Source organism: Bos grunniens, chromosome 6 (assembly GCF_055505025.1).
Source record: "Bos grunniens cultivar Pamir isolate PY7600 chromosome 6, Bosgru_T2T1.0, whole genome shotgun sequence".
In the NCBI taxonomy this organism is placed as follows: domain Eukaryota; kingdom Metazoa; phylum Chordata; class Mammalia; order Artiodactyla; family Bovidae; genus Bos; species Bos grunniens.
Window position 1 is genome coordinate 74,378,017 of NC_141170.1, and position 1,153,433 is coordinate 75,531,449.

The window sequence follows — 1,153,433 nt, forward strand, 5'->3', positions numbered from 1 at the left end:
AATGGGGATTTGGGGTGCTTTCCCCAGCAAGAGACAACGCATTCTTCCCATTTTACACATGTTGGCCTCGAGGTCACCCAGGGGGACCATTCCACACCCCTGAGTCCTTGTATAGAAAACCAGGAACAAGATCTTATTACCTTTATCATGTGTGGTTCCTAATTTTGAGGGGAGGGGAAAGAGATGATTTGCCTGATTCTGTGATCCAAGGCAATTGCGAATCTGAAAGTCTTGCAAATAGTAGGCAGGCAGTGATAACAAAAGTCGCTGTTTATTCAGAGCTTGCTCAGCCAGGAAGCATCTTAAGTGCTTTAGTTATTTAATCCTTGCAACAAGTCTTGGAAGATGGTAGAATGAGTTTTCCATGTTAGAGCTGAGGAAATGAAAGCACAGACCATTTGAGTAATTTGCCTGTGGTCACACAGCTAATATGGGCTAAAAACCGGTGTTCAAACCCATCCACGCAATCAGATTTTGCACCTGTGTACTTAAACAGTGCATCACCCTGCCTCTTAACAAATCGCCTGTGGACCATCCTGGCCACACCACGTGTTCACAGTATCTCTGCTGTGTGCCTATTCCCGTGTCAAGTTGGTGGAGGATACAAAAGATTCATGAGACTATTTTATGTCTATGATTGCTCCAGAATTGGTTTTGACTTCTTAATAAAGGGTAAAATCCCCGAGGAAAAAACTGAATGATGAAATTTAAAAGAGCAAGTTTTTCAAAGTAGGGAGAAACTGGTTAATAGCAGGCTGAAGGGCAAACATGTTAAAAGGAACCAACGCAGGGAAAACCAACACTGTATTAGTGACACATATGATTTGTATGCCTGTAAGCAGGAAATGTGAAAGGGGGAGAGAGCTGTCTTCTTGAGTAAATGAAGCATAGAAGTTCATTAGGGCTATAAAGAAGTGTTAAAAGAGGAAACCCTGCCTTAAGAGCATCAATGGATTGTAATATAAACCATGTCAGGTAGGTGCAAATTGGAAACGGGAGATGCAGAGGCATGATCTGAGGAATACATTTACCAAAATATCAGATAAATAATAAATTATTAAATATGTTAAAAGCTAAAAGGATCTTTGTGTCTGCAAGGCTCTTAAATTCAAGAGAAAAAAAAAAAAAGACTGGCTGATCTGGTCCGAGAGGGTGAAGGGAGGGCAATGGAGACGGTCTGGCTGGATTAGTCCTTCATCTGAAGTCACAGAAAAACACACCCCTGGTGGAGTTTTCACAGAAAATCATTAGACCCAGGCCACACGCGAGGCCCTGGGGAAATTAAGGAACAAGTTAAAAACCGGAGGGCGGCTGACAGCTAGGAGGTCCTCTGGCAGCATCCTGTGTCCAGGAGCCTCAGGCCTGGCGGAAGGCCCCACTGACCAGGGCAGGGAGGTCTGGCCCACTGGGCTCTTCTGTCCCCTCTGGAGTGCCCTTCAGCCCCTCTCCTGCCCACTGCCTGGGGCCTGGGTGCAGCCTGCACCGTCCCTGCGCAGGGCTGGTAGGGGAGAGGGTGTGAACACGGGCCTCCCTTGGAGCTTCTGTGATGCCCCTGCCACCTCTCCCACCTGGACCGTGGGCTTTTCCCCCACAGACGGGAGGAAGGTCCCAAAGGCCAGCAAGGAGTGGCCACGTGGGGCACACACAGGACTCAGAGCCCCTCCCGCAGCTGGGTGAACGTGGGCTGGAGTGTGAAATGGGATGGTGATCACGACACCTCGCTGAGTTCCCCAGATGCTGGCTGCAGGCCTGCTCCACCAAGTCCTCCTGCCCGGGTGGAGCCTGCAGTAGGGAGGTCGGCGTACCAGGCCCTTGCTGTGAGACCTGTGGGGCACTTTCTGCAAACACAGAGGCAGCAGCATCGGTTTATTTCATCATCGGGACTGTCACCCTGTGAGGTCATTATTCCTCCGTTCCTCCTGTTACAGCCCAGGAAACTGAGGGGGATGGAGGCTAGAGAACTTGCCCAGGATGCTTGCTTCAGTCCCACATGCCTGCTGTGCAAACTGGGCTCTTAACCCTACATAGTACAGGATGCTGGCGATCGCATGGACAGTGTGCAGTTGTAGCTCTGACCGGTGGTTTGGCATACCCATGATAGGGGCATTTCACTGAGGAAGTGATGTCACTGGAATCTGAATGAGGTCAGAGTTAACCAGGGAAAGACAAAGGGAGTTGGTCTCTGAAGGGGACTCGTCCCTGAGGGGGAAGGCTGAGCCCCTGTGGTGAGGACCAGCCTGCGGCTGCAGCACAGAGCTAAATGCCTGGCTGCTGTGTGGCCTTGACCAAGCTCCTTAGCCTCTCAGAACCTCAGTCTCCACATCTGTAAAATGGACAGAAGAGATCGGAGGGGGATGAAGCTAGGGGATGGCTGTAGAGTGTCTGGCCCACTGTTGTTAGTATTATTTATTGTCAAGAACAGTGATGTATAACGAAGAATCCCCTCACCCCCATCCCCCCACCATGGAGTCTCTACCTCAGCAACGACACCACGTGAGAGCTGAAAGAGGTCACAGGTGGTCAGGGGAGCCCAGTGAAACCAAAGTCAATAGCCCAGATTTGACCCTTCAATGGGCCAGGCCAGCCAGACATTCGGGGTCAAGGTCAACAGCAGCTCCAGCGTCCTGCGCCCCCCATGTTACTCCATTCATGTTTGTAGCAGACCCTCCCTGGGTAATTTCACAACCCCATTTGTAGATAGGTTGGTTCCAGATAGGCCTCCTGAGGCCGCATGGAGAAGCAGGGCTGGGCCCTTCAGCTCTGCTGTCCCCTCTCTGTGCTCTGTCACACGCTCTTCAGGAGAATTTCATAGCTATGGGATACCCCGAGTGCTGTTCCCTAAGGTTGCCATTAAGCTTTTATTTTATGTTGATAAATTTAAATAAATCTGACTCTAGGTGACTGTGTGATTCCTTGCCCTTGTCACTTGGGTATAACTTCAAATCTTACCACCTCCAACAGTCTTCCTAAAAGATCCCCACCCTTTCCATGTGCTATATCACAGGGTGGAATTGTTTCTCTAGCAATCATCTCACATCATCTCATCCATGTGTTTGCTTACTGACTTTACTGCATGGCTCAGCTCATTGGACGGTGAGGGCCAGAAGACTAAGAACCCTGTGGGTCCTCCATTCGCCAGTGAGGCCAGTGCATTCCCCGTACGTAATAGATGTTCAGTGTCTCTGTGTCTAGACAGTGTGGTCAGGAGCACAAAGGCTAGGCCCCCAGGTGGGCCTCTATTGTCTGCCCCACTGTCTGCCCTCTATTGAGCAGCCAGGCCTCACTTGTCCCATCTGTAAAATGGGCAGCCACCTAAAATGATGTGCAAAAGTATGAAATGACAACGGACAGATATTCATGATGTGGTAAGTGGGGGAAAAAAACAGGCAGTAAAACAGTATGTCAGGGTGAGCCTACGAAGGGTCCAGAATATAGAATTAAAGGCCCCGCTGGGCTTCCAGGGTGCTTAGTTTCCAACCTGAATTCCCCATTGACCAGTGTATGACTTGTGGTAAGTGACACTCTGAGCCTTGCTTTCCTTATCTGTAAAATAAGACTGTTAAGAGTCCATGTCAAAGAGTTGTTGTGAAAATGAATGAATTAAGGAGTTGGTGTGTGAGAGTGGTATTTGGCACATAGAACCTATTGCTGTTGTTGATATGACCATTATTGTTTCTATTATTACTCTGATGTAGCAAGTGAGAATGAAAGCCTGCAAAATGAGATGGACAATATAATTCCATTATTTAAAAAATGTGTGTATACATGACTGGAGGTATGGAGACAGGTCTTTTCTCATTCTGTTCTTTCCTCCTTCCTTCCCTCTTTACCTCCCTCCCTATCTTCCTCTCTTTAAGTATTACTTTTGTAATGAGACAATAAAATCAAGAAAAGTCATTTAATCCTAAAAATAATAAAGTGAGCAGGACACACTTCCTGGAAAGTGGGGAGGGTGGGCTCGGGCCTCTATTCCTTCACTATGGACATGCCAGGCATTACACTCAGCCCCTCACCTGCATTCCATAGTTTAATCCTCTTGGCAGACCTGCCTGCTAGGTTGCTATCATCACTGTTAAACAGATAAGGAAGCCAGGGCCCAGAGAGGTCAAGTGATTTGCCCCAGAGTGCCCAGCTACCAAAGAGGTGGTTCCCAGCCAGGCCTAACTGACTTGGAGCTTGAGATCTAAACCTCATCATTTGAACTGTGGGCCTGGGCAGCACCATCAACATGCCCGGGAGCTTGCTGGAAAATGCAGAATCACAGGCTCCAGCCAGTCCCAACAGACTCTGCACTGTGACAAAGTCCCTGGGTGGTTCACGGGCATGGTCAAGTCAGAGAAACCGGGTCCACCTTGGGTGTTGTCCCTCAGGCTTCACCCAGCACCTGCCTGCCCTCCCGCCTGGCGCTTCCTGCTCCTCACTGGGATCTCACTCTCCAGATCTCAGTGGGGGAAGCCAGGAGAAGCGACTTCCACACCACCCTCTTTACTGACTACTTAGCATCTCTGAGACAAAGGTTTGAAAGGGGTGGGGCGGGGGGTGGGGGAGATGTTTGAACCCACAGAACTGATTTGAGGATTATCTACAGAGTATCTGTATCCATGTTATCGCTTTCCAAATAGTGGACTGTAAAGAGGATAGTTTTGGTATTTAAAGAAAAATAAATACTGCAGGCTTCATAACCAGAGGCCCTTCTGATATGCTTAAATGCGGCCTGGGTGGCCTGATTTAAGGGGCTAGCACTAGAACAGGAAAGGTAAATTATCCTGGCCTGCGGGTGTTTATATATGATGATGGAATGCAAACAAGCGTTGTTTGGCTCTGAAAGCAGAACCAGAGAAAACTTCATCTAGGTATTTAATTATACAGGGCAGAGTGGAAATGGTCTTTTGTTTCCTCACTGGCCCACGGTTGGAAACCCATAGGTCACTCGGAATCAAAAGGCATTAAAATGTATAGAAAGGAACTGGAACAACACATGTAGCTGGAGCTTTCTGCATTTGTGCTTGTGTTCTGCACTGCTAAGGCTGTTTACACCGTGAAATTTGTGGATGGAGTCAGATAATGTGGTCTGTACACATGCATATGTGCAGGCCCATGCACGCGCACACACACACATGCACACCTCTTTAGGATTTATGAGAGAAAATACAATGATCAAGTCTGATAATTGGGCACTTAATTCTGTGTAGGTAGAAGAAGGGTTGGAGATGAACATTTCTTGTGTGTGTGACACAACCACACACAGTCAAGGTCCTGTGCTGCAGATTTTGTTTTTGCCAGTTTTTTTAATGAAATATCTGGGTTTTGACACCAGTGCTAGAGCCAAGGCAGAGACCTAGAAAGATAAATGATTTAATTCGGGCTGTCAGGTTCTGTTTGTTTGGAAGCAAGGATTCACGGAGGAGAAAAGCGCATTAATTGAAGTCTCAAGGTGGTAGTAGAACACATTTTCTTTATTACTGCTCTCTGTGGAGGGGGTTGGCTTTCTTTTTAAGTTGATTTGGTCTTGTTCAGTCAACTTTTATTGAGTTGGTCCTGGAAAATCCACGTGGATAGGGCCTGCCCGTGGGCATGGGGCTCTAGCAGTGGCGGAAGCAGGGCTGAGAGAGACACGCTCTTTCCTCTGGGGCCCTTACAAAGGGAGTTCTCCAGAAGGTGACTCCTAGCTCCATGTTGAGAAGGTGTTGGCCAGGCAGAAAGGTGGGAAAGGCATTCCAGGCAGATGAAAGTTTAGGGAGAAATCCCAGGGATTTCTATGCCCACATGGCATACTAAGGCTGTGTGTGGCTGTGGGGAGGACCAGAGAAGAAAGGGGTTTGAGATGAGGCTGGGGAGGTAGGTGGTAGGAATCTGATCCCCTTCAGGGTTCCACTGGCTTCTTAGGCCACATGGGATCAAAGAAAATCATGCCAGACTTGGAGATGGTGAGGACCACTAGATTGAAGGAGTTGGCAGGGGCCTTTTTAAGGATCTGGGCTTTTAAAAAAATAGTAATTGTTATTTAAAAAAAAAATTTGAAGTATTTACAATTGAGCAATTTACAATGTTGTGTTAGTTTCAAGTGTACAGCAAAGTGATTCAGTTATTCATTATATATGTGTGTGTGTGTGTGTGTTTATACACACACACATGCATACAAACATATTCTTTTTCAGATTCTTTTCATTAGAGGTTATGGCAAGATCCTGAGTGTAGTTCCCTGTGCTGTACACCAGGTCCTTGCTGCTAGCTATTTTATATATAGTAGTGTGTGTATGTTAAAGGATTTGGGGTTTGATCCAAAGAGCAGTGGAAGCCACTGAAGGAAGGCTGCAATCAGACTTGTGCTTTGAAAGCTTACTCTATTTGAATGGCCGGTATAAGCACAAGAATGGAGGCAAAAAGAATGGACAGGCATATACTGTGAAGTCCTGGCAAGAGAGGAAAGTAGCCTGGCCTGGGAGGAAATGGAGAAGAGTGGAAGGTTTAGAGGGAGGACACACAGTGAGGGCTGGAGTTGAAGGGAGGGAGATGTCAAGGTGGTTCTTCATATAATCCACACTTCTAATTGCCTCCCGGAGACAAACATGATGTGCCATCATCTGTCTTCAGATGACACCCAGGACTTGCAGGTATGGTCCAGGAGTGGTCTGAAGAATACAGGCTTCTGGGGTCATCTTACCTGTTGGTACTGAGATTCTCTCTTTTTTTTTAGTAAATGTCAGAACCAAGTCAGACAAACCAGTGTGACAGGTGAACTGAGTCCAGCCTTTTTTGTCTTCTCTCCCTCTGAACTCCTGTCATCTGCTCTATGGCAGGTATTGTAAATTCATGCAGTATCCATTGCAACCCCTCCTAATTAACCTTTTGGTACTTAGAAGCCAGAAAATGGAAAACTACATTTCCCAGACTCCTTTGCAGGTAAGGGGCCCCAAGTGAACCTACTCTGGACTGACGGGCAGAAGTGATCAGTGTGTGGTGGCTGCCAAGTGCAGGAGATGAGGTGCTCTGGCCAATGAGGTGGCAAGATCTTTGTTCTTCTGGGACAGTGGGTGCACGAGTTCTCTGATGTCCCAGGCCCTACTGTCTTATCGCTTCTTTTTCTGGCTGCTTTGCTCCTATTTGTAGTATCCGAACCCAATTCTCTGGCCCTCCCAGGAATGATATGAATTTCCTCAGATTGTCTGCTTCAAGTATAGAAAAGTACATTCTGTTGCCTGCAAATAAGAACCTGCAGTTCACTTCGTTTATTATCACATATTCTTTGTTGTTCTACGTACAGTGTTCCTCTCTGAACGCAGCGTGAGCTCCTTAAAGACAAAGATGAGGTTGTGAGTCCTCTCTGGTACCAACCACAGTGCTGCTGTGGATGACTGCCACTTCTGTCTGCTGGACAGCCAAGCATCAGTCTTCTAGCAGAGAAGATTAGTAGTTTGTGTCCCAGCTTTCCTCTGGGGAACCTTATCTTCTCCAGTCGCAGTTCATATGCTTTGATAGGGTAACTCCACCAAGAAAGCCAGGGATGGCTGTGTGATTCACATCTGGTCAGTCAGAGCATTGCATACTGCTGGTGACCATGATGAGTGTAAAGATGGGTGTATGATCCAATCAGAGCCAGTGACTGGAAATCTCAGGGCTTTTGCTGGGACGGTTGAGAGAGAGGGGCATCTGTCTACTCTCTTTCTGTTGGGACTACTGATAGAAAAGCAAGAGGTGAGCCAGGAGCTGCTGGAGGCTCTGTGCAGGGTTGACAATGAGGTCAACCCAAAGGCGAGTGAAACCAAGAAACTGTGGTGCTGACACAGGCTGAGTCTTGCAGAGATCCAGCCTTTCCCGAACACAGCCCTGCTCCTGGCCTTTTCAGTTCGCTGAGTCAATAAAGGTTTTGTTTCTGTGTTTTTTCCTTCAACCAGCGAAGTGGGGTTTTTGTCACTTAAAATCAAGAGTCATAATTAAAACAGGAATCGTCCATTAGTAGCTCCTGACTGGCTCATCAAAAAACTGATGAGTTCAGTTCAGTTCAGTCACTCAGTCGGGTCCGACTCTTTGCGACCCCATGAACCGCAGCACGCCAGGCCTCCCTGTCCATCACCAACTCCCAGAGTTCACCCAAACCCATGTCCATCAAGTCGGTGATGCCATCCAACCATCTCATCCTCTGCTGTCCCCTTCTCCTCCTGCCCTCAATCTTTCCCAGCATCAGGGTCTTTTCCAATGAGTCAGCTCTTCGCATCAGGTGGCCAAAGTATTGGAGTTTCAGCTTCAACATCAGTCCTTCCAATGAATATTCAGGACTGATTTCCTTTAGGATGGACTGGGTGGATCTCCTTACAGTCCAATTCTCTGTTTTCTCTTTAAGCTTTTTGTCACTTTCGCTCCCAGGCTTTAAGTGACCATCATTAACACATGTTGCACTTTTAATGATTTGATGGAACAAACAATTCAAATGCAGCCAAGATATACCCTGATCCATTATCCTCTTAAACAAATTGGCAGCTGTTTCTGGAAGGAAAGAGGTTCCAAGTGAGGGCCAGACAGTGAGAAAGGTGCTGTGGCCTTGAGCTCTGTCCTAGGTAGATATTAATTGCCGCTGTAGAGCATGAACTAAGAACATGGGCCATAGCACCGAAAGGAATTAGGGTTACTTGGGTTTGATTATTACCTCCACACTCATTAGAGGTGTGATCTTGGCAAAGTTGCTTAGCTTCTATGAATATAGCCCCAACTGGCTTAGAGTTTATTGGCTTATACACTTGGAAAGTCCAGGATAGTGTCTTTGGCTTCAGGCTGGGTTGAATCCAGTCGCTCAAAAGATGTAAGTCAGAAATGTGTGGTGTTTCCTTTCAGTGCTGGCTTTCTTTTGCACTGGCTTTATTTTCAAGCAGTTGGGTTCATTCTTGTGGATGGAAGATGGAAGAGCTCCAGGCTTATAGCCTCCCAACTTTGCTCTCCTGGCAGAAAGAACACACCTCTATAGCTCCTGTAGCCCTGTAGGTGCAGTGGAAATCTGAGGTAGTTAGATTTTATCAGGTCAGCTTGGTTCACCCGCGTATCCCTGGAGTGAGGGACTTAGGCTGACTCACTGAGATGGGGGAGGGAATGTTTCTCAAAGGAAAAGCAGGGGGGCTGGGCTGTTGCCAGAAGAGGGGACCGATGCTAACTGGGTGAGAACAACAGAGGCCCCTTCTTACTCTCCTAGACTGTGTTCTCTCAGGAAGAAGTGGACAGGCTCCCACTTCAAAAGGTTTCGGTAAAATGAAATGAGTTAATGTCTGGGGAGCAGATGCTCCTAGTGCTCCACCCATAGTCCAACAGCTCTTACCGTTTCCAAGTATGAGGCCCCAGAGTCTAACAACAGCCTCTGCATCCCTTTGCCTGAGAACTTTCTCTGGCTGCCAGACCTCACTCCGCCCATGTATGCCACAGGTTGGATGTGCTGGGCTGAGGGTGTGGTTAACAACACCTGGGAGCAGCCTTCAGCTGCTCAGTCCCCTCATCCGTTGAATGGGGTAACTCTGAAATGTGCCCCCTAGAGGTCCTCAGATAGGATTAAGCTCCAGTTGCCCACAGGTACACCCTTTAATCCTTCCTTCACTTCTCACTTCTATCCGCGTTTTCCAGGATGCCCTCCCAAATAAACATCTTGTACTTGAACGCACTTCCCTTTGGTCAGGGAAGCCCAAAGTAAGACTGTCCTACGTTTAACATCGTTCCTGCCAAATTACCAGCATCCGATACACATTTGTGATTACCACTGTTGTAGTTATTTGGGGGTTCACTTTTTTGATACAGTTTGGTTTTGCATGAACTGCTGCATCCTTCCTCCTGCCCTCATCTTTCTGCACTTCCCACGGGGTCTCCCTTTCTCTCTCTTGTTATACCATCCCTCTGCCCTCTTAACTTTTCCTTGTCTATTTCCTAATTTTAATCTCTCCCCAGGGTAATTATAATTTTGATGAGTGAATTAAGTTTTTAAACAATTACAAAGAAAACTGGCAACTAACACAATTGGTAGACCAAGCAACATGTGTTGAGACTGTCCACTTCATGAAGGTAGGAATGATGTTGGTTTTCACTGTGCCTGGAATTAACACATGAGTTTGTATTCAGAGGGCTTTTTAAAAATAAGACAGATTAGCAGACTTTATTTTAATAAAGGAAAAAGACTGAATGAAATCTACTTCCTCTGTACGTTACATCTGCTTCCCATCTGCAGTTTTTGCCAAAATGATCATTTTTTTTTATCCACATCCACAACAATTTGGCCTCCTGCATCTGCAGAGTGGAGCAACTGTTCACTAAATGATACCCTAGTGGTATGAGAGTGTTAATGCATCTCATTTATAAACAAGGAAAACACCCCAGCATCATCTGGACTATTAACCAATTTCCAATATGAAATTAATGCAAAACTTATTTCTTAAGGGGAAAGTATTTACAAAGAAAGATGGATTTTCTCATTAATAGAAAGATATCAATTTAACAATCGTACATTTGCAGTGTGATAAATCGTGACTTGGCAGTATGACAGAGGAATGCGTGCAGAAGAAAATTTGGTTTATCTTGAGAGAACCTACCACAGTGGATTTGGAAATCAAATGTGCTGTGTTTGGGGTTTCCATCTTCAGATCTCTGACTTCTGCACAGCAAAGAGCTGGCAAGGTGGCTGGGACGATCTTTTCTCAAAGAGCTTGTGGCTCCCTCAGCTTCCCAAGGGGTTGTTTCCATCTGTTCTGGGTCCCAGTGGGGGTAGAAGGGGTGGCTTGTTTTTATGTTGCTGGGCAGTAGCAGACAAACCTGTATGTTACTGCATTTCTGCCTGGTGAGAAACCTACTGAGGAAGAATTCTTTCAGGGTGTCAGGGCTGCCCTGGGAGAGGGACAAGCTGGGCAGAGAAGGAAGGTGTTTCATCAGAAGTCTATCCAGGTGGCCCTCCTTGGGCCTGCCCTGTTTGAAAAAGAAAGAGCTGGAGATTTGAGGGCAGCCAAATGTTTGTGGCTGGAGGCCAGACTTCATTTATACAAGTGTTCTCTGGTTTGCTGCTCAGAGGAGATTCTACCTGTTTCTGACTCTTCCTCCCCACCCACAATGTCTGAAGGTCCTGAGCCTGCTCAGTGGATCCCTGTACCTACTTTCCTGTGTGTTTGGAGTTGGGAGAGACTACTTTCTTAGGAGAAAAAAGTCACGAACCAGAAATCTCTGGCTCAGGACTTAGCTCTGCTATGTACTAGCTCTGGATAGGATAGGGAGTTGAGTCTTTTTCCCTGAGCCTTAGTCCCTTCATCTCTAAAACAAAAATAATAATAGCTTCCTAACAAGGTTCCTAGGGCTTCCCTCGTGGCTCAATGGTAAAGAATCTGCCTGCCAATGCAGGAGACTCGGGTTTGATCCCTGGGTCAGGGAGATCCCCTGGAGTAGGAAATGGCAACCCACCCTAGTATTCTTATCTGGAAAATGTCATGGACAGAGGAGCCTAGTGGGCTATAGTCCATGGGGTCACAAAGAGTTGAACATGACTTAGCAACAATAACAGGGTCCCCATAAAGAGTGGATGAGCTGGTGAATGTACAATTAAGCTTTAAATGAACACATCTCATAGATGTATACATAACACAAATTTGGGCAGTTAGAGCAAACACTGACTTTGCTTTTGAGGGGGATGAAAGATATGGTCATGGAACAGCAGTGCTCTGATGGGCTCAGATCTTTATGTGAGAGGTTGGTGGGGGTTACAAAGTTTGGGTTTAACTCCCACTACTTTGTAGCTGGGTGATCTTGGGCAGGTTATTTAGCACATCTGAGCCTATTTCCACATCTGTGAAATGGGTTTAGAGTCTTGATTCTTCCAGAATTGTCATGAGGAATAAATCTATTCATTCAAATAGTAAAGGGGATCACAGAGACAGAATTAACTTGTCCTAGGGTGGAGGTGGGACCTGAGCCCAAACAGGGTATCAGTAAGTGGCTGCAGGAACAGAATTTAAACTTGAGCTAAAGTGTATATTAAAAACACTTTACAGTTCTCTGTAGAAATATTATCTAAAGGACTTTATTTAGATAGGAAGACTAAGAAAGCCCAGGCATTGGGCCTAATTTCTATTTTCTAGCCCCTTTACATTTAATATGGATAAGCATGAGATTGTACAAGGTTAAAGGCAGGAGGGTATGAAGACTGTTTCCCTCTTTCTCCCAGCCCAGAGCTCCAGGAAACAATAGACTGAATGATGAATGTTCTATTCAGTATCTTGCAAATATTGAATAGAAGCCCCTCTATTCAATATTGGCAAGATCAGCACTAATTTTGATAACTGAATAGACTTTCTGAGGGTCTAACACTTCTTAAAAACAATTGTATTTGATGAAGCCAGGTCATTTGGCATTATTTGGATCTGAAGTTAGTACATTAAATTTTGTCCTTCAATGTTCATTCTGACGTGACTTTTTAGAAAAAAAATCTGTTCCCCCTTTATTAAAATCTCTAGTGGTCAGTGTGATTAGGTACCACTGATTTGAAACACCATTCTTCACGAACACAGGAAAGAGGATGGTGACTTTTTTTAAAAAGGATCATTTGATGTTTCTTTGAAAAACATTTGATGTTTCTTTCAATCTCAGAAAAATAAAACAGGTATTTAGCCAGAAGTCGAGTCTGTTTTCTCAGTCTCTACTAGGAGCAATGCTATTCCCAAGAAAACAGAATCTGTCTTTCTAGAGATATCCTTTTCTCTTGCTTTATTTCCCCTCTGAAATTAGGAGCCAATGTTTGTGACATCACTGGGTTGCTGTGGAAATGTTTATTTCACAGAGGATTTCGACCTCAAGTGGGGAATTTAAAAGAGGAAGTATGGAGTCTTGGAAGAACACAACTGGTTTGCATAAAAATGGGCAGCATTTTTGGAAGAAAGATTCGGAAAGAAAACAGAATAAATAACCGGTTGTTCCTAGTTTTCCTGCGAGGATTCAAACACTTGTAGGAGTACCTTACACTGATACACCGATTTTTATTAGAATTCTACTTACTGTAAATATCTGAAAAAAGTTGGAGAGAGCAGGCTTTTTGCAGGGGGGAAAATTGGCTATTCCATTATTAAAATTGACAGAAAGGTTTGGTTCTAAAATGCCATTTTGGGGGCGGGGTTATCCGTTTACAATTTTATAACATACAATAGACTTAAGAAAATAGCTCCATTTAAACAACTATGACTCAAGGGGCCTGAGTTTCAATGCAGAAACTACAAAATCCTTCTGCGTTTTAAACTGTTAAATCAACAGAATGCCAAACTAGAACCTTTCTTCCTGCTGGGGCAGTATTGTCCCCTAAATCCACTTTCCAGTTCTCTCAGCCTAGCCTAGTTTGATGTAGCATTGACTTAGCTTAACTACAGCAACCGGCAAAAGGAAGTGGGTTTGCATTTGGGATGGGAGGAGGCGGCCACGGGTGTGTGTGTGCCTGCGTGATTGCGCGCGCGCGCGCGCGGGAGACGTGGGGCATCAGGAAAGGGGGAAAAAAAAATCGAGACGTAGCAACTATATGAAAATAATTTCCCCGTGGCTGTACGAGTGGTCTCTGCAAGGGAAAGCAATTTTAGGAATTAAAAATAAAAAATCTTCAGAGAGGCTGGGAGGAAGGCTGGACAGGAGGGTGAGGGGCATAGCGGGGGACATGTGCCTCCTCGCCGGCATCTTTTCTTTTCTTGTACAGGCTTGGGGCGACCCCTCCCTAAACACCCACCTACCCGCCGCCCCCCGCTGTCCCGGGGCCCGCACGGCCCAGCGGGAAGGGCTGGCCGCTGGCTGTGGTGGGGCTGCAAAGGTCTGGCGGCGCGGGCTGATTTAGTGGCCGGGGCTGTAGTACAGGCTGTCCCCGGCAGCCGGCGGAGTCAGCGCGCCCACGTGACGGCCCCGGCTCTCCGGTGAGCTCCCCAAACAGACGCACACCCAGCCACACGCGCGCGCGCGCGCGCGCACACACACACACACACACACACACACACACACACACACACACACACGCACCCCCGCGCGCACACGCCCGCCCGCTCTGCCTCTGCGCCCTCCATCCCGGCTCGCTCATTCTCTCGCCCTCTCGCTTCCCCTGCGGTCTCTCGCTCTGCGCGCACACACCACACACACGCACACGCACACACACGCGCGCACACACGCAGCCGGCACAGGCAGCAGCGGCGGCGGCGGCGGCGGCTGCTCAAGTCAGGACGAACCTCTCTAGGTACCTTCTTGAGAAGGCGGCGGCGGCGGCGGCAGCGGCAGCCGGAGCATCCCTCCTCCGCCGGAGAGGGAGCACCGCCGAGAGTTTCCATTCCCTTTGCCGTTCCCTTCCCCCTCCTTTTATTTTTCGAGAGAATTTCTTCTTCGCTTATTGGTTTAATTTGATTTTGAAAATTTTTGGTTGCTTGTGTGTGTGCTTCCCCCCCTCTTCCTCATTTTATTTGCATCCAGAGCATGGCGGGCTGCGGGCTGTCGGAAGATACCTTCTTCTCTTCCTTCTTTTACAACTACGGCTCCTCCTGGGAAACCCCTTCCAACCAGGTAAGGGGTGGCTCGGTGCCTGGCGGCGTCGCGCCCCGTGCCCCTCGCCGTGCGCTCACTTGGCACTCGGCGGGGAGGCAGAGGCTTGGGAGGGGGTGGGGAGGCTGGGGGGCCAAGTGGGTCGCACCGTCTGGGTCAGTGCCAACCGGCTAGAGGAGGTGTCCCCCTTCCCCCAGCACTAGCTCTTTGGTCTCCAGGGTCTGTCGCGTCCCTCCCTTGTCCAATCTGCCATCCAAACCTTCCCCTTCCAACCTCCCAACCCAGCGGGAACCGGAAAGAGAGGCAGGAGCCGGCACGTTACCCCGAACAACTCCAGGCAAAACCAGGGAACTCGAGCGCAACCTTCCCCAAGTCGCCGCGGGCGCCGCGCCCCTGTGCGCCCGGCGCCTGCCCGCCCTCCAGTTGCGCCGAGGGGCTGCAGAGCTGTGAGTCCCCCCGCGACGTGCTGTTCCCCCTCCACTTCCCCCGGGGCCCCGAGCCACCTCTTTCCCTAAAATGGCTGCAATCTCAAGTGGAGGCGTCCCCTGACCCCGAGGAGGGGGTGCAGAGTGGATGCTCTGGTGCCCATGACCCCACGCCTCCCCCGGCGCGCACAAGCACCCCACAAACACACACACTTAACTTTGATGACTGTGCAATGCAGTCCGGCTGCATCGTGCCCTCGACGCTCCCCGCCGCCGGCCTGCAGGTGTGCTTGTCGGTGTGACTTGGGGGGCGCGGAGAAGCTGGGGGTAGACGCCGGAAGGGGGGCGTGGAAGATGGGTGTTAGCGGGCCACGGGTAACCTGGAGAGACAGGCGTGTGCTCAGGGTCTAGGGGTGCAAAAGCTATTCTGGGAGCCAGAGCGAGAAAGAGAAAGGGGGAAAAAATGCCTTTTAATTAAATAACTGTTGTAGTCTGCTGCCCCCACCGCTTGTTTGGTGAAAGTCTACAGGCATCTGTCATTTCCAAACTACACGGGGAAGTGGAGCTGGAGTCGAGGGAGGGGAGAGGGGGTGTGTGTGTTGTGTATGTATGTCTGTCTGTCTGTGTGTACGCGCACGAGTCCAGGCTGGGGAAAGTTAGGGCGGGAGGCGAGGTGGAGGAGCAACGGTGAAAGGCAGCAGCAACTCGGTGGGCGGTCCGGGGCGTGGGGGATTCCCGGGCCCGCAGAGCGAGAGCTGCCGGGGGAGCGGGCCGGAGGGGCGGGTGCCGGAGCGGGGGCGTCGAGGAAAAGAACTCGTTCTGCCCGTCTCTCCCGGCCACTGGGGCGTCTCTTCTTACCAGCTCGCTCGCCAGCCACGGCGGCTAGCCCGGCTGCCCGCCGCACTCGCCGGCTCTGGCGCGCTCCTTCTTGGGCCCGGGGGACAGCGCGCTCCTGCGAGCTCCGGGCAAAAAAAAAAAAAAAAAAAAAAAGCCAACCCCGCAAAGCAAAACAACTGAAAAATGAGCTCCGCCGCCCCCGCAGCACCCCCAGTTTCCAAAAAGCTGAAATCGCCGAATTCGTAGTCTCCGGGCGAAGACCTCGCGTCTCTGGCATGGGCTTTCCAGAAAGCGCCGTGGCCATCGAGTGAATAATACATAAGAGGGGCCCGGGAGCCTCACAGAGGCTCCTGTCGCCGCGGCAGCAGCAGCGGGAGACGGCGGCGAGCTCTGGCCAGACTGCCGGGCCGCCGCCGCGGGTGGGGGCATATGGGCAGCTCCAGGGAAGCGCGCGGGTCCCTGACCGGGCGCGGAGCTAAGGAAGGCGGAGGGGCGGGGGGCGGCCCGGGGGCACGAAGTTGGAGGTTCAGGGTGAGGCAGCTGGGAAAGCGGAGGCCCCGCTGTGAGTAGAAACTTGGAGGAACTGCCGAGGTGGTCGGGCGAGCGCCGGGTTTGGGCAGCTCGAGGGGGGCCCCGCTGCCCGAGGCCGGCGCTGGGTGCTTTCTCCAGGCCACCCTGCCTTGTCTGGTGGGGTTCGGGTGCTCTCCGTGCCTTCGCGTGCTGGCTCCAGATTTGCCGAGAGCCAACGACCCCTCCGGCTCTGCAAACTCCAGGTCTCCAGGAGCGGGCGTCCGGGTGCCTACGTGTGTGTGTGTGTGTGTGTGTGTGTGCGCGCGCGCGTGCCTGTGTGTGTGTGATTGTCGATGAGTCAGAAACCAGCGCCAGCTGGTCTTTGAGGACCGAGAGGTGTAGGAAAGGCTTGAGCCACAGTGCATCCCGCACAAGCCCGGCCGGGACTCGGGATTCCTCGGCCGCGCCGCGCCTTCCCCACCCCCACCCCGCCTCCCCCAGTCCTGGAGTCAGATGCATTAGGCTAAGTTTCCAGGCGCGTACTTCCGACCTGCACCTACGGGCCGAGAAACTCAGGCACTTGGTTTTCCTCCCAAGGAAGAGAGAAAGGAGACTTGGGTGTAGGGACGCTCACAGTGATACAGCTTTACAGCGATGGGAGGTTTGGCAACATTTTTAACGAGATAGGAAGCAAGTCGTTTGAGAAGCGTAGCAAAGGGCTACGGCCGGATTTTGCAAGACAGGCAATCACGTGCAAACTCCTTGGAAACCGAAGGAGGTGGGCGAGAGGGGGTGGTGCGGGGCAGGATTGGAGTAAAGGAAGGAGAGAATCAAAGAAGGGGCGGGGGTGGCGTTAAAAAAAAAAAAAGAGGAAAACTATCGGTCTCTTCGGGTGAAGTTAGTTTAACTTAATTTGGAAAAACCTTTCCCCCAAAGGCAAGATCTTTCTTCTGGAAAGGGAAACTCACGTTGCTAAGAAAATCGGAAAGAATTTCTGACAAAGCAGCTGGTGCTGCTTTGTGCAGGGTGATTAGCTCGCGGGCCGGTACTGGGTGGCGCGCTACCCTTAGTGCAGTGAATTGCACGGTGGAGAAAGGGAGGTTATCTGAAATATTGATTGCTTCTTCCAGTGGTGCGGTATGAACTTTAAGATAAAGTACAGAAACAAATGAGAGATGAACATCGTTAGAGAAAGGTGCCCTCAAAGTGCTACCGAGGCTTTAATATCTGGTGGTAGGGGCAGTCATTCAGGCAGTTCATCCTACCAGGATTTGCGGCTTCTATCGCGGCCCTATCACCTTTTCAGGGATGAAGAATATGTAGGTTTAAGGACCTAGTCTCTTATTGATCGCTAGTTTGCATTTTCAGTATTGGAACATGGGCAAAGGGCTAAGAAACCTGCTCCTTGACTGTACCTTCGGAGAAAAAGGATTAATTAAACAAAGGCAGCCCTAACTCCTATCTTGGACTCTGGGCAGGACTGCTAGGGGGAAGCCTGGGCCAAATTTGAAAGAGTGAGACTTATTCAAGATTTTTACCCGAATTGCTGCCAAAAGGCTTACAAATCCTCCATTACCTAAAAATAGCAGTGTTCTTCAAATATAATTTGTTTACTCCACCTCAATTAAACATAAAACCCTGTTCCTAGTGTTAGAACGTGCTTATGAAGGTAAGGGTTCACTGTACTAAAAAAAAAGTCAAGCTTTTTATTTCTAGATCAATATGATATGCTCTCAACATTTAATACCATGTAAAAGGAGCCTTTTTACAACATCAATAGCAGGCAGGCATGTCTCCCTAAGAAGCTCTTTTCCTGGAATTACAAGGCATTTTGATTGCTTTCATTTTCACAAGAAACATGATTATGACACCTCTGGTTATAAACAAGCAAGTGAAAAAAATAATGAAGATGGGGTTCTTCATATAGAGACCTGGAAATTTGGGAGCAACTGGGGCGTTTATTCATTACTAAACACAAAAACCAAAACCCGGAAAACCCAAACACGAATCACTGCTGACTGGAAGGTTTTTACTTATCCTGTGACATTTTGTTATTAAAGCAGGGGGAGGGTGGGTTGGGGTGAATTTTTTGGAGAGAGCCCAATGTGTATTAGAGCCGAAACTGCATCTGTTACCATTTAAAAACTGGGAAATTCCATCTTATATCTGAAGAGACCATGTTGCAGAAATTTTGCACCCACTTGCCAACGTGCAAAACATACCATAGTGAGAGTGGGGGCGGGGGAGCATCTGCTTAGGTGGAATTTATTTCTTCAATTAGAATGAAAACCCCAATTAAAGTGTGTATGTGAAATGTCTCTGATTTGGCTCAGTGTAGCAGACAACAGACCATTCTTTAATTTACAGTTTCACGCCTAGGGATGGCAGTAGTGCAAGCTTCCAGAACCCAGCTCTATCTTTCTGGGTTGTGCTTTTTCAACCTGCAAGTCTCTCCCATAGTTGTTCAAGCTTTCCAACTCCATCATGAAGCTGGCCGCGCGCTGGTCATTCCTGCTGGCAGCTTGGACCTGGGTCACCTTCTTTAGCTGTCCTGCTATAAGCCCAAATTGAAGCAGGCCAGGTCTATTATGATATTGAAGCAATCAACTGAAAGTGAAAAATGAAGCCAATTAGCTGACTGCTTGGGTGTCCACGAGGGCAGACATCTGACTTTATTCACCCGATTGACCGCTTCTTTGGCTACTGGGTAGCTTAAACCTGAGTTTGTGAAAAAACCACCATCACCAGCAGACTTGACTCTGCTTTTGAACTTTTCTTCCTCTCCTGTCTCCTCCCCCCACCACTCCTTCAAATTGCCAGACTAGAGATAGAAAATGGCATCCTTATAAGGACACACACTATCTTCTCAGAGTGGACAGTCACTGTTTTGAATTCAGCCCTGGACTTTTGTTAGCCAAGACCTGTAATTCTTTTTACTCACTCTATCTTTTCAAGCAGGATAGATGTTTCAGTGCAAAATCATTAATGGATTTGGGTAAGTTGTTGAACGCTTGTGCTGTCTATATTTTGGTGGGGGAGGGTGCTTGGCAGTCCTTCCATGAATATGGATAGCTGAAGCAGAAGCTGTCCACTGAGGAACATTTCTTTTATCCAGTCCATGTACTATAAATAACTCAATATTCCGCCCCCCGCCCCCACCCCGCCACCTCTTTTCTGGGTGTTTCTTAATTCCTGAAGTGATAACACAGCTGGGATTCATTGAGGTGAGACAGAGCTTGGCAATGTCCTCCATTTGCAAGATTGTTAGAAAGCCAGTATCTTAAAGCTGAAAAAATGTAAACTCGGTTTATTCTTTTTTTTTTAATTTAATTCTCCTGAAGATGAATGTATGAACTACAAATTAGTTTTTAGGTACATTTCTATAGATTTACCTTAATTACACTTTTGAAATCTACCTCTAAATCCAGCTTACCTGATTCCAGTTTTTCTATCCCTGGATGGATTTCTCCTATGTAGAGAGAAAAGTAAAAGAGACTTGGAATAACTTGAGTTTGTTGTGGATCTTCCAGTAAAGGTAGCTTTTTTAAGGCACCAGTTTGAAAATATTGTTCTCTTTTCTGTATAAAGTTTTGTTAGCCTAAAACTTGGGAACCAAAGTACAGTGACAATAGCTAATACTGTTCCAAATAAAGTAATGTGACTCATTTAATCTCCACAACATACGAGTAAGATGCTTTTATTATTGTTCCCATTTTATAGATGAAGAAAGTAAGGCAGAGAGTTAAGAACCTTGCCTTAGACCTCAGTGCTAGTTAGGGACAAAACTGGGCCATCTTCTGCTTGCATTGCAGGAGACCTAGGTTTGATCCCTGGGTTAGGAACATCCCTAGAGGAGGGCACAGCAACCCACTCCAGAATTCTTGTCTGGAGAATTCCATGGACATTGGAGCCTGGCAGGCTACAGCCCATGGGGTCACAGAGTTGGATACGTTATGAGTGACTTTCACTTAATTAATCTATAGCCAGATATAGTTCTGTTTGGGAAAGAGGTGGAATCTTCTCTTTTGGTGAAATCAGCCATAACTACCTGATGCTTTTTTTTTTTTCTTGGTGACGGACTAAATGCTTGAGTTTACCATTCCTTTTGATTTGAATAGTTGATCCAGGTTGAGAGATAGACAGGGTCTTCAGATTGCCAGCTGCCACTAGCAGATAATTACGGTTTGGTGGAGGGCTCCTTTTGAATGTATGTGGGTATCAGGAAAATACATCTTTATGAAGAAATATAATTCTAAGATACTTGAATACAATAATTTTATAAATAATCATTTAGATGCACCAAAACCCTAGCTCATAATATATATGTATAGTTATGTATGTGTGTGTGCACATATTTTTAAGGCATAGCTCTCCTTTTATCATTTTGGGTTTGTTCTGTATATAGTTGTGCTTGAGATTAAGACTGAAATTTACCTTTCTGGTCACGGCCATGTTATAACAGGTGTCTTCTGTACCAATTCATGCACCTAACATTTATGTCCATCATGAACTAATGCCTTTTAGTGGTTCATCCCTTGTATCGTGATCTTCCAAAATATAGTTGTGGGAAGGGGAGGGAAAACATTAAATGTCAGTAGTTACAGCAAGACAGTCTCAACGAAGAGGGCAAAGAGTCTCTCTCTAGTTTCACGTTCTGGCAGCCCTGGCGGAAATGTAAAAGTGCAGGGTTTGCATTGGAATGAGAATGGGGTCACCTACCCTTTGTAGTCATCATCAAGGAAGCAGAACTTCCTCCCAGAGAGAGAGACCATAGGAAATCAATGATCACACTTTGCTGGCGGAAAGGTAAATGTGGACAGCAGACGGCATTAAATAAAAAGGCAGCAGAAAAGTGATTTACTCCAGACGGCAGTGTGGCTTTTTGGTTCCTTCAAAGAAGTCACATCTTTAACATAATTATATTAAAATCTTTCTTTCTTTTGAGATATATTTTTATAAGAAAAAAAAAGGAAAGGAGAAAATACCATTAGGTGATGCTATCGTCTTTTCACTTGAAGATTGTTTTTTAAGGAAAGCAGAGTGTCTGGAATAGGAGAACTACGTCCCCCCTCCCTTCTTTTTTGTTTAAGAATTGACCTGATTTATTAGAGTTGCCAAATTTCTGTTTGTTTAGTCCATGTATTCCTTGACACAGAAGGGAAGTTTGCCATGGGGCAAGGCTCACCTTGACAAGGTGTTGCAAAGGATGCTTATATGGGAGAGGTGCAGAGAAGGGGGTGGTGATCACTGGGCTAAAGGGCAGTGTAGATGTGGAAGCTTAATGAAATATGCAAAACCAGTTGTGGGGTTCTAACATGCTGGCCCTCTTTAGCTTGCGCTTCTGATTGCTTTGTGAGCACATCTTCCTGTAGATTTGAAATATCGAACTGCAGGTAATAGCTGTGGGGCTAAGAATGTCTGGCTTATATCGGGGAGGAGATGAAACATCCATGTAATCTCTTGCCTGAAAGCGTATTGGAAAGTGTGTTAGTTGTGTAACACCGAAACAAAACAAGTCAAAAAAAAGCACAAAGAAAAGGAAAACTTGCACCAATACCCCCTACCACATTTTGATCCAATTTATTATTTCCAGTAGCAGTTCAGTCCCTAAAGTTAACAATGAATGATTATGATTCTGTAGTTTCGTTTACAGCATAAATTAGCATTTTGTTTTCTGTTACAGCTTTTGAATGAGGAATTATAATGTATAATTTGCTGAAAATAGATGTTATCATCTCTTAGGATGAGAACAACCACATAAACTTGAACAAATGATAAAAATGGAATCAATTACATTTCAAATGGAAGTAGTTTACAAACCTCCAAATACAAAGTGGCAGTAGTAGCTGGTTATTGTAACAAATAATTAGTTTTTTTAAACAACATTTATTCAATTCCATTGACGATTTGGTAATTGTTCACAGTCAACGGTAGCCCTCCCTCTTCCAAAATGAAATGTGGCGTGGAATGACTGCATTTTATAAACCACAGTTTGCTTCATTATTTAGTGTTGCAACCAGAATGTATATTTATTTGCAGATGTAACCCTTTCTGAGTAATAAGAAAACAGTGAATTGACTAAAATGATGCCACCAAGCCTGGTTGGTGGCTTAAGATGAACACCCAAGGGCTCATGGGTGAGAGTGTTTTCCGTTTGCAAAGAAAGAAAAGAAGCATACTGTCAGAATGGACGTGTGTGTCTCTGCGTGTCTGTGTGTAAGGGGAAACTTTTTAAATGATTTATCAAATAATAGATGAGGCATAATTTTACATCAGCAAGAATTCATTTCTCTGTCCCACTCCCATCACTGTACTTCCCATACCTTTTCCATCCTGACTTGTTTTCTCTGTGTAAATCTCACCTCCGTTGCCACTTCGGAAGCTCCATGTGGGAAGAAACCGTGCCTTCTTCACCTCAGGATCCCTCATCATGCCCAGCCTGTCATAAACAAAACAGATGTGTTAGAAAATGGTTGAAATTTCAGAAAGCTTTTATGCCATTATGTGTCCCTTCGTTTATTTTTTATTTCATTTTTTAAAAGTCTTTATTGAATTTGTTACAACATTGCTTCTGTTTTATGTTTTTGCTTTTTGGGTGCAAGGCGTGTAGGATCTTAGCTCCCTGGCCAGGAATCAAACCTGGGAGCGTTGGAAAGTGAAATCCCAACCACTGGACCCATCAGGGAAGTCCCTGTCCCTTCACTTAATTGTTCTTTGCTCCATCTCTTAGGATGATGAGGACAATTCTACAGTGTCATTTTTGAAAATGGGAATTTGACTGGGAGAGTAAATGAATCCTGCCTTCATTGAAGCGTCCCCAGGGAAGAAGATGATTGGTTTACCGTAGGCTCACTAGACCTCTTAATTTTTAAAATGAAAAGTTATGAAGTATATACTTAAATTAATAAATTCAGAAAAGATAAGGGCAGAAAAGTGGGAATCTGAGGCATTGTAATTTTAATTTTTTATTTTTTGGTAACTGCTACATGCTGAGTGGATCATTCATTTTTGATTATTTCTAAAAGATTAATCTATTTCTTTAAACTTAATATGCAAAGAAATATGTTCAACATCACTTTATTTTTAGATCCCACGATTTAGTCTGAAACAAATCAGTGGTGCATTATAAACACACAAGAATGTATCTAATGACAGGAGTCAGGCTGAACAGATGCTAAAAAAGATGCTTCATGTGAAGTCAAGGGAGCTGCAGGAGGGAACGGAAAAAAATCTCTAGAAGTTGGAGGGCTTGTGAGGTGAACACTGTAGAGACTTCTCACCCATCAAATCTGTGCTTGTGTAGTTCAAAGCAGAAGGGACTCCATTTGCTTCTGCACAAAAGTAGGAACGATGACATCCATCCTCTAGGATGGTTGTTAAAATTAAGTGAGACCTTGGACCTGGAAAGACCTTTGCTATTGACTAATAAAGAGCTGAGTCAATGTTCAGTCTTATCCGTCAATCCTCAAATATTTATAGAGTACCTTCTGAGCACGCACTGATATGCTAGCCCAGCAGTGTGCCTGGCACATAGTAGAGCCTCGATACATTAGACTGAGTCGATAATAATAGAGTTCTTGCATTGAACACTTACTATAACATTTCAGAAACCTTGCAAAGTGCTTTACGTAGGTTAACTCACTTTGTCATCAAAATAACCCGAGAGGTAGATACTGTTATCAGTGTTGCATATTACCTATTAAAAATGAGAGAGCCAAGGTTCAGAGAGGTGAAGTGACTTAACCAAGATCACACAGCCAATAAGAGCCTGTAGGTGGTACAGTCAGGATTTGTATCTATCCTGTCAAGCTTCTGAGCCCATGTTTTAATTTTAACCACCATGCTCGGCTGCCTTAAGGTGGATGAATTGATGGGTGACAAGGAAATCAAAGATGAGTAAAAACCTGCTACCTTGAGCATGAATGTGGGTTTCAGGTAGAGCCTCACTTCTATGGAGAGTAGGCTAGAAGACGGGTAGTACTTCGAGAAGAGAGCAATGTGCTGTGGTCATCTGGATGATGAAGAGTTTCTTTTTGGCTGGAAGAATCACAGAAAATTTTGAGGAGGCAGTTGCATTTGGTTTGGGCTTTGGAAAACGGAGAATTTGGGCAGGTGAGAATGAGGTAGAGGGGACATTTCAGGTAGAAGGAAAACACAGGAGGAATTTGTCAAGGTTGGGGTATTTTTATTCTAGTTCTTTTTTCATTCAACGAAATTTATTGGGTACTTACACTTTACATTGTGCTTGTCCCTGCCCTCAGGAGCTTTAATTTAGTAGGAGAGATGTAGATCACATGACATATGCTATATATATATTATATATGTAATATATATTACATATAAATTATTTTGTATCTATCTCCGTATGTATACACATACATCAGTCTATCATCTGTCCTTCCTTCCTTCCTTGCAGCTGTCAATCATCTCTAAACTGTGTGAAGTGCCAAGAAAGAAAAAGAAAGAATGTGATACAGAGAGAAGAAGGGGTTTGCGGGGGAGGGGTCTGCCCTACTCATTATTTCAACTTTAGAAATTCGCAAAGCATCTTCCAAGGCTGAATTCACCTCCTCCCACCAGTGATCTCCCTCCCTCTCTCTTGCTTAGCAAAGGGACAGGGAGCTGGCCGAGTTGGGCTGATGTGAGTTAGTAGTCTAAATAGGAGAGCTGCTTTCCATTCTGTTCTGTCAGGAGCAAGTAATAAAGCTTTCAAATTTAGTTGAAAGTTCAGATCTTTGCATCGGTTAAGATCTGCTCTGATGACAATGTCAAGAGAACAGTGTAATTAGTAAATCAAATATTAAGTTTTATTTTGGATCTTATTGCACTTTACTAGATGGCTAAATTTTTTCTGGATTAAAATTAATCATCCAAGCTAGAAAGTGAAATAGCCTCTGAAGTTGGGAATACACTCTGAGGCCCATGTAGCAGTGCTAATGAAATCCTTTACTTCTTTCTCCTTGTAATGCCAAACTAAAAGGGTTGCATGGTGTGCAAAGAGCAGAAAAAAAAATGTAAAAGAGAGTGGAATCATCTTTACAGTATCAAATGCTTGTTGTTTTAGGAAGTAGGACTCCATTGCTAATTGATATTTTTACCCTGCTAGTAACAGATTCATTAGGAATTATTTTAAAATTATTTCCCCCAATTAAACTGATCTTAAAAAACAAGTTTCTAAAAAAAATTTAATGGGTTGATTCCTATTTATGTACATTAAAATAAATATTGGTTCATCTTACCCAAATTTTCTTTCCCAAATTCATTCTTTTACTGTAAGTAGTAAAATTGAGTATGATGATGTTTTGGGGAGTGTTTATAAACTGTAAAGTGTTCTCTTAGTCGTTATCATTATGATGGAAGGAGAGCTTGCCTTCTGAAACCATTTCTTTTTATTACAGTAGCATTGAATACACACCCAGAAATAAAGTAAATGTTAAATAATATGCATTACACTCACTTAGGTAGTTATTTTTTAAATGTTTGTTTACAGTGATATTAAACATTTGCGTTATGGGACCTCACTCCAGGAATAATGACGAAATCTGTTTTAAATCTCTACCTCTTCTGTAGCTGATTCTGTCATGTGACCTCTGAGGGTTTCTCAGAAAAGCATATACTGAGGTCGTTTTAGGCTAATGAGTCTTTCCCAAACATTACAGAGTTGTTTAAATAAAGTAGAGAATGTCCTGCAATATGAGAGCCTTTAGAAATACTCGAGTATCCCTCTTTTCAGGAGAATTTTGGGAAAATGCTTATTCTTATATTTGGGCATATATGGTATTTAAGAAGTCTTCATAAATAGTAAGCACTGCTTGAATGCTTGTTGTTCCTATTAGGTTTTATATGTCTGCTGTATTTAAATAGCTGCAGCTTTTTCTTAGTTGATTTATAAATGCCTTGAGTTTTTTAAAAACATTATTTGGATAACCTGCATATTAAATACAGTGCAGGGCACAAAATATGTGCTAAAATCTTTATTGATCATTTGAAAAGAAAAATAACCTTTGACTCCTTCTGGGAATTTACAGATATCAGCCCCTGTTTCAAAAAGGATCAGAACATAGAGGTAGGAACATTCCTTTAACCACCAACCCAAAAAGGACTTTTGCTAAAAAGAGAGTTTTCTCTCAAAATGAGGACAAATACTTCTTTTGTTCTGCATTTTCAAGAACAGGGAATACTTTCTTCCTTTATACTTCACTGCCTAATTTAAAAAATATATTTAAACCTGATTTTCTAAGGTACTGTTTTGGAATATCTTATATCTGGAAACTGATAAAAGCATGGTATTAATTTTTCTTACTACAGATATGATACATTTTTGTTTTGGGGATTTTTCTTAGGTTCAGAGAAAAGAGGAAAATCAAAACCATATATATTGCAAACGTCTAAAGATAATCACAGATACTATTCTAATGGATATCTTTTCAGTCTTTGTTCTAGGCCTACATAATATTTCATTTTTAAATTGGAATCATGTATAAGAAATTTTTAATTTTTATTTTTTGTAAGCAATTTTATAGCCTGATTTTAGATCAATAAATCATAACTGACTTGCCACATAATATTTCATATGCCTCTGTGTCCCTTTTACTGTCTCTGTAATATTTCTTTGTATGATTATTGGACCATTTATTTAACTATCTTCCTACATATTGGGTTTTTAGGTTGTTGACAATTATGGTTAAACCTGGGGCATATCTATGATTATTTCTTTAGGATAACACCCAGTAATGGAACTGCTGGGTGAAAGGGCATGCCTTTTTAAAGACTTTTGTGTTAATTGTTTCTTGGAAGAGATGCACTAGCTTATACTCCCAGCAGGTATGTATCAGATGGAGGCTATTAGGAGATGAGTCCTTGTGTGATAGTATTGTCTTTGTCCATTTGAAATCTTCAAAATAAACCTTTTGAATGACCATGTCAGTCAAGAGGTCATGCTTATAATAATGATGACTTTTGTTCATCTTTAGTTTTTCAGATTCTTTGGGCTGCTAGAATAAAACTCTGGTTATCAGATGAGCATTTGTCCCTCTCTTTCTAGGGCATATTATCTCTGTAAAACCTCCTGGCTTGTGATCTGTTGTGATCTACAGAGAAAAATCTTCCTTGTTCCACTCATGGAACTACTTAAACTTTAAAACAAGGAATAAGTCTGGATGCTAAACGGTATTTCTGGTCATGCCTGAGATAATTCCAAGGAAAGAGGAATGTTGACTGTATACTAAGGCATCGTTATTGCTGGTCTGGTCTGGACCCAAATATGACAAATCTTAGAGATATCTGTGAAAACAAAACTCCTATACAAAAGTAATAATGATTCAATTCCCCAGTGAAGGACATATCACTTCTCTCTGACTCTCCCCACTGCCTTTATCTGTTGATCTCCTTCAACCTTTTTTCCATAGGGTTTCTTTGGACCCTTGGTTTATTGCAGTATAAATTCCCTTTCCCTAAATCTTGTCTTTGTTATAAGTGAATTCCTCATTAAGAAAATACAGTTTTGGGGGGGCAGTAGCTGTTTATTTGTTCACACCCCTTAGGCCCAGAGGAACTGTGGTCATTGTTACTTCCAGAACATTACTTGGCCACTATAACACAAAACCCTGCAATTCCTATAGCCCCCAGGGAAATTCCCAGAGGCTGTATCCTACTTTTCTTCCTGGCCATCTTATCATCTTCCTGTCCCTTCCCCCTTCTCCTGAAGGCTCATGCACTTGACTAATGTCTTCCCTCTCCCCCAGCTGTCATCACCAGGGTGATCTTCAGCATTTGTGCATGGAGGATGGACCCAGTGGCTGAGTCTCAGAGTTGCAACACTTCACCTCCCACAATGCTTTGGTGACCCAGTTATCTCGCCCACACCCTGGCTTCATCCTTTGGAATAGCTCTGCTCCTGGAACCTTAAACTCCAGCGTCATTGTACATGACACCAGCCTCATAGCTTTCTACTCCCTCACCCATTTTTTTCCAAGATTGTTGATCCCAGTACTACCCTCCCTTTCTCCGAGCTCATCAGTCATACTTTCCCTCTCTCTCTCTCTTTTTTTTTTTTTATGCCAGCACAGAAACCATGATACATCACTTTAACTGCTCTCTTGCCAAAACCTCAAAGCCCTTAATCCCTTGTCCTTCTATATTTGACCTCAAAATCCCAGTCTTGGGTCAGTCCAACCAACTGCTTTGTTTGCTTCTACATACAAACTGTTGCAGGCTGTTGGAAAAACCCAGTCACACTAACAAATGTGATTTTTATTGTCCTAAATCTCAGTGCCACTCACCAAGCTCTTTCTGGGTCATCACTGTCTGTATCTGTAACTGCAATCATTGCCCACTGTCCTCAACTCCACCTACCACTGGTTCCCTTCCCAGGTGAGGATTTGTGGCCATGGGCTCTAAAAATCACTGCAGATGGTGACTGCAGCCTTGAAATTAAAAGACGCTTATTCCTTGGAAGAAAAGTTATGACCAACCTACATAGCATATTCAAAAGCAGAGACATTACTTTGCCAACAAAGGTCCGTCTAGTCAAGGCTATGGTTTTTCCAGTGGTCATGTATGGATGTGAGAGTTGGACTGTGAAGAAAGCTGAGCGCCGAAGAATTGATGCTTTTGAACTGTGGTGTTGGAGAAGACTCTTGAGAGTCCCTTGGACTGCAAGGAGATCCAACCAGTCCATTCTAAAGGAGATCAGCCCTGGGTGTTCTTTGGAAGGAATGATGCTAAAGCTGAAACTCCAATACTTTGGCCACCTCATGTGAAGAGTTGACTCATTGGAAAAGAGTCTGATGCTGGGAGGGATTGGGGGCAGGAGGAGAAGGGGATGACAGAGGATGAGATGGCTGGACAGCATCACCGACTCGATGGACGTGAGTTTGAGTGAACTCCTGGAGTTGGTGATGGACAGGGAGGCCTGGCGTGCTGCAATTCATGGGGTCGCAAAGAGTTGGACACGACTGATTGACTGAACTGAACTGAATGTGAGCTCCCTCAGCCTTTTGTCTCATGTCTGGACATCTCCATCTTTTCATTCCTTTCTCATTTTCTCCAGGACTTTGATCCATAGTTGTGGCTTCATGATTCCATACACTTAGGAATAAATTTATCACTTCCATCCTGAAAAATTCCTCCATCAACTTTTCATTTCCCTTTAGACAGTGCCTGTCTCCTTCTTTTGTTGGATGGCTTGAAGAGCTCAGATGATGTGACTGTACATTTCAAAGTCATGAATTCACATGACTGTGAGGTTGGTTTCTCTTAGTGGTTCACAGATTCCCGGAGCAAAGAGGCAAATAGTGATCCAGGGCAGATAACCTATCTGCCAGACTCAGCAGGAACCTTGTAGATTAGCATTGTTTCTAAATCCTTCCCTTCTCCCCTACTCTCTTTCTAATGACCTCTGATAAGGGTTCCATCATCACTACCATTATCCCCTCTCCTGGGAATGACTTCATAATTCCCAAATACTGGGACTCTTATTGCAATGGTACCCCACTCCAGTACTCTTGCCTGGAAAATCCATGGACAGAGGAGCCTGGTAGGCTGCAGTCCATGGGGTCGCTAAGAGTTGGACACGACTGAGTGACTTCACTTTCACTTTTTACTTTCATGCATTGGAGAAGGAAATGGCAACCCACTCCAGTATTCTTGCCTGGAGAATCCCAGGGATGGGGAAGCCTGGTGGGCTGCCATCTATGGGGTCGCACAGAGTCGGACACGACTGAATCGACTTAGCAGCAGTAGCAGCAGCAGGGACTCTTATTAGTTATATGAAGTTAAGTGAAGTGAAAGTCTCTCAGTTGCGTCCGATTCTTTGCGACCCCATGGACTATACAGTCCATGGAATTCTCCAGGCCAGAATACTGGAGTGGGTAGCCTTTCCCTTTTCCAGGCGATCTTCCTAACCCAGAGATCAAACCCAGGTCTCCTGCACTGCAGGTGGATTCTTTACCACCTGAGCCACAAGCAAAGTCCAAGAATACTGAAATGGGTAGCCTATCCCTTCTGTAGTGCATCTTCCCGACCCAGGAATCGAACCAGGGTCTTCTGCATTACAGGTGGATTCTTTACCAACTGAGCTATGAGGGAAGCCCTATTAGTTATGTGTGTATATATACACGTGCAGATATTTCTGTGACTCTGTTGAGAAGTTCCTTTGACTTCTGTGGCATCTTCCTGTCCTTCATTGCATCTTCTCCTCTCATTGACTCTCGAGCTTTGCTTGAGCTTGAATGTGATGTTGCTGGGATTCCCACCCTGATCTCCCCTCCTTTTACTGTATTCCTGCTCTCCTGTGGCAATCTCCTCACTCATGGAAATCAGTCTGTCTTTCAGATTTCTATTTCCAGGCAACATCTCCTTCCTGAATTCCATAACTGTTTAACCAATTAGTTATTTGACTGTCCCAAACTTTCCTGGTGGCTCAATGGTAAAGAATCCACTTGCCAATGCAAGGTGCAGGTTTGATCCCTGAGTCAGGAAGATTCCTGGCAGAAGGGAGTGGCAATCCACTTCAGTATTCTTGCCTGGGAAATCCCAAGGACAGAGAAGCCTGGTGGGCTATAGTCCATGGGGTTGCAAAAAGAGTCGGACACGACTTAGTGACTAAACAAAACAACTTGGTATTTTAAGCACGGTGTGTCAAAAGATAGGATTCTTTATCCAGATTGTGTTGCTCTTGAATTCCTTATTTGGTTGAAAGACAATTATACTCATCCTGTATATCAGTTAACTTTTGCAGTATACCAAACCACCCAAAACCTTGTGTCTTCAAACAACAAGCATTTTAAAGTGCAGAATTATATAGATTAGCAATGTAGACTGCGATCAGCTGGGTGGTTCTTCTGCAGGGTCCATCTAGGTTCACTTATGTCTGCAGTCAGCTAGCTGTGGATGGCCTCACTCATACATCGGGCAGATGGCTGGCTGTTGGTTGGGGATATGGAGATATGAGCCATGTATCCATATATCCATCTTCCAACAGGCTGGCCCAGACTCATTCCTATAGTAGTGACCACAGGATTCCCATGAAAAGGAAGAGAGAGGAAGCTGCAAGATCTCTAGAGGTATAGGCTTAGAACTTACAGAACACATCTCTTCTGTCTTATTCTGTTGGTCAAAGCAAGTCAGAAGGCCAGCCTAGATTCAGGGAGTGGAGAAGTATATTCTGCCTCTTGATAGGAGGAGCTTCAAGGCCATATCACAAGAACATGCATGTGTGTGGTAGGTGTTGGAGGTGGGGTGAGTAGAAGGGAATTAGAGGCTACTTTTATCATTACTAATCTCATGACCCAAGTCAGTCAATATCTCTTGCTTTCCTTCTCCTTTCACTTCTAGTCAGCCGTCAAGTTAGGCTGGTTATGCCTTTATGATAACACTCTAATGTGTTCCTATCTTCAGCTGCTGGTCTACTTAATTTGTAAGCTTAACCTCTGTTAGTTGGCTAGGGCTGCTGTACCAATGTACAATGGGCTGGGTGGCTTAAACAACAGAAACTTATTTTCTCATAGTTTTAGAAGGCCAAGATCAAGCTGCCAGCAGGCTTGGTTGCTTCTGAGGACCACAAGTGAGGGACCTGCTTCAGGCCTGTCTGCTAGGCTTCTCGATGGCTGTCTTCTCTGTGTCTCTTCATGCCATCTTCCCTCGGTTTGTGTCTATGTCCAAATTTTATTCTTCTTTTAAGGACACCATTCATATTGGATCAGGGTCCACCCTAAGGGCCTCATTTAACCAAGTCACACCTGCAAAGATCCTGTTTTCAAATATCGTCACATTCTGAGTTCTGGGGGTTAGAATTTCATCATGATCTTTTTTTTTTGGTGGGAGACACAGTTCATCCCATGTTAATTTCCCCAGTATCCTCTACCTCATTGTAAAACAGCATTATGATAGTGCTAGGGCTGAAGTCTCAGGTCCTAATAGGCTATTAGTGCCAAGTGATATATTTTTTGCCATTAAAAAAAAAAATATCTCTCTTAATAGACTAAGCTTCATGAAGGCAGCAGACCTCGTTTTTGTGTGTCTAGCACTTGGAACACAGTAGACCCCCAATCAACAGTGGTAAATTTGAATGTATGACTTTCAGTTTATGAAAAAATAAGTAAAATTATCTTTTAATTCTAGACCCTGGGGGCATGGTTCTCCAGAAACAGTGATCTCAAATTTGTAATTTAGAAAAGAATGGTGAATGATGTGACTTTAGTGCTTTTTGGCTGACCGTGAGCAAGGGAGTGAGACAATTCTAGCCTCCACCCAGTTAAAGTCATGTTATAATGACTGCAGAATGACTGAAGGATGTGGTTGAGAAAACAGAACTTGTTAGACCCATGTATGTGATTATAATACATTCTATTAACTAAAGAAAAAAGCTGAGACTGTATTGCAGATGACAGTAATGTCAGACGTTTTTGAAACAATATGTATTAGGGTTTTCCAGAGAAACAGAACAAATAGACAAAACAGTGTATGTATGTGTATGTGTGTGTTTTGAGAAAGAGAGAAGTATTTTAAGAAAATGGTTCATACAAGTGTAGAGGCCTGGTAAGCCCAAACTTTGTGGAGTAGGTTTGCAGCCTGGAGAGTTGCCATTGGAGCCCCAAGGCCATCTGCTGGCAAATTCTTGTACAAGGAGGTCAATCTTTGTCTATTAGGGCCTTTAACTAATTGGGTAGGACCCATCCACACTGTGGAGGGTAATCTGCTTTACTCATGGTTACCAGTTTAAATGTTAATCTCATCCAAAAAGCACCTTCACAGAAACATCCAGAATAATGTTTGGCCAAATATCTGGACCAGCCAACCTGACTTATAAAAACTAACCTGGTTCCATGAATATAGTGACCAGAATGTAGGCAGAGGATTGGACAAAAATAAATAATAGGAGAGACTCTTGTTGAAAATGCCATGAGGGTCTTGCCCGATTTAGATGTTAGCCAGCATTTGAAAAAGATGTTCTGTAATCTAAAAAGGAGTAGTCACATAATTTTCTGTAGCTTGAGTAGAAAATATGATGAGCCCTGAGTGTTTAAGAAAACTTTAAAATTCTTATTTTATGATGAATTTAATTCCAGTTGATAAGACATAACACAAATATGGCTACTGTATTCATTTTTATGCAAACATGAAATCAAAGTTTATGCTATATGCTGAGAAGGAGTGTTATAGATTAAACAAAATCATGAAAATCAAAGTATTATTTGCTGAGAAACCCAAGTTGGAGTGCTGAGTATTATAGCTTAGTTATCATCCTTTACTGTTACTCTTAGATCTATTTGTGATTCTAATCAAATCCCCTGTAGTTTCTTGTCTTTAAACAGACTCAGAAGAATTATGAAAAGAAATAATTATTTTCTTAGACAGTTTTTGGATTCTGAGAAAGTCTTTCATAACAGGAGAGGCCTTTGTGGGTGGTCATTTAAGAGGCAATAACAGGCATGAAGCTATATTTCCATTAAATCTTAAAAACGTTTACAAGGGTGAGGAATTTGGAACAAGCTATTTTTTTCTTCAAATGGCCAAATATTCAGATGATGAAATACAGTCTTCAAAGATGTCTGTAGGCATCTGGCCCAGACTTAATATGCAGTGTTTATGAAATCAAGGGAAGCGAGAAAGGTTACTTGTAATGATGAATTCCACACCGTAGTTATTAATTCTGTCATCGTTTTTACTAGTGAGTATAATTCAGCCTTCAGATTTCTCCATTTTTACTGGGAAGGAAAGAATCTCTGCAACATTTGTATCTTCTCAGGCAGATTTGTAAAAGGACTCTGGCTTCAAAGTTTTGACCTCTCCGGCTTGAAATCTATCCATATAGAAGCTCTAAAAGGAAACCTAAGTCGAGTGGAATGGTGAGGTCTGGTATTTTATAGTCAGCTCTGCAAGTTTTCTGATCTGTGAAATGGACATTATAACATCTGCTTTCTGAGGTTGTTGTAGGAGTTATGTAAGATAATACAAATGAAAGGCTTAGTGCTCGTGTGGGATACATCAGAAGCTTCAATGGTCATGTTGGTATTTAAGAAGACAGAGACAAGTGCAGCATAGGTGAACAGATGCTAACCAGGATTACAAGAGACAGTTTTGGGGAAACCATCATATCCATTTGATCCTATTTTCTCTGTCCCCTTCTGTATTTGTCTCCACAGAACACATTGGTAATGGTAAGTTTCAATAAAATATTTTCTAGAGACAAACATATTTAGTCTTTTGTGGAGAGGCCTTACGCCCTAATAATACATACGAGTCAGATCAGGTCTAGAAGTTCTGTTGTCTTCTTCAGATTTTCATGTTTTTTTTTTTTTTTCCCTTGTTTGCAAATAAAATGGAAAAAAATTGCTCATTTATTTTCAGGAAATAAAAACATGTAATACCAAAGAAAATTAGAAGGTGAACCTCCAGAATAACATGATTCTTCAGAAAATACAATCCAATTATAGGAGACAGGTAATATCCAGTTCTTTTTTTGGTTGACCTATAATAAATGCAGATTGCATAGGTATTTAACACAGAGTGGTATTTCAAACCCAAATGGTGACTATTATTTCCATTATCAGGGAAAAAAGTAATGTTAAAGTAGAAATTAGTATTTTGAACTTCTAAATGGGAAAAAAATTTTTTGAACAAAACTACCTGAAAAACTATAACTCTCTTCCATCTCAAGTTAGAGGATTGTTCTTGCCATAGATATTTTTGGAGGCTCGATCATTTCCAGACACTGTTTTAGAACCTGAATAGACAGCAGTGAGCAAGAAAAAAACAAAAACAAAAACCCGGGCTTGGGTGGCAGTTTTCATCTTGCAGGTGGAGACAGAGTAAAAACAATACAATTACATGGAGGCACAAGATAATTTCTGAAAGTGATAAGTGCTATGAAGGTGGTAAAGGAGAAAAAGGACAATATGATGGGTTCAACCGTGGTGGGGACACAGTGTGTGAGAGATGGAGGGGGTGGTCAGGCTGTGGGTCCTCAAGGGCAGACCCCTGTGGAACTTCTGTGGGCTGGCCTCCCGTGGACAGCACTGCTGATGTGGCAGCAGCTAGGTGAATGAGAGATGTGGCCAGAGATCAACACAGAGGAAGTGGAGCCTGGATCCCACCAGACTGCAGGTGGATGTGAGTTTAGAATCCATCCTCAGTGACAGGAGAATTCACTGGAGATGTATAAGCTGGGGAGGGACACAGCATGATTTAAGTTTTCAAAAGATCACTCTGGCCACTTCGAGGAGGAGGAGAAGGGGCTCTGGCAGAGACAGGGGTGAATCAGGGGCAAGAATGAACCGTTGGTCGTTCTTGTAAGAGAGAGATGGTAGAGGCAGGGACTGAAGATGGAGAGTCATTTTCTTAAACAAAGAAGAGTTTGGGCAGCTGCCTCAGTTTCCCAGCATGGTAAGGACTTCAGAGTGTCTGGTAAGTAGTTGGATGATAAATCTGAAGTGGGCTCCTCAAACACTAAATGGTGGGCAGAGTTTCAGTGGCACCTTCAGGGCAGATGCCCCTGGATCTCTCTGATTGGCTGGATTCAGAGAGATGAGAAGAATGCAGCTCCAGTGGATACACTCTGTACCCTTGTGAACCCTCTGGGGATTTTAGAAGCAAGTGTTTAAAATGTTTAAATGAACAGACCTCTGTGCTGTTGGTTCCTGTGGACAGCGATTGCCCAATTTGAAGAAGGGCTTGGTGCTGGAGTCTTTAGAAGCTGCCAGTCATTGCCTAGATGTTCTATGGGGAAAAGTGTCTTCTGGGGCTGTTTCATGCCAATGTTTTCTCCTTTTGTTTGCATGGAAGAAAACCCACTCAACACACACACATACAAGGCTTTAGTTGGAAAGCAGATGTATGGCAAGGATCCAGATCCATCATGGGATTCAAGGTCAGAAAGTGAAGTGAAGCCAAGTGTAGTGTGAAGCAGGACTGGGCACTGCAGTGTTGGGACAGGGGCCACATGCCCCCACTGTTTTAGGAGCCCCTTTGTTCCTTGACTTATGTGGCCTAAGATCCTGCCTGGATGGCTGCCAGTCCTGATACATGATCAGCGCTCAGCCCCAGTGCCCCATCCCAGTTGATGTTCCTTCTTTGCCTCTTGGTTTGGTTTCCCAGGGGGCAGTTCTATTTGGCTCAGGCCCTGGATTCATCTGCTTGGTCCTGGTTTGTGGTAGTGGCTGGGGGCCAGCTAACCTGGTCCCTCGTCCATCTACTCAGTGGTGCTGGGTGGGACAAGGACAGAGGGGTCCAGGACTGCATTTTGGTGAAGAGCCATCTTTGGTTTCTCTGTATCCTTGGGCCACTTGGCAGGAAAGGGAGGAGATTGTTTCCAGTCATGTCATGGAGAGGGTGAGAAGGCAGTGTTGGTGCTGGGATGGGTGGCTGCCTCTGGAGAATTCGTGATTGTCTCCAACAGAGGGTTGGAGGAAGGTGGCCGTGGGGAACAACAGGCAGAGAAGAGATTCTACCAATGGCTGAAGGACCTACTCTAGGGCAGTGTTTTATATGCATTGGTCAGAGTTCCATTTGTAAAGTAAGATAAAGATGTGAGACAGCTGACTAGTAAATTCAGTTTCTCCCACTTGTTTTAGTGTGTTGGGTTGCTATAATGAAGTACTGTACACTGGATGACTTACAAACGACAGAAACTCATTTCTTACAGTCCTGGAGGCTAGAAGTCCTGGATCAGAGTGCTGCATGGTGAGGTACTGGTGAGGGCTCACTTCCTACTGCAGGGTTCTCAGTGTGTGCTCACATGCCTGAAAGACCCAAACCTCTGGTCTCTTCCTCTAGTTACAAGGGCACTAATTCTGTCCTGGGGGCTTCACCCTCATGACCCGATTACCTCCCAAAGCCCTCACCTCCTCATACAGTCACACTGGGAATGATATTTCAGCAAATGAATTTTGAGGGGACACAAACACTCATCTGTAGTACCACCTTGTCTATTGGGAGACTCTTACCTTCCATTCTGTCAATACAACCCTCTCCTTAGCAGTCCTCTGTGTGGTTATTATGTTAAAAGTGTCTTTGTCTCATCCCTTTTCTTGAGGAAATTAAACTATGTAAGGAATTCCTACAACTCAGTAGCAAAATACCAATGATCAGAGTTTTTAAAAATGGGTTAAAGACTTGAATTGACATTTCCCCAAAGAAAACATACAAATGCCCATCAGATATATCAGTGGCTCAGTGTCACTAATCATCAGAGAAATGCAATTCAAAGCAACAGTTAGATGCTATAACACACTTTGTAGGATGGCTATTATTTTAAAAAAACAAAAAAAAAGTGGTGAGAAATTTAACTGTTCCCTTTCTTATCCCAGCTTTGGTTTGTTTCAGGTTCCAAAATCAGGTGTTGTTGGGACATAGAAGCTATGTAAGAAAAAGCTGTTTCACCATTGCCATTGTGCATTCAGGGACTACAACAAAAATACAATAAACAGGGAGGCTTAAAAAACATTTATTTCTCACTGTTCTGGAGGCTGGAAATCTAGGGTCATGGTGCTGGCAGGTTGGTGTCTGGTAGAGGGATAGGCTTGCTGGTTTATACTTGGCCATCCTCTCAACATGACCTCATGTGATGAAAACAGTGAGAGCACTCTCTGGGGGTCTCGTTATAAAGGGCACTAATCCCACTCATGAGGGCTCCACCCTCATTACCTAATCACTTTCCAAAGGCCCCAGCTCCAAATGCCATCACACCGGGGGTTAAGATTTCAATATATAAATTTTGGGGAGACACACACATTCAGATCATAACAATATGGACTGAATCATTTCAGTGATATTTTAATGAATATCTTCTAACCGGAAATATTCTCCAGATTATCAGAATGTATTTGGCAAATGTGGGCAATCTTTCCTTGCCCAGTAAACTCAGAAACACATAATGCTGAAATTTCCTGATAGTTCCATATCCCTTTTACTTACACAGATTTGAGGACCTTAAAAGAGCTACAGAGGCATTCGTACCTCTGAAATGCTTTAAGTTCAGGGCTTAACAAATATCAAAACCTTCTTGAGAGGTTTGGAGGAGTTGAATTCTATGGATGCAAATTGTTATGATTTTATATTGATAAAACCCACTGCTGGTATTTTGAACAGAGTCCCCACGAAACATAGTAATCCAGTACCAACAATCTGGTTGTGTCATCAGAGACAAAAAGGAATTGTGAAGATATTGATTTTATATCAACATGGGCCTACGGATACATGATTCAGGAAACATTTAAATAAAAGGCCAGTCAGAAAAAGGGGATTATATGAATCTTCAAGATAGAGACACTCAGTCTCAAGATCTTATTTAAATACTTCACACCTGTGAATGCCACTGTCCTCACAGGTTTGGACTTACACAATTGGAGCAAGTGTCTTAATATGTGTGGGGGCCTTGTGTAGAGTAAGTCATTTGATCATAGGGTGTTTTCTGGAGGGGTTCTTAGAAGAAGGCTTGCTGAACTGACTACTGCTCCCGTAAGCCTTGGTGCAGACCCCGAGACCTGGCTGGGCAGTCTGAGCTCTCCCCTCCTGCCTCTCACCACTTCTGCCCCATCCTTTCTCCAGTAGCACAGCTGTTTCTCAGTGTTCCAATGCAGTGTGATCTCTTATTCCACGGAGACTTTGCTTTTACTCATCCCTAACCTAGAGCGTCCTTTCCAACTCATACTGCTCTGTAATTTTCAGCATATTATTAAAAAAAAAGTGACATACACTTTGTGAACTAATAGTGACATTCAAACTGAGGAAGAGAGGCAAAGAATGTATGTAATAGTGAACATTATTTGACCAACCAGACAAATATATAATTTGTGCAGGTTAAAAAAGCATATTAATAACTTCATGAGGTTAACCAATTTAGGACTCAATTAGAAATGTGATCCCAGGAACTACATACAAATTATTATAATTATGGTGACAGGAAATGGCACTCCTAGGAAATGGTAGGAGGCAGAAATTTAAAGGGGGAATATATTATTTAAAAGTCAGGCAGCTTGTCTTTGCAGCCCTAAGAGTTAAATTGGGAAAATTAAAGATCTCAGATCATAAAACTACCAGCAGAATGAAGTACTAAGCTAATCCACTCAGCAGAAAGCAGTTCACCACCATAATTGGAAATACAGACTTGTGGTTACTTAATAGAAGTGAACATTTAATCATGTCAGGGCCACTATGTGCCATAGATTTAACATACCATTGCTAACATATTTTGCCACTTGGACAATTAATTCCACACCTGTACTGTCCCTTATCCAGCTTTATAAAACATGTCCTCCCCATAAAAAGAAATGTTTGTGGCAAATAATCCTCTCTCTTGTTTCCAAAAAACAGATTACTCTCAGGAAGGCCAAAATATCACCTGCTGTCAACAAACAAATTGCCCAAGTTCAGGTCATTATCACCGCTGTCATTATCTTACATATAAAAGCTGTTATGTTTGAGCATAGAAATGAAACGGATGATCTTGAATTTATCTGGAGTTTTCATTAGACCTTATAGAACTTCATTTTGCATGTTCATAAGATATGGCTGAAAATTGTCCATGCAGCCCCACGTTTTTAAAAAGAGAAACTGCCTCTTTAAATGAAGAATTTTTTCCTTACCGCTAAAGGTTTTAGACAAACTCAGCCTCCCATGAACCTTTTCATGTTGCCGTCTACTGACATTTTTCTTTCTGGATTTTTAGAAACATAATACAAAATAAAAATTCACTTGGAGGTGAAACAGCAAGCGGTACAGATAACAAGAGTATGTATTAAACTTACTCTTTGGCTTTTATTTTCCCGTTATTATTTATGTAATTTATGTTTCTACTTTTTTTCACCTTTAAAGTCTGCTTTAGTGAACACTGACTTCCTTGATTCTATTTTATTTAATTAAACGTTTTGAAGACTTTTCCCCCCACTCCATTTCAATGAAACATGACTGAGGAGAGAGTGAATATAAACATCTTTGCATAACTGATACGCTGAAAAATGCATGACCGCTTAAATGTCACAACTCCACCAAGCATTTCTTTTTCATTCTAGTGCTACTGAATTTTAAGGACAAGCTGAATTTTGCATTTGTAGCTTTGCTAAAATCGGGTAGTGCCACACTCCTGGGCTCACAACTGTCTCCATGATGAGCATGTTTTTGGGACCTCAGAATTTCTCGCTGTCTCCCCTTTCCCCACCTTTCCCCTCTATCCTTCCTTTTCTCCCTCTCTCCTTTTCTTCCTTCCTCCTTCCCTTTTTTCCTTCCTCCCTTTCCCTCCCTCCTTGCTTCCTTCCTCCTTTCCTTTGGCAAATAGCCAGGGCTGCGGGCATAACAGATGTGAGGCAACCTTAGGCTGAAGCAGCAAAGTCCACATCGAGGGCAGCTGCCCCTCCTCCCCTTTCCTGTGCCTCCTGGTCCTGAGACTGAGTGAGGTTCTGGTTCTGCCAGGTCCCGCAAGCCTCGGGAATTAATTCTGTTCTGGGCGGTGTAGCTCTTCCCTGACTGGACTGCTCATTTACTTGCTCTCCAGCGGTCAAGCTGCGGTAGCTGAGACTCCAAGAATGAGGTAAGGTCTGATTCCAATGTCCTACCAGCAGGATCCCACAGGCAGAAAGGGGCCGGGGAATACAAATCTGAAAGAGAAATAAAAGGACACAAGAGAAACAATTAGGTTATTGAAAGACAGAATAAATCAGAGCTAGAAGACGAACGTAAGGGCAGGGGAAGTGGGTCAGGAAACTACTGTTTCCGAAGCACCTACTAAAGATGAGACACGCACGTGACTATAGGCGCCAGGGGATGCACATGCAGTGCCAGGTGAGTGGTGACTAGAGCTTGTCCTTGTCAGTTCGTCACAGGCTCCACCATTCCACACCGCCTCTCTGACAAATGAGTGATGCCCGAGTTTAGGAAACAAGACTCCTTACGTTGTCTCAGATCTCCACTTAACATTGTGTTAGATACCTTGTGAATGGTGAGGACCCTGTGAACCAAGAAAATCTCTGCTTCTTCAGAGGAGGCTGTTGCTCCTTGCATTCATGCGTGCTAAGTCATGTCCGACTCTTGTGCGACCCTATGGACTGTAGCCCTCCAGGCTCCTCTGTCCATGAGATCCCCCAGTCAAGGATACTGGAGTGGGTTGCTGTGCCCTCCTCCAGGGGATCTTCCTGACTCAGGGATTGAACCCACATCTCTTAGGTCTATTTGCATTGGCAGGTGGGTTCCCACTAATGCCACCTGGGAAAAGCTCACCAGTTGTGGCCAGGTAGGAATGCACGTAGAGTGATGAATTCTGATTTCTCAACAAGTAGGCATTCCATGTTTGATTGCTTATGTGTGTGTGTGTGTATATATATATATATATATATATATATATATATGAGAGACATCCCTGGAGGTTTGAATGTTGACAACAAAATTTAAAAATTTAAAGTTGATTAACACTATCAAATGCATCTGTGAGATGAATGTGTCTGGAGCTGGTAGTTTCTGACTTATGGCCAGTGCTGGGCTTGAGCTGACCAACTCACTCCTCGGCCTGGCCCCACCAGGTGGGAACTTCTCTTCCCTTTCATAGGATTTAAAGGAAACTGACAATAACCTTGGAAGCACATGGAATTCAGCAAGCGTTTTCTGGGAACCTCCTCTGTGCCAAGTGCTATGTTGTTCCCTGTGGGAAGATGTAAAACAGTTCCTGCTCTACAGATACTTCTAGTCTACCTCGGGATTCAGGAAGGATGTATGAAAACTTTACCACCACCACAATAACAGTTCAGGGCTACAGTTACAAGGCTTCCCAGGATTAACTGTCAAGTGAATCGCACAGATAATCATTGTCCTAGGAACTCCTAGAGACCACTCTTTGAGTTTGCTATTGGGCAAGGAATTTGAACAGGCATCCAAAGATTGGGAAGATGCTCCAAAACAGACTGGAGAGAAGAGCGGAAGTCAGAGTGAGATACTGGAGCAGTTTCTCTTTTGGAAGAATTCCTTCTGGGGAAAAAGTCTCCATGGAGGTACGGGATTTGTCCCAGGGGGCTGAGTCACCTGCCCATGACTTGTTGGTTAATTCATGGCAAATCCAGGCTTAGAACTCCAGGGTCTGTTTGAGTAAAGGGGTCATGTTATTGGGGTCTATCTTGGATCTTTGATGAGAAAGTGAAAGTGAAAGTTGCTCAGTCATGTCTGACTCTTTGTGACCCCATGGACTATAGTCCATGGAATTCTCCAGGCCAGAATACTGATGGGAAAGATCAGAGCAATGATAACAGGATTCTCTGAGTGACTTCGGGGTCCTTGTGCCTGCAGGTTAGAATCTATCTAATCCTGTCTTGGAAAGTTTCGTATTTTCTTCTGGAAATCTTTTTTTTTTTTTCATATGAAAGTGGTTATGGGAACACCCAGATTGTGGCTGTATCTGGCCACATTCCTAGGTTTGAGTGTCTGCCTGATACCAGTTGAACACTTAACAGGTCATCATAGGAGGCTGTTTTAGTGACTCCAACCTGGAACCTGGAGGAAGTCAAGAGGGAAACAGGAAGAAGTGACAACTACAGAGAATGGAAGGACCCATATGGATAACTTATAACTGGTGTGCCCAAGGAGTCCTAGTTGCTCTGCAGAGTCGTGGCTTTCAAAATTTGTCTTATGAACTGCAAAGCCCAGTTCAGTTAAACTTCTCACTCAAAAATTTCCCAATTTAGAACAGATGAAGATGGTCTTCCCATATCCCCTGCACCTGAGCCTTCCCTGAGAGGCTGAGTCCTAACCAGTGGACCACCAGGGAATTCCCAATATCTTTTTATTTTGTATCTTATCCTCTTCAAGTTCTTTTTGGTTCTTGGGCTATAATATATATAGTATATTAATGCAGAAGTAATGTATAATTAAATTATAAATTAAAAAACATTCTGGGGATTTGTGCTCAATTTTATTTTTTACTTTACTAATGGAAATAATGTTTGGAAACCTCAGTCCTGGTCTGTGAGTTTCAAGCGTCAGTATTTTAATTTTCTTCTACTAATGGGGCTAGATCCCATTGTGATATAAACAGGATGCCCCGTGCTTCTGAGAAGAGAGTTTAACTGCTCACAGGCATTATGCAGTTTGTCATTTATGGCAGGTTTTGAGGCCATCAACATTGCAGTGGTATTTTTGAGAGGAAATTTTTATCATTATAGCTCCAACACACATCACAAGCAGAAACAATAATTTCATTAGCAGCCAAAAATTGTAATAATGCTGTTGAATATAAATTTCACTGCTATGGTAATTCTAAAACACAAGTATGATGAATAAAAAATTGCTGCAGTATTATTGGGAATAAACTTTATTGCCATGAGTAAGACACAAGTGGGAGGATTGATGGAGACTCAGATTTTGGATGATTATTTTCAGCCAGTGGTGTTCAGTAGGAACATAGGTTACTTTTCCCTCCAGTGTCATACCCTCATCTCTGGTGGAAAATTCCTGCTCCATAGAGAATGGAATAATGCTCCCTTCGCTCAAACTGCAACTCACATCTGTCTTTTACTCAGTCTTTTATTACCTCCGTCATTCTATCCTGTTGCTTAAGAGAGAACCCAAGAATTGTCCTCTCTTTCCCTGTTTCTCCAAATGCATCACCAAGTGCTATCAGTTCTAACTCTGAGTCAGTTTGTTCTTCTGCATCTTCTCTGCCTCCCCCTGATCCAGTGCTGGACCTCCTACTAAACTACACACCCTCTGTGCTACTCCCTTCCAATCAGCTCTCTATCATCCAGAGCCAGAGTGAATGTTGCCCTATGGGAACTGGATCAACCATCTTCCAGTTAACTGCCTCTTGCGGCTTTCCTTTATTGACACATTTCAATCCAAACGCCTTACCATGGGTTTCAAGATCCTGCAGGATGTCCAGTCTCATCCCCTGCCGTCCTCTCCCTGGGTCACTATGTCTAACGACTCATGTCTTTCTTCTAATTCTTAGACTCTGCTCTGGCCTGAATTGGGTCACTTTATCCCAAGTTCACATGTTGAAGCTCTAAACCCCTAAAGGTGACAGGGCCTTTGGGAGATAATAAGGATTAGATGAGGTCATGAGGCTGGGGGGTCCTCATGACAGAATTAATGTCTGATATAGAGACACCAGAGAACCTGCTTCTTTCTCTGTCATGTGAGGACACAGAAAAAAGATGGCCTGCTGAAAGCTGGGAAGAGCACCCTCATCAGGAATCTGTCAACCAGCACCTTGATTTTGGATTTCTCAGTCTCCAGAACCCTGAGAAATACATGCCTGTTGTTTAAGTCAGACAGTCTGTGGTATTTCGTTATGGCAGTAAGAGCTGATTAAAACACACCAAGTGCTTGCCAGCCCTGGTGCATTAGTTCCCTCAGCTCTGAGCTGCCTACATCTAGCCTTCAAGTTATGTATGTCCCTTCCTTGAAACATGCCTCCTTGACCACCTAGCTAAAGTGGCCGCTATGGGCCTAGGTTACTGCCCATCTCTGCACCTGAGATGTGGCCTCCACTCCTCTAGGGGGCACTGTTCACATAGACTATGGGGTAAGAGATGGCCTTGGAAGCTGTGTAGTGAAAGCGGTCCTTCCTCATCTCCTTTCTTTCCTTCACAGATATTAACCTAATCTGACATCGTCTTACATGTTTGTGTACTGCTTTGATAAACAAAAACTCAGTCTTGAAGTGTAAATCAAAATTAATGAGGTACACCTCATATCAGTCAGAATGGCCATCATTACAAAGTCTACAAATAAATGTGGGAGAGGGTGTGGAGAAAAGGGAACCCTCCTGCACTGTTGGTGGGAAAGTAAATTGGTAGAATCACTATGAAGAACAGTATGGAGGGTCCTCAGAAAACTAAAAATAGAGTTGCCATAGGATCCTGCAGTCCCATCCTTGGGCATATGTCTGGAGAAATCTCTAATTTGAAAAGATACGTGCACCCCAGTGTTCATTGCAGCACTGTTTACACTGGTGAAGACATGGACACAACCTAAATGCCCATCAACTGAGGAATGGATAAAGAAGATATAGTACATATATACGATGGAATACTACTCAGCCATAAAAAGAATGAAATAATGCCACTTGCAGCAAGATGACTGGACCTAGAGATTATCATACCAAGTGAAGTAAGTCAGAAAGGCAATACCGTATGATGTCACTTATATGTGGAGTCTAAAATGTGACATGAATGAACTTATCTGTGTAATAGAAACGACTCACAGACATAAAGAACAGGGCTGTAGTTGCCAAGGTGGTGGGGGGAGGGCGGGGGAAGGGTGGATTGGGAGTTTAGGATTGGCAGATGCAAGCTGTTATACAGAGAATGGCTAGACAACAAGGTCCCTCTGTTTGGAACAGGGAGCCATGTTCAATATTCTGTGATAAATCATAATGGAAAAGAATATGAAAAAGAAGATATATATGTGTATAAATGAATCATTTTGCTGTATAGTAAAAATTAACATTGTAAATCAACTCTACATCAATAAAATAAATTTTAAATAAAGAGCCCGGTCTTTTAAGAGAGCTCTTATAATTTTCAGGTTTGTAGTTCCACGTCTGATGGGGAGGACAGATACCATCACATATTGGCAAACAAAATGCCAGGTGTTCACGTTGCTCTGCTGAGTTCTCCGTGAGGTAAGTCAGGCAGACGTTCCTCGCCAGGCAGACACGCTGTGGGGTGGCAAGGAGGTGGCAACTCATCTGCCACCTCTGCTCACCTGTGAGCGTTGCAGAGAGCACTGCCTTGCCAGGCCACACTGAAGCCTGAGGTGGGAGAACAATTGGTCATACCCATCCTGTTTTGACTTAAGATTTTGACTTTTCACTCATCATTAACTTTTTTTCTGTCAGTATTTTTTTTTTTAACATATTGTATTAAAATATTATCTTGGTTACTGAGTGGGTTTTTTTTTTTTTTGGCTGCTCTGCGTCTTTATTGCTATGCATGGGCTTTCTCTAGTTGTGGCGAGTGGGGTCTAATCTCTAGTTGGTGTGTGCAAGCTTCTCATTGCAGTGGCTTCTCTTCTTGTGGAGCACACTCTAAGGCATGTGGACTCAGTAGCTGCGGCCTGGAGGTTCAGTAATTTTGGCTCCTGGGCTCTGGAGCACAGGCTCAGTAGTTGTGGCACAGGGTCGTCATTGCCTTGAGGCATGTGGAATCCTCCCGGACCAGGGATCGAACCCATGTCGCCTGCATTGGCAGGCAGATTCTTAATCTGCCTTATCCACCAGGGAAGTCCCGTTACTGAGATATTGATGCTCCCTTAACTTTGGCATCCAAGGAAAGTCTGCCCCTGTCCTAGTCCTGGCCCTCGCTGGGAGTGTCGTATTGATAATGATTATATAGGTGTAGATAAGGAATCAAAGGTCTTACTTTGCTCAGTGGAAGAGTGATTGATTGGTACTGTGGGTAGTGGTGTGCGTGGAGTTGGATGGATGCAACCTAGGTGTCCACCCTGCTAAATTGACTAAGATATGTCAGAAGCTAGGAAATTGCCTGAGACTCTCATAGCCCAGCATTGACTGAGGCCTGGGAGCTAGGTCATATAAAATGGTAGGAAAGAGCAGGGTTTGGGAGTCTCATGGCCTTAGGTTCCAACCTTGCTTCCTCTTGCTTCTGCCAGCTTAGTATCTGTGTGGTTTAGGCCAAGTGCTTTATCTTCTCAGAGCCTCAGCATCCTCAGTAAAAAGGAGTTGAAAAAAATCACCTCCTCATTGGGTTGTGAATAGTAAATAGGGTCATTGCTTCATTTGATGCGGACCTAGGAGGTGCCCATGACATATGAGCTCTGTGCTCAGCCCTGGATTCAGAGGTTAAGAGGAGAAACAAGGATGCGGTTTCACCCTGTGGGGGTCTGTGGTCCCAGGGGGTGGTGGACAGAGGTCACATATGCCAGTGTCCGTGCTGTGGGGGCACTGGTACGTGTTGTCCTCCTCAGAGAGAGGAGAGGAAAATCAGTGATGTAGGTGAGATTTGAGGGGAAAAAAGCAGGTGTTCAGTAGGCATAGCAAGTTGGAAGGGCTTCCAAGAAGAGGAAACAGCTTGTCCAAAGAGCCAGCCTCGGGAAGGGCATGACCTGCGTGCAAAAATGAGCACATGCCAGGGTGGCCACCATGCAGAGTTGCTTTATGTAATTTATGTTGTCATTTTTACCAGTATCAGCCACTCTCCTGGGTTATACGGGGAGGATGGGATCCAGAAGGTTCACTGGCCTACTTGTGCCACCTGCCAGAAAGACCATGCTGCCTTCAAAGCAGAAATTGAGTTCTGGGTCTGAGGAACCTTCTAGAGAAGGTTCCAGTGAGAGGTAAGGGGAGAGGACAGTTTCTCAGTAAAGGTGAAGAAAGAGGGCAAAGAGTTAAACCCCAAAGAGCTGACCTCAGGATGGACAGTGGATAAACAAGAAGGGACGTTTCTGTGTCACCAGCCATATTTCTTTGGAAATAAGAATTGTTTTTCCAGAAATAACTTCAGTATTCAGCAAGAAAAGGTCCTGAGCTGAGAAAATTCCCTGGTGAGTTAACATTTATGAGCAGTGTGCAGGCAGCTTTCAGGAGCTCTGCCCATTCCCCCCACGTGGGAGTTGAATTTGGGGGGAATCTTAAAAGTTTCAGCTGCTAAGCTATTTCCACGGGCCTGTCACAAATGGACAAAAATTAGGTGAGAGTAAAACTGTGGAAGTGGAAAAAGGGAAAATGTTAGTTGCTAAGTTGTGTCTGACTCTGTGACCCCAAGGAACACAGAGGCTCCTCTGTCCATGCTGTTCTCCAAGCAAGAATACTGGAGTGGGTTGCCTTGCGCTCCATCAGGGGATCTTCCCAACTCAGGGATTGAACCCAAGTCTCCTGCATTGGCAGCCGGATTCTTTACAGTCTGAGCAACCAAAACTGTGGGATGTTAAAGTAATTTGAAAAACGGGTGGAGGAGGGATTTGCATTAGGATCGTTTGGTGGTGTTGGCAAAGATCACGGAGCAGGTGGAAAAGGACTGCTACAGCCTCAGCTTTCAAGCCCGTGTGACCTCAGAGAGCGTGAGTTTCCAGGCTCTTCCCTGAGATGCTGTGCAGTGAGTGCTTGTCACGCGAGCGTCATTCGTGGCAGCTGATAGTGCCTGAAAACATTCCCAGAGTCCATGGGAAGATAACGGCTCTCCATGGCCTTTTGCATTTGAACTAGTGACCTGGAGGTGAGAAATTCCGTATTCCATTACTGACTCCCTCAGCTCTTCCGGGCACCCTGATGTAGCCCGACACTCAGAGTCATGTGTGGCATGCTGCATCGGCTCATGATGAAAAACTACACCGACAGAAAGCGAGTCCTCCATGCAAATCCCACGAGGCCAACTTTGCAATTAACAGCTCTGACTTTCCTGAGAGTGGCTGCTGAGAGCTTCATCATTGCCAAACTGTTCAAAATCCCAAAAGAGGGGCGGTGAGTTCCTAGCAAGCCCCACTCTGTAGTCTGTTGTTTATGCTTCTCATTAGCTTTGAGCGCTTGCTTTGGCTTTCTTTCCTTTTGTGGGAGAGAGAATGGTTCTTATCAGTGCCCTGCAAGGGATTGGAGGGACGCGAGTGAAGATTCAGAGCAACTCGGAGGTCAAGAGATGTTTTGACAACAATGACAAGCACAGCAATCAACAGGTCGTCCTTCCATCCAGGGTCTTCCGTGGGAGGGAAAAGGCCGTCATTATGGAGGCCAGTGAGGCTTGGTGTCATTTTGTTAATAAAGGCTTTATAAGAATTGGGAGAACACCATCTGGTCCTGGGGCTCTGCCAGGTTGAGGAGACTTTAATAGCTTCTTGAGTTTCAGCAATAGAAATTGGGCTATCCAGGGAGCAGAACACGTGCTCAGGAATAGGAGGAGTTAGAACTTATTTAAAAAGTGAGGGGGCCCTAAGATCGCCCTCTGTATTGGCACAAGAGAGGGATGGGCTGTGTGGTCAGAGCAGCTGCTCCAACGAAGCAAAAAGGAATAATTCAAGGGTGCAGCTTAGCGTCCCAGGTGACCCTGTTGTTTGGAATCTGTGAATCAACAGAAGAGGAGACTCGTTATGTAAAAGGTTGCCAATAATCCTTTTTGGAAAGACACCTCATTCATAAACTCAGTGTCTATAGACAGGAACATTTAAGACGAGGGTTTATAAGTTCCTTTTGTAGACGATGGTGATCAGCACTGGTTAAAGCAGATATGGATTTCCTAGTTTATGAAACTTGTGGGCCAAACTGAAACCCAGTATAACCTATTTCATGAAGTAAACTGTCGAAGCATTGCCACGAACATTCCAGAGAATCACTTGTCCCCCTCCTAGAGTGAAGGCAAATAATATTTATTCATGGTATTAAAATTTTAAATTAAGTTATCCAGTAGCAGCCTCCTGAGAAAGAAATAAAAATGTACAGGGACACTGGTTAGAAATGTTACTATAGATTAAGACTGTGGAGGCAATTAATATTAAGAAAAAGTCAATCTAGCAAGATAAGACACTGAAATATTTATATAAAATGTTAAAAAAAATTCCATGAGCTATTACCCAGGTGGACACATCTCCATGTAATTATGGAGTTCGCTAACAAAAGCAAATTTCTCTCTCCTTCGTTGTGTCTCTAAGGCATTAGAGTTGGCCGAAGTTCTGTTCATGGGGAAGTAATTTAAATAGATACTGAATGAGTTGAGAGTCTACTATGTAAATTGTCCATATTCTATAGGTCAAAGGGCTTCCAGGTGGTGCTAGTGGTAAAGAATCCACCTGACAATGCAGGAGATGCAAGAGATGCAGGTTGGATCCGTGGGTGGAGAAGATCCCTTGGAGTAGGAAATGGCAACCCACTCCAGTGTTCTTGGCTGGAAAATCCCATGGACTGTGGAGCCTGGTGGGCTACAGCCCTTAGGATTGCAAAGAGATGGACACAACTGAGCACTGAGCACACATAGATCAAAAATAGGACTCCCAAGAGGCAGGGGAAATAGAGAGAAGGAGGCTGTCGGGTGCCTAGTAGGTGTTCAATACATCCTTGCTCAGCTATATTAAAAAGGATGGTACAAGACTTACTCGGAAAAACAGCAAGGTTGGTGACCTCAGTATTACTTAGGAGTTGGCAAAAGTTGTTCAGATAAATTTTCCTAGTTAGGCCCCTTCATACTTTGGTGAGACTAGAACAATACTATGATCCACAGTTATTGGTAAGAAGCTCACAGAGGTATGATGATGTGCTGAGGACCCAGCAACCTTGAAGGGACAGTGAGACTAAGACAGGAACTGCTCCTGTTGGTAGAGGAGGATAGGCTTTCTTCCAGAACAGTCCTCACTAGTCTGCCCTGTGGATGCATGGTGAACCCAATTTTTTTCTGCTTCTGCTCTGGGCTTTCAGCATCTCAAAAGGGAGATCCAAAACCATGCTGATGGACACCATAACCATGACATTATGGTTTCCAGTTTTGGTTAGATCTTCAGTGCTTCTTGAAATCTCTTTGCTTTCCCCAAATTAGCTGCCTTTGGATTCCCCATGGAAGCCCATTCAAAACAAGCTATTCCTCACCTTATGCAGATTATGCAGTTAATCTTACCTCATCTTTCACAAAGGAAAAATGAACCCAACTAGGGGTTCCTTCATTTTCTTTGCATATATCTGAATATTTACCTGTGGCAAACCACTCATTCTCCTCTCCTTTTCTGTAACAGATAAGGCTTACTAAAGCCAACTTCTGCTATGGTCTGAATGTTTGTGTCCACTCAAAATTTGTATGCTGAAATCCTAAAACCACTGTGATAGTAGTAGGAGGTGGGGCCTTTGGGAGGTGATTTGGTCAGGAGAGTGTGGCCCTTAGGAATGGGATTGGTGCCCTTGTGTGGGAGACCCCACAGAGATCCTTGCTCCTTCTACCATGTGAGGTCACAGCTAGAAGGTACTGACTGTGAACCAGAAAATGTGCTCTTACCGCACACTGAACCTGATGGTGCCTTGATCTGAAACTTATTAGACTTTAGAACTGTGTGAAATATATTTCTGTTGTTATAAGCCACCTGAATTATAGCATTTTATTATAGCAGCTATAATGAACTAAGACAACCTCTTCACTTGTATGCCTGTCTCCCTAATCCCTTCTGCCTTTTCCACTGGCTTATTCCATTTCCTTTTTCTTTCTTTATCTTCAGTTTCTTCCCTCTGGCTTATTCACCTAAGCCTATACATGATCTCATATTGCTTCCATCTCCTCTCCCAAATTGAAGTTCTCTTGATATTGCCTTCTATTCCCTTGCCCTCACCCCCATTTTCTTTGAAGCCATACTAATTTAGCTTTTATCCCAACTCTTTATTAAAAGGGCTTTTGCTAAGATTACCAATGACCTAATTTTCAAACTAATGACCTATTTTCAGTCTTCTTTCTTGATTCTTTTAAGTAATTGCCCTTGTTGACAATTCTCATATTTCCTTCCTTGGCTTGTGTTCCTTTCTTTATTCATTCAGTCCTAATATGTGCTGAGGACACTCTTCTAGATTCTGGAGATACAGAAGTCTATCATATTCTGATGGAGGAGGCAGACAATAAATAAATATGGAAATGGATGTAAAGTATTACACTGGATAATGATGAGGCCATGATGATGACCATCTTTCCCTGACTGGCCACTGATCTTTCTTCCAGCGCCTTTGACAGTCTCTCTGGTTCTTCAGTTTGGTATTTCCATGTTTGTTCTCCTCTTTGCTGTTTCTAAGACAGTGCATCCCCCTCCACAAGGCTTTAATGATCATATCTCTGCTAATTACATCTGTTTCCGGGTTTCCATCTCCAGACATAGCTTCTGAAGTTTGGAGGCATCTTTGCAGCCGTTTCCTGGACATTTCCGCTGGGGATCATCCCATCAGCCTTTCCAGCTAGAAGTTTTTGTCTTGTCCCTGTAATAAGTCACTCAGGGTGGTTGATTTTGTGACTCAGAGGCTCCAGAACTTTGTCCTACTTTCCATCTTCAGGGTCATTACCTTAGTTCAGACTCGGATCATGTCTTTTATGGGCTCTGGCTTCTACCAGGCTTCCCTAATCCCAATGTGCCCAACTCCAGTCTACCTCCCACCTTGCTGCCCAAATTACCATCCTAAATATATCTGATTTTGTCAGTTCCCAGTGTTAAAAACCCTCTTGCTTCCCTGTGGCCTGTAGCAGGGTTTAAAAACAGTAGGATAAAACTCCTGTGTGGCTTAGGAAGCCATTTTATGTGGTTTGCAACAAACATTAAAAAATATGAAGAGGAACAGAATGAATTTCACGTAGAAAAGGTGCGTCTTGTCTTGTAAAACATTTGTTTCAGCTGCAGATCTGGTCAGGAAGGACTCAGTTGTGATAGAAAATGCGTATCTTATCTGTGCAGCCCCAGAAAAAGTGAAAAGGAAAAGAAGTGCCTGCTTTTGGGGTATCATATGAATTCCTTTGCTTAGCCTATGAAGCTTTTCTCAGTCTCACCTCCGTCTCCCTCTGCAGGTTCTCACACGAGGCCCATCACAAGAAAACCTTCCTCAACTCACATGTAAGGGAAAACACCTCACTGTCCCTGAGCAGGTCTGCTCTGTCGATCCCATGCCTTTGTCCATGCTGTCTCTGTACTGCTGTCGTTTGCCACGGGCAAACCTCTCCTAGTTTTTATGTTTTTTTATGTTTCAGCTTCTGGTCGCTCCTCTAGGTGGGGCCCTTCCTCCGCGGGGCAATCCCCAAGCTTCCTGACCTTGCAGTGTGGTGCTGGTCTCCTTGGATAGTGACTCACTTGTTCAAACGTCTGATTTCCCACATTAGGGCCTGTGAAGGATGAATGTCGGGCCAATTCATCTTTGTGTCTTTGCTACCTAGCACAGGGTCTGGGACACGAAAGAATTCAGGAGATGGGGGAGAATGCATGTCTATGAACTTTACGGCAGTTATGAATGTATGAGTGCATGCACCCACAGCTGACTTTGGAGTTCTTTGACTACGGTTATGTATTTGCCACCTCAGCCCAGTGCCCCTGAGGCCAGACACTGCCCACAGCTGTGCTGTGCCGCTTGGTCCAGGCTCAGCAGATGGGCGTTTGCAGTGAAAGTCCATGTGTATTTTGTCATGTCCTGCAGCAGGTGTGACGCTGGTCCCTGTCCCTGTGTTGGGTCTTTCCATACTGACAAGGTCAGTGTCTTATGGTTCGGATCTCATAAGGCCTGGGACTGCCCCATGGTTTGAGGCATTTGTATAACTAATGATATGGAAGACATGCGTTCATGTTTTAGCCCCTGAATGCATGTGGCTTACAACCACCACAGGATAGAGGCGGGAGGTGTTGGTCCAAAGTGGAGTTGGTCTATTTGCTGTCACATCATTCTTCCTCCCCGATTGCTTAGGAACATTTTGGAGTTCATCTTAGACCACGGGTCAGCTTCCACTCTGCAGCATGGCCGGGTAGTACCCCAGCCTGTCCTTTGCTGGGAGAGCACTCTCAGAACTGGATACACATATGGTTTCTTCTTTACAGTGAAGTGACCTGAGTACCTTTGACAAATTACTTGCATCCTGGGAGCTTTACTGTTACCCTGCACTGAGTAAGGATGTCATACCACCCCTGTTGGGTTGTTTTGGAGATCACATAGGCTAAGCTGCTTTGGCAACTGTGAAGCACTCTGTACATGTAGCTGTTTGGGGGCAAGAGAAAGAACAACGGAAAAGAAATGGGACATAGAAAGAAGACGGAAGAAACTGGAACCTTGGGTGGGATGGGAAAGAGGGGTCCATGCCTCGGCTCTTTTGCTTTGGATTGCCTGCATCTCTACCAGTGAGGGTGGAGGATCTTCTGTGTGCTTGTTACTGGGGAGGTGCTGGGGCTGCACGTATGAGTCAGGGGGACCCCTGTTCTATTCAGCAAGGCATAGAGACCTGGGTTTCTCAACCTCGGCACTGTTGACATTTGGGACTGGATAATTCTTCCTTATGTGTGTGTGTGTCTTTCCTGTGTGTTTCTTGGCCTCTAACCACTCGATGCCAGGAATCGCCAGCCCCCATTTCTCCAATTATGACAACCCAAAGTGTCTCCAGACTATGACCAATGTCCCCTGGGGACAAAGTCACCTCTGTTGAGAACCACTGTCCTAGACAGGTATTTGCCCACCTCCCTATGGCCTATTCAGCTGTGAGGGAGCCCTGACTGACAGCATTGGGCAGAATACCACTGGCATCAGCAGAGACCCTGAGCTGTCCACTGGAAAGATGAAGCCAATAGAGCTTCAAAAGAAAGTTGACGTTCAGCTTCTTCAGTAAAGACCCTACCAAAAACCAGCTGAGTGAGATTGTTTTGCAGGAGGGCAAGGAGAGAGTGAGACTGCTAGCAGTAAGAAAACTTGGAACAAAAGAGGCCCTGTGTTTCGTTAGTGAGCTGGTTCTCAGCTTTAGGCATGAAGTTGTGATCAAGGGGTGAGAACCGTGGCTCAGAGGAACCTGGGCAGATGTCCCCTTTGGAGGAACTAGCTCCTTGGAGTAAATGGAGAGAAGGAGAGAAGACAGGGTCACTGTTTTCCTTCTTTTGTGCTACTGAAAAAACAAAAAACCTGCTATAACTAGTTTCATTTCATGTTTTCTAGGAAGTGCCCAAGTTTCTGTACTCTCCCCACTACTGCTTTGCCAAGAAATAACGAGGGGTAATTCTTGATAAAGCCTGAAACTCTTTTCTCAAGTTATGGGATGGAATGTCCGAGAAGGCTTTAGAGCAAGCATGGTCCCCAGATAGTACAGTTTCTTCTGTGTTGGCCACAGATACATTTGCAAAGATTATTGATGTTAAAAAAATTGTTGAACAGAAAAATTACAAAAAAGAAAACAGATGCAACATTCCCCATACATCTGAAATAAAATTTTTTCAAGTGCATAATTCCCTCATTTATAGGCGGCAGGAAGGAAATACAAATAGATTTGTGATGAAGGCATTCAAAATTGTGAAAATTTTACCTTAATGTAGGAACCCAGGCCTATGTATGAAGCAGTTAATTCTCAGAGCTATTACCTTGCATCTCCATTAACAGACCATCTGGTTTACCTGGGCCTCAGTGTTTTGACCTGCAGAATGGGAATATTAATGCTATACCATTTCATAGAGGGGATGAATATATTAACTAAGATCTTTGCAGATTTCCTGACAGCTGAGACTTAAAAAGGTCAGAGTGTTCTCCCCGAGACTTGGTGTTATAAAAACATTCACCTGCATTACAGGAAAGCTGTTTTCTGTGTGTGTTTTCGATTACGTCGGTCTGGGTATTTATCTCTTCAGTATAGCACTATTACCCTAAGGTACATATTTTTCAGATCATTATAAGATTCCTGGTGTGATAATGCTGGGGAGGGAAAAATCCATGCATGCAAGGCAGCCTTGGAGCAGTTCGAGCATTTACTGTTTATTTCTAAGCTACACATCTGCAATGAGCACTAGACCATACTTAAACCATAATGTATGGTTTGAAGGTCACTGCCGGTTATTATCTGACCGGTAATGACCGCAGAAGTATACATTATTGCTATTAGGAGCCATTTTTGTACTATTTTCAGTTTTCCTTTTTATTGAGTAGCTGCTGACACCCCCAGAGCTTCACAGAATTGGGTTATGGTCACGGAAAATCCTCAGTCATTTCACGGGGTTTTGTTTGGGGGGAGAAGCTGGTATGTAGCTGCTGCTTTTGTTTGTGTGCCGTCAAGGGGATTGAAGTTTATATGAAATGTTCCTTTTATTTTGAGACGGCACTTGGGACTTCCCATCCTGTGAAGCCTTATTTTCTCCTTTAAATTAGGGATTAAGGTTGGAGGAGTTGGATTGGTTTATTTTCTTGCTCTTTCTGAATAATTAGTTATTATGTCTCTGAAATAATCACAGTGTCAATATTATATATTCTGGAATCATAAAGCATTATATTAGGGGCTTTACTTACCTAGGATAAGACATAAGAATGGAGTCCAAAGTTAACTTACTGTTTCCCCAGAGTTGTAGTTTTATTTTATTTTTTGATGAATCTACGAGATAGAATTTTCCTTTAGATAGGAAAATGGGTACAAAGAAGTTAAATCACTGTGCAACATCATACAATGATCATGTGTGGTAGAGTTACAAAACTTCTAAGACTGTGCTTTAAATATTTATACCAGGGTTGTAATCTTAAATCACATTTATGATTGTTTTTGTTGTGGTCTTACTGAGAAAACTGTAGTTCTGCTATTTGAACTGGTGAGATCTTTATTTTTCCAATGCTTAAACATTCCTTTTTGAAATATTTACTGTTAGAGAAAACACCATGGAGTAGCTTTTCTGTGTGTAGAAGCTTGTTATTTTGTGGTTAGTTTCAGTCAACTTTCATTTTCTGTGGAGATTCAAATAATTATTCAGAAAATAATACCAGGGGAAGGAATCAGAAATGCGGCACCATGACAATTTGATCCCAGATGTGAATTCTTTCCCTGAAAGTGCGCAAGTGATATGAAAGATTTTATTCAGATGAACAGTTGGATATAAAGGTCTTAATAATAAAACCTCATTTTGACAGCTTTTACTGTTGGACAGCAGGCTTCATTATATTTGCCATGTTGATTTATTATTTTTAGTTTCTTTTACATATGTATGCAGGCTATGTAGCAATTTCATCTGTATCTTTTTCCCCATCACTATGTGGCCTTATGAAAGGATGTATTAACATTTTTAATGAGAAATTTTATGTAGAAATAAGAAACAACAAACTAACATTAATTATTATACTTGTCCAAAGTAGAGAAGAATCTCCACCATATATCTTTGTCTATTTATGTAACTGTCTACTGGTGGATAAATTATACCCTTGTTGCTGCAGTAAATTAAAAAATAATAATAATCCGAGCTAGAGAAGCAGTTTTATAAATCTATGGTTCTACAGAAATATTTCAGGAGATGATGAAGTTTCCCCAAGACTTTGTTATTTTGGCATGTACAAACCTTTGCTAATGGGTGTCATTGTGGTCCAGTTATTGAGATAATAATTATGGTCTGTGATATTTTAAGGTATCATTTATAATCTTACCATCATAGTTTTTCTTCCATGAGAGAAATGAGATGGGTAGGGATTGATGCTCCCTGTGATTCCTTGCCAAGCTAGAGCATTTTTGAGTGTTTGGAGGATGACAGAATGATCTCTTTTATACTCTTAAATACGTAATCCCAAGAAGGTTTAAATCAATGTGTTAATTGGTAAGTGATACTGTAATTATATGCATAATCAGGGAAATTTCAAATCCAGATTATTTACTTGCTCTCAGGAAATTAATCTGCAGAGGCCATATCTTAGATTGCTTGTTTATTAAGTGGGACCCCTGTAGTTACACAGTGCTGACTGGCTGTGCCCTCCATGAAGCATTCTTCTAGATGTTCCCAGCAGGTGTCAACGGCACAGAGCCTTGAGTGCTTATTGATCCAGATTCAAACAGTTCATTAATCTAAGCGCACATTATATAGATTTTTCAATGTAATTTTGAAAGGGTTGAAAAACTATATTGAATGATGAGAGATGATACTCAAATTATGCTTTTTATAGCACTTCTCCCTTGGGATTGTGGCATTCTAACTGGGATGAATACTGGAATACATAGGATATAGTTCCCTCTGGGCTTAACATTTCTTCTGCTCCCCTATTACTAGGTGGTTACTTAAATAGGTTACCCAGCCAGCACAACTCATTGATAGTTTTTTCTCCTGTCTTTCTTATTTGGTATAATCAGTGAGGCTTCCCCCCAAATATTAAAAAAAAAAAAAAGAAAAGAAAAAAACAGCTACAGATGTGTAAAGGCTAAAAAAAATTACATAGAGAACATTTTTAGGATGTTTTTGTCTTTCTCATAAAAATTCCTTGGTAAAATTTTCCTTACTCTCTATTCAAGGTCTTTACTTTTAAACACGTACCAGATAGTTTCAAACAATATATTATTATATTCTGAAGTATTATTATATTCTGAATGCTAAAAGTCATCATTGTATGTATTTGAATCTCCACCATCACAGTCATCACTTTGTAAATCTCTGTTGAGGCAAGGTAGCATTCAATTGTGCTGGAGAAGACTCTTCAGAGTCCCTTGGACTGCAAGGAGATCAAACCAGTCAGTCCTAAAGGGAATTAACCCTGAATATTCATTGGAAGGACTGTTGCTGAAGCTGAAGTACAGAATGTACTAAAGCATACAATACTTTGGCCACCTGATGCAAAGAGCCCACTTATTAGAAAAGACCCTGATGCTGGGAATGATTGAAGGCAGGAGGAGAAGGGAATGACATAGGATGAGATAATTGGCTAGTATCACCAACTCAACGGACATGAATTTGGGCAAACTCTGGGAGATAGTGGAAGACAAGAAGAGGCTGGTATGCTGCAGTCCATGGGGTCACAAAAAGTCAGACACAACTCAGCGACTGAACAACAACAACAACAACAACAACATTCCATCCAAACAGGCTTGACTTGTAGGCAGAGTTGGGTTGTGTTTGACTTTTCCTTGGCCTGTTGCACATCTTCCCAGTTCCTTTAATTTGGGATAATAACTTTACTGCCTTTGTTAGAAGTGAGGCTGGGAGAGGTAACTGATTATCTTATTCATACTAGTGTGCAAATGACTGATACTGGCTTATTTTTCTAAGAGAAAAAGAGCAGCAATAGGCAAATGAAAAGAACTTGACAGAAAGCATAAAAAAAGGGAAAGGCTAGAGGTCATCGATCCAGCCCTTCACCAACATGACTTATTTTGTATCTTGCCTTGATAGTCTACTTGTCAACCAAACTGGGTTACAAATAGAATGTTTCTTTGATTACTACAGAAATATTCACTTAGGTGTGTTTTATTCTGCTAGTTTAGTAGAAACTTGTTATATTTTCCTTGAATTTCATTTGGAACATTTTTGAGGGTTTCATTCCTTTAGCCAGAACTTAACAAACCTTATCATGTGTTAAGCTGGAGAAAGCAAGTTAAATATAGGCCATGATTTGGATACAACCAGGTCACTGACTTGTCAGCAGATGCACGATTATGGCACGTTGGTGACTATTGGACTTTCGAGAGCAACCAGAGTGAATAGATATTCAGAGGGAATGGCAACAAATTTTGTCTGGGCCAGCATGGAAAAGTTTTTCGAGGAGATGACATTGAACTGGAATTCATGTTATCTATCTGCATTTTCTAAGGCTGGGAAACTTTCTAGAAATGTTCAGTGTCTATAACAGCACAATAGGGGCTGTATTTTCTATTTCAAACCTAAGGTGTCTGTCTTGTCATCTTAGTGAATTGGCTTGAGGTGCTCCAATACTGCTGACCTGTAAGATCAGAATGCTATCATGCTTAAGAATGCTTAACTTAGTAGGGTACAGTTATGCTTACTCAGACATTTGTAGCTGATTAAAGCTTTATTTCCAGAGCCTACCCATTTTTTCAGAAGTAATTTGTGCATGATTATGGAAGTTACTGTGTTACCTATTTAAGTTAACTTTAACACATTCTGTACTAAAGTATTGAGTTGTTGAGTTATTAAAAAGGGTTTTCCTTATATGGCCATAGTTCTCTATAGGAACAGATGGCTTTTTTTTCTCCTCTTTGCATTTTAAGAAGAACTGAATAAAAGGCATGTTGGTGTATTTCACTTACCATTACCTAGTTCAGAGTGTAGGTGGGTCTGAGTTAATAAGGGAAGGCTTACTGGAAGAAGCAGATATTATTCTGAGTCTTAAGCATGAGAATGAAGGATGAAAGCCTCCCCAGATCTGAGCATGGGAAGGAGGTTAATAAAAAGAACCTGAAATGGGAAACGGAGTACCACATCGGCTTTAGGCTGGATTGTGCCGTGTATACGCTCTGTCCAAAAATATCTCTGTTATGGGGACTTTGCAAGTTTTATCTTTTCCTATGTCTATCTTGGATGAGTTGATATTTTAGAGCAGGGGTCCCAAACTTTTTTTGGCAAAGGGCCAGATAGTAAATATTTTAGGCCTTATGAGTGATATGGTCTCTTTTGCAACTGCTCAGCTCTGCTGTTGTTGCATGAAAGCAGCCATAGGCCATACATAAATGAGTGACTCTGATTGTGTCCCAATAAAACTTTATTTACAACATGGGCTTCAGGTCATTATTTCCCAAATGTCAGACCTTCTGTTTCCACTGTTGTGATATACTGTCATGATACCACTTCACCTTGAATAACATCTGTGCTGTTGTTTATTTAATTTTCTCCCTTCTACTGTTTACCTTTTTGTTTTAATTTTTGAATTTATTTTATTTTTTTTCTAATTTTATTTTATTTTTAAACTTTACATAATTGTATTAGTTTTGCCAAATATCAAAATGAATCCGCCACAGGTATACATGTGTTCCCCATCCTGAACCCTCCTCCCTCCTCCCTCCCCATACCATCCCTCTGGGTCGTCCCAGGGCACTAGCCCCAAGCATCCAGTATCGTGCATCGAACCTGGACTGGCAACTCGTTTCTTACATGATATTTTACATGTTTCAATGCCATTCTCCCAAATCTTCCCACCTTCTCCCTCTCCCACAGAGTCCATAAGACTGTTCTATACATGAGTGTCTCTTTTGCTGTCTCGTACACCGGGTTATTGTTACCGTCTTTCTAAATTCCATATATATGCGTTAGTATACTGTATTTATGTTTTTCCTTCTGGCTTACTTCACTCTGTATAATAGGCTCCAGTTTCATCCACCTCATTAGAACTGATTCAAATGTATTCTTTTTAATGGCTGAGTAATACTCCATTGTGTATATGTACCACAGCTTTCTTATCCATTCATCTGCTGATGGACATCTAGGTTGCTTCCATGTCCTGGCTATTATAAACAGTGCTGCAATGAACATTGGGGTACACGTGTCTCTTTCCCTTCTGGTTTCCTCAGTGTGTATGCCCAGCAGTGGGATTGCTGGATCATAAGGCAGTTCTATTTCCAGTTTTTTAAGGAATCTCCACACTGTTCTCCATAGTGGCTGTACTAGTTTGCATTCCCACCAACAGTGTAAGAGGGTTCCCTTTTCTCCACACCCTCTCCAGCATTTATTATTTGTAGACTTTTGGATCGCAGCCATTCTGACTGGTGTGAAATGGTACCTCATAGTGGTTTTGATTTGCATTTCTCTGATAATGAGTGATGTTGAGCATCTTTTCATGTGTTTGTTAGCCATCTGTATGTCTTCTTTGGAGAAATGTCTATTTAGTTCTTTGGCCCATTTTTTGATTGGGTCGTTTATTTTTCTGGAGTTGAGCTGTAGGAGTTGCTTGTATATTTTTGAGATTAGTTGTTTGTCGGTTGCTTCATTTGCTATTATTTTCTCCCATTCTGAAGGCTGTCTTTTCACCTTGCTAATAGTTTCCTTTGATGTGCAGAAGCTTTTAAGGTTAATTAGGTCCCATTTGTTTATTTTTGCTTTTATTTCCAATATTCTGGGAGGTGGGTCATAGAGGATCCTGCTGTGATGTATGTCGGAGAGTGTTTTGCCTATGTTCTCCTCTAGGAGTTTTATAGTTTCTGGTCTTACGTTGAGATCTTTAATCCATTTTGAGTTTATTTTTGTGTATGGTGTTAGAAAGTGGTCTAGTTTCATTCTTTTACAAGTGGTTGACCAGATTTCCCAGCACCACTTGCTAAAGAGATTGTCTTTAATCCATTGTATATTCTTGCCTCCTTTGTCAAAGATAAGGTGTCCATATGTGTGTGGATTTATCTCTGGGCTTTCTATTTTATTCCATTGATCAATATTTCTGTCTTTGTGCCAGTACCATACTGTCTTGATAACTGTGGCTTTGTAGTAGAGCCTGAAGTCAGGTAGGTTGATTCCTCCAGTTCCATTCTTCTTTCTCAAGATTGCTTTGGCTATTCGAGGTTTTTTGTATTTCCATACAAATTGTGAAATTATTTGCTCTAGCTCTGTGAAGAATACTGTTGGTAGCTTGATAGGGATTGCGTTGAATCTATAAATTGCTTTGGGTAGTATACTCATTTTCACTATATTGATTCTTCCAATCCATGAACATGGTATATTTCTCCATCTATTAGTGTCCTCTTTGATTTCTTTCACCAGTGTTTTATAGTTTTCTATATATAGGTCTTTAGTTTCTTTAGGTAGATATATTCCTAAGTATTTTATTCTTTCCGTTGCAATGGTGAATGGAATTGTTTCCTTAATTTCTCTGTTTTCTCATTATTAGTGTATAGGAATGCAAGGGATTTCTGTGTGTTGATTTTATATCCTGCAACTTTACTATAGTCACTGATTATTTCTAGTAATTTTCTGGTGGAGTCTTTAGGGTTTTCTATGTAGAGGATCATGTCATCTGCAAATAGTGAGAGTTTTACTTCTTCTTTTCCAATTTGGATCCCTTTTATTTCTTTTTCTGCTCTGATTGCTGTGGCCAAAACTTCCAAAACTATGTTGAATAGTAATGGTGAAAGTGGGCACCCTTGTCTTGTTCCTGACTTTAGAGGAAATGCTTTCAATTTTTCACCATTGAAGATAATGTTTGCTGTGGGTTTGTCATATATAGCTTTTATTATGTTGAGGTATGTTCCTTCTATTCCTGCTTTCTGGAGAGTTTTTATCATAAATGGATGTTGAATTTTGTCAAAGGCTTTCTCTGCATCTATTGAGATAATCATATGGTTTTTATTTTTCAATTTGTTAATGTGGTGTATTATATTGATTGATTTGCGGATATTGAAGAATCCTTGCATCCCTGGGATAAAGCCCACTTGATCATGGTGTATCATCTTTTTAATGTGTTGTTGGATTCTGATTGCTAGAATTTTGTTAAGGATTTTTGCATCTATGTTCATCAGTGATATTGGCCTGTAGTTTTCTTTTTTTGTGGGATCTTTGTCAGGTTTTGGTATTAGGGTGATGGTGGCCTCATAGAATGAGTTTGGAAGTTTACCTTCCTCTGCAATTTTCTGGAAGAGTTTGAGCAGGATAGGTGTTAGCTCTTCTCTAAATTTTTGGTAGAATTCAGCTGTGAAGCCGTCTAGACCGGGGCTTTTGTTTGCTGGAAGATTTTTGATTACAGTTTCAATTTCCGTGCTTGTGATGGGTCTGTTAAGATTTTCTATTTCTTCCTGGTCCAGTTTTGGAAAGTTGTACTTTTCTAAGAATTTGTCCATTTCTTCCACGTTGTCCATTTTATTGGCATATAATTGTTGATAGTAGTCTCTTATGATCCTTTGTATTTCTGTGTTGTCTGTTGTGATCTCTCCATTTTCGTTTCTAATTTTGTTGATTTGATTTTTCTCCCTTTGTTTCTTGATGAGTCTGGCTAATGGTTTGTCAATTTTATTTATCCTTTCAAAGAACCAGCTTTTGGTTTTGTTGATTTTTGCTATGGTCTCTTTTGTTTCTTTTGCATTTATTTCTGCTCTAATTTTTAAGATTTCTTTCCTTCTACGAACCCTGGGGTTCTTCATTTCTTCCTTTTCTAGTTGCTTTAGGTGTAGAGTTAGGTTATTTATTTGACTTTTTTCTTGTTTCTTGAGGTGTGCCTGTATTGCTATGAACTTTCCCCTTAGGACTGCTTTTACCGTGTCCCACAGGTTTTGGGTTGTTGTGTTTTCATTTTCATTCGTTTCTATGCAAATTTTGATTTCTTTTTTGATTTCTTCTGTGATTTGTTGGTTATTCAGCAGCGTGTTGTTCAGCCTCCATATGTTGGAATTTTTAATAGTTTTTCTCCTGTAATTGAGATCTAATCTTACTGCATTGTGGTCAGAAAAAATGCTTGGAATGATTTCTATTTTTTTGAATTTACCAAGGCTAGCTTTATGGCCCAGGATGTGATCTATCCTGGAGAAGGTTCCATGTGCGCTTGAGGAAAAGGTGAAATTCATTGTTTTGGGATGAAATGTCCTATAGATATCAATTAGGTCTAACTGGTCTATTGTATCGTATAAAGTTTGTGTTTCCTTGTTAATTTTCTGTTTAGTTGATCTATCCATAGGTGTAAGTGGGGTATTAAAGTCTCCCACTATTATTGTGTTATTGTTAATTTCTCCTTTCATACTTGTTAGCATTTGTCTTACGTACTGTGGTGCTCCCATGTTGGGTGCATATATATTTATAATTGTTATATCTTCTTCTTGGATTGATCCTTTGATCATTATGTAGTGACCTTCTTTGTCTCTTTTCACAGCCTTTGTTTTAAAGTCCATTTTATCTGATATGAGTATTGCTACTCCTGCTTTCTTTTGGTCCATATTTGCATGGAAAATCTTTTTCCAGCCCTTCACTTTCAGTCTGTATGTGTCCCCTGTTTTGAGGTGGGTCTCTTGTAGACAACATATGTAGGGGTCTTGTTTTTGTATCCATTCAGCCAGTCTTTGTCTTTTGGTTGGGGCATTCAACCCATTTACGTTTAAGGTAATTACTGGTAAGTATGATCCCGTTGCCATTTACTTTATTGTTTTGGGCTCGAGTTTATACACCGTTTTTGTGTTTCCTGTCTAGAGAATATCCTTTAGTATTTGTTGGAGAGCTGGTTTGGTGGTGCAGAATTCTCTCAGCTTTTGCTTGTCTGAAAAGCTTTTGATTTCTCCTTCATACTTGAATGAGATCCTTGCTGGGTACAATAATCTGGGCTGTAAGTTATTTTCTTTCATCATTTTAAGTATGTCTTGCCATTCCCTCCTGGCTTGAAGAGTTTCTATTGAAAGATCAGCTGTTATCCTTATGGGAATTCCCTTGTGTGTTATTTGTTGTTTTTCCCTTGCTGCTTTTAATATTTGTTCTTTGTGTTTGATCTTTGTTAATTTGATTAATATGTGTCTTGGGGTGTTTCTCCTTGGGTTTATCCTGTTTGGGACTCTCTGGGTTTCTTGGACTTGGGTGATTATTTCCTTCCCCATTTTAGGGAAGTTTTCCACTATTATCTCCTCAAGTATTTCCTCATGGTCTTTCTTTTTGTCTTCTTCTTCTGGAACCCCTATGATTCGAATGTTGTAGCGTTTAATATTGTCCTGGAGGTCTCTGAGATTGTCCTCATTTCTTTTAATTCGTTTTTCTTTTATCCTCTCTGATTCATTTATTTCTACCATTCTATCTTCTAATTCACTAATCCTATCTTCTGCCTCTGTTATTCTACTATTTGTTGCCTCCAGAGTGTTTTTAATTTCATTTATTGCATTATTCATTATATATTGACTCTTTTTTATTTCTTCTAGGTCCTTGTTAAACCTTTCTTGCATCTTCTCAATCCTTGTCTCCAGGCTATTTATCTGTGATTCCATTTTAGTTTCAAGATTTTGGATCAATTTCACTATCATTATTTGGAATTCTTTATCAGGTAGATTCCCTATCTCTTCCTCTTTTTTTTGGTTTGGTGGGCATTTATCCTGTTCCTTTATCTGCTGAGTATTCCTCTGTCTCTTCATCTTGTTTAAATTGCTGAGTTTGGGGTGTCCTTTCTGTATTCTGGCAGTTTGTGGAGTTCTCTTTATTGTGGCGTTTCCTCACTGTGTGTGGGTTTGTACAGGTGGCTTGTCAAGGTTTCCTGGTTAGGGAAGCTTGTGTCGGTGTTCTGGTGGGTGGAGCTGTATTTCTTCTCTCTCCTTTTGAAGAGTTGGGTTGCTTTTCTGGGTGCCTGATGTCCTCTGCGGGCATTCAGAAGTTGTTTTGTGGAATTTACTCGACGTTTAAATGCTCTTTTGATGAATTTGTGGGGGAGAAAGTGTTCTCCCCGTCCTACTCCTCTGCCTTCTTGGCTCCTCCCCTCTTGAATTTATTTTAAAAGGAACTTTGTATCATGACCATAAATGGGAAAACAGTAGTAAGTTTTTTTTTTTTTTTGGTTGTTCAGAAATACATATATTTAAAATTTTTATATTATGTTGAAGTATAAAGCCTGTTAGGGCTTCCCAGGTGGCTCAGTGGTAAAGACCCCGCCTGTCAATGTAGGAAACGCATGTTTGATCCCTGGATCAGGAAGATCCTCTGGAGAAGGAAATGGCAACCCACTCCAGTATTCTTGTCTGGGAAATCCCATGGACAGAGGATCCTGGTTGGATATAGTCCATGGGAGTGGCAAAAGAGTTGGACACAACTTAGTGACTAAAGAACAATAGCTGATTAACAATGCTGCAGTAATTTCAGGTTAAGTGTTACTAATAAGAGATTACCAAAAAAGTAAATACAATGGAAATGAAAAAATAAAAAATATAAAAGTATTCATTCATGAACTACTGATTGCACATACACTATGTTTTGGGAACTATTGATTAAGGCTGCTGTCGGAACCAAGTAAGGGAGCTTAACATTAGCCTCTGATTTGATGACTAGTTACCTGGACGTTTTAGAAGAATGTAGACAGGTAGGCTTTATCAGGAAGATGGGGCTGAGGAAAAGATTCTTGCATTGAAGACCAGATCACTATGAGACACACCAAGAAGGCTCCTAACCTGGGGATGTGAATCAAATAGAGAACACCCATTACATCTAAACTTCAAGTAAACAACACATAATATTTTAGTATAAGACTAAATACCTTACCCTTCTTTCCTTTACCCTGGTCCAAAGCATGGGGTCAGTGCAAGGGCATGTGAATGGCAGGAGGTGGATGGTACAGTGGGGGAAAAAAGGTTGCAGGAAAGAAGTAACTTTTCCTACTGAAAATTTGCTCTGTGGGAGGTCTCAGCAGAGGACAATGAGTTGGTCTGACCAGGAGGTCTGGGTCAGAAATTAAGGCAACTTCTTGTGACTCACTGGGCGTCCCAGCCAGGAGTTTTCACATGATCCATTTCTGTACCAGAAAAACCACTGAAGACCACATGGGATAGGGCAGAAAATAATCTTGCAGAGAAATTTTTACTGTTAGCCTATTTCTGTAGCTATATTATGCCTACAATGCTTGGGAAAAATCATCAAAGGAGAATTTAGAAGTGTTCTCAGATTGTCAGGTTTTCATCTAAAAATGTTAATGTACATTAAACTTTTAATTAAAAAAAGCATATCCCATCACAAACTATTTTTAATATGGAATATTCAGTGGCAGTGCACAGATTCTCTTCTGTGCTCCATCAGGGCATTAACTGGAATAGTTTGGGTTTAAAATGAACTGAACTAGGTTGCATATCCCCAGGTTCAGTCCTGAACAAATTATGTTAGTTAAACTGCCATCTTTGCAATGTGCAGGCGTGCTTTCGGTTGTTCTGTGCAGGGTAAAGTTGCAATTCAGTTGTCAATTTCTGTGGCATCAGAAATGCCAGCAGCCGACAGAGTCATTTGTGGAAAAGAGAAAAGAGGAATATCATTACAGGTCTTTAGAGACCTATTTTTCATCTTCCTTATTGTTTTTAAAAGATTTTGTCTATAATTGCAGGCCTTGAAGACTTTGCAGGCCACAAAGATGCCTGGATTTAGACTAAATATTTGTGCAAGTTTGTGAGTTTGTATGAGTTTGCATTTGGACATGAAAATCTAATGCTAGCAGGAATTTTCTATTTTCTAGTCTCTTCTCCGTGATTTGGATGTGATTATAATCAGGAAATAATTTGAATATGATAGAACCCTGGTGATTCCTAATTCTAGCCGTCCTGTGAAGCAGCCACTTTTGTTTTTCTCTGGAAAGGACGGAAGTTGCTTTTTCACATGGATGAGAATGAGTGCACGCCTTGCTCACCTGGCCACAAGGTGGCGCTGCAGTCATTAGGAAGCGTGGTCACAGTTACATAGTTTGGCTGTGGCATTAAGGAAGTTCCACAAGGCTGGACTTGGGAGAGAATAAGCTTTGGTATCTCTGACTTCTCTGGGTTGTAAGCTCTTTGGATTTTCCTGCATACTTTGTGTATCTAGGATGCTGCTGAAAGAGAGAGGATTTTCTGATTAGGATGTGGTGTTTTCTGCATTTGTAGTTGAAGATTTGTTAGAGATTGCTGTTGGTTGTGGAGTAGGAAGTGGAAGGAAATATCATACTTCCATGGTTTCTAAGCAGTATAGTTGTTCCAGCTGAGCAACAAATGGTGTCCTGAGGGAGAAGGAATGCCCTTTTCTTTGGTGTTCACCTGCTCAAGGGGGAAGTGTTCTCTTAGTAGAGATACGACCCAACTTCTGGACAATCGTCAGTCTCACAGCATCTCTCTTTACACCAGCCTCCTTTTTTCCTTCTTTCCTCTCTGTGTTTAACCACCGGGGAAAAGAAATCATTGTCCAAAAGAATATATATATTTTTTATTGTTGTTCTTGTTTTTCCTCCAACAGAAGCCAAGTATTTGAAAACTAGACACCCCTCTATGGTCTCAAAGAAGAAAAAAAAACCAAGTATGAGTGTCAAAGAGTGAAAACTGAATTATACGACCCAAGTTGCTCTCTAAAATAAGAATTCTGGCAAAGAATTAGCAAAAGTAATTCCTAAAGAGTGGAAAGTGCGGTATTGATCAAAACTGAAGTGTGCCTAGTGAAATTAAATTTGTTATCGAATGGCTTCAAGACATTTTCTCAGGGTCTATTGGCAATTGGATCAGCAAACAAAGGGATTCATCATGAAATAATAGCTGTTTTTTGAGGTCCTACTCTGTGCCAGGTCCTATGCCAGACACTTGTGTATAATTGCTTGGTCTTTAGGTTTTTAAAGTTCTATCTATCTTATTTACTTACTTTAGTTTCTGCTGTGTCTTCGTTTGGAGAAGGCAATGGCACCCCACTCCAGTACTCTTGCCTGGAAAATCCCGTGGACAGAGGAGCCTGGTGGGCTGCAGTCCATGGGGTCGCTAGGAGTCGGACACGACTGAGCGACTTCACTTTCACTTTTCACTTTCATGCATTGGAGAAGGAAATGGCAACCCACTCCAGTGTTCTTGCCTGGAGAATCCCAGGGATGGGGGAGCCTGGTGGGCTGCCATCTATGGGGTCGCACAGAGTTGGACATGACTGGAGCGACTTAGCAGCAGCAGCAGCAGCAGTGTCTTCATTGCTGAGCGTGGGCTTTCTTTGGTTGTGGTGAGCAGGGGCTGCTGTCTTCTTGCCGTGCGTGGGTTTCTCATTGAGGTGGCTTCTGCTGTTGCAGAGCACAGGCTCTAGGGTGCAGTCTCAGTAGTTATGGCCTGCAGGCTTAGTTGCTTCACAGCACTTGGGATCTTTCTGAATTAGGGATCGAACTGATGTCCCCTGCATTACAAGGCACATGCTTAAACACTGGACTACCAGGGAAGCCCTAGAATAGGTTTTTGGAATGGATATTATCACTCTTCTTTGGCACATAAAGAAATGGCAGTGTGGATAGGTTAAGTACCTGGCTTGTGTCCTAACACCTTTAAGAGCTCTAGTTAGAATTCAGCGTGTTGGGCTTCAACACTGTATCTTGGTGTCTAGGGAGTGACTTGATAATACCACATTAAGGTGGGCAGAATGTCTATGCCACTTCCCATTGCATACCTAGGACCTGGCATAGTGCCCAGTGCATAGTAGGACTTTGGAATTCATTAGCTCAACCAACAGGTAAATACCAGAGGACTGAGAGTAGTCCATGGTGTTGAATTAGGAAACCATGTGTCCCTTGAAGTTCAAGATGTAATAATAACTTCCTATTTGGGTGGCCCTGTACAGTTTAGGGCTGGGTTGCTTCACACCCTTGGACCTTCCCATGGTAAAATCTGAAACTGGTCCTGTACACCAAGGGCAAGGAGAGATGGATGAGAGAGAAACCCACCCCAGATGGGTCGGTGGTGGGTTTTATAGGAAAGGAAACTTACAAACAAAGATTGTCTTGGGCAGCACAAGATGGTAGATTTCTGCCCCCACCCACCCACCAGAATCATAAAAGTTTACAAAGAAGCCTTCATTGGTGTTCAATCACACACACAGTCCAGATGGTCTCAGTGATACTTTACTTTTCAAGGCTGCATCCTTGAAACAACTCCTCGGGTGGGAATGGTGGGTGGAAGGTCCATGGACGGGGAGGGGGTGAGGCACCTCTGATTGCCTGGGTCCAGCCCGGTCAGCTGGCAGACATGCCCGCTCAATGACTGCCTCCAACAGCCTGACATATACTTTATTTCACTCAACTTATCTCAGACTCTGAGTTCACTGGGATGTTGGTTTAGTTGCTAAGTTGTGTCTGACTCTTGTGACTTCATGGGACTGTAACCCACCAGGCTCCTCTGTCCATGGAATTATCCAGGCAAGAATACTGGAGTGGGTTGGCATTCCCTTCTCCAGGGGATCTTCCTGACCCAGGGATCAAACCCACGTCTCCTGTATTACAGGCCAATTTTTTTTACCAATTGAGCCACCAGAGAAGCCTCACTAGGGTAGGAAGTATCATAGAATTTTACTGAAAGAAGAAGTTAGATCCCTGGGGATAAGCAAACTTCTTGAGTTCAGATTTTCTGCTTGAGACCAAAGGATCTTTATTGCAGCCTCATACTCCATGGATGGCCACATAAGTTTTTATGAATTAAAATCATAGATAAGGAATAATATTCCTGTTATTTTTTTATTATGTGTGTATGAGTAAGCATTTCTACAGAAAACTTGAAACAAGTAGTCTGAGGGAGAGGGGTAGTGTTATAACTATATAGAAGCAATTTCACTTAAAAATATCTTTTAAAAAACTATTACCTATAATAAATACTTGTTCTACAAAGCTTAGAAAACACAGATAAGCAAAATGAAATCCGGTGACAATTGTCCATCATTTCTCTACTTCAGATATAGAGACAAGCATGCCATCTATCCTTTTTTTCTATGCATATATGTTTTTTAAAAAAAGCAGTCTCATAATTTCTTTTGAAGTTTAATATGGTACACATCTTTATGTGTCAATAAATTATTTCTATATCATCACTTTTAATGACTACAAAGTGATCTGCTGTATGAACAGACCATAATGTATTTTACCAACCTCTTATGGTTGGACATTTGGGTTGCTTCCAAATTTTTACTGTAACGAAGCAATATTACAGTGAACGCCCTTGACCATATATATATATATATATATATATCTTTGTGCAATTGATCTTGACCGATCATTTCATAGATGAATCTACAGAGACCAGAAAGGTTATGAAATTTATCTGAGAGGCAGAACCAGGCAGAACCAGGACCAGATTTCTGGGATTTTAGGTCCCTGCCTAGGAGGACCTGTTTCCCTGTTATATCAGTGGAGGCTGCTGGGCGATGTCTACACCTTCCTGTGAAAAGGGAGGAATCTGTGGCCGGTGCTGGGGATCATGCAGCATCAGGGCTAAGCTACCCTCAGAAGGAGAAAGTCAAATTAAAAACAGACAGATAACATTACTTTATTGCTTTAACACTGTTAGTACAATTCTTTAAGTCCTTTCTTCCTGTTCTTCTATTATGTTGTATTCCCTGAGTTTCTTTCCTTCTTCTCTGATCTTCCATCTCCCTCCCTCCTTCCCTCTGTTCCTTCTTTTCTCTCTCCCTTTCCTTGCCTTCCGTTCCCCTCCCCTCCCTTCCACTCTTCTTTCCTTTATCCCTCTGTCTGACAAGTATTGATACTACTCGAGTTTCTATCTTCACATTTCTTTTCTACTATTTCCCTGTTTTAATGGCTTCATCTACCACTTCTAGACAAATGATTCCCAAATCTGAAGCTTCTCTCATGATGTCTCTCCCAAAGGCCAGTCCTGGACTTCCTACCCACTGTTAGAACTTTGTATCCCTGGACCCCACACTTCTAATGAAAGCCACTCGTTTCCCCAGGCTGGAATGTCCTGCCAAGTCTCACCAGTCCTATTTCTGGCACTCAGCCTCCCTCTGCATTCCCACTCCTTCTGCCCTGATTCTGAGGCATATTACCTCTTGCCTGGACTGTGACCATGGCCTCTTACATGGTCCCCCGGCCTTTCTTCTCTCCCTGGGTAATTCATCCTGCCTGGGCTTGGTGCACGAATCTACTGAGGTCACTGCTCTGACCTGCACTATCTACTGAATAGATTCCAAAACTGTTAGCCTGGCCTTCAAGACTTTGTGTACTTTGACCCTAAACTACCTTCCTAGCCTCATCTAACCTCTTTCTCTCGAATGGACATTGTGTTTCAGTCCAGTTGGGCTCCCTGTTAACACACTTACCTAATAACTGACTTTGAGCCTTGATTGGGCCAGTTCCTGGACCTGAAGTTCCTGTTCCCGTCGGCCTCTTGAGATCTTAAAAAGATGAATGCCACCTCTTCCATGAAGCCTTCCCTGGTTCCTTGAGTCATAGGTGATCCTGTCCTTCTTTGATTGATCACAACGCTTTGTGGGCAATGCTAAGCAGCCACTGTAGCTATGTCCCACTTGGATTTTCAGCTCCTCATGGGGAAGAACACGTGTCTTCCTCTAAACCCTACTTTCTCAAACCCTTTTCCTATAAAATTAGTGTCTCCTTTATAGTAGGTTCTCAGAAAGTATTTGTTGATTAGTTAAAGAGTTTGGGGTTTAAGAAATTTTACATACATTTATCAGAAGTATAGCCACAGTACAAAACAAATTTTAAGGGCTTGCTGTTTTTAAAGCAAAACAAACTATGTGTGTGTGTGTGTGTGTGCGTGCGCTCAGTTGCTCGGTTGTGTTTGACTTTTAGCTGCTACTTATCAAATCTTCTCCTTGTTCAGTGTTCTGGAAATACATATGATTGGGATTCAAAAATAAGTGGTCAGAATGTCAGTAGAGTTGTCTGGATAGATACACTTTTGAAAGTGAGAACCCTTTTCTCTGACCCTAAAATATACTCTGCTCCATTCCTTCTAGCAGAAAGGTCATAGGATTGAAGTCATTACACTTGACTTCTGTTCCTTGTAAACTGTGTGACCCTGAGCAACTTTTCTCACTTGTGACATAGTGATGCCTACTGTATTACTTCAGAGTTACATTTGGCTGTTGGTAACAGACATTTGATACGGTGGCTTGACAAAAGATTTTCATGTTCTATAGCTGTCAATGACCCCAGCTTCTGCTTTCTGTTTTCCCTCTTGGTGTGTGGTGTTAATTTCCAAGGTAGCCTCAGAGACCAAAATCGCTGCTTGAGCTCCAGCTTTCTTATCAACATTCCCAGCAAGGAGGAGGAAGGGACCAAGGCCACCTCTTCCTAGTTGAGTAAGCTCCCTTTAAATAGTTTAAAGGAGTTTTCTAGAAGTTACACTCAACAATGTTGGCTTAGAGCTGATACAGTACTTTTCAGCTGCAGTTACATATTTGAAACACAAGAGGACTTTTTAAAAGTACCTATGCCAGTGCCTCACTGCAAATAAATCAGAAGCTTCATGGTTCGAGTCAGGACTCAATATTTTAAAATAATCTCAGGTGATCCAGTTGCATAACTCAGGTTGAGGATCCCCGAGGTGGGGTGACTATATAATTGATAATCCAAATGGGGACACTTGAGCATAAAAGAGGGACAACTGGCTTAAACTGAGCCTGTCCTGGGCACACCCAGAGGTACAGTGATACATATTATAGTTTATCCTCTACCCTTATCTGCTACATGGCTAGGCATGTATTTTCCTACTGATCTGGAAGGAGAAAATGGAAGCGGAGAAGAGATACTGGTTAAAGGCTCTCAGGGTTCTCTCCAGTTCTTACTCAAGTTTTACGGCAGGGTTAATGAGATGAATGTACATAAAATCACTTGGTAAGGTACAGGGTTTCAGAGATGTGGTTATAAATAAAATGATCATAATTTAGGACGCATAAGTATATTTCATGGCCAGAAGGAACACAGTTTGGATTGACTCAGCATATGTTTAATTTAGAGCCTTAAGACCATTTTCTTAGTTCACTGGGAGTCAGTGCTTCATGGAGGTTTTAATTTTTTATTTTTTGACTGCAGCGTGCAGCATATGGGGTCTTAGTTCACCAACCAGGGATTGAACCCTCAACCCTGCATTGTAAGTGCAGAGTCTTATGAACTGCCAGGAAAGTCCTCACAGAGCTTTTTGAGTGTGGCCTTCGGAGGCTGATAAAACCACTGAGGTTCGAATCCCAGCTTCTTCCCAGCCTTGTCATTTGACGTCTCTAAACCTCTTCAGTCTCCAGAATATTACTTAGCTCAAAGGGTTGTTACAGGGATTAAAGAAGTTAATATGAAGAAAGGATTCAATTTGAGGCCTGGCTTATAGTAAACGTTCAATAATTGGCCATTCTCTATTAGTCAAAAGATTACTTTGGAGGGTGCAAAAAAAAAAAAAAAAAAGCCCATCTTTTCTGCCTTTCAAGAGCCTAAAGTGCTAAAGAATCAGGGGTGTTTTTAGTTGATCACTGTCCCTGAGCCCTTTCTCTCCTCCCCTCTGGCTGGGAGGTGAGCCGCAGAAAGAAGGAATTGCGAATGCAAACTGTCTTTCCTCTCCCCGTGGTCCCCTGTTTTAACTGACCCTCCAGCAAGGGTCTGGATTGAACCACCAGTGGGGCTCCCAGCTGACTAGAGCAGCTAATCGCCAGAATTAAATTCATTATTTCAGCGACTTGATGCATTGGGAGATTTGTGCATTTGAAATAACCTTTGCCTGTGGCGATTTTGTCTCCAGTGATTCTTCCTTCTGGCCACTGTGTTCCAGGTATAATCTCCCTTTGCATCCACTCAGTGCTAACTTGTAAACTTTCTTCCCTGGGGCTCGCTCCTCTAATCTTGCCTTCTCTGTGTTTGGCTGTACCCTTGTTTTCCTTTATTCATTCTGCATTGCTTTTATCTCCTTACCTTTCCTCCTGCTGAGTGTAAACAAACCTTAAGGCAAAAAAAAAAAAAAAAAAATGAAGGCGGGCAGGATGTTGTTCCCTTGAAGGGGAAAAGAGTCTAAATCTCAGAGATGGTGCACCTTACTGTTGGCAGTCAAAATTCAATACTTTCTACTTGTAGCATCACTGCCCAAACAAGGCTAAAATGTCTGGAAGAAGTAGCAAGGGAGTTCTGTGGGGAGGAGAGCTGCATATAGAAACTATTTTTGAATAAATTTTTGAGTTTGTTGATAGAAAACCTTTACAAAGCCTGATTGGCTTTTTTTTTTCCTGTGTCACTGGATATGCTTTAATCACTTGTTTTCCCGACTGCTTTTTTTTTTCCCTGACTGTCTTAAGAGACATGATACTTGTAATTGGGTCTGATTCTTCTGGGCAGAGATTGGCAAATTTTTTTCTGTAAGAGGCCAGCTAGTAAATATTTTAGGCTCTGCAGGCCATTCTCTCTCTGGCAACTACTTGACTCTGCTGGCAAGGTGCAAAAGCAGCCACAGATAGTGGAAAAACAACAGGTGTGACTGTGTATCAATAAAACTTTATTAAATAGACACTGAAATTAGAATTCCGTATAATTTTCACAGATCATGGTATTCTTCTTTTTCTTTTTTCTTTTCCTCTCATTATTTGAAAATGTGAAAATAATTCTTAGCTCACAGGCAGTGGAGTAACAGATGGTGGGTGGGATTTGGCTCTGGGGGTTAGCTTTTAGACTCCTGCTCTAATGAATTAGAAAAAGCACAAGGATTGGACTTGTGCTTGGTTCCAGTCACTTCATTTGGAGTCTAGACTCAGTTTCTTCATTAAAAAAAAATCAGGTTAAATGATACCACCTGCTAGAGAGGATGTGGGCTTCCTGGGTGGCTCAGATGGTAAAGAATCTACCTACCAGTGCAGGAGATGTGGGTTTGATCTCTGGGTTGGAAGATACCCCGGAGAAGGGAATGACTACCCACATCAGTATTCTTGTCTGGAAAATTCCGTGGACAGAGGAGCCTGGTGGGCTACAGTCCATGGAGTCGCAAAGAGTTGGACACGACTGAGCAAGAAAACATGCACTGAGACGATGTGGGGCAACAAGAACTCTCACTCACTACTGGTGAGAATGCAAAATGGTACAGCTATTTAAGAAGACACTTTGGCAGGTTCTTACAAAACATATTCTTGCCATACAATCTAGCAAGTCACGGTTTTTGGTATTTTCTCAAATGATTTGAAAACTTATATCTACACCTACACAACAAAAAACCCTGTATATGATGTTTATAGCAGCTTTATTCATAGTTGCCCAAACTTGGAAGCAACCAAGATGTCCTTCACTTGGTGAATGGATAAATAAACTGTAGTACATCCAGGTAATAGAATATTATTTAGTGCTAAAAAGAGTTGAGCCATCAAGCTATGAAAAGATATGGAGGAACAGTAAGTGACTTTGCTATACGAAAGAAGCCAGTGTGGAAGGTGTACATACTGTGTGATTCCAACTATATGACTTTCTGGAAAAGGCAAAACCATGGAGACGGTGAAAAGACAGGTGGTTGTCAGGGTTAGAGGAGAGCGAGCAGATGACGCACAGAGGGGTTTTAGGCCTGAGAATTATTCTGTATGCTATTACAATGGTAGATACATGCCAGTGTACATTTATCAAGACCCAGAGAATATATAATATTAAGAGTGAACCCTAATGTAAACTATGGACTTTGAGTGGTTATGATGTATCAGTCAGTTCATCTAATGTAATGAAGTTTCCACCCCGTTGATATTGGAATAGGGGGTGTCCTGTGTAAGCCTGTAGAGATAGGGAGTATATAGGATTTCTCTGCTCAATGTTGCTGTGAATCTAAAACAGCTGTGAAAAATAAAGTCTATTAAAAAATAAGGTTAATGATATCTGCTCAATCTAACTCATAGCCCAGTGATCTGTTGAGTTAGTTGTAAAGCACTAAGGAAACAGGAGTTGCTACCACAAAGCTAGTTACTGAATAGAAGTCAGCTCCCTTCTTCCCTTTGAAATGTTCTGAGTAACAGGAGTCTGGAGAGAGGTTTCCAGAATGAAACGTTTCTGGGTACCTCCTGGAAATGCACAGTGGAGGCATTGACTTCTGGGTTCTAGGAACTCAGGTGGGGCTGTTGACTAGTTTCTGCACATGGTCTCTCCATGTGTCTTGGGCCTCTCCTAGCATGGCTTTCTGAGAGTGACTGTCCCAAGGCTTGTCATTAAAAAACTACCACCGTGCTTGCTTCGGCAGCACATATACTAAAGTTGGAATGATACAGAGAAGATTAGCATGGCCCCTGCACGAGGATGACACACAAATTCGTGAAGCGTTCCATATTTTTTACAGGAAGCTTGGGGCTGGTGCACTGGGATGACACAGAGGGATGGTATGGGAAGGGAGGTGGGAGGGGGGGTTCAGGATGGGGAACACGTGTACACCTGTGGTGGATGCATGTTGATGTATGGCAAAACCAATACGATATTGTAAAGTAAAATAATAATAATAATAAAAATAAAAAATAAAATTAAAGGCATCTGAACAACAACCAAAAAAAAAAATAAAAAATAAAAAACTACCACCAAATGCAAAACGTGATTAAGGTTATTCAACTCAGCATTTCCCAGACACATGCATGACTTCAGAGACCATTAACCAATCCAACACCAATAACATTAGGGTCTGTGGGAGTCTACAGATGCTGTTTGGAGGATGCTAGTCTAAGTCATTTCAATTAGTGCCATAGGGAAGCTAAACACATGAGGAATTTACCTTCATGAAGCTTCAAATCTTGCCGAGGAAAAAAGGCAAAGAATTGTCTTCTACTGACATTTGGTCTTATTGCTGTTTGATACTACCTGTCGCACAGAGTCGGACACGACTGAATCGACTTAGCAGCAGCAGCGGCAGCAACAAGTACTGATGCTAAAGCTGAAAGTCCAATACTTTGGCCACCTCATGTGAAGAGCTGACTCATTGGAAAAGACCCTGATGCTGGGAGGGATTGGGGGCAGGAGGAAAAGGGGACGACAGAGGATGAGATGGTTGGATGGCGTCACCGACTCGATGGACGTGAGTCTGAGTGAACTCTGTCAGTGAGGGACAGGGAGGCCTGGCGTGCTGCGATTCATGGGGTTGCAAAGAGTCGGACACGACTGAGCGACTGAACTGAACTGAACTGAACATGTTGTTATATTTTATTAGAAAGTTATGAGCTATTGGCAAATGTGTGGATTTAAGTCACCTTTTTCAGTTAGACTTTGTTAATTTTTCCCACATTTATTTCAATAGTAACAGATTATTGAAATGAAAAGGCAAGTTAATGGAGGAGTCTGCCTCAGTTACAGTTCTGTTTCCTCCATACTCCCTATGTGTGCTTCCCGTGTAGTGTCTCAGTGGTAAAGAATCTGCCTGCCAATGCAGAAGACATGGTTTGACCCCTGGGTCAGAAAGATCCCCTGAAGGAGGAAATGACAACCCACGTCAGTGTTCTTGCCTCAAGAATTCCATGGCAGAGGGGCCTGGCGGGCTACAGTCCATAGGGTCACAAAGAATCGGACACAACTCAGCATGCATGCAAAAAATACTCACTTTGTAAAGAGAGATGTACATAGAATTCTGGTTCTCAAGATAGCAGCATAGATATTTGTGGATTGATGTATTAGGGAAGTTAATGATGCTGAAGCTCAAACTCCAATACTTTGGCCACCTGATGTGAAGAACTGACTCATTGGAAAAGACCCTGATGCTGGGAGAGATTCAAGGCAGGAGGAGAAGGGGATGACAGAGGATGAGATGGTTGGATGACATCACTGGCATGATGGACATGAGTTTGAGTAGGCTCCTGGAGTTGGTGATGGACAGGGAAGCCTGGCGTACTGAAGTCCATGCGGTCGCAGAGTCAGACACGACTGAGTGACTGAACCGAATGACTTGTTAGCCTCTTCGGTGTTGTTTCGGAGAATAATCAAGTATTCTGAAATTGTTTCTGAGCTGCCCACACTGCAGGATGCTCTGTGGAGTTGCCCATAGCAAGAAGCAATTTGGCTGACCTCTTCTTTGCTGTACACCTGATTTTCTGCTCCAAACATAGCACCACATTTCTGATGCCCTGGGCAATGAGTGCATATCTCTTCAAGATGCGCCCCACCACCTAAATGAACCTTACATACCCTGCATGGCTTCTCTTTTAACCAGGCCATTCCGAATGCATTCTCCAGTGTGAAGAAAGGTCTGTCCAGCTCTTGAATGTGATGTAATAAAAGAACAGAAATTTATACTGGTAGGCAGATAATCTGTGCTGCTGCTGCTGCTGCTGCTGCTAAGTCGCTTCAGTCGCGTCCGACTCTGTGCGACCCCATAGACGGTAGCCCACCAGGCTCCCCCGTCCCTGGGATTCTGCAGGCAAGAACACTGGAGTGGGTTGCCATTTCCTTCTCCAGTGCATGAAAGTGAGAAGTGAAAGTGAAGTCGCTCAGTCGTGTCTGACTCTAGCGACCCCATGGACTGCAGCCCACCAGGCTCCTCCATCCACGGGATTTTCCAGGCAAGAGTACTGGAGTGGGGTGCCATTGCCTTCTCCGCAGATAATCTGTACTGATATAATATTCTCAAAGCCTTGAGAATAAATGATTTCTTTTCCATTACAGCTGGCAACAATAATATCTATACTTTTATAGCATTTAATAGGGTACATTGTCCCTTTAACTGTGTTTAAGTGTTTAAGAATGGGGCAACTTGGTCAGGAGAAAAGTGTTTGCAAATAAAGCAGTGAAGCCCAGAGGTTTTGATGAACAGGCCCAAGGACTCCCAGAAGGAGATGGAGCTACGGTTTGCGTTCCACTCTTGACTCCAGGTTCTTTCAACTCTATTTGCTGCCTTCTGAGAGATGGACATCCTGTAGTTGGACAGGTAACAATGAACTTATTAATACTACGCATTTAAATGACATCTGTGATGCCTACTACACAGAATCACCTAATAGCTAATATTCTTTTTCCCAGTAGTCTTGAAACATAGTCTGGATAAATCCAGAGCTCTTAAAAATTTTTTCATTAGAAAACATTTTGAAAACATTCAAGAGCAGAAAGAAGAGTATAATTGCTCCCTATGATCCAAGTTTTCAGTTTTAATAATTAGCAGCACATGGGCGAGCTTGTTTTAGCTCTTTCCCCCACCTCAACTGGATTAAATGAAAAATCCTAAGTATCATATTATTTCTTCTGTAAATACTTAAGGATATGTCTCTAAGAGATAATGTTTTCTGATTTTTTTTTTTTCCGTATAACAAACCTCTTCTAAACTTAATGCTTTAAAACTATAGTTTATTATTCTCTCCACAGTTCTGTGGGTTCACTGGGTTTAGCTGGGCAGGTCTCTAATGCATCTGAAGATACATCTGGGCTGGATTTGCAAGAGGGCTCACTCATAGGACCGTCCGCGGGGAACTCAGGTGGCACTGCTGATTTTAGTTCCTTTTGATGGTCTCTCAATGTGGCTTGGGCTTCTCCTAGTATGGCTGCTGGGTTCCAAGAAGGAATGTCCCAAGAGCAAGAGTTCAAGACATTTGAGTAGAAGCTTTAAGGCTCTTATGACCTAGTCTCAGAGCTTACGGTCATGCTTCCATCACATTCCATTGAAGAAGGGAGTCACTGGGGCTACCCCAGGATTAATGGAAGGGATTTAGACTCTACCTCTCAATGGGAAGAGATGCTAAAAAAATTAAGAATAATTCCTGGATATCACAAATATCCAGTCAGTGTTCAAATGGACCCATTTGAACTACTGGTATTTTACATTTGGTTTGTTCAATGCAAACGAGAATCAAATGAGGATCAAATGAGTTCCACATTTTATGGACTTTTATGTTTCTTTTAATCAAAGATACTCCCTCTCTTTTTACTCTTTGCTTGAAATTTATTTGTTGAAGAGGCAGGTAATTTGTCCTATTAAATTTACTACAGTCTGAATTTTGCTGCTTACAGACCCCGATGTTCCTCTTTCTCTTTTATTTTTCTCTTGGAAACTGTTAGGTACAGAAGCTTGATCAAGTTTAGGTTTAACATTTCCGAGGTGGTGATGTGTACTTGTTGCGTCACACCAGGAGGTGCAAATCAGTTTTATCTCTTTGGCGATGTTGAAATTGACTTGTGGGATCAGGTGTTAAATCCAGAGCACCTTACTCCAATTGTGCCTTTTTAGGAAAAGTTTTTAAGTAGTTGCCTCATGTTTTGCAGTTTCAGGAAATGTAGTGTCTACATTTCTATATCTCTGCATCTACCCTGAGCTAACCATGGTGACTGCAGCCATGAAATTAAAAGACGCTTACTCCTTGGAAGAAAAGTTATGACCAACCTAGATATCTGCATATTGAAAAGCAGAGACATTACTTTGCCAACAAAGTCTGTTTAGTCAAGGCTATGGTTTTTCCAGTGGTCATGTATGGATGTGAGAGTTGGACTGTGAAGAAGGCTGAGCGCCGAAGAATTGATGCTTTTGAACTGTGGTGTTGGAGAAGACTCTTGAGAGTCCCTTGGACTGCAAGGAGATCCAACCAGTCCATTCTGAAGGAGATCAGCCCTGGGATTTCTTTGGAAGGAATGATGCTAAAGCTGAAACTCCAGTACTTTGGCCACCTCATGTGAAGAGTTGACTCACTGGAAAAGACTCTGATGCTGGGAGGGATTTGGGGCAGGAGGAGAAGGGGACGACAGAGGATGAGATGGCTGGATGGCATCACTGACTCGATGGACGTGAGTCTGAGTGAACTCTGGGAGGTGGTAATGGACAGGGAGGCCTGGCGTGCTGCGATTCATGGGGTCGCAAAGAGTCGGACACGACTGAGCGACTGAACTGAACTGAACTGAACCATGAGCTGGACATCATATCAGATTCTTTCTATGAATTAAGTTTTCATAACATTTATTTTTTTTATAGGGCTGATTTATTTTTCATAACAGCCCTATAAAGGAGGTGTTATGAGCATCCCCATTTTCCAGAGAAGGAAACTGAGACACCATACTCCTAGTGCCTGACATCCAGGCAGTGAATGCTTTCTGATTAATTCTCAATCACAAAAGGGATTCATCCTCATTTGCGGGATTTCTGAGAAAGGGAACGAGGTCTTATAGGAGGGCAAAATGAGGAAGTCACACATTCAGTTGCCTCCATTTGACATCCAGAGTCATTGAGTCTTGAGGCTTGTGAGGCAAATTCTGCCCCAGCTTCCTAGTGCAGGAGAATGATTTATTGAACAATAACATTTCCCTCTTTTGCATTATTCATTGTGCAGTAGGGTCAGGAGGGCGTGGCCTGCTACCTCCGCAAAGGATGCCGGGATGTCACCCTGCTTTACATTTGTGTTACTTGCTTTACCCAGACACTGGGTGCCAGCAGGAGGCTCAGAAACGACAATTTTATTTTAAAGAAAATATTTTCAAATGCAATTTGCAGTTTATACATGAAGAGTAATGAGCAAAACAGATGCAGCTGTCTTTTAAATTAACCCTGCCGTGCCACCCAGTTTGCTTTCCTACCGAAGTGATAATGTAGGCAGCTTTGGTGCGGTTTGTCGGGAGTTTGGAAACTTCTGGAGCTTCAGAGGCAGTGGAGTTTGGCTAACAGACAGATGCATGGCCGATATGCTGGGTATCTAGGGCTGCTGTGTTGGGGGGGAAAAAAGCCTCAGAAGAACAGAATTCAAGAAAAACATAGGGAAATGGCTTCTGAGAATGAACTGCAAGGACCGGATGACCGAGCCCTGAACGGCACTGTTGGGTAGCGGGAACGCTTCACTTTCTCCAGGGAACCATTCCTGAAGGACACAGCAGCATTTCCTGCATCTCTGTGGAGCTATTTAGAGCCGTCTTGGTGCGGCTGCCCAGTCTCACGTGGTCTAAAGCAGAGTCCGCGCTCTGTCACCTTGGAGAGGTTGTCCTCCACGCTCTCAGGCAGGCACCCGTGCGCCGTTGGGGGCCAGCTCTGCCCTCCCTGGAGGATTCCCCATCTGGAGACCACACCCCAGTGGTCATAAATGCACCCAAGCTGTGTGGGTCTCTGGGCTCACCAGTCATGCATGTTGATAAAGCCAATTTCTTAACAGTGCCTGAAAGGGAGAGACTAGTTCCAATTTAGAAGATACAATTTCTTTACATTCCTGGGCATGGCTCTTGGTTATTTTGAAGGGCACGAAATGACTTAAATCAAGGTGAGTTCACACCTGATTATAAAGAGAGACACAAGCACACATGCAGACACACCCACAATTTAATGTTTTGATATACTGACATCACTCCCAAGCAGACACAATGAGGGTGCTGTTTGACTCAGGGAAAGAAGGAGGCGGCCTCAGGTGTAAGACTGAGGCACAGACTACCAGGAAGTTTCCATGGTCTGATGAAGGAGATAGGCTTCACTCTGAGGCATATAATGGCTTTAATCCATCTGCTGCCTAATTTCTTTTCTTGGGGTTAAGGGCTGAACCTGGCCTGTAGAGACTCCGAGTTAAATTAGCCACTCAGGGATACAGCGTTTTTAATGACCAAGCAGTTATCTCATTAACAGCACGAGGACGTTTTATGTAGAGCACTGTGGTGGTTGCTTATTTTTAAAATACTTTTTGTCCATGTGCCTTTCCCATGGACAGAGTCCTTAGTAGTATTTCCTGGGTTGGTGTCTTATGACTCAGGAATAGAGGCTTATATGAGATCTGCAGGAAGGAAGAGGAAGAAAGAGAGGAAGGAAGGAGAAAGGAAAAAGGGAAGGAGGAAGGAAGGAAGGAGGGAAGAAAAGAGGCAGAAACAATGACCCTCAGACTGGCCAGTTCGCTGGAGTTGAGTTGAATATATCACTGTTGAAAGATTTGTCTTTTCGCTTCATGTTTTTTACCTAAATTAAGGTGATTGGCTACACTGACTGGTTGGAAGCCACCATTAGGTCCCACTCCATCTATCTTTAGAGTGGTGGTGCAAAGTCTCCGGTGGGGCAGCATCCTCAGCCATGATGTAATGAGAGTTTCTACCTCATGCTTGTATGTCATTCACACGAGTGGAGCATCTTGGGAGCTGGAATAGATTGATGTCCCCTCCAAGAATAGCACTGATTATAGAACAGATTTTCCCATATACAGAGCCATTTTTAATTCACTGCCTACCACAGCTGCCAGCCTGCAGAGATAATTCCTTCTAGCAGAATAGCTCTAGATTATTATAGGGAAATCAAATTTGCATAAAAGCTCCCTCCCTTTCTCTCTCTCTTTCTCTTTAAGTTACTAAACAGATATTGTCAATTGCTTTTGTTGGGAGAGCTTTGCGGGGGGCGGGGTAAGGGGAAAATACATTAATTTAGGGGGAAATGACACAGAAACTTTCTATACAGTTTTAAATATTTTGACGACGTATTTAGTGTGACATGACACTTGATGGATGCTTCACTGTTTTCAATATGCTTTTTAGTTCAACAAACTTTTAATATATTTTAAAATTTTATTTTGAATGAACATAGGCCCTGGGGACATAAACATGAATGGCCTTTACTTTTGAAAAGCTTATTTTATTTGATTCATGGGGAAAATTATGTGAAATAAATAAGGTATTAGGTCCATTAGGTCCATTTTGCATATGAGGAAACTGAGGCTCAGAGAAGTTTTTGAAAGTGTGCTCAGCTGAAGAAGGAAAGATTGAGAACAGGTCTTCAGAGTCTCGTTTGGGCTTGTTTGGGGTACCATGATGTCACTCAGGAGGGGAAAGGTTGCTGTTGCAAATTGGCAGCTTAGAGGTGTTGGCCAAACCTTTTAATTTGTCTTTGAAAAATCAGAAAGTTTTACCCCTGCATCTTCCACCCCTCAAAAGAAAGGACTTCTGGCTTCTTTTTAAAACATATCTTAACATCTGACAACACAAGCCTGTATTCCATCAAGGTAAGTCTGCTTCATCAGACTGGGTATGGCCCACATCCTTATGCCCAAGTTGCTCACTTAAGTTACCAGCTTTGGGCAAAGAAAGCTTTGAGTTGTTCCCTCTGCTGAATCTGGCAGAGACCAGGGATGTGGGTACATTGCCCTGGGAGTATCATTCTTGCACTTGTTTTTAAAATAATCTTTTCATTTTTCCCTTGCCTCAATTTTTCAGCTTTAAAAGAAAGTTGGTAATTTTTCAGCTTTTTCAAAAAAGATTATCTCCTGTAGGCCCCCAATCCTGATGATTTAGGATTTGGAGACTCACGAGAGATTTTTACTCTGTTAGCCACTGTAGGCTGATATTCTGCTTGTATTCTTTAAAAGGCTTTTGTAGATATTATTTTATTCAGTTGTGTTCTGTTTTCTGATCTGTTTTAAGCTATCTTTTGGGGGATAAAGAGTGTGAATGTAGAAGTCTATCTAGCCTTCACTTTGGCACGTGGGCTTCAATTTTCTGATTTTGTTGAGCAAATTTCTATGCTGAATATCCAGTTCTTTGCGACCCTATGGACTGTAGCCTGCCAGGCTGCTCTGTCCATGGAATTCTCCAGGCAAGAACACCAGAGTGGAGTAGCCATTCCCTTCTCCAGGGCATCTTCCCGACCCAGGGATCAGACCCAGGGATCAAAGCCAGGTCTCCTGCATTGCAGGTGGATTCTTTACTGCCTGAGCCACCAGGGAAGCCCTCATGCTGAATATAGGTTCTTCTTCTTAAGAAAATGAGGATAAGGCTACTGTAAGAAATAAATTGAGAGATAATCATGGTGTTGAACACTTAGATATAAGGTGTTGCTAAATTCTACTTTACTGCAGAAGTGTAATTAAATCACTTGATTTAACCATGGAAGCTATAGGTTAGACAGATCATCCAGGAATCTAAAAACAGCTCTGGCGCAGGAGACCTTCCGGGAAAGGATTGTATGCAGCAGGCTGAGTATATAAAGTGGGCTCTGGGCCCCGCCCCCAGTATACCTCTTCCTGGTGTGATGCCGTCACCTACTTGTTCCATCACAATTGAGGTGACAATCTGTTGAGGGTCCCACATTGGGTGGAAGGTTGTTTGGGTGCCCTTTGCATAACTTTGCAACTCTACAATTCCAAATCTGGGTTTCTGCCCATCGCCCACCTCCTGAGAAGATGGAGATACGCCTGCAGTATGGGTTGACTTCCAAGCTAGTGACAGTTCACTTGTCCCTCAAATATAACTCCTTTCTTCTCACTGCTTAAAATTCATTTAAGTTGTGCTGTTTTGGCTTTAGGCTTTTGATTTTATGTTAAAAATTAGTTATCAACCTTTTCAAGTGCAGAGTTGGCAAAACATATTCCTACACTTTATCCATGTGACCTTCGTAAAAGCCCTGTGAGGTAGGAGAGTAGCATTGTCTCCTTTGGGGAAAAAAGAAATAACAGAGGAAAGACTATGATTTGGGAGCTAGAGATGCTGGTTTTGAGCCTTAGTTATAACTCAGAAACTGTGTGGTCTTGAACAGGAATACAGTATCTCTGAAACTGATTTCTCTCCCTACATACAGAAAATTAAAATATACTTTACAGAATGATTATAAGGATTAGAGATAATATTTTCATCCATCCACCCATCCATCGTTTATTTATTTATTTATTCTACAAATATTTTGTCAGCTCCCACTGAGAGCCAGGCTCTGTACTGGTTCTGGGAATACATTGGTGAATATGACAGACCCTGTTCCTGCCCTTACTGGGCTTATGGTCTAACACCAAGTACAACATGGAGCACACAGTAATTTTTCAGTAAACGGTAGTTGTTTCGAAACAACCAGCCTAGTGGTTCCTTAGTGAGTGCAGAGCAGAGGGGGAGCTGAGCTCAGATTTTGGAGTCTTTGGCTCTGTCCAGTCCTTGGGGAAAGGAAGCTCACTGTGGCTGTGACCTGAGCCGCTTTATTCTGGTCATCATCCCTGGTGTGCCCTGTCAGAGAGGAGAGTCAGCAACAGACGTTTGTTTCTTCCAGTTCTGGAGGCTGGGAAATTTAAGATCAAGGCACTGTCAGGTGGGATGTTTGCTAAGAGCCCACTTCCGAGTTCATGGACAGCCTTTCCAAGTGAGTCCTCACTTGGCAGGAGGGATGAGGGAGCTCTCTTACAACCTCACTCTTGAGGACTCCATCCTTACAACCTCCCAAAGGCCCAAATGCCATCAGGTTTCAGCATATGAATCTTGGGGGCGGGGTCACAAACATTCGGTCTACATCAGAGTGTAGTGAGGTGGATTATGACCCACTGACTATGGGCAATTTACTTCATTTCACGAATCCTCAAGTTCCTAATTTGCAGAGCGGGCACCATGACAGCACCTGCCTCAGCAGGTTGTCATGGAGATCAGATGAAGTTTCTGGTAAGTAGCAAGCTCAGTACCTGCCACATCGGGAAGTGTTTATAACACAGTGGATGTTATTGTTGGTTGGGCTCTCAAATGGCATATGCATGGATGGGGAGGACATATTTGCTCCTGCTTCTCATTCTTGGCTGTCCTTTCTGTGGCCAGGGGATCAGAACACAGCCGCAGATGTTGAGTCCAAGAGGCTTGTGTCCTCTTTCCACCTGTCTGCTATTTGTCTATATCGTCTGTTGAAAAACTGTGCTGGGCTGAGGCTGGTCATGAGGCGGGCAGGCCATTAGGACAGGTCTTCTTTTGGTCTATTCTGTCCCCTCTCAACCAAACAGTTCTGTTTAACAGTCCTGCCCTTGGCTGGCGGGGTGAGACCACTTATATTTAAGGAAGAGGCTTCAGAGATGCTATGGAGAGAGGGTGCTGTATGTCAAGTTTCTGCCTTATGTCAAGTGTCTGAAGTCAGGCTGCCTGAGTTCAAGTCCCAGCTCTATTTCTTATGAGCTAAGTAATTTGACTGCTGTCAACCCCAGTTTCTTCATCTGAAAAGTAGGGGTAATAATAGCTAAGACTTAAAGAACGTTTACTGTGTTCAAGGCACCTCCCATATACCAATTCATCCATCCCCAACCTGCTCTGAGTTAGCTGTTACTGGTACACCTGTTTGAAACCAGGAAGCTTGAGGCTTAGAGAGATTAACTAACTAGGTTTGCTCAAGGCAAATGACAGACCTGGGGTTTGGACCCAGGCAGTTAGAACCCAGAGTTTTGTGTGCTTAACCACTCCTACTGTCTCCTTCCCTGATGGGATGGGATAATAAGCATGAAGCTTGGCACACAGTATGTGCTTAGTAAAATTTTTTTTTCAAGTGAAAAATTTTAATTTTGTGTTATCCAGTGTGTACTTCTTTCTTTGTAATTTCTTCCTATCATTTAAACTTGGAAATCAGTTAGCCTTTTACATTTCAGCTGTATTTAAAAATTCCTTTTTCTAACTGATGCTTTAATCTCTTGAATGTTTATATTTAATTATTTTGGCCACAAAAAGCAAATTAAAATTTTAATTATTTATTTGTTATTTTGTAGTAGTAAGAACAGTTAAGATTTACCCACTTAACAAACTTTTAAGTGTGTAATATGTTATGATTGATTATAGGTATAATGCTGTAGAGGAGCTCTCTAGAGCTTAGTCATCTTTTTATTTTTTAATTTTTATTTTGTTCAGTTTTAAGTTTTTAAATTGAAGCATGGTTGACTTACAATGTTGTGTTAATTTCTGCTGGACAGCAAAGTGAGTCAGTTATACACATATATATTCTTTTTCTACTATTCTTTTCCGTTTTGGTTTATCAAAAGGTATTGAATATACTCTGTGTTATACAGTAGGACATTGTTGTTTATCCATTCTATATGTATAAAAGCTTACATCTGCTAACCCAAACCTCCTGCTTCATCCCTTCCCAACCTCCTTCCCCTTGGTGACCACTAGTCTGTTAGAGCTTAGTCATCTTGCTTGACTAGAACTTTATACCTATTGATTAACCTCTCCCCATCGCCCCTCCCCCAGCTCCTGGTAATAGTATGTGCAGAGTAGATAATAACCGTCACCCTCAGCTCTGAAGGTGAGTGTGGGTCTCTCTTTCTGGAGCAGTAGGGAGCAGGGCCTTAGGACACTGGCTGGTGGGCATTCTTCCGAGATCTCAGACTCATTGGTGCCTGTGTTCATCTTGGCCTTGTGATAGAAATTTGAAACCTAATTAAAAATTTATTTATTTATTTTTGGCTGTCCTGGGCCTTGCTGCCTGGGATTTCTCTAGACGTAGCAAGTTGGGGCTAATCTCTAGTTGTGGTGCATGGGTTTCTCACTGTAGTGGCTTCTCTTGTAGCAGAGGACAGGCTGGAGGGTGTGTGGGCTTCGGTAGTTGTTGCACATGGGCTCAGGAATTGTGGCTCCTGGGCAGAGCACAGGCTCAATTGTTGTGGTGCGTGGGTTTAGTTGCTCCATGGCATGTGGGATCTTCCTGGATTAGGGATCAAACTTGTGTCTCCCACATTGACAGGCAATTCTTTACCACGGAACCACCAGGGAAACCTGAAACCTAATGCTTATGAGTTGCCCTCATGAGACTGTGATACCCTCATAGCAACACTAACATTACCGTAAATATGGGGTATTTATTAAGTGTCTACTTACACCTGATGCATTTTCAGATGCTCCAGACACAGGTAAGCAACCCTGAATCATGCCCCTCTTGGAGTTTTAAGACCAAAACAAAGAATGCTCCACTTGTTTTGCACTGATGTTAGTTTTCAGTCAGTTGGTATATCTACCTCAAATTCACATGAAAGCTTTTAAAAATCATTATTATCATCACCATTATCATCATCCTCCCCACCATCATCATAACAAGTTCTTACTATGTGCTAACTGCTATGTGCTTTGCCTGACTCATCTCATTTAATTCTCACATTAGAGCATAAAATGAAGATTTCTGTTACGTTAGTCACCTACAAATTAAGGCAAATGTTGTGAAAATATCAGTTGCTTAGCGATAGTTAAAACAGAAGGAAGGGGAGATAAATGTATCTCAGCTTTTGGAATATTTAAGAATTGCAACAAAAACATTTTAAGAGATTCCTTTGGTGTAAATGTCTGTATGCTTAGAAAAATAAGATACGATAAATATAAAATTATTAAAACTGCTAGTATCCATTTCCAAAATATTGCCTAGTGGGCATAGGTCTTTTCAGTTTGTAATAGAATTATGTAATGAGTGCCTACTATGTTCTGGCACCTTGGTATTCCCCTATACCCTGCTTACTTGTGGAAGTTCTTGATTTTTATATAATGTCTCGTTGTGTTAGTAATGAATTAACAGTTAATTTCAGTCTCATTGAGGTACAGGGATTTTCCTAGAGGTACCTCTCAGTGCCAAATAATTTTTAGCAGCTTCCTTTGTAAGGAAAGTTTCCAGGATAGTCAATAAGGAAGACTCTCCCCATTTTATTGGATAGATTCTTTTGTACTTAAAATTTTCTTTCTTTCTTTTTTTTTTTTTTTTTGATCATGAAAGTAATATCAGCCCACACTTCCAATTCTGGCTACATGTTGGGTAGACCAGATGCTCTAATAAATCTTCCTGCTCAAATAAGAATGATGGGTAAAGTATAACTAACATCTTCTAATGATATCTACAAAGAAAGGGAGCAGAATTTCCAGGGCATAAAAATAAAGAGAGAGATGGAAAGTGGGTGTAAAGCATAAACTGAGACTCTGCCCTGAGGGTGTTTGCTGAGAGCAGAAACTTAGATTCTCAAGCTCTGAGTACTGTACTGGGGCTTTCCAGGTGGCACTAGTGGTAAAGAAGCCACCTGCCAATGCAGGAGACACAGAAGATGCAGGTTTGATCCCTGGGTTGGGAAGATTGCCTGGAGGAGGAAATGGCAACCCACTGCAGTATTCTTGCCTGGAGAATTCCATGGACAGTGGGGCCTAGTGGGCCCCCATCCACAGGATCACAGAGTTGGACATCACTGAAGTGACTTAGCACATGAGGACATACTGTGCTGGGGACCAGAAACCAGTCTTTGGGCCGGTGTAATGTGGGAAGGTGAAAGTGAGAACCTACTGTGAAGCTTGGGCACTCAAAGGACAACATTTTCCATGAAAAAGGGAGTTAGGGAAAAAATCCTCCTTTTGGCCAAGAGAAAGACTTAGCTCCCACTGGGGGGAAAAATGTCTTCTTCCCCACATTTTAACAACAGTCCTGCTCTCCTTTGGCTTTGGGAGCTGAATTTAGACTTGCTGAGTGATCTTAAATTGAGGTCCTCAGTGCCTGGAAGATGTGGGGTAAATGCTTTCTGGAGAAATGCACCTTAATCCTAGACCCTGTGGCATCTTCACAGTTTCAGGTTCTGTTCAGTTCAGTTCAGTCGCTCAGTCGTGTCCGACTCTTTGTGACCCCATATGGCAGCATGCCAGGCCACCCTGTCCATCACCAACTCCTGGAGTTTACCCAAACTCACGTCCATCGAGTCTGTGATGCCATCCAGCCATCTCATCCTCTGTCGTCTCCTTCTCCTCCTGCCCCCAATCCCTCCCAGCATCAGGGTATTTTACAATGAGTCAACTCTTCACATCAGGAGGCCAAAGTATTGGAGTTTCAGCTTCAGCATCAGTCCTTCCAATGAACACCCAGGGCTGATCTCCTTTAGAATGGACTTGTTGGATCTCCTTGCAGTCCAAGGGACTCTCAAGAGTCTTCTCCAACACCACAGTTCAAAAGCATCAATTCTTTGGCGCTCAGCTTTCTTCACAGTCCAACTCTCACATCCATACATGACCACTGGAAAAACCATAGCCTTGACTAGACGGACCTTTGTTGGCAAAGTAATGTCTCTGCTTTTTAATATGCTGTCTAGGTTGGACATAACTTTCCTTCCAAGGAGTAAGCGTCTTTTAATTTCATGGCTGCAATCACCATCTGCAGTGATTTTGGAGCCCCCCAAAATAAAATCTGACACTGTTTCCATTGTTTCCCCATCTATTTCCCATGAAGTGGTGGGAACAGATGCCATGATCTTAGTTTTCTGAATGTTGAGCTTTAAGCCAAATTTTTCACTCTCCTCTTTCACTTTCATCAAGAGGCTTTTTAGTTCCTCTTCACTTTTTGCCATAAGGGTGGTGTCATCCGCATATCTGAGGTTATTGATATTTCTCCCAGCAATCTTGATTCCAGCTTGTGCTTCTTCCAGTCCAGCGTTTCTCATGATGTACTCTGCAGTTATCTCACAATCCAGAGTTACAAACACATGAAAAATGTAGATGTTATGTATTTAAGAGTCAGGGAGAAAACAAACAGAGTGAGATCTTTAAGTACTTCAAATATTGGACCTGTGATGATACAGAAAAAATATTCAGAAATAAGTTAAAGATGTTCAATTAAATGATAGAACTGAAAACATGAGAAAAGAGCAAACTGCATGCATGCTAAGTCACTTCAGTTGTGTCCGACTCTTTGCGACCCTATGGACTATAGCCCGCCAGGCTCCTCTGTCCATGGGTTCTCCAGGCAAGAATACTGGAGTCGGTTGCTATGTCCTCTTCCAAGGGATTTTCCTGACCCAGAGATAGAACCTACATCTCCCATGGCTCCTGCATTGCAGGCAGATTCTTTACTGCTGAGCCACCAGGGAACAGTTATCCCCCATTATCCATTTGTTGTTGTTCAAGTAGCTCAGTCATGTCTGACTCTTTGTCACCCCATGGACTGCAGCAGGCCAGGCTTCCCTGTCTTTCACTAACTCCCAGAGTTTGTGCAAACTCATGTCCATCGAGTTGATGATGCAATCCAACCATCTCATCCTCTGTCATCCCATTCTCCTCCTGCCTGCAATCTTTCCCAGCATCAAGGTCTTTTCCAATGAGTTGGGTCTTTGCATCAGGTGGCCAAAGAATTGGGGCTTCAGCATCAGTCCTTCCAATGAATATTCAGGGTTGATTTATTTTAGGATTGACTGGTTTGATCTCCTTGCTGTCCAAGAGACTTTCAAGAATCTTCTCTATTACCAGAGTTCAAAGCATCAGTTGTTTGGTGCTCAGCCAAATTCACATCCATGCATGACTGCTGGAAAAACCATAGCTTTGACCATACAGACCTTTTTCAGCAAAGTGATGTCTATACTTTTTAATACACTCCAGGACATTCCTTATCCATGGGGGAATACATTCCAAGACCCGCCAGTGAATGCCTGAAGCTACAAATATTATTGAACCTTATATATACTATGCTTTTCTTGTACTAATTAGCAGGTATCCCTTACAATGGGAATATGGTGGGCAAAGGGATGATTCATATTCTGAGCAGGATGGAGCTGGATGGTGCAAGATTTCAGCAGACTACTCAGAAAGGCATGAAGTTTAAAACTTATGAATTGTTTATTTCTGAAATTTTTCAGTCAATATTTTTGACAGGATAACTAAAACCATGGAGAGCAAAACTGCAGATGAGGGACTTCTGTATCAAAAGTTTATTGAAAAACCTAGGAAGATTTTTAAAGAGCCCAAGTAGAACGTCTAGAAATGAAAATAGAATTATTAAAATTAAAAGTAAAACATGCTCTTTGTAAGAAATTTGGAAAGAATAAAGGAAAACCCATAAATTAAACATTATTCTATCATGAAGGCACAAGCAGTATTAATAATCTTCATGTAATTCATTCGTCTTTTTTCTATGCATTTTTACGAAATAGACATTATATATGAATAGACATTCCATATGAATATTATTTTATGCCATCATTTTCTTTCTATATGAGCACTTTCCAGTCATTGTACTATATAATATATGTGAGTAAGGAAATGTCATCATGTACATGTTCCTCTGTAGCTGGATTTGGGCTTCCACGGTGGCTCAGCAGTAAAGAATCTGCCTGTAACACAGGAGATAACAGGATACACAGGTTTGATTCCTGGGTTGGGAGGTTCCCCTGGAGAAGGGCATGGCAACCCACTCGTATTCTTGCCTGGAGATCCCATAGACAAAGGAGCCTGGCAGGCTACAGTCCATGGAGTTGCAAAGAGTAGGACATGACTGAAGCAACGAAGCAGGCAAATAGTTGGACTTATTTATTTATTTTTAATTTGCAAAAAACATCTTGGCAGAAGCTGCCAGGCCTTCTTAATGCTTAGGCTAGGAACTGGCACAGTCACTTTTCCCCATGTTCTCCTTGTTTAAATACGTCATGTGGCAGGTTAAGATTCAATGTGGGGAAAATCTATGTAAGGGTATGGATATGAAGGGAATGGTTCATTAGGGACCTAGGTTCCATGTATATAATGTTTTTGTTTTCCTTTATAATACAGTGGTAAGGTATTACACACTGTTCTGTATCTTATTTTTTTTTTCAGTCAAATATTTGCAGTACATTTGGTATTAATACATAAATTATTTGGGATTAGAATTGGCTGCAAGTAAAACTCCAAATTATAGTAGCTTAAACAAAATAGAAATTTGTCTTCTGAATTTATAGATGTTTGGAAGTGGTTGGTCCAACTCTTTCTATTTTGTTGCCCCACCACACGTGACTTCCATTCTCAAACCACCTCAATATGTGAAATGAAGTTTTACATTTTACAATATGTAAAATGAAGTTTTACATTTTACAATATGTAAAATGAAGTTTTACATTTTACAATATGTAAAATGAAGTTTTACATTTTACAATATGTAAAATGAAGTTTTACATTTTACAATATGTAAAATGAAGTTTTACATTTTACAATATGTAAAATGAAGTTCAGCTGAATTCTAACCAGTAGGAAGGAAGGATAAGTGCTGAAGAAGTATTTCTTTACCTGGGATTTGTATTTCTCATTTCTGTTTCTTAGGCAGGACCACACCTAGCTGCAAGGAATGTTGGGATATATAATCTTTATTACAAGTGGAAATGTGCCCAGCTAAACAAACTGGGAATTCTATTCTTAAAGAGGGAGGGAAGAATGGATATCAGAGGACCATTGTACATTAATAATTTTCTCATGTTTTTTGCATATGAGTTCAAATGAGACTTTTTAATATATTCTACTATATTGTTTTCTGGAGAAGGCAATGGCACCCCACTCCAGTACTCTTGCCTGGAAAATCCCATGGATGGAGGAGCCTGGTAGGCTGTAGTCCATGAGGTCGCAAAGAGTCGGACACAACTGAGCGACTTCACTTTCACTTTTCAATTTCATGCATTGGAGAAGGAAATGGCAACCCACTCCAGTACTCTTGCCTGGAGAATCCCAGGGATGGGGGAGCCTGGTGGGCTGCCATCTATAGGGTCGCACAGAGTCAGACACGACTGAAGCGACTTAGCATAGCAGAGCATAGCATAGCATATATTGTTTTCAGGATGATTATACCAATTAGAGTGCACTAGAGTAGGGAAATGCCTATCTTATGTCACTCTCTTCAGCACTGAATATAATGAATTTTATAATATTGGCAGTCAGTTAAGATTATGTCATGTTTTAATTTATTCTTCTTTGATTACTAGCATGAATTGACATTTTTATTCTATTGTTTATTAGCCATTTATATTTTACCTTCCTGAATTTTTGTTCATGCCCCAAGTCCAGGGAGCAATTTGGTTTGTTTCTCTTAACTGTTCATTAAACATTTATATTAAGGTTATTGATCCTGTTAATTATAAAGCAGAAATAATGTCTCTGACAGTCCTGGAATAAGGGATATATGAGAGTATCATTTTCTGATTGTGGTGGGTAGTGAAGAGCTCTCTTCTTCATACTGTATGGGGAATAGGATTTGCACAAGTTCCATGTTTGAGTTAATATCATTCTTCTGCAGCATTTTTAAAAAAAGTATTTTATTTATTTTAATTGGCAGATACTTACTTTATAATGTTGTATTGGCTTTTGCCATACATTAATATGAATCAGCTGTGGGTATACATGTGTCCCCCCATCTGAACCCCTTTCCCACCTCCCTTCCCTCCTTATCCCTCCAGGTTGTCCCAGAGCACTGGCTTTGGGTGCCCTGCTTCATGTGTTGAACTTGCACTGGTCATCTATTTTACATATGGTAATATATATGTTTCAATGCTATTCTCTCAAATCACCCCTCTCCTTCTCCTAAAGAGTTTAAAAGTCTGTTCTTTACATCTGTGTCTCTTTTGCTGCCCTGCATGTAGGATTGTCATTACTGTCTTTCTAAATTCCATATATATGCCTTAATATACAGTATTTGTGTTTCTCTTTCTGACTGACTTCACTCTGTATAATAGGCTTCAGTTTCATCCACCTCATTAGAACTGACTCAAATGTGTTCCCTTTTGTAGCTGAATAATATTCCATTGTGTATATGTACCACAACTTCCTTATCCATTCATCTGCCAATGGACATCTAGGTTGCTTCCATGTCCTAGCTATTTTAAATAGTGCTTCTGCAGTGTTTTAATTGCTGAAATAGAGTATCTTTCTATGAAGGAATCAGAAGAACCAGGAAGGGCATAGAGAAAGAAGTGACAGGGAGAGTTACATGTGCTATGTTTGAAGCACGAGCCATGGGAATGAATGCAGTGCTCTTTGACCTCTAAAAGGATTGCCAGGGCTTCCTGAATCCTGCATTGTTAGGACTCAGAGGGAAAAACCTGAGACCCATACTAAGATATGTATTCTCCTGTTGTTTCAAGGTAGAGGAAGCTGTAATGATACCACCTATCCATTAGAGGACACACTACAGATAGCCATCTTGGCTCTCTATCCATTGAGAGCATTTTGTAAACCCTGTCTCTGTCACCTTTAATCTGCATAGGCACTCAACACACTGTAAGAATACTATCAGGGTGCTTTAGCTCTAGACTGTAGAGGTTGTGAGTCAACAGCAGCTTATAAACAGTGTCTGTTCTTAGAGATGACTAGATCAGACGTTGCCCCCCACCCCCAATCTAACAGACAAGGGAAGCAACTGACCTAACATTCCCCAGCTTGGTGGCTGTGGAAGCAAATGTAGAACTCTGTGTTTGTAACTCCCATATAAGCTGCCACATTGTCCATGCCTAGCTGCCTCTGCACCTTCACCAAGGTTCTGCACCTGCCCTAAAGCTTTGGACTGCACCATCGTTCTGGAGCAATCCACTTTGCCTGATGTTCCAGGAATTCCAGGCATGGCTGCATCCTGAGTCATCTGCCCCCTGTGGCTTTACCTGAGAACAGCACTCTCCTGCCCCCTAAGGTCCCCTGAGCAGCATCTGCCCTGCTCAGCCTCAGAAAGCGCTGGAATGATCAAAGTTTGAGTCTTCTAGAAACTTGCTTCATCTCCAGGGCACTAACAGAAAGATAGCGAGATATTTAGGAGCAGTGTTAGGAGCTTGGAGAATCAATGAAGAACAAGTTATGAGCCAAAAAAGAGAAGATAGAATGCAGATGAAGAGCAAAGTGGTGTGGTTACTTTTAAAAAAATGGTGTTTTTATGATGTGAAAGCATGGAGTGAATAGAACATTTGGAGCCAGACTTGGGCTTCCTTCCATCCTTATTACTTACAATGGTGTCACCTTAGGCAAATCCTGTCGTGACCTCTCTGAGTCTAATTTTTTTTTGGTGTTGTTCAGTCACTCAGTCGTGTCATACTCTTTGTAACCCCTTGATCTGCAGCACATCAGGTTTCCCAGTCCATCAGTATCTCCCAGAGTTTGCTCAAACTCATGTCTATTGAGTTGGTGATGCCATCCAACCATCTCATCCTCTGTTGCCCACTTCTCCTCCTGCCCTCAATCTTTCCCAGCATCAGGGAAAGATTATTATTTTTTTTAATTGGAGTATAATTGCTTTACAGTGTTGTGTTAGTTTCTGCTGTACAACAAAGTGAATCAAATATATGTGTATATATATCCTCTCCCTCTTGGACCTCCCTCCCCAGTGTTTATCGCAGCACTATTTACAATAGCCAGGACATGGAAACAGTCTAAGTGTCCATCGACAGATATATGAATAAAGATGTGGTACATATATACAATGAAGTATTACTCAACCATAAAAAGTAATGAAATTGGGTCATTTGTGGATGACCTGTCTGAGTCTCAATTTTGACTTCCATGATTTGCAGCAATAACATCTGTCCTGTTTAAAGTCCAGGCTTGATATGAGGTTCAGATTGTAATGTAGTTTAAAAGCACCTAATAAAATAATGCACAAACTAAGGAGATGCTGCTCTGACAATAGAAGCACCTTGCTGTTCTCAGGAGTTGCATTGGAGAAGATCATTCCACATTTTTTCTTGAGGACAATTCACATTTACAGATTTGGTGTTTTGGAGGAGCCTTGGAAGAGAAGACCACAAGGAACTGGAATCTAGGGTTGTATAATAAATTGACCAACTCAAAGGAACCTACCTCTATGCAGCCCAACACTATTTGTGATGACCAATCTTCAGGTACTGTTGTATGTAAATGAGCATCAGTAAAGTGTGCAAATGATAATCTAAAACCAGCCTGGCACCATGGTTCTTTGGGTCTAATAAATGAGAGGCAAATTTTTTTTACTAAGTATATTGCACTGATACTATTAGTTACAAATGATTCTTAGCTTTTATTAAAAATAAATTCTGACAAATCTGGGCAGGAAAATATTCAGGGTTCTTATTTTAAGTTTTCCATTAGGGAAATTGTTGTTCAGTCGCTCAGTCATGTCCGACTGTCTGACAGCCCGCCAGGCTTCCCTGTCCTTTACCATCTCCTGGAGCTTGCTCAAACTCATATCTGTTGAGTTGGTGATGCCATCCAACCATCTCATCCTCTGTCATCCCCCTGTCCTCCTGCCTTCAGTCTTTCCCAGCATCAGGGTCTTTTCTATTGAGTTGACTCTTTGCATCACATGGCCAAAGTATTGGAACTTCAGTTTCAGTATCAGTCCTTCCAATGAATATTCAGAGTTGATTTCCTTTAGGACTGACTGGTTTGATCTCCTTGCTGTCCAAGGGATTTTCAAGAGTCTTCTCCAACACCACAGTTCAAAAGCACCAATTCTTTGGAGTTCAGCCTTCTTTATCATCCAACTCTCACATCCATACATGACTACTGGAAAAACCATAGCTTTGACTATATGGACCTTTGTCAGCAAAGAAATGTCTCTGCTTTTTAATACACTGTCTAGGTTGGTCATAGCTTTTCTTCCAAGGAGCAAGCGTCTTTTAATTTCATGGTTTCAGTCATCATCTGCAGTGATTTTGGAGCCCAAGAAAATAAAATCTGTTACTGTTTCCACTTTTTTCCCACCTATTTGCCATGACATGATGGGACCAGATGCCATGATCTTAGTTTTTTGAATGTTGAGTTTTAAGCCAGCTTTTTCACTCTCCTCTTTCACCTTCATCAAGAGGGCTTTTTGGTTCTTCTTTGCTTTCTGCCATAAGGGAAATGTTAAAATATTGAAAATACATGGAGTATTTTCCAGATGAACCAATGGGAGCTTTCAGAGTTTGTTATTCATTTAATGTGTCACTTCTAGTAAGTGACAGAAACAGAATTTGAACCCAGGGTCTTCCAGGCTCTGCTCTGAACCACTGTTCTATATTGTCTTGTCCTAAAAGGATGACAATTTGCTATTCTAGTTACATCAAGTAGGACATTGTACCAGATATGCTTTTTCATTGTTTTCTGAAAACCAATTAACTTCCAAGCTCTATATTATTTGCTTCTAAGCAATAGTGATTAATAATGTGTCTCATTGATTCCAAAACAAGCATTTCCCCCCACATTTTAGCATCTCTGAAATTGGATGCTTCTTATAAGTGATGGTGTATTGTTTAATTGACAGCATTTTTCTTTCTCAGTGGCACATAAAATAATGGTACATCTCACAATTGATATTATCTTAGATTTGATGAAATGCAGTAATGATGATTTAGCGTATATAAAGGATAGGGCAGTGTGGAGAAACAGAGAGATAACCACAGGGTGTACAAGAGTGGGGTCAGGTCTTTGTCTATTTCAGTGTTTCCCAGGGTGCAGGACAATGATTCAAAATGACTAGTTAGGTGGTACCCACTAACATGGGTGAAAACCCTGAGTTAACCCATGAGTGATCCCCCCCGCCCCCAGAATTTAGAATGTTGAAGAGTTTAGAGCTCTTTCAGCCCTTCAGAGAAGCATAGGAGAAAGTTTGTGTTTAATGCTGAGGCATCTTTAACATCTTGTCACACTAACTTCCCTTTGTGATCATGAGAGGGCAGGTTCCAGCAGTATTTAGCTAGAATTTAATTGTTTTGTTTTCATTTATTTACTTTTGTAGTTATCTTGTCCTTGGGGCAAGCACCACTGGTTTTCCAATTATAGTAGGAACAGAAAAATTTCCTTTGAAAAAGATAAATTTATTTCAGTAAAAATGGAGCCAATTAAAGAATATTAAGCAAATACTAGTACAGATGGTATGTAGATACGGCAAGCATTGTGAATGTGGTCCTCATGTGACAGAATGTGTGCAGCGCGATCTGTTCTGATTACTTCACTTCTCTTTGTGTCTGGGCATGCTGTTCCTTAGTTTTAGGGACTCTTTTCCCTGCTCACTAATGATGGATCTCCTTTGCTTTCTCCTGGAAGCCTTCCCTGATTTCTATAGTCAGAATTAATTGTGCGTGCCCATAAGACCTTGTTTAAAACTCGATTTAGTTCTTTTGTTATTCTAATCTTCTTATCATAGATATTCACATGACCATCTTTGTCGTAATTGGAAGCCTTTTATGGGTAGGAACCACTTCTTAATTCATCTCCATGGCTTCTTAAAGGCCTTATATGCAGTTATAGAAAAGAATGAATGGATGGATTCAAAATTCATGTTAGCAATTATTTTATGCAATTTCCCGCATTCTGCAGAAACCTAGCCTGGTTTTAGACAGCTCATTTGTTCAGCTTACCTTTCAGCTTCAGTGTAAGTAGTAGTTACTGAGGCACTTGTAGAACTTGCATTGTTTTTCAGCATAAATATTTTGCAAAGGAGGTCATAGAATCATCTGAAACTATTCATGAGGAGGTTAAGCCTAAAGTAAAGCCAAAGAAAGATTGGAAGGAGGTGTGCCTCTGTGTGTGTGTGTGTGTGTGTGTGTGTGTGCGCCTGTGTGTGTGTGCATGGGTGCCGATGGAGCAGTAATCCGTTGACTTGAGAGCTGTACCTTCTGGTTGACTTTGCTCTCCATTTGAAGCCCAAGAGACAAAATTCAGTGACCAAAGATAATGGTAATCTAAGCAGAAAGATAAATAAAATACTTGCAGTTTTTATACTTGAGCAGTCCTGTTATCCCTTTCAGAGTCTTAGATAAGAAGCTTTGCTCAGCCTGCATGAGCCAAGGCAATGGGAAAGTGTACAGAATTATAAAGATAGGTGCTGTTTCTGGAAGGAAGTCCAATTCCTCTACCAATGTCGTCTTTTGAAAAGAGAGAGCAGAAAAAGTCCTGGTACCACTGCACCATCAATCAAGTTGGATTCATTGACTTTCTAAACAGCTCCTAATAAAACCCACTGTTTGCTAATCTTATCTCTGTGAAGGAAGAATGAGGCCAGAGTGCATCAGAGGAAGGGGAGGTTGATAAAAATGGGAGGCAGCTCTCTGGGACACATTTTGTATCTTCTAAGTCTTTCAAAGCGTACCTGGCTGTTTCCATCAAAAATAGCTCTGCTTAGTTCCTAGTATATTCTTAAAGAGTATAATGAGGGAGGCAGTGGTGCAAGCCTCTTGGTTAACCATCTGGCTTTTCTTTTCCTCCTTTTAGGCTTCAACATCATTGAGGTGCAATCAGCATGATAGTTTAATTGTACTCCAGGAATGCTCTAGTTCAGTCATGACTGACACATGATGATCTCTGGACTGAGAATCTTTATTAAAAAACAAATCTTCATCTAGCTGTCAGTCATTTACAAAAGAGAGTCCAGTTTTAATGATTGATGGCAATTGGACACATCTCACTGTCCTTCCTGGGCTGACTTTTCCTTGGGTTTCAGTTGGCAGGTAGGGAAGAAGGGAACAGTAAAAAACAAACAAACTCTTAGGTTATCAGGTTTTCCATGGGTATCCCTAGTGTTCTGGCAAACTGAATTGGAATAGTAACTAATTTGATCAATTTTACATTAAAAGCTAATTTCTGCTTGTATCTTCTGTATCCTTTGCAGGGTATGACCCTGTGGTCTGCTGATCTTTGAAAGAATTTATAGCAGATCTGTTTCAGAGTCCATTGAAAGCAATTTACTATTCACATGTTAAATATATGGGACAGTTGGTCTTGCTACAGCAATACAATTATTCTGGAAAAGAATTTTCAATGATGAAAATGAAAAAAAGTTAAAATAGTCATAATTTACTGCTCCGGAGTGCCGGGCAGCTGTTTTCTGCCTCGATCTGTATTCTAATAAGTCTTTTAAATGAAGAGATTTATGAGATTATTTTAATTTTGATGTCTTTTTAATGCTTCATGCATTTTAAATACAACCTTTTAATAGTTTTTGAGATTGAAGAATTTAATTTTGTTTTATGCTGCAGAAATAAATGTATTCTCAGGAGACCACACCATTATTGTAGTTCTTTTGCTTTCCTTTTTTCCCCCCCCCCAAAATCAGCATATCTTCTACACATAGCTCGAATGCCAACCAGATTGGCAAAGGCTTTCTTTAGTTGGGGGGCCAGGAATTAGAAGAAAAGTGTTCATTACTGTGTTACAACGTAACTGGTGCTAACAGAATTTTTGTAGAATTAGATGTGTATTTGCCCCCATTAGGGAAACGATTTCTGGTGAAGATGACCCAGCTTTACTTGGATGAGTAGTCAGAGATGTATGTTAACTGAATGCCTATGTAATACACCTCTTGCGATGAGGCATGGCCAAGTCAAACTCAAATTTTAGAGTGATCCTTGTTCTGTGTGTATACCTGTTTACTGGTTTCAAAGTACAGTATTATGGACAATATTCACTCAGAATTGTATTTTAGAAAAGTAATAACAATCTGGTGCAATTCATTTTTTAAGGCATTGGAGAAGTCATAGAGATGGATTGAGAAGTGGTCTCTGTCCTAAAAGGCTCCCAATCACAATAAATAAAGGCATATGAACTTCATAATAATATGTTGCTTTTACCTTTTCTTTCTAGGCAGGGAGAAACATAAAGCTGAGGAAAGCTGTTATACCCGAAAGATTTGAAATATTCAAATGAGGTCTGTTAAAAGGCAAACATAAGGAGTTATACCTAAGCTTTTCCCAGATATTTTAAGATAAAATTATTAAATTCCTAAGTTGCTTTAGACAATTTAACGTGTTGATTGAAGTTAGCAGGAGGTCATGAAACTTAGATCTCCGTATTATGTCAGAGAGGTTTGAATTGCAGAACATTCTTGAATCTATGTGCTATTTTTAAAAGGTGGGAAAGTTTTTGCTTCTGTGTTCCAAAGATTGGGATCATGGAGAGACCTAGGTGAATAAATCTGGTGTTAAGAGGAAAAAAAAAAAAAAAAAAAGGTGGCATATCCAAATCTAAAAAATCAGTAAAAGTACACTTTCAAACAGTGTTTAATAACATAGAAAATGCTCTTGATATAATGTTAAATGAAAAGCAAGCCAGAAAAAACTGCATATATAGTACATCAACAACAGAAGGAACAGTTTTTGTGTGACATTAGAAAGTTATAATATGACTGCAGGAAGTTGGAAATAAAATTTTATATTGAGGGCATGTCAAGAAGTGGTTGTACACATATGCATATCACACAGCTACAAAACATTATAGCATTGAGGATTTATTTAGAAGTTTGTGGAATTTAGGATGATTTTTTTCAGCTTCTTTTTCATAATTTTCCACAGTAAACATATGTTTTTATGTGGGACCAAAGACTAATAAAAATACATCTGGTTGTGTAAAGTAATGCATAAAAGGAGCCAGAATTTATTATATAAATTGCTAAAAATGCTACCTTCTCATTGCAAGCATGATTATTTTTGAATAGCAGTTTTCTCTTAATTCATATTTGAGAGGAAAAAAGGGCTAAACTTCCTGTGTTGTGACTCTAATCTCATTTTGAAGCTGGAAGCATGGACTTGTCTGAGGAATGATCATATTCCATGAACTTTTAGGGTATTGCTGCTAAAATACAGTGCTTTATCGTCCTGATTTCAGCGGCTTTTTTCATTTTTTCTGAAAAAATAAGCTACTTGTAATTCATACTTTGGGTAATGATTAGTCAAGTTTTACTATACTATTTAAAACTGTAAAGCTATCCAAATTGCTTTGTCAACAAAAAGGCAGACTATAAACTCTTAACCAGTCCCTCGCACCCCCTGAGTTATAAGGGTTGATACTTCTAGTCTGCAGCTTTAGAACAAGTCCTGCATCCACCCTTATTAACCTCCTTATTTGTGGGCAGTCTGTCAGTTGTATTGCTCGCCTGGACTTCCGTTTCTTGAGTTTTATGATGGGTCTAAGACCTGTCTTAGAGAGTCGTAGTGAAATCAGAAGAGTTAATAGATGGAAATGATGACATGCCTGTGAAAGGAGTAATAGTACTACATTACCCTTATCTGTTGTTTAGTCACTAAATTGTGTCTGATTCTTTGCAACTCCATGGACTGTAGCCCACCTGGCTCCTGCATATGTGGGGTTTTTCCAGGCAGGAATACTGGAGTGGGTTGCCATTTCCTTCTCCAGGGGATCTTCCTGACCCAGGGGCTGAACCCGTCTCCTGCATTGCAGGAAGATTTTAGTGACTGTAATTATAGAGTTAGGATTCTGAAGAAAACAGGGTTATATACCAACAAAGCCAATAAAAGCATGTGTTCTGTTTGACCAGTTTGATTTATGTAACCACAGTGGAGCTGGGAATGGGATTATCTTCACTAAAAATACCAACGTTTGCACACGTCACCGGTGGGAATATGAAGTGATATCGCTGCAACTTCACTGAAAACACTAGAACGGGTCAGTAGCAAGGGATCCACATTTGTGCTTTTTGACACAAAAAGCTTATTTATGTCATCATTATTAATATTAATAAGAGCACATTCCCTCATGACCAGAGCACTGATGCTTCTGTGTATCATTGCAGCATCTAATAATAATAATGGCTAATATTATCTATGTGCTTATTATGTTCCAGGCATATCTCTAAGTACTCTGTGTACATTAATCTCACTTAATATTCACAAAACCTCATGAGAGAGCTACTACTATCATCCCCATTTTGTAAATGAGGAACCAGTGGCACAGAGCATTCTGGTAATTCGCTGAGGGTCTCCAGGCTAATAATGTTGGAGCCAGAATTCAAACCCCTCTGACTCTGGAGTCCCCCTTCTAACTATTACAGTCTTTGAAATCATAAGCAAAATGAATAATGGTTATCTGAAGCAGTAATATAGGCTGTAAGAAGTTCAGTTCTCATGGAAATGTTGGGAAATAGCCTTTGTTAATCTAAATTGCTTAAAATTCAAGCAAGGCCTGTGAGCAACTTCAAGTTGACCCCACTCTGCCTTAGTGTTGTTATTTGAACATATTCAAAATTTTACTGAAAATATTTAAAAAATAAAATTAAGTTTGTTGTAGATAGTATTCAACTAAGAAAGGAGAGAAATTTGGTAACTTTAGCACTTCATCAACAATTTACTTATGCTGGAACTGTCTGTCATCTTTCTTTCTTCACTTTCTGTAAAATTGGTCAAAAATATATATTTAACATTTCTAGCCTCGACTGTAGAGATGACAGTGTACCCATCGGTATCATTTAAATGAGTCATACTTGCAAGTGGGTAACTCTGTTTAACCTTGTATAAGTTCTAGACAGTGCTTCAGAATCTACGAATGAGTCACAGTCGACAGTCTGCAAACATGTCAAGATACGTTTTAGAGTTCTTTTTTTCTTAACTTTTCTTTCCACTGGTTTGATTTTTGGTTACTTCCTCCCTTTCTTCCTTCCTTCTTCCCTCCCCCCCTGTCTTCCTTCCTTTTAACTTTTGAAAGTTCTTATAGGAACTTTAAAGGAAAATTTGAAGAAAGAAACAAAAATCTTTCTTTTCCTACTTTGTGTGTGTGTGTGTATGTATTACATTACCCTTAAGGATTTTTTTTTTTTTTTTGGTTTGCACACATAATTTATAATTATATGATTGCAGTCAAGTGAACAATTTTATTCAGCTTTGTTTCACGCAATTAATGACTGTATATGATTCCATTAAGCAGATGTCCGTAATTGATGTAGTTTTCTCCCCATTGTTGAATTTTTAGGTTGTTTCCATGTTTTTGTTCTTCTGGATAATATCCTAGTGAGCGCATCTGTGCAAATAGCATCCCTTCCTCATTATATCATATGATAAATTCCTAAGAGCAGAATTACTGGGTTAGACATAATGAATCATGAATCTTTTTTGTGGATCTTATGCATATAATGAATTTGATAATTTTAGATGAATTGAAGGAAAGAACGATAAACACTTTGACCCCGATATGGGCCAGAGTTCCTGACACTAAATTAGCCCAGTAAGAACCACAATGAAAGTGAGGTTTCTTAAATTTCTGTGCAAACTTCTTCAGCTACACAAATGGATTTTTATCTAATCAACCTCAAGTCGGCTTAATGTTGAAAGAGCCGTTTAGTTAGCCCGAAACATCCTGGTCATTTAGTAGCTGATTTAGCCCCAAATGAATTCATGGCTGGCCCCAGATTATTTATAGCTATCAGTTGTATTCCTCATGGTAGCAAACTCTTCCAATAACCTAAGTAACAGAAAAATTTAAGGTGAGACTTTGGAAATGAGATCTCAGGAATTTTTCACACTGCCAAAAGATCTTGCCAGTGTAAATTTTAGCTGAATAATGTTATGTTTTAGAGCAAACATTTGGACATGTATTGTCATATCTTTGTTTTGTGGCTGTATGACTATTATATTTATTTTTTAGTTTAAAAATGTTTTATTGGTGTATAGTTGATGTACAGTATTGTGGCGAAGAAGGGGGTGACAGAGGATGAGATGGTTGGATGGCATCATCAACTCCGTGGACCTGAGTTTGAGCGAACTTAAGGAGATAGTAAAGGACAGGGAAGCCTGGTGTAGTGCAGTCTATGGGGTCACCAAGAGTTGGACACAACTGATGACTTAACAACAACAACAAAACTGTGAAAGTTTCAGGGATATAGCACACCAATTCATTATACATACATACATATATATATTCTTTTTCTTATAAGTTGTTACATAATATTGAATATAGTTCCCTGTACATACAGTAGGTTCTTATTGGTTATTTATTTTATACTTGATAGTGTGTACATAGGACTTCCCAAGTGGCTTAGTGGTAAAGAATCTGCCTGCCAATGCAGGAAACACAGGAGACACAGGTTTGATTCCTGGGTCGGGAAGATCCCCTGGAGAAGGAAATGGCAACCGATGCCAGTGTTCTTGCCTGAGAAAGCACATGGACAGAGGAGACTGTAGGCTACAGTCCATAGGGTTGCAAAGAATTGGACACAAGTGGGCAAGTGGGCACACACACAATGTGCATATGTTAATCCTAGCCTCCTAATTTATCCATCCTTCCACTCTCCTTTCCCTTTTGTTTTCTGTGTCTGTGAGTCTCTTTCTGTTTGAGAAATAAGTTCACTTGTGTATTTTTTTTCTTTTAGATTCCATATTTAAGTGCTATCATATCATATTTGTCTTTCTCTTTCTGACTTAATTCACTTAGTGTGATAATCTTTGGGTCCATCCATGTTGCTGCAAATGGCATTATTTTGTTCTTTTTTGTGGCGGAGTAATATTTCATTGTATTTATGTATCACATCTTTATCCATTCATCTGTCGATGGACATTGAGGTTTCTTCCATGTCCTGGTTATTGTAAATAGTGTTGCAGTGAACACTGGGGTACATGGATCTTTTTGAAGTATGATTTTCTCCAGATAACATGCCCAGGAGTGGGACTGCAGGATTGCAGGATATGATAGTTATAGTTTTCTAAGGAAACTCCATACTGTTTTTCATAGTGGCTGCAGCAATTTACATTCTCATCAACAGTGTAGGAAGGTTCCTTTTTTTCCACACCTTCTCCCACATTTGTTACTTGTAGACTTTCTGATGGTTGGCCATTCTGACTAGCGTGAGATGATATCTCATTGTAGTTTTGATTTGCATTTCTCTAACAATTAGCGATGTTGAGCATCTTTTCATGTGCCTCTTGGCCATCTGTATATGAATGACTGTATTTGTATTAGGTGAAAAAAGATGACTGTATTTCCTGGATCGTCATTTCTGCAACTGTTGTGGTCACCTATCTATGAACCATCAGTGTCCTTCTCTCCTAGTCCTGCCTTCATCTCTGGTTTTAGTGCTCCTTTTCTTCATGGCTGAATTTGCTGAAGAAGTTCCTATCCTCAGGCTCTTTTTAAATCTGAATCATTTCTTGATCTTTTATAAAATTCTGTCCGTACCACCCACTGAAACTGCTGCAGCAGTGGTCAAATGACCATTCTTGTTGTTAAACCTAAGTGATGCCTTTTAGCCTTTTTCTGTTTGGCCTTTGTAGCCTTTCACTCCTTCTGTTCCTCAGAATCTCTCTTCCTCAGCTTCCATGATCATCCATCTGGTTATTTTTGCTGACTGTGTGTTCTTGTCCCCAAGTATTGACGTTCTCCAAATTTCTAGGCTCCACAATTTGGCCAGTCTTCTAGGAAAATTCCATCCATTCCTAATTTTTTAAGCCTGGAACAATATGCTGAGTGTTTTCAAGTCTGTTCCTCTATCCTTCACCTGTGACTTGAATATGAATCCATTGAGCCTTTTATTTGTTCTTATCTGAATATCCAGAGTCACCTTTAATTCTATGTGTCCCAAATAAAACTCACTAGCTTTTTGTAGGTTAACTTTATTTAGATAATGGTACCATCCACTTATTCCACCTAGAATTCTGGGAATTACCATAGACACTTTTTTTACACTCAGTCACATCTGTCTGGCTGCTAAATTATATTGATTCTATTCCTTAACTCTTTCTGGAACCCCTTCTCTCCTTTCTTTTCCACTGTTGTTTGAGGGAAAAACCTATCAGAATCTTCTGTCCTGGATCCCTGACTCTAGTATTGCCTTCCTCCAGTCCTCTGATTGCTATAGCCAGTGATCTAAAAGAACTCCTCTATTCTTAAGGCTTTCTTGACTTAATCTCTCTCCACATCTCCTTCTCCAGCAGGCTCTATCCATCATGTGTAGATTGAAGTGGGATCCTTTTCCATAGTACTCAAAGTCTTCTGTGATCTAGCCTGTGCCATCTCCATCATCATCTGTGATTCCTGGCTGTATTCTTTGCCCCAATGAAGTTCTTTGTTTTTCTTGTTGTTTCCAAGTGTCTCATACTTCTGGAAGTGGTAGTGTTAATCGCTCAGTCGTGTCCGACTCTTTGCAACCCTATGCGACAGGCTCCTCTTTCCATGGAGTTCTCCAAGCAAGAATACTGGAGTGGGTTGCCATTCCCTTCTCCAGAGGATCTTCCCAATCCAGGGATCGAACCCAGGTCTCCTGCACTGCAGGCAGATTCTTCACCATCTGAGCCACCAGGGAAGCCCCTCTCATACTTCTAGGCCTTTGTATATGTTCTATATAGACTGCTTTCTCTGTTATTATTAAATACCTGCTTACCTTGCAAGAGCCAGTCCAAGATTCTCCTCTTCCTATTCTGAATGTCTACCTAGGGCTACTCCCATGGTTCTCTGAGCTGTCTACTCTTAAAGAGATGATCACATTGACTTCTAATTTCTATCTCTTCAGTGGAGTGTGAGTTCTTGAAGGCAGGGATTGTGGTTTTGTTTTGCTTTAAATAACATATATGTGCCATTAAAAATATATCTTATTGTCAAAATCTAAATAATGAAGTTCAAGGGAGGGACTAAAACCATAATGCCCCATCACTCATTTTTATTTCATCTAATTTGCATATGTGCCTATGTACAACTATTTCTTTTATAAAATTGGCATGATAGGATATAGATAATCTTGTGGCCCTTAAAATACTAATATATTGTGCAAATTTCCTCATGTATTTAAATATTCTTCAAGAATATAATTTTAGTTTTAATGGCTGTATTGTATTTGATAATATTATATCCTATAAACATACCATAATTTATTTAATCATTCTCCAAGATGTGTGTTTACTTTTTTTCAGTTTTATTGTATTATAGCATTGTCAAACATTGCTTTTTACAGATAGTTAACAGATTTCGTGGGAGAAGGAAATGGAAACCCACTCCAGTGTTCTTGCCTGGAGAATCCCAGGGATGGGGGAGGCTGGTGGGCTGCCGTCTATGGGGTTGCACAGGGTTGGACATGACTGAAGCGACTTAGCAGCAGCAGCAACAGATTTCATGAACTAGAAGAAGGGGACAAAGAAGATCTACAATAATACAAGTCTAATTTTGTCAAGTTTAAAAATTCAGTAAAAGGGAGATATTTATAAATAGTAGTAGTTACTTTGATATGGTGAAGGTCTATTAATCTTTTAGATGGTTTTGTTAACAGTATTTATAATTAAAAATGTTTTAAAAACATAACCTTCATTGTAGATTAAACATATAGAATGTGTGACAACGACTGTTACTGGGAGAACCTTAGCTTTTCCATTTTCTGATTTTGCAGTAATACAGCTTTTTATGTAACTAGTTCATATTTGTGAAGTACTTTGAAGATGAAAGCTATTATGTAAGGGCAAAATCACTTCATAAAAATGTTACACATAAAATACGAAAATCCATAGACAGACTTTAAGAATTTCAAAGTAACATCAACTCTTTCATGTAATCATTTATAACCACCATCTTTAGACTAGTAATCCAGGATTCATTTATAGATTATCCTTGGAGTATTTTAGTGCTATCTGTTACGGTGAAATTGTTTTTATAGTCAAAGGCAGTGGTTAGGAATGACATTATTCTTTTTAACCATGGCTATTGAAGTTCGAGCCCAATTTATAAATAGGTGAGAATAAATAAAAATTGGCCATAAATGTAAATCTTTCTTTCTGCCATCCAGCACTGCAACTGCACAGATAGGTATCCTAAAGAAATCGATTTCATCACGTGTTGTTTAGGTTTTAAAGTTGTAGCAACTGTAAATTATGGACATCTGATTTCTGTAGCTTATTTAAAGAGAGAGTGTACAGACTGTGGGCGAAATGGGCCTGGAGAGTCAGTCAAGTATTAAAATAAGGATTTTCCTTGTGTGCATCTTGAAACAATATTCCACACAAACAAAATATCCTGCCTAAACTGATGGTGTCCCGATGTTAACATTTGACCCTATTATTCACAGAATGATTTTTGTTTTAAAATATTGCCTTGACAATTTCTCTTGATCCTCCCCTGCCCCCCACCCCATCCCTTCCTAAATACGTATTAATAAAATGAATTATGGGCTTCCTAGGTGGTGATAGTGGTAAAGAACCCGCCTGCCCATGCAGGAGACATAGAAATGCAGGTTCGATCCCTGGGTTGGGAAGATACCTGGAGGAGGGTGTGGCAACTCACTCCAGTATTCTGTTTTTTTAATTAATTTATTTTTAAACTGAAGGATAGTTGCTTTACAGACTCCCAGAATTCTTGCCTTGGAGAATCCCTCGGACAGAGGAGCCTGGCAGGCTACAGCCCATAGAGTTGCAAAGAGTCAGACACAACTGAAGCGACTAAGTACAAAATGAATTATTACTGCTGGTCCTGCAACTGAAGCTATAGATTTTCGATGATTGCTTCTAATGACAGTAGTACTCTTCATGGAGACACATCTCAATGCACTGAGTCCAAATGCCCACCACACCGTCCTATGAGATGCGTCCTCTTTGGCCAGAATTGAAACACAATTCTGGTTAAGACAGGGGCCCAGAACTATTACAGTGTTAGGAGCCAAAAATCCTAACTTTGAGTACCATGGGAGTGTCATGGTTGAAGTCCAGTAGCTTCACTTTTGCTTTTCTGCCTTTCTTCTGGTATTGATGTGCATTGATGCAATAAAACTTCAACTTTGGAAATTGAAAACAAATGAAATATATTTTTGACTTTTTATTTTCATTTTTAGTTCTTCTTTCTATTCTGGGCTTCTTTTTCCTACCTTTCCCCAGTATCCCCACCCCTACCCTCGTCTGGATCTGGCTGGTTTCTAGGGATATTTAAGCTCAGGCATACATGAGGTATGAGAAAATTAATGTTATTCCTGAAATCCTTTTTTTTTTTTGCCTTCTGACCTTTTTGTGCACTTGAAATTGCATTTAATATTTCATTACTACAGGTCTTTCCATTTAATTTCCTGGATTTTTTTTCCACTTGAAAAAAAATCTACAAATTTGGTTTTGCAGTACAGAATTATGGGAGCTAGTAATTCTCCAACCTATGACAGTTCAGTAACGGGTACCCTCTAGCATTTTTATTGCACACCATTTTATTACTAAAAGGTTAGGCCATTTGACCATTTTTAAAAGATGTATCCATCAAACGTTGCTCAGAGAGAACTAAAATCATGCACAACTTAAAATGTAATCAACATTTAGTCATTTCTTTGGAAGGAGTGTCCTTAAATTCATTATAAGAAGAATACTCCCCCTGTCCCCCCCGACAATGCCCCACACCTAAGAACATAACCAATGGGTTTGTGAACATGGAAAGGTGGATAAGGATGTCAGGTGTGGCTAGTACCTCATTCGGCTAACCATGCAATAGTGAGAGTAATGAAGAAGCATTTCCCTAATAGTCTTTCCCTTTTAGTCACCCATAAATATTTCTAGAACATTGACCTTTAGTCAGATGGTGAATTGTTTCATCCTGACATGACAAGGAAAGATCAGTGAGCTAGTTAGGAAAACTCTCCTGCATTTATTTTATTTTCCAAATGGCTTAAAAGCAATCAAGAGAACTATACGATTTTCGTAAAATTTATAACTTTCCTGGTGATTGGGAGATGGAAGGATCCTTTGTATACAATCGTACATATCCTTTTTGTCTTTCTGAGGGCTGACCTGTATCCACAGAGCAGATTGGGTTCATCCCAAATGTGACAAGTTTTCATGGCGATCCAGTGGCTTCTATGATCTCTCTTCTTCACCCCACACGGGACTGAAGTGCCCAAGGTCCGTTTGCCCCATAGGACATGCAGTAAATACCTGACTGATTTTGCAGGTAACCAGTTTGATGGAGGGCTCGTCCACTGTTGGTGGTGGGAAGTTGATAAGCTTATGTGCTAAATGCATTAAAGGACTATGTATCACGCTTACAGGTTCCTTAGTGAGGCCGATGATAGTATTTAATAGTGGTAATTTCCCAAAGAAGGTGACATGTATGAGCTGTTAGTTATTATTTAATGTGTGAATGGAAAATCCTCAAAGAAAAGAAAGAAAAAGTGTGTAGTCTTCTTTCAGGCATAATGTCTCCCATCTTATATAATCCATACAGATGATTCTGTGACTGTTACTCTTAAGATCACCAGTAACCATTTGGCATCGCAAGTCATGGTGGGCCTGCTCTGTGTCTCCTCCTCACTGTCTGGTTCTCATCTGACCATGGCCATGACAGGTCTTGCTGAGGACCTTGGGGTTTGCTCTTTCTTGTGTGTGGAGCACTCGTCCTGAGCTCTTAATACAGCTGCTTCCCTCTCATCCTTCCATCTCAACCTAAATACGTCCCTTTGGAGGAGGCTTTCTTGCAACCCTGTCTAAAGTAGGCTTTCTTCATTTTTATCTATCATTGTTCCTTGTTTAGTTCCATGATGACTCTAATCTCAGTTTTTAATGATTTTATTTAATTGTTCCCTCTCCTACCCACCATAATATAAAGTCTACAAGGGCAAAGACTCTGTCCCATGATTTGCATATCCCTGGCTTTTCCTGCAGTATGTGACATAAAGTAGGTGCTCAATAAATATCTGTTGCATGAATGAGTAGATATACAAGTTAATTTTAATTTAAGCACAATTTAAGAACAATTCCCACTTCAATTAGTTAACATGCCATTGTCCTTTTTAACTGTCTTTTTTGGTCTATCCTGTGTTCAACTCTTAAGGAAGCTGACTGATTTTGACAAAACTTGGCACACTGCTCGGTGTAAGTCTCATCTTGTATTGGATTTATAACTCAGTCTGTCATCTTGCATACAAATGGTGGCAGATAAAACTTGACAAATTGGACGTGGAGCAGATTTCAGTACAGTTTGGTACATGGGTCAATGTACTATTTAATTGAAATGTGTGGAGTCTGAATTTCATGAACCCTTAATCCTAACCTTAACCTCCCACAACTCTATTTCCTTTTTTAACAACACTGCTTTCTTCAAAACCTAACCTATGAGGCTAGGATAGAAGTGTTTTATAATATTGTTAATATGAAAATGATATTTTTAAAATTTTTGTTTTATTGTTAGTATTTATTCATGTCAAGAATATTTAATATTTTGTAGAACCTCTTAAGAATTTTTTAATTGAAATATAGTTGCTATACAATATTATATAAGTTATAGGTGTACAGTACAGTGGTTCACAGTTTTTAAAGGTTATTTATTCTCCATTTATAGTTATTGTAAAGTATTGACTATATATCCAAGTGATGGCTATTTAGCTGTTTTTCTGATAGTCCCGCATCCCCTAGCTGGACAGGGTTGATGATAGACATGAGGTTTCTTCATGACTTCCGGTAGCCAGGTCCCATGGGAAGACCTCTAAGGATAACGCGACAGAGTGGGATTGCTGTTACGTGTTCTCTGAGTGTGTCTGTGCCAGCAGACTAGAGGTAGAGGCAGGTAGAAGGAAAGTACTGACCTTGACTTAGTGAACACGGAGGCTTTCCCACATGGGGGCCTGTCCTTCCCCAGGGGTGTTAACTGTCATAGTTTTGCCATAGGAAGCATTTTGAACGTTGTAGGAAAATTTTAACTCTGACATCTAGGATCGCCTCTTTGAAACCCATGACATCCTGTATGAGGTTTCATGTATTTTTAGATTGAAAAAATACTGACAAGTGATGTTTTATGAACTATAAGCACCTTGTTGGTTTTGTTTTGGTTTCTGCAGGTCTGAGCTCAATGCTGGGTTCTTTTGCTAGAGCATTTGCAGCAATTTCCTCAGTGATTTATTTGTGTTTGCTATTCCAGAGCAATTCCCAGGTTCCAAAACACTGGAAAAGCCAGTGTCAACACTGCAAGCAAAAAAGGTTAAAATATGGACTACAGCCTTGTTTGCTACTTGCAGTGGTAAAGTCTGATCCCAGTCTCCTAGAAAATAAGGTCTCATGAATGGTTACCCCACCAAATTTTCATTCGCTCTCTTCTTAAACGCAGCTCTCTTTAAAAATTGTTTAAAAATATTTTTAAACAATTTTTAAAGGTTACTTTTCATTTACAGTTATTACAAAATATGGACTCTATTCCCCGAGTTTTACAATACGTCCTGGAGCCTATCTTATACCCACAAGTTTTAACCTTCCCCTTTGACCCTTGTGTCACCCCTGCCCGCCCACCACTGGTAACCACTAAGTTCGTCTCTGTGTCTGCTTCGTTTATGTTATATTTGTGAGTTAAAAACCCAGCTCTCTTTTTTGATATTTTAATCTTGTGTCCTCCTCTACCCCCAGCCCTCGCTATCTTCACTTTTTGTCCCTCTCATTATAAACTTGCATGACATGCTTCACTTATTCCTTCTAGTTGTTTCCCTGAAAATAAAAGACATTCCTATTCATTATAGATATGCAATCTGCAGACATGTATATGGAAGAGACTAGAAAGGACCAACAGGCTCACTACTTAAAGACAAACCCTATAACATTTTTCTGTTTCCTTCCAGTCTTCCTCTGCCCTATATGCATGGGAAGGAGAAAGCTAATTTCTCACAGCAACCTTGCTTACAGCAGTGCGAAACATTTCTCCCGCCGCTTATTCTCAGTGGTATGGGAAATACATTCCCTGGCCCTGCCAGCGCTGCAAAGGGCAACTCTCTTTTCTTTTTCTCATCTCTTCCCTCTTCCATCTGTTGCGGACAGCTCTTTGCCCCAGTATCGCTAGACTCCACTGTTGCCTCATTACATTCCTTTGACTGGTCACCTCTCTCTTCCTGCGCTTTTGGCTGCAGGAGTCCAGGACTGGCCTACTTATCTCGTGGCCTGCAGTTCTGTTCATTCACACTTGTAGCTTCCCCCTTCCAGGGCGGAGGACCGGATTGTGTTTCTGCCTCTCTGCAGCTGACAGGAGGGAAGACGGTGCTGCTCATGGTGGGAGGCAGGGCTTTGAAGCTCTAAGTGTCTCTCTGGCTGGCGTTGATCTGCTCAGCCGAAGACTGCTCTTGGGGTTCTGGAAATTCAGACTGGCCTTCATCCAGCTCTTTCCTCTGTGAGCACAGAACCCCTGTCACCTCCAAATGGCAGGAAAGGAGGGGTGACTGCCACTTATTCACTGTTTCCGTACTATGTATTGCATATGCATTCACTCCTCACAATGGTCCATGAAAGGGTATCAGCCCCATTCTGAGAAACCTGGGGCCTAGGAGATTAAGAAACTTGCTTAAGGCCACCATACTAGGATTCAAAATCAAGTCTGCTGCTGCTAAGTCACTTCAGTCGTGTCCGACTCTGCATAGCTGCAAAGCCAGTGTTCCACCCAAGTAGAAACCCCTTTTATAGAAGCATAAACTTCACCTCTTTGGTGTTGGCAGTTCTCAAGATAAGGCTGCTGCTGCTGCTAAGTCGCTTCAGTCATATCCAACTCTGTGTGACCCCATAGATGGCAGCCCACCAGGCTCTCCCATCCCTGGGATTCTCCAGGCAAGAACACTGGAGTGGGTTGCCATTTCCTTCTCCAATGCATGAACGTGAAAAGTGAAAGGGAAGTTGCTCAGTCGTGTCCAACTCTTCGCGACCTCATGGACTGCAGCCTACCAGGCTTCTCCATCTATGGGATTTTCCAGGCAAGAGTACTGGAGTGGGGTGCCATCGCCTTCTCCCCAGATAAGGCTAAGAACTCCAATTACAGCAAAAGCGATAGTGTTTGTAGACAAAGGCTGGGTAGCACCAAGGGAAACCAGAAAAGGCCACCAGCTCCTAGGTGAGGTTCAGAGACCCCAAGGATGTCAGAGCTGGGTCAGGCCCTTAGGGGTGCTCCACACCAGAAATCCTCAAACTAGGCCCCAACTGGGAAGCTTTATAAATGTCCAGCATGTGCTATGGAGAGGAAAATGGCAACCCACTCTGGTATTCTTGCCTGGAGAGTTCTGTGTACAGAGGAGCCTGGTGGACTGCTGTCCATGGTGTCACACAGAGGCAGATATGACTGAAGCAACTTAGCATGCATGCATGCATTGGAGAAGGAAATGGCAACCCATTCCAGTATTCTTGCCTGGAGAATCCCGGGGACGGGGGAGCCTGGTGGGCTGCTGTCTATGGGGTTGCACAGAGTTGGACACGACTGAAGTGACTTAGCAGCAGCAGCAGCAGCATGTGCTAACCCATTAAACATTTTCCAGGTGTGGGCCCCAATTGGACATTATTTATAAAGCTCTCTTTATTATTTATAAAGGTGATTTGATTTGAATATGGAGCCAACTTTGAGAACCACTGATTGAGGCAAATCCCCCCATTTGGCACCTAAGCAAACCCAAAGCCAACAGATTAAGTGACACGGCCAAGGTCACAAAGTTGGTTAGGAAAAGACTGGGGAGGAGATGGTAGCTTATGTTCTTACTGTAGCTGCTGCTTCAAACTGAATGAAACAAGCCCAGGGCTTTGCATTAAAATGTGCTTCTCTCAATCTCTGGAGGCTGAAAGAGAGATTATCTTACGTAGGTTTCCTAAGTGGCACCAGTGTGTTTCTGAAGAGAGGCAACCTTCTGAGCCCATCCTCCTGACTTTCCATGGTCTCGGTGTAGAAGGTACAGACACGCCTGCCTCATGGATCCTCCCCCTGCCCCCACCTCTTCCTTCTCCTCATGGGCTTTTCGGATTCCTTCTTCCAGGGATGCTCTGTCACTTCTCCTCTGGAGAAGGCAGTGGGTGGGGCTTGGGGCCAGTGCAGGTAAGGGTAGGTATCGTCACTCAGAACTTTTCAGGACTCTAAGCAGCTTGCTTGTTCTGGAGGAAGTGTAGTAGGGACAGAAGTGTGTGTGTAAAGGATGGAGGCAGGATGAAATTATTCCTGATGGATGAAGGTGATCTGTATATTTTATGGTGGTTTAACATAATTTCCACATTGGAGGTGAGGGATGGCAAGAGGTAGGTGAGGACAGAGAGTGGGGTGGGATGTATGTCATGTAGTCGTGTCTCTGGCTCATCTGTGGAATGCACTACAGCACATGCCTCTCTGTTGTGGCCAGCCCTGGGCCACAGTGAAGTCCTGTCTAAGCAAGACCAGAAGGCCTGTGACTGGATCAAGAGTCACATTGGCAGGGGTTATGTGTATTGCTATTGAAGAATGAGATTCCAACGTGTGTTTTAAGTCACTTGGGTCGTGTCTGACTCTTTGCAGCCCTATGGACTATAGCCTGACAGGCTCTTCTGTACATGGGATTCTCCAGGCAAGAATACTGGAGTGGGTTGCCATGCCTTCCTCCAGGGGATCTTCCCAACCTAGGGATTGAACCCGAGTCTCTTATGTCTCCTGCATTGGCAGGCAGGTTCTTTACCACTAGCACCATCTGGGAAGCCCAGCCTAATGTGATGACAGTCCTAATAACAAGGCTTCTCAAATTGAAGTCATTTATCTATTATAATTTTTAGAGTCATATCTAGATATGTCTCTCTATGTCCTCTCTCTCTGTAAGTTTATCTGTATTTGTCATATCTATATGCCATCAATACCGTTTACTCCCCATCTGCCACGTGTCTGGCCTCCCAGGTGGCACAGTGGTAGAGAATCTGGCTTCCAATGCAGGAGATGCAAGAGATGCAGTTTTGATCCCTGGGTTGAGAAGATACCCTGGAGAAGGAAATGGCAACATCCTCCTGTATTCTGGCCTGGAAAATTCCATGGACCAAGAAGCCTGGGAGGCTATAGTTCATGGGGTCGCAGAGTTGGACATGACTGAGCAACTGAACACACACACACACACACACACACACACACACCCACCCCCCATGTGTCTATCCATTAGGTCAAATCATATGAAAGGACCAATTTTTTGACCTTTTTTTTTTTATTGCTTACATTCTTTTATTTGGACATCAGCTAGGAAAAAAGACTTATTTTTCATTTTTTAAGGTTATACAGGGCATTGCTAATTTGGTTCCTAATATTTAAAGGAACAAGTACAATAGTTGCAAAGACTTACTCCTTAGCAGTCATTTTCCCTTTATGTAAACCACACATCCAAGCAAGATCAGTTGCTCTATAGAGAGGAACAAAGAGGGTTTCCCTGGCTTTTCAGGTTGTTTTTGACCATTTTTGATCTAAAAAAAAAAATGCCACCAGTGGTTTCACCTGGTTTAACCTAGTATGTTTATCTCACTTTTTTTGTTTACCTTCAGAAATCTATTCCTAGAAGAAGTGTTATGTTCCCATTTAAATGGAAAACCGGAATCACTTGTTATAAAAAGAAGGATATCTAATAAAGAGTAAGAGAACATCAATAATTAATATGTTTAGCAGTTGCTATTGCCTGGTGAAGGCTATGAGCCTGAACCTGTTTTTCTTTTGTTAAAAAGAGATCTTAGTCTAGGAGAGCTAAGAGAGGTGGTAAAGGTTTTTTATCTCCAACCCAAGACTTTCTCTTTGATGGAATCACAGTGATTGAAAACAGGATTGAAAAGGAACTTAGCACGTTGTTTAATGCTGTGCTTGCTGGACTAACAACATCAGCTGTCTGGTGTGGTGGGTACCTTGAGCCATAAGATGTGGTTGTGACTTGCTCAGCCCCTGCTAATTCGGTAGGTGGGTGGGCACGAAAGATGCAAGTCTTCGCTGCTTTTTTTCATTGTAACTGAGTCGAAGGTGTTGACAGGGCACTTGTACCTTCTTGAATAATTATGCAACAGCAAATATGCCAAAATTCTTCCTGCTGCATTTATAGCTACAGCTTTGCAGGGTGTTAAAAAAGCATGGCGTGCTACCAGTTATGGTGTTCTTAAAAAGTGAATGAGTTGGATGTTTTATATTTCTTTCTCTGTGTGACCCTGAGCAGTTTTTCTGTTTCCTCTGAGCTTCAGTTTTCTCCCATATGACTTGGAACGGATACCACTTTTCTTACCTACTCCTTCCCAGGATTGTAATTGGGACAAATGGGACAGTGATTGGAATGTGCATTCAACATGTAAGGTATTGGCGTTATTCTGACTCAGATTAATTTACTTGTAACTTTCATGTCACTGACAATACTCTCCCCACTGCTTGCTTTATTAGTGAACATGAACCATTAGAGGAAACTGTTTCCTCTGCCCTTGATCTCATGGTTTGAATGGGAGGTGGGAAGCTGTTAGATTTTCATTCTGTTTTTTAAAAAATAAGTTTGATGGCTTTGCCTGAGTGTAAAAGGGATGTGCATGTATAATTACAACATTTACAGAACAGAAATATGCAAAATGAAAGAAGTAATGCTGTTCCATGCTCTCACGGCCTTTTGGACTTTTTTCTCCATCAGTGCTGATATCAAATTACCCTATATCTTTAAATGCAGTAGCCTCAGGAAGAGGTAATAAGCTTGGCCTGGCTTCAGTCCTCTTCTGAAATGGTGTTTGTCAGAGCCAGCTGGGGTGCTAGCGGGGGGTTGAAGATATGGCAGAATGAGGACCAGGCATAAAGGCTTATCTCCAGTCCATCGTGAAAGTTTGCCTGGCTTCTCATTGAAAGGAGAGAATAAAACTGTTCTAAAGAAACTGAGTTAACAGGCTATGAGAAAACTGCCATCTCCTGACTTTTCCCTCTCTGTTTCTCGTGCATCTCCTGGTGGATAAGCATCCTTCTGATTTTTGTTCCTGGGAAAGTTCTGCCTTTCATACAAGTGAGAGTTCAACCTCCTCCCTTTCGCTTAATGTTGAAAAAGTTAATTGTTATATTAATCAGTTTATTACACAGCCCATTGGGAACAGGACACTTAAAGGTCTTTTTTACATTTTGTGTGGCGTAAATTATGATATGAAAGCACAGAGTAATATATGGATATTTTAAATGCCCTTGTTCAGAGGATCTGCCTTAAAATTACCAAGTTCCATCTAGAAGAGAGAAACTTAAAGATTCTAAGATTTCATTATTGTTGGAATCTTAGTTATCCAACTTCAGATAAGAATATAGAAAAAAGAAAACTAGAAGTGATATTGGGAGAAAGGGGAGAGAAGACTTTTAAAATAAATGTTCTAAATTTGCATGCAGGTTACCATGACTACAAAATATCTTTATCACTTATTGGAAGTATCTGTTAACCTTCTGTGGCTGTCCCATCCATAGCGATATTTCAGGAACGCTTCCCTCAAATTGCACAGAACTTCCAAATTGTTCCTTTAACAGATTGCTAAGTTGGAGTTGGAGACGTCCAGCTTGTATCCAAGTGGAGTTGAGAAAACTCACTCCTTACTGCAGTTTCTAGCTCACCTTTGACCTGGCTGGTTAAGATGATTCACATCTGACATCTTAACATACAACAACATGTTTAGGTTTCTGGGACTTGAAAGTGAATTAGAAATATCTCAGTCATTTTGGCAAGTTGTGGGAAGGTATTTTTAGAAAACCTTACTTATATAATGTATTTCTGATGTCTTTTCCTTTTTTCTTCTTCATGTAGAAACCATAGGTGAATATACAAAAGAATGGTATTTTGAAGAGGGAAAGCATTCATGGCTCTTGAAGAAAGGGCTACGATTCCTAGCCACACTGCTCGTGCAATATGACAGCAGTGTTTGTCGTTGCTGATTGGAGTGTTTTATAAGTTTCTGGGGATGTTCCAAAGCACCACCCAGACCTCTTCAAGGGCAAAAGGCGCCTGAAAGTGGCCAGATTGGGGCTTTTTTTGTCTATAGCAACAACAAAAAACAACAATACCCTCATTAAAGGAGTATGGACATTAATACATATATCTACTCAATAAGAATGTTTATAGAAATTAACTGCTATTTTGAAGAAAGCATGAGAGTAAAGACTTTTTCAGGCATTTTTAAGATGTTCCTGACATCCTCCCAGTGTTTCCTTTAAATTACTTATTACTTGCCTTAATCTGGAATTGTTCTCTTCTTTCATAATTGAAACTCCTGGAGTTGTTTGCAGTTGGGTGGATTAGCATTTGTTCATTGTAAAGCCCATTTCATTTAAAATTTTCTAGCATGTGAACCATAAGTGCCTCTTAAGTCAAGATGGCTATTGAGGCTCAGAACATTTCTTTCTGGGTCTTCTCTTTCAACCTCGATCCTGAATTAAACAATTAGATCCTCATGATGAATTTGGCCTAATTATGGCTATCCAGTGTATGTTTCATTGTTGATGGAAAGTCAGGGTTCTCCTCTTCTCTTATGATTTTCCTTAGGTCCCCTCCCTATTTCTTCCTTGGGCGCTCACTTTTCCTTCCATGGGAGTAGTTACTAACTGTTGGGCTCCTGCCAGTGGTTACCAACCACTAACCCAGATGCTTCTCTGGACAGCAGTTGCTTTCTAAAAGGATTAAAAGCCGCCTTTCTACAATTTTATCCCTATGACCTATTTTGAATGGCCACATCAGAAGAGAGCAGGATCGACATGACAACATCGACAACCTTGTTTTTTCTTTCTAAGTGTGCACGTCAACTGATGATCCCTCAGACACTGATTTCTCCTCTCCTAAAATGTTCCTGGATGGAATCCCAGCATAGTTGTCATCTTGTGAGCATGATTAGAGTTGGAAAGTAACAGAAAAGGGAGGAAAATACTTATTTTTATTTCAGGGAACAGAAAGTCCTGCCCATGACTGGTGCCAGTGGAATTCTCCGGTGAATGGCCTCTGAGAAGGGCCTGCCCAAGTTAGGTTTTGTTGGATCCTAATTCATCACAGTAAGCTGTTGACTGAAAATAGCATAAATTTAGATCTTGGGGAGGGCAGAGTAGACTGCTTTGAACCAGGGTCAAGTCTTTGGAGCAGCATCTGCTTAGGTAGACACGGCCTCTGGCACTTCCCAAACTTTTAATGCTGTAAGTTTAACTGATAAGAGTTTTGTGTCACCTGCTGCTGCTGCTAAGTCGCTTCATTCGTGTCCGACTCTGTGAGACCCCATAGACGGCAGCCCACCAGGCTGCCCCATCCCTGGGATTCTCCAGGCAAGAACACTGGAGTGGGTTGCCATTTCCTTCTCCAGTGCATGAAAGTGAAAAGTGAAAGTGAAGTTGCTCAGTCATGTCCAACTCTTCGTGACCCCATGGACTGCAGCCTGCCAGGCTCCTCCGTCCATGGGATTTTCCAGGCAAGAGCACTGGAGTGGGTTGCCATGCCCTTCTCTGGGGGATCTTCCTGACCCAGGGACAGAACCCAGGTGTCCTCATCGCAGGCAGATTCTTTACTGTCTGAGCCACCAGGGAAGGAAGTCATCAATCAATCCTTTCCGGGATCGAAGAGCTTCAGGTAAATATCAGCTCTCACATAAATTGTGCAGAGTCAATAAAAATCGGCCTAATCATTTCAATAAACATGACAGGATTTCTTTTCTCATTAAAGATTTAAGGAGTAATGCTACGTAAACGATAACTCTCTTCAATGAATGAAAGCGAGTAAAACATGTGAAAAGAATATCTTGGCTGGCTCTAGGAAGGAGAGGCTGGTGTTTTGGTTTAAATGCCAAAGAATTATATTTTCGACTTCATATTTTGATGGTGTGAATTTCAACTCTCGATTAGGTAATTTCTGACTGATGGTTCTTTCAGACTGGTTCAAGCCCAGTGGTTTTCATCCAGGAGATCAGAGAGGGAAGAAATGTTCAGATCTGTTCTCTCCCTTCCTCCTGTCTCTCCCAAGTTGATGATTATGAGAGAAGCCAAATTGGAAAAGGGTAGCATACTAAGTGATCTGGCTGTTCTGAATTTTTCATTGTATATTCTCTAATTTTGAACCTGTCAAGTATTACCTGTCAATCATCTACATATAGCTTGTTAAGATTACAGAGTCGTGAATGTGCATAGGAGACTGACTAAATCTGTGATTAGCAACAAAACTTATAAGGAAAAAAGTTGAAGCATAGGTTTAAAAAATAAAAAAACCCTACCACTAATAAAGACTTCGATGTTTACTTAACAAGAAATAGAAAATAACTGATTGGGGGGAGAAAGGTATGTTGGAGAATGCAGCACAACTGAATTTATCTGATGTACACTTAATAATATAATAACAATGCTGTGTACCCATGAAGCTAAAGAACAAGAGGGATTATTAGATTTGTGCATGGAAGTTAAAATGACTGCAAAGAATTGCTTTGGGAAATATATAAGATACAGGAAATGAAATGAAAGAAAATAAATACAGGGCAGATGACTGGTTTCTGTGTATTGCTGGAGAGATTTAATTAATTGCTAGTATAGCACTGAGCCATGAATTACTCAATCATTGCCATTGTTTCAATTTTGGAATTTTCCTCTTAAATACAGATTCATTAGAAAAGAAGAAAATGTCACTGGGCAGGGAATAAGTTTATGATTTTGAATGTTAAATTCTTCACAGTCATCTGTACAATATTGAGAAATCTTGTGAAAATATTTTAAAGTAATTTGGAAGGTCTTTTTTCTTTATTTTGATGGGAGGGCTTATTTTGTTTAGAAGTCTCATTGCAATCTGAAATAGATCAATGAACTTTTCAATTATTCAGTGCCATCTCTGCATTGGTCTGTTATTGTAGGTGTTTGACAATCAGCAGGATGTAGTGAAAAGGGCCACGGTTTTAGACTCAAACATATCTGATTCAAATCCTAGATGTAGTGTTTGTCAGAGGTGTGACCCTGCCCAAGCTATATAACTTCAGTGAGCCTTAGGCTTCTGTTGAGTAGAGAGGTATATTATGAGGATTAGTAATTATTCACTTATTTGGTATATTTGAGAACTGACAGTGTATCAAGTATTGCGCTCAATGCTCTGGATATAATCCAAGGATTGTAATTGTAGCTAACATTTACTGAGAGCTTGGGTATTGGATATTACGCTATTTCATGTATATTATCTAACTCAACCCTCACAGCAGCTCTATAATACGTGGATGTATATAAGTGAACACACACAATACATACAAAATATAAAAGTAAATAATTACATAATAGGCCTGGAATGCTTTGTTCTGAAGAAAGATCAGTTTCCTTATCAGAGGGATGTTGAAAGTTCTTTGACTGTTTTCTGTCTTCTTTTCTTATTATCCTTATAAAGAAAAAGGTCTCAAATATTACTCACCTGAACAACTAGAGAAAAAATGTGTAAGAATGTGATGTCATAAGAGTTGGGGGGAAGCCAGAGACCTCCACCTCTTGCAGAGTTGGAGGCTGTTCGGGGCGGGGGCCCTTGAGGAAGCCCAGCCTCCCTGGAAGCCACATATGGTTTAAGTGCTCACAACTTTTAATGTTGCACTTTGTGTCTGGGCATCCCGTCTGCTAAAGGTCTTGCCATTTGAAATGTCATGCAAACCAAAGTTTGCCATGTATTAATTCATAGTGAAAAGGGATGGTGTAATTGCCCACAGGAAACCCCTTCATAGAGTTTGAATGTCTTTATTATAAATAAGCCTCAAGCGCCTTCACTGAAAACACTTTATATTCATCAGAATGGCCTGTTTCTCTTTCCATTCCTGAAAACCAGGAATGATGGATCATCCACTGTTGATATTTGCTAGCCGATTATTTTGCAGTTGTGGTGGTTGTTAAAAGAGGTGGACTTATTCCGGCGATCTTGGGCCTCTAAAGCTTAATCTCATAAGAAAATCTTTAGCCAAGTCAGGTTTTTAATCGCTGTGTTAGTCATCCTACTGATTACATAAGGAACACTGTCGGAGCATTTCAAATGCCATCAGCTCTTGGCAGCAGAATGACAATGAGGATGAAGTATTAAAAACTAGGTACCCATAAAGGCAGACATGGAGAAAGTGCCTCCAATTCCCTGCTTCTGAATATGCCTCCACATTAATTCCCCTCCTTTAGAAGAAACTCACTGGAAGAAAAGCATAATTTGAATTAATTATTTGCACATATGGTGTGTTCCTGATGTCAGCTAATGCTACATTAAGGACAGACATGCTGGGCACCCATTAAATAATCAAGTAAATATTTGTATTGTTTATGATAAACTGGTTCCTTCTGTGGGTATTTTCTGTGTCTTTGTAAACGTTCCTTTTGTAGGTAGACTTTGTTTGTTGGGGCTTCATACCAGGCTCAAATCTGACAAAGAACGCTGTTTAAATTCCAAGTTCGACAAAGGAACCTCACACCCACTGTGTTTTCTGGAGCTAAGTGAATATTTAGTAACACTTTAATATAATAGCTGGATCATTATGGTATATTACTGAACTGAATGCTATGTTAATAACATTAATCACATGGACTCATTCTTGTCCTAGTCTGAATATTATAAGTACTTCTATATGATTTCCACTATAATTCCATAGTAATTAGTGATACAATTACTTCAAGCTGGCACCAAATGTTTATATTGAACCAACATGAATGTTAGGTCTCAACATTTAAGGGAGCCCAGCGTCTGAATAAAAGATTGGGGCCAAGATAAGTCAACCCAATTTTTCTTTGGTGAAATATGTTGTATAATTGGAACATACACAAGGTTTATAAATGCTCTGAGTACGTGAATGAGATTACTTTCATACTCTTCAGCAAAGGTCACATTGTCATGTGGAACTAAAGGCATTGTCTCCAGGCACATTTCCTGGAAAGAACCCAGTGCTGGGGTCTGTACTCTTAGTTGCTGAAATAGAAATTCCTAATGATTATTGGGACCTTTTGGAAGAAGGTCCTTTTATTGATTGTTTTCCAGTGAGCTTTAGCACATCTTGAAGTTTTTTTGGTTGTTGTTTGTTTTTTTATTGTTTGTTTTGCAGGCTTGATATTTGAAAGGGGCCTCTGTTTGTACTTTCTAATGCCTCCCTTTGTCTCATAAATGGAAGCAAATTGTATGCTGGGCAGTGTTCTACTAAAATCCAAGTGGAGAAGCAAGTGGTACTTGATTAACCAGGATTCTTGGGAACAGACTGTGTCTGACTATGTCAGCTCAGGGAGATGAGTGTAACTGTTGGGATGAAGAGACTTGGAAACCACCTCTAAACATTTCTTGGAAAGTTAGAAGCAAGGATCTCATTCCTTTTCTGGAAGTGAGGAGAATGGGGCCAATAAATCCTTCTCTTTACTTTAAGGCAATACAGCTTGTAATTGCTACTTCTTGGCTGTGAAATTTAATTTGTGGAGGGAAAAATACCTAATCATTTCATCTTCCTCTAAAACTGGAAATAGAACTGCCTTATGATCCAGCAATCCCACTGCTGGGCATACACACTGAGGAAACCAGAAGGGAAAGAGACATGTGTACCCCAATGTTCATCGCAGCACTGTTTATAATAGCCAGGACATGGAAGCAACCTAGATGTCCATCAGCAGATGAATGGATAAGAAAGCTGTGGTACATATACACAATGGAGTATTACTCAGCCATTAAAAATAATTCATTTGAATCAGTTCTAATGAGGTGGATGAAACTGGAGCCTATTATACAGAGTGAAGTAAGCCAGAAGGAAAAACACCAATACAGTATACTAACGCATATATATGGAATTTAGAAAGATGATAACAATAACCCTGTGTTCGAGACAGCAAAAGAGACACTGATGTATGGAACAGTCTTATGGACTCTGTGGGAGAGGGAGAGGGTGGGAAGATTTGGGAGAATGGCATTGAAACATATAAAATATCATGTATGAAACGAGTTGCCAGTCCAGGTTCAATGCAGGATACTGGATGCTTGGGGCTAGTGCACTGGGACGACCCAGAGGGATGCTATGGGGAGGGAGGAGGGAGGAGGGTTCAGGATGGGGAGCACATGTATACCTGTGATGGATTCATTTTGATATTTGGCAAAACTAATACAATTATGTAAAGTTTAAAAATAAAATAAAATTAAAAAAAAAGAAATTAAAGGAAAAAAAAATAAACTTCATAACAATGTTGTGGAATGTCAAAAAAAAAAAAAAGAAAAAAAAAATGTAATTTAAAGTCAAAAAAAAAAAAAACCTCTAAATGAGTTTACTTCTTCTGGAACCCCAAGAAAAGCAGGTCTCTGATCTTTTGATCATGAATGAACCCATTCATTCATTTACTGGTTCAACACGCTTGTATTGCCTGCTGGGAAAAAAAAAAAAAAAAGTGGAAGTGTTAGTGGCTCAGTCATGTCCAGTCTTTGTGACCCCATGGATTGTAGCCCACAGGCTCCTCTATCCATAGGATTCTACAGGTAAGAAGATTGGAGTGCATTGCCATTCCCTTCTCCAGGGGCTCTTTTTACACAGGAATTGAACCTCAGTCTCCTGCATTGCAGGCAGACTCTTTACCATCTGAACCGCCAGTGATTGCCTGCTAGGTCTCAGGAATTGTGTCAAGCTGGCATTGGCATGGGACACTGAGGCAGCCAAATGAGATGGTATGAGATACATATGTTACAAAAGGATATCTAGTATCTGAGGTGGGTGAGCTTCTCAAAGGGCAGGCACTGGGAGGTGGGGACTCATGACTTGGAGTCTCTTCAGAATAGGACACCAGGGACAGGAATGCAAAGAATATTCTGGATAAGTTGCAATACTGCAGGAATGTGAGTTTTGTATAGGACTTGGTCTTGTTAGTCTTCAAGTTTTATTCTGACAGAAAACTCCCTCTGATGTCAGGGTTGGGCTGAAATCTAGGTTATTGTTTTGTGTTTATTCGCATGTGGGTAGTTCTTCTGGACCGTGCATTTGTGTTTGAGGAGACTGGTCCAAGGGGAGGAACATGCTTTATGTTCTTGTCTTGAGCCGTCCCCTTTCCCTCTGCTGCCATCTTGACTTCGCATAAGGTGGAATGGGGTTTCTTTAGCTGATGGTGTGGTCTTTGCCTGCTTAACAACAGGAGGTCGGTGTTATCCATGGGATCAGATGCTGCTTCTTTCTTTGTGTTGGGGTCCTGAGTATACATTTCTCTAGCCTTCAGCTGTATATTTTGTACTTAGAAATAATATTAGATTTTTCTCTTTGATTATTTTTAAGCCTGAAAGCTAAAATAGAGGCATTCCAACAGGAGATAGTCAATCTCAGGGTAACACATACACAGTGCATCTATAGAGTAGGATATTGAGAGACAGAGAGACAAGAAAGAGAGGCAGGGAGAGAGAGACACACACACACACAGAATAAACTAATCTCCTTTGGGGAGAGTTCATGGGATTTTTGGAGTTTCCCCAGTGGCTCAGCGGTAAAGAAACTGCCTGCAATGCAGGAGTGCAGGAGGTGTGGGTTCGGTCCCTGGGTCAGGAAGATCCCCTGGAGGAGGGCACGACAGCCCACTCCAGTATTCTTGCCTAGAGAATCCCATGGACAGAAGAGCCTAGCAGGCTACAGTCCATAGGGTCACAAAGAGTCGGACACGACTGGAACAACTTAGCGTGTATGCACGCACACATGAGATTCTTGATGATACTGGTTATGAAAGAAAAAAAAAGTTCTCCCTTTCTGGCTTACTGGCTCTATTGCTGTGTGAACTTAGCAATTCGACGCTTGGAGGTAAATTGGGGAGTTTTATGGTCTCTGAATCCCTGAAGTATTTCATATATACTGTTTTCCTGTTTGTCATTTAAATTGATTTCTGTCTTTCCCTATCCCCTGTTAGGCTCTAGTCCTGGCCACATCTCTCATCAGCTGCCCCCTGCCACTACTTCCTTCTCTTTCCCCTCCCTGGCCTCAATGGTTCACTTGTATTCCAGCCACACCAACCACTGGCAGATGGTTGCCTGCACACATCATGCAAGTCCCTGCTTCATTACTCATTCTCATCTATCTGTGATTCCTGAGGTCCTTACCCACCAAGAGCTAGTTCAAGGGTCACCCCCTTCGTGAAGCTCTTCCCTTCCATTGAATTCTTACCCTGTGCTAGACACTGCTCACTAGACACTCCTTATCTGTATTTAAGCTCTATATAAGATATGTATCTATGCATGCATATTTAAACTATGAAATATAGCTGATTTAAGTTATGCTGTGGCTTATGCTATATATAAGCATTGCATTATCACAGGAGATAGATGTTATTATCATTCCTCTTTTAGAAAAGTGAAAGTGTTAGTCACTTATTCATGTCCGACTCTGTGACCCTATGGATTATAGCCCACCAGGCTCCTCTGTCCATGGAATTCTCCAGGCAAGAATACTGGAGTGGGTTGCCATTCCCTTCTCCAGGGAATCTTCCCAACCCAGGTTGCCTGCATTTCAGGCGGAATCTCTACGGTCTGAGCCACCAGGGAAGCCCTATGAAAAGGAAAATTGAGCTTAAGGCGGAGGTAGGTCCTGGTCCCTTGACATCACAGCTGTTGGTTGGGTCTATGTGCTCTCCAGCATTTTGCTGCTTCAGCAGATGTACTGAAGGTATTTGATGAACCAGATATTCTTCCAGTGCCTGAAAAACAGTGGTGCTGAAATACCATATCCTTACTCTAGGGAGGGAGATCGACAAGACACAAGCACATACAGAACAAACCAGATGATGGTAATGGTGGTCAGCGCTCAGAAGACAAATAAAGCAGGGATAGAGAGTGAAGGGGGAGCCATACAGATGGCCTCTGACCATAGGATGTCAGTGTGGCTGGAGCAGAGCGAAGGATAGAGAGAGACTGGGATGAGTTCCAGGAGGTGAGAAGGAAGCACGACAAGGGTTGGTGAGCTATAGACAGAGCTTGGAGTTTATTCTGGGGTTGTAGGATGGTTGAGCAGAGTGAAATTATCTGCTCTTTGGTTTTAGAAACTCATTCCAGTGGCTGTGTGGGGAATGGACTGTAGCTGCCCAAGGGTGGCAGTGGGGAGGCCAGTTAGGAGGTTTTTTATTTGATCCAGGGAAGAATTGATGGTGGCCTGAATGAGTGGCAGCTGTGCAGGTGGTGAGACATTGTCAGATTTGGGATGTATTTGAACGTTGACATTGCTGATGGATTGAATGTGAACTGTGAGAATTGGCCTGGTCAATGGGAGGAATGAATTTACCTTCTACTCAGCTGGAAGGTATGGATTTTAGGGGATGTATTCTATTCCCAGGGCTACTGTAACAAATTGCCATAATCTTGGGTATCTTAAAACAATAGAAGTGTATTGCCTCCCAGTTCTGAGGGTTTAGAGTCCAAAATTAAGGTGTCAGCAAGGTCATCCTTTCTCTGATGACTTTAAGGATTCTGCCTGCCTCTTCTAACTTCATGGTTACAGTCCTTGGCTTGTAGATGCATATGTGTGCTCAGTGGCTCAGTCATGTCTAATTCATTGCAACCCCATGGACTGTAGCCCACCAGACTCCTCTGTCCATGAAATTTCCAGACAACAGTACTGGAGCATGTTGCCATTTTATCCTCCAGGGGATCTTCCTGACCCAGGGATCGAACCCATGTCTCCTGCATGGGCAGGCAGATTCTTTATCACTGCACCTCCTGGGAAGCCCACTTGTAGATACATCCCTCCAGTTTCAGCCTCCATGGTCAAATGGCATTTTCCCTATGTCTGTGCCCATTTTTCTCTTCTTATAAGGACACAAGTCATTGGATTAAAGCCCATCCAAATCCAATATGACTTCATCTTAACTTGATCACATCCACAAAGATCTTATTTCCAAATAAGGTCGCATTTACAGGTACTGGGGATTAGGGCTTGAACATACCATTTTGGGGGATACAATTCTCCTCATAGCAGTAGAGATCAAGAATTTGGTTTTAGTCAGGTTGAGTTTAAGATGCCTTTTGTTAGCCACGATGTGATGGTGTGTGGGCAGTTGGACACAGGGGTGTGGAGTTAGGGCAGAGTCTGGGTTGGAGGTGCACAGGGGTGGCATCTTAATGGAGGTGGTAGCTCAAACTGCAGGACTAGGCATCTCTGAGGAAGAGTGTGGGTTCTCAAGAGATGAGGTGTAAGGACTGAGCCTCTAAAGCTCTGAAAGTGTTTAGAGGTGAGGAGATGGGGAGGGATTATCTGGATGAAGCTCATTTGATTGTGCCTATCTGTCTTACAAGGAGGAGAGCGGCATCTTCTCTTATACTCTCAGCTCCTGGCACTGGTGCTGACATAGAGGGGCTCTCCATAAATGTTTGCTAAATAGGTGAATGGGGAAATTGCTCTGTTTTAAACCCTAAAGGGCCTCCCTGGTGGCTCAGTGGTGAAGAATATGCCTGCCATTAAAACATGTATAATATCATATAAGAAACGAATCGCCAGTCCAGGTTCGATGCAGGATACAGGAAGCTTGGGGCTGGTGCACTGGGATGACCCAGAGGGATGGTATGGGGAGGGAGGTGGGAGGGGGGGTTCAGGATGGGGAACACATGTACACCTGTGGCTGATGCATGTTGATGTATGGCAAAACCAATACAATATTGTAAAGTAAAAAAAATAAATAATAATAATAATAAAAAGAATATGCCTGCCAATGCAGGAGATGCAGGTTTGATCCCTGGGTCAGGAAGATCCCCTGGAGAAGAGAATGCCAACCCATTCCAGTATTCTTGCCTAGGAAATCTCATGGACAGAAGAGCCTGGTGGGCTACAGTCCATGGAGTCACAAAGAGTCAGACAAGATTTAGTGACTAGACAACAACCAACCTTAAATAAATGTACAACATCAGTGGGAAAATGATACCAATGGAAATGAGGGTGTTGACCTGTTTGTAGCCAACCCGATGGGTTTGCAATGGCTCACTCTTCCATGCTGCCAGCCTGGTATAGAAGGATTCTTGCTTATGTGACTCTTTGTGACCCTATGGACTATAGCCCTCCAGGCTCCTCTGTCCATGGGATTTTCCCAGCAACAATACTGGAGTGGGTTGCTATGCCCTCCTCCAGAGGATCTTCCTGACCCAGGGATCGAACCTGGATCTCCAGCATTGCAGGTGGATTCTTTACCCCTGAGTCACCAGGGAAGCCCATAGAAGAAGGATGGGTGTGTGAAAATGAGGATGGAATAGAATAAGCCCATGTCTTCTTTGCTGAGATTCTTCATGGGAACCAGCTGCTAAGAAAGGTCAAGCCATCCTCAGGTATCACTAATCCAAGTCCTGCACTGGGGCATGGGAAGTCATTTTCAAATTTTGCTGTCCCCCAGCCTCACCTGGGGGAACTCAGCTCTGAGAAACTGGCAACAGGAAAGGAGAGTTTCATAGGGCCTGGAAGATACAGAGAAGGGTTCTGAAGTCAGGGCATTGTTAAAGAATGGAGACCACGTGAGAAGAAACAGAATCACCATCTTTGAATATTTATATAGATAGGATCTCTTTCATAGGGTTATTTTAAAGATTAAATAAATTAGTATTTTAAGTACATAACATAACATAATAATGTCTCTCTAGACATTATTTATTATACAAAGAGGTTGGGCTTAGGGGTCAGAGAGACCTGGATTTCAGTTCTGACTTACCATGTACTAACTGTATGACCTTGAGGTTACCAGCCTCAATTTACTCATTTGTGCAATGGAGATAATAATACCTGCTTGAAAGGGCTATTTTGAGGATTAGTGAGATAATATGTGTGACACCCCTGATATGTCATGAATACTCATAAATGTTAGCTCTCTACCAACAGGAAGGACTCAACTATCTCTAGAGATTGTTCAGATGACAGGTGGGGTTGGCACGTGTCAGGTCAGGGATGTAGAGAGGAAATGGTTGCATCAAAAGAAAGGTCAGAGTTAATACCTTTTACAGCTTTTAATACAGACTATTTTAGCAAGCAGAACTGCTAGTAAAAACAAGGGCAGGAACATATATATATATATATATATATATATATATATATATATATATAACAAATATATAGCAAAAAGATGAAAAAGTCTAACTTCAATTCATTACTTGAATGTATTGATTAAATATGTTGCCAGATGTGGGATGGTGAATTTTTGTAAAGACACCAGAAGTCTGTGGTAAAAGAAGATGGTTTAACTTAGGGAGTAGGAGTCTGGACTTTGGCATCAGCCAGCCTGGGTTTGATTTCAACTGTGCCATTTGTTGGTGATATGGCCTTGGGCAAATATTGTAGATTGGCTTTTCCCAGAAGCTAACCCTGAGTCTTATATATATATATATTTAAATTCATTATTTATTTATTTTTTGGCCATGCCGAACAGCATGCAGGATCTTAGTTTCCGAAAGGGGATTGGACCCATGCTCCCTGTAGTGGAAACATGGACTCTTGTCACTGAACCACCAAGGAAGTCCCTGATCCTGTCTTAGATTTGAGTTGCGTTACTTATTTGACTACACATTTATTTGGATGCCCTCGATTATCTTGGGGGAGAGGGGCAGGAAGCCAGTGCAAGTATGTTAGTAAGCAGGTGACTGCTGTGGGCACCAGGAACCCGGTTCTGCTGGGACCTCCAGATCACCATGCAGACCTGCCTCAGCCTGTCCCACCCAAGGGGCAAGGAAGCTTGAGTATTGCCACCAACTCCCATCTGTCTATTTGAGGACTGCTCCTGGGATGGGGAATAGCGACTCCTTGGCACTTGCATACTGTCCTACTCCTGGGCCCAGGTGCTCCTGTGGCTAGACAAAGCCCTGGGGCAGACTCTGGGCTTTGAGAGCAAGCTAAGGATGCTAACCGGTGAGTATGCAGGGTGTCTTAATCAGCTTGGCAGCTGTAACAAAGCACTATAGACTGGGTGGCTTATCTACAACAGAAGTTCATTGCTCACAGTCTGGAGGCTAGAGTCCGAGATCAGGTTACTGGCATGGTTGGGTTTTCATGAGGGCCCTCTTCTAGGTTGCTGACTTCTTTCCGTATCTTTATGTGGTAGAAAGAGGCTGGGAGAGCTCTCTAGGGTCCTTTTATAGGGGCATTAATTCCAGTCATGGGGCTCCACCCTCATGACCCAGTTCTCTCCCAGGGGCCCCACCTACCAACACCATCACTGTGGAGGTTAGGATTTACATATTTGGGGGTGGGGCACAAAATATTCAGTCCATTGCAGAGTGGATTTGCATAGACACTCAAAGTATGTGCTAAACAAGTCACTTGAACTCCCTAAACCTCATTTCCTCTTCTATAAAATGGGCATAATAGTAACATATACCCCATAGTTATTTGGGGGGATTAAGGGTGATAATGAATAATTATCAATTATTAATGTTAATAATGTTAATGTTAATGTTACAATGTTCATCTTAGGCTGCTTGGAAAACCAACAAGGGTAGCTTTTATTGCTATAAAAGAGAAATGTATGAACAAGGAGACTGTGCCTTTCAAAGAGTAGTGCCCAGAGACTCTACTGAGGAAATAAATTATTAGAGGGAGTTTGTGTCCATTTAATTTGCTTGGAGAAGTGCCCATAATAGAATCTTTTACACTTGGTCACTTAAAAGAATTATGTGTGGCTGACACACTGAAGTCACATTTATCCTCTTGGACAGAGGGTTCATCTTGAGTATAGAGCCTGTAATTTACTTACAGGTGTATATGGTGGGATAACTCAGGTTAATGTCCGTGAACAGAGACCAACAATTAGCAAGTTAATTAGGGTCCTGATTTTAGTAGCGAAGGATAATCATTTATTGGCTTAGGTCAAACCCTGGGCCTTCCCGTGAAGTGACTTTCTATGAAAATATTGACTGAGAGGGACTCCCTATAGCTTCTCTAGTACAATTCACACATGCTTGGGAAACTCATTATCTCTCACAGAGATAGCAGCGAGGATTACAGTAAGTTTAAGAGGCCGGCTTCAGTTGGCCTGTGTTAAACTGATGGTCAAAATATAAATAGGATTCTAATATAACAATAAGAGCATCAGTTCTTCCCCACCCCATCCATGCTGTTCAAGTGCTGTTTTGCTGGTGTGTGACTGCTGGCTGCTGGCACCTGCTCTTTTCCAGCCAATAATCTCAGACAAATTAACATTATCATTTCATGTGAGGCATTTGTTGGGGAAAAATATATATATATATCTATGTATATATATATAAAGAGTACTATTGTGCCTGGGGGCTAAAAAGCATTAGGAAGTGGTAAGCTTTTCTCTTTCTTGTTTTTCACAGTGACAGCTGTTGACCCGTACCAGGGATGCTGTATAAGGGCCTGGAGATTATAAATCCAATTTGGAGAAGGGGAGAGGGCACGGATTGAAGGGGCATCTTGCCGTGGATGAAGATCTGAATGGCAGGCAGCTCTCTTTTCTGCCGATGAAAGGCATGGGGTTCATTGCGTCTGGTTTGTCTTCTCACTCGACACTTCTTGCCTTTTCATGGTGCCAGCACCTACTTGGCTTGGTTGGAAAGTTACTTAGAATGTCCTTTGGCTAATAAGGTGGAGGCTTGGCCATGCCTCATAAGCTATAGAAAGGATGATGGACAAGGCTTTTCAGAGCCACTTGGCTTCTGTTTCCTATGCCATCCGTCATGCATTGTGAGTGAGTTGTTTCTGTTTGTTGTAGAACAGGAGCAGAGATGAGGTCGTGACAAACGTAGCTTTAGCAAGCCATTGCAGCTTTTGAGGGGAGTTGATGGACAACGAAAACACTTGCTGGCTTTTCTTTGCTGGGGGCAGATTCCCTCTGCACTTTTTCGCATTTTGGTTTAAGCTGAATCTGCCTACTATGAAAAGTTCAAGTCAACAACAAAGAAATACTTTTAAATGATATGTTACTTTTTTTTTTTTTTTCCTTAGCATTATCTAGGGAAGCTTGAGTTAACTAGGAGAGAACTGGACTTCCCAGGTGGTTCTAATGATAAAGAACCTGCCTGCCAATGCAGGAGATGTAAGAGACTCTGGTTTGATCCCTGGGCCAGGAAGATCCCCTGGAGGAGGGCATGGCAACCTACTCCAGTATTCTTGCCTGGAGAATCCTATGGACAGAGGAGCCTGGTGGGCTACAGTCCATGGGGTCACATGGAGAGTTGGAAGAGTTGGAAGCGACTTAGCACAGATGCATGCAGGAGAGAGCTAAATGGTGGAAATACCCCACAAATAATTTTCCCTGACCCAGGTCTGGGAATTCTAGGTGTAAATGGGTGCATACTTTAATGAATTGTTTATGTTCAACAAGTCCTCTTGTGTGGGAGGCAAAATAATGCTTTGGTCTCTCCACGTGAACATACGCTGACTCCCCAGAGTCTGTGAAAGTTACCTGACAAGACAATGGGCACTTTGTAGATATGATTACGGTTACAGACCTTGAGATGGACAGGTGCTCTTGGATTATCTGAGTGGACCGGATCTAACCATGTGAATCCTTAAAATCAGAGAACTTTTCCTGGCTGTGGTGAGTGAGAAAGAAATGGTGGGCCTGAGAAGGCTTTGATGCGTTACGCTGATCCTGGAGAATCCCAAGGACAGGGGAGCCTGGAGGGCTATAGTCCATGGGGTTGCAAAGAGTCGGACATGACTGAAGCGACTTAGCACGCATGCCTGTTGGTCCTGAGGTGCTAGGGCTGTGTGCCAAGAACTAAATTCTGCTAACAGCCCTAGTGCATGAGGAAAACATCCTTCCTAGAACATCCAGAAAGGGAGTCAGACCTGCCAATGCCTTGATTTTAGCCTGGTGCGACCTGAATTCTGATGGACAGAACTATAAGGTAATACATCTATATTACTTTAAATCACAGAGCTTGAGGTAATTTGTTGTAACAGCAATAGCACACCAATACATCTCAGTTTCTCTGGTCTAGAGTTTTCCTAACGGTAAGGTGGTTTCTGAGCCCAATCAGGAAGTGCTGAATCATTTCTTTTCAAAATCAAAATCTCTGGCTCCAGTGTTTTGATGAATTTTAACCCGTGATCCTGGGTGGCTGGAATGTCAGAAGACTTGGATGATGGGGAGCTGAGAGGACATGAATGAATATTAATGGAGCATCCTCAATGTTTCCAGAATATTGATTATCCTACTTAACCTGATTTCAGTTATCATATTTTATAGATAAGAAACTGTTTCTGGGAGATTCAACAGCTTTTCTGAGCTTAAAGAAGTAATAAGTGACATAGTGAGGTTCTGAACCTCTAAAAAATGCATTCTTTCCATCTCTTGCCCCACTGTTGCATCCCTGGGCTGACCTCTGGAGTCAGGAAATCAAAAGTGTAGTGACCGAGGATTCCACCACAGTAAACCAGAGAATAGAATCACTTGCCAGTTTCTGCTCTAGAAAACAAGAAAATAGAATCACTTGTTTCTTTGGTTGCTAAAATATTGATGAAAATGGAGGCCATCATTTACAAAAGCCCACAGTGGGACTGGGGGACCCAGACTGATTGGTGCATCTCTCAGTGTACACTCATGTTGCCATCTATGTAGTTGGCTTCTCTGATTACTAAGCAGCAATGCTTTGTGGTTTGCGGAATACACACCTAATTTCTTAGCAAAGGAATTAGGTTGGTATTTAATGCAAAAGAGGATTTGAAAAAATGATTGATTATTTTAAAGGATCACTTGGGACTGGCTTTGCAGATCCTACTGCCTTAAGCCAGATCTTGGTTCGATTGTTGGCAATGCTGGTTGGATTAGACGTGTGTAACACAACCCTGAAATCCCAGGGTCCTCTGCCGGCCTTTAAACAGTCCTGCACGTTGCCCAGAGAGAACACCGACTATCAGCTAATGAACCCCAGCCCCACCTTGTGCTGGGAGACGGTTTCTTTCAGTTCAGCCTTAAGGCTGGTAGAGACCTGGATTTGTTTAATGGGTGATTTTAAAGCACTCACTTTGCAGCATTAAGTCCCACAAAAGTAGGAAAGCGGCATACAGAGTGCTTCCTGCTTCTGAGGAGCATCTGGTGTAGAGGGAGCAAGGAAGCTGATCAAAAAGACCAACAGGTTTTCATAAACACGGTGTTGTGTGCTCTGTAGATGGGGGGATTGCCAAGGACCTGGAGCACATGCCCAGGTTTGGGGCTGGCAGTCGGTTGTTTATGGTGTGTGTTTGCTTATGGGTTGGTCGAGGAGGATGGCTAAAAGCAGCCCCAGGACCGTCTGTGGCTTGAGAATCAAGTGTGTGTGCTGTGTGTGTGTCTGCCATGTTGTGTGTGTGCGTGTGTATGTGTGCGCTGTGTATGTGTGGCACGTGTGCCATGTATGCGTGTCATGCACATACGTGCCATGCACGTGCGTGTCATGTATGTGAGTGCCACATATAAGTGTGCCATGTATGTGTGCCATGTGATATGTGTGTGTGCACCATGTATATGTGTGTGTTGTGTATGTGTGTGCCGTGTTTGTGCCATGTACATGTGTGTATGCTGTGTGTGTGCCGTGTGTGTGTGTGTACCCACTGCTGAGATCTGGGGGGTGAAACTGGCACCTCTGGTTGCCCTTGCCCATGGATGTAGAATCCTAGTCTGTTAGCACTTCTGAATTCCCTTCCCAAGAGCATGCTTCTAGAACCTTCTCTTCTGTCAGCTGCTGGAGTTCTGCCCATTTGTCTTGGCCATTCTTGTCCTAGCTGCTCCCTCCCCTAGCTCCTGGCTGGGGCCAGTGTCCGATATTGCACTGCTCTCTGTTGGATGGATGTCTTCATGTTCTTTTCCCCAGTTTGTAACTTGTTCTTCAAAGCTCTCCCCCGACCCCTTCTCCCTCGGGTCAGCTTCCATTCCCCTGTCCCTCCTATCCCAGGCCTCTCCTGGGCTCTCCCCTCGACTCTCTGGGGGCTCTGTGTTATTAAAGTCCCAGAGTGCCTCATTTGGGAGTTGGAATAGCAACAGTATGGACCCCAAATTCATCCCTCTGGTGCCTCCTTGATTTACACCCATCGGGTTTATAACTCCCCTTTGAGGCTGTAACTTCGATCCTGGAGCCCAACCAGCACAGTGCCCAGCTCTGCAGCTTTGCTCAGGAACTGCCCCACAAGATAGAATAAAATCCTTACTGAGATTAAAAAAAAGCGACAACCTCTCTCTTCTTTGTTGACTGCAAAGGCCTGTTTTAAAGAAGACCATATTAAAAAAGAAATGATTTTTTTCTTTGGTTAGAAAATAGTCTCAGAGTACACTATGCCCTAAATCAGGATGCTATATGTTTTCTGTACCATGAAAGCGTTTTCTTTCTTCCCCCTACCCCCGCAATTCTTACAATAAAATAATTTAAAATATTTAAAGACTAAGCACTTCTTACATTAGGTAGTTAGTGTCTCTTTGGAAAGACTTTTGGATTATTTTTGGGCTTATTTTCTGGGCTTATTTCTGTCAACTAAGTTTTTATATTCAATTATTTAATGTGCATTGTGATGGCTTTTTATAAACACTCCTTATTAAGTGAAAAATCTTTTAATCAGAAATATCTGCCTTAAACACTGCTTTCAGCGCATCACAACTCTGCTTTGGAAATTCTGGGTTATTTGCTAATTGCTTTGTCTTCTAATCTAAATTTGAGCGTCTGACTCTCCAGGTCTACTTGCTCCTGACCCCACCTGATCTGTCCTTTTCAAATAGTTCTTTTTGTAGTCCTTTCTCCGTGGTCTGCTCATAATGAACTAGAGGCTGTGTTGTAGTTGGTGACAAAGACTCTGAAGCCAGAGTTCCTGGGTTTGAGTTGTATCTTTTAGCTTTGAAACTTTGGCAAGTTGCCTAACTTGCCTGTTTTAGTTTCCTCATCTGTATAATGGGCTAAAAATATGACCTGCCTTATAGTGAGCTATTATTTTACACCCTTATTACACCCTTACATTCCTTATTTAGATAAGGAAACTGTTTTTGTCCTGTTCCTCCTTTTTTCTTTACATCTCAGGTGTAGATTCCCTTGCTCTTGGTTTAATCTGAAACTGGTGTTTTAATCATTTGGAACATTTAATTAGTATTATTATTTCTATATATTCAGAGACAGGGCAGATTTCAGGACAGTTTTGTCTGTTCAGAATATGTAGACTAAACAATTTTCCTAAAAAGTAGCACCAAATCTCTACTCTCGGCCCTAACTCTTTGCATATACATACAAGGTGTTATCTTTCATCCAGGCAGTCAAGTAAGTTTTAGGTTTGCATCACCTTTTTGTGTTCACTGCCATATTATTGAGCATGGGAACTATAGGTACAGGATAATTTATCTATGAATAAGGGTTTGGTTTGAATCAGGAGACTCTAGAAATGAAGTGTTTTCGTGGTGGCTTTTGCTATTTTGAAACTTTCTATTCTGGTTCCCTGGCTCCCCTCCCTCCAGACAAATCCCAGGAGCCAGTTGACCTTCAGAGCTTAGTTTGAAGTTCATTGACAGCATTGGGAAGTGAGAATGCCACGGTGGGTCAGAGTCCTAGTCTCTCTGGCCCAGTTTTCTGTCACCAATATTGGGGGAAAGTATTTTTTCTTTTTTAGGAAAGCATGTCAGAGATCTACCACAGAATTATCTTCAGGAAGTCAGGGGCTTACCCTAGCAGTCAGCAAATCAAGGCATCCCAATGGATCAAACTGGCTTGGATACTCATAATGAAACCCTCATAAAGAAGTCAAAGGCTCTCAGTCATGGAGTCTGAATTTTTGGAACTGTTCCCAAAACTATTAGAAGAAATGTACTTCACCCATTCACTTTAAAGAACAATTCTCTTTATTTTACAATACCCTAATGAAGAAAATACCTTTTGCATCATGAATTTAAATCTTGAATTTAAAGTCTTTAAATCAAAAGACTTGCTTTTGATATATGAGCTGGTAGCCATTATGTGGAGAAGGCAATGGCACCCCACTCCAGTACTCTTGCCTGGAAAATCCCATGGACGGAGGAGCCTGGTAGGCTGCAGTCCATGGGGTCACAAAGAGTTGGACACAACTGAGCAACTTCATTTCACTTTTCACTTTCATGCACTGGAGAAAGAAATGGCAACCCACTCCAGGGTTCTTGCCTGGAGAATCCCAGGGACGAGGGAGCCTGGTGAGCTGCCATCTATGGGGTCTCACAGAGTTGGACACGACTGAAGCGACTTAGCAGCAGCAGCAGCCATTATGTATATTTCTCTCTGAAAGAGAAATCAGTGGGGTTCTTCTGTTCATAGTTTAGTTGAGGGAGGCAGCATAGGGTAATAGTTAAGAGAACAGATTCTAGAGGTGGAGGATTTGGTGATTGTCAGCAGCATGGTCCTGGGCAAGTTCCCTCACCTTTTGTAAGCCTTGATTTTCTCATTTGTGATTGGAAATTAAAAAAAAAAAAAGAAAATTTCTCTTTCTCTTTTATGTGTAAATACACACACATTTATTGAAGATTTTTTTGAAACTTGAGTGAACAAATGCATAGAGTGCTTAGGAAACAGCCTGGTCCCTACCAAGACTCCATGCGTGGAAGTGCAGCCATTGAGTACTCAGGTGCCTTTTATTTCCTGTATTTTATCCCATACAAGGCACAGAGACAACAAAAATGATAAGAAATGGCCTCTGCCTTTGAGAACCATGCAATAAGTGAGTATTACAAGGCACAGGAAGTCTGTGGGTTTAGTCAGTAAAAGAAGAATCAAGTTGGTTGTGGGTTTGTTGGGTGTTGTGGTGAGGTGATGGTGTGCTGTGCTGTGGTCGTGTCCAACTCTTTGTGAGCCTCTGGACTGTAATCTGCCAGGTTCCTCTGTCCATGGGTTCTCCAGGCAAGAATACTGGAGTGGATTGCCATTTCCTTCTCCAGGGGACCTTCCCAACCCAGGGATCAAACCCATGTCTCTTATGTTCTCCTGCATTGGCAGGTAGGTTCTTTGCCACTAGTGCCGCCTGGGAAGGTGGTGAGGCGAAGAAGCTGTCTTCAAAATGGCAGCAGGGCCCTCCGTAATGTAGCTTCTGCCTTGGTGAACAGTCTTACCTCAGACTGCTTCCCTTCTTGCTCACTAAACTCCAAGTACACTGGCCATATCTACTCACTCAGCAACCATTTAGTAGATAATTCTTGAGTACCTTCTTTGAGCAAGACACTTCTATGAGTAAGTAGTAACTAAAGTGGATTGGAACCCTGCTTTCCTAGTATGTAGGTACTGCCGGTATCTCAAACATGGTAAGTTCTTTCTCACCTCGAAGCCTTTAATCCTGTGTCCCTTCAACCTAGAATGTTCTCTCTTTGATGCCTTCTTCACTCTAACTTTCATACATCCTCATGTCTTACATTTTACTTTCTTATACAGGCCTTGCTTGTCTTCCATCCCCAATCCAATCACAATTAAATTTTGCTGTTATTTTTTCTCCACATATTCTTAACTTCTATTTCAAAACACCTATCACAGTTTTTTTTTTTTTTTTAATTCAACTTTTTTTGACTGCACTGGGTCTTCATTGCAACGTGCTGGCTTAGTTGCCATGTGGTATGTGGCATCTTAGTTACCAGCAATCAAACCCATGTAGCCTGCATTGGAGGGCAGATTCTTAACCATTGGATAAGGAAAGTCCTTATCACAGTTTATTTGTATTACTGTTCATTTACTGACTAGACCATAAACTTCATAAAGTCCCAGACTGTGTTGATTTTTAAAAACATTTTTTTGAAGTATAGTTGATTTACAATGTTGTATTAATTTTTGCTATAGAGCAAAGTGATTTAGTTATACACACACGTATATATTTTTCATATTCCTTTCCATTATGGTTTATCACAGGATATTGAATATAGTTCCCTGTGCTCTAGAATTGGAGAAGGAAACGGCACCCACTCCAGTATTCATGCCTGGAAAATCCCATGGATCGAGGAGCCTGGTGGGCTACAATCCATGGGGTCGCAAAGAGTTGGACACAACTGAGCGACTTCTGTGTCTGTGTGTGTGCTATAGAATAAGACCTTGCTGTTTATCTATCCTATATATAATGGTTTGCATTTGTTAATCCCAAGCTCCCAACACTTTTCTCTCCTATCCTGTCTCCCTCTTGGCAATGACAAATCTGTTCTCTATAGACTGTGTTAATTTTGTTTACTATTTTATCTACCACATCTAGGACTTAGCTGGTTCACAACAGATTCTTAAAATATATTTGTTGATTTAATAAAAGAATCATCTTAGCATTAAACTCTATTTTCATTTTACAAGCACTGATGGAAAAATCTGTGCAGATTTTTGATGGTGATAATGCATTTAGATCAGTAGGCTTATTTTGGTTCTGTTAACTGATTATATGTGTGTATATATATATATATGTATATATAATTTTTTAATTGCTAAATTATGATCCTGGGGAGCTATTCTTTATGTTTGAAAAGCTTTCAAATAGTTTTCTTTTCCTCCCCACAGGATTAGCTTTTAGAGTGAATTTTTCTTGGGATTTTGTCACGTTCTTTAATCTTTATAATAGCACAGGTCACTCAGTATGAACGTCCTTGGGTGTTTCAGAGGCTCATTCTTCAGATGGAAAATGTAAATCTGCTCCCTTGATTGCCTGTGCTGTCAATGTAAGCCCAAATCTCTGGAGATAACATTTAGAAGAAAATGAAGAAATGGGTAATGCACCAAACAAATGTTACTTCTTTGTTTGCCTGCTGGGGTAAGGACTAGATGGGAAAGGAAGTGGGGCGGGCGCTGGACTTAGATGTCCTCAGCTGATATTAGACTGCAGGGATGGTCAAACGGAAACTCTTCCTTTGGTGAAGCTGACAAAAACCAGCCTGCTGTGTTCCCATCTTTTTGAAAAGTGTTAGTTCAAGTTTCAATAGTGTTACAAAAGGAAAAAAAGAAAAAACTGCTATCATGGCAAATGATGCTGTTGAATGTGGATGGAAACCCCATAAAATTGTATGGGTGATATTAATTTAGTCACCTAGGGCTTAATAGTCATTTTATGGACATTAAAAAAAAGTTTTGTAGCCATAATGTTTTATCCATCTTTATGGTCTCTTATGCTGTGTTTAATCAGTGTAATTATGAGAGAAGATAATTAAATATAGTACTATACAGTTCTTAAGATTTTAATGCTGTTATTACTAAATTAACCACAAAAAAAGATACTTAAAATTTAAGCCATTGCAAATCTTAAAGAGAAATATCCAGTCAGAATTTTCAGGAAGTAGTTTAAATAATAGAGGTACAGCTGTGACTTCTTTTTTTGTCAGTTTATTTATGCCATTTAAAATATTTTTTGTCTATAACTTGGAGGGAAAATCAAGTGGAGAAGAATATTTGTACTCTTCTTTGAACAAAAGTGGTATCTGTCTTCAGTTCAAAATGGTTACATTAGAAATAGATGACTGCTCCAAAGGCTATTCAGTACTTCATTGAAAAGCTGAGATTATACATGCAATATCTTTTATTGTATATGTGTATTCAATACACATTAGCTGTATTATTACCTGGGCATAAATAAGAATCATTAAAAAACATTTTTAAAACAAAAACAGGGACTGCCAAAACTTGAACATGTATTCTGAACTCTCTTGCTTTAGGGGAGGCACTTGAATTTCCATTTTCTGTTATGAAAGCACATATTTTACAGCTGGTCTGACTGTAATTGAAGGGTCCTTGAGCTTAGTGGGTGCTTAATGGATCTCTCTTGATCCATGCTCCTGTGGATCTCAGTGGTGGAGCAGGCATTGAATCAAGCTCAGGCAACCACCAGGGTTTAGATTGGGAGAGCAGGGTGGGGGGTGTGCTGGGATGAGGAACCAGTGTGGGAGCGAAAGGGAAGAGGCCTGAAATTCCTGGGGAAGAGGCAAGGAATGCCTGACTGATCTTTTCTACCCCAGAGCATCAGAGCTATGTAGTGGAAAATAAGTCTAAAGAAGAAGATGAAGAAGGAAAAAAAAAAAATCAAACCAGAATGTGGAGGCTTAAAATGACATGCAAGAAGTACTGGACTGAATACATGGCATATTATTCAGCCTTAAAAAGGAATGAGATTCTGATACACACACAGCATGAGAAACCCTGAAGATATTAAGCTAAGTGGAATAAGCCAGACCCAGAAGGACAGCTATTGTGTAGCTCCCATTTATATGAGGGACCTGGAATGGTCAAATGCATAGAGACAGAAAAGAGAATGGAAATTTCCAGGGGCTGGGAGGAGGGAGGATGGGGAGTTATTTTTTATGAGTATAGGAAAGTGGGGAAGGCTACCCAACAATATGGATGCACTTATTGCCGTGGAATGCACAGTGGCAAATGGTATATTGTATATTATATATATTTCTGTATGTTATACTATAATAAGAACTTAAAGAAAAAGCACTGGATTGAATTCTGTAAGCAATGAGAGGCATTGAAGGTTCTGGTGAATGGCAGGATAAGACCAAGTGGAACCTTTGTTTTTGTTTGTTTTTTTCTGAATGTCATCTTTGGAATTAAGCTCCTGATTTTTTTTTTAAACTTTGTACTTCTGTTGACAAGCTATGTTTGAGACCATTTTTGTTGCCATCATATAGGAAGATGAGTATTCAGTCTCTGCAATTTCATGAGAAAACTAACAGGGTTGATGGATGCAAGTTTCTCATGGAGAATGTATAGTTGACAGTGAAATTGGGACAGCAATCAATGAGCCAGAGCTGGTACCCCATATTTGAAAGACTTCTTGGCAAACCCTAAGACATTTTGATTTGCCTGTGTGCTTCCAGGAAGCCTGAGTTGGATAAAGCACTGAGGTCTAATGCTGAAAGTTATCAGCCTGGAATTAATGAAAAATGTGAGACCAGCCCTTAGGTTTGAGAGTAGTTTTGTGCACTCAATTGATGTTGTGTTCTTTTACATTCTCTGGCGAACATATTCTCATTGTGTGCTCAGAGGAAATGATTAAAAAACATCATTAAAATACTTCTTTTTCTCTCCTCTTCATTGGAGGAGGCCACAAGTGTCTGCCTTTTCAATTTAAACCAAACCCTCTTCTGCATTCTAATAGTGGCTCTAAAAGCTGATGGTGTGGTTCACAGGCTTGTGGGATTTTACACCATGAGATTTGCAAAGGAGGTGGGTCACTTATCATCATTTCTGATCTCCTTGTTTTAGAGACAGAGAAGCTGGAGCCCAGAGAGTCATCATTGATCCTTTCCTCTTTCCGTCAGTTTTCCTGGCAGTTAGAACACATTTATACCCTAATAGCCAGCTGGGCAAAGAGAGACATGCCAGGTACACCCAGTTCAAAAGGGAAGTCCTCCTGGGTGATAGGAGAGCTAAGGAGAGGACAGAGCACGGAAGACTGCCTGGGAGAAAGCAGGTCATGGGGGAAGCCACCGCAGTCTGTCTTTATAGATGGAACCATGGAGTTGGAGCTCAAGTCTCAAGAGCTTTGTTTGGGCTGATGGGGACTTTGCAATGAGCCTGGCATCAGCTTGATATAGAACTTAAAATTTTTTGGGGGATCACTCCTAATTTATATTTATTTTCATTTGTTTGTTTTTTTATGTTAACTTTGAATATAACTTTAGTTGCTTTTACAAAATTGAAGTATAGATGATTTACAATGTCATGTTGATTTCTCCTGTACAGCAGAGTGACTCAGTGATAACACATATATATGTTTTTTTTTTAATTTTATTTTCCATTATGGTTTATCTCAAGATATTGAATATAGTTCCTGTGCTATCCAGTAGGACCTTGTCGTTTATCCATTCTGATTGTGATAGCTTGCATTTGATGTAGACCTTTGAAGTTACATCTGGGGTCATATTTGGCTTCATCCTTTATTTCTGTTAACCTCAGTTTTCTCTTTTGTGAAAGAGAAATAGCATCTCCTTCGTGGAGGTGGTCTGAGGATAAATGAGGCAATGCTTATAAGCACAGAGCAAGTGATCAGAAAGAGTAGCTGTTATTACCTTGTTGGCGGAATGATCAGGTGTAATCCCTACTGGGAGGCCTTTCTGACTCCCCCCCCTCCCTTGTCATCTACAGACACCTAAGCCCCTCTTTATGGAGCCCTTGTCTCGTGGTGCTATTATTCACTTACATGTCTATCTGCCCCACAATACCACTGTTCCTATAGATTAGGGATGACATTCTACTCCTCTTCATGTCCTCAGCATTTAGCACAGGGTTTGGCAAATAATAGCTCAACTACTGTTTGACTACTGGTTGGATGGATGAAAAAGAGAATGGCTTTATTTGACCTGTCCTGCAGCAACCAGGAGTGCAGGAGCTGTTGACCCTCTGAAGGTGGCATGTGGAGAGCAGCTGGTATGTCAGAGTGAAGAGGGACCTCGATTTTTGGGGCCTTTTCCCCGATGACAAATCAGGAGGTGATTTTTTTTCTTTGTGCAACTTATTTCTAAAATTCATAAAAAAGGATTTGGAGAGAGCACAAAGTTTTTGGAATGCAATTAAACAATATAAAGAACCTTAAAAATGTTCATAACCTTTGATCCAACAATTTTACTTTTGAAATTATTTCCTAAGGTAATAATTGAAAGGTTCAGAAAGAATTTTTGCACAAAGTTGTTCAGGGAAGCATTATTTAGAATGGCAGAAAATTGAAAAAAAAAAAGAGCCAACTATTTTTCTTTGATGATTAAGTTATTTAATCATCAAAGGAGTATGATTCAGTATATTTTGGTATAAACATATATTGAAATAAGACGAAGCCATTAAAAATGATGTTGAATATTGTAATAGCATGGACAATGTAGGAATATAGGTAAAATTAGTGACATATGCAAATTTAAGATATGTGTTGAAATATTTCCAGTAATCACATACAGACGTGAGAGTTGGATCATAAAGAAGGCTTGAGCACAGAAGAATTGATGCTTTTGAAGTGTGGTGCTGGAAAAGGCTCTTGAGAGTCCCATGGACTGCAGGGAGATCCAACCAGTCAATCCTAAAGGAAATACACCCTGAATATTCATTGGAAGGACTGATGCTGAAGCTGCAACTCCAGTACTTTGGCCACCTGATGCAAAGAGCCAACTCATTGGAAGAGACTCTGAAGCTGGGAAAGATTGAAGGCAGAAGGAGAAGGGAGTGGCAGAGGGTGAGATGGATAGATAGCATCACTGACTCGACCTGAATCTGAGCAAACTCCAGGAGATAGTGGAATACAGAGGAGCCTAGAGTGCTGCAGTCCATGGTGTCGCCAAGAGTTGGACTCGACTTAGCAACTGAATAACAACGCAACATAGAAATAAAATAAATGCACACATAGCAATAATTGCTTCCATACTGCAATAATACTGGGTGATTACTTTCTCCACATTTTTCTATACTTTTAAGAAATATTTATTACTTTTATAACAATAAAACAAAACCCTTAACAAATTTAGTTTCCATAATCCATTTAAAGGCAGACACTGGGCACCATTTTCAGAGTGATTTTCAGGAGGAAATAGCCTCTACCAGCACTGCCACCATCTCCTCCCAGGAGCAGGAGAAGTCAATGGACCAGCGCATCCGAAGTGACACAGTGACACAAAGCGCCTGCCTCCAGGGGCATGTCTGATATCCCTGATATCTCCTCTTGGAGCCAGACATGCAATACCAGGGAAAAGGTGCTCAGGAGACGAGCACAAGAGTTCTGAAAGGGAGGGCCAAAAAGATGGATTGAGAAAAGGATGTGGAAAACAGAAGCCATTAGGACAAAAGAGGGACGGTGGTATAGGAATGGGGGAAATGTGAAGAAACAGAAAAGAAAGACAGCTGGTGTTTGGGGGGATATGAAGAAAGCCCTCGATTAGTCCTTTGTCCAATTAGGTTGGTGATGGACAGGGAAGCCTGGCATGCTGCAGTCCATGGGGTCGCAAGGAGTCGGACATGAATGAGCGACTGAACTGAACTGAGTCCTTTGTATTGCCTGGGGTTCCATATATTCTGGTAAAATAATAGATCGATAGGTGCTTTACTTTATTTCCTTGTTTTTATATAGCAATGGTATCATTAGGCAACAAATAAGTGGGCATATCCACCTGACTTCTGTCTCTAGGAGGCATTTGTATTCAAATTGGAAACAAGAGCAATGTTCCTTCCCATGCATCTCTGTCACCTTGAGCAGCTGGCTCATACTGAGCTGGGACTCCCGGCTCTGGGTGATGGACTGTCGTGTGACTGTTGTCTACCCACAAACACTTTGTTTTCCTAAATACAATATCCTCTGAAAGTTACCCTGGTGCGTATGGCTGAGCACTGAGGGATAGGATTCAGAAATGCTTGCCATGTTTTATTCTGAAACCTTTCAGAGATGACTTGGAAGGGATCGCTTTTTCCTGCTATGAACCAATCCATAAAATGGGAATGCCTTGCTAACATTTGTCACTGGCTTGCATTTACAAAGGTGTCTGTGAGAGGAACTTGATAGAGGATGGGAGACAAAAAGGAAAGAAGGGAAGAAGTGAGGAAGGAAATAGCTGAGTGTAGAGGAAAGAAAGTTGCTTTCGACTTCAAGCACCTGTGGGCTGGCAGCTTAACTCACTTACCTAATGACCTGGTAAAATCACTTAATTTTTTTAAGTCTGTTTCCTCATCTATAAATGAAGATAGTCATACTTCATTCAGGGGCTGTGATGAAGATCCCATGACATAATATGTGTAGACACATAACACATACTAGGTGGTCACCTTTGTGATTCCTATTCTGTTACTGACTGCCTCCCTTATGCCAAGAATTATGCTAAGTGATTTCCAGGGCCCCTGCCTAGTAATTTAGACAGACAACTCCCATTATTTCCTCCGAACGCAATAAAGTTGTTTTGAGTATATCCTGATAAGTAATTGCTTCCTTAATGATACTCTAGTGGAATACAATATGGAAACCTCTGAAGGTTCTTATGCTTGAAACTAATTTTTAAGTACAAGTGCTTACAATTAGTCTTGCCTCGGCGTGATTTGTAGCATACCAAAAAGCCCTGGGCTTCTAAATATAGAAATCAAATACCTTGAATCCTCTGAAAGCCGAATCAGAAAACCTTACACAAAAAGAGGATATGCTAGCACTAGTCTTCAACATAATTGCGTATAATGGCCTGGGGAACACTGGCTGTTCAGTTAAGAAGTGTTTTAGAAAGGGACGTGTTTGATTTGTGTGTATAATATATATACATTATATATATTTAATATGTGATGTGTATATGTTCATGTGCTCCGTCGTGCCCGACTCTTTGTGACCTGCTGGACCATAGCCTACCAGGCTTCTCTGTCCGTGAAATTTTCCAGGCAAGAATACTGGAACAGCCATTTCCTCCTCCAGAGGATCTTCCTGACCCAGGGATCGAAGCTACTTGTCTCTTGTGTCTCCTGCCTCAGCAGGTGGATTCTTCACCACTGCGCCACCTGAGATGGCCCTAATGTGTGTATAATGTGTGTGTGTGTGCATACACACTCAGTTGTATCCGACTGAATCACTCAGTTGTATCTGACTCTTTGTGACCTTATGGACGGTAGCCCACCAGGTTTCTCTTGTCCATGGGATTCTCCAGGCAAGAATACTGGAGTGGGTTTCCATGCCCTCCTCCAGGAAATCTTCCTGACCCAGCGATTGAACCTGGGTCTCCTGCATTGCAGGTGTACTCCTTACCATCTGAGCCACCACAGAAGCTCATATATGCAAATAATGTATATATAATATATAATAACTAACCCCCAACCATGCCCGCAACCCCCGATACCCATCATAGCATATAAGAAAATTTCTTGGAAAAACAAACTCAGTAATTAAAAAAAAGCCCAAACCTTGTGGATAGTAATGCTTGGATGATGGAGTACTTTGCCAAGCTGGTGGTTAAAAATTTCCCACGCAAATAGAAAAGGAAGAAAATATGAGTATTCATTGAGATTCCTGGAATTCTATCTTATTTATTGTCCAGCAGTTCGAGTCCTGTGATAAAGGAGCTTTTGGGAACTGCACCTGCTTTTGACTTTGCTAAACAATTCTTAGACATCATGTCTTTTTAATCCTCATAAGGTCTCAGGTAGTATTTTTTCAGTAATTGAAAAAATGGGCCATGGAAAGGTTAATTGATTTGGCTAATCAACAAGCCAGAATTAGAGCCAAACTTATACTTGGGGCCTTAGTTTGCTAACACAGAAAATGGGTGTAATCACATTTACTTTGGACCAGCAGCATCAGCGTCACTTGGGAACTTGTTAGTGATGGGACCCCTGGAACTCATCTTAGACACTGTGAATCAGAGACTCTACAGGTGAAATGCAGCAACCTGGGGCTTCCCATGTAACTCAGTGTAAAGAATCTGCCTGCCAAGCAGGAGACATAGGAGACTGGCGTTTGATCCCTGGGTGGGGAAAATGCTCTGGAGGAGGAAATGGCAACCCACTCCAGTGTTCTTGCCTGGGAAATCCCATGGACAGAGGAGCCTGGCGGGCTACAGTCCATGGGGTTGCAAAGAGTAAGACTTAGAGACTAAACAGCATCAGCAGTGTTTTAACAAGCCCTGCAGGTGATTTGGGGCCCTCCCCCACTCCCTGCCTACTTGAGAACCACTAGGTCTGTTTCTTTTGAGCTGACTCTTTCCTTGTGACTATTTGGTAGACCCAGTGATCTTCTGCTCTATAATGCAATCTGCAGGCTAGATGCTCTAGAGTTTTGACTTCTGTTTAGCTCTTCTCATTTATCCTCTGCCTCTGGTAAGATTGAGAAGCTCTCTATATCACAAGATCCTTTGCAGAAAATTGGGTAAACACAATCCAAATATTTGAGAAGACATAAAGGGATTAGGGAAAATTTTGCTGATGGGACATTTGGAATACATGTGTAATTGTCATTTGTGAATGGATCATGAAACTTAGAGAAAGTAATAATGCATCAGATTGATTTTTAATGTTTCAGAGATACTTGAAATCTTTGAAAATTTAGAAAGATGAGAAGACAGAAATTGTCATTAGCTCACATTGCTGCCATGCTTTTAACTGTAAAGTATTTATGTATCTGTTATTTTATGTTAGTCTTATGAATATTTCAGGCTGGTAGATAGGCAAGAGATTGTCTTCAGTGTACAGATGTGGAAACTGACGCTCAGTGAAACTAGACTAATTTCTGAACTTTACACTTGAGAAAATTGATGTTAACAGAGTGTCACATCTCTTAACCCTGTAGGCTAAAGCCCTTCCTCTATGGACTTCACTGCCTGTACATTATGTCTTTTAGGTAGCATAGATGATAATTTATATTTCAGTTTCACCTTGTGCCAATTAGTGTAAGTAATTTTACAACTCAACTGCTATTCTTTGATAAGTTTCACATATACAAAATAAGAGATGTACTCTGGGTTCTTGTACATATCAAAATAAGCCATCAGAGGTAAAACACAAACCAAAGATTCTTCATTCACTCACTCAACAAATGTTTATTGAGGTTTTACTCTGCTCTCAATACTGGGTTGAATCTCTGTGTTTACAGTCATCAGCACAGCCAGCCTCCACTGGATTTGTTATTGTCATTTTATTACCTCTAATTACGTGGCTTTTATTAAGGCATGAAGTGCTGTGAAGTAGGCCTGTTCAGCCTCCTTCTCTCCTTGGGATCATCCTGGAGACACCTCTGAGGACTGGCTTTAAAGCCCCAGAGAGCCTCAGTCATACAGGATAGTCAGCAGTGGCTTGGACATACAAAGCATCATGTGAACTACTGCCCAAATCAACATCTGGCTAAACATGGAGTTTACTTCAGGGCCACATGGAGGTGTTTCTTAAATGAGAAATGGAAGGATGCAACTGTCATGTTAGGGGAAAACACTATATACATTAAGAAGCTTGCCTCATAGTGGAACTTCCTAAGAAACGAAGATTCATAAACAATATTCATTCATTTGGCATTTTTTATTTTTTGAGATGCTATCCTAGTGTTGGGCAGATGGGCAAGTTCATTGTCTTTCTGCAACTTGTTTTCTAGATAAGAAAAGGAATAAATAAGTAATACAGTGCAGGGTTATATATAATAAATAAGTAATACACTGCACATGACTGTCTATGAGGGGGAAGGGTGGCTCATTTAGACAGGGTGTCAGGGGAGGCCTCCTGGAGGAGGGGAGATCGAGAATGCTGTAAGGAGCAGCTCAGGCTGACAGCTAAGGAAGAACATTCCAGGGAAAGAGAATTCTCGATGCAGAGCTACAAGAAGGGAATGGCCTTGGGCAAGGTGGCTGAAGAATGTCCTAGTGTATGTACATTGTTCTGGGCAGTGTAAGGATGGGCGACTCTGTTCAAAGATGGGCATAAACAAAATTTTTGGTCTTGACCTTCAAGGAGAGTATGTAGCATGGAGCACAGTATCAGAGCAATGAAAGATGAGGCTATGTCCTGTCTTTAAATGTTCTAAGGAATTTGGAGGAAGCGAACATCAGTGAAGGATTCGGGGAGGGGATCATGACAGAGGAAGGGGATTAGGTTGGTGAGCAGAAGGAAAGGGAAGGAGACCTTTCTAAAGGGGTCAAGAGCCTGGAGACTGTACCTAGGAGAAGGTGGCTCGTTGTAGAGTGTTGTGGTGTCATGGAAGAGCGTGCAGGGTCTGGGGTCAGGCTGCCAGCTTGGGCTCCCAGCTCCACCCTTTACTAGTGGTGCAGTTGTGGGCTTTGTGTGTCTCACTCTCCTCATCTATCAAGTAAGTGTTGTTACAGCATCTAAGTGTTCTGATTGTCTTTTTCTACATGGTAATCTTCACCTAAATGTGGTGACCTAACACATGAGTTTTTTATTCCCTCTCACAGTTTTGTGGGACCACTAGGATCTGCTGAGCAGTCTGCATGGGCATTCTCACGCAGTCATGGTCAGACCCCGGCTGGGGCAGGAGTCAAGTGAAGACTCCATGGAGTTGAGTGTGCAAGATAGTGTCTTCACTTGGATGTATGGCACCTGGGCTGCGATGGATGCAGCAGTTGATGGCTCTCCCTGGACCACTTTCTGTGACCAGCTTGGGTTTCCTCCCTGCATGACAATTCTCTGGGGACTCAAACTTCTTCCCTGACAGCTAGCTTCCCCAGAACAAGGCGAGAAATGGAAAAATTCATGACATCATTTCCGGTTCACTGTATTGGTCAAAACAGTCACATGCCAATTAGATGTAAGGGGACAAAGACCTCCACCTCTCAATGGGAAGAATATCAAAGAATTTGTAGCCATCTTTCATCCACCACACTGTTTTATGGATTGTGGTAAGGAGTGAATAGGTTAGTAGAGAGCATTCAGCGAAGTGCAGGGTACACAGAACACTTTCAATAATGTTGATTATTATAGCGATGGCGATTAGGGAGGGTCTTGAACACCAGGCAGGAGATTTGACAGGTCAGCACCCATGGAGTGGCAGGGTCATCTGAAATCCTGTGTTGGGATGGTGGGAGAGGAGGGGTTGGAGAGAAAACTCACTCCCTAGTTTGTATGTGCTTAAAACGAAGATTTTGTTCTGCTGGATTTTTTTGTTTGTTTGTTTGTTTGTTTTTTTGCTAGGTTTTCTCATAGGCAGTTGATAGCTCTTGCTCAACTACTTGATTCATTCATTCATTTGACCTTGGTGATCATTCAAATGTTCAGAGTGCTAGGTGAATAGGATATAGTCCTTGCCAGTGAGGGAGCGAAATTTCAAACCAATGTGTGTGTGTTAGTTGCTCAGTCGTGTCCGACTCTGTGACCCCATGAACTGTAGCCCAGCAGTGTCTTCTGTCCAGGCAAAAATACTGGAGTGGGTTGCCATTCTCTTCTCCAGTGGATATTCCCACTCTCTGACCCAGGGGTCGAACCTGGGTCTTCTGCATTGTAGATGGATTCTTTACCATCTGTGCCACCAGGGAAACCCCTTTCAAACCGATAGTCACCAATAATTAACTATTTATGATTGTGCTAAGGGCCCCAGGAGATCATAATGAGAGACCTAGCCAAGCCTCTGCAGATAACATTCAACCCGAAACAAGAAGGATAAGGAGGAATTGCCAGGTAAGAGCCCTGGGAGGAGGGCCCAGCACCAGTTCAGGCAGAAGTGGAGCAGAGCTCAGAGAACTCGGAAACCTGACAGGCAGCACTTGTGGTTGATGCAGTAGGTGGCAGGGGCCAGTGGCAGGAGCTAGAGTTGACGAGGTGGGTAGGGCTCCATCGTGCAGACCATCAGAGGCTAGTTAAGGACTGTAGATTTTATCCTAAGGGTAATGGGGTTCACAGGAATGGTGGTATTTGAAGAGTTCCCAAAATTGCAAAGTCTTTTTTTCCTGAAGAAGAAGGAAAAAAAATGTCTTAAAGAGATGGGAGATGGTGTTGAGGGATGAACTTGGCTGGTTTCACTTGAACAAACAAATCACTGGTTGCCATTTATCCCCAATCAGCAATAATCCCAGCATGCTCACCCGGGGTCAGTCTGGACAAAAGCTGCCCACTCTGCTCCTTTCCACATTTGTCAGCCTGTAATAGCATCCTTATCTCAGGAAATCTCTAGATTGCTCCCCAACATAAACTGTTTGCTGGGCAGCCAGGGTCAGCCATGCCTGCTAAGCTCACAGACTGACCCAGGTGCCCTGTTTGAACTGCCGGGGGTCCAGCGGAATTGAAGCGGCCGGCCTGAGGCGGTGGTGTTTACTGATACAGGCTTGAGTCTGGGACTGTAATTTCCCCGCACCCGTGAAAACCACCTGCAGTAACCAGTTCATGGGCTGAATTGGCCAAGCAATGCTGGTAGCCGAATTCCTTCCCTCCCACCGACCTCAAAGAATCAGACCATTTAAAACAAGCTCCATTCATGCAAGGAGCAGGATTTCTCACAGAGTGAGTGGGCATTGTAGGAAAAAAAGTCCCTCGAATTATAAAACAAAACAGAAACACATACACATGGCCTTCATGGCCTGTTTTATTTTTTTAATTTATTTTTTAGGCTTTCACTTTTTTGTGTGTGCCAACATTGAAATGAAAATAGCCTCCCTTGGGGAGGGCAGTGATTTTAGTAGGTAAACTTCTGTAACTATCTGCTAGAGAAGATTTAACAGCTTTGAATATTGCCAGTGAGAAATTTGGGCTGAAAAAAAACTCTTCCTTGCCCAAAGGGGTTAAAAATGTGAAGCCTGTTTCTTTGTGTTTCTTTTCTTTTGTTAATGGGAACTGACGTTCCCTACAATCAAATGGGACTGAGCCTAATCATATTCTCCATGACAGAAGAAATTAAGGTCTGTGGTAGAAGACATTATAATCCTGACAGAATTTTCATGCTCTCCAAAAGCCCAAATTACTCTGTTTACTAAAATCACATGTTGGCGGATCTTTGTTTTAATGCTCTGATTTGGGGGCCTACTAATTTCCATTTTAGGGGGAGCAGGGAGGCTTCAGTGTTGTCAGTAGCCTCCCATCATTTATCTTTGGATGTGCGTGAGCAGAGGAGTGGCTGTAGCCTTTGACTAGAAAATCTCCCCCATGCTGGATAACTTCAGGGTTTGGGCTGGCCAAAGGCAGTAGTGAGAACTGACTCATTTTATTTTTCTCTAAGGCCCAGCATGGTTTCTTCCTTCCCAAATGATCTGTTTGGGATCTTGATCAGTTAAGCTGTCCAGAATTTATTAATAGTCTGTAGAGTACCTGGGCTCCAACCCCATACTCCAAAATATATATATATATATATATATATATTTTTTTTTTTTTCTGATAATGGATGCTGTGATTGCATATACTGCTTTTCAGTGACTCTATCCAAAGAAAAAGTAGTCATTGTAACTACATTATTTGGTTACACATGTATGCGGGTGGTATTAAAAACATCGAATGTGACCAAAGTGGGCAGTGTACCTGATCAGGGTGCATTCCTATGTAGACAAGTGGCATAGCAGTGGTCAGAGATGGGCTGGTACATGTTTAACAACTGACTCTGTCCCCACAAAACTTTGTAACTAAGTCCCAACTCATAGTGAATGTTGATTTCTGTAATGTAAATACTCCTACCACATTCAACTTCAAGCCACCAGTATAATGTCAATGGGCTTGCAGAATTTCTGCAAATTTCACAATCTGTTCTTTAAAAAGTCAGCATACACCAGTTCTAGTACAGCACTGTCTGAAGCAGGTACATACCACTTTAATAGTATCCGTGCACACATACACACAGATACACATGCATCCAAGAGATCCTTTTCTCCTTCCAAAAAAATGTGAGGTTGAAAATGACATATAAGAACAAGTCAGCTGGGAATAAAGTGTCTGAAGTGTTACCAGATGAACCATCAGGGTTGTCAAGAGGAAAGCTGCAGTTTGATTATTTTCTGCTTCTCCATTGTAGTGAAGCTACCACTCAACCTTCATTTCCAAAATGCATTTCTCACCAAATGGTTTTTTTTTTTTTTTCCCTAATATGCTTCATCTGAGGGGAGAAAATAATTTTGTCATCCTGGCCATTGATGAAGCTAGCTTGAAAGTCACCAGTTTAAAGAACCATTTTCGTATTTGTTATGTGGACAAAATAAGTGGAAGCTATAATCAAGAAATTCTGCATAAGAGTGCATGGATTTGAACTGATTTTAACTTAGTGGGTAATGAATTCTACAGCATCAACGTTGAAATAATTCCTTGCAAGGCTTCTTGGGGCAGCTACGTTCTAAAAATTGTCGATTCTTCTATTAAGTCACTGTTCTCCATTAATCCACGATCTATTTTAGAAGGAAAAACAATCCCATGCACCCCGTGAGAGTTTTGATTTGAGTACTTCGTTGCTCTTTCTTTTACGGACAAGTCCAGAGTTGCTCCTTACAAGTGTAGTCCTTACAAAGAATTCTAATAGGCATCCTGCTGAGTGTTGTCTGTTCTTAAGTCTCTTTTCATTTGAATTGGAGAGAAATAGCAGTCAGTTGAAATACTGGTCTCTTTGGCAGTGGCCTTTGCAGAGCTAAACAATACAAACCAACGTCCATCATCACGCATTACAACTAAATCATTTCCGTCGAATCGCATGTAGCAGATAGAGGTGATTGTTGCTTTGTACAGCTTCTGACAAATATTTCCCGATCCATCCATAAACATCTCTATTGGTGCCTCTCTGGGCTCTGGAACAGTGGTTCCAGCAGGATACTGCTGTGAAAAAAGTAAAGTCAAAGATACACTTGTGTCATCCTTTTTGCTTTGATTTCTTTATATATTGAGATTAGTTTCTGATTCCACTTGGGAGAAAATAATATAGTAGCTCCTCGGGAAAACCTGTCTTCAGTTATACTTAGCAAGGAAATGAGTCAAACTGTTGAGGCGCTGCCAGCTTCATCATTATAGGATTATGCATTTTAATGGGACACAAGTTCTAAGGCCTTTGGGTTTGATGGTTGCATCACACATGTTTTAGTTTTCCAAGCATCCTGAGGCCTGGAATCTCCCTAGTTTTTAAAAGCCAGGTGTTGGGTGACCTCTGTTTCTTTTTGCTTCATTTTAATCACTTGATCCTTCTTACACGGTCTCTTTGGGATGAGGGAATCGACACCAGCAAATTTAATTCAAAGGGCACCTCTGTTTTGGAAGCTTTACATGATGACTTAGCAGAGAAATGAATTTCCTCTTCTTCAGAGCTTGCTTTAGATAATTCAGGCTTGCACAAAGAGGAATCAGGCCCTACATTTGGCAACTCTTTGTCAGTACAGCTGGGACTAGGGGGGAGAGGATGGGGGTCTGGATATCTTGGTGGCCTTGTAAGGCTGATTTTTTTCTCTTTTTGGAAAGTGCTGGAATAATGTAGTTTTAGAGGACTATTAGGGCTGACTTACTGGGAGTCATTTTCTAGCTACTGATATTTGCTCAAGTGCAATTTTTGTCAAAATAACAAACAGGTATTCAGAAAGTTTATTATCTAGCTTCTCTAGTTGCCTGTGTGTGTTTCTCTCGGCTACAATCTGTAAATCTGGATGATCCCCACGACACGCTGAGATGCATTCTTATGTAAAGCCTTTGCACATATTCCCAGGAGCTTCTCTGAGCTTTTTGCAAGGGAGACACCTGTTTACCGGCTTGAGCATCAAAACACATCTCTCTGTTTTTTAAATAAGAAGGCCCATAGCTTGCAAAGGATGTTCATTACCCAGCAAAATATTTTCAAGTTCCTAACGCTTAAATATACTTCAGAAATGTCAAAAAGAGTGAAAACCAAGTTTTCATTTTGAATGCATTGCGTTGTGGTGAAAAGAGAGAGAGAAGGAGTGTGTATATCATGACTAATATTGAATGCTAAGGTTGTCTACTTTTCCTCAGACCTGACTAAGGAAATGTAAATCAAGGAGAAGAGAATCTATGAGGCATATTAGTAAGGGTGTTGTATTTACTCTTTGTGAAAACTGTATTGCTCATTCTAGACTATCAAAGGGATGCAACATTTTCCTCCTTTTATGATGTTGAAGATAGAGGATAATTTTAGAGAACAATTGCTTAAACTTGCCAGAAACAAAATGCTGGAGAGGAACTTCTCTGCAGTCTAGAGGTTAAGACTTGACCTTTCAGTGCAGGGGGTGTGGGTTTGATCCCTGGTTGGGGAACTAAGATCTCACATGCCTTTCAGCCAAAAAAAAAAAAAAAAAACCAAAACCCATGAAACAAAAGGAATATTGTAACAAATTCAATAAAGACTTAAAAAAGAAGTTTATCGAAAGTTTGTGGCAGTGGTTCACAACAAGTACACGTTTTCTAAGAAAATCCATTATTTAGAAATTTAAGTTTACTAAGTAAATGAAGAGAAGCCCATTCCCGTGTTCCGGTGCCTTCTTCTGGTGCTCCTGCTACTGCGTGTCATTCTGGGTGCCTCGTGTTGGTCTTTTCTGGAGGCCTTATCTTACACGTGAGCCACACCTGGGTCCAGGATGACTCTTAGCAATTGTCTTTCTTTTTGATGAGCCAGCTTTTTGAGCAACAAACATGCTAAAGTAACCTCCCCCCCAAAAAAAAAATTGCTATGAAATCAAAGATAGCCCATGGATAGAAACAGGTACTTTAGAGAAAAGTAACATATCCTTCTTAGACTGCATTCAACTCATTCGGCAACAATTTAATGGGAGGAAAAAATTTCTTCTCGACTCCAAATGTCTGCCTTGAGTTATGAGTATCAATAACATTAGCCATAACTGCAGATAGAACTCTTACTGGTATGAACGTATAATTCTATTAAAAATAAAGCTCACTAAGCTACTTGGGAAGAGAGTACGTACAGCAGTGAATCCTAAAGCTAATTGTGTGATGTTGAAAGCGCTTCCTAACCCATTAATTTTTTTTTTTTCCTCTTTAATTTCATGAAGTGTTTCTTTGGTCTTGCATTGTGGTACAAGGTAACCGAAAGTATCCATCTGGCATAATCATGAACCCTCATTTATTAATTACTTCCTTTGTACTTTTTATCTTTCCTGAAGCTTCTCTATTTTCACAATGAAGTAACTCTCATCTCAGGACAAACTAGGTCTTTGCTCAAATGAATACGTCATTTCTGATCTCTTCTTCTTTACATGTCTGCTCTGGACTGATTTTTTTGTTTTGTTTTGTTTTCAATCTGGAATAATCTCCCTGTTCCTCTACATCCCTGGAAATAGTATTTCCCCCTGAAGGTGACGCTCGCATCCTACCTTGTCTGGGGAGTTCATCAGACTTTGTGACACAGTACCGGTACTTAGTTCTCTCTTTGGTATTTGTAAATTCATCAACCAGATTGCTGATTCTTGAGAGAAGGGATGTAGGGGCTCCCCCAAATGACACATCTTTGGTTTAATCAGAAGTTGTTGTTTGATTTAATAAAGACTATTCTGACAATATCAGAGACAAAGATAGCACATGAGGCTGATTCAGGCCATAGCCTGATAATACTTTTCTGTGTATCCTTCAGTGCTTTAAAAAAAATACTGCATTTGGTTTATTGGCACTTTGGATGATGCCAGGCTAAGAATAGGCGTTCTCATGAAGCCGTCCACTGGGATGTGTATAGCTTTCTGTGAAGAAGTTATCGCTTATTCTGGACCAATCAAGACACAAAAATAGCAGAACAAAAATGTTTCCTTTGCCTTTTCTGATGCTGCCTTTGATCAAGGATTGCTCAATTTTGTTAATTCTCTTTTTTCCTTCTGGTTCAAACTTAACTTCAAGTTGAAGGGTTTGAACTGTTTTCACAGGTCTAAGAGCCCTTAGGCCATATCATGTGTAATCCTGTCATTTCACAGATAAAGAAATTGAGGCCCAGAGAAATGTACTAAGAGGTCCAGGCTGGGCCAAGCTGCCTAAAACTCTACCAGCTCGATGCTGTCTGCAGTCTACCGTGTACTCTCTTGTCATTAGCTACCTGCATTTTTCTATTTACTGTACTTCATTTGACAAATCATTAAAAATAGATAGCATAACACTGGCCCCGGGACTAATCTTTGAGCAGCCCCATTATTTTTAGCTTCCCATGTGGAGAATTGGCTATTTATTCCTGCTCTTTGTTTCCTCTCTCTTAAGAAGCCTTTAATCACAACAGAACTTTACCTTTCACCCTGTAGTTACTGACTTGCCTGCCTGGCCTTAATAGCCTCCTATGAGAGAGACCTTCTCCACAGCCTTTAGAAAGTCTAAATAAATTATGCCCACAGATTCCTTTTTATCTGCTGTTTTTAGCACACAATTTTCCCAAACAAAAAACCAGGCCAAAGTGCACGTTCGTCTTGGTAGGTGATTTGAAATGCCTTTCTGTGGAATTTATTCTTTTCTTGTGCTTGGGTAAAGATGGATGCTTGTCTGGGGCCTGGGCTGAGGCTGTGGAGTGTGGCAGCCAGCTCTGAAGGGAAAAATCCAGACAAACAACTGGTTTCTCTGTCTCCAGGGTGCCACGTAGCTAGTCTGCCTGCATGTTTTTTAGGGGTGGCTCCTTTGGTGTTGCCTCTTCTTGCTTGCATGTATGCGTGCTCCTCTGTCCCTGGGATTCTCTAGGCAAGAATACTGGAGCAGGTTGCCATGTCCTCCTCCAGGGAATCTTTCCAACCCAAGGATCAAACCTGCTTCTCTTATGTCTCCTGCCGTGGCAGGTGAGTTCTTTACCACTGGCACCAACTGGGAAGCCCTCTTCTTCTTGCTTGGGTGTGTGTGTGCTGAGTCGCTTCAGTCCTGTCCTACTCTGTATGATCCTATGGACTGTAGCCTGCCAGGCTCCTCTGTCCATGGGATTCCTCAGGCAAGAATACTAGAGTGGGTTGCCATGTCCTCCTCCAGGGGATCTTCCCGACCCAGGGATCGAACCCACGTCTCTTACATCTCCTGCATTGAGAGGTGAGTTCTTTACCATCAGTACCACCTGGGAAACTTAAGTCCTGCTAAAACTGGACTTCTTAAAGCCCTCTCAGCTCTGAAGCTTTGGGAACTCCATTCTTCCTTCTCTTTCCCTACTTTAGGCCTCAAAGCAAGTAAGACCTCTTCTACCTTGGGGGTCTCTGCTTCCCTCTATAAGCTTCTGTTATGGAGCCACAGCTCTTTTGGACATTTGATTTCACTGCACTAGACTGGCCATACTTCCCTGATGAATGTCAGGGACTTGCTTGATCAATACCCACTGAATGAATGACTTCTGTATCTCCAGTGCCTGGAATAAGGTTGGAAAATAGCTAGAATTCAGTTCATGTTTATTATTTATTAGTCAATGTAGGAAATGAATAAATGAATGACTAGGGGGGCACAACTATGTTTAAAAGTAGTGTGCTCCCCAACTATCTGAATGACCATGGGTGAGCTACTTACACAGCCTTTAAAGCCTCATCTTCTTCATCTGTAAGATGGGAATAATATTATTTATCTATAGGGTCTTGGTGAGGATTAAACCACAAAGGGCTTGGGACAGTCCTCAGTTTGATATCTTTATTTCCATTTTTCTCCTGAATCAAAATATAATAACTTTCTTCTCTCCCCCACATGCATACACAGCAGAAATTAATATGGGTTCTGCTTGAGAGTTAGGGAAATGGTAGGGACATTTACAATCATAACTGTACTGAATTAGCCCAAGACACAGTGGCCTAATGAATGCCTACCTTACAGAAGACTTTTAAAAATTAATTTCCGTTTTCAGAGTTCTTACAATGTGTCAGGCAAAGTACATATGTGATATCATTTCACTCTCAAAGCCAGTTGTTAAAGGTAGCTGTTGTTATTCCCATTTTGCAGAAAATGAAACAGGAGCTCAGAGATGTCAAAGGGGAGATTTTGCATGAGTAAATGGCACATCCAAGTCTTGCCATTGCCTCTATAGGAAGACGTCATTACAGAAACCAACATGAGATTTTTTTGAAAAGTATTCTTAGACTAGTCTTGGAGGAATAAGTTCTCTTGCAGAAAAGGCTCCTCAGCAGCATAATCATGCCTCTTTATTTTTGCTTCAAGAAGGTGATAGATTATTGAATGATAGCCTGTTAAATAATGATCGAAAAGTAAAGCATTGAGACTTTGCTAACTGGTTTAGAATCTTGACATGGATGCTCAGCTGACTCAGCAGCTTCAGAGATGTGGCTGGTTCCTTTACCATGGTGTCGGTCTCTCCTTAGCCCTGCAGTTGCTGTCTCTGCCCATCTAAGATGGAACCCGCTGTGGAAGAGATATTTGGTGTTGACAAATGCAGCATCACATTGTCTGACCTCCTGCATCAGAAGAATTGTGATCTTCAAGCTCGACCAAGACAGATGAGAGCATTAATAATCCTGAAAATCATTCTGGAATTCAACAGAAGAGACAAATGGAGCAGAGCCCCCAGCCTCAGGGGTCGGAATGAAAAGTGCTGACTTCAGAAGCGGCTCCCTTGGCCTGGTTCTGGGTGCACTGAGTGCCTGCCAGCCTGTGGCTCTTCTTGCAGGCCAGAGCCCTTGGATATGTATTGTCCTCTCTGAAGAGCAGGCCCAGGATGGAACCTTTAGAATCCCCCAGTTTGGTCTGGCCTTGAATGCTCAGGAAGGTCCTGGCAGTGTAACCTACAAATGTTCTGAGCTTCAGGGAAGAGTTTCTCAACTGTGGCCCTGTTGGCAGTTTGGACTGGATAATTCCTTTGGGGCTGTCCTGTACACTGCACTGTAGGTGTTTTCCAGAATCCTTAACCTCTACCCACTAGATGTCAGTCGCTTTGTCCTGGATGTAACAACCAAAATGTCTCCAGACATTGCTAAATGTCCCTTGGGAGTGCAATCAAACTGATCCTGGTGGGGAACCACAGCTGCAGGGTCATTGGCATGTGAGGCTTGGCCTGAGCTGGTCAGTGAAAAAAGACTTGATTCATTGATGTATCTCATACCTCAGGTGTACTTTAGAATGTTCAGCAGCTAATGCAGTCTTGGATGTAATTCTGTAAGATGTTCAGGGCCTGATACTGTAAGACTCCATGCATTTTCAGTTTTGGCCTAGCCAAGGCCATTTTCTTCAAGTGGCTAAACCTGGGAAAGCAGATGCATGTTTTACAGCCCTCCTCCCTTGCTCATGCAGACCTTGCAAATCCATCATGACACTTTCCTACTGACCTTAGAGGCTTCAGCATCCTTTGAACAGAGGCTCCAGGAACCTACCGTTGTTCAGAAGGAGTACGCTGAACTGTCAGCTGTTTGTCATTTCTGGGTTTGACTCTGTGAACTCAATCCAAAATGTTAAAGACATTGGTGGGAAGAAAGTCTTAGTTCATAAGGGGGTCAGGACCCTTGATTTCTAGTTTCTTTTGATTTCTTTTCTTTCCGTAACATCCAAAGCCTCTGCTGCTTATTCTATAAAATGGAGTCAACTTTTCTGGCCAAAAATGGAATGCCATAAGAGCTGTTAATTATTCTTCATGAATTCTGGGTGGCAGAAATCAGGCAGCCTTAGGGACTGAAGAGAGGCTGTGTATATTATCATGATCTAAGTTAGCAGAGGAGAACATTTTTGTCTTCATTCTAGATTTTCCAGGCAAATTTTGAGTTTGTGTTGCTGCTACTGCTAAGTCACTTCAGTCATGTCCGACTCTGTGAGACCCCATAGACGGCAGCCCACCAGGCTTCCCGTCCCTGGGATTCTCCGGGTGAGAACGCTGGAGTGGGTTGCCATTTCGCTCTCCAAAGCATGAAAGTGAAAAGTGAAAGTGAAGTTGCTCAGTCATGTCCAACTCTTAGCGACCCCGTGGACTACAGCCTACCAGGCTCCTCCGCCCATGGGATTTTCCAGGCAAGAGTACTGGAGTGGGTTGCCATTTTAAACTCTAACTCTCAGTACATTCAATAGGAAGCAATTTAATAAAGTTGAGCTTTGTATCCAGGTGATAGAACACTTTTTTTTCCTTGAAAATTCAGTGGTAAAGCATCTGCCTGCAATGCAGGAGACCATCTACAATGCAGATGTGAGTTTGATTTCTGTATCGGGAAGATCCCTGGGAGAAGGAAATGACAACCCATTCCAGTATTTTTACCTGGGAAATCCCATGGACAGAGGAGCCTGGCGGGCTATAGTCCATAGGGTTGCAAGAGTCAGACACAACTTTAGTGACTAAACCACCACCACCAAGAAGAAAAAAGAAAAGCAAGTACTAGAACAGAAATTCTATTACCACCACCCAGAATGAATAATTTCTAATATTTTGCCACATTCTTCTCAATTTTTTAATTAAAGAAATAGATCTTCAGAGATAAAGTGAAATGTTCAATCCATCTCTAGTTCCATGACCATCCTAATCTTTCCAGAGGCATCCCATATTATGAATTTGTTGTCTGTCTTACTAGGGTATTATTCTCTTCTTTTATTTACATAAAATATGGATCTATAAAAATGTATTTTATAATTTTTGGAATTATAATATTGCTTTTTTTCACTCAGTGGTATGCTTTTGAAGTTTATGCAAGCAGATACATATAGATATAGTTAATTAGGAGTTGAAAACTTGCTCATATTTCATTGTATGAATATAGTTTATTTATCCATTCTTCCATTTATGAATACTTATAGTTTACCAGTTTTTCACCTCTAGAAATAATCTTTCAATGAGCAATCTTTTAATTTCTCCTAGAGTTTCTTTCAGAGAAGGCAGTGGCACCCCACTCCAGTACTCTTGCCTGGAAAATCCCATGGGCGGAGGAGCCTGGTGGGCTGCAGTCCACTGGGTCGCAAAGAGTCGGACACGACTGAGCGACTTCACTTTCACTTTTCACTTTCATATGTTGGAGAAAGAAAGGGCAACCCACTCCAGTGATCTTGCCTGGAGAATCCCAGGGACGGGGGAGCCTGGTGGGCTGTTGTCTATGGGGTCGCACAGAGTCGGACACGACTGAAGTGACTTAGTAGTAGCAGCAGCAGCAGAGTTTCTTTAGCACATGCACCTGATGTGAAATTGGTGCTTCATTTGCTTTATACATTTTGAATTTCATTAGATATTACAAATGTTCTCTAAAGATGGTGGTACCAGTTTATACTCTCACTAAACATATATGACAATTTCCGTTTCCATACATTCTGAGATTGGCTGGATTAAAGCTACATAATCTTGTTTGACTTTTGAGCAATCAGCCAATTGGGTCATAATGTACTGACTGGATATTTTGCTGTATGGAGATCATTCTACCATAGAAATCAAGTATATTTTCCAACTTGCCTTCCAGTTCATCGGAACATGAAGCCTTTTAAGTGGCAAATGATAAAGCTATACAGAATCAGGGATTACAAGCATTCCATGCTTCTGGATTCTCTGGTGAATGCCTCTTGCTTTGGCTGGTACATGGCAATACCTTCTTTCACCATTTCCTTGACTCATAATTCTCTTTGATGTCTCAATCTGAGCTGGGCCTGCCTTTCACATAATAAGGTGTTTTCCTCCCTTTTCCTCTATTTCCTGATTCTTCAGTGTGAAAACTGATGCAAATACATTATTTAGTTTCCCTGCAATCTCCTTATCCTTTTGAATATCTCCTCTGTGCACTGCTTGTCTGGCCGATTCACTGATCCCTTTGCAGCAGTCTTATTTCTGATGTACTTATAGAATTTAATATTATTTGTTGTGTTATCATTGGCTGTTTGTTTTCAAACACCATTTTTAATCTTCTCTAATCTTCACTTTACATCTCACCTGCTAAAGTTTATTCTTCTGTAAGCCTCACACTGGAATGGATTTCAGTTTCTTGAAATATCCTTTTTCTTTGGTACCAATAGTCTTCTGAATCTTGCTGGTTTTCTGATTTTTTTTTTCTTTTGGTCACTGTTTTAATTTTTGTCTGGTGTGACTTTTGTTCTGATTATGGCTTAAATTTTGGAATCTCTTTTCCAGGGGATTTTTCATGGTAGAATTCCTAGGCGAATGTTTTACAGTTTCATTGTGAGATGAAACAATAAACAAAACTAAAAAAAAAACAACAAAAAAAAACCACACAACAACTTCTAGGAAAGTAAATTCCCTTGTGCTTTAACAAATCACTTCCCTTCATACTACTGATTAGGTCTTAGTAACAGAGTAGAGACAGAAGTATTGACAGTAGGTCAGTAAGTTGCAACTTTATTTCTTTTAGTCAATGAAAGTCCTTTCCGTCATATGCTTTTTTTGGTTCCTATATTTGCAGATATAAGACAGGGAAAAACAAAACATCAAAGTGGATTTTCTGATGGATAAGAAAATTAAAGCACTTCTTCCCCATTTTCCTTGTGGCTGCTTCAGTAGAACCCCCACAGGGCTTATTCCTTGGGCCATTCCTCTTCTCTGTTCTCCCATGTAGTCTGATTTAACCTTTCTAATTATACAAATGTTGCTGCTGCTGCTGCTGTCGCTTCAGTCATATCCGACTCTGTGCGACCCCATAGATGGCAGCCCACCAGGCTCCCCCGTCCCTGGGATTCTCCAGGCAAGAACACTGGAGTGGGTTGCCATTTCCTTCTCCAATGCATGAAACTGAAAAGTCAAAGTGAAGCCACTCAGTGGTGTCTGACTCTTCGAGGCCCCATGGACTTCAGCCCACCAGGCTCCTTCGTCCGTGGGATTTTCCAGGCAAGAGTACTGGAGTGGGGTGCCATTGCCTTCTCCGATACATGTTAGACCTTTTAATATTTCCTTACTGAGGCTCTGCTCGTTAAAAAAATTTCCTCTCTGTTCTTCAGATTGTGTATTACCTACTGATCTATATTCAAGTTCATTGAATCATTCTTCTGGTCTGTTAAGCCCATTGAATGATTTTTTTTTTTTTAATTTCAGATATTCATTTTTAGTCCTAGAAATTCCATTTGATTTTTTTGGATAGTATTTATTTTTCTTTGTGAGATTCCTATCTACTCATTTGTTACAAGTATGCTTTCTCTTACCTCATTGGTCAAATTTATAATAGTTGTTCTAAGAACATAATCTGTTAATTCTAACATCTGGGTCATCTTGTGGTCATCTCCATTGGTTGTCTTTCTCTTAATATTGGTCTCAGTTGCCTAGACTTAGGTATGTTGAGTAATTTTAGATATCCCAGATATTGCCAATTTTATGTCGTAGAAATTCTGTTATAGTCCTCAAAGGGATGGTAATTTTTGTTTTGTAGGTAGTTAATTTGGTTGAACTCAGATAGAAAACTCTATTTCTTGGGTGGCAGCAGCTGAAATCTCAGTTCAGATATTTTTATCTTTAGCTGAGCAGCTTTCAGATGGCCCCATCATTTGTAGTTCAGGGTCACAGAGATTTTCTGTCCTTTGATTTTTTAGGCCAGAAAGACAGGATTTTTTCTTTCCCCCTAAATAAGCTAACCACCATAAAAATGGGAAATTCATCTGTGACAATATATTTCCAAATATAAGTTACTTTCTTGAACCTGTCTACTTTTGTTTACTTTGCAGAGCCTTATGTGGTTGTTTTTGGTGTTTTGTCCACAGCTGATGGTTGTTGTCTGTGGGATCATCAATATGATAGGAGCATTATCAGCCATACTGGAGGGGGCTCTCCCCAACGTCAAGATTTTAAATACCATCTCCAAGTTATAGAGGCCATATTTTCAGCTTCACCTCTGAATAGTCTCTTGAGCTTTATACATATATAGCCAAGGTCCTATTCATCATGTCCATTTGGATATCCAGGATACATCAATATACCTAAAATAAATATTTTGGCTTCTCTATGCAAAATATCCCTCTCCGCATTCTCAGTAAATGGAATACCCGCACCCCCATTCTCAGTAAATGGAATACCCGTGCCCTCCCCCCACCCCGCCCCGCCCCCCACCCTTGATGTTCATCTAGGAGTCACTCCACACACTTTTCCTTGCTGCTCTCCTCCATTCAATTCATCAGCAAAGCCTGTTGGCTTTATATGCAACATAACCTTTGAATTCATATACTTTTCTGTCTTTAATATTACCACCATTATCTCTTTCCTTGATTAATGCAGTAGTCTCTCAATATTAGTCTTCCTTGCATTTACCCTATATCCTCTACAAAGTAGGCATCACACACTGGCTACAGTCTTCTTCAAATATAATTCAGACTATGTGGCTCTGTTTAACAACACTTCAGTGATTTAGATTCTTGGCTGTTAACATAAAATCCAGGTATTTCACTGTGGTCCACCTGGCCAAGCGTGATCTGGTTTCTTTTCACCTGTCCAACATCGTGTTGGCCACTGTCTCCACCAGGTTCTAGATACACTGTCCCTTCTGTTTCTTAAATGGATTCCACTCTTTCTTGCTTCTAGGGCTTTTTTCACTTAGAGTTCTTTTTATCTGGAATGTTCTCCCTTTTGCATTACTGATACCTTTGTTTCCTTCTGCTCAATTCCAGATATTATCTCTTTAAAGTGACCTTTCCTAACCAATTTGTAGAGTTACAGTCTACCTCATCTTGTTTATTTCCCTTGTGGTGTGTGTCACACCTGTAATTATTTTTTTTATTGGTTTGTAATCTTTGTTTGTCTTTCACACTGGAGTGTGAGTTCCTTGGAAGTATTCTTTTCTATCTTAAATGCTGTTCTTCCTCAGTATTTGGTACAGCAGCTGGTATATAGAAGGTACTCAACAATATTTATTGAATAAATGAATGAAACTAGGAGTACTGAGGCTTTTTCTTCTTTAAAATACTAACTCCTTAAGTCTTTCCCATTTTCCAGTACCTCATGCCGAAAGGTTGAAAGAAGTCACTGATACAACTGTGATTTTTTTATTCATATCAACCCTCTTTGAGATGTTACTTTCATTCCATTACCAATTAGCTGGGTGTTCCTGGGTAAGTCTCGCATCTTCTTGAGCCCCCTTTTATTCCATCTGTGAAATGAACAAACAGAATGAGAATCAGTGGTTTACATTTTTTTAAGCTGCAGGAAACCTTCTCGTCTTTTATTAACAATGAAATCTTATGCAGAACCTCAAATAGCTCTATTTAAAGTGAGATGGTCTACAATCCTTCTTCTCACTCCCCCACTTGACCTTTGAGACACCTTGGTAGAGCCTGAGGTCTTTGGCTGCAGCTTGCAAACCGTTGTCTGTTCAGCTCAAGCAGCCTTTTACTAACACAATTGATTTTTCTGAGATGAACTCTGAGGCAAATAGATGGCAAATAAATTCCATATTGCCCATGTGGTTAGAGTATGATTTATCTCTCCGTACTACATGAATCAAAAAACATTTGCAGTTGTTAAAAAATTAAGTCAAGAGAATATGACCCTAAACTCAGCAAACTAAAAAAAAAGTCAACCTAATTTAAATGTACTTCAGAGAAGATGTGCTTTCAAAGTTGCTTTCCTTTTTCTTTTTCCCTAAGAGAATAGCTGTACTCCCTGTTAGTCGGGGAAGGCAGGGCATTGGAGCTCTGGAGCCAGGGTCTGTGTCCTGCCTATTCTCTAAAGGATGAGGCAGTGAGCATCACGGCTACAATACTGTTCTGTGTATTTGTTAAAACAGGCAGGCTAGTGGAAAGAGGCAGGACTGGATACAAGAGTGGGCTCATGAGTCAGCCGGGACTCTGGTCATTGTTAATTAATGGCTCCAACAACTTAATCTTCTGAACCAGGTCCTCTGCTGCTGCTGCTGCGTCGCTTCAGTTGTGTCCGACTCTGTGCGACCCCATAGACGGCAGACCACCAGGCTCCCCCGTCCCTGGGATTCTCCAGACAAGAACACTGGAGTGGGTTGCCATTTCCTTCTCCAATGCAGGAAAGTGAAAAGTGAAAGTGAAGTCGCTCAGTCGTCTCTGACTCTTAGCGACCCCATGGACGGCAGCCCACCAGACTCCTCAGTCCATGGATTTTCCAGGCAAGAGTACTGGATTGGGGTGCCATTGCCTTCTCCGAACCAGGTCCTCTTCTATCGTTGGGCTCCTCAAAGACTCTGCCTTTATCAAGTCATGCTCTTTTTAGTCTTCCTGGAGTGGGTTGCCATTGCCTTCTCTGAAGTGTTTCTTAATGGCTCTTAACTCTCCTGATTTTTTTTTTTTTTTGGAAACACTGACGAGTACAATTGTTTTCAGCTTCTTCCTTGTTTCTCTTTATTTTGGGGAAAGTATAAGCTTCTTGAAGCCCAGAACAAGTATTAGAATTGTCTCAAATTCACAAGAGTGCCTACCACAATGCCAGGCATATAACATGTACCTTTGACATCAGTCAGTTCAAACATATGTTTAGAGAAGACTTTTTTCCTCTTTATGAAAGTAAGGTATATTTATTATAGAAAATTTAATATAAGCAGAAAGAAAGAAGTGTGTCCAAGTGTTAGCTGGGGAGAGCTGCCCCCAGTGTCTTGGTAGAGTAAGTAAAATCCCACTACACAACTCGTGGGAACTTGACACCCTTTTCATGCTACCGCTGTGTCTTGGCCATAGAGATGCCTCAAGGGTGTCTTCCTGATTTAACTACATAGACCTGGAAGTGAACCTTTTGTTCCTTCACTCAATTTTCTCTTCCCTTTTCAACAAATGAACAAACAAATCCATGCATGCAAGGCATTTGTGTATATAGCAAACTTTACTTAAGGCTTGGGAGATGGAAGAGGCTTAAGTTAGAGCACAACAAATCACTTCAAATTAAATATAGAAATGCCAGCTCTTAACAGCCATTTGACACCTTGCCATATTACTTGGCCATTTTCTTTATTCATCTCTATCCCCACTCCACCTTTTTTTCCTTTTCCTATGGCCCAAATAAAAATTTCTTTTTTATTTTTTAATATGGAACATGCTTAACTAGGTTTTTTTCTCCCTGCATTTCCTACCATGGATGTAGTCTAAAATGGATTTTTCAAAATGAGGGTTATGAAATAAATTTTGGTTGTTTGGTGAGGCAGGGAAGGGCATGGCCAGATAGAAAGTCTTCTTGGAATTTTGTTTCAGGTGTGTGTGTGTGCACTACTAGGTCACTGTACCTGTCAGACTCCAAAGAGGAAACAGAAGACACACTTGAGTTAGACTAATTTGAATAAGGTTAATAGTGAGACTGTTTTCAAAGGTGGGGAAGAGAGAAGGCATGAAGGCAGGACCCAGGGGCTAGCCAATGCTGAGCCATTATTAACTGGTCCTTTTGATTTTTGGGGTCTTGCTCATGCATCCTCTCCATGTCTCTTTTTTACCCCCAAGAGACTTACCTAGAAATAGTCGCAAATGAAAACAGCCCTTTCTGGGTGTATAAATGGGTAGAAAAAATGATGGCATGAACCTAAACATCATTTAGCAGGTACTAATGTATCAGTTTCCTGTTGCTGCTGTACAGATTACCATAAACTTAATGGCTTAGAACAAAACAAATTTAATATCTTACAATCATGGAGTTCAAAAATCTGAAATAGGTCTCACCAGGTTAAAGTCAAGGTTTTGGTAGGACTGTGTTCCTTTTGAAAGCTCTAGCTAAGAATCTCTTCCCTTACCATTTCTCGTTTCTAGAGGCTGTCTGCATTCCTTGGTTTGTGGCCTCTTCTTCCTTCAATCCAGCAATGACCAGCTGAATTTGTCTCATGCTGCCATTTCTCTGGTTGTCTCTTCTGAATCCCTTTCCATGGTGGCTGGTGATTAATCACAGTGGGATAATCCAATATAATCTCTATTTTAATATTGGCTGATTAATAATCTTGATTCCTTCTGAACCCTTCATTTCTTTTTACTATGTAACCTAACATATTCACAGGTTCTGGGCATTAGTATGTAGACATCTTTGGAGGACCATTTTCTGCCACCACAACCATAGTCACAGCTGTTGAAGGATTCTAAGGCACACAGCTTGGATGCTACAACAACCAGAAGATACAGTGTGCTGTAAGCAGTGAGCCTCAGTTGAGGGGAGGAGATGGTTCTTAAAGAGAAAAGCAAGAGAATTTGAACTCTGGGCCAGCTTCCTGATTTGCATCTGGATAATGATAAAAAGATAAACTTATTGCTTGGGGCAGGTAGTGGGCAAAGAGGAAGCCTGTCTTTTCATTTCTATTTATTTTTTGTTATCAAAGGCAGTGACCTTCAAACTGAAACTGGGTGCTCAGTGGTTTCAAAGCTAGGTAGTCATGGGTCTGACCCAGTCCTGAGCCACCCCTCAGCACTGCAGGACTTGGATTCAGCATCGCAGGACCACTGTGGGTAGTTGTATCCACATCCCATAGGAAGGGAGCCAGGGCAGAGGACTGGAAAGTTACAGATGACTTAATTTTTAAAAAAGAATTAAATGGATTTTGAAAAGCCTGCAAACCAGTGACTATCAATCTTCAAAAAAATTCTAGTAAAATTTAAGAGAAGTAAATAGCTGGTTATTGAACATAGAGAAAAAAGAAAGATCACTAAAGTCAATGAAAAAGAAGCCAAGCTAACCTCATTTCTTTTCTGGTGGACTATTAGACTAACGAATCAGGACATGTGTAGATAGTGTGAATATTGATTTCATCAGTGTGTTTGACCAAGACCCTGAAGATTATTTTTCTTCTGTTGGGAGATGGTAGCTAAGTTGGAGAACTGGTGGAAGGGGGTGACGCTTAGGAGAATTTATTGCTGATCAACAACTATGTTCCAGATTCTGACATGTCAAATTTAAGATGGTCACCAGGTTATCACTTTCACCCCACAAGCCTTCTCTGGTTAATATCATTGTCCTCCGAGATGCTAACATGTAAAACCACAGGGCATCTTCAGTATAAACTTCCTTCTTATTGTTTGTGTTAAATCCTGTCAATACTGATTCTAAAATGTTTTTTGACTCTGTACTCTTTAACATCACTGCCACCATCCTGGTTTAGGCTCTGGTTCCTTTTTACCTGGGTTAATAGTCTTCCTGTCTTGAAGTGTGCTTCTCTCCTGTAGTATACCTAAGAGTGTTCTTTCCTTAATACTGACCTAATCACATCGCACCTCTCCTCAAAAACATTTACTAGCTTCCAGCTCCCTGTTTGGCTCATACTCATTTTTTATTGCTAATATTAAGTCCAGATGATTGGTCTCTCATTCTCTTTCCTCTATCATTAACCTGAAAATACCAACACTACTCAAATAGTGTTACTGAGAGCTTCAACTTTGCTTTACTATCCATTTATTCACTCACTCACTCATTTTTCATTTGTTCAATGAGTTTTATTAAACACTGAGTTAGATGTTGGGGAGATAATGATGATCAGATATAGTCCTAATTTTTCAGAGGTCCCGCAGCCAGATTTTAAAAATATTGTCTTTGGCTATTTTTGTGCTACAATGACAGATTTGAATAGTCGCAACAGGCACTGTATAGGTTACAAAGCTTAAAATATTCACCATCAATCCCTTTTTAGAAGAAGTTTGCCATCCTCTGGCCTAGATCATCACTCAGAATTCACAGATAAGGGAGCTAGAATATGGGGGTTCTCTATGTTGACCAAGGTCTTGGGGTGAATCTGTGATCCAGCCAAGAACCCAGTGACCATACTGCTCTTGTTCCCTTCTTGTCCATCTGCTCCTGTGATTCTCTTTTCTTAATTGATTAATACTGATTATTCTTCACCTCCTCCGTTTTTGTGTCATTCAGATTTATTCTATAGGTTGAGGACGTATCCCTAATATTCAATATGCTTATCTCCTTTAGGCCCTTCAAATGTTGTGCAAATTCAGCCAGCCAAATACCTTTAAATTCTGCACACCTGTTGGATTTTGGACTTCCCCCCAGGGTACAGGGACCCAGACGTTGCAATAATGGGGATGATGGCTACTATGTTTTAAGCAGAGGCCAACATTGTGGAAGGCATGTAATTGACATAAACACAGCTATTACTATCATTTTGCAATGAAGATGTTATTACTTATATTTTGTAGATAGAGAAATGGAGATTCAGAGTAATTTATTAATGTGTTCAAGGTCACAGAGACAGTAAGTGGTAAAGACTGAATTAGAATCCAGCTTGATTTTTTGCTCCCCAATTCTTATTCTTTCCACCCTAATGCCCTGCTTCTTAGTGATAGCCTGGTATACAATTGGCCCCTGAACAACACAGAAGTTAGGGGTTCAGGCTCCCTCCCCACTTTCCTGGGCATTTGAAAATCTGCGAGTGACTTTACAGTTGGCCCTCTGTATCCTTAGTTCTACATTTGTGGATCCACCTGCAGACGGTGTAGAACTGGAGTGTGTAAACTCTCTGTGTGTAAGTGCACCTGCCCAGGTCTAGTGAATGTGCACTCTACTTTAGTGCACTCTCAAACCACTGTTCTTGTGTATGTTATCTCATTTAATTGATTTTGAACCTCACAACAACCTACCAAAATGTAAACTTCAAGAGAGCAATGACCTTGTCTGACTTATTCTCAGCTATAATCTTAGCATCTGGCACAGTGTCTGACACAGAGAGGGGCTTAGTATTTTCTAGAATAAGTGGATCAGCTCACACTCATAGAAGTGTAGAAGGGGACGCCCTTCTGCCCTAAAGCCAGTGACATATGACTTTTGCTGAAGTCTTCCTTTATCATTGAAACTCTATAACATGTACACTTTCTTCATAATTAAGAGGACTGTGTTCGCCTATTTGCCAAGGACAATTTCAGTTTGCTTCCGTTTTTGCACAATTATTAATAGAATCCCTTTTTGCTTTCAAAAGTGTCCTGATTTGGTCGATGAATCATATGGTCATCCACTTGGAACACTTAAAACATTGCTGAGCCCAGGAGGGTTGAATTTGGAAGTGTAGTGGAGAGAATTTGGAAGTGTGGTGGTTGAATTTGGAAGTGTGATGGAAATGTGGTCATTGCCTTTTGTGAAAGGACCGGCTCTGGAGTCAGACCACCTGGGTTTTAATCACTGCCGAGCTGTATTTTTGCTGTGCAAGTTGGACACGTACTTAACCTCTCATTGCCTCCATCCACTTTTGGAGATAAGACTGAGACCTGTCTCGCAGGGTTGCTGGTAAGGATTAAATAAAATAATTACACAAAGTGCTTACATCAGTGCCTGCATCACAGGACTCTAAATAGTAGCTCTAAGGAATACTCTGTCCTTTAACAAGCTAAAATAAGTTTGGAGATCCGTTATTGGAAGTCACCACCCTTCAGCATTCACTTGGAGTCAAGTAAAATGTAAAAAGCTCCCCTCCAAAAGGCTGTCCCATTGCAACACAAGCCGGTAACCAGCAAACGTTTATAGATCAAAATACCCTTGTACTGAGTGAGCAATTTACTTCAAGCTCTCTTAGTCATCCCAGATCTGTCAGCTTGTCCTCTGGTTGACCGAATCTTCCAGAACAGAAACTTCTCTTTCCTGATTCTGCTTACATTCCAATGGAGTTGGGGTGGGAGCTTGTGGAAGGGTGTCCCCTTTCAAGGTCTGCCACTAAAAGCCGATTCATATTCCCTATGTACATTTCTTACTGGGACTATCCCCACCCATCGCAGACAGCATTTTGCTTGTACATTTCCCCCCCTTCCTGAAATTTGCTTTTAAAATGAAAGCATCAGAACAACAGAGTTTAGTTAAGCCGGACATGAACAGCCTCTGGTTTAAAAGGCACTAGAAACCAACAACAACCAACTTCATCTTTTTTCCCTTCTTTTGTACAACACTGTTTATTAGACCAGATGATGTACTCGACTCCAAAACATTCATATGGAAAAAAAAATTGAAGAATTGTGATTAAAATTGATTTTTTCCCTTTGGGAAGTTGGAATCAAAAATGGTTACCTGCTCATTTATGAAACAGATTTATTCTGTTGACATGGAGGCTTGTTTGAAATGTAATTGAATTTCTGTTACCTAATGGAAAGTGACAGTTAACAGTATTTATTTTCCATTTGTGTCTCAGCAGATAACATAACACAATTTTGATTTGTAGTTAGCTTCGGAATCTGAGATTGTTCTATCTCTGTAATTGAAAAGATGGGAGTGTGATGGCCCCAATACAATCCTTTTTTGTTTTTATACAACCAGTAAAGGTAGCTTTAATACAGTAAACAGCCTCTCTTCCATGCCGCTAATGGTTATATTCAGATGTACTGCGTGAAGCATGTGTTTCTTATTAGGCTCTAACACATCTTTCTATGTTGATAATCTCTCCATTTAGAGTCCCATTTTTTTTTTCTCTCTGCAACTAATTCTGTAAATAACCTCTATTCTTTCTTCTCCCCCTCCCTTTTGTGCAAAAATAACTTCTAGCTTGGAAATAAAGTGAAGATTCTCCACAAGGATTGCAACCATTGCTGTCTAGCTGACATTTCTGGGAGCCTGGTGGACAGGAGATGGAGGTTGTAGATGAAGGATGACTTTTGAATGTGGTGGGAATTCCACCTAGAGGTCTGGGCTCTCATGGCAGGGAAAGGAAGGCTCCCTTTGAAATGATGTTACCCTTTTTCTTTCTCTGAGTCTCGACTGAGAGGTACAAGAATATAATGACTTCCAAAGTGGACTGAAAATGGAAGAGAATGCTTATTAAGATGGGTTTCTTCTTCATTTAGAGAACTTGGAATTCAATCTTGAGCCTGTGTCCCCAGGCAGAGATTCATTTCTCTCCCCATAACTATATTCCTCTGACGCCCTGTTTCCCAGAAACCCGTTTGGATGGATAATTCCTGACTGCCACTGGAGAAACACTGAGTGTGCATGACAAATGGCAGAAACGGAGGTTTCACGGCCGCCGGACTTCATTACGGAATGCCCTGCCTGGCCCTTGACTTGTTAAGTGACCATGGGAAGTTCACTTCATCCACCTGCTATAAACGAGGGCCTCAACGGCCTTCAACAGTGGTTGGATGAAAGGTCTTCAGTGAAGCTACAGCATTTTGATTCAATAAAACAGGCCTTCTGCCTCAGGGCCACCTCCATCAAATACCCTGTCAAAGTGCTCGAGTTTAAGACAAGTAGCCAAGATGGCCTGGAGGGCAGGGGCAAAGAAGAGTTCGGCCAGATGCTGACCATTCATAACAATGGCCTGCAAGAGGAGAACAGACATTTCAGCTTTTGCTAATTTAAAAGTGGCCCATCAGTCTCATGGGCAGTGCAGCTCTCCTCTGGAAATAAAGTGTTCCAGCAAGGACATTACTCAGGACTTTTTTTTTTTTTTTTTTGGTATATGATGTTTTGTAAACAGTTATGTAGCCATGAAATCAAACCTTTTATATACAGCATCAGATATCATAACCATCAATTATTATTCTATCATCAAACCATTTCCTTGTTCATGCTGAAAAATGAATCAAGAAGGAAGATGGATTTTTGAAGGTGGCCTGAATTTAGAGTGGCCAGGGACCTATAAGAATGCTGTGTCGGCCTCGAGAGGGACAGCTTTCTGGGAGGGGTGCCTGAAGAGAATAGGAAAGGCTGCCCCTAATGTAGGAATTGCGTTGATTCAAAGTGAAAGTTGCATTTCAGAATCAGCATGGCCCATAGGACGATTTTAGAGAACGGCTCTTCATTCAGTAGGCATTTACCAGGTACATGTCATGTGCCCAGCCCTGTGTCAGTTAATGGGACATGATAAAGAGACTTCAGGATCTTTGCATCTGAAGCGGTCACTGGTTCTAAGAACCAAGAAATCTTGGCTGCCTGCTTCAAAATGCATGCACACACTTTTTTTTTTTAGATGATGATGGGATAGGGAGAGTGCATTTTAAACGTTTCATTAAATGCTGACCCTTAAAGAATTCTCTTTGATGGCCTTAGAAGCTGACTGCAATCTCTCTCAACTGATGTTGCTTATTTACTAATAGACCCCAGGCTATTTTATGACTTGATGACTCAGTTTCTCTGTCAATAAAATTATGTCAGTAATTTTACCTACCCCATAGGGCTAGTTGCAATTTGCTACAAATTTTAGGGATGAAAAGCTCTAAATCACTACTGGTGTTATTATTTACTTAACAGCTAGAGTTCAATTCTCATCAACATGAACCTCATTAACCCTGGACTTGGATGGTTTTGCCAGATAAAATCCTCCCAAATTATGGGATCGGAAGGATCTTGTATTTCTTTTTAATGATAAATATTGAAAAATAAACCAACTTTCATTAAGATAAAATTTGAATTGGATTTATTTATTCACCATTAATGGACTCATAAATGATTATTATATTTTTTAACTTTATATTTTATATTGGAATGTAGCTGACTAACAGTGTTATGATAGTTTCAAGTGTGCGGCAGTGACTTAGCCATACATATACATGTATGCAATAAGTGACTATTTTGACTTTTAGCGCGGGATCTTTTATATATACTGTAGTTGTGAATAAAAAATCAGGGGTGGGATTTTTCTCTTTACAAATGAAGACCAGAAATAAGCCCTTTAACAGCTCCAAAAATGTATTAGGGACCGAGGGCTTTCTGTTTTTTCATAGTAGTGCATGTCTTTCGGTCTTTCGTCTTGAAGATGAAAGACATTTGCTGAATCTCCAGCCGTTATTTCCGTGTTACAGACAGGAAGAGCAAGGGCAGAGGCAAAAAGGGGGTGAGTTCCAGTCCTCTGTTATCTTTTAATGGAAATCCCAGCGCATCCCAGTCAATGACTTCTGCTTGTGTTTACTTGGCCAGAACTTATGTCCCCACGTGTAGCTGAAAGGGAAGCTATGAAATGGAGCTTCAACTGGGCACCTTGGTGCTCCAAATGAAACTGGGGCTTTATAATTAAGCAAGATGGGAGAATGAATTTTAGGTTAGGCGGCATGCCTAACAGATCTTAGGTAGATGTTCTCTGTGGCATACATGTACCAGTTTATAAGCCAAGGGTCAGTTTATTACAGACTCAGCTTACTGCCAGATGCCAAAGGTAAATAAGTTTATCTAGCTGAAAATGTATATTATACATTTGAGTTATGTGTTTGTGTGTATATATACCTACTTATTTTTATACAATCATATATTTTGATATATGCTTATATAAAACTTCATCACATGAGTATGTATATATGCCAATATGCCTGTATCCATTGTTTTTAACTATGCAAAAATGCTCTAGTTTAGAAAAATACCATTGTTTAAAGGAGGAAAAAACCCATAAAAGAAGTAACAAGACAGTTTTGCCTTATTTCCAGATAATGAGGTCCTATATAGCAAAATGCAGAGACGTTACTTTGCCAACAAAGGTCCGTCTAGTCAAGGCTATGGTTTTCCCTGTGGTCATGTATGGATGTGAGAGTTGGACGGTGAAGAAAGCTGAGTGCCAAAGAATTGATGCTTTTGAACTGTGGTGTTGGAGAAGACTGTTGAGAGTCCCTTGGACTGCAAGGAGATCCAACCAGTCCATTCTGAAGGAGATCAGCCCTGGGATTTCTTTGGAAGGAGTGATACTAAAGCTGAAACTCCAGTACTTTGGCCACCTCATGTGAAGAGTTGACTCATTGGAAAAGACTCTGATGCTGGGAGGGATTGGGGGCAGGAGGAGAAGGGGACGACAGAGGATGAGATGGCTGGATGGCATCACTGACTCGATGGACGTGAGTCTGAGTGAACTCCAGGAGTTGGTGATGGACAGGGAGGCCTGGCATGCTGCGATTCATGGGGTCGCAGAGTCGGATACGACTGAGTGACTTAACTAAATTGATATAGCAAAATGTGGCAAATGGAATAACAGCATCAAAATATGAGGAAGACACAAATAACAGATGCAAACTGTTCCTGAAGAAAGATCTGGGGATGCCAGAGTCCTTTCGTTTATTTCATGCTGCTCCCATCTAATCAGACCTGACCTTTAGAAGGCCTTGATGTGGGACCCTCATCAGATTGGAAATGATGAATTAAGTAAAAGCTTAAATTGCAAATATGAAAATGTTTAATTTGCACATCATAAGTAAAAAGTCACATGATTTTTGATGCAAAATCTAATTTTAACACGTGGTTCTTATAGATGATGTTGAATGATACACAGTTAACATACAATGATTTTATGTTTCTCCAAAAGGTGCTTTCTCACCTGGAATTTCCTGCTTAGAGCTTGCCTTTAGTGATGCTATTCATATTCTAGTGTAAGATTTGTCTTTCCTGAAGGACCCAAACAGCCGAGTAATAGTCCCGAAGGCCGAAGTTACTTATGTATTAGGTTGGGCCATCCTTTGTTTTTCTTCCTCTGTGCCATAGAGACTTGATTGGCAGTCCATGTTCATGATAACTTAAATAAGAGTCATACTTGGACTTATTTGGAGAAGGAAGACCAAATCATAGCCCACGATTTCACCCCACCAGGATTGAGCAAGGTGGTTAACCATTTTGACCCCCTGAAGGTGCTTTATTTAGTAAAATACTGCTCCAGGGCACTGTAGAACCTTAAAAAATCCCATATACTTACTTATGCATACAATTCTGCCCCTCAGATAGAGCTAAGTCCTTCTATTACAACTTCTTAAACAATAATGCTCATGCCTAAGACATAGACTTTTAACATTGCAATGTCCATATATTTTTTATTCCACTGGAAACCATGGCTTTTGTGAATAACTTAATAGCAGAAGTCCCATTTATCAACTAAGTTCTGTGGTTCGACTGTGGCAGTCCATGCTGACAAATGAGGAAATGAGTGACTGAATTTAAAATCAGGTCCTTAGAGAAGTTGTATAATAAAGAGCATAAAATTTTCACTGCAGCTGTTCTTTGTGTTCAATCTGTGTATTTGGCTGTGACTTTTGGCAGCGTTTGTGCATTGGTTTTGGTATAGAATATTTTATCCCCTTCTTGGTAATGAGACCTATGGTTTTAGCCGACTCAATTCTGTACTTTCTTTTTACTGCTTGGTCCAACAGCGGCCTATTAGCTGTTCTATTACTGTAGCGAGAGGAGCTGTTTAGGTTCTTATCATTAAACATTTAGTAAGCACACTTATTAAACACATATGTAGTATAAATGCTGTTTCACAGAACGGAGGCATAGGTGCGTCTAGATGCTTATATTTGGAGAGGACTGGATTTGTATGACAGATACCAGTACATCGCAGAAATTTATAGAAACTATGTGTCTTGGACATCTGTCTCTTGGTTTTTTTGTTGTTGTTGTGGAGTTGAGCATAGTAAAAGGCGTGTTTTATAGAGACAGCATACATTTCCTGCTACATTTTAAAGCTCAGACAGTGCCTGTTTCTGTGAATGTTCAAAGCCTAACTCAGAATTGGGTATGTGTAGGTGCTTAGTGGGTGTTGGTTGAAATGGACTAAACTGTTGTGAAGGTAAAATCCCATATTAGTCAGAATAAGTTGATTCACAAACAAACAATCCTCAAATCATGCTGGTCAAGAGCAGTCATACAGATCAATCACTGATAAGAATGATGACCAACATTTATTGAGTAGCTGCAACATAGTAAAAACACTATTCTAAATAGTTTACTTGAATTAACTATTTGAATCCTCACGGCTAAATGAAATGTGATCTATTATCATTACCATATTACAGTGAAGAAAACAGAGGCATAAAGTGGTTAAACAACTTATCTGAGGTTACACAGTAAGTCTCGCAAATCCTTGGAAAGTCTGATTTCAACATCTGCACTTGTAATTGCTCCACAGTATTTTTGTAAACGTTTAATGTTTTTGCCTCCCAAAGCCTCTCCTTTTTCTTCTTGCTAATAGCATGTGAATTTTGCTTTTTCTCTCCCAAGAACTGGAATATTAACTCAAATTAGAGCTACAATATGTCTCTGTGGAGGTGGCTGGTAAGAGGGTCTATTAATTCCTGATGTCTGGGTCCCCTGATATCTAGGTTCACATTCTTTCTGAAGCCTGACTCTAGTCTTTCAGTTAGCCCTATGAGTTATTATATGTTCTCTTATTCTCTCTTTGTAAAACATTATTTGGGCTTCAGTTAGCCATAGTTGGTTTCTGTTGCTTACAACCAAAGAACCCTGATTGACTCAGAGCATAGCCGGCAGTAGAGTGGTTCCATCTTAGTGATACATTTCTCTTTTGTTTCCATGTCTCTTGGCATGGAGCAGTGAAGGCTTTTGATCCTGGCAGACTAGTCTGTTTTGGCCACTTTTTTTTTCCTGTGTACAAATGGGATACTCATTCGATGGTGATTGAATGGAATCAAAATGGTAGGGCTCTCACTTCCTTTACTTCCCTGAAAGCTCATGAAGAGCTTCAGGTGTTCATTATTTTCTGACTCCGAGGATGGAAACTAAACACTTGATGTTGGCTGTTTTTGACCTTACGGTAATGAATCTTTTTTTGCAGTGACCCTTTTCTTCTAGATACAAAGATTACATAGGGATGATTGAAATCTATTCATTGGCTTTTATGATGCATTTATATCTCCATGATGGCCCATGAAGGTAAATTGTGTGTTTGTGTTTTGAAGTGAGCTGAAGGCTGTGAGAAGCTCATGAAAAGAAAGAAGAGGCTTTTAAAAGTACATTTATGAAAAGAATTATATCAAAACATCACAGCCTAGTGGTTCAGAGCATGGGCTTTGTGGGAGAGTGATCACAGGGATGTAGCTTTAATTCTTCCAGCTCTACTACTTGGCATCTCTGGGAAAGCTAGGTAGTCTGCCTCATTTTCCCATTTGTGCTAGTAAAGTTGTAATGCCCACCTTGTGCCTGATATTTAGCAGGTGTTTATTAAATATGCTAATTAGTAGTCATATTGATTTGGTGCCCAAAACCCTTTCCAGTTTCAAGTGAGGGTCACTTTGGCACTTCTTTACTGTCTTTTATTTATTGTACTTGAATGTGTTGTCTTCTAAAAATATTCAAGTCCTTGTCCTCTGTCTCTTTCCTTTGCCATCAACCAAAATCAATCCCAGGTATCCAAGACAGGCAGTCTCCACACATTGTAGACTTGCAGTGGGAAAAAAAGTAAAGTGTTGATTTGATTGAGGAGATAGGAGGACATATGCTTGAGGGTAGGACAGACCTTGATGTCCATCCTGGCCTCTCCATTTACCAGCTGTGTGACCCTGGACAGGTTTCTGCAATTTGCCAAGTAATAAATCATACCAACTTCACAGAGTTGTGAGGATTAAATGAGCTAGAGCTATAAAAATCTAGCATAGAGCCTGGGTTATAACCATGGAGATACTTTTGGTGATAATATTATTTTCTGTTTGAAATATGAATGGGTTACCACTTTAAAGCATTAATCACAGGTACACACAGCTAGGATTGCAAAGTGGTAAAATGTTGCCATGAAAGCTGCTAGGTCCTGTATTTATGACTAATTCAAGCAAATTTTTAGCCAACCTAATATGCAGGTCAGGATGCAACAGTTAGAACTGGACATGGAACAACAGACTGGTTCCAAATAGGAAAAGGAATACGTCAAGGCTGTATATTGTCATCCTGCTTATTTAACTTATATGCAGAGTACATCACGAGAAACCCTGGGCTGGAAGAAGCACAAGCTGGAATCAAGATTGCCAGGAGAAATATCAATAACCTCAGATATTCAGATGACACCACCCTTATGGCAGAAAGTGAAGAGGAACTAAAAAGCCTTTTGATGAAAGTGAAAGAGGAGAGTGAAAAGGTTGGTGTAAAGCTCAACATTCAGAAAACTAAGATCATGGCATCTGGTCCCATCACTTCATGGAAATAGATGGGGAAACAATGGAAACGGTGGCAGACTTTATTTTTCTGGGCTCCAAAATCACTGCAGATGGTGATTTCAGCAATGAAATTAAAAGATGCTTACTCCTTGGAAGGAAAGTTATGACCAACCTAGATAGCATATTCAAAAGCAGAGACATTACTTTGCCAACAAAGGTCCATCTAGTCAAGGCTATGGGTTTTCCAGTGGTCATGTAGGGATGTGAGAGTTGGACTGTGAAGAAAGCTGAGCACCGAAGAATTGATGCTTTTGAACTGTGGTGTTGGAGAAGACTCTTGAGAGTCTCTTGGACTGCAAGGAGACCCAACCAGTCCATTCTAAAGGAGATCAGCCCTGGATGTTCGTTGGAAGGACTGATGCTGAAGCTGAAACTCCAATACTTTGGCCACCTCATGGGAAGAGCTGACTCATTTGAAAAGACCCTGATGCTGGGAGGGATTGGGAGCAGGAGGAGAAGGGGAAGACAGAGGATGAGATGGCTGGATGGCATCACCGACTCGATGGACTTGAGTTTGAGTGAACTCCGGGAGTTGGTGATGGACAGGGAGGCCTGGCATGCTGCGATTCGTGGGGTCACAAAGAGTCAGACACGACTGAGTGACTGAACTGAACTGAACTGAATTGATTTAGACAAAAGTGTCTGGCCTTTGAGTGAGTTTTCCAATAGGAATTACTCCTTGTCTTCTGAGGATCAACTTAAATTCTTTGGGGGTGAGAGTTGACAGGTGAAATACAGGACAATCAGTTAATTTAAATTTCAGATAAACAATGAACAGTTTTTAGTATAAGTATGTTCCATGCAATATTTGGGACATGCTTATGCTAAGAAGATCCCTGGAGAAGGGAATGGCAACCCACTCCAGTATTCTTGCCTGGAGAATCCCTTGGACAGAGGAGCCTGGGAGGCTGTAGTCCCTGGGGTTGCAAAGTGATGGACATGACTAAGTGATTAACACTTGCACTTTCACTATACTAAGAAATTATTTATTTATTTATTTGGTATTAAATTAAGCTGGACATTCTATGTTTTCCTTTTCTAAAGCTGGCAACTTTATGTGGGACTATATAGCAACTGCTCCCATGAACTTCACTGGTAAAGACAAGAATAATCCTTTCAGGATAAAGTTGAGTTTCTCTCTCCACTTTCTGGTGCCCTGGATTCTAGCACAAGGCTCTCTGATGCTTTTCCCACAAACTCCAGTAGAACCGTGTGTTACCTTAATTTTGTGTTCATTTATTTTAATCCGTTTCATCCTTAATTTTGTGTTCATCTATTTTAATCCGTTTCATCAGATGAACAGCATTAACTCATCCTATTTATATATAATCCATTTATAAGCACTGAAAAGAGGGCATATTTGGCAGGAAAAACAGCTTCTATTTAGCAATTGGCAAACGTCAAGAGAGGTTTGGCTTCGATAAACATCTTTAAAAGTTGTCATGGAGGGAAGGCGATTATTGCGATCCTCTTCCTTTTGGGGTAAACTAAGAAAATGAAAACAAACACACAAAACACCTCATGATAAGGAATGAAAGAGGTTTTGCCTTTATCTTTAAAGAATATCCTTTGAGGCTGCTTCTCTGTCCCAGCTCTCAAGGCACTAACTAAACAGCTTTGTGTTAATTGGAGAGGCAGCTGGGTTGAAAGCGGTGATTGATGCCTGTGACGGACCACGGCGAGGCCAGTGGCGCATGAAACCGCCTCCTCGCCTCCTCGGAAGCCTTCCCAGGGGCTTGCTGGAGCAGGCGGGGCCCAGGGAGGGCAAGGGGCTGGGGACTGGGCTGTTTCACATCGTCTTTGTTGCTGGGGCTGCCACCCTCGGAAAGCCTGATGGTTGTCATCCCAGAGTTACAGTTGTGATGGGTGCCAAAGAACCGGGCACTCCTAATGCCTTGTTATTGTATCTTTGTGCGATCATCGGGGGAAAAAAACGTGAAAGGAAATCCTTTGCCTGGTTTCCTATTTTTAACAGAGAGAGATTAAAATCTGACGGCACAGTGATTCAGTATTCCTGGATGAAGAGACCCATGGGAATGCTGGCTCTTGTTAGAAATCTCTAAAGGCCAATGATTCTCTACCCACAGAAAGCTTGTCTGGGGTGGCGGGGGCAGGTTTAGGCCTCTGTAGGTGTTCTTGGTGGCAACTCAGCTAGTTGATGCTCATTGTCACTTATTCTTTAATTTGTAACCTAACTCTTCCTCTGAATTGCTTCCTATTTATTTTAGAAAAGTTTGTAGCAATAGATGTGCAATATTTATTCCCAAAGAGGGACTTTAGAGATAGAAGCTCATAAAAATTAAGCCTTCCACAGAAAAACTATAGTATACATTTTAGGGACATTACTTGTGTATTAATGGACATTGATGCATCATTCAAGTTATATTTTCTGAGCATCGACTATGTATTATAGCTACAGTAACTATAAACAATGACAACAATAGAAACTGGTACTTATATGGGTTTTCTACCTGCCAAGTTCCTTTCTAAAAGTCTTATGCATTTATATATTTATATCCTCATTTGTATATGAGGACGAGATGGTTGGATGGCATCACTGACTCAATGGACATGAGTTTGAGCAAGCTCCTGGAGATGGTGAAGGACAGGGAAGGCTGGTGTGCTGCAGTCCTTGGGGTCGCAAAGTGTCAGACACGACTGAACGACTGAACAACAACAAATCCTCATTTATACCATAAAAGTAGCCTCAGTTTTGGCCTAGGTCTTCTCTAAGAAAATGAAGTAGGGAAGAAATAAGAGAAAGCACAATTTCTATGCTCAAAGACCTGTGTTTTAATTCGAAAGAGAAAGCATTTGTACCTGTAACAATCAGAAAACCCAGGGTGATTCATAGTACCTGAGTTCAGAGCAAGGGGAGGGTACTTGGGGAGTAAGACCATTCTAGAAAGCAGGAAGGAAAACTGTAATCACTGAAAAAGGCCTTGGAGAAAGATTAGGCTCTTAAGTGGTAGCAAGGATACAGGAGAAGCACAAGCAAGCAGGTGGGGGATGGGGGCATGCCTTGGTGAGGCAGCAAGGCAGGCATGACTGGGTGACATTTCTGCAGCTTCTCCGGGAAAGGGCATGTCTTGGAGATGGAACATCAGGTCTTGGCCACCTGGTTATTTGTAATTGACATTTTCCATGGAATAGTGGACAGCAGCCCTGACCTCTTATCTCTTTTCAGCCCCTCCTTTCTTGAAAGCCACCAGAATGGACGTAATCAGGGCATTCAGAGCAGCTCATAACAGTTCCCTCTTTCAGGGCAGGGAGTATTTTTTGAGAGGCTATTTTGTACTTGGAGATTTATATGCATTTTCCTGGGGCTCATCTCTATGTGGGGGTGAGAATTGAGACCAAACCCTTGGCAGCATCCCGCTGTATAGGACATGAGGCCCAGGGAAGCCTGTGTGGTGAGCTGTCTGGCTGTCTCAGGGCTGTGTCCTCCTTTTGGTCCATCTCCCTGCCTTCTGTCTCTTCTTCCTCAACCACTTCTTTCTATCTCTCAGGAAGTCAGACCCTGTCACCAGTCTTCTGCACTGCCTGCTGCCTGACATCCAAAGTGATAGCCCTTTTTGTCCTGCATCTTCAGGAGCCCTGGTTTGTTTGTTCCAACTGTTCTAGCCAGTTTCCCCTCAAATTCACTATGTCTTCATTTCTCTCATTCTCCAATGAATTCTCTCTGCTGCTCCTCCACTCTTCAGTGATTTCACACCTGATGTTTCTTTCTGACTTACTGCTTGCTTCCTGCTCACTTTCTCTTTTAATTAATTTATTTGTTCTGCATGTCCATGGGTCTCGACTCCACGCACCCAGGCCCCTGAGTTCAGCTTAAACGTTCAGGCTGTTCAAGCGTGCGGGCCCTGGGATCGGCTGTACTTGGGATAGAAGATGGTACTATTGCTTGTCGTTGTGTGTTTGGAGACAAGTTGTTTAACTCTCTTAGCCTAAAGATTCTTGTACTTGGGGATAAAACTTCCTACCCCCTGGGGTTCTGTGAAGATTAAATGCAATACTGCAGGCTCTGGGGAGCAGGGAGGGACCCAGGACCATGCCTGGCAGAGAGCAGGAGCCTGATGAATGGCAGCCACAGCTATACTTCACCCTTTAAGGCCATCCTAGTTCAAGTTCAAGGAGTTCTCTTTAACATTTACATCATACACACGTTGACACAGAATGACCTCTTGTCCAGTACAAAATGGAGATGGGGGAAATGGTGGGAAGAAGTTAATTTACTATGTCATTAAGAGATTTTGAGAGAGAGAAGAATTTTAAACAGGTAGTATTGTCAGGCTCAAGGGTTTGAACTTGAGCAAAAAAAGCAAAGGAGACAAACTTCTTAAACAAAAGAGAGATTCTGGGCAACCATTTCCAGAGGATTCATCTGGCATGGGTGGGGACTTTAGGGAGATTGGAGGTCAGTAAACCATGTAGGAGGCCACTGTGATGATCTGAGGGGGTAGAAAGTGGGTAAAGACCCAGATTAAAGTGACAGCCAGAAAGGATGAATGGGGAACATGAAACAGTGGGGATGTAGTGGAGGAAGAAGAGAGTAATATATGAATCAAAGTTTTGTCTGTGATATGGTGAAAATGATTGTTTCAAATTAATAAAAATGACTTTGCAAAGAGGAATCAGATGGAAAGGAGAAACTGAATTAAATTTTAGGCAGATTGTGACTCTAATGTCATATCAAGTGAATCTCAAAATCAGAATCTGATTCTATTGTCAGAAATAAGAGGCTGTCTTTGAGAACCACCAGCACTGAGTCATACTGGAAATGTTCTTTCAGCTCATTAGTTCAGTACATAGTTATTCAGTGCCTACTATGTGCAGGCATGATTCTCTGAGCCAGAAATATAGAAGTGAGAAAAATCAAGTCCCTGCCCTCCTAGAGCTCCCATTCCATTGTGAGAACAGAATGGGCAGTCAAGGAAACCCTGATCATAGATCACATTGACTTCATGATGGCTCCATGCTCTGCACTTTCCTTGGTTTACTTATGTTATTATTTTCTCAGGTCAACTCAGTGAGATGGATATGACTATAATCTCTATTGCATGAATAAGGCAATGGAGGCTAAGGAAGGCAAATTTAGAGGCAGAAAAGGAAGACTTAAGACTGAACTTTGCAGGCTATTGACCAATGAAGCTGGGAGGGAGAAAGAAGTAAAGGAGAAGGTGAAGAAAGGGTCAGAAAAATGGGAGAGAAATCAGAAGCAGCTGGTGGCATGATTAATGTCAAGTGCCCTGGGAAATTAAGCAAAATAAGAAATAAGAAAAGACCTCAGGGATTTGGCTGGAAAGATACTACTGATGACTTCTCAGTGGTCAGTCTCCCCAAATAGTAATTACAGGTAGATGATGCATATCAGATGCCTCACCAAGAGCATGGCAACCCACTCCAGTATTCTTGCCTGGAGAATCTCATGGATGGAAGAGCCTGGTGGGCTACAGTCCATGGTGTCGCACAGAGTCAGACGTGACTGAGGCGACTTAGCACACACACAGTGAGAAAATGGTCAGAGATCACTTATCCCAGAAGTTAGAGAAAGAAGCGAAATAAAACAGCAGTTAACAAATGCAAACACATAAAGTTACTTTCTACGTGGAGAAGGTACAGAAGGTGCAGAAGGGAGAGTAAAATATAGGTGAGGTCAAGAAAGGGAAGGATCCAGGTGGCTGGAGGAGATGGGGGAAATGGTTATGAAGGCTCTTGAAGGATGCAAGCAAGGAGGAGAAAGGAGATGAGGGTGTGGGTTTGCTGAGATGGACCAATGTAGCAGATAGGTGAGGCTCTTGATTCAGACAGCTTTTTCTTCAAACTATAAGACTCCATGTTACCAGGTACAAGTCTTGGTCAGCAGAAAGGATTGGCGACTAAAAGGAGGAAGGAATATTTTCCATATTTTCAGTATCTCTCTGGGGAATTCATCAACTGCAACTTACTATTCAGTTAGTTGTACCGTTGATGTCTTCCGCTGTTTATGTATTTATTTTGGATTTTAAAATAACTGTTCCTTTTATCCTGTTGGTGCATGTCTTGTGCTTGTAGAAAAATGCTGGTGATATTAAAAGGAAATTTGTATTTGCACTTTTGTTAGTCTTTCACATCCTCTTCCTGTCAACTTTATTAGTGTGAAATGCCATTAATCATTACAGTGTCATAAAACACATTTTACAATAATGTTATTTCCCCTCAAGGTTTATTTCTACCATTCTAAGAGATATTTGTGTTGGAAATAGGTTTCATTTTGAGCCTTTCATCTTGAACTCCATAGTTATTCCTGGGACTGCTGTCCCTCAGTTGATAATTGCTTTCGGGTGTCTGTTACAGACGTTGTAATCTCCAGAGGGAGCTCTGAAAAGAGATGGGTTAGACCAATAAAAAGACCCTTAGGTTTTGAATAAAAATCACTACATGGTCTTTCCTTAGGACCGTTTATTCACAGCCTGGGGGTTGAGAAACCCAGCTAGGGTCATCAAAAGGTAAGAAGGAACTCTCTGCTTCTGGGAGACTGTAAAGAGTGGACACTTTCTAAAGGACCTCTAGGATGGATCCATGGGTTGTTGGTGGATTGAGTAGACTCATAGTTCAGGTTTGAGGGTATAACAAGGCTAGCCAGAATCCAAGAGGTGAAGAAAAATCCAAGATTTGCTTGGTCCCTAAAGAGTATTTAACTTGAAGGGGCACCACAAAAGATGGGGGTACGTGTGTGGTGAAAGTGTTAGTTGCTCATTTGTGTCTGACTCTTTGTGAACCCATGGACTATAGCCTGCCAGGCTTCTCTGTCCATGGAATTCTTCAGGCAAGAATACTGGAGTAAGTAGTCAATCCCTTCCCCACGGGATCTTCCCGACCCAGGGATTGAACCTGGGTCTCCCACATTGCAGGCAGATTCTTTACTGTCTGAGCCACCAGGGAAGCCCAAGGTGAGGTGAACAGATACACATACGAGAGTAGGTGCTGCAGGTTTAGATATCATTTTCCCTGTGTCTTCTGAATGCGGGGTCATTCTTCTCCATTTCAACTCTATATCCAGGCAGGTCAGGAGCAGTCTTTTACTAAGCATGTGGCATTTACTAAGTGCTTTTAAAAATCCCAATTGGCGTGATATGGTTATCACTTTTTTGAAGTGGTAGCATTTAAGAAAATGTTGTCTTCTGTATTCTGAGCGGAGAAGGCAATGGCAACCCACTCCAGTACTCTTGCCTGGAAAATCCCATGGATGGAGGAGTCTGGTAGGCTGCATTCTGTGGGGTCGCTAAGAGTCAGACACGACTGAGCGACTTCACTTTCACTTTTCAGTTTCATGTATTGGAGAAGGAAATGGCAACCCACTCCAGTGTTCTTGCCTGGAGAATCCCAGGGATGGGGGAGCCTGGTGGGCTACCGTCTATGTGGTCGCACAAAGTCGGACACGACTGAAGCAACTTAGCAGCAGCAGCAGTATTCTGTTGTGTATACATACCACATCTTTATCCATTCATCTGCTGATGGACATTTGATTGCTTCCATGTCTTGGCTGTTGTAAATAGCGCTGCTATGAATATAGGGGTGCATGTATCTTTTCAAACTATAGTTTTGTCTGGGTATATGCCCAGGACTGGGATTGCTAAGTCATATGACAATTCTGTTTTTAGTTTTTTAAGTAATTTTCATATTGTTTTCCATAGTGGCTACACTAATTTACATTCTCTTCCAACAGTGTAGGAAGGTTCCCATTTCTCCACACCATCTCCAGCATTAAATAACAGTATTGTTAGCAGAGAAAACCCTAAGTGTCAGTGGTACCAAGGTTGAGGACCTCTGCATGAAAATAATGGAATATAGCGGGTAGTAATAGAATGCTACTTCTAATACCAGGTTACTAAAAAGATGATGACTTCCATATTGGGCTTCCCTGGTGGCTCAGCTGGTAAAGAATCTGCCTGCAATGTGGGAGACCTGGGTTCGGTCCCTGGATTGGGAAGATCTCCTGGAGAAGGGAAAGGCTACCCACTCCAGTATTCTGGCCTGGAGAATTCCATGGACTGTATAGTCCATGGGGTCACAAAGAGTTGGACACAACTGGGTGACTTTCACTTTCATTTCATATTGGGTCCTTCCCCTCACTTTCTCTTTGATTGCTTCTGCTGGAAAAGTCAGCTGCCATGTTGTAAGGCAGCTCTGTGGTGTGGCCTGTATGAGTGATCTTGAAGGAAATCTGATCTTCTGAGGCCTGCCAACTGCCATATGAGTGAGTTTGGAAGAAGATTCTACCCCAGTTGAGCCTTGAAATGACTTCAGCCCTGACTAGCACCTTGACTATGCCTGTGCATGACCCCAAGCCAGATTCAGTCACCTATGCCACTCTTCGATTCCTGACCCACTGTGGTTGTGAGATAATGTTTGTTATTTTAAGTTGCTAAACTTTAGGCCTACTCATTACACAGCAATAGATTCGTTATAATAGCAATAGCAACCGGTACAAAAGAAGTCTGGAGGCAAGGTGTTTCCAGAATTGGATCATAGATGCAATAATATCATCCAGGCCCAGATTTTCTCTGTGTATCGGCTCTTCCTTGGGCTTTCCCTTGGTGATCCTAAGATGGGAGACCTAAGCATCATATGTGCTGTGTGTGTGCTTAGTCACTTAGTCCTGTCTGACTCTTTGAGACCCTTTGGACTGTAGCTTGCCAGGCTCCTCTGTCTGTGGGATTTTTCAGCCAAGAATACTGGAGTGGGTTGCAATTTTTCTCCTCCAGGGGATCTTCCCGACTCAGGGATCAAACCTGAATCTCCTGTGTCTCCTGCATTGCAGGTGGATTCTTTACTCACTGAGCTATTGGGGGAGCCCATATACTCAATTCCAAAAGCAAGAAGAGAGTTTCTTTTTTGGCATCTCTTTTTATTAGGGTTGAAAACTTCCCCCAGGAACCACTTACATGACTTTCCCCTTAGGTTCCCCCATGGACATGATTAAGATACATACCAATGATATCCAAGTTGTAAGGCAGGCTGCTGCTGCTAAGTCGCTTCAGTCGTGTCCGACTCTGTCCCACCCCATAGACAGCCTCCTACCAGGCTCCTCTGACCCTGGGATTCTCCAGGCAAGAACACTGGAGTGGGTTGCCATTTCCTTCTCCAATGCATGAAAGTGAAAAGTGAAAGTGAAGTCACTCAGTCGTGTCCGACTCTTAGCGACCTCATGGACTGCAGCCTACCAGGCTCCTCCGTCCATGGGATTTTCCAGGCAAGAGGTAAGGCAGGCTAGGAAAGTAAATATTCGGCATTTTTGCTTCTATGTTGGAAAGCGGTCTCTATCAGCAAAACAAAGAAAAAGATGTGGAAGAAGAGACAATTCCACATCTTTCCCTTTGTGAGTAGAAGCCCGTAGCTTTGGGTAACATTTCTGTGAAGCAATGAGCCCAGAACTCTATTTAGGTCTCCGGGCACTGACTGCTTAGGCAATTACATGTCCCATTCACCTCTTCCCTTTCTGTAGCAGATATTTCCCCACTGAGATATGCTCGCATGCAGGGAATTGGTAAGGAGGGAGAGAAGGCATGGTTGGCTTAGGTATTTTGTTCTTGGCTGCTAGTTGACTCTCAGGGGACTGCTGCTGCTGTAATAGGAATCATTGTTTCCTCTGAAAGTTTGGGCAGAGTTGTTGAAGAGGGATGGCCTGTGGTTTAATAGTTTTGCTTTTCCTTAAGCTTCAGTGCAACCCCTGCTGCTTCAAACTATGACTATAGCCTTCTGGAGGGGAAATTATGGAGAGGAACAAAATCACATATTTTATCCTCATGACTGCATTGGAAGTGGTGGGGAGATGAAGAATACATATGAGGGGGAAAGTTTGTAAATATATGACCCGAAAAGGAATGGTTGAGCACAAGTTCTGGTTTAGAAATAGAGACCCACAGTCATTTCTGAGTTGCAAGAGCAGGTTAATATAGAGAGGCAGAGGGGACAGGGGTGGGATCATGGAATTTGGATATAAATGTGTTCAAATCTCAACCCTGCCCTCTGTTAGCAGTATGGTCTTGGCCAAGTCATTAAACCTCTCTGAGGCTCAATGCTATAATCAGAAGTACATGAAAGTACCTAGTGTAGTAAACCGTGTTTCCTTTTCTTTTATGAAAAGCCAAGTCAGGTTTCTTCTGTTGGGTAGAATCTTGATGTCCCCCAGACTCTTTTTCAGAGCCCCCTGTCCCTATTTTATTCCTCCCAGAGAATACCCATGTGCTTGTGTATTTCACCACATGGAAAAGAGATCTGAGAAACACAGGCAGTATTGGGATAAGGAATTTAATTTCTTACACATCACAGACATATTTGCAGTTTGAAAGAGGAAGACTGAATAGATACAGGCTAAATGCAGCAACATAAATCATGAATAGGGGACATCAGTGGGTAAATATTTCTTGGGAAAGATGCATCTTCCTATGACATCTAAGCCACCCTCTTTAGGCATCAGACTCTTCTCCTCTGACTAAGACTGACCTTACAAATGCAAGTTCCCATTAATAGAAAGGGCTTCACACAACACTAATTATGCCCTCTTGACCTCAGTGGATGATTTGTTACTTTATTCTTTCATTTCTAAGGGGTGAAAACTATTTTGACATATGCTGCTTCAAGGCAGGGACAGAATGGGAGGGTTCACTCATTCTTTATTTAAAACTTTTTATTTTGTATTGGCATAAAGCTGATTGACAATGTTGTCATAGTTTAGGTGGACAGCAAAGGGATTCAGCCATACATAGATATGTATCCATTCTCCCCTAAACTCCTCTCCCATCCAGGCTACCACATAACATTGAACAGAATTCCCTGTGCTATATAGTAGGGCCTTGTTGATTGTCCATCTTAAATATAACAGTGTGTGCATGTTGATCCCAAACTCCCTAACTATCTCTTACCCCCTCCCCTCCCCTCCGGCAACCATAAATTCCTTCTGAGTCTGTTTCTGTTTTGTAAAAAAGTTCATTTGTATCATTTCTTTTTAGATATGGCATATAAAGGATGTCATAGGATATTTCTCCTTCTGTGTCTGACTTACTTCACTCATTCTTTGTAAAGGGATGGAGGAGATGGAGCACAGCTCTCCCTAAGTCTGGAGCTCTTTGGGGAAGCCCTGACTTTCTGATCGAGACACCAGGAAGTGCCTCCCTTCATTCTGGTCATAGCTCTGGACTGCTCTTGTGGTCTTTTCCCCTTTAAATGTCCATCTTTGAGTAATATCACAAGGCTAATAAGGAAGGCTGTGGGTCCAGAAATTGACAGCTGAAAACTGTCCCCATGAAGAAGCTAATGGAGCGGTTAAGAACTTGGGCTTTAAACTGCCTGGTTCCAGTCCCCATGCTTCCACTCAGTAGTCACTGCTTTGAGTATGTCATTTAATTTATCTCCCAGAGTCTCAGTTTCCTCATCTATAAAACTGGATTAATGACAGTAATAATACACAGTGCTTACCTGAGCATGCCCAGACCTGTTCTAACACTATATGCATTGACTCATTTAGTCCTCACAGCCGTCTTAAGAGCTGAGAATCATTATACCCATTCTATGTGTACCGGGCTGAGGCAGGGTTAGGGTACTTGCCTCAGGTCACACAGCAGCCAGTGGGAGAGCCGGAATTTCATCATGAGTAGTCTGATCCAGGGCTCTGTTCCTAACCATCCACTGCCCTGATTTCCTGAGAAACCCTTGAGGCCTCGTTGAGATGATGCAGGCAAAGTGATACAATGGTCTCTTGGTTCTTGTTGTTGTTAGGTCGTGTTTACTGGGTTACTTTCTATAGAAAATCTTGTGTGTTCTTACATGTTGATGAGGTTAAGGATTAAGTATTATTAACCCTTAGAGGTTGCCAGAAAAAGTGTGAATGAAGTCTTTGACCTTCTTTGTTCCTTCTTTCAAGTTCAAATGCTGCTAGCTAAAAGGAGAACTTTATTTATTTATTTATTTTTTATTTAGAGAATACTTTATTAGTTTCTGTAATCAAACCCATGTAGATAAGACCTTACATATTTAATACAGTGTGTTACCCCTGTACAAATGGAAAAAATTATGTTTAACGTTTCTAGACCAATATGGCTGTTAATTTCTGTACAATGCCAACCCAACACGGTACAACTGGGATACTTTTTCCAAAGTTGACAGCACAGCTAAAGTTTCCAAAAATTCAAATTATATATATATATGTATATATATATATATAGATTTATTTATTTATTTAAAAAGACCAATAGCAGTATGTTATGCATCAATAGCAGCAATAGCTTTTCCAAGTTCTGCAGTCATCTGAACAAAATTATAGAGACATCCAGCACACTCCATTAAAAAAAAAAAAAGTAAAAAAACAAAACCTCAGAAAACAGCAAAGTTGTGTTACTGTTGTGGTACCTGGCACCATTTTTTAATTACGTTTCTCATAAAAGGAGAACTTTAATGTTTTAATTATCTGAAGGTAGGCAGGTAGGTTTTATGACCCCCATTTTAGGCAAGGGGTTCCCAGGTGGCACTAGTGGTAAAGAACCCACCTGCCAGTGCTGGAGATGTGAGAGATGAAGGTTCGATCCCTGGGTTAGGAAGATCCCTTGGAGAAGAGCATGGGAACCCACTCCAGCATTCTTGCCTGAAGAATCCCATGGACAGAGGAGCCCAGAAGGCTACAGTCCACAGGGCTGCAAAGAGTTGGACATGACTGAAGCAACTTAGCACAAGCAGTGACGGATGGTGGGACTTGTTAGATGATGCAGCAAGAACTGCCATCCAGGTACCTCCTAGCAGGACCCCTGCACGAGGTCGATTGGATATGGTGGGAAAGCACCTGGGACCCCTCAGGTAGTTGAGGACAATCATATTTGATGTTATATCATGATTGTTGCAGAAGCTATACCAACAGGTATCTCTGTTACTACATAATGAGCCTCACAAGAGGGTGGCGGGTGGTGGAGTCAGTCAAATGCCTTGGCCTTAAAGTTGTTGCAAAGGAGAAGTGAAGGCCATCAACTGAGCTGGTCTGTAAGGACCATGGGAAGTAACAGCCGTATTATTGAAGCTGACCTTCTGCTTAAACCTGTAGCCATTTCATCAATCACCCACCGTTTGGGTCTCCTGAAGGTCAGTCAAATGATTCCGTTAATCGCTGGCTCATTCTCAGGTTCTCGCTTCAGGAGTAATAAATTTTTAAAACTTTTTAAAAAATGAAAAGTTGGATGACAGGTGTGTATGGAAGAAAAATAATCAGATGGAAGAACAGTCATTTAGGAGCAAATGGTCAGAGCAAGTGCTGAATTGAAGGTAAAGGTTTTTCATGGCTCAGAAAGAGCCCCCTGCCTCCCAGACAAGTGCCTGGATGAGAGAGAAGGATGAGGTCCTTGATTAGTCAAGGTGTGTCGTCAACATCACTTGGTTCTGTATTCCTGACATCAAGTCTTTCCAATACTGAGTAAGCAACATCCAGAGCCCGATGTGGGGACATTGCTTAGTTAACCACACAGATAAGGTCCTCACTGGTGACAAATTCTGGTGGACAGGCTCCCTTGAAATCAGAGAGCTGCCTGATCCACTTCTCACTTGTCACCTAAAATATCAGTCTTATTTTTGTTATACAACCTATTGGGGAAAACAAAAAACACAGGCAGACCCATGAAAGATAAATCTGCTTTATTATAAACAATTTTTTTTTGTTTACAAAAATAGATACTGATAAGATGGGGGAAATGGAGTCACTGAATGGAAACATTGAATAGGGAGTCGCTTGGTCACGTGGTCACTTCTCATATGGTTTAAAATACCACTGTCATTTCAAGATCATGGGCCTCCAAGTCAGAAAGACCTGAGTTGAGTCTCATTCTGCACAAATAGCTGTGTTACCTTACACAAGTCACTTAAGCTCTATGAGTCTCAGCTGCCAAATTTGTACATAAGGGTAGTTATATTTCCCCCTTAAGATTGCATTAATGCTTACATGAGAGCCTCCATTCATTCAGAATAAGATTTATTGGTGTAATAAATATCCTACAAGAGCATAGAGGTTAAAAGCATAGATTGTGGAAACAAAATACCTGTGTTTTAATTCCAGTTTCAACACTTAGACAAGTTACTGAAGTTCTCTGAGCATCTATAAAAAACTGGGGATAACAGGGGTATATACCTCATAGAGTTGTTGTGAAGATTCAGAGCTTCTGTATTTGTTGCCTTTAGAAAAGTGCCTGGCACCTAGTTAGTGCTCTGTAAGTGTTAGTCATTATTATGTGGTGGGGACAATGGCAAGCCAAAAGAAAAACAAAGAGAAAAAGAAAAAAAAAAGAGGAAAAAAAGAGATAAGAACTCTTTATGCAACTCCTGGTTTATTGGGAGAAGACAAGACACACAAAGTGCTATCCACAGAGCCTGGCATTTAAGTATTCAGTAGACGCTAGCTTTAAGGATCATCACTGCCACCCAAATTACTTGGCCTGAGTCACCAATGGCCAGTCTGAAAGGCAGAGAGGAACTGTAAGTCACATCTAGTCCATACATCATGCCTGCACCTCCTTCTGGTTCCTCATCTTGCATCTGGGATGGATGTATCCTTTGAGATAGTCAGGGAAATAGAGGTGGCTGCCTGACAGCCCACTTATAAAGTGTATGTTCATCTGCAATGAGAAATGCTGGGCTTCTCCATCTTTGGTGAGTTGATTCTGTTGTGCATTACCTGTGCCCAAGAGAACGCAGACTGCAACATGCCAGTGTGCTGAGTGATTAACTTTACCCCCTTCAGCAAAGTTCCTGTTGAGAAACCTAGCCCGTGAGGCCATGGGTGGGATATGAAGGCTCACGCAATGGTGTTTTCATGTGTGCGGTGGATCCATCTCTGCACAGTTGAGGGTGAAGTGAAATGAAACCTGTTTTCTCATTAATTTTCATTGTTTGATTGGAAATGAAGCCCACTGAAAACATTGACTATAGAATCCCTAATTTTCATAGAAATATGTGTTATAAGAAATAATAAGGCTGTGTTTTGTCTTCCCAGCCAACATTTTCTATTCATTAATTGGGGACAAATAATAAGAAAGGCTCCCCACTTCTTCCTTCCCTTTCTTTGTTCCTCTCTCCTTCAGATCTTCTTTCCTTCTCCTCCCCTTCTCCCACCCCCTTCCTTCTTCCCCCTGCCCTCCTCCCCACCCCCTCTCTCCGAGATAACAGACCGTTCCAGACACAGGAGAACAGAGACACACCCAAGCTGCCAGGATGCAGCTCTGAAGCAGGTCACAGCATATTTCTGAGAACAAAAACTGTGATCTCCTGCCCTTTCTGCTTCCTGGGAAGTTGGTTTCTTTATTTGGCATTTGTTTAGCATTTATTTACAAAGTTTAGGTAGCAGCTGCGACTTCAGCAGGTACACAAAGCGAAGAGCAAGCTGGTTGCCAGATTCCACGAGTACAAATCAAACGTACTGCCACGTTCTGTGAGTTCTCGGTATTATGTGAAATTAAACTCAGGACTGTTAAGTTGCTCTGTGAGAAGCGGTGCATCCACTGATCGCTGCCAGCCAGTGGTCAGCATTAAAGATGACATGTGTGTCTGGCGGGCGTGCATCAGGAGTGTCTTATTTGAGAGGGGCGGGACGTGTGAGGCATTGTTGCAGGGGAAGAATGAACGGAGTAGATATTGGCTTTCTGGTTGAATTGGGCTGGGCCTCTCTAATAATAGCTCTCAGAGGGAAAGGCCAATTTGCTCTCCTGCTGTTTTCTAGAATGCTTAAATTCCTTTTTCTCAGTGGCCCAGTTATGTACCTTAAGCATATGGGAACTCAAACAACTCTCTGCCCCAAATCACATGTCCTGAGCACATTTCTAACAATGTGCCATTTTGACGGTGGAGCGGGAGTAGGGGCAGAGATTGCCCCATGGCAGCCGAGAGCGGGACCCACCAACCCCCTTGCAGAGGGACTCAGAGGAAGTTTCAGTGCCTGAGGGCGCCGCGTGTGTCAGAGCTTTGCCACCATCTGCGATGGGAGTGGGGAGCGAGGAGACCATGTGTGAATCAAGGCGGGAGAGTCTGCCTGCTTCTGGCTGGTGCATTCTTTGTTTGTTTGATTTTACTTTTTTTGGTTTAGAGAGCTAGACACAACGATAACAAATGCCTGGCCTCACTCTACAGGATAGAAGGAGGGTTTTTTTTTCTCCTCCCTCTGTTACTTCTTTCCCCATCATCTTGTTCCTCCATTGTTTCTCCAGCTTCAAACTTCCTTCCGTGACACCTAAGAATGGGATTACAAGGATCACTCCATAGATTCATATTTTTTCTTTCTCAAGATGTGTGTGAAATCACTCAACCTTGCTTTGATCTTTGGCCAGTGTTTAGTCGATTCAAGACTTCTTGTTCATTTGCACTATACACTGTATTTATAGAGAAAACAGTGAAACCAACAGGCTCTTGGCTCACTCAAACCAAAGACCATTTTATTGTTAAGGCACAGAGGAAAAGGGCAGAATGTGATGTTTGTCTTGTGGTCAGATCGTGGAAGTCTGGGGTTGGAAGGCCCACAAGATCAGATGGGAAAGGCAGTGGCAAATTTTGCTGGCCAGTTGAAGTGACTATGAACACCATCATTTTTCTCAGTCCTGTAAGCTTTTCTTCTTGTTCTAGGGACAAACAGTTTCTATTCATCTTTTTGGTTGTGATGGTGGGAAAATGTATTTGGAATTCAGCCACTTAAGCTCAGGGACTGACTTTCTGGTCACTAGGAGTGACAGAAGGGAGGGAGTTGATGGAGAGGTTTGCTCTGGAAGCAGAGGCAATTTGTTTTTATTTATTTATTCTTGGCTGGGCTGAGTCTTCATTGCTGCACAGACTTTCTCTAGTTGCGGAGAACAGGGGCTACTCTCTAGTTGCGGTGCTTGGGCTTCTCACTGTGGTGGCTTCTCTCGTTGCAGAGCTTGGGCACTAGGGCTTGAGGGCTTGAGTAGTTGTGGCACATGGGTTCGGTAGTTGTGGCTCCTGGCTTCTAGAGCACAGGCTCAGTAGTTGTGGCGCATGGGCTCAGTTGCTCTGTGGCATGTGGGATCTTCCTGGATCAGGGATCAAGCCCAGTGTTTCCTGCATTGGCAGGCAGATTCTTTACCACCAAGCCACCAGGGAAGCTCTCAGAGGTGAAATGTGAATACTGTGTGCAGACACTCTGCTGGTGAGGGAGGAAGTCAAGAAGTTCACACAGCTTTATCCCTGTCCTTCTAAAGCTCACAACATAGGGATTTGTCACTTAATTGAATCAAAACGGCAACACGATGTGGAAATTCAGAGACTGGCCCTCTCTCTGGAGCTAAGAGAAGCCAGGGGAGGACCTGGGCTGGAGGTCTCTGAAGGCTTCTGAGAGGACAGATGCACTCTTCAAAGTTCATGAAGGCTCACAAGATTGAGCCTTGTGTACAGTATAAGGATTTTTGCAAAAAAAAATTATGACTTTTCCCCACCACCTGTTTTCTCCTTGTGTGTCACCTTAAATGTTGGTCCTGTCACCTTTTAAAATGGAGCTCAAACCTATACAAGTCCCAGGATCTAGGTCAAAGCCTAATACATAGGTGATGCTCAATTAATGTCAAAAAATGTCAGTTAAATGAATGAAACTGTCTTACGGACCGTCACTCGGACTTAGGGAAGAAAGCATGGATTTTGAGGGGGCCAGTAACTAATTATCTTTTTCTTTTTTGTGTTGAAAATAATTTTAAAGGTGGAGATGTACTGCATGTAACAGCTACCATCTTGAGTGCCTCATGTATGTGTGGTACTTATAGTCTATCAAACTTGGTCTCACAGCAGCCATGCAAGGGAGTTTAATCCCACTTATTGTAGATATGACAAAACTGAGGCTCAGAGATGATGTCACTCTCTGGTGGCACATATCGAGGGGTTGGCATAGCGAGTGTTTGCTCTCCTGTCAGTCTGATCCCCACCTGTGCTCTGTCCCCATTCCCCACCATCTCATGTTAATGCTTCCAGCTGATTGGAAAGTCAGTCTTTTAAACACAGGAATAAATGAAATGAGGGAATTTTATTTCCCATCAGATTTCATCTCTCTTAGAGAGATTTATGTCCCTGGATTGTATTTTCATGGAGCCTTTTTATGAGCAGCGAGATTTATAGGTGATAATCAATAGAACGCTGAGCTGGGTTCCTGTTGCACGTGTGTTCCTTTCACAAAGAGCAGGTAGGGCGTTTCGGGGAAGAGATGGTCTTTGTGGTTCCCAGGCAGCCTTGCTGAGCTGACACTAGTGGCAGGAGGAGGAGGGAGATGGAATCCACACTAGGAGAGATGCTCGGGAAATAGTAGGGGGCCAGATCTATATTTGGAGAAGGCAAACCGTCATAGGAGGCCCATCTGTCAGGAGAGAGCATAATTCTCACACCAGAATCTCCATGCATGTGCTGTTGAAAATGGATGCCCATGGAGGAAGGCCCATTTGGAGCTGGGTACATCCTAGAACACATGAGGGACCTGAACGTGAATTACTTTTGATGTCAGACTGTATCCAGCAGAAATAGATGAAGCTGGAATGCCCAACCCTGGATACCCACGCAGTTTGCTCAGAGGGTATATGCAGTCACACAACCCATGTGTGTTCATGTGTCTGATCTTGTATTGTTGATATCCTCCATTTATGGGGTATTTTCTTGCCCATTTGGGGATGCTTTGTTTAATGTCTGCAGGGCTAAGTATCCAACCAAGGCACCATCTGGCACCAGGGCTTACGGTCCTTCTTCTCCTCGGTATGTCTGAGGTTGCTTTCAGTATACATGGAGACCAGAAAACCTTCAAAAGGCAAACGAATGAATTGCTAATTATGAGATTTGAGGATATTGAGAGAGCACTGCTATAATTCAAATATGGTCCTTCCAAATCCCAGATCCTTTCAACTATGGTCATAGAGGTCACTGGTTCCTAAACTTTGAAGAGCCTCAGTCGTGTGGGGAGTGAAGTAAAAATACAGGTGATCTAATGCAGGGCTTGTAATCCAGACATGCAGGTTTGGAAAAGGGCTGAAGGACCTCAAGGTTGGAGACCTTCCAGTGTGATGGCTGAGTCTTCTGCTTTTTTGTGAGGACTGAAAGGGGGTCACCAATGTGAGCTTGGGGGTGCGCCTGGGTGCACGTGTACTTTGGGGCCTGGAGCCAGCACAGGCTGCTACCTCCACTGCCTCCGTGGCTCCTATCTCAGGAAAAAGCAAGCAGTAGGCATTTTCCTTCTTTACTGTGGGATTCCGGTGCTGCCACCCTTTCTCTGAATCTTAGGAGCTCTCCTGTATGTGTACTATGGAGCCCACTAAACTTTCATCAAGTCATTCCAGTATCTGATGGCTAGGAGCATCTGTGGTCGGATGTAATTATCACCACGCCATGTTTTTGTTCTGGGAAAGATTGAGGGCAGGAGGAGAAGGGGATGACAGAGGACGAGATGGTTGGATGGCATCACTGACCCAATGGACATGAGTTTGAGCAAGCTTCCGGAGATGGTGAAGGACAGGGAAGCTTGGCATGCTGTAGTCCCATGGGGTCACAGAGTTCGACACGACTGAGCGACTGAATAAACAACAAAATGTTTTTGTACTTGTGCTTTCCATCACTTTTCTTATTCCAATGTCATAATATCCTCCTTCTCTTCTTTGCTTTTGTCCTTCATTCTTCTCTTATTTCCCCCCCCTTCCTCCCTCCCTCTTTCTTTTCCCTCTTTCCTTTATTCTTTCCTTCCACTTATCTTAAGATAAAGAAATCAGCACAAAACTTAGTATTTGCAGAAGCCTCCGTAGAGTTATTTCCATCAGCCTATTTGTATTATATATACGGGCGTCACTTGTGCATTTGTATTGGCAGCGTGCGCTTGTAAACGCTGCCATAAAGTCGGTTCTTCCATCCAGGATGGGAATGGAGTTGTTAAAGACAGTTGATGAGGTGGCATCTGTTGGCCAACAGTTTTATGCTGCAGTAGCTCTGAGCAGATAACATTAATAGGAATCACATTTGAAAGTTGTAAATTTGATGTAAAATACTAAATTTGACAATAATTGCATTATAAAGCAAAAATTCTATTTATTAAAGGGCTCCCGTCTCTGTCTCTCCTTCATGTGAGGGGCTCTGAAATTCTTGCTCATACCTGCCCCTAGCAATTATCATGCCGTCTCTAAAATTCTGTTTTATTTTTCCATTTTCATAACAACTACATTATGATGTGACATATTTTTTCCAGATATTTTGCTTGAATAAATAAATAGGATATTAAATTCAACTGGGGTATTAGATTATAAATTAGTTCTGTAATAGGCGTCATAATGTTATTTAGATTTTCAGTTTACACAGACCTTGTAGCAACTCCCCAGAGCTATGCTACAGAATTAGAAGTAGATAGAAGTTGATGTAAGAAAATTGGTTTTTGTAATATGCTGATGCCAGTGGAGTTGTGCTGTGTGTAAAGGTATTTAAATGGAACGTTCCTACTTACTTCATTGTATAGACAAAAGATTGATAATGATTTCAGTGATTGATTTGTTGGTGCTAATATTGGCTGTAGATGAAACAGAAATGTTTCTGTCCTAAATTAAAATTGTATTTACATATGAAGGTTAAAAATCAAGTGGTAAAACACATATCATCCGTCCCATGGCTGGATGTTCCTCTGTAATCTGATATCATAATGTGACATAACTTCTTCGTACAGCTTCTTCTTGGTGATCAAGTTAGTTTTTTCAATTATATTTCCCATCAAGGAAGATACCCCACTCAGGAACACTGTGTGAGAACTGAAATTACTAAAACGGGGATATAACCTTACTGAAGTCATACCTGTCACATACCAACGGGAAAACATGGACGTTTAATAGAAAACGTCATCAGCCAGGTGAGTGCCAATGGCGAATTATCGAGAGCATCTGGGCAGCAAAAGGAAGTTTTCTTTGCAGTGGGTGCTTTCATAACTCTAAACCAGGGGTTGGCAAACTACAGTAGGGACAAAACAAATCTGGTCTCCTTCCTGTTTTTTGAATGGTTGAATAAAAATAAAAAAGATAAATAATGCTTCATGACACATGGATGTTATCTGAGGAACTTCCCTGGTGGTCTAATGGTTAAGACTCTGCCTTCCAATCCTGGGGGTGCGGCTTTGATCCCTGTTCGGGAAACTGGGATCCCACATGCTACAGGATGTGGCCAAAAATAACAATAAATAAATAAATAATTTTTCTAAAAAAGAAAGTTAAATGAAATTCAGTTTCAATGTAGATAAATAGGGTTTTATCAGAACACAGCCATGCTTATTTGCTTACATAATACCTGTGACTGCTTTTACACTAGGGTGGCTTATTTGAGTAGTTCATATAAAGACCAAATGGCCGGCAAAGCCTAAAACAGTCATGATTTGGCCCTTTATAGAAGTTTGCTGAGCCCTGCCATAAATCAAAACCAGGGTAGACAGCTGTGTTCTCACCGTTTCAGAAAGCCCTGGACTTGGGGTTGGGGATTGATGAGGAAGTGGGTATCTTCTGCTTGGGACTTCTGTTTACTAGTGAACAGTGGTGCTAAAAGGAGAAAAAGAGCTAACAAATGAGGAAGATTGTACTTCTGGGCCTTAGTTTAAAAAAAAAAAAGCCAAGTGTAAAATCAATCCAACTAACTTCTATAGTGTTACCAAACTGAACTTGGGCCTGCTCGCCCACTGTGTAGCAAAGTTAATTTACTGACACCAGGGTACAGTGAAGGGAATTACAGCATTTACTGCAGCTTCCAAGCAAGGAGAAAGGGCAGCTAAATTTCCCATGGCTTGCAGGGAAAGGCTTTTAAAGGTATTATTTGAGTTGAGGTTGCAGGGGGCATGATCTTCTTCTGATTGGTTGGTGGTGAGGTAACAGGGTGGTATTTTGGGAATATTAATCTTCAACCTTCTGGTTCCATCCACTTTGAGGTCTACGTACTTAGAGTCATCATCCTTCACCAGGGCGGGGTCTTACTTCTTACAGAAAAACTGAAAGCTATGTTTCAGAGTGTTATGTAGATCCCTTGAGGAGGAGCTGGAACTCTGTTTTATCACTGAACTATTATTTCTTGACTACTTTTCCTTTGCTCCTGCATCCCTCACTTCCATAATTAGTATTAATAACTTTTGAATCTGCTCTTTGGAACTCAGGGAAGATCTGGGGGACTAAAGATTTTTCTACAAACAAGAAATGGGGGATATAGAGGGGCTTTTGGACCTGGAAGGGCCCTGCTGTGGATCCTGCTGTGTTTCAGTTTCCCCTTTTCTTTGCTACTCCCAAAGGGAGCAGGGGGTAGGACAAGAAAGAGAATAAAGTTTTGGAAATATAAGTTAATCATAAACTCAGCAGGGGAACTCGATTTTAGGGGGGCTCAGTTTCAGCGTCCTGTGCCGTGCTCAGTCATGTCTGACTCTTTGCAGCCCTGTGGACCATAGCTCACTAGCCTCTGTCCATGGTATTTTCCAGACAAGAATACTGGAGTGGGCTGCCATTTCCTACTCCAGGGGATCTTCCTGACCCAGGGATCAAAATGGCATTTCTTGCATTGGCAGGTGAATTCTTTACCACTATTCTTTACCACTGGGAAGACCAATATCAGTTTCAACTATGATTAAACATTTCCTACTGGGATAAACTCAATTCCAAGTTTTTGGAATTTTATCTGAATACCAGAAGACTGGTACCATACGGGACTTATGAAAGTGCCCCAGGAGCACAAAGTCTATTTTAAAGTCTTGTCAACCCTATGGCACTAGTGGAAGGCAGCCGTGGGGTGGCCAGTCCAGACCTGGCCCAGTAGTCTCTGCCCCTCACCAGCCCTGACATTTTGGAAGAATCTTGTTCTGTCTTAGGCCCCAGTGTCTTCATATGTGAGTTGAAGTGGTTTATCTCAATGACCTCTAAAGCCCTGTTTGGTTTTGAGGTGACACACACAGGGTAGCAAAGAGTTGGACACAATTTAGTGACTGAACAACAGCAGTGTCTCCTGTAATGAGAACTGTCATTAGCATAAGAAGGTCCCAGTCCCAAGAAAGGAGTCTTTTGTTTTTGGCATCTAGTAACTTCTTTTTTTGCCTCTAAAATGCTGCATTTCATTAAGGGCTCACAAGTCTTGACATGTTTGTAAAGAAAAACATGGCAGGAATTCATATGCCTTGCCTTATAACAAACATGTTGTGAATAACCTATATTTGGGTATACTTTGTCATAGGGATGCAGGCAGAGTTTGAAATTCGAGCAGTTTCTGAAACGGGATGTTTTATTCTTCTCAAGCAGATCCCAGAGTTCTTCCACTTTACACCTTGAAGGGAGTCTTTATTGGAGAAGCTGCTCTCCATTTCCGAAGAATGGGAACATTTGCATTAAATGATGCAAGAGATGCCATTGTAATTTCATGAGAATTACTCTTTCCAATGAATGTTAGATTAAGAACCAAGTAAAATCCCTTGAAAGTGGCTGGAAGATAAATTAGAGCTGAGCTGCAGTTAGGTAGAACTAAATTTTATTCCTTCCCTTTAAAATGGTTTTTAATTGATTTGGCATACTTTTTAAGTTAATAATGAATACTGTACCTGGGTCTGCATGATCACTCCTGTGAATTAGATCTATTGCGCTTGAAACAGCTTTCCCTTGCAGAGGACAGTGATTTTAATGAAGCGTCTTTGCTTATTGCACGGATGGAAATGTGGTTCATGGTGGTTTCAGACAGTTCTCTAATTAGCAGTCCAGTCTGTTCCCCTGAATATTTTCCCTCAAACAGTATGGAAATGTAGACAGGCAAGGTGCTTTATCATAATGCCGGGAGTTCTCCCCCATTTTGTAGGAGACCATGAAAATTCGTGTAGATCTTGGAGACCTTTTGTGTGTGTGTGATCTTTTTTAATTTTTTTCTTAAATTGGATAAATCCAGAGACCTTTAAAAGTGGTAGAAATAGGTAACTCTGAAATTTAAAAAATGGCTTTTATGTTAGAATAATGAATTTCACTGTTTGGGGCGGTTGTAGACAGGGTGGGGGGCATTAAGTTCCTAAATTAGAGTCTAATGATCAAATTTCGGTGTGTCGACTTGTAATATGGGTACAGGTGGGAATCTTATGTCTTTTACACTTGTGGCTTTTATGCTTACTTGTGGGGATGGAATCTTCTCAGTTTCTTCATCGTCATCATTATTTGAGCACGAGATGGGTGCTGGACCATGTTTAGAGGCCATGGCTTTGTTTAAAGGTCAGTGTTAAGGCCAACATGGAAATAGTTGCCATGAAAGGATGAGCCAAAGCCAGACCTTCCTGAGAAGTGAAAATATAAAGAATGGGGTCTTCCCATTGATTCACGGAGTGAGTGAAAAGAAATGGAGAAAATATAGAAGGAGAGAGGAAAGGAGAAAGACTAAATTTTGAAGATTACAGCATCCTGGGAGAAAGAAGCTAATAATTCAACACATTTCTATTCTACATAGGCTATTTGGTCACTATTAAGTAGTTTAAGAAAACGATTGATCTGAATATTGATGTAAAATGATAACTACCACTACAATATATTGAAGACTCACTGTCTTCCAGGTGCCAGGCTAAGCATTGCACGTAGAATGATCTAATTTGGCTGCTATTATCACTCTCTGAGCTAGGTATCATTACTTTTTCCATTTTTAAGATGAGAAAACAGAGGCACAGAGAAATTCCCATCAATCAGCTTCATATGACTAGAAAGTGATAGACTAAGGATTTTAAAACCCTGGAAAAATGACTCCAAACCTCATGATAGTACGGATTCTGAAGAGGAAATTGAGTTCACTGTTTAAAGGTGGAGAAAGAATTGTGCATTGCCTGAACTCAAACCAAGGAAGTCAGAACTAGGGCTGAATTGAAGAGCTGCTGGCTCCCATAATGCACTTAAAGCCCTAACCGCTGCCTGCTCTCTTGCTACCCAACTGTAATTAAAATTATCATACAGTATAATGATTTCTAATACATTTCAGAACAAATCACCATCTTATATCTGACATGTTGTTAATGTTTACTACCATAATTACTAATTTGAAATATAAGGCAGCAATTTTTATTAGTGTTTGGTTATGTATAATTATGTCAAATATGAGACTGCAATTTAGATTGAACTGTATTAGCAGCGATCATATAAAGTGATTATACTGTATATTTGACACCCTGGATATTTTACGTTTCTATAGATTTTTTTTTCCACTCTAAACCATAAAGAATTAAAGATCATCCAAAGGTTATTTATAATGCTTTTCATTTAAAGAGTTTGGAAATATAAATGCTAAAACTGAGATGTACTGAATTGCAGTTTAACTGAGAGGGATGGAAACTGCCTATCAATGAACATGTGTGATGTGCCAGACCCTCTGCTGGGCACTTCACACAGCTAATTTCTAATCCTCACAATGAATATGCTATTTTCCTGACCAAAAACCAGGGCCCAGAGAATTAAGAGATGTTATTAATCTAGTGAATGGTGCAGCTGAATTTCAAGTTCATGATCTTTTTGGAAGCTTTTTAACCTGGGTGGTTAAAAAAGAGATCATTTTATGGAAGATTATTGTTAGAATGTGCTTTCCTGTAAACTTAGCAGTATTTTGTATTTAATGAGATGTTGTATGTGATGTATATGATCCTTCCTTATATATTATCTCATTAATTAAGTTTTATTAGGTCCACTTTTGAGCTGGGGAAACTGAAACTCAGAAGTTTAAGAGTTTTATCCCAGTTTGCACAAGTTAGCATGAGAAGAGCCAGGATTTGAATCAGGGACTTCTGGCTTAAGTGCTCCTGTTTTCTCTGGTTAGATGGTTATCTGCTTCCTTGTGCTTACCACAAACCCTTTATTACAATAGATCTTGAGTTCTTTTTGTGATGCTGCTGATGACGTGTGATGATGACGGCAGCTAAGAGAGATCAACCATTCCCTGCTAAGCTATTTACATTTATCATGTAATTCTTCTGATATGCCTCTTTTTTGGATAAGGAAACTGAGATGTAGAGAGCTTCTCTCCCACAATGGGAGAGCCAGGGTTTGAAGAGAGAACTGTTTTGATCCCCAGATTCATTCTCTTACATGTTCATTCCCTGCAGAGATAATAGTCAAGTTATTTTTTGGGAGAAATGAGACTAATTCCTTATCTTTACCCAAGAAGACCATTTCCACTCCTGAATATGTTTGTTTGTTTGTTTTGTTACATTTTCCTAAACATTCTCTATTTTATTAACATATTTCAAATATTCAATGGTCAAAGTTTCTTTGAAAGTCAACATTTCAATGAACATTTCAAAAAAAAAAACCCCAAAAAACCACCCCCTCAATCCAGAAATATTACTTCTAGTCTCAAAGTGAAAGTTGCTCAGTTGTGTCTGAATCTTTGAGACCCCATGGACTATACAGTCCATGGAATTCTCCAGGTCAGAGTACTAGAGTGGGTAGCCTTTCCCTTTTCCAGGGAATCTTCCCAACCCAGGGATTGAACCCAGGTCTCCCACATTGCAGGTGGATTCTTTACCAGTTGAGCCATAAGGGAAGCCCAAGAATACTGGAGTGGGTAGCCTATCCCTTCTCCAGCAGATCTTCCTGACCCAGGAAATACTGGCTGCCCACTCCAGTATTCTTGGGCTTCCCTTGTGGCTCAGCTGGTAAAGAATGGACCTGCAATGCAGGACATAGGCAAATTATTTAAAAGAAATGTTTCAGATTTTAAAAACAATAAAACTATATTAGAGAGAGGAAATGGAGTAGTTACATATCTTAATTAAATCACTAATATGATTGGTGAATTTCCACTCAGTTACTCATTCACACATACTTTTTAAAAAAGACAGTGAGCTCCGATAGGGCAGAGACTGTGTCTATTTTGTTCACTATACTTTGCTGTGCATGCACGTGCTCAGGAGCATCCTACTCTTTGTGGCCCTATGGACTGTAGCTCCTCTGTGAATGGGATTTTCCAGGCTGGAATACTGGAGTGGTTGCCATTTCCTTCCCCAGGTTTGTTCACTATGCCAGATACTTAATACAGTCCTTGATATTTGGTGGAAATCCATGAACTCAAACAAATTAAGGAATCAATCAATGAAGTATAAGTATTAGTTTGTGTTTTGTCTTTTTATTTTGTTGTTCAGTATGTCCTATAGATTTTTAATCATAATCCTTCTAAATCTTGTTTATTAAACTTACAAAGTAATTGATTATTAGTGGAGAAAATTGCATCTTAACCAAGAGTGAGACTTTTGTCTTTGATTGATTCTCTAAAACTGAATCTTGCTCTTTATATTGACTCAAAGCTGAAGTAATGTACCTTTGTAAAACCAAAAACTTTTCTCTCTGAGGTCCTACTTCATAGCCATGTGCATGCTCAGTCACTTAAATTGTGTCTGACTCTTTGCGACCCTATGGATTGTAGCCTGCCAGGCTCCTCTGTCCATGGAATTCTCCAGGCAAGAATACTGGAGGGGTTACCATGCCCTCCTCTAGGGGATCTTCCCGACCCAGGGATCAAACCTGGGTCTCCTGCATTGCAGGAGGATTCTTTACCACTGAGCCACCTGGGAAGCCAGGTGGCTTGATAGCTATAGAAACTCTTTAAACAAATCTCTCCTTGCATCCATGTTTTCTTGTCTTATCTATGATACCTGTATCCAACAGAAGGGCTTCTATTATGAGTTTCTAGTCCATCAGGCTTGAGGGGTTTGCTGGCTCATCCCCACCAGCTTGACTGGCCATTCCCTTGGCCATCTCTAAGCCAGTGACTTGCCCTTGCAAGGCTAGCATTAAGAACTGGACACGGCAGAGTCTGATCATGTGTCATAACTGAGTGAGTTGGCTGGATGCTGATCCAGCTCAAAGCAGTGACCTTGGTAGATACAGGGTTCTGTCTGAGCATGGAACACAAAATCAGTTCACCTTGAAAATTAACTTGCCCTTTCAGCCAAAATGGAAAACAGAAAATATTTTGTTTATGATTGTTTTATTGGATTTTATATAGTAAGGACCTATAATGCTTGAAAGGGCAGGTTAGTTTTCAAGGTGAACTGACAAGATTTGTGATGTTGTACAGGAGGCAGTGATCAAGACCAAACCCAAGAAAAAGAAATGCAAAAGGTAAAATGATTGTCTGAGGGGGCCTTACAAATAGCTGAGAAAAGACAAGAAGTGAAAGGCAAAGGAGAGAAGGAACGATATATCCATCTGAATGCAGAGTTCCGAAGAATAGCAAGAAGAGATAAGAAAGCCTTCCTCAGCAATCAATGCAAAGAGATGGAGGAAAACAATAGAATGGGAAAGACTAGAGATCACTTCAAGAAAATTAGAGATACTAAGGGAACATTTCATGCAAAGAGGAACACAATAAAGACAGACATGGTATGGACCTAACAGAAACAAGATATTAAGAAGAGGTGGCAATAATATACAGAAGAACTGTACAAAAAAGATGTTAATGACCTAGATAACCATGATAGTATGATCACTGCCCTAGAGCCAGACATCCTGGGATGTGAAGTCAAGTGGGCTTTAGGAAGCATCACTACAAACAAAGCTAGTGGAGGTAATGGAATTCCAGTTGAGCTATTTCAAATCCTAAAAGATGATGCTGTGAAAGTGCTGCACTCAATATGCCAGCAAATTTTGAAAACTCAGAAATGGCCCCAGGAATGGAAAAGGTCCATTTTCATTCCAATCCCAAAGAAAGGCAATGCCAAAGAATGCTCAAACTACCGCACAATTGCACTCATCTCTCATGCTAGCAAAGTAATGCTCAAAATTCTCCAAGCCAGGCTTCAATAGTACGTGAACCATTAACTTCCAGATGTTCAGGCTGGATTTAGAAAAGTCAGAGGATCCAGAGATCAAATTTCCAACATCTGCTGGATCATTGAAAGAGCAAGACAGTTCCAGAAAAGCACCTACTTCTGCTTTATTGACTATGCCAAAGCCTTTGTGTGGATTGCAACAAACTGTGGAAAATACTTCAAGAGATGGGAATACCAGACCACTTTACCTGCCTCCTGTGAAATCTGTATGCAGGTCAAGAAGCAACAGTTAGAACCAGACATGGAACAACTGACTGGTTCTAAATTGGGAAAGGAGTATATCAAGGCTGTATATTGTCACCCTGCTTATTTAACTTCTATGTAGAGTACATCATGTGAAATGCTGGGCTGGATGAAGCACAAACTGGAATCAAGATTTCTTGGAGAAATATCAATAACCTCAGATATGCAGATGACACCACCTTTATGGCAGAAAGTGAGGAGGAGCTCAAGAGCCTTTTGATGAAAGTGAAAGAGGAGAGTGAAAAAGCTGGCTTAAAACTCAACATTCAAAAATTGAAGATTATGGCATCCAATCCCATCACTTCTTGGCAAATAGATGGGGAAACAGTGGAAACAGTGATAGACTTTATTTTCTTGGGCTCCAAAATCACTGCAGATGGTGATAGCAGTCATGAAATTAAAAGATGCTTGCTCTTTGGAAGAAAAGCTATGACCACGCTAGACAGCATATTAAAAAACAGAGACAGTACTTTGCTGACAAAGGTCCATCTAGTCAAAGCTATGGTATTTTCAGTAGTCATGTATGGATGTGAGAGTTGGACTAAAATGAAAGCTGAGTGCCGAGGAGTTAATGCTTTTGAACTGTGGTGTTGGAGAAGACTCTTGAGAATCCCTTGGACTGCAAGGAGATCAAACGAGTCAATCCTAATGGGAATCAGTCCTGAATATTTATTGGAAGGCTGATGTTGAAGCTGAAACTCCAATACTTTGGCCACCTGATGTGAAGAACTTACTCATTGGAAAAGACCCTGATGGTGGGAAAGATTGAAAGTGGGAGAAGTGGATGACAGAGGATGAGATGGTTGGATGGCATCACTGACTCAATGGACATGAGTTTGAACAAACTCCAGGAGTTGATGATATACAGGAAAGCCTGGCATGCTGCAGTCCATGGGATCACAAAGACTCAGACATGACTGAGCGACTGAAGTGACTGATAATGCTAGATTAAAAATATGTACATAGCAAGATCCAGAACTGTACATTTTAATCAATCAAAAGTACCTTTTGTTGTTTTTTCTTTTTTTCAAGTGCTTATAACGTCACAGATATGTATGAATAAGTCCTTTTAAGGTTCATCATGAAAAAGAGACTGCTAAATCCTTTAACCCAATTCTAAAATTGATCCCTTAAGAAAAGTTAAATATCATCATTGTTTATAGATTGGAAGATCACCACAAAGATAATTCTTTTTATAAATACAGATGGTGCCCTTATGGAAATTATATGACAGTAAGTAGATGCCAATAGAAAAAAAATGACACGTTGATTAGCTAGTAAAATAGTGTTCAGTAGAATTATGCTTCTTTGTCTAATGAATGGCTTATTTGAACTTGTGATGCCCTGTTTTCATTTTAGCTTTTAATGTGTTCCTTCAAAAACTTTTAAAATGTGAAATAATATGAATTTTATTGTCTTGAGCATAAAATGCTAATCATCGATTAGCAGTGAATCATGGCTATAAAGCTTCCACCTCTTCACCCCCTTCTCACCCCAAGCCATTCTTATGAATTGATGAAGCTGAATCAATTGCCAGCAGGTTGAAAACACAGCACTTGACTGACAGAAAAAAAAATGAGCCAATGAATATGTTATTGGCAAATTATTGATATAAAAATCTGTGCTCAGGGTATACTTGGGCAAAGCATATAGGGAGGGGCACAGTTTGTTCACTGAGTGCCTGGTGTGTGTCAGATCTTGGAAACAACCTCATATTTGGGCTCTTTTGGTGCTTTTTTCTTTTATTCTCTCTGAGCTGTATTGTATTAAAATATCAGGATGGCCAAAAAGTTTGCTTGGTCTTTTCCATAGCACCTTATGGAAAAACCTGAATGAAGTTTTTGATCAACCCAGTAACTCCTCCTCTCTCCCTCTTTTAAAAAGCATCAGTTTTTTTTTTTTTTTTTTTTAAAGAGTGCAGAGTCTTCTTATCATGGTATCAGGACATGGAGGGCATTGGAATCTTAGCATACCATTTTCCATGTTCACCACTGTTTGTTGGTGGTTGCGACGTGGAGAAATGTTGCCCAGCCTCTTCGAAATGGCATGTGAATAATCCCGTAATCAGTGTAATGTATGCTGTTATGGGAGTAATCAAGTCATTCAGCTTTGAAGTAAGATCCAATTTTTAAAAAGTGGTTGATGAATGCAGTTTCAGGTATTTAGAGGAGGCTGATGTTACCTGGACTATTTGGATCTTCTGGTTGAACAGGGAAAAAAGTACTTGAAGAAACTGAAGTGGACCATTCTAAAAATATCCCAAGTTTGGGGATAGATTTTCCTACCAGGCACGGTACGCAATTTAAGATTTTAAAATTAAACACGTCTGTGAGCTTTGGAATTTAGTATTGCCGAAAGCTGAGTTGGTTGGAAGGGAGGGGTGACGGTGGCCTCGGCCTCGTCTGAGGGAAGATTTGCTGGCTCCCTCCTCCTCACTGTGCTTTACCCAGGGCTTGGCAGGGTGGGGTCCACCTTGTTAGTCAGTCTTAACTTAAATGTTTCTTCTCCAGTGGTGCTGTCTTCCCTAAGCACACTTTCCCACCCTGGGAGCTCTCTCTTTTCCTCTTTCCTTTTTGATTTTCTTCATGTGTCTTATGGGCTTCCCAGGAGGCTCAGTGGTAAAGAATCTGCCTTCCAAGGTGGGAGACAAAAGAGAGGATGGGTTCAATCCTTGGGTTGGGAAGATCCCGTGGTGGAGGGTATGGCAATCCACTCTAGTATTCTTGCCTGGAGAATTCCATGGATAGACGAGCCAAGCGGGCTACAGTCCATCGAGTTGTGAAGAGTCGGACATGATTGAGAGACTAACCCGCGCGTACACACACACACACACACACACACACACACACGTCTATAATGCCTAGAATTTCTTGTTTCCTTGCTGGCTTCCCCTCTTCCAGGAGAATGCAAGCTCCTTGAGAGCAGGGGCTTTGTCTGGCTCTCCCAGTATCTTCAAGACCCCAAATGGTCTTTGGAGACGTGGGATGAAAGATTGATTGAAAGAGTGAAAACTCCATCTAAACCCAGGGCCTCAGGATTCTGGCTCAGCGGGTCCCCTGCCAGGTACATTTGCATTACTGACAGGTTCTAGGAGCAGCGCATCTCCCTGGCAACACACACCCCAACTCCTCCATGCTCACCTCTGGGTAAAGGCTCACCTAGCTGATCGTGTCCCCTGTCCCAAGTCAGAGGTTGCTGGTGATTGGGTGATAGGTCTGCTCAGGTTCCCAGCTTGGCCAGCAGCCGGCAGTAGTCATGCAAAATGCTGTGACTGTCCCTGCTAGTTAAGCTTCATATTACTTAAGACATCCATTTCAAAAATAACTCCGGCATCTTGGTTATGTTCTGTACTTGATTCCCATGGCTTTAGCGATCCAAATCCCATTAATGCCAGAGCCCTTGCACAAAGCCTTTTGTATTGACTTGGGTCAACTTAATCTGTGGGTTTGTGTTCCCCTCCCCCTCCTTGCAGCTTCTCAACAACTCTTGCTTTTTATTTTTCTCTCATTTACTTTCTCTCTCGCTGTAGTCCTTCCTTCCTTCCTTTCTTTCTCTTTCATCCTCCCTCCTCCCCTCCCTCTCTCCCTCCTTTCCTTCTCCTCTCTCCCTCCCCATCCCTCCCTTACTGCTCTCCTCCTGACTTTTCCCCCTGCCCAGCCACCACTTTCTTTGCCTTGGAGAGCCAGATATTGTAGGTGATTCCCTCCTCCCAAGATTGAATTCTAAGCATGTGAGGAGTCTTGGCTCCAGTTTCCTCCTTGCCTATCTCTTCAGGCTTCAGATTTATCAAGTGTACCAACATTAAGTAAGATCTTCATGAAAAGCCTCATATATAAAAATCTTCATGTTCAAGTAGGTAATTTTTGGACTAATCATTGGTGTATCAGCACCTCTCTACAGAATTTCTTTCCTTTTCTCCCCCAGCATTGATTTTCTGTTTATGAAAGTAATGCATGCTCACTGTGAAGCATTCAGATAATAAAGAAAACCTGGCCTGACTTTAAGTAGCAGGACTCCTGGTGTAGCCAGAAGAGGATTTGGCGTTCTAGAGAATAATTAACAAAACTAGTTTTAAGAGCCCATTTATTGCAGAAAATAGGGGAATTACCTGTCCTAGGGAATGAGAACTGTTCAGATGTTGCCAACACTTCCCCCAAATGTGCTGTGGTCCCAGAATAATGACTTCTTTTCTAGGAAAAGGAGAAGATGCTGTGGTCCAGTGGATAGGAAACACTGCCACCAGCTTTCTTAGTTTGCAGAAAATATGCCCAAGTCTGCCTTTTCAAAGAAAGCTATCAGACCACATCAGAGGCAAAGAGGGTATAGATTCCATATCTTTTGATTCATTTATTCTTAGAGCAAATCCACATTTCCCAACTGTGCTGATGACTGTCATGTAAGGTTTGCCAAAGGGTTCTGGGGTCAAATAATTTGGGAAACACTCATGCTGTTGTTCATATTGCTTGAAGCTATGTGATTCACATCCACATATTGCAGAACAGGAAAACCTGAAGTAAAGAGACCCATGTTGCTTCTTTTCATGTTGTTTTCTGAAACTTAATTGACTGTGGACTTTTTTTTTAAAGTAACATCTAATATTGCCTAAGGGCTTTCCAGTTGGCTTAGCCAGTAAAGAATCCACCTGCAATTCAGGACACCCTGGTTCCATCCTGGGGTGGGGAAGATCCCCTGGAGAAGAAAATGGCAACCCACTCCAGTATTCTTGCCTGGAAAATTCCATGGACAGAGGATCCTGGCAGGCTATAGTCCATAGGGTGACAAAGAGTCGGACACAACTGAACAACTAAGCATGCAAGCAGGCCATATTCTCTAAAACTATTTGGGTCAAAAAAACAAAGAAACCAAGCAAAAGCAGTTCCTGTATCTTTATTCTGGGTGCACAGCCTTTTCTGGGGGGCTTTTGCATTTCTGGTGATGAGTGGGGCCAAGGATTCATCTGTCAGTTCCCTTGTTCCAGGCATTGTGCTGGCCACTGTTCTTGCCTGACTGCATTTGAACCCCACAGCACCTGAGATCCACCCCACTCCAGTACTCTTGCCTGGAAAATCCCATGGACCGAGGAGCCTGGTAGGCCACAGTCCATGGGGTCGCTAAGAGTCGGACACAACCGAGTGACTTCACTTTCACTTTTCACTTTGATGCATTGGAGAAGGAAATGGCAACCCACTCCAGTGTTCTTGCCTGGAGAATCCCAGGGACGGGGTTGCACAGAGTCTGACACGACTGAAGTGACTTAGCAATAGCAGTAGCACCTGAGATCCTCACTTTGTAGATGAGGACCCAAGGCTCAAAGCAGTGATGTGCCTTGTTCAGAGCCACTCGGTGAGGTAAGTCACGGAGCTGAGGGAAGACCATGGTTGTGGGCCCTGCACCAGGGCACTCAATACTTCCAATGCCCTTACCCTTCAGCATAGCAGACATAGACCCCACTGCATCCTTCCCACGTTGGGAACCTATTAGAGGCATTCATCAGTTGCTTTTTAAAAGAAGCTGTAGTCGGAGTGCACCATTACACACAGATCCCTCTTGGTGAAGACTGCTTACCATTCATACTCAAATAACTGAAAATTAAGTGTGTGATGTATATATATATATACATATATGTATATATCCATATCTATTTATCCATTCAACCATCTATCCATTCATCCATCTATATGTATATATATCTGGCTTCCCCAGAATGCATTCCAGAGCCTGAAACATAGTAGGAGCTTGGCAACAAATATTTAGTGACATAAAATGGGGAAATGAATGCTACATGAAGCATATGTTCATGTCCTTACACTCCCTAGCCTCCTCTGCTTTGTTTTTCTTCGTAGCATTCATCACTACTAGACATGTGCTTACTTGTTTTACATTTTCTTATGTATTAGAAAATACATAAGAAATTTGGGTGTCTCCCCAAATTTGGATGTAAACTCCTGGGAGGAAAGTTCTGTGGGTCATTTATTCACCACTGTGAATTCAGGGAAGGTGCTCAGTAAATATTTGGTGAAAGAATAAATGGTTAAATAGAGGTTTTTACCATTACTTCTACTCTTCCAAAACTCTTCAAATTGCTTTCTTTATTTCTCTACTTCTCTCTCAGGAGTAGTTAAAACTTACTTAAGGCTGTAAATAAAGGAAGTCTATGTTCTTAGCTATTTTATCCAGTGTAGCAAATATGGAAGGGCTCTGGGTTCATGGGTGTAGGCTATTTGCAAGACAAAAACACTTACAAACCCTGTGTACAGGAAGGTGTACCGTCATAGGGACAGGATATTCAATCACCACTTTCTGCTTTCTACAACAGCATGTTGCTCGCTCAGCGCAAGGGTCTTTGGCAGAAATCCCATGTTAAAAAAATAAAAATCCAGACAGCATCTCTACTTCCTATCCACTAGAACCACACCCTGCTGGGCTTCTTAACTCAGGATGGAAAAATGTTTCAATATAATTAATCTCCTTTGCAATTCTGTTAAAAACCATTTTCCCCTCTCAAGATTTTATCCAACAGCCAAAGGGATCTGGAAAGGATAAGGACCCGTGAAAAGCTTTGACTAATATAGAATGAGGGTAATATTTTGGTTGGTGCTTAGGTAGGGCAAAGAGTTGAAAAATAGGTTCTAATCTTTGAAGTTAAAAAAATACATGTCTGTGTAGTATTTCCCCTTGTTCCCTGCTCCCCATCTGTAGGTGGGTGCATCACAGTCTCTCTCTGTCACACACACACACACACACACACACACACACTCTCTCTCTCTCTCTCTCTCTCCACTCCTTGATGCCAGGAATGCTTCTGACACTCTGCAGGTGAAACCTTGCTCCCTGGGCAGGGTGGCCCGTGGTCACCTCCACTTCTGTGGAGCAGTCAAAAATAAGCACGAGACCTACTCGGAATGTAGAGTACAGTTGAAAGGCATTTTGCCAAAATGTTTTCCGACCACTGAGTGGTAGAGATTGAAGCATGCCCAGCCCTGATTGGATTACCACAGCCCCAGAAGCATTTTAATCTCAACTGCAGTTACTTGGCGTGGGGAGGGAGCTGGGGAGGAGAGGCGATGATTGAGGGGTGTGTGTGTGTGTGTGTGTGTGTGTGTGCAGTGGCAGCTTGTGTCTCCCAGTCTCCCGGCTGGCGCTGGGAATATGAAAATACTTACCACGGAGATAAAGTGAGGGATTCTTCAGTAGGGTCTGTTGATAACTTCCCTTTAATTTGGATTCTGTTGTATAAAATCTTTGTCAAAACAGGCTTTTAGCACACACAGCCTGGCGGTGGCAGATTGTGTATCAGTGGTTGATTGTACTCAGGGAATAAACCAAAGCTTTAAAGAGGGATATGTTTTCATAATGGATGTGTGTTGGGGGTGGGGAGGTGAAGGAAAAAAAAAACAAAACTGAATTGTTAAGAAGGGACCCTTTCATAGCTCAAAGCAGCAGAGTAGGAGAAAGAAGTAGGCTAGAGCATGAATGCCATAGAACTACCAGAAAAACATTGTTGTCAAAATGAATGGTGTTTATCCGCTTATATACTCATATCTAACATTATATTAGTCAAAAAAATGTAAAAGCCCAACCTTGGAAGGAATTTAGCTTCTTAGGCCACACAGAATAAAGTAAACCATCCTAGGCAGTGGTTAATTACATCCAGACTAAAAAGTGGGAATACACCGGGTTTTCTGCCTGCCTGGGGCCTAGAGTCCATATGTAAGGGAAGATGTCCTGTGATTAGAGGTGAATGTCATGGTCATGAGTGAGGCAAGATGACCCTGCAGGACGGCTGGCAGGGGAATTGAGGATTGAGAGGCATGTATGGGCATGGAGAGGTCCAACCTCTGAAGGTTGAGCCGTTTGCACTTTAGGCTGAGGGAGAAGGAGAGCCAGGGCAGGGATTCAGGAATGCGGTCCTAGGGGAGGTAAAGATAGATTTGCTTGGCATTGGCATTTTAGATGGATCTGAGTGATGAGAGATGAAAGCTAAAAAATGGGAGCAGGAAGAGTGACAATGGAAACATTTTCTGTTACCCAGAGACTTTCCTGGTGGAGTAAAATAAGGGAATGGGTATATGCTGATTTCTGGAGTGATATTTATGAAAACAGGTCAGAAAAACTGACAAGGAAGCAAGCATAGAGCTGGTTGGAATAGGAGTACCCATGTCCTTCTGTGTACTAGGGTTGTATAAACCCATGTGCACGCAAATAAGTGGCAAAAGTTACTGGGGAAGCTTCAGGGTGGAAATTTATAGCTATTATTTCTGTGGCCTCTAGCTACAAGAGCTAACAGGTGAAGATAGTCAAGAGACCCAAAGTGGGGAAAAATGACATTTTAACATTTTTGTCAGGTAGGCAATTTAAAAATAAACTTGAATTCAATATATACCATTAATGCTAGAGGTTGTGTTATAACAATGCAAAAATGCCTTCTTTTCGATAGTAGTTAAAAAAAAAAAGTATGTCGTGGGGAGGGGGGGGGCTAGGAACCATATATAGTTGAGGCATATGTGACCGTGACAGCAGCCCCACAAAGCTATTGAAAATGTACCACGAGTCTGCCCTCCAGAATTAACACCGTAACCTAGGTCAGGGACTCACTATTATCCTAATATCTGCTTTTGGATTCTGTCCAGTCCCATTAGCGATTCCCTTGTTGATTGCTCTGTTACTTGTGAATGTTAATTGCTTCTAAATCTCTTTGGCTGTTCAGATGCTTGGGGGAAAAATATCTGACTGGTGAAGGTATGAGTTTCTTTAATGTGCAAGTAAATAAGAAGTCTGTTTAGAGGCCCCACTGAAGTGTCTGTGACTCAAGATGTCATAAGTGGCTGATGTGGCATCTTCCTTTGCATGTCTGTTGTATGTTGGGGTGTAATCTTGGGGGGAAATGAGCTTTCTGTGATATCTGGGGTGTTTGTCCTAAATTGGCATGCTTGTAGATTCTTCCCTCTGGGATTTCTACTTGTTTCCTATGAAATGACTTTGCTACCTTCGAGATAAGCTTCTACTGAGAAAGTGGTATGAAATCAGAAGATGTAAAAATATAATTTGGCCCATCACTTGTATGTTGATCTCCATAGTTTCCGAACCAGAAGTGAAAGTGAAAGTGTTAGTTTCTAAGCATGTCCGACTCTGTGTGATGACATGGACTGTAGCCCACCAGGCTCCTCTGTCCATGGAATTCTCCAGGCAAGAAAACTGGAGTGCGTTGTCATGCCCTCCTTCAGGGGATCGTCCCAACCCAAAGATCGAACCTACATCTGTGGCTCCTGAATTGCAGGCAGATTTTTCTTTCTTTCTTTTTTTTTTTTTACCATCTGAGTCACCTGAAAAGAAGGCAGCTTGAAAATAAACTTCTGAAAATTTCTTATTTTGCCATTGGGAAACAAAAGGCCCTGGAGGGTGAAGAGGTCAGGGTCACAGAGCCACCCACAGTGATGCTGGTTGGAGAGCAAGGTGACCTGACTCTTGGGCCCAGTGCTCAAGCAGTCAGGAGAAGGGAGAATGATAAAATGGGCATTTATTATAGTTTTCAGAAACAATTCATTGAGAATGATTTTTTTCCCCTTTAGCTGGAAAAATCTATTATGATCCAGTTTTGAGATGTATTTATTAGTAATTATAATAACATCCCAGAGAGAGTAAAAGGAGATACAGGAGAAAGGCCAAGCACCCAGTTCAGCACTGTGATTCATCTGTTCAACCAGTGTTTATGGGGTCCTTTGACCTTAGGATTCATTTAGTGGTGAATAAAGCAGTCCCTCAGTCTCATGGAGCTTATAGTGGCGGAAGGGAGGTGGGGAGAAGAATTAGAAAAATAAGTTAAGAGATGGATCAATAACATTAGGCCGCGTGAAGATTCCTGGAGAAAGAGAAAGAACAGGGAGGGAATGGAGCCTGATGAGTTAGCAATGTTGTGATAGTTTTAGGTGGACAGCATAGCAGTTCGGCCACCTATCCATTCTCCCCCAAACTCCCGTTCCATCCAGGTTGACAGGAGGACCTCGTTGGTTACCCATGTGTATGTGTCAGTTCCAAACTACCTTACTGTCCCTTCCTCTCCGCACCATGAGTTCGTTCTCCAAGTCTGTGAGTCTGTTTCTGTTTTGTAAACAAGTTCATTTGAATCTTTTTTCTCTTTTTTTTTAGATTCCACATATAAGGAATATCCTACGATTTTTCTCTTTCTCTGTCTGTGTGTCGGACATTTTTAAGGAGACACAGCTTTTATGAACCAAATAGTTTGTCTCATAAACAGAGCCTAAACTCATCTTTTTGAAAAACATTGCCTGAAGGAGCTATCCTTCTGGGACTGGTGTTTGTGACTCACCAGGAGTGTCCAAAACCACTGAATCTTTCCAGATAAATCAGAGAGATTGTTACTGTACTCAAATCCTTGAACTGTAAGATTTTAAGTTTCTTGATGATTGTTGATGAAATTTTTTGATGAAGTCCTTATTATCTACACATTTTTGTGTCCTCCAGGAAACCACCTGGAGCACTGAACTTGTATATAGTGGGAACTCAGTAATTGTTAATTATTTGGTCAGTGCCCAAATAAACGGCCTGAGAGTGGCAGAAATGATGGGGTGTCCTAGAAAGGGTTGTTAAAAATATACGCTTCTAAAAATGTTGTTAAATGAGATTATTTCTGAAGCTTCTGACTTCCTTGGAATAATTTTTAAAGACAAGTCCATATGCTGACATGTGAACATAAGTATGTGTATAACAAACTGAACTGTAGTAACGTTATTTTCAGGCCAAATTTTAGTTAGATGATTGTATTTTGTCAATTTAAATTTTTTCTCCTCGTTTAAACTGGATATGGGAAGTTTTTTTTTTTTTTTTTTTTAACCTTTTCTCTGGTATTAAAGGAATGTTGGTCTCTGAGCTCTTTGGACCAAGTACGATTCTGCACTATTTTATTCTGGGTAAAATGTATTTAATACATTGAGATTGTGGTGGAAATTACATGGGAAATATCAGTCCCCAAGGAAAAGATAGGTGGTCAAGTTGTATTCTGACAGGGAAGATGAAAATTGTAATTCTTGTTCTCCCGTAACTGAATTCTCTCAGTATAACAGGCCAATAATTTATTCTCCTAATGCATTTCTATATCCCCATCTGCAAAGTGGGGGTAACACAAACTTACCCTCTGCCTTTCAGGTTTTTTGCGAAAATCAGTGAACTAATATTGGTAAAATTGGAGCCCCATGGATGAAGGGTACTTTGTAAGTATAACACCTTATTGTCATGTTATGTTCTGTGCATATGTATGTTATGTATTGTATAAATATCAGATGTCTGTTTTTGCTGTATTAGGAAATCAGTAACTCTGAGTTTCACACCCAAGTATTGAGAATCTGAATTCCTTTCAAGAATTTAACATTACTGAACTCTCTAATCGTTTGTCAATATGTTGAATGTGCAAAAGTCTGACCAACCCCCCAAAATATTCAATTCATGTTTACTGGACAATTTGGAAGAATACATGTCTGCATATTGTGTAAAAGTGTTGGTATCAACCCTGGATATGAATGCAAGGTATCCAAATTTCTCTTCCCTTATCTCTGTCTCTCTCCCTCCCTTTTTTTTTTTTTTTGATTTTCATTTAACTCTGTGTTTTGATCAGTCCATTTGCATCTCAAAGAAATGATTGGTTTCTGGGAGACACTGCACGTTTCTCTGAGGTCCGTGATGTTTTGTTAATGATTAAACTGAAGGAGACATCTCTTAGATAAATTGCTAAATATTGTGTTTCCATACTTGAGGTGGGGGAGGAGGTCAGCTACAATGGTGAGCTAATGGATCACCCCTTTGTGACCATGTGACAGCCCAGGTGACTTGGGAGAGGCCTGTGGTCCACGGAATGGCTGAGGGCTGCAAGTTACAAAGCCCAAGAGTAGGCAGAAGCTGTAGAATCCTACAGCAGCTGCTTCGACTGATTTTTTCTGCTGCATGGGACATATTTTTATTTTGGGAGGTTAACCAGTGCTCTGGCATTGTGTGAACAACTATAGATTGGCCAACAGCATACCTAGCTTAATCCATGGTGTATATATAGTTGTGTATATATACACACACACACATATATATACACACATATATATACACACATATTTTTAAAGAGTGGCTATCACCCTTTAAAAACTCCAAAGAGAGAAATTGAAAAGGGATTGTGACTGCTTATTGAAGCTTGTTTTGTGAGTTCCCCTGAGATTCACAGGCTATAAGATCTTATATCTGGAAAGGTCCATGCATGTTTCATCTCTGGTCCGATTTCTTGGCCAGTTCTCAGGATTCCATCTAATGGGTGCCCGAGCACCCCCAGAGGCAGACCTGCTACTGCAAGAGACAACTCTTTTCTGTAAGAGCATTCTTTCTTGAGTTGAACCCAAATCCACCTTCTACATATCTTGCATGCTCAGGTCCTGATTTTACCACCCATCCCTACAAAGAACCAGTCTTCCTACTCCAAAGTGATACCATTTTTCAAATATTTGGTGGTACTTACTGAGTCCCCCTTAAAGTGGTCTTGGTCAGCATCAGTTCCCTCCACAAGCAGAGCTTGTCTGCTTTGACTTCCCAGCTCTTTACCCACTGGAAGGTTCTTATTCTCTGCGTCTTTCTTAACAAGCCGCACTGAGAGTCCTTCTGCAGGCCCTCTTCTGCATCTCAGAATCAAGAGATCTAATCAAAGAGAATGACCTGGAAGGAATCGTCTGGAATCACATTCTCCCATGGCTTGGTTTGAATAATGGCACAGCAAAACCCACGTCCTTCTGTGAGGTGCAGATGATTGACAGGGAGAAAGTTGTTTTGGTTAATAATACAATCTGCTTGCCTCCTGGAGACGCAGGAGTCGCCTACTAATTCGTTAGAAGTGAATTAAGGTTGTTTACCGATGTTTTAAAGTAACTGTCAGAGTGAAAAAAAAAGTTCATCCTGGATGAGACCACTCACCTACTTGCGAGTTGCTGTTTATTTTAAGCTGAGTGCATAAATAATATATTGAGATACGAAGGGTGATTTCAAGCATTAGAACACGAAGCCTCCTGTTTACTAACTGTCATCGGGCTGAAGAGAATTTAAACAGCTCTGAACCTTTTTGTCTGTGAATGCAAGGCATGAAATTAACTTTCATTTCATCGTTAGCAGAAAGCATGATTAAGGCAGTCTTGTTGATGTGTCTTCTGCCGATCGGGGGCTCTTTTGCTATTCAAGATGAGCCTGGCAACAGAAACAAGGATTTGAAACAAGAGCCTCTCCCCAGCCCTGCCACCACCTCAGAGAAACACAAGCAGGGATCTGTCTGGGACACTGAGTCAGTGTGTTCTGAATGTAAAGGGAAATAGTGAAATAATCCTAGGCTGGGTTCAGGGGTTCTAGTCCTGACCACCAGGAACCCTGTCTGAATCTCACTTTTTTCCCCTGTAGAAAGGGCATCATAGCCTCTGCTCCCACTGCTTCCCAGGAAGATGGTGAGACCCCAGTGATGTCATTGTTGGGCAGCGGCTTTGAAAAGTATCAGGTGTCACGTCTGGGCAGGACAAGGCTGTGTTTTAGGTGACTTATATAGAGTAACTCATTTCATCTGCCTGACAAAGCTATGGGAAAGGTATTGTGATTATCCTAGTTTTCCTACTGCAAAAACGGAAGCTCGGGAAAGCAAAGGGGACTTGCTTCATTGTCCCACAGCTAAATGGTTACAGATTGGGATTCAAACACCAGGCAGCTGGGGGCCCGAGTTTGTGTTCTTAGCTATTACTTACTTGGGAGAAGTGGCCAGGTTTTCCTACATAAGATTATGCCTCCTGGTCATGGTCAAGTAAATGAAACATCATTCCTTATGGTCTGGACCAAATTTAGCTTGAGAAAATGCAGGTATGACTTTTCCAGGAGGGAATATCAGCAAAGAAGATTCCCATTTGGGTAGGGATGTAGCCAATGGTATGGATTAATTATGTTTTATGTGTAAAGAGTCTGTTGATACTTAGATGAAAACCCCAAAGTGAAAAGACCTATTACATGGAATGCTTCCGGAAACAAGAAATGTGATTTACCTTTTGTCCCTGTAAACTTGAAAGTGTGATAGCCTTTGGAGTATAAGGAGAGTGTTAGAGAATGAATAGAAAATGTATGGAATGTTTAATTTTGCATGATTACATTTCATATGCTGCTGCTGCTGCTAAGTCGCTTCAGTCATGTCCAACTCTGTGCGACCCCATAGACGGCAGCCCACCAGGCTCTGCCGTCCCTGGGATTCTCCAGGCAAGAACACTGGAGTGGGTTGCCATTTCCTTCTCCAACATATGGGGCGGTGGCAAATAGAAGTGTGTGATAATATCATAGCATACCTATTTTAGATATTTTGGTGAAATGCTCTGGGTTTTACAGTCTGATACATTGACCCTTTGGGATAGGTCCTTATTAAGCAGATGAACAGGAATGTATTGTGAATGTATTTGCATCACTGAAAATATATAACTTGTATAACTACTTTTTAAATTTATATTTTATATTATTTGAATTTCAAAAGAGGAAAGAACCTAAAGTTATTGGTGAAAAACAAAAGTGATGTGAATTTGCACATCTTTTCCCTTAAAATATGCTCAGTCAGTAGCAGGGTTATACTTAAAAAGTAGAGTGGCATAAAGCGGGGTCTGGTTTACTTTTGATTTCCAAATGAAGCAGTTAAAAAATAAGACTATGTGCATAATCTCAGAAAAATGGACAGGCTCATGAGAAGTTGTCAGCTGAGGGGCAGACTAAATCCTGCAGTTCCAAATTGCAAAAATCTCAGCAATTGCTATTGTGCCCTAGCACTTGTTAATACAATAAGATAATTGCATAATTAAATACACTACGGAATTTCAATAATTGGAGACTTTGTTTCCTCATCCCAATATGCCGCTGGCTGGTATTGGAAAGCACTGCAGTGTTTTCGGGAGGCCAGATCATTCTTTCACATCACGTCCTCCACAGTGTACTGTGGCTCCTCTGGCGGTTCTGAGACACTTCCCCTTCGGGTTATTTTTAGGTGGTTATATTTAGACAAGGTGAAATTAAGCAGGAAGTCCCCCAAACTCTGACTTGGCCATGGGAGTTGAGGATCATTTTGCTAAAAGCATCCCTGGTGCCCTCTAGATCTTTCTAGGTATTAATACTATTGGGTGAAAAACAAGCTGAAGACAAGTTTTGTTTGGGGATGGGGAGTACCCCTTTGGGTCAGAATTGTGAGAGAGTTTAAAAGAGTCACTGAGAGGGCAGGCTTCAGAGCCGGGTTCCTGGGTTCAAACTCTGGGATAGCCTCTTATCTGCTGTGCAGCCCTGGGAAAGATATTCAAACTCTCCTGTGTGCTTGGATTTCCCTGGTGGTTCAGATGGTAAAGAATCTGCCTGCAGTACAGTAGACCTGGATTCGATCCTTGGGTTGGGAAGACCCCCTGGCAAAGGGCATGGATACCCACTCCAGTATTCTTGCCTGAAGAATTTCATGGACAGAGAAGCCTGGCAGGCTACAGTCCATGGGGTCACAAAGAGTTGAACACAACCGAGCGACTAACACATACACACACTTTCTCTCTCTCTTTCTCTCTCTCTCTCTCTCTCTCTCTTTCTCTCTCTCTCTCTCTCCTGTGTGCTTATAGGTAAAAAGAGACTCTTAGCCTTCTTGCAAGGCTTAATTGAGTTAATGTATGAAAAGAGCTCAGGAAATACTAGGCAGCTTTTAAGCCCCAATACGTGTTAGCTGGTATTATTAGGCAATCTGGGAGGAAGTTTCCTAGTCATCTAACTGTGGCAAATCTTTGCAGATGAACAAATAAGTAGATTTATGGTTTTATCCATTCAAGAAATATTTATTGAATACTTTATACCATCCTGAGTGTCAAAAAACCAAAGATGAATAATATTCATACCCTGCCCTGAAATAGTTCCATGGAACTGGGAAAATAGACATGCCAATAGATGATGATGATGATGATGATGATAAAAATTATAGCATTAAAACAGTATCTGGCAGATAGTGAGATATTTTAGCAGGAACTGGTCTGTCATCACAGTGTCTCTGGCACCTAACACAGAGATGAATAAATGAGTGGCAGGAATTTGGTTTAAGATTATTCTGTTTGAGAGTCAAAATGGTTTGCGTGCGTGCATGCTAAGTCACTTCAGTCGTGTCTGACTCTATGTGACACTACTGACTGTAGACTGCCAGGCTCCTCTGTCCATGGGATTCTCCAGGCAAGAAGACTGAAATGAGTTGCCATGCCCTCCTCTAGGAGATCTTCCCAACCCATGTCTCTTAACATCTCCTGCTTTGGCAAGCGGGCCCTTTATCACTAGTACTACCTTGGAAGCCCCAAAATGGTTTATTGGCACAGAATGCATTCCTCGCTGAGTAGTCACTGAGCATGTAGCTGGGATGTGATACATGCTTGGTGAATAAATGAGAGAATCAATGTATAGATAACACTGACTATAAGCTTCTTCTCTTTAAGATCACTATAGTGTGAGGAAGCAGGTGAATTTGCTAATGTTGGGCTGACTCTAGGGTGAAGCAAGTAAGCACCTACAGTGCAAAATTTAAGGAGGTGCTCACTCTCTGAGTTGCCCCAGTGCCAAGGAAGCACTCATCCTCCAAGTCCTGCAGGTGCTTCCTTAAATTTTGCATCTTAGCTGCCTCAGTTTCTCCACCCCCCACCCAGGCTCTGATGACTGGGCTTTGTGTGTTTGAACATTTTCCCCCAATTTTATTTTGAAAAATTTCCAAGCTTCAGAAGAGTTGAAAGAATAGTGAAAGGAACAATGTGTACATAGTTTACCTATATTCATTAAGTGTCAACCTTTGGCCACAGTGACTCTCTCTAGATGTGTCTTTGAACCTCGTGCTAATTCACCAAAGATATCATGTTCCCTCCACACGCCCCTGCTTATACTGCTTATGATGTTAAATTTACTTCCTAAATGCTGCATCTCAACAGTATACATTTTGGAGGAAAAACACCAAAAAGAGCATAAGAGAACTTTGCCTAAATATTTTTTTTCAAATTTAAAAACTGCTGCTTGGAACTTATTTTTAGACTATATACTACTAATCTGTTTAGAACACAGCCAATAAAAGATGCCTCAAATTTTTAAAGGTTAGAAAGTTTTTCTGGGTGCTCTGACATTCTCCTTCACAGGGGAGAGGGTTTCTTGAAAAGGCAAATTTCCTTGACCATTTTTTTCCCCCAAGATCCTTTTGAAAAGTAGTTCAGGTCAGTTCAGTCACTCAGTTGTGTCCTACTCTTTGTGACCCCATGGACTGCAGCATTCCAGGCTTCCCTGTTCATCACCAACTCCTGGAGTTTACTCAAACTCATGTCCATCGAGTCGGTGATGCCATCCAACCATCTTATTCCTCCTTCTCCTCCCACCTTCAATCTTTCCCAGCATCAGGGTCTTTTCAAATGAGTCAGTTCTTTGCATTGGGTGGCCAAAGTATTGGAATTTCAGCTTTAGCATCAGTCCTTCCAATGAATATTCAGGACTGATTTTCCCCAGGATGGACTGGTTGGATCTCCTTCCTGTCCAAGGGACTCTCAAGAGTCTTCTCCAACACCACAGTTCAAAAGCCTCAATTCTTTGGCTCTCAGCTTTCTTTACAGTCCAACTCTCACATCCGTATATGAGTACTGGAGAAACCATAGCTCTGACTAGACAGACCTTTGTTGGCAAAGTAATGTCTCTACTTTTTAATAAGCTGTCTAGGTTGGTCATAACTTTTTTCCAAGGAGCAAGCGTCTTTTAATTTCATGGCTGCAGTCACTATTTGCAGTGATTTTGGAGCCCACCCCAAATAGTCTGTCATTGTTTCCATTGTTTCCCCATCTATTTGCCATGAAGTGATGGGACCGGATGCCATGATCTTAGTTTTCTGAATGTTGAGTTTTAAGCCAACTTTTTCACTCTCCTCTTTAACTTTCATCAAGAGGCTCTTTAGTTCTTTTTCACTTTCTAACATAAGGGTGGTGTCATCTGCCTATCTGAGGTTATTGATATTTCTCCTGGCAATCTTGATTCCAGCCTGTGCTTCATCCAGTCCAGCATTTCTCATGATATACTCTGCATGTAAGTTAAATAAGCAGGGTGACAAGTAGATGGTAGTCCAAATACTGATACAATGAGATCATTGTTTCCCATGTTAAGGATATTTACTTAAGGAGTGACTTTGCAAATATAATATAGGGGCTATTTATAAATTTGGTGATATGCTCTCAAATAAAAAGAGATACACTCTTGACTTTAGTTTACACTGGCATACTTTCATGAAAAAAACCCTTTTCTGATAATCTTGAATATGTATAAAAAAATAAGGTATCCGTCACTCTAAGTGTGTGGCAAGATCTGCCCGAAGCTTGCATTATGTCAGTGGTTTTGAATTGCTGTCTGGGGAGGGGACTCAGGACCACCATGGATGATGGCAGTGTGGGGTGGTGGAGAGGGTTGCGGGTGCAGAAGGAAAGGTGTGGGATCAGCACTGGGATACAGGCCACTCGCTTCTGTTCCATCAGAATAGCTCTGATATAATGTACTTAAAATTGGCACCTGCCTAAGAATCTAGTTTTCAGGACAGTGTTGAAACTAAAAAGAAAGAGCTTGGAAACCTTAGCATTGCTGGCTAGAAGATAAAACAGGAAAAATTTATGCCGCAATGTTGGTTGGCAGTGAGAAATGATAGCTGTCAACTTGTGGGGTGGGAGAGGTCAGGAAAACTATGAAAAACAGACACAAGATCTAAAATACAGTCGGCGTCTAGGAGTATAAAACAGGGTCAAATGCCCATCCATAGCCTAAGGCAATGATTCTGAAACTTAAGTGACTCCTGGCCCTTAACCCAGAGGTTTTGATTCAATAGATCTGGGGCGGGGCTCTGGAGTCTGTGTTTTTCTGGCAGTCACTGGGTACCACACAGACAAAAATTGCCCTAAAGTCACATCTACGGCGTAGAACATTACAGCATTTGTCGTTGATAAAGATGACTGGAGTTGTAAAGAAAATGTTATATTCAGCCCAGTAGAATGTAGCCCTTTCTCAAATTCAGGGAAATTTTAGGATGATTTCTTTCCAAAATCCTTCAACTAGAAAAGATGATTGTGAATAACAGAGGGGGAAAGACAAACAGTTAAATAATTATCAACATATTATAAACTGGACTTCACCAAGTTCAGTGGGAGAGGAGAGAAAGTTTATGTCTGTCTGAATGCTGTCATGGGTTCTTGGAAGAGAGAACTTCATGGTGGGACCATATGGCTTAATGGCATAAGTGTAGGCTATGGAGTCAGATGGACCTGGGTTTGAATCCTGACCTTTCCTTCTACCCACGGGGTGTAGGACCTTAGGAAAATTACTTAATCTCTTTAGGCTTGGGGCTTCCTCAAAGGGTAAAACTGAAAATTAAATTAGATGATATGTGATATATTCAAAGGACCGAACATAGGGCTTGGAAAGTAATACACGCTCAATAAGTGTTTGTAATCACTATTGTGTCTGTTCAACACGGTCATTAAAATGGGTAGGCGCTCGAGAGGGCAGGAATGAGGCCGTGTTGTTCACTGCTTTTGTTTTTGGTTTTCATATGGGATGGGAGAGTGGAGGCAGTAGAGTATCCCCAAGAAAGAGGAACAGTGCAGGCAAATGTTGACGGTATATGCTTGCATGCCTTCAGAGTTCCTAATGCTGTTGTTCATGTAGAGGTTTTGAGAAGATACCAGTGCTTTACAGATCTTAACTGATGGACTCTATGAAGTAGGTGTTGTTATCTAATAGATCATAAAGCTGAGGCACAGAGAGTTGAAGTAACTTGCCCAAGATCACACAGCTAGTAGTGGTAAAGCTGGGATTTGAATGCAGTCAGTATCTATCCTGCTAATCACTCCACTATGCTATATTCATAATATTGACTTATCTCAATGTGTATTAGGAAAATATGACTCGCACCATAATAACCATGGTTTTATAGACAGTACTGCCTAGAAATATAGTAAAAATTTAAAAAGTAACTTGATTTAGATGTCATATGAAACAAATAATAGTAGAGGTGACATCTGATATGACAAAAATCCTGTGGCTGGTTCCCACATAATTTTGGCCTGGGAAATTCTGGGTCAAGGAAATAGTGGGGTTGCCCATGAGAGACTGTTGCCTTTAAATAATTCTTGTATAAAACAACAACAAATCCTCTAAGTTCTGGGAAAGAAATATGTCTATTTACCCTTGGAAGGGAAGCCTCGAGAAGGGAAGGCCTTCTAGTTTGCTGAATTCACTCCCATTTCCTGCTATTCCTTTGGGAAGGGGAAAAAAAATCCCTGCTGAATGTCTGCTGATTAGCTGGACAGAGATCTGGGCTCTTTTTTTTTGAGATTTTTAGTTTCTCCTCCTGCTCTTCTTCTTCCCTCCTTCCTCTTTCTTCTTTCCTTCTCTTTCCTACCTCTTTCCCTACTCTTTCTCTTTAGTGTTCATGAGGACAGATTTCAAAGAGGCTGTGCCTGAAGAATGCAAATACCTAATGTGATTCAATAGAAAAAGAGGTTAATATTCTATATGGCATTTTAATTTACCTTCAGCTTTCCAGGATGGCACTCATGTCTGCCCTTGTATCTTTCCTTTGGATGTTTAGATAATCCTAAGCTAATCCATGCTTAGGTGTTTGTATCTGCAGCAGATTTACCTTCCTAACATACAACCTGTTTGAGGCTAATATTAAAATGAGTTTACCTTCTCTGGGCAAATGAGCACAGGAGTTAGTCTGTAAGTTGTAAAAAACTGGAGTGTAACTAGCTACATCTAGGCAAGGAATTTTTGGATAATTCACAGTCCTCTAGACCTGGATATGGGTGGAGTGGTTGCCCTGTAGGCTCTGGATCTGGGTCTTGTATTTAACAATGACTGGTCTCCTAATCCACTCCGTGCATTTTCTCTGTCTTAACCTGAGGACAAACATCATAATCTAGTCTTCTGTCCTCTCAGTTCAGTTCAGTTCAGTCGCTCAGTCGTGTCCAACTCTTTGCGACCCCATGAATTGCAGCACGCCAGGCCTCCCTGTCCATCATCAACTCCCGGATTCACTCAGACTCACGTCCATCGAGTCAGTGATGCCATCCAGCCATCTTATCCTCTGTCGTCCCCTTCTCCTCCTGCCCCCAAACCCTCCCAGCATCAGAGTCTTTTCCAATGAGTCAACTCTTCGCATGAGGTGGCCAAAGTATTGGAGTTTCAGCTTTAGCATCAGTCCTTCCAATGAACACCCAGGACTGATTTCTTTTAGAATGGACTGGTTGGATCTCCTTGCAGTCCAAGGGACTCTCAAGAGTCTTCTCCAACACCACTGTTCAAAAGCTTCGGCGCTCAGCTTTCTTCACAGTCCAACTCTCACATCCATAGATGACCACTGGAAAAACCATAACCTTGACTAGATGGACCTTTGTTGGCAACGTAATGTCTCTGCTTTTGAATATGCTATCTAGGTTGGTCATAACTTTCCTTCCAAGGAGTAAGCGTCTTTTAATTTCATGGCTGCAATCACCATCTGCAGTGAATTTGGAGCCCCCCAAAATAAAATCTGACACTGTTTCCCCTGTTTCCCCATCTATTTCCCATGAAGTGATGGGACCAGATGCCATGATCTTAGTTTTCTGAATGTTGAGCTTTAAGCCAACTTTTTCACTCTCCTCTTTCACTTTCATCAAGAGGCTTTTTAGTTCCTCTTCACTTTCTGCCATAAGGGTAGTGTCATCTGCATATCTGAGGTTATTGATATTTCTCCCAGCAATCTTGATTCCAGCTTGTGCTTCTTCCAGCCCAGCATTTCTCATGATGTACTCTGCATATAAGTTAAATAAGCAGGGTGACAATATACAGCCTAGATGTACTCCTTTTCCTATTTGGAACCCATCTCTTGCTCCATGTCCAGTTCTAACTGTTGCTTCCTGACCTGCATATAGGTTTCTCAAGAGGCAGGTCAGGTGGTCTGGTATTCCCATCTCTTTTAGAATTTTTCACAGTTTATTGTGATCCATATAGTCAAAGGCTTTGGCATAGTCAATAAAGCAGAAATAGATGTTTTTCTGGAACTCTTGCTTTTTTGATGATCCAGTGGATGTTGGCAATTTGACCTCTGGTTCCTCTGCCTTTTCTAAAACCAGCTTGAACATCTGGAAGTTCATGGTTCACATACTGCTGAAGTCTGGCTAGGAGAATTTTGAGCATTACTTTACTAGCGTGTGAGATGAGTACAATTGTGTGGTAGTTTGAGCATTCTTTAGCATTGCCTTTCTTTGGGATTGGAATGAAAACTGACCTTTTACAGTCCTGTGGTTTTCCAGATTTGCTGGCATATTGAGTGCAGCACTTTCACAGCATCATCTTTCAGGATTTGGAATAGCTCAACTGGAATTCTATCACCTCCACTAGCTTTGTTCATAGTGATGCTTTCTAAGGCCCACTTGACTTCACATTCCAGGATGTCTGGCTCTAGGTGAGATCACACCATTGTGATTATCTGGGTCGTGAAGGTCTTTTTTGTACAGTTCTTCTGTGTTCTTGCCACCTCTTCTTAATATCTTCTACTTCTGTTAGGTCCATACCATTTCTGTCCTTTATCAAGCCCATCTTTGCATGAAATATTCCCTTCTTATCTCTCATTTTCTTGAAGAGATCTCTAGTCTTTCCCATTCTGTTGTTTTCTTCTATTTCTTTGCATTGATCACTGAGGAAGGCTTTCTTATCTCTCCTTGCTATTCTTTGGAACTCTGCATTCAGATGCTTATATCTTTCCTTTTCTCCTTTGCTTTTCGTGTCTCTTCTTTTCACAGTTATTTGTAAGGCCTCCCCAGCCAGCCATTTTGCTTTTTTGCATTTATTTTCCATGGGGATGGTCTTGATCCCTGTCTCCTGTACAATGTCATGAACCTCCGTACATAGTTCATCAGGCACTCTACCTATCAGATCTAGTCCCTTAAATCTATTTGTCACTTCCACTGTATAATCGTAAGGGATTTGATTTAGGTCATACTTGAATGGTCTAGTGGTTTTCCCTACTTTCTTCAATTGATGTCTGAATTTGGCAATAAGGAGTTCATGATCTGAGCCACAGTCAGCTCCTGGTCTTGTTTTTGCTGACTGTATAGAGCTTCTCCATCTTTGGCTGTAAAGAATATAATCAATCTGATTTCGGTGTTGACCATCTGGTGATGTTCATGTGTAGAGTCTTCTCTTGTGTTGTTGGAAGAGGGTGTTTGCTATGACCAGTGAGTTCTCTTGGCAAAACTCTATTAGCCTTTGCCTGTTTCATTCCATATTCCAAGGCCAAATTTGCCTGTTACCCCAGGTGTTTCTTGACTTCCTACTTTTGCATTCCAGTCCCCTATAATGAAAAGGATATCTTTTTGGGTGTTAGTTCTAAAATGTTTTGTAGGTCTTCATAGAACCGTTCAACTTCAGTTTTTTCAGCATTACTGATTGGGGCATAGGCTTGGATTACTGTGATATTGAATGGTTTGCCTTGGAAATGAACAGAGATCATTCTGTCATTTTTGAGATTGCATCCAAGTACTGCATTTCAGACTCTTTTGTTGACCATGATGGCTACTCCATTTCTTCTAAGGGATTCCTGCCCACAGTAGTAGATATAATGGTCATCTGAGTTAAATTCACCCATTCCAGTCCATTTAGTCATTTTAGTTCGCAGATTCCTAGAATGTCGACGTTCACACTTGCCATCTCCTGTTTGACCACTTCCAATTTGCCTTGATTCATGGACCTGACATTCCAGGTTCCTATGCAATATTGCTCTTTACAGCATTGGACCTTGCTTCTATCACCAGTCACATCCACAACTGGGTATTGTTTTTGCTTTGGCTACATCCCTTCATTCTTTCTGGAGTTATTTCTCCACTAATCTCCAGTAGCATATTGGGCACCTACTGACCTGGGGAGTTCCTCTTTCAGTATCCTATCATTTTGCCTTTTCATACTGTTCATGGGGTTCTCAAGGCAAGAATACTGAAGTGGTTTGCCATTCCCTTCTCCAGTGGACCACATTCTGTCAGACCTCTCCACCATGACCCGCCCGTCTTGGGTGGCCCCACAGGGCATGGCTGAGTTTCATTGAGTTAGACAAGGCTGTGGTCCATGTGATCAGACTGACTAGTTCTCTGTGATTATGGCTTCAGTGTATCTGCTCTCTGATGCCCTCTTGCAACACCTATCGTCTTGGGTTTCTCTTACCTTGGACGTGGGGTATCTCTTCATGGCTGCTCCAGCAAAGTGCAGCCACTGCTCCTTACCACTATTCCCACCATTTCATGCTTGGCATATCGTGTGCATTCAGCATGTAAACTTATGCCCATTGGTTAAAGAATGATGTTAACAATTCAGTATTTCTCATTTCAGATTGTATTTCACCACATATTTTTGGAGCACTTACTAGGTGATAGGCATTGTGTTAGGAGCTTTCTTACTGTTTGATTCTTGCACAGCCCTCTTCACCTGTTGACAATGGGGAAATTGAGGCTCAGGGAGGCGAAATAATTTAACCAAGACCACGCATTCTTGATTCGACCCAATTCAAAGCTGGATATTCCACTTTTCAAGCTCAGTTTTTTACTTTCTTTCTGTTATTCTCCTGGGCCTAGCGAACATTGAGTGGGTTTCCCCACTTCTATTAAACTCTGCTCACCACTGACTCTGCAGGAGCTCAATAATCCACTCCTAAGTAGGACAGTCTCTGCCTCTCTGACTGTAAATAAAGAATCTGTCTTCATGGCATGAGACTCCGAGTGTCATCAAATGCCACTGCCCACAGTGTGTTCAGGAACGGAAGCTTCTCTCAGAGTTTCCAGCAGGGCCTGCCCGTGGAAACACCATGGGATTAGTCCTGTAGACGTGCCCCAGACACTGTTCCATGGATGAAAACAGTTGTCACAGGGACTAGAAAATTGAATTGGTTAAACCTTCTGGGTTTAGATTGTTTTTGGAGAGTGAGTAACTCTTATGATTTTTTTTTTACTTGTCACAGGCTAAAAGGAAAAAAAAAAAGTAAGAGTGAAACTTCATAGCTATTTTTCTTCCCTGTATGTTCATAGTAGTTATTTATATCTGGGAAGTTTCCATTGGGATTTGATTCAGGATATAGACTTGGCAGGGTGGCTTCTACACTCCGTGGTGACATTTGACAGACTGCAGGCAAAGCAGGATGGATTTCTAATATCTAGATGGATGGATTCTGGGATGAAGTGTTGAGATTCTACTGTATTATGAAATGGATTTATTGATCTGAATCTAAAAGTGGCCCGTTGCTTGTCAATATCAGATCTGTATCAATACATTTGATAAATGAGGGCTCCCGATCCTTTGCTTTGTTTGTTTTATCAACTGCACTTGGCAATAACAATAAAAGACTCCAGGTGGTGCCTTGTGAATGGCTTATTGCACTCGTCATGTGCGCTGCTAACCTTAGGGCCCAGTTTTGTGATCCCGCATATGTTACAACCACCAGAAGTGCTCGGCTGTGCCTCACTTCCTCCCTCAAATTAGCCATTCCCCTGCAAGGTTGCGTTTCAATATCAGCCTCACTCATTAACCTTGAAATGCCGTGCCCATACTGTAGGTAGCATCTTCATTTTCCAGATGAAGAAATTAAGACACTGAGAGGTTAAATGAGCTTCCCAAGGCCACATGGTAAATCTTGAATACAGCTGGAGCCAGGTGAAGGTGTCATGGTTCCTGGGAGAGGGTAGGACTCTTGCCTTCTCTGTGGTTCCAAAGTGAAAGGGTCTGAATGTGCAAGGAGCTTGTCCGTGGTATCCTTTCTGCTCAGGTGTGGTGAGGCTGCCATCTTATCTCTGAATCTTTTGGGGAAGAAATCCAGGTCCCTGTGTTGGAAACAGAAGGTTCAAAAATGTGCTGTCTCTGGTCTTTGTAGCCACAGACCAAGGTTGGATGACAGTCCTCGTGTGATGGTTCTTACTGAGACATGTATGTTTCTGGGGTCAGCTATGTGCCCAAGTAGATGTTATTATAGGTGATGTTGGTGGGGGGGGGTGGGAACAGAGAAACAGAAAACACAGTTCTTCCCCTCAAGTGCCTACATTTGAGCTGATGAATGCTTGAATGCTTGTCTGTATCCTCAGATCTCTTCCTTCAGGGGCTGGTAGAAATCTCTGGTAGGCTTCGCAGGTGGCGCTAGTGGTAAAGACCCTGCCTGTCAATGCAGGAGATATAAGAGACACAGGTTTGATCCCTGAATCAGGAAGATCTCCTGTAGGAGGACATGGCAACCCACTCCAGTATTCTTGCCTGGAGAACTCTATGAACAGAGGAATCTGGCAGGCTACCGTCCATAGGGTCACACAGAGTCAGGCACTACTGAAATGACTTAGCTCGCACACACGCAGAAATCTCTGGTGGGTGAAACAGGCCCCGTGTCTGCACTCACATGACTGCCGCCACTAGCACACTATTAATCAGTGATGTTAATAAATGATTGCAATGGTTGCACTGTTGACAGTGTGCACATTTACACAGCCAGTCTCAGCAACTACCTGGAATAAGGTTAACAAAGGTGCTTGAAGTCCACGACCCTTGCGTGTGCCGTGTGGGTGCAGGTCTAATTCTGAAGGTAGAGCTGATCTCTTTGGTGTGAATTATGTGACTGTGTAACCTTTGAGTCTCTTCTGGAACTTTGAATTAAATTCACTTTAGTCTGTCATCACAGTGATGATGAGCTGGAATAGGAAACCAAAGAGATGATTATCCAGCAAAATATAGAACTAGAACTAGAAGGCTTGAGGGGTAAGTGGAGTTTTATCTAGGAAAACTTTTTTTAAATAAAACCTCTTTGGTTGAAAATTCACTCTAAAAGATATCATGGAAAAATGCTTATATCTCTGTTTTCATGCCTCCTTCTTTTTGTGGAAACTCAGGGCTATCATTCTGAAGACCAGGCATTTTTTTTTTTTGGTAGGTTGAGAGGATGTAGGGCAATAGCCGACTGATGATTTTTAGCATGCAATTTTTGACATTAGTTTACTTCAAATGCAGTGAGTTAATGAGCACATTTTTCCAGAACCTAATTTATATCCCTTGTTCCAGGGAAAATTGTCTAATAATATGTTGTTTCTTTTTCTCCTCCACCCCTCAGTCCATATTCCTCAAGACTCAAAGAAGAAAGCCAATTTTACTTGCATATATTGTTGAAAATGCAGATTCCCTTAGACAGTGAGATTAAATTGGTTTGGAGTGGAATTTAGGAATCTCTGTTTCTAATAAGCGTCCTCAAGAGCTGATTACAGTCTTAATTCCTAACAGGCAGGTCTTGTGAGGCTCATACTTTGAGTAACAGTGTTAGAGGCAAAAGAGTTGATACCTGAACAAATTCCAAGTAGGGGAGGAGAAGTGATGTGTGTTAGAGGGAAGTGTCCCTTCTCCCAGAAGATGGTTTCACGGTGAATGAGTGGTGGCTTTTAGTCAATGACTAATTATATAACCTTGGAGGAAATTCAGAACATATGTCTTTCCCCAGATTTAAGTGTACAAACATATATTGAAGATATTTTCTTGGTGCTGTATTCAGGATCTGAGTGAGAAATGGTTACTGATCACTGGGAAATATGTTTATTATAGGAGCTGTTTTTTTTTTTTTACAGTAGGGAGAATTTATTTGATGCAGTGAATATATTATTTGATTGATATGATCAGATTATAGAAAGTCTGTGAGAAAAGAAACAGTAACACCAGCAAACTATCACATTAGGGTTATTCATCCAGCCATTTGTATACCATGTGAATAAGCACTCTTGGAAAAATTTTGTGATTCTGTCAAATAGAGAAATTATTTGCAGAGAACATTTTCATTATTTTCAAAACAACACTAGTATAGCTGAGCATCAGTATGTGTGTGTTTGTGTGTGTGCACGTTGCACATGGCTTGTGGGTGGATATCTGCAAACAAGCCATGAACTAATAATAAAACAACAAATTAGCAACAATTTAATTAAGTACAATTTATGTCAAAGTATCTGAATAGGGATATGATTACATAATTACATGTAAAAATTTGAGGGAAAGAATAGACATTTTTCTTTTCTTATAATCAACCCCCTGTTCCACCGTGGTCCGGCAGCTGTTTTTTGAGCTGCCAAGCTGGGCTGAGCTGGGCCAAACCTTTATGGTGGGAATGGTCTGTGCGAGTTGGCAGGCTGTCAAGCCGTGTGTGGTCCTTGTCCCAGCAAGTGAGTCAATGAGAATTTGAAGTTGCAAATGTGCCTCACGTTCACTTCTGAGTAACAGGGAAGGGGTTTGGGATTGCTGAAAGTCCAGCTCAGTGACACCCTCTCTTGCAGCAGTTGAATCAAGGAGATGATGGAAAATTAAGATCTGGTGGGCCACAGAGCTTCCACAGGGCATGCACTCTGTGTACTGCGCTCAAAATGTCACATTCCAAGAAGTCCTGGAATTAGCAGGCTCAGTGTCATATCGCGCTGTGGGCTCAGCTCACATGATGCAAGCTTTTGCTTATCTGACCGGGCCTAAAATAAGACGCTTCAATGATTTATTTATGAGCTCTGGGCCACCCAGGCCTGTGATGTAAGTAACCTTGGGGTACACAGCATTTGATCACTTCAATTCCCATTAACTACCTGTTTCTAAATGGGGAAAAGCATTTACCCAGCACATTGCGTTATTCATGAAGACACAAAAGCAGCCTGTTGTGCTGTCGCTGGGGTGGATTTCCATGTAATGTGATCCAGCTGTTGAATGCTGCAGTGTAGGTGTCTAACATTAACTTGTCTCCTTCCCCTTTTCTGATTCTTTTTCTTTTTTCTCCTTGTTTTTTTTTTTTTTTTTTTTTTCATTCTTAAAAAGAATCTTGGCCATTTCCAGACATTTTGAAACATGTAACTGTATATCAAGAATTTAGGAGCTCCCTGTTTAAACACGGAAGGTCTTGAGTTGGTGGCAAAAGACCCATTTTACACAATAATGGGAGCACCTAGCACAGAGTTTCTTAGCTGGGCGCTGTTAATATTTTAGGCCTGATCATTTTTTTGTTGTTGTTGTGGGCATTGTCCTGTGGATTGTAAGATTTTGGGAGTATTTCTAGCCTCTGTTCACTAGATGCCAACAGCACCTACCCATTGTGACAACCAAAAATGTCTCTAGACATTCCTGAATGTCTCCTTGGGAGCAAAATTACCCCTGGTTGATGTAGTATGACAGCCAACTGGGTATTTGTTAATGAAGAATTTCAGATTCTCTCTGAGATTATGTGGATATAGGTATCAGACCTGGATTTGGAGGCAGAAAACCTGGGTTTGAACTCTGGCCCCAAAACTAACTGTGACTAGTTAATGTGACACTGGACACAATATTTATCTTATAGAAGCCTTAAATTTCTCACCTGTTAAATAAGAACAATACTACTTAACTTATAGGGTAATTGAAAATCCATGAACTAACATGTATAAGGAATATAGCTTATGACACGTGCTCAGAAATTGATGATCTGATTGTATGGCAGGACTTGATATATGAAATGTTGTGGCTGTCAATTTAGGTATGCAGAGAAATAAAAGGCAGTCCTGAGGGCCCCTTTCATCACGTATTGCTCAAGTCTGTTTCATCGTTTTTCTCTTCCTCTCCATTTCCTTCCTCCAGCCATTCTTATATTCCAGAAACTGACTAATTTTGGCCTAAGATGTGAAACCTGGAGGATGGAAAGAGGAGTGATGAAGGGGATGTAGAAGAACAGTTTCCTGATGGGATCATTCTATTAGGGAGCCCCCTGAAGAGGTGTGGGCAATTCATTTAGCTTCTGGAATGTGAAAATATAGAAAGATGGTAAAAACAAAGAAACCCTCGACACACCATTAATCTGAACCCTACTCTGCACTCAGCAAATGCCAAATCCACCTTGTGGTTTTTGCTTCAGTAGAAAGTGAAATCGCTTTCCTTATTCAGGAATGAAGGTGACAAATGTTAAATCTGTTTTCTTAGGAAACAGCTGAGAAAACATTCAAAATGATTCCATGTGACTAGCACAGTTTTCTGCCTAGGTCTTCAAAGTCTGAGGCTCTTTTGAGCTGTATCTAAATCTAGAAATAAGGGCTGGGCTGAGAATGAAGGAGTTGACATCAGACAGGGAGTTGAGACTGTAATCTTTGACATCTCCCTTTCAGCCATCACACGCATATTTTATAGGCTACCTGCCAGCAATTAAGAAAACCTTGGCAAAAGCCTTATCCTTCTTATTTGTTCTGAAATCCTCCTTTCTGTGGAGAGGTGTGTTATAATTTCACTTATGTTTTACAAATCTCTCTTCCTTACGCAGGGCTTCCCAAGTGGTGTTAGTGGTAAAGAACCCGCCTGCCAATGCAGGAGATGTAAGAGACATGGATTCGATCCCCGGGTCAGAAAGATCCCCTGGATAAGGAAATGGCAACCTATTCCAGTATTCTTGCCTGGAGAAACCCATGGACAGAGGAGTCTGGTGGGCTACAGTCCATGGGGTCACAAAGAGTTGACACAACCAAAGTGAGTTAGCATGCACACGTGCTTCCTTATGGGCGTCCCTGATAACTCATCTGTTAAAGAATCCGCCTGAAATGAGGGAGACCTGGATTCAATTCCTGGGTTGGGACGATCCCCTGGAGAAGGGTCCCTTGAGAGTCCCTTGGACTTTAAGGAGATCAAACCAGTCAATCCTCAAGGAAATCAGTCCCGAATATTCATTAGAAAGATGCTGAAGCTGAAACTCCAATACTTTGGCCACCTGATGTGAAGAACTTACTCATTGGAAAAGACCCTGATGCTGGGAAAGATTGAAACAGGAGGAGAAGGGGACGACAGAGGATGGGATGGTTGGATGGCATCACTGACTTGATGACATGAGTTTGAGCAAGTTCTGGGAGTTGGTGATGGACAGGGAAGCCTTGCGTGCTGCAGTCCATGGGGTCTCAAAGAATTGGACATGACTGAGTGACTGAACTGAACTGATGCTTTCTTATGCCCACACTCCTTCTAGTTATTTCCAGTTGCACTGTAGAACATGAGGATTGGAAAGGATTTGAGGGATCATCAAGTCCATTGGTTGGATTGCTTCTAGACCATCTCTGACATGGTCCATCTGTCCTATCCTTGAATGATACTACAGATAGGGGCTCACAGTTAATGTAAAGGAGGATGCTTAGAAGTTGGTCCAGTCTTTCTGATTGTTAGAAGCATGGGATCTGCCTTCCTGTGTCTGTGCTCAATATTCCTTCAACAAATGTATCCTGAGAACCCACCTGTGCTGGGACCCACATTCAAATAAAATATAGCTTCTGCCCTTGCGAATGATAGTCATGGATATGTTTCATAGATGTAAATAATTCATTTACTCATTCAACAAACACAAGCAGTTATGCTGAACCAGGTACCTTGCTAGAATCTGGGAATACAATAGAGTAAGAACACCATCTCTACTCTCAGTGGAGCTTGCAGCTTGCAGAGAAAGACAATAATCAAAATTTCACCTTATTAAATATGTAACAAGACTGCACTAACTTCAGTGTAAGAAGGGAAAGTGACATAGTTTTGTATGTATATAACCACAGAGCTGACTGAAATTGGGTGGAAAGGGAGGATCAGAGAGTGTTTCTACATGAAACAGACTGTTTTTTCTGAGCTGAGAAGGATGAGTGGGAATTAAAGGTTTTGAAGTTGGAAGGGAAGGGGTGGGGTTAGCATCCTAATCAGGGGGTTGGCAAGCACTGAAACAGGAGGAAATGTAGGGAACCAGGGAGTGATGGAGGCCAGCAGGCCTGGGGCCCAGACAGTAGAGGGGATGTGATCAGCAGGGTTTCAGGGGCTCTTGATTTTGGTTTTTGTCTTAAGATCAAGGCTGTTGAAGGGACTTTAAGAGCTATTTAGGGGGTAAATGGTAAAGGGGGCTTCCCTGGTGGTTCAGATGATAAAAAGTGCCTGCAATGCAGGAGACTTGGGTTTGATCCCTGGGTTGGGAAGATCCCCTGGAGAAGAGAATGGCTACCCAGTCCAGTATTCTTGCCTGGAGAATTCCATGGATGGAGGAACCTGGTGGGCTACAGTCCATGGGGTCACAATGAGTCAGACACAATTGAGCAAACACTTTACTTTAGGGGGTAAATAGACAGACTTGGTCATGGTTAGATATGAACCAGATCAGGTGGGTGGGTGGAGAGAACAGCATGAGATAAATGCTGCTTGTTTGCTGAGGATGGAGTGAGCGACCCTGCTGGCGAGGCCATGGCAAGTTTTATGGAGATGGCAACTTCTGAATGGTTGTGAAATAAGAGTGGGCATCTTCCTGGCTGGTGATCTGGCTGGGAAAACTGCAACTACACAGACAGGCAGACATGAAGATGTACAGGAATATTCCAGAACACAGCAAGTTATCCTTCTTGGGCTGGAACACAGGGCTGGTATTGACGGTGAGTTTCACTGGCTGATCAGGAGCCCTGCAGACTCTGCAGAAGGGTTGGTCTTCATCCTGAGATGAGGCTTTGTGGGAGATGGAGAATCTCAGCTACAGTTTTAGAACAGTCACTTGGCTGCTGTGTGGAGGTGAAAATCGGAAGCCGGAGCATCCAGTGGAAGGAATAAGGAGATCTTCACTGCACAGCAGTGGTGAGCTGGAGCCTTTAAGGACAGGGAATCAACCCTCCTTCTTGTTGGGGCTTTGGCATGCCCCAGACACCCTGATTGCCATTTCTCTAATAGCCGGGGAAATCCTGGTTTATGGTGTGGTGAATCTATAAAATGCTGCTTGGGAGAGAACTTTATAGCAGAGCAAAACATGAGTATTTCCCATTTTATCTGCTCTTTTGGATTGTTCATGCATCTGTCCATTGTCTTTATCAGAGGCAGAATATTATTTATAAAGTGCTGTTCTTTCCCTCCCTCCCCAAACATCTGGATGTTTGAGTTGCACAGCTAAAACATCTGTAGGTAGGTCTGAAGTTTTGCCTCTTCTTTCGAATGTTTGGTGTCCCTCTGACAAAGTCCATGAGTCTGTGTGAAGAGCCATCCATAAAACCAGATGGTACCCAAGGCCTGAGCTTGTAGATGAATTTTAAGGGGTGTAAGAATGAATAACCTCTGCTTCCAGGTGCCATAAAATAACCAAATAAATGATGGGTCCAAGGGGATTGAGAAGTTTTCTGGTTGATGAAAAGTGACATAAAGTTGTGCATTTACGCTTTTTAGGAATATATTTTCAGGTGAATGTTTGCATTGAGCAACTTGGGTTGGGAAGATCGGGGTGATTAAGATGTTATGTGTTTGGAAGCGTTCTCTAGCTACATTGAAGTCTATCATTTAACTTGGCTGTCAGACAAAGAGGTAAGAACTTGAAATTGGAGTTCATTCTTTCCTAAATAGCATTTTTTCGGGTTACAAATATATTTTCTGGCTTTTGGACTAACTCCTTGTAATCTTTTATAAAAGAATGATCCACAAAGGGTTTGGGCAATTATTTAAATATAGGAATTATACACAAACTTTAGAATTTGCCCCACTATAATATCTGGGGCAGGAGAAACATGCAAACCAGAGAGTATGCACACCATGTTAATAAATTATAAGTAGACTATCTTGGGGGCTTCCCTGGTGACTCAGATGGTAAAGAATCCATCTGCCAATGTAGGAGATGTGGGTTTGATCCCTGGGTTGGGACAACCTCCTGGAGAAGGAAATGGCAACCTACTCCAGTATTGTTGCCTGGATAATTCCATGGACAGAGGAGCCTGGCATGTGACCATGACAGGTCACACCACAGATGTTTCCAGAGCTGAGTGAGGGCTGGGGAGATGCCCCTTTCTCTCTCACCCCACCTAGCATGTGTCCCTCCCAAGAGGGTCTTTGAGAGCTGCCCGCGGGCCAAGGATATATCTGAGTAGCTACATTCCTCTGCTAGGCACCGCCTCTATTTGAACTACTGTCAAGGCAAAATTGCTTTATTTTCTAATTTTGATGATATTAGCAAATACATGTAATGGGAAATAAAATTAATCAGTTTGTGCCTGTGAAATTGCCTCCTGTTTACCTCAGCCTTGTAGCGATTTTTCCCCCTCCTACAGGGGTTATTTTAATTAACAGCGTGAATTTTTGGTAGTTTAATTTATTTTATGATTGTGTAAAAATACTCCTTTGTAAGGGTTTATATATAACTAGCCAGCTAATTATCAGTAATATTTTAACAACAGCTGTAGAAGCAGGGAGTCCCATGAAACATGGCTTCTCCCTTCAGACCACCGGGATATTTATTGGTGTCTTTCCTTATCAGCTCGGGCTGAAGGCAACAAAGGAGGGTGGTGTGAGCATCAGATAATTAACAGAGAAGTAAGCTTCCTAGTCCTCCTCTCACCTGACACGCACAACTTCCAAACGATTCTGTGTCTCTAAGCCTCTGATTTAAGACTCCTTCTCCTTCTTCCAAAGTCTGTTATACATTCCTTGTGAGCCTCAACCTAAGGCATACCTTTCTGGAAAACTACCGGGAGGCTCTTAATGGCATTAACATGAACTAATAACAGCCACCAGCTTTTGGACTCCACTTTTCCTGGATGGAAAGCATTTTAACATAGAGTCCCCCTTCCCTTCATTGAACTTACTGGGATTCAAGCATAAAACTAGGCGGAAATAGGGGCAAAGGGGGTGAGGGAGAGTTAGGGGAGATGGTGCAGAGAAACAAAGACATGGAGAGCCAGGAAAACAAGCAAGACAGACGACGACCTCTCCCTAAACATCTACACTCTGCTCCCCGCAACCCCTCCTTTGTCACCTAGCACCTCCCTGGCTGCTTTGGGTTTGGGTTAGAGGATGGGGTTCAGGAACTGTGAGAAGGGTGCACGTGGAGAGGAAGGTATAAATGGAGAGGCGCTAGGGGACCAGCAGACTCAAGTGGCCCCCTGGCCCCCGTTTCAGGGTGTGCACCCAGTGGTCACGCTTAGTGAGAGTTCAAGAGTTCAAGAGTTGTGTTTTTGCACCACATGTTTTATTCCTAAGGGCAAGCCAGCTACTTTTGTGGGGTCACAGTCAGTCAGACACAACTGAGCAACTGTCACGCTTTTAGGATCACCCCCAGCCTTTCAATGTCTATGGTCTGCTTTCAAAGAGAAGGCTAGGGAAGCCTCCCCTTATTTTCTAAGAGAGATCTCTCCAGTCTTTCCTCTGTGTGCTCACAATACCTCACCTTGATGATAGCACAAGCCTAGTTTTCCCATCATGGTTCGTTTGCATGTTTGCTTACCTCCTTGGACTGTGAGCTCCATGGGAGCAGAATCTCTTTGTGGCTAGTTTGGTGCCTGATCTATAGTAGATGCTCAATAAAAAAAATGTTTGTGTAGATAAGAAAAAACCTGTGTAAGGGGAATTTGACTTTCCAATTAATTAAGCTTCTTGAGAGTCAGGAGTCTCAATTTCTGATGAAGTGCTTGATAGTCAACTCCTTATACTAGCAGTTGTGTCTAAAAATATTTCATGTGCTAGCTTGGTACAGTGTCTGAAACACAGACAAAACTCCAATGCTAACTATCAGTATTTCTTCAACATTAGTAAATTAGAGGGAAATTCTCTATAGAAAGTACAATGTAAAGTTTTCCAAAGAGTATCTAAATCTAAACATATGGGAAATCAGTAATCACAGACACAGATGTACACACACACACACACACACACGCACACACACACACACACACACACACACACACCCTTGGTTTGATTGGATTCATTTACGGGATTTTTTGGAAAGGGAAAATACCCCGCGGGGATGGGCAAAAAGTTCCTAAGAAATTGAAAGCTTCTTGTACTGTATTGGGCTTCCCTTGTGGCTCAGCTGGTAAAGAATCCGCCTGCAATTCAGAAGACCCAGGTTGGATCTCTGGGTTGGGAAGATCCCCTGGAGAAGGAAATGGCTACCCACTCCAGTATTCTTGCCTGGAGAATTCCACAGACAGAGGAGCCTCGTGGGCTACAGTCCATGGGGTTGCAAAGAGTTGGACACAACTTGGTGACTAAATGACTACCACTTATATAATCGATATTATCACTATATGATCACTCCAGTGACCAATAGAATGACTTACACTAGTAAAGTCCTTGTATTTCATATACACACAGAGAAACAGAGACAAGGAGGGTCAGAGCGAGAAAAACAAGACAGACAGAGATCACCTCTCTCTCTCCAGGTACCACAGATCCACCATCCGCTTCCTGCCGCTCCTCCACTGCCAGCAAACCCCTGTTTTGCTGCTTTGGGTTTGGGTTCAAGGATAGGACACGAGAGCAGTGACACTGTATACCCATCACTTTAACAGTTGGTGCTCAGTGTCTATTTGATGAGGGACTGAGTGACTTTATTCAGCTTTCACCCTCACCCTTCCAGGTGGTTATTGTTTTTATGTTTATTTGACCAGTGAGGTACTTCTTCTCAGAGAGGTTGATGATCCTGATCAAAGTTCCCTAGCTAATCAATGACAGAGTCAAGAGTCAAACCCACATTTTTTCATTCCAGAGTCTGTGCTTTATTTTATTTACTGTAAAATAGCACCACTAATGGAGAAGGCAATGGCACCCCACTCCAGTACTCTTTTTTTTTCTTTCCCCAGTACTCTTGCCTAGAGAATCCCATGGATGGAGGAGCCTGGTAGGCTGCAGTCCGTGGGGTCGCTAAGAGTCAGACACGACTGAGCGACTTCACTTTCACTTTTCACTTTCATGCATTGGAGAAGGAAATGGCAACCCACTCCAGTGTTCTTGCCTGGAGAATCCCAGGGACAGGGGAGCCTGGTGGGCTACCGTCTATGGGGTCACACAGAGTCGGACACGACTGAAGCGACTTAGCAGCAGCAGCAGCAGTACCACGCATATTGTATTTATTTATATGAATAAATAATAACTAAGGATAAGGGCAGCTCACTGTAATACTGAGGATAGTCTTGTGTAGTGTTTAGAGGTAGTGCTCTGTAATCAGACAAATTTGTGTTTGTGTCAACCACTTAACTCTCTGTGTGTCTTTGAGCAGATACCTAATGTCTCTGTGCATCAGTTTCCCTATCTCCAAAATGGAAGCAGTATTAACACCTATTTCATGAGGAAGTCTTGAAGATTATGGGAGATGATGCCCTGGCTACTGGACACAGAGTCAAGACCCACTGGTAGCAACCTAAGAAGTAGGTGACGGGTCCTGACTTCTGTGCCTAACTGCAGTGTGTTCTTCCTGGGTCATGCTGTCCTCATCTGAAATATGACAGTCCAGAAGACTTGATCTCTAAGGCCCCTTCCAACTCTAAAACCAGTGATCTGAGAATAATTTTGTGGTGTCTCACATCTGATGTGATTCCCCTCAGTATTTCTGAAATGTTTTCATTCTCCGATGAAGAGAGAAAATAATAACGTGAAGTGGAAAGATAGGGTAGAAAACAGGAATTTTAAGAGCATCAGTGAGCGGTGGATGAAGAGTGGGTATCATATGACAAGTAGCTAAATTGACCATTACGGGTATTGAACTCCATTTGGTGTGTAATAGTAGGTGAGCACTTGGCTATATGAAATTCGCATCTATATATCAACTTTTCCCAAACACCAGCTCAATTAATGAGTGCTGAATGAGTAATAGAGATTTGGCTGGGCAGAGATAGCGATAGAAAAGATGAGAAATATAAGTATTATACTGTAATTAAAAGAAAGGCGATGTGACTTATGGCCTCCATCTCAATTCCATTTTCTGTCTTTCCCTGTTAACCAGTATAAAGCAAGAACTATTATGGAAATAGAGGAAGCAACATTTCTTTAAAAGTTTAAAAAAAATCTAAACTTGGGATTTCTTTTGATGGGGAAACAATAAAGTGGTAGATAATACTGAGGTTCTCACTGCAAGAAAACAATAATTGTATTTTGTATTTTATTATAATAATAGGTTCCCGGCTAAATGCACAAATCTAATAAAACCATAATACCAAGCTACAATGGGCTTCATGAATTGGAAATGCAGCGAATTTAAATGCTTTTGGCACCTGCCACCCAGTTCCCCAATAATAAGATCTATAATTTCCTGATAAGGGCATGCACAACTCTTGTGAATTTAGGTCTGCAGAAGGGCCAAAGTCTGTTTCAGTGTTCATGTTATTTCCTGCTGGCCTCGCCAGGCCCACTCCTTCACGGCCAGCCCTTTTGCCAGTTAAAACTATTAAGAGTACCGAGATAGATTTTATGACTTTTAAAGGGATTTTGAACATATAATTAACAGTACAGGACCAGAAAATGGTGAGTCATCCTGGTCTTATCAAAGGGTGTTTCAAAAGCACTGAGTGTCACTTCTACACATTTAAAGAATACTGTGTGTTTGCAAATGGAGCAGAAAGTGTTAATATATGTTGGTAAGGCTCAGGGCATAGTGGGAAGAGGCTGTAGCTTTTCTTATCTAAGTGTCTGGGTGAAAGTTTAGTGCAATTTTCCTTAGTGCAAGTTACAGGTGTCACTGGAGGTTGGTGTGAACATGGTGAGTGGGGTAGGAAAGATGGAATTTCATTTCTCTGCTCAGGCTCTTGGTACTGACCAGACCTCTAGGCTAAAAGCAGATGTTAATTGAGCTGTCACATGCAGCATCTCCGTGTACAACTCAGGGTACTACGTGGGGGTCCTTGGAACTTCCTTTCTTCTAAACAAAAGGTGTCTTCATTAGTGGGCAGTTGGGTCCCATCTTATAACTATACTAGTGCTGAGTCTAGGGAGAACACATGAAGAAACCACCAGGAGTGTCTTTGGCCTTTATTATTTATTTACTTTTAATTAGATTATACTTGATTTACAGTGTTGTGTTAATTTATGCTGTACAACAAAGTGGTTTAGTTATATATGCCTTCTCTGTTAATACATTCATTTCCATTATAGTTTATCGTAGGATAATGAGTATGTGCTATACAGTATGACCTGGCTATATAGTATGACCTTGTTGTTTATCCATTCTATATATAATAGCTTACACCTACTAACCCCAGCCTCCCACTTCACCTCCCCCCAAGCCCCTCCCCCTTGGCAGCCACCACCAAGTCTGTTCTCTATGCCAGTGACTCCACTTCTGTTTCCTAGATACGTTCATTTGTGTCATCGTTTAGATTCCACATGTGACTGATATAATGGTATTTGTCTTTCTCTTTCTGACTTACTTCACTTAGTATGATAATCTCTAGTTGCATCCATGTGGCTGCAAATCATATTATTTCATTCTTTTTCTCCCAGACTCACATGGCACCATGTGGGTGGCCAGTGATGGTATGATCCAGGAGTCTGGGAACCGTAGTTTCATGCTAAGCTGCCAGGAGTATGACAAAGCTTTCACCACTAACACCAAGGTTCACTACTACAGACCAATGGTAGGTCCACCTCACGGCTTTCTCTCCCTGATGCATTTTGCTGATATGCCACTCCAACACAGCAAGGGTTTTGTTCCTTTTTTGCTCCTTTTGAACTTGCATGTTAATTGCTAGTGGTGAGTGTTTGAGATAGTTTGAGATAGTTACTACATACAGTATCAGGATAAAGGAAACACCTGCTGAAAAAGTGCAATTTCCTCCCTGTCCCTCACCTCCTCCCATCACACTTTTTGCTCTCCTTTCCAGTTTGGAAAATGCAGTTCAATTGAGCTGAGTCACCTGCCTCTGATCACTTCCTTATCAGCTGCAGATGAGTCTACCTTGACTTTGCCCCCAGTCTCATTTAATTAGATATAAGCTTACCTCAAAGTCAATTCATTCTGTTTCTTAACATTGACCGCAGTTTCTCTTTTGGCTAACTCCTTGCCTTTCCCTGTGATTGAAGCAGTGGAGGTTGATAATTCATTTTGTTCCGCCATTATTGATTTGGTGGCTCTGGTCCAAAATTTGAAAATTTCTCTCCAGGTTGTTCTTGCCCTTGGTTTTTACAAAGACATTGCATAAAATGAAGGGTGTAGGTCAGAAATAGAAGCATCAGTGCTACTTTAGGGTATGAGGGTCCACTTTCAATTGTGAAAGAGGCTTATTGTTAATTGCAGAGATTTCCAAGGGCATCACACACTTCTCATGCGGTGGCTGGGAAAAAAATCCTTCTTACAAATGCTTTCTAAACTGAGAATGGATTTGAAAGACCATTGTCTGCCCTAGCTCAGAAATTATTCCCTCATAAAGGACTTGTGTAAAGGTTTTCGAGATACCTTTATGTGAAAGATAAACTATATTAAGGGCCCAAGAGCCTCTGCTCACCACATTTTTACTGAAGGTTTCCTTTCTTGATTCTTATAAATGTCAGTTTCACTGAAGAGTTTCTTAAAGTCACTGCCTCCCTTGGACTAAGAATTCTGAACCCGAACGTGGATGCTTCTCTGATGTCTTTTCTTTTTATTTTGGGGACCTTGGTAGGTGTCGAGTAGCCAGTGGAGTTTTTCTTGATAGATCATAATGAGATTATTGAAGGGTTCTTATATTGCCTTAAAAAAAGCTTCCCTAAATGATCACTGCAGAAACCCTGGAAACCAAGAATTTGTGTAGTGAGGCTCTCATGGAGGCTTTTATTTCTTCATGAGTCTCCAGCACGTTACATTTTATTTTCATGTTGAAACTAGTTGTAATAAAGGCCTATCATTTAAGAAAAAAAAAGAAAGGGGAAAAACATCCCATTTTTCTTTGTTTCATTTTCCCCAAATTAGTATGGCAAGCTGAGTCAGTGACCTCAGATCTATTTATTGGAAAGTATGAAAGTGCAGTGGAAATGAACAGAATGTCTTCTTTTCCTCAGGTTACTTTACTTTCTTATGAAGATAGGGGCCTTTGAATTAGCTCCCAACCACAGTAGTGTGTGAGTGTTTTACTACCCTCCTCTGATTTTCCTAAAGGAAAAAGCAGAACCTATGGCATTGTCTTATATCTTTAGAGAACTGGAGGTAGATGCCTTCCAGAGACACTTATTCTAAATAAAGCTAAATTCTTCCCTCTCCTCCTTTCCATCTAACTTGATATCATGGGTCTCTATAAATAAAGCGAGCTTGTAATGCCAGTTTATCATTGTCTTAGAGACCAACTTAGCCTTGACCTCAAGCCTGTAATGAACTCACTTTCCTGTGATCAGATGGTGAAATCATAACCCAAAAAAGTATTTTCCTGAAGTGAGATAGAAAAGATGAAACCATCATGTACGGACTTTTAAAATATTTCCCTTCTGTCAGTCATGACTGTTATAAAACAGGTAGCTCAATGATGTTTATGAGTCTTGCTGGCTGTCAGCTATGAAAGGATCCAGCCAAAATTGGGGGAAACTCTTACTGCGTTAAATATTCTGGCTCCAAGCAGCAAAATCCAAATCTGTCCATTGTGCTTTCATTTCAATAGGCCCTCTAGATTCTTAATTACAACATGGGCTAATTATGCAGTCCAAGTTCTAAAGCGCACTAGATTTGCACAGCACGTCTCTCCTTCGCCTCTTCTTCTCCTTGGCATTATTGTATTGGTTTTCCGGACCCTGTCAGACTGAGATTTAAATCCTTAACCTGACATTCATTGTGTTCTGAGTATCAGCCTTTCCTGCCTTTCTGAATTACATGCCCAATAAAGTTCTCGTTTCTGTCATAGGTCAGGACTTGGTCTTTTATAAATTCTTAGGCTGGGACCATTTAAATTCTGTTTTTGATTTTATCCTGCCTCTTCAAATTATTTGCCTTGTAAGCGCTTTAACTTTTTGGTCTTTTGCCCCAGCTTCTTAGGCTATTAATTTTTTTTTCTTAACCTATGTGACCATTGAAGCAAATTTATGGAAACTCTCATTGACAATGAGGTAGCTTCATTCGGGAGAGAGAAGAGAAATGTTTGGAAGGTCTTCAAATGGGCATATTTGCCAAACCGTGTGTGCACGTCCTTACTGCAGGTCCTGAGGGAGTCCTCAGCTATTACAGCCTCTTGAGTTTGGCACACTTAGGCCATTCTCCATCTATGCATTTCCTCCAGCCACTTGTTTGGTGGTGCTAGTGCTAAAGAACCCATCTGACAATGCAGGAGCTGTTAAGAGATGTGAGTTTGATCCCTGGGTCCGGAAGATCCCCTGGAGGGCGGCAGTGGCAATCCACTTCAGTATTCTTGCCTGGAGCATCCCATGCACAGAGGAGCCTGGCAGGCTGCAAGGCCATAGGGTTGCAAGGAGTCAAGACAAGACTGAAGCGACTTAGCATGCATTGGGACAATGTGTTAATTTCCTCCGAATCCATCTGAGAGAAAGAAGGAGAGAGGAGGGTGTTGGGGGTGGGGAGAGAAAGAAAGGGGAAGGTGCTCTTTCATACAGCGTGTATGTGAAAGCTTTATGGTGTGTGCAGAGGCCAGTGTATCCTCTTACATACTTGGTTGTTGGGTGACTTGTCAGAATGTTTTTGTTCTTAGTTTTGCTCTGGAGAGGAAATTCTCCAGTCTCATCTTATTTGCATATGCCTGGAAGTGAGACTTTTTGAGCTGTTTGTACAAATTCCAAAAATACACTATTTCTAGGCTTTCCTCAAGAAGAAAGGGGGCCCAAGGCAAGATGAAAAAGGAGACAATGCTGGAATTCTCTTGATGCAGCCTTGGGGCACATTCTGTGGTTATTCTAGCCATAATTGCCTATGGCTAGAGGTTCTGGGACAACTTTTCCTTGGCCTGGATTTCTGGTCCATCCATCTCTCCATTACACTTACCTGTCTTTGACCCATCTCCTTGGAGATTTACTTTCTGCCGTCCATATTAAATACCACATACATGCAAATGTGCTCAGTTCTGTTCAGTTCAGTTGCTCAGTTGTGTCTGACTCTTTGCGACCCCATGAATTGCAACATGCCAGGCCTCCCTGTCCATCACCAACTCCGAGTTCATTCAAACGAACATCCATCGAGTTGGTGATGCCATCTAGCCATCTCATCCTCTGTCGTCCCCTTCTCCTCCTGCCCCCAATCCCTCCCAGCATCAGAGTCTTTTCCAATGAGTCAACTCTTCGCATAAGGTGGCCAAAGTACTGGAGTTTCAGCTTTAGCATCAGTCCTTCCAAAGAACATCCAGGACTGATCTCCTTTAGGATGGACTGGTTGGATCTCCTTGCAGTCCATGGGACTCTCAAGTCTTCTCCAACACCACAGTTCAAAAGCATCAATTCTTCAGTGCTCAGCTTTTTTCACAGTCCAACTCTCACATCCATACATGACCATTGGAAAAACCATAGCCTTGACTAGATGGACCTTTGTTGGCAAAGTAATGTCTCTGCTTTTCAAAATGCTATCTAGGTTGGGCATAACTTTCCTTCCAAGGAGTAAGTGTCTTTTAATTTCATGGCTGGAATCACCATCTGCACCAAATGTGTTGCTGCTGCTGCTGCTGCTAAGTCGCTTCAGTCGTGTCCGACTCTGTCCCACCCCATAGATGGCAGCCCACCAGGCTCCCCCATCCCTGGGATTCTCCAGGCAAGAACACTGGAGTGGGTTGCCATTTCCTTCTCCAATGCATGAAAGTGAAAAGTCAAAGTGAAGTCTCTCAGTCGTGTCTGACTCTATGCGACCCAATAGACAGCATCCCACCAGGCTCCTCCATCCATTGGATTTTCCAGGCAAGAGTACTGGAGTGGGGTGCCATTGCCTTCTCCGGCAGCAAATGTGTTAGAACCTATTAATTACTCACTGTGTTATCCCTTCTAGATAAAATATTTGTATTTTAACAGAATCCTTCCAGAGATGATGCCCTAAGTCACAAAGATGGTGTACAAGGTAGCAATTTCATTTGATTCATTGACCCTGTGGATATTCTTCAATCAGGCCAGACTGGAAGTCAGCTTCTCTCTACTAGCGTAAGAATGAAACCAATTCTGCCTGGAGTAGCAGCAAGTCTTTTTGAATTTTTAAAAAAGTATATTCATGTATTATATCTGTGTATATTATGAACATGTATACATTTTTCTGAGTGAACAGCTTATTGGTCCCAGTGGCTGTTGAATTTTTCTATGCCATTTATGATTGTTCCCATGATATAGTGAAATATTCAAGGCAAATTTGATCAGTGTTTCTTAAAAAGGTCAAATGCTTCTATATAACTTTCGTCTAAAGACATTGCAAGACGTTTGCTGCTAGTCCAGAGGGAGTTGGACAGGTATATGTAACTAATGGAGTCACAAATTGGAAGCTGATGAAGTAGTGACAGAAGAATTTAAGCAAACCTGCTTCTGCATCAATAGTTCTCCTGACCTGAGATGTCTCGGAGAAGGGAACAATGTAATTCCACTGGGTCACTTCTCTTGTACAAATAATCAGCCGTGATTCTATTCCAGGATTTTTCAGTGATTCTTCCCTTCCCCCCATCAGGAAGTAAAGAATGGAGTATGATAATATTAGCAGTTGCCTAGCTTCAGCCTAATTCAGTCACGTCACATGCTGAACTGTTTGGTAATTTCATTGTCACACCGAAAGACAGATTGAGACATATTTCAAAAAAGTGTTTCATGGTGACCTGAAGGTTATGTATTTGAAGATGGCCATAAAAAAGCAGACAGGGTATACCATTTTGTTTGAATTTGAAAAGTTTTTCTCTTAAATTGAGGGGAAAACATGGGGAAAAAAAAGACCAAATGCAGGGCTATTTTCCTTGCCAGAATAGTTGTTACTTTTTTTCCTCTGGAAAATAAATAGGTTACTATCTAGGTCTTTGTGTTTCTCTTCCTCAGCTTTATTGTATGTCTTGTCACTTTCAGTCTGGCAGTATTATATTTGACGAGCAAAGGACTGGATTTCGAGTTGCCAAAATATAAAAGCACAGGTCCCACATACCCAAATAATGTTTAGTGGCACCCTCGTTCTTTGTGTTTCCTTATGGAATTATGATTTCTTCTTGAGTGGAAGTTTCCGGAAATAGGTATTTGACCTCCCTTACAAATTGCCGCCTGACAGCAAATTTCGGGAGGATTACAGTTCCCTCTCCAGAAGCCTTTGCCCCTGGGTAAAGTCCTCCAAAGTGAGCTCCATCTCCTAAAATTTCTGGGATTGAGCCCTTTTAGATGGGCCTCTCTGGAGAGTGTGGCAAATCTTCTGTTCTGGGAACCCATAGGAGAGAGACCGGAGCAGACTGGAGAAGGCCCTACGTCTCTTTGTAATGTTGACTATCAGGCGTTCTGAAGGGTCTGGAATTTTTAGTGAAATTTTTAGATCAGGATCCCAAGAGATTTGATGGGCAGGGAAATAAAGTCGCCACCCTGGTGTCACAAAATGTGTGACTGGTGAAACTGGGTTTTCAGCTCAAGGCTTTTGCTCCAGACTTGATTTTACCAGTACAGCCCACAGCTGCAGAGAGGACTTTGATTGTAGAGGGTCAGAACCTGAGACTAAGGACACAGACAGGGGCTGAGTCAGACAGGGATTTGGGATTTAGACTGTAAACTTGGACTTTCTCTCTGAAGCGCTTTGGAAAACCGCCCCCCGCCTTAATTTCCCTACGACTACTCATCTCTGTCTTGCTTTGGATCATTCACTATTTTTTCTCTGTTTCTCTTCCATATCTGATGAGAGATTTCCAATTATAAAGTTGCTGTGACATCATCCTTTGTCAAACAATGAAACCTTTTCTTTTCTTTAAATTTGGTCATCTGTCTGGTTCTTTGCCTTCCTGTACCTCTCCCCAGAGGTACAGCCCTTCGAACGTCACTCGTCCTCCCCTGCCCCCAGCCTCCTGTTTCTACATCATGTCTTAAAATCCATGCTGAGCTAATTTTCCTTGACATGTACACTTGGCAGTTATCTCAGTCAGCCTAACCACATTTGTCTCTAGACAGGGAGATGCAAGTGGCCCTCTTTGCTTTCTTCTGCTTTTAGATCTTTCCTAATGTCTACGCTGAGTTCCCTCTCTCTTCTCACACTGCCCATAGTCAGTCTACCCTGGACCCCATTCTACAGTCCCCAGATTTCCTCCCTTCTTTTGGGAGACTCATGGTCCAAATTAGAGACCCAATCTTGGGACAAAGAAGGGTACTGTGTGGGATCGGTCCAAGGGTACCAGATAGGGATTAAGTAAGAGGATGTCCAGCTCACTGCGCCACCAGTAACCAGATGACGACCTTAGGTAAATTAATTTATATCTCTTGTCCTTGCATCCTTCATGTTTAAAATAAAACAGTCCATAAAATCGGAACTGACTCCCATTAAATTTGGTCTCAGATCCTTGTCTTACCCATGCCTCTCCCCAGAAGAAAAATCTAGAAGATCAAGAGAAAAATCCTTGAAGTGGAGGTTTTTATTGTTTTGGGTTCATTTCACAGGCAGGTTAGAGATTTGCAGTTGATCTTTTTCACCCCTAAATGTGTGCTAGTTTAAATACCAGAGCTTGTTTATACACATATACTCATGCAAGAATGACTAAGGATGATAAAATTGGAGTGTGTTGCTAAGAGCAGCTCTGCAATCAATAGGATTGCAATGGTAATAACACCAATACATATACTTAAAGAGATGTAAATTGCACTTCATTTGAAAGCGAGTTGGAACCACAATGGAGCAAGGTGGGATGAGGAGCTGGGCTGGCACAGAGTGGTACTGCACTTTGATGCTGGTGCTGGGACCTTGGCATTCTGGTCTGCATTTCTAAAAATGCCTTCAACTACCCTGTTGTTTCCCCCAGAGGAAGAGGAACTCCAGAGACCAGGAGGCATCCAGTGAACAGAAAACCTTTCCTCCCATCAACAAAGATTTTTTTTAAAACAACAACCTTTTAAAGAAAGATTTCTTTTGAGGGACTATACCAGTGGGTCTCACCCAGGCTGCATGTTAGAATCACCTGGAGAATTTTTTAAATTCCACAGAGCCAGGCATTTTCTCTAATCAATTAAACCTGAATTTCTGGGAGTGGGATTTAGATAATCATTATTGGAAAAAAGCTTTTCAGGTTATTTCAATGTGCAGCTGAGGCTGAGGACCATTAGTTATAGTCCTTGCTTCTCAGAGAGTGGGGATACCTTGGAGGTGCTTATAGAAGACACAGTTGCTGACTCAGAATTCCAAAGGGTGGAGCTTGGGAATCTGCATTTCAAACAAATTCCCCCAATAACCCTGACAATGACATGAGATGAAAGATAAATCCAATAGCAAACAAAGAAATGAACTGTGGTGGTAAATATCTACTTTTGATGACATGAATAATTATAGCCTTAATTAGTTAGTGATAATAGTGATGCTAGTACATTAAATCAAAACTAGGACTGACTTTCATTGTTGGAGGCTTCCGAACAGCCCTACCTTTAGTCCTTCCATGGGTTTTGAACAAACTGAGAAATAAAAGAGCCAAAATGGAGGCCATCTTTATTTCCACTGGAGCTGATACTAGACTTGGCCAAGAGAGGCAAATGGCCCATCACTGTAGCCCATGATGAGGTAGACCTGGCCACTGCAGGATGTGCCCCTACCCCTCTGGCACTTGCTAGAATACCTAGGGATGCCAGCTTTCCAAGGGTACTATGTCCAGGAAGAGAAGTGTGGAGCTGAGCTCAGTGTATTTCGTATTTTCCCCAAATTCAAGTAAATAGATCATTCTGCTGCTGCATTATTATGGGATAGGGATAGGCAGCTGTTTCCTAAGACAGTCTTTCCTGCATGGAAACTGGGAGCTCATTGGGCAACCCTAGAGGTTATTTTTGGCCTCCCACCCCTATTTGTACTTCCATAGCTTAGATACTCGCTGTGCTCTTCTCTGAAAACTGTCCTCAGATTTTTTTTTTCATATCTAGCTTTTCTCTCCCAGGTACAGAAGATTCTGCAATGCTAGAACCAGCCCTGGGTATGGAGGTCTGGAGCCTAAGTTGAGGCTGGAAGTGAGGGAATGTTGGGCTTTCTTCCATCACTGGAGTAACCAGCCCCCTGTATTCAATCCTTTAAATAATTAGAGCACTCTCTGTTTTTATGACTGGACCATGACTGATAGAATTTCACGTTTGTCACCTTATTTAATCCTCTCAGCAACTCAGAAATCTCTGCCTTTTCCTGTATCCTTGTTGTGGCTTCCCAGATGATGCAGTGGTAAATAATCCACCTGCAATGTGGGAGACCCAGGTTCAATCCCTAGGTTGGGAAGATCCTCTGGAGTAGGAAATGGCAACCTATTCCACTATTCTTACCTGAAAAGTTCCATGGACAGAGGAGGCTGGCGGGCTACAGTCCATGGGATCACAAAGAGTCAGCTGAGCACACACATATATCCTTTTTACAGATAAGTCCATGGAGATGTTCAAAGGTTAAATTATTTTCCCAAGGTTATAATTTCTAGAAGTGCTGGAGCCAAGAATTTAAACCCAGTTCTGTTTCAAATATATGATTTAAATATATGTGAAATATATGATTTTCCCATCGTCTCATGTTCCACTCCCTGCACAGAATAAAGAACCAAGATAGGGGTTTTCTCTTGCTGCTAAAGATGCCAGAAGAAGTGTTCCACTGTGAGAAGCGGGGTGACCGAGCACAGCTGTTCCCTGCACACATCTCTAAACTCCTGCCCTTGTGCATTTCACTGTCGATAAACATCACACCATCATAGACCTTAGAGCGGGAAGGGCCTGAGCCAGATCATCTGGCCCGGCATCCTGCCTTCTGGCAGGCAACTGCTAATTATCTTTATTTTTCCAAATGAGCTGCCGGGCCCTGGGAGGTTGTGTGACTTGCCCAAGATGACACAGCGAGTAAATGATAGCTCAGGCCTGGGCCTCAGGACTTTTGGGGTGACTTCAGCTCTCTCCAAACACAGAGCCAAAGAAATCAGCTCAGAAGGAGAGGCTGGGAGACAGTTATCCCAGAATGCATTCAGAGGAGCTAAGGTTTTGCTTTACATCAGCCTTTCCCTTTGACTCTGAGGGCAAGAGCAGAGAGAGCTGAGGGCAAGAGCAGAGAGAGCTGCTGGCCAGGGGGTTCCTGCCTCGTCGCCCTCCTTCTAATCCTCCTTGTTCACAGGGAACAGCCTTTCCCAGCCTGCCTGAGTCAGGAGTGCAGAGGAAAGCCCTGGAACAATTCCTAATCCACAGCCAACGGGTATTAGGAAGACCCAGGCTGCGTTGACGGTGTGTGATGCAGAAGACCGGGCGCCTCTACCCTGCTCTCAGATCTCCAGTTCCCAGCCGTCCTGCAGCCTGGTTGGAATGAGGTCATTTTAGATAAATATACAGGAAATCACTTTGTCACTGGTATTTACAGTGTCAAATGACGGCAGATTAGAATGCAGTCTCTTACTTTAGCAAGCGTGGAGGAAGTGGGGCTGGAAAGAATCTCAGACCTCCACTCACAGAGGGTTAGAGACCCCTGTCAGTACAGGCTCAGCATTCACCTCTCCTCATGTATTCTCTGCCTTGTTTCATAGGCTATTCCTTCTCTTTGCCTCCCTCTCTTCTGTTTTATTATTTTATTTTTATTTCTTTATTTTAAATTTTTAGTTTCAGGTGTACAGCAAAGTGATTCAGTTATAAATATATGTGTATCCATTCTTTTTCAGGTTCTGTCCCCCTATAGGTTATTACTAAATACTGAGTAGAGTTTCCTGTGCTATATGGTAGGTCCTTGTTGATTATCTTATATACAGTAGCATGTATATGTTAATCCCAAGCTCTTCTTTTACCCCTCTCCTCCCCTCCATGTTTCCCCTTTGTTTTTGGAGTTCTTTTATTTTATTGTTAGCATTATTATTATTTTTAACCTTTTTCTTTTTCTCAGTTTTCATTTTTCTGTTCTTTGACCATTTGCTCAGATATGTTACCTAAATCCCCAGCTCCCTACTATCTAATAATTTTGCAAATTTATGATATCCTCAAATGGATACTTGGCCTTCTCCATCCAAATCTACTCCTCTCACCACCTTTTCCATCTCAGCACACAGAAGCCCCATTTTCCATCTGTTCAGACCAAAAAACCTGGGTCACCCTTGACCTTTCTCTTTCTACCACACACCATATCCAATCCATTTGCAAACCTCATGGGATCCATCTTCAAAATATTCCCCAAATCCAATCACTTTTTAGTACATTCCAATTATTATCTTGGTCCAAGACTCTTAGCTGGGTTATTAAAATAGACTTAAAACTGGCCTCCCTGCTTCTTTCCCTTCCCCTATGGACTGTTCTCAACACAGCAACAGATCCTGTTAAAAATGGCCAGATTGTGTCTCCCTTCTGCTCCAGAATCTTCACTGGCTCACCATTTCAGAGTAAAAGCATTGGTCTTAAGATGATCTCTGAGGCCCCAAGAGAAAGAAGAGGCCCCTTTTCTTTCCTCCTCGAGCCCATCACTCTGGTCCACCTAAAATGACCTCCTTGCTGATCATTGAACAGACTTTACACACTCCCAGCTTAGGACCTTTGTATCTGCTACTTCTTCTCTGTAAGATATCCATATGGCTTCTTCTTATAGTTCCTTTGAGTCTTTTCTCCTCTGTTACCATCTCAGTGAGATCTTTCCTGAACACTCTGTTTAATGTTGTCAGCTTCTTCCTCACTCCTGAGCGCTCCCATCTACCTGGACTTTTGCCTTTTCTCCATAGCACACAGCATGATCTAATGTCCTGTATGATTTTCTGTACCTTACCCCATCCCCACCAGAATATTAGCTTCTTGAGGATAGATTTTTGTCTGGTTTGTTCAATGCTTTGTCTCTCTTGCCTAGATAATTCCCTGCTGCATAACAGATGCTTAGTAAATGTTTGTTAAATGAAAGAATGAATAAGTGATTGAACAAATTATTGAGCTTGAACAACTGTTATATGTAGGCATGACATGGTAGGCATTTAGGCATACATTAGTCATTCATTCTCTTCTTTAGTCCTTTAACAAATACTTGGTGAGGACTTGTATGATGTATCTTTGAAGATGTTCTAGTACATTCTTTCTTTTCTTGCTAACTTATTTTTCCTTCTAACGTCAAACTCGTGACATCCTTCTCATTTTGCAATGCCAGTCCTGTTCCTACCACCTTATCTTCATTCTCCTCTTCTATCTATGAAACCCAGTTCTCTTTGGTCCAATGTGGCAGTAGGTATGTTGTCTGAATCAGGTCCCATAATCTCCCTTTAGGAGTTAGATTTAGGCTGTTCTTCTCCTCCCCAGCCTGCCCTTGCACAGCACTTCCTAGATTGAAAGGCAATAAAGATTTAAGTCTCTGTTTCTGCAATGAGCAGGGCATTCAGATGGCTTTTACTCCCATCTTGTTCATGATATTTCTGCCCAGGGTTTCACAGGAAGTGAATATCAGTGAAGGCATATTTCTTTCTTAAAAAAAAGAAGAAATGTTAACGTGTGCATAATATCATGGTAACATTCATGTGACTCTAAGTGAATGGAAAAAAAATATTACTGATAAATCAAACTGCATTTGTCTACTTGCTTTCTACTCTATCCCCCAATCATGCAAAATTTCATATGCTTGTATTTGATATTTTCATGTTTTTACACAACCTCTATAGTTACTATTTTTAATGACTGCAGACTACTGCATTTTCTTGATCATAAGATGCTACTGATTTTAAGGTACACCGTTGCTTTCTTAACAACTTTTCACAGAAGTGAAGTAATATTACCACTTTAAATGTATACAGTGAATGGAAGATGCTGTCTAATTTCAGAAATGTTGAAAATTTACCAAAAAAGGATCTTAAAATTGAGAAAAATAAAATAGTTCATAGTATGTATATTTATTTTACATTTACATTTACTTTACATTTATATTCACATAATTTACTTTACTAAAAATAACCCTGCTGTGAATGTCTTTGTGCCTATAGCTTTTATCTTTTGAATTGTTTCTTTGCTGTAAAATCACTGGGATTCAGACAGATACTTAAAGCTTTTGAAGCATATTGCTGTTACGTTTTTTTCAAAAGTGTTAAACATGTTAGCCCATTGTCCAGAATGTATGCTTGGGTATTTGTGCTTAATTGTAACTCTGCTAGCATTAAGTTTTGTCAGTTTTTGTTTGGTTTTGGTTTTTGCAAATTTTATAGTCATAGCTGTTTTATGCATTGTTTTCATTATTTAGAGGGCTTCCCTGGTGGCTCAGATGGTAAAGGATCTGCCTGCAATGCAGTAGACCTGGGTTTAATCCCTGGGTCAGGAAAATCCCCTAGAGAAGGAAATGGCTACGCATTCCAGTATTCTTGCCTGGAGAATTACGGGACAGAGGAGCCTGGAGGGCTACAGTGCGTGGGGTGGTATAGTTACACAAGTAGCAAACTGAGTGATGTGTCTAAACTGGTTAAAATGTATATTGCTGCTGATAAAGTGGTGGAAGATTGTCTTAGTCGAGCTTGTTCTTCAAAGTTCTGGTCTTTGGCTGTGGTGGAGGAGAATATTCAATTAATAGAATTATTGAAAAAGAAAATCAATTTTTGTTTCAAGACCAAATCTAAGTAGACTGTTACTATTTCCCAAGTCTTTAAAAAAATGTATTACAGTTTAACCTTGAAATTTTTAAGAATTTGTGTTGGGAACTTTGACATTGCTTGTTTCTGTTACAGACTGTGTAAAAACGAATTCTTTTTTTTTTTAATTAAGTAAACAGTTTATTTTTAAAAATTATTTTGTTGAAGTGAAATTGACTTACAGTGTTGTGTTAATTTCTACTGTACAGCAAAGTGATTGAGTCGTGCGTATATACATTCTTTTCCAGATTCTGTCTTATTATAGTGTGTCACAGGCTATTGAATATAGTTCCCTGTGCTATACATTAGGACCTTGTTGTTTATCTGCTCTATATATAATAGTTTGCATCTAATAATCTCAAGCTCACAATCCACCCCTCCCCTAGCCCTCCAAACAGTTTTATTGTGGTATAATTTACATGCCATAAAATCCAAGCCTTTTAAGTGTGCAGTTCAAGGAATTTTTAAAGTAAAGTTTTACAGTTGTGCAACCATCACCATAACCATTTTAGAAACTTTACGTTTCCCCAGAAAGTTCTCTTGTGCCCAATTGAATCAATCCCTGCTTCTACCTCCAACTGCGGGTGATCACAAATCTATTGTCCCTAGATATTTTAGGAAGGATTTGTTTTAATCACTTTGAATATGATAATAATAGCAACAAACATTCATGTATAGCATTTATCATGAGTTGAACAAAGATCTAATCACTTTGTATATGCATTGAATTCTCACAATGACCTCAAGAGATAGGTATTATTATTATTTGCATTGATGGAGGAGGAGATTGAGGCACAGAGAAGTTGACCTATTTAGTTAGTCAAAACGCTGGGATTCCAAGCCAAGTAGTCTGACTTAGAGCCTATTGTGTTAATCATCTCAAGTTACTTCCTTCTATCAGTGTAATGCACTGCAACGTATAGGAAGTTGGAGAGGTTGAAGTAGATGTTAGATCCTGGAGGACTTTCCTACTCTATGCTAACGAGTTCACTTTCCATGTCTAGAATGGGAAGATGAGATTTACTCTCTTGCCAACTAAAAGCACATTTTCCAGCTGTCTCTGCCTGTTGACTCAAGTCCTGAGCCAAACACCCCAGTGATATCTTTTGCCCTTGGAAGTGGTACCCTTTACCGTCTCCCTGGTGTTGTCAATGGGTGTCTCTCAGTGAAGCAGATGTTCGAAACACCGGGACTTGCTAAAATTGATGCAGACTTTCCAAATGCAGCAGCATCTGGGTATTTCTAGAACATTTTGTTTCTCTACCGGACAGAATGGTGAACTTTGAGTGAAGAAAGGTCTTACTGTTACTGGAACAAACAAATCATTTCAACTAGCTGATTTAATTCAATTGTTCCATTGCTCCTCAGAATTGACCATTTTATGCATTTCTTCCATGCCTTTATATCACAGGCAAATATCTCCTCTGTGTCTGGTTGTCAAGAATTAGTATTGTGTTTTATTTATCTGAATTTTACTCTGTTTGAGACATAATATTTTCCCAGTGATTAAGAACACAGGTTTCAGTGTCAGAAAGACCTGGATAAAATCCTAGCTCTGCCTTCACTTAGACAGGTTGTCCAATTTCCTCAGGTACTAAATGAGGGTAATACCATTTTACCACTACATTTGCCATAAGATTAAATAAAATTAATGCACTAATGCTTACAAGATGCACATCAGTACATGGTACATACTAAGCACTCAATAAATTAGCTACTACTACTATTATATAAGTAAAATTTTAGTAAAATATAATAAACATTTGGGTAAGGTCCAAAGTCCGATATTTTGGGGGGAATCCTTTCATCTTCTTCCTGTTTCTCTTTCTCCAATTCAGTAGCTCCCAGCTTCGCTCACTGTTTAATTCTGTGATCTCTCCCCTCTGAAAATTTCCTCTAGGACATAGAATGAACTAAGATTTGATTTGTCTATGGATTTAAAAAATAATGTCACAGTTTTTTTTTGGCAAACATTGGCAAATGTTTTCATTTCTCCCATCTGGGGGTAGGATATGATATTTCTTGTTGTAGCTTCTGGAATTGTACCGAAGAATTGTGAAACAAGTGGATATGTTGGTAACAAGTGAAAATTTTAAACTTTGTGTCTAAAATCAGTTCAAAGAGAGAAGTCCCTTCTTTTAAAAAATTTTATTTATCTCTCTCTCTCTCTATATATATATATATACACACATACACATTTTATATACACAGGCACAGATGCAGACACACACACACATATATATGCGTGTGTGCTCAGTTGCTAAGTTGTGTCCAGTTCTTTACAATACCATGGGCTGTAGCCAACCAGACTCCTCTGTCCATGAAATTTTCCAGGCAGGAATACTGGAGTGGGTTGCCAGGGGATCTTCCTAACCCAGGGATTGAACCCGAGTGTTCTGCATCTCCTGCATTGGCATGCAGATTCTTTACCCTTGAGCCATCTGGGAAGCCCACATACATATTCTGGAGTTGGGTGTCATTTCCTCCTCCAGGGGATTGTCCCAATCCAGAGATCAAACCCGCATCTCTTGTGTCCCCTGCATTGGCAGGCAGATTCTTTACCGCTAGGGCCACCTAGGAAGCTTGATCACACATTATATATACACATACACGCAGCTCTCTTCTTTTTAAAGTGAGACCCTGTTTCTGGATATTATCATTAGGAAAGGGCCCCTCCAAGGGGCTTCTCAACAGGAGGGATGGGATGGTGGATGGGTGAGCCCTAGAGTGTGGTAGTGGCTGTTACATTGGCTCATGTCTGAATGACCCCCAGCACCAAGTCCACAGCATCACTCTAGAACATCAAGTATCTAAACACCATTTCTATCCCCACATTTTTAACTAGTCTCCAGACTGTCCATATTTAGGGGAGGGGAGATGGGCCTCTGGAGTCTAACCAGTGGCTGCAGGTGTTTAGTGAAGATAGATAAGCGTTAAGGGAATAATGGAGACAACTCATTGATTGATTGATTGTTAACTGAGCAGGACCCTTCCCTTGAGACTTTATCTTGATGATGTCTCTCATGGGCAAGAGGCAGTGATGCAAATGGTGACAGAAAATTGACTCCATCACTGAACAGTTCAGGGGAAGCAAGAGCCCAGTATGATGGAGCAGATAACCTGGTTGCCAGGGTTTGTGAGATTCTGCCTGGGAATGTAGCAGTCCTAGCCTGCGGGCATTGGTCTGACAGTCACTCTCAGTGTTGTAGAGAGATTCTGAATGGTGGTTGCCAGACAATAAGAGTTCAGAGCATGTCAGCCCAGATGCGACTACCCCCAGAGGTGTGCTGACACTTGCAGAAAAGCATAGCAGTGTCCCTTTCCATTTCCAAGAGGTGTAGGGCTGTAGAATATCTCCAGGACATTTGGACTGGTACCAGTCACCCTGTCTGCTCACCTTTCTGCCATCATTACTTCTGAATCAGCTGAAATTTGAACTCTAAGGGGGAAATAAGTACTCCCCACTCACTCCACCCAAACAGGACTATAGTTATTTGAATTGTAAGAGGATTGCATATTCCTCCTCTTGGACTTGATGATTGCAGTAGAAAAGGATTGAGCTTATGCATATATGTTTCAGTTAAAGGGGGGTCAAGGGTGGGCAGCAGGGCAGGTCACTGGGACACCAATCTGGAAGGGACATATAAACAGCACTGGGGGTGAAGGGAAGGTGAGGTCTGGTTACCACAACTCTACTCAGGGCAAAGACTAAAATGTGGTTGGAAGGATTGGGCTGCTTGGTCTCAAGAGCCAATGGATGTTCCCTAAACTGCCTTCTGAGGAGGATGAAAGCAGTTAATTGGTGGGCTGAGTGGGATGTGGAAGTTCAGGTCAGAACTGAATTTCTGGGGATGTTATAGAAAGAATTGAACACTACTACCTGTTGGCCTCTTCCTGTCTGAAACTCTCTGTTATTCTTCTGGAATATTTAACCAACATTGCAATGCTTGTTGCTTCTCAGGGGACCCACATGACTTGATTCGGCCAGCCTAGTTGATGGGGGCCACCTCCTTTGCTTTCTGGCTGCCTCCTTGAAGCACTGCCTGTGTACTGGCCAGTTTCTCTGTACTCTCCAAACTGGGAAGAAACTGGTATAAATGGTTATGTGCAGGATTTTCCAAACTCATGATGGAATCTCTTTTTTTTTTCTGTGACAATTAGGACTTAGTCTTTTGTGTACCAGGCTTGGTAGGAGTCTGGTCCTTAATTCCCAGAGCAGATGGTCTACGCCATTTATTTATTCATTTGAAAAGCATTTACTGGGCATTTGCAGTATGTCAGTTGCTGCTGTATGCTCCATCAACATTTTTGATGTTAGATGATTCTGGATAAATTTCTCAGTCATTCCCTAGACCATACTCTGGAAGACTTGTTTATGGTGATATTCTAAGTTTGTATCCGTGGCACTAGCCACTGATATTCTCCTAGGCACTCAAGATTAAAGCCTTAGAGTAATCACTAATGCCTTCTTTTTGTGAATATGTCATTGACTTTAATGATTTTTTCAAAACTTATCTTTAAATAAATGTTACACATTCCTTGTAGAAACATTAGAAAAACAAATGTTAGCTAAAAATGGGGGGAGGAAGTTATTTGCCATTTAAAACCAGTTGCCCCACTCTGATGTTTTTGTCTTTCCCTGTTTTCTAGTATCAGATCCCTTTTCTTGTCCCCATGGTCACCATCCAACACTCTCCATTGCTCGAATTCTCATACCTGAACAATGGCAATAGCTTCCTCCTGGGGCCTTAACTCTTCAGAGTTGTGTGTCCCTGAGGCCCACTTCTGTGAAGGTGTGGAATCATCTAGAGAACAGCATATGATCAAGAATGAAATATAGATGCCTATATTTTGTCACCAAACTGTTAATACTACCTTTGCATCTCTGGTAGTTCTCTAATCATTTTAATGATCTACTGTTTCTTATGAACATGGATGTTTTGCTTCAGATCTCTGGGAGAAAATACCTAGGGGACAAATAAATTCTTCATTCCTTCAGATCCTTAACTTCTGCTTCTCTTGGCTTTCCTGATGGTTCAGCTGGTAAAGAATCTGCCTGCAATGTGGGAGACCTGGGTTTGATCCCTGGGTTGGGAAGATCCCTTGGAAGGGAATGGCTACCCGAAACCAGTATTCTGGCCTGGAGAATTCCACGGACTGTATAGTCCATGGGGTTGCAAAGAGTTGGATACTACTGAGCGACTTTCACTTTCACTTTCTTTTTCTCTTGGCTTCAGCACATCACATGGATTTATTCACACATGTTGCCTCCACTCCAGAGTCTGCCAAGGGCTGTCCCAGACTCTGGGATGGAGATCTAATGTGAGGACCATCTATGGGTGGGTACATTGTATGCATTATCCCTTATGTAGCCTTTACAATGGTGGTAGTTATATTACTTGCGTGCATGCTCAGTCACTCAGGCATGTGCAACTCTTTGCAACCCTGCAGACCATAGCCTACCAGGTTCCTCTGTCCATGGAGTTCTCCAGGTAAGAATACTAGAGCAGGTTACCATTTCCTACTCCTGAGGATCTTCCCAATCCAGGGATTGAACCCACATCTCCTGGGTCTTCTGCATTGGCGGGCAGATTCCTTACCACTGAACCACCTGGGAAGCTGGTGGTTATATTACTTGGCCCTGTATTAGGATGAGGTATAAAAAGGGGAAACGTGGGGGAAGGAAGGATAGATTAGAAGTCTGAGATTAACATATACATAGTAGTGTATATAAAATAGATAATCAGTAAGGACCTACTCTATAGCACAGGGAAATTTACTCAATATTCTGTAATAACTTATATGGGAAAATAATTTGAAAAACAATAGATACGTGTGTGTATAACTGAATCATTTTCTTGTACACCTGAAACTAGCAATATTGTAAATCAACTATACTCCAATATAAAATTGACATTAAATTTAAAAAAAGATGAGGAATAAGCACAAAGAGCTTCATGCTCTGAAGATCACAGTTTCAAAACCAAGTCTTGATGCCTGGTGAACTCTGGGTTGGGGAGAATCTTGGATGATCAGAAAACCCAAGGGGGCACTTCTGAGATAATCCCTTCCTGGGTAAGATTGTCTTTCTACCCTTTTTCTGGTAGTAAGTTTCATTTGTAGGTTCTGGAAACTGTCCCTTTAAATCCACTCAAATGTTTGAATAATGAAGGGGCCTCAGTGTTTTTTTTTTTTTTAAAAGCTATGTTTCATGGAAGAAACCATTTGGGCCAGGAAAAAAACAAAACAAAACTGAAGAGCAAAATAATTCTCAGTGGATCTTTTCAACTATGGAAGATCCTCATTAACTCCTCAGAAAAATCAGAAGAGCTGATTTTGAGTAAGTCAGCCCCATGATACGGTCTTATATGAAGTTAGGTGCAAAATGGAAAAAAGCCTTTTATGTGAGGTGGTTCCATACAGTAGGAAAAATTGGGTAAATTTTGGTCAAAATTTTGGATAATTTTCTGGTCAAATTGGATAAATGATACCCACCTCAAATATACCAGGCAAAATTACCTGCCTCAGAGATCTATAGATTTTCACTGGAGCTGAAATAAGATGTTTGAGCTGTACTCTCCATAGCATCTAGCCCCATACCTATGACATGTGTTTATCTCACCCTGTCTAGTCTGGACTGTGCTATGAGAACAAATGGTACGTGAGCTTTGTCCTTTCTGTAGAAAACCACGTTCTCACAGAGATATCTAACGTATGACAATCCAGTCTGTTTAGCCCAGTAAATGTTCAATACACATTTTTCATGGTGAGTCAATGTGGGCATTTCCTTACTATAGCCTTCTTGGTCATTCTGTCTGGACCTTTTGGAGAACCATGGGTGACCACATGGTGTTATTTCATTTTCTCTCTCCCCTTTTTCCCTGATAAGCGTCTCTGTTTGTTTGAAAAGCCTTCATTTGTGTCTCATTTTTCTTTCATAGTAAGTATAGCATGATTTTAAAGTTCCACATAAACTCTTTCACTAAGACATCAAACCCCCATTAACAAAAGTAAACTCAAGGATGATGAGATTAAGTAACTGGTCATTAACAAAGCCAAGATTTAGTATCAGGATTGTCTGATTCTAACCAATTTTTCTTTTTTTTCCCTCCTCTAAGGAAAGACCCTAGTACATTCTGGTAAAGATTGTTTAATGGGGTAAATAAACCATTATTTCCATCAGTGAAATTCAGCTTGGTTCTTCCTAAACTGACTAGGTACCAGCATCCTCTGCCCAGGTGCCAGCATCCTCCATGTCCTGTGTAGGTATGGACAAGCTGTTCACTCTGGTGTGGCTCTAGCTCTGTGTTGCTGTGAGGTATCTGGGCTGTTAAGACGGTGGGGAAATCCCAGGAGGGTCTGAAGCCATTTGTTTATTGTGAGTCTGGTCCTGTCCTGGGGGGCCAGTCTCCTCTCTCTGCAGACTAGATCCAGTCCTCTGGGGAGGGGGCCAGGGCAGTGAAGACTTCCTTCCCCCTGGGCTCTTGGATTTGCTGCTAACAGAAGGAACACTTGGAGTTTTCTGTGATCGTGACTGGGATTCTCTTTCTCCTCTGGCCCTCTGGGTTGAAGGCACAGACTTGAAGATTCACAGTTCAGAGCCATTCAGGTATGCTGTTTATCCAGAGTGAGGGGCACAGTGCCTGGGGCTTATCTCAATCTTGAGTCCCCTGACTCTCCTGTAATTTTTGCCATTTAAATATTTTTCCTTTTCCCCTCTTTACTTTTCTGCTTTCAAAGCTTTACCTCCTTGGTCAATTATGGCAGGAGAATTAAGGGTTAGCATTCTAGTACTACATGCCCACCCCCGCCCCACCCAGCACTCCTGCTTCTTGTCCTGTGGCTCACAGAAATGGCCTTGGCTTTATTTCTGATATATATTCTTGCCATATTTATATTACTTTATTATTTTTTGCATTATTAAAATTTAATTACTATTCAAATTTCAGAAAAATATTGGCTTAAAACAAAAAAAATTTAATCTTTCACAAAGAGGAGGAGAAAAAAATGGCCTGGGATGGGGAGCCATCCACATGCTGTGGACAGCTGGAAGATTTGAAGGGAGAGACTGAGAAGGTGGCACACTCCAGTCAAGTGTGGAGCGATGCAGAAGAGTCTCGAAGTCTTTGTCTTCACCATCACATAGCTGTCAGGTGGAGTCCATCTCATACCTCTTGTCTCATGTAATTACGCATGACCCATCTCTTAGGTTTTGATGCTCTTCTCCTCTCTATTGCCCAAACCCTCCAAAGGCCTTTCTAGAACACCCAATTCTGTAATTGTGTCTGCTTAATCTCTATACACAGGGCAAGGTATTGAAGGTGTGTGTAACCCACACCCCCACACCGCCTCAGCTTCTCTAAATCCTTTGGAAAATAATGTGAAATAACGCTGTTGTTTTCAGGGAGGCATGTCATTTGTTTTACCGGTCTGTAGTTGATTAATTTGCAAATGATATTCCCAATAAAGTGCTTAGAAGTAGATAATTACAACTATATTAACAGTTCCCGGGGAAGCAGATGGTATTCTGAGGAGTTGCCATGTAGCATTACTGCTGATGCTCCACTGTAATGTACCATCTACCCCCGAAAACCACAAACAACAAGCGCAAATCCTGCTGATATTCCAGATTGGGAGGAAATTGTGCTTTTGCCTCACATTCCATTCTTATCGGAATTTTTATGTGTGTTTTCTTGATCGCTACAGTGCTCAGTGAACTGGTACATTTTATGTTGAGTCCCATAACTCTCCAACTCTGTAATTCTGAATTAGCCCCATATTAAGCCCGCACGGAGCAAGTTTTTAAACTGTTCATCAGTGTTCCTCCTACCATGCCAGATATTTTTAAGCATAGATTATCTCTGTACAAACATATAATTTCAATTTCCTAAATTACCTGAGCCAACATGCCATGTTAGATAATCAATTAAGAATTTTGGGAGGCAGAGGAATCTCTTCCTTTTGCTTTCTCCTTCTGCATCATACACCCATATTCTTGTCCACATTCACGTGTGTGCATGTGCGTGTGAGTGCGTGTGCGCATACACACACACACAGACTCTTGACTAGTTGCATCATATTTTTTTCTAAGCTACCCAGTAAAAAAGGATCATTTTGCATCCTCTAGTTCTCAGAAGAAAGGCTGCAATGTCATGTATTTCTGTCTGTACATCTATGCATCAGGAGTTGTCCCTCTTAAGTAGGCTGGAGTTATGTAAGTGTTTATGTACACAAGGTTATAGACACAATAGGTCATGGGAGTCATGGGAGTTCAAGTTAAATATTTATTTTGTGCTATGGTCAGTTGAAGATGGTTGGGCCATGGCGATGAGGCTGCATGTCACCCGGAGCAGTATGTAAGTGTGACATGGACTTCTCTGGGGACCACTGATGGTTGCTGTAGGTCAGGCTGGCAGTGGGCCACCAGCAAGGCCTCCACCTTCAGTTGCTGTCATCTCTGAATCACTTCTGGACTAGAGAGGCTCTAGACAGCATTGCCATAGACCGGGAATGACCACACTCTTACCTGCCCAAGTCTATAGTCATTTCTGCTAAGAGAATAGGAAAGGATGGTGACCAGTGTTTTCTCTGCTTTCTGTGGGTGAGAACGGGCTTGGAGAATGTGTGTGGGCTGCTGAGTGCTTAGTGCTTATTTAAAGCTGTCTCAGAGCATATGTTCACTGGCTTTTCTAGAAGCAGGCCTTGTGGATCTTGCTGGGGGCTCACGCATTAGGGGGCTTAGTTTGATATGCAAGTAGGCTCCAGGATTCCCAACAAGTTGCCCAATTATCACCATAAGCCTTTTTACTGTTGATGTACACTAGAAACTTTTAGTTTTAGCTGCCATTTTTTGAGAGTGTACCATGTACCAGGCACTGTGAGAACGACTTTGCATTATATCATTCCACTGAATTCTCACAATATTCTATTAAACAGACAAGAGTTGTAGTTCACCAAAGAAGAAATAGAAGCTCAGACAGGTTAAGTAACTTGTTTAAGGTCACAGAGCTAATTAAGTGTGAGAGTTGAGATTGAAATGCTAATCTGTCTACTACCAATGATCAGGCTCTTAATCATGACATTACTCAGTTATTTTATGCATTTAATTCAATGAACATAATTTAAGTCACCTAGAAGGTTTTTGTAGTTCTGTGCAGTTACTGAAGGTGCATGGATAGTAAAAAAATGCACATTCTTGATTTTATGTAGGCTGCACTCAAGGATCAGAGAAGTAGACCATGAGATAGGCATAGAAGATGTGGCTTTGAACATGGGGCTGCAGTGGGGGGAAAGGGTCTTGATAGTCATCTGAAGGAAGCTGGGCAGCATCTTAGCCATTGGTGTACAGGTAAGTGAGTCTCATGATCAGAGATTTTCAGAAAGAGTTTAGAAAGAAGATGCTTCCATGAAAGGTGGGCCCATCGGCAGGCAATCTAGTTGGGAAGACTTTGCAACAATCCAGATGCATAACGCTAAGGTGCTGGCTGGCACACGTGATGAAACAAGTAGGAATGAACATCACAGGGTGGAATATGCCAGTGCAGGCATCACAGGAGCTAATGTTTGTTAGCGTATAACCACGTGACTATCATTGTGCTAGGCATTAAAAAAATGAGCAAACTCGTTTAATCCTCAGAATCCCTATGAAGTAAGTTATATTATTTTTTTTTCATTTTATGGATGAGATGATGGAGAGACAGAGAATGCCCAAGTGCCCAATGAATCCAGATTCATTCTCTGCCCTTTTCACTCCAGAGCTTGATCTGCCTAACATGGTGTCAGACCTTGGACCAAGATGGGGTGTTAGGGTCCAACTCATCTTTTCCTAGATGTGCCAGCCATGCATGCCCTCAGGGACATATACCCTTCTCTCCCCAGGACAAAGTGCATGTAGGGCATGTGGGAAGAGAACAGGCGTTAGTGAGAATGATGATTTTGTTTGTGTCCCCTTCTGTGTCCTGGCAGCTGATTCAAGGCTATACTCAGGAGAACAACATTCAGGTTTCTTTCTATTTTCCTCTATTAAGTAGGACTTACCTTCTATACCGGTGATGGTTGTTGTTTAGTTTCTAAGTCATGTCCAACTCTTATGCAATGCCATGGATGGTAACCCACCAGGTTCCTCTGTCTAAGGGATTTTCCCAGCAAGAATACTGGAGTGGCTTACCATTTCCTTCTCCAGGGTATCTTCCCAACCCAGGAATTGATCCCATGATTTGGCGGGTAGATTCTTTACCACTGAGCCACCTGGGGACTCTCTGGTGAAATTGAGGTCAGAAGACCTGTGTTTAGGACTGTTTCTGTAGCTTAGAAAAGCATGCTTTTGAGCACATGATTTGAGATCTTTGAGTTTCAGGTTTCTCATGCTTAAGGTGGGGATTATAATATTCATTCATCTAGTTGTGCTTTCAAGGAATGGATATTGAGTACCTACTGTGAGCAACACACATGCTAGGGAGGCACTGGGACACCAACTCGAGAACTAGTCACAGGGTGTGCTGTTAGGAGTTCCGAGTCTAGTGGCTGAGGTAAGTAAATAGTTGCAATTCAAAGAATCAAGAAGATAATATTCATTAGAGGTTTTTAAAATCTAAAGTGCTTTGAAATGGTGGGCTATTACTGTTATTAACTCTATTAGGGAGCGTGAGAGGAGAAAGTCAGAAAATGCCAGCGAGATCCAGGTTGGGGTTGAGTTCCCCACTTTGCCAAGGCTCCCACTGGGAGGGCTTCCAAGAGCACAGGCCCTTCCAGTAAGGGTGCTATGGCTCCCGCCTGCTTTTGACCTTTGTGAAGAGTGCTTGCGTGAACACACTTCACTTTCAAAAGTTTAAAAATACGCACTTGGAATTGTAGATGATCGACAATGAATCCCAGGCGTGTGGAGAATTGTGCTGATCTGGGAGTACATGGGCCATGTGCCCTGCAGTTTGACGTCAGCACCGTCCAGGAGGCGCACAGCCTCTGGGCCCCTCTGCGCGGTCAGTCTGTGATGCAATGTGCTTTCACAGCCTGTGAATCAATTCCCTCTAGGAAAAGAAAAAAAAACACAAAAAAACCCAACAAACAGTATGCTGATGAACTGGATATACCACTGTTGAAATCCCTGATTTTGCAATATTTAAATACTTTCTCAGCTAAGATGGTGAAATAGCGTAAGCAGAAAAAAAGAAGCCACATGGAGTTATTAGAATCAAGCCCTTTCCTTTTTGAATGTTGACCTTTGAGTTTCCAAATTGGGTAAAGGAGTAATTATCAGGAATACCTTGATAAAAGGTTGTACGATCCCAGTTTAGGAAAACAACTTTACATGTTTAAGTCCTTTGTATTTTTGGTAGCACTTTAATACCAATTTTCTAATTTAATCCTTCATGCCAACTCTGTCAAGTAGATGGAATATTCATAATTCAATTATAGATGAAGACACTCAGGACAGAGAATTTGTGACCTGTCCCAGACTCTTACACCCAAAACACAGGGGACGGAGAAGAGGGTAAAGGAAATGAATATTCATTAAACAGCTACTATTTGCTCGGTGTTTAATATGATTGAATTTAATTCATCACACAATCCTGGGGTGGGAGATGAGTATTCTTATTCCTATTTTACAGACAGTTAAACCAAGGTCATACATTTAATATTTAGAGGATGAGTTGAGATTTAGATCCAAGAGCTCCTTGATTCCAAATCTGTAGGTCTTTATCTACATTTCCAACATTGTCGATTATGTGTTTTTACTCTTCTGAGCACTTACCTCCAGTAAGTGTGTATTTGTTTATACACAAGTTATTTGCACATACTATTGTACTACTACTTTAGTAGCATTATAAAACATCCACAGGAAATAAAGATATAGAGATGCATACAGATGAACGGAAGACATACCATTGCTGCACTCCATTTCGTAGACCACCGTCTAGTCTGTACTCCTTTCTTGCTTATTAGGAGCACAAAGTTCATTCCTTCAGCTTATTTTCTTAAACAAATCCACCAGGCAGCATAGGGACATGTTAGGGTGGGGTTCTTCAGCAGAGGCACTGTTGGCATTTTGGACCAGGTAAATTCTTTGTTGTGAGAGGCTGTGTATTGCGGATACTTAGAGGCATCCCTGACCTTTATTCTGTAGATGCCAGTAGCGTATCTTCCACAGAGTGACAAAGAAAAATGTCTCCAGACATTGCCAGATGTCCCTTGTTGGGGGTAGGGGAACAAAATCCTCCCCAATTGAGAACCACCATTTAAAGGTAATCAACAGGAATGTTCTCCTTCTTGCTAATGCCAAAGAAGAAGGCATTCAGCAGCACCAGTTTGGAAGACGTTTTTCCTTGCCCATTGAAATTCATCCAGAGGACCCTTGGGCTCAGTTCCAACCTGTATCCAGCAGCGCCTGAGATTGGCCAGCCAGAACGGAGGTCCAGCTGTTCAGTGATGATATCAGCCTTGGGATGACTCCCGTCCCCCTGCATATCACATCTAATTTTAACATCTTGTGCTTCACTGCCAATGGACTTTGACAAAGCCCAGTGTGGAAGACTATGGTAGTCCAGTGTGGGGTGGAATCAGGTAGACCTGTGTTCAAATCTGTCTTCTGACACTATTATCTGTGACCTTGAGCAATTCCCTTGACCTCTGTCAGCCAGTCTTTCCTCACATGATAAGACATGCAAGGGAGGAGAACATTTATATCATAGGGCTACAGTATTTAACACAGTGACTGTTACTGGCTCTTAATAAACAGTAATAGCTATTCTTTTAATTATGATGATGATTGTATAAGATACTTAGACTCTTGCCTGACACATAGTACGCACTCAATGAATGACACAGGTTGTCATAATGTGTATTGTAAATATGCATTTTTTGAGTTTGATGAGTTTGACTATGCTGCTAAGTCGCTTCAGTCATGTCTGGCTCTGTGCTACCCCATAGACAGCAGCCCACCAGGCTCCCCCGTCCCTGGGATTTTCCAGACAACAACACTGGAGTGGTTTGCCCTTTCCTTCTCCAATGCATGAAAGTGAAAAGTGAAAGTGAGGTTGCTCAGTCGTGTCTGACTCTAGCAACCCCATGGACTGCAGCCTACCAGGCTCCTCTGTCCGTGGGATTTTCCAGGCAAAAGTACTGGAGTGGGGTGCCATTGCCTTCTCCGGAGTTTGACTATAGATTCTGAGAAATAGGGACAAGATCTTGTTTATCACTTGATCCTGATTACCTAGTTCAGCCTCAGTTCAGTTCAGTTCAGTTGCTCAGTCGTGTCCGACTCTTTGCTACCCTATGAATTGCAGCACACCAGGCCTCCCTGTCCATCACTGACTCCTGGAGTTCACTCAAACTCACCTCCATTGAGTCGGTGATGCCATCCAGCCATCTCAACCTCTGTTGTCCCCTTCTCCTCCTGCCCCCAATCCCTCCCAGCATCAGAGTCTTTTCCAATGAGTCAATTCTTCACATGAGGTGGCCAAAGTACTGGAGTTTCAGCTTTAGCATCATTCCTTCCAAAGAACACCCAGGACTGATCTCCTTTAGACTCTCAAGAGTCTTCTCCAACACCACAGTTCAAAAGCATCAATTCTTCGGCACTAACCTTTCTTCACAGTCCAACTCTCACATCCATACATGACCACTGGAAAGACCATAGCCTTGACAAGACGGACCTTTGTTGGCAAAGTAATGTCTCTGCTTTTGAATATGCTATCTAGGTTGGTCATAACTTTCCTTCCAAGGAGTAGTTCAGCCTGGCATATAGTAAAGTGAAAGTGAAGTTGCTCAGTCGTGCCCGACTCTTTGTGACCCCATAGACTGTAGCCCACCAGGCTTCTCCATCCACAGGATTCTCCAGGCAAGAATACTGGAATGGGTTGCCATTTCCTTCTCCAGTAGGAGGTGGCGTGTAGTAGGTGGTCAGTAATTGTTGTGAATCCATGAATGCATGCATTCTTCCTCTGAAGCCATGAAAATGTGTGAGCACTGTCTTTTTGGGGTTTGCTTTAGAATCATAAGGGCCCTGCTAGGTAACACTCCAGAAATTCTCCAGTCCCTTTCACCTGTGCAGTTCAATGGGATTACATATGTTTGGCACTGGCTTGGGAGAGAAGGCAACTCAAACTCTTCTTATGACCTGAAGCTTAAGGAGTGGGAGTTCTGTATCATTTTATCCAGTCAATGGAAATGCAGGAACTCAATCATCAAGATTGTCTAATTGTTCCCTTGAAATTGACTGAGATGCTTGCTATCATGATATTTTCCAAATTCCATTTCATAATGCAAGTTTACTTATCTGGTTTCAGGTTTTTGATTTATTCTTTGTTTCCTCTGGCTAGTTTTAGAAAAATTAGAACTCTTTTGTGACTTTACAAAAAAAGATAACTTATGAGGCTGAGAAAAAAATTTTTATTGGGAATACATCAAAAATCATCAATAAACCAGGCATAACAATGCTTGATAAATTTAGGAGAAAATTGATTGCAGCAGTAATAGCTGATTTAAACTAATGCCTGCTTGCGTCATTACTCAAATAAACACAGGAGCTACATCAGTTTTAATTTCTGTCTTGTTTAAAAATGAGCGAGTTTCTTCTCAGCAAATGACTGTTGATGATCTGGATCTTAGCATTAAAAAAGGGGAAAATTTTCCACCATTTTCTGATCGTTGTTGTTGTATGTTCTTCAAATTTTCAGCACCTCAAACCTATAATTTTCAGAATATGTTTTATAAAAGCAGAATTAGCACTATGGGCTTGTTTTTGTGTTTGTGTGGGTTTGGGGAGTGTGTTAGAGAGGTGTGTATGTAAGTAGGCATGTGGTTTTTGTCATTCAACCTAAATGAGATATGCAGTTGGAATGTTCCTTTTGTTGGAAAAACATGTATTCAAAAAACATATTGCCTCTCAACTTTGTTGAGTAACCTCTCTTTAGGTATTAATGGGATGAGTGAATAGAAACTTCCATTTTGCCTTGTTTGGTATCACTCAAAGGCTGATTTTATGTTAAATTATATGTAATTGCCTAGTCACATCAAAATACTAAAAAAAAAATTGAAAGCAAGAGTAGCCAGACTCTTTATTCCCACTGTGTCTAGGAAATGCTGCTGAGATTCAAAAGAAGTAAACAACTGAGTAAGTGGGGTTTCATTTTTCTCCCCCACCCCCAATTATGAAAATATTTGAAAAATGCAGAAAAATTTTTAATGAGCCAAAAGAAAATATTTAAAAGTTATATAAAATTCTGTCATCTAGTTGCAACCCCTCTTGGCATTTTTTAATATGGTTTCAGGCTCTTCATTCTATACATGGGTTCAAACAAAAGAGTCAAGATAATATTGCATATACATTAAAAAATCATATTGAAGTATAATTGATTTATAATGTATTAATTTCTGCTATATGGCAAAGTGATTCATTTGTACACATGTATTCTTTTTCATATTTTTTCCATCTTTTTCCTATTTTTATCTCAGAATATTGAATGTAGTTCCCTGTTGCACATACATTTTTGTATGCTAATTTTTCTTTCATGTAACTTATAGCCATGCTTTTGTGTTATCACAAATTTATAGCAGTTTAATATCTTCATTGGCCAGTAAACCATATTTGACCCAACTGTTCTATTATTAGGTATTTAGGTGTTTTCCACTATTTTCCTTACACAAAACTGTGGACCTCTTAATTAGGTAAGGGTTGTCTGGCCCAGATATATATTCCTGTTTTTCTTCTTTGGTGATTTGCTTATACCTCTTTCTGTGGTATCTTAACTTGACTTTTTCACTAGGCCAAATGGTCTTCTATGTTTTTGATAAAGTTTCCACATCTTTACCAGGGGATTGTTTCAGGCATAAAGGACCCAGGTGACTTACTGTAATTGACCTCTAAGTCTTGACCCCAATGTGGAAACATTATTGCCCTGAGCCCAAAGGATGGAGTCATAGTTGCCTTCAGCCAAGGAGATTTGGCTAAACTTGGCCTTGCCTTTTAAAGCTGAGTTTTAATAAATCAAGGTTTACTTCTCCCCAAACCCACTTTAAATCTCCAATTGTCAGATGTTTCTTATGTTTAGCTATATATTGTTCTTATTGAATGTGGGTTGCTTTATATTGAAAATGCATGGTTTATTAACCATAGTAACAGACTTTCCAATATGAACGTGCAGCAGAAGGATTCCCAAGTATCTTGACTGTAACATCAGTGTTTTCTACATGGGGATTATGTTTGGAGCAAAACCCATACCATCCATTGATCATGTTTCTGAGAAGAAAAACGTCGATTGCTCTTATCCAGGTTGGAAGTATAGAATCCAGACACATGTATGCTGATCTATTGTGTGGGGAAGTCAGGGGTGAACACTGTGAACATCTGCTTCAAGTTATATCTTTTGCTAGTTTCACATTATAACTTTCATGACAGATACCATTTGCTAAATGTCTGTAGGTTCTATTAAATCTCTATCTGTATACTTGAAATCTGTACTTTTGTTTGGTAATTCTAGTTTTTCAGCTTAGGGTCTCACTAATTATGTCTTCCTTCTGGTCAACAAAATCACAGTTTTGGTCACACAGGTGATAACCACTGCTAATTTGTTCTGAAAGGAAGTTTTCATTCATTTAAATGGTACATGTTGAGTTCTGCTATGTCCTCAGGGACTAGACATATGAGGAAGATCACTCAGTATGGAAGGTGAGGGCTGGGTTATGCCTTGGATCACCATGACTAGGGGTACACATGGCCTAACCCCATGGAGAAACACGAGGAAAGCACGGTGTCTGCTGCACAGAGTTTTCTGCAGTCAGTATTCAGTTTTAAACTTGAAAGTCCCTGTGTTTGTCTGTCAGGCCCAGTTTCTCAGTGGCAGGATCAGGTAAACAAACTCATAAACAGCCAATAAGACAGAGTGGTGGTAAGTTCTGCAGAGGAGTTATGAACAAAATGTTACAGCATTTCAAAAGAGGGTGATGAAATTGGTGCTTATGCTTACCCTGACTTTTACAGCTCTCCTGCTGGTCTTGTTCTGTGCCTCCATCTTTCAGGATGCTGAGGAGCCTTTGGATATGAAAAGGGATAGTTTCTAGGAAAATTATCCTAGGAAGGATATTCCTTGCTGTTTCACCAAGGAATTTAGCCTCTATCTTCTTTTCCTTGAGTTCTTCCTTCCTCCCTCTCTCCCTTTCTTCTATCTTATCATTTATTATTTGATTTTCCCAATAAGTATTTCTTCAGCCGCTACATTTACCAGGATGGAGATACAGTGATGATAAATAAAGGGAAAGTTCTTGCCCTCAAAAAGCTTATATTCCAGTGCATCAGCCTATTGGCCCTGATTAAAGGACCAAATCATTGTGCCCCACATGCAAATGTTTCTGCTGCTCTCTAACTATGCTGTCTTAGCAGAAAAGCTCCTGTTGGCTCCCCAGGTCCTTTAACTCTTTGCTAGCGCGGTGTGAGTTTTATCCACATCATACTGTGCTCGTGGTAGGCCCTCATCATGTGCTTGCTGATGAGTACTTGCCCGATTCTGCCAGTTTCCTAATTATATTTAATTTTTTCTCTTAAAATTTAGTTTCCTGCATCTTTGACTTACCTCATTTCCAGTCAGAGTCTCCACAGGAGTTGACTCAAGGATGGTTTCAGTTCAACATCTATAATAAGCAGATCCCTAAAGCATTTATTTTTAGAGGTTATGTAATTGCCAGAACTTCCCTGGTGGCTCAGACAGTAAAGAATCTGCCTGCAATGCAGGAGAACTGGGTTCAACCCCTGGGTTGGGAAGATCCCCTGGAGAAGGGAATGGCAATGCATTCCAGTCTTCTTGCCAGGGAAATCCCATGGACAGAGGAGCCTGACAGGCTACAGTCCATGGGGTCGCAAAGAGTGGGACACGACTGAGCGACTAACACTTTTACTTCATTTGCACTATGCTCTACTCCAGCAACTTAATTTCATGGTAACTATGAACTACACATATTCCAGTGTACTTCAAAGCATCCATGAGCACGGACAGAGTCAAGTTCACCATATTTAAGTCATCCAGAATTTAAATCACTCCTAAGTCAGCACTTTGGCTCATTCATTTTCATTCAGAGCTCAGAGCAACTTGCCTGACTTATCTCCTTGGTCCTCATATTATCCATCAGACCTTCACAATCAGGTTAAATCATTGCCTCACCCTCCATGAGTCTGCAGGCAAAGGATAATTTCTCATACTCAAAGATGTTTTAGGCTTTTGTATTTTAAAGCCAAACTTGTAAATACATCTTTATTCTTTCTGTGTACTGTCTTTTTCTTTCTCTTGTCTTTCTCTTTGGTTATTTCTTCCTTCACTTTCTTTGAATGGCTCATTATTTCTGTATTGAAAGGATGAATCTCAAGTACTGCCCATTCTTAGTGGAAAACAACCCCAGGAAGGATTTCTGTGCTACTGGCCAGCAGTCTGTTCCCTCCCGTCATGAAGTCTTCCTGTTTGTGGGCCATAGGTTGGATTTTAAAAGCTGTGCCCTATTAAATTGATAATGGTTCATTTTCAGAGCTGCCTGTGGTTATGGATTCCCAGCCTCTCTTGTAAGTCTCTCCTGGGCCACACACCCTTTTTGGAGAGAGGACCTTTTCCTGGCAAAAGCAGTCGTCAACTCCTCTGCCTCCTCCCCATCGATTTGATGACTTGGCCTCTCAAAAGGTCATATACACGGTGGATTCTTTAAAGCTTGTTTATCTGGGAAAGGGCTTTTAGAAGGGAGATTGAATCCCTGCTGTCAATGACTCTTTTCTGAAACAGGGCCAGGGAGATAAGGAGAGTTCATGTTGCCAGGTAATGACCTTGCCTGGACCCACTTGAGAGAGGAACCCACAGGCATCTTGTTTGGAGAGGCCTGGCAGAGTGATGAATGGACCCACACTCTGTCCAAGGCAGAGAGGGCTGTGTCCTCTCTGTTCCTGAAAGGCCAGGAGAAAGAGAGTTGACCCACATGCACAATTTTCCAACTTTCTGGCACAGTCCTTTGGTTTACGCAACTTGTTGGGGTAATTTAATATTCATTAAAGTGTCTACTGTGCATGAGGTGCCAGTGGTCAGCTTTCACTCTGGTACACTCCACTCATCAGAGACCACTAGAGACAGTGGGGGCACCAGAGTCACAAATGCATTCAGTTCATAAGCATCTCTTGTGTACCTGCACGTGCCTGACTCGGCATTATATCGTGTTATGTTCAATGGAACCACAACAAAAATATACATGACATAGTCTCACCCTCCCAACCGTTGTTTGAATCATATTGGGGCCCAAGGCACAGATAGATGAAGCAGCTAGAAAGCAGTGCCTGGCTGTGTAGAATTGAACTTCAGAAGGAACTTAATTGCAGCATTATTTGAAATTGCAATGAAATTAGAAACACTCTTGATGTCCATCTGTATGGGAATGTTTACAAATGATGCTCTAACCATACCTTTGAATATTCTGCACCTGTTTAAAAGAAAGCTATACATAGAACTATCAGTGCATTTCAGTCATTCAGTCGTGTCCAACTCTTTGCGACCCCATGGACTGCAGCAGGCTTCCCTGTTCATCACCAACTCCCAGAGCCTGCTGAAACTCATGTCCATTAAGTCAGTGATGCCATCCAACCATGTATCTCATCCTCTGTCATAGAACTATAGGCAATGACATTGAAAGATTGCCAAGACTATTGTCAAGTGAAACAAGAAAGTATTTTACTTTCGCTATATGCCATTTATATTAAAAGTATATATTTATGAATGAAGGTTAATGCATTGAAGAGAGACTTCCATGATATTTACATGTGGACTTATATTTTTCTGTTTCATAAAGATGTGTTTATTTATTATTTATATATTATTATATATTATTTATATATTACTTATATAATTTAAAGTTAGCAAGGAAGTAAAGGCTAGATTATATAAGATCAGAAGAGAGCAAGACATAGTGAGTGCTTGCTCCTTCTTGGCTCCGGATCTTGAGCCACTGTCTTATTTGAGCAAAAGACCAGGGGCCTGTCTGGGGTTGTTTTTTCCCAGGCACAGGGCTGGGGAGCAGCTGCGATAATCAATACGACTTTAAAAATGGCTGACTGCGCTTGTGAACATCACGTAGGTGGAGGGAGCTACCATTTGTCTTCATTTTCTGTTAGCCAAAGTGTTTGCGTTAATGGGGGTGAGGGTTGGCAATATAACTTTTGACTCCTTGTCCTCAAGAAAGGCATGTCCTGAGTGTGTAAGGTCCTTTTCTGCCATTGCTTTTTTAGATCTTGACAACCGCCGAGACATGATATTGTATTTATGGCTCCAATTTTATTTCACACCCATACCTGCTACATACTAATAAAAAATAAAGTGTGTCATGGTGATGTAGTTTTTTGGCATATGATTCCTACATACTTAAGTGTTCAGGAGTTATTTGAATGTATATGTCCTGTGACTCCAGACAGATTAGATATGAATTGAAGTTGGGAATTTTGTCTTTGAGCTCACAGGAAGCCCCTATAGTTATGCAGAATGGTAGCTTTTTACATAATGGACACTGAATAAATGAATGCTGTTGGTGGAGTGAATGATTGAGCTGTTGAATAATTATTCCCTGACTTTTTGTTTTCATATAGAAAATAGAGTCAATGCAATAAAAGTGAAGCCATGGACTGAAACTGTATAAGTCTATCTTTCGAGTGAAATTCCTTTGGCTACTTCAAAAACTATAAAATCTTTCTGAACAGTAAGAAAAGCAGAGACAAATATAACAAACACCCATGCGTCTAACATCCGTATTTAACAAATGTTCACAGTTCGCAGGTTTGCATCAGATTTTTTTTTTATTAAGACATAACATATTTCAGATACATTAAAGCTCCATTTGCCCCCTTGCTAATCCCATTAGCCTCTCTCATGTGTCAGAGGGAACCACTAAGTCTACAGAATCTATACCTGTTTTCTTTTTTTTTAGGTTCTTGTTTACTTTATTTGTCTTTTACTGCACTGCATCTTAGTTGCTACACAGGGGCTTTCTCCAGCTGTGCTGCTCAGCTTCTCATTAGGGTGGCTTCTCTTGTGGAGCACAGGCTGTAGGTGGACGGGCTCAGTAGTTATGCACGGGCTTAGTTGCTTCACAGCATGTGGGATCTTCCTAGACCAGGGATCAAACCCACGTACCCTGCGTTGGCAGGTGGGTTCTTAACCACTGGGCCACCAGGGAAATTGCTCAAACTACTGCACAATTGCACTCATCTTATACTCTAGTAAAGTAATGCTCAAAATTCTCCAAGCCAGGCTTCAGCAATACGTGAACCGTGAACTTCCAGATGTTCAAGCTAGTTTTAGAAAAGGCAGAGGAACCAGAGATCAAATTGCCAACATCCGCTGGATCATGGAAAAAGGAAGAGAGTTCCAGAATAACATCTATTTCTGCTTTATTGACTATGCCAAAGCCTTTGACTGTGTGGATCACAATAAACTGTGGAAAATTCTGAAAGAGATGGGAATACCAGATCACCTGATCTGCCTCTTGAGAAATTTGTATGCAGGTCAGGAAGCAACAGTTAGAACTGGACATGGAACAACAGACTGGTTCCAAATAGGAAAAGGAGTACGTCAAGGCTGTATATTGTCACCCTGCTTATTTAACTTATATGCAGAGTACATCATGAGAAACGCTGGGCTGGAAGAAACACAAGCTGGAATCAAGATTGCTGGGAGAAATATCAATAACCACAGATATGCAGATGACACCACCCTTATGGCAGAATGTGAAGAGGAACTAAAAAGCCTCTTGATGAAAGTAAAAGAGGAGAGTGAAAAAGTTGGCTTAAAGCTCAACATTCAGAAAACTAAGATCATGGCACCCGGTCGCATCACTTCATGGGAAATAAATGGGGAAACAGTGGAAACAGTGTCAGACTTTATTTTTGGGGGCTCCAAAATCACTGAAGGTGGTGATTGCAGCCATGAAATTAAAAGACGCTTACTCCTTCGAAGGAAAGTTATGACCAACCTAGATAGCATTTTCAAAAGCAGAGACATTACTTTGCCAACAAAGGTCCGTCTAGTCAAGGCTATGGTTTTTCCAGTGGTCATCTATGGATGTGAGAGTTGGACTGTGAAGAAAGCTGGTGTTGAAGGAGACTCTTGAGAGTCCCTTGGACTGCAAGGAGATCCAATTAGTCCATCCTAAAGGAGATCAGTCCTGGGTGTTCATTGGAAGGACTGATATTAAAGCTGAAACTCCAATACTTTGGCCACCTCAAGCGAAGAGTTGACTCATTGTAAAAGACCCTGATGCTGGGAGGGATTAGGGACATCAGAAGAAGGAGACGACAGGTTGAGATGGCTGCATGGCATCACCAAGTCGATGCACGTGAGTTTGAGTGAACTCCGGGAGTTGGTGATGGACAGGGAGGCCTGGTGTGCTGCAATTCATGGGGTTGCAAAGAGCTGGACACGACTGAGCAACTAACTGACTGAACTGATACTTGTTTTTGTTCTTTGATTTTTTTGTGTGAGCATACACTCCATCAACAGTCTAGATTTTTGTGAATTTTAAAATCTACATAAGAGTGTTATGACGAATATGCTCTTCCTTGACTTGCTTTCTTTTCTCAATATAATACGGAGATTTCTCTGTTGATGATGTAGATGTAGTTTATTCATTTAATTCCTTTGTACACAGATTTCAAGGTTATTGCTTATTCACAGATACCCCTTCCCCTATGGATGGAGACCTAGATTTGCCCCTGGTGTTCCACAATTCTTAATAGCACTGTTAATGATGTCCTCATGGATGGCCTTCCTTTTGCTCATGAGTGTATCCTTCCTGGGTATGACTGGGAAGTGAAATGGCTCAAGAGTGGGGGCGTTATATTTTCAGTTTTGCTATATATCAATAAATTGTCCTCCACAAAGGTTATAATTAAATGACATCCCCACCAGCGGTGTAAGAATATGCCTGCTTCTGGACATTTTCACTAACACTTGGTATCAGCATCTTTCACTTTTGATTTTTTAAGGGAATTTATTTCTGGCTGATGAAGGCTATGTTACAAAGTCCAACCCCTGCCAATGTGCTTCATGCTCCAGATTTGTTTAATATCACACGCTATCTGAACATCTCAAAAGCCAACCCGTTTGCCAGGAATGCGTTTACTGCCTTGATGGCAATCTCTTATTCAAGTCCCAATTAAAATGTCCCTGCTCCTCTCCACTTTCTCTGACTCCCCCAAGTCCTTTATTGGTCCTTCTCATGCCTACGGCTGTTGGTATAGATCTCATTGGTTGCGCTTACGGTGCTCTATTAGGGTTACTTTCTGTGGCTGTTTGCATCCTTGGACTCTGAGACTTTCCAGGGCAGGGATGATAGGCAGGCAGCTCAGTTCATGAGCATCTCCTGAGTACCTCGTTTGTGTCTGGCCTGTGCTAGGTTGCATAGAACTACTATGACAATAACAACAAAAAGTACGTGCCATCATCTCTCCCTCCTGAGTGTTATTTGAATCCTACAGGGGCCCAAGGCAGAAATTTATGAAGCAGTTAGAAAACAGCACCCAGCTGTATAGAATGGAACTCCTGACTCTGTAACACTTAGACAGCCCAGTCAATGATTATTACATAAACACATGGACAAATAAATTAATAAATTAGTTTATCCAATAGAGTCTGCCGAGCACTTGTCTAGGGGTTGGAGATGTAGCAGAGAACCAACCTGTGAGCTGTCTGTTCTCCTTGAACTTACTTGGGTGTGTTTGTTGGGATGGAAGCAGGGATGGACAACAAATGAATCAATAAATTGATATATATTATGTCAGGGAATGAAAGCTGTTGGAAAAGAAATCCAAGTAAGGTGAGCTAGAGGGGTGTTGTCTTGCAGCCCACCTCTGACTTCGGCTGCAGCTGAGTGAGATTCTTTTGCTTATGACAGCTCTCCCCATCCCATGGCACTTTCTCCAAAGCTGAGGAGCTTGCTTGTTTTGGATGGAGCAGCCTTCCCTCCAGTTACTCACAATGCTCACCTGCTCCATTTGCCCTGCATTGGCTTTCTCTCCTACCACTCCCTCACTTCAGCTCCCTAGAATCACCATAAGTACATATTCGGCTCACAAGTTCTTGCCTCTGACTCGGGGAATCCAAACTAAGACAAAAGACGCTGGAGGGGTTGTCAATCAGTAATGAGGAATTAGGAGAGGACTCTTTGAATGGAGGGCCTGAGTGTAAAAAGAATATGCGGTGGATACCTGGAGGAAAGGTGTCTCAGCAGAAGGTACAGCGGATCTAACCCAGCCCTCATCTTGAGATAGGCACATGCTTGGTGTGTTTGAGGAAGAGCTCAGAGAAACAGCTGGAGCAGATGTGAGCAAGGGAGGGAGCAGGGGATGATATCGGAGTAGGGGTGGGAACCTGGTAATCCAAGATAAAGGGTTTGTCATTCATTCTGAATGAATGAATTCGATGCCTTTGAACAGAAGAGAGACAGGATGCAACTGAAGTTTTAAATGAATGCGTGCATGTGTGCTTATGGTTGAAACAGACCTCACAAATAATTTGGTTGTTTAGAGATTCCAATTCGTGCAGTTGAAGAAGGGCAATTGTATTTCAGAATTGTTTTGCAGAAGGGACTTCCTGTAGCTCAGATGGTAGAGAATCTGCCTCAATCCAGGAGACCCAGGTTCAATCCCTGGATCAGAAAGATCCACTGGTGAAGGAAATGGCAACCCACTCCAGTGTTCTTGCCTAGAGAATTCCATGGATAGAGGAGCCTGGCAAGCTACAGTCTGTAGGGTAGCAAAGAGTTGGACATGACTAAGCGACTAACACACATACTAATTTTATTTCATGAGACAGTGTTGAATCACAAACAGTTCTTGCGGTGAGGAGGAAATCGATTCCATGCTTCCACAGTCCTGAAGTTAGCTGTGGTTAAAAGTTGCCTGGCTGTGGTATGACTGAGCAGGAGGGAGAAAATAGGAAGGGAGCAATAGAAATCTGAGGCTGCTTAGAATTTCCCTGGGTCCTGAGGATTTTGAAAATGATGTTTAAGGCTGCACAAAGGTCACAGACTATTTGTAGCTTTGTGATGGGGGTGGGTTTAAGTCAGAATGCCCTCTGCTTAGCCATGTTTTCTAGCAGGTGAGCTACAAGTACAGATAAGCTTCCTTCACAAAATCTGGTCCTACAACTAAGCAGGATGTTAGCTAATTCATCAGGCTTGTGAGAAACTGCTGCCTGGCAGCTTGATTACTTTTGAGTTCCCCACAGCTAAGCCATGTGGGACTGTTGGGTTCCAGAGCAGTTTCTCCTCTGCAAGGTGGTGCCTTTCTGCTTCAGTGCTGGGAGTTTTTAAAAGAGGTGTTTGTGGGATTTATTCACTGCTTTGTTGAAAACAAGGAGAGCACCCTGATCAGATCACAGAATCAGATGACTCAGAGAAATGATGGCCCTTCCTCTTTGCGTCTTAGGAGCGAGTCTTAGAAGTGGTGTAGGAAGGCAGAAAGGCTGCATGTGGAATTACTCAGGCCAACTGATCAAGATGTGGGCACCAAGTGAGGACCTAGAGGAAGGAAGATGACAATAATTCTAAGGAGAGAAATGCCCCTTTCCTTGGTGGAAACTCAGGAATGAATAATCCAGCTAATCTGACTCTCTGGTCCTCTCGTTCTTCTGCTCTGTGTGCATTAAATTTATCATCACCAGGGTAGCTGGAAAATGGAGGTCAAATTTCATTTTGGCCTGCAATGTGATAAAAATGACCTGCAAAAGGTAGATGACAGGTTGTTATTTTATGCCCTGGGAAATAGCAAAGATCAGATAGTACCTCCTCTGTGTTCTCCTTCTTTTTTTCCTTCTTGGATGGCTGATGCTAAGTTCCCTTAGCAATGCATCATAAATGCACATCCTGATTTGTTAGAAGGGTGGTCAAGGTTTAAAAGAAGAACAATCTGTTTCTAACTGGCAATTTCAATCAGTCCAGGTTGACTAGGTACCTTTTGCTGTATGAGTTCTTTACAGAACCACTGACAAGTCATAAAAATATCCAGAGCACAGGCGTGACATTCAAACACACTGTCTCTTCTGCTTATAGTTCATTGACTCCCAGAAGTCATCTATTTATAGCAATTAATGATTTCTAAGCAATTAAGTCCCCCTGTTTCAACAACTATCATATTGTAGGATAAATCTTTCCCAAAGAAATATGTGTGGCAGGCAGTTTCACTTATGGAAACCAGGGCCAAAGTTGGCATGCATGAGGCAGGGGAAGGAGTCTTTTCCATTTGAGGTGGGTAGGATTCACGGCAACTAAGGGTTATTAGGAATTCTCTCTACATCAAGGATTGTTTAAACTTAGGAAGTGCCTAGCCTTCGAGTAGCCTTGCCTCCTGGGATGAAGGTGTCCCTTTTCCAGGGGACAGTCTGGCTCCTGCGTTGCAACCTTCTCCACTGGAGGTCCTTCATGAGTCAGTACTACTGCTGCTCTGCTTTGCTTTGCAAAGATCATTGCAAGGGCTTATCTTGGGTAATTGTTATTACTACCATCTGCATTACGGTATAATTACCTTTCCAAAATGCTAGATCTCTTTAGCTGATGTTTAAAGATAAGTAATAGCCAAATAATTGCCAAGCCTTTGGATACAGAGCAGGAGCTCTGCAATGAAAGGTGGGCATGTGTTTTTCTCTCTTGTTTTTATTTTTTCTTCTTTGTCTGGGAGTGGTAGAGGGGTGACTGGGTTTCCTCCCTAGCTCTCCCTTTATTTTTACACAGACTGATGACTCAGTCAATGTAGAATTTATCCTTATCCCAATCTGATATCCCTCATGTGCAACCAGCAGGATATAGATTGTGACATTCAATAAAATTAACTTGTAATAATCAGAACTTGTGGTGGGTAAATGCTGTCCTCTGTCCCTGAGGAACAAAAGTGAGCAAGCAGGTGAGATGAATTAGAAGAAAGTCCCCGGGTCTTTCGGATCAGACAGGCAGATTTGGTGTCATCTTATCCTGACTCCTCAATTTTCATATAAAAGATTGAAACTCCTTTCTTTGTGATCCCTGATGCTCTAAAGTTTGAGCTACACTTGGTGATTAAACCTTTAGTGTATTTCTTTATGAGCATGATCAATCAGCAGAACCTTATCTGCATGTGAATTTGGTTTTTTACTATAAATCCTAGACTACCTAAGACACAAAACTGTGGATGGTGAGATATAAAGATGCAGAAAATGAGAAAATTTAAGAAAATGGGGAGAAAAATATGGATTAAAATTGATAAGGCACAGAAAAAAGCATGATAAATAATATTGTGATGGTTTACATAGGAACAGTATTGAATTAATGGTTTTAAAATTGCTATTTTAAATCCTGCTTACTGTTTGACATTCCTGTTTTTCTGGAAATTCATTTGATTAAGCAATTGGCCCAAATATTTACCTCCTTAAATTCTTATATAAGTAAGGCAGATGAATTACTTTGAGCCATGTGGATTCAAGGAGTAGGTACCGTATGTCCAAAAAGCTGGGGTAAGTGCTATCTTGAAAAAACCATCAGTCCCCAAACTTACCTGTTATAAACCATAGTTTACACTGGGCAAACCAGGAAGGATGCTAGTATTTTAATCTCAACTGCTAGTCATATTCTCCACTCCAGTAGAGAAAGTATGCTGGAAAAGATTTTAATGTGTTGGTATTTATATGTTAGGCTGAAAAATAGCTTCTACTAGTTGAAATAGCTTTCTTTCTCTTGCTGCATTCCCACCATCAATTAAGCAGTCATTTAAAAAGCATTTTATACAGCCCCATTTTAAGAAATATCTGCACCCATCAGAGCTGACATTCAAACAGCAAACTGTATAGCTTCCTGATCGTGTGTGTTTTAAGGGGAGTAGAAATGTGCTTTACTCCATGCTCCACCACTATCTGAAATTCCTCTGTTAGATCTTGGTTATTTTGATATAACATTTTATTCCATTTTCAAGACAAAACTCCTAGAAGGAGTGCTGTAGTAAACTTTGCCACTTATTGTGAGCAATTTGCTCAGATGTTTTCTAGAGAAGCAGACTGAGATGAGGACCGGTAAAGAAAGCAGGCAGAGAGTGGAAAGCTCACAGAGCTGGTGAGGGATGTGGGGTGGAGAACAGGAAAGGGATGCTAAGGGTAAACTCCACCTTCTTCCCCATTTTTCATGAAACTGGCTGAAACTCTGGTTTTCTGGTCAGTTAAACCAAGGAAAGAATTGAATCAAGGCTGGGTGTTTTAGGCTGAGTGCTAAGAAAATACATTCTTCCTAGTAGAGAGTTGCCCAGTCTGCTTTCTTCCTTTTGTTTGTTGGTGTCATATTGATCTAATGTCTGCTTTGTAGGAGTCACTACTAAGAACCAACAGAGAAAACACACCGTACTTGTCCTAATGTTGCTCCTGGGAATGGACACAAAAAGAGTGTCAAAATGCCCAAAGCTTCATGAAACATCTCTACACCGGAGAAAGTCAGTATGGAGTCAGAATTTTAGGGTCCCGATGAAGCCTCATATAGTTTGCAGTCAGGGAAAAATCCATCAGTCCCCCAAAAGTCTTATTGCAGGACATTCTTCTGGGATGTGTACTTCCTTGGAAGGATGAGGAGAGGTGAGCTGCTTTGATGCCAGACCCGTGTCTCTCTCCCTTGCATTCCTCTAGCTTCTCTGTAATTGATGCTAATTGAATTTCAAAGCAAAGGTAGCACTCCTCCATTACTGTGGTGAATATTCCGGTCATTGAAACCTGCCGTTACCTTACACAATCCCAACCTTGCCTATTGCAGTTTGGGAGTTACAGCTAGGGGCCAGCTCAGGTAAGGGCAAATATAAGAATACTCAAGTGGATTGCCATGCCCTCCACCAGGGGATCTTCCTGACCCAGGGATAAAGCTCGTGTCTCTTATGTCTCCTGCATTGGCAGACAGATTCTGTACCGCTAGTGCCACCTTAGAAGCCCAAACAGATAGATTAGTGCATTTTAAACAAAGAAAAGCAAGAAGCCCTCTGGAAATGGAAAAACCAAATAGTTGGATACTTTTGAGAAAAGTTACTAAACACTCTTAAATTTGCATGACAACTTAAAAACGCTCAAGCTTTTGCAGTTATAGACTAGTAATTGATCTAGATATCTCTTCTTGCTTCTTCTTTTCTCATGTTCTGGAGCTGAGAAAAGCAGCATTTCTAATTTACATGTCCAAATTAGTTTCAACCTACTTATATTGAATGATAATAGATTTCTTTTTCTTATAATTAATGTTGTCTGAAAACATAATACAGATTTAACTTATCATTGTAAAGATCTTAAGATTTTAATATTTTTGCAGAGGCATAAATACAGTGTAGCTATAATTATTTCATTATGTATGTATAAAAATAGGATACGGCAAAAAGTACATGCTTTCCCTCACTGATTACTCTTAATGTCTCCCAAATTTCCTGATTTACAATATTCTCTAAGGATGTAGATTTTTCTAATTGAAGTACAGTAATTTGCATATTTTTAGACCTTGTTGACACAGTTAATTGATATGTCATTACTTATATCATGCTGAATATAATTTACACTCTTTATTCACGGCAGACTTACAATGCTGTCCTTTTGGGGAAGAACTCACAAAGTAGCATTCTTTGTCGGCTTTTCTTTTTTGCTTAGCCAGCCTTTGCCCAAGGAAAACCAGAAAGAATGACGGCCAATTGGCAGGGTTTTCTGTTCAGCTGCATATTAACCATTAACATAATAGTCTAATAAATCTTAGCAGTGGTGGTAAGAATGGATTTTTTTTCCCCTAGCAGTTTGCTATTTTCAAAAGACTTTTCACCTATTATTATCTCAATTAATCCTCACATAATCCTTGAAAAAGGGATTGTTACATTTCCTTTACTGATGAGCAAAGAGACATGAGTTTGGGAGACATGAAGACTGGTCCAAGGTCATTGTAGCTAAAAGATGGCAGAGCTGGATGGACACCACTTTTCACCTTAAGGACCATGTTTTTTCCCCTGCACTGCACATTCCACCAGAGAGGTAAGGAAATACGACAAGAAGAGTATGAAAGAAAGGAAAATCAGGAAGAACTCCTAGTGAAGATTTGTTGTTATTGTTCAGTCGCCAAGTCATGTCCAACTCTTTATGACCCCATGGACTGCAAGATGCCAGGCTTCCCTGTCCTTCACTATCTTCCAGCGTTTGCTCAAACTCATGTCCATTGAATCAGTGATGCCGTCCAACCGTCTCATCCTCTGTCATCCTCTTCACCTTTGGCCTTCAGTCTTTCCCAGCATCAGGGTTTTTTTTTTTTTTCCAGTGAGTTGGCTGTTCACTTGAGGCAGCCAAAGTATTGGAGCTTTAGCTTCAGCATCAGTCCTTCCAATGAGTATTCAGGGTTGATTTCCTTTAGGATTGACTGGTTTGATCTCCTTGCTGTCCAAGGGACACTCAAGAGTCTTCTCCAGTACCACAGTTCAATAGCATCAATTCTTCGTATACCAAACATATAAGCTTTGAGACAGGGGAAGAGGTTCACATCAGAGGTGTCTGTCTAGGTGTGTCTGAAAAGTGTAATGTTCCCCAGCACATGTGCCTGTTTTCCTGTCCCTGAGAACCTGAATGGGAGTGCTGTGTACTCACTTTTTGCTTCTTTGTCACTCCCACAGTGCTTTGCTAGGTTCAAATGAGGCACTCAGAAATCATTATGGAGTGACTGAATGGCATCCTTCAGAAGTGGGCCTTATGGCTTCATTGTTCCGACGATGGACTGTGATCATATCTATGCCAGCTTTGGCCACCCACACCCATCCGAATCACACAGGCCTCCTCAGCAAATTACTTTTTTCCCTTTTTCCTTTTCTTTGCTTTTTTAAAGCCCCATTACTCAGGCTGGAGAGTTCTCTTGTTAAAAAGATGGTTGGAATTGGGCCTAGCATTTACGTGGACTGCTAAAGATGTAGGATCTGCTTCTGGTGGATTTCCAAGTGTGCAATCCATCCAAGCAGCTGAAAATCACAACAAATGGAGTTCAGAAAGCATGCAAAGGCGAGACATTACGGTATAATGGAAAAAGCATCAGCCTGGGAGTGAGACAGGCCTGGGCTTGGATCCAAAATCTGCCTCTTGCTAAACATTTCATCCCTTGTAATCACCTCCCTGAGCCTCAGTTTTCTTTCCTGAGCAATGGGTCTCTAGTTCATGCTTCTCCTTGGGGGCAGTTCAGAGATAAGGTGTGGCAAACACCCAGCTCAGTACCTAGTGCCTACGGATGTTATTTTCCTTCCCTCATTCATTTTCAGGCTGACATTGATCCCATTTAGATGAGGTGTAACTTCTGCTCAAAGAAGATATGCACCTCAATTCTTTATTCATGGATGTTGGGTTGCATGACTTTTTCATGCCTCATTAATGTCCAGGGTTGGTGTTGAGAACTATGGACCTGTCTGTTGACCACTATGAACACAAGTAGAGGGGCTTCAGTTTTCTCCACCCAGCAGTGGGGGGGGGGGGGTCTCATGCAATCTGGGGGATGGCTGCACTTCCCTGTTTCACAGAAGGGGGCAGTGTTGGGCACCAGGTAGGTTCCTCCTGGTCTCTTCACCCGGAAGCTCTTTCTCTGATGAAAGGCAGGCTGATCTTCCTCTAGAGCAGGGGTCTCCAACCCCCAGGATCTAATGCCTGATGACCTGAGCTGGAGCTGATGTAATAATAGAAGTAAGCTGCACAATAAATGGAATGCACTTGAATCATCCCCAAACCATCCCCCACCTGAAGAAAAACTGTCTTCCATGAAAATCAGAATTTCGTGGCCCCTGGTGCCAAAAAGGTTGGGGACTGCTGCTCTAGAGAATGCTGCAGCTGTTCATCACTTTCCTCCAGCAGCGGGAAATATGCTGAGCCCAAGGAAGAGAGTGAGGGCTGGCCACCGGCTGTAGTTTTCCTTTATTTTCTAGAGGTATGAGGCAGCAGAGTGGAAGGAATCCAGGTGATGGAGATGTGCAGCTGAATCTTACCTTTGGATTTCAGCTGCAGGACATGCAGAAGTCACTTCATCTCTTTGACACTGAGTACCCCCTTTGTAAAACAGTGAAAGTGTTAGTCACTCAGTTGTATCTGATTCTTTGCAACTCTATGGACTGTAGTCCACCAGGCTTCTCTGTCCATGGGATTCTCCAGGCAAGAATACTGGAGTGGGTAGCCATTGCTTTCTCCAGGGGTAGCCTAATATGGTGATTAAGAGTGATGATTCTGGAGTCACCTGCTGTATGACTAATGGGCAAGATGCCTAACTCCTTAGCACCTTACTTTCCTTATTTATGTAAGTGGGTATAAAAAATGAGGACTCCAGAATCATCACTCTTAATCACCATATTAGGCTACCCCTGGAGAAAACAATGGCAACCCACTCCAGTACTCTTGCCTGGAAAATCCCATGGACAGAGGAGCCTGGTAGGCTACAGTCCATGGGGTTGCGAAGAGTCGGACACGACTGAGTGACCTCACTTTCACTTTTCACTTGCCTGCATTGGAGAAGGAAATGGCAACCCACTCCAGTGTTCTTGCCTGGAGAACCCCAGGGACAGCGGAGCCTGGTGGGCTGTTGTTTATGAGGTCGCACAGAGTCGAACACGACTGAAGCAACTTAGCAGCAGCAGCAGGCTACCCCTAAAAATTATCAAATAGAAAAATGACTGACTTGGGATTCAGGAATGAATCCTAACTCCTAACTCCTTAGCACCTTACTTTCCTTATTTATGTAAGTGGGTGCAAAAAGGTGGTAATGAAAGATAAATGAGATAATCTAGGTGAAGCTGGTAGAGAAGTGGAAGCTCATGGAGAGTACTCAAAAAACGTTAGTCAGCATCACCACCACCACCACCATCAGCAGCAGCACGATCATCATCAGCACTACAGTAATCAGCTTGAGTCAATGAGGGTATTTGCAAATAACAAGTGACATCTTCTTAAGGTACAGCGCCAAAGAGGACAAGTTGTTATTATTGTTCAATTACTCAGTTGTGTCTGACTCTTTGCAACCCAGTGGACTGAAGCACTCCAGGCTTCCCTGTCCTTCACCATCTTAAGGTACAGCGCCAAAGAGGACAAGTTGTTATTATTGTTCAATTGCTCAGTTGTGTCTGACTCTTTGCAACCCAGTAGACTGCAGCACTCCAGGCTTCCCTGTCCTTCACCATCTCCCGGAGTTTGCTCAAACTCATGTCCATTGAGTTGGTGATTATTCAAGGCATTTTATTGCCCTAAAACCACAAAGTCCCTGGAGGCAAGGGGAGCTGCAGTTGCACTGTTTTTTCTCTAGGTGGTGCAACATTTGTCAGTGAGAAAACAGGTGTATTTACAGAAAAGCACGTTAAGGTTTTCTACAAATAGATGTTCATCTGGAAAACACGGGCTGCACATGTAGAAGGAGCTTCAGTGGTCAAGCAGGTACACACGTTTTTGCTGGCAATTAACAGCTATCTTTCCTTGGCAGTCCCGCCTGTGGTCCTGATGACCAATGGCACTGAATGGGTTAGAACAATCACGCCCCTACACAGAGGAGCTCATGCTCTAAGCAACCTCTTTGCAACCTACCTTCAGAGACAATAATGTGATAATAAGGTGTGAGTAGCAGCAGTAAATGTGTATTGAGTCCTTCCTTGGCACGTGCCAGGCAGTGTTCTAGGTCCTTTACCCGCATCCACACTCAGTCGTTCCAGTAGCTCTGTTAGGTGGGCTTCATTTGCAGACCGAGAACACTGTAACACAGAGAGTGTGAATAAACTATCCCAGGTCACATGCAGCATAAGCATGTGGCAAAGGATGGGTCTGAACCCAGGTCTCTGATTCAGAAATGCCCACGCTCTTAAAATCTGCGTGATCCTGCCTCATGAGGCACAGATGTAGGAGGTGACAGGTGGGGTTGTTTGAAGCCCAAATAGTCATTCTGAGGTGGTTTGACCATAGCTTAATGGTTGTACAGAAGGGTCCTCTTTGCATTCTCAGGCATTTGCCACTGTATGTGCCTCTGTCTCCATCTGTCTGTCTCTCTATTTATCTCCCTTTATATTCTCTCTTATCTCTCTCTTGCTCTACCTTGCCTTCTCTCCCTCCTCCCTCTCCTACATTCCCTCTGCTTCATGCAGGGTTCAAGGCTCCAATCTACCCACAGTCTGGTAATTGACATGTTCTGCAGAGGTATCAACATGCTACAAGTTCATGGACATTCAAATCAAACTTGCTGTACATGAGTAACCAAAGATTGGTTTAAGAAATCATTTCCTTCCCCCATCTCCCAAATATCTGTAAATAGAATTTGGCCAAGGGATGATTCTATATACATATTATGCTTTTGCTGCTTGAAAGGAGAGGAAGAAGGTAAAAATTCTGAAGCCCCGAAAGAAAGCAATATTCTCAACTACAAAAAATTTGTTCTCTCCAGCTCTAAACATGTAATAAATCACCCTACAAAGAGCCTCATCTTTGAACTAAAAGTTGGAGGCTGCTCTACATTGGTTTTGGGCTGGTTAGGGAAGGTATACTGTGCGATGTCACCTGTGGCCTTTGAAAGGACCAGAGAGTACGTGTGATTGTGTACCTTCAAAATGTGATTTAATCGATGAGTGTTTCTGGGGTTTTGGAGGCATGCTCATCTTAGCTCTTTTGGAGAATTCCAAGCTTTGCTTTGTCGATATAAGCCTGATCTAGTCTTCAGTTTTAAGATGAGAAAATCATCCACTTCTTGGTTTTTCTTGATTTCTCTTGGTTTCTCAAGTATATGACTTAACAATTTTAATGATTTTTGGAATTACACTGCAACAGGCTGAGCTTTTTTTGGTTGTGTGGAAGGTGGTGAAGGACATAATTACCCAAGTTTCAGGAAATATCTGGTATTTCATGAGGGAAAATGCCAACATTTGGTACATCTGATGATTTCATTTTATATGTGTGAAAACAGAGGCAAATGTCTGTATTTGAGGAGAGTAATGGTATAGATCAGTGTCTGTACTTTTGTTGAACACACTGTTAAAATAATAATTAAGCCTCCACACCTGTTAGACTGTGAAAAAAATCCTCTTTTCAGAAAACAGTGCCTTTCAAGAAGCATATCACTGAAATGAGGACAGGAGAGGCACATGGCTTTCTTGTCTCTTTCTCCTTTTCTTTCTTTATTCTTTTCCTTTCTTTTTCTGCCTCATCTCATCACCCTCTCCTTCTTCCTCATCATTTCTTTTCTGGGGAAAGCTGTTTCATGATCCTATTAAATTATTTTAGCTGGGATATCTCTGAATCCAACTGAGATTCAGCCCCTCCTATGTTTCTTGAGCCATGTGGCACTTCAAGTGAACTCTGAAGGACAAAGAGCAAGAAAGAAATGTTGGGTGAGGAGGGAAACCATCACCAGCACCAAAAGCAGCACCCTCACTTTCACTGGCCCCAAACAGGAAGAAACTGATTGGCCCCAGAGGGAGAAACTAATCAACTAGCAGGTATTTCCTGAACACCTATTATGTGCAAGGCATTCAGCTAGGTCCTGGGTAGGCACCCTGCCTGCGCTTAACAACCTGATGGGATTGGCCATTGCAAAGCAAAGAGACCTCCCACATACCAGCGATGGACTAAACACCTGGTAAAAACTGTTTGATTAATTTCTCAAATACCTCTTCAGTGTTAGTTTCAGAGTTCTTTAAAGACCCATGGGAGGTGAAAAAGAAAAATAGAGTTCAGTGCTCACCACTGGACCATCTGCTGTCTTACCAGAAAGTAGAATATTCTTTTTTTTTTTTTCTGTAAATTTGCATATACTCCCTAAGAAGTCAGTTTCCTAATTTCCAAATTGGGGATAATAAAACTACTGAACTCTGGGTGAAATACTTAGTGCCAAACATGTTGTTGTATTCAATAATTGTTAACTAAACTATTATTGTTGTTGTTATCTTCTGTTGGCTTCCAAGGACTTGTATCCCCAATTCCAGATAGCCCAGTGATGCTTTTACAGCTCTACACTTTCCCTAATGATGGCTGAGGACAGAGTACAACTAAAGAAGTTGGATACAAGATGTCAAGGAAGTGCATAATTTTAGGAATGCAACAAAGGAAGATTCAGCGGGCATTTTTTGTTTGTTTGTTTGTTTCTGTAAGCCAATATTTTTCACACCAGTACTGTGTCCATGGAGTTTTATGTCTTCTCTTTAACTTGCAAACTGATCATTTCTCAGAAACTAGACTCCTGTAACATTTCGTTAAAAAGATATCTCTGCCAGGCAAGGCACTAAGCCGAATCTTTGCATTTACCCTCTTATCACAAGCAGATCCTTTTTCTAGATCAGATGTTCCTGATATAGGTAACAAGGTCATCAAAGGGAGAATGAGAGAGCAAAGAGAGGAAGGAAACCAGTACCCATGAGAAGATGATTTTATGTCGCCGGAATGCTGATCCACTTGCTGCAAATCTGTTCTGAATATAAACATGTGGTTTTCACCAGATTCGTGCCTGCTAGGGTTTAGGAAACATGCCAGTGTGCAAGGACCATTTACTGAATGATAGTCACAGGGCTCTTTTCAAGACTGTAAAGAAACTCCCTCACTTTAGTTCTATTTCTGCCCTCTGTTCCACCTCAGAACATAGACATTCCTTTCCATGAGACTGTGACATGACCCTTCAGTACTTAGAAGGCATAGTAGTAGCCAAAGAGTCTAGGCTTCAGAGTCAGACTGCCTGCCTCAGAGCCTGGATCTCATTAGCTTGTCTCTAGCGTGATCGTAGGCAACTTACTAAGTGCCCTGTGCCTCGGTATCTTTACCTATAAAATGGGGTAATAAAGATTCCTGGCCTTCCTGGTGGCTCGGTAGTAAAGAATTCACCTGCTACTGCAGGAAATATGGGTTCGATCCCTGGGTCGGGAAGATCCCCTGGAAGAGGAAGTGGCAATCTACTCTAGTATTCTTGCCTGGATAATCCCATGGACAGAGGAGCCTGGTGGGCTACAGGCTCTGGGGTTGCAAAGAGTTGGACATGACTGAGCGACTAAACAACAATAACAGCAATAAGGATTCCTATCCAAAGAGATGACTTAATGTGAACAAAGAGCTTAGAGCAGTGTCTGGCACTCAGTAAGCTCTGCAGAAATATTTGCTCTTGTTATTGTTGATGCCACTACCAGCTATGGAGTCTTGTACTATGTGCCAAGCACTTTGATAAATGCTTTACATCTAACATATTATTTATTTCTTATTTCCATCTGGTTGTCTTTATATTATTTCCACTTGGAGCCATCTCCTTAGAAAGGCATTGCATAAGCTATTTTATCTTCCTTGCAGCACTGTTTAGGGCCTGAAGTCATTTTTGCTATTTCTTTGATTGTGTGTTTATTGTGTCACTCTGTGCACTAAGATGTAAGTTTATTGAGGGCAGAGATGCTCTCTTGTTCACCATGTGATTCCTGGTCCCCTGGCCTGGCATATTGTAGGGACTCATAAATATTGACTGACCTGATTCTCTTGCCCAGTTGGAGATATCCCTGAAGCTGTTAGCTATTTCTCAGGTGACTTGGTTTCTACATTTTCTCCAGTCTACTGTTCATCTTATTCCTCTTAAAGTGTGGCACCAAGAACCAAGCATCATATGCCAGGTGTGATCCTGTTGGCCCGAGGGCTGCAGAAGTGTTTATTCTCGGGAGAATGGCTTCCATCTTGTTTTCTTAGGGAGAGACATCCATGGTTCTTTTCATTTCTGTCTCAGCTAGGGAGCACACCTCAGCTACTGGCCAGCCAGACATTATGAAGCAAGGTTTTTCTTACAATTGCTTCAATGATTATAGTTGACCATGTGGGGCTTTACTTTTATCCTCATTGAGTTTTTCTTGGCTCTGTTTGTCAAAATAGCTTAGAACTTTCCTTCTGACATCTATTGTATGTGCTCTCTTTCTTCAAATATCCATACATAGTCAGTGTAATCTGTACACACTCCTTCACACATGTGGAGCCAGATAGAGCCTGTAGCACCTAAAGTAGCCATCCCATATTGACTTTAAAAGGAAATTATCAGATTATTTATGATAATAGCTAGTATTAAGCACTTAGTGCATGCGAGGTCTTGTTCTAAGGGTTTCGAATGAATTAACTCGTTTAATCCTCACAAGAATTTTACATGGTAATGACCATTAGTATCACCATGTACACATGCAAGAAATAAATAATCATAGAGAAACTAAATAATTTACCCAAGATATTGAGACAGAGTTGAGATTCAACCCAGAGAGGACCAGAGCCTGTTCTTTTTACTCTAACACCCTACTTGTGATCCCTCATGTAGATTACTAATCCATTAGTCCATACTTCCTGGTTACAGTGACTTCTGGCTATTAGTAATTCACTTAAGTCCACCATCTTATTCTCAAATAAACCATGGAGCATTTCACTTAACATTTTGATTAAGTTAAGGTTGTTCTGTTTTTTTTTTTTTGCATTTCCTTGATATTGTTTGTGGGCAATAATGTTCCCAAGGTTGGAGTTCATTTATTGTGACCTGGCAGGTACCTACTTGGATGTATCAGCGGCAACTTTTTTTGTCCCAGAGAGGTCATCTTTTTGTAAATGACACAGGCACCTCAGCTTTAAGTGCTTCTGAAAGTGTATTGAAAATGTTAGTCACTCAGTTGTGTCCGACTTTTTGTGATCCCATGGATTGTAGCCCACCAGGCTCCTCTGATAATGGAATTCTACTGGAGTGGGTTGCTATTTCCTTTTCCAGGGGATCTTCCTGACCCAGGGCTCGAATCCAGGTCTCCTGCATTGTAGGCAGATTCTTTACTGTTTGAGTACTTACAGGCTTATGTTGAGCATCAAAAGTTTTAAAAAAATGATGTATTGGGAACATTCTAATAGTTTTGCACATCTGTCTTTTAGTCTTCATGGATGGAAATGAACAGTTTCATGGCCTCAAAGCCATCCAAGGGCCTAATATTTACCATGCACCATCTCAAGTAGCTTATTCAGATCAAGAGTGCTGAAAAGCCAAAGCTCAGTTGAGACCAATGAAATAGCATTTGCTTGTTGGATCCAGGACTAGCACACTTATGCAAGGTTCTTCAGATTGCAGGATGTTGGTAAAGTGAGCGATGGAATTGTCATCTCCATCAGAGGTCCTTTTGGCCTAAAAAACTTTGCAATTTGCCCTTCCCTTGTAGCTAATAGCCAAAGGTAAAGAGTTGAAGTCAATCAAATATGGATCCTGCAGTATTTCCTAGTCTGACAAACAAGATGATTTTAGATGGAACACAGATGTATGTATGCATTTTTACTTTAACAGTTATGTAGAAAAATATACCATTAATTTACAAAACAAGTGATATTATGGTTATTATCTCTTAGGATTAAGCAAAGTAAAAAACATGAGTCAATTTGAATTTCATTTGAAGAAAAATATTCAGTAAATACCAATATTGGTAGTTTGGAGATTAGCAAAGATTGTGAAAGTGATATATAAATGAATAAGATCTGGAGAATATTGAGCTAATGCAATGTTAATTAAAAAGGTAATTTTATGTATGTAAATGCCACTGAAAGTTTTTCATGCCTATTATATTTTTAGAGCTCAAATTGAGCATGTAGTCTTTCATGAGCAGTCTTTCATGGCAGGAAGACACACTGATAGATTGGAAGAGTGTGGCAATAACCATGGTAAATCCTAGAGATACATCACTCCTTGGTAGCATGGTGGGTAGGATCTTGTAATGAAACACACACTCTCAGGAATATCTAACTCTTACCTGCTTTTCAAATAAAGTAATTTCATGTTTTTATCCTTTAGTGTTACTTTAACCCTCCCACACCCAATGTTTATTTTTTAATTACAAAATAATCTAGTTTTTTTTTTTGGTAGCAAATAAAAAGCATACAAGTTGAGACAGCCTTGACTTCCAAACTGTTTTCAGCAATGCCACTGTATTAGTCAGCTCTCGCTGTGTAACAAACCAGACCAAGATTCAATAGTTAAATATAATGATCTTCCTTTTAGCTCACAATTCTGTGGTTCTGTAATTTGGGTTTGTCTCATCTGGGTTCATACACACATCTGCAGTGAGCTGATGGTTAACTAGGCACTTTGATTTGGGGCTTGCAGGTTGTCATCTGGAATGATGGAGGTAGTTGGGCCACATGTCTCTCAACATCCATCAGGCTAGCATGGCTTGTTCTCTTGGCAGATAGAGCACAGAAGAGTGTAAGACCACTTGACTCTGAGAACCAGCACAATGCTGCTTCTAATACATTTGTTGTTGTTGTTGTTTAGTTACTAAGTTGTGTCCAACTCTTTGCAACCCCATGGACTATATAGCCTGCCAGGCTCCTCTGTCTGTGTGATTTCCCAGGCAAGAATACCAGAGTGGGTTGCTGTTTCTTTCTCTAGGGAATCCTTCCCCACCTAGTTATCAATCCCATGTCTCCTGCATTGACAGGCAGATTCTTTACCACTGAGCCATCTGGGAAGCCCTTTAATACATTGGATTGGTCAAAGCAAATCCCAAGGCTAGTTCAGATTCAAGGGGAAAGAGATTTCACCTCTTGGTGGGAGGAACTGCAAAATTACAATGCAAAGGGAAGTAGTTACAGGGAAGTGAAGTGTTGTGACCATTTTTTGTAGTCTATTACAACCACTTGGCAAGCCTGTCTCCTTGGACAGATCACTTCACTTCTGTATGTCATGGTATCCTTGTATCTAAAAAACAAAATACACACACACTCACATATACACCAGCCCCTCAGTGCTCAAAGTGGCAACCAGGCCATGTGAATCAGGCCAGTTATGTTAAAATACTTTGAAACCTACAAAGTTTCTTTGAAAGGTTATGATTTTGTGCTAACTTTGCACAAATTCCTCTGTAGAAGGGACATCATAATAGAACTTGCCTCATAATGAGATGCAAAGCGTCAGTAAGATGGTGACTGCAAACTGCTTAGGCCAGTCCTGGCACAAAGAAGGATTTCATAAACAGCAGTGACTCTTTTTATTATATTTATTAAAAAACTAAGATAAACTGCATATAGGTGGAGAATACTGAGTAGGTTGTGATTAAAAAAGAAACAAAAACAAAAGACAAAACAAACCCATTGTAGTGAAATATGAGCTGACCCCCAAATCTCCAACTGCTTTACTATAAAATGTATTTGTTCATTGCCAGTTGATGGCTTTTGAAATCATTTATTTTTATTGTCTAACAAAGGGCACTTTGTTGAGTGCTTCATTATCTGTAGAAATGCTTTAGCATTTGCACCAAAATTCTGTGCTCAAATGCTAGAGCTGGCAATACCTCTTAGTGATAATTTTCAAGTTAAGTATTATGCATCAGGTAAATGATTGTGCATATAAATGGTCATTTTAGATGGTGCATTAGCAGGTAGAAATGGACAATCTTTTCCAAGGAACATTCAGTGTTTTTTCCCCCCACAGTTAACTGCTTCAAGTAAGATTGTAGAACATGCTGTGATGTAGTACAAAGTCAGATTAAAAAATAATAATAAAGATCTCACTGTTAGCTCTTCTAAGAAAGGACTCAGTACATTTGTTGTTTCTTTTCTTCTGCTTTGCAGTCTCACGTGTGTTTATGATGTTATTTGAGTAATGCTACTAAAAAAACAAAAAACAAAAAACAAAACCTGCTAACAGCAACATGCCAGTTAGAACTTGTAGCCCTTACTCATTACAGGCATTGTTTTAAAGTACAGACACCTAGACGTCATAACCGCAGGTAACTCCTTTAATGAAAGTGCTTCTTTGTTTACTGTTTCCAGCACTAGATTGTACAGCTCTGAAAAGCATTTGTTGTTGATTAGTTACTAAGTTGCGTCCAACCCTTTTGTGACCCCATGGACTGTAGCCTGCCAGGCTTCTTTGTCCATGGGATTTCCCAGGCAAGAATACTGGAGTGGGTTTCCATTTCTTTCTCCAGGGGATCTTCCTGACCCAGGGATCAAACCGGTATCTCCTGCGTTGGTAGGTGGATTCTTTATCTCTGAGCTGCCAGCGAAGCCTCCAAAAGGCATGGGTTGGAATTTACTCAAATCTTAGTGAGTGCAAACACAAAGTGCTAAATTACTGCATATTAAAATGAACATTCAGGTGCCACCACGAGGGCATCTCTCACATTTCTCTAATCTTTTTGATTCAAAACTACTTTGGCTTCCAGTAAGACAGTCCAAGATGCATTTCAATTCAAGAAAAGGATGATGAATGAATGATGGTGGTTTATGGAGTTCTATCTCATTTCTTTTTTTTTTTTCCTTTTCTGGAAGGGAAGGGAAAAGAGGATTCTCATTTCTTGCAGTCTTCTTTTAACCAAAACCTCATATAGTTGATTAAAAGACAAGAAATATCCCATTAAAGATGCTTTGAGTTGTACTGTGTTCCCCCATGCTGTTTGCAGGAGTATATTACTATAAGATAACCTGTGTATGGCATACAGAGAAACCTATTCCCTTATAAGGTAACCTTAAAGATTGCAGATAATTTCCTGGAAATGGAGTCTGCATTAATACATATAAATGGTGGTTGACTCATTGCCTATGTCTGTTCTAAGATATCCTGGATGTAGTTAAAGTGACCTGTTTCCTGTTGGTTTCCTTCTCTAGATGGTAAACTCCCTGAAGACAGGGCAACTGTGTTTTGTTACTTGCATGCCCATCACCTCCCAGAGTACCTGGCATCTATTAGGCACTAAGGAGCCCAAGAATTCTTTCATGGCTTGAAGACACTGCCCAAGCCCTGCCCTCAAGGAGCTTCCTGTATAGTGTTGGGGAAGATTGAGTTTTAAGACTTACTTCTAAAACTCATAAGGACTTTTGACGGACTTTGGTGCAGAATGTATAAAACAGAGCAGATTGGCACTGTTGCCATGGTTTGTTGCTTGTACTCCTAACCTCTGACCTTTCCTTCTTGGCTCTGCCTTCTTGTGTCCAGTCTATCTTTTCCACATGGTTCTCTGAGTTGGCATTATTTGTATTACTATTATTATTCTTGCTGTTCTTGTTGTTATTTTCTTAACTTGGGTTACACTTCTCTGAGGAGGCTAAATCTTTGCTGTGGGCCTTTGGCTGGGAAGTGATAGGTCTTCTCCACACTTGATAGAGGTTTGTCTAGCATGGGGCTTTGCCCACTCTGCATGGTCAGGAAATATATATATATATATATATACACACACACATACATATATATACATGTATATATGTGTATATATATATTTAAATTTTATTTTATTTATCCAAAAAGTATCTTACATTGAAGCATAGCTGATTAACAGTGCTGTATACTGCAGGTGTACAGGTGTACAGTTTCAGGTGTACAGCAGGTGATTCAGTTGTACATATACATGTATCTGTTCTTTTTCAAATCCTTTTCCCATTTAGGTTATTACAGAATATTGAACAGAGTTCCCTGTGTTATATAGTGGGTCCTCATTGGTTTTCTGTTTTAAATATACTGGTGTGTACATGTCAATCCAAAACTCGCAGTCTATCCTCTCCCGCAACCTATTGCCCCTGATAACTATGAGTTTGTTCTCGAATAAGTCTGTGAGTCTGTTTCTGTTTTGTAAATAAGTTTGTTTGTATCATTTTTTTTTAAAAGATTCTGCCTATAAGCAATATCATATGATACTTGTCCCAGGAAATATATTTCTAAGTGCCCAAACATCTTCTGTTTATAGCTGTTTTCTGGTTCCTCCCTAGCCCTCCATATTGTAATCTCGATCCTCTTCTGCCTTTGAACATCTCTTAGCTCTGCTTTACCCCACTCTGCTTTCAAGGATGAATCTTGGATTGTTTCCTCATTACAGTGTTTCACTGTAGGTGGGACAGTGGGGGATGATGGCGGCTCATGAAGTAAAGGCCATGTAATAAAGCAGTTGAGGCATGTTGCAAAAAGAACAGAAAAATCACCAGCTAAAAAGGTAGTTTTGTTCTGTGTCAGCACTGTTCTAGGTACTGGAACAAAGCAGTGAATATAGTGACTGAGTTGTAGGGTGTTAAAGCTGGAAGAAGGGACCTTCTCATACAACACATCTTTGTTGCAAAGCCTCAGAATACCAGGTGTTGTGGTAGGTTTCAGGGGCTACAGCTATACTCCAACCCTGGGGTCCCTAACCCCTGGGCCGTGGACTGGTCTGGTCCATGGTCTGTTAGGAACTGGGCTGCACAACAGGAAGTGAGTGGCGGGTGAAATTAAAACCATCCTCCCTACTCTACCCATGGAAGAATTGTCTTCCCCAGAACTGGTCCCTGGTACCGAAAAGGTTGGGGTCTGCTGCTCTAGCCTAAGGCTCTTAAGAGTGTTTTTTTGGAGGAAGAAAAGTCCTGGTCCAGCAAACCTCAAGACTTGAGATGATGAGAGTGAAGATTAAGTCCTTGTTATTCACTGTGTTCCTAGTTGGAATAGAGTGGCTGCATTTGAAGGTGGGTCGGTTGACTCTGGGCCCGTGGCTTCTAAGCTTCCCAAGGCCCTGGGAGATGAAAGGGTGCCATATGCTGCCTGTGTAAGTGGTCATTACCACAGTTGTGAAATAAATGAGATTTCGGAGGATTTTGTATTACCTCCTGCTAAATAAAGCTATGAATGGGATTACAATGCATTTTTAGGTATTTTATTATTTATGGTTGGCTTGGAGCCATTAGCCATTTTATATATATAAAGCAACAAAAGGATTTTTGAAAAAAGCCCTAGAAATCAGAGTAAATTCAGTGGTTGTTATCACAAAAATGGGATCATCTATTTATTACGAAGAGCTAGGGATGGACCTTTATGCCTCCTGGGGTGGGATTCCATTTTCTCCAGCAAATAATATAGGGTTTCCCCCATAATTACCTGATAGACTGGAATAGGTCCTTGGGATCCATTTCAGTCTATTGGGTAAATGATATGTTTTCTAATGGCATTTTTACCCAACAGTGAAGCTAGTGAACTAATGATATATATAGTGAGGCCTCTGTAGGGCCCTGTGTAGAAGCATAGTTACTTTTATAAAGTTATACATAGGCCCCAAGCTACCAGATTCCAGGGAGACAATATTTGTATTTAGTATTACCAGAGAAAATAAACACTTGGCAGGAACATTCTTAGGGCATTTTCACAGGATGTCTAAAGAGGCCAGGCGTTGGGCAGGGTGCCATTTCCAGCCAGTGACATCGTATTTGAAATGCAGCTGCTCTTTGTTGCTATGAAAGACATGTCAGAATTAGTCTGGGAAGATCTCATGACTAGTCCCATATGGTTGCCTGGATCATTGGTCTGGGAGTTGTTGATAGAGGAGTGATTTAGATTGCTGAGGCAACCATGAGATCATGGAAAAAGGGCCTGGGTGGCAGTCATAAGATGTGGTTTGGAACCCCAGCTCTGACTCTTAACAGGGCAAGTCTCTTACTGGCTGAGCTTCAATGTCTGTCTTTAAAATGGGAACAACTGTTGCTGCGTCACATGGAAATTGGGAAGACTGAGAGACATGTCTCATGTGCATTATCATGGAAAGGTTCTGGCATATTCTGGGACCTTGATGATGAGGGCTTATCAAAGGAATCAAACCAACAATAAATGACTTGGCACTAAGACAAGTATTCTCCAAACTTGCCTGTCCTCTGTTAAGCTGCTTGTTCAAATACATATTCCCAGGCCTCCCAACTGACTTGTCAGTTGAGAATGTCCAGAAGAGATGCCTGGGAACCTACACTGAATAAGCATCCCAGTTGATTCTGGTGGTCAGACTAGGTTGGAAAGGAGTAGTGTGAACAGAGAAAATGCAAGGATTCATCTGGTGTTTTGCTTTGGCTTTTGGTCATCCATGGGGCTAAATTAGGCACATGAATTGGTTGTTAGTCTCATTCACATGGCCCTTGGTTCCCACAATTAGCCATATAAGCAATCTCTATGGTCAGTTATACGCTGGTTCAGGTGTGTGTACAGATGTGTGGCCTCTGTCTCCATCGTGACCATCTCAGGGTGGCTTGGCTACAATTCTTTGACAGAATGATTTTTTTTTTTCTTTTTGTATAAGTCCAAATTGCAAGGCACACAAAAATGTATTCTAAACTTAAAATGAGTATCAGTCTATGAAGCATGATTTCCCAAAGAGATAGAAATCAAAGTGACAGTTCTGCCTAGCTCTCTCAGAGCTGACCCTGTCTGCTGTGCAGTTTCAGTGCTGAGTGTCTGATAGCATGGAGCTATCCTAAAAATGCTTTCCCTGTAGTCGTGATGAACCTTCCGAGGAATCAGGCACCTTCACAGGATGCCTAAGAGGTGCCCCAGGTATCAGATCTATGGTCTAGCCAGCCTGGCATTTTATCTGGGGCTGCTGGGACTGTACCTCACAGTCTGTGGTATATCTGATAGTTCTTTTCCATGCTGACCATCTAGAAAATTAAACATTTTAGTGGAGTAAGAATTAATAACTCTGAACCACAATGTCTGGGAAGCTTCCTATGTATCAGGGACTGTCCTTCTTTACAAATGTTATCCAGTTAAATCTTCAGGACAACTCTCTGAGTTATTATTCCCATTTCACAGATGAGCAAACTGATGTTTGGAAAAAGATTGTGTAACCTGCATGAGGTTGCCAAGCTACCGTAGCAGTGAATGGCAGAAGTGAAATAGGAATCCAGTTCAGCCTCATTCAACCATCATGCTGTATTATTCTCCTCATAATGTACCCCAGTGCTTCTGACTTTTCCAACTGCTCTGTACAGATATAGTCCCACTGATATTCATGCACCCAGGCTCCACCTCCTCGACTTCAGTTTGTCTGGTCTTTGACAATCTGCTTCTCTCCAGATGTTTCTGGAAATTTCTGTGGGGAGGGGACTTCTTGTCCAGTTCAATACTGAACATGGCTATTTTGCTTTCATAATATCTTATGGATCTGTCATGCCCATTTAGAATAACAAAATCTCCGAATCAGAGGACGTCAGTGGTGATATTCAACACCTTGAATGATGTTAGAATGTCAACTCCAGTATCTCTGACCCTGTCTGAATGCCTCCGGGGATGGAGAACTTGCTGCCATCACAGGCCATCTCTGACCACCCTGGGTGCGCAGCACAACCTGTCCACAGTCTTCTGTTGTGCTGATGAGAAAGCTCAAAGGGACTAATATGCAACGTGCAGCTCATACTGGTCGAACGAATCCAGGACACAAGATGCCTGGAGTTTGGACTAGTCACCTTCCTTGAATAAGCAGCAAGGTGACTTCACATCGGAACCGAGGATTCCTCTTCAGCAAAAACTGAAGAAGCTTTTAAGCCATGAAGGGAGTTGATGTGAAGGAAACACTGTGTTGTTTTTAGGATTGAAAGGAGAGAGTCTAAACCAGCAAGAGTAAAGTGCCCATGTTTGCATTTTATTGATTTTTTACCTATTGATTTCAACGGATGAACTGTCTGCCTGAGAAAAAGAGACCGACAGGGAAACAGAAACCCAGAAGGCTAGGCCTTCAAGGGAGAGAGGGAATTCCATCTAAAATATCCCAGGCCCTCTCTTCTTTCATGGTCAGCCCCAGAGCACATTCCAGGGCTTTAATCCTTCTCTTAGAATCCTGGAGGGAGATAGATTTGTGAGCTTGCCAGAGTCTCCTCCTCTGTTCTCCCAGGAGATCTCAGCAGTAGGGAGAGAGAACCTGGGGTTTTCTTTTGGATCTTCCTGAGCCCTGAGTGACAGTATCAGAACTTTTCTGGGCTTCGTTCTGTCTGATGCATCCATGCTTTGCCAACACCTAACAAGTGATAGTGTGTTAGTCGCTCAGTTGTGTCCGACTCTTGCGACCCATGGACTGTAGCCCACCACGCTCATCTGTCCATGGGATTCTCTAGGCAAGAATACTAGAGTGGGTTGCCATGCCCTCTGCCAGGGGATCTCCCTGACCGAGGGATCGAACCTGGTCTCCTACATTGCAGCCAGATTCTTTACCGCCTGAGCCACCAGGGAAGCCCTAACAAGAGATTGCCCCAAGTAAATGTTCAGTATTTACTTGAAAATTGAATGAATAAATGCTTGATGAATTTTCTCTCTCTTTTGGGGCTCAGGATAAAAATATTCTTAAATTGAGAGTTTATCTGAACATCTCATTTCTTCTAGTTGGAAAACTCCCAGAAGGGCAGAGACCACTTTCAAACTTCATTCTCAGTGCTCTGCTCTGCTATTGTACTACATCTTGGGGTTCAGTATCATCAGCCTTTTCTCCCTCTGATAAGACTAGAGCTAGTTTTTGCCCTCCTAGAGAACCCACTGTTGGAGGCTGATCTTCCTCTGTGTCTGTCCAGTGTATTGACTTGGGACACAATGGTAATGGTGAGATAACACCTAGCTGGGTCCTGAACACTTTTTTTTTTTTCTTTTTAAAATATCTTGAAGTATACTTAATATGCAATCAAATTCACCTGTTTTCAGTGTACAACTCAAAGATTTGGAGAAAATTACATAATTGTGCAACCATCGCCACAATCCATATTTAGAATATTTCCATCACTCGAGAAACATTCTTCATGTCCATTTCCCCTCAGTCTCCAGTCCCACCTTCAGCCCCAGGCAGTCACTCATTTACTTTGTCTCTGTGGATTTGCCTTTTCTGTACTTTTTATATAAGAGAATCCTATACCGTGTGAAGTCTGCGTCTTTCATGCAGCATAATGTCTTGAAGGTTCATCCATGTTTCGGTGTGTATCAGTAGATTCTTTTTATTGCTTAATAGTTTTCCTTTGTATGGACACATCACACCTTATTTTTTCACTTTCTAATTGATGGACATTTGTAATTTTTCTTTTGCTTTTTGATTTTTATGCTGCTATGACCATTCATATAAAAGTTTTTTTGTGTGGATGTATATGAAAAGCAGTGTGCTAGGCTCTCTGTAGAAGAGAGGAGGCCAGAGATGAATGGGAAATGCATTTCACATGTATTCATGAATTTCCTTAATTACTACCTAAGAAACAAAAGAAACCTGTGTTATTATCATCACTTGTAGTACATAAGGTGATTTTATTTTCTACACCAAAAGTCGGTCTTAAAATGTCGATAAGAAGTTTATAGTAACATAAAAGTAGGATGTCATATACTACATATTATGGATTTACTTTTTAAATAGGGATGGTGTATAAGGTTTCTATAAATATGAGCTGCTCAAACAGAAAGTATTGCTTGAGAGTTAAGCACTCATTCGTTCATGAATATTTCTGAATTTAGTGATGACATATGCAAACCACAGTTCTCAGTGCTGAGGGTATAACAGTGAACAAAGAGCCCTGACCTCAGTGAACTTATATACTAGAGGGGAGACTAGGACAATAAAGAAATGAAGAGGAAAATATATAATAGGTTAGACGGTAATCAATGCTGTAGAGAAAAATTAAGCCATTAACAAGGATAGTGTTGGAGAAATGAAAGTGGGAATGAAACAGTTTAAAATGAGGTGGTCAGGGAACGCTTCCTTGAGAAGGTGACACTTGGGCAAACACATGGAGAAGGTGAGGGAGCAAGTCATGTGAGTATATGGCAGAATAGTGTTCCAGGTAGAAGGAAAGGCAAGTCAAAGGCCCTGTGGCCGGAGTGTGCGTGAAGTACACAAGCAACAGTGAGGAGGTCAGATGGCTAGACGGGAGGGAGTGAGAGTAAGAGAGGATGTCAGTAAAATGGGATCAAGATGGGACAATGATGCTGTAGGGAAAGAGAAAATTAGCCAAGATGGTGGTGGTCTGGCTCACTGGCCACACAGCCTCTTGCTCTTGCCCCGCATTTGGTAAATAATGGTTATGTAACAGCTGAGGTCATTTGTAGCCCTGTGCACGCACTTGTGACGTGATCTTATATAAGGACCACCTGAAACGCCCTTGCAGCTACGTTATGGCCGCGTCTGCTGGGTCAACCACAAGAGAATACAGTGTCCGCTGCTACAGCTGCTGTGTCAGTCAGGAGCGCGTAAACATGTCCACAGTTCCTACAGCTCCTTGAGTTTTATTCCAGCTTCCTTGCTCGTGCCTTGCCTACCATGGGTTCAGCAAACAGTGAGATACAGCAAGACAGATGCCCTGGGGACAGGCTGTGAAAATTAGTGAGGTACTGAGGTTCTTGTCCTAAAAAGAGGCTGAAGGATCCCTTGGCAGACATTCTATGGTGCTAGATCAGGTGACAAATGATTCACTGGATATAAGAACTTTTCACATCTCTTGTAAAACTAAGACTGCACCATGATCTTTGGAGACAGAAAACTGCTGTTCGGTACTAAACAGATGGGATATCAGCATGGATGTCAGAGGACCTCCACTCTATCAACGAGCTGATGGGATACACCGAGCATTTGCCAGAGGTGGGTGATGAGAAGTGACCAGGCTCAGAGGAGCTCAGCCATCTCATTTTACTGACTCAAGTCTTCCTTGGACCCCTCCCTGCCCTGGCATTGCAATTTAGCTCAATTTAAAAATCAAGAATTCTTTTTTTCCTCTCAGTAGATTAATACCCTCTTGGTAGAGAGGTAGGAGGGAAAATAACTTAGTTTGTGAGGTTCCAACAGGTACTTTATAGTACACTAATGTCCACTTAGCCACCACATGGATTGTTCTGTCAATACCCAAGTCATTTAAAGTTGCAATTTTCGGATCTCTTTCACACCGGGTACACACATACAGGCTGAAGTTGTTTCCTTTTACTCCCCAGCTGTGAGTGGCTGACTTTTTCCCCCTTTGCTGCCACTCAGTAGAGGATTGCTGGAGCTGGAGTCAGGTAGCACAGGCGGTACCACCTGCCACACATTTTTTTGCTTCCCTTGTCTCCTTAGCAGCTGTTGCCTCTAGTATTTTACTAGTTTGATCAATGATAAAGAAGGATGACCCACAGACTATGGATGATCTTGTAGTTTTAAAACATTTGTTATAAAACACTTAGATGACTGAAGCCTTAGGGCTGCCATGAGAGCTAGTGTACAGAAATCATAGGAACCCTGAGTTAAATCCCATCCTTAGATCATGTAAAATGGTTTGTGTGTCATAGCTCTGACTTTGTTAGATCTTTGCAGAGAGATTATCCTTTTTAAAATAAGCATTTTAGCACAGTTTTAGATTTATAGAAACATTGCAAAGGCAATATGAGTTCCCATACACCCCCACCTAGTTTCTCCTATTATTAACATCTAAGATTAGTATGAGGATGAGATGGTTGCCTGGCATGCTGCAGTCCATGGGGTTGCAAAGAGTCAGACACGACTGAGCAACTGAAATGAACTGAAGTTTAGTATGATTCCTTTGTTACAATGCACCATTACTGATATATTACTATTAAGTAAAGTCCATGCTTTATTCATATTTCCTTAATTCTTTACCTGATGTCCTTTTTCTTCACTAAGATTCCATCTAGGGCATCACATTACATTTAGTTGTCACATCTCCTTAGATTCCTCTTGGCTGTGGTCATTTCTCAGACTTTCCATGTTTCTGATGACCTTGACAGTTTTGAAAGGGATTGGTCAGGCATTTTTCAGGATGTCCCTCAGTTGGGATTTGTCCTGTGTTTTTTTTTTTTTTCTCATGATTAGATTAGGCTTGTGGAATTTTGTGAGGAAGCAAATCATGTCATATCAAGAAAGTGCATATTATCAACATGATTTTTCACTGTTGATGTTTAACTTGATCATCTAGCTGAAGTAGTGTCTGTCAGGTTTTTCCACTGTAAAGTTATTCCTTATTTTTCCTTTTCCCATATGCTACTCTTTGAAAGGGATTCACAATGTACTGTGCACACTTAAAAAGTTGAAGTTATACTTCACCTCTTTGAGGGTGGCAAATGTGCAGAAATTATTTGGAATTTTGTTGCATGAGAGATTTGTCTCTTTCGTTTACATATTTGTATTTACTTATATTAGAATGGTCTTGCAGATATTTATTTTATACTCTGAGTTATAATAAATAAATAGTCTGTGTTATTTATTTTTGTTTCAGCTTTGGCAAATGGGGATTCTTTTCATTGGCTCTTGGGTCCCTTTGACATGCTCCCATCATTGTGTGTATGTATATTTGAACATTACTTTCTGGCACTACAAGATACTCATGGGTTATTCTATTTCTTGCCCTAGTCCAAGAATCAGCCATTTCTGCAAGGATCCTTGGTTTCTTTTATTGGAGAATTGTATTAGAAACCAAAAACCAGGCTCTAGGAATGCTCACTGTTACTGTGATGTTATTCTATACCTGAGGTAGGGGGGCAGTTATCCTTAATGCAAACATTTTTGAGGAGACAAAGCTGTGATATGGTCGAAGAGGTTCTGAACTTGAAGCTGCTATTTGTAAGTGTACTGTGAATACAAGCAAGCTGCTTCACTAGTGAGCCAGCATTTCCTTTGATATGGGTATGTTGGTATCTTGTCCATCTCATTTACAGGGTTTTAACAAAGATCTGGAAAGTTCATATTATTTGAAAATGTTTCATGAATTGAAAATTTATACAAAGGTTTGTTTACTTTCATCATCCTAATACTTTGCATGTATGATGCCTGTTAGTATCATAATTTTGATCAAATTTCATGCATTTTTAAGTACAGGACTGTAAACACCAGCATTTATTTATTTTTTAAATGAAAAATTTATAATTTTTCATCTTAGAATTTATTTGGTAGTGTGTCCATTAGAAATTTCTGATTTGAAAAAAGAAAGCTTCTACTATTTTGCTTAAATTATTTTCCTGTCCTCAAATGTGCCCGTATTCTAAGAGATTTAAAAGGGAGTCAAGTCACATTCTAAGAAAGAGACAACCATAGTTACTCTTAGTAGTTATGTCAGAGTAGTTTGGAGGGACTTGGAAGCTTCCCCCGGGGAGGCTCCCCTCCCACCAAATGAATATGCAATGCCAAAACAGTGCACTTGCCGAGCAAAATGCTGCACTGAGATAGATCCCCTCAGCCCCCATTCCAACCTGCTGGCCCCCCACTTACTGCCATATAGAAATTCTGGGCCTGCCAATGTGTAGAGCCAGAAGGATTATTTTCCTCCCAATCTGGACACTAGGAACAAGGCACTGGCTACATCATGCTTGCCCCATGTGCTGCAAGCTACGAAGGCTGTGTCTTCAAAGGTAATGTGATGGAGCCCTCAGTAATTTTAAATAGACCATCAAGGCAACTCATTTGAAAGGGTGCAACAGAATCAGATCAACCTCTTCCTGTTTGATGTCCCTTGTATAAACCAACTAGATGTGAGATTTTATTATATATGTATATATATAGGCACCATGGAGATACAGTTAGAGTTTCAGGACGTGAGGCTCAGCTCAAAGCTGTCAGTCTCTGGGTATTGCTCCCTGGCCTGGTGACCCTGTGGAATAACCCCCAGCTGTGGGCTATAAATGATGTAGAAGAAGCAATGAACCATCTCAGCATGAGAGGAGATGCATATTGCTGGCATGGCTGTGTTTGTGCTGCTTATTGGAATTCTAAAACATGGTCTCATCTAGGCAAAGGAGCCCCTGATCTGTCCCCATAGTCAAGGATTCCAAGAGTTTGCCTCCGTCCTGGGTGCTAGTGCGACTCTGCTCCCGCCTGACTCAACTTCACTTTCCTCTGTGTGGCGCTCAGCTCACTCACAGCACCTGTTTAAATCAGTGTATTTGCCTTTCCTTTTCATTAAGCGCTAATGTCACAGGAAAGAAAGAAACACACGAGGAAGAGAGTTGCTTATTGTACTACAGACACAATACATAGATGTTTATTTGGAAAATGAGAATTATCTGGTTCAAACAGGATTTTCATTTTGCTGTAAATAAATTTGCTTAAGGTGAAATGACCAAGCAGAGAGAGGGCAGCACAGTGGAAATCCAGACTGCTTGAAAATGTGTTTATTTAAATGAATGAATAGTCATGGTATTTCTAGTTTAATGTGGAAAAGAGGCGTTCTCGTTGGTTTGGGAAAAGCTCCCTATGGGCTGTTCATCTTAAACACAGCCTAACAGAGTGCTGCTTAATGAGAGCCATGCAGATCTCAAATTCAATTTTGTTTTTAACTGGCTAAAGCACGTCTTTAACTTTGATCTGTAAGTAGGAGTCAGGAGCATGATTGGCTAATGTTTGACTTCCAGTTGGCCTAATGAGATTTTATGAATATCAATATTGCTACAGCATCATAATGTATTTGCTGGCTTTTTGTGACAGTGAAAAAATATTGCTGTCTATTAGTCAAATAAGTTGGTTTCATAACACCACAGTAATTATTCCAATTTCCCTTTGGTGAGTGTGGTACAACGGCTTCTTAATTTTGGGGGCGGTCAGCATATTTTTTTAATTGATGCTTAGTTTGACCACATCTAATGTCAGTCAACTGTTGTTAATAGGCCCTATTATAACACAAAGTGCTGATACTCTAAACATCGCTGGTGAACCCCAACAGGGCTGCGTATTCAGGCCAGCTCTACAAGGTTGCATTAGTCATTCAGCAGCAGTACCAAATTTATGTTGTTAAATTCATTTCAGCCATTGAAACTTGACAACTAATTTTGGATAAGAATGATTGGAATTGATAAACTCTCTTATATTTGGAAGTGGCTGTTTTTCAAAACAAATCTTTTATCTAGTATGGCACATAATTTAGTGGAAACATACACAGATCGGCATTGCTGTTGATCATGAGGGTGGGGGAAGCATTCAAATCATTAGATCCTTTATTTTTCAGGAAGAAATAAAGAATATTGTATGAAGGCCACAGTGCTCAGCCAAACATATTTACATATAGCTGCTGCTGCTAAGTCGCTTCAGTCATGTCTGACTCTGTGTGAACTCATGGACGGCAGCCCACCAGGCTCCTCTGTCCACGGGATTCTCCAGGCAAGAATATATTAGAGTGGGTTGCCACTTCCTTCTCCCATACATATAACAATAGTTGGTATACTAGTAATTTTTAGAAAGGAAGATGGAAAAGATATTTTCTTAGTGTCTATTTTCTACAAATCTTACAATATTACCTTTATGAAAACAAAACACTTGATGTTTCTGGCATGGCAAAAAGCTTCAAGAAGAAGAAAATCAGGGGTGTCTATTTCATGAACGCCTTCTATAGGACTGGCTCTTTATGGAGGTACACATTTAATCTTTAGAAAAATGCTGAGAAGTAACTAATGTTAACCTCATCTTACAGCTAAGGAAATAGCCTTGGTGAGTTTGAATCACTTGCCCAAGACCAACTGTTAGAATATGGCTGAGCTGAAATTCACTCCCAGATGGGCCTGGCTCCAAAGGCCACTTCTTTTCATTGAAATGGAAGCTTATGACTGAACGGATCATATTTTTGCTCACCTTTGCCTCTCCCAGTGCCCTGTGTAATGACTGGTCCTCAGTGACATGATAGCTCCCTGCTAATGTTTTCCCTGGCCTCCAAAGTTACCATCTGCACCTCTGAAAACTGCCTCTTTCCCTTAGCTACTCCTTCATATTCCACTGTCAGCTAACTCAAAACCTCCTGCAGTGCTGATTTAGAATTTGCTACCTGTCCAGCCTCTATTCTCCTTTCTAATTCTCTCATGGTATTTATAACCCCATGAATGAAATAGATTCTTTCAGCCCCATTTTCCAGGTGAGGAGAATGGCTGGGGGCAGGTAAGTGGCTTCCCGTAGGCACATGTCTCATGTGAGATGGAGCTGGTCTCAGATTCCTCTTGTGTCCTACTCCAAAGCCTGTGCTCCTCTGGCATGGAATATGTACTGCATCTTGAAGGCAGGGATTAGAACTGTGTTGAGTTGGACCTTCTAGGTGAGACCAGGCTAGAATTAAGAACACAAGCAAATGCTCAAAGGTATGAGAACATGTGGCCAGTCCTGAGAAGGGGCACTCTTGAATAAAATCATCAGGATTCTGGTATTTTTGATCTGTTTGCTAAGGGAGGACCTGGGCCATTTAACGGTGCTGTGTTCTTGCCTCTTGACCATTACAGTTCTCAATCATGCTCTTCCCATTGAGGACCAGCCACTAGGATTTGGGAACCATTTAGTTGGAGGGTAGCGCTGGCTCTTTGACAAACTTTTTAATCACTCATTCTGCAGCCAGCAGTTGCTTCCCTCATGTTCTGAGGAATCCACACCCACAGCTTTCCTGTTATTGCCTTCCTCCAGGTCTGGGAAGAAGATTTGGCTCAGTCCCCGCTTTGAGTTTTCACTCTAAAGGCACAGCAAGGCACACTAGTTAGAACATCTCTGCCATCTCCTATCACATCGTCCATAGTTACTCCTCCCAGAGAACACCTGGTTTTTGGCATCAGGAAGGAGAACATTTGACAGAACCAGAGATTCCCAAAAAGCCCATTCCTGATGAAACGGTTTTGCTTTTTCTGCTCCCATGCCTTTGTTTAAGTTTCAGGTTTCTGTCTGGGGTGCTTCTTGAAGTTAGGAAATCAGACTGTAAACAGTGTCACTGCTGAGCTCTGGTAACAAAGCAATACGATATTAAAGCCCAGTGATATCAAATTTGTCAAATGTTTGTTGTAGATCATGCAACAGATGAAAATTCTTGGCTGTTTTGCATTGCCAGACCAATGAGAAACAGAGTCTTGATTTTTCTAAATGTTCTCACCATTATTGATAAAGACTTTGTGGGTTGGCCATTTTATTCAGGCTGGAAGTTACCACCTTCTTCTCTCTGTCCCACTTCTCCATTGTCATGAGATCAGGGGTCTTGCCTGCTGCTCGGTCAATGCACTGTCTTGCTCAGGTCTCAGTAATGAAGAAAGAAGGCTGGCTGTGAGCACAGTTTCACTCCTCCTCCTCCTGATACTCTGCCTCACCTGTGCCTTGAAATCTAATGGAGGACATAGCTGTCTAGTGCCTTTCTCCTTCTATTCACCAAATTAATATGTGGTATGTGCTAGGCCCTGGATGCAGTGACAAAAATCATGGTTAAGGCCCTTGCCCTCCATAACTGTTCAGCCCACTGACCCCAGGAGCACTCCTGCCTGTTCAACACAGTTTTCTGCGTTCACAAACTCCTCCTTTGCTCTTCTGTGCATTGGAAAGCATTGTGAACTCCTTCTGCCCCTTTATTCAATCAGCTCAGTATTTCATTAACCTGAAGAGTTTGTTTGTTCAGCAGAGCTGCAGAACTGGGTGCATGCTAACTATATTAGATCACTTATAAAAATATTAGAGATAGCCAATGTCAGGGTCACCTCTGGTGCTCTCTCTTGTTGTATTCTGTCTTGTCTTTAAGCCAATACACTTGACACAGGTTAGGTATATAGTACGTGTTCAATACATTTCTTGTTGACTCATTGATCCCCTTTCCTTGTCAGGCTAGTTCCCACAATCCCAGGATGACTCAGTGTTTTAGTGACCCTCGACTTGAAATATTGTCAGAAGGGTTTTTTGAGGCTAAATAAGAGCCATGTGAACCATATGAATTCGTTTCTCTTAGTTGCCATGCTGGCCGCCTCAGGGGAGTGCCATGATCAAGCAGGCATAAATTCATTGTCTCTTACCTCAATCCTATTCCTATTCTCCCACTGGTTTTGTTGTCTTCAGCATTCAGTGATATGAACACTTTGATTCTAAGAGTTTACAGGTCTCAATGAAATGGAGTGATTTGTCTGTCCAGGGTCTGGAAGCCAGCCGCTCAAGCCTTCTGCCAACTCTGCAATGCTTTGGCTGCTGGTATGAATGTCTGCTCAGGAGGTCCCCAGCTTTTTCCTTGACCCACTATGTTTACACACCACAGCTCTTTTCTAGCAACATAAGCTGTATCATTGATGCCAATTCATGCAAATATTAAGTACCAGGGCCTGTTCTAGGTGCAAAGAACATGGGTCTCTGTGCTCAGGGAGCTTACATTCTAGTAGAAGATAGGACAGTAATGAAGTGAACAAGCAAACAGGATTAAAAATGAGAATTTCAGATTGTGGTAAGGCCTCTGAAGCAAATAACCAAGGTGAAGTGATAGAGACATGGGGCTAGGCCAGGAGGAAGAGGCTGGTTTAGGCAGTACCTCCTCTTTCAGAGGTGACATGGGACCAGATATGGCATGATGAGGAGGCAGACACATAATGATCTTGAGGAAGAAGGTTCTTGGCAGAGGAGACCTAGGCGCCAGGTCCCTAAGGTGGGATCAGCTTGGTTCTTCATTAAGAATTACTGGCTGAATTTCAACTAGATGCCAGGTTCAACCATAATATCCAATGTGAATACTTCTTTACATAGTTTAACAGTGACTATTATTTATGAAGGGCTTCCCAGGTGGCACCAGTGGTAAAGAACCCACCTGCCAATGCAGGAGACATCAGAGATGCGGGTTTGATCCCTGGGTTGGAAATGGCAACCCATTCTAGTATTCTTGCCTGGAGAATCCCATGGACAGAGGAACCTGACAGGGTACAGTCCATGGGGTTGCAAAGAGTCAGACACGACTGAAATGACTTAGTATGTAGCACGTGCATTATTTATGAATCACCAGGTAATATGCTGGACACTCTGCACCATTAGCACTAGTTGCTAAAAATGTAAGCTAGATGAAAGCAGGGATATTTGTTGTGTTCAATGATATATCTCACATGCACACAGAAAGTGTACAATAATTTGTGACCTTAACATATCATTACCATAATCCTATAGCTGATATAGCACCTCCTCTAATTTAGAAATGAGACTAAGGCCCAGAGACATTAAGGAGAGTTGGGATTTGAGCCTGAAACTGTCAGACTCGAAAGCCAATGCATTTCCTGCTGTGCTCTACCTCCTATGCTTGTTCTAGTACATCTGACCCACCTGCTTCCAAAGTCTAATCTTGTTAGCATCCCACTGAGTCAAGACTGAGGCAGGGAGTTAATTTGGCTGTTCTGCTCAGCCCTGTTCATCAGGGAGTGGTCCTTCAGCAGCCCAATCATTATATGGTCCCACTGATTTCCAAGCTAACTTGCTGCCTTTGATATGGGCTCAGATCTTTTCAAAAAACCAGACCTCAGACTCTGACTGCCAACGCTTGCCTTGTAAGAGGTTTTACATAAATCATGGAATCAGAGCACAGTGCATGCTCTCACATTTAGGCAAATGTTAAAGAGAAGGGAGGAAGGGAGCTAACACGAATTGAAAACCTGCTATGTGACTTGTTTATGGGTTTGTATTTTATGTACAGAATGTTATCTAAAAATTAATAATTATCATATCAGAATGATGAGAATTGGCTTGATAGTTGGGTAGATCTGGATTGAATTCTAGGCTGTTGCACCTTAGAAGCTGTATGATTTTAGAAAAGTTACTTAATCTCCATGTTCCTTTGTTATAAAATAGGTCTAATGTTACCTATTCTATAGGATTCTTGTGAAGATTGATAAGATAACACTTGGAAGTGCTTGCCCAAAGCCAGCATTCAAAAAATGAAACTTACAATAAATCACTATACTTTATTGAGTCCAAGATGCCATCTATTAAGTACCATCATTTTATATACCATTAAGAAAAGGTGCTGTCAATTTAACTATCATGCACTATCAATTGTAAGATACATTCTGATATCAGAGATGGGCAAATGTGCATCTTAGAATGGATGAAGTATGTGGATGTTATCGGTTATGTAACCCACTAATAATGACAATACATTAACAAATTACCGAAGCATTTAAGGCAAATCATCGGCTATTGTTTGTCAAGTGCTTTAAGAACTGAATGCCAGCACCTTTCTTTATAGCTTCTCTCAATTATTCATGACCCTCAAATCAAAAAGATTTTTCTTACATCAAGTCAAGCTGTCCCACAGTAATTTCAGCCAGATTTTACTTGTTTATTTCACTCTGCAGACAATAAACAAGTGGCCAGTGTCCGCAGCACACTCATTCATCTGCTTGTTAACTTGCAACTTAAATGCCTTTCTTTCAGGCTAATTGCAATATAATTATCTCGGCCTGCAAAACATCTCACCAATGTAATGTGGATGAGTTCGGGGAATTAAGAGATTTAAAAAGTTTGCTATTCATTCATTCATCCAATACATATTTATGGAAAGCATAATATGTGCTTGGTCTTTTTTTAAATATTGGAAATAAGATTCTGAGCTAGACAAGGTGCCTACTCATGGAATTTGGGGGATGACGGTAATACATGAGTAACAAAGAAATAATATTTCAGACAGTGATGAAGTTTGTGACAAAAATAAAGCTGGATAATGTCATAGAAAGTGACTGATGCTGAGGCTATTGTAGGTAGAATGGCAGGGAAATTTCTTCGGAGATGTTACTGTTGAATAGATACCTGAGTGATGCTGGCGTGGGGGGGAGGGGTGGAAGAGAATATTCTGCTCAGAGGCAGCTATTGCAAAGATTTCCTAAGGTAGAAATAAGCTTGGGCTGTTTACAGAACAGAAGGAAGTGGAGAGTGTACATGTATGAGGATCAGGGGAGGGAAAGTGGGGAGGTGGACAGGGGTAACACATGGTGGCCTTGACAAGGTGAGGGTAAAGAGACAGGAGTTTATTCTAGATTTAAGAGGAGGCCACTGGAGAAAGGCAGGTCATTAAACTGAGAAGTGAGGAGATCTAATTTGCTTTTTATTTTCTTCTGAATTCTGTGGCTGCAGAGTAGAGAGAAACTGTTGAGTGGAGTATAGGGGCAAGAATTGAAGTAAGAAGACACCATAGAGATCTAGACCAAATCTAAGATAGTAGGGATGAAAATGGAGAGATGTGGTCAGGTCAGGGCAGATTTGGCAAGTGGAGGTCTTGGGGTGTGGATCTGGGAAGATGTAGGGAAGAGAAGAATTAAGACTGACTCCTGGGCTTTGAAATTGAGCCATAGAATGGATAGTCATGCCACTTACTGAGGAGGGAAGGAGCCTGGGGGAGTGCATTCAGGGAGACATCTAAGCTTAGGTTACCAATGAGAGGTATATCAATCATCCAAGTGGAGGGGACAGAAGGCAGGTATGTGAGCCAGTTCAAAGCAACAGTCACTGTTAAAGGTACACGTTTAGGATGTTATTTAAAGCTCAGGTGAGAGTTTCTAGGAGAAAAAGGAAATAGAGTTGAGAAGATGTCTAGAGGAAGAGGCAAAGGAGCCCACGGAGGGGTGTGCTGCTAGGAGAAGATGGTGAGCTTTACAGATCAATTAAGAGAAGGAGAACAAAGAATAAAAGACACCAAGGGCTGGATCATAACTGTAGTGATGGACCCATTTGGGGCTAGGAATCCAGTAGGAGAGTTTTCCTGGGAACAATATTGATGATGATCAAAGAAGTGGCTGACTTTCATTCTACAGTAACTGAAACATTTTACAGAAATGTTAAGTATCTTGGCCAAGGTAACAGAGCTAGGAAGTGACAGAGCTGGGATTTCAACTTGAAGATCTTGGCTTCAGCATCTGATTCGTCACCACCATCCCACTGCCTCTATGTGGGATCCTTGAAAGAGTTTAATATAAATGAAAACAAAGAGACAGTTTTGTATCAAAGGAGCAGCACACGGGTGCGGTAGGATTGGCTTTGTGAAAAGGTGTTGTGGTCAGCTTTACCATTTGGGTGACAGTGCCATTTTGAAAGAGCCTAGAAACAGTCATAATGAAAATAAATGTTGTTTGGAATGGAGAGAGTAAGCAGAGTTTATTTTCTTCCTTTCCTTCTCAGGTAGTTCTGAACAATAAAGGCTACCAACTACTATTCATATCTGATTAAACAAAAGTTAAAAAAAAGTAAAAGCAGAGAAAAGACCTCAAGAGCGAGTGGCATGCTTAATCTTTGGTATTTAGAATGATAAAGAGAAGCAATATGTGAAATCTACTTAAAATATGATTTCATGTTCTAATATACATTTTGAATTTATGGGGAACTGACTTCTGCCATTTATTCAGAGAGAAAAAAATGCATATGTTATGCAGCTGAACTTATCACACCATAATGGGACACCTAGCATTTTTCACAAGTGATTGATCTTCCCCACCCTTTAACAGTTCTCTCCTAACTGTTACAAAAAATGGAATATATTTCAAGCTTCTCTTGAGTTGAATTGAGCAGAAAGCCAAAAAGCCACAGACACTTGCCAGCTTTAGTTGGAGGGGGGGGTGGGGAAAGAGGGATGGGAGACTGTCTCCACTTTACGAAAAAAAGGAAGAAAATTTCAACTGGGAGAAACACCCTGGGGGTGGATATGTTAATTGGAATATTCCCCACTAAGGTTAAATAGAACTTAAACACTGTTTGAAGCCTATGTTATATATCCTAAAATACATACTGAACCAGGAGGTAAAGAAACTGGGTTTTATTTCCAGCTGTGTCGTTGATTTGAACAGGTTGTTTAACCTGTCTGTGGAGCTCAGTTTATCCATCTTCAAAATGAGAAAAACAGCGTTTGCCTATACCCAACAGAACCTGAAAGCCAGGTTTCATATTCAAAGCTCAGGGTCCTGTTTAAATTTGAGTTTTAAGGAGAGTGGATCTTCTTTCCAAAAAATGTTCAGGATCCTGAGAATAGAAAGGAGGAGAAATGGCTGAGTGTAGAGGTTTAAAAAGTCCTTATTTTACCAAGTCTCCCAGTTATATAGATTCTAGTACCATTTCCTTCCCTGGAGCTCTTGCAGAACTTGTAATAACTTGAATCTCTCCAGTAGGATCACCAACTCAATGATGCTTTGGGCTTCCTTGGTGGCTCAGGTGGTAAACAATCTGTCTGCAATGCAGGAGACTCAGGTTCAATCCCTGGGTCAGGAAAATCTGGAGAAAGGAATGCCTACCCACTCCAGTATTCTTGCCTGAAGAATTCCATAGACAGAGAAGCCTGGATGGCTACAGTCCATGGGGTCTCAAAGAGTTGAACATGACTGAGCAACTAACACTTTTCCTTTATTAGCATGGAAGGTCTCAGGTCCTGGGAGCTTACTGGGTCAAATCTGAATGACTGGTCGCCCTAGTTTCCTTTGACCCTGGGTCACACTTGGTGTTTGTGTGCTGGCAACTAGACTACCAACTTCATGAGGGCTTTCACAGGAATTGAAATGTGCTGACTGTTCACATTCCCCTTGTATCGTTGGCAGTGAGCGTTGGGTCCATAGTATGTCTCTCTTGCAAATACGTCATTGATTGCTTTTCCCCAAATACACCCAAAGATCTTTAGCCTCTATCTTCTGCAAAATATTTTGCCAGGCAATTTTGCAGCATTGCATTTAATATGAGAGTCCATTGAAGTTGGCAGTGAACCTTCCTACTTCAAGATAAATAAACTGTGGTTCCAAAGAAGAGAGTGGTTCACACAAAGTCATCCATCTTGAAAGAGGCTGACATCACACTGGGACCCACATCTTCACTGAGCAAAGCCTGGGCTGTTTTTACTACGCTGTGCTAATTCTTGCTTTTGGGGCCTGGAATACCCTTACCTCTCACTTGGTGGGTGAATTCTGATACGTGTCTCCACACTTAGCTCAACACTTAACAGTTACTCCAGCTGGCTTTCCCTCATGACCTGACCTGTTTTGTATGTGTCAATATTGTTTTTTTGCTTTGCGACTTAATCTTACCCTACCTTTAACAATATTAATTTTCATATCTGTGTCTTGATTTATATTTCCTGGGTGATTGTGTATTTTGTGAGGGTAGAGATGAGAACTTCACTCAGTTTTGAATTCCCAGCTCCCAAGTGTCTGCTTCCTCATTCATTCACTCATTTATTCAAAGTTTGAGGACTGTGTTTAGCACTATCTTGATTTTGAAGGGAAAGGGACATGCACTTCACCTAGTTTGACCTCAGTGGGAAAGTCTAATACTAGAAAGCAGGGAGAAAGTTCTGTAAGCAGGTTGGCTGGTCATATATTTTGAATTTTATTCAAGTGCCAGACCACCACAACTTGCAAAATACTCTTCCTATGGTATTTCCCTCATTTTCTCACATTTTTTTAAGCTCTAAAAAAATTTTAAGCTCTTTTTTATTGAAAAATTTTAAGCTTTTCTGGCCATAAAACACATAAAGGCATGAGGGAAAGCCACTTGGAGTAATTGCTAAGTCTTGATCTAAGTTTGGAGGCATCTTGGCTTATCAGAATCCACCCATCAAGGGAGGGGCAAGACTGCTCCAGGATCCCAAAGCAAGAAGCAGACAATAAAAACATTCTATGACTATTAGAAGAAATTCATGGAAGCAGCCTAAATGCCCATGGACAGAGGAATGGTTAAAGAAAATGTGGTACATGTATACAATGGAATATTACTCAGCTATAAAAAAGAATGGAATAATGCCACTTGCAGCAACATGAATGGACCTAGAGATTTTCATATTAAGTGAAGTCAGACAAAGGCAAATATCATATGATATCACTTATATGAAGAATCTGAAAAAATGATACAAATGAATTTATATACAAAATAGCCATAGACTCATAGATGTTACCAGATGGGGAATAGGGGAAGAGATAAATTTGGAGTATGGGATTAACAGATATACACTACTATATATATAAAATAGATAAGCAACAAAGGCCTACTCTATAGCACAGGGAAATAGATTCAATATCTTGTAATAGCTTGTAATGGAAAAGAACCTGAAAAGGAATATATATTAATATGTATAACTGAATCACTTTGCTGGGCACTTGCAACTGATACAACATTGTAAATGAACTATAATTCAGTAAAAAAAAGAGAAGACAGTTATTTGCTTAATGAATTAATTTTACAGGCATGTTTTGAGCATCTGCAGTGAGGGATTATGCCGTGTCTAGGTCCTGGGGGAATTTGAAGGGTGTGAAGCCCAGCTCCTGCTTTCCAGAAGTTTACGGCCTGGCTGGAGAATCAAGACAGATGCACGGATCACTGTGGTAGAATTCAACTTATGAGCTCACAGGACAGCGGGGAACACATCATACAGGTGGTGACACCAGACAGCTTCCTAGAGCAGATGGGATTCAAATTGAGCCTTGAAGTTTGAAGAACATTAAAAACAACAGGGATTGTCAATCTCAAGTATCTTAAAGGGAGAGGTGGCTCCTGAGTTTGAGTTTGTAGGTGCCTATCTTTGCCCCATTGTCCTCTGTATTTCTGTGAGAAAATCTGATGTTTCTGGGATATGTTGTCCTGCACTCCCTTCTTCCTTTCCTCACTTTCTGTGTATGTCCCCTACTGTCCCCCATACCACATCTGTCATTTGGGGGAGTCTGTTTTTGGTTGACAGACAGCATGCCTCTCTGGGGCCAATGGCTCAGTTTTATTTCAATTTGATCTTGTTTCTAGGTTTATAGTGATAGAAACCCTACAGTCCAGCCATTGAAAATCAGAACACACCACTTCATTCATCAACAGATTCACTATCAGCTGCCATTAACATGGGACAGGAAATAGTATCATTAGGTTTTCATGTGAATGAAGAACATGGAGAAATGTTTATGACATTTTTTGGAGGAAGCAGTGATTGACATGTTAATAAATAGCAGAGAAAATACTTTGGTTTGCTTTCTAGTTATCCTCGTGTTTCCTATTGGAAACCCGTTGTCAACCAGCGTCTGTCTTCCATGCCCAGTATACACACGTCTGCTGATAATTGCTATTTATAGTTCATTTATAAAGAAATCCTAGGGGAACATTGGAACACCAATCTGTACCGTCTAGTTTCCTTTCTATTCAGATCAAATCTCCCTGTTGCTAAAGGGGGAGGGGCTGATGCTTGGTATATTATTTTTCAAAGCATGACTTTTTGTGTGTGTGATATTATCAAAATTATTTTATTTCTGAGTGCTGGAAGAGTTGCAAAAATAATTGTTGGTGTTTGATGCAAATTCTATCCATCCACTAGTCTGTTTTTGGTTGACTAGTATTCCACATGACTGTATAAACCGAGCTATCATATAATTGTCATCTTCAGAGAATGCTCTGTGCTCCCCTTCAGCACCTTTGCCGCCTCTGAGAGCTCATTTTGCCTCCTATATCCAAAGTGTCTCTCAGAAATCGGAGTCAGCACTATTATTACTGTTGCTAACAATGGCTCCTGTCCACAGCAGGGAAGAACAATTAACAAATTCATGAATTGTGTTTGTTTACATGTCTGAGCTCAAGGCTAATTATTTAATTAATGTCTTCTGTCTTGAACAGAAGTGTTAGTACACGGAAGTATTGCTGAGTGGCAAACAAGGTGGGATTTGAGAAATTCCAGCTTATTTGTGAGATGGAAATAGATATTTATTTGTTGAAGACCTGGAATTAGGTTAGGAGTGCTTCAGCCTCAACAGTTAAGTTTGGGAATGCATGATAAAGAGTTAATGAACAAACTTAGCTGATGCCTCTGGCAATCTTGGAAGGTATGTCACAGAACTGACTACTACTACTACTAATGATAATTAAGATATTTTGACAAAGGCTTCATCACATCTCATGTTGTGGTATTGGATGAAGGTAGTTACTGATTATTCTCAGCCTCAAAGCCTCAGCTCCATCTCTGATTCTTTTGCATGCTCCCATCACTCCTTATTTCTGCTTTTCATATGGTGGTATCCTCTGCATCATGTGAAAAGCCACCCTGTCTCCATGGGTGTTGCCTTACATTTTGGTGTTCGTGACCACTGCATGTATTTCCGGTGCTCCATACATGTTTGCATGAATGAAAGGCTGATTTTCTCTGAAATCCATTGATTTTAATACCAATCAAGAAACTAGTTTGCCTTAGAGCTGCTTCTTTTAAAATTTGTAAGTACAGATAGAAAAGAGAGACAGTTAACCAGGACTTTGTAGTTAAGAAAGAGCTTCTTTTAAATCTACTTTTGTATTTTGGAGGGGCGTGGCTTAAAAAGAAGAAAGACCATGAAGTAGTCAGCAAGTCCCTCAGTTGAGGAACAACAATTTTCTTCCTTCAGTTTTCTCAACAAAAGGCCAGCTCTTGCACCCAGCCATACACTGCCCCTTTCTGTATCTTTTCTGTTTAAACAGATGAACCAGATGCTGACTAAGACCACAAACCCTGAGTTTGATTGCGTGTGGTTATTCCAACTACTATGCAATGGTTTGGTTTTGTCTATGTTTTAGGTGGGTGTCCCAGTGGCCCAGCGGTAAAAGAAAGCCTGCAATGCAGGAGGTGCGGCTTCGATATCTGGATCAGGAAGATCCCTTGGAGTAGGAAATGGCAACCCACTCCAGTATTCTTGCCTGGAGAATCCCATGGACAGAGGAGCCTGGCAGGCTACAGTCCATGGGGTTGCAAAGAGTCAGATGTGACTTAGAGACTGAGCACATGTCTAAGGCACTGAGCTGGGTGCTTTTTTAGCATGGATATATAGAGATGCTATAGTGTTAAAGCTGAGGGTGTGACCTCTGGAACAATAAGGCCTGTGTTCATTCATTAGTGACATGCTGTGTGGGCCATGTTACTGACCATTCTTTGCCTTTGCATTCCCATCTGTAGGATAAGGGTGGTGAGAGAATATATTCATAGGGTTATAGTGATGAATAAATCAATATAAAGAGCTTGGAACAGTGATTGACACAAAAATTTGCATGTTCAATGGTTATTACTTAGATACTATGGACTGAATGTGTTCTTCCAAAATTCACATGTTGAAGTCCTAATATCCAATGTGACAGTATTTGGAGGTGAGACGTTTGGAAGTTGATTAGGCTTAGATGAGCCTAAGCTTGATCAGTGAGAGTGGAGCTCCCATGTTGGGATTAGTGTCCTTGTAAGAAGAGGAAGAAACCAGAGCCTTCTCTCTCTACCATGTAAGGACATAGCAAGAAGGCTGCCATGTGCAAGCTAGGAGGAATGCCATCACCAAAAACTGAATCTCCAGCACCTTGATCTTGGACCTCCCAGCCTCCAAAATTGTGAGAGAATGTCAGTTGTTTAAGCTGCCCAGTCTGCAGTATTTTGTTATAGTAGCCTGAGATGATTAAGACACTAGGCACACAGTTTCTGCCCTCAGACAACATCTAACTTGGGGGTGAAAACGAGGTGGTGTAGAGAAATGGGAACGAGCTGGCAGTAGAAGTGCCTTGTTGGCAGCAACCAGAAGCAAGAAGAATTTAGGGGAGACAGTGCTCATAGCAGAACCGTGAGGAATGGTAGACTTTAAAAGGTGGAGCAGACCCCAGAATAGGAAATTACACATGGAAAACTGTAACAGTGGGACAGTACAAGGCATATTTGGGGCCTTAAGGAGATATATGAAAATGAGAAGGGTATGTGAGAATGCAGAGGAAAATTAGGTTGGGCAAATTACGGCTAGCAGTGTCATGCATTAGAGAACAGACTTCGGATTCAGACTGACTTGATATGAATGCCAGCTTTGCCTCTTTCAACTGTATGACCTTGGGCATGTCCATGTACCTTTCTGAGTGTCAGAGGACTCATCTATAAAATGAGCATCATTTACGTGGTCCTAATGCTCCAGGTACTCAAAGGATGACTCCAATTAGCGTATCTCCCGTATGCCGTGCTCACTGGAGTTTTTGCAATTGAAGAGTAACACTCCACCAACAATCTTTTAGAGTTAACTGGCAACAGAAAAGAAAGGACCTCTTGTAAAATTTCAAAGGATTTGGGCTAATTGGGGTGGGTCAAGCCTTCTAGTTTTAATGTGAAGTGTTTAGTCTTTGTTGATAGGTTTTCTTCTGAACATCATTTAATGAAAAGCTAAAGCAAGAAGTCTCCCTCTTGCTCCCACAGGAAGAACGGAGGCTTTAAAGCCACCAAATTACTTGCTAAAGGAAGTTTGTAGAAGAATAATGCATTAATTGACATTTGTGTAGAGTGCCCTTTTATGTTCCACCCACTTGTCCTTTCTGTGTTGCAAATCCCACAGTGAGTCGGTCTCCACTGACCTTCTTACTCAATAGTGCGCAAGCACACCATCCCGGGAGCAATTTTTAACCACAAAACACAGCCCGGTATATCTCTTCAGTCCGTGACTGAGGATGAAATAAGATTCTCTCATCTTGTTTGCACTGCTGATTTGTTAGCTCTTTATTGATTAAAGATCGCAATGCACAATTTGTTTTTCATCTTAAGTAAGGATATTCTGTATGTGTCATACTGTCTATGAGTTATTGATTTACTATGATCTGTAAAAACTCTTTCGTCCCCAAAGTTGGGGACACTCCACCTTCCTGAAGGATAGTCATCCATCCTGTTCCAAATCAATGAATTTCAGCTTTTCCCACGGGGTTTGCTGTAAGTTAGGGAAAAATTAGATTTAGATTGAGATGAAAATAGTCCAGGCTAGGAAGGGCCCTCTTAATTTCTATTATTTCACATCGGGTTTATTGTACTAGGATACACACACACACACACACACACATATATCTGCTGAACCAAGCTTCCACATTGCTCAGGATTTTTCCCTATTTATGGAGAATGGTAAGCATGGTGGCATTTCCATTCTATTTGCAAGTGCATTTTAAGAACACCTGCGTCTATTGGACCGTTGCATGCATGCTAAGTTGCTTCAGTTGTGTCCTACTGTTTGTGACCCTATGAATTGTAGCCCACCAGGCACCTCTGTCTGTGGGATTTCCCAGGCAAGAATACTGGAATGGGTAGCCATTCCCTTCTCCAGGGGATCTTCCCAACCCAGGGATCGAACTGGGGTCTCCTGTGTTGCAGGCAGATTCTTTATCATCTGAGCCTCTAGGGAAAAACCATTGGACCATTACAGGATAACTTCTCTGAACTCCTACAAGCTACATAGCTCTTTCACATCAGGAAATGTGTGTAAATTGTAAAATATAGGAAACCCAAGCCTTTAATGGCAACAAATTGATTCCCTAAATGAACAAAGCAAATTAGTCATACAAATAGTAACCAATAAACCTTTTTGCTTTAACCCCAGCCTGATTCTCTAGACCCAGATTCTGTCTTTTCACTGCCAAATTATTTTTTTTTAATTAAAAGATTGTCATAAAAGAAGCTAGGTATTAAAATCTTCTTAAAACTTCTAAATCCAACAACTCATTAATACTGCTTACCTTGGTTTTTCCTTTTAGAAATATTGGCTTTAGGAGCAAATAATGAATTATGGAACTCAATACAGGTGGCATATCTTCATTATTCTTGATTTACCATGTAAGGTAGATGGCACTAATAATAACTATACTCATACAGAAACTTTTGATCAGGATTATTTTATCCTTTAATACATGCAGTTGTGAGCATTCTCTTTGTATTGTGACAGTTTTATTTTTGTCATTCATTTAAGTGTGCTTCCTTATTTAAAGATAGTGAGATAATAATTTAATTGGCATAATGAAGGGGAAGACCATTCAGAGATGAAATGTGGGACACAGTGCAATTTGAACACAACCTTTGATGCCACTGAGCATGTTAGAGTTTTGACTGATAAATCAAGCACATGTGTTTACATTGCATTTAGTCTTGTTTCATTAACAGGTTATTTCAGATCCTGTTTGTGAATGCCCTTACTTATGGAGAGGAGGAATTTTTCATCTGGCTTGACAAACATCTATCATGTCCATGTCTGCATGACAGCAGCGTTTCTAAGTGCATTGCTTTCTGTGCTGTGCATATACTTTTAGCTTTGATATGACGAGCATCCAATCTTTTCCCCAGCCTTACCCTGTTTGAACGTGGGATTCGTTACAGACAAAGAGGCACCAGTTCTGACCCTCAGCCTACACAAGCGATCTCAGGGCTCTCAGCTTTGTTGTCGCTTTGTTTAGTTCTTCACACTGAGTGAAGCAATTTATGTTGACATGTTGGTTCCTTTTTACCCTGCTAGGAGCTTCTCCCGGAGCTGTGTCTCCCTCCTCTTCATACTGCCAGAATCTGACAAACACAAAATAGATGCTCAACACATAGCAGAATAATTTCGGTGGGTGCCACGTGAAGTCACAGATCATGCCTGAGTTTGTAATGGGTAGGAATCCTTCTACTAGGATTTAAAGATTTTAAAGAGAAGGTAGGAAATAACAAATGCTGGAGAGGATGTGAAGAAAAAGGAAGCCTCCTACACTGTTGGTGGGAATGCAAGTTGGGACAGCTACTATTGAAAATACTATGGAGGTTCCTTAAAAATATAAAAATAGAGCTACCGTATGATCCAGCAATTTCACTTCTGGACATATATCCAGAGAAGATGAAAACCTAATTTGAAAAGATATATGCATCCTAATGTTCATAGCAGCACTATTTACAATAGCAGGGACATGGGAATAACCTGAGTATCCATCAATAGATGAATATATAAAGAAGATGTGATGTATATATATGTATACATGTGCTATGTGATTGGTTACTCAGTTGTGTCCGACTCTTTGTGACCCCATGGACTGTAGCCCACCAGATTCCTCTATCCATGGGGATTCTCCAGATAAGAATACTAGAGTGGATTGCCGTGCCCTCCTCCAGGGCATCTTCCCAACCCAGGTCTCCTGCATTGCAGGGAGACTCTTTACCATCTGAGCCACCAGGGAAGTCCATTTGTGTGTGTGTATGTATGCATATATATACAGTAGAATATTACTCAGCTACAAAAAAGAATGAAATAATGAGATTAGTTTCAACATGGGTAGACCTAGAGATTATCATACTAAGTGAAGTGAATCAGAAAGAGACAAATACCATGTGATATCACTTATATGTAGAATCGAAGGTATGATACAAATGAACTTATTTATGAAACAGACATATACTCACAGACCTAGAGAAGAGAGTTGTGGTTGCCAAGGGTGAGGGAGAGTGAGGTAGAGATAGATTAGGAGTTTGGAATTAGCAGATGCAAACTGTGATATATAAAATGGATAAGCAACAAATTATACATATAACTGCATCACTTTGCTGTATAGTAGAAATTAACCCAACAATGTAAATCAACTACAGCAAAATAAATTAGCAAAAAGAGCAGGGACATAAAGTAAGGGTAGGAAACAAGATTTATGGGGATATCCCTGAGAACACAGATAAAGGAACAAGAGAGCTGATGCATCTTAGACCCAAAGCAGGTATTCCAACCAAGATCTGATTGTGAGGTCAGAAAGGCCACTTGGGCTACCTGAAGTGAAAGCGGGTGTGTGTGGCTGGGTAGAGAGCAAACTCACAGGAAATGAAGACTGGTCAGACCTCAGGTGAGTTGGAGTTAGGCGCCTGCTAGGAGTACAGAGCATCTCTTGTCAGGTCTACAAGGGTAGGGTCTGACTTTGCAAGTTTCCTAACTATGAACAACACAGGGAAGTTTGCTGGTCTCTCAGTCAGCGGGTTGGCTGGCTGTGACCTTGTGGCCATTTCTTTATTCAGGTGGCCAAGATTAGGCAAGGGGGTGGGCAGACCTTATAGGGTGTTTGAATGATTCAAAGTGATTTCTTTAGAAAGGGCTGTGGGCTGGGCTGCTAATAAAATATTGGAGAGGTTCTCTTCAATGTTTAAAGGCTGTAAAAGGCTCCTTCTAGCTAGAGGGCTGGTACAAATGCTAGGGATTGTCTGCTGTGATATAGGAAGCTAAGAAAGAGCTCCTTTCTCATGGGGCGGGTTACCATTGAGTCTGTCTTGAAGCCCTGGGCCTTCTGGATAGAGTTTAAGCCCAAGGACACAGTGATGTCATCTCTACACCAGGACTCTGCCTTCTTTACCCTGCCCTCGTTTTTTCTTACCTTCTTTGCCCTGGGTTAGGGTGGAGCCAATAGGAGTGTAAGGAGACATGCCATTTGTGTCAAGGTAGCACAGGAAGTTAAAACCCAGGACTGTCACTCCCCAAGGCAGGGGATCTGGTTCCCTGATCAAGATTTCCTGAAAGCAGAACATTCATACAGTGTGAAGAAGGTATTTCTTGATTGATTTCTCCTTGGCAGGTATTGTTCCGTGGGGGCTATGGTGATATAGGTGACAGATATGTCCCCAATTTCCCATGAAACATATAATGTAGTAGGAGGACACGGGCAATCAAAAAGAAAAATGATAAGATAATATTAGGCAATAAGTGCTGTAGAAAACAACTGGGAGGTGGACCAGAGAGCTACAGGGACTGTGCCTTCACATAAGGTGGTTGGAGGGACTCTCTGGTGTGAGAACACTCTCAGAAGGTACTATGTTCTGTTGGGTGAGAATGTCCATGTGCCATTGGGTAGGAATGTCCATGTGCCCTATTTCAACTGGCTCCATTCTGAGCTCCTAAGGTCCAGTGTTGACTGTTGTATTGATTATCTATTAGGCCTCATTGAGGTTGCACACAGCTTTTCTGCTAATAATGTGGATCATCTTTGGGGAAGAAGCTAATGCTGACTGGAATTTTCAATATGTACCCCCTTTTCGCATCTAATGGTGCTGTGCTTCCCTAGTCAGGGAGTAAATGTGCCTGTGGTCCAATAAAGGGAGACTTGAGACTTCCAGCTCCCATTGACAGAAGGGAAGCTCTCATGCAGAGTTTTGAGGGTCTTTGTAAAGGCTTTGATTTTAACTTTATGGAGTCCTTTTCCATTACGACTTCACATTTGCAGAAATGTGCATCCTTGGTAAATATACACCCTTAGGAAGACCTGCATCTGAGGGCAGATAACTTGGCCAGGCCCAGATATACACTGGATAATGCTCATATGAGGAACTGATGCATTTTCTGTTTACTCTTTATTATAGTTAAACACTGGCTTTTGTTATAGTTCTTTGATTCAACACCCATTACACTAGTGTTTCAATAGACTAATAATCAGATAGGCCCTCTTTTGAAGCAGATTTCTTTGGTCAGTATTAGAGAATGTAACATGAAGTTACACTTAGGTTTAGAGGACATGTAGGTTTAGAGGACACATTAACATCTAATACTGTATTAGAGATTTTGAGGTTAAATAAATTGGTTTAGCTCTCTTTAACTCACATTCCCAAGCTTGTTTGGCCAGTGGGCTACTTTCTAGGGCCAAATACCAAGTAGCTGTGCTAAGTGTACATATACAAATATTCGTTGGCCCTGCATCTCTCAGCATTGAAATGTAGGCTCCAAGAAAGCCCCGCGTACTTGTGGAAGTTTCAAGCACATTATCACTCACTCACAGGCACTAATGACTCCGATAATGTAGTGAAGTTTAGCATAAATAGGCTCATCATTAAAGTTGATGGCAGAAGTATAAACAAGGCCCACACTATGAAATTTGCTGTTTGTTCATTATGCATCTGAAATTATCCTCCTCTCTCTAGCTGTCTCATACTGGGTGTTTATAAACCTATGTAGAATGTAGTATTACTTTCTTTTCCTGTAAGTAAGTTGATTTTTTAACGTCTCCTCCCCTATGCAGGAGATGGCCAAGACTGGGAAGGACAGCTTTGGGCTTTTCCAAAGTGATGTCTGCCATTCTGGTCATAAGGCTTTTCAGAGGACCACAATTTCACAGAAAAAAAAAAAAAACCCCACAGCAGAAGATTCAGGGAAGTTAAGGGTCTGAAGCTGTGATCTTGGCAAGACACTTGGACTTGCTGAATCCTTGTGCAATTATCTGTTGATAGAGGTGGTAAGAGCAGCATAATCTACTAGGGAGGATGGGGCAGGCACGCTGCTCACACAGTGCGGAATAGAGTTGGCTGTCTGGAGCTGCTGGTATCAGCTGATGGACTTTGGGCAACATAGTTCATTTCTTCCTTCCTCTAAAAGTGGAGGTGATTATAGGGGAATGGTGAGCATTAAATGTGTAAATACTTATAAAATGCTTGGCAGATGCTTGTGTACATATATTCTAAAGAAACAGTAATATATTAATATTATTTAATACTATATTTATAATATATTATTGTATATTAATATATAAATATATAATGGTATAATATATAGTTTATATAAATATATGTACGAATATATATATATATATTCCACAAACACTAGCTTTTACATGAAACAAACTCACTTGGATGGGAGGGAAAGTGGGATGTCATGCACGGTATTAATTATTTCTGGTGGTAAGGATCCAGAGACCAAAAAGTAAAAATACCCTGAAACATGTTTATTGCCCTCATAGAGCTTGAGCAGGAAAGCATGCTTACCCCTGGCTGAGATACAAAATAGCACTGGTTATTTTGCCAAATGTCAACATCAGTTCAGTTCAGTTCAGTTGCTCAGTTGTGTCCAACTCTTTGCGACCCCATGAGTCGCAGCATGCCAGGCCTCCCTGTCCATCACCATCTTCAGGAGTTCATACAAACTCATGTCCATTGAGTCGGTGATGCCATCCAGCCATCTCATCCTCTGTCGTCCCCTTCTCCTCCTGCCCCCAATCCCTCCCAGCATCAGAGTCTTTTCCAATGAGTCAACTCTTCGCATGAGGTGGCCAAAGTACTGGAGTTTCAGCTTTAGCATCATTCCTTCCAAAGAAATCTCAGGGCTGATCTCCTTCAGAATGGACTGGTTGGATCTCCTTGCAGTCCAAGGGACTCTCAAGAGTCTTCTCCAACACTACAGTTCAAAAGCATCAATTCTTCGGCACTCAGCCTTCTTCACAGTCCAACTCTCACATCCATACATGACCACTGGAAAAACCATAGCCTTGACTAGACGGACCTTTGTTGGCAAAGTAATGTCTCTGCTTTTCAGTATGCTATCTAGGTTGGCCATAACTTTTCTTCCAAGGAGTAAGTGTCTTTTAATTTCATGGCTGCAGTCAGAGGAGGGCTAAGTGTGGGAACAGTGCATCTACTTTGTTAGGGAGGTTGGCTCTGTGCTTTTAATGTTTTAAGGTGACTGTGAAGGTTCAAAGGAGGACTGATAACCAGGGAGGAAATAGAGAGGAGACAGACCAGAGGGGTCACGGGAATCAAGAGAAGTGCCTGTTCCCAGGAACTCTCATTCTGCTAGGTCTCACCTTCTACTGGGAACTCAGAATTACCTTCCTTGCACTTCTCTAAAGCAAGGAGAAGACTTCTCTTGGTCTACACCCAAGGCCAGCAGCGGTATGGGGAGGGTTCTTGGATGGCTGCTAGTGTCAACCTGCAGATCCCTATCATCAACCTTTCATATCCGCAGCTTCTGTATCCAAGGACTCAGCTGACCCAGCATCAGATTTCCATGAATGCAGAATCTGCAGATAAAGAGGCCTGCCTGTACTATGTCATTTTTTAAATAAATGATCTGAGCAGTTAGGTTTTGGCATCCATGGTGTGTCTGTGTGTGTGTTTTCCTGGAATCAAAAACCCGTGGATACCCAGGGATGGCTGTTTATGGTAATTCCAAGAATCCAATTCACTCTCATTTTATTTTAAAAGTCACCTTTGGCACCAATTCCCCTGGAAAGTTATCCTTAAAGCATTATAACTATCAAACAGATGTTTCCCTATGTCTTAATCACAGACCTGATCTGCATATTCTTATACCAGAGGGTTTCTTGGACCGCATACACCTTTCTGAAATTAACATCATAAATTATATAGACTGGCACTGGTGAGGGCTTTGGATATTTGTGACTTTACGGTACTCAAAACAGTTAACATCTATCCATCCTATTTGCTACATGCTAATCACTGGGCTTCCCAGGTGGTGCTAGTAGTAGAGAACCTACCTGCCAATGCAGGAGACATAAGAGACTCGGGTTTGATCCCTGGGTTGGGAAGATCCCCTGGAGAAGGGCATGGCAACTCACCCCAGTATTCTTGCCTAGAGAATCCCATGGACAGAGGAGCCTGGAAGGTTATGGACCACAGGGTCGAAAAGAGTTGGGACACGACTGAAGCAAATTAGCATGCATGCATGTTAATTACTAAGTGACTAAATTATGCAGGCATTTTCTTGGGACACTATATGCTAGCTTTTTGTTTTTGTTTGTTTTTTTGGCCACGCCACGCAGCTTATGGGATCTTATTTCCCCAACCAGGGAATTGAACCCAGGCCCTTGGCAGCGAGAGCAGAGTTCTAAACACTGGACCACCAGGGAATTCCCTGGGACACTGTATACTTGTAATTTTTTTGTAATCTGTCTCCTTAAATACACTGCAAGCTCCTTAAGGGGAAACTCCTCCACCTCTGCACCTTTACCTCTTAGTACTGGTCAGTAGGGCCAACTGAACATATGAATGCAAATAAGGGACAAGCCTGTAGACTCCTTGTTCAGTCAAGAACGGACTTAAAGAAAATCAGTTTACCTGCTATTTTTCTTGAAGCTTGTGGCAAACTTGGGCCAGGTTCCTGAAATTCATTGTTGGCTTTTTCCCAATTTGCTCTAGTGCCAAATGGGAGTTCTGAGATCTTGGTTTTGCCTCCGATTTGATTTAAGGCTCCCCGAGAGCAGGAACCAGCATCTGTGTTATTTACAACCTTATTCGTAGCACAGTTGCTTGCATATAATAGATGTTCAGTAAATGAGTGATCAAAATACGTGGCACAGTCATATAGCTATGTAAGACAAAGAGTCGGACATGACTTAGCAACTGAACAACAATGAAATGCACATATACATATGCGTTATTATATCTATCTATCTATCTATATCTATATCTATATAAAATATACGCTTGCTCCTTGGAAGAAAATCTATAACAAACCTAGACAGCATTTTAAAAAGCACTTCACCAACAAAAGTCCATATAGTCAAAGCTATATTTTTTACAGTAGTTGTGTACAGATATGAAAGTTAGACCATAAAGAAGGCCGAGTGCCAAAGAATTGATGGTTTCGAGTTATGGTGCTAGAGAAGACTCTTGAGAGTCCCTTGGATGGCAAGGAAATCAAACCAGTCAATCCTAAAGGAAACCAACCCTGAATATTCATTGGAAGAACTGATGGTGAAGCTGAAGCTTCAGTTCTTTGGCCACTTGATGTGAAGAGCCGACTCATTGGAAAAGACCCAGATACTGGCAAAGGAGAAGAGGGCAGCAGAAGATGAGATGGTCAGAAAGCATCACCAACTCAATGGATGTGAGTTTGAGCAGACTCTGGGGGATAATGAAGGACAGAGGAGGCTGGCATGCTGCAGTCAATGGGGTTGCAAAGAATTGGACATGAGTTAATGACTGAATAACAATAACATTGTAATATACATATATTTTGTACATACATATATTTATAAACTATTCATATTCACCCCATCTCATGCTATTCTACTTTACATATCCTCATTTACTATACTTTTAGTTACTAAACAGATCTCTTTCCTACCTCAGGGTCTTTGCCCATTCTACTTCATCTGTCTAGAAAGCTCTTAAAGTATCTATATGATGAATGCCCTCATCTCCTTTAGGTCTTGTTAAACCATCATCTTCTCTATGACAGCTCCTCTGACTGCTCTCTCCCTCTTTTAAATTGTAACCCTAACACACTTCTTTCTCTTTGTCTTGCTTTGTTTATCTCCATGGTATTTATCACTGTCTGACAATATGGATTTTGCTTACTTATTCCTTAGTGTTCCATTTCTACCTCTCTTAAAATGTAAGCTCCATGAGAGCAGGGGATTTTGCTTATTTTCTTTTAAGCTGAGTCCTTAGAGCCTAATACAGTGCCTGGAATACTTCATTGTGGTTACTCTTAATAAACATGTGCTGAAGAATTTACATCTCAACAGTTATTTTAGGTGGTTAGCCTGCGTGAGCCATGACTTAATTTTTGAGTGAATGTAGCACTACATGCTGACTCTCTTATAACAGAATAATACTATGAAAGTGAAACAGTTCTTTGAGCTTCTCGGGAAAGGGTCATAAATTTCTTCTATGGGTGATCAGTTTTAGCATGATGCCATGGTTTTTAAGCCATTGTTTGGTAGCAGATTTTGTGCCCTGATTAGAAGTGTGGCCCCTTTCTCCTGGTTCTTAGAATTTATCAACTTGCAGTGTCTTATTTTCACTGGAGGAAACTGTTTCTTTCTTTGCTTCAGATGGTCACATCTTTAGATCCTGAAGCAAGAGCTGCAGCCCATCTCAGGAGTCCAAATGCAGCAACAGATTTTGCCTCTAAGCAAGTAAGATACACCATAAAAACAAGCAACTTTCCTTACCAGCCCATCTCTCATTTGAATTTTTGATGCCTCAGTGGTCAGTTTGAGATGATAACTGGTAATAAGAAAGTCTCTGTATTGGAAGGAGGAACACATACACCATTTCCCCCAGGGCCTCCTTATTTTGCTTAATAAAATAAATCCTAAATAAAATAAAATTTTGCTTAAATAAAATAAATAAAATAAAAAAGAGGTAGAGTCTATGTTCTCTACCTCTATCTTCTTTGCTTGGAGGCCCTGCTGGTTCCTTTGAAAAGTGCATAATTTAGCATAGCTGGTTAGTAGAACCCAGGTCTGGGTTCAGACTCTGTTAGCCCAGTAATACTTGAATACATGGACAACACTGAAGATGTTGGAAGGACTTCATAACTGCTAATGGCTTCTAGCATCAGCATTGTGTAGATGCTTCTAGCAATGTGTTCCTTGAGAGGCAGGCAAACTCAGGATAGCCATGGGACTGAATGTGTGACTCAGAAACCAGGAGGCCTGACCATCTTGCTTTCTGGGTCTTGTCAATGTGTCTGCCATCTTGTGAACCACAGAAGGCATTTTGTCAGAGTTTGGTTGAAATTCTTGTGGAGTACAGGATTTTGCCTTCTCATTTCCCCACTTCTCTCCCTCATTCATTGCTCTAAGGATTCTGGCTCAACATCTTCTGGTACTTCTAATGACTATTTGAAGCCTGTGTTTAGGGATTAGCCTCCCGTAGAGTTCTCCCAGCTCCTATTGGTTGTTTTGTGATCTGGAGAATCATTCCATATGGTTCAGAGGAGAAGAAAAACAGATAAATCTGTGTTGCCAAGAATGCCCTTCATCGTTTTGAATGGGACTACATATCTTTGCTTTTTGGCGGGGTGCAGTTCTAGGTGGGATGGGAGGAGGCAATGTCTCCTACTAGCCTGAAAGAGCTGGTGTTGCTCGGTGGTTTTTGATGATAAGTCTGTTCATCAGGAACCGTGTGGTCTGAACAAATCCTAAGTCACGCTTCTCTCGGGTATGTGAGCACAAAGAAAGAAATTCACCTTTCTTTGTCTTCCTTTTTGTCAGCAGAATCCTATTTTTAGGTCACTGGCATATAATTCAACGTCACTTACAACCAAGTCCTGGCATTCCTTTTAGGAATTTCTAGAGCCATTCATGGTATGTGACTAAGTTAGGGCAGAGTGTATTATCTCAGTTCTCTCCTGGTGATACATACATTTGAGAAGCGTGCTATTTTCAGAAAGTTTCCAGTGCAGCATTGTCCAAAGATCAGGCCAAGAAATCACAGATCCTTGGCAATGCTGTGAACAAAAGAAATTCCTGTCCCTGTCTCCAGGCAATGTGATTACAGGGCCAATGATCAGATAGGTGACCTAAGATGGATGCCTTCCTGAATGTGACTCAGGTTTATCTGTACCTGTCCCCACCTTTATCTCTGAGCTCGTCCTTTGCATTTGAAGATGACATGCCTGTTGGATTTATTTCCAGTCCTGTCTTCCTCCATAGTGTTTATCTTTGGTGCCAAGCTGAGGGCAAATCATTCTCTCCCTCATGACTTTGTGGTCTAGTGTCTTACACAGCCAGGTGGCAGGCAAGCATCTCGGGCAGTGTTTGGCTCCTGGCTGAGTGGTGCTTTCCTCCTGACCTCTGGAGTGATGGGGCAGAAGATAGGTCTATCTCTGCTTGGTACCTGGAGAATACCCCAGCTCTTCCTCATCCTCCACTGGGAAGGAACTCTGGTTTTGTTTGTTTGTTTGTTTGTTTTGGAGAGGTTTCCAGTTGGGTTTACAGATGAACTTATTTCAAAGGTGTTACCTTTCAGGTTTAATCCTGTGGATCATTGAGCCTTAATGGATCAGTTTTACATGCCTCCTTTTTGGTATGCTCATTTCCAGCATTTAAGCTCACAAATGAGTCATTAACTGTTCAGTTTGCCTGATGTTTTTGCTCAAATTCATATTAATATGCGAGAGGGAAGGACCGGTACCCTCATGTGGGGCATGCACAAGATCCTCTCATACACCATCAAGAATCCTCAGGTATCCTCAGGGCCATAAGCACAGAAAACAAGTCAGGGTGACAGCAAGCAATTATCATTATGTTAGGATTGTGTTTATTTCTCACTCAACAGGATCATTTGGGTGAAACTGCATCAATTAATAGCAAAAGTCTGTTTTTCTCTCCACTTATACTCTGTGAAAAAAAAGAAAGCAATGTTTACTCGATCTGTATTTCACACTTAGAGTCATTAATGTCAGTTGATTTTTTTTAAATAACCATCTACCAAAAATTTTCTAGTAAACATATGTAATTAAAAGTTTCTGATGATAGAGAAAAGCAATTTAGTAACTCACTTCTTTTGAAATAGCTTAACCCACTTTGCATCCACCATTGATTCAAAGGAAGAAAAACTGTACTGGAGAACTCCATGGAGTTTATGAGGAAATATTGCTAATGGAAAGAAGCTTCTCTTGGTAGATCACAATATAGGGCCCAAAACACAGAAGTTAAAAGAGGTGCTGGATAGAGGCCACAGTGTGTCTTGTAGTTTAAAGGAGCAAGTCTGAAAATCAATATTCTAGCTTAATAGACAGTAACAGATGTGTTTACAGGCAAGGTGAAATGTATTCATATGCACATATTAGGATCTTAGCATTCACACAGATTTCTCCTGATGAAATTTTCTTCCAATTGAATTGAGTCAACAGGCTAAAGGGAGAGCTGACCATTTGAATGGTCAAAGGTCTTGGCTGTTCTGAGAGGAGAGATAATTCTATCCTTTTGCTTTTTGGGGAGAACAAACAGGAACTGAATGCTATTAGACTGGGTAAGACTTCAGTGATTTGCAGAAGAGAATGCATTTCATGTAACCAAGCTGGTTATTCCCAGGCACATTCTTTGGGATTTCACCAGGAACAACCAGAGGTCCCAAAACAAACAGCCCATAAGGATTTATGAACAGGAAGCATTCCTTCCCTTGTTGACCTTAACTTACATGTTGAGTAAACAAGTCCCTGCTCTGTATACCCTGGTGTATCTAAGGCAGCTTCTAATTTCACTGCAGTTGGACTGCATCCAATTTTCCCTTTGGTTCTGCTTCTCAAAACTGCCAAGAATCAGAGTTTGACAGAGACCTAACTTAACTAGCGAAACCAACTTGGAACAGGCTGTGGGTGGATATGCATATTTCTCAGGTCCTGGGTAAGTTACCTGACCCCCAGGGGAGATTAAGAGGGGCACACATGACTAGGTAGCCCTGTCTGACTACAGTTTCACTGAAAACCTGGCAGGATGTTTGTTGTTCTAACTTTTAAATGTCTCATAACTGGTTTAATCTTGTGAGCACACCGACCATGGGTATAGGGAGTTTATACTCAGAACCTTGGGTTCCACAATACCCTGGTCTTTTGGGGCCCTGGTTTTCTCTTTGGCATGAAGCTCTTCAAATTCTTGCATGACAGTCTATGAATATGCCTGGAATGTTTTTTTACCATCATGGGAGATGGATTTTTGAGGGGCTGGCAACTAGGAATCAGGTTAATTTCATCATAGGTTTGTCAGAGAGTTTTGTCTGTATAGGAGGAGAAAAAATGGTTTAGACACGGCTTGATTGTTTGGATAACACTATGGAACAGGGATTTTTGAAAAAGGTGTTTGCTTGTACACAGTGATCTCCTGCTGACCCCTTGTTTGTGGCTTAGAAGTATTGAAGCTACATCGAGATATGAATCTGCTCTTGGCTAGAAGCCAGGAATGTCATCTAGGGCTTTTGTTTGATGTGTTTCCCTATACCCACTGTACTTCCATTTCTTGTGGGAGGCAGAATGGTTCAGTAGATGAGGCATGGACCATGAGCTGAGCCTCTGAATTCCAGAAGGTGACTTTCCTCCTTTCTCACTCTTATCACATTAAGGCAACTCATCCTAATTGATCTGTTTCTACTTGTGCATCTGTGTGATGGGACTGGGGAGGCTGGAATTGGAACTTCCATTCTCTGAAGGCATGTGCCATGATGAGCACTAGTGTATCTGATTGCACTGAAGATTTAGAACACCTTGTATGAGTTTGCTTGGGCTGCCATAACAAAATATCACAGGTTGGCTGGCTTAAATAACAGAAGCTTATGTTCTCACAGTTCTGGAAGTTAGAAGTCCAAGATCCAAGTATTGGTAGGATTCATTCAGAGGCCTCTCTCCTTGGCTTACAGATGGCTCTCTTCTCCCTTTGTCTTCACACGGTCATTCCTCTGTGTGGATCTGTGTCTAATTCTCTTATTATAAGAATACCATAATTTAATATTATATTAGGATCCACCCATCTATCTTCATTTTACCCTAATAACCTCCGTATAGGTTTTATCTTCAAATGCAGACCCATTCTGAGGTCCTGGGGATTAGGACTTCAACATAAGAATTTGGGGGTGGGACACAATGCAGCCATAATACAGCCTCTGTGCATCAGTTCAACATTACAATTTTTAAGTGAGAAACAGGCTGGAAAAGGCTCTCTAACATTACACAGAGAGAGGCAGACTCAAAATTAGAGTCCTTCTTGGGTTCTACACTCTGTACTCTATTTTGTTTCTCTGCTTTCCCTGAGATAATTGGTACAATGACTTCATAAGTGCAGCATTCCCATTGCACTTTTCTTATGGTTCTTCACCTCTGGTTCTGATTTTCTGGAGAGGGTTGGTAACTTAGAGTCTGTTTGTGTTACACACAAACCATAAGACCTTATGATACCCGTCCACATGTTTACTAAAGCACTGCAACTCAGACTTCCCATGTACTTAAAATCTAACTACAGGAATCTGGAATCTAAAATTTAAAATGATCATTCTCTATGAAAATGGAAAATGGACTTGTTATTACCTGTACATCACCTCTGCAGAGTCCAAGTTCACAGAATAAACACTCATCAACCTGATTGGCTCTACTCTTCGTAATATTGAAAGAGTTCAATTAAATGCCTGTACAGTGGCTCCATATGTTGGCTGAATGCAAGGTGCCAATATTTTGATGCTGCTTTCTCATTAAAATGATCAGGGCATAAGCCTGGAAGATTCCAGTGTGTGCCTCACCTGGGACCTCCCCAAGGGAAATGTGCCTGCCAAGCAAATCAGAAATAGTGTCAGAGAGGAAGCATCCCCTCTACTGGCTCCCCTCCTGGATTGAGTCATTAATGAGCACTTTTTACCCTTGGCAGGACCAGGTAAGTTCGAGAAGTGTACCTCCTGTGGTGTTTAAATGCGTTTCAGTTACTCCCATGATAGCGATGCATGAAGAATCAACATATTGACCCCTCCAGAGTATATATTAAATTCTGAAGGATTAATCAAAACTGCACCATGTTGTGTGCAATTAAACCCTTGAAAGGCAAAATAAATTTGCTGGAGCAGTAGCAGCTCTCGTACCACTTCTAGCCGGAATGAGGCATTTTTCAGTTCTATTACCAACAGATGAGTTTTTGCTCAGGCGCATTTTTCAGGAGGTGGGATGGGCTAGATGGAGACATCTGCAAAACATTTTACGGATGGGAGGAGAACAGGGAGTCAGGCTTGTCTAGTGTTACCCTTTGGAACTGAGTAAATACCGAGCAAAATCCTTCCATCAGAAGGAGCACTGGATTGTGTCATTTTTCTTATTAAAGGAGAAAATACCAATGAGTTGTCTCAGGAATAATGGAAGGAGTAGAAATTCTGCCATCTGCCAGAGTCTTCCATGGTGATAGGTGTGCCCTGCAATGTGGGTCACAGGGAAGGATTTCTCTACTCACTTAGTCATGCTCCTCCATTTATGAAGATGAAGATTTCATATTTCCATTTCAGGTGAACAGCATGTGTATGTGTTGCTCAGTCATTTCTGGCTCTTTGTGACCCCATGGACCATAGCCCACCAGGCTCCACTGTCCAGGTGAAGAGAGTCCTGGAGAAAACTTGTTTCTTCCTGCCACAGTTATATCTGAAGTCACCCAGGATGGCTTCTTACAGTGGTACCTCTGCCCTGTTATTTAAATGTTCTGGAATTGCATGTTGTCTAGTCATTTTAGTTTATTCTATTTTTTTAAGAGTCAATTAGAGTCTGTTGCAAAGAGCTAGGAAGCTGTATATTCAGTTCACCAAAGAGAGAAAGAGGAAAAGTTTGGCACTGGATTGCTCTACTGTGACACATGATGACCAAGGAGTCATAGAAAGAGTACTTCTGAGCTACCCCTGTGAGCTAAAAGAGAATGAGAGCAATGCAAGGTCTGCCAGAAGGGAGTTGAGAAGTTAAAAAATCTTAATGAAGGCACAAATGAGACCAGAATTACATTTTTCTTTGTCCACTTTTGACGATAAATTTCCTGCTCCAGCCAGAGTGCCAAGGCTCAAGAGAGACTCATGAGGATGGAGAGTGCAACCTGCTGCTAATGGCACAGATTTGTCTCCATGTCTCTTGTTCCACCACGGAGGGTGGGGGGAGATTAGTTAATCAAAATGTCTAAGCCAGTCTCATAAATAATCCAAAATTGTATTCATTGCAAGAAAAATATTATATAGAATGATCTGAAATTCTTGAATTCATAAATTCAGAATCTCTCACTATGTTAAATGTAGCAATTGGAAAAATAAGGATAATGTGTTTAATTTATACAAAGTACATGTGTTTGTTTTTTTCAAAGTTCAGAAATAAATTTTATTGGGAGATGCATTGAAAACTCTCATGACATCTGGAATATGGAGATCTAATTGCTGATTCAATGGCATTGCGAACACGCAAACATATTTCCTTGGTGAAATGTCAAAAAGGCAGCAATCAAAATGAAGCGTTTAAGCATTAAAATGAAGAAATGATGACTGGGTTGATTTGTAAACATTTATCTCTAAGCTTACTTTATGAAAAAGAAGAAATAAGTTTAGGAACATGATGGCAAATTTGCACATTCTAAGTCCTCAATACTGTGAGGGCATAGAAATCTCAAGATGCATGGTGGGTTCAATCAAAATTTGTATTTTCCCAAATCCTGGTAACCCCACTTGACTTTTCATGTGGGGTTTGTTACACTTTAATGAACAGCAAGAGGTTGCCAGGGGGTTTGGGGAAGGAATGGGTTTTTTTGTCACCTCTAGCTTAGTTATTTTAAGACAGAAGATTTCTCTTATCCTTGAAATAATCATTTTTGTATGTATTTGGATTCAGTTAGTTATTCTGTGATGTTGGTAGATGGCAATGGTTACTTTCATTTGTGTTATTGAATAAACTTGGCGACAGCCTCTGGTTCTTGCTTTACCAAACTTTGGCCTAACCGTGCAACCCCGACTGCTCCTTAGAGCTAGCAGTCCTAGCACTTTGAAGTCCTCGTCCTTCAGCACTGGCTGAAGGCCAGTGTTTGTTCACTCCAATTGTATTCTGAAAAGACAGATAATGATTTAAGGATATGCCTCAAGACAAAATATGTTAGGCCACTTCACAGAGAAGGCAGATAAACTTGTTTCTGAAATAATGTTCCTTTTGCTTGTTTAAACAATCTCTACTTTCTAGAGAAGTAGTCCAGAATGAAGTTTCCAATGAAAGGAGGAAAATTGTTAAGTCAGTGAAACTCCCCATTTACAGAGGGACTCACAATTTCTTGGCCATGAAATGAATAATCTCCCCACGGCGAGTAGGTTTTCGGGTTTCCCAATTAGGCCAATCATATATAATGAAACCCCTCTTCAACGAACACCTGGTAAAGAAATAAAAATCTGCTTGAGGCACGAAACTGCCTTCCCCAGAGGCAATGCATTTGTAAGGTCTCCACTGTATTGTGCTTGCAAATAACATTTATTTCTGTAGTGTAAATATGCAAGAGTTCATTTTAATAAAAAGTAAGTCCTAAAATAAGATAAAACCCATGACTAGACTTGCATTTGAAGATTTAGAGTGTATTCATCTGCTGGTTTTCAGTATAAATATTCATTGGTTTTGAGCTCTCAGGTGTTGGAACTTTTAATCTGCATTCAGATGGAGGTACTTTAATCAGAGAGTTCATAAAAGTCTGCAACTTTCCCCCCACCAAGGAAAAAAGAACAGAGTAATGGATAGAATGGAGGGTGCTAGTCCTTCAAAATAACCCACCAAGCTGAACTGCATTGCTAAAAGCAAGGGTCGGGGGATAAACATCAAATGCCATTTTGTACCATTATGTCAATATTCTATTAAAAATAAATCTCTTGCTCTTAGACTGAAAAGTCTCAAAAACCTGTCACTTGACTACAGTCTTCAGAGATGACTGATAATGGGTAAAAAATCCCATAGCATCTGTTTACCATGTACTCACACAAACTGTTAGGAATGTTTTTAAATGTCAGCAGTGAGTATGTGAGTGTATTAGCTATCGCAGAGCCCCACTGCCACCAAAATGGCACCAGGGACAGCTCTAAATCAGGTAGGTTGAGGGAATAAGGTACCAGAGGAACTCTGGAAAGGATGTTGTTTGTCTGGAAAAAACAAACAGACCTGAATTGCAAATGTTAATATACAAGTACCTGGGAAACCCCCTCCATCTGATTTTGAATCAAGCTTTAAATCAGGGAACATTTATCAAGACCTCAAGGCTAAGGTCAGCTTTAAGAAAGTAGAAGGTGGATAGAAAACATTTTGCACTAGATGTATTCTGCATTAGCAGGCTCTCGGATTTCTCTTGGTAACCTAAGCACATATCAAGAGAAGAAAGTCATTGAAGTACAATTGCTGACTAAACAGTGTAATGGTGACAGCGTGATTAGCATTTCCTGGATTACTTGAGAATTTTGTGCCACTCAACTGCTTAGAGGGGAAGCACTGTCTGTTATCCCAGCAAAGTCATGGGGACTCGGCGCCATCTTCAAAATGAGCTTTACAGCAGATTTCATTTTCTTCAAAAGACTAAAGAGGTTTGGTAATGGATGTTGATAATGGCTTTTATTTTTTCTGGTGTGATAAAACCTTGTGAATGTAATACAGCTTATTAATGGCTGAGGAGTGGGGTATAGGAGTCAGAAAACACTGAGAATCAATTTTGGTTTTACCTCTTGCAAAAGCGCAGCATTGGATGTGTTTAATGTCTTTGCCTCAGTTTCTTCTTTTTCAAAATGGGGATGACAATACTACCACCCTCGTTGGGTTGTTGAAAGGACTGGATGAGATGATGCATGCGAACTTTCTCAGCAAAGTTAATGCTCCAGACAAATTCAGAGGAAAGCCAGTGGGAATTAATGAAAAGCCTAAGCTCTGCTACATTTTAACATACACATTATTTTCTTTTTTAAAAATAAATTTTTACTGGAGTATAGTTGATTTACAGTGTTATGTTAGTTTCTGCTGTACAGCTAGCTAATCAGTTTTCCACATACATGTGCTCAGTCACAAAGTTGTGACCAACTCTTTGTGACCCCACGGACTGTAGCCTGCCAGGCTCCTCTGTCCATGGGATTTTCTGAGCAAGAACACTGGAGTGGGTTGCTGTTGCCTCCTTGAATACACATACATACATCCACTCTTTTTTTATATTCTTTTCCCATATAGGTCATTACAGAGTATTGAGTAGTGGTCCCTGTAATATATGGTAGGTTCTTATCTACTTTATATATATAGTGTGTATTGCTGCTAGGTTGCTTCAGTCGTGTCCAGCTCTGTGCGACCCCATAGACGGCAACCCACCAGGCTCCCCCGTCCCTGGGATTCTCCAGGCAAGAACACTGGAGTGGGTTGCCATTTCCTTCTCCAGTGCATGAAAGTGAAAAGTGAAAGTGAAGTCGCTCAGTTGTGTCCGACTCTTCGCGACCCCATGGACTGCAGCCCACCAGGCCCCTCCGTCCATGGGATTTTCCAGGCAAGAGTACTGGAGTGGGGTGCCAGTGCCTTCTCTGATAGTAGTGTGTATAGCAGATGTCAATCTCAATCTCCCAATTTCTCTCCCCACTGTCCCCCTTGGTAACTCTAAGTTTGTTTTCTATATCTGTGATTATATTTCTGTTTTGTAAGTAAGTTCATTTGAACCATTTTTTCAAATTCCATATAGATTTGTTCTTTTCAAGAGGGTATGAGAAACATGTATGCTGTCTAGAGAACTGTACCTTAATGATTTGGTGGCATGATTCAGAATTTACATATCAGAGCTTCTGGCCTCTGCTGATATTGTAAGAGGTGTGTTTGTGTACAAAATGCATTCTTCTCAAGTGCATTTTGTAGATGCACTCAAGAAGGGTGGGCTTCCTTTATGATCTTGTTTTCAACATTAATTGGCTTAAGGTTCTTTTTTTTATTTTATTTTTTTAAATTAAAAAAAATTATTTATTTTAATTGGAGGCTAATTACTTTACAATATTGTATTGGTTTTGCCATACATCAACATGAATCTGCCATGGGTGTACACGTGTTCCCCATCCTGAACCCCCCTCCCACCTCCCTCCCTATACCATCCCTCTGGGTCATCCCACTGCACCAGCCCCAAGCATTCTGTATCCTGCATCAAACCTGGACTGGCGATTCATTTCTCATGTGATATTATACATGTTTCAATGCCATTCTCCCAAATCATCCCACCCTCTCCGTCTCCCACAGACTCCAAAATACTGTTCTATACATCTGTGTCTCTTTTGCTGTCTCACATACAGGGTTATCATTACCATCTTTCTAAATTCCATATATATGCATTAGTATACCATATTGGTGTTTTTCTTTCTGGCTTACTTCACTCTGTATAATAGGCTCCAGTTTCATCCACCTCATTAGAACTGATTCAAATGTATTCTTTTTAATGACTGAGTAATACTCCATTGTGTGTATATACCACAGCTTTCTTATCCATTCATCTGCTGATGGACATCTAGGTTGCTTCCACATCCTGGCTATTATAAACAGTGCTGCGATGAACATTGGGGTACACGTGTCTCTTTCCCTTCTGGTTTCCTCAGTGTGTATGCCCAGCAGTGGGATTGCTGGATCATAAGGCAGTTCTATTTCCAGTTTTTTAAGGAATCTCCACACTGTTCTCCATAGTGGCTGTACTAGTTTGCATTCCCACCAACAGTGTAAGAGGGTTCCCTTTCCTCCACACCCTCTCCAGCATTTATTGCTTGTAGACTTTTGGATCGCAGCCATTCTGACTGGCGTGAAATGGTACCTCATTGTGGTTTTGATTTGCATTTCTCTGATAATGAGTGATGTTGAGCATCTTTTCATGTGTTTGTTAGCCATCTGTATGTCTTCTTTGGAGAGATGTCTATTTAGTTCTTTGGCCCATTTTTTGATTGGGTCGTTTATTTTTCTGAAATTGAGCTGCAGGAGTTGCTTTTATATTTTTGAGATTAGTTGTTTATCTGTTGCTTCATTTGCTATTATTTTCTCCCATTCTGAAGGCTGTCTTTTCACCTTACTTATAGTTTCTTTTGTTGTGCAGAAGCTTTTAATTTTAATTAGGTCCCATTTGTTTATTTTTGCTTTTATTTCCAATATTCTGGGAGGTGGGTCATAGAGGATCCTGCTGTGATTTATGTCAGAGAGTGTTTTGCCTATGTTCTCCTCTAGGAGTTTTATAGTTTCTGGTCTTACGTTTAGATCTTTAATCCATTTTGAGTTTATTTTTGTGTATGGTGTTAGAAAGTGTTCTAGTTTCATTCTTTTACAAGTGGTTGACCAGTTTTCCCAGCACCACTTGTTAAAGAGATTGTCTTTTCTCCATTGTATATTCTTGCCTCCTTTGTCAAAGATAAGGTGTCTATAGGTGCATGGGTTTATCTCTGGGTTTTCTATTTTGTTCCATTGATCTATATTTCTGTCTTTGTGCCAGTACCATACTGTCTTGATGACTGTGGCTTTGTAGTGGAGTCTGAAGTCAGGCAGGTTGATTCCTCCAGTTCCATTCTTCTTTCTCAAGATTGCTTTGGCTATTCGAGGTTTTTTGTATTTCCATGAAAATTGTGAAATTATTTGTTCTAGCTCTGTGGAAAATACCGTTGGTAACTTGATAGGGATTGCATTGAATCTATAGATTGCTTTGGGTAGTATACTCATTTTCACTATATTGGTTCTTTTTAAGAAGAGAACCAGGGTCACCTTTAGACTACCTCACATTCTGCTTATTTATTTTAAACAGTAGTGTTTTAACTAATGTGGTTTTGATTTGTTTGGCAAGTCATATAAGTTGCAAAAGGGAAAACATAGACTCAAAGTAAATGAATCTTTTCCATTTGTCCATTCCAATTAGTTGAGTACTAATTGGTACTCAGAAGGATGCATAACTTCTCTTTTTGTCATCCAGCATAAAATTTGTTCTCATATCACACGTCCTATTGCAATAGAGTCACTGATGTATGTTACCACCTGGCTTCCCACCTAGCATCTGATTTCTACCAGGGAAGGAACTATGCTTTATTTATTGGTGTGATATATACTCTAAGAACAATGCTTGGCCCCACATGTGTGCGTATTCAGTCACTTCGGTTGTGTTTGACTCTTGGCAACCCCATGGATTGTAGTCCACCAGACTCCTCTGTCCATGGGATTCTCCAGGCAAGAATACTGGAGTGGGTTGCCATGACCTCCTCCAGGGGATCTTCCTGACCCAGGGACTGAATGCACATCTCCCACAATGCCGGTGGATTCATATCCCCTGAGTTACCAGGGATGCCGCATTTGGCCCCTCATAAGTAGCTGTGACGGGTGGGTCATGGTCGAGAGGTCTGACAGAATGTGGTCCACTGGAGAAGGGAATGGCAAACCACTTCAGTATTCTTCCCTTGAGAACCCCATGAACAGTATGAAAAGGCAAAATGATAGGATACTGAAAGAGGAACTCCCCAGGTCAGCAGGTGCCCAATATGCTACTGGAGATCAGTGGAGAAATAACTCCAGAAAGAATGAAGGGATGGAGCCAAAGCAAAAACAGTACCCAGCTGTGGATGTGACTGGTGATAGAAGCAGGGTCTGATGCTATAAAGAGCAATATTGCATAGGAACCTGGAATGTCAGGTCCATGAATCAAGGCAAATTGGAAGTGGTCAAACAGGAGATGGCAAGAGTGAACGTCGACATTCTAGGAATCAACGAACTAAAATGGACTGGAATGGGTGAATTTAACTCAGATGACCATTATATCTACTACTGTGGGCAGGAATCCCTTAGAAGAAATGGAGTAGCCATCATGGTCAACAAAAGAGTCCGAAATGCAGTACTTGGATGCAGTCTCAAAAATGACAGAATGGTTTCTGTTTGTTTCCAAGGCAAACCATTCAATATCACAGTAAATCAAGTCTATGCCCCAACCAGCAACACTGAAGAAGCTGAAGTTGAATGGTTCTATGAAGACCTACAAGACCTTCTAGAACTAACACCCCAAAAAGATGTCCTTTTCATTATAGGGGACTGGAATGCAAAAGTAGGAAGTCAAGAAACACGGGGTAACAGGCAAATTTGGCCTTGGAATATGGAATGAAGCAGGGCAAAGTCTAATAGAGTTTTGCCAAGAGAACGGACCGGTCATAGCAAACATCCTCTTCCAACAACACAAGAGAAGACTCTACACATGGACATCACCAGATGGTCAACACTGAAATCAGATTGATTATATTCTTTGCAGCCAAAGATGGAGAGGCTCTATACAGTCAGCAAAAAAAAGATTGGGAGCTGACTGTGGCTCAGATCATGAGCTCCTTATTGCCAAATTTAGACTTAAATTGAAGAAGGTAGGGAAAACCACTAGACCATTCAGGTATGACCTAAATCAAATCCCTTATGATTATACAGTGGAAGTGACAAATAGATTTAAGGGCCTCGATCTGATAGAGTGCCTGATGAACTATGGACAGAGGTTCATGACATTGTACAGAAGACAGGGATCAAGACCATCCCCATGGAAAATAAATGCAAAAAAGCAAAATGGCTGTCTGGGGAGGCCTTACAAATAGCTGTGAATAGAAGAGAAGCAAAAAGCAAAGGAGAAAAGGAAACATATAAGCATCTGAATGCAGAGTTCCAAAGAATAGCAAGAAGAGATAAGAAAGCCTTCCTCAGTGATCAATGCAAAGAAATAGAGGAAAACAACAGAGTGGGAAAGACTAGAGATTTCTTCAAGAAAATTTGAGATACCAAGGGAACATTTCATGCAAAGATGGGCTCAATAAAGGACAGAAAAGTTATGGACCTAACAGAAATAGAAGATATTAAGAAGAGGTGGCAAGAATACACAGAAGAACTGTACAAAAAAGATCCTCATGACCCAGATAATCACGATGGTATGATCACTGACCTAGAGCCAGACATCCTGGAATGTGAAGTCAAGTGGGCCTTAGAAAGCATCACTACGAACAAAGCTAGTGGAGATGATGGAATTCCAGTTGAGCTATTTTGAATCCTGAAAGATGGTGCTGTGAAAGTGCTGCACTCAATATGCCAGCAAATGTGGAAAACTCAGCAGTGGCCACAGGACTGGAAAAGGTCAGTTTTCATTCCAATCCAAAAGAAAGGCAATGCCAAAGAATGCTCAAACTACCACACAATTGCACTCATCTCACACGCTAGTAAAGTAATGCTCAAAATTCTCCAAGCCAGGCTTCATCAGTACGTGAACCATGAACTTCCAGATTTTCAAGCTGGTTTTAGAAAAGGCAGAGGAACCAGAGATCAAATTGCCAACATCTGCTGGATCATAGAAAAAGCAAGAGAGTTCCAGAAAAACATCTATTTCTGCTTTATTGACTATACCAAAGCCTTTGACTGTGTGGATCACAAGAAACTGTGGACAATTCTGAAAGAGATGGGAATACCAGACCACCTGATCTGCCTCTTGAGAAATTTGTATGCAGGTCAGGAAGCAACAGTTAGAACTGGACATGGAACAACAGACTGGTTCCAAATAGGAAAAGGATTTCGTCAAGGCTGTATATTGTCACCCTGTTTGTTTAACTTATATGCAGAATACATCATGAGAAACGCTGGGCTGGAAGAAGCACAAGCTGGAATCAAAATTGCCAAGGGAAATATCAATAACCTCAGATATGCAGATGACAGCACACTTATGGCGGAAAGCAAAGAACTAAAGAGCCTCTTGATGAAAGTGAAACAGGATAGTGAAAAAGTTGGCTTAAAGCTCAACATTCAGAAAACAAAGATCATGGCATCCAGTCCCTTCACTTCATGGTGAATAGTTGGGGAAATAGTGGAAACAGTAGCTGACTTTATTTTGGGCGGCTCCAAAATCAGTGCAGATGGTGATCTAAGCCATGACATTAAAAGATGATTACTCCTTGGAAGGAAAGTTATGACCAATCTAGACAGCATATTAAAAAGCTATAAAGGTCCATCTAGTCAAGGCTATGGTTTTTCCAGTAGTCATGTATGAATGTCAGAGTTGGACTATAAAGAAAGTTGAGAGCAGAAGAATTGATGCTTTTGAACTGTGGTGTTGGAGAAGACTCTTGAGAGTCCCTTGGATGCAAGGAGATTTACCAGTCCATCCTAAAGGTGATCAGTCCTGGGTGTTCATTGGAAGATTGATGCTGAAGCTAAAACTCCAATACTTTGGCCACCTGATGAGAAGAGCTGACTCATTTGAAAAGACCCTGATGCTGGGAGGGATTGGGGGCAGGAGGAGAAGGGGATGACAAAGGATGAGATGGCTGGATGGCATTACTGACTTGATGGACATGAGTTTGAGTGAACTCCGGGAGTTGGTGATGGATAGGAAGGCTTGGTGTGCTGTGATTCATGGGTCGCAAAGAGTCGGACACGACAGAATGACTGAACTGAGACCTTGTTTATCTTTTGTTCACTGATTATAGTCATCATAATAGACTGGAAACAGAATTAGTGAAGTCAGTTCTTAATGCTTTTAGTGTAGCAGATGATGTTTTGGATGCTAGATAGAATTTTGGCACTCAGATTAAAACCATTTCAACACTTCTTCAGACAAGTTTTTTTTTTTTTTTTTTCTGTTCATTCAGCATATATTTCTCCACTAAGTCCTGTGTACATGATACCTTGCTAGGTCTAAAAGTAGACATGGCCTTTGGGTCAGTCAAGGGAAGTGGATGTATCAGTAAAGAAGGGCAAAAAAGTGAATTGGAGTTGTGATACAGAGTGGTAAAGGGTCTGAGATGAGGAGGTGGTGAATTCGCTATGAAAAGGACAGGAAGCACTTCTACTAGAAGTGGGTGGGAGAAATCTCAGCAGCTTTTGCTGGGAAAAATTTTGGTGGTGGTGGTAGTGAGGAGAGTGTTCCAGACTGAGGGAATAAAGTGCAGACCACCTAGCTCAGGGGTTTCCCAGGTGGTACAATGGTAATGAAGCCACCTGCCACTGCAGGAGACATGGGTTTAATCCCTGGCTCATGACAATACCTTGGAGAAGGGCACGGCAACCCACTCTAGTATTCTTGTCTGGGAAATCCCACAGAGAGAGGAGCCAGGCAGGCTACAGACCACAGGGTCGGACACAGCCGAGTGACTGAGCACACATCTGGCTCAACAGGCTGGGTCTGGGCAAAGCCTGGGAGATGAGCCTGGAGGGATGAGTGGGCCTCTTCCCCATACAGAGGAGGCTGGACTGTGTCTTGTAGGTCATGAGTGACTACAGATGAGTCTTGAGTAGGTTGTGGCATTAGTTGATTTTCATTTTTAGAAGCATCAGATGTTAGAACTAGAGGTATTTATTTCTTTAATTTTTTAAAGCTTTATTAAATTTATTACAATATTGCTTCTGTTTTATGTTTTGATTTTTTGGCCACAAGACATGTGGGATCTTAGCTCCCTTGACCAGGGATTGAACCAACACCTCACACATTGGAAGATGAAATATTAAACACTGGACCACCAGGGAAGTCCCCTAGAAGTGCATGTAGAATAAATAGTTAAAATATCTACAGATGAGGAAATTCAGGTCTGGAGATGTGAACTAATTTGGAGGTGATGGTGCATAATAGGAAGATGAAGATGATTTCTTGGGGGATGAGTTTGTGTCAAAATTGGATCTGGCTATCTTGCCTTTCTGGAGAAGGCAATGGCACCCCACTCCAGTACTCTTGCCTGGAAAATCCCACGGACGGAGGAGCCTGGTAGGCTGCAGTCCATGGGGTCGCTGGGAGTCGGACACGACTGAGCGACTTCACTTTCACTTTTCACTTTCATGCATTGGAGAAGGAAATGGCAACCCACTCCAGTGTTCTTGCCTGGAGAATCCCAGGGACGGGGGAGCCTGGTAGGCTGCAGTCTATGGGGTCGCACAGAGTTGGACACGACTGAAGCGACTTAGCAGCAGCAGCAGCATCTTGCCTTTCATTGAACAAGTCACTTAGGCTCTCTGAACCTCATCTTTAAAATGGAGATGGTAATTTTACCTGCTGTTGTTTGGTGCTCAGGTCAGTCAATGCATGTGAAGGCCTTTGAGAGCCTGATGTACTGGAGAAATGTGAATTTTTTTTGTAAAAATCTTGGAAGAAATGGAAAGCTGTCATAGAACTTAAGGTTTTATGAAGGTTTATCTTTATCTCTATGTATTATATAGTGTTAGATAGATATATATATCCATATACATGCACCATATGTGTGTATATATGTACGTGTGTGTTTAGTCTCTCAGTTGTGTCCTACTCTTTGCGACCTCATGGACTGTAGCCCACCAGACTCCTCTGTCCATGGGACTTCTCCAGGCAAGAATACTGGAGTATATATATACTCTACTATATATAGTATATTGTGTATATATGCATAATATATATATTTAAAAATATATGTATGTCTTGTATGATTCTTGAGAGTTGTCTTGAATTTTTAATTGCAAAGCATGACCCACCCCAACTCCATCTCCTTTTCCCCACCAGACAAAAATGTTTATAAACAAAGAATTTGAAGTGATAGAAAACCTTCAAATTCGGAAGAACACTTTGAGGCTTTGGTTTTTAATGTTTGAAAAAATAGTAACAGGAAAAGTTCTGGATCCTCCACCCCTACCCCAAGATTTATTAGTTGAAATTTCTAAGCACAGGGCACATTTGAAACTTTTCAAATACTGAGGCCATGACAACTAATGGTGGTGAGTACCATGGTTAGGAAGGTTCTCAAGGCTAATCATTTTTCAAAGGGAGAAAAAGAAAAGCAAAACCCAAGTAGATTGATAAAAAGGGCATGGTGTTCTTGATGAGGCAGGCAAGATCTCAGGCATGGCTCATCCCCTCTTTTAATTATCCAGCTCATTTAGTCAGCTGTGACCCGGGACTTTGGGAGGTCACCACAGTGTGAAGGAAGGCTTAGCTGCTAGTGACCCACTGCTTGGTTCAGGCATGGAAAATGGCCACTCCGGTGACTTGTCTTTCTACAAATGGAACCTGGAGAGAGGGGCTCCAGGTGTGATGTGTGGTGCCCCAAAGTCCTCTTGATGCCTTGAGTTTTCTTGAACCTCAGCATAAAAAGGTAATTGTATCCAAGAAATTGACTGATCAGCTTGCTTTTGTGATGGCTCATTCACTTGAGAGAGCTCCAGGGTTGAAATTTACAGGTAATGTACCTGGAACATTGGGAAGTCATAATTATTATCATCAGCACTGTTGTCAGAACCCTGCATGGACCTCACATTTTTCCTATCTCTGCTGATGATTTTATCTACATGGAGTAATCTTTGGGGTTTCCTGACTTCATGGCTAAGCAGCCCCTGGACATCATCATTGAGCAGGGGAAAAAAGCCAGGAAACCTCACCTGGTTCCTGCCTCACCACCTCTGAGATGCACTTATCCTGGGATGGCTAAGCAAAGTACCAGTCTCTTCCTGCTACCAGACTTCTACTCAGTCCTCTTGAGGTCATAGAAGCCAAATAAAACTCACCATCTCTTGGCCCCTTTAAAGTATGTTTCATTTGAGGAACTAGAGAAATGATTCTGTCCCTCGTATAACTTCTGTCTGCAAAGGGCATTACTGATTAGTTGACTTAGAAGACCTTTTGGGTAATTTACCCATGTGAAAAATGATTGTGTCTATGTGTGGTAAGAAGCCAGGTCCAGTCAATGATTTAAATTACTGTGTCAACTTTCACTGAGGGAGAAGTTCAGTTCAGTTCAGTTGCTCAGTCGTGTCTGACTCTGTGACCCCATGAATTGCAGCATGCCAGGTCTAAGTTAGTCATTATCAATTGATGCACTGTTGGGCATCAACACTGGGATATAAAGTGGTCAGTGAGATCAGGTTTGGAGTCTGGTTCTGTCACTTACAATGGGCAGTCACTACTCTGGTGATGCTAGGAAAGATTGAGGGCAGGAAAAGGGGGCAACAGGAAGAGATGGTTGGATGGCATCATCGACTCAATGGACATGAGTTTGAGCAAACTCTGGGAGATAGATAAGGAAGGGGAAGCCTGGCATGATGCATTCCACAGGGTTGCGAAGAATCAGACACAACTGAGCAACTGAACACCACCACTCTGGGGATGTTACTTAATCTCTCTGATTGTCAATGTTCTTTTCCATATCTGTGAAGTGGGGATAATGATGACTCCTCACAGGGTACAGTGAAGATTAAAGAGCAACCTTCATTTTATAGCCAAGGGGTTAGAAAAATTACAGTTCTGAGCTTACCCTCTTCTTGGTTTTGTCTCAGTCTCATAGAGGCAAGGAAACCTATTCACTGATTTATTTAAGGAGTCCTCTGCCACCCCTCAAGGGAGGCGGACAGGTCAGATGTACAAGACACAACCCTCTGTCTTACCTTAAGGTACCGAGGAGCCAGTTGCCTTATGTAATAAATTGGGGTATGAGGTCTTCCCCTCTCAATTATTCTTACATGAACTTTTAATATTCTATAAAACTTTTTTGGCAACTTTGCAGGTTTGATGCCATTATTTGTAAATTGCTGGTCTCTCCTATAGAGATAATTAAAAATAAAGCATATTAGGGAGTAGGGAAGGAGGAAGGAGGAGGGTGGGAGGGGAATTTTCCACTGAAGCCTGGTAGCATCATCGAAGTAGACCAGTAGCTGGACTTGTAGAACTCACAGATTGAGAAGAGAGGGTGCTCAGTATCTTCAAAACAAATGCAGATGCTTTTGGGGTGTGAGGGGGCTCCTCTGGAAGACTTGGAGGTCAGGAACCCACAGCTCCGTATTCTGTAATTGGAAAGATAGTGAATACTTGCCTGGAGACCACCTTGGGGAAGGGGATGGTGAAGGAGCCTTCCAGCGTGCTTGCTGTATGTGACAAGAAAATGAATTTACAGGCATTTTGTTGGCAGTCTCACAGAGAAAGGACCTGGCAAGTTTCTTGAGAGTCCAAAATGATAATGGTAAGTGGGAGTTAATTATGTGATCCCCATCATGATTAATTTAAGATGTATAAAATAACATTGTTGGACTCTATAAAGCAGGAGACCAATTATTCTGCATTCTTTTGGTCATAAGACATATTTTGAGATCTTTCCATAGTGCTGCCCTAACCTTAGGCTGTCTAACCCAGTGGTTTTCTTTGGAACCTTATGTTTCTATGAATTTCAGGAGTTTTCCTGGACTTTCATCCCCCCCCCCTTTTTTTTTCATTCAAGGAGGGAATAGAAAGTATTTACCCTGAGAAATTGCAAGACCCAGGGAGGTTTCCTGAAATTCTTGTACTCTCCCATGTTTACTATAAATCTGAGACAGTGATACCATCAGCAAGCTTATTTATATCTGAGTATAAAACACAGATACAATTTAAACCAAGCAGGCTCCCTTTCTAGCATCTCCCATTACAGGTTGAACATGACTCTTAACAACCTCAGTGGACAGACTGTTCCACTCTCAGATATTGATTAGTAATTTAGTTTGCAGTAAATTGTTGTCTATACTAACATTTGCATCTCGTTCCTAAGAAAGTATTCCTACCTTCAGCACCCTCTCCAATGTCATTCCCTGGTGGCTCAGAGGTTAAAGTGTCTGCCTGCAATGAGGGAGACCTGGGTTCGATTCCTGGGTCAGGAAAATACCCTGGAGAAGGAAATGGCAACCCACTCCAGTATTCTTGCCTGGAGAATCCCATGGACGGAGGAGCCTGGTGGGCTGCGTGCAGTCCACGGGATGGCAAAGAGTCGGACACAACTGAGCGACTTCACTTCATTTCTTCACTTCCCACCAGGTACTGAGGGCTTCCCCTCCCTGCCTTTCCAGAGAACTAGTCACTTCTGGACAAGACACATAGCTCAGGGTTTTACTGCTAGTTTGAAGTGACACTGAATTGCAGGTCATGCCACAGATTGTCAATGTAAGGTATCTGTTGGCATCAATAGGATGACTCTTGAGGAAGTGATAACTTTAAAAAATGTATGATGAGTACCACTGAATTAAGACAGATGGGCTGATTTGTGTTATTCCTAAAATAACTGGCAAGTAGGTGTTTATCTCATTTTACAACAGGACAAAATTGCTTTTAGAGTGATTCATTTGTGATCCTAGCTAAGCTGTACTATTAATTTACTTTACTTCTGACTGGTGTGTTTGCTTTGGTATTTATTTTGTTTCCCATCAGTATTGTCAAACTGTGGTGCTGCTATGACACCTCGACATTTGCATTTAGATTATGGGGTTATGGGTTAGCATTGTGAGATAGTGTATCTGGCTACCATGTGCTTACTGAAGGTGTAGTCAGAGCCATTTCTGACATTTTTCCTTGGCTTCTGCATGGGAAACCTTGATGAGTATTGTAACCTTCCAACTGTTTCTTCTGCCTCCAATCCCTCCCCATTCCTGTCACCCATTCTGGACACTGCTGCTTGAGTGATTTTTGTAACATGCAAATTTGATTCTTTCAGAGCTGCTACTTCTCTTTCTTTTCTTTGAGTTTTTTTTTTTTTTTTTTAAGAAAACCTAGGTTCCTGCAGAGATTAGGTTTACCAAAGGCACGAATCTGATTAGGTCTGATGGGGCCTGTGGTGACTAGGAGAGCATATTCCGTCTGACAAGAGCAGTGCTATTCCAGCTAATGGGGAAATCAGCCCAGCTTTTTAAGGAAAGATCTGGGTTTATACAGAATATCTTGATTTTGAAAACTTTCATAGGCCAAACAAACTGCATCTGTGCACAGCCACTGAAGCCCTGGCTTATAGTCACTTACTGGTTCCCCCTTGGACCTTAAGATAATGTGCAAACTCTTCAGCATAGAATATGCAACTCTAAATAATCAGGGCTTTGCTTCCATGCTTATCTTCTACCCTGCACGCCATTCCTACCAGTCCCAAGGCTATTCACACCGAACCCACTATAGCAAAACTTTCTGTAATGTAATCAGTGGATTTCCAAAAGCCAACTGTGCGGAATAAGCGGGCATTGGTTATGAGGTGGATGAAATGACCGGGAGAGCCAGCACAGCGAGGCACACAGGCTCAGGGATTTTGCTATGAGACCCAAATCCCTGTCAGCCCCACTTGTAGTTTGGTACCACCTGGGGGTGGAGGTCCACTCTGGCTTAGTCCTTGATGGAAACCATTCTGGTCAAGATAACAGCAGTGATTCTGGGAATCTTAGCTAGTGTCATCTGTTTCTTTGGCCCACTCTAGAGCAGTTGGGATGGGAGGATACTTGGTATGTGGAATCCAGCATCTGCCTTCCTTTGTGTGTGTGAACGCCATTGCACACGCATACATACAGACAGATGTGCACATACACACACAGAGGAAAGAACTTTAGCTGCCCCTGTTTGAGGACTAGGACTAGAGAGAGGGCAGGAGCTGATTCCTAATTATATTCAAATTCACATTATTGCACGATGTGTTATCCTAGAGTTTTCCTGTACCTGTAGTTCCTCAAATGTCAGCACTAAGCTGGATTTAGCCTCTGAGCCTCGGTAAGGGCTGCTCTCTCTGGTGGCATCATTCTGGTTAACTCCTCTTAAATTGGGGGGATTCAATTTCTATTTAACCACCTCTTTGAAGACCTCTCTGAGTCCCTAGGAAGAGTCACTTACTACTTCTTCACAAATCTTGGTACATCTGAACAACTTATCACGTCTCGTAATTGGTTCCTTCTGCTCTGTGTCTCAGGCTAGCTCTGGGTAGCTTGGGGACAGGGACCATATTTTCAGTACCCTTTTCTTTCCCCAATGCCTTGTGGTACTTAGCAAGGCCTCAGTACCTCAGGTGTTTGTTGAATGATGGAAGAATGGAAATGAAATGTAGTCAAATGGTTGGAGAACAGTTTGCCAAGTAAGAATGAGGCAATTTGGTTGAAATAATAATATATAACGTATTTCAGTATATATATTTTTATATTTCATATAATAATATATACAATGTACAGTAATATATAATTTTATATATAATACACATAAATAAAATTATATAACCACACAATTATTAATTATATAATTAATAGAAATATAGAATTGATTATATATTGTATAATATATATATTGGGGCTTCCCAGGTGGCTCAGTGATAAAGAATCTGCCTGCCAATGCAGGAGCTTCAGGAGATGTGGGTTCAGTCCCTGGGTCTGGAAGATCCCCTGGAGTAGAAATGGCAATCCATGCCAGTATTCTTGCCTGGGAAATTCAATGGACAGAGGAGCTTGGTGGGCTGAGGTTCATGGGGTCACAAAGAGTCAGATACGACTGAGCATAGCATGGCATATGAATATATAAATATACATATATATATATAACTAATTATATAATATATAATTACAAATTATATATAATATATACAATCACAAATTATATAATATATAGAATTAGGTGGCTCAGTGGTAATGAATCTGCCTGTAATGCAGGGGATACAGGTTGGATCCTTGGTTTGGGAAGATCCCCTGGAGAAGGAAATGACAGCCCACTCCAGTATTCTTGCCTGGGAAATCCCATGGACAGAGGAGCCTGGTGGGATACAGTCCATAGGATTGCAAAAGAGTTGGACATGACTTAGTGATTAAACAACAACATACACACACACACACACACACACACACACACACACACACACACACACACACACACACACACACACACACACACAAACACACACACACACTCTGGCTCCTACAGAGGAGCTAGAAGTGAGCATACCTTTCTTTCCACCCCCTCCACCAGCAACATTATCTGCATGTTACTTTTGCTGTGAACTTCCTGGCCCAGAGCTAAGGTCTCCATGAGTGAGGCTTTTCTTGCTGCTTCCTGGCTTGGCCCAAAGTCAGATGCAACAGAAAGGAGCCTCACAAATAAATCTGCTCTTGCCAGGTCTCCAGGCAAATTGTGAAGTCTTGACATGCTCACTGAAGTTCTAAGCACATGGTCATGCTGACCCCAAACTCTCTGCCACCTTCTTCCCCTCCCCTTTCCCAACTCGAGAACGGAAGTTCCTCAGTGCATTTCCTCCCCCCCTCAACTTTTCCACCCTTTGAGTCACCGTCAGTGACGTGCTCTTCCCTGTCGCTTGGAGTCTTGCTAAAACGAGGTTCTCAGGAACAAAGGGAACTCAAGTTCAGGGTTAAGATGCTAAAATCAGATTGTTCTCCTCTGGCAGTAAATTGGTATGCCACTCTCACCACTGCCGCAGATAAAATTAACCATGCGTTGAAATTATTGCAATAGGCAGTGTCATCAAAGCTTATTTGTAATGAAAATATGATGTTTCAAACCTAAACTCAGGAGTATAATGAATGTAGGACCATATGTTTCCCTCCCACGTAGGGCTGCAGAGAGGAGATGCTATTTAAAATATATAGCTGTGGATGGAGCTTGTGTTTTTCTCTGCAGTCCATGGGCTGTCCAGAAAGAGTAAGGGGCAGAAGTGGGGAGCCCAATCCTGGCAGGGATGGCCCCTGGGCCTGAGGGCATGCCAATGGGGTCTCTGGCTGGATCTGCTTCTCTATTTCAGTGGCAGTTATCTGAACCCTCAGCGATGTTTCTCTGGTTGCTAACAGTTGTGCTTAGGCAACTTACTGTAATGAAGATGAGGAGCAGGAAGGGATTGGAGGTGAACTCTAGTGACTGGGACCCCTGAGACTTATGATCAGGCTCAGCACTTCCTGAGGTATAGTTGGTGTTTCATTGGAACACAGGGATGGGGGAAGAAGCCTTCATTCCAATAGCCAGAAGCCCATGTTCTTTCACAGTGGCCTTTTCCTGGCCAAAGTCAGCTGTCTGAAGAGGCCAACCATCGTCCCCTCAGCCACCCACGTGCTTGGCTCTGATGCAGCCACGCTGGAGGGCCCAGATGTATAACCTTAAATCTTCACAGCAACTCTGACTGGCAGTTATTACTATCTCTGTTTTTCAGATGAGGAAACTAAGAACCAGAGAGGTTAAGTAGCTTGCTGGAATGACGACCAGGAACCTAAATTATTTCATGCTTGTTCCTGCTGGAGAGAGTGAAACAGAGGAGTCCAATGAGATGGTTTGAAGTCAGGCTTTGCCATTAATAGCTGTGAGACCTTGGGCAAGTTACTTAATCCTAAGTCTTGATTTTCTAATCTTTAAAATGGGAGCAAAGCTTACTCAAAATTCTTACAAGGACAAAATGAGAGATTGCACATAATGTACAGGGATTAATACAAAGTCAGCATGCATTGAATCTTGGTTGTGAATATCATGCTGTTGCCTCTGACAGGGTCCGTCGAAGGACTCTCCCTGTCTAGTGTCTCTGAGCCACTCTGACCCATATCCCTGCCAGCTGGCCTGGCTGAAGTGGGACCATATGGTGGTTTTAAATGTCTACTTTAAGAGTTTTTGCAAAGATTACATGAAACAATCTATGTATGGTTTCTGGTACATAGCAGGTATTCTATGCCTGTGAGATTTTTCCCTCTCTTGCTCTCAGCTGCCTTCCTCTGGTACTTGCATTGCTCTCAGGCCTTTTACAGAGTCAGATCTGTGCTGGGTATTCTTGTAATCTAAGAAGGGGACTTGTGAGGACCAGGGAAGTGCTTAAGACTCAAAGAATATGTTTCAGATGGAGGAAGCTCAGGCCCCTTTTACAAGAAGATGATTTTGGATATGTTTAAGAGTGACGATGGGGTGGATTTTGTGGGGGATGGGCTTGCAGGGCCAAGGATGGCTCATGCAGAATTCCCATCTCCTGAACTCATTCCAGACACAGAAAAATGGGTCAAAGCATCCGTTTTTTTTTTCATTTCTTCCTCTCCTTTATGAAAACATGCACCTTTTTACCCCAATTAAAATCATCCAGTCAGTTGCTATTTATAATTTATTTTGGTCAAGTGTGTATACTGTGTTGTTGTAAAGTTAGCACGTCTTCAGCTTTTTATTGGGCTTGTTAAAATAATGAGGTGCAGATGAAGAGGTAACTGTCGTGGGTGGCTCCTACACACGCCTTTGATCTCCTGGCACTTTGCTTGGTGGCCACAGCGCAGCCTCCGTATCTTTCCTCCCTTCAGTTTACAGCTGAAAAATTGACAGGGCGCATTCTTGCCTTGTAAGCTCAGGGCTTTTGGGTCTCATGAACCAGTTAATTTGGGGAGAACGTTCTGAGTGTTTCTGGCGAAGCGATGGCACTGGGAGCCCAAAGGGGTCCAACCTGGGACTTAGCTCTTTGAGAGGTTCTGTTATCCAGCAGAGGGGCCGTGCTGGCGGGCGGCAGGAGGAACACATCTGGGTCTCATCTTCTTGGTTTTGATCAGTCGTCTTTTAGAAAGGTTTCTTGACAAAAGAGCCTCCCTCACGGTGTCAGGGAAAGCAGGCTCGGCATTCCATTTTATGTTGAGACAATGCAAAACAAAATCCCTCCCTGATGACTGCCTGATAAAGGAATAAATTGGCTGTACAAGGTGATGGGTTTGCTAGGTCATTCTCGCCAGTGCGCCAGAAACACCTTCTATTAAGAACAAAATGAGGACAAATTTGTTATGCACCTTTTGTTATTTTTAGATTGCATTGACTTTTTTTTCCATGTTGGAGCCTATTATCCTGAACTTCCTAATAAACAGGAGTGACTTAGAAAACGTTTCATTGTGTTGACCTTTACTTAATTTTCTGTGCAAGTGGGAAAAACCTGATTACAGAGGACCAGTCCGCACTTTAAATATCCCATGTGTATATGTTGTACTTATAAATAGATGTGGGGATGGCTTTTGAGTCTATTTTTATCAGCTTGTGTAAGGGTAAAGGGCTTATTTAAAAATATATATGTATCTCTATATTTATCTGTTTCTGGGAATGGGGTACAATGGTTCATTTAGGACCATTGTGGTTCTAAGAGATCATGTGGCTGCTAAAATGTTAAAACCAGTAGTGTTCTAAAAATAAGAATATTCCACTGTGGCTTGCCTTTGGTGAGAGTTCTGCGTAGGGCAATTAGACAAAAATGATATTCTGTTGTCAATTTCCTCTTTAGCATGAGACAGTGGCCGGCACAGGAGCTAAAAGTGTTTGCAGGGCCACAGAAACACCGCAAGGAGAAGCCGATGTCAGGGAGCAGCACCTTTTAATGTTTGGGGATTTTTCTTTTAATTTTCTTCAAACGTTCAAACTGTAGGAGGGTGGGTAACGCAGCTGTTCTTTGTAGCTTCTCTTCTGGCAGGCCGACAAGAAAATCAGAGAGCTGCTGGAATCCCTGACTTGACCCATAAATAGCGGCAAAGTGCTGGGTTTTGAAATGCCTATGTAGCTCATTGACCGCGCGCGCGATGGCGGGGATGCTAATGGTTTATGTGGCCTGCAGGTGACAGGAAGATTTCTGCAGGCAGGGCTTTGTTGTAAATTCAGGCTGCCGGGCCGCCTCCTACCATCAGAGGTGGTTTCCAATTGATCACAAGCTTTTTGAGTTACAGCGAGGGGTGCCAAGATGAATGATGGGTTGGCCTAACACAGCTGTTGCTCCCGTCGTATGGAATTCCAGAGGACGCACAAAAAGAGACGGTGCCAGGGGGATGTGGGAATCAGAAGCAAGGTCCGACCTATGTAACAGAGTGGGGACTTTTGTGATGACGCTGTAAGAAATGCTTAGAACTCTTAAGTTACTGTTCCAGAACAGAAGTGGACTTGGGGCTAATTCATCCAGTGTGTATTGATCTTCCTTATTATGATTATTTATTATTAAAGCAATTATGTCTTGTTCCTACAAGGGACTGTAGTTCCACAGTGTGCTCTTATCTGTCATCTCATTTTATCCTCATACCAAGTGGCAGATATTTATAGAGGAGGTGGTGTTCTTTTCAGGGGAGCCACCCGGCTCCTTTGGCAGTACTGTTGTGTGCCAGGCGCTGTTGAAAGTTAATTAAAAAGACACATTCTCTGCCCACTAGGCACTTCTAGGCAAAAGAGACAAGAAAACCACAAATGCTAAATATGTAATAGCTGTTCTCCAGAAGGCCCTCTACAAAGAAGAAGAAAAAAAAAAGGTGAAAAGGTTTTTCTTTTGATCCGCTTCTCATCTTGGTGGACTTGTTCCTAGAGAAATGATGTTAATAAACAACATCATCCAAGGACATTAATTACACTTGGCTCTGTCCTAGCCAGCACCTTGCATGGATTCCCTCACTTAATGCTCACAGCAGCTGGACAGCACTGGTTTTGCTTAGTTCCTGTTTCTCCAAAGACACAACCTCAGCACAGAGTGAGACCAACATCACACAGCTGGTGAAGGCATTGGCAGAGCTTGAATTGAGGCCATTTGGTCTTGGAAAAGTATAAAGTACTCTTTTATGGGAGTGTTATTAGTTTATGGTTCCAGAAAGCTCTCTGGAATTCCCTTGCTCAGTACAGAGGTAATTCAGAGAATCTAAAACAACTTCTTTCTGTTGATAATTTACCATCTTCACTGTGTAGTCATTTTTTTTTGTTTTGTTTTTAATGTTGTGAAATCCAGAAGAGAAGCCAGTCGCAAATGCAGCCCAGTTCTTAGGCTGGGCTCGCCAAGAGCCACTCAGAACTCTGTACCAAAGCTTGAGGCAGAATCTTTTAACCTGAGAAACACAGGCTGTAATGTTGGGAAGAGCTGTGAAGAGGAGGTCTGAGTTTGAGACTTTTCACAAAATCCTGTCTGGGCCTTTTGTTTCATCCTTGGTAAAATTGAGACCATCCACTCGTCTTGCCTGTTTCATTATGTACCCGGACCTGCCAAGTTATTCTTGCTTCTGAGCCTTTGCATGTGCTGTTCCTTCTCCCGGGAGTGCCCTTCCAATGACTGGCTGTCCTTCCTCAGACTCACATGTCAGCTTTCAGAAAAGTCTTCCTTGACCACAGTACTGAAGGGGCGGCCCTCTACTCCTGAACTTCTAGTTCATTTTCTTTCATATTTTTATTGTACTCTGTTATATTCTTAGTATACATATTACCTCTAGAAATGACCTTTTTATTTGCTTACTTGTTGATCATCTGTGACTGCAAATGCAGTAATGTCAGCTCCTGAAAGTAGTAATGAGACCATCCTGTTAGTGACGTAATTCCACTACCCAGAACTGTACCTGGAGTAGAAAGGGTGCTTGATAAAATATTTGTTCAAAGAAGGAATGAGGGACTTCCCTGGAGATCCAGTGGTTGAGACTCAGGTTTCCAGTGCAGGGGTCACGGGCTTGATCCTTGGTCTGGGAACTAAGATCCCCATATGCTGTGTGGTGCAGCCGAAAAAAGAAAAAGGAATGAATGAGTTATTTATTGGAGAACTGTTTGGGATAAAGTAAAGGAAATCCTTTATACAAATTATTGTAAATATCCAGCACAAATACAATGACATCAAAGGGGCAGATATGCTTTGATTATTTTCATGCAGCCAAGGTGCTCCGTCAGAGAATGTGGTCAGGTGACCTGTTTGTGTCATTTTCAGGAACTGGAAGGCAAGATAATAGCTAACTCAGAATTAAAAAACCTCTTCCCTCCCACTGTCTTTATCATAGTGCTGGAACTGAGTAAATTTCTTGGGTATGCTCGTGATTGGAATTGAATAAAAATCAATGTAAAGTGAAGCCTGAAGCCTTCCTTTAGATCTTCCTGTAGACAAAGTTTCATGTCTCTGATCTTATCAGGGAGGACAATCAAAGGGAGGATGTGTTGGGTCAGTCTTTGGATAAAAGGGAACTCAAGAATAACCCATAATGATTTCCTAATACTTGGTCAGCATGAAAGTGTTCCATCATTGGCCTATGAAAATGATCTCCTTTCTGGTAACACAGGGTTCTCATTTCATCAGGAGCTGGTGAGAGAGCCTCTTAGATACATTGGCTCTTGGAATTCTATTTTAATTGAAATAATATGAATTTTGGTTGCTAATGCTCAGAATCAGAAGACCTTTGAAATACGGGATACACTTTCGAAAATGTTGAAATTGAGATGTTTGTCTCCACATTTCACACGGGCAGAATGATGTATACCCAAGATACTCCATGTTTGCGAGTCACAGGATTTTCCTAAGCATGTCTGTCTTTACTACCTACCCTTTACCAGAAAAATGTTTATTTAAATATTGTACCATCCCCACAAGCACTTTTATTATTTACCGATTGAAAAAAATGACATCATTACTTTTCTTCTGAATTTTTTAACGCGACAGTTGTGCAATTAAATTACTGAATTCATTTATATTTAATTGTGCTTTTGGTTTTAATGTGCTATTGGACAACATTTCTTTCCAAGGCTGTTAGTTTTCCACGCAACACAAGGAATCTAAGGCTATATCAAGGAAATATATCACATGGGCAAGACAAAGTCTCATTAGTGTTATTTACAGCGTGCTGAAACCTCATTAGGGGAAGGTATGCTGGATTCAAAAATGCATTACCGGGAAGGCTTTATTTTTTGTACTGGAGAAATTACTTTTATTGTGTTTCTTTGTCACAAGCATAGTGGCTATTGGACATTTTGGTTTCTTAAAGTATGAAATAAATTAAGTTAGAAGAAAAGAGTAATTAATCCACTAGCAAGTATGGCCTTATCATATTAGCAGAATGGCCTACACATGGTTCTAAGGGATTTCTGTTTACCCACGCACCTTACCCTCACCCAACCATGCATTTATAACTGGTTTCACCTCAGGTAAAAAGCAATATTTTTCAGGGCAGTAGTTTGCATCTTAAACAGTAATAATGTGCTTTTAGTGCATTTCAAATCAGAGATGAGTGAAACTTGAGGTGCAAAGTCACAAATTGCCCAATTTAGGAAGTTCTATTTGTTCTAATGTGAGCCATATATTCAAGCCTACATAAACTATCCAGGGGGCAAGTGGAGGACTGTGGTTTGAGGCAAATGGGAACAAAAGAATGAGTCCCTGAGTTGTTAGTCTAAGGAACGAAACTCATTTGAAGTGTGTGGTTGCCTGATGAGATGTGGAGTAAGGTGTTGCTAGATTATTGCACTTAAAATTCTGTTCCTCCCTCCAAGACTTTGCCTCACTGCAGGGTAGGATAGTGTAAATCATTTAGACCCAGCCCCTCATTTTTTCTGCTCCTTTATCATCCTGGATGTAAGTAAGATTCAGAAAACCCAACTAACAGTTTCTTCCTATATTAAGTATATCTACTGTTTACTCAACAGGAGAGATAGGTGGTCTCAGGATTTTTTCACAGCAGTGTTCTACAGAATCCAGTTTCTTGCCCTCGCTCTTCTCTAATATTCTCAGTTTTTTCTTCATGGTCTCAAGATAGAGGCCATAGCTCCAGGCATCACATCCTTACTCTAAGTGTTGCAAGCAGAAAGCAACTGGCAGGGACAAAAATCTTATAAGTTTGTATTATTATTTTTTCCCCATAGAGAGGACTCTCCTCCCTCAAACTCTGCAGGCTTCACCTTAAATTTCATTGGTCAAAATTGGTCCACTTGACCCTCACTTCCCTCAAACAAATGACTAACGGGTAATAAAATTGCCAGGATTGCCTGTTCCCTAAGATAAAGGGTTCTCTCAGCAAAGAAAAAGCGGGCATATGGCTTTTGGGTAATGAATACTCAATGTTTCTTATCTGCATTGTTGGTCACAAAGCAATTTATAAGGTTTGTTTGCTTGTTAGCTTGTTTTTTCTCAGTAAATATTTCTACTAGTTACATTTGTGATATTGCTCTTTGGGTCAAGAGAGAGATTTTCTCATTTGTTCTTCTCTTCCCTTCCATTGATTCATCTATCTGCTCACCTACTGACCTACCAGACATTTGAAGAAATAGTTACTGCATACCAGGTATATATAAACTGCTGTATGGGACAGAGAGATAAACCAACGTGGATTCTGCTCTAAAATAAGCCCTGCTATAATTTAGAAGTTAGACACAGGCCTAATTTCTGTAATTGTAACTCAAGATAGAAATTATAAACTGACCTGAGAAGTGGGAGAACCAGGGAAGCTTTCTGAAATATGATGGGATTTCTATCTGTTACCCATATTAAATAGAATAGCCCTTTCTGCATCTTTCTCATTGGAAAAAATGTCCGTGATTTTCTCAGGAGTTGTTCTTGACAGCTTTTCTTGTCCCAGCTTCCTATGGCTGCCAGTAACACATCTCAGGGTGGAGTGGTCTCTAGTTAAGAAAGGAGTGGGAAAGGGCAAGAGATGGGTCTTGATGTTCTTTCGCCTCACTTGATAATGAGTGTATTTGAATTTGTGGATGAATTGGGTGGCTGGTTTTGATGAGATTTCTATTGGAATTATGTCAGCAGTGACTTCAAGTGATGCATCCAGGGCAAGATCACTACAGCAAAAACCTAGAAAAGAAATAGAAATCATCAGCTACATTAACAGTGATGAATGATCATGACACTGATGTGGTCTTTTTTTTTCCTCTTGGAAGTGGACAGCCTGTACCTGGCTACATTTCTAAGACATAATGACATAAATAGCTTCTAGGTGTACATCTATAAGTGTCCCACCTGCCAACTTAGACTGGCAGTCAGAAACCACTTAGGGCAGAGGGGCAAACTTGAGGCTTATGGGTCAGATCTAGCCTGTGATTATATTTTGTTGGGTGTTCATGTTGTTTTGGGCTTCCAGCATGGCCCAGTGGTAAGGAACTCACTTGCCAATGCAGGAGAAACAGGAGACATGGGTTTGATCCCTGGGTCAGGAAGATCCCCTGGAGTGGGAAATGGCAACCCACTCTAGTATTCTTGGCTGGAAAATTCCAGGGACAGAGGAATCTGATAGGCTATAGTCCATGGGGTTGCAAAGAGTTAGACATGACTGAGCATTCACATGGTGTTTTAAAAATAATGAAATTCAAAAAATAAAAATTCAGATTCGGGGCCTCTCTAAGAAATGGAAGGGTATGTAAATTCTGGGTCCACATTCCTACAGGGCAATATTTGCCTAGAACTATAAAGTTCCAAGGAGAAGGCAATGGCAACCCACTCCAGTGATCTTGCCTGGAGAACCCCAGGGACAGGGGAGCCTGGTGGGCTGCCGTCTGTGGGGTCGCACAGAGTCGGACACGACTGAAGAGGCTTAGCAGCAGCATGAAGTTCCAACCATCTCATCTTCTGTTGTCCCCTTCTCCTCTTGCCTTCAATCTTTCCTAGCATCAGGGTCCAGAGGATGAGATGGTTGGATGACATCACCGACTCAATGGACATGAGTTTGAGCAAACTCTGGGAGATGGTGAAAGACAGGGAAGCCTGGCGTGCTGCAGTCCATCAGGTGGCAAAGAGTCAGACATGACTGAGCAACTGAACAACAGCAGCAATGAAGTTCCAGCTTCTTTGAACAGGGCATGCCCTCTTCAGTGTACACAATACCCCCTGTACTCTGTTGCTGCACACTGGCTGTGCTGGATTCACTTGTAGTAGGAGAGTGAGACTTTGCAGTTGGCCTCTTGGAGTTAGAGACTTTAGTTTAACTTAGGCAACAGAGAACAGATACAGTGTATCTGTTTAGAAATGACTGACTTTCTTATCTTTGAGTCCTCAGAGAGAGCTCACCACTATCTTCTAAAGGTTTTATTGTTTTGTTTGTTTTGTCTAAAGTAATGAATAACTTCATATTTGAATTGCTAATAGCTCTCTTTATAATGTGTTGACATTTTAGATAGTTTTAGAAATGGAATAAAACTATTTGGGTAGAGTTAATCCAGCTAAGTGTAAATTAATACATTTCTTCAGAGTTATTTTATCTATATATATTATACACACAATATTCATATATATGTATAGCACTCATATATATATACATATAATATTCATATATTATTCATGTATGCATATAACAATATTCATATATGTATATAGTATATAATATTCACATAAGTATATATTATGTGTATACTTATTCATATATAATACTCATATATGTACATATTTGAATATATATAATATTCATTATATATATATATATATATATATATATATATAAATGAACATTCTCTACTGGGAGGCATTTTGGAAGGCAATTAACTCTTTCAAGAACTGTCATTAAATGATCCTAAGCGGCTTGAAAGAGTTAACCCACCTTCCAAGTATGCAATTTACTTCTTTGGGGCACTGCAAATTACAATCTTGGAAAATTTGGTTGAGTTATTGTGTTTGCTACTATTGCTGTTAAATAGTAGTAATAATGGATTTATGTAGTACCTTGACACCACAGAGCTAAAAACAATTACATTTAAATATCAATTTAATTTAATGTGAAACCATGTTTTGTCTAATCACTGTAACTAATTACCAGCTTTTAGAAGCAGTTTTCACGACATTTTTATTAACGGTCTGGTAGCAAGTAAGCTGTTTGGAAGTTTCTTCCGCTAAGTATCATGCAGTGTGAATTTATGTGTGTCAAAAATATCTTTTAAAATATGTTTACTAGCTGATGTGTACATAATGTATGACCTACGAAAATTAGAAACATCAGTGGAGTGAACATGTTTTTGAATTAAGTATGTCTAGAGAATGTTCATGAGGATAAGATGAAGGCTTCAAATAATGAAGTCAATATACAAAACAATGCAAAAAGAAATTTGAATCTCCCACTCTTTTTGCCAACTAGGAGTCCCTATTAACAATCAATAGGTGTTCAATAAAAACCCAGAGATCAAACAGTAGTGTAACAAATCATGTTTGCAATAATCTCCCCAGGGCAATGAAAGAGTTATGATGTCAGAGTAACACCAAAGAAAGATTAAATGTCTTAAATGCTTGCTCCCTTAAGCTTCTAAAACAACAAATGATCAAAAAGTTAAAATCAGTGAGAAATAAAATAATATTTAAATTGTTTCTGTATGATGGACTTGAAAATCAGAAGGCCTGGTTTTCAGACTTGATTCTTCCACTTCTTAACTGTGGCACTTTAAGCAAGTTACTAGACATTTGTGAATCTTTCTCCTTTTAAATGAAGATATACCTTCATGGGATGTATGCTATACATCTCAGGATTCCTGAGAAATTGAAGTAAGATACTTTCTGTGTAGAGTTTGCATAGTACTGGACACATTGGAGATACTCAATGTGCTGGTCAAGTGTTAGTTGCCTCTCTGTTTACACGAAGAAAGGCTTTTTCCCTATGCCTTGTATGTTAGGAATTTCATAGAAATGTCCAACATTATTGTACTAAGTTTATGAAAATGATCTGGTTGTCCTACATGTGTTTCTTGCCTCATCTAAAAAATACCCACCCGGCTACCAAAATCTGGTCCTCCTTTCCTGTTGATTATTTTCCTGGTGATTTGGGAGTGCTTGTTGCTAGGCTAGGGAAGGATTAGAAGCTGGGTTAGGACCTAGGGTAGGTTAGGAGCTGAGGCTTTAGGTCCTGTGGTACTAAATTAAGTGATTTAGACAGGTGTTTGTTTAATATGCGCAGTTCAGGGAATATGTCAACGTCCACTTGATTCAATATTCAGCTCAACCTGTTCCTGAAAGCCAAAGTGTTGAGGTATTTGGAAATCAAGCAGGACATATCAAGTTCTTGGGTTAAAATCTGTGTTTTTTTTTTTTTTTTTACCACTTGGGTCATCTCCACACACAAAGTGGCCCATTGGTCTTCCCACCTAAGGCTAAAACATGGTTGAGATAGGTATGGTAGACCAGATGACTGGGAGAGGGCATTGGCCTCCAGACTCAGGAGCTCAAGCTTGCTGTTGTAGATAGCATAGCACCAGGTAAGCAAAGAAATGATGTGGAGAGATGTGCAGTCGGATTGCCATCTGTGAAAAGGGTGGAGAGTTTAGAGGGCAGAGTCGGAGATTCCCACTGGGAGAAGGTTGCTGGGAGGCCCCCCTTCCTTCACGCCTTACCTCCTCTCTAGGATCCTGGGGCTTCTTCTTTCTCCTCCTCCTCTGTGGGGATGCTACACTCATCTGTAGCAGCTGGAGGGGAGGGCCTCTGGCTCTGTGCCACCACTTATAAGGAGGCCAACTTAGACCAGGGAATGAAGTGTCAGCAACAGGGACTCCATATGCCTCTCATCCCTGCCCCTCCCCATTTGCTTTTCCTTCCCTTCCCATTGATCACATCTGTTTGGAGGCTTAGGAAAGAAAAGAAGTGTGGGCTATACCATTCCTCAGTATCTATTTTCAAGGTCAATTGTGGGGATCAATAATTGAACAGTGAGTTTTAAATATGAAGTGTCATATAAATGCTAAATAGACTTGTAATTGATGCAAACTCTAACATTTCAGATACCATAAGGTGGGTTGGGAATGAGTAGATATGACGGTTTATTCCATAAATATCATGACAAAGTAAAATGTTCATTTGTTCAACAAATATTTATTGAGTGCCTGACTGCCTTATAGGAGCCAAACTTTATGGTAGGTGCTAGAGATACAGAGCGAACAACCAAAGAAATGACAATAAACCTCCTCTCCACTCCTGCCCAAGGAACTTACATCCTGATGAAGAGAGACAGGCAATAGGCAAAAGAATAAGATACAGTGTCACAGAATGGTGTTAGGTGCTATGGAGAAAAAAAATAAAGCTGAGAGGGGCCTAAGGAATTGGGGAGAGGTGCAGTTTTAAATGAGGTGGACAAGAAAAGGCCACTTTGGGGCTATCATATTTTAATAATTAATTCCTACTAAGGAGTTTAGGTTTGCCAAATTAAAATCTATTTTGATCTAGGGTAAAGAGTGTCTTTTCTGTTATGTAGATATCCTTTCTAGAAATGCCATTATGGTTGCAGATAGGGTGTGTGTGTGTGTGTGTGTGATCTTTTATAGCTCCAGAGTCAAGATTTCTGTTTTCATCAACACTTCCAGTTTCCAGTAATGCTCTATTTTGTTCTGATTCTTCCCAGTTCTTTCAATCTTCTTTTCCTATCTGTCTCAATACTTCTCTTCTGTTTTCTAAGTTAGGTAGCCTCTTACGCCCAAAGTCACCCCTGTAATGTGTTCCTAGAAATTCAAATTCAGAGGCTTGAGAACTCAGGGATGAGCCCCAGGAGCCAGTGGTTGTGCATGAAATTGTGTAGAGTTGTGGTCAAGAGTCCAGGCTCTATTGTCGGCACTGAGATCTTGGGCAGGTTATTGCATCTTTCTGGGCTTCAGTTCCTCATCTGCAGAGTGAGGTTAATGATTCCTTGTTCAGAGATCTGTGGTGTGAATTAAATGCGAGGACACAAGGAAACTGGAAAGCACTGCCTGACCTGCAGAATGTTCAAGAAGTGTTGGGTGCTTACCTCCTGATTTTTTCCTCATTCTAAGTTTTGGAAGATAATTAGTATAGATTTTTATCTTAGAGCCAGGGTGGATCATGGAAATCATCTGGTTTAATGGTTCTCAAATTATTATTATTTTGGAATCAATAGAAGGAACTTTATTTTTTACAAATAACAGCTGGCATGGAACCTCCATACATAAAGAAGATAAATGGGATGAAGCTTGTTGAAATGAGAATACAAAATCTGGATCCTGCCTACTCAGCCTGGGCCACATGAGACCTCAACCTTCCCTTCTTTCCCCAAGATGGCCTTTAAACATTTCTGAGAAGCAGTAGGGTTTCTTAGGTCTTTTAGACCAGACAAAGCCATTTATCAGAAGGAGGCTCACTGTAATCTTCCCTTGAATGCTTTGCATCCTTCAATAGTCTCAGTCAATCTTGCTTCCTTTCTAGAATTTCAGGTGGGACTGACCTTTGGATTTGTCACCTACCTACTCCATCTAGTTCCCTTTCTGTGTTCTATGGAATTTTTTCCTTTCCAAGGTCACCAGGCTACCGACTTGGCAAACCCAATGGATTTTTCATACTGTTCTAGCTCTCTGCAGAATCTGCAATTGACCTCATCCTTTCTGAAACTCCATGACCCCGGGGCTTCCTGGATCCTTCAGTAAGGGTCTGAGGCATCTCAACAATGGTTCCTGAATGATAGCTTTGATTATGTCATTCGCTTTCTCACAAGTTCTTCATGGCTCCCTTTGCCTGTAGAATCCAGTACACAATCTGCAACCAGTATTCGAGGCCTTTTATGATCGTTTGATAGAAAAAGCTTCTTTTTTAACCTGACTTCCCTTTTTTAAACCTGGATTATTGCTTGAACCTGCTCTAGACCTCCCAAAATGTGTTTTGAAAGTTGAGACAGTTTACTTATCCCTGATGAAGGGAAAATAAGGGTAGAGTTATGGAAGATGAAAAAAGAGAAAGGACCGCTTTACCTGGACTTGGTAAGATAAGATTTAAAATGGTAGAGACGGCAAGAGCATAACATGTGCCCTGCAACGTGTTAAGTGTGAGCACCTGCTTTTGTCAACCCTCCTAGATGGAAATTATTTGAGATCAGAGACTAATATGTTATTAGAGCCCCTGTGGTACCCGAATCACAACACTGCTCCCCGTAATCCTCAACAAACAAATGCATGAAAGAAGAACTGGCAAATCAAATTTGAAGTCTAGTGAACTTAAAAATTTGCACATGTTCATATAGTCTGTTGATGAATAGAGTAAACCCTTTGAAAAATGAAAAGCAATATAGAAATGTTTTTATTATCTAATTCCCTGATGTGCTTTTTGTTTTACAAATGATGCAATTATACTATTACAAAGTATTTATGTTCATTAATAATTTTGTCAGAGGAAAGCCAGTGTCTTGTTGAAATTATTTTGTATACCTGGACTTTTTGCCATGGCTTTTCTAAAGGATGTTATATCAGGGTTTTTTTGTTTGTTTGTTTGTTTGTTTTGCCACATGTTGCTGCATCAGCAAGCACTCCACACTTGGTGGCTTGTAACACCAATATTTATTATTTCTCATAAGTCTATGAATTATCTCTGCACTTCTGGTCTGAGGCAGGCTCAGATGGTCTCAGCTGGGCTCACTTTTGTGTTTGGGTCAACTGGGGGCTGACAAGTCAGAGGATAACCTTGGCTCTGCTCTAAGTGGTCACAGTCTAGCCCAAGTGTGTTCTCTTGGTGAAGGCAGAAGAAAAAGAGAGAGAGGAGAAGTATGCAAGGGCCATTAGGCTCAGATCACACACCCACACTGTTATTTCCATCACATTCTATTGGCTAGAATGAAAGACAAGGCAGACAAGCTTCAATAAATGGAGGGGGCAGTATTCTCCCCCTTTTCAGTGGAAGAAGCTGCAGAGTCATACAGCAAAGGACGTGGATGCAGAGAGAGGCGGAGAGCTGGGGACATCCATCTTTGCAATCAGTCTGCCACAGGAGACCTACATGCTTCATCAGTTTTTCTTGAGATTAAGAAGGATAAGAAGGAAGATGCACATTACTCTAACATGAGGGACCACGAGTTTCTTTTTGCCTTGTTGATACTCAAGCTGCTACTTGAATTTGCTCAGAATATTACCACTCAATCTGCCCCTGAAGCTGATTTAATTCTTTAAAGGCTAATTCTATACTTTGTCCTTTTTATGCCCTCTTAGTATCTTATCTTCTAACACAGGAAATGATAGATCAGTTGATTTGTTGGCTTTGTGTCTCTAATGAGTAGAGAAAATAAAAGACATTGGGAAGTTCCTAGGAAGCAGATATGTAAAGCAATGAAAAGAGATAGCTTTTGGTTTGACTCTTTCTTGGCTGGTTTTCCAGAGGCAAAATCTAGATGAAAGTAGAGTGAAGTCTCAGGGGACATTTTTGGGTTTGGGAAAGATCTGATCAGGTGTGCAAAGGCATCTTGGGGGCAGGGAGTGAATAGAAGTGCTGATCTCGAGTATTGGAAGGCATGAGAAGGAAGGGACTGATCAATAGCTGTTTTTCAAGTGCGGAGCATAATTTGTGTCAGGCTGCTGAAATGAGTTAGTGCTTCGTAGTTAATGGCTGTGAGCACATTCTTTTTTTTGCTGCACTCTCCAAAATGTTTGCCATCCACAATCCTAAAAGGCTGTGAGTGACTCAGAGCCAATGTGAGTAATGCACTGGAGCTTCGTGAGCTGGGACCTCTTCTATTATGAAAACCTTTCCTTTGGACATCGTGTTTCTGTATTTACATCTCTGGCTTGGCTGCCTCTCAAATCATGTGGTACGCTTGCCATCTTGTTTGGACATTACTCTTCTTCAAGTTTGCTCTTTCATTGGAGGCTCTCCTGGTCCCTCCACTCAGGAAATATCATTCCCTTGCCATTCAAAGTGTGGTCCATGGACCACTAGCATTGATATCTCCTGGGAGCTGTGATTCAGCCCTACTGCATCAGAGTCTTCATTTGAACAACATCCCCAGGGGATCTGTGGGCACACCAAAGTTTGAGAAAGTCTGCATTATTCCATAGACATTGATTGTTGCCTCTGCTATTTCTGTTCCCTCAATGTTACCCTCCCCCAGGCTCTTTTCCCCCTTATCTTAACTCAGAAAATTATCACCTCCTTTTCACTAAACTCCACATGATTAGTGATGGTGTGATAAACTTCCGTGCCATGGACTGACATAAAGACCCATTAAAAGGTTTTCCTCCCATGGTTGCTTATTTGCTTGGTAATTGGAAACTGGTGGCTGTGAGGTCTTCTTTATAAAGTGGTATGAGCTGCAGGGTAGTCACCTGAAAATTAGATGTTTACTAAAGCAAAGCACACATCCTCTTAACTCGTGCTGTACCCTAATATTAATCAAGGCTTCCTGCCAGGAGAGCGAGTGCTCTGTATGATTAGAGAAATATGAAAGTATGAGCTAAGTTCAGTAGTGCCTGCCTGAATGAGTTACACCCATTCATTGAGTCTTTTCCATGAACTATGTGCCAAACCTGGAGCAAAGTGTTCTGTATTCGTACTATGATTTAATCAGCATATCAGCCCAATGGAGTATGATCCCCATTTTACTGATGTAAAGGTGCGGCTCAGGGAAGGGACATAATGGCCAAAAATTACACAACTGTTGAACTGCAGGATTTGAAAAAGCTCCATTCTTCAGTTCTCTGTGATTTCTCCAACCAGAACTTCCTTTCTTTGCTTCTAGAAAGATTTTTCCTCCAGGTTTACTAGACATGTATTTTTGAGAAGAGGCATTACACTAAGCTAACTCCTGATTTCATTCACACCTGGGCTCACCTATTTAGAGTCCCACATCCCCACTGTGTCTTCATTGTCTGTTTCCAAAGTGGCCTCCAGCAGGACCTCTGTTCCAGTACCTTCCAAAGACATGGTAACGCTCTCTCCTTTGAATTGTGCTGCCCACGGTCCTCTGGAAGTTTTACTTACTCTTGGAATTACCTGGCATTTTCTCTAACAAGGACGTTGCAGCCTTTACTCCCCTCTGTCCACTTTGCCCTGCCTGGCACTATGCCTGGCACATCACGAATAACACATATTTGTTCAGTGAATTGAATCTGAGCTGATTTCTCGCTGACAGGGACCTTGGGAGCGTCGGGACTCCGGGTGGAGGGAAGGTTGTTAGCAGAGAAGAATTTCTTTACACAGACTATTTCACACTTTTTGCCAAGGGCCGGCCCAGATTTCTCTTAAAATCCAGTTCACAAAGAACTGAAGCGGTGGCAATGTTGAACTTGGCCTCCTAGGAAGAGGAGGGCCACACCACGGCTTTTGCTCCTTAAAAATCTCAACGAGAAGAAAGAAAACATTTAAAACTTCCTCTTGGAAAGCGCTTTTGCCTTTGATTTTTCAGAATGTCTTCAAGTGATTTGGGTCTATTTTTAATACCCGTGAGACATGATGTTGTAAGGAGAGCTATATATAGGGGCCACATCCCCCTTCTTTTATTCATTGGCCTTAATCTTCCTGGGAGGAGAAGGAAATGCACATGATATTTCACCACCAAGTTGTGACGTTTGCCCTAATGGGCCCGGCTGCAAGGAAATTCATAAATACTGTGTCGGAAATAAAGATAATGAATGGATTCTTTTTGGAGAAAACGTGAAGTGGGAGATTATTTATGTTAAACCTCCCTTGTCTGCTGAAGACGGTTAGAGTGTTCCTCTTGTTTTCGTCAGGGTCCTCTGGGGACAGCAGGCAGCCTGTGTTACTAGGGTGAGCTTCAGCCTCTACCATTGGAATCCAGAAGAGCCGGACACTCAGCCAAAAATAACACACGGCATCAGAGCAACAGCTATAATTCTGGTTTATTATATACTTACCAGCTTTCTCCTTCTTTTTTTTTTTAAAAGAAGGCATTAAAGTGCTTGTTGAAAACAACAGTGTTCTGAGTGCCTACCAGACCAGACGGAGAGACTAGGTCTTCTGGCCACAGCCCTAAGCCCAGAGGGATCTGAGCTGGGGGGCTCTGCTGTCTTCTGCCTTCTTCAGGGCCTTTGCATTTCCCAGCACTGTCTGGATCCATCGTTTCCATTTGTTTTGGGTGAATCCCTACATCGTTGCTTCCCTGGTGTCTCAGTTGGTAAAGAATCCACCTGCCAAAGCAGGAGACCAGGGTTCAATCCCTGGATCTGGAAGATCCTCCAGAGAAAGAAATGGCAACCTACTCCAGTATTCTTGCCTGGTAAATCCCATACACAGACAAAACCTAGTGGGCTACAGTCTATGGGGTCACAAGAGTCTGACTGGACTTAGCAGCTAAACCACCACCACTACATTGCCATCATCTGGAGATATGTGGTTTTGTGGAGGCCGATTAAGAAGGGAAGCAGTTGGGAGAGTGGCTCCCAGGACAGGCTCTGGAATCACCCGCTTGGTCCTAGATGCCCGCCTTTAAGGCCATGAGAACTTTGGAAAGTTATTTTTTCATGCTTCAGTTTCCTCATTGGTCAAAACAAGATGATAATAATCTCATACAAAATTGTTTTAAAGATTGAAGCACAGGGCACATAGTAAACACTCAACATCCTTTGGCCTTGAAGTCTATCCTGGTAACAAAGGTGGGGCAAGGGCATCTTCTAGAGCAAGGACTTGATTCAAGTCCCAGCTTTGATATATTTACTATATTTTAACAGTCATCAATGGGGCAGTCTTGGCTTAATTTCTTTTTTTTTTCTTTTAAATTTATTTATTTTAATTGGAGGCTAATTATTTTACAATATTGTGGCGGCTTTCTAAATCCGTTCATGGTCTTGATTCCTGGTATTGTTCTGGGTAGGATGGTAGCCTTCATTTCAGAGAAGTGGCGTCTATATTAATTGTAGTACCTGTGTTTCTCGTGGGCTGCCCCTTGGGGAAGCGGTCTTCCCCTCACCTCTTCCTCTGCTATTCTGCAGGAAATAAGAGTGGCCCACAAATCTGCCTGAGAGATGGAACTATAGCTGGAAACACTGGAGGATTTCTTCTAATGGGGTAGAAGTCAAAAGGTCCTGATTAGCAGTCTTTCTGCCCAAGTCCAAGAATCATTCTCTACTCACTCCCTATACCTTCCAAAAGAAGCTGCATTTTAAAATCTCTTTGCTTGTGTGTGTTTCCTTCCCTCTGTGTTTCAGAGAGACAGCTCTCCAGAGGAGCATTTTTTGTTAAATGCCATTTCAAAGACTTAACATCTCTGCTGATCTCTAGTTGGCCAGCTTCTAAGGAGACCTTTGGGAAACACCTTGGGCATTCTTGAGTCAGAAGGATCCTTGTCCCCAAATTTCTCTGTTTACACAAATCATTGACTGGAATCTAGCAAGAGAGTTTGCCTGTGTGGGCATCAGTGTCTTGTGGGCATCCATGGATATTTGGATTTGGGAATGAATCTAAGAAAAAAAGGATTCATAGGTCAGAGTGCCATGAAGTCTGATTGTTGGTACTGTGGTCTCTCTTCCTGTAGAAATCTTTCAGAAACTACTTCATTTAAAAACATGATCACCAAAAACCTTAAGCCTAGGTTATGTACTGAAGTTTGGGGCAAGGTCTCCATGTTGCCCTTCACCAAGGACATGGAAACAGGAGTGGACCTCCTGGTGTTGAGCTAGGTTGACACAGGGGTTTGGGATGGATGCCTCCTGGGGCAGTGCCAGAATGCTCTTCTCCAGAGCTCAGATATTACTGTGACTGAGATGATTTGCTTACCTGGCTAACTCCCTCACAGGACAATGAGGGCAAGCCTCTGTGTTCTTCGCCTCTCATCTCTAATACCCAACACTGTTCCTAATGCATATTAGCATCTAGTTCATGACCTTAGAATCCATGAGTTATAAAATAATGTAAAAAGCCACTTTGCGTCTGTTTAGTTATGAAGAAAGACGTTTATCTTTATTTCTGTTACAAGACTGGATTTATCTCTGATGCCACTATAGAACTAAGAAAAACATTTAGATTTGAATTCTGATATTTGGTCTGTCTGTAAATTTATGGTTTGTTTGATGCCTCTAAGAGGCACATTTGAAATTTAAAATGAATTAACTGACTTATAGAATAGGTCTCCCTAACCCTATCCTTCTAAAACCTGAAAGTGTTAATCAAATGTGTGTTCTGTATCATGGTTGCTAGGTTAACATGTGCTCTACATCTGCAAATTAAAGTTTATTTGTTGTGGAACCTTAAAAAATTATGGCTGTTTAGACATAAGCTTGAAAGTATGAATTTAGCTCTTATTTTGTAGTTCCTGTCATAGTGCTTTCCTGAGGGGAAAAAAAAGAATAACATGCTTGTCACGAGTGGCCTTACTCTAAATTGCATTGTTTTTTGGGGGATTTTAAGCCAGATATGTTACTTTAACTAGGTTTTCCTGGTTTAATTTATTTTAGTTGGTAAAGATTATTCATCACTCATTTAACTCCAAGTTTATCTATTGATTCTTTTCTCTTCATTTGGTATTTTCTGACATTTTGTGGCACTCCATATTGATTTATACAAAATCAGTCATCTAAATGTCCAGAGGAGGCGTCATTCACTTGTCATCAGCTGTTTTTCTGAGCTAATAAGTGGAATAGTCATGTATGTTGAGATTGTTGGGTGATTTAAAGGCGGGAGTCCTGCCTGTGACGCCTGCTGGATCATGCTTATAAAAATCTTTCCAGAATCTGGAAAGTGCAGTTCTCCAGAGGTAGCACTAGTCAGTTTCTTCATAGGGGGCTCAATTCTTCCCTGCAACATCGATCAGTTATTCTGTTCCTTAGTGACTCTAAACCTACGCTCTAACCTAAGAAAAAATAAACAAAGCTTGCTATGCAAATTGACCTTGCTATGCAAATTGATTCAGGATAAGCCTCTTCTTGTTTCCTAAATTTAATGAATCAACTTTGATAAAATGCAGATGGAGTCTGTCCATCTGGAGTGGAGCCTGAGGTTCTGCATTTTCAACAAGCTCCTAGGTGATTCTGGTTTGTACACTTTGAGTAACCAGTCTTTAAGTAAGTGTTAGTCACTCAGTTATGCCCAACTCTTTGCGACCCCATGGACTGCAGCCCACCAGGCTCCTCTGTCCATGAGATTTTCCAGGCAAGAATACTAGAGTGGGTTGCCATTTCCTTCTCCAGGGGTCTTCCCAACCCAGGGATCAAACCTGGGTCTCCCGCACTGCAGGTAGATTCTTTACCAACTGAGCTACAAGGGAAGCCCAGTCCTTAACCCACTTACTAACCAAATTCTCATTCTTATTTCTTCCTATTGTGAAGTTATTGAACTGTATCTGAAGTTCCTCTGGCATGAGGATGTTAGTATTAGGAGTAAGTGAAGAGGGAAGAGGTGTGCCCCCACTCCCCTTCTCCCACTAGCTTACATTTTATAAAGGCAATGAGAAGCTAGGTGTATGTTACAAATCTGTAACCCAACTGGATAGTTTTTAATAATCTTCACAGAATCTGGTGGCTAGTAAAGTCAATTTTCATGAGCCTTTGAGTGTATATTTCTTAAAATTACTCACTTCCTCTGTTTTAAGCCTTTCTCCTCAAGTTCCTCTGTGCACTCTGCACCCCCAACCCTCACCCCATCATGATTTCTTGCCTGGTTGCAAAGAGTGTTACTCTCTAAGCTGAACTGAAAAGTGACTTGTGACAAAGCGTTAGGAGATAAAGCTTTAGGTGACCCCCTCCTAGGAATATGTGTAATTTCATAGACAATGACATAAAAGTTTTTTAAATCAAGAGATATGTCTGGTTAAAATTTAACTCCAAGGTAGTCTACTGGTGGGGGGGGATGGGGAGGAAGAGGAAATGATATTTCCAGCCTACCATATAGCCCATTTCTCATTCATTCATCCTACTCATAAGATCTACCTTCCCACTCTACTCATGAGTCCATTGGTTATTACTTCTGGGGGCTTATGACTTTCATATAGTTTTTAAAGTAATCTCTTTTAAGGAAGTGTTCTGTAATTCATCTCTGCTGTGCGTACCATTTGCTAAGGCAACTCTCTGTCTCTGAGCTCTCTGGATGTTCAGGATCTCACCAAGTCAGGAACAGTATGTAAACATACTGGAAGGGGAAATATTATTTTTATATTGAATTGGGAAGGATGATGTATGGAATGTCTTCACCTGGTCAGCCTTAGATTTGATTCTTCTGGAATCAGTGACAGATTCATATGTGGAGAAAAATTGAGGTTCTCATCTGTATGTTGTTTTTCATTACATTATTTCGCTTCGGGCTCAAACGTATCAACGTAATTCAGACACTGTGGATGAAATCATCTGATTTCCATCAATAAATGTCTACTAAATCCTTTCGATTATAGGCAGTTGGTATTATTACACAGTTATAGGAAGACATGGGAATGCTATGCAGTAATTAATTGGAGTCTACATGGCTCAGATTTATACAGTGTTTGATGTTTATAGTCAGAGCCATGCTGTTTCTCGCTTATGTGATATAAGTAGATTTAGGTATTGAAATGGATTCTGTTTCTTGGTTTGTATATTCGTTGGAGTCTGTTACTTTCTATCTCTGCTCATTAGAAGTCAATTAAGAAAAGGTCTTTTCTGGCTTACCTTTTTTAAAATCATGAAAACGCTTACTCCATATGATTGAAAATGGTTGTTGACTGATTAATCACATAAGTTGATTAAGTTGGGGGATCATAAATCATGCACCTACACAAAAATTTGACTTTTGCTTAAAATCCATAAATGCACATTTATTCATCAGTGTTTTGCTGTTAAGCCAAGAACTTTTATCTATGTAGGGGGTTCAGAGGGTTGAATTCTGGAGCTTTTTTTGTGTAAATTGTGTCCCTGGAGAAACCTCTCAGATTCCAGGTTCAATTTTTTTAAAATGAATTAAGAATTTTAAGGCAGTGACCAAGTAACCTGAGTAGAATCTATGCGGATCCTGCCCCCACAACAGTAAAATTTTTAAAGCAGCTTTTCTTTATTGGGTCTTTCCAGAGCATTTGACTAGCTTCATGAGAGCAACAACTCCCTTTCCATGGAACTCATATTTTATAGCTCTACTACTTAATTACAACCTGTATAAATAGGATTGGGAACAAACACAAATGAATCTTGGTAAGCATACAACTCGGCCACAGGAGAGCCAAAGTAAGTTGGTGCACAAGAGAATATTCTCCTAGCCATGGTGTTTTATTGTCCACAGTCCTGTGGGTATCTCTGCAGTTCAGCTTAGATGTTTTATGAGGGAATGATCAGCATTAATTATTCCAGTGAAACAGTGAACTGAAAACCAATGTTCTATTTTTTTTCCTTTCCAAAATAAGACTACATTACCAAAGTTCATCCTTTTCAGATTTATCGCTCTTATCACACATGTTCTGTTTGTTTGTATTTGTTTTGTTTTTTGAGAGTTAATACACAGTCACCTCTGGTTTGTGGACTTGATATAGTTTTTTGTGAAGAAAATTTCTAAACGTAAACACCTTATTATCAGCTTCTAAAAAGAAGAGAGAGTAAAAACAGAAGTAAAAGTTTATGGGAAAATGTCTTGGAAAATTTCATTGAGAATGGATTTAAAGTGAGAATGTATAATAAAATGGATGGCAGGAATTCATAAAAATTCTAGCCCAGGTGTTAAGTGAAGGAGTGTATGAAATCCTGTTGGGGGGTGACAGACCATCAGTTTTCTTCCACACCTGGGAAGTACTTAGCTTTGTACTTATTTTCATCAACATCCCTCTACTCTCCCCACCACAGATTTTCTTTTATTTTCTTCTCTAGATTAGATTAGATTAGATGTTTGTATCCCATAGAGCAGGTTAGAGTGCCAGATTCTGACATAATAGAATTCTGTGGGAAGGCATGGCTTAAGTTAATTGGAAAACTTTTGTTTTTTCCAGTCCTTTGATTCTTAACATGAAGTATCAACCCATACTTATTCTAGACGATAAGGAATTTTCCTTTAAATCAAGGGAGGACTGATTGATGCATTTTATATAGATGTTAAGTTTTTAATATAACTTTTCCTCAAGGAAAATGTTACAAATTCTAAAACTCTTTCTTTTCAGTCTGTATAGTCTTAATAAGCTGCTTATTCTGAGGAAGAAGTAGTGGCTTGCTAGCAATCCTTGGCTTGTAGATGCATCACCTCAGTCTCTGCCTCCAGTTTCGCGTGGTGTTCTATTTGTGTGCATTTGTCTTCGTGTCCACATTTTCCTCTTTTCATAAGAAAGCCAATCAGGTTGGATTAAGACCCACCTGAATCAGTTTGTTTTAGCTTGATTACCTATACAAAGACCCCACATCCAAATAAGATCTCATTTTGAGGTTCTAGGAGTAGGATTCCATCCTATCTTTCTGAAAGGACACAATTCAACTCATAATACGGGGCATAGCTTTTAGCATTTGCATAAAGACTCTCCCAGTGGTGTCCCAAAGCAGGTTAGAATTTGTGTCTTGAAATGTCAGCATTGCAATTTGGCCAATGTGTAAGCCATGTCTTCCTTATACCTTATTTTCATAGTCAAAACTTACTTTAATGAAAATATTTACAACAATATGAATTCTTTTATGATTGCTTGATTTTAGAATCATGAATAAAAGCTATGCTATTTAATAAGCTCCCATATTCCTGTATGTTCTTATTATGTTTACATTTTGAAGACGTGTACTTTATTTTATCAGTATTGAATTCATACCAAGCTACATTTAGTATTTGAGGCTTCATTTTGCTTTCATTAATTTCCTTGCTAAATGATAAGTGGCATTAAAGTCACGCTATTCTGAGTTAGCTTTCTGAGACAGAGTGACGCTGCATTATTGAACACTTTTACCCTTTCTTTTTAAAATTCATGTTTCTGTATCATCTATGGAAATTGTCACACTTAATGCTACTATCTTACGAGCAGGAAAAACCCAGGCTGCAAAAGGAGGAGGAAATATTGGATTCCATGGGGTGTGGGTAGAAGATACTGGCTTGTAATGGAATTTACTTAAAATAATATTGCAAACTTACTTGATGCATGTGATAATACTCTAGAGAGAATATTTAATTTTATTCTTGTAATGACTCTATGGTAAGGGCAGGATGCATTGGTTAGGGTAGGCTAGGTTATGCTATGGGGACAAACAACGCCGGAAGTTTATTTCTTGTTCCCGTAATGCCTGTTGTTGGTCCAGGTGACTCTCCAGGACAAGTGCCCTTCGCAAGTTGACTCAGCATTCTATCTAGTCTTCTCTGATGTTAAGGAACATCTTATCAACATACGCAGTCCCTGCAGTAGGGGAAGAATTGGCTGGAAGCCGAAGGCTGATGATTAAGCTCTCCCTTGGGAAGTGACACCCATCACTTTTCTTACATGTTATTGGCCAAAACATGACATGTAGTTTGACTGACTTTAGGGGGTTTAAGGAAATGCAGTCTTGCTGTGTGCCTGGGACAAACGGGAATTAGATATGGATAAACAATAGTAAGCTTGAGATAATAATACCTCTCTTTTTTTTTTTAATTTTTATTTTATTTTTAAACTTTACAAATTGTATTAGTTTTGCCAAATATCAAAATGAATCCTCCTCTCTTTTACAGACATGGAAACTAGAGTTCAGAAGTGTTAGGTGACCTGCCCAGGGATATAGAGCCAGGTAATAATGGGGCTGCTCCTCACACCTTGATCTGACTCCAAAGAATATGCTCAACCACTTGTATCCCACCTTCCACAAGAACTAATTCAATTACCCTGAAATTAACATACCCTGATGTGACCAACCTAGATAGCATATTCAAAAGCAGAGACATTACTTTGCCAACAAAGGTTCGTCTAGTCAAGGCTATGGTTTTTCCTGTGGTCATGTATGGATGTGAGAGTTGGACTGTGAAGAAGGCTGAGCGCCGAAGAATGGATGCTTTTGAGCTGTGGTGTTGGAGAAGACTCTTGAGAGTCCCTTGGACTGCAAGGAGATCCAACCAGTCCATTCTGAAGGAGATTAGCCCTGGGATTTCTTTGGAAGGAATGATGCTAAAGCTGAAACTCCAGTACTTTGGCCCCCTCATGTGAAGAGTTGACTCATTGGAAAAGACTCTGATGCTGGGAGGGATTGGGGGCAGGAGGAGAAGGGGACGACAGAGGACGAGATGGCTGGATGGCATCACTGACTGGATGGACGTGAGTCTGGGTGAACTCTGGGAGTTGGTGATGGACAGGGAGGCCTGGTGTGCTGCGATTCATGGGGTCACAAAGAGTCGGACACTACTGAGCGACTGATCTGATCTGATCTGATGTGATTCAAATGATAAAACTGATTGCCCCTAGTTTTCCTTATGGAGTCCTGTTGATGGAATTTGGAGGAAAAGAGGGAAGAGCTAGGTGATCTGTGAGACTGCCATTGAGTCTAGTCTTTGGGGAAAATTTCTGGACCTTTTCTCCTCTGGCTGTTCTCTCTTACCTTTCAGGGTAGACCTCCGAAGAAGCACCCACATATTCTTAATAAATGAGAGGAGCTGAGCAAGTAAAGGTCTTGCTTTTGTCTGTTTTGTTAGAGGTGAAGTGGAAGGTATTAGATCAGATCAGATCAGTCACTCAGTCATGTCCAACTCTTTGCAACCCCATGAATCGCAGCACACCAGGCCTCCCTGTCCATCACCAACTCCCAGAGTTCACCCAGACTCACGTCCATCCAGTCAGTGATGCCATCCAGCCATCTCATCCTCTGTCCTCCCCTTCTCCTCCTGCCCCCAATCCCTCCCAGCATCAGAGTCTTTTCCAGTGAGTCAACTCTTCGCATGAGGTGGCCAAAGTACTGGAGTTTCAGCTTTAGCATCATTCCTTCCAAAGAAATCCCAGGGCTGATCTCCTTCAGAATGGACTGGTTGGATCTCCTTGCAGTCCAAGGGACTCTCAAGAGTCTTCTCCAACACCACAGCTCAAAAGCATCCATTCTTCGGCGCTCAGCCTTCTTCATAGTCCAACTCTCACATCCATACATGACCACAGGAAAAACCATAGCCTTGACTAGACGAACCTTTGTTGGCAAAGTAATGTCTCTGCTTTTGAATATGCTATCTAGGTTGGTCATAACTTTCCTTCCAAGGAGTAAGCGTCTTTTAATTTCATGGCTGCAGTCACCATCTGTAATGATTTTGGAGCCCAGAAAAATAAAGTCTGACACTGTTTCCAGTGTTTCCCCATCTATTTCCCATGAAGTGGTGGGACCAGATGCCATGATCTTCGTTTTCTGAATGTTGAGCTTTAAGCCAACTTTTTCACTCTCCATTTTCACTTTCATCAAGAGGCTTTTTAATTCTTCTTCACTTTCTGCCATAAGGGTGATGTCATCTGCATATGTGAGGTGATTGATATTTCTCCTGGCAATCTTGATTCCAGCTTGTGTTTCTTCCAGTCCAGCGTTTCTCATGATGAACTCTGCATAGAAGTTAAATAAACAGGGTGACAATATACAGCCTTGACGAAATCCTTTTCCTATTTGGAACCAGTCTGTTGTTCCATGTCCAGTTCTAACTGTTGCTTCCTGACCTGCATACAAATTTCTCAAGAGGCAGATCAGGTGATCTGGTATTCCCATCTCTTTCAGAATTTTCCACAGTTTATTGTGATCCGCACAGTCAAAGGCTTTGGCATAGTCAATAAAGCAGAAATAGATGTTTTTCTGGAACTCTCTTGCTTTTTCTATGATCCAGTGGATGTTGGCAATTTGATCTCTGGTTCCTCTGCCTTTTCTAAAACCAGCTTGAACATCAGAAAGTTCACGGTTCACATATTGCTGAAGCCTGGCTTGGAGAATTTTGAGCATTACTTTACTAGCGTGTGAGATGAGTGCAATTGTGTGGTAGTTTGAGCATTCTTTGACATTGCCTTTCTTTGGGATTGGGATGAAAACTGACCTTTTCCAATCCTGTGGCCACTGCTGAGTTTTCCAAATTTGCTGGCATATTGAGTGCAGCACTGTCACAGCATCATCTTTCAGGATTTGGAATAGCTCAACTGGAATTCTGTCACCTCCAGTCTTGTAATTATTAAAAGAATAATGTACCGAGTCCAAGATCATACTGCTCACCACACAACAGTCCAGTAATCAAGAGATGAGTTGTTGGGACAAGGAATAACTACTATATTCTGAAAGCCAGCAGACTGAGGAGATGGTGGCCTCGTGCCCCAAAGAACCATCTTGCCTGAGTTAGAATTCAGGCTTCTTTTATGTTAAAAGGGGCGGGAGTAAAGTCAAACACCCCCCAATTCCCATCAGCCTCTAGAGGGGTATATAATATTAATTTCTTCCTCTCTCAGTCATCCACAGGTAGACCTGGTGAGGATGTTTCTTGTGAGCTAAACAAAGGTATTTTAGCTTAATGCTCATTACGGGAACCTGGGTTCCCAGAGATGGGCCATTATGTATAATTTAATCTTATAGGCAACATCCCTTTAGTGATTAACTTGTGATAGAATACAAAAGGTTCTTCCGTATTACAATAATAATGGCAAGTTAGGACTGTATATGGCAACTTATAGCCTATATAAATTGGCTATATATAATTGTTCATATATAATCTGAAGATGAGAGCAAAGCTCAGTGTACTAATTAACTGTGACACCATATCAGCGAGATGTGGTTGTCAAAATAGCCAGTGGGACCTGGGACTGCATCAGTGAAAGGGGCTGCCTAGCACAAAGCAGGGATGGAGAATGCAGGCCTCAGTAGCTGGGCTACCCCCTGGCCTATAACCAGGCAAACATCTTTGTCTCTCTTGGACTTTTCATCTGTAAATCAGCAGCAAAAGATGACATCATAGTATGCTCATAAAGGATGAATGATGTAAGGTTAATAAAACTTGCAGTACCGGGTATGGAGGTCTATGCTCAGTAAATGCTGGCTGCTGTTATAATTATGGTGGTGGTTAGCATGGGGATTTTAAAAATAAGGCATGTGATTGTTAGTCTGTATGTGCAATGGTAGATTATAGCAGGATATTGCAATCATTTCTGGAGTATTAGAATCACTACCACTAGAAACAGTCAAATATATATTTGAGGCTGACATCAAGGATGGAGAAGTTACTGAACCATATTCCATGGTTTGCATATTCCATGGAAGAAACCTGCAAGTTCTAATGTGAAGGAGACACTTCAGCAGAGGCTTAAGGGCATGGCTGCTACTGTCTTTAGATATCTGAAGGGTTGTCCTACAGAAAAGGTTTTAGTATTCTTTACAGAATGAAGTTCAGCCATGGAAGTACAATGAAGTACATCTAATGAAGTACAGCCATGGCAGGTGCAGGGAGAAGAATATCAACTCATTGTGGGACAAAACAGTCAACCATGGAACAAGATTGTCTTGGGAGGTAGTCAGTTTACCATCGTCGGTGGTGAGAAACTGTTCACATGGGTATTGGCAGGATCTTGGGGATTCAGGCATCAGCCAACTGATTAGTTTAGAGAAACTTTAAATGATACTCTGAGTTTTGTGACTGTAGTCCTGGGTCCTCAGTAGAATCATCCAGTGGGATTAAAAAATATGACAGGGTCTTAGGACCCATACTAGACCAGTTAAATCAGAATCCCTAGGGATAAGGCTCTTGTAACAGTATTTTCACAATCTTCCCGGTTGAGTCTATTGTGCAGTCATTTGATAACTACCGTTTTAATGGGAAAAAGTAGGTACTGTTGGCAGTAACACCAGCTGCCTATCTTAAAACTCTAGGTGATGAATTCTGAACAGCAGGAGACAGTATCATTCTGTGTGAGAAATAGTAACAAAACAGGGCAGAGTTGGGTTGGATTTGGCTTCACTGAGCCCCAAATATTGAGGAAAAGTGAAAGCGTTATTTGCTCAGTCGTGTCCGACTCTTTGCAACCCCATGGACTGTAGCCTGCCAGGCTTCTCTGTCCATGGGATTTTCCAGGCAAGAACACTGGAGTAGGTTGCCATTACCTTCTCCAAGGAATCTTCCCCACCCAGGGATCGAACCTGGGTCTCCCACATTGCAGGCAGACTCTTTTACCATCTGAGACACCAGAGTCCATCCCAACTGAAGCCTCTGGCCATTTTAGCTAATGGTTTGCCTAAAGGTCCATGAGGTCAGTTTAAATGCCTGTCATAGAACTTCCTAGAGGGGGAAGACGAGGGACTATAGATGCTCAGGATTCAACTACAGGAATGAGTCTATTTTCTCCCAATGGAACTTGCTATTATGCATGTTTACTGGCTGCTGAGTGATTCATGCTGTGTTGGGGGAAGATGTGCTCAAATGAAATGTGTTGCTTCTATGTAAAGTAGCTTATTTCTTCCAGGATACTCCGACCCACTGATGCAACCCTGCAGAACAATGCAAATTCTGCTATGTGTGTGTGCGTGTGTGTGTGTGTTTGGGGATGAGAGAAAGACAAGAGTGCACATAAGAGATGCATATTTCTAGGTCATGGAGCATGCCTTCACACTTCCCTCCTCTGACCTTTATGCCAGAAGCATAAGAATGACCCATTGTCCACTGGCCCTGGAGCTTGGTTGTTCCTAATCTCTGGACGCTCAGTGGCTGAGCTGGCCTTCTGCCTGGCCAGTTGGCAGCTGTCAGGGTAGCCCCATGTATCCCAAATTTGTTCCCGCGTGGCTTCTTCCTGCCTGATCCCTCATCCTCTGGCATGGCATTTTCTCCATGACAGTCTGCCCCTGAACTGCCCTCGCTGCTGCTTTGGTAAAGGCTTGCAACGAAAGAGTAACAGCCACTGGCGAATCCAGTTTGTGCAAGCAGCATCAGCAATGGATGAGACCTCCCCTAGACTGGAAGAAGACTGGAAAAAAGGACTTCAGCGAGAAGCGAGCTGGCAGGTAAGTGATGTGCTCAGCTCCAGACAGCTCCAGATCACTCTCTCATCTCTTTCAGCCCAAGTCTGGGTAATTCACATCAGTCTGTTTGCACAAATGCATTGTCTCTAGGCATATCTTTTTGGGAAAAGTCATCATTAGTTTCCATTTCTTTGTAAACCATGCACATAAGATTCCAAATGAATTTCCTGTAGATTCTTGAGCAAGCTAATAGAGTTTTACAAATCTATAGATGTTGCTAAATTTATACTTTCTTAATAAAGGCCCTTGAATTAACAAGTTGCAGGTGTATATCAAAGAAAGCATGAAGATTTGGTTTGTGTGAGTACAAGTTCATTGCAATATAAAAATTTAATACAACACCTGTCACCACACTTACTTTATAGTGTTATAGTAGCTTGGAATAAGGGGCTTGGTTTTAACCTATTTTAATGAGGTGGCCATTCTTTTAATGTGGCTTGTGTGCCTTTCTTATTTATGCTGAACTCATAATAGGTAGAAGCTCTGTGGTATGCAGAAAGTTCAAGCTAAAGGATTCATTTTGGTGTAGAGGCAGTTTTCATTAAAATATGCAAAGCAGTAATGTTTATACGTTACAATACCTATTTCAAATTAGCAAAATTATATGCTCCTGTCTCGTAAGCTGCCAACTGAAATCCCTTCCTAAATCCTGTTGAATGGCTTTGATTACTCTTCTTCACATTACACATTACACACCTCTAATGCATATTTTTACGCATCCACTCCATTGCCATTTAATTAGACAACAATATTGAAGAGCGATGCCAGAGCTTTTTTTTCTAATGCTGCTGCCTTATGGAAAAAGAACACTTCCGTGCATGAAGCATTTCTTATGGGTGGTGTTGAATAAAGTGCAACTGTGATTTTCCATTTTGTCTGTAGCAGACAGTTTCTTACAAAAGTGGTGATTCAGGACGAGTTGATTCTCAACATCAATTTTTAAAAATAATTCTCCCTTTTTATAAAACGAGAAAATTTTCCTAAGAGTCTCCTTTGCAATAGAAATTTCTGTGAAACGTAGTACTGATATTGACAGGTATGTTCTGTTCTAAGCTATGTGATGTTCAGGAAGGAGCTTCAGAAAAAAACCTCCTCCAGACTGTCATGAAATTGGAGTCCTTCCACTTTGAGTGGGTGCGTTATTTAGGAAGCAGGAAGGCATACAAATAAATCTTTGTGTGCTACTTTGAGAATGTCACATGGTTGGTCCCCAGGGGGTCTAAAGAGATATTCAGATATTTTATGGTATGTTGATGTGACTTTTGGATTTTTGTCTTTTGTTTATGTGCTTTCCTTTAAAGAGCTGGCATCTTCTAGTCTTCAGAGGGGGATGAAGGGAAGAAGCATGTGAGGAGATGACTCAGAGATCTCTGTGGACAAAATATTTAAACTAGGAACATGAAATCCAAATGTTTATGTAAGAAAGCATGTGTCCTATCAATGGTCCTATCCCATGGACCTTTAGCTTAGTCAAAGGCAGATGACGAAAATGTTCTCTATGCTTATTACCTACAAAGATGTGATCCTGTACAAGTTGACCAATGTCATTTCCACTATGGTAACCGAAGTTCTCTCTATAGATATTGGAGGTCATGCTTATCGGAAGGGCATCCTAGGCTTCCTTTGGCCTCTCTGTCTCTTGACCATGCATGGCATTGTATATTGTGGTGCATCAGCCCCTGCTTCACTGCTTCTGGAGCTCTACCCACAGTGAGGTCTGCCTGCTGCCCACATTGTCCAGCCATCTGTATTGCCATGCTGGGTCCCCAAGCATGGAGTCTCCCCACTTCAGCTAACACTCAAGCTGTCCCTAAAGGAGGAAATGGAATCAAATGGCATCAAATGGCATTAGATGTAAGACTTTCATCCTGAGAGTGACTTCTTTTGGCCATTCATGGTAGTGATGGAGTTGAAGACATTTTACAAATTGTAATTGATCCTGAAGCTTCAGTTTAGCTTTAATTCTGCATTTCTTATTGAAACGGATTCAGTACTTTTTTACCTAACTGTTATTTACCAATCACAGTGCCAGGTATGTGTGTGTGTACTCTTTCCTAAGGAACCTAGCCGGTAGATATAATTACCCTCCTTTTACAGACGAAGAAATTAAGGCTTAAGGAGGTTACATGACCTGTCCAAAGCCATCTAGTATTCAAGTCCAGTCCTGTTTGACTCAAGTGCCTGTGCTCTTTCCACTGTGCTGTGCCATCTGAATTGAATTTTATCTCATTTTTTATCTCATGGAATAATAGCTTATGAGCAGCTGTGACGTGGGCAGGCAGGAAGAAAGAGGAAGGAAGGGAAAAAGCATGACAATCTTCTAATGGAATAATCAGTCTCTGAATCATTAAGACTTTAATAAAATGTTTTCAATAGTTTATTTTTTTAACCCTTACTTTCTACCAGGCCCTAAGCTATGTTTCTAATTCTGACAAGTATGTTAACAGACAGATATTACTTATTCCTATTACACAGATGGGGAAAATGAGGCTCAGCAGAGTTAGGGAACATGCTAAGGGTTGCAGAGCTACTTGAGATGATGAAAAGGGATGTGATCCAAGTTGGACTGGCCCCAAAGCCTGGATTCTTGTTAAGGCTGCCTCTCAGAATGTATTTCCAAATTATACTTTGATCAAAAATATTTTACTATCTCATCTCTCAGTGACGTGATGGGATTTGGTCCTTGAGAAGTCCCCTGATGGCTTTTTTTTTTTTTAAATAAATTAAGAGTTGGGCAAAAATGCCTTGCTCACTCAGTTATTCAGAATGTATTTTAATTGGATGCTTTTTGCCTTAAATAAACCACCTTATCCACAAACTTGAAAATGAACTAGATGCAACTGCTCAAATCAACTGTAAATCTAAAGATCCGTTTAAGCCTATAACCTGTACTGGAATACCAAGAGCAGCTTTGCCAGAGTCATGACTCCTGACGCTTAAAGCCCACTTCAACTCTGGGAGAAGTTGTGAAATGAGGTGGTGGGGGCTTAGTTCATCAGGTAACCATCGGATGATTGGCAGATTTACTTAAGCATCTTTGCTTCTTCAGTTGTGAACCAAGGCATTACAATTGAGTGGGGCATTGTAGAGAGGATGTGAGGAGGTACAGATGCTTATTTGCTGGATAATAGTCAGTTGAAAGATACTATGAACACGTGTACACCCGTGGTGGATTCATATTGATGTATGGCAAAACCAATACAATATTGTAAAGTAATTAGCCTCCAATCAAAATAAATAAATTTAAAAAAATTAAAAAAAAAGAAAGATACTATGGAGGGACAAATGGCTCATTTCTCATGATAGTGTTTTCTCTTGGGGTGGTCCCCTTTAAAACAACCAGTGTAATAGTGGTCTGGCAGTGAACTCCTCTCTCAGTGTTGTCCACCAAGGTCTCCTCAACAGGAGGACAACTTCCTCAAGGACAGAGAGGCATGTTGCTTGTGTCTGTGCCTCTGCCTTCAGCACTAAGCCTGGCACACACTCAGCCCTGATGATGTTCCCCTAACCGAAGGGAACTGCAAATTTGATTCAGAAGAAAGCTAAAATGTAATGTGGCCCAAAGGCCCTGATTTTACACATGAAGAACCAAAGCTGAGGAAGGCTGACTGCCCTGAGTTCTACTGCTGGTTATTAAGGAGCAAGGATGGTGATCTCTTTGTTTAGCTTTCTTCCTTTTTCCTGGATGACTTTTCTATAAATTTCCAATGCCTCACCTTTGCCCTATGTAGAACTGGAATAGAATATATTATCTGTGTCTGTTTAGATACCTGTATTTATCATGGTAGCTCTATCTGACAGGAGCAGTGGTATAAAGGTTAAGAACATGGGATCTAGACCCAGACGTCTGGATTCTAACCTCGGTGTCATCAATTTCTAACTGTGCCACACTGGTAGTGTTTCTAACCTCTCTATGCCTTAGTTTCCTCACCTATAAAATAGAGATAATTATCCCAGCTACCTTATAAGAATGTTGTGACTATTAAATGAGTCCATTTATGAAAAGTCCTTAGAATAATTATTTTTATTTTTTCTTTTATTTATTTTTTAATATAAATTTATTTATTTTAATTGGAGGCTAATTACTTTACAGTATTGTATTGGTTTTGTCATATATCAACATGAATCCACCACAGGTGTACACGTGTTCCCCATCTTGAACCCCCCTCCCACCTCCCTCCCTGTACCATTCCCCTGGGTCATCCCAGTGCACCAGCCCTGAGCATCCTGTATCATGCATCGAACCTCGACTGGAGATTCATTTCACATATGATATTATACATGTTTCAATGCCATTCTCCCAAATCATCCCACCCTCACCCTCTCCCAGTTCAGTTCAGTTCAGTCACTCAGTCGTGTCCGACTCTTTGCGACCCCATGAATCGCAGCACGCTAGGCCTCCCTGTCCATCACCAACTCCCGGAGTTCACTCAGACTCACGTCCATTGAGTCAGTGATGCCATCCAGCCATCTCATCCTCTGTCGTCCCCTTCTCTTCCCACCCCTAATCCCTCCCAGCATCAGAGTCCTTTCCAATGAGTCAACTCTTCGCATGAGGTGGCCAAAGTACTGGAGTTTCAGCTTTAGCATCATTCCTTCCAAAGAACACCCAGGGCTGATCTCCTTCAGAATGAACTGGTTGGATGTCCTTGCAGTCCAAGGGACTCTCAAGAGTCTTCTCCAACACCACGGTTCAAAAGCATCAATTCTTTGGTGCTCAGCTTTCTTCACAGTCCAACCCTCACATCCATACATGACCACAGGAAAAACCATAGCCTTGACTAGACGGACCTTTGTTGGCAAAGTAATGTCTCTGCTTTTGAATATGCTATCTAGGTTGGTCATAACTTTCCTTCCAAGGAGTAAGCGTCTTTTAATTTCATGGCTGCAGTCACCATCTGCAGTGATTTTGGAGCCCCAAAAAATAAAGTCTGACATTGTTTCCCCATCTATTTCCCATGAAGTGATGGGACCAGATGCCATGATCTTCGTTTTCTGAATATTGAGCTTTAAACCAACTTTTTCACTCTACTCTTTCATCAAGAGGCTTTTTAGGTCCTCTTCACTTTCTGCCATAAGGGTGGTGTCATCTGCATATCTGAGGTTACTGATATTTCTCCCGGCAATCTTGATTCCAGCTTGTGCTTCTTCCAGCCCAGCATTTCTCATGATGTATTCTGCATATAAGTTAAATAAGCAGGGTGACAATATACAGCCTTTTTTTTTTTATATTTTTTATTTGTGACCTCTATGTATTAGAACATGTATTTCTATTGGTTTTGTTATTTATACCTAACAAGTTGACCACAATGTTAAAAATGTCATCATATTTAGCATACTAGATACCAGTGCTGGTGTAGTTAAACGAAAATTAAATTTGATCACTGAAAAATCAGTGCAAAGCTTTGTTTCAAAGATGACAATGTGAAATAAGCCTTGGAAACTTATTTTTTTTTTCTCCCAAATATTCCCACCCTCTCCCTCTCCCACAGAGTCCATAAGACTGTTCTATACATCAGTATATACATATACAGCCTTGACGTATTCCGTTTCCTATTTGGAACCAGTCTGTTGTTCCATGTCCAGTTCTAACTGTTGCTTCCTGATCTGCATATAGGTTTCTCAAGAGGCACAGAGTCCAGAAGACTGTTCTATACATCTGTGTCTCTTCTGCTGTCTTGCATACAGGGTTATCGTTACCATCTTTCTAAATTCCATATATATGCAGTAGTATACTATATTGGTGTTTTTCTTTCTGGCTTACTTCACTCTGTATAATAGGCTCCAGTTTCATCCACCTCATTAGAACTGATTCAAATGTATTCTTTTTAATGGCTGAGTAATACTCCATTGTGTATATGTACCACAGCTTTCTTATCCATTCGTCTGCTATTTAGTGCCCCATAGTGTGTGCTATGGGGCTTCCCTGGTGGCTTAATAGTAAAGAATCCACCAGCAATGCAGTAGCCACAGGAGACACGGGTTCGATCCCTGGGTCAGGAGGATCCCCTGGAGGAGGGCATGGCAATCCACTCCAGAATTCTTGTCTGAGAATCTCCATGGACAGAGGAGCCTGGCAGGCTACAAAGGTCACAAAGAGTTGGGCGTGACTGAAGTGACAGCCTGCACGCCCACATGCACACACATGGTATGTGCTGTATGTGTTAGGTGCTCTCTATCATCTATTTAATGAGATCAACCATTCAAAGTTCTCTGAACAGGTACTGTGTATAAAGCACATCTACACTTAAGTGAGTCAGACAGTGTCTGGAGACATTGCCTTTGAACTTGAGGTCATGGTGGAAAGAGCACAGCAGGTTGTTATGATTTGAGAAGAGCCAAAAAATGCTGTGTGTGTCACAGAAGCACTCAGGAGTGGTTTCCAGTGTCTAAGGGGACCCACAGAGGCAGTGATGCTGGCACTAATTAAACAAAGAGAAGGACGTAAGCCAGACAAAGAACTTGGAAGAGTATTAAGGCCAAAGGAGAACTTATCAGAGGCAGGAGGAGCCAGTTGTCTTTTGGTGCTGGCCTTTCAAGGTGAGGCAGGAGTCATGCGGGTGAGTCTGAAGGTGAGAAAGTTCCTGCGTGGTCAGACCAAACATCTTCAGACAGCAGTGGAGAGTCATCGAAGGGCTTTAAACAGAGGCATGAGATAGGGCTCAATAATTTTTTAGAGACATATCATTCTAGCTTCAATGCGGAAGATAAATTAGACTGTAACAAGATTGGAGGCCAGAAAACCAGTTCAGAAGCTGTTTCACCACTTTAATTGAGGATTGGTAGGACCGTGGAAATAAGATGGAGATGGAAGGGCAGATTTGGAAATATCTAGAAGAAGTGGGCCCCTGGATTTGGTGATTGATTCAGGGGATGGGTGTGTGAAGAGTAAAATGAATCTGCAGGGTGGCTAAGTGGATATAAGTGACATCATCTGAACAGAGACTGCCAGAAAAGAAGATGGTCTGTGGGCTCAGGATGGGGTGGATAATAACTAACACAATACTGGAGGAGAGTTATAAAAAATATGAATAATATAGTATTTTATACTAGAAAGATGAACAAAACCCCATGAGGACTCAGAAAATTTGGAAAGGTAATAGTATCAAAATACTAAACAATGACCAAGAGCTTACTTTGTGCCAAGAATTGTTTTAAAAATTTGTCGTTTATTAACTCATAGAATCTTCACCATCATGGTATTAGAGATATGAGTTGTATCTTCGTTGTGCAGATGAGGAAGTGTCGGAGAGGTTAAGATCACTTAGCTAGTCCATGGAACCTAGGCCAAAGCAGCCTGGATCCAGAGCTTGGAAGCTCCTTAGGATTGTGTCTATTTGCATGAAGCTAGGGGGCCATGGAGCTAGGCCTTCCCAGGTGGTGCCAGTGGTAAAGAACCCACCTGCCAATACAGGAGATGTAAGAGACACAAGTTCCATCCCTAGGTCTGGAAGATCCCCTGGAAGAGGAAATGGCAACCCACTCCAGTAATCTTGCCTGGAGAATCCCATGGACAGAGGAGTCTGGTGGGCTACAGTCCATGTGGTTGCCAAGAGTTGGACATGACTGAAGCGGCTTGGCACAACACAGAGGCCCAGGGATGAGTTCACAGAGAAGATGACACTGGAGCCAGCTTTTTAAGAAGGAACGCAAGCAGGGAAACCTTGAGTTAGAATCTGGGCTTTACTGATTTACTGATGATGGTTATGCTCTACTTGGGGCAGAGAGAACAGATTCTTGTATGAGTTCAATGGGTCTCCTAAGGCTGACAGACTGAGTTTCTCAAGGTGAGATAGGCTCCCCAAAGAGGCTGCATGTGATGAAGGCGGCCTCTAGTAAGGCTGCCTCAGTGCTGAGCGGCCATGATGTGTGAGAGAGAGTGGACCGGGAAACTAGAGGGCCTGATGGGGAAAAGGCTACTAGACTTAGATGTGTGACCTCAGGCAAGTTCCTGTTCTCTCCAAATGGTTTCTTGTTACTCTCTACCTTTCCTTCCGATACCATTTCCATTTTGTATTTCAGTTTCCATGTGGAAATGAAAAAGAAGTATGTATGAGGTTGTCTCCTGCTCTCAGGAAAGGATTCATTTCTTCATGTTTGGTACACCTTGCATTGGAATTGATGGAAGAGTGGTTCATATTTTGAGTTTACTCAATATTTAGAGAATTCTGTTTTAAGATACTAATGTCACCTATCAAATGAGCAAATTGTGATGATGGGGTAAAGTCAGCACCTGAGGGTATAGACTGACCAGTTCTACCTTTATGTCAAGGGTATGATGGACCTACCCTGGAGAAGGAAATGGCAACCCACTCCGGTATTCTTGCCTGGGAAAATCCCATGCACGGAGGAACCTGGTGGGTTACAGTCTGTGGGGTCGCAAAGAGTTGGACACGACTAAGCAATTAAGCACACAGCACATGATGGACCTAGCAAGAAATGGCATGAATGTAGAAACTGTAAGAGTGTAGGTTTCTCAGAAAACAAGTTCCTTTTTTCTTCCCTTGTTAGATTTCTGGCACAGTGGTATGTTTGAGAAGACCCCTTTTTTGCTGGTTATAACTTTTTGTTGCTTTTCAAATTATTTGGGACTCATTCATTCATTTGGTCCAGGAACGTACAGTGTTTGATGTATTTCTTGGATTCAAATGTCATCGATTTATAAGGCTTAAAGAGACCTTGGGATGACATGTCATTGTTTGTTTTCACCCCCATGTTCTTCACTCTGAGCAGAAGCAAGTCCAAAAAGCTGAAAACAGATGACCTTCTATAGCTGCTCTCCATAACTCATCCCTGGGTCTAACAAATGATTCTTGGGTTAAGGAAATTCTTCCTTGTGGTGGATTTAAACCTTACGTACCCGCTGCAGCTCAGGACCAGTCCTGCTCCTTCCTCCTCCCTGGAGGTGGAGAAAAACAACTCAGTCACTGTCCTCAGGAATCAGCCTTTCTGGCCTTGAGGATCATTATGAAAGCAGCCTTCAGCTTCTACTTCTCATGGCTAAGCACCTTAAATCCCTTAGGCATAATTCTTCATTTCCATCTTCTTGAGTCTCTCTGAAGCTTCTCCAGATCTGCTCATTACCTTAACTTCTGTAGTCTAGAACTTTTCAAGAGGATCTAGCCAGGGCTAACCAGTAGTGGCCATCTGCTCATTTATTTAATCAGCGAATGCACATTTATTGAGCTCCAGGGGTTTTAAATACTAGACCCCTGGGCAACGTCCTGAGGTGGCAAAAATAAGTAAAAACAGCCTAACGCAACACTAAGAGGTTGGCTCATATCATGGATCACTGCTTACCAGCTGTATGACCTTGAACACATTACTTAACCTCTCTGTCTCAGTTCCTTCCTGGGCAAAATGAGATAATGATAATATCTATCTCATTGGGTTGTTGTGAGGATTAAATGGATAAATACATGTAATGCACTTAGAATAGTGGTCACTGCCTAGTTCTGGTCATGTAACTCTTTGCTAAAGAAAATAATAATGAAATAAGATGTAGATCCTGCCCCCTAATTGTACCCACTTTACTCAGAAGGATGAACAAATAAATAAACAGTTAATGACAGTTCAGTGCATTCCGTGCTCTGATAGCAGTCTGAGCATGTGGGATGGAAGTTCAGAGAAGCAAGAGGAATCATGTCCCAGGGCATCAGGAATGACTTCATGGTTCACAGGAAGTGGACTGTTGGATGCACGTCTTAAATTCACATATCGTTGATGTGAAAGGCAGGGAGAAACCTTGGACGGACATTTTCTTGTTCATTTTTATTGTACAGATGATGGAGTTGCCTCAGAGTAAGGGCTTTCTAGGTGGTGAGGAGGGTGAAAATGTATCCTAGTCATAGGGAAGCTTGTGAATAAAGAACTAGAAGAACAGGCATTTGGCGTGTGTTGGGAAGATGGCAGGTGGCTTGTTGTGTCAGGGGGTGTTATGAGCACTGAGGCTGGAGGAGGCCTTAGGTTGTGAATGGAGCCATTTCCTTAACCTAATCCATGCTTATGGGGATTTTATTTAAAAAGTCACAGCATTTGAGATCTCTCTTCTAGGAGTTTTCTTACTCTGTCTTGGGTCGAGTTATGCATCAATCCCTGGAGGCCAGAATCTGAATCCTATTCATTTTCCTGTTTCTCTCAGGGCTTAGCACAGTACCAGGCATGAGGCAGGCTTAAGTCATGTGTACTGAAATCAACTTTGCTGTGTATAGCAAGTGCCCTCATCTGCTTGTTCTAGGACAGCCAATTGTGCTTATGCATGGATGAACCCATGCTAATAAATGAATCCAGGGATTTTACAGTTTTCAAATTTGACTCAATTTTGAGCACCTCTTGGGAAGGGAACAGTTTTGTGTAAAACCCATAGAACCAAGGTGAGAAACAAATTCTCCCTGTGGAGTTTCTGCCTTTTACATTTGACTTCCTGTGTTCCTGTGTGCTGTATTCATGGCTGATTATTCTGATGGGGACCCAGCGAACACTGAGTTTAGGATTTAAGACTTAGACTCTTCCCATTTGGAACTCTTTCATGAGCATTGGCTCACATCGCTCCCAATCCATGCTGACACTGGCTACAGAAAACTCGAGATGTGAAGGGCAGATCTTAAAAGAAGGCAGCTCTGGACTCTCTAAAGAGACAAATACATTTTACATCAAGTTCCCTGGTTTAAAAAAAAAAAAATGTCAAAAGAAGTGGGAAATACTCAAGTTGTAGCAGCTGGGTGAATGCAGTGATTCTCTCACTTAGGGCACAAAAGCTGCAATTTTCTATCTAATTCACTCCTCAATCATTCCATGGCCCCTGTCTCAAGCTCAATTTAAGCTCAGTCCCCAGTACACAGAGCCACTGCACAGTATATAAAGAAATGACTGGCCAAAGGGAATGAGGGGAAGACGGTGCCATGTGGTGACCAAAGCTTGAGTTAAAGTAGTTCTGGGGTCACACAGCATCTTTCCCCAGCACCTCTCACAGAGTCCGTGTAAAATAGGTCATTTCTTCTTTAGCCTTTAAATGGTAATTATCTCCGCCTGATAGGCTAATCTGCTTGGACATAGCCTGATGCTGCTGTTCAGATCCTCACCACGTATATTGGGGAAACAGACAAATTTACTGGAGACTTGAGAGGGTAGTGCCTGGATGGAAAGTTTGCTGCCTCCCGGGCTTTGAATTGAAATGGAACTGGGCTGGTGCTCTGCAGAACTCTATTACTGCTGATGAGTGTTTGTCTTTTTCAGAGGAGCTCGGGTGAGCAATAAATATGACTGCTCTATAGGGAGCGCGTCCTGGAAACTGTTGGATCTTTCTTTACACATGTCAAGCGTGTTTCAGTTTTCAGAAGCACATATCCATTTATACTGCATTTTCAATCTCATAGAAGCTCTATGAAGGAAATGGCAACCGTGTTATTATTACCAGTCATCAAATGCATAAACTGAGGGCTGATGGGTTAAAAGCCTTGCCCAGCAGGGCCAGGACAAGGACTTGAGTCTGAAGGGCAGTGCTGTGCTTATGCAGGCAGATCCCTCTTTCTCTCTGTTCACTAGTCAAGAGTGAATTTTTGAGAAGCTTGTAAAAAAATTGTGTTCTTTAATGAATACTTAATTAGCCTCAATTGGTTGTTCTCTTCCTTGAAAAGGGTGATATTTAAAGCTAAAAACTTTTCTGTAGTCATTTCTGAGAAAGCACGCCCCTCCCCAAGCCTAACAATGAAAATGTCTGGTGAAAAAGCAAGATATTCATATTTCTCCATGCTATGCCTCACGCTTCAGGCAATGGCTTCTTGCAATGGTGAGAGTCCAGACACAGTCAATAATCCGGGGATGTGCTGCAGAAATACATAATTTTTTGTAGCACTGTAAAGACTTTTGAGTATTGCTGGATTCTTTTTTTCTTTCCTTTCACATTGGAAAAGAAAGTCCACTGTCTCCCGCATCCCAGCTTCTTGCCAACATATGACTTGAATAGCATCAGTTCAATTTAGTCGCTCAGTTGTGTCCAGCTGTTTGCGACCCCATGGACTGCAGCACGCCAGGCTTCCCTGTCCATCACCAATTCCCAAAGCTTACTCAAACTCATGTCCATCGAGTCAGTGATGCCATCCAACCATCTCATCCTCTGTCATCCCCTTCTCCTCCTGCCTTCAGTCTTTCCCAGCATCGGGGTCTTTTCTAATGAATCAGTTCTTTGCATCAGGTGGCCAAATATTGGAGTTTCAGTTTCAGCATCAGTCCTTTGAATGAATATTCAGGACTAATTTCCTTTAGGATTGACTGGTTGAATCTCTTTGCAGTCCAAGGGACTCTCAAGAGTCTTTTCCAACGCCACAATTCAAAAGCATCAGTTCTTCAGTGCTCAGCTTTCTTTAGAGTCCAACTCTCACATCCATACATGACTACTGGAAAAACCACAGCTTTGACTAGACTAGACTTTGAATAACATGAATCACCTCAATCCCACCTTTTGCGTGAATCAAAGTTTCAGTGACACAAAGAGTTGAGCTGTTGAGACCAGATGTTTTCTTTAGAAATTTTTGGAAACTGAAATGGCCAAGAGGTCACAGAGTATAGCTTTTGTTATTTTTGTGGGAATAACAGTAAACTCTTAGATGCATTGGTCTTTGAAATATACTGTTTTCGATAGTAATTGGTTTTGGGGTTCACACCTAACTTGAGGAACTATGGTTGCCCATTTCTTGCATTGTTACTGTACTTTTTACATCTGTTTCATCTGCCTATAATAAACCCACTCCTCTGTCCCAACTCCTTTCTCAACCAAAAATTTTTCAAAAAATCTCCTAGTCATCCTTAAAAACTCCTATCACCAACTAATATTTGAAGTTCTGGACTGTAATATTAGTTGTATTGTAAGCATAAGTTCTGAAGTCAAACCAATGTAAAGCTAAATTATGTTTTGCCATTGACTAGTTGAATAACCTTGGATATATTTCTGCCTTAAAGTTTTAAAAATTACCTTTAAAATGAGATTACAGTAGTAACTTTATTCTAAGATGATTATGAAGATTAAAGGAAATAATATACTCAAATCCTTTGGCAAAGTGACAGGCATGTAGAAAACACTCAGTAAAAGCCAGCAATTATTATTCCCATTGTAAAGGGTTTCCATTAAGACCATGGTTATGACAATGCTGTTCACAATCCCATTTCTGCCAGCTTACTCATACACAGGACAGAAATCAGACATAGAAAAAAAGAGACAAAAAAGTATATGATCAGGTAAAATTAATATCTATATAGTGAAGCAAAGTATTTGGCAAAACTGAAAAATTGTTTTAGAAAATTAGAGTTGAGTTAGTTGATTCAACAGAAAATAATGTGCAAAAATTAATAGCTTTCTGGTGTACTTCCAATAACCAGTTGGAAAATATGAAGATTAAAATCATTCAAAATAGCACTAAAATGTAAACTAAAAATAAATTCATTTAGTAATAACACAGATTCTGTATGAAGCAAACAGTACAACTTTAGTAGAGGCATAAAAGAAGACTTGGATAAATGGAAAAGGAATCGTTTTCTTAGAAAAGAAGAGCAAATACTGTCAAGGTGTTAGCTCTTACCAAATGAATGTACATATTTAATGTAATTCTAGTCAAAATCATTTTACTGCTGTTGTTTTCTGGAAACTTGACCAAGTATTCTAACGTTAATTTTGAATAGTAAATAGAATGAAAGAGCTAAAAAATATTTTAAAAGAAGATCAGTAAAGCAGGCTTTTCTCAGGTAGATATTGTAATGTACTGTAAAGTTATGGTAATTAAAACTTTTGGATGTTCCGGAGTAAGAATAAATAGACCAATCAGGTTGAAATAGACTAGAAACAAGACTCTGGTAGAAATAAGTGTTTAGTATATAGATGTGGTCAAGGCTAGATTACGTAGTAGTTGGAGAACTGACAATTCTGTAAGAACTGGTGTTGAACCACCTGGTTAACTGAAAGGAGAAAAGACTACAAATTAAATTCCAGGGAGAAAGAATAAAATGTAAAAAATTCAAAAGAAGTAAAAGGAGAAAATATAGGATAATGTTTATCAGATCCTGGAACAATAAGGATTTCTAGGCATAAAAGAAAAGAGTGATCATTTTGATTATGTAAAAATTTAAAAATTCTCTATGTTGGAAATATAATAAAAACCCAACAAATTATAAAATGGGAAAATATTTTTTAATGACTCTGGTCTAAATGGCTTGATATATTTAAGAAATTAAGAGATTATAAGTAAGAACCTAATATTCCACTTGAAAGGAGTTTCATCCATGAACAATTAACAAGAGCTATATGTTACCAATAAATACATGAAAAATTGTAATCACATTTGCCAGGAGAGAAATTAAAATTACAATAGAATGAGAGACAACTGTAACGATTTTGAGAAGCTATTACGTTGGTGACACTATTGAGGATGGAATGCATCCCATGTAACTAGTCTCTGCCTTTGGGGGAGAGTGTGAATTATTGTCACTTTCCTGGAAATTAGCTATATAATATAATAAATAACATATAACCAATAGCTTAAAAATTTTCAAAAACTTAATACTATTCTAGAAATAGATTTTAAGGAATTTACTATAAAGGTAAAACTTCATATAAAAAGATGTTTATTTTGATATTATTTATAATAAGTTTGGCTCATTTAAATTTTCAGTTATAGGTTGATTGTAAAACACACTATGATGCAGTCATTAAATATTGTTTTCTATATTTATTGTAGGGGGAAGTGCTTTTGATAGAATATTAGATGAAAACCTTAAATAATATACTTTAGATTAAATAAGGTAATTGACACAACAAAAGACAATAAAGACAAAAAGATTTAAACCCTAAAGGACAAAGAGAATGAAAGAGGAGATGACGTTGGTGAAGAAATGTCTACTGGATTTTGAAAGCTTGAAAGAAAATAAACGAAAAGTATCTGACTTGGCACAGCATTAAGATAATAGTGAGATTTAAGCTTTTGGGAGAGAATCAACAAAAAGCAGGCTGTTAGGCGCTGCCAAATTTTGGAAATGCTCAGAAACTGGATGTGTGGGTATCTTAGAAGGTGAGGGTGAGGAGTAGAATAGAAAATACACGAACAGGTTGAAGATGATAAGGAAAAAGCAAAGAGACCAGATCCCTTCTCTTACTCAGTGAGGGGAGAAAACAGTGTTCATCCTAACAGAGTTGAGCAAAGATCTGGGTTTGAGGGCAGTTGGGCACTGTGGACAGACAGGTAATGAATAATATGAAAATAAGAAGGTTTCAGGTGAAAGTCTGCATACAGAACAGTGAGACAACAGTTTTCTGTCTTCTCTTCCAAAGTGTTGGTGGCTTGTTTTATTCTCTGATGGAGAGGAAAGAGAAGGATTCCTTCCTGGAAAAACTGACCAGTCCAACAGAAAATATATCCTGTGAAAAGGTCAACTCTCCTCCATGGCACGCTGCAGTAAAGCCCACTACCTATGACTCTTTTCCAGTCAACCTTGGATGTTTTTCTCTTGAATGACCAGACATTCCAGCATGAAAAAGACAGGCTAAAACAGAAACAGATAAACAAAAATAACTGAAGCAAATGGAGGCAGTGCAGGCCAGAGGAAAATATTTTAAACAATCTGTATTTCGAGAGGTAAGATAATGTATTGTATTCAAAACATAAGAACAGGCCACTATGGAAAGGAACATTCAGAAAACCAGAATAAGCTCTTAGAAATAAAAATATGAATGCAGAAATTAAACAATTTAATTGGAAGAAGAATTAGAAAACACATTTGAAAAAAAATCTCTGACAAATTATGTTAAAATAAAAAGACAAAAAGAATGAAAATAAGAAAGAAGAAAAACAAGAAAATTTGATGAACAGCTCAGGAAGCCTAAAATCCAGAGGAGATTCTGAAAGTGATACCAGATAAAATGCAGGGAAAGAAGTAGGCTAAGTAGTATAAGAGAATCCTCTTGAACTGAAAGACTTCAGTTTATAAATATAAGTATCCATTTACTTAATGCCAGAATAACAGATCACACACACACACACACACCCTTAGACACATCACTGAGAAATTTCAGAACATTTGGAATAAAGAAAATTTACTAAATGATTTCAGGAAAAAAAGCAACAGGTTACATACAATTGAAAATCACATTGAAAATTACCTCTTGAAGTTAGATGAGAACAGAGGATGATATTCAAAATTTTAACTGATTTTCAACCTAGAGGTCCATACTTTGCTATTGCCCCTTATTGTTACAGGAGTAAAATTGGAGGCATCTTATAGGATTACATAATATAGTGAATGTAAAAGTTATTCAAATAAGATTTTTTCAGACTATTTTCTCAGAAAGCTACTAAAGGATGTGCACCATAATAAACAAGAAGGTGAATCAAGAAGGAAGAAAATATGGGATCCAAGAAATAAGAGAGACAAAGGATATTCCTAGGATGATGGCAGAAGGTAACTCTAGGGTGTCAGCTATGCTGAATGCCTGAAGAGAAGCTGGTCCAGATCAGAGCAAAAGGATTAAGGACTCCTGGAGGGATGCCTTCTGGAAAAAAATGGAACTGAACATCTGTCTAATGTGAATATATTGAACACACTAAGAAGTTTTATTTTATTTTATTTTTAGCTCTGACAGAGAGTTTGTCATTGGATCAGAAAAATAAAAAGGAAAGGTTAAAATGTAGACAACTATTAATTCCAGGGGAGAAAAAAGTAGGTAAGAAGGAAAATTTAATTATGAGACACTATATAGCTCAGCAGTGAACAAAACAAATAGTTCTTAATAATATAACATGAAGATTATTTGTTTTGCAAAATTATGACATGACTATGGGGCTTCACAGATGGCACTAGTGGTAAAGAACCCACCTGCCAATGCAGGAGACATAAGAGACATGGATTCTATCCCTGGGTTGGGAAGATCCCCTGGAAGAGGAATTGGCAGCCCACTCCAATATTCTTGCCTGCAGAATCCCATGGACAGAGGAGCCTGGCGGACTACAGTCCATAGGATCTCAAAGAACTGGACACGACTGAAGCGACTTAGTATATATTTATGAATTTAGGAAGATGGTGTATTTCTGTCTCACTTGAGCCTCCCATTGGCTTCTGGGGCTTGAAGGAAAGGAACAGGATGCTTAGAGCTCCCCTAGGTATCTCTGGAGCAAAAAGGTGGAGTCTGTGAAGAGAACCAGGAGGATCTTCCTTCTCTCTGCCTTTAGAGAAAGCACCCTGCCACACTGGGGAAGTGAAAGCTACCCACTCACTGTCCTCTATTTATGCTAGTGGTTCAAAAAAAAAAAAAAAAAACAAACCTAAACATAATCATTTTGCAGAGTTGGTGCAGGAAGCACTTGGTCAGGCAAACGCTTCAGGGCCAAAGCATCCAATTATTTGCATCTCACTGCACTGGGCAAATCTTACTCAGCCAGTGGGAGAGATCACAGAGAGAATACTTTATTCAGAATTTCAGAGAAGTCTATGAAGAAGTGAAAGGGCAAGGCTGATTTCACAGTAGAAAGATTAGGGCATGAAAAAGGTAAGAAAAAGAGCATGTTGGAGAATAGACTTCTATGGAGACGGAAGAGATAAGGAACTTGGAGGAAAGGCAACTTAGGTAAAACTAGGCTCATGTGTGTGGTAGTTTACATTTAATTCTCACAGCAAGTGTGCAGATATAATTATGTAACAGTTTCCATTCTCAGATGGGGAAGTGGAGGATGGGAATGTTGGTTCTTTGAAGGGCACCCAAGCTCACAGAGGTCTTCTCAGATTTCTCATTTTCCTTCATCATATGAAAGAAATGATAGTTTCTTTCTAGGTATTTTACGGTTTATGGAAATGCTATTTTCTGGGGTGCTTCCTTCCCAGTGTTCGCTGTGCCAATCCCCTATTCCTTCTGGTGAGGACTTGCTTTTACAGGACCTTCTACACGGGCAAGGAGGAGGATCTGAGCATCCAGTCTGCATGCTATTTCCACGTCTGCCTTTGGGTGAGGGTCTGGACACCCACCAATATCCAACAAGGGGTCCAAAGACATCCCACCTCTTCCTTGCCCTCTCTCCTCCTCCCCAACACACTCACTACCACAGACTGAGGCCCAGAGTTAATCAGTGATTCCTCCGGATTGCCTGCATAGGGGAGAGGCCAAGTTTAATGCTGGCCAGTTGCATTAAATAGTCCAAATAGTGGTTCTACTTCTTAGAAGCTGTGAGACAATTTCCTAACCTCTTGTGCTAACTTCCCATGTTTCACCGTCTGTAAAATGACGATAATAACAGTAACCACTTCATAGGGCTGCCGTGAGGATTAGATAAGAAATTACATCATCATCATCTCACTACCACCCCCCAAAGAGCTGCACATAAAAGATGCTCAGAGCAGGTGGCTCTTTTCATCTGAGACTGGTTTTAGCTCTTTAAAGTTTGGATTTGCAGAAATAGGGGTGAGTTGAGGGAAGAGTCAGGGTTCAAGAGAAGGAAAAGCAGAAATAACACTTTTTATGAGCATAAGCTCCCTACTATGCTTGATGTTTCTCCACATTCCAGGCACTTCTCTCATATGTCAAAACACACACACGCACACATACCACTCCATTTTTATTATGCATAAAGTCCACTGATCATCAGAATGCTCTGAAAACTCTCTCAGAAAACCTAAAAGTTTTCTGGATCACCTTTCTGTATTTAGTGAAGGAAGATACCAGGGAGCATTTTGAGACATCTAAGCCTCCATGCTATCCTGGAAGTTTTTGTTGATACATCTCTTTAGTGCAGTTTTAGTTAGACTTCAATTTGTGACTAAATGCAGGTTAGTCATTTGTGACTCTGAGTCATTGTGACTCTAAGGAACTTCTACCCAAAGACTTTCCTTTAGCAAGTCTCTTGCCCAGCAGTCCCCGTGCACTTGCATTGTGCCAATATTTCCACCTGGTTTTGTCTCTCTGGCACTTGTGGGCCTTTCTAGGAGTTACTGAATTGCTGAGCACCTCTGAGCAAGGCTGAGTCACCCTCAGCCCTTTAATATACTAGAAACTTTCAGACCGTCGTGGTCTACAATGTTGAGTCTGGTTGGGGTTGCCTGGAGAAGTTTTTGTGTGCACTTCAAGAAGGATGGCTTAGGAATCTTTGATCACTGGGGGCACAGGGCCTGTAGATTCCCACTGAAGGGATGATAATACACTGGGGAAAATGGTTAGGCCATTAAGAATCACGTTTTTCTTTTTGAGGGTGTGTTTGAATTTCTAACTTTCAGATTTATAAGAGCCAGTAATTATATCACCAATTAAATGAGTGAAAAAATCTATAAAACTAAAACACTATTCCTGTTGAAAAATATATGTACATAAAATTAGAGCAATTCACAAATGCAGAATTCTAATGTTATATTAGATGGTTGCAACTGCAAAGCCTGCTTTCATATTTCCATTACAGCTCTGTTTTCTTTCAATTTGAGGAAATGTTTCTCTTAACAAAAAACTCTAATACTTTATTTTAGCCTGAAGGGATAAATCTAATTCAAGATCTGTTTTAAATTATTTTTTTTAAGGTTTTGAAGAAATAAAATATTTTTATCTTAATCTCATTAATTTTTTTGTTGTTCTGGGAAGACTCAAACATAAATGAACTTTAAAAGTTGAAACTTTCCACCTGCCTTGTTTCCAGGAAGAAGATTGTTCTTGAAATGTGAATTTTTCAAAGGGAAAAATGTGAGCGTTGAGTGGAGGCCTAAGTATAGAATCTGGCTTTGGAAGGGACTTTAGGGTCATTTAACCCCACTTAGTCCTCTCAAGGACCCTTGGGAAATGGGTATAAAATCCACCTGCATGTCTAAAATTCAATAGTATGTCTAGCTCCATCCATCAAAGTATGAATTATAAGTAATCTAAAGTCCTTTCTTATTGTGATTGTTGTTCAGTCACTAAGTCTTGTCCAATTTTTTGCGACCCCATTGACTGCAGCATGCCAGCCTCCTCTGTACATCGAGTTTCCTCAAACTCATGTCCATTGAATCAGTGATGCCATCCAACCATCTCATCCTCTGTTCTCCTCTTGCCCTCAGTTTTTGCCAGCATCAGGGTCTTTTCCCATGAGTCAGCTCTTCGCAACAGGTGACCAAAGTATTGGAGCTTCAGCTTCATCATCAGTCCTTCCAATGTATATTCAGGGTTGATTTCCTTTAGGATTGACTGGTTTGATCTCCTTGCTTTCTAAGGGACTCTCAAGAGTCTTCTCCAGCACCACATTCAAAAGCATCAATTATCCAGTTCTCAGCCTTCTTTATGGTTCAACTCTCACATCCATACATGACTACTAGAAAAAACCATAGGTTTGACTATATGGACCATTGTCAGCGAAGTGATGTCTCTGCTTTTTAAAACACTGTCTAGGTTTGACACAGCTATTTTTCCAAGGAGCAAGCATCTTTTAATTCTGGGGCTGCAGTCACTGTCCGCATTGATTTTGGAGCCCAAGAAAGTGAAATCTGACACTGTTCCCACATTGTTCCCATCTATTTGCCCTAAAGTGATAGGGCCAGATGCCACGATCTTAGTTTTTTGACTGTTGAGTTTTAAGCCAGCTTTTTCACTCTCCTCTTTCACCTTCATCAAGAGGCTCTTTAGTTTCTCTTCACTTTCTGCCATTAAAGTGGTATCATCTGCATATCTGAGGCTATTGATATTTCTCCCAGAAATCTTGATTCCATCTTGTGATTCATCTAGCCCAGCATTTTGCATGATGTACTCTGCATACAAGTTAAAGAAGCAGGGTGACAGTATACAGCCTTGACGTACTCCTTTCCCTATTTTGAACCAGTCCATTGTTCCATGGCCGGTTCTAACTGTTGCTTCTTGGCCTGCATACAGATTTCTCAGGAGGCAGATGAGATGGCCTGCTATTACCATCTCTTTAAGAATATTATACAGTTTTTTGTGATCCACACAGTCAAAGACTTTAGCATGATCAATGAAGCAGAAGTAGATATTTTTTTGGAATTCCCTTGCTTTTTCTATGATCCAGTGTATGTTGGCAATCTGATCTCTGAAAGTTCTTTCTAGCCTTAATTGAAAATTTTAAAAATCAAAATAGTATGTGTGTATATTTAAAAAAAATATATTGGATATTTCAGAAGGACTCACAATGAAAAAATAATTGGTCCACCTCTTTCCACTTTGAGCCCTATTCCTTAGTGGCAAATACTATTACCCCTTGCTGCTTCTCAGACTTGAACAAAACAAAAACAAATACTCTGATTCAAATTGCCATTTAATATTTCAAATTCTTATATAATTCTAAACAATGAGTTAGAACCAATGGGTGAGTTATTGTTCTAGAATTAGGAACTATGAAAATGAAAAAGCTCCTCATGATGTAAATGAATTCACTTACACCTGAAGACAACAACGTCTAGAGTGACTTGTCCTCTGATTAGTTCAAGGTCAAACATTTAGTTTATGACACTCTATGAAATAAAACTTGGGTCTGATGCCCTTTCCCCTCTACTAGACTGTTTCTCCTGATGCGTTTTCACACAATTCAGTTATATCCTGAGTAGTGCTGTGGTAAACTAGGTCTCTTCTTTAAACAGTGAGACTGTTTTAAAATGCTCGTTAATGTGAGTGCAGTGGGAGTGCTGCCGTTTTTATTTAGAGACTAATGTAAATTATAACGTCTGGCTTCCCAGGTGCTTCAGTGGTAAAGAATCCTCCTGCCAATGCAGGAGATGCAGGATACATTGGTTTGATTCTTGTGTTGGGAAGATTCCCTGAAGGAAGAAATGGCAACCCACTCCAGAATTCTTGTGGTAAAATCCCATAGACAGAGGAGCCTGGTGGGCTACAGTCCATGGGGTCACAAAGAGTCGGATGTGATTGAGCATGCACACATGTAAATTATAATGAGACCATACCTATAAAATTACAAGGTGTGTGTAAAATTGATCCAGTTTGGCAAGGAAAAAAAAAAAAAAAGAAATATGCAATTTGAAACCAAGCATTATTGGTACAGGAAACCATGTAATGTTAGAATGTATAATTGGTAGGAACTTTCTAATGTTAGTATTGAGTTCCAGTGACATCTTTCTATACTTGAAGTTTCCTTCAATTTGTTATTTGATGAGGAAATAGTACTGATGGCTCATGGACTATGGAAGACGGTGTAATAGAGAAAGTGAGAGTATAAAGAGTAGGGAACTAGAAATCAGAATTTGGGTTGCATGTATACATGGGGAGCTATCTATATATATAGCAGGGGTGATGGCAAATTAAAGGTGAGAATCAAGAGAGTGTTCTGGATTTCTAGGAACTGTCTTGAACAGAGATGATACATTAGGAATCCAGTCTTAAAGTCAGAAAGAGTTTGGTCAGGTAGCAGCCAGGCTAGAGAGGTTACTTTCACCAACTGAAAGAAAACATGATTAGCCTAGACAAGTGGTTGGCAAAATTATTCTGTAAAGGACCAGAGAGTAAACATTTTGGGCTTTGCTAGCCAAAGTCTTTATTACCGTTACAACTCTGCTGTTGTAGCACAAAAGTGGTTATGGACAAGATGCAGACAAATGAGTGTGTCTGTGAGCCAAGCAAACTTTGTGGTCACAGAAATGTGAATTTCATGTAATTTTCATATGTTGTGCATTCTTATCTTTTCTTTTTCGTATTGTTTTCGATCACTTAAAAATACACAAAGCATTCTAAGGGTGCAAGGCCATACAGAACAGGTGGTCGGCTGGGTTTGGCTCGAGGATCCTGGTTTGGGGATTGCTATACTGGGCTAATAGAAAGTTAGGGTCCAGCATTTAAGTGATGATTCTGCTGTTTCAGTGAAGCAGTAAAGAGGAACTTCCCCTTTCTCTCTCTCTCATTCTGTGGTTTCTGGAATCTAAGTTCTCTGTGTTTTGCTTTATTTTCTGTAGACCAGCGGTCTTGATAGAAGACAGAGTAAGATCTGTGTGTGATCTTCTCACTCTAAAACCTTACTTCCTGATCCACAAAGCACTCCAGTGGACAGGACAAAGAGGTTCTTTACTGCATTATACAGACTGTTTGCTGAATACATTTGCCATCATGACTATGGTGTAGCCCTTCCAAAAACATTTGTTGATCTGAAATGCATTCAATATTCAGATGTAGTTTTGTGTGGGAAAGGTTCTCCCACACATACCCCCATGTGTCCTCTGGGTCCTAACTTTTCCCCATATGTCTGGAGGGCAGGGGACTCTGCTCTGTTAATAATCCTGGAAAGTGCCCTCAGTGAAGAGTTCCGGGCTACACCCCTCACGGGTCACTGACATCCCTTATCTGTACTTGGTATGATTCATATTTCTAATCTGTATACTTTGGATTGATTCCTGACCCTTTTTTTTTTTAATTACTATAATACTGTATCTGGAGAAGGAAATGGCAACCCACTCCAGTACTCTTGCCTGGAAAATTCCATGGATGGAGGAGCCTGGTAGGCTACAGTCCATGGAGGCGCAAAGAGTCAGACACGACTGAGCGACTTCAATGTCATGTCATAATACTGTATACTAATGGCATGCTTTCAAGGTGACAAGTTTTTTCCATCTAAAACTCTGATGCAGATGGCAAGCTGATACTCAGGAAAATCATGCAGTAGAAAGCTGTTGAACCTTAGTCATAGCCAGACTAGTCTCCCAATGCATTGTTCCTTCTGTTCAGCCATACAACCTTGCCTCTGGTTTAGAGTTTATTGGGATTGGGATCTAAAATCACTTGTAAACTCTGATATGATGAGGTCAATTATCCTTAAAATTTATTGCCATTAGAGAGTATTTATGTATTTTATTAATGTGTTTGCTTCCTCCTAAGTAAAAGTCTTGAGAAGGCAATGGCACCCCACTCCAGTACTCTTGCCTGGAAAATCCCATGGACAGAGGAGCTTGATAGGCTGCAGTCCATGGGGTTGCTAAGAGTCGGACACGACTGAGCGACTTCACTTTCACTTTTCACTTTCATGCATTGGAGAAGGCAATGGCAACCCACTCCAGTGTTCTTGCCTGGAGAACCCCAGGGATGGGGGAGCCTGGTGGGCTGCAGTCTCTGGGGTCGCACAGAGTCGGACACGACTGAAGCGACGCAGCAGCAGCAGCAGCAAGTAAAAGTCATTGACTTGAGATTGGGACCCAGGGATTGAAGCCTCATCTCTTAGCTCTCCAGCATCGGTAGGCAGGTTCTTTACCACTAGTGCTACCTGGGAAGCCCCATCAAGTGCTTGACACGTATTAAATGCTTGATTGATACCAGGTACAGTTGTTACTGCCACCGTCAAGCCCCTTGTCCAGGAGGAGGGCTGAGATCTGAATACAGGTCTGATCCTATCTCTGTGCTCATGAACTCCAACCCCATGGTGGAAGGTGAGTGAGTGGTCCTGAGGAATCTGGAACACAGAATGGGGTACCATGGTGGTTCCGTGAGGGCCATGAGAGAGAGGTATGAGGAGATAGAGCATCTGAGGTGCTGATTGGTGTGAGAGAAAGTTGGGTGTGTCAGGGGTGATTCTAGTGCCCCCTTCAGGACAGAATGCACTGCTCACTTGAGGTCATGATTTGGTGAACATGACTACGTACTTTTCCCTCTGATTTCAGTTCAGGCCAGGTGTGTGTGTCCTGTTCTGATACCACACTCATCCCACAATCCATATGCATGTGTGTGAGTGTGCACACGTGTGTGTGCGTGCTTGGACTAGATATAACAACCAAATGCTAAATGTGACGGGGACTAGGCCATGCATAGGTCCCCAGCATCAGCCCTTGTACCCTCACTGTGCTCCAGTTACACAGAATTAAGTAATAATTCCCTGAAGCCCCATGAGGCAGGGCCATATCCTTCCTCCCCCACTGCTGTCAGCCCTACCAGTTAGGGTAGCACCTGGTGTATAGTAGACGTCCCGTGAATGATGGCTGAAAAAGTGAACGGATGAGTAAATGATTCTTTTACACTTCCAAACTTCTGCACATCCTGTTCCCTCTGACTGGAACAGCCTTCCCACTTTCTGTTAACTTAGTTTTGTCAGTCACCTCTTCCAGAAGGCACGACCTGCTTCTTCCCTCCCTACTTCTTAAAACTGGAGTACCCAGAACATGTACACATGTACCCAGAACCCACAGTCACTCTCCCCTCAGCATTTATCACCCTGTACTGAAATCGCTTCGTTTTTGTGTATAGACACACACAAACACACATGCATATACGTATATGCGGGGCTTCTCTGGTGGTTCAAATGGTAAAGAATCTTCCTGCAATGCAGGAGACTCAAGTTTGATCCTTGGGTCAGGAAGATTCCCTGAAGAAGGAAATGGCAACCCACTCCAGTATTCTTCCCTGGAGAATTCCATGGACAGAGGAGCCTGGTGGGCTGCAGTCCATGGGGTAGCAAAGAGTCAGTCACGACCCACTCATTTACTTATACATATATGCATATTTTATTGATGTATAGTTGACTTACAGTGTTTCAATTATGCAGCAAAATCAGTTGTGTGTGTGTATACACACACACACACATATATATTCTTTTTCAGATTATTTTCCATTGTAGGTTATTACAAGATATTGAATCTAGTTCCCTGTGCTGTGAAGTAGGTCCATGCTGTTTATCTAGTTTTATACATAGTAGTGTGTATCTGTTAATCCTAAACTCTTAATTTACGTGTCCCTTCCCTTTTCCCTTTCAGTAGCCGTAAGTTTGTTATGTCTTGTGAGTCTATTTCATAAATAAGGTCATATTTATCATATTTTAGGTTCCACATATAAGTGGTGTCACATGATATTTATTTTTCTCTGTCCAGCTTACTTCCCCTGGAGGAGGAAATGGCAACCCACTCCAGCATTCTTTCCTGGAGAATCTCATGGACAGAGGAGCCAGGTGGACTGCTGTCCATAGGGTCTCAAAGAGTCGAACATGACTGAAGCGACCATGCATGCGTGCGTGTCTGACTTACTTCACTTAGTGTGATGATCTCTAGGTTTAGTCATGTTGCCGAAAATGGCAGTGAGATCCCCTCTTTATTAGTCTTTTCACCTCATTCAACCGCGGCTTCCTGGGGGGTGAGACAGAGGTTTTTTCCTCAACTCGGCATGCCCTGTGCCTAGCAGAGTGTCAGACCCCCAGGAGGGCCCAGGGCTTGTCTGTGAACACAGGTGAGTGCACACACTCTCTCTCTCTCTCTGTCTCACACACACACACACGTCCTTCTTTCAGGAGCCCTTCTGTTCTGGCGCCTCCGAGAGAGAGTCACCCGGGTGCAATAGGTGACTCAGGGCGGTAGCAGATGTCTGTCCCTTCCTTTGCTGGCAGTGGGGGCGGCACGGCTCAGTGTCCACCTTAACCCTGGCAGTTGGAATTCAGAGAAATCATCCAATGACAGCACGAGTGAGTGCCCAAGACTGAGGTCCAGAATCAGCCTCAGGCCTTTTAATGAGTGTTCTCCCGAGCAGAGTCGCTAACAAACCACCCTGGACTCCCTTGATCACTTTAATTGGAGGACAGACGGTCTTAAACATTTTAAAAAGCTGACAGAAGGATCTAATTCCCAAGGCTTTCCCTTGAGCTAAACCTGTTCTGGAAGCTCGCTTTCTCAGACGTGTGCAGTGCTTACGTTTGACCTTTGGTGGATTCCAGATCGCTCCGTGTCCTGCTCTGTTTCTGGACATGCACTTCGTTCTGTCCCTTTTGAACACAGACAGGAGGATACTGAAGTCTCCATTCAACCTGATGGCTTGCAAGAGATTGCTTGGGGAATATTTCGAGGCCTGTGTGCACCCCAGATTTTATCTGTTTTCATAAAGCATATTTAAAGCTGATTCTGTCTTTTCACTCCCTATTTCAGAATCACTATAAAATTTCCCAGTTATTGAGGTCCTTCTTTGCATTGAATGTGTTTTGTTTTTCTTAGCAAATTAAAATGCTTGGAAAATTGAATTTTTGTATTACTAATATGTATTATAGAAGCTGATAAATGTGAGATTAATGGCCAAAAAGAGACATTTCAGATGGATAATTTAGATTTTTATCATTTATTAATCATGGAAAGTAAACCTGCTGTATAAGTAATTTTAGTTTTATCAAGAAGACAAATGGTTCTGGCTAATGAACGTATAGATATTCTATGCCACAGGCATTTGGAGTAATCTGTTAATCATTTAACTGTGTCAGGGCATATGCTATGTCTTCATAAAGCAATTAAAACACATAACTTTCTCCACTGAAATGTGTATTGGCCTTCACCGCCTAAAGCAAATTAAAATGGCATTTATCTCAGACTATGCTTTGGTCGCACAGTATCTAAAGGCAGAAAAACAGGGGAGGCTATGGATGTCGTGGCAAAGAATGACTGGTTTAGTCTCCCATACTTGGGCCGAGGTTGCAAATCACTCTGAGAGTGGGACTGGACTAATGAGAAGGACTTTCTGGTTCCCACATACCTATCACAGCGGATGAGTTCCTGGTGGAAAATCCCAGGGGAGCATTTCCCTACTAACGCCTGGGGATTTACATCTGTATCTCCCATTAGCACTAATGGGTGCTCCCTGCATACAAACTGTCCTTTGCCTGATGGAGGAACAGACCCCTGAATAATATTCTTGCTCCATTTATCTGGTGTTCAGAGATGGACAGAGGGCTGCATGAACAGGATTTTGATAGCATTGTGCTACCATTACGCTAATAGAGATTTGTGTCAGCTCCTTTTCAGACGGTCATAATTCTACTTTTAAAACTCTTTCAGCTGAAATACATTTTTAAATATTATATTTTTTTTGCAAACGAACAATCACCACCACCACAAAAAGATAAATGGCTACTTTAGTCACTGAGTAAGAGTTTGTGGAAGGCGATTTTCCCTTAACTTGTTTTCCAGATATCCTTCCACCTGGCTTGTCCTGAGCTCAGGGCTCAGCTTCAGTCATCACCCTCCCCCAGCCACGTAACTCTGTTGGTTATGAGTCTGGGGGAGGACCCCTGAGAGGAAGGGGTGAGCAGAGACCAAGACAGAGAGGTTTAGTGGTAGCTTGAGACTTGATGGAAACTGGAGGCTGAACCCCTTTTACACTGGATATCAGATTTCTGATTCCCAGGGTTGGTAGGAATCGAGTTCCCAGAGGCACGTTCCCCCAAGAGCTTCTGAGGAGGGGTGGAGGGCAGTCGCTCCCACCCGGCCTTGGTCGTGCAGACAGCACAGTGCACAGTGGTCTCTCAGTAACTGTGTGATGAATCAACAGGTGTGTGAATGGACACAAAGGTGGCTGCTGGCTTTTGTCTTTTTCTCTTCAGTTTAGTTCAGTTCAGTCGCTCAGTAGTGTCCAACTCTTCGCGACCCCATGAATCGCAGCCCGCTAGGCCTCCCTGTCCATCACCAACTCCCGGAGTTCACTCAGACTTAGGTCCATCGAGTCAGTGATGCCATCCAGCCATCTTATCCTCTGTCGTCCCCTTCTCCTCCTGCCCCCAATCCCTCCCAGCATCAGAGTCTTTTCCAATGAGTCAACTCTTCACATGAGGTGGCCAAAGTACTACAGTTTCAGCTTTAGCATCATTCCTTCCAAAGAAATCCCAGGGCTGATCTCCTTCAGAATGGACTGGTTGGATCTCCTTGCAGTCCAAGGGACTCTCAAGAGTCTTCTCCAACTACTGGCTTCAAAATGTCCTCGGCTCTCAGTGTCCTTACCTGTAACCTAGGGAACTGATTTGCTCAGACCCTATGGCTCGTTTTTGGGGAGTCAGGGAGGTAAAGCCCACGGAAGCTATAACTCTTAGATATTGGTGGGAGGGGGTGGAGTGGGGTGGTGTGTTGGGGGGGGAGTGGGGGTGGGCTTCTCAGCAGGGACAAACTAGCTCTGAAATGGCCTACAAGCTGTTCAACAGAAGCAAGAGATGGATTCTGTTAAATGCATCCCTTTTCTTTCCTTTTTTTAAAAAAATTGTTTAAATATAGTTGATTTGCAATGTTATATTAATGTCTACAATACAGCAAAGTGATTTAGTTATACAAACATATGTATATTCGTTTTTCATTATGGTTTATTATAGAATATTGAATATAGTTCTCTGTGTTATAGAGTAGGACCTTGCTGTTTATCCATTCTATATATAATAGTTTGCATCTGCTAATTTCAAACTCCCAATCCATCCCTTCCCACCCTTCCCTGTTGGCAACCATGGGTGTCTTCTGTATGTCTGTGAGCCTGTTTCATTAATAAGTTCATTTCTGTCATATTTTATATTCCACATATAAGTGATATCATCTATATTTCCTTCTGACTTATTTCACTTAGTATGATAATCTCTAGGTGCATTCATATTGCTGCAAATGGAATTATTTCATTCTTTTTTATGGCTGAGTAGTATTCCAGCATATTTATTATATGCTGTGTAATATATACTACATCTTTTTTTATCCATTCCTCTGTCTATTGGACATTTTAGGTTATTTCTTTGTTTTGATTATCATAAATAATGCTATGCTGCTATGGATACAGGGTTGCCTGTGTGTTTTTGAATTGTAGTTTTACCAGATATATGCCCAGGAGTGATTGCTGGATCATACGGCAACTCTATTTTTAGCTTTTGAGGAATGTCCATACTGTTTTCCATAGTGGTTGCACCAATTTACGTTCCCACCAACAGCGTACGAGGCTTGCCTTTTCAGCACACGTGCTTTAGCATTTAGTGCTTGTAGACTTTTTAATGATGGCTATTCTGACTGGTGTGAGGTGGTAACTCATTGTAGTTTTATTTTCATTTCTGTAATAATTAGCAGTGATGAGCATCTTTTCATGAATGCATCCATTTTCTTAGCCACACTGAGGGCATGGAAAAACAGAGAAGAAGTTGGGCTGCACTGGGGCTTGGGAGGATCACTTCTCCACTGAGTTAGGTAGGTACAGGTCAGTCCTTTGTCCTGGAGCATAGTCCATGCCTTTGCTCTGTGGGGAAGGGTCTTTCTAAAGTATACACACCTGAATTAAACTGACCACCCAGATGCTGGCAGAGGAGGAGTCTTCCATCAGGGAGAAGATGCAAATGGGCAGGACCTTGTGAGAGAATCCCAAAGGGACTGAACTAGCCTGGTGGAGTTTCTTCTTCCAAATTTGCCAATCAAGGAAGCCCCTTCTCCTGCCTTGGAAAGGAGAGAGGTATGGCGTGGAGGGAGGCCAATAGTCTTTAAATGACACATTTTCCCATGGAAACAAGACAAGCGAGGAATAACTATTCCTCCTTCACAGGTTGCAAGGTGTTCCTGATCCATTCTTTAAAGGGCTTGATACACAACTTGCTCAATGATGTGCTAGGATGAAGTTCCCCAAACTTTTCCTTTCTAGATGGATCTTCATTTTTCCTTATATTTTTGAACCCCAATACCCACTAAACTGGATTATATAAGGGGCGGTTATGAAAGGTAAAGGCAGAATGAACAGTCATTTCAAAGTTAGCAAGATGTACATGGCAGTACTTTAAAAAATACAGAAAGGACAGGGTTTTTTTTGTTGTTGTTTGTTTGCTTTTAATTGAAGGATAATTGCTTTATAATATTGCGCTGGTTTCTGCCATACATCAATATGAATCAGCCATAGGTATATGTATGTCCCTTCCCTCTTAAACCTCCCTCCCCCTCCATCCCACTTCTCTAGTTTGTCACAGAGAACTAGGTTTGAACTCCCTTTGTCATACAGCAAATTCCTACTGGCTATCTATTTTACATATGGTAATGTAAAATTTGTTTTGACGTTCCTCTTTCAATTCATCCCTCCCTCTCTTTCCCTCATTGTGTCCCCAAGTCTGGTCTCTGTGTCTGCATTTCTATTGCTGCCCTGCAAATAGGTTCGTTGATACCATCTTTCTAGATTCCATATATATGCGTTAATATATGATATTTGTTTTTCTCCTCCTGACTTACTTCATTCTGTATAATAGATTCTAGGTTCAGCCACCTCATTAAAACTGACTTAAATGTGTTCATTTTTATGGCTGAGTAGTATTCCATTGTGTATATGTGGCACAACATTATCCATTCATCTAGGACACGGTTTCATGTAGATGAAATCTACAAAAAGGAAAGGGTGAAGGGAATTTTGAAGAAGAGTTGTTATAAGAGGATGAGGGGCCTGAAAGGGAGGGCAGCTGCTTTGTTTATACGTGTATGAGCATCTTCAGTGGGCTTTGGGTTGCATTTTGGGGCAGAGTCTAGTTCCATGGCATCTTCTCCAAATCCTGGCTTCTGCCCTCTGCTCGCTGACAGCTCTAACCAGATCTGATGGTCCTGGTTTGCCAAGTCTAGTGATAGCTCTGATTTTCCTGTCCAAGTCAGAGGGATGAGGGAAGAGTTACACCCTTTCTCTCTTCTCCTGAACTCTTCCCGTCAGCCTGTGGTCCACATTCCATGCAGCGAAACTATTGAAACTACACGTAGACTCACAGCCCCTGATCTCTATTCTGCAGCAGCCCCCCTGGTCCTTTTCCCTCAGTCAAGTCTCCAAAGACCTTCCAGACGCATCAAGAATGAATAATCACTGACCTGTTATGGAGCCAGAACTTTACATTGTAATAGCCCGCTCCCCTCCTTTCCTACGACCACTGAATTATCTTCCCACTTCTTTGTCCTGATGGATTCCTCTGCTACGTTTTTATCCTAGAACAAGACCAGCTTGAACAAGACTGGCTTCTTTTCTGGTCACAGAGGTCTGTGCATAGCAGTCTTTACTCCTCCTTGGTGCCTGGGGACCTGGGAAGTCTTTGCTGGGAGTGGAAGGAGAGTGAGGAGGAGCCACTTGGGCAGTTGTGGTGTGGGTGCCTGGCTGGCTCCATAAGGCTGGCCCCCGCCAGAGCCTAAAACACAGATTCCCTGCTGAGTAGCACGTTGATGCCAGCAGACTGCCAGGCTGGATCCCTGATGTTTGGAGGACACAGGTCCATATCAGCGTTATGAAGTTCCATATTAATTTGATGCCAAATAGGGATTCTGACGTTTGTAAGGGGGCAGCGTTGGGGAAGCAATGAAAGAGGTCACCAGTAAAAATGAGAGCCCCGGGCCTGGACTTATGGCAGACTTGCAGGTGACTGTCGGATGCCTTAGCAGGTGGGGACGCTCCACCAGAATCTGCCTACTTTAGTCTTGGTTCCAGCCCAGTGCCCCCTCTCTCCTCTTTCTCATTGAATTTGATGCTTTATTGAAGCTGCAACGTCATAAAAATAACACCATGCTGCATCCTTCACCCCGGGATCTCAAAGCCCTCTATGGACATTAATATTTATCGCTAGGAACTTGGGATGTCGGTGAAGAAATATTATCCCAATTTTACAGATGAGGAACTTGAGATTGGGCAGTTAAGTGACTTGGCAGAAGTCACTCGCTAACTACTGAGCAGTGGGGCCATGCCCTGGGCCAGATCCCAGAAAAGTCTTTGGAGCCCTTGGCAGAATGGGAGAATGGCCTTTGTTTAAACCAAAGAAAGCACGGTGTGCCCTGAACCAGCTGGAGGGAGTCAGGACAGGCAGTCTCGTCTCCTCTCACTGACTTTGGTTTCCCTCTAGTCAGAATTGAGGAGGTTGACTCTCATGGCTGGTTTGGTTTTTCACTTCTCTGCCAGCTTTGGCAATTATATCTGCCAGCTCAGAATCCATAGTTGGAGAGTAGTGGACAGTTTCAGTTACAGAACTTTCAGAAAGTATGAAAAGAGCCCGCTTGGGAGAAGGGCATCTATAATGGTCAAGAAAAAGCGACCCTCTCTCAGAAAGGCAACAAAATCTCTCTCTCAACCTGAAAAGATGGTAACTGAGAGGAGAATGTAATCCAAAATGAAAGGGTCTTGAACATTCCAGAGAGAGTAAGCCACTGATTATAAGGTCCAGAATTCTAGAATTATGGGTATATTTTCTTATTTGCCTTGAAATTGTTCAGGAGAACTAAAGGGTCATTCTAGATTTTTTCTTTGTATATGGGAGAACTTCTATATCTGAAAATAAAATACATGGATTTTAACAAAGGGCTGAAAGACCTTTATAGATAAGGAATCCATTTTGAATGTACATGTCTGACTATTTGGGTTGCTGCATATGTGCTCAGTCGCTTCAGTTGTGTCTGACTCTTTGCAACACCGTGGACTATAGCCTGCCAGGGTCCTCTTTCATGTCCTGGGATTCTCCAGGTGAGAATACTGGAGTGGGTTTCCGTGCCCTCCTCTAGGGGATCTTCCCAACCCAGGGGTTGGACCCATGTCTCCTGCATTACCGGTGGATTCTTAATTAATCACAAGCCACCGAGAAAGCCCATTTGGGTTGATACCAGGAGGTGATGCTGCAGTTTTATTTCCCAGCACTTTGTGTCTGAAAACAAAAGAGTGGCTGGGATGGTGCTTCACTAAGCATTTCTAACCACTTGTGAAGCTCTGGTGATGGGCCCTAGACTGTGTGGCACCAGGGATACAGAGCTGTGTAGGATGGAGCTTCCGCCCTGCCTGTGGTGACCCTCAGGATGGATAGGAGAGGCATGCACACGCATAGTTACGGGGTTGTGAGATAAGCTGCCCCAGAGAATGGTCCATGAATGATCTGTGGTGCTGTGGGAGCAGAGAGGAAGAGGTGATTCATGTCAGGGAAATTCTCCTTGCAGATTATATTCTTCCCAAACTAGCTTTGATGAGTCTGGCACATTTTATCTATTAGGAATTCAATGGTGACCACCTGGTTCATTTAATGGATAAACAAAAGCTGTTCTGAAACACTTGATCTGGTTGATGTTACTCATGTCCTGTGTAATTTTAGGCATCAAGAGTCTCCTGCAGGCATAAGAAGAGTATCCTTGTCACCTGGAGAGCATCCGCAATACCATCATGGAAGGGCATCGGTGTTGCTATCTTGGGTCCAAGTCATGCTATTTCTCTATTTCTCAGATCTTCAGTATCTTAACAACGTCCTACGATGGAGTTTGTGCAGGGCTTTGTTTATTACTTGGCGTGTAAACAGATGGTAGGATATGTTTTGTGGCATGGTGTGCTTGGTAGGGTCCAGGGTTCCATATGAGAAAACCTTGAGCAGACCTGCTGGAGCCATGAGAACCTCTTCCCACGGAGTGCCTGGAAATGATTACATAGATTGCAAACTAAAGTGCCACATGAATTAATAACTGAGACTCTGGTCTCTCCAGACTCTGTCCTGGTACTCTGTGAAGGCAGGATGGAGTAAGAGACTTCAAGCAGTTGAGTCAACTTGCTATGAGCCCTTGAAATCCACCTTCTTGGGCATCCTGATCTCTGTGGCCTTTGTCTTGGGATGGTTGCTCTAAATTGATGTTCACAAGTGGCATCTAAGACAGGCTTAGAGCTGAAATAAAACCAAAAGAAAGGAGGCTGTATGTGACTCCCCGTGTGAGTAATGTCCTCAACCATCTTCTCTTGGTCCAGCTGCCTGACCATGGCCCAGCGTGTGATCTTTCTTCCAGTCCTGACTCCTCTCGGCAAAAAGGGAAATATTTCTTGTGTTGAGGACAGTCCGTGGTGCTTGGAGAGAAAGAGGATCTTCATTTTCCTCTGGTGGTTGATGTGAATGAAGGAAGTAGTGATGGGATGGTGGTGGCCATAAACGTTTTGCAGTTTTAAGACACTTGTCCAGCTTTCCCTTGGGCCATACTTCCCCTGCTCAGGTCAGCCTCTCCTGAGTTGTCTGCACACATGGAATTGAGACAATTCACCAGACAAAACCCAAATCCCAGTTAGCATGGCTGTCCTTCAGCCTCACGAATCCAACTGTCTTTACCCATTTAAGGCCAGAACAGTGAAAACTGGGTCAGTTTGTAGAGAAAGTTTATTGGCACTACATTAATATGGCAGTTAAGAGTTTGGCTTCTAATGTGAGGTGGCTCCTGGTTGAATTCCTGTATGATGGTTTGCATATCCTACAAGCCTTTGATCTACCTTTTTCTTCATTTTTTAAGACAAAGGTGTTGATGCCATGAGGATAACCATGATAGGTGCAGGGATGAAAGTAATAATGTATGTAACATATTTAGCTCTGTGCTTGGTATGTGGTGGGGCTTCCCTGGTGCCTCAGATGATAAAGAATCTGCCTGCAATGCAGGAGACCTGGGTTTTATCCCTGGGTCAGGTAGATCCCCTGGAGAAGGGAATGGCTACCCACTCCAGTATTCTTGCCTGGAGAATTCCATGAGCTAAATATGTTATATACATTATTACTTTCATCCCTTCACCTCTCATGACTATCTTCATGGCATCAATACCTTTGTCTTTAAAAACAAAGAAAAAGGTAGATCAAAGGCTTGTAGGATGTGCCAACCATCATACAGGAATTCAACCAAGAGCCACCTCCCTCTAGAAAAGCCTGGCAGGCTATAGTCCATGGTGTCACAGAGAGTCAGACACAACTGAGTGACTAACTCCCTCTCTTTGGTGTGTGGCAGGTGCCTTTATGTCCTCATCTCTAAAATGAGGGTACACTTTATTTGGATCTCACAGGATTTTTGTTAGGATTAGATGGGTTAATTCACATAAAACCCTGGCATGTCATGATCACTCCATAAATGTTATTTTTACTAAAATTACTCATTACTATTATTTTTATACATTTATATAAAAATTTCCAAAGAAGACCTCAAGAAACACTGCCCTTTTCCTCTCACCTGGCAAAAAGAAGGATTTGATTTGAGAAGTCCAAGTGGCAAGGACATTGTGGTCAACTGACAATCTGAAAGCATTCCCTTTAAAAAAAAATACATCTTTTCCTCAACCTAAGAAAGACTTAAATATTAAAATGCATTGCTTGGGTGCTTTTGTTTTTATAGTGATTTTGTTGTTGTTGTTCCACAAAAATACTTTTCAAAATAGCACAACCCAGTATTAGACAAATGTTTATCCGATTATATAGGCACATCAACCGAGAGAACATAATAAGGGAGAGTTACTAGAAATTCTAAACGTGAAAAACAGGCATATTAAAATGAATGAAAAATTATAGGTGTTACTGCAGTAAGCTGCTTGTAATATTCTTTAATGGCATATATTTCCTGAAACTGTGCTCTGTGGTGGTTTGCCTGCAAAATGAAAGAAAGCCTGTCTTCCAGGTCTGCTTGTGTGGCAGTATGCAGAACCAGCAAATACTTCCAACTTTTGGCTTGTCTAGTGTATCATGGTTTTGTTTGTTTTTAACTTCCTGGGTTTTAATCGGATGAAGTTCAGTCTTTCTCAATTTGGATCTTCAGCACTCAAAGCCATGTGCTACTGGTAAGCTCGAGTCTGGAAAAAAAAAAAAAAAAACCAGCTCTGTGATGAACAGTTAACCTTTCTGGAAGGTAGATGCTGAATTCTCCCTGGTGTGAGGTGCCGGAGGCAGGGTTGAAGGTGAGCTTGTGTGTGATGGAGGTGGAGGTGAGGGAGGCGACTCCCAAATTCACTCCTCCTACAGTTGAGTCATAAGAGATGGGGCTTGGGAATTGTGGAGACTCTGAAGAAGCGATCATTTAGGGTCATGGTATCCTAGTTTTTGGTGGCTGCTGGGAATAACATGGAGAAAAGGGATCATTGTTAATAGGAGTTGAAAAAAAGCTGGAGACCCCCTGGGGAGGATGAGAGGGCACTGAACCCAGATCGTGAAGGCAGTTGGGACGCTGGCGACATTTGGCTGACATTCTGTGTTGGAAGTCGTCTTGAAGATGCCATTGTACTTTTCAGGGAAATGACCCCTGTCAAGAATGTGTGGCAGCCACAGCTGTACCCGGGACGGGGGGGGCTGGGGAGGGCTGAGCGTGGGTACAGAGTTGAATGCAGCTGGCCCCTTGGAAGAGGAGAAACACCTGGGGCTGTCCTTCCTTTTCACTCTCCCACACCAGAGATTACCTTGGGAGAGAGTTGGGGTGATTGTCAGTAAAACGAATTGCTAAGTATGAAGTTTGAAAACTGCTGGCTGCTTCCTGTTTGAAAGCAGTGCGCCTGGCCTTGTCATGGCGACGGTGCATCCCGAGGTAACTCGTGAATGAGCCTTTAGCCTCCAAGACTGCACTTTCCACCTAAATAAAAGATACTTTCAGTGGATTTGTATCTATACGTTGGACAAATTCTGAGGAAGAGTCGTGTAATCCTCGAGCCTGGTGAAGCCAGCTGCTGTTTCACTTGGAAAGGTCAGGAAAGCATTGCGTTAAAAAGCACAGTTTTTGCTCCTGGTAACTCATTATGCATTGTATTCAGATTTTCCTTCTCAGATAGCTCAGCATCAGCACGTTCTCTTTGGTTAAAGCAGTGCAGCTTGATTGAAAGAAACATGGAAGAGAGCTTAGGAAGAGATCTTTTGTTGGGGTATTTTGTTAAAACAATAAAAACACACATCCAATACCATGCCCCGGACCCCACACAGACAGAATTATTTTTCCTTCTTCTAACTGGTCGACTGTATCCTAGAAATTCCCAGTCCTTAGCACAGACTCTCACCTGCAGTTTTATCCTTATTTTCTCAGCTATACTTTTCACTAGTTGCCCCGGACTCATCCGTTTGTTTTCTTTCCCAAATGTATCGTAGATCTCATCAACAGGAGGAAAGGGCTGCAAAAGCAATGTCTTCCTAGCAAGGTGGTAGGGAGAGGGGCCCCTAATTTGGGCTTATTGGCGAGGGTGTTGGTGGCAGAAGTGACACCGGCATGTCAGGAGAGCCTGTTTTCAGGGTCCTCTGCCAGAGAGCATGCAGAGTGCCAATTACAATCAATTTCTCAATAAAATTGTGTTCAACCTTCTCCAACACAATCTGAGACAGAAATGACAGAGAACTGTAGAGAACTGTTTTACTTTTAAAATTTTATTCTATAGAGTCAATTTCATTCTTGCAGGTTTATTATCATTATTAGCCTTGGACTATGAGACGCTCACCTCACTGGCCTTTTGAGTCACTGAAAAACAGGCAGAGTCAGTTAGGGAAGTGTGGGGGTGATGGCCCTCGCCCACCCCTCAAACCCCCGCCCTGCACCACTGCGGCCATTTCTCTAGAGCAGGGCTTCTCAGGGGCAGCCACAGTAAGAGGCTGCTGGCCCCTGAGATCCGAAAGTGCAGGAGTTCGCTCCCTGTGGTTCGAGTCACGCGCTTGGAACCTAATGGGCTGTTAATAGCAGATTGCATCCCTTCTCTCCAATCAATCATTCTCCTCTCTCTCCATCTTGAGCTCTCTCATGCACGTGCATGCGCACCCCCTGCCTTCCACTCAGAGCCCATTGCTTTGGGAACCACCAACCAACCAACCTAATTAAAACACATTTTTCCAATTGCTGGAGCAATTCCCCCAGTGCTCTGCCTTGCCACCACCATGCTGGGCTCGCTCAGTGCTTACCTGTATTTGGCTCCCACACAGGCTCATCTTCTGCAGCAGAAGCCTGTTCATTTCATGTTGCTTTGTGTTCTGAGATTGAAAGCATGCCTCTTTCTCTCAGGAAGCCAGCATCTTCTAAGGAGGAGAAAAGTATGCACACTGTTTTAATGTCACTCTACCACCTCATCAGCAACTTTCCTGCCATCTTTACTAGTGGTTCAGCCATCATTGAACAATTGCAATGGGCCAGTCCTATGCTAAGAACTTTTTCTTTTTTCATTGCAGGCATTTTAAAGTGTCATTGCTTCCCATCCTCTAAGCTGGCTATCCCCATGGCTTTTTTTTTTTTTTAACTATCTTTATCATTTTTAAGTGTATTATAAATGGTATTAAGCACATTCACATTGTCATCCAACCATCACCACCCTCTATATCCAGAACTCTCTTCAGCTTGCAAAACTGAAACACTATGTCTGTCAAACGATGATTGCCCATTCTCCTTTCCTCTAGCTCCTGGTAACCACCATTCTACTTTCTATGAATTTAACTTTTCTACGTATTGATATCACATGTAAGTGGAATCATACAGTGTTTATCTTTTTGTGACTGGCTTTTTTCACTTGGCATAATGTCTTCTAGATTCAGCATATTGTAGCATGTGTCAGACTTTCTTTTTAAGACCACATAAGATTCCACTGTACCACATTGGAATATACCACAATATACCACGTTTGGCTTAATTTTTCATCTGTTGATGGACAGTATAGTTGCTTGCACTTTTTGGCTGTTGTGAATAATACTGCTATGAGCATGGATATAAAATATCCCTTTGAGGTCTTGCTTTCAGTTCTTTGGGTGTATACTCAGGTGTAGAATCAGTGGCTCACGCGGTAGTTCTGTCCTAAACTTTTTGACGGTGCTCTCTACAGTTTTCCATAGCAGTGGCACCATTTTGCATTTTCACCAACAGGGCACGAGGGTTCCCACTTTCCACACCCTGGCCAATACTTATTATTTTCTGCCTTTTTGATAGTGTATGCTTAGTCGCTCCCTGGGCTTCCCCTGTGGTGAAAGAGGTAAAAAATCTGCCTGTAATACAGGAGCCGCAGGAGACGCATATTCGATCACTGGGTCAGGAAGATCTCCTGGAGAAGGGCATGGAAACCCACTCCAGTATTCTTGTCTGGAGAATCCTATGGGCAAAGGAGCCTGACAGGCTACAGTCCATAGGATTTCAAAGAGTCCTACACAACTGAGGTGACTTAGCATGCATGCTTAGTTGCTCAGTCCTGTCTGACTCTCTGCAACCCCATGTGCCTCTGTCCATGGGATTTTTCAGGCAGGAATGCTGGAGGAGGTTACCATATCCTTCTCCAGGGGATCTTCCTGACCCAGGCATTGAACCTGTATTTCCTGTGTCTCCTGCATTGCAGGCAGATTCTTTACAAGGTGGCATCCTAAGTATTTTATATGCCTCCCAACCACCCTGTGCAGTAGGCAATATTATTTTCCTCTTAAAGATCAGAAAATTCTCACACAAAAAAGGTAAATATGTGAGGTGATGTGGGAGAGGATCCTTTCATAATGTAAGTGTATATAAAATGATCTCATTGTACACTTTAAATATCTTATGAATTTATTTGCGAATTATACTTCAATAAAGAAAAAAAAAAGATCAGGAAATTGAGGCTCGGGGATGTCAAAACATACCATTCAAGGCTAGAACTGGTTAACTCAAGTCTAGCTGCCTCTAGAGTCGTTCTAGGAAAAATAAGGTCCCTGTTCTGTAAGTTTCCCTTTACTGGCTATATTGACAGCATATCAGCAAAGAATTGAGGGCTTATCTTTTTCTAGTTAATGGTTAAAGTTGTCATATACTTTCTCAGGGAAACAGAACTCTACACATTGCATCTGAGCACAAAGAAGACATTCTTCTTTTCTTATGCTAAGGAAAACTAAGCTAAACCACAAGGGGGGTATTTATTTTCTATGCCATGATACCTTTCCTAATTGGAAGGGTAAGAACCAACCTGGTGACTCCTCCCAGAGTTGGAAGAAGAATGGCTATTTTCTGTTAGCCTAAGAAGAATATGCATTTATAAAGAAAAATTGGCACCCTGGAGGGTTTTATCTTAGGTCCAAGGTGAAAGGCATAGACACAAACAGATGGCATTTCATTGCCACTGGTGAAACTTTTGTTCAGCAATCCTATAGCTAAGCTCTAAGTTTGCCACTTTCTAGCTTAACAACATTTAGCAAATTTATTCACTTATTTGAAACTCAATTTTTTCATCTATAAAATGGGAATATAAAGATCCCACTCATAATAGCTGTCCTTTTCTCCCCAAAGAAAGAGTGAGAGCAAATAAAACCTTTTATGTATCTTAGAAAGTCAAGCTCAGTACCCCCCATGACTCCTTTTGGTCCAGACTAGCAAGGGGTCTCCCTGATGACTTTGTCACTAATCCGTCCTGGGGACAGCAAACCTCAGCTGAGTTATGATCTGGTACAAGGCACCCATAGAGAAGCAGGAGGGCACAGCAAAGATGACTCCTTTGAGTTGGATGCAAACATGAAGACTGGGGCAGAGGGAAATCCAGCAGACAGGTCCAGTCTTTGATTTAGGGTTAACTTAGTGTGTTACTTGGGGCATGGCACTGAAGCTCTCCCAGCTAAAGTTCTCTAATCTGTAAAAGAAGAGCTCTGACTTTTCCTAAGAAGTCAATCTAATTTTCTTAATCTTTCTGTAAGTTAGCATATTCAGTCTTTTGATCATTTTTATGGCTCCTTTTGTGAATTCTGGGCTTCAGTATAATGAGTCCTGATATATAAAATGCTTAACACTTTTCTTGGCGCTTAAGAGATGTTTAATAAAAATTTTCTCTTTCCTTTCCTTTCTCTCTCCTCTCTTCCTTTCTTCTCTTTCACTTTCACTCTGGAAATGACTAAAGTTCTCAACTGAGGCCTATGGAACCACTTTTATGATGCACATTCATTTTATTTTCCATCACTATCCATGCCTAAGTCATAGTTACTTCTTGGATGAAGATGGCTGGTCATATACTCTGAACTCATGAGACAGGTCCCTCATTAGAATATTTCCCCAAAGGACATGGGAACCTCTTAGAAAACAACTGAAGTTTTATCATCAAAGTGTACATTCTGGAATCACACAGACATGGGCTAGAATCCAAGCTCACCTTCCATATAGTCGTGTAAGTGAAGTATGTTCTAGTGAAGTGTTAAAAAATCTCAGATTTTTAAGACTTTCTCAGTTTAAGTTCTAGCTCTGTTACTTAATAGCTGCATGATCTGGGGCAATACTTAACTTCCGTGTTGTACCTTGACATCTTCATCTGTAAAAAGGGATAGTAATAAAAATTCATAGTGTTGTAAGGATTAAATGTGATAACACATTTGACATACTTAGAGCAATTTAGTAAGATTGTACCATACTATTACTACTGCTACTATTACAATTACTATTGTTACTTCTGCAGTTACTACTAATGCTATAATGGCATCATTTACTCATTTCATGACTGTTTCTTGGATACAGACATATCTTGTGAAATACACCTTAAAGCACCATTGCAAGGTGTTGTGTACTGGCTTCAAGTTCCACAGGGATTCCATTTCTTAATTTAAATAGGATCTCTCATATTATTAATAAAGTATGTTAATAGTAGCTTATTTACAGTTGAGTGAGATTATGTTTTTACCATGAGAGTTAAATATGTATGTAAAACGTAAATTATGTAAATTTTTTACTCAGTTGAAAAGATATTTTCAAGCACCCACAACAGTACAGTGTAACTTATTTTGGAGCACAAATAAGATTAGTGGCATCGAGAAGAGAGTCGTATTTAAAAACCCTAAATAGACATATGCAAAAGATAAAGTTGAAAACTCAAGTGGAGTAAACATCTCCAAAAAACTCTCCTTTATCACAAGACATCAGTCTTAGGTTGTTATCTCAGATAAGTTACCTCCTCTAACAAACACATGTTTTAAGTACCCATACAATTTTTTTTAAAGAGGATATTAAGAAGGGATGTGTTTCATACCCTCCCAAAGAACCTTTCCCATCCGCAACCTCAGGAACCAATAATAGTATGCATCGAAAAATGAGCAATTTTTTTCTTCCTAGGATATCTCTTAAAATCACGTTCATTCAGATTTGTATAATTCCTGTACCTCAAACAGCTGGTTCTGTCCTCTAATCCTTTCTCCATTAGAGAATTCAACACTGCTTTGAGCAACACTGGTTAGCTGATGACCCAAATCTCCTTAATCCAGAGCAGCCATAACGCTAGGCAGTGACTAGGGGATTTTTTTTCTCATCTACTCCACACATGTTCTAGTTCCCTTTGTGTCTCCATGGTGTTCTGATGACTGAATGTTACTGAAGCAGCTAGAGATGTGTGGTTGGCTGAGGCTGGTGAGGAGTGAGGGGTTGAAGGAGCAGAACTTAGATTTCTTTAGATTCACTTTGGTATATAGTACATCTGGTAATGAGAGTAGCATCGACATATATACACTACCATGTGTAAACTAGATAAGTAGTGGAAAGCTGCTGTATAGCATAAGGAGCTCAGCTTGGTGCTCTGTGATGACCTAGATGGGTGTGATGGGGATAAGGGGTGGGGCTCAAGAGGGAGGGGATATAATGTATACTTAGGGCTATTTCATGTTGTAGAGTAGAAACCAACACAACATTGTAAAGGGATTATCCTCCAATTAAAAATTAAAAAAATAAATGAGATAGAAAAATGTAAAAGAAAAATCATAGTTGCCATTTACGGAGCTATTTCCTGTGCCCCTGCTGATGCTGTGAAGTCGCTTTAGACGTGTCTGACTCTGTGCAACCCAACAAACCGCAGCCCACAAGGCTCCTCTGTCCCTGGGATTCTCCAGGCAAGAATATTGGAGTGGGTTGCCATTTCCTTCTCCAATGCATGCATGCATGCATGCATGCTAAGTCACTTCAATCATGTCCGACTCTGTGTGATCCTATGGGCAGCAGCCCACCTGGCTTCTCCGTCCACAGGACCCCCAGGCAGTTGCTAAGTTTAAGCACATTATCTTATTTAATTTTTACAACTAACCTGAGGCTTTATCTCCATGTTACAAATGAGAAAACTGAGGCAGAGGGAATGGAAACATCTCACGGAATGACCCTTGGTCAATGACAAAAGTGGCTGAGATTCAAACTCAGATCTGTCTGACTTTGAAACCTTCATTCTTATTCACTGTAAATATAATGTTTGGAGGGATCTCTGGATCTTCCTGAAATTTCCATTTTTAATGGTCTCAGAGATTTAGGACTGATGAACCCTGAGTTACCTTTTTTTTTTCCTTCTTGGTATTACATCTTTTATATTTTATCTAGGCTGCTTCTAAGGTACTGATGGTGCCTAGACATTCATGAATGTGACTACCCCAGTTTTATTCCATTTTCTCTTCTGTTTTGACCTTTTCACGTATGCCTTATGTCCAGTGCACAACGTAAGACAGATTCCTTAGGTTATTTGAGTAACCCTTTGGGTCCTCTATTTGACATATTCTGAAGGAGAGTTACAAAACCTGGCATTAACCAAATAGAGCATTGGTTGAGTCTCTTGTTATCAGAGAACTTCCCATTCTCAGAGAATGAGAAATCCTGCTGGATTAAATATATATGTATATGGCTGCACAACAGGAGAGTTTCTTGGGAGTTACTTCTATAAATTTATAAATCTGGATGTTTGCTTGCCACATTATCTAAAATGACACAGAGTTTTAAAGAGGGTATGGAGAAAGTGAGGCTTGGGCACAACAGGGGCAAAAAAAAAAAAAAAAAAGGAGCACAAGAAATGTAGATCATCTCCAGGGACAATTCTGTGGGATCTGATTCTCCTTAGGAGGCTCTGCCACTCCTTCAAACTCAGCTTCTCACGAACACTTCATTTACTCATTCACTTACTCCTCTATTCACTCATCCTTCTGTCCATGGTAAGAACGAGTCAAACTGACACCCATTCCTGATTTACATGACTTTCAATGATGACAATAATAATTACAAGCTTCACAACCTCAGAATCATTTATAATCTCCAACAAAGTCCCATATCCAAATCTTGCCCCTTGTTTTTCTATGATGCCCATTCTCTTCATTCAATTTATTATCCCACCCATAGACTACTGTTATTTTCTTCTCTTGAGTCTCAAGGCCTCCAATTTTCAATTCTTTGTGCACATCACTGTTGAGAACAGCTGTGCCTGGTTGATACATTCTCCAGGTTCTTTCCTGCCCTGAGCCTTCAGTGCTTTCTCCCCCCTCTGCAGGTTTCAGAGCCTACTCTACAACCTGGCCTCCCAGAGGAGGCCAAAGCTACTCCCTTACCTGCGTGTCCCTTGCTTCAATTGCTCCTTGACTCAAACTTGTTGGGTTAAGCCATACTATTGTTTTCCCAGCCCCTCTTTTAACCAAACATTGATTGTGTGTCTACTATATGCCAAACATGCTCATGCTTGTGTGGCAGTTTTAGAACTTAAGAATGCAAACACTGTAGAATGAATTCCAGCTCTGCCACTGGTGAGCTGTATAATTTGACCTAGTACATTAATTTCTTTTCATCCTCTATCTTTTTATCTGTAAAATGGGTTGGTAACAATAGCACTTAACTCATAGGGTGTGGTGAAAATCAAAAACGAGAATGAAGATAAAACCCTTAACACAGAGAAAGCCTGCATAAAGTATACAATAAAAATCTGTCAGGTATTACTTATGGAAAATATAGCCTTTAAAAAATGTGTTCTCTTATTTTTTTTTCAAATATGAAGATGTCTCCTTTTAATCCCTTTTCCAGAAGGAAGGAACCATATCTTTTATCATATCCCCAGTTCTTAGTACACTACCTGAAATTCAATAAAATATTTGAATTAGTGAATAGAGTTCTAAGAATAGACTAGGTTTTAAATAAAATGTTTATTGAATTTAGTAAAGAGACTGATAAAATTGCTTTTGAAATAAGCTAGTTGTCAATGAGTGTTAAAGGATCAGACTTGCCTCAGACAATTTGCATTTTTGCAGAAATAGATTCCACAATCCTAAGAACAGTCACCATAATATTTCTTCTAAGCAATGGAATTAGGAAATGAAGGAGAACAGGAGGCCAGACAGGCCACTTTATGTGAAGAGGGAAACCAGACAACTAGAGAACTGTGATGTGAGGAATTAATTAGCAATTACTCCCCCCTTTAACTAAATTATACACAGACATATGGAGGAGGCAGAGTCAAGAAGATTTTTGGAGGCAGAGTCAGAAAGCTACATAGGAGGTTAAATAAAAGAATATTCTAGTCACTACACTATACCATATAAATCAGTAAGATCATATTATCTATTCCAAGTGTTCTTAAAGAGCTAACAAGGGAGTAATTCATGAAAAAAAAATCTTCAGAAAAATCAGAGCATGAACATTAGAAACCATAGAAATGTACAGTTCTCTACACAGTCAGTCCTTGATTAAACACACTAATAGAGGAGAATTCAGATAAACCAAGTTTGTGGATAATTTTAAAACTATTGGTTTGGTTTTGAAGTGCTTCTCTGCTTATCCCCTTCACAGAAAGAAAACACAACTTCTAATTATATTTGATAATATCATTCCAAAATTTCTTGGTGGACATTGCCTGAGGTTGAGAGCCAGTGACTCAAAAAGGCATGCAAACATTAAAGTGGACCATTCTGGATTTGGGAAAGTGGAACCAACTGTGGCCTTAGATAATGGAAACATGAATAATCTACATAGAATAGAACCTCAGTAAAGCCGAAAACTTTCTCATAGCTTAGTCTTGGCAAGGCTCAAGTCAAAGGGAAATAGTCATTGACATTGACTTAAGTTTTCATTATTAACTTTTCAACCAGTGCTCAGGAAATAGCACTTCTTTTCTCTGTTCCTGTCTTATCTTACAGATAACCATTGCCCTCAGCACTCACTCCTCTCCATTCCCTCAAATCAACATCAGGAAGCTACTGACCTAACCCTCTACCACATTCCTGAGACTATTAGTTTTCATGTTTTTCAGAATAAATTTCATCCTCAGACCCTTTCAGGTTCTTTCCTCCCCAGATTACCCTAATATATATATTCTGGCCTCATAGGAGGAAAAGATGCTGATATTAGAATTTTTCTTTGCAGTGGAGGATTAAGGAAAGAGATGGAAAATTGTCTTTATAACAAGCATATGAATAATTGATAGTTTCCTTTATACAGAAATATGGAAAGTGGAATATCATCTCCATTTTACACAGAAAGAAACTGAGGTTCAGAGATGTCATATGTTGACTAAAGAGAGGAAGATTTTTCCTTAATTACCAATCCATCTGAGCCAGCAGGGAAGCCCCAGTTAACATTAGTTCATCAAATTAATTGACGGATAGATTGGAAAAAGTTGGTGTCTAAGATTGAAGTGTGAGCACTGGATGATTGGGTAGAAAATAAGATTGGTGGACAGCTTGGAGAAAGTTATGAAAAGGCATGATAACAGGAACACAAAATAATTCTCTCCTTCATAAATTCTGTAGCCTCAGGTTGGGTATAGGCAGTGTTGTCCAAGGCACCATTTGGGATGAGATGCTTTTCAGCAGTGTTGGAAAGACTGGCTTGAGCCCTGTCTGAATTTCACAGGGGGCTGCAAGGGTGTATTTATAGATGCTTATATTCAACACTCTTGGAATTCTTAAGAAAAATGAACCACAAAATGTGTTGCCTTGTGTACATTATAGCAGATCAAAGAGCCACTTGTGACTGTTGAAGATGCTTTGGCAAAAATGAGAAGGACAGATCTAGGTAAAAAAGTGAAGTGTTGACAAAAAAGTAGAGCTGAGGAACAGGCAGGTCAAAAATTACACCAACTGCTGTCAAGAGAGGATTCTGATAGAAAGTCTGGTTCTACGATGCCTGAGATTGTGAAGTGTGTGTTTGTTTAAACACGCGTTTGCTAGGGCACCATTTTGCTTTCAAGAAAAGATGAAAAGAAAATACTGCAAGCAAGGATGATGAGAATGATAAATGGATTAGAGGGCATGACTTATTGTACAAAGAAAGATTGAAGTAATATAGCATAGATGGCCCGGGGTGGGGGGGGAACAGCAAAGGAAAACAGGAATTGCTACTACTTGTGAGCACCTGAGAGGCTGCAACATGAGTGACGTTCGTTTTGGAACTTGAGCACATCAAAAGACATGCTTAGTATGGTCTGGAGATATATATATTTGCCCATTTACCAACTAAGTTCAATGACACTGAACCAGAAAAGGCAGGAAGTGAAGTGTAAAGTCTGAAGAGTTGGAAAGAAAACATTTGAAGTGTTTTTGTTACCTTCAAGGAATGGTATTATTAACTTTCTGCTCTGTAAGAAGAGTGACATTAAGCATGGGAGTTTATACAGCTTCTCTGTGTGTGTTCATGAATAGAATCTCTGAATGGTATCTGAACCTTCAGAGTGGCCTGGGATAGGCATAGTGATAGCTAGAACTTGAGGGTTTTTCTGCTGTTGGTTGAGAGGGACTCATTAGAAAACATTTATTGATTCATGAACTAGTGATTAAGTGCAAGAGTTTTGTATTCACCTGCTTAGGTTCAAATCTTGACTCAGTTAACATTCTAGCTGGTAATCTGGCAAGGAATTTAACCTCTCTAAGAGTTAAGTTTATTTATATGTAAAAACAAGGATAAAGAATAGTCTATCCTATATGATTCTTCTAAGTAGAGAGACCATTACTCTAATGAAATGAGTCAAGAAGGGCGTAATGAATTTGGGGGACTATAATAGTTCACTGAGGCAAAAAGATGATATAGGATGGAAAGGAGTAATGAATGAATGATGAGATGGGAGAAGTAGGACCAGAAAATGGAGAGACTCAAATGGAATATTGGTCAAAGTAGGCACATGGCCATAATAAACAAGTCAACAATATAGTATAGTAGAAATAAATACCTTAGTGCAGTGAGATAAAGAGATCTTAATACAGTAGAAATGAATATCTCACTCAAGTAGCAGATAGTTTTTATTATTTCAGGAGCCCAGATTTCTTCCATCTTATGGCTTTACCATTTCCTGAGGCCCCAGAGTCTTGTACTGGATCCTCTGTATCTAGTGACCAAATGGAGAAGAGAACATGAAGGATGGCATGGGAGATTTCTGAGTACTAGGTTGGATATAGCACCTGTCGGGTTTTTTTTTTTCCGTGTTCCATTGACTAGAAACACACACAGTCAAAATTAGCTGTTAGGATGTCTTGGCCCTGTATTCCCAGGAGAAGAGATGAGTTTTGTTGAACACATAGCCAGCAGTGTCTGTCACATATGGCATACTAAGAATCTTAGATTTAATCCTGAAAGCAGTAGAGAGTCAGCGAGGTAATTGAAGCCAGTGAATGATCGAGTTTGTACTTCAGAAACATCAACCTGGTAGAAGAAGGATTTGTTTTGGTTATTGCTTAGTCGCTAACGCATGTGTGATGCTTTTGTGACCCCATGGACTGTAGCCTACCAGGCTCCTGTGGATGGGATTTCCTAGGCAAGAACACTGGAATATTCAGTTGCCATTTCCTTCTCCAGAGGATCTTTCTGACCCAGGGATCCAACCTGAGTCTCTTGTGTTTCCTGCATTGGCGGGTGGATTCTTTACCACTGAATCACCAGAAGGATTGGGTGGGACCAGAATTCAAGTAAACAAAGTGAATCATCTGAAACACAATGAGTCCTCAACCAAAGGAGTGGTGGGGATGCAGAAGAGGAGGCTTTTGAGAAATGTGGAAGAGTTTGAATGGGCAGGTTTACAAATTAGTGGATGGGAGCAAAGAAGACTGGAATTAATATAGAAGGACTAAGAACTCACAACTGTCCTTCACTAGAGAAGAAACACAGAGAGAGAAGAAACTTCTGGAGGGAAATGAAGATTTTGAAGACCAAACACCCCACTGCCTTTTCTTTTGATGCCTATGTTTTAGTGAGCCTGTTTTTTTTTTTTTTTTAATTAATTTATTTTAATTGGAGGCTCAGTACTTTACAATATTGTGGTGATTTTTTCCATACATTGACATGAATCAGCCATGTGAGCCTGGTTTTGAAATCAACTTTGGGACATATATCCTGACATGCACAAGTGAAGTTGTGGAGCTAGCACAGGACTTCTTTTGAAAAATCAAGAGTGTTATATATATATATATGTATATATTGAGAAAGGGAGAAAGAAAGAGATGGGAAGAGAGAAAGGCAGTGGGGGAAGGAGCAGGAGAAAGGAGATTTATATTAAGGAATTGATTCTTATTCAGTGGGGCTGGGAAGTTCCACAATTTGCCATCTGGAAACTGGAGACTCAGAAAAGGTGATGTAGTTCTGGTCTGAGTCCAAAGGCCTGAGAACCAAGAGAATCAGTGATGTAAGTTCCAGTCCAAACTTGAAGGCCTGAGGACTTGGAGAGAGAATGATGTAAATCCTAATCTGAGGGCCAGAGAAGTCCCCACTCAAACAAGCAAAGAGAGCAAATTCCCCTTTCCTCTGTCTTTTGGTTTTATGCAAGCCTGGAAAATCCCATGGATGGAGGAGCCTGGTAGGCTGCAGTCCATGGGGTTGCTGAGGGTTGGACACGACTGAGCGACTTCACTTTCACTTTTCACTTTCCTGCATTGGAGAAGGAAATGGCAACCCGCTCCAGTGTACTTGCCTGGAGAATCCCAGGGACGGGGGAGGCTGGTGGGCTGCCGTCTCTAGGGTCGCACAGAGTCGGACACGACTGAAGTGACTTAGCAGCAGCAAGCCCTCAATAGATTGAATGATGCTCACCTACATTGGAGAGGGCAATCTATCAACACTTTATACTCAGTCTACCAATTCAAACACCCTCACAGACATACCCAGAAATAATATTTAACCAAATATCTGGATACCTTGTGGTTTTGTTAAGATGTCCCATAAAATTTACCATCACTGAATTATTCTCCTAGAGCCGTAACAGAGGGCATAGCCCTGTTGATTTTGTACTTCTGTCTTCCATAACTGTGACAGAATAAATTTCTCTTGTTTTAATCCATGCAGGTTGTAACAGTTTGTTATAACAGCCCTGGGGGACTAATGCTGAGTGTGGTATCTAAGGGCACCAAACACAGAGAAATTTTGACAGAGTGATGGTTTATCTTTGCCCAGTCTCAAAATTAATTATTAATTAAAAAGCACTTTTATGTTACAACATAATCTGCATACATATTCTCATTCTCATAGAACATAAATTATTCCATAGAGCAGAAAAAACTAAGGCTCAGTGAGTTAAGAAATTGCCCAAGTTCCCACGACTAGTGAGTGGTATTGAGGTCCTCTGGCTTCAGTATTCACGCTGGAACTAGGGTGATCCCTTCCATGCAAGAATTAAGATGTAGTCTCTTGCTAAGTCATCAGCTACCACCCAGGGAAATTAGGAGGCAGTGACCCTGTAGGCTGTGGGTAGTTCCCCTGAGAACTTCTGTGCTCAGTAGGGCTTACAATACTTGGCTGTGTGGAAAGGCTTACCTCTTCCCCTCCAAGAGCACTGGCTGTGTAAAAGACAAGAACAAGTGAGGAGGAGATTGTCATGTAAGCTGTATGCAAGGAGTTTTGTGACTCTTGCCCACTTGAAATGTTTCTTTGGGTGCTGCTCAAGTGACCTTGTGGCTTCTGAAGAGTGAAGTGTGCTTTCTAGTGGCCAGCCCTGCCAATTAGCCAAGGGCCCCCTGCTCCGGTAGAACTCTGTGTCACCATGTGTCATTTTGAGATGCACCCACTGCACTCTTGGCTCAGAGGTGCTGCAAGCTGAGTATACGATGCCTAAAATGTTTCAGAGCCATTGAATGTCTGTTAGTTCAGATTTTCCACTCCAAGCTCTGGATTAAAGAAGCAATCTTTTGACAGGATGAAACCTGTTTGTGCTTGGTCCTATTTCTTCCTAAAACAAATCCAACATGGCTGCCCCCACGCCTATGCAAGGTGTCTGGGAGGTGGCCATGATTTTGACTAATGAGGTTGTATTTCCTAATACTTTCTGCTGTGCTTGCAGGCATCAGAGTGGTTCTTTTAAGAGACTCATCACCGTACAACTCAGATTAGAATCTGACCCTCAAGGTCTTTTAAAAGAGGAAGCATTTGTGAGAAACTTCAGACCAGGATGACAAAGTGGCATCTAATTTGCTTTCTCGGTAAGTGAGAGCTCAGGGAAGCTGAAAAGGAAGAAAAGGGCCTGACTCAAAGACAGACTCAGTTCTTTCGGTAAAAGCAGCAGGGATCCTTGTTATACTCAACTGCCATCTTGCACAAAAGAGCCCCAGCCTAGGAGTTATGGTTGACATCTCTTAGAATTCAATTAGTGGTAGTGCAGTGACCCAATTTAACACTTTGTTAAGCGAAAGCCAGTGTACACATGTGGCATTTCCAGGCCAAATTGATCTACATAGATGATATACTCAGAATCGGAAACTGTTGGTTCTTTCTTTGCCCCCAAATTGAGGACATGTAGTTTCTTTCATATGTCCTTCTGTTCCTTCCTAAGTTATTTATACTGTGACAGGGATAGTGGAGGATACAAAAATCAACAAAATGACAATTTTCAAATTCTTTACTGTATGCTGCTACTGCTAAGTCACTTCAGTCCTGTCCGACTCTGTGTGACCCCATCGACGGCAGCCCACCAGGCTCCCCGTCCCTGGGATTCTCCAGGCAAGAACGCTGGAGTGGGTTGCCATTTCCTTCTCTAGTGCATGAAAGTGAAAAGTGAAATGGAAGTCGCTCATTCGTATCCGACTCGTAGTGACCCCATGGACTTCGGCCTACCAGGCTCCTCCGTCCATGGGATTTTCCAGGCAGGAGTACTGGAGTGGGGTGCCACTGCCTTCTCCGTCTTTACTGTATAGTAACTGTTAAAAGATAGAAGCAATAACTATGACAACCATCACACACACACAGAAATCATAATTGTGTATTAACTATTCTACATATTTAATCCTCAAAATCATTTGGCATTGTTGAGCCCATTTTTCAAACAGGTAAACTAGGTCTGGTAGTTTACAGAGAGGTAAACCAGCACCAGATAAATCACTGGTGTTGGGCTGGGGAGCAGTGAGCAGGAAGGTATAGAAAAGATGTCATACATGTTATAGATGAGGTTACATTTGAACTGCCTTGGAGAAGCCATTCTGTGTTGGTAGGAGAAAGAGACGAGCAAAGACATGGTTATAAAGTATATGGTACCTCCAGGGAATGGTGATGTGATTCATTTGGAATCCACAGTAACACAGCAGAGAAGGGAAAAGTCAGAGTAAAACTAGTGCCGGATTATTAAGTGTTCTGAATCCCAAGCAATAGAGTTCAAACAATTTCTTCCTTCAGAAGGACATGAGGAGCCCTTGAAAGGTTCTGAACAGAATGGTTGGGGGTGGGGAACAATTGGGGCTGTGCTTTTAGGAAGATTAATTTGGCAGCAGTGTAGCTGATGGAGTTGGGGATGTAGGATCCCTAGGTGAGCTAGAGATGACAAAGAGAGAGCTCTTCTTTGGACTTCTGAGTCCAGTTGCATGCTTATTCTTTTTAAGATTAGACTTCATCTCCTGATTCAGTAGGAGAGGATCGGTGTGGTGAAAGGATGAAGGGAAGACATCACAGTTTGCTGACCCCAGGAGCTGCCTATAAGATTAGTAGCTTCATGGCAGATTAGGAAGTCATGAGGGACAAAAATAACATTTGAGGACCGTTGATGACTGATGTTAAAGGTCATCACCAAAATTGTCAAGGCAATCTTGGTTAACCAAGAAAATAATGTAGGATAATTGAGGCACTCCATGACTATGAAGTATGTGAACTATAGGGTTTATGTATCCATGTATTCTTAGACTTTAATAAATACTATTTCACCTTTAGTACAAGTGATGCATTCTAATGCAATTTATTTCATTCCATTCTATTTCCTTTTTAAAAAGGTCAGTTGCTGCCAACTAAATATCCATGTATTCTTTAAAATTATGAACACCAATGGTGTCTTTTCTGCTGATCTTATTTTAGGGGACGGAAGAAAGAATAATTTATATGCCCATAGGGCACATACAAGTTTATATAAACTATATCATGGTATTTAAACAAGTTTATATAAAAATGTGACTTTTAAATACAGGGTCATTAAGATGACTGCCACTGGAAGGAAACATCAACTAAGGTTTTTTTTCACATGGTCTTCTGTTGACATTAATATAGTCTGGTGTCTGTTGCATTGGATCTTATGTTCCCCTTTGAACCAGTGCATCTTAAATTTTAATAGCAGCTGATAGAGACCTTAAGGGATTCAAGCACAATGGAGTGATGAACTTAAGCATTCATTTTTTGTCCTCCCCCCTCCCTATAGAAAGATGCTCATTCTGGACCATGGGGAAGGCATATCGGCAGAGAGGGTGACTATTTAAAATGGAATTTATTTTTCATCCCAATCCGTGCATGTTTCCTATTGGGGGTAACTTGGTGTATACATTTTTAATATTGTGAAGCCACCAGTGTTAATAAAAAACAGCTGAATACATATCAGAATCCTTGGAGATTAAGCTTTGGAAGGCCGAGTGAGTCTGGTAGATGGTAAAACTTAAAGAAATCTCTTTCAGAGATTTTTTTTAAAGACATTTACTTATCAGTAGACCAGATGGCACTTGAAATGATGAATAATAAGCTTTACAAGTAAGTAAAACATTGGCCAATGGAAAAACATTCTAAGGATATATGTGATAAATACTTAAATGATGTGACAAGCATGGAAAGCAGTAAAATTTAAGATGCATTATCTTGTAATATCTTTTATAATTCTTCTTTATTTGGATATTTTTAGGGATGGAGTGCTTTCTTGTAACTTTGTATTCCACAATCTAATATCCAAATTTGTTCTCTTCAAAGAATATGGCAACCATAAAATTCTCTTCTAAACATTAAAACTGTTTTTTGGGATCCATGGGTATGCCTCAAGTTGTCTATCAGCTCTTTGAAATAGTATCAGAAAATTCACATGTGTGTGACTATATATTTTGGCAGAGAGAGATCTCTATTATAATTGTTTTTTTTTAATTAAGGCTCTCAAAGGGATCTGTAACCCACAACAGGCAGAAGACCACTGTGTTAATGGAAGGTAGATAATATCCGGAGTGTTCTAGCAGATAACAGATGACACATTCAAATGGGATTAGACCTTAATGAAGAAACTATTTTCTAGGATGTGGGAAGGGTTAAAGGAAATCAACAAATGATGAATCCCCAGGATTAGCAATAATGGGAGGCCAGGACCACCCTCAGACCTGAAGATGCCAGGAAAGGGAGCTTTTTCAGAACCTAGAGAGCTGTAGCCAGAGCTGTGGATAGGGCACATCTCAACTGTGCAGCCTTTGCTGGAGGAATGAGGTCTCTTTCAATCTCTGCCCATCTAGGAGGATGTTGGAGGGATAATATCCACTTCACTTTTCTTCTGGCCTTAGACTTATTGTTGAGTTCTGTGCCTGCTAAATTGCTTCAGTTGTGTCCAACTCTTTGCAACCCTATGGAGCCCAGTCCACCAGGTTCCTCTGTCCATGGGATTCTCCAGGCAAGAATACTACAGTGGGTTGCCATTTCCTCCTTCAGGGGATCTCCCTCACCCAGGGATCAAACCCACGTCTCTGATGTCTCCTGCACTGGCAGGAGCATTCGTTACCACTAGTGCCACCTGGGAAGCCCTACTATTAGTGCTTCCCATCTCTCAGTCTAGTCAAAAGTGGAAGGCAAGAAAGCCCAAGGACACAAACTCTAAAGATCAGACTCTGGAGTCAAGGAATAGAGAAGGGTGACACACAGATCTTGAGGACCAAACAGAATGTTCAGCACAGTGAAACTTAGTCTGCTTTATCATAATCCCAGTGTCTGTTTTCCTATTGCCAACATGAACTGAAGTCAAGTTCTGCTGTAGTAACTTACTCAGTTTAGAAGTATTCATAGCCTGTGCGTGCATGCATGCTGAGTTGCTTCAGTTGTGTTCAACCCTTTGTGACCCCATGAACAGTAGCCCGCTAGGCTCCTCTGTTCATGGGATTTCCCAGGCAAGAATACTGGAGTGGGTTACCATTACCTTCTCCAGGGGTTCTTCCTGACCCAGGGATCAAACCTGTGTCAAATGTGTCTCCTGCATTGCCAGGCAGATTCTTTACCACTACACCACCTGGGAAACTATGTTTTTTTTTTTCAGTCTTCTACTTCTTAAGGAAGGTTTCTGTTTGAGCCATGTGAACAACAGAGGCTCAGCAGGTTAAAATTAATTTTGTGTTAAGATAAGTATTATGGATATTGGGGAAATCTTAAGGCAGGTAGATATCATGTGAGCATATTTTGCCAGAATGGTAGAGAAGCAAAGAAGACAGTCGTTATTTACTCCCTTCCAGTGAAACCAAACTATGACTGTCCTATATTCAACAGAATTTGTACTTTATTTTTATTGCAGTAAGGGACTCAGATCTGGAAGCTGCAGCATGGCATTAACTCATTGTACAGAGTTCATTATTGTAATTAGACTGCTTTTTAAGATTATTAGTGGACTCACTAATGTACTCTTAAAAAGCTTTATTTGGAAGGAAGTCAATAGCCAAAGCCAATAGAGCCGACGAGCTTGTGCCACGCGCTCTGTTGCTGAAAATCATGTTATCAATTTTCATGTGACTGTTAATCAATTAGAGTGACAGAGAGATGATTTGAAGTCAATTTTCTGTTTATTGCTAAATTAGCATTTGATCACATGTGCTTATTTTGAGTTTCAAAGAAGCCATGGTTTCCTTTGTCAAGAGAAAGAATGGAGGTCAGTGATGGGAATAATCATTTGTGATTTTTTAAATATTTGCATATTAAGATGCAACTTAGTTACAGAGCTAAACTGGCAGATGGCTGTATGTGTTTGAGTGGGGACAGCTGGCATAGGAAGCCTGACTGGATAAAGTGTTGAACCCAATGCAGGCATACCTAGTCAGGATATAACCCAAGAAATGAATCAAGCACCAGAGGTTTAGTGGGTGGATAACATGTTGTCTTCAAAACAAAGAGGGATCCAGTGTTTCAAATTGGGAAAGTATGCTGTAAGATTACTGTCTTTCGAATGGAAAGGAAAGATATTCTGGCTATGTGTGGCACAGTAACCACAATTATGTTGTGGCCAAATTGTTGGTTAGATATTGAGAGTGACAGTAGGATTTAAGTAAAAGGCTCTGCAATGGTACATGGCTAGCACTGGACAGGATGGTGGTTATGAGGATGGTGATAGTGGTGGTTGATTTGTTCCTGAGTGCTTATTGTGTCTAATATTATGCTAAGTGTTTTAGGAAACACACATTGTCAGAGGAGTTGTTCTCTATTTGTGGCTAATTGCTTTAGCAATTATCATCTCTGTTTAACAGAGGAAGAAACAAAGACATCTTTATTTAACTAGATAATAGTATCTAGTTGCTCTAGGAGTTACTATATTTAAGAAGTAGCAAAGGCTTAGAAAGATTAAGTGGCTTGTACAGTGTCAAGGTTGAATTTTGTCCACTTCCAGAGACTGTCAATTTGATTGTGATGCTGAACTTTCTGAATCGGAGTCAGAAGGCCTCTCTTTGCAATTTATAAGCTGTCTGATCTTTGAGCCTCCATTTCTCATGCCTAAAACAAGGGGTTAAGTGAGATGAGCTCTTAGGATCTTTGTAGCCTTAAATATTCAGATTCTAGAACTATCCAGAAGGGAGCAATTCCTCTCAAATGTAGAATATTATGCCAATATTCCAATTATAAATCAAATACTAGGGAATCTGGAATGCAGACATTATATTTCTCATAAGAACCTCAACTCCTTGTAATTGCGTATTTTCAATTACTCAGTGGTGTAATTGAATCACTAAAGTATGGCTCCTTAATTTATGTTGGATAGCAGGTGGACAAGTTTACTATCAGAAGTGTTGCACATTCTGACTTTTCTTTCTTTAAGATATGCTTCCAGTTGGAAAGCAGAATAAATTACCAAGGGTTTGTCGATGATTCACAGTTATGGAGGGAACATTAAAGCTTTGGGATGACAGAATGTATTTTGTCCATATATCTGGACAAGTGAAGTTGAGTTTAAATTACTTATGATAATATTTAATGGTGGGGCCAGTAAATGCACTGTTGTCTATTTCGTGAGTGTAATTAAATTGTGTAAGACAAGACCTCACTGTGGCTCTTAGCTATTAAATCTCTGTGGCGACGTGAGGTGAGGCCATCAGGGTTCTGTGGGGAATTACCAAGCCTGAGGCGTTAAGAAGGAGGATTTGCCGGCTTCTGCCATATATCACTTGCTTTATTTGGATTCTGGAATGCCTATCTCAGGGCAGTGTCTGGGGTGCACTTACAAGGTTTAAATAGAAATTAAACTGGAGATAGGTCCACTGCCGAATATAGCTGTTTGCTTTCATAAACATAACCGGAGGGGGAGAGAAAAAAATAAAAGAGTACTGAAAGGAAAAATCCAAGCCACCAGCCATGCAAAAGGACTCTTTTATTATACTGGCCAAAAAGTTCATTCAGGTTATTCCAGAACATCTTACAGAATAACCCAAATGAACTTTTGGGCCAACCCAATACTTTGAGGATCCCAGAGGGAATATCAGTACTCTGAAAGAGAGCAGTTAGGATGGTGTCAGGGCTCTGATCTGGGGTGCTCTCACTCGAGACTCCCTGGGGGAGGGAATGAGAAGAACAGGCTAGATCCAAATAACTTTGGATGGTCAGTATCAGGAGAGGCAATTACTCTGGTACCCAGCTCCTGGATAATAAATATCATTTATAGACTTTTTTCTAAGCTTGAGTTATTTTCCTATTAAAGAAAGGTTTAGTCACTTCTACTGCACCCAGGTCAACTCCTCTTTGGGTTAGTACTGTGCACGCGTGTGTGTGTGCTCAGTCGCTTCAGTCGTGTCTGACTTTATGATCCCATGAACTGTAGCCTGCCAGGCTCCTCTGCCCATGGAATTCTCCAGGCAAGAATACTGGAGTGGGTTGCCATGCCCTCCTCCAGGGGATCTTCTTGACACAGGATCTAATCCACATCTTCTGCATCTCCTGTGCTGCAGGTGGATTCTTTACCATCTGAGCCACCAGGGAAGCCTTTGGTTAGCCCTAGAGTTGAGGTAATCTCATCTAGAAGTGTCAGAAGTGACAGAGAGATCCAGACTAGGTTTATAGAGGGAATGAAGATAAGCCTGAGGGCTTCCCTGGTGGCTCAGATGGTAAAGAATCCACCTGTAGTGCGGGAGACCTGGCTTTGATTCCTGGCTTGGAAAGATTTCCTGGAGGAGGGCATGGCAACCCACTGCAGTATTCTTGCCTGGAGAATCCCTATAGACAGAGGAACTTGGTGGGCTACAGTCCATGGGGTCACAAAGAATCAGACATGACTGAGTGACTAAGCACAGCAGATAATCCTCAACCAGAGAATTATACCCAGTGAAGCCATCAGCCCTTTATGTTGTTTTGTTCCACAAGGTCATAGCATTCTCTTGGTCATCTACTTATGTTTGGGCAGGTATTTACTTCACAAGGGGGCTTAGCTTGAGAGGGCAAGTGGGGGGCTGAAATCCAGTCTATCCTCAGCTTGCTAAGCTGTGTGTCCTGGTGTGGGACTGCTTGTGCTGGAAGAAAGGGGTGTCTTTGATTTTTCAAAAGCTGCTGTTTAGGCTAGCAGCTGCCTGGATCGTTCTAGACATTTAGGTCAACACAAATTGTTGAGTACCTCCTTTGTACCAGGCACCATGCTAAGTTCTGGGGGTATGGGATGAGCAAGCCATGGCTTCTGCTTTTTAGTAGTTTGTGGACTCATAGGGCTGGCAGCCAGGTAAATGGATAAAGGCGCTGTTGTGAAATATATGCAGTGATAAAAGTATTATATACACAGCAGGTCTTAGATACAAAGAGGAGAGAGACTGAGGTAGATTGGCAAGGTTGAGGAAGGGACATATACAAATACCAGTGCAATACACATTCACACGTGCAGAAACCTACACTGAGTTTTTTCTTATGCCATTGGCAAATCTGTCAATAACCAAGAAATGAATGCAAAGGTACAGCTAAGGGACACCCTGCTTTCTCTGCTGTTAATAGAAATAATACTTAAAAATGAAATCATAATTGACTGCCATATTGACAGGTTTCCACAAGCATGTCTGTAAATAAATTGGAGTTGAAACTCCACTGTGATCTTGAAAGATCATTTAGTCTATCTTAGGTGATATTTACTCAAACATTCAGAAACAGTTTAAATGAAGGTGAAACCAGGAATATGACTCAATTGTAACTAATACCTCTTGAATATTCAGTTTTAACCCTGATCATTCTTTTTTTCTGAAACTCAAAGATGAAGTCAACCTAAAAATAGTAATAGTAGCTAACTTTTTTTTTTTTTTTTAATTTATCTGGCTGGGTCTTTGTTGCAATGTGCAGAACTCTCAGCTGTGGCACGTGGGATCTAGTTTCCTGACCAGGAATCAAACCCAGGCCCCCTGCATTGGAAATGCAGTCTAAGCTACTGGCTCACCAGGGAAGTCCCAGTAGCTAACTTTTTATAAGCATCTCATAGCAATCTTATGAAGCAGCTTCTATTATATTAAAGATATATTCTAATATATTAAAGATAAACCAAGACTCTGGGATGTTAAGAAACATTGCCAAGGCTTCTAAATGGCAGATCCAAGAATCAAAGACAGGTTTTTCTGGCTTCAGAGACTGTATGCTGAATTGTTAAGTCATGATGATGCTTCCTGAGGAGTGACCAGAACTGGTTAACAGAGGTCCTCAAATGACCTGTCCGTTCATTAAAATGGGGTCTGTATTTAATAACTTTTGTATTATCATAGAATATTTAGGTTCTCCAGAAGGGCTGTAGACTCTTTGAAATGAATAAAAAAATAGAATATAAGAGTAAATTACAATAGCACAGTATTTACTATGTACCTGACATTGTTCTGAGTACTTCGTATTACAATTTAATTTTGATCCACATACAAAAAATACAATAAAGTAGGTAAGTGCCTTAATCTTGTGTATACTCAATGGATCTTTATATGTGTATACAATACTTCCAATATTCCAGAAGATTCCCTTGTCCCCTTTTCAAGTCAATACCCTACCCAGCTGGTTACCACTCCCAGAGGTCTCTTCCATCATCATCATTTATTTACATCTGTTCTTGTACTTCATGTCAACAGAATCATACGTTACTGGTTCTTCTGTGTCTACCCTCTTTCGCTCAACAAATACCTGTGAGATTTTCTCATGATGTTGCACATATCAATGGTTCTTTATTGCACTGCTGAGCACTATGTGTTATTAATTTACCACAATTTATTTGGTCCATCTCCTGTTTGAGTTGTTTCCAGTTGGGGGCTAATATAATTAAAATTGCTAGAAACATTTTCATACATCACTTTTGGTCGACATGTACTACTCAGTCCTCTTGGACGTGAACCTAGGAGTAGAGATTCAGGGCTATAGTGTAGGCATGTGTTTGGCTCTCAAAGATACTTTCAAATAGTTTTCCGAAGAGGTTGAGCCAATTTACACCCACCACAGCGATATTTGAGACTTTAAGTCACACGTTTTAGTCCACATTTGTGCTAATACTTAGGACTGCTAGTCTTTTTAATTTTAGCTATTCTGATGGATATATATTTTTTTAATAGTAGTATCTTATGTTTTTTTTTTCTTCTAAATGCTTCACATTTAATCCACAAAATAGTCCTTGGAGATAGGCACTAACATTATACCCATTTCACAGAAGAAGAAACTGGGGCACAGAGAGATTAAGTAATTTGCCTAAGGTCACACAGCTAGCCAGTGGCAAAGCTGATATTTGAACACAGTCTCATTCTACAGTCCACAATCCAAAACCTTTTGCCACACTATGGGGCACTTATAAGAAGTAAGCAGGTAGATGTTCTTTGGGATTCTTTTATTTAAGTCTGTGAATAGTATATTCAAATATTTTTGCCATGGCTGTTTACCAACAGTTTGAATATTTACTTAATTCTATTTATTTATTATTTTATTAAAATTTTTTATTGGAGTATAGTTGCTTTACAATATTGTGTTAGTTTCTGCTGTACAGTGAAGTGAATCAGCTGTACATATACATATATCCCCTCTTTTTTGGATTTAAAATATAAGTCATTATAGCCTCTTCTTAAGCTATTGCATCTATGTAAACACCAATTACTTTCATCTTAATAAATATTAAAAGTAAATACATAACTCCTAAATAAAAGGTGTTTGTGAACCATATAAAGTCACCTTACATGTATACCATTGTGGTACTCATAATTTGGGAAACACTGATTTAAACCATGTGATCATCTTCCTGATAAAAAGCACATATTCATTTCTCAGAAGTTTCTGAAAATTCTCTTGCTATATATATTGATGAAAAAAGCAACATTAAATTCAATGCATTGGCCCTAGAGGGACACAGACACTGCCTTAGTAGTTTCAGTAAGTGCTTTGCACACATTTACTATGTCCTAGGCATGGCTCTCTAGGAGGCAGACTGATAAACAAGACCCAGTCTTAGTTACAGAGATTATAGTCTAAGGAAAGAGAAGGGAGAATTAGGTAAGACCCTAGTGGTAACGAACCTGCCTGCTGATGCAGGAGACAGAAGAGATGCGGGTTTGATCTCTGGGTCAGGAAGATCCCCTGGAAAAGGGCATGACAGCCCATTCTAGTATTCTTGCCTGGAGAATCCCAAAGACAAAGAAGCCTGGCGGGCTACGGTCCATGGGGTTGCAAAGAGTCAAACACAACTGAAGCAACTTGGCATGCATGCCTGCACAAGTAACAGTACTGAAGGCAGGATGTGCCACATTGTTTAGAGCTGCTCAGACTTCTCCACGGCGTTGTCTTCAGACGGCTCTGTTGTGTCTTCTGGATGCGACTCAGCACACTACTGAGACAGCAGTTGATTATCTGCGACACTTTTTTACCAGAGGCAGAAGAAGCCATTCCCTCTTTATCTTCGATCACTTCCTTTTTAAAATATTTGTTCTTCTTTAAAATTTAATCTATTTCACTTTTATCACAAATACATAAAAAAGAAAACAGTATAATGAACCAGTATGTACATGTTACCATCTTCAACAATTAACAATTCACAGCCAATCTTATTTTTCTAATACCACTTCCTCCTCTCATATCTTTGAAGCAATCCAAGATATTCTTTCTTTCGTATTTTACTGTGTATGTTTAAAGAAAGACAATCACAATGCCACTGGAAAATAAAAAAGTTTAGCAATAATTCTTATTATCAAATATGCAGTCGATGTCAAAACTTCCAATTATTTTATAAATGCCATGTTTTAACATTTTGTTTGAGTAAGGACCTGAACAAGGACCTAAATAAGGTCCATGTGTTGCTGTTGGTTGATTTGTCTTTTCAGCTTCATTTACTCTATAAATCCACCCCCCATCTCTTTTATTTTACTATTTAACATATTTATTGAAGACAGATCAAGTCCAACTTCTGAGTTTAGAGTAACAAACTGGAATATTAATATTGGGGCTTCTTTTCTCTGCATCTTCAGTATCTTGAGGGGAAAAAAGATCTCAGGACTGACTCTTGAGTTACTCCTTTGGAGAAGTAATGAAGCTTCTTTTTTTGCTGTTGCTGTTTAGAAATATATTTTTTGCATGTCCAGCAGACAGCTACATAATTATTTATTTATGTTATGACATTGTTAAGCTGTCCAAGACTCCACTCACCCATGTGTTTAGGAAGATGAAGGCACAATGGATCACTCACCATCCTAAGGCTTCCAGGCTAGATTTTGATATGAAAGGTATTTTCTGAAAGAAAATCGACCTGAAAGCAACCTAAATGTAGCAGTAAATGAGTGTAAGTTGGAGTTAAGCAGCTGTCACCAAGTTCCTGATTGCCCCAGTCTCTCCCAGTCGTCTGAAGCCATGTCTACGGAACTCTGCCTGGTCAGTTTCACGCAGGTAGCAGCATGATGCAGGAGTAACCACTTTTATGCACCTGTGCATATGCCTTTGCCCCTGTATCATCCACTCAAAGGCATTTTGGAACAGCATTTTTTTCTTTTTTGGTAAGCAGCATATAAAGCTAAATTGAATTCAAGGCTAGTAAAAAAAGTGGCTTATGTTAGAGACAAGAATGTATTCTTTCAACTCTAAATGGAATCACAAAAACCTGAATGCAAGGTGTTATTTCCTGTGGGGAGAGAAGGATTATTTCCTCCTGTGATACCTCTTCACTGCACTACTTTTGACTTACTCTTACACTGTTGTCTAATTGGTGTGTGAGTGTGTGTGTACATCTGCTTATTCCTTCTCTCTCCTTTATTATGAAAATAGTAAAGTGCTACCATTATGTTCCAGGCAATGTTTAAAGCACTTTGTGTATATTGACTTATTTGATCATCACAATAACTTTTCAGGGTAGGTATTTTAATTACCTGCATTATACACATGAGGAAAATGAGGCAGAGTTACTGGTCCTGGATCACACAGTAAGTGATGGAGCAGGAAGTCTGGCTTTGGAGCCTGTGTTTTTAACTACTGCTCTGTTCAGCCTCTCTAGAGTTGCATATATATTCACTGTGGACCACATGCTCTTTCTGAACTGTTGCTGGGGCAATTCTACAGACTAGCTGTGTGACTTTGAACAAATCGCTTAAAGATCTCTGCTCCTAGGTTTTTATTATCATTAAACTGGCAAAATAGCTCATGAAAGGTTTTCGTGAGATCAAATACTGTACTATTAAATATTGAAGTGTACCTGTCCCAGAGAAGCTGTTACATCAATTGAATTTGGTTTCACAAGCCTTAGTTGAGCATCTGTTCTGTACATGGCACAGAGGATACAAGAATGGCCGAAACAGACATGTCCATACCTTCTCTGAGCTTCTTATCCAGTAGAAAGAGGACAGAATAAATACAGTAGCCAATCTTGACAAGTGCTGATAAAGAAATAAATTACTGTTAGTTTCCCTATACCCAATGAGCCTTCAGCTTGGCTTATAGGAGAAGTTGAGCAAACACTTGTAAGTGAGATGAGATGGACTACATCAGCTGCTGAAGACCATCAACAAATGTGACTTAAAGATGTAAATGTCAGATGAGGGTGTGACCTGAAATGGCAGAGGGTGGAGCACAGCTGACTCAGATCAGGAAGACAGTTAGGGTAGTGGTCACTGGGAGATGGGTCCCCAGGAGCAGGGAGAGCCCTGTGAACAGATGACTGAGTAGAAAGACAAGAGGTATCATAAGCTGTGAGCTCTTTCTCTGCTCTTGGCCTGCTCTGGGACCATGGACAAGGTTTGTAGTCCTTAAAGGTTTTTTGCCTTTGGCTTCTGCCCTTCATTTTTTAAAAGTAGACTGGTAGTATGTTGTTGTTTTTCAGGCACTAAGTCATATCTGATTCTTCATGTACCTCATAAGATTTTTATAATTGTCATGTCAAAAGGTTATGAGAAAATGCAACCAGATTCTTAGAAAAGTATCTGATATGCGGTAATTATTTTGTGAATGTTAGTTATTATTATAATTTGTTATTGCTGCTAAATCATGGTTAATTTCCTTTGTTTTTAGAAGCCTCAAAAAGTGTCATATGGAATCCTGGTGTGGTGGAAAGATTGAAGGACAAGAAAGATTCTTGTCTGGGGCTTATTCTACCACTGTTAGACGGTGGGACCTTCGAATTGCCACGTTGTCCCTTTGGGTTCAGTTTCTCCACAGGCAGAATCTGTGTTGAGCTGGGAAAGCTCCGAGGTCATTATTTGCACACCGGGATTCTCTGATGGTCTTCTAAGATTGTATATTGGACTCCTGAAGATACCCAGAGAGATGGATTATCAAAAAAGCTATCATGTATAAAGGTTTTGACTGTCTCCCAACCCATGGACACTTGGCCATGTCTGGAGACATTTTTAATTTCCCAGAATGGGGGCTTGCTACTGGCATCTAATGGGTTGAAGCCAGGGATTTTGCCAAACATCCGGCAATGCACTGGGGAGTCCTCTACAACAAAGAGTGACCTGGGCCAATGTATCAATAGTTTGAAGACCGAGAGGCCCTTCCTCATTATGTACCTTGTGTTTTCTGAATGCAGGGGTTGGGCCACAACTGTGTTTGCATCCCAGCCCCCATCCACAGTTGGTTCATTAGGCATCTTGGCCATTTGAAGGGTCACATACAAGCTTTGTTCTTGGGGAGCCTTTTCTTCTTGTTCTCTTCTGTCTGTGACAGACAGTTGGGAACAAGGAGGAGGTGTCATACAACATAAGAAATGGAATCAGGGATCCCTTAGAGAGGAAAGCATGAAACAACTTCTGTATTAAATGGCCATAAAAGGAATGGAAGGGACTCCCCATCTCTCTGGCTAAGGGACTGATGGACAATTAGTGATTAGATTCTCCTGGGAATCCCTTTGTGCTGCTAATTCCTTCACTCACTAGATATAGAGTCCCTATTGCATGCCAGCCTCTGTGCTGTTGCTGAGGGTATGGAGTAAAGGATGAAATGAAGCAAGGCTCTGCTCTTTTATAGGAGATTTCCTGTGCCTTTTGCCTTTTCATCCACAGGCAAGTCCTCCGTATCCTTCCAGACCCAGCTCACAAAAGCTTCCTTCTCTAACTCTCTGGAGTTGAGCAGACTTCCCTCCTGTTTCTTCCCTCTGAGCCTTGCATTTGCCTTGTTACTCAGTTATCTGCTTCCCTGCAGAGACCAGATCTGATTCTTTATTTCCTGAATATCTTGCCTTGTGCATCCTGAGTATCTTGTCTCATGCCTAGCACTGAACAGGCAAGAACTGTTGAAAGGATGAGCGAGAGAATGAATGAATGAATGAATGGGGCAAGGCTTCACAGGCTGGCATTCATGCTGTTTTAAGAGTTCTCCTCCTTTTTACCTTCATCCCAGTCTATTCTGTGAATTCCAAACTGGAAAGAGAGAGGGGAAAGGTGAGGAGGACAGCTTTCCCATCAAAGTTTCTCTAAGGTTGCATAGAGGTGACCGTCACTTGGAGAAAAGAAGGCTAGTGGGATCTGAGGGCAGTTTGAACATAAGCAAGAACTGTGAATGAGCCAGTGTTGTGGGTCAGGAGCGTGAAGGTGATCAAGGGAAGTAGTGAAACTGTATTATAATAGAGCAGGTAACTGCTCTATTATGGGGAAATATTAACGATCTCCATAAAGATGGTATATGACTCAAAAGATATTATTTTTAGTAGATGTCTTCAAGTTGTATGAATTAATAAGGAACAGCTTGGGTAGTGGAACTCATTAACTTCTCAAATCTACCTTATTTACACCGAATGTAAACCTTTCCCAGACTGGTGGCATCAGCCATTATAAATGATGTTCCCAGTGAGAACTGTATTTTCTGATAGAGATGATATTTTTACCTTAGGGTTTAGGGGTGGACAGGAAACTTTTGGATGCATCAGATACCTTTATGTAGGTGACTTCATCTTCTGATCTCCCCAGTCCTCACTGAAACCAAAAGTTTGGGCTCACTGCAAAGACACAACCAATCAAATAGCAACTGTTTTCATTAAACACTATTGTGTAGCAGTTAATTCTGTTCTATTAGAGTCACTTAGGTTGGTCAATGGTCTGTTGTCCTCATCAATAGGTTATTAGTGTTAATTTATAGTTCAGTTCCTCCCTTTTACTTCACCAGCAAAATCACTCTATCTGCATGGTGGGTGGCTGATTGTTGAGTGGGGAGCCTCTTTCTCATGTTGGTTTCTTCCTGAAAACCCCATTCCAGACCAACACACCTCCTTTATAGACTCCAGGGCAGCTTGTACTTCATCCAGCAATTGTTTAATATAGAACGTTTCTCTCAGGTCTTCAGTCAAATGGCCTTGTTTACTGACTTTTTTTTTTTTTTGGCAATGATATGAAAGTGTTGGCTTTTGTATTTATTATTTTTCTCCTATAGTCTAAGAGACATTTTGGAGTCTTGGTTTTAAATAAATAATAAGAGTGAAATGAGTCTATTGATGTAGTTCTCAGACTTTCATCATTTCCTTCTCCCCACCTACCTCCACCAACTGCTGCATCATCTGCTTTGCAGAGAATGGAGACAGCCAAAGGAGTCTGTTAGGGCTTTTCAGTATGGTGCCCTTTTTAACTTTGACTGTAAGGTAGGCACTGTCATCCCAGTTATTAAGATGGGAAATCCAGGATGCCAAAAAATAGATAATGCAAAGTTGACAGAGTCAGTAAGTGGAGAACTGGGATTTCCAATCCAGATTTATCTTTGCTCTAATGTTCTAGTGAACCCCATCAAATATTATCTGTAAGGGAAAGGAGAAGACCAGGGAAAGGGTAAGGCAAAGGATTTTATACCTGGAAAATAGGAGAACATTGGACATGGAATGCAGGGGAAAAGTTGAGGCGTTGAGTTATTTTCTACCATTTCTACTCCTGGGCATCTTGGAAGTCCACTGAGCTGATCCAGCAAAATCCTCAAAACTTCCTCATGGTCTCTCCCCATATATCATGAACCAGATCTTAAAAAGAGTCAATCTCTGGTCAGTAAAGTTACCAGCATCGTATGTCTTGGGATTTATCTTCTTGATGCTGTTTAAATTTTTAACTACCTTTCTAGGAAGTAGAGGAACTGTGTAGCAAATAATGATATCCTTAATACTGATATTAATGAGTTTACTGAGAACTTTAACATAACAGGCAGGCATCTACACTAGTGCTTCTTAAATTGATTGTGGAGAAGGAACACCTCTTCCTTTTTATTTTTGTTAAAAAATTTCAATATGTCATGGACTGTTGCCCTATTAAAATATGATAACAATTAATAAAAATTTTTATAAAATGGCTTGGAAGAAAACTTATGATCAACATAGACAGCATATTAAAAAGCATAGACATTACTTTGCTGACAAAGGCCCTTCTAGTCAAAGCTATAGTTGTTTTCAGTAGTCATGTATGAATGTGAGAGTTGGATCATAAAGAAAGCTGAGCACTGAAGAATTGATGCTTTTGAACTGTGGAGTTGGAGAAGACTCTTGAGAGTCCCTTGGACTGTAAGGAGATCAAACCAGTCAATCCCAAACCAGTCGATACTAAAGGAAAACATCCTGAAAATTGGAAGGACTGATGTTGAAGCTGAAACTCTAATCCTTTGGCCACCTGATGCAAAGAACTGACTCATTGGAAAAGACCCTGATGCTGGGAAAGATTGGAGATAGGAGGAGACGGGGATGAGAGAGGACAATGATGCTTGGATGGCATCACCAACTCGATAGACATGAGTTTGAGCAAGCTCTGGGAGTTGGTGATGGACAGGGAAGCCTGGCATGCTGCAGTCCATGGAGTGGCAATGAGTTGGACACAGCTGAGCAACTGAACTGAACTGAGCGTATACAAGCTGCAGTTTTCATTATTGGGGTCAATGGCCATAAAAATGATTCTCTTGGAAGGCTAATTTCAGTATTTATCTGATCATACACTGGAAGACCGACATGGTCCATGGACCACACTTTGAGTAGCTCTTCCCTAAGCAACTTACACGTAGTTATTCTTGGGAGGATTGTTTTTCTCACGTTATAGGAGGAGGGATGGAAGCATGGAGGGATTAACTTCCCAAGGCTGAAGAGCTAGTGAGATGAAGAGCCCACACTGGAAGGTAGGCAGCTGGTACTAGGACTTTCCCTGTAAACTTCTTGTATTCCGTCTTGACACATACTACATGGAGTTAGTTGGACTTAGAATGAGAGAGATTCCAGGCTGGTCTTGACTTGATGTTTTAGCACCTGTATGACACTAAGTTTACATGACATTTCAAAGGCTCTTAGATGGTCCCTGCATGACATAGGTGCTCAACAAAGAGAAGCCATTCATTTTGACAAGGATAAAATTCCAAGTGGCACTTTGGTGATTTAGGGTAGACTATTTGATTTGGTGCACTTACTATTCCACATGCTGGTATGTCTCAACTGTCGTGTTTGTCAGAAAACACTTCATCAGTATTTTTTATTCCATGAGGTAAATTAAGTTTAACTTTATCATTTTAATCTCTCTGTGAATTTATTTCCAAACCTTGAGGAGAAGTAGCCAACTACAACACTTATTAGGAGAATGGATTTTGTTTCCTTGTGGAGCCAGTAAAACAACTAACTGCAGGGCCTGATGCCTGGTTCTAAATTCTAGCTTTTCCAATTACTAGCTGCGTACTCTTGACTAGGTTTATTTTTCCAAGCTTCAGTCTCCTTATCTGTAAAATGGGGATAATGATTCCATGAGCTATCTCAGAGTGTTGCCACGGGGATTCAGTGAATCAATGCGTGCAATGCACGTGGCACAGTGCCTTGTAGATAAAAGCGCTTAGCAAATAGTAGTCAATGTCATTGGTGTGGATTTGTGGAGAGAGAGGGGATTCCAAGATTCAGTTGATGTGGCATCTGGTTGAAAAGTTTTCAAAAATTGATGATAATATTAATGGTTAATTATTGGAACTATTTATCTTTAGCACTTACACATGCTGGAGCTAGGGCTCGTCATTTCCACACACGTTATTCTTGTAATTCTCTCAGCATTTTATGGACCAATAATTAAGTCTCAGGGGCTTCCCATGTGGTGCTAGTGGTTTTAATGAAATAATCTGCCTGCCAGTGCAGGAGATGCAAGAGAAGAGGGTTCAATCCCTGGATCTGGAAGATCCCCTGGAGTCGGAAATGGCAACCACTCCAGTATTCTTGCCTGGAAAATTCCACAGACAGAGGAGCCTGCCAGCTATAGTGCATGGGGCCGCAAAGAGTTGCACACGACTGAGCGCGTGTGCACACATGCACGCACACACACACATACACACAGTTAAGTCTCAGGAAAGTCAAGCTACTTGCTCTGTCTTCCATAGTGAGTGCATAGAGGCTCCCCAAGTAGAACCCAAGATCCACCTGACTGTACCCCACACTGGCTTCCACTTAATTCTACTCAGAAGCAAAACTGATAATAAATAATGAGTTAGCATTTGGTTAGTCCTAATTATTGGGCCTTGTTCCAAGGACTTTACATGAGTCATCTCATTTCTCCTTGCACAATCCCATAGGTACTACCATTATCCCTATTTTTACAGATGAAGGGAGAGAGTCAAAGGAATCAGGGGACGCAGGTAATGTGAAGGGGACCCCATGCTTTGAGTGCAGGCAGTCTGTTCTGTTGCCCACACTATGCTACAAATGGGGACACACACACACACACACACACACACACACAGAGCAGCCTGGAGCAGGGATATGTTGCCCTGTTTCTTGGATTAAATCTCTTCCCTCCTCTGGAGAACTGGAGGCTTGCATCAGGGCCCCTTTAAAGTCCTTTCTGCCTCTAAAAGCCTATGACTTTGTAAGTAGGAGGACAAAATACAGCTTTTCTTGTATGTTTCCACTGTGATACTGACCGCTAGACACTGGCTGTCATGTGAGTGGCTTAATTTGTACTTAGGCCCTATTTATACTATTTTGGGGAAAGGAGTGAAGATGGAGGCCCAGCAGAGCAATTTGAAGCACATTATCAGCTTCTCACTCAGGATTTAGTCCTGGAGTGCCAGTTCTCTTCCTGAACCCATACACCGGCATTGTGGGCTGAGAGACTTCTCTGGTTGGATTTCCTATCCCACAGCTTGCCTGTGCTCCCTGCTCCTTAGAGAAACTGCAGATGATTGCTTGTTGTGCAAAATGGGCGCTCCATGACTCAGAGAGAAGGACGGATGATTGCTTGGAGCAAGTGTGTATCTAAAGATTTGCCAATTTCCCCCATGGAGTCTTTGAATGTGCCATTGGTAGTGGCTCCCTTGTCGGTCTACAGAATAAAAAAATGTTTTTTGAAACTTTGAGCTACCTACACTAATCATCAGAATTCATTTAAAACGTGGTTTTGTCTTTCACTTAAATTCAAAGGGAGAAAGAGAGCTAAAAGATGATCATACACATTCATGTTGCTGACAAGGAAGCTGAAGATCAAAGAGGTGGCTTGGCCAAGCTTATGGAGCCCTTGATAATCTATACCAAGGGTTCCATTCACCCCTGAACCTTTATTCTGAATTTTGTGTTTACAAATATTTCTTGGAGGAAAAGTTATGTGGCAGGTATCAGAAATACACGGTTCCAACAGATCATGCACAAGTGGTATAGTTAGGTGGAGGGCAGTTGGGACTGGTGGAGAGTGTGGCTCCCTCCCTGGACACTACATACCCCATTGAGAGGAAAAGTCGCAATTTAGCATCAAACAGTTGTTACTGGGTGTCACACTGACCTAGTATTATCAGGCCTTTAAATTTTTCAAGGGAAGTAAATGTTGTGGACTTTATGTAAAATATTTTGGTTTTGCATTGTCAATTCATTCAAATGTTTTTAAGACAGTGCAGGCCAAACACAGCATGTTGGATTAGATATCCTTTATAGGTCCACAGGTTTGCAAACACAGATTTGTAACTCTCATCGAATTCTTGGATTCTAGAGAGAAGCCATGATGCAAAAAACGTAGGGAAATGCCAGTGCTGCTAAGGACAGTTACAGCGCTAGGGGACAGGTTTTTTCCTGCTTCTTTTCCCATTGAATTATATGATTTTTTAAAAAGTCATCTAAACCTGGAGTTGTATTTAAGTCAGTTGAGAGCAGCTCCTCCTTCACTGAACATTACATGTTATTTATGACATTGTCTCTTATTTTCTCTCCCTCTGTTGTACTTGAGGCCTTGCTGATTTCTGTATTAATATCCATACCTTCTTTCCTGATGACAAATGCCCATCTGTGAGGGGGTGAGGCATGGGACCAAGGTGACTGGCAGCTCAAGATAAGCATTAGAGACATGTCAAACTCAGTTAAATAAGAGAGATTGGAAATGGGGCCTGGGGCGGGGGGAACAGATCTGTGATTCTTACGGAGGGAGGAGAGACTGTTCCTTCTAGAGAGATGGGAGAAATGGATGTGAAATGAAAGAGACTGGAAATTTTATCACTGTAGATAAATCTCGGCTGCACTCTCCAAATCCAAGCCTCAGCTGTGACATAAAGATGATGCTATGTAGTCAAGTGTATTGAAACTCCCACAGATGTTTATTTGAAGTTCAGTGTTAATAAAATACATAGATGCCTCTCTTTATTTCTCTTTCCCTCACGCTCTCCCTCTCTGTCAATTTATCTCGTTTAGCACCTGAAGAATCCCTCTTTTCAGAAAACTCATTGCTATGCATGTACCATATTTAAGAGAGTCCAGGGACGAGGGATTATTTTCACTTAAGAAAGGAAATCCTGAGTTTAGGGACAGGGGCAATTGTATTGCAACTTTGTACTGGGGTAGGTTGTCCGCTCACTTGTCAAAAGGACTTTATCAGTCTTAGAAGTACTAAGTAACTTGTCATTACTTCTATAACAGTGGGAGATAATTAAATCCTACATGCTTTAAGGAATGAAGCCAGGGTCAGAGCTGTTTTGCATACAGCATGCACAGATCAGGTGAAAGTAGCCTGTTTAAACTGTCACTTGGTATTATATTAGCTATTAGATAAATGGTACAGAACTGTGCCGCACAGCAGATATTTGGCAGTGCCTCCCCATCCTTGGCTGTGCTATGGTGGGATGTAGGACTCTCTTATTTGGGGATAACTTGATACTCTTAGGCAGTCAGAGAGCTTGACTACTGGCTGGTCTGTTGAAATTGTCATCAGGCACCATCAGGCTTGGTGCTTTCCATTTCCAGGGAACCCTTGAAGTCAGTTTTTGAGAATGAGCTGGACATGACATGGATCTAAATTGCTGCCCATCAGAATTTGGAGACTGACATGCTGGATTTTGACCAGCCATGTGACAAGGCTGTTGAGAAAAGGCAAAACCAGAGATTGAGTTAAGTAGGAGGATGTGGGTGGACAGTAAGGATGGGGGAAGGAGCTGTTTTTTGTGAACTAAGCCAGGGAAGCACTGGCCCTTGATGTCATAGGAAGTTCTTGATTGATGCGATCAGGCACACATGGATTGGAAACCTGGGTCTGTTGCTCACTGGCTTGTGACTTAGCCTTTCGGGTTCCATTTCTTTGTAAGTTACCTGGGTCAGCACTTGGAACATAGACCATGTTTTTTACATGGAGGTCCTAGCAGAAGTCTGACCCTGAACTTAATAAGGTGTTCATTAGTGAGTTTAGCTTGAATGGTGATCCAAATAGAGAGGATGTTGGTCATTTTTTATTTGGTTGGTCTGTTGGTGTGTGCAGCCAGTGGTCCCCAGGTGTTGATTATACCTGTAACAAAGGCAGAAATAAGCAAATTATACCCCTATTTGCAATATGGACATCCCAGGACAGCATTTTAGCTATAAGCTTCCATTTAAGTTGGCTGCACTTTGAAATGCTCTCTGAAGAGAACCTAGATTCTGCCTGCTTGGGAGGTTTGTAACAAGGCAGTTTCAGCCATCTACTGTCAGAGATGCTCTGGGCTCTGATCACTCCACATGCTTTATTTTGACTTTCCTTTTGCCACTTTTTAATTCTACCTTGTGTTATAGTGTTTGGAGTTTTTAAAATCTCTTCTACACCAGATCACTGTGTGATCCAGATTTGATGCATCCAGAACATTCTTTACAGTCTCTGGGTACCATAGGAGCTAAGCAAATGTTCGTTGAAAGAATATAAACTTTCCTAAAAGGTTGGAGGATAGTTTCGTTAATCTTAGCTTCTCTTGCGTGTGTGCTAAGTCACTTCAGTCATATCTGACTCTTTGCAACCCTATGGACTGTAGCCCACCAGGCTTCTCTGTCTGTGGGGTTCTCCAGGTAAGAATACTGGAATGGGTAGCAAAATTTTCCAGGGGATCTTCCTGACCCAGGGATTGAATCTGTGTCTCTTTTGTCTCCTGCAGTGGCAGGTGGGTTCTTTACCACTACCGCTACCTCTACTTTAAGTGTTCAAGGGAAATGAGACTTCAGTCAGTGGCCCCAAGGGTATACACTTCAGAGTATATATGATATCAACTCTCATATCTACTCTCATATCTTTGGGGTGTCACAGCTAGAAAATTCTGAAGCCCAGAAACAAGAGTGCCCTCAGTATTAGAGCAGAAGCCTCACATGCAGTGCCTAAGAGCACTGGTCTCCATCTCTTCCCACTTATTAGTGAGGATTTCAGTTGGCCCTGTCTGTTCTTTTGTAAATCTGTTTTTGTTCTGTTAACCTAGACTTAAGAAGCTAGACTTAAGAAGCTACCAAAAAAAAAAAAAGGTGGCCTTGCCTGAACCACAGCAGAATGGAGCTGTCAAGTGGGCTATGATCCACCCCTAGCTCCCGGGGCCCCAGGGCCTCTGGCTGCTCTCCAGTCTGGGGCAGCTGGTGATGCCAAATTCAGGTTTGCTGTTCTGATTCCTGCTTCAGGAGGTGTCCTGTGCTCCCGTCTCACACCCGCTCCTGGGCCAGTCATTCACCTTCACCACCAGAACCACAAACACCTGATTCACTCCGGGGTATCTAGTGTGAGCCAAGGACTTTTCTAGGTTCCTAGTATAAGTCAGTGAACAAACAGGGAGAAAAGTCTTAGTCCTGTGGTGTTTGCATCTTAATGGGCAGGGGAATGGGGCCCAACAACATAAATACAATAGATAAAAGGTAGTTTTGTCGGGAGGCAGGAAGTGCTTTGGGGAAGCAGAGCAGGATGCTTGAGACACAAAGCGAGAGGTGGATTGAGACAGAGGGGATTTGGAGAGTCACACGCACAGTGAGAGACAGACAACCAGAGATAAGACAGAAAAAAGGAAGAGAGAAACGTTGAGGAACAGCGAGACGATGGACACATGGCAGAAAGGACAGAGTGGTCGAGCCAGAGAAGGGCTCTGCCTCCTAGGCGCTCGCCCATCCACCTGCTTCGGGGTCCACCCAGCCTTCTCCCGCAGCAGCTGCCTTTTTACACCTCGGCACAGCCAGCTTTGCACCGTCACAGCCGTCATCTCACATCACAGACCGGCTGGCGAGCTGTCAGGCCCCTCCCAGTTGCCCTGAGGATATACTCACCCTAGCCCTGGCCATTCCCTCCATCTCTGCTGTCACTTCTTGCCCTTTCCCTGTCCCACATCACACAGCTAAGGCGTCTTTCTTTGACATAGAGATCTTGCATCATCAACTCTGAAGTAGCGTCTCTGACCTCCCCGCTGTAGTCTGGGCTGGGGGCCCCGTTTTCATGGGCTGCCACCTTCTGGTCTGAGTTCCCTGTGAACTGAGACAGGAAGAGCTATGCTAATGGCAGATAACACACAAGACAGAGACTGAGGACTAGGCACTCAGCCCAACACACTCTTGTAATAGCTGGTTTAATCCTCCTTCCACCCTTCATGGTAAGTACTATTATAGTCTATGGGGTCACACAGAGTCGGACATGACTGAAGTGACTTAGTAGTAGTAGTAGTTTGAGGTAATGAAACTGTGGCACAGAGAAGTTAAGAAACTTGCCAAGGTAACCCAGCTTGTAAATAGCCTGCTCTGCTAACCTGAACAAATATGTACACATCGCTCTCATTCCTAACATGCCATTTATCACCATTTTTGTGATATTTCTGTGCCTCCCTTCCCCATCCCCCGGATTATACATGCATACTCCTGGACAAGGAGCTACTGGAAGACAGGGCAAGTGTCTTTGGTGTGTGGCTTAACGCTTGGCAGAAAGCCAGTTCTAAATCCATCCCTGAGGAAGGAAGGAATGCATTATGGCTAGAACACCCAAATAGGAGAAGGAATAGGAGGTGACCTCTGGACTTCTTAGCCATGGCTCTGCAAGACCTGCATGATGTTGTCCAGGGTCAGCCTGTCTGAGATCATAGGATTCCAGAGGAGAGATGTTCCTGGGTGAGGAGGCATTTGGAAATGGACGGCCTCTGCCCCTCCTGAGGCGGCTCCCTGGCCAACGGGCTCTCTGCAATTTCCCATGTGCCTGAAAGAGGCAAGAGGGCCACATGCAGGGAACCCTGGTTCCCTCCCATGGAGCAAGAAGCCTGCCTTCAAGCCAAACCTTTCAGGTGGCATCTCAAAAATTATAGAGGCTCTGCTATCCACAGGGCCATGCAGGTCTTTGCCAAGAAGCCTGAGTCATGGGCTGGAACCAGTCAGGTACTTGCAGCCTCAGAGCTTTTAGATGACCACTGATGGCAGGAATGGTGACCAGGCCACAGTGACCCGAGCAGAGCCATGGAGACTGCAGCTTAGCTCTTGTCAGCTAGCGCTTGGGTGGTGTTTGCATAGGGATTCTTGAGAGAATATTGGGTTTATGAAAGAACAGAAAGAGAATACAGAATCAGACTACCTCTAAAGCATTGACGTTCCCCAGGGGGAGAAAACTACATATGTATCTAGATGTCCATGTGCTCCATGGTGGTTTCAAATAGACAAAGGGTGGGTAAGTTCATTTGTAGCCTTTTTTAGATTCCACATATTAGTGATATTGCGTGATACTGATCTTTCTCTGTATGGTATTTCACTTAGTGTGATCACTTCTAGGTCCATCTGTGTTACTACAAATGGCATTATTTCATTCTTTTTTATAGCTGAGTAATATTCCACTGTGGGCTCAGTGGTAAAGAAGATACCTGCCAATGCAGGAGATGCGAGTTTAATCCCTAAGTCAAGAAGATCCCCTGGAGAAGGAAATGGAAACCTACTCCAGTATTCTTGCCTGGAAAATTCTATGGACAAAGGAGCCTGGCAGGCTACAGTCCATGGGATTGCGAAAGAGTCAGACACAATTTAGCAACTAAACATATACACACACATATATAGGCTTCCCAGGTGATACTAGTGGTTTTAATGAAAGAATCTGCCTGCCAGTGCAGGAGATATGAGAGACGTGGGTTCAATCCCCAGGTCAGGAAGATCCTGTGGAGGAGGGCATGGCAACCCACTCCAGTATTATTGCATGGAGAATCCTGTGGGCAGAGGAGCTTGGCGGGCTACAGTCCATAGGGTCACACAGAGTCAAACATGACTGAACTGACTTATTGATGGATATTTTGATTACTTCCATGTCTTGGTTATTGTCAGTAGTGCTGCAATGACCATTGGGGTGCAGGTATCTTTTCAAAATATGGTTTTCTCTGGATGTATGCCAAGGAGTGGGATTAAGAGATACACATTACTACATATAAAATAGATAACCAACAAGGACCTGTGTACAGCTCGGCGAACTCTTCAATATTCTGTAATGACCTATATAAGAAAAGAACCTGGAAAAGAATGGGTATAGTATATGTATAACTGAATCACTTTGCTGTACATCTGAAACTAACTCAACATTTTCAATCAACTATACTCCAATATAAAATAAAGATTAAAAAAGAGACTGGCGGTGTAAGAAATTGAACTCTGGGATGCAGAAGAAGAGAAAAGAGGGTGCTCCTACCTTTCCTTTCCCACCTTCCTCATCCTCTCTCTACTTTGAGCACCCACTCCCTACTCCCTAGGACTGGGGAACTGTGAAATCACAGCATTTTACACACCCATCCTGCTTCCCTCTGGAGAGATGATTAGACCCATCTCCTTTTGAGCATCAGAGTGACTTTCTCTGGTAGCCAATTGCCTTAAACCTGTGAAATATTGTCTTGCAGGGCTAGCGAACATCGAATGAAGAAGGAAAACCTAAAATAAATAAGAACTTCAAAGACAGGCTGTATTGATATTATACTTATAAAACCTAAAAGCCCCTGCTGACTTTAGAAAATTAATGATAGGTACAGTCAATATTAATTGTCCCTCCAAAAAGCAGAGGAGGGGGGAAAGCCTCCAAAATGAAGATCAATATAATCCCTTGCCAGTACCTTATTGAGCCTTTCCTCCAAAAATAACTTTAATTTTTTTCAACCATTGACAGGATTCTTTAGGAAAACGTTTACTTAGTTCTGTTAATGGAAAATCATGATCATGATTTCTGAACAATAGATTTTAGAAACATCAGCTCTTGTGTGGCAGGCTGGTCTCCCACCCAGTGAAGGCTACAGTTTGAAAGGGGAACAGCTTAGATTCAGGGATGGAGAGAGTTTGGATCCCCGATCACCCCTGTAGAGCTTCTTTTTGTTATTTTACATCTCTCATGAATTATTAAGTGCAAGTCTAGCAATGCAGGGGAGAAAAAGCAGATGATTTCCCTTTGAGTTTGCTGATTAGCCAGTTGCTGTGCTCAGGGAGCACCCCCATGTTTTTAGTTTCTATATATGTTCATAGAAATGGAGCACGATCCTGACTGCATCTCAAGTGAATGATTTTTCAATTAGCCTGTAGTTCCTTGGCGGAATTCCCTTTGCAGTCCTTTGTGGGTGATGGAGAGCAAAGGTTTAAGAGGTTTTGGACAATTTATGTGATTTGGAGAGGTCGTTTGTCAAGAAACAATATCTGCAACAACTTTTATGTTCAATTTGAGTCCCAGGTCTTTTGCTTATTTTTATAGCACTGTGTTCTGAGGTGTGAAAGCTATCTTACTAGCAGTGTTTAAATGGCAGTGTTGGTGATATTTCTGGAGGGGGTTGGTGGTATTTCTGGAGGGGCTTAGAGAGTCAGGAAGTCTGTTCCTCTGGATCCACAGAGACAGTAGACTGTTTGACAAATCTCATCAAAATGCTTTGAACCATGGACATTGTTTGAGCTGAAAATTTCACCCCCAGGGTGGTAGAATGGTGTGGGTGGGAAAAATAATTGATTTTGATTTCAGCCAAATTTGGGAGATCTGGGAATACTACTTCCTAAGACATATTATTTATCTTCATGGTATCTCAGTTTTCTAACCTGTAAAAGTAGGATTGGTACCAAGGTTAAATGAGATAATGCATGACAAGTGTTTAGTCAGAGCCTAGTATGAAGTAGGAGAAGGCAATGGCACCCCACTCCAGTACTCTTGCCTGGAAAATCCCATGGATGGAGGAGCCTGGTGGGCTGCAATCCATGGGGTCGCTAAGAGTCAGACATGACTGAGCAACTTTACTTTCACTTTTCATTTTCATGCATTGGAGAAGGAAGTGGCAACCCACTCCAGTGTTCTTGCCTGGAGAATCCCAGGGACGGGGGAGCCTGGTGGGCTGCGGTCTCTGGGGTCACACAGAGTCAGACACGACTGAAGTGACTTAGCAGTAGCAGTATGAAGTAAGGGCTTCCCAGGTGGCGCTAGTGGTAAAGAAAGTGAAAGTCTTTCAGTCATTTGCGACTCTTTGCAACCCAGTGAAATAGACCATGGAGTTCTCCAGGCCAGAATACTGGAGTGGGTAGCCTTTCCCTTCTTCAGGGGATCTTCCCCACCCAGGGATTGAACCCAGGTCTCCTGCATTGCAGACGGATTCTTTACCAGTTGAGTCACCAGGGAAGCCCTTGTCTGCTAATACAGGAGATGTAAGAGACGTGGGTTTGATCCCTGGGTCAAGAAGTTCCCCTGGAGGAGGGCATGGCAACCCACTCCAGTATTCTTGCCCAGAGAAACCCATGGACAGAGGAACCTGGCTGGCTATGATCCATAGACTCACAAAGAATCAGACATAACTGAAGCAATTTAGCAGGCATGCATTCAGTATGAAGTGAATCCTCATATATATTATTTCTATTGTTATTTTTGCTGGCAGTAGGAATCTAATCCAAGACACATGTAGGAACATTTACAAAGATTTAGTTGGAAAGATGTTCCTCACAGCATTGTTTATAATAATGAAAAACTGGATTGATTAAATATATCCTACTTCCTAGGTGGCACGGTGGTAAAAAAAATCTGCCTGCCAGTGCAGGAGACACAAGAGACTTCGGTCAGGAGCATCACCTGGAAGAATGGCAACCCACTCCAGTATTCTTGCCTGGAAAGTTCTGTGGACAGGCTGTAGTCCATGGGGTCACAAAAAGCCAGACATAACTGAGCATGCACTCGTATCATCTCAATATATCATGGCAAATAAATACATGGCTTTTGTGTTATTCGGCTATTAAGAGCCATGTTCAGTTCAGATCGGTTGTTCAGTCACGTCTGACTCTTTGTGACCCTATGGACTGCAGCATGCCAGGCCTCCCTGTCCATCACCAACTCCTGGAGCTTACTCAATCTCATGTCCATTGAGTCGGTGATGCCATCCAACCATCTCATCCTCTGTTGTCCCCTTCTCCTCCTGCCTTCAATCTTTCCCAGCATCAGGGTTTTTTCCAAGAAGTCAGTTCGCATCAGGTGGCCAAAGTATTAGAGTTTCAGCTTCAGCATCAGTCCTTCCAATGGATATTCAGGACTGATTTGCTTTAGGATGGACTGGTTGGATCTCCTTGCAGTCCAAGGAACTCTCAAGAGTCTTCTCTAACACCACTTCAAGTGAAATATGAGGTCACAAAATAGTATCATCCTATGGTTTGTTCATACAGTAGCAACATAAGTATATACTCACATATCAAGACATATATCTAGATGTTCAAGCTGGTTTTAGAAAAGGCAGAAGAACCAGAGATCAAATTGCCAATATCTGCTGGATCATCGAAAAAGCAAGAGAGTTCCAGAAAAATATCTATTTCTGCTTTATTGACTATGCCAAAGCCTTTGACTGTGTGGATCACAATAAACTGTGGAAAATTCTGAAAGAGGTGGGAATACCAGACCACCTGATCTGCCTCTTGAGAAATTTGTATGCAGCTCAGGAAGCAACAGTTAGAACTGGACATGGAACAACAGACTGGTTCCAAATAGGAAAAGGAGTACATCAAGGCTGTATATTGTCACCCTGCTTATTTAACTTCTATGCAGAGTACATCATGAGAAACGCTGGACTGGAAGAAACACAAGCTGGAATCAAGATTGCCAGGAGAAATATCAATCACCTCAGATATGCAGATGACACCACCCTTATGGCAGAAAGTGAAAAGGAACTCAAAAGCCTCTTGATGAAAGTGAAAGTGGAGAGTGAAAAAGTTGGCTTAAAGCTCAACATTCAGAAAACGAAGATCATGGCATCTGGTCCCACCACTTCATGGGAAATAGATGGGGAAACAGTGGAAACAGTGTCAGACTTTATTTTTCTGGGCTCCAAAATCACTGTAGATGGTGACTGCAGCCATGAAATGAAAAGACGCTTACTCCTTGGAAGGAAAGTTATGACCAACCTAGATAGCATATTCAAAAGAAGAGACATTACTTTGCCAACAAAGGTCCGTCTAGTCAAGGCTATGGTTTTTCCTGTGGTCATGTATGGATGTGAGAGTTGGACTGTGAAGAAGGCTGAGCACCGAAAAATTGATGCTTTTGAATTGTGGTGTTGGAGAAGACTCTTGAGAGTCCCTTGGACTGCAAGGAGATCCAACCAGCCCATTCTGAAGATCAGCCCTGGGATTTCTTTGGAAGGAATGATGCTAAAGCTGAAACTCCAGTACTTTGGCCACCTCATGTGAAGAGTTGACTCATTGGAAAAGACTCTGATGTTGGGAGGGACTGGGGGCAGGAGGAGAAGGGGAGGACAGAGGATGAGATGGCTGGATGGCATCACTGACTCGATGGACGTGAGTCTGAGTGAACTCCTGGAGTTGGTGATGGACAGGGAGGCCTGGTGTGCTGCGATTCATGGGGTCGCAAAGAGTTGGACACGACTGAGCGAATGATCTGATCTGATCTGATCAATGGGTAATGGAATACAATTTTTTATGTTTTAATTAATTTTTTGATTTCTCTGAGATTTTACAGTATTCATGTGCTCTTCTTGAGTTAAATCTACTTTTGATCAGAAAAAGAAGTGAGGCTCCCAGTTGGAGACTTTCTCCTTTAGTGGTAAAAAACAGAAGTTACCATGGCAGTGTGGCTTTATCAGAGACTTCAGGATGTGAACTCAGGTATGCTGGCGATATGTCACTCTATCACAAAACACCAGCAAGGGATGAAAGAGCAGGAACATTTGAAAACGAGGTCTTGAGGAACAAGAACTACACAGCTATTTGGCCCCATATATATATATATTTTTTAATAGGAGACTTACTGACATTTGAAAGATGGGGGCCTATGCTACTGACTGGAGGTTGATTGGCATTTATGGGCAGTATAAGGCATTATTTGCCCCCCATCCAAACCCTCACCCATCCAGCCTCTGAATTAAATTGGATCAGCTATAAAACTTTCTATGGCTATTTGCAGAAAGACTAGTTGTCGTTTTCAAAATATGACTTATCTGGATAGAAATTTGGAAAAGTAACTTGTGACATTTTAAACACTTACTGACTCTTGTTAAAAAAGAAAGGAAAATTGTACTTGTTTATAGAGAGTAAAAAATGAAAAGAACTGAGAATAGTTTCATATCAAGTCATTTTTGAAATAGTTGGGTCTAAATCCCAATGGATTTTGTAAAAATTGAAATAATGTTTTGATGGAGCACATGATTGTTATAAATATCCATTTATATTCATACCTCAGGAGTGGGCCAGTTCCCTTAATTTTCCTCATAAATCGAAAATTATTTTCACAAATGGAAGTTTATCATTTTTATGATGCCACAACTTGACCCTTAGAATTCTGGAATTCTCAGGTTTTCCTGCTGAATATATATTTTTGGAAATGGATGTATATATGTTCACACTTAAGATGGTACCCTAATATTTATTAGCCCTCCTTTGTTTCTCTATAGGGTTGAAGCATATTTATGAATATTTTATCTTTAACTAAGTTTCTTGCAAAGGAAAAATTGTATTTTCTTAAGAAAAATGTACTATCATACTCTCAAATTTATGCAGAGGCAGTTTTTCTATCTGTTAAGGATTCAATTCCAGGAATAATGGGTTTTCTTTTGGGGTCCCAGTCATCTTCAAGACAACCCAAGATTTGAGCATTATAAAGATTTCTCTCTTGGTTCCTTTGTGCTCTCTCGCTCTCTCTCCCTCCTTCCCTCCCTCCTTCTCCCTCTCCCTCTCTGTCTTTTTCTGTCTCTGCCTTTCTTTTCTGCATTCTGGTGTACACCATTTTTATCTTTTATGTACAAAACCCTCTTCACTCTTCCAATCCCATCCCCTACTATGAAGATCTTAGTTTTCCCAAAAAGTTTACCCTCATTCATTATTCATTTTCTCAGAGCCCTTTTAGCCATCAGGAATTATATATTATGATAATTTCATGCATAGTATTAGGAGATGAAATTTTCAGTGCTTTGCAATCCACTGGTAGAGATCTCAACTGGCCACCTGGTGGTTTGCTTTGATTCAGATGTTCAAAAGTTTATTTGTTGCCAGGGCCTCAAGGTTTTTCTTGAAAAGTTGGATCTTGTGAAAAACATCAGAAGATTTAACCATCTTGGATTCCTAGCCACATGGCAGTAGTGAGCTGAAGTGGAGAGGGAGCAGCTCCCGTCCTCCGTGCATCATAGTCTTTCCCAATCTTTGGGGTCTTCATTCATCTCTGTTCCCTCCCTGGTCTCAGCGGTCATGTGACTTTACCACTCCTGTTCCCTTCCTTCCTGCTCATGTAATTTCCTCTCCCAGAACCCTCCTTTCTCCTCCTCCAAAAGACATGGGAACATTGGGAATTCTGGTTGCAACTGCTGGACCAATAAGAGGGGATACCTTTAGTTTGGGCTTCCCTGGAGGCTCAGATGGTAAAGAATCTGCCTGCAATGCAGAAGACCTGGATTCAATCTCTGGGTCAGGAAGATCCCCTGGAGAAGAGAATGGCAACCCACTCCAGTATTCTTGCCTGGAGAATTCCATGGACAGAGGAGCCTTGTGGATTACAGTCCATGTGGTCACACAAGAGTTGGACACCACTGAGTGACTAACAATAACACACCTTTAGTTATCCCTCAAATGAGTCCTCAGCTCACTGAGTGACTAACAATAACACACCTTTAGTTATCCCTCAAATGAGTCCTCAGCTTATATGCAGGCTGGACTCTGGAAAGAGAATGTTGACAGCTGTTATGAACAGCTTCTAAGGTTATTTGAGGTCACTGCTATCTCAGTCGATCAACCATTTAGACTTATTGGTATAATTTGTTCTCTGGTATTTTTCAGATGTGTTATTCATCTTTTTAAAGATTAGGAGATCATGCAATGAACTTAAATATGTTTTATCATAATCTGAACCAAAATGAAAGTTCAAAGAACTTTAAAATTCTGTTGGTGCATGTCTAGTATTCAATAACACACAACTATTCACAGTTCTTCTGGGGTTTGGAAGGCGGTCTTTTATGGGGTCATATCTTACTCCTTGGAAGGAAAGTTATGACCAACCTAGATAGAATATTCAAAAGCAGAGACATTACTTTGCCAGCAAAGGTCTGTCTAGTCAAGGCTATAGTTTTTCCAGTAGTCATGTATGGATGTGAGAGTTGGACTGTGAAGAAAGCTGAGCGCTGAAGAATTGATGCTTTTGAACTGTGGTGTTGGAGAAGACTCTTGAGAGTCCCTTGGACTGCAAGAAGATTCAACCAGTCCATTCTAAAGGAGATCAGTCCTGGGTGTTCTTTGGAAGGAATGATGCTAAAGCTGAAACTCCAATACTTTGACCACCTCGTGCAAAGAGTTGACTCATTGGAAAAGACTCTGATGCTGGGAGGGATTGGGGGCAGGAGGAGAAGGGGACAACAGAGGATGAGATGGCTGGATGGCATCACTGACTCGATGCACATGAGTTTGAGTGAACTCCGGGAGTTGGTGATGGACAGGGAGGCCTGACGTGCTGCAATTCATGGGGTAGCAAAGAGTCGGATGTGACTGAGCGACTGAACGGAACTGAATTGATCTGAGTTTTCCTTTTCCCCACAAATATTTGGTAACTTTTCCCTGGTGTTGCCCCTCAGATCTGGCTGTCCTGATCTCCCTGAATATGCCAAGAGCACCCCAGTCCCAGCCTATGCTTAGCATTCAGCAGATGTTTGTTAGATGAATGAACACTTCTATATGTGTTTGTGAAGCCGAGAGAGAGAGGCAAAACAACCTGCTTTTGGTCATACATGAAGTCATTGAGAAAACGGGTTAGATTTGGCTGTTTAGTTCAAACATTTATTTAAGAGCTGCCTTCCACCATTTCTTCCTAATTCCTATCAAATGACACTGTCATTCAGCTTTTTAGTAAAAGTTCAGTTTTCACTTGCCACGAACCTTTGAAATAATTCCAGGTATTGGTGATTCTTATTCTAATTCATGCTTCCAACAGAATTGAATTCAAACAATGGTTTCCGACTATTAGAACCTGGACAAACTGTTTCCTTGCCTAAATAATTGGTGAAATTCTGACATTTGGGGTTCATGATTCCCTATTCAGACTGCAAACATCACAGCTTATGGTTCCACTCTGTTGGCAGTGGGTTTACCCACCAAAAGTCTAGAGGATCACATATTTGTGTGGTGTCTTGAAAGTGAAAGTGAAGTTGCTCAGTCATGTCTGACTCTTTGCGACCCCATGGACTGTAGCCTACCAGGCTCCTCAGTTCATGAAATTTTCCAGGCAAGAGTATTGGAGTGGGTTGCCATTTCCTTCTCCAGGGGATCTTCCCAACCCAGGGATTGAACCCGGGTCTCCTGCATTGCAGGCAGGAGCCTGTTGCATGGGCTTTCCACCAGGGAAGCCCATGTGTGGTGTATTATCAGCCTGCAAACAATTCATGCCTTTGTGCTGTCCACAGATGCCAATCTCACCTCTTTTAGCAGCTCTTGGCCCTGAACCTGGGGTGTTTACTCTAAATTCATTTATGGTGTCTTTTTGAAGTTTTGCCACCTTACAAAATGAACACTAGTTTAGTTTTGCTTTGTTTTCTTGCTTTGGGTGAGGCTTTCTCTGTGCAACTTTGTATGAGTTGTACAGATTGCCTTTTGGACCTAACTTAATTCATCTGTCAGAAGTGACAAGGACTTTGGAGGCATTTCCTTCCAGAGTCTCCCAAGTGTACGTACACATGAGGACATCACACTCACGGACACGCAGGCTCACACATGCCATCGCGAACTGAGAATAGCTCAGTGTTGCTGAAGATCTAGTCAGTCATGGAAAAAGCTTTACCTAGAAGTGAAAGCCTGATTTGGAATGAGCTTTTCCTTGTTTGTCCTTTCCTTGAGACACTGTAGTTACTGCAAAAATGAAGATAAAAAGATCCTTTAGAAGGGAGAGTAAATAACAACTATTTTACCCATAAAACTACCGAAATCTTAAATATACATGATATGCACCAAACTGAAAAGAGTTTTCATGGGTGCCCCAGAGAAAGATTGCTTTAGGAGACTTCACTTCATGAAAACAAAATGGATTCACTTTTATCTCTATATCTATTTCATCTATACCAATACCTATATCTGATTATATCTATGTAGGTATGTGTACATATATGCATACACACATTCTCACACACCCACTGTGTTTATTTGTATTGGCCAAAAAATGATGAACTATTGATGATTTTGTATGGTTTAGCCCAGGAACTATGATCACAGAATAGATTCTTTCCTCTCTTCCCAACCACTTGTTTCCTTCTATGCTAGAAAAATGACCAGGGGCTGGAAATGTCAAGAGAGAATTGAGATGTTGTGTAAACAGAATGTCATGGTGGCCCCAAGATTTCTACACCTTGGTGTGTGCACCCAAAATAATTCCATCCCCTTGAATGTAGCTGATATGTGTGAATAGGATGCCGTCACTTCTGAGATTCAGTTCAGTTCGGTTCAGTCGCTCAGTCGTGTCCAACTCTTTGTGACCCCATGAACCGCAGCACACCAGGACTCCCTGTCCATCACCAACTCCCGGGGTCCACTTCTGAGATTAGGTTACATTATAAGACAAAAATGAAGGGATTTTATAGACGTGGTTAAGGTCCCAAATCAGTTGATTTTGTTTTTTAATTGGAGCATAGTTGACTTACAGTGTTGTGTTAGTTTCAGGGGAACAGCAAAATGAATCAGTTATACACATACTCACTCTTTTTTAGATTCTTTTCCTGTATAGGTCATTACAGAGTATTCAGTAGAGTTCCCTGTGCTATACACTAGGTCCTTCAGTTCAGTTCAGTCGCTCAGTCGTGTCCGACTCTTTGTGACCCCATGAATCGCAGCACACCAGGCCTCCCTGTCCATCACCAACTCCCGGAGTTCACTCAGACTCATGTCCATCGAGTCAGTGATGCCATCCAGCCATCTCATCCTCTGTCCTCACCTTCTCCTCCTGCCCCCAGTCCCTCCCAGCATCAGAGTCTTTTCCAATGAGTCAACTCTTCACATGAGGTGGCCAAAGTACTGGAGTTTCAGCTTTAGCATCATTCCTTCCAAAGAAATCCCAGGGCTGATCTCCTTCAGAATGGACTGGTTGGATCTCCTTGCAGTCCAAGGGACTCTCAAGAGTCTTCTCCAACACCACAATTCAAAAGCATCAATTCTTCAGCACTCAGATTTCTTCACAGTCCAACTCTCACATCCATACATGACCACAGGAAAAACCATAGCCTTGACTAGATGGACCTTTGTTGGCAAAGTAATGTCTCTTCTTTTCAATATGCTATCTAGGTTGGTCATAACTTTTCTTCCAAGGAGTAAGCATCTTTTAATTTCATGGCTGCAGTCACCATTTGCAGTGATTTTAGGTCCTTACTAGTAATCTATTTCATATATGCTTCTAAATTGCTTCAGTTATGTCTGAATCTTTGCAACCCTATGGACTACAGCTCACGAGGATCCACTCACTGTCCATGGGATTCTCCAGGCAAGAATACTGGAGTGGGTTGCCATGCCCCCCTCCAAGGGGGCAAATTATTGATTTTCAATTAATTAGCAGAGATGTTATTCTCAATGGGTCTTAGTCAGGTGAGAGCCTTTAAAGGAAGGCTGGGTTCTTCCCACAGAGACAGACATCCTATCAGGATCTTGATGAAAGGATCAGATGCACTGTCAGCTGCCTATGGAGGGGAATGACTCCTAGGAACTCAGAGTCCCAGTCTTAAAATACCAGGAAACTGAAGACTGTCAACAGTCTGATTGAGTTTGGAGAAGGACTTGAGCTCCAGCTGAGGAGACAACCTGGCCAGCACCTTGACTGCAGCCTCCTAAGACCATGAGCAGAGGGCCCAGCCAAGATATACCCAGTGTGTGCTAAAGTTTTGGTCACTGGTTATAAAACAATAGAAAACAAACATAACAAGATCTGTGTTTTCAGATGGCAGGTCTAACTGCACCTGTGCCTGCTGCTGTCTGCGCCTCCGCCCTCCTGCTTCATCCCATCCCCAGGAAGCCATCCAGGCACAGATAGACCGTCATGTTCATGCTGGCTTCAGCTATTGCTTTTGCTCCCATATCTGAACTCGGCTTTATCCTTATGTGTTTCATTCTGTTACTGCAAAAGGGGGAAGTTATCTTTTCAGGAAAAAAAAAATATTTAGCTGATTCTTGGTTTGGAACCATCAGACACTTGATGCTAGGAGTGGGGTCTTGGGCTGTTCCCTAAAAAAACATAATCCTCTAGCTTTGCATGTGGAAAAAGCCATGTGGCTGCCATAATATACTTCTTTTATTTCCTTGCTCTCTTTTCAAATGTTCTTTCCTGTTCAGGCATCTGGGCTTTTTCTTCCTCTTTCCCTTTGTGTGGTGGCATCTGCCTTGAATGTTGATGAAGAAAACTTGGTTCCCCACCAAGAACTTATTTGGGGGTAATTAATTCTTGGCGCCCTAGCAGTGCCTCACAACTGTGACTTTCTTAGGTACGAATTGACTGACTAAATGTCCAGGCATGGGATGTGCAAATTATTGCCTTGCCTTTTGCCAAATATTAATCATTTATTGAACTTGCTGTAGCAGGAATGGTAATGGCGATTGCGTGTGTGGGTGGATAAAGACGGAATTCACAGGAGGGCAGTGAGGGAATCCTTGAGAACATGGGTTTTGGTCTCTTAAGTCATTTTCTTTGCAATTTTATGCTCTGGAGCCCTGGAAGAGGACCATTTTAGGAGGCTGAACCATGCCCCCAGGGAGATTATAGTCTATTAGGGCAGCAACCATGCAAAGAGATCACTCATGGACTTTTGATAGTGCAACCATGAGTACAAAGAGGCAAAAGGGAGGAGGCTAGGGAGATGCATTGTGTCTAGGGGGATGGAAAGCACATGAGAAGTGGTGCTTAACTAGACTTAGATGACGGAATTTAGCAGAAGAAAAAAAGTATGGAGAGATTAAGAATTTATTGATTTTTCAGCACACCTTGAACTGGATTTGAAACCGGATATACCTTCAGGAAAATTTTGTACTGTCCAATGCACGGCATCATAAAAGTTAATTAACCAATACTCTGCTATTTAGAATAGGTGAGTATTGGGAATGTAAATTCAGCCAGGGCAGCAGCCATCACCTTCTTGTTCTCTGTTGGGTCCACCATTCCAAACTCAGGGTTTGGCCTCTAGGGATACTCAGGTAAAGTTGGAGGCTCAGTGAATGAATCTCACCATTAAAAAGGTTTTCTAGTAAGATTAATTGTGTGATTGCATCTATAAAAACAAAAAAAGTAGGAAGAACAGAGTGTTTACATAGAAATGATTGCTCAATCACAGAGCATTGTTTCCCATTCATTAAAGCAGAGCTCCAAATGAATTCATTGATAGTCCAGTGGGATTCACTGGATTTTTCAATTTACAGTATATATGTGTGTGTGTGTGTGTATATATATATATATATATTTTCCCCCCTCAAGAGAGTGTCTCATTCACTAGCCTACCTTCCCATCTCACCTTCTGAACAATTAAAGATTTCATGAGGCTTTGGCAGACTCTCCTTTTTGATATTTTACCAGGTTCAGGCATAATAATGGGCTTTGGAGGCTAAGTGGTCAGCCAGGTCTGAATTCAAGACAAGTGATTCAGATCTTGAAAGTGTTGTGAAGCAGGACTTCAGAGCAGTAGAACAGAGAATTTCCAGGTTATCAAGAGTATGGGGCAGGGGGAAGAGGACAATCGAGATGGGCTGGCAATGGCCATAGGACATTGCCAATGTAGAAGACCAGGGAGATGCTTTCTGAAGTGGGGCCATGGAGGGGTTGTTAAGAGTGAACTGTAGAAATCCTATGTCCAGTCTGATTATCATGATGATGAGTCCTATGTCCTGATGGTCAGGAGCATAAGTTCAGGTCAGCCACTAAGAGCTGAGCCCTAAGTTTGTCTAATACCATCTTCACCAAGAAATGATCAGCTCTGTGCTGCCCAATGAGTTGGCTGGTTCACAGTAGACTTTTTCTCCCTGAAGGCTCATTTCCACATATACAGGCAGTTTCAGCTTTAACCACTCTAGACACTCTTCACAAAAATATTTCCTGCTTTCTAAGACTCACTGGGCACATGATGGCGGCTCCATTTGTAAAGACTCACTCTATCACTCATAGGACACAACAGTGTCCCCATGAGTATGAAAGGCATAATTGAAACCCAGATTTCTATTTTAGGGAGCAGGAGGTTATGTGCACAAAAAGCCTTTTTCCTGGATCTCATGTTAGATACCTCATTAACTTAAAAACAGAATGTGAATGTCAATTATAACCCTTGTTATTACTCATAACTGCAGTTCAGGTGAGTTGGCAGTTTTCCATACCTTCACAAACTGATAGCCTCCAGAATAAATGATATATCACCTGATGCCAATAGTCCTTAAAGAGCAATACTTGCACACAAGTGATGCAGGTTGCCACAGCTTCCACTGGAAGCTGCTTGTGGTCGTTTATCCTCTTCCTGCTGTTTCTGGTAGGCTCTGAGTTGACTGAATTCGGTCTTGAACGTGAAAGAGCTAGAGTTGTTACCTTTGGCTGTAGAGACTGTGGGTCAGAGAAGGTGGATGAGAAGGAAATTCTAGCAGGACCTTAGGGATGCAAAAGAGCAGTTTCTGTGCAGTGTTCAGATGATCCCAGGTGACCCCCAGAGTTCACAAACTAGAAAGCCAAGGGACTTTGGTGTGTTCCCTCCTGGGCTTGAACTTCTTTGTTTACTGTCCAAGTGTGGGAGTGAAATGCTCCATCACTTGGATGAGAGTCTCCGGTATGCATTTGCTGTAGAGTGTGTATGAGTTCCATGTGCCTGAGTCCATGAGTGTATGCTTGCTGCTGTATTTTTCCATCAAGACTTTAACCTGAGAGGGCTTCCCTAGTGGCTCAGTGGTAAAGAATCTGCTTGCCAATGCAGGAGACATGGATTCAGCCCCTGAATCCAGTCCCATGGATTCAGTGGAGTCTGGGAAGGTCCCACATGCCTCAGAGTAAACATGCCTGTGGCCACAACTACTGTGCCTGTGCTCTAGAGCCTGGCAGCCGCAACTACTGAGTCCATGTGTGGCAACGACTAAAGCCTGAGAGCCCTAGAGCCTGTGCTCTCCAACAGGAGAGGCCAGAGCAACATGAAGCCCAAGCACAGCAACTACAGAAAAGCCTGCACAACAATCAAGACACAGCAGAGCCAAATCAATCAATCAATAAAATTATTAGAAAAGACTTTAACTTGAGAAACCAGTGTCCTGATGGTGAATGGTAAAGTCCCTATATGGATACATTTACCCATGAGTTCTAGAGGGAAGGGATGGAAAATTTTGACTTTTGTGTAAAAAAGGATGCCCCTACTTTGTAGTCTATTAGTATTCAGTTTCCTTATTTCATAGCCTAAAGGAAAAAGAAGGGGTGCCCCCTGGAGTTCTGTCTTTCACCAGGATGATGGCGGCCACTTCCATTGGCTCTTCAAACTGCAGGGTCCTGCTTCCGCTACTAGCTAATCATCTATCCCAGCACACGCCCGAGAGAAACCCACTACCCCTCATTATTATAGTTGAACAGATGGTTCGGAGCAGTTTTCTGCATTTCTATATGATGCCAAGTGAAAATGAACACTCATGGGGACTCTCTGTTATTCTAAAACCAAGATCTTAGTTTGGGTATTTGGAGACCCTGCCCAAGACCGGAATTTTCAGTAGTCCTAATTTCCAGCACTTCTCTGCTCCTTGGGCAAATGTTATGGGGAAGCTGTGTGCTCTGAGGAGGCTGTGCGGGCAGTTCTAATTTATTTCTTTTCATTTCTTTATATTTTAGGTATATATTTATCAAAACTTATTATCCTATGATCAGAAAAAATGTTACATATGCTCAATGATTTGTAGAAAGCAATCCTAAATAAACATACAGGAAGTTAATGAATGATTAGTTATTGGGCATCAGTGCTTTCTGACATTACAAATTTCCTGATGTGTGTGTGTGTGTTTTTAATCTGTCTGTCCCACTAGAATACAGAAGGTAGAAATCTTGCTCGAGTCAATACAGCTTTCTCAGAAGAAGGATCAGTTCAGTTGCTCAATCGTGTCTGACTCTGTGCGACTCCATGGACTGCAGTACACCAGGCCTCCCTGACCATCACCCACTCCCGCAGTTTGCTCAAACTCATGTCCATCAAGTTGGTGACGCCATCCAACCATCTCATCCTCTTTCGTCCCCTTCTACTCACACCTTCAATCTTTCCCAGCATCAGGGTCTTTGCCAATGAGTCAGTTCTTCACGTTAGGTGGCCAAAGTATTGGAGTTTCAGCTTCAGCATTAGTTCTTCCAATGAATATTCAGGACTGATTTGCTTTAGGATGGACTGGTTGGATCTCCTTGAAGTCTAAGGGACTCTCAAGAGTCTTCTCCAACACCGCAGTTCAAAAGCATCAATTCTTTGGTGCTCAGCTTTCTTTATAGTTCAACTCTCACATCCATACTTGACTACTGGAAAAGCCATAGCTTTGACTAGACAGAACTTTGTTGCAAAGTAATGTCTCTGCTTTTTAATATGCTGTCTTAATATGCTAGGTTGCTCATAGCTTTTCTTCCAAGGGGCAAGCGTCTTTTAATTTCATGGCTGCAAGTCACCATCTGCAGTGATTTTGGAGCCCCCCAAAATAAAGTCTCTCACTCTTTCCGTTGTTTCCCCATCTATTTGCCATGAAGTAATGGGACCAGAAAACGAAGATCATGGCATCTGGTCCCATCACTTCATGGGAAATAGATGGGGAAACAGTGGAAACAGTGTCAGACTTTATTTTTTTGGGCTCCAAAATCACTGCAGATGGTGTCTGCAGCCATGAAATTAAAAGAGGCTTACTCCTTGGAAGGAAAGTTATGACCAACCTAGATAGCATATTGAAAAGAAGAGACATTACTTTGCCAATAAAGGTCTGTCTAGTCAAGGCTATGGTTTTTGCAGTGGTCATGTATGGATGTGAGAGTTGGACTGTGAAGAAAGCTGAGTGCTGAAGAATTGATGCTTTTGCACTGTGGTGTTGGAGAAGACTCTTGAGAGTCCCTTGGACTGCAAGGAGATCCAACCAGTCCATTCTGAAGGAGATCAGCCTTGGGATTTCTTTGGAAGGAATGATGCTAAAGCTGAAACTCCAGTACTTTGGCCACCTCATGTGAAGAGTTGACTCATTGGAAAAGACTCTGATGCTGGGAGGGATTGGGGGCAGGAGGAGAAGGGGATGACAGAGGATGAGATGGCTGGTTGGCATCACTGACTCAATGCACGTGAGTCTGGGTGAACTCCGGGAGTTGGTGATGGACAGGGAGGCCTGGCGTGCTGCGATTCATGGGGTCGCAAAGAGTCGGACACGACTTGAGCGACTGAACTGAACTGAACTGAATGGGACCAGATGCCGTGATCTTAGTTTTCTGAATGTTGAGTTTTAAACCAACTTTTTCACTCTCCTCTGTCACTTTCATCAAGAGGCTCTTTGTTTTTTTTTCGCTTTCTACCATAAGGGTGGCGTCATCTGCATATCTGAGGTTATTGATATTTCTCCTGGCAATCCTGATTCTAGCTTGTGCTTCACCCAGCCCAGCATTTCACATGATGTACTCTGCATATAAGTTAAATAAGCAGGGTGACAATATACAGCCGTGATGTACTCCTTTCCCAATTTGGGACCTGTGTGTTTTTCCATGTCCAGTTCTTACTGTTGCTTCTTGACCTGCATACAGATTTCTCAGGAGGCAGGTCACATGGTCTGGTATTCCCATCTCTTGAAGAATTTTCCACAGTTTGTTGTGATCCACACAGTCAAAGGCCTTGGCATAGTCAGTAAAGCAGAAGTAGATGTTTTTCAGAAGAAAGATAGGATAGTCATTTCATAAATATTTGTTAAATGCATGGCTCAGCCATGAGGACTGAGTGACGTAAGAAATGGTGGCAGCAATGTTAAATTCCACTTTATGAGTTGCTCCCCTTTAAATCTAACCTGAAGAAAACTGCCTTGAAAGTTTGTATTTATTGAGTGGTCTATTGTGTTTCAGGTACTGAGGTAAGTAGTTTGTTGATATGAATGAGTTTTTCATTTGCAGTTCTATGAAGTATGTACTATGATTATACCCATTTTTTAAATGAAATTACTAAAGTTGCAGAGGTTATAGATGTGCCCAAGAATTAGGACTAATAAGGTGAGTGACCGTAATTTGACTCCTGATTTGGCTAATATCAGAGCCACTGCTTGCTTTGACTTGTTTTTTCAGCAAGCCAATCAATGAAGCTACTCTTAGGGTTCTCTAACGGTCAGACACTGTGTTGGGTGCCTGGCAGTGTGGTCTCTGCATTTTCTACCTGCTAAGGAGGAGAGGAGTGCAGGGCAGGGATTGGGGGAGGAGGAACTGGTGCGTCTGCATGCAGCAGTAGTGTAAACTGATAGGTTTCAGCCAACTTACTTCCCGGATAGTCCTGATGGAGGGGACAGTGACAGTGAAAGACCCCGTAGCGGGACCAGAGTGACAGTCTGTTTGCAGGACATGCTGTGGCTGCTTCCAAAACAGATTCTAGTGTTAAGTCTGGAACAGAGATCTTGTCAGTTTCTCTCTGGTCGAGTTAAACCCAGAGCTGTCCCTTAAAAATATTGACCCAGTCAGTGTTTTACCCACTTCACTTCTTCTCGGAATGGAAGTTTACAGAGAGTTGTTTGTTGTCAACGAGGAGGAGAGAGTGAGAAGGGAAAAGCCAGCAATACATCGCCTGCCCAAAAAAGTGCAGCATCTCACTGCTAGTCATCCTAGCAGGCGGATCTTTCAGAACTGCTTATTAGTTTTCATTTCAGGGTGGATTGTTTTAATGTCACTCATGGTGCTTCATAATCATCACGCCCTCGCCAGAGAGGACACCTCTAACAAGAGCAGGATCAGATCCTGTTCTCAGAAAGAAGGGTGTGTTAGAATCTCCATCATTCTACCTTACTGGCTTCCTTTACTTGAAGATATAGTTTCAAAATGTTTCTGTTTGCTTACTAATACAAAGCTGTATAGGATAGACTCTATGTTTTATAATCACACTCTCAATTATGTAAAATTCTTGTAACATAGTGAATAATCATCAGAAATGTTTTGCCTTCCATTTTTTCCCTTCCCTGTATTTTTTTTTTTAATAGGCTGCGGGACACATTGCAGCAAATATTTCACACGGGAGATTGTGCCACCAAAATAATTAATGCCAGAAAGTTATGTGAAGGTCTTCCTGTATTAAGTAAACTAGCCTTTGCAGAAAATGGAAAGATAAATGGTGGGAGAGTTGAGAATAAAGCTGCTATAAAAATGGCCTAAGGTTTAAGATATATAAACTACAGGAAAAGAACCCACATATTTTTATCTTGGCTGAGAAAGGTTACTATTTTTCTAAGACAGTAACAGAACAATAACATCTTCAGTTAGCAAATAATTGCACAACTGTGTGATCAGATGCTTATAGAGGTTGCAAGGAAAAAAAAATTAACAGGGACTGTGCTTTGCCCAGCTTTTGTTTGCTGCCCTTCTAGTGATTAGATTCTGTCAATCAAAGACTATTTTTTATATAAAAAGCAATTAGGAGTTAGATTTCAGTACCTCTGAAGGGCAACCAAACTTGAACGCAGCTAGAGATTGCAGTTACTCTATGGCTAACATTATCATGGTAGTGGATTATAGGTATTGGCGTTTAGCTTTGTAAACTGTGCTCACCTAGGGATTTTAATAAACCGTGGATTGAAGTTTTATGTTTTCCCTTCCTGAGAGCATCTAGCATTTTTACACTGAGACTTTATTAGTTGTTCATATGGCTTCATCAAATCGCAATTCATACATAGAGGTACAAGGACTGAAAATAGATATATTCCAACCAGTGGAGTAGGATCGGTTTGTAAGTCGATATCTGCCGAGAAAAAAAAAGCTCCTAAGGACCCTTTGTGTTCCTTCTAAATAAACAGCTCTTTTTCTCCACGCTTCAAGTAAACTTTTATCTTCCCCAACTCAATGATCTAATGAGGACCATGGTAATGATACAATAGGTGGACTCAGAAAGTTCAGGGAAGGGTCCAGGCTTCTCACATAACATCCCAACCCAGGGAGACCAGGCAGACCACTCGGGCCATGCTTCCCTCCTCTCTTTGTGCATTCCCAAGGCCCCTCATCTGTCCTGCCTTATTTCTGGTTCTCTACCATCTGCAGCGGGAACGTCTATTGAATATTCTGACCTCATTCTCTGGGTATTGCTCCCAGGATGTCACTGCAAGGTCTGTGCACAGAAGAGGTGACAGGAACGGCTGCACTGCAGAGCTGAGGTCTGCATGGCTGAGCCAGTGAAGAGAGTAGCCCTAAGTCCACATTTGTCCATCAGATCCACTAGAAGGATCTTCTGGCCCATACCCTCCACTGGACCCCATGTGGCAACTAGAATGCTGGTTTTGATTTGAACATATTGTCTCTCCTACCCTTTCCATTGCTTTTATCACTTATCTCTTCAATGCTTTCTCTTAAGATAATAAAATAATAGAGTCTGGCCAAAGTGTGACTCCTGACCCATTTCACCCCACATTCATGTCCCTCTTGCTCTCTGGGCTCCAGCAACATGGCTGTCTCAAAGCATTACTTCTGTCTACTAAAGGACCTTTTGATATGAAGTTGCCTCTACACAAAAGCCTCTGCCTGTAACCGTCACCTTTAATTCTTCTCAAGCAGGATATCCCAGCTCATTCTTCCCTTCTCAGGGGAGTCCTCCCAATGAGGTCGTCACCCTATTGTGCACTCCTTCTTAGCACCAGGCACCTCTCCTTTCAAGCATTTACCATGCTTGTACCTTTATCTGTCTCTCCTTAGTAGATGGTAAGCTTCATGTGGGCAGGGGCCACTTCTGTTTGACCTCATCATTTCATCTCTAGTGCTTAGCGTAGTGCCTGCCACTGAGGAGGCAGTTGATAAATCTCGGTTAAAATGAGGAAAAGACAGAGAATGAATGAGAGGGAGTGGTAGATAGATCATGTGCAAACACACACTAGAGAGGGAAAGAAGAAGTAAGGAGGGAGAGAAGTGGAGAGAGAGAGAGAGAGAGAGAGATGGGCAATTCACTCCCCTGTAGCCTACTGAAGAGAGTGATGACGTGGCTCTCCATTTCTGCTTTGAATAGTGCATTTCACTGAATCTAAGATACATAATTGTATGATACATGATTACTTTCATCACAGAGAAAGAACAAACATAGCCTGTTAAACTATTACATACTATTGATTGTAAAATGCCTCCCAATTTTAGACATCAAAACTTCAGATGGCAACATGTAAAAAGATGAGCATCTTAGAGTTGATGCACATTAGAGCTGGATTACATTAAATCTAGTAAGAATGAGCTCAGTCAATAGTCAGATGGATGTGGGTTGAAGAATGATGGCCTTGAGGATTAATGCTATAGCACACCAGTTTTGAATGTCAGAATGCCACTGCTGACCTCAGCAGTGTTTTTTCCATTTTTTTCTTTTCTGTAGTGTGACTTGGATTAGGGTACATCAGCACTAAATTTCAGATGGTTGGGATTAAGAGAGGCAGTCTATATTTTTTTTTAATTTTTTTAAAATTTTATTTTATTTTTAAACTTTACCAATTGTATTAGTTTTGCCAAATATCAAAATGAATCCACCACAGGTATACATGTGTTCCCCATCCTGAACCCTCCTCCCTCCTCCCTCCCCATACCCTCCCTCTGGGTCATCCCAGTGCACTAGCCCCAGGCATCCAGTATCGTGCATCGAACCTGGACTGGTAACTCGTTTCATATGATATTATACATGTTTCAATGCCATTCTCCCAAATCATCCCACCCTCTCCCTCTCCCACAGAGTCCATAAGACTGTTCTATACATCAGTGTCTCTTTTGCTGTCTCGTACACCGGGTTATTGTTACCATCTTTCTAAATTCCATATATATGTGTTAGTATACTGTATTGGTATTTTTCTTTCTGGCTTACTTCACTCTGTATAATAGGCTCCAGTTTAATCCACCTCATTAGAACTAATTCAAATGTATTCTTTTTAATGGCTGAGTAATACTCCATTGTGTATATGTACCACTGCTTTCTTATCCATTCATCTACTGATGGACATCTAGGTTGCTTCCATGTCCTGGCTATTATAAACAGTGCTGTGATGAACACTGGGGTACACGTGTCTCTTTCCCTTCTGGTTTCCTCAGTGTGTATGCCCAGCAGTGGGATTGCTGGATCATAAGGCAGTTCTATTTCCAGTTTTTTAAGGAATCTCCACACTGTTCTCCATAGTGGCTGTACTAGTTTGCATTCCCACCAACAGTGTAAGAGGGTTCCTTTTCTCCACACCCTCTCCAGCATTTATTATTTGTAGACTTTTGGATCACAGCCATTCTGACTGGTGTGAAATGGTACCTCATAGTGGTTTTGATTTGCATTTCTCTGATAATGAGTGATGTTGAGCATCTTTTCATGTGTTTGTTAGCCATCTGTATGTCTTCTTTGGAGAAATGTCTATTTAGTTCTTTGGCCCATTTTTTGATTGGGTCGTTTATTTTTCTGGAGTTGAGCTGTAGGAGTTGCTTGTGTATTTTTGAGATTAGTTGTTTGTCAGTTGCTTCATTTGCTATTATTTTCTCCCATTCTGAAGGCTGCCTTTTCACCTTGCTAATAGTTTCCTTTGATGTGCAGAAGCTTTTAAGGTTAATTAGGTCCCATTTGTTTATTTTTGCTTTTATTTCCAATATTCTGGGAGGTGGGTCATAGAGGATCCTGCTGTGATGTATGTCGGAGAGTGTTTTGCCTATGTTCTCCTCTAGGAGTTTTATAGTTTCTGGTCTTACGTTGAGATCTTTAATCCATTTTGAGTTTATTTTTGTGTATGGTGTTAGAAAGTGGTCTAGTTTCATTCTTTTACAGGTGGTTGACCAGATTTCCCAGCACCACTTGTTAGAGAGATTGTCTTTAATCCATTGTATATTCTTGCCTCCTTTGTCAAAGATAAGGTGTCCATATGCACGTGGATTTATCTCTGGGCTTTCTATTTTATTCCATTGATCAATATTTCTGTCTTTGTGCCAGTACCATACTGTCTTGATAACTGTGGCTTTGTAGTAGAGCCTGAAGTCAGGTAGGTTGATTCCTCCAGTTCCATTCTTCTTTCTCAAGATAGCTTTGGCTATTCGAGGTTTTTTGTATTTCCATACAAATTGTGAAATTATTTGTTCTAGCTCTGTGAAGAATACCGTTGGTAGCTTGATAGGGATTGCATTGAATCTATAAATTGCTTTGGGTAGTATACTCATTTTCACTATATTGATTCTTCCAATCCATGAACATGGTATATTTCTCCATCTATTAGTGTCCTCTTTGATTTCTTTCACCAGTGTTTTATAGTTTTCTATGTATAAGTCTTTAGTTTCTCTAGGTAGATATATTCCTAAGTATTTTATTCTTTTCGTTGCAATGGTGAATGGAATTGTTTCCTTAATTTCTCTTTCTGTTTTCTCATTATTAGTGTATAGGAATGCAAGGGATTTCTGTGTGTTGATTTTATATCCTGCAACTTTACTATAATTGATTAGTTCTAGTAATTTTCTGGTAGAGTCTTTAGGGTTTTCTATGTAGAGGCAGTCTTTAATATGGAAAGAGGAAGGCATCATGGCCATCAACAGACTAACCAATGGACTAGCAAGTTAAGTACAGCCTGCATGTGTCCTCAGTTGCTTCAGTCATGTCCAACTCTGCGACCCTATGGACTGTAGCCCTTCATGCTTCTCTGTCTATCGGATTCTCCAGACAAGAATATTGGAGTGGGTTGCCATGGCATTCTCCAGGGGATCTTCTGCATCCAGGGATCGAATGTGCATCTACTATGGCTCCTGACTTGCAGGTGGATTCTTTACTGCTGAACCACTGGGGAAGCCCAAAAACAGTACAGAGTGTTGTCCAAAGAAGTGTACAAGTGTATCTTTTCCCTGAGCTCCTAAAGAGTAGCATATTTATGCATCTTTTGAGGTTGTCTTGGCACCACACTACTCTGAAGAGGAGTAATGGATTAACAGTGGTTTCAGTCAATATTTAGGGGTAAATCTATAAAGTTGCAAAGCCATCACTCTTGCTCTCCAGCTGAAGAAGGAAGACTAACCGATCAATAGTCAAGAGTCTTCATTCTGATCCTGAGTCTATAACTAGCTGAGTGACTCCATCACCCCATGACCTTCAGTGGGATTCTATGTCTCTAAGAAAGCTTTCCAATACCCACTCTTAATCTGAGTCTCCTTTCCCATATGACAATGAAATTGTAAGATCTCTAGGGTTTGTGTAGACATGCTCTCTCTTCCCTACACTCCTCCATTGATCCCTCTTCATCTTTCTTTTTAATCAATCAACACATTTTCAGTGCCAGTTACTATGCCATAGGATGACTTCTGCTCTTCTCTGCTTCTTTTGCATTTTTCCTCATTTCTGTTATTTGTTCTATTCATAGGTCTGATGCTGTGTCCTTCCTGCTGGTTTAGTTGTAGCAACTCAAATCCAGAAGCTTCCAGTTATGTCTAGAAATTAAAATGTGAGCAGTATGGCACTTAACATTGCCCTCTTAGTCTTTGTGCCCTTAGGGTCATAGACACAGTGTATGAAAGGACTGAATCTGACAGAATCTGTAGGGATTGTCTTAGCTAATTGTCTCATTTAATGGAAGCATTGAGGGGGATGAGTTTCCAAAGGTTACCCAGTTGGTTTTGCTGAACTCAGAACAGGATTCTCTAGGTTTCCATCACATGCACTCTCTATATACCAAGCTGACTTCATTCTTAATGATACCCAGAACAACATTTTCCTCTACCCTATTTTTAGTGTCTATTTACTTTGTCTTCTGAGTTTTGCAAACCTGTTTAGAAAAAGAATATATTTTTTCTCAAAAGCTCTTTTATTTCACGTTAAAAATATGAATATGAATTCCCTAAAAAGTTCAGCGCTTATAGTTTTCTTTAAATCACCAGCTTCAAAATGCTTTGTTGCTGCATTTTGAATTTAAATCCCTTTTCTTGGGAATAACCTGAGGACCCAGGATATTTCTTCAGAATCCTGCTTTAAAGATTGTCATTCCCCTGAAGACTTTGTCTCTGTAACTAGATTGTCTTAGCTCTGGCTGCTATAGCAAAACGCCATAGACTGGGTGACTACAATAGCAAACTCTTATTTCTTACAGTTTTGAAGGCTGGGAAGTTCAAATCAAGGTGCTGGCAGATTCAGTGTCTGATGAAGGCCTGCTTCCTGACTTATGGTGGGAGGACAGGGGAGCACTCTTGGGTCTTTTTTTTAGGTGCACAGTCCCATTCATGAGAGCTTCATCTTCATGACCTAATCACCTCCCAAAGGCCCCAACTCCAAATAGTATCATATTGGGACCCAGGATTCAGCACATGAATTTGGGGAGACACAAAAATTCAATCAGTAGTGCAGATGGAGTCTTAAGTCATGAATGTGGTTGGAAAGTCCTCAAGGGAGAGAATAGTGGGCAAGATGGACTGGGGTGAACATTTGTTGTGTACCTACTATTTGCCGTAACAAAATGACCTTATTTTAACCTTCACAACAATCAGCTGTCAATATGACTTTCACTTTACAGATAAAGAAACTGAGGTTCAGCAAGGTGAAAATGAGGGATTTACAAGTTACTTAGTAAGAGATTGAATCAGGATTTAAACCCAAATCTGTCACTATATGAAGACTCGTGTGTGTGTGTGCTCTGTTGTGTCTGACTCTTTGTAACCCCACAGTTTGTAGCCTACGAAGCTCCTTTGTCTATGGAATTGTCCAGGCAATAATGCTGGGGTGGGTTGCCATTTCCTTCTCCAGGGCATCTTCCTGACCCAGGGATTGAACCTATGTCTCTTGTATCTCCTGCACTGCCAGGTGGATTCTTTACCACTAGTGCCACTTGGCAGAAAAGGCAGTGGCACCCCACTCCAGTACTCTTGCCTGGAAAATCCCATGGACGGAGGAGCCTGTTGGGCTGCAGTCCATGGGATTGCTAAGAGTCAGACACGACTGAGCGACGTCACTTTCACTTTTCACTTTCATGCATTGAAGAAGGAAATGGCAACCCACTCCAGTGTTCTTGCCTGGAGAATCCCAGGGACAGGGGAGCCTGGTGGGCTGCCGTCTATGGGGTCGCACAGAGTCGGACACGACTGAAGCGACTTAGCAGCAGCAGCAGCTGCTGCTTCCCCTTGCCACTTGGGAAGTCCTTATGAAGCCTGGTATTTTTCTAGTAGTTTGTCTTTGCAGATCTAAGAACTTGGATTTTTCATAATGTGTGGTTAGTGTGGTTCTTGAGTTGTTGATTTAATATTTTATCTTACTGAAGACCAGTAACACGATCAGCAATTTCCCTAAAGAGCTTTACAAACCATCCCTTTCCATTTCCTTTTGTCTTATCTGAACATCCCTGGAAATTTATCATCAATAGGCAGCACTTTAGAGGTGAATTTTACCTTGAATTAATGGTGCAAAGTTACTACCAAAAATAAAGGGAGTTTGGCAGAAAGAAATTAATTGGTTTCAACTTAGTTGTGGGGCAAGACTTAATACTCTTTCTTTGTGGGAAATAACCAGTTGTGTTTTAATCACCCCAGCTGATCTGGTTCTTAACTCTAAAGTCATAAAATGTTGACTTTCCTCAATGCAGAGGCTTTATTTCTGTCCTTCAGACCACTCATTCCTCTTATTTGTAAAAAAGTTTTTAAAAAGTATCATTTTCCCTCTGTTAATTTGGGAGGCTAAGGTGATAGAATTCTGAAATTCTGAGCACCTGAGACTTGCCTGTGTTGGGTTTGGACTTTCCCAATCTGCAGTAGTGACATAGATGGAGTGAATTCCAATGACAACCCAGCCAAGGGAGGCCCAACATCAGTTTCATCTTTGCCTCTGTTTCAAAGATCTATCATTCAGGGTTTTAGAATATGGACAAACCACATGCTTTTGGCTACTGCAAGAGTTTAAGACATCCTCTAAGAAAAATACTGCATTATTATCTTTGAAGATTGTGATACTATTTATATAACAACAGCCACTGCCTCCATTTGGATTTCTCCTTAACTTTTTTTAAAAAAGAATTTATGCTATCTCAATCCTCAATCCATTTCATTCTTCACACTGCAGTCAAAATCATCTTAGAAAAAGCAAAACATTAATCTGATCATATCACATCCCTACTTAAAATCCTTTATTCACTTCCTGTTGCCATCAAAACATGTCAAATTTCTTTTCATGGTTTAAAATTTCCTACAGGAGCTGACCCCTGCTTACCTTGTACTTCCATCTCCTGCTGACTTAATTGTACCCTCTCTGGTCTTTTTCTTATTCCTGGGATTCATTTCTGCTTCAGGGTCTTTGACCTTCCTGTTCACCGTGCCTAGAATGCTTTTGGTGAAGATGTCTGTGTGCCTGGCTCCTTGATGCCTGAAATAAGTGTCAGCTGTTTAATTTCATGGCCTGGGTGATTTTCATGGATGTTTACTATTTCAGAACCCACCCCTTCACCTTCTTCTTCACTTAGATGTTCTTTGCATATTTTTTCTATTTTAATTTTGTTATTCCATCTATTGGACATCTGTTTTAGGTCATATGTACCATTGAAAATATATTCCTAAGTTCCCATAGGCTGAAGTAGCACATCTTTGATTGTTTCACGATTTCCAACTTTAGGACTGTTCACTTGGAGGATAAGAAAGTAAGAGGTTTGACATCATAGTGGAAAGAATATTGGATTCTGAGTTGGAGAGTTTGTGTCCTAGATCGGCCAACTTGATAACCAGTTGTGTGGTGTAGGTAAGCCATCCACCTCTCTGGGTCTTAGAGTTTCCTTCTGGAAAATAACATGCTTTGAACCCATCTTATTCTTTTCCTTCATGGACATAGTTTTCAAACATGACTCTGATTCCTTGTGTGATCATAAAAATGGATTTCTCTGTGGTAATTAAAAGAGGATCAGAGTAAATAAATCCAACAAGATTAGCATGAACATGGCTTTCCATTTAAAATCATTTCTATTTTGGGAAAGATTTAAGACCCTGTGAGGTAGAGTCAGTCCCATATAATGAAGGTCCATATTCTTCTTATAATTATGTTTAGCAGGTCTAGCTGCAATAAATCACAGCAATAACAACAAAAAATGGGACATATTTGTGTGTGCGTGTGGCATGCGAGGTATCTGGAGCCAAACTGTGAGATGGTCACACATAATGAAGGTCACTAAGAGGTACATTCTCTGGTCTTGTATCCTGAGGTTTCTATGGAGAGCTTGCCAATTCTATATTGTGTCTAGTTCTTTTTGTTTGTGTTTTTGTGGAAAACAAAGCTAGGAAAATATTGTCATGATTGTTAAAAGAAGAAAAAAAAAGAGCAGCGTACACTTTTGGGAACCATAATTAATGCTGGGATTATGCCAGGATCTCTTGCTTGATTTTTTTTGTGAAACCCTTTGCACTGACTCAAAAGCAAATTGCAAGGAGATCAGTAATTTCTGCTCCCTGGAATTCACGAATCAGGTCAAATTGAGATTGTAAAGCAGAGATGAATTTCCAGACAGTCCGAAATGTCTGTCTTTCTCTTTTCTGGGTAGTTATCATTTTTATCATCCAGTTTGTGTGAAGCTGGACAACTAAATACCAAACTACATTGCCTGACTCTCTTCCTGATGGTCATGAATTTTGGCAGACTGACTGTGTCCTTCACTTCTTGGTATGTTTTGTGATAGATGTAGGATTTGGCTGGTGATATCACTTACTTCGTAAACTAGTAGATTCATTATATCTCTTTGGATGCTCGAAGAGCGTCTGTTTCAGTGCCATGCTCTAATTAAAGGCTGGTACCCAGCTGTAGGAGTCTACAGTTCTTCAACAGCTTTTCTTGTGTTGTCACAAGGAGTTAGGTCTCTCTGAAGACAGTCTGAGTTTGTAGCCTTGAAGGAGATTACCGTAATTACCAGTGATCAATGTTTAATGTCTCTCCATCCAGTCCCCTCTTTGGCCCTTTACAAGACAGTACAAAGAAGAAAAAAAATCAGATCACAGCTTGACAGTAAGCTTGATTTAGTTTATAAGAAAACTGATTCTGATCTGGCTTTTGAAGTATACTCAGGCTCAGCAATGCACTGCTTCTGAGTGTTCTCTGCGATGTCAGTTGTTAGATCGTTACTATATTTTTACACAATGGATCAGGTTCTTCTTGAAGATATACCATGTTCTCACTTAAAAAAATTACATGGAGAAAAAAATTGTTTGATTTCTCCCTCTCTGCATCTTGGAAGGACAATGTATATAGTTAAGTACGAGTTTGTGATTGGTACAAGCATTAGCTAAGCCTTCAAGGTACTGCAGAAATCCAACAGGGAAAAAATAAAGGTCCATCTTGGAGAGATGAATCATTTCCCCCGTTCTCAGTAATTAATAGCATATTATAACAAAGGGAATCATTAAAACGTAAAGGTGTGTTTTTTCAAGTCACATTTATCAAACATTAGGTAAAGTAATCCCGGGCTCTATTTGTTCATGTGTATTTTTAACATGATATATGGAGTTTCCTTTTCTATTGTTCAAATGTAAAAATGTTTTAAAAAGGAAAAAAAAACATGCTTTTATTGCCATTTTTAAAAAATATTGAAGGGGATAAAAAGGAAAGTGTAATAAGAGCAGTATATTTTTATGTCAAAAGTAACCTTTCTATGGTACTCTTTAGATAAAATGGAATACTGGGAAAGAAAGGGACAGATAAGTATTTCCTTTATTCATCTTAGTCCAAAACCTATTTTACTCACGGCTGGTTGTTGGCATTGTGTGATGATGTGACATTGTACCAGGAGATCAGATTATCAGAAAATAAGGAGATTCCCAATTTAATAGTTACTCACCAAAATTTCCCCCTTATCTCTACATCACAGAAAAATAAGTAGTTGTTAAATTTCAAATCCTGCAGTCTTTCTGATTTATCATCAAATTGTGGATGCACTTAGCTGCCTAGCATCAGGGAATCCAATAAGTCCTGTCACGTAAGAAGAAAAGGAAAAAACCCCATTGGATAATGGGTTACTTCTCCCCCACAGTGATTTATTTCTGTCACAAGACTTAATTTTATCATGAGGCAGATGCTCTGTCTGTATCAGTGTATTCATTTCTACATTTATCTGCTTCATTTAAAAAAAAAAAAAAAGAAGCACCTGCTGCCTTTGGGGGGATGTATTTGGCTTCTTTATTCTATGCCCCCATGACCCAATTATGTGCTACTTCATCACATCTTTAATTTCTCCCTTTTTATGATTTGAAAATTCCTTAGCTCTTTTATCAAGTGAGTAGTCTGATGTGAAGGGGTTCCACGGCAAATGAAATTGCACGGGGTAACTGTTACAGCGACAGAAGGTGTTAACATCTGAGCTCTCTGGTACCAAGTCTCTGAGATTCATGTCAGAGGGAATAAGCAGAGCTTACCAGGGTTATCAGGTGATACCTGGGATGAAGCAGTGACAGCCTCTGTTATGAATTAATTTTGTTGGCCTGCATGTGGAAGACATTTGCCTTTTACAAAAGGTGCCAGAGAGACTTCAAGATATATATGGAAGAAAAGAGGGGAAAAGAAGAGAGATGGGAAAGAAAATGATGAGAGGAAGGGGGAAAGGAAGAAGGGAAGAGAGGAAAAAAGGAAGAAAGCAAGGAAGACATGAACTTTTTTAAAAAAGATATCATTTTTATTTGATCTAAGTCACTCTGCCTTGGTGCAGAACATTTTAATGACGTGCTTGTGTCTCATCAGCTTGACCCTCCCTCCAATCTGCCACTTAATATAGGTTCTGCTCCTCTGAATAATCGTCTTGGTTCTTGGGGGTAGCTGAGGTCTACAGGTTGGAATCCTCTGCCAACTGTCATCATTCCAGAGGAGCGGCGGCATCTGCCTCACCACACTGCTGGTGTTTGGTTTTTGCAGTTTCTCTCTGTGGCAGACTGCCTTCTCCCTTCCAGTGCAGGGAGGTCCTGGGGAGAGATTGTCAGATAGTGAAACTGTTCAATAAGCTCTGGATAGTTCCCCTTCCCATTCTGACATTCAGCCCATAGGACTCTCCTGTTGTCAGCTGCCAATGACAAGTGACAAAATGGGACTTCCAGAAAGCTTCTGCAAATCCGTTCTTTACCTTCTCATGGCTTCTTTCCATTCCTGTTTTCTCATCGGATTTCCCTTAAAAACAAATCAGCCCAGACCATTCACTTTTTTTTTTTTTTTTTTTTGCATCAGAGAGGACACAGAGGTTAAGGTAGGTGGTGAGGCTGAGTTTCCCAGATTTGCATTTTAGTGGAATCACTGCAAGAAAGCTAATAGACAGGAAAGGAGACCAAGTTAATGACAATTCTCTAAACAGCTGTTGTACGATTCAGCTTCACTACTTCAGTTAATTAATCAGCACCTTGCTGGCAACTCTGGGGGAGAGACTCGTTAGATACTGGTAGCAAACAGACAGTGCTTTCATATCAAATATGTTCAACAACATCTAATTCAGCGATAACTTCCACAGAAGAGGGTAGGGAATAGTGCGGCTTAGAAAGGCACTCAGGAAGAAGCCCTTGGTATTCTTGTAGACATACACTTGCTGGAAGTGCTACATATGCTGTTTTCTTTGTTGTCTGTAACCAGCCCAAATAAAACATGGGCAGAAGAATCTCCAGGGTTCTCTGTTCTCATGGATGCCTCTTTTTATTGTAATAAATAAATATGTATTTGTAAGTTGGTTGATGGCAATATTCATAATACATAATAAATCAAGCATCTTAGTTTCTGATTTTAGTCACAGTATTTGGTTTAGGATTTTGATCGTTGAAATAGTCCTTAAACTTGACAACAACTGAGGGAGATCAAAACATTCAAATATAGGCCACTCACCAAGCTACTGCAGCATTTAGTATGAGAGCTATTGACTCAAGTTTCTCCCTGACTTTTTATATTCTAAGGGGAAGCAACCTCTTGTTCTCACTAGGAAGTCAATAAAACCATACATATTTTATGAATGATAATGCACAGAAGCCTTAAACAGACAAAATTATATCTATATCTGGCCAATGTACTCTGCATTTTCTTATTCTTCCAAAATTGCTCTCAGTAAAATCAGTAGTGAGCTTAGTGTAAAAGTTGTGTTATTCCAAGCTTCCTGTTATCACATGGCCTTTCCATTGATTAATTAAGAGGATAACAGTTTGCATAGTTCTTACTTTACTTTCTCTTTGTTACTTCATGTTTTTACCATGTCATTATAAGAAGCAATGTAGAAATATGATGGCTAAAATATACCTTCAAATGATGCATATTTGTCCATTTAAATTTAAATTTTTTATTATTGACATATTGAAAGAGAGTATTGATTGAAATTAATAATTATATAATTACTATATAAACCTTAAAAATACACATGTATGCATGTGTTTATTATATCACTTTCCATTTTTACAAATACAATTGTGAAGTAGAAATTGTTTTATGTGTGTAAATATTGCCATGCTTTCAAAATTCCCTTTGAACTTCCTTCTCTGATATTCTCACAAGTAAAATTCAGTCTTGAGTTTCCTGCCTACATGTCAGGAGTCAGGTGGAAAACCTCATAGCAAGGACTTGGTTGTATTAACCAGTTCATTGGGACAATTTATCCAGTAGCCTGTATGTACTGATGGAAACAATTATAACTTCAGTTCTATAATGAATCCCACATTATGGCAGAAGAATATCATTGAATCTATAATACTCCAGGGAACTATAAAGAGAAATGTCCCTTTTAAATTAGCTGTATGGCACTGAAGCTTTATGTATTTACTTGCAAGTTTAATATTAACTCAAAGTGTGATTCTCAAACTGTCTCTGTTGTCGATGACAACATTGCTTATAGAAAAGGCTTTCTTGGCAGTTATTAATGGTGAGTCTCTTTAAAAAGAAAAACAGTTCCCACCTGCCACAGTTGCTTTTGCTACAGAGAGAGTAGGATGCTTTCTTAATCCTAGGTAATCTGGCATACAAACCTTAGATAAAAAAGGACTTCTGCTTAATCCACCTTCTCAAAGTGTGATTTACTTTTAGATTTGATCTATAGATATATTTTCTGACTTTCTTCTTTTTTCCATATCATGGGTTCTCTAGTTGTGAATCATTTAGAATAGAGGCTAGGTGAAATTTACTAGGGAAAGAGGTGGTGGCGGAACAGTGGCTTGGAGATCACTTAACTTTGGTGGGTCTCTGGGCATTTGAAAAGTATATACCATTTCATGGCCTCTTTATAAGCTCATTTGTGTACTCAGTGCTCCACTGAAGATGGCAGATATGGCACGTGTCCCACCAAGATCCGCCTGACACCTATAGCAGACATCAATAATGGATCATAGATAGCATCTTTCCCATTATGCCCATAGATAGTCTTAGAGTCTTCATGAACATGGAGCTCCAGGAAGCCAACTACCACTCATTGATCAAATCTGGCACATGAGATGAAGTTTATTCATTGTCCTTGGTCTAGACCAGGACAGGGGTTGGCAAACTATAACTCATGCACCAAATGTGGCTGATCAGCTGTCTTGGAAAATGAAGCTTTATTGGGAAACATCTGCGTTCACTCATTTACATGTTATCTATGGCAGTTTTCGTGCTAGGGTGGAAGAGTGGTGATGGAGATGGTATGGCTCTCAAAATCTAAAAGTATTTACTCTTTGGCTTTTGCAGAAAATTTTGTTGACTCCTGGCCCAGATCTTTAAAGGTTTCCTATGTCTAGGCTCTCCTTGTTTTGCAAAAACAGAATATGTTAAGAAGCTTTCTCAGGGGAAACATGGTAGAAGGGAGGGATGGAGAGAGAGAGAAAAGATAGGAAGGGTGAAGCAGAGGGGGAGCCTACTGTCCACCCAGCTTTGTGACCTGGTCTCTAGGTATTGAGCAGGTCTAAGAGGCACTGAGACTGAGAGGCAGTGAGTTTGCTTCATGGGAAGGCTATTCTGCAGTTCTGAGAGGGAAAGCTTTGTCTATTGGTACAGGTAAGACCAATAAATAAAAGGAGTTTTCTCTTCTGTGGAAGCTGCTCTATAAAGAAAACATCTTAATTTTTCCTATCATCATGCATGAGTTGGAGTCATGACCACTGCTCATTTCTTGGTAACTTTGGATTTTTGCATAATAAAAAGGGATATCCTTACCTCTTCAGGTTGTTAAGTGATATAACACATGAAAAGCACCTTAAGAGGTACAGCATTATCATGGTTCCTCCCCATCACCTCCATTTCATCAAAGGTAGAAAATGCTATCTCAGCTGTGAAAGTGCTAACAAATACAATGCCTGAGCTACTGTGTGTAGTTATCTTGCTTGTGATATTAGCCTTGCTGAAGATTAAGAAGCACATGCTTTCTCCTTAGCATCTCTGAAAGTTTCCAGATTTACATTCTTTCTTGCCTTTGAGGATCTTCTGTATTTGGCCCAAAGTCAAGCTTCCTTTAGAAGGCTGACTAGAATTGATCTCACTGTTTAAAGCATTCTCTATTGCTGAAAGGGACTGTTCATTGTTTCATTCAGCTAATCAATGAGCATCTAAAAGTGAAAATGACTCATTTCCTCCCCTCAGTCTGCCATAAGAAAAAGCAAGTCAGTGATAATTAGAATGAGGAGGGAAGAGGTAGGGCCCAGGTTATGCTCCAGGAAGATTGGGTCCCTTCTCTGGAAAGGCACTTCCCCACAGAAGGGACTCTTTAGGCAAATCTTGAGAGATGAGTAGAATGTTTAGAATGCAGAGGAAGGATGGAGTGAGGATTCCAGACCAGTGTATGGTAAGGAGATGAAAAAAGTCGAGATGAAATGAGAGGAGCTGCATGCAGTTGGGTACGACTGGATAGTGGGGGAGGCAGTAAAGCGAGGGGAGTTTGAGTCCTACTTGTCATCCCACTGAGGACCACTGAGGGGTACTAATGAGAACACTGACATCATCAGATGGTGACCAGGTCTTTAAAGGAAGAGCGTATTTCAGAGGTCAGATAGGCACTATAAACTGAAATATGACAATTGCAAGAATAAGCCCATGGCAAGTGGATAGACCTATGCAAAGGAGGTGTGTATGTTTCTCTTTTTCATCGAGTCAGTCTGTATGACTTTCCCACGTTATTTTTTACTGTGTAAGCCCACGATGTGTATAGGACCAGTGAGAACCTGCCAGCCCTTGTTTGGGTACCCTACTACTCTGCAGACCTGAAGAGTTTCGGTATAATCAACACCACTGAGGGTTTTAAACTGGAACCTGTCACTGAAAGAGATTGATTATGTAACAATGATTTAGACTCACACTAAATTATATTAAACTGCTAATTTAGGTAAGGCACAATCAATTTCAAACATGCTGTTGTAAATGTGAGGTGGTTTTTTGGCCAGCAATCCTTCATGAAGGGAACTGGCAAATATCTTCAGTCTGAGCTTGTTGGTCTTGTCCCTGCTCTGTTGATTGTTGTTTTCAGGGTGTTCTGCTTTGTACGTTGAGTGACCAAATCCGTTTCTTGATAGTGTCTGGTCACTGACGTTTCTGACAGCACTCATTTGTGGCTTCCCTTCTTGCAAAACCTGACCAACTTCTTTTCTTATCCTATCATCTTCTTTCTTATAGTCTCTGCATTTAAAAATGCGTTTCTTCCTTTTGGCGCCTTCCTTCTGGATTACGGCTGCCTCTCTGGTCTTGAGGGAATGGGGGAGCATATGGGAAAGAATGCCAACTTTGAAATCTGACAAACTCATGGTGGAAACCTGGAGGTGTCACTTGGTACCTTTTGGCCTCAGGAAGAGTTTTATTCACATCTCCCATTCCTTCTTCAGTAAAAATGAAATGACTGGTTTCTACCTCAGAGATCACTGTCAGGTTTAGACCTGAGGAAGGTACCTGGCATTGTGCTTCCTGCAATATACATGCCTGGAAAACGATGGCTCTAGGGCTTTATCAGCAGTAGTGTGTTTCTTGCTTGCCTTCTCTGCCCAGTCTGGGTGAGTGTTTATTTCATTAGGAAAGTCTGCTTCATTAGCTGGAAGACCAACTTCCCTACAGATCACTTCTCTCCTCAACCCCCTGGAAGACTTTCGCCCCAGGAAACAAAATAGCTTTTTTCTGTAGTACTTTCTGACTGGTATACTTTAAAGTCTTTCTGCTGAATCTTCCAGGCAGGATCAAAAGAACTCTGGACTCCTGGAGCTTCAGAACGTTTTAAATCTGCTTGGGAGCCTTTAACTGGTGACTGCCTACACATGGGGATTACATAGACAGGGGCGGGATGGGTTTAAGCCGAGGCAGAGTGAAATGGCTAGTATGAACAGTATTTGTCTGGAAATGAGATGACTAGGGTTCTAATCTTCAGCTCATTACTAGCTCACAGCCTGGGTATCTGAGCAGACTGGGATATTTTACCTCCAATCCACAGTACCTGGAAACTTCTACTCTCAGGAGAAATTGTCAAACACAGATGACAATCTTTTGAATTTTGAAGTCCTTTTAGGAAGGAAAAAGTGTCCAGTGGCTTGTTTTAAACCCCTAGGATACCACTGAGAAAATTACTCTTAAATTATTTAAGATGCTGAATTTTAGGTATTCAGGTACTAAATGGCATCCTAATCATCCAATAAATTATTATGTCTTTGCTGTGCTGTTAAAAAAAGACCATTTCTTTCTTTCTCTCCTAAATGTTTGCTGACTTTTCAGTAACAAGGGACCATATAGCCAGGTACTTTTAGCTTAGAAGCCACTAGGTCTTCCCAGGTGGTTCAGTGTTAAAGAATCTTCCTGCCAATGCAGGAGACACAGGTTCAATCCCTGGTTTGGGAAGATTCACTGGAGGAAATGGCAACCCACTCCAGTATTCTTGCTTGGGAAATCCCATGGACAGAGGACCCTGGTGGGCTACAGTCCATGGGGTTGCAAAAGAGTTGGACATGACTTCAGTACTAAACAGCAGCTCAGATCTGAGAGTTTGGTCCAAACCCTCTCTCTGGCCCTAAAAAACTGTGTGTCCTCCAGAAATTTATTCTGTCTTTTCAAGCGTCAGTTTTAACATCTGTAAAATGAATCTGATGACAATTTCCCTCATAGAGGTAGGGATATATATGCTAGGAACAGAATATATAAGCAGTTAAAACAGGTAGAGCATGGTTAATTTCAAACGTCTTACTGCAAATGTGAATTTACATTTTGACCATCACTCCTTCATAGAGGAAGTTGGCAAGCATTTTTTGACTGAGGATCATTAGATGCCAGGGTTTCATTCCTGCTGTATTGGTCCAGTGAGCTTTCTCTGCTGTTGCCATTTGTCATCTTCTCCATACATTGCAGGGGTTCAGTCTGATGGTTTTGCAGTGACTCGGTATCTGACATGATTCAGTGTTGATGGAAGAAAAATCTGTATAAAGTACTTGGAAGGTTAGCTGGTGCATAGAATATACTCAATAATTGTTAAATACTATGGTTATTTTTACCAGCTTATATAGAGTTTCTCTCTAGTTGTGTTTTATTGCTATGTACATGGAATTTGCTTTTTTTGGTTTTGTTTTGCTTTGTTTGTTTGTTTCAATGGTCATTGTTTTTTAAGGGAGGACAGAGTAGGATCCATTCCCTTCAGATTCTAGGATTAGGGGATTAGGCTAATTTATCACCTAAAGGGGACACAATTAAACAATCATTTAGGTACCAAGGGACTCTGATTAAAAGCACCTAAGGCTCTTTGAATTTTTCAAAAGGAAAGTGCCATGTGAATTAAATATTGTTTAATTGAAGGTAGAGGGTGTGCTTTCGTTGGCTTTTCAAATGTTGAAAGACTAGGGCTGGAAGAGCCTCCAGACTTCATTTTGATGCACACACGGAGGAGGGCAGGAGCAGTGGAGGGAAGGAGAAGAGCTGAAATGGAAGTAGTAAAGCTGCGAAGAGAATTGAAGAGATTTTGATACAAGTGGGTATAAAATTAATGGGCTATATCGAGCCTTTCAATCATTCTTTTAAAATGGGAACATGTAGCTTGTCAAAAGGTATGATTAGTAGTCACAAAGCCAGGCATCCTTCATTTAGGGGCAGTTAAGAAGATGGGCCTTAGCATCAAACAAGCTTGAGTTCAAATTCCAACTGTGCTGTGTTCTAGGTGTAACTTGATAAGCAAGTTGTATGACCTCTTGGCCTCAGTTTCCTGGTTATTTTAACAGGAGCCATATAGTACTCACTTTATGGGGTTTTATATGGATTAAATGAAATAATGTATGCAAAGCAGTGTGTGGCACACAATAGGAATGAAACATGATACTGATAATATTACCTGATAGAAATGGTAATATAGTGGTGATCCAATCATGTATATTCCTGCCCTTTGTAGTAGCACACTGGTATCAGTGGAACTACTAAGAGAATTCTACCTTCCATGCAACAGATACAAGGAAATATGTTTGGAATTTTCTTTCCCAAGAACTTGAAAGAAGGGAGAAAAGTTCATTAAGCAACTGTTGATGCAAGTATCATTTATTATGTTGTTCAGTGCATGTTATAAAAAGAATACCATGGTAAAGTCTTCCAAAAATGCAGGACCTGGAAAACTTTTTATTCTATTGAACTGAGATCTTGTCTAGTATTAGAGAGAAAAGTTGCTCAATTTGAGGAGAGTTGCTGCTAAGTCATTTCAGTTGTGTCTGACTCTGTGCGACCCCATAGATGGCAGCCCACCAGGCTCCCCCGTCCCTGGGATTCTCCAGGCAAGAACACTGGAGTGGGTTGCCATTTCCTTCTCCAATGCAGGAAAGTGAAAAGTGAAAGTGAAGTCGCTCAGTTGTGTCCGACTCTTGGCGATCCCATGGTCTGAAGCCTACCAGACTCCTCTGTCCATGGGATTTTCCAGGCAAGAGTACTGGAGTGGGGTGCCATTGCCTTCTCCGTGAGGAGAGTTGGCACCAACAATTTTGTGCTCTGCTCTTGTAGCATTCCTTGACTGAGATTTCTTGATTTTTTTTTTCTTTTATTCCATTCCCTTTTCTTTATATCTTGGCTTCTGACCTTTGTTACATGTTAATTTTTTTTATTTTATTAAAAAATTATGTTATTGGATTGTAGTTGATTTACAATGTTGTGTTAATTTTTGCTGTACTGCAAAGTGATTCAATTATACTATTTTTCTAGTCCAGTTGCTGAAATGCCTGGGGCATAGAGGAGAGAATGTGGCAGTGGGTTTCAGAAACCTGTACTGACATTTCTGCTCTGTCTTTTGTTTGTGGGATGTTTTGAGGAACAGATTTAAGCTCTTCCAGTCTGTTTCTCTGGAGAAGGCAATGGCACCCCACTCTAGTACTCTTGCATGGAGAATCCCATGGATGGAGGAGTCTGGTGGGCTGCGGTCCATGGGGTCGCTAAGAGTCAGACACGACTGAGCAACTTCCCTTTCACTTTTCACTTTCATGCACTGGAGAAGGAAATGGCAACCCACTCCATTGTTCTTGCCTGGAGAATCCCAGGGACGGGGGAGCCTGGTGGGCTTCTGTCTATGGGGTCACACAGAGTCGGACACGACAGAAGCGACTTAGCATTAGCAGTAGTCTGTTTCTCATTGGCCAAAGGTGGCTTTTAAAAATGCCCTTGCAGGGTTTCTGGGTAATAAACCCAGGTGGTGTAGGTAAGGTTTCGAGAGCAGGATTTGACCTTTGTAGGCTCTGGTATGTCACTACCTCCACTATCATTTTCTCCTTTCACACGCCCTTTGAAGGTCTTTCTGGAGGTAAGGACCTGCTCAATAGATGGAATCAGAGTCGAGGAGGCCCCAAGCCTGAGGGTAGGGCAGCTTTGCCTGCCTTTGAGTACTTTCTCAGGGTCAGAGGCTTCTCTCCTCTGGTTAATTTTTGTTAGTTCGAAGTTAATCAGTTGTTTTGTTCATTCAACAAATATTTATCAAGCAGTATTGTATCCAACCCTGGGGTTTCCAGGGTGGAGAAGACATAGTTTCTAACTTCAAAACACTTTTATTGCCTTATATTCCTCAAAACAGCCATCTCTATCTGTCAATTGACTTTGACCCTGAAGAAACGGCTTCGATTTCCAGTGAATGGAGTCACCCAACTGTTTGTGTCCGACCTTGGGGGACTGGGCTTGGGAAGGGATGTCCTTCCGGGTCAACAGCATGATTCTGGAGAGCTCTTCTATTTCTCAGACTAAATGGAATGGATTGAAAACTAAATTTAAACAAGTCTCTGGCTTATGAGGACACTTTGATTGCAGCTGCCAAACTCTCACCGGGTGAGATGTTTAGCTACTTTTATTTTATTTTAGCATTTCTGGGAGCAGTTTTAGCAACAGATGTCAATTTCTGTATCAAGTGGTGATGCTTCTTTCTCTCTCCTACAGCCTTGGTTTTTACTTTGTCAGGTGGCCATGCTTTATTCCCCTCAATTACAGGAATTGCTTACAATTGTGCCAAAGTCTTCTATGTTCCTTATGGCTCTGTAGTAAAGAATCTGTCGGCCTATGCAGCAGATAGGGGTTCAATACCTGGGTCAGGAAGATCCCCTGGAGGAAGGAAATGGCTACCCACTCCAGTATTCTTGCCTGGAGAACTCCATGGACACAGGAACCTGGCAGATTACCGTCCATGGGGCTGCAAAGAGTTGGACATGACTGAGTGACTAAGAACATATACACACACACAGAACTGTATGCAATACCTGGTAATAACCTATAGTGAAAAAAAAATCTGAAGCTGTACACCTGAAACTAACACAATATTGTAAATCAGTTATCAGTTATAGTTCAGTAAACAAGAAACATAATAAAGTAGAATAAAAGAATAGTGTCCACTTTTTTCTTACCTGTCCTTCTTTCTGTCACTCTAATTTCCTTGCAGGATTTTTATGCTTGTCAAATGGGGCAATACGTAAGAACACTTTAGGGCACAAGTTAATCGTGTAAATCCCACAGTGCGGTCTCATGCCATGCCTCCCTTTTTCCTTTCCCACTTGTACTTAGTTATAAAGACAAAGCCTACATCTGAAAAAAAAAAATCTGTCAAGGAAGTGATGCAGTGTTGAACTGCTACAGAAACCATTAATTATTGACATGACCTCTTGTTAACCGAGGATTGAAATGTGCATTATTAAAAGAAAACTCCACCCCAAAGCCTAAAGCCATTAATCTGAAAGTTTAGAATTATTAGATCTTATAATGATGGGACCATTAGAGACACTTTGACAAATACACACTTGCTGGCAACCTTTCCCACCTTGATTTTCTGTGTAACTGTGTCTGTATCTGGAGAAGGCAATGGCACCCCACTCCAGTACTCTTGCCTGGAAAATCCCATGGACGGAGGAGCCTGGTAGGCTTCAGACCATGGGGTCTCGAAGAGTCGGACACGACTGAGTGACTTCACTTTCACTTTTCCCTTTCATGCATTGGAGAAGGAAATGGCAACTCACTCCAGTGTTCTTGCCTGGAGAATCCCAGGGATGGGGGAGCCTGGTGGGCCGCCGTCTATGGGGTCACACAGAGTCGGACACGACTGGAGTGACTTAGCAGAAGCAGCAGCAGGGTCTGTATCGGGAATGTTTTTAAATGTAGGATTTTTTCCCTAGAGATCAAGGTTAGTATATCCATTTTATATACTAATTTTATATAAATACACATACATAAATACATAAACTTATGCTGTAAATTATTTTATGGTTAGAACTCTTTTTGTGTATTATATATATCTGTTATACATATATACAAAGAATATGTATATACATATTTATGTGGACATACTGTATGTAATTTTCTCTGTGAAAAGCAGTAAACCCATATATACTATTGGGATGGTTTCTACTAATACAAAGCATAAATATATTCTAAAAATGCAAGAGAACAAGACAAGTTATTAATCTTCAGAACCGTAAATTTTTAACAAAATTTATCTTTCAAAGGTTTGTTTATTTGAGGACAGTTTTTGCATTGGAGTATTCCCAACAGTATGGAACACTAGAGCTATTCTTTCTCATTCTTTTAGCAAGTATTTATAGATAACCTGCAAGACATTAGGGTTGAATTGGGAGTCATGAATACCATGATAAACAAAATAAGGTTCTACTCTCTTGGGGCCTGTAGGTGGGGAGAAGGGAAATCAGTTATAGAACATGTGGTTATCACTTAGAAGTGTGATGCTCTAGAACCATATAGAAGAGGCACCTCCCACGGGCAGAGTGGTGCCTAGGTGGGGTTGGGAAATGCTTCCAGGATGTGATGACACACTGATACCTATAAGAGGCGAGCAGGGTGGACAGTGTGAGAGGAGTGTGGGGAAGTCTGGGCAGAGTGATCATGCGCATCTGGGAGGGCTCCGGGGGTTGGGGGGTGGGGGTGCCTTCAAGGGACCAAAAGTAGGCCTTGAAGACTGCAAGGTATTTGGGAGTGCAGAATGGTGAGGAATGAGGGTTAATATGAATGTTAATATGCAGGCAAAGGTTAGAGTCTACAGTGAAAGGAATCCTGCTGAAATGAAATCACTTCCCTTGGTCCTTTAGGTGTAGAGTTGTCATTTAGTCACTAAGTTGTGTCCTTTTGTGACTCCATGGACTATACTTCACGAGGCTCCTCTGTCCCTGGGATTCTTCAGGCAAGAATACTGGAATGGGTTGCCACTTCCTTCTCCAGTGGATCTTTCTGACCCAGGGATCAAACCCCCATCTCCTGCATTGGTGGGTGGATTTTTTTTTTAACCACTGAGCCACCAGAGAAGCCCCCTTAGGTGAGGAGAGAATCATATAAATGTTTTCTGTCACTTAAATGTTGATCTTCTTGAAAAGGAAGGAAGTGGGCAAACTCATTTCTTAACGTCGCTTTCCACAAGTGATTTTGTGATTCTGTGCCTTGGGTTTGGTATTTCTGCCCCATGGGTTACTGTAAGGAATATTCCATTTTGCACCCATCAAATATCTATAATGTGTACCATTAGAAATGTTATGGGACTTGAGAGTTGGAAGTAGACTTGTACCTTGGGTTTACTTTTATGACCAGTTCTATGTTCTTGGTAGTAAAATTACTAATGATGTATTCTTTAACAAGTTATAATGGAGAATTGAAATATCAATAACCTCAGATATGCAGATGACACCACCTTTATGGCAGAAAGTGAAGAAGATATAAAGAGCCTCTTGGTGAAAGTGAAAGAGGAGAGTGAAAAAGTTGGTTTAGAGCTCAACATTCAGAAAACTAAGATCATGGCATCTGATCCCATCACTTCATGGGAAATAGATGGGGAAACAGTGGAAACAGTGCCTGAATTTATTTTTTCTGGGCTCCCAAATCACTGCAGATGGTGATTGCAGCCTTGAAATTAAAAGACGCTTACTCCTTGGAAGGAAAGTTATGATCAACCTAGATAGCATACTAAAAATCAGAGACTTTACTTTGCCAACAAAGGTCCATCTAGTCAAGGCTATGGTTTTTCCAGTGGTCATGTATGGATATGAGAGTTGAGCTATAAAGAAAACTGAGTGCCAAAGAATTGATGCATTTGAACTGTGGTGTTAGAGTCTTGAGAGTCCCTTGGACTGCAAGGAGATCCAACCAGTCCATTCTAAAGGAGATCAGTCCTGTGTGTTCGTTGGAAGGACTGATGCTGAAGCTGAAACTCCAAACTTTGGCCACCTGATGCAAAGAGCTGACTCATTTGAAAAGACCCTGATGCTGGCAAAGATTGGGGGCAGGAGGAGAAGGGGACCATAGAGGATGAGATGGTTGGATGGCATCACCGACTCAATGGACATGGGTTTGGGTGGGTTCCAGGAGTTGGACAGGTGATGGACAGGGAGGCCTGGCGGGCTGCAGTCCATGGGGTCGGAAAGAGTCAGACACTACTGAGCGACTGAACTGAATGGAGAATTGCCAAGTTATTTTGGTTTGAAGATAAGAAAGAGAGATTATATTCTTGATGGTGTTTCGTATACAGCTAAATATTTTGTGTGTTTCTTTCTAATTCCCTCTTTGAACATGTCGTTAATATAGCACAGAGGCTCAATGACGTCTCATTGTTTATGATTATACTCTAGGATAGATAAAACTAGCATGGCTGAGTTTGTTTTTGCTGGATTACATGACCCAGGGAACATTTGACTTTTCTCAACTTCAAGTTCATCATCTGTAAAATGTAGCTGATACTACCATTATTGTGAGATTGAAACAATGAAAAGAGATCATGATTATCAAATGCCTAATGCAGTGAATGTTTCTGCATGCTTTCCTGCAAGTTGCCCTGCCTCCTATAGGGAAATTCAATTGCTCTGAATGTGTTGAGAAGCCAGGCAGAGCTATGTCCCCCTTGTAAATATTGCCCCGTTACTCTTGCAAGTAGAGCCTTATTTCTTTTAACTGAATGTTACCTGGAGTCATATATAAATCATTTTAATTTGAGAACTTGAGTCAAAATGTCACTGCATTTAAGTTTAATTGATGAAAATGCCATGAACCAAAGTAAGGGAAAATCTTCTTCTTATTTTTCTCTAGCTAATCTCGATTAAGTATATGTAAATATTTTAGACTTTTTAACTCTGCCTTAAGGCATTTCAATTAATATTGAGATGCATTCCAGTGAACACTTTACTTTTCCAAATGTTTACTAGAAATTCTCTAATTTTCAGATTGATGCCAAGGAGGCCTTTAATAGATAGCTTACTTTTAATAACTCTTCAGAGATTTAAAACTAGAGAGTTGTTTTAGAACGGGAATAGGCCTTTGACAGTGTCTTCTAATTTTACAGACAAGAAACTGAGGTCTGGAGAGATGAAAGGTTACTGCACAAGGTCACAAGGCTGGATGGACCCTTTGCTGTTTGCTTGAGGTGTAGTCTCAGAACTGAGGCTGCAGGGCAGGTCTTCTGATTGCTTGACCACTGCCTACAAGCTCATTTACTATTTTCTACCCTCATTTCCTCATTTGAAAAGTTGGTTGCTGGGTGATATATAACACGCTTTTGGCAAGATTGGCCTTCATGAGAAACAGTCCCAATAAGACCATTCTATTTTTATGGTTGTTTATTAATTTGACAATAAAGTAGAAACATTTAAATTTCCTCTCTTCTATAATCCCTTGAACATTATGGTTTGTGTGTGATTTTATATTTAGTTTGTTAAAATTCTTTCTCAAATTTGAAACGCCTCCTACATAGACGATTGGTCAAAATCACCATAATTACTAGATGTGTGTTCACTTCTTCCTACCTGTTTAGCCAAAATATTTGCTGTCAAAAACACTAAGCATCAGTGTCTGCAGTTCAGGAGTGATCAGCAGGAAAAACTGGGGGGATGTATCTAATTTTCTTAGTTTTTCCAGCTTTGTGCCTAGCAACCACCACCTCTGAGCATCGTATGGTGCTGGTCAGCAAGAACCATCACAACTTGCCTCTTCTACTGACTTCCCATCAGATGTTAGGTGGGGAGCCCGCTCAGCCCTCATCATCAAGAAATAAGATGCCATACTCAGGGTGGATTCTACGGTCTGACATTCATTTTGCTCACTCAGTCATTTGGGTAGTAAATGGAGAGTGTGTCCTCATCCAGTTTGAACCATTTCCCATTTCTTTGGTGGTCTTCAGAACTGGAGAGCAGCTGGTTTCCCACACTTCATTTAACAAACATCAATGAACTTGAAGGCGAGCCATTAGTAACTCAAGTCTTAGCTTCCGTCCTCAAAACTTTCACCATAGCCCTGCCATCTTTCCGGTTTAATTCCCAGGGCTTTAATTATTTTCATTTCTGACCTCTGGCCACTCTGTAATGTTTGTCAATGTTATATGACATTGCATATAGGGGGTTCCGGAGGAGGCGATGGCACCCCACTCCAGTACTCTTGCCTGGAAAATCCCATGGATGGGGGAGCCTGGTGGGCTGCAGTCCATGGGGTCGCTAAGAGTCGGACACAACTGAGTGACTTCCCTTTCACTTTTCACTTTCATGCATTGGAGAAGGAAATGGCAACCCACTCCAATGTTCTTGCCTGGAGAATCCCAGGGACGGGGGAGGCTGGTGGGCTGCTGTCTATGGGGACGCACAGAGTCGGACACGACTGAAGCAACTTAGCAGCAGCAGCAGCAACATTATAGGGGGTTCTTCTGATAGTTGTAATTCATACCTTCCCAAGAGCATTAGGCAGGTTCCCCCTGCCTGGGCTCCCTCACCATTCCTGCCTGACAGTGGGCTGTGTGGTCAGGGTGGGGGTGGGGACTTGGTTTCAAATTCTTTTTCTGCCACCAAATATCTGGCTTTGGGAAAATCATTCTAACTCTCTTTCAGTCCCTTCATCTGTAAAATGGGAATGAAAATTCCTGACCTCATCTACTTGGAGAAGTATTGGGATCATCTGATATGATTACAGGTAGAAAAGGCTTTTTGAAAAATGAAGATGCCCCAGAAAACAATATGTGATTATTCACCTGGCTTTATCTTGTCAGCAACCTTCTTGATAAGACATTTCTTAATTTCTAAATTTATCTTTACTAAGGCTTTGTTTTAAAGCATCCATTTCTTCTATAGAATGGCTTATGTATTGGTTTAATCAATATTTAATCAGATCTACACAATTGTGTCAAAGTACAAAGGATAAAGACGCGTGGTAAATAAAATAGACATGATCTCAACTCTCACAAGAGGGCAGAATAGACATTTAAGTAGATGTTCAAATCGGTGTCGGTGGGGCTGGCAGGGCAAAAGGGAGAAGGACGTTAATTGAATAATTGCAAATGAGCGTGTAGTTTAAGCTGTGATAAGTACCTTGAAGGAGAGGTAAGAAGAGTTATAAGAGCAAACAAGTACCTCATGGTGTGAAGGGTTCTCTGCGAAAGTGACCTTCAAGATGAGACCTGAAGTAAAATGAGTGCAGGGTAGGAGCTGGGGAAAGAATTTCCTGTCCTGGGAGTGTGGGAAAAATTTCAATATTAACTCTGTCAGAACTTTGTGTCTAGACTTTCACATTTCTGTTTTGTCATTTTAGAGAAGAGCATACATATATCATTTGTATAAATATGTGCACATATACACGTGTGTCCTCGCCTACATGGATGTATACTGTGTGTACATATAATTTGTAAATGACTGAATATTCATGGGTGCTAAAGCATTTTTACTAATAGAAACATACAATTGAAAAAAGTGAAAGAATTTCAGCTAGATAGAAAGGGAGGAGGAATATGGGCAATTTAAGAAACTTAAAAAAGGGTAGCATGGTTCGAGGGCAGAAAGTGAGAGGGGCTGGCTGGTGGTGTGTAAGCAGCCACAGAGGGGGTAGCAGAGGCCAGTTAAGAATCTTCTTTATTATAAGAACATTGCAGGAATGCGTGCTAAGTTGCTTTGGTCATGTCCAACTCTATGTGACTCTGTGGACCATAGCCCACCAAGCTCCTCTGTCCATGGGATTCTTCAGGCAAGAATACTGGAGTGGGTTGCCATGCCCTCCTCCAGGGGATCTTCCTGACCCAGGGATCAAACCAGCATCTCTTACATCTCCTGCATTGGCAGGTGGGTTTTTTTTTTTTTTTTTACCACCAGCAGGACCTGAGAAGCCCGTTTTAAAGGCACCTAAATTTAATATGTGAGCACCCCAAAGTGTGACACTTGTTTTTGTCACATGATGGCTTGTATACATTTAGTAGTGTTCTTGTAGGAACAGTGGTGACCATACATCAAGGAAAATAAAATAGGACTAAAGGTTCTTGGCACTGTTAGGTGCTTCACAAAATTTCTTTTATTTTTGAAATGATATGATGAAATATGTATCATGATTTATTTGCAACTGAAGAAACAACTTATGTGAGTCAGAGAAAGTAAGATTTGTTTCACTTTATAGGTCATGGGCTAGCACACGTTTTCTTAAAAAGACCAGAGAATAAATATTTTACGCTTTGCAGACCACAGAGTTTGTCTCACTTTCCCAAGTCTATGCTCGTAGTTTGAAAAACCATAGACAAAACATAAGTAATTGGGCACAGATATGCTCCAATAAAACTTTATTTATGAATTTGGCCCTCAGTTTGCCAACTCTGGTTAAAAAATAATAACGATATAAAAATTGTCCCCTGATTATTGTATTTTGTCCTATGCTTCTCAATATTGTACAGTTATAATCTTTAATAATTAAAATAATAATAATAAACTAAAAAAAAGAAATGTAAGGAGAATAATACTCCCTGATAGAGGAAATTAAAACTATCATAAAAACACTTTACAAAATCTTAATAAATAGTAACAATACAATAATAATGACTGTAATTTATCAACTGACAATTCTATGAAATCAAGTACTTTACATGCATTATTCCACTGAATCTTCATTGCTCTTCTATATAGCGTTTTTATGCTCACTTTATAGATATGGCAACCAAAACTCATCCAGAATAAGTAACATTTCAGAATAAGTATCTGGTCAGTGATGGCACCAGGATTTTGTCCTAGGTCTTTTATCTCTAGCCTTTTTAGCAAACACTTCTATTTGACCCTCGCTATCCATCTTTTCTTCTTTCCTTTAGTGTAGCAGCTCCAAGTTCTAGCTCAGTTCTTGGCTACCTAGCCACAGACCACATTTTCTTGTCTTTTTTGTAATGGGGTATGGTCATGGTTGAAGGGATATAAGTGAGCATATGTTTTCAACTTCCAGGCCTGCCCATAAAGAGAAGGAGCGTGCCTAGGACATTATCTTGTTCCTTTTCTCACTGACTGGAATGCTGTCATGATGGCTAGAGCTGGGATAGCTCTCTAGATCACGAGTTGAAAGCAAAATGCTGAGGATGACCAAGTACCTACCACTCAGGCTGAATACCTGAAATGGACCTAGCATTTCACGAGGACTACAGGTTATTTATATTGCTGTGTGAAATTTTTTTCTTTTTAAACCACTGTTATCTTGAGTATCTTTGTCTTGGCAGCACATCTGTATCAGGACAAATATAAAAACCCATACTGGGGACAGAGGGTATATTCCAAGATGTTTCTCAGAAATCTCTTGCTTATGGGTGATGGTGGATACGCTTTCAATGTTTGAAGAGAAATGAGATGGAAACGTATTACTTTCTTGATGCGTGCTACATGCTAAGTCGCTTCAGTCATGTCCAATTCTTTGCGACCCTGTGGACCATAGCCCACCAGGCTCCTCTTTCCATGGGATTCTCCAGGCAAGAATACTGAAGTGGGTTGCCATGCCCTCCTCCAGGGGATCATCCTGACCCAGGGATCCAGTCACATCTCTTCTGTGTCCTGCATTGGCAAGCAGGTTCTTTACCATTAGTGTCACCTAGGAATCCTTCCTTGATGGATCTGAGTCAGAACATCTTGCTTTTTGTCTGATTAATTCTGGGCCTCTATTTTGGTCTTGCATTTTGTTTCTTGCCTCAGGGCCCTTTTGTTGTACAAGCTCTTTCACTTGTACATAGCAAAAAAAACAAAAAAAAAAAGTGAAACATTTTTTGGTAAGACCAAAACCAAACATGGAATAATAATAATAACACACAAGGAAAAACTACAAAGCTTAAAAAGCTTGTGCCATTTCTACCTTCGGATCCTTGGTGTTTGGTTGTTGTCTTCCCTCTGAAGTGTTTGGGTTTGTCATCTCTGATTCTGTGTATGAAACACTCTTCTTCCTCCTGATCCCATTCTCTTTGACAGCTGATACTGATCCCCCTTTCCTCAAAATGCTCCTTTTCCAGCTCACACCTAATTTTCCTCAAGCTGCCCAATTGGCTTGCATGCCTATAAGAGACTTAGAGGGGGATTTCTGCAGCAATAGTATCCTAGAAGCATTCCTCCTCCACTTTCTTGGGAATGTGATGTCCCTTGGTTGATGTGCTGTCTAACTTTGCTCTAAGTTCTTAAAAAAAAAAAAGAGAACACACATGTTGTGTGATTTATACTTTTCTAGATATGAGGTCAGGAGGAGGCAATGGCACCCCACTCCAGTACTCTTGCCTGGAAAATCCCATGGATGGAGGAGCCTGGTAGGCTGCAGTCCATGGGGTCGCTAGGTCAGACAGGACTGAACGACTTCACTTTCACTTTTCACTTTCATGCATTGGAGAAGGAAATGGCAACCCACTCCAGTGTTCTTGCCTGGAGAATCCCATGGATGGAGGAGCCTGGTAGGCTGCCGTCTATGGGGTTGCACAGAGTCGGACACAACTGAAGCAACTTAGCAGCAGCAGCAGATATGAGGTCAGTGATTTGAGAAAACAGATACCAAAGGAAACACTAGTTCCTGACTTCTGCCCTCACAAAGTGTTTCCTAGAATAATGTGAAGAGTGCATCCTAAGTAGGAAATCAGGCAAGTCATTCAACCTTACCAACACTCCCCTGCCTCCACATGGCACCCACAATCAGAAGTAGCAATGAGGAGAATTCAGGCTGTTTCTGGATGGTGGAAAGTCAATGGCCTCCCTCAACTGCCTTGGGTCCCCACTGAGCAGGCCAGGGATGTAATATGATCACTGCTCTTGATGGCTTAGCCTTTGGCCTAATGCTATTGGAGTTTCTGGGAAGTACATCCTTTGATAATTTCTCTTTTCAGCTAAAACTGGCACATATGGGTTCAGTTGTTTCCAGCTAAGCATCGTTGCTAATAAAGATTGGGAGACTTGTTAAATGGAACGGCCGAGAGAACATAATATACACTCAGAATAAAGCAGTAAGCAAGGAAGAATTCATGTGATTTGCATAGATTTCTTGTCCTGGGAAGTGGGAGTTAAGTTTGGATAGACAGGGTGAACCAAGTTGACAAGAGACTTGAAGGCCTTGCAGAGGAATGAGGATTTTAAACCATAGGGAAGGGGAGCTACTGAAAATATTTGAGTGGATAAATGGCATCACTGAACATGAGTTTGAAGGAACAGAAAGACCAAGCTGTTGATCTCCCCTTTCTTCTGGCAGGTAGTTTGAATTCAAGCCACAGGAAGGGATGCTGGCTGAATTAACTAAAACAGAGGTGAAAGGCTATGGTGTAGGTTACTGAATCAGAGGAAAACCTGAAGAACCAGGTTTCAATAAAGTAGGCACCAGAGCATTCCTGAAGCCCTAGACACTAGGAACACTGCTACTGCTACTGCTAAGTCACTTCAGTCATGTCCGAGTCTTAGCAACCCCGTGGACTGCAGCCTACCAGGCTCCTCCATCCATGGGATTTTCCAGGCAAGAGTACTGGAGTGGGGTGCCATTGCCTTCTCCGACCAGGAACACTAGACACTAGAAAAGCAGTCTTTTCAGTGGGCTGTGCTTATCCCATGGCTAGGAGAGAGCCTTATGTACCCTGGTTAACAGTTGCAGTGAGACCACCCATAGAGAGAGAAGTGGGTCTCTAGAGAGATCAGGCACTAGGAGTAGATGAGAGAGGAGGTGTCTACTGCACCTGTCCTCAGCAATGGCTCAAAACACATTGGACACAAAGTGAAGAGGTATAAAGCACATCTGAGTCCCTCTGAGTAGAGGTGAAACAAAACCATCTGAGTGGTTATTTTCCTTCCCTGTACCGCAGGGACCCATGATAACATCCCTCAATAGGTTTACAGCAGCTTCTTCTCCCCCCTGCAGGGCTGTGAATTGGGATCATTAAGTTTTAAGTTGTTCTGCAGCTTCCGTGTAAGTGATCATGTAAATATCAGGATGCTGGATAGGGGAAGCAAGTAATGGCATGACTCTCAAGATCTTGGATTATTGCTTATTAACTTACATCCAGAAAAACCTTAAGAAGAGTGCCCATCCCCCAAGTCGTAAGCGGAGCATACTTTATGAGCACTGCGTTAGAAAAGCAAAGCTAATAATTGTAACCATGTAGATGCAGAAACCATTAATGTTTCTCATGCCCTGTGGTAGGAAGAAATATATTAAAAATTGATTTTTGGTTTCTGCCTTTGTCTGTGTAACATTTATAATAAAGGATACAGGAGAAAGTATCCTTTAAATGTGATATTTTAAAGCATTTTGGGCTTGTTGGTGTTAAAATAAAATTTTTATTAATGGCTTCATACTGCATGGTAAAAGGTCAGCATCTGAATATGACAGTTTTATCTTCTTACAAATAAGATGCTGATAGGATTCTTCAGTAATTACATATAAGCCAGAATTTTTGCTACATTATTGGGTTAAACCATTTCTAGACGTGAAATTATTCTTTGACTAACGTGGGCTAAGGGTGAAGCTTGTATTTCTCTCTCAATTTTCTGTCTTTTTTTTTTAATTTTACTCTTTTTCTTACCTCTTTCTACGTGCAATAAGGTGTAACTTGTTTCCTCGGTGTGTATGCAGTATGTGGTGAGACATGTGTTCACATTACTTCTTTGTCTCCAGGATTCTATTATCAGTTTACTCTTTCATAATTGAAGCAGCTTTTGCTCATCAGCAAAAACACATTGCATTTTATTTTGTTCCTGTTTCAACTTCTTGGACATGATGTGGTGAACATACAATCCTGCAGGTATTTTTTTTTCTAGTCACTTTAAATAAAATATGCTTCTAAAAAGCCTACCCCATTTGTTCTAAATGTTTTAGAATGTATCTTAGCTGTAATTCTCCAGAAATTAAATGGCATGATGCACTTTCTGATGGTTTTCATTAATCTGGTATAGTTTTGCTGCTGATTTAAGTTTATCAAATAGGGTTATAACCTGATGGAAATAACGCTGTCAAATGCTTGGATTTATCATATGTTTTGTAATTCCATAGATGATGTGGGCAAGATGGATCCATATCAGAAATCAGCCTTTGATTCAGAAGAGCTGCGAGGCTCAACACGTTAATTGCCAAACCACCTAAAGTGTATAAAGAATGACATTTTATGCTACCTCGTTCATCATATTTTTAGAAAGACTATGTGATGGATTAATAAAACATTGCAAATCTTCTATGCAAAGCAAATGTTTATAATAAATGGGGCATAATCTAACTGTTCTGCTATAAAATGAATTAAAGTAGTCTCTAGCCAGTAAATTCAAACAGAATCAAGTAGGATGGTTAGGCGACCTTAACAGGCAAGTATTTTACTATTGAATACATGATTTCCTTTCAAATGGTTCTCTCCTGTCAGTTTGGAGTGGGTTCAGAATAATGCTGGTCGTTTCTTTAGCTGGTTGTAAGCAAAACTGGTTGCACATTGGATGCTTAGAGGCTGAGGATAAGGGGCGAACTATGGCACTCATATCTGAATGGAGACCTTCTATAAATGCCAACTGAAATTACTGTCATTTTAATGTGCTTCTCTGCCCTGTTGGACAATGTACTGGTAGTTTTTTAAACTTAGCTTGGCACCCATAATCTGTGAACAGATAAGACATTAATATAAATTGTGATAAAAAATATACCAGGAGGCTTATAATATAGACATCTCAAAATGCACTTACTTTTTATTATTTTCAAACAGAAACCATGTTAGCCTTTAAATTCAGAAGAGAAGGGGTGATGATGCTACAAGTGGAATGCAAGTGAAAAATGCTTTGCTTTTCCATATTTGTATTTATCTCACGACTATCCATTTCTATCTTTAATTTTTCACTCTTTGCAGCCATATGCAAGGTGGAGAGCTTTGCTTATTTCTCAAAGCCAGGACAAGTTTCCAGAAAGCTAAGCTTCCATTTTATTGTTTTCTTTAGGGTAGAGGTGATGTTATTTAAAATATCATTTTGCTTTGGGCTCAATTTCAGTGAAGGCAATAGCCAGGGAAGCTACTGGGTGAGAGAGCCTCATGGTTTTAGCACATGTGCAGAAAAAGGCAGAATCCAGACAGCAATTCTTGTGGGACTGAGCGCTGTAGAGAGGCAAACTCCATCCTTGGTAGAGGGTCGTGGGAAGATTTTTCAGCAGTGATGATTTTATATTGTGGTCCACAGTAGATACTAAGAAACATCACTCTTTTCCTGCTATACCTCTCCCTCTTCCTCCTGTTTCCCCTTTTCCTTATATAGCTCCTTCTAGCTTTCCTCTTTCTTCAACACTTGTGCAGAGGAACTCTTCTAAGCTTACAAGTTCTCACTGCTGCTGTGTCACATTACTCTGACTCCCGGAGGTACCACAGTCAGTCATGGACTGACTTAACCATGTGTACCATGGACGGACTGACTTAACCAACAGAAATTTATTTCCTCTTGGTTTTGGAGGCTGGAAGTCCAAGATCAAGGTGCCAGCAGGATGGTTTTCTTCTGAGGCTGTTCTTCTTGGCTTCTAGGTGGCCGCCTTCTCCCTCTGTCTTCACGTGGTCTTTCTCTTTGTTTCTACTCATTTCTGGTGTTTCCTCCTCCTCTTCAAAGGGCGTCAATACTATCAGATTAGGGCCCTACCCTTATGATTTCCTTTAACCTTAATTATACCTTAAAGGCTCTAGCTTCAGATACACTCATCTTGAGTGTTAGGACCTTAACATGTAAGTTTTAAGGAGACACAATTTAGAATATAATAGCTACAATAAGAGCTATCTGGATAAATGTTCCATTTAGACCATTATATGAAATATATCTTAGATTTTTTTTGTGTGAGTGAATGTTGTATCTCTCACATCCAAGAGAGAAAAAATTGTGAAGGAGTTAACAACTCAACCTCCACTTCCACTCTTCTTTTATTAATAATAGCCCACTTTTCCACTTTACTCTGGAGACCAAGAATCCTTTTCTTCAGGGTCCCAAACCCAATTATTGTGGGTGGGGGATTTAACAGGATTGTATTTTAGGAACCTTCTTTATTTAATGACTAAGTAAAAGCTACTTCGCTCTTCTTTCCCACCCCACATCGACGTTTACTTGTCCTTTTGTTCATTCATTCTACACTTTGTCCTTCATTTTTTTGTTTGTTTGTTTTTTGATGTCTTGCATCTGCTTAATTAGGGCTTCCCTTGTGGCTCAGCTGGTAAAGAATCCACCTGCAGTGTGGGAGACCTGGGTTCGATCCCTGGGTTGGGAAGATCCCCTGGAAAAGGGAAAGGCTACCCACTCCAGTATTCTGGCCTGGAGTATTCCATGGACTGTACAGTCCATGGGATTGCAAAGAATTGGACATGGCTGAGCAGCTTGAACTATCTGCTTAATCAAACCTGATGTATGTGTATACTGAAAATTTCAAACTCCAAAAACTGTCTAATAAAGGACTATTATCAACTTTGTGACAACCATCATCATTGATCACATTTATTTGATCCTCGCAATAACCATATTCAGTAGTCACTATCATTATTCATGTGTTACTATTATGGAAACAGACCATTATGTCATTGTTGGCATATCAGAAATTAGAAACGAAGGCCCTTACAAGCTTAAGTGCCGTGCACAAGATTGCACAACTTTTAAGTGGCTGAGCAAGAATTTGAACTTGGAAGGCTGGCTTTAGCACCTGCACTATTAACTGTGATGCCTGGAGTAGGAAATGGCAACCAACCCACTCCCGTATTCTTGCCAGGATAAAGAGGAGCCTGGCAGGCTACAGTTCATGGGGTACCAAAGAGCTGACGTGACTGAGACTGAGCAGATACGCACACTGTTAGGAGCAAATAGCACAGTTGAGATCGGGAGGAGACCATAGAAACCTTTCACGATTCAACTCAGCATTTGAGACTGATGAAGAAACCTGGGGCCCAAGTGGTTCTTATATACACATGGTAATACACTGAAATGCCACACAACAAACTCCAGGCAGCTGAGCTTACTGTTTTTATTTTTGTTGTTTAATTGTTAAATCATGTCTGAATCTTTGCGACCCCACAGACTGTGGCCCACCAGGCTCCTCTGTCCGTGGGATTTCCCAGGCAAGAATATTAGAGTGGGTTGCCATTTCCTACTCCAGGGGATTTCCTGACCCAAGGATCGACTCCATGTCTCCTGTATCAGCAGGTGGATTCTCTACCAGTGAGCCACCAGGGAAGCCCACTGTTTTCATTACACATAATAAAAAATAATGTTTATCAAAATTTTGAACACTTAAATACCACTTTGTCTATGTAACTTCAAACTTTCACAATTGAATATGATGGATTTCAATTTGCCCATTTTACAGATAAAGAAAATGAGGCCAGCAAGGAGGCTAAGGATTCACAGTTAGGTATGCTGCTGCTAAGTTGCTTCAGTTGTGTCCGACTCTTTGCGACCCCATGGACTGCAGCCTACCAGGCTCCTCTGCCCATGGGATTTTCCAAGCAAGAGTACTGGAATGGGTTGCCATTGCCTTCTCTGACAGTTAGGTATAGTGGACCTCAAAATCAGACTAGGTGGCTCTTTGTCCTACAACTATGCTCTTTCCTCTCTCCTGATTTTACACTCTTCCTACAACCGCGACTCCAGATCCTGAGATCCCATCCCTTATAACCTTGTGAGGAAAGTTTGTCTCTCTGTCCCAATTTAGGCAGTTTCCCCTAAATAAAATACAGACACAGACAGTCCTGGCTTCAACTCAGCCTCTGCAACTACTAGCCGTATGGTTCTCTCATCTCTTCAAGGCTCACCGAGACTCAATTTTCTCTTACGCAAAAGAGGAAGAATAATGGGAACCACATTGTGCTTTAGTACTAAGACACATTAGTCATGTGTGACTCTTGGCAGCCATATGGGCTGTAGCCCACCAGACTCCTCTGTCCAAGTGATTCTCCAGGCGAGAATACTGGAGTGGATTGCCATGCCCTCCTCCAGGGGATCTTTCCCATCTGAGGATCAAACCTGTGTCTGCTGTGACTCCTGCATTGCAGGTGGATGCTTTATTGCTGAGCCACCAGGGATGCCTCATCAAGGTAATATCAATTAATTCAATGAATATTTATTTAGCACCTTTCATGTGACTACGACCACTATAGAAGAAGTTTCAGCCTCAAAGGTTACCATGAGAATTTAATCATACAAGCAAAGGCTTTAGCACAGTTTCCTGGAACATAGTAAGCACCGAACAAATAATATGAACTGGTACTATTATTGCTATCGTATTATCTTGAGTCCCCTGGCAGTTGTCTGTTCTGTTTACATACAGTATTATCCCAGGTATTTTGTGGGGAAATACACACACATTCTTAAGCATTCTTCAATAAACTGTGGTCCCAATACAACTAGTTTTTCCCTCTCCATCTATCTATTGCTTAGACCTGATCTTCATGGCTTTGTAGTTATTCATCTCCTTTTCATCTTCCAGGCCATTAGAAGCCCTTATCTTTGATCTCCAATAGCTTTCAAAGAAGCTGGAGGTATCCTTTTAGCCCATAAGCCAGCCTTTCCTCCTCTGCATCCTACCATATGCTCCCCTTTTTATTACTTGGCGATGCAGTGCCTCAAAAGGTACCCACCCATCCTTACTACTAATCCAACCCAGCACCAATTTTGTTATTTTGTTTTATGAATATTAGTGTCCTTCACCAGTAATGTTCTGTGCTTTTCCCAGAGCTTTTGATTTCGTTTCGGAAGTAGATCCCATATATTCAATTAGGAACACTTAAAAAAACTTCTTTCTACTGGTTTATGGTCCCATCTGGAGGAAGGGAGTTACTCTGCAGAATAAATTGAGTGTAAAATTTGGCTATGCAATAAGAATTCACTTCCGTTAAGGCAAAAAGAAGAGATGCATAAAATTCAAATCATCCATAAATAAATGCTTTATCTTTAAGAAACATATAAATAGACATCAAACACCATAAAAACATAGAGGGTTTCCTCCCTCTGTCTCTGTCTCTTTTTAGAAACAAATTTGTGCAATTTCATAGCAAAAACTTTGCAAGGAAAGATTATGTATGTCCAATGCTGATAAGACTGCCCAAATATAAATTTTATGATGCATTTCTTTCAGAATGCCATCTTTCCACCAGCATAATCAAAGAAAGGAAAATAAAGTTTGAAAGCTTTTGGAGAGCCCAGTGCAGGCACCTGAGGAAATCAGGAAAGAATGAGAACCTGATATTGTAGCTAATTTGTAACATTTTTTGCTAAGGCTGCTCTCCTTAAAAGAAGGCACTTGCTCAAAATTTTCTTTCCGCCTTCTGCCACAGGACTGCCCTTCCTGCTAACACTTGCCAGTGATAAAAATGCAGGGTAGGAAGTGAGGGGGAGTGAAGCAATTAGGGGAGCTTGCTTGCCAGCATCCTGAGCCCAGGAAGACCACAGTGGGAGAATTTATCTGATCCTTCAGGGAATTGACCATAGGTAGAATCATCGCTATTGAATAATATTGGAGTTCATCTTCACTTAAGCAGTAGCTGAAAGACTCTCAAACCATCACTGGTACAGGTAAGAGTTCACAAATGAAGCCTGAGAGGGTGCCTTTGAGGACACTTAGGGTCAGACACTAGAAGATGTGCACAGAAAATTTGCTTCAGAAATTTTTCAGTAGCAAAATGATAATTCCTCATATTTTTCTCTTGTAACATCCCCCAAATTGTGACAAATAGAAGTGTTTTCTCTGCTCAGATAAACTTGGGAAATACTGATTAAAGAAAGAGAAAAAAGTTGAAGAAAAAAGTATTGCAGGACTTTTCAGAGCCTTTAATAGATTCATTAACATTGTGACTATATAAGACAGAAATGGTGTAAAATAGTAGTTTGATTTTTCACTAAGTATCTAACAGGTCTTTGATTCTTTGGAATTCACTAGAAGATACACTGGTTTAGTGCTTCACCAAGCACTTTCATACAGATTATGTCTGAAAAGTGAGCACATGTATATTTCATCAGGGATGTGTTAATATACAATCTATCGGTTTAATAAAATCCCGGCTACCTGTGGGGTTACAATCCCTCATCTGTAATTTCACAGAGTTACAAAAAGTCATACTTTGACCATCACTACCTATGAGCCCCTGAAACTTTCTGGCTCTCACATCTGTGCTTTCTATTTTTAGAAAGTTCTGTTTATTTGCAGGAAATATTGGATTCATCTTCCTAGGCTAGGTTTACTCTACTGGCAAGAGATTTCAGATTTTCATTTTTATCATTATCTCTTTAAACCTGATTGTGTTTAACTTCTTACAGTTTCATTATTTCTAAGCACCACCTCTGACGTTTTACATTTCAAATTTTACTTTATTTCTTTAATGTCTGTGCCTTTGTCCCTGTGTCATTTGGGGAGGATAAAACTTCTCTCTTCCATCTTGCTTAACCACTGTCATTGGAGATAAGCAACTCAGTAGGCTTAGCATGCTGCTTCTAAGTATATATGATGGTCCAGATGACAGGTCTTGTCTTCGGTGAAAAACTGCTCTTTTCTGCTAAAAATATGAATTAGGGAAAAGCTTGATCACTTAAGTCAAATGTCTGAAAAACAGGTCCAAGAGAGGTCTCTATATCATTTGAGGAAAGCCCTTTGCTACAGGCAATTCCCCTGCAGAAGTGCATTAACCTCAAGTAAATGGGAAATTAGGTAATTATGAACATACTATGCCCCAACCATATTGGTTACATGAGTTATTACTATAATATTATCTTAAATGTATGTGGAGCCTTGGAACCTTCCAAAAATCTGTAAAGATTCTTGCATATATTATTCCATATGTTCTAGAATGATGTTTGGAATAGATAACCACAACAACTAGGGAAATGACCAATCAAAATAGACCCAGGTCCAGCCCCAAGGGAGATGGTGGAGTGTCCCCTCCCACTGCGCTGTTAGGGTGCTCCCTTCTTAGCTGTTACATCCAAGAAAGTTTGCATCATGTCATAGGGTGATCATTGTGACACCCAAAGAGCCGGCATGGAAGTGTCATAATATTTTAACAGACAATGTAGCTTTACAATGCTGCAAATTAAGGTGGTATGTATCATGAGACAGATACTAGGAACTAGACAGAAGTGATACCACTTTTCTTATTTTAGAAAAATTACAAAGGAAAAAAAATCTGGGGTATAAAAGCCTTTTGACCTTTAACCAAAATGATAGTCACAGACTGTAGTCCAAATAGGTATCAACCTGCTATTCTCTCCACTGAGGCAGGAAGAAAGGATGTACATCAAGTAGTGACCTGTGGTCCCTCAGCTGCAGGTAACACATTTTGCGTGGATTGGTAAACACTCAGGAAGATAAACTGACCAAGGCAAAGGCCGTAGCATATGACTCCACGAATTGTATCTGCTATTCTCTGAGAGTTGAATTCATGCTTGTTAATTGCACTGAGTCTCCAGGTGGTGCTTCCCCATGGTCACCTACACCCTCGTGTAAGTACACATTACTGTGCCTATCCCAGACATAAGCAGCCAAGCATCCAGATCATGATTTGAAAAATTGGAGGGGCTAGGCCAGGACATGTGGCTAACAGCTTGCTTTCTGCTAAGTTGCAAAATAACAGGGCTGCAATTCCAGTTGCAAGGTTCATCTGACCTCAGGGCCCATCATTAAGCCATTTGACCTCAGCTCCAGTAGCAAAGTCCGAGGAGTTTGCAATGGGAGCACCTTTAGACCTTTGCAGCAGTGGGGTAAGGGTTAGGTGTATCATTTGGCTTCCTAACTTATCAGATGATGAGTTGGAATTTGTTGTACTCAAACTTTTTCTCCAGTTGGCTGCAGACTGATGTAGGAATTCTTAGACCCAGCTGTTGAAAGGCTGTCTAGTAAAATAAGATGTCTGTCTAAATGTTCCTGAATCCACATTGCTTTCGGTCACTGAGAAGTGGGACAGTCCACTCGAAACAACCCTACAGGATATTCACGGAAGTTGGCACATTTCTTTATCTTGTGTCATGGTTTTGCTGTTGTTTGCTTTCGAAAGGTTAAGGAGAATTGTTTTCTCATCTCTGTGGGAAAAGAAAAAGGGAACCAAGGGAAGTCCTTACCCACCCCAGTAAAAAAGATTGAGGGACATAATGGGCTGTTTTGAGCAAGTGGTATTGAAGGTACCTCCTGCTGAGATGTGTGATTTATGCTGAGAGGCTGCTCTTGAGGCAGGCATATGTCTGCAAGTGTCAATGTGGGTGGGTCTGATAGGTGACCCTGTGACAGAAAGAAATAAAATAACAGAATGCCCCAGTCTAGGACTGGGACTGCATATAAAGAGATAGTAGAGAAAGTTGACTCATCGACAGCCATGACCATTAGGAGAATTTGGAAGAAATGAACAATCGAAGCTTTCCAAATTTCAAGAAACTTTAACTCCCTGCAAGAGAGTAAACTGTTGAAAGATAAATACTCATTGAGCCTCTTCAGTATTCATTGTGTTCTTCCCAACACTGGAGGATTCTTGACAAGTATAAAAAAGTTTTGTCATCAGGAGAGGCAGTGTGCCTAAGGGCTCTGAATACACTGTAGGCTGGGCCTCCGTGTGGATCACAGCTACATCTCTTAACTGGTGAGCGCAGGCAGACTGTTTAACACTCCTTTGTCTCAGTTTCGTTGTCCATAATAAAGCACAAATGGTAGCCCCTGCCTCATATGATGATTTTAAGGTTAATGTACCTCATACATATAACATTTTTAGAACATTCCAATAAGCACTCATTGTATGCCAGCCATTTAATCAAGACTCTCACCAACTGTTTATCAAGGATCTAATCTTGGCTATAAGGTTTGAGGGCTTCCCCAGTGGCTCAGTGGTAAAGAAGCTTACCAATGCAGGAGACACAGAAGACTCAGGTTCGATCCCTGGGTCAGGAAGATCCCCTGGAGGAGGAAATGGCAACCCACTCTGGTATTTTCACCTGGAAAATTCCATGGACAGAGGAACCTGGACAGAGTTTGAGCAAGCTCCAGAGATAGTGAAGGACAGGGAAGGCTGGTGTGCTGCACTCCATAGGGTCGCAGAGTCAGACATGACTTAACAACAACATTGAACAACAACAACAACATTGGGTTTGAACCCTCCTATCAGCTCACCCATGAAGCAGCTGTGTTGCTTCAGATGCCTCACAGAGCTTCCGTCTTCTCCAAAGACAGCACTCTCCTCAGTAAATTGAGGATCTTGACAGTTGCCCTACTGACTGAGGGGATTGTTCTGCCAAAATCTGTAACAGTCCCTCTGGTAGAAGCCCTTTGCCAGCTACAAGTGAAAGTCACTCAGTTGTGTCTGACTCTTTGCGACCCCATGGACTATACAGTCCATGGAATTCTCCAGGTCAGAATACGGGAGTGGGTAGCCTTTCCCTTTTCCAGCAGATCTTCCCAAACTAGGAGTTGAACTGGTCTCCTGCATTGTGGGCTGATTCTTTACCATTTGAGCTATCAGGGAAGCCCCTTGCTAGCTACACAGTTCTGGGCAAATGGAAAGTCTCAGTAACTTTTATTTCAATAAAGCCATTTATTATTAGGAATAAGTTTTTATGATCTAGTTGCAGAAATAAGGTATATCCAAAAAAAAAAGATGACTTTATATAAGAGAATGAGTGGTGAATGAATGGAGAAGAAAAAGAGAGCTGAAGGTACTGCTGGTGACGGTGAGGTCTCCAGTGATCCGACAGGGCTTGCTGGGGCGGTGGGATCAGCACTGTGACCAGAGGTAAGGGATGGCGCTAGATCTGATAGGAGATGACAGCCCAGTGGCCAATTTAGTGAGAATGATGATTATCATGCCAAGAACAAAGTAGCTGCCCCTGCTATTTAGGGGGCTTCCCTGGTGGTTCAACGGTAAAGAATCTCCCCAGAACTTGCCACCACTGTTTTCTCTATGCATCTGCTTTACCTGCCCAACTGATGTGCAGGCCCCATTGCTCAGAGCCATTGCAGCCAATTTGGTCGATAATCTGCAAATTAAAAATTCAATACATTGTTCCCAGAATCATTTTCAAAAGCTGGGACATAGAAATTAACAAGTTAATAATCAGTGCATGGTGGGGTGGGTTTTTTGCTGTGAATAGTCCTTGCTTTATTTTGGTATCATGAAAAGGCCACAGGGTGCGTTCCTTTAATTTTGCTGCACAGAGTGTAGGCTTTTAGGGGTGTTCAGTAAATATCTATGTGGGTAATGATATTGCACATGGATTTTGTGGTAACTTGGGCAGGAAATAAATAGGGTGTGGTAGGATTCATCAGGGTTTCCTTTAATCACAAGATCTTATATCTGAGCAGCCCTTTTACTCTTTAGCACATCTTCCCATGGATCTCACACATGCTCCCAACAAACCTATGAGGCAGCAACCAGCCTGGACACACAGATGAAGAGATGTGTCCGAAAGTGCAGGTCCTCACACCAGCAGCTAGTGGGCAGTAAGGTGTGATGAGAAGCTAGCTCTTGCCATCCCTGGATAGAGAGCTTTGCAGAACTAGGTGTTGAATATGAACCCTGCAGTGCTACCAAATTCATGCAAACGTTGCCCTAATGATTAGGAATAATAACCTGAAGCCAGAATGCCTAGTGTGAGCACCACTGTGAGAGAAGCAAAGCTTTGACAGACAGATCTGGGTTCCTGTCTCTGCCCCTTCACGTGTTAGTTGAGAGACTTCAGAGTTGTCACTTAAACTCTCCCAGCTTCAGGCGTGCATGTGTGTGAAGTCGTTTCAGTCATGTCCCACTCTTTGCAACCCCATGGACATGTAGTCTTCCAGGCTCCTCTGTCCATGGGATTCTCTAGGCAAGAATACTGGAGTGGGTTGCCATGCTCTCCTCCAGGAGATCGTCCTGACTCAGGGATTGAACCCATGACTCTTACGTCCTCTGCATTGGCAGGTGGGTTCTTTACCACTAGTTCCACCTGGGAAGCTTTTCAACTTTAGGGAACTCATTTAAATGATGTAGATTGTAATAACTGCCCCATAGGGTCAGTGTCAGAAGGAAAGCAGAGTGGACAAATGAGAAGGTACTCAGTGCATATTTACTATGATTGCTGGCATTTGAAATTGAAGACGTGTGGAACAAGATATTGAAAAGGAAGACACATCAAGCCATCACTATAAGGTTGTACCCATGGTAGCCTCTAGCCCCCTGTTCCTCTGTCTCAGGACTCACATGTCAAGTGTGCAATAGCCACCTGGGACTAGCAGTGACCATATTGGATGGCAAATGTGTCTACAGAGAACATTTCCATCCTTGTAAGTTCTACTGGACGCTACTGCTGTTGGAGAAATGACTTCCTCAGGGAAACAGGCAGGGGAGATGGTATGCAAAGTTGAGACTTCACGTTGCCACAGAGGAGGCCAGCACGAAGACCTGGACCTGTGGGTCCCCTTCCTGTGGTGTGACAGTGTCGTTTACACTGCAGCTGTGTAAATTGTGCGTGAGGAAGACAGCGTGGCGCGGTGAACAGGCCCACTCCACAACATCCTGCTGGTAATTGTGTGGAGCACTGCAAATGGTGGGTAATTTCCTCTCAGGTGCCTGTTCTACACGCTTGTTTGGCATGCTTTATTGCTGGGTGGATTTACACTGTGTATTTGCCATAAAAACTGTTTCCAAAAGAAACAAGGAGCGTGGCAAGATAAAAAGCGATATAAAAAGGGTATTTTGTGATTTATTTATGTCAAATTTATGGAAGATGACAGGAGGCATTACAGTGCCAAAATTAGTTGTCATAGTCAGGCTATAAATCCTGCAGGACAGGAGTTAGAGGAACAGGTTGGGAACCCGGACCCCTGGGTCTATAAGGGGCCCATAGGCAGTCCAAGCAAAGCCAGGACTTTCTAAAACCCTCCACAGAGGGGCTCATCAGTCATTGAGCTGAGAAGCTGGCAGTTAATTGCTAACGAGTATTGGATACTTGCTATGTTCTAAGCATCTTCCATTTATAATCTCATTTAATTCCCACTAGCTCTATTTTCTTAATTTTATAGAGGTGGAAAGTTGATACGGTATTTCTGCACTGAGGTACAGGGACTAAAAGGTGAAGCCAGAAGAAATTTGGAGGCTGACTAGAATTTATCTGTTAAGCTTTCACTAAAGTTTTAAATGCATTCATGGCCCACAAGCATTTATTTAGCACCCCCTATGTGCCAGACACAGCACAACTAGAGTGTATGGTAGAGTTTCACGGATGTGGTAGTCTTTCAGATGAAGAATAGGTGAGTACTTAATAGACATGGAGAGAGGGGTGAACCAGCTGATCTTCCCTTAGCTTGTGATGTGAGTTTCCCCCAACTCCCACCAGGAAATGAGCTGGCATGGTACAAATCCATCTATACTTAAATTCCTTGTATATTCTGATGACTGCCAAATTTATAAAACCCACCCTAATTTCTGTCTCTTCACTTTCTGCCATGAGGGTGGTGTCATCTGCATATCTGAGGTTATTGATATTTCTCCCGGCAATCTTGATTCCAGCTTGTGCTTCTTCCAGCCCAGCGTTTCTCATGAGGTACTCTGCATATAAGTTAAATAAGCAGGGTGACAGTATACAGCCTTGACGTACTCCTTTTCCTATTTGGAACCAGTCACCAACCCTTATGGCAGAAAGTGAAGAGGAACTAAAAAGCCTCTTGATGAAAGTAAAAGTGGACAGTGAAAAAGTTGGCTTAAAGCTCAACATTCAGAAAATGAAGATCATGGCATCTGGTCCCATCATTTCATGGGAAATAGATGGGGAAACAGTGGAAACAGTGTCAGACTTTATTTTTTGGGGCTCCAAAATCACTGCAGATGGTGAATGCAGCTATGAAATTAAAAGACGCTTACTCCTTGGAAGGAAAGTTATGACCAACCTAGATAGTATATTGAAGAGCAGAGATATTACTTTGCCAACAAAGGTCCGTCTAGTCAAGGCTATGGTTTTTCCTGTGGTCATGTATGGATGTGAGAGTTGGACTGTGAAGAAAGCTGAGCGCTGAAGAATTGATGCTTTTGAACTGTGGTGTTAGAGAAGACTCTTGAGAGTCCCTTGGACCGCAAGGAGATCCAACCAGTCCATTCTGAAGGAGATCAGTCCTGGGTGTTCATTGGAAGGACTGATGCTGAAGTTGAAACTCCAGTACTTTGGCCACCTCATGTGAAGAGTTGACTCATTGTAAAAGACTCTGATGCTGGGAGGGATTGGGGGCAGGAGGAGAAGGAGACGACAGAGGATGAGATGGCTGGATGGCATCACTGACTCGATGGACATGAGTTTGAGTGAACTCCGGGAGTTGGTGATGGACAGGGAGGCCTTGGCGTGCTGCAATTCACAGGGTCGCAAAGAATCGGACAACTATGCAACTGAACTGAACTGAACTGGATCGCAAAGAGTCGGACACGACCGAACGACAGAACTGAATTTCTGTCTTGAGGTCCTGATCAATGTATGCAGCCACCTATTTACCATTTATATCTGAATATTCTACAGATGTTTCAGACTTGCTCTTCTTTCCGAATCCGCACCACCTAACACCCACCACTGTGAGAGATACCATGGACCAGTGCTCAGGTCGAAATCCCAGGGGACCAGTCTGGATTATCCCTTCTCTTCTCACCCATACATCCTTCCAGGCACCCAGTCTGCAATGTCTCCATTCCAAATCTATGGGCTTAGTAGTCCATAATTGCTATTATTATAGGAGTAATGAGCAGCACAGTTCTGCTTTCTTGAGTCTGTTGTTTGAATCTTGGCTCCATAACTTCAGTTACAAATCTCTGTTCCTTAGTTTCTCCACCTGAAAAATGGAGGCAAAGTCTAATATCTGCCTCTTCAGTTGGAAGATTTAATGAGTAACAGAAGAGAGCCCAGCAGAGGTGTGCATTATTGCAGTTTTTGCAATTATAATGGAACATTTCTTGCACTGAATATGGTCCAGAGTGATTTACTTTTATCTTATAGAATCTACACAGCATATAGGGGACTTTTGTTAGTCCTGTTTAACAGACAATAAAAATGAGTTTCTTCGAAAAGGGAAATAAAGAGCCCACATATCTGGTGAGTAACAAAGCCGGCATCCCAACCCATGAGTGAGTGATGTCAAAACTAGCGCCCTTAGCCACTGTGATCTCTAGATTCACCCTACAAAGACATCCTAACTGGTCACCTGGCCTTCACCTTCACTTCCCTCTAATGACTTCATCACAGTTACTTGACCATGTTGTAAAGAATATTTGTTTCAAAAAGATTAAGGCATCGAAAACTTCAGTATTTCCTCCATGGCTGGCCCTTCCTCATTCTAGACATGCTGTGCTACCCTTATTTTCCATCTCTTTGGCCAACTTTCCAAGAGCGCCCAGGAGTGAATGCAGGACTGTCAAGGTTCATAAATGCAATTATGTGGTTAGTAGGGACTTAACAATTATGCCCACACATTGATGGACAGTTAAGCTGCATGGAGAGGGTTGAGAAATGTATTGATCTCCCTCTAGGGATTGAGTCAAGACTGCCTCCATGTGGGCCTGCAATCCTTCCAGAGTTTCTCCATCCCTACAAAGGGATGACATCTCTTATTTCAAATGGACTTGAGGCTTAATGAATGATTATTAAGGGCTTACAGGTGCTGGAAGACAAAGGCATTACTTAAATACACATGTAATATAAATCATATGTGGATAAAAGAGACAAGTTAATTAGATCAAGCAAAGGTCACACATTAACTGAACTGGGCACTCCGAAAGTTCATCCAGGATTGCTTCTTGCCAGGAGTGAATGGATTTGAAAGTAAAGATTGTCAATGGTATTTTGCTCACAAAGGGTTTCCACAGCAGGTAAAGAATGATATCGGACGTGGTAATAGCAATAAGAGAGGCTAGCGAGGGAGAATAATTTGAAAAATGAATGTCTCTTGCTATTTTCCTTTGACGAACAATCATGAAAGATTGTCTAGGTTTAACGCTAGGTCCCAGTTTCTTGAGCCTGTGTTTTAGAAACTGATTGTAGTTTTTCACTGGGTCTCCACCAAGTCCCAATCACAAAATGTCACTTTGCAGTTAGATGGCCCCCATCTGAAAGGCACCGAGAGATGCCAATTGCAATTCAAAAATCTCAATTTTCAAATATACCTTACAGCTTAGTCCTGGTGAGAAACACTTTCCTCCCCTCATGGGCATGCTAAGTGTTGTGCTGAGAAAAAAGGTGGAGAGTGTGCTTTTGAATGAAAGGAAATTTGCAGCTAGGAGCTCAGGTCCCTGGAGCTTAAGAGGCCTCCCTTCTTTTAGTGTTTCTTGCTGTGCAGCTTTCCTGTGGGTTCAGGAAAGAGCAAGAGACAATTGAAATGGAAGAGGTGAAAGGCAGACTAATGGCAACTGCCTTCATCACCTCCTCTATTTGGGCTTCAGGGAAGGTTATAATCTCTACATGTAGGTACCCAGCAGGATCTACACTCTCAGGTCCAACCAAGTTCAGGCAGTAAGCTCTGGGCAAACAAGAGTCTTGTATTGACATCTGGGATTGCTCAGAGTCAGACAAATATCTTCCTGGCTAGGAAGAGCCAACCCCAAGTTCCAACACCCAGTTTGGATTTGGGAGTGGAGAAGCATCTATTGCTTAGATGCTTAGTCAATTGTCTGGGATGGTCCTGAACTCAGAGATGGTAGACTCTAGAGAGAGCTTCTAAGCCAGCAGTGCCCAACCTTTCTGGCACAGGCAACAGGTTTTATGGAAGACAGTTTTTCCTCAGACTAGTGGGAGGGTTGGTTTTTGGAGGATTCAAGTGAATTGCCCATTTATTGTGCAGCTTATTTCTATTACTGTTACATCAGCACCACCTCAGATCATGAGCCGTTAGATTCTGGAGGTTGGGACCCCTGCTCTAAGCAATGGATCTGAAATAGTCGAGCAGTGAGGAGACACAACATGATGTAGTTGAAGGTGTTGCTTCCCGGTGTTCTCACTGGGATTGTTTGAAGTGAATCATTCACCCTCTCCGAGCTTCGGTTTTCTCCTCTTTGAAATGCAAGTGTTGGGCCAGAGGTTGTCATGGTCCTTACATGCTGTGCTTAGGTGACAAACCTAGGTTCAGTCCCTTTCAGCCATGCTTTGCTTTCACCCACAATGTACAACAGAATTTGATAATTTTGCCAATTGGATATTCACAATTTTCAGTCCTACAAAGTTTTGTGTGAAAGAAAAACTGTCCTCCCACCCTGGTTCTTCTGCTTTCTTCTTGATGCTATTAAAAAAAGAGAGAGAGAGACAAGGCGTTATGGAAGATAGATGTATGTGGCCTTCTCAGCAGATTTGCTGTTTGATTTTTTCCTGGCTCTTTTCTTACTAACCAGAGGGTTTGATTTAGTTGGAAATGGCATCTAACAGTGCAAATGCTCATTATTTTTATTGGTCATGATCCTCGCACCCATTTCTTTGCCCATAGCCCTCAAAACAGCCCATTAGTTAGAGTACTCACTCGGACACCTTTAGGGCTGGTGTCACCATATGGGGAAAAGGAAGATTTTAGGGAAGTCCTCTGTGATGGGCATCTCATCACTGCATAACTGGCACAGGGGGGCTTGTGATAGGCAGGGAGTATGGCCACTCAACACCTGTCCCAATCGTCATAGTGAAAAAGGCCAGTTCTTGTTCCGTGTGGTTACAATGCACTAACAGGGGACAGGGGAGGGTGGGGGACTATGTGGCCTCATCAGCCAGCCTGGTTGTTGTTCTAGGAACTGGATTTATGCTGAAATTACCCACAAGTGTGCTAGCCTTTATGGGAAGGGTCAGTAAGGGAGATGGCTGGTATCTCCAGTAGGATTTCTGAGTACTGTATGGTTTTTATGGAAGCACGGGGCTAAATCATGTGATGTAGTTTAGCTGCATTCCTGAAGTCCTCTACTGGTGGAACTGCCCTGCCCTAGGACTTGAGTTAGGGTATTCTGACCCTCTTTCAAGTTTGATGAAATTTTACTCAGAGGGAAATTAAATCGAAATCACTATTCTGTCATCAGAGCTTCTGCTATGGTGGCAGATCTTTTCTGAAGAGATAGCATTGCTATGAGATGATAATAGTAAAATGGTGCAACTGCCCCATTCTTGACATTATTATTAGCTGCCTAGACCTGTGATTATTTTTTAAAGAAACTATCTGGAGAAACTACACATGCACATCCTTTTAGTCTTTTTTTTTTTTTGCCTTTTCCACCAACATGAAGACCAGCTAAATTGAAACATAGAAACATAAATTACAGCAACTCTTCCTAGATTATTTCCTTGATACCTGGAAGTGAGAGCACCCAGTGATCAGAGCTGATAGATAATCTAACTACTATTGTTCTGTCATGTGCTTATAAGCCCACTAGTCCATCGGGTTCCCAGAGAAAGTGGAACGACTTACTTTAGTGATACTTAATTTTGTTATGAATTGAGGCAGATTAAGGGGAGCTCGAAGCCTCAGGCACTGAAGCAAGGTGATGGCTTTCACCCTAGGTGGAGGCAATAGAGCTAATTGGGCATGCTCGTTAAAACCTCCCCATCTGCAGGACACGTCGCACCACTCAAGATGATGGGGCTCTCTGCGGGAAATAATGATGATTTTACTCCTCTTTCCATTTAGTCGTTTTCACAGGACAAGTGCCTGCCCGACAGGACTTCATAGAGGATTTGACCCAGGCTTGCTCAGTGGAATGCTAGTGGATTGTAGGTTTTGCTCAGTCCTGCTTCTCAAATTAGGAGCCAAATTTTGCCAGTTCACTCCTGTTGGTCAGACTAGCTGTGGTTTACCTAGTTTTGTGCCCTCTAGAGAAGGAGTTTTAAAAAGTCTTTATTCATTTTGTTACAATATTATTTTTTTCAAATGTTTTGTCTTTTTGGCTGTGAGGCATTTGGGGTCCTAGCTCCCTGACCAGGGATCAAACCCGCAACCCCTGAGATGGAAGGCAGTGTCTTACCCACTGGACCACCAGGAGTATCCCACAGAGAAGGATTTCTTAATACTACCTCAGTACTATTGACATTTTAGGCTATATAATTCTTTTTACGGAGAGGGGCATTGTCATATGCTGTAGGATGTTGAGCAACATCCTTCATCTCTATGTATTAGATGCCAGAAGCCAACCCCACCCCCTTGTCGTCACAACTAAAAACGACTCTCAGTATTGCCAAATGTCCCTGGGAGGCAAAATCGCTACCTCTCTAGAGATGTTTCTGAAACAAAAGGATGGAAATTTAGGCCTTCATATCTAAAATCGAGGCTGAATCTATCGGGCTATGTTATTGGGAGATTTCAAATCAGTGTTTAAAGGTTAGCCTAGATTGCTACCTGATTCAGCTCAGCAGGAAAAATCATACCATGTTGCGTGTGAAGTGACTATAATTTATTAGCTCATTAGTCTGGCCTTGAAATCGCCATTTTGAGCACTTGCCCAGGCTGCACAAGCTTAGAGGCTGAGTTGCTTTTTTTACAGACTCAAGGTTTCCCCTCTGCTCTTGGGCACTCATTATAGAAGCTTGCTGAGCTCACCATGGCCTGGTGCACTCCCTGATAAGCAGCTTTTTACTTGTGCATCCAATGATTCGCCATCTTCTGCTGCCATCACCTTCCCAGCTGATATAGAAGTTCTGCTTTATAATTAAGAAGGACAAAGAAGTGCTGATCAGAGAGCAAAGGAGGAGAAAGATGGACCTGTCACATGCTCTCTCCTCTTCCTACCTTCATAGTAGAGTCCCAGGCCTCCCAGCCACCTGAGGGCTTAAAAGGGCAGCGAGCATCACAGCAGTCACTGTTGGTAATCTTTCCAAATAGTCAAGAGGAAGCTGGGGGTGTGGTGTTCTCCAGAGCCACACTGGGCTGGTCTGAAGATAGAGAGACCAGCTGAATAAGTCCCACTGAAGAAATGGCGGAGGGGGAGGGGTCTAAATTTCTAATCTCTTAAACTGTTCCCTCATATCACCACCTTCTGTAGGATTAAAAATCATACTGGCCAGTTGAGAAGAGTTTTGTCATTCAGGGGTATGTCATGCACATTCTAACACCAGGTCTAAATTTCTAATCTCTTAAACTGTTCCCTCATATCACCACCTTCTGTAGGATTAAAAATCATACTGGCCAGTTGAGAAGGGTTTTGTCATTCAGGGGTATGTCATGCACATTCTAACACTAAATTACTGAAATATGCAAGAGTGGCACATTTCATTTTACCCTGGACTTGGTGCCTGCACATAATTTGGAGACTGGGAAGCCAATTCAAATATCCTGATGGATTTTTATCTGACCAGGTGTTCACTTTGTTTTCTGCTTAGTTCTGTGTCAGCAGAGAGCCCCTCCTCATGTTGACTCCATTGAAGAGGGCCATATGGTGGGCAATGCTTCCCCTCAATCAAAGTATTCATTCCCTGATGAGACAGTAAAGGGGAGACTCCTCTCCAATGCTGAACACCTTACGCTTGGAGTGGGACTGAACATAGAGTGCTAAAGGCTTCATGTATTTAATTTTTTTGTAAATTAAGGGTACTAGCTAAAGTCATTTATTTGCATACTGAAGTTCTAGGATATCTTCCAAATTCTGCTCCTTCTGTCAATATTAATGGGCCCTTTGAGGATAAATAATACTAACACTCTTTAAGAAATTAAAGCAACTAGGATTCTGTTTGGGTGTATCTCTACAAACATTTTCTAGCCTCCCTTAGTAGGAAAAGGATATTAACCTATTTTTATTTTATTTTATGTCTAAGACTATGCTAAAGATAATCTCATTTTACAAATACAGTTAAGCACTTTCTAGGAGTAATTTTACTACAGATATTGCAAGTACAAAACCTTCATTTTCTATTACCTGTTTCCCATTAACCATGTGAAGAAAATGTGTTTCTATAAGAAAAATATTTTATATTTCTTTATTTGCTTACAGAAAGGGCAATGAGCTACAGTCACAAATATAGATATTGATATCCGCATAAGATCATTTATTTGAAAACTCACTATACTTGAGCAAAATTGATACCATTAAGGTTAAATGAATTGTCAGAGTGATTACAGTTGATACAAATTACAATTGATACAGATACTTAAAGTAAAGCAGAATGTTAAACATGGTAAAGAAAATTCTGAGTTACAAATTGAAAGCTCTGTTTAGGCCCCTGCATTCATATCTACTTTTGTATGAATTTGTGGTTGGTCCGAAGTCAAGTTTTCAGCTATTTTAAATCTCCATATACTAATTTACAAGTTTATCTTGCCATAGTTTTATGAAAATTTTATAAACATGTCAGGTTATATATACTTTTTTCAATAATAATACTTCTATTTCTATTGTAACTACAGTTCTATGTGCAGTAAAAATGACCAGTAAGTAAAATGAAAAGTAAGCAAAATGATGATTATTGTTAAAATAATCCAATACTTGGAACTTAATTTAAACTTGAATAGAGTGAACTTAAATCATTTGTGCTTTTCATATGCAATTCAACAAGTATAACTTTCCATTTCTCCACAAGATAACTGTTTCTTAAGCCACAGAAAGTTGTTGTTTCATATCTCTTTACTTTTCTTATTTTCAGTGTCGTTATTTGAATGCACACTCAGGAATGGGTTGCTAGCAACTAAATACATCAAATGCAAAACTACTACAGTTTTGAGGCTGTAAATGGACAGTATAATCAACCTAACCTAATCTCAAGTGTCCTTCTATCCACCTGCCAATGCATGAGACACAGGTTTGATCCCTGGGTCGGGAAGATCTACTGGAGAAGGAAATGGCAACCCACTCCAGTATTCTTGCCTGGGAAATCCCATGGACATTGTACACATACAAGTTGATTAATACAGTTATAAATTACACCTGTAAACAGCAGTCTTTTTTGTTATGTGTATGTGTATATCTGTCTAAAAGAGTGCTCCTTCAGTCAGTTTTGGCAAGGATTTTCCTCTCTCTGCTATTGTATGGTCAGGACCTAGCATTGTGCCCAGCAGGCTGAAGACACTAAATAAAGGTGTGAAATGAATGAATAAATATATGATTGGTCTTGATGAAAGTAATTTAGAACTTTTCTAATTCATTCCCTTCTTTATACAAATAATTGGCTAAGAGGGATTTGTTAAGTTGAATTCCTACCCATTCATTTATTCCTCAGTCCTGTTGTCCATCTGTCGAATATTTATTAAACACTTACTACTTATCAAGCATGGTATTAACTGATGTTGGTACCAAAAAAAAAAACCAGAACCCCTCCCCTTCCTTAAGGGAAGTCAGTGCTGTAGGGGAAATTGACACAGGTTAAATAATGACTCTGTGGTCATGTCTGTACTGTTGGAAGAGAGGGAGGCAAAGGAGACTTTAAGAGGGGGCGACTTGTGAGTTGAGTGCAGAGAGAGGAGGGGACACGTGACAGTGGCAGCAAAGGAGGCTGTAGGCAGGGAAGAACCTCTACAAAGCTGTGGCATGCATCGGGGACTCCAGCGGTACAGTGTGATGAACGCTTGGAATGACTTTGGGAAAGAATACACCTTCGTGGTTGGCTTCCCAAGTGGCTCAGAGGGTAAAGAATCCATCTGTAATGCAGGAGGTGCTGAAGACTTGGGTTTGATCCCTGGGTTGGGAAGATCCCCTGGAGGAGGGCATGGCAACCCACACCAGTATTCTTGCCTGGAGAATCCCATGGACAGAGGGGTCAGGCAGGCTACAGTCCATAGGGGTTGTAAAGAGTCAGACACAACTGAAGCGACTGAGCACACATGCACACCTTAATGGTTGGGCTGTGGGCTTTAGTCAGAATGCCTGGGTTCAGATTCTGGCTTTATATGTATTGGTTATGAGCTTTATAATTTGGGGCACCTTAAGATCTACATCTTAGTTTCCTCATCTGTAAAAATAGAAATAATAGAACTTACTTCATACAGTACTCTGGAGCAAAGGTTAAAAGAAATGCATTTGTACCTTCTATATGACAAGAGCATCACATAAGTTTGGGGCTACTATTGTCTTTATTATTAGGAAATGGTGCCAGACAAGACAAAATCGGTAAGGTGGGTTAGGTGAGACTGTGAAAAACAGCATTTGAATCTTATTCTGTATCCATTGGACCACAACTGGGATGACTGTGGGAACTATTTGGGTTTTGGGTGTCCCTGGTGGCTCAGTGGTAAAGAATTCTCCTATAACACAGGAGACATGGTTTGATCCCTGGATCAGGAAGATCCCCTGGAAATGGAAATGACAACCCACTCCAGTAATATTGTCTGGGAAATCACATAGACCAGAGGAGCCTGGCAAGATACAGTTGATCGGATCTCAAAAAGAGTTACACACAACTTAACAATTAAACAACAAAATTTGGGTTTTATTTTTAAAAGAAAGAAGTTCCAGATTGCCAAATAGAAAAGAGACTTCAGAGAGAAGGGACTGAAGACTAGAGACCTGTCTGGAAGGTATGATTGTCAGTGGCATTGGGGTACAGAGGAGGCAGAGCCTCTAGAAAGATAAATCAGATATGGAACAATAAGGATGGGGGTGGGTGGGTCTCGAATCTTCCCAGCCTGGACAACTGTGTGCTTCAGTGAGGTCACTAGCCAAAACTCTGAGTGTGGGAAAATTAGCATCTTTAGAGATTCCTTAGGAGAGCTTTATAGTGCAGAGCTTTGTTCTTCAGAGCGTGGTGGTCCGTGGACTAGCACCACCTGGGAGTAGGATAGAAATTTAGAATTTCTAGACCTCCCCCCACAGCTCCTGAATCAAAATTGCACTGAACCATATCCCCAGGTAATATGAGTGTACAGTAAGGTAGAAAACTACTAGAACAGAGCAGGTTTTGCACACTACGGCCCTTTGACCTAATCCAGCTTGCTGTCTATTTTTGTTTTTAGCTTGAGAGCTAAGAATTTTTTTTGGAGTATAGTTGATTTATAATAGTAGGTTACTTTCAGGTGTACAGAAAATTGATTCAGTTATATCCCTACATATATATTCTTATTCGGAGAAGGCAATGGCACCCCACTCCAGTATTCTTGCTTGGAGAATCCCATGGATGGAGGAGCCTGTTAGGCTGCAGTCCGTGAGGTCGCTAAGAGTCAGATACGACTGAGCGACTTCACTTTCACTTTTCACTTCCATGCATTGGAGAAGGAAATGGCAACCCACTCCAGTGTTCTTGCCTGGAGAATCCCAGGGACGGGGGAGCCTGGTGGGCTTCTGTCTATGGGGTCGCATAGAGTCGGACAAGACTGAAGTGACTTAGCATAGCATAGCATATATTCTTATTAATTTCTTTTTCCATTATAGTTTATTATAGGATATTAAATATAGTTCCATGTGCTATATGGTAAATCTTTGTTATTTATTTATTTTATATATGATAGTGTATATCCATTAATCCCCCATTCCCAATTTGTACCTCCTTCCCTTCCTTATGTTTGTTTCCTATGTCTGTGAGTCTGTTTCTGTTTGGTAAATAAGTTCATTTGTACTATTTTTTCAATTCTACATATAAGTGTAACATATTTGTCTTTGTCTGACTTACTTCACTTAGTATGATAATCTCTAGGTCCATGCATGTTGCTGCAGACGGCATTATTTCATTCTTTTTTTATGGCTGAGTAATGTTCGATTATAAAGTCTATTATATATATATACACACACACATATATATGCTACATCTTCTTCATCCATTCATCTGTTGAATGCCTTTTATATTTTTTAAATGGTCGGAGAAAAGGAAGAAAAATATATCATGACATAAAAATTATATGGAAGTCAAATTTCAGTGTCCTTAACTAAAGTTTTACTGGAACACAGCAATATTCAATCCTGACACATTGTCAATTATTGCTTTTGCTCTATAAGTGTAGAGTTGAGTAGTTGCCACAGAGAAGGCACAACTCACTAAGCCAAAAATATTTACTATGAGGCTTGTAACAAAAAGTTTCCTGATTTCTGATCTAGAGAAAGAACTTGGGAGTTAGGAATACCTAAGTTCTAGTTCTGGAGAAGGAAATGGCAACCCACTCCAGTGTTCTTGCCTGGAGAATCCCAGGGACGGGGGAGCCTGGTGGGCTGTCATCTCTGGGGTCGCACAGAGTTGGACACGACTGAAGCGACTTAGCAGCAGCAGTAGCAGCAAGTTCTAGTCCTAGGGCTTCCCTGGTGGCTTAGTGGTAAAGAAGAGACTCGAGTTAAATCCTAGGTTGGGAAGAAACCCTGGAGAAGGAAATGGCCTCCTACTCCAGTATTCTTGCCTGGGAAATCCCATAGACAGAGGAGCCTGGAGGGCTATAGTCCATGGGGTGGCAAAAAAGTCAGATAGGAATTAGAGACTGAGCAACAACCAAATTATTTAAAATATCTTTTCTGTTTTTTTTTTTTTTTCCACTTGTAAAAGAAGATATAATTTCTGCCTTGAAAAATCATAAGAATAAATAGGAATGATACCTATTGTACTTACCCCAAAGGCTAGCACATATAAGTACTCAGGACATATCAGCAATTATTACTCAGTAAAAATATTAGTAAATGACCAAGGTACACCCCAGGGCTTTTACTGAATCCTACATCATGCAGATTTCTTTTCAGGCACATCTAACACTGTTGCTTTTTTGAACATTCACTCTAAGTTACCTAGATTTCTACCCTGTCAACTAACCGATTTTAGAGGAATGTGTAGTAATAAAGAAAATTACTGCTTTACATCAGTAGTTAAACCTGTCATGAATAATGATATTAATAACTAATAACCTACAATGTGGTATAGATACTAGGGAGTAATTTATTTTGATATTTTTATGCCATCATAATGAATTTGTTTGTTATTCATTGTAACTCTACATTCAAGGCATAAATCAATATTGTTTTATATTCTGGGCAGATGTTGTGTGTATTTCCAGAGGTTTTCTAGGGTAAAGAATTAACATTTATTAATAGTAGCAGAAGCATGGGGGTGTTTTGAATACATTTGAAAAGCATCAATAAAAGAAAATCATTGTCATAGGTTTTTTCCCCCATTTTGAGGGAATGCTGCATGCTGGTATTTAATACGTGGACCTTGATTTGAACTTAAATTGAATGTAGATAAACGTTTTGGTTATCTCCTCAATTGAAGTATAACTTTTCCTCAAAAGAAAGATACTGTTTCAAGAAAAATGGAATGTTCCTGCCTTTTTACCTTGGCCTTTTCTTATTAGCTTCTCTCTGATATCTCTTCTAGCAAATAGTGATATCCGGGGATGCTTAGTGCAAAGAGCAAGACAACAGCAAAACTGAGGATTTATGTGCAGCTATTTCCTGGTTGTGCATATAAGATTGGGCCGTGGTGTTAAGTATCAGATAATTTTCTTTGATCTTCAATTATTGTAAATATCTTCTCTTAGCACAGCCTTTAGCGGTTAGGAAATAGAAAAACCGACTCAGAGATTTCTAGCATGTTATAATTATGACAAGTAAAAAAGAACAGAATATTGCCTATTAATATGAAACAAATCTATTTCTTCACAACTTTGTAGAGATAGATACATATATGCTTTCTATTTATATTATTCTCCATTTAATTTGTTTTGTTAATCAACATTTATATTACTAGTTGGTCTCTACTAGAATTATGCCAAAATTATGTTTATACAATTGTTGAGAATATTTTGAACTTTTATTTAAACTTCTTCAAATTAAAAATTTAAATGTGAGCTCTTTGTAAAAGATCTTAGGTTGAAAACAGCATGGAAGAGTTCTCTAGAGTTCTTTTAAATATAAAGGAATATCTATTACATTTAAATTACAGATAGTACAGAAGTATCTAAAAAGCCTTTAAAATGACTATCGTTTAAAACAAATGTGTACTTGTTTACTAACATATTAATAAACATGCAAGTTACTAATTAGTAAATTTGCAATAGGTAAAAATTGGATAGTCCCATAATTAGCGTTACTAAACTGCTAGTGAAAAAAATAAACGTGCTTATTTTCAGTACTACATTTAGGATGGTGAACTTGCTATGAAGATCTCATCCTCTTGTTTCTGTCTTTTCTATACTAGAAACACTAAGGCAGTAAAAATTTGATAATGGAAATTCCAGCTTGGTTGGGCAAGTTAAGCAATCTAAACACTTAGTTGCAAAGTTGCTATAAAGAGTTAAAAACAAAAACAAAAACTTACTGTAGGGAATTCGGTAGATAAGTGATGATATGGAGGGAAAATAGCCATATTTCAAAGGAAATTCAACTGACTATTTCTTACTGGACAGTGCAGTCTTATGAAACATTGCTAACAATGGATGTGTTGTCTAATTTGAAGCACATTTATCATATGAGGTGACTGGAATACCATTGTATATTTCCACATGCGACAATGTAGCCTTGTATTTTCTTCTTGGCACATAGCTCTTAGAGTTTCTAACTTTGGAAGGTGAAGTTGTTTGACGACTTGAACCAATTGTAAAATGGTCACCCTTTCTTTTGCTACTGAGTGTTCAGTCTAGGGACATTAGGAACTTCTGAAAATTTAAAAGAAACAACAGGATTGCAAAGTATTATTGCAGGCTTAATCTGAGTGGATTTAGATATTCAACGAACTGAAACCCTTGCTACTTCACTGGGGCTTTTGCTCTATAACCTAATGATGCAGACCCCAGATATTACCATAAAAGAAAGAGGCTAATGATTCAAACATTTGCATCAAATACCTGCAGAATAGTGTATATATGTGTGTTAGTTGCTCAGTTGTGTCCCACTCTTTGTGACCCCATGGACTGTAGCCCACCAGGCTCCTCTGTCTGTGGGAATCTCCAGGCAAGAATACTAGAATGGGTGTCCATTCCCTTCTCCAGGAGATCTTTCCAAACCAGGGATTGAACCAAAGTCCCCTTCACTGCAGCTAGATTCTTTACTGTCTGAGCCACAGGGAAGCCCATATTGTTATGCTTAGAGTCAAACCAACATGATTCCATAATAAAGTTTTTCTTTCTGTTTCTGTAACATAATAATGCTTTGTTTTGGGTGGTTTCTAAGATGCTTATTCAAAAGGAGCAGCAAGAAAAATGCTGGATAGCTGCACTGCAATTACAGCTGCTAAAAATCACAGTTGACCAAACATATCTTTGGAAAGGTGCCATAATATTTCTTTTATGCATCTAGTGAGGATAGACCCAATGCATTTAGCTTGTGACTTGCTTGGAGAAGCTTGTAAGAGAATAAAGTATTTCCTTCTAGTTTTTTCTTTACTGCTTTTAGAAAGAAAGACTCAAAATTTAGACTAAGACATAGGAAACTTTCATGTCTCTCAGGGGGTAGCAGAAAAGAAAGAAAGCAAAACTGTCTGTCATATCTTTACATAATACGTTAGACTTAGCTTTTGGGCAAGGATTTTTGCAGGACTCAGAATCAACACAGATTGTATACACAAAGAAACTTTAATGAAGGGCTTCCTTATAGAGGCATGATCTTATAAAGAGAACAAACAGGTATGTTGGGGCACCACGAGACTGGTCAAAGCAGGAAGTCTTCAGCAGAGAGGGGACTTGCCATCAGCCTTCCTGGTGACTCAGATAATAAAGAATCCGCCTGCAACGTGGGAGACTCAGGTTCAACCCCTGGGTGGGAAGCATCCCTGGAGAAGAGAATGGCTATCCACTCCAGTATTCATGCCTGGAGAATCCCATGGACAGAAAAGCCTGGCAGGCTACTGTCCATGGGGTCGCAGAGTCAGACACGACTGAGCAACTACCATAACACAAACCAAGTTTAGGCTTCAAGGTTCCTCATTCCATAGACTCCTTCCAAAGCCCAGAGCGGAGTCAGTGGTATGTTCTCATGGTCGTAGATTTTAAAATACAATTTACAGGTTTAATTTTACAAGTTTTGGGCTTTGTAAAACCTGGATACGAAGCGAAGAGCTGACTTATTAGAAAAGACCCTGATTCTGGGAAAGACTGAAGACAGGAGGAGAAGGGGACGACAGAAGACAAGATGGTTGGACGGCGTCACCGACTTACTGGACGTGAGCAAGCTCGGGAAGACAGTGAAGGACAGGGAAGCCTGGTGTGCTGTAGTCCATGGGGTTGCAAAGAGTTGGACACAACTGAATAATAGCAAAACCTGGATATGTCTTGGGTCACAGGATTAGGAGAGTACCAAGTGTTACCTGAGAGACGTGGAATCATGGGGTTAATCGATTGGGAGGCCACTTCACAGGAAGTGGAATTGTAGAGAGACATGGCCGCTTCTAAGAACACAGCCCAGGACAGGGAGGAAGTGAGAAATACCTTGAATCCTCTCTCATCCCCCTTTCTAGTTTCCTGATGACACTTTCCATTGGCTGAATCCAATATGAAGTCGGCAGATAAAAATCCCAGGTGAAGCTGTACGAACACGGGCATCCTAAGATGTCGAGTTGAGCAGAGAGGGATGCAGAATGGACTGGGGTGAGGGAGGGGTGGCAGAAGAACCAGGAAAATTGTGAAAAAATCAAACTGGTGTCCTGCTTTTTAATTCCAATATTTTTTAAAATTTTATTTTTAAACTTTACAATATTGTATTAGTTTTGCCAAATATCGAAATGGATCCGCCACAGGTATACATGTGTTCCCCATCCTGAACCCTCCTCCCTCCTCCCTCCCCATACCATTCCTCTGGGTCGTCCCAGTGTACCAGCCCCAAGCATCCAGTATCGTGCATCATACCTGGACTGGCAACTCGTTTCATACATGATGTTATACATGTTTCAATGAAATATACAATTTCATGTATTAGATTCTCTTTTAGAGACCACTGTGAGCCTAGAAATGTATGGGGAAGGGGGTTTCTTATGGTAGATTCTGAGAAGAATAATGTGCAACATAATGTTTAAAGTTGTACTGCGCACTTCAGTTTGTACAAGAGACTTGGTTAAAACAAGTAACAGAACACACAGAACAACCATGGGCCCTCATGGTAAATTGTGATGGGGAGGAAATGACTGTGAGTTATAAACAGAGTTATTCAATCTACAGACACTTTCCACATGAGCAACTACCTTTCGACCTGAGCTTTCATTAATAAATGTTCAAATATTTACATGTATCACTGATAAATGGGTAGGAATGTTAGCCTCCTGAAGTGTTGTCTTGGAGATGAAGGCTTTTCTGGTAGGAAGAGGGGGAGAGATTTTATTTTTCATGAATGGGCTCTAGACTGAGGGACTGCCAGTTATGCTAGTCAATAAATGGAGGACGTTACAGCGGGATTGCTAAGTTTGGGGTTTTTCCTTCCAAACTCCAAGGTAGGTTTTTTGTTTTTGTTTTTTCCCATTTTTGTTTTGCTTGTTTAGGTCAGCTTCAGTCAAAGGAAGTCAGCTTTTCAGCATGCCTGAGACTATTGTCTCCATCTTTGTATATATCCCGTTGTTCCTTATTTGGGTAGTAGATGTCTTCTTTGGAATCTATTGTAAACCTGGGTTTTACAAATGGGAATGCATTTTGCTTGTCTGTTTTGATCTTCATTTTAAGAAGAACTGTGCGATGTTGGATGGTAAAGAATCCTTTGATGTCGTGTGGCGCTATTTCTCCTCTTAGGTTATCTGTTTGTCGTCCTCCCTAGCCTCATGTCCCGGGCCTTCTCTTTCATATTGATTTCCCAGTACGAAGGCATCTTGCTCCCCACAAGAATTCCATGCAGGGCCCTGTCAGCGCTTTTCTCTCTGCCTGACATCCCTTCCTGTTTTGAGTCACTCACCTATCTCTTACTCATCTTAATTCAGACCTGGCATCCTTACAAGAAATCACCCCCAATCCTCTGTGTACCTCTATGACATCATTTACATAGCATATATCACATCATATCTGTGTACTTGACTTTGCCTCTTGGACCACACGCCCTTCCAAGTCAGGGAAAGAGTCTGATTCCTACTTGTACCCAGAGTGTGTAGGATCTGGCATGAAGCAGATCATCAGTAAGTATTGGTTGAGCTGAACAATTGTATAATTGTACAGATTTCATTTTCCCCAAAGCAAGAAACACTACGTAATCCTCAAGGTAGCTCTAGTGTCCTAGTTAAAACTTAGTCCAATGTGTAAAATTTAATTATCTCTCTCTGATTAATTGGCTCCTGAGATGACTTTTGGATTTTCCCTGTGCTTGGGGTAAAATTAGACCAGTAAGTGTCTGCTCCATCACACTGAGCTACCTGAAAGAGTTAGCTATACTTTTTCTTAAGTCTACAGTGCAGATTAGGTAATACCTTTTATATGAAACAGTAGAGAAGGCAACTAACCTGATGACCACTCTATGCCAAGTCCATAGTGAGTAAGGTGGCAATGACAATATCCATTATCACACGGGTCTTATGCCCACTCTGTTATATGGAGAGAATATGGATCTTATGGTCATTTGTTACCCAGCAGAGGTCAAGTAATTTCCCCAAGATCAGCATTCTGGAGGCAGCAGGATTTGAACCCTGCTCTTCCTCAGTCAGGTCCAGTGCTTTCTATTCTTTATTCCATCTCAGAACTGAAATCCATCATGATCAGACATTATTTTTACTTTCATCTGACCAGTACTCAATACTTATATAGTTTTCAGGAGGTTTTGGCCTCTTCCAAAAAGCCATATCACGCAGTGGGCAAATGATGTACATTTTCAGCAATTTAATGAGAATTGACTTTGGAGGTAGTGTTGGAGAGGAATGAAGACTTTGAAAAAGATAGATAAAGAAATGATTGAGACTAATGATATACTGAATATAGAACTTAGGGCAAGGAAACATACTCTTAAAGATAAGTTTCTCAGGGAAGATGTTTATCAGTGTTCCTAAAAATGCATGGGCTCTGTACCCTCCTAGGAAGTGGACTGGAAATCTGCTTTGGGTCTATACATATGATGAGTCAATTTGCCAATGAAGTGTTTGGGGTTGAACTATTTTCTATCTGCTTTTCTAAGTACCTGAGTGTTTTATACCTTGCTAGGCATCATCTATTTCAGAGGAGAGCACTTTTAAAATGGGTTTCCCTCTAAACTCAGTCACATTTTTAGTGCATGGTGAAATTCATTTGAATAATGGGCTTTATTTTCTGTGTGCTTTCAGCAGAATTGTGAGCATGGAAAGAAAACAAGGCAGATTTGTAGGGTAGCTGCAAAGTGAAAAATATGCATTTGAGTGAGTGATGGCATGTGGTTGACTTTATTCCCCCACTCTTTATGGATCCTTCCCCAGGGTTTCACAGATGGGGGAGGGGTGGCTCTTGTCCTTGAATTCACATCAGGATATTGTGACACTTCACACGATAGATTCTAGGGAGAAAAACATCCCGAGATTTGCGAAGACTAAAGAGGCCTGGCAAAATGGAATCCATTTGCTTAAAATGGTAGGGAGTTTATTTACTGGATTAAGTGTGAGGTATGTTGACAACAGATGGAACGAATGATCACATGACATATTTAAATAGTCTAAGGATAACCTCGATGTCCTGGTCAATGTTCCTTCTCTCGATTAATGCCAGTGCTAATTAACTGGCACAAGTGTTCCTAGCCATATGGGGGATGTTGCTGAAAGCCGGCTGGCAGCCTATATCCAGCCACTACCTGTGCGTAATTTAGTGCTTAGCTCGGTGCTTTGGGACTTCCATAATGGAACAGCCCAGTACAGAGAGAGCCGGTGGTGGCAAGCGTCACAGTGTCATCTTTGTTTCTTTGGTGCACATCATTCCATATGTGGTTGACAAGTTAGACCTTGTGTTGACTTTTTGTGGGATAAGTGACGCTGTACTTAGTCCACATTTGTATGTTGGCTCCTTGAGTTCCTGACTAGTCTGTTAAGTTGATTTTTATTCTGACCTCCTAATAATAGGCAGTTAATTCAGAAATGATCTTCATTGAACTGATTCTATGCCAGTCAGCAATCTATCTGCTTTATGACTTGAAATATGAAAGGAAAAACTAGTTTAGGTCAACAGAGTAATGTGGTTTGGAATTTAGGTTCCATGTTCATCTCTCACTGTGATTCTCATAGGAAGCAAGTGTGCTGGGGGGAAGACTGCTGGGTTTGGAGTCTCATGATTTGGGGAAGAATCCCACTCAGGTTGGTCATTGAGCCTTTGGGTGCTCCAATGGGCTGGCTTGGGAAAGAGAAGATTTAATTCCAGCAATTTCCTCAAGTCTTTTCCAAGCCAATTCAAATAAGAATAAAGTTGAGGAACTTTACATGTGGTCCAGTGGTTAAAAATCCTCCTGCCAATGCAGAGGACATGGATTAGACCCCTGGTCTAGGAACTAAGACTCTGCATGTCACAGGGGAACTAAGCCCATGTGCCACAACCACTGAGCTCACGTGCTGCAAGTCCTGAAGCCTGTGCGCCCTAGAGCCTGTGTTCTGCAACAGTAGCGGCCACCGCAATGAGAGGCCCTTGCACCACAACCAGAGAGCGGCCCCCACTCACCGCGTATAGTGGAAGCCTGCATGCAGCAGTAAAGAGCTCATGTAGCCAGAGAATAAATCCATAATAAAAGCAACACATTTCTCTCTCTTTAAAAGAAAGAGTAAAGTTGAAGTGAAAATAGGATGCCCATGTAATTTGTCATCAACATGGAACACTTAAAAGTGAAGACTTCATTAATAATTATTCAGGGACTCTGGCATAAGACAGGCCTGACCTGGAGACACTGGGATGTGTGCTATCTGTAAAAGTCAGGGCACCACACTGCAAATGCAACTTGGAGACAAGCCCTGGAGAGTTCCCTAGTCTGACTAGGGAAGAGGATTCCAGCCTCTCAGGGCCTCCCAGATAGGAACTGTGAAGCCTTCATTGCCTTGGGAAAAGCTGTTCTGAACCCCTCTTTACCTCGGTTGGCTATGAAAGGAGGGGTTAGGGTACCTGTATCTCAGAACTGGGGAAAGGAGTAAATTAGATGTGCATAGAGCACCTAGGACAGGGACTGCCACTCAGGAATTGTTCCTTAATAAATATCATCTTGTCCTCTTGCCTCCTTCCTCCCCTTCCTCCCTTCCCCACGGAGACAGCTGCACTCTATAGAATGTAGTAATATGCATTTTTAAAGGAAGGGACCAGAGTTTGTATTCTCTAATTGACGCTGACCCCTCTGAAGTTAGCCATAGTGTGTTATTAATCATTTATCTTAGTCACATGATTCCCTGGGACAGAGTAGTACTCAGTAAATATTCGGTGAATAGATGAATGAATTCAAGAATAAAAGAATCGTGATTGTTCCACAGTAGAGGTTTCTCAGACAGAGAGGAGTGTGGCTGCATTCTTGGCTGATAAGAATTCAGGAAGCACGAGAACACAGAGTGGTCTCTCCCAAATGGAAACTTAAGCTGAGTGGCAAAATAAGAAGGCTGTTCACGAGGGTTTGTCATAACCAAGGAAGAACTGGCACTCCTGCCCCCACTTGGCTCCCAAGTTCCTGCTGAGTTTCTGAGATGGAGAGGAAGCAAATATGGAGCCCAGCACAGCGGGGAGAGAGAAACACATGTAATTTCCCTTGTGCCCACCCTCTGCCTCCCACACCAGCAATTATGTCGCTTCTAGCCACTATGCTGCTCTAACAGGCTGCTGCATGCCCGGCTTACGATGGTTGGACCCAGGAGCCTGAGATTATCAGCTCTTTGGACCAGACAGGAGTTTGGTGTCCACATCTCAGGTCTGTGAAATCTGATGGCCCTCTATTGACTTAGTGGCTTTTGTTTCCTGTCTGCACTAAGGGGTGGTAAGGAAGCTCTGGGGAGGATGTGGATAAGATCTGAGATGTGGACCAGAGTGTGGGCTCTGGGGTGACACTGCCCAGCTCTACTGATTACAAATTCCAGCTCTACTAATTACAACAGTGTGACCCTGTGCAGACTGATCAAATTCTTTACATCTCCATTTCCCCATTTATTAAACAGTGATAATAATTATATCTTCAGACATGACTTAACAACTGAACAGCAACAATAATAATTATATCTACCTTACAGGGTCATTTTGAAGGTAAAATGAGATGATTTATGTAAAGCATTTAGGGCTTCCCAGGGGTGCAGTGGGCTTCCCTGGTGGTTCAGATAGTAAAGAATCCTCCTGCAATGCAGGAGGCCTGGGTTCAATTCCTGGGTTGGGAAGATCCCCTGGAGGAGGGCATGGCAACCCACTCTAGTTTTCTTCCCTGGAGAATCCCCATGGACAGATGGACAGAGAAGCCTGCCGGGCTACAGTCCATGGGGTCAAAAAGAATCAGACTCCCCTTAGCCACTAAGCACACACACACAAAGCATTTTGTATTGTGTTTGACACATAGTAGGCACACGATAATTATTAGCCACCATTTTCCATATTAGTGCTAGTAGGATTGTTGCCATCATTGTTAATGGGGCTTGAACCTGACCCTTCATTATACTGAACTGTCTCAAAGAGGTGATTGCTCCCAGTTAGCCAGCACCAGGGAACCTCCAGGGGAAAAAGTAGATATCCTAAGACAGGGAATTGTCACATCTAGTATATTACATGCTTCAATAGCCAGGAGCTGATTAGTACAAATCTAATTTTGCACTAACCTGCCACAGGCTGAGTGTACAACTGGGCTGCTTGGGTTCAGTTTGACTGTTGAAAGGAGATATTTACATGAGAGGTACCATGTGAATATTCAGAAATACCACCTAATATCATTTAATAAGAGCAAAATCCATCTATCTATACATACATACCTAATATTAAAAAAAAAAAAAAATTAACCTCCCCACCAGGAAAGAAATATACTGAAACTACTCTCAGACTTGAAGCTTGAAGGGCACAATCAGCCCTGGGGGGAGAAAACCAAAAAGATCAGAAAAAGAACTAATCCCCTATGCTTTTGGAGCTGGCTTTATCCGTGTCCTCTTTTCGTTCTTGTGTGTCTGAGTTGCGCTGTACCTTTGCTGCTCCTGCTACTAATACTATTCTACTGTCAAGTGGCTGGCACGCCAGACGGAGAGAATTTTTCGGTACTTTGAGCTTGAGCTGGGCGCTGGGAAATCCTGCCGTCCTGGATTTGGGGCCGCACGACGCCATTCTTCCAGCAGAAGCCTCGGCGCCCCCTCGAACGGCGTTCTGGCGACTGCGGCAGCCAGCCCCGCTTTGGTTGGTGAGGGGCTCTGCCTGATAGACATGAAAAGTGAATTTCGCCTTTGTGCCTCCACCCTGCAGCTCTCTCACGATGAAAATAGAACCTGCTTTCATCTTGCTGGGCCTGACGAAGAGATAGTTCCCAGACTGCAAGTCAGCATTTGTGGGCATGATTGTGTGGCAAAATCTATTTTTAAAACTCTATAAGTTCTCCTGGTAGACAAAATGGGTACTCTTTTCTGGGAGCAATGGGAGACTAGGTACCCATGATGGGCTGTCAAGTAATGAAGGGAGATTAGCTCCCCACTTCTTTTCACTGGGAGCCTGGCATCCTTAAGCTACCTCGAGCCAAGTTATGATATGGAGAGTTGACTCCCCCCGCCGGCCCCCGCCACCCCCGGAAGGAGGGAGGGATCGCCGGTCACTCCGTGTCCACTTCCAGCTGTTCTGGGTGGTGCGGGCTCTGCATCTTCAACCTTTGTGACTCACATCCGCAAGTCACATGAGGTTGACCATCCTGACACGAGCGTCACTGGCATGGAAAAGTAAATTAAGAAATCAGGTTAGGCTTCTTTTGGTCTTTTGTTCCTCTTTCTTTGTAACCTGAGCGGATTAGGAAGACTTGATGACGGCTTGATTAATCAGGAGTTCTTATAAAAACAAACTTGGGGACTTGAGGTACAATTAAAAACCCTGGATGAATGTAAAGTTACACAAAGCAGGCTGCGCGCTTCTCATACCCGAGCTTCCCCAGCTGTGCCTGTGCTTATGCTGTCCTTCCTGCCGGGATCACAATCTCTGCCACTCTGTCCCCAGGTGGGGACATAGCCTTATCCTTTTCCTTTTCTCTCAAGTTCTGGCCTAATGATGGCTCTATCTGGCCACTTGCCTGCTCATCCGAGATTATTCTAAGGCATCTTTCATATCGCTTTCATATTGCAGAGTGGTTCTCCAACTTTTCAGCGGTGGTTTTGTCCCTTGCCTCTTCAGTTAGTTTGTAAATTATTTGGAGGGCAGAACGATGTTCTGTGTATCTTTGCTATGTCTCATTGGTGTATGTGTATGTATATTTCCTTGTTTTCCTTCTTCTTATTTTTAACAAGTGTAATACATTTCCCTTATCTAAAATTATGAATAGAGTTAATAAAAAATAAATTGAAAATACATGTCTTAAAATGGCAAACATTATTCACTTTAGGGTATGTAACTTCTAATATGTATATATTTTAATTGCTTTAGTTGGATGATGGAGAGACAAAGAGAACTGGGAGGAGGGAGCAATGCATTTTATACATATTAACCCTTGAATCCTCAGAACAAGCCTATGGATTATGAGTAATGATCATCTTTGTTTTAAGGATGGAGAAACTGAAGCTCAGAGCTCTGAACTGTCTTGCCCAAGACTGGATAGCTAATAGGTGATAGTGTGTGCTATACATAAAGTGAAGTTGCTCAGTCGTGTCCGACTCTTTGTGACCCCATGGACTGTAGCCTACCAGGCTCCTCCGTCCATGGAATTTTCCATGCAAGAGTACTGGAGTGGGTTGCCATTTCCTTCTCCAGGGGATCTTCCTGACCCAGGGATTGAACCCAGGTCTCCTGCATTACAGGCAGATGCCTTACCGTCTGAGCCACCAGGGAAGTTACTGAGTGCTATACATAGTACTTTGCAATTTATTATTATTCATTTTTACTTGACAACATAATAATCCTGTCATTTATTTACTAAGTTCCTGGTATGTGTCATACATAATGTTAGGAGAATTTTGCATGGAACAGAAATAGCCTCTGCTCTCATGAAGTAGGAGACAGATAATTGAAAAATCGAAACCATGTGATCTATGCTGTATGATAGGAGAAGTTCAGGGTACTGTGGGGACATATGACAATACCTAATTTAATCCAGAAGTGGTGCACACATTTATTTATCTTCATTGCTCATGACTGTATTATTTCAAATAATCTTTTTATTTTAGAATAGTTTTGAATTTATGGGAAATTTGTAAAGATAGTACAGAACATTTTCATATACCTTTAACCAGTTTCAGCTAATTTGCTGTCATATGACTGTGGCACACTTGTCACAACCAATGAACTCATCTTGGTACTTTGCTGTTAACTGAGCTCTATACTTTAATAAGATTTCATTAGTCTTTCCATAACATCCTCCTTCTGCTCCAGGAACTCATCCAGGAGCCCATATCACACTTACTTATCATGTATCCTTGGGCTTCTCTGGGTTGTGGCAGTTTCTCAGACTTCCCTTGCTTTTTTGATTCCCTTATTATATTTGAGGAGTTATTGGCCAGAACAATTATAGAATGTGCTTCAACTGATGCTTCTTTTGTGGTTAGACTGGGGTTATGGATTTTGGGGGAACCCCACAGAAGTGAACACCATTCTGAATACATCATGTCCAGAGGACATGCTATCCACATGAATTATGAATAAGTTGACTTGAATCACTTGGCTAAGGTCTGTGTGTGTGATTTCTCCACTATAAAATTACTCCCTACCCTGCATTCCAGATTGTACTTTTAGAAACAAGTCAGTATGTAAAGCCTACACTTAAGGGATGGGGAGTTAAGTTCCACTTCCTTGAGTGGAGCGTGTGGTTGCATTGTCACACGACATGCATGTTCCACCACGGATTTCCCTAGTGCCCTATTGATAGACATTGAGCTTTTCCCATTTGTATAAAATTTTAAAGCAATGCCACAAGAATATCTTTTATGATTATCCTGGAAGTCCTCAAATTATTTTCTTTAGAAAAATCGTTCTGTAAATAAATTTGGGTCCGAGAGTAGGTATTTTTTAAAAAGACTTTAAATTTTGGTGGTGAATTAACTTTATAGAAAGGGAATACCAATTTACATTGGTGAGTGTTATTTTTACCAAACCATAGAAAGGATGTCTATTATTGCTTTTAATCACTGATGATTTGATAAGCAGAAAATTTAAGCATATAGCGGGTGTACAATTAAAAGAAAGATATAAAATCAAAGTCCTATTTTGACTGAGAAATCGTCATCATTCTTTTGTTTTGCAAGGGAACAAAATGTTAATTCAGTGGGTATTTGCTGGACCATGTTCTCAATAGGGAGATAGTTCCCACTCCACAGGATATTTTAGTCTAGGAATGGAGGTAACATTAAAAAAAGCTCAAATTATTTCTGCAACTCAAATAATACCTCCAATTCAAATTGTGCTTATATTTATTCTATTAAAATTTCACAGAATTCCTGTTTAGACTGTCTACATGACTTTTCATGTTGAAAAAAGTGGTGAAGATTGCTTGAAGTATTTCTGCAGTGCTAAAATTTATTTAACATGAAATTTAGAGACCTACATAGATGGAGAGATTATTGGTGCATGAAAGAAACTTACACTCCAAACAGAAATTGTTTATGTAAATATCGGACTCTGAACAGTTCTTCACTGAGGAAATCTGCCTTTGTGAGTTCACAGATGCCAAATGGGAAGTGATTATGAAAGAATTATGAATTCCAAGATGTAGTGTTACGTGCGCCTAAGTTTAGATTCCCAAAGGGACCAATTTACTAATACTAAGTGGATGAGCACAATGGGATATGGTGGAAACAGAACTGCACAGATTCAGTAAGTGTGGAAGTGAATTTTAAACAAATAACAGTAATGTGGGTGTTTCAAAGGACGGAGATTTTTTGTCCTAAACCCTATACTTATTTGGGATGATCTTAATGTACTATATTTAGATTGGGGACCAGAGGGAAAAAGTTCTGAGAGTATTAATAGCGAAATCTACCGATTCTGTGAAATCTGACTGGGCAGAGTGATAAGAAATTGGAAATCATTTAGAGACAATCAAAATCTAAAAATGGATACGGATTCCTTTCTTAGAGGGACATTTTCAGCTGTTCTTCAGTGAATTCAATTACTTTTCTGCCTCGCTGCTCATCAGTTCCTTGTTTATCCCAAGGAGAACTGTGCCGTTGATGGTTCCGTTTTAGAAAACACTTGGATCAGTAGGACAAGAGGTGAAATTTGAAAACTATTTCATTAAGGTCAGAAATCTATGAAGCTCTGCCCCTTCCTCTGTTCCTTCTCATTCCTCCTTTTCCTCTTCATCTTCCTCCCCCTTCCCTCTCCTCCCTCCTTCCTCTCTGTCTCTCTCCTCCTCCTACCCCTTCTCTTTGTCCCCACCTCCTCCTCTTCCTTCTTTCTTCCCTCTCCCCCTTCCTCCCCTTCCCTACCCTCTCCTTCCCCCTTCTCCTCCTTTGTCTTCTTTTCTTCCTCTTCATTTGCTTTTGCTACTGCTGCTGCTAAGTCGCTTCAGTCGTGTCTGACTCTGTGCGACCCCAGAGACAGCAGCCTACCAGGCTCCCCCATCCCTGGGATTCTCCAGGCAAGAACACTGGAGTGGGTTGCCATTTCCTTCTCCAATGCATGAAAGTGAAAAGTGAAAGTGAAGTCGCTCAGTCGTGTCTGACTCTTATCGACCCCATGGACTGCAGCCTACCAGGCTCTTCCGCCCATGGGATTTTCCAGGCAAGAGTACTGGAGTGGGGTGCCATTGCCTTCTCCATCATTTGCTTTTACTGTTTGGCAATCAATCATCTTCTGTAGTAGAAAGACTGTGTCTGCTCATATTATATGGTATTCCTGGGTAGTTGATTTTAAGAGCTAAACTCTGCCTAGCTTAAAGTACAGAGGACAAAGAGCTCTGGCTATCCTCTGAAACCATGGTGGTTTTTTAGTCTCCAAGTCCAGTTAAAATCATTCTTAGTAGAACAGGTAAGCAGGAGACGGGATGGGATTGTAGAAAACATTCTTCATAATGTAATTGTAGCAGTGGTCAGTGCTGTGGCTTTGGTTCATGTAGCGAACCATTATTTTTTAGTGATAATGCCCAACATGTATCCAGGGAAATGATACCTGGAAGAATCAATGGGTACAAAGCCCACTTTGTGGTGACACTGTGCCCTAGGACAGTCCATGGCCCCATAAAGCTAGAATGGTCTTACATCACAATTCCTGCCCCCAAAAAGCAACTCCAGTGCCCTGTGACTTGGAAATCCATCCCCAGAGCCATTCCCCTTTCTAAAATGGGTATATGTGAAATGGAGTTTAAATATTTTCTGTGTGGAGTTTGTCCCTTCGGGAATGAGGTTCAAGGGCCATTATTTCCATTTAGAAGATAATCCTGAAATTCTTTGTTTATATCATTGGCCTGTCTGATCTAGTCTGATGGATAGCACATTCTAATCTAGAAGTTATTTTCACTTTCTCTCTTACAAAGTTGTATTGATTGGTTAATCCATGTTAGATATAAGGCGTTACAAAATTATTTTCAGTGATTCAGAGTTCTATGTTTACCAAAGTCTCTGTATAACAAACATTAATTTCATAAGGCATTCTAAACAAAGCTACATTTTAACCTACAGTTTGGAAACACTACTTTACATCTGGGCTTTACAGATGTAACACCTATTTTCTATGGAGCTGAGTTGTGTTCTGGAGTCTGGAGCCTGGAGCAGAGTAATCTTATGCTGGGCTTTGAGCAGAAAGCCATCAAGAAGGATCCTGGCAAATCAGAACTGGATTTTATAGGATGATTCTTTGTGAGGCCCAGGTCTAGTTTGTCAGAATGCCTACAAAACAAGACAATTTCATGAACTAAGTGCAAAACAAAAAGCAAAACCAGAAGCAAAAACACATACATAGACACTTGAACTGCTGCTGCTGCTGCTAAGTCGCTTCAGTCGTATCCGACTCTGTGCGACTCCATAGACGGCAGCCCACCAGGCTCCCCCGTCCCTGGGATTCTCCAGGCAAGAACACTGGAGTGGGTTGCCATTTCCTTCTCCAATGCATGAAAGTGAAAAGTGAAAGGGAAGTCACTCAGTCGTGTCCGACTCTTAGTGACCCCATGGACTGCAGCCTACCAGGCACCTCCATCCATGGGATATTCCAGGCAAGAGTACCGGAGTGGGGTGCCATTGCCTTCTCCGAGACACTTGAACTAGTGAGATAAAAACATCTCATGGGTTAATTTTGTTGATGTCATCTGGTTTCATGCTTTATGTTACTACTGACCATATAGTTACTATTCATTTTATGTTATCACAAGCATGTAGAGTCAGTGAAAATTAGTTGTTTCTTTTTTGTTTGTTTTTAACATGACAGCAGGAACCATAGCATATTCTCGAATGGAAATCTAGAATGTGCTTCAACCTGCCCACTCTCCTCTGACAATTGCCTATTGAGATCACCTGAGAAATTCCAACTAGCTTTTAAGACTTAAATGAAATCTCACCTCCTTCTGGAAGTATCCCTGAGTTAATGGAAGAGTTGGCACTTTCTCTGCTATGTTCCATGTAGTACCTTCTATAGTTCTCTGTTACAAGATGAAATTCGTTACATTGCTGCAACTGTTGATTACATGTCTCTTGAGTTTCTGAAGGCAGGAATGGAATTCTTTCATCTCTGTGGATAAACAGAGGAGTGCATAGGCAAGAGAAGGCCCTTAATACCTATTTGGTAAATGAATTGATGGATGAGAGAGACCCACAAGTTTTTATAGGTTCTGGTAAATTGCTGATTACACTTTAGAAATTTAGACCAATAAGGGGATGCCTGAAAATTCAGGGTTCCACAGAAGATTTTAGGGATGTAAAAAGGGTTTAAATATATTTAAAAATCTATACAGTTAATTATATACAGATTCTGACCACTTTTAAGCAATGGAATATGAGAAGACATAGCTTAAATTAATGAGAATGATTTTTTTCCTTGTTAAGAGTAACATGCTTTAAAAAAATCAGATTTTGAAGGTTCTTATTATGTTTTCTCTCTCAAAACTTTTGTGTTCCTTAGCCTCGGTGTTCTCATAGGTAAAACTTAGATCATATCTACTTCTCCAGAGTAATGGTGAGGGTTAAATTATGAGATTCTATGTAAAGTTCTCAGCATTAGTGTCTGCACGTAGCTGATTAAATGGTAGCTGTTGTCAGCATTGGAGTGAGGCTGTCTCTAACTCCTAGGTTTGTGGCATTTATTAGTGAGCTACCCTCTAATGTTTACCCTCTCTAATAATTAAATGGGCTAGAAATTCATTTCCCAGAGAATGTTCATACATAGGGCAAACCCCACAAAATCTGAGAGTTCCTAACACTGTAGAATCCTGTGACCATGATAATCTTTGAAATGTTCTTTGAATTCTTTAGAAGAGTGTGTTGACGTTTTTTAATTGTTGTTATTTTTTAAATTATTCTTTGACCGAGGGGGCAATAAGGTGAGGATGCTCACTGCATTTATACATTATTTTTGCCCATCTGTCGATGAATTAGTCTTTAATTTGGGCTGAGCCATTTTGGTATTTCAAAACAAACAAACATTTTGAAACAGCACAGGAAAAATGTCATTATGGATTTTAATATGTTTACTATGTTTTATTTTGGGGGATTTTGATATGCAAAATTCCTATTGAAATGCAGAGGACATCACCACCATTGATTTGAATACTAAAAATAAGATGTACTCATGTTCTTCTTCCTTTTTTCCTCCTTATTTGAGTAATTGTATGGTTCAGAGCTAAATGACAAGGAAAACAGAATGTTAAAAAGCGTTAACACTGAGTGAGCTGCCCTGGTCAGGCAGTCATCACCGTGGACTCCGTCCAGCCCAAAATAGCCTAGATGAGCCTCTGAACAAGAGCAGCTGTGAAGGCTTCTCCCTGACTCCAAGGGGGCACCCAGCGGGGCAGCCACAGGGGATGCCTTCTAGCTGCCAAAGCCCGACCTTTGCTGGGCAGCAGACACACTGTCTCCTCACAGCTCTTCTTCAACATGGAAGTAATGTCCTAGAGGGCTGGAAGGAAGGTTCAGTCACTGTCTCTCATCACTCTCTGGCTTTTGTGTGTGTGTGTGTTCCTACCTAATGAAAGGGGTCATGCCATTACCTCTCTGAGTGTCCTCCTCTGACTTCTTCACCTCTTGAACTTGCCTTCATTGTTCACATTTCGCTTTACATCACATCTTCAAGGAGGCCTTCGTTGTTGCCCTTTTTCTCTTCTCTGCTTCCTTACCATGATGCATTTTCATCAGTCTTTCAGAGTCTGTTTTTCTGACTCTAATGCACGCTCCTCAAAGGCATGTCTTATTTGTCATTGTATCCTCCAGTGACTACCTAGCATAATGTATGACAGGTACTAAGTGTGCAATAATTTAATGAAAGAATGAGTAAATGAATGACCTGGAAAGTTGTTGGACCAGGAAAAGATGTGCATTTTTCCTTTTAAATAACAAAGTGTCACTGGGTGCCTCTACCTTCCAAAGAGGGACTTTTCATGGTTCCTCAGACTTTCTCTGCAACAATTCTTACTCAGGATACTCAAAGGTGCTAAAATTAAACCTATGGCAAGGACCAGAAACTATATTTAGCAGAAACCTTTTTTTCTTTTTTTTGCTGATTTTCTTTGAGCAACTCCTCTACTTACTCAGTTCAGTTTTTTATTTAAACCTCTCTGGAGCCTCTACTCTAGATCTCATAGGATCCATTTTGGCCACTCCAAGTCCCCCATGGGTCTCAACACTAGATAGGTTCTCTGGACCTACCACCAAGCCCAATTGTGCTTGCACATGTTGTTTTTCTGATTTTGCTGAGTTCTGTTGAGATGAACAGGATGTTTGTTGAGGCACGTCCCTTTGGGATACTGTGAAAAGGGACTGATCCTAAATAATGAGAAATTGTATAATTGAATGGGCTGTGATGATGAGGCAGAAAAAACTACCACATATGGCTCTGTTCTTCCTCATGGGGAGAGAGAGACAGAGGGATCATTTCTGTTTCTGGTAGAAATATATTAACCAGTTCAGACCTGCAGGGTACAAAATGGAATAATGAGCACCCCACAAGTAAATTTATGCTCAATGATTAGACAGTTGGCAGTATCTTCTCCCCTTTCTGGAAGAAGTACACCTATTGAGGACAGACAGAAATTCAGTTTAAAAGGGGGAAAACGATGAAGAGAGTCAATAGAATTTACATGTGGGTTAACTTTTTTTTTTTTCAGTCAAAAGAAAAGAGAAGTTGTGAGCTGGGAATTGAGAGTCATTTATGTCCTCTACCTCTGGCTTAGTGCCAATCTTTAACTTTGGGCAGAAATGGTGGAACTTTTTGACTCCATTTTATAGTTCAGAATGGGATCAACAGCACTTTTGCATGCATCATCATACATCGCTTGAGCTCCCTACGTTGGTGAGAGAAAGATTACCCAAATAAACGAAAGATGAATTTTACTTGTAAAGCTACCGTAGAGGAAGGGAAAGTGGGGTAAATCAGTGGATGCTGACGGATTTTGCAGTCTTGTAGTTTTTCCTGCCTTTTCTCCTCTTTTCTAATGCAAAAGAGAGATTATCGAAAGAGTTATGTCATTCTGTAGATTAGGAAACTTGCGGTTTTTCTCTGTGGCATCTACCCTCATGGTACCGCCGTTGGTCTCTGGTTTCAGTGACTTTGCATAGAAAGTGCCTCTTCACTCTTGGGCATTATCTGGACGTCTATGCTTTTGATGTCTAGTACACGCAGGATTCAGTACTTTACCCTGTTCTGGGATCTTATTTCTTGTTTTTTTTTGTGATTACCCTTCTCGGTTCCATCTGTTGCTTTCCATGTCTTATAATCTCTATCCCTCAGTTCTTTGCACCAATAGAGTAAAACCCAGAGCCCAACTGCTCAGTTCATATTCTGGTTCCTTCAAATATCTGTGTAAAGTAGGCCTGACTGTAGTACTTACATTATAGGGATGTCCTGGGGATGAGACGTGCTATGGAAATGGCTTAGAACTGTACCTAATACATAGTGGGTACTTGGTATGGTCTAGCTTTGGTTATTAGCTCTCAAAATCATACTGATAGATCAGTTATATCTAAAGGCTTTGTGGTGATACTGGCTTATTTTAAATGAAATCAGTTAAATTTTTTTTTTTCTGGATGTGAGCATGAATGAATAGGCAATACTTAATACTAAGTTAAAAAGACATACTAATAAAAACTTACGTGCTAAAACTATGAGAAAATTTAATCCATCTGTCATGTTGAAAATGTAGAAGTCTGGTTATATACAGGGTTAACATTTAGATACTACCCAGCTTTATAATTCTTTCTTAAAGGTCCACGTGTAACTGTGGTACTACAGCATCAGCTGCTGCTGCTGCTGCTAAGTCACTTCAGTCGTGTCCGACTCTGTGTGACCCCATAGACGGCAGCCCACCAGGCTCCCCCGTCCCTGGGATTCTCCAGGCAAGAACACTGGAGTGGGTTGCCATTTCCTTCTCCAGTGCATAAAAGTGAAAAGTGAAAGTGAAGTCGCTCAGTCGTATCTGACTCTTAGTGACCCCATGGACTACAGCTCACCAGGCTCCTCCATCCATGGGATTTTCCAGGCAAAAGTACTGGAGTGGGGTGTCATTGCCTTCTCCAACAGCATCAGCTAGGATAGTGAAATGATTAACACCAAGAGCTTTAGACTCAGGTAGTCCTGAGGCTGAATTCCGCTTCTGCAACTTACTAGTTAGGTTACCATGAGCAAATCATTTAAACTTCCAATACTCATTTATTTCCTGGTCTACAAAACAAATACTATTGCCTACCACATGGTTCGTCATTATATTAAAATGAGATGCTACATGTAAATCATGTTGGTATCTGGCATAAGGAAAGTACTTTATAGAAACAATCATATTGCACACCTCTGGGGGCACCATTCAACACTGTATTCTCTGTAAATGGCACCCATTTGAGTTGTATCGTAAGTGGCTCTCATAGAAAAATTGGACTCTACTAACAGTTTCGTTATGATGATACAACTAGGAAAATGATCTGTGAGCCAGAGATACATGATTTTCTGCTCTTTCTCTGCCAAATGTATAAGCAGGAAAAAAATGGTCCAAACTGGTGTATTAGAAATTAGCAGTGTTGTTTCTCTTTAATTTCACCTGAGGGATTTCTTGAATGTGTGTTGTCTTTATCAATGTTTCAAATCTGTGACCCTTAGGAAACTTACTGGGGGAAAGAGGATGTGTAATTTTTCTGGTTGCCAGGGCTTGATCCTGCCCACCCCACCTCCCAGGCACGTGGGTACTGTAGACAGCCCTTTCAGGAGGTGGTACCAGGACACCGGTAGTATTTTGCAAGAAGAATCCTTGGCTTAGCCCGTGAAGCAGAGAATGTGATCCCTAGCTGGGAGCCAAACCACAAGCATGTGAGCAGGACCTCGAGTCTGGTTTCTGCCCAAGTACATGCAGGGGAGTGGAAAAGACAGGGAACCTTTGTGAAAATGATGCAGCCTCACATGCAGAGACAGTTCCACAGTGTCTGGTGGGATATTTCACCTCTGTCCCAGAGGAGATGCGTTGTTTCTTGTTTACCTAGAATCATCTGCTTTGAAAAGGGAAAACTGACTCCTTCATTTCCTAGACCTGGGGTCTAGAAAGCCACTCAAGCTAAATGAGCCTCAGTTTCTTCATCTATAAATTGAGACTTATACAAACTTTTCTGCCTATATTATAGTGTCTAGCCCAGAGTTACTGCTCAACCAATATTTGCTGTAAACATAACCGATAAGATGGACTTCACTACGGTGGCTACCTAGTTCTGTTTCTTCTTGTTGTTATTAATCAACAGAGCGTCTCAGGTGCCATTGTTGCAGGAAGTTGAAATTGCCTTCCTGAAGTTTCTCCATCATCTCACTTATCACAATCCTAATTGTTCCAGAGATCTAAGGGTTCTATTTAGTTTAGAGGATCCAGCCTTTTTTAAAAAAATTCTTTAAATGCCAGGGTATCGGGACAAGTGGGTGCCATGCTTTCTATTAGCACCGGTACTTCTGTTGCTATCTGTTGCTACCACACAGTGTTGCTGTTGGATGGTGGTCCTGCAGTGCTCAGTGAAGGCTGGTCCACTGCTCTGAAGGGGGCTTTGCTGCTGTAAATCTCTATGCAGACCCAGTGATGTCCCCTGCTTGGGCTCCAGCTTGCCAGGTTCTTGCAGCACATTCTAGGTTAGTGTTCCTCAGAACATTATACCAAGACACAGTAGCAGAGGCTCTGGGTGGATTTCCAGTCTCCACCAAATCCATGCTTCCCCATGTCACCTTCCTGTGGGTCCTCTCTGGGACCTGAATTGAGACTGCCTCATGCTAATAATGAGATTCCAATAACAAACATTAAATGAAACCGTCCAGTTTCTTTACTCAGGAGTCTCCTTCTCCCCACCACAATTTGTTCACCTCTCTCCAGTGGATGTGTCTGCATAGAAAGGGATATTGGAAGGTGTCTTGTTAGACCACACAGGATATATTACATCTTTCCCAGAAGGAATTGCTGCTTACCTTTACATAACTAAAGAAAGACTTGCTTTTCCCACCCTTGGCAAATGAGTGGTCAGCAGCTGCCAGTACCTAGCCTTATGTGAATGATTAAGTAATGTATGTGAAAGTGCCTCCTGAACGAAAGCCCTATCAGAGTAAGCTCTTATGATTATTATTAAATGGGCGGCGATGATTTATACACATGGCATAGGGAAGGCTGGCACTCCTGAACTTCAGATGATAGCCAGAAAGTTCTCTGGAATGAAATGCTTTCTAGTGCCTCAGAGTATACTGGGTCAGTAAACTGTTCTCCTTAGTATTGGATTGTGTTTCTTCTTTCTCTCCCATTCTGTGTTATCCATTTTTATATTAGTTTCTCTTAACTTAAGCTTCATAAGCCCCCAACCAGTGTTGGGTTAGCAGATGAGTTAGTCCACTCAACAAACCATCCTTTTGTGTGGTGGGGAAGTTGCAAACACATGCTCCTGGGAGCAAAGGAAAAGTTACAGTATTAAGAACGTATAGTGTGCCACATGTGTCAGTACTATCTCATTTAATCCTTGAAACAACCCTGAAAATTTCTTTTCGCATATAAGGGAAGAGAAATGGAAGTGGTGAGCTTCAGGGACAGGCCCAAGTCTGCCTGACTCTTGAGGGGCAAAAGCAAGAGGCAGACTTTATCATCTGTGGCTGTTTTCTGCTCTAGTGCACCCCCTGGCTTCTGGAAAGAGAATGGACGCCACTTAAAAAACAACTCGGAGCTTTCAGACATTTTGGCCTCAGAATAATTGGGGAGAAACTCCAGGCAGCTCCATTCCTTTCTGCTGAGCTTCACCTTTTTTTTTTTTTTTGCAGGGGGTGGGGGTGGGTCTTCTGATTTTTATTCCCTTAGAGCTACCACTTGCAAGGAGGACTGTGCCCACCTGGCCAATACAAGTTGCTCTTTCTTCCAGAAGCACTCAGTGTTAACAGTCTAGGAGCAGCAAGACTAGAATTCCTAGACTCCATGTGTTGGCTTTCCTTTTTGCAGGGCAAATTGCTGTGGCTTTTGTCAGGGCAAACTTAGCACATGCAGCATGCTGAATAATCAGATGTGGGTACATTAGCAGGAGGGATATAGCTTTCCTTCTTTCCATTGGAATTCTTCCTACTTCCAAGGAATTTCTAGCTTCCTAGATTTATCTCCAATAAGTGTATTTCTATTAAATATAGTTTTTATGTCTCATTTTTAAAATTTTCATCTTGTCAAAACACTTAAAAAAAAACAAACACCTATTTTCTATTCCATCTCCCTTGATGTAAACAGGAACTTTTGCCCAATACCATTTATTACTTTTTCTTTAGTTGCTCATGTTTCTCTTCTGGTGGTTTAGTCACTAAGTTGTGTCTGACTCTTGGTGACCCCATGGACTGTAGCTCTCCAGGCTTCTCTTTCCATAGAATTCTTCAAGCAAAATTACTGGAGTGGGTTGCCATTTCCTTTTCCAGGGGATCTTCCCCACCCAGAGATTGAACCTGGGTTTCCTGCATTGCAGGTGGGTTTCCTGCATTGCATTGTTTACTATCTGAACCACCAGGGAAGCCTAGGTTTCCCTACTTACATGGAATGTTGGCTATGCATTTCCTTACCCACCTGTCTTTTCTAAAAGCATAGTTGGGGCTCTATCTCCAGATTAGGCCCACTTATGCTATTTACTAGCTGTGTGATCCTAGAAAAGTCATTACATATCTCTGACCTTCAGTCTATAAAATGGAAAGAATAACATTACCTCCCTGAAGGCAGAAGCAGCGTAGACTAGATACTTTCCAGCTAAAGTCCATTCAGGACTTTCTCTGTCTCTTCATGTACTTATGCCCTTTTAGAAATCTTTCAATCTTTGTTGATTTTTACCTTTGATTTTTTTGTCACATATTCCTTATACCTTTCTATAATTTTTCCTTTGCTTGTACATCTTACGATTTCCATTTGCTGAATCAGTGACTGAATTTGCTTTCTGCCTGCTACCTATCCATCACCACCACCACCACACTATCTGCCGAATACCCACTCTGTACCTGGCTTTGTGCTGAGTGCTAAACATGACTTCCATAATTTCTTTCAAGAACTCTGACTCTTGAGTAATCCCATTTTATAGATAAGAAGACTGAGGCTTATAGAGGTAAAGTCACTCACTGAGTTCACATGCTAGTAAGTGGTGGAACCAGAATATGGGCCTGGGTATCTCTGACACCAAAGATGCCCACAGCTTCTGTGCCTTTCCAGTAGCTACTGTTTATCCAGCACCTACCACATATAAGCCACTTAGCATGGATCACCTCTTTTTACCCTTACAACCATAGGATAAATTAGGTATTATTATTTCATTTTGCTGCTGAGGATAACAACGCTTAGAAAGAGATGTTAGGTAAGTACGCCAGAGGCACTCAGCCAATAAATGTTCTCAAGTCCAACGTCAGATGACCTCCTTTCTCCCTTCCTTTCTGCTCTATGCTTTGTGAATGAATCAGGGAATGAATGGGTCACCTTCCTTTCTTCCTCTTTTCCAGTATTCTTTGCTTTCTTTATTCTCCTTTGGAGAGAAAAAAAGATGACTTGACTTTACAAATTAAAAATCTAAAACATACTAGAAGCAAAAAAAAAAAAAAAAGATGGAAGGGGAGGGAGTAGCAGCCAAAAAGCATGAATAAACCAGTCAGTCTGTACTAACCTTCCACCCAGAGGTGACCACTTTCCTTTTTTTCCCCCTCCTTCCTTTCCTGCCCTTGCCTTGACATCCTCTTAGCCAGGAGCCACATTCCTTCTCCACCTCTCCCAGGACAAACTCCCTTTGGGGGTCCGACTTTCCCCGCTGCATTGCTTGGCACAACGTGCGACACACACATTTGCAAAACTAATCAAGTGTGGCGGGGACAGGGAGTCCCAGCCCGGGCTCTGGAGGCAGGAGCGGCTGCCCAGCCACACGCAGTTCCCTTTCCCTGGCCCCAGGGGTGGGGTGAGCCAGCGACTCCCTGTAACTGAGCCCCGGCTGCCCCTCATGGCCCGGGAAGTAACACAGGCCCTAGCAACGGAAAATGCCATCTGACACTCTGGGCAGCGGGCAGCATGTGCAGGGCCACCTCTGGGAGTCTTTCGTTCTAAGCCAAAGTTCAGCTGAAGGGCAGTAGCCACGCCAGAAAGTCATGTGGCTCTCATGTTGGTTAGTGTGTCACTTTGAACAGCTCTTATCTGATATTATTATGACTAACCCAGTGCTGACAGCAAGGGACAGATTATAGGGGCCATGTGACAATTATTTAAGGCATCACAGAGGGCACTTGTGCAGCTTGTATTAACCCGTTCTTTCCAGGATCACTTTCCCATAAGAGTTTGTCCCCTTGAGAGTCTGGGGGCGTGCGGAAGAAACAAAAATTTCCCCTGGACCTCAGAGGGTCCTCCTGGTTCCCACGTGGATGGCCCCTCAGTAGCAATTTATTTTTGTCCCTATAGCCTGAGTGGTATGTGCTCTTTCAGTTTAAAAAAAAAAAATCAATGGTGATGGTTGTTCATATTTCAAAACCTTTCTTTCCTTACACCTTGTACTGATAAAATTCTATGCCTTTGTCGTTGTTGTTGCTAAGGTTGATCTTTAAGATATTAGAGAACTGCACTGAAGTCCTAGCTAGAGAAATAGTCCTTCAGTGTCGCAACTAAATGTCAGCAGTGAGAAGGCGTTCCTCCCTGCGATATGATTGGCGTCTTGGACGGGGCAAAGCAAACATAAGGAATGCTATGATTTATTATTTATATGCTGCCCTAAGTGTCCACAGAAGGGCACAATGGTCGCAGCTGCATGACGGCTGCCTTGCCAAAAATCAGATTCACAGCCACTCTTAATAGGTGCAAACTATTACATATACAATGGGTAAACAGCAAGGTCCTATTGCATTGCATAGGTAACTACATTCAATATCCTGGGCTAAAACATAATGGAAAAGAATATATTTAAAAAATGGATATATGTTTATAACTGAGTCACTTTGCAGTATAGTAGAAATTTACACAACATTGTAAATCAACCATACTTCAATAATTTTTTTTTTTAATTCACAGCCACTCATGCGGCTGAGAAGGATTTTGCTCTGATTGAAGTCATGTGAAGCAGTGTAAATGATCTTAATGTTTGAGTGAAAAGAAATGTCAAACCTTATTGGGGACTTAAAAGTAAATAAAACAGAGTGTTTGGATCAAAATGTGGATGGCATCATCTGAATCATGTCCTGGGTGCAAATATATAACCAAGTTCAGTGGGATACCCTGGGGGGAAAAACAATGCGATCTCAGAGCTTTAGGAGATGTTGGAAAACAGCCATGTTTTGAGGATTTCCTTTTGTGAGTTCAGGCCCTGTTAACATTCAGCTATAAAATGGAATAATAATAGTACCTTCCTTATTGGGTTGTTAAAAAGATTTAATGAAAAGAGACTTAGACAGACTTAGCCTAGGGCACAATGAGTGCTCAATGAAAGATGACAGGTGTTAGTCTAGTTATTATTCTTGTTATTGTCATTGTTGCATGCTTGGCAACAGAAGGCAGAAAGCTTTGAACACAGGCTTAAAATGTTGACATTTCCAGGATGATTTCAACCTTGGGGCCACTTCAGTCTTCCTACTGAGGGTCAAGCAATTCAAAACTCCTCTCTGCACATTCCCATGAATGCCGCACCCACCCTGCCCCCTCCAGGACAGTGCCTGCTACTGCCTTGGTCACTGACATCCAAAAATGTTTCTGCTTTTTTACTGTGAAGGGAACGAGACCACTTCTGGTAAAATGATAGAGCGAGTGGGAGGAGCTCTGGAGGCAGCATCAGCCTCATCCTATTGCTCCAAGCAGTTCAGCTCTGGCTCCAACTTGCATGTGCCATTCACCTGCACAACATGTCTGTGGTTCACTGGCCCCCCATCCTTAGATGGTGTTTTACGGAACATCTATTGTGATGCCGACACATGTTAGGGAGTTTCATTCATCCATCTCAAGCAACTTATCAAAGTTTTCCTTCTACCACATCCAGTGCTGCCCTCTGTCTCACTTTGTCCACAACAGTGCTTTCGCATTCTTTATAGATTGGTGCTCCGTGTCCCTCCCCATGTGACCTAACCTTTAATCCAGTTTTGGTGAGTTACTTATTCATTTATTTAACAATACTTATTGAGTGTCTGTTTTGTGCCAAACATTCTTCTAGGGCCTGGAGATACAAAAAAAAAGAAGAAGAAGAACTTAGAAGCCCAGAATAATTTTGCTCCCTCTGTTCTTCCACCCACCAGAAATTGTGGATTTTCCCCAGTAAGGAAATTCTACTCATTGGTGGCCGCTTACAAGGACAGCTGTGTATCCTTATATGCTAGGTGCTGTAGCAGATGAGTATACCAGGCCAGAAGGGTAAACTGTTAAACTCGAGAATGGGCCACTTTTTCGTGTTACCTTTCTTCTGATGAATCAGACCAGGGTTGATATCCAGCTGATATTATGGCAGTGTCAGTTGTCAAAATAGTGATATGCTCGTGGGTAAATAGCTGCTGCCTAAGCTCTCTGAATGCCCAGCTCCCTGTTACCTTGGCTTCTGTTCTTATAATCCCTTGGTTGCCTCATGATCCAGGAACCAAAGGATTAATTGTTATAGCAGGGCCCTCTAGAATATATTCTGATTAGTTGGTGTCCATTTCCATATAAGCTGTTATGTCTATGAACATTTTTGAGGCGTAGCACCATTTATTTCCATGATGTGGGAATCAATCATTGTGAGCTGCATTTTGACTGAGGGCAGTATAGCACACAGTTGAAGATTCTGGACTGCCTCAAAATTCCATCCCTTCTGATTGGTGTGATTTTGGATGAGCTAGTCTCAATTCTTTATTTTTCCTGTGTGTAGATGAGGAGAATAGTAATACCTAGACCCCAGACTGCCTAAGGCTACAGCAAGGATAAATTAGTTTAGACATCTACAGCACCTCGGAAAGTATTTCAACATGGTAAGTGCAAAGCAAGAAATATCATTTATTTTTATTGCTATTAGATATTTTGGCAAAGCTCATGTCCAAATTTAATTCAAGAAGGTGAACCAGGTCGAATTACTCTCTTCTCTAACTGCAAAACAAAACAAACACCAAGAAAGAAACTGTAAACCTTTTCTAAAGGGATGTGAAGTAAACATATGAAATTCTTATTTTTCTGACATAATAAGATGACAGTATCTTTAAAATATCTATGTGTAGGCTATGGGTGTATGTGCATTTTTGTGAGAGATCTTGTATTGAATAATTGTTGTTTGTTTGTGTGTGGTGGATACAGAGATGGGTCAGAGTCCCTTTGTCATCAATGAGCTCATTGTCTACTGGGAGAAACAGGTATATAAACCAATGATTATAATATGCTAGATGCTGTAGCAGATGAGTATACCAGGCCAGGAGTCCTGAGCAGAAGGACCTAACCTAGCCTCAAGGTGTCAGCAAGATCTCTCGGCCAAGCTGACATCTTAACTGATTCTTAGAGATGTGAGAAATGGAAAAAGGCCCAGAAAGGGATTTTGGGTAGTGCTTGAACATGGCATGAGAAAGAATATTCTTTTGGAAATTGGGAGGGGGTAAGAGTTGGGCACGACTGAGTGACTTCACTTTCACTTTTCACTTTGATGCATTGGAGAAGGAAATGGCAACCCACTCCTGTATTCTTGCCTGGAGAATCCCAGGGATGGGGAAGCCTGGTGGGCTGCCATCTATGGGGTTGCACAGAGTGGGACACAATTGAAGCGACTTAGCAGCAACAGCAGCAGCAGGGATTGATAAGAAGTCAGGCTGGAGGGATGGTCAAGGCCAGTTCAGAGAAGTCCTCCCCACCATTTTCAAGAGCTCCTTTTTGATCAACAGGGAGGCCCTGAAATGAGGTACAACAAGGTGGGTGTGTCTAGAGTTGTGTCTTAGAAAGATCACTAGGGCGAGGTTGATGAAGGCCTGAACTAGCCCACTGGGAGTGAAATGGAGAAGAAGAGCTGGATTTGGAGTCACGAGGAATGAAAAGTGATGACTATTTCTAGTTTGGGTGGATCTTGCTACTACTTTCCCAGTGATGCAAAAAATATAGACAGAGAAGCAGCTGGGTTGGAGGAAGTATGTGAAGATACAGCTTACATACAGTTTCTCTGGACTTTCAGAACATCAGTCGTTGGTAGCCATTTGACTCAGAGGCTGAGAGGGAGCACTGTGGGCTGGAGACATGGATATGGGAATCGTTATTGTAGTGATGATAGTTGAAACCTTAAGAGGCAATTACATCCTCCAAGGAAGAGTGAGAAGAGCAAGCAGAGTGGGCTAAGAACAGAATATAGGGAACACCAATGTTATAGGGATGGGACACTGAGAAACAGCATTTGGAAAGGAGAGAACCCAGAAAACACAGTATGGCTACAAGCAAATTCAAGAGGGTCATGTAGACAAATTGTCTTGACCAACTAGTACTCCTCTGTTTTTATACTTTTTTGGTAACATGTTGGGTTTAAAGCTGTATAGACACTACCTTGATTTCCTTGACTGGAAATATATGTAGATATATTTTAGTATTTTTCTTAAGTACCATGTTTTATGACAGGTAACTTTAAGCATTTAACTGATTTTTTTTTTTCTTTTTTGCCTGTAGACTGAAATCATAGTGGGCTTCCCTGGTGACTCAGATGGTAAAGAATCTGCTTGTAATGTAGGAGACACAGATTCGATCTCTGGGTCAGGAAGATCCCCTGGAGAAGGGAATGGCTACCCACTCCAGTATTCTTGCCTGGAGAATTCCATGGACAGAGGAGCCTGGGGGGCTACAGTCCATGCGGTCACAAAGAGCTGAACACGACTGAGCAACTAACACTTTCACTAAAATCAAAGTATAAAGTAGGACATGAAAACGATCTTTCTCTGTCCTCTCATGTCTCACCTCTTCCAGTGAAAGCTAGACTCATAAAACCTTTCGTTTGAGCCCTGGACTGAGTTTAGGTCAATTCTTCTTTTTAACAGAATCCATTCCATTTTCTCTCATCATCCTCAAAAGATGATCCCTTCACCGCTTTCACATTCTTTCATGAATGTTTGTCCTAAATCTCTTTTATTTTGAGTGGCACTTATAAACTAGACTCTAGCACAGAGCAGATGTATTCATTTAATAGTTTGCTTTGATGGCTCCTTTAAGAGGCTTTATAATCTTTATATTTTACCTTTGGGTTTGGAATTTTATGCTCCTTTAACAGGTGTATTACCTTCATCAGATGTTTTCATTTTAAGCTGTTGACTTATAAACACATGGCCTGCGGGGATTGGTGTGCAGAAAATTTATTCACTTACAGATTTATACTCCTATTCATTTTTGTATTTAGTGCAGGGCTATGCAGAGAACCTTAGATTGATTGATAATGACAGTTCATTGGTAAAAATGACTCTTTTGATGACCAAAATAATTGTTTCTTCCAGTTGGCAATGGGTCAGTGAAAGATCACTCATATTGAGAGGATTTTTAGAAAAGTTAATTAAAAACAAAATGCTTTCCGGCCCATATTTAGTTCTCTAGGTTTGCATTTTAGAAGAAAATTGTGCTTACACATCTCTTCTGAGAACACTTGAAGGCTTGTCTTTTAAGCTATTTAATTGTTCAAATAGTTCACACTTTTCAAAATCTAATGTGTTTTGTTCCACACTGATGTTTTCTGAGCTTCTGACCATGAACTATCAGTTTCTATAAAAGAGAGGAAAGGCAGAGAAAGCCATGCTCCTGTTGGTGTGTGAAGGAGGGTGGAACAGGGAAGTCTGAAATGAAAACAGTGTGTGTAATCAAGGGGCTAGGTCAGGCAGCCACATCCCTCGTGCCTTTGGTGATGTGGATGAGGACGGAACTCAGGGAGCATCTATGGTGAGGAAGCTGGCCCTGCCTGGGCTTGGTGCTACATGAACGTTTGTGTCTGCAAAAGCTAAATGGTCCCCAGAGCCTGTGATTGGAGTCCTGTCTGAGAAAAAAATGGAATAAAAGATTCTTCCTTTACTTTTTGATTTAGAAATTTGGACATGTCTACTGGCTTCCCTGGTGGCTCAGATGGTAAAGCATCTGCCTGCAATGTGGGAGACCCAGGTGCCATCCCTGGGTTGGGAAGATCCCCTGGAGAAGGAAATGGCAACCCACTCCAGTACTCTTGCCTGGAAAATTCCATGGACTGAGGAGCCTGGTAGGTTACATACAGTCCATGGGGTCGCAAAGAGTCGGACACGACTGAGCAACTTCACTTTCACTGTGGACATTAACTGAGCCACCCTTTCTCCAGACAGCCCTGATGGTCCCTGAAAATGGAGTAAAGAATCTCCTAGGAGGTGTCGGGCAATGTACTTGTCTACACAGTTGTTTAGTCACTAAGTCATGTCAGTTCTTTAGCGACCCCATGGACTATAGCCCACCAGGACTGAGCCAGCCCTGAAATTGATTTACCCTTGCCTCCCAGATTTGGAAATTACATCTCCTTAGTAAAGGAGGAGAGTTTAGGCCAACCCTGGGAGGAGATTTCATGGTTTCTCCTTGTGTTCTGGGTTGTGTCCTCTTGAAGAAAACTATGTGGCTTCAGTAAGACCAAAAAGAATAAAAATATGAAGAAGGTGTTGAGGGCAGGAGTAGAATTAAGGAGAAAGTATTTCAAAAGCGAACTTTGGGAAATATTTTATCTCAGGGGAAAGGTGCAGACTGGATTTGATGTCTCTCTCTCTCTTTTTGATCTCAGGAAGTCAAGTTAAAATTTTACTTATACAATTGGAGCATTTTTGGAACCTATTTCTAAATATATGTTGATCAGGTTATACTCTTTTCACCCCTTTTTATTCTGACAACTCTTTGATGTACTTCTTTTCTAGCAGATATTTCATTCTTTTCTTTTTTTGCATCAAAACTATTTATTGATGATACATTTTCCCTTTGGGACTGTGACTTCCTTGAGAGGAGCATCTATATCTTATTCACTTTTTTGTTTCCATGACTTGTAGTCATTAAATGGTAATCTTTCTCATATTGATTGTTAAGCTCAAATGTTAAATGAATGAATAAATGAGTAAATAACTTAATGATTGAGCAAGTGAAGAAGTTATAAAAGTAACAGATACTGCCATGAAATTAAAAGACACTTGCTCCTGGGAAGGAAAGCTAAGACCGACCTAGACAGCATATTAAAAAGCAGAGGTATCACTTCGCCAACCAATGTCCATATAGTCAAAGCTATGATTTTGTCAGTATTCATGTATGGATGTGAGAGTTGGACTATAAAGAAAGCTGCTGCTGCTGCTAAGTCGCTTCAGTCGTGTCCGACTCTGTGCAACCCCATAGACGACAGCCCACCAGGCTCTGCCATCCCTGGGATTCTCCAGGCAAGAACACTGGAGTGGGTTGCCATTTCCTTCTCCAGTCCATGAAAGTGAAAAGTGAAAGTGAAGTCGCTCAGTCGTGTCCGACTCTTAGTGACTCCATGGACTGCAGCCCACCAGGCTCCTCTGTCCATGGGACTTTCCAGGCAAGAGTACTGGAGTGGGGTGCCATTGCTGAGTGCTGAAGAATTGATGCTTTTGAACTGTGGCCTTGGAGAAGACTCTTGAGAGCCCCTTGGACTGCAAGGAGACCCAACCAGTCAATCCTAAAGGAAATAAGTCCTGAATATTCACTGGAAGGACTGATGCTAAAGCTGAAGCTCCAATACTTTGGCCACCTGATGTGAAGAACTGACTCACTGAAAAAGACCCTGATGCTGGGAAAGATAGAAGTCAGGAGGAGGAGGGGATGACAGAGGATGAGATGGTTGTATGGCATCACTGACTCGATGGACAGGAGTTTGAGCAAGCTCCAGGAGTTGGTGATGGACAGGGAAGCCTGGTATGCTGCAGTCCGTGGGGTCACAAAGAATCAGACACAACTGAGCGACTGAACTGAACTCAACTGGGACAGAGTTGTTTTCTAAAGGAGCAAGTCAAGCATATGACTGTGTTCCTCAGGTGCCTCTTTTGACTTGTGTATCATTTCAGGCTCTCTACTTAATTCCATACATCAGTCTGCCCTTTTGTCCAGTGTCTCCAGATATACTTCTCTAATGCTCAAAATCATGGTGAAACTCAGTTGTTAGAAGCAAGTATCTTTTTACCAAAAATCCCCGCTGCACTGGAGGTGTGATTATTTTCAGAAAAAATAACATGGAATTGTACAGCGATGGAGGAGTTAAATGGCAGTCAGCAAAATAAAAACCAAAAGCTTCCGAGGAAAAGTCAAAAACTAGAAAATGCAATAGTTAGCTGATAAAATGTGTGCTTTGGTTTCAGCCAACTTTCTTGAACCTTGCCCCATTGCAGTGGCCCCCAGTGGAAGTGGCAAAGAGGTGTCAGTGATAAATCATGCTGCCATGAAACAGTGCAAACTTTAGTAAATTACATGTGGAAGCCAGAGTGGGTACAATTGTGATAGAGCATGGGTCAGCCAGCAGGCTTCCAGTGGGATTGAATATGTATCCGTCTTTAGCCACGGGATGCCTTCTGTTCATTCATAGATGGAAAATGAGTTGGGTGTTTTTCACTGAAGCAAGCATTCTATTGTATCCGTCAGGAGTAAACCAAACAAACACGTGGAGAGTTAAAATGCTGGTGGATGCTTTCACCTCAGATTCAAAGAGTTAGTGCCTTGCTGTGGACGACTGAAGTCAACTCCTGTTTTTATTCTTGGTTTATTTTTACCATTAAAAAAATCAAAGGAAAGTGAACTAACTGAACTAATAAAGCTAATCCTCTTAAAACATGACAGAGTTGTTTTTTTTAAAAAATGAAACCTAGCCATTGTGTGAACACGTCTGCTCCCTGCTGTTACTGGGGGCAAGAAAGGAGGGACAACCCTGGATGGCTATAGAAATTCAGACCACACGTGGATGTGTACCTGCATATCTTGGCAAGAAAGTGAAGTAGCCTTAGAGATGCTCCGTTCTTGATGTGATGGGATGTTGAGGGCTCCCTGTCTTCTGTTGCATACCAAAGCTAAGAAATCTACTTTGTCTCAGCTGGAATCAATTTCTCTTCAAGTGCCAAACACCCAGTCCATCAGGGGCCAATTTCTCACATGCCTGACATTTCTCCCTTGCACAGAAGGATGTTTATCATTTGTATATTGTTTCCCCCATCAGACTTCAAATTTCATAAGGTCAAAATCCAGTTCCGATAACCTGGTGATCATTCCCTGCTCTGGCTACTTTCTAGGATGATAGGAACATTTCACGAACATTGTGGATATTCCATTAATATTTGTGGAATGAATGATATTATTCCCTGTGGATGGGTAATAAGCAAGGCTAACACACTTAGAAGTGCTCTGTAACATTTCTAGAATTGCCTTATAATTTGGAGGCTAGCAGAGGCATTCTCTTTAGTCATATGTTCCTTGAAACCATGAAGCTATTATTATTACTGCTTTCAGGATTGAACTTCCTTTTGAAAACAGTCCAGTGAATCCATGAAATGTGCACCTGTAAAACCGTGCTTGCGTTCAGCTGCCTCCACGTGCCTTGGACAATAACATCCAAAGAAGCCCCACGCAGAGTGTACTTATCTTGTTAACCCTTCCCCTCCCACCTGCCTGCCTGACGGGATCTCAGCGCTTGCAGACAATTGTGTGGTTTCCAGTGAAAGGTCAAACCAAATGGTGCTCGGGTTCCTGGGGGGCTTTACTCGAGCCGCTGCCTGCTGCGCCCCAGAGTCAAGTGTGGTGCTTGTGTTTAATGTTCGGGCAGCCAGGTTAGCTCACGCAGCTGAGCTGGCTCCAGCTAACTGTAGATGCCAGGAGAAAAGTAGTTTTACATTGCAAGGCGTTTCACTCCCATGGCGCTTCTCTGTGTGGAAACTTTCTCAGGAGTCGAAGAATTCCTCATTCATTCAGTGCAATTCCTTACACTCTCCACCCCCATCTCCCTAACATACACACACACACACAGAGTTGGTTTTCTGAGGACAAACCTTGGTTGTTTACCGGTTTCCCAGAGTACAAAGTCTTGAAGAGTTGAATTGTGAATGTAATCTGAAGAATCAAAGTCAGCCTCATTCCTTGGGAGAATGTGATGAGTGGGGGAGGAATTGTTCCTTTGCCCGAAGCTCAAAGTGAAGTAGCCCACTCCCTCCCCTTTGAGACAGGCAGTGGGAGGGAGGTGGGAGGATGGCATGGGGGCCTCAATTGTCCTTTTTATAGAAGAACCCCTAGTTCCCTGGGCTGTAATTCTGGTTCCTGGCTGTTTACTTGAGGGGCAAGCCCCAGCTGGGTGGTGTGGCTGGTGAATCCTCAGCAGAACATGAGTTCTGGCTGGGACAGGCTACCTGTTGCTGGGACCGGTTTAGAGAATGGGAGGAACCTTTTTGTTGTTTGCAAACAGGAACCTGAGTTTGGTTTGGCTCTGGTTATTTCAAAAGCAGGGCAAGCAGGAAAGAGGATTTTAGAGGCTGAGTGAAGACATTGTAGGACATAGAGGCCACATAAAAGGATTCCAGCAGAACAGCTTGCCCCGAGGTCCCCATATCTGAGGTTGGGGAAGACTGGGATTGGGGAGATGGAAAGAAGACAGCTGTGGTGTAAGAGGAAAAGAGGAGAGGAATAATTGCAGCATTCTTCATATACAAGTTAAGGGTTTGGGGCAGAATGAAGGTTTGGTTTGTCCAAATTAAAATGAAAGGATTACAGATTTTATGCCTGAATCAAATTCTCGGGGTCGGGGCGGGGTGGGGGGGGGGTGGGCAGGAGGGACTGCGTGCCCTCTCATGGCTTCCATTGCCATCAATGCATAGTATTTTCTGCATTTTTGTAGCTTAGTGTTCAGGGGTAGCAAATTGAAGGCTTGACCACAGTGTAAACCAACTACCATTATAAGGATTAACATCAGTATTAACCTTGGTTCCATTTTCCTCTTTTAAAAGTGTAGATGGATACAGTCACAGTAACCAGAGGCTCTTATTTTAGGGAAAAGGCCTGGTAGATTACCGAGTTAGCTCATCACCTGCCACAGGAGAATACAGTCCCACCGGCAGAAGCGTCTCTGCCCTTGATCTTAACCCATCCCATTACATTTACGATGCTCCTTTGAACATTTATGTTTTATCTTTTAAAAATCAATAGATAGTTTTTGACAGATTGTGATGGGATTTCTTTATGCATGCCACTCTTCTGGCTGAGTTAAAAATGATAGTCTCTAAAATGATTTCATTTACATCTGATCCTATGTGGACCTCAAGGGTCAAACAGAACAAGCTAGACTTCTGGATCTTCGCTTTTAACCTCTCGCCCACCACTGGTGATTCTTGCTTTCTTGTTCCCATTGTCTTGTTGAATATGCTGGCTTCTATTATACCCTCTTTTCAAGGTCTCTTATTAACAAGCACCTAACAGTGCTGACTTGATTCCTCCGATCTGACTCAAGTCTTAGGTACTTTTTCTTTGTCCTCCATTTACTCTCTATTCACTCTGCTAAGCCACTTTATCAGTACATGAAAAAAGAGAAAATTCTGTCAATAACAATATTTTATCTAAGGCTCCTGACCAATTAGTGTAAAAGCCATCACTCAAATTCTATTTTCTATTAGGAAGAGGGTGGACTCTTTTTTAAGGGCTGAAGCAAGAGGAGAGAATCACCATTCATTTATTAGAAGTTGGAATACAGAGCGAGTGAAGGCTGAGCTGCCTCTCAAGAGGATTCACAATTCACTTCTCTTTCAAAGAAAAAAATCTCTTCCTTTCTTGGATGAAAAGAGATATTTCAAACAGCAAAATTTCTCCTTCAAGCAAAATATCCTTTAACATATATAGCATCATTGAATGCTAGGGTGATTTGGGAACTTAGAGATTTTCTATGGCCACCTCTCTATTTTAGAGATGGAAAAACTGAGGTCTGCAATATTTACATAAATTTATACAAATCATGAATATGGTAAGGGTAGAATGAGTATAGGAAGCCAGGTTTTTAGAGCTCTGAAACTGACCTTTTCTGCATGTAACCATACAAAAAATATTTGTTGAGTACTTTTGATATAGTCAGCAGGGTGCTTAGTGCTGTCAGAATTTAAAACAATAAAAATAAAAGGTTGCTGCCCTCAGGTGAGCTTTATGATTTATTTTAAAAATTAGATATATTCAAGTGAAGAAACTGGAGAAGGGTGAAGCTTGGCATCTAATCAAGTGCTAGATGGTGCAGTGAGGGTAGCACTCGACCTGAATCATGTTCAGTCATGGCTTACGAACTAGATGAATCCTCACATAACTCCCAAAGAACCAGTAGAATAGTTGTCCAGAGAGAACAGCCCAGAACAGAGGAGCAGGGTCAGCATGAGGTCTGTGGAATAGGAATGGCAAATACTTGACACCCTGGCTACTTGTCCCATTCTTTATTCATGGCAGACATTTCTCACTGATTGCAGAGCTTTTCCCAATGCTTAGACATGGTTGAATTTTTTAAAGCAATGAGTTCCTGGTAGCCAGTATGAAATAGTTGGAATAGGTGACAATGAAATCTGTTGGTTAATTTCCATGTTAGCATAGAAATATCTTTTTGATTAGAGTGATGAGTTCCTATTTTAATATTGTTGTTGTTCAGTCACTCAATTGTGTCTGACTCTTTGCAACCTCATGGACTGTAGCATGCCAGGCTTCCCTGTCCTTCACTATCTCCTGGAGCTTGCTCAAACTCATGTCCATTGAGTTGGTGATGCCATCCAACCATCTCATCCTCCGTCGTCCCTTCTCCTCCTGCCTTCTATCTTTCCCAGCATAAGGCCTTTTCCAATGAGTTGGCTCTTCGCCTCAGGTGGCCAATGTATTGGAGTTTCAGCTTCAGCATCAGTCCTTCCAATGAAGATTCAGGACTGATTTCCTTTAGGATTGACTAGTTTGATCTCCTTGGAGTCCAAGGAATTCTCATTAGGAGATAAAAAAATATAAAAAAATATAAAAAAATATATAACTGTCTTTGACAATCATGAATAATAATAGTCATGACGACCCATTGTTAAGGTCCTTGAAATGTTTATATATAATCTATTTGAATTTAAATCATTTTTACTCAAGTTGGACCTTTCCAAATCTAGTGTTACTGCAGTGCCTTGTATATACTGGGCATGCAGTAAATATTTGTTGAATGAATGAGACTCATAGTGAAGTTAATTGTTGCCTTGAAGAGGTGAAAGGCCAGAATTTTATGAGCTAAATCCATCCAACTCATGCTGGGACCTATGTTAGGAAGTAGAATATCCCTAATATATCTCAATGCACAGCTCCCTCCTTCTATAAAATTGGTATCAGCAGGGCCCTCTGTTTCCTGCCATGCACATTTGCTCTAAGTCACAACATTAATTAATGGAGAAAATTTATTGTAAAAAAAAAAAAAAAGTAGCAATTCTAAATTACTTGTTTCCATGCATTTGGATGCCCTATCCAACTTCTTCTACCAGACATAATTTGGCAGGTTTTATTTTCAGAGAATATGTTGGCACTTGTATTTTAATTCAGTTATTAATCAATGGGATTGTAAAATACATAAGATCTAGGATTTCAGACATTATTTCAACTACTCACCCACAAGTGAGCAACATTTTTTAAGTGTCTGCTCTTATGGGGCTTTCTTTTAGGTAAAGGTGAGGCTACAGAGAAGGACAGGGCATTATTTCTAATCTCAAGGAACTCAGGATATAGGAGGGACAATGATGGAAATTAAGATAGCTGCGAAATCTGCCACTTACAACATGTGTTCCATACATGGATCACCTTTTTCTTTACATTCTCTACATGGGGTGAGCAAATACATTTCATCACTCTTGCCTGTTCCAGTTGTTTCATAATGATTCCTTGGAATTCATTGTCAAAATGATTCTGAAGCTATGGGCAGATTCTGAAAAGGCAAACTGTGAATGATGTTAGTCTATGAGCAAAGGAGAGTAAGTGAGAGGCACGTGCCAGGAAAGGACACAGCCTTTGTACTGAGAAGTGGGCTCTTAGGAACATTCCCTGTGCTTCCCCTAGTTCTGATTTGGAGAAGGCACTGGCACCCCACTCCAGTACTTCTGCCTGGAAAATCCCATGGATGGAGGAGCCTGGTGGGCTGCAGTCCACGAGGTCGCTAAGAGTCTGACACGACTGAGCGACTTCACTTTCACTTTTCACTTTAATGCATTGGAGAAGAAAATGGCAACCCACTCCAGTGTTCTTGCCTGAAGAATCCCAGGGACTGGGGAGCTGGTGGGCTGCGTCTCTGGGGTCGCACAGAGTCGGACACGACTGAAGCAACTTAGCAGCAGCAGCAGTTCTGATTTAGTAGTCCACGATTTTCCTGTTCAGACATAGGATCTGTAAATGCCATGCTTTTTTGATTGATGGTGTGAATACAATTAGATCAAAGCACTGTTTCCAGGGGGTTAAAGAAATAGTGAATAAAGACCTTTCAAAAGTTTAATGATGATGTCTAGATATTTATTTTAAAAATAATGGTGATGATAGCTAACATTTGTATATTACTTTGTAGTTTACCAAGCACTTTCACAAATTGGAAACAACCTAACTGTCTGTGAATGGAGTATTGGCTGAATAAATCAAGGCACTTTCATACAGTGGAATACTAGGCAGCTATTATACAGAATGATGTAGATCTTTATTTGCAGATATGAGATAACACCTATGATATGTTTTTTTAAAAAACAGGTTTTAGAACAGTATATTGTATGTGTCTAACCCTGTTTAAAAATTATATTTTCACAGACACATCTATATCTGTATGTAGATATGGCATTGAAAGCAATCTGGGAATTTATAGAACAAAATGTTAATAGTGGTTGTCACTGCTTACTGGGATATAGAAGACTTTTACTATCTCTTTTCCATCTTTCTGCATTTTCTGAAAAACTTATGATGAATGCTCATGAAAAAAAAAAATTAGTCATCCATTAAAAAACTTAAGCACATTAACAGATAGATTCGTATGATGACTCCAAGTGTAGGTATTATCCATGCTTTACAAATGAGGGGCCCAAGATCAAATTGACTGCCAGTAGTTAGATTTACTTGGAGAAGGAAATGGCAACCCACTCCAGTACTCTTGCCTGGGAAATCCCATTATGTGTTAGGCAATGTTCTGATTGATTTACATCTATAAACTCAATTATCACTGTAGTCCTTTGAGGTAGGTCCTATTATTATCTATATTCTACAGATGAAGAAATTGTAGCACAGAGAGGTAAAGTAAATGTCAAAGGTCACACAGCATATGAGCTTATAGAACTAGGATTTAAAACCAGTTTGCTTGACTTCAGAAGCCATGGGCTTCGCAATTATGCCATACTACCTGATAGAAGGCTCAGGGTGGGAAGAAGTGGCCTTGGTAGCTGAAATTAGCTCTGCTGGCTTCAAATTCTGTTCCCATATCACTACACACTTGCATGTGCCTCTTACTTTGTGCTTGTCATGGCTTGTCAGCACATTATCTCCTGATCTCAGCACGGCCATATCTGGTATAATTTATTTGCATGCTCGTGTTCAGTTGTGTCCTGCTCTTTGCGACACTGTGGACTGTAGCCCACCAGGTTCCTCTGTCCCTGGGACTTTCCCAGCAAGAATACTGGAGTGGTTGCCATTCCTCCTCCAGGAGAACTTTCTGACCCAGAGATCAAACCCGTGTCTCCTGTGTCTCCTGCATTGCATGCAGGTGGATTCTTTACCACTGTACCACCAGGGAAACTCATAGTTTATTTAGGTGACTTCATAATAAATTTCTTCTGGAATTCAGTATTGAGAAAAAAAATCGCTCTTGACTCCATGACAATATTTATACATATATCATCTACTGTGTAGATTTTGAATTGTGCTGCTAGAGAAGACTCTTCAGAGCCTCTTGGACAGCAAAGAGATCAAACCAGTCAGTCCTAAAGGGAATAAGACCTGAATATTCATTGGCAAGACTGATGCTGAAGCTGGAAGCTCCAATACTTTGGCCACCTGATGCAAAGAGCCTACTCATTGGAAAAGATGCTAATGCTGGGAAGGATTGAAGCCAAAAGGAGAAGAGGGTGGCAGAGGATGAGGTGGTTGGATAGCATCACTGACTCAATGGACATGAACTTGGGCAAACTTCGGAAGATAGTGAAGGACAGGGAGGCCTGGTGTGCTGCAGTCCATGAGGTTGCAAAGAGTCGGACCTGGTTTAGTGTCTGAACAACAACAATCTACTGTATGCCAGATACTTTTCTAGAAACTGAGATAAAATAGTGAACAAAAAACAAAGATCCACCCCCCCCAATCTTCATGAGCTTTATATTCTAGTGGAAGGGGACATAATATAAGCAAAATATACAAAATTTAGAAAACTGATAAATGCTATGAAGAAAAATATGGAAAGAAAGGGGATATTAATGGCTGGTGCTGGAGGTAAGACTGGAATTACAGTTGTACTGGAGAGTTCAGAGAAGTCTTGTTTCCTTTTACTGAATAATGAATATTTATCTAACCCAAGACTTTTTTATTTTTGTCCAAACTGCCAGGAAACTCAAGTAAATTCAGAACTCAGTTACAAAAAAATAATGCATTTCAAGTTTATACCTAGTGTCTACTTCCTTTCTCCTCTTAACCTGATTTGACCTGGTTTTCATTTTTATAGTCTTGTTTTATATGTCTAACTTCATTTGTGATCCAGGATCCCATTTTTAGAAATAGGTAGGGTATACCTTTTAAGTATCAAAGAAATGAATAGTCAATGAAAAGTACAAGAGAAACCAAATAGCCCATTTTCCTAGAGCTCAATGGAATCTCTCCTTCTTTTTCCTCATATTGACAGTTGAGTAATCTCATTTCTGATTTAGCTGGGGACTCTTCCTCTCCTTTTATTGCTTTCTTCCCAATGCTCACTACTTTCTCTGTCTCCTCCTCTTTCTCTCTGTGTTTCTCTTTCTTTCTCCCTTACTCTGTCTCTATCTTTCTTTCCAAGAAGTTTTAGACTTGTGTTTCTTGGATAGAATTGGTCTTTCTTCTTTTAAAGTACAAAAATATTTCCTCTTTTGTTTCTGTAACCTTTTTAAGTGACAGCAAAACTTACTAAGACCGGGATGATACCTAGCAGGAGTTGTGACTGTTGATGGATGTTGTAGTTTCCTCAAGTAATTAAACTACAGTTATTTACAAGTCTTCATTTAAAAACTGTTGCAATATATAGTTGGTGTTAATTGATGACAAATTCAAGCTATTTATCAATAATGCAAGATATTTATGTCAACATCTTCTGTTGCTATGCTCATACTGTGAGCTCTGAGGTCTTGAGAAACAATACTTTATTCCAGCATTAGTGCCTGGACAGTGACAGAAGACACTGGCGTTGGCTGACATCCAGGCAGCTATGTTCAGTTCAGGCCGTGTTGACCTGTAGTTAACATAATATCTAGTCCTTAGTCACAAAAAAGAGAGAGTTTTGTTTTTAAATATGATTTTGAAGATCTGTCTACCATGCATGTTATCAATATTTCTCTTTGGTTGTTTTTCTTGCTTAAGGATAAGAAAAAACACTCTCAACAATTAGTTGTTTGGGATTAACTTATACACACTACTGGTATACAAAGTAGATAAACAACAAGGTCCTGCTGTAGAGCACAGGGAACTGTACTCAATGTCTTGTAACAATCTCTAATGGAAAATAACATGAAAAAGAATATATATGTATGTGTGTGTATATATACATATATATTATGTAAATTGAATCAGTTTGCTGTATGCCTGAAACTAATGCAACCTTTAAACCAACAATTCTTCAACAACAAAAAAAGCAAACAAAAGCCCCACTCTCAACACATTTCTTTTGATTGAGTTCATAATCATAGTCCCAAGTTTTGGGAACGTTTTGGAGACGGCATCTTTATGCCTATGACAAAGCCTTTGCTAGGCTATGGGTATCATATTATAGTTGTTTGAATATGTCAGTCTCTTCTACTACATTTAAGGACACAAATTATGTGTTAATCAAATTGGTGCTTAACAGTGGTGATAGTTGGTAGATGATTGTGATCAACAACTATTTGAAGAATAAATATGAGAATTTATGTCCATATGATTGTCTTATAGGAAAGATATGGAAAACACATAACCAATTCCTTCGTGGTATAAAGAGAATCGATAAATTAAGTAAAAGGCTTAGAACATGCCTGAAATATAGTAAGCATTCAATATAATTTACTCATTAATATTATTTATTATATGATCTGAGTGTTCTTAGGGGATAGCAGAGTGCTTGACATAGAGTTCACCTTAATAAAGATTCATTCAAGCAATGAACATATGAACAAATGAATGCAATCTCTTCCAGAAGAGATTAGATGTCCATTCTCTTAGCTTGCCTAGCACCTCCTGCATTGCTTTACTCCAGTAAATTCTACTAATATAATTATACTTATTTATGGATCTGCTCACTTGCCAGCCTGTGGTGATCCAAAGGGAGGACTTACCTTCTTTATATTCAGTCTGGAGCCCCGCACAGTCTGCAGAATGTGGCATGTTCTCAGTGCATGTTTTGTGAATGCATGGATGTGAAGATGGGTGAATGAATATGTGTCTCCTCCATGATGTTCTGTTAGCTCAGAATAAAAATAGTTTGGGTGGATACCAAGAAATAGGGGAAAAATGTCCTACTTTGCTTTAATAGCTATGGTGGCAGTTTAGTTGCATCTGACTCTTGCGACCCTGTGGACTGTAGCCCACCAGGCCAGAATTCTGGAGTAGGTTGCCATTTTCTTCTCCAGGGGATCTTCCTGGCCCAGGGATCGAACCCAGGCCTCCTGCACTGCAGGCAGATTCTTTACCGATTGAGCTACCAGGAAAGCCCTTTACATAGCTATAGAATTCTAGTATTTGTTCCTTCTCAACACATGTTTTTTAAGTTGCTTAGTTACCATTTTGGACCTATGGACATAATGATGAATAAAGCAATGTCTTTATGGAGAGTATGTTTTAAATATCTTTGTGTGTTATTTTATTTGCATTTTTCTCTTCCGAAAAGTCCTAATTTACTTTTGGAATTTCATTAAAAATTATATTTATAAGCTTTTAGACATTTTGCTAGAAGACATTTGTTCTAATACTGCTTCCCTGGTGGCTCAGTGGTAAAGAATCCACTTGGCAATGCAGGAGATGTGGATTCAATGCCTGGGTTGGGAAGATACCCCTGGAGAAGGAAATGGCAACCCTTTTGAGTATTCTTGCGCGGAAAATCCCATGGACAGAGGAGCCTTGTGGGCTAACAGTCCATGGGGGTCACAAAGAGTGAGACACGACTAAGTAACTAAACTACACTACTACTGCTGAAGGGCCTGCATTCTATATGCTCTTTGTTACACGTGTGTGGGACATCTAATCTCTTCTGGAAGAGATTGCATTCATTTGTTCATATGTTCATTGCTTGAATGAATCTTTATTAAGGTGAACTCTATGTCAAGCACTCCGTTATCCCCTAAGATAGCAAAGGGGGGTCATTGACTACTAGTCATTGGCTAACTATACTTTCTAATTATGTGTTTCTTGGTTAAATTGGTTAAGGGGAGGAGGGGGAGAGAACGAGAGATTTGAAGAAATTGATATACATGATTAGGAAGGCTGGCAAGCCTAAAATCTGCAGGCCTGTTGGGCAGACTAGCAGGCTGAAAACTACAGACTTGAGGCAGAGTTCGTTCTTCTGAGGGCAACCTCAGTTTTTGGTCTTATAATTTTCAATTGATTGGATGAGCCTTGCCCGTATTAGGGAGAGTCATCTGCTTTACTTAAAAAGGTACACTTACAAAATACCTTCACAGTGATACCTAGACTAGTGTTTGAAGAACTAGTCACCATAGCCTGGCCGAGTTGACACATAAACAATGATCCTTTATGAAATCCGCCTAAGAGCCTAGGCATAGATAAGGAAATTAAGGCAAAGAGAACCTTCATACCTTTCCTTAGGCCGTATGGCTGTAAGCCATGGTCAGCCTCAGAATCGAATGTCTGGGGCTCTGTCTGTCCTGTTGCCTCTCAGCTTGGCTTAGCAACGGAGAACCTGCTTTTGAAAATGCCATCTCTTCACCTGGAATTCTTGCTCTCTTTCTTTGAACCTTTTCTAAGACATTTTTCTGCTTAAAAAGGTAGTTTCGCATACTGGGTAATTTTTCAAACTAACCTTGATGACCTTTGTGTGGTTTAGTCTTTTCATTTTGTTATCATGCAGTTTGTGATTTTTACGTTTGTGTGTGTGTGATGGAGTGGGACAGGCAGTTCCTGAACAGTGCTCAGAACTGCATTTCTTTAAAAACGAGTGCTTTTCAGAAGCTACTGGTATGTATTTTAATATATATTTCTTGATGAGCTAATTCATATTCACATGTCATAATTTCTCTAGTCTATGGTGGATGTTGTCCATCTTTTGCCCAATGGAAAATCATTGATGAATTATATTTCAACATATGTTTCTTAATTAAATGCATGATCCTTTATTCCAGTTTGTTTGTACTGTGTGCTCAGCTGCTTTGGTCATGTCTGATTCCTTGCTACCCTATGGACTGTATCCCTCCAGGCTCCTCTGTCTGTGGGATTCTCCAGGCAAGAATACTGGACTGGGTTGCCATGTCCTCCTCCAGGGGATCTTCCCGACCCAGGGATCAAACCCAAGTCTCTTATATCTAGTGCACTGGCACACGGGTTCTTTATCACTAATGCCACCTGGGAAGCCCCCTAGCCTAGTTTATCAACATGTAACAGCAGAAATTGTCAGACTGATGGACCATTAGGAAGATCATCAGGTAACTATCAGAAATTTTTGGTGATATAAATAATCAGGACTATGATTGTATATCATGTCTGTCGTCTCAAGATTTCAAGTCATCACCACAAACCTAATATGAGAAGTCCTATTAGAATTACTTTCAGAAGTCCTATTAGAATTAATTTATATCTCCGTCCCCACAAGATCATATGCTCCTTGAGAGAGGATAGATCGCATTTTATTCATATTTGTGAGTAAGATCAGTAGACAATATCATTATCTTGATAATCAAAAGATGATAAAGGCAATTTTCCACTGAGTGTGCCCCACACTGTGCTGGGTGCACATAGAATGATTTCAAAGCAAGGAGATGGGAGAAAGGCTCTGTTCTGATAACACCTGCTTCTCCTTCCCCACTCTCTTCTGGGCAGCCCGGGCTTCTCTGTTCTTTGTCCAGCAGATTCTTGTACAGCTGCCCCAGACTCATAGATTCCATCGTCCCTATTAAACTGTGGGCTCTGTGAGGCCATTAGCCAGCTCTCATTCCACTACGTAGCTGTAGCACATTGCAGTTTTAGTTAGCAAAGATTAAAAACTCTGTTAGCAGAGGGAGGCAGTTCAGTGTAGAGGTTAAGGGCATGCACCCTGAAACTAGGTTGTTAACTTTTAGTGTCTCTTTCTCCATCTGAAAAAAAGGATAACAATAGTTCCTATTTCATAAGATAATATGTATACAAGCATTTAGAATGGTAGTGGGTACATGATGGACTTTGCAGCTTGGATTGTATTTTTTTTGTTTTAAGCTGCCTATTTCCTTTTTAAACTACCTTTGATTTTCTATCTCTGGTCTAGTTACTTCCTGGAATTTCATAGGTTAAAGATTGATTTCCAATAATATCACATAAGCAGCTGCATCCCACCACCTGGTTGAGAACCAGGTCTCGGCTCTCACTATCTTTCATACTTCTTTGTATTTCCCTTAGCAGCTAACTCTGGACCTTGGATGATTCATCATTTGTCACCAGGCCTTTTTATTTTCTAGTCCCCTTAGTATTGAGGCAAGCTAACATTTAACCAAATATCTACAGGTGCCACGCTAGGTATTCTCCATGAGGGCAGTGGTGTCATCCTTATTTTATAGAGACCCAGGGAAATTAAGTGTCTTGATTCATTTCAAAGAGTCTGGGAGTATCAGAGCCTGATTCTTTCCCCAGGTCAGCCCTATTTAAGGGGAATGTTACCTCCCCTTCCTTATCCTTCCTCCTTCTGCCTCTTACTCTTCTGGGGACTCAGCAGGTACCCTCCAAAGCTAGAGGAATCCACATGCCCTTTTCCATGCATGTATGCCTCTTGCTGTCATTTATTCGGGATCCCAGAACTTTCATTGGCGAGCCCATGGATGGATGAGCAAGGTCCTGGCAAACCACACCTCTGTTTTGCTTTATTTGCATGTTGGCAGCCATACAGAATTACCCAACACTACTCTAAACTAGTGAGTAGGGCACTCAGCAAAGCAGGTCACACATGCAAGGGCACACAAATTTTTCCTTTGAAAGATGATTGCATTTATTTCAAAGAATGAGATAACGCCATTCGCAGCAATGTGGATGGGCCTAGAGATGATCGTACTAAGTCAGACAGAGACAAACACCATATGATGTCACGTTTATGTGGAATCTAAAAAAATGATAGGTATAAGTGAACTTATTTACAAAGTAAAAATAGACCCACAAACACAGAAGACAAACTTACGGTTACTAAAGGAGCTGGTGAGAGTGGGGGCAGAGATAAATTTGGAGCTTGAGATTAACAAATACTCACCACTATATATACTAGGTAAACAAGGATCTACTGTACAGCACAGGGAACTATATTCAGTATCCTATAATAACCTATAATGGAAAAAATCTGAAAAATAATACACATACACACACTAAATCACTTTGCTGTACACCTGAAACTAACTTAATGTTGTAAATGAACTATACTTCAGTTTATAAAGTGGTTAACAAAAAGTGATCATTGGAGACAGCTACTGTGACAGAGGTTATAACTCTACTGGATTTCTCTACTCATGTGTAATTTAGTGATGGGTTCAATTATTTGAATTACATGTGGACCTAGGAAGTAGAATTAAGTGAAAGTCGCTCAGTTGTGTCCAACTCTTTGCGACCCCATGGACTGTAGGCCGCCAGGCTCCTCTGTCCATGGGGATTCTCTAGGCCAGAATTCTGGGAGTGGGTTGCCATTTCCTTCTCCAGGGGATCTTCCCAATCCAGGGATAAAACCCCGGTCTCCTGCTTGGCAGGCAGATTCTTTACAGTCTGAGCCACATGTGGGGCAGGAGCCTCTAACATCCTCACAGGACCTGTCTGGCATTCTTGTTCTAGGCTGTTTATACGGTAAATTAGATCTGTTTTCAAGCCCCTAACTGACCCCCATCTTTTCTCCCTCGGCACACATGCCCTTGTTCTGTTTACATGTGGGTGTGTTGATTGATGGTGAGTCCAACCTTCCACTCACTCTTAGACAATAAGCAGTTTTAGGGCAGAAAGTTTTATGATCTTACACAGGTTCAGCACCTGGGATGCTGGTGGACCATCTTTTGGACATAGTGGATTCTTCCTGATTTGTTGGCTCATAACAGCTGGCTGGTTCCCCTTTTATCCTGTGTTCTATGCATTTGGAGATACATACATATATATGTGTATGTGTGTGTGTGTGTGTATATATATATATATATATTTTTTTTTTTTCCCCCCATGCAGGTATCTAGGTGTAGAGAGATGGGTGATGTGTGTCTTCCTCTTTGCTGTGGCACTATAGCGCAGAAGTCGTCCTTTGACTCCAACTCTTTTTAGCAAGGACTCTAAGTTTTAATTGTTATCTTTAGGATTGACTTTATCTACCTTTACAAGGTGGGAAGACTGTGAGCAGTTAGTACTTAGTAGGCAGAGTTCATGTGGAGGAGAAGGAAGTCTATCTCACACCCTTGGGCAAGTCTCAAGTTACTGTCTGAGACTATAAATAACAACTGTGGACATGAATTACAGAGACAGATTCTTCATGGATAATTTTCCAAGCAGTAAGGTGTTTTCTTTCCTCTTCCCTATTCCTTTTTCAAGTGATGGTGGTTACTGATAATATTTACAAAAAGAATATATGAATTCTGAGAATACATTTCTCCTCTCCTATGTTGCCCATTAATTTGTTTTATTTATTGTAAACTCTGGGCATTTCTAGAGCAGTTTTATGATGCAGATATTCAGCAAGACCTTTGGTGCATATGAGTAATCTACACTTCACATTTTCCTTTTTTTTGTTTGTTTGTTTTGTTTTTTGATTGTTTTTTTCTGAATGGGAAATGACTACATTTTACCCATTTCTACATTTTCAAATTTTTGATTTTTCATATTTAGTCCTTAATGATTTTGCCTGCAGATACCTAAAGAAGATGCTTGAAGCTGGAAAATGTAGATATTGTCTGTCACTCCTTCTTTTGAAGCAAGTGACATTTGTTAGCAATTTGTACTATCTCTTTGCTCATACCTTTGCCCAAACTTGCAGTGACTAAAGCATTGGAGATAAATTTAGATATCACATTTTTTTCCATTTAAGAGTTTTCAAGATTTTTCTTTCACGTGAAACTTTGATCTGTAAAAATGCCTCTGTTACACATTGAGTTGGGACTCACTGTAATCTCCAAGCTGAGTTGTCATTTCTACTCTCTCTTCTCTAACTAGGCAAGACACCCCCAGAGAGGGAAGCATGAAGTCTGGTCCTCATTCACCTTTGCATATTCGTAAATCTCAATGTCTATCCCATCGGCCTGTAGGTACAGAAACTTTACTGCATACATTTTACTTAAAAAAAAAAAAAAAAAGCTTTAGGAAGGGAGAGACAGGGAGGAGTGGGAGGACAGAGAAATAGTTGGATCTGAGAAATCAGACAAGGAAGTGGGCATTTGTGTAGCTCCCCCTGCAGGTGAGGCCTGGATTCTGCAGCCTCTTACCTACACACCCTGAACTTCTGTGGAATCCCATGGTTAAGCCTGCAAGGTAGGCATTGTGTTCATTTTCTAGATGGATAGATGAAGACTCAGAGAAATTAAATAGTTCGGCTTGTGGGATGGAGGTGTAGAGGTGGTTTCGTACTCGTGTTTGTGTCTGGCGTTCCTTGCTGAGGGCACGGTCTTCACAGACAATGTATTCTATGTCTATCTGAATTAGATTCTGCTTCAAAGTGTTTGTTCTTAGCAGCTTAATTTACATACCTAGAAAGGGATCATGATTATGAACTTGGCTTAATGCTCTTTTAGAAAGTGAGTTTCTTTTTATAAAATCATTATCTTCAGACTAGACCTCAAAATACTGCAAAACCAAAGCACGCACGTTTCATTCCTACTCAGTTACAATGAGCATGGTTTTGATTTTTTTTTTAGGCATTGTGGTGATGGTGGCCATGGAGATTTCAGAATTAATCACACGTGTCTACCCCCCAGGTGACCATAGTCTGTCCCTGTTTGCCTTTGTTCCTCTACGCTCTGGGAGGTGTGAGGATATCAGAGCACACAGTCTATTCTGGCTTTGAACTCTGGGCCATTGACTTTGGAACCTGCTCCTGTGAATGATGGCCTTCTAGTCCACCAAGTGACCCAAGGACTTGAGGTCTTAGTTATAATTGTTTCAAAACCAGCACCACAAAATTCTGCAAGCCTACATTGAAATCCATTCAGTGGAGTTTGTTTTATTGATATTTCATAAATCATAGGAGATTACAAAACCATGTTTTTTAGCCTTTCTTTCTGGATACTTTTACCACAGTGAGCTTTGAATGGCCCTAACTCATGCAGCCTTTTTGTATTTGTCCACACTTCAAGCGGAGTCTATAAAATATATATTGTAAGTTTATTCAGTTATTCGTATTTAGAGTCAAAGTTCCGGTCTATTTGCTGAGTTCTGTTCTAGAGAGAGATAAACACGTTGTTTGTACTTCCTGGTATAGATTTGTAAGAGAGTAGATATGTGGCATGGAAAACATTTTTTGTAGTGTGATTTGCCATGTGGCCTTAAGACGTGTTGTAATCAGGCCTTCGTTTGCAATTGCCACCTTCAGAAGGAGTCTTAATTTCATTTAGGGAGAAGAGTGGAGGGAAAAGAGTGGCCTTGTAATGAGGGTTTCTTTTTCTCAGGGGATGCTCTCAATGATCTGAATCAGACACCCCAAGTTAACTTCAGCGGTTGATCCACAGAAAAAGGGACATTCTTTTAAATGATTTGCAAAATCACATTCAAAGAGACCTGTGGTATGGTTACTGCTGGCCAGAGCAGGCTACCATGTACTGACTGTATTCCTGTCTGAGCTCTGCCTTTTCTTAACTTGCCTGGCAGTTTTAGCTAAATGAGTTGGTGTTTGCTTCTGAATGTGAAGCTCTGGCCCCCTTCTGATTAGTGGAGAGACTCCTAGATGTCTAAGTTATTTGACTTTAAGGCACAAGCAAAAAATGCCATATTTCTGCATAGTCTGCAGAATATCTTCAGTCAGACAAGACTGACTTCAGGTTCCAGGTCTCACACATACCAGCTTTTTGTCTTTAGAAAAGTTACCCTCTCTAAGATTCAGAATTTATCCCTAGAATTGACAGAATATTAGTACTTGCTTCTCCTGTTAGTGCAAGAACTAAGTGAGATAATCCACAGAACTACTCAGTACAGTGCTTGGCACACAGCAAATATTCCCTAGATGTTAGCTATAATTTTCTTATTGCTATTATTTTTACTCTATGTCAGAGAAGTATGGACTATGAATGTTAGAGGTAGAATGTTATCTAGAAATAGAAAAGACCCTGTTCTTTGAAAGCTGAAGAAGAAGAGGGGGAAAAAGGAGCCCCGTACTTCGTTTCCCATCCTTCAAACTTGTTTATTACAGTAGTAGGTTGCCATGGAAACTTTCGGGATTAAGATGGTATTATTGAGTTAAGCATTCAATAAACATCTCAGGAAAGAAATCTAAGACATGTATGCACACCATAAGTAGTTTTCAAATGAAAGGGTTATTTGGGGGCAAAGAGGGGATGGCAGTTACTGACTTGCTTGTCTCATGGGAGTGGCCTGAGAGAATGACGATCGAGTTGAAACTGTGATCATCACCCTGCTTTTGCCTCTTTGAGGGCCGTTCCACAAAGTTGTCAGTAGTTACAGCCAGAATTTCAAAATGGGAAGCTGCTCTTTACGTACCAGGGAGTGTGGCTTTCCAAAATAGATTCTGAAGTCGAAAAGAACTCTGAGTGTTTTTTGAGAAGGGCTGACCTCCTTTCATGCCACTTACTGTGAATTAAAGCTGCGAGGGAGAACTAGTTCGGGCATGTGGTCCAGCACTTACAGCCGCCTCTGCCAGGGAACAAGATTTGTGTTTCTAAGGAGATACAACAAAAAGGAGAATGCTTCAAGAGCCAGCGGCTGTCAGAGTGTAAAAGTATCTATGTTCAGAAAGGGAAACAGAAGTTGAATTAAGTAATCTTATACAGAAGTTACAGGGTGCCCTTCTGCTAATAATTCGTAAATGCAAAAGCAAATAGTTGTGGTCACAAAGGGCTTAGTACATCTCAGCTGATTTGAGTTCTCAGACTCGAACTGGATGTGATTGGTATTGACCTGCTCTGTGCATGTGATTTTCAGATGGTCTGACTCTTGTCTGTCATTTTCTTGGGTTGTATTAGTAACAGAGACAGAGGGTGACATATTCCAGCAGAGGTTTAGGCAGCCAGTTGACAATGAGAGGCGGAAAAACTCTCATTCTACCAACCAGAACAGCAAAACAGAATCCTCTACCAGTGTCTTGAATGCCAGTGTCAGCCCATTTGCAAATGTTTAATCAGTGATTAGCATGGAAGGATGCCCTGGATGGATTCCTTGGATAAAGTATCATCACAGGACAGAAATCACAGGGAGAGTGCACCAAGGAAAAATTACAGTACAGCTATATTTACTTTGTGCCGCTGCAGTGGGGTTTTATTTTCCACAGTTGGAAAGGGAACCACCTGTCTGAACTGCTGATGTCATAGAGCTCCCTCGAGACACAGGGCTGTTGGAAAGCACATGATACTGTATGTATTTGCTCTTACGTCCATATCAGGCTAAGATTGGGTTTCAAATCTGTGCCCTATTGTGGAGTTCATTGAGCAGTGACTCCCAGGTGCCCTCCCACGTCACCATGCCCTTGTGAATTAAAAAGTCGCGTGTGTGAGCCCCCATCGTGAGTGTTCCCTCGACCTGCTGTGCAACTATTTACACTGCAGTAAAATGAATGACATGCATCCTAGGGGTTATCATTTATGGACTCAGTTCTGAAAGTGAGTATGGAGAGACATGGTCTCTGCCCCCAGCCTCCTGCTGATGTCTTGGCTTTTATTTTCTTTCTAATTATCAGGATTTAAAAATATATATCTTTCTCAGATTTGGAGGTTTCATGTGTGGATTGTTAAAGAGGGAAAAAAAGAGAATAGAATGAGTAGCATTGAAACATGTACATTACCATGTGTGAAATAGATTGCTAATGGGAATTGCTGTGTATATAGCACAGGGAGTTCAGCCTGTTGCTCTGTGATGACCTAGAGGGGTGAGATGGAGGGTTTGGGTGGGAGGCTCAAGAGGGAGGGGATATATGTATACTTATGGCTGATACACATTATTGTGCAAAAATCACACAACATTGTAAAGCAATTATCCTCCAATTAAAAATAAATTTTAAAAATTTAAATTAAAAAAAGGATAGGATGTGCCAATCTTTTAAATTTTTTGCTTATTTATTTAACTTAATTTTTTTGTGTGTGGCGTGTCACTGTGGGGGAATTGTTATGGAATGAATGAATGAATGCCTAATGCCTAATTTGGAAAGGAAAAGGCTGGAGAGTATGACCATACAGCTTCAAGGCACCTATTGAATTATAATAATTATTTTTTAAGATGCTGAAGTGTTGTATAACTACTGCTCCAATTCTTTGTATCTAGGGTAGAATCAAGCCTTTTAAACATTGCCCCTTAAGGCAACATAAAGGCTACTGCATTGCACAACTCCAGGGGGCACCATTTCCGTCGTCATCCAGGACTCACACTCATACCATCCTGCTGACTATATGTCCAATCCCAGAAAATATGATGCTATTAACATTACTCAAACATTTCATAAAAATAGAATTGTTACCAATGATTGCAGAAGGCACGCTATCAGTGAAGTTGTTCATTATTTTAATAGTACCATGCATCTGAATTTGAATATCTTTACCAACTTGCAAATTACATGGTTGTTACACAAAGTAGGTAGAAAACAGAGTTTCTGAGAGTGTAAATTACATTCTTGGGCCACATCAAATCAATGTCCTATTAGGGATCAGAACCAGGGTTCTTAATTCCCAGACTTCCCATGATGCACACCCTCAATTAAATTAATATTTTAAATGATGCTTGGTACTTTTCCTCAAATCTTAGGAACAGAGTAAATAGGATGGGCTAAGACCCCCTGGTTCATCTAATCTTTCCCCTAGTGTAAGATTTTCCTCTGAACCATTAAAAGTGTTATAATATATGATTGATATTAATTAGTTTTCTGTAAAGTACTGCACTCCTTAACATGAACTGAACTAGAAATAAATATATTACCATGAATTAAGATTTTATTAGTTGCGAAGAAGAATTGGATGAAGGCACCTATGTGAAATCCTAAGTACAGGCATCCAATTGAATTAATGCCAGCACTGCCTTGAGATTAATTTGAGTGCTGAATAAGAAATAGTATACCATAACATAACTGTGTTTACTGAATCATTTTTGGCATCCAAAACTAAAGCTACATTATAAATGCAACAACAGGCTTTTCTCCCTTGGAAGAGAGAAGCGAGTGCATTTTGTAATTCAAGTGAATGTTACCCACTGAAAAATGCCTCTAGTCCCCAGGAAGAGAACAGGCTTCTTGAGGACCTTGCATGCTCATCCCTCAGAGTTTGCATACTTTGTTCTGCTCTGGCCTTCTGCAGCCTGGTCAAGTTTTGGAATATGATCAGCTCTATTTTCTCTCTACCCACCAATCTGGAGCACCTGGTTAGACCTCAGTTTATAAGTTTCCATCTCATTATTATCTATATGTTTTGAAAAGGTATGGAAGGTGTTGAAAAGATATACGGGGTTGCCTCAGGGATGTTCCTGATTATGTAAGGAGAGTGGGTTATACAGCATTTAATACAGGGCTGTGAGAGAATACGGTGAAGCTCCAAGGATCACTGTTCACTAATGGGGATGGAAGTGATGCGCCTAGAGGTGAGTCCTGCTCGCACTCTGCCCTAACACCCCTTTACATTCTGAAAGCCGCTGACTCTCCAGTCACTCATTTTATATGCATCTATATCGCTTACTTGAGATGAGTGCAAAACTTTAGGCCACCACTGCCACGTAGGAAGATTATGGCCATCATATATATACTTTGAAATTTTCTAGTAGCCACATTTACAAAAGGTAAATTTAAATTTAATAACGTCTTTTATTTTTCACAATATGTTCAAAATATTATATCAACATGTCATCACTATAACTTGTTAATATCTTCTATTCAGTTTTTCACATCTAAGACTTTGAAATCTTCTGTATATTTTGTATTGACAGAACATCTCAGTTTTGACTAGACACATTTCAAATGCTCAGGACCATGAGTGGTTAGTGGCTGTTGCATTGGACAGCACCGTTTTCAAAGTATATCCCTACTTGGCAGCATATCCTGACACAGAAAAATTACTTGAAAGAAAAAAAATACCTTAAATATCTAAAATAAAATATAACATATCCTTTACATCACTTTATCAATTTCAAAATTAATTGTATGATTGATCACAAATTCCAGAAGAATGTGAATGCTGAGACGATGTATTTGATGGGCCACTGGTGGCAAAATTGACTTTATATTGAATTGTTTTGCTTCTGTGGCTTTGTTTTCCATTTTTGCCCCCATAGATAGCATCATTTTAAAACATGATTTGCTACTTGGTGGGTCTTCTCGGATTTGCAAACTCATGGTATCTTGTCAGTTTTCAGGCCCCATATGGATGTCTTGCTTCTTAACAGAGAAACTCTTGAAAGACTGTTAGCTCAGATCACTTTTGTGGCCAGCATCATGGAAACAAAAACTGCTCTCTGCAATTGCTGCTTCTGATCTCTTTAGAAGTAGACCCGGGTCAGGACTGGTGTGAGGCTGGTTTTCCCTTTCTTCACGTACAGACATTTGACATCCTAAAAGTGTAGGTGATGATTCTGTGTGTGCACCCAGAGAAAGTCAGCTGAATGTTAAGACTTCAAAAGAAAGTCTGCTCTGCTTTGTTTCTAGAATGGTTTCTAGATGAGGAAGCCAGGAAAGAGCAGATCTCTGTATTTACTCTGATGGTGCTTGATGTTCAATGAGTTTTACATATTGGTGTGTGGATAACAGGTATCATTACTGAGTACTTATTATATGCCAAGAGTTAGGTGCGTATACATCTCATTGAACCCTAACACCAATCATGTAAAGTAGGTATTAATATTTATATTGCCATTTTCACAGCTAAAAATGAGAGATCAGATAATTAAACTCACTTGGGTTCACACAGACAGGTGTATGTGTATGCTAAGTCGCTTCAGTAACATCTGACTCTCTGGGACCTCTGTCCATGGGAATCTCCAGGCAAGAACACTGGAATGGGTTGCCATACCCTCCTCTAGGGGATCTTCCTGATCCAGGGATCGAGCCCACATTTTTTATGTCTCCTGCATTGGCAGGCGGGTTCTTTACCACTCTTGCCACCAGGGAATCAGACAGATACCCAATGGCAGATCTGCACTGACTGACCCCAAAAGTTATGTTCTCAGAGAAGAGGACCAGGTTTTCACACCAAGTTGATGACCCCCTTTAATAGTGAACTTTAAACCAAAGGCAAAGTACTAAAGTTTATGAGTTGAAAGTTTCTTTCACTTCATTTAATAAATACATTCAGAGAAGTGAGTTAACCAGAGACAATTATGTGATATGGCTTATACGTGGAATCTTAAAAACATGGTACAAGTGAACTTTTTTGCAAAACAGAGATAGAGTCGCCAATGTAGAAAACAAACTTATGGTTACCATGGGGGAAGGGAGGGGGAGGGATACATTGGGAAATTAAGATTGACATATACACACTACCCTAGATGATCTCTTGCACTGGGGGCAGATTCTTTACCATCTGAGCCACCAGGGACTCATATATAAAATAGATAACTAATAAGGACCTACTGTATAGCACAGAGAACTCTATTCAATACTCTGTAATGACCTATATGGGGAAAGAATCTAAAACTAGAGTGGTTACATGTATATGTATAACTAATTCACTTTGCTGTATACTTGAAACTAATATAATATGGTAAACCAACTATAGTCCAATGAAAATTAAAAAAAAAAAAAGAAAGAATTCAGATACTTAATCTTATCTCATCTTTTGATAGAATATAAATTTAGACAATTGAAATGGCTTTGTCCAAGGTCCACATTGGGTCTCTTGATTCCTACTCCACTTCTGATTGTCTGTGTGGTTTATTGGCTTCTTTAAGGTTAGTTGAACATTCAGAATTTTTTTAACAGGAAGGTAGCAAACTTTAAAATTTGGAGTATGGGAAGATTTTCTTCTCTTTCTTCTCTGTGCATTTTAGACTTTTTACTGACATATACTATGAATACTGAAAAGTGCATATATCATAAGGGTTGAGTTCATGAACTTTCACTAACTGACCATATCCATGGAACCAGAATTGACAGCAAGAAATAAACCATAACTAGCTTTCTGGAGGGCTTCCCAGGTAGCTCAGTGGTAAAGAATCAGTGCAAGAGTCACAGGAGACAAGGGTTCCACCCTGGGTCAAGAAGATCTCCTGGAGAAGGAAATGACAACCTGCTCCAGTATTCTTTCCTGGGAAATTCCATGAACAGAGGAGCCTGGCGGGCTCCCATCCATGGGGCCGCAAAGAGTCTGACATGACTGAGTGACTGAGCAACCACAAGTATTTCTGGAGCCCCTTGCCCACACCATGCTCGCAGCTTCTAACCAAACCAAAGTCAGTCTCTAACCTGACTTCTGGCTTAATAAATTAGGTATATCTGTTTCCGTACTTATTCATATAATGGCTAGAGTAATCATCAAACATATACTTTTTGAGTGTGTCTGGCTTATTTATCTTCACATTATATTTGTTGGAATTATGCACATTTTCACGTATAGTAGACTTTTTTTTCATTCTCACTGATGTATTTGGCTATACTTTTGAAGTGTAAGAATCTCAACAACCATAATATTGCCAGTGGAATTAATAAGTTTATTGAACTTTAATTACTATTTAAATTGCTTTTTAAAAGAGTATTAAGCTTACTTTTATTTGATTCAGTCTAAAACAAAATAAAATAACAAACTCAATTATGGAGGCTTAGCGGTCGCAATGTAAGGTATATCCCAGCAAACCACTCTTGTCCTGTGTTTTTGCGCGATATTCAACATAGGGTAATATAATAGGGAAAACAAAGAGGGCACAGTCTGAAAATACCCGCAAGAGAGTGCCGAGTTGGAGTTCCCACTAAATAGCTTTGTATGGCTGTGTAAAAGGTTAGGTGTGGCCTATTTTTAGGTACCCTACAAGGAAATGGATGTACTAAGATGGATGGTAGAAAGTTATACCTCAGGAGTTGTCAGAGATTTTTGTTTTGAAAAGAGGTAGGAAAAGAATCCTTTTTGATCATCTGCTTCGGGCAAAGTACATCCTGGGCTCTTTAACGCTTTTGAACTGTTGAAAAGGGAAACTTGTAAATTGCCTTTTGAAGATTTGTTTCACAGGCCCAGAAATCAAGCTATCTTATGTTAGTTTTCTTGTTTCTCTTTTTCTGGGTGCAAGAAAATGGGAAGTGTAATCTGTCTTGCGAGAGGATACTGCTGGGGTGTCCAGCACTGTACGTGCTGGTGGTTTATCAAGCACCTTTTTCCTTACCGAGGTTTATCATTTCCCTGATTTTCCTCCACTATTACCAGGGCTCATTCTCCAAATGTTCTCTTAGAGGAATGTAGTATGTCTGAGGCTATTCATTCAGCACTAAGGGACGATCTCTAAGTGGATGGTATTATTTGGCTCTGAAGCACAGATCTTCCTTCTGCTAAATAGGGTCGTATGTACAAAGAAAAGAGCTAAACAGGACAACTGCATAACTCCCAGTGATATATCAACTATTTATCCTGTGATACATCCTGATTTAATATATTTGCTAACAATGCCAGGATAGCATATGTTAGGCATTTGTCCTTCTTTTCTACATCCACATTCTATAGTAACATCTCAGATGATCTTTCTCAAATTAAAAAAAAAAAAAGGTAAGGTCTCCTTTTACCAAATACTACGAGCTTTTTATTTAATGGGCCGAATGCTCTGGTAATAGAAGGCAGGAATGTTACTTTAAGCTCTTGTTTCCATGGACCTTATTCCTATTTACAAAACCCTAAATTTCAGATCCATCCACCCTTCTAAATCTTCTCTCTCTGGGTAACATTATTTCATACCCATTGTAAAACCAAATCACATGTTAGTATGTTAAATTACATCTATATGCAGGCATAAGTGAATAGTCACTATCGTATCAACTGTGTGTTTTTCATCCTTACTATGCAAGCAGGGACCTGATCGTCAGCGTGACTTGTACCGTTTAATAGAGTTAATGATAAACAAGATGAAATCTTGCTATTTCTCTGGGGCAATGACCTGGGCTTTGTAAGATCCTCGGATCTGTAGAAACTGGCCTTCTTATGGGCAATATTCATGAAAGTATTATATATTTCCAGTCCTCATCTATTCTTTTTCTGGAATGGTTAGGAAGTTTAAAGATCCATATTTCTATGAGAATGTGCTTTTACTTTTCCTACACATTCTCCCTGATTTCTAGTTCCTTTGAACAGTGCAACATTTGCATTCACCCTGTGCAAAGAAGCTTTCCCAAGTCTCCTGTCTCTGTCAGGGCAGAGACATCACTGCATTTGAGAGTTGACAGGGATCTTAGATATAACTGAATCTGACCACCTCTATCGACAGATGAGGAAACTGAGGCTAGAATCATTAAGTGAACTGCCCAAAGTTGAATTGCAGAACCCATATCCTTCCTACCCTCTTTTTCCATCCTTTCTGGGCTAAATCAAGATCCACAGAGTCACTCGACTTATTAAGAAGACTTGAGCCTCATGTCATCACTTGAAATCTCAAGAATTTGGCCTTGGTTTCATCCCTGTGAACCATCTTCTCATGAAAATTCTTAATGGTCACAATAATGATCACCCAAGTGTAGGAAGAGTAATTTGCAGGGAAGATCCATAAAACTGCAAGAACACTAATTTGAAGAGGCTGACAGTACAGCTTTCACTCCTGTGGAGATGGTCAGCCTTCTAGGGGAAAGGGGAGGTCAAGGTCTCATGTGACATTTGGAGAACCCAGAATGAGGTTCCTGCCCAAGAACAGGGCTGCAACGTGACAGCATTTACACAGGTGGCTCCACATTCAGGAACAGATTGTGGTACAGAAATTCACTTGCAAGTTGCTGGTTTGAAATTTGGACTGCATTTTTCGCACCAGTCAATTTCAGTTGTCTCCTATCAAAGCCACATCTCCAACAGCTCTTCCCTTCGTCCTTCTATAACCGCCCCATCTTATTCCCAGCTGGTAAAAATCCCTTCTTGAGAAATTTTCTTAATACTTTAGTCACACCATTCTAAAAGTATTTACTTTTTTTTCCCCTTGGTATGTGCTTCTGAACACCATTAGATGCAAGAAGGGAGAAAAAAATATGATGAACAAATATAGATGCTTTTGTATAAATAACTGAAATCTCCTTAACTGTACCAAGGATAATTGCATTTTTCAATGGAATGTTTGTTTCACTTAACTGGTGACATTTCAAGTTGACAAACAAAGTGTAGATGGCTATGGCATCTGGGGTCAGTGATTTGGGCCCACCTCTCAGGCAAGCTTAATAGCTGAAAGCTTTCTTTTCCCCAGAATTCAGAGCTCAGAGTGTTTTTCAGGGGGCCAGATAGTAACTTCTCCCAGCCTTGCATCCTGAGTGGAGTGGCTATTAGACTTGATAGGCAGAAATGGCTTTCTTTTAGATATATGATGAATATTGAAGTTTATAGTGGATATCAGAGGCTGTTTCTATTTGTTACATTCCCTGTATGTTAAGAATGCATAGTTATGTCTGAATCTCTATATTTCTTTAAAAAAATGAATAGTTTTATTCTTCTGAATATAAAAGCTGTACATGTTTATCTCAGAAAATTTTAAAATTATAGAAAGACACATATATTCACACATAGAAAAATATAAAAGAACTTATGTCATTGGCCACTATTAACACCTTGTTATATTTTCTCCTTATCCTCTTTGTGCTTCTGTTTTTCTGAGTGTTATTTATATGTAAATTTTTGTGACTATAGTTTCTTCAAATATAATTTTAAACCTTAATATATTTTGAACATTTTCTTATTATGCTATTAAATATATTTTACTACAGTTTTTAATGATAGCGTTGAGTATATATACATACTGAGTATGTCTGTATGAATATATATATATATATATATATACAGTGTTCCATAATTTATTTTGTCAGGGCATTATTGTTGGAGACTTACACTGCTTTCAAGTTTTCAATAATGTAAATTATGTAGCATTGACTATCTCCACACTAAAATTCTTTCCATGTATCCCCCTGTTATTTCCTTAAGATGAAGTTCTAGAAGTAGAATTTTTGGGTCTATGGGGTTGCCCATTTTTAACATTTTTGACACATATTGCCTGCTTGTCCCCTAGAAAAATCTCTGCTCATTTATAATACGACCAGTGGTATTTGACATCTATTTTTTATTGAGCTGCTAAATGCAGAGGTCAGTCTTAGAAGTGGTCTTCTTGGTTAAGAATATTTCCTCAAAAATCCTGTGTCTAGTTGGGATAGCAATAGAAATTAGGATTTTATACAAGGCATCACAAAATTTAGCTTAGACCTTAAGCTAATTACTTCCTAAGATGAGAATTTATTTCCTTTCTACATCCTCACATTTTTAGGATATATATTTACTCTGCTAGAGTAAATTCAAATGCCAAAGCACTGGGAAAATATACAACAGAAATAAAAGCAAAATAACCAAAACCCTTCCAAGTCTGATCTGGTGGGATTAAAAAAAAAAAAAAAGGAAAAAAAAAACTTCACTTATTTAATTCTTCCATCTCAAGAATAGTTGAAAATACAATTTACTTCACTACAATCAAAAGAAGTTAAGCTCATTAGGACCCCAGCTCTAGAAATAAGTACCAAAGGGAACTGCTTGACTAACAATTTTTTTTTCAACTTAATAATTGTGTACCCTAATTTGCTCTGGCCCTCAGGAACTTCAGTTAGGGAATAAAATGTTTTTCTTACTAAGTGAGTTATGTTATTGAGGATCAGTAGGACTTTAACATTTTAAATAATAACATTTAATAAAATAGCATGTGCTTTATATTAAGTTAAAAAAAAATACCAAATAACCCTGTTGAACAGTTCTTGTTTAAACAATCAATAACTCACTGTATTTTACATAAATTAACCTGAAATAATTAAGGTAAATGAAAATGTCTGTAAATGCTCAAATACATCAGACGAAATCAGATTTTAACCATCCTTTTATTATCTCTTATCTGTGGGCCTAATTAGCATACTTTTTGCCTTACGTTTAATTTAGTCCAACTGACTGCAATTTGGACTAATTCGTAGGTAATTTTTTGTTTTAGTGTGAGAAGTTCCAAGAGCAGGTTTTAAGATCCATGTTAAAATACGGGCTCAATTGCCTAGAGCTGGTTGGCAGACAATTTCACTGGAGATGAGAGAGAGGTTGCTGAAGTTGTTTATCACCTCTAAGTTTACTGAAAAATAAAATAAATAAATGAATGCTAGGAGGCAATAAAGTTGTCCACTGATTTTCCTCTATTTGTTGCCCGAATATGCTTAGTTCACACTGACATCACCATGGTGGTTTTGTGTAAAATATTCATTTTAGAGTCCTGTAGACTAGGCCCCTTTATTATACCCTGCCCTCCTACCAGCTTCTGTGCCCTGCACAGCCACAGCTTCGAACACGTCCCAGGGGCTCAGAGCACGTGCTCAGACACTGATGTGGAGTTTCAGGATCAATGAGCCCCTCCAGGAATTAAAAGCCAGCAATTGAATGCCTGTTAGTAATGATTAACTTTAAAAATATTAGCCATTCTGGGCAGATCCCTTTCCTTTCTAGGCAGGTAACATTCCCAGGAATGTTGGTTTCCCATTAAATAGACAGTCTCTAGGTTATAAATTTGCCTCAGGGGACTTAGCTGTGCTTTTGATTTGAGAATGAATGTTAACCTTATGTATGAAACTTCAGTCTTCCAAGGAGGATTTTTAGAGATCTATATGCTGTTTTTGACTGTTATCTAAAATCCTGGCTCTGTCTTATTTTTCTCAGTTATAAAATGGGTACACAGATCATCTTTATCGGATAGTTTTGAGGACTAATTGATTGAAATGTGCTGTCTAAACTGCTGATCTCAATGTCTAGCCCTTATAAGCTCTGCTGTAGGTTTTCTTCTCCCTTTTTCTTTCTTGAAAATTTTCAGCCTTAAGTTTATTCTTATGTAGTTTATTGTAAACTTAGAAAAACAAATGAAAAAAGATATTTATGCTAGTAGCTCTCTTTACTTCTGAGTTCTCACCTATACATGTAATAATTAGATCAAAACCAATTGTCTTTGCTGTTGTCTACTTGGGTAATTCAGTTTGACTGAGTTTATTTTTTAGATATGGCAGTTGTCTGAAATATGGAGGGGAGCAAAAGCCTGGAATTTGGGGCAGGAGTGGGGATTGAAACCTAAATGTTATGTTCTTAGTTACATTTTTTCCAAAGAATTGAATTAGTCTCTTGAAGGTGTATTTTCTCTTCTGTTATCAACTTTAAGGATAGATCCTCTTGCCTCCACCTATGTTTGAGTCTTGAGAAACGTTAACAGAACTTCTGAGCAGAGAAAATCCATTGGGGTGGAATCCAGGCTCTATGTAGATATGGAACATCATGTGTACTCAACAGATGTTAATAAATACCTCCTTCTATTGTTGAGACAAAATGGGGTTGATTTGGGTGTGCATTTAATGTTTAGTGAAAGAACCTTGTACCTAGAAACTGTATATTTTAAGGAGGACAGGAATCTGGATATTGAGGAAAGTAGCATTGCTTCTTTCATATCATTCTCCATTTTTAATGTCTGTCATCCCCCAAATTGTAAGTTCCCCTGTGTCCATGACATATGCTGTCTTGGAAGCCCTTACAATACATTGCTGTGGACACAGTAAGGTTTCAATAGATCTTTGTTGATTGAAACCAAACATTTGGAAATTGTGGAGGCAGAATTGATGAAGGGGTAAAAAGAGGGCCGCAGGGAGAAAGGAAGGGAAACGGTCAAGGTAGAGAGGGAATCAAATATAGAAACTTCCTGGGAAAGACCAAGGTTGATGAGTGACTGACAATTTTTGTTTTCCTAAGAAAAGAAAAACTGGACATAAGAGAAATTTTATTCTGAAGAGCTAATTAACCAAATTATAAGAACTCTAAAATATCCCTCTCATTAGTTATCTTTTTGAGACAAAAAACAAAAGATAGTGGAAGTTATTATAATTTGCCCCAAGGATCTAGATAAATTTGTATGTGTATACAGTAATAGAAATTTGCGAGAAAAATTGTGGTAGGCTGTAGTTTATAAATCATTTAAATGTTTTGACTTCTGACTAACCCCTCTTCATGATAGTAAGAAAAAAAAGTATATGTATAATTTTCCATTATTTGTAAGAGGGAGAATGTGCCAGTGAACTGTGTACACACACACACATATCCACCTTTGGTTTCAGTAGGTGCTGATTTAATTAAGAAAAAGTGGAACTAGGTGGCAAAAAAGACAAACAAGAAAGCCCTGACAACATAATGTAAACAGGTTGAAATATCAAAAGCAATAATACAGAGTATTCCAGTGTAAAGAACTTCTCTAAAAGATTTAAATAAGATTAATATAAATATATATACACACACACACATATATAATGGATGCCTCGCATTCAGTGAACACGAATAAAAATATCAGAGAATATCACGACACAGGGATCACCTGATGATAATGAATAAACATCAGCTCTTCTTGGTCAAATGACCAATATTATTTCACAGTTGACTGTTTTGAGGGCAGAGCCAATGACCTTTGCCCTGCATTTTAATAATTTACTATAGTTTTACATTAAATCAGAATATAATTGTGAAGAAAATTAGTGTTTCTTTCTGGGGAATGCAGAGTAATGCCACTAATTGCATGTATAAAAGCCTTCCTGAGATTGTATTTTCCTGTTCTTTCTTGATTTAGAAAATTAAAACTACGGTAATTTTCCACTCTTTGTAAGAGGCAAAATGTGCCAGTGAAATGTATTCAGCTAACTTAAAATGTCAATGCTTTTGGCCATCTTTTTATGTCTGGTAATGACAAACTGTCAATTTCATCACATTATTCAGGAATATACTAGCAACTTGTTGCAGATATCAGAGTAAGTGAATTTTTTTAAAGAGTTGTGATCTGAAAGAATAAACAGTCTGATTTTTTTTTTCTTTTTGGGTTGTTTTTTCTTTCACCTTAATATTTGAGTGACTTTTTAGTTAGAGCAAATCACCATTTTTTTCTTGATAAAGGGAAGGACAATAGAGAATTCATTAAGTTAAACTTAGTAGAATAAAAAATTAAACAAATAGTGCTTGAGAATTATTTTTAGATACCTGGGGAACTTTTTTTCAGATAAAATATTATCAAGTAAAAGAATCGAGCTGATTTTAAAAGTATATGGATTTTATTCACAAATACACAACCACGTGTACATCACTCTGGAACTTGGAAGGGTTAAATCGGACCACTGTGGGGTTATGGAAGTGTTTCCCAGAGTTGTCTAGTACCTTGAATTTGTTATGGATTCGATGTGTAGTGTTATTCTAAAACAGTTGCACCTGCGTTAGCTCTCATTGTCTCAGGCTCGAAGCTGAAAAATTCAAAAAATGAAAAAGCTCAAGAAATGAATATTTCTGTTAATAACATGTTGGTATTTTCCCCCGACTCCATGAACATTCTTGATCTCACAGGCAAAATGCACAACCCAGGGCACTAGGGTTGGAATCCAGTGTTTATTCAAAAAGGCACCCTAAGGCAGTTAGAGAGGGAATGCTACATGTATGGGGGAAAAAGGCAGCTGGAAACTAAGCTGATCTGGGCACAAACTGCAGTGACTGTCTTTACTAACTTGTTTTCTGAGAACTATGAGAGAAATGGAAATGATTTGAAGGACCCTGAAAGGATGGTATTTTGTTGCTTGTTCTCCTTATATGGAGCAAAGCAAACTGCAGTAACACTTCTCGGGAGCTGGTATTCCCTGCTGCCACGGGGACAGCCGTTTTCTGCGTGGAGGAGTTTGTTTATACCTTAAGAAATATAGTCTGTTTTGTTGATTAAATAAGCAAAAAAAAAAAAAAAAAGTCATGCCTCATCCTCTGCTTTCAAACACTCCCCCAATTAGAAAATATCTCATAAAAATGCATCATGTGATACTATCTTGCTTTAGTCCCAAACTGAGTTCACTTGGATGTCTTCAAATTTGAGTCCTGAGGGAGTACACATTTGAGCTAAGAATGTAGTTACTCTGTCATGAAATAGGGAGCTTTGCCACTTGCTTGTTTTGGAAGGAAAATAAATTAAAAAAAGATTGCAGGGGATTTTAGTTATTATATCGTCAGGGCTCTGTTTAGAGTTGGTGGCATTCAAAGCTGGCTTTAGTCACAGCATGATGCTCCAAAAGTCCAAGTGTTCCCTTTCTTTCTTTCTTTCTTCTTTCCGTTTTCTTTTTTTTTTTTTTAGCGTTACTTCACTGAGGCAGAGGGCTGCCTTTGAGTGACGTCACAAGTTTGAGCAGCTAGCAGCACAGGAGAAGGGAGGCTGGGTGAGTGACAGCCCAGCCTACTTTTTAATAGCTTTGTCATGTGACTGGGGACTGTAGTAAGACAGGTGCCTTCAGTTCACTCTCAGTAAGGGGCTGGTTGCCTGCATGAGTGTGTGCTCTGTGTCACTGTGGATTGGAGTTGAAACAGCTTGATTGGCGTCATTCAGGAGCTGGATGGCGTGGGACATGTGCAACCAGGACTCTGTATGGAGTGACATCGAGGTGAGCTGGGGCTGGGCTCGGCACTGCAGCCAGGACCAAAGCTTCCCTCGCGATGCAAATATTCCTGTGAGGGGGGGAAGGGCTTGGGTTTGGGTGAGGAAAGGAGGCAGAAAAGTAGCCGGGGGCAGGTGCTTTTGGAAGAGAATCTCAATCTTATCTTAACTCCTATAAGTTTGCTATTTTAAGGCGACTCTGAGATACCTTGAACAAATCAAAGCTTAGCTGCTGTCATCAGGATCTGTTGCAGTTAGAAACTCTTTCCATGTGCCTTTGGCTCTGTTTCTACTCATATGCAATATTTATGCTCTAAGATATTGATATGAATCAGAAGCTGAAGTCTTTCCAGTGGTGTTTAGTGGCCTGGTTGGAAAAATGCCATTTCTATTTATAATAAGATGAAGATAAAAATATTAAAATGGATGGACTCAAATCTAGTCAGTTTTGACTCTAGTCCGGATTTTTTTTTCTTCTCTCTCTGTTCATCAGACGGAGAACTCAGAAAATCCTAAATAATCCTGCTGGGCTATTTTAGATTGCTTTTCCCACAGAACACAAAACAACAAAAGCTGATTCCTTTAAAACTCCTCTGTGTGATTGAAAGCTTTGGCCAGCAAAAAAAAAAAAAAAAAAGACCTGCTTTACAGTGCAAGGTTTTCCGTTAGCATCTGGGCAGGGAAGCCAATGGTTAAAACTGTCTGTACCACGGAGAGCTGCCTGAAGCCGGAGAGAGAATAGAGTTTATGCAGGACTGTGTGTGGAGCTGCTCGCTGCTTGTGTAAAAATAGACGGCAATACATCAATTCCACAGTCTCTGCTGGCTACAATTCATACAGGGGGAGAAAAAAAGCAAGCCGGTTTCCTCGTAATCTCTGGAGTCTCGAGTGACTAGCAGGGGGGGACGGAGGACGGCGGCATGTTTGCATTCAACACAATGGAATGTTCTCGGAAAGTTTGGCCAACTTGGGAAACAAGTGAAACTTTCTGTGGACTCTGGTGAGATGGACCCAAATTGAATTGCAGGGAGGATCTGAGTGGCTAACAATGAATCTGGCAAAGGGCTGGGAGAGCTTCCTCTGGGAAGCTGGGGGCACGTAGGGTAAGGGGAGGATCAAGGGCTACACGTGATTTGATTAAATAAGATGTCCATGTGGTACGGCGATACACATCTAAAGTGAAAATAATTTGGCCAAGGCCGTCTGCGAACGCATTTTTCTTCTCTAGCGAGGCATGCCCTGGATTCTTAACTCTTCGCTGGGTTTGCAAATGCTGGCTTCCTCTGCCTTCTCCTGCCTTGGCAGATGTTTTTTTTGCGGATTGTAATTGTTCTTATCTTGTTGTGATTTCTTGGTAAGGTGGGAGAAATATGGATAATTCATATATCCTGTAGCTATTATGTGTCAGGGTTCTAAGTGGCTTCAAAGTCCTGATTGTCTTCGAGTAGCTGGAGTATCCTGTGGGTGGTTGTCTGGCTGGCACTGTGGGTCTCAGCTGCTGTAGTTTCATTTTTCCATCATGTATTATTCCTGATGCCGTTAGGAGTTGATTGAGGAACTAGATCATATGGAAATAGGGAAGATTTATTTTCATCATTGGCATTCCTGTAGTCATATTCAAAGAAGCATCAGAACCATTTAGAACAGGGGCTCTTTAATTTTGTGCTTAGGGAGGTGAGGTCTCGGGCTAATTGTCCAGCCGTGGATTGAGTTGTCGGTCCGTCGGCTGAGACCGGCCAGTCACTCCTCTGTTGCACCGGAGGCAGCAGGCGGCTAGCAGCCCAGCCTTGGTGGCAGCAGCCCTGGGAATCACCTCCGCCAGGCTCAAATATTACGAGCAGCAGGTAGTGGAAGCCGCTTTCATTTTTTGAATCATTAATGTTTGCTGTCATCTTAAAACGTATTATGCCCTTTTGCACATAATGACAAGACAGCACGTTGGTTAATAAAGGCCTATATCACTGTAGCTACTCGGAGTCCCCAGTGTTTCGCAGTTTAATGAAGGTGATGTCCAATAAGGTTACTAAGATTGATAGAGACAGTTCTGATGACATACACTCCACTAAGACTGTCACTCTTTACTGACCGCTGCCCTCCCCACTCTCCCCTGCCTTGACTAATTTTTTTTAAGAAGTAAGATTCTTTTTTTCGTTAATATAATTAATGTGGCCAAGTCCACTCTTTCTGCTCTCCTTCTCTTTAAAATTTACCATCAATGGCACAAAAACCTCCAAAAGGTTAATGGAGAATTATACTTAATTATAATGATTCATTATCATCAGTGCAGTTAAGCTAATTTATTGTCTGCTCCTTAACTAAGAGAAAAGTCTGTTGGGGTGAAATAACGTACAATAATTAGCCTTTTGTGTTTAGTGACTGCTTTCTCCTTTTAAATCTTATTATAAAATTAAGGCTGCGGTTGTGAAATAGCTGTCATAGTTGCAGAGAGGCAGTAGAATGTGTCTCTGTAAATTGCCATAAAGCACACCTGTTACAGATGTATAGGGAAGCAGTAAATACCAGCGTGTCAAATGAGGACAGTTACAGGGCTCGGACTGTTAAGCTGGCATCATCCAAAGACCAAATATAAATTAATAACAGGAACACTTGCTACCACTAATGTGTTTTAGATTATCAGGATAATGCCACATTCAGAAGTCTTGATTTTATTAACACGTCAACATTGGAAAGAGCATCTACGCACATTTTTCAGCCGTAACAGAAAAGCAAAAATGAGAGAAACTGACAGAGGAAAGGAAAGAAATATGTGAATGACATCAGAGTAAAATACAAAAAAAAAAATGATCTGTCTTTTCAATGATTTTAAAAGTTACTGAAAAATACATATTTCTGAAAGGTTGAAGGGTTTTGAAGAGGCCATGCCTGTAGAGGGCTGTTAAAGAGAGAGACAGCAAGAAGCTGTCCACCCAATCAGTGTCAGCATTCCAAGACATGGGTTCTAGAGTGTGCTATCCAAAAAAGGAATTTAAACCAAATGCACAGATCTTTTGTTATCTAACTTATTTTTTTATTTTCTTGTTGTTTTTGCTTTTTATTTTAAAGACTCTCCTCCAATCCTAGCAGTTTTTGTACCACTGAAAAAGTTTTCCCCTTGTCTCTGGATTGGTCATGTTGTAGAAGAGTTAACCGTGTGTATGTGTATTGTATTTGGAGGACAAGCAGTGAGCAAGTGTAGAGACTGGGACATGTTACACCCATAACAAAACATGAACATTGCACCAGAACAAAACCTTCTCTTCAGCCTAGCTTACTTATAAACCTAGTTTAGTATACTGACCTGTAACTTTGGGATAACTCCAATAATAAAAAAGGAAAGACCAATAAAATGATAAGGAAAGAGTTGCAATGGAGGTGATTGCTCTTCCTTGGCATTACTTTTGTGCCTGCCTTTCAGGATCTCTCTGGGGCCTGGTGGTCTTAGGAAGGAACTGCAGGAATGTTCAGGCTCCTCCCAGCCTCCCCTTACCAACTGCTGACTCCATTACCCAGTACCTACTTCTCAGCATGGTGCTTACGATCACACTGCTGCATATGACCCGTGTAATGTAGCCTGCCAGGGATGACAGGGGTGCGTGAGAAAAAAATCTGCATAGAACTTATTTTATTCAAAATCTAAATGTCAAGCAGCATCTTCAGCTTCATGCCCAACTGCTGCCTGGATAGGAACAACTCCCCAGCATCTCTCCTGACCTTGGAAGGGCGGGCCGTGAGGTTGACACCTGGGAGGGTGTGCCTGCCGACTGAGACCCCTCGGCTTGCAGGTGGGTTAGTCGTTATAGCTCTGATATCACCAGACCCCTGCAGTAAGCAGTTTCTGCAGGGTTCTTCACAGATTGCAGTGCTGTTAGTGGTCAGATAGCCAGTTCGAAGTAGAAATCCGCCTCTTTGGGAAGAGGGTCCACTTTCTCAAAAAGCCACCACAGGGGACAGTTAACAGACCACTTACTGTATGCAAGGAGGTGACAAGCAGCCCAGCCACAGTAGAGGGTATTTTAAGCCTCTCACTATATTGAAATCATTTTTTAAAACTCCAAAGAAAAAAATCATTCTTTTGAATTCACTTAGAGCAAAATATAAATGTTGAAGAAAAATAAGATTGTTGTGTGGTAGAGTGGTTTTTCTGTTCACACATCAGGTGATCCCAATTGTATACATCCATCCACAGACCCACATGTGAGCACACAAGACTTGCTAGTTACACGTAGTGAAAGATACAATGATAATAAGAAATGTGATTTCTGTCCTTCATCTCAAGGGACTTATTTTTGATCTGTTTAAGAGGAAGTTCAGAAGCTCATGAAAAGTCAAGTAAGAGTAAAAGATTTAAATACCAATTCAAGAGAACCATGGACACGTTAAAGGACTCTGCATCATTAGGTGCTAAATGAATTATATGGATTATAATAGTTAAAGGGAGCATAAGTGGAGAGTTTTCCTGGTATAGTTCTTATTTTTTTCTCATTTAGTAATCATTTATTTTGTTTCTCTTGTGTGTGATGGCAATTCCAAGGTGAAATCAAATTTATAACTTTCCCTCAAAGAGCTTCCCTGATGGCTTACATGGTAAAGAATCCTCCTGTAATGCAGGAGACCTGGGTTCAATCCCTGGGTCAGGAAGATCCCCTGGAGAAGAGAATGGCAACCCACTCTACTATTCTTGCTTGGAGAATCCCATGGATAGAGAAGCCTGTTGGGTTAAAGTCCATCGGGTTTCAAAGAGTCAGACAGGACTGAGCAACTTTCACTCAAAGTGCTTATACTCTGGGACTACCCTGGTGATCCAGTGGATAAGACTCCATGCTCCCCATACAGGAGGGCCCAGGTTCAATTTCTGGTCAAGGAACTAGATCCCACATGCCACAACTAAGAGTTTTCATAACACAAGGAAAATATCCTGCATGCTGCAACAAAGACCTGAAGAGCCAAATAAATAAATACTTTTTTTTAAGAGCTTATTCTCTTTTTAAAACAAGAGTGGAGTGAAATTTTGCGTATAGTTAACCAAAAAGCAATTTGAAACTTAGTACATGCTATCAAAGAGGTACAAACAAATCTAAATTTATTTCTAACTGGACAAGTCAGACGACTTCATGGAAGCATGGCATTTACCATGGATTTGGAGGTAGAGTTTGGGATGGAATGGTTCTGGCAAAGTATCCTTTGGGAGCAAAGGGAGTTAAAGAGTCTAGGATGTTTTTGGCTGGGGACTAAAACCCTGGAAACCAGCTTCGGTGGTGTCGTTGAATTAACCAGGCTTAATTCCTATCACATGCTATTACAGTTTAATAAATTCCTGCAGTTAATGAAAGTGTTGTTTTTTTTTTTTTTCTCCCTGCCTCCTGCAGTGTGCTGCTCTGGTTGGTGAAGACCAGCCTCTTTGCCCAGATCTTCCTGAACTTGACCTTTCTGAACTAGACGTGAACGACTTGGATACAGACAGCTTTCTGGGTGGACTCAAGTGGTGCAGTGACCAATCAGAAATAATATCTAATCAGTACAACAATGAGCCTTCAAACATATTTGAGGTAAGGACAGCCCTTCGGGAAAACTAATTTCTCATTGAACTTGGTTTAGGCCATGCTAACATGATTATTGGCCCGAAAGCATAATGGGTTCTTGCTTTGCTGTCACCAAAAGACTTTTTAATCATCGTTAGGTACTTCCTATTTTGTGGAAAAACAATATTTGGAAAACTAATGGCTTTTTTTTTTTTTTTTTGAGAATTAAGGCCCTGAGGACCCATAACAGAGTGTATCAAACTCTGTTGAAATATTAAGAGATTGTGAAAGAATGAATGACAAAGAAGAGTAAATGACTAAACCTGTTTTTTTCCTGTCTATTTCCCACAGAAAACAGTACCTAATTTGAAATGTAAAAGAATGCATTTCCATTTAACCAAAGGGTTAGGTCTACCTTTACTTATTTTACAAAGTAGGTTTATAAAATAGTAGACAGGGTTTTTGTTTTTTTTTTTTTACTATTATATTTTGATCATAACTCTGATTTCTTTATATTATGGAAACTTCTACACCCAACTACTCTGGTATTTACTTATAATTTAGTCAAAATTAATTTACCTTTCAGTAGTGAAAATTACCTCCCAGACTCTAGACTCTTTATTATAAGCCTACCCTATAATAAAGAATGTTAATCTGCACCTATTAAAGTGTTACTTTGAGAAAAGAAGTTCTTTCTCACAAGATCAGTGCTCATTTACTTGAAAATGAATGATCACTTATGGAGAGAAATGAAGTGGTCACTCTAGCAAGTAAAATGAGTTAGGATTGTCGAATCAACTAGTTTTCAGTGTCGCCACCTCTGGCGCCACCATTCTCATGCAATATTTTCTACCTACCATGAGCCAGGATTCATACTAAGTGCTATAAAATTATTTTTTATCTACCAGCAGAGACACTTCTTACACTTCAATATTGTTTGGTTGAAATCTCGAGTCATTAAGAAAACCAATTTTACAATATTTATTGAGTTTTTCCAGCACCCAGCACATAAAAGGCACTGAATAAATGTTTATTGAGTCATTAAGAAAACCCATTTTACAATATTTACTGAGTTTTTCCAGCACACAGAAGGTGTTGAATAAGTGTTTCATGAGTAGTGAGTGACGGATGAATATGGTAGATTCAGCACAGTAATAGTAATAACAAAGTGGCCAACATCTTGGAACACTTTTGCTTTACATATGTCATCACGCTCGTCCCTCAAAACAACCTGTTATTGTTTAGGTACTATTCTTGTGATTCTCATTTTACATATGCTGACAGTGAGTTTAACAGAGGCTAAGTGATTTTCCCCAAATCACACCATTGACACAGACGTGGGATTTGAACCCCAGGTGTATCTGACTTCAAAGTCTATTATCATTGATTAAAAATAGAATAACTGAATTTGGGTGACAGCCATCCTTTACAAAGACATATCAAGCTGCTTCTTTGCTCAATATATTTAAAAATAGAACAGAATCTTTGCTTTCAGTGTTGGTTGACATGGAAGCAGGTATATAGCTGGTGCGCTGAGGTGGCTGTAGATTCTGTCAGCGGCTAAGATTTTATAATACGTCTGGAGCATTAAGTGGGTCTTAGAAGAGTGCTTAAGGTAATGGAGTTAAGGCTGGGGAGGAGGAATCAGGTGGAGGAAACACTGAGGGTTTGTGGTTAGTTATACTTTCCCAGGCTTCTCAGCCGGGTCTCGGAAAGTTCATGTGAGGACTTGGCTGGTTCGAACTGGTAAATTGAACATTCCTCATTCAGTACACTTGTCAGGTTACAGGCCCATTTTAAGTCATGCTGCATTAAATAAACAGTACTTTTAAAAATGTTCATCTCCATAGACCTCTTATCTAAAAATCGGCTATTTCATATTGGGTGAATGCCATGCATTTTGCAGAGGATGGTTAGGGAATAACTAAAACGGTGTGTGTGTGTGTGTGTGTGTGTGTGTGTGTGTGTTGGAGGGGGTGGTGGCATGGTAGTTGGTGCCTCCCTGGTGGGCTGGTTGCAAATACAACCTTTTCTGTGACCTGTGTCCCTGAATTTCATTTTGTGACACCTGGATGAGGTACTTCCCATTAACATTTTCAGAGGACTTGGTTTGGCAACTAGTTAGATATCTATGGATGCTGTATCTACATGCTGCTGTTGCTAAGTCACTTTAGTCGTGTCCGACTCTGTGTGACCCCATAGACGGCAGCCCACTAGGCTCCCCCGTCCCTGGGATTCTCCAGGCAAGAATACTGGAGTGGGTTGCCATTTCCTTCTCCAAGGCATGAAAGTGAAAAGTGAAAGTGAAGTCGCTCAGTCATGTCTGACTCTTTGCGACCCCATGGACTGCAGCCTACCAGGCTACTCTGTCCATGGGATTTTCCAGACAAGAGTACTGGAGTGGGGTGCCATTGCCTTCTCCAAGACACCCCTTTTGTTTTCCTATGTAACTTTCTACCACTGACAGAATTGTTTTCAACACTCAACACAAGGTTTATTCATTTAACCTGTTATTAGGTCATTTTAAACCAGTGGTTCTCAACCAAAGGCAATTTTGTCTACCTGGGGACATTTAGTATTATCTGGAGGGATATTTAATTGTCAGGACTGGGGGCAGGGGGATGCTGCTGCCAATTAGCAGATAGAAACCAGAGATGTTGTTTAACATTCTACAAGGCACAGGATGACTCCCTACAACAAAGAATCATTTGACCGCAAATGACCACAGTGCTGAGGTGGAGAAACCCTGTATTTAAAAAAAAAAATAGTTACTCGCAATTTTTAGAAAACTCTAAAGATGAATTGGTCAGATTTCTGAGAGAGAAAATAAAGTTAAGATACAGGATACAAAGACTTAGAAGCCATATAAAATTATTGAGATGCAGGGCCTCAGGAGTGATATGTCAGAAATTCTCTTAGTGGCAGACAGCAAAAACTGTGACTGTATATATAAGTGACTGTATATATAAGTCCCCATAACATTTTCTCTGATGTCACAAAACCCATTCTTCTTTGTGGATTAGAGGGTAATAAGGCCATGTGTGGCAGCACCGTTACACCCAGCAGCATTCTCAGCATTTGTATAGAGAAAAAATGCCTCTACTCTTTACCTTCTAGTGTTAAACTCGGACATCTTTTGTATAACGGAAAAAGAAAAGTGTGTTTTGAGCATAAGTGGAATTCTAAAACTGTGTTGTCCCCTGTGAAGAAGCTCTGTAGGCAACAGAATAAATAACCCTTGAACAGCTACAGCTTTGCACGTTGCTTCTCCCAAAGCTGCGTCACCCCAGGTATTCCCAGCGCCTGTGACTTTAAGCCTGTCACAGCGGACTTTCACCGGTGCTCGCTCACTCTCCTCCTGTTCTCAAAATCCTGCCTCATCACATTTGTGAAGGCCTTGTGCTTGAGCAAGCCCAACAGTCATGGTCTCTGCCACCTCTGATCTGCCAATAACAAGCATTATCCACCTCGGATTCCCAGAATAAAATAAGGCACTGAGTCGTTCAACACTTTTCCCTGACTCAAATAGCACATTGATGACACTGCTGGAAACTGGCCACAGGGCTTCTGAATTCTCATCAAAGCAGGAAGAAAGAGGGTATTTAAGAGTTACATTTAGTACTGCAGAATATTTAAATGTTGGGAATAAATAGAAATTTCTTCCTTTGACCTTTTCCATACATTTGAGTCTAAGGTTAATATTTATGTAACGTAAGAAGAAGAAAATAAAAAAATGAAATTGAATGTCCTGATTTGGGAAACAGTGAGTTTCTGAACGGGAGCAGGGTGAGCATACACGCAATTGTACATGCTGGTTGAGTAACTGGGCACACAAACAGCGATCTCTGCTTGCACAACCTGTGTTTGGATGTGTAAATGCAGGTGACCAGGTATGATTCAAAAGCCATTCAGCGAAACAGGGCACAAGGCCTATAGGTGCAGCGCCCAGTGAATCTGATCCATGTGTCAGGAAAACAGGATGCCGTCCCTGGATCGACTGGTAGCAAGATTAATGTTTCAGAATATTGCAACACAACTTCCTTCTCTCTGTTGCTTTGTGCATTGTTCGAAGAAGGAGAATAAAGGAGTACTTTTACAGCATGGCAGTGTGTAAAGATGGGTCACGTAGCGTAGGTTAAATAACACATTGGCTCTTCTGGGACTTTGTGGGCCACCTTGTCTCTGCTTTAATTTTTTTTTAAATCAAAGTATAGTTGATTTATGATGTTATGTTTATTTATTCATAATTTTTGGCCACACCCTGGTAGGTAGGGTAGGATCCCAGTTCCCTGACTAGGGATCAAACCCATACCTCCTGCATTAGAAGGCAGAGCCTTAACCACTAGACCACCAGGGAAGTTCCATCACTGCTTTTTTTCCATCACTGCTTTATTTTAACCTCTGCTTTAATGCTTCTGTGATTCCACTGAATGGGCATCTTTCATTCATTGACTTGTTACTTCTGAATGCAGCTACTTGGGCTTCTTTAAAACATCGAGAGTGAGAATGTAACTGTCTCTAGGTCATTACTCATAATATGTTCTGAAGTCTGCCTTTGCTAATGTGGAGAGAAGGGCTCTCAGCTGTGGCCTGCATTCACGTTGGCTAATTGCCGGAACTCGCAGGAAGGTCTGATACTGTGAACTTTTGTAAAAGAAAAAAAGATGGTTTCCAGTTTTATTGTCTGTAAGGTGTCCTGTTTTATGCTTTCAAGGGAATGGTGGATGAAAGCTTTCAAAAATATTCGATCATTCTGGTGGAAATATAGATGAATTTACACTTTTTCCTTTAACTTGGTTGTCTAATTTTTTCAACAATGGGCATATATTATATACCTATGAAAAGTTAAAAAAAATCTTGGCTATTCAAAAAGCTGCTGAGTATTTGGGGAACAGAGAACCAGCTTGTCTTGTTCACTGAAGTTCTTCTAGGTGATTTCTTAGAAAACAGGAGAAAGTATGTACTCAGTAAATAATTGCAACCTTATGAATGGGTTGACTGTCATATGTTTATTGATGGTATGAACTGCCTTAGGTAATGTGAAAACTACATATAAAGCACCTCTAGTTTGGGAGGGTAAATGGTGAAATGATAAACGATTAGAACAGAATGAAAAAGACTGTGCATACAAACATACATATACATGTATGTGTTCATATATATCAGCAACTGGAGGACAACGTGAGGCAGCATATATTCATGCATATGCACACATGTACATTTATATGCATGGGGTTATATACTACATATATATTAGCTTTTGGCAAATATTGCAAGACTATGTGTTTGCATATGTACTTGTGTGTGTGTGTGTATTCTAGCATATAGTGAGGGAATCAGCAAGAATAATGTCACCAAGGCTGATGAGAGAATAAGAGTGAAGGGTTTTCATGGACAGGTTATGAAAGTGAAGATCTTGGTTTACTCAAGTGAATTATGTATTAATGGGAACACAGGAATAAGAGGAGTAAGTCTGGATTTAGGGTGGGTACAAAATTATGCCAGGTCATGAGAACCCAGTTGCAAATGTTTAGTTTCCACAATAGCAATTAGGGTGCTACTGAAGATTTTTAGCAGGAGAGCAATGTGATGGAGACGGTATTTAAAGACGATCATTCTGATCATTGTGAGAGTGATGGAGAAGCCAAAAGTAAAGGCGTCTGACAGCAGGCTCTGCTGCATTCCAAACCCCATGCGATGCAGGTGCGGAGAAGGGACAAGGTGACAGCAGAGGGGATGGTGTCCAGGGAACAAAACCTGAAGCACCTCACAGGAAAATTCCATCAGTACTGACAAATATGAGTTAGGTTAGAGAGGGAGCTGGCAAAGCATGCCAAGGAAAATATTCCAAAGAGAATCAGAACTTCATGAGTATCTACGTGGTTCAGTGTCTGCTCACCTTTAGGAACTGAAGTACTTTCTCGGACTGTGAGTCATTTTACACAGGGGCTCCCATCTCCCTGCTGCCTCAGGGGCAGAACATATTTAACCCAATCCACACATTTACATGGTGTCTGCTTTTTCTCACTTGTCTCCTTGGAGGAAATTCTGTAGCCTTCCATGGTAATGAATTCCTGCTTCTGACTGTGCCTGTGGTCAGGCAGACTTTTCTATGAATGGCAAACCTCTTAGAATTTTAACAAAACAAACAGAGGGAAAAAATGTGTGTCCAAACCACCTCCCCTTAATTTAATCATCAGGAGAATAAATTCTCCTTTGTTATGTTGAGAGAACTAATTCATTTACAATAATCACTTCTTGAAGATTTCTGGAATTTCCAATTTGCTATCAATAAATGTTTGTCATTTAAATTCAATTTATGGCCTGCAACCAGATTTTTGCCGCACTTGGTAATGACACTTACGGAGAACATAGACTTCAAGTAAGAAAATAATAGCCCTTTAAGTGGGGAGATAATTGGCTGTAACATAAGAACATTGAAGAATGTTGAAACTCATGGAGACTTATGGAGTATTTTAAAAATTTATGTTGTACTTATCTTTGCATTTGTAGTCTACCACAAAATTCCAAATTCTGGGTATAAATCAGTTAGATGTTCATCTTGGAGAGTCACAAATCAGGAAGCAACAATCTGACCCAGCCTGTGTACAGCTTTATTTTCAACTTCTACTGTCAGCTTATCTGACAGGGAGACTGAATAGGTTTCTTGTGTGTGTTCCTCTACACACCTCCGTTAAAGACTGTTTTAGACTTCTTGCCTGGATAACATCTGCCTTATCTTGGGAACATCTGGTTTATCACCCTGTTTCCTCGCTGCCATTATGCTGACCACTGGAAAATTATGGCTCAGGAGCTTTGATCCACGGGGGTATGTCTGTTGCCATCTACCCGTACTAATAAATAAGTCACAGGATGCCGGTTACATGACATCTGTGACCATCATCACTAACTTTCCTGGTGGTTGCTTTTGTTACTGTGCATGTGTGCTAAGTTGCTTCAGTCGTGTCTGACTCTTTGCAACCCCATGGACTGTAGCCTACTAGGCTTATCTGTCCATGGGATTCTCCAGGCAAGAATAATGGAGTGGGCTGCCATGCCCTCTTCCAGGGGATCTTCCCAACCCAGGGACTGAACCCATGTTTCCTGCATTGGCAGGTAGGTTCTTTACCACTTTGGTCAGTGTAAGTTTTGATTACAAAAGATGAGGTCTGCTGCTGTTTTCCACAGAAGTAAATTCAGTTCTTCAGTTCAGTTCAGTTCAGTCACTCAGTCATGTCCAACTCCTTGTGACCCCATGAACTGCAGCACGCCAGGCCTCCCTGTCCATCACATACTCCCGGACTCACGTCCATCGAGTCGGTGATGCCATCCAGCCATCTCATCCTCTGTCGTCCCCTTCCCCTCCTGCCCCCAATCCCTCCCAACATCAGAGTCTTTTCCAATGAGTCCACTCTTTGAATGAGGTGGCCTAAGTACTGGAGTTTCAGCTTTAGCACCATTTGCAATTTGGAAAGTGAGAATCCATATGTGTTATTGGTCACGATGATAGAAAGTGGTTCTGTTGTTTATTCTTTAGGCTGTGTCCACCTCTTTGTGACCCCTTGGACTGTAGCCCACCAGTCTCCTGTCCATGCAATTTCACAAATAATAATACTGGAGTGGGTTACCATTTCCTTCTCCAAGGTATCTTCCTGACCCAAGGATCGAACCCATGACTCCTGCATTGACAGGAGGGTTCTTTACTGCTGAGCCACTGAGGAAGCCCAGAAGGTACTAGTTTGTGCTTTTTGAGGTAGAGACCAACTACTTCAATACTCTGGGTACTCCAAGAAGTAGGTATGGGCATTGTATGGGCATATCCTAGGTTTTTCCTACCTCCTGAACTTGCCAGTGGGTCATTGAACTGAACATTACTCTGCCTGGATATCTTTGGAGCCAGAAAAGTGGAGACCCATGTCCACAAGGAGGAAAACTTGGAGAGCATTCAGGAAAAAGTGGCTCGTTGCCTCTTAGATTTACTTCAGAGATATTAGTCGAGGTTAAAGTAATTAAGATGCAGGATACTGCAGTGGACAAACTATTTGTATAGCAACCGTGTGTGCTTGCACAGTATGCTTATACAGAGTGTCTGTTTGTCCTCGTCCCCCATCTATACGCAATGTGGTGGAACCACAGCCCAGCAGATGGCTCACCTCTGAATGAGATCAACACACAAAGCAGATAAAAAAGGAACATTAAAGACCAACAGCCAAATTTTCTTCCACTGTTCTCCACCCTGACTTCACATTTTTAACAAGGTTCATCTGTCCCGATAATTATGTGCCTAGTCTTTTAGAAACGAACACTTTTATTGTGGGTCTTATAAAAGGAATTGCCTATAGTGTAAAACAGTTTTGTAAGGATCATTTTTTTCTTCTTCTTCTTTAAACTCTCAGGTTACTTTCAAGATTGTGTGCTCTTGAGGTATACTTTGAAAGCAAAGCAGGATACTGTGTTTTACTGTAACCTGCCAAAGATGCAGAATTACAAGCAGGTAGAATGAGAGCAAGGAAAAGGGGAGAGAGGTACACAAGGAAATACACACTCTTGCTCTGAGCAAGGGCAACTTTTTACTATGATAAATGATTTCTCATCCATTATGCCATTTGTCCCAAAATGATGATAGGAGATACTTTTGTACTTGTTCTGTTCCAAAATAATAGAATAATTCACATAGTTTCCAATTCTAAACACTGATGCTGCGTAGACCTGCCCATCCCCATTACTAGTGCAAGTTATTCATTCAAGGTTTGCAGCCGGATAGATTAATGAATTACCAGATCTTGCGTAAAATGACTTGGCCTGACTTTTAAACTAGGTTTTTATTTTGTTTGTTTGTTTTTTACCTTTTTGGGGGCCAGTCTTGTGATTGGTGTTAATGGGCTCTAGAGATCAAGCCCCCAAAAACATTATTTTTTTTTTAAGAAGGAGCTTTGTTAACTATTTCCCCCACTTCTTCATTCTCTCCCAAACTTCTCAGAAGCAGTTAGTTCAAGTAGGTAAAAGCAGGCTGGTCAGGTTGGGAGAAGGGAGACTTAGTGGCCAAATTCTTGATGGGTGATCCCCTGCTCTGTGTCACATCAGCATGATTTATCGGATCCTTGACTACGGCACAGAGTTTAGAGTTTTAGAGTGAGTTCCTTGGTGTTTTTCACACAATATGCAGGGCTGGAGCTCTGAACTTTGAAGGAAAGCCTCAGAGCTATTTGCAAAGTGCTGGTGCTTAGTGAATACTAAATTACATTTAGGAAATAGTCTATTGCTACCAGTTATACTTCATTTTTATTCTTGACACAGACACCTAAATCAGAGAACAGTAACATTTCAGAGATTATGGAAGCAGTTTGGGTATGTTCCAACACTATAATAGGATCAGAATTTTAAGGCCTTTTGTATTATTACCAATAGTCACTTAGTTTCTACTGCAGTGTACTTTGTAGGGAATTACAGCTTTTACTAAAAAGATTAAAGTGCTATTATGCAAATGATTGCAGTATGTTATTATGTTTACAAATTAACATCCATGGCTCAACACACAAATTAACTAACTATTCTATCTATGTTATTAAGGATTTAATAAAGTAACTGGTAATAAAAATGGGGAGCTTGGAACACTTAACAGGAAATAATTCTGATTTAACATAGAACTCAAGCCTTATGTTTAAGGTTCTAGGTGATCTGGTGGTAAAATAAAGTTGAGCAAAGCACAAAGAACTGGGACTGTGAGAGCCACAAAACTGCTTGTCTGAGATGCTAATGACCAGGAACTAAATAACTTCAGGCTACAATGTATGGTGGGCAGCATATCAATAAATCTAAGCAAAGCACACACACTGTCTTCTATTAATAAATAGTTCATTGAAATGATAATCGCCCTCCATTGCATGTTTGATATGTTCCATACACACAGAGAATACTCACATTATTCTAAAATGGAGCTCAGAGCAAATTTTACTGTGGCAAATGGGATTTAGCTGCAGAATATCACTGTGTGATAAAAGAGGAGAAGGCTAGGTTCAGACTAAGATGACTTTACAAACAGGCTGCAAATTGCTATTCCTGGCTGTTCATAAGAGATCATAAAAGCAAGGAGATAAGAACCGCCAAGGTCTCTGAGAAATGAATGTATGTGATTATGTTATCTTGTGGGTTGGATTTACTAGACAGACCAACAACACCTTCACTTCAGTCCAACAGGAAAAGTAGAAAGAGATGTAGATTTTGAATAGCAAACTTTGTTAGAATGGGCAAGTTCCAAAACCCTAGAATTAAAATCTTTAGAAAGAAATCCAAGATTCCGGTCGGTGACTCCATTTCTCGATCTCAAAATGAAAACTAAGAGTGTTGCTCTTAACCAAATAAACAGAAAGGGGGGAGAATAATTGCTAGAAAATCCTGGAGCAACATGATTAATACATCAAATATTTTTGGTTTATTTTTCTTAATAGTCAAATACAGATGTTGAAGACTTTTATGCTAAACAATAACCTTTTTAGGTCTACCTAAAAACAAATAATTAAATGAAATAATAAATAGACTATTAACGTTTTAGATCTACCTACAGAGAGCCACTACCTACAGAGAGTTGGGCTTCTTGGCAGGAATATCTGGGTGTACTTAAAGAAATGTAGGAGCAGGGAAGCAACTGCAAACTTGGTCAAGGTTTGTGCCCTTGCATACAATACAAGCAATTTATTTTGTTCCGAATAGCACCTCTGTCGTTGGGAAACTACTTATGCAAATTTGTGATATCTAGCTTTAGCAAGGCGCCTGGTTCCCTCATTTCCTTCCACATTTGGATAAATTGTGTTGTTCTTCACTCTTCCAAATTTGTCCTTGTGGAAGCGAACACTTGCAAATTGGTTGAAGCTTGCTAAGAGAAAGAAAGAGGGGGAGAGAAAGGAGGAAACGATTCAACCAAAAACAGTGGCTGTGACAGCTTATGATTTGATGGTTTGTGGCCTTGTGCTGTTCCCAGGCACCTGATCACGAATGTGGTACAACTCCTGTGATGCAGGCGTTCTGGAACTCTTGCCAGCACTCACTTGACACAACCAAGTTTTAAAGTACTGACTGTAATTTTACACAGCATAGTGGAACTATGTGCCTGTGTGTGTGTGTGTGTGTGTGTGTGTGCGCATACATACACATTCACATTCTTTTTTTTTTCAAGGGGAAAAAAAAGGGATACTTGCCATAGCAGGGTGGTAAAATAATTAGTCCAGTAGACAAATGTCTTGGCCTGTGTTTAAACAGAGCTTTAAGGACACAGTGTTCTCACCAGTCACATATCTAAATACAAACCAGTGTCAGCTGCCATGCAGACCAAAATGTAATAGCCTGCTCTCACATAGGTCATCGTCAATCCATTTTGGTCGGAGTCACACTTCACATCTGTTTCTGCGTGCTGCAGCCCCTTAAGGCGGCGACGGGCTCCATAAGAGCACAAACAACCTAACTATAAATTGCCGCTGCTGGAGTTACTTTGAATAAGTGTATACTGTTTCATATTTATAATGGTGAGGCTTCATAATATGCACAGTGAATATATAACACCGATCAGTTCAACAAGCATGAAATTGTATGTTGTCAACTTGTCACATAAATAGAGTCATATTCTGGCTTGCGATAATGTTGAACTAACAGTTTTTCCCCCAGAATTGTCGAGAGGGTCACAAAAAAAGTGGGGAGGTAGCATTTCCTTTGGGTAGATAAACAGTCAGGGCTATTGTAAAGCTGATATTACAGTTGATGGGTTCCTTTTCTCCCCTCTCTTCAAAGTGCTTGCTTTTCTTGGGTGAATGCTAATTGGCTAATCTGGTGTGTTTCTTCTGTCATCCAATGGTATCATTTTCAGCCAGTGCTAGAAGGCTTTTTTTGGGGTTGTGTATGTGTGAGTAGCTTTTTTTGTTCTCCTTTAAAACTTTTTTTTTTCTATTCTTGTAGCACAAATCAGTGCTAATTGTCATGAAATTTTCTAACCATCTTTTGGCAAGCTCTCGCATTCACTTCACTCTAGTTAACTCTTAATTCATTACCAGAGTCCTGGGTCATAGAGAAGGCTGGACATTTCAATCAGACTTTCCCATGATGGAGAATTTAGAGAGATGCAGCAAGGAAATGATTTAAGCAAATGTGCAACTTACTGAAAAGAGAAGGAGACAAATGAAAGGTACTCACCAGTCTCTGGGGTGCAATCACAGAGATCAGTTTCCAAGGTGGCTGATATTTAGGCACCAGGCATGAGTAGAAACCGATGTCAAGTACTCCTTCACTTTTGAGAAATTCTTAGATGTGTTCAGTGCTCCTCATCTTCCTTCAAATGGCCTGGAGACAGAAGGTGTTGCCGGCTGTTTCTACCTTCATGTGAGTTTTCCCAGTTAGGTTACTAAGTTTAAAACCTCAGGACAGTGCTTTAGAATGCATGTTATTACCAAGGGGTGTGCCTAACACTGGCTGCCCTTGTGGCTCAGATGGTAAAGAATCTGCCTGCAATGCAGGAGACATGAGTTTGATGAAGGGAAGATCTCCTGGAGGAGGAAATGGAAACCCACTCTGGTATTCTTGCCTAGAAAATTCCACATGACAGGCTACAGTCCATGAGGTCGCAAAGAATCAGATACAACACACACACACACACACACACACACACACACACACACAGGCCTAGCACTGATCTTTTCATTCCATGTTACTTGTGGTATAGATGATCACATTTTCTCATGGAAGAAACCACTTGCCAGCCAAAACTTCTGGTCTCCAACTTGTATTTTCATATTTCTTCATGCATCTGGACTTAAACAGTTTCTTTACACTGATTTATTTATTCCTTCTTTAAAAAATTATTGTGAACCATCAGCGTGCTGATGCCCTTGCCACTTTCTGGAGGTACTGTGACTACATGTAGACAAAGTTTGTGGTGCCATGAAGCTCATGGTGAGTGATGCAGGCAGGGCTTTAAAATCAAGTGAGATAAGCTCTAGGATGAAGGCAATGGCACCCCACTCCAGTACTCTTGCCTGGAAAATCCCATGGACGGAGGAGCCTGGTGGGCTGCAGTCCATGGGGTTGCTAAGAGTCAGCACGGCTGAGCAGCTTCACTTTCACTTTTCACTTTCATGCATTGGAGAAGGAAATGGCAATCCACTCCAGTGTTATTGCTTGGAGAATCCCAGGGACGGGGGAGCCTGGTGGGCTACTGTCTATGAGGTCGCACAGAGTTGGACACGACTGAAGTGACTTAGCAGCAGCAGCAGCAGCAAGCTCTAGGATAGAGAAAGCAAAGCAGAGACTTTGGCCTCTTGCCTGTTATCCTGGTCATTGCTCACAGATCATTTCTGCCCTTTGCTGGGTTGGTACACTTATCATCTTCAAAAAGGCCCTCACCTTAAGGTAGAATTTTGCTGGAGAGAGTTTCTCCTAGGTAATGGGACCTTCTGCGCCAAACCAGAAACCCAGGCATAGAGTCCATCAAATTCAGGGCAGTGGGACAGAATATTTGAAAGTGGGGAACCTGGGATTTATGGTGTCCTACACATATAGTATTGAGAAGAATAGTGGTTTGCTCATTGGAAATGACTGAGAGAAGATGGGGGTAGCCAACCTAAGGGCAGAGGGCAAGGCTGTCAGCAGAAAGTTCTCTAACTAGTGTGCCAGGCTGCTGTGAGTGTAACACTGAACCCCTGGCAATGTATGTGGGGCTCTTTTGGATGAAAACCATTTTGTACCATTTTAGGCCTGTTGACCTTTCTCTAAGAGAATGATATTTCAGTCCAGCTGAAAGGCCTGACACACTTTTTGCCCATATGTGACGTCCTGAATAGGTGGCTTTTCTGTGTCTTGGAATCTTCTTTTCATTGTCTCATGGAGGGTCCTGACTGCTTCCATGAGTGAGGCAGGATCAGGACAAAGGCTCCCCAGCCCTTTCCTCTGCTCTCTGGAGGTACCAGGCACTACATCATTCCTGGGCCTGAGTCCATTAGATCTGTTTCACTTCCCTGTAATTCCCCAGCTTAAATTCTTCTCCCCAGTCCTTTCTGAGAAGTTTGTTTCTGCTTTTACATGGTGCTTACATAGGGAAAAAAAGTCCCTCTATTACAGGAACGCCCTTGGTTTTTCCACGGACTCTTGGCCTCAGGACACTAGCCTCTCCTAGTGCCATCTCATTTGTTCAGAGGTGAAGTTGGAGCTTCTGTATTCCAGACATAGTTCTCCCGGGTGTTCAGGGATCCTCGCCAATGCAGATCCTGTCCAGAAATGTTCTCATGTTAGGATCCTCTTGTGTCGTGCCAGCACATGCTTAGCGGGGACACCCTGCTCTCCTCTGAGCCGCTGATGTCAGTTGCCTTTTCTTTTAGGCAGTGCTGCAAGCTGGGAAGGCTGGTCCCACTGAAGAAGAGTCTGGGCAAGTGCCTGAGCATTTGAATGCAGTGATGCTGCATGGGATGAGTGACTTCTGAGTGACTTCCTTCCCCCTCTGGTCCCCAATGCTGGGATGCTGAGACCAGTAGATTTGAGTTACATTAGGTCACGATGCCACTTTCTAGCTCCTTTAATCCTATCACCGGGCAATCCCAACAATGTGGCTGCCCCTGTCCTAAAAGGATTTGTGTCAGTTTCTCCTGGGACAAATATGGGTCTGGTCTGCTTTGCAATATTTGTTCCAACTGCAAATTTTGACAAAGACATTCTGTCCACACAGAGCCAAAGAATTTTCTGTGTTTAGATGCGTTTGGAGGTAACTGAATGTTGCCTGGTCTTGGCAGATAACTGAGTCCGGCAGTCCACGTAGCATGATCCATGGCCTGTTTAATTTGTCTTTGAATGGCAAATGTGTTTCTTCTCTGAGTCAGCAAAAAGCATGATACCCTCCAACAGTACTGTGTGACCTCTCTGCTGCTTTTGTGATATGGAAAAACAAAACATCGATCCTACTTTTTTTCCTTTAGTTGCTGGTTCATTTTTATTTCTAGTGACATGTTTCATAGCTGAAAGAGAAGATGTATGTTCCATAGATGGGATGTATTTTTACTTAATCACAGTGGTTATTTTTATAATTCATATTAGGAGACCTCATTTCTCTGGCCATTATTAACTTAGTATTATTAATTGTCTGAAACATAGCTGAGAAACACACCATTTGTATAGATGTCTCTGAGAAGCCAAACCACGTGCGAAAAAAAATCCTACCCTCAAACTCAATGCATTTTATTCCCAGATAAGCTTCTCCAACTCTCACTTACCACTTGCTTCCTTTTGTTTCAATTGCAATTTAAACAAATCTAGTTATCTGTGTTCTGAGCACATGGGAGATTAGAAGAAATGATTTAGAAAGTTAATGAGCTTGTAGAGGCAAGGAGTGGGAAGTAAGACCTGACCAAAACAGATGAGACTAAAAACTACAAAAAGTAGACAATTACTGAAAATATGACTATCTGGGGCAATTTCAGTTGAGGAAAAATGCCCTGTATTTCTCAGGGCTATATTTCTAAATAGCTCCCTATGGTCATTTTATAGTATGACACAATGCTACAAAAATCAATTCTCGTAATTTTTAAGATGAGGAAAATATGTAAATGAAGTGCTTTAATAAAAAATTAGGTGCTTAAGCCATTTAACTTCTTGATTCATCTGTGCAAGTTCCAATGTAGATTAATGCCTGATCATGAGAGATAAATGAGGCATATATGCAAACACACACACATATTTTTATATATAAAAGATTTTCATGGGGTCTAGATATCATCCTGTCTTTCCCAAATAGCAACACCTAATATGAGAATATTCTGTGTAATGATAGTTTAATGTTGAACTTCATTATATATTTTGTCGGATCACTTTCTCCCTTCAAAAACGCAACTGGTGAAATTTCCTCCAATAAAAAAGATTTTCTTTTTTCTTGTCAGTAGTAAAATCTTTAGCTCTGAGGCCATTGGTTAAGAAAAATACAGCTCAGCAGTTGTTGTTTTTGTTTAGCCACTAGGTTTCGTGTCCAAGTCTAGTGACCCCATGGACTGTAGCCCACCAGGCTCCTATCTCTGTGGGTTATCCTTAAATAAGCGATTTCCCTACGTTACCTTAGAATGAAATTACTTATACTCTTCCTCTTTGGTGCTTTTCTATGCAGTCTCCAAATATAAATTGCTACCCAACAATGCATAATTTATTGAGAACATACTTAAGTATTACCAGCACTGTGAATAATTTCCTCCTTGTTTCTCATTTTGTTTGCAGATCCTTTGGGTAGTCATTCCCTTCTCCAGGGAATCTTCCTGACCCAAGAATCAAACTTGGGTCTTCTGCATTGCAGGCAGATTCTTTACCATCTGAACCACCAGGGAAGCCCTATAAATAAATCACCAGCTGTAGAGCTTGTTAGACACTCACTAAATTGTGCTGCTTGGTTTCGGGTAAAGGATTTCAGATAATTTGAAGGACTGAGTTTCATAAGTCTTATCTCTGTCTCAAAACCCAAGGAATGCTATGACTGGGTCTTCTTTATCTGAACTTTCTGGCCCAGGTCTGTCAATTTTCACCTAAGGGGAGAGAATGGACAGTTTGGGTTTCTCTATGTGGACCCTGAGCTTTGGTTAGGTCATGACCCCTCATTAATATTCCAACTTTGGCAATTTCAAAGAATGCCATCCACCCCGACTACTGTCAGCAGCCCAGCTCCCCTGGCACTTCTCACACTTCTCCTTTGTAAGAAGGCATTTGTGCCTCTCTTCATGTCCCTTTCAGGAGTCATTCTTCCCTTGTTCAATTTTTCCCTTTCTCTTTATGGCTGTCATAATAGCCCCTGATACAGTCAGGCAGCGGTGACCCTGTCCATCACTCACCGGCAAGCTATTCTTGAACCAGCGGATGGTCCCTGAGTGACCAGATTAATTGTGCTGGTGGTGGGCCTTTCCCCCCGACCTTTCATCCAGGAGCATAAAAGCCAATCCCAGGCTGTGTGTGAGCTGGCTGCCCTGCCATTGCAGTGTCCTCCACAGAGCTGAGCAGGGGAAAAAGAGAAAATCAATGCAAATGAAGTTCAGGAACACGGACAGGAAAAGCTGTGCGGTTGGGGGCTCTCAGAAATTCAAGCTGTCCTCCTTTGCGTGTCACTGCAAATAAGTCTTAAAAAGTGAGAGTCCAAAGGAACTTTTCTGTAGACACAGTGTCCATAAACTGTATTATAACCATGTGCTGTGGTAAAGGCTGTAGTTGCTTGGGTCTGTGTTCAGTCGGAGCCTTTACCAGGGAAAGGATAAACTGCTAAGTCTGTAAATTTAAGGTCTCGATGGCCCCTCATAGGCAAAAAATGAGTATTATTGTCACATGTGTGAAAGAGCACCTTTTCCTTTTGTGAAGGTCTCTGCATTGTAGCTACAGGGGTCTATGCTTCTGGCAGTGTCCCTCATGCTCCATTATAAACCACACAAGGACTTCCGTCATACTCATTAAATGGCTGCCTTAAGTTGGTGTCTTGTCATCTTCTCAGTGCCCAGCACAAAGCCATGCATATTTGGAATGCTACTTCTGATGTCTGTTGCTGCTGCTGCTTAAGTTGCGTCAGCCGTGTCCGACACTGCGACCCCATAGACGGCAGCCCACCAGGCTCCCCCGTCCCTGGGATTCTCCAGGCAAGAACTGGAGTTGGTTGCCATTTCCTTCTCCAATGCATGAATGTGAAAAGTGAAAGTGAAGTCGCTCAGTTGTGTCCGACTCTTAGAGACACCATGGACTGCAGCCCACCAGGCTCCTCCGTCCATGGGATTTTCCAGGCAAGAGTACTGGAGTGGGTTGCCAGTGCCTTCTCTGCTGATGTCTGTTAATGGATGGATTTCCAGTGGTTCTATCAAATTCAGGGAGAGGAAAAGAGAGAGTCAGGAAGAGAGAGAGAGAGAGAATAAAGTAACCTACCCAGCCATTCAGACCAATCACGCTAAAAATAAAGACATCTCAAAGATCTGAGAGCATGCTCTCCAAGAGACGGTTTGTAAACAGAGCCAGCCGTGACAGCAGTACATGTGCACCTGCCAGAGTGGCAGTGAACCTACTTCTCGTTCACTGAAACCTGCTCCTTAGATGAAGGTAGATGCGTGGTTATAACAGCAGTTGTGAGACACATGCTAAGCTGTTGTGTGTTGGCACATAAAGACACTGTTATCTGTCTGCAATGGATATTGAGTATTCACTCTGTCTCCTATGCTGCTGCTTAAGTCGCGTCAGCCGTGCCCGACTCTGCGACCCCTTAGACGGCAGCCCACCAGGCTCCCCCGTCCCTGGGATTCTCCAGGCAAGAACACTGGAGTGGGTTGCCATTTCCTTCTCCAATGCATGAAAGTGAAAAGTGAAAGTGAAGTCACTCAGTTGTGTCCAACGTTTATCGACCCCATAGACTGAAGCCCACCAGGCTCCTCCGTCCACGGGATTTTCCAGGCAAGAGTACTGGAGTGGGGTGCCATTGCCTTCTCCATCTGTCTCCTATAGGAGATCTCACACTCAGTGAAGAGTTAAAAAATTGGTACCTTTATGGGACTTCAGAGCATTGGGAGTAATTCTGCCCATGTCCCAGGGACCACCTGTTCCCAACTACTGTGTCCATAGATCTTAGCCCATTTCGCTTCTCTCAGTGGATCTAGACTTCATACCTTTTGCAACTATTTTGGCTTTTTGTTGTAGTTTCCTTGTCAGAAATTGCGATGAAAAAATTTATTTCATATGAAAAAAATGATTGCCTAATCGCACAAGTTTATAATACCATAGCTATACGGCAGTTACCCAATTTCATGGAAGAATCAAGCACAGAGGTTAGAATGAAGTGGTGGGATGGCTAATCTTCTGAGGTGTTCAGGATTTTCAGAAGCTGTGAACATTTTGGCCTTGCTTTGGTTTATAGGCTGGAAACCTGTGTGCAAAAATAGCCAAGTGAAAGAATCTCCTTAACCTGAATTTCTTGCCAGTTTCCGTAGAGCCGTTGAATTCTTGGTCATCTTTGCTATTTTAGCAGAGACCTTAGTGAGCTGTCTTCACGTATTAGGGAACAGTTTAACCCAGCGCATGTGAGGACCTGGGCTGACTCATAGAGGTGTGTGTGCTGTTAGTCGTGTTCGACTCTCTGACATCCCATAGATTGTAGTCCGCCAGGCTCCTCTGTCCATGGAATTTTCCAGGCAAGAATACCGAAGTGGCTTTCCATTTCTCCCTCCAGAGGATCTTCCTGACCCAGGGATCAAACCTGCATCTCTTGGGTCTCCTGCATTAGCAGGTGGGTTCTGTGCCAACTGAGCTATCGGGAAAGCCCAATAAGTTAAAATTTAGTATGCCATTACATAGGAAACTCAGATTCAGGAATTTATTTCACTCCTTCTTAAAATGACACATCTGTTGACCATGTAAAGAGCATCCACTGTGTGCAAGGCACTAATTTAGGTACTCAAAAGGCAAAAGTGTATCATGTCCATAATACTTACGACAGAAGAGTTGGTTGTCTAGTGAAAAGATACTTAAATTATCAGATATTGGGATGAATTTTGTGACAAAATTAGAGATGAAGTACCATGAAGACACCACGAGAGAGGTAAAAATGTCTGCTGAAAGATTGAAAAGGGAGGAAAGTTTGTAGGTGTTGGTAGGTTATTTATTTGAGAAGCTTCATTACATCAGGGGTTAAACATACTCTTATTTGCTTATTAAATGTAGTAAACTGCATATCTTACCTCTTAGGAAGAAAACGGAATGACCAAGAAAAAGGACGCACATAGTAGGCTCTTAATAACATTTAAAAAATGAATCCACCTTCTAACAAGGCCTTTCTACGTCATCCTTGGCAGTCCAGTAGCTCATTAGATTATCACAAAAGCAGCAGAGCTAAATAAGAAGTCCTCTGTCAGTCACCCTTGGTGGTATCTCGAGAGCAAATGTGACAAATAGAATCAGAAATGACTTAAATAGTCAGCCACCACAAGCCAAATTTTAAAAAAGCCCCGAAAAGACCAAAAATGGAAACATATTACAGTTATCTACATTCACAGTACAGAACAAGTTTGGTCGTATTTAAGATAATTCTCTAGTGCCTGCTATTTTTAGCCCAAGGGTAAGCTCCTTTAAGAGTCTTTTGGCATTGCATCCCTTTAACCTGGCCTAACAAACTAAGCCAATAAGCTGTCTGATTTTCCTCGTCCATCCAGGAAGAAGAGAGATAGCTAAAACAAACCATTTTCTGGGAAAATGTTCAGCCTATCTTGTATTAAGAGGTTTTTTTTTTCATATAGATTTTTAAAACATCCCAATATTAAGTGTTACCTGTCAGAGACCAAAATGTCAAACTTTGCTGTTTTGAAATTGTAGGCTCATGGTTATAAAAAGAGGATTTTATAGGCCTAGTCTAATGGAAATAAACATTACTCCATTACCTTCAGTAAAACCAAATCTTTACAGTTCAAGCTATCATTATTAATGTCTATGAGAAGAAAGAAACGTTTCCAGGGGGTTTCTTTATTTTTTTTTAGGCAAAGAAAGACCGGCGAGCTGTACCGTAGCAAATGAAAGTTTTCTTAAAGCTTTCTCCTCAGTGACTTTGCAGTGTGTAATTTAAAAGCAGAAAGCAAAGAAAATGCAGTTTTAAAACACTAGGCTGGCTATTCCTGCTATCTTTCTTCCTTACATATTAACAACTCTCTGTGAGACTATTGCTCTGTCAATTCTTGTCTGTCTGTCTCTATATACTATATACAAACAACTTTATCAGCTTTCTGTTGTTCACAAGTGTGTATGTGTGCTGCGGGTTGTATGGGGTAGGTGTATGTCTGGAGACACAGTTGTGAGCTACCTCAGTTTAAACCATATAAACACAAATATGGATTACAACACTTAACAATGTATTATCTTCTACTTAGTTCTTCAAAAATCATACTGTTAACCCTCTAAGTTTAAGGTTGTTCCCAGATTGACTGGTTTATTGAAATTCAGAAGACTGAAATTGGCAATTCAGCATCAGGTAGATTTCAGCAATCAATAGCCAGAAATTTCTTGAACTCAGAGTATAGGCAAGGTAGTAAGCCAGGTGTGGTGGGGGTAGAAAGGTATTTAAGGCAGGCCTCAGTTCTCAAGGCGGAGAAGGCAATGGCACCCCACTCCAGTACTCTTGCCTGGAAAATCCCATGGACAGAGGAGCCTGGTGGGCTGCAGTCCATGGGGTCGCTAAGAGTCGGACACGACTGAGTAACTTAACTTTCACTTTTCACTTTCATGCACTGGAGAAGGAAATGGCAACCCACTCCATTGTTCTTGCCTGGAGAATCCCATGGATGGGGGAGCCTGGTGGGCTGCCATCTATGGGGTCACACAGAGTTGGACATGACTGAAGTGACTTAGCAGCAGCAGTAGCAGCAGTTCTCAAGGAGACTTGTCACCAAACTGTAGGAAGAAGATACCCAGGCCCACACAGTGGCAGTCAGAAAAACTGAGGATATGTATAAAGGCCCTCCTCTGTCCCAGACATCATGCCTGGGTTTCCTCTCTTCCACAGTGATTCTGCCTCAATTACCAGCCTTCTCATAAACATGTCATTAAGCCCCTGATAAATGCCCCACCACTTTTCTTGGTTATGCATGATTTCTATCTTCCCACAGATTAGGGTTTTAGGAATTAGTATTTAACCAGAACTCAAATTCCCTGGTTCCCATTGCTTGCCCTCAGTGTCAATAGGATTAAATTGCTATTAATATTTTTCATCAGGAAGCATCAGAAACACTGGCCTGTCGAGTAGCTATCTCCAAGGATATATTTGCTCTCTTGAGATGTTCTATTGCCTGTTAAATGATCACATGGTGCGTATTTCTGCAGAACACTGGTGGGCTCTGGGCATTCTTTGTCCTGCCATTGTAGTCTACTGCCAGGGAAGTGTTTTGTGCTCTGCAAGCTGCCTCCTCCTGATCTTTAGTCCTCTTTAAGACCAGCTGTTAATCTTTAGCACAGGCTGACTCTGCAACCCAGCGCACACCAGGTTGCCTAACTTCTTGTTTGTGTGCTCCCAGAGATCAGAAACGAGTTTGCTGTTTTTCCCCCAAACCACAAGCCTTAGCGTCACTGCCTCTGTCTCCCTGTCCTTTGTTCTCCACCTTCTGTCTGTTGCTAAAAAGTTCCTCATTCTTAGGTGAATGATGGCATCTTCCTCCATCATTTCTTTTCAACTCTTATCAACTTGTGCTTAGTGATCATGCCCTTTTGACTCTGCCACCATCTTCCCTCTGTCAGGGCTGTTTCTGCTACTTCTGAAGGCTTCATATCTCACACATGCCATACTAGATGATGAAGCCATTACTTTTCAGCTTCTTCTATGTGCCTAGAACTTTGCCAGAAACTATGGTACATATAAAAAAAGTTCATGAACTTCAGGAATTCTTTTTTGGGGGGGGATATACAGCTTTGTGAGGAAACAAGACCTATTCATGGGTCATAGTTGGACAACAGGTGAAACATGGATGGTCATTCAACAAAGCCATATTCTAGGCATCATGTCAAAAATACAAATCAGGGATCTAGCGCCTGGGCTCCATTAGAAACTAGCTGTCCCATAAGGAAATATGCTCATCAGCATGATATTAGCAAATGCCTCTTAGAGTTTTAGAATTGGGAAAGATCCTTAAGACCCATGGGAGAAGACAGAAGTCAGAACTGAAACAGATCTTCTGAACAGAGATGTCCATCAGCAGAGAGGAAAGGGAAATATTTCAGACATCAGTTTTCTTCTCATTATTTACTCACCACATATTTAATGACCACCTACTATATGCCAGGATTTATGCCATCTATTAACATAACAAACTGGATGGGACAGAGACAATAGTGAGAGCAAAGTCATGGTGGTGGAGAGACCAAGTGGATAGAATCTTAGTATTGAACTAAGGAGAGATTAGTCCAACAATAGGGAATCTGAGGGCCAGGTACCTTAAGTGACTCATATAATGGTTAACAGGGCTTCCCAGGAAGCACAGTGATAAAAAAACAAAAAAACAAAAACTGCCTGCCAATGCAGAAGACGTGAGTTCGATCTCTGGATCAGGAAGATCTCCTGGAGTAGGAAATGTAGAAAATTCCAGGCAAGAGGAGTCTGGTGGGCTACAGTCCACGGGGTCACAAAGAGTTGAATACGACTGAGTGACTGAGCATGCACAAGTACACACATAAGCATAATGGACAGACTTAGGTCAGGACAAGCAGGGGGAAGACAGGAGACAGACCTTTTTATCATGGAAAAAGTGTTGTCTTGCACAGAAGTTGCAGGCAGAGGCCCAGTGAGGAGGCTGTTGTGGTTTTCAAGCTTGAGGTAATAGGGCTGGAATTAGGAAATGATGGTGACAATGAAAGGAAGGGGTGGATGTGGAAGACATTGTGAACAAAGAATCGATGAAGATCTTCATCACATCCAGTGAGAGGTTCGATGCTGTGGTGAGACAAAAAGGAGTAAAAATGGCTGTGGTTTCAAGCTTGGGTGATTTGGAGGCTTTAGGATCAGTTAAGGGAAACAAGAGAATCAGGGGAGGGTATGGTTCATGGCAGGAGCCGAGAAGAAGGATCTAGAATGTAATATGCATAGATTTAAGGAGCCTGGGGTGGCTGCTATTAGAAATCAGTGAAAAAAAATATAGCAATTGAGCTTGGGAGCAGTCATGAAAGTCTTTATGAGGATGGGTGTCTTAAAGGAAATATTTATTTGGCAGACACTGTGGAGGAGGGATATCGAGATTTCCCTTTGTCTGACATATTAAAGATTTTTCACTTTTGCTTTGAGGTCAATAATTTGCCAGGCTTTCTCTTGCCAATAGAAAGAGTAACTTTGGGTATTTTTATGTGCTAGACGCTGGGGCTACACATCTCTAAACAGTGTTATCATGTAAAAAAAAAAAGTTTTATTTTATAAAGTTTGTGTGTATGTGAGTGTGCTCAGTCGTGTCCAACTCTTTGCAACCTCATGGACTGTAGCCCTCCAGGCTCCTCTGTCCATAGAATTTTCCAGGCAAGAATACTGGATCAGGTTGCCATTTCCTCCAGCAGATCTTCCTGGCCCAGGGATCGAACCCATGTCTCTTGTGTCTCCTGCATTAGCAGGCAGATTCTTTACCACTGCACCACTTGAGAAGCCCTTATAAAGTTTAACTTAATATATTAAAAATAAGTGATCATGTCTGATTCACCTAATTGCCATGATGGGTTGGAGGCGTTATCTCACTTTACTGTTCAGAAAGTGAGGTTTTGGTAAGAAACCTCTCTAGGGCCAAGTTACAAAGAGGAACTAGGAGAACTAAGATTGCCTGACTCCCAGACTTGAATTTTTAACCACACCCTTTGACTTAATACCTCTGTTGCTGGGCTCTAAGCTTCTCATCCCCTCCTACTCCCAGCCTTTTTCAAATTTTCCAAATGCCTGGAATTATTTCTGTCCCCTTGTTTTCATTTCTTCTGAATTTTAAAATCACAGGAATCTCTCAAATTCTGGAAGTGTTCCCTGATTAATTCCACCTCTACCCCAAGAGCTAGCGGAGCCCAGATCTGATCTTTTTGGAAGAGATTTCTTGTTATTCAGTGGAGAGATCAGCATGAATCCATCCTGCCACAGCCTGTCAACAAATCAGAGTTTATACCTTACTACCCACGGACCTGTAGATGTTTTCATTTGCATATACTTGAAAGCTGGCTTCCCTAGTGGCTCAGATGGTAAAGAATTCGCCTGCAATGCAGGAGACCCAAGTTCGATACCTGGGTTGGGAAGATCCTCGGAGGTGGGCATGGCAACCCACTTCGGTATTCTTGCCTGAAGCATCCCACGGACAAAGGAGTCTGGCAGGCTATAGTCCAGGGAGTCGCACAGAGTCAGACACGACTGAAGTGACTTAGCATGCATGCACACAGGTACTTGAAAGCATATATTAAAATTGTAAGGCCAGGAACTCTTTGTGATATTCTTCATGCCCTCAGTGTGTATGTTCCTGATACTTGTTGACTGATGGATGGATATTTTTGTCGGCATTTGTTTGAGAAGGAAGGCAATTACAAAGTATTGATAACACATCCTAAACTTGACTTTAAAGTCCTTTACTGAACTCTTGGACATGTATTTGTAAACCAGATTTGGTAGAATATGCCTATAAGACAGGTCTCCTGGAAGACAAGTTTAGTGGGGTATATAACTCTTTTAAAATGCAATTGAAAACAGGTGTATTCCCCCCAATAAACTGTTTCTTACAATTGCGCTTAGCTCTTATTATTCCTCCCTCCATGGGATTCTCCAGGCAAGAGTACTGGAGTGGGTTGCCATTTCCTTCTCCAGGGGATCTTCCCTACCCAGGGATCAAACCCGGGTCTCCTGCATTCCAGGCAGATGCTTTAACATCTGAGCCATCAGGGAAGCCCTCTCCTTTCTTTCAATTCAGTTCAGTTCAGTCTCTTAGTCATGTCCGACTCTTTGCGACCCCATGAATCCTTTCTTTAGTGGACATCAAATCATTTTGCATTTGTGGCTGTGCCTTTTTTTTTCCTTAATGTTTTGTCTTTCTGCTGTTCTTGGGTTAAAAAGTAAAACTGTGCCTGATTCATCTCTTTTTTATGCACAATGCCTTGCACATAATAGGAACTCAATAAATACGTGTCGTAAGACAGTGCATTATTCTCTCAGCTCGTGGGATGATGAGTTTTATTTTTTTCAGTTCCTACATTCTCTTAGCTATTCTTTAGTCCCTAGTTCAAAATTCTGTGAATGAGAAGTGCTCAGTGCTGCCTAATGAATGAATTAATGATATTTTACTTGTGATCTTCAAAACCATCCTGGAAATATTTATGGGGACTGAGAAAATTACCTGTTAACAAGCTCTCTTGAGTAGCGGCCAGACTGGGTCTGGTACCTATCAAAATCTTTGGTTGGGTCAATGATTCCATTTCAGCTAGTTCATTCTTTGTTTCAAATAATACAGGTTTTTGTGCACTGATGTTTAAGATAAAGTGGTGCCCATTTTGCATTTCTGGTTATGTTTACGAAACAGTGTTTTATTGCTGTCTAAACATGAGAGTGCTCACAACCACTCCCACCGCAGCACACCAAAAAAGGATGTCATGTGGTCTTGCCCTTCATTTGAAATATGTTGTATTTAAAGGTCATCCTGTTCTAGTTTGGGTAGCAGCGTATTGATCAGGGTATTATGGTAACAGTTATACTGTTGATTGAATGAAGATACATATCCAAGAATGCAACTGGTATTACCAGACACTATTGTTATTCCTGGGAGGCTGGTCATCCCGAGAAGGCTAAGAGTGGTCAGTAGGTAAATATTATCAAACAGAGTGCAAACTGGTGGTACCCAATATCCTCCAAGCATCACTGTTTAGATTCTGGCCTTTATATTGTCCTGCTTTTTTATTGTCCCACTATATTTTATTTCCCCTATGTTGTTCCATCTTTGTGTTCTTTACTTAGAATTCCTCAGCTCTTTAGAATTCTTCTCTTGCTCCTCATTCCTTTTTTTCTTCTAGCTTTAATACTCATATTTTCATCCATTTTTGAAGGATTATGGGGAGACAATATCATTGCATCTAATCCTGAATTAATGGTGCTTGAATTTAATGGCACTTCCTCTGATATCATCAGGGAATTCTTAATTATCTAATATAAAGCCCTTTATGAGGTCTCCATTCTTCTGGAATTTTCTGTGCTATTTGAATATTCCCCTTTGACTTGAATGTAGTAAAACTCTTTTCTCCCTTGGTATTTTATTTTAAATGTTTTAGTTGTTATTAATGTTCCTCTTTTCAGTCTCCTAATTTTCTTTCTACTTCTCTGAACACATCTTTTCTCTTTTCTTTGCTTAGAAGATCCTACAGATATCAGTCCCTTACACTTTCAGCACGTAGGCATACCAGAGCCAATTGTTGAAGCCAAAGCTCACATCTGAACTGGCTCAGCAGTGACTCTGTTGCTTTTGCAGCCATCACCTCTGAGTTGAGCCTTGTCTTGGTCTGACTTTGGGACTGGCATTTAAACAATGTCACTCTTTCCTACTTAACAGAGGCAATCCAGGGAAAAGTGGTTTATGAAATGATGCTTGAGTATCATTTTACTAGCATCATTATACTAGCATCACCTGGTAATATAACTTTATTTCCTGGGAAGAGCACAGAGTGGATAATTCATTTGAGGAGTGTACTGGAGTGGTCTAGTATTCAAAGGATTATAATAATACTGTAATTTCTATTTAAAACTGTGTTTAATTATGTTATATAAATTTATATTTATGTATTACCCTAATTTATATTTATAAGTTATAAAATATAAATATAAATTTATATTTTAAAATTGTATAATTTGTATTTATATAATATATTTAGCTACCTTAATTTTTATCTATATTGTAACACACAGAGTCAGTTCATGTAACTTTCACTAATTCTTCCTGCCTTCCTAAAAGGACTGGAAAGCAAATGTTTTGCAGTGTGAGACTCAGTTTCAGAATTAAGAGGCTAGCATTGGCAAAAGTGATGTTTGACTCTCAATCCTCTCTCCCAGTTTTAACATATTATCTCTACATGTGGCATTTTCCCACATGTATGGAGAGATTATGGAAAACCTACAAAAAACAAATGAGGACCATATCTCTTCTTCACAAGAGTACACAGAAAATCAAAGGGCCTTGCCAAAGTTCCTAGACATTGGCAATTTCCTTCTTTTCTGTATCCCAAAAACCCAAAGGCATCACGTGGTTAGAAAGTTGGGTCCTGCAGTCAGATAGGCCTGGGTTTGAAATCCTGGTTCCACCACTTACTTGCTGTGGGATCATGGATGTATTTACATAGCTTCTCTGAGTTTCAGTTTCTTCTTTCATATACTTGTGCTGCCTACTTCATAAGGTTAGTCATTCATTCAGGAAAAATTTCCTGAAAATTTATTGCATGTGAAATATCTGCTGGACACTGAGATTCAGTAGTAAACAAGAGAGTAAAAATCCTACCTTCTTGGAGCTTATGTTCTAGTGGAATGTTATTAGGATTAAATGAGATAATACAATGGATGTGCTTCACACAGTGTTTGGACATAGTGGATATGCAAAAATAATTTTTAACAAGTAAAAAACTTATAAACAGCTGGAGATGATGCTGTTTATCCTTCATCCATAAGCATATCCATAAAGATAATAAATGTAATCATGAAAAAAGCCTTAAATTTTCCAAGAATCTGTCTGTCCCATGGAGACCATTCAGAATAGCTGGAATTTAGAATTCTTTGGTTGTAAGCAATAGAATGAAAAACTAAAATCAATTCCCAAGCAGAGGAGCAAAAGGACATTAGTGGCTGTTGGAACTGATGAGACTACTGAACTGGGCTTGCAAGCCTTGAAACAAAGCTCTAAGAGGATTCGGATCACTATTCAGATTTTTACAGTTTTCCCGTGGGTTCTGTGCCAGGCCCTGGCTGGTGAGCAGAAAGTGGGGCTTTGGCTTTCTGGCTCTCAGTATATCTAGTGTAGAAGGGATTGTTTTGTAAAAGGAAATTGTGGTGCTGCCACAAACATACAGGGAAGTCAAAAAACAACGCATGAAAGCTGTAGGATCCTAAAGGTGGTTGGAGGGTCTTGTCAGCATAAAGTCCTTGACATTAATGAATAGAATGAGGTTCTTGCTCCCAAATAAACAGCAGGACTCTCACCACCCAGTGGCTCTCCCTAGAATTCCATGAATTAAAAATAGCACTGATATTTTAATTACTTATAACTTCAAAATATAAATATATGTATATTCATATATGTGTATATATACACACACACTAAATATATTTTATGAAACTTTGCTTCTGACATTAGTTTCCAAAGATGAACTCTCCATCTCATGGTCTGTACATTTCATTAGCATTTGGCAATATGCAATCATAGCCCTATAGTCAAAGCTGTGGTTTTTCACTAGTCATTTATGAATGTGAGAATTGGACCATAAAGTAGACTGAGCACCAAAGAACTGATGCCTTTGAATTGTGGTGCTGGAGAAGACTCTTGATAGTCCCTTGGACTGCAAGGAGATCTAACCAGTCAATCGTAAAGGAAATCAACTCTGAATATTCATTAGACTGATGCTGAATCTGAAGCTCCAATACGTTGGCTTCCTGGAGTGAAGAGCTGATTCATTGGAAAAGACCCTGGTTCAGGGAAAGACTGAGAGAAAAAGGAGAAGAGGGTGGCATAGGATGAGGTGGTTGGATAGCATTACTGACTCAATGGACATAAATCTGAGCAAACATATGGAGATAGTGAAGGACATGGGATCGCAAAGAGTTGGACACAACTTAGTGATTAACCAACAACAACAACTCATAAACATTTTACAGTGATCCAGCAATCTAGGAATATGTATAGAAGATCAGTGATGAGCATCTTCTGTAAGCCCAGTGGTGTGCTGGCTCTGAGAACACAGAAGGAAGTGTTAAACATTACATTCCATGATCACACATATTTGCTACCCTGAACAATCATTTGTGTGTCTCTGCCAAGAAACATTAGTCTTTTCACTTAAAAAAAAGTCAAATAATATATGTAGAAATAATGTAAGGGAAGTGCATAGTTCAATGCTTGGACCTAATTGTTAGTCAATAAATGGCCATTTGAGGGAACATTCAATACCCCAAACTTCCTGGATAGCTCTGTAAAACCCAAAGTGTCCTTGGGAACAAAACTGCAAGAGTATTTTGGGCAAGATTCAAATTCCGGGGAAAGAGTGTCCAGCAGCCTGTCCCTGGGCTCTGTGCCAGCCTGTCAATGATGAGGGGGAAGTGGGATTTCTGCTACTGACTTCCTAGTGTGTATCCAACCTGTACCTTGAATCCAAGATAAATTCTAGGAGGAGGGGCCCATGTCTCTTTTATTTACCATGGACCCTGCTCTTAGCACATGGTAGGCACCTGAGAAATCTTTGCTGAAAAAAATGACCAAATTGGGAAGCTCTAGATGGAGGCCAAAGGGGAATGACTAAGCTACTTGCTTCAGTGGCTATCATTAGTGCATAATTTCCAAAAACCATCCTAGGATGAATGAGATGTTTAATCTCTGTCATGAAATGTAACCTTTGGAGGGAAGGCAAGCAAGTACAGTGTGACTTCTCAGAGGGTCCTGCAGGTTTGAGCATGGCCTGGGCCTCTCTCTGATGTGGCTCAGGAGCGCCAACAAGCAAAGGCATTTTGTATGTTAAACTGGATCCCATTGAGTCAATGACGTCTGTGATGACTAATGAGTCCAGGGTAAGAGGAAGCCAAGAAGCAGTGGCGACCTACACTATAGAAAATATCGACATGGGAACCTTTGCTCAGAATGCTGGCTGCAAAATTTCAGCATTTGGCATTTTCAACAACTGCTGCTTGGTTTTCTTTACAGTTTTAGTGGCTCATTCTGGAAAGGCAATGAGTTTTAATCTATGCCGGTTGAGTGATTTGGGGTGGGGTTAGGGAATATAAATGTTTTTTGTTGTTTTTATAACTATATAACACATTTATATGATGACTGTATAACAAATGCCCAAATACCACTTTATTTTGGTTCAGAGTGGGAGAACCTGGTGATAGTTAAATGTTGAATGGGTCCCATAATATGACATTTGTGTAATTGGTCATTTATTCAGTAGTTATTTATTGAACGTCTACTAGGTGTCAGCTCTGGTGACAGTTTGAGTTTTTCTGTGTGTGAGTTACACTGTTTTGTTTAGATGTAGCACATCTCTTTGCCTACCTATTTCCTAATTATCACCCAGACTTTGTCTTCTACATCGCCTTCCTTAGATTGTCTCCCTCCAGTACCCAGGACATCCAGGCCCACCTACTGTGTGCCTCATGGATTCCCCCATTTTCCTCAGTCTCTCTGTTTCTATTCTGCCTCTCCCATCGGGTAGGAAGATATTTGAGAGTCTGAGCTGTGATTTGCACTAACATATTCCCATACCTAACTCAGTGTCTGAAATATAGTCAGCGCTTGTTATGCGTATGTTGAATGAATAAGGCATTAAAATTTTGAAATTATTTTGGAGTGCATTAGGAAATATTCAATGCTAGGTATTCAGAGAAACGTCAAGCATAACTTGGTACTTGATTGTCTTAAAGGAGCTGGCAGTTAACCATTCTCAGTTTTTAAACAAGTGTTTGTTGGATGCCTACTATGTTCTAGGTCATTGTCCATTTGGAAGTAAAATTGGATATTCTTTAATTGGTTCATGAATTCACTTATTTAATTCATTTTATTTATTTATTTTTTGGCCATGCTGCTCGGCTTGTGGGATCTCAGTTCCCAAAGCAGGGGTTGAACCTGGGTCATGGGAATAAAACCACTGAATCCTAACCACCAGGGAACTCCCAAGACAGGTATTTGAAAAGATAATTAATAATAAGTACTGTTTGTTTCGAGTGCTAAATGATGGGTTCAAATAAGACAAAGAAATGAAAAGTAGCATCATGGGAGGATAACTTAGGTAATATATTTGAACCTATTTTATTTTGAAATAAGGCCTTTCTTTCTCTTCTTCCCTCTTTTTCTCTTTACATTCATTCATTCATCCATCTGAGATTAACTCGTCATCTGCTATGTCAGAGATTTAGAATACAAAAGTACATGGCACATCTTTCTCTAGGAAATATACACAGATGAACAATTTTTAAGGTGAGCTCTGCCTTTGAGCCAAACATTGTAGTCCTATGTATATTATCAGTATTAAAATACATGTTTATTATTTGACATTCAGATAATGACCAAGGAAGGGGTATGAATAATAGCAAATCTCTGTATCACCATTTTGTTGTTGTTGTCAGTAAATGCAAATACATGAAGTTTTTGTATGGAATTGATAGGCTTCAGCTAAATAAATATTAAAGAAAGCATGCTTTTTACATAATTTCCCTTTATTTTCCTTATCAAACTTCTATCTAGTTATGTCACACTTCTCTATTTTTAATTTTAATTTTATTGAAGTATAGTTGATTTACAGTGTTGTGTAAGTTTCAGGTGTACAGCAAAGTGATTCAGTTATAAATATACATATATTCAATTTGTTTTTAGATTATTTTCTCACATAGGTTATCACAGAACACTGAGTAGAGTTCCCTGTGCTGTATAGAAGGTCCTTGTTGGTTCTCTATCTTATATATATAGTATTGTACATACATTCATCACAAACTCCTGATTTATTTCCCCCTTGACCACGTTTCGTTTTTGCTAACCATGTTTGTTTTTGATATATATGTCTGTTTCTGTTTTGTAAATAAATTCATTTGTATCACTTTAAAAAATTAGATTGCACATGCAGGTGATATTGTAAAATATTTGTCTTTCTCTGTATGACTTATTGACTTACTTCACTTACCATGATCATCTCTAGGTCCATTCATGTTGCTGCAAATGGCATTATTTCATTTTTTTTTATGGATGAGTATATTCCATTGTATGTATGTAACACTTCTTCTTTATTCATTCCCTTGTTAATGGACATTTAGGTTGCTTCCATGTCATGGTTACTGTAAATAGTGCTGCAGTGAACACTGGATTGCATGTATCCTTTCAGATTATGGTTTTCTCCAGATATATGTCCTGAGGTGGAATTGGAGGTAGTTATATGGTAGTTATAAGGGTTTCCCTGGTGGCTTATATGGTAAAGAATCTTCCTGCAATGCCGGAGAGCCGGGTTCAATCCCTGGGTTAGGAAGAGCCCCTGGAGAAGGGAATGGCAACCTACTCCAGTATTCTTGCCTGGAGAATTCCATAGACAGAGGAGCCTGGCAAGCTACAGTCCATGTGGTCACATAGGAGTTGGACATGACTGAAGCAGTTAACACATGCACACACACGCACACACACACACACACACACACGATAATTGTAATCTTAGGTTTTTCAGGAGCCTCCATACTGTTCTTCATAGTGGGTTGTACCAATTTACATTCCCACCAACAGTGTACATGGGTTCCCTTTTCTCCATACCCACTCTAACATTTATTGTTTGTAAAGAAAATATACTTTTTTCCCAATTTTGGCTTTCCATATGTGTTATATCATTCCTAATTTGAATACAGGCTTCAGACTTTACTGGATTTATGACGTCAAACTATGTAAATAAGATAAAATTGTACTCTTACATTTGGATAAAATGTAATAGATTAGTCAAAAAATAAATAAAAATAAAATTCATCTTTGTGGAACAAGGGCATCTTCATTTATAGATGTTTTATTTTTTTTCTCTCAAGCTGGGCTTCTTTGCTAAGGCTGTGAAATTATTTGGCTGTATGACCTCTCTGTCCAGCCAGTCAAGTTGTGAGGCCATTAGAAACTTGAACGTGTTTCTGATAATTGGATAGGTTCATAATCGACTTGAGTGTGAGTTCTAGATGTGCTCACCATGAACTCTCATTTACAGGTCAGAGGGAAAACTTGATGTCTTAGCAAATCCAGACATTAGGAGAGGTCTGTTTGTAATTATTGTCAAAGGGATTTCCATGACCACAATAGTGTAATTATGCTAAAAATGATATGACTTTGATAAGAAATCCCTTGCCTGGTTTCCGGGCAACATTACATAAAATTAAAAATGATGCTCCCTTCTCAGAACCAGCCCTCAGTCTCTGAAGGACTTATCTGACATGTCATACTTTCATGGCCTTGTGGAATTAGTTATATTTTCATTGTTCTCATCACACTTTTTTGCCTGGATTATAAACTCACTCATTCAGGATAACAAAGATAAAACATTTAACTATTGGGGTTCCTCGGTGGCTCAGATGGTAAAGAACCCACCTGCAATGCAGAAGGCCTGGGAAGATCCCCTGAAGGAGGGACCGGCTACCCACTCTAGTATTCTTGCCTAGAGAATTCCATGGACAGAGGAGTCTGGTGGGCTACAGTCCATGGGATCCCAAAAAGTTAGACATGACTGAGCAACTTTCACTCACTCACTCACTCATCTCTCTTCCTTGACTGGATTATAAACTCACTCATTCAGGATAACAAAGATAAAACATTTAACTATTGAAAGCCTCTATGTGCCAAGAAGTATTCTAAGCACTTTACATGTTTTAATTTGTTTAATCTTTACAACAACCTTGAGGCAGATACTTTATTATTGTCTTTACTACAGATGGGGATTTGAGTTGTAGAGAAGTTCAGTAGCTCAAGCTAGGTCCTGGGCCCTATTGAATGTCAGAGCTAGGACTCATGGCCTTGTAGTCTGACGCCAGCTCTTGTATCCTTAGCTCCTTCATTGTCTGACCTCTTCAGCTCTCTCCTGCTTTACTGCATCAGGACTCATCCTCCCCCCAAAATGAAATATTTGACTTATCAAATAGTTTTACAAATGCTTTCATAATTTTATCAAGTTTTGAGGTATCCTCCTGAATGGATATAATGCAGTCATTACCTTAATATTCTGGGGAGTTTGACTAAGGGGCAGGGATTATTTCAGGTACAGCATAAGAATTTTCTGCAGAAATCCCTCTTCATTTCCATCCCTGAAAATTCACAGTGGCTAAGGGTTCATCAGATTCACTTAGGATAGTGGTTTTTCCATGATATGGAAACATGTCTGACAATTTGAGATTCATCTCGTATACTTTCCCCCCTCAAAATGTATCTCATTTTTTTCTGAGGCAATGTAGTAGCTATAATTTAGGAAATATTTCTTTTTATCTCTTCAATAAATAATAATTATTTGGCCCATTGTATTAGAGTCACATATAAAGTATCACCACTCTGATGTAAATATTGCATTATTGCTGAATTTTCTGTTCTACCCATCTTTCTTACACCCTCTCATGCTCCCCATTTGAAGAGATATTTCAGAGCATGTCTTCTGCTAAAGATGATCCCCTTTTTCTTTACTTACCTTTAATCAAGCTATTACGTTTTAAGTAGGTAAAAGTTTTAACTATGCCTTTGCTTTCTTTAACCCAAACCTTCTTCTAATATAGGAAACCAATATCCTAAGTGCTAAATGCTTAAACAACAACAACAAAATTTTTAAAAATCCCTTATACAACAAGGAAAATCTGTGAAAGAAGATATATCATAGCTCTAGAATAAAATTAGCAAATAATTTTGCTTGTAATTGCTTACTATTGGTCATTTTGTTAATCTGCAAACTCCACAGTGTATTGTTAATCTCTTGAGGAAAGTGACAATCTAGTTAAAAGCTGGGGTAATTGATATACAAATGCATGCACATATGCTTATCTGAGTCATATATCTTATATCTATCTCACTACATAGATGAAGGCTGATAAAAATGTGCTTATGAAAAGATAAAAACTAGGCTTTACACAATAAGCTTAAAGCATAGTAGGATGTGCTATAACACTTTAAAAGAGTTACGTTGGTGTTCTTCAGTAATATTTAATGAGATGGGAAAAAAAATCAAACAGGATCTTAAGCTATACTTAGGATTTCTATGGGGGAAAAATTGGGAAAAGCATTTTATATGAGATATTCATACTGAGTAGGTAGCAAAAAGGAAAAAAAAGGAAGATCGGAGGAGAAAGACTTTAATGCTAGTGGGAAATACAGTAAAGCCATGGAAACTCAATGTCAGAGCTGTAAGGGGAGAGAGGGGAGAATTGGTGGGACATCCTTTGTGTAAGGGGGCTTCCCTGCTGGCTCAGGCAGTAAAGAATCACCTGCAGTGCAGGCGACTCGGGTTGTGAAGATCTCCTGGAGAAGGAAATGGCAACCCACTCCAGTATTCAGAATCCCATGGACAGAGGAGTCTGGTGGGTCCATGCGGTCGCAGAGAGTCAGACACGACTGAGCAACTAACACACTCCCTTTGTGTAAAATGATCAGCTGCTCCTCAAATCTTTTGACTTCTTTGGAAAAACAAAAGTTTCAGATGAACTCTCCAGTTTAGTAAATATTAGTTTCCAATTTAATAAAGTTTAAAGCCTTCTGTAGGTGAACACTACATTATCCGAACAAAACATATGTCTAGGCTATATCTGGCCCAAAGATCTTCAGTTTGGAACCAGAACTAGAACAAGTGACATGTATAAAAATCTAAGTCTTCATTCAAAACACTGCGGTGTGCCTTTCTGGTGGGGATTAGCTATAATAAACAGAATTTTTCTGCCTTGTGTGATGTGCTGAGAAAATGTGCTGAGTCAATGAGGAACACTTGAGACTTGATACTCAAACTGTGGTCCATGGACCGGCAGCATCATGGCATCCAAGAGGTGATTAGAGATTCAGAATCTCAGACTGATCCCCAGAATCAGAATCTGCATTTAACCAACATCATCTGATAATGTGTAAGCATGATATTGTTTGAGAAGCACCTGATTTAGTACACTTAATGTTCTTGTTCTTAAATGACCCCTATAAGGCAAATTGTACAGCCAAAATTTGAGCAGATAGCAAAATTTCCAAGAACCTTTAGTGTTACTAGCGGAACATGGAACCAAAAAGTTTGCTGTTAGTGAAGCTTGAACAGAGCAGTTAGTATGGTAATGTTGACATAGTTGGTAACACTTTTACAGAGCTCTTTACAGGAACTTGGTGAGCTAGATACAGGGCTCCACACAGGTAATAACATTTATTCGGTAATCAGTAAATTACCTTATATAGTCAGTAGATATTGCATCCTGGACAACTGATAAGATCGTTGGCTTTCGTGTGTTTTTTTCAATATTGTTTTCAGCCTCAAGTATAAATTGAATAGGGTGACCTTTTGATACTCCATGAAATTGACTGCATTTCCTAAGATTCTGTGGTTTCAATTACCATAAATTTTTTTAGATTGGGTCCACAGCCATTGCACTGGTCCCAGCATAACAATATTTTATCATAGGTTTTGATAACACAGTCGACAGCAGCAGGGCATACTGTCACAAATATGTGACAATGTGTGGGTGTGTGTTCCCAGTCAGAACTTCACATCAAGTACACAAACAGTATGCAGCTTACTCAGATCAAATCCAGTCACTAAGTGGACTGCAAAATGTGAGGGATTTTCAGTCCAGTGATGGAAATTGTGTTCTAGGGTACTAGCTGGATCTTGAATTTGTGAGATAGATAAGTTAATTAGTGGTTCCTCAGTTTATTAGCAACTTAATTGTCAGAATGTAATAGAAACTTCTGAGCTGCAAAAACTTATTAGAAGCAATGAAACATGTGACTTTTTTTCTAGAAGAATATTCAGTGAGCTGTGTTCCCCCCTCCCGCCCCCAAAGGGATCTTGAAAATAAAATTAACAATTAAGTTGAAATTCACATCTATAGAGATATAAGAATTTTGAATTCTGCAACTTAAAAAATGCTCCAGAAAAATTAGGGACACTAAAGAGAGGGGGAGCCTGGGTTCAAATTTCCACTCGGTCACATGTTTGCAATGTACACTTAGGCAAGTTTCTTAGCCTCTTTAAGCCTCAGTCTCTTTTTCTGTGAAATGGTGAAATGATAGCTCTTTTATAGGATTATTTACAGATAAAAGGAAAGAGCAGTTACAATATCTCTAGCACACAGCAAGAGCTCAAAGATTACTATTCCCTTTTATTTATGCACCTAGAAATTTTTCTTCACTTTCCCTTTATCTTGAAATAAGTTTGATTTTAGAGCAGCCTTACTGTTTTCAAAATTAAATATGTAATCGTTAAAAAGTATGAAGCCGTTGTATTATCTACTAGAAAGAGAGTTGTTTCTTGCTGTCATACTTGCACTTTAGAGAAATAGACAGTTCCTGCCAAAACAAGAGTTTACTTTTTAGTTCCCTGGTAGACTTTGGTTTGATTTTATTTGGCCTTTATGGCAATAATGCTCTGATCACTGTCACAGAAGCCCAAAGAAAAATCTTATTTCTCCTGTTTTATTATAGCTGTAGCTCCCAAAGAAAATCTTGGCAATGTTTAAGAATAAAGAGCAGTTAAAGAATTGTGTGAATGTGAAATGTGAAATAATTCATGTTTCAAAGTCAGTAATTATTTTCTGAAGCCCACAGCCCAAATGAAGTGTGTAATATAAGAAGAGTGTTTCATTTCTAACTAAAAGTGATGATAAAATTGTGAATTATTCCATTCTCCTCCTAATTTCTTTGATTTTCAGTTTCCTTTTTCTAATTTTTTTTTCATTTTTAGTCTATTTCTTCCTTCATTTATTGTTTAAATAATTGTGTTAGATTCTATACCAATGACTGCTGAGCAACTGGGATGCCATAAACATCATGAGGACAGGGAGGTATCTGTTAGAGCTGCTGCTGTGTGCCTGAGACACTTGCCATTCAAGACGTATTTTCTAAATATACAAATTAATACAAAGAAGAATGAATGAGTAAAGCCACATAAAACATGGCCAAGGACTTCAAAATGCTTAAATATGTATTGAGACTTTTTTCCTTTTTTTAAGACTTTATGAAAAATTAAAGTAAAATACCTGCTATGTTTCCTGAAGACTCTATGTTGCCTTGTCTTATTTTTAGATGCGTGTATGCTAAGTCGCTTCAGTTGTGTTCAACTGTTTGCAACTCCATGGACTGTAGCACGCTACGCTCCTTTGTCCATGAGGTTCTCCAGAGAATAATACTGTAGTGGGTTGTCATTTCCGTCTCTAGGGGATCTTCCTGACCCAGGGATTGAACCCACATCTCTTATGTCTCCTGCATTGGCAGGCAGGTTCTTTACCTCTAGCTCCATCTAGATAAGATGAATCAATTCTTTCTTCCCCTTATCATCTTTAAACATCATAACCTTTTCTTTTCCTATATCTGATGGTTATATTTCCTTTGACTCAGTGGTACCTAATTTTTTAAATGATATTTTTGTCCTAGTTCAGCTATTCCAAATTGAAGGCTATATCTATAAGCTTTAATAAGTTACAAAACGCAAGTTATTATATAAGTAGCTGCTGCTGCTGCTGCTGCTGCTAAGTCGCCTCAGTCGTGTCTGCCTCTGTGCGACCCCATAGACGGCAGCTAGAAAGGATACTTAATCACAGGTAAAGATTGTGAAATGGCTTATCTTAGGTAATTAAATTCTTATTACTTGGGATTTCTTAGGATATTCTTTTAAGTTTTGCTCTTTGATTGACAGGGTAACATTTTGAAATGATCTTTTAAAAGGAATGTTATTAGATAAATAGAAGGAAATACTTGATAGTGTTTTATAGTGCCCTTCTGCCCAATATCTCATTTAATCTTTACCTCGATGTGAAGCAGGTATCTACATACAGTTGATGGCACTGAGGTCACAGGGCCCAAATGCCTTCTCTAAGGATACTGGCTAGTCTGTGACAGAATCAGAACTTGAACCCCGTTCTTCTCAGGCCAAATCTCATAAGATTTTGACTGTTACTTTGGAAATATTCACAGGGGACATGATATCAATAGGAACAGATGCAAAATGAGGGATCTTGGGTTAATGTTTCAGGAATATTGAACTGCTGAATGCTCTGCCAGGGACAAAGTAAGCTACAATTGATGCTATGATGGCTCAGAACTATTTCCCTGTCAATTGCTAAAGCTGTATGTTTTCATACTGTGTCCAGAAGTGAAAGGATGTACTCTAGGGACACCCTATCTGATAGCATCAGATCTTTCACCCCTGAACAGATTACAGCAGACTGACATCATCCCAACAAACAAACCTGGAAAGTCTGTCTGTAACCATTGATGTCAGCTGGGGCAACAGGGCTGTCAGAGTGGTTTCTCAATCCCTTTCCATGGCTTTGCCATAGTCTTCCATCACCATAACCTTTCCTTTTCCTGGATATCCCCTGTTTAAATTCTCTAGGACTCTATCATTTTTTAAAATGATATTTTTGTCCTAGTTCAGCCAATTCTGTCATTGTTCTTATACAAGTTGCTATATCTCCTTGATACTATGGGGGTGTTTTGAGGAAGAACTAAATTGAAGTATTCAGTGAGGAAGTATAATGCAAATTCAGTAAATATTGTTTGAATGATTTTATCTGAGATGCATGTACTTGTAGCACTACATTTTTGTGTATTGCTTCTCAACTCTTCCTCAAAGCACATAGGTTTTATGTTGTTTCTGCTTCTGGTAACCTTAGGGGATACACGCAGCATATTTCACTGCTGCCATTTTAGAGTTGAAAAAATTAAGATCTAAGGAAGGCAGATTTTAAGCCAGAGTCACAGAGCTGAGTAGACCTGGAATGATCTGGATTAATTCTTTAATCATGCTAAGCTTTTTTCTTTTATCCCTTTACCATGTTAATGTACATGCTTTTTATTTTTATATATTTATTTTATAAATATAAAAGTGGTCATTAAAGAAAGATTAGAAAAAATTTGAATTAAATTCATCTGAAATCTCACTTTCTTGTAATTTTTGGTGTGTATTCTTTCAGATGTTTCCCAGTATATATGCATAGATCATGGGCTGAACAGGTGGCACTGGCTAACTTTCTTTATTAACTTAATAGTATTTAATGGGTATGTCTTATTTTACTGATATACATCTGTATCATCACTTGCAAGGATGTAGCATGTCACTTTGGAGAAGGCAATGGCACCCCACTCCAGTACTCTTGCATGGAAAATCCCATGGACGGAGGAGCCTGGTGGGCTGCAGTCCATGGGGTCCCTGAGGGTCGGACAGGACTGAGCGACTTCACTTTCCTGAGCGACTTCACTTTCACTTTTCACTTTCATGTATTGGAGAAGGAAATGGCAACCCACTCCAGTGTTCTTGCCTGGAGAATCCCAGGGATGGGGGAGCCTGGTGGGCTGCTGTCTATGGGGTCGCACAGAGTTGGACAGACTGAAGTGACTTAGCAGCAGCAGCAGCAGCAGTAGCATGTCACTGTGTGTGCTCTCCTGAACACGTTTTTACTTCAAACCCAGACTTTCATAGTTTGCCCAGCCTGTGGTCAGAAGCCACTCTAATGTGATCTCATATGACTTTTTTTTAAAGAAATGATCCAGTATGACAGCAGTCATAGCAATGAGGTTCTTGGCTGTGGTTGTCCCTGCCTGCCATATGCCAGAGAGATCTATTTGATAGTCTTATGCATACTAAAGAAAGGTTGAGCACTGCAGAGACATACTGACAGGAACTAACCCAGGAGTTTAAAGGTGAAACTTTCAACACCTAGACTGCGTGGAAAACTGAAGTGAGAACTGAACCCAGGAAAGAAAGCCAGACCTGGCAAAGGGGCCATATGTGATGTGCACTGGATGAAAATGAAACCACATTATGTGGCTGCTGCTGCTGCTGAGTCGCTTCAGTCGTGTCCGACTCTGTGCGACCCCATAGACGGCAGCCCACCAGGCTCCCCCGTCCCTGGGATTCTCCAGGCAAGAACACTGGAGTGAGTTGCCATTTCCTTCTCCAGTGCATGAAAGTGAAAAGTTGAAAGTGAAGTCGCTCAGTCGTGTCCAACTCTTAGTGACCCCATGGACTGCAGCCCACTGGGCTCCTCCGTCCATGGGATTTTCCAGGCAAGAGTACTGGAGTGAGGTACCATTGCCTCTCTGACATTATGAGGAACATGTGGGAATTCAGGGACACTGGCCTACACATGGAAAACCCTGTGAAATAAAAATCATAGCAAGCATTTTCACTTCTCTCAAAGGGCCAAAGCTAACAGGGTTTTGTCAAGAGAACAACACAGAGATAACTCTACAAATGGACATCACCAGATAGTCATACTGAAATAAGATTGATTATATATAAGATGGAGAAGGTCTATGCAGTCAGCAAAAACAATATTTGAAACTGACTGGTTCAGATCATGAGTTCCTTATTGTGAACTTCAGACTTAATTGAAGAAAGTAGGGAAAACCACTAGGCCATTCAGGTATGGCTTAAATCAAATCCCTTATGATTATATAGTGGAGGTGACCAAAAAATTCAAGGAATTAAATCTGGTAGACAGAGTGCCTGAAGAACTATGGATGGAGGTTTATAACACTGTAAGGAGGCAGTGACCAAAACCATCCACAGGAAAATAAATGCAAGAAGGCAAGGTGGTTGTCTGAGGAGGTCTACAAATAGCTGAGAAGAGAAGAGAAACAAAAGGCAAAGGAGAAAAAGAAAGATACACCCAACTGAATGCAGAGTCCCAGATAATAGCAAGTAGAAATAAAAAAGGCTTCTTACATGAACAATGAAAGAAATAGAGGGAAACAATAGAATGGGAAAAACTAGGGATCTCTTCAAGAAAATCGGAGATACCAAGGGAACGTTTCATCCAAGGATGGGCATAAAGACTTAACAGAAGCAGAAGAGATTAAAAAAGAAATGGCAAGAATACACATAAGAACTGTACAAAAATGGTCTTAATGACCTGGATAACCACAATGGTGTGATCACTCACCTAGATCCAGGCATCCTGGAGTGTGACATCAAGTGGATCTTAGAAAGCATTACTACAAAGAAAACTAGGGGAGGTGACGGAATTCCAGCTGAATTATTTCAAATCCTAAAATGATGCTGTTAAAGTTTTGCACTCAATATGTCAGCAAATTTGGAAAATTCAGCAGTGGTCATAGGCCTGGAAAAGGACAGTTTCATTCCAATCCTGAAGAAGGGCAATGTGAAAGAATGTTCAAACTAATGTATAATTGCACTCATTTCACATGCTAGCAAGGTCATGCTCAAAATCTGTCAAGCTAGGATTCAGCAGTATGTGAACCAAGAACTTCCAGATGTTCAAGCTAAACTTAGAAAAGGCAGAGGGACCAGAGATCAAATCGCCAACATCCACTGGATCATAGAAAAAGCAAGGGAATTCTAAAAAAAGACTACTTCTGCCCCTTTGACTATGCTACAGCCTTTGACTATGTGGATCACAACCAATTTTGAAAAATTCTTAGAGATGAGAATACCAGACCATATTACTTGTTCCCAGAGAAACTTGTATGCAGGTCAAGAAGCAACTATTAGAACTGGACATGTCTAGTTCAAAATTTGGAATGGAGTACGTCAAGGCTGTATATTGTTGCCCTGCTTATTTAACTTATATGCAGAGTATATCATGCAAAATGGCGGGCTGGATGAAGCACAAGCTGGAATCAAGATTGCTGGGAGAAATATCAACAACTTCAGATATACAAATGATACCACTCTAATGGCAGAAAGTGAAGAGGAACTAAACAGCCTCCTGATGAAGGTGAAAGAGGAATGTTAAAAAAAAAAAAAAAAAAAAACTGGCTCAAAACTCAAAATTCAAAAAGCTAAGATCATGGCATTCATTCCCATCACTTCATGGCAAATAGATGGGGAAAAAGTGGAAACAGTGGTAAATTTTATCTTCTTGGGCTCCAAAATAACTGCAGACAGTGACTGCAGCCATGAAATTAAAAGACACTTGTTCCTTGGAAGGAAAAGTATGACAAACGTAGATAGCATATTTAAAAACAGAGACATCACTTTACTCACCAAGGTCCTTATAGTCAAAGCTATGGTTTTTCCAGTAGTCATGTATGGATGTGAGAGTTGGACCATAAAGAAGGCTGAGTGCCAAAGAATTGATGCCTTTGAATTGTGATGCTGGAAGACTCTTGAGAGTCCCTTGGACAGCAAGGAGATCCAACCAGTCAATCCTAAAGGAAATCAACCCTGAATACTCATTGGAAGGACTGAGGCTAAAGCTGAAACGCCAATACTTTGGCCACCTGATACGAAGAGCCAACTCATTGGAAAAGACCCTGATGCTGGGAAAGATTGAGGGAAGGAGGAGAAGGGAGTGACAGAGGATGATATGGTTGGATGGCATCATCCGCACAATGGACATGAGAATAAGCAAACTCCGGGAGATAGTAAAGGACAGGGAAGCCTGGCGAGCTGCAGTCCATGAGGTCTCTAAGAGTCAGACACAACTTAAGACTGAACAGCAATAACAGAGGCTTTACCACTAAGTCCTGTCTCCTATTAGAATCCAGCCACAGGAGCTTTTGAAAAAAATACTGAATCCTACTTCCAAAGATACTGATTGCTCTGGTGAGGGGCAGGGAAGGTCAAATATATATACATATGTGTATATATATATAGCTCCTGTGATTCAAATATACAGCCAAATTTGAGAGTCACAGATATCTTTTACTTTGTGTAGAAGACAGTCAGTAAGAAACTTTTCTTTCAGTCAGGCTTTTATACTAAGGTTTATATTTTCAGCAGTTTAAGTATTTTTACATTATCCCGGTATGAAATCTTTTATAAGAAAATGTCATGCCCTGTTTGGTAAATAAATCTAATTTTTTAAATATTTGGCTTTTCTCTAATAAGTGGAATTCTTATTGCTGTATCCATTCTTTCATTCCTCACAATCGTTTATTTTATAATTTACAGTAATTTAAGTTGTTAATCATCTGTATCCCCTTGCTAGAATAAGCTCTGTGAGGGCAGGGACATTTAGTTACTTTGTTCGTTTTTAATTATTTTGTTCATATTCCCAGCATCAAGAATACCTGGCACATAGTAGATACTCAATAAATATCTGTTAACGTTTTCTGACAGTTTGACACACACATCATGATTCGTATTCCCAAGAAACTTATGATCTATTTAAAAGTGCAGACATGGAACTTAATTGTAGTCCAGCATTTCTATGGAGGACTGAACTGGAAACTTTCCATTTACAGTATTTTAAACAATGTTGAGGCCTAAAGAATAAAGGGCAAGTGTACGAAAAAGATTCTTTGCTATTATTTTCTCCAATCCTCCTGGGAAATGATATAGTATGGTAGAAAAAATAAGGAAACCATAGGCCCCCCATGGGCTTCCCTGGTGGCTCAGAGGGTAAAGCGTCCGCCTGCAATGCGGGAGATACCCGGGTTCAATCCCTGAGTCAGGAAGATCCCCTGGAGAATGAAATGGCAACCCATTGTAGTACTCTTGCCTGGAAAACCGCATGGACAGAGGAACCTGGTAGGCTACAGTCCATGGGGTCGCAAAGAGTCGGACACAACTGAGTGACTTCATTTATTTACTTAGGCCCCCCCAAAATATAGATTTAGATCAGTTACTAATTGGCCTTGAGAAAGTCTGTTTAACCGTTTGGGGGGTCAGTCTTCTAATCTGCAGAATCATGTTGTTGGGTGAGTTGACTCTTTTAAACTCTTACAATTTGGTATTTCTGTTAGTATGTTCTGTCATTAAGTGAGGCTATCATTAAATACTTGTTTTCTCCTTTCTGTAACTCTTGAATTTGTATCCAGTTTGGTTTGTACTTTTTGTCATCTCCCATGTTGTTAAAGACACATACACTTTTAAAAATCCAGTTATCAAGGTCACTTTCGAAAATGCTACCTTTGGTGTTATTAACCACTTTGTCTAACCAGATGTCTTAGGCTACCCTACTGTGCATGCTCATCATGGTGTGTATAAATCACTGATGATCACGAGTGATTCTGTATCTAGAAGGAATTCAATATAAAGTATTTAAAGATTTTTCATAAGTGTTGTACTCAGTCTGGTATTAGAAGTTCAGACTCTAAATCCTAGGAAATTGCAGACTTACTCAGATGCTTTGGAAACCCAAAGCCAGGGAGAATACTTAGCATCAAAGTCATTGAAAAGATGAGCTTCTCATATCGTATTTATTCTGCAAGTATTTATTGACAACCCACTACTCTGTGCAGAGCATTTTAATGGAGAATGAAAGGTGCTCAAGGAGTCTCAGGCCCAATCCCAGGCTCTAAGTGGCTCCTATTCTCTTGGGGACAGGCCAGGAGCCACAGAGAGTCAGGAACCTCACTTTGATTTCCTTCACCCTAGATGGCCCCACAGAGAGGACAGACTTGCTGCTGATTAGCTTCCAACCACCTTGAGACAATTTTCTCTCTTTTTAATGCTATTGCCAGAATATTGCAGTAATCAGATCATTTGACATCGTCTGCATCTTGGCGTCCCCAGTCTTAATATACCATATAGATCCAGGTGTGAGACATCTGCAGCTGCACGGTTTGCACACATACCTCGTGGTGCTAAGTCTTTAGGAGCAAATAGCGCTGGCCTCTGTAATGGTGCCTTCTAAGCACTTCTTTGGGCACAAAATGTACCATCTTAGAATTTAGGAGTTGTAATGGAAAATTATTATAAGTGTTTCTTACAGTCAGTCTAAAATACATTGTTTTGGCCAGATAAAACTTTATGAGTCATTTAGAGTAGGACTCCTTTCTGAAGTCCTAGTGCTGCTATTCTGATTGATCGATGCTCATGTGGAATGTCTGTTAAATATTTTCAATATTACCTCCCTCCCCCTTCTACCAATATGTAAACCGTGAAACAATTAATGTCTCACTCACTGTAAGTTTACACCTCAGGACCTTTGTACCTACTCTGTTCTTTGCCTAAAATATTTCTTTCTCAGCTATTATGGCTTGCTCCTTCAAATGCTTTCCCTTTCTCTCTCTCTCACATGATAAGGTACATATATATGCATTTGTACTATCTATCTATTTCTATACACCTTTCTCTGTCTATCTTTATACTCCAAATATTTTGTTTCCTTCTATGTATTTATATATAATAAATAATGTATATATTTTGTCTCCTTCTATGTATGCATGTATAATGTATCAGTTCAGTTCAGTTCAGTTGCTCAGTCGTGTCTGACTCTTTGCGACCCCATGAATTGCAGCACGCCAGGCCTCCCTGTCCATCACCAACTCCTGGATATATACATATAAATGAACCAAATATATTCTCTCCATATATATACGTACATATGTACTCTCTGTGTATATATGTATATATACTCTATGTTCTTTGCATGTAACATATATGTATATATAGGCTACCTAATCTTTGGAAAGTCTGCCATCCTCTCTCTACCAAACTAAAATGTAAGTTCCTAGAACAAAGATTATAGCCTGTAGGAGTCACTTAATATATGCATAAGTAATAAAAAATCTATTTGTAAACATGCATATACATATGGTATTTTTGCATGTGTCTGCATGAGTGTAGGGTGAGTCAAGTGTAGATATCAAAGTTCAGCTTGGGGTAGATTTTAGGAGATCACTTCATGTAATGAACATGCAAGCATTCAGGGATTATGTCAAACCATGCCTGTTAATTCAGACATATCAGCCTTAAGAAGTAACAAGTAGGCAATATCCTTTGTAAAATTGTAAGGATTTCTGAGCATTCATGTCTTTAATAATTTCAAAGTCACATTTTAAATCTCTATGTTATGTCAGTCTATTGAGTAGAATGTTCTTCCCTGTCCCCTTCATTTGTTTATACCCTATCCCTGCCTCAAAGTCAACTTTAAGTGTTCCCTCTGTATTAATTTTCAACAAGCTAATACTTTGTTTCATTTATTTTGAACTCAATCTAGTGCATGAGGACAATAATAATGATAATATTAACAATAACAAACATAAGTCCTTACTACATACTAGGCACTATTCTATACAATATGCATGGATTAATAGAGCTGAATCTCAAAGTAACCTTACAGTGCAAGTTTATTATTAAAATGTGCTTTTCAGACATGAAATTCGAGATACAGAGAGGTTAAGTAACTTGCTGAAGGTCACATACCTCATAAGGATGAATTTAGGATCCCAACTCAGGCAGTCTCGTGTCAAAATTTATATTTTGCCTCACTGCCCCTTTCATAAGAACAGGAAAATCTTATAAGGTTTTTATGCTTTTGATCTTGAAAAAATCTTAAGAAGTCTAGACGTGTTTAAGAAGTATGTGAAAGTGAATAGAGGAGAATCTTCAAGAATCATTTGGCATCTAGTCTATGTAATCAAATAGACGACAAAACGAAAGTGAACTTTATTATAATGATGGTGGTCAGAAAATTCTGAAAAAAGAAGGGAGTGATTGGCAATAAAAAGAGTAAAATGCCATAGGACTAATCAAAAAGAAATTCAGGGCATAAATAACCAATGAGCTGTTATCAACAAGGAAGCATAGACTGTAAAATGTCTAGGGACATTAATGTAAGATATTGGAAATAAGAATTCACATAGAATAAATTAAAAATATGTTATTAATAACTTTAAAAAGCTGCCAGAATTGCATGTGTTAGAAGTTATAAATCTGGGGCTTCCCAGGTGGTGCTAGTAATAAAGAATCCACCTGTCAATGCAGGAGACACAGGAGACCTGGGTTCCATCCCTGGGTTGGGAAGATCCCCTGGAGGAGGAAGTGGCAACCCACTCGAGTATTCTTGCCTATAAAATCCCATGGAAAGCAAAGCCTTGTGGGCTACAGTCCACAGGGTCACAAAGAGTCGGACACAACTGAAGCAACTTAGCAAGAAGTGATAAATCTAGCATTCATAGAATTGTAAAGTATAACTTGATTTATGCACTTCTCAATAGGCACAAAATAGCAACTTACCCCAAACTGCATAATTATCAGAATCACTTGGAATGGTTATCAAAAGTCAGAATCCTGGATGGTTCCTCTAGGGAAATTGTTCTCAACTGGGGAAGTTTTACCTCCCAGCACATATTTGGCAAAATCTGGTAACAGTTTTGGTTGTCATGATTGGAGAAGCATTACTGTCATCTAATAGGTAGTGGTCAGGGAAGCTGTGAAACAACCTACAACACACAGGGCAGCCCCCTAGAGCAAAGAATGGTCTGATCCAATAGTGCTGAAGCTGAGAAACTCTAATCTAGATATTCTGATTTGGTGGTATCTAATGGGATCCAGAAATCTGTATCTCTATCCAGGGACCCAGCTTTTTTTATAAAGGCTTGAATATACCAGTATCAGTTGGAGTTGTTGAAAAACTTTTTATTAAAGAGGGACAGAAAGTGAAGAAGAACTAAAGAGCCTCTTGATGAAAGTGAAAGGAGAGTGAAAAAGTTGGCTTAAAACTCAACATTCAGAAAACTAAGATCATGGCATCCGGTCCCATCACTTCATGGCAAATAGATGGGGAAACAGTGGAAACAGTGGCTGACTTTACTTTTTGGGCTCCAAAATCACTGCAGATGGTGACTGTAGCCATGAAATTAAAAGACGCTTACTTCTTGGAAGGAAATTATGACCAACTGAGACAGCATATTCAAAAGCAGAGACATTACTTTGCCAACAAAGGTCCATCTAGTCAAAGCTATGGTTTTGCCAGTAGTCATGTATGGATGTGAGAGTTGGGCTATAAGAAAGCTGAGCACCAAAGAATTGATGCTTTTGAACTGTGGTGTTGGAGAAGACTCTTGAGAATCCCTTGGACTGCAAGGAGATCCAACCAGTCCATCCTAAAGGAGATCAGTCCTGAGTGTTTATTGAAAGGACTGATGTTGAAGCTGAAACTCCAATACTTTGGCCACCTGATGTGAAGAGCTGACTTATTTGAAAAGACACTGATGCTAGGAAAGACTGAAGGCAGGAGGAGAAGGGGACGACAGAGGAATGAGATGGTTGGATGGCATCACCGACTCGATGGACATGAGTTTGGGTAAACTCTAGGAGTTGGTGATGGACAGGGAGGCCTGGCGTGCTGTGGTCCATGGGATTGCAAAGAGTCAGACACGACTTAGCAACTGAACTGAACTTAACTGAAAGAGGGACCATTTATAATAGGCTTTGAGGTGGGAAACAGAGATATGAAAAAAATGAAGGGTAAAGGGGAGACCATTCTAACAGAAGAGCAAATCGCACCCAGTAGAACAAAAGATAGTCAGTAACATTGGCTGAGCAATAGATAGTAACAAGCAATCACAGCGAAACCTCTTTCTGCATGGAAGGCCACTCTCTTCATGGGATGTAGCTGCATTTCTTCATCTTAGTTCTTAACTGTTGATAATTAACTGATATGTCTTTTCAACTCATTTTATATCCCCTAATGTGAGTGTAGATTAGATTAGCCCATGCCCATGTTCATTTTTGTTCTAATAATTTCTTCCATAAAATTCCAACATATAAAGAAGAGAGGGAGAACCAGCTTTTATTAGATATATCTGGTTTGATGTACACATCTGCTTCTCTTTAGTCATGTGAGCGTTGGGCTACTAATAGGGTTAATATTGATTTAAATGAAATAATAAGCATAAAAAAATTAACTCAGCCCCAGGAACATGGAAAGCACTCAGTAAAGGTCAGCTGGTGTTTACTATTTTTAAAAATCAAAATAATATGTATATGTCATAATATTTTTGACACTATTTAAATGAACATTAAAAAGTGAAGTTGGGGTAGAAGATAAGGCTTTTATGGCAATCTTGGCAACTGATTATTTTGTACATTTTTTTGATTGATGAGGATTGAGAAAACCCTACTTCACAGAAAGGAATATTTGTAAAGGTTTTGTAAAGATGTAAAGATTGTAAAGTTGTGCTCACATGCACATCTGAAGATATTTTTAAATCTTGAGACCAACACCAAATGATTCAACTTGGCAGGTTAAGTCAGTGGTGGTCTTCACTGTGTTTATGATAAGATAAATAGCACAATTAAGTGTGCATATTGCTTTCTGAAAGTGAATTAGTTATATTTGCATATGAAATCAGTTATGTAGAATATATCATACACTATGATATTTACAATCAATTCTTACAGTAACTGTATGCATATCAAGGGTTCCGTGGAACACAGTTTGAAAAACCCTCTGGTTAAATATATATTCCCAGATGAGTATGTTATAAGGTATAGAATAAAGAAACTCACTGTCGTCCAGATAGATTATATTATCTGTTTTCTCCTGATTAGTGAGCCTGATGCTTCCTGCATGAATAGATAGTTGGACTGGCATGATTTTTCTCCTGCATCTTTTGAGATATGTGCAGATTAATTGTTTAATAATGCATTCCAGTATCTTTCCAAACACCAGAATTGGTGAGATTAAATTTCTACATTTTCAAGACCCATCTCAACACTTTCCTTTACAAAATATTGATCTAAAAAAAATGCATGAGAAATAAATGGAAGCTAATTTCAAATAAAGATTTAGATAAGCATTATTAATAAGACAAATATTCTGGGAATGAAAAGAGGTAGGAATTACAGAGGATACAACAATGGCAAAACAAAAGGAGGATAAAAAGTCACATTATAGTCTTAGGACTGGTTAGAGATTTTTAGTTGTTGCTCATTTCATTTTTATTAAGCATCTACTATATGCCACATGTCAGTTGCAATCAGATAGACCTTTCAGGGCTTCTATTTTAAATAGACCATAAAGAGTAGTTATTAAAATATATATTGAGTTATAGAAGTAAGTTTCAATAAAAAAAAATGGGGAGGTGGATAGAATGTGTTTGGACTGGTTGGGAGGGTGACATTTGAGTATAATTAAGGGGATAAAGTCCATTCTGAAGGAAATCAGCCCTGGGATTTCTTTGGAAGGAATGATGCTAAAGCTGAAACTCCAGTACTTTGGCCACCTCATGCGAAGAGTTGACTCAGTGGAAAAGACTCTGGTGCTGGGAGGGATTGGGGGCAGGAGGAGAAGGGGACGACAGAGGATGAGATAGCTGGATGGCATCACTGACTTGATGGACGTGAGTCTCAGTGAACTCAGGGAGTTGGTAATGGACAGGGAGGCCTGGCGTGCTGCGATTCATGGGGTCTCAAAGAGTCAGACACGACTGACTGAACTGAACTGAACTGAAGGGGATAAAGGGGGCCAATGCATGTGGCCATCTGGCAGAAGAGCCTTCTAGAAAGGGGAAATGGCAGGTGCAGAGCTTTTGGCAAGGGAATGCCTGGCATTTTTGTGGTCTAAGCAAGGAATTCAGAGTGTTTGGAAAGGAGTCAGCCTGATAGATGAGGGGTATTGAGAGTGTCAGATGATGTAGATCTAATATAGGGTAACCAACCATGCATCTTAGTTAGCCTGCAATAGTCTGGTGATTGGTTGTTGATGGCACCCACTCACTCTCAAAAGTGTTCTGGCTTATATGATAAATTATATGGTGATTTTAGGCTAGTAAGTCACTCTTAAAACTTCAACTCTTTTTCTTAGAGTCGTGAGAAGCCTTGGAGGGCTTGGTCAAAACTGGGTCAAGAGAAGACTTAGGTTTTATTAGGATCACTGTCTTCTGGGTTGAGAATGAACTATTGGGATGGAGTGGCAGTGGCAAGGGTGAAAACAGGAACTAGCACATGCAGGGTAGCCAGAACTGAGTTGTTTGACTTGAAGCCACACAGCTCACTAAGGATACAATGGGACTAGGATCCATTCTTATGACTTCTAATCTGGTGTTCTTTTAAATCTGCCCAGTTTCTCTATTGGTTTAAATTTGAGGACAAATGGAATGCCTTAGCAGCTCTTTTTCAATCGATTAGACCTCCTGCTCAATGGCACCACCCAGCTACTTCTTCTTTATACTGTGAGAAATAGATGTAAAACACCCCCTCCCCACCCAATCTGTAATCAGCTCATTTTGAGTGCATCAAACAGGATTTTCTTAGGCCTTTCTCTTGAACTTCTGTATTTACACTTTTGGCTCATGTGACCTCTTCAGAATAATGAACTCCATATGCTCAGGGTATGCTTATTAACTCATGAGTATGTGATATAAGCTAATGTTAGATAGAGCCTAAGTACAGATGTCAACCTACATTTTATGCCTGCTTAAATAGAAGTGTAAGTATTAGCAGGAATTAAATGGACTCCCACAGGTGTAAATATGTCTATGGAAGGAATCCTTCAGTTTTGCTTGTATTTATTTCAGCTTGATTCTTATTTTATTTTTATAGGAATTAACTTCAATTTTTGTTCATTGCTTTCTTTAGTTAGAGTGTCTAACTTGGAGGAAGAACACAAGCCTTGATTACGCACTTACAGTTAACAGTTGAATATGTAGAATGCACGCAAGTGGTTGAGATGCATGTACACATAGATTCTGTTGTAACTATGTCCTTGAGATGAAAACTTCTATGGTTTGGGGGTGTGGTATGTATAAACACATTTACAGACACACTATTTTAAGTAACCTGTAGGTCCATGGGGAGTTTCCCAGACAGTGAAATTAAAATTTGTGTTCTATTAGCTACTATTATCATTCAACCAGCAACTTTAGCATCTGACAGGGAAAACATATTGGCACCTAATGTATGCATTGTATCTCTCCTGGTAATAAAGTAGAGGAAGAAGCTAACTCTCAGGGCACAGGGCATTTGTAAGAAATGAACAGATTCAATGTTACTTTTTATAAGAAATATGTGATGTGATGTAAGATGGTCTTTACTGTCTTGATTATATTTCTGTTAGACATACACACTTGAGATTAAGGGTTTTTTTTTTTTCTTCTTGCCTTCAAGTGACCATCCCATTTTCAAAATCCTTTATTCCATATGCTAAACCAAATCTAGTGGATTATTTTAGAGGCTCTTCCTATCCAACAGGGTAGCAGTTAGCAACCTATAAGAAATGCCATGTGGGGATTCTGCCCAATTTGGAGTGTGAGAAGGTGGGCAGACATGCTGTTAGTACCCATGCCTGGATGTAAAAGAAGCAATAAAAATCACCATGGAATGTAGAGCACTCGAGGAGAGAAAGAGAAAAAAGAGGGGAAAAAGAGTTGTTTGAAAGTGGGTTTTCCCTATGGCTGACTCATGTTAATGTTTGGTAGAAATCAACACAATACTGTAATGCAATTATCCTTATTAAAAAAAAAATGAATGAAGCAAAAAAAAAAGTGGGATTTAACAACCTTTTTAGCAAAGACTCAGACCACTCAGAGCAGACATGTGCAATAAACAATTAGTGAAGTAATATCTGTCCAGTGTAAAGTGGTCTTTTAAAAAATTGAAAACTTCAAATTCTATTTCAGGGGTTTAATCTGAATTGTTATTTTTTATTTCATAAAAACTCTTTTCTTTATTTTGAATTCAGCTTCTTGCAAATCTTGAATCAAACTTTATACATCAAAACCGACTTTGTTACATTTAAATGTTTTGTCTTTTTGTGCGTGAAACAGAGGTACAGAACTTTATGTATGGTGATTCAGGAAGGGGACTCCTATGGTCAGTTGTATTCCTTATTTAAGCCCCTGAATCTATCATAAAATTCACTTTCTTATGTAATTATTTCAACTCCTGGTAGTGTCTAGTGGAACAAATAATCCAAAATAGTGGATAATCCAAAAATGTAATTTATATTTGGCTTCAGAACACATTACCAGATGTTACTCTAGCCGATTTCCCTTCTTAATTAGGCCTCACTTAAAGTAGGAGTTAATTTTGTCTTCATTAGCTGCTTCCAAATCAGCAGTATGGGGCAGGAAGGAAACCTAAATCTTGCTGGGAATTCGGGAGGAAGGTGGCCCAGTGCTGAGATTCGGCTGTAGATCATGCTCAAAGAATGGAGTTCAAATATGGCTAATCAAGATGATGGGCATATACACCAGAGATGTTTATTGAGCAACTTCTTTAAGAATTCTAAGACTTCTATCAACTGTTTGTGTTTTTTTCTCATGAGTGCAGAAAATTCTGTAATAGAAATTTGCCAGATAATAACCCAAAATTTTATATAGTAAAAAAGTGGAGGTTCAGAGAGGTTAAGTGACCTTTCATACAGATTGATCTTGGGGTAAACAGTAGTGCCTAAGGAACCGAAACTGATTAGTGAATGATAAGAAGACACCACTGTTTCCTTCTTATTGATGATTTAAATAATAAGGAAGAGTGAATTCTCCTGGCCTAATTCACATTAAGAGTGTTAAGATAATGAAGCTGTGATTAAATGGCTATTAAACTATTTTTATCAAACAGAGATCAAGCAAGTGTGAGAATCTGGGGACGCAGAGTGTAATTGCAATTCTACAAGATGTGGAAAAAATTACTATCCTAAGCAGGGCATGGTCCTTCCAAAATAGCCTGCATTAAAAATATTCAGGATACCTCATGCAGTTTTCACTCTGTGTTTCTCCCTTCAGGTGTCAGGATCTCAGAGTCCCTCATCTCCTCCTTAATTTAGTGGATTTATTCACTCTGTGTGCAGTTGGGTGAGTTGAATGCATTGTCTGCCCCACCATGTATAACTGGTTGAAAGATCCTTTTGCCAACGGCTCACAAAAGAACAAGACCTAGATATTATATACTGGATCCCAGATTTCAATCTTGAGGTGACTTGGGACATGCAAGGGGGCAGAATCTACCTTTCTTCAACCGTACCTTTTGAATTATATCACACTTAGTGCAATTCATATAGGGGCCCGCAATCCCAAAGAGAAGAAATGAACTTTCTGGCTTAATTGACTGCTCTGAACAACCATTTATTAATGACACAGCATTGTTTCAGATTTGGGTGTGTGTGTGTGTGCACTTACTCGTGTCTGACTCTTCATTGTGGCTTGATTGCCTCACACTTGCCTATTTCCCATTTTTATGTCTGCCTTTCTGCCCTGCACTGAGACTGAGCTGTTTGTGCAACTGTAGATCACCACCCAGTTGGTGATCTGCTCTCTCTTTTTCTCCTCTTTGCTTTTCTTGCCTTTAGTTATGTGGAACTAATCCGTATATTTTTTTTTATAAAAACAGTGGAAGTGGAAGTGTTAGTCCCTCAGTTGTGTCCGACTCTTCATGAGCTCATGGACGGTAGCCCACCAGGCTCCTCTGTCCATGGGATTCTCCAGGCAAGAATACTGTAGTGGGTTGCTATTCCCTCTTCCAGGGGATCTTCCCTATCCATAGATTGAATCATTGCAGGCAGATTCTTTACCGCTGAGCCACTAGGCAGCTCTATACTGAAGCAATAATGGAAAGCAACATTAATTGTTTAACAGAGTTCTTTTTGTCACATGCATTGCCTTCTCTGGGTATTCAGTTGTTGAAACTCACGTCAAAGTAATTGAAATTGTCAGAATAAGGTATAATGTCCACTCAACTTTACATGTTCAAATAATCTGTTGAGCTTCAACACAAAAGTGTCATTAAATCTTCTTCCTAGTCTGCTCTGATGAAAAAAAACAGAATTTGAAATCACAGCATTCTTTTCTTTCTTAATTCAAGAACAACTCTATCAAAGCAGTCTTAGAGCACCTCTCTGAGTAACACATATACACGGATGGTAAGAAAATGAAAATGTTTAATAATTATTTCTAATGGACATTGACTATAGTGATTACAGTCCCACTTTTCCATACTGATTTAAGACTAGCCTACTCACTCAGCATACCTCAACACACACACACACACACACATACACACACAAATACACAATGCCAGTCTTCCATTCCACAAACTCTTCCCTCCCATTGTGGTTTCAGAAGAGAGGAAAATTTAAATAGCTGGTGGTTTAATCATGTCTTGTAAATTAATTATGACATTATCAAGCTCCAGTATTTCTGCCATTGTATTTGGTGTACATTCACCCAGGCTTATTAAAGAAATTGGAGAAAAGTAGTTAATTTAAGTGTTCTTTGTCATTTTGACTTGGTTGGAATTATCATGGTTTGTTTACATTAGGGATAGAACTAAGATGCTATTGTATTGTGTGATTGAAAGCAAATAGGGGCTTGTAGTATTGCTGGGAAGTCAAACACAAAATGTAAATCGGAGTAAACAAAACTGCTCATTTATTGGTAAACATGCTTAACTATTTTTGCCTAAGTTCTTTTTGAACTTCAGTGAAATAAGCCTTTATGGAAGCTGGGTTATCTGGAAAAAATGTCCAATTTATTTATTTAAACTGTGTGTGTGTGTGTGGTTGTGTGTATGTGCGTGTGTGTGTGTGTATAAGCATGTCTGGTATGTTTGAGACATTTTCAAAGACTATATTTATTAGATAATATGGAGATATTTATATTAATGTAAATCTCATGATTTTGAGATGATTTTAAGTAATATGTTTCATTTAAATATAAGTTTTATTCAGAATAGTTCAATAACCTGAATTTGGTTTTTGGTACATGAGGGAATCTAAGTTAAAATTAAAAGGGAGAGATTGGCATCTTTGGATACCAGATAATGATCCCCACAGAAAATAGGGGCAGATTATTTCATGATCTTTATTAAGGTTGCGTGGACAGAGGCCAGAAGAGTTGAGGGTGAGGGGGATGCTCAATAAAGTCTTTCTACTCAACTGAGCAATTTGGATTCTAAAGAATTGATCAATTTATGGAAAGAAGTGGTGCCTTTTTGAAGTTCACATGTCACGCCTTCTGGTTAGAATTTACCTCCTGCACTACAGTCTAAAGACTCATAGAACTGTCACTCTACCCTGCGTGTCTCAAACCACTTAACTCACAACGTCAAGTCCAGGGGCATTAAGGAAATGGAAACAAGTGTTAAAAATGCCGAATAAACTCTACCATGAGCATATATTGCTCTTCTTGGCTTCTTGAATCCAAAAGAGAAAGAGGTTCATAGTTTTCCTCCTGGATGGAGACTCATCAGTAATGAGGGAAAACAATTTTTATATAAAATAGAATGTATACGTGAGAAAGGCCTGCCTAATTTCTCTAGTAATACAATTTGATTTTCTGATTAGCTGTCTTATTCTGTGATTCTTGTAATTTTGTCAGGTCAATTAACTGGAGTTCGGTGCTAGCGAGAAAGGAAGTATGGGCACTGCTGGCTTCATTAGATGTCAGCAGCTTAGGTGCATTTTGTAATAGAATCTGTGTGGGATAATTGAGCTGATATTGTTAATGTCATAGTGTATAGAAGTTAAAAAATGACTTAAGAAGCAGGTCAGATTGGACAACATGAAGTGCTTAAAGAAGAAAAGGAAAATAATCTACACAATATATATTTTATGCAAAAAAACGCAGATCAGTGAATTACTCAGCAAGTAATCAATGACTTATTATATTGGATGCCCAGCATTGGCATTGGTTACCCAGGTGCACAAGAATATAGTTCATTGCCCTATCAACAAGGTGTATAAGCTCCAGTTTGGAAGATCTTGAGGTGGTTTTTTGTTGTTGTTGTTGTTGTTTTCTTTTTACAGAGTGCTGAAATAAACAAATATTATCTTTTATAACATGTTGTTTACAGGTTCTTTCCTTCCATTGATGGGTTCTCAAAGGGGCAGAATTTTGTCTTATTTCTCTTTGTGTCTCCAACACCTAGCATGACCCTGACATATAGTAGGTGTTCAAAAATGTTTGTGCAATAAATAACTGAAAATCAGCTTTCCAAGGATGTGTTGGTGGGAATGAGTGTAGCAGGTGGGAAAATGAGTTCAATTTATATTTGCAAGAGCCCCTGTTGGAAAGAAGATTGCCCTAGAAAGTACCCTTGGTCTTAAGAAATGAATGTGTTTGAGATATGCTACAAATAAGACCCTACTTAGTGACTGGCCAGGTAAAGAGGATTCAGGGTAGTTCCAGAGTTAAGGATCTGTAGAATTATTATACAAACCCAGAAAGTCAAGAGAAACAACAAGTTTTTTTTTTTTCCCCCAAGAAAAATCCTTAGTTTGAATTTTGAGACAAGGAACCTCTTATGAGGTAGAAATGTCCAGTAGGCAATTATAGATTTATGACTAAAGTTGAGGAAGATGTCAAGGAGAGAAATAAATGACTGTGGAGTGTTCAGTGATGAAATTATAAATGAAACCATGGAAGTATGTAGTTTCCCTTGGTATACTTTGAGTTTCTGGCAGTGTTTGAACAGAGAATTATCTAAACATTTTGATGCTTATGCTATACAGGAGACGGAAACACTATCGAAGCACTGTCTGAAGCTGCGGTAGATAATGGGTAAAACACTCTCAAGCCCTGAGGTTCTCTAAATCTTCTCTTTTAGTTAAGAAAATAAGACATAAATATGAGAAAAATGACTGTGAACGAGACAGAATCACATTTAGCATTATTAATACAGACATAATAAATAGCTAAATTAGAAAGCTCAACAATCAGAGATTGATCCAGTAGAGGTATTACTTGATTGTATGATTCAGACCAAAAGGGAGTTTGGAATTTGAGGAGGACATGATTTTTGTGTTATGGCATAAATGTTCCAAATTTCATGTATCATGTACTCATTTGGTTAAACATATTCAGTCTATGCTGATTAATAGATTACTCATCTCCCAGTGTCAACTCACTCATGTCTTCCTGTGTTTTATTGTCTTTGCAGAAGATAGATGAAGAGAATGAGGCAAACTTGCTAGCAGTCCTCACAGAGACACTGGACAGTCTCCCTGTGGATGAAGACGGATTGCCCTCATTTGATGCACTGACAGATGGAGATGTGACCACCGAGAATGAGGCTAGTCCTTCCTCCATGCCTGACGGCACCCCTCCGCCTCAGGAGGCAGAAGAGCCGTCTCTAGTAAGAACCCTTCCTACTGTTTAACAGGAATTGGAGTTGCCTCTGGCTACCCGCTGCATGGGTATGATGTAGTAACAATAAGGTTTGGATTTTTCATTTAGACTGATGCCAAAATAATCCCCAAGCACACTCAGAGTTGCAAATTCTGTGATTCCCTGTTGAAAACTGTTGACAATACAGACTTTGTGTGGTCTTACTGCAGCTTTTTGAAACTATCTTTTGCTGCTTATTTGTAGGTTTTGATGTCTTAGTATTATTTATGTTTATGGTTAGAAACTTCAAAAATGTAGATGACTAAAAGAATAGACAGAAAGTTCACCTGTAATTTCAAATAGCTTCTAATATCAAAAAGGATCAAAATCTCCTCTTGTTTTAAGATGTATCATGAGCATGTTCAGGAATTTTAAATAGATGCATAGTTTTGAATGGTTGCATAGTATTTTATTGTTCAGAGATGAACCAATTCATTAAGCAATCCCTTATGGTTGGTTATTTAGTCTTTTTCCTATTTTTTTTCATGATCATAAATTGCATGATAATTGATATATTTGTAGTTTTATTCTCATGCATATTATTTTAGAAATAGAGGGTAGATCAAAGAACATGCAATATTTTAAGGCTTTGCATCCATAATTCTTATGAAGATTGGAAAATAATAGCACATTTGCAACCTAAGTTTCCCAAATTTATGGTAGGCAATGAAGAGTGGATTTGTTAGCAATGAAGAGTGAATTTTCTTTTCAAGGCAGAGCTCAACCAGGATTTTATTAGTTCTAAGACACAGTTTACCTTCTCAGCTATGGTAGCCATTTGTCACTTGCCATAAATCTGATGTAAGAGCACATAATGTAAATTATGAAATGTCATTCTGCAAACTTTAATAATGTGCTTTGGCCTGCCTTATAGTTGTTGTTTCTCTCCCATCTCTAAGTTTTTAAATGTTAAAAGCATTCCATATAAAGCTATGAGACTCTATTTATATTCCTTTGCATTTTGAGATTTCTGGTCTGGAGGAGACTGTCTTATAAACAATGATAACATATGTATCTCCCAATTTTTCTTTGTGTCAGTGGCACTGGCTTTGCTCTCTAGTGCTCTGATTTCTTTATAATAATCCCCAATCATTTCCATCCACACCATGGTTTCAACTGGGAGGGGTTGTTGACTCAGAGTCATACTGCGTGTCCCAGCAGGGAGGTCCTGGAAGGCCAGTGAATCAAATGAAGAGACAGAGGTCAAGAGAGAGGAAATGTTTTGCCTAAGCCAAAACCCACATCTCCTGATCTACAGTCCAGGACTCTACCTTCTTAAAAATCCTTTTTAGCGAAACTTGCTCTTTTAGCCCAAATATTATTTGAATCAGTAGTGTTTTATGCTTATTTGAAAAACATGATTCAAAGCATCACAGAATCTTTCATTTATTGGTATTTGAATCATTTGGGTTATTGAGGGGAAAATGCACACACACCCCCCTAGCCTTGATTTATCAAAGCAGCTTTTCTCACCTCATAGGTATTTGGAATCTTTTTAGGAAGATTCTTTTGCCTTGTTTTATCTAAAGAAAAATTAAGGTAGACACAGCTAAGTTTTAAATGTGGCAAACAGTAATACTTTCACAATTGGTAGTGTAATACCCATTTTTCTAATTTTTAAAAAATTAGTTTCCTTTACTGCTATTGTGCTAAGGTGTTCTGTGATTAGAGTGAATCCATTTTTGTAATTATAATTAACTTTAAGATTAAAGTTTTAGTAGCTTATTCTCATGCTTAAAAGATGCCTAACTTTTCTCGCTTTCCCTCCTTCTGGATATGTTTCTAGCTTAAGAAGCTCTTACTGGCACCAGCCAACACTCAGCTAAGTTATAATGAATGCAGTGGCCTCAGTACCCAGAACCATGCAAACCATAATCACAGGATCAGAACAAACCCTGCAGTTGTTAAGGTACAATTGTAAAGTTTTTTAATACAGGAGGGGAAGTCACAAGGAGGTTTTGCTTAAAGCTATAAACAATAGGATTCTATGTATTAATTCAGCTGGAATCCTGCAGAGACTTCATAATGGTGAAACATTATAAAATGGGTCTCCAAAAGCAGTAGTCTAGCTATTTGAAACTAGGAAGAGTTCACTGATGCTTTGTCTTTGGACAATTGAAATGCAAGTTCTACCATCTGTTACTTCATGCCTATTTTATTAATACATGCAGCAGCGTGGGCTACAATAAAGTTTGCTGATAGGTTGGTATCATCTATGAGTGTCTTTAAGATGCTGCAGTGCCATTTTGCCAGCTGTCTAACCTGAGAAAGATTGCTCAGGAATCACCGCAAAAGATCTATCTCTGCCATTAATTGGATGGAATGCTGGCAATGACATAATTCAGTTAGCGGGCTGTATTAAACAATGTTTGTCTTGCCATTCACTGTGAGTGAAAACGGAGCGTTAAGGGGTACTTAAGAGAATTGTGAATACTGGGCTCTGGCAATCAGTGGCAAATTAAGGTTTAAGCCAGCTTTTTTTTTTTTTTTTATTCACAGTAAAGGCGCTGTAGGGTCTTGTTAGTTACATGTTGCTGAGTAGGAACATTGAAATGTAGGAGAAATGAAATAAAAAGCTGTATAAATGTCATTTAGGAATTTTAAATGTAATTTTCTTTCCTTGTTCTGCAAACAATTATTCACAGCTCATAGATCTAGTACACTTAGACTGAACACTTCATTGAAAATCTCATCTCTTCAGAAAACCTATATCCATTTTGATAAGGTTCAGTTCACTAATTTTCCCTTTCTTTATGCCTTGTTTTTAAGACCGAGAATTCATGGAGCAATAAAGCGAAGAGCATTTGTCAACAGCAAAAGCCACAAAGACGTCCGTGCTCAGAGCTTCTCAAGTATCTGACCACAAATGATGACCCTCCTCACACCAAACCCACAGAGAACCGGAACAGCAGCAGAGACAAATGCACCTCCAAAAAGAAGGCCCACACACAATCGCAGACACAACATCTACAAGGTAGGCTGGACCCCTGAACACCCACTGCTGGTAAGGGTGGTGAGGGCAGAGCAAACCTGCTCCAGACTGAGGACACCCAAACTTCAGGCTTCTGTTCCATCAGTGTCTCTCTTGACAGAGAGTTCAACACCTTATGATAGGAGGAAAAATAAATCCTTCCTTGAACATATCCTATTCAGCTGAAATGCAGCCCAATTCACAATCACCAAAAGGCTCCTGAAATAATAGCCAGGTTGTGGGAGATGGGGTGCAGAGGGAATTGCAACATCAGGTGTGGTTTGTAGGAATCTCTGAATTGCTGAGATAACTGAAGTTCTGAGCAAGCTGGGCTAACCAATTCATGAAAAAGCTTTTATTTTTTTCCCTTCCAATAATGGGGGAAAAAATGAGGCACTGTTGATTGCTGTTTATACTTTAAGAAATAGCAAATAGTACTTAGGCAGTCACTCCCAGTTATGATGTACATTCTATTTTTAGACTACATGGCGTACTCACACATTTTATTTTGTAAGTGTCAATTTGGAAATTCCTGGATATTTCAAATTTTTTCTTTCTATTTAAAAATATATTGCTTATATACTAAACATCTGGGTTGACTTCTATTGTCCCCATACGTTACTGAAAAGCTGATGCTCCTGAGCAGATCAGGGTGATTTGGGGAAAATTTCTGTTGGCAAATATAAAATTTTCTTTATTTTTGGTGTCTTCCCTAAAAGTATTCTAGTTGTAGAGGCCCAAAGAGAGCTCATAGAAAGTTGCTGTTCCTTTAATATATTTAACTTCCACGTTATCTGTTCCTCTGACTTTGTAGTGGAAGTAGACACATTCTAAAATAGCAATTATAAACATCCACCTCTTTTTCTTCCTTCTGTTTCCCCAATTCCCCTTCCAGCTGCAGAGTGGTAGCCCCTGATCCCTGTTTTGAACCATGATTATTTCATACAGGTATGCTGTTGCTGCTGCTTTTAATACATCTTTTCTTTCCCAGTGTTTTGAATTTCCCTCTCTCATTCCTACTTCACCATAAGCCTGGGATTTTCATATTCTTTTAATATTTTTAATTGGCTCTTAATTAGGTTTTCCCTGGTGGATATCTTGAAATCACTGTCCATCCCTTTCTATCAGTTCAAGGAAATATACTTATCAAAATGAACCATAGTCTCTTAGCTTGCTTCTCCCTGATTGGCTTCTCAAACGCACGCACTGGAACAGTTTTCTTAGCTCAGGACCAACTGTGCTGTGGGATTCTAGGCCCTGAATTGAAGGACTTTCTGGACTAGTCTCTGCCTGGTCCTGGTCCTGGTCATGCATTCATTTTCTAGAGCTGAATTTGAAGCCACAAACTTGCTACAACCCTTTAGTGAGTGAACCTAGTCCAGCAGCACATGCTCTGAAGTGTGTGTGGGGTTTTCTGTTGTTTCCTTTTTTTTTCTTTTGTCCAGTTGGTCCTTTTGGATTTTGAGGGTTTTAAAACTTTGTCAATCCATGCACCACTAAATATTACTGTAATCTGTTACAAACCATGGCAGTGAGAAATTAAATTGGCCTTTGAAGGACATATTCTTTGGATGAGACCTGCTGTATGTAGGTTTTTTTTTTTTTTTATAAGGTATATTTCTGTGGTGTGGCAGCAAAAGTGTAGCTAGCTCAGAGCAGAACAAAGCTTATTAACCAAAAAAAAAAAAAAAAAAAAAATTCCTGTAGTTACTTAAGGTCTAAAAGAAAACAAACATGTAGCTATGGCTGATTGTTTAAAAACCAATAGGATATAAATGCTGAGTTTCAGGGGATATTTATGATTCAGAATTTTAATATAGAACATATATGAATGATTAGAGACAATAGCTAAGAGAACTTTCTGAGGTTTCCTTACTGAATGTATTGTCATTTTTTCACACTAGCTTCACGTGTGCTCTCTGTACTGTTGCGCATCAAGCTTACTTCCTTAGTATAATGGTCTGGACTTTGGCAATTGTGGGGGCCCATTTGTTCTTTTAATGCAATCATTCATTCATCAAAAATATCATAATCTCCATGAAAAAGATTCATTCCTGTCCTCAAGGATCTCAGAGTCCCTGGTCTTCCAGTCATTGGAACAGTGTGGTTAAACTTTCAGTAAACCAAGTCAGCACTTGGTAGTTTTTGTAAGTGTGGGCTTATTTTGGGGTTGGATTCTTGAAGCTATATCCTTGCTGTGGCCCTCATCTGCTGGTTGCATTTTGTCTCATGACATATGACCACTTCCTGTCCATCTCCTTCCATTGCCATAGGCTTTACTTGTACCCACCTATCAGAATTTTGGGAATCTTCCTTTGAACATTACCCTAAACCCTGAAAACTGAAATTTCAGCAACTTATTTACAATGCACATCATTGTGTGACAGCACATAGTTCATACCTGGTGATATTTGTGTAGAACCTGTATAGGTCATCTTAATTATTCATTGAGCACCAGAGAAGTTGGTAAAGTTCCTTCATAAATGTGTTCTTTTTAAATGGCTCTTTATATCAGATATACTAAAAAATTAATGTCAAATCAGTTTCTTTATTGGTATATCTGAAAAAGCCGATCAATCAGCGCACCTAATTTGCGTTAGCTTCATATTTCTGGATGCGCACTGGATAGATGATAAACACGCAGTTGCTTGAAAATGAATTTTAAATCTACAAATTAAATATGTAAATCCTATTTGTCCAAGTAAAGTATCTAATTTCAACCTAATTTAGACATAAATAATATTTTCACATTTCAAGGGACCTTAATTACTGAGGTTGATTAATTTGTTTTAATATCTACTGAATACAATTCTTTTTGATAATAGGAGAAGGAAAACATATTCTGGGCCCAACTCTGCCAGTAACTAGTTTTATGGCCCTGGAAATATCATTAAGCATCTTAGGTCTCAAGTTTTTCATCCATAAAATAAGAAAGTTTATTCTAAAGACCTTTTTGGTTTCAAGTCCATGATTTTCATTACATAAATGACTACCTCTTGACCTTTTGAAAGTAGTTATTTTAATGAGAAAAAATGACAAAACCTACATACATATAAATATATCTTTATAGATAAGCATATATATATATATATATATATACACACACACATAATATGTGGATGTATACCCCAAGTACGTTTCTCACCAGTTTTCTCCTCCTTCTGTTCAAAATACAAGACTGCCAAGGAGAAGCAATTGAAATTTTGGAGTGAGAAGATTCTTACTCCACCCTTCATAATTGGGAAATGCCTCCTGTAGGAGGTAAGACTCAGGAAACATCAAAAGAAGTAGATGAGCTCTCTTTGCAAATCTATAGGTCTCTCAACTGATAAACATTATTTTTACTTTAGTTGTCTATCAGATTTGGGGATCTGAACCCTTTTAAACTATTTGGGTCAGTGTTTATAATTTGTCATGTTCTCTCAATTAATTTTCAGCAAATAGAATGGTTATTGAGGGAGTTTGGCCTCATAGAAATAACCTATTCTCAAAGATAGATATAAAATTATACATTTTAGGAGAAAAATCAACTGAATATTCATAACGTTCTGTCGTCTTGTAGTTACTCTGCTGTTTTCGTGTCTAAACAAACCGTGTACTATATTCCAAATTAAAATAGAAAACATTATTTTTCTCTGATGGTCTTATGCAAATTTTGTATCCTTAACAGTGATGCTACATTTTGGGGAAAATTCTGTTTTCATATGTTTTCAAATGATAGTTTACTGATGCAAATATTGTTTGGAATTTGTTTTAGCACAATGGACTGTTGTCTGACTTTGATCCAATATTCAGGGATTTCCTTACTTTAGTTTTCCTGTTTCCAGTTTCCAACTTGACTGTTGTAGAAACAAACCAAATCAGAAAAACACTCAATATTTCATAATTAGTTTCCTTTTTTTTCCTTTAGCCAAACCAACAACTTTATCTCTTCCTCTGACCCCAGAGTCACCAAAGTAAGTATTAAGAAATGTAACCATTTTCAGAAAGGGAAGGGGGTTCTAATACATTTGGCTACAGCAACTCCATTTCAGTTTGTTTTTATAAATGTGCCATATCTTCCAGTGACCCCAAGGGTTCCCCATTTGAGAACAAGACTATTGAACGAACCTTAAGTGTGGAACTCTCTGGAACTGCAGGTAAGCCTTACATTTCATTTGGACCTTTTTGAACGGATGAGTGTGTATGTGAAATGTATATTAAACAAGAGTATAGTCTCTATGCAATTAATGAAATTAACTAAGAGTATAAACAACATTGAACAAGAAATTATCTATAAATATTTTCAGTTGTTTATTTTTTTTAAGAGGAGACATTTACTGTTTGTCAGACTTGGGCCAGACTCTCTGATGTATATTACTGATTTGGATCCACAAATAAACCTCCTCCCACTTAAGACACTAAAACTTGAGTAGGAGGAGAAATGAACACTTATTGGTCTTCCACTCAATAAATATGTCAAGCATATATGTCATTTTAGCTAATTTCACAAGAACCTCATGAAGATGGTAGTGTTTTTGTTTTTGTTTTTTAAGATGAGGAAATAAGGTTCAGAGATGTTAAGTAACTTGCCCAAGATCACAGAGCTAGAAAGCAAAGAGCAAAGGTTTGAACTCAGGTTTACTTGAAATATGTTCTTACTGTTTATTATACCTAATAGTATAATGCTCTCTTATATATGATACTGTTTTTATGTCTTTTCAGTAAAGGAGAAAAATGAAAATATGCCCATTCACCAAAACAAAATGTTCTTATATATTTTAAACAAGAGCAATTTCCTTCACCATTTGGACTTCTGAATTTATTTGGCCAGTCTTACTCCACATCCTGAAGAGGAAGAAGCTTTAAAAACTTGAACTAACCCCTAAGAGACTTACAAATCCAAACAGTTCCTAGGCAGACATCTGAGTGGGGTGCAAATGGTACCTTTGCAGTAAGAACTTAGGTTTAGGTACTTGAACCTCACTAGAAAGTGAATCTTAGGATGTCTAAACAAGAAGTTCCTAGGCTCTGGCCATTGCTGATAAGGCTAAAGGAACAGTAAGTTAAACAAGATGCTTTCAACCAGAACTGTGGTGCCTACACGCACCGTGGTCATTGTTGCTAAGTTTAATTTCATACTCTGAGTTTGCTAAATTACTTCCTTATGAAAGGTCTATTGCATGATTGCATGATTTGGTCAAGCAGTAGAGCAAATAATTTCATGGCATTTATATATATTTTATGTATGTATATACAGGTATAAATATATTGTTACATATACACATATACACACATGTATCCACATATGAAATATATACATAACATCATTTCTTAAATAAATTAAAATTACACATATGATTATAAGTAACTTTTGTGTGTATATATTATGTACATTAGACTCCTTATCTAACCAACGAGTGAGTATTTGGTGGGCTTATTTTAAAAAGTTGATTGAAGTATACACAGTTTGTTTTGCTTCTGCTTAAAACATACAAATTATGTATTCAAATATGAAATTTTTGGTGTAAGACAGATCTTTGCACTGAACTAAAATGTACTAATTGGGGATCCATTCATCTCTGTGGCACAGATGTCCCTACCAATGTATCATGGATGGTATTTACTTGTCTTTTCTTGCCTTTTGAAGGAAAAATAAGGCTATTTGTGTGGTAGCCTGAGTGCAAAATCATTGTAGATTTTTATGATTTTTAATATAAATCATAATCATAATTCCCCATGTTTTCCCAGTATTTTCATTTGACAGCCCTTCTTTTAGTAACATACCTTTATTGGATCTTTCTATATAAACTTGTCTTAATCCTATTTCATTCATCTACATAATATTTTATTATCTTACATAATTTCAGTCACCAGTATAAAAGACATTACCAAATTTGCGAAAATATACTACTTTGGCTCTAGTAACAATCCAGGTGAAAGGAATTCCATTAATTAGGAGAATTCTGGATTCTGTATGTGTAAGTTACTTTGGTTTAGAAAGGACTGAGAAAGCTTTCACTACATATAACAATACCAAGCTTTCCATTAAAGAAAACCATTTTTAAAATTTTTCTCTTTTTATAAATAATATAAGCTTACTGTAAAAAATGTCAAAAATACAAACTAGTAGAAAAATTGTGTATAGTTCTAAATTGTTTTCTATGAATAGTTTTATATCTGTGACAATTTTGTATACACATAATTTTGTATTCTGTTTCTTCAGTTAACATTTTAAATACAGAAGGTTTATATTATCACAGACCCTTTATTATCAGGTTTTTTTTAGTATGCTATTTAACATTGGTTTGAGTGTTTACCTCAAAATGTATAAAAACTTATTTAACTATACTTTTACTGTTATACATTTAGGTTGTTTTAAAGTGCTACTATTTTGAAATAGCACTAGGGTGGAAATCTTTGTTTATAAATTTTTTAATCTTGTTTTTCTCAAATTTCTAGTACTCATTAATATTGAATATAAGGATATAAATATCTTGGGGGTTTTGATCCATATTGTCAAAAGATGTGTTTCCACTCATGATCTTATTATATAAGTGTGGATATATTTGCCTTATTACATCCTAGCTAGGATTGGTATCTTTGTTTTTACAGTGTTTTGCTAATTTACATGTATATCATATAATTTAAATTGCATTCCTTCTATTCATGAGATTATAGTGTTACAAAAAAGCACTTAACTTTCTTCTTGTCAGAGATTTTACTATTTCTCTTACTGACCTAACATTAAATAATTTAATTATACATTTGAAAGGTTAGTAGATCATACTATTGAGATTTTATAAGAGAAACTTTAAAAAAACTTGTCACCCTTAAAAATATATACAGTACAGTGAATTTATTTCTGTTGGAGAATCAGAATTCATCTTACTAGTTTAAATCCCTCTTTCTTAGTGCTTTGAAAGGTTATTGAGTACCATGGAAATCAATTTACCAATATATATAACATATATAATACCAGCTCTATGCTTGCAACACAGTAGGTTTTGGGGAATATATAACAAGCATAAGACATAGAGACTAATCCATGTAAAGCATAGAATATTGTACTTGGCTCATAGAAGGTGCTAAATAAAAAGTCTTGTTTTCAAGATGTGGGCTTATAGTCAGTTTGTAAAATAATACATATTGCCCAAGTAACATGAAGGGAAGATGTTATTGACTGTTTATAATATTTTACTACTTTCTAAGGAAGGTGGGTCCAGAGATTGGTTTTTCATTTGTTGAGCAAGGTGGTAATGAGTGCAGATACAAATCACGTAAGCTGATGCAAAGTCAAATTGCATTACATACAGGAAGGTATTTCCAGCTACAGGAAAATCAAGGGATGAAAAAGAACTTGGAGGCTGCAGAAGGTGGCTGGAAGAAGTTTGAAACCTGCCTGGAGGATGGTATAGGGAGGAAGGGACTGGGGAGGAGAGTTTTTTTTTTTTTTTTTTTAATAGAGGTATTGTGGGTTTGAAATGGTAGACAATACCTCTATCTCCACTGAACATCTTCAGTAAAATTTGTGTAGTAGCATTTGAAGGATGAGCAAACACTGATTGTGCCTCAAGAGAATCATCCAAGGGAGAAAACAAGTTATCAGAGGGAACCCTTAACATGGCTTCAAGTTAATTACCATGATTGTGCAAAAGATTTAAAAGAATTGTAGAGAGAGTTCAGGATTGAAGAAAGCAGTAAGGCAATACCATTAGGCAGTGAACGACAGAGCTGACCTGTGGAAAGGAGTCTAAGCAAGCTCCAGGAGTTGGTGATGGACAGGGAAGCCTGGCATGCTGCAGTCCACGGGGTCGCAAAGTCAGACACGATTGAATGACTGAACTGAACTGAAGGGAGAAAAATATTTGCATTTGATTTTTACGTGCATGGGTGGAAAGGGGAGAAGATATTTCTGGAGCAAAAGATACCACATTATAAATTGAAACATAAGATTGTCAATATTCAACATTTTTGATGTGTGAAAAAAATGGTGATTTCATGTAGTACAGCCTGAATTAATATACTTTATAAACTGAAGAACTTCAAATGAAAGTAGTCTATAATGATATTTAAAAAAACAGCATAGTTTAATGAAGTGGTGAAAACCTTGGCTCTGATATTGGACAAACCAAAGTTCAAATTCTGGATCTACCCCAATCTATCTGTATGGCCTTTGGTCAATTTAATTAAATTCTGTAAGATTCGGGATGGTTTGTATCAAATGAAGCTGATCACAGTGCCTACATCTCATTGAGTCACTCTGAGGATTAAGTGAGATAAAACATGAAAAAAGCTTAGTCCAGTGCCAGCATATGTGTTTAATTAGCTATTCAATTACTAACTCTACATTAAATTAATCTATGGAGGTCACTGTAACTTTCATCTTTTCAACTTTGGCTACCTTTACCTATTTCCTTTTATTGGTCTTAATATTATCTCCTGTTTCATATATGAAGTTATATATTCTTTTATATAAGTATTCTTTTTATAGTAAAATCTCCCTAATTTCCCATGAAATTGAACATATACTGCTTTTGGTATGGGTGTGAGATTTACCAAATCAAGGTAGAAAAATCTCCCCTTGGGCATTCATTTGCAACTACAAGTCCTAGAGGCCAGGCACTCACTAATAGGCACTTCACATATATCAATATTATTTTTTGATTCTCTGTCCACTTAATTGTTAAGGAAAAAAATGTTGATTCTAGCTCTGTGGTAGACCCTGGGTTCAAAGCAGGTCTGTCTGACTAGAGATTATGGCTCTTTCCTGAAGCCTGAATTTTAAAGATAGTGGTGGACATCTGTTATGTTAAATACGTTTTATTTCACTTGCCAAGTGTCATTGATTGGTATTGGCTGCCAGAAGCATTGTGTTGAGAAGGATTCTAAGGCCAAGTCTGTACTCAGTGGGAATGTCACGATCAATTAATGATGTCTGTTGCCTGGAAAATCCCATGGGCGGAGGAGCCTGGTGGGCTGCAGTCCATGGGGTCACTAAGAGTCGGACATGACTGAGCGACTTCACTTTCATTTTTCACTTTCATGCACTGGAGAAGGAAATGGCAACCCACTCCAGTGTTCTTGCCTGGAGAATCCCAGGGACAGGGGAACCTGGTGGGGCTCAGAGTTGGACACGACTGAAGTGACTTAGCAGCAGCAGCAGCCATTGGGGCAGCAGAGGGGTAGACAGGATGGGGACGGCATTCAGGCTGTTGATTTGTTGATCCTTGCTGTATACGTTTAATGCCTTTACTTACAACAGAGCACATGGCTCAAGCTGTTACCCAGGCCTTTCTTGTGTCTTCTTTTTCTTTACTCTTGCGAATTTTAGTGAAATTTTCCAAATGTTTAAGTGAAAATATAAAGAGTCAACAAAATTCTAAGACCTCCAGAATAATCCCTTGGCCCCATCTGCGGAGTCTAAGGGGAACAGGAGGGATGAGTTAGGAAGTTTGCTTTATTAGGTATCACCAGCTGGTCTGACTTTGTGATTGTCCTAAACTAGCTCATTGTGGCTGATAAAAAAAAAAAAAGCATCTCTTTTACAGGTGTAAAAACTAATTTGATTTCAAAATAACTGTTAGTAAAGCAAGATGAGAAAAAAAGAGAATGCTCTTTTGGCAGAAGGCATTTAAATCTATTGCATATGGAGATGTTCAGAGTGTTAGAATTTTTGTTTCTGAAATGGGAATGGCAAAGCAATGTCAGCTCAACACGATGATGGTTTTAACCACAGGACATGAAGGAATTTGATTTAGGTAACAAAGTGAGTGACACCCCCCTCCCCAATTTTTATTTATATATATGTGTATATATAATACATACATATACGTGTGTGTGTGTGTGTGTGTATCTATAGGGAGTTTCCCTTGTGGCTCAGTGGTAAAGAATCTATCTGCCAGTGCAGGAGGTGCAAGTTCTATCCCTGGGTTAGGAAGATCTCCTGGAGGAGGAAATGGTAGCCCATTCCAGTTTTCTTGCCTGGACTTAGGAGCCTGGTGGGCTATGGTCCGTGCGGTTGCAAAGAGCAGGACATGACTGAGCACACCTGGGTATAGGCATATATGTATATACATGTATATGTATTTATACGTATCTATATACATAAATGTTATTGTTGTTACTATAAAAGTAATAAGAATTAATATAACTATTTTCAAGCTATTTAGGAAAATGGGAAGAACAAAATCATCAGCAGTCTCACCACCCTAACACAAGAGGCCTTAGTAATGTTTTCCTCCGTTGACATGTATGTTTTCCCCATGGTTCTCATGATAATGGACTTCTGATTTCCTATGCTTTTAAAAGGTGATTTTGCTGGATGGAATATTGACAAACAGCATACATTTGCTATACCCTCTTGCTATATACATCTTCTGTGTGTGTGACTTATCTGTGGGGAAATAGAACAAAGCAAAATATGAGAAGTAGTTTTTTTTTTTTTTTCTTCCTTTTTTGGTGGTAGTAGTTGGTAGTTTTAAAGGAAAGCCACAATGACAGAGAACGAGAAAGTGATTTTGACAGGTCGTATAATCCATTCCCGTGGCTGAAGAAGCCAAGAAAGGGAGACCCAACAAATTCTCTTTACAGCCCATTCCAGTGTTTGGCAACTTGTCCTGACAGGAATTTCTCCCATATTTCAAGCATATCCTTCATTCTCTTGTTTTAATCTCATTCTTCTTGCCTCAACGTCTGAAAAGTGCCTCAGTTTTCTTTTCTGGAAATGGTACTATCTAATTTCTTTCAAGCCAAGGATAGCAAAGCAGTTTTCTCTCCCACATCTACTTCAGGGGTTTGGTCAGAGACACCCTGACAACTTCTCCTGCCCCAGCTTTGTGGGAAAGTGCCCGAGGGCCAGTGGATAACAGCTCTACATTTTCCATGAGAAAGAGCTGGGGCACTAGACACATGTCATGGGAATGTTCTCAAGTTTTTCTGTAAGGCCAGTTTGTTCCCCAGTAATCAGGAGTGACATAGGAAATCCTTAAAAAGCAGGAAAGGTGGGAGCAACATCAGTCAGAGTGGACATGCCAGCCTGGGTACCAGAGCAGGGTGTGAGAGAGGCCCTTCTGTGCCAAGGATTAACACTTTGATTGCTGGCTTTTGTAAAGATCCAGTAAGTCTTGGGGAAGTTAGGGATGAAGAATGAGCACTGGAGGAGCTTTTATAAACAGAATATTAGCAGTAACAGTAGCAGTAAACAGTTCATACTGATTGAGTTTCAGTCCTTCCTATGCACCCTTGACACCCACTCCAAGTTCTTGAAGCCAAAAGTATGTGCATGGACTCAAGTTACACACCTCTTTGCCCGGTCCTCCTTCTTTGGTAAGTTTTTAAGAAAATTAGAAAATCATCTTCTTATTTTCTTTCCTTGAGAAATCTTTGAATTGGCATATAACATAATAAAAATCCCACTGTCAAACTCCAAAGTAAGTCTCAGATTTAGCAAGAGGTTGTGTCAAATGCAAACCATAAGACTATGTAAACTATTTAAAAAAATCTTGCTGAAGCCTTTGGCTGGATAGTGGAGCACGGAATACAGAGTAGAGGACTCGCCATTTATTAGAGTCATTCAATTAAATAAACCAACCCAAAAGAGAACTCCTCAAAGGAAATCGTTTTATATCACATAATGAAACACAAAACCAAACCAAACTTATCTCTGATTTTTTTTAAGGTTTGTTTAAAAAGATGACTGGAGAGTGTGTACCACTCCCCCCAGATTTGCTGTGCAGAAGTGCATAAGTGTGAGTGATGTAGAGGTACTTGTTTATTATAGAGCACATTTCAATGCAGTAATCATAAATATTGCTAAGGTTGTGCTCTGTTGAAATATGACCTACATACTCTTGATTGTTTGTGTTACGTGATTTGTCTGACACCCATTACATTCTGGGTAATAGCAGCCATTTGTTGCTCTGCACAGCAGGCTCTTTTGACAAAAGAAAATAGGCAGCAATAAAAAAGCTATAGTCTGAATTACATTCTGCACAGTGCTGCACTGCTGAGAGTTTGTGCAAGTGTGTTAACAATGTTCTGAACTGCCTCTTGTCAGCCTTCAGCCTGTAATGGCCATCTGTCCTCACATAAATCTATCAAAACCTGCTAAGTTCAAGAGAGAGCATGGAATATACCTTGTACTGTCAACACCAAAATGTACACATTCCCCAGAAAATCAACACACAGGAAATAATCCAGAGGTTATGGGAGGCATTAGCACTGTTGATTTAGGCTTGTGGGATGAAATTGAGAGTCTGGCGATTAGTGGGAAGATGACAGGAGTAGTGGCATTAAGGAATTGAGTATTGACTGCCCTCCTACCACAAGGGAGAACCTTCTGGATGGAGGAGATGGGGTTAGAGAAATCAAATTAGTTCAGGAGCAGCAAAGGGTTCCCTGTCCTGTCCATGGCTCCTAAACTTTGGACATCACATTAGAAGAAACAAAAAATACTTCTGACACCTCTGTTTCACTTTGTTTTGTTTTGCTCTGGATCTCAGGAACTCTATCTGGAAATAGATTTTCAATGAGACTCTGGTCCCACAAACTCTTGTGACCCTCAAGATGTCTCAGTCTTGCTTTGGGATGTTCTCCTTGAATGAAAAAAGTTTTCAGTTAAAAGTAAAAAGTTTAGGGAATGATCTGAATTATTTTTTTCCTGTCCACCTACTCCTAATCCAAAAATAACTTCCATCAACTAAGTGAGTATTATATTTGTTTTAATGAGCAGTGCCAATCGAAGCTTATCACCCTGATATTTTCACTCATAAGGTCTATCTGGTTATCTTATGGTATTTCTGTAAATTTTAAGCAGATACACAAGAACATGTACTTACCGCAGATTTTAAAGAGTCATCTCTTTATGAAGTCCTGAGGGCTGAATCCCTGAAATGCCAGCATTTGGTAGGTTATTTGGCACATAGTAGGTCCTCAGTGAATGTCTATTTAATCACCATGGCCCATCTAAAATGTGAAGGACGTGAAAGGCTTTGTTTTTAACTCTAAGAAACTACTCAGGGTGTCGGCACTCCCAAGAGCAACTTGAGAATCAGTTATTTAAGCGATAATGAGCTTAGGTACTAGGACAAGGGTTTCAAATGTTCAAGACGAAAAAGAATTTCTATATTTAAAATCCCTAGATAGCTGAGCTATTTTTAGGACTAGTCTCTCTTTAATAGTGGCCTAATTTGGTGTTTCTGAAGTTTGGGGTTTCTTTTTATAAGTCTACAATGTCAGTCAAAATACATCTACCTAAGATCAAGGCAACGTGCCACCCAGACACGGCAGGACAGTGGCTGTCCATAAGTGGTCTGTGAACTGTGTCATTAAAAATATTTGACCAGCTTCCCAAGTGATCCTCGGGCCACTGAAATGGAACACCTACGAGTAAAGGAGGATCTAGAAAAATAAAAACAAGTGAAACATTTTGCAAAAATAAGCCCAAGCAACATTTCCTCTGAGAGCTGCTAATCTATTTGAAGAGACAAGATATAATTCACATTCAGAAAAAGATAAGCGTGAAAATATAGCAATATCTGATAAGTGAGTGATCCTGGCAGTAAATTATTAGAAAAGTAAAAATTACCCCAATTCAGAGTATCATGAAAAGATTTATGGAGCTGTATTTGAGGATGTTGAATGTCATTTCCTCTAATTCAAGGGCTACATCATTTGGAATATTTGACTGTTATTTACTCAGTAAAGAGAGATTATTCATCATTATTTCTTTGAGCATCTTAGCTTCCTGTGAGAAATATTTGAAATCTTGTCATTTCTTTGCTGAGAACTGGTATCTTTAAATTTGTTGTAGTGGTAATTGAAGGCAGGAGAGCGTGTAGTGTTAACAGAAACTGGTGTATATGAACATGGCAGTGCGAAGGGTAGAGGGAACAAGAAGAGAGAGGGGAAGGAGATAGATAGGGAAAGAAATAAAGAAAGAAAAGCAAGAGGAGAAGATAAAAGGAAGGGAAGTAGGAGGAGGAGCTGGAGGAGGGGAAGGAAGAGAGAAAACTGGCCATATAGGAATTTCTTTAGATTGAGTAAAAGATACGCTTGTCTATGAAGAGAGAACACAAGAAGGGTGAGCTTCATTCAGTAATGTGACCTCTCTATTAGCTCTAAGCCAAGAGTAGGGGGAGCAGGCATACAGTAGGCTGCTAATAAAGGGAAGATTTCTGAGACTCAGATGTGTCACAGAGGAAGAGCAGTGTTTGCTTCTCTTTGTGTTTGCATTTCCCTGTCTTTCTGAACTGGGATAGATTTCCAAAGTCACACCTCTTTGTATTTTTGTTCATGTCTTTCCCTCATTTGGGGAGAATTAGCTATGTGTGATAAATATTGCCAAATATTGGTGTAAAAATATTTCATTTTAAGGAAAATATTAATTTCCTTTCTTTCTTGTAAAGTAGGGGAGAGAGGCAGTGTCTTCCTGTTCATACCAAAACTTCATGTGGCTGTCTGTGACCTACTTGTGTGCGTATATATATATATATATATATATATACATACACATATTTTTTTTCCAGCAAGGTAGAATTTTCCTTGAAATGTGCAGTTGCCTTAAGTCTCACCCCAGGCTTCTTAGCAGACTTGAAGTTCTTTTCTGCTGAATAGCATTCACCCATCCTCCTAAATAAAAAGTGTATTGTAAACTAAAATGTTCCCTTGTAAGCATAAAGTCATTTGAACTGCAGCCTGCCCTTCTTCAAAGTTCCTTCAACTTTCCAGCCATTCCACAGTTCTTCTTCCTGGGCAGAAAGGGCTGAGCAGGACTTACTCGGGGTGAAACTGACAGAGCCAACCAGCCTTCACAGTCTCCCACCAAGACTTCTGATGGAATTTTCTGTCCTTCTGTAGAAAAGCAGGAAAGGCAACAATTTACAGATGTCCCCCCTTCTTCCATTATTTTTCCTCTCTCTCTTTTTTTTTAATTAGCTAGTTGCCAAAGCTTGGATTCGTTTCAGTCCTTCAACCTCATAATCTACCCCGACGTGCTGCTCCAAATAAAATGGTCCGCCGGCACTGCAATATTTAGTGTTACTGTTCACTTAGGTTTCTGTTGCAGAACCATATTTTAGACAGAATGTATTAGTTATGCTTACAAGAATGTATTATACCTACATTAGCCATGGTTTACTAAGTTAATGAACTGTGGAGACAAAGAATCATTGCTGTCAGGTTGTAGAGTCATCTGGTGCCCTGCCTTCGCAGACCATATTTTACTGAACTTTGAAGTTGCCTATGGCTTCCCCACCCTGCCCTGCATTTGCTGCCATCCCACCTTTTTTTTTTAAAGTTACCTAAATCTTTGGCACCACAGGTAGATATCTTTCATTGTACAAAAATTCCTACCCGCCTTGCATCCTCCCCAGTGTTCTTTGCAGACAAACATGGCCAAAGCCATTCACTGAGTCCCTTGAGTACCACTGCATTCATTTTCCATAACACAGACGACAGACTACCCTTGTGAACCTGAACTTTGGTTCTGCCTGGTGGTGATGCGTTCATGTTTCCTGGGAAGCAAGAGCTGTTAGCATTGTGTTTGAAATACAAAATATCAGGGCTTTCACTGCAGTCTTGCAATGCATATCTGTCTTTCCTTGGTGACAGAGGCTTCCGGGGACAGAGTCACTTTTTCAGGTCTTATCAGGAATTTAGTTTCCTTTGTTTTTCTGTGAGTTTTAACCATTGACTGAAATCTTAGGGAAGTGAGGAAAATGTGTCCTGGCACTTAACAACATTCTATCTCTTTTCTTTCCCTCTCTCCTCATTTTTTTTTTTTTTTTCCTTTTATTATCTTAGGCCTAACTCCACCCACAACTCCTCCTCATAAAGCCAACCAAGATAACCCTTTCAGGGCTTCTCCAAAGCTGAAGCCCTCTTGCAAGACTGTGGTACCTCCACCATCCAAGAAGGCCCGGTACAGTGAGTCTTCTTGTACCCAAGGCAGTAATTCCACCAAGAAGGGGCCCGAGCAGTCTGAGTTGTACGCACAGCTCAGCAAGACCTCTGTGCTCACCAGTGGACACGAGGAAAGGAAGGCCAAACGGCCCAGTCTCCGGCTGTTTGGTGACCATGACTATTGTCAGTCAATTAATTCCAAAACGGAAATACTCGTTAGTACATCACAGGAGCTCCACGACTCCAGACAACTAGAAAATAAAGATGCCCCCTCCTCCAACGGGCCGGGGCAAATACACTCTTCCACAGATTCCGACCCGTGCTACCTGAGAGAGACCGCGGAGGTGAGCAGGCAGGTCTCTCCCGGCAGCACCAGAAAACAGCTCCAAGACCAGGAAATCCGAGCTGAGCTGAATAAGCACTTCGGTCATCCCAGTCAAGCTGTTTTTGACGACAAAGCAGACAAGACCAGTGAACTGAGGGACAGTGATTTCAGTAATGAACAATTCTCCAAACTACCTATGTTTATAAATTCAGGACTAGCCATGGATGGCCTGTTTGATGACAGCGAAGATGAAAGTGATAAACTGAACTCCCCTTGGGATGGCACGCAGTCCTATTCATTGTTCGATGTGTCGCCTTCTTGTTCTTCTTTTAACTCTCCGTGTAGAGATTCTGTGTCACCACCCAAATCTTTATTTTCTCAAAGACCCCAAAGGATGCGCTCTCGTTCAAGGTCCTTTTCTCGACACAGGTCGTGTTCTCGATCACCATATTCCAGGTCAAGATCAAGGTCCCCAGGCAGTAGATCTTCTTCAAGGTAAACCTTGTCAAAACCCACCCAAAGCCTAAGATATCCCCAGGAATTAAAAAACAAACAAACAAAAAAAACAAGCATTTAAAACCCACTAGCAGCCCAGCCCCTCAACAGCATGTTCCTGGTGCTTCCGGAACTAAGGAGATTGTTGTTACCCATACATTCTTCCCCATCTTCTCTTAAATCTGTCCTCATTGAGCACAGCACATGAACCAGTCAGACCAGAGAGAGCAATCTGTAGAAAACTTGCTCATCTAACTTTTTCCATTACCTGGAGAGCTGCTCTGTGCAGAATAGTTGAGATCCATGCAAGATAAAGCTGACAGGGTACCAGGCTGGCGTTCAGCAGTCACATCCATAAGAGATGTTGCAAGAGAACATGTCACCAACTCCCAGACCTTTAAGCTGACTAGAGGTTCGCACACTGTCACTGGGAAATCTCACTAGTAGTTGGGAACTGAAAGCCGGTTTATGTTAAGACAGAATTCCAGGGGCTACTCAGTCATGCTGATAAACTGGGTTTTGCTGGCAGTTGCAAATGCCCTTTTTGTTTTTCCTTCTCTCTCAGATCTTGCTACTACTATGAGTCAGGCCACTGCAGACACCGCACACACCGAAATTCGCCCCTGTGCGCGTCACGTTCAAGATCGCCCCATAGCCGGCGGCCCAGGTAATGATGCACGTTCGCTTCCCTCCGTGCCTCTTATCCCTCGAGTAGATGACAAAATGTAGTCCAAAACCCTGCCCCCTCCCTAGTTTATGATTCATTTTGCTCGTGCAAATGGAGGTGGTTGACTTAATGATGAAGTTATGTTTCTCAGGTATGACAGCTACGAGGAATACCAGCACGAAAGGCTCAAGAGGGAAGAATACCGCAGAGAGTATGAGAAGCGGGAATCTGAAAGGGCCAAGCAGAGGGAGAGGCAGAGGCAGAAGGCAATTGTAAGCAGCCTGGAGCTTACTTTCATTTTACAGAAGGGTTTCTTTTTTTCTCTCTCTCTCATTTTGGGGGGATGTGATGGGCATAGATTAGAAAATATGGTAAGGATGCTGTTAGAATATGCAGTACTCAGACTTTTGGCTTTAGCATCAGTGATACCTCAATCCCTCTTAACACTGATTACTGGAAAATAAAATAAGTCCGTGTATTTCTCCTCCATACTACCTGTTTTTCACTCATCTGGAAGCTCATTATTGCATTTGACTTTTGTTTCTAAAAATAGAAGGAGAGCTGTATACTGGTCCCATTGACCTAGAAGATGAATTCTTCATACTGTTCTCTACTGCTTTTTGCTCTGAGTGGAAAATGAGGAGGTGTCACTGGATGGTTTCATCTTTTTGGCAGATGTGAGGGTTGTGTTGTCCATGGAGAGACTGTATTTGAGTAAGATTTAAAGGCAATGGTAGAAAAAGATTTGCTAAGTCCCTACTTCTTCCTTGTGCTGGGTCAACACCTCAGACATCCACATTTCTTATGAGCTACTTTTCAATAGCCTATCATGGATTTCAGCACCACTTACTGTAGGATATTGTGTTTACTTGACACATGGACACTACTGACCCTTTGGGATAAGGATCTAGATAATAGGAGTCTAGTTCATTCTGTTTGTCAGATCTTAGAAGGCAAAAACTGGGTCCTCCAATTGTCAGCATCCAGTACTTGTCCCAGGCAGACATTCCTAGTTGATTAAGGAACTCTTTCCCGCTGAGCCCCAGGAGAGCCTTGAGGACTTTCACAACCTGGTACTCCAAGAAGCCATGGCTCAACGATCAGAAATGGCACTGTTTTGTTCATTGCAGTTGCTGTCTGTTAGCTGCTAAGTATCATTTCAGTGAAGATCAACTTTTGATACATCTTGCATACAAGCTAACCAGGGCTTGCTGCTACTGCTGCTAAGTCGCTTCAGTCGTGTCAGACTCTGTGCGACCCCACAGACGGCAGCCCACGAGGCTCCCCCATCCCTGGGATTCTCCAGGCAAGAACACTGGAGTGGGTTGCCATTTCCTTCTCCAATGCATGAAAGTGAAAAGTGAAAGTGAAGTCTCTCAGTCGTGTCTGACTCTTCGCAACCCCGTGGACTGCAGCCCACCAGGTTCCTCCGTCCATGGGATTTTCCAGGCAAGAGTACTGGAGTGGGTGCCATTGCCTTCTCCAGCCAGGGCTTAGGGAAATGATGGATATGCTACCTTAAATACAACCAACAACCATCAAAAAATTCTTGACAAACCTACATAAAAGAGCTGACTAATAAAGTCCAAATCAAGCATTGGCCAACAGTTATCAGCTGGAGGAAAAAGGTTAACTGAGAGGTTTGTTAACTCAGGCACTCAAGGAGAAAGAAGGGAGAAGTAATTGAATATGTAGGCTAAAGGTCTAGGGCTTTGCTGCCATTTAAATTTGAATCTACCTAAGACCAAATTAAAGGCCTTGTGAAAATTATAGCACTTTCCCTCATTTTTCTCAACTTTCAAATTAGCTGTAATATTAAGATCTACCAGAGTATCATTAGTTAACATTTAACAAGATGAATAAAAATGGAAAATTCAGCTTTTCTAATTTTGCTGTTTTTAATTAATAGCCTGTTGAGTAACTATAACAACTCACATTTACAGAGTGCCATATAGTTTACAAAGCAGTTCATATACACCAAAGAGAGTCATGTTGAGTAAGCATGTAAGTAAGTAGCTATTTCAGTGTTTTCAAATTCATATTTGATGAAACTCTTCATGTGTCTTCCCAGAAGAGTGACACTAAAGAGAGAAATTATTGTGTCATATGTTTGCTCATTTGCACAAAATGTAACACAGCTATAATCAAAGCTGAGTAGATAAATATAGATAAATGGTATGTGCTTTTATTATTCTTTCCAAAGATAATATAGTGCCAGATACTTACTTGGGTGAAGAAAGGGAAGGAGGGCTCCTTTTGCTAGTTTGGCTCTGAGCAAATAGATCAATACTGTGATTCATCTGTAATATACTCTGTATTCCATAGATGCCAGAGCCAAAAGCACTCTTGAGGCCACTAGCCTCAGTTTGGAAGCAGATACCACCCTGCCTTTCCTTGGTGTCACAGATGTTAACAAATTCCTTGGTTAATCTTTTGACTAAGACAATATCAATTCCCTTTGAAAGAAGGCAATTATAGTGCAAATGTCAACTTGACGTATATTAAGTCATTATAATTAACTAGATGTTTGTGAGAATTTTGGCTTTGAGATTTTCATTTTTGTTTTTTAAAAAGCAAATTAAAAAAGAAAAATAAGACATAGAAATTATTTACTAACACACTGACCCACAGATAGTAAGAGATTAATATAAAGATTTGGGACTTAACTGTTAAACCAGTTAACCGGTTGGACAATTAGATGGTATTTCTGTAAATATAAGTGAAAACACATGACTATGTGAGAGACATTTGTTAGGTACCTGGGATACAAAATTAGGTAAGACTTCATCCCCACATCTTAGGGGCTTCAAGTCCACTGACTGGTAAAGATACGCAATGTGTTCATTGCTGTCATAGAGAATGTATCTAAGGTACTGAAGTGGCATACAGGTGGGCACCCAGCCCTGGGAATGAGGGAGGGCATCCCTAGAGAGTGTGAGATTGATTTGAAATCTAAAGGGAGGAGAGGGCAAAGGTTCTTTCCATGTGAGCTGTCCAGTGTGGTAGCCATCAGCCAGGAGGCTAATTAAGCTAGTCCCAAATTTAAATACACTGTGTAATTGAATTTTGAAGACAGTACCAAAAAAAAAAAAAGAGTTTAAAATACTTCATTAATACTTTTTATGTCAATGACAAGTTGAAACAATAATATTTTGGCTGTACTGAGCCAAGTGAAATACATTATTAAAATTAAATTTGTTTCTTTTTACATTTTAAAAAATGTGCCTCTGAAAATTTAAAAATTACATATGGTACATTATATTTTTATTGCAAATAACTATTCTAGGCAGATACTTTAGCTCATACTAAGTCTCTGGAAAAGAGCAAGATATATTGGGAAACTGCTAGTCATTTAATTATAAGGCTAGGGTACAGAAGAGGCAGGAGGTGAGTCTGGGGGGCTCCCCGGTAGCCAGATACTTGAAGAGTCTTGTAAGTCATCATAAAGATTTTGAAGAATATCTTGAAGGCATAGTGGAACTGTTTAATGAGGTTACCCTTAAGAAGTTTTTCTGACTGATTTCCTTCCTGAAAATGATCTGCTTTCTTGTGCCATAATGCATTTGCAAAGTGTATTTTTATGGAGTTGGGCAAGGAGATAAAGGCAATGATTTTTGACTCATTTGGCTAGATTATCTTGAAAACTCATTCATGAAACAGTTCAAGGAATTAGGACAGTTTGCCTAATTTGGTCATGTAGGTGATTTTCATTCAGATTTCTGAGACACTCTTAAAGTCATGAATGAATAGCAAATTACATTTGGAATATCTTGGGTGGAATGCTGATTTATTCATTAATTCAGATCAATTTTATAATCAGGGGATGAGCAAAACAGAGACTCCAGAAGGAAATGAAAAAAATGTTACAATCATGTAATAGGTATTTTACAAAGTTAACCTTTGCTGTCTTGTCTTGTGGTCCCTATTGACTTTTTTTTTCTTTAGTTCCATAAGAAGGAGATAGTGTAGGTCATCTATCAGGTTTTTACTGTGTATGTGTCCAAAAGTCTTTATTCAGACCAACTTCAGTGCACCAAATCAGACAGCTAAGAAAGGACTAATAATTAGTAATTAGTAACACAGAATCATATGTTGTGGTTGAATGTTGTCATTGTATAAGTCGCTGCTTTTGTCCAGTTTTCATCTAAATGATCTCAAAAACCAGTTCATCCTCTGCTTTTCTCAGTCTCACAGGCTTGAAATAATTCAGGTTATATTAGAACTCTGCAAGCCAGAGTCTAGTATTTAATGTCTAACTGTCACTGCTCTAATTTCTCGTGGAGTTCTAAGTCCAACTCCATTTGCAATCTCTACAGTTTCCTGCCAGAAAACATGATAATAGGATGTTAATTTAAAGGGCAAATCTAGACATTATGAAATGGCTCAGTGCTTAAAACCAAAACCAGATGTGCTTGGGCAATGACTATTTCTTTTCTCTTCTCCATTGGTCAGTATGCAGCCTAGGAGCCAGAAACAGAGGCTCATCCCTGAAAATTATCAGCTTCTTCCAAATGAAAAAATCAAATAGTTGTCTAATTTCTCGTAGTTATTCTTTTTGGGGAAAATAATGTCGTTTTCTGTTCAGGCCTTTTCAAGAGCTGTTCCATATGGGTGAATATGTTATAATATGAGTATAAATGCACTATTTAGAAATTTTCAGTTCTATCAAAAGTAGTTATATGTGCTCTGAGTCTATGGTTTTCATGTTTTCTGACTCATCATGGTGTTTACTTGCTCTTATTTGTGTATTAGCTTTTAAGGAGACTAATCTAGATTTTTTTTTAATTTATTTTTTAATTGAAGGATAATTGCTTTACAGAATTTTATTGTTTTATGTCAAACCTCAATATGAATCAGCCATAGGTATACATATATTCCCTCCCTTTTGAACCTTCCTCCCACCTCACTCCCCATCCAACCCCTCTAGGTTGATACAGAGCCCTGTTTGAGTTTCCTGAGACATACAGCAAATTCCCATTGGCTATCTATTTTATGTAAGGTAATGTAAGTTTCCCTGTTACTCTCTCCATATATCTAACCCTCTCTTCCCCTTTCCCCATGTCCATAAGTCTATTCTCTATGTCTGCTTCTCCATTGCTGTCCTGCAAATAAATACTGCCCTGCAAATATAGATTTATTCTGTATATATGCATTAGTATATGATATTTATCTTTCTCTTCCTGACTTACTTCACTCTGCATAATAGGCTCTAGGTTCATCCACCTCATCAGAACTGACTCAAATGCATTCCTTTTTATGGCTGAGTAATATTCCATTATGTATATATACCACAACTTCTTTATCCATTCATCTGTCAATGGACATCTAGATTGCTTCCATGTTCTAGCTAAGACTAATCTGGATTTATTCAAATTTATCCAACCTTAGATAGTAGTAGGCACTTACTGAAGCACAATACTTTGGCATCTGTTAGAATTCAGTAAATGTTAATCTCAACACTAATTTTCAAACCCTTTTTACCAAGACTTGCTTATTTTTTTTTATGAGAAACAACTGTCATATAGCTAACTGGGCAGCTCTACACTCTCTGATAGAGATTTTGATGCTGCAAAGTCAGTTAATTCAGTCATTTTTTTCTTTATTTATCCCCTGTCTTGATATAATGAGGATTTACCATACCTGTTAATGCAACACAAATCTTCAATTTTATTATCCACCTCATTAGCAAACTAGCTTTTGTAAAACTTGAAGCTAAAAGATACTTGATAAATGTCCTATCCTCCTTGATAGTGAAAACTGGTCTGAAAATCATTTTTCAAGGAGGTTTTTTCCAAAGGTTTAGAGTTCCTCCAAGCCTTTAAGAAGTTGGAAATGTTATTAGGCATTTTGATTTCTTTTCCTTTCATCTCCTGTTTAGAAATTAATGTCTTGAAAAATTGGCTGCAAGTGTTAAGGTTTTTTAAAGATATGGAATCTATTCATCTGTCTAATAAAACTGCAACATGTTAAAAATAATTGATTATTCACTAGACATTTTGGCCAGTCTTGGGAAGATTTTTATCTTTGCTTTTTAGACCTTCAGATGCCTTTTAATTTCATTTTTTTTTTTAACAGTAGGAAACCAAACACTCTAATCATTTTCTCAAATGAGAATTTCAACATGTATTTAGTGTCTGATCTTTGTAAGGTAACAAGACGTGGTCCCATTCCTGTGTTATATAAAAAGAGATTGACAGTCAAATAGGTGATTTTAAGGGATTGTGGACCAGCCATTTCTATTTCTGTCTCTCCTATCTAGGTCGTGTCTTCTTTTTACCACAGAATGTATCAGTATCTGATATAAAAGGTCCTCTGGTTTATTTTCTTTGTGGGATTATTGTTGCATATAGTTTCGTATAAAGAAGCAATTCAGAGACTATCCCGATATGTCTGCATATGGACGTGCATATGGTCGATTTTCGCTTTAACTTTGAATTTCCTTGAAGATGAACATAGGCTGTGTGTATTCCTATAATGGTAGCTGAGCAATTTCTGTATGATGGTTCAAGTTTTTTTCGCTCTCTTCTACATTTCTCCCTCCTTTTCCTCTATACAGTAGTAACCTTCCTAAAAATGTTCATTAAAAAAAAAAACAAAAAAAAAACAGTGCATAACACTCATGCCAGCAGGCGCCAGGAAGTTTAGATAACAGTCCCATCAAGTTGGGCTGTTTGGAGGGAGCTGGCTGCATAAATAGAATGGAATGTGATGTGATGATTCCCTTGTTCAAGTGTACAGCATTGCCCCGGGATATCTCCCTTTATATTTATTGACCTCCAGGATGTGCTGGGTACTCTGCAACAACACAATCACAGCCTTCAGCTGAGACATACAATCTACATGGAAGTGAATTGGGCAGCCCACTCTGCCTGCTATACTTCATCTGGTCAGTTATGTAGGCTCAATAACTGCTGTCAGAGGAATTGTGTTTTACCAGTTGCTTCAGCAGAGTGAAAAAAGTGAGTCCTTACACTTAACCCTGTAAAACGAATCATGGAAACCTGTATTAGTACACCCAGCTGAGGTTACCTGGGCAAAGTTTTTCCTATGATAAAAGCGCCAAACCTGATTTTCCTTCTCCATTGTCTTAGAGACTCTCAGGGAGTAAGGGCCACACTTGGGCACCTTTGATGTAATGAAAGGTATGGAGCTGGGTCTTGAAAATGATTAGTTGCCTATCGATTGATTTTTCAATAAATATGCATTGAGAAGATTCTTGTTTTGTGTACTCTTAAATAAGTAGTCAACAGGACTGATATGGTCACTGCTTTCATAAAGTTTTCATTGTATGGGGATATAGACATTGAAGACATTGAACACTAAATAAGCTACTAATATTTAATTATAATTGGGCACAAGGGGCTTCCCACGTGGCTTAGTAGTAAAGAATCTACCTGCCAATGCAGAAGACATGGATTTGATCCCTGGGTTGGAATGATCCCCTGGACAAGGTAATGGCCACCCACTCCAGTATTCTTGCCTGGAAAATTCCATGGACAGAGGAGCCTTGTGAGCTACAGTCCATGGCGTCACATAAGAGGTAGTGACTAAACAACAGCACAGAATTACAAAAGAGAAGTAGACTGTTCTATTAGAGCAACTTATAATAGGAACTAAAACTCATCTGAGGTCTCAGAAAGGAAACAGTTGTTGAATTCACTGTAATTCTAGACAGTATGTATGTTGATGGAGAGGAGGGAGGGGCAGTGCGGAAAGGATATTCCAAGTAGCAGAGAAGCACCTGATGCAAAGGCCTTAGGAAAGAAAGGAGCACAGTATATATTAGGGACTGATGGAGAAGGAAATGGCAACCCACTCCGGTGTTCTTGCCTGGAGAATCCCAGGGACGGGGGAGCCTGGTGGGCTGCCGTCTATGGGGTCGCACAGAGTCAGACACGACTGAAGCGACTTAGCAGCAGCAGCAGCAGCAGATCAGTATGGCTCAAAATAGAGGAAAGGAAAGAATAAGGTGTGTGGGATGAAGCCCAAGATGGAGACAGATCCAGATCCCGGATCCAGACAGAAGGACCTGGTAGATTCTGTTAATGATTTAGGTCTTTCCCTAAATGTTGTGAGAAAGCAATGACATGTTTTAGATCTTAATTGACATGATCCTCTTCTCTTAATAAAAACTATTCTGGCTGAAGTGAACAAATAAATTGGAGGAGGGTAAACAGCAGACACAGGATCCAAATTAAGAGGCTGTTATATTAGTTCAGAAGGACATGCTGGCAGCTTGATTTAGGGGAGATTAGATCAAAGGAGCAGATTTAGGAAGTAAAAATCCACAGGACTTAAGGAGTGATTGGATGTGAGGAGGGGACTAAGTGGGGAGAATTAAGGAAAGCCGTTGGGTTTTTGTCCTGAATAACTGGATGGATGGTGTTAACTTTACTGATACAAGAACATTGCAGGAAAAACCCAGTCAGAAGAGGATGAATTAGAGAGTTTGGTTTGGGTAATGTTGGTCTAGTTTGAGATGCCTAGGTGACATCCAACCTGGGATGTCAAATAGGTAGTTGGTTATTCGAATCTGAAGCTCAGAGTAATTTCCCTGATGAAAATGAAAATATGAGTTCTGCATATGGTGAAAGAAGATGAGACATGGATGCTCAAATCACCTGGAAGGATATGTATTACAGGATATGTCTATGAATTGTTCAGTTGTACTTCGCACGCATTTATTGATTGTCCTCTCTTTGCCAGGTCTTTTGCTAAATATTGGACATATGAAAAGGACATGCATTCAGTAAATAACAGGACATCTCTTTGCCTTAAGCCTAAATGACTTTTTTTTTTAGCATCTAAGACAACATATCCTAAGCACATCCAGAGAAAACGCTTAGGCAAGCTAAATCTGTGTGTTAGTCCTATGATTCCTAGTTTCTTCCTCCATCTAACTTAAATCTCTCCAACTGCAAGTTCATTTCATTCTTGTTTGTCATCGATAGATGTACAGGCTAGTTGATAAGGACATTCATATTAACTTCTTACATTCTTGAAAAATCTTTTTTTCAGTTTTGAGAGACATGATCATCTTTGGCCTTATCTTCTTGGAACAAGAAATATAGGATTATATCTTACACTGAGAATGTGTTCTTATTCTTCAAAAAATGAATCCATTCTCAGGCTTAAAATATTTTCCCTGTGTTTTGTAGGTTATAAATTGTTGTTGACTTTAAGATTATGATGATATTGACTCCACTTGTGAAAATTAGGCCACGCCCTTCACATTTGTTCCTAAAATAAGATTCACTGACAAAGTGAAATTTATAGCCTCTTTTATAGCTCTTATTCTTTGGACACCCATGGCTTACAATGGCCTATATTTTAAAACCGTGTTTTTAAAATTATTGGCTTTGGACCACCTATATCAGAGACACTGGGGTATACTTGTTAAAAATAAAGATCATTGAGCAGTATCTTCCAATTTTTTTAATATAGCTGGAATAAACCCCAATAATTTGCATTTTAATAAGCCCCCCAGGTAATTTACATTTATACTAGAGTTTAAGAATCAATATTTTGAGGGATGTCAAGATTTGTACATCAAACTATCATGCTGTACACCTTAAAATTATACAGTAATGTACATAAGTTATTTGTCAATAGAAATAAAAAAATGCACATGTTTTATTATTATAATTCTGAGTTAAGGAGAAATTAAATGGTTTTGCAAACCAGGTCAGTTTCTTACCAATTTTGAAAATTAATAGTGGAGTCACAATTGTTAAAATATTTAATAGATATTATTCAGCTCTTTAGTGATAAAAAGACCACATTACACATATTTTTTAAATAATCCATTAAATTTCATGTAGCAAAGGAACAGAGACAGAAAAGATAGAAGAGAGTGAGATGCAGCGAGTGAAATTAGAGAAACGGAAGTAAAACTTGGTTCAAGCATAGTCTCCTGTTAAGTTTTAGCGTGGATTTTGCTTTAATTGGCGTGCCGTGGGGGTTCTTGTTATGCAAGATTGTGCCTTCATAAATGGTTCTGGCATCAATGTCTTTCCTATCTTCAGAACCAGCAAGTCTCTTCTCACTTCCCCCTCCAGGAAGAGCGCCGTGTGATTTATGTTGGGAAAATCAGGCCTGACACAACACGGACAGAACTGAGGGACCGTTTTGAAGTTTTTGGTGAAATTGAGGAGTGCACAGTAAATCTGCGGGATGATGGGTGAGAATCTTCAAGATTATTTCTTGTTTAGAAGCTGACATATGTAAAAAATTATGGCCGTAAGATTACCAGGATGGGAATGCTTTGACAGATGACATGTTGAGTTCAGAACCTTATTTATTTTCTTTCATCCCTATTTATTAATCTTTCCAGTTGAGATTTCCTGTCCCAGAAATAAGTATTTAGCGGCTTGACAGGACAATCACACTGATAAATGGATGCAGTGGTTCAGAGGCTGGCACCAGCGAAGTCTCCAAAGTGGAAAGGGTTACAGTCATATATGCTAATGCTGCCTCACTGGCTTTGAACTTTTCCTCTTTGTCTGTTGCAGAGACAGCTATGGTTTCATTACCTACCGTTATACCTGTGATGCTTTTGCTGCTCTTGAAAATGGATACACTTTGCGCAGGTCGAATGAAACTGACTTCGAGCTGTACTTTTGTGGACGCAAGCAATTTTTCAAGTCTAACTATGCAGACCTAGGTATGGATTTTACTGTACATAGAATGAGGAATCCATAATGTTGAGTTCAAAATGGAAACATATGTAAACTGTAGCCACATTGGGCCAAACCATTACTACCTTTTACCAAAGGAAATATTCGAATATAGATTTTATCCTATTTTTTTTTTTTTTTTTTTACTTTTTAACATATGAGATGATTTCAGAAGGGGCTTAGATTTTGGTAAAGAAGAGAGCAGATTGTTATACTGCCTGCCCAGATGCTGAAATTCTGCGCTGTGTGTCTTTGTATGTGTGGTGGTATATTTGGTGTGTGCATGTGTTGTTTGTTTGTAATCTCTTCTTGCTTTTGTGCCTACCCTGAATCCTTTTATACAGATGATAGCATTGGCATCATTGCTTTGCAGAGCAGAATATGGAAAATTTTTATTCTTTTTTTTCTTATTATCTCACCAACTCTTAGAAAGGTTAGCATTTCCTACAAATTATACTCAGAGAAAAAAGTAAAATTTCATGTGCTAAATCACACTATACTTTCTTTAAAACAAAAGAAGAAAATAAACCTGCTATTTTTTTTTAAGTTTTATTTTATTTTTAAACTTTACATAACTGTATTAGTTTTGCCAAACATCAAAATGAATCTGCCACAGGTATACATGTGTTCCCCATCCTGAACCCTCCTCCCTCCTCCCTCCCCATACTATCCCTCCGGGTTGTCCCAGTGCACCAGCCCCAAGCATCCAGCATCGTGCATCGAACCTGGACTGGCATCTCGTTTCATACATGATATTTTACATGTTTCAATGCCATTCTCCCAAATCTTCCCACCCTCTCCCTCTCCCACAGAGTCCATAAGACTGTTCTATACATCAGTGTCTCTTTTGCTGTCTCGTATGCAGGGTTATTGTTACCATCTTTCTAAATTCCATATATATGCATTAGTATACTGTATTGGTGTTTTTCCTTCTGGCTAACTTCACTCTGTATAATAGGCTCCAGTTTCATCCACCTCATTAGGACTGATTCAAATGTATTCTTTTTAATGGCTGAGTAATACTCCATTGTGTATATGTACTTTGAGTGCTTCCATATGATGGGTACTGTGCCAAGGCTTTGCAAGTATTTTCTCACTTAATTACCAGAACAATCCTAGAAGTAGATATTATGTATTATCATCCCCATTTTACAGATAGGGAAACTGAAGAATAGATAAGTATTCATCTTTCCTGTTATAAAAATTGTACAGACTCAAGGGGTAACATTTGGAAAATATACAAAGGTATCAAGAAAAATAGTAAAATTGCCTATCAGCCTATCACCTAGAGATAACTACTGTTACCAAGTGAGTAATGACCTGTTCAGTATTTTGTCTCAGAACATTGAATTTCTTATAGTTGAGGTTATATTATACATATATAGACTTTACAAATCTACTTTTCTCAATTAATATTATGTAAGTTCATTATTTACTGTGACTCAGGGTTAAAAATGATTTGCCAGTATATTTTAATGGTTGTACAGTATTCTGTTTGATGAGCAGTACCATTATATTTAATCATTCCATCATAGCTAACACATTTTCTGTTTTTGATATTATAAATAATGGCACAATGGGCATCTTAATTTCCTCCCCAATTTTAATTTTGCTCCTTTCCGTATTAGTCCCTATCTAATGTGTGTATTATAAGCCTTTATGTTCCTTTATGAAATAATGAAGGAAAATGGCAAGTGTCTTATGCATATGACAATTATTTAAATCAATTTATAATAATAATAATAATGAATTAACATAGAAATCTGCTCTTAAGCATTATTAGTAATGCTTAAGTCTATCTGTCTTAGTAAGTCTATCTGTACTTACTTTGGCTTGGTATAAAGAAAAAAAGTAAATACCAAATACAGGTTTTTTTTCTTCCTTCCACCGAATTGATGTCTTCTAGAGTAATTGATACAGGTGGGGTGCATTGTTCAGGGGGAATATGCTATAATTCACTTCACAAGCTAAATAGATAGTATGAAACAGGGGAGAGGCAGCTGACTGTTAGATAGAGGCCTAGGGATGAAAATATAAAAGGTGGCAAGTCATTTGTTCAAATGTTGGCTGATAAAAACAGTCAAGACAGATTGAAGTCTTGAGTTGATTTGACTTGTTTTCTTCAGTGATGAAGGCCAGGGTGTTTTCTAGTGTCTCAAAACATCTAAAGTTTAAAATAAGCTACCTCGAGGGGCCTTTAGATCACGATTCATCACTGGTAGAGGGAGCATTGGATAGTACTTCCAAATTGAACTGGAGCCTCCCTGAAATATTTCTAAGAAGAATGCTTCCCTCCTTGTTATCTCTCTGCCTCGCCAGTGGCAATAGAAACTTTACCACTGCTAAGCTGGTTCTGTATTTCCTGAAAAGTATGTTTGATGTGTATTGTAGCAGCATAGGGTTTTCCAGTTCCCTCCAGCTGTACAATCACAGGAAAGGTAGTGGATCTGAGTATAGGCCTAGTGTAGTTTGACAGCGTCTTGGCTCTGGAATCTTGCAGGCCTGGTTTTGAAACCTGAGTTAGCTTTTGACCTTGAGCAATTAAACTCCCTCAGCTTCTGGTGCTTCATTTGTAAAATACCTTATAACGTTGCCGTGAAGATTATATATGTGTTTATGAAACCCTTAGCACAGTGTCAGTGTCTGGCACAAAATAGATTCTCAATAAATGGTAGCTATAATTATGATAAAAAATGATGACAATGGGAAGTTATAAATTTCAAATTCTTTTAAAATGGAAGCATCAACACCAGGGACTAGCTTTGGAACTGAACATCATCATGTATGTCTTGTCTCTGTTCCTTGAAGAGTTCAAGTTAAGTGCTTCAGGCCATGAATGCCGAATAAGGTGCATAAACCCAGGGGGTTGCAAGAGTCAGACACAGCTTAGCGACTAAACAACAAGCTTATACTGGACTCAGAGGGATTGGCCGCTTATGTGCACATCAAGAATAAAGTGTTAAAATGATGTGATACTGATTAATTTTACCAAAAGTAAAGCAACCTTTCTTTAGATGACCATTTTTTAAAATTTTTATTTGCTTTCCTAAATTAAATTAGTTCACAATATCCCATTTCTCTGATATTTTAAAATTGACGTATAGTTGATTTACAATGTTGTGTTAGTTTCAAGTGTACAGCAAAGTGATTCTGTACATTGAAACTATATATTCATGTATGTATTTATTTGCAGACTTATAAATGATACCCATTTTAGCTGGTGTGAAATGATACCTCATCATAGTTTTGATTTATATTTCCCTAATAATGAGCAATATTGAGCATCTTTTCATGTGCCTATTGGCCATGTGTATGTCTTCTTTGCAGAAATATCCCTATTTAGGTCTCCATTTCTTGGCTGTTGAGGTTACTTAATGGTTATTACAATACTATTAATGCAAAAATGCAGTGATTTCAGTTACTATTTATGAGCCAGATTTATAAATGAGACTCAGAATTTAAAGGGATGATCAAGCTTACCATGATGAAGACAGTATTTAAGTCTGGTTTCTGTGAATCTGTTATCTGTGTATCTTTCTATTTACTGTTCTATAAACAAATGGAAAAGACTCTGATGCTGGGAGGGATTGGGGGCAGGAGGAGAAGGGGACGACAGAGGATGAGATGGCTGGATGGCATCACTGACTCGATGGATGGGAGTCTGAGTGAACTCCGGGAGTTGGTGATGGACAGGGAGGCCTGGTGTGCTGCAATTCATGGGGTCGCAGAGAGTCAGACACAACTGAGTGAGTGAACTGAACTGAACTGAACTGAAACAAATGGATCTTTCCATTTGAAAGAGCTTGATGAAAAATGTTAAAGAGGAACGACAGAAATTAAATTAGGACTATAGGGTAAAAATAGAAGGATGGATCAGGATTAAGAATATGATCATTTAAATCAGGAATTAGTTATGATCACATTAGAATTTATACTTAAGCAAGAAAAAGGAAATAAATAACATGTTGGTCACAAACTCTTATTAACTCAAAGAAATGTATTACATTATCAGCATCCTGAATATATATGTAACTTTTAATATACACTGCCATTCATTGGTAAGTCAGTCCCAGATCCCAACACAAATATTTTCAATCAGGTTTTTAATAATATGCAGGTGTTCAATAAAATACATTTATTCGACAAATACTGAGTCTCTACTTTGTGCCCACAGTTTTTTAGGTGCTAGGAATACAGCTGTGATGTTACTTATTTCTATTAATATAGTATTATTATTTATAACAATTTATTTTTAAAACTAATTAGGGTGGTTTTCAGGTTATTCCTATAAAAATTTCATTATATCTTACTTGTGGATATATCCTTCCTTTACTGGAGAGAAAGTGGATGTTATTGCCCTAGAAGTTACAGGTGGATACATTCTCTCTTCAAGCAATAAAAATTATTTTGTGGGTGCCTATTGATATAGGTATGCCCGTGAAAGCTGGTATATATATAAGCATCAGCCACCATATTTCACAGTGAAGAAACTCTTGAGAATCACTGTATCAAAGTACTTTTAATATTTGCTAATGAAAACACAGAAAGAATGAAATTCTGAGTTTCATGTAGAATGATCTTAATTTAAGACATTTTAATTCTCAAAATTTCCTCTAAGAAAAGCTTCACACATATGTTCTTGATGGTTCTATGTGGACTTCATGTCACACAGACTGCCATCACTGAATGACTCATTCATCTTCTATAATGCAACTGAAATTCTGATTTCAAGCTAATCTCTAGCAATGAGCAGGACTTATTTTTTGTCTTTATAAAAAGATTATGGTTTAAACAACAGCTGCTCAGGCAGCTTTAGTTATACAATCAAACTATTCATTAGGCTTTCAAGAGAAGAGTGTAAGCCAGTATAATTTAAGATTGATCATGTAAAATTTTGGTGATGAAAGATGGGCCCTTTTTGTCCTGTTTTTGTGTCTGAAGCTGACTGTAATTGTTCACCTTACCTGGACAAAGAAAGGTGGTAGAGACAAGGGATGATGTGAACCAGAAAAAAAAAAAGTGAAAGAATTTCCTTGTCTCTAAATGTAAGATGTCTTTAAAGTAGATTGAAGCTGGTGAGGTAGGGGAAACAGCCTGGTTCTGTAGAACTTGAGGGATTTGCCACCTTTTCAGCAGAACAACTTGTGAGGTCAATGATTAGCCTCCATCTTATCTCATATTACCCTTTTCTGTCACTTTGAGCATTTCTATTTTGTAATTTAATCTGGGTAAAACACAAATATTCATATTTTAGTAGGATTGTTAATGTTTCCCAGAAAGGTTTTGTCTTCCCTTCAAGTAAGTATTTTCGAAAGAATGAATGTGTTTGCCTATTGTATATCCAAGATACCCTTTCTCAAGCTGAAAGCCCTGTAGGAATGGTAGACTTTTCTTAGGTGTCAATGGAGAAAAATCAGAAACATTCAAAGGATTTTTACTTTATACCCAGTGGGACTGAAATATATCAATTTTGTTCAGGGCTACTGAAGTGGCATATGGAGCTTTGCACAAATGCTTACTTTGACTAGTTTAAGGATCTGAGAAAGACCATAGCTTTATTTGAAGTTGTGTGTTAGTCACTCAGTCGTGTCCCACTCTTTGCGACCCCATGGGCTGTAGCCCACCAAGCTCTTCTGTCCATGGGATTCTCCAGGCCAGAATAATGGAGTGGGTTGCCATTTCCTTCTCCAGGGAATCTTCCAGACCCAGGTAATGAACCCAGATCTCCTGAACTGCAGGCAGATTCTTTACCATCTGAGCCACCAGGGAAGCCCCATTAATGAGTAGAGAGTCTGAATTTGCCCTCTCTGGACATGAAGCATTTTCCAAAACCTTCTAATTTGGGGAGGGCTTGTACCACTGTTGCTGGGCTCCCTTGAGGTACTTGAGAACTTACGTCCCTCCAACTTTTTCAAGGGGAGCAGCAGACTGATGAGTCTGGCTTTTATACTTAATGAAATCAATCCCAATGAACAGAAAGATCAGTTCTAGCTTCTACTTTTTCCTCTCCACCTAAGTTGTTGAGGAACCTGGGGAAGTCATTTAACATAGCAGGAAGGAGGAGGAGCCTTACTTTTAAAGCACGTTGATTGCCTAGGTTGCTATTGAAAAGAAATAGCTGTTTTGATTACCTCCCAGGAGTGTTTAAATCCAACATGAGTCAATAGATGAGTGTTTTGAGTACTCATCACTCCTTACCCTCTGCAAATATATACAAGTGGTATAAATAGATAAATATATAAGCATAATTAATTAAAATATTGGTGTATATATATCATACCATCTACCATATAAATACCTTCTGAAATATACACATAATTATTAATATTCATACATATAAATACCTCCTGCAAATATATATGTAAATATATGCACATATATATGTACATACCAACACAAACCTCATATACTAATAAAATTTGGGCATATTTTGTTAAAGTATATTAACCGGATAAATTGTTTTTGAATCGGGTTATCTTAAATTAGATGATTGAATTAATGACCATAAGCAAAGGGTACATCTGACCTGGTTTGGGTTTCTTTCAGATTCAAATTCAGATGACTTTGACCCTGCTTGCATCAAGAGCAAGTATGACTCTCTGGATTTCGATAGTTTACTGAAAGAAGCCCAGAGAAGCTTACGCAGGTAATATGTTCCCTGGCTAAGGATGACAGAGGCATGGTGAATACCTCACGGGACAGCGCGTCCTTCCCTAAAAGACTATTGCAAGTCATACTTAGGAATTTCTCCTACTTTACACTCTCTGTACAAAAACAAAACAACAACAATACAAGAACAACAACAATGGTTTACATGAACCCAGCTGCTGAAGAGGCAAGAGACAGAATGGAATTCCAGTAAGCACATGTTTATTCATGGGTGTCAGCTTTGCTTTCCCTGAGTCTCTTGGTGATGGAGTGTGCGTGTGTGTGTGTGTGTGTGTGCGCGCGCGCGCGTAACTGTGTGTGTGTTTGCCTGGTTTGGGGGAAGTATGTGTGTACAGGTGGGGACTGGGGACACCTGACCAGAGCGTGCGAGGGCAAACCACTTCGAATGGCAGCAGTTCCATGAAGACACACTTAAAACCTAGAACTTCAAAATGTTCATATTCTATTCAAAAGGAAAAAAAAAAAATACGTACATCCAAAAGGAAAGAAAGCTAACCAACCAACCACAGGCCACCCTAAAATGACAGCCACTGATGTCTGGGCATCAGCCTCTGTACTCTGTTTTTTTTTTTTTTTTTTTAAGAAAGTGCAAAATCAACGTGAAGCAAGCTTTCTCTCACAACGTAATGATTATATGACAATCCTGAAGACACCGCAGGTTCTGTAGAACTCATATCCTTTCTCTCTCTTTTTCTTTCTTTTTTTCCTTTTTCCTTTTGCCAAGGAATCTGGGTGGGAGAGGATGCTGCAGGCACCGAATGCTCAACTTTCCTAACATTTTGAAGTTTCTGTAGTTCGTCCTTCCTCCTGACACCCATATAAATGTCCAAAACGTTGATCTCCCACTGCAAATTTCAAAAGCCTTGTCAATGGTCAAGCGTGCAGCTTGTTCAGTGGTTCTTTCTGAGGAGCGAGCACGGTGTTACATTACTAAGGAGAGTTGGGTAGAACTCTCTGGGATGTGTTCAGATAGTACAATTGCTACATTCTCTGATGTAGTCAAGTATTTACAGATGTTAAATGGAGTATTTTTATTTTGTGTACATACTATACAATGATGTTCTTTTTTTGTTACAGCTATGCACTGTAAATGCAGCCTTCTTTTCAAAAACTGCTAAATTTTTCTTAATCGAGAATATTCAAATGTAATTATGAGGTGAAACAATTATTGTACACTAACATATTTAGAAGCTGAACTTACTGCTTATATATATTTGATTGTAAAACAAAAAAAGGACAGTGTGTGTGTCCATTGAGTGCAACACAACAAATTGATGCTTTATGCACAACCATCCCCTCTTAGGTGAGCTTCGATCTAAGCATCTTGTCAAGAAACCTCCTAGCCCCCTAAAGGTATTAACCACTTCTGCAATATTTTTCCACATTTTCTTGTTGCTTGTTTTTCTTTGAAGTTTTATACACTGGATTTGTTAGGGGAATGAAATTTTCTCATCTAAAATTTTTCTAGAAGATATCATGATTTTATGTAAAGTCTCTCAATGGGTAACCATTAAGAAATGTTTTTATTTTCTCTATCAACAGTAGTTTTGAAACTAGAGGTCAAAAATCTTTTTAAAATGCTGTTTTGTTTTAATTTTTGTGATTTTAATTTGATACAAAATGCTGAGGTAATAATTATAGTATGATTTTTACAATAATTAATGTGTGTCTGAAGACTCTCTTTGAAGCCAGTATCTCTTTCCCTTGGCAGAGTATGATGATGGTATTTATCTGTATTTTTTACAGTTATGCATCCTGTATAAATACTGATATTTCATTCCTTTGTTTACTAAAGAGACATATTTATCAGTTGCAGATAGCCTATTTATTATAAATTATTAGTTGGTGAAAATAATAAAGCCAGTGGAAATTTTCTACCTAGGATGCATGGCAATTGTCAGGTTGGAGTTTAAGTGTTTCATTTGGGAAATTCCGCTTTGCAGAAGCAGTGTTTCTACTTGCACTAGCATGGCCTCTGACGTGACCATGAAGTTGTTCTTGATGACATTGCTTCTGCTAAATTCAATAAAAAAAAAAAAAAAAAAAACTTCAGTAAAACCTCCATTTTTGAGCATCAGGATTTCCTCTGAGTGTGGAGCCCTGGAATGGAAGTCAGTAAAGTTTGGCGCGTGTACTCAAGTTTCTGAGTTGAAATTCAATTACAGTATGGCCGACGTGACTTTTCTGGAAGACATGATATACCTACTATGTAACCATTCTTTTCCTTTCTCTCGCCCAACACGATCGTATAAAAATGGATTACACCCCCAGGCCAATGCAGCTAATTTTGAAAGCTGCATTCATTTATCACCAGCATATTGTGTTCAGAGTGAATCCACTGTCTGTCCTGTCGGATGCTTGCTTGAGTTTTTGGCTTCTTATTTCTAAGTAGATAGAAAGCAATAAAAATACTATGAAATAAAAGAACTTGTTCACAGGTCCTGCGTTACAACCGTAACACATCTTTAATCTGCCTAATTCTTGTTCTGTAGGTTAAATGCAGGTATTTTAACTCTGTGTGGACGCCAAACTAAAGTTTACAGTCTTTCTTTCTGAAATCTGAGTATCTTCTGTTGTAGAATAAGAATAAAAAAGACTATTAAGAGCAATAAATTATTTTTAAGAAATGGATATTTAGTAAATCATATTATGTGTTCAAGGACCAGATACGTTCTCTATTTTGCCTTTAAATTTTTTGTGATCCAATTTTCAATACATTCTCCTTTTTGCCCTGGATCGTTGACATGAGTCAAAGACTGGGTTTCCTTTCTTACTTGTCAAAAGACAACACTACAGATTTCATGTTGAGGATTCATTTATTCCCACCCTTCTGGCCTGACAAATATTGTTACCATGAAGATAGTTTTCCTCCATGGACTTCAAATTACATCTAAAATTAGTGCAAAGAGAGAATCACTAGACCATCCACATAGAGCTTTTGTATCTTATGCAGACACTGTGGGTAGCCCATCAAAATGTAAACTGTGTTCCTTTTATTTTTATTTTTAATTTTTTTGGAGAGTATATTTCAAATGAACACATGCACCCATCATCACTGGAGGCAAATTTCAGCATAGATCTGTAGGATTTTTAGATGACCCTGGGCCATTGCCTTCATGCTGTGGTAAGTACCACATCTACAATTTTGGTAACTGAACTGGTGCTTTAGAAATGTGGGTTTGTTTTTTTTTTTTTAAGAGATGTAGCAGAATAATTCTTCCAGTGCAACAAAATCAATTTTTGCTAAATGACTCTGAGAGCAACGGTTGGGCTGTCAACATTCAAAGCAGCAGAGAGGGAACTTTGCACTATTGGGGTGTGATGGTTGGGTCAGTTGAAAAAAAAAGGAAACCTTTTCATGCCTTTAGATGTGAGCTTACAGTAGGTAATGATTATGTGTCCTTTTTTGATGGCTGTAACGAGAACTTCAATCACTGTAGTCTAAGACCTGATCTATAGATGACCTAGAATAGCCATGTAATATAATGTGATGATTCTAAATTTGTACCTATGTGACAGACATTTTCAATAATGTGAACTGCTGACTTGATGGAGCTACTTTAAGATTTGTAGGTGAAAGTGTAATACTGTTGGTTGAACTATGCTGAAGAGGGAAAGTGAGTGATTAGTTGAGCCCTTGCCGGGCTTTTTTTTCCACCTGCCAATTCTACATGTATTGTTGTGGTTTTATTCATTGTATGAAAATTCCTGTGATTTTTTTTAAATGTGCAGTACACATCAGCCTCACTGAGCTAATAAAGGGAAACGAATGTTTCAAATCTACTTCTGCTTTTCTTATTTATCACAACCAAACTCCTGGCACGTTCCTCAGATCAGTATACGTTACTCGCTTATCATTATTCTGTTTCCTCTCTGGATCACCTGCCCTCCCCTTGCTTTTCCATATTCATGAATGGATTTCAGCTCTAAGGTAACGTGCGCCTTCTGTATTTTACCTTGTCTCCTTTCAAACAGTAAAGGCGGAACTGGTGATTTCTCTAATGAGAAGTGACGTCGGACTTTATCAAACAGATTAGCTCTGTTTTTGTACTTAACCCTGGAAAGTATGAATTTTAAGTACAAGCCACTGCCTCAGCGAGAAAGCTGCTGAATATTTCAGCTTAGGAAGCAATTCTACCATAATGGACTGAATATATATTTTTATTGAAGTATAGTTGAACTATACTATCCATTGAACATTGATTTACAATGTTATGTTAGTTTCTGGTGTAGAGCATAGACTGAATATTTCTTGAAGACTTGTAACAGAATGCACCTCCCTGTCTCTCTGTCATATGTAAGTAATCAGGTTAAATATGGGACAAGTTGATAGATTACTGCTGGTATGGCTTGCTGTCAGGATGTCCACCATGCTTTGTAGGTGATTGGTGGTCCGAATGACAGAGATGACAGAGAATGTGTTACTAGCGCTCTGCCAAATCTGGATTTCAGCTGGTGGTCTCTACTCCCAGCTGCTTGTAAGATTCAGCATAAGCCTAGCCACGGGGAATGTGGCTAAATATATTTCAGCCCCCAGTTCCCCTTTCTCCTACAGAAAAAAATATTCATAATTATTGGAAATGTGAAGGAGCTACCAATAATACATTGAAACCTGCTAAGTAACCCAAGAAGCATTTCTTATGGCTATATTTCTATTTTATAGCACTGTAAGATTTGCCAATTATTATATCAAAAGAGAAAATAAAAACTTACTATCATCTTACCCAAATATTGCATTCTTCTACAACTGTGATTCAGTGAATAAGCCTCACATCACAACTTGTCTTCATTGATGGTTAAATTGAACAGGGCATTTTGAATATTCTGGTTGGAATTAAAAAGAGCAGTGGAAAAATTACAGTCTTCCTTTTAAAGGGTTAACTTTTTACCCTTAAAAATCTTTTGAGGGTAAAGAGAGATTTTCAAGGGGAAAAAAATAGTAGCCACTAGTCATGTACAGGAGCATCCTGATTAGAGAGTAAGGATTCATTTGATGTTGTCCTCAAACATTAAATCACTTCCATCCTTGATGATACTAATGGCAAAATAATTATTGAAACCAAAATTAGGTTGACAAAAATAAATGAACACTGGATAGGAATAGTTTATTGAAAAGGAGCTTGTTTCAATTCAAAAGTCCTCCAAACTAAATCTGTTTAATGTGATATTGGTTCAAAATCCTTTTTCAGCATTGCCGGTTTTCTCTTTCTTGTAGCATTATTTAGCTAATCATTGGATAAAATTTATGACTGAGAGCATTATTATACTCATTTGACACTAGTGTTACTAGCTACAGTTGTAACTCAGTATTAATTATAGAATATTTTAACCAAGGCGTAGTTTTTGCAATGTTTACTTTATATTAATCTTATACTTTGCTATTCTCTTTGCTAGTCCTTGTTTTCACACACAGTATACACTATTATAAATCAATCTTCATACTTTATCAAACAGCAGAGAGTAATAAAGAAGGTCACAACTCATAGAGGAGCTCCTCGGAGGTTTGTAACATCATGATTTAAATCTCAGAAAGATTTAATCAAAAACTGAATTAATCCCTGGGGAAATAGATGCTCTATAGATTCTATTGATGGGCACAGAGAAGCCTATTTCTTTTCACTGGTCTCTGTTAACATGATGGGGAAAGGAGCAAAGTTTTTTTCTGTGAGAAAGAAAATAAGATTTCCTCAGTGGGGGAAGGGTAATATGCAATGACCTTTGTGTCACGTTTCTTCCCTTTCAGTCAACATGTTCCTTTTTATTCTGCTTACCATGGTGTTATCCACTCTTCTCGTTCATGGTTAAGTTAAATGCCCTCCACCCTCCTGCTCCCTTCAGTACATCCCATGTGATTCCAGTAATTCTGCAAAGTCCCACAAGCTCCACTCCAGTCAAGCATGTGGAATGTGTGAGTCACAAGAGCTGGTTTCCAGGGCTTCTGTTGCAGTCAGGTGACTGCCCCTGAGGCAAATTCTCAGCATTCAGGGACACTGGAAACTTGCAGGAAGAAATGATCAGAAAATTCAGGACCATGTTACACTGGAAAGCCTAACATTGTTCCTCGATTAGACTCTATACTAATGACAAAATGCCATTTCCCTCCCATATGCCTCTTTTCTGTCCATCATTCTACAGGAATGTGATCATCCTCCTTTTAATCCTAAAACCATTCCTTACCATCGGCTGACTTATAAAAGGGGCAGAGTGGAATTAATTAATTGAGAAAAAGTGAGAGAACTTTTAGAGGAGAAAACCAAATGATCCTATAATATTTTCATGATTAAATTAAATGAGCATAATTATACATGCACATATGAATACCAGGACATTATTATCATCAAGAACCTTAAAATATTGTATTGTTCCAAATATATGCATATAGCACTTACTGAAGATGAGTAACTAGTGTGATATTTGAATTTGCTTATTGACCATTTTCATATATTTTCATATATTAATTTCTAGTAGGAAGAAGCTGAATTATTAGGGAAAATCATGGGGTGATTTAGAAAAAATATTGTGCTTCTGTTCGTTTTGGAAACTCAGGAGCACTTAGCAACATTATCTTTTTTTCCACATAGTTTTCTGTGATGGATTTTCAACAAGATGACATCCAAGTGAAAGCCAAAATTAAATGGGAAGGAAAGAATGTTAAGTGGTAAAATCCTAAATAGCTTATTAGACTACTTAATTGGAGAGAATTTATTTTTGCCGCTGTTAGGAAGTCTATCGTCAAGCTTCTCTTTAACAATACTAATTGAAAAAGAAAAGGGGGACTATGGTAATATAGTTACCACACAATACCCTCCAGCAAGTCATTTAAGGAAATTCACAGGTACTTTCCTTTGATTCACTTTGGTGTTGTTGAAAATTATTCATATCAATGCTATCACACTTCATTTCCAACCCGATCTCTTACTCCTACCAGAGCTTCACAGTGTACTTAAAAAAGGACTGAAAAGAAAATGAAGCTGTGCTTGTTCCTAATTTAACCATGTAGCAGGTTTTCAGCTTGATTGCTATACCCTTTAGTCAAATGACTCATGTTTTGTCATACTTAGAGGTATTGCCCTCTGTAAGCACGTCACTATTTGTTGGTAAGAATGTGTGTACACTGTCCAGAACGATGATTAATTACTCTACTTGCCAGAGACGACCAAGTTAGTAAGCAGGTCACACAGCATGTCATGTGGCCACGTTACTTTCATGTCAGGTATCTTCATGATCAAGGGCAACACATGGCCTAATTACTTTTCCTCCAGTTATCTGGCGACACGGGTCAACATCTGAATTGCTATCAGACCATCCAATAGAAAAACGATTGCAGGGAAAGCAAAAATTGGAGATCTCCACCACATGTTTGGCCTCTGGGTCTGAGGCTGAGAAGTGCCTATGTGCTGGCACTGACAATTTTCCATTTTTAATGGCAGATATGGGGACATCCAAAGGGAGCGTCAGTGTATGCTCCTGATGAATGAAACGATTCATAAAGAGCTAATAAGAGTTCCTTTGTCACATGGTGCCAGGGTCTCATTGAGTCACCTTCTGCCATGACACACCATGGCAAGAACTAAAACTAGAAAGGTCAGCTGAAGGAAAGAGATGGAATAAATAGAAGGTTAACCAAACACAGTTGAACTTCAGGTACACAGCAAGGTTCGGGCAAAGATTCCCCCTGGTTTCTTTTGCCCTGTATGCTGACTTATTTCTATGGGTTTATATAAACAAAAGGGGTGATTGTACAGTGAGGAGTGAAACTGTGAATAAGAGAATGGACTTTACAAAGCTGGTTCCATATGTAAGTGTGGTTCTGTGTCAGCTAGAAGGCAATTGGCTTTAATAGACCTGGTGTTTTGGTTGAAAGAGTTACTAAAATCCTGTTAACTGCCTGGACTGTTAGACTGGTGGGATGCTCTTAGAGACTCCCCTAATCAGGTTTTGGAGAGAAATGTTCAGTTTTATTTTTGCGGATTGATAAAAAGATACCCCATGTGTATACAATAAATAGGACTCTTCACCTTCCAATGATGTGTTGCAGAAGATCCCATTTTTTCCCTTCTAATTGGTTTAGTTTTACCATTCCCAGAGTTGCTACCTGCAGCCAGGGAGCATCAGAGACTTGCAGCATTTTGAAGATTAAACTTGAACCCCCTCAAAATTCATATCTGGTAGGTACCATGGGGACATGTAAATTCATGGCATTGGAATGATTTAAAGGCATTATTTGATTTTTCTCATGCTCTTAAAAACTTAGCTTTACCATCTCCATTTGGAAATTTGATCAACTTGGAGGTGCCTCTTCTCAGAATCAGGTGACACACCTGGCTAATCCACGTGGCCAAGCTCAGTGAGGTCAGTTAAAATTACAAAGAGAGCAAAAAGACAATTTCACCTCAGGTGATGACATCTGAGACTTTCCTCTAACATCTTAATTTTCAAATTAGATGAATCTTTCTGCTATAGTAAGAAGGCTAATATGAAAATCTATCTTCCATTTGAAAGTCCAGAAAACTCAGGCTGTGATTAAAACAGTGAGGATAATTATCGTAACCATGGTGGTATCAACTAGTATTTATTGTGGGCTTACAATCTTTTTGTCACTTTGCTTGACTCTTTATGTGAAGGTTCTTAATAAATCCTCCTAAAGTAAAGAATGAGGTAGTGCACCATTATTCTTACCTTATAAATGAGAAAATGGAGGGATAGAGAAGTAACTACCAAGATTTGGGTAAAGTCCAGTTCCCTAAAACTTATTTAATTGACTATTGTGCTGTATATAACACCTCCACCAACAAAATACACCCAGAAGAAAACATTTTTCCATTGGAGGTGATTAAAAAGTTTGTGTGGTTTTGTTATCACCATCTTGTTAAAGTCAAATCTTGTATATAATGCATTCATTCATTTCCCATTCACTGAACACTTCCAATGGGCCAGAAACCACACTAGGTACTAAGAGCAGAAGGGACTAGCTGGCAATATAGTAAGACAAAATTAAACTGTGTATTTCCTTATAGCAACAGCAAGACACTCTTGCCAGGAGTGTGAGAGTATGTGTGTGTTTATACACATGTACATGTGTACATGTGTATATGTACAGTTGATCATTGAACAACATGGGTTAGGAGCGCCTATAACCTGTACACTCAAAATCTGGGAATCACTTTACAGTTAGCCCTCCATATATGTGATTCCACAATACATCATATTTAAAAATCCAAGTAGGTATAAGTAGACCCTAGCAGTTCAAACCCATGTTGCCCAAAGGTCACCTGTATATATATACATATGCATATGTGTGTATGTATACCTGTGTATATGTATCTGTGTGTATATATGTGCATGTATATGTATATGTTGTGTGTCACATGGGTGTTTGTGTTTTCTGGAAAGTTTATTGCTATATAACTAATGTCTATGAAATTGAGCCAGAGATTCTAATACTTAATGGGCATGAATCGCAAAGGGCTGTGATCCCATGGGAAACAATTTGATTTAAAAGGACTGACAATCAACTTTTTAAAAAAGTAGACCTCCTCCCTGCTTTGAAGTTGGTACACCATTACCACTTAGATATTTGATAATAAAAATAATCAATATTTTATAGCTCTTTATGGTTTTCCCAACACTGTTTAAAAGTTTTAAAACACTATTTTAAAGCTATGTGACAAGCTACAAGTACAATCACTAACAACCTTTCAACCGAATGCTTTCTTTTTCCTGTGGGTATAGTCGTTGTTATCTTGAATATCAGCTGTTCATGACAGAGGACACTCTTAAAATTTCTCATGTGTTTTTGTCTGAATTTCTCTCTCCAGTGCTAACCTTTCTATAGTTAGGTCTTAGGATTACTGTGGAAATCAGTCACTAGATACTCATAATTCAAGGTTATGGCTGGCCTTTTTGGGGTAGTGTCCATATACCTGGAATCAATAGCAGAAGAAAGAGGGTTCACTTTCTAACACTGCAATATTTGGGCTACATTTCTAATCTGTGTGGCCAAGCTCAGTGAGGTCAGTTAAAATTACAAAGAGAGCAAAAAAAGCAAAATGATGCCATTTGAGGCAACATGGATGCAGCTAGAGATTATCATACTAAGTGAAGCAAGTCACAAAGAGAAAGACAAATAATATATGATATCCCGTATATGTGGAATCTGGGCTTCCCTTGTGGCTCAGCTGGTAACGAATCTGCCTACAATGCAGGAGACCTGGGTTCGATTTCTAGGTTGGGAAGATCAGCTGGAGAAGGGAAGGGCTACCCCCTCCAGTATTCTCACCTGGAAAATTCCATCAACTCTATAGTCCGTGGGGTCACAAAGAGTTGGACACGGCTGAGAGACTTTCAACTATGACACAAATGAACCTATCTACAAAAGAGAAAGACTCACAGTCACAGGAAATACGCCAGTAACAGTTGCCAAGGTGGGTAGAGGTGGGGAAGGGATGGAGTGGGATGTTGGGGTTAGCAGAAGAAAGCTTTTATGTATGGAATGGATAAGCAGCAAGGTCCTACTGTACTACATAGACAACTGTATTCAAATCTTATGATTAACCATAATGGAAAGGAACATATACATCTATAAATGAATCACTTTGCTGTGTAGCAGTTCAGTTAAGTTCAGTTACTCAGTCTTGTCCAGCCCTTTGCTACCCCATGGACTGCAGCACACCAGACCTCCCTGTCCATCACCAACTCCTGGAGTTTACTCAAACTCATGTCCATTGAGTCAGTGATGCCATCCAGCCATCTCATCCTCTGTCGTCCCCTTCTCCTCCCGCCTTCAATCTTTCCCAGCATCAGGGTCTTTTCAAGTGAGTCAGTTCTTCGCATCAAGTGGCCAAAGTATTGGAGCTTCAGCTTCAGCATCAGGCCTTCCAATGAATATTCAGGACTGATTTCCTTTAGGATTGACTGGTTGGATTTCCTTGCTGTCCAAGGGACTCTCAAGAGTCTTCTCCAACACCACAGCTCAAAAGCACCAATTCTTAGGTGCTCAGCTTTCTTTATACTCCAACTTTCACATCTGTACATGACTACTAGAAAAACCATAGCTTTGACTAGATGGACATATGTTGGCAAAGTAATGTCTCTGCTTTTTAATAAGCTGTTTAGGTTAGTCATAACTTTTCTTCCAAGGAGCAAGTATCTTTTAATTTCATGGCTGCAATCACCATCTGCAGTGATTTTGAAGCCCCCCAAAATAAAGTCTGTCACTGTTTTCTTATCTATTTGCCATGAAGTGATGGGACCAGATGCCATGGTCTTAGTTTTCTGAACATTGAGTTTTAAGCCAACTTTTTCACTCTCCTCTTTCACTTTCATCAAGAGGCTGTTTTTCTTTGCTTTTTGCCATAAGTGTGGTGTCATCTGCATATCTGAGGTTATTGATATTTCTCCCGGCAATCTTGATTCCAGCTTGTGCTTCATGCAGTCCAGCGTTTCTCATGATGTACTCTGCATTTAAGTTAAATAAGCAGGGTGACAATTAATACCATATTGTAAAGCAAGTATACTTCTATAAAAAAAGAAAGAAAAAAAGAAAAATTATAAAGAGGTAGGAGAGGTAGTTTATGGACTTTGGGTTTTGGCATTCTATGATCCTTAAAAAATAGTCTAAGGCTTTTGGTCTCCATGGTGGAAGAAAACATTGCAGCAATGACTGGTTTAACAATGACTACATAATGGATATTGTCACAGACTCTTTTAAAAATGTTTTTACGTTTTAATCAGAAAACATATCACACGGACAGGTAAGTGCATAAAATAATCAAATACAGCCTCATGTATTCACTCCCAGAGTTTATGAGATCCTAACATTTACCCACTATGATAAAGATTGCTCTGAAAACAAATCACATACCAGTCTCTTTTCTTCTCCTTCCCTCCTCAGTAGTGGCCTGTCTCCTGTGGTTGGTGTGTAGCTATTCCAATCCATTTCTTTTTCTCTTAACTACCTTTCTATGTCTCCCAAAGTAAGATGCAGTATTATGTTGTGCCTTTTGAAAACGTACATAATGTTTTCCCACTGTACCGTATCCTTTTCTGCAATTTGCAGTGGTGCCTTTTAATGCAAATGCAATTAGAACAATTCAGCCTTGCTGTAAGCCAGAAGGAAATCCTTCTTTCCAGGTGTTTGGAGTTGCCTTAGCAGCTGCTCCAACTGTCCCAGCTAATCATTCTTCACAGCGTTCCTGACATTCATCTTGGTTTCCTATTTATCACTTTGGCTCATGGTTAAGTGCATTTATGCAATATCTTTAAAAGTCTTTGACCCTTGATCCACAGCCTCATCTTGCTTATTGAGTGGTTATAAAGTTATTCCAAGGGAACAGGAAGTCATAAAATCACAGCAGAAGTTGGAAACCCATACCTAGGGAGGTTTTGTTTGTTTATTTTAAATAATATAATGGATTCTGATGTTTCTTCTTTGTTAAGTCAGAGATTTTTGCCAGACTCCTAACCTTCCCATTTCCACATACCTGTCCATGGCCATGCCCTCTCCAGAGAGGACATTGGGAAGCCCCAGCACTGAAGAAATTATTTCTTGTAATAGTAACCAATTAAACTAGTTACCAGCTGGGGAGAATGTTTCAGCACTTAAGTTAATTGAACTGTTGCAAACTAAATATGATTCTAAATTGTTCCAGTATTCTAAAGCACTTCATGCGTGCAGATAAAAACGAAAAAAAAAAATAACCAACTCGGTTTGAAATGTGCAAATCAGGCATATAGCACTGACATTTAGATCTATGACCTGATAACTCTGAAGTAGGTACCTTAAAAAACTTTGTGGGCTTACTTTTTTCTTCTTTTGCTGAGCTCTCCTTTGCAACCCCAGAACCACCACTCGATGTGATATTCAGTAAGTGGAAGTCAGGCTGCAATCAAAATGGGAACTGTCTGCATTAGGGTTTTTCTACCAATTTCCCCAGAAAATAACCTCTTTGTGATTCATTCCATGGGCCAAGTAAAAAAGAAACTATTGAGAGAAGGTTGGACTTAATAGAGCAAATATAGTTGTGTGTGTGTGTGTGTGTGTGTGTGTTCTTCCTTGGAGAGAATGTGGCTAGAATGTGGTTTGTGTATCTGCTTGGAGGGCATAGTTTTTCTTGAGGGTGGCCTTTCTGTATTGAGGACCACTGTACATAATCAGTGAATATTTAAATTCAAGAGTAAACCTGGATGGTAGAAGATACTACTCCTCCATTGGATTTGTCTTTTCTTCATGTCTCCCCATTGCCCCAAAATATACAGATGCTATTCCATTCTGTGGCTGTGAATTTTCCAACACTCTACATGGTTAGGCCAAAGGTTGGATTTGGATGGATTGTTTAAGATGTTGGGATGGGCTGAGAACCCCTCTGCAGCTTAATGAATCACCATGAGTAACAAGTTACTCAGGATCCATGGTAATTCTTATACCCCTCCAAGGACACTTCTTCCCCTTCCAAAGGAAACTTACAAATATGATGATGAGAAATACCATATCCACTGATTTCATGGTCTCTGAGAAGGTAAATAAAATTCAAAGAATTATAGAATTAACAACAGGAGAAGGGTCTTAGGGGTCACAGTCAAGAACACTCGGGGTCATAGAGGGTAAGTCTTTGGCTTCCTGTCACACAATGGTTAGAATGTAGGCTGTCATTCTTATCTCAGTGACACCACAAGTTGCTGAGCACCATACAGTATCAGATGGGAACCAGCAATACATTGACAAGAATAAATTCACACAGAACAAACTTGAGTCCATAAGGACAACGGGGATATTGACTGACCAGCCAGGGAGGCAGAATTAATCTTATTACGGATTAGACTACTGCATCCATAGTAAGAGGTGAGTGGTGCATGGCAGTTTCCTTTCTCCAAAATATTTCTTTTATGGCTGATCAATCATACTGGAAATTCAACACTTAGTGATTCATGTATGTTTTAATGAAACTGAAAGTACTCTTGGGAAAGATGAAAAACTATGGCCATTGCCAGTTCTAACTCCCTGTTGCTCAGATCATTTCAAGATGCTAGGTGGTTGTGTTAGAGCAAAAATGAGAACAATCAGAAAACCCGACCTCCCTCACTGGAGGAATGCAGGAAGGAGAATAACATTGGGCAGAAGAAGAACATACAGTGAGCATGTCCTTGCCTTCATTATCACGTTGAAGTTTGAGTGAGTCCCTAGGAGAAGTTGTAATACTCACTTATATTCTCAATACCTAAGAACTTTCTTCCTCACTTATTTAAAAACATTCATGAAATATTTAATATTTACTTTGAGGTAGAACTAGAAGGGATGAATCATGTATTTCCTACACTTAAGAAAATCCCAATCAAGTGTGGAGACATATAGAGTACTTGATTAAATTTAGAAACACATCCGCTATGATCCAGACAACACTGTCATCCCCAGAGTAGCAAAAGCCAGTTAATGAGATGCCCTGTCCTCAAGGAATCTGCAGTCTAGTGAATGCATACAATGTGATGAGTGAATAATTCAGAAACATCCCAAGATCTATGGAAACAAATTCATTACTCATCAGGGAGAATGGACAGTGAAAGTTCCATGGGATCTTTTTTAAAACTTTTTTATTTATTTTTAATCGAAGGATAATTGCTTTACAGTATTGTGTTGGTTTTTGCCAAACTTATTACCAGAATTGACCTTGATATATGGAACTGGCAGTAGGAGAAAGAGAAGCAGTAAAATTATATTTCTCCAGATCTCTCCTGGAATGGAGAACAGTCAGGCTTCCCTTAATATGTCTGCCTATGGATACTTGCCATCTTTCATTGACTTAGTTCAGGGGTTGCCTTCTCCAGAAAAGTTTTCCAGACCTCTCTGTCCCCACTTTGTGCCTGAGATTTGTAGAACTGATGTTTTTATGTCTTCTGTGTATACACCTATCACAGCAACCAAAATATCATATCCTAATGTCTTAGTTTACCTTCGTTTTGCCCTCTGAGTTTGTGAGGATGTTGGCTGGCTGACTGGATAGATGAATGAAAATTGACAGGATTTTCAGTTTTTGCTAAATGAATCCACAAATACCCTGGCTCTGAATCATTTCTGGATGATCATACTTTTCAAGCTCCTATAAGAAGGATGATTTATGATTCTTGATTTGGGAAAATGATCCCTCAAAACTTCTCTGAGAAATTAGGTTCAAGGAATACTCATATAGTAGCATTTCCCCTCTCTTGGCTCATTCCAAGAAACGCCCCCTGAAATGAGAGTCTCCTATGAGAGACTGTTACTTCTTCATTTGAGGGCAGTTGTAAAGAGCTCATTGTACCCAGTGTTTAAGAAACACGAGCTGTCTTTCCTCAGAGCTTTTTGACTCCCCTCCCCGCCATGCCCAGGCTAGTTCTGGGGAATCTGCCTGCTACTTCTTGCTTCCAAACATACTTTGCTTCTCTTTCCTAGCTGCATGGTCTGATTTCAGATTTCTTGGCTAACACATTACCCAGGCCAATCTTATAGCTCTTTAGCCAAGTGGGAACTTGGGTCAAGGCAAGGAGCCTGCTGATGACTGGGGCACACAATGAGGTTTCCTGGGGGTTGGTCATTATTTTCACAAACTGGTTATAGTTTAAGGGGAATTTCTCCAAGGGCACAGAGATTTCTGCTAATCCAAAGGACTTCTTAAGGAAGCTTGAAACAGCACAAAAACTCCACCTGAGCAAAAATGGCAGAAGCAGGGGAGATTTGCTCATACCTTCCAAGTATCTATCCCCAAAGTCTCATTTCTGCTATTTCTATGGCCAAATGAATTGTCACAGCCATGTGCATCCCTTACCCAGCAATCTGTTTATCAAGAAAGAGAAGCCTGTTGTCTCCCAATTTCTACTTTCCAGGTGACTGATATTAATTAGTTTGCAGCAAGCACAATTTATCTCTAGCTGAAACCAAAGCAGATGAAAATACTGCCATGCAATAAGATTTCTTTTCTTGAAACGATGAATGGGATGAAGATACTTATCTGGGAGAACAGGTTTCAGGTGGAGCTTCCATCAGCCGTACTTTGAAATGCATTGTTAAACTATGGCTGATCTGGGTAAGAAATAAAAATAGCTTGTCATAGTTTGATGACATTAACTCATTTCCAGCACAAGAAGCTAAGGGCCCAGCAAAATGATAGACTTGCTCTGAGAGTAAAAAGTGCCAAATCCGTTAATAACTCTGGAGTTAGTTCTCAATTATTGGCATTTTTTGAAAGATATCACTAATTTCCTCAAAGCTCTGATATCACTTTACAATTCACCTCCATGCACTAATGCAGAAAACAAAGTTTTTAAATCACTCTACCTTTTTATTATTGAGATAACTCCTTAAAATTGTCCCTTCTGGCTAGTTTGCATATGGAGTCAGCAATGAATAGTGAAGAAATTGACAAAGATAATTAGGACAATCTGACCATGAAATAACTGTCTACCATAGCTGTGTGATCCTAGTAAATTTATTTCTTGACATTTTCAGCCTCAGTTTCCTCAAGAAAAAATGGGAAGACAAAGCCCAGGCTGTGGGGTTGATATGACATTTCTTAGTCTAATTTATGTAAAATTACCCAGTATGATGAACATACTTCCTTTCCTTCTTAGTGACCCAAACAGACAATCTTAATGCCTTTTAAAAATTGGAAAACAGTGATGAAATCTGATGTCAAAAGGATACTTCATATTAGCTCAGTTCAGTTGCTCAGTTGTATCTGACTCTTTGTGACCCCATGGACTGCAGCACGTCAAGCCTCCCTGTCCATCACCAACACCTGGAGTTTACTCAAATTCATGTCCATTGAGTCAGTGATGCCATTCAACCATCTCATCCTCTGTCATCCCCTTCTCCTCCTGCCTTCAATCTTTCCCAGCATCAGGGTCTTTTCCAATGAGTCAGTTCTTCACACCAGGTGGCCAGAGTATTGGAGTTTCAGCATCAATCCTTCCAATGGATATTCAGGACTGATTTCCTTTAGGATGGACTGGTTGGATCTCCTTGCAGACCAAGGGACTCTCAAGAGTCTTCTCCAACACCACAGTTCAAAAGCATCAATTCTTCTGTGCTCAGCTTTCTTTACAGTCCAACTCTCACATCCACACAAGACTACTGGAAAAAACATAGCTTTGACTAGACAGACCTTTGTTGGCAAATTGTTGTCTCTGCTTTTTAATAAGCTATCTAGGTTGGTCACAGCTTTTCTTCCAGTAGCAAGTGTCTTTTAATTTCATGGCTGCAATCACCATCTGCAGTGATTTTGGAGCCCAAAACAATAAAGTCTGTCACTGTTTCCCCATCTATTTGTCATGAGGTGATGGGACCAGATGCCATGATCTTCGTTTTCTGAATGTTGAGCTTTAAGCCAACTTTTTCACTCTCCACTTTCACTTTCATCAAGAAGCTCTTTAGTTCTTTGCTTTCTGCCATAAGGGTGGTGTCATCTGCATATCTGAGGTTATTGATATTTCTCCCAGCAATCTTGATTCCAGCTTGTGCTTCAGCCAGTCCAGCATTTCTCATGATGTACTCTGCATATAAGTTAAATAAGCAGGGTGACAATATACAGCCTTTATGTACTCCTTTCCCGATTTGGAACCAGTCTGTTGTTCCACGTACAGTTCTAACTGTTGCTTCCTGACCTGCATACATATTTTTCAGGAGGCAGGTCAGGTGGTCTGGTATTCCCATCTCTTGAAGAATTTTCCACACTTTGTTGTGATCCACACAGTCAATCCCTTGAATCTATTTGTCACTTCCACTGTATAGTAGGGATTTGATTTAGGTAATACCTGAATGATCTAGTAGTTTTGGCATAGTTAATAAAGCAGAATTAGATATTTTTCTGGAACTCTCTTGTTTTTTTGATGAACCAGTGGATGCTGGCAATTTGATCTCTGGTTCCTCTGTCTTTTCTAAATCCAGCTTGAACATCTGGAAGTTCACAGTTCACATAATGTTGAAGCCTGCCTTGGAGAATTTTGAGCATTACTTTACTAGTGTGTGACATGAGTGCAATTGTGCAGTAGTTTGAGCATTCTTTGCCATTGCCTTTTTTTGGGATTGGAATGAAAATTGACCTTTTTCAGTCCTGTGGCCACTGTTGAGTTTTCCAAATTTGCTAGCGTGTTGAGTGGAGCACTTTCACAGCATCATCTTTTTGGATTTGAAATAGCTCAACTGGAATTCCATCACCTCCACTAGCTTTGCTCATAATGATGCTTCCTAAGGCCCACTTGACTTTGCATTCCAGGATGTCTGGCTATAGGTGAGTGATCACACCATCATGATCATCTGGGTCATGAAGGTCTTTTTTTGAATAGTTCTTCTATGTATTCTTGCCACCTCTTAACATCTTCTGCTTCTGTTAGGTCCACACCATTCCTGTACTTTATTGTGCCCATCTATGCATGAAAATTTCCCTTGGTATCTCTAATTTTCTTGAAGAGATCTCTACTCTTTCCCATTCTATTGTTTCCCTCTATTTTTTTGCACTGATCACTGAGGAAGCCTTTCTTATCTCCTTGCTATTCAGAACAAGACCCAGTTTCTCCCTCAGTCAGTCACTTCCATCAGGAAGCTTCCATAAGTCTCTTATCCTTTTCCATCAGAGGGCAGACAGACTGAAAACCACAATCACAGAAAACTAACCAATCTGATCACATGGACCACAGCCTGTCTAACTCAGTGAAACTATGAGCCATGCCATGTAGGGCCACACAAGACAGACAGGTAATGATGGAGAGTTCTGACAAAATGTGGTCCACTGGAGAAGGGAATGGCAAACCACTTCAGTATTCCTGCCTTGAGAACCCCATGAACAGTATGAAAAGGCAAAAAGAAAGGACACTGAACAGTGAACTCCCCAGGTCGGTAGGTGCCAAATATGCTATTGGGAATCAGTGGAGAAATAGCTCCAGAAATAATGAAGAGATGGAGCCAAAGCAAAAACAACACCCAGTTGTGGATGTGACTGGTGACAGAAGCAAGGTCCGATGCTGTAAAGAGCAATATTTCATAGGAACCTGGAATGTTAGGTCCATGAATCAAGGCAAATTGAAAGTGGTCAAACAGGAGATGGCAAGAGTGAACGTTGACATTCTAGGAATCAGTGAACTAAAATGGACTGGAATGGGTGAATTTAACTCAGATAACCATTATATCTACTACTGTGGGCAAGAATCCCTTAGAAGAAATGGAGTAGCCATCATAGTCAACAAAAGAGTCTGAAATGCAGTACTTGGATGGAATCTCAAAAATAACAGAATGATCTCTTTTCATTTCTAAGGCAAACCATTCAATATCACAGTAGTCCAAGTCTATGCCCAACAATTAATGCTGAAGAAGCGGAAGTTGAAAGGTTCTATGAAGACCTACAAGACCTTCTAGAACTAACACCCCCCAAAAATATCCTATTCATTATAGGGAACTGGACTGCAAAAGTAGGAAGTCAAGAAATACTTGGAATAACAGGCAAATTTGGCCTTGGAGTACAGAATGAAGTAAGGCAAAGACTAACAGAGTTTTGCCAAGAGAACACACTGGTCATAGCAAACACCTTCTTCCAACAACACAAGAGAAGACTCTACACGTGGACATCCCCAGATGGTCAATACTGAAATTAGATTGATTATATTCTTTGTAGCCAAAGATGGAGAATCTCTATAGAGTCATCAAAAACAAGACTGGGAGCTGACTCTGGCTCAGATCATGAACTCATTATTGCCAAATTCAGATTTAAATTGAAGAAAATAGGGAAAACCACTAGATCATTCAGGGATTACCTAAATCAAATCCCTTAGGACTATACAGTGGAAGTGACAAATAGATTCAAGAGATTAGATCTGATAAACAGAGTGCCTGAAGAACTATGGACAGAGGCTCATGACATTGTATAGGAGGCAGTGATCAAGACTATCCCCAAGAAAAAGAAAAGCAAAAAGGCAAAATGGTTGTCTGAGGAGGTTTTACAAACAGCTAAGAAGATAAGTGAAAGGCAAAGAAGAGAAGGAAAGATATACCCGTTTGAATGCAGAGTTCCAAATAATTGTAAGGAGAGATAAGAAAGCCTTCCTCAGTGCCATATATATGTGTATATATATACACATATACATGTTCAATTTCTATATTTCTATATTCTAGACAGTAAGACTAAACACAATACAAACAAAAACACAAAAACCGTGTTGGCTCTGGAACTCAGGTCTGGTTGCGATAGTGGCCATCTGTGTTTTTGGCCCGTGCGTTTTACCTCTCCAAGCACTGCTTTCATAACATCTCTAAAGTGAAAGGGGAAGATAGCTTCCAATGCTAACATGCTATAGAAACAGAAAAATACTCTTCGTTCATTAATCTCTCATCTTTCTCTTTTCTTTCTAGCCACCACTTTGTAGTCTCCTTCATTTTTTTCCCCCCTACTTGTCTCTTTCATGTTGATATTCCCCCGGCTTTTTTCTTTAATCATCTTTCTTTTCTTGATGCATGTTGTCCTTGAGATGCATCTCCTTGAGATTGACCAATATGAGAGTGACTTCCTGAAGACCATGGAAGATGACTTCTTCTTCTTTTTTTTTTTTAACTGTAGCATGAATCAAGCATGAAGCAAGATGACTTCTAAACCAATTTCTTCCACCCAAGTCACTCTCCCAAGCTTTGGACTCATAGACCTACTGGACATTTTCTTTTGAGTTTCTCCTGAAAGTTTAAACATAGTATGTCTCAAACTGAGTACATCATCTTCCTAAAAATTGACTTATATTCCCCTTTTCAAAGATTGTCATCAACTCAAACTACCCTGACAAAAACAGGCAACATCATAAATCCTCCTTCCCTTTCATTACTATATTTAATTTCACCAAATCTAAGCTCACCAATTCTCATTTATTCTTCTTTTAAAGCTCTCAAATCTTTCACCTTCATTATCCCAGTTATAACCAGTTCCACTATATCTTCCATTTAGCAGTCAAAATAGTGCTTTCTAAAACTCTGAGTTACCCTGTTCTTATTTAGAGCCCACTGATGGTTTCACATGGCTATCTGGAACCAACTCAAAGTCCTTATAATTGAGTATATGTTCGTCTTCAAATGGTCCTTACCATCCCCCAGCCATTCTTCTTTTTTGCCATGTTCCCAGCTCCATTGCTCCCCTGCACTACAGTCTCACTCTTACTCTACCTTTGTAGCTTCTGGAATATACCCTCAATTCTATCATATTTCTAAAACTTTGCAAAAGCATTTCCCTCTGCTTAGAATGCTGTCTCTCTCTTGCTCTATCAAATGGGCTGTGGGGATTTCTTCCCATGTGGTTAAGAGCCCATGCTTTGGGGTAAGAAACACATAAGATGAAATCCCAGATCTTAAATTACAAGCTCTGTAATGGTAGGGAGATTATTTATGCTCTCAAAATTTCAGTTAAATCACCTTTAAAATGCAAATAACAGTACCTGCTACATAACATCATTCTAAAGATTAAATATGATGCAATAAGCAACTTAGTAGCAGCAGCAGCAGCCTGTTTGTAGATCTCTGATTTATAACTGGCACTTCATATAGGCTATTGGAGAAGGCAATGGCACCCCACTCCAGTACTTTTGCCTGGAAAATCCCATGGACCGAGGAGCCTGGTGGGCTGCAGTCCATGGGGTCACTAAGAGTCGGACACGACTGAGCAACTTCACTTTCACTTTTCACTTTCATGCATTGGAGAAGGAAATGGCAACCCACTCTTGTGTTCTTGCCTGGAGAATCCCAGGGGTGGGGAAGCCTGGTGGGTTGCCATCTATGGGGTCTCACAGAGTCGGACACAACTGAAGCGACTTAAAGAAAGAAGAAAGAGAATAAGTATGGTATCTGGCACAAAGGAATGTTCAATCATTATAGCTAATATTTGTCCATTACAGATAGATTCTAAGCTTCTACTCCCATCCTACAACCATACTTATCTATGCCCTGCTCTAGAATTTAAGCTCCATGATGTCAGGGGAAGAGTCTGCTTTGTTCATGTTTATTTAATACTTGTGATAACACAGCAGGCCTACCATAAAATGTGTCACTTCCATTAAGATTCAGTTCTAATGCTGTTTCTTCTAGGAAGCTTTTATTACCCCCCAATCTCCCCTCAACATTGATGGGTAATTCCCTTAAGTAATAGACTCTGCTTACATGCTATTGGAATGGTTTCTCTTCTCTAGACTCTTGAGTTTCTGGAGGACAAAGACTGAGTCATTTTTATTTGAATTCCCCACATCTTTCCCAGATTCATAGAATAGCAGTCAAGAAAGCTTTTTGAGTGAATAAATGGATGGATGACTGGTTTATCTTTCACTCATATCTTTTTCTCTCCTGTTTCCCCCTTACCATGTTCCATTTATATTCCATTTATAAGAATCAGGCAGAAAATATGGAAACCAATGGATGTTGGGCAGGTGAGACCACTCCTTCCCCTCAGAGTAGACATCATAGATAGTCTCCTGGCGTTCTGCTAAAACTGTCATATTGATAGTGGCACCTGGGTGGAAAGGTTTTTCCATCACAGCTTTCCCTGAGCAAGGGAATGAGAACCACACAGGCCAATTGGGGACTGTGCGGACCTCCCTGAAGGAAGCCTGAAAAGCTGGTGTCTAGGCAACAGTCTGCCCTCTGACTCTACCCATAGGGGTTTAAATAAGAGCCTGGAAGGGTGGTGCATTTCTGTAAGCTCAGGTGAGAGAGGCTAAGCGATGTTCTGAAAAGGAAGAAGACACTTCTGCACTGTGTTTCCTGGGTTGCGGCCTCCAAACCACCTTGAGGGCCAGGCACAAAGCCGAACTGACCCTGATATGCATCAGAATGAAAGGGTTTGTGTGCAAATCAGGGAAGAATTCTTTCAGCACCTACAGGATTGGTGCCAGGGAGTTAGCATTTGGAAACCTCAGCTCTGTGCCAGGTCATTGTTGGAAAAGCGGCAGATCTGGGAGCAAAATGCCAGTGAGCTACAGAGGAAAAGAAGTGAGGGCAAGGACTCCAGGAATTAGCTATTCAGGAATGTTCAAGAAGGCTGATAGCTCTTTTCCTTGTCAAAAAAGAGAGAGAGAAAGAGAAAAGGACATTCAGAGGAGCGTTCATTGGAGCAGGTTGCTCTGGGTTTTCAGGGAATTGGGAGGGCAGATGCTACAAGGTTATTGGAGTCAGTGTCAAATGCAAGAACAAAGTGGCAGTGACATGAGCTAAGAAATGACTAAGCACTCGAGGCCCTGAGTAGCTAATAGACGGATCCAAATGCCAAGTGAAGCAGTTGTCTCAACTCATTTGAATACTTCTGAAGAGGTGATGAAAAAATAGCCGGCGAGACAGAACTTCTCTTCCAGAATACTCCAAGATTAGATTTCTTTCCCTTACTTTGCGACTCTGTGACGGTAGTTGATCAAGCCTCTCCTTAGTCACTTTCTCTGCAAGTTTTGGAACAGGTACACACCAAGTTTTCCTTTGATATGGGGGCTTTTATTCTTAAGGAATCACTTCCTATTTGCAACTTGGGGATCTCCCTGTCTGGTAAAAGGCTGCTCAGAGTTTTAAGATAAAGGGAGTGGTTTGCCATTCAGGAAGTTAAACTTTGGGGTTATACAGAAATTCTTTATTTTTTCTCACATTTCTGTTTCCCCCTTTTCATGATTTGTTTCTGTCTTTGGGGAGCCTGAAGAATTTGGGCCTGACGGATATAGTGCCGTGTGGGGAGAAAGCTAGAAAAGGCAAAATTCACGTTACAGATTTTATTCTCTTTCATGGAATGTTTGTATGTGAAGAGTCATTAAGCAAATGTGTGTCACATAGTAGATGTTTGATATATACTGCTCTCTTCATTTCTCCCTCTTCCTTACTGGTTACCTCTCTCAATATCACCTCCTCATTTGTGCTTTGTTGCTGCTGCTGCTGCTGCTGCTGCTAAGTCGTTTCAGTCGTGTCCGACTCTGTGCGACCCCATAGACAGCAGCCCACTAGGCTCCTCTGTCCCTGGGATTCTCCAGGCAAGAACACTGGAGTGGGTTGCCATTTCCTTCTCCAATGCATGAAAGTGAAAAGTGAAAGTGAAGTCTCTCAGTCGTGTCCTACTCTTAGTGACCCCATGGACTGGAGCCTACCAGGCTCCTCTGTCCATTGGGTTTTCCAGGCAAGAGTACTAGAGTGGGGTGCCATTACCTTCTCCGGTGCTTTGTTAGGAAGGATAAATCGGAGAAAGCAATGGCACCCTACTACAGTACTCTTGCCTGGAAAATCCCATGGATAGAGGAGCCTGGTGGGCTGCAGTCCGTGGGGTCGCTAAGAGTCAGACACGACTGAGCGACTTCACTTTCACTTTTCACTTTCATGCATTGGAGAAGGAAATGGCAACCCACTCCAGTGTTCTTGCCTGGAGAATCCCAGGTATGGGGAAGCCTGGTGGGCTGCAGGAAGAATAAAGATTGTTCTGGAAGTAACTATTGTTAATGATAAAAGCTACCATTTACTAAGTGCCTCTTCTCCACTAGATGGTATTATATTAGGCATTTTCATGATCTCAGTTGGGGCTCATCAGAACATGGAACGGGAGAGGCAACCTATGGTGCTGCTGCTGCTGCTGCTGCTAAGTCACTTCAGTTGTGTCTGACTCTATGTGACCCCATAGATGGCAGCCCACCAGGCTCCCCTGTCCCTGGGATTCTCCAGGCAAGAACACTGGAGTGGGTTGCCATTTCCTTCTCCAATGCATGAAAGTGAAAAGTGAAAGTGAAGTAGCTCAGTCATGTCTGACTCTTCATGACCCCATGGACTGCAGCCTACCAGGCTCCTCCATCCATGCGATTTTCCAGGCAAAAGTACTGGAGTGGGGTGCCATTGCCTTCTCTGGAGGCAACCTATACCCTCTTACAAAAGAGGTAATTGAGCAAATACAAAGTTACTACCTCTCTAGTTAAAGTGTTTGAGCTAGAATGCCAATTCAAGTTTTCCAAACTCCAAATCTGTGAGTGTTTCTTCTCTACACTTCTCTTATGGACCATGCAAACATGCCTTTCTTGGAGCAAACCCATGTCACTGGTTGGGCACTTAGGTGAGGACTAGTTAAGTTAGTCATTTGGGTGACCCTCCCTTTGACATGTTCCTCTCAGGTCCCTCTGCTCAAACAACAACCAATCATTCTATTCTTTTGGTCAAGTACTCTTCTCTCCTATGACTGGGGCTCACCCACCCCTAAACTTTTGTCCTCTAGGGGCCCAAGGCCTCAATTCACTAATTAAATGAACTTGTGTGTGTGCACTAAGTCACTTTAGTCATGTCCGACTCTCTTCGACCCTATGGACCCTGCCAGGCTCCTCTGTCCATGAGATTCTCCAGGCATAAATATTGGAGTGGGTTGCCATTTCCTACTCCAGGGGATTATCCTAACCCTGGGATCAAACTAGCATCTCTTATGTCTCCTGCACAGGCAGGCGGGTTCCTTACCACTGCTAACTCACTTCAGTCATGTCCAACTCTGTGCGACCCCATAGACGGCAGCCCATGAGGCTCCTCCGTCCCTGGGATTCTCCAGGCAAGAACACTGGAGTGGGTTGCCATTTCCTTCTCCAGTGCATGAAAGTGAAAAGTGAAAGTGAAGTTGCTCAGTTGACCCACCAATTAAATGAACTTATCCATGAATCAAGGCAAATTGGAAGTGGTCAAACAAGAGACGGCAAGAGTGAATGTCGACATTCTAGGAATCAGTGAACTGAAATGGACAGGAATGGGTGAATTTAACTCAGATGACCATTATATCTACTACTGTGGGCAGGAATCCCTCAGAAGAAATGGAGTAGCCATCATGGTCAACAAAAGAGTCCAAATGCAGTACTTGGATGCAATCTCAAAAATGACAGAAAGATCTCTGTTCATTTCCAAGGCAAGCCATTCAATAATCACAGTAATCCAAGTCTATGCCCCAACCAGTAATGCTGAAGAAGCTGAAGTTGAACGGTTCTATGAAGACCTACAAGACCTTTTAGAACTAACACCCCAAAAATATGTCTTTTTGATTATACAGTGGAAGTGAGAAATAGATTTAAGGGCCTAGATCTGATAGATAGAGTGCCTGATGAACTATGGAATGAGGTTCGTGACATTGTACAGGAGACAGGGATCAAGACCATTCCCATAGAAAAGAAATGCAAAAAAGCAAAATGGCTGTCTGGGGAGGCCTTACAAATAGCTGTGAAAAGAAGAGAAGCAAAAAACAAAGGAGAAAAGGAAAGATATAAACATTTGAATGCAGAGTTCCAAAGAATAGCAAGAAGAGATAAGAAAGCCTTTTCAGCGATCAATGCAAAGAAATAGAGGAAAACAACAGAATGGGAAAGACTAGGGATCTCTTCAAGAAAATCAGAGATACCAAAGGAACATTTCATGCAAAGATGAGCTCGATAAAGGACAGAAATGGTATGGACCTAACAGAAGCAGAAGATATTAAGAAGAGATGGCAAGAATACACAGAAGAACTGTACAAAAAAGATCTTCATGACCCAGATAATCATGATGATGTGATCACTGACCTAGAGCCAGACATCCTGGAATGTGAAGTCAAGTGGGCCTTAGAAAGCATCACTACGAACAAAGGTAGTGGAGGTGATGGAATTCCAGTTGAGCTATTCCAAATCCTGAAAGATGATGCTGTGAAAGTGCTGCACTCAATGTGCCAGCAAATTTGGAAAACTCAGCAGTGGCCACAGGACTGGAAAAGGTCAGTTTTCATTCCAATCCCAAAGAAAGGCAATGCCAAAGAATGCTCAAACTACTGCACAATTGCACTAATCTCACACGCTAGTAAAGTAATGCTCAAAACTCTCCGAGCCAGGCTTCAGCAATACGTGAACTGTGAACTTCCAGATGTTCAAGCTGGTTTTAGAAAAGGCAGAGGAACCGGAGATCAAATTGCCAACATCTGCTGGATCATAGAAAAAGCAAGAGAGTTCCAGGAAAACATCTATTTCTGCTTTATTGACTATGCCAAAGCCTTTGACTGTGTGGATCACAATAAACTGTGGAAAATTCTTCAAGAGATGGGAATACCAGACCACCTGATCTGCCTCTTGAGAAACTTGTATGCAAGTCAGGAAGCAACAGTTAGAACTGGACATGGAACAACAGACATTTTCCAAATAGGAAAAGGAGTACGTCAAGGCTGTATATCGTCACCCTGTTTATTTAACTTATATGCAGAGTACATCATGAGAAACACTGGGCTGGAAGAAACACAAGCTGGAATCAAGATTGCCGGGAGAAATATCAATAACCTCAGATATGCAGATGACACCACCCTTATGGCAGAAAGTGAAGAGGAACTCAAAAGCCTCTTGATGAAAGTGAAAGTGGAGAGTGAAAAAGTTGGCTTAAACCTCAATATTCAGAAAACGAAGATCATGGCATCCAGTCCCACCACTTCATGGGAAATAGATGGGGAAACAGTGGAAACAGTGTCAGACTTTATTTTTCTGGGCTCCAAAATCACTACAGATGGTGACTGCAGCCATGAAATTAAAAGACGCTTACTCCTTGGAAGGAAAGTTATGACCAACCTAGATAGCATATTCAAAAGCAGAGACATTACTTTGCCAACAAAGGTTCATCTAGTCAAGGCTATGGTTTTTCCTGTGGTCATGTATGGATGTGAGAGTTGGACTGTGAAGTAAGCTGAGCGCCAAAGAATTGATGCTTTTGAACTGTGGTGTTGGAGAAGAGTCTTGAGAGTCCCTTGGACTGCAGGGAGATCCAACCAGTCCATTCTGAAGGAGATCAGTCCTGGGATTTCTTTGGAAGGAATGATGCTAAAGCTGAAACTCCAGTACTTTGGCCACCTCGTGCGAAAAGTTGACTCTTTGGAAAAGACTCTGATGCTGGGAGGGATTGGGGGTAGGAGGAGAAGGGGATGACAGAGGATGAGATGGCTGGATGGCATCACTGACTTGATGGATGTGAGTCTGAGTGAACTCCGGGATTTGGTGATGGACAGGGAGGCCTGGCGTGCTGCGATTCATGGAATCGCAAAGCGTCGGATACGACTGAGCGACTGATCTGATCTGATCTGGGCTAATAGTTCTTAATTCCAAAGTCAGTTCCCTTCCTTCAGTACTGAATGCAGAATCAAAGAGGGAAATTTCACTTGGTAAAAAATTAATGGAAGAGAGAAATTGTTGAGGTAGACAAAACTTCATTGCCTCTCAAATCTCCCTGAATAACATCACCCATCTAACCTACATGTTGTTAAATCCTTGCTTGCAAAAACCCCACTAGAAAATCACCACTGAGTGTTGAGATTTGAGCCTCCAATTTTCTGAGTAATAAGAATCCATAGGAAAGACTTTCTTGTTTTTAAAATACTTTTTGAACAACTAGTGTGTGCTGGGCTCTGTCCTATGTAGGAGATTTAGTTGGGAAACAACTCATGCTTCCAGAAAGGTTCTATGTTATGAGATATTCTATCTTCCTCCCTCAATATTTTTATAGCCTGTTTAATGCTTAGAAAGACATCTGTGAAAAAAATCAAGTATCCAGTGGCTAGGAGAAAAAAGATTAAGAAAAAAAGAGGAATATTCATTTTAAACTGCTCATTTAGAATTGTCAGTTTCAATCAATGACAATTTTAAGATATAAATCCATTCTAGAGTAACTTGTCAAAAAAAAAGTGCTATTACTGATATTCTCCAAGATTTTTCTAATTAGATCAGGGTCAGTGATGAGAAATAAGCTGGAAGATGAATAGGATGTCAGAATGCAATTGAGTTCCAAGGAGTTACCACAACTTCCCAGCTTGAGCAACTTGGTTCTGAGACAATGGCTTGGTGGGGGTTGGAGAGGGGTGTTGGGGTTGGTGAAACTGAACCACTACTGATTGCTTATAACATAGTGTGGGACGCTTCTATTACTTAAGCTATTGGAAAACATCTCCTGGATTCTCTTCTGAGTCATGGGAGAGAAAGAAGCAGCCACAGGAACCCTCTCCGCTTCTCGGATTCTGCTCTTGGATTTTGCCAAGAAGCCTTGATAGAGTCTTTACATGGAACAGTGAGAAACAAAGTCTAACTCTATCAGTTACTAGCTGGGTGACTTTGGACAAGCATAGAATTCCTCTAAACCCTAGCTTCTTTATCTGTATATTACCAGCAGTTAATAATAACACCAAACATCAATAAAGTGATTATTTCTTTGTTCAAGCTCACAGAAGCCCACAGTCTCCATGAGTTCAGTGTGATTATACCAATCAATAACTATAATTATTGAAAATCATGGTCACAGTTCAGAAATCACTACAGGTAACACTTTTTCAAAAATCAGAATTACCTTAAAAAAAAAAAAGTGCAATTTCTATGATACCCATCTCTGCCAAGGAAGAGTTTTCATCACAATAAATGGGTTACTTTGGAGCAGCTCCTGCACTCAGGTAGATAATACTCCCTCTAACACCCACTTAGCCCTCTTAGGACAATAGATTAGTGGTGGTGGTGATTTAGTCACTAAGTCATATCTGACACTTTGTGACCCCATGGACTGTAGCCCACCAGGTTCCTCTGTCCATGGGATTTTCCAGGCAAGAATACAGGAATGGGTTTCCATTTCCTTCTCCAGGAGTTCTTCCTAATCCAGGGATTGAACCCAAGTCTCCTGCATTGCAGGCAGATTGTTTACCAACTGGGCCACCAGGGGAGCCCATGATAGAATAGTAAGACATTTAATTGACTGAAGATATATCCTACTTAGTATATATCCTTCTTAGATAATTATAGTGCTATATTGTGCTATAGTGATTCCTTGTTAAATACAGAGAGAGGAGGATCCCAAAGACATTATTCATCACTCTTGAAAATGAAGCAGGAAATTAGTGTTCCCACCTGTGACCTGATTCTAGGACTTGCTCTACAATTTGGTCTGGAGATGCCCAACTTGCCGAAGCCAGGGTTCACCTTGGGCTAGGTCCCATGGGTTTCCCTCTCCCAGGGCCCCAGAGAACTCATTCATCTTGAAGAAGAAAGCATCTCCTCAGCTCCGTCCATCCTCCTGGCCTCCAGTCTTTTCTCTGTTCCACTCTTGTTACGGAATCTGTGAGAAAAGAAAAATCAATTCTCTAGTTCGGGTCAGCCAGTAAAATTGGCTCATAGGTCCCCTAACCAAAGCCAGATGGATGCAGTTATATTTCTCCCATGTTACAATTCCATAAAGCCTCCTAATGGCCTTTATATCACGACCTCTTCACAGAGGCCTCCCAGCAGTCACCTGTCATGATCATGTTTAAACCTCCTAGTAGGGCCATAATCTTGTCTTTTAGTTTTCCTGGATAGTATATGAAGGTGAACTGGGCTGAAGGGGCAGTGGGAGGGCTCAAAAAACAAAGCCCTGGGTTTTTACTACATCTGGTTATTCCAGTTAGTGTTTGCAGCAAATGACTAGTGGAGAAAAGGGTGGCTCCAGACAGTGCTGGCTGGTAAAGACTTGAGAAAGCTCCTTCCTGCGATTCACCTGGTCCCTGAATCATCATGCTGCATGTTTTGAAGCATTCATTCACTTGTGGGCCATGGGTGACAAACATTTTTGGAGCCCCTAACTCATACATGTGGACACTGAGAAGGAAGAGGGCTGGGTTATTGCTCACCCTCTAAGAGGGGCAGACACCAGCGGGATAGTAAGTCATAGTGTCCTTAGAAGCTTTCAGATGGCAAGTAGGGGCTGGCCCAGGAAGCCTTTCTAGTTATGGCTGCAATGTACCAAGTCTTGAGCAGAGGAAGAGTGTACTTTTACATGCAGTGAACCTATCCTAACATTCTGTGTCTGCCATGTTTTTTCAGTGTTGCCTTAGACAAATTTCCTATTCTCTCACATTGCAGGTTCTTGAGCTCAAAAATAGATATAGTCTGCTTTGTGAAGTTTGGGTGAAAATCCGTGCCCTATATGTAATCCTAAGACTCATATCCAACACTGAGCAGATACTTAATACATGGAGATTCTGTTTTTGTTGTTATTATGTATGATAACTATGTGTTTTATATTATGAATCTATCATGAGTCAATTCAGTAATAATTAGGACTAGGACTTGATCAATTGAGGAGTGAAAGAATTTAAGTATGGCTGATATTAGTATTGGTCATGTAGACGAGGGGCAGGAAACCTGGGTGGGTGACCCCTGTGGATAGTCAGGCAAAAGCCTGTTCATTAGGGACTGGGTGTAGGGGTTATTTGCTAGAAGAGGTTAGGAGCCTTTGAAGGTTAATTGCTTTTTAGGAAATGTTGTGTGGCAGCAGCTAAATATCCTGAGAATGTGGCCCTTCTTGTTGTCAGCTGTCTGGTCCTGGCTCACACAGCCTGAGTTCTTTTACCACCTAGCCGTCGGGCGGGGGCTGGGGTGAGGGGTGCGGAAATCTCAGGCACCACTTTGCCTATCAAATTCTCAGCAGTTTTTCAGAGTAAAACATGCTCTGTGAAATTCTTGAAGATTTCTCCCTCTCACTCTGAGATGCCCTGAATTTCAAGTAGCTGTAATGTTGCTGACTCACTTCTAGTTTCATAAGGATCTGGGTTGAGTTGTCATATGTTATAAATCTCTAGTTTACGGAATCATTCCTATTGCTGTAAGGAAGAGCTGGAAGTGTGTCAAAGAAACTCAAGGTGGGCTAAACAGAAGTTGAGCTTAAAATGTGCCCTGTAATTTTGATTTTTTTTTTCCAGTAAAAGAAGATCTTGAATGCTTTTACAAGTGGTCATTATTCAATTTTTGTCTTAAGGAGAAACAGGGTATGGACTTCAAGATAAACATATATGTTAGACTGATTGTATTTAACGTAAATTTCCCAGGGCTTCCTTTAATGCTTATGGAATCTCTCTAGGTCATTCATGGCAAAAGCACACCAGATCTCTGAGAGGAGGCAGACTTCTCTTTTTAGGATTATGGTTTGACTCTGTCTTTCACAAACAGGCGCATCTAACAGCTTGGGAAACTGCTCACTCAAGCCTAGATGTTAAACAGGAAGTGCAAAGATATGGCAATACACAGAAAAAGAAAAGGAGGCTGAGCTCTAGACAAATGTGGATTTTATCACAGTTTTTTCCCCTTCAAGAATCAGTTTTTTGAGTCAGTTTAAATGAGGTGGATGAACCTAGAGCCTATTATACAGAGTGAAGTAAGTCTGAAAGAGGAAGATAAATATTGTATACTAATGCATATATACGGAATCTAGAAAGATGGTACCGAAGAATTTATTTGCAGGGCAGCAATGGAGAAATAGAGAACAGACTTAAATGGACATGGGGAAAGGGGAGGAGAGGGTGAGATGTATGGAGAGAGTAACATGGAAACTTACATTACCATATGTAAAATAGAGAGTCAACGGGAATTTGCTGTATGTCTCAGGAAACTCAAACAGGGGCTCTGGATCAACCTAGAGGGGTGGGATGGGAGGGAGATGGGAGGGAGGTTTAAGAGGGAAAAGATATATGTATACCTATGGCTGATTCATGGGGGGGAAAAAAAGAATCAGTTTTGTTGATAAAGCCTACAGAATAAACTTCATGGGATTTGAGTATGATTTTGTAAGACAGCTCATACTAGGGAATCTCTTTCCTAGTAAAGATAAACTTGCCTATGCCTTTACATATCTCTTCATTCCTCCTAGAATACATGGATGGGTGGATGGGTAGATGACCTAAAATAGAACAACAACCCCTATCTGAAAACATAGCTTCTTAGCACATTATTATACTTAAATTTTTCACCTTTAAAATGATGTTATCTCTGAAGATTTTGGCCTTGATCATTGTTATTTATTTCTTTGAACTCTTTCCACTTCTGTACCTCGCCCTGCTCCTTTCCCCTTGTGTGTTTAACTCCCCTTTGCCTAAGGCCGAAGTCTGAAGGACAACATGCAACAGGGTACCAAGTCCAAGTTATCTTTCCTCGTCAGGAAATTGAGCTTCTCCCTTTTACCAAGCAAGCATGGTTTCTTATGGGGAGGGATGCTGACTCATGAAAAGAAGGCAAGGCAGTATGTAATTGAATTACATACTGTAGGTATGTAAGATATAATTTATCTCTTACACTGATTTCATTAGACAACTGGTCTATAGTATCTGAGAAGTTGTCAAATACTTAGGCTTCATTTTACATAATTACACAGTAAGGAATGGCATGAGATTATTCCTGTGTTTCCTATTATATCATTTCTGTTTGCCTCACTAGAGATGTAAGCTCCATGAAGGTGAGGGCTTTGAGGCTCTTGTTAATTAATGTGCACCCATCACCTAGAACAGTGCCTAGCACTAGTAGGAACTCACTGAATATCTGATGAATGACTGAGTCAAAGTCAAAATGCCATCCTTCACTTGTTTCCTGTCTTTGCTTCATGTGGGCTTTGTTTGCTCTTGCAGAGGGCTCCGTGTCACCTGCAATGAGATAACTTACAGTTACTTTTTTGAGAACATGCTAGTTTATTTTGGGGAACTGCAATTTCCATGCCCATTCTTTCTGACTGACACCAGACAATTTTAAGTAAACCTTTTCTTATTTTTCACATTTGTTGTATGTCTGGAGTTGCTTTTAGCAGAAGCCTGTTTTTCTTAAATTATTTTTTCATGTATATATCCCTATTTCTAAAATGTCATTAAACTTAATTTTCTCTTCTATTTTGTTCCCCCCAAACTATATTTACTTTTCTTTACACTTTCTCATTTGCTTTATTCTTATGTAATTCTTACTTTCAGGTCACCAAAGAGCAATTGCCTGAGTTTCTTAATAACATCTCTATTTTGGTATTTTCACAGGTATCTTTTAACATTTTTTCACCATAGCCCAGATCAAATAAGTACATTCCATGCATTTGGTAGTAAAGTGTTAAGTATTAACTCCTAATAGCCCTCATGAACTGTGAGGAATCAGAGATTTCAACCTAAGAAAGCACAAAAGTGCACAGTACAAAATTTACCATCTTTTTCACTAGGTTTAATGATGTTGGGGACCTCCATTACATTACTAAGGACTCTTAGTAAAGATGCTTTCAGCTGCAAACAACAGCAAACCCAAACAACCCAATCAGAGATGTAAACTAATATGAATAACTTGTTTTTTCACTTAACAAGCATCAGAAGGTTGATTATTGCTGACATATTTAATAGCATTATAGTGTCAGGGTTTGTACTTTAAGTCTTGGGTTTTTTTCCATAGTTATCAGATGATACCACACTGCCAAGTCTCATGTCTACCTTAAAGTTAGGGAAAAAGGGATAAAGTGAAGAATCAGTACTGTCTGCTCATTTTATCAGTAAAAGCTTTCATACATTATTTCTGACCTCCATCTCTTTGGGTTTAAAAGTATGTCATGTGGCTAAACTTGGTTGCAAGGGAAGCTGGGACAGCATCAGTTCAGTTCAGTCACTCAGTCGTTTCCGACTCTTTGCAACCCCATGAATTGCAGCACGCCAGACCTCCCTGTCCATCACCAACTCCTGGAGTTCACTCAGACTCACGTCCATCGAGTTGGTGTTGCCATCCAGCCATCTCATCGTCTGTTGTCCCTTTTCCTCCTGTCCCCAGTCCCTCCCAGCATCAGAGTCTTTTCCAATGAGTCAACTCTTCGCATGAGGTGGCCAAAGTACTGGAGTTTCAGCTTTAGCATCATTCCTTGAAAGAACACCCAGGTCCAATCTCCTTTGGGATGGACTGGTTGGATCTCCTTGCAGTCCAAGGGACTCTCAAGAGTCTTCTCCAACACCACAGTTCAAAAGCATCAATTCTTTGGCGCTCAGCTTTCTTCACAGTCCAACTCTCAAATCCATACATGACCACAGGAAAAACCATAGCCTTGACTAGATGGACCTTTGTTGGCAAAGTAATGTCTCTGCTTTTGAATGTGCTGTCTAGGTTGGCCATAACTTTCCTTCTAAGGAGTAAGCATCTTTTAATTTCATGGCTGCAATCACCTTCTGCAGTGATTTGGGAGCCCAAAAAATAAAGTCTGACACTGTTTCCACTGTTTCCCCATTTATTTCCCATGAAGTGATGGGACCAGATGCCATGATCTTTGTTTTCTGAATGTTGAGCTTTAAGCCAACTTTTTCACTCTCCTCTTTCACTTTCATCAAGAGGCTTTTGAGTTCCTCTTCACTTTCTGCCATAAGGGTGGTGTCATCTGCATATCTGAGGTTATTGAGATTTCTCCCTGCAATCATGATTCCAGCTTATGTTTCTTCCAGCCCAGCATTTCTCATGATGTACTCTGCATATATGTTAAATAAGCAGGGTGACAATATACAGCCTTGATGTACTCCTTTTCCTATTTGGAACCTGTCTGTTGTTCCATGTCCAGTTCTAACTGTTGCTTCCTGACCTGCATATAGGTTTCTCAAGAGGCAGGTCAGGTGGTCCGGTATTCCCATCTCTTTCAGAATTTTCCACAGTTTATTGTGATCCACACACTCAAAGGCTTTGGCATAGTCAATAAAGCAGAAATAGATGTTTTTCTGGAACTCTCTTGCTTTTTCCATGATCCAGCAGATGTTGGCAACTTGATCTCTGGTTCCTCTGCCTTTTCTAAAACCAGCTTGAACATCTGCAAGTTCACGGTTCACGTATTGCTGAAGCCTGGCTTGGAGAATTTTGAGCATTACTTTACTAGCGTGTGAGATGAGTGCAATTGTGCAATAGTTTGAGCATTCTTTGGCATTGCCTTTCTTTGGGATTGGAATGAAAACTGACCTTTTCCAATCCTGTGGCCACTGCTGAGTTTTCCAAATTTGCTGGCATATTGAGTGCAGCACTTTCACAGCATCATCTTTCAGGATTTGAAATAGCTCCACTGGGGACAGCATATGTTTAGCTTTTCTGGCCTCTGTGATGGATGGGGCAAGGAGAATGAAGGTTAGAGGAAAGTATTGAATTAACCAATCAATAGTCTCTAAAATGGGGATTCTTAGGTGGTTCATTGGTTAAGAATCCGCCTGCAATGCAGGACACAAAGATTTGATTCCTGGATAGGGAAGATCCCCTGGAGAAGGAAATGGCGACCCACTCCAGTATCCTTGCCTGGAGAATTCCACGGACTGGGAAGCCTGATAGGCTATAGTCCATGGGGTCACAAAGGGTTGGCATGACTTAGCAAGTAAACAACAGCAAGAAGTCTGTAAAATAACCCACCCCTTATGTTATTGGGCATACATACATAGCCTTCCTCATATAGATATGTTTCATCCTTCTCCTAGGGGAAGTAACCAAAAATATCACTCATTTTAGAATCTAGCTTCTAGTGCGCCGTCTCTGAGTAACGTCCAGTCCTCCTCATTGGATCCAGATGTAAATTTTCTGGTCTGGTAACTATTAGGTAAAAGACAAGTAATCTGTCCCCTTCCTCCAGTATGTAGTGGGTGTGAAGGAACAAGGTAACTATAATAAAATCTCCATCTTGGAAAAAGGAAGACTGGAAGTTACATACAAATTATTGGTCTGTAGCACACATCAAAGGGACGGGCAAGACTTGCCTGGCAGTCAAGTGGTTAAGACTCTGTGCTCCCACTGCAAGGAGTACGGGTTTAATCCCTGATCAGGGAACTAATATCCCAAATGTCATGTGGCATGGCAATCCCCCCTACCCACAAAAACACAGTATAAAAGCAAACACAACAATGTAAATCAACTATACTTGAGTAAAAATTTTTTAAGGCAAGGGCTATACCTTGGCAGTAGAAAACAACTTTTTTTGTCAAACAATCTGTATATCCTTTTCTAAGAGGATCCTTAGTATCCATCATGGCTGTGTCTGAAGTAGTCTTTGGAGAAAATACTCTTCCTGAAGAATATACAAGCATTCTAGTTCACTTATTTGTGAAGTTTCAAGGGCTTAAACTATTAAACAGTAACTTTGAGGTTTTCTGAGCAATAATATCTCTTTAAAAGTTAGTAACCTCAGAGGTGTTTTGCTTCTAGTAATTTCCATGTGAAGAAATTAAAGCCAAATTATAGATAGATAGATAGATAGATAGATACAGTCTTTGTGAGAAATTCTGTCTCCTACTGCTTAAGTTTATAGATTACTGTAGCCTAATGGGGAATACCTTGTGGGAATATGAAATAGACGTGTTGCAAAACACCACCATAGATAAAATCTTTATTGAAGTATAGTTATTGTTTAATGTTGGCATCTTTTTATACAGCTTGGTAAGTGGTCATTTCCCCAAGTCCCCAGTCTATACCTTCATATCCAGCTACCAAAGGATTAACACTTGACATAGTCTGAGGACTTTCCAGAATCTTCCTCCAGTCTGTTGCCAGCATTCAATTGGACTCCTATTTCCTTATTAAATATTTTGTTTATCACTTCTGGCTACCCGGTTAGAGCAGTGCAGAAGTGTGTTCAGTGATATGGGGGTCCTGGGACCAAGCCAAATATTTTCTAAGGAAATGTCACATTAGGAGAATGCTAATCAAAGCCTTAAAAAGGATAACGTGGAGTTGAAAGGGCAACTGGTAAGGAAGTAATAAAAATAAAGAGAAGGTCAAACACTTTGGTTTGAGACAAAGAATGACTTGGTTGAGAGTAGATTCAAGGATAATTATGCTAATGTAGACCAACTGCTGTGGTATTCCTCTCCTGTGTGTCTTGGCACAGTGCACTGCCCAGCGACATGTCTTTAAAACCATTGAGCCATCGTGGATATAAGCCAAACAAGGAAGGGTCAGGAGCAGAAGCCAAATTAATCAGGTATCACCAGTGGAGGTGGTCAAGGGACCGAAGACCAAAAGGTCAGCTAATACAAGAGGGAGCAAGAAGATGTCATAGATCTCAGAACACAGACAGGGTCCAGAGTCTAAGAGATTAGGAATTTGGCAATAATAGCTCTAGTAATAAGGGCTGAACTTGGATCCTAGGGCAGAAAGTGCTCCCTTCTACTCTATTGTCTGCTGGCTGAATGTGGATGAGTTGGGACCACAGATGCTGGGCATTGTCAGGAAGTCTCAAAGGCTTTTTGTAATTAAGGGCAGGGCAGAAATGTCAGCAAGAACTTATCTAGATTTTATTACTGGACTGTCATTTTTGCTTTTTCATTTTTATGCACTTATTAATATTTATTTATAATTTTTATTGAGAACATACCATTTTGATTATCAACACTAGTATATTTTGGAGGCATGCTTAGAACATACGAGGCACAGGTCTAAATGCTTTGCATATAATAAATGTCTGGTTTAATCTTCATGACAATGATATAAGGATGGTATTTTTGCCATCTCTACTTTATAGAGGGGATAAAAGATCACTTTCTTTATCAAGCTCTCCAGCAGGCTCATCCGCATTTGTCCACTCATCCATCCATTCATTCATTCAGCAAAGTGGTTTGCCAGATGTTGTGCTAGGTGCTGAGAATACTATGATGAACAAATTTGAAAATCTCTCTTTGAAAGTTTGCAGTCTAGAAGGAAAATCAGATAGTTAAATTGTCACTTGGGATAAAGTGTGTTGGGTAAAGAATAGATGCAGGATACAGTATGAACTCAGGAAAGGGGCACTTGATGTTCTTTACTAAGGGACAGAAAAGTGTTGCTGAAAAATTCCTATAGTGAAAAACAAATGCGCATTAAGAGTTCAACGACTAGGAATAAAATTATGTTCAAGAACTAGAAAAAAACCCATTTCCTAATTTGAACATAAAGTGGGAAGGATAAGAGGATGAAAAATTAGACAAGAAAGGAAGGCAGGATGCCAGGTTGCAAAGGGCATTCTGAAGGGCTTGGACTTTATCTTAATGACACTGGGAAACCTTTGATGAGTGTTAAGTAGGGAAGTGACATGATTCATTCATTTTGCATTCTATAAGTATCACTCTGGCTGCGCTGTGAAGGATGCACTGAATCGGGCAAGACTGTAGGCAGAGTCATTTGGGAAGGAGTCAGCTCTGAACGAAAGATTGTAGTGGCCCGAACTATGCTAGCAGCCACTGGGATAGAGAAAAGTGAATGAGATAGAGAGGAACCTAAGAAGGTGAGCTTGCTATGTACCCTCCACCTGGAATATGTAACATAATGTATATATTGCTGTTCTTCTGGAGTAAATGTGACTTAACATTTCAGACCATATTTTTAACTCTTAATTGAGTGACTGAGAGCTTATGGGGAAACGATGCCAGGAGAATGTACATTTTCATAGTTACTGATATAGTGGGGAGGGGGACACTCATTTTCATGAAATAAGCCCAATATTTATGGCAAAGGATGGGTTGTATTAGGACATTAGGGTGCGTAGTGTACATTTGAATTACTTTGTGCAATTTGAAGCCAAGTGGAAACTCTACTGTGAGGCGTTGATATATGGGTTCAGTGGGGAAATTGGGGGGGTACTTCCTGACCGCAGTTGTTTATTTGGGAAAGAAGAGTGTGGTAGAAAACATTCTTTCTCGCCATACGGAGATCCTACCCTCTCTTTTAAGTGACTTTTTCTTTAAATGAAGGAGGACTTGAAGCCAGATTCTGAGAAAACAAAGTGACAACAACAACTTGGAAGAATCTGAACTCAGACTGGATGCGCATGCTAGGCTGTGACGTAAAACCAGTGAAGCCTCGTTTTTCATCCATTTTCATAGCCAGAGAGTACATGAATAGAAGCCCCTCTTTGGCTTTATATTGCCTCTCTATTGAATTTAACTTATGTCCAATTGAATAGACTTGTATTTTACTGCCAGTCATCTCAGCAGCTACTCAGTAGCCCATTGAGAGCAGTTTTTTTCCTCGCCTGTGGAACGTACTTTTATGGTTGTTGTTTCATGCTGTATTCTGTAACTTACTCTCATTTCTACCGTGTGGCTAGCCAAGGCCTAATCATCAATCTGTCATCATCTCTGAGCTTCAGCCCTTCACACCTTGTCTTATAAAGGTCTCCTTCACACATTTACATTGGCACCCAGACAAAGACACAGGAGAACTTCAGATATAGGAACCCCTTCTTGTCTTTACTCCACAGCCTTCCTATTATTTTCCAAGAAGGGAGGCAGGATGTTAGAGGCACTTTGATGCTTTACAGCTTTTTAAAAATCTGTGATCACAGAGCATGGTCTTAAAGACTGGATAAGCCAGCAGAGTTCCAACCATACTACCGTCATCTCCTGCCCAGATGATTGGAATAGTGTTCTGATCTCTCTGTCGTCACTCTTGCCCTCCTCCAAACCAGTCTCTATCCTGCAGCCAGTGTGATTTTCTTTAAAGTTTTCTAAACATTTCTTAAACAGAGATTTTTCTCTGTTTCTTTCTTTAAGCCGTTAGAACTCTGAGAGCCCTTCACAATCTCACATCCCACTAACTGTCAAGAATCACTGTGGTCTAGCCAGACTGATGTTTAAATTCTAGTGATTACGTTTTTTTCTCTCACCCAGGACATTCACATAAAGTTATCATTGCCTGGAATAGTAGTCTCATCCTCCTGCTTACTCTTTAGGTTTCAGCTTACTGCTCATTGGCTCTGGACACTTACTCTAAGAATCCAGGTTGGATACCTTCTAACTCCATTTCTCATTGTTTTCGTTACTTCCCTTATCATATTGCTTGAGAGTTATCTTTTATGTTTGCTTGTGTGCACGTCTGTCTTCCCTCATAGCCTATAATCCCATTGAAAGTAGGGACTGTGTTCTTCATCTTTAAATCATCAGTGTCTGACATTGCAACAATTATATCATAAGAGCTTGGCAATATTTGTTGATTATTTAGGATTATAGGAAAGCTATATATTCAGTTTCACAAAAGAAATATTTCTCATTAATCAATGGAAATAACTAATATTACTTAATTTATATATTTATTAGTTAATTAATCTATTCTCATTCCATAAATATTCTCAATACCTACAAATTTGCCAGGGACTATGTTGAGCACTGGGGTTCTCTGGTAGTCAGGTAAAGAATTTACCTGCAATGCAAGAGACAAAGGAGATGAGGGTTTGATCCCTGGGTCAGGAAGATCCCCTGGAGGAGAGCATGGCAACCCACTCTAGTATTATTGCCTGGAGAATCCAGTGAACAGAGAAGACTGGTGGGTTACAGTCCACAGCATTGCAAAGACTTGCATATGACTGAAGCAACTGAGCATGCTCGCACCCATCTTGAGCACTGGGTATATGAGGATGAATGGGATTTCCCAGGTTGTACTAGTGGTAAAGAACCTGCCTACCAATGCAGAAGATGCAAGAGACTCCAGTTTGATCCCTGGATTGGGAAGAGTCCCCTGGAGGATGAAATGGGAACCTACTCCAGTATTCTTGCTTAAAAAATTCCATGAACAAGAGGAGTCTGGCAGGCTACAGTCCATGGGGTCTCAAAGAATCAGACACAACTGAACACACATACGAGAATGACTAAGACATTTTTCTTTTTCTCAAGGCATTCCAAGTGTGATTGGGGAAATAGATAAGTAAGCAGGTACAATGCTGCTGCTGCTGCTGCTAAGTCGCTTCAGTCGTGTCCGACTCTGTGCGACCCCATAGACAGCAGCCCACCAGGCTCCCCTGTCCCTGGGATTCTCCAGGCAAGTATACTGGAGTGGGTTGCCATTTCCTTCTCCAATGCATGAAAGTGAAAAGTGAAAGTGAAGTCGCTCAGTTATGTCCGACTCTTAGCGACCCCCTGGACTGCAGCCTACCAGGCTCCTCGCCCATGGGATTCTCCAGACAAGAGTACTGGAATGGATTGCCATTACCTTCTCTGAAGCAGGTACAATGGAGTGTGATATATTCTAAAATAAACATATACATACACTGCTTTGAACTGTAGAAAAAGTAGTGTTTTGGTCTACCTGAGCGTATAAAATTAGACCACTTAAACTCAGTCTTAATGAATTTGTAAGTGAGTAGACTCACAAATGTCAGGTAAGAGGAAAGAAAAGGATCTTTGGAGGAGGAACCAACAGAGCAAAAGATCAAAAGTTGGCAAGAATATTGGCATATTCTGCAAACTGACTGGTCAGTAGAGTGTCCAATGATGGTAGCTTATTAGACGTATAGGGTAGTGAGAAGCCAATTCACATGTCATTTGATGCTATGAGAGATTTGCTCAGAGGGACACTTTAGAAGGAAAACTCTAAAGATCTAAAGATCACTTTAGAAAGATCCATACTTTAGCAGTGTGGAAGATGAATTGGAGGAAAATAATACTAGAGGCCAATGAGACCTTTCAGGAGTGATTTTTAATTGTATTGGTGGAAAACATGGTGGAGCAGCTATATGTAAATTCTCAGAAGTGTATCTGGAGAGGAACTGAAAGGATTCTGAGTGACTTAGGAAGCAGAACCACATCACCATGCCATTAAGTAGGCTGTTCCTTCTTGAACTATAGTTCTCTTTTCTTTAGCTCATTACCATTTATCTTTTATCACTCAATTGAAGGGTTGCCTCTGGCAAGTTTTCTCTGACTCTCCCACATTTAAGATACTTAAAGTGTTTAAGTGTACATTAAATATAGCATATAGCATCTGCAACATTAAAGTGTAAGCAGAGACCAAAAATAATGCCTAATTCAACCTGCTAAAAAGTTAGCAGAGTGTTTGGCATGTGATATACACTCGATAAATATTTACTATACAGATGAAAGTATGAGTGACTAGAGGAGTACTCAGAAATGGGAATTTTAGGGAAAAGAGTAAACTCAGTGTGACTCTCAAGTTTCTTCTTGGGCAACCAGGAAATGGTGGGGATAATTTTGAAAGAGTAAGAGTAGAAAAAACAAATTTGGAGAATAATTTGGGGAGGGTGACAATGGTTACATTTACTTGAAACTGGTTCAGTTTAAGTAACCTATGAACAAAATGCCTGCAATTTTAGGGGGAGAACTCCTAAAAGTGAGCTAGTGTGAGGTCAAGAGTTATGATTCACTGATGTGTAGGTAGGTGGTTGTTGAAAATGTCATAGAGCTTCATCGTCTAGGAACAGTGTGAATACTGAGGAAATTAAAGTCTCAATAGAGTGACCAAAGGATCACAATCATATAGGTACTTGTTGGGAGAACAGATCAATGAGACCCTGCAAGAAAGGTTTAGACACTAACAGAGAAGTTTGGAAAGAGTATTGTTATGGAAGACTAGAGAGAAATGAGTTCCAGGACACAGCCATCAATAGCAAATGTTTCCAAGAGGATATGTATAATAATGGAAAATAGCCAATTTATTTTTTATAACCAGACCATATGTAAAGTTATTCACTACTTGTGAAGAGCAATTTTAATGGAATGTTGGGAATGCTACAGATTTTGTAGTGATTTGAGAAATAGAACCATTGAAGGTAGTGGATATAACATATTCTCGAAGTGTGGTTGTGCACAGAGAAATGGATGAGGGCAGAGTATGGGAAGGAGTGAGAAATGAGCTACACAATCAAGAAGGCTATTTTTCTCTTTTCAAATGAAAAAGATAATGAAATATTGAGAATAAATAGTAATTTAAAGGAGAAGGCAATGGCACCCCACTCCAGTACTCTTGCCTGGAAAATCCCATGGATAGAGGAGCCTGGTAGGCTGCAGTCCATGGGGTCGCTAAGAGTCGGACATGACTGAGTGACTTCACTTTCACTTTCCACTTTCATGCATTGGAGAAGGAAATGGCAACCCACTCCAGTGTTCTTGCCTGGAGAATCCCAGGGACAGGGGAGCCTGGTGGGCTGCCGTCTACGGGGTCGCACAGAGTCGGACACGGCTGAAGTGACTTAGCATCAGTAATTTAAAAGGGAGACATTAATAATAAGGGTGGAATAGATGTGTGCAAGATTAAGGTCTAGGATAGAGTGGGGTCAAGAGCCCACTTAAAGAAGAAAGTCATATCCCTCTCTTAGACTAGAGGGAAGAAAGGATGTATTCATGTGTATGTTTAAATTAAATGGGGGTTCATTCACACCTGATTTCTTCTATTTCTCTGGTAGTAGGTAGCAGAACCATCTGCAGAGAGTGAAGGAAATACAGGTGATACAGACTTGGAGAACAAACTTATAGTTGCTGGGAGGAAGGGATAATTAGGGAGTTTGGCATGGACATGTACACAATGCTATATTTACAATGTATAACCAGCAAGGACCTATTGTACAGCACATGGAACTCTGCTAAATGTTACATCGCAGCCTGGATGGGGAATTTGGGGGGAGAATGCATACATGTATATGTATGGCTAAGTCCCTTTGCTAATCATCAGAAGCTATCATTACATAGTTAATCAGCTGTACCCCAAAACAAAATTAAAAAATCAAAAGAAAAATAAAGAAATATAGATGATGAAGAACATGTGTTGACTGAATTCTATGGGAATTAAAAATAGAGCTACAGAGACTAAAGAAAATTGTTGTATAGCTATGCAGTGGTTGTTGTTCAGCTGCTAAGACGTGTCCTACTTTTTGCAACCCCATGGACTACAGCATGCTAGGCTTCCCTGTTCTTCACTGTCTCCCCGAGTTTGCTCAAATTCATGCCCATTGAGTCAGTGATGCTATCTAACCATCTCATCTTCTGTCACCCTCTTCTTTTGCCTTCAGTCTTTCCCAGCATCAGGGTCTTTTCCAAGGTGTCAGCTCTTCACATTTGATGGCCAAATTATTAAAGCTTCAGCATCAGTCCCTCCAATGAATATTCAGGGCTGATTTTCTTTAGCATTGACTGGTTTGCAAACCCTGCTGAAATAGATGAAAGAATATTGTCAGTGTATGAATTTTCACAGTTGCATGATCTGTTTGCACATGGACATCACCAGATGGTAAACACCCAAAATGAGACTGTTTATATTCTTTGCAGCCAAAGATGGAGAAGCTCTATACAGTCAACAAAAAAAACACCAGAAGCTGACTGTGGCTCAGATCATGAACTCCTTATTGCCCAATTCAGACTTAAATTAAAGAAAATAGGGAAAACCATGAGACCATTCAGTTCAGTTCAGTTCAGTCGCTCAGTGGTGTCTGACTCTTTTCGACCCCATGAACTGCAGCACACCAGGCCTCCCTGTCCATCACCAACTTGCCGAGTTTACCCAAACTCATGTCCATTGAGTCAGTGATGCCATTCAACCATCTCATCCTCTGTCATCCCCTTCTCTTCCTGCCCTGAATCTTTTCCAGCATCAGGGTCTTTTCAAATGAGTCAGCTCTTCTCATCAGGTGGCAAAGCATTGGAGTTTCAGCTTCAGCATCAATCCTTCCAATGAACACCCAGGACTGATCACCTTTAGGATGGACTGGTAAATCTTGCATCCAAGGGACTCTCAAGAGTCTTCTCCAACACCACAGTTCAAAAGCATCAATTCTTCTGCTCTCAACTTTCTTTATAGTCCAACTCTGACATTCATACATGACTACTGGAAAAACCATAGCCTTGACTAGATGGACTTTTATCTGCTTTTTTAATATGCTGTCTAGGTTGGTCATAACTTTCCTTCCAAGGAGTAATCATCTTTTAATTTCATGGCTTAGATCACCATCTGCAGTGATTTTGGAGCCCCCCAAAATAAAGTCAACTACTGTTTCCACTGTTTCCCCATCTATGCACCATGAAGTGATGGGACTGGATGCCATGATCTTTGTTTTCTGAATGTTGAGCTTTAAGCCAACTTTTTCACTATCCTGTTTCACTTTCATCAAGAGGCTCTTTAGTTCTTCTTTGCTTTCTGCCATAAGTGTGGTGTCATCTGCATATCTGAGGTTATTGAGATTTCTCCTGGCAATCTTGATTCCAGCTTGTGCTTCTTCCAGCCCAGTGTTTCTCATGATGTACTCTGCATAGAAGTTAAATAAGCAGGGTGACAATATACAGCCTTGACGTACTCCTTTTCCTATTTGGAACTAGTGTGTTGCTCTATGTCTAGTTCTAACTGTTGCTTCCTGACCTGCATACAGGTTTCTCAAGATAAAAGTCAGGTATGATATAAATCAAATCCCTTGCAACTATACAGTGGAAGTGACAAATGGATTCAAGGGATTAGATCTGATAGAGTGCCCGAAGAACTATGGACAGAGGTTCATGACATTGCACAGGAGAAAAGGATCAAGACCATTCCCAAGAAAAAGAAATGCAAAAAGGAAAAATGGTTGTCTAAGGAGGTCTTACAAAGAGCTGTAAATAGAAGAGAAGTGAAAAGCATGGGAGAAAAGGAAAGATATACCCATTTGAATGCAGAGTTCCAAGGAATAGCAAGGAGAGATAAGAAAGCCTTCCTCAGTGATCAGTGCAAAGAAATAGAGGAAAACAATAGGCTGGGAAGGACTAGAGATCATTTTGAGAAAATTAGAGATACCAAGGGAGTATTTCATGCAAAGATGGGCACAATAAAGGACAGAAATGGTATGGACCTAACAGAAGCAGAAGATATTAAGAAGAGGTGGCAAGAATACACAGAAGAACTATACAAAAAAAGATCTTCATAACCCAGACAATCACTATGGTGTGATCACTCACCTAGAGCTAGGCATCCTGGAATGCAGTCAAGTGGGCCTTAGGAAGCATCACTACAAACAAAGCTAGTGGAGGTGATGGAATTCCAGTTGAGCTATTTCAAATCCTAAAAGATGATGCTGTGAAAGTGCTCCACTCAATATGCCAGCAAATTTGGAAAACTCAGCAGTGGTCACAGGACTGGAAAAGGTGTTTTCATTCCAATCCCAAAGAAAGGCAATGCCAAAGAATGCTCAAACTACCACATAATAGCACTTATCTCACATGCTGGCAAAGTAATGCTCAAAATTCTCCAAGCCAGGCTTAAACAGTAAATGAACTGTGAACTTCCAGACGTTCGAGCTGGATTTAGAAAAGGCAGAAGAGCCAGAGATCAAATTGCCAACATCTGTTGAATCATTGAAAAAGCAGTTTCAGAAAAACATCTATTTCTGCTTTATTGACTGTGCCAAACCCTTTGACTGTGTGGATCACCACAAACTGTGGAAAATTCTTTAAGAGATTGGAATACCAGACCACCTGACCTGCCTTCTGAGAAATCTGGATGTAGGTCAAGAAGCAACAGTTAGAGCTGGACATGAAACAACAGACTGAGTCCAAATTGGGAAAGGAGTACATCTTCACTGTATATTGTCACCCTGCTTATTTAACTTATATGCAGAGTACACCATGAGAAAAGCTGGACTGGAGGAAGCACAAGCTGGAATCAAGATTGCCGGGAGAAATATCAATAACCTCAGATATGCAGGTGACACCACCCTTATGGCAGAAAGTGAAGAGGAACTCAAAAGCCTCTTGATGAAAGTGAAAGTGGAGAGTGAAAAAGTTGGCTTAAAGCTCAACATTCAGAAAACTAAGATCGTGGCATCTGGTCTCAACAGTTCAGTTCAGTTCAGTCATTCAGTCATGTCCAACTCTTTGTGACCCCATGGACTACAGCATGCCAGGCCTCCCTGTCCATCACCAACTCCTGGAGTTTACTCAAACCTCATGTCCATTGAGTTGGTGATGCCATCCAACGATCTCAATATCTGTCATCCCCTTCTCCTCCTGCCTCGATCTTTCCCAGCATCAGGGTCTTTTCAAGTGAGTAAGTTTTTCGCATCAGGTGACCCAGGTATTGGAACTTCAGCTTCAGCATCAGTCCTTCCAATGAATATTCAGGACTGATTTCCTTTAGGATGGACTGGTTGGATCTCCTTGCAATCCAAGGGACTTTCAAGAGTATTCTCCAACACCACATTTCAAAAGCATCAATTCTTTGGCACTCAGCTTTCTTTATAGTCCAACTCTCATATCCATACATGATTACTGGAAAACCCATAGGTTTGACTGGACAGACTTCTATTGACAAAGTAATGTCTCTGCTTTGTAATAAGCTGTCTAGGTTGGTCATAACTTTTCTTCCAAGGAGCAAGTGTCCTTTAATTTCAAGGCTGCATTCACCATTTGCAGTGATTTTGGAGCCCCCAAAAATAAAGTCTGTCACTATTTCCCCATCTATTACCCATGAAGTGATCTGACCGGATGCCATGATCTTAGTTTTCTGAATGTTGAGCTTTAGGCCAACTTTTTCACTCTCCTTTTGCACTTTCATCAAGTGGCTCTTTATTTCTTCTTCACTTTCTGCCATAAGGGTGGTGTCATCTGCATATCTGAGGTTATTGATATTTCTCCTGGCAATCTGATTCCAGCTTGTGCTCATGCAGTCCAGCGTTTCTCATGATGTACTCTGCATATAAGTTAAATAAGCAGGTTGACAATATACAGCCTTGACGTTCTTTTCCTATTTGGAACCAGTCCATTGTTCCATGCACAGTTGTAACTGCTGCCTCCTGACCTGCATACAGATTTCTCAAGAGGCAGGTCGGGTGGTCTGGTGTTCCCATCTCTTTCAGAATTTTCCAGTTTATTGTGATCCACACAGTCAAAGGCTTTGGTATAGTCAATAAAGCAGATGTTGATGTTTTTCTGGAACTCTCTTGCTTTTTTCAATGATCCAGTGGATGTTGGCAATTTGACCTTTGGTTCCTCTGCCTTTTCTAAAGCCAGCTTGAGCATTTGGAAGTCCACGGTTCACATACTGTTGAAGCCTGGTTTGGAGAATTTTGAGCATTACTTTACTAGCGTGTGAGATGAGTGCAATTGTGCAGTCGTTTGAACATTCTTTGGCATTGTGTTTCTTTGGGATTGTAATGAAAACTGACCTTTTCCAGTCCTGTGGCCACTGGTGAGTTTTCCAAATTTGCTGGCATATTGAGTGGAACACTTTCACAGCATCATCTTTTAGGATTTGAAATAGCTCAACTGGAATTCCATCTCCTCTACTAGCTTTGTTCATAGTGATACTTCCTAAGGCCCACCTGACTTCACATTCCAGGATGTCTGGCTCTAGGTGAGTGATCACACCATCGTGATTATCTGGGTCGTGAAGATCTTTTTTGTATAGTTCTTCTGTGTATTCTTGCCACCTCTTAATATCTTCTGCTTCTGTTAGGTCCATACCATTTCTGTCCTTTTTTTGTGCCCATCTTTGCATGAAATACTCCCTTGGTATCTCTAATTTTCTTGAAGAGATCTATAGTCTTTCCCATTCTATTATTTTCCTCTATTTCTTTGCACTGATCACTGAGAAAGGCTTTCTTATCTCTCCTTGCTATTCCTTGGAACTCTGCATTCAAATGGGTATATCTTTCATATTCTCCTTTGCTTTTTGTTTATCTTCTTTTCTCAGTTATTTGTAAGGCCTCCTCAGATAGCCATTTTGCTTTTTTGCATTTCTTTTTCTTGGGGATGGTCTTGATCCTTGTTTACAGTACAATGTCTCGAACCTCTGTCCATAGTTTTCAGGCACTTTATCTATCAGATCTAGTCCCTTAAATCTGTTTCTCACTTCCACTGTATAATCATAAGGGATTTGATTTAGGTCATACCTGAATGGTTTAGTGGTTTTCCCCTACTTTCTTCAATTTAAGTCTGAATTTGGCAATAAGGAGCTCATGATCTGAGCCACAGTCAGCTCCTGGTCCTGTTTTTGCTGACTGTATAGAGCTTTTCCACCTTTGGCTGCCAAGAATATAATGAATCTTATTTTGGTGTTGACCATCTGGTGATATCCATGGATAGAGTCTTCTCTTGTTGTTGGAAGAGGGTGTTAGTGTTCTCTTGGGAAATCTCTACTAGTCTCTGCTCTGCTTCATTCTGTACTCCACGGCCAATTTTGCCTGTTACTCCAGGTGTTTCTTGACTTCCTACTTCTGCATTCCAGTCCCATATAATGAAACAGACATCTTTTTTGATTGTTAGTTCTATAAAGTCTTGTAGGTCTTCATAGAACTGTTCAGCTTCTTCAGCATTACTGGTTGGGGCATAAACTTGGATTACTGTGATATTGAATGGTTTGCCTTGGAAATGAACAGAGATCTTTCTGTCGTTTTTGAGATTGCATCCAAGTACTGCATTTCAGACTCTTTTGTTGACCATGATGGCTACTTCATTTCTTTTAAGGGATTCTTGCCCACAGTAGTAGATAATAATGGTCATCTGAGTTAAATTCACCCATTCCAGTCCGTTTTAGTTTGCTGATTCCTAAAATGTCAATGTTCATTCTTGCTTTCTCCTGTTTGACCACTTCCAGTTTGCCTTGATTCATGGACCTAATATTCCAGGTTCCCATGCAGTATTGCTCTTTACAGCATCAGACCTTGCTTCCATCACCAGTCACATCCACAGCTGGGTGTCATTTTTGCTTTGGCTCCATCTCTTCATTCTTTCTGGAGTTACTTCTCCACTGATCTCCAGTAGCATATTGGGCACCTACCGATCTGGGAAGTTTATCTTTCAGTGTCCTATCTTTTTCCTTTTCATACTGTTCATGGGGTCTCAAGGCAAGAATATTGAAGTATTTTGCCATTCCCTTCTTCAGTGGACCACATTTTGTCAGAATTTTCTACCATGACCCATCTGTCTTGGGTTGGCCTACATGGCATGGCTCATAGTTTCATTGAGCTAGACAAGGCTGTGGTCCATGTGATCAGATTGGTTAGTTTTCTGTGATTGTGGTTTTCAGTCTGTCTGCCCTCTGATGGAGAAGGATAAGAGGCTTATGGAAGCTTCCTGATAGGAGTGATTGAGGGGGAAACTGGGTCTTGTTGTGATGGGTGGGGCCATGCTCAGTAAATATTTAATCCAATTTTCTGGTGATGGGTGGAGCTGTGTTCCCTCCCTGCTATTTTCCTGGGTCCAAACTATGGTGGAAGTAATGAAGATAATGGCAACCTCCTTCAAAAGATCGCATACATGTACTGCTACATTCAGTGCCCCCAACCCTGCAGCAGGCCACCACAGACCCACACCTCTGCTGGAGACTGCAGGACACTCACAGGCAAGTCTGGGTCAGTCTCTTGTGGGGTCACTGCTCCTTTCTCCTGGGTCTTAGTACACACAAGATTCAGTCTGTACCCTCCAAGAGATTATTTCCCAGTCCTGTGTAAGTTCTGGGGGCTCTGTGGTGGGGTTAATGGTGGTCTTCTCCAAGAGGACTTATGCCATGCCCAAGTCTGTTGCACCCAGAGCCACTGTCCCTGTGGCAGTCCACTGCTGTCCCACACCTCCACAGGAGACGCTCAAACACAGTCTGTCTCAGTCTCTGTGGGGTCCCTGGGTCCTGGTGCACCCAAGGTTTGTTTGAGCCTTCTGAGCATCTCTGACAGAAATGGGGTTTGATTCTAAACATGAATTCGCCCCTCTTCCTGTCTTACTGGGGCTTCTCTTTTGCCCTTGGGTGTGGGGTATCTCCTCACAGCTGCTCTAGTGCCTATCATCTTACTGGGGTTTCTCTGAACTTGGACATGGGGTATCTCCTCATGACTGCTCCAGCAAAGCACGGCCACCACTCCTGACCTTGGACATAGGGTATCTCCTCATGGCTACTCCTGGTCCCATCACTTCATGGCAAATAGATGGGGAAACAGTGGAAACAGTGACTGACTTTATTTTGGGGGGCTCCAAAATCACTGCAGATGGTGACTGCAGCCATGAAATTAAAAGACGCTTACTCCTTGGAAGGAAAGTTATGACCAACCTAGACAGCATATTTAAAAACAGAGACATTACTTTGGCAACAAAGGTCCCTCTAGTTTTCAAAGGTTGAAAAGTCAAAGCTATGGTTTTTCCAGTAGTTATGTATGGATGTGAGAGTTGGACTATAAAGAAAGCTGAGGGCTGAAGAATTGATACTTTTGAACTGTGGTGTTGGAGAAGATTCTTGAGAGTCCCTTGGACTGCAAGGAGACCCAATCAGTCCATCCTGAAGGAAATCAGTCCTCAATATTCATTGGAAGGACTGATGGTGAAGCTGAAACTCCAATACTTTGGCCACATGATGCGAAGAGTTGACTCATTTGAAAAGACCCTGATGCTGGGAAAGATTTAAGGCAGGAGGAGAAGGGGATGACATAGGGTGAGATGGTTGGATGGCATCACCAACTTGATGGACATAAGTTTGAGTAAACTGTAGGAGTTGGTGATGGACAGGGAGGCCTGGCGTGCTGCAGTCCATGGGGTTGCAAAGAGCTGGGCACGACTGAGCAACTGAACTGAACTGGTGACCTATTTAGTATTGTCCATCCAAAACAAAGAAGCAAATTATACTCAACCTAGTTGGCATTAATAGGGTGCACACATGACTTCCTAACCTGGGATCCATGTTTCACTGTAACTTCAGGAGTAGATGTCTTGTGGACTCCAAAAAGGCTATGGAAAAATTTGTATACAGTCAAATTTTTTGAGAAACAGTGGATAGTTAGTTTCATACAACTTTCAAAGTGATCCATGATCAAAAATTTAATTTTAAAAGATTGAGGAGCACTGTAATAGTTGTGAATAAATGATCCTCAAAAGATGAAATAATGAGAATATGATTCTTTGGGATTACAATGAAAGGAAATTTTTTACATTTGTAAAAAAAGACAATAAGTTAAAAAGTACTAATAACCAGAATATATAAAGAACTGTCAAAACTCAATAAGGAAACAATCAACCCAATTTAAAAAGCAGCAAAGCATCTGATCCTACAGTTAATTTGAGAAAATATATAAATGCCAAACATATGAAAAGAAGTTTAAAAGCATTAGCTATTAGAAAAATGCAAATCAGAACTACAAAGCAATACCACAGCATAATTAATAAAATGGCTTATTTAAAAAAGGAGGGGACAATAACAAATGTCAGTGATGATGTGGAGAAACTAGAATTCTAATATATTGATGGTATAACTTCAAAATGGTATAACCCTTTATAAATTTGTATGGTAGTTTCCTATGAATTTCAGTATACAACTCATGAATATGTCCTTTGGTATTTACTGTAGTGGCTTTATTCATAATTGCTCAAACATAAAACAACTCAAATATCTACCAGCTGGCAAGTGGTTAAACAAATTGTGGTGTACCATACAGCAAATCACTATAATAAATAGTTTATTCAGCAATAAAAAAGGAATGAAGTACTAAAACATCGAATAGAAATGATAACTCTCAAAAGCTTTATGCTAATTGAAAGAAGCCAGACTCAAAAGGCTACAATACTTTATAATTCCTCTTACATAACATATTAGAAAACGTAAAACTAAGAAGACACACATTAGGTCAGAGGCTGTCAAGGGCTGGAAGTGAGGAAAGGCTGTTTTTCACCCAGGGACACAAGGGAACATTTTGGGGATAGCTTCCCAGGTGGCGATAGTGGTAGAGGACTCGCCTCCTAATGCAGAAGATGTAAGAGATGTGGGTTTGATCCCTGGGTCAGGAAGATCTCCTGGAGAAGGGCATGGCAACCCACTCCAGTATTCTTGCCTGGAGAATCCCATGGACAGAGCAGCCTGGGAGGCTATGGTCCACAAGGTCACACAGAGTCAGACATGACTAAAGTGACTTAGTGCACATATAAGTTTATCAAAATGCATAGAACTGTCACCTATAAAAGAATACATTTTATTGTTTTTTAAATTATGCCTCAATGTATGTAGAAAACACAGACCACAAAGCTTTGAAAAAAAGTGCTCTTGAAGAAGTATGATGACATAATTGTATAAATGGGTGAATTATTTTCTCCTTAGCACCACCTTTCACATAGAACTTATTTCCTTTGATCCAGTCACTTCCTCAATTACATATGCAAAGCACAGAATCCCCTAAGGTTTTTACTGAGAAGAGCTCTGGGAGAAGATCTCCATGTGGTAACAGTGGGAGAAAGAATCCTACCAGCAAAATGAAAATCAATGGACAACATCTGGACCACTCCCTACCCAATCTTTTTACCAACTTATTTTCTACTAAAACTTTAGATTGTATTAATAATGGAGTCCATTGTCTGACAGCATTATGCTCAAATGCAAACTTTTGCCCCAGGGAGATATAATCAAATTAGTTCTTACCATTTCTATTTCACCTAGAAGAAAATAACAGTGGAGATGAATTTATTAGACTTTTGTATACCAGTTGGAATACATGCAAAGGAGGGGTGTTTGTTTTAAAATAATGAGAGAAGAGCTTTCGTTTCTTGAGGTCAAAGCATAAATGGAACACATATGAGGCTTTGCCCAATTGAGTCACAGTATGAAGGAGCTGGATACATGAGAAAAGAACAAATACAGATAATGAACAAGAGACAGTGAATTTGTGAATATAAGTCTTCCATTTATATCTCTGGAGTTGAATTAAAATGAATTGAGTTGAATTGAATCAAATAAAGATGAACTGATAGCTTCAACTTAAGAGGAAAGAAAAAATTCTGGGTCAAAGCCACTAAGAGTAGGTTGTGTTTATCATGGAAACTGAAGACCCCACTCTAAGCATGTCTCTAGCACCTAAATGTGATTCAAGCTTGCCTTCTAAAAATGTTGTCTCCAAATATTATTGATGATAGTGATGGTGGGGTGCCTAATAGACCAAAATGCTGCTGTTTATGACAATATGCTGCCAAGGCAGTATCTCATTAATAGCTCATATGCTCCTACATAAAATCAGTAGCAGTAAGATTGTACTTAATTTACCTGAAACTCCACATGTAATAATTTAACACACCCAAAAAGCTACATGTGTGCTAAGTCACCTTAGTCGTGTCTGACTCTTTGTGACTCTACAGACTGTAGCCCTCCAGGCTCCTCTGTCCATGGAATTCTCCAGGCAAAAATACTGGAGTGGGTTGCCATTTCCTTCTCCAGGGGATCTACCAAACCCAGGGATTGATCTACCCAACCCAGGGACTGAACCCACGTCTCTTCAGTTCAGTTCAGTTCAGTCGCTTAGTTGTGTCCAACACTTTGCAACCCCATGAATCGCAGCATGCCAGGCCTCCCTGTCCATCACCAACTCCCGGAGTTCACCCAAACTCATGTCCATCGAGTCGGTGATGCCATCCAGCCATCTCATCCTCTGTCGTCCCCTTCTCCTCCTGCCCCCAATCTCTCCCAGCATCAGAGTCTTTTCCAATGAGTCAACTCTTTGCATGAGGTGGCCAAAGTACTGGAGTTTCAGCTTCAACATCAGTCTTTCCAAAGAACACCAAGGACTCATCTCCTTCAGAATGGACTGGTTGGATCTCCTTGCAGCCCAAGGGACTCTCAAGAGTCTTCTCCAACACCACAGTTCAAAAGCATCAATTCTTTGGCGCTCAGCTTTCTTCACAGTCCAACTCTCACATCCATATATGACCACTGGAAAAACCATAGCCTTGACTAGATGGACCTTTGTTGGCAAAGTAATGTCTCTGCTTTTGAATATGCTGTCTAGGTTGGTCATAAGTTTCCTTCCAAGGAGTAAGCATCTTTTAATTTCATGGCTGCAATCTTAGTTTTCCTGAATTGGCAAGTGGGTTCTTTACCACTAGCACCACCTGGGAAGCCCTCCAAGAAGCTACTGCTGCTGCTAAGTCACTTCAGTCGTGTCTGACTCTGTGTGACCCCATAGACACAGCCCACCAGGTTCCTCCGTCCCAAGAAGCTACAGCCACTGTTAAACAGAGTGTGACTCCTTGCAGTGTAGTTTCTGATGCAAAAGTAACTCTTTCCACAAAAGAAGCAGAATGAAATGCTGTCCCACCACTGCTATGCAATGATAAAACAGGAGTGCAGGGAGGAGAGAAGAGAAGAAGATGGAAAGGGAGAAGGACAAAGGACAATATATAGAAAGAGTTGGTAATGAAGCTATTACCTGGATAGAAATAGTATCTAGTCAGAATTTTCCAAAATACACTGGAGGGAGAACAAACTTCAAAAATACTGTAGATAAAGAAGTCACCAAGGAACATTAACTGACAGGAGCTCATCAAATGCCTCCATACCGACACTGAAACCAAGCACCACACAAGGGCCAATAAGTTCCAGGGCAAGACATACCAAGCAAATTCTCTAGCAACAAAGGAACACAGCCCTGAGCTTCAAGATACAGGCTGCCCAAAGTCACCCCAAAACTATAGACATCTCATAACTCATTACTGGACATTTCATTGCACTCCAGGGAGAAGAAATACAGCTCCACCCACCAGAACACTGACACAAGCTTCCCTAACCAGGAAACCTTGACAAGCCACCTGTACAAACCCACACACAGTGAGGAAACGCCACAATAAAGAGAACTCCACAAACTGCCAGAATACAGAAAGGACACCCCAAACTCAGCAATTTAAGCAAGATGAAGAGACAGAGGAATACTCAGCAGATAAAGGAACAGGATAAATGCCCACCAAACCAAACAAAAGAGGAAGAGATAGGGAATCTACCTGATAAAGAATTCCGAATAATGATAGTGAAATTGATCCAAAATCTTGAAACTAAAATGGAATCACAGATAAATAGCCTGGAGACAAGGATTGAGAAGATGCAAGAAAGGTTTAACAAGGACCTAGAAGAAATAAAAAAGAGTCAATATATAATGAATAATGCAATAAGTGAAATTAAAAACACTCTGGAGGCAACAAATAGTAGAATAACAGAGGCAGAAGATAGGATTAGTGAATTAGAAGATAGAATGGTAGAAATAAATGAATCAGAGAGGATAAAAGAAAAACGAATTAAAAGAAATGAGGACAATCTCAGAGACCTCCAGGACAATATTAAACACTACAACATTCGAATCATAGGGGTTCCAGAAGAAGAAGACAAAAAGAAAGACCATGAGAAAATACTTGAGGAGATAATAGTGGAAAACTTCCCTAAAATGGGGAAGGAAATAATCACCCAAGTCCAAGAAACCCAGAGAGTCCCAAACAGGATAAACCCAAGGAGAAACACCCCAAGACACATATTAATCAAATTAACAAAGATCAAACACAAAGAACAAATATTAAAAGCAGCAAGGGAAAAACAACAAATAACACACAAGGGAATTCCCATAAGGATAACAGCTGATCTTTCAATAGAAACTCTTCAAGCCAGGAGGGAATGGCAAGACATACTTAAAATGATGAAAGAAAATAACCTACAGCCCAGATTATTGTACCCAGCAAGGATCTCATTCAAGTATGAAGGAGAAATCAAAAGCTTTTCAGACAAGCAAAAACTGAGAGAATTCTGCACCACCAAACCAGCTCTCCAACAAATACTAAAGGATATTCTCTAGACAGGAAACACAAAAATGGTGTATAAATTCGAACCCAAAACAATAAAGTAAATGGCAACGGGATCATACTTATCAGTAATTACCTTAAACGTAAATGGGTTGAATGCCCCAACCAAAAGACAAAGACTGGCTGAATGGATACAAAAACAAGACCCCTACATATGTTGTCTACAAGAGACCCACCTCAAAACAGGGGACACATACAGACTGAAAGTGAAGGGCTGGAAAAAGATTTTCCATGCAAATAGGGACCAAAAGAAAGCAGGAGTAGCAATACTCATATCAGATAAAATAGACTTTAAAACAAAGGCTGTGAAAAGAGACAAAGAAGGTCACTACATAATGATCAAAGGATCAATCCAAGAAGAAGATATAACAATTATAAATATATATGCACCCAACACGGGAGCACCGCAGTACGTAAGACAAATGCTAACAAGTATGAAAGGAGAAATTAACAATAACACAATAATAGTGGGAGACTTTAATACCCCACTTACACCTATGGATAGATCAACTAAGCAGAAAATTAACAAGGAAACACAAACTTTAAATGATACAATAGACCAGTTAGACCTAATTGATATCTATAGGACATTTCATCCCAAAACAATGAATTTCACCTTTTCCTCAAGCGCACATGGAACCTTCTCCAGGATAGATCACATCCTGGGCCATAAAGCTAGCCTTGGTAAATTCAAAAAAATAGAAATCATTCCAAGCATTTTTTCTGACCACAATGCAGTAAGATTAGATCTCAATTACAGGAGAAAAACTATTAAAAATTCCAACATATGGAGGCTGAACAACACGCTGCTGAATAACCAACAAATCACAGAAGAAATCAAAAAAGAAATCAAAATTTGCATAGAAACGAATGAAAATGAAAACACAACAACCCAAAACCTGTGGGACACGGTAAAAGCAGTCCTAAGGGGAAAGTTCATAGCAATACAGGCACACCTCAAGAAACAAGAAAAAAGTCAAATAAATAACCTAACTCTACACCTAAAACAACTAGAAAAGGAAGAAATGAAGAACCCCAGGGTTCGTAGAAGGAAAGAAATCTTAAAAATTAGAGCAGAAATAAATGCAAAAGAAACAAAAGAGACCATAGCAAAAATCAACAAAACCAAAAGCTGGTTCTTTGAAAGGATAAATAAAATTGACAAACCATTAGCCAGACTCATCAAGAAACAAAGGGAGAAAAATCAAATCAACAAAATTAGAAACGAAAATGGAGAGATCACAACAGACAACATAGAAATACAAAGGATCATAAGAGACTACTATCAACAATTATATGCCAATAAAATGGACAACGTGGAAGAAATGGACAAATTCTTAGAAAAGTACAACTTTCCAAAACTGGACCAGGAAGAAATAGAAAATCTTAACAGACCCATCACAAGCACGGAAATTGAAACTGTAATCAAAAATCTTCCAGCAAACAAAAGCCCCGGTCTAGACGGCTTCACAGCTGAATTCTACCAAAAATTTAGAGAAGAGCTAACACCTATCCTGCTCAAACTCTTCCAGAAAATTGCAGAGGAAGGTAAACTTCCAAACTCATTCTATGAGGCCACCATCACCCTAATACCAAAACCTGACAAAGATCCCACAAAAAAAGAAAACTACAGGCCAATATCACTGATGAACATAGATGCAAAAATCCTTAACAAAATTCTAGCAATCAGAATCCAACAACACGTTAAAAAGATCATACACCATGATCAAGTGGGCTTTATCCCAGGGATGCAAGGATTCTTCAATATCCGCAAATCAATCAATGTAATACACCACATTAACAAATTGAAAAATAAAAACCGTATGATTATCTCAATAGATGCAGAGAAAGCCTTTGACAAAATTCAACATCCATTTATGATAAAAACTCTCCAGAAAGCAGGAATAGAAGGAACATACCTCAACATAATAAAAGCTATATATGACAAACCCACAGCAAACATTATCCTCAATGGTGAAAAATTGAAAGCATTTCCTCTAAAGTCAGGAACAAGACAAGGGTGCCCACTTTCACCATTACTATTCAACATGGTTTTGGAAGTTTTGGCCAGAGCAATCAGAGCAGAAAAAGAAATAAAAGGAATCCAAATTGGAAAAGAAGAAGTAAAACTCTCACTATTTGCAGATGACATGATCCTCTACATATAAAACCCTAAAGATTCCACCAGAAAATTACTAGAAATAATCAATGACTATAGTAAAGTTGCAGGATATAAAATCAACACACAGAAATCCCTTGCATTCCTATACAGTAATAATGAGAAAACAGAAAGAGAAATTAAGGAAACAATTCCATTCACCATTGCAATGGAAAGAATAAAATACTTAGGAATATATCTACCTAAAGAAACTAAAGACCTATATATAGAAAACTATAAAACACTGGTGAAAGAAATCAAAGAGGACACTAATAGATGGAGAAATATACCATGTTCATGGATTAGAAGAATCAATATAGTGAAAATGAGTATACTACCCAAAGCAATTTATAGATTCAATGCAATCCCTATCAAGCTACCAACAGTATTCTTCACAGAGCTAGAACAAATAATTTCACAATTTGTATGGAAATACAAAAAACCTCGAATAGCCAAAGCGATCTTGAGAAAGAAGAATGGAACTGGAGGAATCAACCTACCTGACTTCAGGCTCTACTACAAAGCCACAGTTATCAAGACAGTATGGTACTGGCACAAAGACAGAAATATAGATCAATGGAATAAAATAGAAAGCCCAGAGATAAATCCACGCACATATGGACACCTTATCTTTGACAAAGGAGGCAAGAATATACAATGGATTAAAGATAATCTCTTTAACAAGTGGTGCTGGGAAATCTGGTCAACCACTTGTAAAAGAATGAAACTAGACCACTTTCTAACACCATACACAAAAATAAACTCAAAATGGATTAAAGATCTAAACGTAAGACCAGAAACTATAAAACTCCTAGAGGAGAACATAGGCAAAACACTCTCTGACATACATCACAGCAGGATCCTCTATGACCCACCTCCCAGAATATTGGAAATAAAAGCAAAAATAAACAAATGGGACCTAATTAACCTTAAAAGCTTCTGCACATCAAAGGAAACTATTAGCAAGGTGAAAAGACAGCCTTCAGAATGGGAGAAAATAATAGCAAATGAAGCAACTGACAAACAACTAATCTCAAAAATATACAAGCAACTCCTACAGCTCAACTCCAGAAAAATAAACGACCCAATCAAAAAATGGGCCAAAGAACTAAATAGACATTTCTCCAAAGAAGACATACAGATGGCCAACAAACACATGAAAAGATGCTCAACATCACTCATTATCAGAGAAATGCAAATCAAAACCACTATGAGGTACCATTTCACACCAGTCAGAATGGCTGCGATCCAAAAGTCTACAAATAATAAGTGCTGGAGAGGGTGTGGAGAAAAGGGAACCCTCTTACACTGTTGGTGGGAATGCAAACTAGTACAGCCACTATGGAGAACAGTGTGGAGATTCCTTAAAAAACTGGAAATAGAACTGCCTTATGATCCAGCAGTCCCACTGCTGGGCATACACACTGAGGAAACCAGAAGGGAAAGAGACACGTGTACCCCAGTATTCATCGCAGCACTGTTTATAATAGCCAGGACATGGAAGCAACCTAGATGTCCATCACCAGATGAATGGATAAGAAAGCTGTGGTACATATACATAATGGAGTATTACTCAGCCATTACAAAGAATACATTTGAATCAGTTCTAATGAGGTGGATGAAACTGGAACCTATTTTACAGAGTGAAGTAAGCCAGAAGGAAAAACATAAATACAGTATACTAACGCATATATATGGAATTTAGAAAGATGGTAACAATAACCCGGTGTACGAGACAGCAAAAGAGACACTGATGTATAGAACAGTCTTATGGACTCTGTGGGAGAGGGAGAGGGTGGGAAGATTTGGGAGAATGACATTGAAACATGTAAAATATCATGTAAGAAATGAGTTGCCAGTCCAGGTTCGATGCACGATACTGGATGCTTGGGGCTAGTGCACTGGGACGACCCAGGGGGATGGTATGGGGAGGGAGGAGGGAGGAGGGTTCAGGATGGGGAACACATGTATACCTGTGGCGGATTCATTTTGATATTTGGCAAAACTAATACAATTATGTAAAGTTTAAAAATAAAATAAAATTAAAAAAATAAAAATAAAAACACTGTAGAAGGAGACGTAAAGTTTTCAAGCAAAAGCTCTAAAAAAAAAAAAAAAAAAAGAAGTCAATGGTCAAAGTGAAACCTAACAACTAAAACTTGAAAGTAGTGCAGATTGAGAAAAGCAACTTGAACAGAAAAGAATTTGATTGTAAGAAAGGGACAACTGAACACAGACTGCCGGAGGATGATGGCCACCCAATTCTCAACATTGAGGACCAGCAGAACACAAGCTCAGCTAGCCATGCACAAATCTGTACTGGACTGAACTGCAGCCAGTCAAGGGCTTTCATCACTGTCTTGGGAAGGTAAACTTGGAAATTAAAGTAATTCTTTCATTCTTATACTTGAAACTGAAAACATTAGCCACTGGTTATATAAAGTAGTAGAAAGAAAGCAGATAATCACTGTTCACGTATTATCTCCTGAGAAAATGGAAAGTTTCCATTACAGTTCCTACTCCATGAAGTTAGAGTCTTTTAAATGACCACTTTTGCTATCTTTATATGATCTTGAATTAAAGAATCCTGCCAGATATTGTACATAAGCACCACACCTTAGTTGACCACCAGACCAGGTAAGTAGCCCACGACTGAGTACTGCTTTTAAGAAACCTTATTTCTGTTTCTTTGTCTTCCATGTTACTGATTCTGGTGAAAGCTGAAAATCTTGCTGAAACATTTCTGCAGGGATGAAGACAGATTCAAATCAAAGGAAATATTGCTTTTGATTAGATCCAGTCTTTCTGCATTACTACTAGTATTTTTTTCTCTTTGGAGATAATTTTAGAAATGTCTTTAAAACCTTTATTCTGATGTTGTTGGTTCTATGATCAAGTTTCACTTGTATTTTTTTTTCTAAGACAAGTATATAGGCATACACACATATGCACACACACACACACACACACACACACACATGCAAAATATAAATAGCCATTTGCTTTCCATATGATTTGAGTGGCAATAAAAGACCATTTTCTTTTGGTGTCAAAGTCAACTTCCCTTTAACCTACTTTGAGTTCCAAAAATGTCAGTAAGTACCAGGCAGCTTGGAAGAAAAGCTATGAACAACCTAGACAGCAAATTAAAAAGCAGAGACATTACTGTCCCAACAAAGGTCTGTCTAGTCAAAGCTATGGTTTTTCCGGTAGTCATGTATGGATGTGAGACTTGGACCATAAAGAGGGCTGAGAGTCAAAGAATTGATGCTTTTGAACTGTGGTGTTGGAGAAGACTCTTGAGAGTCCCTTGGACTACAAGGAGATCCAACCAGTTCATCCTAAAGGAAATCATACTGAATATTCATTGGAAGGACTAATGTTGAAGCTGAAACTCCAATAGTTTGGCCACCTGGTTCAAAGAACTGACTTATTTGAAAAGACCCTGATTCTGGGAAAGATTGAATGGGGCAGAAGAAGGGGACGACAGAGGATGAGATGGTTGGATGGCATCACCGACTCAATGGACATGAGTTTGAGTGTGCTCCGAGAGTTGGTGATGGACAGGGAAGCCTGGTGTGCTGCAGTCCATGGGGTGGCAAAGAGTCGGACATGACTGAGCAACTGAACTAACTGACCAGCAGAAATCCTTCCTGTTACAGTATTTTATTTAGAAATCTTTTGTTCTAATAAAAAGAATTTTTTCTTTTTTTGAAATAAGATGCTCTGGCACAGTGAAAGATGACAGGTTTAGAGATAGGAAAATATAGACAATGCCTGAAGTCCTACCCTAACTGTTCATGTAGACATGACGAATTGCATACTTTTGGTCAGCTATGACCTCATATGAAAGATTATGCTACTGAATAAAATTAGGGTTTCTGAAATTTGACTGATAAAAATCATTACATGGAGTGCTACTTAAATGGTAGTTCTCCAAACTCCACTCCAAACTCATCTCCTTGAACTTTATGGACTAGGGACCAGAGAATTGTTTAATACTCACTGTAACCCTGCACTCCATCCTTGTTTCTCATGAACTGACAACTTGGGGAAATGTCATATCAGGTTACTTCTAAAGCCCACCCTGCTCCAGTTGTTGGCTGAAACCAAATAAAAGCCACAGGACCAACTCACCATTAGCTTACTTTGTTACTCATAGTTTTTCAGTTATCACCAAATGGAACAGGGTCTTGAAATAAGGCCTAGGATGGGTAACTTCTGATGAGCAAACAGTTTGGTACAGTAGGAGGCCCAGATGTCAGGTGCGACTGGAGAAACTTGGATAAGTTGTAGATAGATTGAGGGCCTCAGGGATAAATTTGGGGCTGAGAAAAAAAAAAAAACTGTGAATGTGTACATTATCTTTGAATATATATATATATATATATGTGAATCAAGAAGAAACAGACTAAGTGTGCAAATTATAGATACATTTATAGAGATTGCTAAAAATGGTAGTGTAGATCTATATTTATTGAAATGGAGAGATGCACAAGATGGATTTCTAAGTGAAAAATAGATGTGTCTCATAGGTCTCATTTAAAAAAATATATATTCTTTTTGAATTTGAAGACTCTACATTTGAAGTACCAGTGAATTTCTCTGAGTGGTGGATATAGTTGATTTTTATATCTTATTTCCCTTTTTATATAACTGTTTTTTATACAATGAGAATTCAATATTTTACAATCACAAACAGCAATCAAGCTATTTCATTACAATAAGAGAGAGAGCAGTTTGCATAGGAGAGGTGAGGATGCTGGTTGCTAGACGCAGGAAGTGACCAAAGAGAGCAGGTGTGAGAAGGAGTTAAATGGAAAGCAAGAAATCAGCCCTGGGCTGTAGAGGAAAGGGAAATTAAAGAGGAGAGGCAAGAATGGCTAAGGCAGGGCAAGTCTGCATTCTCCTAGGTTCTTATCAGTACTCTTAGCAAGTTAGTCCAGATTACAGCTTGTGCTTTGTTCTGTTCTGTGGCTCCTGATGACCCTTTGGGTCAGTACAGCAGGGATAATTGTAGTGCTCAGGTCATATTAGATTGTTTAAGAATTAACTCTTCTGTTGCCAGTTGCCAGCCTGCAAGCTTGCCTGGGGCCACTTGCTCCATAGAGCAATGTATTTATTTCTGATGTACAACCCAGGATTGCAGGGTTGACTAGCAGCATAGAGGGAAGGCAAGGGGATGGAGGCTATTTATAGCAGGAAGCAACAAAGGTTTCCTTTCTTTCCTTTACCACGAGTTTTATTTCTCTGAATCTCTGCCCATGTTGTGTAGAAATCAAAAGGGCAAGAGAACAAGTTTTTCAGAGCTGGTTGGAAAGTTCCAGGGCTCTGTTTTTAGAGCAAATCTGCCAGCTTCCGAGGAAGTTGCAACCACCCTCAGATTCTAAATCAGCTTGATGGCGGTGCAAATAGATGCAAATGAGGGTCAAATCAATTTCCATAATGAACAGCACAAGCAGAGCGGACTCCTCTCCACCTGACTCAAAATTACTAGAAAATTCAATGAGGGGCAGGGAAAAAAAAAAAAAGCAAATAAGGGGAATGAAAATACCCTATTGACTTGAAGACTATTGTCCTATGAATTTGGGGAATGAAATCTGTGAGGTCTAAGAGTAACTCTAAGCTTTATTCCGGAAGCTTGTCCAGAAATGGATGGGTCCAGCATAGCTCTCTTGAGGGTACATGTGTATATATACATATATATATATATATATTTTTTTTTTTTTCTTTTGCCATGTTTCATCCTTCCCCATTCTAAGACTCCACTTCATATCATACCCTAGTTGGACTTTTATTTTTCCTTTATGGCAGCTTTATTGAGATAATTTACCTACCATAAAATTCATGCTTTTAAAACATATAATTCAGTGGCTCTTAATATATTCACAGAGTTGTACAACAATTGCCACTAATTCTGTAACCCATCATCACTCCAAAAAGAAACCCACACTCATTAGCAGTCAGTCCCCATTTTCTTCTCTCCCAGTCCCTGGCGACTATTAATCTACTTCTAGTTTCTATGGGTTTGCTGTTTTGGAGATTTCTTGTTAGTGAAATTGTACAATATGTGGCCTTTTGTGACTGGCTTCTTTCACTTGGCATAATGTTTCAAGGTTCATCTGTGTTGTAACATGTATCAATACTTTATTCCTTTTTATGGAGGTTGGCCTTTTTAAGCAGAACCAACACGAGGGCTATAAACCTCCATGTCTCAGAGGGCTTCAGTGAGCTCCACTTATTTCATGGAAAACCATATGAATTTGGAGATAATAGTAACATGACCTAACCTTATTACTTTTCCATTAAGTCTTTGCCCACTGTGTTTAACTCTGGATTTGGCTGCATTTCAGAAATTAGCTTCTTGTCATTCATCTAATATTGGGCTGGGTTGACTTCCATTTATAATGAACAGGTATTTTTATGAGCCACAATGCAGAGGCATTCATTTCCAAAGACTATTTTGGAACTTCTGGCACAGCCTATATCACTGCATATGGTTGACTTGCATCTATGAAAGAGATGGGAGTCGCTAGAACTATAATACATATGGGCCATTGACTGAACCATCTGAGGAATTTTTAATTGGTGTGAATATGGAATGCAATAATTTATATGGATCCATTACTTTTATATGCTTAAGTACATGGAAAGAACTAATTGAATGGGTTTTATTTTCTGGAAGGTCCTGAATGTCTTTGGATAATCCAAATTTTCTTTGCGGAAGAAAGTATACTTCCATGCAAGTCATTATCTTTAAGACACATTTATCAAATGCTTCCCTTATGGCTGCCCATACTTTGAAGCAATGTGGTTTCCATCGGTAATCATGCACAGCAAACCTTCTGCTTTTGACTACTCAGCCAACAGAAACTCACATTTACCCAGCAAATGTACAGGCAGATGGTAGGATAAAAACTGAGGTTCTTCATGATGTCTCTGAGGCATGGCTTAAATGTGTTGGGGAACAGGGGAGTCAAGTTTAACCTTAGGTTGTGTTTATGGCTGGGATTCAGCCATAGTAGGGCATGCTTGACAAATGAATGGAAAGAGCGTGCCAGACATCTGTTTTTCACCACAAAGGAGACGTCTCCTGAGAGAGACCTCATTTATTCCCAGGCTGATCAGGGATCCTAACATGGGATAGGAGTGCTGCTGGGGTGGATTTGGTATTCTATAGGAAACCCAAAGTCGTGAAATGTACTAAAACTCTGGAGGAAGAATGCCATTATTTTAGATTAACACAATGCCACGAAGAAGATGCCAAATTCATAGAATTTTTCTCTCTGATATAAAAAAAAATGAGACATCAAAGAGATTTGGCTCTCATGTCAGGCATTTTTGGCTCTGTTCCTAGACACACGGGCTTCAGGTTCAATGTACCTGGGACCTTGGGAGGGAAAGTTTGAGGAGTACTAAGTAGAGTGACTTTTTCTTAGAAAGGGAGAGAGAAAGACAAATGGGCTGTGTCTGGTCATCTGAGTCTGCTATTGGAAAGGGAGTAAGAATGATTCTAGTAGAAGAATCCTTAGTCATTCAGATTCTACCCTATAACCTCTACTTCCCCCACACTAAAAACCTTGTAAAATATTGAGCCTCAAGACAAAACCTTTTTTGTGTCTATGTCACAAGTGTAACACAGCAGATGGTGGCAAAGTATTCTCTCCACATTGGCAAGGAACTCAGTGCTGCTTTGGCACAGCATGAGCGGTTGCACACTGGAAACTCCAAGGATTCAGGTGTCAGGGGGCTGTGGGATGACTGCATTTATAGATGGCTGTGTCCTCTGAGGCAGTGCTCAGAGGGTAGGAGGGCGGAAGAGGGTCAGAGGGTGGGGTGACATCATTTCTGGCTCCAGTGGAATTGATGAGGAAGAGACACACATCTTCCTGCATGGATCTACCATGGTTACACTCTATCTTCACGTCTAAAAGGCCCTATTTTCCCTTCCTATGCTCCTTATCGGGTGAAGGTTGGGCGGTCATTCATAGGTACATCGGGGATGCCCCGTGTGATGCTCAGAATATTTATGTGAGATTATGCCTTCAGGGGCCTGGAAGTCTGCAATAGTAGGTTTGGCTGGAAGCCAGAGAAATAATAATCATGATTGGAACCATAAAAATAACAGCCATTGAGTGTACTATGTACTGGGCCCCAAGCCACGTGCTTTACATTCTGTATCCCTTTCAGTCCTCACAATAATTCTTTGAGTTAAATATGTTTTATTATGTCCATGGTACAGTTGAGGAAACTGAAGCATCATCAGTCAGATTTACCTGTAAGGGATGATGTCACAGTTCAAATCCAAGTTTATTCTTTACTTCTACCCTACATTCTTTGCCTCCATATTTTATTACCTCTCAAGTTATTATTGTAAGATTACTATAATAAGGTTATTATATTACTCAGTTTTACCCAGTCATATGTTGCCTGTGTGAGCATTTAGCAACAACAATATATTTCTTGGGGATCCTGTTAAAAAAGTTTTGATTTATATTCTTAAAGATACAGCTATGGATATATACTGTAGTAGGCTATGTTTACATGGATAAATAATTACAAAAGTAAATGTGTGAACTTTATAAAAGAGTAGATTAAGATTGGAATTGTAAAAAAAAAGAAATTCTTCACATTCCAGGTGCCTTTGGTGAAAAGCAGAAAAGAAGAAATGTTTACTAAATACCCTGATTGTTGTTCAGTTGCTCAGTTGTGTTGAGCTCTGTGACACCACGGACTGTAGTCCCTGAGGCTCCTCTGTGCATGGGATTTCTCCGGCAAGTATACTGGAATGTGTTGTCATTTCCTTCTCCAGAAGATCTTCCTGACCCAGGGATCAAACCTGTGTCTCTTGCACTGCAGGCAAATTCTTTATCACTGAGCCACCTGGCAAGCCCCAATATCCTGACATGTGGCAAGTATTAGAATAGCACTCGTTTTTAACATCAATCTTGGAAGGTTGGTATTGTTGTACTCATTCTATAGGTGAGAGAAAGAAGTCTCCAAGACATTAAGTAAGCAACCTAAAGTTTAAATCAAAAATGAGATTCAAAATCACGTGCACCACTGAGACCCACTTCTAGAAGGATGTTGAACAAGGCAGGAGTCATCATTTTCTTAGTCCACAAACTTTGTTAAACATGGAAGGTCTGTTTATTCTATTCTTCCAATGAAGACTCTGGAGTACCTATTATTTTCCAAGTACCATGCTAGATGTTGAGTGTTAAGTTTTAGCATTGACCTTGGGGGGAAATTCATTGTCCAATGGAAGAGACAGGACTCACACAAATTATTAACTAATACGCAAGGAAATTTTTATGGGAGGAAAAGGAATGGAGAAAATTCATATGGCTAGTTCAGTTCAATTCAGTTACTCAGTTGTGTCTAACTCTTTTCTATTCCATGGACCCCACAGACTCTTTGCGACCCTGTGGATTACATATGCTTAGTAGATTGGGGAAAATTTTTACAGAGGAAGTAACATTTAAGTAGGATCTTAAGAGGAGTTTGTCAGGCAGGGAAAAAGGTAGAGGAAAAAGCAAAGACTATCCAGAAGATATTGAAAAGCTCAGTTTGGAAAAGAAGGATAATTCTTCTGCATGACTGGAAGATCTAGTTTTGAACTGGGAAGTGGAGAGAGAGAAATCTGGTGGCTTGTTCTTGGGCCCTTGTTGTGAAGGATCTTGTATGCCCAGGTAATGAGTCTGGACATTTTCTTATGCTGAATAAGAAATAGTTAAAACTTTCACAAAAAAATGTGAACAAATTTTTGTGTTTGAAAAAATAACTACATGAGATTTGAGATGATATGTTAAATATAGGCAAAGGAGCATTAGAGAAAAGTTTTAGAAGGCTAACCTTCTTAAAGACATCCATAGATAGTCATCAATTTCTAGGAAATTTTCAGGTGTCTGCTTTCTGTCTTATTGCCATTCCTGTGCTCCTACAGCTCCTGCTTTCTTCTCTGGGATTGACCTAGCTCTTAGCTCCCTTTTCCAAACCCCTGGCCTCCTACAGCTCCAGTGAAGAACCATTATGAACCTCAGACCTTCAGGATCCCCAGCATACACAAAATCCCAATTCTCCAGGTCCTTTCATAATTTTACATCTTTCCCTAGGCAGAGCAAAGTTGTTCTTTATATGAAGCTGAAATTTATAGGAATGTTGTAGGTTTCCTCATTGGTTTGACCCAAATGGATTATTATAGTTGGCAGAGATTCTGATGCCTTCACTCTTCAACAGTCTAGCAGGACCTGGGGCTCCAAGCCGGTCATCTGGGACCACAGACATCTTCATCCACTTACTCTAATGACTCATATAAATGCTGCCGTTTTCTGTATCTGCCATGATTTGAAAACATAACTGAGAATAATTAGAAAGACAGAATTGCTCTTGGGGGTAAAATTGTAGAAAGGAACAGTGCAGAGTTAGAGAAATAAACTTTAACATTTCCCACACTAGATTGGAAACATTTCCAGAGATGTGAATTCTGTTTTTAACCCTCTTTACAGCTTATTTTATGACCTTGGCCAAGTTAATTAACCTTTCCATTCCTCAGGTTGACCTTAAGTAAACTTAGAATAATATGTCCTTTCCTGCCTGGCTCCCAGGCATGTGAGTTGGAAAGAGTTAATGAAGGAAAGTTTAGAAAGTCTCCAAAGCACTGTTTATCAGAAAGTCTACAGTCTGTTGTGATAGGCAATCTCTGAGTGAGTGTGCTAGATAGCAGAGGTTTATGAAACTTTAGTAAAAAGATTATTGGGCACAGTTATCTCTTTTCCTTCAAAGCCCTCAACTTATAGGTCAATGAGCACCTACGTACTAGATGATAGTCAGTGTTAGAGGAAACATGTGCCTTACTACTGTATTGTAGAAAATCAGTTAATTACAGGGCAACCTGTTCTTAAGAGCCCCTGAAGGTACTACCTGACCTTGTGTCAGGGCTGTGAAAAGACACTTTCTCAACAAGGAAATAACTGGACTTGGGAAGGCTCTCATGTACCCAGGTATTTACAAGGGTAGCTAAATGTAGCAGTTACAACTTCCTTGTAAAGGCAACACACCTCTTCTGTCTCTGTGATTTCTGAACTTTACCCAGGTTAGACAGTTGAATACAGGGGAGGCCTGTATGTAATGAGGGCCATCTTATCACTGGTTTGTAGGTAAGGTTGAGACTCAGCATAACCTGCTGCAGACTGGGAAAACAGGGAGAGGGCCTGTTTTCAATGTCACATTGAAATCACCTTGTCAGCATGTTTTAAGGAGAAGAATAAGGGAATATCAATTGGCACAGGCTGATCGGTACACATGATTTACAGATGTTTTTATCAGTATCTGTTAAGATTAGACTTCCATGGACTCCATGATCCAGCAGTTTCACTTCATAGCCCTAAAGAAACAAGCATACATGTGTAAAGAACCATGATAGGGACAAACATTCTAGCTCACTTTGTCATTTTAAAAAGGTGAGGAGGTGCCCTCAATATGAGGAATGGCTAAATAACAATGGAGTATCATACTGAAGACTCCTGAAAGTCCCTTGGACAGCAAGGAGATCAAACCAGTCAGTCCTAAAGGAGATAAACCCTAAATATTCCCTGGAAGGATGATGCTGAAGCTGAAGCTCCAGTATTTTGAGCATCTGATACGAACAGATGACTTATTGGAAAAACCCCTGATGCTGGGAAAGGTTGAGGGCAGAAGGAGAAGAGGGCATTGGAGGATGAGACAGCTGGACAGCATCACCGATGCAATGAACATGAACTTGGGCAAACTCTGGGAGATGGTGAGGGATAGGTAGGCCTGGCGTGCTGCAGTCCATGGGGTCACAAAGAGCTGGACATGACTGGGCAACGGAACAACAGCAACAGCTCATATTATTCAATAAAGTGGGACAGCTTAAAAATGTGAGGGACATATGTTTTATCCATCAATAAGTTCTATAAGTTTTCCCCCAAAATGCATTATGGTTCTGATCAGTTCTCATCAATTCCACCATAGTCATCTTTGTTCAAGGGAGCAATCTATTATGGTTCCTGTAAACTAAGTCTTGGCAATAGGCTCCTAACTGACCCTCCAGCTTTCCTATCACCTCCCATGTAGTCCACTTTCCAATAAACAACCAGAGTGCTCCATCTAAATGCAAATGTGTTCATATCACTCCAATGGTTTCCCATCTCTTTGGACAACACCTATCAAGCAGCATGCAGTTTGAACCCTGGCTACTTCTCCACATTAATTTCTTACCTGTATCTTTTCCCATCTCTACACACAAAACATTGCTGAATCAGTGAATGATGGGCTCCATGGACACTAAAAGGGCTTCCCAGGTAGCACAGTGGTAAAGAATTTGCCTGCCAATGCAGGAGATGCAAGAGAAATGGGTTCAACCCGGAGTCAGGAAAATCCCCTGGAGAAGGAAAGGACAACTAGCTCCAGTATTCTTGCCTGGAAAATTCCACAGACAGAGAAACCTGGTGGGCTACAATCAATGGAGCTGCAAAAGTTGCACACGACTGAGCAACTGAGCACACACAAGGACGGTAAAATGGAAAGATCAGCAAGAAATGTGTATAGATATCAGTTCAGTTCAGTTCAGTTCAGTTGCTTAGTCATGTTCGGCTCTTTTTGACCCCATAAACCACACCACACCAGGCCTCCCTGTCCATCACCAACTCCCGGAGTTCACTCAAACTCACATCCATCCAGTCGGTGACGCCATCCAGCCATCTCATCCTCTGTCGTCCCCTTCTCCTCCTGCCCCCAATCCCTCCCAGCATCCAGGTCTTTTCCAATGAGTTAACTCTTCGCATGAGGTGGCCAAAGTATCGGAGTTTCAGCTTCGGCATCAGTCCTTCCAATGAACACCCAGGACTGATCTCCTTTAGAATGGACTGGTTGGATTTCCTTGCAGTCCAAGGGACTCTCAAGAGTCTTCTCCAACACCACAGTTCAAAAGCATCAATTCTTCGGTGCTCAGCTTACTTCACAGTCCAACTCTCACATCCATACGTGACCACAGGAAAAACCATAGCCTTGACTAGATGGACCTTTGTTGGCAAAGTAATGTCTCTGCTTTTGAATATGCTATCTAGGTTGATCATAAGTTTCCTTCCAAGGAGTAAGCATCTTTTAATTTCATGGCTGCAATCACCATCTGCAGTGATTTTGGAGGCCCCCAAAATAAAGTCTGACACTGTTTCCACTGTTTCCCCATCTATTTCCCATGAAGTGATGGGACCAGATGCCATGATCTTCATTTTCTGAATGTTGAGCTTTAAGCCAACTTTTTCACTCTCCTCTTTCACTTTCATCAAGAGGCTTTTGAGTTCCTCTTCACTTTCTGCCATAAGGGTGGTGTCATCTGCATATCTGAGGTTATTGATATTTCTCCCAGCAATCTTGATTCCAGCTTGTGTTTCTTCCAGACCAGCGTTTCTCATGATGTACTCTGCATAGAAGTTAAATGAGCAGGGTGATGACAGCCTTGATGTACTCCTTTTCCTATTTGGAACCAGTCTATTGTTCCATGTTGAGTTCTAACTGTTGCTTCCTGACCTGCATATAGGTTTCTCAAGAGGCAGGTCAGGTTGTCTGGTATTCCCATCTCTTTCAGAATTTTCCACAGTTTATTGTGATCCACACAGTCAAAGGCTTTGGCATAGTCAATAAAGCAGAAATAGATGTTTTTCTGGAACTCTAATGCATGGGTTCAAATCCTAGCTTCATCACATATTAATGTTTTTTAGTTGTATGGTCTTGGGCAGGTGAGTAAATTCTATGTGTCTTAAATTTCTTTTCTAAATAAATGGAATTAATAATATTATCTATTTATAATACTGATGTGAGAATTAAGTGATCAATTCAGGTAAAAATCCTAGAGGTGTAAGTCTCAATTATGCCTTTTGTCTCAATTAACTCTATATTAGAACTATTTGGAGTCCTCTGACTTTCTGTTTTTCCATCTTTATATTTCATGTGCTGTGAGTGCTGTTTTACATAGTGTGATCATTAGAGACTTAGGAATAAGATAAGTTTAGTAGAGACATTAAGGCAGTGAGGCTGAGGACCGTGTAGCTTTCTGGGAGAAGGATATTTGGGCGGAGGGAATTTTGGAAGAAATGTTCTGTGGTGGGGGCATTTCTGAAGGCTCTCCATAAAACACTACCCATGACACATTATGTGGTGAAAAAGATAAAGTAAAAAGAAATACATAGGCTTTAAACAGTGGTGATGCCACATTAATTCAGAGATTTAGAGGTACTACGAGTGAGATGCATTCTTAAGTACTTTACACACACACACACACACATGCACACACAGACATATGTGTATGTATATATATATCAACCATTTAATCCTCACAACAGTTCTAAGAAGTGGGACCATTCCGGAGTGTTCTAGGTAGGTAAAGCAAGAAAGCCAGAGTCAAGTGTATGTACTCATGCGCTCAGTCTCGTCCCACTCTTGGTGACCCTATGGACTGTAGCCTGCCTGGCTCCTCTGTTCATGGAATTCTCCAGGCAAGATTATTTGGGTGGGTTGCCATTTCCTTCCCCAGGGTATCTTCCTGATCCAGGGAATGAACCCGTGTCTCCTGCAGCTCCTGCATTGCTGGTGAATTCTTTACTGTCTGAGCCATCAGAGAAGCCTAGAGATAAGAGAATGAACAGTAAACAGAATAGGAAGGAAATCAGAGATGTGTCGAGATGGGGTGAGAGGTTAAAGAATGCAGGCCTTTGGGGGCCATGATAAGGACTTTGGATCATAGCAGGAGTGAGCTGGGAAGTGGCTGGAGGGCTCGTATGAGAAGATGAACATATGAGAAGGATCACGGGATAGAAGCAGGGGTATGTCTGTAAGAAGGAGAATGTAGTAATCTGGGTAAGACATGGTGGTGGCTCTCATGTAAGTTGAGGGAATATATTTTGAGGACAGAACTGACAGACTTGGTTAAAGAATTGAAAGTGATGTGTGAGAGAAAGAGAGACATCAAAGACAACCTCATGGCTTCTGGTTGAGCAATGATGCACTTGGGTTGCTGCTTACTGTATTTACTGAATGACAATGGGAGAAGCAGTTTGGTAGCCTGGAGGCAGCAGGAGGTTCCATCAAGAATTGTGTTTAAAAAAAAGAATTGTATTTTGACATTTGATTGGAGATGTGAAACAGACAAGTGGGTATAAGAGTCAAGTTCTGGGGAGAAGTTTGGGCCTATTGAAAATTTAACATTTGAATTTCTAGAACTCAGCCTTGTGGAAGGTCTACATGACCTTGTCACTGAGATGTCTAGTTAGGATGTGATGGGTGGGGGGAATCTTTCTTGTTTTTATTCTTCTCTAAATTTCAGTTTCAAGATTTTTCTGTTTGACCTGATTCTTCCAACTCATTAAAGACATGAAGGAAAGAAAAGGGATCTGCATTTTGTTTCCCAAATTCCTCTCAAAGTGGCACTGCTTTTGAAAACAGGAAAGGAGTTGGATAACCACAGAGAGAGAGATCTTTTGAACTGAGAATTGGTAATGATCAGGCATATTTGATATGAGGAGGGAACTAGAAATGGTTCATACTCTTTTGTAATATAAGACCTTAGTAGGGTGTGCTTAAGACATTCTTAAATACAGATACAGTGAAATATGTGTATGTGTGTGTGCTCAGTCACGTCTGACTCTGCAACCCCATGAACTGTAACCCACCAGGTTCCTCAGTCCATGGAATTTTCCAGACAAGAATGCTGGAGTGGGTTGCCATTTCCTCTTCCAGGGGATCTTCCTGACCCAGGGATTGAACTCACATCCCTTGCATCTCTTGCATCGGCAGGTGGATTCTTTACCACTGCATTGCTTAGGAAGCCCTGCATAATATATAGCTAATATAATCCAAAGAGCATTAGTTCTAATATTGCTGTGATATATTGACTATATAATATTATTCTTGGCTGCCATTATTCTTGATGGCTCTTCTTGTTTTCTTCTGTTGTTTCCAAATACCAATGTAGCAGATCAGTTGCTTTTATTGTGTGTAACATTCTTCATCTTGCTTGATCCTTATATTTTGCTCTCATATCATTGACATCTCTAATTTAAATGAGGAAATAAAAAGCATGTTTTTTAATATGGGTGGTCTTGGATCAGAATTCTCAGTTATTTCATAGAATATTCAGAACTATGAAAAGAAAATTGGGGCCCCAGAAGATTGGGAAGTATTAGATTAAATAAATGTAAGCATGCTTTTTAACAAGATTTCTCATGTCATTAATATGCTAACATTACATGAAAACACTCTTAAAGGACTATAGCATTTCTTAGTTACTTGAGCACAGAAACAATTTTTTTTTTTCCCCTGGAGCTTCTCACAGTTTAATACTAGGAAGAACACATTTGAGGACAGTCTCTTGAGGACAGTCTCTTAATGACAGCTTAACCCCCAGGCATGATGTATGCCTATAACCCTGTTTTTCTGTGATATTTTTCTCAAAATCTCCTTTCTTGGGCCTTGTATGCCATATTGCTGTAGGCATTTGTTGCTATCTGGTAATTCTGATTTCTCACTACATTCTGGGCTAGGACATACATTTTGATTGATGCACTATTGTTGGTCATGCAAACCTGATTTCACTTTGAGCATGATTTGAGTTTGATGGATGCCCAGAGTGTTCATCATATGCAGAGGGCCTGTCCACACAGGACTTTCCTTTGTCCAAGTTTAGCTACAAAGTGCCACCTCAAGACCATGGCCATCTGATAGACACAGATGCTTTGTGCTAGTCTTGGTCTCTGTTAACCTGCCTCTGCTTCCCTAAGCTCCTCCCAGTTTAGTCCACAGCTGGCCCTATTCATGGGTTCAATCACACCCCAGTTGATTTTGCACCAACACAGAGAGGTCTTATTACTCCTCACACTCTCTATATCTTTAGGGGCTTCATATAAATCCATTGTTCTGCAAGTGGGTATTTGGTGTTCCTTGCTGAGAATGAGACCTTCCTACATGTCCATGAGGTCACAGGCCTTTGTTCCTACTGAGCCCAATTTTTATGTGGTCATTTTGTCCATTTAAAACCTTCAGTTCTGTGTAAGTGATCCCATTTGGCCCTTGTCAATATCCCTAGAGGTTAAATATTTGTTTGTGGTGTTGGAGAAGACTTGAGAGTACTTTGGATAGCAAAGAGATCAAAACAGTCAATCCTAAAAGAAATTAACCTGAATATTCATAGGAAGGACTGATGCTGAAGCTGAAGCTCCAATACTTTGGCCACTTGATGTGAAGAGCTGACTCATATTGGAAAAGACTCTGATGCTGGGAAAGATTGAGGGCAGGAGAAGGGGACAACAGAAGATGAGATGGTTGGATGGCATCACCAACTCAATAGAAATGAGTCTGAGCAAACTCTGGGAGATGGTGAAGGACAGGGAAGCCTGGTGTGCTACATACAGTCAATGGGGTTGCAAAGAGTCAGACAGGGACTGAGAGAATGAACAACAAATAGAAAGCAAAGTTGCTTTATATCAGACAATTAATTAATTCAGGTACTTATTTGCTAATTAATCAAACACTTACTGAGGCTAACTGAGCATCAGACACTGTATTGGGTGAAGCAAATGAAAAAATATTTAAAGACACACAGTCTCTGATTTCAACTGTCTCCTGATTTTAAGGAAACATAAATATTAATGTGTATGTAGTGAGTGTAATGGCTACTATTACAGGCAATCACGTGTTTAACACTTACAGTTCTTTAAATTAATAGACTGATTGCAAGTATCACTGCCATAGTGTCTCTAAACACAATATATCTACAAAAAAGTAATGTACAGGCATATTATGTGTTTTAGTAACTGTACTGCGAGGTACTGTACATACCTACTTCTGTAGGTATGTAGATGATGGTACTCCCTTCAATGAGTTATTTAGAATTTTCTAGGTGGGTGAAGAGTGGATGATAATGCAGAAATAGAAGAATCAGGTTGCTCAAGGGGATTGCAGGTTGCGGTTCAGTTCAGTTCAGTCACTCAGTCGTGTCCGACTCTTTGCGACCCCATGAATTGCAGCATGCCAGGCCTCCCTGTCCATCACCAACTGCCGGAGTTCACTCAAACTCACATCCATCGAGTCAGTGATGCCATCCAGCCATCTCATCCTCTGTCGTCCCCTTCTCCTCCTGCCCCCAATCCCTCCCAGCATCAGAATCTTTTCCAATGAGTCAACTCTCTGCATGAGGTGACCAAAGTACTGGAGTTTCAGCTTTAGCATCATTCCTTCCAAAGAACACCCAGGACTGATCTCCTTCAGAATGGACTGATTGGATCTCCTTGCAGTCCAAGGGACTCGCAAGAGTCTTCTCCAACACCACAGTTCAAAAGCATCAATTCTTTGGTGCTCAGCTTTCTTCACAGTCCAACTCTCACATCCATACATGATCACTGGAAAAACCATAGACTTGACTATACCTCCTTGCAAATTATTTTTGTATGTACCAGACTAGACCCTCCACCAGGAAACAGGAGTCAAGTGGGAAGTTGTTCTAGGAGTTTGCAAGGTTCAAACTCCCAAATGTTGTCATTTGATGCATTGACAGTTTCCCTTGGAAGGATAAAATAAATAAGTAGTTCTACATGTGGGTGTAGGAGAGGCAAGATGGTGTTCTTGGGCAACATGGCTGATGGCCAGACTGGAAAGGAAAAACCCTAGTGCTGACTGTGCCAAACACTTTCAGGAATGGAGTTGTGTTAGGAATAGGGAATCTGTGGTGAATACTCTACTCTGCATTTCCTAGGATGCATAGAATCAGAAAAAATAGACCTGATAAGATGAAGAATATAATGAACTGTATACCTGTGTTGGATTGGGTTGTTTTTCCATAGAGCATATGTCCAAAATTTCAATATGTTATTCTAGGGAGACAGGATTAGAGAGGAAACCCAAATTTGGACCAAAGAGAAAAGGAATTTCCTTGATGAGATGGAAATGGATAAGAGAAAGAGAAAATTCAATGAGAAAGATACAAATTCATGGTGTGAGAGGAAAGCAGAATAGGAAATACCATCAGTGTTTCTAGAACATTCATCTACTCAAAAATTAAGGATTTCAATTAAAGATCTTCAGTTCAGTTCAGTTGCTCAGTTGTGTCCGACTCTTTGCGACCCCATGAATCACAGCACGCCAGGCCTCCCTGTCCATCACCAACTGCCAGAGTTCACTCAAACTCATGTCCATCGAGTCGGTGATGCCATCCAGCCATCTCATCCTCTGTCGTCCCCTTCTCCTCCTGCCCCCAATCCCTCCCAGGATCAGAGTCTTTTCCAATGAGTCAACTCTTTGCATGAGGTGGCCAAAGTATTGGAGTTTCAGCTTCAGCATCATTCCCTCCAAAGAAATCCCAGGACTGATCTCCTTTAGGATGGACTGATTGGATCTCCTTGCAGTCCAAGGGACTCTCAAGAGTCTTCTCCAACACCACAGTCCAAAAGCATCAATTCTTCGGGGCTCAGCTTTCTTCACAGTCCAACTCTCACATCCATACATGACCACAGGAAAAACCATAGCCTTGACTAGATGGACCTTTGTTGGCAAAGTAATGTCTCTGCTTTTTAATACGCTATCTAGGTTTGTCATAACTTTCCTTCTAAGGAGTAAGTGTCTTTTAAAGATATTAGGTTCCTAGAATTCTCTGGTAGACAAAGAATAGGAAAACCAACCCTGTACTATATCAGTCAATCCTATGTGAGTCTAAGATCTCAAGGTCCCTGGAAAAAGTGACTTTGTTAGCACAGACAAGAGTTAAGGGTGGGAACTTGCTATCTGCCTTATCAAGCAATATTGCATTGGCCTTTCAGAAATCTTAGAATCCTTTTCTCTCCACCCTGTCCACTCCTCCCCACATTTTGACAGCTCATTACTGACATCCTTAGTATGTTTAGCTTTCTAAATCCTAATGTGATAAGACTATTGGAATTTAGTGGGAGAATAATACCAGGTTTTAGCCAGGAAATAAATTGGTAGATGCACGTTGTTTATCAAGGATCCATGTGTGATTCTTCTTGTTTGCTAAAGGAGAAAGGCAAATGTTAGGTCATTTATTCACTCAAAACTCTTTGCTGAAAACAAACTGTAGACCAGCACAAAAATAATTTTAAGATAGGAGTCCTATTTTTTATAAAGTTAAGTCCAGGAAGCTCTAGAAACACAGAGTAGAGACAACTTACTCAATACTGATGGTCAAGGATGGCTTCTTAGAAAAAAATGACGTTGACAGAGAGGCTTAAAGGTGACTCATCCCATGTATTAGGCAAAGACGGTGGGCTAGCACTGAACTAGTAAGGTTTGGAGAAAAGAAAGGTGAGTGTCTGGTCTAAAGTGTCTTCTCTCTCTTTAAAGATGCAAGCAACTCTAGAAATTAGCGTAACCATGAGACAGTAAATGATTATTAGCTGCAGTGTGTGATAGAGATAAGTTTATGGGTGGTCAGAGGAGGGAAAAGATCTCCACGGTTATCAGTATGGCCAATTTATAAATGACTTAATTTGGACACTCACTTGGATACCTTGCCATCTGCTTTAAAAGAATTTCCTTTCATTATGTAAAACACCTGATCGTGGGGTGGTGCCTGCATTAATAGCTGCTTTTTTTCTTTTAGGGAAGCCTCATGTGCTCCATCTCACGTTGAACTGCAAAGTCAGATTACTTTAGATGTTCATACTGTTTGCCACTTGGCAATTCTAATCTATCCACAGCTGTCTGGGGTACAGTACTTCTGTGCATAGAGCTTTTGGAAGAAGTCAGAGCTAAGGAAACTCACCAGCTTCTACAGAGGCAAAAACTCACAAGGCACACACCTAACAATTTAATCTTTATGGCTGAGCAAGAGACCCACAGTATAATTTCAGTCTTTCTTGGCATGTGGGATCTGTTACTCCTGAAACCTCAAAATGTACATATTTCCCCCATATGAGATGTAATTCTGTTGAGTTAATTATCATACAGTTATAGCAACGGAAAAGAAAGCCCTAATCAAACGTGAACAGCTTGTCTAACTATTAACCAGGCCATGGTGAACCATTACTCAGCTCTGACTTGCATGATCCATTATAGACTTCTCCCCTTCTGTGAACAAACTCTTAAATGAGTCCACAAGCATTTAACCCCGAGAACCCTGGTCGCCTGGGATCCTGTGACTGCCTTTAAATTGTTTAGTCATTATATTTTAGTGGCCTGAGTCATGACGACCTGCCTCATTCCTCTCAACTTTGTGTCATGGGACAGAGTGAGAAGGATGTGACATGAAAAGCATAGCTTCCTAATATTTTCAACTACAACCGTGGTTACCTGTTTTCTTTTTTAAAAAATGTGTATTTGTTTAATTAATATTTTTGACAGCACTGGGTCCTTGTTGCTTTTGTGCGGGCTTTCTCTAGTTTCAGAGAGTAGGGGCTACTCTTCGCTGTGGTGTGTGGGCTTCTCTTTGCAGTGGCTTCTCTTGTGAAGCATAGGCTCTAGGCATATGGGCTTCAGTAGTTGCAGCACTCGGACTCAGTAGTTGGGGCTCATGGGCTCTAGAGCACAGGTTCAGTATTTGTGGTACATGGGCTTAGTTGTTTTGGGGCATGGGGGATCTTCCTAAACCAGGGATCAAACCTGTATCCCCTGCATTGGCAAGCAGATTCTTATCTGCCGAGCTACCAGAGAAGTTCCCTGGTTATTTGTTTTAAAACAACTCTACTTACATTCTGTTAGTATTAAGTTATTTAGTGAAAGTGTTAGTTGCTCACTCACGTCTGACTCTTTGCAACCCCATGGACTGTAGCCCGCCAGGTTCCTCTGTCCATGGAATGCTCCAGGCAAGAATACTGGAATAGGTAGCCATTCCCATCTCCAGGGGATCTTCCCAACTCAGGATCGAACCTAGGTCTCCTTATATTCTCTTAAGCTACTGAAAAATACCAGAAGTGTTCTGGATAAGTTTCCTTTCAAGGGTGATCCAGAACTCAGAGAATCAAATTTAGAGTATCTTTTAGTATTAACCTAACTTGATCTTTCTTCAAGTCAGTTCAGCTATTCCAATACTTCAGCAGTCAAATATGAAAAGATTCAGGTATGATATGATAAACTTTGGTGTCACAATCTTAAATGCACGAAGAGATCAGTTTGTATTGATACAGGGTTCTGAGAGTAGGGTTTTATCTGGTTGAAAAAAGGCTAGCTTGTTAGGAATGAGAAGGGAAAAACAGAAAGGATAAAGCCAGTCTGATGGTCTGACACTGTCTTTGGTGTTAGGTAAGGAGAGAGAGGGTTCATAGATTCAGTTGATCCCTAGGCACACTATAAACCAGGCATAGAACCTAATGACAGCCAACTCTTTGCTTATCCTAAGCTTTATCAGATTGAGCTTACCTTGGTGTCAGCCACAGGTGGGTCCAAGCCATAGGTGATCAAGGTACTGGCCTTTCCTATGGAAATATGTGGTGTCTGTTACAGAGCCAACATAACAACTGATTGGACATGGAACAAATTTCATCTCCTGGGCTTTAACAGTGTGGGATGTTTATAAATGGAGGCAAGTAGCTGAGCTTAATTCTGCCAAATATAGGCTTAACTATAGTAAATGAGCTCTTCTATCAATGAAAAGGTCTATATAACATTTTGGTTTTCTTTTGTTTTCTGGTAACTGAGGTCTGGGTAAAGAGGGGAGGGAGGTATGGAGAAAAGAGAGTGGAGGTGAGTCCTTGGTGGTGGTGCTGTTGAAGCTTCCACAGCAACCACCAATGGTAGCCACCCCCAAGGGCTCTGTCTGTAAGCACAGAGGCTGTTCCCATGAAAGAATCAGCCTTGTAAGATGAAGATCAGCAATCATACTGTCTTTCTTTTCCTCACTTCAGCCATCTGCTAACAAGAAAAGAAAGGCAAACATCTTGGGAATAAGAACTCAGTTGGGATAAATATTCCAGGGTGATTTGAATGTCAAAGCTTGCCTTCCAAGCTTACCTTGCTTCCTGAGAGCATTCAAAAACTGCAAATAAGCTTGGGTAGAGATGCCAAGGAGATGTTCCCAAGGGGAGAAGATACCAGTGAGAATGAAGCGTGTAAAACTGGGCCCAGGACTAGAGCAGGAATAAAGTAAATTAAAAAGAAGGTACAGACTAGTAAATGTATTCATAATTTGTGGAAGCACTTGGAGCTTGCAGAAAATGAGAGGGAGAGAGAGAGACAAAGGAAGAAGAAGAAATGCCAAGAACCCAGAAGAGGGTGAGAAAGTGCTGGCTAAGGGAGTAACCTCAGCCTGGGGAGGAGCAGTAAGAATGCTCAGGGATTCTAGACTTGTATACTGGGGACATTCTACAGAAGCACTTTGACATCAGAGCTCAGGCTGACCTCTCTTATCTTTATAAGGAAGCTATTGAAGGTGATGAATTCATTTCCTGCATATACCTCATGGGAAATAGAGATATCTCCATAGAGAAATAGATTGGGTTAGTAGAGGTCCACCTTCTATTTAGGAAAAGAAATAACAGGAATGAATGGGGAGTTAATGGTCAGAAGGGTGATGTGCATGTTTCATCTCTAACATAAAATAGGACTGAGATGGGAGCAGGATTGGTGGGGGCTGCTTCTCAGTGTTTTGGAGGTTGTTTTCTGCTTCATTTCTACCACTCTGATCCTGTTTCTTTCCTCTAATCTAATAGGACCGAATTCAGGTGATCTAGAGTGTGTGCCCATGAGATGTAGGACAGCATGGATTACAAGAGTTTGGGGGGAATTGTAAGCAATTTTGTAGTCACTAGTGGCAATATTTTTTCCCAACAAAACTGTCTGTTGACAACTATCCTGAATAAACTGCTTTTTGAAAAGAGTGTGATTCCCCCAAACTAACAGCTAAGGAATGATTTTAAAGAGTAGGAGGATCAGATTCTGAAAGAGAACAATACAATTGTTGGGATGATCCACAACTTCATAGTAGTTTTGGATGTCCACTGCCCATTAGATTTTCCCAATCATGGTTAATTTTCACAAGCTTTAGTAAAAGTTTTGCCTTCTGATATTTTGAATAAATAATAACATAAAATTCTAACACAGGCAGGTAAGAGTCATTCCTACCCCCCAACCCCCAGCTGTTTGACTCTCAGCAGTACGAGGGGGAATCCATTTAACATTCCCATTTTCTCTATAACTCTGGATGAGGTATGATGATTGGGTTCAAATTTTCCCTTGTCCTGAATAAAGAATGTTCAATTTGATTCTGTTCTCCTCTAAAAAAGAAATAATATTTCCAATGAATAATTCAACTACTTGCATTATGTTAATTTATAAGATAACTTTGTATTAAAGTTATAACAACCACCACCACGCATTGAGTATTCACTCTGCCAGGCAGTATACTTTGCTTTTTTTATGCCATCTTATTTAATCTCCATGGATATTGTATGAGGTAATATTTATATCCATTTTGTAGATGAGGAAACCTAAAAACTGAGTTCATTTCCTTGACTTTACACAGTTACTAAGAGGCGGATGAAAGATTCAAATATAAAGAGAACTGACTCTAAATCCACAAATATAAGCCTTAAGGTATACAGCCTGTCTAGGGCTTCCCTGGTGGCTCAGACAGTAAAGAATCCACCTGCAATGGGAGAGACCTGGGTTTGATCCCTGGGTTGAGACAATTCCCTGGAGGAAGGCATAAGCAGCCCACTCCAGTATTCTTGCCTGGAGAATCCCCATGGACAGAGGAACCTGGCAGGCTGTAGTCCATGGAGTCTCAAAGAGTAGGGCATGACTGAGTGACTAAGCATAGCAGGGCAGTGATAAAGTATTTCCAGGGGACTCAGTGGTAAAGAATCCACCTGCCACTGTAGGAGACACAAGAGATCAGAGTTTAATCCCTTGGTCAGGAAGATACCCTGGAGTAGGGAATGGAAGCCCACTCCAGTATTCTTCCCTGGAAAATTCTGTGGACAGAGGAGCCTGACAGGCTACAGTCCAGGGGCTCTCAAAGAGTCAGACACGACTGAACACAACACATCACAAGACAGTGATGAAAGTCTGTGATTGCAGTTACAAAAAAAAAAAAATTCTTACAGAATTTAATTGAATTTAGCATTGAATTGAAAATTATCCCTCTCTAGTCCTTGTCCTCAAGACAACATACTTCTGATGCTTTATGTCTCATAGTCAACCTGGGCATGCATTCCAGAGCCAAACAAACCCATGTTCCCATCCTAACTCTTCCACCTCTACCCCTGTGCCCTTGGATGGGTTATTCAAATTTTCTGAACCTCAATTCATTCGTTTTTTAAATTTAGATAATGTATTTTTTATAGAGTTGTAGAAAGGACTATGTTCTATAAACCAAAGATGCTCAGCAGATTGGCATAGATAGATTTTTGAAATACCTTCCCCTCTGTATTACCATATGGAACTATCTACGTCTTTAGTCTGTATGAAGACTTCTCATCTTGGATAATGACATCAAATGCTTTACTTTCTGGTCTTCAGATACAGTTATTTCCACTTAAGAACACAGAATTTATTGTATTTATGTAATATTTCTACCTCCTCTTGAGATATCTCATTAATAATGGTGGAGTCCTCTAATTTTCTGTTTTTTGTATCTTGATATGGGTTTAGAAAGTGTCAACATCTCAATAAATAACAACTATCCATAGGCTTTTTGGGAAGTTAATGCTCTATTGATTGCTGATGGCTCCTTTCCATCAATAGACTTGGTACAGATCAAGAGCAATAGTGCCCATTGTAGGGCCATTACAGATGGGTTTGGATTTCTTTGAAATCTGTCGAGCAGGGCTAATAGGATGTATTGTCATCCTGTAGATAGCACAAGAACTGCTGTGCTGTACTTAATGTGAAGGGACATTTCATAATTCTGGCTAAATTGGAATCACAAGTCAGATGAAATTTAGGAGCAAATTATAGTGATCTCGTCCTCTGGAAACTTTGAAAGAAGAAGACATTGTTGCAGTTGGTAATGGCTATGGATGACGTTTCTTTAACTCAAGAAGGAAAGTTACTATTTTAGGAGTTGAGAGTTTCTGGGGTCCAGTGACAGAAATGATCAATTCCAAGTAAACTAAAAAGGCTTGTGATTTAAAAGGGTGAGACATATTAGTGCTCAATGAAGCAGTGTGAAATTACAGTGTTTTTAGAAAGATTTTAGGAAGGCAGAATGGGTCTGCATTAAAATGGCTGCACCCCCTGTTAGGGTTCTAAAAACAAGTTTAGATGAGAAAAAATATTAAAATCAGATATTAGGTGATTATTCTGTGCCAGTAACTGTATCAAGTGCATTATATATTACGTCACATAATTCTTACAACAAACTTTTAGGTAACATCTGCATTTTAAATCTGTGGTTCAGAAAGATTAAGTACTTTGCCCTAGTACTTATACCTAGGGCACTGCCTGACTTGGACCTGAACTCAAGATCTGTTAAAAAGTGTGTTCCCTTTCAGCCACATAAACTTTGGTGCCAGCCTCACGGCTTAGAACTCTTTAGTCTCACTCTACTACCTATTAGCCTTGCTCTGATAAGACTGGGCCTTCTGTTCTTTGTCTACATGCAAATTAGGCCACCTTTAGTATTTTGCCAGCTTTCCCAGAGGGCTCAGTGGTAAAAGAATTCGCCTGCCAATGCAAAAGAACACAGGAAACTCGGGTTTGATCCCTGGGTTGGAAAAATCCCCTGGAGGAGGAAAGGCAATCCTCTCCAGTATTCTTGCCTGGAAAATCTCATGGACAGAGGAGCCAGGTGGACTACCATCCATGGAGTCGCAAAGAGTCAGACACAACTGAGCTTGCACACTTAGTATTAAGCCAGAGGTTAGTATTACCCAAGAATCTGCTAAGGGTAGTATCTGAGATCGGTAGAACTTGAGTGGGGGAGATATTCAAGGAGCCAGGACAGCCCACAGGCCTGCTGCTGCTGCTGCTGCTAAGTCACTTCAGTCGTGTCCAACTCTGTGCGACCCCATAGACAGCAGCCCACCAGGCTCCCCTATCCCTGGGATTCTGCAGGCAAGAACACTGGAGTAGGTTGCCATTTCCTTCTTCAGTGCATGAAAGTGAAAAGTGAAAGTGAAGTCGCTCAGTCGTGTCCGACTCTCTTCGACCCCCTGGACTGCAGCCCACCAGGCTTCTCCATCCATGGGATTTTCAAGGCGAGAGTACTGGAGTGGGTTGCCATTGCCTTCTCTGGCCCACAGGCCTACTCCTGGATAAATACAACAGCTGTGCTCTGCATCCTGTTTTTTCATGGCATCTTCATGTATAGAGAAAGGAGCTGACTCTACTGAGTATGGGGAAAGGCATGACATCACCACAATCATGAGACAGTCCTTGTCAGGCACTGTTCTAGATATTTTATCTAATCTACTTAATATTTATAATTTTTATGTTTATGATAAGATGTGGAAAGTTTGGAAAGATAGCACGTAGAGAAACCACGTAGGTTGTGCAGAATCACAGATCTAGAAAATGACAGATTTGAGATCAAGGTCTGTCCAATTCCAAGGGTTGCATTTGTACTACTTTAACCTATTCATTGGTTAATTACCAACATTTATGCACTGTGTGCTAGGTCTGGTGCTGGTTACAGGGAATCACAGATAAATAAGAAACACTTATTTATTACCACTCTTATAAATTCTTATAATTGCTACACTTATAAACACTTGTAAATTTCTACACTCAGAGTTTTGCATCTTTCAATTTTTAGTCAATTCTGTCCTATTGGAAGAAAATTTAATAGCTCTTGAATAGGACCAAGTCTTCAGTTTCTTCCTCTTCTGTTTTGCCCTGTATAATATTAGGTAAGCAGTAGGCATTCAACAATACTGCATAATTGGCTTATTCATCTCAAGACCTTGTTCTTCTACCATCTCTCACTGGAGAGATGTACCTTGAATCATGATTCCTCAATGCTTTGAAGAATTCCAACTTTGCAATTCCCTTGCTTTAGTACAATGAACATAATTAACAGAATTCTCTTCTATTAACAGAAATGGAAATAAGAAGGGTTAAGGATATAATGCCAACTGGGCATGAAAGAAGCTGGAAGAAGAAGCAAGAAACAGTGTGTCATAATCTCATAGGTCTTTTCCCTCTTGGGTTTCAATACTTTTCTTCTAATGCCAGGTTCTTCTGTACTTTTGCCCAGATAAATAGAGGAAGTCAAAAGAAAAAACACATGAATGGAAGTTTTAGGTGATGTCATTTCGTTTGGCTTCTCTTCCTTCTCTGGGCTAGTGGATGGAGTGGGAATTCATGGAGAACAACTTCCTAGGCTGGACGACAGATCTCCATTTCATCTTAGAGCCCTACCACACAAAAGCATGTAGAGTTCTCAAGAGATGTCCCACACCTGGAATAATGTGCTTCACAGAAAAAGGTAAAATTTCTCCAAATCTAGCTTTTCTTTTAGTGTTTCAACCAATGCATCATATGTTCTCTCTCTCTCTTTCTCTCTGTCGTAGTACATGGATACCAACATGAGGTCAAAAACGTGGGTAGTGAGTAAAGTTTTAGGGAGAGTTCTATTCACTATAACTGATAGGCGCAAGACTATAGCTTTTGCGAAATTGAACAGTTACTTTGACATATGGACGCAAATAAACTAACAATGTGTGCCCATTCATTTTGGGGCATTTCCCTGGTGGTTCAGTGGTAAAGAATCTGTCTGCCAATGTAGAAGACTTGGGTTCAATCCATGGATCAGGAAGATCCCCTGGAGAAGGAAATGGCAACCCACTCAAGTATTCTTGGCTGGGAAATCCCATGGACAGAGGAGCCTGGTGGCTTACAGTGCATGGACTCACAAAAGAGTCAGACAAGGCTTAGCAACTAAAAAACAACAACCTTCATTTCTTTATCCATTCAACAAGTAGCCATTTATACAGTAACTCCTATGTAAGAGGCACAGCTCTAGGCTAAGAAAACATTGGTGGAATAATAGACACAATCTTAGCCCAGAATGAGCTGACAGTCTAGTGAGATAGTCTAAAATAAGAGAATAGACAAACACTTACACCATATTATTTTGTACTGCTACAAAAGGAAATGGCTAACATGCTGATGCCAAAGTAGTATGTTCCTCTCTCCACAGAAATCTTTATGTTGCTTGATCTCCTCTTTCTTCTCATTTATTCAAGTAGTCTCCAATTTCTTTTGTTTTATTGTAAAACTCCTAGCACATTGTCCTATACTTAGTAGGTATAATAAAAACATACCACCACAAATGGCTAACGCTTGTTGAGCACTTTCTGCACGCCAGTCATTGTAAAGAGACACCATCTATGTGTCACGTTATGCTAAAGTCTTCAATGAATAAGAGTTAATGTTTCTTGGTTATTTTTAATGTATCAGTGATTTCCATGTAATATACATTTATTTAATCTTCATAAGATCCTTAGGTTAGTCAGCATTCTCAAGAGAAACAGACCAATAGGATATAGACATAGATACACAAAGTGTTAATCGCTCAGTCGTGTCCAGCTCTTTGCGCCTCCAGGGACTGTAGCCTGACAGGTTCCTCTGCCCACAGAATTCTCCAGGCAAGAATACTGGAGTGGGTTACCATTTCCATCTCCAGGGGATCTTCCCCACCCAGGGATCAAATCTGGGTCTCCTGCCTTGCAGGCTGATTCTTTACTGTCTGAGCCACCAGAGGCCCTATAGATATGCAAAATAGACCTATTACAGGAATTCATTCACACAATTATGGAGGATGAGAATTCCTATGATCTGCTATCTGTAAACTGGAGAAACAGGAAAGCTAGTGGTGTAATTCAGTCCAAGTTCAAAGGCCTGAGAATGGGGCGGGGGAGGGAGGGGGTGGTGTTGCTGATAAGTGAAGCCTTGCTGTGAGTCCAAAAACTTGAGAACCGAGAATGTTATTGATGTTTGAGAGCAGGAGAAAAATGAATGTTTCAGAGACAGCAAATGCACACTTTCCCCACTTTTTTGTTATGTTCAAATACTCAGTAGTTGGATGATGCCCACCCACATCAGTGAAAGTGATCTTTACTCAGTCTACAGATTCAAATCCTAGTCTCTTCTGGAGACACCCTTACAGACACATCCAGAAATAATATTTCATCAGCTATCTGGACATCCTTTAGCCCAATCAGATTGACAAATAATCTTAACCATCACAATCCCTGTGAGGTGTTACTGTTATGACATAGGTTAGGTAATGTTTCCAAGTTCATGCAAGCTATCTGGACTCAGACCTGATCCCAGCTGGTTTTACTCCATGGTCTGCATTGATCATCACTGTGTTAGTGGGTTCATAGCAACATAGCCTAAAATTACATTAAACATCAGAATCCATGGCATATATAAAGGAAAATATTATTTGGGGAAGTTTTTTCAGTTATAATACACATATGTAATAAGTATATATGAACACAGTAATAATAATTTTCATTTCTTATGTGCATCATGCTCAAAAAATTTTAAAACACTGCTTCTAAACCATAAGGACCCACAGCACATTAATGTATAGGAATCCTCTCTCCATCCCAGAAGTGTCTACTATTTAAAAATGGGATTTTGGGACAAGGAGACATGACTTTAAAAGTGCCTGCACTGGGACAGAGAGGTGGGGGAAATAGGGAGAGGTTTGTAAAAGGGAATAAACTTTCAATTACAGAATGAATAAGGTTTGAGGATCTAATGTACAACAGGGTGACTAATGTACAATAGGATCTAATGTACAACAATTGATAACACTATCTTGTATAATTGAAATTTGCTAAGAGTAGAACTGAAATATTCTCACACACACACATACAGAAAGGTAAATATGTGAGGTGATGGATGTGTTAATTCATTCAAAAAGAGGAATTCTTTCACAATAATACGTATACCAAATCATCACATTGCATATTTTAAACATCTTACAATTTTGTTTGTCAATTATACCTCAGTGAAGCTAGGGAAAAGGTGGATGCATTTTTGTGTGTGTGTGGTTCACAAACTTTTGGAGTCAAAGACAGCTGAATTAACCTTGCAGAACTGTAGCTGAAGATGTTGGAGATTCTTGACAAGTCCTATTTTTCCTCAATGAAAATATGAATTATGTTATTTTATTTGCAGGGTTACTGTGAAGATTGCATGTGATAACAGATTTAAATTGCCTGATATACCATTGATGCTTAACAAATATCCTGTCTTTTCTTTCTCTGACACCCCCACAATTCATACTCTATAGATGTTGAACCTTGCTCAAAGAAATTGTTAAAGATTCTGTGAGTTGGCTGTGTGACTGTCAGATGTTTGGCATAGTTATGATTTCCAATTTTTGTTTAGTTTACAATGACAGAGAAGAATCAGGTCATCTATTCTTTTAGGGCATAAGTAATGGGGCAACCATAGAGAAGGAAATGGCAACCCACTCAAGTCTTCTTGCCTGGAGAACCCCATGGACAGAGGAGCCTGGTGGGCTACAGTCCATGGGGTCACAAAAAGTTGGACATGGCTTAGCGACTGAACAATAAGAACAATGGGATAACCACTCAAGGTACCCAGGAGCCAGGATGTGCAGACATACCCACTCAGGTCTTACTCAAAGAAAGAGGCAACTGATAGGAAATGTCTTGGAGTAAAGTGAAGCTGTGCTTCTCCAGGTCTCTTCACACCAGTAATGTTTTAGAAGGTGAAGCTGCCAACACAAGTCACATGGAAGGATTCATGGAGATTCATTGAGCATAAGGCTCTTTAAAAACTGGAAAATTATAGACACTCCCTCCTACAGTGTCTGAGAACACAACCCTCCTGAGAACTCTGGAACCTGTATTTTTCCAGTGCTGCAAGGACTCTTGCTCTGAAATGAAAAAACAGATGCTCCTTGCAGCTGGTTTCACCTATTAGCTCTTTAATCTATCCTAGAAGAGAGCTCTGCTTCCGTAATAGCAATGTGTTCAATCTGGGTAGCTGTGCACGATGCCGGCCTGACAGCATTAAATTGCTGAGGAAATATCAGATACCAATTCTCTCTCTTCACTTCAATGAATGTTCTCACCTCCTTGCCCCTGCTCCAAGCTTTTACTCATCTTGCCCTCACACCAACCCCCTACCATCACCACCTTTGTAGTTGAAGCCATGGATGGAGATGCGTTTCTAACTACTTAGTTTCAATCAATCCCCAGCTCTCTTTAGATATTGAAAGACTCTTTTCATGTTGTTTTCTTTAGCAACATTTGCTTTTATTTGACTCACTGTTCCAATAATTGGGAAATGGAATCTTTGCTGAGAAGGTGTAAGTGAATAGGACCAAATAGTTGCAATTCAGCTGAAGCCGTAGGAAATGTATGAGGGTTACAACCCTTGTCAGAGTGAGACACTTGCTTTTATGAAGAGCATATATTTGAACAATTGCAACTAAATACAGTCGTCCTAACCCTTGCACCCATAAACAATGATTGTAAATGGTAACCTTTAAAAGAAAAGGAAAGACTCTTAGATGTGGAGTTGACTAGGTTGAATTGGTTTTTTGTACCAGGTTTTCAGATGTATGTGTGCACATGTTGTGTAAAATTTTGTATAGATATAATTTTTATATCTTATTCTTTTAACATTTTCTTCCTAGCTTACTGCTAAAATTTAGCATTACTAACCTTCACTCTTAACTCATTTCTTCTACTGCATGTCTGCTACCTGATGCCTAGGTTAAGAAAACAAACCTTCCCCTTCAGTCATTGGAATCTACAGAAGCAAATACCAACAAAAACATGACCAAAAGTCAGTAGAAGGAGAAACAGAATAGATTGGAATTCCTTGTGGCCCCCCTCCTGCTTCCTTTCAGGCCCCAGGCAAGTGAGCATGTGCTAATTTGCATGGTTGACTAAATGGCATGCTTAGACCCCAAATTTGCATCTCTGCTTGGGTTCAAAAGTGGGTCCCTAAGCCAGTTTCCCTTGGTTCCTCTGCTATTACCCACTCATAAGTTAAACCCCTTTGGGAGTGGTGCTCACCAGGGTACATCTTAGTGCAGAGAAGCAATAATTGGTTGGGGCCCATTCTTCCTCTAATGTGGGGTACAGCCAGCTGGTACACATGTGATGGATAAGGTAGGGGAGAGAACAGGGTGGGAAAGAGAAGGAGATCATTTCCAAGGCAACATACAAAAAGCCTGGAGTGACTTGCCTCACTCTGCTCCCTTTCCTGAAGAATAAACTCACTATAATTAAAGGCCACTAGTTATCACATTCTCTTCTGCATTCCAGCCCTGAATGGGAAGGAAAGGTTAAAAGCAAGGTGAATAGCTTTATGTAAACCACACATTTCCCTGTGCTTCAGTTTCCTTACCTGTGAAATGGGAATCAGGTACTTGCCTGTTCTAATACACTGGACTAGCAGAAAGGATAGCATGGTATTTAGAGATTATTTGAGGTCCAATAAAGAAAAATACATTTCCTCTTGTATACTGTGTTGAGAAATCTGAAACAGAAGCCAAGGTCCTTGGCATGCCAGGGTTGGTACTCAACAACTGCCTGGGAGTGCAGTGGCCTGGGTGCCTCCCTTAGTGCCTCTCCTCTAGTTCACCTTGTCATTTCATGAAGGAGGACATTAAGACACAGAGCGGAAGCAGCTTGTTAAATCAGACTGTCAGAGCAAGAGTTCTGCAAAGACCACCATACATATATGTGTACAAGTAATGAGGATTTCATTAGGATATGAGTTCTATCTCTGCTTAGGAGAAAACTGAGCTGAGTAAATAATACTTTGGTGAGTGGATCAGTGTGGTTGCAAGTGTCCGAAACCTAACCCTAGCAAGCTATTGGCAAGTGGGTCATTTATCAATGTATATAATCATGGCAGAGTTGACTAACCAAACAAGGAGAAGAGGAAGGATCCAGTTGAGTCTCAGAAACAACCAGAATCAGGGGTGTGAGTGCACTAGACCTGCCCTCCACGTCTCACAGCATTATCTGTCTGCATTTCAGCTTCATTATTATTAGTAGTAGTAGCAGTGGTATGTTTTCATTGCATGTTATCATTCTGAGGAGGCATATGGGAAAAAACCAAGATTCACATTTTTTGCTTTGACCACAAGAGGGAGACTGTGTCACCCTCTGTGTGTCCTGAATTTTTAAATATCTTGGCAAAGTGCAGGGATTGGTCCAGATTGGGGAAGAGGGTGAGGCTAATGAAAACATGGCAGCTGCAGTCAGGAGCACATGGATGGAGTAGGGAAGGAGCTGGTCCCAGAAATTGAGTTTTCCTGGGCAAAACATAATGTGATGAGTCACTTAAAATATGTATCTAAACACATAAATCCAACCTCAGGTTCACTTGATGCCACAGAGTTCTGTCTCATATTTTGAATTAAGAGAGATGAACCTGAAGTTGTCACCATCCATCTCAGCTTCCACACTGGGCTGAGATGTATATTTTTCATACAATAGGTCTTCTCAATCCAAGCAAGATGCTCCTCTGGTACTCAGCTGGAGAACAGAGGGACTGTGGAGTGAAAGTGGCTTGCTTTAGACCTATTAGAATAAAAACAGTGTGTGAGTTTCACCCATCTGCTTTCTTTTTCCCCCCCAAGAGTCCTTTGACTTGTGATCATCATTTTAGTGCTCAGACTGGAATCTCCAAGTAAGATGGAACACATGTGATCATGCTTGCCACAGCAGACTTGCCACACCCAGGCTGCAAGGGCCAGGAAAGATATCTTCATGTTCCTTTTGATTCCTGGGGTGTCACGTGTGGTGGTATGGCTTCTCCTGCACTTGAAAAGCTAATAAGTCACTTGTATTCTTCAGTACCCCTAGTAATTAATTAAACAAACCAACTAAGCAAATGCTAAAAATGGAAATATTAAAATCCACCCAAGTCTCCTGGGTGGCTCCAAGGGCAATTGAGGTGACACAAATGAAAAAAAAAAGACCCAAAGCCTCTTTAAAGACAGTATTGATGTTCTAGCCAGGTATGACTGAGATTAGAAATATAAGATATCATAATTATAATGAAAGTATTTTGACTGCTTCTAAAGTATAACAATTTGCAAATCAGTAAGTCATTGTTATGTTCCTAGAGAAAGGAGACTTTCCAAATAAAATAAAACATCTCAAAACTTAATTGTATTTTTCTTCTGGTAAATAACTTTTTTTTTTCCCTATTGATATGGCTGAATGCAAATGAAGGTGATATTTTCATATTCATAACGAATTTTAGGTTTAACTGTACCATAGATGTAACCAGGCCAAGGACTATAGAAAGGACAATATTTACTATAATTTTTGCCAAAGATCTTATATTGTGCTCTATCCCAAGTGCAGCAGTATACCCATAATACTGAAAGAAAACAAAACATTCCAATTGTATAAAGCTAGAGACTAAAAGAAGCAAGTATTGCTTTTGAGAAGTTAACATTCAGATGGCATTTTGCATGTAACAGACAGGATATTTACATGGTCTTTTAAAAATTCTAGCAATCCTAAAACCCTAGATTTTATCTCCATGTTAGAGATATGAAGACTGAGATAGTATAATGTTATTTGATACTTTCAAGGTCACATTGATAGTAATGGGAGTGGCCAAGATCTGTCTGATTCTTCTAACTTAAAGATTCCTCTCTGTTTCACTTTGCCTCAATTGTATTTTGATAATTCTAATTTCAGGAATGAATGAACATCTTCAGTCCTCCCAGGGGCCATGCTGTCTTTAAGCTTCCAAGAGAGATTATTGTAGTTGGGATTTAAAGGAAAAAAAAAAAAAAATCCTTTCAACTTCGCATATTTATGAATGTGTCAATGAACAGTTTAAGAATGTATCTATCAATATCAAATGTGGTTTTTAGCAGAAACCTTGAAAAAATTGCCAAATTATCCTCTGAAATATTGCTGCTATTATTTTTTAAAATTGCAAGAAAATGTTCTGCCATTTCAGACCATTTATCTCTGTTAACAAGACACTTTTTTAGTTGGATAGATAATATACACCCATCTGGTCTGCAGTTTCTTCATTTACTTTGGTAATAATAACTAAAGGCATTTCTCCATGGCTTTGGCATTGTCCAGGCCCATCCAGCCTTTCCCGCTGTTAATATGAAAGGCAAAAACAAGGAGAAATTGAGACCTAGTTATAATACACAGATCTGCCATTTAGAATGTTATTTCAGCGTATAGGAAGGAGCAGTGTCTAAGTGATAATAAAGCAGAACCTTATTTAAAACATCCCCAGCCATTCAGAAAAGATATAGGAAAATGCCACAAAATATTTTGTGCTTTTAGTAGACACCTACTCTATCATTTTATCCTCTATTTCACTAAGTTCTTCAATTCAAGTCTACACATTTGTTGATGTGTGTGTAATTCTGATTTCTTGCCTGAGTTATGCAAACAACTGGACAACTTTCACTCGGCTTTAGTTTTGTTTAGGACACAATGAGAAGTGAAGCGTTGAGACAGTTTTCTGAATAAGGCAAGGTAAAGAAAGAAAAAGAATTTGCTTTCATCTCCTCTATGTTCAGTAAAGACCATTCTATAGTATCTGTGTAGTTGCTTCGTTTCTCCATTTTCCCTTCTGTATTCACAGAGGCGGCATGTTGGCAGAGATTTTGGGGTGGGAATTCTAGAAAGGTTGTTTTTTAAAGTATAAGAAAACATGAATGTTGATCCTGAAACTGCAAACTACCGTTTCCCGTCTCTCTTTTGTTTTCATCTCTTCTTCTTCTTGTGTTTTCTCTCTAACTCACAGATTTCTTTTCTCCTCATTGTTCATAAAGCTGTCTGACCCTCTGTTAATTGGTTTCATTGAATGTAGTCTCTCAAAATACAGTTGAATTCAGAGAAATTTATGCTTTTTTTCAGTTTGACTGAATTGTTTTCTCTTGAACGAGTTGTTTTTTGCTTTGCCTCAATACAGCTGAGTCGTGAGCTCAGCCCAGATCTTTCTTGGCAGGTAAACAGACCTGCCTTCTTCCACTCACCAGCTGGGAGTAGAGTCTCTGGCCCCAGCTTGGGGGTGGGAGCTGACGAACAAACAACTAGTTATTTTGAAGATAATGCATAACTATTTACCTTCTAGGGCTTGCCAGGCAACTCAGATGATAAAGAATCTGCCTCCAATAGCAGGAGACCTGGGTTCGATTCCTGGGTTGGGAAGATCCCCTGGAGGAGGAAATGGGAACCCACTCCAGTATTCTTGCCTGGAGAATCCCCATGGACACAGTACCATGGGATCTCAAAGAGTCAGACACGACTGAGTGACTAAGTACAGAATTTACCTGCAGAATTCAAAAGATTGTTTAAAAAAATCATTATGTGTGTATGCTAAATCATGTCTGACTTTTTGTGCTCCCATGGACTGTAGCCTGCTAGGCTTTCCTGTTCTTGAGATTTTTCCAGGTTAGAATATTGGATGCCATTTCCTCCTCCAGGGGATCTTCCCAGCTCAAGGATGGAACCTATATCCTGCGTCTCTTGCCTTGGCATGTGGATTCTTTACCACTGAGCAACCTGGGAAGCCTCTTAAAAAAAAAAAAAAAGTCAAACAGGTATGTAAAATTCAATTTTTAGGGGCTTTGTCTCAAAACAGTTTATATACATAGACAAGACTACTTAGGGCTGTGCACACATTGTAAATCAACTATATGCCAATATAAAATGAAACCTAAATAAAAAAAAAAAAACAGTGACTGTTAAAGGGCACATTTAATTTTTTACTTGTCTGAGCAGCAGTTTAAAATAATATCCATATAAAAATATGTCATTTTTGTTTTTCCCTAAGTGCTGCTAATTTTAATTTTTTAAGATAATGAGCTACAGTGTCATTCTTTTTTTAAAATCAGAGTTTTATGAAGGTATAGTTAACATACATTAAGCTGCATACATCTAAAGTGTGCGATTTTATGTTTTGACATATGTATCAAGTATCAGTTCTGAAATTCCAAAAGATTCTGATTTATCCTTACTTAAAATTGGCTATGCTTAGTATAATGAGACAAGGTGCTATTTATTTGTATAAACTAAATTTTATGGTAGACCCTATAATTGGAAATGAACAAAATAGAGATTATATAATAAGGTGTTTTAATTTTGTAGATGTAGAAACTGACAAAGAAATGAAATCTGTTACTCAAGGTCAAAGATTATTTGTGATACAGCCCAGGCAAGGCTTCTGGTTTTTAGTTCTGTGGCAGTTACACACACCTATCTGTCACTTTCACTCTTGAGGGTAGGAAAAAAAATTCACTTATATCTATCTGTATATTTATATAAAATATTATTTATACATAAATATTATATATTATATAAAATTTGCATATACATATACACTATTTTATATTTGAGAGAATATATATTTATATAAAATTCTCAATTTGATGCTAAAAACTAACTGGAATGCAAATTTTCTTACTAAATCTACTAGAGAGGAAAGCCTCGAGTTAATTCCCCTTCAGTTTGTATGTTTGTGTGTGCCTGTGTATTCAGAAGGATATGTTCTGAGAAACAAGGTCATAAGACAACCACACAGATATTGGCAGGTACATAAAGAAAGATTTATCAGGTAGGACTTGATTTTCTTTCTTTTTTCTTTTTTTGCTATTTAATCAACTTGGCTGACCGAGTTAAAAACACAAAATTCTCCATGAAGCAAACCAACACGTGAAACACACTGTGAGAGCTCAGCGTCTCCACGTATCCTTTTCATTCTCGATCTCAGATGCTGCTGGATTCTTCCCCAGGTTTTAGTGCTGACCTTTCCTCTGGGAATAGGGACCCTGAGTGTGGGATGTCACTTGAAGTTTTAAAAATCCAAACTGGGCTTGGCTGTATTTAAACTATGAAGTATGTTCTCATCTTAAAAAAGCATAAAAAGTAGAAAGTAAAGGTAGGCATGCTGAATATCCCCTTTCTGGCAAAAAACTGAGCTGCTATGTCTGAATGTCAGAAATGCGCACGACTGAAAAAATCATCATGTGTATATCTTTATACGGAAAATTTCCACCTGTGACATCAAACCAGTAGCTGTGATGTCAGAGGATCAATATTTTTGAGTATTGTAAATGGATTCTTTTCTATATTGTGTGTTGTAGTAGACAAAATGATTTTTTTCTCTTTTTTGTTTTTTAGCTTAAATCTTTGCAATAATTCCTTATAGCTAACACTGAAATAGTGTCAAAACTATTTTAGTCAAGAAACCACTGTGAATGCTATCAAAGCTAGAAAATGATTATTCAAAGTAGTTTGGAAATTATTTGAGGTAAGAAACACATTCAGTGGCACACACAAGCTGGTTCACAATACCACTGGAATATGACATTGCCTCAAACTTCTCTGTCTCTGTTGCATCCTTTTGTGACTTCCCTGAATGTAGGTATTTTGTCTTTCTTCTTTACTGCTGGATTCACAGCACCCAGCACTTTGCCTGAGTTGGGTCCTCGGTACCTTTAGTTAAATGAACTAACAGATTAAATACCACTCTTATCCCAGTGGTGACTTAATTGGAAGACTAACACTATGGAGTATGATATACTAACTCAGTCTGGCTAGTGTTCCATTTTCCCAACTGCCCAGCTGCCTACTACAGGAATATCAAATGAACACCTTCTATGGCCATGGAGTGTTCTAGATACTGAGGTATAGCCATGAATAAGGCAAAGCTAGCCTTCTGTCAGTGAAAGATGAGTAACACATTTACAAATAATTCTAGACAACACTATATAAAATTAAATCAGAATAGTGAAATGAGGAGATGGATGGGGAATGTGGGTCAGGAGGGTGGTCAGGGACAGCCTGCCTTAGTAGGTGAGAGCTGAGTTGATATCTGCCTGATGAGAAGAGGGCAGCCACGTGAAGTTCTGGGAATATTATGTCCCAGGCAGAAGGAACAGCAAGTGCAAATGCTTGAGGTGGGAACCAGGTGAAAGTATTCAAGGAACAAAGGAAAAGTCGATGTAGCTGAAGTGGAATGAGAGACAGGAGACCACAGGTGGTAAGGCTGGATGGGAGGGCAGAGGGCAAGACCATGGTGGACGTTGAGAGTCTGCTGTCTGACTATTTTTATTAGCCTTAAAGGTAGATTTCTTTCATTAAACACCAGAACCCCTGATAAAATTACTTCATAAAGATAGGATTTTAAATAAAAAAACACAAAATCTATTATTTTTAATGCTTCTTGAGGAATTATGATATTATGAGATGGATTAAAGGAACTTGTTAAAATCATGCTGCATATAGCTAGGTGAAATATTTAAGATTTCCCACAGTAAGAAAGTATTGGGTTTATAACAAGGGCTGGCAAACTTTTTTAAAGGGTCACTTGGTACATATTTTAGAATTTGAAGGCCAGAGGTTCTTACATAATGTATGTATCTTGTAATTATAGACAACATAAAGTTTACCATTTTAATCATTTTTGAATGTGCAGTTCCTTTTCTTTTTTTTTTTTGGTGGGTTCCAGTGTCCTTCTGTCAAAGGTTGTTCAACAGCTAGTTTTTATTTTGGTGCTCTCACAGGAGGAAATGAGCATACCTCCTTCTCTTCTGCCATCTTGACCTGGAAGCCCCAATTCTTTACATAACTATAATGTCACCATTTACATGTAAAACATTCTTAGCTCATGGGCCTTGCAACAGTAGGCAATGTTAGCTGTGGGTCATCACTTGCCAATACTGAGTTTGCAAAAACAAAAGAAATGGTCTTTCAGCAGAACAATTCACATCACCTACTCTCAAAAAAGTATGATGTATTCTAAATCCAAATAACTTTGTTGAAACTGTAATATGGAAAACTTAGATGATCCATTTTTATTGAACACAGATCTTGTTGGTTTTGTATGTGCCAGTTTACTAAATATTGTTTGATGAAGTTCACAGCATAGATATCAACAAACAAGAGTTGATGTGTGTGATGGCTAAATTTTACATGTCACCTTGGCTAGGTTATTGTGCCCTGTTGTTTGGCCAAACACTCAGGTAGATGTTGCTGCGGGAGTGTTTTGCAAATGTGATTAACGTCTACAATCAGAAGGAGCAGCAATCATCTGGGTGGGCCTCCTGGGATTTGTTGAAGGCCATGGGACAAAAGCAAATTTACTGGACAAGAAGGAATTCCACTTCAAGATGTGAACCTTAAGAAATCCTACCTGAGTTTCCAGCCTGCCAGCCTGTCCTGCAAATTCAGATTTCAGGCTTGCCATGCCCACAATCATCTGAGCCAATTCCTTACATTAAATCATATATGTGAATTAATCATATACTTGTTATATACTGTGTCATATATTTTATAATGATACATGATATATGTGTTTCTTCCATTTGTTTCTATGGAGAACCCTGACTGATACAGTGCCCTTAGTGTGTTTTTGAGCCCGAAATTATTAAAAGCTGCTGTGACTTTTTGGGATAAGAGTCTACCATTGAGATTTTAGTTTCCAAGTTTAAGCTTTAATCATCAAAGAAAACATAGACTTAGTCTATAAGTTATAAAAGTCTCTGATACTGAACTTAGAAAGCAGCCAGGAATTTGGAGAATGATAACCCTAAGATTTTTATTCAAATTTTACATAGCCCTAGTCTTCGAAAAATCCTAGTCTATAAATAGAATGTACAATTGTTCAGCAATTGAATTCACTCTAGATGCAAGTCTCTATTTGCATGTTTCCTCTGTTGGCCTTGTGAAGAATCCAAATAAATCCTCTAAGTATGGTTTATGGGAGTTCCTACTCTCAATTAGTAATAGGATGCCATAAAGTGGCTGTATCTGCTACAGACAGAACTCTGCTCTCCTCATTAACTCGTCACTTCAGAGAACTCAGTGCCTAGGGGAACCCTCATCTTATATCAGGGTTTCAGACTGTGTGATTTTTTTCCCCCAAGAATTGAATGATTGTGCTATTGGGGAAATAGCATCAATTGTGACAGATAACTTCTTTATTGGGGAAGATGAGTAACAGTGACTGCAGTACTGATATCATACTTAAAACCTAAGGCGGAAGAAAAGGTGATAGCGGGTATCGCCCAACACCTGTCCATAAAGCTGACGATTCATCACCCCCAGACAAGTCTGTGGGACTAATACATTCATTGTGTCATGGCCGCCGAATCTTCCCAAGTTTAATAGCTGCTGCAGACCCATGGTGCAGTAGAAGCCTCTGAATTAAGATGATTCAGTAGGTTCCAATTCATCCTAAATAAGTGGCTGTCTAGATAAATGAAGTTCATCAAATTGCAATGAATACCATATAACAACCTTGCTGGGACTGCATGCCCCTGGGACACGGACCGTGTCTAACTGTGTGCTCTGCAGCATCTCCGGTGCCAGCGCTTTGCAGTCCACATTCAATAATAACAATATGACAGTCTGTTTGCCCTGAGTCACTTTATTTTTTATCAGCGAACTGAATGCTTTAACTACATCAATTAAGTCACTTAAATTCAACTGGTTAATGAAATGTCCTTATGGAACGCAGCATTGGAATCCATTTTTTAAAAGCAACAACAAAACAAAACCAGTATAAATTACATCTCATTCAATTTGCTGAGGAAAACAAAAAAAAGACAACTGAGAATCAGGTTTTATTTTAATTAATGAACTATATTGATGAGGCTGCCTCAGCCATGCAGGGTTGTCTTTGCTTGGTAACTTTTTTCCTTCAACTCACTGGCAGACATTAGCCCAGGGACATGGTGTGGCTAGAGGAGCTGAAGTGTTTAATGTGACTCTGGGTGCTCACTCTAGGATGTTTGTACCCAAAACAGGTGAGGCCAGCTCCCCCGCCCCAAGATTCTCTTAAGTGAAGAGGGGCTATGTAAAAGTTTCATGAGCCAAGGTCATCTTCCTTTCAGGAGAAGAACTGCAAATTCTCATGGTATCAGAGAGCCCAATGGTAGAAAATGATTGTAAATGGCTGGTACCCACACCTAGACCTTCCAGTGCTGGAAAGCCTTCACATCCTCCATAGATAGGTCTGCTTTCTCCAGCTTGTACTTTTATGTACGGCCTGAGAATGTTCATCTTGTTTCAACTTCTTTCTCAATACACTTCCCTTTCATTATGCTCAATAAGCCTGAGAATAGGTTATGACTCATGATTAGGGAAAAAAAAAAAAACAAACACAACCCAAAATACTGAAATCCTTAAGTTCTGAGAATTACTCAGCAACTGATCACTCCTCCCACTGCAGGTAGACACCAGGCAAGTACAGTGTTCTTCATTTAATCATTTGATTTTGCTGCTAGATGAAGTTAGTAGAATCTTATATTTGATGTCCTTAGGGATCTATGGGCAGAAAGAATAAGGGATTCTTTCAATCCATTTTTATGCATATCATTTATAAATGTTTTATACATCTCTGAACTTCAGATATTTTTTATATTAGCACCTCTTTCCCTCTTACCTTTCTGGAGACCCTGCCTAGTTTTTAAGTAATTGCAGTAGTGAAAGAAACTTGGAATCTTGTGTGTGGTCTACCAAGAGCATTTGCTTGTACGAATAACTGTCTGAGAGAGGCTGTCCTCATAGAAGGAGGTGGAGATCCTGCAACTGAGTAGTTTTTAATTTTAGTGCATATTAATACAGCATCTATCCTCTGTAATTTCTAAATACTCAGGAACATCAGGATTTTGTTGACCAATGTTCTCTTCTGCCTAGGACCACCCTGTGGCTGATATTGCCAATCTACAAGGGTGGTTCTGTGTGTGTGTATGTTTTTCTAGCCCTTGCAATCCTTAGCATCTACAGGGTGAGATGAACCAGGAAGCAATCAGGCCAAGGACTTCCTGTGAGTAGCAAGAGCAGAAAAGATACAGTCCTGGAGTGTTTCTCTCTAGTTAAAAGGACCAAGATCAGCTTATATCTCCTCTGGCTCAGTGCATCATATCCATGTGGTCAATAAATCATGGTCATTAGCTTAATGGTAGGAATAGGAAAGGTCCAATTCATACCACGTTCAAGGGCTATTCTCAGGGAATGAAAACCCCTTCTCTTCTTTAGGGATAGCTGATATTGTGCCTTTAAGCTCTTTCTTATATCAAACAAATCAGTTATGGATCTCTTACTTTCTTTTTCAGTGAATGCACCCAATACAAGATATTAAGTTGATGGTGGTTATCAGCACTGATGCTCAAACATCATTGACTCTGTCTTGCTTCTCCCATTCTGGGTGGCAATCAGGCAAGGTTGGTTGCCTTCAGCTAATCATCCAATCCTTGGTTACACAAAGTCAATAGAATGAAAGGAAACATGAAGGAAATGTGCTAATATAAATCCTTAGACAATAGTTGAGTGGCAAAAAAGAGTTATATCCAAGTTCAGGTAGGAAAAGGCAACATTTTTACTTAGATATGAGAGAGACCAAAATGCCAAAGACCATTCCAACTGTGGCCTATAATTGCCAGTTTTGGGTTTGCCTCTGACTTATGACTTCTGGAAAGTTTAAAAAAGGATATCAGTGCTTCTTTATGAGTAATTCCTAGTCTCAATATTAAATTTCCTCCTATGTGGTTTGTATAACAGCTTTATGCATCTACTTAGTACTCATGCTAATTGTGGGTGATTTTATTTCTTCCAACTTTTAAAAACTGTTTTATTTTACTGGATTCAAGCAACCAATTTGATTTCAGGCTTATGGTTTCAATTTTAAGCTTTTAGCTGTAGTTAGTGTGTTTGTATGTGTGTGTGTGTATGCCAAGTCGCCTAAGTCACTTCAATCATGTCCAACTCTTTGCAGCCCTATGGACTGTATGTAGCTCATCAGGCTCCCCTGTCCATGGGATTCTGCAGGCAAAATGCTGGAATGGGTTGCCATGCCCTTCTCCAGGGGGTCTTCCTTGACCCATGTATTGAACCTGTGTCTCTTATGATTCCTGCATTGGCAGGTTCTTTACCTCTAGTGCCATGTATATTTAGATAAATATGTATGAGTTAATAGGACTTAGAACATGCAAACCACTTCAGTATTCTTGCCTTGAGAACCCCATGAACAGTATGAAAAGGCAAAATGACAGGATACTGAAAGAGAAACTCCCAAGGTCAGTAGGTGCCCAATATGCTACTGGAGATCAGTGGAGAAATAACTCTAGAAAGAATGAAGGGATGGAGCCAAAGCAAAAACAATACCCAGTTGTGGATGTGACTGGTGATAGAAGCAAGGTCCGATGCTGTAAAGAGCAATATTGCATAGGAACCCGGAATGTCAGGTTCATGAATCAAGGCAAATTGGAAGTGGTCAAACAGGAGATGGCAAGAGTGAATGTCAACATTCTAGGAATCAGCGAACTGAAATGGACTGAAACAGGTGAATTTAACTCAGATGACCATTGTATCTACTACTGTGGGCAGGAATCCCTTAGAAGAAATGGAGTAGCCATCATGGTCAACAAAAGAGTCCAAAATGCAGTACTTGGATGCAATCTCAAAAACTGACAGAATGATCTCTGTTCATTTCCAAGGCAAACCATTCAATATCACAGTAATCCAAGTCTATGTCCCAACCAGTAATGCTGAAGAAGCTGAGGTTGAAAGGTTCTATGAAGACCTACAAGAACTTTTAGAACTAACACCCAAAAACGATGTCCTTTTCTTTATAGGGGACTGGAATGCAAAAGTAGGAAGTCAGGAAACACCTGGAGTAACAGGCAAATTGGCCTTGGAATACGGAATGAAGCAGGACAAAGGCTAATAGAGTTTTGCCAAGAAAATGCACTGGTCATAACAAACACCTTCTTCCAACAACACAAGAGAAGACTCTACACATGGACATCACCAGATGGTCAACACTGAAATCAGATTGATTATATTCTTTACAGCCAAAGATGGAGAAGCTCTATATAGTCAGCAAAAACAAGACCAGGAGCTGACTGTGGTTCAGATCATGAACTCTTTATTGCCAAATTCAGACTGAAATTGAAGAAAGTAGGGAAAACCACTAGACCATTCAGGTATGACCTAAATCAAATCCCTTATGATTATACAGTGGAAGTGAGAAATAGATTTAAGGGACTAGATCTGATAGATAGAGTGCCTGATGAACTATGGACAGAGGTTCGTGACATTGTACAGGAGACAGGGATCAAGACCATCCCCATGGAAAAGAAATGCAGAAAAGTAAAATGGCTGTCTGAGGAGGCCTTACAAATACCTGTGAAAAGAAGAGAAGCAAAAAGCAAAGGAGAAAAGGGAAGATATAAGCATCTGAATGCAGAGTTCCAAAGAACAGCAAGGAGAGATAAGAAAGCCTTCTTCAGCAATCAATGCAAAGAAACAGAGGAAAACAACAGAATGGGAAAGACTAGAGATCTCTTCAAGAAAATTAGAGATACCAAGGGAATATTTCATGCAAAGATGGGCTCAATAAAAGACAGAAATGGTATGGAACTAACAGAAGCAGAAGATATTAAGAAGAGGTGGCAAGAATACACAGAAGAACTGTACAAAAAAAAATCTTCACAACCCAGATAATCATGATGGTGTGATCACTCATCTAGAGCCAGACATCCTGGAATGTGAAGTCAAGTGGGCTTTAGAAAGCATCACTATAAACAAAGCTAGTGGAGATGATGGAATTCCAGTTAAGCTATTTTAAATCCTGGAAGATGATGCTGTGAAAGTGCTGCACTCAATATGCCAGCAAATTTGGAAAACTCAGCAGTGGCCACAGGACTGGAAAAGATCAGTTTTCATTCCAATCCCAAAGAAAGGCAATGCCAAAGAATGCTCAAACTACCACACAATTGCACTCATCTCACATGTTAGGAAAGTAATGCTCAAAATTCTCCAAGCCAGGCTTCAGCAATATGTGAACCGTGAACTTCCAGATATTCAAGCTGGTTTTAGAAAAGGCAGAGGAACCGGAGATCAAATTGCCAACATCTGCTGGATCATTGAAAGAGCAAGAGAGTTCCAGAAAAACATCTATTTCTGCTTTATTGACAATGCCAAAAAAAGCCTTTGAGTGTGTGGATCACAATAAACTGTGGAAAATTCTGAAAGAGATGGGAATACCAGACCACTTGACCTGCCTCTTGAGAAACCTATGCAGGTCAGGAAGGAACAGTTAGAACTGGACATGGAACAACAGACTCGTTCCGAATAGGAAAAGGAGTATGTCAAGGCTATATATTGTCACCCTGCTTATAACTTCTATGCAAAGTACATCATGAGAAATGCTGGGCTGGAAGAAGATGGAATCAAGATTGCCAGGAGAAATATCAATAACCTCAGATATGCAGATGACACTACCTTATGGCAGAAAGTGAAGAGGAACTAAGAAGCCTCTTGCTGAAAGTGAAAGAAGAGAGTGAAAAAGTTGGCTTAAAGCTCAACATTCAGAAAACGAAGATCATGGCATCTGGTCCCATCACTTCATGGGAAATAGATGGGGAAACAGTGGAAACAGTGTCAGACTTTATTTTTTGGGGCTCCAAAATCACTGCAGATGGTGATTGCAGACATGAAATTAAAAGACACTTACTCCTTGGAAGGAAAGTTATGACCAACCTAGATAGTATATTCAAAAGCAGAGACATTACTTTGCCAACAAAGGTCCATCTAGTCAAGGCTATGGTTTTTCCCGTGGTCATGTATGGATGTGAGAGTTGGATTGTGAAGAAAGCTGAGTGCCAAAGAATTGATGCTTTTGAACTGTGGTGTTGGAGAAGACTCTTGTGAGTCCCTTGGACTGCAAGGAGATCTAACCAGTCCATCCTAAAGGAGATCAGTCCTGGGTGTTCTTTGAAAGGACTGATGCTAAAGCTGAAACTCCAATACTTTGGCCACCTCATGTGAAGTGTTGACTCACTGGGAAAGACTCTGATGCTGGGAGGGATTGGGGGCAGTAGGAGAAAGGGATGACAGAGGATGAGATGGCTGGATGGCATCACTGACTCGATGGACATGAGTTTGTGTAAACTCTGGGAGTTGGTGATGGTCAGGGAGGCCTGGCGTGCTGTAATTCATGGGGTTGCAAAGAGTCGGACATGACTGAGTGACTGAACTGAACTGAACTGAACTGAAGAACATGTTTTGACCATGTCACAGCTATCCGGTATTACTATAGGGAGGTGCCTGAATTAACATGTATCTAACTGAGTTGTCCATATTTTTCTTAGTTGGCCAGATAGAAGTGATTGTATGATTTTATGGATCTAGATGCTTGCATTTATAGGTTAGTTTGAGTAGGCAGAGAAGTATCCTTTCTTTGGTAGAGTGCATAATGTATAAACTCAGATTGAATCTTCCTTCTTCAATTTGGCAGCTGTGTGACCAGCTGTGTGATCTTACTTTCCTGGGCTTCAGTTTTTGTTTCCTAGAAATAAAAGAATTCTTATCAAGGGTCTTTCAAACATTAGAGAAATGCATGTAAATATTGGACCAATTTTCTTACCCATTCTGCTCTAGCCAGGTTGGTTTTTATCGCTTGCTTGAACAAGACAAGTTCCTGCTTGTCTCAGGGTTGTTTTAATGCTTTTACCTTGTTTACTTACCATCTATTCTCACTAATAACATTCATTTATTCATTTCTGTAACAGATATTTATCAGATGCCTTCTCTGTGCCAAGGATTGTTGTAGGTGCTAGGGAGGTGCCAGCATACAATACAAAGGAGAATGCTTTCATTCTTAAAGCTTATAATCTAGTCAGAAGAGATAGCCTTAACCTAGCTTGTCAGGTGGTAGAAGAGACTAAAGGGAAAAAAAACACACAGAGAAGAAGATAGGAGGGTTAGGGTTGGAGCCACAGTGCAGATCACTAGCTCTCTGTGCTCCCTGGTAACTGAGAAGCCTTTCTGGTCTGTCACAGTTAGATGGAGTCATGTCCTAGTTTTGAGTGATGGGTTAGTGGTAAAAGTGAGAATAGTCACTTCAGTGAGGAATTAAAGAGAAGTTTCACATTCTTTATGCCTATCCTTCCTTAGCCACTGAGGCCATGGAGCCTACATGCTCCAGATGATGCCAATAAAAGGTGATAGGCTCTTCATCAACCTCAGTAACTGTGAGCTACAAGGTGCCTGACCAATCCAATTTGGACACATAATATGAGGAATAAATATTTGCTGTATTATGTCTTCAATATTAATTTGTTAACTTGCTATCACATTACCTAGCTTTTCCTAATAATGTTGGTTAGATGAGAACTTACCAAAAAGATGACTCTGAGTCACTATTTAAATGAGGTGAGGGAATAAACAGGTTTTTCATCCTCACATGTCAGCTTAAAAATGATCATTCTTCAATATTTGCTTAATGGCATTAGACTGTAAAGCTCCATAAATACAGGGGCTGAATTTGTTTTGTGTTGCTTTGTTTTACTGAATTTGCAGCATAGTAGAACTTTAATACATCTTTGAAAAATGAATGAACAAGTATAAATAAGTGAATGAATGAATCACATAAAAATTCTTAGGACACTGAAAGTGATAACCATTGCTGTTGTATTTAACATTTTATCTCCTTTTTGCCCCTCTTATTTTTTATCTTGTTCTTCAAATAAAAATGATTATAAATGTTTAAGTAGGCTCTTTTGAGTGACAGTGATATTAATTATAAGATACATTTGGACATAAGGGAACTAGGAGTTATACTGATACTGAGGGGCTGCTAAATATGTCAGTTTTAAAGTAGCTGAGGCATAGTTGATAATAGCTAAGAATGGCTAATGTTTGCTTATTGAAAACTATGTGTCAGTGGGGTGTTCTAAACCTTCACATGTATTAACTTATTTATCTTGCATAATAGCTCTAATGTTGAGTCCTGATGTTTGTCCATTTTCTAGAAGAAGAGAATCACTTCTTCATACCCCATAGCTGGTAAGTGATAGAGATAAGGCTTGATCCCAGAAACTCTGGTTCCAGCACTCCATCATTAATAATTCTACCATACAGTCTCCTCTGTGACCCTGTTGACTCCAGGTGATCTACTGGAAGGTGCCAGACACTTTGCAGACAGGTTCTCAGGTTCACTGGTCTCAAACTCACACTTTACCATTCCTGCAACTCAGCTCCTCTAAACAAGTCTGCTTCTCTCTAGGTCTGTCTGTTTCCCTCACTATGAACTCTTTGATTCTTCCCATCTTTGGATCTTTCTGAACGTTATCAATTTGCTTACACTCTCCTTTCTTATAACCTCAGCAATTCTTCATGACATTATCCTAACATCATAGCCTCTCTCTGTAAATTCTTTCAGTTTCAATCCTGATTACAAACTCTCTGATTTTTTTCAGGACTCAAGCAAGAGTCTGTCAGATGGCATAATCATCTGTGGCCAAGGTAGCTAAGCCTTATGGCAGAACCAGTGTTGCCTGAGGATTCTCAGTTAAGTGCTCAATTATAGCTGTTTACTTAGAAAAGTTTATGGGCGTGGCGGTAATCCCAATTAATAGATATATGATTATTTCTACAGTGAGCGGCATGTCACACAAGATACTTAGGCTCCTTGGATAATGTGATTTTGATTCACATTCAAGGTGGACATTATCAGCATTTCCATTCTACAGTCAGATACTGAGTCTTTAAACTTGCCCGATGGTCCATGGATAGAAAACAGCAGAGTAGGTATTTTCAGGCTCCCCTGACATTTTTACTCCACTAAACCACATTTCCTTATACATGTTTATTTTATTTAAAACTCTCTTTCTACCTGAAATAAATAGCACACTCAGAAGTCACCACTACTGTCAATATTAGAGACTTGTCAAGTGCTGTCACTTAGCCAAAAAGCAGCTTTGGAGAAACTGTGTAATATTATCTATCATGACAAGTTCTCATCCACAGTGACAACATTAAAGCCAACAGCATGTGGCTTGTGCAAAACCCCAAAGCCATTAACTGAATCCCAGGACCAGAAGGCTGAAGAATTCCCAACCCACCCCAGTTTCAGCCCTGGAGAGCAGAGACCACTCTGCATAGACAGGTTATTTTTATTCATAGAGAAATGTTCACCGATGTTCACTTTCTGTGCTAGAGCTTGCTGGGCATGTTATCTTCTCAGTGTGGATTGAATGAGAGAAGTGAGAAGCAAACAGCAAATTCTTGGCAGCTAGAGACAGGCAGGCAACCGAGGAAAGCAGAAGAGCTGTCAGGAGACCGTGGAGGAGTCATTTGACTCTTGTGATGTTTTTGTCATTTTTCTTCAGTCATTAGCCTTCTGTTTGCAGGCCTGATATTTTCTTAATAAACTAAGGATGAGAGGGAATCATAAAAACTAACAGACTGGAAAAGGTCATTTAATTTTCTGCCTTTATCAGGACTGTCATTGCCTCGAGTAGGTTTTGGGTAGTTAAGGTACTTTCAGGAATTTTACAGGAAAAAACCATTTAACTGGCACAAATGATTTTTTAAAAGCCACAATTCTACATAACTCTATGATCCCCTGAGATAGAGTAGACTTGCACTGAGATTTGGTACCTTTGCTTCTCTATGTTTATTTTCTGTAGCATTGGCTTCGCTGCTTCCCTGGTGGCTCAGATGATAAAGAATTTGCCTGCAATGTGGATGTGAGTTCAATTTTCTGGGTAGGGAAGATCCCTTGGAGAAGGAAATGGCAATCTACTCCAGTATTCTTACCTGGAAAATTCCATGGACAGAGGAGCCTGGTGAGCTATAGCCTATGGGGTTGCAAACAATTGGACACAACTGAAGCAACTGAGCACACACACATGCTGAATCCTTGTCCATGCCTGGGGTTGCAAAGAGTTGGATACTACTGAGCGAAAGAGCACACACAGACACTTCATGATGATCTGGGTCAAGCTCCCTAAACATTTTCCCAGCCTTCTCTATCTGACTTACTTTTCCTTATTCTTTAGTTCCATTTCCATCTGGAGACCTGGCATAACTTTACTATCTTGGGTCAACGTTGCTTTACTTTTACAGCTTCATAACTGAGCTTTCATGGCAATCTGAGTTTACTCTCCATCATCGACACATTCTACTCCATTGATTTGCTTGCTTTTATTTTTTCCCTCTCAGGAATGTGAGCTCCCTAAAGGAAAGGTTCACAGCTTTGTATCCTTAGAATCTGGGATTCCTCATGTGATCATATAAGTATTCCATCCTGAATGCATGTTTACTGAGGGAATACGATTTGCTCAATTTGCTAGTGAACTTTGTTGGGTGATGTAGGCACAGCGTGAGCAGAAAATAAATTCACATCCAAGTGTATGCTGTCTTACAGCCTATTCATTAAAACAATAAATAAATGACAAATAACAAAATTAGAGAAAGAGTGTGAGATGTCTCTCAGCACCCAAGGAGCTAGATTGAAAATAACATGCAACTGAGACCTCTTTGTGGGGCCTCATTCCCTGCCTCTCCTGATCTGTATTTTCATCACCTAGAACATAAGGAGCTCTCCAATGCTTAACATTAAAAAGAAGTTAATTATATTTTTATGACATTCCATCCAACCTTTTGTCTTTCATTTTCTCAAAAAGTCATGGTGGAGGAGGGAGTGGTTTTCCCCTGAGATATTCGTGGGAATACTTGGAGGAACATCAACCACCCTAATTCTTTGTAAATATCCAGCAGCCATTCCTTTTAGTAGTTCAGTGTTCAACAGTGGGTAGCCCTTTCCTACAGAACTGATCCAATTGAAAAGCATATTTAATACCAACGACTGATGCCAAGGCTGAAAAAAAGAGTATTATATTAAATGGAAATTTTGTGAACTTAGTACCAATTTAAATCTCATCTTGTCTTTCTGCCAATGCTTTATTTCAAGTCACTGCCAAATAAACTGACACCTAATTTTAAACTAATATTTAATGTTGCAAAACTCTAGAGACATAATTTGTACTACTATCAATGCTACATTAGCGTAATTAATTAAGCGCTAGCTTATAATGAAGAAAACAAATGAACAAAGGACACTCTTGTGATGCAGTGACCTCCATTTATTGTTGTTTTATACCCTTTTTGCTCACTCGCTAATTCTTAGAGTTCAGTAATCTCACTGGATATCCCCATCATTAGTATTAGCAATTAGCAATACTCCATTGTAATTCACTGTAATTCACCAGAGACAGAGTTTTGATAAATGGAGAAAGGGTTTTAACAGTGTGGTGAAGCCAAATTGCAGGGAAGACTAGGTCCCTTTGGTAAATAGGCTTTCCTTTGGTTTCCCTATCTTGCATTCCCTGCCATCTTATAGAATAAAAAGATAAAATAAATGAAATCCTTAAAGAAAAACCTAAATCTGAACCTAGGTTTTAATAAACTTAACATTAATAAAGGGTTTGTATGATTAGAGTAAGGACGTCTAATCAATCCAGACAGATAAGATCACAGTCATAATTGCATTGGCTGTTATTATTTCCTTTTCATTTACTTGCACCAAATGGAAATAAAGTCTTGAGATGTCTACAAATGGAAATGAAAATAATGGTTTTCAGTGATAATTTGATAGGAAGTAATTGGCCACCTGAAGAGAAAAACCCTCATCGTGGAAATAATTACAAATAATTGGTTACTACAAGATTGGACTACATTTGATATACTCAGTGCAATAAATACTCTTAACTAAAGATGCTAACACAGAGATCTGAGGGGTGTTAGCAATCAAGTAAATTAGAGACAACCTAACAGTTTACGGGGCTTCCCAGGTGGCGCTAGTGGCCATGAACCTGGCTGCCAGTGCAGAGAGACTGAAGATATGTGGGTTCAATTCCTGGGTTAGGAAGATTCCCTGGAGGAGGGCGTAGCAGCCCACTTCAATATTCTTGCCTGAAGAAACTCATGGACAGAGGAAACTGGCAGACTACAGTCCATAGGATCGCAAAGAAGTAGGACATGACTGAAGCGACTTAGCACGCATGCACAAAACAGTTACAGAACAAGTAGCCAGTATGAATTGATTGGCCCGTAAAATTATTTTGAAAAATATTTTAAAGATGGAGATTTTACACACATATCAGGATTTATAGTTTTTCTCTTGGATTAAAAAGGAAATATCAGGCAACACCAGGCTCTGATTGCCACAGGGCCAGCAATCCTGTGGATGTAGAAGACGCCAGAGTCCACATGACCCACCACAGGCAGTTAGGAGACAACCTATGCCTTGAAGAAGTTTGCGTCTGTGATTCCAGCTCCAATAACCTGTGGTTTTGCAAAACTTCTACATTTGATAGACAATTTACATACCTTAACTTACTTTATAGAATAAACACAGGTTATAGAAAAATAAACTGAGACTTTGCTAAAGTGTCTCCCACAAGGAGACAAGTTAGAAGTTAAAGAAGCCAGGATGTAATCCAAATCTGACTCTTAATCTCCTAACCTTTCAACTGAGCTCTGCTAAGTCTTGTCTGAGATCAATTATAAAACTCTTCATTGGAGAATATGTGCTCTCAGGTGAAGTAAACATCCTTTATTTGGAGCTTAAAGTACTAGCATCAGCCTCTTAGATGAAACAATTTGTTTTATGTGAAAAATACTAAGTGTCCAAGAAACTATATATGGTTCTAAATTCTGATCTACATGGAAATTTCTAGAAAATTATCATTGCTCAGTTGTTAAGTCATGTCTGAATCCTTGTGACCCCATAGACTAGAGCACACCAGGCTTTCCTGTCCTTCACTATCTCCTGGAGTTTGCTCAAACTCATGTCCATTGAGTCAGTGATGCCATCCAACCATCTCATTCTCTGTTGTTCCCTTCTCCTCTTGTCCTCAATCTTTCCTAGCATCAAAGTCTTTTCTAATGAGTTGGTTATTAGCATTAGATGCCAAAGTACTGGAGCTTCAGTTTCAGTATCAGTCCTTCCAATGAAAATTCAGGCTTGATATTATTTAGGATTGATTGGTTTGGTTTCCTTGTTGTCCAAGAGATTCTCAAGAGTCTTCACCAGCACCACAATTTGAAAGCATCAATTCGATGACACTAAGCCTTCTTTATAGTCCAACTCTCACATCAGCACATGACTACTGGAAAAACCATAGCATTGACTATATAGACTTTTGTCAGCAAAGTGATGCCTCTGTTTATTAATATGCTATCTAGATTTGTCATAGCTTTTGTTCCAAGGAGCAAGTGCTTTTAATATTTTGGCTGCAGTCCTCATCTGCAGTGATTTGGGAACCCAATAAAATAAAACCTATCTCCATTTCCACATTTTCCTGATCTATTTGCCGTGAAGGGATGGTACAGGATGCCATGATATTTGTTTCTTGAATGTTGAGTTTTAAGCCAACTTTTCCACTCTCCTCTTTCACCCTCATCAAGGGCTCTTTAGTTACTCTTTGCTGCTGTTGCTACTGCTAAGTCACTTCAGTCATGTCCAACTCTGTGCGACCCTATAGATGGCCCACCAGGCTCCACCGTCCCTGGGATTCTCCAGGCAAGAACACTGGAGTGGGTTGCCATTTCCTTCTCTTTACTTTCTGCCAATAGAGTGGTATCATCTGCATATCCGAAGTTGTTGATATTTCTCCTGGAAACCCTGATTCCAGCTTGTGATTCATCCAGCCAGGCATTTCACATGATGTACTGTGCATTATAAGTTAAGAAGAGTAACAATATGCAGCTTTGATGTACTCCTTTCCAAATTTTGAAATTGGTCCATGTCTGATTCTAACTGTTGCTACTTGATTGCATACAGGTTTCTCAGGAGACAGGTAGGGTGATCTAGTATTCCCAACTCTTTAAGAATTTTTTAGTTTGCTGTGATCCACACAATCAAAGGTTTAGTGTAGTCAATGAAGTAGAAGTAAATGTTTTCCTGGAATTCTCTTGCTTTTTCTATGATCCGAAGAATTTTGGCAATTTGATCTCTGGCTCCTCTACCTTTTCTAAATTCAACTTGTACATATGGAAGTTATGAGTTCATGTACTATTGAAGTCTAGCTTGAAGGATTTTGAGCATAATCTTGCTAGTGTGTGAAATGAATGCAGTTCAGTTCAGTTCTGTCATTCAGTTGCGTCCAACTCTTTGCAACCCCATGGACTGTAGCACGCCAGGCTTCCCTGTCCATCACCAACTCCCAGAGCCTACTCCAACTCATGTCCATCAAGTCAGTGATGCCATCCAACCATCTCATCCTCTGTTGTTCCCTTCTCCTCCCGCCTTCAATCTTTACCAGCATCGGGGTCTTTTCAGATGAATCAGTTCTTTGCATCAGGTGGGCAAAGTATTGGAGTTTCAGCTTCAGTATCAGTCCTTCCAATGAATATTCAGGACTGATTTCCTTTAGGATGGACTGGTTAGATCTCCTTGCAATCCAAGGAACTCTCAAGAGTCTTCTCCATCACCACAGTTCAAAAGCATCAATTCTTCAGTGCTCAGCTTTCTTTATAGCCCAACTCTCACATCCATACATGACTACTGGAAAAACCAAAGCTTTGACTAGATGGACTTTGCTGGCAAAGTGATGTCTCTGCTTTTTAATATGCAGTCTAGGTTGGTCATAACTTTTCTTCCAAGGAGCAAGTGTCTTTTAATTTCATGGCTGCAGTCACCGTCTGCAGTGATTTGGAGCCCCTTACCTCCAAATAAAGTCTGTCACTGTTTTCACTGTTTCCCCATCTATTTGCCATGAAGTGATGGGACCAGTTGCCATGATCTTAGTTCTCTAAATGTTGAGTTTTAAGCCAACTTTTTCACTCTCCTCTTTCACTTTCATCAAGAGGCTCTTTAGTTCTTCTTTGCTTTCTGCCATAAGTATGGGGTCATCTGCATATCTGAGGTTATTGATATTTCTCCTGGCAATCTTGATTCCAGCCTGTGCTTCATCTAGTCCTGCATTTCTCATGATGTACTCTGCATATAAGTTAAATAAGCAAGGTGACAATACATAGCCTTGATGTACTCCTTTCCCGATTTGAACCCAGTCTGTTGTTCCATGTCCAGTTCTAACTGGACATGTTGTTCCATGTCTAGGTGCTTCCTGATCTGCAAACAGATTTCTCAGGAGGCGGGTCAGGTGGTCTGGTATTCCCATCTCTTGAAGAATTTTCCACAGTTTGTTGTGATTTTTAGATCCACACAGTCAAAGGCTTTAGTATAGTCAATAAAGCAGAAGTAGATGTTTTTCAGGCTTCTCTGGTGGCTCAGATGGTAAAGAGTCTGCCTGCAATGCAGGAGACCCAGGTTCGATCCCTGGGTTGGGACGATCCCCTGGAGAAGGAAATGGCAACCCACTCTAGTACTCTTGCCTGGAAAATTCCATGGACGGAGGAGCCTGGTAGGCTACAGTCCATGGGGTCGCAAAGAGTCGGACTGGAACTCTCTTGCTTTTTTGATGACCCAGTGGATGTTGGCAATTTGATCTCTGGCTCCTCTGCCTTTTCTAACTCTAGCTTGAACATCTGGAAGTCCACAGTTCAGGTACTGCTGAAGCCTGGCTTGGAATGAGTGCAACTGTACAGTAGTTTGAAGATTCTTTGGCATTACTTTCTTTGGGATTGGAATGAAAACTGACCTTTTCCAGTGCTATGGCCACTGTTGAGTTTTCCAGATTTGGTTGCATATTGAGTACAGCATTTTAACAGCATTATCTTTTAGAATTTGAAACAGCTTACCTGGAATTCCATCACCTCCTCTAGCTTCATTCCTAGTAATGCTTCCTAAGGCCCACTTGACTTCACACTCCAGAATATCTGGCTCTAGGTGAGTGACTACACCATCATGGTTATCTGGGTCATTAAGACTTTTTTGTACAGTTCTTCTGTGTATTCTTGCCATCTCTTCTTAATCTCTTCTGCTTCTGTTAGGTCCTTGCCATTTCTGGCCTTTATTGTAGCCATCTTTGCATGAAATATTCCCTTGGTATCTCCAATTTTCTTGAAGAGATCTCTAGTCTTTTCCATTCTATTGTTTTCCTCTATTTTTTTTTTTTTTTGCATTGTTCTCTTAAGAAGGCTTTCTTACTTCTCCTTATTATTCTCTGGAACTCTACATTCACTTAGGTATATATTTCCCTTTATCCTTTGTCTTTCACTTTTCTTTTTTTCTCAGCTATTTGTAAGGCCTCCTCAGGCAACAATTTTGCCTTCTTAGATTTCTTTTTCTTTGAGATGGTTTTGACCACTCCTCCTGTATAATGTTATTTATTTCCATCCATAATTCTTCATGTGCTCTGTCTACCAGATCTGAGCCCTTGAATCTATACATCACCTCCACTATATAATCATAAGGGATTTGATTTAGGTCATACCTGAATGGTCTAGTGGTTTTCCCTACTTTCTTCAATTTAAGTCTGAATTTTGTATAAGGAGCTCAAGATCTGAGCAACAGTCAGCTCCAGGTCTTGTTTTTGCTGACTGTATAGAGCTTCTCCATCTTTGGCTGCAAAGAATATTATCAATTTGATTTCAGTATTGACCATCTGGTGATGGCCATGTGTAGAGTCATCTCTTATGTTGTTGGTAAAGGGTTTTTGCTATGACTATTGTGTTCTCTTGACAAAACTCTGTTAGCCTTTGCCTTGCTTCATTTTGTACTGCAAGGCCAAACTTGCCTGTTGCTCCAGGCATCTCTTGACTTCCTGCTTTTGCTTTCCAGTCTTCTGTGATGCGAAGGACATCTGTTTTTGATGTTAGTTGTAGAAGGTCTTGTAAGTCTTCATAGAACCAATTGACTTCAGCTTCTTTGGCATTTGTGGTTGGGGCATAGACTTGGATTACTGAGAAGTTGAATAGTTTGCCTTGGAAAGAAACCAAGTTTATTCTGTCATTTTCGAGACTGCACCCAAGTACTGCATTTCAGACTCTTTTGTTGACTTTGAGGGCTACGCCATTTCTTCTAAGGGATTCTTGCGCACAGTAGTAGATATAATTGTCATTTGAATTAAATTCTCCCATTCTCATCCATTTTAGTTCACTAATTGCTAAAATATCGATGTTTACTTTTGCCATCTCCTGGTTGACCACATCCAATTTACCTTGATTCATGGACCTAACATTCCAGGTTCTTATGCAAAATTGTTCTTTTCAGCATTGGACTTTACTTTCAGCACCAGACATATCCACAATTCAGCGTCGTTTCCACTTTGGCCCAGCCTCATCATTCTTTCTGAAGCTATTTCTCTTCTCTTCCCCAGTATCATATTGGACACCTACCAACCTGGGGGACTCATCTTCTGGTGTCATATATTCTTGCCTTTTCATACTGTACAAGGGATTCTTGAGGCAAGAAGACTGAAGTGGCTTGCCATTCCCTTCTCCAGTGGACCATGTTTTGTCAGAACTCTCCACTGTGACCTGTCTGTCTTAGGTAGCCTTACATGGCTCATAGCTTCACTGAGTTACACACAAGTCTGTGATCCATGTGATCACTTCTGTTAGCTTTCTGTGATTGTGGTTTTTGTTCTGGCGGCTGTGGGATTGTAGTTCTTAGTTCTGTTGTCTGCCTTCTGATGGATGAGAATAAGTGGCTTGTGCAAGCTTCCTGATGGGAGGAAATGGCTGTGGGGGAAACTTGGTCTTGCTCTGGTGTTACTTGGGGTCATTTGTTTAGTTAGAAAAATAACCAATTTAAAATCATCACCCCTCAAACAGAGTTTATTAGGATTTTCACCTGGTAGGATATACAGTATATCTTTCTCCCTACATACTTGACTTTAACTTCTGACATTTCACCTTGAGCTGTTTTTCAGGGACATCAGAACCTTGAACAATCTGAGTAGATAGTAAGTAACCTCTCCTGTGAATAAGACATAATGCCTGTGAATAAGGCAAAATGTGACATAAATAGTATTTTGGAATCCTAAGGCACTTCTGAGAATATTTTCATCAAACATTATTGAATAGAAGTAAACTTTGTGTCAAATCATTTACTTGTAGTTGGAATCTTTTCCATGTTTGGCACTACCACTTCAGCAAGGATTACTTGGCATTAGCTGTGCTGTTAATAGAATTTTTTCCTGATTCAACTGTATGATTCAGCAATAACATCTCAACAACAATTTCTCTAGCTTTTAATTCATCTTAAGGCCAAGCTAAATGAGGACCCTCATAGCAAAATGAATATATATAGACAATTTTGAGAGACTACAGATAAATCTACAATAAGCAAGTGGAAAACATATTTTACCTTGCTAGACAGAAATACGAATTTAAAATATATACTTTAAATAAACTAGCACTGATGTTTTATTAATTGCCTACTAAATAGGCAAATTTAGTTACAAAATTATGCCCAACCTAGACAGCATATTAAAAAACAGAGACATTACTTTGCCAACAAAGGTCCATCTAGTCAAGGCTATGGTTTTTCCAGTGGTCATGTATGGATGTGAGAGTTGGACTATAAAGAAAGCTGAGTGCAGAAAAATTGATGCTTTTGAACTGTGGTGTTGGAGAAGACTCTTGAGACTCCCTTGGATGGCAAGAAGATCCAACCAGTCCATTCTGAAGGAGATCAGTCCTTGGTGTTCATTGGAAGGACTGATGCTGAAGCTGAAACTCCAATACTTTGGCCACCTGATGAGAAGATCTGACTCATTTGAAAAGACCCTGATGCTGGGAAAGATTGAGGGCAGGAGGAGAAGGGGATGACGGAGGATGAGATGGTTGGATGGCATCACCAACTCAATGGACATGGGTTTGAGTGAACTCCGGGAGTTGGTGATGGACAGGGAGGCCTGGCGTGCTGCAATTCACGGGGTCGCAAAGAGTCGGACGTGACTGAGTGACTGAACTAACTGACTGAAATAGGTAAAGAATTTTAAAATTATCATACCCATTGTATCTAAAAGTCTTGGTAAACTGGTCTAAGGATATGTTACCATATATATTAAACATTAAAATAGGATATAATTACATGATTTGGATTAGCACTACTTGGGAAGTCCACATGGTTTGGAATTAATCATTTCGAAATAATTAAGTTTAAATCCAAATGGTTATTTATAAAGATGTCAATAATTACATTTTATTATATATTTAAAATAATGACAACACTAGTAATAAATTGGAAGCAAATTAAATCCCTAAGCATAATGTATCAGATCAGTTCTCTAACATCCATAAACTTGAACTGCCATGTGGTCTATGATTTTGAATTTAGTTATATAGAAATATGTTCCTAGTATAAGTTTTTTAAAAAGCTTCTGAAAAGTATTATATAAAAATATGATCCTATTTCTGTTTACATACAAACACCTAGATGTTAGAAATGTATTGAACAACATGCTCTAAGATGTCAATCATGCTTATAGGGTGGCAGAAATATGGATTTTTGGTGCTTATTTATATTTTCAAAGTTCACTTCAAAGATTCTATAAAACTTTTATAATTGATAAAAATAGAATAGAACATTTTAAAAATAAGCTAATATTATTATTTTTGACACATTTAGTAAATTCCATACAATTGACATAGTCTAACATTCTGTTGATTCAGAACTATCAGAGATTATTTAAAACTAAGCTTCTATCACATTTTGCTTGAACCACTACAGTGGATTCCTAATTGAGCATGTTATTCCACAGCTTAAAACCCTTCAAAGGCTTTCCAACACAAATAAAACCCAAATAGTGTACACAACCTGGTCCCTTGTCTGACTCTCTTCTTATCTCACACCACTCCTTTTCCCTCCAATCACAAGCACACTGTTTCTTCAACAAACTAAAAATTCGGCTGCCTTCAGGACATCACACCTGCTGTTCCTTCTGCCTGGAATGTCTCCCCTTTCTCTCCCAAGTCCAGGCTTTTTGCATGACTGGCTCTTCCTCACTTTCTGCATCTCAGCTCAGCTGTCACTTTCTGAATAAGGAGTAGCCATCTCCTGACAAAAACCCTCTGTGGCATCCACCTGTTTTCTAGTCTTTAGAGATCTTCTCACTGCATCCATTTCCCTCACTTAGTTATTATTTCACAGTTCTTAAATACTTATTATTTCTACAATATTAGTTTCTTTCCCTCAAAGTGCAGGCAAAGACCCACTTGGTTTGTTCACTATTACATCCCCAAGCAAAAGGAAGGTGCTTTATATGTTGAAGGTGTTTCATAAAGGCAAGGGAAGTTTGCCTCCCCAAATATGAGGCTTTCTGTGAAACTACTCATGCTCAGCCTTAGAAAGAATGGAAATTGTGGGATGGCTTCAGGTACCAGTGAGGACCGAAGAGCTGGAGTTGAGGATGTCTGCCTTTTGCTTGGGAGGCAGTATTATCGGTCATGCCCCTCTCCTCATCCTGTTTCTATTTTGTTATTTCTTCTTTATGCAATTCAGGCTCCTGACCCTCTTCTGGTTGTATTTATTTTCCCTTCTTTAGAGCTTTTGCTGACTCATTTCTCATCATTTGAATTTGCATATAATATCTCACAGAGATTGCTATAAAGCAAAATCACTATCACAGCATTTTCGTATTTATTTCATGTAATTTCAAAATAGCTGTTAACACAAATATTAATGCCAATATTTTAGTACAAAGGGGGATCTGATTGCTGTCAACTTCTATACTAACCTAAATGTAATGAAAATTACATATATAATTATAAATTTTCTAGGAGTCACAAGAGTAAAAAGAAACACAACAAACATGAAATTAATGATTCTAGATTTTTAATATTGCATTTTATTTTAAAAATACTCTAAAATATTTTTTCAACACATAGTCAATATAGAGTGAGGTATATTTTTATTTCTACCAAGTTTTTGAAATCCAGATCTTATGGCAGATTTTAATTCAAACAAGTCACATTTCAAGTGTTCAATAGTCATATGTGGTTGGACACTACTGTAATGAGCAACATGGTTCTACATTGTGTATCAGATTCTGTTCCACTTGAGAGAAGACAAAGGTAATTTTGGCCTTTGGCTGGAGTGTACCCAGAGCAGATGACTGCAAAACGTAGCCCTCGTTCAGATGAATAGTAGTGTCCATGGTGCTGGAAGGATGTCAGTGATGAGATCTAAGAAATGATCTTGGTTTTATGAGGATCAAGGAGCAGCAGGGAAGGAGGGACCCACATACAAGAGGAAGGGAGATGGCTAGGCTCTAGGGAAGTAGCTACGCTTTGGGCCTGGGAGACCCTCTCTACCTTCCCCTGTCCTCTTCTCTCCCAATCCCCTTAACTCACCCTCCTGCTATTTACCTTAAGGCACCTGCTGCTGCTGCTAAGTCACTTCAGTTGTGTCTGACTCTGTGCGACCCCATAGACGGCAGCCCACCGGGCTCTGCTGTCCCTGGGATTCTCCAGGCAAGAACACTGGAGTGGGTTGCCATTTCCTTCTCCAATGCATGAAAGTGAAAAGTGAAAGTGAAGTCACTCAGTTGTATCTGACTCTTCAGGACCCCATGGACTGCAGCCTACCAGGCTCCTCCGTCCATGGGATTTTCCAGGCAAGAGTACTGGAGTGGGTTGCCAGTGCTACCACTCTAAGCCAAACATATCAGGGCCTCCAAAAGTAACGTTGAACCCAAATTGGTCCTTCTGCATATGAAAATGATTACTAAATATATGAGAAAATGGTCACCTTGGAAAGATAAATGGAAAACATCAATAAAGTACCAGGGAAAGATTTTGAATAATGGAGAAACACAGAACACATTCAGAGTACTACTTGTTTCCATTAATCTCTTTGTGTAACTTCTAATGTTTTAAATGATTCAGATTTTTAAAAAATAGTGTAATAATGAGATTGTGAAAGAAAATGACCAGTGTTTTGGTACTTAAAAAATTAAATAAATAAAATTATCATGGTGTGTCAATGTGGGCTCATTAAACTGATATCACCATGACAAATTTCAGCCACCCTGGTCTAATTCTCATTTCAATTCTATTCTTATTGCTTAAGAATAAATTCTCTCTGCATTTTTTTTTTCATTTAGGTTTCTTAGTGAAAAAACCTTATTTGCCCCATTTTTTTTTTTTTTTTTTGCATTTGGCCAAATCATTACTTGTTGGCCTGTTTCTGGATAGACGATTCTTGAGCCAGGTCATTCAGTGGTTCAACTAGCTGTGGCCAGGAGAGGCAGTGTGACTCCCTGGGAACGATGGACAGGTGGGCATAGGAAACAATATTTTTTAACATGCTTGTGAACCAGGCAAGCTGGGTGGTCATCTGGCTAGCTTCTTGGCTTTCTTGAAGAAAGTACAGAGTAGTAGATGAGAGTGTAGACTAGGGAATAAGACTTCTGGGTTCAGTTATTGATTCCATCATGAACCAGCTGAATATACTCAGGCAACTTACTTAACCTCTCTGAAAATCTCTCGTCTATCATGGAGCTACTGATAATATCAACCTCTTGGCTGCTGTGAGGATTAACTGGGATAATATATGAAAGCTATTTGAATAGAGCCTGGCACATAGTAAGTGCCTTATAGTATTGTTTTTTCTTCTTCTTCTTCTCTCATTTATGCAGTGCTAATTGGCTCAGAGGGTAAAGTGTCTGCCTGCAATGCAGGAGACCTGGGTTCAATCCCTGGAGAAGGAAAGATCCTCTGGAGAAGGAAATGGCAATCCACTCCAGTATTCTTGCCTGGAGAATCCCATGGACAGAGGAGCCTGGTGACCTACAGTCCACAGGGTCGTAAAGAGTTGGACATGACTGAGTGACTTCACTTTCACTTTCACTTCAATCATATCTTAGGGCTTCTCTGATAGCTCAGAGGTAAAGAATCCACCTGCAACTGCCTGCAACCCATTTTAGTATTCTTGCCTAGAAAATCCCACAGACAGAGGAGCCTGGAGGGCTACAGTCCTTGGGGTCGCAAAAGAGTCAAATGTGACTTAGCAACTAAACAACAACAACAACAAAATCATACCTTTGGTACACTGCTTTGTCTTATCTTTGAAACAGCTGTGAACCATGGGGATTATAATCCCCATCCCACCTGCGAGGCTACCAGGGCTAACGAGGGTTAAGCAACTGGCTTAAAACCACACAATTTATAAATGTCAGGGATAGGAACTACAATGAAGGCTGAATGATTTCAAAGGCCAATTCCTCTATTTTACTATTTCTGTCCCGAGAGTCTATATAAATATATAGTATAGGAACTGAGTGTCAAGAGTCGGCATGCTTAGGGGAATTTTATTTCTGTGATGTGCAGTTGATTACTCCAGAATGCAACCTCAAAATCTTATTTGGTTTCCATGAGGCCTCAGATCTCATCCTGTGTCCTATTCATTTAGATGCTTATATCGCCAAAATGCAGGACTGAGAGTCCCTGCTCTGCACCATTGGGTCCCATTGCCACCAACTCATCACTGATATGTTGAAAAGGTGTGTTCCAGTTTGCTTTTCAGAGAATGAACTGATGCCTCTTTGGACCAAGATCAGGCACACTGCTCGAATAATGTGACTGTAGAACCCAATCAAAAGGACCAGGCTCTTGCCTCAGGGATTATAGAGATGGAACAGCCCGTAGCCTCCCAGCGTTCTCTGCCTGCATTGTAGTCTTGATATGGTTTGCATGACAGTGCAACTTGACCAGAAACCTCCCTGATGAGCAAACCATTTTCTGTTATGCTTTGCCTTTTAAAAAAGAGATCCGTGCTTTGGACTATTCCCCCAAAGATAGATTTTGCCTCTGGAACTTTGGGGAAACACACACACACATACACACACCTGTGCAGAAACACGTGAACATTAAGGATAGAGCCATTATAAACGTTGGTGCAGTTAAATTCTGAAAATCAGGGCTTGGAAAGGGAATGCCTCCTTTGCTGATTACACTGTAACTGGTGCAGCTGTAATAGACTCTAGACACTACTAGAATAGCAGATATCCATGTGTGACTACAGAGGAATATATAAGAAAGAAAAAGACAGATGGTGTACTTAGGTGCACTTAAGTCTGATTGCAGGAGTTGATAATGAATGTTTAAATATGGCACTCCCATAAAATCAGATACCTGTAGACAATACTGGAATAACTACAGACTTGCTAGAGGGAAAAAAATGAAGTTGTGGATTCTAATTTTTGTTTTTGTCATTATTATGATTGTCTATTTACTTGTATGGAGATTTTCATAACTTTCTCAGAGTCTAATCATAAAACAAAAAGCACAATCAGTAGCATAGAAAATAGATTCTTAGAAATGAGATGAAACTTAAAGATTGTTTCAGAGCTGTGGAAACTCATGCCCAGATAGGTGAGATGACAAAGGTCAGACAATTCATAGTGACATTGAGTCATGTCACATATCTGAAGCTCCAACTAAAAATCTTAATTCATCTACTTAAAACAGGAAATTGTAACATATAATGGAACTATATGTAACTTTGTTCTGTATTTTCCAAGTCTCCTGTAAATGTGTTATCATATTTTCATAATTTAAAAACTAAAAAAGAAAGATAAAAATCCATTATAAAACAAGCAAAATCATAAACAAAATATAAGCAACATTATTCACTGAGAGATATTCTTTCATCCCAGTGAACAACTTTGGTTTACATATTTCATTGGTCCCAAACCAGATTAAGTAAAAAGTTTTAAAACATTAATAAATGTTTGGACTTTATACTGGCAGACAAGCACTCAGTTTTCTAAAGAGGGTTCATTTTTAACACCATTCCTGCATATGCTTTCCAAATGGCTCTCCAGTTAGACTATTAAAAGTCCAAAAAGTCAAAACTCTTGCTTAGATCCGATGCCAAAAGATGATCATGGCAACAGATTCTGGAGAAGGGTGCTTGCTTCACGTGTGCATAGGGATGGCGAATGAACTGACGGAAGTTATCCCGATCTGAAGTTCATGCTCCACGCAGAAAGTAGACATGGATCAGAAGCTATAAATAAATTGGACCTGGCATCTTAAGTGCCCTAAATGTTTGAAGTTAAACTTTAAATCGCATCCTTATTCTTAAAGGAAGCGGGTGAGCCTCCCATCAAAGAGACTGGTGGCATGATTGAGATGAGTGATGCTGCCGAATTCTGAAAGGATTTCACAGTGTGACTTGGAGAGACAGTCCATGGTGCAGGAAGCACTAAAAGTCCACATGTCACTTATCGTGAGCAGGGATCTCGGTGGTGAAAGATGCACATACTGGAAAATCAGACAGTGCTGACAGATATTGGAAACTCTGCATGTTGGTGGAAATGCTCTCCAATCACCATCTCAAAAACAGGTCCACATCAAGCTGTTATAGATTTTGCTAGAACACAGATGATTTTGAAAATAACTCTTCCAAAGGAAAGGAAAGACCACTTCATATTCAACTTTACTTTGTCATTCTTAATTTTTACATTCTATAGCTGTTTAAGTACAACTATAAAATTATTTATAATTCTCATGTGAATATATATTTAGTAACCAAATATGATATAAATGTCACCTCTCTAGCTTCCAAAGAATTTGCTTTTTGCAAACCATCAAAATGGCAAGATTATCATTCATTACAATTTTCCAGGATGAGATAAATACAGTAAAACTTGTATACATTCCTAACAGCCCATAGCAGAGGAAGCAATGCTATCGGTGAAATAGAAATTTTGAAAAATTCTGGAAGCCAGATAGCATATGAAATCAGACTGACATAGATATTAGAACAGAAAAAATCGTTAAATATGGGGTAGAGCAGTCTTGCCAATGTGGATCAAGAGAAAGATTAGCTCAGAATTAAGGTGCAGACAGAGCATGAGTTGTCAGTAGAATGATGATGTGGGGATGAATTAAAGCTAGATTATGAAAGAGTTGGTCCAGTTATGCTTCTTTTCAGTTCAATTCAGTCACTCAGTCGTGTCCAACTCTTTGCGATCCCATGAACTGCAGCACACCATGCTTCCCTATGCATCACCAACTCCTGGAGCTTACTCAAACTCATGTCCATCGAGTCAGTGATGCCATCCAGCCATTTCATCCTCTCTCGTCCCCTTCTCTGCCTGCCTTCAATCTTTCCCAGCATCGGGGTCTTTTCAAATGAGTCAGTTCTTTGCATCAGGTGGGCAAAGTATTGGAGTTTCAGCTTCAGCATCAGTCCTTCCAATGAATATTCAGAACTGATTTCCTTTAGGATTGACTGGTTTGATCTCCTTGCTGTCCAAGGGACTCTCAAGAGTCTTCTCCAACATCACAGTTCAAAAGCATCAATTCTTTAGTGCTCAGCTTTCTTTATAGTCCAACTCTCAGATCCATACATGACTACTGGGAAAACCATAGCTTTGACTAGACGGACCCTGTTTGGCAAAGTAATGTCTCTGCTTTTTAATATGCTGTCTAGGTTGATGATAGCTTTTCTTCCAAGGAGCAAGCATCTTTTAATTTCATGACTGCAGTCACCATCTGCAGTGATTTTGGAGCCCCCCAAAATAAAGTCTCTCACTATTTTCATTCTTTTCCCATCTATATGGTATGAAGTGATGGGATCAGATGCTATGACTTTTTTTAGAGTATGCTTTTAGAGTATGACAATAGCCCCTTGCAGGACATGACTCTCAGCTAAAACTAAGAATTATTCCTGATGAGAGTTACTTCAATGAGGGTAAGCCAATTAGAAGATGCTATGACTTCAGATCTTTACAGTAGATCTGAAAGAATAAAGATAATAATAACAGAGAAAGGGAAGGATTCTCCACCCACTATTCAAAGTGTGAAAGGCATTGACGAGTTTCTTCTCCATAGTAAAGGCACCTTTTCTCTGATAATCAGGGAGGAGGGAGCAGATGACACACCTGTTCTGATAGATTCACCGACTGACGGTAAGGGAAGTCAGCTTGTCCATAGTCCAGTCCACTCTATCCAACACTCAGCCTGTCCTCTCATTTGGGGAAAAGAACAAAAGAAGGAAATCACAAACTCACTTTTAAAAAGTTGACATAAGATGCAGAGGAAAATTTTAACAAATGTAATTTTAAAATTGAGATGAAATAAGTGATTTTTCTAGAAAAATAGAAATAAGCAAATTGATTCAAATGGAGGGAATTAATCTTCACAGACTTAAAATCATAGGGAAAAAGTGGAAAAATAGTTAAGCTCTCACGCTAATCCCCCATTCATGCGTGTATGTTAAGTTTCTTCAATTGTGTTCGATTCTTTGCAACCCTGTGGACTGGAGCCCACCAGCCTTTTCTGTCTGTGGAATTCTCCTGGCAAGAATACTGCTAACTCCCTACCCCCTACCAAAGGCAGTAAACCAAGACAGTTTTACATTAGAGAGTCATCAACCTGTTAAGGGCAAATAAATCCTTAATTTATGTAAAAATAATCCAAGATCTTAGGATAAAATGAAGAGATTCTCAATTCACTCTGTAAAGCTACCATAATCCTTACAGCAACTCTAGAAACACAGATTTTTAAAAAGGTAAAAGAATACTACTGTCCAATCACTCTTACATATAAATATAAACACATAAAAAATCTAAATATGTAAAAATTCTAGACTGAAATTTAGCAAACTAGATCCAATAATTTATTAAAAGAATATTTCATGATTCATATTAGGTAATCAAAGAGTTATTTTAACAAAGGAAATGGCCATTATATGTTAAGATATAAACAGTTTATCATAGTTCAGTGTATAAATATTCTCATTTTCTATTTGTCATGAAGTAAAGAAGCTTAAGACACCTTACTTTAACTGGAAATACTTGCTACATAATCATATGTAGAGGGTAATTTCAATTATGTTTAAAAAAAGTTTGGCATTTGAATATATGTGTATATATGGGTGTTTGTGCATTTAAAAACAGACAAGAAACTATCTGGAAGGATGGACACCAGTATGGTAACAGTGACTATGCTGAGGAGGACCATTCTATTTTTGCTAAATGTTACATCTCTGGCATGTAACATAGTCATTGTCACAGAGAGGTTCTCTGTTTGTTAAATTAATGAATTGAATTGAGTTGGAGGTGAAATACAATTTTAAGTTTTTATTAGTACTATAGATATATACATTGCTTTTACAAATAAACATATATTTAATTGTACTAAAATGATACATTAAAATTATTTATGTTCACACACATCATTATTTCCTAATGGTCATTCATTACCAAATATTTGGGAAAGAAGTGTTTGCCAGTCACTCATTGCTCTCGATGCTTGTTATTGACCAGTGAACAAAACCAACAAAATATATTTCAAATGCAATCATTTGTTGTTGGCATTATTATTTATAATTATGATTATTTGGTCATTTATTAATCCATTAAGCTTATTGTTCACTTAATTTCAGATATTCTGTTAGGAGGAATCTATTGAATCTGTAAAATTCAATAAAAATTTCCTTAATTATATTTTCCTATATGTATATGAAGGAAAGTCACAGCTAGATTTCCCAGCAATCAGCTAGGAAAGTGAGTTTTCATACATATAGGTCCTTCTTTCTATTTGGCAGGATTCACCGGCATGTATTCTGGAGGCTTCCCAGATGGCGCTAGTGGTAAATTACCCACCTGCCAAATCAGAAGACATAAGCGATGTGGGTTTGATCCCCGGGTCGGGAAGATCCCCTGGAGGAGGGCGTATTCTTGCCTAGAGAATCCCATGGACCAATGAGCCTGGCAGGCCACAGTCCAAGGGGTCACACAGAGTTAGACACAACTGAAGTGACTTAGCATGCACCAGCATGTATTTTAGGACCTTCTGTAAACAAACAAACAAAAAACAGTTAATTCTGAGAGAGGAATGATAAGCTGCTTATCATCTATTTAAATTAGAATGAAAGTGAAAGTCACTCAGTCATCCAACTCTTTGCAACCACATGGGCTGCAGCCTGCCAAACTCCTCTGTCCATCAGATTCTCTAGGCAGAAATACTGAAGTGGGTATTCCCTTCTCGAGGGGATCTTCCCAACCCAGGGACTGAACTCAGGTCTCCTGCATTGTAGATGGATTCTATTCTGTCTGAGCTACCAGGGATACCCATTTAAATTAGAATAGTGCAAACCTTTTTAACAAAGGAGAGATGAAGCAAAGAACACTGAGTCTGAAATCAGACTGACTTGATTTTTAACACTGTATTTTATGTGAGAGTACTCCTGGGGGGCAGAATCTAACACCCTGATAAGGGTATGGGAGGCTCTGCTATTATCAGCTAGGAGGGCTCTAAGGAACTCAGAGACGGTTTTGGTGTACATTAAATGAAGGATAAATACTATAACTCATGGTACACATGGAAGAGGAGCTCAGAAAGCTCCAGGAAGTGAGCATGTGAGAGTGGGGGCAAACCCAAAAACCCTGCTGGGTGGTTGATTATGTCAGAGAGCCCAGATAACATTTTGCTTGCCAAATTAACAAAGAACTCACTGATAAAAAGGGTGTCACCATCACTGAGAAACTTAGTGATGGTTTTCCTCTGAGATGATGATATGCCTTGATATTGGGACATGTTGCAAAAGAGGCTGGGTGGCAATGCTTAAATCTCAGAAGCCAAGGGGTTATGATTATAATGAACAGCAGGGTTGGAGTGGCAGTCAGGAAGGCCCAACCTATAGACATTCATGAGGACTGTAAATATAAAAATAGCTAAAAGTACACTGCACAATCTTTACTTACAAAATCTTTACTTGCAAAAGAAATCAGGTTTGGACGATCAGGAGACTGTGAGTAGCCACCCAGTGAAAGTCATGATTGCTTGCTCAGCTTTTTAATAGAAGCCAGTTTTCAGACCTGGAATTCATGAACTGGAGGAGAGGCCAGATCTTCAGGAGAAAGCATCCTAGAAAATCAGCTCAAGTATAGAGTAGTATTTCCCTAATCCTTCCAAAAGGGGTCATCAGACATTTATAACAGGGAGAGAGGAATATCCAAATATTTCAGGAACAGAGGATTCAAATTAATATCCAGGTTTCCTGACTCCTCTAGTAAAGCAGAAAAGGAAAGATAGTGCTATGTCCAACTCTTGGGATCCCATGAACTGTAGCCTGCCAGGCTTCTCTGTCCATGGGATTCTCCAGGCAAGAATACTGGAGTGGGTTGCCGTTTCCTTCTCCAGAGGAAATTCCCAACCCAGGAATTGAACCCAGGTCTCCCGCATTGCAGGCAGATTCTTTCCTGACTGAGCTATGCAGGAAGCAAAGTAGGAATCTAAATAAAGTAGAAGTATATGGCCAAATGATGAATGATGTTCAGGCCTGGGTCTGGCTTTCAATGTCCATTGGGTCCAAGGACCTACCCAGTGGCTATTTCCCAGTCCCTGTATAAATAATTTTAATGTATATTTATTTTAATATACTGCTGCAGCTGTCACTTCAGTTGTATCCAACTCTGTGCAACCCCATAGACAGCAGCCCACCAGGCTCCCCTGTCCCTGGGATTCTCCAGGCAAGAACACTGGAGTGGGGTGCCATTGCCTTCTCCAATGCATGAAAGTGAAAAGTCAAAGTGAAGTCGCTCAGTCATGTCCCACTCTTCGTGACCCCATGGACTGCAGCCTACATAGGCTCCTTTATTGTGGAACAAGAGCTACTGCAGTTAGGAAGACCAAATGAAACCTCTGCGATTTGACCTCTCTCTCTTGCTAAGACAGCTACAAAAAAAAAAAATCAGTAAACTGATACAAATTAATGCCACCTAAAGACCTAGAAAATATAGGGTAGTGTATCCTATTCTATCTCCATTGAATTTACTGGTCTCTACATTATAAAAGTCTGATGAATTCTAAAAGATAATGATAGGTTACTGCCAACTCGATTGAATAATATCCCAATTGCAGATGTAGTCCAAATGTGGTATATTTGCTAGAACAGATAAAAATAGCCCCGAGTTCTTGATATTTGGGCTTCCCAGGTAGCTCAGCTGGTAAAGAAGCCACCTGCAACACAGGAAACTCTGGTTCGATTCATGGATTGGGAAGTTCCCCTGGAGAAGGGATTGGCTACCCTTTCCAGTGTTTTGGGGCTTCCCTGGTGGTTCAGATGGTAAAGAGTCTGCCTGCAATGCGGGAGACCTGGCTTCCATCCCTGGATTGGGAAGAGCCCCGGAGGTGGGTATGGCAACCTACTCTAGCATTCTTGCCTGGAGAATCCCTATGGACAGAGGAGCCTGGTGGGCTACAGTCCATTGGGTTGCAAAGAGTCAGACACAACTAAGCGACTAAGCACAGCACAGCACTTGGTATTTGGCTACTGATCTGGTGAATAATTTTTATTTCTTTCCCATCCCTATCAAAAGGGTGGATCAAAAGAATTTTGCATTCAAATAAAAAAAACAGTATTCATTTGCAGTCATACCCCAGAATTATGTGAAAATTCTCTTATATTCTGTCAAAATATAAACTAAACAAAGCTGGACTCTTGACATTTCTCAGAGCATCCCACCTGTCCACTCTATAATGTGTGTGTGTGTGCGCATGCTCAGTTGCGTCTAACTCTGTGATCGCATGGACTATAGCCCTCCAGTCTCTTCTGTCCATGGGATTTTCCAGGCAAGTATACTGGAGTGGGTTGCCATTTCCTACCCCAGGGGATCTTCCTAACCCAGGGATTGAACCCACATCTCTTATGTCTCCTGCGTTGGCAGGAGGATTTGTTACCACTGAGCCACCTATGACTTCATGCTAAATAATTGGCACAAATGAGCAAGATATGGTAAGTAGGTTAGAGGCCTCAATAAGACACATACCCTCCAGAAAACAGGAGATACCGTGATGAAGATACGTCAGTGACACTTTTAGGATCCAGTGGTCTGGGACGTGCTGTGCCATGCCTTCCAAACTAAAGGACGGATGATTGTATTTTCTACCTCACGGGGTGATGAAGGAAGCATAATGTCTCATAGAAGTTTTCAGGTTCTGGAGAAAGCGAATAACTCACTTGGAAATATTGCTCTAATTCATAACCCTGAATGACCCAAAAGGTAGACATATTTGATGAAGCCCAGAGGAGAAAAAGGCTCTGTGGAGGGCTCAGGCTCCCTGCAAGTGGCCCTGCTTCGAGGATTGCATGTCTTGGATGACTGTATAGAATAAAGAGTATTAGTGTTTGTGGAAGACACCGTGTGGAGCTTATAGCAAAGTTCGGGGACAAGGACTTGGCTTGTTCCACTCAATAAGCCCCAGACCAGCTAAAGGTGCTAGCTGAAACAGAAAACTTTAGAAGAGGTGGTAGAGAAAAGAAATCGTGATACATTTTAGAGTCACTTAAGTTTTTCTTTTAGTATTTTAAATGCATCAGAATCTGTTTTAATTTTAATTTACTGACCTGGAGAATGTATTTGTATCAAGTTTGAAAGAGTGCTGGTGGAAAGGATATAGTTTAGGGTCAGACAGAATCCATGAATTCCACATCCAAGATCCAACTCCACACTGTGTTGTCGTACCCACTAAGTATCACAAGCTACGACAGTATTTTATTTAAGCCTCTGTAAGTGACTGGGTGGGGCTTCTCAAGTAGCTCAGAGGTAGAATCCACCTGCAATGCAGGAGACCCAGGTTCAAACCCTGGGTTGGAAAGACCCCCTGGAGCAGGAAATGGCAACCCACTCCAGTATTCTTGCCTGGAAAATTCCATGGACAGAGGAACCTGGTGGGTTACAGTCCATGGGGCGGCAAAGAGTCAGACAGGACTTAGCAACTAAAAACAACAAATCGACTGGATATAGATATGGTGATCTCAAATGAACAAATGTGGAAGTCAACAGTTTTAGGAACTAAGGACACAAATTCACAGGGTTGATACCATTTGAATGACTGATTCTTTTGTTCATTTAGTTGTTCATCTTTCTTTCCTGCTGAGAATCCATTCCTGATGACTGGAGAATAAATTGTAGTCATCAATTCCTCATGTATATATTTGGCTTTGTACATTTCAAGCTCCACTAGTGCTTTCAAAATCAAAGAAAAATAATTGCTTTATATTCATTTTTTTATTAACCAGAACACATAGGCTCTGCTTCCTGATTTGTTTGGTTCTCGGCAATTATGTTACGGAGGTTGCATTCAACAACAATAACAAGAGCAAAAACAATAATAATAAAACTAAATGTGTTGAGTACATTTTGTGTACAAGGGACTGTTTTGAATAATGTTCATGTATAACTCATTTAATCCTCAAAATGGCTATTAGAAGGAGATACAGATAACATATGCATTTAATATTTGGGAAAATTGAAAGCCAAGAGCTTAAAAATCCCTCTTTGAATTCCCACACTGAGAAAGTGGTAGCAATGGATTTTGAACACATACTGTCCAACTGCTGTGAAAATACAATCACCCACCTCACTGTAGAAATGACCTCCAGGCTGTATAAAACCTAAATCTATGGAGCTCTGGATGACTCTTGGTTCCCTTGAAGTGCTTGCCTACGAACTATGGAAAGACAAGGATCCAAAGGACTGTATTAACATACGGTGATTACAAAAACAGCTTTCTACTTGACAACAAAATAGAATTTACTTTCTCTGTTTTTCAAATGGTATTGCTAACTTAGGAGAAGGCAATGGCACCCCACTCCAGTACTCTTGCCTGGAAAATCCCATGGATGGGGGAGCCTGGTAGGCTGTGGTCCATGGGGTCGCTAAGAGTCGGACATGACTGAGCGACTTCATTTTCTCTTTTCACTTTCCTGCATTGGAGAAGGAAATGGCAACCCACTCCAGTGTTCTTGCCTGGAGAATCCCAGGGATGGGGGAGCCTGGTGGGCTGCCATCTATGGGGTCTCACAGAGTCGGACATGACTGAAGCGACTTAGCAGCAGCAGCATTGCTAATTTATGGTGGTGTAATCAACTTAACGTAGGAAAAATGTCTAAGAAATTTGTGTCTTAATCCTAGTCTTGCCATCAGTGTATGTGAAACCACAAGTCATTTAACCTTCTGAGACCATGTTTCCTCATGCATAAATAGCTATCAATATTATTACCTGTTAAGACTGTTTTAATAATTAAATGGATTAATATTTGTAAAGCACTTAGCAGAATGTCCTTATTCCTTACAACAAACAAACAATAGCAACAACAATAAAGAAAATGAGTAATTTCCAGCATTGGAGTAAATGATTCTATGTCTTTTGAGAGCTAGAAAGCCAACCTCACATGATCAAAAGCTTCCACTGGAATTTCTGTCCTCAATAATGTTTTAAACATTTCTCTGTGTGTGTGTGTGCGTGTGTTAATCACTCAGTTGTGTCTGACTCTTGCAACCCCATAGACTGTAGCTCGCCAGGCTCCTCTGTCCATAGGGATTCTCCAGGCAAGAATACTGGAATGAGTTGCCATTCCTTTTCCCAGAAACATCTCTGAGGCAGTTGTAATAGTCAGAAATTTGTGTAAGTATTTAAACATGAAAGGAATTCCACTGTCTACTTTTTATAGCTTTATGAAGTTTCTCAAAGCAGCTCTTTCCCTTTAAATTCTATGGAAAATTAAATACCAGATGTTTTTTTAAAAAATCATTTCTTCTCTGATACCAATACCACGATTTTCCTTTGGAAAAACACCAGTTAGCCCCTCTCAGAATACGCAATTGTTGGGAGAGAGGGATAGTTTTGATCTTAGCTCCAAGGAGGACAATTTGAGTGGGATATTAGAGGTGATCCATGTCTGATCAATCAGAGAATCATATTCCTCTGGCCAGGATGATTGTTATAGAGATGGACTTATGAACCAAGGCAGACTGATCTGAGTCAATAAGACTCATTCTGGACTTAGAAAAAAAAAAAAGCTATTGGAAATAAACACACTCTTTCTACTGACATGGCTGAGAGGATAGGATAGAAATATAACCTTACAGCTGCTGGCAACTATCTTGCCATCATGAATATAAGCTCTGCCTGAGAGTGGGACAATAACAGAGGAAAGCATAGTTCAGAGATAGATAAAGTTTGAGTCCTGAGGATATCATTGACCTCCTGTGGATCTATCTGTATCTGAAGCCAGAATAGGACCAAAATTTTCAGTTACCAGGGCCAACAAATTATCATTTTCCCTAAACTAGGAAAATTGGTCCTATATCACTTGCCACTAAACAATACAAGATAGTTACTCTCTTGACTTCCAAGCTTTTGGAACTGCCAAATGCATTTGAAATGCTCAGCACTATTGGCAACAAATATTCCCAGACTTTTAGACATGCTCTCCATGCCTGTTTCAGTTAAGAGTTTGTGTTCAAGCTCTAACCATTGAATGGGCTTTGCCCAACTTCTGGTCTTGCCACTCTGCCTTTCCCTTAAGAATCTGAGTATAGCATTTGAGCTCTTTATAACAGAATGGCAAGATTGCTTTGCATAAACACACATGACTTCTTCCAACTCATTCCCAAATGAGTCCTCTCCATCAGTGCATAGAGATGCCCATGGCATATGGCTCCAACTACACTATTACATTTGCTGCCTACAGAGATTCTCTGGGTCAGCTCCGGGAGACAGTAATTACTCCTTGCATGAAGTAGCTGTTTATCATTCAGGGGCTTTTGTAATTGATGTTTCTTACACCAGTGTTTCTTTCTTTTTTGAGATGCCTCAGAGAACTGTAGGCTAACTTTTTTAGGTAACATTTGCTTTTCCTTAATTTTTTAAGGCAATACCATCTTATGATGAATTTGGTCCATTATTACAAAGACCCTGAATTCACATCAAGCTCATTGCTTTCATAATGATAGATAACCTCTTGAAAAGAGTCACTAGGAATTTGGCGAAAGGAAACCACATATAATTATTTACAATTATGACATTATCTCCTGAAATTGCAAAGAAGCTCTTTAAGATGGAAATCAAAAATTTCATATTACAGTCAAAGCACTTACTTTGTTGGGATTTTTTTTGTTTTGATTTTTAGGCAGAGTGCTATGTTGCCTCAAAATATTTACACAAGGAAATGTCATCTGTTCCCACCTCTTTAGAATGCTGTATTTAACATTCCACAGACTTGAGACTCATAATAACTGTGCAAGCTGAAATTACCAGGGCAGCTTCTTAGTTGGCCTAATATAAGTATAAGAGAGGAGATTTTAAGCATGTGCCCACCTGATAGAGGCTCTTATTTGAAGAACATTATAGGTAAATTGGAGAGAGCATAGGGCAACAAAAACGATAAATGGAATGGAAGGGGTTACAGAACATATGAGAAGAATTTAAGAAAAATGGGATTGTTTGTCTTGAAAAAAGATGAGTCTGAGGTGAATTGATTGAGGAATTTGAACTAGCTAAGGGCCACAATGCAATTAAATTTGATCCCATTTGAAGGTATACCTTCAAGCAGAAATATATGAAAGGTGAATTAAAGGACTGTTATTTTACAGAAAGTGTAGTGACAAGCAAAGAAAAGATTTGTAAGTATTAAGTTGATATAAAATTGTATTATCATACTTATGAAATTATTTGTAATGATTAATTGAAGACTCACAAAAGCAAAGGAGAAAGACAATGGGAATCAGTATCTAAGGTATTGGTATGGTTTTTAGAGGAAACACTTATGTTTATTATTTTCTATTTGTATTTTATTGAAATCAAGCTATTTGGGTTATATTCTAACTTACATGTTATCTAATTGATCCTATGTTTCGTTTCTTTATTTATTAAAGAGGTGACAGAGGTAATACTTAACAGTGTTTTTTGGATATCAACTAAACAAAACTTACAAATATATTTAGGCTATATGTATTATATATGCATATAGTTATCAAAGCCTTCTTACCAATGTAAATGCCACCAAGCACTGTTTTGAGAAAACATGTTATAGAGAACTCTTTGTAAAGAATTTAAATAATTTACTTGTCTTCTCTATTTAGTTCCAAAGCAGACTGAGGCAGGAATCAAAAATACATAAAATAAACTGAAATATTGAAAATAGGTGCAGTGGGGGAAAAAAGTCAGTAACATAAAATGTAGTGAGAGATAAACCTAAATCATATAGTATGTAGATTAATATGGATACACTAAAAATTTTCTTCTGTTTCCTCCCAACCAAATAGTTAAAAAAAAGAACCAAACCCTGAAAGTTATACAGCAAAGTAAATCAGTATGGCAAAGAAAAACTATTCTTGGCACTATGGCCAAAAAGTATGCTTTCTAAGTTCTCTCCTAGAGCACTAGAACTAATGAAAAAATTCCTCAATAATATACGAAATAATACACACCATAATATTTATAGGACTATTTATTTTAGTGTTCAATGGGATAAACAATTAGCATAACATCAAAGCATAATTTATTGAATACAATCCAACGAGCATTGTGTAAGTTTTTAAAAGTATCCAGTTCTTTTTTAACTCAAACATAATAAATTTTATTAATCTGTTAATTCTGTTTCTATCAACTCACACTGAATACCTAACATTTGCCACCATTAAGTTAAATCTGTAGTACATACAGAAATAATACATAGTCCCTTAGTCAATTCTGCTTTGGATTTAATAGAATAGCTGATACTAGACTGAACCTTTCACCAAAACCAGTTATAAAATCTGGATAAAATACCAAGGAAAACAGCTATTTGAAAATATAGAGAACAACCAAGTCAATCAGGATTTGAGAGAATCCTAGGTAAATAGTTCAGATTATCCTGAGACTCTGGAGGGGCAAAAGACACCAAACTGGTCTTCCCTGATCAAGGTGATATAATTATATTCTATCCATTTGCCAGAAGAAAAATAAATCCTCTGAAAGATAACATCATCAGAATCTTAAACATTATTTTATGAGATTTATTTAATTGAATGCCACATATTGTACAATGTTGACCAAAAATAGAGAAGAAACATAGAAAATAAACATATTAAAAAAAACACTTGGGTGAAACATTTGTTAGAATCATCCAACAGAACTTTAAGATAACTAAGATTACCATGTTAAAGTATATATAGAAGGACAATATTGAAATTAAACTTAAATATATGAGAAAAAATCAAGTGAAAATTATAGTTATAAAAAAGAAAATATCAGCTATTAAGAAATCAATAGATTCTTTTGATAGAAGATTAAATACAATAGAAGATAGGATTAGAGAATGGGAAGATAAAACAGTAGGAAATATGCATTTTGAGGCATTGAAGGAAAAAAATGCAAAATGCAGAAAGGAGCATTCCAGCCATCCAGAATACAACAAAGATGTCAGACATATCTGTAATTTGAATCTCAGAGTAGTGGAAAGAAAGAGAGAATGAAGCAAAAACATTTTTAACAGATACCAAAAAAAGAAAAGCATTTTTCAAAACCAACATGATATATTAAGCCACAGATTAGAAAAGCTTAGAGAAACCAAAGCAGGATAAATAAATATAAAATAAAGCTATATCTAAGAATACCATAATAAAATTGTCAAAAAACAGAAAAGTTAAAAACCACAAGCAAAAGACATATTATTTTCAAAGGAGACACATAATAAATGTCACAAAACAAAAACAAACAGAAAACCTAAAAACCACAAGCAAAAGACATATTATTTTCAAAGGAGGCAGTATATAGATAAGATGAATCAAGAAAATATTGGAATTACTTTTAAACTACTGAAATAAAATAATTGTCAACCTAGAATCCAATTGCAACCAAAATGATGCCTCAAAAATGAAGGCAAAGTCATTTCAAACTGTATTAGTATTCTATTGCTGCCACTATAAAGCACCACAACTTTGGTCCAGTAAACAATACAGACTTACATTATCTGTAGTTCTATAGAGTGAAGTCCAACACTAGTTTCAATGAATACAAAGTGTTGGCAGGGTTGAATTTCCTTCTGGAAACTCTAGAGGAGGAGAATTCATTTCCTTGCCTTTTCAAGATTCTAGAGGCCATCTCCATTTCTTGGTCTGTGGCACGCTTGCTTTATCTTCAAAACCAGCAACAGTGGACCTAGGCTGTCTCACACTGTCATCTTTTTGGTTCCCTGAAGTCAGGAAAAGTTCTCCACTTCTAAAGATACATGTGATTAGGTTGAACCTCTGGATAAGATTCTCATCTCAAGGTGCATAACCTTCATCACATTTACAAAGTCCTTTTCGTCATGAAAGTAACATAGTGTGTTCACAGGTCTGAGCATTAGGGTGTGGGCACATTTGGAAGTCATCATTCTGCCTCCCCGGCTTCCCAGGTGGCACTAGTGGAAAGACCCCGGCTGCAAATGCATGAGATGTTAAGAGACCCAAGTTCGATATGTAGGTCAGGAATATCGCCTGGATGAGGGCATCGCAACACACTCCAGTATTCTTGCCTGGAGAATCCCATGGTTAGAGGAACCTGGCAGGCCTCGGTCCATTGCAAAGAGTCGGACACAACTAAAGCAACTTTAGCACACACGTGCATGCACACACACACACACACTCTGTCTACCACACAGAAAAACAAAAAGTTCAAAAATTTGTTTCCAGTGGGACTTCACTGATATAACTACTAAAGGGAGTTCTTCAAAAAGAGGGGAAATAATTCTAATAATAACCATGATAATTCAGGAAGAAACAAAAACCGTCAAAAAGATAAATATGTGGATAAGCATAACTTCTTAAAATGATAATAGAATCTTTTTTTTAATTAATTTTATTTTATTTTTAAACTTTACATAATTGTATTAGTTTTGCCAAATATCAAAATGAATCCACCACAGGTATACATGTGTTCCCCATCCTGAACCCTCCTCCCTCCTCCCTCCCCATACCATCCCTCTGGGTCTTCCCAGTGCACCAGCCCCAAGCATCCAGTATCGTGCATTGAACCTGGACTGGCATCTCGTTTCATACATGATATTTTACATGTTTCAATGCCATTCTCCCAAATCTTCCTACCCTCTCCCTCTCCCACAGAGTCCATAAGACTGTTCTATACGTCAGTGTCTCTTTTGCTGTCTCGTATACAGGGTTATCGTTACCATCTTTCTAAATTCCATATATATGCGTTAGTATACTGTATTGGTGTTTTTCCTTCTGGCTTACTTCACTCTGTATAATAGGCTCCAGTTTCATCCACCTCATTAGAACTGATTCAAATGTATTCTTTTTAATGGCTGAGTAATACTCCATTGTGTATATGTACCACTGCTTTCTTATCCATTCATCTGCTGATGGACATCTAGGTTGCTTCCATGTCCTGGCTATTATAAACAGTGCTGTGATGAACATTGGGGTACACGTGTCTCTTTCCCTTCTGGTTTCCTCAGTGTGTATGCCCAGCAGTGGGATTGCTGGATCATAAGGCAGTTCTATTTCCAGTTTTTTAAGGAATCTCCACACTGTTCTCCATAGTGGCTGTACTAGTTTGCATTCCCACCAACAGTGTAAGAGGGTTCCCTTTTCTCCACACCCTCTCCAGCATTTATTGCTTGTAGACTTTTGGATTGCAGCCATTCTGACTGGTGTGAAATGGTACCTCATAGTGGTTTTGATTTGCATTTCTCTGATAATGAGTGATGTTGAGCATCTTTTCATGTGTTTGTTAGCCATCTGTATGTCTTCTTTGGAGAAATGTCTATTTAGATCTTTGGCCCATTTTTTGATTGGGTCATTTATTTTTCTGAAGTTGAACTGTAGGAGTTTTATTTTTGAGATCAGTTGTTTGTCGGTTGCTTCATTTGCTATTATTTTCTCCCATTCTGAAGGCTGTCTTTTCACCTTGCTAATAGTTTCCTTTGATGTGCAGAAGCTTTTAAGTTTAATTAGGTCCCATTTGTTTATTTTTGCTTTTATTTCCAATATTCTGGGAGGTGGGTCATAGAGGATCCTGCTGTGATGTATGTCAGAGAGTGTCTTGCCTATGTTCTCCTCTAGGAATTTTATAGTTTCTGGTCTTACGTTGAGATCTTTAATCCATTTTGAGTTTATTTTTGTATATGGTGTTAGAATGTGTTCTAGTTTCATTCTTTTACAGGTGGTTGACCAGATTTCCCAGCACCACTTGTTAAAACTCTCCAGAAAGCAGGAATAGAAGGAACATACCTCAACATAATAAAAGCTATATATGACAAACCCACAGCAAACATTATCCTCAACGGTGAAAAATTGAAAGCATTTCCTCTAAAGTCAGGAACAAGACAAGGGTGCCCACTTTCACCATTACTATTCAACATAGTTTTGGAAGTTTTGGCCACAGCAATCAGAGCAGAAAAAGAAATAAAAGGAATCCAAATTGGAAAAGAAGAAGTAAAACTCTCACTATTTGCAGATGACATGATCCTCTACATAGAAAACCCTAAAGACTCCACCAGAAAATTACTAGAACTAATCAATGATTATAGTAAAGTTGCAGGATATAAAATCAACACACAGAAATCCCTTGCATTCCTATACACTAATAATGAGAAAACAGAAAGAGAAATTAAGGAAACAATTCCATTCACCATTGCAACGAAAAGAATAAAATACTTAGGAATATATCTACCTAAAGAAACTAAAGACCTATATATAGAAAACTATAAAACACTGGTGAAAGAAATCAAAGAGGACACTAATAGATGGAGAAATATACCATGTTCATGGATTGGAAGAATCAATATAGTGAAAATGAGTATACTACCCAAAGCAATTTATAGATTCAATGCAATCCCTATCAAGCTACCGACAGTATTCTTCACAGAGCTAGAACAAATAATTTCACAATTTGTATGGAAATACAAAAAACCTCGAATAGCCAAAGCGATCTTGAGAAATAAAAATGGAACTGGAGGAATCAACCTACCTGACTTCAGGCTCTACTACAAAGCCACAGTTATCAAGACAGTATGGTACTGGCACAAAGACAGAAATATAGATCAATGGAACAAAATAGAAAGCCCAGAGATAAATCCACGCACATATGGACACCTTATCTTTGACAAAGGAGGCAAGAATATACAATGGATTAAAGACAATCTCTTTAACAAGTGGTGCTGGGAAATCTGGATAATAGAATCTTGAGGAATGAGATATATAGAGAGTCTAGTGATGTGCTGGAGTCAGCTAGCACTGGCTTGTTAATTGCTTACTGCTAAATTTGCAGGAATTCTAAAAGTTGGATGTAGGACACAGTATTTTAACCATTATCAAAGATTAAATTGTATAATATTATAATAAAATGATTTATAGTAATAGCAAATGTAATAAATAACAAAAACCCCATAATTTCTCATTCATTATCTTATTACATTTTATCTATGCTTCTGAGATTATTTCTATTCTATATCTATGATAGAAATACCACATGATGGTGTATTAATGCCCATGTTTTCAACATGCATTCAGTGCACAGCATTGAAGTTGGCTATCCTGGGAGTATTTACACCATAAAATTGGCATATACTAATAAATTAGTACTTGATTTATTATTTTTGTTGATTGTCTTAAAAATGGCAAAAGTGTTGATAAAGATGTTGATAAAGCAGAATGTCAACCATTTTAGTAAAGAAATTGCTCGTCAATTTATTAAGTTCTGACAGTTATCTTTTTTTCATTTTCATCATTTATGTTGATGTAACCAAGATATGAATCCACTGGTGTTATAACTATATGTATTTATCAAATTCAACCATAGTTTGAATAAGGATACAAGAGTTTGAAAAAATTCAATGTAAGCATTCTGTGAGAATCAGTTGGTCACAATGGAATTTATAATAGATAAAATTGCCCGTTTTATTTGTATTTGAAAACTTAATGCTATACATGCTTTCTATCAAGAAAAAGTACAATAAGCTCATAAATGTATCTCTGCATACATTTTCTTCCAGAAGAAGCAGCTGCTAAACATCTACTGATACATACTAAAGTAGGCCCAAAATATAGTTGTAGCACAAAAGACGGAGTTAAAGTGTTAATACTTGCATTTTCTGAGAGATGGTAAAAGTTATTAAGATCAAGAATGCAAGTTGTAATTTCTAGGTTAACCACTTAAAGAATTAGTTAATGACAACTTAATAGAATGACAGAAGATAATGCAATAGAGACTACTATCCAGAAAGTATAAAGCATTTTATCCATTACCATTTAATGTAATTACTGACATATTTGGACTTTAAAGAATTATTTGATTTTTTAAAAGTTTAATCCGTCTAATTTTATTTCTTTTTTTCTTTTTATTTTCTCTGAGTGCATGGGTAGACTCTTAACAAAATTGTTAACGTTTCTGTAGTGATTTCCAGCCTGACTTTTCACTACATGTTATATTGCATGCTATTAAATATTCTTTGAAACATCATTTTTAATGGCTACATAAAAATCTCATTATATGTCTATTATTTATCCTTTCCCCTATTGGTTGGTATTTGCTTTTTATGAGCTATTATGAGCAACACTATGAAGAACATCCTTTACCACACCTTTCTTTGGCAAATCTATGATTACTCCCATAGGGTAGATTCCTAGGAATACAATAAAAAGGTATGGATTGTTTTAAGAAATTTATACATATTGCTAATTGACTTTCAGAAAGGTGGTGCTAATTTACATTCCTTACAATAGTTAAAAATGACCCTTTTCCACTAGAGTTTTATCAGCATTGAACATTATTACTTGAAAATACCTTCTCTAATTTTTAAAATTGGAAATACATGTTCATTGCATTTTGATTTTAATTTCTTCGGTTACTATTAAAGCTAAATAGTTTTTTTAGTTTATTGGCCACTTATATATCATCTGTGAATTGTTGGTTCATATCTTTGCCTCAATTTTCATTAATTTTCTTTCACTTTTTTTTGGCCAAGTTAGGCAGTTTGTGGGATCTTAGTTCCCCAACCAGGTATTGAACCCTGGCCCTCAGCAGTGATAGTACAGAGTCTTAACCAGTGGACCACCAGGGAAGTCCCTAATCTTCCTTTTTAAAAAAAAATTCCTGTATTTTCATGATGAGTAATTGATCCGTGGAATTACATATAACAATATTGATCAACTGGTTAAGTATTTACTGAGATCCTAACTTTAAGACTTATGATAGATACGAAACATTTAACATCCCAAGGAGCCCATAAAATTAGTGGACAGCTGTTGATTCATTTTATAACTTATTCCAATTCATATTAGGGTATATAACTAAAGGCCAAGTATGTATAATAACCAACCGGTAAGTATATACACCAGGAAATACAAGTAATTGGAAAATATTTTTTGATGGACTTGGGGGATGCATTGAGCCTTGAAGAAAGAACAGTGTAGGTTGAGGGAAGCAATCTAAACACAAATGGTTTGAAGACAGAGTATATGTGTGCAGGTGAGGAGTAGGAGTGGGATTTTTGAGCGAGTGCTTTTAGCAGATGAGTTGATGCTGACAGTTGAGATTATTGGTGGCGTGCAACACATGATTTAGCATTTAGTAGACTATGATCTCTTTCCATTCAAAATCTATTTCAAGATTCACTCTTGAGGCAAAAACCAGCAATAACAAGGAAGACAAAGATGACCACAACAAGAGAAGAAAACCAACCCCCACCCCTACCCAGAGTGTGCTATCTACAACTCTTTATAGTGTCAGCTCTAAACATGGAAGGCTGAGGGAGACTCTTCCTAGAACAGATGCCCTGCACAATAAAATCAAATATAAATGTGTAAGTGATCAGATGTACTTCACTCCACTACAGACAGAAAGGACAAATGAGGCCTTAATGTGCAACTTTTATAGACTTCTCTAGGGATCATAGTTTTTTTTAGGTAGTGCTCAGATGCTCAGTCGTGTTCAACTCTTTGTGACCCCATGGACTGTAGCCTGCCAGGCTACTCTGTCCGTGGGATTCTCCAGGCAAGAATACTGGAGTGGGTTGCCATGCCCTTCTACAGGGGTTTGGTACTAAATCTGACTTTTGTGTTGTAAATAACAAGAAAAACTGGTCAAAATGTCTGAAGTATTGGAAAATAGGCAGTGTAGCACAGAGCCAGGAAACAAATGATGTCAGTTCTACAATTGCCTGGATTTTCTGTGTGGAAGAGCTTGTTGGACTGCAGTTCAGGGAGCCAGCACCTAGCACCCAGCTAGCAGAGCACTGTAGTCTCACTAAGTGGAGGGAAAAAAAAGCAGAGCATCTGTAAAAATACTAGGTCAACAGGTAATATGTCTCCTCTCCAAAACCCACTAATGGTTCCCCACCTCAGGAAAGAAACCTCTATTAGGCAGTAAAAGCTTCATTCACTACCATTAATTCCATCCCCACTTCCTTCTTTCTGTTTCGTGCATCTTGAAGTCCCCCAACCTCCCAAAACTTCAGGCTTTTCCTCAGACAAGCCAGATTCTTTCCTTTCTCTTTCCCTTTTCTTAGAACCCCTTCCTCAAGATGCCCCTACATCTATGCAATGATATATACAGAGATACTTTTCCCTTTACTTTATTCAAGTCTTCTCTTAGTTCTCATATCTTATAGACAAGCCCTCCATGGCTACCATCTATAACATTTATTGTTCTTCAGTCACTTAGTCAAGTCGGACTCTTTGTGACCCCATGGACTGCAACATGCCCAGGCTTCCCTGTCCTTCACCATCTCCTAGAGTTTGCTCAAATTCAAGTCCATTGAACCGGTGATGCCATCCAACCATCTCATCTTCTGTTGTCCCCTTCTCCTCCTGCCTTCAATCTTTCCCAACATCAGGGTCTTTTCCAATGAGTCTGCTCTTTGCATCAGGTGGCCAAAGTATCCATAACATCCCTAATCATCTCTCTCTGCCACACCCCTACTCAGGACATACTCTTCTCTAGTTTGTTCACTGAATGTCTCTAACATTATTTAAGCTTTGTGAGTTCAGAAATGTGCCTATTTTCTCTGTGGCTCTGTGCCCAAGACCTGGTACATGATCAGTGCTCAGTAAACATGAATTGAATGAATAGCTGACGAGAATTTCAGGCAAAGAGAGAGGTAAGCACAGGCTTTATAAAGGGTTTGAGAGCAAGGGGTTTATTTAGCTGAAAATGGAATGCCCAGAAGTGTCAGCATGAACAATATGGAGTAAGGCGTGAGGAAACAATTCCACATCAATTTGGCTGCAGCATGGGGCATCTGAGCCACCGTGGCTCAGAGGTTAAAGCATCTGCCTGCAATGTGGGAGACCTGGGTTTGATCCCTGGGTCAGGAAGATCCCCTGGAGAAGGAAATGGCAACCCACTCCAGTATTCTTGCCTGGAGAATCCCATGGACGGAGGAGCTTGGTGGGCTACCGTCCACAGGGTTGCAAAGAGTCAGATACGACTGAATGACAGGTCATGGTCATGGGCATCTGAAGGAGAGTATCGGAAGATAAGCCAAATAATGTCAGGGAGAGCCTTGAGTGCCAACTGAGTCATTTGTTTGCTCTATTTTTTAATGTCCCTGGAAATCTGCAAGAGCAACTGGCACTGAAAACCTCTAAGTAGGGGAGTGATTTGTGTAATGTAGTATGTTCAGAGGATAAATTTGGTATCAGAGAGAAAGGAGCTACCTGAAAGCAAGTAGCTCCTGAGGGTTGCCTAGGTCCAGCTGATTAACAGGAGAGCACGAGCACTAGTTCACTATCACAATAATGTTGAGTTTTAATGATCAAAAGCAAAATCACTGAAATAGGACACTTTTTATCTTGACTGTTGCTTGCCAAGCATCCTCTGTGGATTATCAAAGGGCTTCATATAAAGAAGGTTGAAATATATTATTATCCTTATAGGACACCTATTATTGTGAACCATTGATTTCTCCTCCCAACCCTCAGGGACATTGTGAGCTCAATGAAAATACCCAATAGGAATTTCTGTAAAAGTGTTCTAAATCCATTTGACTGAGTACCTCAGAGGAGAAAGATCTAAGTTAGTGACCTTTGTGCTTTATTAGAATTAATAGCCTTTAACATTCATATTGCCCCTCATTCCCAATTTCATTCTCAACAATTAGCAATAGCCCTCGTTAACTAGTTATTTTTCAGAGCCCTTTCTAAGAGGCTGGCTCCCTTTATGGATGAGGAAACTGAGGTCTCCAGAGACTAAACAATTGCCCCAAAGCTTCACATTAAGTCTAAGCAACCATGATGCAGCCATGAAATTAAGGCAGTTTCTCCTTGGAAGGAAAGCTATGACAAACCTAGACAGAGTATTAAAAAGCAGAGACATCACTTTGCTGACAAAGGTCCATATAATCAAAGCCATGGTTTTTCCAGTAGTCACATACAGATATGAGAGTTGGACCATAAAGAAGGCTGAGGACTGAAGAATTGATGCTTTTGAATTTTGGTGCTAGAGAAGGCTCTTAAGAGTCCCTTGGACTGCAAGGAGATCAAACAAGTCAACCCTGAAGGAAATCAGTCTTCAGCATTCATTGGAAGGGATGCTGCTAAAGTTGAAGCTCCGATACTTGGGCCACCTAATACGAAGAGTTGATTCATTGGAAAAGACCCTGATGCTGGAAAAGACTGAAGGCAAAAGGAGGAGGAGGCAGCAGAGGATGAGATGATTAGATAGCATCATCGACTCAATGGACATGAATTCGAGCAAACTTTGCAAGATAGTAGAGGACAGAGAAGCCTGGCATGCTGTGGTACACAGGGTTGCAAAGAGTTGAACACAACTTAGCAATTGAAGAAGAAAAAACAAGAAGTGGGATGTGGCAGTGTTTTATCTTTATAGTCCATAAAGTCATGCTGGATCAATTTTGTGATTAACAAGGAAATCCCTAGGTGTGCACTTGTACTAGAATATCATCACATGATTTTCAAAAGGGACATAAACATTTGGTAACATATAATTGCTAATAATCAGAATTTATATCATCTAGGACAATGATAAGGTGATAAAAGGATAACTTTTAAGTAACAATAAAAATCAATGATTTAATGCTTTTAACATTCCAGACTTTTGCATCAATATCTCATGATACTTAGTATATCCTTATGAGTTTAGGAATGATAGTCATTCTTATCCCTATTTTAGAAATGAGCCAAAGAGACATAGTTTTGTTTGACTGCTTCTCAAATGTTTAGAAGCCATGCCTCTTTCATGTATTCAATAAGATTATCATTTTTTAATTTATTCACTTAGCAAATACTTGTGTGGTTCAGAGGTTAAAGCATCTGCTTGCAATGTGGGAGACCTGGGTTCAATCCCTGGGTCAGGAAGATCCCCTGAAGAAGGAAATGGCAACCCATTCCAGTATTCTTGCCTGGAGAATCCCATGGAGGGAGAAGCCTGGTGGGCTACAGTCCACGGGGTCGCAAAGAGTCAGACACGACTGAGCAACTTAACTAACTAAATATTATTATAGGCTCTAAATCTACTTTGATGAGTGAACTAGACAATTCTAGGTCTTATGGGTTTCACATTTCGGTAGGGAAGACAGGAAATAAGCAAGTAAAGAAATGTGTATTTGCAAATTGAATAAACAGATAGCAAGGGTTTAGATGTAATACTTAAAAAATATCAGCAAGAATTCTTCTTAGATAAGATAATCAGGGAAAGCCTCTCTGAGAAGATTACATTAAAAGTGTAGACCAACATGGAGAAGAGAACAGTCTTACAAGGCACAGGTGAATGCAGAGGTAATAATGGGTATTAATGTCTTGAAGAAGAAAACACTTAACATAGGTGGAAAATGAAAGGAGACTGATATCTCTGGAGCATCAGAATGATAGCACAAGAGGTAGCTGAAGGAATAGGCAAGGGCCATATCATTCATGTTCAGATTATAATAAAGAGTTTGACTTCATTCCAAGTAGCATAAGATGGCTTTGGAGGTAGTAAGCAAAAGAGTGATAGGATCACAATTATGGATTTTAAAAAAAGCATCATGGCTATAGTGTTAGGGATAGATCGATCAAAGGTTAGGTTGGCTGGAGAGGGCAGAAAAGCAAAAACATGGAAATACTGAGAGGAAAGCTCTTACTGTAGGCTAGGACAAGGGTGACGGTGGTGCTGATAGTAGAGATGGGACAGATATAAAATATATTTTGGGGAGTATAACCTATGAGACTTTAAATGAATTCAGTGTTGGCTAGGGAAAAGAAGCAGTCATAGGTGACTTGAAGTCTCTCTCTGGCATCACCAACTGATACACGTCAGAGCCCTTTAATGACAATGAGAGGAAAAAGTATCCAGGTTCCAGAATTCAGGAGGGAACAAGTGTTCAACTTTGAACAGACACGTGTGGGAGTGAAAATGTGTGATCATGTAAGGATCTGGGGCACAGAGTGACGGTACTCTTGATACTATAAATTTGAGAGTCATCTACATAAAGATAGCATTCTAAGTCATGGGAATGAAGGAGATTACTTAAGAAGAGACAATAAGAATTAAAAAAAGAGAGTTGAGGACTAAGCCCTGGAAAAATCTCACAATTAGTGGGTAAGTACAAGAGGAAAATTCTTCTAAGAAAAATCTTGAAAAAGTACGTGGAAAAATGCAGGAGGAAAACTAACCGTGTGTTTTTGTGGAAGTTAGGAGGAAAGTATTTCATTCCCCAATCTTTATCATTCCTGTGACCCTCAATCCAAAATCCAGCTCCTACTGTGAGTATCCCCTTTTCTAGAATGTCTTTCTTTATAATCCTCTTTGACTCCCATGCACCATTTTTGATTGCCTTATGATTGTATTACAAGAGCATCTGCTAATGTCTGCCATTTATTAAACACTTAAAATGTACCAGTAGCTACACCATACATTTTACATGCATTTATTATTTCTTATGCCATAATCACATACTCAGTAAGTCAACTTGACTACTTATTTATTTTTTCTCAATTTAGTTGCAATAGATAATAAGATCTACCTTGGGGCACTGCTGGGAGAAGAGAAATAGGCAGTCACATGCTTGGTACAACAATTACTGTGTAGGAGGAACAGAATTAATAAAGGGAAATTATTATTTAATTTACTAAAATATTTATACACTATAATTTATAAATTTACTTTTTGCATTTTACAGTTATAAATTCATAATTATAAATTTAAGGTATATACATTTACCTCCCCTACAGACTGTGAACTTTTTAAGGCAGGGATTATTTTTATTTGGTTTTAATCCCCAATACCTTGAACCCTGGTGGGCCCATTTTATATGCAAGAAGAGATTTATAAAAAATTTAAGTCTATAGTGTGAAGTAAAGAGTTCAAGTTCTTGGTGTATGTGGTAGGTGGAAATGGGTAACAATATGATTTTAAGCATCTTTTAAATTTAGCATTAAAAAGTGACTGTAATTTGAAACCAGATTACCTGGCTTTAACTAAAACATTAAGGGCTATATTTTGGAGAGGTGAAAAGGAGGTAGAGCAATCAAGATCTGCTAGATTGTTCTACAGATAGTTTCTTGCAACCTGAGAAGTTTGTAAAGCACTCTTGGATCCATCGAGTTACACCTGGGTTGAAGTTTCTATTCAGTTTTGAGACTTGTGATGCATTTTCATTTACATGAAGGGAATATAACACTTCTTCCTCTTTATAAAGAGAGTGAAACCTTTTTTTTTCCAGTTATATGTGTAATCTAAAAAGTAAAACAAATATAATAAAATGAAACAAATGCACAGATATAGTGAATAAACTTGTGGTTGCCAAAGTCAAGGGAAAGGGAAAACGTGTGAGGAGGATTAAGAAGTACAAACTATTAGGTATAAAACAGGTGAGTAACAAAGACGTAAAATACAGCATGGGAAGTATAGCTAATATTTTATCACAACTTTATATAGAGTATAATCTATAAAAATATTAAATTACTATATAGTACACCTCAAATTAATATAATATTGTAAGTCAATTATACTGTAGTTAAAAAGTACTTAAAATTCTTAGTAGATCAATTTATGGGCTTCCCGGGTGGTGCTAGTGGTAAAGAACCCGCCTACCAATGCAGGAGACATAAGACATGGGGGTTCAATCCCTCAGTCAGGAAGATCCCCTGGAGGAGGGCATGGCAACTCACTCCAGTATTCTTGCCTGGAGAATCCCATGGACAGAAGAGCCTGGTGGTCCATAGGGTCACAAAGAGCTGGACACCACTGAAGTGACTTAGCATGCACACAGGCACAGATCAATTTATAAGGAACATTTTAATAGATCTTTATCTTGAATAAAAAACATGTGGCACAGCCTGCCATTCTTAGACTTGTATCAATCTTCCATATTATATTTTAAACATATCATTTCAAGTCACTGCAGTCCCATCATATCCATTCTTTGATTCTGGAAAAAGAAAATTCCTTAGAACAGAAGTCTAAACAACCCATACGTGAAAAATCATAAGTCCTCAGGAAAATTTTATTTTATTTTTTTTTCAGGAAAATTTAAAAGTGAAAAGATACTTTTAAAAATCACATCTGAATTAGCTTATGTAACAAACGTGCTTGATTTGTGAAATATTAAAGACAACAAGAACATAATTTTTCCCTCTGAACATAAAATTTCTGGGAAACTGAGAGATGTGGTGTTTGGCACAGCCATGGCTGTGAGCAACAGGAGTGACAGGGAAAATCAATGGTTAGACCATAGAGTAGTCAGTTCTTGGCAGAAGAGATGCTTGGCTTGGCACCTGCTGGGAGCTCATTGGAACTCAATTGGATGTCATTTGTATTAAGGACTAAACTTGCAGTGTCTACTGAAAATTTTAGCAGATTATTAATTTTACTCAATATGTGCTATTTAACTGAGACATTTTGGTAGAGGTCAAGAATGGTTCCAGAGCCTTGAATGGGGTAAGGTTTGGGGTGAGACACAGTCATGGATAGTATTGCAGGCATGGAGTGAATCCCAATGATGAGGTGAGGTTGACTATTGTCTATACTACTTGATAATAGCAGTTATGATAAAGCATAAAGTTTAATAAGTGTATCTTACAGAATATCCCTAAAATAATTTCAGTTCAGTTCAGTTCAGTCGCTCAGTCATGTCCGACTCTTTGTGACCCCATGAATTGCAGCACGCCAGGCCTCTCTGTCCATCACCAACTCCCGGAGTTTACCCAAACTCACAATCCATTGAGTCATTGATGCCATCCAGCCATCTCATCCTTTGTCGTCCCCTTCTCCTCCTGTCCCCAATCCCTCCCAGCATCCGGGTCTTTTCCAATGAGTCAACTCTTCGCATGAGGTGGCCAAAGTATTGGAGTTTCAACTTCAGCATCAGTCCTTCCAATGAACACCCAGGACTGATCTCCTTTAGGATGGACTGGTTGGATCTCCTTGCAGTCCAAGGGACTCTCAAGAGTCTTCTCCAACACCACAGTTCAAAAGCATCAATTCTTTGGCACTCAGCTTTCTTCACAGTCCAACTCTCACATCCATACATGACCACTGGAAAAACCATAGCCTTGACTAGATGGACCTTTGTTGACAAAGTAATGTCTCTGCTTTTTAATACACTATCTAGGTTGGTCATAACTTTCCTTCCAAGGAGTAAGCGTCTTTTAATTTCATGGCTGCAATCACCATCTGCAGTGATTTTGGAGCTGAAAAAAATAAAGTCTGACACTGTTTCCACTGTTTTCCCATCTATTTGTCATGAAGTGATGGGACCAGATGCCATGACCTTATTTTTCTGAATGTTGAGCTTTAAGCCAACTTTTTCACTCTTCTCTTTCACTTTCATCAAGAGGCTTTTGAGTTCCTCTTCACTTTCTGCCATAAGGGTGGTGTCATCTGCATCTGAGGTTATTGATATTTCTCCCGGCAATCTTGATTCCACCTTGTGCTTCTTCCAGCCTAGCGTTTCTCATGATGTACTCTGCATAGAAGTTAAATAAGCAGGGTGACAATATACAGCCTTGACGTCCTCCTTTTCCTATTTGGAACCAGTCTATTGTTCCATGTCCAATTCTAACTGTTGCTTCCTGATCTGCATATAGGTTTCTCAAGAGGCAAGTCAGGTGGTCTGGTATTCTCATCTGTTTCAGAATTTTCCACAGTTTATTGTGACCCACACAGTCAAAGGCTTTGGCATAGTTAATAATAAAATAATTTAGGAAAACTATATACTTACTCTTTCTCTTTTCACTTGGAAGCTGACATTTGTCATCATGTATTTAAATACTTAAAAAAATGTCTTTTACCATATGGTGGAAATACTAAATTTTTAAAATAAAACTGTTGGATTATGCTTTAAATTTTTCAAATAGTATGTAAATACAATAATAATAGTAAAAAATACTCATCACTGTTCATTTAAAATACGTGAACAACTTAAAATAAAATTCTTTTTACTCTTCAAACTAGTAATTTTTACTCTATTATCTCTGAATAATTTTATCCTAATTTCATGTATTTTATGCTTGAAAGACTTTATCAATCACCTGAACACACTTCCTTACAATAAACCATGTATATAAATTGAGATTTAATTTTTAAAATGTTCCCTGTAACCATAAGACTGTTAAGTGTTAAAATTATCTTCCACATTAAGTTGCAGTAATAGTCCTAAGTACACCATTGATCAAAACAATATGTTATATTTCAAATCTGATTAACAATCATTAAGTATAAGAGTAATATTTTATTGGAAATTCTTCTTTTAATGCAATAGATGTCTTTTTATCCTTTCATTGACTCATATATCTATGAATAAATATCACTTATTACTAGAATCATATAGTTACAGCATTTCATTCCTATTTTTGTTTTTTATAGATGTGAGTGCTGAGAAATCCTATTCACATAAATAAATGGCTGGGAATGGAGGGAGCAATGTCACTCAATTCTTTGATCTTCTCCAGAGATAAATGCCAGAATTCACATAGTCATCTAGCATCATAAATTATTTTTAATCTACTGTCTGACAACTTAAGTCCTCTTCAGTTTTGCTGAAACTAAAGAATTAGAAACGACCTGACTTTCAGAAAAAAAAAATTGTCACCTAGTCGTTAGAGTCATTCAGTTTTTCAGCATCTCCACTAATATAATTTTCTCTGTTTGGTGTCATAGAGGTTTATATACCCTAGGCTATTTTATCAGAGGTAGTCTCCAGGGTTGGTGAGAGTTGTGTCTTCCTATCTTAAACAAGAAGAAAAGAGCTTTTTTTTTTTTTTTTTAAAGCAGGGGGAAATATTTAAAAAATACATGTGATATCTTAAATGCTCTCAATGGGAATAATTTTATATAAGAGCGTCTAAAGAACTTGGCCACTCAGAACTCTTGGAAAGTCTTCATATAACGGCAGGGTACGTGAAGTAGAAATACTACAGACTGAAACCCCTAGTATATAGCCTCTGACCATTAGCCTCATGTCATAATAACCTGGCTAGAACATCTTCTACTGATTACTCACCACTTTATATGGAAATTCACTACTGTTGAGATATAGATATATACCCTGTAAGGGTACGTAGCTCAGTTGGTAAAGAATCCGCCTGCAATGCAGGAGACCCAGGTTCATTTCCTGGGTCAGGAAGATCCACTGGAGAAGGGATAGGCTACCCACTCCAGTATTCTTGGGCTTCCCTTGTGGCTCAGCTGGTAAAGAATCTGCCTGGGTTCAATTCCTGGGTTGGAAAGACCCCTGGAGAAGGGAAAGGCTACCCACTCCAGTATTCTGGCCTGGAGAATTCCATGGACTTATAGTCCATGGGGTCACAAAGAGTCGGACACCACTGAGTGACTTTCACTTTCAAGGGTAGATAATAATAAGCATGTCAAAATAGACCAACCTGCTAAAATGTGTCAGTAGGGAGAGATTATATTAGACAGTGAGGAATAAGATAAAGAAAACCTGTAAGAGTGAAAACCAATACATTTATACAGTTCTACATGTGGGTATCTATCTTAATAAAAATATGCTAAATAAGAATAATATTTTTGCAAAACAAATACTTATTGCAATGTTGTTTACAATGGTGAATAATTGAAATCTACTTAAATGCTAGCTCATGATATATAGATTTAATAAGTATGGCACAATTCTTCAAGATATATTTTCCAGACATTAAAATTAGGCTTTATGGAGATTATGGAATAATATCAATAAATGTTTGTTATGTTAGTTAATTTATACAAATTAATTAGTTTATGCAAAATTCTATGTCAAATACAATAAAAAACAGGAGAAAAGTATGCATATGAGGAAAGACAATGAAAATACATGAAGTTAATAACAATTATCTTGGATTTACATGTCTGAATGTTTTTTCTCCCTTTCCCTCAAAATAGAGGAAATGTGATTATACTGAACATGTGGTTTTATTTCTTCTTTGAAGGTACATATATATTATATACAGACAAGTATTATAAGTAAATATATAAAACTACATAGTTATATAATATAGTATATTAATTTATTGTATAATAAATCTACTTGTGTACGTGCTCAGTCACATCAGTCGTGTCTGACTCTTTGTGACCTATGGATGTAGCCTGACAGGCTCCTCTGTCTATGAGATTTTCTTGGCAAGAAAACGAGTGGGTTGCCATTCTTTCCTCCAGACAATCTTCCCAACCCAGGGATCAAACCCTCATCTTCTGCATCTCCTGCATTGCAAGCAGATTCTTTACTGCTGAGCCATTGGGGAAGCCCCATAATAATGTACATATTTTATTCATTTTGTAACATGAGGCTATCTGTTTGGGTATTTGTTGATTAAATATTTATTTATTTGGCTGCGCTGGGTCTTAGTTGCTGCATGTGGGGTCTTTTAGATGGGTTTTATGAACTCTTACTTGTGTTATGTGGGATCTAGTTCCCTGACCAGAGATTGAACCTGAGCCCCCTGCATTCACAGGATGGAGTCTTAGCCAATAGACTACCCTTATATTTTATTAATTTTTAAAAAATAACACATGCACATTGTACAATGACCAAACAGATAAAGTATTTTAAAACTTATAAAATGAAAATATTTAAAAAAAATTTTTATCCAATTTTACTGAGATATGATTGACACACAGCACTATATAAATTTAAGATGTACAAGATAATGATTTAACTTACATATATGATGATGTTATTATAATTAGTTTAGTTAACATTCATCATCTATATAAATACCAAAAAAAGAAAATAAAAATAAAAATGTTCCTCCTGTGATGAGAATTCTTAGGAGTTACTTTTTTCAACTTTTATGTATTTATATAATATGAAGCTTTCATACGTTTGATATATATGAAAATAAATATTATATATATATATCATATTGCAGTGTTAACTACATTTAGCATCATGTTGAACATTATAGCCCTTCAGTTCAGTTCAGTTCAGTCATTCAGTCGTGTCCGACTCTTTGCGACCCCATGAATCACAGCATGCCAGGCCTCCCTGTCCATCACCAACTCCCGGAGTTCACTCAAACTCATGTCCATCGAGTCGGTGATGCCATCCAGCCATCTCATCCTCTGTCGTCCCCTTCTCCTCCTGCCCCCAATTCCTCTCAGCATCAAAGTCTTTTCCAATGAGTCAACTCTTCACATGAGGTGGCCAAAGTACTGGAGTTTCAGCTTTAGCATCATTCCTTCCAAAGAACACCCAGGGCTGATCTCCTTTAGAATGGACTGGTTGGATCTCCTTGCAGTCCAAGGGACTCTCATGAGTCTTCTCCAACAGCACAGTTCAAAAGCATCAATTCTTTGGTGCTCAGCTCTCTTCACAGTCCAACTCTCACATTCATACATGACCACTGGAAAAACCATAGACTTGACTAGATGGACCTTTGTTGGCAAAGTAATGTCTTTACTTTTCAATATGCTATCTAGGTTGGTTATACCTTTTCTTCCAAGGAGTAAGCGTCTTTTAATTTCATGGCTGTGGTCACCACCTGCATTGATTTTGGAGCCCAGAAAAATAAAGTCTGACACTGTTTCCCCATCTATTTCCCATGAAGTGATGGGACCAGATGCCATGAGCTTTGTTTTCTGAATGTTGAGCTTTAAGCCAACTTTTTCACTCTCCTCTTTCACTTTCATCAAGAGGCTTTTTAGTTCCTCTTCACTTTCTGCCATAAGGGTGGTGTCATCTGCATGTCTGAGGTTATTGAGATTTCTCCAGGCAATCTTGATTCCAGCTTGTGTTTCTTCCAGCCCAGCGTTTTTCATGATGTACTCTGCATATAAGTTAAATAAGCAGGGTGACAACGTACGGCCTTGACGTACTCCTTTTCCTATTTGGAACCAGTCTGTTGTTCCATGTCCAGTTTTAACTCTTGCTTCCTGACCTGCACTTAGTACTTATTTATTTTCTAATTGTAAGTAAGTTCCTTTTATACCATCTTCATCCAACTCCTTTTCTCCCTCCTCTCTGCCTCTGGTAGCCACAAATCTGTTCTCTTTCTCTATGACTGAATTTATTCATTTGCTTGATTTTTTAGATCTCACCTATGAGTGATATCATACAGTATTTATTTTTTTCTGACTTATTTCACTTAGCATAATGGCCATCAAGATCTTTCCATTTTGTTGCAAATGGCAGGGTTTCCTTCTTTTGTGTGTCTGAATAATATTCCACAAATATTCTACCCATTCATCCATTGATGGATACTTAGGTTGATTCCATATCCTGGCTGTCATAAATTATACTCTTATGAATATGGGGATGAAGATCTTTCTCTTTTCAAGATAGCATTTTTGTTTCCTTTAGATACATTCCATAGAAGTGAAATCACTGCATTTTATGGTAGCCCTATTTTAGTTTTTTGAGGAATCCAGGTACTGTTTTCCATACTGTTTGTACCAGTTTACAATCCTACCAACAGTAAACAAAGGTTCCTTTTTCTCCTTATTTTCACCAGCGTCTACCTCTTTTTTTGATCCTAGCTACTCTAACAGGCGTGAGGTCATATCTCATGGTTTTGACTTTCATTTCTCTAATGATTGGTTAAAAAATTACAAAATATTTTTTTTAATTTGGCTTTCCAGAGCATAAATACTATTGACCACTACTTATATATATGTTTGAGAACATTCAATGAATGTACACAGATCGATGCATATATGCATAAATGAAAACATGGCAATCATATGCTTTTACATAAATAGATTCAGTTTGGGGGCAAAATCCACTTCTATAGCTGTAGAACACATGGCAATTTGTTTCTGAAAGCCAACAAGATCATCTCTGATTTCAGGAAAAGCCTAAGCCCTCTTTTATAGGCTTTCTACTTGCTAAGTCAGAGCTGTCCAGGATAATCTCCCTTTTGATTAAATTCAACTGATTTGGGGTTTTAATTACATCTACAAAATTCCTCTATAATTGCATTATAATGTACCTACTCAAGGAATTGAGACCCATTACCTTGGCCACATAATGTAACTGAATCAGAGTCATAGAACCAGGGGTAGAGATTATGAGGCCACCTTTGAACTCTGCTTGCTTTAGTCTGTACAGCAGATGTTGGGAACAATAAGCATGACTTGAAAGAAACATGTGAATGGAATCCATGGTGCTCTAACCTCAAGTTGGTACAGAGATAAATAAACACACATACACACTTATAGTTAAATATGGGGTGATAAGTGCAAAAATACAAGCATGTGTAAAGCACCATGATAGTTTAGAAGAGGGAGCCCCCAATTCTTTCTGAAAGAGAAAAATTAGAGAGAGCTCTTTAGAAGAGTTATTTCTTGAAAGATAAGTAAGATTAATATGATTAACAAATACAGGGACTTCTCTCATCTCAATGGTTAAGACTCTCCACTTCACTACAGGGGCTTTAATGGTTTCCATCTCTGGTCTGGAAACTGAGATCCCATATGCCATGTGATGTGGCCAAAAAGAAAAAAAATAATAATAATAACAAATACAGAATGGACACACAAAGTGAGGGATGATGATCAACAGATAATACCTTTGATATTTATAGTAATATATTCAAAATATTTTGATATTTTATTCATTACAGACTTTATCATTTATTTTGATTTTTTTAGAATATTATATTTACCTTGTGTTTTTTTTTTTTTTTTTTGCATCTTCTTAAACTTCAATCTGAGGCAAAGGTCTCACCTTCCTCAAACCAGTCCTAGTCCTGAGCATTAAGTAACAGAAATACATGGGGAACTACAATTATTAAAGTATTGCTAGAGTGTCAGGAAAGAGTAGGAGAATTGAAGGGAGAGAAGCTAGGAATACTGGTTGGGGTAAGATGATGAAAGGTCTTGTTTGTCCTCTGAGGAAGATCTCCAAAACGTTACCCCAAAGATCACAGGGATGAGTCATGGTTTGAAACTGGAGAGTAACCATATGAGACTGTTATTTAGAAAGATGACCCTGGCAAACTGGGGAGGCTCATTTGGAGAGGTTTGCTGTTTTCCACCAAAGGAGAACAATTAGGAAGCTATTGTAGTGGTCACCCAAGCTAAGTAATTATACTTATGTTACCCATAGTATTTGGCTCACTGAAAAGTATTTTAATCTGGGGATTCACCAGCAGAAACCGAGAATTTCTTTTCGGAGAACATGTTCAATCGCTCTTTTGACACTGTAAGTGGTAGACCTGTCACTAATGTGATTTTTTTTATGGCAATCACATTTATGGCCAAAGCATTTCTGTAACTATATGCAGCTTATTTCACCTAAGAAATGTTTTTGATAAGATACAGTGTTCTGATTTGTGATGCCAGAATTGAGTCTGAGCCTATAGTTTTTATTGCATTTATATGCAGTGATGTTAGCTTAGGAGGAAGGCAGATGAATTCTCACCATAGAAAATTGAACAACTCAGCTTTATAATTGCTTCAGGATAGTCGATTGCCTATTTTGTCTCTGTTCAAAGTACCCAAAGGAAATCTTCCTATGGCCATTGAAAATATCGAAGTCTGCAGATGGAGACCATAACTATATAGTATTGGCTGTATATTTAATATACAACTAGTGAAAACTGATTCAAGGGAGGGAGCCAGGATTACAATTGGATGTTTGATTGGAAGGGCTGATATAACCAAGAGGCCAATCTATAAAAGACTATTTTACATAGTAAAGAGGTGGCATATTAAAAAAAAAAGAAAAGTATTTGCTGCCTTGAAAGATTCTAAATATGCACAACACAAATACTGATACGGTCATATAACCCTTTATCTGTCAACTTTATGTAATATCTCCAATGCCAGCCCCATCCTGCACCTCCATATTTTCAGATTTTCTTTCTTACAAACTACATAATGACACCAGTCTTAGATAATTTTCTTGTTGGTTGATAAAAATTGAAGACTCCAGGAAGCTTTATTTATTTACTGGGGTTTTTCTTTTTCAATTACACCTGCACTTAACTTTTGCAGTGTTTCTTGCCACATAGAATAACCATCAGTCCACTAGAAGATTTCATGATTGATTCTTGAAATTAGGGATAGAGGTTTTAATTGTAGGGTTAATTGGAAACTTTTAGAAACAAAAGTGAGCCTCCAAAATCAAACCAGGAAGGTTTAGGTTCCTTGAGCTTGTAGTATACATCACTGAACTATTAGGTAATAAAGTTTTGTGAATGCTCTGAGCATGCCAGGAAAGAGATACAGTCCCGAAAGAAAATTCATCCTAGGTTTAAGCGGCAGATGCTTCCATAGTTGGCATCATTGAAGCAGCTCCAAAAGTATTTCCAAATATTCTCCAAGCTTAAAATTCCATCAAAATGACATGATCTTTTATTTCATAATAGAATTTGAAAAAACAAGGTTGAAAACATAAATCTTCCTAACAGTGTTTGTGTTTTAATAATATTTTTATTAAAGTAAAAATTACCAATAGCTAAACATTTCCTGGGAGACCACAGTGATAAAGAGTCCTGATATCCTTAATGGGAGGATGACTTTTCGGAGCAAAGAGAATAGAAGGAAAGACATACTGGCCACGGGCCCACTTCACCTTTACCCATTTTACTTAACAACAACCATAAAATCTAAATGTCAACTGAAAATAAGTTAGTTTGCAGAAAACCTCTAACAATACAAAGGTGTATAAAATAAAGTGCAAAGCTTATCCTCTACTTTTGCTCTTCAGTTTCTTAGACCACTCTCCAGAAGCAACTATTGTTAGAAATGTTAAAGTTTATTTCCCTAGAAATATTCCTCCAATATACAAGCATATCTGCATATATAATATACTAGCATACGTATATTGGAGAAGGCAATGGCACCCCACTCCAGTACTATTGCCTGGAAAATCCCTTGGATGGAGGAGCCTGGTGGGCTGTAGTCCGTGGGGTCGCTGAGAGTTGGACATGACTGAGTGACTTCACTTTCACTTTTCACTTTCATGCATTGGAGAAGGAAATGGCAACCCACTCCAGTGTTCTTGCCTGGAGAATCCCAGGGACGGGGGAGCCTGGTGGGCTTCCGTCTGTGGGGTAGCACAGAGTCTGACATGACTGGAGCTACTTGGCAGCAGCGGCAGCAGCAGCAGCATATATACTATGTGGGTATTTATGTGTGTGTCTTTATTCTCTCTAGTTACTTAAACGAAAATAGAGAGACCTTACTTCTGCTAATAATGTGTCTTCATGATCACTCCTTATTAGCCCATGCAGATAAGCCCATTCTTTTTTGTACTTGCAAAGCTAGGCTTTCTCAGTCTTGGCACTGTGAATCAGTTCATTTCAGTCACTCAGTCATGTCTGAGTCTTTGTGACCCCATGGGCTGCAGCATGCAAGGCTTCCCTGTCTATCACCAACTACTGGAGCTTGCTCAAACTCATGTCCATCGAGTCAGGGATGACATCCAACCATATCATCCTCTGTCTTCCCCCTCTCCTCCTGCCTTCAATCTTTCCCAGCATCAGGGTCTTTTTCCAGTGTGTCAGTTCTTCGCATCAGGTGTTCTAAGTATTGGAGTTTTAGCATCAGTCCTTCCAATGAATATTCAGGACTGATTTCCTTTAGGATTGACTGGTTGGATCTTGCAGACCAAGGGACTCTCAAGAGTCTTCTCCAAAATCACAGTTCAAAAGCATCAATTCTTTGGTGCTCAGCTTTCTTCACGGTCCAACTCTCACATCCAAACATGACTACTGGAAAAAACATAGTTTTGACTAGATGGACTTTTATCAGCAAAGTAATATCTCTGCTTTTTAATATGCTATCTAGGTTGGTCATAACTTTTCTTCCAAGGAGCAAGCATCTTAATTTCATGGCTGCAATCACCATCTGCACTGATTTTGGAGCCCAAGAAAATAAAGTCTGTCACTGTTTCCACTGTTTCCCCATCTATTTGCCATGAATGATGGGATTGGATGCTATGATCTTAGTTTTTTGAATATTAAGTTTTAAGCTAGCTTTTTCACTCTCCTCTTTCACTTTCATCAAGAGGCTCTTTAGTTCTTCACTGCTTTCTGCCATAAGGGTGGTATCATGTGCATATCTGAGCTTATTGATATTTCTTCCAGCAATCTTGATTCCAGCTTGTGCTTCATCCAGCCTGGAATTTCGCATGATGTATTCTGCATATAAGTTAAATAAGCAGGGTGATGATATACAGCCTTTACATATCCTTTCCCAATTGGAACCAGTCTGTTGTCCCATATCCAGTTCTAACTGTTGCTTCTAGACCTGCATACAGATTTCCCAGGAGGCAGGGAAGGTGGTCTGCCATTCCCATCACTTGAAGAATTTTCCATAGTTTGTTGTGATCCACACAGTCAAAGGCTTTGGCGTAGTCAATAAAGCAGAGGTAGATGTTTTTCTGGAACTCTCTTGCTTTTTCTATGATCCAGTGGATGCTGGCGATTTCTGGTTCCTCTGCCTTTTCTAAATCGAGGCAATATGGATACTTGGGGCCAGACAATTCTTTGAGGGAGAGGGAATTTTGAGGACTTAGGATGTTTAGTAGTATCTCTGGCATATAGACACTAGTGACAGTAGCACCTCTCCAGTCATAAAAACCAAAACCGTCTCCAGAATGGCATCCGCCAATGATCCAGATGCAGGTGCATCTGATGCAGATGCAGGTGATCCAGAGTAGCATCACTGACTCAATGGACATGAGTTTGAGCAAGCTCCAGGAGTTGGTGATGGACAGGGAAGGCTGGCGTGCTGCAATCCCTGGGGTTGCAAAGATTCAGACACGACTGAATGACTGAACTGAACTGAACTTAATCTCCAGAAACTGCCAAATGTTCTCTGGAATGCAAAATTGCCCTAGGTTGAAAAAAGTGGCTTTAGGGGTCCCTATTGCATAAATATACACTCTGGCTTTAGGAGTCCTTAGTGCATAAATATGGAGAAGGCAATGGCACTCCACTCCAGTACTCTTGCCTGGAAAATCCCATGGACGGAGGAGCCTGGTAGGCTGCAGTCCATGGGATCGCTAGGAGTTGGACACAACTGAGCGACTTCACTTTCACTTTTCACTTTCATGCATTGGAGAAGGAAATAGCAACCCACTCCAGTGTTCTTGCTTGGAGAATCCCAAGGATGGGGGAATCTGGTGTGCTTCCATCTATGGGGTTGCACAGAGTCAGACATGACTGAAGCGACTTAGCAGTAGCAGCAGCAGTGCATAAATATATACTCTGGTTTAAGGGGTCCCTACTATATTAGTATATATTCCTTTTTGATAAATATTTAGGTTGTTTTCATATTTTAAAATCACAGAAATTGCTCCACTTTGCATTCTAAATCCATCTGTCTATGAGTAAATGTATAAGCCTATCTGTAAAGTAGACTCCTGGATGAATTTGAGTGACAAAGAGGATGGGTATTTTACATCCCTATGACATGACGTGAGTGCATGCTGAGTCATGTCGAACTCTTTGTGACTCCATGAACTGTAGCCTACCAGGCTCCTCCATCCATGGAATTTTCCTGGCAAGAATACTGGAGTGGGTTGCTCTTTCCTCCTCCAGGGGATCTTTGTGACCCAAGGATCATATTGCCAAATTGTCCCTCTTTTACGCCTATTTTGCCTTAGAACTACTCTGTCAGAATCATTTGCTTATCTCTGGGTAAGAATGAGGATGCTCAATAAATGTTTAAATCTGATATTCAAAATCTCTAAAGATGATAATAGCAATAGTCAACTGCACTGACAAGGCTAATACTGGAGAAGAAGGTGATATGTCAAATGTTCAGATTTCAAGGCAAGTGGAGTCTGGGAGAAGAGGAAAATCAGTCAAGTAGGAGAGGATGGGGAAACAAACAGTTATTATTGTCGTTGTTTTAGTTGCTATGTTGTGTCTGGCTCTTTTGCTATCCCATGGACTGTAGCCCATTAGGCTCCTCTGTGGAGTGTGTTGCCATTTCCTTCTCCAGGGGATCTTTCCTACCCAGGGATTGAACCCACATTTCCTGCATTGGCAGATGGATTCTTTACCACTGAGCCATTTGGGAAACCCAAACATTTATTGCATGTCTTCTATGTGCAGGTGCTGTGATACGCACTTTACATATGTTACCTCCAGTGTGTTAGGAATCATCATTATGGCCCCTGCAGGGATTGGCTTGGGTCTCTGGGCATGGACCCAAACCAGGTGAGCAGGCTTAAGAACTCAACACTGCCAACATCGGTGCAGGTGCTGCTTCCCTGGTGCAGAGATAAGAATCATCTTCTCAAAAGCCTGAAGACAGACTCAGTTTCATAGCGGGTATATTTCACTGAAATAATCCATTCCTCCAGCCCTTTCGAAAGTCCTGGGATAGATGCTTATGCCATATTTTAACCCCAAATACACAAACCAGTGGCTGAAACGTTGGATTAGCCCATAGTTATGGTTTGTTAGTCCCCTATGTTGATATTTATAAACTGAGCCAACATTTAAAAGTCAAGAGATATTACAGAAAATCTCAAATTCCCTAGCTGAGAAAATCTCCAACAGTGGGTAGGTATTCCACCTGGCAATAACTAGCTAGAGCTGAAGGAGTAGCAGATGCCTAAGACAGGGCACTTGCTCTCTAGTTTATCCTAGTCCCCACCACTCCCTAATGCCTCCTTGATGTAATGGTGTAAGCTCCATTGCTATTGAAATAATACTCCTGATATTTATCTTCCAGTTGAGAAGCTCCTTGTTGTAAAACATTATTTAAACCACAGTGAAAGGAAAGTTAGAAGAAAGAGGCAAGCAAGGAGCAAAATAGAAAAGAAGATAAGCCCCACTCAGTGGTTCTCAACCCTGTCTGCACATTAGAATCACCTTAAAAGCCTTCAGTTAAAACAAATAAATTAAAATTTAAAAAGAAATTATGAATGCCTGATCTCACCTCTTCACCTTCATTGACTTGAGAAGGATACCAGATATCTGTATTTTTTAAAAGTATTCAAGTGATACTAATGTAGAGAAAATATTGACACATCTGAGTCTTAATTTAGGTCACTATTTTTATATACAGTGTAGCAGATGCCTCTTAAGACAGGGCACAGAGCAAGTGCCCTGCTCTAAACCAGACATCTATATTTCAGCTTTGGATTATCAATCCTAAGCCGATCATTTTAACCATGTGACTTATATAGTTGTCACTTAGTTTACTCTAGTAAAGTTTATACTCGAAGAAAAGCACACTTCGGGACATAATAGACACTGAGTAAAAAAGTAGTTTCTTAATCACCTTGAGTCTAGTGTGGGGGCAATCATTGCTCCTCTTCTCTTCCACTCTATCTGACTAACCCAGTCCATCTTATCTTCAATGTACAGATAATTTCCCTTTCCTGTGTGCATTTCTTCCTCTCATTAACAATTCCAGTTTTCAAATGAAGAAACGTTATTTCAGAAAGCCCAATCAACTTAGTGAAGATCATTCTCCTGGTAAAGGGCAGACCTAAGACTTAAATCTTTCTGACTGCATAACTCCACGCTCTCCTCAATCCTGAAAATTTGCTCCCCTCTACTATTACCACTCTTATTTTTGAAAGCATTTTGACTGAGATAAAGCCTTTTATTTCACAATCAGAAAAGAAGCTTGAAGGAAAATGCATCTAGAGGGGATAAAGTAATAAAACCGCACTGATGTAGAAATGACTAATTGCAGATCCTTTCATGAGAATTATTATAACATTATGTTTTGCTGATTACAAGCATTTCTTCAAGCTTATTGGAAAAATATTTGGAAAATAGACAAAAAATAGAAGGAAGATATTTGCTAAAGAATTATCCCTCTTGAAACTACTGTTAATATTTTGATGTGTTTTTCTCACCCATTTATCTCAAAATTGACATCAAATGATAGATACAATTTTCTCTCCAATTCATCACCCAGTATTATATACTGACCATTTCACCAATTCATTGAAAAGTTTTTGAGTCTTTGAAAGATATCTAATGGCTACAAAGTATCTTGTGGAGAAGAATCACTGTAACTTTAACCAGTTTTTGCAGGGAATGCTAGAGATGGATTTTGAAAGATGGGAGGGGATTTTGCAATTGGACAAGGGAACACAAGGGCTTGTGAGACAGCTCTGTGTCAATATGCACTGACCTGGTTGCTTCCCAAGAACCCCAGCTGTAACTACCCTGTGTTCATGGTTGACTATTTGATCTGGATTTGAAGCAAATCTTTGGAGAATTTAGACTATGCTAGCCTTTCAAGGGAAAAAGATCAGCCTTGACATAGAGAATAAAGGGTGGAAACACAGGAAAGTATTATCTTATTAAATTGGAAATGCATAGGTGCCTTTCTGTACCTTTGAAAAACTCTAAGAAGGCAGTCATCACTTTTTAACAGAGCACACATTGAGAAACAGAAGAATTTATTATTTCAAGATCTTACTTCTTAAATTAGTACTCTCACTAACTGAGGAACTTCGCTGACTGTCCAGTGGTTGAGACTCCACACTCCCAATGCAGAGGGCACAGGTTTGATCCCTGGTCAGGGAACTAAGAGCCTGTATGTCACATGATGTGACCAAAAAAAGAAAAAAGAAAGAAAGAAAAAGAAAAGCTACTACCATGAATGGATTATGAGATTTTTAAACTTTAACATTTAAGCATTATTCATAGGACATATACATTGTGCAAAACATTAGACATTTAGGATATAATGATGGGCAAGAGAGACACATAATTCATCTTTTGGTTGACTTGGAAGATAAAATAACATTACTATGTAATGCAACATTCACATTTATAAAATAAAGGGTTCTCTTTAGCCTCTTTAAGTAATAAAATATTATTTTCTTACCCCATTCATTAATTTAAGAAACATTTATGAAATGACTGCTGTGTTGTATGCATTTTGCTAGCTGTTGCTGATGCGGAGTTACTTGCTCTTAAGGAACTCACTGTACAGTGAACATAGGTAATAGAAACATAATTTACAATGAAGTGCAATAGCTTGCCATTATGGAAGTATGCACCGGGTGATCAGGGTCACACACAGGGAGCATTTGTTTTCCTGAGAGGGAATGAGAAGTCTGGGACAGTGTAGAAGAAGGAAAGAAAATGAGTGTTTATAACACAGAGCAAAAGTGTTTCATGAAGAGAACTTGGGAAGGGATGTGTAGCATGCACAGCACCAGAGGAGTGCGAGAGGACACACTATACTCAGGAAATGACTGAAATAGAAGGCATATTTATTCATCTATCCATTCCACAATCATTTATCATATATCTAAAGTGCTGAGGTACTGTGATGAGCTAGGGGAATAAAACGGAATGTGAGTCCTGACTTCAGAGGGCTGAAGGTGGCTAAGTAGAGACACACAATAGAGAAACAATCACACAAATAAAGGTATAATTACAAGTAGTCACAAGGGCCATGAAGGAAAATCCTCAGAATAACCCCAGTACGTTTAAGAAGTTTTAAGAATCATCTGGGGGAAACAAGATGGGGGTACAAAGTGGTAGAAATAATACTTCAAAATATCTCCTAAAGAAGGTTGAGTGTGGCAATTTGCTAGAAGGAATAGTGTCATGTTTCAGATTTTATAGTGTCAGACTTTATTTTCTTGGGCTACAAATTCTCTGCAGAATGTGACTACAGCCATGAAATTAAAAACACTTGCTCCTTGGAAGACAAGCTATGGCCAACCTAGAAGGCATATTAAAAAGCAGAGACATTACTTTGCCAACAAAGGTCCATCTAGTCAAAGGTATGGTTTTTCCAGTGGTCATGTATGGATGTGAGAGTTAGATTATAAAGAAAGCTGAGCACTGAAGAATTGATGCTTTTGAACCATTGTGTTGGAAAAGACCCTTGAGAGTCCCTTGGACTGCAAGGAGATCCAACCAGTCCATTCTAAAGGAGATCAGTCCTGGGTGTTCATTGGAAGGACTAATGCTGAAGCTGAAACTAATACTTAGGATATCTGATGCGAAAACCTGACTCATTGGAAAAGACCGTGATGCTGGGAAAGACTGAAGACAGTAGAAGGGGACGACAGAGGATGAGATGGTTGGATGACATCACCAACTGGATGGACATGAGTTTGAATGAGCTTCGGGAGTTGGTGATGGACAGGGAAGCCTTGCGTGCTGCAGTCCAGGGGGTTGCAGAGTCAGACACGACTGAGTCACTGAACTGATAGTGTCATGTAGCTGAAGCATTCAGGACAATGCAGATTGGTACTAGGTGAATTTGAAGCAGACATTTGGGCCAAGTCTTTTGGGCCATCTTGAGCCATGATAGCTACTTACTGAGGCCCTCTTTATTTTTTTAGGATTGGTATTATTTCTTCCTTAACTTTTTTAAAATTTATTTTTTAATGGAAGGATAATTGCTTAACAGAATTTTGTTGTTTTCTGTCAAATATTAACATGAATCAGCCATAGAGAAGATAAAATCAGTCAATCCTAAAAGAAATCATTACTGAATATTCACTGGAAGGACTGACACTGAAGCTAAGGCTGAAGCTCCAATACTTTGGCCACCTGATGTGAAGAGCTGACTCACTGGAAAAGACCCTGATGCTGGGAAAGATTGAGGGCAGGAAGAAAAGAAGAAAGAAAAGAAGAAAAGAAGATGAGATAGTTGGATGGCATCACTGACTCAATGGACATTCATCTGAGCAAACTCCAGGAGATAATGAAGGACATGGAAGGCTGGTGTGTTGCAGGCCATAGGGTTGCAAAGAGTCAGATAAGACTAAACAACACTGATTATGCTTTACCTTCAATAATGTGCTCTTTAAGTCCTCTCTTATCTGGCCTCTACCTAGTCCCCAAGTTTCTTTTTCTACTGTGTTTATCCTAGTTATTTCCTTTATATGAACTGCTATTCCCCAATTTCCATGGTTGCCATGGCACTGCCACACTCATGGCACTCAGCTCACACTCTCAGCCTCATCACATATGCTGGCTTCCAGTGACTGGCTATAGTGCATGCTTGCTAAGTTGATTCAGTCATGTCTGACTCTTTTCAACCCTATGGATTTTAGCCTGCCAGACACCTCTGTCCGTGGGATTCTCCAGGCATGAATACTGGACTGGGTTGCCATGCCCTCCTCCAGGGAATCTTCCTGACCCAGGGATCAAACCTGCATCTCTTATGTCTCCTGCATTGCGTGTGGGTTCTTTACCACAAGCCCTACCTAGGAAGCCTGATTAGCTTTAGGGATCCACATGATCCAAGAGAGGCCAATTCGAGTACCCCTTGCTTCAAAGGAGAGTATATAGGTCAAACAGTTTTTCTAGTAAGTTTGTTACTAGATCATTTTTCTTTATTTACAATTGCAAAAGATGTGTGGCAACACATGCCATGAGTTACACTGAGTGCTAATTATACTATTTTTTTCTTACTAACAACTGGAGCAGAGAAATAGTACAAGATCTCCTGAGCCTTCCTAATTTTGTCTGGAGTGTGCCTGGAATGAATGGTATTTGCTGTAGACAAAAATGTCCAAGAGAAAGATGCCACCCACCTTCATACCACACTACGTATTTATGAATTAGCCTAAAGGAGAGTGGAAAAGACCTGACATCTGTAAGTGAAAAAGAATTTATCAGGGGATCACTGGACCCAGAAGCAGGCACAGGAAGTATGAATACCATGGGTCAGGTCTGCACTCTGGCATTCCTGGGAATGGCCTTGAGGAATCTCTATATACTGGAATCACCAAAACCAATGGTGTTGGCATTTTTCTGTAAACTGGTTCAGTTAAGTTCACTGCTGTACGCCAAGAAAAGAAGAGGAAGAAAATTTGTTCCTTTTCACTTAATGAGAAGAGGTACTGGCCCATACCATTACTTCATAGCAAAACAGGGGACAAAGAACTCAGAAATGTTGGTAATTCAAACAGTAACTTGCAAAACATATATATAATGCCATTGATGGAAATTATCTTTCCTGGGTCTTTTGGAGTTCTCTGGATGTTATAGCTGTTCTAGAAGGAAACAAAAGCTTCTTATAAAGCGTATCTAGAGAAAATTTCTCCTCTATCTAAAAAGGTTATTTTTTCTCAGACCATTTGTGAGAATGTAATATATTTGATTATCCCAAATACAGAATAGAGGAAGGTGGGGTGGGAACAGATATCATAGTCAGACCACCTTCACACTCCCTAAGAACTGGGATTTAGCATCTGTAATGCTGTCTTAAGGTTTACATTTTTAAAGGGAGATTTTAAATTATTACTCCGTGAATGAGTGAAATATTATTAAAAGTTTTGGGAGGATGATGAAAAGAGATGTTAAACAGGCATAACACATTAAACAGACCCAGGTGAGTGTGTGGTTAATTGAGTTAGTAAAATCGTGTTAAACATGTGCAGGACTTTTCTTTAATCAATTTATGTTGTGAATCTCCAAAAAGTACAAAAATAATCAGGATTTACAAAGTTCACTTACCTAAGAAAAGCTTTTATTTTTCTACTCAGTTTCTTAAAGTTCTAATTCTTTTATTATTAGTATTATTTATTTATTTTTGGCTGTATCTGTTGACTCTCGGGCTTCCTCTGTAGTTGCGGCAAGTGGGGGCTATTCCCTAGTTGTGGTGTGCAGGCTTGTCATTCAGGTGGCTTCTCTTTTTGCAGACCTCAGGCTCTAGGGCTCTTAGGAATCAGTAGTTACAGCACTTGGGCTCAGTAGTTGTGACTCCTGAGCTCTAATGCACAAGCTCAGGAGTTGTGCAGCATGGGCTTAATTGTTCTGTCTCATGTGGGATCCTCTTGTATCAGGGATCAAACCTATGATTCCCCCATTGGCTGGTGGATTCTTCACTACTGAGCCACCAGGGAAGCCCCTAAAGTTCTAATTCTTAAATACCATTAAATACTAATTGAGCATTTAATATGTTCCAGGAACTCCAGTAATTGGTTTACACAAATTATTTGATACACATGACAAGTCCAATGTAAATCCATTACTTCTCTCATTTTACAGAGAGGAAAACTATGGTTCTGTATATTTAGCATCGTCTCCAAAACATTGCTTGTATATGGAGGCATTTGATTTGAACCAAGGCAGTCTGACTCCAGAACTTTTGTTGTTAACCACCTGATCTTGCCACCCATAGTTCTTTAGACTAGCATGAAAAAAAGATGGCAAAGAATATAGAATTCTTTAATAAGGCTTGTCTTCTATATAAATGAGTATTTTATTACCTGGGGCTTTCCCAGTGGCTCAATGGTAGAGAATCTGCCTATAATGCAGGAGACCCAGGAAACTCAGGTTCGATTCCTGGGTCAAGAAGAACCCCTGGAGGAGGTCATGACAACCCACTCCAGTATTCTTGCTAGGAAAATCCCACGGACAGAGGAGCCTAGTGGGCTACAGTCCATAGCATTGCAAAGAGACACAACTGAAGCAACTGAGCAGGAGCATTCTGTTTTAGAACATGTGATTTCCCTAGAAAATACATTTGTCTAATAGGATTCACAAGAGTGAATCATGTTTTAGATGGATCCACCAATACGTCTACAAGGAAACTCACCAAATAATTTATTTTAAAAAGACAGCATCATAGAAAACCTTAGCTGTGCTTTCCTTTTGTCCCTTATTTGGGAAAGTGAGTGAGTTTGTAATTAATACCTTTTGAAAATGAATCTTTGGGACTATACACACTTGTACTACAACACAAAACCAGGAAAACACCTGGATTCTTCTGAGACTTTCCATCAATTTTAGATCACACCCTAATCAAGAACTCTAGGAATTACTGAAAGGGAAAAAGTGTACTAGAATCTCCCCCCAAAGCCTTTCACTGGCATTTTCCTGATTCTGTGTTAAATTTCCTGGCCTATTTATAGTAACAAACTTCCTGACTCAATTGGCACTTAGTCCTGGAAGACTAAGACACTGTTTGCGATAATTGGTAGGGTTACTTGGTTCATATAGCTATCCCTTGTGATGTTTTTAACCTTATGGCACTGTAACCATTGGTGTATCTCATTCTGAGCTTGGAAAATGGTGATGGGAGACATTTGGGGGAAAAGGATCTTTTGTTAAAGAAATATGGGTTACCTGTAGTAGAAGTATTAGATAAAAAGAGAAAAGTTTTGTGTACCAAGTCGTTTATTGGTGTTTATTTTTAATGATGACACTTAGTAAATATTTCCCAAAGTTGATAGTGACTTAATGGTATGTGTGTGTGTTAGTTGCTCAGTCATGTCTGACTCTTTGCCACCCCATGGACTGTAGCCCACCAGGTTCCTCTGTCCATGGAATTCTCCAGGCAAGAGTACTGGAGTGGGTAGCCATGCCCTTCTCCAGGGGATCTTCCCAACCTAGGGATTGAACCCAAGTCTCCTGGACTTCAGGCAGATTCTTTATCATTTCAACTACCCAGGAAGCCGACTTAATGGTAGACAAAGCAGTTGAATGTTTTGCAACCATTAAAATAGCATTTATAAGATGGTTTAATAATATGGAAAATTATTTTTATGAAGATAAGAAGAAAAGCAGAATACACAAGTGTATATATTTGGGGAATACACATACAAAGAAAACAGAAAGAAATAACTGGAAACTCATCAGGAACTGGAATGATGGAATTGTGAGTAACAACATATGCGTTCTTTTTTCTGCTTCTGTGCGTTTTGTGGATTTACCACAATGACCTCTTTTTTCTTTAGAATTTAAAACCAAATTTTTAAAAGGTTAAAATGCATTTTTAAAAATCAGGTGAAAGTATTTGGTGCACTGATATGATATTCTGACTAGTGCTTTCTCCTGAAATAAGAGAACCTGGCTGAGTTCAGTTTGTGGGTTATGCTGACTGAGCTCTGAAGGATCTTTTTGCCTCTATTTCCTATGATAATCAGGCCTGAAGGACTAGTTACCACCTTTGGCTAACCACCTTCAATTCTTCCTTCCTAAGAGCACCCTGTTGTCCCTTTGGAGCAAACCCTCATTGTATGTAGTTGGGTGTAAGGTAAGGCTGCTTTTCCACTCTTTCTCCTCTTCTAGGTTACCCATATGCTGAGGCTTTACATTTTGACTTAGTAGCTCTGGAACACAGTATTAGTATGTGATTTACACTTGGTCAGACATTTCCTGCTACGGTGTCATGCCATGTTTCCTCCTATTAACAGTACTTGGGAGCTCTATTGATATCTGCTCATTTGTAAGCCTAGTTCTCCAGGCTTCCATCAGTTCTGTGACTTCCTTCTTATCATTTCAGTAAATTCCCTTCCGATGCATCTACAATTGGGTTCCATTGCTTTGAATCCAGAATGCTGACTAATACATACAATGACAATCATTCTACATAGTGAGTATCAGCAATTACTTTCCTTCAGGTCCATCAGATCAGATCAGTCGCTCAGTCGTATCCGACTCTTTGCCACCCCATGAATTGCAGCATGCCAGGCCTCCCTGTCCATCACCAACTCCCGGGGTTCACTGAGACTCACTTCCATTGAGTCAGTGATGCCATCCAGCCATCTCATCCTCTGTCCTCCCCTTCTCCTCCTGCCCCCAATCCCTCCCAGCATCAGAGTCTTTTCCAATGAATGAGTCAACTCTTCGCATGAGGTGGCCAAAGTACTGAAGTTTCAGCTTTAGCATCATTCCTTCCAAAGAAATCCCAGGGTTGATCTCCTTCAGGATGGACGGGTTGGACCTCCTTGCAGTCCAAGAGACTCTCAAGAGTCTTCTCCAACACCACAGTTCAAAAGCATCAATTCTTTGGCACTCAGCCTTCTTCACAGTCCAACTCTCACATCCATACATGACCACAGGAAAAACCATAGCCTTGACTAGACGGACCTCTGTTGGCAAAGTAATGTCTCTGCTTTTCAATATGCTATCTAGGTTGGTCATAACTTTGCTTCCAAGGAGTAAGTGTCTTTTAATTTCATGGCTGCAGTCACCATCTGCCATGATTTTGGAGCCCAGAAAAATAAAGTCTGACACTGTTTCCACTGTTTCCCCATCTATTTCCCATGAAGTGATGGGACCGGATGTTATGATCTTCATTTTCTGAATGTTGAGCTTTAAGCCAACTTTCTCACTCTCCACTTTCACTTTCATCAAGAGGCTTTTGAGTTCCTCTTCACTTTCTGCCATAAGGGTGGTGTCATCTGCATATCTGAGGTTATTGACATTTCTCCCGGCAATCTTGATTCCAGCTTGTGTTTCTTCCAGTCCAGCGTTTCTCATGATGTACTCTGCATATAAGTTAAAGAAGCAGGGTGACAATATACAGCCTTGACGTCCTCCTTTTCCTATTTGGAACCAGTCTGTTGTTCCATGTCCAGTTCTAACTGTTGCTTCCTGACCTGCATACAAATTTCTCAAGAGGCAGATCAGGTGGTCTGGTATTCCCATCTCTTGAAGAATTTTCCACAGTTTATTGTGATGCACACAATCAAAGGCTTTGGCATAGTCAATGAAGCAGAAATAGATGCTTTTCTGGAACTCTCTTGCTTTTTCCATGATCCAGCGGATGTTGGCAATTTGATCTCTGGTTCCTCTGCCTTTTCTAAAACCAGCTTGAACATCAGGAAGTTCACGGTTCACATATTGCTGAAGCCTGGCTTGGAGAATTTTGAGCATTACTTTACTAGCATGTGAGATGAGTGCAATTGTGTGGTAGTTTGAGCATTCTTTGGCATTGCCTTTCTTTGAGATTGGAATGAAAACTGACCTTTTCCAGTCCTGTGGCCACTGCTGAGTTTTCCAAATTTGCTGGCATATTGAGTGCACCACTTTCACAGCATCAGCTTTCAGGATTGAACATAGCTCAACTGGAATTCCATCACCTCCACTAGCTTTGTTCGTAGTGATACTTTCTAAGGCCCACTTGACTTCACATTCCAGGATGTCTGGCTCTAGGTCAGTGATCACACCATCATGATTATCTGGGTCATGAAGATCTTTTTTGTACAGTTCTTCTGTGTATTCTTGCCATCTCTTCTTCAGGTCTATAAAAGTTAGCAAGAAAACATTTCAGTATCCAAATAAAATTAAAAGTAGAGGCTAACTGCCATAATATAACACTTCACTCAGAAGGACCTAGTGAAAACATTAAAAACCATGATACATTAGTTTAAAGCTTTAAAAGTGTTCTAATGTCCCAAATACATTTTAGACTTCCATATAGGTTGAGAACTAATTCTCAGATTAGCCATGAACTGGTGGACTCAGATCAAAATGTCATTTTCCAATTTGAAGCAGACAGCTGCAGTACATTACAGGGTTCTTGATTGTCTTATGCTCCTAGTTTTCTTTTGTCATTGTTTTGCTGGCTGTTCTTCAAGACCTTTTGTTGCGAAGGACATAGACTTTGGCCAGTTTAAGCTAATCTCAGTGTTCTGAAGATAACCTGCTAATGTTCCAATTCCTTTGTAATTAAAATCTTCCTGGAGTGATTCATTGGATTTGTCATAACTCTCATGACAGCAGGGCCAAGCAGAAGACCCAAACCTGTCTCCTGTAGTCTTTTACACAATAACTTTCCCCTCAATAGACACTCAGCTCCTTCAAACAGCTTTAATTCAATGAATCAGGCGTTCTCTTAGAAGGTCTAGAAACCAAAGCAGCTTTTAAAACAGGAAGCTGATGTAATTGGCTTTGAGTTCTGTCCTAAAGAGATATTTTGATAGATTTGATTCTACTTGCTCAGCTAGCTGGTTAACCAGGATAACACAATTGACTTGCAAATAGATTTCTTCAAAAGAATACAAACACAGCCACCGTTCCTTCAAAAACAGCAGTGGGAAAGGAGGCTTCCGGTTGTTATGGGGCCAGGACAACTTGTGCTTGTTTCCTCCTGTGTAGACTACTAACCCCTTTCCCTCCTTCCCTCCCTCTTCCATTTCCTCCCTCCTTCCTCCCCTCCTGGCTTACCCAGGGTGAGGAAAGCAGGAGCTGCTGCCAGGTCTCCTGAAAATGTGACAGCAGGAGGATGATACAGCATTTTCAGGACTCCAGAAAACCGAGTCTCTGCTTTCTTTTTAGAGCCGAAATCATGCCCTATGTGTTGCCACTGTTAATGTTGTCTAGTCCCAGAGATAAAACCTCTCTTCCTTATTTCTTCCCAGCCATGCCAATTCTCTCCTCCAAACCCTAGGTGGTGTCTCCTCATTCCTGTTTTCAGCTGAAGACTTTATTCCTGGACTTCAGTGGTCATACAATGAGCTCAAGCTGCCTTTCTCCACCTTCCTTTCCCCTCACCTGGCTAAGCTTGTTTCAGGCTAATCATTCTCTTCCTTGCCCTGGTTCTCCTGCCTTCTGTTTTTGAGACACGTCTTGGCTTAGGTGGCCTTTCTGGTTCTCCTTACTACCAAAGATAAACTTTTCTCATGTCCTCATTTTGTAGGTACAATTTTGCATAAATTATTTTATTTTTTTCTACCCTTCCTATGGATCAGTTCAGTTCAGTTCAGTTGCTCAGTCGTGTCTGACTCTTTGCGACCCCATGAATTGCAGCACGCCAGGCCTCCCTGTCCATCACCAACTCCTGGAGTTCACTCAAACTCACATCCATCGAGTCAGTGATGCCATCCAGCCATCTCATCCTCTGTCGTCCCCTTCTCCTCCTGCCCCCAATCCCTCCCAGCATCAGAGTCTTTTTTTTTTTTTTTCATCAGAGTCTTTTCCAATGAGTCAACTCTTTGCATGAGGTGGCCAAAGTACTGGAGTTTCAGCTTTAGCATCATTCCTTCCAAAGAACACCCAGGACTGATCTCCTTTAGAATGGACTCAGGTATTATTAATATAGGCACTGGAATACAATAGTGATGATGTATATATGGATTCTGTTTTCAGGGCTCACTAGTTAGTAGAGAATTAGAAAATGAATTACAGTGCATGGAATAAGTGATGGGTGAAGGCTAGCGCTCTAGGGACAGTGGCAAGGCTCCCTCACTTCCTTGCTGGGATGTGGGGGGTGGGGTGGGGGTCTTCCTCCATAAAGTAAGAGTTAAATGAGCAGGGAGATTAAGCAGGAGTCAGTGAGGGGATGTAGGTGAGTCTACCAAACCAAGAAAACAGGTTTTTGCTCTTATTTCTGTCAATCGGATAGTTAATACACACAAATCATGAAATTTTTGAAAAACAGAAAACAATAAAATAGGAAAAAAACTCTTAAGTCCTTATCATTCAAATAGGAGCCATGAACATAATGGCACCTTTTCTTCTAATTACGGTTGTATATATGGTGGGGGATGAGGAAGTAATGAAGAAATAAGCTAGATTTCCTATTTTTAAAATTATTTACTGTATATACAATTTTGAATACTGCTCTTTTTTTTTTTTTAACTTAAAATTGTACTATAAGCTTTGTTTCATTCCATTAAAACTTTCCAAAACATCATTTTAATGGCTCATTTAGTCTTTCTACATGAGTCCCTCCTGCTTTCTCTCCCTTCTGTGGTCACACAGTAATTTCTCTTGTTCATGCCTCCAAATCAGACTTGCCTTTTTAGCACTCCCTGGGAATGGTAATATTGGTCACATTTGTAGTCTCCTTCATTTGTGTGAATTTAGAATGGCCCAGTGCTCTCAAATGGTTAGGTCAAAGGTAGCTAAACCCAGGATATTCCAGGCATCATCTTTCACTGCCTCTGGGACTCCCTTCTGTGTGTGTCACCAAGTGATTCTGACTAATCTGTCAGTTGATGTTCCTTTAAAACATAAACAAGAACCCAAAGCTAACACACTTTGGCTGAATCTACTCTGAATCTTATTTGACTCCTTTCATCTGGCAACAATTTCAGTCCCACACACTGTGAGTTATTGATTTTACCAGTCATCATTTGTCCTGGAACTTTCCCTTTAATCAGGGTTAGGGAAGGGGTTGGGACATCATGTGCGAGACATTATTGATAGCTTCCCTTGCTAAAATAGTTAATTCATAGGCAGCTGCACTGCAAATCCATGCAAGGAAGTTACCATTATCACATCTGTATTTGCTCCTGTCTTATTATTATCACATCATCAATATTATCATTATTCTTGATACCATTCACAATATGCTCTCTATATGCCATTCATTGTGCTTAGTGAGTTACTCATATTATGTTATTGGGATTTCACAATAACCGCCTGAGGTAAGTGTTATTTGGATCCCTATTTCCAAGAATTTTGAAAAACAATAGCTAGTAAATCAGTGGGTTAATGATTGAACTAGATTTATCTGATTCTGGAGTGAGGTGTGTGATCTTAAGAGAGAAGAAATAGGAGAAGGAAATTGGGAGAAGCACATTAGAAAAGGGAAAGACTGGAGAATATCTTCACACTAGGAGTACTTGAGACAGTTATTAGCCTTTATGTGTCTTACTTCGCAAAGACAATTTGGCAAAAGTTTAATGTCTATATTGACACTGAGAATCCAAAGAATTCTATGGAAAAGGAAGATGTTATTCATTTGTACTCATGGATTCTATTTCCCCATATGTATTATGATTATACTGGTTGCTCTCTTTTTTCTACTAAATACAGGTCTTTTTGATAGTGTTCCTTCCAGCCTCATTTAGTCCTGGAGTCTAAGTGAAGTCCTAGCTGCTGTATTTTAGGCTTAGATGGGTGATGTTAAGGTTAGTCTACCAATGGATTTCTTGAGGTACAGTCACATACTTTAATTTTTGTTACTTTTATGTTTCTGTTTTATTTTTTCCTCCTCCTCTATCCTGGCACCAAGTATAGTATGGAAAACATACAGATATCTAATTTTCATCATATTTAAGTTTTCTGTGCTTTATGATGTTCTGATGTCTTAAAATAATTTTGTGGCTGGGAGAAGACAACCCTTCGAGGGCTAGCCAATTCTTAGAGGTAGTGAAGAGCCCAGCTTGGATCTGATTTTTATATACAGGCTCACCAATCCAGAGCCAAACCTCCTCTATCTGGTTCTTACACCCCAGGAGGAAATATACCTCTGCCTTAATCATCCTAAGGCTAAGTGCCAGGCAACTAGAGATCACTCCTCTAGCCCCAAAGCAGTCATCTATCCAATCCTAAACTCTTTATCCAGCCCTGATTTATCTTTCCTATGGAAAGCCTAAATAAGGCTTGACCCTATCCCCTGCTCCTGCTTTTGCTTCCTGGAAAGTGAAAGTCACTCAGTTGTGTCCAACTCTTTGTGACCCCATGGACTGTAGTCCATGGAATTCTCCAGGCCAGAATTCTGGAGTGGGTAGCCTTTCCCATTTCCAGGGGATCTTCCTGACACATGGATTGAACCCAGGTCTCCCTCATTGCAAGTAGATTCTTTACTGGCTGAGCCACAAAGGAAGCCCTGAAACCTAATGTTATTTGTATAGCTCTGCAGTGAGTCAGGCCTCGCTAGAGGAACTTGGAGTAACATTAAATCTTTTAATGAATTGACCTCTCCATGTCATCATTGAATCACCTTAAAAATTAAAACCTGGCCACAGAAAACATTTAAGGTGTGATATTTGTGGCAGACATATTCTAAGGTGCCCCACAGTCTACATCTGTTGGTGTGAGTGTCCTTGTGGAACTTCATACCCTTAAGTGTGAGCAGAGACTGTGACTTTCCTCTACCTAGTGGAATGTGACAAAGGAGATGGCATGTCACTTTTATGATCCTGTTATGTTATAAAAGATTTCATCTTACAGGAATGCTCATTCCTGAAGCTCTTCTTGCTGACTTGGTGAAGTAAGTGGCCATGCTGGAGAAGCCATCATAGCAAAGAACTCTGGGAAACCCTTAGTTGTTGAGGGCTCATCCAGCCCACAGTCAGCAAGAAGCTGGAGCCCCCAGTCTAATGATCTCAAAGAAACAAACTCTGAGAACACACTGAATGAGTTTGGAAATGGATTATTTTCATTTGAGTTTCCAGATAAGAATGCAGCCCACTTGACATACCTTGAACGTACTCCTTTGAGACTGTCAAGTGGAAGACTCCACAAGTGTTAGTCGCTCAGTCGTGCCCAACTCTTTGCGACCCCATGGACTGCAGCCCACCAGGCTCCTCTGTCCATGAGATTTCCCAGGCAAGGATACTGGAGTGGGTTGCCATTTCCTTCTCCAAAAGATCTTCCCAACCCAGGGATCGAACCCAGGTCTCCTGCACTGCAGGCAGATTCTGTACCACCTGAGCTACAAGGGAAGCCCCCTAAAGTGGAAGACTCCACTAAGCTGTTATCAGACTTGCACAGCAACTGTCAGATAATGCATGTGTGTTCTTTTACACTGCTAAATTTGTGGTAATTTTTATGTAGCAGTAGATAACTGATAAAGCATTCAATAGCAACCTAACTTGTCTTCTTTTCCTTCCTGACTTATTCTTGTTGTTCAGTCACTTAGTTATGTCTGACGCTTTGCAGTCCTATGGACTGCAGGGTATCAGGAACTTGCTCAAACTCATGTCCATGGAATCAGTGATGTCATCCAGCTATTTCATCTTCTGTCATTCCCTTCTCCTCCTGCCTTCAATTTTTCCCAGCCTCAGGGTCTTTTCTAATGAGTCAGCGCTTCACATCAAGTGGTCAAAGTATTGGCACTTCAGCTTCAGCATCAGTCCTTCCAATGAATATTCAGGATTGATTTCCTTTAGGATTGACTGGTTTGATCTCCTTGCTGTCCAAGGGACTCTCAAGAGTCTTCTCCAATACCACAGTTCAAAAGCATCAGTTCTTCGGCACTCAGCTTTCTTTATGGTCCAGCTCTCACATCCATACATGGCTATTGGAAAAATCATAGTTTTGACGGACCTTTATGGCAAAAAAAGTCTCTGTTTTTTAATACACTATCTAGGTTTGTCATAGCTTTTCTTCCAAAGAGCAAGAGTTTTTTTAATTTCATGGCTGCAGTCACCATCTGCATTCTAGCAGAACTCATTAGTAACCTCCATATTACCAGTGTAATGGTTCCTTTTTTATTACAGGTCCTCTCAGTGACATCCCCACCTACATCTTTTGAAACTGAAGATCATTTTAAGCTCTAAGCCCTTTCAAGCCTCTCTAGGGCTCCCTTGGTGGCTCAGACAGTAAACAATCTGCAATGCAGGAGACCTGGGTTTGATCCCTGGATTGGGAAGACCCCCTGGAGGAGGGCATGGCAACCCACTCTAGTGTTCCTGTCTGGAAATCCCATGGACAGAGGAGCCTAGAGGGCTACAGTCCCCTGGGTCACAAAGAGTCGGACACAACTGAAGCAACTTAGCATGTATGCATGCCTTTCTCTATTGTACTAGAAATGCCTGGAAGGCAGAGCTTAATTTCCTAATTAATTTCATTTTTGCATTTCCGGTGTTATGAGCAATAGAAAGTGTTCACGTAGATTGATCTTTGGTTGAACTGATAAATAGCAGGTATAAGTACAATAGTATTTGAGGTATGCTTGCTTCCCTTGTGGCTCAGCTGGTAAAGAATCCACCTGCAGTGTGGGAGACCAGCGTTCGATCCCTGAGTTGGGAAGATCCCCTAGAGTAATGAAAGCTGCCCACTGCAGTATTCTGGCCTAGAGAATTCCATGGACTGTATAGTCCATGGGGTCACAAAGACTCAGACATGACTGAGCAAATTTCACTCACTCACTAACTTTGAAACTTAGGGTACTGCACAGAGAATTGGGAGAGATGGAAGTGAGGAAGCATGTACAGTGAATCCATTTTTCCTAGTTACCCCATTGGATAACTCTGCTGCAATCACTGTGGCTTTAGCCTTCTAGAGGTCTCTTTGAGGGTTTGGTCAAAGCAGTTAATTATTGGGTTTTAAATTATTTCATATTCAAGTCCCAGTGTTGTTCAAGTTTTTCCAGTTATTTTAGCCATGTTTTCGGAAAGTCTTGCTAGTTCTATTAAATATATCAACCTAATGGGAATGGAGCAGTGGTGGAGGTCGTGGGTGGAGAGGCATGTGTGAAGGAGAAGGGGAGAAGAATCAGCTAAAGACAAATGCATACAGACACACATTCTGAATCCGTAGTAGTGGTCCTGTGTAGTCACAGCTTGTTTGCTCTGAGTATAATTCTCTGAACTGTGCACTGGAGTGAAATGTATGAGGAAAGTGAAGGGGGCCAGGTGTGATTGGGGTTAGGCTAGGCATTGCTAAAGGTCCCTTAATGGTTGTCGACTGGAACAAGTCAAGGCCTGAATTTGCCCTTTTCATTTATCTTTAAAGCAGGTTGAGTTTACAGATAATTACAGGGTATCCTGGTTGTTTTCCTTTGATGTTTTCCTAGCTCGCAGAAGACCACTACACAAACAAAGCAAGCCAGGAGCGAGGATACTGCAGGCTCACTTTCTTTGCTTTTCCCAGCCCCCAAATAACAGCTGAGGCTCAGTTTCTGGGAACTTCAGAGCTAAATTCTGGCATCAGCTCTGCAGTGAAAGTTACTCCCAGTGAATTTTGGAAAAGAGAGAACCACAACTGCCAGTCCACTATTCAAGTTGCTTTCATTGTCATCAGATGACAAGGAAATAAGGTAGAGCAAAATCAGAATCTGCATCTTATTTCTAAAACATTGTAAAATTGGGTTCAAATGGAAATCTGTGTTTGAGGAAAATGCTACATGCATTTGATTCAAGCAGATATATTTAGTATAGACAGATGTATTGAAGGATGCCAGATGTGTTGGGTGAAGCCAGATGTATAAGAGAAGTCAGATGCATATGTGTCTTCCTTGCACTTGAAAGGAAGAAGTGAAAGGTGAAAGTACATATAAAAGTGGGTAGTGACCACTGTGACACCAACATTAAGACATGGGGGAAGCTCAGCTGTCTTTTCTGTATTAAACCTTAAAATCTGCAAGAAGTGGGTAAAAGAAAACGTACAAAACCACTTACAGAGACGAGTAGTAGCTGATTGAGAGTACTGCCCACTGCATTTTTATTACAATGCCTTGGGTGTTTCTTTTGTGCTTCTCCACTAATATTAGTTGTAAGTGTTTAATTCCTTTGTTTAGCTTAATTTAATATTTTCTTTTAAACAATAACATTTTATAAGAACTGACAAAATAAAAAATTTAATTTTCAAACACAATACCTATTTATCCTCATATTGAACCAGAAAACATTATGAACAAGAAAAACAAGAGGAAAAAACCTGTTGGGGCCGTGTTTTCATTTTAGTCTGTGTCTTTGTTCTCTCTTTGCAGAAGTGAAGGTCTGATAAATTTTTCACACACCATAAGTAATGCAGGGAGGAAGAAGAGAAGGTAATTTATATGAATAAGCCCATGAATGAGTCATAGCCAACATCTCCTGCCACCTCCAAACCCCACTTCTAGTGCTGGGAATTGGAGGGAAGGAACAGCATAGAAAATTGACCATTTAGTACCATACCAAACCAGAAATAACATGGCACAAAACAATAATGTGACATTTTACAAACTAATAAATACTAAACCCACTTCTCACCGCCTCTCTGTCATATTTTCCCAGTAATGAGGACCATGACATGGGCCGCCCTTACAGAAGAACCAGGAGAGACTGGCAGGAATTTCTCTACCTTAAGAAAATGTCTGGCAGAAATGTAATTCCTTTCCTTATACAGGGTGATATAAAAGTGTATATGAATAAAGATATATTTTATTGGAATTGAACATTGCAATTCATCAGCACACAGCATGTGTTGTTATACTGATAGCACTTGTCTGTTAAAATATGAAGTTCCCATTATCATTCTAGCTGTTATGGTTCTTTGAAATAAAAGTTCCAGAGCAAAATAATTTGACTTTCATAAGTGGTATGAGAGTATTCACAGGGGGAATAGAAGATATCGATCTGTGATGATCAGATGAATCTGTGGAGCTATTACCTATGCCAAGGTGGCAAAGTGTAAATCCCACCTCCATAGACACCCTGGGATGGGAATCCAGTATCAGTGGTTTTCAAAGTTTCCCAAGTGATTCTAGTGTCAACCAGGTTGGCAAAACCAGGAACAGAAAAACTAAGAAGGCGGAATGTGATGGACTGCTAGTATTACCAGAGAAAGTCCTTTCTTGTAGCAAAATGGACTAAGAGCATGTGAACATTTTTTTTTTTTCAATTCATTGGGCTATAGTCACTTGACAATGTTGTGTCAGTTTCTCTGTACAACAAAGGAAATCAGCTATATGTATACATATACATATATCCCCTGCTTCCTGGATCTCTCTTCCCCTATCCCACCCATCTAGGTCACCACAGAGCATCAAGCTGAGTTCTGTGTACTATACAACATGTTTTCACTGACTATCTATTTTACACATGGTAATGTATATATGTCAATCTCAGTCTCCCGCTTCAACCCTGCCTCCCAGGTCCACACATCCATTCGCTATGTCTGCATAGAGAATGCCCTGCAAGATTTGTTTTTCTTTTTCTGACTTTCTTTCTTCTCTTTCTCTTTCTGTCTTACTTCACTCTATATAACAGAATCTAGGCCCATCCACATCTATGCTTATAACTCAATTTCATTCCCTTTTATGGCTGAGTAATATTCCACTGTATATATGAACCACATCTTCTTTATCCTTTCATCTGTCAGTGGACATTTAGGTTGGTTCCATGTCCTGGCTATTGTAGACAGTGCTGCGAAGAACAATGGGATGTATGTCTAGGAGAGGGAGTGGAGAAAAGGGAATCCTCTGGCACTGTTGGTGGGAATATAAATGCATACAGTCACTACAGAGAACAATATGGAGGTTCCTTAAAAAACTAAAAATAGAACTAACATATGCTCCAGCAATCCTACTACTGGGCATATACCCTGAGAAAACCATAATTCAAAAAGACACATGCACCCCAAAATTCATTGCAGTACTATTTACAGTAGTCAGAGTGTGTGAGTTTCATTCCAGTGCAAATCAATTTATGCTTCCTTGCTTTAGCTCCATGCTAAGCACACTCTTGGATCTAATGTGGCTTCTTGTATTATTCAGACTATTGAGGAATTTGGGGCTGATCTGTTAACACCAGAGATCTGGTGTATGAGATGCTTACATGTTTTATTGTATCTGCACTGGAAGATTAAGTCTTTACCACTGGACCACCAGGGAAGTCTGTTTCGTTGTATCTGAATCAATCAAATGGCTTCAGCTCCTATTGTCTTCTAAGATTGATCAGACAATTCATTCCCCAATACCTGCTTACTTTGGAGACTCAAACCTTTGGGTTTAAAGGCTGTAGGAGATTAAACCAAAATAAGCCAACTAGAACACTGCACCATGGGACAGAGACCTTTGGCCTTCTCTTGGAGCTATCCATGGGAAAGTGAAAAGTGGAAGTGTTAGTGCTCAGTTGTGTCCAACTCTTTGCAACCCCGTGGACTGTAGCCCATCAGGCTCCTCCATCCATGGGATTTTCCAGGAAAGAACAATGGAGTGGGTTGCCATTTCCTTCTCCAGGGGATCTTCCTGACCTAGGGATCAAACCCAGGTGTCCCGCATGGCAGGCAGACTCTTTACCATTGGAGTATTCTTAGTTTTGACCTCTTGTGCTTTTTTCTATTCTTGGAGCCCATCCACAATAACATGTTACCTTTAAGAGTCATGTCCTCTTTGGCTCCTCATGGTTTTGACCCTTTCTTAAATGTTCCTTGTTTTTGATGATCCTAATAATTTAGAAGAATGCTAGTCAGATATTTTGTAAAATGTTCCTCAGTTTTGTCTGATTTTTTTCCCTCATGATTAGATTGGGCTAATGATTTTTTAAAATATTTGTTTATTTGGCTGTACCTGGTCTTAGTTGCATTAGGTGGGATCTTCAGTCTTCATAGCACCATGCAAGATCTCATTCCCTGACCAGGGATTGAACCTTGACCCTCTGCATGGGGAGGGTGGAGTCTTACCCACTAGACCACCAGAGAAATCCCTGGGTTAATGAGTTTTGAGTAAAGAGCACAGGATCAAAGAGAAATTTCCAGTATGTCCTATCAAAGGTGTGTGTGTGTGTGTGTGTATGTGTTCAGTCGCTCAGTCATGTCTGACTCTTTGCAGCCCCATGGACTATAATATCAAATGACTTATTGCTGTATCTATAGACCTTGATCACCTGTCTTAAGTAATATCTGTCAGTTTACTCCACTGTAAAGTTACTCTTTCCAGCCCGTTCCCACACTGTCGTCTTTTTAAAAGGAAGTCACTGTAGAGGGCCCACACTGAAGGAGTGGAGAGTTCTACACCACCTTCTGGAGGGTGGGCTGAATACATGAAATGTTTTGAATTCTGTATGGAGGATTTGTCTCTTTTCCCCCATTTATTTATCAATTATTCATAGCAGTTTAGACTCATGGATATTTATTTTATACTCTAAGTTATAATCCACTATGACTTTTTGTATTTTGTTCTTTAAATTGTTCCATCTTAGTTCAACAGGAGCTGTTTCACTGGACTCTTGGGTCCCTATCCATGTCCCCATCCTTGATCATTGTGTGTGTGGCGTGTGTGTTCAATTTCTATCACTACCATTCCAGCCCCATCTTGTATACTTTCTGCCTTTGGAGAATCAAACATTTCTCCAGGAAAAATTGTCCCCAGAATAGACAATAGCAGTGGAAACTAAGATCTGGATTCTAGATGTACTTCTTGCTACTGGGATACTCTGGGTCCTAGGCATCCTAAGCTGCCAGAATGAAGAAATACATGTTTATGTATATTTACCTGTGTATATACACAGAGCTATAAATATTACTATGTCTAACCATCTGTATCTATATTAAGCAAAATACAAATTCATACTGATGTCTCTGACTCTAATCCCTTACAACATAGATCATTCTAGTCTTTTCTACTTGATCACCTATAACCTCCCTCTCCAACAGTGAGAAACCTGGCCCCCACCATCTGCCAGCCATTTATTTTATTATTCAAATATATATGTATAATGGTATCAGAGATGTTAACTCATATCCAAATGGGAAATAATGTTATCTAGAGGATAACACTTCTGTATAATTTCTTCTGCCTTTAAATTTACAAACTCCACACATTTCCAAAGTTACCCAGATCAGATTAGTGTCTTTTCCCCTCATCCATTCAGTGAGGTTGTTTTATACATTTGTGATACAACTTTATAGTTAGATTGTTTTGTCACATTCTGCATATCATGCTAGGATGCTTCAGAATCCTAATTTTAAAAAATCTGTATACATTAAAGTTTACTCTTTATGATGTAAAGACCATAATGTGTTTTGATTCCTATGCTTATGGACAATTACTTACACTTCAGTGATTTATCAGTAAATAAAATTATGTACATAAACTCCTTTAATATATGTGCTGGTTATTTTCTGAAGAATAAGACTTTGTAGAAATGCAGATTTCACATCTCACACATTGATGCCATGTATAACATCTATTTAATTACATCTATGTAATTATATCTATTACATCTATGTAATTATGTCATATATAATTATAGAATATATAATTACATAAACTGTAACATACTATATAAATAATATACTATATTATTTTAATATATCATAATACTTTAATAACTCTGATATCCTCTTCTCAGATTTATGCATCTTAGCACCTAGAATCAAAAAGCTTTCCTGAGGTGGATGAACCTAGAGCCTGTTATACAGAGTGAAGTAAATCAGAAAGAGAAACAAATATTGCATATTAACACATATATGTGGAATCTAGAAAATGGTATTGATAAACCTATCTGCAGGGAAGGAATGGAGACACAGACGTAGATAACAGACTTGTGGACACAGCAGGGCAAGGAGAGGGTGGGACGAGTTGAGAAATTGTCATTGACATATGCACACTACCATGTGTAAGACAGCTAGTAGGAAGGGGCTATATAGCGCAAGGAGCCCAGCCTGGTGCTCTGTGACACCTAAAGTGGTGGGATGGGAGGGGGAGGGAAACTGAGGGGGGAGGGGATATATATATATAAATGGATATATATATATCCATGTATATAAAATTATGACTGATTCCATTGTTGTATGACAGAAACCAACACACTATTGTAAGGTAATTATCCTCCAATTTAAAAAATAATTTAGAAATCAAGAAAAAAGAGTTTTCTTCACTAGATTACTGAGGGTGAGATGATCCAGGTTCCTGCTGGGATCTCTGGCTGTCTCCACAGGCTCCACCCATTCGCGCTTCTTTCTAACCTTCTGTTCCTCACTTACTCAGCTCTAACCACTTTGGCCTCTTTGCTCTTCTTTGGATGGGTCGAGCCCATTCCAGCCTTCAGGCCTGAGCAGTTTGCTCCTCTTGCTGGAGCCGGCCTTACATTTTTGGTAACATTCACTGTAATTCCCTTTAGCTGTGAGCTCTAGTGTGCTTTGTCCCATGACCTTGCTCATCACCTTTTGTCCAATAGCCTGTCTTCTCAGACTCTCTTTAATCTTTACCTAATTTATTTTTCCTTCATAATACTCAATTACATCTGAAATTATAGCATCTATTTGTTACTTTAGTTGTTGTCTTTTTCACTGAGATCTGAGTTTCCTGTGGAGAAAGATGTTGTCTTCCTCACTTTGATATTCCCTGGCTTATAACAACAATGTATTAGTTCTTCAATAAATATTTATTGAATCAATTGATAAATAAAAGAATATAATATATGTAAAATGCTTTGTCCATAATCATTGTTTAATGGACAGTATCTTCCTTTTACATTTCATAGGAAACATTTTCCTTCCCACAGTCTACATTCCTAAACTTTGATTAATAAAGACCTAAATAATCTCATTTCATCCACTGAACTCTGTTACTTTTTCCTAGCTTAGGCCTTCCTGTCCTTGACAAGAGGCCATAGCTTTTTTAAATGCCCCCTCCCTGTCACTAGTCATGGTGATTTCTTGGGTTCTGGATATGCTCATGTATCCAATTGTATCCAGGGTGTTGGATTTCCAAATGCCAGCAGAAGCTATATCTCTCCATTTGCTTTTCACTATTGGATCTCCAGCTTGTAGCAGTGTATCTCCTGGTGGTTATCGTTTTGCCAGGCAGGACTTAATGGTGCTTTGATATCCCCATTCTTCAAATGAAAAGGTCCTGCTATCACCGATTTTCTTTAAGATTTTGCAGAGTAACAGTCTAAGTTTGCAGGGAATTGCCTGTCCTGCTGAAAGTTTAGTAAAGTGTGCAATTTAGGAAAGTCTCTGACCAAGCTTGACCTTTCTCTGAATTGGTGAGGCCCAAGCACTCAGGACCAGGGAGAGAAATGGAATTCAGCCTCTCACCATGGCCCTTTTGACAGACTGGATGAGAGGGTCTAATTGCCAATAGGAAGGATTTCAAATGATGAGGAGCAGCACAACAGCCAAAAGACTGAAGGGAACTGACAATCACCAGGTACATATGTGTATATGGCACTACTCTGGGACCTAGGTCAAGGACACTTGAGTAATTTTCAGAGCAATAAATGCCTATCAGCTCACACACACAATTCTGGCTTAGGAATATCTTGCTGTTTTACCTCTGAAACCCTGCTGTGGTCTGAATGCTGTGCCCTCCCAAATTCATATGCTGAAACTTAGTTCCAATGGAGAAGGCATTTAGAAAGTACACCCTTTGGAATGTTATTAGGTCCCCCTCACAAATGGAATTAGTGCCCTTATAGAAGTGACTGGAGAAAGCTCCCTTGCCTGTTCCACTATGTGGGGTTACAGTGGGACCACAGCTGTCAGTGAAGCTGGGCCACCACCAGGCCATCACCAGCATCAGTTGCTAAATCTGACAGCAACTTGATCTTGGATTTCCCTGCCTCCAGAACTGTGAGAATGTTTACTGTTTAGAAAAAACCCAACTATGATATTTTGTCATAGCAACCCAGATGGACTAAGATGAACCCTCTTTCTTGACTTTGTCTGGAATGGTGGTTCCCACACTTTAGACAGTCATGTATATGACCTATCCCTTTCATGGATCACAGCCTTGTTATGGTGAAGGGGCTTGTGTAACTCAGTGAAGCTATGAGCCATGCCTCGCAGGGCCACCCAAGATGGATGTGTCATAATAAAGAGATCTGACAAAATGTGGTCCACTGGAGGGGGAAATGGCAAACCACTCCAGTGTTCTTGCCTGTAGAACTACGGACAGTATGAAAAAGGAAAAGGATATGTTGCCAGAAAATAAGCCCTTCCCCCTCCCCCCAGTTCAGAAGGTGTCTGGGAGAAATATCAACAACCTCATATATGTAGATGATACTACCATAATGGCAGAAAGTGAAGAGAAACTAAAGAGCCTCTTGATGAGGATGAAAGGAGAGTGGGGTGAAAGAAGAGAGTGAAAAATCTTTCTTGAAATTCATTCAAAAAATTAAGTTTGTAGTGGCATCTGGTCCCATCACTTCATGGCAAATAGGTGGGGGAAAAGTGGAAGCAGTGAAAGATTTTCTTTTCTTGGGCTCCAAAATCACTGGATGGTGACTGCAGGCATGATATTAAAAGATACTTGCTCCTTGGAAGGAAAGCTATGACAAATCTAGACAGTGTGTTAAAAAGAAGAGATATCACTTTGCCAACAAAAGTCCATACAATCAAACCTATGGTTTTTCCAATAGTCATGTACAGATGTGAGAGTTAGACCGTAAAAAAAGGTTGAGTGCTGAAGAATTGATGCTTTTGAATTGTGGTGCTGGAGAAGACTCTTGAAGAATGCCTTGGACTGCAAAGAGATCTAACCAGTCAATCCTTAAGGAAATCAATCCTGAATGTTCATTAGTAGGACTAATGTTGAAGCTGAAGCTCTAATACTTTGGCCACCTGATACAAAGAACTGATTTATTGGAAAAGACCCTGATACTGGGAAAGACTGAAGGCAAAATTAGAAGGGAACAGCAGAGGATGAGATTGTTAGATAGCATCACCAAATTAATGGACATGAATTTGAGCAAACTCTGGGAGATAGTGGAGGACAGAGGAGCCTGGCATGTAATAGTCCATGAGGTTGCAAAGAGTCAGACATGATTTAGCAACTGATCAACATACCACCTATTGTACTTGAGTCATATCTGAGAAACTCCTGTACTGTTATTCATTTTTATATTTTTCCCTAATATAAACTTATTTATTTTTTAATTTAATTAAAAAAATAAATTTTACATTATTGTGTTGGTTTCTGCCATCAGTTCAGTTCAGTTCAGTCACTCAGTCGTGTCCGATTCTTTGCGACCCCATGAATCACAGCACACCAGGCCTCCCTGTCCATCACTGACTCCCGGAGTTCACTCAAACTCATGTCCATTGAGTCGGTGATGCCATCTAGCCATCTCATCCTCTGTCGTCCCCTTCTCCTCCTGCCCCCAATCCCTCCCAGCATCAGACTCTTTTCCAATGAGTCAACTCAGCATGAGGTAGCCATAGTATTGGAGTTTCAGCTTTAGCATCAGTTCTTCCAATGAACACCCAGGACTGATTTCCTTTAGAATGGACTGGTTGGATCTCCTTGCAGTCCAAGGGACCCTCAAGAGTCTTCTCCAACACCACAGTTCAAAAGCATCAATTCTTCGGCGCTCAGCTTTCTTCACAGTCCAACTCTCGCATCCATACATGACCACAGGAAAACCATAGCCTTGACTAGATGGACCTTTGTTGGCAAAGTAATGTCTCTGCTTTTGAATATGCTGTCTAGGTTGGTCATAAGTTTCCTTCCAAGGAGTAAGCGTCTTTTAATTTCATGGCTGCAATCACCATCTGCAGTGATTTTGGAGCCCCCCCAAAATGAAGTCTGACCCTGTTTCCACTGTTTCCCCATCTATTTACCATGAAGTGATGGGACCAGATGCCATGAAGTTTTTTGAATGTTGAGCTTTAAGCCAACTTTTTCACTCTCCTCATTCACTTTCATTTCTGCCATACAACAATGCAAATCAGCCGTAATTATACATGCCTCCCGTCCCTTCCTGTCGGAGACTTCTCTGTAGCTCAAACAGTACAGAATCAGCCTGCGAGGCAGGGGACCAGGGTTTGATCCCTAGGTTGGGAAGTTTCTCTGAAGAAGGGAATGGCAATCCACTCCAGTATTCTTGCCTGGAGAATTCCATGGACAGAGAAGCCTGGTGGGCTACAGTCCTTGGGGTTGCGAAGAGTCAGACATAACTGAGTGACTAACACAGTCCCCTTCCTTACTAGCCTCCCTCCCCTGCCTCCACCCATCCCTCTAGGTTATCACAGAGCCCCAGTCTGGGCTTCCTGTGCTGCACAGCAACTTCTCACCACTTATCCGACTTACACCTGATAGTGTACATTTGTTGATGCTAATTTCTCTATTCATCTCACTCTCTCCCTCTCCCACTGTGTCCACAAGTCCATGCTCTACATTTGTGTCTCCTTCTATGCAAATAGGTTCGTCAATATTATTTTTCTAATTCCCATATATACGTGTTGCTGCTGCTGCTAAGTCGCTTCAGTCGTGTCTGACTCTGTGCGACCCCATAGACAGCAGCCCACCAGGCTCCCTGGTCCTTGGGATTCTACAGGCAAGAAGACTGGAGTGGGTTGCCATTTCCTTCTCCAATGCATGAAGCAAAAAGTGAAAGTGAAGTCGCTCAGTCGTGTCCGACTCTTAGCGACCCCGTGGACTACAGCCTACCAGGCTCCTCCTTCCATGGGATTTTCCAGACAAGAGTACTGGAGTGGGGTGCCATTGCCTTCTCTGTGAAAGTGAAAGTGAAGTCGCTCAATTGTGTCTGACTCTTAGCAACCCCATGGACTACGGCCCACCAGGCCCTCCGTCCATGGGATTTTCCAGGCAAGAGTACCGAAGTGGGGTGCCATTGCCTTCTCGGTTAACAGCGAGCGGCTAGGCATATTATATTTACTTGGAGCTGGTATCTTGATGACAGCCTTAGTGCCCTCGGACATGGCAAGCTTGGCTAGCTCCCCAGGTAGCAGCAAGCTCACGGTGGTCTGGATCTCCCTGGATGTGATAGTCGAGCGCTTGTTGTAATGTGCCAGGCGTGATGCCTCGTCAGCGATGTGCTCAAAAATGTCGTTGACGAAGGAGTTCATGATTCCCATGGCCTTGGACCAGATGCCAGTGTCTGGATGGACTTGCCTCAGCACCTTGTACACGTATACGGAGTAGTTCTCCTTGCAGCTGCACTTGCACTTCTTGCAGTCCTTCTTCTGGGCCTTGGTCACAGCTTTTTTAGAGCCCTTTTTAGGGGTTGCTGCTGCTGCTAAGTCACTTCAGTCGTGTCCGACTCTGTGTGACCCCATGGACTGCAACCTACCAGGCTCCTCCATCCATGGGATATTCCAGGCAAGAGTACTGGAGTGGGGTGCCATTAGGAGCAGACTTAGCGGTTCAGGCATGTCTATAATGACAACACCCAACAACACAGAAAGATCTGTATATATGTGTTAATATGCTTTATTTGTTCTTCTCTGATTTATATCACTATTTATAACAGGTTCTAAGTTCATCCACCTCACTATAACTGACTCAAATTTGTTCTTTTTTATGGCTGAGTGATATTCCATTGTATAAGGAAAAATCAACTTACTTTAAAAAAATTGTATCAAGTGATTATAAAAGAAAATGTTCTATTGTTCATAAAACTATTTTCTTTTTTCATAGAAAGTAACTATTGACTTAAAATTATTGTTGTATCACCTAAAATAATATCATATGCCACTAGCATCCTGAGTCCCTGCCTTACTTTGAGAAAGCTAGAATCTTTATCTTCAACTCCAGACTATATGAAGGATGAACTTGGGCTCTCATTTTCTGTCTGACTTTTTTATGACACTCGATAATCAGTTGGCCTGAACCCTAAATTATCTTGCTTGATTTTATTTACCTGGTACTTCTATTTGTTATTAGGAATTTCCACATTCTCCACCCAGTTCTGTGGTCTAGTTTGAGTTCTGTTTTCAATAACACTTGGTTTTAAAGTTAATACAGGTCTAACATTCTTTGCCACTGCAAAAGGCAACCTTCCTACCCAGTGTCCCGTCTTTTCCACCTCAAAGATTTAATTTCCCAACCAGAACTATTCATCTATAGATCTTCCTACGAGGCACATGGAAGCTACAAAGGAAAAAGAAAAATGAAGAAATGAAAACATTCTTAAATTTGTCAACTGTGAACCAAATACAAATCTAGATGGTCTATAAACTTGAACCCATTCAGTACTCTCAAACCATTCACTGCAATCCCCAATTTACAGGCAGGTAAAACGCGCTAAAAAGAATGTGGAAAATCTGCAGAGGCAATGCATGGCTAAAGCTGCCATGCAAACCAAGTTGCATCTGACAATAAAGTGTGTGTTTCTTTCAGTAAAAATCCTGTAGGAGAGAGTCCATTGGCATTTCAAAGACATGATATGCAGAGTTGATAATCCCTCTTAAACTGACAAAAACTCAATCATTTTTGTGATTCAAATAGTTACAAAATATATGTGTTTCTGATTCAAGCTGCACTTAAGGTATGAAAAGACTGTTTTCAAAGAGCCATTTAATGTTCAAGAGCCTTATAAATAGGATCAGGAGACTCAAGGTGGCTAACTGAGAAGATCTATTTCTTGTTTCAGTCTTAAATGTGCTGAAATGATACCCAATTCATAATGCTACTATTGATATGCCTGGAGGGTAGAATCCTGTGACTACTTAATCTCATGTTCCCTCAGAGCAGAGGACTGAATAATCTTTCATTGTGTGAGGGCACCATAATTCACCGGAGCAGTTCTTTTTGGATATTTAAGTTGATTTCCTTTCTTTGCTTATATGAATAATCATATTATTTATTAGTTTTAAAGTTCAATTTGATAGGTAAGGATGATATTTCATTTTTAAATTGATATATCATTTATGAGTTTAAAAGTAGCGTGTATAAGAGACATTAATTTCTTTCTTTATATTTTTCAGTACATATAATTCAACATCTATTTGTTTGGTTTACTTTTTCTCATTGACTTGCTGGCTTCATGAAGACAGAGACCTTGGTTTTGCTGTCCAACGCTTTATTCCTAGATTCCACAATAATACCAGGTACAAAAATAGGCAAAACTAAATAACAGAGGTCTACTGTGGTTTACCAAAGAATTCTGTCAATGATTGAATAGAACTTTCCCTGGAATGAAAAGTTACAGAAGCTAGTACAAAATTTGAATGTAAAGTCCATTTTTCCTGGTCATCCAGATCTCAGGCTACATGATTTCCGGTCGTCACATCGATATTACATAGCAGGTGTGGGTCTGAATGTCTGCTTTCTCATTGTAAACTATTAACCATAGAGAATCAAAGAGAACATAAAAGTCAGATACTTCTTCTTTGGGCCTTTAAGTTTTGAATTACAAAATTTTCTAGAGAAGCGAGAAATGAACAAATGAATAAGTATTTATATTAAAATAAGAAAGTCCAAATTGCAAAAAGAATTTGTGAGTTATGAAGAAGAGACAACTGAAAAATGAGAAGCTGTTATATAGATTAACATTTTACCTTTTCCAAAATTTTACAAAAAAAAAAAAATGCAGAAAACATAAATGTTCTAAGTTCTGTACACTTATTATCTCAGCTTATCCTCAATGTAATCTAATTATCCCCTTTATTCAGATGAGAAAACTAAGCCACAGAGGGTTTTAAACATAATACAAGTGCTCCTAATAGTCAATGCATTAAATAAATCATGGCATAGCCACACAAGGTAATCAGATGAATTCAACAAATAAATATTAATTGACATGGCAATATGTTCAGTGCATTGCTAAGTGAAAAAGCAGATATTGATATCACATTGGCTGCATAATTAATTTATGTAACAATTTCCCTACGTTCATCTATGTTTCTATCTATGTTTCCCTTTGGTAAGATTCATAGATCATCTATTTTTACATATTTCCATTTACATAAAGAAATATCTGGAAAATCTTTTCAAAGTAACAACAGTTTATTTCTTAAAAAACTTGGTGTGGTTAATTTTGTATTGATAATTTTATGGATTGCTTAAATCTTTAACTGTTTTCTCATTGACAAAAATATGTTGCTTTTCAAGAGAAATATTTAGTACAGATATGAATACAAATATGTTACAAAACACTGTGTATTAATGTTTCACATGTTTGTATGATATACTTAATTTTTATGTATATCTGAAGTATATATACAGTCTAGAGTTAACAGTATTTATGTTTTGTAGGCAACTTTAAAAATATTTATTTATCTGCATTTTGTAGTTTTTCTTCATATTATACCCATGTAATAAGCAGTAATACTGACCCATAAATACATTCAAAACAAAAATGTCAGTCATACATAGCCCACACAGTAATGCTTTTTGATGTGTAAACTCATTGAATAGAGATGTTATATACGTTTCTTCAAAAGTAGCCTTAACAATTACTTCTGTGTCATATGTGTCTGTAAAGAGTCCCCACATTGGACTTGTCTCCCTTTGTTCTTTGTCCTTACCATCTCTACATTTTTCTTCGTTCTGCATTTTTTTCAGCAGATTCTAGGATTTAAACTTATCATCACTAATTCTATAGTGTTAATTCTGCTCTTTATTGCTTTTAATGCAGATTTCTATTCTATTATTGCATTTTTAATCTCCTTATAATCTTTCTTTATCATGTCAAACTCCTGTTTTTATTTCCACCTGCCTCTCAGCCAACTCCCCTCTTATCTCAACTTATTTTCATATAATCTCATCTTTCATCTCTTTATTCAGAGGCTGTAGTTTTCATTTCTATTAAGATTACAAAGCAGACAATTTCTGCAACTTCTATTTCCTTTAGTGACTTTTTAAACTGTTCTTTTTTTGCATCTTGATTGCTTTTTCTTCCTTTTAATGTGCACAATATTTTTACTGGAACAATTTATTTTTCTGTTTTCAGTGTTGTTATCTTTAAACAAAGGGGTATCTATTGGTTGTTGACAAGGACTATCATTTCCTTCCACTCAACCCTATATTACAGTTAAAATCTTCTTCCCATATCTTGAGCAAAAGGTTGGTTGATATTTATGGCTCAACATCAAATTGTGGTGTCTAGTGGTCAATGGTGACGTTGAGGTATTTAACATCTATTCTTGAGGTATCCTTGACTTGCTGTGAAGAGGCAACATACTGTAATAATTGGGATATTAGATGTACATATGGAAATGATACATTCAAATTCTGGGTCTACCAATTCTTAGAAGAGTCATTTAACCTCAACAAGACCTACGTTATCTGTAAAATGAGCACTATAATAGCATATACCTTATTGTATCATATGAGCATTGATATTGATAGCAACCCACTCCAGTATTCTTGCCTGGAGAATCCAATGGACAGAGGAGCCTAGTGGTCAGCTGTCCATGGGGTTGCACAGAGTTGGATGTAACTGAAGTGACTTAGCAGCAGCAGCAGCAGCATTGATATCAAACGTGTATTGTACTTCAAACATTAACTTACATAATCATCCCAACAGTTTTATACTCATTTTATAGGTTAAAAAATTAAGATAGCAACAAATTAATACATTTGCCCAAGGTTACACAGCTTGTAAGATGTAGAAATGGCATTGGAATCCAGGCCACTTGACTTGCAATAAGTGCTCTATATTTAGCATCTGATGTTTGTTTGTTATTATTAGTACTAGGTGGAGCGTGTATTCATGGATGATTGAAAGTAGTGAGCAGTTCTTCCATTGCCTGAAACAATAGAGGCAAAACTTGGAGTCCCACTAACATAACTTTTAAAAAATGTTTTCTTTTCACACTGTATTCTAAGAGGAAAATTTGCTGTAGCTTAACTTCTCTGCCTATGGGTGTGTAGAATTTCTGAAATTTGTAATCTCTGAAATTGTTTTAGAAGACATCCAAACTGGAGAATGTGGAATCTGGAGTGTAATGTGTAGTGTGTATGTGTATGTGTGTGTGTGTGTGTGTGTAATCCTTCTCATATGATAAATCCATCACTGACACACACATACACACAAGAGCTACTTTAAAATCCATGTCTCATGTTCTTTTGGATAGGGCTGTGGCCATGCAATATATTTCTGGTTGGTGGTTGTCACAGATTCTTTTCTTCTGAGCCAAGGCCTAGGCAAGTGTGTTGATGCACCTCTGTGTCTTTCACGCCGGCAGTTTTGCTCTCCTGCAAGTGACAAGGTATATGTTAATGTCACCTGACAATTGTGTTTCTCTTTTCCACTCCATGAATATTATAATTGGAGGAAATTCCTCCAAGATTTTGGCAGTAGATTAGTTGTCAATCTTAGTTTCTTGGTTTATTATGCTCTCTCATTTCTTTCTGTGTTTTCCTAGGTATTTATGATGAAGATCACAAAGTCTAAGATGGGGAATGTACTTCAATCACTTTCTTAAGCTCTGCTCTCTCCTCAATTCCACCCCTGCTTTCTAACAATACACACACACACACACACACACACACACACGCACACAGTTGGAGAACCTGAATATATATTAACATCAATGTAATATAACAACGAAGAGAGTAACGTTAATATTTTTTGAAAAATAGAATAAAGTCTTTGAGAAACCTTGCTATGTGCCCCTTTGTCTGTGATGGAAGGAGAGTCTAAATCTAAATAAAAGATACAGATGCAGATAGGTTGTGGACTGGAGGGTTAAAAATGTTTGGAAATTTTCTCTTCCCAAAATCATCAGCGAAAAAGTAAAATACGAAGCCGTTCACAGAGAATGAGAGAGGTTAAGATTGGATTTACACTATTAGAGACCTGGCAAAAGACTGTAAAAGGTACTGTTTGAAATAAAGAAGAGCCACAATTGTATTAGGGTAAAGATCTGCCCAGTGTGACAGGCAAAAATAATGGCAGCTTAAACAGAGAAGTGTATATCATTTGCACGCAACAAGCTCAGCATAAGCAACACAGACTTAGTGGTCTCACAGTCTTGGGAAACAAAACTCTTTCTGTCTGCTTGCTCTCTGTTTTGCTTTTACTGAAATCATCCCAAATCATTTCCCATCATGTCCACATTTCAGGCAAAAAGCCGGAGGATGAAGACACTAAGGACAACAAATTTGCTGATTTTAAAGCCACTCATAGGGAGTTGAACACATTCTATTATAGACAGCTCAGTGTGGTCACACCAGCTGCAAAGAAGGCTGGACACTGTAGTCTGGGCAGCCACATGGAGAAGGCAATGGCAACCTACTCCAGTACTCTTGCCTGGAGAATCCCAGGGACAGAGGAGCCTAGTGGGCTGCTGTCTATGGGATCGCACAGAGTCAGACAGGACTGAAGTGACTTAGCAGCAGCAGCAGCAGCAGCAGTTCCCTTACAGGACTTCCCAAGGAAGCGCTAGAAGTAAAGAACCCACCTGCAAATGCAAGAGACGCAAGAGATGTGTTTAATCCCTGGGTCAGGAAGATCCCCTTGAGGAGGGCATGGCAATCCACTCCAGAATTCTTGCCTGGAGAATCCCACGGACAGAGGAGCCTGGTGGTCTACAATCCATAGGGTCGCAATTCCCTTACTAAAGTAGGAATGTGAGAATGAAAATTGCAGAAAACGGCATTTTATGTTCTAGTCAATAGGGACCATAGATTTACTGGGTCCAACCAAGTTGTGAAGGGAGCCAAATTTGCTTTTGGAAGGTTTTCTCTTTCCAGTCACCCTCCACATCCAATGTTTTCATGATTTTCCCCAGATGCTTAGGGAGTTTATGTGCTATGTGGGGCAGGAAAATTAAGCTCCAGCTCTGCTTCCCATTTTTACTATTCTTTCAGGTTTAAGCAGCTGACCTCTGCTTGGACATTTTCAGAACAAGAACTCAGGACTCCACTGGATTGTTGGACAGTTTTCATTTTCAGAATTTTCCTTTTACAGTTAATTGGATGATGTTATAAATAAGAATATGCAGATAAAGTCAGCTGCATATTCAATAATCATTCTCCCTTTTTCCCCTGCTAACAAACTCCAGTTTGTTCATGTAGTACATGGAGATCCTTTGACTGCATGGTATTTAGACTCTTGCTCCAGAACTCAATATGAGTGATGCAGTCCACTTATCACTGTAATATTTCCCTTGACCAGACATGTTACCCAGTTCTGAGACAATAGGAGAAACTGAGGAAATAGTAACTGGAGATTTTTCTCCCAAAATTAAAAAAAAAAAAAAGTAATTATACTAACATTATTGGCTAAAGAGTGCAAATTTTTTAAATCAGGGAACAAGAGGCAAAATCAACTATCAGCTTAGTTAGACTGGTTGAGTACCACATATACTGATGCTCTACATATGCAATCTTATTTGACTGCAGCAATCAGATTTAAAACTTGGAACTCAGCTAGAAACCAAGGAATCAGAGTCAGTGCCTGGGGGCAGGACACACACTGACCTAGCTGCATTCAAGAGAATATTTCAGGATCTAGAAGCACAGTGATCCTAGAGAAGGTAGAGAGGGTTAAAGTGTTCAGAAGGTTAATGCACAGACAACACGAAAGAGACAGTTAAGGAAATAAGGGTACATCTAGTAGAGAGACCACCAGGTAGAAAATTCCTGCTGGATGACTCACAAGGAGGCTTAAAATCTTGTGGGTTTGTGAAATCCAAAAGTGGAATTCTAGTTTTTATGAGGCCTCCTTAAGTCTGTATACAGCAAGATGACCCCACCAGTGAAGCTGAGGGAGCAAGTTACCAGACAGAACTTAAGGAAGGAATTTAGGTACACAACTATCCGGGGGCTTGGTTTCTGGAACCCAAGTCCTAAGAAAGGGCAGCATGTGTTTGAACTGGGTATGCAACTCTTTGAAGTCTGAAAAAAGTGAAAGCGTTAGTTACTCAATTGTGTCCAACTGTTTACGACCCCATAGTTCCTCTGTCCATGGAATTCTCCAGACAAGAATACTTGAGTGGGTGCTGAGCTGTGTTATGCTTAGTCACTCAGTTGTGTCCAACTCTTACTTGAGTGGGTATCCATTCCCTTCTCCAGGGGTCTTCCTGACCCAAATTGAACCCAGTTCTGCATTGCAGGCAGAGTCTTTACTGTCTGAACCACCAAGGAAGCCCTCTTTGAAGTCTACTTTTTCTATACTAGAAAATCTGGCTCCCTGGGCTCATTCCCTGGTTTGGGAAGATCCCCTGGAGAAGGGAATCGTTATCCTCCCCTACCCCCCATCCCCCGCCCCCGGTATTCTTGCATGGAGAACTCTATGGACAGAGGAGCCTGGTGACCTACAGTCCATGGAGTTACACTTTCACTTTGCACTTTTCACTTTCTATATTGGAAAACACTGGCACAGAAACATTATCCTCTCCCTCTTCCTTACTCTTCATCTCCTCTCATTTATTCCAGGACCAACTGTGTCTTGATCTTTGATTTCATTTTTTGCTTCACTGCACAGCATGCAAGGTCATAGTTCCCTGACCAGTGATCGAACCCATGCCCCCTGCATTAGAAGGGCAGAGTCTTAATCTCTGAACTGCCAGGGAAGTCCTCTTTGACTTCATTCTTTACTTTGCTTTTGCTTCTACCTTTAAGAGATTCAGGGCTTACACTTGACTCTCAATACTCCCTAAATACTTTGCCTCTAATATTCTTTAGATCTTTGAGTTTTTTGCTTATTGTTTGCTTTCTGGCACCTTGCAATGTAATCCCCAGCCTGGATGTAGTTCTATGTAGCTGGTACCTTGTTCAGGCTTGCCTGAGCCCCCATTTGAGTTGCATTTGATCAAGGGTCAGGCAGATTGGGGTCATCAGGTAGTGTTGTCTTAGCTTTGTCACTTTCCCCAGATTGGGGATGGTGTTTCAAGAACCAGTTTCAGAAATAGGGAAGACTCTTTCACGGTTAAAAACTGAGGTTCCCTGCCTTAGTGGTAGAAAACAAACAGGCAAAGACCAGTTGCTAACCAGTGTTACACTAAATAGCCTTCTGAAGACCCCAGTGACCTGCTGAGGAGTAGTGGTTGCTTTTTTCAGATTCCCACTTTGGGTTGGACATTTTTAGCAATAGAGAGAAAGGAATGTTTTCCTTCCCTGATTATATTATTTGAGACAATACCAGAGGCTTGATACTCCGCTTGGCATCTAGTCATATCATCCTGTCTTGTTCTACTTGTCAAACAAGTTTGAATGTGTCACCAGCATCCTGACCAATTCACCCTGCCTTGTATTTCTTGGCCCTGGACATCTGGAGAGTTGAGGCCCTGCCATCGGGCCTCGAATTTTCATTCCCTTGAAGTCCCAGCAATGGCATGTCCCTGTTTGAAAGGAAAAGATATTGGATATTTGATCATCCCATCTCTGAACTCCCAATTCTCAGTCACATTTCATTTTCTCCTTCAAAAATGATTAGGTGCTCTGCTAGCAATGACCTTTGTGCTCTGACCTGGACATATCACTATGTTATCTGGCTTAACTTGCTCATATTTTTCTGTGTCCCCTTTGACATCAATAAGTTATTCCTGTTCTCGTCCCTAGTATTCTCAATTCCTTTTTCATTCTTTCTATCTCTTATCCTCTTTCCCTCCTGTGTATGCATATACCCTATATGGCAATTTTCCCCTAGTGGTGGCAGGAAAGAGACAGAGAAGCTATTGCAAGCTTTCTTTCCAAGATTCATAAATTCATAATTACATTTCAACAACAACAAGAAATATTGATTGCTAAGCATTTTCCCAGGTCTTGGTGGTAAAGTGATTAAAAAGACAATTCTCATCCCCGGAAGAGCTCACAGTTCTATGCAACAATCAAAAGCAAAAAAAAAACCAAAAAACCAAAAACACAACAAAACAACAACAACGGAGAGATGCATAAACAAATACAATACAATGGGGTAAATATTATAGAAGAGTTATGCATAAAAACTCTTTCTGGAGAATAAGCGAAAGCTATAGACTAAATCCAAAAATTGAATGCCTTTCTGCCAATATACTCAAGAAACTCATTGCAAACTACAGAATGCTAAAAATAAAGATACTCTGTTTTATTTGTGAAAAAATTGGCCTCAAGACTTGGGCCCAGGGTCACTTAACATGTTATGATAATGCTTGGATCTTCTGTATCAAGAAAATGAACACTAGTTTCTCCTGTAGATAAAGGCTCACAATCCAGTGGCTTAATACAACAAAAGGGTCTCCCTCCCTTCTTTTGAAACTGAAGCAGGCTAGCTCATCTTCATCCACCATGTGGATATGCCATTTGCAACACATGAGCTCCAAAATTGTTCTAACAAGAGAAGAGAGAGGTAAAGGAGACATCAGTTCAGTTCAGTTCAGTTCAGTCGCTCACTTGTGTCTGACTCTTTGCGATTCCATGAACCGCAGCACAACAGGCCTCCCTGTTCATCACCAACTCCCGGAGTTCACTCAAACTCATGTCCATCGAGTGGGTGATGCCATCCAGCCATTTCATCCTTTGTTGTCCCCTTCTCCTCCTGCCCCCAATCCCTCCCAGCATCAGGGTCTTTTCCAATGAGTCAACTCTTCACATGAGGTGGCCAAAGTACTGGAGTTTCAGCCTCAGCATCAGTCCTTCCAATGAACACCCAGGACTTGTCTCCTTTAGGATGTACTGGTTGGATGTCCTTGCAGTCCAAGGGACTCTCAAGAGTCTTCTCCAACACCACAGTTCAAAAGCATCAATTCTTTGGCGCTCAGCTTTCTTCACAGTCCAACTCTCACACAAAGGAGACATACTGGTACTTAACTGCCTTGCCCTGGAAGTGAGAGGTGTCACTTTCTCTCAAAATTCATTGGCATACACAAGCCTTATTGCCCCGATATGAGAAATGTATTAGAATATATGAGATGTATTGAGTGCAAACTCTCTTTGCCATACCTTACCTTCTGTGGGAATCCTACCATCAGTGGGTGTTCTTCAATGCATGCTGCTGGAGATGGTGGTAGAGCAGGATGATTTGGATGGATGAATGGACAGATAGATGGATAAATGCAAGTTACCTTCTACCTAATCAATCATTGTTAGTTTACCTGATTATCTCAGCTAGGCTGGTGCTTATTTTCTACCTTTCTTTTTCAATCCATTGACACTGACACTCTTCAGCTGAAGGGCATGACCAACCTTGCGTCCAGTGGAATCCAGAAGAATTTTGATACTGCAGCATGGGACATCATTGTGTTAATCATTTTGTGACTAGTACTGCAGAATAAAACGCCTGGCATAGTAAATAATAGCATTAGAGCTGTCTTTGAAAGAAAAGGTCAATATTATACCTGCATGATGATAGGAGAGATTAATATACTCTTACTGTTATTAATAATAGTAATTAGATTCTATTGCTTTAGCTGATCTGTAGGTCCCATTTATAGGAACAGCCTAATGTTCTTCCTGAACATGACTTGGCATATTTCACCAATCATTGCATGCACTGAAAATCGGTGCCAGGATCATTTTATTAGCTTTTTGGCACTTGGATTTTGTATTTGTACTGGACTTACTTTTTCACCACTTAAACAGTTAGCAAGGATTTTTGTGTGAAAAGCTGAAGACCTTTTCATAGTAGCATTTCATATTGGGGTGGGGGGGATAACTGTAGATCTTTGTATATTTTGCATAATTTAGCACAGCCGCTGTTCAATTTAAGAGGACAGGCATCCTTGTCAGGACAATTAACACTTGCAGCAGAAGATTCTTCTTAGCCATGGGGGGAAAAAAGTTTAAATTGAGGTTGTCAAACAAAGAAGCTTCCTCAGTATTGAAGACAGAGACAGGAGAAAGGAAAATAGAACACTGGCTGTTTGATGACCAGATAATCAACCCCTTTTTGTTATGGCTTCTCTCTCAAGATCACTCTTAAGTACTGTCCAAAAGGTTTACAGAAACATAAAATGTGCCAGGATGAAAAATGCTTGTTTAAAGGCAAAACACATGCAAAGTAGTTTTAGGAGTTCCCTCATTCCATTCAATCCCCTCCATGCTCTCCTCTGCTTTGGAAACTTGCACTAATATTTCCAGTTTTGGATTAAGGCACTAATGGCCTCTATTAAAATAAAACAGTGTTACCTAGCAGGGATAAACCACTTCCTCTTTATCATTAATGTCTTACTGTGAATAATTAAAATGAGATTTCTTCCCTTGTGAAGCCTTAAGAAATAATAGTGGTGATGTTTGAAAACCGAAAATTGATGGCATGCCAGAGTTTACAATGCTAACTGAGTTATTTATTCATTTGTTTCTTAGGCTAATCATGTGTGATAAGGTAGGCAGAAGGGAGGGCTCTTCTCATCAAACAGAGGAAGCAACTGAGGCTCTGATAGGTGAATGAATTCAAGGATTAGATTAAAGAGTAAGTAAGCTGTGGGGAGGGGGAAGGAGGTAGGAGGAAGAGGAAGTAGCATAGAGGAGAGTCACTTCTTGCTGGACTGGAGGGAGCATATTGAATATCAAAGGGGAGTTTGAGAGTTTGGAGGGTCTTGAAGACAGTTATATTAGAGAAAGAGGTTACTAACAATAGTTGCATTGTCCACCTTTTCTTAACTTTTACTTGCTAAGCACAGACTAGAGTCTCCCACACACTATTTCATCCATTTTATCTTCTCTATAATCCTACAAGGTGGATTATATTCCAAATTTGCAGATGAGGAAACAGGGGTCTGAAAATTAAAAAAATCTTGCTCAAGGTGACTCAAGTAAAAGCGGCAAAATATTTTCCCATTCCTAAGCCCCACGTTCTCAAAGCCACATGCTACCGAGCAAGAAAGCAAACAAAGAAAAGGTCATGGCAGGGCCTTGAAAACAAATTTCCCTTCCTTCACATCTGTCTCAGGCTTGGCTTCTCTGCCCTTCACCTTTCCATTAACTCTGTAATCCTGCAAAGAACAAAAATTGGATCACACCCTGACCAAAGGGAGGGTTTAAATATTTCTACCTGGATACTCTTTTTCAGCTTTCAAAGTTTCTTACCTCCTTTCAGACTTGTACGTGGAACATTTCACATGTTTATTTCAGTCACTTTTCTATTGTTGTTGAAGTAAAATAATGAGTTTGGCTATTTTTTTTTTTTTTTTAGTAGCAAGGCAGTTTTTCCTCCCTTATTGAGAAATATGACTGTCAGCTAGTTCCCTCCTCTGTCCAAAATTACCCCCAATTATCTTTAGATGCAAAGTAGCCAATCAAAAGTTTCTGACTGGATTCTTTTCCCAAGCAAGAAGTCATTAAGGGCAACGAGTGAGTGATATAACAGAAGACAGGCAGTTTAACTTCCCCTTAGCATTTGCTAACATGGTTGCAGTAAACCCGAATTACACTCTCCTTGATTGAAAGGTGGCCACCTCTTGGGTGAAATATGGCAGCTGGCTAACACTGTACATTAATAAAACATGATCATCTAAGAAGCAGCAGGTAATGATGAGCTGATGTATTTAATTGACAAGGCAGACAGAGGCTCAGCGAGCTCAGGGGTGTTTTTTGAATTTTCATCTCTCTTTTGAGCAACCTTGAGCAGGCTGCTTAATTTCTCCATTACTCAGTCTCCTCATCTGTAAAATGGGGATAATAACACTTACCTAGGTCACAGAGGCATCATCAGAATTAACTAACTCCTGCAACGTCCTCGGAGACCCTTGGATAAATGGTGCCATGTGATTACAATTTAGTATCCTTATTATTCTGACACTTGGCCCACCAATCAAACGCAGTTTTAGCTGAACTGAATAGAGCGATGGATTCTGCAACTGTATTCAGTGGCAGTTTGCCCTGAAGATAAAGTCTGTCACACACAATGTGTCCCTAGAGCAAGCTTAAGCTGGTAGCAGTACTGATGTAGGTGATCTGCCTGCCAGGATGCACAGGGGCAGTTTAACTAGAGCTAATTATGGCCAGCAACAATGCCAAAGCCAGAAATCACTTCTGATTCTGATGAGAGGTTCAAAGAAACTATTTCTAAAGATAATCAGGCAGAATTTTCAGGCACCACTGGTATAGGTAGCATACTGAAAGATGTCAGGACACCTCAAATCTCAGAGGAAGGGGACTTCAACACTATTCTAGAAGGGAAGAGAATTGTTAAGCTTGCAAACTGCCCATGGTGACATTCATCACTTATTTATCTTGGCTATTTTTCTGACAGTTGCCCAAATACTGTTTGTTTGTTCTTAGGACAGAAATGAAGGAATGGAGGGTGTTGGCAAGCAAGACAGATTTGAGATGGAGCTCCCAACTTCACAGGGGTCTCCCTGGTGGCTTAGCCAATAAGAATCAGCCTGCAGTACGGGAGACCATGGTTCAACACTTGGGTTGGGAAGATCCCCTGGAGAAGGGAATGGACAGAGTATTCTCACCTGGAGAATCCATGGACAGAGGAGCCTGCCAGGCTACCATCCATGGGATTGCAAAGTCTTAGACATGACTGAGCAACTAAGCACATATGCTCAACTTCACAGGAGTTTTTGATCTAAGAGAGAAGAGAGACATATGTAGACAATACATAGAGATTAGAGGAAGTAGATGGAGAAGCTCCATACAGTCAGCAAAAACAAGACTGGGAGCTGACTGTGGAGTCAGATCAGATCATGAACTCCTTATTCACAAATTCAGACTTAAATTAAAGAAAGTAGGGAAAACCACTAGACCTAAATTCAGGTATGACCTAAATCAAATCGCTTATGATTATACAGTAGAAGTGACAAATACATTCAAGGGATTAGATCTGATAGACAAGTGCCTGAAGAACTATGGATGGAGGTCCGTGACATTGTACAGGAGGCAGTAATCAAGACCACCCCCAAGAAAAATAAATGCAAAAAGGCAAAATGGTTGTCTGAGGAGGTCGTACAAATAGCTGAGAAAAGAAGGGAAGCTAAAGGCAAAGGGAAAAAGGAAAGATATACCCATTTGAATGAAGAGTTCCAGAGAATAGCAAGGAGAGATAACAAAGCCTTTCTCAGTGATCAGTACAAAGAAATAGAGGAAAACAATAGAATGAGAAAGACTAGAGATTTCTTCAAGAAAATTAGAGACACCAAGGGAACATTTCATGCAAAGATGGGCTCGATAAAGGACAGAAATGGTATAGACCTAACAGAAGCAGAAGATATTAAGAAGAGGTGGCAAGAATACACAGAACTATACAAAAAAGATCTTCATGACCCAGGTAACCATGATGGTGTGATCACTCACCTAGAGCCAGACATCCTGGAATGCGCAGTCAAGTGGGCCTTAGGAAGCATCATGATGAACAAAGCTAGTGGAAGTGATAGGATTCCAGTTGAGCTATTTCAAATCCTAAAAGATGATGCTGTGAAAGTGTTGCATTCAATATGCCAGCAAATTTGGAAAACTCAGCAGTGGCCACAGGACTAGAAAGCATCAGTTTTCATTCCAATCACAATGAAAGGCAGTGCAAAAGAATGTTCAAACTACCACACAATTGCACTCATCTCACACGCTAGCAAAGTAATGCTCAAAATTCTCCAAGCCAGGCTTCAGCAGTGGTGAACCACGAACTTCCAGATGTTCAAGCTGGATTTAGAAAAGGCAGAGGAACCAGAGATAAAATTGCCAACATCCGCTGGATCATTGAAAAAGCAAGAGAGCTCCAGAAAAACATCTATTTCTGCTTTACTGACTATGCCAAGGCCTTTGACTGTGTGGATCACAATAAACTGTGGAAAATTCTGAAAGAGATGAGAATACCAGACCATCTGACCTGCCTCCTGAGAAATCTGTATGCAGGTCAGGAAGCAACAGTTAGAACTCGACGTGGAACTGATTTAGACTGCTTCTAAATCAGGAAAGGAGTACATCAAGGCTGTATATTATCACCCTGCTTATTTAACTTATATGCAGAGTACATCATGAGAAACCCTGGGCTGGATGAAGCACAAGCTGGAATCAGATTGCCAGGAGAAATATCAACAACTTCAGATATGCAGATGACACCAACCCTCATGGCAGAAAGCAAAGAAGAACTAAAGAGCATCTTGATGAAAGTGAAAGAGGAGAGTGAAAAAGTTGGCTTAAAGCTCAACATTCAGAAAACTAAGATTGTGACATCTTGTCCCATCACTTCATGGCAAATGAAGATGGGGAAGCAATGGAAACAGTGAGAGACTATTTTTTTTGGGCTCCAACATCACTGTAGAATGTGATGCAGCCATGAAATTAAAAGATGCTTGCTCCTTGGAAGAAAAACTGTGACCAACCTAGATAGCATATTAAAAAGCAGAGACATTACTTTGCCAACAAAGGTCTGTCTAGTCAAAACTATGGTTTTTCCAGTAGTCAAGTTTGGATATGAGATTTGGGTTACAAAGAAAGCTGAGTACTGAATTGATGCTTTTGAACTGTGATGTTGGAGAAGACTCTTAAGAGTCCCTTGCAAAGCAGGGAGATCAAACCAGTCAGTTCTACAGAAAATCAGTCCTGAATATTCATTGGAAGGACTGTTGCTGAAGCTGAAACTCCAATCCTTTGGCCACCTGATGTGAAGAGCTGACTCACTGGAAAAGATCCTGATGCTGGGAAAGATTGAAGGCATGAGGACAAGGGGATGACAGAGGATGAGATGGCTGGATGGCATCACTAACTCAATGGACATGAGTTTGAGTAAGCTCCAGGAGTTGGTGATAGACCAACTATGTCAGGGAAGCCTGGCATACTGCAGTCCTTGGGGTCGCCAAGAGTCAGACATGACTGAGCGACAGGACTGAACTGAACTGAGAGGAAGCAGAATTTTGAGAATGCTGTGAGCAAGTTTTGAGTGTAGGTGCTTTGATGCAGTGTCTTGATATCCCTAATCATAACTTCAGTAGGGAGAAATTGTGTGATGTGACTGCAAAAGTCCTCATTTCCATGCTGCTGCTGCTGCTAAGTTGCTTCAGTCGTGTCCGACTCTGTGCGACCCCATAGATGGCAGCCCACCAGGCTCTGCCGTCCCTGGGATTCTCCAGGCAATAACAGTGGAGTGGGTTGCCATTTCCTTCTCCAATGCATGAAAGTGAAAAGTGAAAGTGAAGTTGCTCAGTCCTGTCCAACCCTCGGAGAACCCATGGACTGCAGCCTTCCAGGCTCCTCCATCCATGGGATTTTCCAGGCAAGAGTACTGGAGTGGGGTGCCATTGCCTTCTCCGTCATTTCCATGACTATCACCTTAGTGAAAATTACTATAAATTTCCACCAGACTACTAGTGATAACCTTTTGGCTGATATCCCTGTCTCAACCCTTGCCCTCATGTAGTCTCTTCAACACACAGCAGATTACTCAGAGCAAGTTTTTCTTCTGCTTGAGTATTTCAAGACTTCCCCATTGCTCTTAGGATCCAATTTAAGCTCTTGCCGTTGCTTCTTATTTTTTATCTCCCACTCTAAAACTAATCTTATTCCAAAATCCATCTGTTCTCTAAGTTGCATCCATGCTACAGTGCTTACCTTTCAGTTCCCTGAAAGCCAAACTCACTCCTACCCCAGGTCCTTTGCATGTGTTCTTCTTGCCTGGGAGATTTTCCCCTGGATGAACTCCATTGGCTAGACACTAACCCTCAAAACATTTCAATGCAGGGACTTCCCTGGCAGTCCAGTGGTTAGGACTGCATGTTTCCACTTCAGGGGACACAGTTTCTATCCCTGGTTGGGGAACTAAGATCATGCATATTGTGCACTGCAGTCAAAAACAAAACAAAACCCACAAGCAAACAAAAAACACACCAATGTAAACATCACATATTCAGAAGACTATTGAAATCATCTTCTACCCCTACTTTTCCAACATCCTCTTTGTTGTTGTTCCCCTTCATAGCATTTTTTAAAACACGTTCTGTATGTCCTGCACTGTACAATATACTTTATACAGAAATCTAATGTTTCCATGCAACAGCCTTGAGAGACCTTTGCCACTTAGCTGCAATTTTCCTACAATAAATTGAAGTTCAGGAACACTGTGATGTTGGTATCATTTAGTCACAGTTTTCATACAGTTAATGTTTAGGAACACTGAGACTTCTTAAGGATCACACCTTGGATTTAGTAAGAACTGGATTTGAACACAAGCCTCCCTGGTTTTCAAACTTAGGACTGGCCCTGTTGTTGGAGGTTGGATGAGCAATAAAGAGGTCAATCATACATTTTCTCTCAGTGACATTGAACATGAATTGGCTTAAAAGGCATTTTTCAGAAACTGAATCTAAGAGAAAGTCTCAAGTTGTGAAGGACATTTGTTAAGTATTGAGAACTCAATGATGACTTTCTAAAGGTGAATTAGTAAAAACATTGGAAGGGATAAGCCAAAACAATCTTTTATTTTCCCATTTATTTTTCAACTGCTTCTTGCCTACAGACATATCAGTTTTTGACTTCTGATTACTGTTTCCTGGAGGAAAGTTAAGGAGTATGAAAATCATTTCACTTTAGGTTAATTTCATTCATTTAAGAAGCTTGCACATTCAAAAATATAAATAAATAAACAGCAAACCTTCCTGAACTAACATGTGAAAAGACTATGGCTTTCCTTTTCTCAAACTTTGACATTTAACATGTGATATTTTGTTTGTGGGTTGAAGCATTTTCATAATCAATACAAACAAACAGGGTAGCTTTTAAAAATGAGACAAATATTCAGATAGAAGTGTGTTTTTTACTTTGGCAAAATTAAAGAGAAAGAATTTGTGTATAGATGGGTAGGATTTTCTAGAATATAGGAGAACTTTTCCAGAAAGAGTTTTTTGTTTGTTTGTTTGTTTTTTAGTTTGTCTCTCCCCACCCCGCCCCCAGGATTATTTTGTTGAAAGATTTCTAGTTGCCTGTGATGATAGCAAAAGGTGTTAAAGTTATATATGTATTTAAGTAATCAATTCTCAATCAGAGCAATCAAAACAACCATAAAGACACATGAAAATGAAATTTCAAATACTGTGGCACAGCTGTGGGCTGCTGGGCAGCAAAGAACTTAACTGAAATCAGAACTGTTAGTTAAAATTGAATTGTATGTCTGTGTCCCAGAGACTAGGATTCATTCAGCACCAAGAGAAATACTGGATATTAAAGATAAAGCAAGACTTTCTTAACTCTTAGGGATTAGTGTTGATGACAGGGACAGCAACTGAAAAGTCATTTTGAAGTGATCAGTGTTAGCATGGAAGCAGTCACAGGATTCTATGTGAAGACAAAAAATGTAGAGCCCTACATTCAGCATGGCAGTATCACGGCAGAATTCCTGGCGAAGGCAACATCTGAATTGAGTCTTAAAGGAATATCTCAATTCTTCAAGGGCGTCAAAGCAGAGTAAGAATACCTGAACCTTCCTTTTGTTTGTCAGCACATTCCTTTCTATTGCAATTAGCTTTCTTCTCTGGCAGAGGACATTACTACCCCTACTCAAATTCCAAACTCATATTTCTTTAGATAGGAAATTATTTCTCTCGTTCCAGCAACGATGTGAAAAGTCCTAGTGAGAGACCCTGATTTTCCTCAGTTGAATGCCCTTCCTAACCGTAGGCCAGTCAGTCTAGCCAAGAAAGTGGTGTTGTCTAGCTTTGGCCCATTCATTGTACCTAGAATACTAGGCATGTAAGATGCTGGTTTTTATTTAAAACTCATATTGTAATATGCTTATAAGAAAGGCCTTTAAAAAAAAGGAGAAAGAAGCTATATCAGAGGAAGCATAAACATTGTTGACTGGATGAAATAGTTGAGGTTTCTAGGGACTATTTCCCAACCTGCCAGGGGTTAAAGTAATTAAGCCACTATGGTTATATTTTAGGTCTCATTTACCTATTGAGAGACTGTCAAACAAGAAGAAACAAACATTTGCTATTATTTTCTTTGCTAACCCCTTTACTAGGTGTTCTATTTTTACCATCTCATAAAAGTTCTTACTACAACTTCTGAAGATAAGTATTATTTTAACTTTGAGGAACCCAGAGGTTAAATAACTCTTAGATGATCACATGGATTAAGAAGTCATAGAGATTTAATTTGTTTTTAATTAACCATTCTATGCTTCCTGCTCTGTACCATGTTGGATCTTTAGAAAATGACATTTGTAGCATAATGCATAATCTTCCAAATGACCAGAGGTGTGCAAACAGGAGCATTGTTTTGTTTTCCTTTTTTGCTGACTTTATGAAAAGATGGCCTTCTTCTTTCAGATTTTAATGTGCTGTGTCAGGAGAAAATATATAATGAGCGCTCTGGATTTTCTGACTTTTGAGCTGATTCTGTAAGACGTGTCACATGTCTCTTCCTTAGAGAGAGTAATTAATGGAGTGTATTGTTAGTTCCATATGATATCATCTCTGGAAGAATTTCTTTTTGAGTATACAGCATAGGGGTGTTGGGGCAAGAAGGAGGGACATATATATTTCTGCCTTCATAGTGAACATTTTTCCAATAGAATGGCACAGGAAAACATAAATAATTAAATGGGAAATATCCCCTTCATCTTTACAAATAGATCTTTCTGTTACGTTGCACGACAATTCTTTGGTGGTTCTCCAGATATGGACTGGCAGAATATGAAGGTCTGGTGGGATATTCCTGGTCGTTCAGTGGTAAGCCAATAACTGCTCCTTAGGTTATCTCATTGCTTATTTCATCAAACTTACATAAAGCTCCCTAGAATTTTTTTTCTCCCTCAGGTAAATATTAGGCTTAGTTACAGAGGCAAAAGAGATATATAAATAGAGAACAGGAAAAAAGATGTCTCTTGTTTTATTACTCTTTTGTGAATAGTAGTAAAAGTTTTGTAGGGAGCATTGTATACAGTAAAACAATCATTTGTCAAAGGGTAAACTTACTGAACACCAATGCTCTGTTTTTAAAAGATCCCTTGTGTGCCGTGAACTACACAGTGTTCATAAAAAGTTGTACTCCAGGGTTAGATATTCTTGCTTCCTCAATTACTAGAGTTTTCTGAAGTCTCTTAAGGAAGGAGGATTAAACATTTATTGTCAGGAAGCACCAAGTTGCACTTTGTCCCATACTTTGACACATTCATTAGCTCAGACTCTAAATTTTCAATTACTGAATCCATAAAGTACCAGCAAAAAAAATTAGAAGTAGTGAAAAAGAAAAAAAAGCAACAGCCAGAATTTATGCACTGCAGTTTTAAAGACTCTATTCTTGCCCTGTCATTTTAGTTTGGCCCTTATAGACTCTGTGTTCCCTTAATGAACAATCCTTTGAGTTATATTTGAGTCATAAACTGCTCTGGTTGATAATTTACTATTTGATATCATATCATAAGAAAATTTGAAAGTTGCTGTATTTTAATCTTCAGTCTTTAATGGAGAGTTGATATGACTTGTAGTAGAGGAGGAACACGAAATAAATTAACAAAAATTCCTCATCGTTAATTGCTGGGGATAGAACAATTTTTAGATAATGAAACACATATAAGAAGAAGGCAAAAGACAACTTCTATGACATGGATACTTAGAAATTCTAATTTAAAAGACCAGCATCAATTATATATGCAAAGTTAAGTAGAATTTTAAAATATATATAGATTGCCATCTTCATTTCTAACATATAAAGTGATTGAAAGCTGTTACCACAAACTTGACAGTAAGAAAAGTGGGGCAACTTGAAAATCAATGATTTTTTTCTTGGACCAGTCTGAGAATTTAGGTCTCAGGACAAATCAGCGTCCTGAAATCTCTAGAGATAGGTGCATCTAGAGAAATATAACCGGAATCTACTTATCTGGGACAGAAGTCTTAGAGTCATAATTTGGCAATAACACTTAAGTGGTAATTTCAATTATTTGCTTATGGTTGAGTACAGACTAGTAGGATATTGAGAAATAACTGGTGACAAAAGTCTTGGGAGAGGTGGGGCACAGTGCTCTGAGGTTTACCTCTATAACTCCACCAGGTTCTTGTAAAGGTCCAGGAAAATTATACTTCATGGCTCTGGCAAAGTGAAAGGAAGTGTAATCATTGTGAAATATACCCGGAATCTTCTCCATAATAAAGGTCTACTCTTCTGGGGGAAAGCTTTGCCAGGGCCTAATCCCAGCTGTGGGAATGAAATTCCTCCCATTTCAGTCCCTTTCAGCCTTCTTGTCTCACCTAAGGAGGAAAACACAGTCTGGAGGGTTCAGTGTTCAAGGGAATAGTTTGGCAACACAGAGATTACGGAAGGAAATAGAGGGCTTGTGATAGAAAAATTGACAGGAAGAAACACTCATGAAACCCTGAAAAAAAGCTCTAAAAAAGGCTGAAAATTAATCAGAAGATTATAAAACACTCTGCTTCCCCTCACTTTACCGTTTTACAAACTGGGCTCTCCTATAATAACCATGGGCTTTACCTGGAGAAGCTCTATATGTAGACTCCTCTGATGAGTAGTACATAGCAAAGATCAAAACAAAGATATTAGAGGAGTTTAAACCCTCTAGCATCTATAGCTACAAATAAACATTAAGTACAGCCCAACTCTTGGCCAGATTGACTTATACATACATATTAAATGTCATTCATCAATTCCTATTAGTCAATACAACACGTCAGGCTTTTAAGAAAATAATTACAAGGCATGTCAAAAAGCAAAAACAAATAGTCAAAAAGCAACAAGTCTGAAGAGACAAAGAAAAGATGAGAATTAGATTCATATATAACAGATCAGACAATGTATCTGAAAGGACTATAACTAACATGTTAAGGGTTCTAATGAAGAAAAGGAGTAGATATGAAAGAACAGATGGGTAATATGAGTAGAAAGACAGAAATCCTAAGAAAGAATCAAAAACAGTGTAACAGAAATAAAGAATACTTTTGATAAATATATCAGTAGACTTGATATGGCCAAGAAAGAATCTGTGAACTTGAAGATAGGTCAGTAGCAAATTCCCAAACTGAAATTCAGTTTTTTTTTTCTTCAAAGAATTTTAAAAAGACAAAAAACATTCAAGAAAAGTGGGACAATTACCAAAATGTGTAATATATACATCATTGGAATAGAAAAAGAAAACCAAGAACCTTCCAAAATTAATGAAAAACAGCAAATCACAAGTCCATGAAGATAAGGGTACATAAGAGGATAGATATCAAAAATACTATATTTAGCCATTTTATGTTAAAACTGGAGAAAAAATCAAAATGAGAAATCTTGAGCCAGAGTGAGGGACAGAAATAATAATTGCTACAGAACAATAATCAAAAACAATGCAAGCAAGGAGAGTGTGGCATGAAATATTTAAAATATTGGAAAAACCATCCACTTCTACATCACCAATCAGTATATATTAAGAACAATTATCCCTTAAAAGAGAAATACTTTCTCAGACTAATAAAAACTTAGATTTATCTTCAACATACCTACCTTGCACAAAATGTTAAAGTTTTTCAGGCAGAAAGAAAATGATATACTATGAACTGAATGTTTGTCCTCCCCACCTACCTCTCCCCAACACAAAAAATTATATGTTTAAGCCATAACCCTCCAGTATGGCTGTCTTAGGAGACAAGGTCTTTAAGGAAGTAATTAAGGTTAAGTGAGATTATAAAGTGGGACCCTAATCTGTCAAAATCTGTGTTTTTATAAGAAGATACATCAGAGTGCATTCTCTCTCCTCTCTCTCTCTCTCTCTCTCTCCTCTTTCTCTCTCTCTCTCTCTCACACAGAATGCTTAGAGAAATGGCTTACTTAGGGATGTGGGAAGAAAATATAGCACAATATTCTTTCCTTTATCTGCAGTTTCATTTTTTGAGGTTTCAGTTACTTATCATCAACAGTGGTCCAAAAATATTAAATGGAAAATTCCAGAAATAAATTCATAAGTTTTAAATTGCATGCCATTTTGAGTAGCATGATGAAATTTTCTACCATCCTGCTCCATCCCACCCAGGGTCCCCAACCACCAACTTAATCTACTCCTGACTTCCAACTATCAATATTGTGATGACTTGCTAACCTAGGATTACCTGAAACAGATGATCCTCCTGAAATATCATCAGAAAGTCAGTAGCAGCCTAACTCTGTCACAATGCAGTTCATCTCATCACACAGACATTTTATCATCTCCTATTATCACAAGAAGGGTGAGTACAGTACAGTAAGATAATTTAAGAAAGACCAGATTCACATAACTTTTAATATAATATATTGTTATAATTGTTTCATTTTTGCTTTTTTCTGGTTCTTAGAAGATATTTTATTTTTAAATATGTCTATTTTATTGTTGCTTCCCTTGCGGTTCAGCTGGTACAGGATCTGCCTGCAATGCGGGCAACCTGGGTTTGATCCCTGAATTGGGAAGATCTCCTGGAGAAGGAAAAGGCTATCCCCTCCAGTATTCTGGCCTGGAGAATTCCATGGACTCTGTAGTCCATGGGGTCGCAAAGAGTTGGACATGACTGAGCGATTTTCACTTCACTTCATTTTATTGTTAATTTTTGTTAATCTATTACTGTGCCTAATTTATAAATTAAACTTTATCTTTGACATGCTTGTGTAGGAAAAAATGTAGTATATATAGGGTTTAGTACTATCTACAGTTTCAAGCATCCACTGGCTGTCTTGGAATGTATCCCTATGAATAAGAGGAGACTACTACATGAATCTGAGTTTCTTACATTGCCAGAAAGTAAGGAAGTTTCCTCCCAAAAGAAAAAGTACCCCAGAAAAATGGGTATGTCAAAGACTCATGGGAGACCGCTGAAAGTGCTCCCAAAGGTCAAATTTGGAATTCTTTGAGCAACAAAATAATTAAGATAATGGGAAGGCTAATGCTATGGGTCAACTTGGCTAGTAACCAGATATTTGGTCAAACATCATTTGAAAATTTCCTATAAATATATATATTTTTAGGTGAGATTAACATTTACATCATTAGAAGTGATTAAAGCAGATTACTCTCCATAAAGTCAGTGGGCCTCATCCAACCAGCTGAAGGCCTTAATAGAAAAAAGACTGACTTCCTCTGAGAACAGAGAAGTTCTTCCAGCAAACTGCCTTTGGATTCTAGCTGTGAATCTTTGCTGGGTATCCAGTCTGCCAGCCTACATGGCTGGCAAATTTTGGTCTTGCCAGCTTCCATAATCGCATGAGTTGATTCCTTAAAATCTCTCTCTCTCTCTCTACACACACACACCCTATTCTCATTCTGTTTCTCTGTAAAACTCTAATAAATGTAGAGCGTATTAGATTAAAATACTACATATAAAAATCTCTCATGCAGAATTTCAAGTAAGTGATATAGATAATACTGTCTCAGATAGATGGAGTTTAACCATCTTTTAATTCCTTTAATATGAGCTGATGTCCTAGTGACTTGCTTCTAAAGACTAGTACACAGACAGAGAGAAAATATAATTTTACAGTGGAGAAACCTAACAAACACTACTCTGACCAAGTGACCAAAATTAACTTCAACACAAGTCACAGTGAGAGCATACACTGTCAATATAACTGGATGAGATAAAACTTCACTTCTGTGGTCTTCCTCCCTAAAACCCATAACCCTAGTCTAACCCTGTGAAAGACATAAGACAAACCCAAACTGAAGAACCATCAGACCTATACTCCTCAAAACTGTTAAGGCCACTAAAAACAAGGAAAACCTGAGAAATTATAGCCAAGAGGAGCCTAAAGAAATATGATTATAAATCTAATACAGGGTACTGGATGAGATCTTGGAACAAAAATATTTCATTTAGGTAAAAACTTAGAAAATCTGTATGGAATAAATAAAAATGTATCAATATTGATTTATTAATTCTGAAAAAAGTACTATACTATTGTAAAATGTCAATGACAGGAGAAACTGACTGTGGGCTAAATGGGACCGTCGTACTATCTGCACAACTTTTCTGTAAATCTACATTTATTCTAGAATAAACACGTTTATTAGAAATACATATACTATAAAATGGCACAAAATTTTGAGTAAATAATGTAACTCTGATGGCAAAACATCAATTATTTTTTTTCTTTTGAGGGAAGAATTGAACTTAACAGGAATTTTAGTGGAGGCAGGATCTCCCAGATAATGGATCCAAATCTTCAGGATATAAGATCTTTGATTATCTATCTCTGCATCTAGTATTCACTTGTGAAATTCACACTTAAAATAATTACATGATTTCTGCTGTATTTTTCAGATATAAAGACTGATAAAACCCTCTTGTACTATTGGTGGGAATGTAAATTGATGTAGTCACTATGGAGAACAATATGGAGATTCCTTAAAAAACTAGGAATAAAACTACCATATGACTTAATAATCCCACTACTGGGCATATACCTTGAGGAAATCGGAACTGAAAAAGATGTACCCCAGTGTTCATTGCAGCACTATTTACAATAACTGGGACATGGAAGCCACTTAGATGTCCATCAACAGATGAATGGATAAAGAAGTTGTGGTACATATACACAATGGAATATTATTCGCCAAAAGAGGAATGCATTTGAGTCAGTTCTAATAAAATGGATGAACCTAGAGCCTATTATACAGAGTGAAGTAAGTCAGAAAGAGAAAAACAAATATTGTATGTTAATGGGTTCCCCGATAGCTCAGTTGGTAAAGAATCCCCCTCAATGCAGGAGACCCTGGTTCAACTCCTGGGTTGGGAAGATCCACTGGAGAAGGGATAGGCTACCCACTCCAGTATTCTTGGGCTTCCCTTATGGCTCAGCTGGTAAAAAAATCCACCTGCAGTGTGAGAGACCTGAGTTCGATTCCTGGGTTGGGAAGATCTCCTGGAGAAAGGAAAGGCTACCCACTCCAGTATTCTGGCCTGGAGAATTCCATGGACTGTATAATCCATGGGGTCACAAAGAGTTGGACACAACTGAGCAACTTTCACTTTCACTTTCAAGGCCTGTATATGGAACCTAGAAAGATGGCACTGATTAACCTATTTGTAGGGCAACAAAGGAAACACAGACATAAGCAGACTTATGGACACAGATCAGGAAGGAGAGGGTGGAATGCATTGAGAGAGTAGCATTGAAACATATACATTACCATATGTAAAATAGATAATCAGTAGGAATTTGTTGTATGATGGAATAGGGCTCAAATCCTGTGCTCTGTGACAACCTAGAAACATGGGATGGGGTGGGAGGTCAGAGGGAGGTTCAAGAGGGAGGGGACATATGTATACCTATGGTTGACTCTTGTTGATGTATGGCAGAAGCCAACACAATATTGTAAAGTAATTATCTTCCAATTAAAAATAACTAAAACTTGCCTGTTGGCTCAACCAGTAAAGAATCCACCCTCGATGTAGGAGATGCAGATTTGATCCTTGAGTTGGGAAGATACCCTGGAGAATGGAATGGCTACCCCGTCCAGTATTCTTGCCTGGAGAGTTTCATGGAGAGATGAGCCTGGCAGTCCATGGGATTGCAAAGAGTAGGACATGACTGAGCAACTAACACTTTCACTTTCAAATTTTAAAAAATGGCTAATTAAAACATTTGATTTCCATTTCTTAAAAACATACTAAATATATCCATTAGTACACTTTCCATGCTTAGTGTTAATGGAAAGTCCACCTTTAACGATAAAACAATTGATTTTTGTAAGTGCTTTTTTCATGTTACTGATTTGTATTCTGTAAAGCTCACTATTACAGGACAGTTACAGGACTATTACAGACCATCTGACCTGCCTCTTGAGAATCCTATGTGCAGGTCAGGAAGCAACAGTTAGAACTGGACATGGAACAACAGACTGGTTCCAAATAGGAAAAGGAGTATGTCAAGGCTATATATTGTCACCCTGCTAATTTTACTTCTATGCAGAGTACATCATGAGAAACGCTGGGCTGGAAGAAGCACAAGCTGGAATCAAGATTGCTGGGAGAAATCTCAATAACCTCAGATGCAGATGACACCATCCTTATGGCAGAAAGTGAAGAAGAACTAAAGATCCTCTTGATGAAAGTGAAAGAGGAGAGTGAAAAAGTTGGCTTAAAGCTCAACATTCAGAAAACTAAGATCATGGCATCTTGTCCCATCACTTCATGGGAAATAGATGGGGAAACAGTGTCAGACTTTATTTTTGGGGGCTCCAAAATGACTGCAGATGGTGATTACAGCCATGAAATTAAAAGACGCTTACTCCTTGGAAGGAAAGTTATGACCAACCTAGATAGCATATTCAAAAGCAGAGATATTACTTTGCCAACAAAAGTCCATCTAGTCAAGGCTCTGGTTTTTCCCGTGGTCATGTATGGATGTGAGAGTTGGACTGTGAAGAAAGCTGAGTGCCGAAGAATTAATGCTTTTGAACTGTGGTGTTGGAGAAGACTCTTGAGAGTCCCTTGGACTGCCAGGAGATCCAACCAGTCCATCCTAAAGAAGATCAGTCCTGGGTGTTCATTGAAAGGACTGATGCTGAAGCTGAAACTCCAATACTTTGGCTACCCCATGTGAAGAGTTGACTCATTGGAAAAGACCCTGATGCTGGGAGAGATTAGGGGCAGGAGGAGAAGGGGACGACAGAGGATGAGATGGCTGGATGGCATCACCAACTCGATGGACATGAGTTTGATTGAACTCTGGGAGTTGGTGATGGACAGGGAGGCCTGGTGTACTGTAAATCATGGGGTCGCAAAGAGTTGGACATGACTGAGTGACTGAACTGAACAGAACAGTTTGAGTGTAACTTACTCTCTTCTTTGCTTAGGCTCCCTGGTTTATCCATATTAGCAAAGAAGAGAAATAGATACAAGTTTTGGCAGTAACCATTCTCCTTTCCTATAGGGAATACTCACTATGGAGCAATGAGCATTTTCAAATGCAAATGACCCTCCAAATTAGGGCAGTCCTCCTTCTTAGAGCCACTACTAAGCCACCACCTGTGTGTGTTCCTATTCAAAACTGGCCTACTCAGCCCATATGCATCTCCTCCAGTGTTTTATTTGACAATCTGTTTCAGCTTCACAAGGGAGCTAGCAAATTATGTATTGCTCATTTTGTCAAAGTCATCATTGATGACAATTCCGGCATCAAGAGGCTCATTTTATTCTGCAGATGTTTTTATCAAATAGAAGATAAATCATGGTTCCCCATCTTGTTTTATGTTGTACTTCTGGGAATAACGGAGGGCACAAATAAAAACCCTTTCATTAATAAGGAAAGAAAGGAATAGACTCCAGAGGCTTGCCATGTCTGAATTTCAGATATGCAGTGCACACCCTGGTAAGAGATTATATTTAGCACCAATGGAACAGGCTTGGGTGGGAGGTGGTGGTGTTAGGGGAGGCAATCTTCATTTTGAAGAGACATGTTTCCTCTTATTCCTTTGAGAAGAGTGAACCCAGTTCACCAGAATTTCAATACAGATTACTGTTCAGGATAGCATCTTCCAGAAGGAGGCACTATAAAATATTCCTGAAAAAATACATTTATTAATCTCATAGGTCGGAGAAGGCAATGGCATCCCACTCCAGTACTCTTGCCTGGAAAATCCCATGGATGGAGGAGCCTGGTAGGCTGCAGTCCACGGGGTTTCTAAGAGTCAGACATGACTGAGTGACTTCACTTTCACTTTTCACTTTCCTGCATTGGAGAAGGAAATGGCAAACCATTTCAGTATTCTTGCCTGGAGAACCCCAGGGAAGGGGGAGCCTGGTGGGCTGCCGTCTATGGGGTCGCACAGAGTCGGACACGACTGAAGTGACTTAACAGCAGCAGCGGCAATCTCATAGGTAAATCATTGTGAGAGATTGTCTTGAGGCTCTTGTGAGGTGTAGCTAGGCTCTGTGTAGTTTTTGACACACAGGTCCTTGGTTTTTGGTCTGCTAAAGTCCAGAATCAAACTTAAACTTGGGAGGAGGGGGAAAACATGTATGTGAATGTGTCTTCACCTTCTGCTATAAGGTATAGGTAGCTAATGAAAGTAAAGCAAGACTCTTAAATAAAGAGAAACAATTTATACATGCCACTGTGTGACGGTACTGGTATTCTATTAAGATTTTTTAACTGCAATTGAAATGGTCAGACAGGCTTCACCAGATTTTCCACAGTCTCTAGTGCCATATTAAATTCCATGTAGAAGTCAGGGACTAGTGTGATAGTCGCCAATAGAAAATGAGCAAATGTTAAGTGGCTGCTAATGGCCCTCCATGATGCAAGCAACAGCATTGTGAGAGGCAGCCAAAGATGGATATGATTTTAAAAATTCTCTGGAGAATGTTGGGAGTAAGAAAGAGGGAACATTGGAGAAGTAGCTGACAAAGAAGAAAACACTTAATACAACTCCTTTACTTCTATCAGCATCATTCCCAGGGATGTTAACTATGCACCAGGCACAGGTAAGTATGTTGTTTATTACTTGTTGTCTTCACAACTATATTTTGAGATTATTTCATTCTACTCCAATACTAGAAAAAGAGGCTCACAAACATCACTTGGTTAGGATCACACAGTTAGGACTTGCTAAATCAAGTTGAACAGTGGCTAAGGGGATAACCCAATCCTAAAGGAACTCAATCCTGAATATTCATTGGAAGGGTGGATGCTGAAGCTCCAATACTCTGGCCATCTGATGCAAAGAGCTGACTCATTTGAGAAGACCCTGATGCTGGGAAAGATTGAAGGCAGGAGGAGAAGGGGTCGACAGAGGACGAGATGGTTGGATATCTTCACTGACTCAATGGACATGAGTTTCAGCAAGCTCTGGAAGATGGTGAGGGGCAGAGAAGCCTGGCATGCTGCAGTCCATGCAGTTGCAAACAGTCGGACATGACTGAATGACTGAACAAAAACAAAGGGCATAGAATTTATATTCAAATGGCTTTTGGTTTAAATGTGGACCATCCAGCATTTCTGACCATTAGAACCTCCATGGAACAGATTTGTTTTAAATGGGTGAATGTGTATTTACTTGGTGTCATCAATTTATTTATGCATATATTTCTTTCCCACCTATTTATAACATATCTATCTGTCAAACACTGTGCTTAGCTGTACACAATAAAGATAAAATATATTATTATCTTCTCCAAAACAAGGAGACAAGAAATTAGTGTAGCAGTCTCTTGTTCTCCATGGAATATCCTTGGAGAAATTATTTCTTTTCTGCAACTGTGCCCTTTTCAGACTTTGGCCAGTCTCTCCTGAAAACCCTTAGACATTTTGCATCAGCATTGCAATTTACTATTTAAGAGAGTGATTCCTTCTTATTTCCCATTTTTTCCCCATCATGTCTGAATAAAACATAAGCTGATCAATATATAAAATATCCATAAAACCAGGCCACTGAGTGACAATTTGCATAATTTTTTTTCTCCCTTTTGCCATACTTCTACAAGATTTAACATTAAAGTTAAGGCAGGAACAACTACCTTGAAAGAACAGGAAAAGCAAATAAGATTTTAACAAGCTTTCAGTAGGCTGACAAACTGAGATGGGAAACTAGAAACGTGAAAATAATAAGCAGTAACTTTTGCCAAGAAATACAGCCTTCAAATGGATTCTGAATGAGAAATTTGCTTATTTATTTTCATCTTTCAGTTCAATTTTGAGTTAACTAGTTTTTTCTCCTCTTGTTTGGAAACCCATTTGTATTTATTGCATCTCCTGATGTTCTATATTTTTTGTTTCAACATTCAATCTCCTTATTTTATCATGTCTTTATGTTCAGATTTTTCAGATACTGTTTACTTTTCTTTTCCTACAAATAGTAGAAATCATGGGATGAATAGTTAAAGTTATTGTTAGTGCACAAATAGCTCAAGACAGATCGTAAAGTCCCTAGTGATCAAGGAACTATATAATGCTGACTAGCTCCAGCAGCTACAGCAAAAATTTTCATAAGCCAGATGCTTAGCTCTTAGCTCAACCCCCTCAACTTGCCCTCACCATGTGAGATTCCACCACTACTTTTCAAAAAGCCTGTCATCTTTCTGACTCTCAGAGAAATTCTGCAGTTTCTGAGGTGTTTTTCCAGCTTTCCTTCCTTCTACAACTGCAAATAACTCAAAATGATGAAGGCACATGGCAAAAGATGAACATGCACAACATTTTTTACCAGTCATAAGCAAATTCAGACACAGAATTTTAGAACAGGGCTACTAAAACCCTTTTGGATAAGACATGTCACTTGTAGTCTGAATGCTTAGACTTGTAAGCCTAGGAGGTAGATAAGGAAGTCTTCATTTCCTAAAGAGCAAGAGTGGATTGCTTAATGAATGAACATTTTGGCTATACCATGATTGAAATCACCACAACTTATAATACCTAAACTAGACAAAATGTTAACTATTTCTTTAAGATACTGATCTTCTTAACCCACAAAATTATCTCTAGATTTAATTTTTACAACATGAGGCAAGCTGTTGAATTTGCTTCTTTTTTTTTTTTTTTTTTAGCTTTGCCTGTATAACTCCAAAATCCATTGTATGTACATACTGCCTTTTTAGAACTTCTTTCTCATATACATGAGGAAATTAAATCTCAGATTTTGTGTTGAGAATATTATCTGTATAAATACAAGATGGAGAATAAACTAACCAGGTTGGTAACAACAGCAAAAACAAAAAAATCAGCATCCTCTCTAACTAGAGATTGTAGATATTTTAGCTTAATGTAAGTCAACTGTATGAGGCAAATTCCTGCCCCATTGGAGTAAATATGATCCATGACTGTGGCAAGAGACTTAGAGAATCCAGAATATAGGAGCTCATGGTTCTGAACTGCTAAGAGCCAGTCAGGCCAAACTAATATACACAGGTATATTAGTCTCCTTGGCTGTTTTAACAAACTATCAATACTATAAACTGGGTGCCTTATAACAAAATAAATTTATTATATCTCAGGTGTAGAGGCTAGAAGTCTCAGGTGTAGAGGCTAGAAGTGTGAAATCAAAGTGAATGCAGGGCCATGCACTCTCTGAAGACTATAGGGGAAGATTGTTCCTTGATTTTTCTAGCCTCTATTGGCTACTGGCAGTCATTGGCATCCATGGTTTGTAGTTGTTTTCTTTTGGTCTCTGCATCGTTCATCACATGATCTTCTCCTCTATGTGTCTGTATCTCTGCCTGTCCAGATTTCCCTCTCCTTTTAAGGATGCTATGCTGTGCTATGCTTAGTTGCTCAGTCATGTCTGACTCTTTGTGATGCCATGGACTGTAGCCTGCCAGGCTCCTCTGTCCATGGGGATTCTCCAAGCAAGAATACTGAAGTGGGTTGCCATGCCCTCTTCCAGGGGATCTTCCCAATCCAGGAATTGAACCAAGGTCTCCTGCACTACAGGTGGATTCTTTACCAGTGCAGCTACCAAGGAAGCCCATAAGGATGGTAGTCATAGTGTATATAGGGCCCACCTTAATATAGTACAAGCTTATCTTAACTTGACTACACCTACAAAGACCCTATTTCTAAATAAGGCTGCTTTCAAAGGTTCAACATAGACATGAATTTTGAGGAAACACTATTCAACTCAGTAGAATAAGATCTGAGTTCCATTTCAGGTGACTTATTTCTCAGACTTAACATGTCCACTCTGAACTCCTGATTTCCTATCCCCAAATAAGTTCTACCCAGTGTCTCGTCCGTCTAACTTCGACAACAACGGAATCGTTCCAAGTTGCTAAGGACTGTAAGCTAAGGATTATCCCCTTTTTGAGGGTCCTTCTTTCACAGCCCACATCCAAAACATCAGACATTCTCATGGTGATTGCTAGAAATTATATGTAGAATCTGGCCACTGCTCGACTATCCACTGCAAATGCTCCTTACAAGCTGCCACCATCTCTTACCTGTATCACTTCAATAGCCTTTCCAACTTGTCTCTCTAATCCTATTTGTACATCTAATTTGAAGTTACCAGTTAGAGTAATCCTTTTGAAACAGGCCAGATTATATAATTCTTCTGCTACAATCCCTCCAGTGGCTCCCCGTCTCATTCAAAATAAAATTCAAAACCCAACAAGGCCCAGTGTAACTCTGGCCCACAATCTATGGGGCTTCGTCTTTGCAACTCCCTCTTTCTGCTTCATTCACATTTTCTCCTTAAAGTTTGTCCAATGTGTTAGTTAACTCCCACCTTAGGGTCTTTACACTCTCTCTATCCAAAGACAACTTTGAAGTCACTCAGGTCTCTACATTCCTGGAGAAGTCAAGGTAACTTGGACACAGACTTATTCAAAATGATGAAATGAATGATGAAATGAATTCATATGTAGTTCCTAGCTGAACTAGAGCAAGGAAAACTCCTATAGGCTATGGTAAAGAAATACCTCCTTTCAGTCATGTGAATGCTTATAATCATAAAAATAATAACTATATGGTACTTTAAAGATACTTTTTGCATGTACTGGAAACTTTGTTAAATTGACTTTTTACCCTATAAGGTGGTTTATAAACTATTAGTGAGCCTTAGAGCCATAGGATATTGAAAAGATAACCTTTGAGCTATGGTAAGGAAGAAAACTGTAATTATGTGATGGATAGAAAAAAAATTTCTTCCTTGTCCTTCTCTAATTTAAGTATATCAACTCTGAATGCTTAAATCCTGGTCCCATAGTCCCATTAGTAGTTTACAGAGAAAGAGTGAATTTAAAGGAAGTCCCAAGGCTCCTTCCAACTTTTCCTACTAACACCCCTGGATCTGTCATCTGGATTTATTTCCTTACAAAACATGATTTAATAAGAAAAGATTTTCCCTAGACTAACAGAATTACCCAAGGAAACAAGAAATGGATTCAGACAACTAGTTAGTCTTAGACTCAAAAGAACAATAGACAGTTTATCTATTGAAGCAAAGAAACAAATAGAGTGTCAAACAAAAGACACAAGATTTAAAGAAGAAATTATAAAACAAATTCAGAGATGAAAGCCAAGCAGGAAGAGCTCAGAAAGGATATGGGTGAGAACAATGAAAACAGAATAGAGAGAAAAGGCATATTAAAAAAAAAAAAAACAGCAATAAGACAAACTTCAACAGAAAATGCTGTCACAAAAATAGTACAAATGGGTTTGAGGAAATTGTACAAAATGGAAGAGAATAAAATAACATTTAAATTGATTATAAAATATAATGTGTGGAAGACAGAAAAAGGAAATTGAATATTTGCAAAAAATGGTGTTTCTGAAGTTGAGAATAGAACATATGGAGCATAAAATATTAGAATATACAATGACAATAAAACTGTTGTGAAATTTAGAAAAGAGCTTGTATTTGTAGATGAAAAAAGTACACCTATACCTAACTCATCAACACCAAAATATACTAGTGAAGTAACTGAAATAAAAGGCATTTGAGTTTTCAAAAGATCGAGTCTTATATAATAAGAAAATGTTACTTTAGGTCAGTGAAAAAAAAATATATGGTCACAATGATTTTATTTTCAAGTTTTAGATCAAACCTTGTTCCAAATTAAGTCAAGGTCCAAAAATATCACACCTATCCTTTACATTTCCTAGTCAGTAAAATTCAATTTTATGTTATTGTGGGAATTGCATGAGAATATATGTATATATGACACAGCACAATGACTATCACTGAATGTGGATTTAAATGTGAGAAATAACAGCAAGGTATATGCCAGCAAATTTGGAAAACTCAGCAGTGGCCACAAGACTACAAAAGGTCAGTTTTCATTCCAATCCCCCAAAAAGGCAATGCCAAAGAATGTTAAATTATCACACACTTGCACTCATTTCACATGCTAGCAAGATTATGCTCAAAATCCTTCAAACTAGACTTCAGCAGTATGTGAACCGAGAACTTTCAGATGAGCAAGCTGGGTTTAGACAAGGCAGAGGAACCAGAGATAAAATTGCCAGCATCTGTTGGATCATAGAAAAAGCAAGGGGATTCCAAAAAATCATCTACTTCTACTTCATTGACTATGCTAAAGCCTTTGATTATGTGGATCACAACAAACTGGAAAATTCTTCAAGACATGGGAATACCCAGCCACCTTACCTGTCTCCTGAGAAGCCTGTATGCAGGACAAGAAGCAATGGAACATGGAACAATGGACTGGTTCCAAACTGGGAAAGGAGTATGCTAAGGCTGTGTATTGTCACCCTGCTTATTTAAATTATATACAGAGTACATCATGTGAAATGTTGAGCTGGATGAATCACAAGCTGGAATCAAGATTGCCAAGAGAAATATCAATAACCTCAGATATGCAGATGACACCATCCTAATGGCAGAAAGTGAAGAGGAACTAAAGAGTCTCTCAATGAAGGTGAAAGAGGGGAGTGAAAAAGTTGGCTTGAAACTCAACATTCAAAAAATGAAGATCATGGCATCCGGTCCCATTATTTCATGGCAAATAGATGGGGAAAAGTGGAAACAGTGACAGATTTTATTTTCCTGGGGTCCAAAATCACTGAGGATGAAGACTGCAGCCATGAAATTAAAAGAGGCTTGCTCCTTGGAATAAAAGCTATGACAAAACTAGACAGAATAATAAAAAGCAGAGGCAGCGCCTTGCAAACAAAGGTCCATATAGTCAAAGCTATGGTTTTTCCAGTAGTCATGTTTAGTTGTGAGAGTTGGACCGCATGGAAGGCTGAGTACCAAAGAATTGATTTTTTCAAATTGTGGTGCTGCAGAAGACTCTTGAGAGTCCCTTGCAAGGAGATCGAACCAGTCAATCCTAAAGGAGAGCAACCCTGAATATTCATTAGAAGGACTGATACTGAAGTTGTAGCTCCAATACTTTGACCATCTGATACGAAGAGCTGACTCACTGGAAAAGACCCTGATTCTGCAAAAGACTGAGGGCAGGAAGAGAAGGGGTGACAGTGGATGAGATGAATGGGTGGCATCACAGACTCAATGGACACGAATGTGAGCAAACTCAGTGAGACAACGAAGGACAGGGAAACCTGACGTGCAAATATCTGAACATGACTTAGTGACTGAACAACGACAACATTTGGGGCACCACTACTTTGGGAACTAGCTTTTGGTCAAGCACCCACTCCCCCTGAGACAACGTTTATGTGGACATACACACATACATGTTGTGTTTTTCAGGTTCTTTATTTGGTTACTTTACAAAGAGTATCAAAGTTGGGTACTCTCCCCAACTATTATCCTATAAAAATACCAACATAATAAAAACAATTTGCACATTTTTGATGATGGTTTTTGAAAGACATTTATTGTAAGGAACTGTGAAGAAGTGAAGTGAAAATTGCTCAATTGTGTCCAACTCTTAGCGACCCCATGGACTATACAGGACCCCATGGACTATTCTCCAGGCCAGAATACTGGACTGGGTAGCCTCTTCTTTCTTCAGGGGGTCTTCCCAACCCAAGGATTGAACCCATGTCTCCCGCATTGCTGGTGGATTCTTTACCAGCTAAGCCACAAGGGAAGGTCAAGAATACTGGAGGGGGGAGCCTATCCCTTCAGCGGATCTTCCCAACACAGGAATCAAACCTGGGTCTCCTGCATTGCAGGGGGATTCTTTACCAACTGAGCTAACAGGGAAGCTATAAGGAACTATGATCCATAAAATAATCTTTTACAATTAAGCTAATATCCTAAAGTTCACTCATACTTACCAAACTTATATTTTCTGTTAATTTCTACAATACTGTGTAGTAGTGTTAGTCGTTTAGCTCTGTCTAATGCTTTGTGTCCCCATGGAATGTAGCCCACTATGCTCCTCTGTCCCTAGAATTCACCAGGCAAGAATATTGGAATGGACCCCTCCTTCAGGGCATCCTCCTGACCTGGGTCTCCTGTATTGCAAGCAGATTCTTTTACTGTCTGAGCTACCAGGTATCCCTACACTTCTTTGGTTTTAGCTTCTTGCAAGTGAAATTTCTACTCACTCTGGGCCTTGTGAAAGTGAAAGTAAAAGTGAAGTCACTCATTCATGCCCGACTCTTTGTGACCCCATGAATAATAGCCTGCACCAAGCTCCTCCGTCCACAGGATTTTCAAGGCAAGAGTACTGGAGTGGGTTGCCATTTCCTTCTCCAGGGAATCTTCCCAACCCAGGGATTGAACCCAGGTCTCTCACTTTGTAGACAGACGCTTTACCATCTGAGCCACCAGGGAAGTCTGAGCTACCAGGTACCCCTACACTTCCTTCATTTTAGCTTCTTGCAAGTGAAATTTCTACTCACTCTGGGCCTTAGTATCCTGATATAGCAATGGAGTTTATGAATCCTGGGTTACATAGTACTCTTGTATGAGTGCATTGAAGCTTACAGTACAGAGAAATACACATAAGATGTATCTTCTATCATTTCCATTATTCCTGGTTTAAAACATCTGGATTTTTTTTGTTGTGACTAATTTTGTGATGACATAGTTTAGCTTGTTCTGAACCATCTCTTATTTGTGTATAAATGCTTTCTGTTAATATTTATAAAGACTATTGAATCACATTTCTCTGCATTCTTATTGAGCATATAGTAAATATTTAATAGAAGCAATGTTGATTAATTAAAGATAGAATTCCAGAGCAGGCAAGGGGAAGAGAAACTATAAGCTATTTCTTTTTCTTTTGCAGAATGGCAAAGGGACAACAATTTTATACTATTGAAAGACTTAGTTGAAAAGGAACTTTTCTTCCATTAACTAGCAAGTTCTGACAAGGCCCATTGTGTGGGTATATGAAAAATTTAAAAGAAAAATCTGAAGGAGTCTCTTGGGAGGACCTGCTAACAGGTTAAAAAGTTCAAACTCTCTGTTCTAGCATAAAGAAAAATTTATGACTTGACCACTGTCTCCAGCAAATCATATCCTGGAAATTTACACACTAGAAATACTTAACATATTTGATTTCCTCCACTATAGCTGATGCCTAAATAATTTAATTTAATTTTTTTTCTGTCATTTGCATTTTTTGTTATCTTTGTGTATGATGTAGAATCTTCCCACTCACAAATGTACATGTGTTTTACCCAAAGATGTCTATTTATTAGCCAAAACCCAGTTCAGCACTCACCTTACTCAAGAATATTTTCTTCACACTGCTGATTATCCTGACACCCCCATCCCTCCTCCTGAAACCCTCCAAACTCAAATCATGAAACCTGTTCCTTCTGTTTCACTTAGCCCCCTTCACTGTGCAGTCAATGGTGTTCTTATACATCTGTTTTTCTTCATACACTGAAAACTGTGGCTAGGCACTATTTGCATTGGGTATGCCATGCGAGTGTATGTTCCTCGGTTCTTTGTCTCGTCACAACAAAGATTTGGGGTGACGGACATTAAAGCCCCCTCGGCTTGTCACAGCTCTTGGGTCTTGGACAGACCATGTTACCATGTTATAGGTCTCAGGTCTCGAACGGACCATGTTATAGCTCTTAGACAAATCAGTGTTACAGCTCTATTTTATTTAGAAGATAGCAGGAAAATCCATCTTCGAGGCTTGAGGGCATGTCGATCCAAAGATGCGAAGAGAAGAGCGCTCCAGAGTGCGGAGGGAGAGAAAGAGAGAGAGAGAGAGCTAGCTTTGGCTCCTCTTTTTATATGTTTTCCTCTCCCTGGGCCTGTCCTATGTAAATTGGGCCAGCCAGGAGTGTTGTTTGTTTTACCAGAGGTCCTCACTCCTGTCCTCAGACCTTCCTTTGTTCTATTTTCGTGGGCTTTTCCCTTCTTTGTCTTTTAGTCACTGCCATTTTGGACTCCTTTTCCTTATTCTACCTACCTAACAGGTATAATTCCAACATTGAGCCAAATGTTTGATGAATAATATCCAGTGAATTTGTGAATGAGTGAGTGGGCTGCAACACTGATCATTCTGATAGCTTTATTAGTTTGAATTTGAAACTGAACAGGACACTGTGGGGCCCTCCTGGATACAAAAACCTTCATGTGTATGCTATGTCTTGTTTGTAGGAAAAAGGTTTCAGCTTGCTAGACTGTCCCTGAGTCTCAAAGGGCATATGCAAACAGTTACTAATCAGGGAAGTGAGGGAATGCGGAAACATAGGGAAAGCAGTGAAGAAATCATAGTACAGCAATAAAGCAGAATCCTCATTCCTACTCAGGGAATGTTCATTGTAATAAATCTTTGAGTTCTTCTACAGGAACCAAAGCTCCCACCCAGATGGAAGATTGTAACTATAGGCTGAGAGTCACTGGACCCAGAAGGCTGATGCTTGGATTCCTAGAACACCATCCTGCTACCTCATTGTCTACTAACCAGAATAGAATCATATACTCTGCTGCCCTCGCCACAAATTTTCCCTTTAAAAACCATCATGGAGTTTAGGTTTTTGAGCATGAGCTGCCCTTTCTCTTTGCTCGGTCCTTGCAAAAAACTTTCTCTGCTCCAAACTCTAACCTTATGGTTTGTTAGGCCTCACTGTGCATTGGGCACACACACTTACATTCAACAACAGATTTACTAGTTAACCCAGTATTTTTGCTGGCTTACTAGCAGCTCTACTGAGATCTAGCCTATACACCATATTGTTCAATCATCTGTATTGAATTATTTTGGTAATTTTTATTCTATCTCTCTAGTTTGAACTACCTACAATTTTGGTAGAGGACAATTGTCCTGGAATTTTGCATGGTCCAACCAAATAGTTTTAACTTAATGATAAATAATGAAAAAAAGACAAGAAAAAGGAAGAGAACAAGTTTAACTTTTTCAATGTTTTCTAAAATAATATTAAAACAAAACATATGATGTTAATGACTAGTAAAGGAGATGTGTACATTAAATCCAGTCTGGTATGTATCTCATCTAGGAACAATTAAGTTAACTCTCTTTAAGCTTCATTCTTTGCTGCTTTCATTATAACCCTTTCACACACTGCCTGATTATTTTGTATTTTGTAGAAGAGCAAGAAGTATGAATTAGATTTTTGTATTTCTCTTTGGGACTTATACTGCTTTGCACATAGCAGGGGCAGAGTATACATGCAGCACATCAAACTGTAAAACAAAAGAGGAAAATGGAAGAAATCGTGTATCATCAAGTAGAAATATATGATGAGAATCTTAATATTGCAGCCCATTTGGCTTTAAAACTCTGAATGTTTCAGGTAACAGTGTTTAAGTCTTACTAATTTCATTTATTCACTTCAGATTAATAGAGATTTGTCCTTTAGCTACTTACCACTCCAGAGGAACAAGGTATGAGATTATAGCCCTCTATTTATAAGGATCAGTTCAACTACCATTTCTTGATGAGAGGTTGACAAACCAAATAGTCTCAGGTAACCTCCCACTACATTCTATGAAAGAAACCTGAAGAGAATGAAGTATTCAATTGAGTCCTGAGGATGTTCTAAGAAATGATTATCTAAGTGGTGGTACTAAAATAGCACCAGAAAAGGAAGTGAAGTGAAGTGAAGTGAAGTGGCTCAGTCATGTCGGACTCTTTGCGACCCCATGGACTATAGCCTACCAGGCTCCTCCATCCATGGGGTTTTCCAGGCAAGAGTACTGGAGTGGGGTGCCATTTCCTTCTCCTGGGGAACTTCCTGACCCAGGGATCGAACCCGGGTCTCCCACGTTGTAGGCGTATGCTTTATTCTCTAAGCCACAAGGGAAGTGCCCCTAGAAAAGTAAACCCATCCTCAATCTGTTCCAAACCATCTCCCCACCCCCTCCAAAGGAAAAACTAGGAATAAGAAAGTTAATGCATTAGCATAATTATTTGAATCTTGGCGAAACTACTTCCACACCTTTGGAGTATGGAGGTCGGTCTAATTTCTTGATTAGTTGAATGGATATTAAATTGGATTTCTTTGAGTTTGGGGAGTTGTCTATCAGTAATTAACCGCTTGTTAATTGTATGTAAATGTCACTGTCCCTTAACCTGACAATGTTTTATTTTTCACTCCTTTGATTTAGTGTTTACCCATCCATATTTCACATTTTTGGACACATTTTTTTATTAAGTGCTCATTTATCAGTATTCAGGTATTCACTCCCAAGTCACCAGCGTCTTAATACTCTTTTTATTACACAACTAACCACTAACAGCAGATCCCTCTACATTACACTTTCCTTGGCACCATTACCAGATATACTCTATTGATTGCAAGGCCATTTACCTTACAACTATCTTGCAGGGATGTTTTGTGGAAAGTCTTGTTCTTACAGCACAGTCATTCCCCCTGAAAAATGGCACATAAGCAGGATGCTGCATTGTGTCCCCTTTAAGCAATAATTGGTTGCTTTGCAACTCTTTGGCCTGATGCTTCCTAATTTGTAATGCACAAGGCTCTGTTCAAAAGAATAACATATTCCATTTCTGTTTACAGAAATAACGCTTGATGCAAAAAGAGATAGAAAAGAAGATTGGTCCTTTATTGGTGATAATTATACCAACAATACTGAGCAAGATATGGAAGGGTTAGATAAAAGCAAATGAACTTAGTTTCTAAATTGAGTTTACTAGATATAATCATATAGCAAAGTACAAATCTTTTAGCTGTTCAATTAAAACTACCTTATTTTTTCCAATAATTTAGGGGTCCATTTTTATATTATTTTGCATAAGTATTTCAACCAATTTCCATAAATTTGCATTTTTGTTCAGAAAGCCCTAATGCCAATTATGTAAAATAAATGTAATTAATTAGTGCATTCCACAGCAACTGCATTCAAGCCTAGTTTGCAGTCAGAGACCCCAGAATGACTGACTGTAGGGAACTATAATTCAGAATAAGTTCAGCTCACAGCCCCCACCTCAAACTGAAAAGTGAGGTCGAGGAATGCTTCCCAGGGAGACTAAAATACATCAGAGATGTGGATTCCTATGAAGCTTTATTTCAGTCAACCTAATTCAATGCCTAAAAATAAATAGAGAAAGTTCTCCTTGTGCCAACATCATCATCTGCATGTTACCATCGCTTTTATAGCTAATCCTCAGGCTGATTTGGCCAAGTTAACCTGTAAGTATAATTCTGCTCTTGCCAGCTTACAGATCATTCTGCCAGAGGAGGGTTGGGAAGAAGACACTGCCTGAGTTACTCACGCTGTAACATGAAACTTTGTTTTCCAATTCAGAGTTAATTCAGGAAGCAACAGAAAAGCATGCTATTATCTTTTTAAGTACATTCAAGAGAAGCCCTGCACACAAGGGTATGTGTTCATATTCCTCATGCTGGTATATATGCTATCCTCAAAACTTCATGTCAACCAGGTATGTGTTGCATGTTTGCTAATAAAATCTATTTGGATGGCATTGTGTGAAAGTGAAAGTGTTAGCTGCTCAGTCATGTCCTGCTCTTTGCAACTCCCATGAACTGTAGCCAGTCAGACTCTGTCCATCGAACTTTTCAGGCAAGAATATTGGAGTGGGTAGCCATTTCTTTCTCCAGGGGATCTTTGCCAGCCAGAGACGGAACCCCAGTCTCCCACACTATAGGCAGTTTCTTTACTGTCTGAACCACCAGGAAAGCCACTTAGATGGCATTCACTCTAGTTTAAAAGCCATTTACTGCTCCTAAGCTTGGGAGTGAGCATCTCACCATTTTAATCATCAGAATTTCTGATGAAATTAGAAAACTATGATAACTGGTCAAACTATATGCCTATCTGGTTGCTTCAAGTTCAAGTCTGTATTAGAAGCCTTAATGTAGTAGGAAGAACCGAATGGCTGGTCTCATCTAACTTTGAGTTACGTGTGAGGCATATCTTATTTACTTCTTAAATTGACTCTTGCCTGAATGTTCCCTTAGGACTTAAGATATATTTTCACATATTGTAATTAACATATATTCAGGAGGACAGACTCCCCCTCCTTTGAAAACTTAGGAAGTACTCGGTGGTTTGAATTTCAAGTCACACTGTGGGAGTCACTTTCTTGTCATAAGCTTTCATCCATTTAGCATTGACAACACCCTGGGGTTGCTGATGGCTCTGAGGTGGTAGGTCATGTAGCTGGAAGGAAGCAGTCAGGCCAGCCCTCAGGACTCCCTGGGATCCTGCAGGGACAGTCTTGTTTGCACAGTTGATAAATATCTGTGTGGCTATCAGATTTCTATAAACAAAAGGCAGAGTTGTCCTATGAGTTCCACAGATCTGCTATATGGGACCTTCTTTGTGGGGCAGGGTTGAGCCTGTGAGATAGGGGCAGAATTTAAAAAAAAAAAAAAAAAATACTCTGGCCTAGTTAGAGGTGTTTTCTGGTGAGCTCCATGCAGTATCAGGGTTAACCAAATCTTCTTATTTTATTCCCTATACTGGGGTCAGGTTACCGTAGTCAGTATTTCTTATAAAGCATTATTTCTTATAAAGTTTATAAATGCTTTACTTTTCATTGTCTTATGACAGTGCAGATGCAAGGTGCATTGCATAAACTTTCAATACAATAATGAGCACTCCATTAAAGCCACTCTGGATGAAATTGATTGCTTGGAGGTGATCGCTAACACACATGTCCCATGAGGAGGCAATGCAATGAGCTGTGACCAAAACCCATTTGTCCATTAGCTGCAGAATCTCTCCCTCCCTGCCACCAAATCCAGGGAAACCACAGGGTTTTTGTCCTATACTTAATTTTTAGTAGAATCAGATGTCATAGAAATTTAGACACTTCTAAGAGCTGCTGCCCAAGACATAGCTCAATACTATAAATGTAGGGATTCTCCAACCGGATTTTAAGTATTTCTTGTGCTGAAGTTTGATTGGTTCTTGAGAAAGCCAGCACTTTTGGGAGGAAGGTAGGTCTTTGAAAAGGGTAGAAACAACCCCTTTCATTACAATTAACTCCTGGAAAAAGACCCTCTAGAGGAGCAGATATTCTGACACTAAAGGGGCATGTGTTTGTGTGGTGTCTCTGTGTGTTGGTGTGTGTATTGTTTGGGAGAGTGCTTGTTGTAATGGAGTAGTTTCTGCATTCGATGTGTTTGCTTCTCTGTCCCTGATCTCATCCTTATTGACCCCATTCCACTGAACAGATAAGAAAATGACAATGAGTAGGAGTATTTGGTTATAGTCTAGTGTGATCCAAGTGAACACTTTTGAATGAGAATATCAGGTTACTCAGCGGTGCAATAAAAATACCAAACTTTGCAAAAGTTATTGCTTTGGAACTGTGACTGATAACAACTTAGATATCCTCCTTGTCATTTCTGTACCTTTGATTGTGCTTCTTTTATGTAATAATTCATGTAACAGATGACATCTTTGGACAAGGTAACATAAAGGTGATCTTGTCAAACTACCACCTAGATAGCATTTCATTTTCTTACATATCTATAATATAGAACATTTTACAAGGAACATAATTTACTTTCACAACTGACCCTTGAAGGGAATAGGTCTGGGTTAAGTTGAGAAAAATAAAACTTAGAGAAGATATGAGACTTGTTTCAGTTCAGTTCAGTTCAGTTGCTCAGTCATGTCCAACACTTTGCGACCCCATGAATCGCAGTATGCCAGGGCTCCCTGTCCATCACCAACTCCCGGAGTTCACTCAGACTCACGTCCATTGAGTCAGTAATGCCATCCAGCCATCTCATTCTCTGTCGTCCCCTTCTCCTCCTGCCCCCAATCCCTCCCAGCATCAGAGTCTTTTCCAATGAGTCAACTCTTCGCATGAGGTGACCAAAGTACTGGAGTTTCAGCTTCAGCATTATTCCTTCCAAAGAAATCCCAGGGCTGATCTCCTTTAGAATGGACTGGTTGGATCTCCATGCAGTCCAAGGGACTCTCAAGAGTCTTCTCCAACACCACAGTTCAAAAGCATCAATTCTTTGGTGCTCAGCCTTCTTCACAGTCCAACTCTCACATCCATACATGACCACTGGAAAAACCATAGCCTTGATTAGACGGACCTTTGTTGGCAAAGTAATGTCTCTGCTTTTGAATATGCTGGATGCTATTTGGCAGATTTTAGGTATATACTGAAACCCAGATCAGATATCATCATCTTTACCAAAACACTTTCATTCATACTCTGTAGTTATCTGTTAAGGATGATGAATCCTGTTACCAGAAGATCCATGGTTAGTTGAGAAGGGTGTGTAAGGGAGTAAAGTAAATTTGGAGGAGTAATCACTTTGTAGGAAAAGAAAAAGTAAGATTGAGAGGAAGGGAAGTGTCAAGGAAGACATTTGTTGGCAAGAGAGAAAAGGAAAAAAATTGCCTGGGGAAAGGAAAAATGAATTTTAAGAAAGGATAAATGTAGAGAACGTATAAGTGAGGCAGATGTTTTGCGTGTGCAATACAAAATCCTCCATATCCATATTCCTCCCTAACACATCTTTGAGAAAATCCTATATTTATGATGAACATATTGATGTGAGTAGATTGTATCTGGATGATGAAGTACATTAAGTCAAAGGCGACATAGAGAGGAAATAGTGCTGTATATGGGATTGCCCTACCGCTGGGCTACAGAATTGTTTTTATTAATTATAGATAATTATTAATTAATATTTAATATTATTAAAATCATTTGTGTGTTTTCCTTAGGTTGAATTATAAGCTGCTTGAGAGTGACTTCTTCATTTTTTTAATCTCTCATTCTATTCTCATATGAAATGGACATATAGTAGGTGCTTACTACACTTGGTTTGCAATTTTCTTATAGTCTGAAACTACATACTGTTTGAATTTTTTTCATAGCATCCCTACAAACGGATGTCTAGAATTAATAACAACCTCAGTATGTGAAGAAATGTATTATGCCCAGAGCTTGTTTTTATACTTAATTATTACATTTATTTCTATCCTAACTTGTCCTAGAAAGGGTTTCTGAATGATATATCCTTTAAGGGTATTTATTTTGTTTGCTCGCCTTCTGTTGCAAATAATAAAAATCTATTATGAGTTATCTGAGTGCAAATAATTTTACTGGAAAGATACTAGTAGCTTACAAAAATTAGTATAGATACCATAAAACTAGAACACACACATACACACATGCACACACACATATTTATCCAGGATATCAGAGTGCTAAAGTGAGAATGAATCAACACCAACCATGTTAGATCTCAAAACTCCCTTGTTGAGGTGTAAAGGTCCAGGAGAAAGAATTTGACTGGTTGAACTTAAGTATTATGCTAACTTATGCACTGGCTGTACTGAGCTGGGGAGAAGGCCCTGTGGGAGGTGCCTATTTGTTGCCAGGAACTCCAGGGACTTCTAAAGTGGAGGAAATGAATGATTTACATACAGTCCCATAAAGACTGATGTCAATGGAGGAAAGTTAACCCTATAAGGGAAATACAAGGGCTTTTGGAAAACACCTATGAATGCTAGGCAGACAGAACAGTAAATGTTCACAGCAGGTGAGCACTTTCTCCAGGGGTTCTTTCCATCCTCAGAGAGCAAAATTACGAATGCAGCATAAAATGAGACCATGAGTAAGAGACAAAATGAGACACCTCCCCGTCGCTTTTCCCCACACACCACAAAGCCATTGGAATTCACAGATAAAGTTCTCCAAAGAGATGAATAGTAGCAATACCACTTCAGCAAGAGTGGATTTCAGAAATGAAACAAAGAAGATTCTTTGGTATTTGTTCTTGCTTTCTTTTGTGTTGGAATTGTTTTTCCCAAATGCCCTGAAGCCAAGCTTTTTTTCACTTATTAAAAAAATGTAGTTTCCACCAAATGGCTATATCCTTTCCCAGTTTTCAACAGCTCTCCATCTTAAAGGGGTTATCTAGAAATTTAAGAGTAAAATGGTAAAATGAGATGTTGAATGTTGATTATGAATAGCTAAGGAGAAAATGCTGTGGTGTTATAAAGACTGGCATAGCTCAGAAACCCATCATTTCTGTCCCTGACAAGTCACCAGGCCACTGTAATTCAAATTTGCTAGTCAGATCTTCCTGAAGCACAAAGGCAAAGCAATAGAAAAGCAGCAGGCACTGGAGTGTTTCAGGAGGATAGATTCACTGGTCATATTCTGACGACCTTACAATTTTTTTTTTTTAAATGACACATGCCGGCAATACCAGACAAGATTTTTGCCAACCTATTTTAAGTATGCAGCAAAGCTGCAGATTTTGCTGATTCAGGATTCTATTATAGGAAAAGAAATTTTGATAATCCTGTTTTGAGAATACCATTCAAAAGATTACCAAGAAAGACAGCATTTGTTACTCTTTGTAGGGAAGATGGGAAGGCTCCTAAAGAAATTTTTTTAAATCTTAAAAGATAAAGATATAATATGCCAAAGTATCAAACTGAAGCAAATCTGAGTTTGTAAAATAAACATGTTTTGCAAATCCAAACCATCGCCTGTTATGCCATCTTACATGAATTGCCTGCAAACAGCTTTTCAAATGTGCAGAGCATTTAACAGATCACTGAAAACCTAAATACCAAAGAATCCACTGAGGTGAGATATATTTAGCTATCCACAGTGCCCATGCCCAGATTCACCATTTTTGCCCACTGTTAGGCCAAAGACTTTTAATGCAGCATTTAAATAAATACTCCTTTTGCAAGTAAAAACAAAACCCAAACAACCCCCCCCCCCCACCACAAATCTTGATGCAAATCTGCATTGGAGGAGGCAAACCTTTTTCCTAAAAATGTACATTTATGCCTGGGGGTTAACCACAGGCTCTGTCAGGAATACATCCGAAATGAGAAAGATGTAATCTGCAGGACTAGAGGAATTTGGAATAATATCTTTTGAAAAATTATCACTCCTCATCCCATTAAATTAGATTGTTTAGATTTAAAATGCACAGCTACTATTAAAAACCTGATTCCACATATGAATCTCATTTAAAAATGAGAGTAAACATGTATCTAAGGAAGATGGAAGAAATGACTCCCAGAAGGGTGACCTTGGAGCATTTTAAAAACATGCTAGTTCTTACACTGGTTCTGGTCCAGATGTCATTGGGAAAGAGAAAGTGGGGGTAGGGTTGGGGTGGAAGGTCTTTGGCAAGATCCCATCTATTTTGCTTCAAATATCTCTGTCCCCTCCAACTAGACGTATTTTCACCATATCAGTCATATTTCAATATTGGGTAGACAGATGAACTTGTCCCATTCAATCACTAATATTGATTCCCTCTAGCAAAAATGAAACTTTCAGTTCCTTGGCACTCAGTGTACTCTCCATATGCAAAATTAAGGGCAGAGAGAATTAACAGGTGCTCTAATCAAATGTTTTTAGAATGGATTTAATATGGACCATGTTCCATTATGTTTCTCCTCTAAGTGCTACAGAATAACCTCTGTTTGAGTGCAAATATTCATTCCAAGTTAATGACTGGTAATCCCTACCGGTGGAATAGAGATATCATCTAAATATTGTATAACTATATTTCCTATTATGTTAAGTCAAAATTTGTGCTAACTCAAAGGGTGTAAATTTTTGTTTCTTTGAGAAATATATCAAATTTCCAAACTGGCCAGGGAATGTAGTGTTAAATAGATATGAGGTACCATGACATATGTGACCATCTTGCTTGTTAAAATCCCATTAATAACTGTATCTCACACAGAATAAGGCACTCAAGATTTGCATATTAATTTGGAAAATTAGCATCAAAATATTTAAAGATACACATTTTTAACATGTATACATTAGAATGCAAGATGCTTTTGAAAAAATTTGAGTAACAGATGGTTTTATATGGAGCTTTTTTAATAATGACTTTTATATCAGAGAAGTGTCCGAGTGTTTGCTAATATTCTCTGTGTACCCTGGTCTATAGAGGAAAGATATTTGTCTTATTGGAAAGTTATCCTTGATGAGACAATAAAGAGAATCAGAGCAACATTTTTGAGATTTTTTTTCACTCTTGTATGATAATTTTTATTATAGACAGCTGTGACTATTTCTAAATGATCAAAAATGCCTCTTCCCCCATATCTTGATCTATGTACATTGATATTATGCACATGGCCTCAAACCAATTTAAACATGCATAACTTGTAGATCCTTACCAGTAGAAACAGGCCAACTAAGAAGTTTGAAGAGGGTAATTGCTGGTAATCCACTACAAGCATGCTACCTGGTTATCATAGCAGTAAGTTTCAGATCAATACCTTTCACACAGACTTGGGTTTGTTTTCCAAACATTGATTTGGAAGCAGGCATTGAAAATCCACATGATTGGTTCCACAGATCTGATAAATTCTAGCCTTCTGAACTGCCAAGTATTCTTCTGAAGGCGAGATTGGTAGCCTTTGTGGTCTGTTGCTGGAAAGCAGAAATCTTCCTAACAAATAGGCTGGCACGGGAACTTAGGGACTGTTTCTTAAAATGCAGTCTAGATTGGTATACATTGTTGTCAGGGAAATCAACAGGGAAGTCTTGTTCAGGCTTCAAAAACAGGAGAGCAAGCCTCTGACCTGCTTCTGACCTGCCTAAACATTGCCTGGGTTCTGTGCCTGCCTGCAAACAGTGATGCAGCACTTTAGAAAAGAAAGGGAATGGGTCTTGGAATTCTTGAGCCCTTGAAGGTCTGGACAACTTACTGGGGTCTAACAAAATCCTATGACTCACAGGTGAAATAAACAGCATTTTTAAAGTTAAAAAAATTATTCAGAGTGTCATTTTTGCATGTAAACTGATGACGGTATCAATTTGTGGCTTTTTGAAAGTCTCACCTGTGGAGTAGACACACCACCTAGCACCCTTTCCCAACTGGGACTCTCAATTGCTCTCATTTGGGACTTTCCAGTGCTATTCAAGTCTGGATGTAGATTGGCCAATTAGGTGAAGTATGCTACCGCTAAGTCTGCTAAGTCACTTCAGTCGTGTCCGACTCTGTGTGACCCCATAGACGGCAGCCCACCAGGCTCCCCCGTCCCTGGGATTCTCCAGGCGAGAACACTGGAGTGGGTTGCCATTTCCTTCTCCAATGCAGGAAAGTGAAAAGTGAAAGTGAAGTCGCTCAGTCGTGTCCGACTTTTAGCGACCCCAAGGACTGCAGCCCACCAGGCTCCTCCATCCATGGGATTTTCCAGGCAAGAGTACTGGAGTGGGGTGCCATTGCCTTCTCCCTAGGTGATGTATATGCTGTTACTATTCTCTATTATAGTTTCTATTTCTTTTCTTTTAATGGCTGTATATTGAAATTCAATCAAATAATCTTCTATAAAAAATTGAAATAGTTTCTCTGTGTGTAACGAATGGTTTCGTTTACTAATGAATCTTTCAAACCTAAAACTAAAGTAAAACTTTTGGCAATAGACCTGTTAATACAAGGATTAGAATTGATCTATTTTTCCAATCTAAAATATTTTGACAATTTTACCAATGAGAACTCATGTCTAATATTAGCTGTACTATTGAATAGGATATTGATTTTAACTACTTTTTTTCTGACTGTTACCAAGTTACTTAGTAAAGCAATCAAGATCAGGGTAACAGAAGCACAGGTAGAAGCCAATTCTTGAATAAATGTTTTGAATTTTAAATGCTAGCTAGATATCCTTGGAATGTGAATTCCTGATTAGAGCAGCCATCTGCAGTGTGGTTATAGCTTAACCAATTAACAAACCTATAACAGCATAATATAGAGAGCTACATTGAAGTATTTTAAATTAAATTTTATTCATGTTGCCAACAGCACACTGTTCTTGCCACTTTGGCTCCGTGCATAATGGAATATCAGTTATTTTTTGTACTCTTGGCTCCATAGATTCTCTACAGGCTAGGTGTCAGCAATTCATCACATTTACAAATTTCTTAATTCCTAATATCCAGTGCTATAACACAATGTGTAAGAGTAAAGCTGGACCCAAATACGTATAAAATCTCTAGACTTCAAATTCTTGAAAATAATCATAGATATGACTTTCATTCTTCAGTATGTATGCACTAATACTAAGAAATTCTAACTGATAATAAAAAGTTCTTAGTGGGTTTATATCTTTATTTCTTTTGTCTTTGATAAAGCAAAGGACAGTGTCTTGTACTCATCAACATGCACAGATTTTACAGAGGACTCTGCCCATATTACATGATTGAGCAGTGTTTGTTTATGAACGCTGAACCGTGATGGTGACTCTGTGCCTTGCTTCTTAGAGTAGAGATGTTGAGAATGAAGGAAATAGACATCATAGTTTGCTTAAGAGGTAAACGATCAAAGTCTAAGTCCAAGTACTACTGTCAGATAGCTGTGTGTCCTGGGTGACACTTATTCTCTATGAATCTCCATTTTGTCATCTCTGAAAGAGCGGTAACAGGATTATTGTAAAATTTAAGTAAGAAGATATATAACATTCTTGATGTTTCACTCATACAATTCACTAGAACTATGAATTAAAAAGTGAATTATCTACTGAATAAATGGTAACTTATCTCACAGTTTTTTCTCCCTGGCAATACAGTAAAATAAACATCTCTGTAAAACTGGATCATAGCAGAGAATTCACTCATGAATATAAACTGATTACATTAATTCAAACTTGCAAACATACAATTTTGTTTTAAAGGCATTATTTTGCCCCAAATAATATCAAAGTAACTGAAACTATTATTAATTTTTGCAGGATTTTGGCATATATTATTTAGTTTAATTTTATAAATTGTATGTGCTCAAGATCATTATCTTGTATCCTCATCATAATAAACAATTATGAAAATGAGTCATATCTCATTATATTATCTTTACTTTTAGCCCATAAATACTGTACTAAATTTTACCAAAGTAATATGGTATTCCTCATATTGTATTGATAATGTTGAACAAAAATATTTCTTTAAAATATTTTTGAATAGCTGTTACAGTCTAAACAGTGTGCTAGAAACCTGAGATCTCATTTAATCCTCACATCAACCCTTCAAGGGAAGTATTACTGACTCCATTTCATGGATGAGAACATGAATGTCCTAAACACGGTTATCCTTATTTCACACATGGTGCAACCTATTGTAATCAGACTTCTATTGTTGTTCACGAGCAAAGGCTATTAGTGATCTCTTTATTCCTGACATTGTACAGGAGACAGGGATCAAGATCATCCCCATGGAAAAGAAATGCAAAAAAGCAAAATGGCTGTCTGAGGAGGCCTTACAAATAGGTGTGAAAAGAAGAGAAGTGAAAAGCAAAGGAGAAAAGGAAAGATATAAGCATCTGAATGCAGAGTTCCAAAGAATAGCAAGGAGAGATAACAAAGCCTTCCTCAGCGATCAATGCAAAGAAATAGAGGAAAACAACAGAACGGGAAAGACTAGAGATATCGTCAAGAAAATTAGAGACACCAAGGGGACATTTCATGCAAAGATGGGCTCAATAAAGGACAGAAATGGTTTGAAGCTAACAGAAGCAGAAGATATTAAGAAGAGGTGGCAAGAATACACAGAAGAACTGTACAAAAAAAGATCTTCACAACCCAGATAATCATGATAGTGTGATCACTCACCTAGAGCCAGACATCCTGGAATGTGAAGTCAAGTGGGCCTTAGGAAGCATCACTACAAAGCTAGTGGAGGTGATGGAATTCCAGTTGAGCTATTCCAAATCCTGAAAGATGATGCTGTGAAAGTGCTGCACTCAATATGCCAACAAATTTGGAAAACTCAGCAGTGGCCACAGGACTGGAAAAGGTCAGTTTTCATTCCAACCCCAAAGAAAGGCAATGCCAAAGAATGCTCAAACTACCACACAATTACGCTCATCTCACACACTAGCAAATTAATGCTCAAAATTCTCCAACCCAGTCTTCAGCAACATGTGAACTGTGAAATTCCAGATGTTCAAGCTGGTTTTAGAAAAGGCAGAGGAATCAGAGATCAAATTGCCAACATCCGCTGGATCATGGAAAAAGCAAGAGAGTTAAAAAAAAAATCTATTTCTGCTTTATTGACTATGCCAAAGCCTTTGACTGTGTGGATCATAATAAACTGTGGAAAATTCTGAAAGACATGGGAATACCAGACCACCTGACCTGCCTCTTGAGAAACCTATATGCAGGTCAGGAAGCAACAGTTAAAACCGGACATGAAACAACAGACTGGTTCCAAACAGGAAAAGGAGTACGTCAAGGCTGTATATTGTCACCCTGCTTCTTTAACTTCTATGCAGAGTACATCATGGGAAACGCTGGGCTGGAAGAAGCACAAGCTGGAATCAAGATTGCCGGGAGAAATATCAATAACCTCAGATATGCAGATGACACCACCCTTATGGCAGAAAGTGAAGAAGAACTAAAAAGCCTCTTGATGAAAGTGAAAGAGGAGAGTGAAAAAGTTGGCTTAAAGCTCAACATTCAGAAAACGAAGATCATGGCATCTGGTCCCATCTATTTCATGGGAAATAGATGGGGAAACAGTGGAAACAGTGTCAGACTTTATTTTTTGGGCTCCAAAATCGCTGCAGATGGTGACTGCAGCCATGAAATTAAAAGACGCTTACTCCTTGGAAGGAAAGTTATGACCAACCTAGATAGCATATTCAAAAGCAGAGACATTACTTTTCCAACAAAGGTCCGTCTAGTCAAGGCTATGGTTTTTCCAGTAGTCATGTATGGATGTGAGAGTTGGACTGTGAAGAAAGCGGAGTGGTGAAGAATTGATGCTTTTGAACTGTGGTGTTAGAGAAGACTCTTGAGAGTCCCTTGGACTGCAAGGAGATCCAACCAGTCTATCCTAAAAAGATCAGTCCTGGGTGTTCTTTGGAAGGAATGATGCCGAAGTTGAAATTCCAATACTTTGGCCACCTCATGCGAAGTGTTGACTCATTGGAAAAGACCCAGATGCTCGGAGGGATTGGGGGCAGAAGGAGAAGGGGACGACAGATGAGGAGATGGCTGGATGGCATCACCGACTTGATGGACATGAGTTTGGCTAAACTTTAGGAGTTGGTGATAGACAGGGAGGCCTGGTATGCTGTGATTCATGGGGTCTCAAAGAGTTGGACATGACTGAGTGACTGAAATTTACTGCACTGAACTGAACTATTCATAAATGCAATGAGCATTTTGATTTCTAGCCTTACTTAACCTTAACAAAATTTAATATTGTGATCACTTTTGTTTTGAAATCCTTCTTGAGTTTTTCCTCTAGAATGACTTATCCTTGGATTTCCTCCTATATCACTTGTCATTACTTCAGTTTCCCTTATTGGTCCTTTCTCCCTCTGCCTATCTTTTGGATATTAAAATTCCAGCAAAGTCTATCCTCATCCCTCTTCTCCCTTTCTCTAAACACTCTCCTTCTCCCATCTCATTTACTCTAATGACTCCAACAATTGTCTCTATATTAACCACTCTCACATAAACATCTCCCACCCAGATCATGTTCCCAAACCCTGAACCATATACCCAGCTGCTAATTGGAACTGATTGTTCCACAGGTGCTTCAAATCTCCTGTCCCACAAACTAAACTCTTCATCTTCCCACACACCAAACTCTCAACCCCAAGCACCGCCAATCACACACACACATACACACATATACACTCTCCCCACTCTACCCTGAAGTCAGTCTTCTCCACATCCAACTTCGGTGAAAAACACCATTGCCGTCTGATCCTTCCTTCAAAAAATAAGTTTTAACCCATAAATCTAAGCATTGATCAAAGTTCAACTCCATGTTCCTACCTAATATTATACAAATCATGATGCTTCTTCATTCTGACTATTGCATTCAGTCACCTGAATCCTTCTTAAAAATTACTTCCCTGCTTAAACTCCTTACCTGTTTTCTCCACATCTTCAGGATAAAATTTTTAATATGAGATCTATACATGTTCCCTAAACTTGCTTAATCATCAGTAAGTTCTTGTTAAATGTCCAGGTTCCTAAGTGTCACATATGGAGAGTCAGTCTATCAGGAGTCTGGGACAAGAGTGTGTTATTATGAATCTCTACTTTTTACCAAGCTCCTTGGATTCCATTAAAAAGACAAACTTGACAAATAATGCTTATAAATCCATTTATATTCTGGTAGTTGCCCAATATTTACTTTACATGTAGTCAATATGTAGCTCACCAATACCTAATATAATTTTGCTGAATGAGTTAATGAATAAATTTATCACTTTAGGTTCTGACTCCAAAGGACAGGTTTTTCCCACATTAGAATAACAAAAGGGTAAGAGTAGACTACATTGGAAGATGATTTCGTGTCATGCTCTTGGAAGCTGATGGTGGGTGGAGTCATAAAGACCTACCACTCAGTTTATTTCCATGGTTTAAGTGTATGATTCATTCATATATGCAGAAAATGTGTTGGCAAGATTCTTTATCAATGCAGGGAGTTGTATTTCTGCATGTATATACAAATATCCCCATATATACAATGGGGTACAAATACAAATGGGGATATTTGTATATATGTTATTTTAAATATCTTATATGCAAGTTATTAAAATAGGAATTATTATTTCATCAAAACATCCAGTGTGGGAAATTGATGAATACCAAGACTAATAAGCAATAATGATGCAAAATGAAAGTTATTATTTGAAAATAAAAATTCTCAAATCATAGAGAGATAGTATTACAAACAACAGTTAAGAACCTACAGAAGAGAAATTCTCTTCACATTAAGGAAGTTTGATAAAGACAACAGTGCTTATATTTGATCAGAATTGGAGAAGAAGGTTCATTTTGAGTGGTCATATTTTTTGCAGTGGTAGGAAAAGTCCAACATTGGTAAGTATACCATTACAGTCTAAGCAAGAAAATAGTTTCATGGTCACAAGCAGAGATAGAAAGAAGACGTAAGACATTTTAATATGAAACTTTTATCCAGAAGTCACATTTTCAATTAAAAAAATTTGTAACCAACATATTTTTAAATATAATATACAATATCTATCTCAGAAAGTTAAACTTTCAAAGATAAATTTTACATCACGTCAATCAGTTCAGCCAATTCAGCCACTCAGTCATGTCCGACTGTTTGCTACCCCATGGACTGCAGCACGCCAGGCTTTCTTGTCCATCACCAACTCCCGGAGCTTGCTCAAACTCATGTCCATGGAGTTGGTGGTGCCATCCAACCATCTCATCCTCTGTTGTCCCCTTCTCCTCCTGCCCTCAGTCTTTCCCAGCATAAGGGTCTTTCCAATGAATCAGTTCTTCATGTCAGGTGGCCAAAGTATTGGAGTTTCAGCTACAGCATCAGTCCTTCCAGTGAATATTCAGGACTGATTTCCTTTAGGATGGATTGGTTTAATCTCCTTGCAGTCCAAGGGACTCTCAAGAGTCTTCTCCAACACCACAGTTCAAAAGCAACAATTCTTGGTCACTAAGGGCTTCCCTGATGGCTCAGCTGATAAAGAATCTGCCTGCAATGTGAGATGCCTGGGTTCAATCCCTGGGCTGGGAAGATCCCCTGGAAAAGGAAAAGGCTGCCCACTCCAGTATTCTAGCCTGGAGAATTCCATGGACTGTATAATCCATGGAGTAGCAAAAAATCGGACAGAACTGAGAGACTTTCACTTTCCCTTTTGTATAGGCCATTGGGTGGCAGAGTCGGACAGGACTGAGCAACTTTCACTTTCTTTCTTAGAATATGGTGCAAATTAGAAAGGATTAGTAACGGGGGAAAAGGCAGTGAAAATCATTCAAGATGGGCAAGGAGAAAGGAGTTTACTGAAAGCAGTAAGTTACCTTTCTACCGAAGTCGACCTAACCAGCTTTACAAGGAAATTCTAAGGTCATTAGACCTCACATAGCCTAGTCATCCTGAAAGACTTACTTTGATATTTTCTCCTTGGCCACATTGAATAATTTTCACCACATTTTCTGCTGAACTTTGTTTGTGGCATTTTGACACAGATACAGATAAGAAGGAAAAATCAATCTCGGGAGAAGTTCTTTAGAAGCACCCCAAAAAAATCTGTCACGACTTCCACTGTTTCCCCATCCATTTGCCATGAAGTGATGGGACAAGATGCCATGATCTTTGTTTTTTTGAATTAGAGTTTTAAGCTGGCTTTTTGACGCTCTTCTTTCACTTTCATTAAGAGATTTTTAGTCCTCCTTGCTTTCTGCCGTAAGGTTAGTGTCATCTGCATATCTGAGGTTATTGCTATTTCACCTGGCAATCTTGATTCCAGCTTGTGCTTTTCGCATGATGTACTCTGCATATAAGTTAAATAAGCAAACTGACAATATATAGCCTTGACATACTACGTTCCCAATTTGGAACCAGTCTGTAGAGTGCTGAGCAATTAGTATTCACAAACATTTTAATATAAATCATTTAAGACTATGATACATCGATGTAATTGAGAGTTGGACTGTGAAGAAAGCTGAGTGCCGAAGAACTGATGCTTTTGAACTGTGGTGTTCAAGAAGACTCTTGGGAGTCCCTTGGACTGCAAGGAGATCCAACCAGTCCATCCTAAAGGAGATCAGTCCTGGGTGTTCATTGGAAGGACTGATGCTGAAGCTGAAACTCCAATTCTTTGGCAACCTCATGCGAAGAGTTGACTTATTGGAAAAGACCCTGATGCTGGGAGGGATTGGGGGCAGGAGGATAAGAGGACAATGGAGGATGAGATGGCTGGATGGCATCAGCGACTTGATGGACATGAGCTCGAGTGAACTCTGGGAGTTGGTGATGGACAGGGAGGCCTGGTAAGCTACGATTCATGGGGTCGCAAAGAATCGGATGCGACTGAGCGACTGAACTGAGCTGAACTGAACTGATTAGTTTTCAGAGATCTTGATGGAAAAAAAAATCACCCCTTGAAGATACCTTTGTTTTACATTTATAACATTGTATTAACTATGAGAACCACTTGAAAAGAATAAGAAAAACAAAAAATCTCCCTGAAGTCTTTTTCTTATTTAATTAGGAAAAACCATGAAACTCCATTTTTTATATGATTTTAGATTCAAGTGTTCATTGGAACTCCAATACTGGAAAAGAATTATTTAATTCACCAGAATGAAAAAAAAAAAACAAGAATCAATCAAAAGGGCTTATTCTAACATAGTACTAATGGAGTGTTCAGTGTTGGACTGGATATTGTGGGAAAAAGAGGATGTGATTGAAAAAAGAATCACTGCTTCTAAGGAAATTATAGTTTAATTGAGGAATTACATTAGTCTGATGGAAATAATTATGGAACTCATGCGAAGAGGTGACTCATTGGAAAAGACTCTGATGCTGGGAGGGATTGAGGGCAGGAAGAGAAGGGGATGCCAGAGGGTGAGATGGCTGGATGGCATCACTGACTCAATGGATGTGAGTCTCAGTGAACTCCGGGAGTTGGTGATGGACAGGGAAGCCTGGCGTGCTGCGATTCATGGGGTCGCAAAGAGTCGGACACGACTGAGCCACTGATCTGATCTGATCTGACACTGAAGAGTGGAGATGATTTTAAAAGTTTCAAAAAGTATTTAAGAAAGGTTGGATCTTAAGAAACAAGGATTTTGAAAGGCTTGAGGATATAGGGACAGGAAGATTAACATTTCTTGAGCCCTATTAGTTTCTGGACATAGCACTAAATAACATCTTGCACATTTTTAACTTTTAATTCTCATAGCGGCTCCATGAGTTGGGCAAAGTTATTTCCACTTTGAAGTGAAAGATACTGAATTTAAAGAAGTGAGTTAATTTGTTCATACGCTACTGCTTATAAATGGCAGCCATTGAGTTTCACAAAATTTTTGGCATTGCCATGCAACATGTGGAACCTTAGTTTCCCTGACAGGAAGGGAACCTGCATCTCTTGCAGTGGAAGCGTGGATTCTTAACTACTGGATCTTCAGGAAAGTCCCAGCCATCAAGTTTAAATACAGACTTCTCTTGCTCCAAATTCTGTGACACTCTCCCAGTCATAGTATTCCAGATGTGAGAAATTCTAGGATGAAAGAGGCAAGAAAAAGCATTCATGTGAGAGGGAAGAGGAGACAAATCAGTGTGTACCTACAATAAGTGTGACATTACCCCCTCAAGCACTTCTGATTTCAGAGGTTCCCTTGGGCTCCTTTTACCTTTTTAGTGGAACACTTTCCATAAACCAGTCTCCTATAATTTATTCAGTAGCATTGTTATGCATCTAGTTACTCAAATCATCTTTGAATTCTTTTGTATCTTTACTCTCTTAGCTAATTCACTAGCAAATTCTATCATGTCCACCTTAGATGTATATCCACATCTATGCTTGTGCCTCTAGCTCTGTCTAAACTCATGTACTTCTGCATTGATATCTGTCTCTATTTGTATCTAAATATGTTTATATATCTTTATTTCTCTATACCTTATCTTAAATCTATTATCTATCTCTATATATTTCTCTCTATATATTTATTTCTATCTCAGTCTATGTAACTACTTACATATTGATTTCTATGTGAATACATATGTCTCTATCTCTATTTAAATCTATACAGATATAGTCTACCTCTAAATCTATCTCACTATCTATATCTGTACTTACACCCTACACCTATATCTGCCTTCATCTTAAATCTATCTCCACTGGAATCAAGTGAATCTAAAGCATCATCATCTCAAACTTGAATTACTGTGATAGTCTCCTAACTGTTCTTCCAACTGCTATTCTTGCACTTCTATAATCCTTTAAATATGTAAATTACTTCATGCTAATTTCAAAAGCTCCCAGTGCCTTTCCTTACACTAAGAATAGTATCCAAATTCCTGCTTATGGCCAACTGACTCTACTTTTACTACCTCATCCCCTTAAAATCTCTTCCTCAATCTTCATGACCCAATCACTCTAGCTTTCACTCTTTTCTCAAATACATCAATCATTTATGCATTGGGGGTTTTGCACTTGCTATTCCTTCTGTCTATTATGGTCTGCTTTTACATGTTGGCATTTTAATTTCTTCTTGTCATTCAGGACTCAGTTGAAATGTAACGGCCTGAGGAAAGCTATCCTAATGATTTAACTTTGTATCAGAGACCCAGTGGTAGATTAAAATGGCCTTGTATGCTGTGGCACTTCTCTGCTGAGAACTGGGGATCCATTAGCTTCTCCTTGAGTCTGGGTGAGCTCTGTGACTGCTCATACAAAGAGACATTGCCAGTTTCTTCTGGGCTTTGGTGAAAAGAGCTTATCAACTTTCACTCACACTTAGAAGCATGCTACTGTTAAGTCACTTCAGTCGTGTCTGACTCTGTGCCACCCCATAGACGGCAGCCCACCAGGCTCTGCCGTCCCTGGGATTCTCCAGGCAAGAACACTGGAGTGGGTTGCCATTTCCTTCTCCAATGCAGGAAAGTGAAAAGTGAAAGTGAAGTCGCTTAGTCGTGTCTGATTCTTAGTGACCCCATGGACTGCAGCCCACCAGGCTCCTCCATCCATGGAATTTTCCAGGCAAGAGTACTGGAGTGGGGTGCCATACTACCATTAATTAGTGTGACTCACTCTGATCACCATACTGTAAGGAGTCCAAGTCACATAGAAAGATAGGGGATGAAATGCCCTGTGAAAAGACAAAGGGAGAGAAAGATAAAAGCAGGAGAGGGAGAGAGAGGCTCTGAGTACTAGACATGTGAATGAAAAACTGTTTTTTGGAAGTGGATCATCCTGTTTCAGCTGCCACTATGTGGACCAGGGACAAGTTGGCCAGTTAAATCCTTCCAGAGTTCTAAACTCACAAAAACTGTAAACAAAACACAATGTTGTTTTAAGTCACTAAGTATGTGAGGGTTGTGCTACAAAGTACTAGTGAACCAGACAATTGCCAAGTATGGTTTGGTTTATCATATCACACTTTTCTACTAGTTAACACTACGGTTCTTTTTTTCTTCCTTTTCTTCCCTTTTCTCTTCTTTCCTTTTAGTCTTGCCCTCTCTTTCTTTTCTTCCTTTGTCTTTCCTTTACCTGGCTACTGTCTCAACTCTTTAGATGATAAACACCACATGAATAAGGTGGAGAAGGAAATGGCAACCCCCTCCAGTATTCTTGCCTGGAGAATCCCAGGGATGGAGGAGCCTGGTGGGCTGCCATCTATGGGGTCGCACAGAGTCGGATGCAACTGAAGCGACTTAGCAACAGCATGAATAAGGACTCTGTGTATCTCTTTTCCCATTGAGCTCTGTTCTATAGAAGTATGCCTCAAAGATAATTGGAAGCAGTCAATAGTTATCAAATAAATAAAATAAGCCTATGCATTTAGTACGTCTACCTACACAGGGTTGGTAGTTACTTTATCAAAATTATAACTATTAGGTGTAAATAAACAAAGAAACAAATGCACAAAATCCAGCCAAAATAATTCCAAATATAAATTGGGAAGAAATATACAGTATACTCTATTCTGTAGTTTTACAGTGAGATAGGTTTTAGCAGAACATGATGCTTGAAATTGGCTGCAAAATTATACCTCTTGACTGCCCTTTGGTATTAGACTTTGGTGGGATTAATAATGGTTAGCTCAGTGCTGTAATGATTTTCAAAGGAGGAAAAAGCATCCCCAGATTTTGAAGCAGCTTAAAACACATAATTTGGCTTCTCAGAACTAGATCTTGTAGCTGGCAGAATCCCAACCCTCTCTTCCTCAGCTACATGGCAACCTGGATAAGGCCATGTGGATCCTGGCTGCCTCTGATCTGGGGAGCTGATGCAGAAATAACTTCATTGCTCATAGATACCTCTTCACAATGGCAGAATTAATATGGCTCTCCAAATACCAACTTGGGGCCATTTGAGAACTCCTGCTGTGGAGAAGATGAGGTTTTAAGACATAAAAAGAAGTCCTCTCATATCTCCACCCTGTGCACTCAGTACATGCTAAGTCACTTCAGTCATGTCTGACTCTGTGTGACCATATGGTCTGTAGCCCTCCAAGCTCCTCTGTTCCCAGGATTCTCCAGGCAATAACACTGGAGTTGGTTGGCTTACCCTCCACCAGGGGCTCTTCCTGCCCCAGGGATAAAACTTTGCTTCTTACATTTAACCTGCATTGGCAGGCAGGCTCTTTACTGCTAGTGCCACCCCGGAGGCCCTTACTGTAAGTACAAAGACAGTAAAAGTGGGCAGAGACTCATAGGGAGGTTCCTGTCACCCATGAGGTAACCCAACTGAGCCAGCCACTTCAGAGACACTTCCTATGCTGCCCACCCAGCCTACATTCTCCTCTACCTCTAAGAAATTCTCTCCTGCTTCTCTATAGTCACAGAGGTGAATTCTTCCCTGCCAGATTCCAGCCACTCTGGCCTTTGTTCCCCTTCTTCAGCCTGAGGTACAAGTTTCAGGTTCAGGGCTTTTGCACAGACTATTCATTCTGACTAAAACTTCCCTAACACTTACCTTCTTTACTTCACTCAAAATCAAGCTGAAGCTTAAATGTCACTTCCTCTGGGAAGGCTTTTCTGTTCCCTTGGGCAAGATTATGTATCTCTGCCTTACACTTTTGTTACATCCTTCATAATAAGGAAAATTCTGCATTTAAACAGCTAGTCCACCATTTTATGTGTTCTTTGTGATTAATCAATCAATGTATTGTGTTAAGTGTTCTTTAGTGTTTGGCAGTGAGCCCAACAGAGGCAAAAAGCAGACATGTTTTGTTCTTTTCTGTATGGAGAAGACTTAGCATGATTCCAGCATAGAGTAGATGTTTAGTAATTAGTCTTTGAATGACTGAATGAATGTTTGATAGGTGAATGAATTGCAGGAAAGCTATCTTTTACTGATTTTTTCCCCCTTTGAATTTGGAACAATATATGTGTCCCTAGTAAGGTGAGAGACTTTATGCCTAAGTTTTTTAAAAAAAATTTCCAACCTCACAGATCATTGATTTGTTCAGCTGCAGACTTAATTGCATCCTGTGTTCTAAAAATGATCATGATTTGAGGCAGGAAGTAAGTACATAATAATTCCCATTCTCTGATTCATACATTTCTTACAAAGTTGTCTTTCTTGATAAAGATTCTAAAATCCTCAGGGCTGAATGGTGGGATTCCAACTGCATCCTTTCAGGGGCCTCCATTCTGATAAGAGGAACTAAGAACACTTAATTCAAGTCTGAGACTCTGCTATAATATTTCCAATTATTGAAACTTATTTCAGTATCTAGTTTGGCCTAAGGTATATGCAGGCACTCAATAATTGATAGTCATTATTATCAATGTGATTGATTATATCAGCATTCTAGTCATCCTGACAGTCCTCCCCTCTCCTAATGAGCTTGTCTATTCCCTACATTTCTGTCAAGTCCTTTCAAATGGGTCCAGAATTTTTTACTCTGATCCTGATCCATGAACTCAGGCTTTTTTTTCTCCTGTTTTTCTGATGCTACTAGCTAGCTTGCTTCTCTTCCAGCAACTACAGAGCATTTGCATTGGAATTCCATTCAGGGAAGCTCATCTGCTGGAAACTCCTAGCTACTTTTTGGATCACTATCTTAACAGATCATTTTGTCTGAAATTGGAGATTATTGAGACCCTTGGATATCATTGTCATGTTCTCTGATCTGAAATACTAGTATTAAGTCACTTCATTTGAGCATCTCTGACTTCTAATAGTTAAGAGCCTAGATTTGAGAGTCACATTCTGAAAGACACATTTTGAAGATCCTCCACTTGTTTGCTGTAAAAACTTGGGAAAATTATTTGGTCCCTAAGTGTCTCTTTCCTATTTTATAAAATGAAAATCAATAATAGTACCTGCTTCCAAGGGCTGTTGTCAAGATGAAGTGAGATGACACGATAGAAAAAGACTACTGGCAAACTTATTTCTCCCTGGTCTGTCTGTCTGTCTACCCATGACCATTATTTCTTACTTGATCTTAATATCTGCCCCAAGGTTTTGCTTGATGTAACTGGTCCATGTCCTTGTCCCAGTGTATGACCTGAAGGCAAAAATACATTACTGGCTCTTTGGGAACTAAGGATTGCATGGGTAACAATGTATTTAGTTTTTGAGTTAACTTTCTAGGATTGGCTGATCACAGTAGCATATATTATTTTTGTGATTCTGTCACTTGCTGGGCTATCTCTCAAATAAGCTAGATGGTGGATTTTTTAATTTAAAACAATATAAATGAACATTTTTTTTTAGTTTTGTTAATGAGAATTCTGCTTCTAGGAGATGGAGTAGACAGACTACCCTTATCATCACACTAAGTACAATTAATACCACTGAACACTATATATAAAACTAATATAATAAGACTCTGAAATATAGAAAGAAGATGACAGACTGTTAAGAAAACTTAGGACCTAGGGAATGACATGCTGGTTAGTTACCTGAGCTTTCTTTTTGCCTCATACATTGTTAGTGAGAATGGATAAAGCCAGTAACCTGGAAATATAAGCCAGTGCAGATAAATATGCACCCCCCCCAAAACCCGCTCTTTCTAGCCAAAGGATCAGAAAAAGACAGAAAAATCTTCAGATAACGACTGCTCCATTCCAGCTAGACAACACAGAAAAAAGTCTGGCCCCACCCTGCCCTTGCCAGCAAAGACTGAGTGGGCATCCACTCAAGGATGAAAGGAGAAAATATAACACCCCCACTGCAATGGTGTTGGAGGAGGTTGGGTAAAGAGCTAGAATTTTATTCCCTACTAGCAGTATTAAGTTCCTCAGCCACAGTGTCAGTGCAGACCACCTGGCAGGCTAGATTTCCACATACTTGTCAGTAATGCTTTTAATCTCCACTCAAATGGCATCAGATGAAGGCTAATGGAGAGTGGTAACAAAGCCACCCCCCACTGCTGTCAGTGGAGACATGAGAAGTCAGAACTTTCACCTCTGCCCAGCAATAATGAGGAGCCTTGCCCAACATGAGTATTAGTGATGGCTAAGTGGCAAATTGGAAAAGACCCTAATGCTGGGAACGATTGAAGGCAAAAGAAGAAGAGGGCGGCAGAGGATGATTTGATTGGATGGCATTACAGACACAATGAACATGAACTTGGGTGAACTCCAGGAGATGGCAAGGGACAGGGAGGTCTGGTGTGCTGCAGTCCATGGGGTTGCAAAGAGTCAGACATGACTTAGCGACTGAATGACAAGTGGTAAATCCACTATTCTATTCCATGTGGCAATAAAGAGATAATACCTTCCCCTTTCCCCTCCATAGGTCATACCCAAAAAATCCAACTTAAAGTGAAGTTTAATAATATCAAGAATTGTCCAAAATAATTTAAAAACATCCATGTTTCAATACAAATTACTTATCAGATCAAGAAACAGGAGGATCTCATACTAAATGTAATAAATCAAGAGATTTCAATACTGATATGACAAAATTATCAAAGATTTTAAAGCAACAAAAGTAAAAATATTTTATTGACCAATTAGCAATGTACTTTTAACAAATTAACTAATAAAAAGCCCTAGCAAAGAAATAGTCTCAGCAAGGAAATGAAAGATATAAAGAGGAACCAAAAAAAATTTTAGAACTAAAAAGTAAAATTACTGAAATTAAAAGCTCAGTGAATGGCTTCAATTACAGAATGGAAGGGACAGGAGAAATCATCAGTGAATGAAAGATAGAAGAATAGACATCATCCAAGCTGAACAGCAAAGAGAAAATAGACTTAAAAAATCAATTAAGTCTTTGGAATCTGTGGGACTATAATCAAACACCTAACATTTTTGCTATTGGAGTTTAAGAAAAATAGGTAAAAGAGAAGAGATGAAAAAAGTACACATAAGAATAATGACCAACAACTTCCTAAATTTGTCAAAAGACATAAATCTCCAGAATCAAGAAGCTGTGTAAATTCCAAACAGGATAAACTGAGAGGGATGCATGCAAAGACACATTTCAATTAGCATTTTGAAAACTAAAAGACAAAGAAAAAATCTTGAAAGTGGTCAGAGAACAATGCCACTTTATCTGTAGGGAAAAGTTGAAATAAAATGATAGCAGATTTCACATCAAAGATGTTGGAGGCCAGAAAAAAGTGGACAATATTTTTCAAACAGTGAAAGAAAAGAATTGTCAACCTGGCAAACCATAACCATCAAAAATACCCTTCAGGAATAAAGGGTAAATAAAGATATTCTTAGAGGAAGAAAAACTAAAATAATCTCTCACTCTCAGACTTATTCTAATAAAAGTGATTAAAATAAGTTCTCTAAACAGAAAAGAAATTTTAAAAAGGAACACTAGAAATTTGGAGAGGAGAAAATAACAAAATGAAGAAAACATTAAAAATTTTTTTTCTTCTCTTGAATTTTCTAATTTTTTGATGATTGATGCAAAACTTTTAACACTGTGTAATATAGTTCTAAATGTTGGCTAAAGAAATATTTAAGCCAATTATGTTATAAATAAGGGAGTGCAAAGGAAGTTAAAGGGAGGGAACATTTTGGTTTATAATAGGCTTAAGTTATGTATATATATATACATATGAGATGATATATTATATATATATATATATATCACATACATAACTATAATATTCTAGGTATAATGTGATACCTAAAATAACTACTAAAAAAGCTGCACAAAGAGATATACAATATGAAACTACAGATAAATCAAAATGGATTCTTAAAAAATTTTAAGTAACCCATAGACAGTCAGGAAAAGGAAACCAGAAGTAAAACCTGTTTTGTTCAGTCACTAAATTGTGTCCAACTCTTTGCAATCTCATAGACTGTAGCATGACAGGGTTCCCTGTCTTTTACCATCCACCAGACTTTACTCAAAAGAGAACAACAAAAATGAAAATAAAATGTCAGGTTTAATCCTAAAGTATTAATAATTATATTAAATGTAAATGGCATAAATATACCAATTAAATGACAGATATTGGCAGAGTGGTTTATAAAACATAATCCATCTGTCTATCTATCTATATATAATGCAAACATTAATCAAAGGACAGCAAGAATGGATGCATTATTATCAGATAAAGTAGATTTTAGAGCAAAAAAATTACAAGAATAAAAGAGCAACATAAAATGATAAAAGGGTAAGCCCATAAGTGGACACAGAAATTCTATATGTACATATGCAAACAAAAGATCTGTAAAAAGTTTGAGGCAGAAGTTGATAAAACTAAAACAAAAAACATACACTCAACTATAACTGGAGACCTCAACACCTTTCTCTCAGCAATTTATTGAAAAACTAGACAGAAAATCAGCAAGGCTATAGAAAAACTGAATAGCACTATTTAAACAACAGTATCTACTCAATATTTTCAGAAAACTCAACAACAGCAGAACACGCATCATTTTCAAGTGCCCATGAATCATGTCTCAATGTAATCATATCCTGATGGAGAAACTTCAAAAATTTAAACAAGTGAAATTGTACAGAGTTTATTCTCTGACCACAGTGGAACCAAACTAGAAATCAATAGTAGAATTTAAAGAAAAAATTTCCAAATATTGAGAAACTAAGCAGCGTATCTATAAAAAATCCATGTGTCAATAGGATAGCTTCGGAAGAAATTTTAAAATGTTCGTTTAACCGAATGAGAATGGAAATACAATTATTAAAATTTGTGGGACAGATAAAGCAGTGCTAAGGAGAAAATATGTACAACTAAATTCACATATTAGGAAAAACTGTCTCAAATCAATACTCTAAACTTCCACATCAACCCAGAAAAGAACAAAATAAAACCAAAGCAAACAGAAGGAAGGAAATAATAAGAGCAGAAACCAGTGAACTTGGAAACAGAAACACAATAGAGAAAATCAATGAAACCAAGAGATTATTCTTCAAAAAAATCAATAAAATTGACAAAGAGCTAGCAAGACTGAGGAAGAAAAAATAAAGGAAAATAATTACAAACATTTGAAATGACACAGGAGATACCACCAGGACCCTGCATATGTACCAAAAAAATATAGATATATTGTGAACAACTCTTCACATATAATTTGAAAACTTAGATAAAATAAATCATTTTACTGAAAGAAAATAAACAACCAATACTTATCCAATATAAAATACATTATGAAATATATGGTTGCAATTACTATAGAACTCTTTGGGGATTTGAATCCAACTATTAAGCAATTGAGTTTGAAGACCTTATAAAACCAATTAATACTACTTATTTCATACAGTTTTGAGAGTTAAGAAATTAAAAAAATCATATGAAGTATCATTTTAGGTTTTATGTTCTTTAGTAATCTGATAATATATTCTGTTTTTTTTTCCTCCTGGAAGTTTTATTTACACTTAAATCAATGGTGCATTTGGGGTTAATTCTGAATACATGTGAAGTTTGTTCTGTTTTTGACCAATGATTTAGTATGAATCACTACTAGCTAACAAATCTGAAAGAACTAAATATCTAAGACCAGATAACAGTTGATTTGCAGTTCAATACAACTTGAAATTCAGCTTGTATCATTTTAACTATGCCATAGCCATGACTTGTAAAATGAGAGTCCGGTAAAATGAACCATGCTGTAGTGATTCAATGAAAAGGACTTGGTATAGGGTCTCCTCGGAGAAGGCAATGGCACCCCACTCCAGTACTTTTGCCTGGCAAATCCCATGGACAGAGGAGCCTGGTAGGCTGCAGTCCATGGGGTCGCTAAGAGTCGGACGAGACTGAGTGACTTCACTTTCACTTTTCACTTTCATGCATTGGAGAAGGAAATGGCAACCCACTCCGGTATTCTTGCCTGGAGAATCCCAGGGACAGAGGAGTCTAGTGGGCTGCCGTCTATGGGGTTGCACAGAGTCGGACACTACTGAATCGACTTAGCAGTAGCAGTCTAATTTTGGTATGTTTATATCTAATTGTCTTGGGCAATCACTTAAATTCCTTGAATTGGCAATTGAAAAAAGTTGCATGAGATTATGTTATGGTCTTTTCCTTTTAGCAATGACTTTTTTTTTTTTTATTCAAGTCCAATATATCTCATCAGAACCAGATTAAGGGGCAAGAAAGGCAGGGTATTTTTGGCAAATTGGATTTCCCAAAGATGGTCAAACAAATATTAATTACATCCAACACACTCTTCATGCAAAGTGATGCTGACAATCCTCTATTGAAAGATGAAGTCTCTTGTCCATCCAGTCAAACCTCAGCATATTTTGTAACTGCTTCCACCATGAAAACATGGTGAAAACTGACACTTGCCTGATTTCTGAGGCTAGGTTATAAAATGCAATAAAACTTCACCTGAAGCCCTTTTCTCTTTCTTTTTTACTGTATGTACTTATACCTTTGGAGATCTGATTAGCTATGTAAGTAATTCTGAAGATGCCATGCTGGACATTACATAGAACAACTCAGAGTGACAAAAGATACCTGAGGACCCCTGCTATCCCCAGATATCCAAGTGTTCTGAGCTGAAATTTCATGCACATGGGTGAGGAAGTTTTCATGACACTAGCTCTATTCACATTCAGAAAACTAAGATCATGGCATCTGGTCCCATGACTTCATGGCAAATAGATGGGAAACAATGGAAACAATGACAGACTTTATTTTGGGGGGCTCCAAAATCACTGCAGATGGCGACTGCAGCCATGAAATTAAATGATGCTTGCTCCTTGGAAGGAAAGCTATGACCAACCTAGACAGCATATTAAAAAGCAGAGACATTACTTTGCTGACAAAGGTCCATCTAGTGAAAGCCATGGTTTTTCCACTAGTCATATATGGATGTGAGAGTTGGACTATAAAGAAAGCCGAGTGCGGAAGAATTGATGCTTTTGAACTGTGGTGTTGGAGAAGACTCTTGAGAGTCCCTTGGACTGCAAGGAGATCCAACCAGTCTATCCTAAAGGAAATCAGTCCTGAATATTCATTGGAAGGACTGATGCTGAAGCTGAAACTTCAATTCTTTGGCCACCTGATGTGAAGAACTGACTTATTGGAAAAGACCCTGATGCTGGGAAAGATTGAAGGCAGGAGGAGAGAGGGAAGACAGAGGATGAGATGGTTGGATGGCATCACCAACTCGATGGACATGAATTTGAGCAAGCTCCAAGAGTTGGTGATGGACAGGTAAGCCTAGTGTTCTGCAGTCCATGGGGTCACAAAGAGTCAAACATGACTTAGCAACTGAACTGACTGAGCTCTAGCCACCATCAGTCTATGACTTCAGAACTACAGAGTTGAGTTGCATTTAAATTTCTGACTCATGTGTATCTTGGGAGGTAATAAATATTCACTGGTGTTCTAAGTCACTAAGCATTGGGGTAGCTTTTTAGATAGCCATTGTTACTAGAATCGTGCCCATCTATGGATTCTTAAAACATCATTGGAAACATAGCAAAATGGAGAAAAGTGTATTTACTAGAATGCTTTAGAGTACATGAATATATGAACAAATTTATTGAATATAAATCCCACTGATAACCACATCTTAATAGTATCAACATTTGAAGGGTGTATATTTTGCATATTTCTTAAAATAAAAACAGAAAACAAAACCTAGAGTCAGAGGAACAGGATTGTGGAGTCAAGTATTTGCCAATAATATCTAAAACCAACACATTAGGGTTAGTTCGTTTTCATATAACTTTCTGAACAAGCTTTATTTTGAGGAGCCCATTATAGAAAGGTAACTTTTCTCCTACTGCAGGATACAAAATCCCTAAGAGTTTTCCATTCCAGCCAAAGCTTTCATAGCTCTACAGCTTGTGCAAAAGTATATGGTTTTTCTCTATGCTAAGTCTGGAAGGTAAATTTTCTCATTAGAGACTCTAGAAATCTAAGGAAAGCCTAGGCTCTTGATTCAAGCCATAAGTGTCTGAGAGGGCAGCTAAGCTAAGAGAGTAATAAACTCTGACATAAATCTATTGCTTATATTCAAAAGCAGAGACACTACTTTGCCAACAAAGGTTCATCTAGTCAAGGCTGTAGTTTTTCCTGTGGTCATGTATGGATGTGAGAGTTGGACTGTGAAGAAGGCTGAGTGCTGAAGAATTGATGCTTTTGAACTGTGGTATTGGAGAAGACTCTTGAGAGTCCCTTGGACTGCAAGGAGACCCAACCAGTCCATTCTGAAGGAGATCAGCCCTGGGATTTCTTTGGAAGGAATGATGCTAAAGCTGAAACTCCAGTACTTTGGCCACCTCATGCAAAGAGTTGACTCATTGGAAAAGACCCTGATGCTGGGAGGGATTGGGGGCAGGAGGAGAAGGGGACGACAGAGGATGAGATGGCTGGATGGCATCACTGATGTGATGGACGTGAGTCTGGGTGAACTCTGGGAGTCGGTGATGGACAGGGAGGCCTGGCGTGCTGCGATTCATGGAGTTGCAAAGAGTTGGACACGACAGAGACTGAACTGAACTGAACTGACTCATGTCTATTGTGTCAGACTATATTATTGTTCAAAACAATTCACGTTTTTGAGAGGAGTTTATATGTTCTTTGTGTTTGTTGTATAACTTACCATGCCAGTGTGTAGGTGGCATACACTTTCTTGTCCCATTGGAAGACTTGCCCACTGTAATCTGAATGAACATGATGTGGGCCATGTTGGAGCAGAAGCCTTAAATATGACTGCATGGTTGAACTTAGTCTCTGGCTTCTGATTTCTGCTCTGAGAATGGCACATTCCAAATAGAAGTTGCTCCTATAGTCTGGAGGTCTAGTAGAGAAGACAGATGGAACTCTACTAGATTAAAGCCTACATATAATGCAAGTTGGAAATAAATCTCTGTGTTATATGACCCTGAGATATTGGAGTTGTTTGGCACTCCAACAAAGCTCCCTGGTGGCTTCCCTGGTGGCTCAGTGGTAGAAGAATCTGCCTGCATTGAAGGAGATCCTGGTTCAATCCCTGGGTTGGGAAGATTCCCTGAAGAAGGAAATGGCAGCCCACCCCGGTATTCTTGCTTAGAGAATTCCGTGGAAAGAGAAGTCCTAGCCTGCAGGCTAGGCAGGCTACAGTCCATGGGGTCACAAGGAGTTGGAAACAACTGAGCAGGTAACATACTCTCTGACCAACAAAGCTATCAAATATGCACATAAAGGGGATATTAATTGGATGTATACTTACCCAGAGCATTGGAGTGTTCTGACCTTTAACCCTTATTTAAAAGAAATGTGTGGGGCTGTATATGTATATTAAGAGGAAAATTTTGTCTAGATAAATTAAATAAATTTATATTGCATAATTTACTTATGAGACTATGATGTTTCATCATCCCATACAAAATATAAATAATTTGGGAAGGCTTCCAGTGGTGAGTTTTGCACTCATTCATGAAAATCAGTAGAATGAATTCAAACATTTGAGTCTAGATTTGACTGTGCTTTTCAGGGGCAGTACTATGAACAGTTGGAAGAGACTGGGTTTGGTAAGAGATTGTACTAATAAGTGGGCTTCCCTGGTGGCTCAGACAGTAAGGAATCCACCTGCAATGTAGCAGACTCAGGTTTGATTCCTGGGAAGATCCCCTGGAGAAGGGGATGGCTACCCATGCCAGTATTCTTGCCTGGAGAATTCCATGGACAGAGGAACCTGGCTGGCTACAGTCCATGGACAGAGGAACCTGGCTGGCTAGTAGAGTTCCATCTGTCTTGTCTACTAGACCTCCAGACTATAGGAGCAACTTCTATTTGGAATGTGCCATTCTCAGAGCAGAAATCAGAAGCCAGAGACTAAGTTGAACTACGCAGTCATATTTAAAGAGTCAGACGCATCTGGGCAACTAGCATTTTCACTTTCACTGTATTAATAAAGCCTGGTTTTGAGTGACAGAAACACAAATCACACAAGTTTAAACAAAACAATAACTATGATTTTTATATAAATTAATACAATGCTTGTGTGCATGTGTGTATGTGTTGGAAGTAAAATATTAATTGGCTTTTATAACTTGAAATTTTCCCTAGTGTCTCATCTGTAAAGAATCCACCTTCAATGCAGGAGATGCAGGTTCGATCCCTGGGTTAGCGAGATATCCTGGAGAAAGAAATGATAACCTACTCCGCTATTCTTGCCTTTGAAATCTCACAGACAGAGGAGCCTGGTGGGTTACAGTCCATGGGGTAGCAAGAGTTAGACATGACTTAGCCACTAAATAACAATGTAATTTGAAAATACAGTTTGGGACATGGTTGGATTCATGATCTCAAATGATGTCATCAGTGTTTTCCATTTGTCTTCCTCTCTTTTCTTTCTCCTGTTTCTTTTCTTATGTTCAACTTATTTACGCTGGTCCATCTCTGTCTCTGAACTATACCTCCCTTTGTTTTGTCTCTATTCGTAACGCTGAGGGTGTGAAACTGTTCAGAAGCCACAATGACTGAGAATATGAGATAAAGTTGTATAAAGAAAAAGTAGTGCTCTATTTTCAGAAGAGGGAATAGGTGGTAGGCAGGCAAAATTAAAGAAAAAACAATCTACTATAAAGGTAAATCCCACAAAGATTGTGCTCAGGGTGGCACAGATGTTTGCAAAGTTGCTTTTGAAGAAGAGTGGAAAGGATTCACTTTAAGTCACTAGTTTTGCTGAGTGAAGTAAGCCAGCTTGAGGCTAGAGCTGAACTGTTCAGGATGACCAAGGGGAAAAAGGACGGCCACCTTGTCCCAAGCACAGTAAACAAGTTCTCTACTAAAGGAACATCAAACAACTATTTTAAAATCTCGGTTTGAAAACAAGTCTAGTACAAATTTACTTGCAAACTTGGCAGTCGGAACTTAGAACTTGCTTCAGCATTATCTCTACATAGTGCCATGGATTAGAAACATATTGCCTTGATATTCAAGATTGAAAGGCGAAAAATTCAACTTCTCACCATCAAAAGATGGTATTAGTAGGTCACAAACTTTTTCTCATTTTGATTCTTTTGGTAGCGTATTGTGCATGGTTCAATGCTTTTGTCTTTAGTGAAAAAAAATTCAAATATTTAAAAAGCTTTTTAAATACAGTCTCCCAGGTGTCTGTTGCAGCCTCAAGACCCTTTTCTTTCTTCTATTGTTCTCTTAATTGTTACTTCACAACAATTAGTTGGTTATTCATATGCAAATATATGCAAATGAAAAGGGACTCAATATATGAGATTTTTACTACTATTTAATTTCTACTTTGGGGTCTACTGATAAGATCTGCAAAACTGATTTTTTGTATCCTTACTCCTTGGAGGATAAAAGAGAAAGGGTAGTGTGAAAACAACCTAAATATCTCAAAAGCGCTGCCATTGTTAAGATTCTTGTTTAGCTTGGAAAGTCTTTTTAAATTATTTTTTACTTGTCTGCCTTGGTTTCACAGAAAATGTTGTGTAGAAGCTTCCATTATTTGTAACTAACTAGTTATTTCAGATCCAGAATGCCATTTGAAGTATTATTATCAATATGGAAATGGGCTCAGAAAGGAAAGAAGTAATCATCAGACAAATAAATGGAATTTGATTGACTGATTGATTGAAATCATTGTTTTAAAATATCACACAATGTTTATTAAATTAAATATTAAATAAATTAATTTAGTAAATGAATCAAAATATTTATTAAGGTAAATATTAAGTATCATGAGCAAGGGAGGTCTGATGAATAAATTAAAAATACTTTTAAGCTTCTGAGAAACACCAGATTATTTGTAGGGTGGGAGGTGTGTTTGTAAATGGAATGATTACTATTTTCATCCTTGTAATAAAGATGTCTGCAAAATTTGCTGTCTTACTCTTAAGGAAAGGGAACTTATTTTCCATCCTGTGGAATCTAAGCCTCCCTTAAGTGATGTGTCTGACCGATTAATATAGAAAAAGGGGCTTTCTGGTACTTTAAGGCTAGGTCAAAGGTGTTTTGTAGCTTTCATTGGTTTGAAAAAGCACTAATTTTAGGAACCCAGCTGTTCTTGCTATAAAGAAGTCCAACCAGACTGCAGACAGGGCCTCAAGAAATACAACCAAGTTACCCTGACAAAAGACTAGGCTAAATTCTTAGCCAGCATCAGCACCAACTTGCTAGCCCTGTGAGTGAACCATCTTGAACCAGTCAAGCCACTCCAGTTAACGTCTCATGGAGTGGAAAGAAGACACCCACTGAATCCCCTCCTGACTTCCTCATCCACAAAATCAGGATCCAAGTAGACTGTTGTTTTAAGCCACTACATTTTGAGATAGTTTGCCATACACCAACAGATAACAAGCACACTAGATACAGATCAAAAAGAACAAAGAAGAAAAAAAAGATACTGTCTCTGTAAAAGCAGTCATACTACTTGTACAATTTCCCTTAGCCACGCTAAAGGGATCTATTCATGGACAGTTTAAAACCAGGAAGCAATTAAATCCAGTTTACAAATGCTAAAAAGAGCTTTTAATTGTTAAGGTTTCCTTCCTTGCATTTAACCTTGGCTCTTTTGGTCTCTATTCACCGGAGGATGCCCAGAGAGGGAAGAGCGCTCTGGTGAGGATAAATGTGCCGGCCAAGACTCCGGTGTCCTCTGTACAACCTACAGATGCCTCAGTGACTAATCTTCATCTGCAGATAATTCAGAAACAGGGCAGATCCCTCGGATTTGAAAATGGGAACTAAAACTCATCCATCTTCTCCTGATGGCTAAACAGGCTATTATTAGCAGGCCAGATGATTTAATAGGCCGGGGATGGAAAGGCACATGTTGATAATTAAACACTCCAGAGTTCCATTCCAAAGCAAGTGTCCTTTAACAGCATGACTAAGGTTTGTTTGCTTTTTAAACCCTTTTCTTCCACTTCCAAGACTCTGGAATGTGTTCAGGCATCAACATAAAGTTTTTCGATAGCTAGAAATGATGTGTGTCAAACCAATGCTCTGTTGTTCGGATGACATGTTACATGGAATTACCTGTCCTGAACCAGCTTTATAAATGTATATATCTATGAATTCTAAAAAGACTGATCCACTCCTTCAGCAAATATGAATTGAGGTCAAATAGATAGTGGTAGAATGATAGCACTGTCTTTCAGAGCTGACTCTGCCTGGTGGCTGTTTGACCTTGAAAAAGTCAGAGCAACTTTGATAACTTAGTTTGATCACTTGAAAGTGAAGAATACTTGATTCTAAGTTTCCTTCAAGCACTAGAATGTGTTCATTCTACAAACTTTATTGTCAAAATGACTCATCTCTATTAAAAATATGTTTAGGCAGTAGTTGAATTAATAGGAAATTGATTGGTTTTGCTTTAAGCACGTGCATCAATATTCTTAGCCTTCTTTATTTCCCATATTACCCAAGATTACCATATTACTTAACATTTCCCATATTACCTAAGATTATTTTTAAATACTGCTATTTTATAATCATAAATAATAGTAAATATTTATTTTATTCATAACTACACCAAGCATGAGCTGACAGTTTCACAAATGTAATCTGTTATATATATACTTAACGTGTACGTATATAAAAAAAAAGTTAGTCCCTCAGGTGTGTCCTACTCTTTGCAACCCTATGAACTGTAACCTGCCAGGCTCCTCTGTCCATGTGATTTCCCAGCCATGAATACAGGAGTGGGTAACCATTCCCTTCTCCAGGGGACCTTCCTGACCCAAGGATGGAGCCCAGGTCTCCTGCATTACAGGCAGATTCTTTACTGTCAGTACCAGCAGGGAAGCCCCAAGTATACATACATGTCTGTATATTTATATAAAAATACACATGTGTAAGTATACCTATATACCAGAAACAGTGCAAGAAAGAAGACTGTAAAATCAGCAAGCTCAGTGATAAAGGGACCTTCTGCAAGAGATGATGTTCTCATTGACCTCTTGGGGGATTCTTTTCCATCCTTATCTTGGAATAGGCTTCAGGGAAGAATTGAACTACAGTTGGGGGAAAAAAAATTAAAATGCTTTTCCAGAAAAATATCTTTCCTGCTCTTTGGAGATAAATACACTTGATTTTATTTTTGGTGTATTGTAGCTTTCCAGGGAAGGGATTTTATTTTTTAAGCTGGAAAATTGCCATCTTGACATTGCTGTCTGTTGTCTGTTTCTGAGTTACACACTCAAATGATTCCTTAATAGTAGATGTCCTTTGCCCTGAGAGTCACCTCTATGATATTTCAGTTAAATAAATGTAGCACAAGTCCATGATTCGTCTTCAAAAGGTATGCGTCTGAAGCGTGCCTTTTTCATCCTATTAGGGCTCAAGCTCATGCTGAGTAATTCTTTGGTGCTCCTCCCTACACATAACCATAAAGGGTTGAGCAAGCAGGAAAACTTGCAGAAGTGAAAGAGTCTTTAAGCCAATGTAGGAGTTTCCGAACATTTAGAACATATTTAATGGATTAAAGTGACCCTGATTGAGGTCAGCATCAGGAAAGAGTCGAAGCTGACAAGAAAGACATATCATAGTAGATGCTATTGTCCATATTTCTGTCATATCTCTTTGGCTCCTATTACAGACTGAATGTGTTCCCTGCAAATCCATATGTTGAAACTTTAACATTCAGTGTAGTGGTATTTGGACAGAGGTCTTTGGTTGGTAATGGGATTAGGTCATAAGTGTGGGTCCCCCAGGATGGATTAGTACTCTTTCAGTGAAAAGAGACATCTCTTTCTCTCTCACACTGAGGACATAAGGAGAAGTCAGTCATCTGCAACTCAAAGAGGAGATATTTCACCAGAAACTGAATTGATTGACACCTTAAAGTTCTCAGCAGTTAGAATCATGAGAAAATGAATTTTTGTTGTTTAAGACACCCAATCTACTCGGTAATGGCAGCCTAAGCAGACTAAGAGAGCTACTCTTTACCATTGCTTTGCATTCTTCCCCTAGTTTTGATATGTTTTGGTTTCCAATGGCTATTAGGCAGCTCCCTTCTTGGAGGACAGCACTTGGGAATTATCTTAACCCCACTCAGACCAAGACAACCCTATGATGTAACTTCCACTCCTGAGTTCTCCAGTATTAGGACTGGGTTAGCTTCTTATTTTAACATCTCATTCCCTATTCTATTTCCACTTCTTGACAGTTTACCCTAGGAACAGTTCCTTAATAAATCACAATCACAAGAATCCTGTTTCAGGATCTGCTTCTGGAGAAGCTGACCTAAGACACTTTCTATAAAAAGAAAAAATTTTCAAAAAAGGAATGTCTGTACTGTTGACCTGGCTACCAAGTGGCCTGTAGAGGTTAGACTCTGGAGATAGCTTGAAATTCATGAAGAAATCCTTTCGTATCTTTACCTTTTGTGCTCAGTATCAATGTGGAAGCTCTGGGAGAGAGAGATTTCTTTTAACTCTAAAACAACCAAAGTGAGTTGACTGCTCTAACAGATACCTCCTGGTGTGCCCACCCAGTCTGTAATCTGCAGTCTCTTCTCTTCTCACCTCTAGGGTTACAGAGGTGAATTGTTGCACTATCCATATTTCAGCCACTCTGGCCTTCTTTCACCTTGAATGTATGCTTTATTTTTCAGTCACAGGGCTTTGCACATGCTGTTTACTCTTTCCCTCTTCCTGAAACTTTCTAATTGTTCACCCTTCTAATCCTAGCTCTAGATGTACAGCTCTTCCAGAATTTTATGTTTTGGAAAACATGGCCAAATGTATGAAAATAACTGAACTACTCAATCTGTGAAATGTGTTATGATTTGTATTGACCCTTATTTATAAAAACCACTGATTAAGTTGCCTTATTCTACATATTTCAGTACCAACTCTATATCCCAGTTGGCATGGCTTCTGTGTTTGCTCATTGATTCTTTACTATCTGCTCCAACTCTCATCACCATTTTGTTATTAAAAGGGCTCTTTTGTCAGCCAGTGTCTTCTCTGTCCTCAAACTAGCATCATTAGTATCACCTAATAGTTTATTAGAAAAGCAAATCCTTAGGCCTCATCTTAGACCTATTGGTTATTTAATAGAAACCCTGAGGACAGACCCATCATCCTGTGTTTTGGAAAATCCTTCCTGTCATTTTGATGCACATTAAATTCTGAGGATAATTGATCTAAATGTTATAGGACTTTGAATCTTAATATATAATGGCAAATTCTAGGAAAATGAAATGGAACATCCAAGATAAACAAGCAAACAACCTTTCCTCAAGATCTTGGCTACTGAAAATCATAAGTACCTTAGTTCTCAGATGGTTTGTATTAATTTGCTCACATGGCCACTAACAAAGCACTGCAAACTGGGTGCCTTAAAGAACAGAAATGTACTGTCTTTCCATTCTGGGGGCTGGAAGCTGTAAACTGAGGTGTTCTCAGTTGTCTCCTTCTACGGGCTGTGAGCAGGAATCTGTCTCATGCCCCTCTCCTAGCTTTTGGTGGTTTACTGATAATATTTGGCATTCCTTGGCTTGGGACAGCACAATTCAATCTTCATATAGTGTTTCTATGTCTATGTGTTTAAGTTTCACTTTTCAGAAGGATATAAGTGGTTTTGAATTAAGGCCAACACTAAGGATCTCATTTTAACTTCATTAGCCCGGTGAAGACCCTATCTCCAAATAATATCACATTGTGAAGTATTGGAGGTTAGAACTTCAACATATCTTTTTTTTTAATTGGGGGAGTGACATCATTTAACCCACAACATGATTAAGTCTTTTTTTTTTTTTAATGCCCACTGGGTTATATCCACTCTTCTACTGAGACAGTGGTGACTACAACTAAGTGCTTAGGGGACAATCAGACAAGAGGAAAAATTTGAAAAAAAAATTAATTACTCTAGTAAAAATAGTTTTAGTAGAAGTAGAAAGATGAGGAACTTGGTTCAGCATAAACTCCAGGGCTTATTGTATTAGTCTGCTTGGCTACTATAACAAAATACCACAGACTGGGTGTTGTAAACAACAAAATTTATTTTCTTACAATGCTGGAGGTTGGAAATTTAAGATCAGTGTGTCATCATGGTTGGGTTCTAGTGAGAATGCTCCCCTGTGTTGCAGGCAGCCTCTCTCTTACTGTGTACTCACACAACCTTTTGTGTACTACAGCACAGCTATCCAGCATCTCTTTTTACCAGGACACTAATTCTATGATGAGAACACCACCCTCGTCTATTTCCAAAGGCCTCATCTCCAAATGCCATCACAAAAGCGGTTGGTTAGGGCTTCCATATATGAAATTTGAGAGGATACAAATATTTAATCTGTAACACTTACCCAGAGAGTTTCTGATTTGTTTCATCTAGGGTGGAGTGAATCCATCTGAATTTTTAGAAATTCACAAGTAATTGTGATGCACAGCTAGCTGTTCAACCCTTTGTCCTAGATCTTTATTTCCATGGAAAAGGCCAGTAATTACTGATATGTATTGCTAGGTAACACAGAAGAGGAAACGAAGCTAGTCAAAACTTTAGCATCTTGCTTCATCATCCTGATTGTCACGTGTATGTCTTGTCAGCCCCTCTCTTCTGTAAGCACCCAAGGAAAGTCACTCCATTTCTAATAGCCCTTTTCCAAATCCCCACAGAGGTGACTGCTTATTAAGTTCTTAACAAATATAAGGTGATTGGCCAAATAGAATCTTGGATTCTTTACTTCAACCCCTTTGCTTCAATAACTATACAAATAAAAAATCAATACATGCACATTATTAATTCTCTTCTGCGATAGAGAAATGCAAGGAACACATGTTGGAAATTTTATTGTGTCTGGCTAGGTAACAGGGGCAAGGAAAGGCAAACTCAGCCTCTATTTAGTAATTAGTCTCTCTACTCACTGTTTCTTTTTTATAATCTGGCTGCTTAATAAAAACTACTCATGTAACTGGCTGAAGTTTCTCTGAGTTGGATATATCCTTATACATCTGTGAGATACATTAGGGATCAACAGAGATGTCTTTCCCATACAGCTGCATCATAGGAGGGTTATAGAAGGCATTCTCAAACTCCTGTCCCGCCCATCACTTTCACCCTCTGTTGAAAAATGAAAGTATTTAGGATATCAAGAGCTTAGAAAATATGTTATAAAAACAATGATCTGAAAGTTGATCTCTCCTCCCCAATTCTCTTCCACAACCTCGGAGTAAAACCACTCACATGCTACTACATTCTGGAAAATAACAGTTTCCTATCTGTCCACCCATTACAGGATTTTTCTATTAAGCCCAGAACACACTGATTTGTTTGGAGAGATAAATTCCACCCCCAGCATTCCTTTAATAATCCCTTTATACTTTCTCCTTATCTCTCCTCTTGCTGCTATTGTTTGATAGTGCCACTTAAACAGGTCTTTCCACAAGGTTACTCAAATTAAGCATCAGCCAGCTCAATAAGCAGCTACAGAAAACCACTGACATTATCTAGCAAGATAAACATCCACACACCAAACTTTTGAGATTTCTTTATTTTTACCTTGATTGTCTCAGGGTAATGTTTTCCAAGACCACCTGACTTATTTTCTCTTGTGTTTTTAGATGCTAAATCTTCTGGTACTAAATAGACCATGGGACGCTGATAATTGGCTACATTTCACTGAACTTTGATAAAAGAAAATTTAGTGTTTACATGGTCTGTTCTTAGATTTGAGAGAATGAAACTCTACTTTCAGAGATTCATTTCTTTGAATTAAACAATAGCAGATAGGAAAGAAACAATGTTTCCTTTATCTTTGGTTCTCTAGGTAAGGCAAACACAAGACAATCTAAATAACAAGCAAGCAGAGAGTAACAGCAACAAAGAAGGCCTAAGTGAAAATTAGAACATCAGAGATGGTCCACTTCTGGGCAACTCAGATACCGGCTAAGAGCTCTGGATGCCCAAATGCTAAAGTGGGGTTGGGTACTACAAGGGGAAAATAAGATCCATAACAGGAATGTTACAGGTGGAGGTATCAAAGGTATTCTTAAGCTGCTTCATATTTAATCAAGGGCAAACCCTGCTCCAAGACAAGAATCCTCTCTTCTTTGTAAGAGTGAACTGAATACACACTTTAGATGCAGACATGTTTCTTTCCATTGTTCTTTTCATCGGTTCTTTCCATTGTTACTGCTGAAACTAAGATGATACTGAATGTCATTAAGCTCAATTTGATCATCTGTGAAGGGTTCATAATAACATACATCTAACAGTGTTGGTGGGAAAATCAAACAATGGACCCCATACCCGAAGGGCAGCGGCCAAGAGGAGTTACCCCACGTCTGAGGTCAGGGGCAGCTGCCGGGAGGAGCTACCCCACGCCCCCATGCCCGAGGCCAGGGGCGGCGGCCGGTAGGACCAACCCCACGTCCAAGGTGCAGTGGCTGCGCAGGCTCAGGAGGGCCTAAAGGAGCTATCCCAGGTTGAAGGTCAGGAAGGGCGGTGGTGAGGAGATACCCCTCGTCCAAGGTAAGGAGCAGTGGTTGCGCTTTGCTGGAGCAGCCATGAAGAGATACTCCACGCCCAAGGTGAGAGAAACCCAAGTAAGATGGTAGATGTTGCAAGAGGGCATCAGAGGGCAGACACACTGAAACCATACTCACAGAAAACTAGTCAATCTAATCACAATAGGACCACAGCCTTGTCTAACTCAATGAAACTAAGCCATGCCCATGGGGCAACCCAAGACGGCCAGGTCATGGTGGAGAGACCTGACAGAATGTGGTTCCCTGGAAAAAGGAATGGCAAACCACTTCAGTATTCTTGCCTTGAGAACCCCATGAACAGTATGAAAAGGCAAAATGATAGGATACTGAAAGAGGAACTCCCCAGGTCAGTAGGGGCCCAATACGCTACTGGAGATCAGTGGAGAAATAACTTCAGAAAGAATGAAGGGACGGAGCCAAAGCAAAAACAGTACCCAGCTGTGGATGTGACTGGTGATAGAAGCAAGGTCTGATGCTATAAAGAGCAATATTGCATAGGAACCTGGAATGTCAGGTCCATGAATCAAGGCAAATTGGAAGTGGTCAAACAAGAGATGGCAAGAGTGAATGTCGACATTCTAGGAATCAGTGAACTAAAATGGACTGGAATGGGTGAATTTAACTCAGATGACCATTATATCTACTACTGCGGGCAGGAATCCCTCAGAAGAAATGGAGTAGCCATCATGGTCAACAAAAGAGTCTGAAATACAGTACTTGGATGCAATCTCAAAAACGAAAGAATGATCTCTGTTCGTTTCCAAGGCAAACCATTCAATATCACAGTAATCCAAGTCTATGCCCCAACCAGTAATGCTGAAGAAGCTGAAGTTGAATGGTTCTATGAAGACCTACAAGAACTTTTAGAAATAACACCCAAAAAGATGTCCTTTTCATGATAGGGGATTGGAATGCAAAAGTAGGACGTCAAGAAACACCTGGAGTAACAGGCAAATTTGGCCTTGGAATATGGAATAAAGCAGGGCAAAGACTAATAGAGTTTTGCCAAGAAAATGCACTGGTCATAGCAAACACCCTTTTCCAACAACACAAGAAAAGACTCTACCCATGGACATCACCAGATGGTCAACACCGAAATCAGATTGATTATATTCTTTGCAGCCAAAGATGGAGAAGCTCTATACAGTCAACAAAAACAAGACCAGGATCTGACTGTGGCTCAGATCATGAACTCCTTATTACCAAATTCAGACTGAAATTGAAAAAAGTAGGGAAAACCACTAGACCATTCAGATATGACCTAAATCAAATCCCTTATGATTATACATTGGAAGTGAGAAATAGATTTAAAGACCTAGATCTGATAGATAGAGTGCCTGATGAACTATGGAATGAGGTTCGTGACACTGAACAGGAGACAGGGATCAAGACCATCCCCATGGAAAAGAAACGCAAAAAAGCAAAATGGCTGTCTGGGTAGGCCTTACAAATAGCTGTGAAAAGAAGAGAAGCAAAAAGCAAAGGAGAAAAGGAAAGATATAGGCATCTGAATGCAGAGTTCCAAAGAATAGCAAGAAGAGATAAGAAAGCCTTCTTCAGCAATCAATGCAAAGAAATAGAGGAAAACAACAGAATGGGAAAGACTAGAGATCTCTTCAAGAAAATTAGAGATACCAAGGGGACATTTCATGCAAAGATGGGCTCGATAAAGGACAGAAATGGTATGGACCTAGCAGAAGCAGAAGATATTAAGAAGGGGTGGCAAGAATACACAGAAGAACTCTACAAAAAAGATCTTCATGACCCAGAAAATCACGATGATGTGATCACTGACCTAGAGCCAGATATCTTGGAATGTGAAGTCAAGTGGGCCTTAGAGCATCACTACGAACAAAGCTAGTGGAGGTGATGGAATTCCAGTTGAGCTATTTCAAATCCTGAAAGATGATGCTGTGAAAGTGCTGCACTCAATATGCCAGCAAATTTGGAAAACTCAACAGTGGCCACAGGACTGGAAAAGGTCACTTTTCATTCCAATCTCAAAGAAAGGCAATGCCAAAGAATGCTCAAACTACCCCACAATTGCACTCATCTCACACGCTAGTAAAGTAATGCTCAAAATTCTCCAGGCCAGGCTTCAGCAATATGTGAACCATGAACTTCCTGATGTTCAAGCTGGTTTTAGAAAAGGCAGAGGAACCAGAGATCAAATTGCCAAGATCCGCTGGATCATGGAAAAAGCAAGAGAGTTCCAAAAAAACATCTATTTCTGCTTTATTGACTATGCCAAAGCCTTTGAGTGTGTGGATCACAATAAACTGTGGAAAATTCTGAAAGACATGGGAATACCAGACCACCTGACTTGCCTCTTGAGAAATCTGTATGCAGGTCAGGAAGCAACAGTTAGAACTGGACATGGAACAACAGACTGGTTCCAAATAGGAAAAGGAGTACGTCAAGGCTGTATATTATCACCCTGCTTATTTAACTTATATGCAGAGTACATCATGAGAAACGCTGGACTGGAAGAAACACAAACTGGAATCAAGATTGCCAGGAGAAATATCAATAACCTCAGATACGCAGATGACACCACCCTTATGGCAGAAAGTGAAGAGGAACTAAGAAGCCTTCTGATGAAAGAGGAGAGTGAAAAAGTTGGCTTAAAGCTCAACATTCAGAAAATGAAGATCATGGCATCTGGTCCCATCACTTCATGGGAAATAGATGGGGAAACAGTGGAAACAGTGTCAGACTATTTTTCTGGGCTCCAAAATCACTGCAGATGGTGACTGCAGCCATGAAATTAAAAGACACTTACTCCTTGGAAGGAAAGTTATGACCAACCAGGATAGCATATTGAAAAGCAGAGACACTACTTTGCCAACAAAGGTCCGTCTAGTTAAGGCTATGGTTTTTCCTGTGGTCATGTATGGATGTGAGAGTTGGACTGTGAAGAAGGCTGAGCGCCCAAGAATTGATGCTTTTGAACTGTGGTGTTGGAGAAGACTCTTGAGAGTCCCTTGGACTGCACGGAGATCTCTTTGGAAGGAATGATGCTAAAGCTGAAACTCCAGTATTTTGGCCACCTCATGCAAAGAGTTGACTCATTGGAAAAGACTCTGATGCTGGGAGGGATTGGGGGCAGGAGGAGAAGGGGAGGACAGAGGATGAGATGGCTGGATGGCATCACTGACTCAATGGACATGGGTCTGGGTGAACTCTGGGAGTTGGTGATGGACAGGGAGGCCTGGCATGCTGCAATTCATGGGGTCACAAAGAGTAGGACACGACTGAGTGACTGAACTGAACTGAACTGAATATTCATAAAGTATCTTACTTATGCAGTTCAGTTCGGTTTAGTCCAGTCGCTCAGTCGTTTCCGACTCTTTGCGACCCCATGAATTGCAGCACGCCAGACCTCCCTGTCCATCACCAACTCCTGGAGTTCACCCAGACTCACGTCCATCACGTCAGTGATGCCATCCAGCCATCTCATCCTCTGTCGTCCCCTTCTCCTCCTGCCCCCAATCCCTCCCAGCATCAGAGTCTTTTCCAATGAATGAGTCAACTCTTCGCATGATGTGGCCAAAATACTGAAGTTTCAGCTTTAGCATCATTCCTTCCAAAGAACATCCAGGATTGATCTACTTTAGAATGGACTTTTTGGATCTCCTTGCAATCCAAGGGACTCTGAAGAGTCTTCTCCAACACCACAGTTCAAAAGTACACCTTACTTGTACAGTGACTACCTAAATACTAGACTGCATCCAGAACAGCAACCCCACCCTGACCTCACATAAAATTTAACTTTTCCTTTTCTGCCTTGGGAACATGTATCATTTTGGCAGAGAATAATACAAATTGTACAAGAATCACCTGACAAGTGGTAGCTGATTTTTCTTTTTAGTGGTGCAATCTGGTTTTATTAACACATTTGATTCAAGTAACACATCTTTGCTTCCTGATGGCCAGGTAGGACACTAATAAGGCTCCAGATATTCAGATTCCAGAAAGTCCAACCACTCACAAAGCTTGGGATCTAAGAGAGACCTTGGGCATTTATGGAGTTCTGCTTTTTTTTCTTTTCCTCTGTGTTTCCCACACCCCTCAAAGGTTGTAAGAAATCGTAAGATTGGGCTTTGAATATGTGTGACTGGTGGTTTTCAACAAGAACATCTTTAACATGGAAAACTACTAAGTGTCCCAAAGACACTTAGAAAATGCATTAGAAGAAAAACAGAGACCCCTGGTTTCATGCCAATCCCAAAGAAAGGCAATGCCAAAGAATGCTCAAAGTACCGCACAATTGCACTCATCTTCTCACATGCTAGTAAAGTAATGCTCAAAATTCTCCAAGCCTGGCTTCAGCAATATGTGAACCATGAACTTCCTGATGTTCAAGCTGGTTTTAGAAAAGGCAGAGGAACCAGAGATCAAATTGCTAACATCCGCTGGATCATGGAAAAAGCAAGAGAGTTCCAGAAAAACATCTATTTCTGCTTTATTGACTATGCCAAAGCCTTTGAGTGTGTGGATCACAATAAACTGTGGAAAATTCTGAAAGATATGGGAATACCAGACCACCCGATCTGCCTCTTGAGAAAATTGTATGCAGGTCAGGAAGCAACAGTTAGAACTGGACATGGAACAACAGACTAGTTCCAAATAGGAAAAGGAGTACGTCAAGGCTGTATATTATCACCCTGCTTATTTAATTTATATGCAGAGTACATCATGAGAAACGCTGGACTGGAAGAAACACAAGCTGGAATCAAGATTGCCGGGAGAACTATCAATACCCTCAAATATGCAGATGACACCACCCTTATGGAAGAAAGTGAAGAGGAACTCAAAAGCCTCTTGATGAAAGTGAAAGTGGAGAGTGAAAAACTTGGCTTGAAGCTCAACATTCAGAAATCGAAGATCACGGCATCCGCTCCCACCACTTCATGGGAAATAGATGGGGAAACAGTGGAAACAGTGTCAGACTTTATTTTTTTGGGCTCCAAAATCACTGCAGATGGTGACTGCAGCCATGAAATTAAAAGACGCTTACTCCTTGGAAGGAAAGTTATGTCCAACCTAGATAGCATATTCAAAAGCAGAGATATTACTTTTCCAACAAGGGTTCGTCTAGTCAAGGCTATGGTTTTTCCTGTGGTCATGTATGGATGTGAGAGTTGGACTGTGAAGAAGGCTGAGCGCCCAAGAACTGATGCTTTTGAACTGTGGTGTTGGAGAAGACTCTTGAGAGTACTTGGACTGCAAGGAGATCCAACCAGTCCATTCTGAAGGAGATCAGCCCTGAGATTTCTTTGGAAGGAATGATGCTAAAGCTGAAACTCCAGTACTTTGGCCACCTCATGCGAAGAGTTGACTCATTGGAAAAGACTCTGATGCTGGGAGGGACTGGGGGCAAGAGGAGAAGGGGACGACAGAGGATGAGATGGCTGGACGGCATCACTGACTTGATGGACGTGAGTCTGGGTGAACTCCGGGAGTTGGTGATAGACAGGAAGGCCTGGCGTGCTGTGATTCATGGGGTCGCAAAGAGTCAGACATGACTGAACGACTGATCTGATCTGATAATAGAAAATGATAATTTTTATTATTATAATATACAATATGCTAATATGTTATATATGCAAGTATATAATATATACTCAATTATAGTCTACCATGTTATGTTAATACTATTATTTGATATTTTATTATCATATAATAAATACATATTACTCTGGGCTTCCCTGGTAGCTCAGCTAGTAAAGAATCCACCTGCAATGCAGGAGACACTGGTTTGTTTCCTGAGTTGGTAGGATCTCCTGCAGAAAGGATAGGCTACCCACTCCAGTACTCTTGGGCTTCCCTGGTGGCTCAGTAGGTGAAGAATCCACCTGCAATGCAGAACACCTGGGTTCGATACCTGGGTTGGGAAGATCCCCTGGAGGGCATGGCAACCCACTATATGTACTATATATCCTTTTGAATTACATAGTAAGATGCTCTTCATAATAGTTGGCAGAAAATGTGGAGAAAATGCAAAATCAGTAGTGACAACCTATTCATGAGGAATCAGTTTGCAAGTAATGTGCAATTCAAGGAGCAATAAAGAAGTAGGCTCTGTGTGTGTGTGTGTGTGTGTGTGTGTGCAAATAAGGGCAAGGAGAAGAAAGGAGATAGAAGAAAGAAGAGAGCAAGCTCCGAAGGCTTCCAGTTGCTAAGGATCAATCCATGTGCCTTCTGAAACCCTCCAGGGTGACTGTCTAGGTGAGAGCAGAGAATATTTTCTTTGTATCTTTCAATTGCTGCCTTTGTAGATATAAATAAGAATATCGATCACTGAAAGGTGATAATGGTTTCTCAGCCAAAATGTTATTTCTTGTTGGAATTCAGTTCCCTGTTGCCTGATTTTTATGTCACTCTCCTCAAGTCTTCAATCTTCTTCAGACGTGGTCAACGTACTGGCAGGTCCGAGGAAGATGTGGTGTATGGGACATTCTTAAATCAGAGCCAGCCTGGCCATGGCTTATGGTGCTAGGTTCACATCTGAATTCTCAACCCCCTCCTGCTTGCTACTCTTGATATAAAAGAATAAGCTTGATTTTTAGTTCCTGACAAGAGTGGAAACGAGAATACTGCTCTCCCCTCCCCTGAAGTGCTGTCTGATAGTACCAAATACAAAGCAGAGAAGCATCTAAACACACAAAGCAATTCTAAAAATGTGGAGAGTCTCAAGGTCATAGTAAGTATTTTTAACTGATAAGAGGAGCAAAGGGCAAGCTAAGGTGGACAAAATCCAGTGCCACCCACATACAAAGAATAAAAATACGAATTAAGAGTAAAAACTCAACATAAAAGATAAATAGCAACATGGACCATCCAAAAGGGTTTGCTGACCTAGAAAACAGAGTTTGGGATATCACCACAGGAACACAGAAAGAAACTGAGAGATGAAAAAGAAAAAAAAAAAAAAGAGTTGGAGGATATGGAGAATAGAATTAGCAGTTTTAACTTTTTATATGATTCCTTAAAGGTAAGAAAGCTCATAAAGGAAGGAGAAAATGTATTTTAAGAAATGAGACCTGAGAATTTATTAGAGTTAGTGGATAATGAAAGACCTCAATTTGAAAGGGATTATAGAGTGCCAAATAATTAGATTTAAAAAAAACCTCTGTATAGACATCTTGTGGTGAATGCCAAGAATTAAAAAATGGCAAAAATAAAATATACTAAAAGTCTCTAGATAAAAAAAAATCATTGAACATTAAGTTTTTCAATAGCAAAACAAGGAAAGATAATGAGGTAATATCTTCAAACTGTTGAAAAAAAATTAAACTTAAAATTTTTAATAAGCTAAAATTTATTTAAATATGCATAAGCAAAGCTATTTTCATTCTTATTAAGTTTAGCCCACATAATCCTCTCTGAGAATATTTTTGGAGAAAATACCTGGATAAGAAGAGAAATCTTAGAGGAGAAAGATATAGATATATAAATAGATAGACCGGTAGATATAATATGTAAATAACATTAGGGATGTAAGTAGTTCAATTAGGGATGTAAGTAAGTAGTTTATTCAAGTTTATTGTCCAAAGAAGAAAGGACTCTATAGAGGAAGATATAATTATTAGAAAGTATGCTGCTGCTGCTCCTGCTGCTAAGTTGCTTCAGTTGTGTCCGACTCTGTGCGACACCATAGATGGCAGCCCACCAGACTCCCCTGTCCCTGGGATTCTCCAAGCAAGAACACTGGAGTGGGTTGCCATTTCTTCATGACAGTGAAAAGTGAAAGTGAGTCACTCAGTCACGTCCGACTCTTCTCGACCCCATGGACTGCAGCCCACCAGGCTCCTCCGTCCATGGAAAGTATAAAATAGTATATTAATGGATATTTATGTTAGGCATATTTGGAGATTAAAAATACAGTGTATATAAAAAAGAAATCATAAAAGAGATTAAAACATACCATAATTATTATAGCACTTAGTGATAAAGTTAGTGCATTTTAAAGAGGGATATTCATATGCATCCAATGTAAAAAGTTGGGAAAAATCAAACAAAAGAAGAAACAAGAGTAGCTGATCATAATCTAAGTAAGATCTAGAGAATAGCATGAACATGTAACCTCCATGAGGGTAAGGGTTTTAGTCCGCTTTATTCACTGCTACCAATATATCAGAGTACTTGTAAGAGACTAGCACATTTAAGGCACATATTTAATAAATGAATGGATAAGTAAACTCCAACAACACAACGATATTTTCCAAAATGAATTTTCTTGAAAGGATTCCTATGATAGAGATTATCTTTGGCAAAAATGATCTAGGAAAAATATAAAAGCAAATATACAAATCAACAAAACATAGAATGAAAAAAATATTGTGTGTATATATAAACAAAAAAAGTTTTGGCAGTAATAAAAAAATTAGTATAACAGCTTTACACTAAAATAGTTGAAAACCTAGAAAGAAGAGAGATATTTGTATAGAACCATAAAAAAAGCCAGAATTGAAGCAAGGAGAATAAAAATCTGAGTAGACTTATGACCATTAGAGAAATTGAAATGGTAATTTCAGGTTCTCCTCCAAAGACACCTGAGTTTCAAATAGCTTCATAACTGAGTTCTCCCATACTATCAAGAGATAGATATTTCCTGTCTTCTAAAAGGCTTTCAGAAAACTAAAAACAGAGAGAGAGAGAGAAAGACACCCAAGTTTTTATGAGACTAGTATAATATTGATTTTCAAGTTGGATAAGTAGAATACAAAATAAAGCATTTATAAATACATTTTGTCTTTTACCATATAAAGAACTAATCATACAATTATTTTAATGGGTACAAAAATCATTTATTTAATTTCAATGTCTATTTTTTACATAGACTCAGAAAATCACTTGTAGAATGAGTGTGTCTGACTTGTTGCAACCCCATGGGCTGTAGCCTACCATGCCCTCTGTCCATGGGCTTCCACAGGCAAGAATACTGGACTGGGTAGGCATTCCCTTATCCAGGGGATCTTTCTGACCCAGGAATCCATCCTGGGTCTCTTGCATTATAGGCAGATTTTTCACCATCTGAGCCACCAGGGAAGCCCAGTCCCTAACTTAATGAAAACCTTATTACTAAAACCTACAATTTATTTAGTGGAAAAACTTGAGTCATATTTCTTTAGGTTTATGAATAAAATAATAATGTTTATAGCCACTCTTGTTAACATAGTACTGGATTTCTTGATTTATACTATGAGAAAGAACAAATGTAAAGATTAGAAAATTATAAACACAATTTAAGATTTAGGTAAGATAATCCATGTAGGAAATGCAATATGCAGTCTGTTAGGTTACCTGATAAAAGATCAATTTATAAAAGTTAATTGTGCCCCCTATTAATCAATAATATTTGTCTAGAAAGTACTATTCAATATATAACATTAAAATATTAATAAAACCCAATGAAATATATCCAGAATAATCTGACAAAGAATGCAAAATACTTTTACAAAGCAAAAATTTAAAGTTATTAATTGACCTAAAAGAAAAAAATCTAAAACATGTAGAAAGATTGGTGTAAGCTATTGGGTGACTGAAATTCATGTCTAAAGGGTCAGTTCCAAATTTTATCAATTGATTTAATATAATCCTAAAAAATTCAACTTACTATTTTGAAAAAACTGAAACATTATTCCAAATTTAAAAGAAAGATGAGAGCTCTACATAGACTGTATTAAAAAGAATAGCAATAAAAGAAAATTCTTTCTGGAAAATTACATTGTAAAGCAATCATAAAAAAAGAGGAGGGGAAATAAAAATATATAAATATTGTGGTAAAATAGAAATCTAGGGAAAAGAGCTTAAAATAAATACCATTTATATATTACAATTTGATTTAAATCATTGAGGAAGGAAAACTGGTTCAGTTTATGGAAAATAAAAAGAAACCTTGATCCCTTGCTTACACAATATAAAAAAACACCCTCTACCCTGTATCACATGTGGATTATGCACTCAAATGTGAAAGAAAAATCTATAAAGCTCTTAGATAAAAAATAGGAGACATGTTTGTCTCTAGAGGTGATAAAGACCTTCCCAACAAGACAGCAAAAGCAAAACATAAGAAGAAAAATAGGTAATTGTGACTACTTAAAAATAAAGAATATCTTCTTAAGGAAACTACTGATAAGGTTGATGATAGATAGTAGACTGGGAAAATTACTCCCAACATCAAAAAACAACATAGGATTAATATTGAATGTAAAAGAAACTCCTGCAAGCCAAGGAGAAAAGATAAGAAAAAAAATAACTGATTAAAAAAAAAAGTTAAAAGATGCAAATAAGGAATTAATAGAAAATAAAATCAATAAATCATTACTGTTAGCAATAGTATTAAAGTCCTTCCTACTATTATTAAGACTATTTGTGTGGAGAAGCAAAAGACCTCAAGGGAATGTAGTGTAGTAGTTTTGAGAATGGAACTGAGCTATACATTGATGGCATAGAACTGTCCCCAGAGCTGTGCAGACTATTTTGGAATTTCTGTGCATTTGAAGGCCCGTACTCCTCTCCACAGAGCTAGAACTGAATAACAGGAAAGTGACAGATGATACTTAATAACCAAGAAGATGATCCTGATGGCCATTTGGGAGCATTTTCTGCGCTTTCCAGAAAAGGTCAGTAAAGGAATGGGAAAGGTTCTTAAGAAACACGTTTAGAGGCATTGCAATAAACTACAGGGGAAAAAAACAAATGAATGTCATTTGGTGCTATTGTAAACTAACTTTTTTATATATTAGGTTTAGTCTGGGAAATCTGAAGTCTACTAGCTGCTGCTGCTACTGCTGCTAAGTCGCTTCAGTCATGTCCAACTCTGTGCGAACCCATGGACAGCAGCCCACCGGGCTCCTCTGTCCCTGGGATTCTCCAGGCAAGAACACTGGAGTGGGTTGCCATTGCCTTCTCCCCTACTAGTGCTAGATGTTAGTTACTGGATACTTAATGCTAATGCTATAAAGTAGAATAGAGTATGGACTCCATCCTCTGAGGATTGGAAACTTTCTTGTTTCTTTAAAAGAAATTATCATTATACTTTTAAGTTAACTAAAGTCACAGTAATGAACTAACAATGCTATCATCAGTAGCTATAAATATTACTGTCTGATGGTAATAAAAATAATGAATCACAGGCAAATTAAAAAAAAAAGACTTCAAGTTTTGGGCTGGCAAAAGGGTAAAGGAAATGTTTACCTTAAGAATTAAATTAATTCATTTATATTTTGGGCTTGTGTTTTGGGCATTTATTCTCTTTTATGGCTAATTTTCAGATTTCTGGTATTCCAGAACTAGCAAGGACCTTAAGTTACCCCGTCCTCACTCACTAATGATACATTTAAGTATTGAAATGGATTATAATTTATTATGGGCTTCCCTAATTTATTATGGGCTTCCCTTTGTGGCTCAGCTGGTAAAGAATCCGCCTGCAATGCGGGAGACCTGGGTTCAATCCCTGGGTTGGGAAAATCCCCTGGAGAAGGGAAAGGTTACCCAAGCCACTATTGTGTCTTAGAGAATTCCATGGACTGTATAGTCAAAGGGGTCACAAAGAGTTGGACATGACTGAATGACTTTCACTCATAGCTCAGTTGGTAAAGCATCCACCTGCAATCCAGGAGACCCCAGTTGGTTTCCTGGGTTGGGAAGATCCCCTGGAGAAGGGATAGGCTACCCACTCCAGTATTCTTGGGTTTCCCTTGTAGCTCAGCTGGTAAAGAACTCACCTGCAATGTGGGAGACCTGGGTTGGATCCCTCGGTTAGGAAGATCCCCTGGAGAAGGGAAAGACTACCCACTCCAGTATTCTGGCCTGGAGAATTCCATAGACTGTATAGTCCATGGGGTCGCAAAGAATCGGAGGTGACTGAGTGACTTTCACTTTCACTAATTTATTATATTAATATAAAATATAACTTGTCCAAATCCCAGCTGTCTATTTTTATAGAAGTTTACAAGCTGATCTTAAAATTCATATAGAAATGCAAGGCATCTGAAAGAGCCAGACAGTCTTGAAAGACCAAAGTTAAAGAACTCACCCTTTCCAATTTCAAACCTTAGTGTAGTACTAACATACCGGTAGATATATAGTTCAATGAAATAGAATTGAGAGTTCAGAAATAAAGCCATGCACATTTGCTTGATTGATTTTTGAGAGAGGTACCAAGATAATTCAATAGAGAGAGAATAGTGTTTCAGTGATGTGAAACAATTAGATACCTACATGCAAAATAATAAAATTGAACACATACTTCACATCATATACACAAAATTAACTCAAAATGGATCATAAACCTAAATATAAGGGCTAAGACTATAAAAATCACATAAGAAATCTTAAAAGTAAGGTTTTGTAACCTTGGACTGGACATGGTACCCAAAGCACAAATGAATAAAAACTAAATTGAATTAAAAAAAATTTGTTCTGATACCATTAAGAGTCTGAAAAGACAATTCACAGAACAGGAGAAAAAAAATTTGGAAATCATATTTCCAATAAGAGACTTTTATCCAGAATATAAAGTACCCTTATAATTTAATAATAAAAAGACAACCCAATTTAAAAAAATGGCAGAATACTTTTCTAAGACATTGGAAGCATTGCACATTTTTGGTAGAAATGCAGTCACTTTGCCAAAGAGTTTGGTAGTTTTTAAAAGTTAAACATAAGTATACCGTACGACTTAGCAATTCTACTTCTAATATACACCAAATCAAAAGAAAATCAAAAGCAACACAACACTTGTATAGTTCACAGCAGCATTGTTTATACTTATCAAAAAATTAAAACAAACCTGATGTTTATCTACTGATGGATGGATATACAGAATGTGGTTTATTCACACAGTAAAATATTTATTTACTCAGCAAACGTAGGAATGAAGTATAAATACATGCTACAACATGGATAAACCCTGAAAACATCATACTAAATGAAAGAGGATAGTTACACATGTAGTATATTGTACGATTTCATTTATACGAGATGTCCAGAAAAGACAAATTTATGGAGCCAGATGGTAAATTAGTGACTGCTTAGAGCTGAGGATTGGAGTGGGGGATGGGGAGTGACTGCTAGTGAGTACGAGGTCTTGTTTCGGAGTGATGAAAATATTCTAGAGTTAGACTTTAGCAATGGCTTCACTGTGATTACCTTATAAACCTATGAATGATATATTTTAAATGAATTTTATGGTATGTGAATTATATCTGAATAAAACTGTTTTTAAATGTGTAACTCATCCTTTTAAATTGCTTATATCATTTGAAGACCTGATTTCATCATTTAATATATTTTCTATCCCTCCCAATTAATGTTGATTGCAAATATGATATGTATGCCATCGAAATCTTCCAATCATTGACAAAAAATGCAAACCAGAATAACGACATTAGTATCTTTTCACTACACTGGTATTAATCACTAATTCTTGCCCATGTTCACTCCATAAGGTAAATCATTCATTCATTTATTTATGAGCACCTATTATAAGAGAGGCATTATATTAAATGATGAGTATAAAAGGACGTGAAGTGCCTGCTCCCTGCCCTTTAAGAGAAAACAGCCTCTAATGTGAATGAGACAAATAAAAGATAAGTCTCAGAAGAGTTGAAAATGTGAGGATGTCTTTGGCTGTAATCAATAGAAATCAGCTCTAGTTAATTTAATTAAAGTTTCTGTGAAGGCTGTGGAGTTGCTCACAGTACTAAAAGGGAATCTGAGTAACTAAGGCTTCTAACTGGATAGGAGCCAGAGGGACTCCTTGATAACCGTCAGGGGCCAGTCAGTGGTTTTGTCAGGTCGCCAGCGCTGGTGTTAATCAGCTCTAACCATTCTCCATCCCCATGGCTCTCCACTCAAGATCTCAGTTTCCAAGAGAGCAAGCTCAGTTGGACTAGCTTTATCTCAACTCGCCAGTTCACTAGGGGAAAGCAGGGCATTCTGGATGGCAAACCACCCAAGAATTCATATCACTCAGAAAAGAAAATTAGAAAAAGAGGGCATGAATTTTGAGCAGCCAAAAAAAAAAAAAACCAGAAGTGACCACTAAAATAACTCTGTCAGGAGAATGTAGAAGTATATAATATTAGCACTGGAATAGCCCTGAGGGATTTAGGAGTTTTTCTGTTGGAAGTGGTGCTTTAATGGAAATATGAAAACAAATTATCTGTGTGAAGTATGTAGCAGGAAGCTAGGGTGGGAAATCAAGAGACATTTTACATGAATGAAATAATATGTGTTGAAATCCACACAGGTTTAAAAATCCATGAGTTGTTGAAAGAATTGGAAATTACTTTTTCAATAGGGGATATGAATACCGCTAAGTAAAGGAGGAGGAAATGGCAACCCACTCCAGGATTCTTGCCTGCAAAACCCCATGGACAGAGGACCCAGGCTGACTACACTGGGGTTGCACGGGGTCCACGGGGATGCAAAAAGTCAGATACAACTAAGCGCACACACTCACACAAGGACGTTAGGCTGTGAAACTCTCATGTCTCACTGGGATGGAGTCTGACGTTTATCTTGGAATGCAGGAGACTCAACTAGAACCCCCAAGCAGGTAAGTGATATGACTAGATCTGCAATTTAAAAATTCTGGCTATTGTGTCTAGAGTGATTTGCGGGCTGAAAGAGGCAGGAAGACTGGTGAGGAGGTTTCTTTAAGTCTAGTTGATACTTGGAAAGAAGATGCATTAGAGGGTAGTGATAAAGATGTAAAAAGGGCTATGCACAAGAGATGCATAGAATCAAGAAGTCGAGGGCTAGGTGAGTAACTGGATATGGGTTTGGGAGGGAGATGGGAGTCCAGACTGTCACCTTGATTTCAGGTCTAAGGGACTACTTGAATTTCTCAGGAAGACTTTCCACTGTTAGGTTTATTGGAGTAGCTCTTTAGGATCCCTTGTTTGTGACTGTCCTGTCTTTTAGATGACAATATGGAGACTGCAAGTCCCTCACATATATCTTTGGCACTAATGTTCTAGAAATCCCTATTCTGGTCCTATCATATTTGTTTCAGAGCCTTTAGAGTCCTTGGGGGTTAAAGCCTCAACCATCTTGTTTCCTCTGACACAATGGTTTTTTGTAGAGGCTTTGCTGTCTTAGTACCTGAGGTAAATCTAAAAGATGCTGTGGCTTGGTTGTTCATGCAGCCTGAAACATTTTTTTCAAAGGCAAGATAGAAGACTCTCAGTGCAATGCCAACAAAGCTTATTCCTTTGGACAGTGCAGTGTGCCTGGCTGTGCTGGCAGTGTGGTATAACTCTGGGTTGCTGCCAACAGGATGAAATTCAAACTGGCCATTCGGAACTGAAAGGTTCTCTCTTGCAGTACGAATCCACTGATCCAGGAGTGCAATTTTAACTTTCTAATCAATTCAAGCAAATGACCTTTCATCAAATGGAATCACCAGGTTAGAGGGGACGCTGAGAAGTCGCTTAGTCTATGCCATCTGCATTCAGGCAAGACTTAACATGAGTCCATGGAAAAAGGTAAATGTTTAGGTTGTTCATAAGACATCCACTGGAGCAGTCCCTAAGGTGCCAGTGTTCTGAGTCTTGTAAAGCCAGGAAGGCTTTCTAAGGATGACACATGGTTTTCCCCGGTCTCGAGCCATTTTCCTCTTGTTCTGGACTCATTGGAAGTAAGGGAATCTGCTTCTTGTCACTCACACACTTCTTCATATACTTGAGAACTATTATTAATTCCTTGTTCAGCCTTCCTTTCTGTGGGCTAAATAAACTCTTTTAGCCTTTCCTCAGAGGGGATATTAGTCAAACCTTTCATCATTTTAGTTGCTGTCTTCTGGACTGCCTCCAAATTTTCCATAGCACATTTTATCTGGAAGAGCTGAAATGGAATGCAGTTGGGTAAAATCTTCATTAATTCAGATCCTTCCAATTTGAAATTTGTGATAATTCAGACAGGGATTTGCATAACCAACCCTCCCTTGATTGTGCAAGTTCAAGGCAAAACAAATCAGAAGGAGGAGGAGAAACTGTGGAAAATACTCAGATTCTCCTGGGAGCTGTTTTTTTTTCCAAGTGTGTCAAGTGGACCTTCCCACCAAGCCACCTGTAGGCCAAGTGTTACCTGGACACATAGGCAAGTTCCCTAAAGACACCCACCAAGCTGCAGAGCAAGGGTAGATTGAATTGTTGTCCCTGTGGCTGTGTATTCTCTCTCCTGTGAATGTGCTTATTGGGCTAAAAGGCTTAAATTTATCAGTCTGATGCTGTTCCAAAATTCTAGGCTATAAATCACCATATTTTCTGTAAGTATTCTAAAATAACACAATTATATTTCAATTTGGTATTGGGCTTTTAACCAACTCCGGGTAGCTATTCTTTATGAATCTCTATGATAATTCTTATTTTGTGTGCAAAGATTGAACTAATCCACATTTAATTCCAAAATAGGTTCACCTTGCAAGTCCAAGCTATTCATCCATTTACTCACTGAATGAATATCTATTTCATCTACTGTGTGCCCAGGCATAACTGTATTAGCTATTTTCAAAGAAAAGTAAGTAGCCCATCCTCACGGCCTTTTTTCCTGGGAGTGAATATTATAATATAGGTATCAAGAAGAGTCATTGAGAAGAAGAGGATGAGCCAAAACAAGTGATCTCTGGAGAGGCCATGGAAAGCTATAGGACAAAGGGATCTTCTGGAGAGGTGAGTTTATCTCAAAAGAGGAACAAGGCTTTTCCAAATGGACAATGTAGAGCTTGTACAATGTCACAAAAGTCTAAATTTTTCATTGTATTGAGGCAGTTTAATTAGATTATACTTATGGCTATTATAGTTACTGAGTAATTTTGCTATGAAAATTCTGAAAAGGCAGTCTTGCTTCCCTTGGTGTGTGCATCTTAATGGTTTTGAAGAGGGAAAAGAATCCATGCTTGATTCCAGAACATACTAAGACATCAGCTATATTAAATGAAGTATACACCAAACTATCTTTGTTAATTGGTGACAATGGGTGGATTGAAGGAGGCAGTTCAGATGTCCAGCAAGAACGTGTTTCCTAAGATGCAGAATTTAACCCTCTGTACTGAGTAGGGCTAGAAAACCCTGGGTGTTACAAAATAGAGACAAACCCTTTTCTCTGGGTTTATTTGAAAGAGATAAAGTTTCTCTCTAGATAGGGAGACACCAAGAGAACCCAGAATCAGCTGATCCATAATGGGCCCAGGTCTTTATCCTAGATTTAACTGTCAGGAAACTTAGGGAGCCTAAGAGTCCAGAAGTCTCTCTCTAAAAGAAATAATGAAGATTGTGGGGAAAAGATTCCAGTTGGACATAATCTGTCCCATTGTCCATAGTCTGGTTATGAGTTTCTAGAAAACCAGCACAACTCCTTAATCTAATCAAGTGCATTGTAGCTCTCTGTTCATTTGAGAATCACTGGAGAGAGCCTTAGGAATATTACAAGGTAAGGGGCCAAATCAGTGAAATTTAGAACATAATTCTCTCCCTTATTAAATAAAGATCCTTGAATAAGTGACCCAACTTCTATGGATATAGCAATAACTACTTTGTAGGGTTGTTATAAGGCTTAAATGAATCAATATATCTAACATATCTAGCTATATATTTATTTAAATTTTTATTGGCATACAGTTGACTTACAATATTGTGTTTCTGCTGTACACCAAAGTGAATCTGTTATACATGTACATATATATATATATATATATATATATATATATATATATCTCCACTCTTTTTTGTAGATTATTTTCCTGTGTAGGACACTTCAAAGTATTAAGTAGAATTCCCTGCACTATACAGTAGATCCTTATTGCTTATCTATTTCATATATAGTAGTGTGTATATGTCAATCCCAGTTTCCCAATTTATCCCTCCTCCCTCTTCTTCTTTCCCTCCTGGTAACCATAAGTTTGCCTTTTTTTTTTAACATCTGTGACTCTATTTCTGTTTTGTAAATAAGTTCATTTGCATCATGTTTAGATTCTACATATAAGCAGTATCATATGGTATTTGTCTTTTTCTGTCTGACTTGCTTGACTCGGTATAACAATTTCTAGGTCCACCCATGCTGCTGCAAATGGCATTATTTTGCTCTTTTTATGACTGAGTAATATTCCACTGTATATATACATGGTGTGCTGAAGTCCATGGGCCCGCAAAGAGTCAGACATGACTCAGTGACTGAACAACAACATTTGTAAATGAGGCTCAGCGCACAGGTGCTAGACAAGTGCTTACTTTTATTAACTGTGTTTCTAATATCTAAAGGCCACATGACTTATGGCAGTTTTATTCATTCTTTCATCAACTCAAAATTAAGAAGCAATATGCACCATGTCCCACTGCACAAAAGATTAGACCAATGCTTCCCAAAACTTTATGGGCAACTGGTTATTTGGGGATTTTATTTGAAGCAGATCTCATTCAATGAGTCTGGGATAGAGTGCCAAGATTCTTTAGTTGTTCAATGACTTCACTATTGCTGAATGGCGGATCATATTTTATATAGAATGAGCATAGACACTTGTGCCATGGATCTATAAATCCATTTGGGTGGATCTAAAGAAACAGACTTAAGTGCTGCTTCCAGGTACTGACGTGGGTTTGGCTACAATGGGATGTTTCTTCGTTTAGTTAAGTGCTTTCTCAATTCTAACCCGTGTAATGCATTTATGCCCTACCTCTTGTGATTTACAACTTAGAATCTTCTGATCACTTTCTCTCTTACCCTAAGTCCTTATTTCAGATACAGCCAGAAAACATTCTTTGATCAATTCACAGTCCTGACACAACCTGATGTTTAGGGACAGGTTAAATCAATCAAGATACCCTTTTGCACTTGTTTTCAAACTTTAGTATGCATTGGAATTACTTGAAAGATTTCTTTAACCACAGACCATAGGAACCCACCCTGGGAAGTTCTAACTCATTAGGTCTGGGATGACAGTTTTGTTGTTTAGTTGCATCCGACTTTTGCGACCCCAACCCCATGGACTGTAGCCTGCCAGGCTCCTCTGTCCATGGGATTTCCCAGGCAAGAATGCTGGAGTGGGTTGCCATCCCCTTCTCCAGGGGATCTTCCTGACCCAGGGATCAAACCCAAGTCTCCTGTATTAGCAGGCAAATTCTTTACCGCTGAGCCACCAGGGAAGCCATAGCATGAGGGTGAAGAATGATTTTTTTCTAACAAGGGTTGGTTTGAGAACTGCACATGGAAAGCATTAGCTCATACTGACAAGGTTTGGGTACCTGTGAAGAGGAACTGATGCTATTCAGACAAGAGGGGCCAATCATATTTGAAACATGAAATTCTGAAGTAGCACAAATGGAATACACATGTAACCAAAGATTATGGCAGTATGCTGCTGCTGCTGCTAAGTCACTTCAGTCGTGTCTGACTCTATGCGACCCCATAGATGGCAGCCCACCATGCTCCCCTGTCCCTGGGAGTCTCCAGGCAAGAACACTGGGGTGAGTTGCCATTTCCTTCTCCAATGCATGAAAGTGAAAAGTGAAAGTGAATTCGCTCAGTCGTGTCCGACTCTTAGCGACCCCATGGACTGCAGCCTACCAGGGTCCTCCATAGTGGAGGATAAATTCTATTTCATCAAAACATATCACAGCTAAAACCAGCTCATAGCATACAAAGCCCTTATTTACTGTAAACAGAGAAGACTATATGAAATAGAGGGAAAAGATCATGTGTAAAGACCAAACCTAGTCTCTCTGTATTTCAAATAAGACAAGAAATAATGAGGCCCAGATATTTTGCAAATTTTGCATTGAAAAGTGTCATGAAAGGATCCTAGTGTAGATATCATCATGTTTCAAATATCAACATCATCTCCACCTCCTCCTGGAAGCTTTATCTGATAGTTTGATGCAGAGATCAACATTCTTGGTACTCAATTTTGGAGTCCCTATTCTACTTTGGCTATTTATACTATTATTTATAATTTTATGTCACTGGTCACAGACTTGGAATTCATGGAGGACAATGATCATCCTTTTAATTTTGTTTTCAGAGTTTATCACAGTGCACACACATATTTTTAACATAGAATACACACTTGTCTTAAAAAATTGTGATAAAAGTTATAGTGCGTCTAAGGCATCTCTGTTTTTGTTACAAATTCAAGTGTTAAATATATTTAGTAAATAATTAGACTGATATCAGATAGCTGTCAGCGTTTTGCCATAAAAGTACTGAATATTGTATTTACATGAAAACAGCACTTTCCACTGCACAATCATTTCAGTAGCATGATCAATTCATGTTCAAGGAAGGAAAACTTTAAACTTATTTACAAATTTCTTACTAAAATCTCAAATGTTCATTAACAAAAGGGTAGTTCTTTAAAATGGGGTTATATTCACAAGACGAAGTATTATACAGCAATAAAAATGGATGAAAGATAACCACAGCCAACCTTCGTTATTCTCTGATTCAATAATTGCATGTTCCCACCTTGCTAAAATTTGTTTGTATAGCCCTAAAACAAATACAGGTGGCACTTTGGGGGTCACCTTTGGACACACAGTGAGAAATTTGAGTTGCCTGATACACAAAATACCCTGCCTTCTTGTTTCAGTTCTCATTCTGGAAATGTATATCCTTTTCACAGTCTGTTCCATGCCATACTTTTCTCACTTTTGTACATCTTTTGATGATTTTGCTGTTTAAATGGCCTCTAAGTATAGCTGCCAAAGTTCTTGCAAATGGTCCTAAGTGCAAGAAGGTGGTCGTATGACTTACAGAGAAAATGCATATGTTATATAAGCTTTGACCAGGCAAGAGTTATGGTCCTGTTGGCTCTGAGGTCAGTGTTAAAGAATCAGCAGGATATGTTAAATAGCTGTCATAAAACAAAAATACATACAAAACAAGATTAGATATTAATCAGTTAACAAAAATGTTGTAACCAAGGCTCCTAGGAACTTAACTCTGTATTTCTGCTAGGAGCAATCATTCAATATTGGCTAATTCAGTATTCAGAGTGACTTTACAGAACATAAGTACGGCAAATAATGAGAATCAACTGTATGTGCAGCTAGAAAAACAAACCTCAGTAACATAACTCTGAGTGAAAAAAAAATGACATCCTGGAAGAGCATATGGTGCTCTTTTTACAAAATTCAAAAACAAAACTAAACAATACTTTGTTTAAAAATGATTTTAAAAAGCAAGGAAATACAAATTTGTAGGCAGTCATTGCCTTGTGGAAGCAGAAGGAAAAGGGTTAGGTCCAAGCAAATTGGTAGACATAAGGAAACAGGCGATGGGTTCAGCATGAGTGCTAGTCATCTTATTATTTAGCTAAAATAATTAAATAAATTGAGACGGTCATGTTTGCAGGGTAACAACTGGTCATAAACATAGGATTACAATTATATCAACTTTTGGCACTAGCCACTTAAAACATGTCTGGACATTTTTTCATACCTCAAAATATATATGATGAACAAATGAATAAGCAGATATATTTTACCCCAGTCAGTAAATGGTTTACCCCCCGAATCCAGACTTTCTGTGAGACTCTGAAACAGGGATCCTCAGGAAGAATTGGAGGGTACTCTGCCACAGAAAGAAATGATGAGTTCTCAAACTTCGAGACCAGCACCTGGATTTCTTGTGTCATTTCTGAGAGTCCAGACACTTCGCATATGGACAGATCACTGATGGAGAGGGGTTCCATAGAGCACAGCAGCACGGAATTCAGATGCATCCTTGATCCAACCAGTCAAAACTCAAAAGTGAAAAGAGGGGGGATGATCCTTCATACCAAGATAACAAGCACAGAAAAGATGACTGGATCTCGCATGATTTCAAGCTATAGATAAGAATAAAAACTAGTTTTAAAACCCAGAACTCTGTGGAAGGGGGTGATAGAGAAATGCCTCTAGTGTTGAGAAAGATGCAGAAAGCATAAATGTTGCTAAGCAAGTAGTTACTGCCAGTTTGCCATGGTGGCTAAACCTCAAAAAGTCTAAGGGAAGTTAGTAGGATTGGATTTGGAGAAGGGCAAGTACTATAAGGCAACAAAGTGTATGATCTTAAATAAGAAATCAAGGCGTGTCCTCACAGGGCGGGGGTTGCCTCTGATGTACGAACGCTGTATTCCAGCAGCCAGTTTCCTCACAGCGGTCAATAATTTAGGATGATTTGTATAATGCACCTTGCTGTAGCATGCAAATGACACAATGTCCTCCCCGGTGGGGCTGTGATGGAGTCAGGCTGGTGGAACCGAAACAAATGCCTGATATTCAGCCCGCATTTAATCACACCTTTGGTTTGATTTACTAATGCTATTGTGTTTCCATTTTCTGGTAAGATATTATTAGCAAGCAACTCAGCCTGAATACTAGAATATGTTGGATCAATTTAAGAGGCAATATAGATCACTGGAGTTTCTTTTGTCAAATGGAACCATTAGACTTGCATGTTAAAAAAGTATATATTTCTGTTTCAAATGTGTAAGCGATGCATTGCTCACCATTATGCAAAAGGCCACCAAGAAGCTAAGAGGAGAGATGCAAATGGATGGCAGGGAGGGGATGATAAATATGTTGTTGCCCGTGTAGCTTATATTCAACTATGGATGTCTTGTTTTGTGGAAGGCATGTGCATTATCCTTTTTTCCCTAGAAAGGAGCTTAGCATATTCTCAAGGTTGTAATCCGAGACAGTCCACCATCTACTTTTTACACAAACACACCATAACTAAAATATATTCCGCCTCGGTGTAACAACTAATATGGCCTCTTTTGATGAGTAGTCTGCTTGAAAATCGGACTCAAGTCAAGCGTTTTCTCTTTGTCATCTGAGGATGCATTTTCCACTGTGCTTGTTTTTCTGTGTCACGTCGGTTCTGCTTTTTGGTGTCCCACTGTCTTTTGCTATACAGTGCACACACAGAACAGCTGAGTAATTATGCCCGTGTGACTGCAGTTTTACCTTTGGGGCCCTTTTGCTGTGCCCACACACAGGTGATTAACCTAGGAATGGTGACATTCCTTGCCTGTGAGGGATTGGCCATGTGACTCGATCAACTGGCAGTACAGCAGGCAGCTGAGTCACACCAGTTAACCTTACAGCTTGGCAGTGAGAGTCTGAGAGAGACAGGTGAAACGGGACCCTAGGCGCTCTGTCCCCAAAGAGTTTGGCTCTGGATTGTGAGTGAACAAACAAATCTAAAGAGACGTCGTAGACAAGGGAAAGAAGGCGCTCTTTGGACTCTCACTCTAGCCCTGCCTAACCTTAGATACCTTTACGCATTTTCTCATGTTTAAAATGGTGTTCCTTTTCCACCTCACACATGTATCCATATATTATGAAGACAAATAATAATAAATAGTAACAATTGCTATCATTTAATGATTTAATAAGTTGCTTTCATATGTCCTTGGTAATTAGTGGGATAAGGAAAAAAAAAAAGCCAAACCAACAAACAGAAAAACAAACCCCAAACCACACATATATATACAACAGCACTAAGGCTGAATGCACGTGGAAAAAAAGAAAGCTGTTCAAAAGCAGGTTGGGCAACAAAAACAACAGCAAAATAATCCAAAATTAAATATTTTCTGTCACTGTTCTTTCCAACGTTGGCATTGTGAGTATACAACAAGGTAGATCTATAAGCTTTTATGTGCTTTGACGTGTTTTTCCATGTTAGAGATTTTGTTGTTGGTGGTGGTGGTTTCCTTGTTTTATTATATTCACATTTATAATTTAGTTCCAACTGAGTTTTTTCTTTACTATTTGTAGTCATGGAAAGAGGCTCATTTGGTTTGCCTTCTATCTAATAGAAGTGCTATTCTTTCTTTGGACATTTTGTTGGTTCTGATGAATCTCTTGTTATTGTCATTTAGGTCCCTCCAGTCTATATACTTATTTAAAATCTAGAATACCTACATTGGGTTAATGAAGCAGGACTGGTCAAAATAAGAAAAAGATATATAACAGAGACTGAAATGGCCCCTGTCTTCATTACACTTGCAGATATATTAATACTCAGCACCTACTATGTGCCAGACACTGAACTTGGCAGTGAGGCTACGATAGTCACCCTGTCAGGCAGAATGCTCGCCTTCACATAGCATACAACCTAGTGGCAAGAATAGACTATAAATAAGTAAACACATAAATAATATCAAAGTACAAATTCCACAAACAGAACCAAGTCCCATGATGTGTTAGGGGAGTAACTCAACGTGTAACAATCAGGCTGGAAGAAGAATGTGTTAGCCATGATCAGATCTAGGGGCAAAGTATTCCAAGGGCATTTATAGCAGCTTATCTAGAATAGGTGTTTTTATAGGGAGGAATAGGAAATAAGATTGAAAAGATAGTTTGGGAGAAATTCTTTGAGAGCTGTAAATGTCATGGTAAGGCAGTGTTATGAGTTGAATTATGTCCCCTCAAAAGATGTTAAAACCGAATCCCCCTGTACCTGTGTTTGTGACCTTATTTGGAGATAGTGTCTTTGCCAGTGATCAAGAAGAGTTGAGGGCATGAAGGCGTGCCCTCCTTCAATATGACTGATTCGGTATAAAAAGGGGAAATTTAGACACAGAGACAAACACAGACAGGAAGAATGCCAGGTGAATATAAAGACAGAGATCAGCATGATATCTGATCTACAAGCCATGAACATCAAAGATTGCCAGCACACCAGCAGAAACTAGCAGACCGGTATGGAACAGATTTTCCCTCATCGCCCTTAGATGGAACCAACCCTCTTCACACCATAATTTCAGACTGCCAGCTTCCAGAACTGTGAGACAGTAGATTTCTGTTGTTTCTGCCACAGTGTTTGTGGTACTTTGCTAAAGCAGCCCTAGCAAACTAATAATGGACAGTGATCCCAGATCCATGGTGCCGTGCCAGGCGCTGCTCCTGTACCTCAGCATGTGCCATGGCCTCAGAATGTATCTGAGAGGCAGCCAGGACAATTCAACTGAGTTTGCCAGAGTAGATAAAACCCACTGAGCTAAAACACTGAAGTCTTTTTTGTTTGTTTTGGTAAGCACCAGGAGACTCTTTGAAAGTTTTGATAGATAAGTGAAATGAACCACCTACTTTCTGACCTCACTTTCCAGCATAAGGGTTGTGTGTAAACCCATTCCACTTCTCGCCTCAACCCAGCACTGACTGCAGTGTCTTGAGTGCTGGGTCCTTTGTCCCTTGCTGTAAACTGGGAACCACTCAAGACCAGAAATTGTGTCTTAGCACTCTGGATTTCTAGTACCTCTCCCTGATGTCTGATATGTGCTCATTTTTTACAGTAAGTATGGAAATACAAATGAGTTCTGTTCCGAGAGCACATTCATAAGTCCAATTTTTTTGTAAGTCCAATAAAGTTAGCCACATACACAACTAACACAGTCGCCTATTAGTACTATTATAATTTTATCATATTTTTCACATAAATAATACATAACAAATGATCACAATGAAGAGAATATTTTTAATCTTACAGCACCTTGAAAAGTACAGTAGTGCAGTAAGTACAACAGCTGGCATACAAGGCTAGCATTGAGTGAACAGGTAAGAAGTGGTACTGACTAGAGGAGGGAGAGGAGGTGGGAGACAGTAGAATTGAAGGATCATCAGCAATAGGAAATGGAAGGCAAGCTGCAATTTTATTCACATTAGACACTGATGGCTAACTTACATGACTGGACACGTGAACACACATTCACCTCTTTGAAAGTTTTCAACTTGATGGTTCATATGTAGAGGGCTTACTGTACTAGCTTGGTGGCAAATGCGATTATTTTCTCATTTTCACTCTGAAATAATTTCAGACTTTCAGGAAAATTTCAAAAAGTGCATTAAGAACCTCATACTCCCTTTTCCCTGATTTACACATTGCTCACATTTTGCCACATCTGCTTTAAATCATTTTCTTCCTCTTGATATAAGCATTCTAGTTTTTTTTTTTTTTTTCTGAACCACCTGAGAGCAAATTATACTGATCAAACCTAGGCCCTCTGAAAGCTTTAGTTTATACTTCCTAAGAACAAAACCACTTTTATGTAATAATTGTAAAGTTGTAAAAGTCAGAAAATTAAATATTAATAAATACTCTTATTTACAGCTAGTCTTCAAATTTTTCCAATTGGTTCTTCATAGACTTTTTTTTTTTTTCTGAATCAGGATTCAATGCAAGCACATCTATTTAATTGACTTGTCATGTTTCTTTAGTCTCCTTTCATCTGGAACTGTTTCTTATCCTTTCTTTGTCTTTCATCGTATCAATGGTTTTGAAGAATACAGAGCAGTTATGTCGTAGAATCTTCCTCAATATGGTGTGTCTAACGCTTTCTAATGATTAGATTTAAGGTGTGCATTTTCAGGCAGAAATGCCACAGATGTAATTATGTGTCCTCAGAGCATCACATTAGGAGACTCAGAATGTCAATCTGTTTGTCCTGTTTTGGGTAATTTTAACTGATTTCTTGGTTAAAGTGATGACTATCATGTTTTCCCACTTAGTTACCACTTTCCCTGTAATTAATCAATAATTTGCGGGGAGATAATTTAAAACCTGGTAAATATTATATTTCTCAGAAAATTCTCCCACATTAGTGATAGGCTCCCATTATTGATTTCTGTTTGATTCCATTATTATTATAGTGACTGCACAATGGTGATTTTGCTATTTTATTTTTTAAAATATTTATTAGCTATCATTTTGTTTCACCCTCTCCCTAAATGTTTAATTCATTTATGATCAGTATGGGTTTGGGTATTCTTGTTTTATTCAATGGATTATAACATCATTTATGCTGATGCTCAAACTGTTTCAGATTTGCCTCCTGGGAGCCACTTCAATCTGCCTCCTTTGTACTGTTACATGTCCATTTTTTTTTTTTTTTTTTGAGCATTTTTTATTTTCAGGCATAGCAAGATATTCTAGTTTGGCTTGCATTATCTTTACCTACCTCCTCCCCTTGGAATTAGTCATCTCTCCAAAGAACTCTATTTCCTTTTACTAAGGAAGGATAACTAGATGCCAAAGACTGGACACAATGGGTTAGATTCATTCTCAATCATTCCAAGACTCCATTTTTAAATTTTTGTCATTTTAGTCACTAGGTCATGTCCAACTCTTTGCAACCCCATGAACTGTAGCCCACCACACTCCTCCGTCCATGGGATTTTTCAGACAAGAATACTGAAGTGGATTGCCATTTCTTTTTCCAGGGGATCTTCCCAATCCAGGGATTGAACCTGTATTGCCTGTGTCTCCTGCACTGCAAGGGTATTCTTTACCACTAAGCCACAGATTAAATTTGTCTTACTCACCACCTTTGGTGTCATGTAACATTGACAAGAGTTCCTTTTAAACATTTTTTGTAATTCAGTATAGATCTTGTTTTCCCTTCCTCCTTACGTCTTCTTTTTTTTGGAAAAGTCTGAAGTTATTTGGGGCTAGTGACTTCTCTTCTCTTCTCTCCAACATTGTTTATCAATACCCCTAGTGTAACCATTCTGTACTTTTCTCCAACTTTAGGTAGACTTTGATCTTCCTTTCTATGGCCCTCCTCCTTTTCCAAGCTAATCTTCTTGATTCCATTTTCTCCTGTCTCCTCAAGGACTCTCTCCTTCTGTTTTTCCTTTTCCTTCTTGTATTTTTCCATTTCTTCTAATACATTATATAATCATTTTCCTAACAATTCTCAGATCTTTTTTATGTTAGAAAAACGTCTTATCCAATCCTGTGGAGAAAGTCTTATATTGCTTTGTTTCACTATCAAAGTGCCTCAGAAGATAATTTGCATTTTCTGTCTCCATTTTCATAGTACACACATACTTCTTGGGGTTGGGCAAAGATCTCAGCCCTTCAACTCAATTTGTTCTCTTCGAAATCATCCATGATCATAAAATCATCCATTTTGCCTTCCACAGGAATGAAAACTTTTTAGGGAAAGAATGTAGGAGAAAAATGAGAATTGGTGTTAAAAATAAGATGTTAATAAACAGTGCTTGAAATGAGAATAGCAACAGGTGTCAGAAAGCATGGTTTTTGCTACTTGCCCATGTGACAGCAAATGCATAATACATATAACTTATTTTTCTGAAAAATGGGAAGAATGGATTCTTTCCTCATAGGAAAGTGCTAAAGACCAACTTTGTAAATTATAAAATATGAGACAAACATTACTATTTATTAATAGATAACACAAATATATATCATAACTTTTCCTTTAAAGATATAAAACACCAGCAAAGGTCAGTGTTAGTTATTAGAAGATTAAAGATCAGTCCAGTGCTCGCTTCGGCAGCACATATACTAAAATTGGAACGATACAGAGAAGATTAGCATGGCCCCTGTGCAAGGATGACACGCAAATTCGTGAAGCGTTCCATATTTTTACGACCCAGAGGGATGGTATGGGGAGGGAGGAGGGAGAAGGGTTCAGGATGGGGAACACATGTATACCTGTGGCGGATTCATTTTGATATTTGGCAAAACTAATACAATTATGTAAAGTTTAAAAAAAAAAAAAAAAAAAGATCAGTCCACAGCTTTCTCTGCCCTTTTTCCTTCTTAGACATGATATAATGTCATGGGTCCTGTCTTGCGAGTGAATTTTCAGGTACCCTCTTCCATTCAGACCTCTTTTCTGAGTCTGCACTCTACATTTCTCATACCTGTTGGACAAATTCTCCTACAAAGTTTTGACAGGTTAGAGTTGATTCTGACTCAACCAACATTAACCTGTCTTTCTTTCTCCATAAATTCTATTACATGTTTTATAAAATTCCAGTTTCCCCACACATTGTAGTCAAGTCTTCCATGAGTGACCTTGCCTACAAGGTCTCTGAGAAAGAGGAGGTTGGATTTTCCTTGGTCACAGCACTACCTTTTGAATTCCACCCAGATGTGTATATTTCTTAGGAAAATCATCACTCTTTACTTGATATAATTATTAAACATGAACAAAATGTATCCTTATTAGATTGCTATTCTGCTTCTTCAGTTTGCCTCAGGCCACACTGTCAAGTCTCTTGGCACTGGAGTGTTTTCAGTACCAGGAACCTGGGATGCACTACTTGATGCCTTTTCTTCAGTTTTAGGTTAACACCTTAAATGTCTTCAGTACCATTTTATTTTATTTTTTATTTTTTTAACTGGGGGCCGCGGGACGGGGGCTGGGGGAGGCAGCTCCTTGCCGCTGGCCCGAGGCCTGTGGCGGTGGGAGTCTGCGAAGGGTCGCTAGAGGAGCGCGGCAGGTCCTGTCTTCCTCCGCGGCAGGTCCTGTCTTCCTCCGCGGCAGGTCCTGTCTTCCTCCGCGGCGGAGGCGGCAGCGGCGACGCGGATGGATTTCCTCAGTCACCCCAACTCAACCGTCCAGCGCTGCTCTCCCCAGAGCGGAGGGATCCCGCCCTTCAGTACCATTTTAGTCATAATAATAAGATCATTTCCACAGAGAGTGTCATGAGGCCTAGTTAGTACCTGTAAAGAACTCTGTGATCTTACAAGGAAAAGAGAGCAAAACCCTATTCAACCCAAGAACAAAAAACAGACGAAGAGACTGCTCAATTTAGTTAGAGCCACAGGCATCTAACACACTGGAAGAAATGCGAGTCTCCCGATGGGGATGCTTTCCAAGGGTGGGATTTTATGCTATCAATATGCCCCTGTTGGAAGAGTAGCTTTTTTATTTTAGCACTTTGTGAGGCAGTCCACTGCTGCAGAAAGGATGACTTCATAAGAACTGGGTTCTAATTCAAGTCAATCTGCCGCCAACTAGCAGTGCAAAAATCAGTCAGTTCATAGATTGGAAGGTCTTTCCCTCATCTATAGGTTGAGTGGTTTGAATCAAATGACATCTGAAGTTCATTTCAACTCCAGCATATTCATGACTGAAATTCTTGGTTTTATGTTAGACAAATACAATTCAAGCAACCTATATTGAGTAGGTTCTATGTGGCGGGCATTGTGGTAGTTTCTAGGCAAGTTCTGCCTCTTTGCACAACTTCAAAGGTGCCATCTATATAGAAGACAGTGTTAATCACCATCCTCTAGTAGTGTGGATTTTTATGGCCCTGGAGACTCAATTAATGAAGCCTAGTCGTTGATCAGGGAATAAAGAGATGAAGTCAGTTGCCTTGGTGGGGAGTAAACTAAATCTTCTCTAATGAGTTGATGTCTGCCCTGGATTTTGAAAGAGGAATAAAAGTTTGCTGGTAGGAAAGTGGATTAGGGAGGAGTTTGGGAAAGCATCTTGGTGAGAAAGAAAAGAATGTACAAAAGCTTGAACATAAGTGATTTGCTAGAAAGGAAAGTTCAAGGGAGCATGGAGGTGATTATTCAATACACTCTGATATGATGTTGTGTCTCACTATATAAACATGATTTTTTTCATCTTCTCAAGCTATAAGAACCTGCTGTTATTTCTTATTTGTGGTCAAGATTTGTTCAAATCTCTATATCATAAGATGCAAAGATGATTGAAGCTTTATCGAGTCAAATACAAACAATGCCAGTTAAGCCGGCTTTGCATTTTCTGACCTGTTTAAACAAGAGTAAAGAATGCAGGATTCCCATGCAGGCATATTACCTCAGGACTGTGAGTTAGCTTTATAGGGGAATTCACAGCATCTATGCCTGGCTTCTTCCAGAACTTGTCACAAAGAAGTGCAAATAAGGAGACCAGAGGAGCCAGCCAAGTTCTCTCTAAAATTATCCCTGTCATCAGAAACAATTAATACTATGTACAGCACAGTATTGTTCTAGGAATAGGAGCCAAAGGAGTTTAGGGAGATTTGCAGATCATGTAATTTTGTGACTGGAGTTTATGGTTGGCAATGGTTGGTGTGTTAAAACTTAATTGGTGGGAGGATTTGAGGGGGTCCAAATAAAACTCTTTAAGGGGTTCAAACAACATTGCTAGAGGAAAGAAATGGTTTATCACATTCTTGGGAAATCTGTATCTTTTATTTCTCTTTGGAGCTAATCAAGTTGATCTGATTCAGTGGAACCCTGCAGCGTGTGTGTGTGTGTGTGTGTGTGTGTATACATATGTGTACATGTGAACCTGTGAATGTGTGTGAATTCATTTTTACTTCACAAAATTCTGTCGGGACTCAGTAAAGATCAAACCCTCACACCCAGAAAAACTCTCCAGGTTGAAATAATAGAACCTCAAATGAATTTACTTACACTCCTTTGCTCTTGTAAGTACCAAGTTCAATCACACCTGACAGTCTTTATTCACTTTAACAAAAACCAAGTCACATGACAAGCAGAGATAATAATGTCAGCAGAGAAAGAGAAAGGAGAAACATTTAAAAAGAAAATGTAATAATCTGATAGGAGAAACTACAATTTCTTTTTTCAACTCAGATTATTTCTGTGTGTCTTGTCAAGCACTTTCTTTGTGTTACTGGGTAAGCAGGGAGTTCTAATTTCTCCATCACTAGTCTTCAGTCTAAATGAGACATTATGAATGGTTTCTCAAAGTAGTTTCAGCATGTTCTATATAAAGTGGGGGATAAACGTGCACCAATCTGACTTCTGTTGTGGAAAAGCATCAGCTTCATTTTTGGTTTTATTTTTACATTTGAGGAAAGAAGAGTTTTGGAAAGACGTCTAATACATTAATAAATCTATCCTCTGGATCCTAGTTGACATTCAGTTTAATAAAAGCTAAAAGTGCTGTCTCAAGCTCATGAAGAAAGAGCAAAGAAATCAGTATTTCTATAGTAGATTTTAGTAGTCATTAAAATTTGAAGCTTCTACAAGGCAACCTAATTTTGTGGTCTATGCAACTCTGGGAACTGAGAATTTCATAAATAATCAGAAAATAGAAAACTCATATGCAGATAAGAAAATGTTTTCCTAGCAGAATAAAGGTTTTCAGCATCATATATGCTTGTACAGTTATCCCAGCTCTTAAAGATAAAATTCTAGGTAAAGCAAAACAAAATTCCAGAGGTCATGTATATCTAGGACACAGAGATTAAAGGCAAATCCTTGTTTTCTGAGGGAAACCACAAGCCAAAATCGCCTTCCCACCACTCCCCAAATAAACTGTTCTATACTAGATTCCCTAATGGTCAAAAGAAGACATGGAAATCGACTCAAAGGCAAACTGAACCTGAGCTTTGACAACAGGATTTGCAGGGAGGAAAGAGTGCCACCTACTGAATCACCACCTTTTAGATGTTTCTGTCAGCACTTTGATTTTCCTTGGAGTTCTACCAACCAGGGAGTGTGACCTTGCTTAGAAATGAAATCTGACCTCATTGCAATGCAAGCTTAGCTTTCTGCAGGCACATTACAAAATCAGCCAGAACCCCTTATCTGCAGATTTCCCCCCAAATAGTGCAGCACTAAGTGAGAGCCACAAGAAAGACAAGCAGAGAGGCTATGTAGACCCAAAGCAGCAAGAACAGCTGCAAAAGAGGATCAGGCATCTGTGTAATGATATGTTTAGTCACTAAACACAACTATTTTATCTTAAGATAGACTCAAAATCCACTACACATGTTTATGTAAAGTCTTCTTATTCTCAGTCTGAGGAAAGTGCCTGACTAAATGTTTTTGTTGCATTGAACTTAATTGTTGACATCTGGAATTGGTTAATGTTAATATTAACCAAAGCATTTGACTAAATAAAATGGTATGGGAGAAAGGTCTATTCTGAAAATGTGTTGTGTGATGTTAATATAGGTAACTATACAGTTTAATGGAAAACTTTCTAAGTATATATAAAAATAATAAATATATATAATGACTGTGGCCAATATTGATTTATTAACTTAGTTTAATATTAAATATTATATTGTATTTTATGAGTCACTATGCAAGAGATTTTACCCATGTAAAATTTTCATATTACAAATCCATATTTGTTTTATGTATATATACACATGATATTTATATATACATACATATATATATATATATATATATATATTTCCTTGAGAAGGAAATGGCAACCCACTCCAGTATTCTTGCCTGGAAAATCCCATGGACCGAGGAGCCTGGTAGGCTACACTCCATGGGGTCGCAAGGAGTGAGACACAACTGAGTGACTTCACTATATATATATATATATATATATATACATATATATATATACACATATACATACATACATACATGCATACATATTGTTTTTGTTGTTTAGCTGCTAAGTCATGTCTAACTCTTTGTGACCCCATGGACTGTAGCCCACCAAGCGCCTCTGTCCATGGGATTTTACAGGCAAGAATACTAGAATGGGCTGCCATTTCCTTCTCTGGGGGAACTTCCCAGCCCAGGGGTTGAACCAGCTTCTCCTGCATCAGAAGGCAGATTCTTTACCACTGAGCCACCAAGGAAGCTCTTTACCACTGAGCCACCATACACACACACACACACACACACATATAGTCGTGATTTGGCTCCTAATAATCTTCATATGTTATGAACCATGAAAACATTAGAAAAGATACAAATGTAAAACTATTGACCATATGTGCTTTTATTTTCTAATTCACTTTAGAGTTTCCCATCAACCATTGTAACATATAACTTATCTTTTATATGTGTCTCATTTTCTATCTATGATTGGCTAAAAGAAAATGTTTTGGAAAATTAAAGCTTCCCTGAAGAATAGTACAACTAAATATAAAAAATTACATCAAGATCAATATACACAGTAATGTAAGAAAGGGCATGTTTAGATATATTTGCTTGTGTTCTGCTGTATACCAGTGGTGTCTATAAAAGAGTAAGGAATTCAAAGAAATTATGTAGATTGGCCTTGGGAAATTCAGAAACATCAGACAGCCTTGAGCTAGACTGAAAAGAAACACTTTAACAGAGCATCTTAACCCAATTAAATAGCTATCCCCAGGCATCTTTGCTGTAGTAAGTAATTGAAACCAATGACAAATGTTCTGCTTTCATAAAGGGCATAGTGTTAGAAAAATCTAAATATTTTTCAGCTGTTATTTTTGTTTATTCTTTGAAAGTAAAATGTCTGAAATATTAGAAAAGAAGTGGCCCAAAATCAAATGAACATAGAAGGCAAGCTTAAAGAGCTCTCAATGGCCAAAGCTAGAACAATTTGAACAATAATATAATTTTGAGTTATAATCCAAAGTATAAAATAAATACAACTCTGTCCATAATGATATAAATAAATGACGAAATAAATTAATGGAGGTGAATAGACAAATTTTCCTTACAGAATGTTGATGTACTATTGAGGGTGGATTGGACTTATTGACTCACTTCCAAAGAATAGGGTATAAAAAGGAAAAAAAATAGTAATTTTGTAGTGCAGAATCCTGTAGATATATTGATTTATATTATCAATGACATCATGCGAATGTCATATACTCTCTGATGTGATATAAGAAAGGCATTACCTCTGTGGTGTTTCTTCCCAAAACTCATAACCACATTCTAATTATGAGACTATATAAGATAAGCCACACTTGAGGAATATTCTATAAAATACTTGACCAGTATAGCTCCAAACCATTAAGGTAATGAAAAACTGGGAAAGACCAAGAAAATGTCACAGAGCAGATAAAACCAGGAGACATGACAACTGAATATAGAGTTCTTATTTGGATCTTAGAACAGAAGCAAGAGGAAAAATGTAAAAATTGGCGAAATTCAGATAACAACTGGAGTATAGTTAAAGAGTAATATAGGATTGTTAGTCTAGACAAATGTAAGATGATAGTGTAAAATGATTTTGCTGCTGCTAAGTCGCTTCAGTCGTGTCCGACTCTGTGCGACCCCAGAGACGGCAGCCCACCAGGCTCCGCCATCCCTGGGATTTTCCAGGCAAGAACATTGGAGTGGGTTGCCATTTCCTTCTCCAAAGCATGAAAGTGAAAAGTGAAAGTGAAGTAGCTCAGTCGTGTCCGACTCTTCGCGACCCCATGGACTGCAGCCCACCAGGCTCCTCTGTCCATGGGATTTTCCAGGCAACAGTACTGGAGTGGGGTGCCATTGCCTTTCCTGAAAATGATATTAGGAGAAACTAAAAGTGGGTAAGTAGTGTAAATGTATAATTCAAACAATCTTTACAAATTTCTTGTAAATCTAAAATGATTTCAAAATAAAATGCTTATTCAAATTGTTTGAGGAAATAATTTGTCAAGTCTCTGAATCTTAAGATATATAGCTCTTGTGGGTGCTCTATACTTTTAAATTTATTTGTGGATTTCATTGTGATACATGCTTCCTATTAAAATTAATTCATTTGTAATATTTCTGTTTAAGGAAGTAGTCTTACATTATATACAGATAACAATGAGTCTTTAAGTAGATAATATCAAGGGTATGAGATAATATTGATTGCAAAGGAAGTGGAGAAAAATAGTTTTTGGATATAGTTTGAAAACAAAATCAGCAGATTTGTTAAAGCAGTAGAGGGTATAACAAAAACTGATTCAAGGATTTCTCCATGGTTCTGAGCATAAGAAACTGGAAGGATGGTGTTACCATTAATTGAGATGAGAAAGATTTCAAGAAGAGCAGATTTCTGAAAAGAAAAAAGAGGATCATGATTCAGATTTGAATATATTGTCTTAATTATTATGCTTAAAGTACCATTTTAAACAATATATTGAATATATCAAATATGTATTTTAGAAAAGATATACAAGTTAGAGATACAAATTTGGAAAAAAATCTGCCAGCAATGAAGAAGACTTGGGTTCATTCCCTGGGTTGGGAAGATCCCTTGGAGGAGGGCATGGCAACCCCCTCCAGTGTTCTTGCCTGGAGAATCCCCATAGACAGAGGAGCCTGTTTGAGCTACAGTCCATGGGGTTTCAAAGAATCTGACATGACTGAGTGACTAAGCACAGCACAGCATATGGATGGAAACAAATGATAACAGCATAAAGGTGAATAATACAAAAGAAGAAGATCCATGAGGTCCTCCAGTATTAAGAGAGAATCTTAAAGTGGTAAAAGAGAAGGAAAAACAAAACAAAAAACAATTCACAAAGCCCTGGGTGGAATACTCAGAAGGGTCTGTCTTAGAAGTAGGGAATAGTTCCTTATTGTTGTTGAGTCACTCAGTTGTGTCCGACTCTTTGTGACCCCATGGACTGCAGCACACCAGGTTTTCCTGTCCTTCACCAACTCCTGGAGTTTGCTCAAACTCTTGTCCATTGAGTTGCTGATTCCATCCAACCATCTCATCCTTTTTATCTCCTTCTCCTCCTGCCTTCAATCTTTCCCAGCATTAGCCTCTTTTCCAATGAGTTGGCTTTTCCCATCAGGTGGTCAAAGTATTGGAACGGTGGTCAAAGTATTGGAACTTCAGCTTCAGCATTAGTCCTTCCAATGAATATTCAGGGTTGATTTCCTTTAGGATGTACTGGTTTGATTTCCTTGCAGTCCAAAGGATTCTCAAAAGTCTCCAACACCACAGTTCAAAAGCTTCAGCTCTTTGGTGCTCAGCCTCCTTTATGGTCCAACACTCACATCCATACATGGCTGTTGGAAAAACCATAGCTTTGACTATATGTACCTTTGTTGATAAAGTAATGTCTCTGTTTTTTAACACACTGTCTAGGTTTGTCATAATTATTCCTAGATCAAATGCTGCTCTGTCCTGCCTAAAAACAAGCAAGCAAAACCCAACCAAAAAAGACCCCAAAATGAACACTTGAAGGGATTACATTGCTTCCAATGTAGAATACAAATTGTATCCTAGAACAGAGCTCAAAAATACTTATAGAAATAAACACATAAAAATCCAACACCCATTAAAATAAAATCCATAATGTGTGGCCACAATCAAAAATTAGAAGGCATGCAAAGAATCAGATAAACATGACTTGTGATAATGAGAAAATTCAATCATTTGAAACTGACACAAAAGTGACACAGATGTCAGAATTAGTAGACAAGGATAATAAAACAAGTATTATAACTGTAATGCATATGTTCATAAAGCTAAAGAATTGAACATAATATGTAGAAATACAGAATGCCTATTTTTAAAAGATCAAAATCACAATCTAGAGATGAAAGTATAAAGTGTGAGAATAAAAACACACATTATGTAATCAATGGAAAATTAAACCCTGCAAAGAAACATTAGTAGTAAACTTAAAGATATACCAGTAACAATTATTGAAAGGAATACAAAGAAAAAAAAAAACCATAAACATCAAATCAGCTGAATATGCTCGCATTTGAAAGGACTACGATTTGAGTCCCTGAAAGAGAGAGTGAGGCACAGAATCATTTGTGGTAATAATGATTTTTCAAATTTTCCAATTTAAAAATAAACATAAAGAACACTATTGAAGCTCAACAAACTCCAAGTTAGAAAATAAAATAAAAACTTAAGTAAGACAACACCAAAACAAAACATAATCAAATTTCTCAAAACCAATGGTAAAGAAAGTGGAGAAAACCACTAGACCATTCAGGTATGACCTAAATCAAATTCCTTATGATTATAGGGGAAGTGAGAAATAGATTTAAGGGACTAGATCTGATAGAGTGCCTGATAGACCATGGACGGAGGTTCATGACATTGTACAGAAGACAAGAAGCAAGACCATCCCCGAAAAAAGAAAATGCAAAAAAGCAAAACGGCTCTCTGAGGAAGCCTTACAAATAGCTGTGAAAAGAAGAGAAGTTGGAAGCAAAGGAGAAAAGGAAAGATATAAGCATCTGAATGCAGAGTTCTAAAGAATAGAAAGGAGAGATAAGAGAGCCTTGCTCAGTGATCAGTGCAAAGAAATAGAGGAAAATAAGAGAATGGGAAAGACTAGAGATCTCTTCAAGAAAATTAGAAATACCAAGGGAACGTTTCATGCAAAGCTAGGCTCATTAAAGGACAGCAATTGTATGGACCTAACAGAAGCAAAAGATATTAAGAAGAGGTGGCAAGAATACACAGAAGAACTGTACAAAAAGATCTTCACAACCCAGATAATCATGTTAGTGTGATCACTCACTCAGAGCCAGATATCCTGGAATGTGAAGTCAAGTGGGCCTTAGGAAGCATCACAACAAACAAAGCTAGTGGAAGTGATGGAATTCCAGTTGAACTATTTCAAATCCTAAAATATGATGCTGTGAAAGTGCTGCACTCAATATGCCAACAAGTTTGGAAAACTCAGCAGTGGCCACGGGACTGGAAAAGGTCAGTTTTCATTCCAATCCCAAAGAAAGGCAATACCAAAGAATGCTCAAACTACTGCACAATTGCACTCATCTCACACGTTAGCAAAGTAATGCTCAAAATTCTCCAAGCCAGTCTTCAGTAATACGTGAACCATGAACTTCCAGAAATTCAAGCTGGTTTTAGAAAAGGCAGAGGAACCAGAGATCAAATTGCCAACATCCGCTGGATCATCAAAAAAGCAAGAGAGTTCCAGAAAAACATCTATTTCTGCTTTATTGACTATGCCAAAGCCTTTGCCTGTGTGGATCACAACAAACTGGAAAATTCTGAAAGAGATGGGCATACCAGACCACCTGACTTGCCTTTTGAGAAACCTATATGCAGATCAGGAAGCAACAGTTAGAACTGGACATGGAACAACAGACTGGTTCCAAATAGGAAAAGGAATCCGTCAAGGCTGTATATTGTCACCCTGCTTATTTAACTTGTATGCAGAGTACATCATGAGAAATGTTGGGCTGGAGGAAGCACAAGCTGGAATCAAGATTGCCGGGAGAAATATCAATAACCTCAGATTTGCAGATGACACCATCCTAATGGCAGAAAGTGAAGAAATAAAGAGCCTCTTGTTGAAAGTGAAAGAGGAGAGTGAAAAAGTTGGCTTAAAGCTCAACATTCAGAAAACGAGGATCATGGCATCCAGTCCCATCACTTCATGGCAAATAGATGAGGAAACAGTGGCTGACTTTATTTTTTTTTTTTGGCTCTGTAATCACTGCAGATGGTGATTGCAGCCATGAAATTAAAAGATGATTACTCATTGCAAGGAAGGTTATGACCAACCTAGATAGCATATTAAAAAGCAGAGACATTACTTTGCCAACAAAGGTCTGTCTAAGTCAAGGTTATGGTTTTTCCAGTGGTCATGTATGGATGTGAGAGTTTGACTATGAAGCTGAACACCAAAGAATTGATGCTTTTGAACTGTGGTGTTGGAGAAGATTCTTGAGAGTCCCTTGGACTGCAAGGAGATCCAACCAGTCCATTCTGAAGGAGATCAGTCCTGAGTGTTCATTGGAAGGAATGATGTTGCAGCTGAAACTCCAATACTTTGGCCACCTGATGCAAAGAGCTGACTCATTTGAAAAAACCCTGATGCTGGGAAAGATTGTGGGCAGGTGGAGAAGGGGATGACAGAGAATGAGATGGTTGGATGGCATCACTGACTCAATGGACATGAGTTTGGGTAAACTCCTGGAGTTGGTGATGGACAGGGAGGCCTGGCATGCTGCAGTCCATGGGGTCACAAAGAATCAGACACGACTGAGTGACTAAACTGAACTGAACTGAATGGTAAAGAAAAATTTTTAAATCAACAAGAATAGGAAAAACGTATGTGAATTATCAGAACCAAGATAATCCAAAGGAAAAGCAAGAATAAATACAATATGATATCCTGGAGGGGATCCTCAAACAACAACAACAAAAAGATGTTAAGCAAAAATTAATGAATTTTAAATAAAATGTTGACTTTAATCATAATAATACATCTATCTCAGTTCAATAAATGTAATAAATGTACCATAGTAATGATAAGATATAAATTATAAAGGAAACCAGGTGCACACAGCACATGGAAACTTCTGTTCTACGTCAGCAGATTTTAGTAAATTGAAAAAAAAATTATTTTAAAAAAGTATGTACAGAAGAACACAAGTAAGGATAATGGAAGATATTTTTTCAGAAACAATACAATTTAAAATACCAATTGAAATAAAAGCTGTAAATCAAAAATTTTGTATTTTAAAATATAAGTATATAATAAAGAAATTTTCATTCATACAAAAGCTAGAATAATAGAATACCCTGATAATAAAAATGTTAAAGGAAATACTTCAAGCAGATAAAAAAGAAGACTAGATCAAAATATGGATCGACACCAGGAAATAAAGAGGACCAGAAAGAGTAGCCAATAGGGCAAAAATATAAGATACTATTCATATGGTTCACATCTTATCAAAAGTTATTAACTTCTAAGATGTAATTGGTCTGAAAAGTACAGTATATATAAAAGCAAAATCATAAAGCTAAAAGCTGGTTGTTTGAGAAGATGAATAAAATTGATAAACATCTAGACAGACTGAAAAAGAAAAGAGAGAAGACTCAAATTTATTATGTTATACATAAGAAAGATAGTACTACAGATTCAACAGATATTAAAATTATAATGAATGATTTGAATAATTTTATACCAATACATTTACTAACTTAGATAAAACAGACACATTATTTAAGAGATGAAGACTACCAATCTCAGTCAAAAAGAAATAGATAACCTGAATAGAATTATTGCTTCAGTCATGTCTGACTCTCTGGGACGCTATGCACCTTCCAGGCTCCTCCATCTATGGGATTCTCCAGGGAAGAATACTGGAGTGGGTTACCATTCCCTCCTCCAGGAAATATTCCACACCCAGGGGTTGAACCCGCAGCTCTTGTGTCTCCTGCATTGTAAGGTGGGTACTTTACCACTAGTGCCACTGGGAAACCTGAATAGAACTGTATCTACTTCAATTATAAATTTTTAGTCATAAAAAGAATTATTGACCCAGATGTCTTAATTGCTGAATTCTTCTAAGCATTAAAAAAAAACAAGGTGAGGGTAGGATGATTTGGGAGAATGGGATTGAAATATGTATAATATCATATGTGAAATGAATCGCCAGTCCAGGTTCGATGCATGATACAGGATGCTTGGGGCTGGTGCACTGGGATGACCCAGAGGGGATGGTATGGGGAGGGAGGAGGGAGGGGGTTTCAGGTTGGGGAACACGTGTACACCTGTGGTGGATTCATGTTGATGTATGGCAAAACCAATACAATATTGTAAAGTAATTAGCCTCCAATTAAAATAAATAAATCTATATTAAAAAATAAAAAATAGAAAAAACAAACACTACCCTACCCACCCCCAGCAATTCTACACTGACTCTATTAAAAATTGAAGATGAGGGAACATTTCCCAACTCATTCTATGGGGCCAGTAATACTATAGTTCAAAAGCCATGCAAGAACATTATAGGAAAATAAAATTGTATACAAATATCTTCAATGAATATTAGTGCAAAAATTATTTAAAAACTTTAAGAAAATAGAACCCAGCAAAATATCAAAGGAAAATATGCAAAATGAGATTTATCTAAGAAATGGAAATATTGGTTTATCACTTGAAAATCAATCTAAATTTTAACTAAGCAAAAATGAAAATCATACAATCATCTCAACACATGAAAAAAATTATTTGACAGGTCCCAACATCCTTATTGATTTAAACAACAACAGCAAACAGCTACAAAACTCTCAGCCGTGAAGGCAACTTTCAAATCTGAGTAATGGGTATCTAAGAAAAATCTCTAGTTAACATCACAACCAACATTGAAAAAGTAGAGGTTTAACCACTAAGATGAGAATAATGGAAGGTATATTTTCTACTCAATATTGATGTGTGTCTGAATAAGTATAATAAGGCAAAATGAAAACAAACAAATAGAAACATTTAGATTGGAAAGGAAGCTTTACTCTTAGTGGACATGATGATCTGTGTAGAAAATATTAAATCTACAAAAAGGTTATTAGAACAAATAAGTGAGTTTAACATGGTACAGTATACATAATCAAAAACCACATTCAATTGTATTTGTATTTTTATGAAAATTATAAAATAATTTTAATTATAAAATAAAATTATAAAAATATATATTTAGAATAGTATGAAGACACATTAAACAGGGAAAAAAATCTGCAAAATTATGTGTAATAACTGTACATGGGAGTTATACAACACTGCTGAGATAAAGTTGTCCTAATTAGAAGGAGACAAGCTATGTTCATAGTTCTAAAGACTCAATATTGTCAAAATACAAATTTTCTCTAAATTGAACAATAGATTTAATATAGTTTTAATCAAAATCCCAACATTCTATCTTGTAGAAATTGAGACATTAATTCTAAAGTTCTGACGTTGCGTGGACTCAAAATAGTCAAAACACCTTTGAAAGGAAAGGCGCCAAGACTTATTATGAAGTTATAGTAATTGAGGCAGTTTAGTATTTATATAAAGATAAATAAATCAGTGGGACAAAATAGATCAGAAATAGGTCTGCATTATATGGACAACTTATTTTTTTTTTAAAAGATACAAAGGCACTTTAGGGGAAAACATAGTTTTTTCAACAAGTTATTCTGGACTACGGATATTTATGTGCCTCCAATGAGAAAACTTTGGTCCATACATTGTACCACGTACAGAAGATAAAAATGGGTCATGGACCTAAATAGAAAACCTAAAACTTTAAAACTTCTAAGAAAAAAACTGAGGAAATATTTGTGATTTATGCACAGAGAGACTTCTCTGTGCATAAATTGTATTGTATATAAGAAGCAGAGACTTCTTATATACAATAGCAACAACAGGAAAAATTGCTAAAACTCCTAGAGGAGAACATAGGCAAAACACTCTCCGACATACATCACAGCAGGATTCTCTATGACCCACCTCCCAGAATATTGGAAATAAAAGCAAAAATAAACAAATGGGACCTAATTAAACTTAAAAGCTTCTGCACAACAAAGGAAACTATTAGCAAGGTGAAAAGGCAGCCTTCAGAATGGGAGAAATTAATAGCAAATGAAGCAACTGACAAACAACTAATCTCAAAAATATACAAGCAACTCCTACAGCTCAACTCCAGAAAAATAAATGACCCAATCAAAAAATGGGCCAAAGAACTAAATAGACATTTCTCCAAAGACATACAGATGGCTAACAAAGACATGAAAAGATGCTCAACATCACTCATTATCAGAGAAATGCAAATCAAAACCACTATGAGGTACCATTTCACACGAGTCAGAATGGCTGCGATCCAAAAGTCTACAAGCAATAAATGCTGGAGAGGGTGTGGAGAAAAGGGAACCCTCTTACACTGTTGGTGGGAGTGCAAACTAGTACAGCCATTATGGAGAACAGTGTGGAGATTCCTTAAAAAACTGGAAATAGAACTGCCTTATGGTCCAGCAATCCCACTGCTGGGCATACACACTGAGGAAACAAGAAGGGAAAGAGACACATGTACCCCAATGTTCATCACAGCACTGTTTATAATAGCCAGGACATGGAAGCAACCTAGATGCCCATCAGCAGATGAATGGATAAGAAAGCAGTGGTACATATACACAATGGAGTATTACTCAGCCATTAAAAAGAATACATTTGAATCAGTTCTAATGAGATGGATGAAACTGGAACCTATTATACAGAGTGAAGTAAGCCAGAAAGAAAAACACCAATACAGTATACTAACACATATATATGGAATTTAGAAAGATGGTAACAATACCCTTGTGTACGAGACAGCAAAAGAGACACTGATGTATAGATCAGTCTTATGGACTCTGTGGGAGAGGGAGAGGGTGGGGAGATTTGGGAGAATGGCACTGAGGCATGTATAATATCATGTATGAAATGAGTCGCCGGTCCAGGTTCGATGCACGATACTGGATGCTTGGGGCTAGTGCACTAGGACGACCCAGAGGGATGGTATGGGGAGGGAGGAGGGAGGAGGGTTCAGGATGGGGAACACAGGTATACCTGTGGCAGATTCATTTCGATATTTGGCAAAACTAATACAATATTGTAAAGTTTAAAAATAAAATAAAATTTAAAAAAATTATATAGCAATATAAGGAAAATTGATATTAATGTATTTGACTTTATCAATAATACAAACTTCTATTCCTTGAAGGTTATCATTCAGAGAATGAAAAAAAAAACCTACAGATTAATAGAATTTTTGCCAATTATATACCAGTAAAAGACTGTGCTAAGACTATATAAATAACTCTTCAAACTAAAAAACAAGAGAACAAAAAACCCAGTAACCCAGTAACAAGTGAGAAAATATGTGAATAAATACTACACCAAGGAAGAAAACAAGAATGGCAAAAAGGCACATGAAGAGTTGCTCAATGTTGGGCTTTCAGTCTATTCAAATAAAAACCATAATAAGATACAATTGCACCTATATTAAAATAGCTAAAATTTAAGACTGACCATATGAAACATTGTGAGGATGAAAAGCAAGTGAAATTTCATATACTGATTTTGGGAATGTAAAATGTTAAAACCAGTTTGGAAAAAAAATGCAATTTTGAAAAATTTAAATGTATATTTACTATATGGTCATTCTACTGCTAAGCATTTACCTAAGAAAACTGAAAGTATAAGTTCATTCAAAGACTTAAATGTTCATAGCATCATTATTTATTAAAGTTAAAATCTAGAATTAACCCAAATGTCCAGCAGAGGTGAATGAATAAACTGTGGTAAATCCATACGATGGACTACTCTTCAACAGTACAAATGACTGAGCTATTGATACACTCAAAAATGTGGATGAATCTAAAAGAAAAATTTGTGCTGAGGGAAAGAAAAAAGAAATTAAAAATCACTAAATACTTTATAACTCCATTCATATAAAACTCTAGATTATGTAGCTAATCTTTATTGACAGATCAGTGGGGTTCTGGTGATGGGAATTGGGATGGAATGATGGCATGCTTAAAATGAATCTTTTGGGGGTGATGGATTTGCTTGTTGTTTTTTGTGGTGCTGGCTTCACAGGGATACGTGTGTGTCGGATTTTATCAAATTGTACACTTTTTTTAAAAATTTTATTTTATTTTTAAACTTTACAATATTGTGTTAGTTTTGCCAAATATCGAAATGGATCCGCCACAGGTATACATGTGTTCCCCATGCTGAACCCTCCTCCCTCCTTCCTCCCCATACCATCCCTCTGGGTCGTCCCAGTGCACCAGCCCCAAGCATCCAGTATCGTGCATCGAACCTGGACTGGCGACTCGTTTCATACATGATATTATACATGCTTCAATGCCATTCTCCCAAATCTTCCCACCCTCTCCCTCTCCCACAGAGTCCAAAAGACTGTTCTATACATCAGTGTCTCTTTTGCTGTCTCGCAAATTGTACACTTTTTAAATAAATGTAGTTTATTATTTGTCAGTCATAACAATCAATAAAGCTGTTAGACAATACCTGCTGCTGCTGCTAAGTCGCTTCAGTCGTGTCCGACTCTGTGCGACCCGAGATGGCAGCCCATCAGGCTTCACTGTCCCTGGGATTCTCCAGGCAAGAACACCGGAGTGGGTTGCCATTTCCTTCTCCAATGCATGAAAGAGAAAAGTGAAAGTGAAGTCGCTCAGTCACGTCCAACTCTTAGTGACCCCATGGACTGCAGCCCACCAGGCTCCTCTGTTCATGGGATTTTCCAGGCAAGAGTACTGGAGTGGTGTGCCATTGCCTTCTCTGAGACAATACCTAGTTCATGGTAATTCCACAGTAAATATTTGTTGAATAATTGAATAAATGAAAGGCTGTATTAATTATTGGTACTACTTGAAGAATAGTTAAATATTATGTGAAAAAAATTACCAGATCATACAACACAATAATTCTTAGGAAATCATCAAATGCTGCCTACTTTCAAAAAAATCTGATGAACAGTATCTAAATAAATGTCACCCATTTTTTTTCTCTGTAGTAATATGAATGCTGATTCCCAAATTCTGTAGAATTATGCAGTGACAACAAGAAGAAAACAGTTATCTTACTATTTTAGTATTAAAGGGAAACGTGTCAAATTCTGAACAAATCAGTAATCTATATATAGTGTTCACAATAACTTTCATGAATAAGTATGCACATAGTCAGTTAAAGAAAATCCACTATTTTTCCCCTATTTAAAAAAAAAAGAACATTTCCTTGTTTCTGAAAATCTACAAAACAATAACTGGGGAGGATCATTTTTATTGCAAGGAGATTGTTCATTTTACAAGAAAGTTCACAGAGGAATTACTGAAATATCAGAGTTTACCAGTGCATTCAGCTGTTAGTTATCAGATTGTTAACTACTTTACAGGATGAGGTTAAGCTAGAGAGAAAATGAGGTTAATACACAAAAATGGAGTATTGGAACTACTTTGAATTGGCTATACACCAGAAATAAGAGTTTGAGATGTTAGAAAAAATAACATAAGACAATGGATAAAAGGACACATTCTTAACAGAAATTCAATTTATGATAACACTATAAGATGATGTCTGTAGTGGAATATAGTGAGGAAACTGACTAATATTTGGCAAATTGAATACATATTTAGTTGAGCATATTTAGGTAAAAATCATCGATGCTTTTCATATCAAAAAAAAGAGCATATGTTAGGAAACTTGTGAGCAGCCTCTCAAACTTAATAAGTTATTCTCAACCTCCTTAGAGCACCTGGTCTTCGTGAGTATGTCTCCTTGACTTCAAGGGAAACTAAAGTTGATGAGCCTATGACATTTTATCCTCATTCAATTCTGTGATCAGAACTAAGTGACTTGTGAAACTGTGTTGATTCTGGGTATGGATCTGTGACCTCAATAATTTGCAAAATTGTGATATGTGAGTTTAATTTTTTTGTTGTTGTTTTAGTGTGCAAGCCAGGGAACCAGACCAGCACACATCTTTCATTTCATTTGATAAGAAGTGAGATACAGCTATATAGCAACCACACTGCAGGATATTATGGCCCTTCCATTCTGCTATAATGATTCCACTACATATAACTAAGAAAATCTAGGAGGAATCACCTTTGTGTTCACAGGTAAGTATTTTCAGAAACCACAGATTTCGAACAAATAAACAAACAAGCAAATAAAAATCTATTCTCTTAATCTGTTTTCCCTTATTGAAAACCATTAGTTCATTGGGCATTGCCGACAATTTTGTTGGTTACATTCACTCCCAACATACACTGATGAGGAACCATCAGTGGCATACCATAGTAGTACCACTTTATGCTACTGATTTTCACCAGACACTGAAATGTACCATGGGGTACTATCCTACCATATCAGGCATCATTGTCTTTCCTGTGGGGCACCATCTTTCACATCCCTCTGCTGAAGTGTCAAAGCAGTGTTGTGTTCTTTTCATCTAGCCAATCAACATTTGGAGAGGTTCTACTATGTGATGAAGAGACAATGGTTAAAATAGACCATCGGTTTTCAATAGGGGAGCATCACAGAGTATAGAACAGTGTCTTGGCCCAGCTGGAAAGACGGAGAGGTAGAGCAGGGGTAGATTGTACAAAGCTTTACCCTAAAAGCAATAGGGACTCAAAGTATTATGGGAAGTACATGGTCATGCATGCTTTTTGAAAAAGGGCTGTATAGTCTCAGTGAGGAAAAAAGAATAAATGTAGGGAAAGCAGTTATAAGCCTCTGGCTTTAGCCCACATGAGGTATAGAGAGAGGCATCAATCTGTTAGAGTTTCAGAGGGAAAAAAGTCAACAAGGCTGCTGATAGATTGAATGAGGGCAATGAAGGATTGCAAGATGCTAGGGATGACCCCCAGGTTTTTCACTTTCTCTGACTGTGAAGGGAAAAACTCTCTTTAGTGTCACAACTCTCATAGGATTCCAACACAGACCTCTGTATTTGTGTGTGCATGTGTGTATTTTTTAAAAAAGTCATCATTTATTGATTTCTTCCTGTGTGCTAACACACTGTTATATTTCTCAACATGCAATAGTGCATTTAATTCCCTGAACAATTCTGCAAGTTAGGTACTCACTATGTTTTTCAATTTAATGACCGAGATAGTAAGGGAGTGAGCATTAAATAGGAGTGTCCAAGGCTGTTTGGCTAGGAAGGAGCAGAACTGATGTTGGTAGCTTGGCAGTCTGAGGCCTCCTTCTTAAAAATGCTGTGCTTAACTCTCGCTTTCTCAGTTTGTGTTAATTTTCTTTGTATAGAATGCTGATATAAATGTATGGAAGAAGGGTGTGTATATGTATGCATGTTTCCTTCGTGCATGGGGTTATTTGTGATACATGCAGGTACATATATATTTGTGTGTACATGAGTATCACTGTACATACAGGTATAAGTGTGTCTTGTGTTTTTTTGTGGTATATATCTGGATTATGTGTATGAGGTTGTGTGTGTGGTATATGTGTATGTAATCACATGCTAGACTAAGAGATAAATCATTTTATTCTGACAGTGAAGCCTTTATTCCCAAGTAAGCTTGTTACACCCTGATCCTTAGTTTATTAACACAGTCTTTTCCCATCCTGAATAAAGTGTGAGTTATTTTAAAGAAAATAATCTCTCAGGACTCTATCATTATACTAAGTTATTTTTGTTATGCCTTTTTCTTAAATATTTGTGTTTAAAGCTCTTATATAATGTAAAGCAAAAATAAGTTTATAAATTAAATGCAAACAAAGAAAATCTAAAACTAACAGCATGATGCACTGTAACGGATGATGCTATTTTGCTGAAACTAAATTCTTGTAATGAGAATATGGCATTGATGAGCTATGGCACAGTTTTGGCTTATTTTTAAAGTAGCATGAATAAAAATTCCTCCATTGTTTTCCGCTCTTCGCAATACTGAGTACTTTATTCATGCAGTGCACCTTGATGTAATTTGGCTTACACATTACATTAAAGCAATATTTATGTATCAAATAAATTTCTCCATTTCTTTTCTTTCTCATCAGCACACAATAACTACAAGAATTACATAAAAACTAATATTGGTACTAAAACCTCATATTACACAATTATAAATTGTCATGTTCTTACAATATATCATGTTTATATCATCCAAGTTTAATACAAGACTTAAAAAAATATCTTAGAATTATTGAAGTCTTGTTTGAAAAATGCTACCTTGAGATTTTTTGATGCTATAGATTCTCTAAAGTGTCTGACACAAGTAATTTTCCCTCTGACAGTCCTAAAATTCCATTAACAGATTCAGATCTTGAGATCCTAAGAAGGAACCCAGATTGTTCTTTAACTGTCCCTTACCCCCACCACCACTACCACCAAGTTGAAACAATTTCTTCTTTACAAAGATGTAGCAGCTGCATGGCATTTCCTACATGGCATTGCCTGCATGGCATTCAGTTGAATGGCTCAATATTCATTCATTCACTGCTTCCACAAACATGTGTACTATAGGCTTTTTGTGGCACAGGGGGTAAAAAGATGAGTGAGATGAAATTTCTGCTTCAGAGACTTTAGACCATCACCTGTGTAAGAGAAACAGACATCTAATCCAATGTGCACCTAATCTGCAAGCTATAGATTTGTAACTGGAACATATAAGTTTAATAAGTATTTATGAGTTATGCATGTCATATTGATGATAATTGAAGACTTAAGAATTATGAGTGAGATCATTCCAGAAGCATGTATAAAGAAGAGGCTTATATTACACATGTATTTCAAGATTGGGCAATTGAAGGAATTGCCATGAAGAAGACTATGAAGAATTAGCCGTAGCAGTAGGATGAAAATCAGGAGGGTTGTGTCTCAAAAATAAATCTAAAGGAAGGTTTCATAAGGAGAATCCTGTGACCAGGGTCAAATGCTGCCAAAAGATAGTGAAAATGAACTTGGATTCATTTTCATGAATGAATGGATGTGGGATTTAATGGCAAGGAGTCTGGGAATAGTTTTGCTGCATTAAAAGAGATGTGAAATAAGGAGAGTTTGGTAGAATCTACATGTTGGAGGCTTGGGGGCTTGTTGAAATTCAGTTTTGTTTTTTTTTTTAACTTATTTCAGATCATAATTGAAAGTAGACTTACCACTTGGAAAGTTTCTGTCAAATCAGAGCCCATAGTGTTCTATCACAGTAGAAATTTGCCAGACAATTTTACTGTTTGAATTTAAATTTGGACTTAGTTTATAAGTACATAGTTTCAGAGTCTATAATGGCTACATATTTGAAAACTGGAATTCCAGAATCATGCCTTGTAGAAGTCCCTGCAGTTCAACTAGTTTGGCCTCATTGTCTTCAAAAGAAAACAAAGTTCAAAGCACTTTACCAAGTACCGAGTCTAGACTGGTGACATGCTTTCCATACTAGGGTTCGTCAAGCCCCCAGAGCCACTGACCTGTTAGGAACCGAGCTGCACAGTGGGAGGCAAGCGGTGGGCAAAATGGAAACCATCCAGGTGCATGGAAAAATTCTCTTTTACAAAACTGATCCCTGGTGTCAAAAAGGTGGGGGGCTGCTGCTCTATACCACACTGCCTTACTAGGTTCAAATGTTTGTGTTTAAACATTGTTCTTTGAGAACCTATATCTTTCTAGAAATAATACCAGAATATTCAACTTTTGAGAAATATGCTCAGAAGCAAAAAATGAAGGGGAGACCCATGCTATGAAAACCATACCCAATACCACTTTAAACCCATATAGACTTTAGGGGCCATGGTAGCAGCTATACTTTAATTTTTTGCCAAATGGCTCAATCAGATATATTTTCTCTTCTCTCGTTTGTTGCTATAAAGAATTACAGCATTAAAGGTTTTTTGTTCACATAATGATCAAATAATTAAGAGTTCATTTTAATAATTTAAAAACTTTATAATAATAAAAGGGGCTTCCCTGGTGGCTCAGAAGGTAAAGAATCTGCCTGCAATGAAGAAGACCTGGATTCAATCCCTGAGTTGGGAAGATCCCCTGAAGAAGGGAATGGGTACCCACTCCAGTATTCCCGCCTGGAGAATCCCATGGGCAGAAGAGCCTGGCAGGCTACAGTCCATGAGGTCACAAAGAGCTTGACATGACTGAGAGACTAAGCAAGCACATACATATTAATGAAAAAACACAAATGGTTGGATGGTTTTGTCACTTCATTGTTTAGTCACTGAGTCATGACTCTTTGCAACCCTGTGGACTGTAGCCCACCAGGCTTCTCTGTCCATGGAATTCTCTAGGCAAGAATACTGGAGTGGGTTGCCATTTCCTTCTCCAACTTGTTACTTACAAAGGCAGTTATCACATTGTTCATCTTTCCATTTGAGATGGGTGCAGCACAATGGAGAGACACAAAAGCCTTGATTAGTTAAACCTATGACCAAGGCTTCAACCCTGAAGTTAAACTTTGACCTCCAGATTGAAAGAATTATGACTTGGTCTCTGGATACCTATCACTGTCAGTCTTAACAAATGCAGGAACTCAAGGCAGCTAACACACCAACTCTTCTAATTAGGCTCAGAAAACCTAGTGACTAAAGCTTTCTTCATATATTTTATGAACAATGACATTAGTAGCTATGTAGGGTTTCTTTATCCTTCTATTATCTTCTCCACAACTCAGTGACAAGAATAAAAGAGATATTATTTTTCTCTGAGATAGATGAAGAAACAAGATGAGAACAATTAAAAAATATATTCAAAGTTACACAGTTAATAACTGGTGGAACCAAATTGATAACCCATCTATCCTAACCTTTTTGAAGTGGGTCAGGCAGCTACCCATTGGAAAGAAGCAAAGCTAAGAGGACAGAATTCTTTATGGTGATTTCAGATCTAAGAAAAAGGGCATAGATTTTTTTTCATTTATGAAGGAGAAAAAAGATGAATATATATCCTTTGCAATTCCTGTCATTGAGAGGTGGAGTCTACTAATTTTTCCCTATGAATTTGGGTTCCTTTAGTGACTTGCTTGAATGATAGAATGTGCTGAAAGTGATATTCTGGCTTTCTTAGGTGAAGTCATAATAACCTGTGTAGTTTCTGTCTATGCTTCTTGGAAAGCTTAGATTCCAAGTAAGGAATCCTGAAAACACCATTCTTTAGGGAAACTCAAGATCGCTTCATGCATGAAGCAAATGGGATGACCGGGCAGACCCAGCTATTTCAGCCATACCAACCTAGCGACTGATTTTTGAATTATAAAGCCATATTAGATGTTGTTGTCCCAGGAGATACAATGTGGAGAAGAATTGAAGAATGCAACTGATAAAATAGGTCCTTAAAATATAGCCCTCATTAAGCTGTCCCAACAAAATGTAGCTACTTGAGGCAGCCGTGTTGACTCCCAATCATCAGGGAGCAAGGATAAGACATTCCCTGTTTGAATTATGAGCATTATAAAAATGGAGGTGTTACACCACTGAATTTTAAGGTGCTTGTAATAGATAGAAATAGCAATAGATAATAAATAAACAGAACTAAACAGTAGATAAACAGAACATGTTAGGTAAAGCCATTGTATGGTGTTACAATTGAGAGCCCTTCAAAATTAGAATTTTACTCATGGAAATAACATGGTAAAATCCAGTTATCCAAAATGCTTGAAGAATAAGTCATTCTGGATGATGAAATGATGGCCATTCAAAAGATGAAGGTGATCAATCTTTTAAATGCTGGTAATGTTGTATTTTAACTGTTTCATATGAATAGTTATATATAGAATCACTTATGCATTAAACACAGACATTGAACACATATGCTAAGCACTTGGTAAAAATTTTGACTAGACAGAGCCCATGCTCCCCACAGGATTTCCAGATTATGGAGGAGGAAAAAACATTAACTTTCCCAAAGTTTCAAAGAAGTCATGTTATAAGGCCAGGTTTCCAACTCAGATCTACCTGACTCCAAAAACCCAGATTTGTCTGACTCCAGAGTTCACGGAAAGACACTTTATAATATGGTACAACTGAAGCCAATGCCCTATTCTCCTGCTTTTAACTTTATTCCTTTTTAAAAATCATCATTTTAAGTATTTCCACTCTAAAAAATACAGCATTAAAATTATTTACGTCTGTCTATGACCTTTTAAATACGACAAGCTGAGCTACATTGTGAAAGTGAATTTTCTTGTGTTTCTGCATGGTCATAGCTGGGCTTTAATCATCAAATCCAAATGAAGCAAACTGTTTGCAGTCATTTAAGATGGCATCAGTGATAATAATAATGATTCCTTACACTTTCCTGGTGCCTCTCATCTAAGGATTGTAAAGGGCTTTACAAACATTAATTAAGCCTTACAGGATTTCAATGAGGTCATGAAGCAGTTTAGTTATTGTAATACACTGAGACTTTAAATAAAGCAAAAGCAACTTCAGAATCACATTTTGAAGTGCTTCCCTTTGCTCTTGGTGGTTTGGATCCAGGTGTTTGAGAAGGATTTTTGTATTCCTTCTTTTATTTCAGGTTTTTAAGAAGTTGTAACACTATTGTGTGTCCCTTTTACACATTGGAAGACACAGAAAATAACATTGTATATTTCACAGGAAACAATTGATTCACAAAGGTACATTTCATGTTCAGTTCAGTCCCTCAATTGTGTCTGACTCTTTGTGACCCCATGGACTGCAGTACTCCAGGCCTCCCTGTCCATCACCAACTCCTGGAGTTTACCCAAACTCACGTCCATTGAGTCAGTGATGCTATCCAACCATCTCATTCTCTGTCATCCCCTTCTCCTCCTGCCTTCAATCTTTCCCAGCATCAGGTCTTTTCCAATGAGTCAGTTCTTCTCATCAGGTGGCCAAAGTATTGGAGTTTCAGCTTCAACATCAGTCCTTCCAATGAACACTCAGAACTGATCTCCTTTAGGATGGACTGGTTGGATCTCCTAGCAGCCAAGGGACTCTCAAGAGTCTTCTCCAACACCACAGTTCAAAAGCATCAATTCTTTAGCACTCAGCTTTCCTTATAATCCAACTCTCACATCCATACACGACTACTGGAAATACCATAGCCTTGACTAGATGGACCTTTGTTGGCAAAGTATGTCTCTGCTTCTCAATATGCTGTCTAGGTTGGCCATAACTTTCCTTCCAAGGAGTAAGCGTCTTTTAATTTCATGGCTGCAGTCACAATCTGCAGTGATTTTGGAGCCCCCCAAAATAAAGTCTGCCACTGTTTCCACTGTTTTTCTATCTATTTGCCATGAAGTGATGGGACCGGATGCCATGATCTTATTTTTCTGTTGAGCTTTAAGCCAACTTTTTCACTCTCCTCTTTCACTTGCATCAAGAGGCTCTTTAGTTCTTCACCTTCTGCCATAAGGGTGGTATCATCTGCATATATCTGAGGCTATTGATATTTCTCCTGGCAATCTTGATTCCAGCTTGTGTTTCTTCCAGTCCAGCATTTCTCATGATGTACTCTGCATAGAAGTTAAATAGGCAGGGTGACAATATACAGCCTTGACATACTCCTTTCCCTATTTGGAACCAGTCTGTTGTTCTATGTCCAGTTCTAACTGTTGCTTCCTGACCTGCATACAGATTTCTCAAGAGGCAGGTTAGGTGGTCTGGTATCCCCATCTCTTTCAGAATTTTCCACAGTTCATTGTGATCCACACAGACAAAGGCTTTGGTATAGTCAATAAAGCAGAAATAAATGTTGGATTCCACATGTAATAAGTACCCAGCATTACCATCCACTCAAGAGAACAAAGAACACAATACCTGCCCTCAAAGAGCTCCCAACACAGTGGGACAATGTACAAGTAAATCAGTGTTATTGTAGTGTGCTAGAATGATATATAAAGTATTATTCAAGCATGTGAAAGTATATTGAATTCTGAAAAATAATAGCTAATACCACACAGAGCTTATTGTATTCTACCCTTCCAAGACTTCACATGAACTAACTGCTTGATTTTCACACTAATTCTGATATGTAAGTACTTTTATCTGCCTAATTTTACAAACATGGGCACCAGGCATAGAGATCTTGAGTAACATGCCCAGGCTCAGCTATCCACCTACAAATAGCTCTTGAAAGATAAGCTTTGATAATAGGCAAATTCCATTTTAAAACATCAGAAAGAGAAATAATTCTAATGTATTTCTGATCAGCAATAACCTCTGGGAAAAATCATCAAAGAAAACCAAATTTCTATGGAGGATTTCAGTACCATTCAGACTGTCTTTCAATGATAGGCTCAGCTCACAACTTTATGAGTCAGTTGGGACCAGTGTTGTTTAGCCCTAAATCTCTGGCCAGGGCCATCATGATGCAGCCATACATGAGCAGTAGGCTGCCTTATGCTTATAAACTGATGATATATATTTTCAAGTCCTGAGATACTGCCTTCACTATTGCCTAAACTTCGATTCTCTAATGATAAAAACAGTAACTGCCCACAGGGCAAATTCTTGGAAGTCTTCCATCGTCCATTTCTTCCATTCCTTTCCTCTGGTCATGACTCTGGTCCTGTTTCTCCTTTTACTACTCCAACCTCATCAGAACACCTGAAACTCTTGTTCCCATCTGGGGGCTCCCATTTCCATTTCTCATATAACCTGCTCAGTTAGGTTTTCATGGATAATATCGGCAATCTGAATTGTGTTCCTCTTGAGCATATTTTGCTCATTAATCTAGATGAAATTCAATACCTTCCTCACTGAGTCTGATTCAGGAGTTCCATGTGGCAAAGTATTGACTCTCTGCACATTGTGCTGTGCTGTACATTGTGCTGCTCAGTCATGTCTGACTCTTTGTAACCTCATGGACTATAGCTCACCAGGCTCCTCTGTCCATGGGGATGCTCCAGGCAAGAATACTGGAGTGGGTTGCCATTTCCTTCTCCAGGGGATCTTCCCAACCCAGGGATAGAACCCAAGTCTCCCACATTGCAGGTGGATTCTTTGCCATATGAGCCACCAGGGAGGCCAAAGAATACTATTGTGGGTAGCCTATCTCTTCTCCAGGCGATCTTCGTGACCCAGAACTTGAACCAGTGTCTCCTGCATTGCAGATTCTTTACCAGCTGAGAAACAAGGGAAACCTCTTTGCACATTACCTAGTCATAAAAAGATATGAGTGTAATTTGAAACATTCAGAAGCAATGCACATTTTCCTTACATTTTTCATGATGTTATATGTTGATCTACCTAGGCCTGTTGGAGAAGGAAATGGCAACCCACTCCAGTGTTCTTGCCTGGAGAATCCCAGGGAAGGGAAGCCTGGTGGGCTGCCGTATGTTAATATGGCAGACCTGAGTTGGATATTACAAATTCAAGAGATATGTAGTGAATATGTGAGAAGAATAGAGGCATATTCAGACAATAGGTACTGGACCAAATGTGAAAAATTTCAAGGAGTATTACTTAGTGGAGGATACAAATAGTTAATTTGACCACAAGTAATATGCAGTGAAATACAAAGCTCTGAAAGTCCCAAAGGGACTAATTCAACAGGTCTTAGTAGGTCAATGGATGATTCTGAGAGAATAAAACAATCTCTTACCTAAGGTCTAACTGAAATGTGTGTGTGTGTGTGTGTGTGCACGTTTGCGTTTGGATGTACACGTGGATGTATAAGGGCAGGGAGGTAAGAATGTGTTCTAAGCTGGAGGAAATAATGTATGCAAGATTTTGCATACATTTGGGGAGATCATCAAGTACTTCTATTTACAACATCACTTATAGAAGACATCATGGTAAGAAAGGATAGAGGCTCAAATTAAGGCACTAGCTTAAGAAATTTGGAGTAGGGATATATTTAGGTGGTGGAAACAATAAGAATTGATTAGATAAGAGAGAATGGTTAACAGTAACCTCTAGATAGGTGACTGAGTAGAATCATTCTTTCCAGTGGCATAATGCACACAAGGAGGGCCAAGTTTTGAGGGGATCCAATAACATAAGTTCAATGTTGGAGATAATATATTTGAAATAATATGGTAATTAACAGAATGGGCTCTGGAACCAGACTGTCTGGGTTTGTATCCTGGCTCCACTGTTTATTAGCTGTGTGACCTTGGGCAAATTACTTTCCTATACCTTGATTTCTTCATCTTTAGAATGTTGTTAGTTAATTGTGATGGTTCATTTTATGTGTCAACTTAACTGAGCCACAATGCCCAGGTACTTGATCAAGCATTACTCTGGATTTTTCTGTGACAATATTTTGTATGAGATTAACATTTAAATTGGTGGACTTTGAGTAAAGCAGATTGTATTACATAGTGTTGTTCAGCCTCATCCAACCAGTTGAAGGCTTCAATGAAACAAATGCCAACTTTCCCAGAACAACAGGAAATTCTGCAGCAGACCGCCTTTGGATTTGAACTGCACCTCCAGCTATTCTTTGAGTCTCTAACTATTGGCCCACTCTGCAAATTTTCAACTTTCCAGTCTCCATATGGGTGTATATATATATATATATATTCATTCAGTTACTAGAAAAATTAAATAAGATAAAATATGTGAATGTTTTAGAATAGTACCTGGTACATGATGAGTACTCAAATACTAAGTGTTTGGGTGTGTCTGTGGAGCATCAATGTCCAACACGTTTTGCATACACCAGTGTGTATTTGTAGTTCATGGGTGTTGTGTAGGGTGAGATAAAGATTTGGTGTTGCTAGCATATACATGATAAATGATGCAATTAGAGTAAATTAGATTATCCAGAGAGAGAAGATGCCACATAAGAAAGGCTCAAAGCACAATCTTTAAAAAGTTAATATTTAAGAGATAGACAAAGAAAGCTTTAAAGGAGAAGCCAGAAAAGAGGAAAACCAGGAGGTTTTCATTAAAGAATGGCAAAATAAACTCACTTTTGGTAAAATTAAAGTCAGAATAGGACATTAATTTGGGAAATATTACTAGAGTGGACATATGTCTGAGTTTACTTTGACCTCTCCAGGTTTGCACCTGTTGTTCCAGTAAGGTTAGAAAATATCTGATGGCCACCTCAGATACTACCAAGACAGTCAGCATGTGATTTGAAATGGTTCAGTCAAGTTAAAAGAATGGGGTTTTTCTCACATTCTTCCACTGTTTGGAAGAATGTGGTGAAGAATGCTACTGACAACCATTTTGCTTTCACAGAACATAGAACCTGATTTCTAGATTTCAAGGATGAAGTAACAAATTAAAAAAAAAAATTAGAATTTTTAATTTTTTGGCTGCACCATGTGGCATGTGGGATCTTTACTCCCTGACCAGAGATTGAATGCATGCTCTCTGCATAGAAAAAGTGGAGTCTTAACCTCTGGACTGATAGGAAAGTATCAACAAATTTCTTTATTCTTTGAGGCATTTTGATTGGGAGTATTCTGTAACTTGAAATCCAAACTACCCTAACTGATGCCCTGAGACAAGGGCAATTGTCAATGGAGGAAATACAAAGTAGCAATATTCTGACTATAAAAGTGAAGTAGGGACCATAGCCCCACAGGCTCCTCTGTCCATGGGATTTTCCAGGCATGAATACTGGAGTGGGTTGCTACTTCCTTCTCCAGGGGATCTTCCTGACCCAGGGACTGAACCTGGGTCTCCCATATTGCAGGCAGACACTTTACCGTCTGAGCTACCAGGGAATCTTTTTTTTTTTTTTTTCTATAAGACAGTTTAAAAATTAGGGAGAGAACAAGATGGTGGAGGAGTAAGTGGACGTGGAGTACATCTCTTTCCATGGATACATTAGGAATAAGCTTTCAGGCACAGAAGTGCATGCAGAACACCAGCTGAGAGCGGACAGGAGTACCTGACCAGAAGAAAAGAATATATAGAACTACGCAAAACTCGGTAGGATGAAGGAACTAGGAGGAAAAACAAGAGGGTTAGTAGGACTAGACCTGCCCTCAGTGGGTGGGGGAACTGAAGTAGGGGCTCAATCCCCACATCGGGGCAATTGTCTGAGTCAGAGGAGAAACATTTAAGGTTGAGAGTGAAACAGCTGATCTGTGGCAGCCTAAATGGATTGAGAATCAGACAGTCCTTGCCGCAGCCACACATACCCGGGACAGGGATGCAGGTCCCTTGGAAGTTGCAGTAGCTGGGAGCTTGAGTTTAGGGGTTGTGGAGCAATCCCAGGGTAAGGGCTGCTGGAAGCTGGGGTTTAGGGGTTGTGGAGCAATCCTAGGGTGAAGGCTGCTGGAAGCTGGGGTTTTGGGGTTGTGGAACAATCCAGGGTGAGCACTGTTGGGAGCTAGAGTTTAGGGGTTGTGGAGCAATCCCAGGGTGAAGGCTGCTGTTGACTGCAGAGAGATGGATTATGGGGATTTGGGGGAGGAAACTGTTGTGGGAAATGCCTGTGGAGGAAAGCTGGGCAGCCATGGAAACTAGACAATGCTGCTGAGTCACCTGTAGAGGGTGGAGCCATCACGATAGCCTCTCTCCCCACAAGCCAGCATTGGCAGCTGAACAATAGAGAGGCTGGCCTGTCAAATGCCTGACACACTGAACTACAGAGCAGGATCCCACCCAGGGTGCCCGTTTAAGTGCCTGATGTGCCAATCTACAGAGTTGAACCCCAGTCAGGGGAGCCCCTCTATGTGCCTGATGTGCCCGAACAACAGAGAAGGACCCCAGGCAAGGGGGCCCTCTAAGTGCCTGAATGGGTGAAGCTTCAGAGAAAGACTGGCTAAAGAGGCCTTCTGATTGCCAGCTTGAAAAAAGACTCTGATAGGGCCATAACTCCTAGGGCAGAGGCAGTCTGTGTCCCTGCATAGCCAAGCCAAGCAGCTGCACCACCTTCGTGCTCAATTCTCACTGGGGCAGAGCTCCCGCAGGCAAAAAAATTTTTGCATATATGCACACAGGGTCTCTTTGGTCGTGTCCAACTCTTTGTGCCCTGTAAACTGTGGCCTGCCAGGCTTCTCTATCAGGGAGGGGGGTTCTCCAGGCAGGAATACTGGAATGTATTGGCCAATATTGGTTGCCATACCCTTCTAGAACACTATACTTCCTGCTACCATAGCCGCCAACCCGCCTGAGTACCTCGTGTTGCCAGAACCTCTGCGATCCAAGCAGCTGCACCACCTCCACACCTGACCTTCACATGGACAAACCCAAGTCCTTCAGGGCAGCCTTGGGAGCAAACCCCAGTGGACAACCCACATGGAGAGGTGGAAATAAAACCATAATTGAAACCCAGGGGCAGTGTGGCTAAGAAAGGAGACCCAAAACCTTTCCACCAACTGTACAAGCTGCAGATTAAATCCACACAATCAACTAGGCAGACTCTGTGTCTATGGAATATATAAAAGGTCATTGAGAGCTCCCACAAAAGAAAACGCACTAGTTCTGATAGCTGTGGACATTGGAGGCAAGAATACACAGGAGTAGGACCAGATAAGAATCTGAGCTGCCCCCACAGCAGGTCCAGAGATCAGGACAGCGTTGTGCATCCTGGGGAGGTGAGGTGGACTGTGACTCCCAGTGAGGGAAAGGACTCTGACAGCAGTGACTCAAGAAAAACATTTATTATTCTTATTTTTTGACTTGTTTTGTAGATTCTTTTGGATTTTTTTTTCCTTTTTCCCCCCTCTTTTTCCCTCATGTTGTAGTTGTCAATTTTATTGACACTATGAAATATAATTAAGCTTTTGAGGTTTTTTTTTTCCCTCATTCACATTTTTAATTGTCGTTATAAACCTCTTCCCCTACATTGGGCTTTTGTGGTTCTATGGAGTCTTCCTTTTTTTTCTTTATTCTTCTTCCATTTTTTTTTCTTCTTTTTAAAAATTTTAATTTTTTATTTTTTAAACCTATTATGTTTTTTCTACATTTATACCTTTATTTGCCTTTCCTACTGTTATTTTCCTCTTACAGTTAATCTTTAAGGCGTATAAATCTTCATTTACCTCTATTTAACTTTGTGTATCTGTTCTTTCTTTCCTTTTTTCTCAACATTTTGTTGGTTTTATTTTCAATGCTTTATTCCCCAATTGGCACCTTGCTTTAGTTTCATTTTCCAGTTTGTGTTTTAGTTAGTTTTGTTCTGGTAGATCTAATTTTTGGTTTCTTTGTTCGTAGGGTTAATCTATTGTACTTTGTTTTTGTTGGACTGTTTTGATTTTGCTTATGGGTATTTATGTATATTTGTATATACAGTCACACTTTTGATTGTTGTTATAAACCTCTGACTCTACACTGGACTTTTGCAGTTTTGTGGATTTTTCCTTTTTTTTTCTTTCTTCTTCCATTTTTTCCCCTCATTTTTATGCTTTTAATTTTTTTAAACCTATTATTTTTTTTCTACCTTTATGCCTCTGTTTGCCTTGCCAACTGTTCTTTTCCCCTTGCAGTTAATCTTTAATGTGCATAAATCTTCTTCATCGACCTCTGTTTAACTTTTCTTACCTATTCTTTCTTTCTTCCCTTTCCTCTCAACTTATTTGTTAGTTTTGTTTTCACTGCTTTATTCCCCACTTGGAACCTTGGTTTAGTTTTGTTTTCCAGTTTGTGATTTAGGTATTTTGTTCTTAACTGGTAAATATAATTTTTGATTTTCTTTGTTCACTGGGTCAATCTTTATTACTTTATTTCTCTTGGACTGTTTTCACTTTGCTTATGGGTGTATATGTATATGTGCATATTCCATTATTTTAATTATTATTTGCCTGATTTTGTAACTGCCACTTGTCTGGGGTTCATCTTTGGTTTCCATTTTTGGATATTTGTTTTAATCTCATTTAATGCCATAACAAAACACTTGTGGAATCTTCGTTCCTGACCAGAGATCAAGCCCTGAGCCTTTGGAGTTGGAGCACTGACACCAAGACTGTAGAATACCAGAGAACTAACACTCAGTTCAGTTCAGTTCAGTTGGTCAATCATGTCCGACTCTTTGCAACCCCATGAATTGCAGCACACCAGGCTTCGCTGTCCATCATCAACTGCCGGAGTTCACTCAGACTCACGTCCATCGAGTCAGTGATGCCATCCAGCCATCTCATCCTCTGTCATCCCCTTCTCCTCCTGCCCCCAATCCCTCCCAGCATCAGAGTCTTTTCCAATGAGTCAACTCTTTGCATGAGGTGGCCAAAGTACTGGAGTTTCAGCTTTAGCATCATTCCTTCCAAAGTAATCCCAGGGCTGATCTCCTTCAGAATGGACTGGTTGGATCTCCTTGCAGTCCAAGGGACTCTCAAGAGTCTTCTCCAACACCACAGTTCAAAAGCATCAACTCTTTGGTGCTCAGCCTTCTTCACAGTCCAACTCTCACATCCATACATGACCACTGGAAAAACCATAGCCTTGACTAGATGGACCTTTGTTGGCAAAGTAATGTCTCTGCTTTTCAAAATGCTATCTAGGTTGGACATAACTTTCCTTCCAAGGAGTAAGCGTCTTTTAATTTCATGGCTGCAGTCACCATCTGCAGTGATTTTGGAGCCCAGAAAAATAAAGTCTGACACTGTTTCCACTGTTTCCCCATCTATTTCCCATGAAGTGATGGGACCAGATGCCATGATCTTCATTTTCTGAATGTTGAGCTTTAAGCCAACTTTTTTACTCTCCACTTTCATCAAGAGGCTTTTTAGTTCCTCTTCACTTTCTGCCATAAGGGTGGTGTCATTTGCATATTTGAGGGTATTGGTATTTCTCCTGGCAATCTTGATTCCAGCTTGTGTTTCTTCCAGTCCAGCGTTTCTCATGATGTACTCTGCACATAAGTTATATAAGCAGAGTGACAATACACAGCCTTGACGGACTCCTTTTCCTATTTGGAACCAGTCTGTTGTTCCATGTCCAGTTCTAACTGTTGCTTCCTGACCTGCATACAGATTTCTCAAGAGGCAGGTCAGGTGGGGGGAGTATTAAATAGTGAGAACTCACACAAAGGAAACCGCTTGAATAGAAGACCCAGCATCACCTAACCACCAGTAGCACTCTGTGTAGGATGCTTCATTTAAATAACAAAACAAAAATACAAACCCAATATACAGCAGACAGGATTACCACCTCAAGCAGCCTTGCCCATCAGAGGAAAAACAAACAAACAAAAAGTCAGCATAGATCTCACCCTATACAAAGCTTACACAAACCACTAGACCAACCTTAGGAGGGGAGAAACAAAAAGGAAGAAAGAATTCAACCTTGAAGCCTGGGAAAAGGAGACCTCAAACAAAATAAGTTCAAAAAATAAAAATAATGAAAAGGCAGAGAAATACTATACAAATGAAGGAACAAACTAGAAACACAGAAGTCCAAATAAACGAAGAGGAAATGGGCAAACTACCTGAAAAAGAATTCAGAATAATGATAGTAAAGATGATCAAAAACCTTGAAAATGAAATGCAAAAATCAACTAGAAAAGACCTAGAAGAATTAAAGAATAAACATACAGAGACAAACAACACAATTACTGAAATTAAAAATAATCTGGAAGGAATCAGTAGCAGAATATCTGAAGCAGAAGAATGAATCAGTGAGCTGGAAGATAAAATGGTGGAAATAACTTCTGAAGAGCAGAATAAAGTGAAAAGAATGAAAACAACTGACAATAGTCTCATAGACCTCTGGAACAATATCAAATGCACCAACATTCGAAATAAGGGGTCCCAGAAGAAGAAGAGAAAAAGAAAGGGTATGAGAAAATTTTTGAAGAGATTATAGTTGAAAATTTCCCCAACATGAAAAAGGAAATACTCAATCAAGTCCAAGAGGCACAAAGACTCCCACACAGGATAAACCAAAGGAGAAACATGCCAAGGCACATACTAATCAAACTAACAAAGAATAAACACAAAGAAACAATATTAAAAGCAGCAAGGGAGAAGCAAGTAACATACAACGGAAACCCCATACACTTAACAGCTGATCTTTCAGCAGAAACTCTGCAGACCAGAAGGGAATGTCAGAATATATTTTACATACTGAAAGGGAAAAATCCACAACCAAGATTTTTGTACCCAGCAAGGATCTCATTCAAAATTAATGGAGAAATAAAAAGCTTTTCAGACAAGCAAAAGTTAAGAGAATTCAGTACCACCAAACAAGCTTTACAACAAATATTAAAGGAACTTATATAGTCAAAAAATACAAGAGAAGAAAAAGGATCTACAAAATCAACCCCAAACAATTAGAAAATGGCAATAGGAACATATATATCAACAATTACTTTAAATGTAAATGGATTAAATGCTCCAACCAAAACACACAGACTGGCTGAATGGATACAAAAACAAGACCCATATATATGCTATCTACAAGAAACCTGCTTCAGACCTAAAGACACATAGAGACTGAAAGTGAGAGGATAAAAAAATATATTCCATGAAAATGGGGAGCAAAAGAAAGCTCAAAAGGAGTAGTAATCCTCATATGAGACAAAATAGACCTTAAAATAAACTAGATTACAAGAGATAAGGAAGGACACTACATAATGACCAAGGGATCAATCCAAGAGGAAGACATAACAATTGTAAACATCTATGTACCCAACATAGGAGATCTCAGTACATAAGACAAACACTAACAGACATAGAAGGAGAAATTGACAGTATAACAATAATAGTAGGAGACTTCAACAACCCACACACACCAATGGACAGATCATCAAAACAGAAAATTAATAAGGAAACACAAGTCTTAAATGATACATTAGATGACATGAATCTCATTGATATCTTCAGAACATTCCACCCAAATGAAGAGGAATACACCTTCTTTTCAAATGCACATGGAACCTTCTCCATGATAGACCAAATAAATCTAGGGTCACAAATCAAATCTCAGTAAATTTAAGAGCTGAAATCATATCAAGCATCTTCTATGACCACAGTGCTTTGAGACTAGATATCAATTACAAGAAAAAACTGTAAGAAACACAAACACCTGGAGATTAAACAACACGTTTCTAAATAACCAACAGCTTACTGAAGAAATCAAAAGGGAAATAAAAAAATTTCTAGAAACAAATGACAATGAAAACACAACAACTCAAAACCTATGGCATGCAACAAAAACAGTTCTAAGAGGGAAGTTTATAGTAATACAATCCTACCTTAAGAAATAAGAAAACCATCAAATAGAGAACCTATCATTACACCTAAAACAACTGAAAAAAGAAGAACAACCCCCCCCCAAATTCATAGAAGGAAAGAAACCATAAAGATACTAGCAAAAATAAATGAAAAAGAAATGGAATAAGCAATAGTAAAGATTAATAAACTAAAAACTGGTTCTTTGAGAAGATAAAATTGACAGTCCATTAGCCAGACTCATCAAGAAAAAGAGAGAAGAATCAAATCAAAAAAATTAGAAATGAAAAAGGAGAGGTTACAACAGACAATGCAGAAATACAAAGATTAGGAGACTATTATGAACAACTTTATAGCAATAAAATGGATAACCTGGAGGAATGGACAGATTCTTAGAAAAGTTCAATCTCCCAAGACTGAACCAAGAAGAAATAGAAATTACAAACAACCCAATCACAAACACTGGAATTGAAGCTGTGATAAAAAATCTCACAAAATACAAAAGCCTAGTGCCAGATGGCTTCACAGGGGAATTCTATCAAACATTTAGACTTCTGAAACTCCTTCGAAAAGGTGCAGAGGAAGGAACACTTCCAAACTCATTCTACAAAGCCACCATCACCCTGAGAACAAAATCAGACAGTCAGTTCAGTTCAATTCAGTCGCTCAGTTGTGTCTGATTCTTTGTGACCCCATGAATCGCAGCATGCCCGGCCTCCCTGTCCATCACCAACTCCCAGAGTTCACTCAGACTCACGTCCATCGAGTCAGTGATGCCATCCAGCCATCTCATCCTCCGTCGTCCCCTTCTCCTCCTGCCCCCAATCCCTCCCAGCATCAGAGTCTTTTCCAATGAGTCAACTCTTTGCATGAGGTGGCCATAGTACTGGAGTTTCAGCTTTAGCATCATTCCTTCCAAAGTAATCCCAGGGCTGATCTCCTTCAGAATGGACTGGTTGGATCTCCTTGCAGTCCAAGGGACTCTGAAGGGTATTCTCCAACACCACAGTTCAAAAGCATCAATTCTTTGGCGCTCAGCCTTCTTCACAGTCCAACTCTCACATTCATACATGACCACTGGAAAAACCATAGCTTTGACTAGACAGACCTTTGTTGGCAAAGTAATGTCTCTGCTTTTGAATATGCTATCTAGGTTGGTCATAACTTTCCTTCCAAGGAGTAAGCGTCTTTTAATTTCATGGCTGCAGTCACCATCTGCAGTGATTTTGGAGACCAAAAAAATAAATTCTAACATTGTTTTCACTGTTTCCCCATCTATTTCCCATGAAGTGATGGGACCAGATGCCATGATCTTCGTTTTCTGAATGTTGAGCTTTAAGCCAACTTTTTTACTCTCCACTCTCACTTTCATCAAGAGGCTTTTTAGTTCCTCTTCACTTTCTGCCATAAGGGTGGTGTCATCTGCATATCTGAGGTTATTGGTATTTCTCCCGGCAATCTTGATTCCAGCTTGTGTTTTTTCCAGTCCAGCGTTTCTCATGATGTGGTCTGCATATAAGCTAAATAAGCAGGGTGACAATATACAGCCTTGACGTACTCCTTTTCCTATTTGGAACCAATCTGTTGTACCATGTCCAGTTCTAACTGTTGCTTCCTGACCTGCATACAAATTTCTCAAGAGGCAGATCAGGTGGTCTGGTATTCTCACAGTTTATTGTGAGAATTGTGAGAATATTTCCCACAGTTTATTGTGATTCACACAGTCAAAGGCTTTGGCGTAGTCAATAAAGCAGAAATAGATGTTTTTCTGGAACTCTCTTGCTTTTTCCATGATCCAGCGGATGTTGGCAATTTGATCTTTGGTTCCTCTGCCTTTTCTAAAACCAGCTTGAACATCAGGAAAGACATCACAAAAAAGAAAACTGCAGGCCAATATCACTGATGAACACAGATGCAAAAATCCTCAACAAAATTTTAGCAAACAGAATTCAGCAACACATCAAAAAGTTCATACACCATAATCAAGTTGGGTTTATTCCAGGGATGCAAAGATTCTTCAGTGTACACAAATCAGTCAATGTGATACACCATATTAACAAACTGAAAGATTAAAGCCATATAATAATTTCAATAAATCCAGAAAAAGCCTTTGACAAATCCAGTACCCATTTATCATTAAAACTCTTCAAAAAATGGGCATAGAGGTAAACCACCTCAACATAGTAAAAGTCATATATGATAAGCCTACAGTAAACATTATTCTCAATGGTGAAAAATTCAAAGTATTCCCCCTAGGATCAGGAACAAGACAAGGGTGTTCACTTTCACCACTATTATTCAATATAGGTCTGGAAGTCCTAGCTACAGTAATCAAAGAAAAAGACATAAAAAGAATCCAGATCAGAAAAGGAGAAGTACATCACTGTTTGCAGATGACATGATACTGTACATAGAAAACCCTAAGGATAGTATCAGAAGATTACTAGAGCTAATCAGTGAATTTAGCAAAGTTTCCGGATACAAAATAAATACACAAAAATCACTTGCATTTTTATATACTAATAATGAAAAATCAGAAAGAGAAATTAAAGAATCAATCCCATTCACCTTTACAACAAAAATAATTAAATATCTAGGAATAAACTTACCTAAGGAGACAAAAGTACTGTACACAGAAAATTATGACAGTGATGAAAGAAATCAAAGATGGCATAAACAGAGGGAGAGATATTCCATGTTCCTGGATAGGTAGGAGGAATAAATATTGTGAAAATGACTATACTATCAAATCCTATCAATAGATTCAACATCAATTCAATTCAGTTTATATGCTCAATCATGTCCGACTCTTTGAGACCCCATGAATTGCAGCACGCCAGGCCTCCCTGACCATCACCAACTCCCGGAGTTCACTCAAACTCACGTCCATCGACTCAGTGATGCCATCCAGCCATCTCATCCTCCGTCGTCCCCTTCCCCTCCTGCCCACAATCCCTCCCAGCATCAGAGTCTTTTCCAATGAGTCAGCTCTACACATGAGGTGGCCAAAATACTGGAGTTTCAGCTTTAGCATCATTCCTTCCAAAGAAATCCCAGGGCTGATCTCCTTCAGAATGGACTAGTTGGATCTCCTTGCAGTCCAAGGGACTCTCAAAGTCTTCTCCAACACAACAGTTTAAAAGCATCAATTCTTTGGCACTCAGCTTACTTCACAGTCCAACTCTCACATCCATACATGACCACTGGAAAATTAGCAAAGTAACGTCTCTGCTTTTTAATATGCTGTCTGCTGCTGCGCTAAGTCGCTTCAGTCATGTCCGACTCTGTGCGACCCCATAGACGGCAGCCCATCGGGCTCCCCCGTCCCTGGGATTCTCCAGGCAAGAACACTGGAGTGGGTTGCCATTTCCTTCTCCAATGCATGAAAGTGGAAAGTGAAAGTAAAGTCACTCAGTCGTGTCTGACTCCTAGCAAGCACATACATGGACTGCAGTTTATTGTGATCCACACAGTCAAAGGCTTTGGCATAGTCAATAAAGCAGAAATGGATGTTTTTCTGGAATGCTCTTGCTTTCCCCATGATCCAGAGGATGTTGACAATTTGATCTCTGGTTCCTCTGCCTTTTCTAAAACCAGCTTGAATTTCTGGAAGGTCAGAGTTCACATATTGCTGTAGCTGGCTTGGAGAATTTTGAGCATTACTTTACCAGCGTGTGAGATTGCGCGGTAGTTTGAGCATTTTTTGGCATTGCCTTTCTTTGGGATTGGAATGAAAACTGACCTTTTCCAGTCCTGTGGCCACTGCTGAGTTTTCCAAATTTACTGGCATATTGAGTGCACCACTTTCACAGCATCATCTTTCAGGATTTGAAATAGCTCCACTTGAATTCCATCACCTCCATTAGCTTTGTTTTTAGTGATGCTTTGTAAGGCCCACTTGACTTCACATTCCAGGATATCTGGCTCTAGGTGAGTGATCACATCATCGTGATTTTCTGGGTCATGAAGATCTTTTTTTGTATAGATCTTCTGTGTATTCTTGCCACCTCTTCTTAATATCTTCTGCTTCTGTTAGGTCCATACCATTTCTGTCTTTTATCGAGCCCATATTTTCATGAAAAATTCCCTTGGAATCTCTAATTTTCTTGAAGAGATCTCTAGTCTTTCCTATTCTGTTGTTTTCCTCTATTTCTTTGCATTGATTGCTGAGGAAAGCTTTCTTATCTCTTCTTGCTATTCTTTGGAACTCTGCATTCAGATGCTTATATCTTTCCTTTTCTCCTTTGCTTTTTGCTTCTCTTCTTTTCACAGCTATTTGTAAGGCCTCCTCAGAGAGCCAATTTGCTTTTTTTGCCTTTCTTTTCCATGAGGATGATCTTGATCCCTGTCTCATGTACAATGTCACGAACCTCCATCCACAGTTCACCAGGCACTCTATCTATCAGATCTAGTCCCTTAAATCTATTTCTCACTTCCACTGTATAATCATAAAGGATTTTATTTAGGTCATACCTGAATGGTCTAGTGGTTTCCCTACTTTCTTCAATTTCAGTCTGAATTTGGCAATAAAGAGTTCATGATCTGAGCCACAGTCAGCTCCCAGTCTTGTTTTTGCTGACTGTATAGAGCTTCTCCATCTTTGGCTGCAAAGAATATAATCAATCTGATTTCGATGTTGACCATCTGGTGATGTCCATGTGTAGAGTCTCCTCTTGTGTTGTTGGAAGAAGGTGTTTGTTATGACCAGTGCATTTTCTTGGCAAAACTCTATTAGCCTTTGTCCTGCTTCATTCCGTATTCCAAGGCCAATTTGCCTGTTACTCCAGGTGTTTCTTGACTTCTTACTTTTGCATTCCAGTCCCCTATAATGAAAAGGACATCGTTTTTGGGTGTTAGTTCTAAAAGTTCTTGTAGGTCTTCATAGAACCTTTCAACCTCAGCTTCTTCAGCATTACTGGTTATGGCATAGACTTGGATTACTGTGATATTGCATGGTTTGCCTTGGAAATGAACAGAGATCATTCTGTTGGTTTTTGAGATTGCATCCAAGTACTGTATTTTGGACTCTTGTTGACCATGATGGCTACTCCATTTCTTCTAAGGGATTCCTGCCCACAGTAGTAGATATAATGGTCATCTGAGTTAAATTCACCATTCCAGTTCATTTTAGTTCACTGATTCCTAGAATGTTGACGTTCATTCTTGCCATCTCCTGTTTGACCACTTCCAATTTGCCTTGATTAAGACCTAACATTCCAGGTTCCTATGCAATATTGCTCTTTATAGCATTGGACCTTGCTTCTATCACCAGTCACATCCACAACTGGGTATTGTTTTTGCTTTGGCTCTATCCCTTCATTCTTTCTGGAGTTATTTCTACACTGATCTCCAGGTAGCATATTGGGCACCTACCAACCTGGGGAGTTCCTCTTTCAGTATCCTATCATTTTGCCTTTTCATACTGTTCATGGGGTTCTCAAGGCAAGAATACTGAAGTGGTTTGCCATTCCCTTCTCCAGTGGACCACATTCTGTCAGACCTCTCCACCATGACCCACCCGTCTTGGGTGGCCCCACAGGGCATGACTGAGTTTCATTGAGTTAGACAAGGCTGTGGTCTGTGTGATTAGATTGACTAGTTTTCTGTGATTATGGTTTCAGTTTGTCTGCCCTCTGATGCCCTCTCGCAACACCTATCGTCTTACTTGGGTTTCTCTTACCTTGGACGTGGGCTATCTCTTCACAGCTGTTCCAGAAAAGTGCAGCTGTTGCTCTTTACCTTGGACGAGGGATATATCCTCACCGCTGCCCCTCCTGACCTTGAACGTCCAAGGAGCGGTGGCTGCGCAGTGCAGGAGGGCCAAGAGGAGCTACTCCATGTTCAAGATTCAATGTGATCCCTATCAAATTACCAATGGTATTTTTCACAGACCTAGAACAAAAATTTTCACAATTCATATGGGAACACAAAAGACCCCAAATAGCCAAAGCAGTCTTGAGAAAGAAGAATGGAGCTGGAGGAATAAATCTTCCTGACTTCAGATTATACTATAAAGCTATAGTCATCAAGACAGCATGGTACTGACACACAAAAAAACGGAAATATAGACCAATGGAACAAGACAGAAAGCCCAGAAATAAACCCATGCACATATGGGTACCTTATTTTTGACAAGGGGGCAAGAATATACAATTGGGCAAAGAAAGCCTCTTCAATGAATGGTGCTGGGAAAACTGGGCAGATACATGTAAAAGAATGAAATTAAAACACTTCCTAACACCATACACAAAGATAAACTCAAAATGGATTAAAGACTTAAATGTAAGACCAGAAACTATAAAACTCTTACAGGAAAACATAGGCAGAACACTTGATGATATAAATCAAATCAAGATGCTCTATGACTCACCTCCTAGAGTAACAGAATAAAAACAAAAGTAAACAAGTGGGAACTGGATAAACCAAAAGCTTTTGCACAGCAAAGAAAACTATAAGCAAGGGAAAAAGACAACCCTCAGAATGGGAGAAAATTATAGCAAGTGAAACAACTGACAAAGGATTAATTTCCAAAATATATAAGGAACTCATACAACTCAACAGTAGAAAAACAAACAACCCAATCAAAAAGTGGGTTAACGACCTAAATAGACATTTCTCCAAAGAAGACATACAGATGGCTAACAAACACATGAAAAGATGCTCAACATCACTCATTATTAGAGAAGTGCAAATCAAAACTACAATGAGATATCACTTCAAACCGGTCAGAGTGACCATCATCAAAAACTCTGCAAACAATAAATGCTGGAGAGGGTGTGGACTCTTGCACTGTTGGAAGGAATGTAAATTGATGCAGCCACTATGGAAGAAGGTACGGAGATTCCTTAAAACACTAGGAATAGAACCACCATATGACTCAGCAATCCCACTCCTAGGCACATACCCAGAGGAAACCAAAATTGAAAAAGACACATGTATCCCGTTGTTCATTGCAGCACTATTTACAATAGGTAGAATATGGGAGCAATCTAGATGCCCATCAACAGATGATTGGATAAAGAAGTTGTAGTACATATACACAATGGAATATTACTCAGCCATAAAAAAAGGAGTGCATTTGAGTCAGTTCTGATGAAGTAGATGAACCTACAACCTATTATATAGAGTGAAGTGAGTCAGAAAGAAAGATAAATACCATATTCTAATACACATGTATGGAACATAGAAAAATGGTACTGAAGAATTTATGTACTGGGCAGCAATGGAGAAGCAGACATAGAGAATAGACTTATGGACATGGGGAGGGGGAAGGAGAGGGTGAGATGTTTGGAAAGAGTAACATGGAAACTTACATTACTGTATGTAAAATAGATAGCCAATGGGAATTTGCTGTATGGCTCAGGAAACTCAAACAGGGGCTCTGTATCCATCCAGAGGGGTGGGATGAGGCAGGAGATGGGAGAGAGATTCAAAAGGGAGGGGATATATGTATACCTATGGCTGATTCATGTTGAGGTTTGACAGAAAACAGCAAAAGTCTGTAAAGCAATTATCCTTCAATAAAAAAATAAATTAAAAAAATTATCCCCTTCACCAGTGCCTTCTAAGGAGGGAGAATCCCTTTCACATAGCAACTGGACTGCACTTTGTTGAACATTGGAATGGGTGTAAGTAAGCAAATTTGTAGAAATCATAAGATGAGTGCAAATGCTTTAATAATGTGAGGAGTCATGGGAAGGGTGGCATTCAAAGACAGTAAGTAGAGTCAAGGAATTTGGGTGCTTCATAGAAGGGGACAACCAAAGGAATTCTGGAGAGGCAGAGTATAAGTATAGACTATATGTATCTGGATTATGTAACAAAACTGGCAAATCTCTTAAAATCCCTGGTTGATACACTGGATTGAATGCATGTCCTCTGCATAGGAAAGGTGGAGTCCTTGTAATTATCTCCAATTAACCACTCCCTTCTTATATACCCTTCTCTGGGATTCAGTGACACCATAGACTCTAGTGTTTTTTTTTTTCCTCTCACACTTTGTAGCTCTTTCTTTTTTAGTCTTCTTTGCTGGCTCCTCTAAATGATGGAGGACCTGGGACTTCCCTGGTGGCTCAGTGGTAAAGAATCTACCTGAAATTTATAAGATATGTGCAGGAGACATGGGTTCTATCCAAGGGCTCAGAAAATCCCCAGGAGAAAGAAATGGCAACCCACTCCAATATTCTTGCCTGGGAAATCCCACTGACAGAGGTACCTAGTGGGCTACACTCCATGGGGTCACAAACAGTTGGACAAGACTTAACAACAGCATGAGGAACTGAATATTGCTTACAGTAGGAAGAAAAGTCAATGATGTCCCTGATGAAATGGCAACAGATTAAGAGGGACCGAGGGAAAAAATGGGTGTTGAGAATGTTCAGAGAGTTAACAGAAACAACTCCTAAGGAGCTCTGGGGTGAAAGGAAGCATAGAATTGAAAGGCAGTCAGAAGATCTGGAGAAAAAGAAAACAAAAAAATATTGTTTTGCTTTCATTTTGATAATTCTTTAATTATTAATAATTAATAATTATTTGATTTCATTTTAATAATTTTTTAAATTTATGGAATCATTGTAGTTTTATTGAAAAATTGCAGAGATTGTTTTTGGAAGTATTTTTTTTTAATTTGGATGCAATAAATCTTAGTTGCAATATGCAGTGTTGCAACTAAGAACCTGCAAGCCACAACTAAGAGACTGCATTTTAAGATTTTTTTTTTTTTTTAAAGGAAGGAGATGAAGTGACACAACAAGGGGGGAAAAGAAAAGAATCATGACAACATGAATTCCTTGAGATAGCAATCCATGAGGAAAAGATTAAAGGAAAGTGTTGGTCTTAAGTAGAAGCAGAGACAGAATAAGGGCAGAGTGGGTACACAAAATGGGGAGTTGGTAGACTTGATAGTAGAAGGATGAGGTACTTCTCTTTGGAGTATAAAGCTCTGTCATTGGCCAATGGTGAAGAGTAAAAGATGTGACAATAGCTTCCCAGAAATGAGAGAGAGTTTTCTAGTGAAGTACATCCAGTGTTAAAAAGCTGCTTAAGATTTATTTCCATGTGTTTGAAGACTGACTGAACAGCCAAATATGTGATTTTTTTTTTTTTATGACAGTATTTGTATGTTCGAGTTCAGAAACAGTGTTAGTAGAGGGTTAAGTTGAACCAATATAAATAAGAACTGGGGCTTTGAGAGGCCTGTGTAGACACACAAACTGATCTCTTGAAGTCTCATATATAATACCTTCCTTTTGACTTCTAACCAATAAAACATAGAAATGATGAAGGGATTTTGTGGATGTTTAATTAAGGTCCATAACCACGTGTATTTGAGTTAATCCAAGAGACATTATCCTAGACAGGCCTCACCTAGTCAAGTAAGGCCTTTAAAAGTGTAGCCAAGCCTTCCCTGAAGATAGAAACTTTAGACAGCAGAAACTCTCTTTTGTTCACTTTGAAGAATGAAGTTCCATAAGTCCACAGCCATGAGAAAAAGAAATTCTGCCAGAAACCGAGGGAGCCTGAAAGTGAGTCCTTCCACAGCTGAGCCTCCAGAGAACAACACAGTCCAGATGACAACTTGATTTCAGCATAAGGATACTGTGAGCATTGAATTCAGCCAATGCCCAGTCTTTTCTTTTCATTTATTTACATATTTATTATTGAATATAATTAATGTACATCATATAAATTTCACATGTACAACACTGATTCATGATTTTACAGGTTATACTCCATTTATGGTGGTCATTTACTTGCTAAGTCATGTCTGACTCTTGCGACCTCATGGACTGTAGCCAGCCAGGCTCCTCTGTGGGATTTTCCAGGCAAGAATATGGGAGTAGGTTCCATTTCCTTTTCCAGGGGATCTTCCTGACCCAGGGATTGAACCCAGGTCTCCTGCACTGCAGGCAGATTCTTTACCGACTGAGCTACCAGGGAAGCCCCATTTATAGTTATAAAATATTGACTATATTCCTTGTCCTGTACAGTACAGTATATCTGTGTAACTTACCTATTTGACACATAGCAGTTTGTACCTCATAATCTCTAACCCTTATCTTGCCCCTTCTTCATTTCTTCTCACCAGTGGGAATTGGAATTGGAATTGTTAGTCACTCAGTTGTGTCTGACTCTTTGCAACCTCATGGACTGTAGCCCACCAGGCTCCTCCGGCCATGGAATTTCCAGGCAAGAATACTGGAGTGGGTAGCTGTTCCCTTCTCCAGGGGATCTTCTTGACCCAGGGATAGAACCTGGGTCTCCTGCATTGCAGGAAGACTCTGAGCCACAAGAGAACCAGTAGTTTTTTCTCATAATCTGTGAATATGTTTCTGTTGCTATATCCACCAGTTTGGTAAATTTTTATATTTCACAAATTACAGATGTCATACAGTATTTGTCTTTGTCTGACTTATCTCAGTTAGCATAATGCCCTCCAAGTTTATCCATGTTGTTGTAAATGGCAAAATTTCATACTTTTTATGGATGTTGTGTTGTTTTTTTAACATTTTATTGGAGTATAGTTGATATACAATGTTGCATTAGTGTCAGGTATACAGCATAGAGATTAAGTTTTATATATACACATATATTATACATAGTTATATATAAATATAGTCATTCTATTTAAGCTTCCTTTCCCATATAGGTTATTACAAAATATAGAGTTCCCCATGAACAGGCATATTTAAGAGTACTTTTTGCAAATAATTATTATTCCAACCTATGGAAATGAGAGTAAATTAGGATGTAAGAATGGAAGGTTGTTAATGGACAAGAGAAATCTCATAGTCAATGGATTAGAAAGCTCACTGGTTTTGGATAATTGTAGTGAAAGTTGAAGAAAAAATTAATGAAAAGGAAAATAGGTATTGGTTGTAAAGAGAGAGAATGACAAAAGAAAATACACACACACAGAGGCAATTATTAATTTAAATACTGGGGAGTTGTTCTGCTTTCTTTCCTGTTGCCCCAAGACATTTTGAAGCAACTGTCTTAGGCAGGTATATGTATCAGTTTTTTGTGGGCACTGTTCCTCAGCTAGGCTGACTCAACATTTAAACCAAGCAGACTATGACAGGATGAGCATGGGAAAGAGAGCCACAGAATTCTATTTGTTTGCAAATCTCAGCCAAGTCCTCCAATCAATGAAGCTAACAACTTGATTCCCAATTTCTTTTGTCTATCTATTAATTCGTTCCAAATCTCGATGAGAAATAGACTTGTTATATTTTGATCCTCTAAAACCCCAACAGCTATAATAGAAGACTTTGGCCCTTGTCCAAGAATGGAGGTGTTGTGATCACTTCTAATATATACCTTGGGGCAGTCTCTGAACCTGATTAGGAATGTTCATACTGTTGAGGGAAGGGACTGAGAAACGTATTCAGAAAATAACCAAGTACAAGACAAACAGTAGGTATTTAATATATAAACATTTTCTCCCTCCTTATGAATGAGAAGCCTTTGGATTGATTGTAGGTGGTAACTTTTCTGTAGCTGAGGAGCCTAGGTACTATGAATGCTAAAGACTTCTGAATTATCATGTGACTTTAGCAGCCAAACGTAGGTAGATTGTTACTTCCAGTGACACAGTGAGGATGATCATGGAGTCATCTTTCATGGCAGTAGAATTGGGGTTGGAGTCCACATGTCAATACTGAACAGTCAAATATTTAACTAACTGTACAACAGGAAGTGACTGAGGGGGACACAGCTGATTGCTTCATGCTAACTAGTTTATATGGGTTGATCAGGTTGCCTCACACTCGGAAAGAAATTTGTAGAACCTTTTGAAAATTATAGCTTATAGATAAAAGCTAAAAATCAGCTAGGTAACATATTTCTTGCTTGGAGGTCACCTATATGCATTGGTGCTGGACTCGGCCTGAAATTGCCTGTAATTAAGTCTTTCTACCCCCAAGTTGTGATGTATGATGTAGTACAACAGCTCCTTAGATAAGTATGGATGAAAATGGGATGACTGGACTCAGTCATCCCTGAGAACAACATCATCCTTGCCCTGCTGAAATTTGGCTATATGTTTATAAAACCAAATTGGTTATATATCTGATTTTATATTTGGTTATATGCTTATTTGCAAATAAATTTCTTTCTTATCTAAATTAGTTCAAATTGGGCATCTTCTAATTTGTAATTGTATGTCCTTTAGTAATATGGAGAAATTCAATTTCTTCTTTTTTTATGCTTCATTTGGTTTATCATTAGTTTCTAAGTTTTCTAAGGAATGTGCACTTATTTGCAAACAGAATACTACAAAATTTATGATACAATAAAAATAGAGGAAAAGAAGGTTCTGACTCCAGGAAGTTCTAAACATCAATTTAGTTAGGGAATATCAAACGTGAGAAATGTGTCAGGGACCAAAATGATCTTCTGGTCTGCTGGACCAGATTTGCTGATCTGCTGGAGATTAAGCATAAATTTTTTTGGGTCAATATTTGTATAGATTTGTCAATCCCTGAATATAAAGACTCAAAATTCAACTTGGATTATCTAAGAATCTATAAAAATTGTATGCCAGATAGATTTTGCAGAAAAGGAATTTGTATAGGATTGTAGGAAAGTTCACAAAAGTGTCTTTAGAATAGGATGAGAGCCAAAACTACTTCAGGGATCTGGAGAACATTGACTAATAACCTCATCATGATGGATGGGATGAATCAGCTCTATTTCTTGGTAATTATTTCACTCTGCCCAAGATTTAATGTCCTGAGAGGAACCTGAATCCCTTGCTCACCCCAGTATTTTGGTTTACCTACCCTTCCTCCAAGACCAAGCACAGTGATGATGGAGAGGTATTTCAGAAAGAAAGAAAAAAGAGGAAAGAAAGAAGAAAAATGTATTTGAGTGCTATTAAGAACTCAATAAGGAATGAACAGAATCACCGATGCAATGAACATGAGCTTGGGAAAACTCCGGGAGATGGTGAGGGACAGGGAGGCCTGGCATGCTGCAGTCCATGGGGTCACAAAGAGTTGGACACAACTGGATGAATGAACAGCAACAACAAGAAATTAACACTAAGACACTGAACAATACTACAGGTCAGTTTTGAGTAAAAATTTCTCAATATGAATCAATGTTTAATTTTGTTTCACGTCCATTCTCTCCTTGGTCTCTTCATGAAGGCCAGATTGGGCTTCTTCACAGCATGGTGGCTTGAAAACAGCCAAACTACTAACAGGATTTCTCAGAGCTCTGGTGAGTGTCTCAAGAGAACCACACAGAACTTTGGTGCTTTTATGGGCTAGCCTTGTGGCTCAGCTGGTAAAGAATCCTCCTGCAATGTGGGAGACTTGGGTTCAATCCCTGGGTTGGGAAGATCCCCTGGAGAAGGGAAAGGCTACCCACTCCAGTATTCTGGCCTGGAGAATTCCATGGACTGTATAGTCCATGAGGTGGCAAAGAGTCAGACACGACTGAGCAACTTTCACTTTCAGAAGTCATGTAGCATCATTTTTTCTACAAGCCCACTCGTGGATAAAGAATTTGCTTGCCAGTGCAGGAGATGCAGGTTCAATCCTTGGGTCAGGATTTCTTGGAAGAGGAAATGGCAATCCAATCCAGTATTCTTGCCCGGAGAATTCCATGGACAGAGGAGCCTGGTGGGCTACAGCCCAGGGGGCCAGAGCTACTAAGCACACAGCACAGACTCATATTCAAAGAGAGAGAACTGAGACCCTACCTCTCAATAAAAGGAAAATTAAAATTGCAGTGAAAGAAAATCATGTATATTGGAAGATATTTTGAAAAGTAAAATCTGCCACCTCTGGGAAATACAACCTGCCACAAGTATAGACCCCAAACATACTAATCTCAGTATAAGGAGCCTGGTGGTGTCTTGAAGTCCTCATATCGATTGCCTTCTGCCCTGCCCCTCTATCCCTCATGTTTTCTAAACATAATAAATCCTAGCACAACTCAGTAATAGTTTTCATACACTTCACAGAACAAGAGAAAAGTTGGGAATGAAGTAAAATCAATTCCAGTGGATGAATCACTTTTTAAATTATAGTTTTCTGAATATGAAGAATATTATTCTTATAGGAGTACTTTTAAATATCTTAGTCATAAGAGGAATCAGTTCTTTTTTGAGGAAGTGTACAAAGAGCTTTCTGTTTTAGATGGAGAATATGTCATGATTCAAGGTGCATTGATTAGGCACCAACTATTCACTGAGCTCCATTCTTGGTGATGGAAGAGTGATGGAATAGACAGCAGGAAATGAAACTTATTTTAAAAAAAATTCCTTCCACCATGGAGGTTACCTGAGTCCATTATCTGTTTGAGAAAGGACACTGCCTGGTAAAGGTATAGGTGTTCGATTTCTTCCACCCTACTGGGTGAGCTTCCGGTACAGGAACTATGTCAGTTTCACTACTGTAGTCCCAGGGCCCACCACAGTGCCTGGAGGACAGCAAGTTTCAATAAATATTTGTTGAACTATATTTGTACAGATGTGAAGGAATTCATGCCAGTCCCTTAAAAGGAAGGGCTCTCATGAGAAAGGAGTGAGCATGTCCTCTTCTTGAAGGACCGACAGTAGACTAGCTTGAGGAGATGGCTGTTCCCCATCCTTACCAATAAAGCTTTAAGAAGATGCAGGGGAGGAGCAGCGGAACTGGTTCTCTGTTATTTTTTCAGTAAGAGAAGGGTAAAGAAATCTGTACAATTTCTTAAACTTTGCAGTTCCCTTGTGTTTGTTTTTCTTGCTTTTCTCTATTTCTCTGTGGTGATTAATAGTCATTTTTTCAAATGTCATGTGTACCGGTCTTTGGGGAGTAGAAGGAAGGAGGAAGCTGGGGAGACTGTTACTCTCTGCAAGGAAGCTCGAGGGGAGAGAATCCTCGAGGGATAAAGTTGATGTTCACAGCTTCAGAGACTGGGGAGTAGGTGGAGTCCCCGAGGCCCGCTCCAAGGAGAGACAGAATGGCAGCAAGCCTGGGCTACAGAGCATCCAGAAATTCAAGTGTGCAAAGGCTGTCGTGGTTATTTGACCAAGCCTTGTGCAGTGTTTCCTGGTACAGAATTAAAAACAAATGAGTGCTCTTCTAGCACTTTGCTTTCAATTCTGTATTCTCTATGTCAGTTAAACATGTCACACTAGAAATCTTTCTGAAGCCCTGCCCTGCTTTTCTCATCCTTCATTTATAATCCCTCACCTAATCCTGTCATTTTTGCCTGTTCAAGTCTTTCAAATCACTCCCTCTCATTTCCGTCTTCACTGCCTTGCCTGTGCTCAGACCTGAATCACATAACTGCCCCCAAATGGTCTCAACATGACAATCCTTCATCCTATTTCCCACTCTTTTTTCTTAAACACAAGCTTGATTATGTCCTTTGATGCTTAGCTCTCTGGTATGTGTGGACTTACTACCCGAAGACAACATCCCAAACCTGAGCATATGAGGCCTCTGCTCTCTGTTGAACTTTTAGACTCATATGTTTTCCTCCTCCCCCAGTACACCTTACACTCCAGCCATATGGGTTGGCTAACTGAAGCCAAACTAGTTTAAATGACTGACTTTTATAATTTAGCATATAATGTTCACTTTGCCTGGAATGTACATTCTTTTCTCTCCAAAAGATAGATTCCTTTTCGACTTTCAAGACCTAGATAAAATATCACTTCTACTCAGTGAAGCTTTTTTCCACTCCCTCCGGCACTGTGTGTAAATTTTTTGTGTGGATGAGTTTTGTCACTAGACTGTGACTTTCTTGAGAGGAGGGATTTCCTGTTAACCCACATACTATCACAAGTGCCTAACACAACACCTATTGTAAAACTGATAAATAACAAAGTGAATAAATGAATGAGTGGCGAGGATGGCTTTTGTCCTGTGATGTGATGTTAAGAAAAAAGATGGAAGTGCAAGTCTAGGTAGATGTGTACATGGCCTCCCTGGAACATGTCACTGATTATACCTGACAATCTGTCTTTTTATTGCCTAGAGGTATAAAGAAATTAAACCAGGAGAGTCCAGTACAGCTATTCAGTCTCTAGACAGCAGAAACTCTCAACTTTCTAAAGGATATGCAATTCTGTTCTTGGGTGAAGGAAAAACACCAGCTTTGAACAAAGTAGGTTTGTAGGACAGTACAAACAGCTGCGCCTGAAGAAAAGTGTTCACTTTTTCTTTATTTTGGCAAAAGTACCTACTTCCTGGTGCCCTGTGTATAGCCAGCTTACGTTCATCTAGAAACAAGGAATTCAGTCAAGTAGTATATTCCAAAAAGATAATTAAGAACAGAGATTTACTAATTATATTGAATTAGCCAATATCTTTGGGGAAGGCAATGGCACCCCACTCCAGTACTCTTGCCTGGAAAATCCCATGGATGGAGAAGCCTGGTAGGCTGCAGTCCGTGGGGTCTCTAGGAGTCAGACACCACTGAGCGACTTCACTTTCACTTTTCACTTTCATGTATTGGAGAAGGAAATGGCAACCCACTCCAGTGTTCTTTCGTGGAGAATCCCAGGGATGGGGGAGCCTGGTGGGCTGCTGTCTATGGGGTCGCACAGAGTTGGACATTACTAAAGCGACTTAGCAGCAGCAGCAGCCAATATCTTAATCTGTTGAGGTTTCTGTAACAAAATGCCTTAGACTGGGTGGCTTGATCAGTGGAAAATTACTTCTTGTGGTTCATTGCTGAGAAATCCAAGATGAAGGTGTCTGCAGATTCAGTGTCTGGTGCAGGCCTGCTTCTTTGGCTTATAGACAGCTGTCCTCTCTGAGGGAGAGAGAGTGTGCTCTTATGTGTCTTCCTCTTCTTAAAAGGGTACAAATTGCATCATGAGGGCACCACCCTCATGACTTTATCTAAACTTAATTACCTCCCATATGCAAACATCATCACATTGGGGGTTACTGCTTCAGCACATGAATTTTAGGGGGACACAAACTTTCAGTCCATACAACTAACCAGGAACGATCACAAGGCAACAGCAATAATAGACAATAAAAATACATAACGGTGTTAGTGTAGTGTAGTAGAGGTTTATTGAATGCTTGCTATGTGACAGTCACAATTTCAGGTGTTTTTGCATATCTTGGCTCATTAAACCTCCTATTGACCTTATGAGGAAGGTGATATTGTTACATTCATTTTAAATATGAAGAAATTAAAACACAGAAGGCTTCAGTAACTACCCTAAGGTCACTAATTATTAGCAGAAGTGGAAATCAATCTCAGTAATTCTGGCACCAACGCTCATATTTTTAACCACAATGCTGAATTTAGAAGAGGAAACACTCATGGAGATTTTCTACTTTAATGCTTTTTTACATTTTTGTAGTTGTGGAAAGATATATCATATATATTAATATATATATTTAAATATATGTATTTAAATCCTAATATATTAAACAAATAAAAACTGAACCAGATTTCTATTCCTGGCAATATTGTAGGCAAGGTACACCAAATGGATTCCTTTCACACAAAAAATGGAAAATTAAAAGAAAAACTTAAATGTATATTTTAGTACTCAGTAAAATAGAAGTTGTCCAGGAGCAGAAAAAGGTGGGACAGAAAATATTGGATTGGCCAAAAAGATTGCTCAGGTTTTTCCATACCATTTTATGCAAAAAAAGCAAAATGAACTTTTGGGCAACACAATACAAAGAAATAAGATGGAAGATTTCATAAAAAGAATTTGTAGATTTCCAAGAAGCTATAACTTTTCTTTTAACAATCTTGTGGAAGAGAGGAGGAAGGGCATTCTTAATAAGATACTTCGTCAGGAAAAAAAAGGAATTGGGAAAATATACAATATGCGAAGGGAAAAAGCAAAGAACCTTGTAAATTCTGGCCTTGAGTCTTAGATGAGATAAAAATTTAAACATTTGCTCTAAAAGTTCTTAACTACATATTAGCCTTCACACAAGTTGAGAATTAAGGCCTACAGTATCTAAAAGTCCCGAGTCAAGAAATTATGTAAAATATTCCTGGGCTAGTGTTCTCTCAAGGGTCTAGCAGAAGCAAATGCAAATCATCTCTCAAGGAATGCATTCTCAGCACAGATGTTATAAAATTTCTTAGGTAAAACTCCAAAGGAATATAAAAAAGAAAAAAAAAAGAGAAATTCGTGAAGAAATAAAGCATGTGGTTTCTGGTCAAACATATAAATATCTTAGAAGTTATCACTCCTGTTCTCACAAGTAAAAAGTTGAACAAACTGAAAATCGACACCTCTCGTTAGATCCATCAGGTAACACATGGATCCACCAAATGCCATAGGTTAAACTGGTGTCCTAAAAATTGGAAAGAGAATTAAGTACCAAAAATCACATTACCTTTTGTTTGCCTAGAGCCTAAGCCCAAGCAAAAGCCTGATTCTGGAGCCAGTACTCATAAGAGCACTTAAAATGTGACTGATGGATTGCTAGGGGTAACATATGGACTGCTGCTGCTGCTAAGTCACGTCAGTTGTGTCCAACTCTGTGCAACCCCATAGACGGCAGCCCACCAGGCTCACATCCCTGGGATTCTCCAGGCAAGAACACTGGAGTGGGTTGCCATTTCCTTCTCCAGTGCATGAAAGTGAAAAGGGAAAGTGAAGTCTCTCAGTCGTGTCCAACTCTTCGCGACCCCATGGACTGCAGCCTACCAGGCTCCTCCATCCATGGGATTTCCCAGGCAAGAGTTCTGGAGTGGGTGCCATTGCCTTCTGCCACATATGGACTAGTTTTAGAGTTAAAAGCACCTGTGGGCTGGGCTTGGGAGGAGGGCACAGTTTTGTGCATTTTACCTCCTGGAGTTCTACCACGTTTATCTCAGGATGAAGACTGGAGAAGACACCACCCATACTTCTGGTGGAAGAGAAAGTAAGCATTCTGAAAGACATTAGAGCATTCTAAACAAAGGAGTTAACTCACTCCTCCAAAGACACAATTAACCATAACTTTACTTAACCAATTTAAATTTCACCAGAACCTAACTGACCTGGAGAAAGTAGAATACTTAAATCCAACCTCTCTCTGGCTTTCTTGTCTCACCTAATGGAAAAGCAAAAAAATATGAAAAACACTTTGAGAATCACAGCCAAGGGGCATAGGGTCATGAAAAGACAGAGATTTAATTTTTGGATTATAGAATGCTTCTGTTCTTTCTACACTTCACTATAACATCATCAGGTTTCTGTATAATAGCAGTGAGTTTCAACTAAAATAACTTCCAGATTTTCAAGCTGGATATAAAAAAGGCAGAGGAACCAAATATCAAATTGACAACATCCATTGGATCATAGAAAAAGCAGGAGAATTCCAGAAAAACATCTATTTCTGTTCATTGACTAGGTTAAAGCCTTTGACTGTGTATCACAACAAACTGTGGAAAATTCTTAAAGAGATGGGAATACCAAACCACCTGACCTGCCTCCTGAGAAAACTGTATGCAGGTCAGGAAGCAACAGTTAGAACCAGACATGGAACAACAGACTGGTTCAAAATTGGGAATGGAGTATGACAAGACTGTATACTGTCACCCTGCTTATTTAACTTATATGCAAGATACATCATGCAAATGCCAAACTAGATGAAGCATAAGCTGGAATCAAGATCCCTGGAAAAAATATCAATAACCTCAGATATGCAGATGACACCACCCTTATGGCAGAAGGTGAAGAGGAAGTAAAGGGCCTCTTGATGAAAGTGAAAAAGGAGAGTGGAAAAGCCGGCTTAAAACTCAACACTCAGAAAACTAAGATCATGGCATCCAGTCTTATCACTTCATGGCAAATAGATGGTGAAACCATGGAAACAGTGATAGATTTTATTTTCTTGGGCTCCAAAATCACTGCAGATGGTGACTGCAGCCATGAAATTAAAAGATGCTTGCTCCTTGGAAGAAAAGCTATGATAAACCTAGACAGTGTATTAAAAAGCAGAGACATTACTTTGCCAACAAAGGTCCATCTAGTCAAAGCTATACTTTTTACAGTAGTCATGTATGGATGTAAGAGTTGGACTATAAAGAAAGCTGAGTGCCAAAGAATTGATGCTTTTGAACTGTGGTGTTGGAGAAGACTCTTGAGAGTCCCTTGGACTGCAAGGAGATCCAACCAGTCCATCCTAAAGGAGATTAGTTCTGGGTGTTCATTGGAAGGACTGATATTGAAGCTGGAACTCCAATATTTTGGCCACTTGATACAAAGCGCTGACTCATTTGAAAAGACCCTGATGTTGGGAAAGATTGAAGGCAGGAGGAGAAGGGGAGGACAGAGGATGAGATGGTTAGATGGCATCACCGACTCAATGGACATGAGTTTGGGTAAACTCTGGGAATTGGTAATGGACAGGGAGGCCTGGCGTGCTGCAATTCATGAGGTCTCAAAGAGTCGGACACGACTGAATGACTGAACTGAAATGAACTGAAACTCTATCTTGGGCTGTCTTTTTCTGGGTATGCTATGTACAGGTTTGTGGTTCCTGGTTGAGAAAAAAAGGGCATTTGTCATGATCTTTACAGAGAGAGGACAATTGGAATTCATTCTACCTCCCCTGGACTTGTTGTTAAGCAGCCTTTGACTTTGATGGATATCCTTATTTTAATTGTCCTGTTATTGTGTATTACTTTTCTCTCTAAAAATATAGATTTGTAAGTATTATTATTTTGAATTCTGTGACTCTTCATTTGCAATAAAATGTATCTAATTGCCACTGATATAGTACAGGGAAGATAAAATATTAGCCAAGCAAACTGAAAAAAAAAATCTAGAAAATAAGTATTGATGAGATTTAGAACAACAGGGATTTTTACCCACTTCTGGTTGGATTATATATTGATACACCACCTTGGAAGGAAAATTATGAACAACCTGGACAGCATATTAAAAAGCAGAGACATTACTTTGCCAACAAAGGTCCATCTAGTCAAAGCTATGGTTTTTCCAGTGGTCATGTATGGGTGTGAGAGTTGGACTGTGAAGAAAGCTGAGTGCCGAAGAATTGATGCTTTTGAACTACGGTGTTGGAGAAGACTCTTGAGAATCCCTTGGACTGCAAGGAGATCCAACCAGTCCATTTCAAAGGATATCAGTTCTGGGTGTTAATTGGAAGGACTGATGCTAAAGCTGAAACTCCAATACTTTGGCCACCTCATGGGAAGAGTTGACTCATTGGAAAAGACTCTGATGCTGGGAGGGATTGGGGGCAGGAGGAGAAGGGGACGACAGAGGATGAGATGGCTGGATGGCATCACCAACTCGATGGAGATAAGTTTGAGTAAACTCCAGGAATTGGTGATGGACAGGGAGGCCTGGCAAGCTACGATTCATGGGGTCGCAAAGAGTCGGACATGACTGAGCGACTGAACTGAACTGAACTTTTTTTAGAAGTAGCTTGGTATTGTTTGGTAAATTTGAAGATAAGTATATTCTAAGATTCTAAAACTTTTTTTTATAATAAATACTTGGCCACCAAGAGAGGTGTATAAAAATTTTTGTGGCAGTGTTTGGACACAACCCAAATATTTATCAACAGGGGAATGAATAATTACATTTTGGACTCTAGTGATACAATGATACTGATGGATAGAAACCAGTCTGGTAAGAATATATATTATGAAACTGTACTAAATGTTAAATGTATAAAGCTCACAATATACATACTTTAAAAGATAGAAATGCAGGTTTAAAATTTCTAAAAGCAAACAAGATAATGATATACAATAATTCAAGACAGATTAGGATTACCTCTGCTGCTATTCTAATGGGACAGAAAGGGTTTGGGATATGAAAGAATTTTTTATTGGTTTGCTAATGTTCCATTTCAGGAGTGTTTGATACATTATTCTATATATCTAAAGGAATAATTTAAAACTACTTGTCCTTTTACCAGTGCCATCTATTGACAGTTCAACACATTAAGGACCAGAGAGGTAAGTGACTGACACTGCTATATAGGTCACAACTAACAGAGATGAGTCCAGAACAGTCCATACCATTTTCTAGCTAGCCAAGGATATAATGTGGGGTATAGTAAAAACATGATTTGCAATCTTGAATCCATCATGATCTATGCATAAGGTAGAATAAAATAGGAGGGGCCATTAAAATCAGTTTGATCAAAAACTTAACCATGGAAAGATTTGGTAACTTCCTCCTGGACCACAAAACAGAGAATCCCACTAGAGCATCTTTACTAGACAAAATTGCAGGCAGCAGAAAACATGGCAGCAAACTCTGTTAGGGTCTTGATCCAAACACGAGAATATTATTGGAATTCACTATAACGCCTCTAAGTAACATGGGGAAATGTTTATAATGAGCCACTTGGGAAATTTGGAATATTGCCTTTTTTTATAATGCTCGATGGCTAAGAATTTTAAAACAGGTTTTTGTCAGTCTATTAGACTCAATAGTAGAAATATGTTTCTAGTTTTTCTGCTATATATTCAGACTAGGAGAAATATGATGCCAGTAAGGGCTAGCCAGCCTTCACTACTGGGGATTACTTATATAGCACAATATTTATAAAGGAACTTAACACGTGACATTAGGATATAGAAAGACATTCAAAGGAAATGAATCAGATATTCTAAAATATTTGATAAAGTTAAGACTAATTAACAGTGTATTTTCATACATTTTGGGGGGTATGGAGGAAGGTTTTATGGAGTTTTTTTATCTAAAGGTAGAGAAGAATGCTATTAAATCTTGCCTGTTATAAAGACAAAGGGAAGAGATAAGTACCTTTATATCATGGTGTTCAAATGTCATTCTATGACTGGTTATATCATGTGTGCATGAGTGCTAAGTTGCTTCAGTCATGTCTGACTCTTTGGAACCCTATGGACTGTCATCATCCAGGTGCCTCTGTGGATGGGATTTTCCAGGCAAGAATACTGGAGTGGGTTGCTATGCCCTCTTCCAGGGGATCTTTATGGTCCCAGGATCATATCTGTGTCTCTTATGTCTCCTGCATTGACAGACAGGTTCTTTACCACTAGGACCACCTGGTTATATCAGAGTATCCTATTTTTAAAAAATGCTCATTCATATAAATTCCAAGAAATTCATATAAAATTCATATAAAAATTCATATTCACCTTCAGGCTGAAGATGGTGCTTAGCTGCTGCTGCTGCTAAGTCGCTTCAGTCGTGTCCGACTTTGTGCGACAACCATAGATGGCAGCCCATCAGACTCCCCCATCCCTGGGATTCTCCAGGCAAGATCACTGGAGTGGGTTACCATTTCCTTCTCCAAGATGGTGCTTAGAAATTTACATTAATTAAAAAAAAAAAGCTTCCTGGATGAATCTGATGGAAAATTCATCCTGAGAATTACTCTTCTGAGTAATTTTAAGATCATTAAAATACTCAGTCACCAAGGATGGAGTGAGGTGGTGGTACCTTAATATCCTGGTATAAAAATGGCACTGATCTACCTAGAGGAATAAAAGAGATGATAAACTTTTTTACCATCAGGAAAATTCCATCAGGATTGAGAGAGCGAGACCAAACAATTTTTCTGAAGAACACTATTCTTAATCTACCTTCTCTCTTGAGTGTTCTGTTGACTCTAAGATGGATCCAAAGCCCCCAGCGTCGTCAATATCCAAGTTTGGAAGAAAGCAAAAAACAGAATTAGTGAAGCCAACTGGTATTTTTCAGTGCTTCTAATGATAGATCATATTTCTGAAAACTTGAAAGATTCATAACGCATACCATACCCCTGGTGCATTCCAGATGAGCAGACTTTGTGTGCTCAGAAGTAAGCGAGAAGATGTGCTGCACTGAATTTTATTGATTTTTTCTCTTTGCTTGTATAGTTTTATGATGTTCCGTTTTCTCTTTCCTGTTGGTTTGGAAACTGTGGCCTTGGTTATTTATTTTCTTCCTTCATTTTACATTTAAAATGTATATGTAACACTGCATCAATTTTCATGGCCATGGGTGAAAGGACAGGGTGAATTCTATGGACAAGAAAAGATGGTCTATTGATAGAAGAGTTAATTATTTCCCTGGTAGGAAACTTCTTCTCAAGTTCTCTTCCCTTTTCATTTTCTCATGTTTTTGGAATGCATTTATAATTTTATTTTTAATCTCATTACTTTTTGAATTTTAGCACTGAATTCTCACTTTCAGAGATTATATATTGATAGCTCTGAATTATTTCCATTTGTATTCTGCGCCAGGCTTTTTGGTTGTTGAATCAAGAAGTTCTACAACTTCTTGACATAACTCATCTAACAATAAGACTAAGCAGATGAATTTATAATAGAAATAGGCTTTTGCTTGTGGAAGTTTGATAATTGATGATGATAAATTTTGCTAACAAATTTATTTTTTCTCTGGTCTTTGCATAGTTCACATGGTGGTTTTAATTAGGATATTATACCTTTTGTATTATAAAGTAACACTCACTCAATAATCTCAAAGTTTTGGATATGCCAGCCAATTATCTATTGAAGTCGTGTTTGGGCTCATGGCTCATGGCACAAAGTGCAACCTCTAATTTGGCTAGTTCTTTTTAATATCTGCTGAATTAATATGCTAGATTAGAGAATGAAAGTATATGGGTCATTGCTGGCTCCAAGGCTAGAATCAAAGTGAGCATTACTCTTCTTGTTAAAAAATTATTTGAACGCATGAAGAAGAGGTCAAAAGAAGCTCTTCTTGTCCACTGCTAGGACTCATTATGATTTTGGTATTCCCAGATTTCAGACATTCCCATGACATTGTCACAAATTGTTTCTTACTTATAGTATAACAGGTTTATAATTATAAACCTTTTTATAGTATAAATATAGTTTATATATTATAGTATTATAATACCTATAATATTATATTAGTTTGAGTGACATAATATTGACATTTTCATGTCTCACAATGGTTGAATACTGATAATTTTATATAATTCAATCTATTAATATTCTATCCATTCACTTTTTACCTAACATACTATCTTTAAAAGTGAAACAACAACAACAACAACAACACTGCCACCAAAGGAAAACTTGTACTACTTGTGATAAATAAAATGTAACATAACAGACAAATGCAATAAAAACAAAACAGGAAAGGTCAATGCCATTAATTTTTAGCTAGATACTTCAGCCTGCCAAATGCTCAGAGCTGGAAGTCTGCACTTTCTTTGTTAAGAGGAGGGACTGGCAGTTAGATTCAGATGACAAAAATTAAACCAAGATTTTTTTCTTGAGATAATCAGTATTGGAAAAAAATTCAAAAAGGAGTAACTCTTTCTTCTGTGATTTAATATTATTTAATTCCATTCTTTGGAAACACCTGACTTACATTTTGGAAAATACCACATTAGATCATTTGTTTTGCCCAGTTTTCTCTTTCATTTTCAGAGGGAACTTCTAAGCATGCAATAAATGACACTGTTATTCATGTGCCAACATCTAGTGCTAAATTAATTTCATAAATTATGTCAAATGAAGTAGATTATATCTTGCAAGAGTCTACAACTCTCTAATGTCATTTATCATGGCATATAGTTTAATTGAATACAATTTTATTTATATTCTGTTTCTCTCTTCCAGCCTCTGTGAATTCTGGATCTTCTTTCCTCCCTGAGTCAGTCCTAAGATGTGAATAATTAGGTAGTAGTAGACAACTGAGTTAATGAGCATAACAAAAGACGTGGAAAGGTAATATTTACAAAGGATAATTTAATCTAATCCATTATCATTTCTATAGTACTCAGGTTCAAACTACAAAACTGGTATGCAACACTTTGAGATAAACACACTCATCGCTCACTTAACTCTTCATTTAATTTACCGACTTCAGGAAACTGGATATTTTGATTCCTGGAGATATGTATCGATGTATTTGTGAGGAAGGGAAGCCACAGGATTAAATGGTAGCATCTTTCTAGTCATTAATGTTACTATATAAAGAGCATATGTATATATATATGTATATGTGTGTATATATATATATATATATATATATATATATAAACATGTACATATACCTACATATGGGCTTCCCTGGTGGCTCAGTGGTAAGAATCTGCCTGCAATACAGGAGATTTGGGGTTGACACTTGGGTCAGAAAGAACTCCTGGAGTAGGAAATGGCAACCAACTCTAGTATTCTTGCCTGGAGAATCCCATGGGCAGAGGAGCGTGGCAGGCTATAGTCCATAGGGTTGCAGAGTTACACAAACACACAAACGTAGGTATGCATAGATATTATTTGCAAATAGTAAAAATATTTTATGAATTTGAAGGTAAAATGAGACTCCACACAAAAGTTTTAAGCATTCTCTTTCCAAAAATGAGGGAATATTGTTCTGAACCAACTCTCCTATTGATAAACAATAAAACTGTGTGAATTATTTATGTAAAAAATCACTTTGAAATTACTAGCAAGCTTGTTGCAGGAAGGTGGACCCCTTCCAGGGCCCAAAACTGGGCTCTGGTCTAACACCCAGAAATGAATTATCCGAGGAGACACATGTGCTGACAAAGCAAGAGATTTGGGTGGAGAGATTTGCTCTCTGGGTGGAGAGCAGTAGGGTGAGAGAACCCAGGAAAACTGCTCTGCCACATGGCTCGCAGTCTCGGGTTTTATGGTGATGGGATTAGTTTCTGGGTGGTCTTTGGCCAATCATTCTAATTCAGAGTCTTTCCTGGTGGCGCACGCATCGCTCAGCCAAGATGGATGCTAGAGAGAGGGATTCTGGAAAGTGGACGGACACGGGGTGTCTCCTTTCGACCTTTCCCGAACTCTTCCAGTTGGTGGTGGCTTATGAGTTCCGTGTTCCTTATCAGGATCTCCTGTCATAAAACAACTCATGCAAATGGTTACTATGGTGCCTGGCCAGGGTGGGCGGTTTCAATCAGTGTGCTTCCCCTGACAAGCTTATCAAGGCAGTGAGAATTTTCAGGATCAAAAATTTTAAAATAAGCAAAGCTCAGAAAGGTGAATAAAGATTTGGGAGCATTTTCCTCCTTGATTTATCACCAATTCTGAAAGCCATATGATGGTCAAAGGCCGAGAAGACTGGCTAAATCCTAGAAATAGAGTAATCATCAAAACTAAAGCCAGATTTCTAATCACTTCAATTACTAATTGAGTTAAGGTGATTTACACCTAATATAGAGGCTGTGCTCAGATACTTAGTTGTGTCCAACTCTTTTGGACCCCATGGACTGTAGTCCAGGCTCCTCTGTTCATGGGATTTCCCAGGCAAGAATGCTGGAGTGGGGTAACATTTCCTCCTTCAGGGGATCTTCACAACCCAGGGATCAAACCTGTGTCTCTTGGGTTCTTTGCCACTAGCGACTCCTGGGAAACCCAATATACTGCTAGGAAGAAGAAAATGTAAATCCTATTAGGAAAAATATAATTTAATCCAAAAATCATTTTTACTATAATTTTTATGCAATAGTGATAACTAAATATAATATGAGAGAGTAATGAGTGATAGTGGCTCAGTCATGTCCAACTCTTTGCAACCCCATGGACTGCAGTCTGCCAGGCTCCTCTGTCCATGGATTTTTCCAGACAAGAATACCGAGTGGGTTGCCATTTCCTTCTCCAACAAAATATAATATATTATATTGAAAAACAATAATTCACTGAAAACTGAAAAGAATAAAATGAGAAATGGAAGTAGATCCATGTGAGATGCACAAATCGAAATTATTAGCAGAGACAAATATATCTATAATTTCTAAGTTCAAGTAAATATATAACAAGATAGAGATCTACTTTAGGAAAATAAAGATATAATTGAAAACAAAATAAAAATTATAGGACTGAAAATAAAATAATTAAAATGTGAACTTAGTAGATGTTTTGAGAAATGACAGCTGATGAAAAAATTAATAAACTGGAAGGCCTGTTGCAAGAAAATATACAAATTGAACTGGGAAGAGATAAATGGATGAAAGATAGAGAAAATATGGAGAGGAAAGTGAAAAACCTAACATACATGTAATTGGAATATCAAAAGGAAATGAGAAAGAGATTAAAGTAGAAGCATGTTTGATGACAAAGGGCCAAGAATCTTACAAAAGATATTACATATAAATGGTAGAAGAATTACAACCCTCAAAGAGGATGAATATGAAAAAACAAAAACCACACATTCACACACTCATACACACAAGCAAAACACTCAGGCATATTACAGTAAAATTGTTGAAAACCAAACAAAAAATCTTAAAAGAAGCCATAGGAAAGAGAAAATAGCTGCGGATCTAAAATTCAATAGTCAGTGTTTGATATATATTTTCAGACAAACAAGCCAAAGAATTGGCTGCCTTCATCATCCAGGAAAGGAAATACTGAAAGTCAATCGGGAAGAAAATTATCCCAGGATAAACAAAAACAAATAAAATGAGTATAAGTATTTCTAGATACAAATGGACTTTGAATATTTAAGGCAATAAAGTAAATATTGTTGGATTTTATACATAGAATGACAGTTTCTGCCTATAGATCAAGAAGGGGAGAAATGGAGTTAAAATATTTTAAAGCATTTACATTATTCTGGAAGTGGTAAAAGTACTAATTTATATTAGACTGTATTAACATAAGGATTTGTACTATAATTTCAATAAAATAACACTAAATAATAGAAAAATTATAAAGATATATGTATACATGTATATTTTTATATCTGTATATATATATAGTGTCTATATATAAATGTTTAAATACATATATAATATAAAATTATTTTATATAATATACAATGAAATTTATGCATTTAGAAAATATAATCTTTCATTCATAAATATCATTTTTTATATATACTTCATACATTTATATATATAAATACTAAAATGGCAGATTTAAACCAAATATACCTATATTACATAAAATATAAATATACCAATACTGCTGTGAAACGTAAGGATTTTCAGATTGAATAATAAAACAAAATGTAATCATATAATGATTTAAAGAGACATGCCTAAATTCAGCTGTTCTGAGTAGTTGAAAGTAAAAGAAGGAAAACATAGACACATTCATATGTAAAGTATACAACCACAACAGTGCTTGTCTTTATAAAGACTAATTTTGATGTGTCAATTATGACAGTAAAGGGAGAAATGATGCAATTTGAAATAAAAGGCAAAAAAAAGTGAATTAACTACAAAATTAAACATCTTTTTTGAAAACATATTTGAAGTCAATATCAAAAATACGCTTACATTTTCAAAATTTCCTTTATTAATTAATTATTTGTATTATACATTATAAAAATATATAGCCATTCTTAAAAATTAAATACCCCTTCAGCAAAGGTCTATAATGAGAAAAGACTAATGCTTCGGCTGGCCTCAAGGTACCAGAGAATGCTGAAACGGCAGAAAGATGGACTTCCATTTGTTTTAGAGAATAGAGCAAGTCACACTGCTTAAAATTGTTTGCCTGTAGTTTGCATCTTCGCTGAAGAATTGAAATTAAAAAATTAGTGGGACTGTGAGTCTTAGCTATAAGCACCATGTTTGGAGCAGAAGCAAACAGTCTAACAGCCAAAACCTTGATCAAGCTCCTCGCTGTCTCCGTAACTGGGCAGCACCATGGGACAGAGTTTCAAAGACTTGGACACGACACCATTTGTTTGACTGGAGCTACAGGAATATGAGTAAATGAACCTATGGACCTGGTGTAAAGGGAAGGCTAAGTAGAGACAGAGGGGTAGTTATAAGGGTGTCATATTTGATAAGGTTGGAAATTCAAAAGTTTTTAAAGGATTTTGTTTGAAACTAGAAAAAAAAAATCAGGAATTAAAATCCCTTCTAAAAATGAAAATAAAAAGCACTCTCAAAATACCTTAAATATAAGTAATGTAAGAGCCTCAAGGAAATAAAACAAAAATACGTCTAAAGAAAAAATAACATATTAGAGCACAAGTGAACTGTGAATAGGTATACATAAAATTATAGAAATGGAAATATGTTCATTGAAAATTTAAAATCTCAATATTCTACATCAATTCTAGTATGATACTGTTCAAGAGAAATTTAAAGAAATAAAATGTGATTGAAATGAATTATTGAAGAATTTGTCCAAAGTCTAAATCAGAAGTACAAAGAAATAAAAATGTGAATAAGTAATTTAAGATACAGTAGACATAATAATGAAATTGACTTGTAATAGAAATGTTACTACCCCAATCTCTAAGTTCAAATATGATCATAGGCTCTTTTTACCTAAAAAATTAAGTAAAAAAAAAATCATCTTTTTAAATAAAATATTTCAGAGACTAGGGAAGAAGGAAAACATTTTATGAACTGGTGTAACTCATAATATCAAAATCAGGCAAGAACAGCTAATGGAAATATGTACAGAGACCAGTCATACTTATAGCTTCAATAATCTGCTTACACGGGTAATAAATCACATCCAAAAGTGTACACAACCCATTGAACACAGTTACATAGAAGTAAACATCCTTTACCTCATGAAGAGTATTCCTAAAAAAACATAACAATGTCATACTTACTGGCTATTTAAGTCAGGAATATGACAAAAACTCTTTGATCATTATTATTCAATATTGTACTAAGTTCCTAGGCAATGCAATTAAGAAAAAATAGTATAATTGTTGGAATGAAATGACATATATAATACACAAGATATGATTGCAAATATATAAAATCTAAAATTTCAAAATATCAATTGTTTTTAATCATTTTAATTTTTTCCTTGTTTTTTTTTTTTTAGGTACTTAATTATATGATCAGCAAATTGTAATAGTTTCAGTTTTTATAGATTTTCATTATAAAAATGATTTCATTTTGTAATTTCTATACTTCTAATTTATTTTTGGTCTTTAATAGAGTTGGCTAAAATCTCGAGAATAATGCTATGTAATAGCAGCATAAGATGATACTTGTGTCTTCTGACATCAATGTAAGTGCTTCTAGCACTTACAGCGATGCTGTTCTTCAGGTTGAAGGTGATAAGTTTGTATTATGTTAAAGAAACTTCATTACCAAATCCAACAGACTTTCTTTAGTCTTCCAACATTTCCCACAATGTTGTATATGTTTTGCCACCGACTCTTTTGTGTTTATTGGGAATTCAAGGCCCAGTGAATCATAGCCCACTTCCTCACCTTGATTTTAAAAATGAAAAACCAGAAAGAAATGCCAGGTTGATATCAAGATAGTACTTTAATTATTGATAACGACTAAGTGTGAGAGCTGAACAGTTCTGTTCACTGAGCTCCAGATATCAAAGACTCGGTCATGAAACCACAGTCCATCATGAATAAGGACAGGCCACCCAAGTACACAGATAAGATGCACACCTGGAATACCAAAGAGGAGCTTGTGCAGGAACACTTACTAGAAGAGAAACAGAAGAGCTAAGCCTAAACATTTCTGTTTTAACTTCCTAAATATACAAATCTAGGGAGGGATTTCTCCTCCCAGGAAATATGAGCAATGCTAAAAGTAGTCCACAGATATAGGTAAAACCTTCTGTATTCCTTTCCGCTTGCTAATATAATATGCCAAAGCACCACAGACTTAGTAGCTTGAACAACATACATTTATCTTACATATCTGGAGGTAACAGGTCTAAAATGAATGCCATGGGACTAAAATCAAGGTGTCAGCAGGGCTATATTCCTTCTGGAAGCTCTCTTTTTTCTTCTTGTTACTCTTCTAAGTAGCTAATTGCATCCCTTAACTCGTAGCCCCCAGCCAACAACTTCCTCACCCAGGCCTCTGCTTCTCCATCACATCTATTTTCTGACTCTGACACTGACTTTTCTACACCCCTTTTTGAGCCAAGGGCTCTTGTGGTTATGTCGGGCTCACCTGAATAATTCAGAGTGGTCTTTCCCTCTCAGATCCTAAACGGAATCACATCTGAAAAGTCCTTTTTTGCCTTGTGATGTAACATACTTAGGTTCTGAAGATTAGTTTATAGATACCTTTGGGAGAAAGGGGACATTAATCTGCTCACCACATCTCCTTGGTAAGAAGGACAGGATAGGCTCTTCTCTAAAATTCCCCATCTTTTTGTTTTCTTTACCCACTGAGTTTAACTCTTTAGCTTTCTGTCAATTAAAGATGTGACTGACTTGCGGCTGCATAGGAGCAATTTGGCCTCTATCAGCATTACTCAGCTCTTACACCCATAAAGTTGCTACTTCAATGGCAACTGGAACTCTTTCGTGTTTTGTCCTTGGGCCAACTGTGTGCAGTTGAGACTGTCCACATAAATGTATGAAACTGGTCAGAATTATATGTTATATAATCAAATTTTGAGACTTCCCAGGTAGCTTAGTGGTAAAGAATCTACTTGCCAATGCAGGAGATGCAAGAGACTCAGGTTCAATCCCTGGGTTGGAAAGATCCCCTGGCGTAGGAAATGGCAACCCACTCCAGTATTCTTGCCTGAAAATTCCATGGACAGAGGAGCCAGATGGGCTATAGTCCATAGGGTTGCAAAGAGTCAGACATGGTTGAGCTACTGAGCACACACACACCTATACACATAATTAACTTTAAGATCAATCTTTTTCTTTTTTTAAAATTCAGTCTTTAACCAGAGCTGAAAATTCACTTCTTGTTCTGTTTCTCTATTTTGGCCAGTCACATCATTCAATGCAGTATATCATAAATTCATCAATGAATTAAATAACTCCAGTAAGATATTCCAAGAGTAAAATGTGTAATAGAATTATAGCTTGAACAGAATTATCTCAATTTGAATTTAAGCCCCACTTCATTACAATAAAAATTTTGGAAAGAAATAAAGCTACAAATAAAGCAGCACTTTGTAAGTTAAAAGTTAAAGAAAAAATCTAATTATTTTTCTTTGTGCATTTAAAGTTCAAAGAATTTTGTTTTCCACAGTTTCATATTCTGCATGGTTTTCAGTCAGAGATATTTTCAACCTGGTGGCATGGAGGTTTCAGAAGCAGCTGTAACCTGGACTGTCTTTCAAAAAGATCTGTGTAGTTTCTTCAGAGTCTCAGAAGATGTGTTAACTTATTTCCAAGGCTCTGATGTTTCTAACCTTTAAAGATTACAGAGAATTAATGGGACACATGAGTTTTCACAGCACTGGCCCCACAACCATCACATTGGGGAATGAGGCAGTCCTCTTCCTCAAGGGTATTATCCCAGGCAAAATCACATTCCAAGAACCTAGATCTGTATTGTCAGAGACTAGCAGAGACTTGGTAGCATTGGGGTAAGAGAGAGAGAGAAAGAAAATTGGATGTCAGCATGTTGGCATCTCTGAATGCTGGTTAGTTCTTTTTCTAGAATGCACAGTCCTTAAACTCTGGAGAAAATTCTGAGCAAAAAATTGCTGTTAACGCTGCCAGTTTATCTATGATGGGGTAGACATCTATGTGTACATAGTGCGTTTTCTCCCATTGAGGGTCATTTTCCTGTCTTGTTTTTCTTTCAAAATTCAGCAACTTGCAAATGTTGATGGCCTCAGTCTCCAGGAGTTATCTAAGATGTCTTTTGTCTTCATCTAAGCTATGCAAAATCTCTATTTTTATTTCACATTTTAATTGTCCTGCACGGATCTTTCTAGTGATGTTCTGATCACACTCTCTATAAGCAGGCATTTTCCATCCCGTTTTCATCAGTTCTTATTAGGGAATTATTTAGGGGTAAAACACCTGCCTTTTAGGAGAGGTTTCCCCTTATCAAGTAATTAACGAGTTCAGAACCAGTATAAGAGGCTTTGGAGGGATGAGATCCTGGAGACTATAGACAAGCACAGATCCCTCTTTGATCCTTTCTCTTTGCTGACTACAGCAAGCATTGTCCAAGGGTTTCTCCTTTATCATTTTCACTTTTTGCTACCAATGTAACTCGACTGCATTAACCACTAACTTTACAGACATATCTTTTTTTCTGACTTATCCATTTTGCTCAGACCACCCATTTGTGCTCCAATCATGTAATTTCAATTAGAATGAGCATACACTCTTTGGTTTCTTACCATCACCTTAAATCAGCATGTTGGGAATGAAATTAATCATTGTTCTGTCTCCTACCAACAAGCTAGTGCCCAAAATAGTGCCCAGATTTTTTCCTCGGCTGCAAATGTTGACGCTATACTTTTGTCACCCAATATTGAAATTTCAGCTTTGTTTCTGATGTTCTTGACCTAAGTAAAGCCTACTAATCCTTTTAGGCCTGCTTCAGCTTATATAGAAGGGCTTCCCTTGCGGCTCAGCTGGTAAAGAATCCACCTGCAATGCGGAGAATCTGGGTTCAATCCCTTGGTTTGGAAGATACCCTGGAGAAGGGAAAGGCTACCCACTCCAGTATTCTGGTCTAGAGAATTCCATGGACTGTATGATCCATGGGGTCACAAAGAGTCAGACACGACTGAGTGACTTTCACTTCACTCAGCTTTACATATTAGTATCTTCCATGAAGCCTTTCTCACAATTAGTGTGTATATGTACATATACATACACATTAAGTTGTTAAACATATAAAGTTACATTATTCATGTCTACTTATCTATCTATATCTACCTTTAAAGGAGATTGTGAGAAAGCAGAGGAGAGAGGGTAATGTTGAGTGAACTCTCTCAGCTTGTTTTTCCCTTCCATCTCATAATTTATCCATGTTCTCATCAACTATTCTATCTTTTTCTCCTTTATAGGTAAGTTGTCCTTCATTCTTTGCCAAAGCTAACAGTCACACCTATGTTCATATATCTGTATCCTCTTACCTTCTTTAGGTCTTTTGTCCATTGGGGACCTCTTCTATTTGACAAATTGCATTTTTAAAATTAAATCTGAGATGATGTTTTAGTCTCACACTTGTTTCTCCAGGGTAATGATATCATCATTGACCAAATTCCTGAAACCACAAGCCAAGAAGTTATCCTTGATGACTGTCAGTTTTTCCACTCATCCAAATAATTGTGAGACTCTACCATCTCAATAATTCCCCAGTATATTTCTCTTTACTGTCACGACACTAGTTCATCTCTTCTTACTCATATGGATTATTTCAAGTTACCCAGCTGGTAGTTTTGACCTCAGACACTCCTCTGGACTTCAATTAATTCTTCACACTACTGACAGATTTGTTATTCCAAAATAAAACTATGATCATGTTGCATCACTTCCTGGCTTAAAATATTTCAGTGGCTTCCTAGCCCACTGGTTAAAGTCCAAATTCCTTTGGGTGACATGCAAAGACCTTGAAGATCTAATGCTATCCTCATCTCCTGCCACTTCCTTTCATATACCAACCAAATAAACTATTTTTCAATGTATCGTATTTCCCCTCCTCCACTTTTATGCATATTTCTCTCTCTGCAAAGAAATGCCACTTCTATCTGAATCGCCTTTTCTCCCTTCTCAGCCAAGTACTTCTAAATCAAAAAACAGTTTTACTCTTTTTGGCATCCTAATAAACATTAGGCATTTCCTTCTCTAGGTTCCTATTTTTTAAAGAGCTTATACTTCTTACATTGAAACAATTATTGCATTATTTTGATAATTGCTCCTCATTCCTTTGGCTTTAGTTTTTGGGCTTCTCACATTTAGAATAAAATTCAAATGGTTTTTAATGGTCTATAAGGCTGTGATCTTGCCTTGGGCTACCTTCCTGACCTCATTTTCTTCCATCTTCTCCCCAGCTGACTCTGCTCCAGCAACATTGACCTTCTTCCTATTTTCATGCACATTCCCACATTCATTATTTCATACTTGCTGTTTCTTATGCCTCTTGTTCTCTTCTCCAGATATTTGTATGACTGGTGCCTTTCTTGCATGTAGGTTTCTGCTCAAGCTTCACTTCCTTCTGAAAGTTGTTTTTCCTGAGTGTAAAGTTTAGGATGACATGGGCTTCATATTGCCTGGGCATCTTGAATTACATTCACGTAATAGTACATTCCCAGCCTGGCTTCTAAATTATAACCCTTTGACTGCTCGTAAGGGTACATGTGCAACTTGTTGATCATGTTGTAAGCATTCTGGCACTGGCTAAGCATGGCTGATATTGGAGTTTTCTTTTGAAAATAACACTGAAGCCAAGTTTTCATTTGAAGGTCATGATTAACGATGGATTAACTTAAACTCAAAAAAACCTTTTGGAATAGTTGACTACTGTTAATAAGGATGGCATGTAATGTAGTGGAATGTTTATCTGGGTTTACTGTGTAAACAAACAAGTCTCAAGGCAATGCAGAACTTATGCATATTATTTTAGAATAAATTTCACACTGTGAGCAGTAGCTTTACACACTAAATAATTTATAACACTATACAGATAACTAAGTTGAGTTCTTCAGTGGATGGGGTTTGGTACTATAGTGTTTTTATAAATTTTTACCCCCAAATGATATTTATCATCCAGAGTAGTTTATAATTTAAATGATCCAATATCAATCTTAGCCCTCAGAACACCAGAGGATCCTTACTCTCAGGATAAATGCTGATTGGTACTGACCAGCATGCTAAGTGTATACCAAGGGATTATTCTAACATCTGTTTGGGACAAACAGATGTTGTCATTACAAACCTTCAGCAGTGTGCTCCTTCATAGTCAAAGAATAACTCCCAGGCATTGACTCATAAAAGCAATCAGTAAATGGACAGAAACAAAGTAGAAGGCTCCACAATGTTTTGAATAGGAGGTCTCAAGACCAGAGAAGAAAAGAAGGAAATAGTATAGGGAGGTAGAAGGTGTGGCAGTGGCAGGGGGAAAAAAAGCATTGTGGAGTCCCACGCTACATAGAAAGCCTTTTGTATAGTTTGTCTTATGTGGGATTTTATAACCATATAAAATCCAATATGCTTCTTTCATTGCAAGCAGGAGGATGCTGTATAAAAAAAAGCTGGAGAAACAGCATGCAAGTCATAAAAGACATGCAGTTTGGATTTACATGTGCATCCATCATGGGGTCGTGTGCACCAAGACGCAGAGCAAGATGTTTAATGACAAGAGAAGTTAGTACTTCCTTCTCTAGAACAAAAGATTTTCAGTTGTAGCCAAGCAGCTGATATACATAGGCATCACCAAGGAGAGGGACTGTTTAGGACATTAAAGGATAATTGATACTGTGCTTCAACAAATGGACAAAGCACACTGACTACAACTCACTACGTCTGCACGTAGTGAAGTTCTTTTTCTGTACACGGCATTTAGACTTTCCCCCCATCTTGGCTCCTTGGCCATGCCTTGAGAGCAACAGGTGGCCAAAGTTCTTATGCCAAGTTCATTCTTGACCACAGAGCTGTTTCCAATGAGTTCTGTGTTTTGGGGACCTGGGAAGAAGAAAAACGCATAGCTATCAACTGGTCACTGGCATAATATTCAGCATCAGCTCATGAATTGCAGGGTCTTCTCTTGGAAACTGGCTTTGACCCCACACCACTTCTCTCCAACTCATAACAGATTGTGATGTTTGTGCTCTACTTTCATTGATCAAGGCTGCCAGCCAGGTTCATCTTACTTAGATTTTATCCATGTGACAAACAGAGGGGCAGATGGAGTTGGCATCATGTGATTTCTCTGGGTTCGTGACCCTGCTTCTATATGGTGCCTTCTGGCAGCTCAATTTTTTATGCTCTTGCATTTATATCCAGGTCCTAATCTGGCAGCTGAATTAAAGAAAAACTTCCTTGAAGCTGCATTAACAAAATACTTAGGTATTTGTTAAACCAACCTCACAGTCCAGTGCTCTGACCAGAGACCAGTAGAGGACAAATCAAGCTATTTACTCACACAGACCTGCCTTTTCAGAAAGACTGGTATCAACACATTTCCAAAAGATAAACAGAAATTACCCAGATGAAGATTGTAGTTTGGTGATTTTTAGGGAAATCTAAAAGCCACAGAAAATCCAAACAGGTTTGTATGTTTTTAGAATGTGCACTTACACCAGCATAAACGAGGGCTTCTCTCCCATTAGGGAACTGGAGTCTGTTACATTATCCCCATTGAGTCTCCTAATGTCCCTGGCTCAGCACCATAGGCAACAGATGCAAAGGGTCACCAATGAAGGGCAAAATATTTTGTGAAAATAAAGAGCCATGCTATCTGCATTGCCAGTTTTTCCCACTCTGCACTTTGAGTGCTATCGTCTAGTTTTCATACAGTGATTTTCTTTTTATTTGCTGAGTTTATTTTGTTGAATATGGTGGAAAGATCAAAAAAAGAAAGGAAAAGCAAAGACTGTTTTTTTCTCCACGTATGAACCAAGCACTATCGGGAGCCTACTTCAAATGAGCTTTGTCATCCTCAAGCACCGTGTTTGTTTTACCTCTTCCCGAACCTAAATGATTTGCTTAGCTAATCAGTCTTCAATAATATGTAACAAGCAGGAAAAAAAAAAAGATCACTAAAAAATAGAAATGGTTGCAGCTGTTTTCTGCATTAGAGGGGAACAGCAGAATTCAGCTCTGGTGTAGACACTCTTTTGTTTAGAAAAACTCACTGGTGGGATTTTTAGATTATGCAAAATTAGGCCCCCAAGACTAGTACAGGGTGGGAGTGGAGACAGAAAGCAAAATTACTCTGCATTATCAAGTGTCAAGAATTTTGCTTTTGTGCACCACTGCTTTTGGAAGTTGAGGGGTAGTGCTATATTCTAGAACTAGGAGAAGATGGAAATAGAGACACACATTTTTTGTGTGTATAAATATATATGTACGTGTTTATATACACACACACACTCACACATAGTTACACACAGACATCAGGAAATCATAGCCATCTGGATTCTGAGCAGAAAGAAGATCTGGAAGAAATTTCTTGGGGCAGAATTGGCTGAAACACTTAAATAGGTACGTGTAATATCAATTTTAGGATGTTTCCCATTTTACTGTAATACCCCCACCCAACCAAATACCTCTGTATTGTTTCTCTAATCTTCAGTTAGAATATGCTATATTCTATCCCATCTTGAATTATTGGCTCCTCTGGGAATGAAGAGCTTGGAGCTGTATCTACCAGGTAGATAGCTAGAGTTCAGGAGATAAAGAAATTAATATGAATTTCAAAAGCAAAAATTTTCAAGGAGATTCAGAATCAAGAAGGTGGGGAATGCATGGCACATGAGCAGGGATGGAGAACATCAATGCCCTCACCTTGGGAATCCTCAGGAGGTAGGGAAGGGGGCAGGCTTCTCACAGCTGAGACAGATCACAGTATTGTATTCGGGTGTGAAAGAAAAGTGTAGCCACAACAGGTTGCTATCCCATCATAAATAGAACCCACACGTTGTTGGGGCCCCCACACCTGAACCCCTACATCAGTGTCAGACTGCTGTCTCTCTCCCACTGTCTGCAAATGTTATCTATAAGCATTCTGTTACCTGACTTATTGTTGAGCCATTTTCTACCATCTGAAAAGCCTGGCCTCCCATCCTCTGCTTATTCCCACTCTACCCATTCTTCAAGGCCAAATTAAAATTTGGCCTTTTCCGTAAAGTTGATCTTTATTTTTAGAGCCTAGCTTTAGATCTCCCACTGAAGTCCTATAGCACTCATATCAGGAAAGTCATAATAAGGGAATGTGATACTAATCTTCTATTTTCTGTTTCTTCTATCTCAGCTTTGTTTTTACCAAACAGTAATGGAAATTCTTATTGTAAAGGAAAAGTGCAATTTATTTTTCCTATGTTTCTCAGTTCCACCTAGTTTATTCCTCTGCATGCGTGCTAAGTCGCTTCAGCTGTGTTCAACTCTTTGAGATCCCCTGGACTGTAGCCCACCAGGCTTCTCTGTCCATGGGATTATCCAGGCAAGAATACTGGAGTGTGTGTTGCCATGCCTTCCTCCATGGGGATCTTCCCCGCCCAGGGATCAAATCCACATATCCTACATCTCCTGCGTTGCAAGCAGATTCTTTACCCACTGAGCCACCTGTGAAACCTGCATTGCTTCATTAAGAGAAGCCAAAATAAAACAAAACTGAAAAAGTTCCTTTAGTCAAACAGTGATTCAACTTGGAAGAACTTATGGAACCTTTTAATAATTATTTAAATACTGAGAGTACAATTAACTTACTGAGAGTAATATTTCAAATTTCAGATCAACTTGAGTACTGCAAGTTAAGCCTTTAAAGTACTACCATTGATACAGATAAAGTGTATATTTGAAACAATTCTATTTGTTACTTGAGTCAAGGGTACAAGAAGGCCTACAGATTTTCATTTCATGTTTCCATTTTTATTGTCAGTTTCCTTTTTATATTTTCTAAGCACTACATTTTCTTTCTCTTGCACTGTTTCTCTTTTGCTCCAAGCTTCTTTTTATCTACATAATATTTTGTATCTGATGCTCTAGTAACTTCTTATAGCTATATCTCATTTATGAGCTGTCATTGAGCTGTGTGCGTGCTCAATCTTGTCTGACTCTTAGTGACCCTATTGATTGTAACCCACCAGGCTCCTCTGTCAGTGGGATTCTCCAGGCAAGAATAGTGGAGTGATTCCGATTTGCTCCTATGGGGAGTCTTTCTGACCCAGAGATTGCACCCACATCTCCTGCATTACAGGCAAATTCTTTATTGCTAGTGCCACCTGGGAAGCCCCTATCATCTGTCCAAAACTTTATCAATTGAGCAGACTAGGAAATAAAATGAAGATACCACTTACATGAAGACTAGAGTCTAAGGTCAGAGCACAAATAAGAAGACAATTGTATATTATCAAATTACCCTTGAAACTCCCTTTGGAAAGTTCTAGATAGGAGATCTTCCTTAACAAAGTTGAGCAAAGTCTATATTTCAACCATCATTGTAATTACGCACTCTTTGTTCAGTAGGACCACAGATAAAGTAGTTGGCTACTTTATACAGTCCAGGTAGACAGATTCTTAAAACATTGGTAATGGGATAAGATGCTTGGGTTCTGAGAAGCACATGGGTACTAAGATGCTGGCAGAAGGTGTATTCCAGCCTCTCAGTTTAGGCTTTTTCTGAGATATTTGCACAGAATGGCAACCCACTCCAGTATCCTTGCCCGGGAAATCCCATGGACAAAGGAACCTGGTGGGCTACAGTCTAGCGGGTTGCAAAAGAGTCAGACATGACTTAGCAAATAAATAGCAACAAAAACAATTAAATATGCCTACTAGCCTCTTATTTGGCTCAATGTATCAATTAAATAGATATTTCTCTTCTCTGCTTCTTTTCCTTCCTGCCCATTTAAATACTTATAATGAGATTCTATTGAGTTGAGTACTTGTATGAGTGACTCTATCCTGTATCAAGATGAAAGTGCTCACTACCCTGAAAACAAAGTTGTGTCTCTATATATCTCTCAATCATTCACTTGAAAAACATTAAGGTCATACACAAAGCTTCTGCACATCAAATGTAGAAACTTACAGGGTCTGACAAAGGGGTTTTTATTTTAACCCTTCATTGCCTTCATTCATCTGAGACCCAGGTTTGATCCCTCGGTCAGGAAGATCTCCTGGAGAAGGAAATGGCAACCCACTCCAGTACTCTTGCCTGAAAAATCTCATGGATGGAGGAGTCTGGTAGGCTACAGTTCATGGGGTTGCAGAGTCTGAGACGACTGAAAGACTTCACTTTCACTGATTGCCTTACGTGTGAATCGTGTCACTAGATCTGGTTAAGCAGAAAAATTGTGGTAAATATTTTGGCATCATTAAAACGGCTTTTCCTTGCCTTGATGTTGCACAGGGAGAATTCTAGTCTGTTTTTTCCCCCCATCTATGTCTGTCAATCAAGACACAATGAACTAAGATGCTAGTAAAGCTTGGCACAACACTGCGGATGAAAGTCATACAGCTTCCTCTCTCCTTTTCAGTTCAGTTCAGTTCAGTCTCTCAGTTGTGTCTGACTCTTTGAAATCCCATGGACTACAGTATGCCAGGCCTCCCTGTCCATTACCAACTCCCAGAGTTTACTCAAACTCATGTCAATTGAGTCAGTGATGCCATCCAACCATCTCATCCACTGTCGTCTCCTTCTCCTCCTGCCTTCAATCTTTCCTAGCATCAGGGTCTTTTCAAATGAGTCAGTTCTTCGCATCAGGTGGCAAGCATATTGGAGTTTCAGCTTCAGCATCAGTCCTTCCAATGAATATTCAGGACTGATTACCTTTAAGATGTACTGGATGGATCTCCTTGCAGTCCAAGGGACTCTCAAGAGTCTTCTTTAACACCACAGTTCAAAGGCATCAATTCTTCAGCACTCAGCTTTCTTTGTAGTTCAACTCTCACATCTATATCTCACATCTCACATCTCTCCCTTCAGCTATTTCTAAAACATTTATTTTATGTTTTTTATAACAGCTTACTTGAAATATAGTTTAGATATAATTCATCCACTTAAAGTGTACAATTCAATGATTTTTGATGTATTCAGTTTTCCAACTATCACCATAATGAATTTTTGAATATTTTCATCATCCTCGAAAGAAACCCCATACCCTTTATCGGTTCTAGATCCCGCAACCCAATACCTCCTCAGCCTTAGGCAACCACTAATCTACTTTCTAGTTCTATAGGTTTGCCTATCCTGGACACTTAAAATAAATGGAATATGAGAGAGGGGCATAAGGGACACGGCATTGAGGGACTGGTAGCACTTACATTAGCTAGAAGGAAACAGCATGCAGATCTGTGCATGTAAAGCCAGTTTAGGTGACTCAGTGGATTGGTTTTTAGGAATAAAATTCAAGTCTCAGCACTTAACTGTGTTATACCTCATGGGCATGAATGCAACCTATCTTGGAACAGGTGCTGAAAATAAACCACAAAGTTCCTAAAATATCTACTTTGGTAGTAGATCAGCATCAGGTTTATATCAATTTTTCTCAATGAAAGTATTAAATTTACTGACACATAAAGGTATATCAGACAATTTTTTTCCAGACAATATTTGCCATATTTGGGAAAAAAATTTTTTAAGTATTTTTCTCTTTTTTTTAAGTGTTGATTTATTTAAATTCATTGAAAAAAAAAATTAGCTTACTCAATGGAGGAAAGGCATTTCCCAAAAATAAAAATACAATTTATGAGAAAAAAATTTGTCTTGCCAATAATTTTTCTAGCTCATCTCAAGGAAATTTAATCTATTTTAAAACTTACATGGTAAATAACTGTAATTGATTTACTTAAGGGTTTTTTTTTGTTGTTGTTGTTGTTGTTCATACATAGGAGTATGATTTAATACGTTTAGTCACAATGACGGGGGTATGAGAAATGATTAGTGACCTGAGTGGGGTATATATGTTATACTTTTGAGTATATCTTAATTTATATTATAGTAAATAGAAACATTCGAAACCCAGATGGTTATAGAAAGGATGGAAAGAAAGTACTCCCCATAAGTAATCTTTTAATCATGGTGATAGCACCATTTGCGAAGTGCCTATTATAGGCCAGATGATCATATATTATTACATTAATTTTTATGACATCTCAGTAAATTAAAGGGAGTTGTCCTGTACTTTGTTATTGAAGCTCTATATATCATAAAGCAGCTTCAGCTTATTCAACCTATTGGTGACCAATTCAGTTATCACAATTGGTTTGAATTTCTTCACATATATGTTGCTGCCTGTCGAGGTTGAATTTAACCCTTCAATCTCCCAGATTTGAAACAATAATACAAAGATTTACCACATCAGATACGGTGCTAGTCAGACCATGTTCCTAAGGCAGATTGAGATGGGATGCTCTGCTGGGAAGTAGAACCTGGAGGTTGTCCATTTTGGTTAGTTATTACCCACCTGCATCCATGACTGGTAAGATTCCTAGCAAGGAAGATTCTTGCACTGATACTCTCTTCTTTTTTTCTTGTTTACAATTTTTTTTTTTGTTGTTGTTGTTATTTAGAACTTTGATGATCTAATCTCTTAGTAACTTTCTTTTTTTTTAATTAATTTATTTTTTTACTTTACAATATTGTATTGGTTTTGCCATACATTGACATGAATCTGCCATGGGTGTACATGTGTTGCCCATCCTGAACCCCCCTCGCACCACCCTCCCCATCCCATCCCTCTGGGTCATCCCAGTGCACCAGCCCAGAGCACCCTGTATCATGCATTGAACCTGGACTGGCGATTCATTTCACGTGTGATAATTTACATGTTTCAGTGCCATTCTCCCATATCATCCCTCCCTCGCCCTCACCCACAGAGTCCAAAAGACTGTTCTATACATCTGTGTCTCTTTTGCTGTCTTGCTTACAGGGTTATTGTTACCATCTTTCTAAATTCCATATATATGCGTTAGTATACTGTATTGTTGTTTTTCTTTCTGGCTTACTTCACTCTGTATAATAGGCTCCAGTTTCATCCACCTCATTAGAACTGTACTCCATTGTGTATATGTTCCACAGCTTTCTTATCCATTCATCTGCTGATGGACATCTAGGTTGCTTCCATATCCTGGCTACTATAAACCGTGCTGCAATGAACATTGGGGTACACGTGTCTCTTTCAATTCTGGTTTCCTCGGTGTGTATGCCCAGCAGTGGGATTGCTGGGTCATGTGGCAGTTCTATTTCTGGTTTTTTAAGGAATCTCCACACTGTTCTCCATAGTGGCTGTACTAGTTTGCATTCCCACCAACAATGTAAGAGGGTTCCCTTTTCTCCACACCCTCTCCAGCATTTATTGCTTGTAGACTTTTGGATAGCAGCCATTCCAACTAATGTGAAATGGTACCTCATTGTGGTTTTGATTTGCATTTCTCTGATAATGAGTGATGTTGAGCATCTTTTCATATGTTTGTTAGCCATCTTTATGTCTTCGGAGAAATGTCTGTTTAGTTCTTTGGCCCACTTTTTGATTGGGTGGTTTATTTTTCTGGAATTGAGCTGCAGGAGTTCTTGTATATTTTTGAGATTAATTCTTTGTTGCTTCGTTTCTATTATTTTCTCCCATTCTGAAGGCTGTCTTTCCCCCTTGCTTATAGTTTCCTTTGTTGTGCAGAAGTTTTTAATTTTAATTAGGTCCCATTTGTTTATTTTTGCTTTTCTTTCCAATATTCTGGGAAGTGGGTCATAGAGGATCCTGCTGTGATGTATGTCAGAGAGTGTTTTCCCTATGTTTTCCTTTGGGAGTTATAAGTTTCTGGTCTTACGTTTAGATCTTTAATCCATTTTGAGTTTATTTTTGTGTATGCTATTAGATAGTGATCTAGTTTCATTCTTTTACAAGTGGTTGACCAGTTTCCCCAGCACCACTTGTTAAAGAGATTGTCTTTTCTCCATTGTATATTCTTGCCTCCTTTGTCAATGATATGGTGTCCATAGGTGCGTGGATTTATCTCTGGGCTTTCTATTTTGTTCCATTGATCAATATTTCTGTCTTTGTGCCAGTAACATACTGTCTTGATGACTGTGGCTTTGTAGTAGAGCCTAAAGTCAGGCAGGTTGATTCCTCTAGTTCCATTCTTCTTTCTCAAGATTGCTTTGGCTATTCGAGGATTTTTGTATTTCCATACAAATTGTGAAATTATTTGTTCTAGTTCTCTGAAAAATACCATTGGTAGCTTGATAGGGATTGCATTGAATCTATAAATTGCTTTGGGTAATATACTCATTTTCACTATATTGATTCTTCTGATCCATGAACACGGTATATTTCTCCATCTATTTCTGTTCTCTTTGACTTCTTTCACCAGTGTTTTATAGTTTTATACATATAGGTCTTTTGTTCCTTTAGGTAGATATATTCCTAAGTATTTTATTCTTTTCATTGCAATGATGAATGGAATTGTTTCCTTAATTTCTCTTTCTGTTTTCTCATTGTTAGTGTATAGGAATGCAAGGGATTTCTATGTGTTGATTTTATATTCTGCAACTTTACTATATTCATTGATTAGTTCTAGTAATTTTCTGGTGAAGTCTTTAGGGTTTTCTTTGTAGAGGATCATGTAATCTGCAAACAGTGAGAGTTTTACTTCTTCTTTTCCTATTTGGATTCCTTTTATTTCTTTTTCTTCTCTAATTTCTGTGGCCGAAACTTCCAAAACTATATTGAATATTAGTTGTTAGAGTGGGCACCCTTGTCTTGTTCCTGACTTTAGGGGAAATGCTTTCAATTTTTTACCACTGAGTATAATGTTTGCTGTGGGTTTATCATATATAGGTTTTATTATGTTGAGGTATGTTCCTTCTATTCCTGCTTTCTGGAGAGTTTTTATCATACATGGATGTGGATGTTGAATTTTGTCAAAGGCTTTCTCTGAGTCTATTGAGATAATCATATGGCTTTTATTCTTCAATTTGTTAATGTGGTGTATTACATTGATTGATTTGCGGATATTGAAGAATCCTTGCATCCCTGAGATAAAGCCCACTTGGTCATGAGGTATGATCTTTTTAATATGTTGTTGGATTCTGTTCTCTAGAATTTTGTTAATGATTTTTGCATCTATGTTCATCAGTGATATTGGCCTGTAGTTTTCTTTTTTGTGGCATCTTTGTCAGGTTTTGGTATTAAGGTGATGGTGGCCTCATAGAATGAGTTTGGAAGTTTACCTTCCTCTGCAATTTTCTGGAAGAGTTTGAGCAGGATAGGTGTTAGCTCTTCTCTAAATTTTTGGTAGAATTCAGCTGTGAAGCCGTCTGGACCTGCACTTTTGCTTGTTGGAAGATTTCTGATTACAGTTTCAATTTCTGTGCTTGTTATGGGCCTGTCAAGATTTTTTATTTCTTCCTGGTTTAGTTTTGGAAAGTAGTACTTTTCTAAGAATTTGTCCATTTCTTCCCCGTTGTCCATTTTATTTGCATGTAGTTGCTGGTAATAGTCTCTTATGATCCTTTGTATTTCTGTGTTGTCTGTTGTGATCTCTCCATTTTCATTTCTAATTTTGTTGATTTGATTTTTCTCCCTTTGTTTCTTGATGAGTCTGGCTAATGGTTTGTCAATTTTATTTATCTTCTCAAAGAACCAGCTTTTGGCTTTGTTGATTTTTGCTATGGTCTCTTTTGTTTCTTTTGCATTTATTTCTGCCCTAATTTAAGATTTCTTTCCTTCTACTAACCTTGGTGTTCTTCATTTCTTCCTTTTCTAGTTGCTTTAGGTGTAGAATTCCATTATTTATTTGACTTTTTTCTTGTTTCTTGAGGTAAGCCTGTATTGCTATGATCCCTTTAGCACTGCTTTTACAGTGTCCCATAGGTTTTGAGTTATTGTGTTTTCATTTTCATTTGTTTCTATGCATATTTTAATTTCTTTTTTGATTTCTTCTGTGATTTGTTGGTTTTTCAGCAGTGTGCTGTTCAGCCTCCATATGTTGGCATTTTTAATAGTTTTTCTCGTGTATTTGATATCTGATCTTACTGCATTGTGGTCAAAAAAGATGCTTGGAATGATTTAAATTTTTTTTTTTTTAATTTACCAAGGCTATATTTATAGCCCAGGATGTGATCTATCCTGGATAAGGTTCCATGTGTGCTTGAGAAAAAGGTGGAATTCATTGTTTTGGGGTAAAATGTTCTATAGATATCAATTAGGTCTAACTGGTCTATTTTATCATTTAAAGTTTGTGTTTCCTTGTTAATTTTCTATTTAGTTAATCTATCCATAGGTGTGAGTGGGGTATTAAAGTCTCCCACTATTATTGTGTTATTGTTAATTTCCCCTTTCATACTTTTTAACATTTATCTTACAATTTTTTTGTGCTCCTATGTTGGGTGCATATATATTTATAATTGTTATATCTTCTTCTTCAATTGACCCTTTGATCATTATGTAGTGTCCATCTTTGTCTCTTATCACAGCCTTTGTTTTAAAGTCTATTTTATCTGATATGAGTATTGCTACTCCTGCTTTCTTTTGGTCTCTATTTGCATGGAATATCTTTTTCCAGCCCTTCAGCCCTTCACTTTCAGTCTGTATGTGTCCCCTGTTCTGAGGTGGGTCTCTTGTAGACAACATATGTAGGGGTCTTATTTTTGTATCCATTCAGCCAGTCTTTGGCTTTTGGTTGGGGCATTCAACCCATTTACGTTTAAGGTAATTATTGATAAGTATGATCCCATTGCCATTTACTTTATTGTTTTGGGTTCGAGTTTATACACCCTTTTTGTGTTTCCTGTCTAGAGAAGATCCTTTAGAATTTGTTGGAGAGCTGGTTTGGTGGTGCTGAATTCTCTCAGCTTTTGCTTGTCTGTAAAGCTTTTGATTTCTCCTTCATATTTGAATGAGATCCTTGCTGGGTACAGTAATCTGGGCTGTAGGTTATTTTCTTTCATCACTTTAAGTATGTCTTGCCATTTCCTCCTGGCCTGAAGTGTTTCTTTTGAAAGATCAGCTCTTATCCTTATGGGAATCCCCTTGTGTGTTATTTGTTGTTTTTCCCTTGCTGCTTTTAATATTTGTTCTTTGTGTTTGATCTTTGTTAATTTGATTAATATGTGTCTTGGGGTGTTTCGCCTTGGGTTTATCCTGTTTGGGACTCTCTGGGTTTCTTGGATTTGGGTGATCATTTCCTTCTCCATTTTAGGGAAGTTTTCAACTATTATCTCTTCAAGTATTTTCTCATGGTCTTTCTTTTTGTCTTCTTCTTCTGGGAAGCCTATGATTTGAATGCTGGAGCGTTTAACATTGTCCCAGAGGTCTTTGAGGTTGTTCTCATTTCTTTTAATTTTTTTTTTTCTTTTTTCCTCTCTGTTTCATTTATTTCTACCATTCAATCTTCTACCTCACTTATCCTATCTTCTGCCTCCATTATTCTACTGTTTGTTCCCTCCAGAGTGTTTTTGATCTCATTTATTGCATACAATTATTCATTATATGTTGACTCTTTTTTATTTCTTCTAGGTGCTTGTTAAACCTTTCTTGCATCTTATCGATCCTTGTCTCCAGGCTATTTATCTGTAACTTCAATTTGTTTTCAAGGTTTTGGATCATTTTCACTATCATTATTCCGAAATCTTTATCAGGTAGATTCCCTATCTCTTCCTCTTTTATTTGGTTTGGTAAGCATTTATCTTGTTCCTTTGCCTGCTCAGTATTTCTCTGCCTTTTCATCTTATTTATATTGGTGTGTTTGGGGTGGCCTTTCTGTATTCTGGCAGTTTGTGGTTCCTCCTTATTGTGGAGGTTCCTTGCTGTGGGTGGGTACGACGTGTGGCTTGTCAAGGTTTCCTGGTTAGGGAAGCTTGTAAATGTGTTCCTGTGGGTGGAGCTGGATTTCTTCTCTCTGGAGCACAACGAAGTGTCCAGTAATGAGTTTTGAGATGTCGATGGGTTTGGTGTGACTTTGGGCAGCCTGTATATTGAAGCTCAGGGCTATGTCCCTGTGTTGCTGGAGAATTTGTGTGGTATCTCTTACTCTAGAACTGGTTGTCCTTGGGTGGTGCTTGGTTTCAGCATAGGTATGGAGGCATTTGATGAGCTCCTATTGATTAGAATCACTACGAACAAAGCTAGTGGAGGTGATAGAATTCCAGTTGAGCTATTCCAAATCCTGAAAGATGATGCTGTGAAAGTGCTGCACTCAATATGCCAGCAAATTTGGAAAACTCAGCAGTGGCCACAGGACTGGAAAATGTCAGTTTTCATTCCAATCCCAAAGAAAGACAATGCCAAAGAATGCTCAAACTACCGCACATTTGCACTCATCTCACACGCTAGTAAAGTAATGCTCAAAATTCTCCAAGCCAGGCTTCAGCAATATGTGAACTGTGAACTTCCTTATGTTCAAGCTAGTTTTAGAAAAGGCAGAGGAACCAGAGATCAAATTGCTAACATCCGCTGGATCATGGAAAAAGCAAGAGAGTTCCAGAAAAACATCTATTTCTGCTTTATTGACTATGCCAAAGCCCTTGACTGTGTGGATCACAATAAACTGTGGAAAATTCTGAAAGAGATGGGAATACCAGACCACCTGATCTGCCTCTTGAGAAACCTATATACAGGTCAGGAAGCAACAGTTAGAACTGGACATGGAATAACAGACTGGTTCCAAATAGGAAAAGGAGTGCGTCAAGGCTGTATATTTTCAGCCTGTTTATTTAACTTATATGCAGAGTACATCATGAGAAACGCTGGGCTGGAAGAAAGCTGGAATCAAGATTGCTGGGAGAAATCTCAATAACCTCAGATATGCAGATGACCCCACCTTTATGGCAGAAAGTGAAGAGGAACTAAAAAGCCTCTTGATGAAGGTGAAAGAGGAGAGTGAAAAATTGGCTTAAAGCTCAACATTCAGAAAATGAAGATCATGGCATCTGGTCCCATCACTTCATGGGAAATAGATGGGGAAACAGTGGAAACAGTGTCAGACTTTATTTTTGGGGCTCCAAAATTACTGCAGATGGTGACTGCAGCCATGAAATTAAAAGACGCTTACTCCTTGGAAGGAAAGTTATGACCAACCTAGATAGCATATTCAAAAGCAGAGACATTACTTAGCCAACAAAGGTCCGTCTAGTCAAGGCTATGGTTTTTCCAGTGGTCATGTATGGATGTGAGAGTTGGACTGTGAAGAAGGCTGAGCGCTGAAGAATTGATGCTTTTGAACTGTGGTGTTGGAGAAGACTCTTGAGAGTCCCTTGGACTTCAAGGAGATCCAACCAGTCCATTCTGAAGGAGATCAGCCCTGGGATATTTGGAAGTAATGATGCTAAAGCTGAAACTCCAGTACTTTGGCCACCTTATGCGAAGAGATGTACTCATTGGAAAAGACTCTGATGCTGGGAGGGATTGGGGGCAAGAGGAGAAGGGGACGACAGAGGATGAGATGGCTGGGTGGCATCACTGACTCAATGGACGTGAGTCTGGGTGAACTCTGGGAGTTGGTGATAGACAGGGAGGCCTGGTGTGCTGCAATTCATGGGGTTGCAAAGAGTCGGACATGACTGAGCAACTGATCTGATCTGATCTGATCTATTGATTAATGTTCCCTGGATTCAGGAGTTCTCAGGTGTTCTCAGGATTTGGACTTAAGCCTCCTGCCTCTGGTTTTCAGTCTTATTTTTACAGTAGCCTCAAGACTTCTCCATCTATACAGCACCGATGGTAAAACATCTAGGTTAATGATGAAAAGTTTCTTCACAGTGAGGGACACCTAGAGAGGTACACAGAGTTACATGGAGAAGAGAAGAGGGAGGAAGGAGACAGAGGTGGCCAGGAGGATAAAAGGGGAAATCAAAAGGAGAGAGACAGATCCAGCCAGTAATCAGTTCCCTAAATGTTCTCCACAGCCCAGAACACACAAAGAGTTTCACAGGGTGGGTAGAGAAGAAAAGGGGGAAGGGGGAGATAGAGGCGACCTGGTGGAGAGAAAGGAGAGTCAAAAGGAGGAGAAAGCAACCAGGCCAGTGATCTCACTCCCAAGTAAAAATGGGTACTGAAGATTGAGTTCTTAAGGGTACAAAGTTGATAACAAATACCAAAAAGCAAAGATTAAAAATCTAGTGTAGAGGTTAGATTCTCAAAAATACAATATTAAAAAAAAAAACTATGTCACAAAAATTATTAAAAATATATATATATATATGAAGTTTGCTTTAAAAATAGGGTCTTTTTTTTGCAAGGTAATAGTTGTTATAAAAATGAAAATTAAAGGAGTAATAGAGACTTAAATTAAAAAAAAATTTTTTTTAATTAAAAGAATGATAACCAGAAGGGAAAGAGACACGTGCACCCCAATGTTCATCGCAGCACTGTTTACAATAGCCAGGACATGGAAGCAACCTAGATGTCCATCAGCAGATGAATGGATAAGAAAGCTATGGTACATATACACAATGGAGTATTACTCAGCCATTAAAAAGAATACATTTGAATCAGTTCTAATGAGGTGGATGAAACTGGAGCCTATTATACAGAGTGAAGTAAGCCAGAAGGAAAAACACCAATACAGTATACTAATGCATATATATGGAATTTAGAAAGATGGTAACAATAACCTGGTGTACGAGACAGCAAAAGAGACACTGATGTATAGAACAGTCTTATGGACTCTGTGGGAGAGGGAGAGGGTGGGAAGATTTGGGAGAATGGCATTGAAGCATGTAAAATACCATGTAAGAAACGAGTTGCCAATCCAGGTTCGATGCACGATACTGGATGCTTGGGGCTAGTGCACTGGGACGACCCAGAGGGATGGTATGGGGAGGGAGGAGGGAGGAGGGTTCAGGATGGGGAACACATGTATACCTGTGGGGGATTCATATTGATATTTGGCAAAACTAATACAATTATGTAAATTTTAAAAATAAAAGAAAAGAAAAGAAAAAAAAATGATAATAGTAAAAATATATCTAGGGCTTTCTCTGGAGCTGTTGCAGACAGTGTGGGGTCAGTTCATTTTCAGATAGTTCCTTGGTCCAGCTTGTACTTCTCAAGGTCTATAGGCCCCTTCCTATGTAGTTGGTGCAACTACAGGGTTTTAATCTATTGCACCTGTCACTTCCAAAGCGGTTCCCTCTATTTTCGCTTCTTCTGTTTACTAGTCTCTTCAGTGTCTAATTTCCGCCCTGACACAAGGGGGGCAGTGATGGTCACTTTTTTTAGGCTCACTTGTTCAGTTGTGCTGTGAGGAGGGAGGAACACTGCAAACAAATATCACTGGCATGTGCTCACAGTGATTCAGCTACACTGGGTTTGCCTCGGCTCAGTGTGTGCGCTTTCCCAGTCTACACTGCTCAGGCTCTAGGTTTCTCTACCGGGAACTGTCTGATGCTGGCCCTGCATTGTAGGCACTCTCCAGGTCTAAGCCGCTCAGGTTCAGGTTCCGGGGTACTCCATAAAGGCATAGATTTGGTTGGGCCTGCATTTTGTGCTTGTCCCAGGTCTGAGCAGCTCAGGTGACGAGGTGCTTGGCGAGCACAGTCGCCTCCAGTTAAAGGCTGTGACTTATCGCCTCCTCTATCCTAGCCACTCAGTTTTCTGGGTGTACAACAGGTGCGCCTTCTCAGATGTGCCGTGTGTCTCTTCTGGGGAGCTGATCTCTGGCTGCGACCCTCCCGGCGGATGTTGATCGTCCAGAATCCCAAGAAGTCTTGGTTAGCAACGATGTCTGCTTGCAGTTTGGTACAGGATGCCTCCCTGGGGCCGCAATTGCCCCTTTCTGGCTCTGGCTGCCCTCGCCTGCCTGTCTCCAGTGGGGAATGTGCCGGTCTGCAGCCGGCTAGCTCTGCTCAATCCTTTGTTCTGTGAGTGGGCCTGGTTGTGTCTTAGGTTAGGGCTTTTCGCAGGATAGCTATCCCACAGTCTGGGTTGCTATCTCAAGCTAGTACCTTCAGATTGCCCTTGGCGCATTCAGACCTGGTCCTTATCCTAAGCAATGCAGCCTGCGCCTCCCTGTCCAGCCCCCGCTTGCTAGTGGGAGATGCGAGCATCTGGGCTGCTCCACTGGGAGTTGCTGTTAGGCACATAATCTGTGAGTTTTAATTATTTATTTATTTTTCCTTCCAGTTATTTTGCCCTTTGAGATTCCAAGGCTTGCCACAGACCCACCAGAGAGAATGTTTCCTGGTGTTTGGAAACTTCTCTCTTTTTTAAGTCTCCCTTCCTGGGATGCATCTCCATCCCTACCTCTTTTGTCTCTCTTTTTATCTTTTATATTTTGTCCTACCTCCTTTCAAAGGCAATGGGCTGCCTTTTTGGGTGCCTGATGTCCTCTGCCAGCATTCAGAAGTTGTTTTGTGGAATTTGCTCAGCATTCAAATGTTCTTTCGATGAATTTGTGGGGAAGAAAGTGGTCTCCCTGTTCTATTCCTCCTCCATCTTCTTGATATTCTCTTCTAATCTCAGATCTCTAGGGAAATAAACTAGTGGGGTTCTCTTCCAAACTTGTTAAAGAATCCTGATCTGGTCACTTTTTATAATGAATTTAATGTGACCTTTAAACATTTTTGTTTGTATTTTTTACTCTCTTAAGATTTGTTTTCTTATGACAACCTTTATTTTCATTTTCTGATTAGAAACAGACAATTTCACAGAGAAATAAAGTATTTAGACAGTCTAAACATCAGGCAGTAAGTGTTTATTGATTATCCACTATGGAGGATGTTATAGAGTATTCAAAAGAAACATGCAAAATTAGTCTAACTCTTAAAGAAGCTTAAAATCAGCTGAGAAGGCATATATATTTGGGAAATGAATAACACTGAAACACTGTATGATTAGGTGGAAAATGGCTAGCACAGAAAATAAGGTGGCCCTAAATCTTGTGCAATTTTAAATTAAGAAATCTAGTTAAAATGTGTTTGTCTCCAAAATATAAGAAGTAATTAGTGTCAGGGAGATGTTTATACAAGTTTCAGGAATCATAACATTAAACATACAGTCTCTGGAGTTAGATAGTTCGATTTAATCTGCCTTTTATTTGCCATTTATCAGCTGTGTGATTTTAGAAGCTCTCTTAACCTCTTTGTGCCTTGTTTTGTCATCTGTAAATTGGGAGCAGTTTATTTCTAACTTATACTATGTATGTGATGTGAGCAATGCTCATGTTTGCTATGTTGTGCTAAAGCTAAGTATGCTGCTACTGCTGCTGCCAAGTCGCTTCAGTCGTGTCCGACTCTGTGTGACCCCATAGATGGCAGCCCACCAGCCTCCCTTGTCCCTGGGATTCTCCAGGCAAGAACTCTGCAGTGGGTTGCCATTGCCTTCTCCAATGCAAGAAAGTGAAAGTGAAGTCGCTCAGTCGTGTCTGACTCTTAGCGACCCCATGGACTTCAGCCTACCAGGCTCCTCTGCCCATGAGATTTTCCAGGCAAGAGTACTGGAGTGGGGTGCCATTGCCTTCTCCAGCTAAGTATGCTACAACTCAATAATTTAGACACTTGCAGGCAGTTAAATACTTGGCTGGAGTCATTAGATATTCAAATTATTTGACTAAGGAATTCTACTCATATGTTTTTATTATAAGCAAGAAGAGTAGGGGCAGGCTCCATTAACATTAGTTGAGATTATTATACTTAGTGAAGTTCACAGCATTAAAAAAATATTAATAACTTCAATGAAAACCCTGTGACTTACCCTTATTAGTTCCAGATAGGTAAATACTTTGCTAGTGAGTAATAAGTAAAATTAGCTTTCAACTCATAACATTATAAGTACAAGATTCTTGATATAAATATTAGTCATGCCACAGTAGAAACACATCTCTAGCTACACAAATAAGTTTAAGAAACACAATTATTATAGTAAAATAATTGGAAACAATTTAATAGTCAGTGTCAAAAGAATCTCCCTGCAATGCAGAAGACCTGGGTTCAATCCCTGGGTTGGGAAGATCCCTTGGAGAAGGAAATGGCAACCCACTCCAGTATTCTTTCCTTGAGAATTCTATGGACAGACCATGGAGTCACAAACAGTCAGACATGACTGAGTGACTAACACCTTCACTAACTTCATCAATGAACTAGTAAAATGAAATTTGGTAAATAAACATAAAAATAAAGTTGTTGAAATTAAATTTAGTACAATTATTATTCAAAAGTTTATAAGGCACATAATTAAATAACACATAATCAGTACAATTATACAAAATATGTAAACATGGATGGTAGAGGCAAACACAAAATTATTGGTTTGTGCAATATATGATTCATATTTACTTTAGTCTGTATTATTTTTTCCATAAAAATCCCAAGGAAAGAAACTTAGAGGTAATTTATTAATACATACATTGTTGAAATCATTAATTTATTTATAAAATTACTTTGAAAATATATAAATTATATATAAACCCACTGAGATTAGTTCCTTGTATATGATAATACTAAGACAAAGTTATTTCCCTTAAGACATTCCAGGCTACTGAATTCAGTAAAGGCATTTATATTTTCAAAATTATTTTCTACTTAGAAAAAAATAATCTAGATTTGTATAACATTCTTTCTTTCCTGCAAAATGAAATCTAGGTGGTTTTATATATATATATAATAAAGAGGAGGCTCTATGGGCTCCCCTCGTGGCTCAGATGGTAAGGAATCCACCTGCAATGCAGGAGAACCAGGTTGGGAAGACCCCTGAAGAAGGGAATGGCTACCCACTCCAGTATTCTTGCCTGGAGCATTCGATGGACCAGCCCACCTGGAGCCTGGTGGGCTATAGTCCATGGGGTCACAAAGATTCAGACATGACTAAGTGACTAACATTATACCACTATATAATATATATACCTGGAATGTGTAATACATTTTAAGAGAAAAATTTTCCTAATACCATAAAGTAAATTATTAACAAATTCAACTTTATGAAAATTACTTTTCCATTAGAAAAATTACTGTGAATGAAGGCAATAAAACACAAAACGGTACTGGATAATGATATTTATAACACATGCATGTGTGTATGCCAAGTTGCTTCAGTTGTGTCCAACTTTTTATGACCCCATGGACGTCATCCCTCCTGGTTTTTCTGTCCATGGAATTCTCCAGAAGAGAATACTGCAGTGGGTTGCCATGCCTTCCTCCAGGGATCTTACCAACCCAGGGATCAAACCCGTTTCTCCTGCAGCTCCTGCATTGCAAGTGGATTCTTTACCTCTTGAGCCACCAGGCAAGTCCCCTATAATAGGTAACGCAAATTAGTTTACTATATAAGATAGAAAAAAATTTAAAGGATCATCAGACAATTGGAAAACAGGGCCAAATAAATAACATGATACAGCAAGCATCCTGAGTTATGTTGTCATTATATTGGTGTATTCATTCAGTTCAGTTCAGTCACTCAGTTGTGTCCTACTCTTTGCAACCCCATGAATCGCAGCATGCCAGGCCTCCCTGTCTATCACCAACTCCTGGAGTTCATTCAGACTTACATCCATCAAGTCAGTGATGCCATCCAGCTATCTCATCCTCTGTTGTCCCCTTCTCTTCCTGCCCCCAATCCCTCCCAGCATCAGAGTCTTTTCCAATGAGTCAACTCTTTGCATGAAGTGGCCAAAGTACTGGAGTTTCAGTTTCAGCATCAGTCCTTCCAATGAACACCCAGGACTGATCTTTTTAGGATAGACTGGTTGGATCTCCTTGCAGTCCAAGGGACTCTCAAGAGTCTTCTCCAACACCACAGTTCAAAAGCATCAATTCTTTGGTGCTCAGCTTTCTTCACAGTACAACTCTCACATCCATACATGACCACTGGAAAAACCATAGCCTTGACTAGATGGACCTTTGTTGGCAAAGTAATGTCTCTGCTTTTGAATATGCTATCTAGGTTGGTCATAACTTTCCTTCCAAGGAGTAAGCGTCTTTTAATTTCATGGCTGCAGTCACCATCTGCAGTAATTTTGGAGCCCAAAAAATAAAGTCTGACACTGTTTCCACTGTTTCCCCATCTATTTCCCATGAAGTGATGGGACCAGATGCCATGATCTTCATTTTCTGAATGTTGAGCTTTAAGCCAATTTTTCACTCTCCTCTTTCACTTTCATCAAGAGGCTTTTTAGTTCCTCTTCACTTTCTGCCATAAAGGTGGGGTCATCTGCATATCTGAGGTTATTAATATTTCTCCCAGCAATCTTGATTCCAGCTTGTGTTTCTTCCAGCCCAGCGTTTCTCATGATGTACTCTGCATATAAGTTAAATAAGCAGGGTGACAATATTCAGCCTTGATGAACTCCTTTTCCTATTTGGAACCAGTCTGTTGTTCCATGTCCAGTTCTAACTGTTGCTTCCTGACCTGTATATAGGTTTCTCAAGAAGCAGATCAGGTGGTCTGGTATTCCCATCTCTTTCAGAATTTTCCACAGTTTATTGTGATCCACACAGTCAAAGGCTTGGCATAGTCAATAAAGCAGAAATAGATGTTTTTCTGGAACTCTCTTGCTTTTTCCATGATCCAGCGGATGTTGGCAATTTGATCTCTGATTCCTCTGCCTTTTCTAAAACCAGCTTGAACATCTAACCTTCCTAAAAAGATTATTTTCAACTAAAACTGCTGCAGAAGAAATAGAAAACCTGGGTCATCACGTAACGATTAAGGAACAAAGATGTTAGATAAAAATATGTTCTCATAAAGAAAGCTAAGTCCAAATGTTTTTCTATGTGAATTATATCCAAAATTAAAAAGAAAAACATATACAAAGTATTTCAGAAAATAAAATAATAGGGAAAAACATCAAATTCATTTTATGAGCCTAGTATAAATCTGATGGGAGCTTCCCAGACGGCTCAGTGATAAAATATCTGCCTGGCAATGTAGGAGATGTAGGTTTAGTGCCTGGGTCAGGAAGATCCCTGGAGAAGGTAATGGCAACCCACTCCAGTATTGCCTGTAAATCCCATGGACAGGGGAGCCTGGTTGGCTACAGTCCATGGGGTCTCAAAAGAGTCAGACATGACTTACCAACTAAATAACAATAACATAAACCTGATATCAAATTTAGAGAAAGAATTAGAAACAAAAATTACAGGTCAATCTTACTTTGAATATAAATGAAAAATCACTGAATAGGCAACCCCAAATCCAGCAATATATAAGAAAGATACTACATCATAACCCACCTGCATGTAAGAAAGTGAAAGTGAAAGTCACTCAGTTGTGTCTGACTCTTCGTGACCCCATGGACTGTACAGTCCATGAAATTCTCCAGGCCAGAATACTGGAGTGGGTAGACTTTCCCTTCTCCAGGGGATCTTCCCAACTCAGGAATCCAACCCAGGTCTCCCACATTGCAGGTGGATTCTTTACCAGCTGAGCCACAAGGGAAGCCTAAGAATACTGGAGTGGGTAGCCTATCCCTTCTCTAGCAGATCTTGCTGACCCAGGAACTGAACAGGGGTCTCCCGTATTGCAGGCAGATTCTTTACCCATTGAGCTATCAGGGAAGCCCTGCATATAAGGAAGCAGATTTAATTCAACATTCAACAACCTACACTGTAATTATCCACATTAGTAGAAATAGAAAAATTATATAATCATTTCAATGGAAGCTTAAATAAATCTGTGATCAAATCCAACAAACTTTACCTATTGTGTATGTATAAACCACACATATTGGTGGTGGTTTAGGTGCTAAGTCATGTCCAACTCTTGCAACCCCATGGACTGTAGCCTGCCAGGCTCCTCTGTCCATGGGATTCTTCAGGCAAGAACACTGGAGTGGGTTGCCATTTCCTTCTCCAGGGGATCTTCCCAACCCAGGGATCAAACCCAGGTCTCCCGCATTGCAGGCAGATTCTTTACCAACTGAGCTATGAGGGAAGCCCATATGGCTTCCATATATATATATGAAATATATATATATATATATATTACCAAATTAGGAATAAAAATAAACCTCTTTAACCTGATAAAGGAAATAAAAAAATATTCAAACAAATTATTAGAATAAGTAAATTTAGCAGTTTCTTGATAAAATGCCAATATATAAAATTTAATTTTTGTATGTATGAATACCATTTTTTAGTATATAATATTAATACACAGATATAATACGAACACACAAACTCAACTCAATATATAAAATATGATTTTATTTGTACACAATATATAAAAGTAACATTTCCAATAGAAACAACGTACACCAAAGTGCACCTAGGAGCAAAATAATGTATAAAAATTTTAAAGGAGAAAATTATAAAAATTTACAGAAAAATAGAAAATAAAGCATAAAAGTAAGAGATGTAAATACCACATTTGTGTATGAAAATATTAAATATCTTAAAGGTAATTTCTTTCTGAAGTGATCTAGTGAATAATGGGTAATTCTAAAAATTATTTGAAAGGATTTCTAAGTTGAATTAGCAATATAAATAATAGAATAAAGGACAAAAAACAGCTAAGATTTTTCAAAAAAGAGCCAGAGGAGCATTCATACTGTCCTGGATATAAAAATTTACTGTCAATACATGAAAAATTAGAACAATATTTTATGAGCCTAGGGTAGACTGAGAGGTCAGAATCATATCCACCCCGTATTTAAAAGACTAATTCATGGCAGTACTCCATTGCATTATCAATGGTGAAAAATGGGTTAATTATTAAATAATGCATGGATTGCTCATTTAAAAAGAAAATAAAAGAACAAAAAATAGATCTTGACCCAATATCTTACACAAAACAAAATTCCAGATAGATCTAGTACTTAAACATGCATAGCCAACTTTACAAAAGAATGTTAGAATAAAGCCTTTGTGACTTTAAACTTGAAAAAAAGTTTATTTAAAAAGATAAAAGGCTAAAACCATAAAATAAAAACTAAATTAAAATTAAATTCCATTTCTCAAAAGTTGCCATATAGAGATTAGAGAAAGCACAAACTTGAAAATGCTGTTTGCAATCTGTAAAACCAGAAAAAGGTTAGAGTAAGAAATTGATAACCTATTTTTTAAATCAAGAAGAAAAAGACAAGTATTTTAATATAAAAATGGATGAAATATCCAAACAAATATTTCAGAATAGGAAAACACAAATGGACCCAAGATTATATGAAAATATTCTCTCAACTTTATTAGAAATCAGAGAACAGCCAATTAAAAACTCTCACTTTTGTAACACTGCAACACCTGAAAATATCAAGTACTCTTAAGCACGTGAAGTAGTCACTGAAAGTGAGGGTCCAAGCTGAAACAATGACTTTGAAAAACAATTTTGGCATGATTAGTAAGCTTGAGAATATCTGATGACCCAGCAGTTCTGTTTTTCAAAATACATAGACTTGAGAAACTTTTCTGTGTAGTTACCACAAGAGATATAAAAGAACATGTGCAGCAGCACTGCATTTAATTAAAAAAAATTATTCATCAATAGTGTACCACATAAATAACTAATGGACTATTCATTCAATGGGATACAACAGTGAAGATGAGTTAGTACAATACAGATTAATCTCAAAATCCTATGTTGTATGAAAGAAGCAATTCATCATAGAATATAGAATATTTCCCCCTCTACTTAATGCCCCAAACCAGCTAAAACTAAACAATACATATTTAGGGGTAAATACAGATGTGGTAAAAATGCTAAGGCATGGGACTTCCCTGGTGGTCCAGCGGCTAAGACTCCGTGCTCCCATTGCAGGGGATCTGAGTTAGATCGGGGTCAGGGAGCTTGATCCTACATGCCACAAGTAAGACTTCACATGCTGTAACTAAGACCTGGCACAGCCAAATAAATAAATATTTTTAAACATGGTAAGGCAAAATTGCATTGTTAGCACAAAAATTTCAGTTACCTCTGATGGTGGTGAAATAGAATGTTAGCAGAAGAATGCAGGAATTTTTCAGGTGATTCTGAAGTTTGGTGTTAGGTACTGCCAAGTCTCTTCAGTCGTGTCCGACTCTGTGCGACCCCACGGACGGCAGCCTACCAGGCTTCTCCGTCCATGGGATTCTCCAGGCAAGAACACTGGAGCGGGTTGCCATTTCCTTCTCCAGGTGTTAGGTACAGGGGTGTTTATTTTATTTATTTTTATTAATGTGCTTTAAAATGTACTATATACATATTTATACATTTTCTTTGATATGACGTATTTCTCAATTTACACAGTGAAAAAAATATTTTTCTCTTCTACCAGAGCTCATTTTAATCTCTTGAACACTGAACTAAAACTATTTTGTTGTTTTGTACATTCCTAAACACTTGTTCACACTTCTGTACAAAATACTTTCTTTCAGCCATTTGATACCCTCCAAACACCTTGGAGAGTCAAGACATCTTTATTTGCTTAGAAAGGATATGGGAAAATACACCAACCCCTGTACTGAGAATTTACCATCTACCAGGTATGCTATATAATTTCAATATCTGTCTTATTTAATTAACATATTAATATCCTGAGGTATTATTATTTCCATTTTTACTTGAAGAATCAGAGGGTCATCCACATGCCGAGTTGTGATTTGAGGCCAGGCTAGTTGGATATCAACTGTGTATTTTCATTCACTCCCTGTTTTCACAGATTTAGCATTTATTTCTGACACCTTGAGATCCTGAGCTACTTGTGAGCAAGAACTGTGGGAGTGTGGTTTGGGGGAGAATGGTTACCTGTGTATGTATAGTTGGATCCCTTTGCCATTTACCTGAAACTGTCACAACATTGTTTATTGGCTGTGAAAGTGTTAGTCGCTCAATGGTGTCTCACTCTAAAGATGCTAAGGCATGGAACTTCTGTGGTGGTTCAGTGGGACCATCACCCACCAGATTCCTCTGTCCATGGAATTTTCCAGTCAAGAATACTAGAGTGGGATCCCATTTACTTCTCTGGGGGATTTTCCCGACCCAGAGTTCAAACCTGGATCTCCTGCATTGTAGTTGGATTCTTTACTGTCTGAGCCACCAGGAAAGCCTGTTAATTGGCTATACCCCAATACAAAATAAAAAGCTGAAAAAACAAAAACAAAAAATAGCTATGGTACTTCATCCTCAGAGCCCTTAACTCTGACCCAGATTAGGGTTAGAGCAATCAGTGAGTTTTAGGACATTTTGGCCCATGTATTTATCATGAGTTATAATAGCCAGAATGAGAGAGGAACATTTTAAATTATTTAATTCAATGATCTTACATTATATTTAAGTAAACTGAGGCCTGAAATGTTTAATTGGCCAGTCTCTGACACCACATCCACAGAACTAAGAGATATATCCATCTTTGTATCTCTTTTCTCCTTGGTCTTCTCTTTCCAACATCTCCCACTGTGGATTTGGCTATTTTTTCCATGTGGAGTTGGATAGGGTCCACTTGAAGAGTTTAACACCTATCTGTTTGTCCAATCTATTCCCTAACTTAGGTGTTTTCCTTAGTGAATAGAGCTGAGGACATTTTAATTAATTTATTATGTCCCTTCAATTAAGGGACCCAATTAATAATTGAAATGGATTTTTAATTGGTTTATATCCTCTAGGGTATCATATTAATAACATAAATAAACTAACAGGTTTGCATTAAATTAGAATTCATCTATATGTATATTTGTTGCCTCCCAATACATTATCTATTCTTAACCTCCAAAACCGAATGTAACTTTTTAAATGAAGATATCCTAATGGGCTCGTTTTTTGTTATTGTTATTCCACTTTAAGGCAAGGTCATAGTGTGTTCTAGTTTGAAATGAAAAATATTGATGTTATTTTTACTTTTGTCACTAGATTCATAATTTCCCCAGTTCTCCAGTCCTTTCATGTAGAAATCACTTTTGAGTAGTCTCTCTTCTTCAACAGTCTATCTGATCATAGCCTTAGGTACCACCTCAGAGAGGCAGATCATTTGTTTTTAGGTAATGAAATTGAAAATCAGAGAAGTCACACAGCATGCCTGAGCTCACACAGCAAGTTAGTAATAAGGATAGTGGTCTGTATTTAGACGTCTTGTGGATTTTTCCCTCAAATGTCATTTACTTTGGCCCTCCATTCCCCTTTGGGATGTTATAACACAAGATTACATTGGGATGAATCTTCCCTTCTGTTGAGAATAACTGAATGACTTATCTTATTGGAAAAAATAATCGAATTTCTTTCTGTTATTCCCAGCACTTAGCAAAATATCTAGGACAATAGTGTCTTATTACAAGTTATTCAGGGTAAACTGCCCAAAGGCTTCTAGCATTTTCTCCTGCCTGAAGTGTTAAATGAATGCACCCTCAGAAGGACATTTCAGTACAATCCACCCTTGAATGGTTGGGCTAATTTATTTTTGCAACATTGTTCCTGATATTTCTCTTATACAATTTATCTTCCCTGCATAGCTACCATGTTTCCCATCGGATCCCACTGACATTCTTTCTTCCCTGCCTCCAGTTCTGAAGACTCCTCTAACTCAGTGATTTGCAAAATGTAGTCCTCAGACTATGATCTGAGAAATTGGTAAAAAAGCTGATTCTTGGCCCTTCTCCTCACTATTTCTGGGGGTGAGTTCTACACTCTGTTTTAACAAGTTCTCCAGGTGATTGGGATGCATGAGAAAGTTTGAGAACAGTTATTCTACTTAATGGATGAAGAAAGGGATTCTTAGGTCTTACAAGTCTTTCAAGACTTCAATTTTTCCTAAGTGGATAAATGAAACCCTTTCTAATACTCATGCACTCTAATACCTCAAACTCCTCCTTTAACAGAATCAAATTTTCTGTATTTGGGGGTATATGCCTTATTATTCCCAAGTGAAAACTGAGGGTAAGTATTCCAGGCTTTATTTCTAATTATTCTTCCACATAATGCCTCACACTTGTTAATGCATCAATATATACTTATCGAATCACTGTATGTACATGTGCTCATTCACATCTGACTCTTTGTGACCCCATGGACTGTAACCCATCAGGCTCTTCTGCCCGTGGAATTTTCCTGGCAAGAATACTGGAGTAGAGTGCCATTTCCTTCTCCAGGGCATCTTCCCAACCCAGGGATTGAACCCACATCTCTTGCATCTCCTGCATTAGCAGGCAGATTCTTTACCACTAGCACCACCTGGGAAGTGCTATTGTATCACTAGAGGCAGGAATAATGATGATGATCATGATAATTTTTAGAGTGAATATTTGTCCTGTTTGCGGTCCAGTGACATGTTTTCCATATTCTTTCTAAGGTTGGAAATTCCTTTTTTCCATGGCATTGGAAATTAGAATAGAAAAAATTCTATTTTCCCAAAATAAAAGGCCAAACTCCCCCAATTTCTCTTATAACTAGTGCATGGCTCAATCAATGGAAAGATTTAAAAACCCAGTGATACAGAAAAGAACAGATGGAGAATTCCTTTTATCTCCTGTAGTGGTCACAGTAGCAATGGCTATTTGTTAAATTCTGGCAAAGAAGTGGTCTTGGGGGTGCTTTAGGTAAATTCAAGTTCCTTAGCAATGGCAAGTTCCAAGAGGGCAGTGGTACTCTAATGTCCATGGTGGCACCAGCACATTCTTGCATTTCTTATCAGACAAGTTCCTGAAAGATTAGCATTTAGTCTGACTCCCCAGCCTACTCACTGATTCTTTGGGCAACCCAATATCTTTCCATGCTTTTCTTAATAACTGAGTCAGTATTTGTTGCTTACACTATAGCACCCTGACTGATGCAGTAATAATAATGACTGTTCTATTTGATTGAGTAGTTGATATGTCTATTAGGCTGCCTATGCATCCCAAATATAACAGAAAATTAATTTATCTGAAAAGACAAAGATTGCAGAATAAGTCATATTTGTTTGCCTTCTGTCAGGCTTCCATACACAAATATGAATATTTGACACTCTATTGCTCCAGAGGGACAGCAGGGAGTAAAGACTAACACATTCTTTTGTGTTGTAAACTACATCATCATTGCTCAAGGGGACAATGGGTGTTGCCCTCTACCACCTGTGTCTGGGTGTTGCTAAGGTCTTTCCTTTGTCAGCTCACATTTCCAATCTTTAAGGTCAAGGTTTTCTGCTCCAGGCACATCTTGGGTGGGTAAAAGGAAGCATTCACATACAAAAGTTCAGGCAGCATGACTGGGAAAATCACCCATCTGACCCAGAGAGACTCTCTTCTTGGAAAATTACTAAATTATATCCAACTATAAAAACCTCACTTTGAATTGTCTAACAATGTGAATCTCATTTAATGTTCACAAAATCTCTGAGGTGGATGCAGAGGGTGTCATTCTTACTTTACAGATGAGGCTCTGAAAGGTAAAAATCAAGGTCATGGTTACATACCTAAATGTTAGTAGAATTAGGATTTAATTTCCTGTTGACCCAATTCAACAGCCTTTATTCTTCCTGATGAAATGCTGTCTTGCAAGGAAGGCCTCCTCTCTACAGTCTTTCTGTATACTCCACTTTCTCCTTCCCAGATTTTACTGATCACATTCTCCTTTAAGTCCTCAACATACTTCTGTTGTAGAACATAGAATACTTTGCCACTCACATTCCATACCTCTCTATCTGAAGTATAGATTACTGAGAACACAGATTATGCTTTACTTGTTTCCCATGTTCCTAGTACAGTGCATGGATTACAGTATTTGCTTAATAAATATTTATCACAAGAATGGATGGGTGAATAAAAGCAGAGGGGAAAATCCAATTCTATATAGATAATTATGACGTGTTCACTTAGCATTCCCCCGAAACACACAAGTGAAAGGGAAAAGAGAGCTCTGGAACTATCCCTTCTACTGGGATCGACTCACTATGGTTCACTTCAGAGAAAATAACTACACTCTTCTAGTTCATTACAAATAAACCCCAACTACTCCAACATTCCAGTGCAGCTGGCTTGCTTGGCTACTATCTAGATCCCTTCATAATAGCACACACTGCCATTTCATTACTGACAAGGGGCCTTGGAACCACCTAAAGAACACTCTGTGTGAGGCTGAAGTGGCAGTATTGCTGCTCCATTGCAGCTGAAGGTGTCCTCATCTGGGGAAGGACTTCTGGATAATGAACCTTAACTGCCAGTCCCTATCAAGGAAGTCAAGCCACTTTCCAAAGCTTGGGAGTCATTTGCTTGCATTAGATGGTGTCTGAGCTCTAGAGGTTGATGTGGAACCAGCAATGTATGTAATGAACATTTATGGAATTAAATGCTACGGCCATCATGATTACACAAAACTAAAAACAAATAAAGAAGTGACCATACAATCTGCTTGCATTGCATTCCACTTGGAGAATCCAATTTGTAATTCTGAGGGAGAGAAAATACTATCTCTCCCCATTCCTTTCTTTTAAAAGAGGTGGCAGAGGAGAGGAAGTAGTGCATAGGTTTTGAGTTCCAAAGACCAGGGTCTAATATTGGCTTCCTCTCACATTCATTGTTGACCTTCAGAAAGTTCCTTCCCATCCCTTAGACTCCAATTTCTCTTCAGCAAAATAAGTATCATAATATCTTCCTCTCACTCTGCCCATAAGGATTAAATGAGATGGTGTACATGAAATATCTGCTCTATTGTACCTGCTTGTTTAATTTTTTCTCGTTTACCACTGATTTATCTGTGTCCTCCTCGCTCCTTTATCTCAGCACAGAAGTACATTGTGTTCTATTGAGGGTGACCTGCAGGCCTTTCTGAAAGAGAAGGTAGAAGACAAGGGAAAGCAAGAATTTATTAGTTATGCAAAGAATCCTTTCCTCCAAGGATGAACATTCTACAGGCAGGAGAAAAGAATCCATGGGGACCTGGGCAGATTGAAACAGCTGTACACTGAGGAGGTTCATGCTGGGAGAAGACATTTCCTTTAAAGTGTTTCTGCATCTTCAAAGCACAACATTGAAAAAGGCCAAATGATGTTCCCTCTGCTGAATAAAGCTGGGACAGCTGCTTTAACCTCACTACATGTGGGAAAAGGGCTTTGATGAACTGAGAGTGGCTTTATGGGCAGTGACTTCCTTCTTGGTCCTGGACCGTAAGCAATTTGTGCAATGCGAATAGAACAGACTATTCCATTTCTAAGTTTTCTCTGTGTGGACTGCCTCTGGTCCACAGGGATGTTGCTAAAACGGTCTTTGAAGTGGGGAAGATTATTATTTGTGGGGTGATGCTGGGGATCTCGTTGTTTTGGTGTAAATGAGCATTAAAGATCATTTTGTCAATCATTTCAGTTCAGTTCAGTCACTCAGTCATGTCCGACTCTTTGCAACCCCATGAATCACAGCACGCCAGGCCTCCCTGTCCATCACAAACTCCCAGAGTTCACTCAGACTCAAGTCCATCGAGTCAGTGATGCCATCCAGCCATCTCATCCTCTGGTGTCCCCTTCTCCTCCTGCTCCCAGTCCCTCCCAGCATCAGAGTCTTTTCCAGTGAATCAGCTCTTCGCATAAGGTGGCCAAAGTACTGGAGTTTCAGCTTCAGCATCATTCCCTCCAAAGAAATCCCAGGACCCAGGCCCATTCAAGTGCACAGCTGAGTGGGTCTTTACATGTATATCAATAATTACAGTGGGGAATATAATTTTACATTTGAGTCTAAATACTCCTTCCCATTTTTGAGACAAATTCCAGAATTCTTAAATAAAAGAGTGATTTATGCTTATGTATCAGAATTCCCCATCATTGTGATATAATTCAACCCTCTGAGTTTCCTCTATAAAGTTGGATGAGACAGATAAGTCCATTCTACAGATGAGAAGAGTGAGGCTCAGTGAGGATGCATTTGTCTAAGATGGTGCAGCTGGTTAGGAGCAACATCAATATCAGAATAACCATCAAGATGTATTTCACCAAGATGGTCACAGATTCTATGGGTATTTGGAGCTGAATTTAATATAAATAACAATAGAAAAACATCCTGTTTTGTAAATTTTAAAAAACATGACTATGTGAACACATTTCTAGGTTCCTTCCTAGGACTATGGATGGAGTCTGGGCAAGCTAGGGTCCTGGAGTGTGACCTTCACTATCTTCACAGTAAATGGCTTCTGCAAAGGAACATGCTAGCAAGAGACTTTTGCCTGGCAACATGCACTTGAGTGATAACTCATTATCATTATGATTACTCTGTTTGGCTTATGTCATCTCTAAAGTGACCCAGAGGTATACTACTCAAGATGGGAGCAGTGGGAGACCTGGACGAGTCATGCTGAAGTTTACTGCTGCCTTTAAAACACCTGCACCCAACCTATTCATCCCCAGCACTCCCATTTCTTCCTTGGGGAGATTATTCTTCCCCAGAGCCTGCTCTGTTTGGCCGCTGGTTCAGGTCCCATGCCGTGCTTTACAGACTGAACATAGCTGCTCCTCATAACACACATAATCTGATTCAGCTAAGAGCCTACCCCTTCTTCATTCTTTCCTATCTCCCTTCCTTGGAAAGTTGTATTGTGTCATCTCATTTTCAGAGGTCATGACTTTCCCTTTCCTTTGGTTCTCTTTTTGCAGCTTTAAACAATGATTTTTGTTGTTGTTTTTGGAACTCCATGGAAGCTTTGTAAGCACCCATCTGCCTTTTTCATGCCAAGTCCAGTCATCATCACTCATCTGAACCACGTGCTGGGCTCACGGGCTGTGCAGAGTAGGCAGAGCAGGCAGTTGCCTAGGTGTCAGGAGACTCAAGTTCTAATCTTAACCTTGCTCCCTTCTTCATATCTGACCTTGCATCATAGTCTTACATTTTCGTATTCTGGAAATAATGGATTCACAGTGCAATATGTTAGGTGGAAACTTTAAGCAATGACTTCCATGTGGTTGAATTGCATAAGAAAATAATGATAGACCTTTTTTAAACAAATTAATTTATTTTTTATTGAAGGATAATTGATTTACAGAATTTTGCTGTTTTCTGTCAAACCTCAACATGAATCAGCCATAGGTATACATATATCCCCTCCCTTTTGAACCTCCCTCCCATCTCCCTCTCCACCCCACCCCTCTAGGTTGATACAGAGCACCTGTTTGAGTTTCCTGAGCCATACAGCAAATGACTTTTTTTTTTAAAAGCAAATTTTCAGGCTCAGTCTCAGATCTTGTGAATCATAGGAAGAGACAGATAGTCACAATGATGTTGCCCAAAGCATCACCAACAGCCAAAAAAGCAGATGGCAGTTCCAATAAGCCATAGATAAGCCAGGAACTCAGGGAATAGCATGATATCAACACTAACCCTTTTCATCTAAATCTTAGATAATGATCCAGCTGAACTTGAACTTTGATCTGTTGGCCATGCGTAGCTCTTACAGGCACTTTTGGGCTCCACTTGGCCAAGCAACTCAATGAGCTGCCTCCTTGCTTAGCTTCCACTGTTGTTGGCAGCAAAATTCCTGGGGACAGCAAGCCTTCTCAAGGGCAGAGCTGGTCTTTAAAACCCCCTTAAGTAAGTGGTGTCCTTGTGCACGCTGGGACACGGTGCGGCAGGGATCTGTGTGGCGCCTACTCTGAAATGCCACTGCTGATCCTGTGAAAGATCCAAGAGTAGATCAGATTCCCAAGGCCCCAGCTGGCGGGTCTGTAGGAAAATCAGATTCCTGTGAGTCCTTAGAGGTCACAGGAGGGTGTATGATTGCTCCTGGTCAGAGGCAGGGTGGCTCAGGACAGAAAGGATTAGGGGGAAAAGGGAATGAAATATGACCAGAAGAAACTGACTCGTTATCCTTTTTCCAGTTTCTCTAGAAGGTACGTGTGTCTCAAGTACTACCCAGAAGGTGGTCTTTAATCTCAGCAGCCATAATCACATATCAAGGGACAACACACACAAACACACACACCCCTCATAAACGACTCAGCTATGAGTTCATGAGTCTCACTCAAAGTAGGAACACAACTGAAAATTGAATGTGTGTATAAACACCACCGCCCACACCACCCGTCCCCCAACACACACTCATATATTCAGAGCATACTTCACTCCACCTTTGGCAGAACCTCAAATTCAAACCAATGTTTAACCCTTTATTAGACACATGGCCTTCAGATCCAAGAACTATAATTCATTCACATTTATATTTCCTTAGGCACCACAGTACCTGGAATTCTGCAGCAAGGGTTTTTAGGATAAATTAATAGAGGTACCAGAAACTACTTGGGTACATTCTCTCTTAGTGTTGAAAGATGGGTATGATAAAAAGCCTCCAAAGTCATTTACAGGGTGAACTGTAGCAAGATAGAAATGTTCATTGTATCTTTAAATGGAGAACACCGGGCATCCATGAGATTTGAGAGCTCTTAACTGAAAGCAAGTGAACTTAAACTTAGTAAAACCCATGAAACAATTAATCCCAAGATAGATATAGGTCAAGATAAAAAAATTGCAAAGCCATATGAGTTAAATAGTAAAACAATGGTCACACTGTACTATCATTATTTGCAAAAAACTCTGTCTCTTTTACTAAACAGTGAGTTACTTGAAGGTAGCAGACTTGCATTGCTACGTCTGTATCCCTGATACCTGGAACTGTGGACCAGATATACTGTAAGGGGTTGTTATATACTGATTAAAGTGCAAGGAAATGTAAATATTGACAAAAATCTATTTGAAGTGTTATGTTTACTCCAACATCACATATGTACCTTTTCCAATTGACCTTGGAAAGAAAACACTTTGTCTTTGAAAGGGAAGAGAATGTGTACCGAGACTTTCCAGTGTTTATTTGTACATTGAACATCAACCAGACCCCAAAGCTAATGCTATTGACCTGTAACATGCATAGAGACATGGCAAAGCAACTGGTCGCTTGGTCAGTGAGCTGAAAAGCCAGAAGGATCCTGTCCTCAATGGGACACTGCCATCTGGTGTATGCCCCAGGTTAGACAACCAGGGAGGATATGGGCCAGAAAGGTGGGTAGGCCGAGCTAGCATTTGAGTTCACACACTGCCAAGATGCTATGTAGACAAGAATGATCACCTATTGGTTAGCATCTTGGAGATGAAAGTGTAAATCTTCCAGTGATGGGATCGAGAGGATGCTTAATAGTATAGAAAAAAATTCCTCAGTGTCCGCAATTGGGTTAAGTATTTCACATTGGTTATCTCATTTAATCCTTAGAGTCACCAGCAAGTTAAATATTCAAATGCTTATATTATGAAGGTGAGGAAATGGAGGTCCAGAGAAGTAATTTGCACAGGTAGAACTAATAATCAAACCACCGCTCTTTTTCCCCTGTTCCTTGTTACCCTATGACTTTTTCATTACAATAAACAGCCTCTGAAGAAGAATGTTCTTTTCTTTGTCCAAAAGTGGCTTTAATAGAGCTAGATAGTCCTCAACAATCAATAATCTATTGCAGTGGATAAATGCACTCAGAATTCCTGAATTCTAGTAGCTTATCATCCAGGTAGAAAGAGACAACCAAGTATTAAAGTGAGTCAACACTTGAAAATTAGTGCAATATCAAGGCCAAAAATATTATGCAAATAATATAGGTCAATAATTGCCATTAATTAAAAATTGCATGAGTTTAGGGAAAATCTGAATACTAATCCTGAGTTGATTTAAAATTTTGATATTTAAAATTGTTTTGATTCTACATATAAATGATATCATACAATATTTTTCTTTATCTGAATTATTTGACCTAATATAATGCCCTTAAGATCCATCCATGTTGTTGCAAATGTCAGGATTTTTTGTGTCCCATGGCTGAGTAATATTCCATTGTGCATGCCAGTGTGTGTGTGTGTGTGTGTGTGTGTACATCTTTTTATCCATTCATCTATTAACAGACATATAGATTGTTTCCATAGGTTTGCTATTGTATATATGCTGTGATGTGCATGGAAATGCAGACATCTCTTTATTATTTCCTTGGGTATATACTGGAAGTAGTAGTTCTATTTTAAATTTTTTGAAGAGCCTCTATACTGTTTCCATAATGGCTGCACTATAATTTTGATTTTTAAAATATCATCTTAAAATGTTATTTATCTATGGGGGGCCAGGAGAGGAATGAATTGGGAGATAGGGATTAGCAGATGCAAACTGTTATACATACGTGTCACTGAATCATTTTGCTGTATAGCAGAAACTAACACAACATTATGAGACAACTATACTTCAATAGTGGAGAAGACAATGGCACCCCACTCCAGTACTCTTGCCTGGAAAATCCCATGGACGGAGGAGCCTGGTAGGCTGCAGTCTATGGGGTCGATGAGGGTCGGACACGACTGAGCGACTTCACTTTCACTTTTCACTTTCATGCACTGGAGAAGGAAATGGCAACCCACTCCACTATTCTTGCCTGGAGAATCCCAGGGACGGGGGAGGCTGGTGGGCTGCCGTCTATGGGGTCGCACAGAGTCGGACACGACTGAAGTTACTTAGCAGTATACTTCAATAGAATAAAAATTTTAATGTTATTCATCTTGATTACTGCAATTTGGAGCTACTTTAAATTTTATGCCTGGAAAGAGAGTCTAACTAGTCCTAGTCCTGAGGTATTTATAGTTGAATGGATGGCAACAGTCTAGAAAAAAATCCTAGTTCAGCGTAATAACTGTCAAAGACATTTTGACTTGTTCACTGTTACCAGGATGCGTCTTGCTTTCTCATATTAAAAATGTTATGGTTTCATAACAATCTTTTTGATGATAAGATGTTGGTAGAAACATAATATGATCTTCAGACTTTGTACATGTTTTAATTGAAAAATAAATGTTTTACCTCTACTCAAAATTCACTGGAAAATTAGATGGCCTATTGGATATAACATCATAATTTTAAAATGATGCATATCCATTAGAGCTTTTAATCATAGAATGAGGGACACTTGTTATGATGGACGTCTCAAGAGATTTTTTGTGAGTGTCTATATAGTGTTAATGCAGAAGATACTTTTGTGTCTGATTTTCAAATTAAACCATAAATATCACAAGGGAAAAATATTTTCTACCAACATGTTACAAATTTAGAATACTGCTGATAGTGCAGGAGACCTAAGAGATGTGGGTTTGATCCCCGGGTTGGGAAGATCCCCTGGAGGAGTGCATGGCAACCCACTCCAGTATTCCTGCTTGGAGAATCCCATGGGCAGAAGAGCCTCGTGGGCTGCAGTCCATGGGGTCACAAAGAGTTGGACACGACTATAGTGACTTAGCATGCATGCACAGAGACTCAGACAAAGATTTAAAATATTTCCAAACAATATAGTATCCTTAGAAAATTTTCCTATTGATGTTTGAGGCTTTTTGCCCAGAGGGCACAAATTATAAAACTGAAGAGATGCTGTCAAGCTTTTGTTTATTAAATTAAGTCGTAGTTCTTCTCAACTTAAGTTACACTAACTGTGTTTCAACACATAGCAAGCAGAGATTAAGAAGGATGCATCATGGTAAATAATTGCCTCATATTCCCTAATGCTATGTCACAATCTAGATCTTTCTTCCGAGAAGATTTAGTTGAAGCTTCCATCCCACACCTCCCGGTAAGAATACCATTTAATGTTCCATTAGCAAAACAGAACATTTGGAAGACATAATGAAGAAAATTCTCAGAAGAACTCAAAGATTACTTGAGGGAAGACCCTTTTTTCATATTAATCTTGTGGCTAAGTTGGAGTCTGGGTAAAGTTGTACAAATCCCTTTGTAATTTGTCTGGGAGAATAAGATTTCAGTCAGGCATGGTACTTACAATTGTGAAACCAACTTCTCCCCAGACATAAAGCATGCTAATTGGAAAGCTGTGGGCAGAATTCTTGCCAAAAAGCAGGGAATCTTCTCAAATATAAATGATGCCCTCCTGCCAAACTTTTGGATGCTATCATGAGTCTGATAGCCTACAGTTTTAGGTTACTTCATCGTGTCTTTGATCTTGCTGTTGGTGACCCCTGAAGAAGTATTACTGTCCTGTGGTGGGGCTGTGAGACACAATGCAGAACCCTCTCTCTTGCTCTGTGTGTGTGTGTGTGTGTGTGTGTGTGTGTGTGAGATGAGCTAGTGTCTATGTGAGTGGACACATCACATACAGGATGTGTTATATTGTAAAGAATGCATTGGAAAACTAAAATAGCTATTAATGAATATGTTTAGAAGTCATACTAAGCTCAACAAGGAATTGAAGTTGTTCTAAACTCAGAGGATGTGGCATTGAGTAATTCATGTGGAGACTGGAGATTGTAAGATAACAAATTATCACAGAGGAGAAGCAAGAAGTCTTCCAACTATGTCAGGGGAAATTCTTTTAAGAGAACAATAACATTGGCTGTAAGATGCAGCTGCCTGATCACATAAGCAGCATATGGGATGCTGAAGTGCTCCTAACTTATTTTTGAGCAGCTTAACAAAATCAATGCTATTTCTCCAGTTGCCCAATTTACTCCACAGAAGTGGTCTCCACCTCGAATCTCAACCAGAAGTTGATTTGGCAGGCAGGCACCCTTGGCAACTGGGAACATCAACAATGAGGAAAAAGCCTGGAACCTTCCCCTTTGCCCAGGAAGAGGTCAGAACCTTGGCATCTCACTTCAGGAAGATTGCCAACTTTGGGTTTCAGACAGCCCATTTAAATGATTGATCTGAAATGCCTATTAGTTCATGGCTAAGGGCTTCACCATTCAGCAAAGTGGTCAGATAGACACCGGGTGAGTATTTAAGTTGTCATGCCAAAGTCATTTTTGGCCTTTGCTTTTGGACACTGGTAAGAGCAATTGTCAACTCACTGAATAATTGATTGCAAAGAGGGCTTCTCTAGATGGGAACTCAAAGTTCTTATGAAGCATTCCAGAGAAGAAATTTCCTTGTGTAATAATGGTATAAGAAAAGGCATAATAAATCCTTACATTTATATAGCACTTTATAGTTTAATATAATGGTTAAGAGCACAGGTGTTAGATTTAGACTGATACAGATTCTTGAGTTATGTTAACTCCTATGAAAATCAATTGCTAAAGTCAGATTCCATAATTTTTTAAGGGCTTTGCCACTTACTACTTGTGTGGCCTCAGGCAAATATTCTCATCTCTTCAATGACCTTGTTGGTGAAACTGCAATAATAATGCCTAAATAATAGGGTTAGTTTGAGGATTTGAAAACATGCTATCCACAATATAATAGGTGTAAATATAATTTTATATTATAGCTCCTTACAAGGAATTGATCAGTGGAAAATAACAAATCTATCTTATATATATGAAGACCTTCAAATTAAAGCTTTAGAGTCAGGAATAGAGTTTTACAAGGATGATCCAGGCACACTTTCCAAGTTGGTTGAGCTATTTAAACTTTGCTGAGATTAAACAAAGAAACAGTGCCCACTGGTAAGAAACACCTTAATATCCCAGCTAGTGGAGCCTGGACAATATATTTGTCATCTATCTACAGTGTGATTGAAGCCTAAGAGTGCAATTAAGTATTCCTTATCCCTCTTGTAGCATCATGGAAAAGTGTGGAATTATGGTGTCAGATAAATCTAATTTGCATCCTGGCTTGACTGCTTACTGACTGTGTAATCTTAGAAAAACAATTTAACTTTTCTAATCTTCACCTATAAAATAAGACTAATAAAAGTTCCTAGCTCACAGGGTTGAGAAAATTCAATGAGACAATGCTTGTAGCATGCTCAGCCTTGAGCCTGGCATATAGTAACAATACAACAAATATTAACTACTATTATTACATCTAGAGAATAAAAGTAAGCAGGAAGCAATACAAAAATATATTGAGTACTGACTATATAGGTCACTCTGCCAGATCCTTTATGTGTATTATTCTTTTTTATTCTCTCAGCTTCTCTGAAAGATGGGCAGTGTGATTGTTATCTGTATAAATGAGAGATCTGAGGCTCTGAGAGGTTTTTGAAACAGAGCTGTTATACGCATCAAATGTTCAGGCATTGGTTTAAAGAAACATATACTACTACTCTTTGCCAGGCACTGTTTTAGGTACTGTGGAAACCCCTATTTCCTGTCTTCATAGAGCTTAACCTGTAGTGTGAGTGGAGAGAAAGCTGAGTTCAGAGTGGCATTGGGGGCACTAGAAAGGTTGGGCCATGGCAGTCAACTCATGAGAATCTTGTAGGCCATGGTAAGGATCATGGCTTTGACTTTCAGAAGAATGCAGGACCCCTGTATTTTTGATGGTCTTTTTCTTTTTTCTTTAATAATCATCATATTGGTTTTAACATTAAGATTCTGACCCACAGTCTATAACCTAGAACTCTAAAGTTATTAGAAGACCATTGCAGGCAGTCACCAGACAAGAAGCCCTGATATGTGTTTCCTGGGCAGGTAACAGTGCTGCCTTGGATGCTCCTTTATGGTGAAAACTATTTCAAGACACCCAAAGGTCTCTTCTGCTACTTTGGCTATCCCAGGGATGCAGGCAGTGGTCAGAATCAAAATTGAAATGGGACTTGACTTTATGACTAGTATTATTTTTCTCTTTGGGAATCTTGGATTCCTTCCTCTAACTTAGACTCCTCTTTGCTTTGTGCACCAGGATGTCTCATGTGGTGCTATTGCTTCCATCGGACTTAAGATGAGCAATCAGCATTTCCTATGGCATTCAAATCCACAGTGGGAAAGTAATAAACCATGTTTATAAAGAAAAAAAGGAATGCTTGAAAAAAATGAGTGGTTGAGTAAGTGAATGCTCCCTATTATCAATCTAATCTTACCTGCCATATGCAACTTCTTTAATGGACAGACTAAATATATCAGCGTACTCAACAGTGTCCACACATGCACAACTCTAAATGTCTTGACTTTATAGAAGATGTGCAATATTAGGCATTCTTTAAAAAAGTACTACAGCCTAAAGAAATGATAATTCTTTGTAAAGAAATGATAAGCGTCATAGAAGATTGGTCAAAAAAATGGATTTTTCAGAACAGAAACATATCTTTAAGTCAGTTTTGGAATTTGACCATAATCCATCAACATTTCAAAAATGTTATCTTATTAAGACAAAAGGATCTCTTATACTCTCTGAATCTTTAAAATGAGAATACCTTGAACATGAAATCCATGGCTTGTCATTTAGTCCATTATAGTTGCCAATTCAGAGTAATTGTACAAAAAATTAATGGAAAGAACAAATCGGCACATAAAGCAGAGGTTCTGGGGATATATGCAGATACTACTGTGTATTCTCCAGACTTCCTCCCTGAAAGGGAGAAAAAGACTGGAAAAGACTACTTGAAGGATCTACTGGTCACCTCTGGCAAAATAGTGTTGCTCTCCCAGTTTTGTAAATTAAATATGAGTGGCTGTAAAAGTACCTAAAATGTACCTGTATATTTATCACCCCACACACCATAGGCATACTGTAGACTCTATTTGCAGCCATAAAAATAATTGATTTTTCAATACGAGTAGGTGACCTTCACTCCACCCTTCAGGTGCCTTATTTTCCCAAGCATCTGAACATTCCCTCCCCTGCTAAAAAAAACTCAGTATGGCATTAACCCAATACCTCTTATTAAGCATGGTGAACATTCCTTTTGACATGGTGAAACTTAAGCTAGCATAATTTGTGCATGCCAATGGATAGACCTCCTTGCCAAAGGCCTTTTCCCTGCTGCATATGGAAGGTACTTAACCTGTGTCCCCTTGCCAAGAGGTGCTGATTATGCACTGTATATAAATGCACAAACAACTTTATGGAGCGTGACACTCCCTGTGGGTCTCTAGAGATATTAACTTGACTCCTCCATTTTCTAGACTTGAAGTTTCCATGAACTGAGGAACATGTAACATTCTTCTCAACATAACCACTGAGCCCTGTATCTGCTGTGACCGAAGAAAAGAAGCATAATCCAGGAAATTTCCTTTTAAAGATGACTGAGCAATAACCACTTGCATAACAAAGAGTGATGTGATTTCTATAGTTTTTTTTCTCTCTCTCTCTTCATAAACACACACACACATACATATATATATGCACACATATATGTATGGGTGCACGGGTTTGTTCCCAGGGTTTGTAAAATACCCTAGAGAAAGGCAGGGCAACCCAACCCAGTATTCTTGCTTGCAGAATCCCATGGGCAGAGAAACCTGGCAGGCTACAGTTCATGGGGTCACAAAGAGTTGGACACAACTGAAGCAACTGAGCATGCGCATATATATATATATATACACATAATTTTCCATATATATTTCAATATGTGTAAAATGTTAAGCATCTAGAAAAGTCTTTATGCAATATGAAACTTACCTTCCCAAGCACCTCAGAATAATTGCCAAAGACCTGTACATTAATGACAATTTTGATGTGTATCTAGAAGTCCCTTCACCTTAGTGCTTCTATCAGAAAAAGAAAGGTAAAAACTACTTTCACCCTCTCTGCCAAACCAGATTATGAGATAAAACCAATAATATGAAAGCACTTGGAAACACGAAGCACATTTCAAGTCCTAGGCAAGAGTTGGGGGATTAGAATGTACGAATATAAATGTCTGTAGTATATTTGCATGACCTTCAATTTAGTAGTACTTTTAAAAAGAAATGTGTTCATCTCCACCCATAATTCTTAAAATGACTTTGAATTCTGCAGCTTGGTATTTGGTGCATTATACATGAGGTAGAACTAGTTTCACAGTTGGACTGGATAGCATGGCTGTACTTAGAATATTTTTGTGGAAAATGTAGTTCTCTTAAATGTTTCTCACTTTAAATTTTGCAAAACAAAGAAGACCAAAGAATGACATTTCCATTCCCAACAAACCCTAAGTTGGTTTAGGACATGTTTCATCTAATGTCAAATGTCCTATATTCTCTTTCATATGTATATTTCCTGCACAGACTAAAATGCAATTTATACTTGGGATAACTTGAGGAGTCCAGAAGTAAAATCTTGAGGAAAGATCTAGTTTCCCAATCAGAAGAAGGTGCTTAAATATTTGTAAAAGCTAGAAATACTTATGTAAGCAAACCTTGATTCAGCAAAGTGACGGCTTGAGATTCACAACTCAGTGACAGTGGGAAGCCGTGTGTCTGTGTGTGTGCGCGCACATGTGCTCAGTCATGTCTAACTCTTTGCAACTGCATGGACTGTAGCCCGCCAGGCTCCTCTGTCCATGGAATTCCCCAGGCAAGAATAGTGGAGTGGGTTGCCATGCCCTCCTCCAGGGGATCTTCCTGATTCAGGGATCAAACCCGAGTCTCTCGAGTCTCCTGCATAGGCAGGTGGATTATTTGCCACTGCACCATCTGGGAAACCCCATTGGGAAGCCAGCCCCAGAGTAATAACAGTGTCACATTTCACAGGAAAGGGACTTTCTCTGTATAATCCTCTCAGAGATCTGTTTGTAGGTGACATTATTCCTATCTGTCAAGTAGGAATCAAAGCTCAAGCAATTATGTGATCATCATCTCATATATTAATTTTAATTTGTATATACCTTGTGCCAGAAATAACTTAAGGAAGACAATACATGAATATCCATGTCCCATTTTGCAGATATAAGAACTTTTTGATAGTCAGTATGTCTACCTCTAGTTTCTTACTCTTCTAAGGCAGAGTAGCAAATCATTTTGTAAAAGGCCAGATTGTAAATCATTTTGGGTTTGTAGGCTATATCAACTCTGTTGAAACTACTCAATTCTGCCCTTGTGACATAAAAGCAGCCTTTAACAAATAAATATAAACATAAACAAATAGCAATGACTATGTTCCAATAAAACTTTACCAAAACAGCCAGCAAGCCAGATCTAGACTATAGTTTATCAACCGTGATCTAAGTTATCTTTCAAATGTCTTGAAGTTTTTCCTTCCAAATTCCACTTAAAGCTCACTACCTGAGTAATACTCCATTGTGTATATGTACCACAGCTTTCTTATCCATTCATCTGCTGATGGACATCTAGGTTGCTTCCATGTCCTGGCTATTATAAACAGTGCTGCGATGAACACTGGGGTATATGCGTCTCTTTCAATTCTGGTTTCCTCAGTGTGTATGCCTAGTAGTGGGATTGCTGGGTCATAAGGCAGTTCTATTTCCAGTTTTTTAAGGAATCTCCACACTGTTCTCCATAGTGGCTGTACTAGTTTGCATTCCCACCAACAGTGTAAGAGGGTTCCCTTTTCTCCACACCCTCTCCAGCATTTATTGCTTGTAGACTTTTGGATCGCAGCCATTCTGACTGGCGTGAAATGGTACTTCATTGTGGTTTTGATTTGCATTTCTCTGATACTGCGTGATGTTGAGCATCTTTTCATGTACACTAATGCATATACATGGAATTTAGAAAGATGGTAATGATAACCCTGTATGAGAGACAGCAAAAGAGACACAGCTATATAGAACAGTCTTTTGGACTCTGTGGGAGATGGAGAGGGTGGGTTGATTTGGGAGAATGGCATTGAAACATGTATACTATCATATATGAAACGAGTTGCCAGTCTAGGTTTGAGGCAGGATACAGGATGCTCAGGGCCGGTGCACTAGGATGAACCAGAAGGATGGTACGGGGAGGGTAGTGGGAGGGGGGTTCAGGATGGGGAACACATGTATACCCGTGGTGGATTCATGTTGATGTATGGCAAAACCAATACAATATTGTAAAGTAATTAACCTCCAATTAAAATAAATAAATTTATAAAAAAATAAAGCTCACTGCTATCAAATTTCTTCTGAGATGCTGTAACCAACAATCAATCCAATATTCCAGGAAATCCCATTTCCCCACATCTTCTATGAATGTTTTATGTGAGTGTATGGTAGCTCAGCTGGTAAAGAATCCACCTGCAATGCAGGAGATCCCAGTTCAATTGTTGGGTCAGGAATATCCACTGGAGAAGGGATAGGCTGCCCACTCCAGTATTCTTGGGCTTACCTGATGGCTTTGTTGGTAAAAATCCTGCCTGCAACATGGGAGATCTGGGTTTGATCCCTGGGTTGGGAACATCCCCTGGAGAAGGGAAAGGCTTCCCACTCCAGTATTCTGGCCTGGAGAATTCCAAGGACTGTACAGTCCATGGGGTCGCAAAGAGTCCGACAAGACTGAGCAACTTTCACTATGCGTATATTGGACTTCTTAGGTGGCGCTAGTGGTAAGGAACCTGCCTGCCACTGCAGGAGATGTAAGAGACATGGGTTCACTCTCTGGGTCAGGAAGATCCCCTGGAGAAGGGCATGGCAACACACTCTAGTATTCTTTCTTGGAGAATCCTATGGACAGAGGAGTCTTGTGGGCTACAGTTCATAGAGTTGCAAAAAGTTGGACATGACTGAAGCAACTTAGCATGTATGCACATGTGTGTATTGTTTGCTTTATTGTTTTCTTTACAAAGTATTTAGAATTTATTCTCCTTCCCTTTTTAGGTTGTACCTTCTTTAAAGACAATGGACCTGTCCTACCATTCCTACTGGGATTGCTCAAATGATCAGTCCACTGTGCTGATGAATGTTCAGTAAATGTAGCTGAATACTGAAAGGGAATAAAGGAATTCAAAACTATTGTGAATTTTGAAAAAGGGAAAATATAAAACTTGAGTGGGAAGAATAACAGAAATTCTTTTTAGAACTATGGAAGTAATAAAACTCAAGTGTGATCATTGACATTTGCTTAGAACTCCTACTTTGGTAAGGAGCTCCATAAGTGCTATTATTATTTTTTTTGGAGGCGTTGTTCTTTTCCCAGTAATAATAGTCACTGTATCATTGCATCAACATCTCCAAGGTGCACCACTCACACTGCATGCTGTGTACAACCTAACAATAGCACAGGAAATTACCCTCAATATTTTGTAATAACCTATAAGGGAAAAGAATCTGAAAAAGAGTATACATATACATGTATATATCAGTTCAGTTCTGTTCAGTCACTCACTTGTGTCCGACTCTCTGCGACCCAATGGACTGCAGCACACCAGGCCTCCCTGTCCATCACCAACTCCTGGAACTTACTCAAACTCATGTCCATTGAGTTGGTGATGCCATCCAACAATTTCACTCTATGTCGCCCCCTTCTCCTCCCATCATCAATCTTTCCCAGCATCAGGGTCTTTTCAAATGAGTTAGCTCTTTGCATCAGGTAGCCAAAGTATTGGAGTTTCAGCTTCAGCATCAGTCCTTCCAATAATATTCAGGACTGATCTCCTTTAGGATGGACTGGTTGGATCTCCTTGCAGTCCAAGGGACTCTCAAGAGTCTTCTCCGACACCACAGTTCAAAAGCATCAATTCTTTGGCACTCAGCTTTCTTCACAGTCCAACTCTCACGTCCATACATGACTACAGGAAAAACCATAGCCTTGACTAGATGGACCTTTGTTGGAAAAGTAATGTCTCTGCTTTTTAATAAGCTGTCCAGTTTGGTCATAACTTTATATGTATGTATGTATATATATATATATATATATATATATATATATATATATATATATATAACCTGAGAAGTGGATAACTGCTGGGAAATTTTCTGTTCTATCCTAGGTTGTTTCTCAGTTTGGGAATGTGTTTGGCCTTCATTAAATGCCAATATAATACACTATGCTTAATCTTATAACTAAAAAAATGCACTTGGGCCAGTTTAGCTATACTTTTTGCTGTCTGTCAATTCAATTCAACTTTAATTTCAATAACTTTATGGTTATGACAAGGCAAACATGAGCTCAAGAATTGCCAGTGTCAATAAATCAACACTTGAACTGGAGATAGCTTCTGCGCTATCTTTCTCAGTATTAAGAGTGGGGTGTAAACCAATTGCCACATGTTTAGAAAGGGTCTTTTGGCCTTGTGTACGAGTAATCCATCAAGACCAATGCTCACCTTCAGTCCAGCATGTAGAAATGCTCTTATTTGCCAGATTTGCTTTCATAAGCCAACCAGCTAAGAATATTGTCAGTGCCAACCCTATGTGATAGAACCAGAAAGAATAGCTTTTAGTGCTCATCACACTTAAATTTATGAGTATTTCTGCGGTTGTTATTAACCACTTATAGACCAGAGGTCAGGAACTTTTTTTTCAGAGGGCTAGATAGTAATATTTTAGGTTTGTAAGTCTTCAAGTTTTCTATCACAACTGTTCAACTCTCCCTTGTGGTGAGAAAATACACATAGATAACACTTAAAAGAATGAATAGAGCTGGATTCCAAAAATGTACTTACAAAAACAGGCAGCTGGCCCACAAGCTACAGTTTGCCAACCTCATGGTGTAGATCTTCCATTCATAAGTGGGTTTAAGCAGTTTACAAATATTGCTCTTTGCTGCCTGAACTATATTTTAGGCTCCCAGAGGGCTCTTTACATTCACTTTGGTAGCACAGATCACACTTGGAATTACTTGGTTAGTGTCTGGATTGGTCATGTCCTCTGTAACCATGATGTCTGCCACAGTCTCTGGTTCATAATAAAATACCACAAATAATTGTGGACAAATGAGTTACCTGGTTTAGGTACTAGAATGTAATCTAAATGTGAGGTATATCACTTAAGAATATAAGCATGACCTAAGATTCTGGGAATACCTAGTGGGTCTCTTTTTACTCACTCTCATTAAGAAACAATTTTTTATATAAAAAGAATTGCATGATTTTCTTGGAAGTGAAAAGTGAACATGTTAATGAGTCAGTCATGTCTGACTCTTTGCAGCTCCATGAACTGTAGCCAGCCAGGCTCCTCTGTCCATTGGGATTATCCTGACAAGAATACCGGAGTGGGTTGCCACTCCCTTCTCCAGGGGATCTTCCTTACCCAGTGATCCCACCTGAGTCTCACACATTGCAGATGGAATCTTTACCATCTGAGTCACCAGGAACCATGTTTTTCTTAGGTTCATTCAATAAATTCCAATATAATATACGATGCACTCCTTTGAGGGTTAACCCATAACTTCGAAGAAGAAGTGGATAATAGCAGATAATCTAAGAAAAATTAAAGGATCTGCAACTAGATACCAGTAGTTTATAAAACAGTTCTAACATCACCACCATCTGGAAAGGGTACACATCAGAATAAGCAAAGCCTTCTACCCTATTTTACTATGATTCAGGGAGCAGCTCTGTGACTTCATTTTCCCTCTAATGCCACTCTTGATATTCTCTTCAGTTAATGTCTTCTATGGAGTACACATTCTGTCCTAGACAAAGTTCTAGACTTCAAAGGAAATAGAGAAGGAAAAGAAATAGCTTCTTTCTCTGTTATTCTGTTTAGCCAGAGAGGAAATTAAGTAATATAAAGATTAAAATTGAAGTAAGCACATGTAATATAAGATTATAAGAGGCAGAGAAATGAAGGGGGAAACAAGCATTGATATTGCCTTGATTTTTCCTATTACCATGGGAAAATTCTGTCCACATCATGCAAGTTTTCTTATAGGTCAGTAGTATCTTTTTTCAGTCTCTACTTTTTAATGTTGTTGTTTAGTCATCTAGTCATGTCCAACTCTGCGAACCCATGGACTGCTGCACGCCAGACTTCCCTGTCCCTCACCATCTCCTGAAGTTTGCCCAAATTTATGTCCATTGATCAGCGATTCCATGCAGCCATCTCATCCTCTGACACCCTCTTCTCCTTCTGCTCTCAATCTTTCCCAGCATCAGGGACTTTTCCAATGAGTTGGTTGTTTGCATCAGATGACCAAAATACTGGAGCTTCAGCTTCAACAGCAGTCCTTCCAATGAATATTCAGTGTTCATTTCCTTTAAGAATGACTAGTTTGATTTCCTTGCTGTCCAAAGGACTTTAAGGAGTCTTCTCCAGCACCACAGTTCAAAAGCATCTATTCTTTGGCACTCTGCCTTCTTTACGTTCCAGCTCTCACACCTGTATGTAACCACAGGAAAGATGATATGTACATTTTTGTACCTTGACTATATGTATCTTTGTTGGCAGAGTAATGTCTCTGCTTTTCAACACACTGTCTAGGTTTATCATAGCTTTCCTTCCAAGAAGCAATTGTCTTCTGATTTCATGGCTGCAGTCACCACCCGCAGTGATTTTAGAGCCCAAGAAGAAATCTGTCACTACTTCCACTACTCCTTCTATTTGCCAAGAAGTAATAGGGCTGGATGCCGTGATCTAAGTTTTTTAAATATTTAGTCTTAAGCTGGCTCTTTCACTCTCTTCCTTCACTTTCATCAAGAGGCTTTTTAGTTCCTCTTTGCTTTCTACAATTAAAGGGGTATCATCCTCATGTATGAAGTTGCTGATGTTTCTCCCACCTATCTTGATTCCAGCTTGTAACTTATCCAGCCCGACATTTCTCATTACTTTTTAATATTGAGACTCAGTTAAAATCCTTATTTGAAAGCTAAGCCATTAACAAATACATTGGACATAACTTCAAAACATATTCAGAATCCAACTTCTTACTGCTTCCAGTGCTACTGTGGTCAATCCCTCCATCCTATCTGATCTGAATAATGAGATGCTTACTGATCTGTTTTTGCCTTGCTCATTCCCAAGACTTTAAAATATGTTTGATCAGGTCACCCTTTCCTCAAAATACAAAGTAGGTTCCTATCTCACAATCATAGCCTTTCTAATGATCTACAGGGCCCTGTGTGATATGTTCTTTCCTCTACATTCCTCTCTAACCTCACTCCCTACTACTCTCCTCCCTTCCCACCCTTTTCCAGTCATGTTAACCTTAATTCTCTGCAAGAATACTAAGCATCTTCCTGCCTCAGGGCCTTTGAACATTCGGTTCCCTCTGTCTAGCATGCTTGTTCAATAGATAGTTACCCATGGCCTTGGTTACCCTCTTAACTAT

The 1,153,433-nt window shown here is 40.1% G+C and overlaps 1 protein-coding gene, 6 long non-coding RNA genes and 2 other non-coding genes across 42 annotated transcripts; 7 read left to right on the forward strand and 2 right to left on the reverse strand.

Moving 5' to 3' along the window:
• Positions 1-13,948: 13,948 nt before the first annotated feature.
• On the forward strand, positions 13,949-730,017 carry PPARGC1A (PPARG coactivator 1 alpha). Of its 18 annotated transcripts, none has more exons than XM_086406254.1 (15): positions 13,949-14,529; positions 225,735-225,799; positions 401,930-402,095; positions 629,235-629,414; positions 688,323-688,517; positions 690,336-690,458; positions 691,319-691,523; positions 695,431-695,476; positions 695,586-695,659; positions 707,304-708,222; positions 708,788-708,889; positions 709,041-709,161; positions 718,915-719,069; positions 719,401-719,552; positions 726,112-730,017. In XM_086406254.1, the coding sequence occupies exons 2-15, from the start codon at positions 225,786-225,788 to the stop codon at positions 726,213-726,215; spliced, it is 2,556 nt and encodes an 851-aa protein (XP_086262380.1). In that variant the 5' UTR covers positions 13,949-14,529; positions 225,735-225,785; the 3' UTR covers positions 726,216-730,017. The 18 variants fall into 18 exon arrangements, with proteins under 18 accessions (XP_086262380.1, XP_086262382.1, XP_086262387.1 ...); XM_086406256.1 differs by having other exon boundaries at positions 718,948-719,069; XM_086406255.1 differs by lacking the exon at positions 13,949-14,529 and adding an exon at positions 205,052-206,381.
• LOC147370890 (U6 spliceosomal RNA) lies at positions 77,182-77,288 on the forward strand. Its single transcript, XR_015166313.1, has one exon. It is a non-coding gene; the product is annotated as a U6 spliceosomal RNA (small nuclear RNA).
• On the forward strand, positions 514,143-523,782 carry LOC147370891 (uncharacterized). Its single transcript, XR_015165530.1, has 3 exons — positions 514,143-516,663; positions 518,731-518,978; positions 523,471-523,782. It is a non-coding gene; the product is annotated as an uncharacterized LOC147370891 (long non-coding RNA).
• Positions 730,018-737,305: 7,288 nt separating the features above from the next.
• Positions 737,306-738,924, reverse strand: LOC147370892 (uncharacterized). The gene is made up of 2 exons (XR_015165529.1): positions 738,098-738,924; positions 737,306-737,691 (listed from the first exon to the last, which is right to left on the reverse strand). It is a non-coding gene; the product is annotated as an uncharacterized LOC147370892 (long non-coding RNA).
• Positions 738,925-962,828: 223,904 nt separating this feature from the next.
• LOC147370893 (uncharacterized) lies at positions 962,829-974,891 on the forward strand. Its single transcript, XR_015165547.1, has 2 exons — positions 962,829-962,983; positions 972,717-974,891. It is a non-coding gene; the product is annotated as an uncharacterized LOC147370893 (long non-coding RNA).
• Positions 974,892-978,496: 3,605 nt separating this feature from the next.
• Positions 978,497-1,103,338, reverse strand: LOC147370894 (uncharacterized). Of its 15 annotated transcripts, XR_015165536.1 has the most exons (6): positions 1,103,243-1,103,338; positions 1,102,255-1,102,385; positions 1,073,252-1,073,463; positions 1,070,181-1,070,272; positions 1,038,300-1,038,339; positions 1,036,300-1,037,813 (listed from the first exon to the last, which is right to left on the reverse strand). It is a non-coding gene; the product is annotated as an uncharacterized LOC147370894 (long non-coding RNA). The 15 variants fall into 15 exon arrangements; XR_015165540.1 differs by lacking the exons at positions 1,070,181-1,070,272; positions 1,073,252-1,073,463 and adding an exon at positions 1,048,070-1,048,194; XR_015165535.1 differs by lacking the exon at positions 1,070,181-1,070,272.
• LOC147370895 (uncharacterized) lies at positions 1,028,971-1,034,739 on the forward strand. Its single transcript, XR_015165546.1, has 2 exons — positions 1,028,971-1,032,076; positions 1,032,121-1,034,739. It is a non-coding gene; the product is annotated as an uncharacterized LOC147370895 (long non-coding RNA).
• LOC147370896 (U6 spliceosomal RNA) lies at positions 1,031,109-1,031,215 on the forward strand. Its single transcript, XR_015166338.1, has one exon. It is a non-coding gene; the product is annotated as a U6 spliceosomal RNA (small nuclear RNA).
• A 16,709-nt stretch (positions 1,103,339-1,120,047) lies between the features above and the next one.
• On the forward strand, positions 1,120,048-1,149,279 carry LOC147370897 (uncharacterized). 3 transcript variants are annotated; one of them, XR_015165548.1, is made up of 3 exons: positions 1,120,048-1,120,490; positions 1,129,059-1,129,166; positions 1,149,041-1,149,279. It is a non-coding gene; the product is annotated as an uncharacterized LOC147370897 (long non-coding RNA). The 3 variants fall into 3 exon arrangements; XR_015165549.1 differs by lacking the exon at positions 1,149,041-1,149,279 and adding an exon at positions 1,145,436-1,148,327; XR_015165550.1 differs by lacking the exon at positions 1,149,041-1,149,279 and adding an exon at positions 1,134,369-1,134,941.
• The last annotated feature ends 4,154 nt before the right edge of the window (positions 1,149,280-1,153,433 follow it).

Coding starts and splice junctions, on each gene's coding strand:
- PPARGC1A (XM_086406254.1), top strand. Junction 629,415..688,322: donor AGCCTTCAAACATATTTGAG/GTAAGGACAGCC, acceptor TTGTCTTTGCAG/AAGATAGATGAAGAGAATGA. Junction 690,459..691,318: donor CAAACCCTGCAGTTGTTAAG/GTACAATTGTAA, acceptor CTTGTTTTTAAG/ACCGAGAATTCATGGAGCAA.